Source organism: Podarcis filfolensis (assembly GCF_964270895.1).
Source record: "Podarcis filfolensis genome assembly, chromosome: 5".
NCBI classification, from domain to species: Eukaryota; Metazoa; Chordata; class Lepidosauria; order Squamata; family Lacertidae; genus Podarcis; species Podarcis filfolensis.
Window position 1 is genome coordinate 26923604 of NC_139608.1, and position 1153433 is coordinate 28077036.

The following is a 1153433-nucleotide window of genomic DNA, read 5'->3' on the forward strand; positions in this document are numbered from 1 at the left end:
TGTGAAAACAGTACCATGATAAATATATTTTATGGTGGTGGAGGGGGGGAGAGAGAATTCAGAGCCCAGTCGATAGAGGATTGCACAGTGCTACCTCTGGTAATGAACAGACTCCGTTCCGGAGGTCCATTCATAACCGGAAACTGTTTGTAACCTGAGGCGCGCTTTCACTAATGGCATCGCCCGCTGCGCATGCACCTCTGGCACACGATTTCCGCTCACATCCTGGGGCAAAGTTCACAACCAGGAGCACCTACTTCCAGGTTAGTGGAGCTCATAACCCGCAGCGTGCATAACCAGGAGTGTTCGCAACCAGAGGTACCACTGTATTCAGCTGCAAATTTGCAAGCTTTTGTGACTTCAATACAATTTAAGTAGACAGAATGGGATCTGTGCTTCCTGTTGCCCAGGATTCTCCATCTCATCTGAAATCAATCTTGCATATCTCCCCACGGGGGAGATAAGCGAGATCAATTCTGGACAAGAACATGAAGTGCAAGGAACAAGAAGCACAAATCAATTTTCCATCCTGTCTCCCCCACCCCACACTTTTTATTTCTTTCTTTTTTGGCTATGGCCTGAGTGGCTCTGAGTCTAAGATAACATTCAGGGCCAATATCTGATAACTGTGTTCTATATATAGAAGTGGGTAAGATTAAATTCTCACATGGCCCTGTGAAAACTTGGTATTTGGGCTTTAGTCCAGTGTAATGTACAACTACCAGCTTAACTATAGGCACAAATGTATTGACAGTAATTGGGCTGCAAAAACTGCAATTAGTTGTGCATACATCGAACTTCCCTTGGACTAAATTGAAGTCTTTGCTCAGGCATTCATTATATTTGCTTGATTAAATTGACCTATTGCCTGATGATGATGATAATAATAATAATAATAATAATAATAAAATAATTTTATTTATATCCCACCCTCCCCAGCCGAAGCTGGGCTCAGGGCGGCTAACAACAATCAAAGTAATCCTACATTCTAAAAACATTCATTATAAAATTAATTAAAATCAAATTGATGGCAACCATTAAGCAAAATTCTGTGCAGATTGCCAGAGGAGGGAGTCAGGCTGCGCCCTGACCAAAGGCCTGGTGGAACAGCTCTGTCTTGCAGGCCCTGCGGAAAGATGTCAGGTCCCGCAGGGCCCTAGTCTCTTGTGACAGAGCGTTCCACCAGATTGGAGCCGCGGCCGAGAAAGCCCTGGCTCTAGTTGAGGCCAGCCTAACCTCTCTGTGGCCTGGGATCTTCAGGATGTTTTTATTTGCAGACCGTAAATTTCTCTGTGGGACATACCAGGAGAGGCGGTCCCGTAGGTACGAGGGTCCTAGGCCGTATAGGGCTTTAAAGGTTAAAACCAGCACCTTAAACCTGATCCTGTACTCCACCGGGAGCCAGTGCAGCTGGTATAGTACCGGATGAATATGATCTCGCAGCGAAGACCCCATAAGGAGTCTCACCGCAGCATTCTGCACCCGCTGGAGTTTCTGGGTCAGTCTCAAGGGCAGCCCCACGTAGAGCGAGTTACAATAATCCAGTCTGGAGGTGACCGTCGCGTGGATCACAGTGGCTAGGTCAGGGCGAGAGAGATAAGGAGCCAACTGCTTAGCTTGGCGGAGATGAAAAAATGCCGCCTTTGTTATAGCTGTAATCTGCGCCTCCATAGAGAGGGAGGTATCGAAGATTACACCCAAACTCTTAACGGACGATGCTGACACTAATTGCACCCCCACAAGAGATGGGAGTTGCCCCCTCAATCCCATATCGCTCCGTCCCAGCCAGAGCACCTCTGTCTTCGAAGGATTTAACTTCAACCGGCTCCCACGTAACCATCCAGCCACAGCTTCCAGACATCTGGTCAGTGTGTCTGGGGCCGAGTCAGGATGGCCGTCCATCAACAGATAGAGTTGGGTGTCATCGGCATACTGATGGCAACCCAGCCCAAAACTCCAGACAAGCTGGGTGAGGGGGCGCATAAAGATGTTAAAAAGCATCGGGGAGAGGATCGCACCCTGAGGCACTCCACACACCAAGGAGTGGCGCGATGACAATTCCCCCCCAAGTGCCACCCTCTGTCCCCGACCAGAGAGAAACGAGCGCAGCCATTGAAGGACTGTGCCCTGGATCCCCACGTCGGCATGGCGGTGGTCCAGGAGTTCGTGATCGACCATGTCGAAGGCTGCTGACAGGTCTAGAAGAATCAGCAGCCCCGACCCGCCTCGATCCAGCTGCCTGCGGAGATCATCTGTTAGGGCGACCAGAGCCGTCTCGGTCCCATGACCAGCGCAGAAGCTGGACTGGAATGGATCGAGAGCCGATGTTTCATCCAGAAACCTACCAAGCTGTTCAGCAACCGCTCTCTCAATCACCTTACCCAGGAATGGAAGATTCGAAACCGGGCGGTAATTGGATAGATCTAAGGGATCTAATGATGTTTTCTTTAAGAGCGGACGCACCACTGCCTCCTTCAGTTCCCCTGGGAATATCCCGGTGCCAAGGGACAAATTGATGATATCACCCAGGGGGGCCCGCACCTCGTCTGGACACGCTCTAATCAGCCAAGACGGGCACGGGTCAAGAGGACAGGTGGTGGGCTTTCCAGCTCGGAGGAGTCTGTCCACATCGGCTGGGGATATCCGGTCAAAGTGGTCCAATACTGGACCCGAGGACAGTCGAGGGGCCTCCAGTTCCTTTATTGTATCCAAATTGGCAGGGAGGTCATGGCGGAGCAGCAGGACCTTCTCCGCAAAAAAGCTCGCAAATGCCTCACAGCTGTGTGTCAAATTGTTATTTAAATTTGGCTGTCCTTCAAGGGACGTTAAAGACCTAATTATACTAAATAATTGCGCCGGGCGAGAGCTAGCGGAGGCAATGGAGGCCAAGAAGTAGGACTTCTTAGCGGCCTTCACTGCCATCTCGTAGGTTTTCATAAAAACCCTATAAGATGTTCTTGAGGTTCCGTCACGGGCACCCCGCCATACTCGCTCTAGCAGTCTGAGGTCCCGCTTCATTTCCCGAAGCTCCTCAGTAAACCAGGGAGCCCGGTTTCTGCGGGGTCGCAGAGGGCGCCTAGGTGCGATCTCATCGATGGCTGCTAGGAGCTGGATATTCCAGCCCTCAACAAGCTCAGTCAATGAGTCGCCAGGGGGAGCAAGGTCCCGCAAGGCCTGACGGAATCTATCAGCGTCCATCAGCCTCTGCGGGCGAGCCCAAATTGGCTCGCCACCTAAGCAGGGTGGGGGTGGAAAATCAATCCTGGCTTTCAGAGCGTAGTGATCAGACCATGGCACCTTCATCGAAGGAGACATGATCACATCTATACCGGCGCCAAAGATCAAATCCAGCGTGTGGCCTGCTTGATGTGAAATATTTCATTTGTTCGCTTTAACCTAATTTGTCTGAGCAAAACTGCAGATGCCCCACCATTTCATACATGCTTGCTCACTTCCCTGTGGCTCTATCACACAAACCTGTGATGCGCATGTGTGTAAATTCTTGCAGTGACATGAGCAGGGACAGTCTCATCAGTCTTTTGCACCTGAGAAGCACTCTTTTGGAGAGAGCAGGATGAGAAAGCATGTGAGAAAGACTCACACTATCAGATCTGTCCACGAAGTTGCAATTTATCACACATGTACTGCAGCTCTGTGGAATGACATCACACTGACATTGTATGGGACATTGTCATGGCACTTGTGGGTACCAAAGACAGACAAAATAGTTGACTCCTGTCATAAGAATTAAATGGAGTGCATGAACATAAGTGTACTAGAGATAAATGCATAGACATAAGTGCACAAACACAGAAATATAAATCCATACACAAATTCACAAAACACGCACTGTTACTTCCAAAGCGGCCCTTTAAATTGACTCACCACCATCCCTATTGCTAGCCATCAAAACCTAGCTGACAAAGAGACTGGCCAATAGAGGGAGCGCTAGCAGCAGGTGCTATAAATTGAAGGTGTGTATCTCCTGAAAAGGGATGCGGGTGGCGCTGTGGGTTAAACCACAGAGCCTAGGACTTGCTGATCAGAAGGTCGGCGGTTCAAATCCCTGCGATGGGGTGAGCTCCCGTTGCTCAGTCCCTGCTCCTGCCAACCTAGCAGTTCGAAAGCATGTCAAGTGCAAGTAGATAAATAGGTACCGCTCAGGCGGGAAGGTAAACGGCGTTTCCATGTGCTGCTCTGGTTTGCCAGAAGCGGCTTAGTCATGCTGGCCACATGACCCAGAAGCTGTATGCTGGCTCCCACGGCCAATAAAGCGAGATGAGCGCCGCAACCCCAGAGTCGGCCATGACTGGACCTAATGGTCAGGGGTCCCTTTACCTTTACCTATCTCCTGAAAACAATCAATATATGGCTCTCGGTCCATATTTTATGAATTGAAAGCCCTCTTTTATGAATTAAATTTATGTCAACCACTACAGAAAACCGAGAGATGGACAGGACAGCAGTGTGTGACCCCGCAGCCACCCCCACATCACGTAGGCAGAAAACACAGAAGCTCTTCTGCGGGCTGTGTGTAAACTGGCAGGTCCAGACGAGCAATTCACCCAAAGCATCATGATTGCAGTCATGTACACCAGTTTTGCTGGGCAACCTCCTTTGCTGACATTTTGGTGATGCTTATGGTATGTTTTGGACTGGGCTTTGGGCAGATACTTTCTGAGGTTTTAAAAGTTGTTACATTCTTGTGTCCAGGCAGGCTCACTCTTTTCCTTTTGGGTTAGAGGGACACCCTGTTGCAACAGAACGTAATAAAGACCAAGCATATCAGCTTGCCTTGTTTTTCTTTTCACCTGATTTGATGTCGCCTTTGTTTCCTCTGAGGGACACAGGTGGCGCGGTGGGTTAAACCACAAAGCCTAGGGCTTGCCGATCAGAAGGTCAGAGGTTCGAATCCCCACGATGGGGTGAGCTCCCGTTGTTCGGTCCCTGCTCCTGCCAACCTAGCAGTTCAAAAGCACGTCAATGTGCAAGTAGATAAATAGGTACCGCTCTGGCCGAAAGGTAAACGGCGTTTCCGTGCGCTGCTCTGGTTCGCCAGAAGTGGCTTAGTCATGCTGGCCACATGACCCGGAAGCTGTACACTGGCTCCCTTGGCCAATAAAGCGAGATGAGCACCACAACCCCAGAGTCATTCATGACTGGACCTAACGGTCAGGGGTCCCTTTACATTTACCTTTTTTTCCTCTGACTGACATCGAACCTCAAGGGATCCCGCATCCCTTGCGAGGGGGTTATTCTGTAAAAGCAAACTCTGGATTTTTATAATGCTCTCGGTGCAGGGCTCAGGAACAATCTGAGTAAAGAGAAACAAGGGGAGATGCCCTAAAAACAGATCAGGCAGTTTGTCCTTTTGAGCCTTGTGCTGTCAGCTCTGATTGTCAAGGGCTTGTCAACTGAATGAATGAATTTATTAATACGGTCACAGACCAGCGTCAACACACACAGTATCACAGATCATAAAAATATATATCAGAAATACAAAAGACAATATGAATATAACAAGGATTTAAATATAAAAATTAAAATTAATTATTAGCGTGCCCCCTGTAAATAACATTTAGGGGTTTAGTCACTATGGAATACCACTTGCTTCCTGCGATTGATTGCAGACGCACAGAATTTAGCTACATTTAATGTAGTCTTGGGATTCTTGTCCTCTAGCAGTAGTTTTAAACTATGGTGTTCCGATTCTTTCCTGGACTTTTGCAAAACAGGTGTAATAAAAGTCAAACGTAAATCCTCATAGAAACGACAACGTAATAGTACATGTGAAGCAGTTTCAACTTCCAACGAGCCACAAGGGCAGACCCGTGCTGTGTATGGTTTACCCTCAAATCTGCCCTGAAGTAAGGCAGAAGGGAGAATGTTGAATCTGGCGAGGGTAAAAGACCATCTGTATTTGGGTACCTGAAGACCTGACAGATAGTTAGCTGGAGAGAAACCTCTCCCATGGTCCCTTATTGCTGGATGTTTAATCATTTCACTCATGTGGCATTGTAATTCTACGTCCCAGATACGCTGGCGAATTATAGTCCTAGCTTTCTCGAAGCCTGTCGCTATCAGGGTCTGTTGTGGGATCCCCAAGCCTTTAAGCTTTTCCAGCAGTGTAGCTTTCCATTTGGATTGGTAGGTATCTAGTAAGGTTAAAGGTGCCAGCCCAACCGGGAAGAAAATAAGCTTTAGCCAATAGTGGATCTTCAATATCCATATCCGAGTACTGATAGGAATTTGCCAGGCTTGTCAACTGGAGTTAACAAGGAGTGAGCCTTTTGAGACCTCAGCGGAAGGCATAAGAACATAAGACGAGCCCTGCTGGATCAGGCCAAAGGCCCATCTACTCCAGCAAACTGTTCTCACAGATGCCTGTGATAAGCCTGCACAAGGGCACTCTCCCTTCCTGGTTTTCCAGCAACTGGTATTCAAAAGAATACTGTCTCCAACAATGGAGGCAGAGCATAACCAGCATGGCTGGTGGCCATGTTGGACTTCTGGGATAGCTCAGTTGGTAGAGCATGAGACTCTTAATTTCAGGGTCATGGGTTCAAGTCCCAGATTGGGTAAAATATTTCTGCATTGCAGCGGGTTGGACTAGATGACTTTCGTTGGTCCGTCCAACTTTACAATTCTATTATTCTTTGTGTTCTTCCACTCATCTGTGTTCCCTCACAAAAAGTAAAGACTTTCTGTGGTCAAGGAGGAGACAGCTTAACTTGCAACCCTAAGAGAAATGTTTTGGCTTTTCTTTAAACGATTGCTTGCTTTTTCAGATGTACATGGATACAAAAGCATTTGACCATATGAAGAAGAAATCAAAATACAGAACTTCAAGAAAACAGGGCTGGGGGGCTGGGCACTACTACAATATTGCATCCTAAACAGGGAAGGATTGCAGGGAGGGAGACGTATACGTTGATGGCAGCTGGCCTTGCCCATCAGAAACAGACAGTTTGAAGAAGACAAACTGTAGAGCAGCTTTCAAACTTATTTCTAGAGGAAAGCTGACAAATAGAATCACAGAACTGGAGAGTTGGAAGGGTCCTATATCTAGTCCAACCTCCTGCAATGCAGGAATCTTGTCCACGACACAGGTGGCCATCTCAATCAGAACAATTCATCCTTATAGATTAAGTTCTGAATCGAGAGAAGGCCCTCCAGATGTTGTTCAGCTCCCATTATCCCCAGCCAACATGGCCAATGGTGAGAGATGATGGGAGAAGGATCCCAAGAACATCTACAGAGAAACAAATTTCCCCACCCATTTTAAATGTTCTATATCCACAAAGCGTGGTTAGCACAGAGAGAGGCAACAGGCATACCGAAAGTACAGAGCCAATCAAAACTCTTTGATTGTTTGAAAGGTTAAAAAAAATACATATGAATGAGTCATTTGAAGAGCAATAGAATAGAAATGATGGGCAAATTAGACTTGCCTGGGACTTAACAGTATATAAATATAATGGAAATTTCAGAAACCAGGTGCAACAGAGAAAATTGTTGGATACGGTTCACGCTGAATAAATGAATCAGTAGAAGAGAAGGCCAGATTGATGGCTGCTTTGTCCTGTGTGTCAAAGAAGGCAAAGATGATTATTAGAAATCCTACAAAAATAAATTTATCCACAGGATCACTCTGGAGAGAACAAAAGCAGTACAGTTAAAGACTTGCAATCAGCCAACTGGCCAAAACGTTGGCAGTAGTCTGGGAAGCAGCATAGCTAAGCAGCAGAGACAAGGAAAAGGCAAGTAATAAGCAATATTTAATTATTTAGGACAGTGTTCTTGAAGCTACGAACATGAGTTTGACCAAGCTGCAGGAGGCAGTGGAAGGCAGGAGTGCCTGGCCTGCTCTGGTCCATGGGGTCACGAAAAGTCGGACAGGACTAAATGACTAAACAACCACAAATTATTCAGGATGCTTTATTTAGGCTTGAAGAACTAAAATCCATCCGCACCATCATAATTCTGTAACAGGACACATGCTTTGTATACAAAAGGTGCTAGGTTCAATCCTCTGCACTTTCAGGTAGAGCTGAGCTACGAATGCTCCCTAGTCTGAAACCTTGGAAAGTCACTGCCCATCAGCGTGCAGATAATACTGTGTTACAAGGATCAATGGACACCCTTGTAAAACACGTTGCAAACATGCATCGTGAAGTTGGGAGATTCCCATATGAGATATATATGCTCTGCAACGTGGTATTTCTGTTCTGTTTTTATTTTTTATGTTTATTTCTCGATTGCGTTGTTTGTGCATGGCTTTTATTTTATATTTTAATAGTCTATTATAAGGCAGCTTTCTGCATGAGAGTCTCTCCACCCCGCTGCTCACCGCCCCCTCCTCATTTCCTGTGAGTGGATGGAAAACAGCTCTCTTGAACTTCTTGCAATGAACCACTTCAGAGTGTTTTAATAAATAAATAACGTAACATAACCCAGGCAATCCTATCATCAGCAATGTAATCCTGGCAGACGTGAATCCCGGCTAGTCAACTGTGAACTGCCTGTCAACAAATTTACCAGGAAAAAAAAAACATTATAGCAGAATCTGGAAGTTTGCTTTGCTTCATTCCACTCTCGAATGGTTCAGTTACCAAGTTTTGTTTTCTTTTCCTGAAGGAAACTCAATGTTAGATGAGTCCATGTGAATTTGGCTTACAGGTTTTGCCATCTTCTTTAGAAAGAGATCCCCACTGTGGCGTTTGCCCCTAGGATGTGTCAAGGAAAGGGTTAAAATGGGTGTGAGGTGATTGGCCAGTGAGAATGCGAGGGGGGGAGTAAAAGATAGAGTGGGAGGTTTTGAAAAGACAGTTGAGGTCTGGGGGTTGAAGATTGAGATTTGGGAGTTGGGAGTTGAGGTTTGTCAGTTGGGAGTTGAGGCTTGGGTGTTGGAGAAGGAAGAGGGTGGAATACGCAGTGGGTTGGTTGAGTTGTGTTGTGAGAGAGTGAGAGGAATTGTTAGGCAGTTAGATAGATAGTTGGGAATAATTCAGTTTGAAGTTGTAGGAACTAAGATTTAAGAAACTGACAAGAGAAAAATAAACCGAAGCCATACGCTTATTCCTGCACTTAAAAATAAACTTGATTATTTGTTTATGTTAACAACTGTCTGGACTCCGTGTGTCCCCGTGAGAAGTGGGGTGGTGGCAGCGAAGAAAGCAACCGCAGTGGTGGCACAGGGTCAATAGACCATGAAACGTCCGGGGCCCTGTGTGATCACCACACCCACCCATGTTTTCTTGTGGAAATAGCATGAAGAAGGGGTAAAAAAAACTTACTCTACTCTTCTGCTATCATTCAAATCAGTAGGGGGCTGTTAGTGTCTAGGAGATCAGTGAATAGATCTCTGGTTTTGCCCTGGGTATATTGGTCTGGCTTGGCAATTGTTCTAAAATGCTTTTACTTTTAACAGCTTAGCTCTACGTACCCAACAGGGAAAGCTGATGGGTATAAATAAAACACTACTGTTACTTCCTTCAATTAGAGCTTTAAAAAAGAGAGACAGTGTCATCTCTAAAAATGAATTAAAATAATGTATTCTGTCCACATGAGGAGGTATTATTGCTAGGCATTACACATGCCTTAGACAAGCAATACACCAGTGAGTTAAAGATGATAATAATGCTCTCCTATATAAGAAATAATGAGATTTCTTATATTTGACTGGAGCACATACTAAACTAGCCCCATGTCCCAGAATACAGAGCAGACTAGAACTCAACACACAAGGCAAGGAGGGGGGAGAAGCAAGCAGGAGAATAAAGAAAGATGATGGAGGGGAGAGAATTAATTTGGATGCCAAAGGAGAGAATGATCCTAAAGGAAGTCAGAAAGCAGTTCCAACTAAGACGTGTCTGGAGATTCCCATGTAAGTCTGCAATATGTGCTTTTGTTGTAATGAGCCTGTCAGTGACAAGCTGGCTCCCTCCAGATATTTTTATTTGTTCTTCTTTCATCGTCTTTTGTCTGAAAGCATCCCTGCTCCCTTATATAGAGAGGCTCCATTGTTGATTCCCATTAGGGTGCTTTATCACTTCCACTCCTCTTTCCCCTCCTAAGACGGATTGAACATGGGTTTTAATATACTTTCATTATGCTTATGTGAAAATGCCCTGGGTGTGCTATATAAATATTGTCATCCCTGTTTTATTTGGTAAGATTTCAGGCTGAAAACACTAGTTAAATCATCCTGGGTGACTCAAATGGGCCCAAACCACATGAGTGCCTGCCACTTGTCACAACCAATGAACCTTACAAAGAGGTGCTCATTTAATTCAGGGTCCCAGCACCAGCAACATTGTCAGGGTAAGGGAGACAGTGGATTACCTTTGAAGCCTGACTCCATGTGTCTGTACTTGGTTGTAAACACCACTGAGTTAAAAGTGATGTGGGTGGCGCTGTGGTCTAAACCACTGAGTCTCTTAGGCTTGCCGATCAGAAGGTCGGCGGTTCGAATCCCCATGACGGGGTGAGCTCCCGTTGCTCTGTCCCAGCTCCTGCAAACCTAGCAGTTCGAAAGCATACCAGTGCAAGTAGATAAATAGGGACCACTGCGGTGGGAAGGTAAACGGCATTTCCGTGTGCTCTAGCTTCGGTCACAGTGTTCTTTTGTGGTTTAGTCATACTGGCCACATGATCCAGAAAGCTGTCTGTGGACAAACGCCAGATCCCTTGGCCTGAAAGCAAGATGAGCACCGCAACCCCATAGTCGCCTCTGACTGGACTTAACCATCCAGGGGCTCTTTACCTTTACCTTACTCCCCAAAATAAGTATTCAGAAGAATGCCGCCTAAATTCTCATTCCCTTCCATTCTTCTTACAATTCCCCAAAAGAAGCAGCATTCATTCCATGCCAATGGCCAGCAGGACAGTGCAAAGCACTTAGATGTTGTGGCTCCATCTCTCTTTTCTCTTGTCACTGCTTCCATGCTTGGACAAGGCAGGTGAGCAGGTAGTGACAGCAAAGAGGAGGAGCAGGACCAGGAGACTCTGGAAGTCAGCAATGGGATCCATGCAGGTCTGTGGGCATCAGAAGACGCCCAAAAATGTCAAATTCTTAATGCCAGTCTGAGTAGAAATCTTCTTTTTCTTTGGCGATCACTTTTAGCTGAGTAAGATTGTCTTCCATAAACAGGGTATTAACAATGAGTCCGTAAGTGAGACCAGTTCTGGACCCACACATCCTTCCACAGTGGAGACATTGGTTTCCAGGCGGGAGTTGATCATGGTGTGGATTTGCCAAGCGTGCCTTCCTCTTAGCACATTTCTCCCTTGCATTTTGAGTTCGAGTGTTTTCAAAGCCCATGACACCTTTGGTAAAGGCTGTTCTCCAGTTGGAGCGCTCGCAGGCAAGTGTTTCCCGATTGTTGGTGTTTGTACTACATTTTTTAAGATTTGCCTTGAGACAGTCTTTAAACCTCTTTTGTTGACCATCAGCATTAAGCTTTCCATTTTTAAGTTTGGAATAGAGTAGTTGCTTTGGAAGACGATTATCAGGCATCCACACAACATGACCAGTAGAAATAGGAACCTGCTAATGTCCTATATAGTTTTTCCAATACTTTTTTTCCTTTCAAAAGTTAGAAAGTTTCTAGTGAAGGTTCCTAGCATAAAGTGAATTTGGGTAAGTGGATGTAAGGCTTTCCTGACTGATGGTTGAGAAGAGAACAAAGACACATCCTGCACTCCTAGTTCCTGCTCTTTCCACCCACATGGACCCTGGTATAAGAAACATATTTCTGAGAGTCTATTGTTAGCGCATTCTCTGCAAACTGGTGATTTAACCCAGAGCTCTTATCTTGTAAAAGATTTTAATTAGCTTTATTGTGAGTCTATCATGAGGTGTCTCAAAGGTTCCTGTCAAATAGGTACTGGTGGGGGGGGGGAGCTATTATAAAACCACCTTTAATAAGAGTAAGCAAAGCTGCTGCTGCAGAAGATGTTGACCTCTGTGTTTAGCAGATAACCTCTATTTCTCTTTCTGACTCTTGAGGTCTCTCAAAATGTCAGCTTGAGCATGGAAAAAGGTTTGAAATTTTGGACACTAAAGAAACATTTCATGTTCCATACGCTAGCAGGTTTTTGAGTGCTTGTGTAGTTTTGCAAGAAATTGCACAAAGCGAAGGGACGTGTTAATTTATAGCCTTGCTTTTCTCCTGGTTTTCCTTTCATGTCTTCTTTTTCTCATCTTTTGTATTTGCAGTGCAGGCGGATCCATTAGGGCAACTGAGGCATCTCCTCAACAACCCCAGCCAGCTCTCAGCCAGCCATGCCTGCCTCCCTTCCTACTTTGCAACTAGTCCAGAGGACAGCCATGGCTTTCTGCTTCCTCCTCCTTAGTCTCAGTCTTGCCCTTGTGGGACTCAGTAGGGAGGAGAAGGAGGACAAAACTGGAATTAGTCAACTCTGCCTGTTGTTGGCTCTGACCCCCTTCTGTCCTGCTAGTCCCAGCACCAAGCACCATTGTGTGCTTGATTGCCTTTGATGCAGACACTGGGTGTGAAAGGTGGGTGTGCAGCTGGGACCTATAGTTGGCTGTGGAGCGTGAAGATTGGCTAAGGCAGGCACCAGCCATTCCACAGCCTACAACAGGAAAGCTGTGCAGGAACAGACTTTGGTCTTTCCAATTTCAGCAGTGCCCTGTACAAGGCCAAAATTTGGCATACATACACACAGACACACACGCCTCTCAGCTTCCATTCTGCTCAATTCACTATGTTATAGTTGCTCTTTCCCTACTGCAGCAGCGACATTTGGTCTGCAAGCTGGGTAACTAACCAGGACGTCCCTTCTGCAGACAACAAGCATGTCCTGCCATGTTTATTCTCTTGAGGGTTTGCACTTCTCCCCTTCCCACTCCAAATGCCACTCATAGCCATCCCTTCACTCATTGGCTAAGAGCTCCAAGAGGGCAGTTTCGCAGGGTCGTTTCTCCAGAAGGGTTTGGAGATAACGGCAGCTCTTCCTTCTCACACGCTGACCATCCTCATCCCCATTCCCAGCAGTGCCATGTCAGTTGGAGACTTTTCCAGCTGAGAGCTTCTGGGTGTGGAGCCAAGCATTCTTCTGACTCCTGCTCTTCCTTCTGGTTCTCCAAAAGAGGGAAGGTGCAAGAGGTCTCTCTCTCTCTCTCCCCTCAGGCCTGTGTGTGTCAGACCAGGAAGCCAAGAGCAAGTTCCTGATGGTTGACTTCTGCTCCAGTGCCAGTGAGACTGTGGCATGCCAGCCAGTCAATGGTTTTGTGTAGAGCATGCACCATTCCCAGGATCCTTGGGGTCGAAGTCATATGCATTGAATGTGCTTTAAATGTAAGGCATGTGAGCAGAGGTCAAGGGCTACGGTTGCCCAGCCCTGCTGTACTGGATAGACCTTTGTCCTATCCAGCAGCAAGATTGTGTTTATGTACACAGTGACCTTAGGCTCTCAACTGAAGCTACCAACAGGGTTCTTGAGGATAAACACACAGGATCACGTACCCTGCCTTGAACTAAAAGAATGTGCTGGTCCCATGGGTTACTCGAGAGGTGAGGTCCAAGTCCAGTCCATGGTCAAAGGTGCAACATGGAAGCAGTCCGTAGTAGATGAAGCTGGGTGCAGGGTAGGAAGTCGGGTGAAGTCAGGGACAGGCATGCGAACGGCGAGCCAGGGCAGGGCAGGAGCTCAGGCAGGTAAGCAGAACAGGGTTCAGGCAGGAACTAGCAACCAACATTGTTGCTCCCGCAGCTTGGGACTGGGGCTGGCCAGCTTTTATCTGCCCCGAGGCATAGGGCGGCCCCAATCCTCTGGTGACTTGCCTCTCCTGGCCTGGAGGCGAGCACTCCTCCTGCGGGAACTTAGTTCCCTCCGCCTCTCTGCCCTAAGCCTCTGCAGCTCAGGAGAGGCTGGAGGGTTACTGGACCCAGAGGCAACCTCAGCTTCCTCTGACGGGGCTGAGAGTGGAGCACCTGCAGGCAAGGGGACCTCCACACCCTCAGGAGCCAAGCCTCTGCAGCTCAGGAGAGGCTGGAGGGTTACTGGACCCAGAGGCAACCTCAGCTTCCTCTGACGGGGCTGAGAGTGGAGCACCTGCAGGCAAGGGGACCTCCACACCCTCAGGAGCCAGAGCAGACTCAGCTGGTGCTGCACCTGAGGATCCAGCACAGGTGAGGACCCTTCAGGCTCATGCCTCAGCCCCGGCTCAGCTGGTTCTGGAGGCGAGGTCTCCTGTACAGGTTGGGATCCCTCAGGTTCAGCATCCGAGTCCGAATCCCAGGCCAAAAAAGAAAAAAAAACTCAAACAAAATGAAAGGACAACTATCACAGGAAAAGCACAAACTATACCTGGGGGCAGCAGGGGCAAGAAGCTGTGTGCCAATCCTTGCTTCCTTTTCTTTGTTCATTTAAGGGGCTCCATTTTCAATGTCAGTTCCGGAACACAAGAAATAACAGCAGAGAAGCGAGTAACTCGGCACGTGTTGGTGGAGCCCCTTCTCTCACCAGTAGTTACTACCAGCAGCAGCCTGATCATGGATTAGCAGGACATCCTCTGTGACCAGAGGCAAGACTTCTCTCTAAGAGGCTTCGGCAGCAATTCCTCTCGATTTAGAAATGAGGCTTTGAGATCCGTGCTTTCAGACTCTTGTCTAAACAGGAAGGGAATCTATTGCACAAACAGTTACAAAAACTAGAAAACCGCATTATTCATGCTGGAGAGCCGGTGTGGGGATGAAAGTGAAGGGTGTCTGTTAGGCTTTGCTTTCCATCGCAAATTGGGAATTGGAAATGTAATGCTTGCTAGACCGAATCTTGTACCCTGGTGGAAAGGTTTGGCAGATTACATGGTTTTGCTATTAGTTAGTTTCACTTCTTCAAAGGAAGAACGGGAGGTGGAAAGAGAATGTAACTAAAGAGACTCTGAAGAAGGCTGCATGCTTTCAGGAGCATGCATATGCTCCCTGTACACAGTGCAGTGGGCAGCAATATGTATTTTATGTAGTAGGAAATCAAGAGAGTTTAAGAGGTCTTCTTTCAGAAAACTTGGTCATTGGGTTTCATGCACAGCCCTATTCCCTTTCTCTTAGAGCTCCATGCTGGTGATTTTTTGCATGCCGCAATATGTCCTTGATGCAAAAAGGTGAAAATGCAACAAATTGGTAAGGATGTTGGTTGGACATTCTGTCTTCTGATTTAATAACCCTGAATCCAGTTGCACTTTGTTGACCCATACCCAGCCTGCTTGTAGTAGCTGGTACCTCAGGCATGGTTGTACAGTGAAAATGGGATCTCTTTCAGAGTGATTGAACAAATCAGCAAAATCTGGGCAGTCTGAGACCAAGGAGCTAATAAGTATGGGTATCCATGACAAGCAGGAGTGTGTCCAGAAACCATGAGAGCTTGAGGCTATAAAAAAAACAAAAAGCAGCATAAATTGTGGAGGTGGCGCCATATCATCATCCGATTATGTTCCAAACCATCTTTATTGAAACCTACACAACTTAGGAGACCAATTCTAAAGATAACCTCTATCTAGGTCAAGGTGGTGTTGGAGTACAAATTGCATCAGTTCTGCCCATTGGCCATGCTGACTCAGGCTGACGGGAGTGGAATCCAACAACATCTGGAAGCCATAGGCTCCACACCCCTAATGTAGGCCATAAATATAGGCACATGTCCATCTGGTGCTTTGAGAGTCACAAACACCCCCAAGCTGAACCCCCTTCTTCACTGCAGGGGACAAAATAAGCTTTGTCCTGGGTGTTCCTTTGTTATATACACTAACCTAAATACATGAAAACATTTCTCTATAACTAGGCCTTTGGCTGATTGGACAATCTATGGATTTTTAAATATGTAAGGGGGATTATTGGTTTGTTTTTGTTTTCATTATATTATGTATTTTGTGTTCTGATTTAGTATTTTTATGTTGTGAACTGCCCTGAAGAGCAGAATAATAATAATAATAATAATAATAATAATAATAATAATAATAATAATATTGTCAATGGTTCACCCTCCCTGGAATGGCTGCCTTATTCTGAATTAGCAGCTTAAATCTATGCTGTTACCATGGGTTTTTACAGCAACCTGGAGAGTTCACTGGGATATACCTATGGGCCAATACCTAAATGTATTGCTACAATTATTCTTTCTGGAGGGATGTATACAAATTTCACTAAGTAGACATTATGAATAAAAATTTCCAGAGGAGATGAATAACTCTCTGATGATAGTCAGCATGTGTTTTATTTTCATTTAAAAGGAGTAAGGTTCTGAGGAGAGCCTTGCTAGTTCGTATGGAGGGAGTGATATCAATGAGCTGACCACCCTCTGAAGTTGTGGTGGGAGGAAAAGAGTGTATAGGAACCTGGCGGAGTTTGGATTACAGGTTTGCTTCAACCCTGCAGAGAGTTCCAGCTCACCCAGCTCAGCCTACTGTGCAGAGGAATCCAAATGCAGGCTAAACATGTCTGTCCTCAGCTGAACCCAATTACAAATGCCATATAAGAAATGTTGCTTTTAGCCTTCCTTGTTTGGAAGAAAAACAAATGGCATAGTAAATGTTGGGCTCTGGGAGTTTCACAATAACAAGCTGAAGCACATTTCCCTGAGAGAACTCTCTAGCTGGGGATGACTAGTTTTTTTCTGAGAGCAGATTGACAATGCCATCATGACGTATGACATATATCAATTACAATGACTATGCTGTGAATGTTGGCTTCAACATTTGAATACTGGCAGTCCGTGATAAAATTCTGTGGTTATCCAAAATCTCGAGGACATACCAGTAAATGTTGACGGTCACCTATATCCAACTGCTGGCTTTCACTGGCGTACATCCAAAAAATTGGCCATTTCATTATATTTTCTGGCATTCACAAAATTCACCTAGGTTGGAATCTGAGGATGATATGTGAATGACCACATGAAAAAAATTTAGACAGTCACTATAATGTATACACTCTTTTTTCTTTTGTTCTACCATCATCTCTGGTCAAACAACCTGCTTGCGAGATGTTTCCGGTATCTCCAGGTACGACTGAGAAGGACTCCTGCATGAAATCTTGCTTCATTCTGAGCTACATGAACACAACAGTCTGAATTGGTATATAAGGCATTTTTCTATGTTCTTACGATGATTCTTACTTGATTGAGATTAATCTTTCAGTACCATATTAAAGCGATGCCTCTTCTTTTGCTTATTTGGCACTGCCCCCTATTCCCCTTTGCCTCCAGTGCATGCATGGCACATCCTTCATGTTTGTATGCTCTCTGCAAGACACTAGAAGCAATTGTATGTTGACCATTGACATTACTGAAAGTCTATGCAAATTGAAGACTTCAGCAGCATTTTCCAGCCATTTGCATCTTAAAAAGCAGAGACATCACCTTGCCAACAAAGGTCTGTATAGTAAAAGCTATGGTTTTCCCAGTAGTGATGTATGGAAGTGAGAGCTGGACCATAAAGAAGGCTGATCACCGAAGAATTGATGCTTTTGAATTATGGTGCTGGAGGAGACTCTTGAGAGTCCCATGGACTGCAAGAAGATCAAACCTATCCATTCTGAAGGAAATCAGCCCTGAGTGCTCACTGGAAGGACAGATCCTGAAGCTGAGGCTCCAATACTTCGGCCACCTCATGAGAAGAGAAGACTCCCTGGAAAAGACCCTGATGTTGGGAAAGATGGAGGGCACAAGGAGAAGGGGATGACAGAGGACGAGATGGGTGGATAGTGTTCTTGAAGCTACCAGCATGAGTTTGACCAAGCTGTGGGAGGCAATGGAAGACAGGAGTGCCTGGCGTGCTCTGGTCCATGGGGTCACGAAGAGTCGGACACGACTAAACGACTAAACAACAACAACCAACCAACCAAAGGTTGCACATTACATGTCATGAACACTGTTTCCTCCATATGCAGTTCCAATAATTTACAGTCAGTGCAAGTACCACAGTGGAACTGATAATGGGCTCTCATTCTATTATAACGCTTTTAAGCTGGCCATTCAGGACAGAGGAGGTTTTGTTCAGTATGGATCCTAATGACCATATTATGTGATAAAGCCACCATTGGCATCTGGTGGTTTCTAGCATGGTGGCTAAGAGTATAAATGTGCCAAAGCAGCTGAGACACCTCACAATTTTACAGCAAACCTCTCCCTGCATTGGCCCCGTTTTTGCCAATTTTCCAGGAGTTGGCTTCCTGTGGTCTTATTGTATCTGATCATTCCAGCACTTACCCATTATTCTGGCTCCCTAATGGGGAATGCATATGTGGGAAACAGCTTTAGAAAAGTCAATGAGGCAACATGGAAGAAGACACTGAGATGGCAGTGGAAGAAGGAAGCCAAGAGATGCAAGCCAATGAGCTTAAAAGTTCCGCCATTTTTTTAAAAAAAAATTAAGGCCCATAAACACTGCTGGTACCATCATACTCACAAATGTTATTAATTCAATTGGTAGGGGGAATGTACTTTCACACACATCCACGGGGACACGAAAGCCAGTTCCTTGCGTTGTGACCCCATGTGTGAAGGAGCTAGTTGTGAATGGAGCAACTGTCTGGCGAGACAGATCACTTCCTGCAGCCTGATATTACTTTATTCTGTAATGCAAAGGACAGAAATACAAGCTGGTTGACTAGTTTGACTTGTGCAGGTGGGCAGTTTGGAGCAGTGAGTTTTAAAAATGCCAAGCAATTCACTTATTCCCGTTTTAATCATGGTTCCTATACCTGACTAAGATACCGTTTATCATTCCCACCACCACCGTTTGCACACACTAGAACAGACATCTTTTCACCTTTCAGGACTATAAACACCAGAGCTGTTCCAAAAGTGAGAGTATCATAGCCTTAGAGGGAGCCAGCAGCAGCTTTTACTGCTCTAGACTGTCCCCTGAGATCCTCTACATTGTCAATTGAGCTCCCTGGCTACAATAAAGTCCCTTTGTGAAACTCGGAGTAGGGCTCCATTTCTTCCTGATGTAAATCCCCAGCACATATTGTAGATTACACAACAAAGGCGAACTCAGCCCAGAATTTTTTATCGTGCATTGCTGTGCTGGCTACCTTATCCCTTCTTATGCAAGGTGATTTAGACTCAACTTCCTCTTCTGCTGATAACAGCCCATGTTTCTGGATCCAACATCTTTCCTTAATACAGCTCTCTTGACTGTGGAATGTGTTTCAGTAACAGATCAGTCGAGGATGTTTTTCGCATTGCCCGGCAGGAGACAAAAGATGCGTTCTTCACTTTTCTCTTAGATATTTGCTTAGAAAATGAAGACAGTGTAGTGGGGGACTGGTGGCTAATCCTTTCGTATGTTTGGGGTCATTGTTCATGATGAATAACAAGTTTGGCACCCACCCATTAAAAGCTTGGGATTTATCTAGCTGGAATTTTAGCCTTTCCTACATCAGGAGGCTCAGGGCCAGTAGTGTTTACACCCAATGAAGTTGTAATGTTTTAAATCATGTTTAGAAGATTAGAGATACAATGTGTGTTCCTCCTGTTGCTGCTCCTCTCTCACAAAGGCATCCCCTTCCTTCCCTTTTCAGAGCTAATGACTGTGGAGCTTTAAGTCTGCACCAACCCTGGTTAGCTTTAACCAGACTTTGCAAACCTGCTTCAGACTCTAATTGCAAAGATTTACATGGTTAGGAAATCAGGAATGTTATATACACTGGACCTGTGAAACATTTTAACCAATGCAGTCATTTGGATGGGTTCTTTTTAAAAAAAAAAAAACAGTAATTAAAAGAATAAAACATAAAATGCATGGTTTGAATCAAAAGATCTTATATTAGTTTATTCACACAACTCCCTTTCCTGCAGCAAAATAATAATAATAATAATAATAATAATAATAATAATAATAATAATAATAATAATATATTATTTATACCCCGCCCATCTGGCTGGGTCCCCCCAGCCACTCTGGGTGGCTTCTAACAAAACACTAAAATACAATAGCCTATTAAATATTAAAAGCTTCCCTAAACAGGGCTGCCTTTAGATGTCTTCTAAAAGTTTGGTAATTATTTTTCTCTTTGACATCTGGTGGGAGGGCATTCCACAGGGTGGGTGCCACTACCGGGAAGGCCCTCTGCCTGGTTCCCTGTAACTTGGCTTCTCGCAGCGAGGGAACTGCCAGAAGGCCCTCGGCGCTGGACCTCAGTGTCCGGGCAGAACGATGGGGGTGGAGACGCTCCTTCAGGTATACTGGACCGATGCTGTTTAGGGCTTTAAAGGTCAGCACCAACACTTTGAATTGTGTTCGGAAACGTACTGGGAGCCAGTGTATGTCTTTCAAGACCGGTGTTACATGGTCTCGGCGGCCGCTCCCAGTCACCAGTCTAGCTGCCACATTCTGCATGATAGTGGGCTTGCAGTTTGTCCAGAATAATATGGGAGTTGTACACACAGGTGCTGCTGCCACCTGAGAAAATGTAGATGCTTGGAAAAGACCAGGAGAATTTCACTTTTTGTCCAGGTCTGATTGGAAAAAGCATTTCTCTGCTTCAGTCCCACACATGTTGTTTCCTTCTTGCTGAACACACCCTGGTTATTGCCTCAAATGCCTTGCCTTGCTTTCTACAGGTTCTATAATCCTCCTAGCTCCTTCTCTGAATCTTTCTTTCTGTCAGTGGCTGCACGCGAGGTGAAAATGATCCGGCTTCCACACAGTGTGATGAAGTCTTCAGGCTATAATATTGTTGCAAGGTAGGGTCTTTTGTTGGTGGGGAGCAGTTAATTCCTGGATCCAGCAAGAATTCAATTGTTGGACAAGGCAGACCAATTTCTAAGTTAATGGCCCCCTAAGTATGGGTCATTAAGGTAACAAAGGAAGCGGCTCTGTGCCAGAGAACAAAAGCCCTTTCCCTCACCTGGCTGGTAGTTAAAAGGACAAAAGCCAGAGTAGAGCTGTGGGGGGGAACTAAGAAGCTAGAAAGAGGCAGCAGGCTGAAACCAGTGAGGGAGAGATGTGCTTGATTTCTGCTGGCATGCTAGGCTGCGGCTATGGGAGAAGAAAGACCTTCTGGGAGTGTTAATGCTGCAAGGTTGTAAATAAATATGTATCCTAAAGTCACCACAGACCCTCATTCTAAGGAAACCGAATAAGGTAAGGGTTTGGAACCTCACCTTGCTCAGAGATTGGGGTGGCATGCAACAATACGATAACTGCCACCAGCGCATGAATTAATCATAGGATCAGCCCCAAGACATGATCCATTCTTTGGCCTCCCAAGCAACAATGATGAATCTTCCTACTGTAATTTGTTCTATAGGGACTCTGGATGCCTTTGGGCAATATTGGCTCTTTATAAGAGCATCCCCAGGCTGACTTCCAATTTGATTTTAGGATTTCCCAGTCTGCAACTCTCCTTCAGTGCTGTAGCAACTCTGTTTCCCCTCCCCAGGCAATTGTGCGGCACACGGATGTCATGTCCCGAAGCAGTTTGTCTGGTCTGTCAGCTGCAGCCATCCAGAATGTCTTAAAAAATCATTTACACTCTCAGTGTACGCTTGCCAAGCGGACTGTACACTTTGGGCTCCAGTGCTCGTCGTCAGCCCTGGAAGCAGCTCTTATTAATTCAGATCCATGGATCTACTTCGCATGAAGTGTGTAGCTTTATCAGCAGGGGAGGGTGAAGGAATACTAGAGCATCTTCTCCTCATTCTCCCAAGCTAATCCAGAATGGACTCTAACCCCTGGACTCTTAGCCAGCACAGAAAAACCATAGGTGAATTTGTCAATTTAAGATCTCTCGATTTCTTGCTTTTTCCAGTCTTTAAGTTCAGCTCTCCACACCAGTTTGCAATTGTAAACAAAAGTCCTCATAAAAGTTCATCAATATTTTCATGCAAATTTCTCCTAATACACACATGTTAGCATGCATTTCCCCCCAACATTTTAATTTATTTATTGACTACCCTTCACCCTCCGGACCCAAGGTGGGTTAATGCATTAAAACGCCATATTTTAAAAAGTGTAAAACAACTTCCAATCATAAACATAAAAATAATGCATTTCTGTGTTTTACTTTCACTAGTACAGGCTTATATGTGCACATTTCATTCCAGCAGGTGCCCATTGATGTACATTTCTTGGCCAGAGAAATGCACTGTGAAATTCAGAAAGGTGTGACTTTTAAAAGGCACCTGTGTTTCGGTTTTGTGTCGTTTCAAAAAAATGCAAAATGAATCAAAATTCTCCCCCATTCCTAGGGGCAAGAGACCGACAGGGTGCTTGTTGAGACTTTGGCACACAGTTTTGTTTCCCAGCCTTTAATTCCTAGCCCTACTCAGACATTCTGCTATGGAGGTGTTGCAGGGTCACATGCTGCTGCCGCCTCCACTGGCCTTCTCACGTTGAACAGGAAAGTTTGAAGCGGGGTCGTAGGTGTGTAAAGCTAAATGTTAATACATCCCTCCTTCCCTTGCACAGGGTTCTCAGCCACAGGGAAAACTGTAAGCCAAATGCAATTACAAGCTCCCTTCAAACCTTCCCAATCAACACATCGTTCTCCATGGATACAATTTCAGAATGCCTGAATTCAGTTGTTCTGACCTTTCACAACTCAATGCCTTTCAGGTGTTATTGCACTCTACCTTCCATCAGTCCCAGAAGGTATGGCCCAAGGTAGTCCCAAACATCTAAATGTCCCCTGCTTTGCAAAAAACGCAGGGCTGGAGGAATGACAGACAGACAACCACCATTCATAGCCTCTCCTGAGAAGACCGTCCAAGTCAGGCCAACTAAAAGATTTTATTATGGTTGTGTGGGGAATCATAGTTGTTCTTTCCATGCTGAAGAAAGCAAGGCTTCTAACAGTGCAATCTTATACTTGTCTTCCCAGAAGGAAATCCCATTGAGTTCAGTGGGGCCTTACTCCCAGCTAATTGGGTAAAGGAAGGCCATCTAAGGCAACAAAACACAGGAGACTGCATCCCCTAACAGTCTGTTGTGCACAGTGGTGGCAACTTGAGAGTGATGGGGGGGGGGGACAACAACATCACACACGTGATGTCAGGACATCAGGAAGAGCTGGGGGTGGAGCTGAATGTGGTGGCCGTGCGACTTCGATGGCTGGCGCCTCTGCCTCCACCTCTTCCTGGTGCCGCCACTGGCGGGAGGTTGCTTCAACCCTCCATCCCCTCCATGGCAGGAAGAGAAGAAAAAGGACCAGGCCACTAGAGCCATGCTAAGCTCGGCACCATGCTTTGCTTCCATGCTTTTTGGTCATTGGGGGGCTAGCCCCCACCCCCAAAATGTTCAGGGGAGCAAAAGCACTCAACCCCCAGAATTTTGCACCCCTTGTTGTGTAGTATTGCATACTTCATAATTCTTACACTAATATTTATAGAGGTGCAAGTTGCCGTGCTCCAGGAAGTGATGTGTGTGGTAGCCAGTTGTACAGCTGGCAGACAGAGCTACTGAAGCTTTCAAAATGCACATGTTTCCTTAAGAATGTAGTGTGTGCTTCAGTTCAAACAATGCCTCACCAAAGACAGGCAAAGCACAAAGCAGGTGTGCATGTATTTGAAGAGGGAAGAGTCTCCTTTCTGCACAACTGGATGCCCGCGGCACCTCAGTCATAACACAGCCAGCTATACAGCGGCTGTTGCAAAAATGACACGGTTAGATCTAGATGAGTTTCTTATTTATCTTTTCTTCCCTCCAACAGCAGTGGTGGCAATGGCAGCTTCGAAGCAGGATCCAAGGGTTTAAAGGGCCTTTTGGCAGGTCAGCCAATTTGAAATCAGATCCGAGATTAGGAAAGCACAATCCTCAAAGGCACGCTTTTCACCTGGAGATGCACAAATGCACCTTGTCTTCGCTGGCTCTCATTAGAAGGGGGTCTCACTTTGACTTCTAGCATGCTTGTGTGTTCACAGAGCAACTTCAAATAAAGGTGTGGAAGGAAAGGACAAAGTCAAGCCATTGCATGCTGTGGAATAAAGGCAGACTTGCTGACCTCTTCCCCCTTAACTCCTCTTAGGTCACAGAGAAATTTGGGTGAATGTTAATGTATCATCCAGCTTTTGCTAGGCCTTTTCCACCTAAGGAAAATCTACAATCTACGGAGCTAAACAGTATAAACTGAGAGCATTTGCAGATGACTTGGTTTTAACTTTACAAGAGCCAGACACTAGTACGAAAAGAGTGTTAGAACTAATACAAGTATTTGGTCAAGTAGCAGGTTTTAAATTGAACAAACAGAAAACGAAAGTATTGGATAAAAACCTAACAGCTGCTGAAAGGGAGAAGTTTCAGAGTGAAACTGGTTTGACGGTAGCAAAGAAGGTGAAATACCTAGGGATTAATTTGACATCTAAGAACGTGAACCTATTTAAAGATAATTATGAGAAATGCTGGTCAGAAATTAAGAAAGATCTAGAAGTATGGTCAAATTTGAGACTTTCCTTGTTAGGCCGAATTGCTGTTATTAAGATGAATGTCCTGCCTAGAATGTTGTTTTTGTTTCAAACATTGCAGATTTTAGACAAAATGGATTGTTTCAAGAGGTGGCAAAAAGATATATCTAGATTTGTCTGGCAGGGCAAAAAGCCCAGAATAAAATTTAAGATATTAACTGATGCAAAAGAAAGAGGGGGGTTTGCCCTGCCGGACTTAAAGCTGTATTATGAATCAGCGGCGTTTTGCTGGCTGAAAAGTTGGCTGCTTCTTGAAAACACAGACATTTTGGACTTGGAAGGGTTTAACAACAGATTCGGCTGGCATGCATATATATGGTATGACAAGGTAAAAATTCATCAAGGCTTTAAGAATCACATGGTTAGGAAAGCATTGTACAATGTTTGGATTCGATATAAAGATTTGTTGGAAAACAAAACCCCTAGGTGGCTGTCACCAATGGAAGCTAAGGAAGTGAAAAAACTTAATATGGAATCCAAATGGCCAAAGTACTGGGAAATTGTAGAACAGGAGGAGGGAAAAGTAAAACTGCAGAGCTATGAGAAATTGAAGTCAAAGGTAAGAGATTGGCTTCATTATTATCAGATAAATGAAGTTTTCAAACAGGACAGGAAAATTGGCTTCCAGGTGGAGAAGTCAAAACTAGAAACAGAGCTATTGGAACCCAATACTAAGAATTTGTCAAGAATGTATAGCTTGCTGTTGAAATGGAATACACAAGACGAGACGGTTAAATCAGCTATGATTAAATGGGCACAAGACATTGGTCACAACATTATGTTTGCTGACTGGGAACAGTTATGGACCACCGGCATAAAGTTCACGGCATGTAATGCCTTGAGAGAGAACATCATGAAAATGATTTATAGGTGGTACATGACCCCAGTCAAGCTTGCAAAAATTTATCATATGCCCAGTAATAAATGCTGGAAATGTAAGGAAACTGAAGGTACTTTCTACCACCTTTGGTGGACGTGCCCAAGGATTAAGGTATTCTGGGAAATGATTTATAATGAAATGAAAAAGGTGCTTAAATGCACGTTCGTGAAGAAACCAGAAGCCTTTCTCCTGGGCATAGTAGGCCAATTGGTGTCAAGGAAAGATAGGACGTTTTTTATGTACGCTACAACAGCAGCAAGAGTACTGTTAGCAAAGTATTGGAAGACACAAGAACTACCCACACTGGAAGAATGGCAGACCAAGGTAATAGACTACATGGGACTGGCGGAGATGACCGGCAGAATCCGAGACCAAGGGAAAGAGACGGTGGAAGAAGATTGGAAGAAATTTAAAATCTATCTTAAGAACTGTTGTAAAATTAATGAATGCTAAAATGTTTTGGGTAATGTAAAATAGAATTGCAGCGATTAACAATTGGATATGAGAAATAAGATCTAAAGAAAGTGTTATATTGAAATTAGGGGATGCTGAAAAGATTGATAACAGGGATGCAGAAAGGGGAGGTATGGGGAAGTCGCTGAAAGAAGGTTCAAGAAAAGAAAGGTTAAGAAAGTATACGTGTTTATATGTTTGTATGTCTATGCATTGTGTTGTATTGTTTTGTATTATGTGTGGAAAAACCAATAAAAAATTTATTAAAAAAAAAAAAGAAAATCTACAATCTACAGCAGTCTTGATGAAGTTTATTTTATAAAATCACAAGGCTGATACCTATGGTGGCCAGAAGCAAAAAAGGATTGGGCTCATATACCTCTAATAGCTTATCATGCAAACTATACCTGCTGAAATCTCTTCCAAACAAAGGTGCAGAGTCCTGTCCTACTTTTGCATCTGGACGCTCTACTGGCAACTATTTAAATAAATATTTACAGTGGTAAGAAGACAAAAAAAACACACACAAAAAGACAGCTACACCGATTGGTATTTCCCAATGTAGAATTACCAACACAGGCACCATACAGCTTGCTTAGGCTGAAGAAGTCAAGATGCAGGAAATATGCAAGTTGCCATTCCATTATAGTCAATGATACAGATTCACAAGCAATAAAGATTTTGCATCTGTATCCATGAAAAACTAGCAATCAAAACCTGCCCCTCATATTTCACATGAGCCCTTTTTTCATAGGCTCGTTCCAGCTTTGTACCAAAGGAACCCCTAATTCTGCAACAATGAAAGTTCAATTGAAGGTTGAGTCAATTTTAAAATTACAAACAATAGTGCTTTGCAAAGCAAATTATTACATATTCCAAACAGGAGGGGGCCTTGGAAATGTGCTGCTTGTGTGTAGGTTTGACCTGTTTGTGTGCTCTGGTTTGGACCTGAATTTGTGTTTCAGAAGAATTTGATAATGCATGGGTAGGCAAATGGTAATAAGAGGTTACAACGCTGAAACTGGGATTCTTTAATATACACCTGCAGATGAGAGTCTCTTTGCTAAGTCCTCAACATGTAACATCACATAAGACAAACAGTTCTGCCTGGGCAGCAAATGCTTGTCAGAATGAAATTAATTTCACTTGCAAGTGGAATGACTAGGTGCCCTACATGGCAAAACATGTTAGATGACAAAAAAGAATTGCTCCAGAAGAAGAAGAAAAACTGAAATATTTTACTGATTTTGCAGAAAATGTCACAGAGCAGAATACAGGAATTTGCTTGCATTACTACCAATGCACAGTCTACAAGGGGTGGAATTCAACATCACCCTGTTACAAATGTTCCATCTGCTCAACAATATCAACTTGCCAGATGCAACAGTCTCACCTTTGGTCCCCCCATGTACTGTTCTGGGGTTTCTTCTACTACCACCCTGAGCCAATTTTGAAAGGGCTCCATGCTTTGTCTCCATGCATGGAGAGTGGGGAAAGCCCCATTGCTCAGAAGTCTTTGCACGTGCTTCCGATAACAGGCTTTGTTAGCTGACTCTAGGGAATCTACAATAGGGTGTGCATGATCCAAGCAAAGCTAAGCACATGTCAGTCACCTTCCACCTACCTTCCTCCATCAATGAGAACTTGTCCTAAAATATATGTCCCGTGTGTAAGATTCCTAGAGGCATTTACCCAGACGCTCTAAGATATGGTTACCAGACATCCCTGTTTCCCAGGGACAGTCCCCAGATTTACAAATCTGTCACCGGACAAAATCCATCCCCGGAATGTCCCCAGATTTCGTTTAATGTCCCCGGATTTATATTTTAAGTGTTGTAGATTTATTAGTAGGGAATGGATGTTGCGTGATTGGTTCAATGGCACAAGACACATCATATGGGGACTTCTGGCGAGGCAAAATGGTGGGTGCCACAGTGGAGGCAGCTCCTGAAGCCAGCCAGAGCCAACTGCGCTACCAGGCTGGCTCTGGGCTGCTGAGACTGCTGCTGCCACTGCCACTGCCGAGGGGGAACTGGGGATGCCAGGCACATCAACTGGGGGAACTACTGACACACACACCGCAACCCAAATTGAGCCGGGAGCGAGAGCGCCCAGCCACCCAGCTGACTGCCCAGTGGCACTCCAGGGCCAGGAAAACCTCGGAGTTGATGCAGGGAGAAGGAGGAGAGGAGAAGGAGAAGGAAGAGAAAGAAAAAGGAAGGAGAAAAAAGAGGAGAGCCCTGACCTTGCCGCGCCGCTGCCGCTGCTAAGGATGAGAGATAGGAGAGCACCGGAAGGGCAAGGACACATGGCTGAGCCCAGACCCTACCCGACCCTACTCCACTGTGGCTAGCGCTCCAAGAGAGCAGGCCAGGGCCCAGAGGAAGGCTGCGTGACAGAGGAGACCACAGAAAAGAAGATATTACTTCTTAATTTTTTTAAAAAAATAACTTCTTAAAAATAACTTTTTTCTCTCTTTTTTTAAAAAAAAACTTTCCCCGGATTCTTTGAAAAAAATCTGGTAACCTTACTTTAAGACACAATCAGAGCAACTAGGTAGGTTCATGATCGAGCAGGAATATGAATCTCTTCTCTAAAATTGATGCCAACAGCTTGGTTCAGAATAAATGGAGGAATCTAGGAATGAGGCAACATTTGCTCCTGCACCACAAAAGTAAAGGCATCATTCCAAACAAGTTTTTTGCATAAGTCCCATCCAAAAAATATGGAAGGCATAGCCTTAGTTCTAAGAGCCTCGGTATTCAATTAGTCAACTTGCTAAGGGGCCAGTTTTATATTCAACAGAATCAAATGATAAAGCTTTTCTTGGACTGTACAGGCTTCAAATTGGATGTCATATATTGGAATGTTAAACCCCCTGTATATACAGAACTGTTTGTTGTATATACAGAACTGTTTGTTGGTCATAGAGGAAAGTGCAGTCTAAAATTTGCCTTGACAGGCTGGTTTTCTACATGCAGGGAAGTGGGGGAGTGCTTTGTATTCTGGGAGATCAAACATGGAACCCCTGCTGCCCCTTTCCACCATTGCCAGCAGCCTAAAGAGATGGCGCTGAGAAAAAGCGTTACCATTTCATCCGAGCCTGACACTTAGTATTATTAATATTGGTTACTGCGATTTTATTAATGCCTATTTTTGTGGGACCAGGTAGAAAACTAATTAAAAGCTGCTAACAGTCACATCCTCTTTGAAATGTCTACCAAGCTTAACTTAAAGGTTTCTCCCCCCAAAGTGTCTTCTTTTTTCTTTTCGTTTTTAGCAACTTGCCCCGAGAGAGGGCACAGGTTATACTTAGAAGACTAGTCCATAACACCCAGGAGCTCTTAAGAAAATTGTGCTTTCCTTGTTGCTCCTGCAAATAGAGGCACAGCAGTCTACCAGCATTTTTAAAAATGGGCTTTATGCCAGGAAAAAGTGACCTATTTGTGTGCCGCTCCCCCTACTAAAAGAGCTATTGTGTCCTGGGGGGGTTAGCCATAGGGGATCCCAGAATGATTCATTTGAAATAATTTTGAGTCCATATGGGACCTTACCACCTCACAATTCACCTCCAACATTTGGGCAAAATAATAGTAAGAATGGGGCCCTGTAAACTTGCAAGGAAGCAATCAGCATATATCTTCCTCCTCATCTAGTGACATTCAGGATTGCTTACAAGACTCACTTAGCTTTCCATTTAACCCCCTGGAAATCCCATACCCAGGAATAGGTAGAATGTCACCTGCTGCCCATCTAGATCCCATTACTAGGTAGGTGGTCTGTCAAAGCTCAGCAGTCTCTGGGGTCCTAACAACGTTACAATACTTTCTCTGGTAATCTATCTTTCAATGTGTCCTTTGTCATGCTATGTCTGTGAAATTGGCAGGAGAACCACAGTTCAAATCAGTACTTCTATCCAGTTTATATGTTGATGTGCAAATGCTGGTAACGGCAGTCTTGCTTTGCTTCTGTAGGATGATGGATATGTATTAATATCCCCAACTGTCAACAGAATTCCAACAACCCTTGGCTGAATCAGTCAGCCAGTGTAATATCTCGCATTCCTCTTATCACTGCTTTTCTGATGCACATGCCTGAATGATAAGTTACATCCAGATAAGACTAAATTGTCAGCTCTGACCCTGAAGAGTTCTCTTTTTTTCCAGTGCTCGTCATCATCTTAGACTTCAGATTACACCCTGAAGGCCTGCAATTTATTTTTGTGAAACCTATTAACCCAAATAACAGCTACTTGTCCTGTGTTCTAGTTACCTTGGCAAGAAGAAGGCTGAGCCATCTCTGTGTTATTCAATATTGCAAAACAATATTAATCTAGGTTACCAGCTGCCACTCTTGGAAGTCCGAGTCCTTAGATTTTTATTAATTGGCTTTATTAATCTCTCACCACCATCCCATGCTACTCTTCGTTGATTTCATTAGGCTGGCCAGTTGTAAAAGACTTTCCTCTTCTGCACAACTCTTAAAGGTGCAGGAGCCCTGACTTGCTTTGCATCTTCCCATTTTGTCCTCACAACAACCCCGTGAAGTAGGTTAGGCTGAGAGACAGCTACTGGCCCAAGGTCACCCAGTGAGCTTTATGGCTGAGTGGAAATTTGAGCCCACATCTCCCAGATCATAGTCCAACATTCTAACCACTACACCACATTGGCTTCTCTTAGCTTAGACAGTTAGCTCCATTCCTCCGCCCTTAAAGCACCTTTGACTTTCAGCTTGGAGTCTGAGAATGGAAGTGCGACATTTTCAGGGGACTGATGTCATTGCCTTTTCTGATGGGAGGATAGTTTTCTGAGAGGTTAAGGACCATCAAGAATAGTTTCCAAAGACAAACCATCTTTCCATTCTGAGAGATTGTCTATATCCGAAAACCTTTGGGCTCCTAGAATTAGTTTAATCGTCTTGGGATCCTGGCAACAGCATTAAAAGCAAGCACATGCACAATGGAGTAATCCATTCTAAGACTGCCATTATTTCATTATGCATGTGTAATATAGCTTACAGATCTCTAATCAATATTAAATCACTGTCAATTAAATTGCAAAACTGACATTTTTTAAAATAATAATAATAATTAATGTTTGGATTTTTAAAAAAATCCTGCCATGCACTTTGTACTGTAAAAGAGAGCTTTGAGGACTGCAGAATGGAGATTTTTATGTCATATTCATAGGGTATGTATGCTTTACAGCATTTTTGTAATATCACAACAAACCTGTTAATGCTTGTATCTGCTCAAAAAGACTGACAGGCACATGGATACATCTGGAGGACAGGCTTTAGCACTGGATACAGCAGGAACCTGCAAGCAATGCCAAAAACAGGTCGGTATGTTGCAAATAGAGCAGGCACAACTGGTAGGTGCAAGAAGTTTGGAGTGGAAGCCCCACTCAAGTTGGTAGCACCTATCCACAAGTGAAGAATCTTGGAAGTACCAATAAAGTGTTCTTGGACTAAACAACGAATGGTTAACTCGCTCACTCAGCAAGCTAATAAGAAGGATCTTGTCGCTTATTTCTTCTGTGTGAGTGTTCTGCACTCCTCAGCTCCTAGCAACAGCCTCTTCCACAAGTCTGGACAACACCCATTAGGAACAGATCTTTCATTTTCATTTGTTTCACATTATTAGAGAACAGCCTTCCCTTTCTTATTCTTTTCTGTAAACCGCCCTGATCTTTTCTGTGAACAGCCCTGAGACCTCCAGGTATAGGATGGTATATAAATTTGAAGAAGAAGAAGAAGAAGAAGAAGAAGAAGAAGAAGAAGAAGAAGAAGAAGAAGAAGAAGAAGAAGAAGAAGAAGACACTCACTGTCCGATTCAGATATAAGCCTTGATAACATTTTGTTTCCTTTGTTCTCGTTGCATCATTTGTTTCGCTGTCATTTGGCTTCTTGTGGAGTCTCCCTGCGATTCTCTTGAAGACAGTCGTATGAAAGTGGAAGAAAATGGAGAGATGAAAAGCCAGTCTAGTATGTGTGATTGTGGGGACTAATAAATATAATGTACGTTGCTTACTGAGCAATCCTAACTGTAGAAAGTTGGCTTAAATTATTGAAGTTACTTCTGTTCCAAACTCTGTTCAGGAGTGCAGCTATTGCCAGCTGAGCTGGCCCAAGCCTGACAGAGGGGGAACAAGCCTTTTAAACAGTGGTTGATTACACCACTCTTTTTGCCAGTGTGATTTCTCCCACTGTACCATGTAACGCAGGTGTGGGGAACCCTTTTCCGCCAAACGGCTGCAGTTTCTCAGCTAGCCTTCAGGGGGCTGTGTGTCTGGGGTAGTTGGGGCCTGGGGTAAAAGTAAGAAGATCAATGTGGCTCTTACTATGGTACAGTGAGCTACCTCCCAATAATGCAAATGTCCACAAACGCAATATACCCTTCTCGCCATCCCCTATACAGACAAACAAGAGGCATTATCATGAATCAAGAACTCATTTCATCCAGCATTCTAGGAGAGCATGGAGCAGGCCCACTGAGGTGGGCTATGGAGGGTTCTGAGGGCCAGACAGAGAGATCTGGAGGGCCACTTTCAATTCTCAGGCCTCAAGTTCCCTACCCATGACGTTATCTTGTGTACTGCAAGGGGTCAGAGTAGAAGACCCTTTGGTTCCCTTCCAGCTCTACAATTCTGTGATTTTATTATACTTGTCAGAAACCACAAGGAAGATGAAAATATCTGTGCTGCCCATCTTCCAATGCCAGTAAGGAAACACCGAGGGTTATGAGCGGCCTTATTTACAACTTTAGAAAACTTCAGCGAGATGGAAAGTCAAAGAACTGCGGGAGTTTTTTATTTCTTGAAAAAAGTTTTTAACAAGACAGCTTGTAAACAGCCTTGCCCAGAACAAGCTATGAGAATTAATATTTTTACACGCCTGTCGCTGTTTATAAAATAGAGTCAGCCAATTACATTGGTGCCAAGGGTGTGTGTGTTCTAGCGCATAATGAATCAGACCTTTAAAGACGTCGCTCGCTGTGTACAGGTTAAATAGCCAAGAATCTAATTCATTTTGACAAACAGGGAGATGGCAGAATGTGGATGTGTTTAATTTGAACCTAATCAGGGTCGTTTTTTCCCCCTGCCTTTTCTTTTTCTCCTTTTGGTGTTGCTGTTAAGCTCACTTCCAAAGTGTGTCATAACCCATCTGCCCCAGGCATTCTTCACAGTATAGCTTTCTTCTGACAGCTTCAGAAGAACTACATTAACTGCAGCACACATCATTATCATTTCTGCTGTAAAAGCATGAAAGAGTTTGAAAGCAAAATAAGAAGCTATTTGGTAAAGGAGCGGGAGGGGGGGAGAACACAAAATGCCTTAGATACCGTCTTACACCCAAAGGTCTTTTATTTTGAACTGATTAAATTAAAAATCAAAAACTTAATAGTATGATCTTACTGAATGATCATGTCTGAATGGTTTTTTCCCCCATCTTAGATCATAGACTTATTTCAAGACGTTTTTGAATTTAACTTTTGAAATCCGAATCAGTACACAATCCAACATATTGGCGGGTACTTCTGAAATCAGCAGGACTTGGCATGTGTTTAACTGGGCTCTGGATTGTACCCAGTATTCTCAAACACTGCCCTTACTTGCAGTGCTATACTGAGTCACTGGAATCCCTGGCTATCATTCGGAACATTATAGGAAACTGTTGCTCAGTTTTGTTTTTGATCATTTAGGTACCCAATGTAAACCTTATGCTATGACTCTTTCCCATTTTCTCTTCTTTTCTGCCTGTTTACCTCTTTAGTTTCCTCCTGTCTCTCATATCTGTCTTTCCCCCCACTCCTCCATTATTTCTTCATTTTGCTTTCTCCCTTCTTTTCTTCTCCTTCTTGTCTCTTCCCACTCACCCAAAAGCTTCTGGTATTTCTCCACTTTTCCTTACATTTTTCTTGGTGATCACAATTCATAGGGGGTTCTTCCCTCCCCAAGCAGGTAGAGCCGTGTGTGAGTGAGTGAGTGAGTGAGTGAGTGACAGAGAGAGAGAGAAGAAGAAGAAGAAGAGTTTGGATTTGATACCCCGCCTTTCACTCCCTTTAAGGAGTCTCAAAGCGGCTAACATTCTCCTTTCCCTTCCTCCCCCACAACAAACACTCTGTGAGGTGAGTGGGGCTGAGAGACTTCAGAGAAGTGTGACTGGCCCAAGGTCACCCAGGAGCATGTGGAGAAGCGGAGACGCGAACCCAGTTCCCCAGATTACGAGACTACCGCTCTTAACCACTACACCACACTGGCTCTCAGAGAGAACACAAGTGAAGGAGGAAAGGTGCTAAGTGGAAGAAAGTGTTCAAGAGCGATTATTTCCATTCGCCAAGTCCATCTTTGCATTCTGCACATCAACCAGATCTTTAATAGAAGAGCCAATCATATCTGCTGGAAACCAGCACAATGCAAATCCACCTGGAAGCCACTTAGATTATTTTAGCCTTCAGGAGTCGCCATCTTAACAGGGGGTGGGGCTGTTAATCAAAAGCTCACCAGGTGGTGAATATGACAGAAGAAACAGTGAAACCCACCACCTTCAGATCACCTTCTCTCTGCCCAGCCACAAAAACCAAATCCAGCCCTGCTACAGGTGTTCACGTGTTGGGCTGATAGCACATTAAAGCACCCCATGGTTGTCATGGTGGCCATGAAGTCCTGAGGCACCTTGTCTGCAGCAGTAGTCTGTGGGTCTTCAACACCACATCTGAGACCATCTCTGTCACCTCGCATAGGGGGACTGCTGGGCACTGGGACACCAACCACATTCCAGTCTGTCCCACTGGCACAATGCAAGATTAGCACTCAAATAAACAAGGAGCCTAGAGAAGGAGATGGACCTCAGCTACTGCTGAATGGAGTATGCAGGTGGACACAGTTGGCATAGATTCTTGCCCGCTCAGTTCTTAGTTATACATGCCAAGTCATCCACCTCATTCTTGATTAAATTGTGGATGAGAAATTTTTATTAGAAGCCAACCAGGCATTCAAAAGCAGCATCTGGAAACCCAAGGGCTGACTGATAGGGCAACCACCATAAATACCCCAGGTGGGAAGAGATTCCAAACATGGCACAGATTTGGCTTATCCTATGCACCTCACTTGGCATAATCTGCAAAAATATGCACTTTGGCTCATGCTTAATGGAGGAACAGCATGCACAAATGGACAAGATGACTCAAATATAAAAGCAGAACTTTATCGGTAATGTTAAAATAGACATCCAAGTCTGTTTCATAAAGTCATTTTCATGAGTGTTTTTTATAGAAGGTTTTTACATTACGAGCAGTGATTCAGCTGCAGGATTCCTTTCTTGCTGTAGGTTCAACACATATAATACTACATTTTACTAAAGTCAAATTGCTATTGCTGTTACTATCCTGAACCTATTTGCAAGGGAGTAAGCCCCGCTGAAATCAGTGGGGCTTACCTCTGAGTAGATATGCATAGGATTGTGCTGCATATGACCATTCCCTCTGCACAGATCTAGGAAGGGATAAAAGTTCCTTTTTCGCATTACCTCTGCAGATCTCCAACATTTCACAGGTGCTAACAAAGGCATGCTTATAACACCCCAATTCTCATACCAAGGAGCACTGCTCAAGCTCTGCAAATCCCCAATTCACACTGCTGAAAGTCCACTCCATTTGCTCTTCTGCTGTAGTCAATTCCCTTTTTTACATTAGTTTTAGGATCATGAAGGCATTTGTTCTTTTGGTTAAAGATATTCTAGGACTGGGGTGGGGAAATTGTGAACTTCTAGAAGTTCTTGGACTCCAACTCCAATCAGTCCCAGTCTGTGTATTTAATGGTCAGGAATGGTAGAATTTGCACCATTGACATGGTGACCACCACCAGGTTCCTGTGCTAGAAGAACAAAAATGGTCCTACCATCTGTTCTATCAACAAAATAAGTCTCCAAAATAAGCCTCATCAAACTGTAGACTACTTGGCACCTTAGTGCCCATGGGTGGGTTTTTATATGCACTTGTATAAGTGTTGAAATGTATCAAGATCTCCAAGTCTTGAGATTAAACTTTTGTAGGCCTTGGGGAGGGGGCTGAGCCCTGAAGAACAACAACTCTAGCAGTTCACAGTTACAACATTTGATAGCAAAACATCCTCAAAAGTTAATAAAAGTGGTTTATTAGGGACAGGGAAGGGCCTTAGCTCAGTGGCAGCACACATGGTTTCATTGCAAAAGGTCCAAAGTTCAATCTGAGGCATTGAAGGGAAAGTGGTTTTCCCTTCTCAAGTGTCCGTGGCTGGAAAGTCAGTCACCACAGAGAGAGAAGGACAAGTCAAGAAAGACTTTATTTTGTGATCACAAGAGGTGGGAGCCCTGTTGTAAATAACAGTACACCACACAGGAACTACCACAAGTGAGACTGCAGCTATAGTTTTCTCAAAAGGAAAGAAGAATTCAAAAAAGCCAGCCATGACATTGCATAGCATAATAACATTTTATGGCAGATTACATACATTAGCCTCCTTTTGGACATATATATTAGAACTGGCCAGTCCTCAGCATGCTCCCTGCATGATCAACGCATGGACAGTTTCCCATTTATCATACCTTACCTAGCATTCCTTTACTTAGGAAAGCATCTCCCAGCAATAACTCAATCCCACTTTGCTTATACTTTCCCTTGCAAAGCTAGACATTTTACACTGGTAGTTCATGTTGTAACAAAACCCACATTCTTTTCCCATCATTTATTGGCAATTCAAGCAAAGAGGGCAGTTCTCAACAGAAAGGGTTTAATTGTGTTTCCTTAATTATTTTTACTTTATTAATGTGAATTTTCCCTTCAGCATCTCCAGGTAGGGTTGGTAAAGACTTCTCCCTGAAACCTTGGAGAGCTACTTACAGTTAGTGTAGGGTCAATAAGCTAGATGTATCAACTGGTATAAAGCAGATGTGGGGAACCTTTGGGCCTCCAGATGTTGCTCAGCTGCAAGTCCCATCATCCCTGGCCACTGGCCATTCTTGCTGGAGCTGGTGTGGTCCAGCAACAGCTGGAGGGACACAGGTTCCCCACAACCTTGTGTAAGGCAACTTCCTATGTTCTGTAAATCGAAACTATTCCTGGTAAATAGGGAAACTTGGAAGATACACCTTTGCAGCCTGAGAACCACTGCAACATGGATCGTTCTCTTGCTGCTCAAGTAGTTTTGCAAGCTCTGGGTCTTGTGGGTGGAACCAACACTGGTCTGCATACTAGTTTCTGGGGAGAAATTGTGGGAATAAGGCTGTTGCGCTCATGTCCAGTCTGTGGGTCACTGCTGGTTGGCCACTGTGAAAACAGGCTGCTGGACTAAATGGGGCTTTGATCTGATCCACCAGGGCTCATCTTCCATTCTGATAACACTATGGTTCATTCTCATGCCAATATTGTCCCACTTTCTGGGGAAACATTGTAGCAGCAGCAGCATCACCCATTATCATCACCATTCTATTATTTATACTCTGACCATCTGACTGGGTTGTCCCAGCCGCTTTGGACAGCAGCCAACATACATCAAACATAATCAAACATTACATATTAAAAAGCTTCCCTTTACAGGGCTGCCTTCACAGATGTCTTCTGAAGGTTATATAGATACTTATCTCCTTGGCATCTGATAGGAGGGCATTCCACAGGGTGGGTGCCGCTACCGAGAAGGCTCTCTGCCTGGTTCCCTGTTGCTTGGATCTCAGTGTCCAAGCTGAATGATGGGGGTGGAGATGCTCCTTCAGGTATACTGGGCTGAGGCCGTTTAGGGCTTTAAAGGTCAGCACCAACACTTTGAATTGTGCTCGGAAATGTACTAGGGAAAGTATCCCATGCCACAAAGTTAATGTGACCTTCATCAATGAGAAGCCCTTCAAGAAGAAATGTCTTTTGAGTTTCATCCCATTCCTGTCAGAGTGAATGAGAAGTCTGTCCCTTTGGTTGTCACATTGATGGTGGTAGCCAAGAGTGTTTTTCACCCATTTAGTTGCACTGTTTCCTGGGTGTAAACTACCTAATCATGGCCACTCATCCTTTAGTTGCATCCAGTCAAGATTGCTCTACATAAGACTGGTTCAAATCCAGTCATCTGATTACTGACCTGGCCAGGCTGAAGAAAAGTTGCCTGGTGGATCACAAGTTGTCAGTCTTAAAATAACCTCACTGTGGCCTTCACTGGTCTTCAAGTCCCAATTAGGAATGGACAGATCCATACACTTTTGGCCTGTTTCAATTTCATATACAGTGGTACTTCAGGTTAAGAACTTAATTCGTTCTGGAGGTCCGTTCTTAACCTGAAACTGTTCTTAACCTGAGGTACCACTTTAGCTAATGGGGCCTCCCACTGCCACTGCACCGCCGCCGCGTGATTTCTGTTCTCATCCTGAAGCAAAGTTCTTAACCCGAGGTACTATTTCTGGGTTAGCAGAGTCTGTTACCTGAAGCGTCTGTAACCTGAATCGTCTGTAACCCAAGGTACCACTGTATATTGATTTATAAGTCCATTTGGTCCTGTTTCTGTGCAAGGTAAAGCTTGGTAATTTTAACTTTCAATTTTTTTTATATTACATAAATAATTTTAAAACCTCAGGATAAATCCTTCTGGAACAGATGTTAGTCAGGGATCAAAGGTTGCTAATACAAGGTGGAATTTACTCCGGTCGTTGCATTCCTTCAGGTTGTGCAGGAAATAGGCCAGGGAACAGCTAGTGGGATATCTCTGAAGGGAAAACAGAGCTCCTGTATTTGATCTCTGTTCTTTTTTGCATGCAACAGCTGGAGAGAAACAGGAGAGCTGGGTACAGAGGGAATAGAGATATCACAGCAGGAAAGAGAACAAAAGAGAGTCTGAGGGACAAATTATTATTAGAGAGCAACAGATGATGGTCTCAACATCAGACCTCTTCACAACAGAGTAGCAGCTTTACCACAATTAGCCAAACCACTGAGTTTTAATCAATTGCGATGCAAATAATTCTGTGGTACTGTACATAAATAGCAAATCCCTTAATAAAATAAAAAATCTATTCTGCCGAGTCCTTGGATCTCCAATTTAAATGTGTTTGCATATTTTGTAGTCTGAAATAGAGATACAGACTGTGTGGTTCAATATGGTGGTTGAATACCTGGATGTGCAACACATTCAGGTCATGATTGTTGTCGTTTAGTCATTTAGTCGTGTCCGACTCTTCGTGACCCCATGGACCAGAGCACGCCAGGCACTTCTGTCCTCCACTGCCTCCCGCAGTTTGATCAAACTCATGCTGGTAGCTTCAAGAACACCATCCAACCATCTCATCCTCTGTCGTCCCCTTCTCCTTGTGCCCTCCATCTTTCCCAACATCAGGGTCTTTTCCAGGGAGTCTTCTCTTCTCCTGAGGTGGCCAAAGTATTGGAGCCTCAGCTTCACAATCTGTCAGGTCATGATAGATTTCAATATAATGTCTGGGTTCAATCATCATTTAACATTCAAACCTGCAAGCTAACAACCCTAGCATCTTACAACTAATGGGCATTTTGCATATACATCCTAATGCAATTAGGATTTTTTTCCTTTGCAATATTACATTAATTTACATCTTTAATCATTCTTGTAATATATACTATACATATTTATCTAGATATATCTATTTTCCATATTTATACCATTGTGATTTCCCTCCACCCGTACTCAGCTTCCATTGATTTTCATTCCTTTTATATTGTGTTAAAGAAAGTTTTTTTACATATTCCCCATTAATCCCTTTTCATCTTTCCCTTTATTTTACGATAAGTCAATGAATAGGATTTTACCTCATGTTGTGGAGATAAACACAGGAGAAGTCTTCCCTAGTTCTTGTCAGATATGAGCAAGGCCTTAATCCACTATCTCTACCTTCCCAGCCCACAATCTTGATTTTGTCCACACTCCTTTTTAGGGTCTTCCCCTCAAGAAAACCTCTGGGTGTGCAACAAAACAAATAAAACCCTGCAGGATCTTTACTTGTAATTAGGAAGGACCTGATGCATAGTTTGGTTTGAACCTGTTAAAATTCAGATTGGCAAATGACTGTTTCACAGAAGCCCACAATGCAAGTTCAAGACACAGAACTACAAAAAAAAGTCAAAAATGAAGTTTTGAAAACACCTATTTATATTGCCACTACTCTTTTTTATTTGGGGGCGGGGATAGTAAGGCATGTAAGACAGAAAAAAACCAATGGTTTAAAAGTGGAGAGTGCTTAGAGATGTAAACCGTAAAAGTTTTGCACTTTCTTTGTGCAATAAATATAGCAGAAGGAACTAGTCATGTTTTTGGACATTGGCTTGGAATCATTTACATATAGAATGTTTATTACCGCACCCAAAAAGTAGAAGTAATACAATTGGGTTCTACCGCAAGGCTTCCTTCCTACCCCCTGCTGGCTGCACATATTGCTGCAGCATACATCCAGATTAGCTTTATTGCCGTTCCACGGCAGAACCTATGATTCACTGGAGCAAACTGTATTATCAGGCCTACCATGTGTGAGTTTATTATTTAAAGTTCTTTGTTGTCGTCGTTGCTACTCATTTAGTCGCTACAATTGCTGCTGTCTGAACCCTTTAGATTGTAGTTTGAGAAATGTGTCGTGAAGAATTCAGAGCCTTCCTTCAGGCTGTGTATCTTCCAAAGATGGTATAACATAAATTAACTGTGTTTGTAGAAATTGAGATTTATTCCTGCTTTTATAACAGAATGGCTCCATCCAAATCCTAATTTACCGTGTGTTTTAGAGGAAGCACTTAATTACACACCAAGGAGGAAGAATGGAAAAAGAACAAAAAAAAACCCCAAAACCATGAAAGTGTTACAAAAGGAAAAGGAAAAGAGTGCTCCAAAGACTGAAAACACGACAGCACAACAATTTGTAATTATATTGCTCACACTGAGGTTTTGTTTTTGTTTTTTTACCCACCTAATGTGCAAACTGCCATTCAAGTATATTCATGTCTGGTCTAGCATATATCCCCTACATTGCATTTGCATTTCTAACGTGTTGTTTGTTGCCAGAACAAAAAGACAACAAAACAGGCAGGGGAGGGGTGTATATTGTTCAAGGATTTGTTGGCAAGCTCTGACTTGCATTGATCTTGAATTCTGCATAGGGCTGGTCGTATGGGAATTGCAACAGATGTACTGCCACCTGGGCAGTGGAAAGAGTCCAGAAAACCCCAGGTATACAACCTATTGAGAAGTTCTGAACAAGCCAATCAAGGCAGGTCAATTAGGGTGAATGAGGCAGCTCCCCACCAACCTCAGCCTGTCCTCAACCAGACCATACCTAGCAAGTGTTCCAGAAAAACCAGGACATCCTGTTTCCCCCTGCAAGAACACAGTGGCCATTTTGCATGCTGTGAACTTGCATGATTTTAAGCACGATCTTGCTCCGGGGGGGGAGGCACATTTTTTGGGTCATGGTGTCACACAACACCCCAAAACATGTTATTCTAGGCACCATAAGAGCATGGCCCCCCAAAAAAGCACATCTTTTGGGCTCTGTGATCTCATGCAGGTCCCTTGACCCAGAGGGTGCCACTTCCATTGACAACTGTAGTTCATGGTGTGGGGGCACAAAGAGCGACCTGAATGGATACGCAAACAAAAGAAAATAGAAAACAAAATAGAAGAAAACAAAATAGAACAAAGCAAAATAGCAACCAACCAATCAGGATACAATTGCAGATTAAGCACTTTGTGGGAATGTAAGTACACCAGGGCTTCATTTGCAAGAACCACTTTGAGACAGTTTTCTTTGGTAACAATTTGCTTAGTCACGGATTGGAGCCCAGTAATTCAATTAACTGGCTCAATACAAACAAACCAACTCTTGCCAGTTTATTTGTCTATTTGTGTATGACTGGCGTTTCAATGAGACACACCATTAAACAAAAGATTGCAACTCGCAGGCCCTTGCTAGCAGGTACACTGGGAAGGAGAGGAGGGGCAGAGCCAGGAACGAGTTTCCATTTCCACAGAAGCTTGAGATCTTGAGATTGGGGGGGGGGGGAGAGTCTATGGAGGGTGATGTGCCCAAGGGAGCTGACTCTGCTTATTTGCCACTTCCCCAAAGTTTGGTGCTTCTTGATATGCCTCTGGTTTCATCTGTTCCCCACACCCATATTCAAGAGATGGAATTCAGTTTCAAAGTGGAAACCTGCCTTTAGTCCATTAATAACATGGAATGAATTTGGCAGAGAAAGAACACATTGGCTACGGGTAGGAAAAACTGATGATGGGAATATGTAGCAGAGCAATATAGCTAAAGAGAAAGCAGGGAAGGGTGACATCAAAACAGGGACCACAATTTAGCGTCAGGACAGTAAACACTGGTGCTTTTGAAAACAAAACGGAAATCCTCCCCTCCTGCTCCCCGAAGGAAGCAGAGCTTTGCAAACTAACTTCAATATTCCATTTCAGATCTGATGAAGCCAAAGCCCAAAACAACTAATTCTCAATAAGGTCAGTGCTCAGAGAATTTGGCAAGCTCAGCAGGTTTCTCATATATGCAATTTAAGATTCTCTTGTACAGCAGCGTCTGCATATTGGTTTCTTCCAGACTCACTTTATGCCACTTTCCAGTTTTAAGTTAGTCTGTCATACATGGCAGACTTGTGCCTACAGCATTAGGTACATATATAAAAGGTAAAGGACCTTGACAGTTAAGTCCAGTCGCAAACGACTCTGGGGTTGCGGCGCTCATCTTGCTTTACAGGCCGAGGGAGCCAGCATTTGTTCACACACAGTTTTTCTGGGTCATGCGGCCAACATGACTAAGCCGCTTCTGGTGAAACCAGAGCCGCCCAGGGAAATGCTGTTTACCTTCCCGCCAGAGTGGTACCTATTTATTTACTTACATTTTGATGTGCTTTCAAACTGCTAGGTTGGCAGGAGCAGGGACCGAGCAACGGAAGCTTACACCGTCGCCGGCATTTGAACTGCTTACCTTCCAATCGGCAAGCCCAAGGCTCAGTGGTTTAGACCACAGCACCACCCTCATCAGGTGCATATATGTTGTTGTCGTTTAGTCGTGTCCAACTCTTCATGACCCCATGGACCAGAGCATGCCAGGCACTCCTGTCTTCCACTGCCTCCCGCAGTTTGGTCAAACTCATGCTGGTAGCTTCGAAAACACTGTCCAACCATCTCGTCCCCTGCTGTCCCCTTCTCCTTGTGCCCTGAATCGTTCCCAACATCAGGGTCTTTTCCAGGGAGTCTTCTCTTCTCATGAGGTGGCCAAAGTATTGGAGCCTCAGCTTCAGGATCTGTTCTTCCAGTGAGTACTCAGGGCTGATTTCCTTAAGAATGAATGCGTTTGATCTTCTTACAGTCCATGGGACTCTCAAGAGTCTCCTCCAGCACCATAATTCAAAAGCATCAATTCTTCAGCAATCAGCCTTCTTTATGGTCCAGCTCTCACTTTCATACATCACTACTGGAGTACTTCCCTATTACGAGCCAACCCATTTCTTTAAGATCTCCAACCCTGCTCATAGTTCCATTGACAACTGTAGTTCATGGTGTGGTAGCACACCACCATGGCACCCTGGATATGAAACTAGATATAAGATTTGGTTGTCCCCCCGTTCTATCTGCTTTTAGGCATCAGATTAAGATACATTTATTTCTTTTCTCAGGTATATGGAATTGACTAATGTAAGACCTAGGGGCATGTTTTGGAGGAGAGGGGTGAAAGCCCTCTTCAACAGCGCCATTCAACAGTTTGATCTGATGGTAGACTTTGCTCTGAATGGAGGCAATACATTGTGCTATCAGGTGGGAAATAGCAGGCAATGATAGGTGACTTTTGTGATTCCAATTTGCTTCTTGTAAATTTTTGGCCCTAGACAGTATTCATGAAGTAGGTGGATGGTGTGCAAACCCAAGCACAAGAGTACAAGAGTACTTCCTCTCCCTTGCCTCCCCTCCCTGGCATTTCTGTGCCTCTTCATTTAATTACCCAATTTGTGTTTTTGTCAAGAGCATTTTACTCTTCGTGAATATTAACAGAAGCGGAAAGGTTCCCATGCAGCCAATTGCTTTAATTCCTCCATACTAGTTTCTATTGCCTTGTCCTAATATATATCAATCTTTAACAGGGCACTGAGCAGGGCGCAAATTGACTGTGGCATCCTATTGTTTTGATGTGGTCCTAAAGCCAAGGATAGGATCTGGGGATTACCCACAACCCTATGAATCCTTTCCCTGATGCTGTTAACTCTTGCCATGGGTCTCTCGTGTATTCCAGAGCTTTGAGAGCCAATGAAAGTTTTGTGGGTAAGTTGCTCACATTTCCTTTGGGTGGGGGGTAGGAATGGCAAAATCTGGAGCCAGGACTGACTTTGCTTGTGCATATATCAGCTGATCTAACTCTGTGACTGCAAATGCTGAACCCAGGGGAACAATGGTGCCCTTGAGGATTTCCTCTGGTGCCCATGAGGTTTCTGAGCCCCCAACCAATTTATTTCGCCCTTTGCCATGAGATGTCGCAGTAGATAATTTGGCCCTTTTTGAAAACATATGCAGGTAGAGTTGAAGGAGGAAGTTGGGAAAGGGACATCATTTCCCACTTCCTTTTTCATCTTTATGTGCTTTTCAGGGCTTACTGGCTCTGGCAGGCACCTGAACAGAAAGTGGAGCAACTATGAGGGTAGATGAAAAAAGAGTAGGAGAGCAGGAGTGAAACTAGGGTGGAATTTACACACATATAAAAAAAGTTCTGAAAATGCTTTTTTTAAGCGTTTTAAAAAATACATTGAATTTTCCATAAGGCTCACCATCGTCATCTAGTGTCACATTGTATATTGCACCTAAAACACACTTAAAACATTTTATTTGCAGCTGTATAGCTGAGTCCTAGCTCTCCAAGACAAAGAGAGCTGGGAAAAGAAATGCTTTAAACAGGTGTTCCTACACATGGACCCAGAATTTCCTTTGTGATTTGGTGCAGTCATCCAGGTTGGTTTGAGGCAGATTGAGGTGGCCACCTCAGGGTGTGTATAATGAAGCAAAATGTCTCGAGCAGTTTCTGGGTTGGTGCAATACTTTTGGCACTTATAACAGGACAAAGAGTGACACCCAAATTGAGAGTGGCACTTCTTAGCATTTAGGGATGTTCACACATTGCATTCAACAAGTGCATGGGATATTCAATGAGTCTACAGCCTGTGTACCCTATATCTGAGCTGTACAAATCAGCAAGCTCTCTTTCACTCAAACACTTGTACATATGCTAAATGGTCTCTTTACAGCAAGCCATAGCTGGATGGCATTATTTAGCTTTCAATGACAGCTATTTTGACAGCAACAACAGTTCGGTGTTATCTGTGAACAAGGCTATTTTTGAAGTGTCCACACAAGCCTAGCTTCACAATCTTAAGGTCTAGTTCTCTAGATGCTTAATTTTTCACTGAACACCTAATTCTGCATCCACATGAGACAAATAGACACAGCCTTTTCTACTAATGGGAGTATTTTACTCATTCTACAGCAGGCTTCAACCTCATCATTTGCAGCAACGGGTACAAGTACAAGTTCTGTCTCTTTAGTGCGATATATTCTTTTAAAAAAACCTCGTTAGGCTTCTGTGCCCCAAATTTATCCCTGTAAGAAATATTGATTCACTGCCTCTCTTGTATTCATCATTCAGTGATTACCCAGAAAGACAGATTGTGACTCTATGCTGTTCCTCTACAATCAAGCCTAGGCAGGCTTTTCTCCATCAGAATCCTCTGCCAGAACTTGTCCACATAAACTCGATATCGAAATTTTGCAGGCCTGGGCTGTGACGCAACATGATCCCTCACCATTTCCAAGCTAACACTGGTCCTGGCTTGTTTTTCTGCTGTATTGCGGCCCATTTGCGTCCTTGGAGGGATGAAGTTTCAGTAAAACAAACTAACCTTCCAGGCAGCTCTAGACTCGAGAGAACATTGTTGCAACTGGAGTGGTTATAAGACAGAAACGTTATTAATGGGGGCAAGTGGATAGAAGCAGACGTGAGCCAAGATCTTTGCACTGCAGGTTTTAATAGCCAAAATGACTAATCTACAGTTAATGATTTGGAAAAGCACAGATGTCCATGGTTGTGTACCAGCCTGTGGACACCGTTTGCACAAGCAGAAGCTTAATCTCAGAAAATAAATATGGGCAAAGGGAGCTAGTCCTGCTTGCCCATTAAGGGATTATTTGCATAACCACCATCTGGAATTTAAGTACTTTTCTTTCTGTCTCTCCAGCAAATAATGTGCACAAAGACCCTTTTACCCCATTGTGCTCAATGGAGATTCCTCAAAGTAGGCACCTGCTTTTTTCTGATTGAAGAGTCATGGGCATCATGATCTTTATTTATTTATTAGTCTAAATTCCGTTCCTGAACACATCCCTTTATGCTCTGTTTCTCTCCCCCCCCCCCCCATTGCTTTCATTATTAGAAGGTCTGTGATCCTGATTTTACTGACGTCAGAGGTAGCACAGATTTGGCACAGATTTGGGTGGGAACTGAACTGGCCGAATCACTAGCAGGGGAGGGGGGAATAACAGGCTTTTAGAAAGCCCCATTCCTAATGCACAATAAACTATCCCCTGTAGTCAACAGTTTTGTTTCAAACGCAAGAATGACTCTTGAAACATTTGCTTGTGGAAACAGTCCCATGGAAATCAGAGCAATTGATGACACTGTATGGCATTTCGGGGCGAAGAGCTCTCTCTGTAATCAGTTTGCAAGACTGCAGATAGAATCAAGCAACGTTTAATAACATCTAGTTACAATAGCAGAAGATGCTTTGCTCAGTAACAATGAATTGTTAGCTTTATTTTGCTTTTCATTTTAGCTTTGGTGTTGTATATAGCAAAAACTATAACTAGACACAAATGACTTACCCCAAAAAAATTCACCAAAGGATCCAAGATTACTAGGCAAATCACTGGAGGAAAGTAGAATGAAGCGTATGAGTTTATCTTCCAGCCTTCAATTACTGGGACTTAGAAGTTCAATACTTTAAGAACAAAAGAAAACAAGATACACATATATAACAATCATAATTGGAGTCTATTGATTCCCCGTGTTAGGTGCTTTCATAAAATGCTTTGTGCAAGCAATACATGGGAACTAATAACACAAACTCCATTGTAGGAAATTTGACTTAGTCTATTTTGAAGTGTATACAGTGCTTTTGATTTACTGCATCTTAGCTAGGATAATGACATGGTTTAATTTATGTTATCTGCAGTTAGGGGGAAACCAAGAAAGCAAGTGAAACACAAATTACTCGTGTGATCTGTTACATCCGCCCTTTCATTTGTACCATATAGCCATCTTTCAAATGTTTATAATTGAGCATTGTAGTCATGGAAGATTTCAAGAGATGGACAGAGTGTTGCATAGAGATTCCAGCTTAAAAAGGATGCCCCTGCATACTGATTAGGAGAAGCTGCCGGCCACATATTTTTTCATGGATAAAATGATAGAATTTGTTTGTATCGGATTGTTAGGACCCCATGGTGGCAGCTAGCATCTTCCTTCACCAATCCAGTATTTTTAAACCCAAAGCAGTTGCAGTAGAAACTTGAACATGGGCCTGACAAATACACATCCACAGATCGCCATTCTCAGTGCAAGCATGTCACAAGATCATGTTCCACACCTTTCATATACGATCTGTCCACCAAGCCAACACATCTTCTCTTTAGGGACAGTGAAAATATCCTCCTGAAACAGATGAGGAGTAGTTCAAAGAAACAGTTTAATGAATAGAAAGTTTAATATGATGATGATGATGATGATGATGATGATGATGATGATGATGATAATTTATCATTTATACCCCGCCCATCTGGCTGAGTTTCCCCAGCCACTCTGGGCGGCTCCCAATCAAGTATTAAAAACAATACAGCGTTAAATATTAAAAACTTCCCTAAACATGGCTGCCTTCAGATGTCTTTTAAAAATAGGATAGCTGCTTATTTCCTTCACATCTGAAGGGAGGGTGTTCCACAGAGTGGGCACCACTACCAAGAAGGCCCTCTGGTTCCCTGTAACCTCACTTCTCGCAATGAGGGAACCGCCAGAAGGCCCTCGGCGCTGGATCTCAGTGTCCGGGCTGAACGATGGGGGTGGAGATGCTCCTTCAGGTATACAGGACCGAGGCCATTTAGGGCTTTAAAGGTCAGCACCAACACTATAGAAAGTCGCCTATAGGAAGTTGGGCCATTCATCCATCAAGCTCAGTACAGTCTACACTGGCTGGCAGCAGCTCTCCAGGGTTTCAGACAGATACCAAATATTGGACCTTGGACCTTCCCTCTCTGGAGGCTATATATTTTTCAGGTGGCCAGCCTTGTGGGTTACTTCACGTACAAATCAATATGGGTGTGAATCAAGTCAAAGACTGAGAATACAGCAACTGGCGAGGTGCATATTAAGTTGTAAAGAAGAAGGCGATAAGTGATTTAGAGAAACCATCGGCACCAGAGTGTTTCATTCCTAAAGCTAAGGTGAAGACAGGTGTGCTATAAACATGCACTTTATTTCTTCTTTGAAGTAAAGTAATTGGCTGGAATCTTTGACAAGCTTGAAATGAGAATTGCGGCTTTCCAAACTGGTTAAATCAAGCCTCCAACTTTATGATGGGTTTTATAAGGGCTTCATGAAGAAAATTCATTTTATGTATGGAAAATTCTTAGAAAATCACCTTTCTCTTTAAAGGTGAAAAAATAGCAACTCGACAGACGCCTAAAGTAACCCGAATCTTGATTTTGACAGATAACCCACTGAACAGTTCTGCTCCACATCAAAAGAACTAAACTCGCTATTGAAACTGATGCACTCAGTAAAAATCAGTTGTATTGTCTAATGAGTTGGCTCATGACCCATTATAGCTAATGCCCTTCCCATTATCACTTCATATAGCAGCATCTAAGGCAGCTTTGCCTGAATCACATTTAAGACTATAATACACAAATCAGACCCGAATAATGATTCACAGTTATAATAGATATCCACTTTTCAATCATCCTGCCGCAGTGCTAAATCAATCTGCATATTAAGGCTTCTGTTCAAGCTTTTACAAGATGAAGATGAAGAGCGAAAGCTATGGAGTTGTGACTGCTCAGGGCTAAGGCAGCCAAAGGACAGGACAGTGCATACAGAATGGAACCTTTCTTTTAATGCACCAAGTGACAAGGGGAGATGAGTCTCTTGTGCCAGAGCATTGTGGCAGGCAGGAAACCATCTGAATCCCTAATCTGTCCCGATTGCCCAAAGCCAGGATCACATAGCCTAGATTTCCCCCCAACTGGGCAGAAAACCTGGAAATGAGAGAATTTCTATTGTTGTTGTTTAGTCATTTAGTCATGTCCTACTCTTTGTGACCCCATGGACCAGAGCACGCCAGGCACTCCTGTCTTCCACTGCCTCCCGCAGTTTGGTCAAACTCATGCTGGTAGCTTCGAGTACACTGTCCAACCATCTTGTCCTCTGTCGTCCCCTTCTTCTTGGGCCCTCAACCTTTCCCAACATCAGGGTCTTTTCCAGGGAGTCTTCTCTTCTCATGAGGTGGCCAAAGTCTTGGAGCCTCAGCTTCACGATCTGTCCTTCCAGTGAGCACTCAGGGCTGATTTCCCTAAGAATGGATAGGTTTGATCTTCTTGCAGTCCATGGGACTCTCAAGAGTTTCCTCCAGCACCATAATTCAAAAGCATCAATTCTTCGGCGATCAGCCTTCTTTATGGTCTAGCTCTCACTTCCATACATCACTACTGGGGAAACCATAGCTTTAACTATACGGACCTTTGTTGGCAAGGTGATGTCTCTACTTTTCTATAGAATTTCTATAGACTGCAGCAACTCCTACTCCCTGACCCTCAAACCTGCCCTGATGCTGCACCAAGTATCTAGGTGGGCACAGCTGGGTGAGACCAACTCTGCCCTGCTTACTCACCCAGGTCTCAGTGATATAGACCACATTAGCTTCCTCAGATCATGGGTGAGGAAGGTCTTACTCAGAGCTGACCAGGCATTCAGCAACAATAACCGCAGACCCACGGACTTGTTGAGAGGACAACCACAATTCCCCAGGTTGAATGAGGGGCTGGTACACAGCACAGTCACTAATTGTCTGTGCCATGTCCCCCTTACCCAGTCTACCCAACCTCCCACACCAAACCTCCCCTTGCCCAGAGCCATTGCGAATCGAGTTCCCCTGCACTCGCTGGCACCTTTCTTCCCAGGTACAACACACATCCCTTAATTTGAAAAACAACAAAACCCGCAAATTTAAAAATACGCAAGTTAAAATGTAGCTTAAAAGCATTTTAAACAATTAGGACAATAATAACAGCATGAGAACCTCCCAACAAAAAAACCTAGACTATACCCCAACTCATGTATGTAATAGGAATCTTCTTTGTATACACAAAAGTGCTGTGAAAGTGTTCAATGAATGTGTTCAAATATCCATCTTCCAGTAGAGGATGGAACAGGCTTGTTTGCTGTTTTTCCAAAAGGCAAGATGGCTAAACTATGAGAAATTTCCTAGTGGTAAAAGCTGGTTGACAGCAGAACAGGCTCCCTTGGAAAGTGATGGAGCCTCTTTCATTGAAGGTATTTAATCAGAGCTTGGACAATGCCACATTTGCTGTAGGGCACATTGTAGTTGCACATCGCACTGTAGATCCTGCATTGAAGTTGGGCTACAGAACCCCCAAAGTCCATTAAACACTAAAATCCTATGATTCTACGTGTAGGCCAAGGTGCTGTTTTTTGAGTACCTCAAAAGGGATATAGCTTCTATCATGTATGAACAAGACCAAATTAAGAATGGTGCAATTGTAGCAATTGCTCCAGTGCCCTGCCTGCAAAGGGGCCCAGACCCTGAGCTTTCCTTTCTTTTTAAAAATGTAGGTCAGTAAATCCCAATTTGCAGCCCTATTACACCTCCTTTATCTTCCCAACAGCCATGTGTGGTTGGTTAGACTGGTGGTGACTGGCCCAAGTCAGAAAGTGAGAAAAAGAATAATGATAAATTGAAGGTGTTTACAATGTGAAACAAAACATGCTTGGAGTATTTTTATTTTATTTATCAAAGCTGGCAAAATGTATTGTGTGGGTATGTGCTTTGCTGACAGTTGTGAAACCCCACAGGCTCCTTGTATATTTTGTAGACCTTAAACGTTTATGCCATCATCGTTGTTTTAAGTCTTTAAGATACCGCAAGACTTACTTTGTGATATTTTATTTCATATGCTTCTTATGGGGCAGGGACTCTTTTTGGAATTGCACCAGGGGCCCCAACCACCTAATACATGATGCAGCCCTATATTTTTTCTTGGCTCTTATAAATTTAACCAAAATAAGATGTGCCACTGAAGAAACATACAGAAGACAATGCATTGCACTTTGTCACATTTCTTTGAAATCAAACAATAGACAGCGAACTTGATAAATCAGGCCCTGAGCCCAGCACAAACACTTCGAGAACAGCTACTGAATTCCCTCTATTGACTTTCTGACACCTTTTATGCCACTTGGCTGAAATCATGGTGAAGATGCAGCTAAGTAAACAAGACTTTTAAAGCTCCATGTGGCTGATCATCCAACTGCAGGTTCAGGCACAGCCTTTACACATCACCAGGATACTGAAATGTACCCAACTTCATGACACATTAATTTAAATGGATGAACGAGCAACTCTATAGCCAGCCAAGGAAATGGCTGGTAGACAAGCACTGGGTTTCACAATGGAAGAAATATAATTTTAAGCACTTCTTCAGCCAAGTGCAAAACTGCATTATATCTGGCTTTTTTGGAAGAATATTCCAACCACTGGGTTAGACTTTCAATTGTTTTCTATGCAGGTGGGCCATGGCTCAGTCATAGAGCATCTGCTTTGCATACACAAGGTTCCAGATTCAATCCCTGGCATCTCCAGGGAGGACTGGGAATGCCCCCCCTCCCATGTGAAACCCTGGAGAGCTGCTGATAGTCAGTGCAAGCAGTACTCAATTAGGTAGATACCAGTGTTCTGACTTGTTATAAGGCTCCTTCCTATGTTCCTAACCACTATCCTCTGTATTTGAACAGGCAAATGAATTGCTGCATTTGTTGCCAAACCTGCATCTCAGAAGGTATAACAAATATTATCCAAGATGGCTGAATTACAGAGCTGGTCACTTAAATTCTGTTAACTTCAGGAATGAATATCAGTGTATATACAGTACTTGCAGTATGCATAGGCTCTACGTGGGTGATTTGGGGTTACTTTCTCCCTTCCCGAGTTAAAGTGTGATGTCAATAACTCCCTGCTTCCCCCCCCCCCGCAAAGTCATATTAACTGGGGTCCCAACAAAACATTCCATCTCTCTATTGCTTCTGACAATTAAAGCCATATGGTTCTCTACATCTCTGTGTTTCTCTAGGTCTATGAATCTATAAGAATGAGCACCCATCCAGGTGGGTCCTGCCCTCAAACAAGTGAAATACGAGAACAAATACGAGACAGGTAGAAAGGGAAAACTAGAAAATGGCAGTCCCACACAACAGGGCCTAAAACAGAGCCTAAATTCAGATCTTGTGTTGGGAAGCTTGGTTGCTCTTGTATGCATTCAACACCTTTTTGTTAGAAAGGTATGCTAACTTTCCCACCACTGGAGGAAAACTAGTCACTGTCGTGAGCTTTATCACCATGGAGATTGCAGAGTTAAGTGCCTCAGGGACACAGCTCCAGTGACTCAAGAGTCCCCAGGCACCCATATTCAGGAGCCAGATGTCGGCAGATTCTTTGTCACTGACACACAAGTTTACAGAATGAATACTATCAGTCTCTCTCACAATTCACCTAGAGCTGCTTGGAGAATCATGGGCAGGTAATCCTTCAGTTTCAGATTACTGAGGTCCATGCAAAGAGAGGGGGGAACCTTAAACTGTTGTCCCCCACAAGGAGACGAGGTGACTAGCTGCTGGAGGAGGTGAGGGAAGAAGGTGAAGAAGAACTGTGAGTGGAGGGGGACCCTTTACCCATCCTTTGGACCCCCTGGGAAACTCAACAAACCTGCTGCACCTGGAACTGGGTGTGGAGAGTACAGCTGAATGGGGCACAGCTGTGGGAACCTGAGGAAGTGCCATCCACCCTGGGCCTGCCCATAAAAAGCAAGTCTAGGGTGAGAGACTAGGGTGAGGTCTGCTGCTTGCAGAAACTCTTCTCACTGAAAGATGTTTGTAGATGAGCTGAGAGTTTGTTTGGACCCTGAGTGAGAACCTGGAGTCTGAGAGGGAGGACATGTCAGAAGGAAAATGAACTGATATCAATTTATATTTTTATGTACTAATAACTTTGTGTTAATGTAACATTTTTCTATGTAACTGTGCATTTTTGTAATACTTTGCTTCAGTTGCCTATTGTCGCTGCCTTTGTACACTGCTTAGAGATATTTTTAATGGTATAGAGATTAAATAATCAATGGTCTTGAAAGAGGTGGATTCGCCCTGCCAGACCTGAAACTTTATTATGAATCGGCCGCATTTTGTTGGCTGAAAGAATGGCTGCTTCTTGAGAACACAGACATTTTGGACCTAGAAGGTTTTAACAATGTTTTTGGATGGCATGCATATTTGTGGTACGACAAGGTTAAAGCTCATAAAGCATTTAAAAACCATATTGTCAGGAAAGCACTGTTTAATGTTTGGCTAAGATATAAAGACTTACTGGAGAATAAAACCCCAAGGTGGTTGTCACCAATGGAAGCAAAGGCACTGAAAAAGTCCAATATGGAGGCCAAATGGCCGAAATATTGGGAAATATTGGAACAAGAAGGAGATAAATTGAAATTGCAGAGTTTTGAGAAACTAAAAGATAAGGTGCGAGATTGGCTGCACTATTTTCAAATAAGAGAGGCTTATAACTTGGATAGGAAAATAGGTTTCCAGGTGGAAAAGTCAAAACTGGAAACTGAATTGTTAGAACCCAAAACTAAAACACTCTCAAGAATGTATAACTTGCTGCTAAAATGGAACACGCAGGATGAAACAGTTAAATCTGCTATGATTAAATGGGCACAAGATATTGGTCATAACATCATGTTTGCTGACTGGGAACAGTTGTGGACCACAGGTATGAAATTTACGGCATGTAATGCCCTAAGAGAGAATATTATGAAAATGATATACAGGTGGTACATGACACCAGTCAAGCTTGCAAAAATCTATCATTTGCCCGATAATAAATGTTGGAAGTGTAAAGAAAATGAAGGAACATTCTTTCACCTTTGGTGGACGTGCCCAAAGATTAAGGCTTTCTGGGAGATGATTTATAACGAAATGAAAAAAGTATTTAAATATACGTTCCTTAAGAAGCCAGAGGCCTTTCTCTTGGGCATGGTTGGCCAATTGGTGCCAAAGAAGGACAGAACTTTCTTTATGTATGCAACAACAGCAGCAAGAATTTTCATCGCAAAGTATTGGAAGACACAAGAGCTACCCACCCTGGAAGAGTGGCAGATGAAGCTGATGGACTATATGGAATTGGCGGAAATGACTGGCAGAATCCGAGACCTGGGAGAAGAGTTGGTGGAAGAAGACTGGAAGAAATTTAAAGACTATCTTCAGAAATATTGTAAAATTAATGAATGTTAAAATTATGCTTGGATTGCTAATAAGTGGTAATTAGTGATAAAAGTTAATAAGATTATGTAAAAAATGTATTGATAAATGGTTGAAAATATTGAGGTATAATATGTTATGGTATAAAGTTAAAATATTTGAAAAAGGGTAAGAATTTGCTGAATTAAGTATCTAAATGGGAACACAAAAGGGGGTAGGTGTGAGGAGGTCAAGGATATAAGCATATGAATTTGAGGATACTGAGAAAAATGGATTTGTTTTATTTCTTTTTTCAAACTTCTTTTTTCTTAATTAGTTGTTTTTTTGTGTATTTTTTGTGTTTTCTTTTCTGTAATGTTTATTTTTATTTGTGGTTTCCTATTCTGTGAATTTTTATTTTTCTCTTTTGTAAAACTCCAATAAAAATTTATTTAAAAAAATAAATAAATAATCAATGGTCTTTGGAGAGAAGAGGTGATGCTTCTCTTGGCTCAAAAGTCATTTGCTGACACAGCAGCCAGCCTTGGGTGCCATACACTGTATTTGTATTTAAGCACTCTTTAACAGTCATGCTTCTCCCAGTGCACAGATTCCCCACTGGGAATTTTAGTTTGCTTTTCACAGAGCTACAGTTCCCAGCACCCTTAACAAACCTCAGTTCACAGGGTTCTTACAGGGGAAAGTCATGACTGTTAAAGTAGCCAGCTGAGGAGGGGACCTTTATTCTAGCCATCCAGTTAGCCCCACACACAAACACACAAAACAACAACCTAACCTTTCTTCTAATCTCACACATGATTAGCGGTGATTCACATAGAAGATTGACTGTGCATGAAATACAGCATCAAGAATTGGGTTATAGCTTCTTCGTGGATGCCTTTCGGAGACCTTTAGAGCAAACATGAAATCGAAGGAGAAGTGTGAATTGTTCCAGTGTGGAATATTGTCCTTCAGTTTTGTTATGCATGAAGGCTGGTGTGGGGGTGGATGTGTTGCACAAGGGACACACAAATAGGGCAGGCATTAATATTAACATCCAGACTGAGTGAGGATCTCTATTTTCGCATATTAATCACACAGGACAATGGGTTGCCTCTTTGGCAGAAACTAAGCTATTGTCTCAAACAGATCGCAGACCTTTTATCCCACACATTTTCCTCTCTTCATCACAGAGATTATTCATCAACTGATGCACAGAACATTCATCAGTGACGTAAGTGTTGCTGAGAGCTATAACATGAATGAGAATATGCTGATTCAAGAACAACTCAGAGTGTGAAAACTCTTGTGTGAAAATTAATGTTCCACCCGAAACTCCATTGCTGTGAGGATCCTGATACAGTAAGAACTGTGAAATGCTTTCTCCTATAATTTGAATTAGAACGTAATTTCTGATCACTGTTTACTTTCCTCTAAAAGGAAAATCTTAACTGTATGTTTCTTTGCATTTCTGTAACAACTTCTGTCTCTCTTATTGGAGTTCCATCACACCAGATGTGTGCAACATGGGGTAAACTGATCTATGTTGAATGTGAAACTGCCGTTGCTGAGGAATGGTTCATATACAGCTCCCTAAGGGCCTTTCGGTGAGGACACGGGTGGCGCTGTGGGTAAAACCTCAGCGCCTAGGGCTTGCCGATCGCATGGTCGGCGGTTCGAATCCCCGCGGCGGGGTGAGCTCCCATCTTTCAGTCCCAGCTCCTGCCCACCTAGTAGTTCGAAAGCACCCCTAAGTGCAAGTAGATAAATAGGTACCGCTTTATAGCAGGAAGGTAAACGGCGTTTCCGTGTGCTGCGCTGGTGCCGGTTCGCCAGAGCAGCTTCGTCACGCTGGCCACGTGACCCGGAAGTGTCTGCGGACAGTGCTGGCTCCCGGCCTCTAGAGTGAGATGGGCGCACAACCCTAGAGTCGGACACGACTGGTCCGTATGGGCAGGGGTACCTTTACCTTTACCTTTTAAGGGCCTTTCAGGAGACACTTCCTTCTATGGCTGGATTACACCTCAACAGAAATGCGGGCCTCCAGAACTAAAGGGAAGAGATACCAATTAGTGTGCAAAAGTCATTCGATCAGACAACTCTGCCACCTGAGCTGATATTGCTAGGCAACCCCACTCTGTCAATTGGTCAAGCCGGAACCATCGGTTCCCACATGACTTGCAAATACCAAGCTGGAAACCAACACAAGCTTTTAAGAGAGATGAACGTGGTATAAGAGGCATCCTTTTTCTGTAGGGTTCACTCATTTCTTTTGTTTCACTGCCATCTCTGGGATGAGTAAGTTCACCACAATGCTTCTATCACATCACCTTCAACTCTTAGGGCAGAAAGGAACTGTCTGTTGTTCCTGTAAGCACAATGAATCAGTGTGCCTAATGCCCCAAATGTCATAGAATCATGAAATTGTAGAGCTGGGAGGGATCCCAGGGGTCATATAATCCAAGCCAGTGCAATGCAAGAATCTCAACTAGATCATACATGACAGGTAGTCATCCAACCTCTCTTTAACCCCCCACCACCACCACCCAAAGGAGAATCCACTACCTATGGTGGGGGTTTGCTCCACTATCGAGCAGCTCTTACTGTCAGAAAGTTTTTATTGATGCTTAGTCAGAATCTCCTTCTTGGAACTTGAATCCATTGGTTTGGGTCCTAGCCTCCAGAGCAGGAGAAAACAAGCTTGCTCCATCCTCCATGTGACATCTCTTGAGATATTTGAAGATGGCTATCATATCATATTAGATACTTGAAGATGGCTATCTCAGTCTCCTCTTTACCCCAAGGCAGCAGAAGTTTAGGATCAGAGTTTTCCTTCTCCTAAATTGGCTTACATTCCCAGGTTGACAAACCCTATCTGCCGCTCACTTCCCTCTACAGCACATGCAGAAATCTCCTTCTTGACTATTGACCCACTATTGATGTTGTCAACTCAATCCACAAAGGCTGTCTTCACATACAGGCGAAGTCCTTATCTCACCAAGGGTTTGAGACCCATCAGCTACCCTCACCTGGTTTAGTCAACCAGGTGAAACAATTTCCCAGCGAGTGGCCACTGTTGCATGCGGACAGCTTCTAGGAGCCGCAGGTGAGAGCTGAGTGCAAGGTAGGAACTACCCCTCCCCTAACACCCCATGTACTCCTTAATTGATTTAATTTATTAATACTTTTCTACTGTGTACTTGGGGACATCACAGTTTTAGTGCTATACTGCAACAAAACTCACCTGAATTATTGCAATGGCCCTACTTCCCCAGTGTCTATGCTTAAGATTGTAGAATCGGTGTAATTAAACATTCTGTTCCATTTTGTGAAGTGGCCCTTATTCCGCTCACTAGCTCATACCAGCTAGTGAGAGCCTTCTTTTCTTTCTTTCTTTCTTTCTTTCTTTCTTTCTTTCTTTCTTTCTTTCTTTCTTTTTTGCAATGTAACAATCTTTATTAATAGTCCTACAATACATTACATATATGTAGTACATCTCGTAGAGTAAATTGAGATTTCAATCATATACGCGCACACTAAAAAAACATATACTTGTCTTTTCTTACATAGTTATAAACCTTAAGCTTCAGCTGTGTTCATGCTACTTTTTATGTGGTTATTAACAAAGATTATTAACAAAAATATTAACAAAAAAATATCATAAAAACTTTGGACTTCCTGTCAATTCCCATTGTATGCTTTTATTCTAATAGTGAATGTACCTACCATTATTAATCTATTCTTTATATATTGTCTAATACATTCTTACAACAATTTGTACCATTGATCTTATTTCTCCTATATTTCTTTATCCAAGGTCATTCAAATGCTGCCATAGACGAAAAACCATTGGTATATTTTTGTACATATCTCTTCAGTTATCCCATTTTTGTGCAAATTCTTGTCTTAAACTGCCCCTTAGGCTGTCGGTCAATTGCACCTTTTCCACATATTCTCGCAACTTATTCTGCCAATCCATTATAGTCAGAACATTTTCCCCTTTCCAGTTCTTTGCTACTAGTATTCCGGCCACCACCGTAGCATATAGAAATATTTCTCTTAAGTTTTTTCAGGATATCTTTACCAACGATGCTTAACAAAAATGCTTCTGGCTTTTTAAAAAATGTTGTTCCAAATATTTTTTTCAGCTCATCATAGAGGAGGCCCCAGAATTCTCTTATTTTCCTACATGTCCATCACATGTGGTACATGTCTCCATTACTTTCCTCACACCTCCAACAGTTACTCGCGATATAAAAATCATCCTGGAAAGCCTTGACAACGTAAGATACCATCTATACTCCATCTTTAGCATGTTCTCTTTAATATTGTAACACGCCGTAAAATTCATAGTTGTTTTCCAAAGGTTTTCCCATTCTGTCAGCATTATGGGATGCCAGTATAATGGAAGAGAGCCTTCTTTGCTTTCAAAGTGTAATTTCATCATGTGATCTTGGACTATTCCCTCAAAATTAGCCACTGCTGGATTCCTCCTGCCTGCTACTGCAGAGGAAAAACCCCTTCACTGCCAATGCATAATTAAGAATAGAAACAGGCAGTAGAACCGACAACCATGATGATAATGTTCCAGTGAGACTTAGTCCCTGGTAAATGGGAATAGGATTGCAAGTGGGCATCTCTGCCAGGCAATTTTTATTCACCTGCACCAATGCAGTCCCATTCAGTGGACTACATCACTATGAATGGTTAATGACAAAGCCTCTCCTCTTCCTGGAGGGGAGTTGTTATAAGCAAATTTTTGCAAAGATGCAACATGCAACAGGTAAAAATAATGAAATATCATATGATTGGTAATTCTATATCTGATCTTTATTTCAATCCTTTGATTTACCTAGTCATCCTATCTATGGGGGATCTTGGTTGATCTTGGGCTGCATACACACTAACCTGTTTGTAAGACAAAAATGTAGTTTTTCCTCAATCATACTCATTCATACTCATACTCCACAAGCTGTTTTCAATCTTGTTTGATTCTAGTTCCTGCCCTCCTGCTATGGTATGTATATGACAATGTGTTTGATACGCCCTTGATCCACGCCTTTACCTCCCTGCACATGTCCCAAGCAAATGAAGAAGGATGTGGTGATTGCAGTGTTGGCGCATGCTCACCCACAATGTCATTAGACAGGTGTGGATACTCTTTCTGGGACCACCCACAACTGATTTCATCTGTTTTCAAACGGCGACACTGCAGGATAATGCAGAGTCAATCTGCAATGACCTTGAAAAGAACCACCTTTTGGGGGCAAAAAAAATTGCAATAAATCTGGATTATGTGAAAACATAGAAAAAACAAGTAATCTCCTTTGACTCTAGAATAAAATGCCATGTGTACACAGGCTTTGTTTCACATTCCTGCTCTATATGCTAAAGCAGCCTTGTTTGGTTCATTTTGCAGGCAATCCTCTGCATGCTCCTGTATATATGTTTTTAATATTCTGTTTGGAGCCACCCAGAGTGGCTGGGGAAACCCAGCCAGATGGGTGGGGTATAAATAATACACTATTATTATTATTATTATTATTATTATTATTATTATTATTAGCCTCTTGCTAATGGTGCTGGAGGAGACTCTTGAGAGTCCCATGGACTGCAAGAAGATCAAACCTATCCATTCTGAAGGAAATCAGCCCTGAGTGCTCACTGGAAGGACAGATCCTGAAGCTGAGACTCCAATACTTTGGCCACCTCATGAGAAGAGAAGATTCCCAGGAAAAGATCCTGATGTTGGGAAAGATAGAGGGCACAAGGAGAAGGGGACGACAGAGGACGAGATGGTTGGACAGTGTTCTCGAAGCTACCAGAATGAGTTTGACCAGTGCGGGAGGCAGTGGAAGACAGAAGTGCCTGGCGTGCTATGGTCCATAGGGTCACGAAGAATCGGACATGACTAAACGACTAAACAACAACAACAAATGGTCTTCAGTTTGGAATTAGCAAACTTTGCTCCCAGGATTCTATGCCACATTTTCTGCCAGGAAGGTAGAGAGAGAGACTCGTTTCTGTTTCCGTATACAGTGGTACCTCGGGTTAAGAACTTAATTCGTTCTGGAGGTCTGTTCTTAACCTGAAAGTGTTCTTAACCTGAAGCACCACTTTAGCTAATGGGGTCTCCCGCTGCTGCCGCGCCGCCAGAGCACGATTTCTGTTCTCATCCTGAAGCAAAGTTATTAACCCGAGGTAATATTCCTGGGTTAGCAGAGTCTGTAACCTGTAGCGTATGTAACCCGAGGTACCACTGTATTGTCCTCTGCTATGGTGCTTATGGTACCATGTAAGCGGTAACTTACCCCCCATAGTAGATCAGGCACGGCCAGTATTAGAAATTATAACTGAGATGTATGTTTGGTGTATTTTGTTCATAACCCTAACCGTCTGGTTAATTAAGGGTGCTCTGATTTTTGCTGGGGGGTGGGCAGAATTCTGCCTAAGCTTATCTCATCCCATATTAATGCTTTCATTCTCAGCTAAGTTACTTAGAAAGTGTGCTAACTTTCTAACTTTTGGAGTTGGAGGGACAGAGATTGGAAGCTGGCAGAATTGTCAGTCAGTCCACCAACTAGATCTTGCCCCATGATACTTCAGAGTCCTGTCGTTCTTAAACTCAGTGATGGCAGCATCTGATTCACTGGGATATCTGAGAGTGAATCTAGTGCCATTGTTAAAGCTGAAACAATTAGATATCCATCTAATTTGATGGGCATAGTGTGCCTTTGTTCCAAGAACTTTCCTAAGGTTCTCAGGGATGGCACAGCAAACATTTGTTGTCTTCCCATGTTTGGGCTGCAGAAGTGGGCGTGGGAATCTAGAATTTAAGCCTGGGCATATGCAATTTGTAAATAAAAGGAAATATGACTAAGAATTTAATCCACAGAATCTACTCTTCGGGTGAGAAACTGTTACGTTGCCAGGACACATATTTATTACAGCAAAAATACTAGCAACCTCATTTGACATCAGGTTTTAAAAAACAAGATTCATCCCATGGGGGCTGGAAAGAACTTTAATTTGCTGCGGGGAGGGGGCTCTGATTGCTTTATTTTTATTTTTACACCTATCTCTCTACTGCTCAAACAAGGAAACAAGTCGTCTCAAAGTGGTGTATGTGAAAACAAAAGTAAAAAAACCTAAAAAGACAAAGGGCAGAAGAACACGGAACTGGGAGAGAGGGCTCAGTAAGCATCTGAAATATAAACATTTTAAGCTGGCATCTAAAACTAAACACAGAGAGTGCCTGCTTAATATACAGAGGCAATGAATTCCACAATACAGATCTAGTTAGTGAAGCTTCACATGCAACACACTTTTGCACCATATAGATTACTCCTTTACAGCACCTGGAGAAGAGGAGGTTCGTGTTGAGGCTTGAATGTCTTAATAGCTGTGTGACTAGGAAATCAGCAGGTGAAGCTTTCCCTAACATGGTTGTTCAAAGTATACCTGAAGGAGCATCTCCACCCCCATCATTCTGCCCGGACACTGAGGTCCCGCTCCAAGGGCCTTCTGGCAGTTCCCTCACTGCAATAATTGAAGTTACAGAGAACCAGGCAGAGGGCCTTCTCAGTAGTGGCGCCCGCCCTGTGGAACGCCCTCCCATCAGATGTCAAGGAAATAAACAACTATCTAACTTTTAGAAGACATCTGAAGGCAGCCCTGTTTAGGGAAGCTTTTAATATTTGATGAATTATTGTATTTTAATATTTTGCTGGAAGCCGCCCAGAGTGGCTGGGGAAACCCAGCCAAATGGGCTGGGTATAAATTCATCATCATCATCATCATCATCATCATCATCATAATCAAAGGACAGGAATCCAGGCACAAAATACATTGAGAATATAAGAAGAGCTTTTGCTGGATCAAGCCAAGAGCCCATCTAGTCCAGAATCTTGTTCTCACAGAGGCCGACTTTGGAAAACCTGCAAGCTGGACCTTAATGCAACAGCACTCACCCCAAATGTGATTCCCAGCAACCAGTAGTCAGAGGCATTCTGCTTCCAACAAGGTGATAAGAACATAGCCATCATGTCTACAATAGTCTTATCGTCTCTTCAAGCCACCCAGGGTGGTGGGTGGGCATCACTACATGCGTGGGAGAAAATTCCACAGTATACCATGTGAAGTACTTTTCTTTTGTCTCTGCTGAATCTTCCAACGTTCCGCTTCAATGGATGACCCGGCATTCTAGTATTATGAGAGAGGGAGAAAAAATATTTGTCCTACTTAAACAATTAGCTGGAGACAATGCATAGTGTTGTTTTCCACTTGGTAGATTTCTGGGTTAGTGACAAGGCTCATTGTGCTAGGGAAAACAATAATTAATTTTATTTCTTTAGTAAATTTATATTTTGCCATTCATCCAAGGATTGATCTACAGAATCTGCTAAGAAAGAAAGAAAGAAAGAAAGAAAGAAAGAAAGAAAGAAAGACATCTAAATCACCTTGTTTTCTAGGCAGAATCTATATTTTTATTTTACAGCAGATGTTCTATGGGTAGTCAGTGAATTCTGTCTCTGTAGTATCCCTGTCTCTTTTATTTTCCCCAGCCTTAAAAAAGTACATCTAGGCGTTCTTGCTTCTTAATTATGATAAACTGTCTTGTTACATTGCTGAGCTTGCTAGGACTACTTAGAAATATTCTGTCAACAGAACCTTTTCCTCCCTTTCTGAGCACTGCACTCATCAAACATCCAATCCTTTTACAAGTTCTGCTATAATTTTCATTATATACATATAATATAATTTTGTGGACAGAAACTATAACAAAATACCGCCCACTATAAACACATGCTTATAGGGTTGGTTCAGATATTTGTAATGTTTTCCACAAGGAGCCACCCAAATGGCTCAAGGGGTGCAGCTGTGTGGGGGAAAATGATGACTTCCTCAGCCATTTCACACATGGGAATTGTGGTCAGGGAGTGGTGTTCGCATCACCCAGATGAGGGCACCAGATCAGATGTGGCATCTTCTTTGTGGCCGATTCCCCAGGGTCCATTTTTCTTCCTTTTAAAAAAATAAGTACAGTATAAACTTTATTTAAACAAGTTTAAAAACAGTGATGACAGGAACAGACTCTAAAACTAAGTTTCACATCACACTTAGGCACCTGAACTCTTTCTGTGTGGAGTACCATATTTCTCGCTCTATAAGATGCACCGGACCATAAGACACACCTAATTTTTGGAAGAGAAAAACAAGAAAAAAATATTCTGAATCCCAGAAGCCAGGACAGCAAGCAGAATCACTGCGCAACAATCCCACTGGCTGTCCTGGCTTATGGGATAGCCACGTGCAGCCTCTCCTGGGCAAGGGCAGCCCTTCTCCCTCCTCGGGAAAAGCCCCCAAGAGCTTTAAAGGGAGCGCTGAGAAGAGCCTCCCGCCTGCATTCGCTCCATAAGACGCACACACATTTCCCCTTACTTTTTAGGAGGGAAAAGTGTGTCTTGTAGAGCGAAAAATACGGTAATTAGTGAACTTATCAAGCAAAAAGTAACCAGACCTCATATACAAGCCAAGTATAGAAAGCCACTGTGTGCACATCTGGTGTTTAACTCCTGTTGGGTGGGTGTCTCTTGACAGCATAGTCATTATTGAAGTTTTTTTTATTTCATTTGAGGTTTTTAAGCAGAGGTTGGATGGCCATCTGGCATGGATGGTTTCACTGAGATTCCAGCGTTGCAGGGGGTTAAGCTAGGTGGCCCTTGAAGTCCCTTCGAACTCTACAGTTCTATGATTCTATGATTTCAAGACTCACCCAATTGATTGTAATAATGTGTTGTTGTTTTCAATTGTTGTAACCCACCACTGAGGGGTGTATGGGGTAGTACCTCTGTGGGGGACACATCATGCTCCTTCTTGGGTACTTTGTTCACCTTTGGTCCCCACTCTGCGCTCAGCTCTCACCTGTGGCCCCTAGAAGCTGTCAACATGCAACAGCATCCACACCCTGGGGGACTGCTTTGACAGGCTGGCTAAACCAGGTGAGGGTAGTCAGTGGGTGTCAAAACCTTGGTGACTTCCCTTGCATACAGAGATAGGCTCTAGCAGATTCAGTCAAGACCGATTATGGGTCCAGTGGTCAAGAAGGCGGTTTCTGCACGTGCTGTAGAAGGAAGTGAATGGCAGATGGGGCTCGCCAACCTGGAAGGTAGCCCATCTAGGAAAAAGAAAACTCTGGTCCTAAACCTCCACCGCCTTGCAGGATATCTGTGGGAGAAGAAAAGGCTAACCCTACACAAATCTGGAGTGGAGTCCCTAAGACAGTTGGATGGCACATTGTACACCTTCTGGCAACTCCTGCAGCCAAGCTGGTGCCAAATGTATTGCTCTGCTTTCCTTTGGACCACATCAGCAAGACCGAGAGTCGGGCATTGTCATCTGGGCAGCCCAGGGCCTCCATACACCCTGCCCAAGCTTACGCCCCAGGGAGGTCACTTTGGTGCTGCTAATGCTTTGACTTCACCCCCAGATGTGCACTGCGTTGTCTATTGAGACAGACGGATGCCAACAACACCCATGAACCATTTCCCCCAAGTGCAATCTTTCTTAGGTAATGGGTCACAATGCACAAATGGAACCAGATTCGTTCACCACAAGAAGGGTAGGGCTATTGTTCTCCTTTAACAAAAATCAGTATCCCAGATTCAAATAAAAGTGTGCCTTTAATTCATTTATCATTTATTTATCTAACAAAGTTCTTTATTCTTCAAAGCTGCCTTTCTGCTACTGTTCCAATACTTGGAAAGAAATTCAGTAACTTCAGTGTGGGAATTTTCACACACTGCTCAGAAAAGGTGGGGGGGTGCATAGCTTTAGGCTAGCTATACACCCCTTTCCTTACAAGGAAGTGGAAATAAGAGCCCTTCAGTATGGAACTGTTGAGTTCGGAGATTGCTGCAGGCAAACCAGAGCCTTCCTTTTCCTTGATGATCAAAGCAGAGATTAAAGAAGCCCATTGTTCGCTTGGAGGGATCTTTCTCCTAAGCTCCAGGGATAGAAAGATTTCTGGCCTGTACTTTTCCTATGATCCAAGCAGCCATTTCCTTTGCACTCATTATCAGGACACCCACACATTCCCACATTTTGCAACCAAATAGCAACAGCCTGAACGAATCATTAAAAACAATAAAGTGCCTAATGACATCTAACAGATTTAGCACAAGCTTTCATGGACTATTACAATGTGAAAACGCTGAACTGCAAGATGTTTAATTCTATCACTTGTGGATTGTATTGGCACGATGGTGGTTTGTTGTTTGGTTTTGTCATGCTACATGTATTAATTGGCTTCCCAATGCCATGATGTCTGTGTTATCAACACAATTGTGTTTTTTGTGCGTGAAAGGCTATTTTTTCTAATGTTATTATTTCCATTTGTAGTTTTCCACATTTCATTGTTTTCTTGATCTCAGTTTACAATGCCCCACTCCAGCTATGGATATATATATACACCTATATCACAGGATAGGGACGCGGGTGGCGCTGTGGGTAAAAGCCTCAGTGCCTAGGACTTGCGGATCAAAAGGTCGGCGGTTCGAACCCCCGCGGCGGGGTGCACTCCCGTTGCTCAGTCCCAGCGCCTTCCAACCTAGCAGTTCGAAAGCACCCCCGGGTGCAAGTAGATAAATAAGGACCACTTACTGGCGGGAAGGTAAACGGTGTTTCCGTGTGCTGCGCTGGCTTGCCAGATGCAGCTTTGTCACGCTGGCCATGTGACCTGGAAGTGTCTCCGGACAGCGCTGGCCCCCAGCCTCTAAAGTGAGATGGGCGCACAACCCTAGAGTCGGACACGACTGGCCCTTACAGGCAGGGGTACCTTTACCTTTACCTTTATATCACAGGATAATACTTCATACATCCGATGAACTGGACTGTAGTCCACGAAACTTTATTCCATCCTAAGTTTGTTTGTCTTTAACATCACACAAGGCTCTGTTGTTTTTCGCTGCAAAAAATTAACACAGCTACTCCTCAATTTGCATATGTGCATTTTGCAACAACAAAGGTTTGAGCACATGGTAAAGATTTCTCAACTTGTACCTTCCAGGTGTTATTGGATTCCAGCTCCCATCAGCCCCAGCCAAGATGGCCAATGTTCAGAGACAATGGGATTGAGGTCCAGCAATATCTGGAGGGCCACAGGTTCCCCACCTGATTTAAATTTATACCTCCTTTCTCAGTCATTAGGACAGCTGTTTAAATCATGCTTGCTGCAGAAGAAAGAGACAGTCACCAGCTCTGGTTTGCTGATAAGCTCTAATGAGAGTTTCACTGACTATCCCTTGTAAAAGAAAGCATCTCTTTTATGAGTTTGTATCATGTTAAAAAAAAAGACAATAAAAGCAAATGCTGCTATGCTTTTCACTTATGGAGATGCTCACACTGCAGTAACGGAGGGATTATTACTGTTTACTATCTGTGCATAGTTGTGCACGCATGCCACAATGTCATATAGAGAGTTATAGGATAATTTGATCTAAATCCTACATCATCTGGCTTATGCCAATAGCATTTATCTCTCACTTTCAGGAGCATCTGAAATAATTGCACCATTATCACAGGTGCACACAGTAAATGATGTACACTATTCTCTAGTCTAGTTAGTTGGAGGAAAGCAGACAGATAGCAGGGCATGCATATGCATATATATATATATATATATATATATATATATATATATAAAATATATATATATATATATATATATATATATATATATATATATATATATATAATATATATATATATATATATGTATGCGCGCACACAGCACCCAGGGGATAAAAGTGTGGAAATGGACCTATAACCATTGTGCAACCACAGATTACTGGGAAGCTTTCCTTACTGGATGGGAAAGGCCCATTAGTTGACAAGGGAGGAGCGTTTATAGATCTATCACAGAGCCCATCCTTTGCATGCAGAAGAGATTGTGGTCTCTAGTTACAGATTTCCCCAGCAGTAAGCATGGGAAAAGTCTATTTCTTGAGACATTAAGGAGCTGCTGGAAGTCACACTAGACATGACTGAGCAAGAACCAATGGGTAGGCTGAGTATAAGACACCCTCATTTTGTTACACCCCAATCCCTTAGTGGTGCGGGATTCCAGGGGTTCCAGGCAAGCGTTCTGAACCAGACCCAGGGTTCATGTTTCCTCAGTATGAGGGACAGCGGAATCTGTGGTATGTTTAGGATATATGGTTTCTTTACACACATAGACACCTGAGCCTACAATGGAGGGCTTCACACCAATAAGGTCTTGATTCTCCCATGGCCAAAGCCTTGAATTCCAGCAGATATCAGGCATGGCTCTGACTCTTGGTCTTCCCAGCCTGCTGCCTTTGCTTCCAGCTTTTAGCTCACGTAACTCAACTCTCCACTCTGGCCTTTGTGTTGACCAGTGAGTTGAGGGACTGAGCCCAGTCATTTTCTGTCGGGCAAAGAGCCACTTCCTTTGTTACCATAATAGTCCATACTCAGAAGGCCATCACTTCACCAGGAAGCTAGCCTGGCTATTCCAGGAATTGAATCCATGCTGGACCCAGGAATTAGAAGGGCCTCAGACATACAGCCTACCCCACCACCAACTCATAACAGTTATGTTCCAATAAGCCTTGGGCAAGTTACTAACTCTCCACACCAGATTCCCATCAGCCAAACAGGAATTACGCCAGGCTGCATGCAATAAGGAAGCAAAGTTACTACCTGCCTTGACAAGAGCCTGAAAGATAGGTATGTTATAAATAAATACACAAAATGCTTTCACTTATCCATGTTATCTATATCCTTTTCTAATACACTTCAATGTTAAAACTCAAAATCCAATGCCACCTAGTTAAACTTGTCCTACCTGGTGCTGTTGTTTCCTGCCCCCCCCCCTTTCCCCCCCAGAGATGATCTTAGCTTTCTACAGCAAATGTATCACATCTAAAATCTCTCTGGTAGAGAGCATTTGAACAGGATGCGGGGAGGAAACTATTTGAGGATCAGAAGTACATTTCCAAATGGTAGGTTGAAATGGCATTTCAGACATAATATGCTGTGTGAATGCTTTTTATCGTGCTCTCGAGAATAAACTCATTTCTCCCCACAATGCAGCACCTGTTCCTGGCCAAGAAAGGTGAATGAGATTTGGTCTTAGGGAGGCAGAACCGCTGGCAGAAGGAAGCCAGAAACCAATATTCCAAGTCCCTTAGCACTTGACTCAGCAGGACTTCTTTCTTCAAGGCAATGCCCTCAGAAGAGTAGCCTGCATCCTCTCCTTATGGCAGTGAGCGCAGAAAGGTACCACAATCCCAGTAGAGGGAGCTCACCTCCTTAATCTCAGTGTTTATGGATACAGAGTGCATCAGCCGTGAATCAGCACAGCGTTCACCAACCTGGTGCCCTCCAGATGTTTTAAACTCCCACAGCTGATGGGAGCAGTGGTCCAAAGCATCAGGAAGGCACCAGGTTGGCAAAGGTAGAACTAGATGTATACAATGGAAGAAGAGAGGCACTTAATGGAACAGTAGGTGACCAGGGTGGGGAAAAACTATTTAGCAGCACAATCTTAGGCATGTCTACTCTCAGAAGCTAAGTTGTACATTCCATTAAATTCGGTGAGACCTGCTCCCAAGTAAGTGCAGATGGGACTGCAGGCTTAATTGCCTGAAATCAAATGGTACCTCTGGAGGTGGAATTGAAATGAAAGGCAAACAGCCTCATACAAAATGCCAGGGATCCTGTTAATACCTGGAATACTGATGCGGTAACAGGCACTTAGTTCTGCTGTTAGGATAATTCAATTAAGATACATGTTGTTGATAATTAACTCTTGAAGTCACCACTCAGTTTCCCCAGAGATGTGTTCAAACTCTAGAAGCTTTCCATTAGGACTATTTTTAAAACTCCGTTTTACAAGCAGAGCTGCCACAATAGCATTTCTTCTCATGCTGTTGGTGAGCCAATAGTAATTATTTCAGTTCTTATGGAGGACTATCATTAGAAAATAATCAGCAGCATTTGCTGCTTTCTTCACTGTATGAAACTGGCTAATTTGCAGCCCAATCCCAAACTTGAATATTAAGAAAATCAAGTCCCACTGGGCTGAGCAGAGCTTACTCTCAAGTAAGAATAGGGCTGCAGACTTAAGATAGCATTTGCTTCATTTCCCAAGCTGCAATTGTACTATTATGAAAATATTAGCTCTGCAGTCTGTCTATCATCTGTTTCTTTAACCTAAAATTCATTGTTAGGATAAGAAACTTTATCACAGCTTTCACAGACAATCGCTCTTCAGTACCTTACTCCTAGAAATAGCTTTCCTAGATCTCATCATTATATTTCCTGGAGAAATTATCTCTGTTGTCTCACGGCACAATATCTAAGTAGGCAATGTCCCTGGGAAGCTCCATTTTCATTAATTGACACAGTATAGAAGGGAGACAATTTGATTTCATTTAAGCCTCAGACCTTCTAAGAAATTATTTTCATTTAAGAAAGCATTTAGAGAACAATGAACAAGACTGAAACAAAGTACGATAGCTACAGCCTGCACATCAAAGGACATTGTTTAGGATTTTTGCAAAAATCCAGGCTCCTCCGGCAAATTAGTAAGGCTGAAAGTCTCTTACTTTTATCAGATATGATTATAAGAGGCTGCAAATATCACAGTGGATGGGTGTCTCTCCAAAACCTTGCTATGGTAATGACTCTGGGATTTACCCATCACTTCATAGTAAGAACAATATGTTTCGCTTCACAGAATACACCTTATCAGTGTATGCAAGAGAAGAACATTGCAACGTGATTTGAGCTTTCTACAGAGAAATGGCCTCTTGTGTCACTGCTTCCTTTTGACACTTGTCTAATGATGCCATGACAGAAATATCTATAAAAAGCTGTTTTCATTTCACAACTGAAATAGGTATCATTGTAAACTATGTACATACAGCAACCTCCAAACTTCAAGGCAAACACAAATACTGCCAGATTGGCAAAAGGCTGTAATGTTATCGCTATGGAAGTTTAAAACTATTTCAGTTCTACTTTTTTTTCGCAACCTGGGAGTATTTACTAAAAAGTTCCTGTAAATACGTCTATCTGCCACTAAAACCTCCACCTGCACAGAGTCTGTTAAGTGTACTTTTTAACATCCCTAACTTTCGTAGGGATGGTTGCATTGTAAAACACGCAGCCACACGAAATCCACGCTTTCCCAACTGCTATCTCGACAAAACGCAAACAACATTTCTGTAGCAATGCCCTGTAGATTCAAAATGAGCAGAAATCAATATGTGCAACCTCCCAAACAGTTAAGTCATTGTAAAATCAGCATCTTTTATTGATTTCTTTATTAATATCACATTTAAACATTTATACAAAAGTCCAGTCCTCTGAATTCTGTTTTACGGAGTATTCCCCCACCTTACCTTCCTCCTTGCCGCCCCAACCCTCCCCCCACAAAAAAAGAAAACAATGCTTCAGCAATTGTGCAAGTCCTTCATGATCACCATCACAACAAGAAGTATGTATGTAAAGGTTCTGGTACATACTGAATCACGTGCCTTGCACACTTTGGGAGAGGAAAGAGGCCTCACAAATACTCACTGGTGTGTGTGCGTGTGTGTGTTTTAAATTATTGACAGCCCAGCAATGGCGAAACATGGATGTATGTTATCCTCAACAGTCCCTGGAGGATTGTAGTGGTCTTCTTCAATGATATGTCCTCATGAAAGAGCCACATTTTGCTTGCTCTCTGTCTCTCAGGTAAACATAATTCTCAGCAAAGTTGTAACCCGCTCTCCAATCCAACCCCTTTTCTGCAGAAGGCGTGCAGCCCATTCACAACCTTGGCTTCCTGAGCAAGGTTTTGCTGAGGTCCTTGACTTCTTCTGGGCCGTTGACTCTCTCATAGCCTAGAATGGCCATGGGCTGGTGGCAATACTCCTCAACTTGCTTGATCTGCAGAAAGCTTAGCGCTGTCCTCCAGGCATTCACTGCCTGGCTAGCATTCCTGGCAGAAACCACAAAGGGCTTGGAAGAGTATCCAGGCCCACTGGTCATGTTGAGAGCAAACTTCTCCATCTCTGGGCTCACCGCTAGGTTGACAAACCCGTACACCTGCCGCAAAGTCTTGATGGGGTCCACTACCAGGTCCTCATAGCGGACGGCCATGTAGTTACCCTTCAGCCAGTCGGGCGGGCGCAACGCAGTTTGCAAGGTCTTGGCCATGCTCCCGCAGATCACCTCCATGGCCCCTAAGGCGTGGTAGTCGGAGCCACCTCCCCCTTCCTTCTTGCTGTTCAGCTTGTGGCCAGCATCCAGGAAGGGCATGCGATGGATCCGCGGGTCCCTGCTCCTCACCACCTGCAGGCTCTCACGGATCAGCCCATGGCGGGACTTGATCCTGGAGCTGGCCACTGCGCGGGGGTCCCGGACCAAGTGGATGACTTTGAGAGCCAAGGAAGGGTCTTGCATGAGCGGCGCCAGCACTCCGATATCGAAGACCCTCACGCCCTTGATGACCAGAGTGTGATACTTGAGGCACTCTTCCTGGAGGAGGTGCAGCTGCTGCGGAGGGCACTTCTTGCACAGCTTGTCGTCCACCATGCCCACCACTTCCTTGCGGTAGGCTGGGCAGAGCGGCGAAGAGCAGATCACTTTGTTGGTGGCCGCCCCGAAAATGCCCAGTGTGGTGAGGTTCTTCCCTGCCCCAGCCGTGCTGTAGAGCTGGAAGACGGAGAGGTCGCAGCGGTACAGGGAACTCAGCATGTCCCGCGCCGCGCCTTGCAGGGAGACGGCGTCGCCCGGGTACAGCTTCTGCCACACATGCCACACCGGCTCGTAGAGAAAGAAAACCTCCGGGTTCTGGTTGAAGAGCTCCCCGAAGAACGAGGAGCCCGACCGCCACGTGGTGAAGATGTAGACCAGCTGCCGCTTGCGGGCGAGGGGCACGGGGGGCCCGTAGAGGGCCCGAGTGTCCGACCGGGACTGGTAGGTGTAATAAGGCAGCTGCTGAGGGTAGGGGGTGCGGCGGGCGGGCGAGGGCTCGCTGCACTGCTGAGGCCCCTTGTGCCACTTATAGTCCAGCAAGTTGAGCATCGTCAGGAGCAGGAGGAGCACATAGCCCAGGCACAGCACCAGCGCCTTCCTGCGGAACACCTTCATGCCGGCGGAGGTTTGGAGCCAGGGCAGGGGAACCAGCCCTGCCAACTGTTGCACATCACAGGCAGGCGCTTGGGCCAAGGTGGGTCCGGGCGCCCAGGGGCTTTCTCCCGGGCAGAGAGGGCATGTCCCCGTATCTCAGGGAAGCTGACTGTCCTTGGAGGCAGCCCCTCGTCGCCGCTGTTCTCCTGGGTGCCCACTGCACCCTGCTGGGCATGGGCCAGCTCCCCCCTCCCAGGGCTCTGTGGAAGCAGAAGCCGCTGTTCCCTAGCTACCTTCCCAAGCTCTTTTCTTCGCAGGACTTGGGAGCAGCCCCCCAGCGCCAGCAGATGCCCAGCCAAGCGGGCAGAGAGGAGGCAGAAGAGGAGGAGGAGGGGACTGCTCTGCACCAAGTTAACGCATCATCCCAGCAAAGGGATGGCGCTCAGTCAGTTCCTCCGCCAGCCCGAGGAGTTTCCGCTCTGCAGCCCAAGCGCCAGGCGGGGAGCGGAGGCAGAGCCAGGGGAGCGGGGAAAGTTGCAGAGGCCCCCGTCGAGCCGCCGATCTCCGGAAAAGTGCATTGCGCCTGATTTTTTGTGGGTCGTTTTCCTAGGGGTGGGTGGCGGGCGCAAGCGAAGCAGCCGAGGCTCCCTCCTCCTGCGCGCCCGGCTCAGCCTGGGTCCCCCACCCGCCTGCCTGCCTTGCGCCGATGCGGGCTGGTCCAGGAGGCTCTGGCCGGAGGAAGAGGAAAGAGACGAGGCCGGATGCGGGGATCCGCTAGGGCGATGCGAACGGCTCGCTGGAGAAGATCCCTCCGACTTGCGTGCTCCCGCCGCGGCTGCCCATCGCTCCCAAGCGCCCGCCAGGCACTCGATCCAGTCGGAGGGGAGGAAGAAGAGGAGGAGGAGAAAGAACCGGCCTCCCAGCAGCAGCAGCAGCAGCAGCCGGCGGCGGCGAGGTCTCTGCAATGCTCAGGCGGCGCCGCTCCATCGCCAGCCCATGGAGACTTTGGGAGCGAAGCACTTCTTTGCCCGCCAGGCAGAGAGCGCGACGCAATCGGAGCCCAGAGGCACCAGCAGCGGCGGAGGCGGCAATAGCAGCGGCGCTTCAGCAGCGACGCCCGTCCGGCTCGCTTCCCCCTCTGCTGAATGGCCGAGGAGCTGCAGCCTCCAACGCAGCCGCCCGCGCCCGGCCCCCGCGGCCCTCTCCGGGCCTCCTCATTGGATGCTGCGCCTGCCACTCCTGCCGCTGACTCCCCTGCCCCTCCCCTCCCTTCCCCGGGTCAGGGATGCTGCTGGGTGTTTAAGGCTCTGCCGCGGAGCCTGGCTGGCTGGCTGGCCGGCTGGCAAGGATGGGCAGCTCTGCTCAGCTGGCTGCCCGCATCGCCACAGGGCTCCCCCTCCCGCCCGTGTGCCGCCTGCTCCCACTCCAGTCCGCCCCGCCACACAATCCCCTCCGTTGGGAGATGGGCGCTGGGGAAAGTTTTCCCAAAGTGCAGCCAGCTGAGCTTCTCTGCAAGTCCCGAAAGGAATCTTTCATTGCTGCTTCTTTCCAAGGAAACGCAGGCCAGCATGCTCGCGTCAGACAGTCCCGTTCTGTAAGGAATCCATTCAGCACATTCCGCTTTTCTTTTTAGAAAAGTTTCGTCCTATTGCTGCTGCTGCACCTTCAAGACACCAGCATGAACAGCAGTAGACGTGTGGAATGTTGACACGCGTTTAAATCAGGTTTTTAATTTACCGTTGGTTTTAATTGTTTTCGAATGCTTTAAATAGTTGCTTTTAATCTTTTTATTTGGGGGAGGGGCGGTAATTTCATTGTTGTATTCTTTTTATATAAACAGCTTTGGGGTTTCCTTACAACCGAGCGGGATATACATTTCGTGAAAAACAGCCCCAGCAACAAAATCGTTGCTGTTTCTAAACAACCGTGTTAAACTCATGCAGGATACGGTAGAGTCAGGCAGACAGGCAAGCTGAAAACGCAGAACAATTTCGTGCACACCTGCAAAAGATTGCTATCGGCACATTCCTGGGCGTGCTTGCACAGAAGTAAGTCCCACTATGTTGAGTGGGATTTCATCTCTGGAAAGAGTGCATAGAATTGCAGCCTGAAAGATGTGGTATGTTCATGTACAAACATAAGAAACTGCTGAGAGTGAGATGATCCATGAGATGCTTTTGCTACTTAGGAGTATAGGAAACTGCCATCTGCCAAGCCAGATCATCAGTCCATCTAGCTCCATAATGTCTACACTGACTGGCAGTGGCTCTCCAGGGTTTCAGGCAGGGGATTTATCCAGCTGTACCTGCAGATGTCAGGAATGAACCTGGGACCTTCTGCATCCATTGCAGATGTTCTATCCCTGGGCTTCAGCCCTTCTCCTATTTAAAATGGGCCGGACAGCTATCCTAAGATTGCGTTTTTTGCCTGTTGCCCCCAGATAAGAATCTTGAGGCACTTTAAAGGCTGACAGGTTATTTGAAGAAGAGTTTGGATTTGATATCCCACTTTATCACTACCCGAAGGAGTCTCAAAGCAGCTAACATTCTCCTTTACTTCCTCCCCCACAACAAACACTCTGTGAGGTGAGTGAGGCTGAGAGACTTCAGAGAAGTGTGTCTAGCTCAAGGTCACCCAGCAGCTGCATATGGAGGAGCGGAGACGCGAACCCGGTTCACCAGTTTACGAGACTACTGCTCTTAACCACTACACCACACTGGCTCTCTTTTGAGGCATTGTGGATTATAGGACATTCCATAAGATGCACTGAGTTGGCCGCAACGAAACTAAATACTTAGCTCCAGAGATGGTGGTGGTTGTGAACATTTTGAAAGATGAGACTGAAAAGTCAGTGCCGACATTCCAAAAGCAGAGGTATCTTATATTAGTCATTAAGTGAAGTAAACAAGAAACAAAGGGAAGATGTTCCCACACTGTAATATTGCATCTCTTACGTTTTTCATGCAGCAGCTGGGTCCAACCCTGAATGCAATGCAATCAGGTCTGTATAGTATGTATGTGATAAGGGGATGGGGGTGGATAGGGTTGGGCTAACTTAAAGTCCCACTGATTTCAGTGGGTCTGGCTTAAGTCTGGATCCAGCCCTTATTCATGTAGAATGTCATTTTTACATGCATACACCCACTCTAAAATTGCATCTTTGGAGGAGGGGGGAATGCATCTTCAAAATACACACAAGTCCAATGAAAGAGAACTCTTTGTGGTCCAAACTACATTGTTTTGTCTCTTTGAACTTCGGTGCTGCCTGGATACAGATATAAATTTTACCATATTGAAAAAAGAAAACTGCCTGACAGGTATTCAAAATTATACTATTAATTCAGGCTATGCTTGCTGGAAAACAGTATGGATTCATTATACATTAAAAACCTAGATTTTGATGAGCATATCCAGGAATGATATACTTATGGTATTGGATTTTAGAATGTAACTCAGACTCACATATTCTGCCAGTTGCAAAGGCCCTCAACATTTCACCTGCCCTCCAGCTTGCATTTTTCCTCTACATCACTGCAAGGCTATCCTACAACTCCTTATTTAATCTGAGTATAAAGAGGCTTTCACTATTCCTCATTTGCTTACACAGATTTTAAATTGCTTCCTTTGTGTTTCACATGGCATGCATTGTGGTTTTGATGCATTCACCTTCAATGTTTAAGCAAGTAAATATTTATTCTCTGTAAACATAGAGATCCGGGTGCCACATTTACACATATTTCAAACATACCATTTGCATTCCAGTTGTTTCTGGATTATCCTGAACTAAAATGTTATTCTGTAAAGAAGTAGCATTTAAACTAAGGTTACACTTCACTTCAGGCACCAATCTTCTGATTTAATTTCTCTTTTAGTTGCATTTTCCTCAAACCAGTGGTAGTCCCACCTCCTCCTGTTGGGAAAAGTTACCTCTGGTTACATTTGGTCTTGTCAAGCGAGTCTATCTGCTCAGTGCTCCATTTCTTATCCAGGAGTCTTCCTGGAAACAACACGATGCTGGGGGCAAGGGGAGCTCTACATAACGAGCCTGCCATCAAATCACGGAACTGTAGAGTTGGAAGGGACCACAGGGATCATTTAGGCCAACCCCCTGCAATGCAGGAATCTCTTGCCCAAGTAAGTTTTTATCTGTGCTTTTTGCCATCCAATGGAGGCTAGTCCATTAGGCCAAGGGGAACACTGTCCCACCAACTTCAGTGTGCTCTCAGCCAGGCTCCGCCTGCCTCCCTTCTTACTTGCAGCCCGATCAGATGGGAGGAGGATGGAAACAAAGCTAGTTGTTTCTGTGGGTCTCTGTTTTTCTGTGAATTTCTGTTCTCACAGAGTTTGGTCTTCAGTGTTTGTAAATCCAATTTTCAAAAGAAAAGCAATAAAAGAGAAAGAGAAAACCACACAGAGCTGAAAGAGGAAGTAGGAAAAGCGATGCTCATCCCACTTCCTGTTTCAGCCTTATGTGCTTGGATAAGCATTGCAAGGGCCAGTAGTCCAAGCGTCTCTCTCTCTCTCTCTCTCTCTCTCTATCACCTCTATCTGTTTCTGGGATAATGCCACCATCACCACTTCATGATGAAGGGGGTCAGTGAATGGGTGGGAGAGGGGGACTCACAGGCTTTGTGGGCAGCCAAGGAAGTACTCGAGAGCACCATGATACCCGCAGACGCCAACACTGGGGACCCCAGAGATGGACCAACAGCTGTTCCCTGCACAGGGGATATTTTCAGATGCCTCACCCTTTCTATAGCCAGACTAAGGAAGCTTACAGTGTGTTAATCATTGTGTTCAGTTAATCACAGATTGAGATATGTACGCCGAAGTGTAATATCCTAATCCTAAACTTCAGCAATTGCAGTAACAGAGTTGCCTTTATTAAGAGAGTCCCACTTTTTCACTCTTACGGCGAGTCTTCCCTGGTCCCTTTCAAAGTCCTGTGTCAAATCTTTATCCCTTGGCTTTCATCCTGCCTAGTTTTGTATGCAGTTCTGGCTCAGACTCAGCAACCTCATTAGCTTTCTGAAGCAGGCTCATTTTCCTTGCATAAATGCATTTTTGCTCATGTGAAGTTCTGCCTTCTACTGAATTAACAGTAAGCTGCAAAATATGATTGATCTAGCTTTCGTAGATGTATCGGTCTTTGCATTTTAACTGTCTTCTTTTGTTAACACACGACTTCTCTGTTACAATATTGGTATATGTTTTGTCTTCAGTGTTGTATCGTATTATCTATTCTGCAGAAGGATATGTGGATCATAACAGCAAGGTTAAATGGGAAATTCAGATTTGTATTGCAGACTATATTATTCACTTGTTTTCGCCATCTGCCCCCTCTGGTGTCCAAATCGTTCCTGCTTGGTAAGAAAATGAGGATTCGGTGCCTTATTCAGGCAGTTTTAAAGAAACACCAGTCCATTGTCAAGCCACTGCCTTTAACTATAACATTTTTAACTCCATGAAAAAAAGGGAAATAGACAGAACACAATCCCATTCACGTCTACTCAGAAATAAGCTCATCGGGGCTTACTCCGCAGAAGTAAGAGAGTTCAAAAGTGCAGCCTAAGGTTTACCTGGGAGTAACCTTCCCTGAACGCAATAGGATTTACTTCTGAATAAAAATAAAAAATATTATTATTATTATTATTATTATTATTATTATTATTATTAATAGATGTCACTAGGATTTCGCACTAGAGTGCAAACCTAGGCATGTTTGCTCTGGAGTAGCACTGTTTTCAGCAGGGACTTACCTTCTAGTGTGCATTTTAAGATTGCAGCCTTAGGGGATGCCTTGTCACAGAAATCATTATGTAACAAACTCCCCTGAAAGTTGGAGGAGCTAATCAATAACATCCTTTTCATTCCTATTTCAATTAAATAACATGGAGCTTATATTTCCCATTTGTCCATTATAACTTTATTTTCTCTTTTTATGTTTCTTAATATGAATTTATTATATTTATGCCTTGCTTTTGTATCCATCATGTTTCATTTACTGCTGCCAGTAGCTCCTTGGAGGAGAAATTTAGGAATCAGCTCTGAACTATCTCCCTTCATATGAAGACCCTGCCCCTAAGATTGGTAGCTTTTATTTAAACCAAGCCCCTGTGTCCACTTGGAGTGCAGCAAGAGAAATTAGGGTCGGGTTAGCAATTCATTTTTACTGTTAATCTTGAGAGGGGGTTATTATCATTTAATAGTTGTTAATTTATTATTTACAATTATAGACCACTTACTATCCGAAAATTTCAAAGCAGTTTATCATAGATTTAAAAAAGCATATATATATAAAATACAATAAAAACATGTCAAGTGATTGACATAATGGCAGGACAAATGCATAAACAGCATGCCTGTACGTAAACAAACTCAATAGAAATGAAACCAGAGAGCATAATATAAAATTCATCGAACATAACACACATTTGATATGTATCCATTAGGTGTGGCTGTTCCATCTTGTATACTAGGAGTAGCCAATGTGTTGCCCTGCAGATGCTCCCATCAGTCTAGGCCAGCATATTCAATGGCCAGGGACGGGGTGGACCTGGGTCATATAGCACCCTAGGCAAGGCCAAAAGTTTCCCCCTCCCAGCCCTTGTGGTGCCTTCCAAAAGTCTGGTAAGGGAGGCACCAGGCTTTGGGAAGGAGGGTCCAAGAGCCCTCTTGCTTCCTTCCCAAGGCTGAGAAATCTTTGGGAAGGAGGCCGGGGTACCTCAGGCCTCTGTCAGATCCTTCACAAAGTAAGCGCTTACTGGGTGTTTTTATCTTGTATTTTATTCTGTGAACATCCCTGAGATCTTATGATGAAGGGCGGTAAATAAATTTAATTACATGATGATGTTGTTGTTGTTGAGGATGATGATAATAGGCTTTGGGAAGGAGGCAGGAAGGCACCCTCTTGGGTTCCCTTCCAACTCTACAAATCTATGGTAGGGATGTGGGTGGCGCTGCGGTCTAAACCACTGAGCCTCTTGGGCTTGCTGATCAGAAGGTTGGCAGTTTGAATCCCTGCGACAGGGTGAGCTCCCGTTGCTCTGCCCCAGCTCCTGCCAACCTAGCATTTCAAAAGGATGCCAGTGCAAGTAGATAAATAGGTACCACTGTGGCAGGAAGGTAAACAGTATTTCCATGTGCTCTGGCTTCCGTCATGGTGTTCCGTTGCGCCAGAAGTGGTTTAGTCATTCTGGCCACATGAGCTGGAAAACTGTCTGCAGACAAACACCAGCTCCCTCGGCCTAATAGCAAGATGAGCACGCGACCCCATAGTCGCCTTTGACTGGATTTAACCATCCAGGGGTCTTTTACCTTGTATCTTTTACAAATCTATGATTCTATTACAGTGGTACCTCGGGTTACAGACACTTCAGGTTACAGACGCTACAGGTTATAGACTTCGCTAACCCAGAAATGGTACCTCAGGTTAAGAACTTTGCTTCAGGCTGAGAACAGAAATCTGCAGCGGTGGCGCAGTGGCAGCGGGAGGCCCCATTAGCTAAAGTGGTGCTTCAGGTTAAGAACAGTTTCAGGTTAAGAACAGACCTCCAGAACGAATTAAGTTCTTAACCCAAGGTACCACTCAGACACAATGGACTTGGCAGTGTTGCTCGACTATACTAGTAGGCCACCTGCTCAGGAAAAAAAATAGGGTGTATGCTCTGTTTATCACACTTGTCTTCACCTCTTTGTGTGGCAACACTTGCTGCACTGCTCAGGCCAAGACTTTGTAAAACACCCCTCAGAGAAGCCTCTTTTCTTTAGCTACAGATGTGTCCACAGCTGGTTTATACTAGCAGACACAGTTTGCCAGATAACTTTTACACATTTGTTTTTAACAGGCTCAGGCGTTCAAAAGCTCCAGGGAGAATTTTCCATGTGGCTTTCCAGCAAAGCCCAATAAAAGGAGCAGAACCTTCTGTGGCCATTCTGCTTTCACTTACTGAAGGACCACGTTCTGGGTTAAACACTTCTGATCCTCTTCCCAGATCTTAGCATATACTAAGGCCAAAAAAAAAAGGAATAGTTAATAATTTATCTAACAAACGCAACCTATTTTTCTGCTTATTGAATATTTATGGGCAGATAACGTTTCTTCAAAACATTCGCATTAATTGGAAGTAGTCCATGAATTTTGTGGGGGGTTTAAAATCACAGGAACATCCTTCAGTATTTACTGTGGGTCTCATTCTTCCTCCAATACATTTGTGCTACATTGTCCTTCATCTCTCACCACTGCTAGAGGTGAAGGGCCACTCTACACATTAGCTGCACTTTTCTTACACAGAAAGAAGTTATAAAAGGCAGGCCCCAGAGGACATAAGTCCTTTTTGTATGAGTCAGCTTCCCATCTACACTTGCATTTTATGCAAAAGATGATGAAGTAGGAAGGGCAGTAGCACAATGATGAATCTGCTTGGCTCACAGAAGATCCCAGGGTCAATTCCCAGCATTTAAGAGAGTGGTTGGTGCTGTGGTCTAAACCACTGAGCCTCTTGGGCTTGCTGATCAGAAGGTTGGCGGTTCGAATCCCCGCGACGGGGTGAGCTCCAGTTGCTCTGTCCCAGCTCCTGCCAATCTAGCATTTCAAAAGCACACCAGTGCAAGTAGATAAATAGGTACTGCTGTGGCGGGAAGGTAAATGGTGTTTCTGTGTGCTCTGGTTTCCATCACGGTGTCCCGTTGTGCCAGAAGTCATGCTGGCCACATGACCCAGAAAGCTGTCCGTGGACAAACGCCGGCTCCCTCAGCCTGAAAAGCAAGACGAGTGTCACCAGGGCTGTCTTAAGTACGGTATATCTTGCGCCATAGTGCAAAGATCCCTCCAGCCCCCCCCCCCAGTTCCCAGAGTTGCCAACCTTTTTACAGCGCTGCTGGCAGCTTTGCGGGGCTGGAGGAGGCAGGCAGTGGCGGGAGGGCAGCTCCTCCGGCGGGGAAGAGGCGGAGGCTCTGGGTGCGGTGCTGCTTCAGCAAGGCGGGCAAGGGCGGTGAGCTGATGCCAGGAGGCGCCGCACCCAGCCTCCGCCTCTTCCCTGGCGCCCTCCAGAACTTGGCGCCCTGGTGCCTCATGCCACTTACTTCTATGGACAAGAAGCCCCTGAGCGTCACACCCCACAGTCGCCTTTGACTGGACTTTACATTTACCTTTTACCTCAGCATCTCCAGGTTGGGCTGGGAATGTCCTTTGTCTGAAACCCTGGAGTGCTGCTGCCAGTCAGGGTAGACAATATGGAGTTAGATGGGCTGATAGCCTGACATGCTATACATCAGCTTCTTATGCTCGTAAGCAGCTAAAGGACTTCATGAGTCCCATTAGGGGCCAGCGGGGGCAGTAGGCTGCTCAGCCCTATATCCCAGGTGGGATCACCTCACTTTCACTGTTCCACATAAACTGTCTTGAGCATTGTATCGGGAAATTTTTAATGTGTGACGTTTTACAATTTTTTATATGTGCTGTAAGCTGCCCAGAGTGGCGGGGGAAACCCAGCCAGATGGGCGGGGTATAAATGATAAAATTATTATTGTTATTATCATTATCATAAATCACCTAAAATTGCTTTCCCCTTCTCCCTCTCATTACTTTTTCCTCATGTGTCTTTTTAGATTGTTACCTCAGACCAGGGTCTGCCTTGGTCCTTATTTTTGTAAGCCACTCTGAGAGTGATTTTCGGCTAAAGAACGAGGTATAAACGCCTGAAATAAAATAAAATCAATGAACTGATTCGCATGATCACACTTTCACATGTTTTTTTGGACTCTGCTGTACGACTGAATTAAGTCTATATACCCAGAGGTTGCTTAAAACTGTCAGTAAATTGGTGGCCAATTATTGTAGGTGCTTCACACACAGCCCCTAGCCTAAAAATTAGAGCAGCAAATGTGGGAATTTTCAAACTAATAACTGCTGCAAGGTGAGCAGGCAGGTCTACTTTTTAATCTGTAATGGAACTGTGTAGTTCTGTGTATCCTTTGTGGGACATAGGTATTGTGATACAATGAGCTATTTTAGGTAACACTGCAATCTACTGTTCCATATATTTGTTTCCTGACAACGTGTGGAGTTCATGTCTTACTTCTATTGTAATAATATCTTTGCCATTATAGATGGCTGAAGCATGGTGACTCATGGGTCAGGATTTTGAAAAATATTTATTTTTCTATGATGGGCACCCCTCACACACAGCTTATTTAGAGCTTGAACAGCTAAAGAACAGGTTCCTTCAGAATGGGATTTTCATAGCAGCACCAAGTTGCTGGAAAATAACTCTAATTAACTAAGGAATGTTCAGAAATTGGTTATCTTTCCTTCTAATCTATATTTTAAAAAGCCAGCAGTACTTCCCAACTGATCATTTTCATTCCTCTTGAGACACACGGCACTGATTAACACATTCATTAAGCAGTGGAAACAAAGAAACCATTTGCCTTCTCATGTGAAGAATAATACCTAGGTAAGCTTTCCGTAACCTCGGCCATGCTGACGGGGGTACTGGGTCTGATGGGATTTGTAGTTCAAAATAAGGCTGTCCTAGATCATCATAACCTTGATGGTGCTGTTAGGGGAAATAAATGGTTTTCTAATAAGAGAGGAAAGCAATTAGAAACTTCAGGCAGGCAGCTGTTTTTATGAAGCAGATACTGTCTTGAGGATTTTAAAAATTGCTAACCCTATCTCTTTTGAAATTGTTTTGTATTTTTTATACATTGCAAGCTAACTTGAGTGGCATGTTTACACTAGAAAGCAGGGGCATAAACACTCAAGCAAATAATAATAAATAATAGCTTCATGGTTTGCCATATCACTGTACAGTGAGAAAAGAAATCCTTTATAAGAGGCGAGCAATAGTATACGGAATGGGTAGAATCTCTGCCATTTGTGGTGGAACCCTAAATCCATTGGCATAAATGAGAACGCACCTATGACCCTTGATTTCTTTGCTGAAATTAATGGGCCCATAAAATCTGGGCTGCATTCTAATGGTTTCTCTTTATTTGTCATAGGGGATCCATATTCCGCCAAAAAGGCAATTCTAATGAAACAGCATTCCATAAGAATTTTGCCTACAGAATTCTTGCTGAAATTTCAGCAACACAGCCTTTGTTACATATTTTTAGGGGAAAACATCCCTCTTCTTCCAGTCCTTTGGCTCATGAAACTATCTATGACCTTTTAAACAATTGGGGGGTATTGTTTTTGTTTATTATTATAGTTTATATTTTTTCTGTTTTTTATTTTTATATTGTAAACTGCCCTTTCACAAGGGTTTTTCCACACCAATCAAAGAAAATGCACTCCAAACTCAATTTAGGACCTAGAATTGGGGATGAAGGAGAAATTTTATTCAGTTCACATGTGAAGGCAAATGTCCCTCCCTTAAATCACACTTTCCAAAACAATCTGAAAGCCACAACACAGCCATCCTTCAAAATTTACAGTTCTCTGAATTTGCAGTGCAGCCAGTTGTAAATACATATACCAAATTAAAGTGCACACAAAATGCATATGTCAAGGTAAAGTGTGCACAAAAATGCACATTTAGTGACAATAACATATAAAAATGCATCAGGGAAAATATAAATATTTGAGAACATGTGCGGTGCAAAAATGTATATATTAAGTGAAATTGCATACCAAAAAGTCTGTATTAGAGAAAATGCACACTAAATCCTGGTTAATTTTCATGTGGCTCTTTTAAATAATAATAATGATGATGATGATAATGATATCACAAACTAGTGCGGAAGACTGAGCTTAAAATTTCAAAAATTAGAAGCTGAGGAAAACAAAATATGGCAGATCCCGCTCCCCTCTTCTTCAGATGATACTTACTCAAGTCTGTTTGGAAAAGATTGATGAACTTCATGCAGCCTTGCTAAATGGCATGAACTAGCAGGACAACGGGGAGGAGGAAGAGGATCCCGGCGAGGGTTTTAGCTGGGACTGGGACATACCAGGGCAAGCTGAAGAAAGGGAATAAAAGATGGGTGTAGGAAGTACTCACAGGATGATGGGGGATGGCAAGGGGATGGAAATCAGTGCACGGGAACCAGATTAACAGGACCCATCACGAACATGGCAGGCTCTGAGACTTAGGGAGCAGTGGGAGGGGTGCTCCAGGAAACTGAGGCAGGCAAGGGCCCACAGCCCAGCTCCCTAGCTGGCCAGGTGGGGCTGGCTAGCTTTGGGAGGAAGTGTGTGATTCCTAGGCTGGAGTAGGCTTGGAACAGGTGAGAGTCATATGCCTCATCAAGCCCAGATGCTGCAATCAGCATGCAAAGTTCCAAAGGGTAGCAAAGCTGAGGTGCTGTGTCTGCTCAACTGCCCATGTTGAGGGACCTCTGCTTGGATGTTGTGAGACTGTGGTTCACTTTGGACTTGTGGACTGACCCTGGACTGGGAACTCAACATACTGATTTGCAGCCAGGTAGGCCAGGGGTTCAGAACACGGGGGAGGGGCCTTAATTTATGAATGGTATTCATTGATGGTTTTAGTTAAGGAAGAACTTGCACTTTAGCAATAAAGAAGGGACATGAACAGCTTGCAAAGAGCACAAATCCAACAGCTTTGCTTTTAGAAAAAAACATTTGGATGTCTTGGACAGTTATCTTATGCTATGGTTGCCATACTTCCGGAATATCCCTGACATAGCTGGTATTCCGCCATTGGAAAAAGTGTCCGGGCAGAAACTGGTGAATTTCCTTAAAAATAGTTCAGAAACTTCATTTAAAAAAAAAATCTGCAAAAAAATCTCAACAACTTTGCCTTATGCCTTTGCACATGTGCCTATGCAAGATTGTTGCCAGTAGGCCAAGTTCATGATCTCGAATAAACATCCTTCATAGACTAGTCAGTTTTAAAATATCCCATACTGAGATATCAGGAGATGCAGACGAGAGGAGAATAGTTTATCCTTCACTGAACCAGATTCACAGCTGCACTACCAATTTGACACCAGAGGGAACAGCATCTATTTTCAGTCTCTATGAAGATGTGGCAGTTCAGCAGCTGCGGTCACAGTAGGACTGAGTTGTGTTGTTTGAATTTAAAGGCCATGCTCAGTAGAACAAAAAATAAAATAAAATCAAGGCCTTTTGTTGAACCTGCTTCTTCAGAAAAGTCTTCCCTGAGTTACTCTAAACTTGTTTGTTCTGCTGAAGGCCTAGTCACTTCCCTGTGCCATAGCCACTATTCACACATCCTTCAGTGTTTCATAGATGAAGACGGAGACACACTTGTAATAACACTAGGCTTGCACACCGAGAATCACGGAGAATCTCCCCCACCACCATTACACAGTGCTGAAGGCTCTTTCCTATCTGATGCACATTGTGTTCATTTGCTCTCAGCGACTGCCTGCCCCGCAGTGTCTTCTGCAGAAAGTGTTTACCTGCTTGTACTTATTCTAGAATCATTATAGAATCACTGCAATTCAAATATGTTCATCAATATTTGGTGGGAAGGGGATGGAAGGGTGATATTCTACCGAGTGCTTGAGATCAGGGTGCCTGCTGAGTAGGTAGAACACGAGACTCTTAATCTCAGGGTCATGGGTCCGAGTTGGACAAAAGATTTCTGCAGTCCTGCGGGTTGGACTAGATGACCCTCGTGGTCCCCTCCAGCTCTACGTTTATAAGTTTTACCGAGAGGAGACCCATTGAAATTAATGACCCTAACTTAGCCATGTTCTTTACTTTAAATGGATCTACTCTGAGTAAACCTTCGTTGAACACTCTTCCTTGTGTCCATGAGCAAGCATGTTTATATGCAGGGCTTCTGTCAGCACCCAACAAGCTTAGGCTGCTCCTGGAGCCCCATTGCTGATGGTGTCCCCTTTTCCTTGCACTCAAAGTACTGTTGGATAGTTTAGAGAACTACCATTTAATTTTCCCACAATGCCCTGAGAAATAGGAATTGGCATCACTCCAGGGCACTGTGGGAAATCAAAATGGAGGTTCCAAGACACCCTGTGTTCATTGGAGCAGTTTGCCTGCCTGCAGGTGAGCCACCACAGCTCATAAGGGAGGCCACAGACATAGAAGGGGGATGCTCCAAAGGCCACTATGCTGAAGGCCCCCCAAAACCTGGAACTAGCCCTGTTACATGGGCATCAACTAGAGACAAGATATATTAGCTTTCCCATGAAGATTTGAGTCTGGAGAGGGGACTAAAGCTTGAAGAACTGTAGTGCATGCTTGTATACATTTTTTTTTTTTAAGTATTCAAAACATCGCACCAAGAGGAGAAATGAAACATCCTAGAGTTAGGTTGTACATCACTGGGACTGATGGATAGAGATAGTTAGTGTATATGGGTTGTATCCAATGTTGCTCAAAGGCTGCATACATACCGTATAATGAAATCACATGACTTCCACCGAAGAATCCTGGGAACTGTAGTTTTCTCCTCTCAGAGCTGCAATTCCCAACACCCTTAGTAAAATACAGTTTCTAGGTCAGGCTTCCTCAAACTTGGCCCTCCATATGTTTTTGGCCTGCAACTCCCATGCTCCCTAGCTAGCAGGACCAGTGGTCAGGGATGATGGGAATTGTAGTCTCAAAACATCTGGAGGGCCGAGTTTGTGGAAGCCTGTTCTAGGAAATGTGTTTTAATTGTATAGTGTTGTCAGAGGCTCAGGAGCAGAAGAGCAGGGGAGAGAGCAAATAGAGAGCGGAGGAGAGGAATCAGAGGGGAGCGTAGGGGAATATGACAGTGGACCGAGAGATTCCATGAGCTTCTCCAGCGAATCTGAAGATTCCCAGGAGGGGGCGCCTATGGTAAGGGCGAGGCGAATCCCAGAGGGGACGATCCATAAACAAGGAACCAGAGGGGAGTCCCAAGGGAGTAGCGGAGCAGTAGGGCCAGTTCCCCCACCAGAGCACAGTGGGGGGGAAGAGTCACGTGAGTCAGGACCAGCTTCTCCTCCATCGGGGAGTGGGGAGACGGAGGGAAGGCCAGGTCCAGCTAGCCTCCCCGAAAGGGGGAGCAGTGACACAAGTGTAACGGTCAGAAGGAAAGTGGGAGGCTGCGCGCGCGCGCCAAGTTCAAATGTGGAGGAGCGCGGGACAGCAGAAAACCCGGATTGGGAGCCAGGTCCTAAAGCCCGAAAGAGGGGGGGGGAGGAGTCGGGAGAATCAGCGTCAGAAGAATCTCGGAGGGCTGAGACTCCGACTAGCAGAAGGACCCAGAGAAAGAAGGAACAGAGGAAAAGGTGGAGTAAGGCTAGAATCGTAAGCTGGTGTCAGGGGGGAGGAGATTCAGATGGGAGTTCTACGGTCTGACGGACAGATGTAGCGTTGCACGCTGCGCGTCTAGAAATGAGACTGAACTTCAATAAAGACTTTTAAACTTGGGCAAGGAGCAGCGTTGGTCTTGTGTGAGCTGGGACCTTGGGCAGCGCTGACAAGTGTATACACAGACCTACTCAGAGCAGACCTGTTGAAAAACAATGAACATGACTGATCTAAGTCCATTAATTTCAATGGTTCTACTCTTGCTAATCATGGCTTAGTTGGATACCCTTTTGTATTTACTATCAATTCCTGACCTCTCTTTTCAATCCCAATTTTGGCTAATGGAGATGGTAAGCTATCTGCAAGTCCAAACATCTCTAGTCTGTTCCTATATCGCTTTGCAAACTATGGAGGGTTTATTGGCATATTTAGATAGTAAATTAGATATGTAAGCCAATGCAAGCTGTTGAACTTGTGATATAGTGATACTTCCTTGAAAAAGACATTCAATGCTTCCAGATGCTAGGCCAGCACCAACAATAAATAACTCTTCAAAGAGCAAGAACGAAATGGGGAAAGATGTGATGCCCATCCGGAGCAATGCAATGGAAAATATGCCTTGAGAATCTGTGGTTACCACCCACTGAGATTTAGCAACCTTAGCAGTTCCGTCTAATAAAATGGAGAATCTTTTGTCTGTCATCTCGGGCACAAAGAGCTCTCCATCACTGGGGAAATCCATACTGGAAGAAAAGAACACTGAGCAGTTATGAATGGCAACATCTGTTAGTAAAGCTTCTGTAAAGAAACAGCAAAGTACCAGCTTGGCTTGCAAGCCCTCACATCTTCACAGCTAAGGCAGGTTTCAGCTGCTGCCGGTCAGCAAAGAATCTGAATCCACATTCCAGGGAAATAATTTGCAGCATGTTGACAGCATACAGGCAAAGTTTCAACCCCATGCAAATTAAAATAATTGAGCCATAAACCTTTGACAAAATGATTTAAAGGGTTTACTTGTGACTTCTAATTCCATATGCTTAACCTATTCAGGCTTTATTATTAATTTGATAGCTTTTTTTTTTTAACAGCCTAGTCTATGAACTAGTGTACCAGCAAACAACTGTTTAGTGTGGGGGTTTGGTTGCAAACCTATGGATCTATGTTGCCATTCATTTGGAAGGTAGTTGCTACTACCATGCTAGAAATAGATGCCGCTATCAAACTCCACACAGCAGTGCCACTTAAACCTGTTCGTGGAACTATTAAATAGTTATTGACATGGTGGGACAGGAGCAGAACTGGAAACAACTTGTCTACAAAAAATCCTGAAAGCATGCTACTTGAAATGGAACACATATGCACATCCTTATTGGTCAGGTCCGGCCCTACCATTAGGTGAGGCAAAGTGTGGTAGCTGCCTCAGGCCGCAGTTTATCCTGACTGTTTTTCTCCAGAGCCTCTCCAAAGCAGAGATAATCAGCCTGCGCACGTAGCTCTTCGTGGCTAAATGCAGTGCACGCTCTCACACACACAATAAGGGAAAATATACCTAACATATTACACACCAAATTACACCTTACAGAAAATACTAAACTCTGGCTTCATCTGGGTTCTTTGGTTTTGGAGAAACTGTATCTTTGGCTCTATTGGAAGAGGAGGCATGAGGCAGGGCCAGCAAAATGAGAAGATCTCCTTGGGTGGCAGGACACACACACACACACACCCCAAAACATTGTACGTGATGGAGATCTCCACTCACGCCTTTTCCCCGGCAGGAATAGGGAGTCCACCATTTTGTGGATCACCTCAGGAACCAAATGTCTTAGGCCAGCCCTGGCAGGAGGCCTAGTGATGTAAGGATTGCATACTGTATTCTCTGTCTGCTTATTTGAAATACAGTCATACCTCATGTTACGTTTGCTTCAGGTTGAGCGTTTTCAGGTTGTGTCTCATGGCGACCCGGAAGTACCCGAATGGGTTATTTCCAAGTTTTGCCACTCGCATGGCGCAGAAAATGATGTCACGCGCATGCGCAGAAGCGGCGAATCAGGTTGTGAACGGGCCTCCAGAATGGATCCTGTTCGCAACTAGAGGTACCACTGTACAACATTCCTTTAAAGCGAAGTCTGTGTATGTTCGGTGATACTATGCACCTTGATTTGGTGTGTGATGGAGGGATTTGCTGCTCCACCTCAGGCAGCAAAATGTTTTGGGCGGTTGGGTGTGCATGTGGGTGGGTTATTTGGTTGCAGGACACAGTATATGGAGAGGGGAAGTCCCGTGGCCTCTGCAGCATGGCTCTGAATGAAATCGCATATTCTCCCAAGGCTGCTGCCACCAGAAGGGAAAGTTACAGGCTCTTAAATACAACGGTTTCAGCTTTATAGCTAATAGAAACATGACACAGAAACATAGAACTGCAGAGTTGTTAGGGACCTAAAGAGTCTCTAGTCCACCCCTCTGCAATGCAGGAATCATAGCTAATAATGCCTTCTCAAACTTTATCTAAACTGTGCACTGAATTGCAGCCATGAGCCTTGATCCTATGCAGTGCTTTTTTTCTTAAAAAAATAAAAAATGTTTAGGGCTACTCTCATTTTCCTACTCATATTGAAATACTGCCCCCTCAATGAGGCCAAACTTAGATTCACAAAATGTTTAGGGGTGTGCGTACCTCTGTGTCCCCTCATAAAAAAAGCACTGATCCTATGTATATGTTCTTTTGATCTTACTGTATTGGTGTGGCTAACTCCTAAGTAAGTGTACATAGGACAACGGCCTTAGTTTCATTTTTAAGTTAGCAGGTATAAGATTGCACTGTAATTCCCACTGAGTGCAGTGGAACTTACTCCCAGGTAAGTGGGCATGGAATTGCAGCCCTAGTTCCTTGGAGCTGTTTAACAAACCCAGCATTATTGGGGGGGGGGTTATATAACATAACAAGCCTTTTCTCCTCCTCACCCCACTGCATATCCTGTTTGTGCAGGATCTAAGATTCAGGCCTTCCTTCTATTGCTGTAGGCAACTTGATATCCAAAAATGCTTGATAATCTTGCCTTGGCAAAAGAGAGACATCAATTATAAATGTCAGCTAGCACCAAGCAATATAGTTCATTTAAGCAATAAACAAGTCATTGTTTCCCCCCGATTTGATACATGCCATAGATAGCCTCAGACGTCAGGAGGACAGACACTAATAGGTTTTGGCAGTCGTAGATATATGACCATTTTCTTAGTTAACGCAGTTCGAGGGCATCCCAAGGGCGGGGGGAACTCTGCTAACAGAATAAAACTTGCAAATTATGGAGGGGAAAAATAGTACATTATTTTATTACGTCCTTTTGGTTAAGGTCCCTGGTGGTGAGGCGGTCAGAATTAAGCATGTAAATCCTATTGATTTCAATACTTTATTTATTTTATTTTTTCGTGGATGTATTTCTTGGTAAGTACCCTTATACAGTGAAAGAGGAGAGCACAAAATATGGTCTGGAGCTTAACATGAAAAAAAACTAAGATCATGGCCACTGGGCCCATCACCTCCTGGGAAATAGAAGGGGAAGATAATGGAGGCAGTGAGAGATTTTACTTTCTTGGGCTCCTTGATCACTGCAGATGGTGACAGCAGTCACGAAATTAAAAGACGCCTGCTTCTTGGGAGAAAAGCAATGACAAACCTAGACAGCATCTTAAAAAGCAGAGACATCACCTTGCCGACAAAGGTCCGTATAGTTAAAGCCATGGTTTTCCCAGTAGTGATGTATGGAAGTGAAAGCGGGACCATAAAGAAGGCTGATTGCCAAAGAATTGATGATTTTGAATTATGGTGCTGGAGGAGACTCTTGAGAGTCCCATGGACTGCAAAAAGATCAAACCTATCCGTTCTTACTGTGCTCACTGGAAGGACAGATCGTGAAGCTGAGGCTCCAATACTTTGGCCACCTCATGAGAAGAGAAGACTCCCTGGGAAAGACCCTGATGTTGGGAAAGATGGAGGGCACAAGGAGAAGGGGATGGCAGAGGACGAGATGGTTGGACAGTGTTCTCGAAGCTACCAGCATGAGTTTGACCAAACTGCGGGAGGCAGTGGAAGACAGGAGTGCCTGGCGTGCTCTGGTCCATGGGGTCACGAAGAGTCAGACATGACTAAACAACTAAACAACAATCCTTACACAGCAGTTAACAATACATATGTTGAAGACACACTTCCTTATCCTGGCCTTTGACACTTGCTCTATATTTTAGGCTCCACTGTGTCCTCTTGACTGTAATATGCTTTAACTGCTTTTCATATTGCAGTTTCTAGTTGTTGCAACCCATCCTGGGATCGCTGAATGACGAGTCGGTAAGGAATATAATAAAATGACAACAAACATCCTGTTTATTGCTTCACCCAAAGACACCTCATTAATCCACAAAGAGGTCAATCCTAAATACAAAGAGCTGGCATAAACCAAGCCAGCATAAATTAAGCCATTGTGAAGTATGCCAGATCCAAACTCGGTTCAAGAACAGGGATGCTGCTGGCTGAGCAAACCTAAGCCTGGCAGAAGGAAAACAAGCCTTTAAATAAAGTTTGAGTGACACCATCCTTTGGCCGGCTTAATGTGTTCCCAGGTCTTGTGACCATGCTGAACAGGCTTAGGATCCAGCCCAAATCTCCCTCCCTCTGTCCTACGGCCACCATGCCTCTGAAACATCCCTTTTCCCAGGGCTTGCACTGGAGTAAGATCCACCAAGTCTGGCTCAGGCTGCTGGGTCCTGGCTGAGACAAGGTGCAGGAGATACACCAGCATATCTCTGGCTGAGCCAGGATGAGGGAATTAAGCCAGCATAGCCCAGCTGAGGTGGGAACCTTCCGGCTCTGTCAGTTCAGGACCACTGGTTCCTAACCTCACTCAGCACAGTGGATCTTTCTTTAGGTTTCTCTCCCTAACCATTAAGTCCCATTGCTTAAAAGTGAATTCTTTCAGCCAAGGAATTAAGTTCATTTCTCTTATTGTACAAAAGTCTCACTGTGCATGTGGAAAAGTAATATCTATAGGGGAAACATATTTCAAATAAGTAACTGAATAAGTACATTTCAAGTCTATTCTAGTCTTATCGGTGTGGAGAAACAATTGTCAATTTCTTGTCACTTCACATTAGCTACATTTTAGTAACATGTTATTTATTTACTTCCAACCTCTTTGCAACCGTAATCCTTTTCAAAGCACTTAATAATTTTATAGCCACATAGGCAAGTGCTCTGGAGCATTTTCTGCAGATAGTTTAATTCCAAAACACAGTTAAATCACCTGGAAGAAGAAAGAGGGAAATGCCAGATTTATCTAAAAAGCAGCCCAGTGGTAGATGTCCCCCCCCCATATGTTTAGTATGAGAAGCTGGGTGGTGGGAAGAACAGAAAAAAGTTCAAGAGATAAAAACAATGACTCCTGATACTAAGACGTATCAATTGATTTCCCATCAGAGGTGTCCTGGAACGCTCAAAGAGCCTGACACCTTTTTTTCCCCTTAATGAGTTCAGAAGTGGTCTATCTAGAGTGACTAAGACATAATAAAGACATACGAAACGAACTGAGATTCTGAGCACGTCTGGCTGTCTCTAGGAATCCTGACATGTTCCTTCCAGCCCAGTTAGGTTCAAAATTGGAGGATAAACAAGGTTTTAAGCAATGGTTCTTTACTACATGTGGGAGCCTGCTGTCATGTCAAATCAAAATTGGGATATTAAATAGCAGAGGTACCTTTCATTTGGAACATGCTGGATTTCTGGCATTCAGTAAAGAGCTTTTTATTTCGGTGGGCATTTTAAGGATGTTTTATGGTTAATTTGAACAGATTTTATTTTTGGTAACCTTACTGCACACCTGCTTAGGCTAAGGTTTTAAGTGGTGTACAAATTGTTGAAATCGGTAGACGTGCAATCTCTTTGCGTTAGCAAATGTCATCAATAGTATTAGTTTCACTACACTGTTTAAATTTGGGGTTCCATTAAGACATCAGCCAATCCAGACAGCTAGCCTGGCATCTGCATTCCATTCACTCAACCAGTGTTCCCCCCATAGAGGCACTTACACAATACTTGAGTGCTAACTGAATGGATCATGCATACTGAAAGTGGAGAGAATGAATGAGTTATGTACTCTAATGAATACGTGCCGAAGGGTTTTCTTACAATGAAAGAGTTATACATTTCTTAAAGACTAGAAAAAGATTGTTCGGAAAAGGGTGTGTATGTAAGGAGAAATACATAAATATTCTTTTTAGAATATTTGTTATAGCTCACCCGTCACACAGATTTGAACCGCTGACCTTCCGATCAGCAAGCCCAAGAGGCTCAGTGGTTTAGACCACAGCACCACCAACATCCCAATTGTTCACTGTTTCCTTGAGTCATTGATATATTTATAAAGACATTGTGTTAATGTAGCAATCTCTCTGCTGTTCTCCCTTTGGTAGACTTTTGAAATGACTCTCAGATAGCAAGACTATGCTGCCATGATGGTGATGACCTATAATGAACATACAGGGCCTGGGTACCTGAAGAGGAATCTTCTTCTGCCGGAGTTATCTGATCTTTACAATATTCTTAAATAAGAACATAAGAAGAGCTAGCTGGACCAGGCCAGTGGCCCATCTAGTCCAGCATCCTATTCTCACAGTGGCCAACCAGATGCCTGTGGGAAACCCACAAGCAGGATTTGTGGCTTCCAGCAACTAGTATTCAGAAGAATTACTACCTCCAACTGTAGAGGCAGAGCATAGGCATCATAGCTAGTAGCCATCAATAGCCCTCTCCTCCATGAATTTGACCCATCCTCTTTTAAAGCCATCTAGTTTGGTGGTCAGGGACACGGGTGGCTCAGTGGGTTAAACCGCAGAGCCTACGGCTTGCTGATCAGAAGGTCGGCGGTTCGAATCTCTGCAACGGGGTGAGCTCCCGTTGCTCAGTCCCTGCTCCTGCCCACCTTGCAGTTCGAAAGCACGTCAAAGTTCAAGTAGATAAATAGGTACTGCTCCGGCGGGAAGGTAAACGGCATTTCCGTGAACTGCTCTGGTCCGCCAGAAGTGGCTTAGTCATGCTGGCCACATGACCTAGAAGCTGTACACCGGCTCCCTCGGCCAATAAAGCGAGATGAGTGCCACAACCCCAGAGTTGGGCATGACTGGACTTAATGGTCAGGGGTCCCTTTACCTTTACCTAGCTTGGTGGTCATCACTGCCTCCTGTGGGAGCAAGCTCCATGTTCAGAGGCCAATCACATTCTGCTGCAAACCTCACTTCCTGAAGTTAGGCAGGGGGTGATTGGACAAAGGTTCTCTCAATTGTGGTGGCCCTAATAATAATAATAATAATAATAATAATAATAATAATAATAATAATTTATTTGTACCCCGCCCATCTGGCTGGGTTTCCCTAGCCACACTGGGCGGCTTCCAACAAAGATTAAAAATACATTAAAATGTCACACATTAAAAACTTCCCTGAACAAGGCTGCCTTCAGATGTCTTCTAAATGTCAGGTAGTTGTTTATCTCTTTTACATCTGATGGGATGGTATTCCACAGGGTGAGCGCCACTACTGAGAAGGCCCTCTGCCTGGTTCCCTGTAGCTTTGCTTCTCGCAATGTGAAACCTTAAACATGGAGTGGTTCCCTTGGCACTAAATCTGAGTTCTTTCCTATTAGATGTGGAGCTGGCCTTGGGCATAGTCTGGAAACTCCAACTAACGTAGAAGGCAACAGCTACACGGCTGATGGGAGCAGACAGTGTGACACCTTTGCTAAGACATATGTGCTGGCAGATGTCTCCTGGAACAGGTTCAAGGCTCATGTGTTAATATACAAAGCTCTGAACAACATGACTGTATGATACTTTGAAGATCACCTGAGTCCTTATATCCCTTATATCCATGAGAGAACTGTGGTTTGTTGTTTTCTCCTTTGTTACAGAGGTCCAATTGGCTTCAGCTAGAAGTCGACCATTGCGTGTTGCCAAGTCCGTGCTGTGGAATACAGTTCCACCAGAGATTCGGCAGTACTGACTTTCAGGCATCTCTTGAACTTTTTATGACAACAGGGCTATTTTGTATTGCTTTTATGTTGTTCAGTGCTTTGCCATACTTGTCTATATTGTTGTACGCTGCCATGTTTTATGAGTTGGCAGGTGATAAACACACGCGCAGAGACACATACAATCAGCAAGCGAAGAATCCTTTTAGTTGGCCAGGCCTTATTACTGAGCAAATTACTGCAGTAGTTTTGATGGATGTTGGTCAGGGGTGTTAAATCAGGTCTGACAGATTTTTATTGTACATTGCTGGTTTGGCAGTAATGCACTCTATTCTGTTGTATCTTCTTGTTCCACGTCAGCCACACTAGGAGTTTTTAATTGAAGGGTAGGATATGAACAATATAAAGTTATTACTGTTAAGTAAATAAAATGTGAAATGCTACAATGCAAAATGGCAGGTATCGAAGCGAAGGCTGCTCTTCACAATGGTGAACATGGAATAATCAGGAAGCCAAATCAATACCAAGTCATTATCTGTTGTATTTGGGCAAGGCAGCACAATTGGGCAATATTTGCCTTTTGCTTTGACAGTGTTTTGCATCCTGAGAAATGCTTTGAGTTTTATGAATGTCCTCAGGACATGAGGATGAGTAAGCCCATTTTTCAGAGTTGCACTGAAATAGCAATTCTTTCTAGGGTTACATAACCGTGTAATATTCTTCAAGGCAATTCAATATCTTTAACGTTTTTCAAATATTTGCTGTGGCTTAACGGCATGATTTCTCCCTCCCTCTCCCTGGCGTTTGTGTGTGAATGCTTCCAAGCTGTCAGATAACAGTGCTCAATATTACAAACTTCAGTATAGAATGCATATAAAAATATTTTAAACATAAGTGATTGAAAACTTCTTACACCTTCTAGCTTTATTCTGTTTGGTTTATTAATCCAGTAAAACTTTTGTCACATCCCTCCACCCTAATTAATTTTCCCTAATTAATTTTAATGTAAGTGTGCATAACTACACTTACTTGTATTTGTCCTTGGTTTCTGAGGCCTCTTCCTTGCTTCCTTTTAACTTCCTCCCAGAATCTCAATTCAGATTGTATGTTCCTTGTGGCAAGTGCCTATATTGGAGTGTTGTGGGGTTTTGTTTAACTTGTCACTCTGTATATTGCAATGTATATTAATTAACACACACGTTTGCCATCTTCTTCCATCCCTGTGGGTAATTGGATGAAAGAGGCAGTTTTTTAAAAAAAAATAGTCATCTTTCTCATTACATCCAGTTATAGCAAATAAACTAGTCTAAGCCTGTTTTTAAATGGAACATTCATGCCTTAATAGCTCCCACTAGGAAAGTTTTCCTTCAAAGTTTTGGGCCACCTCAACAGAAAAGGCTCAGTTTGGTCCCTGGAGTTATCTTATTTCTTGGTTCCAAGCACAGCAGATCTGCATAGGTAGGGTGTTTTGCATGGTGATCAGTGTCAGATATGCTGAATTATGACTAGATGTACCTGTTAGACATTTAGGGCTTCTCCCATAAATCAACTAGCTTAGGCTACATCTGTTGTTGTTATTGTTGTTTTGTACAAGGTTGCCTTCAGATGACTACGTAAGGCCATATAAAATTTTCTCTGTCATAAATAAAAATACCTTCATGTTTGATGAAAGATAATGTCCTTGTTGAACCAAAAACATGATGGGATTTTAGTTGCTGTTGTTTTGCTTCTGAACCTTTTTCAACTATTGATGAGCTGCAAAACTAATGGCATTAACATGGTTTAAAGCATCACTTGTGTTTTCCAGTTGTCTGGGACTGAAACTGGGATATTGTGCTCTGGTACCAATGAAAACTATAAAGGGAAGCTGTCAGATGCACCTCCATGGGGACTCAGGTTCTATAAATGAAAGGCTGCCACAAAGAATGGTGTCTCCCAGGCTTCCCAAACTTTTGAAGGTGGTGGAAATACCCCCAGTTGAAATTAAGCAGAAGTTTCTCACCACAAACATCTAATAACAATTATTCTGACTTCATGTTTAAAAGTGAAAATAGATTACAGGTCTAAGAACTTTAAAAAAATTCTGATCAGTCTTCAGTAGACAAGATGGATCATTTAAACGAGCAATATTTTTTAAGGGAAGAAATCTGAACACTCATTCAATTACCCTAACTTTTACAGCTCAAACTTTACAGCAACCGTGGAGAACCGATGGCCCTCCCAATGTTGCAAAACTACAACTCCCATCAGCCCCAGAAAGCATGGCCAACGGCTGCAGCTGTAGCTCACCAACATCTCTGGAGGGCCGTTAGTTCCCCACTCCTGCTTGAAAGCATTGTTAGTGTTATGTACTGAAGTTCTTACTCTGGGCCAGCAGGGGGATACTGTAGATAGTTATGCAAATAAGGGATCGAAAGTGACGTTCAGTGATTGGATAGTTTTAGAAAATTGTTACAGTTACGTTGTACTGGAGCTCTATATAAGCAGGCCGACTGAACCCTTCAGTTCAGTTCTGTTCTGGCCTGTGAATAAACAAGAGCTGTTTGAAGAATCGCTGTGTTGTCTGATATGTTCACCCACAACTTAACAGTTGGTTAGCCAGATTGTATATCAGTATATATTTTGAAAATGACAAAAATAAACATTTTTCAACCTGCTCCTTTCACATCTGAAGGCTGTAACAGTGAAACTGGTTGGAGGGGAAATGTAACCTCAATAGGCTTTATAAAATATAATTTTCAAACAACCCAGATTCTGCGGTACTGATGTTTAGAAGAGAAAGCTACAGGGGAGAAACACTAGCTATTAATTTTAATATATATATATATATAATAACTGGGACAATACCATATCCGTATAACCCTAGAGGGATTGTCTTAAAAAAATAAAATAAAGCTAGGTCAGTTCAATATAGCCTAAATAGAAAGCAGCATATGGAAGTGCAGGGAGCATCAAGGCCTCTGGAATAATGAGTGCATCCTTATGGAAGACCCAATGGAGTTAAAGAAAAATATCTTTTCCCCCAGCAACAAAAGAAATTAAAGTAAAAGTGGCATGCTTGCATAACTAATATTGGCAATGAGCTGTCATCTGAGATGCATGAGTAATTAAAAAAAATAAATGCCTAGCCCTAGGTGCAGACACATGCATGTTTCCCATCCCAAAAAACTCTACCATCCCTTAATCTGCTTATTACATATTTAACACTGTTTCACACTTTACAGTGCAGCCAGATATTTCTCATGGGTGTTTGTCCCCCAAACAACCCAGAGGTATGTGCCAGGAAACTGCTCATTGATTGGTTCTCCATGAAATGTATTGACGGCCCATTAAGAGACACATGCATTTCCCTTCACACGTGAGTGGTTCTATCACACCAAATACCAATGGAATTTCTCCTGAAAGCTGGTCTCCTGCTTCCACTCACAGAGGTAACTAATTACATTTCCTAGCTAAATGGTATATATGTAGTAAGGAGAGCCAATGTGTTTCTCAGATTGTTAGATAACTTAAGGAGTTATGTTCAACAGTTAATGGTTAACGTATCAATTTGTGCAATATTTCACGGTATTGCACGTTTAGCGGAAGGCTGCAAAACAAAATTGTGCCCCATGCTGTCCTCTGAGCTTTGAAAAGAATGAGGTAGGTAGGCCACAGAAAATTGTATAATAGGCCAAAAGGCACATATGCCTTTTGGTAACCAGGGTAAGTATCCAGGAACATCCACCTACTTTTGAAATTGACTTCCACCACCACAAAAAAGTCCCCCCCCCCAAAAAAAGGGATCAAAGGCCACAAAAGTCCAATTCTACCATCCTCTTCTGTCTGTATCTCTGGATCCATCTCATTACATACCCAAAACTGTGATCCATGACCTGCAAATCAAGAGTTGAGCTTGGTGTGCAATCCTGGTGTGTTGGGAAAATATCAAAACATAGTTTTTTTATTTTTAATATATATTTTTATTACAGATTTCTTGGTTTACAAAAGTATGTGCAATGTCTATTTTTTCAAGTTACATTTTCTACAGATCAGTTTCATTTGTTGAGACATTAGTGTTACATTAGGCAAAAAAGGGGGAAAGAGGTGGAGGGGGCCATGGTGATTGGGGGTGTAGTCGGTTGTTGATGTTTATATTTTACTTAATGTATGTGTGGGGTTTTAAACCAGGAAGTTGCATAGAATACCGTGTATAAGACGATGGGTTGCCGCCGTGAGCAGGAGATTGCCATCTTGGATTGGGCGGGTGATTGGTAGGTGCAGCAAGGGCTGCTGTCGATTGGCTGCTGCTGTGGCAATTGGGAGGTGATTGGCGGCTGATGGCGGCGAGCGGGCAGACGAATGTAGGCTTTGTGACGCATGCAATTGCCAGAGTTAGTCAGGTGGTTGAGCAATTTTCGGCAATTCCCGCCCCCCAAAAAATTGGTGTCATCTTATACACGGGGTATAAAGTACGGTACAGTGGTACCTCTAGATGCGAACGGGATCCGTTCCGGAGCCCCATTTGCATCTAGAAGCAAACGTAACCAGCGACAGCACATCTGCGTGCGCACACGTTGCTTTTCGCCGCTTCTGCGCATGCGCGCGACGTCATTTTGAGCATCTGCACATGTGCAAGCAGTGAAACCCGGAAGTAACACGCTCCGTTACTTCTGGGTTGCCACGGAGTGCAACTTGAACGTGCTCATCCCGAAGCACATTCAACCCGAGGTATGACTGTAATTGGATAGAGGACAGTGGAAGCAGCATACCAAACTATGAATCATTTGGCACTTTGTGAGAACCAATCCCTCTGCTACCATGTTTCCAAGTTCCTCTCCCCTCACCTTTCTCTCACCACCCCAAGCTTTTAAATACAAACACCCTCCTTGCAATAGGTTTTCAGAGGTTTTCTCCTAAATTTAGATACCACTCTTCCCCCACAGTAAATGCATATCCTAAGCATGAAAAAGATGTCAAATTCCCCCCGCCCTTTTATCACATTAACAAAAAAGACAAGCTTCGTGTATGTAGAAGATGAGCATTATCAAAGGAGATTCTTTTCATTCTTTACAAGATTCTTTACAAAACCATAATTGTCGTCCAAGCTAAGATGACTGTTTGAAAACCTATCATTCCATTAAGCTTCGCTGAAATCAGAAGTTGGAGAGAAGAGGCAAATGCAAGACAAATAACGCTTGCAGGTAAAGAGCCAGTATAAAAACAAATGGATTTGCCCTGCGCCTGGTTATAAGGCCCATCAGTTTCGCCTTGCAATTTGCTTAGCTATTAACAATAAAGACGCTACTCAATTGCCCACTCGTATTCAGGTGGTGGTCATGTTTGTCACGGCTAAAAATTGGCCGCTGTTTCTTTAATGCTAAAAGAACTAAGTCAGCATGAGTCAGCGACCTACAATGACTCATGCAACCTTTCACCTAATTGTACCTGTATATATAGAGTGGTCAATGTTGGTGTGGTGGTGGGTTGGTTGGTTAGAGAAAGCTGGTAGTGTAGATGTGTATACAGTTGGTTGTTCGTTTTGCAGATGAAGACTTTTAAGAATAAAAGCAGAACATACTCTGCAAGGACGCTCTTCTCTTGGACTCTTTTAGGCTGACAAGGGTTCGAGGACCAGGCTGAAGAGACAAAGGAAGTCAGGACTTTTTCCTTTTCCAACACTGAGTCTTTGTATTTGAAGCTTCTTCAGTACTTTATGCTTTCAGTATTTTACACATTAAAACTGTATCTAAAGATGCATGCAGAACAGCACTCTTGTTGAATTTCCGTTCAGCTGCACACATATTAACCTTTGCTAACCTCTCAGAACGTTGTGGTTGGCTTATTTTTGTAAAAAGTTGAGTCTGAGCTGTACGGAGTCTGAGTCTGAGCTGTATTTGTAATGCAGCGTGCCAAAAATAGATCTTTGAAACAGGAATGAAGTAGCTTCTGCTAAAATACCGCACACCACCCCACTCTCCCCAGCAATGTGAGATTCCAGGGGTTGCAAGATGTGCTTTGCCTACGGTCTGTTTTCTTTTGGACACAGCAGAGATTGTGGTGTCTTCATGATATATGGTTTATTTACACATATCTACAACCTGAGTCTAGATGGAGAGGTTCCGCACCATCACTTTGCACGAGGTTTCTGTTCTTCTTGTGCCTAAAAGCCATGTATCTCCGTGTCCCCAGCTTCCTTCTGTCGGCTCACACCACACTGTTCCTAAGCTTTCATCGTCTCTGCGTTTTCAAACTAAAGTGGCGTGTAGCAAGACTTTAGCTGGCACTACTCGGAGGTCCACACAGACTGAGCGGAAGGCTTAAGAGAATCCCAGGTCAGTGATCTCATACCATCCATCTGCTCCTGAAGAGCAGTGATGTGGTGGAGCATAAGCAAGTCTAATCAGGCATCTAATGAACCCTTTTATTTGGGTAAACTCAGATGGTAACTGACCCAACATAATGTGGTGAACTTCATGGGTAATCAGGGACATGAGCCCAAGTCTTCTGAAAGACTAGCCAGCGCAACATCCTTTGCCAACTCCATTCTTTGACTACCCATGTCCTTGCTGCTCTTTAGAGAACAATGCAGCTGGCATGGGTATGGGGGCTGTCATAATCGGATCCGGCACTTCAAAATTTACCAGTGCCGGGGAGACCTCTATTAGCTTCAGAGGGTTTGGCTGTTTCATACCTTTTTATTTTCATCATTTTGAATTGTAAACCGCTTGGATATACCTTGGAAGAAAGGCAGGATGTAAACACAATTTAAAAAATTATATATTTGAATAAAGAGATGTAGCAAGAATGGAAAAAAATCAGTAGCACCTGTATATGCAAACAATACAGGTAAGCACACAGGACATCTGGGTCCTACTCCCCCATGTGTATTTTAGGTATTTTTGCATCACATTCCTCTAACGAATACAAATTTTGTCTCTCAAACACTTTAAAACCCCATATATAGCATAAAAGAGCACGTAGCTGTCTATAAACATAATTATGGATTTTAAAAAAAAACACTTCACCAGAGTCCAGATCCCTTTAAACTTTGCATTTTTATTACAATCTGCCCACTCCTCCAGGAAACAAACAGTGAACCTTTGTGACTTTTCTTTCATGGAAAAAAAGTTAAGTGACCCAGAGGAGGTGCTATGTTATATCAATGCCAAAAGAGGAAAAAAACAGGTTTAAAACAAAAGGGCATCCAAAACTGGGGAAGGAGAAGGGGGAAGGAATACAAGTATATTAGAAAAAGATACAAGTTAAAAAAATCTAATTTCTGCTACTCTTTCAACAATTTTCACAGCCAAAGGAGGAATTCAATACAAAAATGCATTTACAAGGTCATCTTCTGGAATAAAATCCACTTTATAAAGACACTTCATGATGTGCATTTTAGAGTTCTGATCATTCTGACAGTATTTGTTGTAAGGGGGAAATATAATTTGTTCTCTTTTCACTATTCATGGAAAGTAATTAAAAGACTTAATACTGTGGCTTCAATACCATTTCACCGAAGATACCAGCTGAAAGGATTTCATGTTCAGTGATGTGCCTTGAAACCCTTCCTATATGTGTGTTTCAGACGGAAAGAGCAAATTTCACATCTGAGTAAAAGGGGAGAAAAAGAGCATGCATGAAGAAACTGAATAGTGGAAGTCTGCCAGAGTCACATTTCCAGAAATGTGTACTAAAACTGCCCTAGTGCATTGGTTTAAATCTAGTCTAATCAATTATGTGATCCTGCTACTATGAATGACTCGAGAGATTTATGAGTGTCGAAAGGGAAGAGTTTACAAGCAAACGGAAGAGGCCATAGGCCCAAGTTTGCATTTGAGGTTCCTAACACCCACAAGCCCTGCTTTCCTTCCTTCCTATGTACTTTGCTGCTCAAGCATCTATAGCACCAGACAGATAGAAAGTAGCTGCAACAGTGATAATCTCTCTCCAGTAAACAATCACATTGTTTAGTAGGTATGGAAGAAGCAGACCTGATGTCCCTGGAAAGAACTATCAACAGACGCATTCTGGCTGCTAGGCTGTAAGATGAGAGAGAATAAGTGTTCTAAAAGTGCCTGCAGGCTATGCTTGGAAATTCAAGTGAGAGCTCGTAACATTTAAGAACATCTGTACTGCATAAATGTTCCTGCATTAAGTAAAACGTATTGCCAAGTGACAATATTCATGCTATAGATCCCAACATACCCGGAAGAGTTCTATAACCTGACCATCGTATGAAAGACTCCTGCTAGAAGCTCACATTGGCAGCTCTGTATGGTGGCAAACTATGGCTGGGGTTGGGGGAAAGAACTCTTGTTTCAGAGGGGCAAGAAAACACCATTATTATTTTTTTACATTTTCTTTTCAGATTTTATTTGAAATCTAATTCAAGTTGTCAAAGCTACAAAAAAGGGGGAGAGGGGGAAAACAATTGTGTGTGGGTGGGGTTTTTTTCCTAACTCACAACATTCTAAAACAAAATATCACTACTGCCAGCAGATCAGTTACACACATTTCAGATGAAGTTTCTAAACACAAAATCTCATTCTGGGAAGTAGCCACAATGAAGGTATTTTGTACAATATAAAACAATGACAGGTCTACCGATGCAGTTACTCATGAGTATACACGTGCATTCACACAAAAAAAAAATTAGGAATGCTTTTTTTGTTTTGTGTGTTTTTTTAAACAGACTCTTCAGGCACAAAAACAAAACCGCATTTCCAGTAAGTGACAGCATCATAAAAATTAAGAGTTTGTCAGTGTTTGCTCTTCTTTGACTTCTTGTGGGATCTGTGTGGAGAGCGGGATTGAGATCTGGATTTTTTTCCTGACTTTTTAGGTGACCTGGAGCGCGACCTCCTTGATCTTTTGGGTGTCCTTGAGCCAGACGGCGACCTAAAAATAAATTGTATTAATGTCAATAGATTGTTTATTTGGCTTCTGCCTGCCAAGATCAGCCCCATTCTTAGAGTAGTTCAGAACCATGCTGGATCTGATGCACTCTTCCCCAAACAGATTAATTCTATCCTGTAACATGTATGTATAAAAGTGGACAAGAAAATACTACCTGTACCTTTTTACTGCATATGTGTCACCCAAGAATTTTGTAACTCCACAATATTACACAAAGACAACTGTTTCTATTTATTTATTCAAAGGATGATTCTGGGTTCAGACGACAGGCCAAGCCAAATGATGGCTTAGCTGCTGAGTTACACTGAACAAAAATGGATTTCCAGAAATGAACAGCATTACCTTTTAGCTTTTTTACTGGCATCTCTGGGAGAATCCTTATGAGATGACCTGGAGCGTGAGCTTTCTTTGTGGGATCTTTCAGATCGCTCCGAGCGTTCAGATTTTGGCGACGGTGATTTTGCTCGCCTGCTTCCACAGCTGCGGGACGGGCTGGGTGATGTGCTGTGTCGCCTTTTCCTTTTTCAAAAAAAAAGGAGAAATTATGAGCACCTATACAAAGATGCCCATCACCTCACCAAATATATTAAAGCAGTTTGACATTGCTTTCAGAACATTAAATGCATAAATATTCAAAATCTCCTTATGCACATTTCCAGAGCAATAGGAGTTACAGCGGCAATCAGGCTGCCCATCAAAACTGCATGGTTAAATAAAACTTGGGACTTAATTATACCGCCTTAAAAAAACACAACTGCAACTGATTGTCCGAAAACCTATGGTAAAATTTATTTCAGATGCTTAACAGTAATGACTAATATTTGAATTAATCAGCAGTGACTTCAAGCCCTGCTGGGATTGAATACACTCCAGTTTCCAGTACTGAATGGCATTGTATTCAAGATTTGCTTTTGGCAGGGATAAGCTTTACTCTAGTGTTCCTGATTGGCAACTCAAAGGTGTAGCTGATCCAGCTGAAGTCTGTGCCAAACAGCATTTAAAGCCTTCCTGATTATTCCTTTGCAGCCACGCCTTTAGCTGCCCTACACCTGACATCATACAGGTTTGGTGTGCATGGCTTGTGGGGAAACAACCTTGCAGGTTAAATTAGGCCACCTGCTGGGCCAAAATAGGCCCACAGCCTATTGATTCCCCACCAATGCTTTAAGCTATAGCCTTGTTCTTCAGATATTGTAACTTGTATGCACCCTTGTTTGCCGTTTTATCCTGACATGCTTAACATTTAAAAAAGCAACAATTGCTTTAAATGTTCCATTTAAAATGGCTGTACATATTTATTGTCACTGTTATCAGTTGATTGGATGATAGTTTTCTTCTAAATGCCAAGATCCTTGATTGTGAAATTGTAGGGTAAACAATGGCAAGGTTGCAAAAGCAGTACTATCTTCACACACACACAAAAATGATAATACTTTCAGTGGGATGCGAGTTATTTTCCAATTCAGACACTCAAATTTAGGTGACCAGAAAAACAATTCAAAAACAGAGTGGCCCCCAAAGTTTCTGCTCTGCAGGTGCAAGAGACTTCTGCTTGCGGAATGTAACTTCCCTTCCTTTCCCCTGCAGCCCACCCCCTCAAAATTGGCTCTGAAGGGTTGGAGGAGCCCCTGGAGCTAATTTTGGGGGCATGCAGGTGGAGAAGAAGGGAAAAACACATTGCCCAGACTGCATTCTATCTAGCCGTCTTAAGTTATATACCTGTCTTTTCTTGTTGGTGTACATTCTTCTTTCTCTTTCTTCTCTTTTGATCTGGATTCAGATTTCTCTTTGTCCTTCTTGTCTCTTTCCCTTTCCCTCTCCAGCTCCTTTTCTTTCTCCTAGATTAAAAGTAATTGGGCACTTCAGAATTTATCATACAGCAAGATGTATCTGTTAATTCATTTTATGCCCTACAAAACAGAGCCAAAGCTTGACATTGAGGGAACAAGAAACAGTCTAAAGCAGCTTCCTATGACTCCACATTAGATCACTGATCCATTTAGCTGAATGCTGTCTATCTACCCTGACTGGCAATGCTGTGTTTCAGAAATTCCATTCCCGGCGCTACCTAGATATATAAGAGAACAAACCTGGGATCTTCTGTATATGCTCTACTACTAACCAACAGTCGTTGCCATACAGTCAAACATTTACAAGAACAAAATCAAGTAGCCACTTTTAAAACAAGTTTGGAAACATCTTTGTCTTCTTAATCGCATTCTTTGGGATTCTCAAACATCTTTAGCTCAAAGCTACAAAACCTTTGGCACTTAACTTCTAAAAAAATGTATCAAGCTAAATGTGCCCGTTATATGTGGCAACGTAATCATTAAGCATAGTAACCTTAAAATTGAGGTTTTGATGCTAAATCGCTTTAAAAATAGATACAGTAACAACAAATATCATGAAGTTATTGCAGGGCAGTAAATCCCAAGCTATTTATTATTTTGTCTAGTTTAAAGTCTATCACTTTAATATGGTTAAAAAGGTAATAAAGCCTAGTGTCAGTTTCTGTATGCTCATATTCAATTTTAAATGCAGCCCTACCACAAAGCACCTATCACCCACAGAAATGACTTTAGATATCATGCACTTATATAGATCAAATAATCTATCTGGATAAGTCTAAAACACTAAACAGGCAAACTATTAACTGCTCCAAAACTATTCTTATTTAAGATTGCCAAGTGTAATGTGAGGCCAGTACCATTCAATGGGTTGGATCCAGACTGCAAGTGGATTTGAGCCTGAGACCTGCTGCTGCTTGTTGCATATCACGCTAAGCAATAACTTAGCATTATAGTCTAAACAGGTTCCAGTAACATTAATAGAAATCCATATCTAAACTAAATTTAAAAATCCAGAACAGTAGCACTACTTACCCTTTGGAGCAGTTTGTCACGGTAGTGTTCGACCTGTTCTGAAAAACTCTGGCCTGGCTTCTTGGGTCTTTTCCCAGATTCCAACTCATCTTGAAACTTCATTACCTTCAGCTGTGAAAATACACATGCAAACACAGTACTAAGAGTTACCTGCAAGTTTCGCAAAGTTACAACATACACATTTGGATTAGGTTTTTTATTCACTTCGATTTGGCCCTAGGGTACATGGTTTAGATACATTCACATAAATTTCTCTTCAGTGGCGAGTTCTCAAAACAATTAATTGGTGCAATTACGATATTAAAATACGTATAAAGCTGGCATGTATTTTAATATGTACATTTAGTTTATAATGAAATTTAAACTGACTTTATGGTTTGATCCTTTAAAGCTTTGACTTTTATTTACCATTTTAATGTATATTTTATATTCTTTGTACTGTACATCACTTAGAAGTTTTATTTATCATTAAGCAGTATACAAATTCTGTTTAAAAAATAAATAAAATCCCACCCCATGCCTCAGATTATCAGTGAGGCTGAAGTCTCTTCATCAGGTTCAATAAAAGGAAAATTATGACTTGCCATTACATGAATAAGCCTTGGGTTTGGGAATTCTCCACCACAGTCATGACAAGATCTGAAATTCTTGCTTTTATTTAACCAATTGCAATTTAGCCTTATCCTGGGATAAACTGTTGTTAGCTTTTACCACTGAAACAAGCCAAATTAGGAACACAGGAAGCGACCTTATATCAAGTCAGTCCACTGGTCATCTAACTTAGTACTGCCTACACTGGCAGGTAGTGGGTCTCATTTAAGATTATGCCTGAACCCTAAACCACAGGTAAACCTGAACTGTGATTAATTGAAAGCAACCACACAGGAGGAGAAAAAAAGAAAGGGGCTCATTCACATAACACTTAACAATGGTTAAGCATTACATCTCAACACAACTGCTAAATCTCAAAAAATGAAAGGAAAATTAATGCAGAGTTCCTCGCTCTCAAGTAGGAATGCAGCTTAAAACCTTAATGGAGATCATACAATAAATTTAGAGATTATTATACCCCAATGTAATGACTTTCATTGGGCATTTCTACTCCTAATATTTGAGATCATATTTAGAAAAGGGATCCTTAAAATAAGCATCCATGAATAAGAATCCATTAATCCTAAAGGACCAATCTTATTTTGCAATACAGTTATACTCTTCTCACCAGCAGAGGGCACCCTAGACTTTCCAAGTAGTTATGACTAGAATACACTATTACCCAACAGTTCTTCCTACATTCTAGGAATGCAATAAGTGCTTTAGAAATTCAAAAATAAAAGCGCCACTCTCTTCTAACAATTGAGAAGAGATCAAATATCATCCTTAAATCAAGACTGAATAAAGAGCATAGGCTCCAATAATTATGCAAAATAAGTAGCTTAGAAATGTACTTGCTCAGTACATTATGGGCTTCAAAGTTCAAAATGTTCAAGGCTTCTCGTGTGTATGGCTCAATTGTTGCCTCTTCTGCCCTCCCCTATCTATTTCCCAACACTTGCTATGATTGAATAATGCCCTAATTATGTCCGCCGAACTGTGTAATAATTTTTTGCTTTTAAATTTTTCCTCTTCTCCTCTCACACTCCCCCAAAATTTGCCCAGGAGGGTCCTCCAGCTTGTACCTATGTTTCCCTTATGTTACATCTCTCAATAATAAAACTATTAAGACCCAGTGCCAGCCTCACATATACATAGTACAAATACAAGTAATTCTTAAATATGATCAAATTTGATTAGCACTCCTGAAATCCAAGTGAAAATTTTGAAAATAGGGAAACTGATTATTTTTATGCTTGATCCATTATATCAGAGTATAAAAATAAATTTTATCAATGTTTTTCTCACACACCTCAATTTCTCTGAGTTTGGCACGCTTTTCCTCACTCATTTCTGAGTACTTGCTTGAAGATTTTGAATCTGACATTTCTTCTCTGATTGGATTGGAGTACATGTGATGCTCCTCTGATTTAGAACTCTGGGTGTCCTCTTCATCTTCACTTTCTTCCTCTTGGCTTTTAAAAAAACGGAAGTACAGGAATTAATTCTCTCTGGGGGAAATCTGCTATGTTTATCATTTTCCAATAGAGCATTTTGTCATTGCATAAAGTCAAGCACAGATACATGTGCCAGCATACTTTGCTTCTATTTTTGTTCTGTAACATCCTCTTACTATTATTATACAATATCCTTTTTATTTAAAATACTAGGCGTGGACTGCAAAGAAAAATTACTGAGGAGAGGAACAGCACAGGGAAAACAGGGAGGATGGGTTATATCTGTTTACGCTTCCTCTCAACCCTTCATTCACGCTTTCACAAGCAGAAGCAGCCTTCCATATAAATGTCACTTGCTTGACCAGGAACAGGAAATATAACACAGGTATAATAGAGCACAATGAAGTGTGGCTGCAGTATATCATTGCTGGACTGATTTCAAAGTAACTATGGGAGGGGATACACATCTCAGCGTGAAACCAAAGCAGTGCAAATGTGCATCTGATTTCCCCGTTACTGACCCAGCAATGAATCAACAGTGACTGATCCAACAATGCAAGGAGTGCTTCACTGATTAGGATGCCCAGATCTATGGAAAGCCAGTGCAGCACCTCTCCTTGAGCCAGGATGTGTCTGGATTCAACAAGAAGACCATGTGCCCCAATTTGGCTCCATGCATCCAACTACTGAGAGAGTGCCGCTTCAGCTCCCTCTGAGCCAGTTTGGGGGCATCATTTGGCCCCAATCTGACCCCAAATCCAAATAGGGGCCTCACATAGCCCTATGTATATGTAGGGTTTAAAACCTTAATTAAACATGCAGCCAGCAGCCATGGGAGGGAGGGAGGAGGACAGGCAAGCGTCTTTGCTTGCATCTACTTCTGCCCCACCCCAACCATACATTTAATCAGGGTTTAAAACCCATTACTTTTGTCCTCCCCTTTGCTGAACCCAACCCGGGGCTGCCTCAACCCACTTCAGGCAAATCTCAGATAGACCTGAATCAGTCAGATTCAGTTTGGGATAGAAGCCACATATCTTTTTTTAATGTTTTCCCATAAAACCTGAAAGATCTCCCACATATCTAGGAATCCACTCTTGCCTTTTCCCTAGGCTGTTTTGGCACCCACATCATTTATATCTGAGATACTAATGGAGAAGAGATTTTACCGTTACTTTCTAAAATAACTCTACAGAGCCTAACTCACATGGGACACTGAACAGATTTTCACGGGGCGTGGAAGCAGGAATAGACAGTTCTTTGGTCTAACATGCTACCAGAGTCCAGTAATTAAAGGAAACATGTGCATTAATGGATGAGGTTACAACTTTTGTATTTATCCATGGGAGGCTTATCTCTTCCCTAATATGGGACTCCAGAAGCATAGACATTTCACACCCCCATAGCATGTTTGAAATGATCCTTGTTATTGTGTAATATGTTTAGGATCAGAGTGGCCACGGGAAAAGGGGGAGAGAAGACATACAGAACACCTTAATTCTTACTTCTGATTTTCTTCCTCTTCAGATTCTTCATGCTGGTCAAAAAGCTCCCATTTAGATGTTGTTACCGCTAGTAAAGGGGGGGAAATGCAAAAACATTGGCCGGTGTTACATAAAATTATATAAATCTTATTTTTAAAAAAGTTATTTGTAGCTATGCTGCATAGCAGTTAAATCCTAACTTTTTTATTTAATGGCACTGTTCCAGAATAAGAGCAGCACTTGTGATGTCTGCTAGTGAATTTAAAGTATTGCTTCATTAATATTTAGGAAGAAATGCTGAACTAAAACCCATTTAACTGAAATGTACGTAACGAAAGTGGCAGAAGCTAGATATGACACTAACCTTGAGCTTCAAGTGCAGCTTCATCTACTGCTTCCCACTTTGAAGGGGCAACTTTGAAAATTGGCTCATTTTTTTTAGACTCTTCAGAAGCATCCACTGTTGAATAAAAGATTATAGCAATGACCAACGTTCCAAAGTAGTCCTGCTTAGTATGCTCTCTCTTATATAGGGCACTTGAAAAAGATAAGCCATTTTAAAAGGTGCAGGCTTCAGCATACGTTGCTGCAAGTAAAAGATTACGTGCAGAGCAAGTCTCTGCATGTTTACTCAGAAGCATCCCACCAATGGGATCTATGACCTTGTGCTTTTAGAATGGCAGACCTGAATATTCAGGAAGGGCACATAACGCAATCTTCTAAGGCCAATGCCATTTTAAAGTAAAGGCAGAGGATTCACTTCACATAAAAGCCTACTGCATATGGAAACTTGTATGTCAGGGAGAAGACATAGACAGATATCATAATTCTGGGAGACATGCACTCAAGCCCCTCTAAATTCCAGAATCTGAGCACAAATTATGAGAGGCCTGATCTAAAGCTCTGTGGGATCTAGGAACATTTGAGCTATCCTGTGCAAAGGAGTCGCTGTAGTCTTTCTGCTGTTTTATCATTTTGCACTAGAGATATCAATTTTAGGAGGCATTCAAGATAAACCTGTAATAAAAGGGTTTCTGCCCCAAGTTGATTTATGGCCTAACAAGGTAATGAAAATACAGATCTTGCTTATATTTGATTGAATACGGACAGAATAGTAATAACCAACACACCTCACATCTTCCATTTTTCTACTATTATCCTATGGAAGACAAATTTCTAATAAAAACACCTGTTCTCAAATCTCGGCAACACCGCATTTTAAATGCCAAAGTACCAGAATAAACGGGGCCTCAATTAAATGTGCGTTTTGCAGTGAGAAAGTGCAAGCTTCTAAGTACACACTAAATTTAGATATTCCTTACAGGGAACACCATCAAGGTCATCATCAAGCGTCTTAATAGGGACTCCATCAAGATCATCAATTGGAGCAACATCAATAGGAATTCCATCCACATCTTCTAGAGGAGCACCATCAAGCTCTTCCTCAATGGGAGCTCCATCGAGATCATCGGGTACTTCCTGTAAACCAAATGTAAGTTTTATATGCATAGTGTTTTCCTCAAGTTGTTACAGCTTCATTTCAGATACATTTTATGCATTTAGTTCACAAAAATGTGCAGAGCTATTATGTTCACCTCCTATTATGGGGCAATTCACAATTCCCGCACTTTTCCTTGTGGGCTGAAGTGGCCCAGTCTGTGCGCCCGATATACAATGTGCCATGGGCACCTGCACAATATGTCTGATTCCCCCCGTCTTTCAACCTCCAGCATAACTGTTTTCCACATCTGGATGCTACTAGCACCACTAGTATGCTAGCATCACAGTTCGTTGTACAACTGCACACACAGGAAGTTTCTGGATTTACTCGACACATTAAAAACCTCTGTCAAGTATGCAAAGCGGTTTACCATTCACACAATACATGAAGATGCCAGAAGTAAGACCCTGGTTAGAGATATAATACATTTTCCTCAGGGTCCATAAATGTAGTAGATGCACAATTTCTTGGGGGGAGGGGACACCAATGTTTGTGTTTAATAATATAAAAGAGTTCAGCACATGCAAACACTTTCCAAGTTTCCCTTCAGAAACCAGGTAATAGATAGCGGAGTTCACATATTCCTGTAGTTCATTTATTGTTTATGCTGCAGTAAGTCTATATACAAAAGATGTAACCTCTCCTGCTTACTTTCTTGAATTACTTCACAAAAGACATCTGGCATGAGTAGTACATGTTTATGGTTTGGATAACCCAATAATTTCGGCCTGGCCTGCACTTCACATGAAATTGTACTTATAATAAACTATGCTTCACACATGCTGCTGAAACTATGGGCATTTTGCTCCTTCCTCAGTGCTACTGTGCAGGGGAGGAGACAAACTGTACTGTGACTTCTTGTCAAACTTAGGCTCCTTTGCTTCTCTCCAAACAAACCATGAGCCGTAAGACAAGAACAACCCTCCGTGTGAACCAGGCCCTAAGTTGTTTGTATCTTCTGCTCTAATTACAAAACCAACCAACTCTCAACAACTATACGTTTCTCAAAACTGCTTCTCCTTGCACCTGTGAGGAATTAGCCACAGGTTAGAAATTCTTGGCTCTAACAACTTTTTAGACACATTGCAGCTTCTTGAGACAAATGCCCTAATAGACAACATGTATTTTATTCCGTTAATTCCAACTCTAACCACATAATATGGAAGAGATGGAGGCTGGTCTCAAGCATTCAGGTATTTTAAAATTCTCTCTCACTCACAAACACACACCTGAAAACTGATAAAGAGGCAATGCACGTGCTTCAGGTTCCAAGTAATTTCCAATACGTAACTGGTAAATGAGCTAGTTCAAAGGCAAAGGTACGGACAATGTTAACATTCACATTAGGGGAAAACTGTGTTTATGCAACTTCAAATGAAAGGAAAGATTCATTTGGGAACCAAGAGAAGCCTTCATGCCCTAGAGTCCAGCTACAAACCTCTGCTATGATTTCCTTACCTGTAAGGCTTCAGATTCTCTTGTTTGCTTCCAAACGAATAGTACCAATAATGGTCTTATCTCACACTTACCTCCACTTCCTTTTCTTCAATAATATTTACAAGCCCCAAGAAAATATTCTGCAGTTTGATCAAAAATGGTTCTGGATAAATCGCCCAGTCTTCCCATGCTCTGAAGCATGTCATTACCCGTTGCTAAAAGTAGTAAACAATGCTAGTCATTTGTATTGAGAAGTACTTTAAGAACATTACACAAAGCACAACGCCACCTATCTAATTAGCACTGCACCCGTCACAGAACGTTCATATCGGTTTTGATGTGTTTAGTAAACTTGGGGGGCATCCAGCAAAGTCATACTCAAAGCAGACCCACGGAAATCCTTGTTAAGGACTAGAGTCCACTGATTTCAATGGGTCTACTCCAAGTATGACTTGGGTACAGCCAATAAAAACCAATATATTTGGTGCAGACTGCAATGGAGTGTAGACTGCACTATGTCTATTTAATTGGGATTTTATTTTCACAGCAAACTAGACACAAACTTTGCTTTGGTGAAAAACAAAGTCATATTTTTGTGACATGAAAGGTTGTATATTTATTGAAGGGCAGGTTCCTAATGCAATTTTCTCCCCAGAGAGGCTTGCACTAATTATTTTTTGGCACCAAGCAGAACAGCTTTTATTTAATACTTATATTTTTACAACACTATTTTGTTGGCTGTTTTATATTATTTACATTATATATTTATAATTTCATTTTTTATGTCAATAAAGAAACAAATGAGGTTGGCTACTAGAGAGGGGCTTTCCAGGGTTGGCACCCTCAGAGAGGTCTGTCTTTTAAGGTGCGAGGTAACATTTTCAGTCATAAGTATTATTATTTTTTACTTTCTATTTTTTGTACTGATGTCATTCTCTGTGGCTGGTTTTACTGTGTGTCAAGATGTTAGTTTCCTATCACATTTTATGCTTTTCATTTTTACTTGTAAATCACCCAGAGGACTTTTGTTGTTAGGTGGTATATAAATATTGGAAATAAAAAATAAACTTCTAAGAGAAAGTTCCATGGGATACCACTGAATTGAAACACTTGATAAATTGTATCACCTGTGGCAAGAATTGATATTATTGTTCCACACTACTTGAATTAACTAGCTTACCAATAGCAAGTTGTGTGTGTTATGGCCTTCTTCAATTGGTCACTGCAGCTAATCTACTTTTAGATACGTAAATATCACTGTCTGCTAGTGGTGGTTTCGTTCCTCATTTCCCTCTGAATCAGTTCTCTACATTTCCCATCTCTTCTCTCTGTTGCCCTGCCCCCATCATGCGTATATATGCTTGCCAATTCACAGCTACACTTCATTCATCTGCTGAAGTGGTCTATGATCCACAAAAGCTTGCATGATAATAAATTGGTTAGTCTTTTAAGTTGCAACGGACGGCTGTTTTCACCCTGAAACTGCTCACTGCATGGAAGTAAACAAATTCAATAAATAATCATACACATACCTTAAAGTTTTCAGACTGTAAATGGCCTTGTATTGTTCGGTATGTAGCATTCAGATCAGAGTATATCTGGCAAAGTTTTGTCTCAAAACTGAAACAACATTTTCATATATTACAGTTTGCATTACTGAGTAAGCCACAGCGAAAGTCATTCAACTTGCATCTGAGCTACAAAAATGTGCGCCCAAATTTCTAATTATACAGAAGAGGCCCTAAACACACCCATTTAGGAATAGGTCTAAAATTAGCTTCACGAATAAAACCTTTAGAAAGGTTACTACAATTTGTCAAAATTTATTGCTATAGGCCGACCCAGCTTTTCAGTGGAACCTCGGGTTGCAGACGTAATCTGTGATGGAGGCACGTCTGCAACCCGCAGCGTTCGCATCCTGAAGCGCTGCGTCTGCACAGGCACGATTCAGCACTTCTGTGCATGCACAAAGCACGATTTAGCGTTTCTGCGCATGTGGCGAAACCCAGAAGTAACCCGTTCCGGTACTTCCCGGTTTCCCACGGTCCGTAACCCAAAAACACGTAACCTGAAGAGTCCGTAACATGAAGTATGACTGTATTCACACATACAGAGAGAGAAATTATCCTAGTTTAACAATGAGTGCATGCTACAGAGGAAAGTTACACAATTTTAAGTTGGCTCCAAATTGATCAAGTGTAAATATTTTTTTAAAGATTGGTACTCCTACAGATTTGTCAAGGTGCCAGACAGTACTACAAGGTAGCACATGCAAAATTCAAAATCTACAAAGGTTTTTGACTTTTCTTGAAAGTTTAAAATGTTGATACTTACAATTTTCTGTAATATGAAGCATTGGCAACCTTTGCAGAAGAATTGTACAACACATCCGACACCAAATATAATCTTGCAATCTGCAAAAAAAATTTAGAAGTGTTACCAATATTACTGTTCCACAAATAACTTTGAAAATCCAGTTGAAATTGCCATTTTAAGAGAATAGCATACCAGTTTTTAAAAAATTAATAAATAAAGCCTGTTCAAATTTGCACGATATAAACTCCTGCTACAAAATGCCAAACTATCCAAAGTTCAGCACCAAAATACTCAATGTCCAACTTCTTGGGGGGGGGGGGTTCATGAACAGTTGGCACAATCTGCAAAAGGCAAATACCTGTGCAATTTATTTTTAATCAAAGAGGAAAAACACAAAAGGAACATGTGACTATTACAAAGCTTTACAACTAGGGCAGAAGACAATTTTAATTAAGCAAAAAGCATCTTTCATAGTTGGTTATTACTATATACATAGATACTGATTGCTTTGCAGCCACTCAACAATGCACAAATTTACACATAAAACATAAAAATTGTTGAGAAATCAACCATACCTTTTTAGGAAGTGGAGTCTTCAAGATGGATAGTGACTCAGCAATGCAGTCTACAATTTCTTCAGCAGCTTCAGCATTATTAAGACAGAAAACCATTGCATCTCCAATATCATTCTTACGCGGTGTTAACCCACGCAGGATTTCCTCTAACTTGTCCCTCTGTCTAAAATTCCAGTTTCAAATTTTTAGAAAACTTAGCAACACCTTTTCTGTATACTTATAAATGAGCCTTATTGAACATTCTATTTCAGAGTCAAAGTAACTGAGAACAATCTGCAATACATTTTTTTACTGAGACAAGAGAATTTTAGTAGTAGTTTATCATTTTCACCCATACTCAACAGGAGGGGAAACATGGATGTTTAGAAATTAGTTACTTCTAAGAAACTTTGTGTTAGGATGCTTTCAAAAAAGTTGGCCAGCTCTTCCACATACTGGAATTTCTGTGTAGGCTCCTATCTCTACACATGGAATAGTGCAGATGAGCTATCACTTGTCTATGTGAAAAGATGACATATATTAGGTTCTTTAAAGATGCTTACTCCTCCTTAAGTGCACCCTTCTTGCTAGGTTCCTCTACGAATGCTTCAGGCTCTTGTTCTTCTGACATCCCATGGAGATACGGATTTAAAGGAGGCGGCCTCCAAAATGACCCATTTTTAAACATACGGAAGTCTTCAGTCCTCCATTTGGTTGGTGATTCACCCTAAAAAAACCACACACACACAACCATGGTCAAAGCAACCAGTATGCCGATCACAGGTAATATTAGAAGTTGCAGTTAAAAGTATTTTTACCTGTAGAATTGAATAAAGCTTCCACCGGTAGTATACATGGGCTGGAGTCTGGTTCTCAAACAAAAACCTAAATAAAAAGCAGAGGGTGTGAAATCAAAGCATGTCCCTATTGAGATCACTAACATAAGAAAAGCAGCATTTCAACACCAGAAAAAACCTAGTTTCTACCACTATACCACACCCCTACCATTCTTTGATCTATGCAACATTCAGATCATCAAGTCCTAGATCTTACAAGCAGCAGATCTGGTAGCCTACCAGTATTTGCACTGTACCACTTCAGGCTGCAGATGAATATTCACATGAAACACTATTCAATCATAAGAGAACGGGAGTGAGAGAGATTTTGTGATTCTTATATTGGAATTTTATGTTGTGAACTACCCTGAGATTCTACAGGTATAGGGGCAGTATACAAATTTGATGATGATGATGATGATGATGATGATGATGATGGTGATGATGAGAGGAAGAAGAAGGCACAAGACTGACATGTCAAGAAAAAGGTTAGGTAAGTTTCCTATTTTCTGTCTTTTTAAAAAAAGAAATATAGTCAATTGTGTTTGAAAAGGTGAACTACACACAAATACTTGAAACCTCATTTTCTGCTTGTGAGAGCTATGCCTACAAAGTAGTCGGGTTTGCATAAATGCCTGTGAATAACTGCACACAGCAGTACTGAAGCAACAATGACGGTACATGCGACAAAGACAGCACTGAACAGAAATAGAAAAATAAGCACCTGAACATTGGATTGTTGATTTCTCTGTTCATAATCATGGCTTCAAACATAGGTCCTTCACGCACCACAAACTCTATCATTCGATGTATCAGCGCAAGCAAATTCCTACAACAACAACACAGTTAAAGAAAAATTGATTCAGACCTAACACTAAACAAACTACACTCCACCTAAGGTATTAATAAATGGAGAAGATTATTTTTGCTGCACAGTTAAGAAGATTTATACAAATTAAGAATTTGGAGCAGTGTTCTGAACACCATGATGGGCAAAAATAAAACTAGTATAAAGTAGTAGTAGGTCCTGTGGCTCATTGAATTATATTAGAAAGAGAAATGCAATATTCTTTTCCAGTTTGTTGTTCACTTTTGCCTGAATCGGAACTAATGCAATAAAAACTGTGTTTCTAAATATAATAATGTAATTCTATGCACACTTATCAGGGAGTAGGACCACTGAAACTCAATGGGGCCTCCTTCTGATTAGACATGCATAGAATTGTGCTGCAGAACAATACTCTGCTCAAAATTAAACTTTTTGTTTGATAAAATCTTTTGCTTAAGCTCAATTAAAATTTAAAATGTTGTGCAAACACACACAAATGCTAACAATCAAAATACAACAGAGGCGGAAGGAAACGGTATGGCAGCTTATGCTTCAGTACTGCTGAAAGTTGAGTGCCTAAGAACCTGATCTTAATCAGGTTCCTTGGATGAGAAGCCACCAGGATACAATTTTCATTTTACTTTCAAGGACACTAGGAAGAACACTTTTCTTCAGGCGAGTATTTATTCCATGAAAAGGTAGCTGTCAACTGTGACAACACACCGCTTAGTAATAATAATTATTGAGCCACAAGTTCTAATCGCTTCTCTACCATGAACAATAATTTTCAATCATTAGGCATTTCAAATTGCACTCAAGGATTTAAGTCAACTCATAAAAAAATGTAAAAATCAACTACTACAATATAGTAAGAAAAGTTTTTAATTTTGGAATATATCCGATTTGCTTACATCCTAAGTTAAGACAGGTCAAGGAAAGAAAGTTTATTGTCCCTTCGTCTGCCTGTAACCACCTGAGCTTCCACAAATGCTTGACTGGAGAGCCAGGGGCCCTCCTCCAAAATGAGAGATGGAGTGGGAAGTTAGCCAAAACAGGAGGTGGGGGAAACCAGCCCAAACTGAGTTGGCCAACTTTGGCCACATCCAAAATTGCTTTTCATGGGGTACAGGTGGCTGCAGTAGAAGAAAGTTGAAAACTTTTCTTCCATCAAACTCCATTAAATTAATTTATCTTCAGATACAAGCCTTTGACCGCAATCCAGAGAAGAGCAAAGAGATCCATACACAATGGGGCAGGGTATTGTTTTTTTAAAAAAGAAGTATTTTTCTGAACAGCAGTAGTTTGTGCTGCACTATAAACTGCAGTTTAAGCTTTCCAGAGTTTAAAAAGAAATCAATCAAATCAATGAAAAACCCATGGTGCATGCATGCTCATTTGCACATGAAAAGGGCTTCCCTGGGTTGCTCAGTTGTATACCAAGACAGATATCACAATATGTAATAGGTATTAGAATTAAAGCAGTACATTTCCCCCCCAGCGGCCCCAATTTCATCCTACTACAGATGCTATTTGCATTAAATCAAAGCAGTATTGGCTTCCTGCCACATTCAAAAGGTGTTTGTGACTACTAAACGAGATGCATGTCTCAGTATTTTAAAACTACAATTATTCCTAAGTGTCATACTCTGCTTAATACTTTTCATAGATCTTCAATGTGCATATCATTGCACGTTAGGACTTTGTCCAATCTTAATCACTCACAGGTAATGCACATCTGTTTGACAACTTAAAAGGGAAATCTCTTCCTGCCTTCATGAATATTAGGACTATTCTTACTACAATTAAAACATGCTGTTAACTACTAGAAGCAGTCTAGAAGTCTTATCCTAAAAACTTTCTATGATCATCCAAGAACCGCTGCTCAACACACATTCCAAATAACTTAGTAATCATTTTACTCACTGCAGTTTTCTGGAAGTCTCAAGTGGAAAAAAAATCTGAGTATGCACAAGCTGTATTTGAAAATACCAATACCAGGAAGTCATTTTCGGTTTTGACCTTTAAGAGCCTTTGGGATCACATTACTTACAATAATTGGGCATATTCAGTAGTGGCACACAAGTTATAAAAAGCTATTAATTGAGGTGCCTAGGCTTCACAATAAGCCCTGATGGTAAGCCACTTCTCCTTTAGCACAAACCTGCCCTTCTTTGCATTCCTTTGATACATTTGAAAGTATTACGTCCCGTCCCCGTCCCCCCGCATAATGTTGATTCTGCATATCAGTCTCTTATGCTCCAAATGAAGTTTTTAAAAAATTAAACCAAACCCTTTATCAAGGAATAAGAGGTCTGCAGCATCCAATCTCTGAAAACTTTGCATCACACTCAGGTGCGACAACAGGACAGGATGGCAAAGTTGTTAAAGTTGAGCTTCAATCTTACCACTTCTTACTGTTCAAAGCTGATGCTCTTGCATTTTGGTCGCTGAACAGCATCACAGATAAAACTAATTTACTAAAAATGTTGCGGTCTCAGTAGATCAAAGCATATACGGGAAATATTCATTAACTGTTTCACCAAAATTATGTCAATAGAATTTCTAGTAGGAGACTCAAAATGCTTCATATTAATACTTTCAAATACAGTTATAGATGTACATAGGAACAGTTTCTATGGCACAGATTGAAATGCTGCAGTGAGCAAAATCGGAGCACTGCTTTTTCTAAAAGATATTAATTTAAACGCTAGCCAACAATAATCTTTCTAAATGTTTGCAAGCACGTTCTATTGGCCCATCTCAACTATCCCCCATTGCACTAGTACTCCTCAACACCAGAAGCTGCAACTCCTCTACGTTAATACTGCGTGTTTTATGTATGGAAAAGATGTCTTCACTGCTCTCTCAAAAACTTACAGCCTTGCTACAAAAGTACTGAGAATGTTCATGACAAAAAACAGTGTAGCATGAAAGGATGATAGTTTAAAAATTTCAAACATTAAGTTGGCCAACAAAAAAGTCTTTTCAGTTATAATAAAACCACATTAATTGGAGCCGATCGTACCAGTGTCTGGTCAAAAACTGTATACTTTCCCAATCCATCCCATGATGTTTTCCTGGTCCCCCGCTGCCGCAGACAGTTCAGCTGGTGTTGCTCACCAAGGCCAATGTCAAAGAGAATTTGAATTCTTTGGTGTTCCTTTTTCTTTTCTTTTTTAAGCAAGTGTTTGTGTTACAATGTTTGAGAATAATTTTATGCTTGTCTGAGCAAGGGTATGCCTAGCAACTCACACTGCACTAATCATGAGTTGCACCCTTGGTGTCAAATCTCTGGGCTATGTGGCTATCTTCCATGTTTAGACACTCCTAACTCGGGGAAACAAAACGTAATTGGGGCAAGTGCAACAAAACAGCCTTTAAGGAAACATTACAGAAAAGAACATATAGTTAGCCTAACTTTAGTAACCAAATTCTTCTAATGATCCCAATTTTATATCCTCCATTAAACCTTCTGATAATGTAAGTAGCATTTATATCTTTCTGGTTATCTGTGTAGTTAAACAAGAGTGCCTAACTTGCAGCTCTGCAGATGGTGTTGGACAACTGCCATAATTCCTTACCCTTGCCATGGTGGCTGGGGCTGATGGAGTGTTCGTAATCCAGCAACATCTAAAGGGTCACAGGTTAGCTGAGTAAATGTTTATGGGATACTCTCAGGCTATCTGGATAAGAAAGACTACACTGCTATACCCCATTAAGCTATCAGTCATTCGGCAAATCTATATACCACTCAGAATTTTACTGATATACAGAAGTCTTCACTCACCTGCAAAAATAATCCCATATTTAATCCGTTTAAATTATTATTCTTAACTGAAATACTAGTTAAAATAAATGAAACCTCAATTTTAATATAGATCCCAACATTCACACTGCCAACCTGGGTGGTATAACCATTGCTCAGTCAAGCCTAAAACTTTCCTCAACATGACACTTTTTCTGTAAAATTCCAAAAGGGGATATTTGCTATATTTAGATCAGTAATAATAAAGAAAAAAATGTACCTTTCTGTTGGGATAACCACTTTGACTATGGCTTGCGACAGAGTCTGTATATGAAGTCACATCAGATAATAAACATAGAATATGTGAGTATTGTTAACAAGTAACAAGCAAAAAAATACATATGCATTGAAAATACTACACATCTATCACAAGTTTTGCAGGCAATCACTGCTGCGAAGTTATACACTACGGATTTACATAAAGAGCAAATGGCTGTGTGCAGCGAACCACTGAAGGTTCACGAATTTCAAGGCACTAGAACATTCCTGAGAGAATGCACATCAATGCACTGAATAAGTACTATACTGGCAATGGCAGCAATCTAGAGGAGTGGGCAGGATCCATGCACACAGCAGGGCTTTTCTTTTTCCTAACAGCAATTCCCCTCTACTGCATCAGTAGCCATTTCCAAAGGCCTCTTGCGTTTTGGAAACAGTTTTTTAGTACAGAATAGGGGAAAAGCTTTAAAGTAAGTGGAAAAATCAAAACCTTACTGTGCCCTGGCAAGTCCACTGCATGCATATGAAGGGGCTTGCTAGATGAAAGACCAATGTAAAAAGAAAAAAAGAAATCTTCTTTCCCTTCCATTTGCTACTTGGGTCCTGCACAAACTATAGCTTATGATTTACTTAAGCATGGTTAAGTAATCAGGCTGTGAGACTATGTGCTCCTTTTCATCCCCTCCTTTCTGAAGACCGATTTCTCCAATCTGCACCATTGGCTTTAACCACAGTTAATCATTACATCTGCAGTAATACTGACTACAGTTAAGGCTAATCAGGACTCTCACTTAACCAGGATGAGAATCCAAGCTTGGACCTTTGATTTCAGATCCTGCTTGGGGGAGCGATCCCTGGGTAGCCTTACTCACAGCCAGCAACACTGCCAACACAACTGTTAGCCATGGTTAAGGCCAACAATGGCCAATTTACACTTCAGAAAGTGATGGGGCACACAACCTTGCAGCCAGCTCTCAATTCAAACAAGAGTGTTACATTTGCACTGGCCTCTAGTTCCCAACCCTTCCAACTCTGAAGAACTTTACAACTTATTATATCATTGTGACCTTACACTTGGTTTTAAGATATACTTACCATGTTCTAAAGATTAATATCCTTCTAAATATCCTTCTAAATATCCTGCCCTCTTCAGCTACTGAATCAATGTCTGAAATAATTTTCTTCATTAAAAAAAAACTAATTGTGAGCTAATTTTAGTGTTAATTTATCTGCCTGGATTTAAAATTTAGCCTTTTAAAATGAAATAATTTAGATAATGCAAATCTGGCAGCTAACAAAAAGGGGGACATAAGAGGGGAAAAAACCAGGGAGCGTGGAGGGGGAAAAAACCCCAAGACGGCCAGATTTAAAAGTGCAATGAAAAACAAGGCCCAATTCTGTGGCATAAATATACCAAGGCAATGCCTCTGAAATGAGGCTTCTTAAGCTAAGGCAGGGAACAACTCAGTTTTAGCTAAGACCTGGACAGTGCAATTCTATAAAGACAAGATTAAAGACTACCATAGATTTAGCATTTATAAAGATGAGGTATGGCCCTGGTTAACTTTTTACCTTCTCAAAATCCTCCTTGTTTTTTGGCGGCGGCAACATTGGAGCATTTGGGTTCTTCAACCTCTCTCTGGGCTGAGCATTAAATGGCAGGCCTGAAGGAGGTGGCGGGAGAGTATGCTCCATCATGGAGGGGGGAATATATATAGGATGTGGAGGAATAGGAACAGCTTTGCCCCAGCCTAGTTTCATTTCAAAAGACATGATCATCTTGCCTGCCAAATGAAAGATTGCATTGGTTAAGAAATATGCAAGTTGAAAGAAATAGCAGTATTTCAATGAAAACAAGTGGTGTCCACATAAAAGCTCACTTATTGTGTCACATATCAAAGAATAATGCTGCCTGCTGCTGCCAGAATATGAATTCTCCCCTCTCCGCTAAGTCCTGCACTCTCAGTTTTATTTAGGAGAAATGTATGCTTCTAATCCTTAAGAAGAACAAGAGTAAGAATCTGGCTGGACATACTACGTCTATAGCAACTAAGCATTGCCGACCCTAAAGACCAGCAAGCATAGTAAAACTTTATTACATATAAAGGAGTTCTAGTTCAAGTAGCGGAATACTCACTCGCGCGCCTTCAACTTTTACGAACTGCCTACACAATCTTCTACACTGGAAGACAACTCAGGCAAGCTTTCAGATTGCAAGTCCTTTTTGATAGGAACACAACTTATTTTTGTGAAGTGCCCAATACTTGCATAGGGTGTACAAAAGTGGGGAGGTTTTCTCCCCCTTTCCTGGATTCTTTCACTCTGGAATCTTGAAAGAAATTCCAATGCTACCTCCTAGCCTTCACCTTTTATTAATTTGTGCCCCACGAGGGAATGATTAATGAAAGCAAAGATGTCTCTTTTTTGTCTTAGTTCCGCTTGAGTTGGCTCAGAAGGGTTCTTCTAAAATTTAGAGCACCCCACAATGGGGGGGGGGGAATGGAGCACAACTGAAAAAGGAAATATACCTCTACCCTCAATTAATTTCCACTAAAAAGTACATTGCTTCTCCTAATACTTTTCCTCAAATGTCATATTTCAAAAGTTTTTTTGAAACCCTCTCTTTACCATTTAAGTTCTTTAGCGCACGTTCAGCATCTCTCCTATTCATGAAAGCAACAAATCCACAATTCCTCTCTCTCGCTCTTTCTTCATCAGTTCTTGGCCACATAATTTTGACACTTGCCAGAGGCCCAAAGCGTCCAAATTCTTGACACAGCATCTCTTCATTCATCTATAGCAAATAGGAAGAAACCAGAACGTGATTCAACAAGTTCCTTTCAAATGGACACAAGAAGAAAGCAGCTAAGGGACCAGGCATTGTAAAAGTGTTATGAGAAGGCCATGAATAAGGCAGACAAAGATTGAAGGCTCACTGTCATAGCACCAAATCATGGATTGGAACTAGTTCTAAGACATACTAATCTGGTGTACCTTTAACTTGCAATACAGATTTACTTCCTCGCTCACTGACATAGCATGTGGCCACTTATCCTGCAATTCCAAGGTATGGGAATGGTGAAAAATCTGCCAAATATATGTTGGTCCAAAAGCCTAGGCTGTGTGAGGCGAAACAACTGGCCACTCCTCCCCAGACACAGCAGGAAGGTGGAGGGGAGAATGAATCAATGGGGGAAAGGTTAGCCATAAAGCAGAAAGACTAACAAAAAAGATAATGGGAAGTGCAAGTGGGCAAGCAGATATTTTTTTTCTTTTCTGTGGCTTTTATGCCTGGCATTAGAATGTTGGTATCTCATTCCATCAATCTCTTTTTAAGCAGGAGGGTGAACAACAAAGTTCTTGTGAAGCATCTTCACTCATGTTGTTAGAGCTTGAACCATACTTTCTACTATATTTAAACATGAGAATATAAGCCATTTTTGGAACAGCTTTCTGCAAAAAGTACAGTGGTACCTCAGGTAAAGAACTTAATTCATTCTGGAGGTCCGTTCTTAACCTGAAACTGTTCTTAACCTGAGGTACCACTTTAGCTAATGGGACCTCCAGCTGCTGCCACGCGATTTCTGTTCTGTTCTTAACCCAAGGTACTATTTCTAGGTTAGTGGAGTCTGTAACCTGAAGCGTCTGTAACCCGAGGTAAACGAATAAATGGTGGCCAAGTACAGCAGATAAAGCTGGAACTCAGAGGCCGAAACTCGAATCTCTACTCAGCTACTGATAATTTCATGCAAAGAGATTCTATCAATTCCCTAGCTGTAAAATGAGAATTGGCATTTCATGATTGTTCAGCAAAAATGGTTTTAATACACCTAAGTGCTATCCTAAATAAGTACAATAATATTTGTATACTGCAGACATGGGAATATATATAAAGATAACACAGGATTGGTCCATACATCAATTACTGCAATCATTACCTGGGGATTAATGTTTCCCAGGTACAAATTTGTCGTACTTGGATCTCCTACATCATGTGAACCTGGAGCATAGTCATCCAATACTAAAAAAAAAGAAAACAGGATGTAATCAAAAGTGTAAGTTTTACATTAACAAAATATTTAATTCAATAGTTATGAAACTTTATTACCACCCGAAGATCTGTTTCTTCTTGAAGGCGTATCCACTAAGGGAAGCAAAATATGCCTATTAATTCCACAGCTTTTGCAGACTTAAATAACTACAATAAAATTATAATAACTACTTACTGGAACGGCGTTGGCCATCTGAATCCGATTGAGGCGGCTCAAAACGACTTAATCTACCTTTGGTTTTATGTCTTTCATCACGCTCTTCTTGAATTCTACAGAAGATATTTTATGAAAGTGGTAACTGGTTGGAATCCTAATGGCTATAGTTAAATGGGTTTTTTATTTTAAAAAATTCAACACAGAGAACAGCCTGAAGCATTTTTAAATACTTTAAAATAAATGTCCCACAGGATGACTGTTCAATTATCCTTGTGTCAAGTCATCATGTTTAGCCCAAGGTAATTCCACTTCAAACAGGAGCAACTTTCCCCATTTCTCCAAATCTACAATGGGCTGGATCAAGACTAAGTTTATTTAAATCCCACCACAATCAAGGAAATTAGTTATAACTCTGATTTCAAAAGGGACTAAATTCAAGAGTCTGGATCCAACCCAATAAAAACTGCATGCACAATTCAAAATTACACAGGTGACACTTTTGTCTCATTGATGTAGAGCAGCCTTCTTCAACCAGGTGCCCTCCAGAGCTCTGGACTACAACTCCCATGGGCCCAGCCATTATAGTCTTTACTTTCAAAACGTAACTTTCATTTTCATGTTGTAGTTTACAATACTGTATACTTCAACATTTCAGTTCAAGTGAATGACAGCAGTTCTGACACAGTCTATTGTACTGTAGTTACGCTACTTTTTAACACACAAAAATGTATTTTAAACTCAATGAAAATGTAACTTAACAGTAGGCCCGTTATATTATCTATTCTGCATTCTATGCATGGCATAGCAGGTAAAGAACACCTCCACTGGCATTTTGTTCATATTTTATTAAAGCAAATGAAAATAGCCTACATTTGTAAGAAAAACACATATAAACACCAGAAAACAGAACAAATGTAGATCCATATTTATTACTTGGCTAAAATAAGAGGAGCCAGGATTTTTCAGAACACTCAGTATTTTTTTTATCTTCCCTAATTCATATATTTTCTATTGCTTCTATATTTTGTGAAATTTTCCAAATTCTAAACAAATCTTTACAGAAGGGATTATAGGACTACAAAAATTCCCGGGCATTAATATTTTTGCTAATATTAGAAGACACTATCTAAAATTCAAGCAATATACTAACAGGACTTAGGCTATTTATTCATCACCAATCTGTCCTATATTGCCGTTTTAACAGAAATCAAATTCTGAAAATCTGATTATCTCAACCAACATGGAGGCAAACACTTACTGTTTTAATTCTTCTTTAAAAAGCTCCAAATTGCTCTTTTTCTTTTCTTTCTCCCCCTTCTTCAAAGGCTAATAACACAAGTTGAATAATATTCAGGAACACAGAATGACCATTTTATCAACATCTCAAAACAGTTTACAGAAAGAATAAAACATTACCAGTAAAAAATACCAGTTAAAAGCAATTGTTTAAAACATTCAACAAATAATTATCATCAACAATAAGCTAAAAACCAGATTAAACCAGTGGAGGTCTGGGAGCAGAGGTGTTATATGCTGGCAAGGTCTCACTTCTGTTAGCAACCATACACAGCATTCTGCACTAACTGCAGCTTCCATATGGAAGCACAAGGGCTGCCCTACATATAGCATAGTGCAGTATTCCAGTATTGAAGTAACCAATGCATCAACTACTGTGGCTAAGCTTCTCCAGCCCAGAACAGTTATAGCTGTCTTACCAGTCATAGCTGATAAATGGCTAAAAGCGCTGAGGCTACCTGGGCCCCCAGTGACAAAGCTGTATCCAGAAGTACCTCTGGACCGCAAACCTGCTCCTTCAAGGGGATGCAACCCCATCCAGGCTACAGAAACTGCTCAGTTTCAAGGACACAGGAAAAAACCTATGTAACCTCCATCCTGTCAGCATTCAAAAGCTCAAAACCTATTCACACTTCAGCAATATCACACGTCAACACTAAAATGGCCTGCAATTCAACACGGAGAAGCTGCAATGCCATATAAGAGCATTATGTCTAGGGGTATTTCAGGTGAAGAGGAGAGCCACCAATAACTTGAACCCCATCCCAAGACCTGCAGAAAGCCATGGTATAATCCCTGAGCTTCTAATAATAGCCCTATCCTGTGCTGGCTGGTGATGAACAAGATGCCTTTCCTTATGTTTGGATAAAATGGGGAGAAGACTCACTAGTCTTCAGCTAGGATTTCACAACCTTTCCCCCCTTATTAATTTATTTATTTACTGAAACTAATATAATTAGAAAACAGCACATTCTTCTAGAAACGTTTCTTAAATCAAATACCACCAGAATTGATGTTATTTTAAATTTTGCACTGTTTATGCTTTCACAACTGTAAGTCACTTTGAGATATTTTATGTGGTAAACAACAAATAAATGCAATAAATAATGATAATAATATTGACTTTTTCACTTTTCGTAAATAACACCAAAACATGGTTTGGCACTACAGGATTTCCTGTTTGTCTTTTCTGCTTTATTCCATTATTTTCATCTACATCACTTTATAAGATTCACTTGAAAAGCATAAATAACTAAAATAGTAATTGATGTATTTTCAAAACAAGATATAGAGAAACAAAAAACCTGCAAAATCTAAACTTACTGGCTTTTTGGTTTCTATTATTAGAAGGGATGGAGGCCTCTCATTAGAAGAAGATGACTGGCTCTGGCTCTGGGTTTTTTGATCTGCAAATCTTGATGAAGGTTTGTAGATTTTTCCTCGTTTCTCATCAGTTTCGTGTTCTTCTGAAAGACAGGCTAATAGTTACTGAAAGATTCTATTTGAACACACTAGCAATGTGCCTTTTAACTTTCTCCCCTTTTAAACAGTGTTTCCCAACCCGCAATATCACAAACTGAGAAATGCACACCTTTCCAAAGGTGTTTTTTTTTTTCTTCTGCCAGATTACATGGGAAGCAGGGTGTTGCTGTTCAAAAATCTCAAGTCTAAAGCCCCACTGGGCTCTCAAAATGAGATGCATGCTTTGGGGGGGGGGGGGCATAACTATTGTGCTTCATGGCACTTCATCATTAGAAGGAAACATGTCGGAAATATTTCTTAATCTGAAACCCAAACATTTTAAGTAGGATAAAAAAAATTAAGTAATCAAAATATTCCTGATAAATAATTCTATGTAGTATAGTGGCATATCTTACCTTTAGATGCATTCACAATACCTCCTCTGACAAACGTCTTCACTTTATTACCATCACTTCCTTCAAAGGCAGCAAGGAATTCTTCATAAATTTCTGCCGCTGCCTTCTCATCCTCCTACACCCACAAAAATGTTATGCAAGTTACTAATTCTGAAAGATTTTCATATTGCTTATATTCATTTTTGTACCCATGCTAACCTGAACTACCAACAAAGGTGTAGGATGCAAATTCTCTTGCCACTATACTTTATCCCCACATGAAGAGGAAACTCATAGATTTAAGTTAGCATTACTGGCTTGGATCCTAAACTGCTCTTCCTTTCGTTTAAGGAAGGGGATTTCCATTAAGTCCTTCCTCCATTTGCAGCCTCCAACAACATATCCCATACCATGCCCAAGGTATCTCAGCATTCATGAGCAGACTTTGAGAGAAGGGAAAATCTATAGCAGAATAGAGATAATATAATACTGGCCAGATTGGATAGCTTCAAAGTTGCAATTAACTTTTTTCAGGTGGCAGTCATTAGAAATTGTCATTTAACAATGCTTTCATTTTTTCCATTTAAATGTAAAAAGTCTGCACTGCTTTGTCTTAAAAGTATTCCAATAAAAATAATTGTCATTAAATGAGCTTACTTTTTTTCTCCACTATTTAAATATTTTTGCTTCTACTCCCTTTGGACACTGGAAACACTTTTGATTCATCCAGGACACAATAGTAAACATAACTAAAAAGGGACACCTTGTTACTAAGTCAAACATGTTAAGTCAGATCCAAATTGGTGATGACACTGGAAAACTTTCTCTAAAACCTACATCACCGACTACAAATAAAACTATGAGTATGAAGAATACAATCTTCATTTTCAAAGGGAAGACTCCAATCTCAAGATAGAATCTGGGACTAATTAGAAACATAAAGGCTACCAAGAACTGAGACTACACAACCAGGACATGGGATAGCCTACTGCTGTGCCTGTCCCTGATGGCAGACATACTGGGGTGTTCAGCTCCAATTAGTTAATTTGCTTCTCTTGAACTTTCTTTACAACTCAGTTAGAAAAAAGGGACCCCCCCAGGTTCATTATAACCAGGATTAAAAACAATAAACACCACACACAATAGCTAAACTGGGCTGAGAAGAAATTTGCATGCAAGATGCAAAGAGTGATCCTGTAGCCCAACCAACTTTTGGTTAGAACTTGCATCTTACTGGGCTAAACTTTTCTGTCTGAAATCTGTCCATTGGTTTAGAGAAACAGCTGTGTGCACAATTTAGATTTGGCAGCAAATGTTAACAAGATACAATTTTAAGAGTACAACAGGAAAAACAACACTAAACTAAGACAGTATTATCCAAATAAAAGCTTCTGGTTTTATCAGCAATAATCTGTGAGTAGCAGCAATAAGTAGAATATCCAGCAATATCCATCTGATTAAATAGTAATAAAATAGTTACCTTCTTTTTCAATTCTTCCTGTTCTTTCTTGCTTAAAGTTCTCTTGGCAGCACTCATCTTGCCAATACTAAATGCTTTAAGTTTGCTTTCTAAAAGTGGCTGCAAGAGGGAAAAAATATTAATTTGATCACGAGACTGTGATTTTAGATGCATTCATTTATCCAGTAACACCTGAAGTTCACTGGGAGGAAAGTGAATTTCTAGATCCATTTCAATCAGGGTTTAGGTTCTGTTTTGGCACGGAAACTGTTTTGTTTGCCCTGTACGATGACATCTGTCGGGAGAGACACGGGAAATATAGTCCCCATCTGGATAGGGATAGCCTAACTTCTGCCATCTGTGCTCTGGTAGCCTGTGGGTTAGATTACTGCAACACATTATACGTGGGGCTGCCTCTGAAGACAGTTCAGAAACTTCAGCAGCCAGGTTGCTCAATGGGGCAAGAGAGTTTTGAGCATATAATGTCAATCCTGGCCTGACTGCATTCACTGACAATTCAAAGGGCTGTGGTGGCTCCCCACTTGTGGAATGCTCTCCGCAGGGAGGCTCACTTGGCACCTTTGTTATGTATCTTTAGGCACCAGGCAAAAACATTTCTCTTCTCCAAGGTCTTTGGCAGAGTAAGAAGTCCTCCTCACAGCTGGAAGGATCTTATAGGTGGGGAACCTGGACTTAGGGGACACACACCTCTGGCACCAGGAAGACAGAGAGCTTGTGCATGTGACACTGCCCCAAAACTCCACATTTTCCTGGGATGGGGTGGATATGAAATGACTGAAAAGTAATTTGCACCACTGGAAATCAGCAACCAAGCTAGGCAACTTGGAGATGCTGAAGACTAGGATTCTTACAGGTAGAGAAACCTGTTAGTCAAAGGCACAAGACAGATAGCAGGAAGATATAGAGAATAGACAGACGAATATATTTGGGTAGGGAAGGGCTGGGGGTTTACAGGCCAAGTGAAGTTTGAGAAGAGGGAAGAGACAAGGGAACAAGACATGGTGATCTGGGAGGCAGAACAGTAGAAAAATCATAGGCTATAGACGGGATGGGGAAAGGGTTCAAAGATTAGGTGAATTTAAGTTTATATTAAGAGATCGGATGTAGGGTGGCATACAAATTTAATTAACAACAACAAAGTACTTTGTGCTTTTGAGAAGATCCATATCTCAAAGCAGGATCTGTATCAATAAGCATGGTCTTTAAAATACGTTTTACAGAACACTTCTTGAAATGCTCAACCACATTAAAACTCATTCACACCAACAGTATACAATGATATAAAAGAAACTGCAGGCCATTGTACTATATCCAACATGCAGTACAACTGGCAAAAAGCCCACTTTGGGAAGGGAATGAACCAAAGGAACAATAATCATTTTTAAAGAGACAACAGCTCATACATATCAATTGGTAAGGACAATAGGAACAGTTTTGTTAAGATTTTTGCTCATCCACCTTGAGACTTACATGATTCTCTGGAGATCCAGTTACACGTGTTGTGTCCGGCACCCTGGCCTAAAAATGAAGGATATACAATAATTACATTCTGGAGGCATTTTTAATTGGTTGTCAACACATTTTACACCCATAAATAATCAATTTTCTTTTGAACTACCTTCACCATCAACTCAAAACTCAGGTTTGACCATTCTGAAAAGAATTTTGAAAAATACAGTCATCTCTCTACTCCAGGGATTCTAAAATGAGCTCAAGTTCTCTAAGTAAAGGGCAATATACTTTTCAAAGGAGGAGCAATAGTCTTCAAAAAAATCTGTCTTATTTTTAACTGCAAAAAGTGGTCACCATCTAGGATCTTTGATATCACACTTTCCTTCACTTTGGAAGGCTTTTCAGCAATAATCCTGAAGTTGTCTACTCCAGGTAGTCCAATGTGACTATCTTATTTCCAGCTGCTGATCCAGAAATTCCTTTATCTACCTCATACATAATCCACTTGCTGTAAAGGACACAACTTAGTAAAATTTTATATTCTTCCTATTTTCATTCACCAAAATCCAATTTGCTATTCAAACCCTGGAAAGAAACCACATAATTTCATTGCAGAATTTAATCGGTAACTTTATTGCTTTGTTTCTTTCTGACCTTCGTGAATACTTTTGAATAGCTTTTGAATACTGATTAAATTATGCAATGAAATTATGTCGTTTCTCTCAAATTAGTATTCAAAAGCTAGATTCATTCACAAAGGTCAAAAAGCAATAAAACAAAGCAATAAAGTTATGATCCAAACACCTGCCTAGGTTCAATTTTAGTCTATTCGTTTTGATCAACTGAACTCTATACTGTTTATTAAGGTACCTGCTATTTGAGACAGAACGAGTTTTATGGTTCATTGGATCCTTGCCTCAAATCCTCTAAACAAGTCTATTCTGCCATGTTATGAAGAAAACCATTTGTGAACCTGTCTAACTTCCTTATTCAATAAATATGTGAAAACTGGAAATAAAGTAATAACTGAAACTGAATCACAACCTGGTAATTTATTTTCTAATACAAAAAACTATCCAACTTTATTGAAAGCCAAGCACTGTATTAGTATCTAGAAAAGAAGCAGGTTTCAGAGACCATGCATCATTATTATTATTGTTCCGTTCCCATACTATTAAAATGGCAATCAGTAACAATTTCTCATTGATTTTAACAGGCTAAATTTCACTGATTTTACTACGGCCTAAATTTTGTTGTTTGTGGGACTTAAGAACAGATCTCTCAATGCATCTGCATACAATGCAAGTGGAAGCCTTTCCCTCTTAAAATAAAGGCAAGAATATTGCATTTCCTTTACTGTACAAGTAATATTTGGATAGATAGAATTTTAGGGGGGGTAGCTTGCCAGTGTTTTCTACAGAAATAATCCAGTTGAAGACCGTATTCCAGGCAATGGCTGAGATTCCAAAAGCTGCTCAAACACACACAAAGGGCTTGCATTAGGTAAGTGAAATTCATTATCCTCTCCCCTCTTGAAATAGCTGAGTCCTATCCTGTACCACACAGTACTTTTTAAACTGTTCAGTTTCAAAGGCAGTTTGCCAGATGATGTGGCAGGGTAGGTTACAGGGTGGGGAGAAAAGAGAGGTAACCAAAAAAACTTGGGTTTCAGCTTCACAGTTATTGAATTGGGGTGAATAAGCTTAATTTTACGCAATTCCGCAACGTGCAGTCTGCTTAAATCACCACTGCTCTATAGTTTGTCAAACTGTCCCAATATTTTAGGAAAACTTGCTTTCCCATAGAAAGTACATCAACTAAAATCACTTGAAAGAAGGTGGATGCTGTGCAACATTTGGTCAGTTTAGACATAATAATCCCTGCTTCATAAATGATTGTTTTATGAAGTCACTGGTGATTCTCACTACCACTACCAAATTGTAGCGTGAGGGTAGCCAACTTGGTGCCCTTCAGGTGTTGGAAGTACAGTTTCCCTCTGACCAGTCATTATGACCAACAGTCAAGGTTGATTAGAATTGTAGCCCAGCAGCACCTGAAGGACACAACACTGACTACCCGCATCCTAATGAACCAAGTCCTTTTTTTTTGTATATTAAACTTTTAACCTGCAAATGTAATAAGAGCTTGGAGCAGAGCTGGCAACACTCCTCTCAGAAGGCCATTCCACTTGCTCCTTAAACATTCAAAAACTAGTGCCTGAATTTGCTTTGCTTTCTGTTCCTTTTCTTTTTTTGTATCATGTCTGTTAAACTGTAAGAGCGTAGGTATGGACAATTTGTTTCTTATATATTTGCACAGCATCTAGAAAAAAATATACCAGTAGGTGCTTTATATTAAAAAAAATAAATAGAGCCACAACACCACATTTTCCCGGTGCTGCCGATTATTTTATTACTTGATTTAGAACAAGGATAGCCAATGTGGTCCCCTCACGTTAACACATTGCTGGACTACAATTTCTGTCATCCCAACTACTGGCCAAGCTGGCTGAGGCTGATGGGAGTTCAACGTCTAGAGGAGTCTACTGGCTACCATTATTTAGATGGTTCTTGATCTCCAATAATGCATACATAATCCTCAAAAATACAAGCAAAACAAAAATACCTGCATGAATATATGAATAAGAATATATGTCAAACAATTCATGTATAAAAAGACTAAGGAAACAACTAGCTGAAGACACATTATTCAATGTGGTTGTGTACTTTTGATGTTTAATTTATTGTTTACGACTACTTTCAGTTTTGTTATGTTTGTAATTATGTGATTTTTTAAATATATATGTTTCAGACTGCCTTGAGCATGGTTTTAACTTTGGAAAGGCAGTATACAAATAAAATGATTAATTGGTCCCAAGCTAAAAGATGAATAAGCTATCACCTCTGTATCCTCCTTTATAGTAAACATCATTTAATTCCAGAAACCCAGTTAAGGTGGCAGCACAAAATCGAGGGAAGTATTTTCAATCTATACCTAAAACAAGAAAAATTTTGGGAACAAAATCAGTCAACAAAATTCTTAAAAATAACTCATGTAAGGAGGAAGAAACTGCTCTAGAACAGCTTTAACATGTCAAATAAGGAAGGGCCATTTCACTCAAGTCTATATCCCTACCTATTTTTCCCCCATGTAACAAAAGGCCTTGTACATAACGTACTTTGTGGTGGGTAAATGCAATGAAAAGCCAGTCATGAGAATTGTGCAGCCTTGTTAGCAATGATCTACGGTTTAATCATTTCTGTCATTTTTAAGTATTGCATCTCCTTCGTGACAATGCAGGACAGTACATTCAAAATACTGTAAACTGCCACACTGTTAGCTATCTTAAATGGCCCCGCGTCGCAAATATGTGCCAATATTACCTAAGTAAAATGATCGCCAGGATGCATTAAATTGAACGTTTATGCGGCTCGGAGGTGGAGGGGATGCTCACAAGCCTGGATCACACACACCAGACCTCTCTCTCCAAGCACACGAGGGCTTAAAAATGGGGAGGGGAGGTTAAAAGTCCACACCGAGATAAACTCCCAATAATAATCAATGCAGAATGGAATCGTGACCCATATACACCCCACGTTTTTGCAGCCTTTTCCGAAAAAAAACCCCGAAGAGACGGTGCATCGGAGGAGCGGGAGAACGAAAAAACAGAAGCAGCTCTTTCCCGGAGAGAAGGGAGAATTTTTTTTAAAAAATGTGTAAGGAAACGGAGGCGACGCGGCCGCTCCGCTTCCTCCCCGCTATAAGTCCCCCCTATCCGTCGCCCTCGCACCGCCACCGGCCGAGCTGGGAGGCGGGAGAGAGACTAGGCCGCGAAGCCAACCGAGCTCGCTTCCTCGCCCGCCTGCGCACCACGTCCCGCAGCGGCAGCACGCGCGTCTCCAGGCCGGCTCCCCGCGCCAACCCTCCGCGCCCACCCACCGGCACTTGCCCGCCTGCCCCCCTCGGACCAGGCGGAGCCGCCGACTTGGCCCCAAGAGCGGCCTCACCTTCGCACTGGCCTTCTGCGAACCGCCTGGCGTCTTGTCCGCCATCTTGATTCTGTTCCCCAGCTCGAGCCTCAGCGGCGGGAAATCGAACGCCGACTCCACGGATTGGAAGAGAGAGGGATTCTAGGCGGAAGGAGCGGCGGCGGCGGCGGCGGCGACGGCGAGGAGGAAGGGCAAGGCACGGCGAGCCGATAGCCGAGCGCGAGATTTCGGAAGGTTAAAAAAAAAAAAAAAGGTTGGGCAAAGGAGGAAGCCTAGCTCCGCCTCGCCTGCAGGGCATAAGGCGAGAGGGGGGGGGGCGTTTGCGCGCATGCGCGGTGAAAGGGCTTGCTTAGAATGGGAGGCAGATTTCTTAAATCCTATTGACGTCTTGTCAGCTTGGCATGTGCAGCAAACGCTGATCCGGACACTCAAGCAAGTCGCCCAGAGCCCCGCCGACCCATGAGCCCAATTGAGGCTAATTAAGTAATGCATAATGAATATATATATACATGTTCATTATACATATATATATATATATATATATATATACACATATATTCATATATACACACATATGTGTGTGTGTATTCATTATGCAGGGATATATTCATTTTATCTCTCTCTCGCCCCCATATATGTATATGTATATGTATATGTATATAGAATCCTGGCCATAAGTAAATTATATGCATTTCCTATAGCGCTGAGTAGCTTCAGTCGTAATGTGCATAATAATAAATAGCGTTACGGGACAGAGCTTTCGGACAGATTTTATTTCAGGGATAATGTGAGTCAGAGAAGAGCTGTTGAAATCCTAAACTGGCGCCTTGGAGACAGTTCTGGCACGAGGGCAAACAGATTAAATCTGAGAAAACTGGAGGTACTGTAGGTTCCAAGATGCCCAGCTGTAGAAGGAGGCTTGCAGCTTGTCCTAGATGGGGCGGCACTCGCCTTGAAAGACCACGTGTGCCGTTTGGAGGGCCTCCTGAACTCATCGCTGGCTGGGAAATACCACGTGGCTTTGGTAGCCAGGAGTGCGTTTTTCCAGCTTTCGGCTGGTATACGAATTGCAGCGCTATTTGGAAAGATTCGACTAGACTACTGTAATACACACTGCAAATCTGCTTGAAGGTGGTTTGAAAACTTGAGCTGATCCAGCGTCCTGTTGGGGGGAAGCTTCAGTGCATTTAAAGGCTCAATTTAAAGTGCTGTTTTTAATGTTTAAAGCTCAACATGTTTTGGACCAAAGCTGGCTTCACCTACTCTATCCTGCCTGCATAATGAAGTTGGGTGGACTGTGGCTATTTCCTTTTCGTTTTGTTGTCTTTTTTATCTTTGAGAAGACTAGGTAAAGGGACGCCTGACCATTAGGTCCAGTTGTGACGGACTCTGGGGTTGTGACGCTCATCTCACTTTATTGGCCAAGGGAGCTGGCGTACAGCTTCCGGGTCACGTGGCCAGCATGACTAAGCCGCTTCTGGTGAACCAGAGCAACGCACGGAAACGCCATTTACCTTCCCGCTGGAGCGGTACCTATTTATCTACTTGCACTTTGACGTGCTTTCGAACTGCTAGGTTGGCAGGAGCAGGGACCGAGCAACGGGAGCTCACCCCGTCGTGGGGATTCAAACTGCTAACCTTCTGATCAGCAAGTCCTAGGCTCTGTGGTTTAACCCACACTAGGTGGTTTTATCTCTTACTTGTGTGCTTCATGTACTGCATTGTTGTAAGCCACTTTAAATAGGCACTACCTGGAAAAGCAGATCCTGAAGCTGAGGATCCAATACTTTGGCCACCTCAGGAGAAGAGAAGACTCCCTGGAAAAGACCCTGATGTTGGGAAAGATTGAGCGCACAAGGAGAAGGGGAGGACAGAGGACGAGATGGTTGGACAGTGTTCTCGAAGCTACCAGCATGAGTTTGACCAAACTGCGGGAGGCAGTGGAAGACAGGAGTGCCTGGCGTGCTCTGGTCCATGGGGTCACGAAGAGTTGGACACGACTAAACAACAACAACAACCTGGAAAGGCAACCCAGAAATATTAAGGGGGAAAAAACATGAAGCTAACACCCACCACATCTTGTGGCAGAAAATTCCATACATTAATTATTGCAAGCCACTTGGGATGTCAGCTATGTAATCAAAAGGCCCAGGAAGTTGTACGTTGTCCAGGGTTGTGTATGAAGACTTGGTACAATCATGTACTAGTCATAGAATTGTAGGGTTGGACGGGACCCAAAGAGTCATCCGAGTTCAATCCCCTGCCATGCAGGAGGTTGGACTAGATTCAGAAAGAGAAAACAAACAAGTTACAATCCATAGACTGCAGATCCTCCAAGGGCCCCTATTTTCCAGAGATGATTTAGAGAAGCCGCCCCGTTTTCTGATTTGATCCTGGAATGTCCAGCTTTTCTTTAGGATGTCCCTATTTTCTTTGGGGACGCGGGTGGCACTGTGGGTTAAAACACAGAGCCTAGGACTTGCTGATCAGAAGGTCGGCAGTTCGAATCCCGGCAACAGGGTGAGCTCCCGTAGCTTGGTCCCTGCTCCTGCCAACCTAGCAGTTCGAAAGCACGTCAAAGTGCAAGTAGATAAATAGGTACCGCTCCGGCGGGAAGGTAAACGGTGTTTCCGTGTGCTGCTCTGGTTCACCAGAAGCTGCTTAATCATGCTGGCCACATGACCCGGTAGCTGTACGTCGGTTCCCTCGGCCAATAAAGCGAGATGAGCACTGCAACCCCAGAGTCGGCCACGACTGGACCTAATGGTCAGGGGTCCCTTTACCTTTATTTTCATTGGAGAAATGTTGGAGGGTATGGAATTATCCAACCCTCGAGCCGTCTGAAGGCAATCATGTAGTGTATAGCCAAGGGTTTTTTTTAATGTTTAATGTTTTATTATGTTTCTACATATGTTGGGGAAAGCGGGTGGCACTGTGGTCTAAACCACTGAACCTCTTGGGCTTGCCGATCGGAAGGTCGGTGGTTCGAATCTCCGCGACGGGGTGCGCTCCCGTTGCTCAGTCCCAGCTCCTGCCAACCTAGCAGTTCGAAAGCACACCAATAAGTGCAAGTAGATAAGTAGGTATCACTCAGGCAGGAAGGTAAACAACGTTTCTGTGCTCTGCTCTGGTTTTGGTGTTCCGTTGTGCCAGAAGTGGCTTAATCATGTTGGCCACACAGTGGCGTAGCGTGGGGGGTGCAGGGGGGGCGGGCCGCACCGGGCGCAACATCTGGGGTTAGGGCAAATCCATGGGTTAGGGGGCGCAAATCCACGGGTTAGGGGGCGCAAATCCACGGGTTAGGGGGCGCAAATTACTTGCCTTGCCCCGGGTGCTGACAACCCACGCTACGCCACTGTGGCCACATGACCCGGAAAAACTGTTTGTGGACAAACGCCGGCTCCCTCAATCTGTAAAGCAAGATGAGTACCGCAACCCCAGAGTCCTCTGCAACTGGACTTAACTGTCAGGGGTCCTTTTGACATATATTGGAAGCTACTCAGAGTGGCTGGGACAACCCAGTAAGATGGGTGGAGTATAAATAATAAAATTATCATTATAGAATGGGATGTCCCTATTTTCATCGGAGAAATGTTGGAGGGTATGCTACTGTAATGTGCTCTACATGCCTTTAAAGGCTGTTCAAAAACTTCACCTACCATAAAGCACAGCTGCTCAGCTGCTTGAGGAGTAAAGTGATAAGAGTATATAATAACTAGTCTGTATCAGGACACTTAAATGAACTTGCCCATACGGCTCCTCCATCTGGCATACTCTTAAGAGCAATCACACAGATCGTACTTACATTAAGGCCAATCAGTTCAGTGGGCCCAAATGAAAAAGGTGCAAAGAGCATTTTCACTGGTGGCCCCATCTTTGTAGAACTTTCTTCCTCCACCAAAGTACATTTGACCACCACTTTAGCCATTTCAGATTGGACTTTAAAAAGCTTTTTGTTCTCATTCATTTTTTATTAATGTGGGGCTAGACTTTTAAGTCACCACTGCTTATGATGTTTTCTGTGTATTGCTGAGCTGAGTTTACGTTGTTCTATGCTGCTGTTTTAGTTTTCATAATTTTTATTTGTATTGAGTGTTATGTTATTTCTGTAAGCTGCATTGGGAGGCCCTTCCAGCCTGGAAGGGTGGGATAAAAATACATTCAAGTGCTGAAACCTGCAAAAAAACCAAAACCCAACAACAACAAATAGGCAATATATGGAAGAAGAAAAAAGCCTACATCATATTTGGTTCATAGTGGTGATGCAGCTGTTGTATCAAAGGAATGGAAGAAATCTCCAGAACCCTAAAAGTCTTGAGCTTTTGAAACAACTGTGTATATAGATGTATGTTCATCATATAAAGATAAGTCAGCTGCCAGGCCTCACATTTTCAGTGGCATGGTCTAGTAAAAGATTGTGCTCACCCACGCCACATTTTTGCATGAACACTTTTAAAAAGTCTTTAAAGACTGTTCTGTAGGGTTCCTCACCACTAGGGGGTGCAGTCAACACATTTTTCTAAAGGAAAAGATGAACAATACTGAAATCTGTTCATAGAAGCTAACAATGTGTCATATACACCTCAAGGCAGCATATACAGTGGTACCTCGGGTTACAGACGCTTCAGGTTACAGATGCTTCAGGTTACAGACTCGCTAACCCAGAAATAGTACCTCGGGTTAAGAACTTTGCTTCAGGATGAGAACAGAAATCGTGTGGGAGGCCCCATTAGCTAAAGTGGTACCTCAGGTTAAGAACAGTTTCAGGTTAAGAACGGACCTACAGAACGAATTAAGTTCTTAACCCGAGGTACCACTGTACTCTGAAACACTGGCTTACTCTTACACTGATTTGTTTGTTTATCACATGCATGCTTTTGTCTGCCTAAAATGATTCACAGGCTGACCTTTTTTTGGTGGGAGGAAGGCAGTTCCTCACCCAGAGGCTGATCAGCACTGACAAACAGTATAGTTAGGCTAGGGTGGGGGTGTTGTTCCAACTGCCTTAAAGCAGAAGTTGGTACGTCTGCTCCTGAAAATACCCTTCCTGCACCCAGAGGGGTTTCACAACTACCACCCAGTCTTTAATACCTCCTTTTGGGGTAAGATTCTTTGAATAATATCAGTTTGGCTGCAGACACATTTGGAGGAAGCAGATTACTTGTTTCAGTCTGGTTTCAGGCTCGGGTTGCCAACTAGAATCAAATATTTGGGGGGGGGAGTAGGAGCAGGTTAGCGCCACTCTGAATAATCGATTACACGACATGGTGCACACACACACCTTTTGAATGGCAATGCCCATTAACTTTGTGGGGGTGACCCCCTCAAATATTTTATAGGGGAACTGTAGCATTTGGCTCCTATGATTCAGGCCTGGGTTTGGCATGGAATTGGCCCTGATCGCTTTGACAGATAACCTTTGATAGACAGATAACCGTTGATGGAGCAGCCAGGGGAGTACAAGCCTGCTGCTGCTGCTGCTGCTGGATCCTTCAACAGCATTTAATACCATTGAGCATAATATCCTCTTGGACCATCTCTATGGGTTGGGAGTTGGAGGCATGGTTCTACATGCATGATGGTAGCAGAGAGAAGCACTGGAGAACTACATGTTTACATCTTGGCAGCACAGCTGTGGGGTGCCGCAAAGCACTATTTTGTCCCCAGTCCTATTTAAGATCTATATGAAGCCCTTGGGAACAATTCATGAGGAGGTTCAGGGCACAGTGTCATTAGCATGCTAATGATACTCAGCTCTACTTTTCTATTAAATCGGAGTCAGGAGAGGAGAAACCGAACCAATGCCTGGATGCAGTGGAGTGAATAATGGTCAACAAACTGAAGCTCAATCTTACTAATACAGTTTGAAAGCATACCAGTGCAAGTAGACAAATAGGTACCGCTCCAGTGGGAAGGTAAACGGCATTCCCGTGCACTCTGGCACTCATCACGGTGGTTTAATCATACTAGCCACATGACCCGGAAAGATGTCTGTGAACAAACGCCGGCTCCCTTGGCCTGAAAAGCAAGATGAGCGCTGCACTCCATAGTCATCTTTAACTGGACTTAACTGTCCAGGGGTCCTTTACCTTTTACCTTTCTTAAGACAGGATCACTGTGGGCAAGTGGTTCCCAGGTCCATGAATTGGGGGTCTGCCTGTTCTAGATGAGGTTGCACTCCCTGTGAAAGAACTTGTATGCAGTTTAGGGGTGCTCTGGGAGCAGTCGTTCTCCATGGAGGCCCGGGCACCTTTAAAGAGCATATACAGTATCACCAGGTTCAGCAGGTGCATCAACTGTGCCCTTTCTGGACAAGGATAATTTGACCACTTACATTGGTAAGGAGATTCCTCTTTCTTCCCTTCACAGAGCTCCAATTCCCAGAGTTCCCTGGGAAAGAAGGACTGGTTGTTAATCCACTCCGGGAATTGGAGCTCTGTGAGGGGAATGGAGGGGTGTCTCTTAACAACTCTTAGCACCCTTAAGAAACTTAATAGCATGGAAAAGTCAGCCCTGGACCTTTAAAACCTGTCCTTGGTTCCACTACTTATGCATTTTCATTCAATTTCTTTTCCACCTTTCCTCCAAGCTCAAGATTGTGTACATGGTTCTTCCGCTCCCCATTTGTTCCTCACAACATCCCTGTGAGGTAGGTTAGGCTGGGAGACAGTGACTGGTCCAAGGTTACTCAGTGAGCTTCATGGTTAATTGGGGAACTGAACTCACAAGTCCGACCTAGTCTAACAGTAATGTCACACTGGCTCTTAACTTTATGCTACACTGGCTGTTGGGTCTATGGTTAATCCAGTCCTCTTTTATTGGGACAGAGAGTAATCTGTGTTAATTCATTCTTTTAAAATGTGATTATTGCAGCATTTTTGTCTTCAGCAATAACACAGCTGACCTGACAGGGGAATAGGGCACTTGCTTCCCACTGGATTCCTGCTAACTTCTAGCTGGCCCCTCCATCTTTCACAGCAGAACTGACACACAGTCTCATCCTCTGCCTTGCTTCTTTATTTTTGACCTGGTTCTGAGCCAAAGGGGGCCCAGCCAAAGGCCATACTTTAGAAGCAAAGCACCATGAACTAATCTGGTCCATAGTGGATGCATGCAGAGAAGTAAAAGGCCAAACAACAGGAGCAGGGAGCCTACAGTTCTGCTCGTGAGGTGAATAGGAAGCATTTAAGGTAAGATGTCTGGTTTGGGGAGAAGAATGAGAAAATGACAGTGTCCGTGTGAAAGCAGGAATGGTTGCAGAGTCTGTAGTGCTTTCCACTGTTATCTTCGGTCATAACCCATTCATTTTACTGCACTTCATTAATCCTTTTTAATTATCCACCTCATTAACTAAAACCAACTGGTGTGTGTGTGTGTGTGCGCGCGCGCGCGCGCACGCATGATTTCAGCTTCTGTGCGCTTTCATAATGAATAATCTTTGCCAAATTACAAGCAGGGTGGTATCAGGGAATTCTGTGAAAAGGGAAAGCATGGCAGAGATTTAGCTGGAATCTGAAAGGTCATCCCCCTAACAATTGATTCCATATGGAAGTATATCCCTGAATTTGTGCTATTTATAACACAATGTGGCACAGCTGTTTTCCAGTACACATTAGCAGCCAGTGAATGATATCACTCAGTATGCCAGATCTTTTGCACAGGAGATCTTTCAGAGATGCTTATGACGGAACCTCACTGTTGACAGTGGGTAAAAGAGACTAAATTTTGAAATGCTCTTAATTTTGTAGCTGTTTTAATTGATACATTTTAGGATCCGTTAGAGCTTTCGTTAATCAAGTTGCATATAAATGAAATAAATAAATAGTGAAAATATGGCACACCTTGACACTTGAAAGGATGGCATTTAGCAGTAGGCTTATGCTTATCTTTGTTGTCTTGCACAACCGAAAGAAACCCCACAAACTGTTTTCAATGGTAAACATAATGTATAGGTGTCACTCCAGTGACTGGTGATTTCAATACGTTAAGCTTATTCTGAAAACCAGGGATGAATCTCTCAAGACACTCTGAGAGCCAGCAAGTGGGGAAATTGCTAATGTCTTAATGGTATGGTTATTTTTTTTAACCCAATTTCACTTTCCTCAGCTCCCCAGAATGCACTCTGTCCATTCTCTCCTTTTTTTCGTCTGCTTTATAGTGCTCTGTATTCCTTCTGCACCCCATAGGGCAGGTTATGATGCAGATTTATATTAAAAATAGTTCCACCCCACTTTATAGCCCCACAAAGTTTTCATAGCAGCTTACAAAAGATTCTCACAATAAAATCACACTCAGATCTAGTAGAAATCTGGTAGAAGAATGGAAAATTCACAGTATCAAGGCAGCATTTCTTATTCATTTCCTTCTCATTTCCCTAGCGTCATACCAGGCAACAGTTCTCGCAAAAAATCCTCTGAGGCCAAGTAGCTGGACCCGGCTCATCCCATGATGGAAACAGTCTTCCCTTACTGGCAGTTGCTGGTTGCCAGGCAACAGCATCAAACTCTGTACCTCCATCTGTTCTTTTGCTCATTTCCTGTTGCCCTACCCATCACACTCACCCTACCTCAATAACCCCCACATTTTTTCTACCCTTCACCACTCCACAGATTTCTTTAAATCCAACTTTGTCTTTCCTCCTGTGCTTCATAACTTTCCCTTTGCTATGTCCCTTCACAACTCTCTTTGCAACCCTAATTCCCTTTTCCTTCGGTTGATTTGTATAGTTATTATTTTTGGTGTTTTTCTGCCCCCTGCTCCCAGCCCCCGTCTCTCTCCCAGAGAGGGAATCTCAGCCCCCAGTGGGCTGTGCAGAATAGCCAGCTACAACAGAATGGGAAAAAACAGAGCTGGCCCATGACATTTTGGCACCTGAGGCAAATCACAAAATGGGGCTTTTTCAGGAAAGAAGGGGGAGTGAAGAAAAATTGGGAGAGGGGGAATAATGATCAACAAGGGGGAGTAAAGATTGACATTGGGAACAAGGGAGGGAATCTAGTCAACCTTACCCAGCAGCTGAACTGGTAATCTAAGGCCTTCACAGGGAGAAATGGATCTGCTCTGAATCATGCCCAGTGGGTACAGAGCTCAGGAGACCCCTGAAGGCTGTTGGAAAAATGCCCTGGGAATGGCTGCCAACTTCCCAAATCTTCAGGGCGTCTCTCCGGTGACCCTCTCTGGCTATAAATCTCCCTGAGTCCAGAGACACCGGTAATAGGCGACCCACCTCTCCTGAAAAGAGCACGCCAGTCTTCTGGCATATCATAGGAGAAGAAAGACTCAATCGTAGTTCTAAAACTACTTTATTTACAGTCATATACAGAGACTCCATCAGTATGTCCGTGCTCTCGGGACACCAGTACAGAAATCTGTGACACACACAGAAGTGAAACTAACTTCCAATAGTACTCAAAGGAAGAGATAATACAGACTTCCTTTCTCACGCTGTCCCAGACACACACATGATGTATACAATCATAGTACCACTCACTGGAGCAGCTCGGATAAAAATCCTAACAAAAGCAGCCCCCACCATTTCTTCCCTAAGGGTGGGAGGAGACCAGCAGTGTCCCCTATTCACTGAGAGGCTGCTGTGGAAGTGGCATGGGGGTGCCAAGGTGATGGCAGATCCAGCCTCAGAGGAATAAGCCACAGGTGACACATTCTTTGGAGGTCAGATCTGGTGGCCCATTGCAGGCGGCAACCTTGTGATTCCTTTTGGAACTGTCTGGAGCAGGCTTCTTCAACCTTGGGCCCTCCAGATGTTTTTGGCCTGCAACTCCCATGATCCCTAGCTAGCAGGACCAGTGGTCAGGGATGATGGGAATTGTAGCCTCAAAACATCTGGAGGGCCGAGGTTGAGGAAGCCCGGTCTGGAGGATATTTGGACCCAGGAAACGTGAAAATCCAACAATGCTTTAGAAGGCTAGGAGAAAAGAAGTAGATAGCCAATGCATGTTGAGATGTGGCCTTTCCTCCACTAAATAATATGAAGGTTTCTACACCCTAGATAGAGACCAGAGATAATATTGCAGTTGCAAGACATCGGGAATAAATGTACTTAATCCACATATGGGATTGGCTTTTAATTAGGCTGTTTAATTACATACAAGTTGAGGGCAACTAAGTTTTGAAATTTTGGCTGGGGGTGTGTCACACAAATATGCCTGTTTATCCACATTTATGTATCAGGTATGCATAAATTAATTTATCTTTTTAAAGAGAATTATTTGTGGTATTTCACCAGAAAGAAAACTATCATAGAACTCTTGGAAATGGGCCGCTTTCATTTGGAAAATGAACTTGCCTGTAATTATCCCAAGTCTAATAAAAGGCAGAAGAGATTATTTAGCAAGTAATAAGTGATGTGTATCAGCATCTTTTTTATTATTATTAAAAAAAACTGCATAGTATACCAAAAAAACCCCCAAAACCTCACCATCATGTTATACTTGAATAAACATTTTTGGGGTGGACATTCTTTTTTTCAGCTGGTCCACTACGAGCTCAAGGTTACAAGGTTGAAAGATGTAACTGTTCAGACTTCTAAATATGTGATGCCTTACACTATGAATCATTTATTTTACTACTACTATTCAATATTTAACTAGCTCTAGCAGCATGTAACATGCTGACTATGCACTAGACCAGCATGCATATGTCAAAAATAGTTGATGGAAAATGCCAAAATCCTAAGAGAAGCTACTCATGCAGCACAATCCTAAGTGTGTTTATTCAGAAGGAAATCCCTCAAGGTTCAGAGGGACTGTCTAGTCAACGTGCTTTGAACTGCAGCCTTAATCAATGATGGGAAAACACTTCTGCACGTGTAGTGAAAAATCATAAAACTGCACTCCCCCATTCTGAGCAGTTCCTCGTTTTATAAATCAGGGGTGGTTAACCTTTTTATCTGAAGTCTGCATTCTCACAAGATAATCTGTCAGGGGCCACATGTTGGTAGTGGGTAGGGCTACAGCTGACAGTGGTTGAGCCACCCACTTTCCCCACTCACACTCTGCCATACATGTCTGCTTCTCTGTCTTCCTGCCACCCACTTCTTCTTGCCCATTGGACTGCTGGGTGAGGGGCATATCACCCTTCCAAAGGTCTGAATTGTTTGCTTGCAGAGCATTCCCCTCTCCAGTTTTAATTTAATTTTATTTTTTGCATGAGAATCGTTTTTATTACAGCATCACCATTTAGAAGTGGCCCCAAGTTTGGCAATGTGGCCTCTTCCGGAATGAACTAAGAAAAGCAGGATATTATTGTCCTTTTTGGTAAGAAGTTTTATTGACTTTCTGTGTAAAAAGGGGATTCTGTTCTGCAATCTACTCCTCACAAAGCTGAGCTCTTCCTTAATCCAGAAAACAAGATTTTACTGTTTTGTTAAAATCTTTTATTAAAGATTTTATTGTTTTACAGAAGTTTGTGTAATGTCTCGTATTTTTTCCGTGTAACATTTTTACAAATCAGTTTCATTTGTTGAGACATTGGGGGGAGGGAAAGGGGTGGAGGGGGTTGATTTAATTAGATATCTCTATGTTTTCCACCTACTACCCACCATTTCTCCCTCTGCCCCCCCCATATGAAATTAGGTCAAAGGCTACAGGACACACACCCCTTATTTTAATTGATACATAGTGGCGATTAGAGGTAAGAAAATTACACTCTTTGCAGTTGTTTTTTTAAATGAGTACTTTAATTTAGCTTCTGGAAGGGTAGGGCCCAGTCAGGGATGCAATTCAACCAGGACACCATGTACTTTAGACCAGGCACCCCCAAACTTGGCCTTCCAGTTGTTTTGGGACTACAATTCCCATCATCCCTGACCACTGGTCCTGTTAGCTATGGATATGGGGAGTTGTAGTCCCAGAACATCTGGAGGGCCGAGTTTGGGGGTGCCTGCTTTAGACCATATTTTGGAAATTGTCCATTTCTGTGTCCTGCTCATCATGTGGCTGGTGAATATGACCCTCCCCTATTGAAATGCCATCCCTGTCCACTGTTTAGGATTCCGTTCTTGCTTGGTGTGGTTGTATAAGAATTTTTCCACAGTCGACATGAACTTGCTTACTTGCGTGATCACAGTTCCTTCTACCTTCTTGAATATGGCGGTGACATCACACATCCACAAGCATTTCTGCAATGTGTTTCTTCTAGCTGTTCAGACATTAACAGGCTATTTTTGCCCCAAAATAGGTGAGATCAGAGGTAGGTCAGAAGCTTTTAGAATGCATTTAGGTCTTCACGGTTGCTAGAACCATCACAGTATGGAAAGGAAGCAACATAGCTTTTCTAGACACATGTTACAATGAGTGCCCAGAAATACTGCTGTCCACAAGTGAATGCTGACAACCCCAGAGAGTAGGGTGGCCATGTGTCTTTCCTTACAGAGAGCTGTCCTCTATTTGAAGGGTTGTCCAGTATTCAAATCTGGCTTAAAGATAAAGATGGGAAAACAGAGACCTTGATGTTGCCCATCAATAGCTAATACCTGGACAGCAAATGGGGGAAGACTGTAGCTCAGTAGCAGAGCACCTGCTTTGCATGCAGAAGATCCCTGGCATCTCCAAATATGGCTGGAAAAGACTCCTATCTGGAACCCCGGACAGCTGGTGTAAGTCAATGTAAACAGTACTGAGCTAGGAGGACCAGCGGTTTGATACAGCACAAAGGCAGATTCCTATGTTCCCAACTGAGCAAGCACACAGGCCACCTGCTTACAGGTTTTCCCAGTATCGTGAGATGCATGGTATTTACATTTAAAGTAATTATGGGAGCATCCAAAGCCCAAGTTCTGCCCGGATTAATGGAATTTGGATAGGCAGTTTTCCAGCTGAGCTGGAGTTTGCCCAGCAGGAGTTCCTCATCCCAGCTCAAGCACGGATGTACCTGTGTAAGTCTTCCATTCTGGCTCAGCTGGAGCAAATCCTGAAAAACAGGCAAGGCAAGGTAGGGCAGAAGCAGGGCAAAGGGAGATTTACCCTTATTCCAAATTCCCTTTAGCTTGCTCATGTGATCTAGCCAGGGACAGATTTAGGTTTGATGAGGCCCTAAGCTACTGAAGGTAATGGGGCCCTTTATATGTCCAGCTGTCCTTTGTCAACAACAAATTGTCACAATTTTTTGTGTTGAATATTTTATCTATATAGATAGATAGATAGATAGATAGATAGATAGATAGATGATAGATAGATAGGAGCAGGCTAGCAGGCGGGGCCCATTACGTACATCATAGGAATACACAATACAAAACACTGTTGCTGTATGCAGGTTTTATTTTATTTGTTTTTTGTCTTATGTTTTGGAAATGTACATCCAGGTGTTTTTTTCCTTTAAAATTTTTTTTGGGGGCCCAAGAGAGTGTGGCCCTAAGCTATAGCTTGTTTATCTTATATGTAAATCTGGCACTGGATCTAGCAATCCAGCAGAAGGTATACTGACAAAAACGGGTGGCATAAATCAAACTGTTTAAAAGACTCGTTTTTCCCTCTGCCAGGTCCCAGTCAGTTCAGGCAGCAGTAGCGCTGCTCCTGAACAGAGTATGGAATAAGGGTAAGTTACATTGGCATAGAGCATTCCTACAGTTTGGAGTGTTCTATATTTCCAAGTGTGCATCTCTACCATCAATTAGCACATGCAGCTTTTATGCAAACACATTTTCCAGAGATGTGTTTCCTCTTCTATAGTGATAGATAAGTGGTAACCCCAAACAAGGCTCGACCCACACTTCCGTTTGGCCCTTCTAGGCATGGATTTCCCTGCTGCTTTCCCTGGGGAAACCCGCTGTTTACCGCTGAATTGGAGCAAATGTCCATTGGGTTTCCAGCAAATTGATGTTTGCTCCGATTCAGCGTTAAACAGCAGATTTTCCCAGGGAAAGCGGTGGCACAAAAGAAAAGCATCTTGGACCCATGCCTAGAAGCCATGGACCATACAGAATAAATTGTGGGGCAAAGGGAACTGCAGGTGAGCCCTGGAGAGGATTCACCAGAAGCAGGTGAATGTGTTGCATATACACATGGCTTGACCTGGCTTGCCTAATATGTGTAGGCTGGATTGAGGTATTAGAAGAGATAAAATCTCAAAGAACCTCCTGTGGTTCACTTAATGTACAGGGTTTGGCCTGTTGTGCAAAGGCCTCTTATTTCTTAATTATCATTGTGACCAACATTCTCCTCACGCCAAATTAGCAATGGCGAATAATGATCTGCGCAATGCCTAATCAGAATACCTTTCCCAGTGGTGACTCTTGTCTTGTAGCACAGAAGACAGAAGCAGTTTGTCTACAATGGCAGCTTGGCAAAAGTCGTAAAACTACTCCAGTTTGAATGCTGCCTTAGGCTGCAACCCTAAACACATGTACCTCTGCTTAAGTCCTATACATCCCAGAAGAATTTGTTTCCAGGTAGACATGCAGAGGATCGTGCTATAAGTAATCCCATACACAAAGAGTACTCCCACAAACACAGATTATTCAATGGGTTCTCTCCCACCAAGAGTTGCCAAACAATTGCATACCTGTACATAGGTTTTGTAACCATTTGCCAACGAAGTGAAATTTATTGCTCAAGATACCATGTGAAGCTTTCCTAAATCAACTAGGAAAAACAAATGCCTGCACATTTTCTTTTGCATAATTTATGCTTCCTATCTAAATGAGATTTTCAGTGTAGAGTACCAAAAGAAGCAATATTTTTTTACCTTACCACAAGAAGCACAATCTTTCATAACAAGGGGAGAGGGGGAGGTTTGGTCAGATTCACCCTGCATGTAACTTCCTAATCCAGATGCACAGCTATTTCTTTTCTCCTTTTTTGACCTTTTATGTTTTGCTTGATATCTCAAAGGTTTTACAATGCTAATACAAAAACATTTTGCAATAAAATAAAATAAATCAGAAAAAAATAATAAAAAGGAGAAAGTAAACACCACTCTCATTAACACTGAACAATACAAAAGAAAAATACGGGGCTTTTTAACATTACCAGAACTACTTTGATTCTTTTACACTTAAATAAATTCAACTGAATATACAGCATTAGACCATTCCTAACAAGGAGTGTGGGGTTGTGTTTTCTTGTACCTTGTTACCCAGCATATAATTAAACATATATATATATTTCTTGGCAAAATGATCATACAGTCGTACCTTGGTTGTCGAATGCCCTGGTACTCGTACGTTTTGGCTCCCGAACACCACAAACCCGGAAGTGAGTGTTCTGGTTGGCTAACGTTCTTTGTAACCCAAACATCTGACTCAGCTTCCGCGGCTTCCAAGTGAGTGCAGGAAGCTCCTGCAGCCAATCGGAAGCTGCGCCTTGGTTTTTGAATGTTTTTGGATGTCGAATGGACTTCCGGAATGGATTCTGTTCAAGAACCAAGGTACAACTGTAATCCTGTCTGCCTTCTCTCACACAAATCAGATTAGCTAATTTGACGATACAGGCAACATCCTTTATTTAAAATTTTTATTATTATTATTATTATTATTATTATTATTATTATTATACCCCGCTCATCTGGCTGGGTCTCCCCAGCCACCCTGGGCGGCTTCCAACAAAGTATTAAAATACAGTGGTCTGTTAAACATTAAAAGCTTCCCTAAAAAGGGCTACCTTCAGATGTCTTCAGAAGTCTGGTAGTTGTTCTTCTCTTTGACATCTGGTGGGAGGGTGTTCCACAGGGCGGGTGCCACTATCGAGAAGGCCCTCTGCCTGGTTCCCTGTAGCTTGGCTTCTCACAGTAAGGGAGCTGGATATCATCTGCATATTGATGAACACCCAACCCAAACCCCCTGATGATCTCTCCCAGCAGCGGCATGTAGATGTAAAAAAGCATGGGGAGAGGACAGAATCCTGAGGCACCCCACAAGTGAGAGACCAGGGGTCTGAACACTCATCCGCTACCACCACTTTCTGAACATGGCCCAGGAGGAAGGAGCGGAACCACTGTATAACAGGGCCCCCAGCTCCCAGCCCCTCTAGACGATCCAGAAGGATGTTATGGTCGATGGTATCAAAAGCCGCTGAGAGATCCAGCAGAACTAGGAAACAGCTCTCACCTTTGTCCCTAGCCCGCCGGAGATCATCGACCAGTGTGACCAAGGCAGTTTCAGTCCCATGGTGAGGCCTGAATTCCGACTGGAAGGGATCTAAATGGTCCGCTTCTTCCAGGCGTGCCTGGAGTTGTTCAGCAACCACTCACTCCATCACCTTGCCCAAGAATGGAAGATTTGAGAATGGGCAATAGTTGGCCATATTGGCCGGGTCTAGAGTTGTTTTTTTAAGAAGCAGTTTAATGACTGCCTCTTTCAGCAGGTCTGGGAAGGCTCCCTCACAGAGAGAAGAATTCACCACCCCGCAAAGCCCATCGCCCAGCCCTTCCCGGCTAGCTTTTATAAGCCAGGATGGGCAAGGATCAAGGAGACAGGTGGTTGGTTTCACTCGTCCAAGCAGCCTGTCTACATCCTCGGAGGTAACAGGTTGGAATTGATCCCACGCAACTTGACTAGACAGGACTCTAGCACTCTCCCACCCCAGCCCTGCTCCCACGGTGGAGTCTACCTCTTCCCGAATCTGAGTGACTTTATCTGCAAAAAACTTTGCAAAATCATTGCAGGAGATCATGTGGCCTGTACTGGGTCCTGATGGAGCAGGTGGTTCTGCTAAATTGCGAACCACCTGAAAGTGTCTCCTACTGCTGTTTTCTGCAGATGCAATAGATGCGGCAAAGAAAGTCTTCTTCACCATCACTATTGCCACTTGGTAGGCTCGACACTGAGCTCTAACCCGTGTCTGGTCAGCTTCAGAATGAGTTATTCGCCACCGGCGCTCTAGTCGTCTCAGCGATTGTTTCATTGCCCTCAGATCCATGGAAAACCATGGAGCTGTCCAGACTCCGTGCAATTGGAGAGGGTGCTTTGGAGCCAAACAGTCAATAGCCCTGGTTAACGCCACATTCCAGCGGGCCACCAGGGAATCAGCTGAAAGGCCATCAGCATGGGATAAAGCATCCCCTACCACTCTCTGGAAACCATTTGGATCCATTAAGTGGTGGGGGTGGACCATCCGAATCGGTCCCACCTCCCTGCAGAGGGGAAGGGTCGCAGAGAAGTCCAGTTGCACCAGGAAGTGATCTGACCATGGCACTTCTTTAGTTTCGCTTTTACTTAGTGTCAGATCACCAACATCCATAGATGTTGGTTTCAGAGGGAAGTTTGACCATATGAGAGCCATTGGGGTAGAGTTGTTCAAGTATCAAGACATGAACTTGAGAGGTCCATGTTCAAATTTACACTCAGCCATAGGGCTGAGTGACTTGGGGCCAGTTACTATCTCTTAGTTTACACTGCTTCCCATGGTTGTTAAGAGGGGAGGAAATGGGAGGGTAATTATGGGAGCTGCCTATGCATTTGCAACTTGTTTTTATTGCAGCACCCTAAACAGTATGATTAAATGCTCCCCACTTCCCTGAGCAGTGGTTTCCTGTAATTAAGAAGAGCACTGAAAACTTGTGTTGTCTTTGTTTACAAATACTGTATACAAGTTGGAGCCAAATGAAAGAAAGGTTCCTAAAAGCAGCCAGAATAACCATTGATGCCATTTCAGATTCTCATAGATGGAGAAAGAGGACACAAAATAGACTCCAGTACTAGCTGGCTCTTAAGAAAAGCATTATACCTCAATGTCAAATTATATGAAGTTAAAGAGAAACATCATTCTTCATAGATACTAAGCCTGCAGATAAAGCAATATAACTGGTATGGTCAAAGATCCTAAGCTTCTCTTGCTACGTACTGAAGAGAGTTTTTTTCCTGATATTTTTCCACTTCCCTGCTGGAATACAGAATGACTCTGTATATTTATTAAATACTATTTTCCTTTGCCATATGTATTTTATTATAAAATTGTTGGATGTGCAGTATCTTCTTCTGTGTAGGATCTGTTGTTCTAGTGTGAAAGCTAAACATGGCTTGTTGTTCTCTTTTCTTTCTCCAAATGTTCATTGCCTCTTATTCTGACTTGATCTGAGTGACTGCATTTTTATTCCACCCTTCCTCCAAGGAAATAGATGCCACCTCACTTCCTGAAAACAACTTGCGAGATACATTAGACCAAAAGATCATAAGCAATTGAGTTCACCCAGCAAGTTTTGTGGCTGACTGCAGGTTTGCCTCCCTGTTCATCATCCATTACTCTAAGCATTATGTCACACTGACTGGTTGGCCTGGAGCCAAACAGGAAAAGGAGGAAAAGAGGGAAGAATGTGTCACAACAAAGAACCAAATTGTCATGTTCTAATCTGATGCCTGATCTCATGGAGGCAAGGCTTTTCACAAGTTACAGGACCACGGATAGCTCCAAGTGAATTACCGTACTTGCCCTGGCAAAAGTTGGGAGCAGACTGATATCTTTTAAACTTCTGGGCTCATCCAGACTTCCACTTGCACCACTTTCCCCCAGGGAAACCTGATCTTTACCACTGGGTTTTCCACGGATTGACGTTTGCTCCAAAAGTTGCTCAGACCCATGCTTTCGCTATGGAAGTGTGGAGCTCTCTGTCGACTTCGTCTAGGCTCCACCCGCTTGCAGAGAACTTCAGAACTTTAAAGGGCAAATCCTCTGGCCTCAAGACTTCTACTCCTTCTCCATTCCATAGCACTCCCTGTGCTGCTAGACTGGTGAAGTGTAGTGGGAGGCATCTGATTCTTCAGGGGAAGATGCCCACCAAGGTCCCTAGTGGTCCAGAGGTTCTTCTGGAGGCCCCTGTCCAACAGCCTCAGTTACAATGGTCTCTTGGTATCTGGCAGCCAGCTTAGAACCCTGAACTTCATCCGACTCCTCAGCTGGTGCCTCTGCAGCCTCCAATTATGTGTGTGGATTACTGCTGGATTCAGGAGCCATGACAAAAGTAACTTCTACAAAGAGCAAATAATTAAGCTGTGGAATTCAGTGCCACCAGATGGCTCTAAAAGGGGATTAGACACTTGTGGGGGATAAAGCTTCTAGACAAGGTGGCTACTGCCTCCAGGTATTGGAGGCAGAGAATGCCTTTGGATATAAGGTGCCGAGAATCATGGGGGGGGGGTGGCATTGTTGCACTCATGGGTCTTAAGCACAGTGGCATCTTAATAGGCTTCTGGCCACCCAGGATACACTGATGGGCACATCTAATCACATGGAAAGTCCCATTGTTTACAGTATAACACTCCTTTGTCTTTTCTTTTCAATTATTAATTTGTTGCATATACATTACATCTCCCTGTTTTATTATTTATTGGTCACCTAAAACTGGTGGGAAATTTAAAGTGGCTGCTTCATTTCATCTTTTGAAACGAATCATCAGTTATGGTCAGTCATCATGCCCCAGTACAATAAGAATACCTACATTTCTGGAATATGCAATGACAATCGAAAACCCTGTCCAACTGATTTTTAAATACAGTAATGTGTTTTGAAGGCGGCTTTTAGGCAGGGAGGGAAGAGAAACGCTAGATAAACCAAAGGAATTGCTCCATACTGCCAGTCACAGATAACAGGCCTGTTTCATTCAGCTTTTTGGTGTATCTGTTTATCAAGGGCAAGAGAAGCTTACATGAGTGATTTAATGAGCATTCATCATGATTTGTGAGATTAGACAATGTTGCATCAAGCATTATCCCACAGTTTCCAGTGCATACTCCCTTTTCACAAAAAGTCTTACCTTTTGGGAAAGAGGCTTTGTTGCACAAGGGCTCAAATCAGCTTTAATTGTGCAGCCTGAATTTGCCGGGATGGGTCTGGATCCCACCCCAAAGTAATGGCAGTCTGGAAGTGCTCTAAAAATCATGGCCACACCATCTGGCATGGAAAAAAACAGGCCCTTTATCTCACAAAGGTCAAGCATATACCAGTCAGTTTAATAATCCACAGAATGACATTGTGCTGTACATATTAATTTGCATTAAAATGTACAACACAATGTCATTATATGGGTTAATTATCATAGAACAAGCAGTATTTTGGAGTTTTTTTAAGTAAATTGTTTAGTTGATGTACCTTTAAGGACTCACACTAACCTGTTTGTTAAAAAAAATCTCTATGCTCTAGTACTGAAAAGTCCTACTGTATTCAATGGGCTGCCCACAAATGAGGCTGCAGATCTTTGTGTCTGTTAATGGATGCATCGCGACATGTTGCTTTAAATCAATTTTCACTGCGCCTAAATCTATGGCTTTTGTGCACGCCTCTATAATATCAGCCTCTTGCCTTCTCCCCCGTCAATGTTCAAGCACAGGAGCTGACATCGAGAGACCTCCAAGGTAAGCCTAAGGAGATCGAATTACCAGTGAGAGGAGGACAGCTCCGAGGAGAGAGCAGAAGGGATCCCTTTTCTTGGCCAGGGTTTCGCCTAGTATTCAGAGAAAGTGACAGATGGGAAGGCAGGCAGGCGGGGGGGGGGGGAGGGAAGGAGGGAGGGAGGGCTCACGCGGCGGCGGCGGGGGCGGGGCATCCCCGGCTTTAGCAATTAATCGGTGCTCCCGGAGAGCTGAAAGGCACTGCAGTCTATGCCTTGCGTCGGGGGCATCAATCATTCAACCGGCGCGCGGCACCGAGGGCGCAGTTGGGAAAGGGGAAACTTTCCCCGCAGATGATTTAAGAAACCGAAGCCGCGGCGCAAGCGGGCGGGGAGTCTGGCTGAGCTATAGAAATTGACCCAGGCGTGCCTGGCCGGGCTTGAATTACCGCGGCGATGCGCCTGCCGTTTCTCCCTGCAGGAGCTGCTGCTGCGCGCTGGCTGGGGGCGAGCGAGGCTGCTGCTGCTGCTCCTGCCTGCCTCCTGCCCTTGCTGCAATGAATGATGCGGGAAGAGGAGGAGGAGGAGGAGGCGGTGGCCGCCGGCGCTGCTCGGGCGAAGCACAAATCCACCGCAACTCCTCCAGTAGCAGCAGCAGCAGCAGCAAGGAAAGCGGCTTTGCCTTGGTGAGCTTACATCACAATCCCGGCTCGGGCTGCTGTTTCTCTAAGCGGCACGCAGCAGCCGGCGGCCGGCCTCTCCTCCAGCCCCACGCCGGGGAGCCGTCGAGGGAGGAGGGCGCCAGGATGCCCGCGGGCGGCGGATCCGACGAGGGCCAGGCGCCCCCTGGAGCCGCGCCGTCGCCCAAGCCTGCCCGCTCCTCGGGCCGGCCGCCGTCTCGTCGGGAAGGCGGCCCCGGCCCGCTGCTGCGCTGGGACGAGGTCCCCGACGACTTCGTGGAGTGCTTCATCCTGTCGGGCTACCGGCGCCTGCACTGCACGGCGCAGGAGTGCCTGGCGTCGGTGCTGCAGCCCACCAACGAGACGCTCAACTTCTGGACGCACTTCGTGCCGCTACTGCTCTTCGCCGCCAAGTTCTGCCGCCTGCTGCTGCTGCGCGGCGCCGGCGACGTGCCCTTCCACCACCCGGCGCTGCTGCCGCTCTGGTGCTACGCGTCGGGCGTGCTGCTCACCTTCGCCATGAGCTGCACGGCCCATGTGTTCAGCTGCCTGTCGCTGCGCCTGCGCGCCGCCTTCTTCTACTTGGACTACGCCTCCATCAGCTACTACGGCTTCGCCAGCACCGTGGCCTACTACTACTACCTGCTGCCGGGCCTCAGCCTGCTGGAGCCCCGCGCGCTCAGCCGCTACCTGCAGCAGCGCCTGGGCTGGCACGTGGACTGCAGCGCGCCGCTGGCCGCCTACAGCGCGCTGGTGCTGCCCGTGGCCTTCGCGCTGGCCGTGGCCTGCACCGTGGCCTGCTGCAAGAGCCGCTCCGAGTTTTGCGCCTACCCCTTCGCCATCCGCACCTTCGTCTTCGTCATGCCGCTCAGCATGGCCTGCCCCATCATGCTGGAGAGCCTCCTCTTCGACCTGCAGGGCCACAACCCCACGCTCTTCGTCCACTTCTACCGCCGCTACTTCTGGCTGCTGGTGGCCGCCTTCTTCAACGTCAGCAAGATCCCCGAGCGCATCCAGCCGGGCCTCTTCGACATCATCGGCCACAGCCACCAGCTCTTCCACATCTTCACCTTCCTCAGCATCTACGACCAGCTCTTCTACGTCGAGGAAGGCCTGCAGCAGTTCCTGCAAGGGCACGCGCCCGCCTTGCCCACCTTCGCGGGCACGGTGGGCTACATGCTGCTCTTGATACTGTGCCTGGGCCTGGTCATCAGGAAGTTTCTCAACGTCCCGGAAGCCTGCAAACAGGATTGAGGTAGCCTCCCCTTACGGTTTCTGTTGCAGGTCTCCATTTAAATCGCCCGGAGGGTATTTTTTTAAAAAATATTTTATTTTGCTGGCTTGCTGCAGAAAAACTCAAGGAGGTTGACTCTCTAAGAAGCCCTGGTACCTTTCAGAGAAAGGTGCTAAGAAGAGCACTGAATTCGTCCAAATCAAGCACTGAACTCCTTAGGGGAAAATGAACACTTCTGTTTCTCTGGAAACAAATTTAGATTTTAGAAAATGGCGCTCTAGCCGCATCACTGTATACAACTTACTCTTATTTATTGCTGCTTAGGATACAAAGAAAAGCCATTTAGGACCCTTTCTTGAACTCTACTACAATTTGATCCTCAGTAAATTTTTTGAAAGCAAGCCGCGCTGTCTTACTTTCAACTAATGTGCCTAGGATCAAGGTTTCAGGGGAACAATATGCATGGACCATATGAATGCTATCTACTGATTTCAGACTGTCTAGGAGATGTTATTTCAATTAGCAATATATGCTAGGCCTGCACTGATGAACTGTTGAGATTTAAAATCAGATAATGCACATGATGCACTCAAGGATGTGTGTGTGTGTGTGTGTGCATTTTCTGTTAAAGTATTTTGAAGTCATATGCACTGGAACTTGGTTTTCAACACAAGCAGATTGAGTTCTGTTTCTTTTTGCATTAACTTGCCTTGGCCCCAAGGCAAATGCAGTACTTAAAACTTCTGTATAGAAATACCTTTAAGTAACTGTGAACTATAGTGGAACTGGGTTATAATTTGATCAGAAGCTGTTGGTTAAACTGTGAGAAACAAAAGGTGAGCAGGGAACATAGCCAGCCCAACCTCTACACATAAAGCCCGTCTCTTGCAAAATGCTTTATACAGTCGTACCTTTATACAGAACGCCTTGTGAGTCTAATGTTTTGGCTCCCGAACGATTGAAACTCGGAAGTGACTGTTCTGGTTTTCAAACGTTCTTTTGGAAGCCGAAAATCTGACAGGGCTTCCCTGGCTTCCAATTGGCTGCAAGAGCTTCCTGCAGCCAATCAGAAGCCACACTTTGGTTTTCGAATGTTTTGGAAGTCGAACAGACTTCCGGAACGGATTCCACTTGACTTCCAAGGTACGGCTGTACTCTGGTTCTGGTGCCCATTTACAAAATATGCATCTCTTGTCAGTTGTGAAGGGTGCACATTTATATAAATGGCACATAAGCTGAAAGTATAGCTGAAGGAGTTGTTCACTTTAGAATTAACATAGTTTCAGAACATCTTAGAAAAAGTAGCACTAAATACAGGACCAAATCACCAGTGAGTTTATTAACGTGTCAGAATATGATTGCACTATTAGTTATCCTGGCATAACAGCCACAGAACAAACTTTCTGATTTGCTTACATACATACATACCCAGGGGGGTATGGCAGAGTTGAGCTGAAAGAGAGCTTTACAACAATCCAATGGCAAGTTCTTTTATCACCTCCTGTGCTATGTGATAGTGGCAGGGTTTTTACACCTCTTGGTCAAGTTTACAGTTTCATAGAAAAATATGTGGATGTCCCAGGATAGATGACAAGGAAGTGTTCATGAAAGATGCTGAAAATTTTATGTTCACGTTGATAGCAACTGTTATCTCAGGACTGTAACTCGGGGGGGGGGGGAATACTTCTGAATTTTGATTGTGTAAACAAATCATCGGTAAAACTTATGAAAATAAAAGCTCAGAGGCACAGAGAGAAAATCCGCAACTGTACTGTTTCAGGAGAGTTGTGGAAGTAAACAAAGCACTGGTCCATGATTCCTATTCCAAGAAGAAAAACCAGCATTTAGAAACCTACAATAATAAGCTTTTATGGACTAGAACCCATTTCATCAGGTGCATGAAGTGTTTCCTCAGTTGGAATATCACACACACACACACACACACACACACACACACAAACTGGGGGCAGTGATGGGATCATAAGCAGCATAGCAAAGAACAACCTGAATTGTGGGCAAGACATGCTGTGCCATTTCTGTGCAAACTCAGCACAGTGACCACTCACAATGCCTGTAATTGATTATAATCTTCTTAGCTTTCCTGTGCTAATTTGAATACCCATAGTGTGGGAGAGAACCTTGGGCACAGTCAAGCCCTAAATGAATAAAATCAGACTCCTACAAGCAATTATAGTTTGGCAGTTTTACATCGGGGGCTCCTATTGAAGTTGTTCTGTTCATCAGCTGTCTGTTCATCAACAGTGGTGTCCTGGGTGATTTATTTATTTGTTTGTTTATGCTTTTGATCATTGTGATTCTCAAAGAACGGATACAGTTTTAAAACATTAACAGCACAACTACAATCATAAAAGTGTCACCGGTGAGGATAAAGCCAAGAGCCGGCATTTAAAAACAATTAAACAACTAAGCCGGACAAATAACAAAACACTTGTCTTAGGAGGAAGGTCCTAATTGCCTGCTTAAAGGGGGCAAGCTTCCAGAAGAGAGGATTGGAATGTTCTCTCCCTGGTTTGTGAGCTTCCCCAGTTTTTGTGTCAGATTTGTGTCTAGTTTGTCCCTGGTAGACAGCAAAAAGACAATGTTTGCAGGTCACTGCATATATCCAGTTCAGAGAGGAGCAGGTGAATGAGCCCCTGACAGAGTGGCCTTGTGTAATGTTATTACCTTCTTGTTGGCTAATGTTAGATTGTGTAATGTTGTTACCCTAAATTGATATAGTCTAGGTTTGTTGCAGAATCTGGTTCCTCAGGTGTGTGTCTCACTAGTTGTCCTGTTGCTGGTAAGGGAACTCTTAGACATCAAGCCAGCCACAGGACCTATGAAAAGGAATATCATTGTCTGACATGGTCATCCATAATCTTGCAGACCTTTGGGTAGAGGCCTCTCCTTGCTTACAACAAACACCCTTTTGCTGTCTTGCCTAACACAAACAGGTCAGTCTTTGCCCAAAGTCTGTGTACATCAGGCATTAAAAAGAAAACAGCAGAACATTTCACTCTCCCAGAACACACTGCTGCTTACAGGAAAATCACTGCACTCCAAAACCAAAAAACTTTCCAAGGGAGGTTCCAGCACGGAAATGCCAAATTTGAATATATAAGCAGTTTGAATCAATTATTTTAAGAGTCAAATTGGAAACAAATCTTTCTCTTCCACGCTGGGCTTTGAATTAGCATAGCAAAGCACAGAGCATTACTGCAGTTGGGAGTGGTCACCGTGCTTATTTTGCATACACCTGAGCTTTTCATGGAAACATTACTTACTGTTGAATTTCATGGCCTTTGGGCTCCACTGTTTACTACTTTGCACCCTCTATACCTCCGGGTATGACTAGAAAAATCTACCAACTGAAGATACCTCTTTATGTGTGTGATGATGGGTTCCAGTTCACAAAACCTTATGCTACAATATACCTGTTAGTCTTTTTGAGGCCACAATACTAAATGATTTTTATTTTTACTATAATGAACTAGCACAGCCAACCCTCTGTGATCCATAATCCTACATAAGAACATAAAAAAGCCCTGCTGGATCAGGCCAAAGGCCCATCTAGTCCAGTATCCTGTTCTCTCAGTGGTCAACTAGATCCCTATGGGATGCATCACAACACTCTCTCCCCTCTGTAATTTCCACCAACTCATATTCAGACTCCCATATTGACAACATAGCCATTTTGGTTAGTAGGCACTGATAAGTAGCCTTATCATGTAGCGGTGGCCTTGAATTTTGATAGCAGAAACAACACGTATTGTGGGTTGGCCTAAATTGAATACTTTAAAATGTAAGGAAGACATCAGGATCAACTTGGAAGAGTGAACTATTTGTCAGGAACTTAGGTGAAGTAAAATTGTCATTCTATACTCTTTCTCTGTTCCTCTGCTATTTCCTAATTCAACATTGTGCAGTCATAGATGGGCATTAAGAGTCACCTAATTTCAGGATAATCCGAAGGTGGGTTTTTTTAGGTGACTCTGTTTTTTTCAGTTTCCTGTTAGATGTATGGATAAAGAGCACCCCCACCCCCTTAATGAATAAATTCTAGAGCAGTTCAGGGTATTTCAATTCAAAAGTTGTTCTGTGATGAACAGTTGCTTTTATTCTTGACCAGACATTCTGTCAGTACTCATATCATTTTAAGCCTGTAAGCAAGGCAGTGTTTTTTCCAGAGGGGCAGATAACATAATCCGAGCAAATCGTGACAATAATTGTCACGACATAGTGGTATGGTACTATATAATGCAAGGATATTATACTAGGAAGTTTAGGTGGCAAACCATTGGTTTTCTCCACTGGAAATAAATGGTATCATTTGTTAGTGCATTGTTCCTGGTTTGATTTGAAACATAGGTGCTCTTCTCTTAGATCATCAAATCACAGATAAGACTAGAACACTGAGGCCCTCCCATGCAGATAGAATGGTTGGGTTCTGCTTAATAAGCCAAGATGAACAATTTTTTTGCCTACGCCTGCGGCAGAGCAAGCAAGCAAACCAGGAACTCTTCGGCCAACCATAGTTTCCCATTTAATCCAAACTGGGAAGCTATGGTTGCCAGCTTCCAGGATATTAAACCATAATTTGAAGTTGGTTTAATATCCTGACTTGTTCTGCAGCGATTAATCATTGTTTTCAGGTTTGGGCAAAATGGGAAACTATGAATAATTACAGGGCTCCTGGTTTAGTTGTGTGTCATGAAAAGCTAGGAGCAGAGCGGCTGTGTGAGGGGAGGGGAAAGGATCGTTCATATTGTGGATAACTGAGCTGAGATTTATTTATTTATATTTGTTTATTAAATTGTATACTGCCCTTCATCTGAAGATCACAGGGTGGTTCACAACGTAAAAATACAAAATGAGAACACAAATACATAATAAAACAAGAACACAGAAATCAAAGCAATAACCTTTCTCCCATAAACACATGTAAAAGGCCATAGAATGTTTAATCAGCCAAAGGCCTATTTATAAAGAAACATTTTCGTCTGGTGACTGAATGATTATCAGCACCGGATTAATCCTTAACCATGGTTATGTTTTCCTTAACCATGGCTAACTGTTACATTTTAATACATTAGGTTTTTTTTATATAAAAAAAATAAATGTGCATATATATATTCCACTCTTCAACTCCAATGAAGTTTCTAGAGCAGCTAACAGAGAGCACCACCAACTATTGAAAATTACAGTCATCACATTAAAACAACAAATAGCAGGCCATGAGTTGAATGACAGGTGTTAAAACCAATTTAAAACACCAAGCCCAGTAAGATAACACAGGTATCAGTACAATTATAAATTAAGTATCGGCCACAAACTAGAATGTGAAACCTTAGTTTGGTACACATTTTGTGGTCTTAACCTTCATTAGTCTCAATTATGGCTAGGCACTATGTAAAAAGAAAAAAAGGGCCTGGCTGGGGAAATACATGTTTATTGCACAATATGCAGTATATCAACATTTTGTTTCTCTTTAGCTAAGTCTGCCCAGCCTGTGACTTTGTATAGTTTCATACGCTTCTCTTCTCCAAATGAGGAGCAGCTGCAGGTTTTAACCTTTTATCGTATTCTGCACATATTCTGCGTATACGGCACAGTGAATCTGACATGGGCTGGCTAAAAATAAATGTTGTTGTTTGGGTGAAATTCATCCAGAACAACATAATTGTTTTAATGATTTGCCCCCAAAATGACTCACCCAGCCTTCAAAATAAATAATTTATCCGAAGCATTTCTCCAGGAGAGGCCATTAGAGCATCGAGTTCGGCAATTAAGAAATGCACTGGAAAATGGAAAAGTCAAGGAGTTAACACTCTCACTGCTATGAGAAACCTCAGAGTCCAATTTAAATCTGAAAAGAGGTTTATACAGTATAATGAGTGGCGGGTGGGTTTTTTGTTTTGCTTTTTGTGCTTGCTAGTTACGTCGTAAGGGGCATCTTGCAAAGCAATGTCAGAAAGGCCGTGGCGAACGGTAAAAATACATTTGATATTTAGACCATGTGATGGCTTCTATATATATCTCAATTACAGATAAAAGCTTATGGTGCTGATATGGTGTTAGCTGTTCTTACAGCTACTTACTTTACTACTTTTTCCACCTAGAGACCTAACAGCCTTTTTCCTAGTCGGGAGTTGTTCCGTGATCCATGGATATGAAGCATGCTAACCATCCCAAGTCCACCTAAGGAGTCAGTTCTTACTTGTGGTTGCTTATATGTGTTTTACTGGATCTATCAGAGGGCAAATATTTGTTTAGAAATCTTTATATACTGCCCTTCACCCCATTTGAATTTCAGGGCGGTGTAAACCCAATTTATATCATAGCAAGAAATAATAAGACAGCCGATAAAATAGATCACGTTAGATCACCATTTTTTAATTGAAAATCATTGCTAAGGCTATCTGTGCTTCAGATATCGGTTGCCACATTTCTGTGCAGGATTTCTAAGGAGCAAGTATTTGAATGTTTGGTTTTAGCCCCGTTGAAGGGCACACCTATAGCAAAGGCGGCATAGTTTGCTAATTGATGGTTTATTGTCCGTAAATATGGGGAGAAAGCTATAATATGAAGGTCCATCATTTTCTTTTTGGTTTTAAGTCAGTGGCAAAAGCTATGCTACGTTATTTGTGAGCAAGAGGCAACTCCAGATAGGTAAGAGGGCACAACGGCGTTCATTATATCCGTAGACATATGCTATGTCCAGACAACCAACTCTGCCGCTGAGGGCTGTTTAGGGAAGAGACTTGTACAAAGCTTTGAATATTTCTTCATTTCTGTAATGTGTCTGGATTCAACGCCTTTCTCTAAAACATTGTAGGGGAATGGGATGGCCATTGTTCATTGGTATTTGAGCAATGGACCCCCTTTATGGAAGAGTCCCTAACAGACCAGGGGCTAGGAATTCTCAGATCCAGGGACCAGCCCTACAAGCCTATTTAGCCCTCAGGGCTCCGCCCGCCAGGCTACACACCCTCCCCTGACACACCTCCTCTTCCCAGGCCACACCTTACTAGCCCTGCTTCACAGCAGCCTCAGGTGTTTTTGCTGGAATGTGATCTTGAACTCTGATCACGACCCCTTGTTTGTCTGGATGGAAGATAGAAAGGTGTATGAGTGCGGAAACTAGTGTACTGCATAAAGTTAAATCTTATAGTTGCTTCTCTGACCACTTTTGCCTCTGGGCTGGCATGAGGCCCCTGGAAGGTTTCCCAGAACAGAATGTGGCCCTCAAGCCATACAAGGCTTACAACTGTGTTTCGTAAAATAGTGCACCAGTGGATGTTATCCTGAAAGCATCTTTATACACACTTTTAAAGGGCAGGTGCTGTGCATACCAAGGGAAACCTGCTGACTTTGGCAAATTCTTTTGTTTGAGAGTTTATGTGATATATATGCCACAAAACATAGTGATTTCTACAGAGAACATAATGTTTCCAGTTGCTGCAGAACATGTTCCGGTTCTCAGTTTGTTTATTTTTCATCCCAAGTTGACCATACTAGATATTATAGAATGTCTGAAAGTGGGGCCTGGAGTACATTCATTTGTATGGCAGTTGTACCTACCTAAGAGTGCAGCTAAAAGTGCACTTCAAAGCATTTGTTCACCATCATTATTATTCATTAAATCTGTATACCGCCGTATACCCATAGGTCTTAGGGCGGTTCACAACACATTTATTCAGAATTAGATTCCTTGAAATCAATGGGATTTGCTTCTGAGTGAGAACATCAAGGATTATTGTGGCACCATAAAGACTAACAAATTTATTACGGCATAAATTTTCAAGGACCACAGTCCATTTCATCAGCTGCACTTTTTCAAAGAAAGGTATCCTTAGGACTGGCATAAAAATATTCATCCCTTTCTGAGGCTAACATTTTCAAGTTGAGAGGCCGCAGAAAAGGTTGTGAATCCACAATTTTCCATGTTTAATATGTAGAAATGGAGCAGGCAGACCAAAAATGTTACCATTCTGCCTTACTCATTCTGAGCTTATTTGAACTTATTTTCTCATGTTCAGACTCCCACCTAGTTAGCCATTCCAACAGAACTGTAACTTGACTATTTTCTGTGTTTGAATCAGTAGAAGCCATCTTAGTATAGTATTCCTCCGGGCAAAATTGTACGGGGACGTTGTGCTTTGAAACTAGCTAAAATCATTTGGTTGTTGTCCGCATGCCTTACAGCAGGATGTTGTTGGGTGACTCCAACTCCCATCAGCCCCAGCCAATGTGGCTAGTGGTCAGGGACGATGGGAATTGTAGTCCAACAATATCTGGAGGATCACAGGCTGCACACCCCTGCCTTACAAGCAAAGCATCATGCACACAGTAATTGCCCAATTATGCACGTTACAGTTTCCTGCTTAAGTTGTTGGAGCACAGAGCTGAGAATTAAAGTTAAAGATTCTAATTCCAGTTTGGTTGCCAGCAGTCAGTTTAGTCATTCACAAATTTTTCATAAGAAGAAAATGTAATTAATAACTTCACCATAAACACTTGAGACACAATCTGGTTCAACCATGGGCAGAAAGCAAGACAGAGAGCCTGGAGCCCTCCAGGTGTTGTTAGAATGCAACAACCATCCGCTTCTGCTATCATGGCTAATGGTCAGAGATGATGGGAGTTGTCGTCCAACAAGGTCAGGAAGGCCACAGGTTCCTCATTCTTGGTGTAGAGCCTTGGAAGTCCCCTCTCCTTGCCTATATTTCAGGTAGCAGACAGAGAGTTATTACAGACAACAAGAGGTCTATGACGTTCTCTATATTGCTACTCACCCAGCTCCATTCATTGCAACTTACATCGCTGCATAATGTGTGTATGAATGTGGGGAGGGGGGAAACAGGGCTTATTTGAGTCTTGGGTATCTTCCAGCTGCTGATGCCATGTTGGGGCACTGTGGTTGTGGCTTTGTGGTGCAATCCAGCAAAGCTTCGGCACTTTTTAAAGTGCCACCGATTTCAAGCACATGCTTGATTAACACTCAGAGAAATAAACAGTATGTTGTAGTGCTTAACTTTGTCTAGATTGCTCACGTTTTTGAAATGCAGTTTTGTTGTCCTCACTGGGGAATTAAGACCCCCCCCCAAATTAAGTTCCATTGATTGTGCATAGGAATGAACCATTTAGTCAACAGGATTATGCCAGACATGTATTCAGTCATCCTCCTCTGTTACTCCACCTATAAAATGGGGATTATTTGCTTAACTACCTCATCAGAAATGTTTATGAGTAAGTGTCTTCAAAACACTTTGAAAGCAATGCAGAAAGAACTAATGGAGTGTTTGACACTAAGAGTGTTGTTTACTTCTGGTGGTTCACTTTCTCATCTGTAGAAGAAGCATTTATGCCTGTAAGATTTAAACAAACAAACAAACAAACAAACACTTGCAAACCCTTCCACTTGTGGTTCAGTTTCTGTTTCAAAAATTCAGAAATGATCTTGGGAGTAAACCTTATTGAATTCAATGGGACTTAGTTCTGAGTAGACAGGGTTAGGATTGCACTGCAAATTCTCATTGTCTTGACCAAAATGCCTTACCCAGGTATGGTGTGAACAGCAAAGTGTCTTTACAACAGAATACAGAATTGCAAGAGAGGGGTAAGGCAAACATGTTTCTTTTGAAAATATTTATTGCTTTGCCCGGAATTTACCTTCAGTACATGCTTAGAAACAAGTCACCGTCTGTCCTGTCGTCTGCCAGTGAAAATAAATAGGGGAAATTCTCGTTGATTTTATATTGTTGTATTTGTTTTGGTACAACGCTGGTACAGTGTTGTTTCACCTTTCAGAGTGAAACGCAAGGTACAGTTACACACCGAAATGACTGCAATGTTCCCCAGATGTAATAATGTTACTTCAGAGAAAATTCTTCACAGTCCAGAGGGACTGACTCCCAAGTAAGTGGGGACAAAATTGTAGCTTCAAAGACTTTATCTCTTTCCCAACCCTCGTGGGTCCTCTTTTTGAAACTACTTTTCTGAATGGTACATCTGAGTAGGTGAGACAGACAAAATACATCTAGGGACTTACTCGATGAGTGGTGGTAATCAGATCTGGATAAATTTGAAGGGCAGTCTGTGCTTCAGCCAGTTTAAAGAGAAGAGTTTGGATTAAAGCCAGTTAATTCTCAGTGACTTCCACTGGATATTTATATTATTTTATTCTTGGGTATTATGTAATTTATTTTTGCTGTCTTTGGTTTTTAAAGAGCCGGGGTGTGCCTGTAAGTACTTGATCTTATAAAAATGCAGGTCTCTTTCTCTCCCTTGTGTTGCTTGTTGATAACAGCCTACTGAGAATTTTTCCTTCTCGGTCCTTCTGTTTGGAGCTGCCCAACATAATTTGCACAGAGTAAGAGAGATAACTCCAGCACCTATGTATTCTTTAAGGCCAATTTTATTTTCAGAAGTTGTGGTATGTGTATCTCCCTGGAAAGATTGCTAATAGAGGCATAAACTGCAATCACACTGTCACAGTGCTTGCTGCAGAATGGGATTTTGGTTTTTAGAGTCAATTCAGAAGTGCAGCTGAATGTATTTACTTACTCATTCATTCGTTCACAATATTTATATGCTGCCCAATAACAGAGTTTTCTGGATGGCTTTTAATAACAGTAAAATGCAAGTGCAAACAATAAAATATAAACCAGGAGAACAAAATCAGTATAACAAATCCTCACCAAGAAATAAATTTTAGATTTTAAAATGTAAGAGTCGAAGGGCTAGGAAAATAAAAGGGTCTTGGCCCAAAAGGACCACAAAGTGGGCACTAGGCAGGTCTTTCAGGGGAGACCATTCCACAGCCAGGATGCAAACTGCAAAAATAGCTGTTTTCTGCTGTCATCACCTGATGCACCCAATAATTTCAGGGTTGGGGGCGGTTAAAAGAGGTGAGCCCAGATGAATGTAGCTCACTTGTTTGGAAGCACTCATATGTCAGCATCTCCCTGGAAGTAGAAACTCTCCCTTCGGTGGAAATGTTAGAAACAGCATATTTGAACAGGGTGCCTATTGCCCTGCCCTGGGGTAGGCTTGAGCTATTCATTGTTGAATTTGTGGAGACCTGGTGCAACATAGTTCAAAATACCAGGCACAGCGGGGGACTGTGTATCTCACTTAAAAAGAGGTTGATGTGCTGCTAATACAGGTACACCTCACAGACATGCGCACACCCAGGAAAGATGTGGCAGGCCCTCTGTTCACATAAGCAGGGACAGAGGATGTGAAGCTTGCTGATATGCTGTCTAATACCACTTCCAAGTAGCATGTTCGGGGGGAACAAGAGCAGCCATTGAACAACTGCTTCCTTGGTGGCCTGCCATGGATTCGGGGCTATGCGCCTTTCCCTTGCATGCATTCTTTCCCTCTGCCTCCTTGCAGGGTGGCAAAAAAGAGGGGGGGAGGCGTGTCCCCAGAACTGGGCCAAATAAAGTTGCCCTGTGTTTTTGAGGCTGGGAAGCTGAAATAAGAGACCTTCATTCAGCCACCTTCAGGAGCCTTAAATCAGGTGCCATGGAAACTACTTATAGTCTCCCTGGTTGATGGCTGCAATGGGAAACAAAAATCCTTCTCCAGTCACTTTCCAGCCTCTCTTTATCAGCCTTGCAGCTCTCCTCCCTTCTCCTTCCATCCCTTTTCTATTACAGGAAGAAGAAGAAGAAATGTGTACCGTGTCAATGTCTGATCATTTCTGGGGGGTTCTTGTCTGATCCAATGGGCAACAATTTCCCCTGGGCTACCAGTGAAGGAACTCCATGGTTAAAGGGCCTATATTGTACATCCCACTATGACTTCATATTTCTGAGTTTGCTGCTGTATTTAAGAGTTTATTGAATGGAATTTGTTAGGGATATCCTTGTACCTGCTGGCGTGTTGAGCACTTGTTCTTGCCACAGGGTTTTGTTACGATGATGCCTGTGAAAATGAAGATAGCAAAGTGCAGGTGTTTATTTTAATCTTCTGTGTTTGCTTGTTTGCTTTTTAAAGGATTTGTTCTTAAAAGTCTTGGTTGCTAATTATATTGTCAAATCGAGGTACTGTACATTTTTTGGCAGAAAGGGGGGAGGTAAAGAAATCCAAATAAAACTGTTTCTGAAATCAGCTTTTAGATCAGCTTGTGAAGTTTGCTTATGAACATTAGATCTGCTGGACCACAGTTCGCATTGTCTTCCATGTTACATGTAAATGATGGCCTTCGCAGCTATAACGATTCCATGCAATGTGTACATGAGTGTTCTCACTGCATTTTTACTGTCACTTAGACTCAGACTGTGATGCAATCTGGAAGATGTAATGGGTGTTAGTCATGCTCAGTGCAGACCCTTTGAAATCAGTGGGACAAATCAGTCTTAGCTGATTTAAATCCCTTTGATTTCATTGTGCTCATTTTAAGCATGGCTCTCTCTGGATCTAGCCAGTATGACCAAATAAAAAGGAAAACCATACGTCATTGAATTGAACAATTTTGAAACTTGTTATGTTTCAAGAAGGCTACATTGTGGTACAGATGAGCCTTGAATGCTTTGTCAGTGGTTTCATTTCAGTAGAATCAGCCTAGCTGGTCCTACAGTGATTATATTACAAGACAAAGTTAGGGCCCTATCATTTCTTCAGTGTCAGCACAACACTGACCATATTCTTAATAATAAGTCCTTAGGACATGACTATACAGTGGTACCTTGGGTTAAGTACTTAATTCGTTCCGGAGGTCCGTACTTAACCTGAAACTGTTCTTAACCTGAAGCACCACTTTAGCTAATGGGGCCTCCTGCTGCTGCTGCGCCACCGGAGCACGATTTCTGTTCTCATTCTGAAGCAAAGTTCTTAACCTGAAGCACTATTTTAGGGTTAGTGGAGTCTGTAACCTGAAGCATATGTAACCTGAAACGTATGTAACCCGAGGTACCACTGTATTCAGAAACATTCTCTGGCTACCGTGGCTCAGGAAGATAGCAAAATCCTGATGATCATGTCATCAGGGCTTGGTTGCTTTAGGTAAAAAGGTAAGGTAAAGGACCCCTGGACAGTTAAGTCCAGTCAAAGCCAACTATGGGGTGCAACGCTCATCTCGCTTCAGGCCGAGGGAGCTGGTGTTTGTCCACAGACATCTTTCTGGGTCATGTGGGCAACGTGACTAAACCGCTTCTGGCACAGTGGAACACCACGACAGAAGCCAGAGCACACAGAAACACCGTTTACCTTCCCGCCACAGCGATTCCTATTTATCTACTCACACTGGCATGCTTTCGAACTGCTAGGTTGGCAGAAGCTGGGACAGAGCAACGGGAGCTCACCACCGTCGCACGGATTCGAACCATCAACCTTCCAATCTGCAAACCCAAGAGGCTTAGTTTACACCAGAGGGTCACTGGTGAAGCATAACATTTTGCAAAATTCTGTACAGTATCATTCATCTTGTTGTGCAGAGACATCTCTTTTCATTGTTTTGTTGCCAGTTGTTTCTTAGGAAGGATCCAACCTCCTTTTTAAGGAGTGATAAAGAGCTTGTTTTGATTTGTACCTATTATTGACAGTCATTGTGCTCAATTGACTAAACACTGGAGTCATAAGATGCCCTCCTAGGCTGTATATCAGTGCCACAGGCTTGCCAGAAGTCTGTGTCAGGAGCTTCTCCGCATCTCCTTGCAATCTCCATTGGTGTTCCTACTTGCAAAACGCATGTAATCAGCAGGTGAGTTCTCACCTAGTTGGAAGGCAGCCTGCCATATATTCCATTTTATGTTTGCACCTGTCTTTCCAGCTCCTCCTTTTGGCTTTGGGGTGTGCTATCGTCCCTCTGATCAAAATGTTCAGGCTGGTCTTGAGCTGGAGAATGAAATCAAGGAGGCATCCTATCCTAAAAGGGAAGTGCTGCAGTAACAGGTGACTTCAATTGCCCTCACATATGCTGGGTACGTGCCTGTTCCAGTCACAAAAGATACAGGTAGTATCTTTCTAGATATGCTAATTCTACAAACCTGCAGGCCAAGACAGGCAAGCTGGAGTGCTTAGCATCAGAGAAGAGATAGCTATTGCTAGAATTATAGAATTGCAGAAAACTGACTGTGAACCTGTTGAACAAATTGTCTCTAGATACAAACTCTACAGGAAGGAGAGGCGAGGGTGTGGTGAATGTGGCGTCATTCTTCTGGCTGCTATGTACAAAGCTCTTTCTTTAAAAATTGAGACATGCACCAAAGTTATTATCCTTTACCCACTGCTTTGGGAGTGAGCCCTGTTGAGTACAGATGGCAGTGTAATTATGTCACTTGAGGTGGTAACCTGTTTTGTTAATGCAACACTAATTCACTTCTTCTCTTGACACACGGTAAAGTTGATGTTGCATTAAAACAAAAAACACAGATCGTCATCTTAAGTGACACAATTAATCATTGTGCACTTTTAGTGGCGCTCCACCTCGGATGTGCGCAGGAGATGAAAGCAAGTGTAAGAATTGTAGGTTTTGCCTTGTGTGTCTAAATCTATTCCTTCATTAAAGTGCACATATTCCACCTTTCTTTTAAGAAGATCAAGGAGGCTAACGACAAGCTGAAGAAAATACAGTAAAACAAAATTATTAAAAGGAGCAGAACACAACCAAGTACGAGGCAGCTATTAAGACAATTGGCATCCTCATGGAGTAAAAACCAATATAGAATTGCAAGTTTAAAATAGATCAGGGCAGGAGAGCCAGTATTGGACTCAGGTGTGAGAGAAATCGCCACTCAGCCATGAAGCTCACCAGGTAACCTTGGCCAGTTGCTCTCTCTCAGCCTAACCTACATTGCAGGGTTGTTGTGAATGTAAAGTAGGAAAGACTATGCACATCTTAAGATTCTTGAAGGAAAATTGGGATATACGTGTAGGTGGGATATATAAATCATTTACGGTATAAGAGATCTTAGCTGTCTGCATTAAGGAGAGCAAGATGAGCCTCTCTCAGGAGGCTGTTCCAGAGCCTCAGTATGGCCACTGAAAAAGGTCTGTCCCCAGTCCCAATTAAGCATACTTTTGGGAATGTTGAGACACACGAGGTCTGGTGCATACTTCAGGGATGGGGAACCTGTGACTCTCCATATTTGCTGGACTCTATCTCCCACCAGCCCCAGCCACATTGCTAATGGTCAATGATGATGAAACTACAGTCCAACAATATTGGGGTGGGTGGGGCACAAGGTCTCCACCTTGCCATATATCATGTGGGTGAGATTAATAGCAGTAAATTTGCTGTTAATCTAATTACTATTCTATAGAAAAGCACTAGTATGCCAGAGAAACCACCATCTGTGTAAGTGACAGCCATTTGTTTAAGTCTGGAAAGATTAAACACTTGTTATTTTTGGGGCCCACACTAAGACAGATGAGAGCTAACCAAATACAGTGATACCTCGGGTTACATATGCTTCAGGTTACAGACGCTTCAGGTTACACTGCTAACCCAGAAATAGTACCTCGGGTTAAGAACTTTGCTTCAGGATGAGAACAGAAATCGTGCTGTGGTGGCACGGCGGCCCCATTACCTACAGTGGTGCTTCAAGTTAAGAACAGTTTCAGGTTAAGAATGGACCTCCAGACGAATTAAGTTTTTAACCCGAGGTACCACTGTAGCGCATCATACTTTTTATTCACCGGTATGTATCTACAAGCTCCTGCTGTGGTAAATTAGGTATTTGCCATGTTGTGCTGCATTGCTCCTGAGTTGTCATCACACCAGTGTCAGTTGTGGTCATTTCTTCTTGTGTCATGACATTTGTCACAGTAGTGACTTGCAAAAGGCCAGGAAAGGGGATTGCCTTCCACACTAGAAAGCACAATAAAAAAAGAATGGTATTTCCCTGGAAGAATTGAATTTCTTACTAAGGACATCAGTAATGACTTGCTTGCCTTGGTTTCCATGTGTAGCAGTACCAGAAAGTAAGCGAAATCTTCAGCCTTGTATTACATAGCACTCTGGAGAGGATTGGTTCCCCTCTGTTTTGCAAAGCAAAATGGGAGGTTTATACATCCATGTTGCCACTTGCTTAGTTTCCTCTGCATTGCCCATAAATACTTCCTGGTTTGCAGGTGTTCTTAACTCTGAAACACTATCCAGCTGCTTCTGGATTGCAATGTATTAAGGAAGATTAGTCTGGGTCCTGTTCTGCAAAACATTTTATGCCTTGGGTAGGAAGTACCACATTTTTCAGTGTATAAGACTAGGTTTTTCCCCAAAAAAATAATGTCCAAAATTTGGGGCATCTTATACACGGATAGATCTCCCCCCATTTTCTTAAATCAGAGTCCCCCCAAAAGGGGGTGTCTTATACAAGAGGGGGCGTCATAGACAGAAAAATATGGTAGTTCCTGATTGTGTACCTAGATTGAGGGACGGGCCAGCATAGAGCTCACCACGCAATTACTTCTTGTACACAAGTTATTGTACACCAAGAGCAAAATTGTAGTGTAGTATCTTATCTTATCTAAGGGATGCGGGTGGCGCTGTGGGTTAAACCACAGAGCCTAGGACTTGCTGATCAGAAAGTCGGTGGTTCGAATCCCCACGACGGGGTGAGCTCCCGTTGCTTGGTCCCAGCTCCTGCCCACTTAGCAGTTCAAAAGCACATCAAAGTGCAAGTAGATAAATAGGAACCGCTGTGGCAGGAAGGTAAATGGCGTTTCCGTGTGCTGCTCTGGTTCGCCAGAAGTGGCTTAGTCATGCTGGCCACATGACCCGGAAGCTGTACGCCGGCTCCCTTGGCCAGTAAAGCAAGATGAGTGCCACAAGCCCAGTGTCGGTCACAACTGGACATAATGGTCAGGGGTCCCTTTACCTTTACCTTTTATCTTATCTTGGCATTAGGGACAGGTTGAACATATAATTCAAAAAGTCTGTCATGAGTATGGATGGGCAAATCTGCCAAATTTTGGATGCTCTCAGTTTTTCATTTATTCCAGTCTTCAGTTCAAAACAACCAAAAGTTCAGCTCTTCATGTTTCCATGTCAGTTAAAAAGAAGAAAAGAAAGAGAAAGAAAGAAAAATCTTCATGGAAAGTTATCAGCGTTTTACTGAAAATCTCCTAACAGAGTTGTACTGCAAAATTCGTTTTAAAGGATGACTACACTTCAGAAAGTGAACTGTTTTGGGAAGTTCAAATTAGGTAGGTTTGCCTTTGGATATGAACTGAACTGGGATGACGACGATGATGATGATTTGTTCTCTATCCATACTCTTGAGTTAGTTTTACCATCCATTTTTTCACCAAGAGGAGGTTCCTAATAATATAACCTCCATGCAGGATTGTTGCACATCTTAGAAATTGAGCCTGCATTCCCACGTATGCTGAATTGTGTTAAAGCACTACTGAATGCTGGGGGTCTTAATTTTCAAGTAAACAGGTATGGAATTGGGCTGTAAGTTTGCATTCAGGCAATATTTTTCTTTAGTAATGGTTGCCACTGAAAGGACAGATCGTGAAGCTAAGGCTCCAATACTTTGGTCACCTCATGAGAAGAGAAGACTCCCTGGAAAAGACTCTGATGTTGGGAAAGATGGAGGGCACAAGGAGAAGAGGACGACAGAGGACGAGATGGTTGGACAGTGTTCTCGAAGCTACCAGCATGAGTTTGACCAAACTGTGGGAGGCAGTGGAAGAGAGGAGTGCCTGGTGTGCTCTGGTCCATGGGGTCACAAAGAGTCGGACATGACTAAATGACTAAACAACAACAAATGGTTGCCAAAAAAACAAGAAGTGCATGGGTGTGAGGCATGTGCCTCCTAAACTATGGTATCAGCTGGGACAATGGTACCAAGGTTGTGCTGTTCTTGTGCTATCCTTTCTTTGCTACTCCTGCTGATCCTTTTATCCATTTTTTTTGAACTACAGCTCCCATCATCCCTGGGCATTGGCAATGCTGACTGTGGCTGATGGGTCTTGGAGTCCAGCAGCATCTGGAGAGGACCAGGTTGGGGAAGGCTAGCCATAAACATTGCAAAGGTTGAAGAATAGAAAAGGAACTTCCTCGCAGAATAGCAGAAAGGGTTTCCATTACACTCCTTGTGACTTAATATGCACTGTATATCTTGGAGTCAAATTGAACAGACGAAGCAGGTCTGCAGACCTACGCGGACCTGATACAGTTTCCACTCACAATTTAATCTGATCAGAATTAAACATTCATGCTTTTACTGGGTTTCCTATGGGCACCCTTTAAGATTTAATGCACCGGGAAAGCATTAAAGCTTTGCATTAAAAGAACTTAGGGCTGTGAGTTTTTTTAGTGCAAAGCAATACCAAAAAGAAAAAAGCCCTGTGATTCAGTATGAATTGTAGCTCATTATATATACACCAGCCATATGTCGTATGTTTCTCTCAACTTTTAAAGTGCTTGTTTTAAGAGAACAGACTGGAATACTAAGGCAACTTAAGTCCACAGTGGTTGGTCGAGTGGGGTGGGACAGAACTGCTTACAGTGGTACCTCGGGTTACATACACTTCAGGTTACATACGCTTCAGGTTACAGACTCTGCTAACCCAGAAATAGTGCTTCAGGTTAAGAACTTCGCTTCAGGATGAGAACAGAAATTGTGCTCCGGCGGCGCGGCAGCAGCAGGAGGCCCCATTAGCTAAAGTGGTGCTTCAGGTTAAGAACAGTTTCAGATTAAGAACGGACCTCCGGAACGAATTAAGTACTTAACCTGAGGTACCACTGTACTTGGCTTTCCAATGCGGAGGTTGCTGTTGGTAACCAAGAGCGGAGGTCAGCATGGTGTGGGTGGAGTGGCAGGAGCATCAGATTGTCTTTGCTGCTGCACCCGCACTGCACCAACCGCCCTGCTGCCTTACCCCTCCCGCTCTTGGTTACTGGCAGTGACTTCCATGTTGGGAAGTCAGGTGAACACTCCATCCTGCCGTCCACTATTGACTTAAGGAAGTTCACAGAAGAAGAGTTTCCCACCCGCTCCTCCTTTCTGCAACCACCTGCATCCTTCTACAAAGCCTCTCTGTAGGGTTGGGGGGCCCAGAACAACACAGGAAAGGGAATAAGGCTTCTGGGGGACAGTACTGCTGCTGGGGCTGGACTACAAGGCTAAAGCCCAGGGACCTGCAGGTGATGGGGGCAGCAGCAAAGAGGCACAGAAGCACAAGACCCACCTGGCCAAACACAGATCATAGCAGTATCCTTTCTTCTTATTTTCAGAAACATTTTATAACCCGGGGACTGTTAACTGGACATGCACATGGCTACTGATGCTCATTTTTAACATTTTTACTTTAAAAATTTAAATATAATGTTAGTTATTTCCAAAGAACTGTTCAGCATCATAGTGGGGAAGGAAGGGATTCTTTCCTTCTGGTAATGTTCTTAAGTTATCAGAGTATTCAGGTCAACTTCTGTAATTTAACATTTTTAAAGTATATTTGGTATTATATCACATAAAAATTGACTGATACTTAGAATTTCATAATAAATATGAGCACATGCAGAAAAGTGATCTAGAATTTTTAAAAGAGTAGTACAATATCCATGCTTACAATATACAATGCTGGTAAAGGAAAAATATTTATTGGAGATATTTCATATATTAAACTTAGTTGTAAGAGATTGCTAATATTCCAGACTAAGCCCCCCAAACCTCAATTAATCAGTATTATCAAACCAATTGTTAGTTGCATGTGAAGTTTTTCTCTGCAACCAATCATTTTCCTTGGTTCATTTTATTGATATTGGAATTTACTTATTTTTTTAAAAAAAAAGGTTGTTGCAGTTAATTGTCAAACTTCCATCTGCTTGTACCTGTATAACATAACCCTACCACGCACATAAGCAGTTGACCACTGGAACGTTCCGTCTTCAAAATGGAAAAGGCAAGTAGTATGACTGAGTTTTAAAGAAAAAGACAGAACAGATTCCAGGAAGATCTGAGCACCTGCCAGTTACCAGGTAAGCTGCACAAAGCATTATGCTTTCTTCCCCGCTTCCTGTTGACAAAGAAGTTTGCAAAATTTATGCAAAGTAGATAATGCAAACACCAGTATGCGTTCCACCCAGTAGCGGTTTGTCTGGTAGAAGTGTAAACAACAGTAGCACAGTGATTAAGGCCTTAGGGGCCACCAAGTGCCCCAAGGAAGGAAACCTAAATATATCCGACACATTGTCATGAGCGCTTGGATCAGAAATGCATTCCAAAGGGGGTGATGATTAGTTAGGCACTGCCTAGCAAGAGGCAGAGCAGGGGAACAGAGTGTCCATAAAAGTCTGGCTCCGCTGAAGCTAAAAGAAACCTGAGATTGAGAGTACACAACTTACATAATGCAGAGATATGAGGTACATAAGACGAGCCCTGTTGTGCTTTATGATTTACATTTTTTGTTTTCTTTTTGTTATATTTGCACATTTTTTCCCCACGAATCAATTTTTTAAAAAAGCTTTTTTAAGAGCCCTCCTGGATCAGACCCAAGGTCTAACTCAACTGTTCCCACAGGGACCAGCTGAGTACATCTCTTCTTGTATTCCCCAGCAACTGCAGAGGTGTTGGTGCCTGTGATACCGTAGTATGCCGTTATTTCTTTGCCCAAAATGTGAAGAATAATGGGTTGCTTGTTGCTTTATATTAAAAGGAGGGCCTGGTCCAGAAGAGGAGCCAATGCCCTACTTTTGAGCATCCCACAAGCATCTGCTTGGCCACTGTGAAAACAGGGAGCCAGAATAAAAGGGCCATTGGCTTGATCCTGCAGGGCCCTTGTGTTATTGTGGGAGTGGTAGGAGGTGTTTTAAATTGACCACAAGGGGGAGCAAGAGGGCCACTCAGTGCCGTCAATTGTACGCTGTCCAGGGAGGTCAAGAAATTGGGCTTTGCAAGGCGTTCCTTGGCTGCGTTCCTGCTCCCAGGTTTCTCAAGGTCAATGCTTGCTTTGCTGCTTAGATCCCAGTCAAGCAATGGAGCTACTTGTAGCAAAGGCATCCAGACTCCTGAATGTGTTTTTTCTTAAGGGGATAGCGCTGCTAAACAGTGAAATGTGCAGCTGCACTCAGGGAGAAGTGATCTCTCTGTTGTGAGGTCAAACCCAAGTCTTTTGCTGGGTTGCCGCCCGAGCCATTTGCTTTAAGAGCAACACAGGATTTCCTCGGGGACCTTGAAAGGGTGGGAACCGAAATGGAACAGTACGGTGGAAGTTTGACTGAGGAAGATTATCTGTCAGAACAGCTGTTTTGATTTCATCGCAGTTGATGATAAATGAAAACGAAAAAGCGTTTGGAAAAGGGAGGTACTTCAGCTTGGGTGACTGAAAAGAAAAATTGGGTGTGAAGCACAGGCAGCTGCAGTGTGTAATCAGCCAAAGCAACCCCACATGTCTCATTTAAAACTAATTGATCCGATGCTTTTTCCATGTAAACAAGATGATCTGCACCAGTGCAAAGTGTGTGTGCTTTGCTTCAGGAGCGAAGGCCCATTGCTGTCAATGGGACTTTTATTTCCGAAGAAGTCTGCCTAGCTAGCATTGCAACCACAGTAAAGAAAACCGGGAAAACAAAATTATAACTATGAAGGACCACTATAAGGTGAAACTGTGGGCTGAGAATGAGAGCTCTGCAGTGAAGCGTTCTAAATTTAAAAACCTAAAAATATAGCACTGGAGCTAATACAAAGGGGATCTTAGAGTGACTTTTGAGTTCTCTGAAGCTGAAAATGCTGTTGTGGGTGTTTGTGAGTCATCACGTTATAGGCACGTTAAAAGCAGCTTTTTAATAATAATGTTACACGCCTTCCCAGTCTCCACCAAGCGGCTGCACAGGATTCCAAGGGTTGCAGGCGTGCTATGCAGGGTTTGTGTTTCCTTTGGGAATGGAGAACAACAGGGGCTGTGTGACTTTATGATAGATGGTTTATTTATGTGGGTAAACAACCTGGAGCTTTCAGTGGAGGGGATCACAGCAGCACCACCCCCAAAACATGCCAGCTTATTCCATAGTATCAACACCCTTCCTCTGCAGCCTCTCTGGTTCCTGACTGCATCACTCTAGTCCTAACCCCATTGCTCCTAAGCTTTCCTTTTGTACCTAAGGGAGAGTCCCCACATTTGCATTCTTACAGTATTTCCTTTGACCGTGTTGCGTTAACACTTGCTTAACCATGAAGGTTTCTGAATAACCTTGGGCAAAGCTTTGACTCAGAGGCGTACCTTCCTGGCTAGCCTGTTCTGGAAAGGTAAATGAGATTCAAAATAGTGGGGCATTTAGTAATGAGCAATTTTTAGAATTAATATTTGGGTGGTCTCCATTGATTCTAAAATAAAATGCCTTGTGTCCACAGCCATGGATGCGGGGTGGGGGTGGGGAGTGGAACCAAAGTGATTGACTGGCCTACTTTTATTTACATCCAGGTATTTTTTTAAGTATATCATCTCTAATGATCAGGAAAACGGGAGGGGGGAGGATAAAAAAAAAAATCCCAAGTACAGTGGTACCTCAGGTTACAGACACTTCAGGTTACAGGCACTTCAGGTTACAGACTCCACTAATCCTGAAATAGTACCTCAGGTTAAGAACTTTGCTTAAGGATGAGAACAGAAATCATGCTCCAGCGGCAGCGGGAGGCCCCATTAGCTAAAGTGGTACCTCAGGGCAAGAACAGTTTCAGGTTAAAAACGGACCTCCAGAACGAATTAAGTTCTTAACCTGAGGTACCACTGTAAAACAAGAAAACGCTGCTTTAAATCAAAATGTTATTTAAGGAAGAAAAAAGTATAAGCACAAGAATGGAAGTAGTAGAAAATAAACACACTGGTTAGTCTGTTTGGAGGTCAATGACGTCCGGGGGTCCGGCGCACTTCCCTTGCGCAGCTCTGGTCTTCCCCCTGGGACCTTTGACTCAGCAGAGCGTAAAACACAGCGGAACAGAAGCAGGAACGTTCTTCGTGTGAAGGCAATAATTCAGGCTGAAACGCAGCAGTCTCCTTATCTTAAAGTCTTTATTTCTTAGCAAAACACAATGGCAATAAATCTCCTGCCTGGCGACAGAGCGGACATCTCGCTGCTCTCTCTTCGGAGCAATCACGCACACTGTGTGTGTCTTTCTCTCTCTCTCTCAGAGATACTGGCCACTCCCACTTCCGTGTTCTAAACACACCTCTCGGAATGTGAAGCGTCACTCAGAACTTCTTAACCCTGTAAGTTCTGACTCTCTCAACACCCCCTCTCGCATCACATTCTGAGAGGACTTGTGAGCACACCTTTACAGACCTCTGTGTGTCCCGCACCTTCCCACCTGCCTGCTGAGTCTCCTCACAAATCTCAGGTTCGCACTGTGCGAGACCAACCCACGCATTTGTGACTTGAAACCTCTCAGGTGGGATTCCCTTTGTTGCCCGTGAAGACCGCCTGGGCACAAACTGGGGTTCTTCTCCTGACCCACTGGGGCCAGCAAGAGCGTCTTCTTCATCAGAGTCCCCCTCTGACTTGACCCGTCTGTGAGCTTTCTCCATCACTCTAACAGGAGATGAGGGCTCACTCTTGGACACTCCTTTCACAACCTGTGGAGATGCCTCCCCCTGGTCCTGATCCTGATCATCGACCAGATCACCATTATCTGGCTCTCCCTCCTCCTCAGATTCGGATTCAGACAGACAATCTGAGACAGTGTCATGGCTGACTTTGCGCCTTGAACTATTTCCCTGCTGCTCTTTGAACTCAGCATGCTTACTGACCAGAAGCTTGGTCTGATCACCTTCTGGGTACGCAAATCTCCACCCTTTGGTCGCGGGTTCATACCCACAGAAGATCATTTCCTGGTACCTTTGACCACCCTCTTGCTGCAACCACTTTGGTACAGGCACCATGGCCCTGCAACCAAAAGTGCGAAAGAAATGCACAAGCGGCTTCTGCTGATGAAGCAGGAAATACGGGGTGTCACCTACCACTGCATTGTAGCACCTGTTCATCGTGAAATTGGCCGTTTTTACTGCCTCCCCCCAGAAACTTTGAGGCAACCCAGAGTCACTCAATAGGACTTCTGAAACTTGGATCAGAGCCTTACTCCTCAGCTCTGCCACGCCACTCTCCTGGGGCGAAGTCACCTTGTGACGTATCCCCCTCTGGCGAAAGAAACTCTTTAGAGCAGACCCAGTGACCTCAAAACCACGGTCAAACTGGAAACCTTGCACCTTGTTTGGCAGTGCTGTTCCACCTTCTCCAAGATTGTAAATACATAACCTCTTGCAGTTCATTATGTCTGGAATCCCAAAATCCCATCCAGAAAAGCTGCTGTTCCTGACCTGGAGCCCTAAGCCAGTGTATTATTTCAAACTGTCAGTCTTTCCCCCCACATCAGAAACACAGTACAGGTATGGTCAATGCAGACCAAGTCCCAAGAGCAAACAGCATTCCTCCTGTTTTTACAAGACTTCAAAATGTAGCTCAGAGGGCTGGACGACATCAATTCCAAGGAGTAGGGCTGCTGCTTTTTGTAACATCCTCTCCTTGCAAGTGGAAGGTAGGCTGCAGCCATTATCCAAAGAATCTACTTGCGTCTAAGCGTTTTAAAGGGGGGGGCACTAGTGGCAAGTGGTTTCTGCAGCTCTTTGCACCTTTGGACTGCCCCTTTTCTAACAGCACATGCTGTTACAGGACAATGTGGGAAAAGAAATTTTACCAATGCAGACACACTAAGATAAAATGGTCTGAGGTTCAAAACAGAGGCTTGTAACAGAGAACTTCCTTTGTCCTATCCAAGAAGAGCATCCAGTTCTATTTCTTCCCCTTCAAACACAATTCCTCTTGCAAAGGAATTGTGCATATTATTCACGTGATAGAGGTTGGCTCCAATATAAAGTATTTTCCATTGGGTTTTATATTGGACATCCAATAGATGGGCACACAAGTCAACACTACACCCAGGCAGGTAATATTAGTTTAGATTAGGGATGAATACAGGAAGTGATATTGCTTTAGAAGTGGTGCATAATTTGGAGCATGTTTGTGTGTTACAAAATGCCCCATAGGTTGTCTGGGATGGTAGGCCAGATCAACCACTGCGTTTGAGCTTAACAAGCAGAAGGCTGCTCAACTCTGGATCAAAAGGCTGGGGAACGTCAAGAAAGGCAGTCACTGAGCCAGTCAGCAGGTGTGCAGTTGAACAGAGCAGCTAGAACAAGCATAGGCAAACTCGCCCCTCCAGATGTTTTGAGACTACAATTCCCATCATCCCTGACCGCTGGTCCTGTTAGCTAGGGATGATGGGAGTTGTAGTCCCAAAACATCTGGAGGGCTGAGTTTGCCTGTGCTTGAGCTAGAACAAGCACACACCCTGTCTACACACCCCTTGAAAAATTATTTGCACCAACCTGCATCAGCCAGCCAGCCCTCATGGCCCGCCCTGTCTTCTTGGCAATCCATATGGCAGACCAACTCCACCCCACCCCACCCCACCCCCATTATTGACAGCCCTGCCATGTTGCATTCCAGCCGGACTCAGTGCCCCTTCCCACCACCCTGGCAGCAGAATCCATCCTACTTGTGTGCTTGGAGAAGCTTGACCCCTCGCAATCCAGCTTTGGAACAGAGTACTAGCAGGTCATTTTTTAAAAAAAAAAATATCCAGCACATCTAAGGTGTCCCACCAGCATGTTTTTGTGTGTGTGTGTGTGTGTGGCAGGCATATCTGTTGGCATAGCAATGCTTCTTCTGAAATCTGTAGCCCCACAGCTGGTAGATCTCAGATATAGTATTGTACCCTTCATTACTCCAAATAGACCACTGCTTAAATTTATTTAATCCCAGGCAGCACATTAAAAAAATTCCATTACAATCAACTTTGAATGGTGCTATTCCTTATTTTTATTACTTAGGACATTTACAAGTGCAATTTACTTCATAAAAATATTTATTATCTTGGGATGTTTTCTCAGCATATTCTTAAAACACGAAATGATTGTGCAAGCCAACCTTATTCTTCTGGTTGTTAAGAGAAGTGTCCTTATTTAAAATGAGATTTGAATGAGATGAGTTGGTGCTGTTTAGCAGATTTAGTTTGGTTGATTCCACTGAGTTGTAGTTTTCCTATATCTTGCCCATTTTCTTCAAGTACAAATACTCGGGGGTCTGCATTACTTCAAGGCAGTCTTAAACAGACTGAGGCGCAGAAGAGGGAGAATCCTGGCTAGGGAGAGTGATTTGGGCAGGGGGAGGGAGGAAGAGAAGGCATGGCTGATAAAAAAAGCAAAAGATCACTGGAGATAAGCTGTGGGGAAAAGCTTTCAGTGCACATCTAAAAGAAAATGAGCAGAGAGGGAAGGTCTCTGAGGGAGGACTCCCAGGCTCAATATCTGCTTTCAATATCTACTAAGTACCATATAGGCAATCAACCTGGAAAATGTAGCAAGAGAAAAGGTGGAAACCTCATCAGTCCATCCCTATAGAAAGCCTTTTCTGTTTACTTTTGAGGGAAATCCTTCGTCTCTCTGCCTTCAGTCATACCTTGCTGTTTGAAGATTACTCCCCAGCTGCTTGAATTTTTCCTCCCTGGATCTCTATTCTCTAATATTACATCTTTCACCACCAACCAGAGCCACAAGGAGTTTAGTTTATATATATATAGCTAAGTAAATATAGCTAACTAAAAAGCTATCCTTCTGTCCACACGTAGGAAGGATTCTGTATAGCGCAAAACTTGTTTAACTCATTCATCAAAGGCAATCTGCCTTTGCAGGGGTAGGGATTCGGAACATTCCCAGCGGTAAAAGTGGGCAGCAGTGGATGGGAATACAGTGGTACCTCAGGTTACAGATGCTTCAGGTTACAGACGCTTCAGGTTACAGACTCCGCTAACCCAGAAATAGTACCTTGGTTTAAAAACTTTGCTTCAGGATGAGAACAGAAATCGCGCGGCGGCAGCGGGAGGCCCCATTAGCTAAAGTGGTGCTTCAGGTTAAGAACAGTTCCAGGTTAAGAACGGACCTCCAGAACGAATTAAGTTCTTAACCCAAGGTACCACTGTACAGCATAGTTCCAGCACTCCACAAACAAACAAACAAACAAACAAACGGAGGATCAGCCAATCATGTAAATGAGCAATGTACTTTATGGCGCTGAAAATGGCAACAGCAACCTATACCAAGAGGGCTTCTAACGATCAAAGAGACTTGGCTCTAGCTGGTTGCCAGAGTCTCGGGGCCAAACTACATGCTAGGCAGGTTATTCATGCTTTTTAAAAAGCACTTAATCTGGACAATTTTGATTTGAATAAAAGGCTGTGGGCCCTAATCTGGAAACATGCTCCAGATCCAAGTTGGAGGCCCGTCCAGCTCCTGCTTTTTTCTTTCAAAATGTTTTGGGTTTTTCTTTTGAGCCAAGTTTTTAAAAAGCATAGATCGCCAAAAATAAAAAACACAAAAACAAAACCCAACGCAGGGAGGGTCAAAATAGGAAAAGTACTGGTCAAAGGATATTTGAATTAATATCTTTGTACCATAAGGAGCACATGAAACTGGTGTCAAGCACACTGGTGTAAGTTAAGATGATTTAAAGTTGTACCAGATCCAAACAACATTCAGCAGCTGCTCTGCATAAGCCTGGCAGAGAGAAAACAAGTATTTAAAATAGTGCTCCATGCTAGGTTGCCAGGTAATGTGACTGAGCTGAATGGGTTTCCGATCCAGCGTTGGACGCAAGGGTCATCTATTCCAGCCTCCTCAACTCGATCATTCATGACAGATGGCCATCCATCCTCTGCTTAAAAACCTCCAAGGAAGGAGACTCCACCACCTCTTGAGGGAGCCTGCTCCACTGTTGAACAGCTCTTACTGTCAGAAAGTTCTTCCTGATGTTTAGTTGGAATCTCCTTTCTTGTAACTTGAAGGCTCTGGTTTGGGTCCTGCGCTCCAGAACAGGAAAAAACAAGCTTGCTCCATCCTCCTTGCGATAGCCCTTTAGCTATTTGAAGATGGCTATCATATCTCCTCTCAGTCTCCTCTTTTCCAGGCTAAACATACCCAGCTCCCTCAACCATTCTTCATAAGGCTTGGCTTCCAGATCCCTGATCACCTTGGTTGCCCTCCTCTGCACACCTTCCTTCTTAAATTTGTGGTGCCGAGACCTGGACACAGTACTCCAGGTGTGTTCTAACCAAAGCAGGCTAGAGCTGTACTATTACTCCCCCTGATTAGGACACAATACTTCTGTTGATACAGCCTAGAATAGCATTAGTTCTTTTTGCTGCTGCATCACGCTGTTGACTCATGATAAACTTGTGGTCTACTAAGACCCCTAGGTGATTTTCACATGTACTACTTGCAAGCCAGGTGTCCCCCAGCTTATATTTTTGCAGTTGCAGTGGTACCTCTGGTTATGTACTTAATTCGTTCCGGAGGTCTGTTCTTAACCTGAAACTGTGCATAACCTGAAGCACCACTTTAGCTAATGGGGCCTCCCACTGCTGCTGCGCCGCCGGAGCACGATTTCTTTTCTCATCCTGAAGCAAAGTTCTTAACGCAAGGTACTATTTCTGGGTTAGCGGAGTCTGTAACCTGAAGCGTATGTAACCTGAAACATATGTAACCAGAGGTACCACTGTAGTTGTTCCTGCCTAAGTGCAGAACCTTGCAATTTGTCCCTATTGAAATTCATTTTGTTAGTTTCGGTCAGTTCTTCAATCTGTTAAGGTCATTATGAATCCCGACACCACTGTATCTTCAGTAGAGCTGGGGTTGAGGACTTAACACTGGCTAAGCTAGGAATCAGTCATTTCAGCCACACATCTGCTCAATCTGGTAAATCTTGCCCCCGCTCCCCCACAATTATACCCTTAAATGGTGAGAATCTAACTACAAACACAGCAGAGCTTATAATAGCCATCTTTAGTTTGTGCAACCACAGACAAAGCAGTATATTATGCTTGGCAAGTCAAGTACCTTTTTAGATACAGATCTCAAGGATTGTTTGGCTTCAGCCATGTAACAATTCCAGTTGATTTATGTAGAAGGAAAAACAAATTTGATACATTGGATCCAAAGGTTCCTTTCCTCCGATACTGAAGGAAGAGTAAGTTCCTTAATGCTGCTTCTTAATGGGAGCTTAATATTTGTAAATTGATTTTTTCAGTTACCACAAATGGGTTCTTGGCAACAGCCTTTTAAACTTGATGTTTCTTGGAAAGGGTAAATGCAGATTAAATAGAGGAGAAATATGACCTGTCGTTTTTATGTCAATGACATTCTGTAGAACCTGCAAAAGCAATTGCATCAAAACCCCCACCCCACAATAAACACCCATCTGGAAGCATCGTTTATCAGTCAAAGTAATAATTACAGAACCTCCCCCCACTCCACCCCAGTAACTGCTTCTGGTCTGAATCCCACAGAGTGAACTTTTTCCTTTAAAAACACTTCCTTTCGCAAATACTTTTCTGCTTTAATGTAACCTCCATCATCGTTCATATTAAAGCATTTAAAGCAAAGTCTTGGTTTGACTATTACAGTTCTGTGCAAGTAAATTAATACTACCTTTTCTGCACCTCTGACAGCAAAACGAAACACCGTTCTTTATTTGAAGTTATCTAATGGTGCATCTTTTGATTTTCTTTTCTTGCAAAATGAAAATAAATGTACTGGGGTGTTCTTGAAGGTTTCTGTGTGTGTGTGTGTGTGTGTGTGTGTGTGTGTGTGTGTGTTTAATGCAACATTTCAACGGCTGTCTTACATTAGATGTGCAAGCAAACAATGGCCTCTTGCAGCATACGGATTCCTATTTTTTTTATAAAAAAAAATTACTCTTTTTCAAGAAGACAGTGCAGGAACAGGCCATTCCTCTGCTGATATTACAGAACATATGAAACCTGTTTGCACTTCTCTTGAAATCAACTGGAGCACTTGGCAAGGCCCATCATATTATAATCCAAAACCAAACCTGTCTTTCCCAAAACCACATTGTTTGTGCATTTATTTAATCTTGATTATTCACTTTTCTTCCCTCCCTGCCCCCATGTGAATTTTGTAGGGAGCACCTTTCCTCTCTTCCTCTTTTCTGGTCTTGCTTCATGGAAAATGCCCATCTGGCTATATTTCTTGATTGCCTGGAATAGCTGATTGGCATTAAACATTTGATGCCACTTAGTTAAAATGTTTCTTATGGTTTCCTTGTCATCTGCTAAATTTCCCACCAAGACGGCATTTCATATTAGGAAACTTAAACCATTCCGTGATCTACTGAGCTTGGAGCATAACAGCAGCAGCATCCAACACACAAAAATGCTTAGGAATTTAGCTGGGACTGTATTGCCAGGTTCTATTAACCTGTTTATGCTTTCAGTTGAAGTAAAGCCTACAGAAAGCTGGTAGAGCAAAACCAGGCTTTTACTGCATTTTCCCAAAATCATGAGCTTCACATATTCTAAGAACATTTTTTTAAAGCCTGTTGGATCAGACCATTGGCCCATCTAGTCCAATATCCTGTAATCACAAGGGCCAACCAGATGCCTATGGGAAGCCTGCAAGCAGAATCCTTATAAAATAATGTTCCTGTTATATTTTAACTCTCTCTGCAAGGAGTCTGGGGTGGTGAACATGATCGCCACTTTTATCCTCACAAGAACCTGGCGAGGGAAGTTAGATTGTTCTTGTGGGTCATCCAATGAACCTGATTCTGGACAAGACAACAGTACTTTTTTGCACTGCACATAGTTAAACTATGGAGTTTGCTACCGGCCACCACCAACTTGGATGATGACTTTAAAAGAGAATTAAACAAGCTCATGGAGGATAAGGCTGTTAAGACACCATATTAAGTTATGTTTCTGAATACCAGTTTCTGGCTCCTGCCCCATTTATGTAAAGAATCACTGCCATTCTTATTGTATAAATTGCAGATAACTCTGCAGTTCACAACATTTTACAATGCACGCTGAAAAGGTGTTATGAGAAGACGAGTGTGGCTAGCGTCATTTAGAGAAGAGCTTTATATTTAAAGGAGGGCTAAGTCCTGAATGGGAATTTATGCTCTCCTTGTGGGCACCACAAAGGCTGGCCATTGTGGGAACTTAATTTTATATATATATAGATAGATAGATAGATAGATAGATAGATAGATAGATAGATAGATATAGATATATACACACACACACACTTTCCAATCAATGCTAAAGATGTGAATAGTCTCCAAATTCAGACTGTTTTATTCACCAATGCTTTTAATTAATTAATGCTTTTAATTTTAATTAATTGTTAGGCTTTTTTCCCCCTGTTTCCATTGTTGATACTTGCACTGCTATCTGCCAATATTTGTTTTTGTTTTAACAAGTATTTTATTAATCAGAATTTGTTTTGCTGTTTATTTACCTTGTATAAATTATATATTCAAAATGAATTAAAACTGGACTCTTGATTTTCAACTTGCTTTTACTTGCTTAACTGGGGGAGGATCTGTACGTAGTTCAATAGTAGATCACATGCTTTGCATGCAAAAAGCCTGGAAATCCAATCCCAGACATCTCCAGATTAGGCTGGGAAATATCCTTGTCCGAAAACTCTGCGTAAACTAGAGGTGGGGAAACATCAGTCCACAGCCCAAATGCAGCCTATAAGCAGTATCGGACCTTGGAGTCTCAAATTTCAGTGGTGTCCAGTGTGACACCAAAATTGGGTGCCCCCTCACCTTTCATGCTTCATTCTAAATAATAGTTGTGGTGTTCCCAGCAACACTCCTGAGGCTCCATTCCCAGTGAGATTGAACCGGTCACACTGTCCTAAATCTGCCTCTCCTATGAAGCCTCCCCATTCAGCCTCAAGTCTCACCAGGCAGCTAAGTAAGTCTTGAAACCAACCTCCCATTAGCTCCAGTGGAAGGCTGTTTTCAAACCCAATTGCCCTGTGTGTGGGGAGCACTGGAGGGTGTGCGTATGTCACATGCTGTGAAGGAAGGTTTAAGACTTGCAGTGCATTGCAAGTTCCACCCCACATACACATGCACTGCCATCCATTGGAGCCAATTGTCAGGGCTGGACTTTGGAAGCGATCAGGGGAGCTGAAGAACCATCAGGATCTAAGACAACCAAGAGTTAGAATCAATGAGCCACACACACACACACACACACACACAGCAAGGTACACTATTGCTGAGGTAGATCTTGTTGCTCAAGGAAAGACTTAGTTGGAAAAGGAAGACCTTTATAGACCTTCTCGCCAAGAAGGAGCCAATGGCCAGCTGAGGTAGGTGAAACCAGGTCAGATCTTCTTTAAGAGCCTGCAGTTATGCAACTGACCACATAGGACAGTGGCCAGCAGTTCCGGACACCAGTGGAAAGCTGTTTCCAACCCTAATTTCTCTGTGCAGAGAGCATTTTACAGGGCTCAGCTGGGGAAGGAAAAAATCACCATCCCATACCCATGTGCTGCAATCCCCCCACTCCACAAAATTACCCCTGTGCGACAATTAGGCTTGAATGAAGCCTCCCACTGGAGGCAATGGGAGTCTGCTTTCTGCATGGGTGTAATTTTCATAGAAGATGCAGCTGGGAAGAGAAAAGTGAATCCTCTCTTCAGCTGCAATCTCCATGAAGATCAGCTCCCCCACATCTCCATCAGTTAGGTTTCAAAATAGCTAAAACGCTGAATTCAAGCTTAATTGCAGGATTGTGTGAAAGGGAGGGAGAAGTGAAAGATGGTTGTATTCATGTATACTGTATGCATGAATTGGTGCATTAAAGTGTGAGAATGGAGGCGTGGATGTATATGAATGGGTGGGTGGATAAGCCATCCTCAGGCTTCTTTGTGAAGAAGGGCTGGATATAAATTAATTTTTTTTGGGGGGGGGGTGAATCAGGCTATGTGTGTGAGAGAAGCAGATATCTGTGTATATAGGGCCGGCTCACCCATGAGGTGTCTTCGGGCAGCAGAATGCTGCAGGGTGGTGCCCCTGTGAGTGCCCTGGCTGCCCCCTCTGCTGCTGCCAGAGAGGCAGCATCAACTTCTGGTGAGATCTTGCTAGAGTTCTGCCATGCAACCCTAGTAAGTGGTGCTTCAGCAGAGGGGCAGCAGCAAATGGGGGGCAGTGAGCACGGCACCTTCTAGTTTTGCCTCAGGCGGCAAAATAGGACAGCCCACCCCTGCATGTATATATACATTCACGCACATATATATCGGAGAGAGAGAGAAGGAGAGAGAGAGAGAATGGGGTGGTCCCACTCACAGCCGGCATTCAACCCCAGAACCCAGGTTAGCCATGAAGGACTGGGTCTCCAGGCAAATAAAATTTCCCACCCTGATGTAGACAGTACTGGATCTGAATAGATCAATGGTCTGACTCAGTAGAAGTCAGTTCCCCTCTGTCCCTGTGTAGCTGAGCATAGGGATCAGGCTGTTAGTGATTTTAGAGGTGGAGGAAGAAGAAATATAGATAGATATTTTGTGGTTTCAGTTGGATATTTGCTCCTCTGATGCTTTTATGCAGTTTTATGGTTCACATTACATTTCTGTAGTAACTCTAGCCAAGAGCATCCCTAGTGAAATCAGGCAGCATCAAGTATAAACTTGGCCCACGGTCCAGAATGCGAATGAAGTTTTTGGACAGTGAAAAGCTAAAGCAAGCCAAACTGAGACAAATGAAAACCCTGCTGTGCTGTCGCAGAGCAATTCATTATTCTGTATTTTAGAACTGTGTAAGGAAAATGGACAGAGAAATCCTAAGGGCTAATGCTCAGTCGTAGAGCAGATTTTTTTTTGCATGCAGAAGGTTTCAGGTTAACTTTTCAGCACCTCCAGGTAGGGCTGGCTCCTGCCTGAAACCCCAGAGTGCGGTTGCCGGTCAGTGTAGACAACTGCTGTGCAAGATGGGTCAGCAAGTCTTTATCAGTATGGCAGATTCCTGTGTTGCTATATTCACACCAGGGCCAGAGATATGCCAGTGCTGGGAGGGGGAAACCACACAACTGGAGAATACAATAATGGCATAAAAACTACAGACCCTGTTCCCACCTCAGCAATACCCACATGCTGGCCATATCTGGAGGGAGCCAATGAACTCACAATGGTGGGAACACATGTACCCCACTCCATAAGGCCCAGTCAGCAATGCCCACGCCCCGACTATTCCTGTCCCTACAACCTATCCCTATCAGCTCTCGTTCAAATCCTCTTGTGTTGTCCTCAATCAGAGTTGTGGGACACAACACACAAAGGGAAAGGAGTGGCCTCATAATGCAGCAACTATACAACTCCTGCAGCAGGCAGACGGTCGAGAACACACACACAACTCTCCTGTGATAAGCATCCAAGACCTATTCAGGAAGAAAAAGATCCTTTCCTCAAAGAGAGTGGTCAGGACACACCTTAACCAACAGCAGCAACCTCCAGTGATCACTGCATGGGGCACAGAGCTGGGAAGCAGGAGATGGGTGTTTAAGCCCCAGTGATGGGAAGGAGGCAACATGCCCCCATTCACACTTGGAATGCCTGGCCGGAGGTGGGGCAACAGTCATGTCAGGTGGCCAAAGAGAGAGCTATCCCAGGGCTTGAACCCATAGTGTGAACACTGCAGCGCCCTGTTCACCAAGCCACAGGAGCAGACAGGAATTAGGGGACCACTTGTGTGTGTCATCCTCATAACCAACAGTAGATGCCAGGAGCACACCACCTACAAGAGGAGGGCTAGGCTGGTGGAAGAGCTTACGTTTTACATGTTGGAGGTCCCTGGTCCAAATACCTAGGACAGCTCCACCCTAGGAATGGAGATGCCCAGGCACACCTGAGCCAATCTGCAGGAGCATCTGAGTGGACCAATAGCCTGACATAAGGCAAACAGTCCCCGTCCCCCGCCTGCAATCCACACCCAATGTTCCCTGATAGATCAATCTTACTAGGAAGCACCTCAGCAGGACTCATTGTAATGTCCCTCCATCATCATTCCTTTCCCTTCACCCCTTATTGACTACTTCATGTATCTTGGCGGCAGCACTCATCCCACCTGTGCACCCTCACAGTCCAGAAAGCCTGATGGAACAGAAAGAGGAGACATCACTGCCCCTGAGCCCTTCACACTCCCTCGCTGCCCTCCCATCACCAGGGTCTCACCTTGAAGCTACCTGAAAACAGATCCTAACAGGCAGACTGATTCAACCCTAGCCACAAAGACACAACACATTTGTCACAAACCCCTGACACATGAAAGCCCTTATTGAACATTGTGTCAATCACAGTGATTCAGCACAGGTGATAATCACCCCCACCCAGAAGTGCCCTAACCCTCTGAACTGGGTGAATATTGTGCAACAAGTATTCTTTTAGCCATTTTTTTCTTTTCTTTTTTGCATGTTAAAAGTGCTGCAGTGCTTAGGATGCAAAATTTAACATGCACTCCAAAAATAAAGGACAGGGCTTTAAACAAATGAGGAAACAGATTCTTCTACCAAGCATTTTTCTTCATTCAGGAAGAAAAGCATTTTACTATAACGTTATTAGATGGGGGGGGGGGGGGTGAACCAAATGGAAAACAAATTGACCACATTCCAATACAAGGTTGGAATGCTAATACAAAACCAGTCAAGTTTTTATTAGGTTAAAGTTAAACAGAGTGTTGTGCCTCAAGTACTTGGCTCTGCAGAGACATAGAAAAATATTTCCTATGATGGCAGCAAAATCAACAAAAGATGAAAAATGTAAACTTGACAGAAAGCTTATTGAAGTAAACAGAGATCACATATATACTGTGACATTTAGGATCCAATTGAATACTGAGAAGTTATTGCAGGGGTAGCCAACATGGTACCCTCTGGATGCTGCTGGACTACAGTTCCCATCATCCCTGACCACTGGCCATGCTGGCTGTGGCTGATGGGCATTGTAGTCCAACAACATCTGGAGGGCAACACACTGGCTATCCTTGGGTTATAGGATTTGGCAGAGGAAGCCCTACTATGCTGTTGGAACACCTCAGATGTCAGAACACTCCAGAGTTGCTCTGCTGGTGAAAACAGGGAGGTTGAACAGCTGCTATGAGACACACATTCTTGTTTCAACCTACCTTTTATTAATTCTCATATCTTTGCTCATTTTTAAAGGGGGTGTGAATTGTAATTTGATGGTTTCGTATTGAATGAGATTACTTTGTACACTTATCTTGTGAGATCAATTGCCCTGGAAGTCAGTTTAATAATCTCCAGAAGCTGCCAACTCTCCATGGGCCACTTTGACAGGAGGGCCATCAATCATCTTATGTCCTATTACATCAGGTAATTGAAGGTTCAAGCTTGCTTCCATTCAAGCCACAACTGCAATAAATTGTTTCTTCGTTTTGCAGCCCCGGCTAGGATTCAATCTGAGGCTGCAGAGAATTACGAGAGTATTTATAGCTGGCGTTGTTGTTTTTTTTATTATTATTGTGACAGCTACTTCTGTCACTGTACAGGGTAGCAGAAAAAGTTGCCCCCTTTTTTAAAAAAAAATGAAGACTTTTAGCTTCATGGAAAGAACTGGGCACACACTTGGAGCGCAATCCCAATCCTTCCTTTGCAAGCTGCTTAGAACTTTCCTTTGCCTGCAGTGATATGACACCAAGCACAGTTGTCTGTGGTTTTCTCAAAGAAGTGAACCTCAAGCCCCAGTGGAACAGAAAAAATGTTTTTTGCCTGTACCTACAGTTACTACAAGAAATTTAAGAATACAGGGTTACTAGTAGGAGTCATATATAAGGCTGCAAGATTGCTAGCTGGAGATTCATGCTATATGTTTAAATTAACAGACAAAGTAGAAGTTGAAGCAACTTTTGTCTCCAGCTTCATTGATTAATTTAAAGGAAATGTGTGGCCATCCAGAGTCCAGGCTGGCAATGCTATAGAAACAAAACAATGGCCACATATCTCTAAGGAAAGCTTAGGTGACCCAGAACAACATGAGCATTTGAGGAGATCTTAAATGCATGCATAATTAAAGTAGCAGTGAAAGAATGGGATGGTAAGGCAAGGCAAGGCAAGGTGCATGTAACAAAGGGATTCAACACTGCACCCATTGAAAGTAAGAGAGCTACACTGCAGTCATGCCTTTAATTAGCTGTATGAGCAGGTGCGTCAAGAGTGGAATCTCCTAATGAGTTATAGTAGGTTTCCTGTTGTTGTTCATTTAACAGGCATAGTCATGGGGATTTAATGACTGGATAACAGTTGAAGCTAACAACACATAAATACTTGGGAAGGAAGTAGAAGCACCATTCAACAGAGTATTGGAAAAAATAATAGCAACAGAAATACCCATGAGAGGATGCTCTGATCTGAGAGTTAAATCTTCGTCTGAAGATCACAGGGCAGTTCACAATATAAAAATACAAAATGAGAATACAAAACACATAATAAAATCAAGAACAAATCAATAATACTCCCCCCACTCACTCCCACAAATAAATTTATAAGACCATACAGAATGTTAATCAGCCAAAGGCCTGGTACAACCACCAGGGTACTGGAACTTTTAAAATGTGTGTGTGTAATAATAATTTTGTTATACCAGTATAATATTTTTTTTAAAAAAACTCATAATGCATAGTATATGTACTGAACCACAGGAATATAGTGAAGTGTCTTTCGAAATTTACGTAAAAGTGTGTCAGTCCCCCTAAGACCAAAGGTTTACATGACTGATTCTCAATTACTTCTAGATGCCGCTGTGGAAAAACAGCAGGCATTCTCAGTAAGATTGATTCAATGTAAACATCAAACCAACGGTTCGGTTTTTGCAAGAACTGAACTGAAATCATATTAGTTCTCTTCCCCCACCTTTTATATCATACAATAAATGCTTTCCCGTTTCTTCTGAGGTGTCAATATTTTCATCCTCAGCTGCCCTTGAGGTTATCCCACTTCAAAAAGAATTCCAGTGTTGCCTGGCATTCTGAATGGTTGGCTCCACAGAAGACCTGGATGTGTTACCAGAAATTCCATCTGATTTCCTCACACATGGAACACATTACCACTATTGTCTCAGCAATGCAATTCCTTAGAAAATTGGAGGGCCTGCTGTGTCTCAGGCTAGCTCAGGTAACGCTGCTTTCCAGCTACTCCACAATTATATTTAAGTGCATGTATGTCTGCTTCTTATCTCAAATATAATGGTAGATATCGAGTGCGAGTTGACTGAAGATGAAAGGATGCCATTTTAAAGTAACAGGAAGGATAAGAATGTTTACATTTTAACAACTTTACTTTCAAATATATGCTTGAAACCACATAAAACAGTGGATCTTGTTATTCCCTTCCCCCGAGGCAGAATCGGTATCTAATCAATGCCAGTTAATTATAATATGTAGTCTTTAAACTACATAATTGCTTTGATTCCTATATACTCAAATTTGTTCTCTTAAGTCAGCAATCCCCATACCATTAGGAATTTTATATACCTGGGACACCAGACTGAAGGATAATGCTTTGCTCCTTCAAGCTTTTGCGCATCCTGAATTCAAGCGGAGTCTGTGTGCACCTGTGCTTCATGGCTTACGTATCACATCCATGTGAGTCTGGGGGTATAAGAGGACCGGCTGGGTGATGGTGAAAAAAAGGCAGCCCTGAGTCCAAGGTAGATGCTTACAAGGGCAGTGGACATGAGTCTTTGACTTTTATTTAAAAGGAGCACAAGCTGGTCCAAAGAACACAGTTTTCTACCTGGGCATAAATCTAATTGCAATTGGTAGATGCTGAACAACAGTGGGCCCAGGACAGAACCCCGTGGCACCCCACTCGTCACTTTTCTCCAGGATGATGATGAACCATTAGTGAGCACTTTTTGGGTTTGGTCAGTCAACCAGCTACAAATCCGCCTAACAGTTACCAATTGCTGGAAACCACAGGAAGAGAGTGCTCCCTGTTGTGCTCCCTGGTTTCTCATAGGCATCCGGTTGGCCACTCTGAAACCAGCATGCTGGACTAGATGGGTCACTGGCCTGATCCAGCAGGCTACTCTTATGGTCTTATATCCCCTGGATGTCGTTGGACTTTAAATCCCATTAGCCCCAGCCAACATGGCCAATAGTAATTATAGTTCAACTCCTTTTGAAGAGACACAGGTTCCTCATTCATGCCCCAAATAGTCTTTACAGAGCATGACAGTGGCTAAATAGTGACAAACGCATTGATTATTACAATATCAGTGGCGATGCTGACTTCCTTGTTCCTTTCAGATTCTGCAAAGAGCTACCCTTGTATGAGGGTGGTCCCCTCAAGAGCTCAGCAAAAGTTTGCTTTCTTGGGCTGCAGAAAAGCTCGCCCTGAAGCGCTCTATGCAGATTATGTTCTGTGGATAATCAGAGGATGCCATCCCTCAGCTCTGTAATTTCAGCCCATTTTATGATCATTATAAAAGGAACTGTAAACATTATTAAAATGAACAGCCAGCCTTTCAATTTACTTGGGTGGACACAGCAAATAATTTCTCAGTGTCCCTGGGTTGCTTATTTGAATTGTTTTAATTAAATTAAAAGTGTGACTTGATTCTGCATCAAAACAAAAATTTCAATAAACTAAAACCATCATTACAATAATATGTAACAGTACATGTGAAAAGGATCGAGGGGTCTTGGTGGACCACAAGCTTAACATGAGTTAATAGTGTGATGCAGCAGCAACAGCAGCAGCAGCAGCAGCAGCAGCAGCAGCAGAAGAAGAAGAAGAAGAAGAAGGAGAAGAAAGCTAAGGCTATTCTAGGCTGCATCAACAGAAGTATAGTGTCCAGATCAAGGGAAGTAATAGTACCACTCTATTCTGCCTTGGTCACCCCACACCTGGAATACTATGTCCAATTCTGTGTCCACAATTTAAGAAGGCTGTTAACAAGCTGGAATGTGTGCAGAGGAGGGCAACCAAGATGGTCAAGGGTCTGGAAACCAAGCCCGACGAGGAGCAGTTGAAGCAGCTGGGTATGTTTAGCTTGGAAAAGAGGAGACTGAGGGAAGATATGATAGCCATCTTCATTTATCTTAAGGGCTGTCATATGGAAGAGGGAACAAGCTTGTTTTCTCCTGCTCTGGAGGGTAGGACTCAAACCAATGGTTTCAAGTTACAAGAAAACAGATTCCAACTAAACATATGGAAAAACTTTCTGACGGTAAGAGCTGTTTGACATTGGAACAGTCTCCCTCGGGAGGTTGTGGACTCTCCTTCCTTGGAGGTGTTTAAGCAGAGGTTGGGTGGCTATCTGTCATGGATGCTTTAGCTGAGATTCCTGCATTGCAGGGGGCTGAACTAGATGACCCTCTATGATAAAATAGAGAACAGGCGATACAACTGACACAATAAATACAGTATAATTAGAACAGCTTATAATTTTTTTTTGCTAAATAAAAAATAGTTTTAGCCTTTCTCCAGAAAGACAACAAAGGACAAGTACTAGCTGAGGACCTCAGGGCAGTGTTCCAGGGATGTGGAGACAATATTCAGATATGACATGTGGCATACTGTAGGATGCTGAAAAATCCAGTAAAGACAAAATAGTTGAACTATATCTAAACATTTTGGCTTACCTGATTTACAGATCAAGCTTTAGTAGATTCTGGGATACAATCCCTGCCACAGTCTTTTTTAAAACAGTCTCTATAAGAAGCAGAAGAGGCACACTGAAAAAACACACACCCAGTATTCCACAAATATTTAAAATGCAAATGGTATTGAAGGCCAGCCTGTTTAGAATCTTTGTGTGGATTCCCTACAGCACTGGCTTTAAGACATGATTTTACTACCATGATTTTACTACTTTTGGTACAGAAGATGACTTCAGATGTTCACATATGACATCAGATTCCACATCTGTGTACACCTGTTGCTGAAAAAGACATCTGAAGCATTTCATCCCAGCAGGGAACTTAAGTAACGCTGAAAAGATGTCCATTTTATAAGGGATCAGTTTGAGCAGCCAAGTTTTTGCTATATTATAGTTTGGATTGTGATTTTATTATTTGTTTTTAAATATTGTATTTCGCTGTTCGCCACCTTTGGGTGCAAGAAATTGTCTGTATATTTTTTCCATTCTTTTGTTGACAGCACAGCTTTATGCATAGTGCAGGAAATTCCCCTCCTATTCACTTCAACAGCAAGGGGGAGAATTCAAAAACAGATCAAGTGTTGAAACATGCCCCAACCATGACGCCAGGATGGAGGGTAAGATATTGTGTAATTCCACACCCAATCACAGCACACCAGCATATGAACTTCTTGTGACCCCCGAGTTACAAAACCAAAGGTTGCAGAGATCCCAGCTAAGAAGCTGGACCTTGACTCTGAGCCTGAGGTTGGTAACCAGGGGGCTGCTAAATCCAAAACTGGTGTGCAGGAGCCCCCTGGACCAGATCCCACAGCACTAGGGCCTATAGAACCAGAGCTGGGGCCCACATGGCCGTCTTCCCCTGGGCTTGAGGAACTGGATGCCTTCCAATCTACCTCATCAGTCCAACAGCACACCAGGCAGGAAGTGATGAAGAAGTGGCAGTCTGCAAACCAGAGGCCTAGCCCTTTATAGACTGCAGTTCTTACAAAAGGGGTGCAGCCTAGGAGTCCGGACTAGAGGCAGGGGCTCAAAGGCCTCAGTCCACCTCTAGCTTTTGTTGGAGCAAGTGGCTCACTCAGAGCTCTCCATGGTGCTGCTACACTTCACCCTGCCTTGGGCTCCTTTACCAGATCAAAAATAAATACAAAATATAAAGACCAATTCAGGCAACAGGATGTACAGTATGAGGCTGTCTTGCATTATGCCATATGCATTTAGGGCTTACAAAGGGTACTGGAGATGGAAAACCTTGGAGAAAGGACACTTTTCACAGAAAGGCTGCACTTTGCAGAAAACAGCCCGGCCTCACAACACGCATGGGAACTTGAGCACACTGATGACGTTTATCTGCCTGGAACCCTGCCTTGGGATGCCCGGCAGAAACACCCAACACAAGCTCAGCGCCAACAATGGGGGTTGCCAGGACAATGCATACACAGGCAAGTGAAGGTGGGGGGCACATATAGCTGCTGCCACTTCCTGGATCTCTACCTTGACTTCTGTTCAACAACAGGTGCTTGTTTCTCCTTCTTGCTGCCAATTGATTACCACATCCTATTGCCACCTCCTGCCTGCGCCTAGGAAACAGCAGGAGGAACAAAAGGACTCTGGAGCCGATGCTTTGCGAAAGAGCATATTGTATAGCTTGGGCCAGCAGCTCCCTGTTCAAAATATTGCTTCTATTCTGGCTCTGCTTCTGATTCGCTCTGGCAAATTTCACTATTATCAGGAGACCTGGTAGAGACAACAGTGAAATACAGTGGTACCTCGGGTTAAGTATTTAATTCGTTCCGGAGGTCCATACTTAACCTGAAATTGTACTTAACCTGAAGCACCACGTGGGGACTGACCACGGCAATACCTGTTGAGAGTCTCACCTTCCACCAACTTGCCTAATGAAATCTCCTAAATCGGGGGGGGGGGGAGATCGTGTGGGCCTCCCTTGGAGCACCAGACGCTCAATCTCAGGGTTGTGGGTTCGAGACCCACTTTGGGCGAAATATACCTGCATCACAGGACTAGATAATCCTCGTGATTCCTTCCGACTCTACAATTCCAACCCCAGCCAGCGTGGTAAATGAGTGAAGGGAGTTGTGGTCCAGTGATATCTGAAGTGCCCCCCCCCGCAACTCTGTAACCTTCCACGCTATCGAGTGGCAGCGTTTTGCACACGCTAAATACACGTTTCGCGTGTATCTAAACTTTTGTGAGGAACCACCTCCTGAGAGGAGGAGGAGGAGGAGGAGGAGAAGGGAAGAAATCTAGGCCATTGCCTTTGAAACTGACCTGCCTCCGCTCACCGTAAAATTCCGGTGGGAGAGAGGACTCTTTATTTCTTAACCGTGAAGCACGAGCTTGACTGGCATTCCCCCTCAAGAGCTCTCTCTCTCTCTCTCCACCATAAAGGGGAGGAGGCCGAAGGGGGCGGCTATTCTCTCCTCCCCTCGCCTTAAGGAACAAATGGGATATTCACGGCGAGGGAACTCCTCCAGGGGCAGCGCCGTCTCCTGCCTCAGCGAGCCGCTTTATAAGAGTGCATGCCCCCCGAACCAATCCCCAACCACGCCGCCGTTGCCCAGGAGCTGACGCGGCGGCCCCGACTGCGAGCAGGACACCATGAAAGCAGCCGCCTCGTGCTCCGTGGCCCTGGGACTCCTGCTGCTCGCGGCCTCGCAGCCCGCCACCAACCGGCAGGCGCAAAGACCCAGGTAAAGCCCGTCGATGCAGGCGCGCGCGCGCGGGAGAGCCAGTGAGCAAAGAGCCCCCCGACGGGCAGAGGATCTCCCGCCCCCTGTCCGCTTCCTCCTCTTGCTTGGTTGCTCCTCTTGGCGCCGCGGCGCCGCCTTGCGAGCACGCGACGCGCGCGGTATCCATCCCCACGTACGAGCCCACCCAGTAGCTGCGCGCGTCTGACTGGCCTCGCGAGGCGTGCAGAGTTTTCCGGGCGATTAAATTGCCGCAGGTTTATTAATTTGCCCGCTCTTTCCTGATGTTCGTTCTTGTTGAAATGTGCTGCGCCGACGGGGAGGGTCTCTTGCTGCGTTGCCCTGCCCCGCGCAAGAGCAAAACTCAGGCTTTGCGCTCTCTCTGTGTGTTTTTTTCAAAGTATGGGAGGTCTCGCTGCCTTGGCGTCTTGTGAACGCCCGGGGATTGTTGGTTTGCATCAGAGTTAGGAACGCTAGGAAAATTTGAAGTTACCAAAAAGGAGTGCTTCTGAGCGTGTGCAGATTGCATTTCCAGACCCTCCAAGGGTCCCTGTTTTCCAGGGACGTCCCTAACTTAGAGAAGCAGTCCCTGTTTCTGATTTGATTCTGGAATTTCACGCTTTTCCTTAGGATGTCGCTATTTTCATTGGAGAAATGTTGGAGGGTATGGAGTTATTCAAACCACCACCCCCCAGCCGTCCGAAGGCAATCCTGTATAGGGAAGGGTTTTTTAAAAAAAATGTTTAATGCTTTATTATGTTATATATGCTGGAAGCTGCCCAGAGTGGCTGGGGCAACCCAGTAAGATGTGTGAGGTAGATATAGTAAAATTATCATTATGGAATGGGACGTCCCTATTTTCAACAGAGAAATGTTGGAGGGTATGCATTTCCAAGTAACCCCAACTGCCCCTCCTGTGCATACCTTAGGGAGAGTAAGGCTAATGAGAAAGGCATGGTTTCTATGCAGTCAGTTGAGATTCCTGCCAGGCAGGGTTTGGACTAGATGACCCTGGAAGTCCCTTCCAGCTCTACCGTTCTGTGATTCCAGGTACCACAGCACCTCTTATTTTAAGCACAGCCTTATTGGCTATTGTCCTCTGAGATCATCATGCGTTTATAAATATTCACAAACAGGACTGTTTTGAGAGGAGAAAATTACAGTGGACTAGTAGGGTGCTGTCTCTGGTCTTGGAGATATGTGATATGCTGTGTACCAAAGCCATTTTTTGGGAAGAGGTCAGGGATATATAAGCTTTAGTTCTTCTTTCAAGTTTTCTGACTGAGCTGTGTTTCAAAGTTTTGTGCAAATAAGGAACTGGGAACTAGTAACCAACTTCTGAAGAAGAGCCCCACTGTTCTGTTCCATAGAATTAAAGCTGATTTACACTTAGGTGGCATCCAGGTTTGCTACTTTGTTCACCACAGTGTCACCCAGTAAATATGGTGATGTTTGAATGGGATTTTTTTTTTTAAAAAAAGGAAGTCTGCAAAGACCTGAGACACACAGTGGACAGATACCGCTATGAACAGCCACAGCTCTCCAGAGCATGCCAGCCACATGTTTATGGATGCAATGTTCTGTTTTAAACATATACAGCACACTGATAGCCACTGCAAAATATAGGGAGTAAGGAGTTTTACATATGCCATATGTTGGTCTAAGGAAAAGGAAAATTATTTATTTTATTTATTATATTGATATGACGTCCGCACACACACACACGCACACACACACATGCACACACACGATTTAACAGGGCATAGATTGTTTAATTAGCCAAAGGCCAACTCGTTAATTAAATAATGAGTTTACAGGTCTCTTCATCTGACCTTTTTCCTTCACAGCTGTAAGGAAAACCTGTGCATTTGTGAAGACTGCAGACAAATCTGTTTTGTTGCACAATACATTTGGCAGCCAAAGCTGTCACTCTGTTCCTAACACACACACACACACACACACAGAGAGAGAGAGAGAGAGAGAGAGAGAGAGAGAGAGAGAGAGGGAAATAGACATGTGCAAATGAGGCATGCAACAAAATGTGGCAGCATCTCCCACCCTAATAGGAAGGCTCTTGTTTTTCACAGTTCTAGGCAGCCATGTCCTCCTGTAGGATGCATACTGTGTTCTATCCTATGCCCCAGTTTTCTATTTTTCTTTGTTCAACTGACATTCAGCATTCCTAAGTTTGCATCGAGTGTGCTTGAAGGGCAGTTGCCCTGTTAGCTTTGCTTTTGAAACTATTATTTGAGCATCTGCAAACCCTGGAGCTTCCCCCAATGAAGCTGAGATCTCCCTCTTGTTTCTGGTACCCAGTTTTAGCTACAATTCTGTCAAAGCCACCTGAGTTTGCTGTTAGAGTGAGTGATGCTATCTACAAACGTGATGTCCTTTTCATACACCATTGTAAGGCAAAACACCATGGTTGAAATGGTCTAACTTGTGTCATTGATTATGTGAAGGACTCCCATCTAGAATCTGCAGAACTCCCAAGTGTGGCTCTCTTATTACAATGCAGCAACTTGAAGCCTTTTTTTCAGGAATGGGATGCTTTTGTGGACTGCACGCAATCCCTGCAGAATCCTTCAACATGGCCTGATCCTTTCCTGATCCCCCTTTCCATCTGTATGGCAGATGGAAGTAATAGCAGGAGACAATTCAGGTCCTTCTGTGTGCGGAATCCAAAATGTTATGATAGTACAGGACTTTTTTTTTTTTAACAGGGTGCTGCAGTTTGGGGAATAGATTTATAAAAGTGACAAGTGGAACTTGCCACAAAGTGTTGCAGTATATCACAGGGATGTTCCTGTTTGGGGTCCCAGCCAGCCATGTCCTCTCAAAGGATACTTCATTCAATTCCTCCCACTCTCATTCCTCTCTGCATTTTCCCTTTTCCAACTGCACTCAACGTTACATAGCTACTAAACATACTCATTCCTTAGTTGGCAGAGGAAGCAGGGGTTGTTCCTCTTAAAACATTATCGTATATCTACAGAGCTTAGGGTTTCTACCTCCCAGAGCCTGCATTTTGGCTCCGGTCCTGTTGGCACTCACTACCTGAGTTTGCTATTAGGGTGAGACAGTGATTGTCCAGCCTATTGTTATTCTAAATTGCTTTTCTGCAAGATAATGACAGGCAACAATTGAATTGTGCAGGCAACGATTGAACTGGTGATATAATACTGCTTCTGAAGGTCCATGAGTCTTTATATTCAAGCTGATAATAATAATAATAATTATTATTATTATTATTATTATTATTATTATTATTATTATTATTTATTATTATTATTTATACCCCGCCCATCTGGCTGAGTCTCCTCAGCCACACTGGGTGGCTCCCAATCAAATGTTAAAAACAATACGGCATTAGATATTAAAAACTTCCCTAAACAGGGCTGCCTTCAGATGTCTTTTAAAGATAGGATAACTGCTTATTTCCTTCACATCTGAAGGGAGGGTGTTCCACAGGGTGGGCGCCACTACCGAGAAGGCCCTCTGTCTGGTTCCCTGTAACCTCACTTCTCACAATGAGGGAGCCACCAGAAGGCCCTCGGCGCTGGATCTGATGAGTAAACCCACTGAGAATCAAATCGGTGCACCTTCACATGAGCCTTTTTCAAGGAATGCTTGATTCATCTGCTTATCTCCACAAGTTACATGGAGCCTTAAGCTCTGTCTGCCCAGCTCCTCTTCTGTTTGGATGGTAGATGTTGCCCAAAGCAGAGATGCTAGAGTGGAATTCCCCTGCATCACACCATATTTATTGGTCTTTGTTTCTGCTTTAAACAGCAGGCCGAGAATTCATGAACTATCCAGTGCAAAAACACTTCTAGGGAGCATCAGAGCTAAATTTTATAAAATTTGCCACCTCAGTAACAGTTCAGTGACCCGTCTGAATGTTGCACGAGGATAGGGAAGCCCTAGAAGCAGCCTCAAAACTACTGTCCTCCCTTCTAAAATTACAGTATTTATCAGAGGCTTAGGCATACACCCTTTGACACATGAGACTCCAAATGCTTTTGCTTTAAATCCATATGGTAAATGTAAATCCTGGACTGAGTAGACGATTTAATTTTCAAGTGTTTGTCCTCTGCATCCTATTCCTCATAAGCCCGAAAAACACAAAAAGAGGCTCCAGTAAGTTATATTCTGGTGTCAGCCTAGTGATATAGGAATGAATCTAAACTTCTGTCTTTTTAAAGCCTGTAATATCTGTAGGATGGGACGCGGGTGGCACTGTGGTCTAAACCACAGAGCCTAGGGCTTGCCGATCAGAAGGTCGGCACTTCGAATCCCCGCGACGGGGTGAGCTAGGTAAAAGGGTTACTGTTAAAGCGCTCTGGTTTTTCAAAATGTAATATTCTCATTCAACTTTGTGAGTAAATCAGTCTCATAAGATTTTCAAAAACCTATTTACTACTAAATTGCTGCTTGCCAGTTATGCCTCAATTGTCCAGTCATTCTGAGTATGTAGCCTTGGTTTGTAAATTTCAAATACTTAGGTGAACCACAAGGCTTCTGGTAAAAAAGAAAAGTAGGCCATGCAAGTATGAAGTCAGTCCATTGCTGAATCTAGGTTATTCCTTCATTTGGCATTATTCAATTTTTTCAGTCACTTTTGTGCCATCTCCTATTCCAAGTTAGTCTAGATGGAGATGAGTCAACGGGTAAGTCTTGCCCAGTGACCTTGCCTTTGCTACTCCACCCAGCCATGTGGTCTGTTGGGTTTTTGCCTTTTGTTTACTGCTTGAAGACTTTGGTCTCATTTGCCTGCCTGATAATCTTACTAAGTCATGTCTGTACCATCTCTTCATTCTAATACAGAGGATAATGGTCTTTTCCCCTCAGTACTACTGCAGGGGCAGTTATCCATCGTTCCACGTTACCTAAACACATTGAGTGCTGCAATTATAAGATATTTCCCTTGCTCTCTCCTACCTAAGTCCTGAATTCCCAATATATCAGTTTCTCATTATACAAGAATCAGATCTTATAACCTTCCATAAATATCCAGTTTCATTATTATTCACTCTGGCTACTTTAATTAGTTCTTCACCATCTATCTCCCTTCTATGTTAGACCTTTTCTGGTTGTCCCTAAAGGTAAAGGGACCCCTGACCGATAGGTCCAGTCGTGGACGACTCAGGGGTTGTGGCGCTCATCTCGCTATATATTATCCATACACATTTAATTCGTTGCTCTGGTTCACCAGAAGCGGCTTAGTCATGCTGGCCACATGACCTGGAAGCTGTACACCGGCTCCCTCGGCCAATAAAGCAAGATGAGCGCCGCAACCCCAGAGTCGGCCACAACTGGACCTAATGGTCAGGGGTCCCTTTACCTTTACCTACTCTTCACAAAGCAATTTAACCGTAGCTAATCTAAAACAGAAGTGGGAGCTTCCAGTCTCCTCTTCTTGAGGCCATACCAGAGGAGAAGAGGGGAAAACAGGGAGTATGAGAGCCTTGAGTGAGGCTAGGCTCATTCTTCTCCTACTATAGTCTAGCACTATGTCTGAACACAGCTAATGCATGTAAAGCATTTTTAATACTTGGGGGGGGGGGAAAACTGCTGTATACACACATCAAATTACCACCAGAGGCAACTGCAAAGTGCTACTAGACAACTGATAAACATACTGTAGTTCTGCTAACTACCTTGGCAGTGGTGTGCATGAAAGAGCAAGATAGATATGGGTGTTAGTTAAGTTTTCCTTGGAATTCATCTATTTGGCATCTCCCTATGGAGAACAATCATTCTGTTCCTACACACACACACACACACACACACACACACACACACACACACCATGGCATAGACTTCACCTATCAGTAATAAATTGCACTCTATAGATATAGATGCCAGTTATTTTAGGCAGCTGTATTGTGTTACATTTTAAATAGTTTAATTCCTTTACACGGATGCTCTAGGAATGGTGTCAGCAGTACATATTAGATAACAGCCATTCTACTCCGCCTTTATAATACTGTCTCAGAAGTAAAGCTTTTCTTTGTTTTCCAGGTCTTTTAAATGTGGTGGAATTCTAAGCGGAGCATCGGGGTTTATTGGCAGTGAAGGATTTCCAGGAATCTACCCTCCAAACAGCAAATGTACTTGGAAAATCACAGTAAGAACTTTCACTGTCACAAAGCACATTGAAAAGAATAACATGCAGTCCTTTTCTTGTTATGAAGTATGCAGTATGCATTCAAATCTGCAGTTCTCACATGCAACATTGACACTTAAATTTTAAGACCTTTGAACCTAGACACAATCTGGTTTCATCATTTAATGTACTTAAGGACAACCAAGATCAAGCTATCTAATTTAACAGTTCTAGAAGCAGTCATTTGTCTCCTTCTGTTTAAGTTTTACAAGTGGTAAAGGAAGGCTAGAAAATCAATAAATTCACCAATACAGGGATTGTAAGATAAATTGGAGGGGAATCAGGTTCTAAACCACTTTACTCCACTCCTTGTATCCCATTTTTGTCTCAAAAGAACAGAGACAGGCAAAATCCAATAGTTGCTGCAGAGCAGTAGGCAAGCAGCGATTTAGTAGTGGTTTTTTGAAAATCTTATGAGACTGATTTACTCAGAAAGTTGAATGAGAATATATTACATTACAGTAAAAAAGCTGGTTATTATCTTTTTTCTAATTTTAGAAGTTGGTCATTCAGCACATTGTATTGTAGTCATGACACAGCCTATGAGTTGTAGTGCTACTACAGCTGTTACTCTTACCATCTCTCACAGAGTAATTTATAGAGCACAAAGCATCACATACCAGTGGTTTTAACACAATCCCTCTCCTCAGTGATTTAGGGTGAGTAATCTAAGAACACTCAGTACATATATATAGGAACATGACATAAAAATAGCATTCTAGTCTGTCATAAGTTCTTTATGTAGATAATTTAATATGTTCAGTAGCTGAAGTCCATTAAAAGGTTGGTGACAGGAAGCCTGTTTTGAAAAATGTTCCCTATTAACTGGAGGTACTCGGTTCATTTTTCTTATAATGTTCTTTTATGGGAGGAATAAGGAATGAAGCATTTTCCACGTGGGGAAAATAACCTTTTAAATACAAACAAATGGTAGGATTTTTATTTATGAAATACATATTAATGGATTCGTTGTTGATCTGTGGCCATACCCCACAAAGCAAAGGATAATAGTTGCTCTGCAATTATATGGATACGTGTATTTACTGCCATATTATTATTATTTATTGAATTTATATACCGCCCTATACCCAGGGGTCTCAGGGCGGTTCACAGAATAAAATCAAGATATAGAAGCACAAAATACATAATAAAAATAAAAACAACAACCCAATAGCCCCCCCCCAAAAAAACGCATTTTAAAAGGGCATAGGATGTAAATCAGATCAAACAAATGCCTGGTTAAAAGGAATGTTTTTGCCTAACACCTAAAGGTGTATGATGAAGGCAGTGGCGTAGCGTGGGGGGTGCAGGGGGGGCCGGCCGCACCGGGCGCAACATCTGGGGTTCGGGCAAATCCACGGGTTAGGGGGCGCAAATCCACGGGTTAGGGGGCGCAAATTACTTGCCTTGCCCCGGGTGCTGACAACCCACGCTACGCCACTGGATGAAGGCGCCAGGCGAACTTCCCTGGGGAGAGCATTCCGCACATGGGGAGTCACTGCAGAGAAGGCCTGTTCTCGTGTTGCCACCCTCTGGACCTCTCAAGGAGGAGGCACATGAAGGAGAGCCTCAGAAGATGATCTTAGGGTCTGGGTAGGTTTTGTTAAGGGGGCTGAGAGGTATTAGGAGCCCCCTGTTCCACTCTGAGAGCTACCATTCTGAGAGCAGTTTAACAGTAACCCTTTTACCTAGGTAACTCTGAGAAATGTAGTTCTCTGAGGGGAGAGGGGTCTTTAACTACGCTTGGCAGCTTTAACAAACTATATTTCCCGGGATTCTTAGGGGGAAACCATGACTATTTAAAGTGGCATGGTACTGCCTGCCCTAAAATGTATAATATAGATGAGAATAGAAAAATATTTCCTTCCCCAGTAAAGTTTTTAACCTTAACACCCTATGGCCTAACAGTTATTGTTGGGGCACCATGGTAGAGTTTCATACAGTGGCATCCAGCAGAGATAGCATTGAACTAAATTTATTGTGGTGTCATAATAAGCAGCGTTAAACTTTAGCTCTGTTGCCAGAAAAACTCACAGCCCATTGAACTTTTTAACAAAGTGTGAGGAAAAGCAGCTACCAACAGTAATCTAGAGACAGTGCTGTGATTCTGTCATCTGTTCACTTACAGTTATGAATGCAGTGGGAGCTGTAGATTAGGAACCAGGTGTAGGAATCAGTTACTTCATAAATGGGAATGAGCAGCAAGAGATGTTTTGTTGCCTGTAAAAGAAGAGAGTTGACATATATGCGTAACAAGATATTAAGCTGACTGGCATTTCTCTGCCTGTACTCCAGACATCAGAGCATGGGCAGATTAGAAGCAAATTAGTCATTACTGTCAAGAACACAGACAGAACATGAAAGTCATTACATTAACCCATTGAACTGAGACATTATCCTCATTATGACTCAAATGGGAGCAGAATCAGACCCTGACTAGCTGGATTCAACACCCGAAAAAAAGATTAGTTGATGATCATTGGGTGAGGTTTGCTCACATAGAATTTTTCTTTTCTTTTCCTGCTGAGACAGCACTAGAAATAAATATTTTTGTGTGAAATTTATCACCACAAAAACTGCATTGCTGTACCCCACTCAAAAAACAAATCCTTGTGCGTATTCAGTAATAGTGTTTTTGGAACCAAGCCAATATCTGCACTTGCAAGTTGCCCATTCATAAAAAAGTTACAGCATCTGGCTTTCTGCAAAACATTTCAGACTTGGGAAATGTTTATATACACTCATACATATAAAGGTTTCTTTAAAAGTCAAGGAGTGTGGGGTAGAGAATGGGGCTGCATGTTGGAAATAGGGAGCTTTCACTTTCCCCCAATCTTTTTTATGGTTTTATTAAGTCATATCCATGACCTTTGATTTCCCTTCCATTCCGTGGGATTCACTGGAAGCAAAGTCTGAGATAGCTCAAAAGGTTTTCTCAAGTTGGTTGTGTGTGCTTTGACCTCTACACATCCAATTTGTTCATGCGAACCTCCACTGCCACCCACCCCACCAATCACTGCAACAACTATCACAATTCTTAGGTTAACACAATGCATACATTTGGTTTCAAATTGCCTTCACTCAAAACATGTTTCTGTTTCCCTTATCGTGAGCCTAAGAGATCTAAAAATACAAAGTTCTTTTAAAAAAACCCAGCAGCTTAAGATTTTGAATTCACTCTCACAATTTTGTACTCTCTGAATGTGTGCTCTCTTCCATTCTTTGGTTCTTTATACTCTTCCCTCCACCCAGAAGTCTCATCTACTCGCTGAAGGTAGTTGTCAGCACCTTGGGTGAGCAAAAGCAACAGCCAAAGGATCATACTGCACCACAATTTCCAGCTGTGCAGCAGCTGTATACTGGTGGGTGCACTACCAGGGAGCAAGAATATAAAGCGGGGAGAGGAACTATGTATGCACAACAGTCAGGAAATCTGGGAAGCTTTGGTTGGGAAAATAGCCTTCTTTTCCCTGGAAAGGGAGGAATTGGTTCATTTGTTCCCTAGAGAAAGGGTGGGGGAGAGAGAAAGAGAAACTGCAGCTGTTTTATATTTCTTCTTCTTCTGTGGCTGGCAAGAAAGGTTGGCAAAAAAACTACATTTGTTAAATAATCAAATGGGATCAGTGCGTATGTGGGGTTGTGGAGAGGACATCTATCTAGTCAACATTGCCCAAAAGAATTGGTCTGGCTACCTTGCTACAATTGTCCCATGACTCAAACCTTAGCTGTCTGACTGTGGTGAAGCCAAGGGGTCATGGTTGCAACAGATGCCTCATCCAGTCTGTGTGGTGGTCCTACTCTCACCATCTCACATGGCTGCTGAATACAGGAGCCACTGGGTAGTTCTTTATAAATGCATGTAATCTAAAGGATTGCATCAGTTCTACAGATGTCTTTTGAGACTTTTTGGCAGGGGCCTTCCTACTGCATCCTCTCATCAGCATATCATTTTAGATTTGTGCATGCAAAAAAAAAATAGACTTAATATTTATAGTATTGTGATAGCAGCTTTCAGAGTTCTAAGACAACATTTATGGTTTCCTTAGGAAACGCTTTATTACTATTTCTGTTGCAGCTGTGAAGTTTAATAACTCATTTGGTTCCTTAATTTCAGTCATGCAGTTTCACAAATGAGCCTTTTGCTTTTACTACAGCTCTATTTGAAAACACTTAGGAAACACAAAATCACCCCTAGTTAGCAAATTAACACAGTCGTTAATGCTGTGGACATAGGTAGTCCAGATACGAGGTAATAGTTGGGCATGATTTATTCTCTTGAAGGAAGCACAAAGGTATTAGCAATTGCTTTATCTTGTGGGTCCCTGTGGCTGTTGTGATTTCCCCCCCACTAAGCAGGGATCATTCACAAGCAATTATGCATCTTTACATTCAGTAAATACTGAACCGTAGAGCACCTAACTTGAATGGAATCTCCATGTATTTAACAGTGAAGCATGGGTGCTTGCATAACTCTATCATACTTACAGAGCCGTACAAAGACACAAGCTTTATGCAGAAACATGGTGAAATCTTTCAACCCACACAATCAGTCTTTCAAGGGCAATGGAGGAATGCAAGCACTAATGCTGCTCAAAGTGCACACAAGAGAAGGTGCATTGGCAATGCTCTGTAGACTTGGAAGATAGGGAAGAGGAGAGGAGCAGAATGTCTTATTTGTGTAAACAGAAGAGGAAACATATGGTAGATGTTATATGTTATGTATTGAAGTTCTCACCCTGGGCCAGCAGGGGGATACTGTAGATAGTTCAGGTCCACATATGCAAATGAGGGGTCGAAAGTGACGTTCAGTGATTGGATAGTTACAGAAAATGGTTACTGTTGCGTTCTAGTGGAGCTCTACATAAGCAGGCTGGCTGAACCCTTCAGTTCAGTTCTGTTCTGGCCTGTGAATAAACAAGAGCTGTTTGAAGAATCGCTGTGTCATCTGATATGTTCACCCACAACTTAACATTATATGAGAAGAAAAGGGGTTTGAGAGGGACTTTATATTATTCTTGTAAGATATAAATATAAGTAGAGAGTAAAAGTTACACCATAAGGTCAATGTGTAAACCGCAGACTGTTAATCTTTAGCTTCTTTTCTTTCTACAGGTTCCTGAAGGGAAAGTCGTGGTTCTTTCCTTTAGATTCATGGACTTGGAAAGTGATAACTTATGCCGATATGACTTTGTGGATGTGTACAACGGCCATGCAAACGGGCAGCGTCTTGGCAGGTTCTGTGGCACGTTGAAACCTGGTGCTCTTGTGGCCAACAGCAATAAGATGCTGGTACAAATGATTTCAGATGCCAATACAGCTGGGAATGGCTTTGTTGCAAAGTTTTCTGCAGCAGAACCACATGAAAGAGGTATTCTGGAAGTTATTGAAGCTTAAGGTGATAGATACACTGAGCCCTGTACTTTCATGTAAGAATCTTCGGGGGGGGGGGTTATAAAAAAAGTATTTTATTATTTTCTTACATTAGGAAGAAATCTTTGTAAAGCCAAAGGGATTCATCTATAATTGGAAGCCATTTGCTAGCCATCTAAAAAGGTGAAATACATAAAACAATGCATTTGCTCTATAAAATTTGAAGTTAAAAAACCCCCAGTAATATGGAAAGGAGTGCATTGTGTGATATGATTTCAGTGTTTCACCGAAATTTAACATTTTGCAGGCTGGGATTATAATGTGCTTTATATGAGAGTTGGGCAAACACCACATGAAACTCTGGTTTTTGGCCTAGCATTATGTTGTGTATTTTTAGGAGACCAGTACTGTGGTGGACGACTAGACAAGCCTGGGTCCTTTAAAACTCCTAATTGGCCTGATCGAGATTACCCAGCTGGAGTTTCTTGCTCATGGCACATTGTAGCTCCAAAGAATCAGGTGAGCTGTGTTCACACATATGGCCTCTGCTTTCATCTTTCCTATCTGCAAAAGCCCTCTGATTCCCATCTTTCCTTCTAGCTCTGTTCCACCTGAAGAATTTCTAGCATTCATCCCCTCCGGATGCTTCCTGTCAGCAACTTTCAACCTCATCTTAGCTCACAGTCACAACCAGACCTACAGCATCTATGAAGTAGAGCAGGGGTCAGCAAACTCTTTCAGCAGGAGGCCAGTCCACTGTCCCTCAGACCTTGTGGGAGGCCGGACTATATTTTGAAAAAAAATAATGAACAAATTCCTGTGCCCCACAAATAACCCAGAGATGCATTTTAAATAAAAGCACACATTCTACTCATGTAAAAACACTAGACAGGCCCCACAAATAACCCAGAGATGCATTTTAAATAAAAGGGCACATTCTACTCATGTAAAAACACGCTGATTCCGAACTGTTTGTGTGATCCGGCCCCCGGGCCTTAGCTTGCCTACCCATGAAGAGCAATCAGAAGACAGTGGCTACTTATACTCTGATTTAGGCTCAGAAAATGGCTACTTTGAAGAAAACCCTGCTCACCAATTAGCAGATCTGAACAGCTGGGTATTATATTGATTGCTGAGTTGCCAGGTGGCAGGAGAAATAATGGTATTAGCAGCAGCACAGTGAGTTTCACGGGAGATGTTCTGAGCATTTATCTTCTCCTGTTACGTTGCACTGCAAGTCCCACTGCATAGGAACATGTTCAAATTCTGATAATACATTTAGCCTTTTAATCCTGATGATAATTTTTCATTTGTTGTGCAGCTGTGTGGCCCTTGTAAATAAGACCTGCTTTCATCAAACATGTAACTGAGACACACACAAAATACAGCTAGGGTAAAACTAGGTTTTGTTTTCAGATTTCTACGTCTTATGAAACTGTTCTCTTTTTAGGTAAGTTATAAATTCTGCCTGACATCTGCCCCTGCTTAACCTGTTTCCTTTATTGTTCTAGTGCACCTTTGTCTAGTTTTTTGCGAACATTTATTCTCGTTGACTTGCTCTAGTTCAGATAAGATTTTGTAGGAAAGGAAGGATTGCTGGGTTAAAAGACAGCAAGAAATAAAATCTATTTTCTCATTAAATGCAGTGTATATGAACAATTTCTGAGCACAAAAGTGAATAACAAATGCTTTATTTTCAGTTTAAGAATATTATGGACTTTCTGTTCAAAATGATTGACTCAATATTTTCTCTGCATGCCTACCTAGAACTAAGTTGGGGCACTTGCTACACTCCATGGTGTCTAAATATTGCCACACTCATTCAATTCCCTTTGCTTTTCACATTTTCAGGTTTTAATTCCCTAATCTATTTGCTCATTCTATCGTTTTCTTAATCTTAAGGATGCTACCATTTCATTTCTTAGGACTGAAACCACTTTGCCTTGTTTCATATCCATTTGTCAGTCACCCCATATTAGTTCTACCTACGTGCCTTTTCACACTATGGCAGGCTACTCAATCTTTGCTTTCTCTCTTTTTTGTTGTCGTTGCCTAGGTTTCTGCTCCATAAACTATATTATGGCAGGAGGCACTTAGTGATTGAATACCTTTATCTTCAAGCATATTTGGTAGGTTGGCTGCTTTTCATATCTACTTTCTGAACCCTTGTCTGTGCCACTTTGAGTTGCCTTTTAATCCACTTCTCATGATCATAATCCTCCAAATGAAAGAGCTGGCCAAGATAAATATATTCTTCTGATCCTTAATTTTCTCCCACCCCCTGCATTGATCAGGATAATATTTTCTTGAACTTGGGGCTGTAGATCAGCTTAGTCTTTTCCTGTATTCATCTTTAATCCACATTCCTTGCTTGCTACATATGGCTCATTTAACAATTTATGGATAGCCAGCGATTTAATTGAACGTGATAAATTACAAAGCATTTGTGATTGCTCTCATTTATTGCCAAACGTGCCTGAAAATCTTTTCAAGCTCTTACTGAATTATACCATCCCATTAGTGTACTCTTCACCTCTTGGGTTCTTATTCTTGAGAAACTGTATTTGCAAGTGCTTAAAACATCTAACCATGTACTTATTCTCAGTATATTCCAGTAATGTACTTATTCTCAGTATATTCCAGTAATTCTTCTTGTGAAGGTCAATATCTACCAATGAATCAATGCCTCATTAGCTCACTATCAAACTCTTGCTGCATTTTTATTTCACCTGGATAGCATCAAATATTTAAATGAATCAGGAGAAAATCTCCCAGCCTGCTTTGATTTATAGAACTGTTATTGTTCAGTTAGGGTTCTGCCTTTCCATTACAGCCATTATAGGCACAAGGAAGGAAAACATCTTATTATTAACATGGCATAAGTGTAAGCTTCTAGCTATGCCTCTCAGCACTTGTACCCTGTAGTTGATGGGGCGTTGCCTTAGTACAAGGGGTAGCCACACTCCTGTTCACTTTTACAACAAAAATAGTAATTGGGACATTGTAGATCAGAACTGGAGAAGATGCATACATAGGATGGAAAGACTAATGGAGAAAGTAAGGCTCTCAGAATGCTATGGCATTGTTGTCAGCAGAAAGAGCGGCACCTGGTAGTATTCATCAACTTTTTTTAAAGACAGGACTAGTTTAAACCACAGACCCTAGGACTTGCCAATCAGAAGGTCGGCAGTTCGAATCCCCGCGACGGGGTGAGCACCTGTTGCTCAGTCCGTGCTCCTGCCAACCTAGCAGTTCAAAAGCACGTCAAAGTGCAAGTAGATAAATAGGTACCGCTCCGGCGGGAAGGTAAATAGTGTTTCCATGTGCTGCTCTGGTTCGCCAGAAGCCGTTTAGTCATGCTGGCCACATGACCCGGAAGCTGTATTCCGGCTTCCTCGGCCAGTAAAGCGAGATGAGCACTGCAACCCCAGAGTTGGTCACAACTGGACCTAATGGTCAGGGGTCCCTTTACCTTTACCTTTAGTAACATCCTTTGGGGGGGGGTGTATTTTCTAAAGAATTTGAAAGAAAACTTTACAAGTGCAAAAAAACAGGTTCAGTGGAGAAGTGGATATCGTTTCACTTGCACACTAGTAACTACCAAACTAGCAGTGCAGCTTCATGAAAAACCTCAATTTTTCCGTAACAGCAATACCTCTTACAGCGGTAAGAGAAGTGTTAACTTGATGGTCCCACGCGAGAAATGAGCAACTAATGCACAATAAAAAAATCAACATCTGAAAGAAAAAGTGGGTAGGGGCTTTCATTCCTCAAACACTTCCCTTTCAGCAAGGCTTTAATCTGAAGGGCAAACTATGCTTTTGCTTGGTGCAGTTGGCAAAATATACTTTTTAACATGCACATGCCTGCTTCTATTTTCTTTCTATTTCTTAGTTAAGCATTGTTTCAGAATATCAAGGTGTCTTGGTGCAACATGAGATAGTCATGATAAAGCAAGGAGTTAAAAGAACGGTCTATACTGTATATACATAACATGTTTGGATTGAAATTACATGGAACTAAATAATAAAAAAACACACACAGGAAAAATACCAATAGAGATTCACGCTATTGTTTGGGACAATACTGTAGTAGGCTGTTCTGTCACCCAACATATTATGCTCTCTGAGAAACATGTTATCATCTTTGTTCTTACTGTCAATATAGGCACATCCATTACAGCTATTCATTCACCCATTTATCATCTTTGTTAACCTGCTTTTCTACTAATAGGTCAATAAAGTTTCTTGCAAACCAGTAATTAAAATTTGTTTCTACTAAGCATAGCACAGATTAAGCATGGTTTGTTCAGGTTCAGGCAACCCAGCAAGCAGCAGTTGATTTTAAATGGAAGCAAATTATTCTGAACTCCTTGCAGCTGTGCTTGAGGAAGAGGGAAGACAGGAAGAGCCTGAGGCGCCCTATTGTTTAGCATTATGTCCAGACCAGGCTATTATATTAGCATTTATCTTCCAGGCAATGTGTTCAAGTAAAATCCCATGAGATGTTGTTAAGAGGAGTTAGAATTCCATACACAGTATTCTCCCTAAATAAGCAGTAGGGTTGAGTTATTTTTATATATACAACCTTGGAAAAAATTATAAAACCCATCTAATAACCGTGAAGCATTCCACTGGCCATGCCAATTAGCTTGCCGGACATGACTTTCATTTTGTTTTGCTTTGTACATATAATTCACTTAATATGGATATTGCCTTCAAGGATTTGTGTTTTAATTTTTTGCAACAGTATTTGAGCGGCAATATCATAGCAGCTTTCTGTTAATATTGTTGTTTCCTTCTTCTTCTTTTTAGCAACCAAAATTCGTCTTTATTACAAATACTTATCCAGAATTTGATCTTATGTGGTGTTCAACCCACTAGTCTGAATTCTCTGTAGCACGTCCTTATTCATTCATAAATAGCAACTGTTAAGATGCATGCCAAGCCTTGTTCAGGTCCCAGGCTGTGCTTACAAGAAAACAGCATTCCGATGTTGCTTTGTCCACAGCCTGTTGTGGACTGAGCCTTACATATGAGCAGGAATTCTCTCTCTGTGGTAAGATCTGACTTTATTGAAAGATTCTGCATCAGTTAAAGGCAGAGGTGTACCTAGGGTCCCCTGTGCCCTTGCAGGAAGCTGCATCGGCACATACACAACCCAGAAAAAACCACTTTGCCACAACAGAAATTACTGCATTTTATACAACCCAAGTACTTGGAAGGGTCTGGAATGAGGGCAAGGCAAGGAGGACTGGCAAAAAAAATCCATACCCCTTTTGTGCCATGGTGCGAGAAGCTGGGAAACTTCTGTGTCTGATCTCGCTGCAACAATGGTATCTCATTGCCACACACATATGTATGCCATGCACTCTAGTCTCCAGCGATCTCCCTTCATACAGCCTTGCCATCCACTCAGCTCCCAATTCTTGTCTAAACTCATGACCATATGTAACTGGAGACATATTTCTGGGCTGATTTTTTGCTCCCCACCCGCCTGGAGGGCAGTTTCACCAATCTCTATGTCTGCCTCAGGGGCTCAACCCACTCCAGCAGTCATTTACTCTGACAGGTGGAGTCTGATTGGACTAGGCCTTCTGTGATGGAGCCCCTTGCCTTAAGAGAGCAATGCGACATCCTCAGTTTGGTGGGGCAACAGTTCCATGGGCTCATCTTGCAGACTTGTTTCTGGGGCCAGCCCTGCCCTGCATGCAATTTGCGTTCTGACTCAAAGCCCTTGATCTCCTAACTGGAGATGGGGAATCTGATCCCAGGGTCACGGCAGCTTTAATGTACTGCATGAAATGTTTTAGGATCATCTTTTTAAGAGTCTTTGAGATGCTGATTAAATCCAAGGTGCCAAACTGGATGGCCTCTGAGGATCTTTGTGGTTTTAGGGTTCATTGTGTAAAGAAGTAGGCCATTAAGTAGATTCTTAATTTCCCTCCTTGCAGCTAATTGAGTTGAAGTTTGAAAAATTTGATGTGGAGAGAGATAACTACTGCAGATATGACTATGTGGCTGTGTTTAATGGAGGCGAGATTAATGATGCTAGGAGAATTGGGAAATACTGCGGAGACAGTCCACCAGCGTAAGTAATGGTATTTGTTTCATTTAAACTGCTGTTTCTATGAAAAGATGAAAACTGGATAGGCATGGTAGTTGTTTCAGTACAATCCCATCCGTACTGTCCTTTCATCCATTCATCTATTTATCACTTAGATTTTTATAACTGATTTTCCTTGCCTTAAAATTTACTGTAGCTGCAAATTGGAACAACAAACTGCAGCTTTATTACAACGTTAAATAGCTTTGCTGGCTATTTTAACAACCAGTTTTACCGCCCTATGTTCCTCCGGGTGGAAGGGTGGGATAAAATTTAATAATAAATAAAAATGATAGTGTAGTTCTTTAGGAATCTTGAGTAAGTATGCAAGTTAGATGACATACGAAGATTTTCTTTTATTGTGCGTTTTGTCATATTGATGTATGCAATTGCATTAAAGCACAAGGTTTTCGCTAGCATTTTTCTTGCTGTTTTATACTTGTGTATTTCAGTGAAGTTTAATGAAGAAATTATTTTTTTAAATCAATTAGTAGGAAAAGTAGAAAGTCCTGATGAAGATAATCTCAGTACCATGGGGGAAATAATTGTATATACAGATCCAAGCAGCATATAAAAGTCCAGATGGGAAGGTTGATCCTTAGCTATGTATTGCAGTGCTGATGGACTTTGTATTGGGTGGGTGGCATGCGCACATTTGCATCTTGATGCTCATGTGCCTCCAACCTCCACTGAGTTGCACCATTTTCTGTGTATATCTGTCATCTTACTAGCATGCATTTCATCTATTATGGACAACTTTTGTGAAGGGCTTCCTTTCTTCCTTCCTTGCACTGCAGAGCTCAAATTAAGGTGGCAACCAAGTTTTCCCGTGTTTCCCATTCCTGTGGACTCTGGGGCTAGTTAGGAATGGCCTCAGGGTTCCAAATGCATGAATTTATTTTCCAAACTTGCCATTATGAGTTTTGTCTTAATCACTGATGCAAATTTATAAAGAATCGACCTGATGAAGTTCTACCAAGGGAGTATTTCAGATTTAAATCTTAAATCTACAGGACCTACTCCTGTTCCTTAAATTTAGCATGTGCACAAAACATTTCCAATGTTCTAGAGAGTCAAGACAAATCGTATACAAATCAGCAAGTGGACTAGTGGATGTATTATAACATTTCATTTTAGATCTGCTTGTTTTTTGCTTAACATATTTGAAGGTTACTATTTTCCTGAGAGCTTAAGTAAATATTTACCTGGGAAAAGGTTCCTTAAGGACTTGTGCTGCTTACTTCACTCTGAAAACATATCCAACTGCATATTTGATAACAGGAATCTTTATGCTCCGTGTGGGGGGGAAATCAGATTAACAAAGGAAGACTCGGTTTTCCACTCAATTTTAGTAAGGATATTTACACATATAGTCTGTTTGTGTGGTATGCAGTGCTACAAAATCTGTTGGCTGCATATAGTTCAACAAGCAATAATATGACAACTACAAAAGCCCCTCCTAACATGAATGATGCATTGTTCTCTTTCAGGCCTATTGTATCTGAGAGAAATGAGTTACTTATTCAGTTCTTGTCTGATTTAAGTTTAACTGCTGACGGCTTTATTGGGCACTACAAATTCAGGCCCAAAAAAATACCTACAACCGCATCACCTACTACCGCAACCCTCCCTGCCACCACAAGTAAGTCTGAACTCATTGTTTAATCTTTATCGAAGGTGTTGGTAGGAACAGGCAGGGAAGCTTCAGGATCAGCCTTAATCCTTTTTTAATTTAAAAAAAAAATCATCTTATTGTAAAGAAGAGGCTGGGGAAAAGGGTCGCTTGAATTAAATCAAAGTAGGACCTTCTATCCCGAATGCTTGTGTGTAGTGATGTCACATTAGTCTGGAATATTGTGATTTTAATGAGCCCTGCAGTCTTGCTTGCAGTGTTGTGTATAGATTGTCATAAACAAAATGAGCATAAAGAAGGCTGGTGGTTGGTTGGTTACTTAGAAGATCTGGGAGCATAGCATGACTGATGAAATTGTAATAGATCAGGGACCTCTTTTCCTCCTTGACTGCAGTTTGTTTCAGAGTTAGATATCCAGAATATCATCTGTGCCACCATGAATGTGAGGTTTGATCACTGACACACATTGTACAACTCTGTTAGAGCTGGAACTGCAGCAAACAGCAAAAGTACATGGCGCAAATACAGAATACTGGTTTCTTTGAAGTACGGTGTGTCTGGATTATGTGGGGTTTTTGCTTTGGGAATGTCAGTTCTCTCTGTATTTAATAGAGTAAACACACAGGAAAAATGAAAGTACCTTTTAAATGACTTCTGAAACACTTGAACTGACTTCACTAACTCTGCTTTCTCGACCTCTTTGGAGAAGCGGTGAAGCCTACAGTTGCACTGTGCCAGCAAAAATGCAGAAGGAGCGGAACTCTTGAGAGCAGTTACTGTTCAAGTAACTTCGGTAAGAGCAGCAAGTATTTTTTCCCCTTTCAACCAGTGACTTGGGCATGTATGCTTAGTTTCATGGGAGGGTCAGAGCCACTTATTTGTAAACTACCATTAGTGTACAAGGAAATTCTTTCAGATCATAGTACTTGCATCTCTTATACTGTGTCTATGACTCAGTTATATGCCTTCAGATGTTTTACAGAGAAGACAGTGTGGATGTTTGTCAGGGGAAAAAACTGTTCCAGTCTAAACAAAACTGAACAAACAGAAAGCAAACTGTTGCTCTATGAAAGTGTTGATTCAGTGATGATGCTGGCATGTTGTCTTCTTGGAACAGCCTGTATTCCTTATTCACTGTGACAATTTTGTTGTATGTACTCCTGTAATTCTGGTTTCATAATACTTCTTGGAAATCCTTCTCTGCAATGCAAAAGTTGTTCATTATGGTAAAGACCTGTGCATCTTCTCCTTACCTATTTAGATATAAAACTGTGATGATTGATAATATTTGATTCAAATTGTTAGTTGCTTTAACTTGTGCAGGGCAACCCAAAGCAACTTACAACCAAACATTTATATGTGGTTGTCTCAATGCAACCGGGCAACGCAACGAGCATAATACTTAGGGGCCAACCCAAACGCTGCTAACTCTGTAGCCCAGCAGGGCCTTGCTACACATTGTGGCTGTGGCAGAAGTTGGTAGGAACATGCAGATCACTATGCCACCCTGGACCCACCACCAAACTGCACCTATCCTACTGCAAAGTGGGGGTTGGAAGACAGAAAGATGAGTGTAAGATATTGACTCCACTTCTTGTTAATGTTACAGCATCTCCAAATTACAGTCCTTTTAAGATTCTGTGAACCACCAAGGCAGCCTTGTTAATTGGGTGGTCAGTCAGTGTCCCAAACAAACAACTCACAATGAAAAAGGACACTTGTCTAACTTACATAGCCATAGCCAAAGGACGTACTTGTTTGAGACTTTTATCTTCTGTGTACATAAAGGTGAAGTGGTCATGTAACTGTTTCATTGTGTTCCAATCACATTCCAGTGTATTAATCCTATGTATTTCTTTTATCTAGTAATAACTGGATCCATTATCACAACCAACATTAAAGGTGGAAGCTTGCATGCAACGGTATCAATTATTAACGTCTACAAAGAAGGAAATTTAGCGATCCAACAAGCAGGCAAAAATATGAGTGCCAAGATCATTGTTGTTTGTAAACAGTGTCCTCTTATCAGAAGAGGTAAGTGATTAACAGAATTCTGCTTTTTGCAAATAACACTAATTTCCTAATTACTTCTTTAATTTTCAATAACTTTCTCAGGACACTTTATTCAGAATCAGATTGATCCTTTATAGAACAAAATGTCAAAGCAAACTATCCAAATATTACATACTGATGGGTGTTTTTTTTAACATACTGATGAATGTTTGAGAAAATTCAGAGACCATAACAATTTGATTATAGAATTGCTTTTCTGTAAGTTCTTCAGTTAATCAAAATTAGTTAAATAGTGCAAATGAGTTGAATGAGAAGAGAGGATTGGTTGCTGAATCCGCTGTTATAAAGGTCATACCTCTGTAGACCAAGACAAATCTAGGATAATGGTAGACATACACACATCTTTAAAACTGAAATATATTGAGGGTGAAAATTTGGATTCAATTTACCAGTTCACCATCTACTTGCATTATGCCACTATTTGACTCTCCTGTAGGCAAATAGAGAAGGCTTACTGCTCATTCTGAATCAGACCGGACATGGGCTAGAGCTCAATGTCGAGCCTACCAAGTGGCAATGGCGACGGCGAAGAGGGCCTTCTTCGCCGCCTCCATTGCATCTGCAGAAAACAGCAGCAGGAGACTTTTTCAGGTGGTTCGCAATCTATCGGAACCACCTGCACCACCGGGGCCTGGTAGGGACCCCAAGATCTCCTGCAATGCTTTTGCAAAGTTTTTTGCAGATAAAGTCGTTCAGATTCAGGAGGTAGACTCCACCGTGGGAGCAGGGCCAGGGTGGGAGAGTGCTAGAGTTCTGTCTAGTCCTGTTACATGGGATCAATTCCAATCTGTTACCTCCGAGGATGTGGACAGGCTGCTTGGACAAGTGAAACCGACCACCTGTCTCCTTGATCCTTGCCCATCCTGGCTGATAAAAGCGAGCCGGGAAGGGCTGGGCGATGGGCTCTGCGGGGTGGTGAATGCTTCAATCTGTGAGGGAGCCTTCCCAGACCCACTGAAAGAGGCGGTCATTAAACCGCTTCTTAAAAAAACATCTTTAGACCCAGCCAATTTGGCCAACTATCGCCCAGTCTCAAATTTACCATTCTTGGGCAAGGTGATTGAGCGGGTGGTTGCCAAACAACTCCAAGCACGCCTGGAGGGTGCGGACTATTTGGATCCCTTCCTATCGGGATTCAGGCCTCACCATGGGACTGAAACTGCCTTGGTCGCGCTGGTTGATGATCTCCGGCGGGCTAGGGACAAAGGTGAGAGCTGTTTCCTAGTTCTGCTGGATCTCTCAGTGGCCTTTGACACCATTGACCATAACATCCTTCTGGACCATCTAGAGGGGCTGGGAGCTGGGGGCACTGTTATACGGTGGTTCCGCTCCTTTCTCCTGGGCCGTGTCCAGAAAGTGTGTGGGGGCGATGAGTGTTCAGACCCCTGGGCTCTCACTTGTGGGGTGCCTCAGGGTTCCGTCCTCTCCCCCATGCTTTTTAACATCTATATGAAGCCGCTGGGAGAGATCATCAGGGGGTTTGGGCTGGGTGTTCATCAGTATGCAGATGACACCCAGCTCTACCTCTCTTTCAAATCAGAACCAGTGAAGGCGGTGAAGGTCCTGTGTGAGTGCCTGGAGGCAGTTGGAGGATGGATGGCGGCTAACAGATTGAGGTTGAATCCTGACAAGTACTGTTTTGGGGGGACAGGGGGCGGGCGGGTGTGGGGGATTCCCTGGTCCTGAATGGGGTAACTGTGCCCCTGAAGGACCAGGTGCGCAGCCTGGGAGTCATTTTGGACTCACAGCTGTCCATGGAGGCACAGGTTAATTCTGTGTCCAGGGCAGCTGTCTACCAGCTCCACCTGGTACGCAGGCTAAGACCCTACCTGCCCGCAGACTGTCTTGCCAGAGTGGTGCATGCTCTAGTTATCTCCCGCTTGGACTACTGCAACACGCTCTACGTGGGGCTACCTTTGAAGGTGAGCCGGAAACTGCAATTAATCCAGAATGCGGCAGCTAGACTGGTGACTGGGAGTGGCCGCCGGGACCACATAACACCGGTCCTGAGAGATCTGCATTGGCTCCCAGTACGTTTCCGAGCACAATTCAAAGTGTTGGTGCTGACCTTTAAAGCCCTAAACGGCCTCGGTCCTGTATACCTGAAGGAGCGTCTCCACCCCCATCGTTCAGCCCGGACACTGAGATCCAGCGCCGAGGGCCTTCTGGCGGTTCCCTCATTGCGAGAAGTAAGGTTACAGGGAACCAGACAGAGGGCCTTCTCGGTAGTGGCGTCTGCCCTGTGGAACGCCCTCCCAGCAGATGTCAAGGCAATAAACAACTATTTTACTTTTAAAAGACAACTGAAGGCAGCCCTCTTTAGGGAAGTTTTTAATGTCTGATGCTGTACTGTTTCAGTTGGAAGCTGCCCAGAGTGGCTGGGGAAACCCAGCCAGATGGGCGGGGTATAAATAAATAAATTATTATTATTATTATTATTATTATTATTATTATTATTATTATTATTATTTTCATCCAAATCAATCAAACTCAATGTAGAAAAGCAAACTCAATGTAGAGCAGGCACTAGTGGGGCATAATGAAAATTAAATAAAAGTCAGTTTTTTCCAACATTTTAGTGAGCATCTGTTGATTAAAAAAATTAGACAATGTAACAGTGATTGCACTGCTGTTAACTTTTTAACAGTTAACTTTATGCCTCCTTATCACCTTAAAGTGAAAGGACCTGTTCATAATCTCATCTCAATACATCCTAATATTCCCAAAACATCCAACCCTATGCCATGGATACCTTCCACAACTGAACTTATTCTTCATTAAAGGTAAATATTCAGTTTTAAAATTAATTAATGTTCACTCTAATCCAGGAATACTCAATATCGTGCCTTCCTGATTTCATTGCACTCCAACTTCCATCAGCCCCATCTAGCATGGCAGTGTTCAAGGATGGTGGAAACTATGGTCCGGTAATGTTTGGAGGACATCACATTGGCAATTCCCTGGTCTGGTGTTTACAGTTCTGAATAAAGTCCGATCTGTTTCCCTCTCTGAGAGGAGAAACCAAAAGATGATATACCCTGAAATCTACATATTCAACTAAGAGATTATAAAAGCTATAGAAGGCCATTGGCCATTAACAATACAGATATACAGGTTTACTCAATGATCACACTATAAAAATTGCATGAAATAATAGAACTGTATTTTCCAAATTGTAGAACCAGAAATTCTGTTCCACTATTTTTTAAAACTCTTCCCCTCTCAACAGGTCTAAATTACGTCATTATGGGACAGGTAGAAGAAGATGGCAGAGGTAAAATCCTGCCCAGCAGTTTTACAATGAGTTTCAAGACGAAGAACCAAAAGATCCTGAATATCTTGAAAAACAAGCAGTGTTGAATGTGAATTTTTGCAGCTGAGTCCTGTCATCTATCCTCCAGAATCTCTCTTCATGCAAATAAAATGGGAGATTTTCCAGGAACGTAGTGTACTTTCCGGAATTTTTCTACCTTGTTTTCCCCATAGACTGATGTTGCAAAAATCAAAAGAAAAATACCATGATTGCCAATTTTATCTTTCAAAACCTTCAGCAACATCAGCCAGCCTGTACCATACCAAATTTTCACTACCGTGAATTTCTTAATTTATACTTTTCTCAGAAGGATTTTTTTTAAAAAAAATGACTGATGTGATGAAGTGCAATATTTATAGTAATTCATTTTAACTTAGTTTTCCTGTTTCCTTGCAGTATAAGCTACACTTAATAAACACTTCTAAAAACTCAGTGGCTTCAGTGTTGGGAATGGATATGGAAGTTCCAGGTTCAAATTCACTTGGATATGTTGTCCACAGCGCGACAGTGTTTGTACATCGTGGCAAACCATTATTAAAGGGTTACTGTGACTCAAAACCATTCCTTCACTTTTCCCTTGGTGTGAGCAGGAGCAACAAACCATGATCCCCACATCACAGCAGCTTATTTTGCTTCCAAACAAACTGCATTCTAAAGCCAAGGTTTGCTCTTCACTTATAAGGATTGCTAATCTGAGTAAAACAACTGTTTGTTGCTCAAACGTGTGCTAGGGGAAGAGTAAGGGAGGAGCAAAATATGCATTCAAAGCAATCCATTAACTACCATTTAACATGACATTAAATTGGGCATGTGTAGCTTTGTACAAGACATGATCTCAGCCAATCACACCTTTCAAGGACTTCGAAAAGAAAAAATGATGTCCTGAGCTCCATGAAAAAGACAAGATACAAATGAAACAAATTAATCACCTGAGCTTTTAGGCAACAACTCTTTAATGTCAAAAAGCTTATTAGGAAATGAAACAACTCTCTAAAAAAGCTTAATACAGAAGTATCCAATTCAAGAATGATATGAAATGAAAATTCACTTTGAAACACAATGAAGTGTGGATTACCCCAAAGACATCCGCTGGCTCATCAGCAGAAAGCCATCAACTGCTGTCGTACCTTATTGAATTCTGCATTGTATACAGTATAAACCCTGAATTCTGCAGCAAAACACATTCTCATCAGGTTTTCTTCTGATTTTTTTCCTGCATCACTTATTTTGTGCTATTCATGCTGTGTGCTTGTGGAATAATAATGGCAAGATTTTTTTTAAAAAAACAGAAACATAACGTCTGAGAGAAGACTAGATTTGGAGCAAATCATTTGTAACTACTCCTTAAAAATAGTTACAACCACAGTACCACAAGATAAACATTCTGGAAAGGGCCCCTCAAATTAGTTGTAAGAACCTGGAAAACACAGGTTTTCTCATTTATTTCTATAAAGCCTTTTTAAAAAGCAGAAGCACAGTTTATAATCTGGTTGCATGAAAAAGGCAGGAAAACGTGGGGGGGGGGAATAGTGTAACAAAAAAAGTAGCTTTTGTTCCGCATTTTACAATTAAGATCTCCAAAGCACACAGTTTCATGTGATATACTGTATATGGTATCAATGGCAACAATTTTTCTGAACAGATTCTTAGATTATCCATTAGGTCAGCATTTGCCTCCCCCCCGCAAAAAATAGTTATTTATTCTGTTTCTCTAGTGTTTCAACAGACAAGATATAACATATGGCACAAAGCATTCATATATCTTAAGCCACCAGCTTTTTCATAAAACTGGATTGAGTCATTATTTATATTGAAGTCTACATACAATTTAAAAAAAATCTTTAGGTAATCTGCATTCTTTCTAATGAAGTCACACATATCTTTTTAATATACAAAATATATTATTTTTTTCATAAAAACATCATTACAATAAATAGGAGGAATATTGACTTAAACCTTGTTCCCTCATTCATCCCGATTTACGCTACAAGGAGACCAGCACCTTTTGCCCTTAAATTCTGCAAGCTAATATAAAGTCAGACAACAGCAATTCCTACTATATTTACACCTCATGACATCAATGAGACTTAAGCACACCAGTGCCCTGTGCAGAAATAACATTTTGTCACTATGGGTATGCTAAGTATTAACCATGGCATAGAATTAAGGGTTTTCCTTTCCAAGTAAACAGAGCATCAGTATTCCGTACTAACAATCCCTAGCTTATTCTTCCTCAAGTAGAATGAAACAGCAGATAATGACAATACTTATTATATAAATAAGTGATAAAATGCAAAAGCAAAATGCATTCAAAACAGGAAGTATAAGGACAAAACCATTAATGTCTTCATGAAGTATTTCCCATGAACACACAGGACCCAATCCCATTAAAATCTGGGATGCTTCCGATTAAATCAATGAGTTTTAAGTTCACTGCATCTACCTTGACCCACTGATAACTAGAACTGGTGCCGCCATAATCTCTCAATCCTTATGCATAGGTGTAGATATACACGCAGAAAATTTCCATTCTAAGAAATGCTTCAGCATGACAGCAAGGTGTCATTTCATTAACAGTGTTATTACAAAGAGTGCTTGCCTATTGCAGCTTTCCCCAACCTTTCAGCATAACTGTCGGGAGCTGTGGTTCATAACATTTGGAAGGCAACCGGTTGGGGAAGGCTGCTGTAACAGCTAATTCTGTGATCTCAGAAGACCAGCTTTGAATTCCTTTCGTTGTCATCTGTAGGATATCTATATAGGTCCCGCACAGGTGGCGGCAGCAGGTGCCTGCCTGGCTTCACCGTGGCCTGGTCGAACATTGCTTCCTCCCCCCGCAAGCTATGCTGACTGCTGGGGCTCAGCCATGGTCTCAGCCAATCACAGGCAAGCTTGCGGGTGCAGCTTGGGGGCAGACCAGAAGGAAGACTTAGTCTTCTTGGCTTCCATCTGGTCTGTTCCCATGGCATATAAAGGAGCCGAGCCTGGGCTGTTTTCAGTCACAGCTTGGTCTCTGCCAAAGAAGGACATTGCCAGGAGGCTCCCAAAGAAGATTCTGGGCCTTGGAAATGTCTGAAACTGAAGCTGGGCCTCCCAAGTGTTTTCTTCAGTGAGTGGCAACAGATTGTTGAACAAAAGGCACTTTTAAGTGCCAATCCTTAATAGCAGGGTAGGATTTCGGGGCTACAGGAGGCAGCAGCGGCAAGTGTAGTGGGGTGCCAGGAAGCGCTCAGTGCCAGGGGTTCTCCTCACCCCCTCTCCCTCACACCAAATGCCTATGTCCAAACCTGTTGACATCTGTAATCAATAAAGTTGTGGCTTGTTTAAATCCCAAGTGGTTGCCCTGTGTTTACTGCAATTTCAACACTGAGTCTGGGGCCCACAACTAAAAAATCTGTATTTCATGTACAGTACTGTGCGGTAAGTGTGAATTTAGGAACTCACTTGAAATCAAATTGATTTAAATAGAGCCAAAAGGCATGGACACTGATGACACCTTAGAATTATCTATCAGCAATTTACTCAACTATTTTCTAAAATATTATCATCGTTCAAGTTCCAAAATGATATCTTTGGTATCATTCAGTAGAGTGGAGTACAAGAATGACAAATATTATTGTTATAATGATATGGCTTTTCATAGCTTTTTAAAAATGTATTATGTAATCTTTATTGATAGCCTTTTCACAAATGTGCTCTTTTAAAGTATTCCAATATCTTCCTCACATATATACTTCTACTTGAAAGGATAACAATTCTTTTAATATTGTAAATATAGTTATTTGTACTGCCTAACCTATATTGGTATTGGGGATGGAGATTCAATTACTGTTTCCTTCTCAAAAATGCAAATGTGTGCAAACAAATCATAATCTTAACCATGTCTATCTACTCAGAAGTAAGTCCTATTGAATTGAATGGTGCTTTCTTCAAGGGTTAGGAATGCAGCCTAAATTCTGAGATCCAATTCTTAATGACACATTACAAACTCTACATTTGCATTTGGCAGACTATGTACAAATTTTACATTTTGTACACTTAATAAAAAGCCTCAAAAGAATAAAAAATAGTTACTTTCTTCACAATTGAGTTTGGCTGCGTTACATGCAATGGCATTTAAAAAAATGTAACAAGAAGAAATTTCCATCGTTTATTATTTGGGCTGAAAATAAATATATTCCAATGAATGTGTCTAAATTTAGGCGTTTTATTTAAAACCTTGATTCCTAGTTTCTTTGATAAAATATAGCATACTTTGAAGTCCGGAACCCAAGCAGGTCTCTCATTTCATTTCGGAATTTTGATAAGTCTTGCCGCAGCTCATTGAGATTTTCTACAGTCGCTTGATCAGTGCTTTGCATTCTCTGTCTCATGGAAGTCAAATAACGATGAACTAAACAGCACATTACCTTTTGGTAATTCTCATCTCTCTTTTGCTTCAGATTTCTCCACTCCTGTAAGCAAACAGTGACATATTATATATAATGTACAGATGGCTATGATCCGCCCCCCCCCCCCCGGTTTGCACAGTCATATTTGTGCATGCATGCCTGCTAGACAGGGAGAGAGATCCTGGAAGGTTGGCAGGTGACGTCTTCGTACCTTCCTATACTGCATAGTTCATCTCACCAGTGATCAGTGCGGTGGCAGAGCAATATAGAGTTTTCAGCAGAAGTGGCAGCTATGGGTCTCAAGTGGCCAGCAGTGAGCCAGTGCTGAGTTCCCATTCCCAAACTGCTCTGAGTGTGTGTGTGTTTGCCTTGTGCTCTCTCTCTTATCTGTTCCCTGCTGTCTCTCCATATTTCTGCCCCATATTTCTGTCTATTAGTTTTAGACGTAATAGCTCCACCATGGATTTCAAATTGCTTGGTTGAGTAAATGTTTCCTGGGTGCTCAGTTCTTTAACTATATAATGTGTATTTGTCTACAGCTTGACTAGCTTTTCTAAGCTCTCTGCCATGAATTGAAAGATTATACTTATGGATAATACTCAGTGTATCCCATGAATACAATGGGTAAAAGTTTTGTTTCCTAGAATGTCCTCTAAATGCTTAACTCCTTAATAATATGCTGCACATATGCATCTTATGATGTGTCTTGAAGTGCAATCTGCATTTTGACTGCTTCAGCCTGTATAGCATGCATACACACACACACAAAAAAAAAAACCATCAACAAATTCTAATTTCTTCTCATCTTTAGCAATATACACAGCAGAAACTAAGAATAGGATACACAGTTACTATAGAGCAGGCATAGCCAAACTTGATCCTCCAGCTGTTTTGGGACTACAACTCCCATCATCCCTAGCTAACAGGACCAGCGGTCAGGGATGAGGGAAATTGTAGTCCCAAAACATCTGGAGGGCCAAGTTTGGCCATGCCTGCTATAGAGGAACTGGTGATCTATCTGGATAAGAAATTAATGGGCTATGTCTAATTACGCCCACCAGCATGTGCAATGGAAATCACTTGCAGAATGGGACTTCCACTCTGTGCTTTGCGTTCCCACCCAGAAAAACCTCTCCAGGGGTTCACTAAACCCTCTGCAGCATATTTAGATGTTGTGTGGGAAGCAGCACAATAGGGGAAGGAGAAGCCTCACTGAGCAAGAGAAAGCCCACCCATGCTAGTTTTACATGCACAAAACATGCCTTCCCTTAAAAAAACAAAAAAACAAACCCCAAAATTCCTGTCTCTATACCAAGGTCTGTATTAAGATGTGTGATGATTCTTCAATTATTTTTACCTGCGAGAGGAACTCATCATGATACCTGATGAGAGGGTGCCCTAGATATGTTTATTCAAAGCAGTTGTAAAACAAAGAGGCTGCAGTGTTTCCTTTGGGTATTTTGTTTTGACATGTCACAGGGCATGCTTAAAATTAGCACATGGTAGGGGAAAACTAACAAATCTGCATCATTTTGAGAATTAACATCTTGCTATAGGAAAAAAAACTCATTTGCCTGTACTGAATTTGCACTACTGTACTTTAAACCCTTAAATAATGTTATGAGAGGGAAAAGCAGAAAGGACTTCAGAGGTTGCACTCAAATAGCTTGCAACTGACTTGTGGAAGATACTTCATTAATGTCTGGATGCCAGGCACTGTTTCGAATCAAGGTGGTGGACCAAAATATGCCTTTGGCATAACTTCACCCATTTTGTCACCTTGTTTTTTGTATTATTATTTTTTTGCATGATGGGTGTAAACTCACGAATTACACACTCCATTTAAAAATCACTGTATCTTTTGGCTTCTAAAAATTCCTGGGCACCGCTGGGCACTCCCTGTTAGTATTTTATAACTATTTGCAGGAGATTGGACTACATGACCCTCATGGTTTCTTCCAACTCTACGATTCTATGGTTCTATGTTTCTGTTTCTTACCTTTAAACTATTCTGTCGCTTGACTTTGCCAGATGATGTATGAGAGCCGATCCACTTACTGAGGCTGTTAAATAGGTAGCATATAGTCTTTGGAGATGGAACAATATTGAAGGGGGGTGGTAGCGTACATTTATCATCGAAATAGCTAAGCCAGAGCTTGGCACGAGCAAATTTCCATTCTTTATCTTCATGATTCTAAATTAATGGGGGGGTTGGGAAAACATATTAAAAGGTTCTGCTGAGCGGTGATTATAAATTACAAAACTGACAGGGAATTAACACACACAAAAGTGCAACCCCCATACATGCACAAAGAAAAAGATGCACCCAATATTTAACCATGTGCATGAAGCTTCTTGTCACCTGTCCATCTCCCCTTTGTAAGGGTGCTGCAGGTGAGAAGAAGAGATAGCTGACAGCAAACCCACCAAGAACCAGGCTCAAACTTGGGTAGAGGCTTGGGCTCAGTTCATAATGGGGCCAGAATTCCCGACAATACCTATTTTACCACGATGTATTTACATGTCTATTATTTGTTTCATAAAATTTATACACTGCTTGATTGTAAAAACAACAACTTCAAAGCAGTTTACAAAAAGATAAAACAGTAAAATCGTGTGAAATCCACAACCACAACCATACATTCCTAAGTCTCTGGGTAGGCTTGTTCAAACAAGAATGTTTTGGGCAGGTGTCAAAAAGAGTACAGTGGTACCTCGGGTTGCATACGCTTCAGGTTGCATACACTTCAGGTTACAGACTCCGCTAACCCAGAAATAGTACCTCGGGTTAAGAACTTTGCTTCAGGATGAGAACAGAAATCGTGCGGTGGCGGCGCGCCGGCCCCATTAGCTAAAGTGGTGCTTCAGGTTAAGAACAGTTTCAGGTTAAGAACGGACCTCCGGAACGAATTAAGTACTTAACCCGAGGTACTACTGTACAGTGAAGGCACCTGCTTGATCTGAATGGGCAAGGATTTCCAAAGTACAGGTGCTGCCACACTAAATGATCAAGCTCTTACAAATGTGGAATGGGCATTTTGTGTCACCTGATGGAGGGACAATTGTGCTGATCAAAGTGGCTGAGTGGGCACATGTGGGGTAAAGCAATCTCGTGCATAAAAGGGTCCCAAATTGTTAAGGGGTTTATATATGCTAAAAATAACAGCCTGAGCCCAGCCTGGCAGCAAACTGGCAACCAGTGTAGATACCTGAGCACAGGTGTTATATACAAGACCCCACTCCTGTCAGCAATTGTGTTCTAGCATTCTGCACTAGCTGCAGCTTCCGGATCAAGCCCCACATTATTGTGCTATACAGAATCAAGAGCACTGTTGACACTTAAAATACAATAAATCTTGTTTTCAAAACACTTACCGCTATCAGCTGAAAGCTTTTATGGAGCATCGCCACCAAGAGCTTGGTAAGGACAATTACAACTACTACATTGTATGTGCCAACAATAACAGCACCCACAAAAGACTGTAGTTCTTCGCCATAGCTAAATCTCGTGACAAAAATGGCTACATGTGCAAGAGAGAATATGTACCAAAACAGGGCAAAGCATGTACCAATAAATCTGGGGGAAAAACAAACAAACTATGGTTAGATAGTTACTGTGCATTAAAGGCCAGATCAATGGAATCAATGCATTCATATTCTATAAAAGAAAAACTGTGATCTCAATCAACACTATGAAACTCACGAATGGAAGGTATCATTGCTTTGCTGCTCACAGAAAATCCCAGCACAGTCCTTTTCTTCATCCACAGTGAACCCTTTATCATACAGTTGGGTCAACCCAATGGTGAATGAGAACAACACAAGAAGAAACATTCCAAGAAATTTTCCGAAGTCCTGCAACATCTGCCCCATTGAAATCTGTAGGAACATATTGATTTGTTCTCAGTTTTAAACAGCTATGAAATATCAAATGGTGATTGCATATTAAGAAGGCATGCTAGAAAAACTATTTACAAGACAAGCAGATTTTCCTAACCAAATTCATGACACTACAAAAGAGTCAAGTAGCTGTTCTGAATACTGTTGGGAGAAAGCTGTGATAAAACCACAGACTACAAGAATTAAATTTTATTGTACTGTACAAACACACATGCTATTTTATCCTGAATCATTTTTATTCTCATAGTAAAAGCAAACTACAGACTGTTTCCTTAACTCAAATGATATGTCTGAAGCAAAAATAATAACTATAACACGTAGAATCAATGATAATCTGGGGTATTGTTTAAGGAGTTATGTTGCTGATATTACTTTTTGTATCTTTATTTTAGATCTTATTATGATTTATGTGGAAACTGTTCAATTTGGTTGCATACTTTTTTGATGTTTTACTTATTTATGATAACTTTTGTTATGCTTGTAATTAGGTACTTTTTCATTTTAGAAGCCATCCTGAGCATGGTTTTAAACTACGGAAAGGCAGCATACAGATAAAACTACGTATGTATATACATATAATCTTCAACAATTTCATGACTGAAGATGGTATGAAAAGTTTAACTATGTTCAATGAGGTTTACATCCAAGCATGAGTGCAAAGGATTGTAGACTTATGAGTAAATATGCATAGGATTGGGTTATGAAATTAATAAACAGATTTAAAGCTTCTGATGTATAATTTCTATAGCAGGGTTAGCCTATGTGGTCCCCCTCAGATGTTGTGGCCTACAGTCTTCATATTTCCCAGCCAACATGGTCAATGATAAAGGATGATGGGAATTGTACTCCACAACATCTAGAAGGCACTATGTTGGCTATCCCTGTTTTACACTAACCCTAAAACAAAAATGGGAAGGGCTGTAGCACTTTCTCTGGAGTACTGCACAGATACTAGGGGTACCAGATTCTTTTTTAACTGCCCAGAAAGATTAATAGAATGACAAAACAAATCTGTTAAGGGTAGCTATAATTTAGTCACGGACTTTAGTAGTCAACATTACACTTACAAAGTGTTACACATTTGTAGAAGACACTTTTTTGTGAAAATCTGAAGTGTTTGTTACACAAAACCATCTTATTGTAAAGATTAACTGTTTTTAGTAGCAGCTAAGTTAGGATATATCTGTCCCGCATTTTGACCCAAGTGTATCCACAAAGCAACTTACAATAAATATAAACATCAATTTATTCAACTTTTCAAAGCATTTATTAATAGAGTTCACAGTTTGAGATAAAGATGGCAAACTGCTTTGAAATTATATATGAAAATATGAAGGTGTTGCAGTAATATGTGTTTCATTTCACTGATGGGGTGCAGTTTATGGGCATTTGAAAGTCATGACCTACTTTTGGAAAAGTATGTGGGTCTGTCTATGGTCGCCAACAAGAGCAACTAAAGCTCCAGTGTGCCATTGAATGGGGTGACTGTTGGCGGTTTATGTACAACTGGATTTCTGACTTCACTACATAGAGGGCTAATATAAATGCATGTTATAGTTGCAATACGTAAATAAATATGTATGTTACATAGTGAATGTCTTCAAAAATGAATACGGACTTTTTAATGTTCAATATGTTGCCTCCCTGTACTATTAATGAGGAATTTGCAATAGAAAATGAGATTAAGTTGGTAAGATGGAAAGGAATAAAAACTGGAGAATTCTCCCTGCTGTGACGCAAAGTGTCTTATGGGTAACATTTGATGTTTTTTCTTATACGGTATGTCTCATGTGTTAACTGTAATCGGGGATTAACACAACAATAATATGGCTCTTTGAGCCGTGTCTAACAGACAGATGTGCACTCTTTTATATTACCTTCCTTGGTTGCTGTTGTCACACAACTAGATATCTTTGGAACTAGGCCTCTGAATTATTTCCAGAATATCTGGCACTATAAATAGGATGTGCCGCTAACGCTTTGATCTCAATTTACCTTTGAATGGCACATAAAGCAACTTCCTTTTTAAAGGATGCTGCACTCCTTTGTGTACCATGTATAATCCCATTTTTGTTTCGTTTCTAAAGTTTCTAACCCAGTGAAAGACCCACCACTTTATATGCCCCAATAAGCCCACATAATCAGGTCACTATCCAACTACAGAATGAATAACTATCAGTACACACAATGGTGGAAATTTAAACATAAGTAGAGAGTCTATCTGAAAAACCAGAGGCAATTACACCTAGCCATTTTGCCCCAAGGACGACTTACCTGAAGTGGGCCTAGGACAGAGCTTGTTGTATACATGAAGAAAAGTCGAAGGTAACTCAGAACGTTGGCAAAAGCAAACAGACCTTCTGCCACCAGGGTAGGGTGGAAGGCATCCCAATCCTTCCTCTCAGCAAAATTATGGAACTAGAGTTTTTGAAAGAAGTTGAAGTTACTTTAAATTAACAGATAATCCAGTGGCGGCTTTCATCAACCAATGACACACACTATCTGTAGCCTATCTTCCAACCATGAACAAATCGCAGCAAGCACCACCAGGGGTCACACATTTCCTTTCCCCCCTTTAAGTTGTGAGAGGCAAAGATCAGCAGTAATGGTTTATAATTTGCAGGATAATGATAATTTGCTGTTATATCAAAATGCAGTGAACACTGATTTGCACAAACCAACGCTCAGTGTATTTTGGATGTCTATAATTTGTCACAAATCCAACCGCTCATGTAAAAAGAAGAGATGGCAAGACAAGGAGGGAACACACCACCCTGAGGCTTGCTCAAAACAAAGCATGGCTTGACATTGCTGCTGAATGTAGCCAACAGGAGGCTGCAAAGAAACAGGAGTATTCTCCAGCCGCTAACAATCCAGGACAAGGTCCAGCACTGAATGAGGTAAAATAATGGACCAATGATCAAACAGCTGCCCTACTGACTTTTTTTTTACACTCAATTTATTTCTGTCTAAAATATAAGCTAGCTTTATTTGAATGAGATTTTCTGACTCAAGGCAATATTTTGTCAGGCTAGATATAAGCCTATTTAATCTGGAAGGTTCTTACATGACTAGCAAGCAGAGCTAAGAAGATACAGCTTTATCTTGCACTCCAAATGAACACCAGACAACAAGAAAGGCAGCTCTGAAGATTCAGCCACATGAGGAAAGAATATCTGAGTGGTTCAGATTAATACACTTGCAGCAAGACGGTTTCTGCATCCATTAAGGCTGGTACAGATTTGTTTTCCCTCCATTAGTCATGACTGGGAGTGGGCAGTAGATCACATGCCCCCGTCTACAGACCCTTCCTTCAAGAGCACGTTTCCTTGTGACTCTTGGCCATTGTTCAATATTATGTCTGTATTAACATTAACAATGATTAATCCTAATCAGGGTATATTCCTCACTCAAGATTCATAACCTGGATTCAAATCTTGGGTTGGGAGCAAATTGTGACTAATATCTACCACAGTTAACGTAGATGCAGAAGGAACACTGTACTGCAGAGACTGGTAAGATAGATATCACACCAAAGCAAGGGGTGCAAAATTAAAAAGCTGCACATACATTATTATCACGAAGAAAAGCCCATATTATTATTATATATGATTATATGATTAATGTGCCCAATACTTTAGCGGCCTGCATTTAAAAATAAAAAGGTCCCAAAGAAGCTTGTAATCTAAAGTGAAGAGAAAACGAAAGGGAAGGGAAGCACAAAGGATGGATGTATCAAATGCAGCCACACTCCCTTAGGGCCAAACTGCACAGTACAAGAAATGTGTATCAGCATTTACATCTCTCTGTGTGTTCATCTCTACCCACGCGTGCTTTAAGCATCAGCTGCAAACCCCAATCATTATCAGGATAATGGCACTGATGGAAAGGCCTTAAAGCCTTTCTTCATGCGGTCCTGATGAAAATTCCCCCTCTTCCCCCAGTCTTGCTTCTGCCATTGGCTCTGTGGCCTTCAGCAAGTCACAATTCTAAGTCTTAGTGACTTATGCGTAAAATTGGAGTGTAAGCAGAATTCCACCCAAAGTTATTGTAAGGGAAAGAAGGATAGAGGATTTAAAGCACTTTATTAATTTGCAAAGCGATGTATAAATTAATCAGATTTCATCATCTTTAGGAAAACAGATGATTTGCTGATCATCGCAAATAAGCCAATGTTTCACAAATATTCTCCAAGAAAATAAAGGGAATGTTTATTCCTGCATTGCAGGGGGCTGGACTAGATGACCCTCAGGATACCTTCTATCTCCACAATTCTATGATTCTAGGCTGTAGCTAAAGCTTGTAACACAGCCTTCACTGGGAAAAAATGTGTCTAATTAGAATTAGTAGGTGTCTGATGCATAAGCCTCTGTATTATATACTCATATGGCACATAAATCCCGAGTTTCATTTTATAATATGTGCACAATACATGAGACTTATGAATGCTCTGCTTTCCTTTGGGTCACATCTGTGAGGTCAAGAGGTAGTGGCCTTGTCATCTGGGCAGCCCAGGACTTCCATACACACTAGCCAGGCTCGCACCCCAGGGAGTCACTTTGGTGCTGCTACTGCAGCAAAAACAAGGTGGGAGGCAGCAGTTATGAGTTACCAGTCTCTGCATCCACAGGAGATGCTGTGATTCTCCAGCAGTTTGACTTCACCCCCAGAGTCACACTCCAGATGGATGACAACAATGAATGCAACTAATTTCAGATAAGACTACAAATCTATTTGGATGAATAGCAACGTTGCTGTTGGTTCACATCCTTTTTTTCTATAATAGAATAAAAACACTCGAATACACCATCAAACACACCAAAAACATAAGAAAACAGAAAGACTCAACATGTGGTTCAATCTTCACATGCTTACTTTCTCTACTAGTGCTAAATATATAGAGACTGAAATAAAATACATACTTTGAGGCTTTAAATTAAGAATGAGTGTTCCTAGGACGCCCTCCATTTTAAAAAACAACGTAATTTTATGCTGGTGTCAACCACCAAGAGTTTTGTTGTTTTAAAACATTTTTTTTTACTTCTTTTTTTAAAAGGTTATACAGGATTCTGCACAACACAGTGTTATCAAACACTGAGTTGATGTTTACCTTGTTATGGGCAACTACTTTGAGAGCAAAAGTTGCCAAATAGAGAGAATTCATGACAAAACTAAGTTGATTTCGGGATTCTTCTAAGAAGTCTTCCAAGCCTTCATACCAGAGCCTTTTAACATCTGACCACACCATTCCTTAGAGCAGAGAAACAGAACACAGTGAGTGAGATATACTAGATTCATTTCACAGTGATTTCAGTGTATTCTGTTTCTTTCCATCAACCACAAAAGTACCTCCCCCCCCCCCCAGTAATGGGGAGTTGAGGATCGTAAGAACTGTGTGTACTGCCAAAGAAGCACTGGGTTTAAACATGCAAGAAGGGATCCACACCTTCTAAAAGACAGTGGGAATTATGCTAACAACATAACTGCAACAGCCAAGCAAGGGCACCACTATAGCGGCTTGGGTAGATAGCCACATTTTAACCTGGAGTCAAAACTCAAGCAATGTTGGTGCTATCCTTTAGCAGCCTTTCATATTCTAGTCTCTCTTTTCAAAGTCATAATCAGTGTGGTTAAAAATAGCAAGAAGTGAGTCTCAAAAGCAATGTCTGTATCTACATCTCTTACTAAGGAAAAAAAACCTCTTCTATGTAAATGACATACTCTTATGTCAATAGTAAATGTTAATAGTTTTAAAATTTCTAGTCAATGTCACATTATGCTCCCCCCCCCCCGCAGTACATTCTATACTACTTTACTATCAAACATTTGTAATAATAGCAACATACACAATTCCAAACTGAGCATAAAGAATATATAGGGCCATTATTAGTTAAGCAGTATGCTTCACAAAAGATTAAGTTACGGTTTAGTGCACCAAGTACAACTGTAATTTCATTTGCATTTAGAAAATAATAGCAAAGGTTGCTGAATTCATTTTAACAAACAATGCTGAAAAGTAGTGATCCATGCTCCCTCTGCTGGTTCTGTAGTTACTTCAGATAATCTGCAAATCGTTTCTGGAAAGACAGCTGACACACTTCAAGGAACAGAGTTCTCTATAAACATGGTGCAAGTCTACGAATATTTAAGTTCTATTTTCATAAAACTTGTTATGTGGACTGTAGGAATGATTTACACAATCCTTCCTTCCATATAAAGGGGGAAGGAATAGTACAAAATAACAACATCACAGCTTTGTTGTGTATGGGGCTGGAGACACACATTTTCATGCTCCCACACCATGCATACTCTAGCTATATGTGAATCTGCCCCACAGGGACTACTTCTCATTCCTGAAAACTTCTTACAAAGTATTACTTTCATGTATGAAAATGGAATGTGCAACTATAATAAATGACAAGTCCAACTTCTTTGTTGTTGTTGAGGGGTAAAATAGATATGAATACAGATGTGGGTGCCTGTCACAGGTCTGTGTAATTCCATTTTTTTTTACAACCAAAGATGCAACCTGGTAAGAACTAAACTCATCCCCTTCCCTTGCCTTAACTTGCTATACTTTTATCACTTCAAGTACTTTTCTCCCCACCCCAACTCACTTCCAGTACTGAAGGTGGGGAAAGAGAAGAAAGTCTACACAACACAACAGAAGATGTGAAGGTATTCAGCTTCCATGATCTGACATCCACCTTTTTTAGACCTCCTCACCCTACAGTTAGTTCATATATGAAATAGAAGAGTTGCATGAAACAACAAAGAACATGCCTGTCCACGTGTAAGTCTTTTAATGGTAATTTGTTGTTTGGCTGAATTCTTATGAGACTTTCACCTCTAGGATCTGTTTAGAAACCTTAAGAATCACTAGGACATTATTTTCCCCTTTAAAGGTATGGAGTTCCCCAGCGACCACAGAGCCTTCTCCCCTTAGCATAAGTAAATACACTCAAAGGAAACTAGTAGAGGAACGTAGACCAGGAGAGGGTTTAAAAGATATGGGAGACCAAAAGAGTTCTCTCATTTTCCTACTGCAGTGTTACAATGTCTGCGCACACAAACAAAACTCCCAACTCTTATGCCCTATGTAGATCCAACTAAGGCATAATCAATCACACCCCTAGATAGTAATGGCACCTAAGCCTGGTAAAATAAAAATATATCCTTCAATTATATTAAGACTGGTATGCTCCTCCCTGTCAAAATAAGATGAAATATGTCTTTTTCCATTACTAGACAATATTGCCAGGGCTCCAATGTTAGAGTTGTAACAATTAATTTTATAACCATTTTATACTTACCTATTAGCCAAAATAGTAGAAGATAGTCTATTCTCTCCAATTCTGGCCCCATGGTATTTTTTTTATCTTCATTGTAGACAAGTGAGTACAAGTTAAGCAAGAGCAGAAATGTGAAATATGATGCTCCATGAATGATAAACTTCATAAACGGAGTGTGAATTATTCGGCCTATTTGAGATTTTGGCGCCAACAAGTAACAAAGAGACAGTATTGGCCAAAATATACCAACTGTCAGGACAGTCAAAATCTTCTTAAACGTGTGCTTGCGACGGTAACCAGCCATTTGTCCAAACCAGACAGTATTGAGAAATTGCTGGCAATTAGACTGAGAAACAAACTGCAATAGGAAAAGAATTTTACATCAATAAATACTGTCCAAAGTAGCCAATAACTCATTACTCAAGTTTATTTAAACCAGTGGGGAGAAAACGGGGTAAGATTACAATTGTACTGTACAATTTATACAGTCGTACCTTGATATTCGAACAGAATACATTCCAGAAGTCCGTTCGACTTCCAAAACATTCAGAAGCCAAAGCACGGCTTTTGATTGGCTGCAGGAGCATCCTGCAGAAAATTGTAAGCTGCGGAAGTCGCGCCAGACTTTCAGCTTCCGAGGCAAAGTTCACAAACTGGAACACCTACATCTGGATTTGTGACGTTCGAGTTCCAAGTTGTTTGTGAACTAAGCTGTTCGAAAACCAAGATACGACTGTAGTAAAGGTAAAGGGACCCCTGACCATTATGTCCAGTCACGGACGACTCTGAGGTTGCACACTCATCTTGCTTTACAGGCCAAGGGAGCCGGCGTTTGTCCGCAGACAGTTTTTCCGGGTCATGTGGCCAGCATGACTAAGCCGCTTCTGGCGAACCGGAGCAGCGCACAGAAACGCCGTTTACCTTCCCGCCACAACGGTACCTATTTATCTACTTGCACTTTGACATGCTTTTGAACTGCTAGGTTGGCAGGAGCAGGGACAGAGCAACGGGAGCTCACCCCGTCACGGGGATTCGAACCGCCAACCTTCTGATCAGCAAGCCCTAGGATCTGTGGTTTAGACCACAGTGCCACCTGCCACTGTAGTGGTAAAAGGTAAAAAGGTAAAGGACCATTGGATGGTTCTGTCAAACGCGACCATGGGTACGGTGCTCATCTTGCTTTTCCAGCTGAGGGACCCGGTGTTTGTCCTCAGACAGCTTTCTAGGTCAGCATGACTAAACCACTACTGGTGCAACGTGACACCATGACGTAAGCCAGAGCGCACGGAAACGCCGTTTAACTTCCTGCCACAGCGGTACCTATTTATCTACTTCCCCTGGTATGCTTTCAAGCTGCTAGGTTGGCAGAAGCTGGGACAGAGCAATGGGAGTTCACCCTGTTGTGCGGATCCGAACTCTAATTTCATTGGTTCTGTTTTTAAGAGGTAAAATTTAGAATAATTATTATTCAGGAACAAGATAACAAACAGAACTTCACAACTAGGGATGAACAAGTCTGTCATTTTAGTTTCTTCTCAATTCGTATTTTTCCACTCCTAACTTCAGTTCTTCACATTTCTCCATCAATTCATGAAGTTTAAGAAAACTCATCAACATTATAGAGTGAATTTCTCCAAATACACATGTATGCAATTTTGCCCAGGATACATAGTTCTGCAAGCAATTTTCTCTACCATAATGGATTTTCTCCATTTGATGGGACTAGTATTGGATACAACTCTTTACTCTTTACCTAGTGCTGCGGTTCTTGAAACTATTAGAAGCAGTGTGCCTATGAAGATATGTATCTATCATAGTCTGGTCTATCCCATCAATTAGTCGGACAGCTTTATAATACATTAGCAAAGAAAGAAAGAAAGAAAGAAAGACACACCTCTTTTTGGTTGTATTTAATAGCAAGCTTTAGGCGACTCAAGTTCATTCTCTCTTCTAACAGCCCCCTTTTATCCACATGCTCATCACTTGCTGTATGGTTGAGTATAACTTCAAGCTCCCGAGAATTCCGTGCTTGTGCAAGCAAATCTTTAGCAAAGGTTTTACACTGTTGAGCTAATTCTTCATAATCATTTCTAGGATATAGAGAAGGTAAAAGCATACTAACATACAATGGACATGATGAATATATTTTACTTTTAACTCTTGGGAGGCAGTATGCTGCAGAATACCAGCTGCAGGGAATCACAGAGAGTGCTCTTACACTCAGGTCCTGCTCGTGGGCCAAGTAAGACCAAGATGCTCCACGTTATGAGCCTTTGGTCTCACACAGAGGTCTCACGATCTTATGTCTTTTTAATGTTAATTTCACCAAAGAAAGGTCCTTCAAACTGAATACAGACTGGAATGAGCTAAAAATGAATGTGATTCAAATGGATGATTTAACTCATCGATGAAAGAAGACTGATTTAAAATCAATGGGCTGGATCCAGACTAAATCAGGCAAGCTTTAGTCTAATTGAAATCAATGGGACAAGTTAGTCATGATTCATTTGATTTTAGTAAGTGTGACTAACTTTGTTCTAGATCCAACCAATAGACTGCAATCAATTTTTCCCATTGTGTAATTAACACATTTAGTCAATGAGTCATATGGATCATTTGCTCTAGCAACTGAAACGTATTAGTTTGCAGCCAAATTGGTCCTTTATAAAATTTAGGAGCATTAGCCAAAACCAATCCTAAGCACAAATTCATAGGATTCCACTGTAAATTCTCTGATATCATTTACAACTGATCATTGGGATTTTGTTGACTCACTTGTGAAGTGCCTGCATCCAATTATATTTAGAAGCATAATACTAAAAAGGAAACAGTAGTGGGAATTAGGAATTACTTTGTTACTGGTACCTGAATTCAACTTCTACAAGGCTGAGTTCTCTTAAATCTGCACTAAGTTCAAAGGCTCTCAGAATTGGATCCTCCTCCGTCAACATTATTAGGGCAGGACTGGCCAAACATCGATAAATATCAAGACGAAATCTGTTATAAAAATATCAAAGAATACATCTTAAGTCAACCAGTTTTTATTCAATAGTATTTTCAGCTCATAGTTTGTTTGTAATCTGTTTGATTTCAGGTGTCTGGTATATTTATCTACATTTAAAGCCATTTCCAGTATGACAAAAGAAACACAAAATGCCCTAGGTACTCCCCAAAAGCATGCATGCTAAGGCAAATTACTTAAGTGTATTTTGGCTTCAGCATTGAAGAAAGCTTATTAATTCAACTTTGTAGTTAGCAACTCACCCGGTAGCCACCAGGAGTGAAAAATTTCTTGTGGCAACTTCATGACAAATGAAGGCTGACAAATGAGGGATGGATTGCTCTGTTCCTACTCTGCCAGCCTGCTTGTTTTCATGCTAGCCATTAAGGAAGAAAACTTATTTTCTCCATGACCAGCAGAGAAATGCAAGTTACTAGCTGTTTGGCAGGCTACTAACAGTTTTGCACAATAACAAATATATAGAGAGAGGGGGGGGTACATTAGCTATTTCAAAAGGATAAGCACACTAATATTAAAATGAAAACTGCAGCAAATTCTTGCAGAATTCCCGTTATACTGGAAGTGGAACCCAAACTTTAAGTCTGAGTACATAATTAGAGACATCCTGTACAATTCAGCTGGAACATATTTGGTTGCTATGCTATTTGCAATAATACAATAACTCACTAACAGGGGTGTCTGAATGTAACTGGCTCCCTAATGGCTGAAAAGCCTGGAGGCTGGGGCATAGAAAAGTCTGTCTAGTTTTGCTTCCATCCTGCCCTGCCATATCACCACCCTGCCACCCATTTATGTGCTGCATTACAATCTTGCATAAATAATATCAGAACACAGTACAAAGAGGGGAAAACCTCTCACGTCCCTCATGCTGAAATATGTGGCAGGCTAAAAATCTTGAGAAAAGGGACAATCCTCTTCTCAGTTTAGCAGAAGGTTATGCAATTATCTATTTCACGTCTGTGGTTTATAATGACCTGAAAGGGGGGGAAATAACCAACCCTCTTTTATAAAAACTTCTCTCCTGGGTCTCCTGAAACAAAGGAATCTGCCTTATACAGAGTAAGACCACTGGTCCATCTAGTTCAATATTGCCTACACTCTCCAGAGCCATTTCCCAGATGCCTGGGATTGAACCTGGGATATTTTGCATGCAAAGCATGTGCACTATCATTGAACTTCGGATTTTCTCTCAAAATGATTCTTACTCACTACAAGTGATCAGGTAAGTGGTTGCTTAAAATCTAGTTCTTCTAAAAGACAGGAAGGAAATTACATGCATTAATAAACAGCTAATTACTGTAACCTGGAGTGCCGAAGGCTATCTTTTTTGTTCTTGGCAGTACATAATGTACATTCACAGCCAACAGCATGAGGTTTGGGTAGTGACACATCTTGCTTTAATAGCATAGTGAGAATTTCATAGTTGTTACGGTGAGCAGCTAAAATGACTGGTGCCACATCCATTGTTGTTGAATATTCTGGATTCTGAATACGTTCCATTAATTTCTGAAACAGAGAGAAAGAAGCCTGGCTTTATGAATTGTTAAATCAGAGATTAAATCTAAAAATTGTCAAATCTACAGCCAAAAATAATATATTTATTGCAGTCTCTCACATTTTAAAACTTTAAATCTTTAGAACTGAATGTGCTTATGGCAGAAAATATAATTCACCTTGTTAATTTTGTACCACACTGCCATTTAATAGCTACATCTCTTTTAGCTAGAGCTGCCGGAACTGAGTTCTGGCTGAAAAAAGCCCTAGTTATTGCTACTCTACTTTTGCTTAAATCTAAGATAGCCCTGGCTCAGTCCAAGTCTGAGTATTGATAATGATAGCTACAGGGTACAAATAATTTTAAAACCCCACCCATTCCTCTCCCAAAAAGGATTAAAAAAAAAATACCCTGCTCATTTTCAGATATATAACCAAAAGACACTTAAATGTACTCTCCAAAACTTCCACTATCAAATACAGTGGTATCTTGGTTCTCGAATTTAATCCGTTCTGGGAGTCCGACTCCTGAAACAATTAGAAAACCAAGGTGTGGCTTCTGATTGGCTGCAGGAGCTTCCTGCACTCAAGCGGAAGCCGCGTCTGACGTTTGGCTTCTGAAAAACGTTTGCAAACCAGAACACTTACTTCCGGGTTTGCGGCATTCAGGAGCCAATTTGTTTGACAACTAAGCCATTCAAGAACCAAGGTACCACTATATGTGCTTAACACAACAATCTGAGCAGAGCAACAGTATTAAGATGGGGAATAATACTTTTAATTTATGTAATACTAACAACAATTGTTGGTCTACTGGTTCGTTTGGGTCGATGATTAAGGAGTATATCTACAGCTCCCACAACCTCTGAGTCAATGGCCACCAAGAGTGCATCTGTAGACTGAAAAAATGGAACATTAAAGCAGAAGTAATAGCAACTTGCATACTGGGGAACAAAATAATATTTTTCAAAAATGACAAAGATAGGTTCACTGAAGGAAAATGTTTCTTTTCTGAAACAATAGGTAAAAAGAAGTTAAATCTCACGATTATTCCAATGGCTATCATCATCAGCCAGAAGAAGAAGATTATAGTACCTGACAGCCATAATCCAGGAGCAGCTGTAGTATGTCTAGATTTTCATTTTCAATAGTTATGGTAACAGCATTTCTCCCAAGCACATCCACACAATTTATGTTCATATCACCAGAGCTATTCTCTTCTAAAAGTTTCTTCACCATGTAAAAGTCACCTAAACAAGTAATAGACAAAAGACCTATTTTAGTGCTTTTTATTTGCTGATATTCTATCATATTATATTATACAAGATGATATTTATTTCTCTTGTCCTCCAAGGGGCTCAATATGCCATGCATTGCTCTCACCTTCTCTGTATTATCCTCAAAACAACTCTGTGAGGTAGGTTTGGCTGAGAGTTGGTAACCCAGTGAGCTGCATGGTTGAGTGAGGATTTGAGCCTCATGTTTCAGGTCCTAGTCCAACACTCAACCCCTGCACCACAAATAAATATTACACTTGCTTTTAAATTCAGTCATCCCTACAAGCTTAGTTCTATGTTCTTCTGTGCAGCAGATGCTTTAACACTCTGACTTAGTGACACCACACTGCTTTTTGAAGTAGAGATTTTAAAAACCTACATCCTACACTTGCAATGCACAAGCACTGATCCTGCACCTTACATGTACTGCCTAGCCAATGAGCAACACTTTCAGCTGTCACATTCCAGTGGCAAAATAAAGCTTTAAGGATCCTTCCCTCATCCTGCTCACCTAACATACTATTAGCACTAATCATATCTTGTAAGTAAAATAGATGCATAGGAACCAGTGTGGTGTACAGTAAATATGTGGCGTATATAACATTTTTATCATGTACACTTAAATATTTTATTCTGTTTGCTATGTTCCAGTCCATGAGAAGAAACTCAGGATCTGGAATAATATCCTAGATAGAAGAACTATGGTGGCAACAAGTGGTGAACTGGAAGAACCACTATCCTTTGATCGAAAATTAGTATACAAAAATACTTGATCTATCTACGAAGCAGCAGGTAATATAGCAGGTGTAGGAAACTAGAAATGATTGATGAATTGTGAGCAGTTTTATAGGAAAAAATTAGCTTCCCACCAAGTAAATTTCTAGAAATGAAACTCTTTATCTAACCCCCCCCCCCAAGACAACTATAGAAAAATGCTTGAACTTCATAGTTATTTAACATCTCTTGATGCAGGTGCAACCCCACAAACAGAATACTATAATCCTGCTTCTCTCGCTGAAAGAATAACACCCAACCTCTGCCACCATCTTCTAACATTTACCTTTCTGTACAAGATAGCAGAGGTGACATATTATAAAAGTCACATATTGTTACAGGTCATACCATTTCAAATATTTCCACAGGACCAAAGCCACACAACTCACAAGGAAACCCCCATGTTAGTTTTAAAATATGCCAAAAATATTTGGCTCCATATTTCTAGGTAAGTTACGTCTGTTTCTTCCCATTGCGTACATATTTTTAAAATTTAAACAAAACAAATGATTTGGATCCAAGTGGGAAAGTGAAAAAAGTCAGAATGCCTTCAAACATTTTGTGTACTAGACAGAAATGTTGAATTTATAACATGTGAATGTCTTTCTGACATTATGTATTTTTAATTTTTAGTAAGGCAATGCTTCAGCAAAAGAAAGTGGAAATTAAATTAGCCTTAATAACGTAATGAGTAACAGCAATCAAAATAAGAGCAGTTAATAATTTTTGTACTTACTACATACATTTCTAAATCTCAGTAACCTTTATGTTGGCCGCATATATAAAGAATCACTTCCAGATTATTACTGTTCCCCCCACTTTTTACATGAATGCATGTGAACGAATAAATTAAAACCAACAGGCAGGGCAAGCCTGTCAAAAGGTAAAGTGAGTTAGCCAAGTCACATGCCAGATGACTGGAGAAGGAGGCAGCATTGTTATGGTCCCCTCATTCATTCCCCTGGAGCACCCTGTAGGTGGGGAATCAATCTGCCCTGCATAGGCTGAGTGACAAACTAATGAAGAAAATGACTGTGATGGGCAGGCACACAGTGCTCTGTTGACTGCCCTACTGCACATCCATAAATGGCAGGAGGAAAGGCACAAGGCCAGAACAAGCTGCAAACGGGGGGGGGGGGGAATACTCAGGTGGTCAGGGCCTGCCTCAGTTAAATGTGTTCACTCCCTTCTACCATTTTACCCTCACAGCAACCTTGAGCAAAAGTGAGGCCACAAGTGTGCAACTTGCCCAAGTTCACCTAGTGTGTTTCACAGCTTGAGTAGGGATTTGAATCCAAGTCTCCTGAACCCTCGCAACTCAGAAGGTGACTGCAACCAGGAGTAGGCAGTGCATCCCATGAAAGCAAACTAGCAGAAATGCAGTACTTGGACATAAGAGAGCTCAATTGATTACGCAAAAAGCCACAGAATTTCAGGTGAACTCTCTTCCCAATAATGGAGGAAAGGGAGAAAGGCCCTATTCGCCCTCAGGGACAGAAGCCAGCAACATTTTCAACCCGTTGCGCAAAGGGTAGACCAGTGGTTCCCAACCGTTTTTTGGCCATGCCCCATCTAAGCATCTCTAAAATCCTGACCCCTTCCAGCCCGTCCCCGACATATAATTCTTATTATTCTAAAAGTGATCTCCTATTCACACAGAGGAAGCCTAAAAGGCCATTAACTGTTAATAACTCATTCTCGAATTGCCTTCCTTCAAAACCAAATTGCCCCACGTTGGGACATAGCTGTCAACTTTTCCCTTTTCTTGCGAGGGATCCTATTCGGAATAAGGGAATTTCCCTTTAAAAAAGGAAAACGTTGACAGCTATGCATTGGGAACTGGGGGGGGGTAGACAAAACACCCCAAAAGATGCTTATTCAAGGAGAACATTTTGCTGCCAAGTTAAATCCGACTTCCTAAGAAGCCACTTCATCCACCTTGCCCCTGCTTTTGCGTTTTCCCTGTGGCATATATATATATATATAACCACAAGGCAGTGCGAGGAAGGTTGGGTTTGAGAGGCAGCAAACAACCTGTGCAGGTCATCATCATCCCGTGAGGAAGTGGGTGCGGGTGTGAGAGGCAAAGAGGCTGAGAAAGAGCGAGGCACACATTCAAATACAGGGCATAGCTGTCAACCTTTCCCTTTTCTTGCGAGGAATCCTATTCGAAATAAGGGAATTTCCCTTTTAAAAAGGGAAAAGTTGACAGCTATGATCCAGGGACTGAGAGATCCTGCAATCCTCACGGGCAGCCTCATCGGCTGCTCAGCATCCGTTAACACACTTCAGCCACCAATGTATAGCGGCCACAACCATAGTGGCAATATAATATTCGCGGTATCCATCACTTTTCGCGCAGCGGAGGGGGGCACGGACTCCCTCTCTCCTCAGAGTTCACGAGACCCTTAGGAGCCGAGTCGGAGGTTTGCGCGTCAAGCTGCCTCCGCCGCCGCCGCCCTAAATCCACGCCGGGCCGCTCCTCTCCATCCGAGGCCCGCAACGGCCCGTCCTAAGCGACGCCCTACCTTTGTCGCAAGCGAGCAGGAAGAGCTTCTCGTCCAAGGTGGTCTCCTCCTTCACCTGCCGGACATCCTTCAGCGCCAGCAACTTGTTAGGGGAGGCCGAGGCCGACGGGTCCGCGCTCTGGTAAAGAGCAGCCATAGCCCCGCCAGGCGGAGGCCCATCGGGAGAGGCCGCGCCGCGGGAAGGGCCCTTCCTCTACTCCCTCACGCTCCCCTTCCCTCACGCAGCAGCTGCAGCCGGGGAACCGCTGCCCACCAGGCCGGCCAAGCGCGCCCCTCTGGCACGCAAGAGGCCGGAGAGCAGCCGAGCGGCGATGGAGATGTCAAAGCGGGAGGGAGAGATCTCCGCGCAGGCGCAGGGAGGCTCCGCGGTCTCGAGGCTGTGCTCCGCGGTGGCCTAAGCAGCCGCGCGCTCTCTTCATTCGTGCCTCGTGAGGCAGCTGGGAAACATCAGCAGGCAGGGGAGGGGGCACAGAGCAAATATTCTCATCCCACCTCCGCCGCATTTTAGACCATAGATACAGCTATAATTCAGGTCACTGGGAGGTATTTTGAAAGGAACTGCCGCAGGCCATTAAAATTCGATTGCATCGCATTGCATTGCAATGCAATCCCCTTTTTTCTCCAAAAAGGTCAAGGTGGCAGACAAGAGTTCTCCTCCCCCATTGCATCCTCGCAACAACCCTGCGAGGGAGGTTAGGCTAGGTGAGTGGCTGGTCCGAGGTCACCCAGTGAGCTTCCTGCCCGAGTGGGGATTTGAACCCTAGCCTCCTAGGTCCAACGCTCGTCCCACTGGTTCTGTTTTCTAGAAACTTAACCTTGAACATGCTTAAGTGCAGGCATTTGAAGCTTGTTATCAATTGCAGGAGAAGTAACTTGCCGGGTTGGCCCAAGCCATTTTGCAGCCTATGGGTTTTTTTAGAAAAAGAACCTCAGTGAAATGTGGTTCAGTGTGTGAGCTGTGATGACCTGGGTTTGAATCCCTTCTCCCAAGAAAACACCAAAAGGATGAGGAGATACTTGCCTCCCAGCTTTCCTACTCCACATATTCACAATGTGATCTTTCCAGACCCCAGGATTAAGCCCGGAACCTTGTGCACAGAATGTGGGATGCTCCCTTTTCCCCAGTTTTTAAGTTTGAGGAAGCGGTTCCAGTCTGTCCTTGCTATTTGCCCATGGCTGCTGGTGCCTCCGCCTTCCATGCTGACCACAGGAGAAAATCCCATCCGTTTTCAATGGATGCTGGTATTGGACAACAAAGAGAGGAAGAGGCAGAGGGAAACTGGGGGCTGGGAACTGTAGTTTGTTAAAGGTGCTGAGTTGTTAGAAGACCCCTACTCTCCTCACAGAGCTACAATTCCCATAATTCACTGTGAACAGGGATTGGGTTAAATCACTGTGAATTGTGGCTCTGTGATGGGAGCAGGAGTTTCCTAACAACTGTCAGCACCCTTAACTATGTTTTCTAGGATTCTTTGGGGAAGACATGACTGTTAAAAGTGGTTAAAAAATATACGGTGCTGATGTGGCCTCACTAGACTAAGGGCTTCTACAGGAGACTATAGCGTATACCTTGCTGGCTATATGGCTTTTAAAGATATGGGAGATTTGTCTCATGCAACCCATCATAACATGCTCCTTTACATTAAGCTAACACTGGTTTGTATGGCTAAATGTTCAGATACAGTCCTACACTCCTTGAAGATGAATGACCAATTCTTTATGAGCCAGGAGTGTGGTATGTGCCTACAGTAAACTGCCTCAAAGGTTTTGCCTCTTGGATGACAAAGCCAGCCACACTTTGAAACAACTGTAGTTATCTATAGCATCTCCTTACAACTCTCAGCGCCCTTAAACTACAGCTTGCAGAATTCTTTGAGGGAAGCCATAACTATCTAAAGTGGTATCACAGTGCTTTAAATGTATGGTGTGAATGTGCCCAAATAAGTGTGAATCTTTTTACCAATAGTCTGCAATAAGGAGCCAAGTTAATGCAACTTTCCTATGAGAAATCAGCAATAGGAAGTGCACACATATTAAAAACATTTATAAGAAAGCTCATCACATGTAAAGAGAGGCCTCAAACTGGACCTGTCATCTCTCTTTATTGCTTCTTAATATAACATTTTAGCTTGGATATTTTCTCACTGAAAGCCTTACTACGTACATAATTTTCATTTTGCTTATTGTCCTTGTTATACTTGTGCTTAGTTTTATTCAATGCCACAAACCACAACCAATTGTTAATTTTTCTTTAACAAATTACTTTAAAAAATATGTTGAGGTTGTTTCATATTACAAGCATTTCTACAGAACAATATTGACAAGAGGGGATGTTCAGTTTTGAAACACAGAATCATAGAACTGTAGAATTGGAAGGGACCCCAAGGGTCATCTAATACAATCTCCTGCAATGCAACTCATTTAAATAAACAGCAAGTTCCATCTTCAATACTACGTTTGCAGATCAATTTTATTTTTAAAATTTGCTTTAACCAGCTACATTTTCTACTAATCAAATTGACTAAGGGTGCAATGCTATAATCAAGATGCAATGGTTAAGGAGCTACAGGATATGGCAGAAATGCCACCACTACACCATGATAACTCTATATCAGTTTATCTTCCCCCTATTGTAAAAAGGGTATAGGCAGTGCTATTTTTCTAGAAAAAGAGGTGCCAGAACTCACCATGAACTCATCCCTTGTTCTCTTATAATGGCAACGGCGCCCACCTGAGAGGTGCCGGAACTAAGTTCCAGTAAGTTCCGGCTGAGAAAAAGCCCTGGGTATAGGGTTGTTGACTGTTCCCTAAATTTAACTGAACCTGCATGCTACACTAACATTAATACAGAGGTCTTTTAAATACTGAAGTTTTGATACACAAAAACAACTGCTCAGGGACCACTGTAAATGTATTGGGTCTCATTATTTGATCAAATTTAAGGGATTAGAGAAGGGCTGATTCCACAGCAAATTCCCCTCATCCTTCTCTCACCAGTCAAAACCATGATTAAGGCCTACAATCAGCATTGGTCTCTTTATGAAGCCAGCTTCCAATTCTTGATTTCTAAATTCTAATTAACTGCAAACTCTGGTTAGTATTAATCATGTTTAACAAAGGAGGTTCTCATATAATTGTTAACCATGGCATAGACCTGCAGAGGACGAGTGAAGGGAGACTGTGCAGGAAAGGGGACGGATTTTGATAAGGGACGTCCCAGTCTCACATCTCAACCTTTGTATTTTAATGAAGGCCAAGGAACAGGGTGTTATAGCTACAGCTGCCTTCATTGTTTAGTATTTTTAATTTCCAAGTGTAGTAATACATAAGAACCAGAACAGCCTAACCCTTCCCCCTTTCCCAAGATCTTACCTTGCAACTCCAGCAAATTAAATTCACCCACAACAATTAAAATGTACATCAATTAATCAACTAGAACTTTTGTTGATTGCTCTACTAACAGTGCAAGCCTAACCATGTCTACTCAGAAGTAAGCCCTAAATAATTCAATGGGACTTTAGGATTGTAGCCTAAATCAATTAGTACTCAGAACCTCAGAGTTTTTACTTAGAAGTCAGTCCCATTCAGTGCAATGAAAATTACTCCCTAGAAAGAATCCTTATGATCAGAAGCTTTTAATTTGCAGCCCAAATTCCAACAGGAGTTTGGGTAGTCCCTTATAATAAGGCAAGGACTTTCAAGGTCTTTCATGTGCAGACTACGCGTTAATAACACACTGACATAAAAACTTAATTTCACAGCAGTTCCTAAAATAGCACTTTAAAATCTTGATAATTTGTGCACTATGAAAACAGCATGTATCATATTCATTTAAAAAGGCTATATAACATTGTAATCTTATTGGTGATTACTGCATTACATTAGCTCACAAATTACTGATATATAAAACTTTTCAGATGAAACCTTAAATATAAACAATTCTTATATTAAATAGTCTCTCTATACATCTCCACATTGGTTTATATAAATTATCTCTGTTTTACAGCTATTAAATTCCATTAGTCTGTAAACAATGAGGCATTCATTGTGTATATCATGGCAGAAAACATTTGTAAAAAAATCTTCTTTATTTTATTTTGTTCAGTCCTCTTCCCATCAAGCAAGCAAAGACGGTCATCACCATTTTTGGCTTCACTTCTACCAAGTCATCCGGCAGGGCATATATACAAGCACCAATTTTCCGAGCAACTGATATAGCATATCTTGGAGAGAGAGAGAGAAAAAGTAGCATTATTCATCTGGCATTGACTAATGAGATACAACAACCTTATTATTGTAGCATAGCCATTATTTTGTTCTAAAGATCTATTGCTTATCAAATTCAGGCTACACCAAACAATCAGCATATCCATTTCCCTTGCCTATAAACAATTTGCAGCCATAGATGTGAAACAAAATATTACACAACTGCTATTTACTTACTATAATTATTGTTCCACCTTCCGGTATAAAATTTACTGCAGGGGTGGGTGAACTGTGGTCCTCCAGATGTTGGCTTACAACTCCCATCATCCCTGATCATGGGCACCACTGGTTGGGGCATATGGGAAATGTAGTCCAACATCTGGAGTGTCGTGATGTGTAGTATAAAACTACTATACTCAAATAATAAAAGATAACATGATTGTTCTACCCGGACACTGAGGTCCAGAGCCGAGCGCCTTCTGGCGGTTCCCTCACTGCGAGAAGCCAAGTTACAGGAAACCAGGCAGAGGGCCTTCTCGGTAGTGGCACCCGCCCTGTGGAACACCAGATGTCAAAGAGAACAACCACCACCAGACTTTTAGAAGACATCTGAAGGCCTGTTTAGGGAAGCTTTTAATGTTTGATGCATTACTGTATTTTAATATTTTGTTGGAAGCCGCCCAGAGAGGCTGGGGAAGCCCAGCCAGATGGGTGGGGTATAAATAATAAATTATTATTATATTATTATTATTATAACATGCAGTAAAAGCCTAAACAATAAACAAACTAATAGCGTAGCAGAGTCAAGCATGTTAGCAGCTTATATTTAGAAAGTATAAAGAAAGTCTTAGCTTGCTTCCAGAAAGATAAAGACTCTCAAGGGCCAACTTTCATGAGAAAGAGCAGCATATTATTGAAACCATACCACTGAAAATAGAATTTTATGTGCTTAAAAAAAGTCAAAAGGTAAGATTTTTTTGTGCGTGTCAGCATTTAAAAAAACTTTTAAGACAGTTCCTATGTGCAGCTTCCTATGACTGATTTAGAGCTGTGGCATTAAAGGGAAAGGCATTCAAAGAAAAAGGAAGAAATTAACATTGTATTTGAGCACTGGATTATGCCACCCATGAAAACTCAGGTATCCCCCTCTTTGGATGAGCAAGCAGCTTTATCTGAGCTGACAACAGTTCCAATATCATTTCTACATATAAAGCATGCTGAATCAGTGTTACTAACACTTGATACATAACTCAGCAAAGAGAAATGGGTTGACATGCACACAGTAACACTGTAATGATGATCTGGGCCCCACTGAAGAGGTTTGGATGCATCTTTTTGATGTTTATGAGCCTGAATATATACCCCATCCTCCCAGTCTCCTCATCCCTGATTGCACTGACAACAGTACACTTCATTAGACACATGATGTTAAAATATACAGGCAGGCAGATATGAAATAGAGGGCATTTATCTGCCAGCTGAGAATAACTCTTCATGGATCTGAAAAAGAAGGCTCTTGTCCACAGTAGCTTACAGCACAAACACTGTTAAGTCTAAGGTGCCACAGACCATTTGTTCTTTTTTTCTGTAACAGAGTAGGAATTAGTTGACATTTACAACTAGCCATGTACATCTGGGCTGCATCAGAGTCTCCGTGTATAATAAAGGAAGAAATATTCTGCAAAGACTTACTTAGCATTGTTCAGTTTGTCTGTTTCAGAAAGATCTTCCCTCTTGACCATTTCTGGACGGATTGCTTTTGGCGCAATAGCATCTATTAAATCTAGTACAGGTAAACTAGTGCTTATGGATTTGTCCTGGAAGGAGAAGGTGTTGAAAAGTTTCACTATCATTAATGAATGGATTTTCTTTAATACTCTTACCAGTATTTTCACCATGTATCTCCCTTCTCTTTATCCACTATCTCATTGATAAATAAATCCTAATATAATGGTGTGGCAGCTAAAACACAGTGTATGTAATAACTGCTGAATCATGAACGGTCAAAGTCATGTTTTTCAATACTTTTGAATTTTCTCCTTTTTGACAAATGACCTTTTATAACCACCTGCTGCTTCATTTCCCATGATAAAATATCTCTTATGACTTAATAACATTTTGTTATGAAATCCTATCAAAAGATTTTGGAAAAATCTCTTGCATCTCCCAGAATAATTCTGTATGTTTATGGATATTTTTTCAGGTTGACTTTCTTCTGTGAATAGGATTTCCTTCTACTTATTTGCAAGTGGCATGATCTGCCTATTTCTAGAATCCTAATACTACTTTGAGCTTGCCATTGAGCACTGCATTTTCTTCCTGGTTACTGAAACGCACTTCCTCTCTGCCTTAAAATAGCTGACCCTGCTCACCTCCTTCCAGCAGTTAAAGCAGATGGGCAGTCAAGTGCATGACATCAAGGAATCAGCAGGAGGCACCACAGAATTAGCTTTACTCCTCCACAGTCTCAGCATGCTATTCCTACCAGGTAGATTAAAGCTATGATTTCAGACTTGCTCTTACAGCTTCTAAGCACCACGATGCATACTGTGCCTTTAAACCCAGCAATGTTCTCCTATCTCTACTAATTAAGCTGATGTATCTTAATAAATGAACTGGCCATAAAATCCCATTCTAGTGCTAATAATTGTGGATTACGTCTGTCCATTATTATTCTTCTGTCATTCCAATGCCACGAGACCACTTTCTAAAATAGAGACTGATCTGAACTCTGAAAAATATTGGCTAAATGTTCATGTAACATTTATTCGACACTTTTATTTTCACTGGTGAATGGCCAAATCTTCAGAGAACTACATCGACTCAAGGCCTAATGAAATTGATATTGCAACCAGACCATTCTCAAATATGTCTTAAAACCTTATGCAAATGTTGATATTTTATGAAGCAGAAACGGTTTTATTCTCAACCACACCAAACAGATTTCAGTCTCTTTGTTAGGGCTGCTCCCTCTAGTGGTTTTAATGCAACATCATATTACAAAAATGTCCCAAACAGCACTACTGCCTCAAAAGGGGATGGATGTTTAATACTGTCTTCTAAGAAACCCATCCTGAGGTTTTAGGATTACTGGTTAAGTTGAAATCCTCCTGTCGCATGCTAAAATTATTCATTTCCATTAAGCAAAATTTCTGCTAGTTACATAGTAAAAGTTCATTACAAATACGGATTTACACACATATCATCTTCTATCTATATTAACATGTGTTACTATTATTTTGTAATCTAAATGTGGTACTGTTTTTCATGACATTCATAATCTACTTGCATTCATAATCTATTTGCAGCTATTTATACACAACTTATATACAATAACTAATGCAGAACCTTTGCTATAGATCAATTCCCATCAAAATAATTATGTTTCTGATCAATTCACATTTCCTTTCTCTAGAGTGTCTTCATTACCTTGAAGCTAGTTATTGAAGTACTCTTATTTGCATTTGCAAGAGTCTGATTCACCCATTTAATAATAACCGCATCATTTACTTTTTCCCCCTCACCAAGGTCCGATAGTACGTTCAAAGTGTACCTGTAACAGAAAGAACAAAGTATTTGCAGTTGATAAGGAATTTAACAATTCCTCCGTATTTTCCTGACGTGTTAAAACAGTTACAAAATACAACTTTCATACAGAAAAAAATTATAGAAAATGTGCTTACATTGAGAACAGAAAAAGCAGGAGGGTCAAAAGCAAACTGCAACTTTACTGAAATTGACACAGCACCAGGCAGTATAGTAAAAGGTAAGGTAAGGTAAAGGACCCCTGGATGGTGAAGTCCAATCAAAGGTGAGTATGGGCTGCAGCGCTCATCTCGCTTCAGGCCAAGGAAGCTGGCGTTTGTCTGCAAACAGCTTTCCGGGTAATGGGGCCAGCATGACTAAAACGCTTCTGGCCCAATGGGACACACTGTGATGAGTGCCAGAGCGCATGGAAATGCCATTTACCTTCCTGCCACAGCGGTACCTATTTATCTACTTACACTGGTATGCTTTTGAACTGCTAGGTTGGCAGAAGCTGGGACAGAGCAACGGGAGCTCATCCCATCATACAGATTCAAACCGCTAACCTTCCGATCAGCACACCCAAGAGACTCAGTGGTTTAGACCACAGCGCCACTGCTCCCCAGGCAGTACAGTGCAGGGACTTCAGCATAAGCCAAGTGAAGCACAATACGGCCCAACTGCTTTTTGGCAGATAGAGCCAAACAAAGAGTAAACATGAGAGAGAATCAGACGCAGGGCAGGCACTACTGCCGCTAGTCACATTGGGAAGCATTTTATAGATCACCCTCAGGTGCTTAATGGTATGTCTGTTTGTGCATGGTGGGCGGTAATTTCAAACACAAGGGCTGTGGTATGAGTTGAAGAGCTTCATTCTTCTGCCTGCCTGCTCTCTGCTCCAAGTTTCTCCAGTTGTTTACTGAATTTTGTTGCTCAATAGTTTTATGCTGTGATTCCTAATTCTGTAGCGTATGACTTGTGCATATATTCCAGATTGGATAAAGTCAAGTTCCTAAACTGTACCTAAGAATTTTCTGACAAGACAAACACCTGAAAATAATTTATCTGACTTTACAAATAAAACTGCAGACTGGTTGCAAACAAATGAAGAACATACATTGGTTTTGGAAACATTTTGGTTTTGTGAGCTATAACACATCCTCACCTTCTCATTAACTGCCATACCAGTGCCAATGTCAATGTTGGGTTGCCTTCATTGAGGTCCTGTCCACCAATCCCAACCAATGAGAATCTGGCCTTTGACTTCCCCAGTTCCACTGCATAATTACAATTTTCAATCTAAAAGAAATGACAAATCAAGGTCAGAAACTATTTGGAACCATGGGCGTTGCCAGGATTTATTGGGGGGGGGGCTGGCTTTATGTTGAGGCAGCAGAGCCGAGTTATCTGCGATGCAATTGGCCAGTTAGTTAAGTAATTTTATTTATTTACTTGATTTGGGGGAGGCAGCTGACTACGCCCATGTTTGGAACTATCGTTTATCAAAATATTTTAATTGGAGCAAACCAACCATAACACCAGTGCAGCAAGAGCACCCTATACCAGCAGATGAATGTGTTTAATATACATATGTATGGTGTCATGCTTGCTGCTTAGGCATGCAGTTAGACAAACTTCATCCAAATCTTCTGAAAGTATTAGCTTTTATTAATATGAATCAAGGCACAGAAAACCTAGGCATACACTCCTGGTGAAGGACTACTAGGCAAATACGATTTGACTAATTTAATACTCTCACCTCTGCTGGCAAGCATTTCCAACATTTTTTCTTAACGGAACTGTACAACACACCTCCCTTTCCTAAGAACATTATCTAGCCATCTGTAAACAATAATAAGTAAACCCAGATCTAAGCTCAACAAAAAGAACAACATCCAGATCAGCTAAAGTAGTGGCACCAGAGGTCACCAGTACTTGGTCCACCACTTAGGATGCAATTACCAGAACCCTTCCTCAAAGCACACAGTTCTTATACTGGCAAAGTCAAGGAATTGCATTGAGATGTCACATTTATGGACATCCCTCCTCCAGCAGGCAAAGCACATGCCTCAGAGGTCACAATATCACCTTCAGCAGTGACACCTAAAGGAATGTCAAGTGGGCTATCCAGATGGTCGTCCTGTTCTGCAAGACTAGAACCATCTTGCACTAAGCATGCACCCACGCTGGTTTCAGATACTCCACTTTTGAAGTGTTAAATGGCACCCATTATGCTGGTACCTGCAACCATGGTGAGTCACCACTTGATACTCTCCTCATGGCCCATCAACAAGCAGAGTTCACAGCTGCCCCCTCCTTATGGATATGTGGGTCATGGCTTGAAACACCTCACCACCAATCCCTGGGGATAACTGAGTGAACTTGGAAAGAAGTTCTAGATTTTGGCCTCACTGGCTAACATTTTCTTCCAAGTTCCCATTTGGTTTAGTGATCTTCAGATGAAGTTGCAAGAACGATTAGTAGAGGCAGTTGCCTTCAGGTAAGGAAAGCACGTCCCCACTGGGTGCAGCCTGTCCATTTGCCTTCCATATCAGATTATTATTTATTAAATTTGTATACTACCTTTCATCTGAAGATCACAGGGTGATGACATAACACAGGTGGCCCTAACATGCCTACTTCCAATGACTATAGAGGCCATAGAGTGCTGTTTTCCTGTAGTTGTATCAATAGTTGTACAAGAATGCTTCTATCCTGGCTTTGTTTGTATGTTTAGAGTGTCTGTATCCTGTTCTGTGCAGGTGACTGAGTTTCCCCTCATACATATGTATGCTTCATATGTATGCTCACCTACCATATGTAATGCAGAGGGACTTTTTTTACTAGACTTGTAGACAGTGGTTTGGTTTCACTTTCTTGCATAATCTGTTTTGCATTATATCTGCCTTACATGTGTTTTGAGTTCTCTGCTATAGATGCATTCATTGTTCCTGGCTTTAATAGAAGCCTTGAGGTTTTCAATCTGTTTTCTAAATAAACATGCATGTGTGAAGCTTGAACTGTGTGGTCTGTGATGTGGTTCACTTTTCTTGGGTGAACTGCCCTACATGTGTTCTGAGTTTTCTGCCACAGATTCACTGATTGATATTAATGGCAAGGACAATCTCAATGTTCCCCTGATGAAACATGCAAAATTTCTTAATAATATCCTGCATGTGTGTGCAGCTTGAGACGTGTTCAGCAGCTAAGCTCAGCCGCTTGAGTGACCTGCTCTGCATATACTTTTAGTTCTGGCTCCCTGCTTGTGAAACAGCTCTAAATTCTGTTGCATTCGACTGATCTGTGTTGGCCATTTATCATGGTTATATTGCTCAATGTCTCGAGACTTGTAAGTTCATTCAGTACCGTAGGTGAAAACTGCATTTTCTGTAGGCATGTATGCCTCTGTGACATGCATGCTTCATCCCAAGTGAAGTATTTGCTGAGGTCCAGTCTAAGGGCCACACCAGGAAACGTATTTCAAGGGTTGTAACCATATTAATACGCTACCTTAAGCAAGGGTGAATAATTCAGGGACACCAACACGATTCATGATAATGCGGCTTAAGCAAATGGCTGAGGAGCCACTGTGGTTTCCAAAACAGACACTTTTACAAACCTTTTTCATGTTACCCCCAAGTGCAGGATACGGTGGTTTGTTGACGTGGTTCCACTGTACAGGTACACGAATCATCTCATAGAGCTGGAAGATTACTAAAGCATCAGCAAGGTCACTGGTCAGTGTAGGGAGAGGGAGAGAGAGAAAACATATATATTTACACAAATAAATTGTTTGTTCCATGAATGCAGTCAGTAGGGTATCCAAGTAAATTTCTGAGGCTTTCATTGCTTGGTACTCCTCTCTTTTCCTCCTAAATTATTTACTTACTTATTTACTCACTATCACAGTCACTGAGAAAATATATATCTATATCTATATCTCTCTATATATATAATAATAAATTTTATTTATACCCTGCCCTCCTCGACCAAGACTGGGCTCAGGGCGGCTAACATCAGGTATAAAAACAATTGATTAAAATACAACTTAAAAAGAGGATTAAAATACAACTTAAAATGAAGCCTCATTTCAGTGGAAGCCCAGATCAAAAACTGTGGGGAGAAAACGTCAAATCTTCACCAAGGCCAGCTATCCAGACTGGTCCTACATGGGCCAGAAAAAAAGCCAGGGAAGTCCCCAAATAGGGGTTCCATCACAGAAGGAATAGGAAAGAGGTGGAGGGGATCAGGCTGATTCCAAGCCAAAGGCCAGGCGGAACAACTGTCTTACAGGCCCTACGGAAAGATATCAGATCCCGCAGAGCCAGTGTCGAAAAGGCCCTGACCCTGGTTGAGGCTAATCTGACTTCCTTAGGGCCTGGGACCTCTAGAGTGTTGTTATTTATGGACCTTAAGGTCCTCCGCGGGGCATACCAGATGAGGAAGTCCCGTTCTGAATCTGGCAGTCCCAGTTCTGAATCATAGAAATAATAAAATCATAAAACTGCAGAGTTGGAAGGGACCAGGGGGGTCATCTAGTCTAATCCCCTACAATGCAGGAATCTTTTGTAAGGCTCAAACCCACAACTCTGAGATTAAGAGTCTAAGGCTCCACCAACTGAGCTATACCAGCCTATCATCTCTAATGATCAGAAAAACAGTACTGTGTTATCATTGATCCAAGCAAAACTAAGTCCTATCAATTACAATATTTTCCAGTGAGGGTTACACCATGGATCAGTTAAATGGCCAGAGTCAAGAATAAAAATATTACCTGTACAAATGGTTAATGTAAGGAGTTACACCCAAAGAATTCATCCAGTTTCGGAATGTTCTTTCTTCCTTACTTTCTCCTATAGCAAAAGGTACAAAATTTCTTAGATAACACATTTTATATGTGCCATTACTCTGAAAGAATATAAAAGCAATGTATCTTTTCCTGAGAAATAATCTCTTCTGATCTGGCTTTTAAAAGCTCTGGGTACAAATGGAACAGGCATCACAAAGCAGAAGAGGTATTTCCTCTTTCTATTAAAAAATAGTAGGTCTGGGTGGGCAGTACTACCAAAGAGGGAAAACGTCTACTGTTTGAGAGATGTAGTTGGTGAGGAGTGCAAGAACTTAAAATCATAAAACCAAATTAAAAGTACTTAACATATTTGTATACCAACACTAGTCCACAGAACTTTGGAAAGTATATAGGGGAAAACAGTATTTCCTACTCTGCAAGTGTAAAGATAAAAGGTAAAGGGACCCCTGACTGTTAGATCCAATCGCGGATGCTCATCTCGCTTTATTGGCTGAGGGAGCCAGTGTACAGCTTCCGGGTCATGTGGCCAGCATGACTAAGCCGCTTCTGGTGAACCAGAGCAGCGCACGGAAACGCTGTTTACCTTCCCGCCAGAGCGGTACCTATTTATCTACTTGCACTTTGACATGCTTTTGAACTACTAGGTTGGCAGGAGCAGGGACAGAGCAACAGGAGCTCACCCCGTCACAGGGATTCGAACCGCCGACCTTCTGATCAGCAAGCCGTGGGCTCTGTGGTTTAACCCACAGCGCCACCCCGCGTCTGTAGCAGAGATACAGGCTACCTAATGCAATGCTGCCTAATGAGTACACTGAGGGAGTACACTGAGGGAGCAGACTGAGGGGGCATTTGAACCTTGGTCTTCCAAGTCCAAGACCTCTACTTAATTCACTATGCCACACTGACATTGCTACAATATTATGCATGTAAGTTGATCAATACCATTTTCATGTTAAAGTCAGATTTTGGCTGCGTATGCACCATACATTTAAAACCAATTTAAAGCACATGACTTCCCAGAAAGAATCCTGGGCATTGTTGTTTCACACACACACACCCCGTTCCAAGTTACAATTCTCTGCACCCTCAACAAAGTACAGTTCCCAGAATGCTTTGGGGAAAGTCATGTGCTTTAGATGTATGACATGTATGCAGCTTAGTATTTCTCAATGGGGCTATCTGTGACCTGCATCTATTTAGAATCAGGATGGAATGAGATGGTTGAGACCCAAGGTGGGAAAACACAGAACGTACCACTTCAAACTGCAGGCAAGGGATCCCTATATGAAGAACTCCCTGAAGATATAAAACTAGTATTATAGGGAATGATCTTGTCAACAGTCTGTTTCACTGATGTGCAGTTTTTATTGCAGAGTGATGTTTTTACAAGGGTGAACATTCATAACTAGTGCATCCCCCTGTTGCCTAAAATACTACTACAGCCAATTCTATCTTTTCTGTATTCTTATCACATTTTGCTACGTGTGTAGACATAGCAACTATTTTCCTCTTTATTCTGTATTACTCTGCCCTTCTCTTTCATTCGTGCTCATTAGGAACCAGCCTATATAAATATTATACCATGCCACTGTATATAATCTTAATTATTACTTTTTAAAAAAACACACAGTGACATCCTACACATGGCTACTTATCTAAGTCCCACTGAGTTCAATGGGACTTTTCCAAGGTAAGTAGGTAAAGGATTGCAGCCTAATTCAATATGTGATGTGTAGAAATTAAATATTTAAACAATTCTTCCTAATTTCAACATATTTTAACCAATTTCACGGTGTGAACAGTGAGCCAAAAAATAAAAATTGCCTTATGTGGCAACCTTATACAATTCTTTCCTCAAGGCTGTTTCTGCTCAAATTGAGAAACATTACATTTTCTCCACATGCTTACTTAATTGAGAAAACCTTGTGATTTTAAAATTTGGACTACAATGTATTTTGGGATCAATGATTAAAATGAGCTGTGTCGATATGCTTGATATATTTTTTAAAAAAACAATCTCTAACTCAAATGTATTTTGAACATTTCACAGACAACTAACAAACACTTCCAGGAAAGCTTATTGCTGAAAGCATAAGAAAGGAAATATGTGGAACTTCACTCAAAGTAAGAATTTAAAAACTGCATGCTGAAAAATGCCAGAAAAATCCACTCTAGACCAATAGCAGCAATAGCGTGCAAGTTGAAAGAATGTACTTTTGGTTAAAAGGAACCGAGGAACTAAGAATAGCACACTATATTTAATATGCCACTCTAAACAGGATTATTCGTTAAAAAGGAAGCTAAGAATTCTTAAGCTTTTCACCTTTTGAAAACTGGCCAGCTTTCAATTACCTCCCCCCCCCACTTCCTTTTCATTGTTCAGAATATACCTTCTGGAGACACAGACTGAATTTTATGTAATGGAAGGGACAAATAATAGAAAACAAAAACTGAGCTGGAGCACCATAGCCAACATGCCCTATGGCACTTCTCTTTGTGTGACTAAAATATTATGCAGTAGCATTATGCCAATAGAATAAAGAAGAGAGGGCATGAGTCACTGAACAATATGGCACCTCTCTCTCTCTCTCTCTCTCTCTCTCTCTCTCCCCCCCCCCCCCCCTCTCAGTGGCACAATGCTAGGTACAATTTAATTTATTAAAAGGCTAGTCAGTAACAACACATCCCACAACCTTTCTGTGGCAACAGAAATAAGAATCTTCAGGCATAATTGCCAGCTCTTGTTTCTCTGTGACAGCAAAAATCCTTGTTTATCCATCACCAATACAAAATCTAAAACACTAGAGCAATAGCTTGATGCATGAAAGGCCCCAGTGTCTAAGCAGTGTGGGAGAAACACTACTGGATGCTAAACAGTCTCGCCACCAGTAAGGCAGACTATTTTCCCTTCAGTCAATTGGTCCTATTCACAGTTGTATTTGTTGTCTTTTTATCATGCCCTTCATCACCATGTGATGACAAGGTGGGTTACAAACAAGATAAAGCAATCTCTAAAATAATAAAACAATATAAAATATAGCACTGCTGCAACTGCTCCCTCTCAATGCAAATACCAGTAACGTCACACTTCTATATCATTAAATGCCTGGTGGAAGAAGACTGAGTGTGTGTGTGTGTGTGTGTGTGTGTGTGTGTGTGTGTGTGTTTAACAACAGAGAGAAGTTGCAGTAGAATCCTAATGCCTTGGAAGACGATGGCATTTACACAGGACATAAAGACATACCCAGAGTATAGCTCTGGACCAGAGGAACTCAAATCTGTATCATTTTACTGTATTTCTAAAAGAGTATTCATGAAATTAGAATTCGAGCCAGCTGAGAGAAAGAAGAGACACTGTATTGTTCCAGAGGATGAAACTGTCCCTATTTGTGTGTCTAAAGTCTTGACTCTACTTCAGTCCTTATTTGTGAGACTCCTAAAACAACCCTGTTATGTATGAAAACAGCCTTCAACCTTGCATTTATATATGAATGAATTAATATTTTTCTTTCCATTATAACGGCATATTAAAAAGAAAAATAGGTTATATGACCAGTGCAGGAGGATAATTAGGGGGGGAAAGCAGTCATAGCAGGAAGGGAACGAAATCAATCATCTCAAGATAAATACATTTACAGGCTAAAGAAAAATACTAAATACAGTACCTACATTAGGAGGAGTCAAATCTGCATTTCATGAAGAAAAATGGGAAAATTATAAATGGTCAAATTATGAAAGCTCACCTCAGAAATAACTATAAAGAAATGGATGTGCTCACCATTCATATAGTAATATTTGTCACACACAAAAACCCACTACAAAATGCAGGCAATGAGGATAAAACTGGATGAAATGCTGGAAGAACAGTGATCAGATCTTACACAAACACTTTCTTCTTCTTTTAGTTCAAAGCAGACAGGGAAGCTTGAATCATATTGGGGAAAAGGGTGTTTTAACAATTTTGCTATTCGGGGTCTCTTGAGGGACTCACAACAAAGGACTCATACAGAGACAAGATTATAATATTTGAACATCAAACAATAACAATATTCTCTGTTAAAATATATAATGTACATAAATAAAGCAAAGCTATAAAACCGAGCACCGTCCTCCCAAGTGTCGTTTTTCAGGCCATTACCACAGAACCTTTCCACCTGGTCATTATCAGTACCAGTCGCTTGGTTTTAGTGACAAGAGAGGGGAAATAGTTGCTGTTCACTTGTCTCAACTCCAACAGTCTTCTTTAAATGGCTGCAAGTGCCATAGCCCAATGTGGAAAACAACTCACAGGCCCTTTGTAACAGAAAAAGAATATAAGCAGGCAAGGTACTTATAGTTTTGGAGAACTTCACAACTCATCTTAAATTTTTAAAGAAGACCTCACTACTAATCTGCTCTTAAGATTTAAGGCTTTGTAGAGAGGAGGTAGCCAGGAATCCTAGCTGCACTGAGATAATATAACCTAACTGCCCATAATGCTGGTTGCTCCTGCTAGGGAGGCCAGAGAATTCCAATGAATGGAGTGTCGGAAATTTTGCTTGTTCAGTCTGTGGTTCTTCCTCATCCTCTGTTTGAATCGCTGCTTCATCAGCTGGTTCTACTGCTAACTGGACTTGACTCCGTGTGCATACTGGCTGCAGATTTATAACCAGTAATGAAGCCACAACATTTCTACAGTTTCTGCTTGTAGTCTGTAAACAGGTAGGTCTCCCTCTTATTGTTCCACTATTATATGCACCACTGGTTCCCGCTGATCAGCAAACTTTTATTTTCACCTAAGACTAAGGGTCACCAGCTTCCAGAAATGACATATGGGATGCCAAAGTGGTTATTAGTCAATTAATTTTTTGCAGCTTGTCTGGCAGCAAGATATTAAGTGTATCACAGTCTTCAACTTAAATCTTTTACGTACTGTTGATCCATCACCACACCTTGTCCTTTTTCTTTAACTCCAAAACACAAATCAATAGGCAATAAAGATGGTCTCCGCTTAACATTTTTTCAGGTCCTCTAGTGTTCCCAACATGTTCATTCAGGTATGACTGCACCTTTTCACTGGATGTCCACTTGGGTAATTGGAAGTTGTGACTTTACTCCTGAGATTTGACCCAACTCTGATGCAAAAGGAGCACCTTAATCACTATGGCTTCTTCTAGGAAACCCATAGCGACTGATGAAGATGTTCTACAATGCGTTAGCAGCTGTTTGGGGCATTAACTGATCATTTTGCCACTAATACATTCCTTATTCCTGCAAAATCTGGCTCCAAAGTTAAGTTGTCTATTTGAATGAAGCCTAGCAGAGAAAAAGTCTGGATTTGTACCAGCTACGCTGTTTTTTCTTCGTTGGCCTTTCTTTTACTAGAATGCTCACAGGTCTGACATTTCTCCTCTATACTCTAGTGACCCCAGGCTAGTAAAAATGGTCCCAAGCCAGTTCTACAGTTCTTTCAGATCCGTTGTGGCCTATTTAATCATGAATTCCCTCTGGTGCTCTAGCATGATGAGTGTAAGGAACTACCAGCTGTTAAATTCTCTCTCTCCTCAACTGTACTTTCCTGTGTAAGGCTCCTGGAGAAACAAAAAAAATTGGCTACTCATGTAGATGCAGTCTTGTCTCATACTCTTCTCCTTTTTCTTCTTCTAAAGTAGTTTTACACCCAGTTTCCAGGAAATGAAACACATAGGCAATATATTTGTCACTTCCCTGTAGCTCCTCCAATTTATAGGTCTAGAATTGGAGGGATCAAGTTTTTCAGGCCAAGTATATGGATTCTCAATTGATGGTGCTATACCGTCATCTTGTTTTACTAACCATGTTTTTCTAGATGTTACTGCTTCTCCATTAGAATTATCTGTCTGAGAGCCTATCAGCACTTCATGAGTTTGCATTATTGCTTTACGAATTTCATTATTCCAGACAGTCTTCTCAGTTAAAATACTTTATTGGGCTCTGCCTAGCAACACACTATTGTTTTACATTTTCCTTGTCATTTAGTGGCCCTTAGTGTAGCTTTCTTGGCTCATATATGCCATTTCTGATTTATAGGCAATATAGAAGTTGTACAGTGACAAAGCAGCCACCGACCTGCATCCGGTTTTGAAGTCTTCACATATGTCATGAGGCTATTATTTGTCATCACTCTAAATTCTGCACCACATTTAAAAAACAAAGAAATTGATCACAAATAGCCCACATTAAGGCAAGAAATTCTAATTTATGAACTGGATAGCTGCATTCAGTAGAAGCCAGTCTTCTACTAGCATAAACAATGAGTTGAGGTTTTCTGGTCTGTATCTGTCAGAGGGCAGCTCCTAGTTCAGTGTGTCATGCATCAGAATGAAGAGTATATGGAAGTTTTCCATCAGCAAACCCAAGAACTGGTGCAAAAGTGAGACTCAGTTTTAAAGTTTCTAAAGCATCTTGAAAATTTCCATTCCATCTATCTTCAAGTATTTGTCCTCCATTTCATTTCTTCCCCTTTCCATCTCCAGCAAGAAAGCAATAGAAAGGTCTTGCAAAAATGGAATATTGGTCTACAAACCCCTGGCAGTATCCAGTAAAATAATAATATCAACAACAACAACAACAACAACAACAACAATAATCTGTGCAATTCTTCAATAATTTGTACTGGCCATGCTGTGATATCATGTGTTTTCTTTTTATCTGGGTGGAATCCATTCTTAGAAGTAACATGTCCCAAATATTTTATAAACGTTTGAAACCGTTTACTGATTGAAAGTACTAACTTCAGTCAACATTTCAGAACTTTCACATTTTACTCACAAGTGGCTGAAAAAAAATCATCAAATCATCCAAGAATGCTACGGTTTCAGTGAAATGCATGCCATGCATGACACTTGGCATAACTCTCTGGATGGTAGCAGGAGCGTTTGTCAACTGCCAGTTCCAAATGGTATGGTGAAAGCTATCACTTTGCCCAACTGGGATCTGATAGTATCTGCCTTTGAGGTCCAACATGGAAAAGCACTTTTGCCCACAAAGCAAATGTTTCTTCCATCTGAAGCAGTGGGTAAGTGTCTTCTCAAGCCATACTGTTGAGTTCTCTACAGTCCACCACCATTTTAATGAGTCCATTTATTATGCTGCAGCAGCACTGGTGAGGCATATGAGCTGCAGGCTTCCTTAATCACACCCAGTCGCACAAGCGTTGTCACAAATCTTCAAAATCAGAAGGTGATACCTTTCTAGCCTGTTCTTTAAAAAGCACATCACTTGTGGGCTCAATTTTCCCCAGTGAAGAAACTGAAACTCAGAGGTTAAAGTTCTTAAGTGTTTGGGGCTTTATTAGAGAGGAGACAGCCAGCCATCATCCAAACTGCATGTGGTGCTATAGGCTAACTGTTGACAATGTTGGCTGCTCCTTGCTTCAACTCTCTTACTGAGCATATGCAGGAACATCCTTCCACCAGAATTCATAAAGAAATATGTAGCAGTGGATTATATTTACATACCACACTGTTCTAAATTGTTCTTGAAGCTGCTATTTGCCATGTTGGGGAGAACCTACAGGCACCAAACATGTTTCCCCCCCGTTGTTCAAATAGCTTCAGGGCAGCAATTTAGACCCCAAAAGGGGGGATAAGAATTGGACACACACCCCCTTCACAGTGCTGCTTCTCCCCTGGACCAGTCCCACCCTGACAACTGCTTTGAACATAAACAAGAAGCAAAAAAGTAGGAACAATTATGGTTCTCTGAGTATCAACTTTAATTTGGCCCTAAAGCTAGAAAAAATGATGTTTTGCTTTAGATAAACTACATTTGTGTAGAGGGCATAATCTGTAGAAGGATAACTACTGTATTACTTAGAAGGAGTAGATAATGACCACATTTGGATGATCATAATAAACTGAGATAGGAAGGAGCCTCTTTGCTCCTTTCATTGCACAATCCGGCAAACCACCCAGGAAGTCTACTATTAACTACACTTTCTCATTTTGTCCAAACCAGGATACTCTGATTATCAGCTTCAGAACTGTTAAATCAGTTTCAAAAAGTGGCTTAATAACCTGGTTTTGAAGTAAGGAAATATTTCCTCCCAATGCAGTCGTCACCACCAACTAAAAAGCAATATTTATTAGGACTACAACGGAAGAGGATAGTGCAAAACCTCCTCTCCGTACCTGTTGTGATCTCCCCAGTCCTTAGCATTAGTCCACAATTAAATGCAAAGACACATTTAATACCGTATCTATTTGGGCCCTCACTTTTAGCATCTGAGCTCCGTATTCCTGTCATGCAGGGCAGGAGGGGGAGGGGGAGGGAGAGAGAGAGAGAGAGAAGGAAACCAGTAACAGTTCAATTAGTACGGGGCAGTTGTGCCATGTTTTTCTCAAAAGTTGGCCAGAGCACAATGCCGAATGATCAGCCACAGTCGGTTTATTAAAGGATAAAGGGCAGGCAAGAGCTTCAGGACAAAAGAAGAAAAAAAGAAAGAAATCACTTCACGCAATGCACAATTAACTTATGGAATTTGCTGCCAGAAGAGGTGGTGGTGGTGCCTGGCTCAAGGCCAGACTACGCAAGATGCTATTAACATGATTAGCAATTGTGTGGATGAATGTCTTTTTAAAAGGAAACTCCAGGTGCGGGACTCAATCCAGATGGAAACCTGGCATTGAGGGTATTGGGCTTCAGGTTTTGCCCCCTCACCTGCTACAAGCTGGGAGTGTGAGTCTGAGTGCAAGTGAATGAGAGAGAGAGAGAGAAATCTAGCTGAGAACACAGCAAGGCGCAAAGGGGATTAAAGGCTGCTTCCCACCCACAGCAAGGCTCTCTTGTCTTCAACGGAAAAACAGCCATTCACACAATCGCTAATAGCATGGATGGCTTATCATCTGGGTAGGGCCTTAGGATGGCTTTGAAACAGGACTAGATAAATTTACAGAGGACATATCTATCCCATGCTACTTGCATTATAAACGAATGGGACATTCAGGTTTAGAGGCCTCTGAATAAAAGCTCCTGGTTGAGTAACAGCTGGAGTATGTTGTGGCCCTGCATGCATGCTTTCCAAAGGCATCACACTGGCCACTGTTGAAAAGGCTATTCAATAGTGTCATCTGTTGCACCACAGATCATCTTATACCCATTTTTATGCATTTTACCTATGGACTGCATTTATACAGCTGCCCTATTACTGGAGTAGATAATTCAATAGGAGTTAACAGGTGGGTTGAATTTTCCGTGAAAACATTTTGGAAGAGAAAATATCAAGGAAATTCTGAACATCTCAGTATGAAATAACTGAGCATTATTCATCATTCTCTAATGTCACTATCAGTGTTTGTTACATTAGCTCACCTTCCAGTAAATTGACATCATAAGAAGAGCTTTCGGGCTTCTGCAGGGCAGGGTACGTATTAAAGAGATTTGCAACGAAGGCCATGTTAAGTTTAGGATTGCCTGCAACCACATCAGCAGGAGTCACAAACTGTTTGCAGCCCAGTTTGTCTGCCTGTTGAAGCATATATTCAGCCCTCCTCAGGTCATTTTTTTCCTTGAAAAACAATATAAAAAGTAAACCTCACACTTCAAAAAATACTAATTTTGACATTTTATACAAAATATCTACATATTAATATAAGATTGCACAATTCTAGATCGAGTTGCAGACCAGAAAATTGTTTAGAAACTTATTTTATTTGAGAACCATTTTTTGTTTTCAGGACATTTTACTGCACAGAAAAAGCTTGGCTAACAGCTAATTACAGCCTAAGCCAACCAGGTACACCGCCCAGATGTTTCGGACTACAACTTCCATCAATCCCAGTCATTACTGCCACGCTGGCTGGAGCCAGTCCAAAAAAGCTAGAATGTAAAAAGGGTTGGCAAATGTTGACCTAGTGAATCTGCCAGGCTTAAATGTAGCCCACAAACAATGTATTGAAACCTGCCAGAAGCTTAGCAGCTGCCCATTTTTACAATGCTGGCCACTTAGCAAAACCAGTAGGTTTGTCAATATCTTGGTACACAACAATACATGACTGCTGCACTACATTCAACCTGGTGGGCTGACTACTTGTTGGGCAGGTCTGAATCAAAGCGCAGTGCAAGGTTCAGAAAGAAAAGTGTGAAATTACACCTTACTGGAAACACTGGAAGCATATAAAAACCTAAGCTTTTCTCTTTTGGAAGCTTCTGATTTTTTAATAAAATCACCTGAACAATTACAAAATGCTGTCAACAGAGTTATGGCTCAGGTCAATTTAGTAGATGGCTCATTTTAAAAGCAATATCAACTTAAAGTTCCAAAAGTCCAGACCTTAGCCAGCTATACACAAGATCCATTACAGATGCTCTACGAGTTCTGTGCACTCTGTTGATCTGTGCTTGTAATTCAAAATGGTTTGCACCTGCTTGGTACAATGACATTCTGCAAACACACACACACACACACACACAAAACTTACATTGAGGCCTGAAAGATCAATAACAATAGCCGCTTCTCCATTGTTGCTTCCTTTTGGTGCGATTTGATTCAGCAAATGGTAGTAGGCTCTTGAGTCCTGAAACAAACAATTGAAAAACCTGAACAAAAGTCCTTGATGCACTCTGACGGGCAGATACTGAGAAAAGGAGAGTCATATTGACATCAGCTGCAATAGTATGTTTTAGCTCTCATATAAACTCAACAAGAAAATAAGATTAATTTAGTTCTTCCTGCACCAGAAAGGAACAGGAGAAGCAAAAAACTAGTATTCTTTTCTGTTGGGAGCCGCCCAGAGTGACTGGGGAAACCAAGCCAGATGGGCGGGGTATAAATAATAATAAATAATAATAATAATAAATTCAACAGATAGCTACTTGAAACTCTTGCAGAAAGCAGAGAATAACAAGGGTGAATGGCAATGCTGTGATAGGCCTAAACAGTATCTCTCTAATTTTGATTAAAATGCAGCTATAAAAATATTTCTTTTATAGTCTTGGCTAGTTCCAGTTGAAAGGTTCTGATTCAAAAGTGTTTTGCTTTTATTTGAGAGATCAAGCTATACCTTAATGTCTTGACTAAAGTTGCTTATTCTCTTCCATCCAGCATTATCCAGGTGGTAGTTAACCCAACGTAGCAGGAGTTCTTCTGGAGACAGTTTCATTAATTGTTCTAATTCTTCCCCATCACTTAGCAAACCAATAAGAGCTGCAAAAAGTTTTCAGGAAAGCTGGTTTACTTTTTTACTTTTTAAAATCATTTAAGATTTCACATATATTTCTCAAACTTTAGACACAAATCAGACAAAAATGCATGCTTTATCATGTATTTCAGACTTTATATATTATTACCTTCATTTCTGGAGATTTCTATATCAGCAAAAAGCCCAACTTTAATGATTTGCCATAACAGTCCTAATACCAAATGTGGCTTCCCGTCTTTTAGATCTTGTGATCCAATATTGACTACTGTACAGCCAATAGCTGATGCAGAATTTAGTGCAAGATCTAGGTTTTCCTAAAAGGAAAAATAAAAATGCATTTTGACATTGACAACAACTACAAATGCAAAAACATACAAGTATAATAAAATGGTAATGAGGAAAAACAAAGGATGGGTGGTATCAAAGTAACATGTCCCATCCATGCAAGTAATTCTGCTTGCACACACCTCAAATCTGCTCTGGAGGATTGAGGGAACCCCTAGATCAGATTTAGGGGCTGCCCAGGGAAGTTCCAATTGTCCAAGCAGAAATCCTTGTGCTGATGGGAACGTGACTTAGTGCTACTTTGCACTGACCCTGATGGGGCTTCTAGCAAAGATTTGTATGAGTTTTTCAGAAAGTCATTAAGCTAACTTAAATGATGGAGATCCATGGTCTCTGAATAACTATTCCAGTATTATCTTCTGAAATGCCTATCCTGGTCACTAAACCAGATGGAGCATAGGCACTATCTGTTATTGCTACTTTTACCTTGTTAGTCATTAAAAGAGCCATTGTCAGAAGCATAGCTGTCAACTTACAGATTTGAAAATAAGGGACCAGCAGCCTTGAAAATAAGGGACCAGCAGCCAAAATAAGGGACCTGCAGCCTCACCTGTTCCAGGCACTCCAGTCTTCCTGTCCTCCTGCAGTCTGGTCAAACTCATGCTGGGTAGCTTCGAGAACACTGTCCAACCAACTTTGTAACCAGAGGTTCAACTGAATAGAAGGCCTTTAAAGCCCTATACGGCCTAGGACCCTCGTACCTACGGGACCGCCTCTCCTGGTATGCCCCACAAAGAAACCTACGGTCTGCAAATAAAAACATCCTGAAGGTCCCAGGCCTCAGAGAGGTTAGGCTGGCCTCAACTAGAGCCAGGGCCTTCTCGGCTGCGGCTCCAATCTGGTGGAACGCTCTGTCACAAGAGACTAGGGCCCTGCGGGACCTGACATCTTTCCGCAGGGCCTGCAAGACAGAGTTGTTCCACCAGGCCTTTGGTCAGGGCGCAGCCTGACTCCCTCCTCTGGCAACCTGCACAGAGTTTTGCTTAATGGTTGCCATCAACTTGATTTTAATTAATTTTTATAATGAAATATTTTTAGAATGTTGGTTTATTTGATTGTTTGATTGTTTGATTGTTGTTAGCCGCCCTGAGCCCGGCTTCAGCTGGGGAGGGCGGGATATAAATAAAATTTATTATTATTATTATTATTATTATTATTATTATTATTATTATTATTATTAGAATCTGAATCACATGCACCACAAGGCCTACGCAGCCTCAACTTAAGATGGCTCCCTAGCCTGGCTTTGCACTGCAAAGTTTGCAGCAGCACGTGCAACAAAATGGTGTCCAGCATTCAAAAACCCCCTCAGCTTGCATTAACCAGCCACACACAAGGCATGCCAGCTCCACCCCCCCCCCAGTCGTTCTTAGACTTCTTATTGGGTGAGCAACACAGCCAAGCAATACAGTTGGAGCCTCCCTCCTCCCTGGCCGGCAGGGAGGGAGGGAGAGGAGCTGCTTCCTTTGAAATTTAAGGGACATCATTTAAGGGACATTTAAGGGACATCCATCAATAAGGGACAGCAGTGGGACATGGCGCTGGAATAAGGGACTGTCCCTTCAAATAAGGGACACTTGACAGCTATGATCAGAAGACCCCAGAGAACATGTACTCTAGGGTTTCCAAATTATTTCTATAGCAATATAAAAATTAGACATGCTTTGTTCTGTAAATGTAGTATCCATGTAACAAAACTGCTTATTGGAGCAATACAGGGTCATACCACGGGGCACAAATTCACAATGGCTTTGCAACAACAAAAAATGTAGAAATATTCCCAGAAGCTATCTATAATCAGAGGTTCACATATCTTTATTTTCGGGAAGTGGTAGTTATAGGACTACAACAACAGATGAAAATAAAAGAACTGGAAATTTAAACTACAGTGGAACCTCAGTTCCCAAAAGCCTCAGTTGTTGAACATTTCAGTTCCGTTTTTTAATGTTTTTCGGAACTTGAACGTGTGACGTGGCTTCCGCTGAGTGCAAGAAGCTCTTGCAACCAATGGGAAGCCACGCCTCAGCTGTTAAATATTTCGGAAGTCAAACCGTCTTCCAGAATGGATTATGTTCAATAACCGAGGTTCCACTGTACCACAATAATGCACTGTTCTCATTTTTTATTTTGCAAAGTACTTTCAAGCAGTCCTTCTGAGGTAGATTTGAAATACTTAGGTTAGGGTTGTGCTGTACTCACAGATATAGTGAATGGAGTAAGCTTCTTCTTATTAATAGCTCTTTCATCAATTGTATCTGGTTGGGATAAGTTAATCATTTTGCTGGGGAAGAAAAGGGAAATATTTAATTACAACTTTCTGAAAAATTATTATCAGTCGCATGTAAAGGACAATTTTAGCCTTCAGCTACTTCAACAATTAAAAGGGATTTTGGCATACCAAACTGGCTGATTATTTCTCCATCTATAGCATAACATCAATAGCATAAAATCTACTACTGGAAACTGTAGGACTACAAGGAAGTAGGAAAATGGAATATTAGCAGTGAAGCCATATATGACTCTCTGTAGAGTTTGGGCAACTGCACAATGGATTGTATATAATGAAGATTACGCGACTCAGTGTCTGGCAACATCCTCGGGATTCTTATGGCACTTTCACAGCGTACAGAAAGCAGAAAGTTATTCACTTAGAGTTTACATCGCGCTTTTATGTTTAATGCTCATTGACTGTAGAATCAATTAATGACTAACATACTCTGATAACTACAATACTTTCACCTGACTTCTTTGAAACCTAGGACAGAAAGGCTGCCACATAACAGCAATCACATTTTAGTATAGAACAAGGCAAGCTACAGATGGGGTGAAATATCAGGCTGTGGGTGTTTCTCCTTCACACACTTGAAGCAACCTCAAAGCCACTTAAATTGTGCAGAAATGACATGTAGCCCATGCCAATTCAGACTTCAGGTTGGGGAACTGCATGTTTGATGCTCCTCCAACTTATTTTTAATATATATATATATATATATATATATATATATATATATATATATAATATACTGGGGTGTGTGTGTGTGTGCATAGACACACACACACACACACACACACACACATATATATATATATTATATATAATATACCGGGGTGTGTGTGGGTGTGTGTCGCTTACAAATAAAAAGCAACAATCAAGTCATTAAAAATACATTCACTCCAGCATTGAAAAATGTAGGTTAACAAAACTGAAAGCACCAGCAAAAAGCAAAAAACACAAAACAGTACTAAGAAACCAATGCATGAAACATCAGCTTGCAATTTGAGCTTTTTTGCTGGATAAATGCAATCTACCTGATTGTCTCAATGGAAAATCTGAGACCAGCAGACACTATGGAACACATCACCACGGAGTGTTTGCATATTATGTTTTTGTAAACATTATGTGAACAAAATGCATGGCTGACTCACTGTTCATGATAGGAGAGAAATAAACCATGAATGCAAGCTTATTTATTTGAAAAAGCTATACACTGCTTACCTACAGAAGTCTATAAGTTACAATACAATTAGCCCTAAGTCAACCACTTCATGGTTTCTTTCTTTCTTGGTCATGACTTACTGCTACATACGAACAAGGCCACTGTCATTTATATGTAGATACAAAAGAGACTGATACCAGCTAACAGCAATTATTTATAATTGCCTCTTCTTGTGTTTATGAAACCACCACTCATGCAGTGAGTGCCAACAGCTATATAACAAAAAAACAAGCCTTCTAAGAAACAAGAAGGGTATAATAGCATGTTCAGGGGAACCCCGAGGCTTGTAGAAATACAAAAAGGAATAATAAGAAGGAAGAAAGCACGAGGAAGCAAAACAAAAACAAAACACAGTCCAATAAGGACCACGGAATGCACTGTCTGTTGTCTGGGGGACAGGGAGGGAGTGAGAAATTGGGAGAAAGGGAAGCATTAGGTGCCCTGCCTGGAGGAAACAGGTGATTGCAACCCTAAACAGGGGCATTCTTTTTAGCCTGTAACATTTTGCTGCAGCTCCCACCTTTTATATTCTATTAAGGAGTATGTGGGGCAGTGCAGAAGCTTCAAAATGAAGGCAACACAGGCTTTAATTCCTATTCATTTCATCGAGAGAAATAAGAATGCACTTAGCTGTCTCACTGAAAATCAGCGAGTTCTCATCATGCTTAACTGGATCATGCTTCATGCGTTTCAACATGAAAACTCACCAGTCAGCTTGGTTTTTTGTGATCTTTTTTTTTTTAAACCCAACGTAATGCTAAACATACCAAAGGAGGATGCCATCAGCAAGTGACTTAAAAAGGCTATCATCTGTTGGATCCATAGGGAGAAGGTGCTTACAGTCTGGGTCATCGTGAAGAGCCTTGTTTATCCAGTTAACAAAAGCAACCTTTTCCTCCTCTGGAAAAAGAAAGAGAAAAATCTTAATCTAAAAACCAGGACAATTACAAAACATAATCACAAACTGAAACTGAAAGGGACTCAATGGTCCATCCAGTCCAAGACTTGAGGAAAGAGATTCTATAGCACAATTCTTGGGCAGATTGTCCCACTTCTGAACGAGTGGTTAGGAAGTTGTAATATTTCTCATATACAGCTTCTCCAGTCTATCACAGGGTTGCCATACGTCCAGAATTTCCCAGCCATAGCCAGTATTCGGCCCTCGTAAGGAGCATGCAGGTGGAAAATGCTTAAATGTCCAGGAAAATCAGGGCGTCTTATGGCCCATGCTGGAAGTGTAGATTTTAACAAATTTCATTTAAAAAATAGCTTAAAAACCTCAATTGATGCATTCAGCGTCAAATGACCACAGAATGCTGGCCATTTTGGCTGGTGCTGATGACAGCTTGAACCCAACAACATCTAAAGGACATCTTGTTGCCTATCCCTGATGTAGAATTTATCATGGTCCGAATAGCCTTATGCACCAAGGAATACGTGTATCCAGAGAATACTTTTAAATTATAAAACTATAATGTTACTCTGGAAAGTGAACTTTAGCATATAGTGATTTAATTTTTGTTTTAATATTTGCTCTGGCATACATATCAGATTCTCCAGAGAGCGCAGTAAGAATTATTGAGAAAATCCAGCAGGTCAGCCTTGAAATATCAGCGCTTCAGCCATTTTCTACTATTCAATATAAATGCTACCTTTACTTCTACAGGATTTTTTTATTTGAACAAATGACAGGTTATTTACCTGAATAAGAGTGTTGGGTCCCCTCGCTAGAAATTGGTGATGTTCCTCCAATTGCAGTAATTCCCTTTTTCTTGTTTATGGATTTCCGGAAGGATTTGCTAATATCTTTACTTTTCAGTTCCTGAATAACCTGGAACAAAACAGAGAGGAACAGTTTCTACATGCCAGACTCAACAACAGAAAATATGATGCACAAGAGCTACCCGAGGAAAGCGCTTACCTATGTACAGAGGCTAGGGGACTGCATTGAAAAATTCAGAGAATTATGAATTTTGAAGGATAACTGAGTATAAAGTTGCATATTGCTCTGGAAATTTCTAATTAGGCAAGTTCATATTTAAATGCAAACAGAACTTAATTTCTCTCACACTCCTTCCACCTTCCAATCCTTTTTCAACCAGTCCAAATAACCACTTAACCCAACCACAGTATGTTTCAATAAAGCTGTAATGTCAAATCAGCAATGTAGGAAAAGGGAAGAAATTAAGAGAAAGGAGAGGGAGGAAATAACTAAGCAGGGTGAAATAGAAAGAAGTGGGCAAGTGTACATCTTCCTGGAAGGGACTCTATAGAATAAGGAAATATATCACTAGTGCAAAATATAACACCGATTTCTTCTCTCTCACTCAAAAGTGCATGCAAAGATACTGTGATTTCAGATTATGCTAAAATAGCACTTTGATTATTTTTTTTTAAATGATGCAAATATGTTTAGGATAATTTTACATTATCGTTATCAGCTAAAGCTGCATAATAGAAGCTGAAGCTGCATAATAGCCAATCAACTATGTAACCATTAAGCTCTTTTTCCTTTCAGACATTACTGGAGATTGCTAATTGCAGTCTATATGGTATATTCACCCATCATCCCGTTCAATTATGCAAGCCCTCCCTATCTTCCGATGAGACACTTTGAAAAGTTCCATCTTTTAATAGGCTACATCACTCCTGCATCATTAATCTTTAAAATGCACTACTTTCAAAGTGCTTTTAAATACTATTAAAAAAAAAACAGCACAGGTTAGCTGTCACCTTGTAAAAACAAAAATGCTGTGCACCGCTTTTATGAAGTCTGAAAATATTACCTGGTTGATAAATGTTTCTGTGTTAGTCCTGGGCTCTTATAACACATCTGTTAAATGGCTAGCATCCAGAACCAACCAGGTAGTTTATTAATAAAAAAAGAGCAGCAACACAAGTGATACTCTTATTCATGTCTACTCAGAGTTAAGTTCCACAGGCCTCAATACAGCTTATTTCTATGTAAGTGTGTACAATGGTACCTCAGGTTACATACGCTTCAGGTTACATACGCTTTAGGTTACAGACTCTGCTGTAGTGCCAGAAATAGTGCTTCAGATTAAGAACTTTGCTTCATGATGAGAACAGAAATTGTGCTCCAGCGGCGTGGTGGCAGCAGGAGGCCCCATTAGCTAAAGTGGTGCTTCAGGTTAAGAAGAGTTTCAGGTTAAGTACGGACCTCCGGAACGAATTAAGTACTTAACCCGAGGTACCACTGTACAAACCTGCAGCCTTAAGGAGTAATCCAATACTAGAAATATGCCGCCTGAGGGGCTGTAGATGGTGGAAGCCCCTCTATTCCCTTTGCACGCCATATATGCCACCAACGTAACAGACCAATACACACCCTACCAGTACTTCTGATGTGCTGGTTAAAGTGTGCCAAACAAATGGATGAAATAGAGTTATGGGGAAGATCGGGGCAGCATGGGCAAAAGCACTCTGGTTTCCAGTAACTGCTTTCCAGTTCCTGCTTCTAACTGTGGAGGCAGAGCATAGCAATCATGGCTAATAACCATCAATAGATCTCTTCTTTATCTTCTGAGCTAAGTGCATGTAAGATATGGCAGCTATTGCATCCTCTCTCTCTCTCCTTCACACACACACACACACACACACACACACACACACACACACCCTGCCAGCAGTGCTTCTTGTATAGGATTGCTCAGTTTGCTGTAGCAAAAGCAGTAAAATATTCTTTCACCAGGTTGAGGATCAACACATTTATTGTGGCATGGGCTTTCACTGAAAAAAAGGTCTATTTTAGCCGATACATTTGATAAAGAAGGATCTTCCATTTATTGTCAAAACTATAAACCTTTAAATTGTTATTCTGAGTGCGTCTGGTCACAAGCTCTTTCTTCCAAACCCAACATCATTGATGAATACCAGTGAACGTTATGGAATCAGGAATCCTATAGCCATTCCTCAACTAATGTGGCAGGCAAATCCATTCTTTTACTGCTCACATTCCTGGTGTGCTGATACAGTACATAAAGGTGTGTTGTGTAAAGCAAAGCTGCAGTATGTAACCCAATATGCTTCTAAAAGCACAGTTTAGTAATGGCCTCATGCTTCATTTATAACCAACAGTACTAAACTAGTTTACTATGGGTAAACAACAAAGCCCGAGAAAGTGGTTCACTTACAGATACAAATTCTTCGAAGTTGATTTTGCCATCCTTGTTATTATCAGCCACTGCTATAATTTTTTCTACAATTTCCCGGACTTTATAGCCAGGCAAGGGAAGGCTTGCTTCTTTGAAAAGATCCTGAAGTTCGTAATCACTGACATATCCACTGTTATCGATATCTGTAAAGGTAAAAGATCACACCTGAGGAATCACTTCTCCTCACATGAACCTACCCAGAACTTGCATTCATCATTCAAGGCCCTTTGTTGTGTGACTCCCCCAAGGGGAGCTGCAGAAGGTGGCAACATGAGAACAGGGCTTTTCAGCGATGGCGTCCTGGTTGTGGAATGTTCTCCCCTGGGCACAACATACATGTTATTTTTTTTCCAACCTGCTGTTTTGTACAAGTCAGGTATATTGGAAAACTTGTATCTCAAATCTAAAAAAAAAAAAATGGCCGTGAATAGAATGGATCTCAGGCTTCTTGAACTTGTAGGAGCCACTACCTTATTTTTGGGTGACCCTGTTTTCATTCCAGACTGACAGCAAACTCAGGTGGCTGAGTGCCTACTAAAGAGAATGGCAGCCCCTTTTCAACAGTCAACTAAAAATGGGGAAAAAATCCAAAGTTGCTGTCAGCTTCCTCACTCCTGCCAGAAGATTACCTAGCTGTATCTTGAGATACTCATGCCTTCCTATATTGACAATGGACAGCTGACTGTTTTTGTAAAGCAATGAATGTTATACTCTTTCTGGGTACCTTATGTTGCCTTATTCCAATTCTAAAAGCTCAATTTTCACTGAAGTATAAATTTTCAGAGGCTATTTAAAAAAAGAACACAGCATGCTTGTTGTCTGAAAGCCTTGTGGATAAAGACTAAAGGGAACCTAAAGAAGCCAAAAGATTTCTGAAACCATTTCAGAAAGCTGAGCCCTAAAGGTGTACGAAGGAGAAGAGCAACAATTTATAGCCTCAGTTAAGCATGCTATTGATTTTTCTTTTTTTCAAGTGACAAAATTATCATAACCTTTAGCTGTAGAGTTATTTATTAACAGTATCCTCTACAAAATAAGCAAGTATCACAAAGTACAGTTCTCTTGAACTATAAATGAAGAGCAGTGTGAGGAAGGAAGGGAATCCTAAAAGATTAATCCATAGACCTTCAATTGCTTCAAAATATTAGTTTACATTCTATTATAAATATTGATGGGAACTGTGGTCTTTGAAGTGAAGCTGGATATAATCAAGATTATTATTCGCAAGAAAAAGCAGTGAATTGAGTTGGATCTGAAGGTTCCCTTCCACTGATGGAAGCTGTCCTTCCATTGGAGAAATGAGAACCTAATCCAAATTGACATATTTCAAATAAATGCAATGTTACGCATTCAAAATCAGCCCCCCTCTTTTTTTTAAGAAAGAGAGAGGATATTTCTTCCCCTCCCCTTTGGCATGTGTAGCTAGCGCATTCAAATGTCTTTAAACTAAAGGGACAGAGACAGCCTATGAAACACTCGGGGTGGGGACTATGGCATGCTTCTTTAAATGGCAATCTGTTTGCCCATCCCAGAACAGAACAGCTCAAAGGGCCTGCAAAAGCTCTGCACACATACCTATTTTACTGAATGCTTCTTTTAGTTCCTCCAGTTCCTCACGAGAAATGGTTGTTATGTTATTCTCCATCTCTTGATTTCCAGTTGTTTTCAGTTCTTTATTCCTAAGGATAATCAACAATGCATGTAACAAAGCGTAATCTAGATAGAAAGACACAAGCAACTGAGCAATGGCACTGTGCAGTAAAAGTATTCTGTAATTAATATTATATCAATTAGTATTTCCAACCTATGCTATTTTGAGTACCTAGACACCACTACCAAACCAGGGCCAGTACATGCTTTATTCCCATAGTTCTCACCATGCAGATACAACTTTATCAGTAACAACAGCTGGCCCAATGAATGTCTCCTGAATGAGGACAGACGCAGTGGTGTAGTGGCAATTTAGCAGTGCAGGAGCTCATCATGACAGCCCCTATAGCCATGACCCCACAGACAGTCCAAAAAAACAGGGAAGGGTCATGGCTCAGTGGTACAGCTTCTGCCTTGCATGCAGAAGGCCCCGGATTCAGTCTCCAGCATGTCCATGTAGGACCAGGAATGTTCCCTACCTGAAGCCCTAGAGACCCTCTGCCAGTTAGCATAGACAATAATATGCTAGATAGACCAGTGGTCTGACTCAACATAAGGCAGCTTCCTGAAAAATGCAGCAACTGTGCTGATCCAAGATATATTACACCACTCCTAAGAGCAGCACTAAATTGCAGCTGAGTTACAGAACAGTAAGTTGGCAAAGGGCCACACAGCGATCAGCACGTTGGACTTTGGCTTGGGAGCCTGGGCTCACACCCGTGAATAGCCATAATGTTCACAGTCGCACCTTAGGCTACTCACTGACTCAACCAAGCCTATCCCAGGGTTACTATGAGAAGGGGTGGCGCTGTGGTCTAGACCAGTGTTTCCCAACCTTGGGTCTCCAGCTGTTTTTGGACTACAGTTCCCATCATCCCTGACCACTGGTCTTGCTAGCTAGGGATGATGGGAGTTGTAGTCCAAAAACAGCTGGAGACCCAAGGTTGGGAAACACTGGTCTAGACCACTGAACCTCTTGGATTTGCTGATCAGAAGGTCGGCGGTTTGAATCCTTGCAATGGAGTGAGCTTCCATTGCTCTGCCCCAGCTCCTGCCAACCTAGTAGTTTGAAAGCACACCAGTGCAGGTAGATAAATAGGTACTGCTGTGGCGGGAAGGTAAATGGCATTTCCATGTGCTGTGGCTTCCATCACAGTGCTCCATTGCACCAGAAGCAGTTTAGGCATGCTGGCCACATGACCCGGAAAGCTGTCTGTGGACAAATGCCGGCTCCCTCGGCCTGAAAGTGAGATGAGCACCACACCCCATAATCGCCTTTGACTGGACTTCAACTGTCCAGGGGTCCTTTACCTTATGAGAATAAAGTGGGGTAACCCACACTCAAGTGTGCCAATCTGACCTCAAAAAGAACATAAGAAGAGCCTGCTGAATCAGGCCAGTGCCCTGTCCTCTCAGAGGTCAACAACAAGTGGGACATGGGCACAACAGCTCTCTCATTTGCTGCTTCTGACAGAAGAGGTGGAGCACATCCATCATGCTTAGCAGCCAATGAGAGCCTGATCCTCCTTATTCTCTCTTAAAGCCATCCAGGTTGGTGGCCATTGCTGCCTCTTGCAGGAGTGAATGCCAGTTTAACTATACATGGTGTATAGGGAAGGGACAAAAGTTTTTCTCCATCGACTTTCACCGTACCAGGCATAATTTCCATCATGAACGATGAGCAAGATAAAGATGCGTATGTTAAACTGCAAAGTAGCGCACAATCTGCTATTTCATACGCTGGTGAAGCTCATTACAAACCAACGACAAGAAAGCAATCTATATTTCCCAACATATCTTTTAATATGACACTTTTGTGTCTCTTAAAATAGTGCAAGAAAGGCTTTCACCAGGTAGATGAATAAATACAGCAGATGGTGTAAAACAGGCACGTCTAAAGTCCGTTTTGGGGGCCTAATCCGGCCCACTGGTCGGTTTAATCTGGCCCCTGTAGCAGTTTATTTCCTGGGGTAAAATCTCCAAAAAAGGTCAACAACTTCAATCCTAAGAAAAGCTCAGCAACTTTGGGGTACAATTGTAAAAAAAAAAGCTCAACCGGTATGAAATTTACGGCATGTAATGCCTTAAGAGAGAATATTACGAAAATGATATACAGGTGGTACATGACACCAGTCAAGCTTGCAAAAATATATCATTTGCCCGATAACAAATGTTGGAAATGTAAAGAAAATGAAGGTACATTCTTTCACCTTTGGTGGACGTGCCCAAAGATTAAGGCTTTCTGGGAGATGATCTATAATGAAATGAAAAAGGTATTTAAATATACCTTCCTGAAGAAACCAGAGGCCTTTCTCCTGGGCATAGTCGGCCAATTGGTGCCAAAGAAGGATAGAACTTTCTTCATGTATGCAACAACAGCAGCAAGAATACTCATTGCAAAGTATTGGAAGACACAAGATTTATCCACCCTGGAAGAGTGGCAGATGAAGGTGATGGACTATATGGAATTAGCGGAAATGACTGGCAGAATCCGAGACCTGGGAGAAGAGTTGGTGGAAGAAGATTGGAAGAAATTTAAAGACTATCTTCAGAAACACTGTAAAATTAATGAATGTTAAAAATGATGTTGGATTGAAAACAAGACGCATTAGCAACAAAGTTAATGAGAATATGCAAAAATGAGTTGATAATGGATGAAAATATAGAGTTATAATATGTAATATTATATATATATAATATTATATTATATTATATTATATTATAATACATTATATATAATAATATAATATAATATAATATAATATAATATAATATAATATAATATATTATATAATATAGAGTTAAGATAAACGAAAGAGGGTAAGGATTTGCTGATTTGATTATTTAAATGGGAATACAAAAAGGGGAGGTGTGAGGAAGTCAAGGAAACAGGCTAATGAGTTTAAAGTTACAAAAAATGGATTTCACAGAATCATAGAATCATAGAGTTGGAAGAGACCACAAGGGCCATCGAGTCCAACCCCCTGCCAAGCAGGAAACACCATCAGAGCACTCCTGACATATGGTTGTCAAGCCTCTGCTTAAAGACCTCCAAAGAAGGAGACTCCACCACACTCCTTGGCAGCAAATTCCACTGTCGAACAGCTCTTACTGTCAGGAAGTTCTTCCTAATGTTTAGGTGGAATCTTCTTTCTTGTAGTTTGGATCCATTGCTCCGTGTCCGCTTCTCTGGAGCAGCAGAAAACAACCTTTCTCCCTCCTCTATGTGACATCCTTTTATATATTTGAACATGGCTATCATATCACCCCTTAGCCTCCTCTTCTCCAGGCTAAACATGCCCAGCTCCCTTAGCCGTTCCTCCAGGCCTTTGACCATTTTGGTTGCCCTCCTCTGGACACGTTCCAGTTTGTCAGTGTCCTTCTTGAACTGTGGTGCCCAGAACTGGACACAGTACTCCAGGTGAGGTCTGTTTTTAACCTTTTGTATCTATTTGTTTTTTGTACTTTGTATTTTTATTTATCTTTTTTCTTTTTTATGTATTTTTGTATGCTTTCTTTTTTTATCTTTTTCTTTTCTTATTTCTTTAATGTTTTTGTAAAATTTCAATAAATATTTTATAAAAAAAAAGCTCAACAACAATGTTCACTTCATCAAATCTGGCCCTCTTTTAAAAAAGTTTGGGCACCCCTGGTGTAAAATCAAGGTCAGTGACTACTGCAACATGTCCTTGATAAATAATGGTGCATAAATAGCAGATTTATTCCAGACTCTCCCACATATAACTCCACTTTATTAGTTACTCTGCAATGCTTACTCAATGTTTTTGAATTATTGCGACCAAGAGGGGCACTCTTGCACTATTGTACAACAAAGGCAGGAGTGGGGGGCAGAGATCTGGAACTTTTGTGGCATGAAAAGTTACAGCAGGAAGTTAAAAGACATTTGCTGATGTAAAACAAGGCAGCATGACTGCCCCAAAACTTTCACAGGGACCATTGAAAGCAGGATCACATATAACTGCCCCAATCCTACTGTATCAGCCATTTACATTTTTTAAAGCATGGTAATTTATACAATTAATATAATGTCACATCTAGCCTGGCCCTTAACTGCCAAAAGCTATGGAACAGAAAGATTAGCTCTAGGATGCTTTGGGAGCTTTTATTGCAAGAGAAAACTGGACAGACCACTGGCAGTGATGCTTTATGTACACAATGGGGTGGAGGAGAAAGTACAGGCAAGCTGCATAATATGAACCAATAGTTGCCTCCCAACAATATTATTCTTTCCCTTCCCTTTATGCAAACAAAATAAAACAAAAATAGTAATGTTAATATGCACATGGCTCATTGTCTACTGCAGACACCAAACTGAACACAAATGGTGAATAGCATCGATGATGATCTCAATCAGTTTATCTATAGAAAAACCAAACAAAACAACCACCAGGGTAATTTAATTGTTAAAGTTGTTATTAGAGACCCTTTTCCAGGTGTCCCAACACTGAACTTTAGGCAGGTAGTGAATGGGGAAAGGGCTTTTTTGTGGTGGCACCCCTAATTCTGGACTGTTCTCCCAAAACTGTTCCTTAGGCACCCAGCTTGAGGAACTTTAACTGGCAGACTAAAACTTTTCTGTTTGTCTAGGCCTGGGATGCCCAACATGGGACCCGTGGGCTGCAAGGCACCCTCTGACACACCACTTGGTACCCAAGGCCACCTGCCCCTCCCATTAAAAAAAATAATAATAATTGAGGAGGTATATGGGGTTGTTCGGCTGAGCAGCTTGCCTTCGTTTTTCCCTGAGTATTATTTTTGGGAGTGTGTGCAAATGTTAGTAAGCATTATACAGGTAACAATCCAAACAGCAAATATAATTTTTTGTCTAAATAATATTAGATCTATTTGTAACAATTTTTAAGCAATGATCATATAACACTATGCTCTGACCTTATTGGGATTAAAAATACATTTTCTATAAATCACATCTTGGGGGAGTTGTGAATTTTCTGTCCCATTATCCTGTCATTATTTTGCTACTTACACTAAAATGATTCAAGGTGCGATCTTGGAGTATGATTTTTAAAAAGAAAGAAATGAAAGGGGGGGAGAGAACACAAGTTGCAATCCTATGCATTTCCACTTGGAAGTAAATCTTATTGAATTTATTGGACCTTCTGAACAAACATTCTTGAGTTTGTGGGTGTTTCCTGAATGGGCAATAAACCTAGCTGCAGAAGTAGGGTTTGCTGTAAGTGTTCTGCAGTTTGCTTGTGAAAAGGCAGAAGTACTGCAGTTGGGACAGGCAGGGAGAGAGAAAGTGAATGCAGAGGGACAGAAAAAACTGCAAGTTGGTGGGAAGTGGAGTATTTTGCAGTGCTGGGCATCCTTCTGGGGATCTGATGCAAGTGAGCAAATCTGCAAGTTTGTTTGTGCTAACATGAGGATTAGTATTAGTGCAAGGGGATTTATTTATCTCTGAAAAACCAGGTGGGCTGAAAACAATACCTTTCCAGCATCTAGTGCTTTGGGCAATGCTCACCTGAATTCAGAGAACAGAGAGTGAAAACCAGTGGCGTAGCGTGAGGGGTGCAGGGGGGGGCTGGCCGCACTGGGCGCAACATCTGGGGGTTAGGGTTAGGGGGCGCAAATCCACGGGTTAGGGGGCGCAAATCCATGGGTTAGGGGGCGCAAATTACTTGCCTTGCCCCGGGTGCTGACAACCCACGCTACGCCACTGGTGAAAACTATGGTAGTTCATTTATTGCAGCTGTTCACAGAACAAGGACCAGGAACTGTGCCATCTCATCCGATACTTTAATTCTGCAGAATGTACTTTGATAACACTTTGCATAGTTTACGAAGACAAGACACATTCATCTCTTACGTTTTAAAGATCTATACTACACTGTTATTGTCAAAAGACGATTATTCATATAAATAAAACTCAAGACAAGCAAAAGAATAAATGTGATTTGCATCCTGTTCTTTGCACGACACTTATCATCTGTAGTGGCTACATTTTAAGCATGCTTGTGAGAAAGTTCCATTACAACTGTGCTTCCTGTAAGTAAAACTTGGCTGAATACCACTCACTGGCTTTAAACTCCCAGGTCCATTTCCACAGTCATAAAACACTCAGTCCAGAGCAGGCCCATTCAGCATTTTAATGGGTTATCACAAACTAGCTCTTAACTTTCACCATCAGCCTCTCTTGACTTACACCTGAGAGGTCAGCAACCTTAAATCTGAGTCTTAAAAGAAGCCAGTTGGAAAACACTTATTTATTACCCTCAATCCTTAAAACAATTTTTGAAGAATATTCCCTGTTTAAAAAACAAACTTAAAATCTTGGGTGGCCTACAAAGACTTCTGAGAGAATAAAGCCGCTATTAAAAGGGGCGGGGGGAGAGAAAGCTTACAAACTAGAGACAGTTCAAGCACGCAATTATAATTGGCAAAGCTGGCTCAGCAACCAGATTTTTTAGCTCACATTTTAATGGGCGTGAGCAGCCAAAATTTAGGACAGCTTTCTCATAGGAACATATTTCAAACAGGTAGAAAGCATAGTTTGGGATTCCATATCTGTGGCAATGTGACCACACTTCTCTCACCAGTGCTACATTCTGAGAAAGTTCCATATTTGAAAGCCACATTCTATATAAAATTATGTCCAGTTTGTCGATTTTGAGCTCCTGGAAATACTGACTCCACAAGTCAGTGAAGCTGCAAGTATAATCAGTTCAGTCCTTGCCAAAGCAGGACTAGGCCATACACGCTAATGCTAAAGATTAGCACAGCAGATCAAGATACAGAGCCACTGACTATGCTATTTAGTCTCTCATTAGTGAAATCTAAAATATAATTCTCAAACACAGATTTGCACTATTACTGCCAAATCTCACTGTGTCGGGGGCATGTGTGTGTGTGTGTTTCCTTCACACTATGTTTTAAGAAAGTCAGCAATGCCTATTTCATGAGATGTAGGTTACTTTCACAACTAAAAATAGAAGTCAGTGCCCTTGGATATAAAGGATAACTCGCCTGACTGCCGGAGTTGGGGGAGGCTAGCTAGAAGTATAAAAGTTAAGCACCTGTGTGAGTTTAGCAACAGGACAAGACGGCAAGGGAGGTCAACCTTCCCCCTTCCTTGTCGTTCTTACAAAGCCCTGCTTCCTACATGAACAGACCTAGCAAACAAACAGTAGTTACGAAGGCTCTGGATGGGTGGAATGTGTCAGTTTTGTTTTATCTCATTTTCTCACTCTCCCAGCCTTCAGTTCAGTTCTCCACATTTCCACATCCATCTGTACTATATTAAAAAATAATAATAATAATCCTTGTGAAAATTCATCAGCACTTTAGTCCATTTCCCCAAAAAGACACCTATTTTGCAAAACAATATCCCCCCAAATAACGCATTTCTGTATGTTATTTTCACAAATATATGCATTTATATGCACATGCTACCCTAGTATGTGCATATTTGTACACAGAGAACTACACTGCAAAATTTGGAGAAGTGTGAACTCATCTGCAGTTTGGTTCCTGCTTTGTTTTGCAAAGTGTGAATTCAGCAAGTTCACCTTTAAGTGTGAACTTAGTCAGATTTCTCCTCCATGCCTAACGAAAGCAAGGAATATTGGTGGAAAAACTCTTTTAGGTCAAACCCTTATGAGTAAGCTGGTGGGGACCAGCAATTGGCAGGGCCAGAACAATATCCATATATACACACCAAATCCATATGCATCCAAACACCACCACGCATTCACAAGGGGGAGGGCAATTCAGATATGGAGCATAGTGGTCTGAATCCACTGGGATGGGGGCTGCACTGGATATTTGTGTAAAAACTATGTAGTTAGAGGAACAGCTCAACAGCAAAAGCAATATATAATTAGACAGCTTCAAAAAGGCAAACAAAATCATGGAGGATAAAAAAAAGGGTTGCCATATGTCTGGAATTTCCCAGACATACCCGGAATACTTTATCCGAAAGCAGGGTCCAGGCAGAAATCGGCTAAATGTCTGGGAATATCCAGACTTATGGCAACCAATGTCAGCAGTGTTATTTTTGCCAATTTCCCTTAAAATTACAAACTAAAAAATGCCCAAATCCTTTGTGATTTTGAAAGAAAAGCTCAACTACTTTTCTCTTTTCTGTCTGGATTTTCACTTTTTGAAATACAGCAACCCTAATAATAAAGACCATTAATGCCTACTAGCTGTGGTTGCTTTAGGCTACGTCCAGGATCAGAAGCCTACCAGTTTCTGCATATGAAGAAAACCCTCAAATCCTGTTTGAGATACTCTGTCCAAATGGCCAATATATCCGATTTCATACAAACATTTCAATTTGGATACTTTTGGAAATATTTCAGTTTTATTAGCTTTCATAAAATTGAAACCAAATAAAAACTTACCGGTTTACAGTACAGTTCTGAACTGGGTTTCTTTACTATAAGGAGACACTGTTCTATGGCAAATGGATGCCGGATTACTGTTACAGGAGAACATCTCCAATCCAGATTTGAAGGGACATAAGGACATAATAGCAGCCCCTCTGGATCAGGCCAAAGGCCCATCTACTCCAACATCATGTTCTCACAGTGGCCAACCAAATGCCTATGGGAAGCCCAGAAGCACAACTTGGTCCAACAGCACTCTCACACTTGTGCTCACCAGCAACAGGTATTCAGAAGCATATTGTGAATTCGGGGGAAACATCTTGACACAGCCCACATTTGCACTGCCACTAATATTTTGGTTCCATCTTTTTACTGGTGCAGTGTTTGTTTGTATGGCTCAGTACAAATGTCACTACTCTAAGGAGTCGCAAAGCGGCTAACATTCTCCTTTCCCTTCCTCCCCCACAACAAACACTCTGTGAGGTGAGGCTGAGAGACTTCCGAGAAGTGTGACTGGCCCAAGGTCACCCAGTAGCTGCATGTGGAGGAGTGGGGAAGCGAACCCGGTTCACCAGATTACGAGTCCACCACTCTTAACCACTACACCACACTGGCCGATTGAGAGGAACTCAGTTAATTCACAGATCCATATAAACCCCTAATAAGTCAATACTTGAGCATGTATGTTGCCTCCTCAAAATAGCATTGTGCTTGAGGCAATAATAAACCTCTGTGGTGTTTGTTCTTTGATGGTCTTTTTCTACACACAGGTTATCACAGTTGAGGTGCAAGTCATAGAGCAGGCATGTCCAACAGGTAGATGGTGATCTACAGGTAGATCCCAGGATGTCTGCGGTAGATCACTGGTGCCCCCCAACAAAGCTCAACAAGTTTGGGCCCCCTAAAAAACGTTCAACATTTTTGCCCTGCACCCCAAAAAGGGGTAGATCACTGCCACTACTCTGTGAGTAGATCGCAGTCTCTTGGGAGTTGGCCACCCCTGTCATAGAGAAATGAACATACAAATGTGTACTTACACTATCAATTTTCAGTAAATCCAACTTTGATTAAAATTAAGTTTATAACATTTTAGCCACTACATATGTGTGTGGAAGGAAAAGTGATCACTTGACGATAGCTACCTACCCCTTCACTCCTCCCCCCTTAAGCACTGTGCCTCAAGTATTCATACATAAAACAGTCACCCAAATTCATCAATAGTATCAGTTTCACAGTTTGCTTAGCCTGCATGATTGAAAAGGATCTTAGCACACATGTGCTTTGTATTGTATTCCGCTTCAGTAAGAAAACACTACAATAGAAAAACTGGATGCTATGGAACAGGCAGCATTAAGATAACATTTTCTCTGAAATACTACAGCAAGCACAGCTAGCAGCAGCACCGATATATGCCAGGTTGTCTAAAAAATTGCCATTATAAGGACTTCTTTTTTCATTGCTGGAGTTTGCTTGACAGCCTTCTGAGATATAGTATTGTATGTCTTTCCCTAGGCGGTTATTATATCCTGATGGTGGGATATAAATAGCTGCAATTGCAACATTAGGTTTTTTCAGTCAGAAAAGTTAGAGCCTTCTTTATTTATATGTATATAGGCTGCTTTTTCACCTGAAATTTTTCAAAGGGGCTAGACAACCATGAAAATTTGATCCACTAAAAACACAAAGAAGCAGAACAGAATAGCAGTAAAACCACTACTAAGGAGCCGGGAGGTGGGGGGGGGGATACTTTAAGGAATCATCTGATCATTTTAACAGACTCATAAAACCCTAAAAGGAGTGTCCCACTTCTCTTAAACCAACACCTGCTTCCTCCCCCACAATCCTTCAGCTCCAGCAGTGAAGATCTGCCCCTCCACAGGACTAACTATGACAATTCAGAGAAAACTGAGAAGAATAAGCATTTGGTCTGGCAAACAAGTAGGATGGCCACTTAAACTACGCTCCCGCAGAAAGAAAAAAAAGATGCATCATTAAAAAGGAAGACAAAAAGAGAGCATAGATTGCATGTGCTAATTTATACGTACAGATGTACTGTAATTTAAATAGAAATAAAATACATCTTAGAGTAGAGGGAAGGTCTGTGACCAGTGTGCCTGCTCGGTCTGGGCTCTTTATGAACACAGACTTTGGGCATTTGTTTCAGCTAAGGCTTGGTCTACATGCACAGCAAAATGACCAGGCAGAATCCTGAGGCAGTGAACACTATGACCTGTGAGTTGTAGAAAGCAGTAGACTTTACTACAACAAGTATGGGATATCATTTTGAATATTCCCCCATGTTTTGAAAAAAACTCATTTTAAGTTAAAAAAAAAAATCAAGCAAACTTGGCCATGAGGTGGAAACACTCCTTGCTGTGCCGGCTTTCTAATTGCAAGTTTATTATTTTTAAAAACAGGGAATATTCAGAAATGTCACCCACCCGAACTGTCACCTTCCCAAACCCCTCTCCCGCTGAGCTTTCATCAACTGGTTTGGTTTCTGTGACAGTCAAAGAAAGTTGTACGCTTGTGCTTCAAAGTGCAGTGTGGGAATAATCAATGTGGTTGTCTCCAGATGTTGTTTGACTACAGTTCCCATCATCCCTGACCACTGGCCATGCTGGCTGTGGATGATGGGAATTGTAGTCCAGTAACACTCAGGCCGCAAAGGGGGTGACCCGGGGAACGTACCAAGGTCCAGACAGAGAAGCCTGATGCGCTACTATCAGCCTCCCTGACCTGTGGTTCTAAACCTTGGCTTACAGTGTCAAACTAACACTAGGAGACTCAAATCTCCACCCAGTCACATCAGTGACCTGGGGCCAGTCACTATCTCAGCATAACTGACCTCAGGGTTCCTGCGAAGATACAAATGGCAGTGGAAGCATGCATACCACTTGGAGACTCCTTATTCGAAGAAATAAAAATATAGATGCAATAAATAATAGTAGTAGTAATTCTAGAACTTCTTTGCAGGTTATATTTGCAGCAATATCACCTGCAGAAAGGGAGCAAGTGAGCCAGACACAGGTTTACCACTTCAGTAAGGGCTAAGCCTTCAGAGGCCAGAACTCCTGCAGTGAAACTGGGGGCTAATCGGCTATTTTAAGGCCACTCCAGAAGCTAATAATGTAGTGATCAGCATAAATGTACAAAAGGTCCCAGCTTCAGAAACAAATCTTCTACTCCCAAGTGCAATGAAGTTAATCAGTTATCACAGTGAGCTTCAGGAATTTGTATTATTGAAATATCTGAAAGACATTAACAACGGTATTTATTACAGGGGAATATGGCCTTCTGTTACCCTGCTAATTCCTGGCACAACTCTACATGGTTCAAAAGATTATTAGATTAGATGACTAAGATACTATACTACAACCAAGACAGGATTTTCCGTCATGGAAAGACTTTCCGCCCACAGTATTGATGTTCTACCTAGATGTATTTGTCTGAAAGAGAATGTAATCTACACGGCAAGAATTATTAAATTAGGATACCCTTTCCACTTCTGTCATTTTCTTAACAATAATAAAATACTGTAATAACACCTTCAAAAAGCAGAGAATGGTTTTAGTTAAGTATTTAAAATTTGAAAAGAGCTGGATAAAGCATTTTATTAGAGATCCTCAAAGCCCTTTAATGTGTACAAAATATTTTATCTGTGGGTTCAAGGAAAATTACTATAAAAGGAGAATTCCCTGGATGTCGAGATCCAGGTTGGGGACAAGTACTCTTTGGTGAAAAAACCCCAACAGAGATTTAATATACGCTATTAGATCTTCCAAAATTTCCCATTGCCCCTTGCATAGGAAAAAATACACACACTTTGGTAAATTAAAGATTGGTTTACTTAAAAATTCTTTGAAGATCCGATCCATATGCTTCAGAAAATTGCTCAGCCCTTGAAACCTGGCTTAGTTACAAAGTGGTGAATGTTCCTAAATTATTGGTATAGCAACACGAGAATGGCTTGTGAGAGCCATGCAGCTAAGCTGGAGCAACCAACTTACACCTCTTCACACACTGAGCTGCTCAAGTAGACTGGGGTAGAACAAAGCCTTGATTACCTAGTTCCTCCCAAGATGAGGGGAACTGGACATAGCTAAGCCTGACAGTTTACTTTATGGTATTAACTCCTTCTTGCCCTAATTAGACTTTAGCAACTTGGTGATAGGACGCTTACCCTATAAGCATTTTGTGTACCACTCATTACTCTGAAAAACACTTGTAACATTCACTTGCCCATTCGCTAGACTGGGCTGCAACAAGAGCCATTGTGGATTAATGGTCAGAGTGTTGGACTAGGGCCTGGGAGACTGGGTTTAAAATCCAAACTTGACTGTGAGGCTCATTGGGTGTCCTTGGGCCAGTCTCTGCCTCTCAGCCTAACCAAACCCACACCCAGTTGGAGGGATTAAATGAGGAGGGGGAGAAAGACATACGTCACCTTGAACTCCTTGGATTAAAAGCTGGGATAAACACAATAACTAAATAATAAAAATAATTACCGATCTGGTAACACTACATGTGAATGGGCTGATCACACATGTCAAATGTATTTGCATGTGCTGGGCATCGATAGTGCAGCTGGAAATTTTTAGATTGTGGGCTTAATGGTCTGCTGTTATACTGGCACTTACATGAAAAAGCTACAGAGAGATGACACGTGAACAACTTTTCCCACATTAAGGGGAACTTGTTTTAAAGGTCCACACATTTCTGATCATTCATTCATAAAATACCTTAGGGGAATGCAGCACTCCCTCCTTTGGTTCCCTTATCTCTAAATGTTGCACACTTTGCTGTAACATGCGCAACTGTTCTCTTCACAAAAGGATGAGTCTTCAAATTCTATTCTGTAATCCCCTGCTAGCAGAGACAAGGAGAACCACAGAAATAGTGCACTCAGCTCTCTTGGGGATGCAGGACCTCATGTTACTCTCTTTCTCTCTCTCTCTTGACCTACTTTGGGAAACAACAGTAGCGGCATTGACAGGCTGTGATCAAGAAACTGCCATAGGGAGTGCACGGAGGGATCATAGTGGGGAAGTAGATGTAACAGATACAAAAGAGACGGGTAGGGTGGAAACATCTGTGGTTCATAATAGAGCATGAAGCTTCTAGCAAGAAAACGTGTCTATAAATGTAAAGCTATTAGGAAAATTACAGGCTAACATTTCTAAACAGAGTGATTTTGGTGAAGAACACATTTGGCAGCAAAATTAAAGGATTCCAGAAGCAGTGATAAAAGAAAAAAAGCTTGAGATAAAGGGAAAGGATGCTAATGACAGGGGAAAGAAAGAGTGTGCAAAAGCAATTCAAAACAGTTTGCACGTTCAAGTAGAAATTACACATTGAACACATCTAATAATGTGAGCTGAAGGGCAGCGAGCCAAAATTTGAATTTATTTTTAAAGGACTGAATTACTCAGCAGTTCATATATAATTGTACTGATGTCAGCACATCTGAAAACTTTCCAATGTGTACTGTGGCTTCTTTTCGGTTGAAAAAGTCTTTCACGCTTGTGCTACAGTCTTAAAAGTACCGTATTTTTCGCTCGATAACACGCACCTGACCATAACACACACATCGTTTTTAGAGGAGGAAAACAAGGGAAAAAACATTCTGAATGAAACAGTGGATGTATCATTTTTGTGCTTCATGCTGTGGCCACAGACATGTGATCTGATGGTGAATTTGGGGTGACCCAATGCAAAAATCCTGAGAATCCCTGTGGATCCATGCTTTGTAACCACGTTTTTGCACCATTGCAGCCCCAGGCAACAGTGGGTGTGTGATTTTGGGGGGGGCAGGCTGTAGCCATGGACATGCTATGTGCTCTGATGGTGAATTTGGGGTGACCCAATGCAAAGATCCTGAGGATCCATGTTTTGTAACCACGTTTTTGCACCATTGCAGCCCCAGGCAACAGTGGGTGCGTGATTTGGGGGGGGCAGGCTGTAGCCATGGACATGCTATGTGATCTGATGGTGAATTTGGGGTGACCCAATGCAAAGATCCTGAGGATCCATGTGGATCCATGCTTTTTAACCACATTTTTGCACCATTGCAGCCCCAGGCAACAGTGGGTGTGTGATTTTTGGGGGGCAGGCTGTAGCCATGGACATGCTATGTGATCTGATGGTGAATTTGGGGTGACCCAATGCAAAGATCCTGAGGATCCATGTGGATCCATGCTTTTTAACCACATTTTAAGTGGGGAAGGAAGGAAAAATACAGAATGGACAAGGAGCACGAGAGGGGTGTGCAGAGAAGCAGCTGGCTAAGAATGCAGGAGAGGGGTATAACGGGAGGGAGGAAAGGAAGGCAAAAGTTTTCCCTCACCTACCCACCCAAGCCAGCCAGCTCTCTCTCTCTCTCTCTCCCTCCTGCATGTTTTCAGCAGCACCGGAGCACAGAGACGACACTCTGCTTTCCCCTCTGCTTGCCTGGAGGGGAGGGGCTTTCCCTGCTCTTTGTTCCGTTTGAGCAAACACAGCAAGGAAACAGAGGGGGGTGGGCAGTAAGACCCTGAGGCAGAATGCAGGAAAGCAGCCACTTCCTCTTTTCAGGTTTCCCTTCTCCGAGACGCGCGATTTGATTTTTGCCTGATTTTTTTTGCCATTTGGCTCCAGGGACCACACATTCGCTCAATAACACGCACAGACATTTCCCCTTCCTTTTTAGGAGAAAAAATCTGCGTGTTATAGAGGGAAAAATACGGTAGTTGAATGCCACTCCTCAAAATTACTTGCCTTGTTACAGAAATTGCTTATCAGTCTTGTCTGTAATTGAACTCCCTCAAAGAAAAAGATTGTACTAGTACTGAATATTCTCTATCAATTCTTTATCAAAACCACTTAACAGTGTACCCACACTTTAATCTGAAACGCAACTCTATAGGACTCAGGCCCTGAACCCATTTCCAATACTGGGGCTCACACTGGGACAGTGTAGGCACTCTGAGCACACACAAAGGACATTCTAAGCCAGACTGTTATTTGACACAGCAGTAGGTTATTTTAGCAGCATCACTGAAACAACCTGTGATGTTAGCGGGAGTCCTCAGAATCTGTTATAACCAAGTACACATATAGAATCCAGTGCTTCCACATCAGGTCCACTTGCCTCCAGGCTATGATTTATTGATTTATATCCCACCTTGCCTCCAAGGAGCTCAAGGTAGTGTACATAGTTCTCCTCCTCATTTTATTCTCACACAACCCTGTGAAGTAAGCTAGGCTGAGAGTGAGTGACTGGCCCAAGATCCTACAGCGAGCTTCATGGCTGATTACGGATTTGAACTCTGGTTTCCCAGGTCCTAGCTCAACACTCCCAACTACTGCACCGCAAGTGTGAACTCTGGCACTTCCTATTTTCCAGACTAAGTGGTGCTTGACCCTTATATCATTCTGCTGTACTAAAGCCCTACCTCTTGGATCCTGAAGAGTCACCAATATTCTTTATCCTACCCTTCTCCCAAGGAGCTCAGGACAGTGTACATTCTTCTTTCCCACCACCAATTCTCTCAACAATCCCGCAAGAATGAATCCACCAAGAGATAAGCCCACTTCAGAAGCGACCTACCACAAGTTCTAAGAACAAGTGGAGGGAGAAGCAGGGTCATGCCTGATGGACATCCTGTTGGCTCCATCCAAAGACTGCATTTGGTTGAATGCATATAAACTCCTCCATAGGACTGGGAACCCAACAGAAGCAGGCACTCTCCCTACTACATGTATCCCTGGAATTCATGGGATAACATCAGAAGGGGACTATAGTGACAGGTTCAGTGTCACCAGTGAGTTTAATGAATGGGGCTTCAAAGCTGGGTTACCCTTAGCAGAGTCTGGCACTCTATCCTCACCACCATATTTGTCAGTTCATCTCTCAAGCATCTGTACTATAAACTTATATTTAGTTTAGGGTGTTTCCAAACTGATGTTTATTCTGGGTTTGGTGCACTCCCCCCCCCCCCGCCCCAGTGTCCACATCATTGGCATCAAAATTAAGTATATTAAAAAAGGATATTGACAACTACCTGTTTGCAATATCTGAATGACACATTTGCAATATTAAGCACCCATGGTGCCATCAAATATGACATCCTTAAGAGCCTGCAATTCTAGTCACAGTTACTTGGGAATAAGTTTGATTGAACTCAATGAGAGTTCCAAACAGCCTTGTGCTACAGTTAGGTAAAGTGCTGAAAAAACTCTGTTATATATCTTTACTGCCTCCCCTATTCCCTCCCTTTTCCCACACAAAATTACAAGTATCAGAGTCTTCTGGGAAGAGGGAATGGATGTGGAACTAGTTTAAGTTTATTGTATAAATATGCCCTTGGAATTAATTGGAACAGCTCAAGTTAAAACCTGAAACAGCTTGTGACGCAAAATGTAGCATTCAGGTATATACCACCTTTTTGTTAAACAAGTTTATTGCTTTATTATAGTTACTGCCCAATATACAAAGCTATTAAGTAGGCAAATTAATTCTGAAAAACTGACATTGACAGTGGAACAGATTTATTTGGCCTGCACTTACGGCTAGTAATAGTAACTATATCTGGTTAAAGTTTCCTAGGCTGCCCTTCATCACACAAGTTGTTTAAATATTGCAGAGACTTAATGCATCCACAAATCCTTCTTATGTCTTACTGACAGAATCTTCCTCTTTCTATTTAATTTTAGAAACATGTATAAGGTCAGAATTCCTCACAGTTAAAGAAGAACAAGTAGGAAACAATGTGGCAATTTTCAGCAGTAGTAAACAGGCATATTACTGTAAAAAGGATAGTCACTATTGTCCAACCGGATCAATAAGGATCAAAAGTGAACTAATGCTCAAATAGAGTGATGAGCAATTACGTAACTCAGAGAGACACTCGAAAACAAAACATGCAAAGCTCACACAGAAGGCCAGTTTACTAAATACGCATTGCAAATATACAGTATCATAAGATAAGAGAAGTTTCCTTGCCCCTCCACCCAAAAAGTTTCTCCAGAGAAGCCGGAGAGGCCCTCCTGAACATTGTGGCATAGGCTCTGTGGGCAGAGGTCCTCCCAGTTTGCAAGAGATTCCTTCTTCCCCAGCAGCTCTGCACAGATCTTATCCCACGTTGTTCAGGCTCCCTGACCCCTAGGGTTCACAAGGCAGCAGTGGGAAGGAAGGAATGGAAAAATTTCCTCCCATGAATTTCCTTTAGTTAATTTACCTTAGGATCCAAGCCATTGAATTATATTCTAGAGCTGGAAAGCATCTGGAAAAAAGGAACTAAAACGATCAAGGGGCTGGAGCAACCCCCTATTGGGAAAGGCTATAACTTTTGATGCATTTTAGTTTAAAACAAAAAAGTTATGGACATGATTGTGCTGTGCAAGATTGTGTATGTTGTGCAGAAGGTTGACGGCTTTCTCCCTCTCTCAAAATACTAGGATCATCAAATGAAGCTGAATGTTGCAAGATTTAGGACAGACAAAAGAAGTACCCTTCATTTTTGGAGGGGAAAAAGTGTGTCCTATAGGGCGAAAAATACGGTACTTCTTTACACTGTGTATAGTTAACTATGGAATTCCCTTCCACATGTTGCAGTAATGGCCACCAACTAAGACAGCTTTAAAAGGGTTTAGACAGCTTTATCCTCCACAAATTTGTCAATGAGAGGTGGGTCACTTATTTCAAGCCATTATCAGCATGTGCCTAAGTCTTTGGATGATCATAACCTACATGCATATTCAGGCAGAGATCCCGAGGTAAGTTATTTGCTGCTAAATTATCAACAATATCTTACTGAGGATGGTAAAACAAGGGAAATTTAGGCCAGAAAAACAAGGATGAAATCTTAATCCAATATAAATAATCAATAAGGCTGTTATAGACTTCATGCAGCTACAGATAACACAAATCATTTCCTGTTTCCTATTCCATATTTATTTTCTCTTATCCTTGCCTATTTAGCTAAATGGTTGGCTTACGTTTCACAACAGGATGAGGCATTGGTGTAATATGATAAATGCTGGCCTCCATCTCCCATCAGCCCCAGTCAGCATGACCAATCATCAGACATGGAAGTTACAGTTCAGCAACATCTGGAGGGCCATAGGCACCCCAGCTAAGCTCTAAACACACTCCTTTCAGTTCATCACTCCAAGTTCTAAGTGAAATACTGATTACAGGTTGTTCTGAACAGATTATATATAAACACACAAGCACAGCACAATACATAAAGCAGTGCGATCAAAGGTGAGCTACCTAGCCCATTAGGCTGACACTTTAATTACCATATATGGATGCAATTGCCAGTGATCACACTTGTTATCAAGAACAGCCAAGTACCCAAGGGAATAGATATTTTCTGAACTCTTGCAAACACATGCATCTGCTACTTCTCTTGCATATATATTCATACTTTATTGCTTTAATTGGTCCTTCCTTTAAGCATAGATGAAGTAAACTAACCTTCTACATCAAATACTAATACTATACTGCTGAATGCAGGAAGTGTTAGTTTAACATATATATGAAGCTGTTGGGAACATTTAGAGATTTTTGACATTGAGTGGTATATAAATGCTTTAAAATAATTAAGCAAACAGGCAGTTATTTGGAGATTTGAGCAAGCTGTCATCTGTAAGTTGATGACAATTAATTTTATTTTTCTGTACCGAGTTAGGCAAGACTGAGCAGGTCTTGGACCAGCGCTTAGATGCTGACACTGGAAAATGAATTCTCATAATACAGAAGCCCTGTGGGCAGGTAGTTCCTAGGTTTGAAGCAACAGCTGCATAGGCTTGATGTGCTCTTAGAGCCATTGTTGTCATTAGAGGCTCAAGTAGTCTCCAGGGCAAGGACTGCCTTTTACTGTTGCTGGCTGGTTTTCTAGCCATGGCCATTCTGAAGAGGTAGAACCTTACCACAGTGATCCACAAACTGGTAACCTCAAGACTGGACTACTGTAATTAAGTCTGTGTGGGATTGCCCTTGACTTTGGTTTGGAAGTTGCAGCAAAGCTTCTCTCCGGAGTGACTTACTGCGAATGTATAACACCAGTTCTGAAGAACTGTACTGGGTGCCTATGTGCTACGAAACCTGCTTTCAAATACTTGCATTGACTTACAACCCCCTATATAATTTGGGTCGTGGGTACCTGAGAGAATGCCTTCTTATGCTAGCCTGGAAGGGGCAAAAGAAAATACCTCTGCCACACCAGCTCCCAGGTGCTGCTACATGAGGGCAGTAGACCTAGCTTCAGAATCCAGCTAATAGAGGATGCCAGTCCAACCTCTCCCCTAAAACTCCTTATTTTGACAGGTGGGGATACAGGCGACAGCAGCTTCTGCACACTGTAGTGCTCTTCACCAGTGGGGTTTCCCCACTGGCAACCAAATTCCCCAGCCAGTGGAGCTGGCAGATCTGGATAAAGAGACACCCATGCCTCATCCATACCCCTTCCAGCACAATGGGTCAGAAGTTATTGTTCTGTAACACAAGAAAATGAGCCCCAGAGTGCCAGTTGCAGTAACAGCTCATGAGTGAACTATTTCCTTCCTGGCCATGGGCGTGGCCGGGATTTTTGTTAGTGGGGCAGGCCCTTTGTTAGGGGGGACAGGCCCATAGTTAGCTATGTATTTTTATTGATTTGGGGGGGCAGCTGTCCCCCCCCCCCGGCTACACCCATGTCCCTGGCTCAAACAAAACTTGTTCTATTTTTCTATATTTTCCCCACCATCAACTTCCATGCCTCCCTAAGAACATCTTCCTTCTGGTTTTGAGAACCAATGCTATCAATTCTCACAATGTGTTGTCAGTCAGCATTCAGAAAGTTAGTTTAGCATGTTCCTGAACCATATTAGTTACGTACTTAAAACTGTTCAGAAAACCATAAGGATATTTGAGAATTTCCAGAATGCTTGTGTATTGGTTCTCTCCAGTCTACGGCACTGCATTAATTTTTCATACTCGTCCATTCCTATCGTATACAATAAGCATCAAGATAGATCCTGAGGTTAAGCAGCGCTCATTTCCTCTCCAACGATCGAACACTGCAGGAAAAGAAAAGTAACATTGCTGCACCTGAAAGTCTGGAAATATCCCAATTCTTCCATATGATCTCAGACACACTTTTGATCTTTGAAAGGATCAAGGAAGGGGGGGATTGCTTTAATTCACTGCTGTAGGTAGATTTTATACGGGGGGGGGGGGGGGATCTGGGTGTGGCCAGTCATGGATGAAAAACAAATTGCCAAGAGCTCTCTCAAATGCATCCATCTTATACCCCTGAGGACAACTGGGCCACAAACACGCTGCCTTCATCTTGTTTCCAAAGAAGTAAAAGCAGCTTCAGCAGCACTGAGGAGAAGCAGACTCGAGAAGCAGCAATTACGCAGCAAATTGCATTGCAGCTCTGCCTTCATGTAGTAACGGGGACCAACAGCAAACTATTCAGGAAATAATGAAGGGCCATATACTGACGGTGTTACCTTTTCCCCTCAGGAGGTTAAAGTTTGGTTTTAGACTGGCACTTCACCAACACCCACCCAGCCCAACTGCGCTCTTGTAATATTTCTGCCCGCGAAGAATGAGAGGCAGAGAAAGGAAAGGCATTTTCTCTTATCCTATCCTGCCTGTGTAAAGGCACAACACAATCCCAGCCTTCTCTTGCTCTTCAGTTACAAGCAGAATATAAAGTTCCACTCGGTTTCGTACATGACCACCTCCCTTGGTAGGAGGGGACAGTTGTTAAAGGGAGAGAGGAGAGCTGCTTTGTAAGTCAAAATGTTGCCATCCTTCCTCACACGCTCCCTACTAGGCCTGCTTACTAGACACGGGGGTTGTGCCAATTTGCAAATGGAAAAAACAAAACAAAAACTGAGCTGACAAAGCCCACAAAAGTTTCCACAATCCTAGAGAACATAAACCCGGCATTTCTGAGCAGCCGCCCTGTAGTTCTAAGAAAGGAAGGATGCAAAGCCCTCTGCCCTTGGGAGAGGCCGGGGGGCGGGCGCGGGAGATGTACCTGTGAGACACCCGAGGTTCTGCGCTGCTTCCTTTGCCCGCTGCTGCAACGCGCAGTCGGATTTAGCTGCAGCTCCGATTCCAGGCGAGGTTCCTCTAAGCGCCGCAAAGTAGAGAGAACACCTGCAACCGGCCGGCAGTCGCCGCACTTGCTGATTGGCAGCTGTAGCAGTCCATCGCCTTGCGTCCCCGGAGATGGGAGGCGGGCTTGGATCAGTAGAACGCGCTCTCGGCAAAAGGAACTGGGAGGGGATCTGTTGGCTTTGTCGTTATGGGATCAAATTCCAGAGATTATCAGTGTGCTTTAAAAAAAAAAAAAAGAGTGAGGGCGAGATAAATTGATTATCGCAGAGTTCTGAACTGGCTACTCAGTGTTTGGTTGGCGATTTTGCACAGGTTTCTCCCCCCCCCCCCGTGCAATCCATGCGATTTAAGACGCTAAACAGTGCAATCCCATGCACGTTTACTCAGTGGGATTTACTCTCTAAGAGGCGGGGTTTTTTTATAGTATTGCAGCCCAGGGCTACAATTCCTTGTGTACACTTGCCTGGAAGTGGAATTACTCATGAGCCAACATAGATAAGATCCTGCTGCACCACTGATTGCTTCAGTTTTGTTAAATTTATGATGCCTGAAATAAGATTTTTATATACTGTAATATTTACTATATTTTGTTATGTGTCACACAAAGTAAATAGCACTCATGATCCAGAGCATATTTTCCCGCCCAAATATTTAAACTTGAAACACACATAAAAAGGTTCTAGGTTTTCCTGCACCATGTGCTTTTATCTAGTTGTGAATTATGATACCCAGGTCCAATGAAAAAATAAACTATTGAAATACTAAGCGTAATTATTTCTAAGTGAGTATGGTTAGGATGTGACTCCTGTCCTCAACTGTAATCCCACAGGCCATCATGTCTGAATATAAAAAGAACAGAAATCAAACCAAGGTGTCATCCCCCTATTTATTTACATCTGGAAAGAAACTGTTTTGAGTAGATTTGTACAAGCACATCGGGGATGACAGTACCAGTATGGTTTTGGGATTATACTAGGATGACCAAGGTTCAAATTCCTACTTCCCATTTCTCAGCCTATCCCACCTCACAGGGTTGTTGAGAGGATAAAATGAAGCGGAGCTGATGCATGTTCACGCTTTGAGCTCTTTGGAGGTAAGTGGGATATACCTGTAATAATAAAAGCTAGTTGAAATTCATCCAGAATCAGTGCTATATTAGGAAGATTAAGTGCAGCTGTCACTAAAAATCATGCATCAAGAACTTCCATATGCAAGGTAGCTTAGGGTGAGAGAGAAACTCTGAGGTCTCCAACAGGATTCTTACCTGTACTCAACGTGATAGCATATATTGCTCGTTAGTTAACATGCATATTCCAGGAGGCATGGAAGGTGTATAGTTATATAAGAATATAAGAAGAGCCTGTTGCATTGGCCCAATGGACTATCTAGTCCAGCATGCTGTGTTCTCATGGTGGCCACCCAGATGTTTATGCAAAGCACAGAGTCAGAATTCAAGCACAAGAGCATTCAAGAAGTTGGACCGTGGAGAGATTGATAAAATCTGGCAAAAGGTAGGACCAAAAGAATTAACTGCTGATCTGCAGTATTTGCAGGCTCTTCAGATAAGGCACGGTGTGTGAACCAGTTCTGTTGAGGCCTGGGCATGCTAGAAACAGCTTTACATGCCAGAACTCAAGTATGACACACAAATTAATTGACAGGAACACAGAGGGCTTTTCTGTCTTACGGTTTAATCATTACCAACCTCCACCCCACACCCCAAGGTGCAGGATCAAGGCCTTCGAGGGCAGAGGCGGGTGTGATTTCCCGGAAGGCCTCGGATCTGCACGGCCACAGGCTAATATCTCGTGGACTCCGGTGACCTTGGGCTGGATTCAGCCAAGCCCTGCTCAGAGTAGAGCCGCTGGAATTACTGAACCAAAGCGAGACGTGTCCTTGAACTTCAGTGGGTCGAACCTGAGTAGCCCATTCATTGCATTTAAAAAATATTCTTTTATTTTTATTTTGTATTTTCAGGTCTGAAATCCCTTAAAGATGACCGAAAAAGGTGGAGTGAGGAAACACGTGTTGCTTAGTTTTTTTTACGTGCAGCCCTTTCAGCAAGACCTGAAGTCTTTTCGCATGCAGCAGTTGCACAACCCGTCAGCAGGGATGCAAGCCCAGCGAGGCGCAGGGTTTTGGCCCGACGGGCTGTGGGACTCAATAGTGTGACTCTATGCGTGCCTACTCAAAAGGAAGCCCGCTGAGAATTTCCAGCAGTTGCCTATATATATATATGCGCGCGCAAGAGCGGGCTGTTAAATAGCTAAATGCTACAATGATGCTGCAATATGTTCTCCCTGCTTCCCACTTGCACGGAGAAAAGCAATTAATTTAATGTCAGCCCATCTATCCCTGCGTTGTTTTGGCCGAGGAAGGTCGTTGACTGCAGCGCGGCGTCGAAATCTGCAAGCTGCCCTGCACAGCAGCAAAAAGAGGGCGGTACTAAACGCCTTTCCGGGAAGTTTGCCTCCTACCAGCCGCCGTCCTGCTTCCGCGGGAGCCATGCGAAGTCGAAAGTGAGCTGGCGGGAGTCGCGTCGGAAGAAAACAGAGAGGCAGGCGCAATGGCAGACCAGAGCTTGGAAATGGCCTCTATGATTCCTGCCCTCAAGGAACTGGGCAGGTAGGTCTCAGGCCAATCTGCTGGAGTAGGAAATGCCCCCCCTTTCTTTGCTTGCTTGCTTGCTTGCTTGCCTGCTTGCTTCTCCGGTGCCCCTAATTTTACTTCTCCCCAGGGAGCCAAGCAGAGTCAATACATTTATTGACCCCATTTTATCCTCACAACAACCCTGTGAGGTAGGCTAGGCTGGGAGAGGGTGATGGACCGTGTAATGGTAGAGAGATACTAGAGGCTTCGAACAGACCTAGCACTAAATTGCAATTCCCAGGATGGGGTGGAGCCATGACAGTTAAAACTAGTATAGAACAGATGTAGCCTTCTTCCGTCCCTCATTCCTTTTCCTGCCAAGTAGCAAAACCAGTGCTTTTTTCCTTAAAAAATGTTTAGGGGTGCTCTCATTTTGACTCAAGAAAACCACCATTTTGTAGTTGAAATCGGGAAAAATAAATACAGTAAATGGACAAAAGTACAAAGATTCACAAAACGTTTAGGGGGATGTGTACCCCTGCGGCCCTCCAGGAAAAAAAAAGCACTGAGCAAAACGTTATTATACCTGTGGGTCTCAATGCATTAGTGATTCTTAGGAGTTTGAAGCTGGAACCCTGATCCCCAATTTTAGCTGGCAAGGAATATATGCAGGTGTCCCTTTAGTTTCCATCGTGGAACCACAATTGATCCTCCAGCAACAGAGAAAGTGCCTCCACTTGGGGGTGGGGGAGTAGCTTTTTAGGTAGACTCTGATACTGTAATTTTATTTCCAATTACAATAATTAAGTGCTAATTACCTCCAACCCCTCCCCACTTTCCCTTGGTGTGTTCCCCAGTTTGACCAGTCAAGAACAGCAAGTTTCTGGTTATTTCATACTTAAGCTGCCTTACTTGTAAAAGTAAATAATTTAAACACCTGTCAGAACTCTTTCCACCTGCTACGGTACTTTATTTCTTTGACTTGAGCACCTTTTAAAAAAACCCAACAGCTATATTTCCATACTAATATATAATACTTCCATCATTGGAAAACTTCACTCCCATTAATTTTGCAGTATAAATGATTCTGTTTTTCAATTATGTTTCAGTGAGATTCTCCTTGCAATACATGCCTGGATTAAAAAAACCCAGACCATTTATTCTCCTCTTTCATATTTCAAAGAAGATTTTAATTAGCCAAAGTGTGCCCTGACATGAAATAAATCTGTACCAGGCCTTTCCCTGCATGAAGTAATACTGTTATGCTCTGCTTTTGCTACTGGAAAATTGTTAGCACTTTTTACTGCCCAACTGAATGGCTGTTTTCTCATTTGACCCCCCCCATCCCCCCCACCACTATGAATAAGCTTGGCTAACACAGCACATTTAATGTCTACTCAGAAATAGGTCCTGTTGAATTCAGTAGGGCTTAGTCTGTGTAAAGTGGGGTTACATCTACAGCCTTAGATCTAATCAATGACCCTTATTCTTTTTACCATTATGTAGAGACTAAACACAAAATTTGAAGGTGCTGCACTCCTTTGAAATGCTTCACAGTCTGATTGAGATTTAGGCATCTTGGATAACTTGGTGTCAACTGACAAATAATTTGCTGGTAAAAAAAAAAGAAATGGAAGTTCTTCCCCAGTAAGATGTCAGGGAAAGTTGGTGTTGTGTCTGATATTAAAGACTCTAATAGTTGCCTCTAATAGTAGTGCAAAGACTCTTAAATTGTTAAAATAACATATTTAAGCAGAAACACAGGTGCAACTTTTAAAACAATTCTTATTTCCAGGGCTACTCCAGAGGAATACAATACAGTGGTACAGAAGCCAAGACAAATACTCTGCCAGTTCATTGATCGGATCCTTGTGGATGTAGATGTGGGTAAGTAAAGGTACTAAAAATAAGGCCCCTTTAGTATTTAGAGCCTAAATACTAAAGGGGTCATATTTTGAAAATCTAAAAAAGGACAACCCCTGCATGATATCTGACCCCCACTGACCTATTCCCAAATATTGATGAGTGGGCAATTCTCAAACAAGCCTTCTGATAGAATATGCATGTTGGGGTAACTAATGCGATTCAAGTGGGGTGGGGAAATACCCTTTTGGAGTGGAATGGAAGATTAACTTTCCTCCAGTGTGAAAAAGTAGTTTGAGGTGGCATTTTAAATAAGCTTTTCACTGACACAGCCAATTTTGTTTAATATAATTTGTTACAATTACTGTATCAGGTTTTGGTTGGTGATAAATATGTGTGATCCATAGACTTGCAGCTTAGTATGTGAGTTTTAAAGAGAAACAAAAATAATTCAGGCATTGCAACAAACCATTGTTGTGATGAGATTAAGCAAACCTGAGCTTCAGGCTTCTGTGCTACTGTTTCTCATCCTTTATGCAGAAGTTAAGTCACTGTAGCATTGAAGAAATTATGACAGCATGCTGTTTACCATGTTTAGCAAACCTTGAAAAGTATGAAATTCATTTTTAAGAATACAGTATTGCAGTTCAGGATTGTCTGTTGCAGCACAGCAAATGTTAAATTTGTCTTGGAACAGGTTTACCGTGGCATAACACGAGTCTTGTTTTCTTTTCAGTGGCTTTAGAACTTGTTAAGAAAACCGAGTCTCAGCCAAGCTCGATGATGTTGCTTGATTTTATTCTGCATATCATGAAATCATCCCCGCTTGTGTTTGTAAACATAACTGTACCTCATCAAGAAAGTGTCACTGATTCAAGCTGTATCGGTGAGTTTATTTTAAAATCCTTGGAATTCGGTATGGTAAATTACGTTACAATAGTGTGCACCACAGGTACTGATTTCTTCTTTTCATTGACCCAGTTCAGATGGCACGCTAAACCATAATTTAGTGTGATGAGAGCAAGCTGCAGTAAACCCTGGGCTTGTGCGCTCACAAACAACTTTCTCTTCTCCAGCACAGCCATGAGGAGGAGTTCAGAAGGTTTTCACTTCCATATCTGCTTAACCACAGCTTATTGTTTTGTTCGAACTGACTAACTGGTTAATTATGGTTTGTTTGAAGGTTAGACCTGGATTCAAATACTAATTTAGCAATGGATTTGCTTAAGCAAGTCACGGGATAGTTTTTTGGGTCATTGACACATATTAAAACAAATAATAAAATTAAGTTTAAAAATCAACAGAACCAGAAGTGGTCAGCGGCAATGTAACAACTCCAAACCAAACTTGGAGGGGGAAATGAAACTACAGCTATGCAAAGCCCAGTGAAGCAACACTTGTTTTACTGATCATTGGAACATCTCTAAGATGCATCATGTGCTACAAGATTTGCAGCCTGCTCATGTACCAGTTCACCCAAAAGTAAGTTTCATTGTATTCAAAGTGAGCATAGGACCGGAAATCTTAACATTTTCTCTCTCTTTTTCTTCTAGAATTTAGCTACTGGATCACAGCAAGGCTTTTGAGAATTGCTGCCGCCCCAAACTGCCAGATTTTGCACGAGAACATCAGTACTGTAGTTTGTTCCTTACTATGCCTTTTCAAAGTCAAGAACTGTGCCATATTCGACTTACTGACGAGAGAATTGCTGCATCTTCTTCAAGATCTCATTTTACTCCATGAAAGAAATGCGGTGGTGCACTTCCAGCAGGATTCATTGAGCTGGCCTGTGACTGTGAAAAGGTTTTCATGCAACCCCAATGTACCCCTGGGCTCTTTAAGTTCTGTCCAACTACAGTTAACGGGCATGAGCAATGTAGAATGCTTGGAGATAACTCTGATGCGGATTCTTACTGAGATAGTTTCTTACGTGTTTTTTAAACCACAAGATGTGACCCTTTGGGCAACCGGGTGCACCTTGTTGGAGTACGGTACTCCAAAAGTTAAAGTTTTGAGCATGAAATTCCTAACAGAATTGGTGCAGCTAGGAGGGCCTCCAGAAGAGCTAGCCAGCAGTTTCTTCTCCGTTTTGGGGGGTATGTTGCAGTTCCTCCTTGAAATGGATGCTGAAGAGCAGGAACTATATGAGGAACCCTTCTTAATATTGGTGAGAACCCTGTTGCCTTTTGAAACGCATTCCTATCAGAACATTGAGCCTCTTTATCTAAACACACTCCTGGAGAAGCTCCACGCGTTGTTTGAAGCTGATGTGCTGAGACTTCTTCAGTCTGAGAAGATGAAAGGAGTGCTATGCCACATACTGCAGTATTTCATGAAGTTTGTGCCAGCTGGATATGAATCTGCTGTCCCAGTTAGAAAGACCTGTATTAACAGCATCTGCAGATCTTTTGTCGCGGTAGTTGGAAGCCAGGTGGAGCAGGAGGTGAGTTGTATGGAAAAAACAGCAACAGTGAAAAATTTGCTTGGTGGCTTAGGTTGAAGGGCACAGATTTTAAGACGTGAGGAGAAAAATATACCGTATTTTTTGCTCTATAAGACTCACTTTTTCCCTCCTAAAAAGTAAGGGGAAATGTGTGTGCGTCTTATGGAGCGAATGCAGGCTGTGCAGCTATCCCAGAAGCCAGAACAGCAAGAGGGGTTGCTGCTTTCACTGCACAGCGATCCCTCTTGCTGTTCTGGCTTCTGAGATTCAGAATATTTTTTTTTCTTCTTTTCCTCCTCCAAAAACTAGGTGCGCCTTGTGGTCTGGTGCGTCTTATAGAGCGAAAAATACGGTATTTTCGGAGAATGCTCAAGCATAGGAACATAGGAAGTTGTCTCAGGCCAAGTCAAATCATTGGTCCCTCCCGCTCAGTGTTGTTTGCATTACTGTTATGGGTCTCTAAGTGATAGGAAGATTCTCATCAGTTTTATTCCATATGGTCGTGTTTTATTTCGTGTTTACAGATATCTCTCCCTGTGACATCTAGATTTCAGATTTGGTGTAATTATTTAATACGTTTAGTTGGATATATTATTTTTACTTGTCTCTGTGGTTCCATCAAAAATCGACAAGTAGTAACAATAAATTTAAAAAACCCCAATAATAAAAACAGGCTTTAAAACAGCAGACAACAAAATTATCAAAGATAAAATCAACAGCTTAAAAAGCAAATGTACATAATATCTGGGTATGTGTAGCAAGGCAACGAAAGTATGATTTTTATGGTCACACCCACACCCCATTTCATAAAGTTCTGCAGCACTATTGAGGTGTGTCTGTGTTTATCTTCCTTAGTATCTGCTGAGTCCGCTTTATGCAGCCTTGGTGACAGAAGCAGAAGAGATCATTCAGGAGCTGCAGTGTAGCAAGAATCCAGAGACATCTGATACTGATGGAGGAAGCAGCAGTAGTGATGAAGTTCCAGAAAAAAGACCACGTCTCAGTCTATCCTTAAAGCACCCTAAGAAGTCGGCAGATCCACCAGAGTATGATGGTTCACTTAGTAATTTCTAGAGAAATGTAGCTAATGCAATAAGCAATTGATGGAGTTGATGTGGTCTTGAAAGCCTTGTCTTCACTTCTGCTTTATCTATGCTTTCAATTATGCTATACAGTGGATTGTTCCTGCATTTCGCCCCGTCCACATAGGCTGGGATACCGTGACTAGAATAAAACACAGGGATGGTTTGGGGGAAAACACAAATGCAGCAGCCTTACTTGCCAAAATTGTGTAATGCTTCGCTGCGGCAGCATAATTTAGCAGCTTAATCTGATGTATTATAATGTAATATTTCCCTGCATTTTGAACATTAAGATATACATTGCTTTTTAAGGAAATTAAGTGGATATATATTTTTTAAAAACCCAAACACAGTTATTCTTCAGGCTGTCAAAATGAAAACTATGTGATAATCACACAAGGTCATATGTATTTACACAGAGTGAAGCAATAAACTTAAAAAAGGGAGGAAACCAAGTAGAGTTTTTATAATGGAGCAAAAGAAAAAAATGGTTGAATATTATCCTGATGTTGCAAAATATCACAAATGGAAACCAATTTTCAACCAACTTATTTTTCTATTATTAGACAAACTTCTGTAATGTTAGCTTATATGCCACACTTTTTTTGACCAACCCACAATCGGCTGAAAATTGCTCAATTTCCTATGATGTATGTCAGTATATTTTTTTAATTATCATGTATCATATGGTAAGGAGTAAATATCTGGTTCAATTTAGCTATTCTAATGTTTTTCCACATTCGGGGTTATATTCAATGTTAGCCCTACTCAGAGAAGATCTATTGGGTTGTATACAATGAAATTATATCATTAGTGTAATAAGTTCCGTTTGCACAATGCATCCCTATGTGATTCCAAATCTTTCTGGGCATTCCTCCCAGCACTGCGGAGCAGATTTGGATGGGTGGGGGGAGGCGTATAGGGAGAGGAGAGAAAGGAGGAGTTCTGTTGTGCAAGCAGAATTTCTTGCACTAATGAGCCAATTTTGTTGGATACAACCATTTTAAATTAACAGATGTTACAAACAGGTTCATTAATTTAAGTGGGTCTATTCTGAATAGGACTAACATTGGATACATCTGTCAGTTTGTACTGTATAGCACCAGTGCCTTTTTCCCCCTAAAAATGTTTAGGGGTACTCTCATTTTCCTACTCATATTGAAATATGGCCCCTCAATGAGGCCAAACTTAGATTCACAAAATGTTTAGGGGTATGCGTCCCCCAGAATCCCCCCAGAAAAAAGCACTGTATAGCACCATACAAATTTCTTTTTAAAGGGATAGCTCAGTCAGTAGAGCATGGGACTCCTAATCTCAGGGACATGGGTTCAAGCCCTGCATTGGGCAAAATATTTCTGCATTGCAGGGGATTGGACTAAATGACCTTTGTGGTCCCTTCCCACTCTACAAATTCTATGATTCTAAAACATTCTTATTTTATAACATTATTTACATTGTTCTAAAATTGATTGTTTTGTAGCCCCGGTCCTGTGAATATGAAAATGAAGAGCACACTGTGGAGCACTATAATCAAGAAAGTGGAATCTCTCCTCTTGCTTTTGGAACAAGACCCTCTTCCGGTGGAATTTCTACAAAGCATAGAGGGAATTGCTTTAATAATTCAACTAGGTGTCTTGTGCACAGTGCATTCTACACAAAATTTCAGCAGGTAAAATTACCGGTCTTTGTAAACTACAAAGTTATAATGACAGTGGATTTGTTGACCAGACATTGTGTACAAAAACTCACCCTGCTCATTGGTAGGTCAGCCTTTGCATTGGCTAAAAGGTATTTTTAAAACATGCTCTTCCACGTAGCTTAAATCTAGATCTTTTATGCAGGAGAGGGCTTTGAATGCATTTTGAAGATTTGGACGTGTGGCAGAACTGTAAAATGGATTGTGTTGTGTAAGGATTCTTTGCAGATCTGAGACGTGATTAGACACTGTTCTTGAGCTGTGAGAACAGCAGTTGACTGAAATCAAACATGTCATATGATTAAGCCATTTCAGTAACCAGCTGACTTCTTTTCTTTAACAGCATACACCATCAAGTTGGTTTACGCAACCATAAACATAATAATACTGTTTGGCCTTCAGAATCAGGGGAGCATGTCCAGTTAACCTGGATATCAGCAGAATTTATCATGAGAGCACTTAAAGCTTGTTGGAAGCTTTTAGATCCTGCTTCACGGATAGTTGACCTAGAACCAGTGATTCAAAGAGTCGTGAAAATAATTGATGCTTTACTTTATATGCAAGGTAAGGTGCCATTTAACGTAATAACAGTTGTTAACAAATGACACTCTTCTGAAAAAAATGCTGTTATTTAGCTAGTACCTAATAAAGGATAAATGGTGCCATTAGTTCTCATAGAACATTGTTCAATTTGGTTGTATACTTTTTGATGTTTTGTTTATTGTTTATGACTACCTTTGCTATGTTTGTAGCTGTGTAAATTTTTATGTGTTGTAAGCTGCCTTGAGTATAGTTTTAACTCTAGAAAGGCAGCATACAAATAACATGATTGATGGATTGATTGTGTTGTCATAATTAAATTGATAATATAACCAAAGAAGTAAAGAATGGATCGGAAAATGTTGAGAATTTGCTGCAACTGCCAAATAGAATTGCTATATTAAATTGTAACGGTTCAGGAAACAGAAGCATAATAGTTTTGCAATAAGAGAGAATAATTTTGTTGAATAAATGGTTAAGGCTGATACCAGAAATAAATTAATGGTTTATAATCTTTTGAACAAAAGTGTATACAATCCTTGAATTTACTAAATGGTGATGGCATTTACTACTTAGCAACTAATTTGTATCTCACTGGACAATGTAAAAATAAGCAGCTGTGGAACCCCCCTATTATTATTATTATTATTATTATTATTATTATTATTATTATTACTACTTACTTACTTATTTCACTCATGAAACACTTCCCATGAGGCATCCTGAAACATATAGAAACATATATAGAACAATTGCATAAAAACAAGTGTATGTATATTCACACACACAGTTTAAAACTCCACCACCACACATATAAAATCAATTCAGTTCCAGTACAGTGGTACCTCGGGTTACATACGCTTCAAGTTACAGACTCCGCTAACCCAGAAATAGTGCTTCAGGTTAAGAACTTTGCTTCAGGATAAGAACAGAAATCGAGCTCTGGCGGTGTGGCGGCAGCAGGAGGCCCCATTAGCTAAAGTGGTGCTTCAGGTTAAGAACAGTTTCAGGTTAAGAACGGACCTCCGGAACGAATTAAGTACTTAACCTGAGGTATCACTGTACAGATACTTTTATTCTGATTTGGGCCATTGGTCTATTTAGCCCAGATCTGTCTGCTCTGACAGACAGCTGGCTTCTAAAGTCTTCAGTCAGAGGTCTTCACAGCATAACTAGGATGCTTTCATCTTAATGTGCCAGGGATAAAATTTGAGACTTGAGGCATGGCAAGTATGTGGTCTGGCACTGTGGTCAGTGCCAATCGGAAGGTCAGCAGTTCAAATCCCCACGACAGAGTGAGCTCCTGTTGCTCTGTCCCAGTTCCTGCCAACCTAGCAGTTCGAAAGCATCTTTAAAAAGTGAGTCCAATTGTTGTGTGGTGCCTGTGCTGGCTAAACTTGTGTACACAAATTATCTGTGAGCCTGCAGTTCTTGGCATTTTACTCTTTAAGTGAAAGTGAGTAAAAGACAATGATTTTTTTAAAAAAAGAAGCTGTTTTTATGTGCCATTTTCCATACTATTTGCACACTGCAAAAGTTTTCTGCTAGGTTCATTTTAATATCAAGCAAGCATATTTGCTATACTCCTTTTGGTGCCTGATAAAAACAATCTTGTTTAGACAAGCCTACCCAGATGCTTATAAACCTGAGGAAATGTTAATCCGTTTTAGTATTTTAACCTTTGTTTAAACCACAGAGCCTAGAGCTTGCCGATCAGAAGGTTGGCGGTTTGAATCCCCACGACGGGGTGAGCTCCCATTGCTCAGTCCCTGCTCTTGCCAACCTAGCAGTTCGAAAGCACATCAGTGCAAGTAGATAAATAGGTACCGCTGCGGCGGGAAGATAAATGGTGTTTCCGTGCACTCTGGTTTCCGTTTCGGTGTCCCGTTGTGCCAGAAGTGGTTTAGTCATGCTGGCCATATGACCCGGAAAGCTGTCAGTGGACAAACACCGGCTCCCTCGGCCTGAAAAGCGAAATGAGCGTCACACCCTTTGACTGGACTTAACCGTCCAGGGGTCCTGTACCTTTACCTTAACAATGACATGATACCGTCATTTTATCAGCAGTGTCTGTTTCATAAGCCACCTGAATTTGTGTTTGTTTTTTCCCTCCTCTAAAAGTAAAAATCCAGCTTAGCGAGGAGATTATTGAAAATTTACTTGGAATACTATGTCTGCCATGGATTTCCAGCTACTCCAGTGACCCTTCATTCAAGTTGCCTGCACTTAATTCAGATCTTCTGGTATTGAGTAAACATACTTCAAGCCATTTTTGTAAGTAAAAAAACGTACCTTTTGCTTCGAAATTTATTCATGTTTCCACCCTATCATTCCCTCCAAGGTTTCTAGAAGTGTCTATCAGCAAAGAAAAACAACCGTGGTGATGGAACAACAAAATAAAAAAAAGCAGAACAGTTTACAAAATATGCTAGTGACATTTAAGTTAAAACACAGCCAACACTAAAATGTGTAAAAGGTCTGGGCAAATAGAAAGGGCTTCATCTTAAAAGATATTTAATGTCAGTCCCAGGCAAGTCTCTCAGGAGAGCATTCCAGAGTCAGGGTGCCATAGGCGAAAAGGCCCTGTCTTGGGTCATCACCTGACTTACCTCGAAAGATCAATGTGTTGAGGGATGAGATGAATGCTGAGACTGGTTTATGCATGGAAATAAGGCTGTTCACAGTGTTTAAAGGTTAGAACCAACACTTTGACTCGTGCCTGAAAATGGACTGGGAGTGGGTGCATTTGTGTTAAGACTGGTGAGGTATGTTCCAGTCTACTAGTTCCAGTCAGTTTTCTAACCACACTACTTTCCCCACAACTGAAGCCTCTGTGCCAAGTACATAGAGAGCCCCATGGCCAACATACCGCATTAACACAAATATGTCAGAGTGTGAATAACTGGCCACTTGCACTTGGATAACTCTGCTGTCCTCCACTGAAAAGATACTTTCCAGTTTGAATGCTTAAAACTCCATATACTATTTGTGGAAAATCAAGGATATAATGTGTCCTGGCCTGTGTAACCATTTATTTAGCTTTAGCTTTTAAAATATTGGCCTTAATGACTGCAGTCCTCTCAGTATGAAATAATATACTGTTGTGCTTCTGAACTTGCAGCAGTTTGATAATTAGGGGTGTTTATGAGGTGTAAATTTGTTTTCAATGCTTTATTGATCTATATATTTATTGATGGTGTATGTATATACAGTTGGCTTGTGTATTTTAGTCATCTTTTGTATATGATTAGACTTGTATACTGCTTGGAGATGATTTTTGTTATTTGTTTTTAGCAAGTGGTTTATAATTTTTTTAAATAAAATATGTGGGTGCCATCTAAAAATGGCTAGATGGTTGTCCTTACAGTGCTTTTGTATTTTTTTATTCCTTTTAGCACCTGAGATTCAGTCAAATTGCGTGTTTCTTCTTTCTCTGATTCCACGAAGATTATTACATCTGAAGTGGAGGGATTCTTTATATCAGCGTACCCTGCAGAGTCCGCATGAAATTATCAGAGCTAACTGCGTTAAAGGGTTTCCTTTCCTGTTACACCAGTCAGATGTAAAATCCTCCACCCCTTTGCTTGGATCTTTCCTGTAAGTAGTGGTTTTAATTCCAAATAAAATTGGGGAAAGGAAGAATGATCTGCCAGCTAATAGATGTACAAAGGCCTTGTCAAATATGAGTGGTGCAGCTGAGGCGGGATATGGTAGAGAGGATAGAAATGTATGACTCGCCATGCCACTTCTTCTGTCACCCATATATAGGAAGTGTGTTCCATAACATGAGTGTCTTTGTACAGTGGCACCTTGGGTTAAGTACTTAATTTGTTCCGGATGTCCGTTCTTAACCTGAAGCTGTTCTTAACCTGAAGCACCACTTTAGCTAATGGGGCCTCCTGCTGCTGCTGCGCCGCCGGAGCAAGATTTCTGTTCTTATCCTGAAGCAAAGTTCTTAACCTGAAGCACTATTTCTGGGTTAGCGGAGTCTGTAACCTGAAGTTTATGTAACCTGAAGCGTATGTAACCCGAGGTACCACTGTATTCCTTTTCTGGACCTGCTAGGGTGTCTGGATGCAGCTCCACTAATGCAAGGGCTTTCGGCTGTGCAATAGAACTTCCCTTCCTACTCCTTCCCATATGCTGCCCTAAATATTTCTGGGATTTTCCGCTACCCTCATGAGAGGAGTGAGAGAGAGAGGGCACGTCCTATGGCACAAGCGGAAATCCTTGTCTTAACAGAAGTACTTAATTGGATACCACTCTTAGGTTTCTTTTGAAAGTGGTACATCCAGCAGCATTTACTGTTTTAAAAATAATGTTATATGTAGAAAAGGCACCGGACACTTCTTTTTATTTCAGAGACCACATAGGGGATGAATCTCTATTAGTCCAAAAAGCTTATGCCAGCATCATTGGAAAACTGGCTTGCTGTCTTTCTGGCAACTTCAGTATAAGACCTTCCACAACTAAACCTGGCATCGAGCCCCAAAGTTGTGACATCCTCTGTAGCAAAGTTATCGTGACTTCTTCTGAGCAAATGTGTGCTGTAAGAGCAGATGTCTTTAAGCCATTTTTAAATCTTCTTGAAAGCAATGTAGCCAGTTCAGTCAAGCTTGGTAAGTTCTTTAAGCATACACTATATTATTTTCCAGTCTCTTTTTTGCATGTTGTCTTCGTTGTTATTTTACTTGGTAAACACAACATAATAATGTGAAGTGCTCTTATTCTATGTGCCAGCCAGTTGTGCCTTCTTTCGGGATTCTCCATTCCATCTCTCTTTGTGGTTTTCAGTTGCCCTCTTTCCCACTCCGGCCCACAAAAGACCCTCAAAATTTTTGTGGCACCTGCGTAGACTGAGCACCCTCAATAATTCTGATTTGGCTACTTAGCTGTCATAGCACCTAAGTTTACTATAAGCAGGTGTTAAAGTTGATCCCATGACAAGTATGGAAGCATGGGTGTTTGTGTGGTGTTCCTTGGTTGCAAGAGCTTTCTGTCCATTCTTCTGGATCAAAGAGTTGATAGGGAGGCACACCTGCAAGGTGTGAAGCATGGCTGGTGGGAAGGATACCTCTTTCTTTGGGAAATGAGAGAGCATCCCAGTGGCTTCTGCAACAGGGTCTCATTGCTGACCCTTCCACAATACAAGAGTCAGTGTGCTGCTTTCAGTGTAGCAGATGCTGTTCTTGGGAAATTGAAATTGATTGAAATACTTTATTGTCACTTGTACAACTTGTATACAGTGAGATTACATGAGCACCCCCCACTCAGCTCTCTTAGTCTTAATTCCCCTCATTTACTGACGCACACCCACCAGACCCGAAAGTCAGTTGCCCCGTTGTTATCTTTTCAGTCAGCAGCCTAACAGCCCATGGATAGAAGCTGTTCTTTACCCTGTTGGTGTGACTAATCATGCTTCTATATCTTCTGCCTGAGGACAGGAGATCAAGAAAGTGCCGGCCAGGGTGTGAATAATCCCTGATAATTTTTCTCACTCTCCTGAGGCAATGTTCTTCCGCTATTTCATCCAGTGGATTCACGGGACAGCCCATAATATCTTGTGCTGTATTCACCACCCTCTGTAGGCGCTTCCTATCAGTTGATGTCAAACTAGTGTACCACACCGTGATGCAGTATGAAAGGACACTTTCTGTTGTGGACCGGTAGAAGGAGATCACCAAATGTTGATTGACATTGTTCTTTCGCAATACTCTGAGAGGTTGTTCTTCCCTGGCACCCTTCCATTGGGAAATGGGAGAGCAAATAACATGCAAATTTCTGGGTCTCTACTGTCCTTCCCCATGTCTCACTGTAAGGCGAATCCATGGTACTGCTTACATTTCAAGTTATTCAACCAGGAAATAAGGAAGGCAACTTTTTTGTCCTTCCAGAAGGACAGGGCTTGTTAATCAATATGGGGAAAAGCGGGTGAGGAAAGGAAGCTGATCTACACGCACGTACACCTTTGAGGCGAAGAGGGCCGAACAATATACCGCGCCGCGCGTGCACCTCTTCGCCTCAGCCATTCCCCTCTTCCCCCGCCCCCCATGTTGGTTGAAGCGGGCGGAGCTAGTCGCGCACTCGCGCCTGAGGTGACAGCTGAGGCGGCTGCGCTGTGAAAGGGGACTTGGGCAGGCGTGCACGCCGGAGGGAGGCATAGGGGACGTGCACGCACAAACACACGCACGGCCTGGGCCTGAGTGAAAGGCAGCGAGCGGCAGTGGCCACAGTGCAGATATGCACATTTACAGTCTCCTCTCTCTCTCTCTCTCTCTCTCTCTCTCTCTCTGGCACCGTCCACTCGGTCTCGGGGCCGAGAAGACGCGCTTGCATGCGCGCACTTCCCCCAACACACAGAGACGCGCGACCGAGCGTGGAGAAGGGGGAGGAAGAGGAGGCGGGTGGGGGAGGAGGAGGAGGAGGAAGAAGAGGCGCTCCCGGTGCCGAGGGAGAGCACTGGGCGGCTGGGCTGGTTCCGCCGAGGCGGCCGCGGGCTGTTGGCGGGGCGGGGACGCCCCCTTCCCCCACCTTCTGCTCCCCCCCCCGTTCCCGGTACTGACCCTCACACCGGAGCCAATATTCCCGAAATTAAGAGGAATAATTTCTCAACACGACTTCGCAACAGACTCCCACTGCGTGCGGAGAGCTTCCTGAATGAAGCCTGGAGAGCAAGAGGGGTCGGTGCGCACCAACCCCTCTTGCTCTCCAGGCTTCAGCAAAAGCCTGCATTCGCCCCATAGGACGCACACACATTTCCCCTTCATTTTTGGAGGGGGAAAAGTGCGTCCTATAGGGCGAAAAATACGGTAATAACGTGGTCAAAATATTTGTGAGTGAACTTCATAGTCTTCTTAAATATTTTTTATCTTTTGTGAACATGATTGTAATTTGTGGTAACCCAAATTATACATGTTTGATTTTTTTAAAAAAAAAATTTTAAGATGTATAAAATACGGTATTCCACCATGTGGTGTTAACTTTGGTCTTACGATAAACAAAAATTGTTGAATGTGTTGTTTCTGTTACTTGCTCTTCTAGTATTAATAGAGAACATTCCTCTCCTTTGTAAACACCTGGACTTCAAAAAAGATGAATTAAATGTAAAAGCGATTGTTGGGGCTTTCTTAAAGCTGATGGAAGATCCCGACAAAGATGTAAGAATAGCCTTTAGTGGCTGCATCAAATACATACTGGATTCTTCAGACTCTGAGGAAGATTTCATTAAAGAGGTGAGTTTCTTAAGTATCTTGAAGCCTGAAAGAGAGAGCAACCTTGAATGTAATCACAATAATGAATGCATATTGTTTCAAATTTGCTGTTTCAGCTCTTCGTTTCGAGAATGAAAGAAGCCTACACAAATGCTAAAATATCAAAAAATAGTGAGCTGAAGGAAACATTGATTCTCACAACGGGTGATATTGGAAGGTACATTTTAGTGTCTTCTTTTCTAACTTCTCTTAAGTATTCTGGTTTCAGGAGACTTATTCTGAGTTATGGAATATTCTTATCGGTTACTTTCTTTACGAATCACTTTCCATGAGGCATCCCGTAGCAATTTACAGAACAATTTTGTATATAATGACAGCGAAAAGTTATGCACATATAAAAAAGGATTTGATTTTAAAAATAAATAAAACTAAACCAGCACATATATAGAATCAATTCAAATCTGCGATAAATGTCTCTACTTTAAAGGTTTCAGGCATGAATTATCTAGTGCATTGGTGTTACTTTCAAGCAATGTCTGTCTTTCCCCCCTTTTATTTTGTAAGGGCAACGAAAGGGAGCTTGGTGCCCTTTGCACTCTTGCACTTGTTGCATTGCTTGTTGTCCAAATCGGCCTCTGTGGCTGGAGCAGCATATACAGAAATCAGAGCTTTGGCTGCCACCAAGTCTATAAAGCTGCAAGCCTTTTTCAGTCAATACAAGAAACCAATCTGTCAGGTAAGAAGCCCGAATAATATAGGAAGAATACATTGTATTAACCTTTTAATTGCTTAATGTTCCGTAGAGGGCTACAAGATCATGTGCCCACAACTTCTCCCCTAATGTACGCATATTCCTCTTGCCCACTGTGGGGAAGGATTGTAGTTAAGATTTACACATACTCCAACCCTAACCATAATTCGTGTTAACCATGGCTTGCAAACCTTGGTTAAAGGAGGACCCTTGGTTGGTGTAGATGTAAACTTAATGATGGTATAAAATGAAAGCAGTTAGCATGAGTGGAGACATGGGTTCATTCATATATATATATACATATATATATATATATATATATATATATATATGATGGTAATTTGGTTTTTTGTTTTGTTTTTTAGTTTGTTGTTTTTAATTGGATTATGATAGATATGTTAACTGGCTGATGTTACTGGGAAATCAATAAAAATGATTTAAAAAAATAAAAAAATAAAATAAAGGGTGTGTGTGACCCTGCAGCCCACTCTTGTCTCTTAGTCATGGCTGGAGACCTGGAGAATTTTGTTCAGTCTTGGGCAAAGACAAAGACGATTCTAAAGTCAAAGCTATGCTATGCTAATATTGTCAGCGTTGGCAGGAGAGTTGGATCTTAATTGTTTTGCGTTTGGCAGGAGTTTTCTGGTGGGGACAACATTCATTAGCAGAACTGTAAGCGGCTCCAGGTTGTAAAGAACAAAAACCAATACCTTTGCTCTTTAGTCAGCTGAATGTTTATAGCTGGCATAATTGTCCTGAGGGAAGAATTCTAATTTCTGTATGAGAGAAATAACAGTGAAATGTATCTCTCGATGCTTAGTTTTTAGTGGAATCTCTGCACTCCAGGCAGTCGGCAATGATTTGTAACACTCCCGGCCAAAGCAGCGAAGTACAGAAACAAGAAATTGCTCATCAAAGGGAAGCTGCCCTGGACATGTTATCTGAAATTGCCAATGTTTTTGATTTTCCAGACCTCAATCGTTTTCTCAGTGTAAGTTGATGGTGGTATATTCCAGAGCAGGCATCCCCAAACTTGGCCCTCCAGATGTTTTGGGACTATAACTCCCATCACCCCTAGCTAACAGGACTAGTGGTTAGGGATGATGGGTATTGTAGTCCCAAAATATCTGGAGGGCTGAGTTTGGGGATGCCTCTTCCAGAGTAAGAATAAGTCTTTGCATGTGTTTCCCATCTCAGTTTTCTCAACTCTTCCTTCGTAAATTGTTGGTATTACTGGAGATGATTATGCAGATTGGTAAGATTCCTACTTTTTTTCATTTATTATATTTTTAGCTCACCTTTCTCCGCAAGGAGATGAAGGTGCTATATGTGGTTCTGCTTCCCACACGCCCATTTTATCACCTCAGCAACAACTGTGAGGTAGCTCATTTCCCCAAGCGAAAGGGGAGCTGAGAAAAAGGTTTCCTTTTTCCCACAGGCCTTTCCCTCTGACATATATTTTGCCTTCTTCCGCATTTTTATAGGAAGGGTTATTTTAGCCTGGAGTCTGTTGTGTTTTGTGAAAGATGCCGATTCTTTGCTAAATAAACCCATGAAACTTATTAACTGTAGGGATTTCCCAGTGTTGGTTGTTTGAGGTTTTCCCCATCGTTGAAAAGTTATTTGTCTGGCTTTCTGCATGTCTCCTTTCAGGCCAGTAAGTTTGGAGCTTATCACTTTTAACCACAAGCAAATGTTCATCTTCACTTGCACAAGGGGAAGGAAATGAGGTGTCAAAGCTCATTTTGGCTGTCTCTCTATTTTGCCAGCGGACTCTCCAAGTTCTTCTGCCTGACCTTGCTGCCAAGGCTAGCCCTGCAGCCTCTGTGCTTATTCGAACGATAGCGAAACAGCTAAATGTTAACCGCAGAGAGATCCTCATCAACAACTTCAAGTACATCTTCTCTCATCTCGTCTGCTTCTGTAGTAAAGATGAGCTCGAGCGAGCACTCCACTATCTCAAGGTAGTTATGTTTTGCACTTGGTCTATGAAACTGGGAAAATAAGAATAATTAGGTTGGGGATTATATTGAAGCACACAAATAAGTGACTTATATCCTCAAGATAAGAACTCAGAGCAAGCATGTGATTAGCATAATGAATATTTTTGGTAGGCCTAAAATATTCTGGGTTCAAACAAGCCAAGAAAAATATATGCCTAAAATTAATCTGGTCAAGAAAAATTCTCAGTCAACAGTTTCTGCTGTTTCTAGATCCATAACCAATCTAGATCGGGGCGGAGCAAGTGGGCTAATTGGCATGGGCCTACGATTTTGAGGGTCCCTACTCTGAATCTCCCTGGTAGAAGCAAAGGGGCCCTTTGGTAAAGATTATTGAAATGAGGCCTACATTTTCCATCTGGCCTGGGCCTGTTACCAGCTTTGCATGGCACTGTCCATAACCAAAACCAACTTGTGCACCAAGATCTTTTCTTGATGTGTGTTAATAGCAGTTGTTCACTAAAATCCTTGACTGGGGTTTGCATTTCTGTATTATTATCTCTTATTGTTGTGCAAATGTCTGGTCTATTCTTTATTTCTTTGTTTGTTTTTCATTTGCGTTCCATAGAATGAAACCGAAATCGAACTTGGAAGTTTGCTGAGACAGGACTACCAGGGATTGCATAATGAATTATTGCTACGTATAGGAGAGCACTACCAGCAGGTCTTCAATGGTTTGTCGATTCTGGCTTCATTTGCCTCCAACGATGACCCATATCAGGGACCAAAGGACATCACCTCTCCCGAACGAATGGCAAGTAGCAGTGCCACCACAGTTTTCTTTCTATCATTTTAGAAGGAAAGGAGGGCTTTTGTTCTTGTATTATGGTATGCCATTAAGTATACAGAAGAGAGGGAGAGTTTCTTTGCATTTCAGGAAGAGTTTTCAGAACATTAAAAGGGAGCTTGTGGGATAAGACCAAAGATCTATCTAGTACAGCATTCTGTTCCCATAGTGACCAGCCAGATACCTCTGGGAAGCCCACAAGAAGGATATGAGTGAATCTTTCAGAAGAGCTCAATATCGTGAACAAAATCAGCAGATTGAACAAGCAGCTGGTTGTGGGGTTTTTGCTATGGAAGTTACTAGTGGGAAGTAATTAGTTACGGACCAAACATCCCAAGCAGATTAGCTTTGTTTAAATGCAGAACTGCACTGGACCAACCAGGTTATGTTTGAAAGCATGAACTCATTGATTAAGAAAGATCAGCAGTTCATTGGACCCTGGGAAGTTCTAATTTTCCAGAGTGGGTGTGCAAAGGTAGTATTTTACCATACATTATTTTGCACATCAACTATGTTTTTAAAGAGTGGATGTGCTGTGGGGTTCTCTTAGTAATGTGTTTCAAAGTGGAATATTTACAGAGTATTATTTTTATGACTATCTAGGCTGATTACCTGCAACCAAAATTGCTGGGCATCTTGGCCTTCTTCAACATGCAGTTGTTAAGCTCCAGCATAGGAATTGAAGATAAGAAAATGGTGAGTGAACTCCGTCTGGGTGGTAGAACCCCTATGTGGAGCTTCATTTGACACGGGTACAATTCTGGGATTAAGGAAGAAGCTGGGACAGTGCTAAATTTCTTTGAAGCCTGGCGGAAAAAGATAGAAGTCCAAATTCAAAAGAGAATAAAGGGTGGTGAACAGTTGCATACTTTTATCATGCAGCTTGGTTGTTAAAAATAATTCTTCTTTTTTCTTCTTCTCAATTGCAGGCCTTAAATAGCTTGATGGCTTTAATGAAGCTTATGGGCCCTAAACATATAAGTGCAGTAAGAGTGAAGATGATGACAACACTCAGGACGGGGCTGAGATACAAGGATGATTTCCCCGAGTTGTGCTGCAGGTAAGAACACTGTGCACTGATTATGACTACAGTCTAAGGCAGTTATGGCCAAACTTGGCCCTCCAGCTGTTTTGGGACTACAACTCCCATCATCCCTAGCTAACAGGACCAGTGGTCAGGGATGATGGGAATTGTGGTCCCGAAACAGCTGGAGGGCGAAGTTTGGCATCACTGGTCTAAGTGCTTTATTGTGACTTATGGTGAATCCCTGTGTGAGTAACTGCAAATAATTATGGTAGAGAAATCTCATGATTTTTTTTTTTTGGATGTCTGTGTACTGAGAAATATATAGCGATGCTCTGTATGTTATGATGCTGAGATTTTTTTTTTAAAAAAATTTGTCCTCTCTGTTTAGGGCTTGGGACTGCTTTGTGCGCTGCTTGGATCAAAGTCACCTTGGCTCCCTTCTCAGTCACGTGATAGTAGCTCTGCTGCCCCTCATACATATTCAGCCGAAAGAAACAGCAGCCGTCTTCCATTTTCTTATCGTTGAGAACAGGTATTCTGACATAAAACATTTTAATAATGAGTTTGGTGGTATCGTACCGACAGTCAGTTTAGAGAAGAGCTGCAGCCAAAATTGTGTCTATTCTGGTGTTAAAAAATAAATAAATCTGTAGTAAGGTAATTTTAATTTTGTGACCTGCATAAAGGAGAAACTTTGCATTATTTGTTTTGCATAATTTATTCTACAAATTTGCTCTTCAGTATTAATTATTCTGATAGGTGTGTGGAAGGGCCAGAACTATGCAGAGTCCTGAAGTTTCTCCCCCAGGAAACACGGTTGCAAAATCCCTTTCACAGGTGGTAAATTGGAAAGGGGTCCTTTCACAGATACGGGGGGGAGGGGCAATACAACATTTTCATTCAGGTTCATGGGAAGCCCATGCTGTCTGCCACTTCTTTTTATTTTAACTTTCCTCCCTCCCTCCCCCACCCCTGTCAGCAGCAAACAGCAGAGCATTGGAGAGTAGGGGTACAAGGTGATTCTCTTGTCAAAACCCAGCTTTTATATATCTGAATCCAGTGTTATTTTTCTAGAAAAAGAGGTGCTCACCGTGAACACCTCCCTCGTTCTCTTAGAATAGCAATGGTGCCCACCTGAGAGGTGCCAGAAAGGAGTTCCTGTGAGTTCCCCCTGAAAAAAAATCTGTCTAAATCTATATCTGAATACAAAAATAAAAGATCTCTAGATTTTTCTCAACTGTAATAGAGTACTTCAGTTTTGCTAATTCTAACCAAATCAGTGAACAAATATGTGTTGGAACAATAGTGGGTCTTGAAGTTTATATAAATAGCTCCCTTTTAGTTTGTTTTTAAATTATTATTATTATTATTATTATTATTATTATTATTATTATTATTTCTTCAGTGTACTGCAGGGGTTTTTTAAAAAAAATGTGCATGAGTGTTTTGTAAGAGATTTTGTTTTATTCATTAGGAATGCAGTACAGGATTTTCTACATGAAATATATTTTCTGCCTGACCATCCTGAACTAAAAGACATTCAAGTCGTTCTTCAGGAATATAGGAAGGTATAGATTTTGTGATGTTTTGATATCATTTGAAGTTGGAAGTGGGGTGTTGGATATCTGTGATGTCCAAAGGGTTACATCATTCCAGTGTTTGTGTAAATAAAAGTGGCTCAATTAGCATGCTATGTTAAACCAATGGTTTACAGTGAACATGTAGATAATTCTCGCTTCATTCCTCCTCTAATTCGAAGAGTAACTGTGAGCCCTGCCTTAGCGTTTTGTCGGAACCAGGAAAGATGGTTTGTTTTGTTCCAAACTACAATGTGAAGACAAGGTTTGCTGCTGGATTACTAATTATGATTTGTTAGAAGCAAAACAAGCCATAATCCCATAAATTGGGGATCGGGTTTTGTTGCTTACACTAGGGGAGAAGTAAAGTGGGAGCAACCATGATGCTCATACTAAACAATGAACTATTATTTACCATGATGTGCAAACACTACTAGTGGGAGAATTTTTTTTTGAAAATTTACCTGTAAGATTCCCTTATGCTGTTTGTCCTAATGATAGACAAGCATAAACATGGTACGAACAATATAATATGGCACAGACCACTTCCCTTTTCCCACCAAAACCAACTGGGGGATATACTCAACTAAATTGGAGTAGACTCGTTGAAATCAACGGACTTCAGTTTGATTAATGTTGGATAATCCCCCACTGTGTGTTGGTACATTTAACAATGGGTTTGTTCATCGAAACATGTACTCTGATGTATTTTGCCTTAGGAGACTTCCAGGAGCACAGACTTGCAGACAGCGCTACAGCTCTCCATGAAGGCTATTCAGCACGAAAATGTAGATGTTCGGATTCATGCTCTCACCAGCCTGAAAGAAACATTATATAAAAACCAAGTAAGTAAAACTGTAAAGCTCAAAGGCTCTGAAATGGGTAGCTAGCACTGCAATTCTGTACGCGTTTATTTGGGAGTAAGTACCATTGAAATATGAGACGCGGGTGGCACTGTGGGTTAAACCACAGAGCCTAGGACTTGCCAATCAGAAGGTCGGTGGTTCGAATCCCCACGATGAGGTGAGCTCCCGTTGCTCGGTCCCTGCTCCTGCCAACCTAGCAGTTTGAAAGTGCGTCAAAGTGCAAGTAGATAAATAGGTACCGCTCCAGCAGGAAAATAAATGGCGTTTCCGTGCGCTGCTCTGATTCACCAGAAGCGGCTTAGTCATGCTGGCCACATGACCCGGAAGCTGTACGTCAGCTCTCTCGGCCAATAAAGTGAGATGAGCGCCGCAACCTCAGAGTCGGCCACGACTGGACCTAAATGGTCAGGGGTCCCTTTACCTTTTACCATTGAAATTAGCTGGACTTGCATCTGAATAGACATGTAGGATTGTTCTGCAAATAATCACACCGTGTATCTAGAATCATAAAACTACACCACTGATTCTAAAACCACATTATGAATATGAATGCAATTAAGAATAAGCCAAGTTATTGCCTTTGTGATGAATTTCTCTTAATTTCATATTAACAAAGCTACCCGTTTGATTTTAGAATGAAAGAAATGTAAACTTAGCTTGCATTCTAAGAATCCTACAGTGAAGCCATCCCTGCCCCCCGCCACATTGTTAATTCTGATCTTTATCCGAATAGACTTCTTTTGCTCCCACCAAAGAAAGAGAGTATTTCTATTTTATCCAGGGTTCCAAAGCACTCAATCATTTGTAGTATAATGTCTGTTTCTTCCTTTCTCTTGTCAGCATTGCTGAGAAAGGTGATCTATACTAGATAAATTATGTGATATTCAGTTACCAGTCACACAGTAAAGGAGCTTGTCGTTTTCAGTGTCAGCCTAACAAGAGAAGAGAGATTTGTTGTATGTGGTGCATTCTTTCTCCTTGGCTTTTTAAAGTATCTGTTTCTTAATTCCACCTTAATGTGCACAATTGTACTTGCAGAGTAATTACTGGACAATAGGGAGCATTCCCCCACACATTCTCTAATGTTCGCCTTTTGTTTTTGAGACCATTCATTGGATTGCCCAGCACTGATTTAGCTTGGATAAGAGAAAGAGAGCTCCTTTAGTCACTTGTGGAGGTTTTCAACCACTTTTCTGAAGTCAAACATGCTATGCGGCTTCTGTATTGAGTTTTCCGGAAGTAAATGCTTCCAGAAGTAAATGCTTCAGTTTTCGAACGTTTCGGAACTCAAATGGTCTTTCAGAACAGATGACGTTCGAAAACTGAGGTATCACTGTATAGTGTGTACATAGCCTGAGTTGGATGGGTTAATAACTGACCTGGTATAAGGGCCCCATCTTGTGTCTATTTCATTCGGTGTCTAGGGCCTAGTTTGTAGCTGTACTGAGTTTTTATTTTCCTTATAACTGTGCTACATAAAAAGAAGACATTAATAATTACATCTGCGTCTGTACTAGAATTGTGCTTAGATGTTCTAATTGTTTTATAGCTTGTGTGTTCGCTGCCCGGGATTCCTTTAGAAGGAAGGCTGGTATATGAATTAAATAAATAACAAAATAATTAATATGGTATCACATTGGAATATGAAGTATGCATGTATAACTTGCTCTCCCCACCCCCCTTCTTAGGAGAAGCTGATAAAATATGCAACAGATAGTGAAACTGTGGAGCCAGTCATTTCCCAGCTGGTGACTGCCCTTCTAATTGGCTGTCAGGATGTGAATTCTCATGCCCGGCTGCTTTGTGGAGAATGTTTAGGTGAACTGGGAGCTATAGATCCAGGCAGGCTGGACTTCTCAACAAGCAACAACCAAGGAAAAGGGCTTACATTTGTGGTAAGGAATGCTAATACAGTCATACCTCGGGTTAAATATGCTTCGAGTTGAGCGCGTTCGAGTTGCGCTCCTTGGCAACCCAGAAGTAACGGAGCGTGTTACTTCCGGGTTTCGCCGCTTGCGCATGCGCAGACGCTCAAAATGACGTCACGCACATTCGCAGAAGCGACAAAAAGCAATGTGCGCATGCGCAGATGTGCCATCGCTAGTTACGTTTACCTCTAGATGCGAACGGGGCTCCGGAACGGATCCCGTTCGTATCTAGAGGTACCACTGTACCGGCATCTCATGTAGTGGGTATCCTTGTATCAAGGCAAGGAGAAATCGGTAGTTGTATAGGGTTGTATGCAATGCTGCTGCTCTGCTCACACAACATACTTCTGAATGAACATTTTTTGTATGTGGCGGTTTCTCACTAAAGGATGAAGGGGGTCCTTTCCCAGCTTCATATTACAGGAAAGGGGGAGCTGCTGTAGTCTGTTACCATCTTTCCTTGCCCCTTGGGCTGCTCTGGGCCGGTAGAGTGATCACTTGTTTTGCTGTTGCCTTTGCTGAATGCCTTTGCCCCGAGTGTTATGACTCTCATTGAAAGTCACGGTGTGACTTCAGTGACCCTGGAGGACTCCCAGCCCCCATCATTTCCTAATCCCAATTTAAAACTAGATTTTTGGTAGTGACCAGGCAGAGGATATCAACAAAGCAGCTCATCTAAGAAATCTTACTGCTTTCCCCTAAGACTGGTGTAGAAGATCCAGATTTTGCTTATGGATTATTCATGGAGTTGACAAGAGCGTTCCTTGCTTATGCTGATAACGTCCGGGCTCAAGATTCTGCATCATATGCCATTCAGGTAAGGAAGGTTTGTTTGATAAAACGGTATTGACAACTGCCTTTTTATCAAAAGGGAAAAAAGTGCTTGAGATTGATCTGGCCCTTGGAGCCAGTAAGGTTTCACCACCCTCTCTTTTATTGGCTTAAGTAGCTTCAGCTCGGAGCTTCGATCCAAATACCAACTGCAGAAAACCTTTGCTTTACGATAATTCCTGTTCAAAATCTGGTTTGCAACTCTCATTTGAAAGCAAACTATGTTATATATAAATTGCCCAACATTTGTCTATATCAGATAACCACAACATTTTCTTCATTGCTTCAGATGCCTTGTCAAGATTTATCTTTTTGCCCAGGCTTCTCCTGGACCCTGTTTTATGTGTTTGAATCTGTTTCATTTGCTTTTATATGCTTTTAGGTTGTGTTTTGTTTTCATGATATATTGCTTGTTTTTTGGACTGTTGTATATTTTTTAAAAAATAGTAACATGATACAAATGCTTTTAAATAAATGAATGTATTAAAATAGTATAAAGATTGCAAATATGGTGGTGAGTGTCATCTGGATGAGGAAAAACTTAAACATGTAGCAGAGTTCCCAAAAAATAACCAGACGCAATTGTACTTCATCCAGCAGATCTTTTACTGCTCCTGAAGGCAAATGAGCATAATGGCCACAAATCCAATACATTCAGGACTGGCACAGTCCATAAGACATCCAGTTGCAGCAGACTTAACTTAAACTTAACTTATAATAAAACTAAACCTCTTAACTTACAAAAAGACTAAACCGTAACACTATAAAATAAAGAACACCACACCAGAACAAAGAGAAAGTGAGTGAAACCCAGGCTCTCCTGGCCAGACTGTAACAGTCAGCATGATCTTGACAGAAAGGATAACAGAACCAGCTTAAACCAGCTGCACTCAGCTTCCCAGAAGGAATAACCTAAACATCAGAAACCTTCTGCCTGTTTCTTTCACGTAGAAAGAAACCTTCTAGAACCCTCCTGAACTAATCAGAATAGGAAAAATCTTTACACATCAGATCAATACTTTCTGTACTAAGAAATGCAAACTAACAGTGAGAAAGGTAATTGGGAGTGGTGAAGAGGAGGGGCCACCTGAGGTACAGTCCTGACAGCCAGACCATGGTTTTGCAGTGATGTCTTAAACTGGACTAGTGTGTCTAGCATGAATGAGGCAATGGAAGTTTTCATTTTCTGTTTCATTGCTTAAGAATAATTCATGTTGAATAGTTTATTCTGTACAGTGCAAATGTATTCATGTAAAACTTGCTCTCTCTCTTTTTAGGAGTTGCTTTCTATCTATGATTGTAGGGAGACAACCACTGACAGCTCAGGAGGCAAGCTTTGGAAAATGTTTCCTGATCATATTCAGGAAATATTGGAACCTCATTTAAGTACACGGTATGTGTGATGGCCACGTCCCAGCCAAGTCTCGGGCTGCTGTTTGAGTACTCACTGCCACCAGATAAGAGATTAATTATTATTTACCAGGCTAACCCTTCTCAGACAACCTCCAAAAGGCCCCCAGGGTCTCTCTGAAGCTTCCTTGGGTAGCATGATATTAAAGTTCTAGGCTTGAGATGAGAGTGTTTATAATAGGCTGAGACCACACCAGGTTTACGAAACAAGGAACGAGTTTAATAAGATGAAAAAGACAGTACAGTTATACCTTGGAAGCTGAATGGAATCCGTTCTGGAAGTCCGTTCAACTTCCAAAATGTTTGAAAACCAAATTGCAGCTTCTGATTCCTGCAGCCAGTCAGAAGCCACGGAAGCCCCATCAGACGTTCAGCTTCCAAAAGTAGTTGCAAACTGGAACAGTCACTTCCGAGTTTGCGACGTTCGGGAGCCAAAACATTCGGGAACTAAGCCGTTCAAAAACCAAGGTACGACTGTGTAAGACAAGCAAATGTTACGGCAAAAGAAAATTGAGGCCCCCAAATTACAAAAACCCCAAATATTCCCTTTGGAGGTAAAACAAATCAAAATTGGATAAACATGACATACTTGTCAAATGCTTAAAGGTAAAGGTAAAGGGACCCCTGATCATTAGGTCCAGTCGTGGCCGACTCTGGGGTTGCGGCGCTCATCTCGCTTTATTGGCCGAGGAAGCCGGCGTACAGCTTCCGGGTCATGTGGCCAGCATGACTAAGCCGCTTCTGGCGAACCAGAGCAGCACACAGAAACGCCGTTTACCTTCCCGCCAGAGCGGTACCTATTTATCTACTTGCACTTTGACGTGCTTTCGAACTGCTAGGTTGGCAGGAGCAGGGACCGAGCAACGGGAGCTCACCCCGTCACGGGGATTCGAACCGCTGACCTTCTGATCGGCAAGTCCTAGGCTCTGTGGTTTAACCCACAGCGCCACTTAAGCAGCCCCTAAACTTACCAAGCTTGCAAGGAGGCCTCTTGTTCTTGGAAGCCTTCCTCCGAAGCTCATCAAAACATCTGCAGATCACATCAGTTTCTCTTTATTTACTCCCACTTGGCCACCCACATGCTTATATAGCTTCCCTATCTCCATTATGTGCCACTGCTCTCGGATTATCGGCTCACTGAAGTTTAGAGCTCCTACGTTTACTGCCCTCAGAGAGAGATGTGCACTTAGTCACATCAGTAATGGTGGACACCTATGCCTAGAACATTGTTGTTTCATTGGTCTTCCTTTTCTGTTGAGCTAACACATACCAACAAGCTTTGGGAATTTTGTTTACAGATACAAGAGTTACCAGAAGGCTGTAAACTGGACTAAGGTTAAGAAGCCCATTTACTTAAGCAAATTAGGCAAAAATTTTGCAGACTGGTCAGCAACCTGGGCTGGTTACCTTATAACTAAGGTAAGAATAATGAGCACATACCTCAGTTAGATGAACTTTGCAATGTAACCTTGACCTCAGATTTCCAAGAGCTATGCTAAGCCGTGTAATTCTTATTCCAGGTGCGACATGATCTTGCCAGTAAGGTTTTCAACTGCTGCAGCATTATGATGAAGAACGACTTCAAGGTGACAATCTATCTCCTTCCCCACATACTTGTCTATGTTCTTTTGGGATGTAATCAGGAGGATCAGCAAGAGGTGAGAGCCCCTTTACCTGTATACTCCAAAAGTACTTGTGATGACCCTGCATACGTGGCTTGCCAGTCACTTCCCTTAGTTCCAGGTACAAAGAAAAACAAATTATGACTTTCATTGTAGGGAGAAAGCTAGCTAGCAACATGCCTAAGAGCAATCTAGAAATTATGTATCTCAAAGCCATGGTGGAATCCTTGTTGCTGACTGTTTATGACTGTTCTTGGTGATAATTGCAGCTTCTTACTACATTGGTCTGGTTCTTTTTATTTTTGGCACTCTGCTTTTGAAAAATAAGTTGGTGTCTGAATGGACTGTGGCATCCACTCTACACTCAATTCCCCAAGGATACCTGCCTCCGAGAGAGGTCCCAAACCTGTTGCTGAAAAACAACACTTGCTGATTCTAGGTGTGCTTGCATGTGGATAGAACCCAGAAAATACACACAACTCAAGATTTGAAAAAGGAGATCTTCATTTATGGAATCTGGAGGATAAGAACATATATACCACTAATTTACGTGTGGCAGTACAGAGATATAGATAAAATTGTGGATGCATGTGATTGTAGTTCTGACACATTCATGATTCTAAGCTGATAATTTGAGATGCACTATGCTAAGAGGAGAAAAAGAAAGAGTGTGGCAGCTGTCGTACAAATTTCCAGAAAGTAGAGATTGTTAGCTGTACCTTTTTCTGGCTCAGACTGAGCCACTAGAGTGACGCAGATATGGAAGAGCACTTAAGGAGAAGCAGGAGTGGGGTGTTCCATGCTTGCAAACTTCTTTTTCTCCCCACTTCAAACCTGAAGTGTCAGTGATCCCTTTCCAAAGTTTCAGAGCCTTAAAATACAACAGAATATGTCTTGTGAATGCAGAGTAAAAACACACAGTGGGGCTCAAATGTTGAGCAGATAACATTTCAGATTGCATTATAAAAGGTGATCTGATGGGAAATGTTTTGCTTTATGTCCTGGGAAGACTGTAATATCCTGTAAACCAAGGATAATGTTTTTTTGTGGTTTTTTTTTTTACTAACTACTAATGTTTTGTTTTGCTAACAAGGTGGAGACAGAGAGAAAGGTTATTCACAGTAAACTGTTAACTATGGTTTGCTGTGACATTCAAATAAGGCAAAAACATTAACCAGTCCTGAGTCTCTAAATGTTGTGCCGGTTTTCATAACAGCAGTAAGAATTCCAAGTTTGCTTTTTAATTATACATTGTCTAGGTGTTTGCTGAAATCATGACTGTTCTGAAAAACGATGACCCTTTTGCAAGACAATGTGAAGATAGTGCTTCAGATCTAAGCCACTTAAGCACGCAGACAGTATTCTCCATGCTTGATCACCTAACGCATTGGGCTAGGTATAAATCCCAAAGGCTGAGTGCTGAGAAAGCTGCTAGGAAGTCAAATAAGGACCATGCAGAGCTTCAAGGTTAGTAGTTCCCTTGTGTTTCAGTTCTTCTTGCAAAGGTTTTGTTTGTTCATTTAACAGAATTAATACACTATTTGATTGTAGTAAAACCTCTAAGCAAGTTACAAGAAAAATCAGAACTGTCAATAAAAATGCAGTCAAAAATAATTACAATTGATGGCGAAAGAGATAAAAACGCATCCATGTCTCCACGTCTGGATAAAAGGTAAAGGTACCCCTGCCCTTCCGGGCCAGTTGTGACCGACTCTAGGGTTGCGCGCGCATCTCGCTCAAGAGGCTGGGAGCTGGCGCTGTCCGAAGACACTTCCAGGTCACGTGGCCAGCGTGACGAAGCTGCATCTGGCGAGCCAGCACCAGCGCCGCACACGGAAACGCCGTTTACCTTCCCGCTATAAAGCGGTACCTATTTATCTACTTGCACTTAGGGGTGCTTTTGAACTGCTAGGTGGGCAGGAGCTGGGACCGAACGACGGGAGCTCACCCCGCCGCAGGGATTCGAACCGCCGACCTTACGATCAGCAAGTCCTAGGCACTGAGGTTTTACCCACAGCGCCACCCGCATCCACCCACGTCTGGATAGACTTGCCTAAACAAAAATGTTCAGGTGCTGCTACACTGCAAGATTGATAGGCTCCTTGAGGCCAACCTTCTTGTGCAGGTGGCCTTTTTAAGATTCCCTGATCCTAAGCCATTTACAGTGTTAATTCTAATTATGGCATTTAAAAAAAAAAACTTTTTATTCTCTAGCACCAAATGAGGAATATGGAGAATATCAAAGCGTGGTCCGTTTTCTTGACCTCATCCCTCAGGATACTCTGGCTGCAGCTTCTTTTCGCTCCAAAGCATACACAAGAGCAGTAATGCACTTTGAATCATTCATCATGGAAAAGAAACAAAACATTCAGGAGCACCTCGGATTTCTTCAGGTTTAACTTTCTTGCTATAATGTAAAACAAACTTGAACTTCAGTGCTTCAAACTGTTTCTTTCTCTCCATTTTTAAACTATGTAACTTTATTTGCTTTGCTTTTGTTTGCTGTGAGTGACCAGTTTTTGGTTTTCCCCCCACCTCCTTTACTCTGTGGCATTGTCTGGTAAGGCAAGTGCTGCTTACTTTTCTTGAGCCTCACCATTTCAGGTAGGCTGTGCCATGTTTGTAGGAAAGAAAAGAGCTCCTAATTGGCATGAGATTTGAAGGGAAATCGATTCACATTTGAGTGTGCTGATACAATGAATAGGTTTTATATTAAGAGAAATATAATTCAGTATTTGCAAAAGTAGGTTTTGATAAACTGAGAAAACATGAAAAGTCACTTTGGATCGCTTTTCATAGGAAAAGAAAAGGCGAGTTGCCAGCATTTTGAGAATTATTAAATAGAATCTTGAACGTATCAGGATACCTGTGAAGAAGTAATAATAATAATTTATTATTTATACCCCGCTCATCTGGCTGGGTTTCCACAGCCACTCTGGGTGGCTCCCAACAGAACACCAATAATAATAGTAAAAAAACAACAACGTCAAACATTAAAAACTTCCCTAAACAGGGCTGCCTTCAGATGTCTTCTAAAAGTTATATAGTGTTTATTTCCTTGACATCTGAAGGGAGGGCATTCCACAGGGCGGGGGCCGCTTCCAAGAAGACCCTCTGCCTGGTTCCCTGTAACTTCGCTTCTCACAGTGAGGGAACCAGCAGAAGATCTTCAGAGGAGGACCTCAGTGTCTGGGCTGAACAATGAGGGTGGAGACACTCCTTCAGGTATACTGGGCGAAGGCCATTTAGGACTTTAAAGATCAGCACCAACATTTTGGATTTTGCTTGGAAACGTACCATTGAATACAACCTAGGGAAATTGTTCGCAAAGCTTTTAAGTTGCGGGTTATTTGGCTGGCCAGAATGCTTCCCAATGACGCTTATTTTTTTCCTGTTCACACAAAGAAATTGTATGCAGCTATGCATGAGCCAGATGGTGTAGAAGGAGTGAGTGCAATACGGAAGGCAGAGCCATCCCTCAAAGAACAGATCCTGGAACACGAAAGTATTGGCTTGTTGAGAGATGCCACAGCTTGCTATGACAGGGCAATGCAGATGGAGCCAGACCAGGTAAAGCCTATATGTCTTCCTCATTCCTTTTGGCTTCCTCCACCTGTACATCTACAGGTGAGGAAAAACAATAAGAAGCAATGCAGTTGCATCTGATTTAGTATGTATCCTAGAGAATGACACAATGGGCATACAGTGGTACCTCGGGTTACATACGCTTCAGGTTACATACGCTTCAGGTTACAGACTCCACTAACCCAGAAATAGTGCTTCAGGTTAAGAACTTTGCTTCAGGATAAGAACAGAAATTGTGCTCCGGCAGCGCAGCGGCAGCAGGAGGCCCCATTAGCTAAAGTGGTGCTTCAGGTTAAGAACAGTTTCAGGTTAAGAACAGACCTCCGGAACGAATTAAGTACTTAACCTGAGGTACCACTGTATATTTTGTAGCTTTGTTTGTCACTGGAGAATCATAGTAAAAATCAAGTCAATGCTTAACTCCTCTACCTTTTTCGGCATCCAAGCCTAAATTCGTAGCCATTGTAAACTAACTACAACAATCATGCATTCTTCCCATTTTCTCCTGTCTCCACTTGCTCTAATGTCTCCCTTATGCAGTTCCCTGGACGGAAGCCTCTTGAGCCAGGGAATCTATAACTTCATTCTTTGTAAAGAGAAACGTGTGCGGTTGTGGCTAGGAAGTCCTAGATTTAATTTGAACCATGTAATTCACTGGGTGATGTTGGGCCTGTCACTCTCTCAGCATAACTTGCCTCCTCAGGTTGGCTGAGGATAAAAAAAAGGAATGGGGACCATGTTTGCTTGCTTCAGCTCCAGGAGAGATACAAATGTAAAATGCAAATGTGGTTTTTCTTTCCTCACTTCTAGATAATTCATTATCACGGTGTGGTGAAGTCTATGTTAGGTCTTGGTCAGTTGTCTACTGTAATCACTCAAGTGAATGGAGTACTTGCAAAGAGGTAATATGACTGATATGTTCTTTGTTAAAAAATATAAAGTATGTTCCATTGCTCAAATGATGGAAAGCTTTATATGCTAACCTCTAAGGGTCTGGTGCAGATATAATTCTAGTTAGCTGAAATACTCATTCTCTTCCCACCTCTTTACTGTTGTTTCCCTCAACCGTGGATTTAGTAGTCGCCAACCTACTTTAGTGAATGCAAACCAGACCTTGAAGTAAGTTAAGAAACCTCACATGGCTGAGGTTCTAGGGAACCATCCATATCTCTGCACAGTATTACATGGGGAATAGTCTGTGAGTCATTCAGGGAGCAAGGTCTGGTGTGTGCATCTAGTTTGCCAGGAGGGAGACTTGCTCTTGCTCCCACTGTCTTCCCAGAAATGCCTTTTGAGAAATGTGTTCCTGACCAAGTATCTAGTACCTTGGATCCTGAACACCTTGGTACTCGGACATTTTGGGTCCCCAACACGGCAAACCTGGAAGTGAGTGTTCCGGTTTGCGAACGTTCTTTGGAACTGGAACGTCTGATGGGGCTTCTGCAGCTTCTGATTGGCCGCAGGCTATGCTTTGGTTTCCGAACGTTTTGGAAGTCGAACGGACTTCCGGAACAGATGCTGTTCGACTTCCAAGGTACGACTGTATCCCATTTCCTAGGAGAAAATAGGAGAAGGGTACCATGCCTCTGCCTATAAACAAAAGAAGAATGGGAACTGTGGGGTTGCATGCTCCTCCCCTCCTTTGATGCTACTGTCTCTTCGCAGCCATAATCAGGATTCCCTCTTAACCAAGCTACAAGGCTGTTTCCATAGATAGGAGGGAACTTTCATTAGCCGCAACTCAGGTTAATGCTGGCGAAACCACTGTTAAAGAACTGCAGGGGAAGACTTAAAAGCCATTAGGACACAAGTTAGAGTCCTGTTGGATCAGACCAGAAGCTCATCTTATTGAACAGCCTGTTCTTATGGTGGTAACCAGATATCTGGTGAAACCCGACAACCTTCCCATCAGCAGAAGGACATAATTGGATTCAATTCCTACAGAAAAAATTCACACAAAGGAGCAGCTTGAATAATTCTCTCTCTCTCTTTCTCTCTCTCTCTCTCTCTCTCTCTCTCTCTCTCACTGTGTGTGTGTGTGTGTGTTTCTCTGTATTCCATGTACTGACCTAAGTTTGCTTTTTACCTTCCTAGGCCTGAATGGACTTCTGAATTAAACATGTACAGAGTGGAGGCAGCCTGGAAACTGACACAGTGGGATTCTCTGGAAAATTACATAGCTGCAGGTAGCTATTTAGAACAAATGCCAAGATGGTATTTATTAGGCTGATGCTGGATAAATTTTTAATTTAAGCAAATATCAGATCTACAGTAAAATAATAATAATAATCTGTATTGTGTCGCTGCTGGATTACATTGAAATGAAAAAGTGCTTTTTACTCTTTCTTTTAGATGAAAAGTCAAATACATGGAGTGTTAGGCTTGGACAGCTGTTACTCTCGGCCAAAAAGAAAGATGCTGCCCGGTTCTATGAAACTTTGAAAGTTGTTCGAGCGGAGCAGATAGTTCCTCTTTCGGCAGCGAGTTTTGAAAGGGGGTCATATCAGCGAGGTTACGAATATATTATCAGGTGCAGCTTCCTTTTTGCATGTTCAGTGTCTCAAAGCATCAGATACTAGTTTAGCCTTTTATTTCGTGCACTGGGAGACATTTTTTGCTGAAACCATAATGCACATTTTTGACAGTGCTCATTTGGGATAACTAGGCTTTTTCTTACCCATCTTGTTCCTGCTTCAGGCAATAATTCCAACACAGAAAATTTACCCGTGAACCATATTGGAGCCATGGCTATGATCAAAAGGAGAGGTAGTTGACCTGGTGTCCTCCAGATGTTGCTTGTACTACAACTCACATCGGCTCCAGCTAGCCTGGGCAGTGGCTGGGGAAGATGGAAGTTGCAACTTTTTTCTTTTTTTGAATGCTTTCACTTTTATCATAACTTTCTGGAGAAGAGGACAGAATATGAGATTTCTCGTGAGATTGCACTAGTTTTTAGGCATCTTCTGTACACTACAGTTGTGGCGGGGGAGCAAAATGTTAGCAGGATTGTTCCATTTGGTATCCTGATGATAAATTCACATTGTGTGTTTTGAGCATTCAGTGTGCTTTGAATACATTATCTTGGTAACCCTCTGGGGTGGATTAATAGTATTAGTCCTTCCATCCCCATCTGCTTTACAGGGACACAGAAAAAGAGGCTTTGCATAGAACCATCTAGTGTAGGAGTTGAGAACCTGTGCTCCTCCAGATGTTGTTGGACTACAGATCCCAGCATTCCTGACCGTTGTTCATGCTGGTTTAGACTGATGGGAGTTGTAATCCATGAACATCAGGAAGGCCACAGGTTCCCTGACCCTGATACAGAGATCATCTAGATCTGAGATTTGTATCTGGTAATTCCAGGTTGCTTGTGCTAGGTCTTCCGGGTCATTTCAGGATGTCCAGACACCAAAAGTGTACCAGTAGCATACCACTGCCAGAAGGGGTTCTTGTTAAGATTACTGAGGGGATTGTTCATGCAGACAGTGAAAGAGAATGAAAACACATGGCACCGTGTTGCTTATCAAGCCGATTTTGTTTTGTTTAACTGCAGGCTACACATGTTGTGTGAGTTGGAGCACAGCATTGGATCAATACTTCAGCAACCTGATAGTGATTATGGTAAAGATTCTCTGAACTGGTGTGCTCGCATAGAAATGACGCAGAACTCGTACAGGGCGAAAGAGCCCATTCTGGCACTTAGACGGGCTTTGCTCAGCCTCACTAAAAGGTGAAACCAGGCTTATTTTGTGTGCTTTCTATCCTGAAACTTGGCTAAAATTGATTGAAATGTCATAATTAAACAAAAAGAAGCCCACTACCAATTCCTTCTAAAACACATAAGCATATCTGTGGAAAGAAGCTTGGGTGTGTCCGAGATGTGGCTATTTCATTTAAGCTTTGCAACTACATATGAAGTGAAAATTAAGCTTCATGGTTGAGTGAGGATTAGAACCTTAGGTCTGTTACACCAAATTAGGCCGTAATTTTTCAGTGTGTCCTGAGTCTATTGATCCTAAGTAAGATATATTTATTCACATTACTTGTAATACAGACATTTGTGTTCCTAGCTAGACCTAGAGGCAGCTTTGCAGGGTGAGAATGATCCAGAGTGTCTTAATGTTGGAGCTATCAAAGAGAATGTCATTTTGCAAGTCATCATGTAAATAATACTATGTAGTAGGTAGAACTCTGATGAATAGGATGACTCATATGGAAAGGAACCAAAGCTTTATTTTAAACCAGTAGCTTGAATGAGGCTTGATAGCTAACAGGTAGCATGAACAATCGTCTTTTAAGATTGGCTAAATTTGTGGAACTGCTTTTAGACTCGGCATCTTTTGTACCTATTGAACACCTTTCACAAGCAGTTCCTTTGATACATATTTTTTTAAACTTAGTTTATATTTTTACAGAAAGGGTTACAGTGAGCAGATGGGAGAATGTTGGCTCCAAAGCGCTCGAGTCGCCCGGAAAGCGGGTCATCACCAAACAGCATATAACGCCCTCCTCAATGCTGGTGAATCCAAGTTATCTGAGCTATATGTAGAAAGAGCAAAGTGGCTGTGGTCCAAGGTAAGGAAGTTAAATAGAATAAAGCCTGCTGTCATGACACCAGGGTTGGACTCTTCTTTGTCAGGGGGTGAGGCTGGGGATTCAGAAAAGGTGAGGGAATAGCCCACGAGGCCAGCCCCAGATGGATATAATACACCAGAAGTACATACACAAGTCTGTTGTGCCAGTGGTCCACAGTGGTTGTGATGTCATCGTCTGACTCCAGCTCAGAAGCTCACAGTCTCCTCCACTCCATCAGAGCTGTTGACTGCTAAAGCAGACTGGTTTTCTTTTAAAATGAAGCATCTCCTCTTTCCAGAGATGGAGCCAGCTGCTGAAATGCAACTGCATCCTTATTTAAGGTTCAGCCAAGGATGGTTGCTGCTGAAGCAGCGTTCGAGCTCTGCCACTGAAGCCTCGCCTTCATACCGCTGAAGACAATCCCTCAAAGCAAGAGTGTATTCCTCCTTGCATAAATGCATGGAGCAAACAGAACATTTTATAGAAAGGTGTACAAGTTGGAAATAAATAAGTGAGGCTTCTTCTAGATGTGAATTTATGGGCACATATCTGTAACTCTCTGGGTCATGATTTATTTACAGGGTTCCCGCTTCGTAAAATTCAGAAAATGAATGCTAACTTATTGATAATGGTTTTTCTTTTTTAGGGGGACGCTCATCAAGGTCTTATCATTCTTCAGAAGGGGGTTGACTTATGTTTTCCAGATAACCAAGTACCACCTGACACTAAAAGTAAACTTATTCATGGGCAAGCCCTGTTGCTGGTGGGAAGATTTATGGAAGAAACGGCCAACTTTGAGAGTAATGCCGTAATGAAAAAATATAAGGTAAGCACTAAACCTAGAGCAGTTACGTAATACAGTGGTACCTTGGGTTACAGACACTTTGGGTTACAGATGCTTCAGGTTACAGACGCTTCAGGTTACAGACTCCGCTAATCCAGAAATAGCACGTCAACTTAAGAACTTTGCTTCAGGATGAGAACAGAAAACGTGCGGCAGCAGCAGGAGGCCCCATTAGCTAAAGTAGTACCTCAGATTAAGAACAGTTTCAGGTTAAGAACGGACCTCCAGAACGAATTAAGTTCTTAACCCGAGGTACCACTGTACATTGTAACATGTAAAGATGTAATAAAGGTGTGTTGAATTATATTGTATTGCTTTTTAGTTATTTGTGTATTTTTTCTAACTTGTACAGTTACATTTTGTAGGGCATTGTTCAAACATAACTGACTGAATGAGGAATTATATCCAGCATTATGCAAATTGAATGCAATATGCACAGTCCATCTGCCATTTCTGCTCTTCCCCACTGCCAGTCCTCTGTGCCTCTAAAAAAATGCTGGCAGAGGTGTCCAAACACTGTGGGGTACAGTGGACTGCGGAGAGGGAGTCACCTAATATTTGGGTGGAGGAATTTTCCACCCCTCATGCAAGGTTCCCGGTTTTCAGATGATACTCCCCTCTCCCCGTCGTCCACTGTAGCTCCATAAGACACAACCCTGACCTTCTGGAAATACTTTTTTGGAGTTCTAGGGGGCTAGAAGGAGGAAGGGAAGCTCAGTTGCACTGGTAAAACCGAAGATTCTTAATTCTAACTATTCATTTCCACTCCCCTTCCCATTTTTCCCCCCCAGGATGTTACTACTTACTTGCCAGAATGGGAGAATGGACACTTCTACCTTGCTAAATACTATGATAAAGTGATGCCTACAGTAACAGAAAACAAGATGGAAAAACAGGGAGAACTGATTAAATATATTGTTATTCACTTTGGAAGGTTAGAAGGCACAGTTGCTGTTCAGTTGGTGCACTTAGCTATGTTTGGTTATGTACATTAAATATCTGTCACTATGTAGCAGATGGCTTGGGTTTGTGTTGATTTAGTAGGAGTGTGTACACAGCCTTAGTATGGGTTATGGGATAAAAGAACCATTTATATCATTTACAATTTTCCTGTTAAAGATTACATGTCAGCATTTTACTTTCAGATCCTTACATTTTGGAAATCAGTTCATCTATCAGTCGATGCCAAGAATGTTATCTCTGTGGCTTGACTTCGGAGCTAAAGCATATGAATGTGACAAAGGTAGAATTTTTTTTATATTAAAAAAACCCCACTTTCTACATTATCTAGAGACAATTTTCTTCTCTTTTTACACTAATTGCATTAGTTTCTGTATTCTGGACCTGGATGGTCCAGTTGGAGTGACCAGAAGTGAACTGGTATTGACTTTATGATATTTGCCATGATCCTTGAAAAGTAAATATCAGTGAAGATTTTCCGGATCCTCATAGCAGAATAAGGATTGTTTTACATCTTATCATCTAGGTAGTCGTCATGATCGTGCACAAATGAAAAACGACTTGGCTAAAATCAACAAGGCGATTACAGAGCACACCCAACTTTTGGCTCCTTACCAGTTTTTGACAGCTTTCTCTCAGCTGATTTCCCGAATCTGCCACTCCCATGATGATGTCTTTGTTGTTCTTATGGCAATCATTGCAAAGGTTTTTGTAACCTACCCTCAACAGGCAATGTGGATGATGACTGCTGTATCCAAGGTACCTTGATAAATACAGTTGCATCTCTCTCACTCCCTCTCTCTGTTTTTAGCTTTCTGTCTCCAAACAGAACAGCCAGTTCAGTTTTCAGATACATGAGCAAATTCTGTTTGTGTGGAGTTGCCGCTTTCTTTTAAGGGTCCCTCATGCACAGTGGTCTTAATATATTAGATTTCCAGTCCCTCTTTAATTTTCTAATCAAATATCATTTTCTTAACTACAAGTAGAGGAAGCTGCAGTTAAGTCAGTTATTCTGAGTATTTGAAACTGCATGACAGGTTGACTTCATTTACTTTAAATTTTTTATCCCAGGCAATCACCCTTCTAGACATTGAGCTAGCACAGATCTGCTTAGCTGCTTTATAACCTTCCTCATAGGCCCTTATTTGAAACCATGTTGTCTCACTTATATGTAGTATTTGCGTCTCATGAGGGCTCATCTGGGGCCTACATTAGTGTTTTTAAGATGCCAGGCAAATAATTTTGGTTTTCCCAGTCTTTTAACATCTGTAGCTTACTATTTCTGCTGTGCTGGTTTTTAGTGCTGCCTTTAACTGTTCTAAACTGACGTCCTGTGGTGTTGTTGTAAAACCACCCTGGAACTTTTGAATTGAAGAGTGATAAAGAAATATTTGAAATGAACTCTTTCTTTTTTGTAGTCCTCCTATGCAATGCGTGTGAACAGATGCAAGGAAATCCTCAACAAAGCTATTCACATGAAGGCATCTCTGGGAAAGTTTATAGGGGATGCAGCTCGCCTGACAGATAAACTCCTAGAGCTGTGTAACAAATCGGTAAAGTTTATTCGCACAGAAGTTGTTCTTTCCCCATAGTTTAGCGTTGCTAATCAGATTTAAAGGGTTCTTCTACTTGGTGAAACAATACTGTACAATCTAGTGTTTTTTTTCTGGAGGAGGCCCCAATTTGCTGGAGCAGATATGGGATGCTGCTGCTGGTGTCAGTTCTGCTGGGAGATAGATACTGTTGGGCTTCACTTACAACATTGTTATTATGCTACTTGACACTTGAAGATAATAATTTAGGTTGCAATCCTAAGCCCATTCGCTTGGTAGTAAACCCTATTTAACCCAATGGGGCGTACTTAGGAGTGGCTAGGGTTAGGATTGCCGCCTAAGACGATTTATAAAGATGAAAATGCTAGGTTACATATCCCCGAGGCTTCAAAATCATTATTTCAAAGTGATCAGATTTTCAGTAATTTTATTGGTTTTAATAAAGACATAACTGATAAATAAGCACACTTTGGTATTAAGAGGTCTTTGATGAGCTACGCTCAATTCTTTTTTTCTAAAATAATGGTTGGGGGTACTTTTATTTTGAGTAAATCACCATTTTATAGTTCAAATTGGGGGAAATACAGTAAATGGACAAAAATACAAAGATTCACAAAATGTTTAGGGGTATGTGTACCCCTGTGTCCCCCCCAGAAAAAAAGCACTGGCTATGCTTATTGTTGAGCTGACTAAAACAATAAATAAATTCAGCTGTTTGCTTGGTTTTCCTTGCACAGTTTAATGATTGCATTGAGGTTAGCTCTGACACAAGGAACTCCCCTGAACATAGTTTGTGGAAATGAAGTTCAGTCCCATTTCACAAAACGGAGGGAAGAATTGGAAAAGACTCTCCTCCCTGGAAGAGAGGGGAGTCGTTGTGGGCGGGAGACCGAGCTCCGCCCCTGGTAGGGGGCCTTAGCCCCCTCCCCTCCTTACCTGGCTGGTGCCCACGCCCACCGGAGGCAGCCAACCAGGTGCCTCCGGGGGGCGTGTGTAGCAGCTTAATGCTGTGGCACCAGCTCCGCCTCCTCCTCATTCGTCGTCGTCCCTCAGCGAGTCACTCACCCTCCACTCCCATTTAGCTCAGGGTCTAGGTTTTTGGCCTTGCTATGGACCTTAGGTTGGTCACCCCGGTTGTCTGGGGGGCCTGGTAGGAATTTTTCCATTTGGCATTAGGCTTTTTGGTTTTTCGCCTACCTCGTAGCAATCGTCACAACTTTTGTGGTATTGGTGGGTAGGTTAGGCATTGGATTCATGTGTTGTGCTGTGTCAAGGGCTAGGTGTGGCCATCGCCTATGTTATCTACCGTGGGTTATTCCGTTAAAGGAATCTGGCGGTCGTGTATTCCGTCCGATGCCTGCTTGGCGGGAGGCCATGACACGACCCTCGGTGACATCAGGGGGTGAGCCTATAGTTGGATTAGCATCAACAGGCTCCACCTACTGTTGAATAAACCCACCTCCTATAGTCATCCAATGCCTAAGCCAATACCTTTTCACTGCTGTAATCAATAAAGTTGTGGCCTTTCCTTGCCCATTAACCTTATATCACGTGTCCTTGTGTATTTATTTCACTTAGCGGGGGTCGGGCCCTCGATCCACAATATTCCTAACTTGTGAAATAAAAGTTATATATGAAAATTGTTAAGAGTGTCAGTATCTTCTAAGTATTTACCTTATCCTTTGAGTAATACGAATTAACTTTTTTCCCAGGTTGATGGGAGCACCTCCACATTAAGCATGAACATTCATTTCAAAAGTCTCAAAAAGCTGATAGAGGAGCAGACGTTTAGTGAAATCCTTATTCCTTTGCAATCGGTAATGATACCTACTTTGCCTTCGGCTCCTGGCACACATTCGAATCATGATCCTTTTCCTGGGTGTTGGCCTTACATTGCTGGCTTTGGTGACACAGTGAGTATTAAGGTTCTATGTTTAAATATATATTGATGCAAGTTAGCTCTTTAACATACAGTAAATTACTTGGCTGCAGAAGTGAATAGCAGAAAATAAAGAGAGGGGAAAGGGTCTTTGATAAGGAGAAGGATGAACTGGAGCCCTGAGGAGGTTGTCTGGATAACCAGTATATATATATGGACCGATGTAAAGTTTTGAGATTGTTTGGATTAGGTGTAGATTTCACCAAGAGAATACATTAAGCATTTTTTTCCCATGCTAAATTGTTGCTGTCTTTTTCTTTAGGTTGAAATCCTTTCCTCTCTTCAGAAACCCAAGAAGATTACTTTAAATGGTTCAGATGGGAAGTCCTATATCATGATGTGCAAGCCAAAAGATGACCTAAGAAAGGACTGTCGACTCATGGAGTTCAATTCCCTGATAAATAAGGTTCTTTCACTCTTTAAGTGTGTTTTGCAAAGCTGGATATTGGCAGTCCAACTAACCTTTTCACCCCCTTACTTTCCATTGGGGCTTTGTAGGAGTATTGCCTCATTAATTGCCCCCCCATCATGAAGTAATAAAGAAATAAAATTATATTCCCAAAAAGAAGAGACTTGAAACAAAACAATATACTGTTTGCTATATCAACTATAGCGACCATTTATTATATTTATTCAGGAACCCTCCTCCAGACTCTTTACTTTTGCAGTACAGTTGTACCTTGGATCCCGAACACCTTGGTACTTGGATGTTTTGCCTCCCAAATGTGAGTGTTCTGGTTTGCAAACGTTCTTTGGAACCTGAACGTTCGGTGGGGCTTCCTGCAGCCAATCAGAAGCTGTGCTTTGGTTTCTGAACGTTTTGGAAGTGGAACGGACTTCCGGAACGGATTCCGTTCAACTTCCAAGGTACAACTGTACTGAGAATTCTTCATTGCTAGGCATTGATGTCTGCATGCATGTACGTACGCATAAAAGACCCTTGAAGCATCCAAATCATTAATGAGCAATCTTGACCATTTTAATTCCAGTAGCCACAACCTTTCAGACGATATTTTTTTCTACAGAGCAAGCATTTGATCCAAGGATATGAGAAGAAGGTGAAACCTCTGTATCTGTTTTCATAACTCTTAATGCCCCATGGGCTTAGTCTAGAAGGCTATCTAGCTTTCCTTTTCTGAAAAACAGTGCCCCCCCCCCAAAATCTCTTCCTCTGATGTCACATACCATCCTGACCACTCTGACAACTCTTGGCTCACAGCAATCATCTGATATGCCAACCGTTACTGAGGAAGGCAGATGCTGATACATGTAACTAAACAGTTTGAGATACTGTAAGGTAAAGGTAAAGGGACCCCTGACCATTAGGTCCAGTCGTGACCGCCTCTGGGGTTGCGGCGCTCATCTCGCTTTATTGGCCGAGGGAGCCAGCGTACAGCTTCCAGGTCATGTGGCCAGCATGACTAACCCGCTTCTGGCGAACCAGAGCAGCGCACGGAAACGTTTACCTTCCCACTGGTGCGTTACCTATTTATCTACTTGCACTTTGATGTGCTTTCGAACTGCTAGGTTGGCAGGAGTTGAGATACTGTACATACTATTTTTCTTATTTGTACAACTATAATAAAGAACTATGGGATGGATCCCAGCCATTGCCAGAGTCCAGCAAATATTTCAGCTGAGGTCCTTTTCAAATGTGACATTGGGTATTTGGTGGTGGTTTCTTAAGCTGTACAGGGTTGTATTTAGTTAGCCTCCATGAATTGCTGCTGCCTACTTCACACTACTTTAGAACACCAGCTATGTATGCCCTTTTTGGCAGAAGAGAGAATAGCATTAGATAACTGGAAGAGGATGAAAGATAGGGTGTGTGTGTGTGTGTGTGTGTGTGTGTGTGAGAGAGAGAGAGAGAGAGAGAGAGAGAGAGAGGGAGAGATTTTATTTATATGGTATATATGGCATTGGTCTTATGGTTGGTGATATGTTTCTTCCATAGTGCTTAAGAAAGGATGCAGAGTCACGAAGGAGAGAACTCCATATCCGAACCTACGCAGTTATTCCTCTGAATGAAGAATGTGGAATAATTGAATGGGTGAACAACACTGCTGGTTTAAGAAATATCCTGATCAAATTATACAGAGAGAAAGGTAGGAAACAAAAGCCCTTTTTAAATGGAAGAATAAATAAATGTGTGAGTGACAACAGAAGATGTGGAAGGGAGAGTGTGGAATGTTACACAATCTTTCAAATTATGTCATGCTGGTCTCCCATGCTCTGATTAGTATACAGCGGCTGCGTTTTCACATTATGGTAAGCAATAAACTATAGCTTGCTACACATCAAAGTGTGCCTACTTTTTTCCTCCCTACTAGTGCTGAACAAAAACCAACTACAATACTTGGTTTACGGTTGTGCCCAGATCAGGGATCATATTTGCTTTACTCAAAACCAAACCATGATTATAAGCCTTGGTTTGTTCCTGGCTTAACAGGGATGTGGGTGGCGCTGTGGGTTAAACCACAGAGCCTAGGACTTGCCGATCAGAAGGTTGGCGGTTTGAATCCCCATGACGGGGTGAGCTCCCGTTGCTTGGTCCCTGCTCCTGCCAACCTAGCAGTTCGAAAGCACGTTAAAGTGTAAGTAGATAAATAGGTACCGCTCCGGCGGGAAGGTAAACGGCGTTTCCGTGTGCTGCTCTGGTTCACCAGAAGCGGCTTAGTCCTGCTGGCCACATGACCCGGAAGCTGTACGCCGGCTCCCCCGGCCAATAAAGCAAGATGAGCGCCGCAACCCCAGAGTCGGTCACGACTGGACCTAATGGTCAGGGGTCCCTTTACCTTTACCTTGTTCCTGGCTTACCTATTGTGGTTTGAGCAAAACAAGCCATGACCCCTAGTTTAAACGTTCAAGCTAAGCCAGGGACCTTGGTTTGCTTCCTCCTCATGTGATTGGGGAGGAGCAGGGAAGGAGCAAAGCAGGTGCGATTCACTTGTGCACTGTAAGCTGTGGCTTATGGCTTATCAAAAGGTGCAAATGTAGCCTCAGTGTTTACTCAACCTATCATCGCTGACTAGCTTAACTGTATAGCATTAGCTTACTGTGTCTAACTGATTTTTCTTTCATAGGTGTCTACATGACTGGAAAAGAGCTACGTCAATGTATGCTTCCAAAAACAGCACCTCTGTCGGAAAAACTGAAAGTTTACAAAGAAACTCTGCTTCCTCGGCACCCTCCGATTTTTCATGAATGGTTTCTGAGGAAATTCCCTGATCCTACTTCCTGGTCAGTTTGTTGCCCTGTACTATTGCATTTATGTTGCTGTCATGCCAAGGGTTAAAAAGAGAGCCAGTTGTAATGTAGCAGAAGCTGTGAGGGCAATAAGTTTATTCATCATAGTAAACTACATGGCATCTTGGTTTCTTTGCTGTGATCAGAAACATTTAAGTATAAGGGTATGAAGGCCCAAATAACCATGTGCTCCTATGGTATTTCTTCTTTCTAGGTACAGCAGTAGATCAGCCTATTGTCGTTCCACTGCAGTGATGTCAATGGTTGGGTACATACTAGGGCTTGGTGATCGTCATGGGGAAAATATTCTGTTTGATTCCTTAACAGGTGACTGTGTGCATGTGGATTTCAACTGCCTGTTCAATAAGGTGAGAAACTAAAACACTTCCATTGTCTGTCTCAAGTAATCGAAAACAATTTTGCTTTTCAAGTGACGTTGCACGGTTCAAAGAAGTTGCACAGCTGAACACTTGACAAACTAAAGGATTATGTTGGAAGTTACGTCATAAATATATTTCTGTGGTGTCTGCTTGAGGTACTCCTGTAAATGTTTAAGGCAAACTTCACTTCAGAACTTAGGATTATATGATGCCAAAAATATTTCGTTTTGGCATCCCAACGACCAAATCAGCTGCTATCAAACAGCCGCTTTATATAGCTTTTACGTGTTCATTATGCTCAGAGAAGATCATGACAAAGCGAAAAGCAAAATATAAAGATGTCAACTATATATGTATATGAGATCATTCAAAGTATCTGTTCACCTTTCAGATTTTACATAACAATATTAAATTTACAGTAGTGTACTGGTTGGTTAAGTTTCGTTGGAATTACAATCTTATGCAACAGTTAATGTGCACCACGTGAGAAGGGTAGTCTTACAAAATCCTACAATGAATTATTTTCTTTTGAAGGGAGAAATGTTTGATTTTCCGGAGATTGTTCCATTTCGCCTTACCCATAACATGGTCAATGGCATGGGTCCAATGGGGACGGAAGGTCTCTTCCGAAGAGCTTGTGAAGTTACACTGAGACTCATGCGTGATCAGAGAGAACCACTAATGAGGTACAATAGCAGAGATGTGAAAAACAGAGATGTGGCTATCTAACTTTACAATGTGAACTATTTAACCACTGTAAATTCCTAGCGAAAACGTTGCTTTTAAAAAAAAAGTCTGCCAGAGCATATGCATACAATCACTGGGTGATAGCTAATATTAGCCATACTCAGAGGGGGACATGTTGAAATCAGTGGACTGAAAAACTTAAATTCATAATTTCAGTGGGACTATTATTATTTAAATTTATATACCATCTTTTATCTGAAGACCACAGAGCACTCTACAACATAAAATGCAAAATACATAATATACACTAGTAGCCAAAATTGTGGAAACCTTTTGGAAAAAGTTTATTTCCAAGGTTTGATGGCTCATACCGCCACTTTTTATTTTTTGAGTAATACAATAAAATTATATATCAATGGAAAGATAATTTAATGAAGAATGTAATGCAACAAAGTTTGTTCAGTTATCTGTATTCTATCAAAATATATAGCGAAATAACCAGAAAAAGGAAGCACAACTGGCTTAGGTTGATATGCAATGAGCATGAGTGTTTAGAGAGTTGCATTACATTCTTCATTCCATTGATATATAATTTTATGGTATTACTAAAAAAAAAATTGTTGTTATGAGCCACTCAGCCTCAGAAATACACTTTCCCCAAAAGGTTTCCACAATTTTGGCCACTAGTGTAATATCAGTACAGTGGTACCACGGGTTACAGACGCTTCAGGTTACAGACTCCACTAACCTAGAAATAGTACCTCGGGTTAAGAACTTGCTTCAGGATGAGAACAGAAATTGCACGACGGCGGCGCAGCAGCAGTGGGAGCCCCATTAGCTAAAGTGGTACCTCAGGTTAAAAACAGTTTCAGGTTAAGAACGGATCTCCGGAACGAATTAAGTTCTTAACCTGAGGTACCACTGTAAAAGGAAAAAAGATAATACTCTCCCCCCATATGACTTTCTTGAATATCACCTACTCCGTTACCAAGGGCTTTACTTTAGCATTTTCGATATTGACATTGCTTCAGTCATGCAACCACCACCCCGTGGAATATAGCCTGTCAATACTGAATGAGTGCTATCACATTACACAGTTTCCCTATGCTTCTGTGACTCCTTTGATCTCAGTAGGCTGTATCCTGGGGCGGCTTGCATGGACAGAAAGCCTTTCTGCTTGTGGAGGTGGGAGTTTTCCCTCTCTTTTTTTCCATTTTCCTCTTTCAGCTACAAAACCTCCCTATGCTACATCAAACACTGTTTCTGAGGCTGCTCAGACCCTAGAATCAGCATATCTGGTATGGGCAAGAGGCATGCCATGGTGGGGAAATATGGAAAGCCTCGTTCCATGAGCAACATTTGACTCATGGTTCTTAGGATCCAACTGATATGCTTACCACTTTCTAAGGTATGCAGTATCATACATGTTGACCAGGAAGTAAGGTGCGTTGAAATGGGCAGGGCTTACCCCTGCATTTGATGAACTGGAAAACAATATGCCTATTAGTAAAAGCCAAAAATGAAATTGCACCTCTAAGTCAAAGGTGATCATCTGCGGGAAATGGTCTGAGAGTACATGGTACATTTCTGAGCAGGTCTGGCCCTGCAAGTTGCCCGGTTGGAAAACTACCTGGGAACTACCGTATTGGCCCGAATATAAGACACACCTGCAAATAAGCCGCACCTTTAAAATTCAAGGCTTATTTGTGGGTGCGGCCTGCCTCCTGGCACTACTGCCCTGAAGGCGGGGTGGCTGGCACTGGCGCCCAGTTCTGAGTGCACTGCACTACCACCTCCTGGCACTACCTCCCCAAGCCGGCGCCAAGAGAGGCTTGGGAATGGTGGGCGGGCTGCATGCTGTTGCCCCGTGCTCCTGGGCTGCTTCTTTTTGGGGGGGGGGCTATGCCGCTTTGCCAGCAGTGTAAGGTACGAATATAAGCCGCACTTTAACTTTTCAGGGTTGGAATGAGGGGGGGATGCGGCTTATATTCGGGCCAATACGGTACATGCAAGATGCTGTGAGCATTTTGAAGAAAGAGTGAGGTGTAAGTAACAACAAGTTCTGTTTGTGTAATGATTTAGAATTGCAGAAGTTGAAAGATGTATAAATAATGTTTCTTTCCCACCGAAACTACATGAATTTTCTTGAACCGTTAACTTTCCTTTGTTTTATATGTCATCTAGCGTTTTGAAGACTTTTCTCCACGATCCTCTTGTGGAATGGAGTAAACCAGTTAGAGGCAATACAAAAACTCTCGTGAATGAAACTGGAGAAATTGTCAATGAAAAGGTGACTTGGTGGGGGTGGGGACACCTTAAGCACAGGCAGGACTGTTAATTCATATTGTGTGCCAAAAATTCAAATTCTGTGCCAAGAAGTCCTACACTTGGGCTACGTACACATCATACATTTAAGATACATGACCCCCCCCCCTCACAATAATCCTGGTAGTCTATCCCTTATAGAGCTACAATTCCCAGCACCCTTAACTACATTTCCTAGGATTCTTTAGGGAGTCCATGTGCATTAAATGTATGGTGTGCATGCAGCCTTGGTGTACCAATAAATTATGCAAATTACAGTTGCTTAGTTTACAAGTTCCCTTTTTGAGCCAAATATCTGAAGTGGAATGCAAGTCACTATGAGTAACTGGAAGAGAGGAATGCCTGGCAGTAATTAATAAAAATAGCTATTAATGCAACTTTCAGGTGGGGGGCAGATGTAACTGCTGCTACTAAAAGATTACCTTCTAGTCTATTAATGCCACCCTTTTGTCATCTTGACTATTGTTTGCTTGCTTTCAGGCCAAGACCCATGTTTTGGATATAGATCAGCGACTTCAGGGTGTGATTAAAAACAGGAATAGAGTAAAGGGCCTGCCTTTGTCAATTGAAGGACATGTTCACCATCTCATTCAAGATGCAACAGATGAAAACTTTCTGTGCCAGATGTACCTTGGCTGGGCTCCGCATATGTGAACCTCTAGCATTTACAAATGAGTTGTTTTAAAAAAAATTGGGATGGGGAGGGTAGGTTCAGGGACACCTGTTTTTTGTTTTTTTAAAAACATTTCCTATCATTTCTGCTTTGGTATTTTCTGCTAGCACAACTATGTGTTTCAGTGTGTAATTTTGTTCATATTCCATATTTGTATATAAATGCCACTTGTATTTGAAAAGCCATTTATACAGATTATTAAAGAGCTGAAACCTTTCATTTTAAAAAGTATGAATGCAGCATTTTAGCTATTCAATATTTCTATCTTTTATCTCTATTAAAAGGGTATGCACAATACCTAGATTATCTCCCCATTCTACATCTGAAAGGCCTTTTTTAAGTGCCCCAACTACTAAGTTGGGTTAAGTAGTACTAAAGTGGTAATAAAACTGGTCCCAATGTAAACGCTTCTATATTTCAATTGCAAAACCCTGTTAATGCACAGGATTCTGGATATCTGTGGCAGCTTATTACCATTTTAGCATTTCATACAGCAGAGTTTTCCAAACTGCTCATGTTGGCGACACACTTTTTAAACATGCATCATTTCGTAACACAGTAATTCAGTTTTACTAACTAACTGGAGGTTAAAGTAACCCCTTTCCAGTCCCGGAAGGAGCATGGGGAGCTTTTACGTGACACACCTACACAGGGCAGTCAACACACTAACCCAGGTCAGGTAACTGTGGTGATGGGGTGGCAATGGGTAGGGCTGGGTGAGCCAGAGCTGCTAGTTGCTGCTGCCAGTGCTGGGCCCAGTGGCAGCCTGGGCCTGACTCTGCAAGACTCAGGGTGACATTTACTCCAGCACCTAGTGGATCAGAGCCTTTGGATGTTGCCAAGGGGTGCAGGCCCTTCGACAGCGTTGGCCCGGCTCTGCAAGGTGCAGGGTGAAATCCACCCCAGCGCCTAGTCAAATGGGGTCGTCTGGTGCCGCTGACTTGCATCTAGTCATGGGTATAATTCATGGTTATTATAAATTAGTGTATCTAACCAAAGTGCACTCAAAATTATTGGTGGAGTCTATTCCACCAATGCTGTATGACAGATTTCCCAACTCTGTCGCGACACATTAATGCAGTATTTCCTAACCTGGGGGGTTCTTATTCCAAGGATGGAATAAGACCACACATTAAACAAAAGTGGTGTGAGAGCTTTCTGAGCTGCGATACTTTGAGAGTTCTAAGAGAAGAGGAGAAAGGGGTTGGCCAGAGGTAAAGGAGGGCAGAGGCTCAGTTATGTTGACTTCCACTGTCTGAATACCAGTTGCTGGTAGTTCCGCTTTTTGGCCATCTGGTTTGGCCATTGTGAAGGATTGGATGTTAAGAGTTGCAGCAAGTAGAATCCCTGATTTGGACCTTGTGTAGAGTAGAAATGAATTTGCTCTCCACCATGACGAGTCTTAAAATGGTTACTTCATATTTTGTAAACTTTTGTAACATATTGCTCTTAAACAAGCAAGCAATGCAGTCCAGTCTTTTTAGTCCTTAATATAGTTCACTAAAACTGCCTCTCTTTAGTCTGAGAGAGATCCTGACCTAAACAATCTGTTTGTTCACCATTGCTGAGCTTAGCCACTACTGCTGCTGCTAGCGCTCCATTGCTAACTTAAAAAGCTGAGTCCTCAGGTTTCACCTTCATTCTGTGAGACAGTTTTTCCTGTGATGAGTCATCCTTAAACACTCTCCTTGCTGTATTTACCTAGAGACAAACCTCTCTTGCCTAATGCAAGATTTCTACATAGGTTTTCAAACATTACTTTTACTGCATAGCTTTTAAACCCATATCTTTCTCATGCATTAGAAGAAGTAACCTGTTGTGATAAGAATTTTAAGGTCTTAGATATATAATAAATGTACCAACCAAGCACGTAAATACATCAGCACAGGAAGACCGACCTGAAACCATTTTTTATTCCCAAATTGACCAAATGTTTTCTCTGCAAGGTCAAAGGAAAATGGAAAAGCCTCCCCGTTGTCTTTTTCCTTCACAAATCCTGTCTTAAGGGTATGTCTGTGTTTGAATAGGGTGTGCCTGTGAACTGTCTCAGGAACTAAGTATCATTACAAAGTATTTATCATTACAAAAGACTGGCAAGGCTCCTCAAGTAAGCAGGGTATCCAATCAAGTATGGTAACCTGCCAGACAGGAGATAAACCACTCAGATTTCTGCTGTAGACCGCCCTTTCTGTGATGTATATATGATGTATGGAAGGGTGGTCTTGAGCTCCAGGGCAGGGAATTTAAAATGTCTATATAAGGGCAGACACACCTTGGTTCTGGGTCCTCCTCCCTTCCTGCATGTGAGGGGAGCACCCTGTTGCAACAGATCAATAAAGATCAGGCTTACTAGCTGCTTTGCTTCTCAATATTCTCTGGTTGGCCTCTGTTATTTTCTCCTACCAATAGGGAACCTACGTAAGGAGTCTATATGGGCTCTTGGATACCCCATAAGGGAAAAAGGGCAGATGATAGTGTTGTAAACAAAATCAAGCAAGGCAAAAGCTGCACTTTCTAAAATTCCTCCTTTTGTACCACTATTGAAGACAGGAGAGGGGCTTCCCCTCTTGTGCTACTTCAGGACAGTGACAGCACCACACTGACTTCTCAGTCTGCTTCTTGACCACCATGACCCACTCAGACTTTGCATGAATTTTTAAATGATCTAGCGCAGGGTTTCCGGTTATTTTTATTACATACCTTTTATGCCTTCAGCAGTTGTGTGACAACCTTAAATACTATTTACAAACAACAGCTCAACTTTCGAGGTCGAAAGTCATTTTACTCCATCCCTTCTTAGCCACCTCCCCCCCCCCCCCAGTAAAGCAGCACATAATTTTTAATGAGATAAATATAGGATTTACTCCCAAGTATATATACACAAGATTGAAAGTAAAGTGTAAGATTCCTGACCATGCATTAGATCAAGGGTGACTAAATCCAAGCTTTGGAGTCTTGTCTGACACCCCATCAAACTTTTCTCTCCCCCTAACCACCCCACAACTTTGGTGATGGCAAAAAGAGATAAATTTGAACTAGACAACACTGGGATAGGAGAAAGGCGGGCAGCAAAAAAAACCCCGCCTTTTCTCTCGTCTCGCCCTTGAATGTCCGGAAAACTCCGGACGTATGGCAGCGCGTAGAGATTTCCTTTAAAAATAGCTCAAAAACTTTGAGATTTCGCCAAACAAAACAACACAACCAAAACTTTTGCGTCCGGATTTTCACTTTTTGAAATAGGACAACCCTAGCTCCGTACACACGACACACGCTAGCACCGCAGGTTTCAGAAACACAAAAGCGGCGGCTGCCGGCCTGCAGTTCCCGCGGCTTCCGGCAGGGTTCGCCATTGCGGAGGGCGGGCCTCTCCCCGCCTGCCTTGTTGACCCTCTGACGCAGTGCCGGTCCGCTCTAGGAACAGCTGCTCCGTGAGCAAACTCCGGCCCTCGCCCGGAAGAGAGAGGTGGTTTGTTTTTGGCCTGTGGCGGCGGCGGCGGCGGTCGGTTGCTTGTTGTGTCGGGCAGGGCTGGCGTTAAGAGCGGGCATCTGAGGGCGAAGAGCAGCAGCAGCCGCCATGGGAGTGCCGAAATTTTACCGTTGGATCTCGGAGCGGTACCCTTGCCTCAGCCAGGTGGTGAAGGAGCATCAGGTGAGAAGCGGCTGCCGGTGTTGCTCTTTCCTCTCTCCCGTTCTTGCATGGAGGGAAGGGGCGCTTCTTCTTTCCAGGGCGGCTGTGCTCGGGAAAGATGTCTCGGCACCTCCGAAGGGCTCCCCGGAAAACCCCGCTTCGACCCTTTTTCCTGAGTCGCCGCCTTTGCCCAGGGAAGCCTCGTCTTGGCGACCCGTCCTAGAGAAGTTCTCCTTGCATTTTAGGGTTTCTGCCTCTATCCCGTCAGCTGGGCTTGCCGACTTACCTATGTGTTACTGATTATTATTATTATTGTTATTATTTTAAACTCCTTATATATGTTGAGCTCCTTGGAAAAGGGGGACTATACATGTAGTCGTGCTCATCGTTATCTTCAAATAACGACGACAATGACATTTATATTATCTGTACCATTCCCATCTGACTGGGTTTCCCCAGCCACTCTGGGCAGCTTCCAGCATATCTAGCAAAACAGCAGCAACAGCAATAATACTATCCTCTCCACAGGGAGCCACAGCTTGGAGAGGAATGCCCTGTAGGGAAAGGGTGTGTGTTGTGTTGTTAAGTTCATCCGAAGATCACAGGGGTTCACAACATAAAAAAAACAAAACGAGAACACAAAATACATAACAACCCTCCCACCCCACAAACAAGCCAATAGCCGCCTTCCCACAAACACATTTAAAAGGCCGTAGAGTGTCCTTTTCTCCTTGCAGCCTTCCTTCGTTCCTGGCTGCAGCCATCTGTGACTGCTTTTCATTTAGAGAAGAGGAGCAGGATGGGGGAACTGTTACAAACAACTCAGGGACGCTTTGTACTTTGATCCTTCACTGTGAAACGCTTCAGCTTTGGGAACGATGCCCTGAACACACTTGTATAGAAATACCTGCATTTGCCAGCTAACAACAGGCAGCTTTACTCTGCCTGAATTCTGAGGAGCAGGGAAAAACTGTGTGCTTCCCCATTAGAAATTGGTCCAATAAAATACATGGTTGAATGGGAGTGAGATTTTACCCAGAGGAAAGAGAATGAAGGTGATGGAGAATGAGCCAGACTGCTGAATCGGAAGGATCCTCTGACCTGGAGTGGAGTTGCCAAAATCCTGAATTCATTCTTGCTGCAAAGATTTATGATGAAGTGGTAGATAAGTCTTTCTAAGTAAACAAACTATAAATAAATAAGTTCCATTGAACTCTGGAACTTTAAACACACAGCATTGCATTGCCAACCACTGTTGCCTATTTGATAACCTTTGACTACAATTTATCCTGGTGATCTACCAATTACAGCTTTTTTTGGTTAAGGAACCGCTGCTTTGAATGAATGTAAAATAGTGGCTTCTGATTTGAAGGTGGTGTCACCTGAGAGCGCCATTGGTGTCATTGTTAAAGTGTTGGACATGGTGGTGGTATCTTCAAGTCCCCACGCAGCCCTGAGGATCATTAGATGACGTTACACTCTCAGCCTAACCAACTTTACAAAGTTTGTTGTGAGGATGAAATTGAGGAGTGGAGAAAAGGCAGAATAGGAAAATAGTAAAATTAATTATTATTTTTTTAAAAATGTTTTAGAAAGCTGTAAAACCAGACACTGTAACTATAGTTACTGTTAAATACAGGGGTGGCTAACCTTTTTTTGGCCAAACCATCTGAGGTCCATTTGCCAGCAGGTGGATTTAGCTACCTCACAATCTTATTATACAGAGTCCTCTTCTCAGCTGCTCTCTATAGATCATGTGAGGAGGGGTGGGGCTAGCATCCCCCTTCACCCATCAAATGAAGAGTCTGACAACCAGGGAGGGGGCTGTTTGAATCTCCCATCAAAGCACCAGGCTAAACAGAGAGGTTTATACAATTTCTCCTATCCCAGTGTTGTCTAGTTCAAATTTATCTCTTTTTGCCATCACCAAAGTTGTGGGGTGGTTAGGGGGAGAGAAAAGTTTGATGGGGTGTCAGACAAGACTCCAAAGCTTGGATTTAGTCACCCTTGATCTAATGCATGGTCAGGAATCTTACACTTTACTTTCAATCTTGTGTATATATACTTGGGAGTAAATCCTATATTTAATTTTCCCTAAGTAAATATGCCTTGCGATGCATGATAATATACAGATTGTAGCCTTCCATTCAGGGAGCAATATTTGCTTGTAGTTTATTTTAATTTATAGCACCAGTATTAATATGCTTGAGGACTTGCTAGGAAAAAATGTATTGACACATAGCCTGATCATGTTCCTAGGTAAATTGCAGGTTTCAATTCTCTATGGAAATACTTAGCAGGTTGGTTTCACTTTTGTTTCTGTTAATGTGCTCTGTTGTTTTCCATTCTCACACAGAAGTGCTGCTTGCAGTGGTGAAATGTTTTTAAACTGGAGCCATATTTTCTATTTCTTCCAGCAATAATTAAAAATGTCTTTTTTCCTCCAGAATTTATATGCTGCCTTTCAAGACAAATGGGAAGGTTGCTCACATAAACCAAATGTAGAATACAATTTAAAACATTTCTATTACAATTACAGAAACTGAAAAAGACCATCTAAAAACAATATGCAATAAAGTACAGTAACATCACTGTCATGTGATACTATCATTTTGGTTAGCTGTTTTGAGTAGCACTTTAACCTTGATAAAGGAACTTGACTTTGGAGTGACCTTGACTCGGCAGTTGCAGTTTCAAATGAAGTACCAGATGCTAAAGTCGGTGTTTTGTGGGATTGTTTTTAATTTACACTGGCAAGGTACTGCTGGCTATATGCCTGACAATGTGCCCCTTGACCCCGGTCCTTCCTGGCTTGTTAAATCTAGGGCATTTGACTAGTTGGTTACAGAGCGTGGGTAATACTTCATTGTGTGACAGGGTGGAACAAGACAAACCATGAACTTGGGTTTGGAAATAATTTTAAGTCAAACCATAGCTTGGCTGCAGATATGACAGCAGGACTATGAGACAGGCAAAGCAGCTATGCTTTTTACTGTGAGTACCTGCATAGTCACACATTCATGCTAAGTTTGGCTTAACATTACAATGGGACTGGTAACTGCTGTGTAAGGGAGAATAATATAGCAACTATTGGTGGCTTCTTTGCTGCTAGAAGCAGAACACATTTCTTGAATAAAGGTAAAGGGACCCCTGACCGACTCTGGGGTTGCAGTGCTCATCTCACTTTACTGGCCGAGGGAGCTGGCGTTTGTCCGCAGACAGCTTCCAGGTCATGTTGCCAGCATGATTAAGCTGCTTCTGGTGAACCAAAGCAGCGCATGGAAACGCCGTTTACCTTCCCGCCGGAGTGGTACCTATTTATCTACTTGCACTTTGATGTGCTTTCGAACTGCTAGGTTGGCAGGATATGTAAACAATCAGACTGCATTGTTTCTTATCAAGCCCAAAATTCTATAAACAGCAATTCCAGAATGCACAGTTAAAAATTATGAGCCCTCCTCCAGAGGTGGAAGTAACACATGAAATAAGTATTTCATATACAGGTATGGAATCATATCTACAGAAAGGAGGAAGATGGAGCATAACATTTTTTGCTGGGTGGATGAATAACTGCTACTTGTATTTATTAATGGCTCTAATATGTTTCCTAGATTCCAGAGTTTGACAACTTGTACCTGGACATGAATGGTATCATTCATCAGTGTTCACACCCTAATGATGATGACGTTCACTTCAGAATCTCTGAAGACAAGATCTTTGCTGATATATTTCACTATTTGGAAGTATTGTTTCGCATTATTAAACCAAGAAAGGTTTTCTTCATGGCAGTAGATGGAGTTGCTCCAAGAGCAAAAATGAACCAGCAGCGTGGAAGACGTTTTAGGTGTGTGAGTTCTTCCTTGTTTGTTTGTTTGTTTGTTTGTTTGTTGTTATTGGTTCCCTCGTACCTCTTCTGAATGCATAAGTTATTCTCAAGCCGTGGCAGTTAATACTGTATCTGTTGCTAATTTCCCCCCCCCCCCCCAAGAAATGCTGTGTTCCTTCCAGGGTTTTTGGATGCCTTGCTGGATAAGCAAAAACGAAAGAAAGAAAATGAAAATAAATAGTTGCCAGCATCCCCAACCTGTTAGCCCACCTGCATTAATTTTTTCCCAAGGAAAAGGCCTGCATGCATTGTTGGGTGACATCCTACGTAATTTTTCTATGCACCTTTGGGAAGTGCTATAAAATGCTTTCAGAAGCCAAGAGGCACGTCATCTACCAGATGGAGGAGAAAGGATGCACTTTTGGGTGCCTCTTCTCAGAGATGTATGGAATACCTCTTGGCAGTGTCATCCAATGCACCCGCCTGATCTTTCCCAAGGGAAAGTCTGGGAGGAGTGTGCACTGTTGAGCATTGCTTCCCAAGGATGCAGAGGGGAGTATGTTGTGTTGTCCACTGCTGCGATAAAGCAGGAACCTTCAGGCAGCAGTGTCCTCTACTTTCCACCAGCTTTCCTTCTCTGAAGCAGCAAAGGTTGACAACCTTTGCCTGTTTGGCCCTTTCTAGCTAAGGCTTTTCAGGCTTCTTTGCCATGCAGCTGCCGAACAGTCCCTGGTCTTCCAACCACCTTTGGAGCTGTGAAGTGGCAGGAATTGCAGTGCAAATGCTTGGACAATCCTACCCAGCTCTATAGCTTCAAAATAAGGATTAAGACTGGCTGCTTTTTATGCTTGGCAGTTCATAGCACCGTACTAGTCATAGAGAGCATATTTGTTGAAGTCTGGGTGCTGTGCTGCTTACTTACTTAAAAATACATCTGCCCCACCCCACTTTGGCCTTTATATTTGTATATCTCAATACTGATATGTTTTCTGTGTTACTGTGTTTTGGAAGCTTCTACATGTATGGGAGCTGACATTGTAGCTGATGGAGAAACCAATACTTGCTTTGAGCTCATGGTAATGCACTTGGGCGTCTTAAGAAGAGGGTCTCTAAAATTATTAGAAAGTTTAGCTCAGCTAAGTTTCATTTCAGCAGGATTTAAAAGAAAGCTCAGGTTCCTTTGCATTATGTTCCACTAAACACAATAATACAAATCCAATTAGTGTGGGTTAGCTAAATTAATGATTGTCTTGGTTAAAAAGATCATTTGGGACTGGGATTGGAGTAGAAGGGCTTGGAATTTTAGTGCATGAGTGTGAGCTATAAAGCAGAAAGTCTCTGTTTAAATCTCGCATCCTCTAATTCACTGAGCACCCTTAAGCACATCACTAACTCTCAGCTTATCCCCCTCCTGTCTGATAAAAACCCACCCCTTACACACTTTTTGTGCTATTATTGATATTATGTATATGAAGAGATGTGCATACTTTACAGCACTAAAATGCTAAATATTGTTACAGGTCAGCAAAGGAGGCAGAGGACAAAATAAAGAAGGCATTAGAGAAAGGAGAGACTCTTCCGACAGAAGCTAGATTTGATTCCAATTGCATTACACCAGGTAAAGGAGTCTGCTTAATTTTTAATGTTCGTACATTCGGGTGCTAAGCTGCCATCTGGAATTGCATCCTTCTTTCTGCCCCTTACAGCTCATTTGAAATTAAAGGATGTGGTTTTCAAAAGTGCTGTAAGACAAAGGTTTCTAGCAATTATCTCAGGTGAATGCTTTTTGGAAATTAATGACTTGAAAATGGTGGCAAATTGATAATCAGGCTTATTGTTATGAGACTGCTCTTGTGCGTTGGACTATAGAAAAAACTAGCAGTGGTTTGTTTTGAGCTATGGTTACAGTGGCAAATGTTTGTCTTTATCCCAGGGTAACTTTGGAAACCAGAAAATATGTAATGTATAGAAATTACGTGTGGTTATAGTCAACTAAAATTTCCTATCAGATTCTTTTTATGCCCAAGAGCATTTAGACATCCAAACACAGATTTTTGAGCGGTCTTTGGTTTGATGATCTAAGGCAGTCTCTGTTTTTGAAATTCTGAGATAAGAAGTGTTAAGTGAAGCAAAGAAAGTTAAAAAAAAGGAAGTAGCAATAAACACCGCATGGAAAATGAGTGTAACATTGAACACACTAGCTATACTATATTGCATTTTTCTATTTCATTAGTCAACTAGGACATTTTACCTTATGATACAAAAATAGAAAAAAAATTTCCATGCACAAATGCTAAGAATCCCGCTTCTCCAGCTCATGTTGATTCCAAAGAATGCTGTGTGACTTTTGAGCAATTTTGGCCCATAAAAGCTGTGAGCAAGACTTTCAAAATGGAAGTTAAATTCATTTTTATCTCCATGGGGGTACAGAGTCACTTAAGCTAAATCCTCTTTTCTCTTATCCCTGTTGCTATTCTTTGTCGAACTACTATAAACTGGAAGTCACAAATTTTCTGGTTCAGGCACAACTCTTGAGACTGGAGAACCAGGTAATGTCTTCCCTCAAAAGTCTAGATCAGCAAGTGCTTAATGCATGGGAATCTCTGACGCTGTCTTTACCAGAAACAGGAAAACACAGTTGAAGCAAAATAAAAATGCTGAAATTCCAAAACACATTTTAGAATTCTGAACAGTTTATACTGTCATAATGCCATCTTTAATTGTAGTATACCATCTATTTTTGTGTGAAACATTGATTTCTAAAAACGTGTCTCTCTTTGTAAAAGGTAAAATGATTGTTTGTTTTCCAGTTCTGTTGATTGTTAATCTTTTCCAGTGAAACAGGTTTTAATTCTTTTCTGAGATTTCAGTCTGTGAAGATTTAACTTTCATATTTATGTTACTAGGGACTGAATTCATGGCCAGGTTGCATGAACATCTGAAGTATTTTGTAAATATGAAGATTTCAACAGACAAATCCTGGCAAGGCGTAACTGTCTACTTATCAGGCCATGAGGTTACTTTTTACATTAGTAATTTCTTACAACATTAATATTAAACAAAGCAGTATTTATTAATTTTATTTTGTTCTTTTTTTGTTCAGACACCTGGAGAAGGGGAACATAAAATTATGGAATTTATAAGGTCAGAGAAAGCAAAGCCTGACCACGATCCAAACACAAGGCACTGTCTGTACGGTTTGGATGCTGACTTGGTACGTTCAGATTGAAAGTGTATGCATGGGAATGTGTAGATTTGGGAATTAAATTCTGGATATAAATGTATGTGGCTATTAACTACAGTGTCTCTTCAGACTGCAATAAATGCTTTTACGTGTGCCCAGAGATTTCTCACCACCCTCTCACATCATAACCTGATCTTGAATTCCGGCAAGACTGAGCCACTGTGAGTGACGTGTTCCTGTGACAGAAAAATTGGTCAACTGCCTGCCCTGGACAGGATTGCAGTCTAGCTGAAGGCGCAGTTAACTCTGTCTGTGGGTGCTTCTGGAACCAGCTTTGTCTCTGGAGGCCCAGGTAGCCTCAGTAACTAGAAGCATTTTTTACCAGCTATGCCTGGTATGACAGCTACAGCCAGTCATTCCAGGACCAGGAGAGTTTGACCACAATAGCGACCACTGGTGATTTCACGATTAAATTACTACACTGCAGTCTGTGTGTGACTTCTCTTGGGCTTGATCTGGAAACTACAGCTCGTGCAGAATGAGTGAGACAGGCAGGAGTGAGGTGCTCTGTCCAGAGATCTGCTCTGGTTGCTGATTTGTTATTGGGCCAAGTTCAGGGTGTTAATATTAGTATATAAAGCAGCTTGTTGCAGGTTCTCCTTAGCCCATGTGTGCTCTCTTGACAGCTTTGATCTGCAATACTGTTACACATGCCACACAATATTGATTTTGCACATGAAAGAAAAAGTTTTTTTAGTGTAGCTGAGCCTGCGCTTTGGAATTCCCTGCCCATTGACATAAGGCAGGCATTTTCGCTGTGCAGTAGGCCCTTAACTTGTGCACTTCAAATTTTTTACACACATGGCAAAAAAGGGAGAGGAAATAGAGTTCTGACTTCAGCAATCCCACCTCCCATTGAACCCAATGAATTTTTATTTTAGGCACAATCCCTGGAACATAACCTCTATGTAAGTTGCAGGCCTAGTGTGTTCTTTTGACAATATTTTAGTACTTAAAACATATTTGTTTAGGCAAGTCTTCTGGACACACTGATGCTGATGTGTTTTAATCTTTCTTTAGTTTTGATTGTTTTTTATTTAATTTTGATTTTTTTAAAAAAATGTTAATTCCTTGTTTATAACTGTTTTTAATATTTATCAGAAACTGCTTAGAGCTTTTGTTACAATCAAGTGATACTTAAATTTTGTGAAAAAGTTAAGAAAAATAAAACTCTTGACTACAACCTTTTGAATTTGTGTGGGCTTGAAAAGTAGTTTAAGTAGTGTGGCAACTACTAGAGGAATGCTATTGGAAGAAGGGGGCACTCGCCATGCATGAGTCTCATTGAGATCATTTTAGATCTGGACCCGCTTGCTTTCCCATAAAAGAACTAATAATTCAGAGTTGCAGCAAAATATTTTAAATATGCTTACCTCAAAAACAAAGTGTCTTGTGGAACCTTAAATACTGACAAATGTATTATGGCATAAGCTTTTGTAGACTCAAAGCTACTTTGTTTAAGTGACTGGTTTTAGGGGTAAAAACATTTAAAATGCTTCTTTCAACAGATTATGCTTGGACTGACAAGTCATGAGCCACATTTTTCCCTTTTAAGAGAAGAGGTCCGGTTTGGTGGCAAAAAGTCACAAAGGTAACTCCTCTAAAAATAAGAATTGCATAAAAATGGAAAATTGAACAAAACCACTAGATAGCTACATCATTTTTTAAAATGAATATTTGATATTGAATTATTTATAGAATTTCCATCAGCTTACTTAGTTGTGGTCAATAATTTTACAGAGCGTGTGCCCCAGAAGAAACCACTTTTCATTTACTGCACTTGTCATTAATGAGAGAATATATTGACTATGAATTCTCACCAGTTAAAGTAAGTATGGATGGACCACAGGGCAAAAATTGTTTAAAGGTTTGCATAAGGCATTGGTCATGAATTGTTTCTATCAACCTTTGTTTATCAGGACAAGATATCGTTTACATATGAAGTTGACAGAATAATAGATGACTGGATCTTAATGGGCTTTCTTGTTGGAAATGATTTTATCCCTCATCTACCTCACTTTCATATCAACCATGATGCACTGCCACTGCTGTATAGAACATACATGGATATTTTGCCTAAACTTGGAGGTAAAAGTCTCACAAAGCTAATGCAATATGGTCAGTTTCAAGATTGCTTCTTGTTGCAATTGTGACAGTATTACAGAGGAGATTGCAGAATGGAAAAGACAGCAGGGAATCCAGTCTTAATTTTCTGTGTTATATTGCTCATGTTGCTCCTCTTCAATACAGTGTGCCTGCAGGAAAAGCAGCTCATGATTATAAGCATGAATCATATTTTTCTTCTCTAATAGGTTACATTAATGAAAGTGGGCACCTCAACTTACCTCGCTTTGAGAAATACCTTACAAAGTTGTCAGATGTAAGTATATTTTTTCTTCTGAGCAAAACTAAAGTCTTAACTTAAAGCCCCATCTATACTTCCAATGTGCAGGTTTGCTCTCTAAATCTGAGAACCTGAGCTTTTCATCAAAAAGAAAAAGAAAAGAATTCTAGCTGTCATCAAGGTGGAGAGATGCTTGAAAATTTTGAAAGTAGCATGATTGAAAATATTGGGCAGCTTCATCCATTTTGGAATTAGCGGACACGCTGCATGTATATGATTCTGGCTTCCCAGAATGCATGTCCAGTAAAAAAAAAAGCAACTTTCCTCCACACATGTTATAGAGTATGCAAGGAGTATCGAATCTTCTGATTTTATAACTGTAACATTACCAATTTGCTTTTCTTATGTTGGAATTACCTTTCTTTTTATCTCAGTCAAGCCACTAAATCTGTACCTCTCAAATATATTCTGCTTCTGTAAATCAGCATAGCTTCACTTTTTGTGTAGTAGCAACCCCCCCCCCCCCAGTGTATGATAAACTTCCACTAGTGCTAAACAGGTAAACTGTTCCAACCTGCCAGATCTGCAGTTGAAAATGGTGGTAGGAAAATATGCTGCTTCTTTTTTTGAAAACAGTTTAATTTGGTTTTTACAATACACGTTTATAGAAAAAATTCAATTGCATATCCATATAAAGAGATTCCTCGGAATCTCAGGACTCCCCCACCCCTTCCCTGGAGTCCCATTTTAATCAATTAAAAACTGCATCTTCTTCAAACTCTAATTATTATATCAATCCATATTCTCCATGATAATTGTTACACTACAAGTGATTCAAAATCCTGCCAATGTTTCCATCTGCTTACAGTGGTCTCTTTGATTACTTATACATTTTCCCCATTCTTTTATAAAGTTTTTGTCCTCTTGATTCCTGAGTTTTCCAGTCAGCTTTGCCATTTCAGCATAGTCCATCAGCTTGGTTTGCCATCCTTCTCTGGTTGGGACTGTGTCTTCCTTCCGTCTCTGGGCTAGTAGCATCTCAGCAGCTGTTGTTCCATACATCAAAAGTCTTTTCTGGTCTTTTGGAATATCTGTATCAGTAATTCCTAAGAAATTACTGGTTGTTTAGCAAATGTCATTTTAAACTTCTTTTTCCATTTCATTATATATCATCTCCCAGAAAGCTTTTACCACCTTTCAAGTCCACCACATATGATAAAAGGTGCCTTCTTTTTCTTTACATTTCCCGCAGCTATTTGTACTTGTCCTGTACATTTTTGCCAACTTAGTAGGAGTCAAATACCAACGGTACATCGTTTTCATATAATTCTCTTTCAAGGAACAACAGGCTGTAAATTTCAGGTCTGTTTTCCATAACCTTTCCCAGTCTGCCATCTGAATGTTATGACCCAGAAAATAGGCTTTGGAGTTCAAATATCTCCTTGAGAAATTTGCCTTGAAATAGATTAGATGTATAATGATAATGCTTTTCTTTCTTCCATTTATTTTAACAGTTTGACCGTGAGCATTTCAGTGAAATCTTTTTAGATCTGAAGTGGTTTGAAAGCAAAGTGGGCAATAAATATCTGAATGAGGCAGCTGGTATTGCTGCGGAAGAATCAAGAATGCAAAAGAAGCGCAAGGTTAGTAGTCTGGTGTCATCTGCAAATTTGATGAGCGTCCCTTCAGTTCCTTTATCCAAGTCATTTATAAAGACGATGCATTCTTGTAGCATTGAAATTTCACTCTTTACCATCACAGCTTCTTTGAATTGATTCTATATGCATATCACTCTGTGTTATTTAAAGTATCAATCACAATTTTAACAGGCTCAGGAAAATGCTATGTGCTTGGCTGCTTTGGAGAAAACTGACAATGGAACTGTAGCATCTTTAAAAAGTGAGTCCAATTGTTGTGTGGTGCCTGTGCTGGCTAAACTTGTGTACATAAATTATCTGTGAGCCCGAGATTCTTGGCATTTTACTCTTTAAGTGAAAGTGAGTAAAAGACAATGAATTTTTTTTAAAGGAAGCTGTTTTTATTTCCATTTTCCATACTATTTGCACACTTAAAGTTTTTGGCTAGGTTCATTTTAATTTCAGGCAAGCATATTTGCTGTACTCCTTTCGGTGCCTGATAAAAACAATCTTGTTTAGACAAGCCTACCCAGATGCTTATAAACCTGAGGAAATTTTAATCCGTTTTAGTATTTTAACCTTTGTATGTTTCTAAGCATGGTTGTAATTTTTTCTTGATTTTATTGTTTCACACTTTGAGGATTTTTACAATGAAGTGGTGCATACAGCTTATTAAAAAAATAAAAAAGAGTAAATAGCAGATGTTAATTGTGGTATGCAACAAGTTAATTGCCCAATTTTATTTTTCATTTTAGCTTCGTTAGAAGATGAACCAGAAGATGATGATTTGTTTGAGACAGAGTTTAGGCAATACAAAAGAACATACTATATGACCAAGATGGGTGTAGAAGTAGTTTCAGAGTAAGTATTAACAACAAAATGGCTTCTTGCATGAGCACTGGAACTCCTCCAAGTGGGTTACAGTTTCTAAAATAAAACAGGAGAACCTGTGCTCCAGTTATAGTACCTGTGCTTCCTTTATAGTAACTGAAGAGATTACATAATTTCTGTTAGTGAATTTAAAATGTTTTAAGGTTTTATTTCAACCCATGCCTCTGAAATAGCTGGAGGTAATAGCTAAAACAGCTTCATTCTCAATCTTATTTGTAAGTGAAAGGAGAAAATATATGCCAATTTTTGGTATTTTTGTTTTAGTGCCTTTCTAGCTGACCAGGCAGAATGTTACGTCCAGGCAATACAGTGGATATTGCACTACTACTACCATGGGGTTCAGTCATGGAGCTGGTAAGATGAAATTTACAAGTGGAATGCTTATATCAGCTTTGCAATCAAGTCTGTTTTAGACCAGAGGTTTTCAACATTTTTGAGTCCACGGCTCCCTTGGCCAACTACATTATTTCTGTGGCACCCCTGTGGGGCTCAGGAGCCCAGTTATGACACCCCTTGCCTGCAGAGCTGTCAGCCTCTCACCCTTTTCCAAACACCATCCCTTATGGAGTGTTCCCTCAGCCTCTTCTCCTCTCCCCCCACTCCTTGGGAGTCCTCTGGTCTCTGAGCTGCCCCCATGCCCCTAAGAGAGGTGCCTCCTCACACTGCCCCACAGGGGCCTGAGAAGAAGATGCCCCCAGCCTTTGTGGCCCAACGGAGACTGGACAAAGGTGAACTTGAGGCTAGCATCTTAACCTTGGGAGGCAGCAGCAGGTGCTGCCAGGCTTGCATGGCGGAAAGGCTCCCTTTCAGCACTGGGCACTCAACTCCTAGGCATGTCTTGCACACAGCAAGCACAAGAAAGGCCAGCACAGCGCCTGCCTGCCCAGCCTCCCACTTATCTGCCCATTCCCAACAGCAAGGACTGGCTGGCTGGGCTCCCTTGCCCGCTTGCTTACTTACTTCGAGGCTGCCTGGCAGCTAGCACCCCCTGGCCATCCCCAGAGGCACTATTCACCTGCAAAACTTGTAGCCAGGGCTGTTGCAACAGACAGCTGTTCAGTCATTTGGGAGGCAGAGACACAAGAGGGCATCAGAGCAGAGAGGGAAGGAAAGAGGGACAGATGCCACGCCAGTGTTGCCCTGACCATCATTCAAGGCACCCTGGTTGAAAACCACTGTTTTAGACTATACATATAGCTGCCACTTGACACCCAGTTCCTTAAACCACTCCTCCTCACCCCATACAATTTAGAGCAGTGCTGTCTGAGTTACATACCTTGTCTAATTATTTGTGATTTTGTTCTTCCTCCAGACCATTAAAATAAATAAGATTACAATATATGTGTTTATGCTTTTCGTACAGCTGTAACCTTTGTTGAACTAAAATAGCATCTTTCCTCCTTGTAGGTTCTACCCCTACCATTATGCACCTTACCTCTCAGATATCTGCAACATCAGTGAACTGAAAATCCACTTGGATTTAGGAAAACCATTCATGCCATTTGAACAGCTTCTTGCAGTACTTCCAGCAGCCAGCAAGGATTTGCTGCCAAAATGCTATCAGGTAGTTAAAAATCTTTAGAGGGATTCATCATTCATCATTATGGCTACTATCCTTCTATTTTACAAAGATAATTTCAACCCTACTCTTGTGCATTATATATATACATTCTCCATATAGGGATTTGCTTAATTAAGTACCACTGGAAAAGGAACATTGTCCAAATTCTAAATTCTTTGACCAGAAGGCTATAGAAATAATTTACTTTCCATCATCAAAACAAAAAAATTTTTTTCCTTCCAGTAGCACCTTAAAGACCAACTAAGTTAGTTCTTGGTATGAGCTTTCGTGTGCATGCACACTTCTTCAGATACACTGAAACAGAAGTTGCCAGATCCTTCTATATAGTGAGAAGGTGGGGAGGGGTATTACTCAGAAGGGTGGTGGGAATGGGTGATTGGCAGATAGCTGTGATGAGCCTGTTGACGACTCTTAACGACTGCAATAGGTCTTACAGGAAAAAGCAAGGGGTGAGAAGGTGAAAAATGGCTTTGTCATGTATAATGAGATAAGAATCCAATGTCTTTGTTCAGACCAGGTCTCTCCATGGTTTTAAGTTTGGTAATGAGTTGCAATTCAGCAGCTTCTCTTTCCAGTCTATTTCTGAAATTCCTTTGTAGTAATACAGCTACTTTGAGATCTTGTATAGAATGTCCTGGGAGATTGAAGTGTTCTCCTACTGGTTTCTCTGTCTTGTGATTCTTGATGTCCGATTTATGTCCGTTTATTCTTTGGCGTAAGGTTTGGCCTGTTTGTCCAATATAGAGAGCTGAAGGACACTGTTGGCATTTGATGGCATATACAATGTTAGACGATGAGCAATTAAATAGTCCCGAGATGGTATGTGTGATGTTGTTGGGGCCAGTAATGGTGTTGTCCGGGTGTATGTGGCAGCAAAGTTGGCATCTGGGTTTATTGCAGGCTCTGGTGCCAGTGTCCGTGTTACGTCTGGTTGTAGTGTTATTGTGGGTTAGGAGTTGTTTAAGATTGGGTGGCTGTCTGTAGGCAATGAAAGGTCTTCCTCCCAGAGCTTGAGAAAGAGAACTGTCATTGTCCAGGAGAGGTTGTAGATCTCTGAATCTCCATCAGTAGATCTCTGAATCTCCATCTGAATTTCCATCAGTAAGGGCTAATGTTAGTTAGGTCTTATCATAGTCTTCTTTTAAAATGTAGTTTGAATTCCCATTGCTTAACTTTGATTACTTACTTCCAATTCTTTAGCATTTGATGACAGGTGAAGAGTCTCCCATTATTGAATATTATCCAACTGAATTTAAAACTGATCTAAATGGAAAGCAACAAGAATGGGAAGCAGTGGTTTTAATACCATTTATTGATGAGGTAAGAACTCTACCATTCTTTGATCATAAAGTGACTAGTAAACTGTTTAAACCAAGGCCTGGTTTGCATGGTTTAGTTTTATTTTTCTTCCAAATTTGAGACCAGATAAGTTGAATCAGCAATAGCTATCTGTGTGCTCCAGTGGTTAGTTTACAAAGACCTTGGGAGGTAGTTCTTTACCTTTCTACCTCTGTCCCCAAGACTATGCCCAAGAAGAGTTAGTAAATGGGCTCCAGGCATTCCAGGCTTCAGCCATTCTATTCCTCTAGTTCCTATAAATGTAACCATAGGGAGAAATGAATGACCAAACCAAGAAATTATAAACCCAAAGAGTGCTTAATCTTTGGGGACATCATTAGTTGAAATAATTATGAATCACCCTTTCAGGGGAAAAATGCTACAGTACAGTATTCTCCCCTGGAGAAGAGCAGGGGTGGCTCACTTCTAAGTGTTCCTAGGGACAACCTTAGGCAAAACAGGGGGAATAATGTTCAAACCATCCTTTGGACATGAATAATTAGAGCTACACTCTTAGCCATATTTAGTCCAGATGCAATGCTACTCATTCTGGGACCTCCCAGTTAAAGGGCAGGTAAGAAATTAATAATAATAATCATAATACTAATTATTTAATCATGGATAAGGGAAATAGTTGCTCCCTTCACATACGCCCTCATTTCTTGCTTAATTATTTACCCCTCTTCCTGCTTTTTCCTTAACAACCTTAATTATAGTCAATACTCACTGGGATTGAACTTGTCCTATTGATTTCATTAGGCACTAAGTTTAACTAATTTAGATTGGATCCAACCTCTTCCCAGTCTCTGCATTTCAATATGCCTAATGCTTACTAAGTGTTATATTCTATTTAGAAACGATTGTTAGAAGCAATGGAATCCTGCAACAAGTTCTTGACAATAGAAGAAAAGCAAAGAAATAGGCACAGTGAATGCCTGATGTACTTCTATGATAAAGACACAGAGTTCCAGTACCTGTCTCCATGGCCAGAGAAGTTCCCTTCCATAGAAAGATGCCATGCAAAGTAAGACTGGAGATGTAATTCCTTAATGCAGAGTGTGCAATCTACTGAGTGCCGCTGCTGCAGTGCCCCTTTACATTAGCTTTGTTTGGAAATTAGTTTCAAAATTGCGTTGGTTTCAGAAACACTTTTTTGAGTAAGTAGATTCTTGGCTGTAGCCCATAGATAATAGTGAGAAGTCATTTGACAGAAATACGTAATTAAATGCTGTTAAGATGTCCTTGTCCCCTCATACAATCAGAGAAGATGTCAATTAGTAAAGTTAAATGGCCAAAGATGGATTCTTCTGCATATATTTGTTAGTCTTCCTTTAATTCTGGCTGACTGTGTAACAACATTCTTGTTTTCAGCCTTTGTTTACTGTGAAAGGCAGTGTTTCAAAATATACATTTGTAAAAAAAAAAAAAGCTTATGTTCTGTGTGCAGACAATTTTTCAGAGTAACTGTATATTGAAAGTTGTGCTCTTGTTTCTTAGGCATAAAGCTATGTCTCTGGACGTCTGGCGTGTAGATATAGCCCAAAATAAAATAACGAAATTGGATATGGAGAGGCTGTATTTCTGTGGCTTTCCTACCCTGAAGCACATTAATCATAAGGTAAATGGTGCTTTATTGATTTAAGAATGGCATGTTTTTGTGAAGTACTTATTCTGTGGAAGGCTTTCATTGTACATCTTGACTTTCTTTCCCTATTCTAGTTCTATCTGAAAAAAAGTGGGGTACAAGTTTTTCAACAGAGCAGCCATGGAGAAAATATGCTACTGGAAATAATGGTTTCCGATGATTCAGAGGAACTAGTGAGTGTCTGGCTTTTTCAACTTTGTTTTTGACAGTCTCTTATTTTAGAGAAGTAATGCTAGGTGCTCTCCAAGTTTTGTTGTCGATAACTGTGCTTGGATATCACAATAAACGATAGTTTAGTGAGATATGTGAGCTTAGCCTCCCCCTGGACTTGTGTATCTGTCTGCATCCCAGACCCTGCATTGACCCTGTCCTGTAGAGATTTAGTACAAGGTGAGGCACAAGACTATTTGAGAAAGTGACAGGAGCCTGGTGACCAAAAGTGGATTTTTGACATCAAGGCCGAAGCAAAAATGTGTGTACCTATGGTCCTTGTTGCTATCTAGGATTTAAAAACTTGGAACTGTAGATCCCAGGACACAGCAAGGCTACTGGCTTTGATATGTGTGGTACTTACAGATTTGCTATGAAATTGTTTTCAGTAGGTTAACCAACTGCTTTTCTTCCTCAGAATGCTGAAAATGTAGCCAGTTTGGTGCTTGGGAAATCAATATTTGTTAACTGGCCTCACTTGGAAGAAGCCAGAGCTGTTGCTGTATCAGATGGTGAAACTAAGTAAGGAAGACCAATGTACTTTGCAAAGTTTGTCACTTACTTGCATCTTCAGATGTCCATCTTAATAAACAAGTTTTCATATGACAAGGTCTTGAAGCAATGGCTGTTTTGTTTTTTGAAATAGCTATGTAAACCATACATAGACCAGCCTGGGAAAAAATGTCCCTTTTCTCGCAGGATTTTTGAATTTAGTTTAAGGTATTTTTTATGTGACAGATGCGGAATACTTGTATTAATTTCAGTTTTGTTTCTGTTTGGATGTATTGAGTTGTTTTTATGAATAATGTTTGTTACGATTTCTTATGGTGAAGGGCAGAATATAAACATTCAAAATAAATGGACTATGATAAACTGAACAGTTTTTGTGGAAGAGCAAAATGTTTATCGTCCACATTCTTTGCTCTTTGCTGATGGGAAAAGAGCCAAACTGGATCAGACAGGGCTAGTGGTCATCAATACTGGAAGCAAAGCAAGCATACTTTTCATTTCTTTAATGAAACATATTTATTGGTACCAAGTGGATTTGCTGTCCTAAGTTCATTTGCTGCAAGACCTAGTCCTAAATAAATATGCTTAGGACCGAGATTTCCTTTTATTTATATGAAATGTAAATTTATTTTAAGGTTTCAGTTGGAGGAACCTCCTGGAACACAGAAGCTCTATATGGGGAATGCTGCCCCACCAACCAAAGCAACATTTGTTCGAGATAAAGAACAGAATATCTGGGTGAAGGAAATCCAAGGAATTTCAGAACAGTAAGACACTGCCTCCCGCGTTTGTAGCTTGACAGCGTATTTTGACATACTGGTTCATTTTAAGGGTGGACAGCTTGCTTCTCATGGACTGCCACTTTAGAAATGTACAGTGAGTCCGATGGCCACACCTATTTTTCAGTTTTTAGGTATCTCTTGGTAGACTGGTGGTTGGCACACTCACGTCAATGGATGTAATTATCTCATTCAGAAGTTACTTTCAAAACTGAAAAGCTTAAGATCAGCCCTTGAGGAATCATGATAGGTAGAAAAGTTAATGAACTTTGTTTTCACTTCTGTTTGACTCACTGTTTCCATTCTTTCCAATTTTTTTTGCCGTATCACATTCAAAACTGCTTGACAGTGAAGAAATCTGTGTTTCTCTTTATTCCCATCAACCTTCAAGGTTCACATATTGATGTTTAATACTGAGTCTTGCCGACTGAAATAATTCTTTGCTAGGTTCTGTATTGCACACTTCTACCTAAAGTTGTTTAGCTTTGTAGTGATAGTTAATCTTGCTACTTGTTGTTTAACCAGGGATTGTTGCATTTCCTTGAAAGATGCCATTCCACCCAGAGCTGATTATAGGCTACTTTAGTAGTTTTGTACTATAGGCTCTTTGAACACTAATTTTAAGGAAGATTTCCCCATCAGTAGGGATCCTCTGGCCTTGGGGCTAAGTGTATCCTTCCAGGCCTCCTTCTTGGTCCTCCATACTCTATCCAGGCTACACCTTTCACTGCCTCTGCTTCACATCATTCTGGGGTGCTTTTGCCTTGCTGGGTTGGGTTCCTGAAATGTGATAATGCCTCTGGATGGAGGGGTTTGTGTAGATAGAGTTGTGACTTTTGCTTGGCTTCAGTGTAAACTACTGTACAAATGTAAGAGTCAGATCTCTTGCTCAGCGCACTTTTGACTCTGGTCCTGCCCACCATTAGCATGCAGCCGCTGGAAGATTGCCCAAAAGGAAATGCAACCTTGGGCTGAAAAGTGTTTCTCACTCTTCACAGATTTGTAGAGTTGGAAGGGATCACGGGGGTCATCTAGTCCAGCCCCCTGCAATGCAGAAAATCTTTCACCCAACGTGGAACTCAAACCCACGACCCAGAGACTAAGAGTCTCATGCTGTACCGACTGAGCTGTATGCATCCTAAAACTCATTCTGCCATATCCCCTTTCCTCCAGTTACCAGAGAAGAAAAGGAGTAATCATAAATGAAACATCTGCAGTTGTTTATGCTCAATTGCTAACTGGGCGTAGATACCAGTTAAATCAAAGTGGTGAAGTGTATTTGGAGAAGCAGTGGTCCAAGCAAGTTCTGCCCTTTGCATACCAAACAATTGTCAGGGTAAGTTCCTCAGTTGAGTTTTTCATCAGTGAATTGAGATAAGAGGCCACAATGTTTACAGTAAAATTCAAAATACTAAGCTGATAAGTTTAATTCTGATAGGATACACATGTGCACTTAGATCTACAGGCCTGTTGCCTCATTCTTGCCATAGCCTACAATCCTATCACAGTATAGTTGAGAGACGTGGCTAAAGGCTGCTGTACAAATTTCTCCAACATCATTTCATTTTTCTTGTTATCTGTGTCTTGCGTAATGACATAGTGCACAGTTAGGATACAATAATATCTTAGTAATAATAGGATATCTGGTTAGAACTTGGGATTGGGAAGTGGTTCACATGAGGTATAGACATTTTCAAAATGTTTATGGGATTAGTATCTTTCTTGAGGAGTAAGCAAACTAGAGTAGGCTGTTCTGTATTGCCACACATAGTTAATGTAGGTTGCAGTCTTATGCTCACTTACTTGAAAGTAAGCTCCATTGATCTCAGACTTACTTCTGAGTAGACATGTCTGTGATTTTAATGGTAAGTATTTAATTAGAGCATGATTTCCCCCCTCATTTTTCATGCAGGATATAAAAGCCTTCGATTCCCGCTTCTCCAGTCTCAAAACTTTGGATGACCTGTTCCCTCTGGGATGTACAGTCTTCATGCTGGGATCACCTTATTATGGCTGCACAGGAGAAGTTAGTTTTATCTGAAAATGTTTTTCCAAAAGACTTTTCTTAAAAATCAAGTCGGACTCCTTCTGCATTATTTTATTACATAATTTAAAATACTGAGCTCTACATTGGAATAATGATGTTTTAGGAGCTATTGTACCACTTCCATTTCTTCACCTTCCTGAACCTTTCCGCTCTTTGTAAAGGAACTTTTCTTCTTCTTTGTTTAAATTATTTGGCTCCAGCCCTTCAATGCAACATCTCAGAGCACAGAACAGTAAGACTTGTTTTGAAACAACAAATCCATTAAACAGCATGAGTGTAGATAATTTTATTTTGCTGTTGCTTTCATTTAAGATACTCATCAGATTCTTAGGAGGGAGAAAGACACTGGTTGCTGTTTGTGAAATGAACTTAAATTTAAGAGAGTTTCTTTAATATCTCTTCAAGGTTCAGGATTCATGTGATGTTATCTTGGAAGGCAGAATTCGTGTTGTTTTCAACATTCCATGTGAACCTCAGCTGGATGCCTTAATACAGAATCAGCATGTAAGTGTTATTTCTCTTAACAGTGGATATGTCTCTGTAGATTTCATCTTAACTATTATAAGTACTATTTGAACAATATGCATATGTATGTATTTGCACAAGCCCAGTGAATTTTTTAAAAAGCACAAACTAGTTTTGAAGCTTCCCTTTTTAGGTGACATGGGAAGCTACTGTTTGAGGGGGGACTAACCTTACTGAGCAAATTTAGTCTTTCCTTGTTTCTTGGCCATAGTTTTTCAATGCAGGTTTTGTAACACAGGAACAATTAAATATGTATCTCATTCAAGAGTTACATGAAAAATCTGGTTCAGAACCAGAATTTGAACTCTTGCGAATGTAAGCTTTGACTTTATGTGTGACACATGTAGCATTGGCAAAAGCCGTGTAAACTATGTGAGTGTGCTCAGCCTCTTTATTACTTCAGTTTTGTGTTAGCAGTAGCATTCAGATGTCGCAAGCAGGGTTGAGACCATGTTCTGATAGGTACTTTACAGACACACACAAACTTGCCTTGCCTTGAAGACTCATGAAGGGAAAACAGTGTAGCTCAGCAGAGCAATGCAGATGTGTGTTGGGGAAAATAACACCAGTCCTGAAAGATCTACATTGGCTCCCAGTACGTTTCCAAGCACAATTAAGTGCTGGTGCTGACCTTTAAAGCCCTCAGTGGACTCCACCCCCACCTTCAACCTGGACACTGAGGTCCAGCTCCGAGGGCCTTCTGGCGGTTCCTTCACTATGAAAAGGGAGGTTATAGGGAAGCAGGCAGAGGGCCTTCTCGGTAGTGGCCCCCACCCTGTGGAACGCCCTCCCATCAGATGTCAAGGAAATAAACAACTATCTGACTTTTAGAAGACATTTGAATGCAGCTCTTTTTAGGGAAGTTTTTAATGTTTGATGTTTTATTGTGTTTTTAATATGCTGTTGGGAGCCGCCCAGAGTGACTGAGGAAACCCAGCCAGATGGGCGGGGAATGAATGAATGAATGAATAATTTTATTCCTATTACTATGGATAATACTCTCACAGGTGAAGGAGTGATGTTAACTCATATAAATTTGTGCCAGATTTTTATTTAGCCTCCCTGGCCTTCCAGTTTAGTGCAGATAAATAGAAGTCCAGGAAAGTCCCTGAGGAGGTGAAAACCTTATGAAGATGTCTCCATTCATTTTTCCTACAATGCATGGAGGATTGAGAAGTCATGTTAAAAGAACATATTAGCATGGCAGAAGCTGACTGCCATTTGTATTTCATTCCTTCCCCTGCCTTCCTCTTAAAAGCTTCAGCGAGACCAACAGAAAAGTTTCCGATTCTAAGGCCAGCAAGCAGTCGTACGCACATTGAAAACTAAGATTTATTATGAGTTGAGTTTTCATGGACTAGAATCCATTTCATTGGATGTATGAAGCAGACTCTAGTCCACCAAAGGTTATGCAATGAGACCGCAAGACTGCTTACTTCTGCTGCTCCTCTGGAAGATTGTAAAGAGAATGATCTTTCTTGTCACTATACAACTGATATTGTTGCAGAAATATTCCGTGAAGTACAATCCTGGATATGTATTGGCCAGTCGTCTTGGAGTGAGTGGCTATCTTGTTTCGAGATTTACAGGAAGCATTTTTATCGGAAGAGGATCCCGGAGAAAGTAAGCTCTGAGTATAAACTTCTTTTGATTGTTTGATTGTTAGTTTGTAGCAAAGGCCACAAAAACCTGTCACCTGGTGAAGTTACTTTGTTTGTATTCCATATACAGTGGTACCTCGGGATAAGAACTTAATTCGTTCTGGAGGTCTGTTCTTAACCTGAAACTGTTCTTAACCTGAAGCACCAATTTAGCTAATGGGGCCTCCTGCTACCGCTGCACAATTTCTGTTCTCATCCTGAAGCAAAGTTCTTAACCCGAGGTAATATTTCTGGGTTAGCGGAGTCTGTAACCTGAAGCGCATGTAACCTGAAGCGTATGTAACCCAAGGTACCACTATACAGTGGAACCTCAGGTTACGTACCGTCCTCCTTACGAACGCTTCGGGTAACGAGCTCTGCTAACCCGGAAGAAGGTCTCCTGTTGGGAACTTTGCCCTGGGATGCGAGCAGAAGTCACACACCGGCGGCAGCGGGAGGCACCATTAACGAAAGCGCGCCTCATGTTAAGAACGGTTTCGGGTTAAAAATGGACCTCCGGGACAAATTAAGTTCATAACTAGAGGTACCACTGTATCCTGAAAAAGTATATATGCAAGAAGAGTTTTCATGTGGGGAAGAAGAAAAATGTGAAGACAGGACTTAGTGCAAATCATTGTTCTGCCTGACTGGCCTTCTTGTCTGGCACAGTTGTGCGCATTGCATTTCCCCTTTCTATCCCAGATATTAGTTAGATTCGGACATTCATTAATTTCTTGGGGTTCTTATTATTCCAACAAAGAAATAAGGAACTTGAAAAGAGACTGAATTCCTGTTCAATCACAAAATCTTCTCAGAAGGAAATTCACTTTTGAAACAAGTTTATACTTTTACCAGATCCATGTGTGAACTGTAATCACTTGTTTAAATATATTGTAGACTTCTTCTAAAGCTAGGTCATATGCTTGTTATTTTACATTGTAAAATTTTGCTAGGATTCAGTGAGTTAAAACTCCTGTTCTACATTCAGTGGTTAATTAGTAGTATTTCTGTAAGGAATATATTACCCCAGTAATATATTGGTATTTCTTCACAAAATTTAGCTAGCATTCCAACTTTTGATTTTGCAGTCCACATGGAGAGCATAAAGCAAATGTGGGGTTGAACTTAAAATTCAATAAAAAGAATGAGGAGGTCCCTGGCTATACCAAGAAAGTTGGAAACGAGTGGATGTATTCCTCAGCTGTAGAGCAACTCCTTGCTGAATATCTGGAAAGGTAAGCATTAAACTACACTTTAGACTGCATATGCCTTGCATGTAACAGTTCAAATACAGTCGTACCTCGGAAGTCGAACGGAATCCGATCCAGAAGTCCGTTCGTCTTCCAAAACATTCAGAAACCAAGGCGTGGCTTCTGATTGGCTGCAGGAAACTCCTGTAGCCAATCGGAAACTGCAGGAGCTGCGCTGGACTTTCGGGTTCCAAAGAACATTCGCAAACCGGAACACTCACTTCCGGGTTTGCGGCGTTCGGGAGCCAAAACATACAAGTGCCAAGGCGTTCGGCTTACAAGGTACGACTATACAACTGATGTGGGCAGCAGTAATTCAAATAATGGGAACAGGGTCGTTTTTGCAGCATTTGGCACAAAGTTCTGGCTTTGCATAGGTATGCCACTCATATTTTCCTTCACTTCCTCACGTTTGAGATGTCTTGCACATGGGCGAAATGCATAAGTGTCTGTTGCCTGGTTTGGATGTACCAGGAAGCATGACTTAATTTAACAAAGGCATCTCAGGAATGAGCCATTTGCAACCAAGAGAAGGAAGACAGTTCAAAATTCAGGCTTCCTTTTCTTGGCTGCGAGGGGAGGCATAGGTGAGTGAGGTCGATAAAGTGGATAAATCCCCACCACCAGTGGTGACGACGGGGAGCACAAGAAGGCCTGTCTAGTGCCCCCGCTGCTCACTCCCTCGCTCTGCCAGCCTGCTTGCTTGTTCAGCACTTTTCAGGCTCCCCTCACCATGTGTTAACTTGAGTGTGTGCATGCACTTTTGTCTCCAGTGGCACAACAGACAAGTGCAGATATAGTAGAGAGATAAATTTATCACTGCATGCTCAACCAGCAAGGTACTGTTTTGTGGAATTTATATAGAGATGTATACAAAATCTGCTCAGAATGATATCTTTGCATTTTCTTAGGACCCCAGAACTTTTTAGTTACCTAGCCAAAAATGGTCAAGAGGACATATTCTACGAAGATGACATTTGGCCGGGTGAAGAAGAGAATGGGTAAGCAGCTCATACCTTTAAAGCATTATTAGGGTAGTTATAGGGTTGTAAAAATGAGTCTTGTCAAGTTCAGTTCTGCACCTCGAATCAATTCTTCAAACTTAGTTGTTGAATTTGTGATAGCTGGTATCAAAGCATGATTCCTAGTGCTCTTCCAACAATTAGCTTTAACCATTTGGACAAGCTCATCCTCTAATAATATAACCAACTAATACTACAGCCAACCAACTTTATAATATACACTGAGTGGCTACATCCTGAAATAGACCTGCTTACTTATGTTTTATTTATTTGTAAGGAGTAATAGCAGTAGTTACAAATGAATATCTCTAGCAAATAAGAGTTATTGTTTAGTTTTTCACAGTTTTTTGTGATTCTGCTGGAAATATACACTAGACCTGACGTTTTTTCATTAAAGTACATACCTTTGTAAAGTAAACCCTTAAATCCCTTACAGCAAAATTCTAACCACATCTACTTAGAAATATGTCCTATTGAATTCAGGATCTTCAAGACCTGTCTTTTATTTGTATAGATATGTTTGTTAAGTTGTTTTGTTTGTTGCAATTGGTTTTTAGTCTTTATATGGGGTTTTTACCGTATTTTTCGCCCCCATAGGACGCACCGGCCCATAGGACGCACCTAGTTTGGGGGGGGGGGAATTTAAAAAAAATTATTTCCCCCCCGGGCTGGGGCGGGGGAAGCCCGAGCTTCCCCCGACCCCAGCGCCCAGAACAGGCAGCTCTCCGCAAGCCTTGGGAGACCGGCACGACTTCCTGCTGGGCTCCCACGGCTTGCGGAGATCTGCCTGAAGCCCAAACCAGGTCCGGGAACAGCGGGATGGCAGCGCTCCACCTCCCCGCTGTTCCCCGAGCTTGTGGGGCTGGTGGCGGGGAGAAGCACACTTCTCCCCGCCACCAGCCTTCAAACCAGGTCGGGGGACCGAAGCCCGGGGCGCGCTGTGCAGCACGCCCCAGGCTTACAGATGCAGGCTGCTATGCGCAAGCCTAGGGAGCCCAACGGGAACTCCCGCGGGCTCCCAAGGCTTGCTGAGAGCTTCCTGGAGCCTGGAGAGCGAGAGGAGTCGGTGCGCACCGACGCCTCTTGCTCTCCAGGCTTCAGCGAAAGCCTGCATTTGCCCCATAGGACGCACACACATTTCCCCTTCATTTTTGGAGGGGAAAAAGTGCGTCCTATAGGGCGAAAAATACGGTAAGTTGCATTTGGTCACTATTATGAGGAAAGTGACTAAATAATAATAGAAGAGTTTACTTCAGGTAAGTGGGGTTAGGATTGCAGTTTCAGTAGCTTGCTGAAGCTCATTTGAACTATATGTAAATCGTAATAGTATATGAGTGGGTGGTTTGTTGAACTTTTATAGCTGATTTAACGTTTGAGTGAAATTATTGGCAATGTCCCCTCTGCCATACTTGAGGCAGATTCCAACTGAGAAATGACTCTGCCCCTGTGGAGATTGCAATCTGGAAACAGTGGCTCATGTTCTCCTGTCCTGTCCCCTTTATAAAGATCTGAGGAATGAGATCATTACCCCACTCTTACTTACCATTCCTGGCTGCCCATCTGAGGCCACATTGTTCTTTCTTTTATCAGATCAAAATGATCAGACAACAGCAAAGGTGCTAGGTTTATTGAGGTTGCAATGAGATTAAGGATTATCTGAACAATAATCTTGGTCATTTGATTGCCCTTTTTGCCCATTGCTGTCTTTTTTATTTGTATATATTTTATTTGTATATATTGCTTGTTTTATGTTGCTATGGCCGTTGGCTAATGCGAATAAAGTTTATCTATCTACTGGCAATGTTTTTTGATATGGAATAATTTTTTAATGTAGTGCCGAGAAGGTTCAAGAAATCATTGCATGGCTAAAGGCTCATCCTGTCAGTGCACTCTCTCGTTCCTCTTGTGATTTGCAAATTTTGGATATGGCTATTGTCGAAAAGATTGAAGAAGAAGTAGAAAAATGCAAGGTACTGTTTTTATTTTAAGTCTGAGGAACTTAACATATGTCTTGTAATCACAATATATAGGAATGAGATTATAAATTTGGATTAGAACTGATTGACTTCCTATTAGAAAAATTGTATTTAACTGGCATGATAGTTTGAGCTTAACTTTGGATTGCAACCTGCTTTATGAGGTATGGCAACTAATAAGAAAACATAAGCAATTTATCTGCTTACTCTATCACATATTACTAATCATTTGTATGCCACTTAGTTATCCAGCAAAATTTTGTAGAAAGATTTCAGTCTAGAAAGTTCAGGTGATACCCAGTGCTAGTCATACTCTGGCTAGACCCATTGAAATCAGTTGAGTTAAGCACACTGATTTCAGTGGGACCTCCTCCGAGTACGACTTGCTTGGATATCTATTACTCAGCTAGTGTGGTTTTGAAGACTTCTGAAACATCAGTTCTGATTTGCCCCATTACATTATATTCCTTCAAATTCACTTATGTATAAAATCATTATTTGTCAAGCACTGTAAAAAAAAACCACACAGTCTCCCAAGTTCAGTGCCCCTGATTATGCTGATATAACATAAGTACATATCGGCATAATAGACTGTTTTGGTAGAGAGCATTGTTCACTAGGCACGAGTAGTTGAAAGAAAGATGTTATGTAGAAAGAGAGCGATGATCCAGCTGCTTTGAGCAAAAGAAAAATGTTGAAAAGCAAGCATAATCCAAACTTTGTTCTGTGTATTTAGTTTCTTGTTTTCCCCCTTTAGCAAAGGAAAAGCAATAAGAAAGTGCGTGTGACGGTGAAACCTCACTTGTTATTCAGGGTAAGTTTGGGTTATTTTGTGAATGGAAGGATACTGTTCTTATAAAGTAGTCTTAACAGAAATTCTTTCTTGTTCATAGGGGAATATGGTGCCCTCCCTGAATTATTTAATTAAAATTTCAACAATGACTTCACCACCAACAGTGTTTTGTGTTCTATCTATGCTAATTTGATATTCATTTAGACATACAGTACATAAACTGCTTTGAGGAGGTTTGTTTTTTTACAGTTAAACAGTGTAAATAAATAAATATGAAAGAAAGAAAGAAAACTTTGCACTAGCTTGCATTATCTTGCTCAGATATTCCTTCACACCAAGTAATAGTCAGGATTCAGGTAGTGCTGACTTTTTAATCTTGCACTGTTACCCATTTATAAACACAACAATATTACACACATAATGCTTCTTATTTCTCCATTTGACATGAACTCATTATCAATGGGTTAACTCCTCCTCCCACCAGGAAAGGTAAGGAATCGTGTGAACAGCATTTGATGTCTATCTCAGTCCTGCTGGTTTTTCCTGTTTCATTCCTTATGTTTGCTTAGGCAGAGCTATTCATTGTTGTCACCTGATTTTTCCCCCCTCTTTCAACCTCTGTTTTGTCTCCTGCAATAGCTTAGCCTTCCCCTTTAAACTTCATTGCTTCTCCTTTTTCTTATTCAAAATAAAAGCCTTTTTCTTGTGTCTCTATTTACTCCCTTCTCTGGCTCCTTTCCATTTCTGCCCAGCATATACAGGTGAACTTCCTCAGCAGGCATGTAGTGGACTCGGGAGTGTGGAACCTCCTCCAGATCACCATTCATGAAAGCTTCAGCGCCCTTTTCCTTAGAGCTATTCATATCCCAAACAAACCATAAGTCACCTCTGTTCTTAGCCAGTTCTTTTCTCAGGTTTCGTTCCTACTGGGTAGAGGGCATGAATATACTCAACCTTCTATGATCCAACAGCCTGCTCTGTGCCTCCCCCTTCACTTTCTTGATCTCCAGAGTCCTCAATAAAATCCAAAGAGAGGGGACACTTGTTCTGGGAGTCCCTCATTGGTGCAGCATACCATAGTTATCCGAGATTCTTTATCTCGCAAGGGAAGTCCCATTGTTTCTTTCTCCTAGCCCACAAAACCCAAAACTTGCCTACTTCACCCAACACACTCCACCAAGGCATCAGCCACTTTCAGCAGCTCTTTTGGGTAATGCTAGCATTTCTGATATGTGCCATGCAGGGTCTACATTCACCGGGCAATATAAGGAAGATCTCCATTGAAGTTTTCACTGGCCTTCAATGTTCTCCATAACATCCTACTGCTGACCTAGACAACCTTTTATATTTTTAGGCATTTGTCTGGCTCTCTTTCCAATAAGTTCTATGCCTGTACATCTACTCCTCAGCTGTCAGTCTCTTGTCCACAGTACAGAACTGGAGGTGTTACCAGATCCAAGCTGGAACACAAAAGTTGCTCATATTTTCCCTTCCTTTCTTTTTCTGGGTGCTAAGAGGAGCTAATCCATCAATAATTGAGGCCTTGTTCACCTCAGACCAGGAAGGGCATTCACAATAAGTGCCCAGCATAAATATATAAACAGAACATTTTAAAAAGGGGTTGCCTTGGACATTTCTGATTCTCCACCGCATTTAAAAAATGCTGTTTCCAATTTGTTCCTTGTAGACTAGTCTTCGTGATTGCATGTTCTACAGGCCATGAAGATGGCAACCAAAAATACGTTACAAAATTATTTGACTATTTTATCTCTTAATGAAATGTATACATAATTAATGTTTTTGGGGGGGGGCTAGTGATTTTGTTCTACAGTGTTAACTATTCATATTTGGATTCTTTTATCTTCAATTCATACTAGCCTTTAGAACAGCAGCATGGAATTATACCAGATCGAGATGCAGACTATCGACTGTTTGACCGTGTTGTTAATGTGAGAGAGTGTTTTTCTGTTCCCCTTGGACTTCGTGGCACTGTGATAGGAATTAAAGGAGGTAACACAATGCCTTTTTGTGAACAGTCTCTTTTGCTTTTAAAATAATGTGAAGATCATTCATTGAACGCAAAATGAGTTAGTTTCACAGATAACGCTAAACTACGGCTAACGTTAACCATAGCGAAAGCTGAGGCATCTATCACAGAATAGTTCAAAGCACCAACGAGAACAACCGGAAGCAGTTAGAATTCTAGGCGTGTTCCATTGCCTTAGTGACTTTTCACTCGTGCGCCTAGAAATCTGAACCATTGTAATAATTTTTTTAAATATAAGATGTGGCAAGTATTTATACAGTGTCCTCAGTATGCATAGTATTTTATGGAGTAACTTAAACATGTGAGGCACATCTGTGCCCTAAAGGCGAAGGAGGGGGCGAAAGTAAGAAGCCTTTTGATCTCACTTTCGCATAGGAGTTAATTTAAGAATGTGAGCACGCTTGCATACATCACACCAATCTAGGATGTTTAGCAGAGGCAGTGTGACTGGTTCTGTTGCACTGGGCACTGAGCCAAGGGAGCCAAGGGGCCACTGCAGGGCGTTGCAACTATGACTTGGTGAATTGAGCAGAGTGTAAGGTGAAAAGTGGGTGGGGTGCTGAATGCTGGACATGCACAGGATGTTGCTGAAATCCGAAAGACGAAAGTCCACCCCTTAGGAGGAGAGAAGGAATTTTCTTTATTCTTTCTGCCAGGACAACGAAGAGTCTTGTGGTTTCTGTTATCAGAGTTCATTTATAACAATGCTTGAAGGGCTCACTTAACTGAGTAGGTATTATACCTAATGTGAGGCCCAAAGGTTGAGAGATCTGTACTTAGAATCATAGCACTGTAGAGTTGGGAGGGAGGGGACCACAAGGAGCATCTAGTTCAGTCCCCTGCAATGCAGGAATCCTTTGCCCAATGAGGGGCTCCAACCCACAACCCTAATAATAATAATAATAATAATAATAATAATAATAATAATAATATTTTTTTAATTATACCCCGCCCATCTGGCTGAGTTTCCCCAGCCACTCTGGGCTGCTCTCAATCAAGTGTTAAAAAGAATACAACGTTAAATATTAAAAACTTCCCTGAACAGGGCTGCCTTCAGATGTCTTTTAAAGATAGGATAGCTGCTTATTTCCTTCACATCTGAAGGGAGGGTGTTCCACAGGGTGGGCGCCACTATTGAGAAAGCCCTCTGTCTGGTTCCCTGTAACCTCGCTTCTCGCAATGAGGGAACCGCCAGAAGGCCCTCGGCACTGGATCTCAGTGTCCGTGCTGAACGATGGGGGTGGAGACGCTCCTTCAGGACCGAGGCCATTTAGGGCTTTAAAGGTCAGCACCAATACTTTGAATTGTGCTTGGAAATGTACTGGGAACCAATGCAGATCTCTCAGAACCTGTGTTATGTGGTCCCGGCGGCCACTCCCAGTCACCAGTCTAGCTGCCGCATTCTGGATTAATTGCAGTTTCCGGGTCACCTTCAAAGGTAGCCCCACGTAGAGCGCGTTGCAATAGTCCATTAAGAGTCTTGTGCTCTACCAACTGAGCTAATCTTCCTGTAACTGCACTTGTTTGAGGGCTGTTGAGTACTATAACACATCTATGGCTACCTTATGTGTTGATTTACCTTTTGGCCTTAATTTGTAAATCACCTGGGTTTTTGCTCCCTTCCTATACCTGGGGGATGCAGATCCTGACCTTTAAGTGCCACAGGACCTTGTTGCAATACGTTAACATAAATCGGTTAACATAAATTCTGATCAAGGATTGAAGACCATTGTAATATGAGAAAAAAATGTAGCTTCTTTAACTATTCCGGACTGTTTTAGGAAAGCAAATAAAAAACAAGTTATGTAGTTGGGTGACATTGTCTTTAAAACAGTTCCAGCTTTCTAGTACATGTAAGCTAATGCCATAATTTGTTACGGTTGTCTCCAGCTAAGTCATACTCAGATTAGACTCTAATAGACATAGCATATTTGGGTCCATTAATTTTAGTGGGTCTACTTGTGAGCATGATTTAATTTCATACAACTCATAGTCTTCAAGATGTCATGAGATTATTTGTTGCACCAGACTCAGATGATTACACCTTTGGAAAATGTTAATTTTTGAAGTATCTTCACATTTAGTCAATAATGCTTGCTTATAGTGCATATTTTCTTCAGCCAGCAGAGAATCTGATGTTCTGTATGAAGTACTGTTTGATGAAGAGTTTCATGGAGGCTTAACAATAAGGTTTGTTTCTTTGCATCTTTTTAGGGTGTTGCACAGATCCTAGAGAAACATGTAACAATTGCACAGAAAAGTGCTAATGGATATTTAGTCAAATCACCCTTTGAACAACATTAGGTTGGATCCAAATGTAGCATTTTGCAACTATTAGTTCTCCTGTTTGTGGATGATACTTCAGTCCAGCAGAGGCGCTCCTGATGGAAGGGGAGAACCAACAGTGTAGTGGTTAAGAGTGGTGGACTCGTAATCTGGTGAACCGGGTTCGATTCCCTGCTCCTCCACATGCAGCTGCTGGGTGGGGGACGAAGGGAAAGGAGAATGTTAGCCGCTTTGAGGCTCCTTCGGGTAGTGATAAAGCGGGATATCAAATCCAAACTCTTCTTCTTCATCATCTGCAGCTCCCAGTGCCTCCATTTGTAGAATTGCTAAGCTTTGAGGTTGTGGTCTACGGTCCCCTACCCATATATTTTGGGGGCAGATTTCTATTAATCATGCACCGCTGGCATAACTAAAGCACTCTTTTCATTAGCCTTCCTCTCCTTCCTCTAGGAGCTCGCCTGGCAGAGGGTACCGCATTCCAGCCAGTGCCTTAATCAACCTTTCTTATGGTAATCGGTCTGAAACAGGAAATCAGAAGCTAACTGCCATAGTTAAACCTCAGCCAGCTGTGAGTCCCTACAACTCATATTCACCCGAATCATTTTCTGTATCCACACAAAAAGCACATCAAGGAGGTCTCAACCATTCTCCTCGCTCCCTCTTTGTTCCAACTCGAGTAAGTCCACATTTAGTTCCTACAATTATGTCCCAGAAAATAAAGTCATTGTTAACAGTAGATCTCCATGGATGCTAACTAAACTTTTTTTTAATAGCAGAGTTTAGACAGGCTTTAATTATTACTGTAATCATGGTTAGCTAGCTTAGACTCATCCAGGTTTGTATAAGAAAACACCTGGAAATCTCTTAATCCTCATGATACACTTTGAGGGTAGAGAAAGGAAGTGTGTTTGATAAGGAATGCATTTCTATTTGGAATAGATTCTGTCAGTATAAGGAGGCTAAGTAGGTAAGGAAATTTCCCAAAACAAGTTAATGTTGATGAAAGGGTTTAAGTTGTACAGGTGTTCTTCTTTTACCACATTCACTGGAGATAATCTATTTCCCTTCCCCTCGGGTGGGTGGATGGGAGGAATCATAGCAATAATGAGTATTTTAAAGAGGAAGAAAGAAATTGAATAGCTATTCCATTAAATTTTCTTAATCTTTTATTTAGCAAGTGAATGGAAGACAGCATAACAATCTCAAGGTTGAAACCCAAGACAATTCCAATTCCCTCCAGAAAGGAGCATATTTAAGCAGCAATCAGAAATACAAGGTAAGTAGCATTATTTTCTTAGTACATGCTAGTAGATGTAGACTGAGTTTGGGAAGGAAGTAGTTTGGGCATGTGTGTGTGTTTGTGTGTGCACGTGTGTGTGTGAAAGCAAATATTAAAAGTGGGGAAAATTCATCCCACACAGTAGAAAGAACATAGCTCCTTAAAAGTGGAAACCCTTCTACCTTTTCAACAAAGGAGCCATTTTCCTTCCTGGAAGCTGGGGCTCTCCTAAGAAGTAAGTAGCAGCAGGAAGAAAGGGTTCAGGGAAAACGGGAGAAGGAAATGCTGTGGAATTGTAAGGAGAGTGGGGTGTGGGTGTGTATGGGTAGTAGCGGGGGGGCAGTAACAAAAGAGAATGGATACCACATGGGAGGTTGAGAGGGTTTTGTATGAAGTGGGGAGAGGTTATGGGATATCTTGTGAGACTGGGACATGGGTCAGGCTGCTATCCGAATAAACCTTTTTTAAAAATTATTTTAAACCTCTTTGGAAGCATGAGCTCATTCTGAGCTTTAGACCACCTGACATTTGCCCTGCAACCGTTAGCTACACGTGTATACTCCTCTTTTGTGATTTTCCCCTTCTTCTATTTCTTGTACGTGTCCTTTCCAAATCTCAGCTCATCTGTGAGCCCCTTATAGAGTAACAGCCATTATACAGCCACACCCATTATGCAGCCAGCTTCTTTAGATGCCTCCCACTTTTTATTTCTTGTCTACATTTGGGCCTTCAACATTTCACCTTGAAGAAACTCCCATCCGCCCCTGTTTAAAAAGCAGAGATAAAATTGAGGAAGGCCCCGTAGGGTAGGGTCTAGATATAGGTGCAAGAAAATATGTGGCAGTGTGACACTGTGAGGCAAAATGTCATGATACTATAAGAACTGCATTGGTAAGCAGGCATGCTGATGCAGTAGGTGGCTCCCCCTTTTACCTCTCCACAATGTCGGGAGACCAGAATATGTTTTCCCATTCACTACTGCTTTGACTTTATGAGTCTAGGGTAAGTGACTTCACTTACTACCTCTCTTCCTCATTTTGCTTCTTAAACTGTTAAGCTATTGAATCTACACAGCCATAGCTCTCTTGGGTGTAAGGATTTTATTAGAGCAGATCTTGCATAAATGGGTTGGTTTTATTTTTCCTTCCCACCAGGCTCAAGATAAGCAAGATGATGAATTTTGCAGCATATGGCAATCATTGCAGAGCTCTGGAAAGTCTCAGTCTGCCCAACATGATAGGCATGAGAAGGTTAGTTTCTGTAGTGGAGTGGATGTGATGTGTGTGAGATTTTCTGAACATGATTTTGCAACTGAACAATGTCATTTTCTAGGGTGGAATTTTACCTCAATACATAAAGCTAAATACGGGTGGCCAGTTCTGCAAACCAGGCTTCAATGAGAGTAGCTTCAAAGGCCAGCAAAGAAAACAGGAATCTTTCAGGAAGTGTAAGTACTTTTCTTTGAATTTTGTATATTCCTTCATCAAGTTAGGGATTCAATTTTGGAAAGCATTTAGTTTATTCTAGTCCTGTAGAAAGTGATGCTTATGACAGACGGAGTGTTGCCATTATAATCCCAACCCCTGGTATTTTCTCTGAAGAAATGCATGTCATTACCTCCCCCCTCACCAAAAAAGGGTTAAAGTGGATTTAGGGTTGCTGATACTTGGAGATCCACTGAAATCAATAACCTTGAGCTTGATTATTATGAGTATGACATAGTTTGCTGTCACACTTTGAATTTTTGTTTTGTGAAGTATTATTTTTTAACTTAATCTGATTGATGTTCTTGTGGAAAGAAGTTTGGCACCCATCTCTATTTGAAACAGTTCCTGAGAGGGGCAACATTAGCTAGCCCTAGCGCAATACCATTTTTCAACTTGGAATTTCCTATTTGCAACTGCAGAAACCACCATTTGAACGACTGAAGTCTGTTTTTCTATGACTGATGTCACTTAAAGTGCTTTTTCTGGTGGCCATAGCATCAGCAAGGATTTCAGAGCTGGGAGCTTTGTCCGTTGGAAAACATCATTGTGTGCTTAACAAAGACAGAATTGTACTGCAGACTGTTTTTCACTACCAGCAGGAGCTGGTGTTACTTACTTTCTGTCTTTTGCCATGTCACCCTAAAGAACATGCATAGCACTCTGGATGTACACAGGGCAGATTAGATAGATCGATTGATCAATAGATATGGCAAAGCCATTTGGATAAACACGTTTATTATTGCCTCTCATCCAACATACTTAGGGAGAAAGGTTTCAACATCCACCGTAGCTAGGTGGATTAAAGCTTGTATTTCTTTGGCATATAATTCTCTTCCATTTGATTCACTCAGTGAGAGCATCTGCAGCATTTTCTACAAGTGGTTTGTAGGGCAGGAACTTGGGCTACTTTGAATACATTTACAAGACACTATAAAATATACATTTATGCTTCCGCAGAAGCAGCTTTTCAGAGGCGTCAACAGGTCCTTTAGCTGCAGAACAGGAGTGTGGAACATTTGGTCCTCCAGATATTGCTTGAACTAAAACTTCCATCAGCCCTAGCAAGCGTGGGCAATGGCCAGGGATGATGGCAGTTGTAGTTCAGCAACATCTGGAGGTCCAAAGCTTCTCCACAGCTGCTACAAAAAAATCCCATTTGGGTGAGTCTTAGTGCCATTAGATAAGGGTCCATGGGATTCACCTAAGGGAGTACTGGGAGGCCAAGGCCCACCCAAAGCTGCATGACATAATTAAGCGGTGGGTTAAGAGCAGAGTGTCTAGAGAGTGGTCATGCCTTTCTGTTTGTTGACATTTTGGTTGTTAAATATGTGTTGTTTTTAATTTTTGGATGTTTAACTTACAAGCTTATCTAGATGGTGAACTGTTTTTCTAAGGGAGGGGTCACTCAGAAATTCTATTGGAGTCATGACATTTTCCTGCTTCAAGTAACGTAAGGAACTCATTGACTCATCTGGCGGTGTCCTAGTGGCCCTTGAGAAACACCTTTCAGCTAGTCCAGTATACCCATTTCTTTCATCCTGTTCAGGAGTTACATTGTGTTGTTTGAGTTCTCTGTTGCAGCCGTCCACCCAGATTTTATCCCTTTTGTTACAGCTTCTGAACAGAGATAGTAAAAAGAAAGTGGGGGGAAATATACTAGATTGACGAAGGGGACTCTCCCTGGCAGTGCTTCTGTACCTATTTACCTGGGAGTAAGCTCCATCAAACTAAGTGGGACTTCCTTCTTAGTAGACACATGTAGGATTGCACACACACTCGTTTTATATATAAACAGTTTTTGAAAAAAAACACGTGTTACTTGTTTAGCTAATATTATAAACTTTTGTATTTGTAGCTAAAGACGACTCTAAAGGTCCAAGAACTGACAGTCAAACACATAAAGGATCAAATAAACCGGTAATTTTCTGATGCTGTTTTATGGTGAACTGTTCAAAGGAAACAAAGGGCAGAAATAGCAACGGTTTGTGCGCAGATGCTTGGGTATGCCTAACACATATTTTTGGACATGGATTAAATTGGCAGCTGCCCATCCGCATTCCTGCCACAGAGTGTAACTATGTGTGTGATATATCTGCTTGAGGGAGATGGCCCTTTTATGATCGCATAGGTCTTGACTAGTGAAGTTGAGAGATTTCCAAAATTACTTGTGCAGCTAATCACTGGTTAGGTAGGCGGCCATAGCTTTAGCACGAGTGATGTAAGAAAGTATACCTGCAGGAAAAAGAGTTTGTTAAAAAAAGCATTTCCACCTTATTAATTTGCTTTTACATTTGACCTGGTCTGTCTCAGAATTTCGCAGGTGCTAATAAGTATAGTGTGAAGCTATTGAAGAGGAATGAAGCCCCCAATGAGCCAGTAGAACCAAAGCCTGCAGTTGACAGTTCCAGTATAACTGAGAAGGTAGGAAAATGGCAATCTAAATATTTGCATATACCCGAGTACATTCTGAAGAAGAAGAAAAAGTGACAAGTAGATTTTATTAGATATTAATTTCAATGCACCAGAATTGTCGAATGCTTTATTTTCTTCATGGTCTTTTTCCATATGGGATTGCACCTGTGAAGAGTACTAGCCAGACCTTTTAGCAAGCTCTAAGCCATAAGATGATATTGTCCCCCCTCTCCCTCTCAAGCATAAGCCAGAGGATCACTAGATTATCCATGTCAGATCCCTGCCTCTCTGCTCAGTGGCCTGCTGCAGATAATATGTTTCTCAAAATTGTCGGAAGAAATGGGATAAAATAAAGATTTAAAATCCTCTCTATATAAATTATATCTCATGTATGTGTTGTGAATTATCGTTTGTGGCCATCTAGCTAAATCATAGTGGTATTATATATACAGAACAACCAAAAAGACTGACAGCTGAGCCACTTCTTAGCGAGTTCCTGAAGAATTATGAATCCCTTTTACTTTTTTGCTTTGTTTGAAATACATTTAACATGGCCCACATGTGCTCCTGAGCTTTAGAGCCTTTGTCCTCTGCAGTATTGAAGAGAACTCTAGGCACACAGTGGAGACACGGGCAAAATTCTTCCAGACTTTGTGGTGAATGGGGGGACCTTTTAAGTAATATGTACCTTAAAGGTAAAGGGACCCCTGACCATTAGGTCGACTCTGGGGTTGCGGCGTTCATCTCGCTTTACTGGCCGAGGGAGCTGGCGTACAGCTTCCAGGTCGTGTGGCCAGCATGACTAAGCCGCTTCTGGCGAACCAGAGCAGCGCACGGAAACACCGTTTACCTTCCCGCCCGAGCAGTACCTATTTATCTACTTGCACTTCATGCTTTCGAACTGCTAGGTTGGCAGGAGCAGGGACCGAGCAACAGGAGCTCACCCCATCGCGGGGATTACCGACCTTCTGATCGGCAAGTCCTAGGCTCTGTGGTTTAACCCACAGAGCCACCTGTGTCCCAATATGTACCTTAAGTTCCTTCTAAATGAATAAGTTTTCATATTGATTTCAGTGGAATTTGCACAGAGAAAATACCTTTCTCTGAATTTTGCTCTTCTAATTCTTTCATATATGTACATATCTATATATTCCTTAGAACGGATCTGAACTTGAAGACATTTTGGCGTCTTTGAAAATTTTCAAAGAAAAAGAGGTGCCACGGTCATATCCCAAGGAACCAACTAATGAAGAACACTTGTCTCCACAGTCTTTTGCTATGGTTTGTATGCTGCTGTTGGAATTGACTTCATTGGTTTAACTTTGGATGCATTTAATGTACAGAGTTCTATGATAAAATTCTCAATTTATACAATATATAAATGCTGTTTGCTTTTTTTTTAAAGAAAGGAACACAGATGCTCAAAGAAATTTTGAAGATAGATGGTTCTGACACAGCAGAAGCAAAGTCAGTGGCAAATGAAGTGTCTGCTCCAACTTGCAGGCAGGATTCTTGTGCGCCTGCCTCACAACATACCAATGCCAAAAAGATGGGTATGTATAAAAGCTTTGTTCTATAATTGAATAAATGGTTTGTGCTATGCAGATTTAAGTTTAATGTTTATTGATTATATAATACCTTTTGAACATCTAACATTCAATCAAATTAAACAAAGTACTGTACTCTGGTTCATTTATTCAAACATGGTACAGATTACATGTATTTATTCTCATTGATAGCTGCTTTCATGAACAAATCCCCTGGCACTGCAGGACCTCAGAACACTCAGGGCATGGAGGTTGGAGGCCACCCACTTCTTGGACCACCAAACTCATTATCCACTCCAGTATCTGAGCTTTCTCGTATCTGTTCCCTTCTTGGAATGCTGCAGCCAGATTTCTCATTTCTTAGAACACCACAGGTAACTTAGCTTCAAATATCAGATCTGTGTAGTATGCAAAAAAACCCACACAAAAAAACCCACACCCATAATCTCTTTTATTTCCAGTTCAAGTCTTAAATGTGCTTGCAGAAATATAGCCAAATTGTTCCACCCACATGCAAGGAGGAGGCATCACCAGACTGGGATTTGCAAGGGACAAAATACCTTTATGAACTACCCTAAAAATAAAGGGGAAAACAAAACAGGCTAATGAGCACTTGACAGCTATTGACTGCTGAGCAACATGGGAGTTGGGGCAAACTATAAACCAGGCGGTGGGGTGGAATGGAAAAGGAGATTAAAAGAATGGACACATAGGTATAAAAAGAGTGGAGAGAATCATTTCATTGTCTGAGTAGGTAATTTCTGGGTTCATGCTGAGAAGTTATTTGTCAGTGTCCCCAGGGACAGGGGTGAGAGCTGCTCCCCATTTTTCATCGTTTAGACCAGGGTAGCCAGCATGGGGCCCACCAGATGCTGCTAGACTCCCCAGCCAGCATGGCCAATGGTCAGGGATGATGGACATTGTAGACTGGTGACATTAGACAGAAGGATACTTGGCCAATCTTCAATAGGAAACTCTGTTAGAAGGCAAATAAATTGCCCACCCTTTGTATAAATCTGTCCATTCAGCAGTCTGTTTGCAGTATGTTATGTAGAAAATAAAGTTGCTTTGTCTTCTTTTCTACCATAGACAATGACAGTTTGTCAGGTAAAGCTATCCAATGGCTTATTAGTACACGGACCTCAATGTCATTCTGAAAATGAAGCTAAGGAGAAAGCAGCACTTTTTGCTTTGCAGCAATTGGTGAGACCAGCAGTCAAAATGCTTTATAAAACCTTAAAATGCTCATCTCCATTTATTAGCTAGTCATGCTTCCTGTATCACAAACTTTAAGTACCCTTTTTCATACAGAGCTCTATTGGGATGAACTTTCCTCTGCCACCACCGCCTGTATTTCCAAATTATCAACCCATGGGAGCTCTTGTGCCTCCTGGATCCATTCCTCCAGTCTTCACGCAGCACACTGGTATGTTTAATCAATTTTAACTTCCTGTGTGTGTAAATGCATGTTTTTCATACGGTATAGTTGGAAGCAAATTAACCTTTTGTAGAAGTTGCATAGTAGCAAACTCCTAGTCCTTATCAGCAACAGTGCTTTCTTTAATAATTGTATATAATTTGATTATTCTATATAGATTAATTTTATAAACAACGCCCTAAGTTTTTATAAACAAAGTCCTAAAGTTTTTAGGACTTAAAAAAAAATCTAATGTTCTTTGTGAGACACGTTGCATTATTTTTTCTCACAGTGAGAGGGGAAAGTATTGAATGCACTGATCTCGTGTCTCATAAATTTGTCTTTTGGGTTCCATAAAGAATGCACCTTTTTCTCCAATTCAGTTATTATGAAATATATGAGCTAAATTTAGCAGCTAAATTTCCTTTCTGAATTCCGTTCGGAAGTGGAGGGAGGGAGGCTTTGAAAGAGTAGCTACCCATTTTTCTAAGTTAATACTGGAATCTAAAATGAGCTTATTGTTTTCGCAGCTAATTTGTTTCCTTCACCACCTCATGCGTTTGGCCCAGTGCCATGGGGAGCACCAGTTCCAGTCCATGGGAAACCTTACTTTCCTGGTTCCTATCCTGGGAATATGCCTTTTGCAGGCACTGTACCAGCTGGTGCACACAATCAGTTTATACCCTTGCAGGTAAGATCTGACAGCAGCTACACACACACACAGAGAGAGAGAGAGCACCAGTGTGGTGTAGTGATTAAGAGCGATAGACTCGTTATTTGGGGAACCGGGTTCGCGTCTCTGCTCCTCCACATGCAGCTGCTGGGTGACCTTGGGCCAGTCACACTTCTTTGAAGTCTCTCAGCCCCACTCACCTCACAGAGTGTTTGTTGTGGGGGAGGAAGGGAAAGGAGAATGTTAGCCGCTTTGAGACTCCTTCGGGTAGTGATAAAGCGGGATATCAAATCCAAACTCCTCCTCTTCTTCTTCTTCTACATATGCTTCTCACATGTTAGAAAACTAAACCTCTTTTTTTTTAAGGTAACTAAGAAAAGGGTTGCCAGCAAGACTAATGTTGAGCCAAAGGAGTTCCCAGGTTCTCTTCAAAATGTGCAGTTAAAGAATGAACAGTCAAGCATCGACACTACAAAAATGAACCCACAGGATGCTTCTTCAGAACATTTAAGGTCTCATCAAGCTGCTCCATCTTTCCAAGAGAAAATGGCTCCTTCAGGCTTGGTTGCATCTCGTAAGAAATCAATACCAAATGTGTCTACCAAGCGAAAGCCCAGAAAACTAGCTGTCAATTTTGGTGCACCCAAATCTTCAGAATAAGTATGGGTCATGGATTACTTTACATTTCCTTAGTGTTATAAAACCAATAAATATTATTTTAAAAATGTAAGCATAATAATTTGAAAGGTGTTTTGGACTGTAAATATTTTCTGTCAGTCACAATGAAAACAATTATGTTCACTGAAGAGCTTGATTTAATGTGATGTAAAACACAAGAAACTCTTGAGTTAAAGTAACAACCCTGTCCATCATGCCTCATTCTGAAAAGTGGGGTTTGTGTACTGTCCCAGAAGTGGAGCAATAATACTGACTTGGCCGTCTTAATTGAGAATAGCTTTGTTTAAACCAACATATAAAAGTCCTCAACGAATGCAAAGCATAATTCTTGATGTCTTGTTTTTAACGATATAATAACTTCTAAAAGCAATTTATTTATATGTAACTGGTATACTTTATTTTTAGATTTTTCAGGTTTTTTGATCTGATACAGTGTGCATAGATTTTAACTATTGTGGCATTGCCAGTTGACTTTATGTAAGGTTCATTTCCAGGAGTTATGCCAAAGCAGCTTAATAACTTGGACTATTGTAATAAACTATCTTTAACTAAATGCCACCACAAATGAGCCACTGACAGAGGAAGCCAGAGCAAACAAATGCTTCAGAGATTTGCAGGAGGAGTAGACAAAATGTTGTGCTTTCCAGATGTTGCTGGACTCCAGCTTCTATTAGCCCCAGCCAGCATGGCCAGTGGTGAGAGATGATGGGAGCTGCAGTCTAACAACATCTGAAGAACACCATGTTGGTTTCCCCCTTTTTAAAGAATAAGCGGTACCTCATCACTGTAGCAAGTTGTAGTTTTGGGAATGACTCCTGTACGCTTCTCTACTAATGTGCAGCCTCCACAACAGATCTGGCTCTGCTTTTTTTAAAGTACTTTCATTGTTCTGAAATAGTATATACTCCTTGGATCTGGTATCACCAAAGCATGATTCCTTAAATAGTACAGTTTCAGAAATAATGGTGAATCTTCCCAAATATTCCAAATTAGTATATGTGTAAGCTAGAAAACAACCTAGTCTAATTCGTATTCAGACTCAAATTGTCTTCATTCTGCTGTGCTGTTTTAGTTCTACTGTGCTGCCTTCCTGTGATCCACTTGTTCTTCAGCACAAATTCATGTTTCATAATCAGAGATATGTAAAATACTAGCCTGAAGGATACTGTTTATCACTTATTTTTTAAATCCCACAATTTCTTAAAAGAGAAACTAGCTAAGCTGTTGTGGGTCACACGTTACTCCCCCACCCCCTGCCTCAAATAACATAGATTAACCTCTATATAGGAAAATGATGTTGCAACAGTGCCCTAGGTGCAATCTTAGCTCCACTTCTATGTATCATAGAGCTATTTAAATCTAAAATTTCACTGTATCCAAGGCACACAAAAAACCCAACTTGGTAACACTCTTCAAACTATATAGTATGGAATTGTTATTTTTTTTGTCATGCAGATTAATTTTCATGTTCTAGTAGTACTGTGCAGCAGTGGGGAACCTTTTGGCTCCACAGGCCAAATCCTAGTCCAGGAAGCAAAACTTGACAGGTGTCAGTCATCTGACATCAGGAGATTGGATGTTCAGCGCACCACACAGAGCTTGCAAAGAGCCTTGTATAATGCTTTAAAGTGCCTGTGGCTTCAACTTCACGCCCATCAGTTGTTTTCTGTAAGTATTGGGGAACTTACTCATGCAGCTGATAAGCAGGCTTCAGCTCTTATCATCTATCAGCTAATGGCACCAGCGAGTTCTACAGAACTCGGCTGCAACAGATGATCCACCAGGCTTTGACTTTACTACTGATGGTTTGTAGAAGTGAAACCTGATTTTCCTTGCTTGCTTTAAGGCTTCTGGTTGTACATTGGAGCCACAGGTTCCTCTCCGCTGGGTTGCATTCCTTTGTTTTAGGGCATCATCGCTTTGCTGCATGTGAAGTGGTCCTGTTAAAGTGAAAAGTGCTTTCCTCACTGCTTTCCATTTAAGAGTGAGAATACATGCTTAATGGGACTTAAAGCACTTAAACTCGGGACAGTCCGGCCATATTTCCCTTGACAAGGTCTGTCATACTGTTCTCACTGGTATAGTTTAAATTATTTTCTCAGATCATATTGCCTGGTAACTTGACTTCAGTCTCTAGAGAATGAATAAGGTGGACTCCCATGGAAGAGAGAACTGATTTCTTTTACTATCGAGTCTCTTAAACAACATAAAATTTTCATTTGTTTACATCTTTGGGGTGTATATATATATATGGTTACCTGACCCTTAATCCAGGCACTGGAATTGCTTCTAACATGCTAAATTCTGTAAGACTTTTTATGGACCCTGCTGCCAGCATAATAGAAATAGACACCCTGAAGATTTATGTGTATCTTAGAACCAGCAAAATTCTGTGTTTGTTGTTACCTATTGAACAGGGCTTCTTTGTTTTCCATTCTAATAAAAATGCCCATCAAATTTTCATCAGCCTGGTTCCCATCTATACTTGTCATTGTGCCTGTTTCACTGTTTTCTATTCTCTCTGTTAATCTGCAGGATTAGTATCAGTTTCTTTATATCCACTGCCCAGTTTTTAGATACATAATCTCTAAAACATAAATAATTGGCTTATAGAATTTTTGCTTGTTTTTTTTAAATAAAGTTATATGGCTTATTTCTCTCAAATGTATTTTGTAAATGCTGGAAGTTTTCATTAAGATCTTGTACAGAGCAGTATTTTATTAAAATCTGAAAGGGAAGACTTTGTGCACATTTTTATAGTTTCTTTTTTAAAAAGAACTTTTGTCTATCTGCCAAAGTGAAATGTTTAAAACTGGCATGATTAATATGGAGTGTATTTTTGTGTATAGTGTTGTGCATTTCAGAATTCTAGCATGTAGCTGTGCAAAAGTATTTTTAAATATAAATGTACAATATACCCTGAAGGAATAAATCATATGGATTAAATACTCTGGAGAACTTTAATACAATAATTTTATAAAAGACTTGGCCTTGTCTGCTTGGAATAAAAATGTAAACTAAATTTTTGAGTTTCGGTATGTTTATTTCTCATTGGAAGAATTATGTCAGACATGGCTTAAACTGCATGTTCTATTTGGTTGTGGGGGTTTGTGGTAATTTGTTCTTAAGATAAGTCATGAAACTTAAGTTTGCATAGTCATGATGCAATCTTGGATTAAGGTTAAGATTGGCCATTTGTTTTCTAGAGAGTGGCAGGAGAGGTACAATTCAGTTCATTCACACTAAACCGGTTCCTTGTAGGAGAAATGTAAGAGAGTGGGGATAATATGCCTTGAATTACCACTCAAAATGTGACCAATGTTAGGGCAAACAAATGGACGTGGTCTGAGCATGCAGGGCTTGTATGCATAAGAGCAGTTTATGAACGCAGCCCCAGGAGGGGGAGAGAGAGAGAAGGGCTGGATCCAGGCTATGCTATTTGCAATTTGACTAATCCAGTATTTAATGCCCCAAATCAGATATATCAGGTGGAAGCTGGAATACACGATCACCTTTCTGTCCAAATGCTTAGTAAATGTTTAAAATACTATAAGTGCTCTGTAAAAACACCTCTGAAATATTGTAAACATCTTTGTAGCCTGAATCAAAGAGTAACGTCTCCTGACCAACACCAAAAAGTGCAGATAGCACTCTCAAAAACTGCAGATTTTACACTGTGTGTGTGTGTGTGTGTGTGTGTGTGTGTGTGTGTGCACGCAATGTATATTGTAAGGCAGAAGATAAAGTAACAACACCCTATTGCAGATAATAAAACTTTGAATTGCCAAACACAGAGGGAATCCACAGAGGGAATCCAGAGTACACAATATCTCAGCTTTGAGTTTGCCTAAGAGAAAAAACTGAATGTGTTTGGAAGGCAGTATGTTTGTAACAAAGTTTCTTTTTTCTGCAATAGGCAGATAACCCTGGGATTAACATATCAGAAAAGCTACATCAAAGAAACTGCCCACTGTCTTTGATGACCCAGGATGCCTGCCTGGTGAAGCAACTGGCAGTGTTTGTGACTGGTCAAGAATGAGAAATGGAACAGGGATGCAGAGGTGTGGATTGATCAAGAATCATATCAAAATAGTTTAAACCCAGTCAACGCAATGCTTTCATTGCTGACACAGATGGCTTACTCTATATTTGTTATAATTCCTCATAGCAATCCCACCTGATCACTACAGTCTAGCACATTCTACAATTTTCGGATATCAGTTTTGTTTGCAAAGGGCCCCGCTGTTTTCCGGCTTTACACTGGAAACTGCACTGCAAGTTTAGAGAAAAGGTGAGTAGGGGGGTGGCATGATTAAAATTTTGTATGGCATGGAGGAAGGGGCTAGAGTGAAGTTTTTTTCTCCCCCTCTCATAATGACATCTAATGAAGATTGGAAGATTGAGGACAGAATAAAAACAAGAACAGCTTCACGCAGTGCATGGAGCCCACTTGCATAAGGAGGTCAGTGATGGCCATCAACTTGGACAGCTCTGAGAGAGGATGAGGCAAATTCAGGGAGGGCAAGGCTGCAAATGACTACATACTAGTCATGCAAAGCCGGAGGCAGTAGGAGGGGAGAATGTGCTTCTCCGCAGGTCCTGCTCACGGGTTTCCCAGAGGCAACTGGGTGGCCACTGCCAGACCAAGACGCTGGACATAGGAGCCAACTCCTAGGGGCTGAGGTCTCGGCCAAGCCCCCCTCCAAAGTTGTTAGGCATTGCCCTTCATATAGTGTGCCACATTCTCTGATTATGTGGGGTGGGGCTTCCCTGTTCAGGGAAGTTTTTAATGTGTGACATTTTAACGTATTCTTAATCTTTGTTGGAAGTGTGGCTGGGGAAACCCAGCCAGATGGCGGGGGTACAAATAATAAATTATTATTATTTTTATTATTATTATTATTATTATTATTATTATTATTATTATTATTATACCTGCCCCCCAATATCTTATCCAAGTTGGCACCTGACCCTCTTGAGATTTAACTGCTTGCCCTGGAAACCACGAGAAAGTGGGGCGGGAAACTGCAAACCTTGGCCCTTCAACCCCTTGGTGTGTGGGGGCCTGGCGTTTCAAAACAGGCCGGGCCTCCTCTGCAAAGGCGCCTTCGCGCCCTCCGGCGCACCAGGAAGGCGGCGCTCCGCTTCGCTTTCGCCACACCGCCCCCTCCTACACCTATCCGCCTTCCTCTCCTTCGCAATCACTGCTGGCATTCAAAGCCGGCCGCTTTCTCCTCCCCGGAGTCCCGCCCTGCATGGAGAGGCGTTGCTCTCTCGCCCGCCGTCGGCGCGGCGGCTGCGTCCCTCTCCTTCCTCCTCCCGGGGAGCTTTTAAAAGCGCCTGGGTGCCTTTGCGGAGCTCGGGCGCCCGGTTCTTGAGGGGCGACGGCAGCGAGACTCGGAAGAGCAGGACGCCGCCGCCGCCATGGCCTCGCCTGCAACCGCGGAGAAGTATATCATGGGTGTGGACGTGGGCAGCACGGTGATACGGTGCCATGTTTACGACAAGGCGGCGGTGCTCAAGGGAGCCAAAGCTATGCAGGTGGGAGCTGTGGTGGGGCGGGAGGGGGGATACAAGCCGCGTCAGAAGGTATAGCTCGATTTTAACGCCTGTCTACCTAGAAATAAGCCCTACTTTGCTCCTGTGGACAAACACAGACGTAAGAGTGCAGCCTCTTTAACCACTTACCTGGGAGTAATATGCCTAGGATTGTACCCAGGGTCACAGAATCCTAGAGCTGGAAGGGACCACTGGGGGCCATCTAGTCTAGCCCCCCGCAATGCAGGAATCCTTTTGCATGAAGGATGAGTCTCCTGCTCTATCAGCTGAGCTATCCTTTGTGTGTTTCTCCTTCCTGTTCCTTTCTTTTCTCTCTTCTCCCCTCCATCCCAAAGACAAAAGGAAGCCTGGCTCCTGTTCTGTTAGTTCCCTGATGCTTCCACCAGTCACTCATTAGTCAAACTGGCTCATGTACCACAACATTTTGTTGCAGGCTCTGATTGCTGTGTAGTATGAATGCGCCAGCCTTCCGCTGCGCATAGGCACATGAGAGCATCATGTACAGAGGTGTTAAATGCTGGTAACATAGCAGCCTTCTTGATTCCTAGATCCAACGGGAAGGGAAGAATGGGGGAGACCCTGTGGGCATTGGAGCCTACTGTAGGACTTGCGCAAAAAAAAAATAATTGTTTACTACAAAGAACCTAATGAAGCGTAGCACTGTGTTGCTGAGCCAATGTGTTGAAGAGCAGGAAGCTCTTCCTTGGAAAAAAAATTTGTTACTGTGTTTTAATGAACTGGTTTGCGCAATCCGCAGTATAAGGATTATTGTTCTTTGCTGTTAGTTCCTGCCCCCCCCCCCACATGTCTGTAAAATAAATCACACAAGCTGAATTTGGAAGGCAGAAGCAGACTTGGGTTTGGAAAGTTTGGGATGTTTCAGAGGACTAAGCGACAAAGCTCAGAGATTCCTATTGCAGATTAATTGGTTATAGAACAGGCTGTGCACATTTTGTCTGTACATGCACCTTGGTGCTTGATGATGCAACTGTTTCCAAGTACCAGTAAGCTGACATGTTGCAATGCATGTTTACCTTCTGTCAGCATGGTCCTAGTTTACATTTATCAGTTCAAGGAACTATAGTATAGTGCTAGGATAGTGACACTTTGAGTGATCTGATTGGGTCAAACTGCATGTTGCATTAAATGTGTGCTTCCAGTTACCCCTTCTCTTTTACCAAAAGCAGCTGTGGGTAGTCAAGCTGGGTTAATGGGGAGAGAGTTTCCCTGCTGAAATTTATCACTTGATGCTGATATTTAAGGGCAAACATCAGTTGTGGGAGGGGACTTTTGATAGGAAAGTGGCACAAGGAAGAAAGTTTCTCTGCAGCGTGACCCAACTCAGATACAACTGTCTCTGAGCTGCTTTTTGTTAAATAGAGACAATTGTTAGCATGCCCTTTAAAGTATATACTTCACATAACTTGTGGTGTAGTTTGGGCTTCAGCCTTGTGTTATTTGCAAACTAGTTTAATTGCAACACATGTTATCACGATTACACTTAAGTGTTTAATAACAGAAGGAAGAAACTAATTAACTGAGTGCATTTGTTTACCTCCATGAAGGATTACTTATGTCTCCGTTTATTCAAAATACCTTTAAATAGTGTGGTCCTGTACATGCTTACTCAGAAATAATTACTGCTGAGTTCATTGTTGCTTAGGATTGCAGCCATGTGTGTCTATGACAAGAAGACAAAGTGCTGTGCTAGAAAATTAGGTAGCAATTCTATACATGCCTGCAACAACACACTTGAAGGAGTTTGGCCTAACACAGGTGCCCTCGACCGAGGCTATCTGGGTGGGTCCAGGGGGTTAATGGTTCTTTGTGGGATGGTGTGGTGCCACCTGCATGAAGAAAGCAATTATGGTAAGCTCCACTTGGGCCCAGAGTTTTGTGATAACTACTGTCCAGTTGCAAATATCTTGTTAGCAAACTTCTCAAGAGGGTGGCGACTGTTCAACAGCAGGTGTGCTTAAAAGAAGCAGGCTGTCCAGCTACATTTTAGTTCGGCTTAAAAAGCAGTTATGGCACCCCTTACCTGTTACTTTTAATGGGGGAGCGACAAGGGGAATGTGACTGTTGATAGCATATATTTTAAAATATATGCTATTTTTTTTTTTTTTTGAAAGGAATATGAGAACATAACACCACCACGCCCTTCACACATTTCTCCTACTCACCCCAGAACACAGATTCCTATGGGAAAATTCCAAAGTCCTAATCTTTTGTTTCCATTGTGACATTTGTGAATGTTCCAAAGATTCCCAATTTTGGACAACAAGTTGTCAAGCTGCTGCTAAAAGAAAAGTAACTAATTCTTTGATTGTCATTTTCACTTTTAGAGTTGGTTAACAGTACTAATTTTATTTGTAATCAGAATGTTAATCAACAACATTGTTCCAAAATGGCTGTAATTAGTCACTTGCCTGCTACATATGTATAGTGGTTCTAACCTCTTTACACCCTCTCCAGCAAAGAAGAGAAATAGCTTTGTTAAGGTGACTATACCTCAAAGGTGATAAGGCAGAGACATCACCTTGCCGACAAAGGTCCATATAGTTAAAGCCATGGTTTTCCCAGTAGTGATGTATGGAAGTGAGAGCTGGACCATAAAGAAGGCTGATCGCCGAAGAATTGACGCTTTTGAATTATGGTGCTGGAGGAGACTCTTGAGAGTCCCATGGACTGCTAGAAGATCAAACCTATCCATTCTTAAGGAAATCAGCCCTGAGTGCTCACTGGAAGGACAGATTCTGAAGCTGAGGCTCCAATACTTTGGCCATCTCATGAGAATCTACCCCCCCCCCCATTACTGTCTCTAGATCTGATTCTCGACTATGTTATATCAAATTTGTTTGGCCTAATTGTGTGTCACTAATTATTTCATAATTATTGATAATATAGGCTTCGATTTTGCGTTAGTGCTTGTAATTAGATTTTCAAATGTTGATAGAGGTTTGGAAGCATGTGCAATAGCTGTTGGATTTGTTAGAAAATATGTAATGGCATTTATATTTAGCAAACTCCTAATGTTCTTATTTGCCTGTCAGGGGTATGCCATCTGCGTAAAAGTTTCATAGTCTGAATGAATCTGTCTTCCTCCGTTGCTAACACAAAGTACTTCGTTCTTCTGTGTATCTGCCTCTTTCATTTCAGCAGGGACCAGCCCCTCATACCATGAAGCACTAACCACACTCTGGACCCAACCAGTCAGCCCCCCTCAGCCAGAAGGGACAGGGTCAAGGGGGCATGTGGTCAGATGCATTGCCATCAGCACCTTGTCCACATCAACTGATTCACCTTATGTAAGCTGCTCCCACTAAGCACCCTCGATAGCAGCACTGGGTACTTCGAGCTGCAAGAAGTGCAGAGTCAAGACCTGCTTCAGAGTGAGACTCAGGCCACTTGTGCCAGCGGCAGAGGGAATGCCTGTGCTGCCTGGGGCGGGCACGCATGGCGCACCCACAGAGGGCACCCTCCGCGTGTTACAGTTCAGGGTAGGAGAGGGGTGGGGAAGCTGCTTCCAACTCTCCTCCTGCTCTCTGTGAGATGCTCACCTCCGTGAGATGCTCTCCGCTGCCGGGTCAGACCTGACCCAGTGACAGAGCCACTGTGGCCGGGCACGCCTTGCCATGGCTGAGGAGGGTGGGCAACAGAGCTGCCACCCACTCGCCTGCTCTCCTGCCCCAGGTAAGGCCTGGCTCAGAGGTGAAGCTGCTCCAGGCACAAGCGCCGCAGCCAAGGCACAGCTCCTTCTGGCACGGAGCCAGGCTCCGATGAAGGAACCTGCTGTGGGGGTGTCTGTTTGCGCCCCCTCTCAAAATTGTGCCCGGGCCACACCTCCCTCCCTATGCCTCTGACTTGCGCTCCAGTCTTTTGCATACCATTGGGGGGGGAATAAGTGGCTTACAAATAATATAAATTATGCATAAAATTGTCAGTAAAAGTCACCTCTAAAATCAATAAAAAAAATTGTCCAGTAGCACCTGAGAGACCAACTAAGTTTGTTTTGGGTATTTCTTCTGGGTTTTATTATTGTAGTGTTTTTCTCTCACTGCATATAGATACGCAGAGAGAAAGATATTTGCAACTATTTTATTGTAATAAGCAATTCCGTACTGTATTTTTATACATTTCCCCCTTATCTCAGATTTTTGGTTGGTTGGTTTTTGTTCAGGACCATTTATGCCTTGGTTGTTTGGAGATGCCTATTTCTCTCACAGTTTATTTCAACAGTACAAGTTAGTTGCATTTGGCTTTCAACATCCTACCTGATATTATTAGCTGTTCTCAGCCGGTCTGTAGGGCAAGACACCAGGAGAACTGTGTGGATTAGTGTCGTAACCAGCCATTGTGTACCAGTTGAATTTCTTGTTTGCTCTGTACATTCCTCACTTCTATATAGGTCAGAAACATTTCCCCAGATGCAATCAAAAGCAGAACTCCCTAACTTTGTACTTGGCAGTGGTGTATGACACCTTAATCTCACTTGTGACGCAAACTTAATTTGAGCTATGGCTTTCTGACTAGAAACCTGTTTCCATACATTATTATTGAGGCCCGTTTGCTTACAAACCCAACTAAACTAACCTGTTCAGGTTGATACAGAGAGCAGTTTTACTTGCGCTGTATTGTCTCTGTGGGCCAGCTGTCCTAAAGACATAGTGTGGTATTTACTCAGAGTATACCCTTTGAAATGAACGAACATGACTAAGTTAGGCCCATTAATTTCAGTGGATCTACTCAAAGCAAAACTTAGTCAAACATGACTATTGCTTGCCAGAATTTAACTCTTGAAACAGGGGAATTCAGACTTTTAAAGGTAAAAACCTTAGTATATACAATTTTTTAAAAAAATTCTATATTGGTCTTTAAGGGTTTGCCATTGAGTGGCTTCACATGGGCTCACTTTCTTAACTCCTGGGATTGTGTGGAAATGCCAATAATAATAATAATTATTATTTATTTATACCCCACCATCTGGCTGAGTTTCCCCAGCCACTCTGGGCGGCTCCCAATCAAGTATTAAAAACAATACAGCGTTAAATGTTAAAAACTTCCCTGAACAGGGCTGCCTAGTGTATGAATAATCAAGCTGGCACAGTTGTATAGCTTGCAACAGCTGGATATCGACATCTCCTAAATGGAAGTGTTAGTTCACATTGTTATAAGTTGGTGGGTGCAAGACTCCCTAAATTCCAGATCAAGCTATAGTTAGAATTTAATTAATGCTTCGGGGAAAGGCGGGGGAGAATTTAATTATGGGTTAGAGTGCTAGAGTTGTGCTACTTCCATGTGTGTATTGGAGCTGTGTACTAGAGCTGTGCTCTAATCCTCTGGAATTAACATATGTGAAGAGCTAATTAAGCCACTGGATGTGTCCACTGGATGTGTCCACAGCTACTTAAGTCAGCACTAGCCTCCTGCATCAGCTGATAGCCCTGGGGGGGGGGATAAGGATTGATTAGGACACTGAAAAATCAAGGGCAAATCTCATTTGCAAATGAGTGGGCTCCTTACTTCAACTGAGAGTTAGTTTAAAAGACAATGCCAGTGTTTATATCAGAGTTTAATTAGGTTAAAGTTTAATTGCAGAAGAGTTGCAATTAGGAGTTATGCAACAGATATCGTAAGCAGCAGGCTGGAGAGAGTCAGAGATCAGTGGTTGAGAGCAGTGGTTGTGGTCTGCTTAAGTTCAAGGCTGCTGTGACTGGGAGAAGCCTCCTGCAGTGTTAATGCTGTGAACACCTTTGTTGTAGGCTCAGGTTGTAGATATGTGTAAATAAACCATATATCATAGAGACACTACAGTCTCCACTGTGCCTCATTTTCCAAATGGAAATGCCTGGATAAAGATGCCTGGAACCCCTGAAATCTCACACAGCTCTGAGATTGGAGTGGCATGTAACAATATAGTTTGCATCTCCATGCCATTTGGATTAGGTTACCTATCCACTGGCGGACCCAGATGCTCCTGGAGGGCAATTGCAGATTTGTGGATTGAATTATGTCTATTAATGATGGGACAAATGGACTGAGTTCATTCGTCATCTCATTCATCCTTACAGTAATTGTATGAAACAAGTCCTTTTTATTCCTATAGCCAAGGACACTGGGAAATCTGTAGATTTTCTATTTCTGAGCCTTAGTTTTTTCACCAACTGGACAATGACTGCTCAGCTGGAACACTAACAGTTGTCACATTATTGAATTCCGTAAGGGAAGCTACAGTAGGGCAAAGCTGTATCTTTAAAATGCTTTGTGTGCAAGAGGTTCAGGTTCAGTCTCCAGGCAGGACTGGAAAAGCCCTTTGTCTACAACCCTGGAGACTGTTTTGCTGACAATACTGACCAATGTTCTGACTCTGTATAAGGCAGCTTCTTATGTAGAAAGAAGTGAGCATAATCTTGCATTGCTTATTGAGTTTGGCCATTGTTGACCCTCTGGCAGTGTAACCACCTTTGTACAAGTTGCATCCTACTGTCACCACCCTTCACCTCCCAGGCAATTCCAAAGGTTCCCCCAACATTCTGGAGCAGATTTTGGGCAGGGGCATAAGGACCTACAGAGCAGAGAGGGAATTGGCAAAAATGGCCTCTCTCCCTGTCCTATTGACAGAAAACTCCACAGGATTCAAGAGCCCTCTGTCAGCACAAAGGATACCATTAGATACACTGCTGTAACTTTAATCTTTTCTGGAATTTTTCAAGGCTCTAGCAAAAGCCGGATCTCATAAACTGTTACAGCAGATAAAGCTACACTGGAACTAATTTAATATATAGCAGTGGTCTAATAGGGTATAAAAGCTTTCATAATAATTAATAGGACAGTCTGACTTTTTGTTGTTTGTAATGATTGTTAGTTTGTTGGCACTTTCATATATTCTTTGTATTTAATTTGATATGAAGTTATGGAATTCAGATAGAGAAAATGCCTGTAGATTTAACAGGAGTTTTTATGCTGTATTTTTATGTTGTGAACTGCCCTTCATCTATGGGCAGTTCATCAATGTTCATTAACATTTCCTTGACATTGCTGCAATTATGACTTGATTCTCTCCTGCCTAGTCAAAAGCTTATCCAAACATCTTAATAAAGCTTTCTAACACTTTGGTGCTTTATACTCTGTTCTGAGCCAAGATAATGAAGCATTGTAAATTTGAGGGAATTGAGCCTGATCCAGATTTCTTTGCATCACCCATTGATATGCAAAAAGGATGTACGTTGGATCTTCATTCCCTACAGAAACAAATAATAATAATAATAATTTTTATTTATACCCCGCCCTCCCCAGCCAAGGCCGGGCTCAGAGCGGCTTACAAGCAATAATAAAAACAAGTTAAATGATTACAACTTAAAAACAAATACAATTTAAATACAACGCTAAAATACAGTCATTTGTATTTTACTGACATATACCGTATTTTTCGCTCTATAAGACGCACTTTTCCCCTCCTAAAAAGTAAGGGGAAATGTGTGTGCGTCTTATGGAGCGAATGCAGGCTGAGCAGCTATCCCAGAAGCCAGAACAGCAAGAGGAATTGCTGCATCTCTCTTGCTGTTCTGGCTTCTAGGATTCAGAATTTTTTTCCCCTTGTTTTCCTCCTCCAAAAACTAGGTGCGTTTTATGGTCTGGTGCGTCTTATAGAGCGAAAAATACGGTAAGTTGCATTGAGGGTAGGAAAGTTGGGGTAAGCATAATTAAAATAATCAAGATTCACTCCATGTAGAAGTTAACCAATAATCTGCATGTATAAGAATTGCATAACTTATTTTTTTCATTGTGGAGTGTGAACATAAAGTTTGTGTGAAAACTCTGCCCAGTACATGAACTGCAAAACCCCACATCTTATGTATGTACCTATTCCACATTGATTCCCAATCGCTACAATTATCTTCTTGTAACACTGCTTTGAGTATTTTTAAACGATGCAAATTATGTAAAAGAAGCACACAGGCAGCCTTTATTGTCAGAATTTCTTGGTCTTGCTGGACCTCCCAGTGGCTTTTGTTAGTATTGTGATCACATCATCCTTCTGTCTCAACTGGGCTTTGAATTCTGGTCCTTCTTGGAGAGCCATTCACAAAAAGTAGTGCTAGGAGAGTTCAGTTCCACCCCACAGTCTCTGGCTAGTGGGGTGCCTCGGAGTTCCATCTTATTCTCAATGCTCTTCCAACAGTCTACATGAAACTGCTGAGAGAAGTCTAGCTGAATATTTGGGCTGCACTGCCAATCAGCAAACTGATGAGACACTGCTCCATCTTTCTTTTCCACCTACAAATTCCAGTGATACTATAGAACTCATGAACAGATGCCTGGATACAGTTTTAGGATGGATGAAGGAGAACAAGCTGAAACTTATTGCAGATAAAACAGAGGCCCTGTGCTGTGGGAGATCTATCAATGAGGACAGAAGAGGTAAACTCAGTATACCTGAAGGAGCGTCTCCACCTCCCATCGTTCAGCCCAGACACTGAGGTCCAGCGCCGAGAGCCTTCTGGTGGTTCCCTTGCTGCGAGAAGCCAAGTTACAGGGAACCAGGCAGAGGGCCTTCTTGGTAGTGGCGCCCGCCCTGTGGAACGCCCTCCCATCACATGTCAAGGAAATAAACAACTATCCGACTTTTAGAAGACATCTGTTTAGGAAAGTTTTTAATGTTTGATGTTTTCTTCTGTTTTTAATGTTCTGTTGAAAGCCGCCCCGAGTGGCTGGGGAAACCCAGCCAGATGGGCGGGGTAGAAATAATAAATTATTAAATTATTATTATTATTAAACTGGTCTTAGGTAGGGTTACACTTCAATCGAACGACAAGGTATGGAGCTTGGGAGTGCTCTTGAATCCACTGCTGTCCACCAAGGCACTGATAGCTGCAGTGGCCCAGAATTCATTCTACCACCTCAGGCTGGTAGGGTAGCTGCAGCCCTGTCCAGATTGGCATTGCCTCGGCTTGGTCATTCATGGTCTGGTTACCTCCAAAGCGAACTACAACACTGTGCTTTCTGTGTTGTTGTCTCTGAAGACAACTCGGAAACACCAGCTAGTGCAAAATACAGCCATCAGGGTACTAATGAGCTCCAGAAGGTCTAAACGTGTTGTATCACTTTTGTGCCATTTTCAATGGCAATCAATACATTTTGGAGCCTCATTCAAAGTGCTATTAACTTTTTAGGCCATAAATGGTTTGGGGGCCATATTATCTAAATGAACCCCTGCAGCTATATGGCCTTTCCCATAGTGTAAATTCCTCAAGACCACTAACATTCGTGGCTTTGGGTCTGATTGCTTGGTAATTATGTTTTTTGTTAACAGGTGGAAGTTGTTCAGCCTCGGCCAGGTTGGGTTGAACTGGATCCTGAAAGACTGTGGATACAATTTGTTGGTGTGATTAAAGAGGCAGTTCAAGGTAACCATGAAACTCAACATTAGCTGCTCTTCCAAAACCTGTGACCTTATGTGGATGGAGACAGCTTGGCTACAATTACCCTTGCTCTGGTAACCTCCTGCTTAGACTATTGCAGTGTGTCATATGTGACTCTTGTCAATGGCCTGAAAGTTGCCATGGGTCCAGAATTGGGCCGCAACAGTATTTACTTGGAAGTTTGCTGATGCTTGTGCTTTGTCTGCATTCCAGACCCAAAGTACAGGGTTTAACCTTTTAAAACCCAAAATGGCTCATGATCAGGTTTACCGAAAGAACACTCATCCTATATTAACATTAAGATGGGATATAACATTGAAACTCATTTAATGTGCTTGTATTCCCCACATTGTTACCTTGTGAGGCATGCCAGTTAATTTTGCCCACATATTAGAGTATCTCAACAAAAATTCTGGGATCACCACCTGGAGGAACTACTAGAAATTATTATTATTATTATTATTATTATTATTATTATTATTATTGCATATCCCACTCATCTGGGGAGCTTCCAGTACATGTAAAAACATTATAAAAGTCAAACATTAAAAACTACCTGATACAGATGTATTCTAAAAGTTGCGTAGTTCTTTATCTCCTTGACATCTGATGGGAGGGCATTCCACACAGAGGGCGCCACTGCTGAGAAGGCCCTAATTGACTCCCACCACTTGGTGATTGCACAACTCACCATCTCCATTTTAGGAGCACATGAAGAGGGACTCTGCATGTGTACCAACCTTCCAAGTAAGGGGAGAATCTTGGCCCAATCAGAGTCGCCCCTCTTGGGAAGTATCTCTGCACATCTACATTGGTGCATGTGTAGAGCCTCTTTGCATGTATTCTGAATGTGTGGGTGGTGAGATTGTGGTCACCAGCCACATGGGGAAGTTGTCTGAGCCCTATAAATTGAGTTCAGAGGGAGACGTATTCATCGCTTTTAGTAAAGGAACACGCTCTCCCTTGAGACTTGCCAAAACTAAGCAACTTTTACTGCTCAAGGCTGAAGAACATTTAATGTGATGAAATCTTATTTTGCTTTGCTGGAAGCTATGGTTTTGCACAGCCTTCCTGATCCCTTACTTACAAATATAAATATCTGTGTTCTCTAATGCTCATATAACTTTGTTAGTACATTCTGTTACAGGTTCATGCTTCTAAAATTCAAAGCTGTGTGTGCACAGTATCTCTTCCTACTGCCAAAGAAGCAAGCATTTTTATTTATTTTTTGAAGTTTTGTACATGACTCTCCCCAACACTCTGTATGTTCTTTGAATCACATGTCCAAGACTGTTTCAGTAGCCATATTGTTCAGCTGAATGAACAGCTGGCTTTTGTTTAGTTGCTGAATAAAGTGGAATGAAATTCTTTATGAATGAGTATGGGTGAATAGCTTCTGATACTAAGGCTACGTTACAGCAGTTGTTTCATAAAGTTCACTTCTCAGTGTTCGAATTTTTCTTTTAGCTGCTGGAGTGAAAATGAATCAAATTTCTGCCCTTGGACTCTCGACACAGCGAGGAACTTTCATTACGTGGAACAAGTATGTAGAGTGCATGCTGGTTATAATAGATGTTTGTAACCCTCAAAGACAAGCTTGTAAATGTGTTTGTTTTTAGATGTGGCTGTAGTTATGCTGTGAAGCAGAAGTAGCTGCTCCTAAGTGTGTGTATGTATGTGTCTATCTTGTCTTTGCATCGAATGTTCCTGCAGGGTTGAGAAGCAAGGAGTCCTTACCCGCCCTTTCATTTTCTGATGACATTTATTTAAAAAGGCAGTTTTAAAAGGTTGACCATCACCTACAGTGATGGTCTGACATTATTCTGTCAGTCAATCTCTTAAAGACATGAACTGTTTCTAAATATGCTGTCTAATTTGCCACTTAATACGCACATACAGAAGGTGGCAAATTGTAGGTTCCTCCCCCTCAAAAAAAACAAGAGCAGGTAGCCTTGGAATGTTGGGGTTGAGAGAAAGCACCTCAGCCAACCTAAAGGTGACTATTAGGACATCTTTGCTGTATTCTACACAGTCTCTCATTTGCTGGGCTCTGTGGAACTTCTGCCTGATGGGAGCAAAGTACAGTGCTGCTTCCTGATTGCTCTTAAAATATGACATCAACCGCCTCAAGATGTTTTCACCAGATAGGCTTTTTTGCTTGGAATACAAAAATAAGGAGGGAAAACGGGCAGGGACTTCTGTTCTGTGTGCCCAACTTCTTCTTACTACCCATACAGTTTGAGTATGGTAACACTGCTCAGTCCAACTGTATGTGTGGGTTATAACTGTCAGAAGGGGTATAGCAATAGGTGTATTCAGTCTTTTAAACTGTAAAGTGAGTAAATCTTGCAGAAGTCTGATTATGTTCCAGGAACATAGTGTGCATTGCTTCAGAGACTTTAAAAATTAAGCTGACTTGGATGGTTTTGAAAAGAGGTTAAATTTCTTTAGAGCAAATAAAGCTTCTGATTCTCTGTGATCAAATAAGTAGCTTAAACTTCTTATTCTCTATGCATGTAAGCACAGCACAGCATACAGCATTAAAGCTCATTTAAAAAAAAAGAGAGATTTGGGGGGGAGAGGGGTTTGTGCTTTTTCGTTCTTGTTTTTATTAGGTATTTTATTACGTGTTTTGTGTTTAAACCTGTGTTTTTATGTTGTGAACTGTCCTGAGATCTACGGCTGAAGGGCAGTGTACAAATATAATGAATTTAAAAATATAATAATAAATGAATGTATAGAAAATATTGAATTTAGGATTGTGCTACTAAAACCAGGTGGGGTTAAATAATGATACCTCTTAGGGCCTAGAGCCATTTTGATTTCAGGTGAATTAGCGGTGTTGCACACATACCCCTCTCCCTCCTCTCCCAAAATGTGCACCCTCAAAATGTACACCAGAGGTTCCTTCAGCTCTCTGGAGTGGATTTTGATGGTGCACAATAGGCTGCAGGGGAAAGTTCCATTGCACAAGTGAACTTTGTTGCACTAGTGGAACAGTAGCCCTGGTCATGAACCAAAGAGTTTCTGCATTCAAGCATGCCATCTCCCACTTGCAGTGTGAAGTTATTTATTGCTGGTTGGCAACATGAGTCAGTTGCTTATGTGTCTCCTTCTGGAAATGAGCCGAGAGTGAGCAAAATTTAGTAAGTGTCATTCACCACCATGCCCAGCCATGAACTACCTGTCTGGCCTTCAGGCAAACTGTTATATCTGCATCAGCTCCTTTGCCACCATCACATTGGCCCAATCCGGAATCAGTAGTATGGGGATAATTGGACTAGCCTAGCTTGCACTTTGTGCATTGAGTACTTTTCATAAAGTTGGTGATCTCTTCTGCCTTTTTCAGGAAGACAGGAAAACCTTTTCATAACTTCATAAGCTGGCAAGATTTGAGAGCTGCTGAACTTGTAAAGTCCTGGAACAGATCTCTTACAATGAAGGTGAGGTAGCATTGATATCTTTACTAAAATACAGAGAAGTAGGTATGACTTCAAAGCACCAAAACTCGGCCCTCCAGATGTTTTGGGACTACAACTCCCATGATCCCTAGCTAACAGGACCAGTGGTCAGGGATGATGGGAATTGTAGTCCCAAAACATCTGGAGGGCCGAGTTTGCCTATGCCTGACCAAGAGGAATGTTATGATTTGTTGTGGTGTTCCCAAGAAGCATGTTAGTATATTGCCAAGTCCATATCAGGAGATCAGTGATAAATCTCTTAACATTTCTTTACAGCTAAATGCTTCTTTGAGGTGAGGCGCTACTTTGACCAGGGAAGAAATGGGACGGGGATCTCTCCTAATTGAAACTGAAAGCCCCTCTATTGCCCTAACCCCTACATATGGAGCAAATAACAGCTTGAAGGAGCTAATCATCTCTTCTCTCCCACCCATCAAGGAGTTGCATCCAGCGATTATTCACCAGTTTGCCTTCTGTGCCATGTATTTTGGCTTTGGGGGCCAGGTTTCAAACTATACAGATTCTATAAAGCAAGACTTGGTTACTTTTGCCCGCATGACGATGTTGATAGTCTGGTGTGATGGGATGTTGAGCTGCTTGTGCGTAAAGTTCCTAGTCCCTCAGTGTTTGGCTAAGTCCACAAACCACTGTCTGTAACGGAGCGCCATAAGCATGGCTCCGTCAGTCGCTGGCAGAATCCGACAGTGGGCGTTTACGGAATTTCTTCCAGCATAACAGCTCCTTAACGGAAACACGTCTTCTGGACTCTCTACGTGACAATTTCCGGCGGGGAGTGGGTGTCCCTATAGGAGGTCCTGAAACCTCCTCGCTGTTCTCGCTGGAATTGTCTCTGAGCCATTCTTCTGACTCGCTTTCCCTTGGAGCTCTTTCTCGCCCCCTGCTGGTTCCCTCCTCCGCTGATAAGTCTCTCTCAACCTCTGGGAGCCCCTCCACCACCTGTTCTTCCGATGACAGTTCCCTGACATCCACCTCCCCTCCAGGGCCCCCTCCACCCCCTCCCCTCCCTTCATCTGCTGGAGGCGAGGGAGCAAAACCCCGGAAAGAACTTCCCTCATCTTCAGAAGTCTCGAACATTTTCCTCCACCGTTGCTGTTTCGGGTTTCTAAGTACTCATCCTCCTCGGAATCTATTCCTTCTTCCCACTCTGACCCCGTGAATCCTTCAGATTCCTCCTCCTCTTCGGTGGTGCCAAAGTACTCCCTCCGGAACCTCGCTACTGACTGAGGTTTCCTGGGGAACCTTTGATGGAACGCTTCGATTAAGACCTCGTCATTGACTTCCTCTGCCGTCACCCAGGTGTTTTCTGACTCCGGTTCTCCTTCCCACGCTCCCAAATACTCCACCTGATTACCCTTCCACCTGGAGTCGAGGTTTTCCGCCACATGGTTGCTGCTTTCCCTCTCTTCTAAGACTGGTCCCTGTGGGGAAACCCCTTCTTTTCCCCCCCTATACAGTGACAGTAATGACCTGTGGAATACTGGGTGCAGTTTCATGTGGTTCGGTAACCGGAGTCTGAAAGCTACTGGGTTAACCTGTTGAATGACCTCAAATGGTCCCAATCTTTTGGGTCTCAATTTCTTGCAACCCCCCTTGAACGGCAGTCCTTGGGTGGACAGCCACACCTGATCCCCCACCCTTATAGTTTCACCTTCCCTTCTGTTCTTGTCTGCCTGCTTCTTATATTGTTCTTTGGCCCTTTCTAAGTTGAGTTGGAGTTGACGATGGATCGCTTCCATTTCTTCTACAAACAGTTCTGCGCCTGGGACGCTCCATCTCTCCCCTCCTCCCCCTGGAAATGCCCTGGGGTGGCACCCATAATTAGCCAAAAAGGGGCTCATCCCGGTGGACACATTCTCCGCATTATTGTAGGCAAATTCCGCCAGCGCCAACTTTTCCACCCAATCGTTCTCTCTGTCATTGACATAACACCTCAGGTATTGTTGGAGGATACCGTTTGCTCTTTCCGCCTGCCCGTTGGTTTCTGGGTGCCGGGCAGTCGAAAAATTGACCTCCACGTGCAGTAAGCTCATGAGCTTCCTCCAGAACCTGGACGTGAATTGTTTGCCCCGGTCTGAGACCACCCTCAAGGGGGCGCCATGCAGTCTAAAAATATGTTCTACAAACAATTTAGCTGTCTCTTCCGCCGTGACTGCATGTGAGCAAGCTACAAAGTGGCCCATCTTAGTTAATAGGTCTACTACTACCAGTATGGCGGTTTTCCCCTTGGATTTCGGCAGATCAGTCATAAAATCTATCGATACCGCCTCCCATGGCCTCTCTGGTGTGGGCAACGGTTCTAACAACCCCGCCGGCGCCCGCCTTTCTCCCTTGGCTCGCTGGCATTGGTCACACCCTCTTACATACTCCCTTACATCTTCCCTCACCCTGGGCCACCAAAATTCCCTGGTAACCAACTACATGGTTTTGTGTTGCCCAAAATGCCCTGCGGTAGGGCTGTCGTGCATCTGTTTGAGTACTCTCCCTCTCAATTCCCCTTCGGGTATATATAGTGCCCCTTTGTAATACAAAGCCCCGTTTCTTTCTTCAAAACCTCCGGAGTTTTCTCCCTCCCTCCTTAGACCTTGGAGCTTATTCTGGGCGTATTCATCATTCTGCGTCTCCTCTACCAGTTCCCTTTGCCCCACCAACGCCGCCCCACACACCCAGTGGTCCTCTGGTATGATATGTCTCTCTTCGGGTGCTCCCTCCCCCTCCAAATACTCTGGTTTGCGTGAGAGAGCGTCCGCCCTGACGTTTTCTGGGCCTGGCACATAGCAAATTTCAAAATAAAATTTGGAGAACTCCTGTGCCCATCTCACTTGCCGTTGGTTGAGCACTCGTGCCGTTCTCCAGTACTCTAAATTCTTGTGGTCCGTGCATACTTGCACCTTGTGTTGTGCACCAATTAGTAAGTGTCTCCATTTCCGGAACGCTTCGTGAATGGCGAGTAGTTCTCGGTCATATACCGTGTAGTTCTTCTCGGATTTGTTTAACTTCCACGAGAAGAAGGCACACGGTCTCCACTCCGACTTATCCTTCCCCGGCTGAAGAAGCACCGCCCCCACCGCCCGGTCTGATGCGTCCGTTTCCACTCTCATGGGTTTTTGTAAATCCACGTGCAGGAGCTGTTCTTCCGAAGCGAAAGCCTTTTTCAATTCTTCGAATGCTTGCTCCGCTTCTGCCGTCCAAACAAATTTCTTCTTGCTGCTGAGACAGTCCGTGATGGGAGCCGTTAAATGGGCAAAGTTCTTGATGAACTTCCGATAAAAGTTCCCAAACCCTAAGAATCTTTGCACATCTTTTTTCGTTCTCGGTGTCTTCCATTCCAGTACCGCCTGGACCTTGCCTGGATCCATGGCTAATCCCTTGTCTGACAAGCGGTACCCCAGGAATTCCACCTCCTTGGTGTGAAACTGACACTTCTCCAATTTCACCCACAGCTGGTTAGCTTGCAGTTGGCTCAACACTTCCCTGACGTCCTTTACATGCTGCTCCTCATTCTCTGAATATACTAACACGTCATCTAGGAACGCCACGCAATTCTTGTAGAGCAGAGGTCCCAGGACGTGGTTCATGAACGATTGAAAACATGCTGAGCCTGCTTGTAATCCAAAGGGCATAACGCGATATTCGAAAGCCCCTAGAGGGGTGAACATCGTTGTCTTCCATTCATCCCCCTTCCTTATCCGTATCAGGTTGTATGCTCCCCTCAGGTCCAGTTTAGTAAAAATCTTTCCCTTCCTCACCCTGGTCAAAATGTCATCAATTCTGGGCATAGGGAAAGCCACTGGTTCCGACACGGCATTTAGGGCCCGGTAGTCCACGACCAATCTCGGTTTATCCGTGTTTTTTTTGTCCACAAAAAACACTGGGCTGCCCCCCCCACCGCTCTGGACTCTCTGATGAAACCTCTCTTCAGGTTTTTGTCAATAAACTCCCTCAACTCCTGCATTTCCCTGTCTGACATGGCATACAGCTTGCCCACAGGGAGCTGGGCTCCAGGGACTAGATTGATCTGGCAGTCAAAGGGTCTATGCGGTGGTAGTTTGTCTGCTTCCCTTTCGCTGAAGACATTGCTCAGGTCAGCGTATTGTTTGGGCACCTTTCTTTTGTCCGTTACTTCTGTTCCTGCTAGAAAGGCCCTTGCCCCTTCTGGAGCCTTGCCCTCTTTGCAATGTTCTAGGCAATGCGCTGACCCAAAGGAGACCACTCTCTGATGCCAACTCACTAGCGGATCATGCAACGCTAGCCAGCTCATCCCCAAAATAATGGGAGCCCCTCCCAAGGTGGCCACATTGAACGCTATTCTTTCGGTGTGCCTGGCTACCCTCATTACCATTGGGACGGTCTGTAAGCTGACTTCTCCTCCCAACAGCTCTCTCCCATCGATCGTGGTTACCTGCAAGGGGTTACTTAAAGGGATGGTCTGTATCTGGTGTTCAGCTGCAAACTCCTTACTCATAAAATTACAGGAGCTGCCTGAGTCCAATAGCGCCCTTATCTTTAAGGGATGTCCATTTGGCAGCTCTAGCAACACCTCTATCACTAGGGCTGGTCTCGGAGGTTCCGGCGTGGGCACTTTTACTACTCCTTGGCCTGACTGCTGTGCCCTGATGGAGGCAGTCAGGCGTTGGCTTTTACTTGGTCCTGCCCTTCCTCCTCCTTCCCCCCAACAGCTCCTGCCATCCCTTGCCATTCCTTTCTTTGTGGACAGACTCTGGCAAAATGACCTGGCTGCTGGCAGAGATAACATTTCTTGGGGCTCTTCCCCTCCTTCTTCCGCCCTTCACTGGGATTTGAAACTGCCCCCGCGCGCGCTGTTCCAACTTCCATCGGCTCTGCGGGCGGGAAAGTTGGCTCCGGAATCTCTGGAATGCGGAAATCCCTCCAACGCTCCCCTTTCCCTTCCCGCTTCTCCAAGGCTCTAGCCTCCTGGCGTGCTCCAATGGTCAGCGCTGATTTGGTCAGCTGGTCCATAGACTCCGCCCTGGGCGCCCGGGAAAGTTCGTCTTTCACAGCCGAAGAAAGTCCCTCTTCGAAAAGCATTTGAATGGGTTCTGCTGACAGATCCCACCCCAATTTGTGTATCAACATAGTAAACTCAGTCCAGTACTCACGGACAGATCGGCTCCCCTGTTTACAAGCCATCAACTGCCTGCGCACCACTCCCTGTTCAATGTCGCTGGAAAACATCAGGTCCATGGCGCGAAAAAACTTCCGTGCGTCTTTCAAGACTTCATTATGCCCTGCCATCAGGGGTCTAACCCAGTCTCTCGCCCCTCCTTCGAGATGGCTAACCACAAACGCCACTCGCGATTCCTCGTCGGGAAAGTCATCAAACTGCAGATTAAGGGCATACTGCATCTCTGTCCTAAAGGCTTGATAGTTCCTGGTATCCCCCCCAAACTTCTGCACCAATCCTGGCATCTTTCTTGCTTGTGGGGGGGCCTTTGCCTTTTCTGCATCCTGAGCCCTCCTCTCATCGAGCCTCGCCGTTTGCAGCGCTAGCTGGACCTCCAACACCCGGTACCTTTCTTCCAGGCTTGGACCGGCTCCAGCTCCTCCTGCATCTCCGGTTCCGGCTGGGTTGCTCATGATGCCTTCTCTGCACAAGCTGCTTTCAGGGACTGTCGGATTGCTGTGATGGGATGTTGAGCTGCTTGTGCGTAAAGTTCCTAGTCCCTCAGTGTTTGGCTAAGTCCACAAACCACTGTCTGTAACGGAGCGCCATAAGCATGGCTCCGTCAGTCGCTGGCAGAATCCGACAGTGGGCGTTTACGGAATTTCTTCCAGCATAACAGCTCCTTAACGGAAACACGTCTTCTGGACTCTCTACGTGACAATTTCCGGCGGGGAGTGGGTGTCCCTATAGGAGGTCCTGAAACCTCCTCGCTGTTCTCGCTGGAATTGTCTCTGAGCCATTCTTCTGACTCGCTTTCCCTTGGAGCTCTTTCTCGCCCCCTGCTGGTTCCCTCCTCCGCTGATAAGTCTCTCTCAACCTCTGGGAGCCCCTCCACCACCTGTTCTTCCGATGACAGTTCCCTGACATCCGGTCTTCATGAGGTGCACAGATACGTTCTCAGCTCTGAAAAGAAGGGGATTAAATTGAAGATGACCAAAGTGGTGCCCTCCAGTAGTTCCTGGCTGCATCCTCCGCAATTATTGGCTGTGTTAGCCAGGACTAGTGGAAATTGGGACTCGCATGGTACAGAATATTGGACTAGTTCCAATAACCTCCCAGCAGTTTCTTTGAAAGTTGTCCCCTCACTCTTTCATATATAAAAGTCCAGCAACATCAGGACAGCACCACGTTTTCTACCTCTGGGTTAAATTACTCAGCTGTTCCATTCAGACTTGGGCTTGGTTGCATGTGTAGTGATATGAAATTGTAGAGTGCCAAGGTGGAAGAATGATTTGTGACACTTCAAAATTCAGGTTGCTGCCCTATCTTTTTTAAAAAAGAAAATCTTCATGCAAAGGAAAAACCAGCAAAGCTGGTATTAGATTTTTGTTTACATGAAGATTTTTTAAAAAAACAACCAAGGGTACTTTGAAACATGCAATTCCCCACCTGTAGTGGAGCAGGTAGTTCTACCCCATGATTTCTTCTCATTCTCCAACATGTATAGACCACCTCTCAAAATGGCTGCCAGAGGTCCTACCCCTCACCTGGGAACTGGCCAACCAAGTTGGCTTCTCATTGAGCAGTATGGGATTGCTAGTCCAACCAGTTACTGAACAGGCTAACTTCATTGGGACTTGCATGGTACAGAATATTGGACTAGTTCCAATAACCTCCCCGCAGTTTCTTTGAAAGTTGTCCCCTCACTCTTTCATATATAAAAATCTTATCAGTGCTATTTTTCTAGAAAAAGACATGCTGGAACTCTCCATGAACGCTTCTCTTGTTCTCTTATAATGGCAATGGTGCCTACCTGAGAGGTGCCTGAGTTCCGGTAAGTTCTGGGTGGGAAAAGAAGGCCCTGCTTCTATATATACATTATCTTCACTTGAATTGCTCTGTTCATAGATTGTGTGTATGGGTAATTTCACCCAAACCCTCCCAAATGAAGTTTTGATAGAAGCCCTATAGGAGAGAATACCAAGTATTTATCCAATCTTTCTTTCTTTCTTTCTTTCGAACAGGCAGTGCATGCTGTTTGTTCCTTCTTTCACTTTTTCACTCGGAGTGATCGCTTTCTGTTAGCGAGTCGCCAAATGTTCACAACACAGCATGTCTCTTTAAGACTGGCTTGGATTTTACAACATCTACAGGAGGTAAGCCTTGTCTTACTATTCTCTGTAATGAACTTTGTACGAGCTGGCTCTTTATTCCGGCAGAGGAACCTCTTTCAGGATGGTAATCATAATAGTGTAATGTTTATTATATGCTAAATTTCATTAGAAAATGTCAACTGCTTGTTTTTATTTATTTATTTAACTCCCATTTATATACCACCTTTCCACCAAAGCACCTCAGGCGGTTTATTATTAGTGTAGCAATTAGAGTGTTGGACCTAGGACCTGGGAGGCAATTGCACCTGCTTGTTGTTTTTTAAGAAAGAAAGAAAGAAAGAAAGAAAGAAAGAAAGAAAGAAAGAAAGAAAGAATACCCAGAAAAGACTTTTAAGCAGTAAACTGGTTTGATAGATAATCCACAACCTTCTAAAGGGGATAGTTGGGAAACTTGTTCCTTTGGTTTGCCTAACACTAAATAACATAATGTTACTTAGCTCAGTTTTGATTTTATTATATTTTATTTTAACTTAACGCTGAAGTGTGTTATACTTGCCATCTTGAGTGTTTGCTTTCAGGTAGAACAAGCAAGTAAAGATGACAATTGCTGTTTTGGAACCATTGACACGTGGCTACTATATAAACTGACCAAAGGTGAGAAGGATGATTAAACAGATAGAAAGCACATGACTTCTTGCAGAGAAGTAGTTGGATCCAAAGGTTGTGCGAATGGACTCTGCTCATACACGATTTCTCTGCCAGATACTGAATAAATTCACCCTCCCATTGCAACCCATCTGTGACATAACCCATGCTGTTTAAGAGGATCCTCCATCCCTTTGGAGAAGCTTTTCAGGAGGTGTCTAGGATGAGGGGACAAGAAATATATTTTACACAAGCAGCAGCCTTCCACTCATGCAACATTTGGATCGAAACCAATATATGTACACTCTGGAAAGGAACAATGTAAAGATTCCTCTGCTGAGGCAGCTCTAATTCTGCCCTGTGGAAAGCTTAAATTCTGTAATCTCACATTATCTTTGCTGCCTCATCCCTCAGTTTTCCTGAATTTTCCTTTTCTGAAAGTTTGCCTTACTGAATCTTGTTTCTTCCACTGTCCTGGTCCTCTGTGGAAACATAATTACTTCCTCCAGATCTATATTGTGCTTCTAAATAAGGTCCGAACTGGAAATGATGGCAGCAGATATGTTTGTTTAATCCCATCTGCTGTGCTTACATGTAAAAGGGGGGGTCACATCAAAGGGATATTGGGGTGAGGGGAGCTGAACGCTCTTGTTCTTGACCTCCATAATCCATATCCCTAACATGTTTCTCTCAACCTTGTCACCTTCGTTACTGGAACTAGGCAGTGGAGAAATGTTCAGGTGAGGTACTCCTCTCCTTCTAATTTCTTTCAACATGTCCCTGCCCCAATTCATTGATCTCCCAGTCTCCTTTACTCAAATAACGTGTTTCTTCTCTCTGCGTGGACGTGCATCCCCTAAGCTCTCCCAATTACAGTCCTGCCGTTTGTTATTGTAAGATGGAGGAGGCAGCTGTTCCCTTAGCCAGGAGTGGTTTCCTGGTTTAGCAGGTGGGAAGAAGAGAGGACAGGTTTTTTTGTGTGTAGGGCAGGGGTCTGAAGGTGCAGCATCACCCCTGGATACCCTCAGCCCAACCACCACTTTTGTCTCTCTCTCTCCTTCCCATTCTTTGTTCTCCTTCCCACACATTTCCGTTAGCTGCTTTCTCCATCCATTTCCTCTCCTGTGCCTTTCCTCCCCTCCAACTTCCAAATGCTGCAGCCTCACTTTCTCCTCAGCTGTGTTGTGCATGTGGGGAGCTGCTACTGCTGCTACGGCCGGAGGTGGGGTAAACAAATTGTTATGTACTGAAGTTCTCACCCTGGGCCAGCAGGGGAATACTGTAGATAGTGATGCAAATAAGGGATCGAAAGTGACGTTCAGTGATGGGATAGTTTTAGAAAATTGTTACAGTTACGTTGTACTGGAGCTTTATATAAGCAGGCTGACTGAACCCTTCAGTTCAGTTCTGTCCTGGCCTGTGAATAAACAAGAGCTGTTTGAAGAATCGCTGTGTCGTCTGATATGTTCACCCACAACTTAACACAAATGGTGGTAGTACTAGTAGTACGTTACTTTGAAGGAACTGTCCAGTTTTGTATCGGAGAGAAATTGAAAAGGATATCCTCTTAGAAGAAGACGACCGTAAACAAATGCTTGTCTGCAATAATGTGTTTGTGCTTTTCAAGTGATGTGCTGAGCAGGACTCAGACCTCCAACATTAAGTTCCCACGTCTTTACTGTAATCTTCTTTTTGTGTTTTTGAGCATTCACTAGTATTGGTTCCTTTTAATCCCCAGGTGCGGTGTATGCTACGGACTACTCAAATGCCAGTACAACAGCAATGTTTGATCCCTTCAAGGTATGACTAATTCTCTCTGCAAAGCTGCTTCAATGTTTTCTCTGTATTGCTTTTAACTCCCCCTTTTTCATATGCATGTGATTTCAGCTGCAGTGGAGTGCGTTCATTAGCAAGTTTCTTTCCATTCCAATATCAATTTTCCCCCCAGTGGAGGACACAAGGTTAGTCCTAAGGTCTAATAAATAAGTCTCTCTCTCTCTGATTTAGTATGGAAGTGGCACACTTTTCACACTTCTAGAATATTTATTTTTTGTTCACTATAGTTTTGATATGAGGGCAATAACCTTTAATGTCTTATTTTTATTTTAAGTCATGAATTTGGAACAGTTGATGCTGAGATATTTGGAGTGCCTATTGCAGTAGCAGCTTTGGTAAGTAAAAAAACATTTTCTTTCCTGTCCCCTTAGAAATATGTTTAGATCCAGTTGGGTACTATGTCAAGTATATTAGTCCTAGTAGAAGTCTCCAGAGAGAACTTTCAAAGTGCAGGCCAGTCTGTGCTGTTTCTGCTACGTCTGGCTGAAATTGCCTATTTTAAAGTTCTTAAAATGGGTGCCAGTACCTTGGAGTGTGTCATGCCAGTTCTGTGCAGTACTTTGTTATCTGATAAACAAATTCAGTTCAAGAAATAGTTCAGTATTGTATGTGACGAATCTTAAAATCAGCAACTTCCTTCTATGTCAATTATTGTCTTCTGTGTTTACCTTCTCTTTCTCCTACAAAACAGAGGACATGCTTTTTCAGTAGCCATGCACTTGCCTTTTGAAGCTTTCTCTTTGTTAGAGTGAACTAAATTCTAATATAACACGGTTGAGGGAACCTTCATATCCCTTCAACCTAATGGGTTCTATTCAACACTGTTAGGGGCATTCTGGGAAATTGAAAAGCTGGCTAGATCCTGCCACCTGGCTTAGAGTGCCAGGCAAGAAAACAAATTTAAAGGGATCCAGGGCAAAGATTTGTAGTAAGGTCCAGGCAGTTTTCCTAGTATGCTGGTTGCTGATGCTGACTCTGGTCTTACTGAAGTATTGGACATAAATGTGGCAACATTTCACCTGTTTAAAATTTTAGCTGGCTAATGAACCCAAAATAGTATGCAAATCCAATGCCACATGAGGTTTGAGCCACTGTCAGTCAGTGTAGACAATATTGAACTAGATGAAGCAAGGCTTTGCCTTGCCATTAGGCAGTTTCCTATGTTTCTGTCAAATTTCTATTCCTACTCCTATTCCTGTTACTTTTCTTTTCCTTCCTTCCAAAAAAGGAAAGTGCATACACTAACACAGAAACATAATTACCTTGACAACCTGGTTTGTTTGTTTGGTTTGTTTTTTTGTACTGAAGGTGGCAGACCAGCAGGCAGCCATGTTTGGAGAGTGTTGTTTTGAAAGAGGTGATAGTAAGGTCACCATGGGGACTGGTACGTTTTGGGATGTTAACACTGGAAGCAAAATTCACGTATCTACGAAAGGTAAGGCCTATATGTTTGCGTTCTGAAAATGGCTGACAACAAACACTTTACTTAAATATTTATATACTGCTATATCATTAAAAAAAAATCAAACCGGTTTACAATAACAACTATATATAAAAAGATAATTAAAACAAAAACAGAAAACTAGAGATGACCCACCAACCAAAATGAAAAGATATTGCCTGCATAAGCCTGGAAAAGCAATAATTTTAGACACAGTCATTTTCAGCATGGAATGTTACTTTTATTTTGTAATGAGTTTCTAAGGCAACTAAGGCTTGAATCCTGAGCTAGGTTAACTTGAGGCTGTTCATGGAAGAAAGGATTCCTGTCCCCTCCTATCCATGTCAATCACCTGCCACCCTGCAAAAAACCTCACTGGAGGGTCGGTGAGCCCTTCTGAATAACGAGGGAGGAGGGGGAAGCTACTTTGTGAATGGGAGCCATAGATATTAATAAGAAAATATATAGTTTTTCAAGATACTCCCTTAGTGTGGCCAACATCTGTCACATGTTCAAATTGTTATCCCTTTGTGAGAGAATCTACAAGGAGCAGCTGCTACTAATAATGCTTACCAGCATTTGGAATAGAGCTTCACAGATTTACAGTGGTGCCTCGCAAGACGAAAATAATCCGTTCCGCGAGTCTCTTCGTCTAGTGGTTTTTCGTCTTGCAAAGCAACCCTATTAGCGGCTTAGCGCTATTAGCGGTTTAGTGGCTTAGAAAAAGGGGGGGAGCGAAAAAATTGCAAGACTCGCAAGACGTTTTCGTCTTGCGAAGCAAGCCCATAGGGAAATTCGTCTTGCGAAGTGCATCAAAAAACGGAAAACCCTTTTGTCTAGCGGGTTTTTCGTCTTGTGAGGCATTCGTCTTGCGGGGCACCACTGTATTCATTCATTCCTACCCAGCCTTCTAGGGCAAACCCTCCCCAGGTGGCTTACAATAAAAATGTTAAAACAATTGAAAAATAACAATAAAAACAGCATAAGGTAAAATCATAGAGATTGATCAGTCAGGCAAACTTCTACCATCCATAATATTTTTTGTGCTGGGTGCTAGGCTGTGTTAGTCAGCAGTAGGATGGTGAACGGGCCAAGTGCAGCCCTCTGCTGGCTCCAAAAATAACATACTATGTCCCACTTTCAGTCTTTTTTACAAAGCAGTTCTCAAATCAGTAAATATGCTTCGACTTTAGTAACTAGCTCTAAGACCTGATGGCTTCTAATAGTAGTTCTAGGGATTGTAGACAATGTTCCTTGTTACAGTCATGATGATGCCTTTTGGCATGCCTCTTTTTTAAAATAAAAAAGAGAGAAATATATATATAAGTGGGCAGTTGAGAAAAATGAAAAAAACGGAAGTGGGCAGTTCCACCAGGAACAAATTGTTAGTCATACCTGGAATAGCATTTTGGATGCCAGATACTATTTGTGTATGTTATTGGGTTCTTTCAAGAGTTCCAAAGTCAACAAGGGCCTGTGACTGATTGATATTATGCATTGTATACATGTAATAAAATACTGTTTATGTTAGAAAAGTGAATGTGGTATAGTGGTTAGGATGCCTAATAAACTCATGTCTTTCAACTTTAAGGCTTGTATCCAGTGGTTGGTTGGAAGATTGGGAAAGAGCTGATCTTCTTAACTGAAGGAAATGCTTCCGATACTGGGAATTCTATTAAATGGGCCCAAAGCTTAGGTGAGTAGCATGAATTAACTCTTTGAGCCTGAAATAATGTAGGATGCAAAGCACAATCTTAGGACTATGTTTCTAGTTTTCAAATGTAGGGGTGAGATTTATTGTGTATTTCTTTAAGTGAGCTGAAGAATTTTCAGGTTTTCACTTACTGACCTTTTCTCAGTGCTCTGTACAGGCATCACTATAGTTCAATGGGACACTCCTGCCAGGCAGAAGAAACACTCAAGGAGGCTGCAAAGCAGAGCCAGAAAGGGATGTGGGCTCCAGAGGGGGCATGACTTGGAGAGAATCTTGCAGGCCAGATTGAGAGACCTAGTGGACTGCTTTTGGAACCCAGGCCCGAGGTTCTCCACCCCGTCCTAAATATGTTTACTAGAGAGTGAGCATCATGTGCACAATAAGACTTGCATCTGAATAAGCATACATAGTATTGTGCTGGAAGTGAGCAAAAGATACAGGGTCAGTCTCAGTGTGGCTGAAGATCTGCCATAGCCCAGCCACTCCCCACCTCCCAGTAGGAAGTCCCTCGAGATCCTCATGATGCTGATGCACTGCTACTTCTCCTTGTTGTTGTCATTGCTCTCTCTCTCTCTGCATGCAAGCAGTGATAACTGTGTGAACAGCATCTCCTGCTTGACTTGCATTATCTCTCCAGAGGCTCTATGGCAGGCATAGGCAAACTCGGCCTTCCAGATGTTTTGGGACTGCAACTCCCATCATCCCTGGCTAACAGGACCAGTGGTCAGGGATGGTGGGAGTTGTAGTCCCAAAACATCTGGAGGGCCGAGTTTGCCTATGCATGATCTATGGAATGGGCACAGAGGGAGAAGACAAGCAAGCTAGTAGGGGTGAGAGTGGCAAGAAGGAGGTGGGCTCAAGGATCACACAAAATCTGGAGCCAGCAGTGGCAGGATACCAAGACACAATATTAACTGAGCTGCCAGTTGCAGGGACTACTACCCGTTGTGGTAAAAAGTGCTCAAGAAATATTGTTCTTTTTTAATGCAAAGAGTGTAAACCTTTGATTGTAGTCGAAAGGGGGAAACTTCAAAAGTTTGGGAAATATTAACCTTCCTATTGTGTGTATTTTTACAGGTCTTTTTACCAATCCTGAAGAGACATCAAAAATAGCCCAGAGTCTAGTAAATTCAGGAGGCGTTTGTTTTGTTCCATCTTTTAGTGGATTGCAGGTAAAATGACTTGATTGATTTGCTGAAGTGATCTTGCCTTCCAAAATATATGTGATCATAAAAAAGAAATGCATTTCATTCAGCCTTCATAGTTTCCACTTTTCATTGGTTGTAAAATTATCTTGTAAACAATCGTGCACTGCTTATTGCTCTTAATTTCCTTCTTCTTACTATGCTGCCTCTTTATTGTCATTTGTAAGTTATTTTTTTCCTTATAATTTCAGTCCATTCTTATTCATCTGCCATCAGAACAAATTCCTGCATATCTTATTTTCATATCTTTTTATTTTAGATCCCAATGAATGACCCTTTTGCATGTACTTCTTTTATGGGGATCACATCTTCCACCACCAAAAAACATCTTGTTCGAGCTGTGTTGGAATCTATAGCTTTCAGGTACTAAGCCAGCATATCCAATTAAATCTCCAACACATGCTTTTGCGCTATTATTTGATTATACACATTCCATCACTCTGTGCTGCTCTGAGTTCTGACATGCCTGGTTCCTACAGAGTTCACAGGGTTACAGAAAAATTATACCAGGGTCTGTGGGCCACACTCAAGTTTCCACAAAATGTTGTGGATCTCTACTTATATGCTTTCAGTTCAAAGCAGCCCACTCTCTTGCAAACCAAGAGAAACCCCTCTCAACCATATAAAGCAGACAGTTATTCTTTGTGCAGTATTTCCCCTTCCAGTGTCATATAACTGACAGAACCTGTCTGAAAACAGTGTCCCTTCCCCTTTGCTGCCTCATCTTTAAATCCAAACCGAGCAGGGAGAATGTCAATTCTAGGCTGCCTTCACTATGGAAAAGAAAATTAAAGGCTGGCAAATACCAAAAGTTACCACTGTTATTGCTAACATTTTAACATTGATGTAAAAGTAAATGATTCAATATTTTGGTTGCTCAGAAGTTTAAAATAGGTATTTGCTCTCTGCTCCTACGATAACTGGTGTGCCTTGTCAAATATTATTATTCTCAACTGTGACCTTCTTCTGTTCTGCTGCTGTAGTGGATAGAGGTCATACACCAGTAGTAACTGGGAAATCATACCCTGCTCTGTGTAGACTAGACTGATGCTGGGCAGTGTTAGGGACATTACTGCTGTACGAGGGGTTGTTGGTGTGGCACTCACTGGTGCCATTCCGCCTGCTGCTATCTCCTACGACAGAACATCTCAGCAAATATCCTTTCAGTGGGTGCTAGGAGTGAGTACCCACCCTCCCTTCTGTTCTGAACAGCAGAGAGATGCAGAGCATATCTCCACAAGCGAGTGCAGCATTTGGCTGATGTAGGTGCCTTGTCCCCACTTTTTGGGAGGAGGTGGGGGGGATGCCACATTCCAGGTGTGGCAGACATGAAGCCACACACCCACAGCAACCATATTGTGCTACATCACGCCCTGCAACAGCCCTTATGTGACCACCACGCACATCACTTTCTCAAAATTTCAGATGTGCTTACTGACTCTAAAAGGTTGGTGCCTCCTTGCCCAGAGGCTTTGAAATGCTTTCCTCATTGGGGTTAGGAGCTCCTCATCGCAGTTTAGTTTCCACAAGCGATGCAAAACTTTTAAACTGATTTGGTGGCTTGCCCAGTGATTCTTAGTAAGCCTATAATGTTGTTCTGCTCTTTGTGGGTTTCTTGAATATGCCGTTTTACTGTCTAATTTACACCACTTTAGCCTTTGAGAAAGGTAGCCTAAAATGTTCTCATGTAATAAAGATGGGAAACATGAAGAGCTGTACAGCTCCAGGTTATTTTAAAATAGCTCACTTGAAGCCCATTATGAAAACTTATGAATTACAGTTATCTCACTAGTTTTGAACTGTGGTTTCTTGTAACTGAATACTGAGCTTCTGAAGTTCATGTTACTTTTGTGTAAATGCTTTAATTTCTTTTGAATCTCTTTTGCAAGAAACAAACAGCTTTATGATACCATCACAAGAGAGATGGACATCCCACTTACGTCCATTCGGTATGTTCATGTTATCTCTAAAAATGTCTATGTGAATTTTTCTTTTATGTGGAACCATCCATTGATTTAAGATGCCAGATAGATAGCAAAACTTCCCAGCTGCCTTTATGTTGTTGAAAACACTACAGTGAGCAGCCTTGTGACCTTTTGCATAACATTTTGGCAAATCGTAGATTTCCGATTTACATTACAGAAGTGTAGGATGTTGTTAGTCTGACGGTCCTTTTCATGGGCAAAAGATCTAAAATTGTATGGGGAATCTTTTTCAGTCTGAGGGCCACATTTCTTCATGAGAAACCTCCCAGAGGTGATGTTCCTTCCATAACAGGCCGGGCCTCTTCCAAATATGTGCAGGGACAGAGCCATCCCATGTTCTTCCTCACAATACACACTCGCCATTTGTTCATTCATTTCCCTCTCCCATTTTTCTCTCCCCAGCTGCCTCCATTCCTCATCCAGCACAGCACTTAGGCTTACAAAAATCTCCCATTGTTGTCCATGAAAACTTTTTTTTAAAAAAAAAACCAATTACAACCTTTAAAATATTTGTTTGGTTGAGGCTCCTGTTTCCTTCTGTAGAGCAAAGACATTTGGCATGACTGAGGATGGACTGGCTACATAAACAGCATATAATCTAAATCAGACAGAATTTCCAGAATCCAAGCATTAAAAGAATATGCCTTTTTCCTTCTCCCCGCCCCCTCTCTCTCACAGAGCTGATGGAGGTGTCAGTAAAAATAATTTTATAATGCAGATGACGTCTGATCTGATTAACAAAACAATAAACAAGTCTGTTTGTGCAGATATATCTTGCCTTGGAGCAGCTTTTCTAGCTGGCCTTGCTGTAGGTATGTAGTATTCTGAAATGTTGTTTTTCTCTTGCTCTTTCTCCATGTTTTCCATATCATAACTGATTTCTGGGTTGCAAACATCAGCAACATTTTGCCTCTAAATATTCCCAGAAGTTCATGTTCCTTATTTTTTCACCTGAATACAAACTATCTCATTGTGCTGCTACCTGCATAAATATACTCTAATTTGGATAGCAACTAAACACTGCAGATTCCACTGTGCAGAACACCTTTTCTTACCAGATACTCCGGAATGGGAGGTTATCAAAGAAATTACATGCAGGCATGTGAGATTTAAGTATGGGGATACACACATGTACCTGATGTATTGTTTTGTAAAGAAATTAAGTTAGTTTAAAGCAATATCATTCATAGCATAAGGCAATAATAATAATAATAATAATAATAATTTATTTATATCCCGCCCTCCCCAGCCGAAGCCGGGCTCAGGGCAGCTAACAACAGTAAAGTAATGCAGCATTCTAAAATCAATTCATTCTAAAATCAGTTCAAAATCAAATTAATGGCAACCATTGGGCCAGAGTTCTGTGAGGATTACCAAAGGAGGAGGTCAGACTGTGCCATGGCCAAAGGCCTGGTGGAACAGCTCTGTCTTGAAGACCCTGTGGAAAGATGTCAAGTGGTGCAGGGTCCTAGTCTCTTGTGACAGAGCGTTCCACCAGATCGGAGCCATAGCCGAAAAAGCCCTGGCTCTGGTTGAGGCCAGCCTAACCTCCCTGTGGCCCGGGACCTCCAAGATGTTTTTGTTTGAAGACCATAAGGTCCTCCGTGGGACATACCAGGAGAGGCGGTCCTGTAGGTACAAGGGTCCTAGGCCTTATGGGGCTTTAAAGGTTAAAACCAGCACCTTAAACCTGATCCTGTACTCCACCGGGAGCCAGTGCAGCTGGTATAGCACTGGGTGAATGTGATCCCACAGCGAGAACCCCGTAAAGAGTCTCGCTGCAGCATTCTGCACCTGCTGGAGGTTCTGGGTCACTTCAGGTCCAAGCGGCCTTGGTGGCTAGGCATGCCTAGATTCATATTTGGCTGGCGTGTCGACCAAGGCCTTCCATAAATAGGTATAGCCTGGCAAAGCCACCGATGCCCTGGTAACCTGCATGCTAGACAACTGTAACATGCTCCACCTGGAGCTGTCCTTGAAGATCATTTGAAAATTGCAACAAGTATAAAATGTGATGGGCAGAGTGCTTATAGCAGGCTCCGTACATGGAACTCCCATTGAAAAAAGTAACTGATTACCAGCTATTTTTCTGGGCCGAATTCAAGGTGCTTATACTTAACAGTTAAAGCCCTGAATGGACTGGGGACCTGATAAGGAAAAATGCTTCTTCCATGCTAACTTGTCCATACCTTAAATCAATAATAAGGCCCACCTGGTGGTCCTTGTGCAGGATGAAATACCTGAGTACAACAGCAGGGCACTGAGTGCAACAGCACTCTCCCCACTTGTGATTCCAAGCACTTAATATCCAGAGGCATACTGCTCATAGCCATTGTGGCTAGTAGCCAAAGATCTCCTTATCCTCTATAAATTTGTCTAATCCTCTTTTAAAGCCATCCAAGTTGGTGGCCATCACTACATCCCATGGGAGTTAATTCCAGCTATGCACCGTGTAAAAGAAGCATGTGATTTTGTCCGTCTGAAATCTTCCAGCATTCAGCTTCCTTGGGTGGCCCCCATGATATGGTATGACGAATTCCAGATGCAACATTTATGTTTTTCAGCTTGGGAATGATTTTTTGTTTTGTTTTGTTACGTTTGTTTCTAGGATTCTGGAGGGACAAAGAGCAACTGAAACAGCTGAGGCAAACTGACATAGTTTTTAAGCCTCAAAAGGAGCCGGAGGAATACGAGCCAGCCATGAGCAACTGGGTGAAAGCTGTTCAACGTTCTCTCAGTTGGTACAGCCAGACATCATAGAAACAGGGTTATTGCAAAATGTTAAATTAATATTTTAGATTATATTTATAGGACAATGCAAACACAACTGCAGTTCTGTTTTAGAGTTCATTTCTGCTTCTTCCGTGAGGTTAATTAAAACATACCACCTACCCCTCTGGAAGTAACCACCTTCAAGAGACTGAATGCCAAAGTTCCAAGGGGCGACTCCCTGTAATAGGCAACTAAATGTGATGACAAAGATACCTGAATGCAAAAGTCCTAGCTGATTTTTTTGTTCTTACATTACTGTTGATGTTTTACCTTAATGCAAGAATCTTCTGTGATAAGTGGAAAGTAGCAAAAAGCACCTTGTTCTTCCAGACTTGTGATTTCATCCATGTATCCTGATCTGCAACCTAGCACAGAATGTGGCTGCTTGCCCACTGAGGGTTGCCTTGCAGTAAGAGGCACTGAGACAACTAAGCTGATTGACCTCTGCTTTCAGTGATGATCTTCACTTCTTTATCTGTCTGAAATTAAAGCCTGGCCACCTGGGAGAGATCAGCTGAATTGCCAGATGATGTTGGAAATCAGTTAGCAATCCCCATGGTATATAGGTGAGGAAAGGTTTAGGAATCCCTGTGGCCAAAGGTAGTGATGCATTGCTGCTAATGCAGATTCTTGGGAATCCAGAGAGCCCCAGCCTTTAATTTTTTAAAATCCTACTTAGCTGCTACACTTAACCAATTACAGTTGATGCTTCCAAATCCAGAGTAGTTCAGGATTGTCTTCTGCTCTTTTTGGAAGGAATATGTCACCACAACTAGATCTCCCCTCACCCAGTTTAATTTTCCCTTGTGTTCATCTGTTTTACTTGCATTGTTTCAAACTCTACCTCAATGATTGATTTCTATCTGCAAATACAACCTGAATATAAAATAGATAAGGTAGAGCGTATGTGAAATTATGCTTGTGCATCTAATGTTTTTGTCAGCAGCATTTAAGCGCAAACCCACCAAGGGGGTTTTAAATAGAGTACAAGGAGTTATTCAAAGGGGAAATTGCAGTCTACTTCCAGGTACAATAAATTCATGCAATAATTGTATAGTTGTTGTGTGTAATGCAGAAGTCTTTGCACAGGCTACCGCTTCTTGTTACCAGGAAATTGCACCCACACTTCATCATTATGTCACTGGGAAAGCATTTTTCTTCCAGCTAGAATATGTATATATTTTTTGCAGATCAACCCTGTATAAAATTGTGGCCAAAGAGTTATAGATATCTATTGGCTAGTGACAAGTCTCATGCAATTTTATGTACTCTCTAAAAACATAGGAAGTTGTCTTTCATTGAGTCAAACCATTCACCCATCTAGCTCAGCACTGCAATGCCTTTGTGGGGTTTTAGATAGCATCCTTTCCAAGTTCCAACTGGGAATGTTGAGGATTGAACCTGGGACATTTTGCAGTGAAAGCAGATGTCCCTGCCATTGAGTGATGGCCCTTCTAAAGTGCTTCGGTTTGGTTTTTATTTTGGGGTGGTGGTAAAATAGGCTTTATATAGCAAAGTGAAACAGATCTCTGGCAGAATTATCTCTAGGGCCAGGAAAATGAGTTGGAAGGCCACCCCCAAGGGTCATCTAGTCCAATCCCCTACAATGCAGGAATCTCAATGACAGCATCCATGACAGATTTTGGCACCTGAGCCAAACAACAGAATGGCATCCCCTACCTCCCCACCAGGGAAGAAAGGGTGAGTGAAGATCTACATCAGGAACAAAGGCGGGGGGAATAAAGCTACACATCAGGATCTGCTGCCCCTAGGGATCCTGCCGCCTGAGGCAGTCACCTCACCTTGCCCATGGGTGGGCTGGCACTGGCTTTCAGGTGTGCAAAGGGGATCTCCAAGCTCAGTATACTCTCTATAAAGCAGTACTTACACATATTCCATCCAGGTAGGCTGGGCTGCCGGACTGATGCCACTTTGATTCTGAAAGTCAACTATCCTTTTCATCACTCTCAAGAACTTTTCCTTTCTTTCACCTCCTACCCAAGCCTTCCCATCCCTTAGGACATGCACAACATAAGTTTGAATGCGAGGAGAGCACTTTGATCTTCAAAGGCATTCAGACAAATAAACACTCTTATGTCCTTCCACACCTACCATACAAATTAAAAGCACATGATCCATGCTAGTTCTGCACAATAGTGACCAACTTTCCATTCTAGTTAGAATTGTTAGGGAAGAATTCTGGTTTATCCTGCCATTTGTCACCATGCAATGGTCTTAAGTGCCTGAATGAGAATGGGGTTCAAACTGGAAATTTTCTGTGACAATCTGTACTCATTATTTTTATCTGTCCAGAGCCAGGGCATCTTGTGAACTGTGTTGTGTATTTGTAAAAGGTTTTATTTTTATATTGGTCAGTTACAGGTGTGCACTTGTTCCTTATTATGGACTATTGTACATGGGTTAACATGACTTTGTGTATGTGTCTATACACATCTGAGAAACCCAGACTATGCAATATGTGTGCACAAAAACTGAAGGTTTATGGAATATTTCTTCATATTGTAGGCCAGTTCTATGGCAGAATGTTTACTTATAAACTGTTACTCAGCTGACTGTCTCTACCTTGCAGAGATACTAATAAGATTTCTAATTCATTAATAAAATCTTATTGCGCTGCTCTGAAAAAGTGGAGATTGTCTTTTTTTAAAATTATATCTTATTAAGTTTCAACATTTTTAGCCTATATAATCAAATCACTTATTTTTTCTTATTTTTGTCAACTTCCCACCCCATTTTACTTCTTGTTGTTTCTCCCCTTCTGCTTCACCCTATCAAAAAAGGGAGATTGTCAATATTTGTCCCCACTGTCTTTGTTTGAGACCTCTGTAATAGTTTCAAAGTTATGAATAACTTATGAACCATATGAAGAATTAAAATTTGGATATATAACTACATATATAATGTACTAGTTCACCAATCTTTTAGTGTATTTGTTCCGAAAAGTGTTCCCCCCTGTCATGAAAATGACAACCCCCAATGGGAGTTGGTTCAGGCTGAGAAGGGGGAACTTGCTGCTTAAATGCTTAGAGCCATTGTTGGACTCCCCAAGTATCCAGTTCCATAAACAAGATATAATATTTTTTTTTATTCAAGTGTGGTTATTTCGTCTAAAAACACCTTCCTTTCCCCTTCATAATATTTTGTTTCTCTCATACATTAACCCTTTCTGCCTGGAGATATACTACACAGTACAGTATTTCCTTTTCCACTGGTTTTATTTCACACTGAAGATGCCCTAGGCTGCAGCTTAGAAGACTTAAACAAGGAGAGGCCATAATTCGTCAGTGTTGCAGCACTTATGGTAACTACACTCGCAAGCAAATAACTATAGGGGTATCAATCACAACTTGGAATATATTTTCACCTTTGGGAAGCAAAGAGTTCCTCTCCTAGGTCAAGTATCTAAACCTGCAGTGAGGAACAAAGTCCAATATCATCTGGTGGACCATAACTCCCACCAGCCAGAGCCACAAGGAGGGAGTTGTAGCCTAGCAGCAACCTCTGGAAGGTCAGAGGTTCTCCACTCCAAGTCTAGAGGGCTGGAGGGCTATGTTTGGCACCTGGGCTTGTGCTTCCCCACTCTTAGTAGTGCAAAAGCCAATTTTTGACAGGGTAACTATGCAATCCTACACAAAATAGGGTGGTTTGAACCTTAAATGCAGAGACTTAGTATTTTTTCCCTATTATCAGTAGCCTGAATAACAATAGCCCAATACTGGAAACAACCTATAGAAATCCCCACTGAAACCTAGGTAAATAATATTTGGAATGTGGCTCTATCTTTGCCATAGATGGCAATGTGGCTTTATTACTTGCCAAAGAAGGGTAATTAAAGGCACTTCAAAGATAGGCACTTTTGGCGAGACATGGCTTGCATTCTTTTCCTTTATAAACAACCCCACTGAATGATACAGTGGTTACCCAGACCTCTTTGCTGGTTGCGAAGGGGCCGACCATATCTGTTCAAGCTTCAGGTCCCCCAAAATATAGGTCCGCTGCTGCTCGAGAGGCACCTGAATTTAGAGAGAGCAAACGGACGAAGCACTTTCCAAAATATATATTCGATTCCTGCCGATGTGAATTCAAAGGAACTTAACCTCCCTGAAATAGTTCCAGTTACAGATAGGTAGCCGTGTTGGTCTGCCCTGAAATAGGTAAATGAGAATTACTTCTGGGGAAACGCCAGTAGGGATTTTAGCGATAAATACCTGCTCCCAGTTTTCAGATTCAAGAATAATTTGTGGGCAGTACAATTTGAAAGGGTGATTATCGCGTGGTGGGCTGCGATTCAAATGGCCTGCTTCGCAGCTTCCGTAACTTTCTCTTTGGATGCCAATGCCAATGAAGCCACAGCCTTATCAACCTAGACTGATGGGCGAAATTAGCAGCTGCCAAACATTTCCCAGTGGCGGGGGGCGGGGCTTCCGACGACACACCCCTTCTCCCTCCCCCTCCCCACAAGTTTCCTTAAGGCCCGTTCCAGAACTTGAGCCCCGCCCCTTCCCTCTTGCCCGTCCGCTTCCGAGTGGCGGCGCCGATTGTGTACACACAGCCACGGGGACCAATGAGAGCCCGGAGACGCCAGGCTCCGCGCGGACGCGTCGACCAATGGGCGAGCCGGGTCGCCAGACGCCGCCAAGCTTGTGCGGGGGAGAGAGAGCGATAGCGAAGCTGACAGAGGCGACTGTTGGGGCTGCTGAGGGAGAGGCGAGGCGGGCCGGCCGGCTGGGCTGTAGAGCGACCGGAGGCGGCGGCTGAGGAAGGTAAGAGCCATTAGGGTCCGACGACGGCGGCGGGACTTACCGGGTCTTTTCTTTTTTAATGGAGGTGTGGTGCTAAGGTTGCCCTGCCCCCCCAGTCCCCGCACTCCTTTCTCCTCAGAAACCGGCGTCGGTGTTTTGCAGACGGCCGTTAGGCCCCGACGCTTCTCTCGTGGTCTTGAGGCCGGGAGGGTGAGGAGAGGCGTGTCGTGCTCTTTGCCGTCGCCGCCGAGGGCGCTCTCCCTTATTACTGAGAGAAAGCTCCGTTGGTAGAACATGAGGCTCCTTGAGGTTGTGGGTTCGAAGCCTACCCAGTGCAGAAGGTGCCTGCATTGCAGGGGGGTTGGGCTAGATGACCCCCGTGGTCCCTTCCCAACTCTGCAATTCGGTGATTAATTCTGTTGCCGGGGAGCTTTATCTTCCCCCCCCCCCCACTTCCGCGTCTCCTCCTCTTCCTCCAGCCTTGCGAATGTGCTTCCCCTGGCCGGTGGTGGGGAAGGTGGCGCCCTCTCTCCTCGGACCCCTGCAGCCCTTCCACGCACAGCCTGTCCTCGCCTTCCCTCGGATGCCCGTTTGGATCCACGAGGCCTCCAGAGCGGTGCTGCCCAACCCTGGCGGTCGCGGGAGCCTTGGGCACTACTGCTGTGACTTGGGAAGTGCGCACTCGGCGCTCTGGGCACCCCCTCCCCCCATCCACCCCACCGCCGGTAAACAGATGGCCAGAGCCTGATTATTGTTTCGTGCGAGGCTTGTAATCCTGAAGGGCTGGGATCGGAGGTGCAACTGCCCTGGTGTAGGTAACTTGGTGAAATGTAGAACGTTGCATGAATCCATGAATAAAATGGCTGTGGCTATAGGCTGCTGAGCTTTCCTCCGCCACCCCATGGGGTGCAGAGGCTTGTTGCACACACGCACACCCCCCGCCCCCCCAATTTGGGACTTGATTTTATATTTTTTAATTACGCTTCACACCAGCTTCCTTTATTTTGCCTTGTGCCAACTTGTGACGGAAGTTGGTGCAATAAGGGCTACTTAACTGCTTTAACTGTTTAGAGCCCCGATTCTAAATATGCCTGCTTCAGGAATGTGTTTCTGTGTTCACTGTGGCTTAACTTTGTTTAGGGTGGAAGTGTCCTTACACATGTTTTACTCAGAAGTAAATCCCACTGATTTCAATGAAGTTTAACCCCCAGGTAAGCATATGCTAGATTATTTATTTATTTATTTATATTTTTAAAATATTTTTTTGGGGGGGAGGTTATTTGCCACCTTTCATCTCAAGATCTCGGGGCTTGGCCAAAATGTTTATGCAAACCACGTACCATTCAAAAAAAATATGGTAGTGTGCAAATATTAAATAAATGTATATTAAATCTGTGCAAAATACACTAATAGAGGAGTAAAATACTTGCCATTATTTCAAACTGACCTTACCAAGCCAAAACACTCTTATCTATGTTTTGAATAAAAATCCAGAAGCAGCTGAAATGAGATAGTGAAGTAATGTCTGTAGCTAGACATTCTTTTGTGTCTGTGTTGAAGGGAGGGTGGTAAGGGTACTGAGCAACATGATTATGTCCCAGATTTGCCATGAGTTACAACCTCAGGCAGACAGAACTGTTTGTTACTAACCTGGGGTACGGTATGCATGGTGTTGAAATTCCAGGACTGACATTTCTAGTGTTTGTCTTATCAACTGCCACATTTTAACTTCTCACACACAGAAAAACACAATTATGTCCCCACCTAAAGGTAAAGCTGGCCCATAAATGCTGTAATAAGTATTAACTTGTCAGTGTTTATACACCAGTTTATTAGTTGTTACTGAAAACTGTTTAATCTACAACAGATATATTTAGGGTCTATAGAAAATATTAAGCTTAAAATATGCAAACTCACACTACAGGCTAGCTACATGTTTTATTTCAGTTGCAGCAGAAATAGGATAGACAAAAGCCTTGCACTTCCATTTTATGCTCCATTGGAAGCTGTGTGATAGCAGTTAAATGGAGGGGTAAAACTGCACTTTGAAATCAACTTCAAAAGTTATTTTGTACAAAACAAGAAAAGGTCACTTTGGGTGACTTCTTGAACTGTTAAATTCTGTAAGGTTGGAAGGGTGCCGTTATTGATATTGAAACAATTTATTCTCTGGTAAATTTCCAACAGTTCTTCAGCAAATATATTCTAATGACCTGTTTTGCATGTAATGCTAAGTTATGATTTGTTTAACTAACCTTGGGTTAACCACAGGTTGTCCCACAGATGACCAAACAAAGTATGCCTTGCGTCATGAAAGCTTGGGTGGTTTTCATAGTACTGTAGAGTCAATTACTAGAGGCTTGCTGTCACCACTGATTAAGCAAGCCTCCCTTTTCACTGAAAAAATGGTATCACTTTAAGCCTTCCGACAGTTGCTTGTCAGACATACTTCAACCTGCCCCAGACCTGAGCCACATATGGTATGAGGTGCAAGGCTGGTGGCTGAGGTCTTTCAGGCTAAATTGGGACCTGGGCCAATGTAAGCCTAAAGTCTGACGGTTCTCCATCCCTGGCCTTTGATTATCAGCCGAGTTGTTCAATGGAAGGCTGATTTTGCTCTGCAATTCAAGTCTTCTGTCTCTCTCTCACACTCTAAAATTTCACTGTTCCTTTTTTCTTTCTTCTCAGCTGAAGAGAGATTGTTATGACCGCTGCGTTCACTTATGAAGGTAAGCTGTGTGTCTAAGAGATGTGCATCAACCACAAGATTTGGTTTTGGACCCTGATTTGAAAGACTGGCCACTTCAGTTCAAAACCCTTCAGGTTCTGTCTGATTTGACTTGGGATCCAGATATGAATTGAAGTTCGGAAAATGAAGCTTCCTACCTCCAGTTCTGGAAGTTGTCAGAATCTCTGTTTTCATGCTGGAGGACCTTTACAAGTAAAACAGGAGTCCATTTATTATTTATTTAAGAAATTTTCATACCACTTTACATGAATAAAATTCTTCCAATCCTGTTTCATTGAAAATATTACCGCTAACATTTTTTTTAAAAAAAATCTCACCCCAGTATGTGTCTGTCCTTTTGCAGATGATACTAGCCTGTATCTCATATTTCAAATTAGAGAAATACATGGACCATGATTGTAGAATTATGGTCTGATCAGACAGTGTGGAAATCTTATTTCAGATCGTTACCAGAGCTTTCAGACTGCTTTAGTGGGCAGAGGTCAAGTTTCCCTTTCATCAGTCTTATCTTCTCAGTGTGCTTTACAGCAGAGTCTTTTTGCACATTAAAGGCTAACCAATATATTATACTATAAGCTGCAGCTCACATAATCAGATGCATAAATGTTATCATGAGTCACAGTTATATATGCACATGGCTTGTGGGGGAACTGCTTCCCCTTGGAAATTAGATATGCATGGACCTTACTAAGGTTTTGGCATATGTTAGAAACATAACAATATCAACAACCTCAGATATGCAGATGACACAACCTTGATGGCAGAAAGTGAGGAGGAATTAAAGAACCTTTTAATGAGGGTGAAAGAGGAGAGCGCAAAATATGGTCTGAAGCTCAACATCAAAAAAATGAAGATCATGGCCACTGGTCCCATCACCTCCTGGCAAATAGAAGGGGAAGAAATGGAGGCAGTGAGAGATTTTACTTTCTTGGGCTCCATGATCACTGCAGATGGTGACAGCAGTCACGAAATTAAAAGACTCCTGCTTCTTGGGAGAAGGGCAATGACAGCATCTTGAGAAGTAGAGACATCACTTTGCCAACAAAGGTTCGTATAGTTAAAGCTATGGTTTTCCCAGTAGTGATGTATGGAAGTGAGAGCTGGACCATAAAGAAGGCTGATCGCCGAAGAATTGATGCTTTTGAATTAAGGTGCTGGAGGAGACTCTTGAGAGTCCCATGGACTGCAAGAAGATCAAATCTCTCCATTCTCAAGGAAATCAGCCCTGAGTGCTCACTGGAAGGACAGATTGTGAAGCTGAGGCTCCAGTACTTTGGCCACCTCATGAGAAGAGAAGACTCCCTGGAAAAGACCCTGATGTTGGGAAAGATGGAGGGCACAAGGAGAAGGGGGCGACAGAGGACGAGATGGTTGGATAGTGTTTTCGAGGTTACCAGCATGAGTTTGACCAATCTGCGGGAGGCAGTGGAGGACAGAGGTGCCTGGCTTTCTCTGGTCCATGGGGTCACGAAGAGTCGGACACGACTAAACGACTAAACAACAACAACAAGAAACATAACTCTTCATCCAGGTTTTCCCTGACCACTAGTATTGGTCTGGCACATCCCATCATTTATCTACTGTGGATACTGCAGTTTTAAAAGTTTTGAGTTCTATTATTTTATTGATAAATTGCTTTGGATGACTTTTAATATAAAATGGTAGATAAATATTTTTATTAAAAAATCTAAACAGTGAAGTCAGAGGTAGATGGAATGTAAGAAGTACAGAGTCAGTGATTAACAGTGGTCATTTATAAAAGAGTTGCTCATAACATATCCTGGCATTGGAAAGCCAATTAATGCATGCAATGTGGTCAGAATTCATTGTCTCAATTTAGTCCAATTAGTGATAACAGTGAAGCTCTTGATGAGTTGTAATTCAGCAGTTTCCTGTTGTATTCTTCCTTTCAAGTAACTTTGTTCAAGGTGGCTTAAGGTATCTTTCCTGCGTTCTTTTCTTTATAAATTAAATGTTCTTTTATCTGAGTAAATGGAACACAATATTTATACTGCTGGCATACAGTAAGAATTCAAATAGTGTTTTTTTTTTGTTTAATTGAGAATGAGAGAGGAGAGCACCATCTTGATATTTCTGCACCATCATGTGCAACTTAGAAACGGCTTGCCTCTTTGAAAGTGAGAGTTGCTGTAGTAGTCATAACAAAGTAGGCTCTTGCTGCACATGCAGTTCTTTCTCACATGCTAGCGTCACTACTTTGAATTTTAGCCAAAGTATAGTGTTTAAAGGAAAGTTATTAAAAAACTTTGTGCAGTTGGAAAGTTTATTGGGGAAATTAATATATATTATACAGGAGACCATCTTATCAGAGCATCCTTTTGCTATTCTAGATATCCACTTGTAAATGGAGTGCTTCTGCATTTGACTGCTCATGTCTGGCACCATCTCAAGTTTCCTCTGACTAGTAACAAAGACTGGAGACTTGGTACTGCAGTAAAAGGCATGCTTCCTTAGTCCAGGGAATATATTGTTTTGGTTTCTGTCTTCCTGGGTAAGTATTTTTTACCTAATGCATTGGATACTTTTTACCTTCAGTAGCAGTTTTAAGAGTTGAACATAATGTGCTCAATAAATCATTCCTGAAAGTTTACACAGGAAAAAAGCTGTATGCTGGGGGAGGGGTGAAGTTACTATAGTTTGTCACTTAGAGATTCAGAATTGGAATATGTCATCTGCATCTTAATAATGTGGGCAAAATCAGTTATCGTAAATAAAAAGTGCTGGGTATGGCACTATGTAAAAACCTCTCAAAATAGTTATGCCTTAATTTTTTTTATTTTAAATTGAATAAAACATTTGACAACTTTTCATTGAGGGGAAAGTGAGCATAGTAAAAACACTGCCAGCACACAGTGTGTGTTTAAAAGGAGGTTTGGAAGAAGCAATTTAGCGGATGTGTTGAGTATCTTAATTTTAACTGGTTTGGTGGACTTGGCTAATTTGTGCTTTGAAAATATTAGCACTGTGACCTAGGTTGAATATTGTTAGCTCATGAACACACCAGTTGCCTTATACTTTATTCCAAGACTGTGTGGGTGGCACTATTAGACTGGAACTGATATTGTGCTGTTTTACGTTATTGACAAGAAATGAGCATTAATAGGAGATGGGTTTAGTGTGCCAGTCACTGAAAATAATCCTTGATACATGTAAAATTTGAGTAAATCTTCAATGCATTCTGTTTAGAAGAGCATGCCTTTTCTTATACAAAGCTTGCATATGCAACTAGGCCTTCTTAAATTTAAGCATGATTGAATGATTAAAACATTTTGAATTAAAACAACTTTGCAGTTAATTGTAATTTTGTATCAATTTCAGTTTGATAAATTAGTTTGGACATTTGATCAGTTTAAAAAGAATTGAGTCAAACATTGAGAAGTAGTCTTTAAGTATTTTAAAAGTATTAACTTCATTAGAGCAGCAAAAGCCATATCAACAACTTTAGTATTTATGATTATAAAAACAAATAAGACTGCTTACAAAACAATTAGCTTTTTAAAAGTGTGTTTATTTAACAAAAACTATATATCACTTGCTAGAGCAAAGGACCTCTAAGCAGCTTGCATTAGGCAATCTGAAATAATCATTAAAATACCAATTAAAAATAAACATTAAAAGCAAGTTACATATAAAAATTAAAAAATGAAATATAGGACTGAATTCAACTACCCTATTAATGTTAGTGGAAGCCAGTTCAGAGGCTTCAGCTAGCACAGTGAGACTACCTCTCCTGTATTCTTCTCCCAAATACACTCTGGAGGGCTGGAATATCTCCCAGAATAGTGTGTGGTGGGAGGAGAAGGAAGATTGTTGCAGCAGGTAACAGAAATGCGCTATGTTGACTTCACCCCAAATTTAGTCATTTTAAAACTTACTTAAATCAGATGCCTTGGTAGACTTGTTATAACAAAACAATTTGTGGCAGGCACCAAAAGCAGTATAGAGAAGGCCTTTTTAGCGGCATCCCCCCCGGGCCCCACATATGGGCTCACCTGGCATACACACTGCAATCTTTTTACCACCAGTTGAATACTTTAACTCCCCCTCCATTTTTATTGTTCTAACAGTAGTAATGGCTTTTAGTGTTTTCAGCGTTAACATATTCTCCCACCTGGTTATTTTGTTATTTATTATGTGAATTGTGACTTTCCTTTCTTTATTAATAGTTTTTTTTAATTGAAATACAGTACAAATTAAACCATAATATATCAATATGTGGTCTGTGCAAACAAGTAAGAGGGAGGGAGGGATGGCTGGCTGGCTGTGTTCAGATGTTTAATTAGATCTGTGTAAGGAGTCCAAATATCAAGAGAACTTCCCACCTTTCTTGTTACAGAAGGTCACATGCTCATGTTCTGCCAATTGAGTCATGTTCACTGTCCACTATGATTAGCAGTTAAGGCAGACTTCTTCCTCTGTTAAAGTGTTAGACATTTGCCCTGGGGGCTTTTCCTTTATTCCAATTGTTTATAAAGGAAAGGGGGTTTGCAGTGGTTTTTATAACTGAATTCTTTATATTTCAAAATATATCTACCTATTGTTTGCTATAAGTCACTTAGAGGCTGCTGTGTAGTTGGTGCATAAATCTTAATTTATTGACTTAAAATTAATATTGTTAAAATCACTAAAGTTTAGGATTACTGCTTTTGTTCATTAGAAATGCATTGACTTTCAAGATATATTTTTGATCTGCATTTCTAATCAAAATATCAGATAATTTATAAATCACATAATTTATAACAGATTAATACTCCTTTTAAAGTTTTGTATCTGGACTTCAAAACTTAAAACACAGATGAATTGTGTTGTTTCTCAAATAAAATTTTGACTGTCTAATTTTAGGGACTTGAGTAAAATCAGTAATGGTGGACATTCCTATGAAAGGTAGTAACTGAGGTGGTGGTTGTCTTTAAGAAAATAATAGAGGAACAGTTAAATGAGGTACGGTAGAGTGTGTGAATAAGATAATTTATCAGAGGTTTGTGCCAGTAGTCAAGAGCCCTTAAACTTGAATAGTTTCTTATTTTAATTTTGGTATGCTGTAACTTCTGTTGCTAGAAAGTATTCTATCCTTCCAGGGCTGTTCCTAGGAGGTACGGTGCTCAGGGCATATCACATAGTATGTTATCACCATTGCCTTCCTCTCCTTCTGCCTCTGCCACTTCATCTCTCCTTCATGGTGATGGTGGCATGCCCCAGTTTAGCTGTGTCAGCTTTTCTCCTCTTTTGCTTTTGCTGCTACTTGAGCAGCAGCAAGGTCCTCCTCCCTCCCAGCCTTACTCTAGGAAGGGAAGAGGTGGAGAGCCTCATCATTCATTCATTCATTCTATTTAATTGCCACTTTCCACTCACATGAGTCACAAAGCGTCTTACATACAATAAATAACAACATAGTAGAACACAATTACAACATAAATCATATTAAATAAAAATAAAATTAACAAATCATCAGTAAAACAGCCACCTTCTATAAAACACTGTTAACAAAACAACTTATATTATAAAATTCACAAGGTGCATGAGAGGTGAAAGGATCAGCTACGCAGCACAGCTGCTGCCTGTCTCCCCGGGCACAAGTCCTGGGTATGGTCACCCCAATTCTCATACAGACAGATCAGGTAGCCCTGCATTCTCTCCTCCATTCTGATGCTACAACCTCTAGGCATAGATTGTAATTGTGCTATGTGTCTTTATTATTATTTTTACACACAAATTATTTCTGATGAAGTGTTTTTGTTTACCCTGCAGGTCATTATTATTTACTAACATAATAGAATTTAAATATATATATTAAATTATGCTTTTTGTGTTCTTGCTCTGTGAACTAGTTTCTCAGACAGCTGAAAACTGAAAAAAATATTAGGCTCTCATCTTTTTAAAGATATAGTGGGTGATTCCTTTGAGTTACTCTGGTCTGTATGCATGCCTTAAACAGTTGCATTTAATCAGATTCCTCCCCCCTCCCCTTCTGCATCCTTCATCAAACTATTCATCCCATGCTCATTTCTCTCTCTTTTGGTACACTTTCAGGAGTTCTGACGTAGGCTTTAAGACACAAGATTGATTTTTCTCCCTTTAGTTTTTTGACTTTTTGCTTTTATTCATTCTTTCAGTGCTTGTTGTTTTTCATGCCTGCTTCTTGTCTATACTTCATGAGGATTTCTGGAGATAGCTCTGGGAGGTGATAGTGCTTCCATGACTTTCTGTTTCCCTATGGTCTGATGTTACAGGTTAACTGCTGCCTGGCTAGGGAGTAACGCTTCCTTTAAATAGCTCACAAGGAACATCTAGATACTAAGGAATTGTTAGATCTAAATTTTGGGTGAGATTTTATATCAGAATAATGTCTGCATACAATTACTTTCCTCTTACAAATCCTGTTACAGAAGGTTTGTAGTGAGGCCTGTACCAACTGATTAAATAAATCTTAGATTCAAAGGCAAAGTGGCCGGCGAGTGTGTGTCCTTCGTTAGGGTAAAATGGAAAATCTATTCATAATAATACCATGTGTGGTGTTGGTTTAACATTCTATAGAAAACATGGCTTTCAGTATTTATTGAAGACATTTGTGTTCACTAATAAAACTTCTCTTAAACCAGGTGCTTCTGCTTGACATACTGGGATCATGTTACATTGAATTTATGACCTTCTGGTAATTTCATGGCAAAAGACTGGTAACCTAAATAAAGAATTGACCTCATATCAGAATAGCGAACAGAGAATCAACAACTAAAGAACTGTCTCCTACAATGGATTACATACCCTTTCTAAATAGTGAAGTAGCAAGGACAAGCATAGAAAGCCTGTGAAAGGTAAACAGATCCAATTTTTAACTACTGCTGCAACTGTCTTCAAGAGAGATACTGTTTAATATGATATGTACGCTACACACGCTTAGTCAACAGACTGGTTTGCAGAGTTCCAAGTATGATACATTAGTTATGTTTTGCTAAGACTAAAGAACATTGAATATTCTATTGCAATCAGAGCAGAATTGCTGTAAAACTTCAAGTGAGATCTATTATTGTTATTATATTTATATCCTGCCTTTTCCCCATACTGGAACTAAGAAGGGTCTGTTAAAATAAGGTCAGGAGAAATATATTCTGGTCAGCAATCAATAGAATTAAAATTAGAACGTCTCACCAAATTGCTCTTTGCATTTCATTATGACTTCCTGAGATTTTTTTATTTTTATCAGAGGAATAATTTCACAGTATGTTAGCCAAATAGCTCATATTTTTAAATCACTTATCCCCTCCCAATCCAACTAGGAAATATATATACAGTATACATTGACTCCTAATTGGATGACAAATCATAAGTTCAGATGGGCATTGGTGTGCTTCATTTCTTCAGTCTACTTGTTGAAATTGCACATACACAGCCCTGATCAGATAATTGGTGATTGTGCCAAGATAAGTTGGGTTTTGGGGAAGGTATGGTTTGTACTGAAATTGTTTATGTTGCAGGGTAACTCCTTGTATAAGCTTGCCTCTTGCTGAAACAACATTGTTTTGCTCCCATAAGTGTGAAAGTAACTGTGCCCTGATTATAGGTAAAACTTTGGTACTGGGCACCCGTAATGCTCTCCTTTGAAAGGGAAGTCTACCTTTACTTTTCATTAGGGTATTTGCTTTGAATGGGTAAGATATGAAATGCAGTGATTATTGTTCTGTGCGAGATCTTCGAAAATAATAAGAATCTTTAAGTTTTCAAATGCAGAGGTTTCCTAAAGTTGTGCCTGTTCCTCTATGCCTTTATGTCTTGAATGGGAGGAAAAGAAATTGTGTTCAGATAATGTGAATCTCCTTGCCCTTGTCTTCTCAAACAATAGGGACTGAACCAAAGGTCTGCCAGAACAGATGGAGCTGGCATGAGTGGAATCTCCCAATAATTATGAATGCATGAGTATACTCCTGCCTCAGGTGGTCTGCAACAAATGAAGAATATAAGCACCACCTATCACTGCCAGAAAGAGCCCTTTTCTTATGTTTGTTTTCCTCTCCCCTCACGATTCATTTCAATTAGATTGTGAGCCTGCAGACAAGGGTTGTTTAAACTTTTAGTCTTTGTTCATTGCTTAGAAAATGGTAGTCATGTTAGTAACATGCTACTTAACATTTCTAGAGCCACTGAGTTCCATGAGAAGTGCTCATTGTCTTTGGGTTTTTTTGAACCAGTGTTATGAATCAATAGCTAACGTTGAGTTTGAATGTGTGAAAACAATTGCCCCTCTGCTCAGCTGCAAAGCTCACTAGGTGGTCCAGGGCAAGTCCCTATATCTTCCTCACCTGCCTCACAGAGTTGTGAGAGTAAACTTACTTTCTGTACTCCTTGAGGGAAAACTGGGATTTAAATTAAAAATATACAATGCCTTTCTCATTTTTTGCAATGTGTCTGTTTCCTTAACAGCATTGTTACTGGCATGCTTACATGGCAAAATTGTTTCCATAGCCATACTGTTTTCTCTGTAGAAATAATACTGATGGTTTTCCTTTTTTAGAAAATATTTCCATAATTGCACTACCAGTGTATAGCATCAACTCACCATCTAAGAGTTTGCCAAAAACATTTGCACCAATAAATGTGAATGTTGGACCCCAAATGGTAAGTACTGTTTTTCTTTCACAGCATTCCACTGTAGAAACTCATGCCAGATTTCCTTTCCAACTGACAGCGTACCAGTACTCTTTCTTATGAATAATGTTTGGTTTATTTAAGAAAACAACAACAACTAGTTGTAAGCATTAGTTGCTAGTAAAAGTTTAGGATTCTGAATATAGAACATCATAATTGGTGCTTAATGAAACATTGATTTCTAGGCATGCCATGTTGAAACACTATTTTGAAAGCACTGGTATGACTGCTATTAATAAATGCAGTTCTGCTGATGTTCTGGAATGATACTGAGCTTGTTGTGCAGTCACACTTAGTGGTTAAACTGAGAAACAGTTACACAATATTTCCTGCTACTCCCTTGCAATAGTTTCCTTGCTTAGTGTAAACAAATGTCCATTGTATGCTTGATTCTTGGCAAAAATCTGGCTTTTAACAAATAAAGTTAATTGGTTTAGTTCCACTTGTAGAAACAAGAGCAAAGAAATAATACACATGACTTTTTTTATTCTACTGAACACTTCTTTCTGTATAGCACAAAATATTGATCCATGTCTCCCCTGCAATTTCCAGTCTATTACTAGATTATTTTATCTTTTGGTAGTAGAACCAGCATGTCACTAGCAGAATTTTTAGCACCTGTCTCTATAAAACTGCATTGCGTGGTAGAACTTGCTAATATTTGAAGTTTATTATGCAATAATAAGCTAAATGCATCTTATGCTGTCACTTCCACTCTGATATTGTTGGGCAACTTACAGGCTACTTTTCTGCAGTTTGATTGTCATACTCCTAAGTTCATAGTCCTTTGTCATTTAACCTAAATCACGTTAATGGCTAAATATGCTACTATGCTTAAGCATTTATTTTAAAGAAAAAATGTGGTGATCATGCATGCTGTCCATAAGTCTTAAAGATCTGATTGGGCATCAAATCAAGATTTCCTTTTGTTATCCAAGAATGCACATCAACTCCCTCAATCAGTGAATCATCCTAGCAGATGGAATTGGCAATTTTTTAGACCAGACATTTTTAGCAACTAAAGACTATAAAAGTGCAAGTTGCTAGCTTTTACAACGGTTGTGGTGTGACATGGAGAAAAGATATAAGTTAATATGTACTATGGTTGGCTGTTCAGGTGTGTGCTTCTCTGACTGAGGCTCAAAACAGTTTGATGGATTTGGTTAAGAACTTCACTTAACCCAGATCCTGTCTTTGTAGTGAACTGCAAGAGTTGTCCAGCTGCAACTGGCAGCTAATTTGGAGTTTATAGCTCCTGAATGTGCAATATGGTGCAGAAAATAATTATATCCTGCTTTTTTAATACTTGTCACCTTAGCCCTGAGTTTACAGTGATATTTACCATATTTTTTGCCCTATAGGACGCACTTTTTCCCCTCCAAAAATGAAGGGGAAATGTGTGTGCGTCCTATGGGGCAAATGCAGGCTTGCGCTGAAGCCTGGAGAGCGAAAAGGATCGGTGCGCACCGACTCCTCTCGCTCTCCAGGCTTCAGGAAGCTATCCGCAAGCCTTGGGAGCCCGCGGGAGTTCCCGCCGGGCTCCCAAGGCTTGCGGACAGCAGCCTGCAGCCTGAAACCTGGGGAGCGCAGCGGAGCTCACCCCAGGCTTCAGGCAGCTCTCCACAAGCCTTGGGAGCCCGGCGCGACTTCCCGAACAGCAGCCTGTTCTGGGGGCTGGGTTCGGGGGAAGCTCGGGCTTCCCCCGCCCCAGCCCCGCGCCTGGGGGGGGGGAAATAATTTTTTCCCCTTTATTCCCCCCCCAAAAAAACTAGGTGCACCTTATGGGCCGGTGCGCCCTATAGGGCGACAAATACGGTAGGTTGCCAAAACAAATAAAAGCATTCCTGTGTAGTAAATTGCAGGAAAGTTGAAATTATTTTTAATTTATATACAGATCAATGCCAAAATAGGCTTCTAAGTTGTTTACATGTAATCACACAGCATTAAAATAAAAACATCCATAATTAAAATACATAATAAAATAATCCCATTAAAACAGAAGGCCTGGGTCAAAATAGCAAGGAAATGCTGCTGTAAACAGGTGCAATTTCAAAATATACAGGATGCCAATACAGATGGGGTGTCTTGGTGTTTAGCAAGGTGTGTGTTCTGTAACACTAATACCACTATTGTAAAAGACCACCACCTCAAGCCAATAATCATGAGGCCATGTCAGAACTGAATAAGTTTGGTTTGTTAATTGTTGTTCCCTTACTGGGCAGCAGAGGGGAAATAACTCTTTCATGTTACATATTCAAAGTTTCTAGTTCTGCTGAAAGATACATCTTGCTTTCTTCATCATATAATTTTATACTAGTGACCTTGAATGCAAGTTTTAAAACCTAAAATGTTACACGATAACAGGAAACTTTGAAGGTAGCTGCAGCTATTTTGACTTTGAATAATACATATTCAACTGAAAATTTATTGGCATTGAACTATGAACTCTGGTACAGTATCAAAAGACTGCTATTTCTGGAGAGGAGGGAGAGGGTCTCATCCCTCCAGATATGCTGGGCTTCTGAAGCACCTTGCATTAGTCAGCTTCATTGGAAGACCCTGTGTTCTAGTCTTATGTGATAAGGAGAAAAACTTCCCCATCCACTTTCTGCACACCACGCATAATCTTACACATTTCTAATACGTCACCCCCCATATGTCAAAAATGGCACTCCTATATGCCATTTTTTTAACTAAAAAGGCCCAGACATTATTTATAGCAGTTCTTGATAGGGGTCTAGCTTCAGCCCTTGATCATCTTAGTTGCCCATTTCTAGTTCTACAATATTCTTTTTGAGGCATGCCACCCAGAACTGTACACAGTATTTCAAGTAGTTTGACGGCATAGATTAATATGAAATCATATGACATTGATAGACTTATTTTCAGTCATTTTCCTAGTGATCTGTAACATTGAATTTGCCTTTTCACAGATGTCACATGCTGGGCTGCCACATTAACTGATCTATCTACCACTAACACAACATGAGACACTCAGTACCATTTAATGGATAGCCCCAACACCCACTGGCGCTGTGGGTAAAACCTCAGCGCCTAGGGCTTCATGATCGCATGGTCGGTGGTTCGAATCCCCGCGGTGGGGTGAGCTCCCATCTTTCAGTCCCAGCTCCTGCCCACCTAGCAGTTGGAAAGCACCCTTAAGTGCAAGTAGATAAATAGGTACCGCTTTATAGCGGGAAGGTAAACGGCGTTTCCGTGCACTGCGCTGGTGCCAGTTCGCCAGAGCAGCTTTGTCATGCTGACCACGTGACCCGGAAGTGTCTCCGGACAGCGCTGGCCCCCGGCCTCTTAAGTGAGATGGGCACACAACCCTAGAGTCGGACACGACTGGCCCGTACGGGCAGGGGTACCTTTACCTTTACTTTTACCCAACACCACTGCTGGATTTCCATCTTCACAACTCTTTTTTATTTGCCTGGGAAACTGAAAGCCAAGACTACATTTTTTGTTGATGAGATACTCCCCCCCACCCACTATCTAGGTCTGCCCTATCTGGTGCGTCAATGTAGGACTGTAGGTTAGTTTCTATCTACTTTCCTAACTTGGAATTAGTCTAAGACTCGGACTTCCATCCTCTGCTTCTGTTACCCTCTCCCCATTTTGTAAGCATAAAAACTCAAGATGTCCTTGTTGGACTGTTTTGGTATATATTTTGCATCTGGGGAATCCTATTAGTACGAAAAAGCTGCTGCTTTATTGATGACTGTTCTGTTCGAGGAAACTAGTGCAGGGATAGGGGAGAGACCTGCAACATAATGTGTACAGCTTTGTGACTCCTCTGCCTCTCTTTTATCTCAGTCCCTCACCAGTAGTTGTGGAGTCCTCCTCTTCTCCCTAGTGCAGTCATTTTTGAGGCCTGCAGCAAAATGTAAGGGGTGTTTCTACCCTTTTTGGGCACCAATAGTATGTTTCATTGAGTTACAGAGGACTTGTATACTTCTCCTCATGTGCCAGTTTCTCTCTTATTTTCATTTAAAATTATCATAGCCCAGCATGGGAGAAAGAGAGCTTGTAAGTGGCATGCTCCCAATCTTCTGAGCACAGTTAGAAGATTGGGGTGTTACATCTGCACTGGTTTTATAGTAAGCTGGCATTCCCTGGCTCAAAATGTTCAAAATGGCTTTGTCTACTTTTGTTCTGGTTTTTGGGTGAGCCCTTTCAAGCAATGACCCCTATAGTCTGCATTTTAAAATTTTTTACAGTAGATGGCAGTAGAGTAGAATTAAAAGATACCGCAACTAGAAACTAACCACTATTCTTGTATTCAAATAAAATACAAAATGTAGCATTCTTAGTCTGTAGTCTATTGCTTGACACAGACTGTAGTGATGGTATAGTTAGTACTGTGATACCAAATATTTAATATTTCAATCAATAATTTTTGTCTTGAAATGGGAAAGCTTTGTGTGCTGTTTGCAGGCATGAACACTATAATTTTTTGTTAAAATATTATTAGCACTTCTGAGCCATGGTTTAAAGGGGCATGATTTGTGACAACAGCTGTATAGTATACCAGTGTAAGGGTGTGTTAATATGTTCATTTCTGAACTATTCATAGATGTGTGTCTGTAAGACCAGGGTGTGTACATTTGCAACTCTGCATGGTATTGTAGAGCTGCAGAAGTGGCTTCATAGTTGAAGCATGTTGTGTTTCAGCTTGAAAAGTTTAGCCATCTTAAAATCAAATGGACGTACTCCCTATTAGAATGACATTTGGCATGGAGGATCTGCCAAACTAACAATACTTAAGTGTAATCTTTGAAGGCTTGAGTTTTGCTGCTTAAAAAATTTGCTTTGAATTATGATTACAACATTAGACCAGAATATATCTACTACTTTCATGGCATGGAAGTTAAGATGGGCACCATCTAAGTTTCATACTGTTTTGTGCATTAGTGAATTTGTTAAGCCTTGACTGTCTCAAACTGAAGAGCTTTTAGATCCTAGAATTCCAGTTTGTACAGGCCTATGTCAAGGTTAATAACTAAGTGGATGATACTCAGATGAGACCTAATGGCATATCGCTGAATATTGTTTATTTTTCATCTTTCAAGATTGCTGCTGAACTCTGGCCCCACAAAAACTTTTATGCTGCCAGTCCCCTAAATATGCTTCATATGGTTACTTGTAGTTTAGTTTATATGCATACCTAATTCTGTTACGTTTGAGGTTTTATATTCTTTGTTTTTCTCAGTTGAAAATATGTTGCCATACAGAATGATCTAATCTCCTTATCTTAAACCATCAGTATACATATTTCCCCCCCATAAATGCTGTGAATGACACTCATGTGAAAGAACTCTACATTCTCAAATTTGGCTTGTTTAGACAATACTTTGCCTCCAGGAGGCAACCATTGTTTGAACAGGCTCACAAAGAAAAATCAGGTTATTACACAATTTTGTGTTTTCATCGTTAAGAAAAATTGCAAGGAAGTGAATTGTTATCTTTCCTGTCTTACCTAACCCTGCTTAGCTATTTCAGGCCAGGTGTGGAGGACCTGAACTCTGTACAGATTTTGAATTGAACATGTGTTGGGGTTAGGGCCTGATGGTAGGATTCTGCTCCACCACCTCCACATTCGATCTTGCTAAATTATTCCTTCTACTCAAGTAAAGCACTCTTCTACTAACAAATTTTTAAAATATATTTTTAATTCACTGTAAAGTGAATAAGAACTGCATTCTTAATATTTTTATTATAATCTTGGCAACATTTATTGTAACATTTACTCTTGGGAAGTAGAAAGATATTGTTACAACCCATATTATGGCTAAGAAGAATTCAGTTGCCCAAGTCAATAGGACAGAGCATCTTCTACTATCAGGGATTTGTGTGTGTTTTGATTGGCAGTTCAACAAAGAGAAGGTGGCCTCTCAATAGGACAGCATCTGGCTGACATCATGCTGACCTTGTTGCAAAAGTTTCTTAAGGGTGTAGCCAACACTGAAAAGTCATGCTGTGTTTATAGACCATTTGATATGGAATAGAGATGCATGGAAAATGTAGACTTCCTGTTTAAACTATGAAATGTCAGCAGTGCAGTGCAGCAGCTAACAGGACTAATGCAATTCTAGGTTGCATCAACAGACATATAGCATCCAGGTCATTGGAAGTAATGGTACCACTCTATATTCTTGAAATGTCAGTTTAGGAAGGATAATGACAAACTGGAACATGTCCAGACGAGAGTGACAAAAGTGAAAGAGTTGGAGACCGTGTCCTGTGAGGAAACACTGAAAGGCGATACAATGACCATCTTCAAATATTTGAATGACTCACACATGCATGATATTGTAATTTGTTTTACAGAGGGCAGTACCCAAATCAAATGTATCAAAAGGATTTAAGCTAAAAATTAGGAGTAACTTCTTGCTGGTATGTTCTGTTTGACAGTGGAATAGATTGCCTTGGAGAGGCTTTATTCCTGCAGCATGATTTTTCCAACTCTGATTCTAAATATTAGGAGTTTATCCCAACATCATTAATCCCTTAGCACAGTCCCAATTCTGAAAATTGTACACTTCCACACTTTCATTGTGTATTTTTGAGGATAGATACTGATACAGTGGGTACCTCAGGTTAAGAATATAATTCGTTCTGGAGGTCCGTTCTTAACCTGAAACTGTTCTTAACCTGAGGTGCCACTTTAGCTAATGGGCCGCCTGCTGCCGCTGTGGCGCCAGAGCACAATTTCTGTTCTCATCCTGAAGCAAAGTTCTTAACCCGAGGTACTATTTCTGGGTTAGCAGAGTCTGTAACCTGAAGCGCCTGTAACCTGAGGTACCACTGTATTCGGTTTAAACTCCATATAAGATGTATTTTACTGTTTCTGTGTTCAGGTTTACTTTGCAGAGTTTAATTTGTTCTTTCTCTAATTTCCATAGATTATAAGCACACCACAAAGACTGACCAATTCGGGAAGTGTTCTCATTGGGTGTCCCTACACCACAGCATCAGCCATGGTCACACAGATGCATATAACTGAAGCCACTGGCTGGGTTCCAGGGTAAATAATCTGTTCTTGCATGTTCATTCTGAGTTCCATGTTTTCTTCATAAGTTAGGAATTCTACTTAATGCACCTTTTGACTTTTGTATGCAAACATGTAGCCGCTTGACTTTGGTCAAGGTTCATTAAGTTACATAATTTATATATGGGATGATAGAAATAATGGAGACTATTTGCGCAATTAAAACAAGTCCTTACTCCTTCCTTAAATTTCTGTTGGATGTATAGCATCACACTTACATATTAGAGAAGTATGCCAATCTGAAAGTAGGGCTAAGAAAAGGCTATTCTATTAAAATCTAGTTTGCCAGTGTAAGTTCCATTGGTGAGCATCAAAATGGGCTGCTGTTTCATAGAGTTTTGCTCTGCATCAAGAAGTTAAGAGGTACTTTGGGCCTTACTATGCAGCTATTCTGAGCCGTTTTGAAGCTGTGCTATTTAAAACATTTTAAATATTCAGTGTTCATTAGAATGGCAAAGATTTTGGTTTCATGCTGATAATATATATAAAGAAATTGGAAGGGTTGAACACTTTGAATTTAGCAGCTGGGATTGGTTTATGGTGAATTTTGCTGAGTTGCTTTATCTATTTTCACTCTTTCTAGAAGCTTGTAAGATCTATATGGTGCTAGAGATAGTCTTAATTTTTGGTAACTAGAGATATGGTTGCTGTAACACCATCTGCTTTTGTTTGTCTAAGTTATCCAAGATCAAAAGCTTTTTAAAAGTCCAAATACATGTCAGCTGGATCACCTCTATCATATGCCTGTTGACACTCTTAAAAAAAATTACAGGTTAGAGAGACAGGACTTACCCTTATAGAAGCCCTACTGGTTCCACTATGCTTGGTAATTTTGTATTTGACAATTCTTTTCTCTGGCTTTTTGTTAGCAGATCAGTGATTTCACATTTGAGTTCTTTAAGAACTCTTGGGTGGCAGCCATCAAGACCTGGCAACCTGTCATTTTTAAAAATTTTGTCAATAATACCTCAAACTTTGTCTTTTGTCTCCACTATTTGCTGCAGTTCCTCACACTGTGAAAGTTAATTTCGGCACAGGGATCTGCCCTATATCTTCCACTGTGAAGATAGATGCATGTCATTCATTTATTCTCTCCACAACCTCCTTATCCTACTTCCAAACACCTTTAACTCTATTGTCATCCAAAGATCCAACTGCCTTCCTAGCTGGTCTCCTGATACTAATGTATTTAAATATTTCTTGATTGGTGGTCTTCATTTTTTTAGCAATGTGCTCCTTAATTATCTTTCGGCATTCCTTATTGTTTGCTTGTATTTATTTTGCCAAAATTTGTGTTCCTGTTCATTTCCACATTTCAACAAGACCCATTTTCTAAAGTTAAGTTTTCTTGTCTCTAATGGCTTCTTTTATGCTGCTCGTTAATGGCACAGGCACCCTATTAGCCCTGGTCATACCTTTTCTTGATCTGTGATATCAAATTTTGTGGTTTTAAACAACTCACAGGGATTTTGGAGAAATCCGACCCTCTTGACTTTCTTTTTCAACTTGATAATTATGTTAACAACAAATTTTCTATACCACCTTTCATCCGAGGATCACAGAGTGGTATGCAATATATATTTTTCTTTTTCTTTTTACCAATCCCCTCATTATCAAATGTGGCCATGTTGGATTTTCTTAGCAATTGTCCATTTACATATATATATTGAATAGGATCACTGTTCCCAATTGCTTCAACAATATTTGCATCTATACTATCTTCACCCACAATGATTCGGTAGAGAAGCCTTCCTCTTCTGTGATTTCTAGCTTATCAAATTGTATGTCCTCTTCCACAGACAAACACCACCTCCCCCAGTGTGCCCTTTCCTTCCTCCTTATAGTGATTGTATCCAAATGTTTCTGTGAAATAATAATAATATATTTTTACCCTGTCCATCTCTGGGCAGCTCCCAACAGAATATTTAAAACACGATAAAACATCAAACATTAAAAACTTCTCTAAACATAGTAAAATAGTAATCATGAGAAGGCCCATTTCTTTGTTGCCACACAGTTGAGTTCTCTAGCTTATGGCACAGCTAGCAGGGCCTCTTCTAAAGGTCTTAGTAATCGGATAGGTCTATATATAAGAGGAAACGTTCTCTCAGGTAAATGGTTCCCAAGTTGCTTAAAGCTCCATACATTAATGACAGGTGCTTTAACCTGGCTTGGTAGCAAACTAGAGGCAGTGCAACCCCATCCAGAACAGGCTACCTAACTACCTAACGCCCATTTACCCACAGCGCCTTCCAGTCAAAGATGTGGGATGGTTTCTGATAGTTGGAGCCAGTCTCCTGCTACTGCTGCTCTGTATATGAACTTCTTCCTTTGGGCTGGTTGTGGAGGATAAGCAAGCAGAGTGCATGTGTCTGCTTGTTTGAATAACTCCCTTGCTCTAGGGGCAGGACAAGGAAAGCATGTTGGGAGGAGAAGCACTGCCAAGACCCACCTTAGCTATATAGGCACTGCAAAGATGAAAACAGGAAAAGCAGCAGGAGAAACAGCTGCTAATGTGGTGCAGTCTGCCCAGGTCTTGAGCAGGCAACCAGCAGAGGAAAATGGTGCAATCTTCACCGCTCAGGCTTTTCTTGAGTTTTGTTTGAGGATCAACCACTTTCACAGTTCATTGCATGGACTGAGGACCTGGTTGTTTCATCTCATTATTTTTTTTAAATTGAGGAACTACTACATATAATCGGAATGCAACAAACACAATAAGAAACAGAAACGTTTATACAGTGGTACCTCTGGTTACGTACTTAATTTGTTCCGGAGGTCCGTTCTTAACCTCAAACTGTTCTTAACCTGAAGCACCACTTTAGCTAATGGGGCCCCCCTCACTGCTGCCACCGCGCGATTTCTATTCTCATCCTGAAGCAAAGTTCTTAACCCGAAGTACTATTTCTGGGTTAGCGGAGTCTGTAACCTGAAGCGTATGTAACCCGAGGTACCACTGTATGAGCATATAACAATGTGAATGAAATCACATATCCTCTTAAAAATTGGCTTTAAGAGAGAACTAGGGCAGAGAGTGTTATGACCAGTTTGAGAACTGATGTGGCCAGTTTGTTCCTGCCCAGGTCCCTACAAGAGTTCTGCAAAAGTCAGAAAAGGGCAATAGCTGTTCTAGAGCTACTCCAGGCACCAGCACCACAAAAGGGAGCAGAAATAATTCTCCAGCTGTTTTATCATCCAGTTCTTCTACCAGGGTTCCTTTCTTAGGAACTCTTGGGACTATCAAAATTTCTCTTCCATTGGCCTTCTTCCCTAGGGAGAAGTTATTGCCCATTTTTCTAATGAGATGCTCATTTAGTATGTCCAGGAAGGCCTGCTGATCAGCCCCCATTCCCCAGCAAGGTTTCAGGTTCCCCAGCTAGAGCTCAGGAAGGTGATCAGGGAATGAAGTTGAACAGAAACAACATTTCTCGTCCCAGCAAAACTCTTACAACTGAATCTCACCCATTGGTTTTATTTCTATAAATTCATCTATAAAAATAACTGTTTAACCAAGGAATCGCTTAGTGGTGTACACTGAATAATTTGAAACAATCAATGTACAAATAAATTCCAATTTATTTAAGTTTTAATTGGATTTAGGTTTAGTCAAGTTGCATTCCCCTAGGGGCAATTACAATTATTACAAATTATGCTCAATATATTTGACTAGCTTTAAAAATGAATAAAGCAAGTACTTAAAATATTTAGAATAGGTATAACTTGTGCTATGAAACATTAGTACAGCCTAAAATCCATATTTTGATATGTGCTGTTTTTTAATGTTTACAGGGATAGAAAACGAACTCGAGACTTTATGGAATCAGATTTTTCGGAAAGGTTTGTATCACTGCTGCATCCTGAATATGCTGACTTTTGAACTTGTTAGCAAGATTTCATTTTTAATTGTTGGTGTCTTTCCATCTCCCTGAAATAGTTCAGTTTACTGTAATAGAACAAATAATATTGTCCTTTGTTGTACTTGCACACCTATTCTAACAGATTGTCTGGCTCAAACTAATAACTGTCCGGTTGTTTATATAACTTGCAAAATATTTGGAAATGCAGTTTTGTAGAGGTGATAAGATCTATCATTGACTTCTGGTGAGAAAAATCTAGTTAAATCGCCATGTGCTTTTCTGCAGGCACGATTCTGGAAAACTTACTTCAGCGCTTTATCAATCACTACAGGGCTACACTTGTAAGATTTTATAGCAACTGAATTTTACTACTTGTATATAGAAAGTGAAAGTGAAGTTAGTGACGGTAAAAAAAATATGTTAGAGTCATAGTAGAGCATATGCTTTTCATGTCAAAAGGTCCCAGGTTCAGTTCCCACCATCTCTACCAGCAAGTCTACCAAACCTCTGCCTGAGCCTATGTGACTATATGGAAACTTCATATGCAGGGGCAGTATTGCACTGAATACTGGCTGCTGGGGTGGGGATGGGGGCTAGACAGTAGTGGTAGGCTACTGACCTCATGCTCTGCCTGTGGGCTTCACAGTCTAGCTAGTTACTAACGGGAGCAAAGTACTGAACTATATGTACTTTTGATCTGACCCCACAATGTTTTCTTTGCCACCGCAAGTAAAAAATGGCAAATACACCATTTGATTCTATTATATGTGAGTTGTAAGCAAGTATACCATTGTAGAATTTCCCAAAAACATAGAATCATTTCCCCAGAAGAAAAACATTATGAGCTTGAAATGCATTGGAGCAAATTATTTGATTTGCTGCTGGTTTTTTGGTTTGAAAATGATTACATTTCGGAGTAGGTTCTTCTGCACTTCCAAAATTCTAGTAAACTAGCTAGATGGTTTAATGTACTGTTTAATCTTTGCAAAGAACACATTCATAACGTAAGCACAAAGCAGTATCTTGCAAGAAAGAGAATAAAATTAAAATTGCATGGCTGATTCTAGCATTATAAATTATTTATCATATTCTCCCAAATGATACTGAACCTTCCAGCAAACAGATAGTGCTCAGCATGAAAAATCTGTGATTGGTCTTTGTTGTCAAACTTAAGATTTGAATTTTTCTTCATCACAGTAAAAGAAGCAGAAAAGGAGATAAAAATGGAAAGGGTTTGAGACATTTTTCAATGAAAGTATGTGAAAAGGTCCAGCATAAAGGAACAACATCTTATAATGAAGTTGCAGATGAGCTGGTATCGGATTTTACAAACTCTAATGGCCACTTAGCTACAGATTCAGTAAGTAGAAAGTAACATTCATACACATCTAATATTTTTCAACCCACATGTTCCTCTAAAATCAAATTAAAATATTATGTGTAAACTATTAAGGGCTTGAGACCAATGCTCTTTCCACCCCACCCTCAATTTTCTTCCCTACCCCACTTTTGCTGAAACACTTACCAATCTATGCCTCAGCTATTTTCAGTCATAGATTGACATAATAAACTTGTACAGTCTGTCCGGCTTCAGTTTCCTTTAGTGCTGTCTGTCTGTCTCTCTCTGACTCAATTGCTGTCAACATTCTGTAAGCCCTGGGACCTCACATGTGCTTGTTAGCCCATTTTCAGCTTTTAAATCCCTGCTCTCTCTCTCCTACACCTGCCCCATGAATTTACAAACTTGTATACTTTTGCAGATCTTGCTACTCTTCGAAGTAGATGGGAACCATTCCCTTATTTTGGAGCAGTCCTATTTTAGCTTTAAACTTATAGGCACTCAGCTGCCTCAGTTTGCTATAAGAGTGATGTTTTTGCTAAGATGCAGGCATCACCTTCAATGAAGGACTGAAATGGGTAGATCACTTTTCAGCACTATAAAACATTTTTGCAGGCTGCTGTTGTGAAATCTTAACATTAGGAAATTGCGATTGTGAAATCTCATGGTCCAAGGGGCGAGTAGAGGAGCGCTCCCCTCGCCATCCATGATTGTCCTGCCAGGTTCAAGCAGCAGAGTGGCTGCAGCTCTGCAACACCTGTGAGCCGGAGGAGACATGATTGTACGGGGAGTGATGATGCAGGTGGCAGTGAGGTGGCAGGAGATGTAGCCACCCTTTGGAATCTTCTGCTGCCAGCAGTGCTTACTCTGAGCCCAAATTAGGAAAGTATGAGCAGGAGGCAGATATAGAAAGGGGAAGAATGCAGCAGTCACAGAGCTTGGACGTATTTAAACTGCTTTAATATTCAGCATCAGTTGACATGTGTTAGCTTTCTCAATTTTTCATGGTTTAGTCTAGCAATCTATAGATTAAAACATATGTTTTATTGCCCTTTCAATCTGTTCAAATGTTGCCATATGTTTTTAATAAAAAAATACATGCTTATAACATGTGGCATTTTCAAAGATTCAGTACTCTAATGATTCTGTAATCAAACTTGCAAATGTTGTTCTCACGGCTAATTAGGTAATAAATTGGACCTCTCTTGGCCCCTGTTCAAGCTTTGGATATCATCAAGGCAACTTTTTGCATGATATTTTTCCTACCTAGTTGTAGGGAGAAATATACAAATTTTGTATACTTTGTCAATTATGCAGTTACTTCTGAGCATGTAAATACTTAGAGACAATGTTCACATTAATTTATATATGCCTTTTCCACATTCCTGTGGAAGAATATGAGATATGTATGTGATTGGGAAGGAGAACCACCACTGGTTTGATATTGTGTATGTCTTGGTTTTCTACAATCTTGGTCCGTAAATATTAGTTATAGTGTTCACATTAATGTCCTGCCTGCAGTGAAACCTTTATATGCATTTTAAAATGATTTAATACTGTTTTTCATACCTGTAGTGAGCTGATGATATATTTAACAGTAGTGCATTTTAAACAGGTTTATGATCAGAAGAATATTAGACGGAGAGTTTATGATGCCCTCAATGTATTGATGGCGATGAACATTATTTCAAAGGAGAAAAAAGAAATCAAATGGATAGGTCTTCCTACAAACTCTGCTCAAGAATGTCAAAACCTTGAGGTGAGTGAGGGGTGGAAAATTTATATTGGCTAACATTGTATTTTCTGTGTATAAAATGGAGACACATGAATTCTACTTTAAATAGAGTGGTTCTATATAAATTATGAGTGTGAGTGCTATCTGTGTGGGCCCCACACCAACCAAAAAATGTAGAAGTTTATTAATCTTTACATACTGTTTTTATAAATGTATAATAAAATCTTAGTCTTAAGAAATAGACTGTAAACTGTCCTGGAATATTTGTTTTAGGGCAGCTTTAAAAGGGAACTAAACAATAAACGGTAACTTCAAAATATAATAGTTTTTATACCTAAGTCCAAATCAGAATTGCAGTGTTCTGGTTAGCTGCCCCATGTTAAAGTATTGTCTCATTTTTAACTTAAACTTTGCTGACTTCCCTACTTGATGATGCAAGATGAAAGGTTCTGATGGCATCTGAAGTGCATCTGACGATTTTACAATATATGTCCTATATGCTGCGATTCAGGTTCCCTAAAACAGTCATGAAGCAGTTTCACCTTGGCCCAGAGGAAAAGACACTTCTGTGTATTTATCTACTGTTTTGTATCTTTCTTTTCATATTCATATTTAAGATAGAGAAACAACGGCGTATAGAACGTATAAAAGAGAAGAGAGCTCAGCTGCAAGAACTTATACTTCAGGTATATTTTTCAAATGTATGATATCACTTAAATCCATTGGGGGGATGTTCAGCTAACTCACAGTAGGCTTGTTGAAATTAATGGACCTAACTTAGTCATGTTCATTAAATTCAGTCAGTCTACTCTGAGTAAAACTTTGTTGAATGCACTGCATGTTGTTTACTAGTGTTAAGTGGTGTGGTTTTAAAATATACATATACATATAAATAAGCATTCTTAAACTAGCAGAGTGCATACTTCAATGTTTCCTTCAGCTGTAAACTAAAATAAGTTTGCCTTTTGAAAAGCAGCCTGTCTCCTAATACAGCAAATAAATGTTCAAAGGAATCTGTGACAAACCAGTATGAACACAGAAGTCATTCCCTGTCTAGCATCACAGAAAATCAGTGACATTTTCTGATTCAACCTACATTTGTTTATCAAAATCTGCAGTAATACTAAAATTTAAGCTTCTCAATGCTTCATCTAATACTAAAACAATTCTCATTTTCTGACACAATAATCTAGGACAGGTTTTGTTATGTGTTTTGAAATTTGATAATTTTCATCTCCTTCTACAGCAAATTGCTTTCAAAAATTTGGTACAAAGAAATCAACAAAACGAACAACAGACTCAGGGTGCTCCAGCTTTAAATTCTACAATACAACTGCCTTTTCTAGTAATAAACACAAGCAAAAGTACCGTCATAGATTGCAGCATCTCTCCTGACAAGTGAGTGTGATATGAAAGTACATGCTGTAGTGTTGAGTGCTTTGTAGTAAGCCTAAGAAACGTTTTTTCTACATAAAAAAAAAATCAATTTGCCATCAGATTTTACCCATTTCTCTCCCAATTCATGTTGAGTTTTTTACGTTCGGTCCGCCTGATGAGGAAGACCTCTGTGTTGAAACGCTTTTGATATTGAATAGGATTTGATCTGCTAAGATGTTGTTATCAGTATATTGGTATTTGTGATTATTTTTGAAATAAAGATTTTTAATTTTTAAAAAATAGTACATTTTCCCCTTTCACTTTGTTTTTGGCTGTTGGTCATTCTGGCCAGAAGGCACCACCACACTTACTGTGGTAAGCAGAATTGTTGACGCCTGGTTTTATATTCACATTTGTGTTATAAAAACTTTCATAATAAAGCTGGCTAACAACAAAATTTCTTGTTTCTGGAACAGCTTCTCTAATAGCAATTATAAGCTGTCCTATAAGTTATTTTTACCAATTTTATACGGCTAAAGGACCTAAGTAGGGATGAAATAAACTTAAAATGCATTTGGTGGGCAGGAAGGGGGGCACTGAATTTGAGTGAGGAGTCTGTAGATGACCTTTAAAATCCACTTGGTTTAGTACAAGAAAAGATTTTGGCTTAAGCAAGATTTCCCCTCAACTTTGAATCTGTTTAATGAGGGGGAAAAGTTTATGGACTCCTATTGCCTCACATGGAAAAAGTGTTTTTAATTGGGGAAATATAATAATTTGTACCCTGCTGAGATGGCAGTTGACCAGATGCAATCAGAAGCACTTTCTGTACCTAGTTATGTTTTAAATATAGCTTTGACTCATGAAGTAATCCTGCAAGTGTAATTGTATTTGGGCACTTATTAACATATAATTTAGAAAATGCATCTAAGCTGTACTAGGAAATCTCACTCATTTTTCCCCTCTTACAGATTTGAATACCTTTTTAATTTTGATAGCACTTTTGAGATCCATGATGACACTGAAGTATTAAAGCAAATGGGAATGTCACTTGGCCTAGAGACAGGCAAATGCTCATCGGCAGACCTAAGAGCTGCTAAATCACTAGTGCCTAAAGCTTTAGAAAGCTATGTCACAGGTAAGGCTGTGGTTTTTGCATGTTGCTGATTAAATGCAAATCCTCACCATTGTGAAGAATTTCTAATGATGTCAGACTGCATGAGGATGGCAATACTGAGTGATTTATGAAAGTTGGCAGTATTGTACAAACTAAATCACAGGTTTAAAAGTAGTCATCTGCAACTAGAGATTCCAGAACTTGTAAATAAACCAAAGTGCTTGAATGGTGTACTATTCAAAGTAGTGCCATTAATAATTCCTGCTGTCACCCTGCTATTTAAAACTAAGGGAGTGTCTACATATTTTTAAAGTCCGGTGAAAATGTATGCTGCACAGTTTCAGTAAAGGTATCTAGCAAATGTATTGACGATCAAGGGGCTGATTCTGGCTACAGAATCTCTCTTAGTGGAACGATATTTGAAGTGGCTTGCTACACACAGTCACAAAATAGATAAGCTAAAGAACCACTTTAAACCATTTGTGACATAGGTAGAGCAGATTATGTTATACTTTAAACCAGCCTTCTCCAATCTGATGCCCTCAAGATACTGTTGAACTACAATTTTCACTGCCCCAGACTATTTGCTTTGCTAAGGGGCAGCAGGCACACCAAATAAGGAATATTATTGTGGTCACCAAGCCTTCTTTAAACACAAAATAGGTTGCTGCCAAAAAGGTGCCTGGTGCTCATCACTCTGAAAGTGACAGGCTTTCCTTCTTTGAAAGGAGGACTGTACAGCACAGAGGGAGTAATGTGAGTATATGTGAGCTACTCTTGGAAGCTGCTCTCCTCCCCCTGCATGCTGTTCTGGGGTTTTCCTCGAAACCCACCTAAGCCGAATTTTGCAGCTTGTTGGGAGGAGAGTGGGAGAAAACCCCATTGTGCAAATGGCTTCCACTGATGAGATTGGCTAGGTGAATCCCAACCCATTGTGTCCCCAGAGAAATTTTCCTTGTTTATGTGTATATAACCACCTTTTTTAAACTAACACATGCATAATTTTTTAGAGTAACACAAAACATATTTTAAAGCTGCAAATCTTGTGTTTTGTCTTTGTATTTAATGATAGTTTCAATATTTCTTAGGCCTTCTGATTGTCCTTATGAACCAGGAGCAATATGGGGATTTTTTTTATCGTTCCCTATGCAAACTTCTATTTCAAAGGATTCCTATCTGTTCTCTTAATCATAACATAATTACGCAATGTAAAGTTGTGGCTAGATCTGTCTAATCTGCATAGTTACAGAAACCAGAGGCCTGTACAAACAAAGTAGCTGATTTAAATGTGTGTTGTACAAATTTTCAGGGAGAGGATTGCAAAGCAGCCTCTACTTGTTTTGTTAAACATAATCCTTTCTTTTAAGGACTGCAAGGTAGTAAAATGTTTAAAATAAGCATTTACGTTCATATTCTTATGGCTCATTAATAACAAAAAATGGTGTTGTGTGCATTCCTCTTTAAAAGTTATTCGCTAATGATATCCTGTTCTTGATGATGTTCTGAGCCTCTAGGTCTTGCATCTTTGAACATAGATAGAGAAGCAAGCTTCCAACTTTGATCACACCTAAACAGGATTTCCAGTATCCCAAATGGCAACTTTATTCTGACAGTCAATGAGCTATTGTATTGTTTAAACTAAAGCACCAAATTGAACATGGAAAAATTGGATGTTGTAGAGTTTGCTTATACCAAAATCCCTTAAGTAGAGCAGTAATATTGCAATGATTTCATTATCTGGATCTCTATATTCAAGGGTATAAATACTTCAATTGAGCACTTTTATTTCCTCATGGATGCTGAATAAACTTGAGAAGTTGAATGTTGGATAGTTGAACTTGCCTCTATTGTATTTCTCCTATCTTCACTGTACTATCTAGAAAGGGTTAATGAGTGAACAAGCTAAGATAATCTCTTAGTTCCATCTGTCTGAGTGTATAGAGGGCCTTGTCTTGCTTTAAAATTTCCTGAGCTAAAAATAATGCCAGCTTTAATTTACCACTGGTACCATTTTACCAGTGTACCTGAAAGATTAACTTGCCCTCTTGTTGGAACAGCCAAAGTACACCAGACCCATGCAAATAATCCATTGTGCTGGCACTTCAAAGACTCTCCAGATAATTTGCTACACTAGATCTATGATGTCATTTTGCATTTAAAGGGATTTTCCTTAGATAATTAGGGGAGGCATTAACTCAAATAGTCACCCAGCTTATTGTATTTTTAAGTTGATCAGTCAACATTTTGTTCTCTAAAATGCTCTGAATGATTCAGCCTTTTCAGGTTGAAGTTTGTTTTACCATGCAAGAACTATCAATCTAGAAAGCTAACTTGCATATATTTTTGATAGGCTTAAAGATACCCCCCCCCAAAAAAAATTGCCTAGCATGTGGGACACACCACTAATATGATAACATGGGAAACAGAACAGAAAGCCAGGGGAAAATAGGTGTGCAATAAACTCAGATCATCAAACTCCTGTTTGCAAGATTCAAGCATTCCTACTTGGCCATAACAGAGAGAAGCTGGTGCCAATTCTTACTAGAAATAGACCACAAAATATCAACTAGCTTTTTATATAACGTATAGCTAATTACTTACTTTACCCCCTCAAATACTGTTTTTTCTGAGACATTTTAATACATATTGCCCTTGTGTTTATATATGTGTTTCATACTGGTAACATACCAAGTACTTTACAGAAAATAGACATGTATGTCTCTGCTCCCATTGCCAGTCCCTAAACTCTCTCACACAACATGAGAAAGGGATTAGATGGTGTGAGGGAAGAGACTGAGCCACATGTATCCCTTCAACTTCAAAAGGCTTGGTGGAATCAGTTCAATGACTGCAGAATAGACTAAAAGGTGAAATTTTCAGGATTCCAGACATGTAGCTTGGTGCATGGGCATGCCTCAAGAGAATAAAAAAGTATGTTCCTGTACAGGAAAAGTATTGACCATTTGTTGTTGCATGTTTACTCCACATACATGTTATGTGTTGAGTTGTAATTGACTAAATGCTTTCTTTTAGATATGTCTACAGGAATTTACTGCTTGAACCAGGGGCTAGTTTTAAATTCAGCTCAAGCAGGTTCTGCTTTGGCCACAGCTGGGAATACTGCTCTTTTTAAGTCAAGGTAAGTAAGCGGGATGCATGTGGCGCTGTGGTCTGAACCACAGAGCCTAGGGCTTGCCAATCAGAAAGTCGGCGGTTCAAATCCCTGTGACGGGGTGAGCTCCCATTGCTCAGTCCCTGCTCCTGCCAACCTAGCACTTCGAAAGCACGTCAAAGTGCAAGTAGATAAATAGGTACCACTCTGGCAGGAAGGTAAACGGCGTTTCTGTGCACTGCTCTGGTTCGCCAGAAGTGGCTTAGTCATGCTGGCCACATGACCCGGAAGCTGTACACCGGCTCCCTTGGCCAGTAAAGCGAGATGAGCGCCGCAACCCCAGAGTCATCCGCAACTGGACATAACTGTCAGGGGTCCTTTTACCTTTTACCTAAGTAAATGTTGAATGGATGGCTTCTTTTTATGTTATTAAGAAACTACAATTGCCTTCTGGGAAAAGTGAGCCCTGAGCCTTTATTTCTTGTTAAATTCTCCCAAGCAGATACTGGGTTGATGCTCTTCAAGTCAAGACACCCTGATTTTTGTTACATCTCTGTTGATCACCTTTTGCTATATACATTTCTGAAGTAATCGCTGAACTGTGATTGGGGTTTAAGATTAATGTGTTCATGGGTTTAAGATTAAGTAGGGTTCTAGATTAGGATGACTGGAAAAAGTGAAATTACTTATTTAAAGCCACAGATCCTATTTTATGAAGGATTTGCTCACATATGCATGGACATCACTTTCTCCTTGGTTGATTTACTCATGATTTGATAGCCTTTATTAGACCAATCAAAATACCACAAAACAGTGCACAAGCTTTCTAATTCTCTAGAACTCTTTATCAGGCTGTATGGTAAACAGACCTGAAGGAGTGGGAGGGATCTTGGCCAATGCAACACTGAGTATGCATCTGGTGAGGAGAGTATTATGCCAGAATTTGGGAGGAGGTAGCCTGTGTTCAGATGAGGCCCTTTATATGCTGTAGACTTCAGATTGCATCAAGGCTTCTGGCAACAAGAATTAACAATGGCACAACATTAGATTAGGTTAGCATACTAGTATTCTGTTTGAAAGTTCTGTCTGTAGAAACTAAACAAATCCATAATGTCTTAATCACACATGCAACACTGAGATTGATTCTAATGTTGAGATGCATACCTGCATGTGTTAACCAAACCTGCAACAGTACAGCTTAGAGGAATGCAGTTTTAAGTATCAAGTTGTTAAATAGGAGGCAGTTCTCTCAAGCAGATTTTTTTGCTTCTTTAATAGTGGAAATCCAGGGTTGTGTCTAGATTCTGAAGTGGCCTTAGCAACAGGCCAGCTGCTGGCTCCCAGCAGCCAACAGTCCAGCAGTGCAACATCACACTACTCAGAGTCACGTGGTGAAACCCCCTGTTCCTTCAATGACGAAGATGAGGATGAAGATGATTCTTCTTCACCAGAATAAAGGCGCACTAGTCATTTGAAATACCCCTCTTGTGCACTACTCTTGTGCACTTAACTCTCTTTACATAGTTTTCTTCCACGTTTTGCCTCTTTACCCTGTGCAATTTTGTTGAAATTTTGGAAAAGTGTCAGAGACAGGAAGCTGCTTATAACAAGGCACAGTACATTGTACTACTACAGAACAAGAAGACAGGATGACTCAGTGCTCATACCTATGCACATCGGAGAGAATGTGGAGCCCTTCAAACAAGCAAATGACCTCTGGTGTGACAGTGTTCTCTTTCATTTGTACCCAAATCTCATTCAGAGGCAGAATGGATTTCTTCTCCCTGCAACATGTTAATTCCATACTTAAACAGCACTACAGTGACAGACCGTCTGCACTTCCTGTCGGGACATTCATTTACCCTAGGCCACTTCTCATGCATGGGTTGTTCCTCTTCTGTATGCATGGAGGGTCAGCTCCTGTGTTTTATGTATTTGTGTTTGTAGTCCTCACTGCCAGAAAGAAGTTGGAAGTGGTCATAGTAGCTTGGTTGCATAGGGGCCTCCTGGATCCATGGTGGACTCCTCTGTAAACTGCCAGGCAACTTGAGGACCCTCATTAAAGTTTGTGACGGGTAAGAGTGGGATGCCCTTTCCCAATAAAGCTTTGAAAGGCACATGGTTAGTGTGCAACTCCACATCTCCCCTTCTTGGCCCATATACCGAATAATTGAATTTGCCCACATTAATTTCCCCTTCGCTATTAGGGGAAAAAACACCTTTCAGAAAGGTGAGAGTGGACAATGCACAATTTTTCTTTTTATATCATCATCTGTTGCCTGCTTCTTTTCCCTTACATCACATAAGATGCTAATTAACTCCTCTGCCCAATTGTCAAATTTTTTTTTCTACAGAAGAACACAGATATTTAAAACCACCGTGCCTCATAAGACTATGTGATAGGGAAGCTATTGATGTTTTATTCCGGTTGGATAGCTGTGTGAAGAAGTGGTATACGTTCACAAAGAGACATGTGTTTTCAACTTGAAATCCTCTGTTTTAACTATTCCAGATTTAGTATTTCATTAGATTATCATTTTCCCCTTCTACTGTCCATTAAGCAGTGAGACAATGCTCACAGCACACCCTGTGCAGCTGCTGTTTTAATTTAGAAATGAAGAAACTATTGAAGGAATTTTTAAATTTTTAAAAGATGACAGTACAAAATACTAAGATTTTAACTGATATGTGACGTTCCCTCACACTTTTTAATGGATAAAGGAAGGTTAAATTATAGCAAAGCTTTCCCCCATAGAATCTTAAATTACAGTCCTATGAAATCCAAGCAATTTAGCTGACAAATGTGTTCTGGAATCATAATAAACTTGCTTTCTAAATGTCTACTAGACCAATGAAATATTATAAATTATTTAAATAAAATACAGCTCTCTTTAGAGAACTAAAAAATGAATTTTTTTGAAGAAACTATTTTGATCTCAGGTTTTAAAATAATCTATGAAGCCATAATCTTTGCTGCAGATCATACAGTGCTGATAGGGAAATAAGAAACTGGTATCTTCAAGTGTAACAATGGATGTGAATATATGAATACAGTAATCTAAAGAGGCTTTTTACTTTGATTTTGTGTGTGTGTTAAATGAGGCAGCTTCAGCTGAAAGTACTATGATCTAATTTTGGGGAAATTATAAAGAATGTTTTAGAGAAGGTATATACTAGGTTTTTTCGCCCCAGACTGTTGGGTTTTTTTTGCATATGAGTATTAACATCCAAAAGAAAAGCTCCATTTTTAGTCTTTAGGGGTACATTGCCATCTGGGAGGTAGCAGAAGCATGTTCCAATTTTTAAAATTTGGCAAACCATTAGGCAGTCTTTCACATATATCGAATGCAGGATTTCACTATGTTCCAGGCCTAGTGCTCTGAATAGAACTCAAATTGAGCAAGCCTTCCTGTGTCAGAATTGCTGACCAAATGAGGAGGGAGGTGCTCAATCTCTGAACAAAAACATGGAGATGCGGTAGAATGAAAACAAAGTCATTTTCACCTTCACTCTTAACTTTCTCATGGTAGGAGATGCATGTCTTTTTAATGTGGGTCCATCCATTCACTGTAAACACAAGGATTGGGGGATAAACTCTACTTAGTAGCTTATCTTTCCAGGTCTTTTCTCCCAGTTGGCTTTTAGTACCAGAAGTAAACTGGTTGGGAGAAAGGCACTTGAGGGAACAAGCTGAGGACAGGAAGAAGGTCTTGTGAGAAGCTTACCTGCATGCTCCTTTGGCCTTTTAAATCACACCCCCAATTCCCTGCATTACAAAAAATTGCAGACCCATGCTTATAAAGCTGCTATTCTCCCTTGATCATTTCAGCCTTGTAGCAAATCTCTTTCCTCCCACTCCACTAAACAACACACACTCACAAACCTGGCATCACCACATTGCATGCATATATTTATGAATCTATTCCAAAGTAGATTTGTATGGATGCATGGACTTATTGCCATGTCTTAAGTGCATAATATGGCCTATAACCAGCACAATTACTTAGAAGCAGTTTTAGGTCTTAGACATTAAACATATTTAAGGGAAAGGGCGGGAAAAATTTGGCCCACCGGCTGTTGTTGAACTACCCCTGACAGTTAGCTATGCTGGCTAGGACTGATAAGAATTGTATTCCAACACCTGCTATAGTGGAGAATCACAACTTCCCCATCTCCATTTTAGGGCAATACATCTTGAAGTGAATGGTTACCTGAAACTAGAATGGCAGATTATGTGGTTCAAGAGGACGTTTCCCTTACATATGTACAGAGACAGTTCAAATTCTGTGCCAGAGAGAGTTTCATTTCATTATTTCTCTTGTTCGTATTTGAAATGATTTACTGTTCTGCCTCTAATTTATTCTGGTTTTGTTAGAGAGAGGCACAAAGTTAGGAAGGGCACCATGGCCCTGCCTCAGCCACTGGAACTCTCGGTCCGCAAGATTCAAGCAGGCATTTATCCACAACTTTCAAGCATGTCAGCATAAAGGGCTGCAAACTTGCTGTTTTGTGTGTGTTTTGATGAGATTTTTGCAAAGCTGAATTTTGCACCCCAGAACCATCTTCTGAGATTTGCCCCACAGATGCGCACACACTTTTATGAAATTGGAACATAACTCGGCCTACATTTGTTCATCAGAGTCCATGGGAAGCTTTTGTGTCATTAGAGTTCAACCCAGTTCTGCAAATAACAGCACTTTCATGAAGCGTGTTCCTCACACAGCATAACAGAACACAGTTCTCCTGTTCTTCCTCACTTAGTGTGTGTGCATGACCACCATGCTAGGTAGGGTGTTACAGGGAATGAGAGATTAATGTTTCTTGACCAAGAAGATGGGGGCAGGTGGATGGGACAGTGATATGCAAGGACGGACAAGCATCTTATTCCACATTAACAGCAGATGGGAAAAGATGGGGTTCTGCAATGCCTTTTATGATTCCTTCATGCCAGGTGCTGCATTCATAGTAGGACTAGAGTGAACCCTTGAGATTTCATCAGATTAAACTGGCAATCTGAATTGGAAGAAGGGGGAAGAGAGAAAATTCACAGTAACCAAAGAGGCTGACCATATGGCATGAATATTACGGAGCACTTTGATTGTTACCCTTCGGAACCAGTTTTGGAGGGAAATGGTTGAATGGTTGGGAAAAGTTCAGACCTCTTTGAAAACAACAAATACAGGAAACTCAATTAAAGCAATATGGATGTTCGCAAGTTATTCCCTGCCTTTGTTGTAGTTGTCAAATTTTGCTATGTGGGTACGTACAGAAAGTATAAGTAAATATGAAAGATCCTTAATGCTTTTAAACTGGAACCACAATGCAATGTTTATATGCAATGTTTATATGTTTTGTGTTTGTGAGAAATATATGTTTCTTTGACAAAAATGTCTTAATTAAAACAGGAATTTGCATCATGCAAACCCACTGTCACTAGCACAGGTGAAAATAAAATAGCCAAATCATATTTGGAGTAGTGGTATTTCAGTGAGTCTATTCTGAGTATGGTTGGCTTTGATGCCGCCCATATGAATTAAGCCTGGCACAACGTTAAGTTTCTTCCTACCATTTTTTATGAACTGCATAGTGTTGTACACATCAATAAATGTCTGGTGTGCACACCTGAGCAAAACTGGTTAAAGATTATGATCTGAAAAGTACAACCATTTTATTCCACCAGAGAACTTTTGACTTCCTATTTGAATTCTCTTCCTAAAAGAATTTCTGATGGCCTGAAAGCATTCTTGTCTTTACCAAAACCTTGATAGTCTGTTTTCTCCAAATGATCTAAAAGCCTATTTATTTCTCACCACATCGATATGCCAGCAGCAGAGAAACTTGTCAGATGATGGTAATGATTCATGTGGCAATGTTGTACACACAGAACAGCTGTGTCTCAAGTAGCCTTTGTGTAGTGATCCAAATATTTAAACCAACCCCAGCACATTGCAGCAACTTTAGTCTGTAGTTTGTAAATGAACTTGCAGAAGATGTAATGTTCCATGACTTAGCTACCAGATATTTTAAAATCTGTTTTATGCTATTTTGTAGAGAGGCTGGGTTTTTCTGCTTGTGTTTGTTTTTTTACTACCGCATAATATATAGTTTGTGTGACTAAAGTGTGAAAAATGTGGTAGTCTTGTATATGTCTTAAGAGAAAGAAGGCAGACGCAAAGAAACTCTTACACTTTAAGACTGTTGCTACTAGCAATGTAATATGTCTGATCTAATAGAAAAATGTTACCTTGTAGTATATCACATACTTTATAAAAAAAAACACCATTATTTTTTTATGGAAATTTTATATAAGAATCTATTTCTGCATATTTCAAGTGATCTTGTATTTTATTAAAGTGCTACAAGTAAGGATTGTGCAGAAGAGTGCAAGTATTTGCATCTGATTGAAATGAAAAGCATGCATACTTTGAAGAAAAATAATATCCTGCTGTTTGTGACCTGAGAAGTAAAGCTAAACTGTAGAACAGAATAAAATAATTTAAAGACAACTGGGGTTGCTCTTGTTTTTAAGCAAACACTGCAGCAGAGGAAAGCTGTCAAAGGTTAGTGTTCATAGCATGTGTTCTCCATTTCAAAAAATACATCTTACAGAGTAAACTGCAGGGGAAACAGGGTCAAGTTGAACTGATGTTTTCAAAATAAATAGAAAGCATAACTAATTTCAACACTTAGTAGGTTCTTCTGGACTGGAGTCTAGCACAACATCCAGTTGATCTTCTTAGTTCTTAACGATATTGTGTGTATTGCTGGCAATTCAAATACTGGGAAAAGCATTTTCTAGGTTCCTAATGATGTTTACTTGGAAAGTAAGTCTTACAGAGATTGCATGTGACTACACCAGTAGGTACTTTTAGTAAATAGTATAAAACTAATTCATTTAAGAGCCATACAGTGCTGCCTCAAGTGTACTGTGCAGAAATCGCTTGTGTGTCTAAGTTCAGGAACATTTAGAACTCCAAGGTTAAGTACAACACACTGCATGGAACAGTTTGCATCATATGCTAAAATGTATTTAACTGGCAGCATTTCTTAACCTTTGCCTCTATGTTCATCTCTTCTTTTTTCCTTTCTCACTACTTGATTAGGAAGGTGTAGTTCTCTAAAGTTGACTCCTTTGTTGGAAGTGCTAAGAAATCTGATAACGCGAGCTTACCTTCTCATTTTGCCTAAGGAGAAACTTTTCAGCAGTGTTTCCATGTGCTGTTGTAGCAAATTGCCTCATCAGGAAAGTGATATGCAAAGCAGTTAAACCCAGCCAACTTTTGTGTTTTGGAGGCAAGTGCCTATCTTCTGTGTCACAGTCAAGAAAGCAGAGTAGTTCTTGGAGAAAGGCTAGAGCAGGGTTAGCCAAGATGGTACTTTCAAGATGATGCTGAACTTCTGCTCACAACAGACTTAAGCAGCTTGGCCCAGTGATCAGAGGCGATAGGAACTGGGGTCCAGCATGTTGGTTATTCCTAGGGTAGAGTATCTGTTCCTTGTGTGGCTCATATATGAGACTACTTCAGGATTGTACCAGTCTCTGATCCCAGTGTCGTGTTGATGGTAAGCTGTGGCTCAATAACACTTTTTGAAAAACACATAACCCTAAAGCTGCTTATTAGTGGTAACTGTTACTATGGAGTGAATTGGGGCAAGTATTTTCTGCAAAGGCACCCAGTTCTTAAAATTGGCCTTCAGTCACTAATTCTGACAGCTGGATTTCAATAGTGGTTATGGATAGGGTGCTGTTTGTTCTCCTTGACCCAATTGGAGGACAATCAGTAGCTCCGGCGGGATTGTTTTTTCCCCCGAGGTTAACCCTCACCCACCGTGTCCTAGTCCTGATCCCAGCTGCAAATCAATGTACACTCTTGCCATAAAGAACATAATATTTTCATGTTACACTGACATTTTTAATTCTATTGCAGTTATGAGAAATTAAATTGTTTGCTCTATAGGATTCTTTGACCAGGATTCTCCATAGTGGGAATAGTCTGGCCTGCTAGAGTGGCCACAAGTTGACTTTATGTAGCTGAACCTGAAGGAATAGTTGTTGACTTTGGCTGAATGGCAGGTAGGATGTACCAGAGGGTGGGATGGAGGGTTTCTGTTGATGGAATGAAGCTTGAAACTCTGGCCCTTGGAAGACTAATATGAAACCCTGTTTATGTATAGTATTTGTCCAGATACACTGTGTGCTGTTTGTGGCCTTCAAAGTAGTAGAGATAGACTTCCGGGGTGGCGCCATCGGCAATGGCGGACTCCCTCTGAACCGGAGGGACCAGCTCCGCGCGAAACGGGTCTTTTCCGCTACGGCAAAGCGGGGACCCTTTAAAAAATCACAGGCGGATGAAGCCTGTGACCATGGGACTCGGCGGGCACCTTTAGCGCCCCCCACCCGCAAAGGAACCCATAAATGGGCTCCAAAGCGAAGAGGGGGAAGTGGCGCGGTGCTGTGAGTCTACTGCTTTTTCCGTGGAGCGAAGCCGCATAGCCGTTGCCGGAGAGCGCTGCCTTTTTCCTGGGACAATTTGGCATCTAAAGAATCACCCGTGAGTACTTAAAACTCGAACAATTGGACTTTAAAGAAGGATTGGCCAGCAGAGAGGAATTGGACTTAAAATTTACTTCAATTTGGTACTGAAACGGGAAGGTCTAAACAGGAAGTCAGCCTTCCGTTTCTTTGTAGTCGGAATAAAGCAAAGACAACGTAACTAGAGCATAGAAATTCACTTTTAAAGGATTGGCTTTCATCATTTAAAATTGTGGAACCCCCCTTTGGTAGCAGGAGAAGAAGGGGGACCTCTTTTTGGATTGTTTAAACCCGCAGAAGTGAGTTTAAAGTAAAGTAACTTTCCACCATCCTGATCCTGGAGCGGAGTGTCAGGACTGACGTTTTAAGCTCATTGACCAGAGACAAATGTTTTTGACAGATAGTTAAAAGAAAAGTAACATAGTGACTCCATTGTTTCCTTTCGCATTTCAAAGGAACAAATATTGACTGAATATTTTAAAAAAGAAACTTTGTTGCTATTGTTCTTAAAAGAAAGAATAAACAAGTTGTCCCCCTAGAGGGAGACTGTGAAATTGTAACCAACTTCAGGAGCTTGCAGCTGTTACAGATTACAATCGTGGGAAAGGACTTGTGACCTTGCAGGACAATGTTTTCAGAAGCTCTGTTGGGTGCTTTCTGTAAAATAAATGCCCTATTGGATCAGTTAAGCCAGAAGACGGACTTGATGACTAATGCGACCAGAAATTTTGAACAGGCAGTAGGAAACTACATGGAGCCTACCCAGGAACTAAAACAGGAGTGTGCTATGACAGCACAGATGAGAGAAGAGGATACTATTGAATCCTGGGTGTCAGAAATGGAGGGAGCTGCGGCCCTGCAGGATCATGAGCCTCTGGATTTGATAAATGAATTTGGAAAAAAACAGATTTGGAAAGATAAAGTTAGGTTTGGTTTGGAAATGAGGGGTTGGAATGACCCTCCCATGCCGGGATGTTTGGACTTTCTGAGTCTGGTAATGGGCCATCAGATGTTTGGAGCTGTGGGGGTTTTTAATTTTGGAGGGAATCTGAAACAGGTGTTTAAATATCACATGGAGTTTAGTCTGGACTATGGAAATGGGGCTGATATGTTGAAAAGGGTCAAAAATATTACTAAGCTGAAGTTCCTACGAGTGGAAGGGAAATATGAAGAAGAGCCGCGGAAGGGACATGGAAGAGACTTGAGGGCCTCGGATATAAGGACACCAGGTTAATGCGCTAGATAAATGAGACAAAAAGGACTGACAAAATCCGGAACCAGGAGGAAGGGACGCTGGATGAAGATTGGATTGTTTTACTTGTTTTTCTTTTATCATTAGGACTGTTTTAAAATAATTGATGAACGCTAGAAAAATGTTGAAATGGAACTACTTGGTTCTAGTAAAAATGTTTAAAGAATTAGGTTAATGGTATGGTTTTGAGAAGTCGGTAAAAATAAGATTTAAGTTTTAAGGTTTGTTATAAGACAAGATGAAAATAGATTAAGATAATGTAAGGACAAAATATTATGAACTATGGATAGGATTTGCTGTGATAATTATTAACCAGGATACAAGAAAGGGGGGGAGGAGGTCAAAGAAAGAAGGTAATGAAAGTTAAAAACTTGAGAAGGATGGATGTATTTTTTCTTTCTATTTTTCTGTTTTGTTTTTTTCCCCTGTTTTTTCTTTTTTATAATTTTTAAAAAATCTTTAATAAATATTATTTTTTAAAAAACAAAGTAGTAGAGATAAATACATTGCAGCATGTTCATCTTTAGCCACACTTCTGGTTAGGAGGAGCTTAATTTTGCAACTTGACTGGGGATTGGTTTTGTCATTCACAGTAAATCAGCGGAAAAGTACAAAGTCAAAAGCAGCAAAGAAATAATTGTGTATGCTTATTGTTCATTAAACTCTGCTTCAACCCTACATGTAGGATAAAGGGTCGGATTCAAACAATGTCCTCTTTGTAAGCATTGTAAGAATCCAGTGTAGGGGGAGGACATGTTAATTTAAAAATGCAGGGGTGTTTGTTCAACTACCTACATCGTGTAATATGTGTAGGTTATTCCTCAGGGCATGTTCTGTGCAGGGTATTGGACCCTGTGTTATTTTTTGGTGACATGATTTTGTGTGTCAAAGAAATATTTTTGCCTATTACCACTGAGATTTGTATGTAATGGTAATTTGCCTCACCTCTTTCTACCCAGGTTTGTTGGTTTCATGGACTACTCTTCTTTCGCTCTCCATATGAGACTCTCTGAAATGCTTCTTTATTCTTTTGTTCTCTTGTGCTGGACCTATAAAAAACCTGCTGCTGTTTCTATAGTAATATCTGAACAGGCATAACACACTCGGCCATCCAAAGAAAGTGAACAGTTCAATCTCATTCAAGTTCACTCAGAAGTAGAGTCCGTGTGATGAAGTGCATAAGATGTTGGAATGGGACTGGGGAGATCCCTGTTTGAATTGCACAGCCATGCAGTTCAAAAACAAAATGTTTCCAAGTCAGGAAAAAGTCCACTCTTTGCCATTCCACATATTTCTGAATTTTGTATGTAATGTCCTGGATATGCCCCATTACTATCAAATCCTTTCTGCTAGATCATGGCAACTTTATGGATGACCAGGCTCTATATAACAACAGTCAACTTCTAAATGCATTTCTGCTCCCTGGATTGTAGCCCCTGTGAACCCACAGTGGACCTTTCTGGTCCTACAGCAGGGCTGGTAATCCTGTTGCGCTCCAGTCCTCATCAGTCTCGGACAGCAAGGCCAAAGATCACAGATGAAGCCAGCTGATGTTCAGCAGAATCTGGTGAGCCAAGGTTTCCCCAGCCCTGTCCTGGAGAATGGCAAAGATACATTGCCGTGCCATACTATTAACAAGTTTTGGTTTAAGAGCCCTTCTTATTTGTGCATATTGCTAATTCTATTCCCAACCTGAAATGTGAACATTATAAAATGGCTGTCCCATTGCTCCATTTACGTGAAAGTGAGGGGGCAAGGACAGCTATAAACCAGGAATGGGAAGGTACAGGAAATGACTCAGAAGATTTAGCTTTATTTAATTAACCATTTGTGCTTTTGAAATATCTCCTCACTGATTTGAAAACTACACTACTTAGTGCCACAGGCAGAGGCAAGTTAGAACAGTTATCACAGCCTCTGGCATGGGCAAGATAATTACATGGATCAAGAATCAGTTACAGAAAAGGTGTGTTCTTCCTGGAACATTCTGAAATCTGTACCAGTTTAAGACTTGTTTTAAACCTCGATGCCAGGGAGCAGTGTTCCAACCTGCAGGTATAGCTTTGGCTTCTCATACTCTACAATTACTCAAGTATACCCTAATTAAGAAGTCAAAATGACTGTTTTGAGAGAGAGGGATTTATTATTGTGGTCACTGCCAAAATTGCAAGTTAAATTTTCACTACAAGAAAAATCTGTTGCTTTTATGGGTGCATACAACTTTCACTCCTTTTACTTTTTAAAAAAAAAATCACAAACAGGTTCATTGTGCTTTTTGGTGGGCTTTTGAAGCTCTGCATTCCTACTTTTTATTTTGAAGGAGGATCCAGCTGATGGGAGGAAATGTTAGGATTACCCTAGGGTAGGGAACTTTCAGCTGGCCAGATGAGTATAACTTCCATTCCCCTTCTCTTGCAAAAGCATGGCCAATGGTCAAGGAATGATGGGAGTTAAGTCCAGCAGTAGTCTAGGGCCCTGTCTTTAGCCTCTGGTCCGGTTCTGTCAGCAGAAGGAGAGAGAGACTACAGCAGAAAAAGGTTTAAAGATGCCAGCCACCAGCCAGTGATAGCACATGAGAAACAGGCAGGAGGAAGGTTTTTAACAACTATTTAAAAGCTTTTTTCAGTTATACAAAATAAAGGGGGAAAAGAAAGTATGGAGAATGCTTAAGAGAAGCTTGGATACATGGAAACAGTGGTAAGCAAATAATGGTAACTGTTGGTGGCTGTGTAAGAGAATTGAATCATTCAAGACAGGCCTCCATTGTTAACATTACTGATGATACCAGATCAGGTAATAGAGTAGGAATCTCAAAGAACAAGTGTGGAGGCTGCAGCTCCCAAACAGCGCAGGGAAGAGCAATTCAGTAGTGTTGTGTATTTTGGGGAGAAAAGTTATTTTCTTTGTGCTGAGAAAAACTGTTGACCTACTAAAGTCATATCATTGCCAGATAGATGTCTGGAGAGAGGACATTTATTTTTCTGAGTGCTGAGTCATTACAATATTGGACTTGGTGATCCAAGCTGCAAAATATGGCAGTGCCCTAAGAGAAGAAGCAGAGCTTCATTTTTCTTTTTACTGCTGGCCTGGCTTCTCTCATGGATGAAAGATGCCTGAATGTAAGTATTATGTTTGTTCTACTCATCCCTTCATTCAGTGAAGTGCTAATTAGAGGTTTACTTAAAATATGAGGGGCGGCTGGGGGGGGGGGCACAGCGGCAGCAGGGTTAGACGCATACACAATAATGAAGTAATCCCAGATAAAGTAAAGCCGGCATTCACATTAAAAATGAGACATGAAAAAGGGTTCCTGTGATGCTACGTGCATACTAAGTAGTTCTTTGTATATCACAGGATGGATGGCAAAGAGAAATAGATGCCCAAAGTAAGAGTGTGGTGCAGTTGCATTGAATAATCTGACGGGGAAATCCCAGGGTGTTTACAGACCAAGATACAGTTTTTTGGGGGGGAGGGGGTGTGGACGTAAATGCTGCCCTTGAAACTTCCCCAGTCCCACCATGAGAGCTTTTGCCTAGCTAGGAAGTATCCTTAAATTGTGATGGTGCTTTTTTCTTGGATGGAAGACAACATGCAGAAACCTTGATTTTTGCATGACTAGAGTCAGTTCAGCGCTCTGCCCATATTTGCATGTGGTCCTGCCTGCCACTGGTTTGCAACTCCTGGAAGATTGCCCATGAGGAAATGTGACCCTCAGGCTGAAAAAAATCCCCCACCCCTAAGAAAGAGTATGAACCAGAAGCAGAGGACAATTTTGCTTAGCCTGTGATAGTGCTTTGTATAGTCCAAGGTGCATCCCTCAATGATCCCTATGATCCTCTTCAGATGAAACGTGATATGAAGATGCTGGGGGGGGGGGACATTCTGTGATATCTGTAAAACAAACAAATTTATCATAGAAACAGCGAATTGTAGAATTGGGTGGGACACTGAGGACTATCTAGTCCAACACCTTGCAATGCAGGAATCTCAACTAGATCATATATGACAGATGGCCATCCAACCTCTGCTTAAAAACCTCCAAGGAAGGAGAGTCCACCACCTCTCATGGGAGTCCGTTCCAATGTTGAACAGCTCTTAATGTCAGAAAGTTCTTCCTGATGTTTAGTCTGAATCTCCTTTCTTGTAACTTGAAGGCGCTGGTTTGGGTCCCGCCCTCCAGAGAAAACAAGGTTGCTCCATCCTCCATGTGGCAGCCCTTGAGATATTTGGAAACGGCTATCATCTCTCCTCTTTGCCAGGCTAAACATACCTAACTCCTTCAAGCATTCCTCATAAGACTTGACTCATTTGAAGCTTAGTGTTCCCCATCTTATATTGTCTAGCTGGTTCTTCCTAAATTTGTCACTATTGAAATTTTATTAGTTTGGGCCCAGTTCTTCAAACTATTAAGGTCATATTGAATCCAGATTCTATTTTCAGCAGCATTGGTTACCTCTCAGAGTTTGGGGTCATCTGCAGATTTTATGACCATCCCCCTAATGCCTTCATCCAATTTGTTTCTAAAGATGTTGAACAACAACGGGCCCAGGACAGAACCTTGTGACACTCACTTTTCCCCACAAATGATGAGTCAGCCACTTACAAATGCACCTAAACTATTCTGGACTAGAACCAATTCAGTTGTAGCCATGAAAGGTTATGCTCACTTAACGGATAAGGACAGAGAAGAACTGTATACCATGATCTGCAAAAGGTACTGTCAGCTACTTATAAAGCTTAAATGTACACAGTATAAACATGGTGAGCAATGACAAAAACCACTAACAGGTGTTCACTAATAGCCTCTGTGGAGGAGAAACCATTGTCTCATTTCAGGGCAAAACAAATGCAACTTACTGATAAGAGCTAGTGCAGCAGTTTTATGTTGCAGTCTCCCTTTGAAGTTCCTTTGTTAGAGAACAGTTAGCAGCAGAGTGACCTAGAGGCAATTGAAATCTGACCAAAACATGTAATCTCTAGAAACTGCTCGGGAACATTTCAGTGTCCTAGACATAAATAATGACTTAAGGCAGCAACATTAGCAAATAAACTTCAAAGAAGACTAGGGAGGCATTGACTGTCTTCACGTTTCCCCCTGCATCATGATTGTTGCATCATGCGTAATAATAATAATTTATTATTTATACCCTGCCCATCTGGCTGGGTTTCCCCAGCCACTCTAGGTGGCTCCCAATAGAATACAGTGGTACCTCGGGTTAAGAACTTAATTCGTTCTGGAGGTCCGTTCTTAACCTGAAACTGTTCTTAACCTGAAGCACCACTTTAGCTAATGAGGCCTCCCGCTGCCACCACCGCGTGATTTCTGTTCTCATCCTGAAGTAAAGTTCTTAACCCGAGGTACTATTTCTGGGTCTGTAACCCAAGGTACCACTGTATTAAAAACACGAAAAAACATCAAACATTAAAAACTTCCCTAAACACACACATCATGATTTGCAATATATTGCCAGGTCAAAAATTATGAAACTGCTCTCTCTCTTTTTCTCTCTCTCTCTCTCTATATATATATCATCCAGCCCTAAAGAAGACCACTATGAATTGCTGAACTAGAACTGATCATTACATTTGGTTATTTAGTCCTGAGTTGAGGCTATAGTTTCTTCTCCATGTGAGGAGAACACTGAATGCCCTGGTGGAGTAGGCTCTAATCCAGAAAAGCTTTTATCATAAATACTGGGCTCCAAGACTTGTTTTTTTTTGGGGGGGGGGTTGCTGCATCAGACAAACCTTTCAAGCTGCAGGGTTCAGTTACACATTAATTCATGGTGTGAAGATACATGTAGTTTCAGATTATACTGCAGTAAATGCGCAGATACAAGTATGGATTCAGCAACTGCAGCTACAGCGTCAAAGTGTTTGCAGAGAAGCAAGAAATCTAAGAAGTTTGTAGTTATGGATTACACCTAGAAAAAAATTCATTTCACATCCTCGAGCATAGCCATAGTTACACTAGTGTTCTTTCTACACCTCTCTTTCCCATTTATTGAAATTCTTTGCCCTGCTAAATGGCACCTTTCATCCAATCACTGACAGCAGAAAGGTTTACATGGGAGAAAATGTTAATGTTATGATGTTGTCATTAAATTATAGGGCAGGGATAATATAAACACATGCAGTCACCTTTCCAATGTTCAAGAGTAGAAATAGAATGTTATACCTGAAAGCTGAATAATCTGTAGGCAGAGCAAAAAACAGATTACAAGTTACTGTAAATTGTACTGACAAGTACAGGCAGCAATAGGAAAGTAATTATGGGCACAGTCTTAACGGTCTTTACCTCTTTGCAGAGTGAGGTCCATCCCTATCATACATCCCACAGTGCTTCAGTAATTATCAGGTGGAAAGGAGGTAGGGAATATTTTGCATCCACAGGATCCAGAGCTCTCCTGTTCCCCTGGCATACCCCTGGAGCTTCCATACTTCTATTCCCACCTCCATACTTGTATTCCCCTGCTCTCTATTTAGTGCCTTCTAGAATTATTTTTCCCAGCAGGCAGAAGGCACACAAATGGTGCAAGGGGGGGGGATCCCCAATATGGCTGTTCCCCAAATAAGCGTGTCAAGAGAGAGCACATCCTGCTGTGTGCTCTAGAGCAGTGTTCCCCAACCTTGGGCCTCCAGCTGTTTTTGGACTACAACTCCCATCATCCCTCGCTAGCAAGACCAGTGGTCAAGGATGATGGGAGTTGTAGTCCAAAAACAGCTGGAGGCCCAAGGTTGGGGAACACTGCTCTAGAGGACTTCATTTTATAAATGACCAGCCCTTCTAAGTATATCCTCACCTTCACATCTTGAGAGAGCAGGTTTTGTAAGGGCAATGCTGTTATCCAAGATATACCAGCCCTTACTGGTTTGGGGCTTTATAATTACTGTTAATAATTCGATTTGTATCTTGCCTCTCCTCCCAAAGAGTCTAGGTTGGCAGATACAGCAGTGATAAAACAAGAAGGCAGTAACTGGAACTTTTGGTGGTAGCTACATTGAGCTTTTTAAAGATTGGGTAAGTGTTTTTAAATACTAAAGCTAACAGGCCTGTGAGAAGCACAGCATGTACATTGTTCTCAGCAAATGAGCAACACTAGCCTTAGAATAGGTAGCACTCTGTAGAATGCACTCTGGTAGTTGAAACTGGTAGTGTGTCAAGTATAAATGACAGTGGCCAGCTCCTAAGAATCATGGAATAGTTTCAGCTGATTTCTTAGATAAAAAGCATTCCTTGGCATCTGCATCTCCAGCCGCACTCCCCTGCTGCATGAATGTTCTTTCGTCAATGAGTTTATCATTGTGTCTGGAAAAGTAATCCCTGCATCTCCCCTGTACTAAATCTGGAAGTGTCCATACTGGAGTAGTAAAGATCTACCTTCTGGCTAGGAAAACAAGTATGGTTTTTTTAAAAAATTTTAAATTAGTTGCACTAAAAGTCAGGTCTGGTTTTTAGTTCAACTAATCTATCTCAGTTCAATTAATCACTCACGCAAGTGGTATTTCCCATAGCTGAGTGAGAGAAGGGGAGGGCGGAAAGGGCTGTTTAGCCACTCTTCTGTGTGTGACTTCAGCAAGTTGATACTGTGTAAAGCTGCTGCTTCTTAGTCCCCCTTATAAATAGGACAAATGCAAAAGCTGTGATAAATAGGGTGAGGTGGGCTCATGGGCCTCTGAAACCTCCAATAGCTAGAGAGGCTTCAGAGTGGATTTTGTTCTCCTTTAGCTACGATTGCATTTGTGTTTGTCAAAATGCATCTGCTGTATGCACAGAAGAGGCCCACAGCTATTTCAAGCAATGGCACATTACATAACTTTTAACCTGAATTTTATTCTTCTCCTATCCACACTGCTTTATAAGTTCAGTTGCAATGTGCTGCATAAAGATGCATATATGGACCCCTCACCCCTTTAAACTTTGTAATTAATGAAAATTATGGTAAGCCAAGCCTGGGAATAACTAGCAAATTTACTGACTGCAGAGGTTGCCCTAGGAGCAGATTCCTTACATTTGCAATCTATATATCCAGCCAATTGCTGCACAATTATATAGCATTAGTAAAGGACAGATATTCCCTTAACAGAAATCCACAAATGTACTCACCATGTAAACCATTTCTCTCCCTGGAAAAGCAAACCATTCCAACAAGGGCAAGATTTAGGTCCGAATTTAAAGTTAAACTATAGTTTGTAGGAATTAGCTCAAATCCAAAAGGGGTAGTGATACACAAAGCTGAGCAAGTCACTCTGTAGGAGAATGTTTGTGTAGTTATCTGTGCTAATCATTCTGAGCAGGCAAGGATTCCAGACTAAAAATAAGGGTTGAGAATGCAGGAGGGAACTTAATTTCCTTTTTGGTCTCTTCCATGCAAACAACTTCCGGAGCTGTAGTGGAGGTAGTCTTCAAGGTGCTTCAGTAGTTATTTAGTTAGACACAACTGCCTAACAGCTTTGCTCTGGAGGGCATAAGTTTACAAAGGAAAGGTCATGGGAATTTCTATTGTAAAATTGCTGAACTAGGACATAATTAATTTGATTCTATTAGTTTCAGAGCTGAAGACCAATGTTTTCTCCTGCCACACCTATATAACAAAACCCCAGTATGAATGTTGCTTGAAATGGTCCCTTGTGCTCATCTTGTAGACATTTAAGCTCTACACAGAATTGTCGGACTGTATCTTTTTACATTTTCTGGCCATTTAGCACCTCCATTTCCAAATTCTCTATCATATACACACACCTACTGGAATTGGTTGCAAATTTCATAACGGCCATGCTCTGAGCAGCTCCCTTCCTAGGAAGGCCTGGCTTAAAAGATCTTATATCTGAGAATGAAGAGAGGACTTCTCAACCTTTGAAACAAAGTTTGGTGTTTAAAGGTTGTTAGTGTGTGATTGTGCGTACCCAACAGCAAAACGTAGAACATAACTCATCTCAAACTATATAAATTAAACAAAGGAATGTTTAATCAATACAGTCCTTATTTTGAGCTTTAAAATTTTAAACAGACATTTCTCCTTCCAGGGATTTTTTTTATTGGAAAGTGTAAGTCTACTCCCACATAGTGAGGTCTTTTCTTCCAAGCAGCTTTGCAGTACAACCATTACCAATTTTCTAAACCATAAACATAAAGAAATGTTCATACCAATAGTTCTCAACTAAAAATGTTTTAAAAGTGACATTGTATTGGTTTTATCTGTGCTCCACATAACAGCAAGCATTTAATACGATGACAATCAGTTTCTCAACTAAAATATCAAATCTAGACCAAACTTTACACAAACACACAATACCTGCATGATGACAAGCACAACAGACTAGTTCAGTATTTAAATAATGTTAGTATTGATTTTTGACACTTAAAGTCCACTTCCTCCAACCCAATACAGGACTTAAGGCATCCCTGCACAAAACACAACTCACTATGAGAGGTTGGGAAGTTTGAAATTTTCTCCTAAAACTCTGTTGGTATTGATATGATAGTTAAACCAGTGTTAAACCAATACAATATTTACATAGCACAGCACATTTGAGACACTCACTTGGGGATAAAGCCCACATTTTGGAACAGGACAAAGACCACCATGATTACAAGTTATTTACAGGTCCCTAAAATGACAAACTATGTCTGTACACTGGTCCAACAGGGCAGGCAAAAGCATGACATGCAGTTATTTTGTGAAGGATTTAAAACATGATTTGGAAGCACATTATTATGCTACCCTGAATGCCACGTCCCACCCTATGCTTCTCAAAGGTGGTCTCATCTTCTAGAATGGCAGGTCCCGCTGATACAAAAAAAAATCACACAAGGTTTACTTTGTGAAGACACTGTTGACTTCTATTCAGTTATCAGAAATTTGAAGGAAACGCGTCCCAGAAACTTGTCACGATCATCTTCATTTTTTAAATTGCTTGATCCTGTGATCTTGCATTCAACCGTTACATCATCTTTGGTATTGGTTGTGTTAAATTCTAGTTGAACAGCTACTAGTGGCTGTAAGTAGTTTGGCTAGTGAGAGAGAATGAGAGAGAAGATCTTTTTAATTAAAAATAATAAAGGCAGGCTTTTAACTCTCCTGAAGGCACCCTAATTGCCCCAAATCACATCTCAGATGTGTCTTCGTTATAGCTTTTTAGACCAAGCAAATGTTGGGCACACAGCAGCACGCAAATGGGCTTGTGAGACTTTCAGCTTTATCTATTATTGCTTATTCAGAAGCAAGCACCTCCTGTTCCCAAGCATGCATAAAACATTGCAGTCTCAGCCATCAACTCTTTCTTACTGGAAAATGACAGAAAATAGATTAAATGGTAAAACATATATCGGGGATGCCAATGCCTTTCAGCCCCAGCTAACATAGCCAATGGTCACAAAGGATGATAGTGGGAGTACAGCAACATCTATAGGGTCACAGGGCCCTCCTATGAGCAAGAGCCTCATTTACAATTTCAGTGCCCCATGGAATACTATACTGCAACATGCCCCTTTAGCCCTGGGCACACCTTACGGCCCAATAGCAGAACTCTCGTATAACATCTGAACCAACAGGTGGAGAGGCCTAAAGGGGTGAATTGTGGCTCCTTGGCTGGGCAGTATCAAGTCTGAATGCTAGCTTACTACCAACCCACCTTCACAAATTTAAAGAAGTGCACGGGGAGTGATGTTCAGTTGCAGGCAGTCTAGTTAAATAACAATAGTTAGTTTAAATAACAGTTTCAAAAGATTGTATTCAGTAAATTGTTTTGAGGAAAAGCAGCACGATTAAGATATACTCACATGTAATCTTTTTCCATAGTATGGGAAATACATTAAATCAAGTTTTCCCTCAGGAGGAAAAGTAGTTATCATAGCCTTGCCTTGTTCCTATAGATGAGATTTTTTAAAAAAAAAAACTTTGTTATATATATATATATATAGTTTGTGGGCAAGCAAAAATAAATGCACAATAAATATAGTTAAACCCTTTATTTTGTTCGCTTAAAATGATGTTAGAGTGAATATTCAGAAAGCCAGACACACAAAGTTAAGCTTGCTTAGCCCTTTGTTATCAGGTCAAGCGTACCCAGCAATGCCATACAAATAAAATACCTGATGGTAGTTACTAAGCAGGACAAAGTAAAAAGCAAGCCATGCCCTTCAGTGCTACTCCTTGTCCAGTAAAACAATAGTTGCAGGTAAGTCCAAGCCAAAAATACCTCCTCATGTAAAGTACAAAAACTTCAATAATTGTGTGGTGGGAAGGGGGTAGGCATGTAAGTAATAAATGACAAATAAAAGACGTGTGCCATAACACACAAGTGTAACAGTGAAATACTAGCATCAACAAACTTCACAGACCTTGCAACCACAGCACATGCTACCTGAGCAGCCTTTGCACAACATTTCACAACTGCACAAACAGAACAGAAAATGCTTCCATGGATGTCATAAAAGCTGTGGTTTCCTGTCATTGCAATGACCACAGGGATGACACCACCCATTTTCTTAGTGCCACTGTGTCAGGCATTATCCATTCAGAGCCTGCTTCTCTTGATACCCCAGCAATGTGGTTATGTGTCTAGACTCAATTCAGACTTTGATCACCTCTAGATCTACATGGAAGAGACATCTTTTGGAATGTCCAAATCACTGAACTGTTCAGCTTCCAAAGAACCTACTTATTTTAAGCAGACAGTGTCCATCGTATTTGGAAAAAGAAAAGAAAAACACTGGCCACTGACATATTATGCACTTGGAAGTATATGCCATGTGTTTCCATGCTGCCTGCAATCTTAATTTGAGAAAACAATATAAACCACTCAATCAAAAGAATCTGTAGTATACATAAAATATAATTAAATCCACATATACATGAATCTGCAAAATTTTTAAACATGTATACTTAACTAAATTATATGTCTGGGTAGGCTTGCTGAAATAAAGAAGTTTTTAGCAGGTGTCTAAAACAGTACAGAAAGGGTATATGGCTAATGAGCTGCCATACTAGAAAACAGACTTCACAAATGTAGAAAGAACATTATATATTCCACAGAATGAACAGGACAAAGTGGTCTTTCAAGTACACCAGCCCCAAACTATGAAAGGCCTTGTACACAAACAGTAAAACCTTGAACTAAACTCAGTAGCAAATAAGTATCCAGTGCAGATTTTTGAGCAGAGGTGGTGTAATAGGTTGGCAGGATTCCACTGCTGTCAACAATTGCTCTGAAGCATTCTGCACTAACTGCGGTTTCTGAACCAACCACAAGGCAAGCCCTACATTGAATGCATTGAAGTAACCAATGCATGGACTGCTATGGTCAAGCTATCTTGGTCTAGGAACAGGAACAGCCACAGCTGTTGTATACTAGTGAAGTAAGTAGAAGGTTCTCCTATCCACCAGGGCCTCTAGTGACAAAGCTGGATCCAATAGCAACTCCAGACTATGCATCTGATCCTTCAAAAAGAGTGCAACTACATCCAGAACAGGCAATTAGCAGATTTCTCTTGTTCCTCTGTCTATCAGGATTGAAGCTCAGTTATTTCCCCTCTTCTGGCCCACCAATACCCTGGTTCAGGGTCCCTATGACCACCTCTGATTCAGTTTTGAAGAAATAGAACTGAGTGTCATAAGCATCCTTGCTCTCAACAGCTTCATGTGGGTATTATATGGCATTGGGGATTAGTGCCCTGTAGCACTCCAGGGGGATGAAAATCCTCCACACAGATAGTAGTGGAACCACTGTTAACACAGGGATCCCTAATATCTATCACATGAAGCTGGTCCAGAAACCAGACAGATCTGTGAAAAAAGAGCAAGGTCACACTTCTTTTGTCCCATTCTCAAGAAAGATTATTGTATTTTTCACTCCATAAGACACACTTTTTTCCTCCTAAAAAGAAAGGGGAAATGTCTGTGCATCTTACGCAGAGGAGGGACGGACTAGGTGCGTCTTAAGGAGCGAAAAATACGGTATCTATCAGGGCGACCAGGACTGTTTCAGGACTGAACCACAAATGGAATGGGTGATAATCCGTATCATCCAAGGAAGTCTGACTGCTCCTCCACAATATTGTCTATCACCATCCCTAAAAAGGGGATATTTATGACTGGTTGATACTTAAGTCCAAACTACTGCCTCTTTCCAAGTTATGCAATGAAGTGCTTACAGCACATAGAACTCAACCAGTTAATGAGGCATACAGATTACTGGTGTACACTGTCAGGTGCAGAATACTTGAAATAGTCTCTGCTTGAGGATGCAATGCAGACTGTGAAGAGCACGTTCTTTGCTATTCACACTACCATATGCTAGGCATGATTATGTGCACTAACATAACCAGTGTTCATTCCATTTCATGGTGAGACTTCCACCACTTGCACTCTAGTTTTCATGCAGCCTGATTCATGGACCACAGCTTCCTAGAATACAAGGGAGTCTATCAGGCTCATCAACGCTGGAAAGGACATTCAGCATCAATCATCTGCAATCTGTTTCTCTGGCCCAACACCAGGAGCAAAGCCTCTAAGCCTGCTGCAACATGAATAAAGTTTTCTGATAAAGGAGATGGAACTCTTCTGACCCTCCAAGTCTGGCCTGGTGTATAACAAAATCCTCCACTAAAAAGAAAGAAAATGCTCCCAAATAATGCCTGAATCAGCCTTGCAACTAATGCATCATGATACATGCATCAAAGCCAGTATATTCCATCACCAAAAATAAGAGCTGAGAAAAATTATGGTGAAGCAAGAGCTGGTGTTCTTTTAATTTGCATAAATTAAACCATTGTGGGGAAAGCTGGATGAAAACTATGCACTTTTAAATTTTCTGTTGATTGAATTTAGCAGAGAACTTCAGTTGTGGAAAGCATGTCAAGCAACAAGTTGTATCTCACCACAGGAATAAAACTTCAACTGTTCCAAGTAGTCAGCATGCCGTATATAGTACAAAATGTTTGGGGAAAACATTACACAGTATATTTCACTTTAGTTACAACAGCTGCTTTCTGGTGTGATCCTAATTTTAAGCTATTGGACAGAAAGAAGCAGGAGGAGGTAAAATGAATGTTATTACACTATTGGGTCACATAAGGTGAAACACATATCTTTGATTCAGAAATACAGAACAGCATAGGCTGGCAAAGAGGAAATGGAGTAGCTAAAAGAATTATGCTGCATATGATACACTGCCTTCGTGATATCCATTCTCCAATGTATTTATTTACATTTATATACTACCTTTATCTTCCAAGTAACTAAAATGTGGTGTACATGGTTCTCCACCCCATTTCATCTTCACAAGCTTGTGAGGTGGGTTAGTCTTAAGAGATAGTGACTGGCCCAAGGTCACCCAGTGAGCTTCATGGCTGAGTAGGAATTCATACCCTGGTCTCCCAGGTTATAGTCCAACACTCTAACCCAGAGCTTTCCAAACTTTGCATGTCAATGACACACTTTCTAGACATGCATCATTTCACAACACAGTAGTTCAGTTTTACCAACAAACAGGAGGTTAAACTAGCCCCTTTTCAGTCCCGGGAAGAGCAAAGGGAGCATTAACGTGACACTGCAGCTGACACATTAATCTGTCACAACACAGAGTTTAAGAAAGCTTTGCTCTAACCATTACACCACATCTCAAGGTGTCACCCAGGGGCCATTATTAATGTTCTTTTTAATCTGCCAGTCACATGCATGACAAGTGTTAACCCATGTAAAGACAATTATGGATGTAAACACATCTACACAAAAAAGGACTTTAGATGTCTGAAAACAACCCACACCAGCTACAATCCACACCAGCTTTACACCCAGAACAATTTTTGTGCCAGCACTTCCACACCTAGAACACATTGCTAAATTGGGTTAAAAGGGTGAAAAGGTTTTACAGATACAATCTTAGCAGTGTTCACACATCACAGTAAACTATTGTTAAAGGTTTACTCTGAATGAGCATGTGCTTTGCTCTCTCCCCCCCCCCCCCCGCACAGGTTGTTTTGCACCAAGCAAACCATGATTTGAAGCCAAGGTTTGTTCTTAGCTTACCAATTATGGTCTGAGTGAAATAACCATGTTCGGATGTAATTCTAAACCAGGAAATGTGGTTTGTTGCTCTGGCTTGTATCAGGAGGAGAAAGCATGAGCAATCTGGGCCACTGTCAAAGCAGTAAGAAAAATATGTACAGGTGGCATACACACATGCACATATAATATTCTTATAGTATATATGCAGATAATATTATATTTATTAGTTTCACTTGGATACTATATGTATTTGTAACAATAATTGTATCTGTGTATTTTTTGCTCGTTTCTAAAGTATCTAGTCTTAATTGAGCCTTGCTTTTGAGATCAAGACATTAGTCACACACACCCTGCTCTCTCACTTCCCTCACCTTAGTTGTGTGGCCCTCACAATTCAAATTAAAACTGATTCTTTTGTAATTTTTATAAAAACCAATAATATTTTTTTTAATGAAGCTGATTCAATCTAAAATTACTTTGAGAACCCAGCTTTGATTTAGATTCAGAGCAGGGAAGGATTTGCTACATAGGAATAAGGGATGAGAAGGACACATGCTTCTGAAAAACAAATTCATTCAACTCTGAATTGGGGGGCAAGGAACCTGCATTTACTTTCTCTCACTCACACACACAAAAATCTGCATACAGATAAACATTTAAAGCACATGGAACATTTATAACAAAGAAACAGGTTTTGAAGAAAATGGAGTGTGCTTACAGATGAGCAATTCAAATGCTAAGATGTTATGATCTAAACTACTTCAGTGTTCATTTTCTTACCCACCATAAATATATTGTGTAAGGAGCATTTGCAGCATGCAGAGAAAAACAAAAGGTTGATTATGAAATGGAACAAAAGAAAAAAGTAAATATGAGGAACCCATAATATCTATTCTAAATGAAAACTATAAAAACAACACTTTCAAGCTGAGCAACTAACTGACCCAAAGATAAAAGGGAAATTGCTAGCTTTTATAAATGAACAAAGGACTAAAAATACTCACAACATCTATGACTTTATAGTAAATTTGCTTCCCTAAACTTGCTTTAACAACATGAATATATGCACATTCTTATCTGAAAATACTCACCTTAGCTTCACATGTTATAGCTGGCATTCCTTGAGGTTTTAATCCAATTATCTGAAATGTAGAAGAATCTCTATAAACTCCTTTTTGTAGGTGAAGGGAATACATTATTACTTATGTTGTAAATGTGGAAAAACGAATTATAGCAAGGCTGCAAGGAATTCTCTTTATCAAAAGGTTAATTTTTCTGTGATCCACTTTACAGAAAAGTTACTGTTCCCAAATTAAGAAGTTTGTATATTCAGAGTTTCAGGGGAAAGGGTAATGAAAGGCAGCTTTTCAAGTTCAACTATGCCAAAGCTGCTTATTTTCAGTAGGCCCACTCGCAAACACCAAATGTACAAATCCACAAATATTGTCTCCTAATGTGCCTGCTGAAAATAAGCAGCTTTGGCATGTTGAACACACATGCAATGCCCCTCTCCCTCTTTCCTAGCATCACTGCCAATAAGATTTGACAAGAGGCAGAAGTTGGGCTCTGCTACAATCTCATTAAGGTAATCAACTCAGTCATAACAGTTTTGTAAGATGTGCAACAAATGTGTGCCTTGTCCAACAGCTGTGTTACCTATGCAATGGTTTTTGTACAGAAAAAGAGAGTTCTCAATAAGGAAGCAAAATATTAATAAACAAGAGTCTTCAGGATCAGGTACTGCAGAACTGCCCTGTTTTAAAGTACAGCCACAACAGCACTCAGAGGGTTCCACTTCCACATGACATTTTGAGCAGCAGCAGTTCATTACTTCAAATTAGGCATGTAACATTAATGGCTGAATCCAGATGGCATATGCAAGAGACATGTCACATAACATGCAGTCAACTGCCAAATAATGAAATATTTTAGCTAAAAAGTCTGCAGCAAGAGGTTGCAGGAAGTCAAATCACAGCCCTTATCTTTCTTTCTAGCAAGACACGTTAAAACGGTTTTGTATAGTTTTGTGACGAACAATTTTGGCCAACTGGCAGATAATCTCTTGCATGACGCAGGTAGGGCCCTTGTTATTAGCAGTAGCAGTACTGGCATTCAGCCCAGAAATATACTGCTAATAGTTTAGTGCTCTAAAACACAAAAGTTACATGATTTCGAAGCTCCTGGGGATACGAAGGGAAAACAGGACAAAATGCTGCTCCTTTATGCAGTAAAAATGTAATAAAATTAGCCTGAAAGAAATGACACAGGTATGCAATTGCTTTCTCTCCAAATTCAAAACTGAGGGGAGCTCCACAGGCGTTTCTAACAGCACCTATAAAGCACTCCAACATGGGTATCAGTTAAGAAGCTTGCTCATGCAGGTGTTCCATAGGTGCACTGGAGTGAACACAGACATGCCTTAAGTGATGCTGCCTGATTGCAAGGGCCAGCTGGTCACCACAAACCATCCTTCCACTTGAAACGCAGTTGCCAGCAGAAACATAGGTAAGTTTTAGAAAGCTATAAAGAGTCAATATACTTACTCTATTCATTTTTACAATAACACATGGTGTCCCTTTAGCATAACCAAAAGTTGCATCTTGTAGTCCAGAGCATGGTCCCAAGTTAGAACGATTAAATTTGCACACTTTTTTTTCAGCATCAGAATCCTGTACAAAGAGTTGTCCTGGAGTACACGGGATGTTATCCACCTGCTTTGATTCATTATACGCTGGGGAAAACAATTCAATGCATCATATTACGCACCCATTAATTTGATACATATAAAAACTATTGACTTAACAGCTTCAAAGGCTTTGGAGAATGATTTCCAAGCTTTGAAATAAAGTAACACACATTCAATATTCAGTATTCACCCAGACAACTACAACACACATTCAATAAATACTCTTCCTGAAGTGAAGGACAGAAAGAACTAGTGAAATATAGATTGCTTTAAGTCTACTGGAAAAGTATGATGTGGGGACACTGGGGCCATGCGGTTCAGTTAACACTGCTCTAGCATTGTACAGTGGCCTTCAATTTGTTAATAGCTGAAATCCACCTAGAAGCCTAGCTGCAACATGAGAATCAAAAAGTTTCAAAAGTCCGTGCATCTGGAGCTGGAACCTGTTAGCAATCTCAAGGTCATCTTTGCTGAAAACTAGCTCAAAAGGTAGCTGGCACCAAATGGTAACAGATGCTACTGGTTTTAATTCATTGCAAAACTGATGTCTCCTGCTGGATTTAGAATTTTAAGTTCATTAACGTCCAAGCATGGTGCAACATGTGCTTTATTATCATCGCACTGATTAAATTTCTGATGATTTGTAAAGAGCTTTGATCTACTCAAAAGAGCAAGAGATCCTCACTGGCCACTCTCCAAACTCCCCCTAGAATAAGGGCTACAACTCTAAGGCCTGGTGTGGGCCCATTTGCGGCCCATAAGAAGTGATAGCAGATGTTGGAAATATGCCAAAAACAAGAAGCGCAGTAACTGCTGGAGGAAAATAAGAGCTTCCCATCCAGAAGCTTTAAACTTGCTCATCCTTAAGGGTCTGACAGACCTGGGGACCGGACAGGTGACAGGAAACACAAAAATAAACATAAAAGAGCAAACCCCCAATAGAATAAAGTACAAATGTATCAGCAGTAGCTGGCAGAGTAGAGTGGTGATGCTTCAGCCATTAGGTGGCATTTTCAGTCTCGGCTGTTGCTAGGGTAACTTTAAAGTATGTCTTCTTGAAAACTTAAGTTTCATTTATTATTATTCTTGTTCCTCTACCTACCTACCAAGTATATAAAAAGGTAAAGGACCCATGACAGTTAAGTCCAGTCGCGAACGACTCTGGGGTTGCAGCGCTCATTTTGCTTTACTGGCCAAGGGAGCCAACGTTTGTCCGCAGACAGTTTTTCCAGGTCATGTGGCCAGCATGACTAAGCTGCTTCTGGCAAACCTAGAGCAGCGCATGGATACACCATTTACCTTCCTGCTGGAGCAGTACCTATTTATCTACTTGCACTTTGACATGCTTTTGAAATGCTAGGTTGGCAGGAGCAGGGACCAAGCAACGGGAGCTCACCCCATTGCAGGGATTCAAACCGCCGACCTTTCGATTGGCAAGCTCTAGGCTCAGTGGTTTAGACCACAGCACCACCCGCGTCCCTACCAAGTATATAACTGAATGCAATTGTAGATCTGATATTAATATTTGACTCAGGAGAAATATTACTTTTATTTATGTATTTATTACAATTGTATACTGCCCTTTATCTGTAGATCTCAGGGCAGTTCGCAGCATAAAAATACAGCACCCAAGCAGTGGGCACAGCCAATGTTTATGTGCACATGCTCTTATACACCAACACACAAAATCAGCATTTCCAGTCCTCCCTATTTCAGCGCTAAGGTGGAGGTAGCTGAAAATACTGTCTTTTACTTTTGAAGACCAGGCAAATTTTCTTACTGATCTTAGTGCTGTGGTGCTTAATGTTAAGAACTGAGATAAAAGAATCCTTTGTCTTAACCATCCATATGCTAAAACATACATCACAGCTGCAAGAAGAATATGCTTAAGCATCCACTGATACATCTAGTGGCATTCAAAAATGCCTGCTTTGTTTTATATATACAGTGGTATCTTGGGTTACATACGCTTCAGGTTACAGACTCCACTAACCCAGAAATAGTACCTCGGGTTAAGAACTTTGCTTCAGGATGAGAACAGAAATTGTGCAGCAGCGGCATAGCAGCGGGAGGCCCCATTAGCTAAAGCGGTGCTTCAGGTTAAGAATAAGAACGGACCTCCAGAACAAATTAAGTTCTTAACCCGAGGTACCACTGTAGTGAGCTATCTGTAGTCTTAAAACAGGATTGTCATCAATTATAGTTGTGAATTTTTCATGATTTTACAGTTTTATCTTTTGAGATAAACCTTTAAAAAAATCAATTGTGGTGCCTGACAAAGGTATAGATTTCAGCTTCAAAGCCATTGCTATACCAGGTATTTCAGGGCACACAAAATGGAAGTTGCCAATAAAAGTCTCCAATGCAATACCAGAAATGAGGCTTTTAGTGTATGTTCCAATGAAGTTCTAGAATTTAGCAGTTTTCTTTTTACAGCTTAACTGCAGTGTTTCTAAGTGCCTATACAAATTTGATGGTTTCCAACTTAGTTGCTACTCTTTCAACATGGGTCATTGGCAAGTTACTTTTCTCAATACAAATAAGACCATATTTAATACAACAATGGTTGAACTTGCAGGCAGACTTACTAGTTGTTCTTTTTTACTTTCTGGGATATCTCTCTGCAGTGAAGATTGTGTTTCATACTGAATAAAGGCATGTCAACAGTACATTCAAGTCTGCATTGTTCTTATCAAAAAAGCATCCATGCTTGCTGCAATCTCCTTTTTCATTCATCTTTCCTTCCACTGTAGCTTGCCTTTGCTTTCTCAGTCACCTTCTCTTACTTTCAGCTCCTCTCTCGTTTGCCTTCTATTCATTTCTCCTCTCACTTTCCTCCTGTCATCGCCTCTGCCACCTTCGCTCACCTTTCTCTGTCTCTTATGCTCTGTCTGTCAACTCACTTTTCACCTTCTGCCACCTTTATTTGCCCCCCTTCTTTCTACTCTCACCTGCAACATGTAAAACAATAAATATGAGCATGCCTAAGCATGGGAAGCAGAGCACAGCTACTTAACACCATCTCTTTACTTAAGTTCCCAACCATCAGATTTCTAGTTTTGATGCTGGGCAGTTCCACCACTTTCATCCATTCCTGTGTCCCCAGTGCTGCAAAATTAAGGCTGCAACTCTATGCACACTTACATTAAAGCAACGAACAAGTGGGTTTACTGCAGAATAAATATGCATAGGCTTGCACGAAGAAAATCCAATCTAACAAGAGTTATGGAGGAGGGTGTACCTTGTGTAAACAGGTTCTTGGCTAAACTAAGGAATCAAGTGCACATCCATACCCCAATATAACCTGCTCCAGGAAAGGCCAAACCAATTTTGTTCCCTTTCATCAGCAAGGGCAGTTACAGTCATACCTTGGGTTGAATATGCTTTGGGATGAGCACATTCGAGTTGCGCTCCGCGGCAACCCAGAAGTAATGGAGTGCGTTACTTCTGGGTTTCGCCGCTTGCGCAGACTTCAAAATGATGTCACGCACATGCGCAGAAGGCCAAAACATGACACGCGCAGACACGCGGACACAGGTTACGTTTGCTTCTAGATATGAACGGGGCTCCAGAACAGATCCCGTTTGCATCTAGAGGTACCACTATACTCTTATTCCTTCTTTCCTTTTTTTTTAAATATATATTTTATACACATACTTTATTTTGATTTTGGCTATGATCAAGTTACAAAAAACATAATAAAGCAATCACATTTTTATAAAACCAGGACCTAGAAAACATAAATCATCTCAACAGTTCATTCATTAATTAAATCATTAATATCTTACCAATTTAATCTAATCAAACCCAACCAACTACTTATTACAGTCATGACAAATTGTATTACCCTTCTTTCTACAACTCTAATGTTATGCATTTACCTAGGAGAAGCAATCTTATTGTGAATCCTGCAAAACCTGGTCCTTGCTTCTCTGCCTAGCTCAAGTCTGTACTCTGTTTCCATGCTGGCAACAAACAGGAATCCCTCTACCTTGTCCCTCTACCTCCTCCACAGCCAGTAAGGAAACACAGGATAGTAGCAGACTAGTAAAGAACTGAAGATTCATAATGTTTGTGGGATTATTCACAAGATTGCAACTGTGGATAATTTGCTTCTGTTTGCTGTGAATGGGTGATAGACAAGGTACAGTTGCAATTTGCCAAGGTACAGTTGCAATTTGCCAATCTTCCCTCCTCAGCTACCCAAATGCACTGCTACAAGTATCCCAGATGCCCACTTATAAACTGTAGCTGGCAGTGTGAAGTGTCCTGCAACTTTCTATCCAAGAATACAGCAGAGAAAACCACACCTATTTCAAATGCAATTCCCTGACTCCCTTCCCTGTCTAGAAGGACCAGTAGTCCTAGATCCGGCTTCCAAAGCACTGGCGGCATTGCCAAACATTAACTAGGGTGTGTTACGTCTGCTCAATTTCATTTATAATGAAAGGCAGAAATCAGTCCTGCATGTGTTCTCTCATATAAATACAATTGCACACGGAATGGCATGCATTCTGGAAATGCAACAAGAACACTGTTGGCCTGCCCCTTGCAGAGATTTTTCAAAGTATGTTTGCTCCTTAGCTTTCCACGAGTCAGTAACCTCATAGCACAGGGCATACATTTCATACACAGAAACAATGCCAACATTATAACCATGTATGGCAGGGGGTTGGCCTGTTCTAGCCCACAGATTAATACTTGGAGGGTGGCCATTTAGATCACAAATGACCCCCCCAAGTGCTATCCATGTACCAAATGTGCTACTTTTTTGGCATGCTTTTCACTCAAGGCATACTTCTATGGCAGTTAATGGCAGAAGAAAGCTTGTTGAGCTAGATGGCAGAACTAGGCACTGTACTAATTTAAGACAGAAGGTCCAGCTCGGTGGCTTTCAACCAAAGTAGCATACAAATATCTCCAGCTTCCAAAGTAGACTGCAATGACACAGGTTTATTACATGCTAAAATGGTTGGGATTATACAGCCTTGTATTACTTGAATACATAGTTGTACATTTTTCCTCCAAGGTTCCCAAGTATGGTTTACAGTGCAGCGTTAGCCCTCTGGTTTTAGGAGATTTCTCACTGCTCCTGAACACCTTCACAGCCCAGTCTCTTTCACCAGAAGGACCCTGGACAATCATACAAGAACCTTTTCACATCCACTAGTGACACACTGCCTCATGGCACTTCAGTCTCCTGGTATGGAATATGCTCCCATTTCCCTTCAACATACGGCAGGCAGCATTCTCTACCAGTTGACATTTATGAAATATTTTCAAGACCAGTCTCAGGGCGACTGCAGCACAGTGACCAATCTTGAGCATCTAAAGAGGTGTGACTGATGGCAACTAGGTCTCCACTCTCAAAGAAAGATAGCAGCATATGTAGGCAAGAAATAAGCCACCAACATAATTTTCTAAAAGTTGGGTAAGGCCTAGAACCTTCAGTAAGAAATTAGAAGCTGACTTGGCACAGAATCCATTTTTCTTTTTAAGCACAGAGTATACACAGTTTATAACATGTTTCAATTAAATACAGAGGATGTGCCTACTGACTTTCAAAAGACTTCCTGTTCAGATTGCCAGTAGTTCTCAAAACTTTGAACAAAGCTACCTCCCTCTTTTATACACAATAATTTAAATTTTTTGGAACCTAAAAAGTTCCAAGGGGGGAAATACAATGACCTGATCACGTTCTAGACCTAACAGATGGAAGGGAGCTACTTTTCATTCCTGTTAATATTTTAAATAAGTTGCTTGCAAAATATAATATTTATACATACCTCCTAAAAATTCGTGAAGTTTTGTCACATAAGCAGTGTAACTTGCTGACTTATTTTTGCTCAGGAAAAATTCCAGTGCAGTATCTGGCTTTGGTGAAATCATTAGCCCTACAAAAAAAAAAAAAAAGAGGAAACCAAAGCTAGCTGTTAATTCATAACACTTCTCAGAAAGAATTATTCTGACACATAAATCCCTCCCCAAAATGTATTTATCTGGACTTTATAGAGATCATGAAGGAATGACCTGTTCATCTCTATTGTACATAATGATCTGAAAGTAATTACAGTATTTAGGTCAATTTTAGAAAACGTATCCCTCAATACTCAAATGATTTAAATGGCAGCATTATAGTTTCTGTGTGCTGCGCTGGTGCCGGCTCGCCAGAGCAGCTTCGTCACGCTGGCCACGTGACCCGGAAGTGTCTCCGGACAGCGCTGGCCCCCGGCCTTTTAAGTGAGATGGGCGCACAACCCTAGAGTCGGACACGACTGGCCCGTACGGGCAGGGGTACCTTAACCTTTACCTTTATTATAGTTTTACTGATTCGAGATTACATTTCACTTTCAACATTTAAGGTGTGTCTTTTTTATGCAGGGGTGATAACAGAGCAATCCAAGAAACAGTAACTTCAATCAAATCAACTCCCCGAAGCCAGTGATAGTGAGGCCCACAGAACACCAATGCTGCATTCGTGTACTCAGACACTGAAATTGAAGGCCTAGCCACACTAAGCATTAGCCAGTATCGTACTCTGTTTCAAACTTGTTTGCATGTATTGTTTAATGGAGGGCTAAAGATTTTGAGTCAAGATTTGAGTCAAGATTTCAACATTGGGTTTAGCTGTCCAGTCTACATACCACGCTGTGTAAAAATTACTAGTCCTGCTTACCCTCACTAATCACTTTCTGTGGCCTGATGCCACCTTATATCACCCTAGGAAATTTAGGTACATGAGAAATGTTAAAGAAATAGACAAGTGGGGCCCCATAACAAAATGGTGTGGGGGATGTGTGTCTCTGAGTCTGTAGCTAAAGGGCTTCAAGAAACACTGAAGGCAGCAGCCCCTGCTTAGCTTGGGTCTTACCTCAAGTGCAATTAAAAAAAAAACATTTAGAAAGTACAACCAGTCTGCGTAGAAGTAAACAGAGGGTGAGGCTTCTCCACACAACTAATGCTTTTATTTCCCTGGGCAGAGGTCCAAGGGAGCAACTTAAGTAACCCCACCTTTGGCATGCGATAATAGTGGACTACATTGCAGTGCTGCTGTACACTTCTCTCACCAAAGTCCTCTTACCTGGAATAGAGGCATATTGGTGAGCTATATTGCATGGTTGTTATATACTATTCTCTAGGCCCAGCCTGCAGTGCAAGGATAAAAGCAATGGATAACACTGCAGGGATGTTGTAAGGTACTCTCTCTTCTCCAGGCAAAGCCCCAACCGTCAAACCCCTGCAGGGTCAATATAAACCACTCAGAACCCAAGCTGCAGTATTCAGCCCCCTACCTCTCAAGATTAGGCAAGCTTCAATTCCATGGTTATTTCAGAGCCTGTTTTAAAAGTATTTGTTTACCCAGGCTTCCCCCAATTAACTTAACTACCAGAGTTCCCTGGGAAGAGGGATTGGTGGTTAAACTACCCTGGCAACTGTAGCTCTGTGAGGGGAATAGGTGGGTCTCCTAACAACTTTCAGCACCTTTAAACTACCGTTCCCAGGATTTATTATTATTTTGCTAACGAGGTATAACAATGCTTTAAATACATGGTGCAGACTTCCGGGTTGGCGCCATCGCCGAATGGCGGACTCCCTCCGAGCTCCGGAGGGAGTCTGCTCGGCAGGGGCTGGGTTCTACCGCACCGGCGATGCGGGGACCCTTAGAAACCACGGCCACGGAGGCCGTGGACATGGAGACTCGGCTTGCACCGTTAGCGCCCTCCCGACTCGTGAAGGAGCCTTTTTAAAGGCTACGGATCGGGTGCCGGGGAGAAGCGTGGTGCCTTGAGTTCTCTGCTTCCCCTGCTGAGCGAAGCCGCATGCCATTCGGCGGAGAGCGCTGACTTCTTCCATTGAAAATTCGGACTTTTCAACAACAACCCGTGAGTAAATTTGGAAATCGGGTTCAAAAGGAGGAAAAAAAAAATTTTTTTTTCGAATTGGATACGAGCGGGGGGGATCCAAAAAGGAAGTCAGTCCCCTCCCTATTGTAAACTTTCCAAAACAAGGACGGGGAAACCAAGACCCAAAAAGGCTTGCATTGCTGATAAAAATCCAAAATTTCACGATGGGGAACTACAAGAACTGTGCTGGAGGAGGAACTGGAGAAGGGAAACGCAACCCCCCCCCCTGGGAACCGGGGTGACTGAAGAGAGAGCCTGGTGAAAGGAGTCGGAGATCTTGACAGCTGTCAAAATAGCTGTCAAAGTCGAAAAGCGGAGTGGATTTTATTATGAGAACTTGGCTGGTTAAATTTGATACAATTTGCTACAACTTGTTAAAATTTGGATACAAAATGGCGAATACAAATTGACTTTTGGATTAGAGGAAACAAAGATACAACAATCCCCCTTGAGGAGTTTCGGGACATTACAAGGATTGGGAAAGTGGAAAAACACCAATGGAACTTTACAGGACTGGTTATCTTCTGGGAAAGCTGCAAAACGGAAATAACATCTCGTCTTCAGGGTGTTTTCTTTTTTGTTTTTTTAAAGGAGACAATAGATTTTTCTATTGAAGAAAGGAAGGGACTGAACGTAAGGTTTTGCCCCTGAATAACAACCATCCCTGCAGACTTACCAAACTTTCGAACTACAACGTTTTAGCAGCGGAACAAAGGGAAATCAGACTACAACCTGGAAAGAACAATGGAGGGAGTTCTATTACAGTTTTATTAAAGACTGAAGTTAAAGTTTTGAAAAATAATGATAATAATAATAATTTTGATTTTCAAAAAAATTTATTTTTAATTTTAAAAAAGAAAAAGCCAGCAAGGAGCTGGGGAAAAGTTGTGATTTATGGTCTTAAGAATTCCAGGCAGACACCAGGGGTTGATGGTCAGGGGGAAATTAAACCGGGGACAGGGGGGGGAGAACTAAAACTCCAAAGGCTTGCCAACTTGGTTATTTTTTGCTGAATTGGTCTATTATTCATTATATTTTTTTATTCTCTACCTTTTCTGTTTCTATTATCTGGGGTGCTTCTTTTATTAAAAAATGGAAATTGTGGAATGACATGGGGTGGGTCTTGGGGAAAGAACACTGGGTTTTTTTTTTCTTTTTTTTACTGTAAAACAAATTAAGTTTCAATTTGAATGGGGAACTTGTTTGGCCAACAATATGAAAGGGGAATATGGTAGGGGTGGGGGAAGGGGGGAGTCCCGTAAAGTGATATTTTTTGTATTTTTGAAAAATTTTAATAAATATTATTTAAAAAAAAAAAATAAATACATGGTGCAGATGTGACTAACATAGTGTCACCAAATCCTTATGAGGCTGTTCCCCATACTATTTTTTCTAACTTAAAAAAAAAACTTCTGCAAACCATGGGTGCTACAATTTTGGCCATATAATGGCAGGCATTCTCCACTGACATGCAGAAATTGAAGATGATTAAGATATTGGCAAGTGCTGGTTCACACTACGCCCTGGCATGTAGCCTCAATGATTGGTGAATCTGTACTTGTTCCTAGCATTTCCAACCACGGTTTGGAAGATCATAAATGTTTCTTGTTAACCAACTCATTGCACCAGAGTTGGGAAAATAAAATAAAATCCCTAACACTGTGGATTTGGGTCCAAAAAAGGACTTGGGGTTATCTGTAAATCAGAACCACCACTTCCCCCAAATTAAAGGCAACCAATGAAGTTTGCATTATAATACATAAGGAAATGCATGTCTCTGTTCCTTATGCCATGTAATTACTGACCAGATCTTATTTTGTTTTCATGTTTAACTTGTGTCAACTGTTGTAAGAAAACAGCTGCCTATCAATCTGCTTTATTTCTTTTGCTATTTTAATGCTTATGTGAAGGTCTTCAGATGAGTGGCAGTAACAAGAGCAAAGAAACCTAGAAGTTCAAAGTAATGCTGGCAATGGTAAATGCTTCCAACTTAAGAAAACTGCCTATTATAACAAAAGATCTATTGATGTTTGAGTCTGAATGCAAACTTTATCAAAGAAGAGGAATACACACTCACCTGGACTAGAAATGCGGTCACGATACTTGGGTATATCATCACGCAATGTTTGAAGCATAACCCACATTGTGAATGTAAAGAGTGCAGCTAAGAAGCCATAGAATACAAGATAAAACAGCAGAATTAAGCCTGCAAAAAAGCACACAGGATGTAGAAGTTAGCAATATATTTAATGCATCAATACAATACAACATGCAATCATCAATACTATTAGTATTAGATCAATTTCCTGCAAAGGCCTAAGTAAAGAGGTACATATTTAACTGATGCTAAAAAGTGAATAATGTTGGTGCCAGCCATACCTTCAAGGGAAAGGAGTTCTACAGATATGGTGCTCCCACAGAGAAGACCCTATCTCATATCACCACACTGTAGAGTTCACTCATCGGCAGGACAGCAAGAAGAGCCTACCATATAGATCTAAGCATATGGGCTAGCATCTTCAGGTATCTGAGTTTTCGGTAGTTTAGGATTTTATAGTTTATGATTAACACATTTGCAAACAGGCAACAAGTGAAGACGCTGTGAAACTAAACGCAGCTTCTGAATCAAGGGTAGGTCCACAGAGCACATTACAGTAATGTATATAAAATACTACAGCTAGGCTATCCCCACCCAGGAAGGCCATAGCTGGTGAACTAGCATTTATAGAAGTAGCAGCAGCAGCAGCAGCAGCAGTATTGCTACTGATGCTACCTGGCCTCCTAGTTATGCTGTTTACTTCAGCTGAAACCTGACACTCACCATACTGAAATCAGCAGGTAACAACATTGCTTGAGCTAACTTTTAATATTCTTTCCCCTAATTCCATACTTGACATTTCAGTTTTTGAAGCTGTATTATTTAGAAATAATTTTGTAGTAGAAAAATTTCTGCTACAGCAACATGCCCCGAGTATTCTGCATACCTTACCAACCAACCTGGTGGGCAGAAATAGTTTTGCAATTAAATTAAATGCAATTAAATGCTATTGGGCAAGATGAACACCAAGTTACAACACTGTGTTATCTAGCAGCTCTGCCACTTGGTTGCCCCAACTAATGAAACCCTTATGTCAATGGTCCATTGCAGCACTGGTGGGAAAACATGAGCAGGTTTTGGGGAACAGAAATGTATAAGGCAGCACCATTACAATTGCAGCCTCCTGCCCCCACTGGACATGCAGTTACCAGAACAACTGCAACATATCTATTAGCACACATACAGTGGGGGTAGAGTAAGCTGCTTCCACCATACATGTGTTCTGGAACATATAATAAGGGTTAACATTTAATATGTTGTTTGCTCAATAACTTGTTTAGGGAAACATAAAATTCACAGGGGTAGCCAACATGGTGCCCTCCAGATGTTGCTGGCCTATAACTCCCATGAGCCCCTGCCGTGGACAGTGGTCAGGGATGATGAGAGCTGTAGTCCAACATATGGAAGGCACCACATTGGCTATCTGATCTAGCATATGACTTGAAGAACCAGATATGGCTATTTCCTCTTACAATGCTTTCTTGGCAAAAATTGTTCTTGCCCCTGTCCAGCTCCTAATAGCCCTACTGCGAGGAGGAAGGAGAAGTGAGGTACAATGTGGAACACATGTCTTTTTGTCCACTGGAGGGCTAAAAGCAGCTGGAGGAGGGAACATTTTCATTAGAGAAGATCATATGAGAGAAAGTGCCACAACTCCATCTAATGCAACACAGACCTTTATCAGAGATCGTCAACCCACAAAACATACTTAAATATTCAAATCAAGTGTATTTAGGGTAAAGATTCTTAAAAAGCAATATATTAAAAAGTTTGAAAGAACAAAAAAATGAATTAGGCAGACATAGATTCTACAACACAGTCTGATAAAGACAAAGCAAGATGACCATGCAGCTGTTTCTTGGAGCCTTGAAGGGCTATTATCAGAGACAGCAGAGATAAGATGAGTCGGGTTATTATCTGGCCTTGACTGCTGTTTTCATCACATGATCAATTCCAGGGGGGAGGAAGAACCATAAATGAAAGGAAGTTGATGGTATTGTACTATGGCAACACATATGCTTAATTACTGGCATGTGTGTGTGTGCGTGTGCGTGTGTGTGTGTGGTTGCCAAGTGTGCAGCTGTGTATGACTCTAGTGTGTGTGCACAAGTCTGCAAATGTGCCTAAGCTCCCAAAGAGGTTGGCAGCCCCTGCAGTAAACTATAATTAATGTTACCTATGGCTTGTTTATACAAGCCAGCTTGATCACTTATGGTTAACAAGCTGACTTGTTAAAAAATACATTTTGCTGGTGCAGCTGACACAGCCAGCTGTGGTTAATGGAAAAAAGAAACAAAAACCTCCAAACTCTTCCTCATAGCCATTCCAGGGGAAGGCCATAGCTTAGTGGAAGAGCACATGATTTGCATGTAAAAGGCCCCAGGTTCAATTACTGGTTTCTCCAGGTAATGCTGGGAAAGACTGCTGCCTGAAACCCTAGAAAGTCACTCTCAAGTCAATCTTAACAGTACTGAGATAGTTGGACTAATGATCTGACCTGGTATAAGGAAGTTTCCCATGTTCCTGTGAGAAGCAAGCAGGGTTTAGTATAATGTTCAGCTGCAGCTGTTTGTCAGTCATCCAGGTGGGACAGGAGTACAAGCTCATTCATACACAGCTGCATACATTATCTCTTACAATCTCCCACCTTCAGATGGCTGCATATTGCTTTAAGTATGTTGTAAGAGCTAGCTGGTGTTGCAAGGGAAAAACTCAAAAGTACCCTAGTTTGGTTTGAAGACATTTGATAGGTTGTGGTGTGTTGTTTCAGCTTGTGCTGTTTAGGTGCCTTGAGTTCTCCCACTGCAAAGTTTTGGAATCTTCACTGCTACACCAGTTTTCACCCTATAGTCTAGCTCAGAGGTTTTCAACCTTTTTGACTCCACGGCTTCCTTGACCAACTACTACATTCTTTCTGTGGCTCCCCTGTGGGGAAACATGCTCTGAGCCTCAGAAGCCCAGTTATGTCACCCATTGCCTACAAAGCCAGCAGCCTCCCTTGTGGAGTGTTCCCCCAGTCTCTTCTAATCCTCTCCTTGGGAATACTCCGGGCAGCCACCGCCTCTCTGAGCTGCCCCCCCCAAGAGATATGCCCTCTCACACCGCCCCACAGGGCCCCTGGGAAGAGAATGCCCCCAGCCTAAGCCGCCCCATGGAGACTAGCCAAAGCTAAACATGAAGCAAACAGCCACACAAGCCTGTGGGAGGGGGGAGAGATGTGAGAAGGCATCAGAAGAGGGAGGAACAATGGCCAGTGTTGCCCGTGGCACCCCTGACTATCATTCAAGGCGACCCAGGGTGCCACAGCACACTGGCTGAAAACCACTGGTCTAGCTAACTCTCTCCTTAAACCACTAGCTGCTGTTCAGCATGGCTCTGGGAGCAGTTTACAAAAAAAAAAAAAAAAAAACTTAAACATTTTTTTAAAATCCAAACCACCAAGCTGCAGCAAGCCATTCAAAATCCAGCAGAAATCAGAATTAAAAGACCTGGGCAAATAAAATGTCTTCCACAACCAAAAAAATGAGGGTATCTCCAGGCAAGCCTCTGTAAAGAGTGTTAAAGCCAAAGTGCCATGACTGAAATGTTCTGTCTCCAGCCATCACCCACTCACTACAATGAGGGGGGCATACACAAAGCAGGGCCTCTGAGACCCATCTTAATGGTTAGCATACTGATTGTCCTTTCTTTTAGGAAAGCTGTAAGGGAGATCTGATAGAGATGTATAGAATTATGGAAAGTGTAGAGAATGTCCATTTAGACTTTCCTCCCTCTCACATAATACCACCTCACCTGAGGCCATCTAATGAAGTTGAATGCTGGAAGCTTCAGGACAAAGCAAAAGAATTATGGTACTTATTTACACAGTGCTTAGTTAAAACTATGGAATTCGCTAAAACAAGATGTAGTAATGGTAACCAACTTGGGTGGCTTTAAAAAATTTTAAATGGTTTTTTGTGGTGTTTTTTTAAAGGTTAAGGCTATCAATGGCTATATCTATATTCCATCCAGTATCAGTTGCTGGGGATCACAGATGTGCTATATAACACAGCTATCCTGATTGTGGGCTTCCAACAGATATCTGGTTGGCAGTGTGAGAACAGAATGCTGAACTAGATAGGCCTTTGGTCTAGTCCAGAAGGGCTCTTATTACGTAGCATTTGTCATGACGGAGCAGCAGTACGCACCTGTAATTCATAACCCAACACACACCACTTACAGTCCTTCAAATTTCTCATTAATGCTTATGGTTAAAGGGGCTGCTTCCTGAAGTTTCTGGGAGTTATCAATGACAGCAAAACTAACAGTGGCAGCCTTTGAAGGTTTTCCTAATTACACTTTGAATGATACTTGCCCTCACTTCTCATTCTTCAATGGAATTGATGGGGCTAGTACAGGATTTAATATTTAATCATTCCTATTAGTTCTTCTCTTTGGATACTGAAGCTTTTGTAAGACAGAGATATAAAGAATTGGAGATTTAAGTAACTGAAGAGCCTGAAATAGCAATTACTGGATAGCCAACATGATGGCCTCTAGTTGATGGTTGATCTAATTGATCATCTTTCCTGATTACTGGTCATGCTAGCTGAGGCAGGCAACACATATACTATTGCTGACGGCAAAATGTATGCAACATTAGTTCAGAGAGGGAAGGAAAATTAGGTGGAATTTGTTCTTCGCATTTTTAAATTGACAAGTTAACTAATATGTAACTGTTGAATTTATTATTACTGATTGTTAGTGGGAAAATAACCCAGTCTTCCTGCCCCCCAAACATCCATACACAATTCCCTCCCACAAACTCCTGTCTAACAGCTTTCCATAAACACTTCTCTCTACCATCTCAAATTATTCAACTCCCTTGCCTCAGGCAGATGGTCTGTTCTTCGCACTCACCCCTAATCATGCCTTTAGTAGTAAGGTAAAGGGACCCCTGACCATTAGGTCCAGTCGTGACTGACTCTGGGGTTGCGGCGCTCATCTCGCTTTATTGGCCGAGGGAGCCGGCGTACAGCTTCTGGGTCATGTGGCCAGCATGACTAAGCTGCTTCTGGCGAACCAGAGCAGCGCAAGGAAACGCCATTTACCTTCCCGCCGGAGCGGTACCTATTTATCTACTTGCACTTTGATGTGCTTTTGAACTGCTAGGTTGGCAGGAGCAGGGACTGAGCAACAGGCGCTCACCCTGTCGCGGGGATTCGAACCACTGACCTTCTTATCGGCAAGTCCTAGGCTCTGTGGTTTAACCCACAGCACCACCCGCGTCCCTAGTACTAGTACTAATATTTACTATTATTATTTTATTATTTATACCCCGCCCATCTGGCTGGGTTTCCCCAGCCACATTGGGTGGCTTACAGCATATCTAAAAACATAATAAAAACATCAAGTGTTAAATACATGCCTGGCTACAGCCCAACAGGAACCATTTTTAATACTAAGGCGAAAAGGCCAGTAAGCATAGTGTTTCCTTCCACAAAAGCCCACTCCAGATTCTGCTCTCTGCCTCCAACTCTCTTTTAAAAAAGCATTTTTACCCTGATCTTTAACTGGAAATGTTCCTAGAGAAGCTTAAAAAAATCAGAAGTAAGGTTGTAAGGCAGGTGGCAAGGACTACCTGAAAGACATGACACAAGGAAAAGAGGATAGGAATGAAGGGGACGGGGGGAGAGAAGCAAACTCAAGCACCAGTTCTTTAAGTTCTTTAAAATCAGCCTCAATGCAGAATACAGCATCTTGCAACTTCCTTTTCTTTCCTAGAGAAACAGAAGGGGAGGAGAGAGGCAACAGCATTCTGCTCCAAGCCCAGGGCTTCAGGAAAGGGAGGAGGTTTATGACAGGAAAGAACAGCAGAAAAAAGCAGGCATGAGAAGGATATAAAATGGTACAAGCCGCTCCTCTGTAGGATTGTGGGGATATTTCTGATGCTCTAACATACCAGCAGTTGCTTTTTTTAAAGGCAGGGCTGTGTACCTCAGCAACTTGCTGGAGGTTGATCTTGAACTTCTGAACACCAGAATGAAATGCACCATCTCCATGGTAACTGTGGTTGTGCAATGAGCAGTCTCAGGCTGGTCAAGATATTTTTGTTCATTTCCCTCTTTTTCCTCAAGTTCACCAACTAATATTTTTCTGAATACCTGCTGAATCTGCAAAATTTGCCAGAATCCTCAACTTGTCTGTGGTGGCCCTCTTTCACTGCTGTGTTGAGAAAAGTTCACTATTGGATACAGCAATGAAATAATGATGGCTCTTGCATAGGATGTAAAGCATCTCTCATGAAAGCTCACTTTTCTAGACATATAGTAAACGGTGAAGTAACTGTACTTATAAACGGGACTGGAAGATAAGTGTATGTTTAAACTTTAAAGTAATTTTAACAGTTAAAAGCTGGCTTTATAGGTCAGAAGCATCGTCATGAATTGTGTTTAGAAGCAGACTAATGGTCCCTAAGCTCTTTATGATCTACATGCAACAATCCAAGGAAATTACCAACGTATGAACAACAATGCCAAGATCCTTGGCCTCAGGAAGGCACACTGCAACTCAGACGTTGACCATGCAACTCTTCTGGACACATCTACAATAAAAAAATATTGTAGCTTGCAAACTCCCCACTTCAAGGGAAATGTGACAACCCCCCCCCCAGCCAAAACAAGCAAAACAAGGGGAGAGATTAACAACAGGAAAATAAGAAGGAAAGGCTGCATTTTGAAATGGAGCATACATAGCTCCGCTGCTATCCAGACTGGATGGTCAGCTTTATTAAGAGGATGTTAAGACTTTCCAGAGGATAGCCGTGTTAGTCTGTTGAAACAAAAAGTTTTGTGAAACTTGAAGGCAAATAGATCGTGGACTAAGCTTTTGCGGACTACAGCAACTGATGATGTGGATGTGGATGTAATCCTAGTCTTTAAGGTGCCACGAGACACTCTGCAGTGCACTTTCATTCCCTACCAGCAAATGTTTGGGCTTGCATTCTTCGGCAGGCAGTTTCAACAAGAACGTGAAGAGTTTTGCATTGACTGCAGAACAATGAAAACACCAGTATCCTATGGATATATGTAATTAATGATAAAAAGTCATGAAGATCTATTAATTGGTTTTATCAATTCTTAGGAACACAGGATTTTTTTTGGGGGGGGGGAATCCACTGCCCTAAAAAGACTGAGATTTAATTTAGCATGTTCAACGTTGGCTAAGTAGGGGGGGGGAATGCTTTGAAGTGTGCCAGGTTAATTTTACATGCTGGATAGGTCTGAAAAAATAGCCAATAGTATTGGAACAGAAATATTTGAGATAGATAGACAGACAGATGATAGATATCTCATGCTTAATGTGGATTCAATGTTACATTCAAACAAAATCAGAACTTTAGTTATTTTTACTGAAATCCTTGTAAGCAATAGCATACTTTCCCTATATTAGTTAGCAAAGAAAAAAATGAGACACTGAAAACTGTTAACAGCAATTCTAGTTTGCTTGAGGAGGTCTGCATGTTGGTGTGTGCTTCCTAGGAATCACCTGGATTTTTAAAAATAGATTTGACTGTTATTGCATCCATGAAATACTTTGACATGTTACTTAGTTAAGCTACTAATTTTGTATGACAAATCATTTCTCAAAATGGATGCTTTCATGCAGTGAAGTACAGAAGACAAATCACTGCTTACTATATAACTAGGCTGAATCCATCATCATGTGAATGTGTTCATCTTATGCAAGCTTCCTTTCCTCCCTCTTACAGTTCCTCACAGCCCCACCCCCAAATCTGCTCTATAGGGTCTCTTAAACCTCTGGAGTGGAAGTGAGGGGCTCCGGTGGTGGGGGGGGGGGGAGGGAGAAGAGGAATGGAAGTCCCACGGCAGAAGCAAAACTCTGTTCCACTAATGCACAGACACCAATGGAAACAATCTTTGTGGGATAGCATCATTGACTGACCAGGGACTCCACAATCAGAGAATAATCTGAATTAAATAAACCATCTTAACTAGGATGCAAGTTCTCAAATTGTGGCTAGGAAAGTGTTTTCTACAGAATGTAGAAGCAAACATACTGTACATATTGTTACAGAAAACAAACATATATATAGTTCTAAGATTTTTGGATGATGCTAACAGCAAACAAGTGACAATCATTTTTATTATATATTGTATCATGCCAGTTCCCAACGTTCTGAAATAACTTCCACTATTCCATCATAATATATAAAACCAGTAAGTAAATATATCAACACAGCATACAAGCCAACATAGGCTGAAAATAATAATCTGAAAGGAATGGAAAGGGCCTGTCACCAGCCAGGTTAATTAAGAAATGACTAAGGAATGGTATAAAGCTTCACAGATAGGAGCAAACTTCTTTTAAAACGGCTAGGATCCTCTTCAGTCCCTATCTGTATCAGTTTCAGTTAATTTCTATGGAGAAAAAGTAAAGCACAATGTAGTTGTGGGAGCTTCCCTGATAAAACACCTGACCACAAGCTAGGTTCAAATCAAAGGGTAAAAGAAACCAGCATTTTCCCAATAAAGCACATGTGCATGTGTGCATATGCACAGACAGAACGCTCCTGGAGGCCATGGCTGGTTCAAGGAATTGATCTGGAATGGATAAATGTTCTTTCAAGCCAAGATAATAGACTCAACAATGAACAAGAAGATGGGAGAACTACCCACCTTAAACTTTTTCCCTTCCTATACATCACTGAGCTTCTTGCAGCATAATCTCCAGCAAGCAAAGTAAATGGAGACAGAAAGGCCACACTAGCCTTGTATTTAACAATCTGACTGGGTAGCCATATACAGTGGAACCTCATGTTACGTACCGTCCTCCTTGCAAACGCTGTGGGTTACGAGCTCCACTAATCCGGAAGTAGATGCCCCTTGTTGCGAACTTTGCACCAGGATGCGAGCAGAAGTTGCGCGCCGGCAGCAGCGGGAGGCACCATTAGTGAAAGCGCACCTCATGTTACGAGCAGTTTTGGGTTACAAACGGACCTCCAGAACTGAACGGATAAAGTTTGTAACCGGAGGTACCACTGTATGACTAGGAATTCAATGCAGGTGACAGAATGGGAAGGACAGATCACTCCATACCCTCTGTCAGTCCACCTGGCCCCTGCTGGTAACCCGTTCCTCAGCTTTATTCCCTTGCCCCCTAGGCTGTTTGTTAATAGGCATTTTAAACTACTCTGCTAATAGGCTAGTAGCCTGCGTTTTGATACTAGTCACAGAAACAGCCAGTAAGGACACATGGAAGTCTAGTCCCCTAGCAGGCTAGTAAAAAAATACAGAAAAGACTGCAGGCAAGTAATTTTTGCAGGCTTATTTACAAGGCTGTATCACACATTTCCCAAACTCATACAAGATTCCTGAAAGACTAGTGATCAGTGCTGCTAACCAGTATGCTACAATAGGCAGAAAATTTGGAGCTGGTACATATCAATGCTATTTTCCTCTCAATAATCATAGTAGCTGAGCTGAAATGCTGCCATTGCTCTGACACCCTTTCACCTTAAGCAGCACTTCCCCCAAAAGTCATTAAAACCCAATATAACAGCTTTGGCATCTTTCCAGATGAGTTTATTGGACAGGGAACATGCAGTCTTTACAACTCCATAACTTTACAAATGCCCTAGGTTGGGTACAAATGCCCTTCCCCAGTATATTAACTATAAGGAAGTTACCTTTCCCATGATCTAGCCTCGAGAGTAGAAAAAAAATAAAGGTATTTAAAGCAGCAACTCAAATCACCATGAGAACCACCATTTAAATCAAGTTCCCTCTTTATAACTCAGGTATTTCCTAACCAAAGTGCACTTTAACGGGTTATAATAATTCAGACACTGATATACAGATAGTTTCATACTATCTAGGAATTACTTCTTTAAAAATCACCTTTTTTGTTTATACAGCCCATATGCCTTTTGGCATGCAGTAATTGCTGTTTAGAGATGAGAACAAGGGCACCAAGCAAAAACATTTGCATGGAATTGATATATGCATAGATATTTCCAAAAACAAGTGCTGGGAATTTAATGGACAGATAAATATCTTTCTGCAAGATGTAAGACCGCCATTCAAAAGTAACACTTCATTAATCATTTTTGGACAGCAAACTTCCCATTAATTTGTAGGTAGTTTACTTGCAGACATTTATTTTCACTTTAGGCTTCAGGTTGGCCTTATGTTTTCCTTCAGCCAGTTCACATTTCTATCCCTGGGGAACTGAAGGCTCATGCCTGTGCAGCACTCAGCACCCTTCAATTTTTGGTAGATGAAGGAAGCAGCATTTGTTCCAATGATTGGCTGGTAGACTAATTCATAATTTGAAAAGTAAGCACACTGAATAGGGCAAGCACTGGGCAATATCAACACTGTAGGAACTCAAAAGATAATGCTGATGAGGTACAGGAAGTTATTTCAAAAAGCCAAGTACACTACATGTAACTTGCAAGTTTCCGGCTCCCGATATTAACCACATTATGAACCACAATATTAGTCGCACCTGCTGTGCAAATTCCTGAAACATTTATCTTGGTGTGTTAACTGGCTTGATCATCCCTTCAAGTCCGTATGGTAACTACTAATTTATGCTTAACTGTGGCAACACTCTAATTGTTTCTTTTTAAACCCAACATTTATCATCATTGGCAGGTGAGAGAAATGCCACAGGAATTTCCTGTGTTTGTGGTGTTTATTTTAAATTATATTAGAAATTTCAGTAACACTTTGTGTTCAAGGCTGTCTTCAACCTTTCACAGGATTCCCTGAAGCATCTGCCCCAGGCCTACAGCTGTAATAAAATATGTCTCTCCCATATTGGTCTCTACAGCCACAGCAGGCACTGTAACTCTCCAAGGGTTTGACTTTACCCCCAATGGTGCATTCCTCCTTTGTCTCTCGAGACAGATGGATGCCAACCAACTCTTCCCTAAAGCAAGGCAAGAAACCTTCTGCTAAATTTTTGTATCTCTATATGAGACTCCACCCACCTGCCATATTTTGCCCACAGGGTAACCCTCATAAGGATCTGGCCTGTGGAACCAAAAAACCTCCCCATCCTAGATGAACTTATTCAACCTAGCTAGGGAGACCCAATCAGGCTTGGCCTGCCACCATGATGAATCTGAGGGGAAGCATGGTGGGGTTCTAGTAGAGAAATACAAATTCTACACATACCAAATTTTTTTCTAAACATACCAAATTTTCTAAACATACCAAATTTAAGTCACTGATAATTAACCTAAAAAAGATATCCAATTGCTAAACGTATTAACACATAAAAATACTATCTTTCTTCTAAAAGCAATAACATCTGTCCACCCACCTTTTCTAGCGGGCCAAATGAATATTAAATTATCAGGGAAGAAATTATGACATTCCTAAAAGGTGGTTTAAGTGACACTTGGGACAACACATTTATGTGAGGTAAGTTTCTCACTGTGGTGTTACATTGGTCAAAGCAAATGTTGTATGTGCATTTCAAGTAACATTACATTTTCTTAGTGCTAAGAACTTCAAAGAAGACAACACAGTTAAAAATACAGATATTTCTTTTTATTTGGGAGCGGGGAGTATGTTTTGTGACCAGCATACTGCCCTAAGCTAACCTGATTTTGTTCCTACCATAACATTTCTTGCCAATTCACCAAATGAAAAAACAAAACTACCAACACAACAAAGGGTCATTAAGCTATTGCCTATTTTGTTGAAGAGATCAGTATCTGAACTTTAGAGGGGAAAAATAAAGAAATTCTGAGTCATCTCGCATGTTATACTTCTGGCTGTTTTACGCACGTGAAAAATGCCATTTGCAAAAACTTTTGCCAGATAATGAAACCCTGAAAAATATCTTTAAAATTATATGGTTGGCATCTGTCTGTCTTGGGAGACAATGGAGGAGTGTGCCTTTGGGGGTGAGGTCAAGCTGTTGGAAGGTTGCAGCACCTGCTCTGGCTGTAAGACATGTTAATTATATATGAAATTGAATAATGGAGCTATAGGTTAACATTTTCATGGCATTACACCATCTCTCTTTAAATCCAGTAGTGCATGTAAAGTATTTTTTATGGATTAAATTCATAATTCACCTGAAAGGGACCTCATGGATCATGTAGTCCAACCTCCTGCAGTGCAGGAATCACAGCTTACAGAATTCCTAACAGGTGGCCATCCCTCTACTTTAAAATCTCCAATGAAGGAGAGTCCAACACCTCCCGAGGTAGTCTGTTCCAAACCCTCCTGAACCAAAGAGGATCTAGATGGCTCTTGTAGAAGAAACATTCCCATCAGGAAACAAGTAACAAGGGGAGCCCAGACTCCTGTCCAGTGCTGGATGCAGCTCTACCCACAGAGCTTCATGCCCAAAACAAGGAGCTGCAGAGGCTGGTGGCCAAGCCAGAGACTCTTATCTGCTCCACATGCCCCACCCAAACCCCGGGAGCACTCCCAACCACTGCACAGGCGGGGCTCTGAGCAGATGCAATAGGCTCTCACTTCTGCAACGTGCTGGGTCAATGGCAGGCAGGCTGTTCCCAAAGCCACAGAAGCATGCCTGACTTAGGCTTCTTATATGTGCTCAAAGACTGAAAATTGTGCTATGCAATACACCTCAAGCATTTTGACTTATACCCTTTCACAGAGTAAAGATTGTTTTTAATCCTTCCCTACACCCCCCCCCCCCGTGTCTTGACTGAGTTTCTCCTTCCCCACAGATCCACAACAGCAGCAGGAAGATCAAAAGTGGATGAAAAGATAACAGAGCTGGAAAGTTGAGGTTCATTTTAAATAAATGAATCACATTTTGAGGTTTCAACTTCATAACTCCAGATAAGCCAAAAGCTACTGGAAATTTTCCCTTCTCCATTAGCAGCAACACAAAACTGAGAACAGTTTCAGTTTATACAGGCAAAACTGTTTTCCTCCTATGAGGAATTGTTTCTAATTCCTCTCAATTTCTCTCCCCACCTTCTGTAAAAAGTGTATTTTTGAAAATTCCAGTTAATTAAAAAGTATTTGGATTCTACCCATCAGTTGGATTCTACCCATCAATTCAAAGTTTCTCTCTGTCTGTGTGTGTGTGTGTGTGTGTGTGTGTGTGTGTAAAATGTACTTTAGTCATATTTAGAAATATATAGTATTCTGAGCTACTCAAATAAACTTCATCATTTAACTTTTCCATGCCCACATGTACAATAGACATTAAGCATGGATTGTATTCTAAAGTGTCATGGAATAATTCCTCATCAATGCCAGCAACGTACAGCAATCCTATCGTAAAACTTACCATCACTTTAAAAAAATACTGTAAAAATTAACAATTATCCAAAGTACTGTTTATGAAATTTATTCTTTAAATTATAAAATATCATTTTCCCAAAGTAACAAATTATTCAAACATCACAATATAAACATCCCAGTCAACACAGCCACAGATCAACACTGCTTGCACAAGAAGTATGATCAATTACATGTTAAGTGTTTAAGTACTTTTCATAATTACTGTAGTGGAAACTGTATCAGCATGCATTCCTGTCCTCATTTTTTTACCACTTCCCACTTGCTCAACCCACACACTTGAAAGAAACCTAGTGATTGGTGTGCCTGTCTGAGAGGAGTGGATAGTGGAAATTTCCTCTCCACTCTTCATTTTGCAAAGTAACTAGGAGGATTTTATTTCCATGTGAATGGAAAGGCTCACAACACAGCCAGCCCTCTTCTGCCTGACATGTATACTCTGCTTTGGGTTCTTCTTCCTTATTTCAGAGCATGTGCCCAAAGCTCATACTGTATACTAACAAAATGAGCAAGAGTATAGTCCACACTGCACTGTACCCAACAGTCAAATACTCGTTGACTCTGGTTTGCTACACCTCAACTGCACAGTTTTTATATAATTTATTGTTTTAAGCCACCTTGGATGGGCATTGTCTGGAATGGGGGCTTGGAAGTACTGTACTTTAAATAAGCAATTTCTCTCCCATGATTCTAAAGGCAATTCTCTGCAAGTTCCTCAATTTATACTTCCTTTAAAACAAAACCCAAGGAAACCTCGCCCTTTGGACAAAACTGGGTAAGGAAGGGGTGGGGTGGGGGACACAACTATAACCTGGATGAAAGTATCAACCCATCCCTCCTCTCTCTCTCTCTCTCTCTCTCTCTCTCTCTGTGTGTGTGTGTGTGTGTGTGTGTGTGTGTATGTGTGTGAGAGAGAGAGAGAGAGAGAGAGAGAGAGACTGAATCCATACTAACTAACGTCGACAGAACAAAAGCGTGTTTGAAAAATAATGAGGGAAGAAAAGAGCGCTTGAGAAGTTCTGATGAAGGAAGAAGGCACATGCCTGCTTGGCGGCTTTTCAAACACCCACGGGAGTTAGCCTAAGCTGGATGGGAGTTACCTACTGGTGGAACCAAAAACGCTGCAGAAAATAAAAGAGAAAACAGACATCGCGTTCTGAAGCCTTTCCCCCCAGCCAGCCGAGCGCAGCTGGCGGCAGGAGCGTGGCGAGAGCTCCCGGCGCGAAAAAAGAGATGCAACAGTCCCCGGGAGGAGCGCACCCACGAGGGGAAATCCTTTCCTCCTCCCTATCCCGCCCCACCGCCCTCTTTCTCTCTCTCTCACTGACATGGGGCGAGAGTGGGGGGTGGGGGACTCCCTAAGAGGACCCTGCCCCGTCCACGCTGACGCAGCTTGCCAGGAAGGAGGAGCCTGGCAACGGCAGAAGGTGGTCCCTCCGTAACCCCCGACGGTGGGGAGCAGCGGGGGGGGGGGAGAGAGAGAGAGAGGGAAAAAAAGATAAGGAAGGCGGCGAGAGTCAGCTGGGGACACGAGCTAAGAAAACAGCCCCCCCCTCCTCACAACGGGCCCCTACTAGTCGGCTCCCCTGAGGCGGCGAGGCGAGGGAGGAGGGGGAAGGCGGCAGGCGAAGCCACCTCTTTGGTGGGTCTGAGGAGATGATGCCGCCGCCGCCGCCGCCTCCTCCTCCTCCCGCTGTCACGTTCGGGTGGTCTATTTTTAGACGTGGGCAAGGCGCGCGCAAGAGCCGCTCCCGGCCCGTTGCTGCTGCTGCCGCCCGCCTCGTGGCCCCCTCGCCAGCTGAGGGAGGGAGAGAGACGGAGAAGGAGAGAGATGCGTGGTGGGCAAGGCAAGTGCCCGCCGCGCCTCACCTCCCACCGCCCCTCGTGCCGGCCGCCCCCTCCCCTTCCTTCCCCGCGCGCGCTCGCTCGCCCTCCTCACCCCAGCTCTTGGCCGTTCGCCCCAGGAACTCGCCGCTGTTGGGGTTGTAGATGAACCTCCGCCACTCGGCCATAGACTGGCTGAAGGGCTTCTTCTCCTCCTTGGCCATAGCGAGAGAGAGAGAGACAGAGGCTGGAAAGAGAGAGGGAGCTCGGCGGTTCGCGGGCGGCGGTTTTTCCCCTGCCGAAACAACAGCGGCTCCTCAGAACCGCTAAGTAACTCTCCCTCAGGCGCCCGGCGGGAGAGCAGAAGAGAGGAAAAGGAAAGAGGGGCTGGGCCAGTCGCACGCACCGAGCAAAACTACTCGCGCCGCCTCTTTCCACTTCCTACGTCAGAACCCGCTCGAGCCAATCGCCGCGCGGCCGAAGACGCCCCGAGCGCGCCCGCCCACCGCGCACCCCCGCAGCGCCACCTGCTGGAGGGATATGGCGGCGGAAAGGGCTTGGGCGCGCGGGAGGCCGGCGGGCGCGCGAGCGAGCGGGGCGGGGGGGAGGCCGGTTGGTCAGGAGGCGCCCGCGCGCTCATAGCGGCCCACGAGTGCCCGCCTCCTGCGTGTCAGGGATGCGGAGTCTCAAGCACGCCATCCTCCCGTTTAATATTCTTCCCCCATGCATCACGTAAGGGTCTTCCCGCCGAAAGAGCAGCCTCATGCCGTCAACGGGAGATCCAGGGGGGACAAGAGACAAATGTTCAATTTTTCACACTTTGAGGGACAACTCCCGTCCCGTGACCATATATGGCATGAAATGTTGCAATACGCGTGTTGGAAGAAGTATGGTTAAAGATGCGCGCTTCATCTGTGCCTCCAGGCTCTTGATGTTGCGAAATGTTGTAGCCTAGAAAACGGTAGGTAAAGAAACGCATGGGCTTCATCCCAGCTCCTTCATGCAGAACTGTACAGGATGTTTGCCTGAGGTCAGAATTACATGTTGGCAACTAGAGCGGTAGACGGAGGCCCTGGGCGTTTAACACCCACAGTACATGCAAATATATATTCAAGACTTTTAATCTCTTCCTGGTGTGAAGATCTGAAATTCTGCCTCTTAAGCAAAACCAACAGAAGATGAAAGTTAACAATCCTAAAATGGCAACAGTGGCATACTATCCGACCTGGGGCAGACTTTGGTAATATGGCCCTCAATATTTCTTATTTTCACAATAATTCAGACCCATTGAAGAGGCAATTGTATCAATTGTTAGCAAATAACCAGTTTGCAGTTCTGAAAGAACTGAAAAGTAAATGTTTTATCAATGAACCAATATTCCCATCCAAATATTAAACTGACACTAAACTGAAAAGTCTCTCTATATTTTCCTGTTCTCTTTCACTTTAATTTCTTTCCTCCTAGACTCTTAACTGCCATGCCTCATGACCTCTCACTCATTCTAAGTGTCTCTTCCTTTTTCAGGTTCTAATCACTGCCTTGGAATGTTCCTGTCGATCACAAGCAACTCCTCATCAATGACATAAGAAAAGTATTGCTGGCTCAGGCCAAGGGTCCATGTAGCCTGGCATCCTGTTCTCACTGTGGCTAACTGGATGCCTATGGGAACTCCATAAACAGGACTTAAGCACAATTCAGAACATACAGTACTGCCTCAGACAATGGAGACAGAACATAGCCATCATGGCCAGCAGCCATTAATTTGTCTATACCTTTCTTAAAGCCACCCAAGTTGATGGGCATCACTACATCTTGCGTGAGAGAATTCTATGGCTTATCTATGTGCTATGTGAAGAAGTACATTGTTTTTTTCTGTCCTGAATCTTCCAACATTCAGCTTCACTGCCTAGGCCCCAAAACCTAGTCTTACAAGTGAGGGACTTTCTCCAATCTTATATAAGCTATATTAAGTCCACTGCTTACTCCAAATGTTCTAACCATTCCTCATAGTAAAGTTGCTTCATCCTCTTTTTCACTTTGATTGCCCTTTTTCTGTACACTTCCCAGCTCTGAAAGGGCTTGTGGGTATTGCACACCCCTCCCCACTTCTTGCAGTCAACACCATTGATTTTCCACCAGCTTCCTGAAGGCACTCTTACCAGAACTTTTTGTCCCTCAGGTGTGCACCTTTCTCTCGCAAACAATTTATGGATAACAGTGGAGGTGGAGATTGTGTGTGATCACTTGCTATTTGTCATAGCTGGGTGGGTAGCAGTAGTCCTACATTTAAAAAGTTATTTTAGGTTTACTTCCAATTATAAGGAGGATACAAACTGGGACTTTCACAGCAGAAAAAAATAAATTTCCCAATGTTACCTATGGGGCACTCATTGGTTCTAGGTGTTAACAGAATAAAAGAGGAGGCCCAGGCTTGCAAGCAGAGTGTCTCTGTGGGAAAGGCCATGAGGAAATACAAGAACCTCTGGAGGACCACAGGTTCCTCATCCCTAGGATGCACAGATTATAGTCTTGCACTGGTTTAGAAAGGGTGAGGGGCAAGCATATAAAGCACCAAAAATGATGGGGGAGGGGGAGTATGTCAAGAAAAGCTTCTGCAGACTCAACCATACTGTCAATATGGATAGCAAGTTTCCATTAATTCACCACTGTCCATAGGACAGTCTCCTCCAAATCACATGCCTCACTGTAGCCATGTTTAATGGGGGGAAGGCACCTCAGAGGGGTTTGGCAGACCCCTTTATGTGCCTCTCCCCCTCCGTTAAACTTTGCCTCGGCTGCATTTAAAGGAGCGTGAACACACTTCAGAAAGCACTTTGCCAACCTCCCTCCATTAAGCAGCTCACCTGGGTAACTTGCACTTCTTGCTTATTTGCCCGCCTGCCATTTTATCGTCATGCTGGAGTTGGCATGGCCACACAAACCATTGGCCACATAAACTGAAGCGTGATGGCAGCCTTAGATTTTTATGTATATAGGAAAATTGATAACTCTACCTCCTCCTATGAAGCCTTCCCAGTATGCCCATATTACACACAGAACTGTGTGTGTCACAAGACCCAGAGTGCTGCTGCGATTGAGTTTGGATCGGCAAGAGGAGGTGCTGAATGGCGGGAACCTGAGCTGGAGGAGGGAAGAGCTCCTTCTTCTGCCCCAACCTCTGCCTCTTTGGAAGGAGGGCCTTCCTGCAAAGCAGAGAGCCCCAGTGGAGACAGAGGCAGCAGTGAATAAATAGGAATGTGAACAGCAGGGTGCAATCCTGTCACCTAGAACCAGGTACTGTCTTTGCAGATTAGACTGAACCCACTCACCCTAACAGAGCACACATTTGTAATCCTGATATCCCCGCTAGTTTGAGTAAGTTTGGCAAGTGAGTGTGCCATTCCTCATCTTTAAAAGCTTGGCAGGCAGGGCATGGAGAGTTGACACCATTGTCATTTCCATCTATTGATGAACTTTTTGCCTTATTCCTGAACTCCTGAATCATGTCCCCTGAGCTCTATGTCTGCTGCCAACTCTGTTCCATTACTTGCCTAAATAAATATCTCTTTCTTGCTCCCAAGTAAGAGCCTTTGTCTGTGTTTATTGGGTAGAAGCGAGACAGTGTGGCCAAATTACGGTTAAGGTTTTTGCATGCTAATAGGTAACAGTGTTAATTGTTATATGTCATCTCTGCATGCAGACACTCAGAGCTGTTTTCTTCCGACAACTCGTTTTGCTGTCACTGGTACATGCCACAGAGCAAAATGGTGTCTTCCATTGCAGATGCAGGTCTTGCAGTCATGATGCAACTGTCCAACTTTCATTGGCTATAGGAACATAGCAAATGTTAAAGTTGTAGCCTTTGGAGGACCAATGGAACTTCCTGGACAGCCTCATGCAATACGGCCACCAAGCAAAGGATCATTAAAACTACTATGTGTATGCCCTCTTGCCATGAGATTTATATGTGCATGCAATTATCTAGAATGTTTTGTCAGCACTGTAGAGAAAATTGCAGATTAAGCCTGGTCTAGATGGCAATCTGATACAAGCAAAAGAGCTTCCTATACTAGCAGCCTTCATTTGAAAGTTTCGTGATAAGGAGTCGCTCTGAGAAAATGTTATGTCTGAAAGAGACAGAGAGAGAAAGAGAAATATCAGGGGTGAAATGCACCACAATTAAAATGGTTCTAGTACAACTGTAACAAAAGAAAGCTTACTTGTATGAGTGGCAATTATTAAAAATAATACAGGAGCTGAAATCCTGCTGAGAAAGAAGACCTTTGTTTGTAGAGTTGGAGAGGACACATAAGACATTTTCAAACTAAAGGTGCCTGAAAGCATGTACTTGAATCTATATTTATGTCCCTAAATAGCCTGATGACTTATCTTAAAATAATAGCTGTCTTACTGAAATGTCTATACGTACTGTTCTTGGAATTAAAAATATTAACAGCTTCTTCCCTCTTTCTTTCTTCACAGTCCTCTAAACACACACACACACACACACACACACACACACACACACACACTTTATTTTCCATGGCATTTGGGCTACTTCATACCAGTGTCTCAGGGCTTTGCCTCAGGTCAACGTTAAATTTTTAGCTGAGACCAAGAAACCACATTTTTCTATACTCATATATGAAAACACAAACGTTGAATGCAAGATCAAGAAAAATTATGGCCTAATATAATTATATCAAATCCCCAAAATGGAGTGTTAAATCAAACTTAGCATTTATCTTTGCTCCCACATGAAAAAACTGAAAAAGTAGCAAATAGCATTTTTTAAAGAAGAACATGATGCAAAACAATTATTTTGTTGGTCAGCTGATGGAATTGGGTTTTACTGCAGCTAAAGACTGAGACTGGCTGCAATTCTGCACCCACTCTCCCACAAATAAGCCCATGGAGGACTTTTTTGCAGACATGTATAGGATCACACTGTTAACATACTAGTGGAGAAAAAAGATTCAGAGACACAGAGATCCTATGCTGTGCAAGAGGACACTCACTGCCAGGGGTTAAAGAACAAGTTAAAAATAGAAAGAGAATTTTCCCTCCCTCATCTCTTGGCGAGCAGCTCTTCCTGCAAAATCCCATCCCTCTTTGCTGAGAAAGGATGGGCGTTTTTCACAAGTAGCACGGGTAGCACTTTTTATTCTAGAAGGTATCACTGCTGGATCTTGCTATCACACATTAAAACACGTGTGTGTGTGTGTGTGTGTGTGTGTGTGTGTGTGTGTGTGTGTTTAATGCATTAACTTTTTCACCAATGTAGCTTTATATATTTCAGATGCAGGGAATGCAAAAAATAATTTGAGCATCATCACCCATCAACATGGCTTTAAACATCTTTCCTCATTTAACTGTATCCATTGCACACTTATATGAATAGTTTTTGCAGAGCCTTGCAGCCCTCTGATCAGCTTTCCTGATCCTTCTCTTCTTTCTTCACATTCTCCAAACATGCATACCAAGTAAAGCACAGGAGCTGCACACACCCTATACCTTTAAAGCATATTCCACTCCCCTCAAATAATTCTGGGCCCTGTAGGTTGCTGGGAATTATACTTCTCAGAGGGGTAAACTACAGCTCTCGGAATTCATTGAACAGAAAATGTGCTTCAGATTTTCTTTAAAGGTGTAGGGTGTTTGCAGCTTCAGCAAAACACAGGTGTTGCAACAAGAATGTGTTATCACATTCCAATGGCTTCTTACTGTAAGGCAGAAATTTAAACAGACAGAGGATGTATGTTAATGTTGTGGTTTTTAAAATTCTATCTGAGCCACCCAGAGGTCACATGTTATTAGGGGACCGTAGAAATATAGAAAAATTAAATAAAGTTGAAAAGAGGATAGAGGTGGACTCAAGTATTTTGCTGGTTAGTCATTGTAATTATGCTGCCACAGGCTGATCCTAATCTATTTTAAAATGCTGTTTTGTGCTGTAGTCTAAACCACAGAACTTAGGGCTTGCTTATCAGAAGGTCGGCGGTTCGAATCCCCGCAACAGGGTGAGCTCCTGTTGCTCGGTCCCAGCTCCTGCCAACCTAGCAGTTCGAAAGCACGTCAAAGTGCAAGTAGATAAATAGGTACCGCTCCGGCAGGAAGGTAAATGGCGTTTCTGTACACTGCTCTGGTTTCACCAGAAGCGGCTTAGTCATGTTGGCCACATGACCCAGAAAAATTGCCTGTGGACAAACGTCGGCTCCCTCGGCCAGTAAAGCAAGATGAGCGCCGCAACCCCAGAGTCGTTTGTGACACGACTTAACGGTCAGGGGTCCTTTACCTTTAATCCTATTAAAGGACTGTTCTACTCTTCCTGTGTAGTAATAGCATGCATCACACATCTAGATTGTCATGTGTGGATAATGCACTTTTATGAAATTCACATAGATGGAATTGGAAAGGGAAGCAGAAAAATGTAAAGCAACATGGCACAAACCAGAAAGATTAGCTCCATAACCAGTATGGCGAAAGTGAAATTGTGAAAAATTGCTTTCTGCTTAACTGTAAGAAACAGGAGACACATGCTTCTGCAAACTATCAAAAATGATAAAAGGCTTCCCGCTATAAAGCGAGGATGAAAATGTCTGTGTCACTGTGAAAGCAAAGTGATTGCAAAGGTCTGGCTGGCTGCCACTGAATCAGATGAGTAGTGCACAGCAAAATGGAATCATTGTATAAATTCCCATAAATACTCCCTACGCACTCAGGCAAGATTCTTTTCTGGCATCAGAACAATGGTGAGAGAGCCCTGTAACCAAGAGGGGAAAAATGGCTTTGATAGTAAGTCAAATGTGGCAACTATTCTGCTCTAAACCTCTCGCCCCATCTGTATTTGCAATTATAGGATGTTGCAGGTCAATGGAAGGCCCGGACTTTGCAGCGCTGTTGTTAAGACAATTATATCTGTCAAGTAGTTTGCAAGTTTAAATGGTTATATAAACAACAAAGAGGAGGAGGAGAAGACAGTAGATATATTCCTGAAATTATGTATTTAGCCCTCCCCATCATTTGGGCTGTTTTGAATATAAGTAGTAAATGAGATGCCATATTTGAAAGCCAGTGTGGTACTTGACAAGAAACTGATAAAATTCAGTCTGAAACATGTATAATGCAAACTTTTGCTGTGCTGCTATGTTTTTGCAGCACGATCGAGTGGCACTCTAAAGAATGCTCGTGAGTCAGAGAGGACCTATAAATAGACCCTGCGTGCATGCAAGCACCCCTAACAAGGGTTTAATTGGTGAAAGTTAGATTTTATGTAGTAGAGTCAGAAGGAAGATCGCTGTACTGGATTGAATGAGCCACTGGCATAAATTGTCCTCTCTCAGATTTATTCATTTAACTGTGAGATGTGCGTCGTTCGCTGGTTTGAAAGGCCTTACTCTTCGGATCCTTAACCCTAAACTACAAGCCCGCGCCTGTGAAAACTGTTTAACCATATATATTTAATTTTTTAAAAGTGTAATAATGGAATTAAACACTGCAGTGTGGACATTGAAATGCTCGAGTTTTTCCAAGTCAGCTCACTGCAGCTCAGCTGCCCCAGATGCTGCGCATCGAGAGAATATTTGCTTATGCTGAAAAATTTAGCTGATCTGTGCATGCTGCAAGGGCATCAAAGGTTCCAACAGATGATGCCTTTTCATAAATCTAGACATGGGATGGGAAAAGGCAGAAGATGAGTAGGAGGAGAGGTGTCCTAATAGTGGCATATAGGAACATAGGAAGTTGTCTTTAGGCAGAACATAGGTTCACCCAGCTCAGTATTGCCTACACTGATTGGGCAGCAACTTCCCAGTGTTTCAGGCAGAGGTCTTTCCCAGCCCTACCTATAGATGCTGGAGATTGAATCTGGGACCATCTGCATGCAAGGCAGGCGCTCTACTGCTAGGCTACAGCCCTTCCCCAATAGAACAAGACATTATCTGTTTTGAATGCATTAAAGGATCAAAAGAGCCCCTTGGATAGCCTGAAAACCAACAGGACACCATAAAAGGCTCATCCTGCAAGAATAATGATATCCAAAATGAACAGGGGAATGGGGAAGCTTCCGAGCAAGGAAATTGTAAAGCTGTCTGTGTGTGTGTGTGTGTGTGTGTGTGTGTGTGAAAGAGAGAGAGAGAGAGAGAGAGAGAGTGTTTTAGAAAAAGCATGATTAAGAAGAAATGACAGGAATGTACATAAACACGGTGCTGAGACAGTGGATATAACAATATTGTATCCCTCACAATACTAGAAACACAATGTAATCCAATCAAATCACTGAGCAATGGGGATCTAGGATGGTCAGAATAAAATAATTCTAAACAGATTTGAAGTTAATTTGTGCAATTGGTTGTCACAGGATGTGGAGATGGCCACTATCATTGATTGATTAGGGGATTGGATAAATCAGAGCCAGTGGTTGGTATTGTTTGGCAATTGCTGGGTTCCCTGTCAACTCCTGACCTGTCTCCCCACAGCTTCAACCCCCTACCTGCCTTCTTTCTCTGGGTTTTGGTGGCAATGGAATCAGCCCACCCAGAAAGATCTGGCAAAACACCCCTCTTCGACACAGTGCTGTGCCACTTCTGCCAGGGTCTCGTTCTCTCCTGGACAGAGGGTTGGCACACAATAAGGGGAAAGGGGGGGGGGAGCAAATTAGCTGCAGTTTCTGATCCCAGTTCCCATTACTGCTCACTTGGTTGCCTGGGCAAATTACCTGCAAAAATAGCTCAGAAGAGGTACCGTGTGCTGACTACTGGGGCTTGCTGCCTCCATTCACTCATTAGCTTTTCGAAGCAGGCAAGCCAACACCAACAGGTGGTAGGAATAGCCACTGCTGCCCAGAGGAAAAACGTGGCAAGTAGCTGCTGTGTCTATCATTTATTTATGTATTTAATTAATTTATATGCCACCCTTCATCTAAGGATCACAGGGTGGTATACAATATAAACAACACAAAACTACATAACAAATCAAACCAATTACCTCCCCCCAACACAGTTTAAAAGGCCATGGATTGTTTAACTAGTGAAAGGCCTGGGAGAAGAGGCAAGATTTTGCCAGGCGCCTAAAGATAAGTAATGAAGGAGCCAGGCAAGTCTCCCTGGGGAGAGCATTCCACAAGCAGGGAGCCACAGCAGAAAAGGCCCGTTCTCATGTTGCCACCCTGCAGAGCAGACCTCTTGCAGAAGAGGCAGAAGAAGAAGGAGCAGGTTCTTAGCTTGGGGGTACTCCTGGATCCTTTGTTGTCGCTTGAGGCTCAGGTGGCCTCAGTGGCCCATAGAGCCTTCCATCAGCTTCAGCTGGTGGCCCAGCTACGCCCTTATCTGGGCAGGGATAGCCTAGCTACTGTTGTCTATGCTCTGGTAACCTCAAGGATAAGACAGTTCGGAACCTTCAGCTAGTGCAGAATTCAGCAGCCAGGTTGCTCACCAGGGCAAGATGGTTTGAGCATATTACACTGATCCTGGTCTGACTGCACTGGCTACCAGTTAGTTTCCAGGCCCAATTCAAAGTGCTGGTTTTGACCTATAAAACCTTAAATGGCTCAGGACCGCAATACCTCAAGGACTGCCTCTTCCCATATGAACTTAGCCAGACCCTGAGATCACCTTCTGAGGCCCTTCCTTGTGTGCATCCTTGAGATGTCCAACACGAGGAAGGGTCTTCTCTGCAGTGGCTCCCCATCTGTGGAATGCTCTCCCCAGGGAAGATCGCCTGGTGCCTTCATTATACACCTTTAGGCAAAAACGTTCCTTTTCAACCAGGCCTTTGGTTGATTTGATTGACATCCTATGCCCTTTTAAAATGTGGGGTTTTTTGGGGGGGGGTTATTGGGTTGTTGTTTTTATTTTATTTTTATTCAATAAATGAATAATAATAATAAGGACCTCAGATGATAATCACAGAGTCCGGGTTGATTGATATGGGGAGGGGTGTTCCTCAAGCTATTGAGGGCTTGAGCCTGTTAAGGCTTTATAAGTCAAAACCAGCACTTTGACTTAGGCCCAGAAACGAATTGGCAGCCCATTCAGTTGGGCCAGGCAGAGGAGATTCTGCCACCACCTGTGTGTGAGAGACTGCTATGGGGGCTGGCTGCGTGGCATTTTGCCAGGAGCCTGCGGCAATCTGGAGCCATCGCTGGGTCAAATTACTGGTAATGGGAGATAGGTCTACCAAATTAAGGTTATGTGGAACTTCAATCTTCAGAGGCACTTTGCCTCTGAATACCATTTGTTCGGGATCACAGTTGGGGAGGGCTATAGCATTTATGCTCTGCTTGTGGGTGTCAGGAGCGGGTGCCAAGAGCAGGTCAGCAATAACTCACACGGTGAAGTTAACTCTTTATTCAGAGAAACAAGACAGCTCAGGAGGGCACAGCAACTCTTCCTGGTAAATCTTGCCCCTATGAAGCAGCAGTGGGAACTGAAGGTCCCTGCCTTCCCACAGCTCCCCAATTCCCCTCCCCCCCCAGTTCCTTCCCAAGCAATCTGAGGCTCCATCATCTCATCTGTCTTTGCTCCGCCCTCTTCATACCTCTTCAGGTTCTGGGAGACTGAGGGGAGGAGAGCTGATTGCAGTAGAGTGGGGGACAGCCTGGCTCCCTCACCAGCCTGACTCATCACTGCCTCTTGCATCCTCTCCTTTCCAGCCTCCTCTTCTACCTTTGGTTCTAGACTCTTCCTGCTCACTGAACCCTGTTACCTCTTCAGCTTCCGACACCTCCTGCTCTCAGTCTGCTTCCTCTTCTCCCTCTGACGATTCGTCATCTTCGCACCACCAATCCCCTGGCCCTGAGCCTTCTTCCCTTGGGGGTTTCCTTGGGGGTTCCCCAGCTGGTGCCTCCCCACACATCTCTGCACCCAGCCAGTCCATGCCAGCAGGTTTCTCAGAAGCATCAGGATAGCCACTGAAAAACAAGATGATCTCAAGTGTTATATACATTAAGCTGCTCTTGTTGCTTTTATCCAGCCCTGTACAGTGGTACCTCAGGTTACATATGCTTCAGGTTACATACGCTTCAGGTTACAGACTCCGCTAACCCAGAAATAGTGCTTCAGGTTAAGAACTTTGCTTCAGGATGAGAACAGAAATCGGGCTCCGGCGGTGCGGCAGCAGCAGGAGGCCCTATCATAGCTGTCAGCTTAAAGATTTGAAAATAAGGGACCAGCAGCCAAAATAAGGGACCTGCAGCCTCACCTGTTCCAGGCACTCCAGTCTTCCTGTCCTCCTGCAGTCTGGTCAAACTCATGCTGGTAGCTTTGAGAACACTGTCCAACCAACTTTGTAACCAGAGGTTCAACTGAATAGAATCTGAATCACATGCACCACAAGGCCTATGCAGCCTCAATTTAAGATGGCTCCCCGGCCTGGCTTTGCACTGCAAAGTTTGCAGCAGCACGTGCAACAAAATGGCGTCCAGCATTCAAAAACCTCCTCGGCTTGCATTAACTAGCCACACACAAGGTATGCAAGCTCCACCCCCCCAGTCGTTCTTAGACTTCTTATTGGGTGAGCAACACAGCCAAGCAACACAGTTCGAGCCTCGCTCCTCCCTGGCCGGCAGGGAGGGAGGGAGGGAGAGGAGCTGCTTCCTTTGAAATTTAAGGGATATCATTTAAGGGACATTTAAGGGACATCCATCAATAAGGGACAGCAGTGGGACATGGCGCTGGAATAAGGGACTGTCCCTTCAAATAAGGGACACTTGACAGCCATGGGCCCTATTAGCTAAAGTGGTGCTTCAGGTTAAGAACAGTTTCAGGTTAAGAACAGACCTCCAGAACGAATTAAGTTCTTAACCCGAGGTACCACTGTATTGGCTTCCTTATATTGTAAAAGGAACGTCATTTTGCAGCCTCAGGGTAATGGCTGAAAGGTCCTGTTTTGTACACACATGCACCAGCGGTTCCAATCGGCCTAATAAACATGCTAGGGCAAGTCAGAAAAGGAGATGCACATATGGAATCATAACTTAGCAAGCACCTTCAAACTCCAAGCACTCAAAGAGAATGCATATCTGACCTCTAAACTAAAAAATCTTCATAAACAATATTGGTGTTTTGCAAATTGGTTCCCGGTAACAGTTTGCCCTGTGGTAACTCTAATGGCTGCTTTGCTGCCACAGTCTTACTCAATCTTCATCTTTTATTAATTTGCTAAATGGTTTGTTCAGAATACAGGCTAAGAAGCAAGAACATTTGCAGTATGCAAAAAGCCCTTCATTCTGTAGCCAAACAAGCATAATGGGATTGTGTAATGCCCAGTTTAAGACTGGGAAAGACTGGTCAGATCTTGCTAGCTGTTGCGTTTGTTCATCAGTTAGGAATATTGTCCTTATTCCTTTCAAAAATGGTAAGAGAGTGTTTGCAGCCAAATTGACTGACATCCAGTCTCACCTAACCTTTGCTTGGTACAAGCAGGGGGAAATGGCAGTGGGAAATGTCATAAAATTTGTCAGCAGTTAATCAGGGTGATGTCATTTACTTATAAATCTAAAATGGGTAGAAAAAGAGCTCTGTGGGGATTCCTCTGTTGAAATACAGTGGTACCTCAGGTTAATTCGTTCCGGAGGTCCGTTCTTAACCTGAAACTGTTCTTAACCTGAAGCACCACTTTAGCTAATGGGGCCTCCCGCTGCTGCCACGATTTCTGGTCTCATCCTCAAGCAAAGTTCTTAACCCGAGGTACTATTTCTGGGTTAGCGGAGTCTGTAACCTGAAGCGTACGTAACCTGAAGCATATGTAATCCAAGGTACAACTGTGGGGAAGGGTACAATGGGGAAGGGTACAATCCTAAACTGTGTTACGTTTTATTCCATAGAGGCCAGATTTATTTATTTTTTAACTTGTTTTAGAATTCCACCCCTCTTAATGTTCTTGATGATGTTTTGAGACAATTACGTCATTTTTTGTGAGTTTGCCTAACTGTGCCTGAGTGTGGCACAATCGGAAGTAATGTATGGATGAGTCCCTCGTTAACTTCAGCTTTTCATTTACTTTACAGAAACAGGAAATGCAAAAGGATGATGTGAGCATCATTTGTGAAAGAAAGCGAGGTTCTGATTTGATTGGGGGAAATTGTATGGGGATTGTATGGGGAAAATAATATCCCTCCCATATTATAAACTGCTGTAGTCATAACCACCATCTAAAATTTATTTTCATGGACTGTTCCCCATTAGTCAATGGCTTATCCAGGTAATTATAGTTTTATGATAATGCACATTTTGGCTGTGATCCTGCAAATAGACTCATGCATGAAGCCAATTATGAGAGATTTACAAGGCCCTGTCAGTGATAAAATGATATTCCCACCATATTCTGCAGTAGACCAAGGCATGAAATGCCTCTCCATTATTTAACTGAAAACCAATAGCAATATTCATTATACTCTGTTGCACAACCTAAGTGCGTCTAAACATTTTTTTTCTGGATTAGGTAAAGAAAAATAGGAATTATTTGAACGCTTTTTACAGTCACAATAATATTTCCTTTCTACTATTGTTAAATTTGTCATTGTTCCTTTCAAATAATGGGATACTTCCTTACAGGAAGATCTTGAGACTAACAGATAATTAGAAACCATTTATGCCAAACCATGAATGGATTTTCTGACATCCCAAGGCACAATAAACTTTGAAGGTTTCCAAAGTGTTACTTGATTTATAGCTATACTGGGCCATGATAGTTGCCTTTGTGAGTTACAGGTTTAATATTAGTCATTTCTATGCAGCAGTATTTCCTTCTGAGTCAATATGTATGGGCTTAGACTGCATGTGGAACTGTTTGGTCTGATTCACACATGCAAGTACAAAACTTGATCTCTCAGGATTACTCCGTACTTGACTGAGACTCAGATGAATGTGTGAACACTCTCATTGAAAAATACTGAACTTTGGGTATATTAAAATTATCTTCATGATAGTTAATTTTGGGTTCTCAGTAAGTACTTGTGCTACAGGTAAAAGGTAGAGGTAAAAGACTCCTTGGTGGTTAAGTCCAGTCAAAGGTGAATATGGGTTGCGGCGCTCATCTCGCTTCAGGCTGAGGGAGCCAGCATTTGCCCACAGACAGCTTTCCGAGTCATGTGGTCAGCATGACGAAACCGCTTCTGGCACAACAGGACACCGTGTCGGAAGCCAGAGCGCACGGAAACGCCATTTACCATCCTGCCACAGCGGTACCTATTTATCTACTTGCACTGGTGTGCTTTCGGACTGCTAGGTTGGCAGAAGCTGGGACAGAGCAACAGGGAGCTCACCCCGTTGTGTGGGTTCGAACTGACAATCTTCTGATCAGCAAGCCCAAGAGGCATAGCGCCACCCACGTCACCTCATGCTACAATCAGCTGATCAATCATATGCCTCAGAGCTGGCTGAAAACATTTTTCTGCCTGGGGCAAATAATTACACCCCCTCCAGTTCTACATATTGAAGCTCACCAGACTTGCGGTTAAAACTTATTTCAACATCGGTGATATGACAGCATCCCCCGCTGCATCCGAGGACAGCATGAAAGCTTAGTGGTGGCCAGCCAATTCAATCCAATCCATGCAACACACACAGCTCTGTCCTCAGTATCTCACCCATAGAGTCAACTCCTAGGGGCCGAGGTCCCTTTGCCCCCCACAATAAAATATTGGGGGGGCTGCACCCCCCAAGTTGCTGAGCACTGCCATTCAAATGGTGAGTGTGCACCATGTCATGTGACTGATTATGTCAGGTGGGGCTTACCTGCCCCACCTCCAATATTTTACTCAAGTTGGCACCCCTGATCTCACCTTACACACTGCACCTGAAGCCTGCTTGCTGCCTGTCCAAACAAACAAGTGGTTGTAGGGTAGCCAAATGCAAAATAGGATGCAGCTCTGTTACCTTTTCACCATCGTGCAAAGGAGGGCATTTCAGCAGGAACAGCTTTTCATGTCAATGTCTTCTCACATTTGGAGTTATTCCAAACTGACAACATATCCTCCAACATTTCTCCAGTGAAAATAGGGACATCCTATTCCATACTTTCCAACATTTCTCCAATGAAAACAGGGACAGCCTAAGGAAAAGCAGGGCATTCCGGGATCAAATCAGAAACCAGGACGGCTCCTCTATATCTGGGAATGTCCCTGGAATATAGGGACACTTGGAGGGTCTGTGACAGTCACCTATCACCAGGCTCATGAGAACTACTCTTTCCTTCCTTTAATGAGTCAGGTTCCTTGCTTGCCATGAGTGGGTTGTCTTCTTTTCTCCAAGCAAAAGCTGCCAGTTTTGCCTTCTGTTGTGACCCAACATCTGTTTGGAGTGGTGTGCAAAACGGCCCACCTCTTGATAAACGTACCAATCAATCCTAGGGTCCATGAGCCATTATGAGCTGAAAAGAAACATGGCCACCATTGGTCATGTGAATCAGCCTTGATCAGTCATGGTTGCCTAAGCTGGTTCGATGGAGCAGGAACATTCTTGTTTGTTTTGCCAGCACGTTCTCCTTCTAAAACTCGTGCAAAACCTAATTACCTTTCATTGCCCTATGGAGGGAGAAGAAAGCAAATAATATATAAGTTCAGACCTGCTTCCCTACAACACTTGTTTTGATAGGTGCTGATTTGGATTTCATTTTGGAAGATAGCATATTACAGTGCTTAAGACATCACTGAATCAAAAGTCTCAGTTATTAACATTACTCATCAGGGTGTGTTTCCCCCCCCCCTATCTTCATATTTAGTTGCAACATATAGGTGAAGGGGAACAGGGAAATGAAGCACAACATCTTGCTAATTGGGTGGTTCTTTGTAAACCCCATCTTTTTCTGACCACATGCTTCTTTAGAATCTCAGACATATGCCTCCCTATATTGGTCAAGGTAGCACATTGGATTTGGATTTTATATCCCGCTTTATCACTACCTGAAGGAGTCTCAAAGCAGCTAACATTCTCCTTTCCCTTCCTCCCCCACAACAAACACTCTGTGAGGTGAGTGGGGCTGAGAGACTTCAGAAAAGTGTGACTAGCCCAAGGTCACCCAGCAGCTGCATGTGGAGGAGCGGGGAAGCAAACCTGGTTCACCAGATTACGAGTCCACCACTCTGAACCACTACACCACACTGCACACACCCCCTTCTGTTCTAGGTTGTGTATTATTGTTTGACTATTATGTATTTGAAAATATTTTAAAGCAATTTTACTGCAGAGTGTTTTGTTGCAGACTCAGTTTGGGACATAGCAGGCTTGACAGTGGTCGTGGGGAAAGTGCTTAGCTGCATTGTTGTCCACGCGAACGGTCTTCTCTCTATCGCATGGGAGCACACAGTGTGAGGTGGCACATTCATATGTAGAATGAGTATGCCAGCGGTTTCGGGTTGCCAATTGCCAGTGTGCTGACTTGTGTACCTGCTAGGGTGTGTGTGGAATGTTTATAAGAGCCATAGGTCGGGGGGACGGCTGATGCTCAGTGGTGGAGCACAAAGTTTGCATGCAAAAGGTCTACAGGTTCAGTCCTTAGCATTTCCAGGTAGAACTGGAAATGACTCCTCTCTGAAACCCAGGAGACCCACTGTGACAATGCTCTGATTCAGTATAAACAGCTTTCTAGACTTGCTTGTTGTCCTTAGGCTGCACACTTTCCTGGAAGTCAGCTCCACTGAATGCCAGTGGAACTTACTTCTGAGTATATATGTGCAGAGGTTTCCTCTGCAAGTAATTTGTTTCTTGTTTTTCATTGCCAGCATCTTGATGATCCAATGCTCTCCTCTATCCAACCAACCAGTTCAAAGTGTTGGTGCTGACCTTTAAAGCCCTAAACGGCCTCAGTCCTGTATACCTAAAGGAGTATCTCCACCCCCATCGTTCAGCCCGGACACTGAGGTCCAGTGCCAAGGGCCTTCTGGCGGTTCCCTCATTGCAAGAAGTGAGGTTACAGGGAACCAGGCAGAGGGCCTTCTCAGTAGTGGCGCCCGCCCTGTGGAACACCCTCCCATCAGATGTCAAGGAAATAAGCAGCTATCTTATTTTTAAAAGACATCTGAAGGCAGCCCTGTTTAGGGAAGTTTTTAATATTTAATGCTGTATTGTTTTTAACACTCGATTGGGAGCCGCCCAGAGTGGCTGGGGAAACTCAGCCAGATGGGCGGGGTATAAATGATAAATTATTATTATTATTATTATTATTATTATCCTAGCCACCCGCCTTCTACAATTAGTCACCTCTCAGGTGTTCAAATTCTCCCTTCCCATTTTGTGGTGTTGTTGTTATCATAGAATCACAGAATGTTACAGTTGGAAGGGACCCTGAGGGTCATCTAGTCCAAGGCAGGAATTTCAAGTAAAGAACCACCTCTGCTGTAAAAAAAATATCTAATGAAGGAGAGTCCACCACTTCCTTTGCGAGTCTGTTCCACTGTCAAACAGCTCTGACTGTTCTTTCTGATGCTGAGTTGGAATCTTCTGTAACTTGAATCCATTGGTCTGAGGCCTACCCTCCAGAGCGGGAGAAAAATAGCTTGTTCCATCTTCCATGTGACAGTAGCCATTGATAGCCCTCTCATCCATGAATTTGTCTAATCCTCTTTTTAAACCATCCAAGATGGCGGCCATCACTGCCTCCTGTGGGAGAGGTTTCACTACTCTGCATTGTGTGAAGAAGTACTTTCCATCATCGGTCTTCTTCTTGTTGTTGTTTATTACCCATACCAGGGCAGGTTACAATTTAAAATTCAGTATTTTAAAAAAGTGTTTATTACAGCCACAGGAACAGTCTGCGGTGTAGCCATTATGTGCATTTAGAGGATAATGTGACTGATGTTAAAAATTTAAAAGCCACGAGAGTTCCCACTTTTAAAGGAATCAGCATTTACCAAAGGAATTTAGTGCTGGACTACTGAGCACACAAGCTGTGTAACTAAAACAAAAAACAAAAGAAGAAGAAGAAAACAGAAATAAGAGCAACAAGAGAAAACTCCTGTATTGCTTAACATTATTGCTTAAGCTGGTTTAACTAGGCTTACCACACACATAGTGTGTGTCAGTTCAAGAGCTGGCAAGTAAGAACTCCAACCATCCCGTTGATTTCGCTCATTCCAGGGAATCCAAGTCAGGTGACACATCTAGTACATCCATCTAGTGTGTTTTTACACAGCTCCAGCGGGGGGTGGACAATGGAACCATCCAATTCAGTCGTTGCTGTTTTAAACAACTAGCCTACTATTGTTAACTGGGTTACAAGTTATGACAAGTAACCAGAGTCATTCCTCTGGTATTCTTTGCAAAAACATCAATCCATTGCAGTAGCCTTAATCCAGCCTGCGGTGTGTGAGCAAAATATATACCGGGCAGATCTTGACATTGTCTTCACAGTGTCAAGAAATTAGGTCACAGAGGTTAAAATATAGGAGTTTTATGAGGAAGAGGAAGGACGAGGGTGTGATGAATGTAAAACATTTTGTTCTTGGCATAACATATAAAGCACAAACAATGCAGCATTACGTAAGGTGCTAAAATAATATTCGTTTCTTTTACTGCAGCATTAGAGGTAGTTCACTGAATCAGAAAATATAATCTACAAAAGAAGGATCATTCTAGGCAGGTTGAGTAAACACAGCAGAATAAAGTCCCTAAGTACAATGGTTGATACCCAACTAAGGCATAGTCAGCATAAGTTCAGTGAGTTCAATGGGTTTACTCTGAATATGACTTACATAGGCTTTGGCCTATGTTTCTCAAACCAGTGGGAAAGGAAGGAAAGAGGAAACATGGAACATCAATGATTTTTCACATCCTATTGGTAACAGCATGCCTTATTTGTAATTGACCTATAAACAGCAAAGGAGCAAGGTTTCTCCAAACCAGTTGCAACCTTATTGGGGCTTGCCTTCTGGAAAGTTGGACAGGGATCTCTTGCTATTAAAGGCAGCAGTTTTCAAGCTGGGAACGAAGCATTACATAGAAAAGAAATGTGCAAACCAGAGGGAGAAGAACTAAGCTGGCCAGAGGGCAAACTCCACATGTACTGGCTGGAAAAGGTTTCACTGAGAGACCAGAGGCCATTGGTAACTGGGAGTGGCCGCCGAGACCATATAACACCAGTTCCGAAAGACCTACATTGACTCCCAGTATGTTTCCGAGCACAATTCAAAGTGTTGGTGCTGACCTTTAAAGCCCTAAATGGCCTCAGCCCAGTAGACCTGAAGGAGTGTCTCCACCCCCATTGTTCAGCCTGGACACTGAGGTCCAGCGCTGAGGGCCTTTTGGCAGTTCCCTCACTGCGAGAAGCGAAGTTCCTGGGAGCCTAGCAGAGGGCCCTCTTGATAGCGGCGCCCGCCCTGTGGCACGCCCTCCGATCATATGAGTTTTAGAAGACATCTGAAGGCAGCCCTGTTTAGGGAAGTTTTTAATGTTTGATGTTTTATTGTGTTTTCAGTATTCTGTTGGGAGCCAACCAGAGTGGCTAGGGAAACCCAGCCAGATGGGCGGGGTATAAATAATAAATTGTTGTTGTTGTTGTTGTTGTTGCGATGAGAGAAGCAACAAGGAACACTATTGGGGTGCAATGTTCTGCACCCCCTCCGCTGAAGGCTTTAGGTGCAAATATGTGTAAAAGAAACCATGTTTCTTAAAGACATGACAGTCCTTGACGCATCATGATTCCCAACAGAAATACAATCCCGGAACCCCCTGGAATCTTGCTAGATTCGGGGTGATGCACAACTTTCATCACTTGACAAATCCATAATGTATCATCAGAGTGTTTCCTTTGAAGCTTGTGGCTTCCCCCACCCCAACCCCAGGTCTTGTATAGTTGTTGTTGGCCTTAAAAATAAACATAGTTGAACAAAACACCAAGACATTCCTCCACCCAGGAGTCAGTTATTTAACATTTGGCAAGACTGCTGCCTTAGTTTACCTCATGGTAGCCATGTTATTTTGCTACAGAGCAGCCTTCCCCAATCTGGTGCCTTCCCGCAGTTGAAGTTTTAAATTAACTCCTGTTTTGATACCTGTAGGAATTCTTTACTCTTTAGGTGTAAAGAGATGGCACTAATTTCACAAACATTGGGAGGGGAATATTTCAAGGAATAATTCCCATTCCCATTACTTCTCATAGTCTCTCACCTTTCGTCATTTGTGAAAATTAATTGTGAAAGAAGAAAATTAAGCAATTTAATTTTATTTCGTGAAAGGAATAATGGTGGGCTAATGTGAATTAATTATATCCTCTGTTATTATTCAGAGAGTCACTATGGATATGCAAATCCCTGTAATTTTGTTATCCAACAAACTAAAAATTGAAGTAGTTCAAAAGTATTACAGGGGAAATTGTTTCACTGGAATTTGTACTTTTGTAATGGCATTGTTCTGATACGAGAAAGAAACTTTAAATGAAGACAATCTTCGTTAATTTATGTTGTCCAGTTTAGTTCATCAGAATCTACTAACATGAAGACCGCATTAGAAAAAAAGAACATTGGTTTAATTCTAATTTGAATGTTCATCTTCTTCCAGCGGATATTTGCTTATGCCTGTATGCTGGAAAGAGAGCTGTTTAGAAAATTTAATTTACTTGAGTCCTGCTGGTTTGACATGAATCTGCATACTGTCTAACTCAAACATCTAATTGTCAGTCCATAATAAAAAAATTGTGGATTACCGCAGAAGCTGCTTGCTTTAAAGTGCACTGGTTAGATGAGCTTATTTTCTTAGATGCAGCTACTCATAAACATGCTCAGCTGGGATTTCATCACCACAATAATCCCCAAAGAGTGATTTCATTTGTTCACTAACTTTGATGCAGCAAGGGAGAATCAGGACTTTCAGCTCCATTTTTATATGTAAATAACTCTTTCTGTATGCATTAAATAAGAAGCTTAACCAATAATTTCAGTTCACCAGAATTAGTTTAGAATCCTGATCTTAAACCTGATTTCCTACAACAGCAACTAACGTTTCGGACGTACTGTCTGCTTCTCCAGGAACACAGTCAAATGATGCATTTTTGCTGTTCGGTCCATCCACGAACCTTCTAACCTGCAAGGATTTCCAGTAACTGGGTGGGCTCTCCCACTGTTTTCCACATTTCACCAAACTCCACTTTCAGCTCTGGGCTCCCCTGTATCTTCTATGTTAGTATTTAAAAAAAAAAAAAAAAATCGGATCTGGAATCTGAATCCCTTTTCCAAACCCTGACACTTCTGCAAAAGATAAGCATAGCCGCTCTCACACAGGGACGGCACATCCTGTTTTTCTGCTTGATGTGAAATGGCCAGTGCTACCCTGCCACTGCCTCCGCCAGGGAAGCAGCGCCAGCATTGGTGCCGACTTCCAGCAAGATCTTGCTGAAATCTCATGAGATTTCATGTGCTCCGTGGGATCTCATGAGATTTCAGCGAGATCTTGCGAGATCTTGTTGGAAATTCCGCTTCACCCTGCCTCATGGGAGATGGTTCTGAGATTAATTTAAGATTACCACTGAACCGAAAATAGAACATTGCAGTATACAGGGCAAAACACAGAATTTGTCATATCTTAATAAGCAGGTCTCTTGTGGTTTTAACTTAGGCCTGAATTCTGGTTCTGTACCCTTGTAATTCTAGCAGCCACAAATGGGAGGATGTCTGAAATAAGTCTGGGCTAATTTTTTAATTTTTTGTAATGTTTTCCCTTCAGTTAAAGGAATGCACAGAAACAAAAGATCTTTTTGGCCCAGGCTTCTGTCTGTTTTCCTCGAGTCACTTCATCTGAAGTAGGGCTTTTTCTCACTTTCAAGTATCAGTATTATTGAGGATAGGATGTGCAGATTGCAAAACAAAAAAGTTGAAATAGCAGGGAATAAACAGAGGAGACACAGTTCTTTGTAAATTAACTCAGTTTTATACAAAACTTTGGATCACAACAATATCTAATTAAAGTTTTACTGGATTAAATTCAGAATGTGATCAGAATTCGAGTCACACTGCTGGGTGGATGGCAACCACATAGATAAACTGATTGGGAGACAGGCTTAGGTTCAAGATTGTAAATGGCATAATTTTTAAAATTACATTTATCAGTGAGTAATTTGGTGCCATCTGTTTTGAGATTTTCTCCAATCATGAACCTCCACAAGTGTTCAATTGCATGCTCGCTTTTAAGCTTATACAGTTCTGCAGGGCCACAGAAATAATTTCATCTGAGAATTTAGGGTGGGACATAACTTGCATAAATGAACTTCTGCTGTTGAAGAACCCCCAGTAACTAGACATTTTTATCTAAGATTTGCCTGCCTAAGTTAACCAGCTTCAGAACACCCTCACACACAAAAAAGAAATGTCAAAATGAGAGATTTACAAAGATTTGTAAAAGAACCAGAAGTAGTACACATTTAAGCTAGACACGTTATGTACATTAGTTTCCAACATTAAAAGCACTTGTAAAAACAATTAACCATTTCTCTTAATCCCATTGCTTGCTGAATAAACATTCCTATTGCATTTATATTATTCTCTCTTTAAAGACCAGTTACATACTGGTGTGATTCATTTTGTAGTTTAATTTAAACTACAGCTTTCATCAGAGTGAAAAGATACTATCAGGAAATCTGATAGGAAGTTGCAATCGGTAGCAAAAATATGTTGACTATTGTTTTAATACTTAATAAATGGAGAAGCATAGCCTATATACATTTTTATTGAGTTTCCTACTTAACTGCAATCAGTTTAGACCCACTGTGTCACTCCATTGATAAGTCTTTTTCATAAAGAACTTGGATGTATCACTACTGAAACCTAACAAAGCAGAAGCAGTCTCAAGGGAGGAAAATATATATCCAAATGATTTTGTGTATTTTATCCAGAAATCACCATGAGTTGTTAAGCCATCATGCTATTTTAAAATAATCCTCATTCTTCATTGAAAATTTCCAATAAAATACCAAAATGGAAGAGAACATTTTATTCGGCTTGCCTTTATGACGACAATGAGTTCTTGCTACACACCTTAGAGTCTTTGAAATAATGGAAGGTTCAATGGTGCATTCCCACCCTTACATTTCTGGTGCAATATTTATAACAACAAACAAACTCCAGATTTTGAGTCAGCAACTAATCTGTGGGGATTGTTCAGGTCTTCAAACAGTCCTGTATCAATGACTTCTTCTTGCCAAGGTATTGGGATAGCACCTGTTGCAAATTTCTTGAAGAATTTCTTGTCTTTGTCATCAAACTCTATCCCCCGGACTTCAGAGAAGTCGGCAATGTCTGCAACATCTTTGGCATAGACAACGCTGGGATCTGGCACAAAGGGGGGATCTATAAGGCCTGCCTCCAGCCTGTGGAAGTTTATTGATTTGAAGAAAGCATGCTTCCTGGGATCATCATCATTACTCCTGCAATAAGACAAGAGAATTTCAAGGTTAAACTCAAACATGCACAGATCTTAAGTATGTTCAACTGCAAAATCAGAGAGAAGTGATCAAAAATAAATTAGTTTTCTGTATTCTTAGCTCAAGGTACAAAAGGCTTTTCTACTTCATGGACCAAGTTTTAATCAGGCTGAAAAGCAAATTTGAAGAATATCTATTTGGAAGTAGGTCTCTTCAAACCATCATGTTTTGGAAACGTAAGCATCAACGTCAGTCTTAACACTAGACTTTAGATATGCTGCACTATTTAAACTAGACATAAAATTCATCTAATATTAATAAAGATTCTGGTAAGCAGCCCTAGGAACATGTTCATGTATTATAGAGATTTTTACCTAATTCTTCAGACACTTTCATGTGTGGCTTACAATAATAAAGGAATCAGGAAGCAATTTAAAATGTGTTAAATATGCAGGCGCCCTAAAAGCATCAGAATCGAAAAGCAGCTCTAATGCAAACTCGTTGAATACCAAATGGTGTGTATGTTTGTGCATTTAAATGGAATTCCTTCTGTCCTCTACCTTTTCTCCAAGAAGCATAGAAGGACAGTCTGCCCAGGATGCCCAGGTGGTCCCTTTGAGAAGACCCCAACAGTCTTAAAGACAAAAATGCATTTGACATTGTTCGACCATTTTCTGATCACTGAAAATGTCAGGACTGTCCATCACCTGGAGAACTTAGTCAATGTCAAATGGATATTACACTATAGTGTTTAAAGCCTTCTTGTGATTAAGGAACTGCAAGGCTACAATTATTATTGTATCATAATAATACAAAGCAATAAGAATGTACAAGAACAATATACAATTCTTATTACTCTTTTCCCCCTGATTATTCGTAATAATATAATTTTGTAAACCACTTTCAGTTCCGTTCCGTTCTTACGATCAAGCAGTATATAAATTGCATTAGAATTGTTTTTTGGGGAATAAACTGAGAATCGCGATCTAACACTTCCCTCACCTGTCCTTGATTACCAGAGACAGCTCCAATTTTTGAAATCTGAGCCCAGAAAACTGATGTTTCCATTTTTGCCTTTCAGGGCTGCCTCATTAAAACGTTGTCAACGTGAGTTGCTAGAGTTGTCAGTCTTCAGGATTCAGCTCCTTCCCAGGGTTTCTACACATTACATTTCTAAGCGTGGAGTGGGAACATTGTGTATCTGGTATGCAAGCATATACCTGCATGCATGTTAATGCTAAGGCACCATTAGGTGCACAGCATGCCATTTTGCACACAAGAGATGCCATTCTTTTTGTTTTTAAAGCCAAAGGTAAAGGGACCCCTGGCCATTTATTTATTTATAAATAAGTTCCTCCAATATTTGTAAAGGTGACAGAGATTTTAATAAGATGCAAATGTAAGGTAAAGGTAAAGGGACCCCTGACCATTAGGTCCAGTCACGGATGACTCTGGGGTTGCAGCGCTCATCTCGCTTTATTGGCCAAGGGAGCTGGCGTACATGTGGCCAGCATGACTAAGCCGCTTCTGGCGAACCAGAGCAGCGCATGGAAACGCCGCTTACCTTCCCCCGGAGCGGTACCTATTTATTTACTTGCACTTTGACATGCTTTCGAACTGCTAGATTGGCAGGAGCAGGGACCGAGCAACGGGAGCTCACCCCGTCGTGGGGATTCGAACCACCTACCTTCTGATCAGCAAGTGCTAGGCTCTGTGGTTTAACCCACAGCACCACCGCGTCCCTGTGTTGTTTTTAGTCAATAGCTAATATGTGGCATTGACACTGCAGCATATAACAGAGCAGGGCTTTCAGCAATGCGTAAGTTGCAGCGGGGTCTTGGGTGGTGATTTTCAGTTAGAAAACTGGGATGCTATAAACATGCCTCCCTTTTATTCTGTGAAATGTTGGTGGATATGCATAGAATCTCAGAGATGTGTGACCCACAGGCCAGGAAAAAAAACGTGGTACCTGAAAATGACTACTGCCAGCTTAGGAGGAACACACCAGGCTCCACCCCACTCCAGCTCCTACTTGCTGCTGAGTTGAATGCCTGCAGGCTGTGGTAGGGAATAACATTTAAACAAATTCAAGAGCTATCACCCCCTGCTTACAAAGTGGCATTTTAGCACCACCTCCAGGCTGAAATACATGCATGTACAAAAGTAAACAAGAGGCCATAGGGACCTTATAGGAGTAAAGAGTAGGAGAGCCACAGATTTTCCAGGATTGGGTATCTGATAGATCTCCCTTTCCCCCTTCCAGATAAAGACTACTTGAGAACTTGCAGGCACATTTACCTAAACAGGGCTCATTCTCTATATATCACTTGCTCTTCCATGAGATCCAGCTGTGTATCATTTCGTTTGTTAGTAAATAAACACAGCACAACTCCAATTTGTCCTGAACAGAAGCCATTGAATTTGATGTTATAATTTGATGTTATAATTTACCAGATTCATAAACAGACTTATTTTTATACCTTTACATTTCCGAGCACAATTCAAAGTGTTGGTGCTGACCTTTAAGGCCCTAAACGGCCTCGGTCCAGTATACCTGAAGGAGCGTCTCCACCCCCATCGTCCAGCCCGGACACTGAGGTCCAGTGCCAAGGGCCTTCTGACGGTTCCCTCACTGCAAGAAGTAAAGTTATAGGGAACCAGGCAGAGGGCCTTCTCGGTAGTGGCGCCCACCCTGTGGAACACCCTCCCACCAGATGTCAAAGGAAAAAACAACTACCAGACTTTTAGGATACATCTGAAGACAACCCTGTTTAGGGAAGCTTTTAATATCTGAAGGACTATTGTATTTTGGTGTTTTGTTGGAAGCTGCCCAGAGTGGCTGGGGAGGCCCAGCCAGATGGGCGGGGTATAAATTATTATTATTATTATTATTATTATTATTATTATTATTATTATTATTAATTATTGTTGCTGTTGTTGTTTCAGGAAACCTGCACACTGGCGAACAATTTAAAAGGATTCTCAAAATATTCCTGTCTCTCTCCTCTGCCCCTTCTCAGTAGTTGCTTCCACAATGGCGAATGCTGTCCGCTGGGACGTCCATTAGGCCCTAAGTAACACTTGTTGCTTTACTGGACGGGACAAGTGTCTGGTCCTAGCCTTTGAGGCCATTGCTTGAAAATTTATTGCTAATTTTAATTTTAGTTGCTTATTACGTTCCTTTTATTGTTCTTTAGTTGTTGCATTGTGCTACTTTGTCATAATCCTGTATGGTATATGGCTCTGTAAATTAATTTTGAAGTGCACTATATAAACATTGCAAGGCAAATAAATTATATCTCTTTGTGGATGAGCGATTTCCTGTGCTCATCATTTATCTTTCCCATCTGGGAGACGGACTTGCCTGAAGGGTTTTGTGTTTATTTTTGTTCGCACATGGCAAAGAGTACAAAATATAATTATAAAAATCTCCTAGGAGATGAAATAGTTAATCTCTCCTGACCCTAGCTCTTTTGATGCTGGCTCTTGATCACAAACAACAGAACATTTTTAAATGGTCAGGTGTGCTTATTAAAGCTGCCTATGAGAAGCTTTAACTTACGCAACAGGTACTTAAATAGATCACCCAAGGTCTCAATGACCTTAGAATCTTTAGCTAATCTTTACAATAAGGATGAGCTGTTCTTCAACAATATCTCCAGTATAATGGGCATAGACAGGTTTTCTGCTACCTCCAGTATACAGTGTGTAGCTTCTGTCTCCCATCCCATCTGAATATTTCAAATTACTTCACATAATATGACAACATCTATGGTCGTTTCGAACCCTGTAAGACCATTCATGGATTTCAATATATGTGTTTCCACTACTGGCACTAACAACAATGCATAAAACAAGACTAGAGGTCTATGCCTTGAATTTGTCTTTCCTTTTTGTCTTACTTTGTCTTACTTTTGTTCCAGTGCTTCTTTGTGAATTATCTTATTATATTGCTTTTGAGAGACTCAGAGTAACAAATTTATTGCTGGATGGTGAGAAGGGGACTGGGGGAGGGGGCAGGGAGTGGAATCCTCTTCGTACTCATGCAGAAAATACCACCACTAGCAAGGAATGCTAAAGCAGCATATTTCGGAATATCAACAGCAGCGTGAAAAACATCTGCACAAATAACGGTTACGAGGTGGTTCTCCGATTCCCTCAGAGGTTAATATAACATTTAGCAAGCTGCAGCAGGATCGTACAGGATCAGGAACACGGATGTGGTGTAATATAAAAAAAAAGGTTCCTTTGCCCTTTTGCAGACTTCATGAGTAGCTGGAAGAACATTACCACATGTAAAACATAGGGTGGGGTTGAATGACAGGTTATAAAACACAGGCAGAAATGTGCAGAGTATGGAACTTATTTTCTTAAGGTAGGTTGTTCCTTTTGCTTTGGGACATCCTTCCTTGGAAGGTGTGTTTGGTTTCAGGTGGAAAAATCAAAGTTGGAAACAGAACTGTTAGAACCCAATGCTAAGACACTATCAAGAATGTATAATCTGCTGTTGAAATGGAGTACTGAGGAAGAAACGGTAAAATCTGCTATGATTAAATGGGCACAAGATATAGGACATAATATCATGTTCGCTGACTGGGAGCAGTTGTGGACCACTGGGATTAAATTCACGGCATGTAATGCCCTAAGAGAGAATATTATGAAAATGATGTACAGGTGGTACATGACCCCAGTCAAGCTTGCAAAAATCTATCATTTGCCCGAGAACAAATGTTGGAAATGTAATGAAATTGAAGGTACATTCTTTCACCTTTGGTGGACATGTCCGAGGATTAAGGCTTTCTGGGAAATGATTTATAATGAAATGAAAAAGGTGCTTAAATGCACTTTCGTGAAGAAACCAGAGGCCTTTCTCCTAGGCATAGTTGGCCAATTGGTGCCAAAGAAGGATAGAACTTTTTTTATGTATGCTACAGCAGCAGCAAGAATACTCATTGCGAAGCATTGGAAGACGCAAGATCTACCCACCTTGGAAGAATGGCAGATGCAAGTAATTGACTATATGGAAATGGCTGAGATGACTGGCAGAATCCGAGACCAGGGAGAAGAGTTGGTGGAAGAAGATTGGAGGAAATTTAAAATTTATCTACAGAAGTATTGCAAAATGTATGAATGTGGATGACATGGTAATAAAATGAAGGGGTTCTAGTAACAAAAGATGAAAATTTGAAACTATAATTTTGGGAGGTAAAATATTTAAGGAAAAGTACTAGGATATGAATTTGCTGAACTAATTGCTAAAGAAGGATACAAAAAAGGGAGGCGGGAGGAAGTCAGGAAAATAAGTTAATCAAAGTTGAATAACCAGAAAAGAGTGATTTGTGTTTGTTTTATTGTTATTGGTTGTGTTTGTATTGTATGTATTGTTGTGTTTCTTTTTTGTATGTGTGTTTTTTTTATTGTTTTAAGTTTGGTTGTAAACCTAATAAAATATTATATATATAAAAAAAGGAAGGTGTGTTTGGCCTCCTGATGGCTATGCTGAACCTCCACTGACACTGAGAGCCAGTGTGGTGGAGTGGTTAAGAGCGGTGGACTCGTAATCTGGTGAACCGGGTTCGCTTCCCCGCTCCTCCACATGCAGCTGCTGGGTGACCTTGGGCCAATCACACTTCTCTGAAGTCTCAGCCTCACTCACCTCACAGAGTGTTTGTTGTGGGGGAGGAAGGGAAAGGAGAATGTTAGCCACTTTGAGACTCCTTAAGGGGAGTGATAAAGCGGGATATCAGGTCCAAACTCTTCTACTGAATACTGCTTGCTGGAAACCGCAGGAGGGGAGAGGGTTGTTTTGATCAGGTCCCGCTTGCAGGTTTCCTCACAGGCATAAAGTTGGCCACTGTTCGAACAGGTTGTTGGACTAGATGGGCCACTGGCCTGATTCAGCAGGTTCTTTCTTAGGTTCTTTTGACATCTTTAGGTTGATAAGAAAAAAATCAAATGCTATGACACCTGCTTGTGGTCTTCCCAAGGGATTCTGGCTGGCCACAGTAAGAACAGGATGCTGGACTGGATGGGCCCTTGGCCTGATCCAGCAGGACTCTTCTTATGTTCATAATGGCAAAGACTACCTTTTCCTGCCTGTCTATATATGAGTTTGTTATTCCAGTACCCTGGCTTTGTGCTTAACTCTTATGCTTTTTATGGTCTCATTACTGTTCATGGCTGTCCTTGACATTATCTGCTGCAGTTTGTATTTATTTCATCTGATGGTCTGCGTTTTCTATTCTTAACCCTTTCTCTCCTGCTTATAGGGACCTTTTGTCCAAAAAGTAGCACAAAACCTTATTTTACCTCACCTTGCCTCTGGGTTTCATTCAGATAGTATGGTTCATTGGTAACAGAGAATTAGTCATGAATCATAGAATTGAAAAGCTGGAAGGGCCCCCAATATTAGATTATGATAAGTCTTGCATGTTTCTTCTTTAAGCAGGATTTTTTAAAGATAAAATATATTTATATAACGCTGCAACAACTGGATGGCACCACTTTGGTTGTCCCTGGGCAAGGGACCTATGACTAGGTTGACAATTTGGCTGAAGTGACTTAAGCATTTAGAACGTGCGTTTGTATATATCCTGACATCTGCTGTATGCAGCCTCAAAATAACAAAAACTTGAAAGCTTGCTTTCTCTTTAAGTGACAGAACTGGAGCGAGGGAAGTTGCCTAACACTTTTTACATCTTGAATTGTGTCACACAGAACTAGAAATAGTTGAATTTACTCATACTGTGAAGGGAAGAATCACATCCTCTGGACACATTAGAATTCCCCACTGAAACAGTACCGGGTGATCCAAACGAGACTATACCTCAGCGCACAAGGTTGTACGCTTTGGCCTTCTGACAAAAGGAAATGATGCTATGAGTTCAAGAGTTCCATGAGTTCAAGAAGCCATGCACCCGTTGCTCCAAGACCTTTGGAAAAATCAAATCACTTAAAAAACCCATGCAACGCCCTCCCACTTCTAGCTGTATATTCCTATGTGATATTCTGCAGGGTGTGCTGCAGGATTCTGCCTGCACTCTTAAACTTCTCCTGCAGAAACAACATAGGAATACATATTATTTTTAATATATGTTTGCCCTTGAGCAAATAACCAGATTTAGGCTCCTGACTGCTGACTAGAACAACACATAGATCAGGGGTTGTAAATGTAGCACAAGGAACAAATGAGAACAAGGATTTGTGGAGGGTGAAGCATTTACCACAGCCAGTAGAACAGGATGTGGTGGGTTCATGGCTGTGCCCATGCTCAGGGGCGTCTTACCCATAGAGGCTAGTGGCGCAGGGTGCCAGGGCGCCAAGTTCTGGAAGGCGCCAGGGAAGAGGCGGAGGCTGAACGCAGTGCCTCCCAGCATCAGCTCACTGCCCTCTCCCGCCTCCGCCATGCCGCGCCAAAGCAGCGCCGCACCCAGAGCCTCTGTCTGCCGTGGCCACTGCAGCACAAAGCGGCCAGCTCAGCTGGGAGGCACCACATCCAGCCTCCACCTCTTCCCCGCCGGAGGAGCCGCCCTCCAGCCACTGCCTGCCTGCTCCAGCCGTGTTGGCAGCGCCATCCTCCCTAAAAGACCCTGGGAAATGGGGGATGGCGCCGGAAGGAGCTTTGCACCACGGCACCAGATATGCTTAAGACGGCCCTGCCCATGCTAGTCTTTCCAGGCTGCCAATGTGTCCATAGGCCCCAAACAATATGAAGATCTGATGTAGATCCACATTAATTAAAATTTATCCCATGGATGTTTTCAACCTAAACTCTTTCCCTTCCTTCAAATCTTCCTTGAAACCCACCTTTCTGTGTGGCGTTTGGTTTACCCTCTTAATACTTATTCCCAACTATAACCAAGGTTTAAGTACGTATGAATTTGGCCAAATTCTTCCTTCATTCTCTTAGCTATCCCACTTTCACTCTCTTTCCCCGGCAGATTGGAAGCAGAGAACTGCATGTGCTGCTAATGCAACTCTGAAAAGTGGCACATACACAAATGGCACATTGGAATACTTTAGTTTCTCAAGGCACATTATAGGGGTGAATTAAGGATTGTGCATCATAATTTACAGAGAGGAGCCTATCAGCCCAAGCACAACCCTTGCTGTTGCGCCCTTAGCTGGGGAATCACTTGGAGAGGAAGTGCTATTGTGTTTTTAAACGTGTCACTGTGCTATGGTCTGCTTTGATGTATTGTTCTAAATGTTGTTAGCTACTTTTCTGTTATTTCTTTTGCACATCTATGGAAATAGGAACCTTTCTCCAAAAAGGGGTGGTGTTATAGGTTTTGGGGGGACCTTCCCCCCAACATTAATAAATGGTAAAGGTAAAGGGACCCCTGACCGTTAGGTCCAGTCGTGGTCGACTCTGGGGTTGCAGCACTCATCTCGCTTTATTGGCCATGGGAGCCGGCGTACAGCTTCCAGGTCATGTGGCCAGCATGACTAAGCTGCTTCTGGCGAACCAGAGCAGCGCACGGAAACGCCGTTTACCTTCCCGCCGGAGCGGTACCTATTTATCTACTTGCACTTTGATGTGCTTTCGAACTGCTAGGTTGGCAGGAGCAGGGACCGAGTAACGGGAGCTCACCCCATTGAGGGGATTTGATCTGCCAACCTTCTGATTGGCAAGCCCAAGAGGCTCATTGGGGGACCCTCTCCCAAACCCTAAACATTAATAAATGGCAGGATTTTGATTATTTGGGATATGAAGGGGAAATACAAGCTGCAGAGGGATTTCTGGGCTAACCTATGCAAGAATACCTGGCCCAGCTAAGGTCATTAAGAAATAAATACAGGGCCATGGGGGGGGGCATTTGGAATGCAAGAGAATTCCCCTGCCATGAGGTGTGAACAGAGACAGGAGATTTGGAAGGTTGCCAAGGTAACTGGGTGTGATGTCACAGGAAGAGTTTGGCACCTGAAAAAAAGGGCAGAGCAATCTTGGCTGGTTGGTTGAAGGCAGGCTGGGAGAGATGCCTTGAACTCCAGTGCTGCCCTGCTGTGGAGAACAAGACCCTCTTGAGATGACCGTGCTGTAGGAAGTAGACTTCCTCCATCTAAATCCAGGTGTAGATATGTGGACAAATCATATTTCTTAGAGGCACGACAGCCTCTGCCACATCTTCAGTTCTACAAAGGAGCACAGACACTGGTTGAGGGCCAAGCCCCTGGAATCCTGTGCACAGCTCAGCACGGACTGGGGTGGCCTGTAATAATATTATTGATGGGGGTAGATTAAGGATTGTGTGCTGTAGTTTACATAGGCTGTATTTTACAACCAAAGTACAGCCCTTATTGTTGTGTCATTACTGGTAATCACCTGCGCACAAGGGAACAAAGGAAAAAGACATAATCAAGAAACTGTATTTCAGTGCACTGGCCACGAATTGGAAGTTCATTAAAAGAGCAAAGCAGCTCTAAGAATGCATTCCGTCCTATGCTTTCGGAGAAAAATAATTATGGAAAGTATTTTTTCTCCCTGTTCTTTAAAAGTCACCTGGCCACACACACACCATAGATTTAAAGCGCATTTAGCAGACATGGCTTCCCACAAAGAATTATCGGAACTGTAGTTTACTCCTCACAGAGCCATAATTCCCAGCACCCTTAATAAATTACAGTTGCTGGCATTCTACGTGTGCCTTAAATGTGCTTGAAATGTATGTGACCACAACAATCAGAGAAGAACTTCAGACTTGAGATAATATCCCTGCCCAGTTAAAGTTAAAGTGTTTTCCTTTCAGTCCACTTATGGTTACTAAATTCCAGGTGTTATTGAACTCCAATAGGATAGTTAAACGAAACATTTAAAGCAGTTTGATACATGAAGTCAGTTTTCCCATGTCTGCTCTGCTGTAAGAGAACACAAAACTTACATAGGGTAAAACGTATATACAATTTATGATAGCTCCATTTTGCTTTCTGGCCAACATTAACAATGAGACACATTTGGACAGTCTTAGAAAACTCTGTAGAACCTATGAACCTCATTTCCCTAAAATGAATTGATGACATTACTCCTTAACTTCTTTTTTCAATCAAGGTCAATAGAATCGTACCTGGTTCCCAAACGATCTGCTGGTTTCTTTGCCAAGAACGCTTTACAGATATCTTTTGTTGGCTCATCAAAGTTAGCGTGCTCAAACTTCACCTCATCTTCTATGGTTCTTCTTTTAACTTCACTTTTATCAACTTTCTCTTTGAAATCCTTGAATGGCGTTCGACCAGCAACCATCTCATAAATACTACATCCCATAGCAAACCAGTCCACTGAGTAGGTGTAATTCTCTTCATTGAGGATTTCAGGAGCCATGTATCCATTAGTTCCAGCCTGTGACAATAAAAAAAGACCGCTTTAGTAATCCTAAAAAAGCAATGTCTCTGAGGGGAGGAAAGATTCTTTTGATTAATCATGTACAATTGCATTTTCAGCTGCAATTACTAGTAATGAAAACAATCATCTCTTGATACAGATGTATATCATAAAGGTAAAGGTAAAGGGACCCCTGACCATTAGGTCCAGTCATGACTGACTCTGGGGTTGCGGCGCTCATCTCGCTTTATTGGCCAAGGGAGCCGGCGTACAGCTTCCAGGTCATGTGGCCAGCATGACTAAGCCGCTTCTAGTGAACCAGAGCAGCGCACGGAAACACCGTTTACCTTCCCGCCGGAGCAGTACCTATTCATCTACTTGCACTTTGACATGCTTTCGAACTGCTAGGTTGGCAGGAGCAGGGACCGAGCAACGGGAACTCACCCCGTTGCGGGGATTCGAACCACCAACCTTCGGATCAGCAAGTCCTAGGCTCTGTGGTTTAACCCACAGTGCCACCCGCGTCCCAGATGTATATAATAGTTACAGCCAAATTATTTGCATACCATGTTTTCCACAAATGCATCTGTGCTGAAAGCAATTCACATAAAGAAGTCTAAATACAGGAATACAATAATGATACATAATGAAAAGTATAATAATTGTAATAGAACATAGAAAAAAGGCAACAATTAACAATTCACTTAACACACATCCCAATATAAGGGAGCATAAAGCTCACCAATGGTTCAAGGAAAAATACCCAATATATTCACACTCTAAAGTAGTCTTCAAATATATAAAGGGCTGTCACATCGGATGGAGCAAGCTTGTTTTCTCCTGCTCTGGAGGGTAAGGTAAAAAAAAAGGTAAAGGACCCCTGGATGGTTAAGTCCAGTCGAAGGTGATTATGGGGCATGGCGCTCAACTCGCTTCAGGCCTAGGGAGCCGGCATTTGTTCACAGACCGCTTTCCTGGTCATGTGGCCAGTAGGACTAAACCACTTCTGGCGCAACGGGACACCTTGACGGAAACCAGAGCACATGGAAACGCCTTTTACCTTCCCTCCGCAGTGGTACCTATTTGTCTACTTGCACTGGTGTGCTTTTGAAGTGCTAGGTTGGCAGGAGCTGGGAGAGGGCAACAGGAGCTAACCCAGTTGCGCACATTTGAACCACCGACCTTCTGATCGGCAAGCCCAAGAGGCTCAGTGGTTTAGACCATAGTGCCACCCGCGTCCCTTTTACCAATGGTGAACACACACACACATACACACAAACTGCACTGGCTCCCCGTTTGCGCAATACTCTCCCCAGGGAGGTTTGGCTGGCGCTTTCATTATACAGACAACCCCCGGTTACGTTACATCCCCATTTCAAGGCACCGCACACGTCAGTGAAATCATATACAATTGAAAAAGTTTGCAAACACCCTGTTGTGCCCCTGCCCCACCTATGCCCTGCCCTGTTCCTTGAATTATTATTTTTTTACTTTTTTGGTCACTTCTGGGTTCGGTTTGATGCGCGTATGGAGAATTGAAGGGTTCGTTCCATCAATGTATTGAACTGAGCTCTGGGTTCCTTTTTGTCTTGCTACTACTCTTGCCTGACTGCCTCTTCTTACCATCAGCACACAGCATTTCCTCCTTTGGGCTCTGCACAAGATTCCCCCCCCCCTCCCTGAGTCACCTTTTCTCATTTCTGTTTTCCTCTACTCCATTCGCTGCATCTCCTCTCCTTCCTTCTTCAGGCCTTTATTTTCATCACATAGCCTCTTTCGAGATCCTCGCGTCATAGCCCATTTCCTAATCTCAGTTCTGTAGCCAGGGTGAAGACAGTGACTCACCAGGAGGACTGGTTGCCAGGGTGGTCATTTATGCATCACAGATAGAAAGGAAATGCATGGGGGGGGAGGAAGGGGACAAAAGGTTGCATCCAATGTTAGTCCTACTCAAAGTAGGCCCATAAAAAATAATGGGCATGACTGAACATAGGGTCATTAATTTAATGGGTCTATTCTGAGCAGAATGGGACGCAGGTGGTGCTGTGGGTTAAACCACAGAGCCTAGGACTTGCCGATCAGAAGGTCGGCAGTTCGAATCCCCACAACGGGGTGAGCTCCTGTTGCTCGGTCCCTGCTCCTGCCAACCTAGCAGTTCGAAAGCACGTCAAAGTGCAAGTAGATAAATAGGTACCACTCCGGCGGGAAGTTAAACGGCGTTTCCGTGCGCTGCTCTGGTTCGCCGGAAGCGGCTTAGTCATGCTGGCCACATGACCTGGAAGCTGTACGCCGGCTCCCTTGGCCAATAAAGCGAGATGAGCGCCGCAACCCCAGAGTCGGTCACAACTAGACCTAATGGTCAGGGGTCCCTTTACTTTTACCTATTCTGAGCAGAACTTAGTTGGCTACACCACAAATATTTGCCTATGTTAATTTATATGTTGTTGTTTAGTCATTTAGTCCTGTCCGACTCTTCGTGACCCCATGGACCAGAGCATGCCAGGCACTTCTGTCTTCCACTGCCTCCCACAGTTTGGTCAAACTCATGCTGGTAGCTTCGAGAACACTGTCCAACCATCTCGTCCTCTGTCGTCCCTTTTATATTTATATGTACAGATGCACATTTAGAGATTGTTGCTATCATTTCAGTGGAAATACATGTCTCCATACTGGTGAAAGACTGACCCTTGGGCCTACTCAGTCTGATTGGCAACTTCAAGGCCCCTTCTCTACCTTTTTATTCCTGTATTCTTTAAACTGGACTTAGACTAGGCAATCCTTCATAGAGATGTCCCCTTTAGATAGTCCTCTGTAAAGTGGAACACATAGCCAGCTGACTGGTTGACCCTCCAACTAAGAATAAAACAAACAAACAATTATAAGATGACTTCTATTTAAAGAATGGAAACTTGTTATAAGTGTGGGGAGAAAAATCTGCGCCTATGTGTTTTAAAACAGTAATGGCTGGTTTTTCCTCAAAATATTGTATTCAATCATTAATTCATTTATTTTCATTTTGCTTTCCAGCCAGCTGGCTCCAAGAGTGGATTACACTAATAAAATAATCAGATTAAAATGCAATATAACCGTATTTAAAATTGCATTTAAAATCCATCATCTGAAACCATCAAGAACAATAGAAAGGCACAATTGTAGCTACCAAAAGCAAAGAGGAGCAGCTCCAGTTGAGCATTTGTTGACAGACCCACGTGTGCTGGGATAAGCTGTAAAAGTGTTGTGTAATGGAAGGGAGCCCCCCCCCATCCCTTTCTATGGACATGTCCATATGAGAGCTATGTATTGCTGAGAATCCACTGTTTTCTCATTTGTCTTCCTAATGCGCTCAGGTGCGCATTTGATTCAGCCTTTGTTTCAGCTGCAAATATGATTCTTACAGATCACACTTGTAGGCACTCCCTTCTTTTGACATAATCCACATTGCGTTCATCTTATCCCACCTGCCAATTAGTCAAGTCAAGTCAAATAACCTTTATTGGCGTCACATAAGAACATTCAGAATACATTCAGAATAGATAGGCCACTGCGATGTCGTCGCCACCCAATGGCACAGTCACCCGCCAAAGGGCAGAAGAGGCAAGCAATCCGCCTCATTTCTGCAGGTTTCCAGAGGGCGATCTGGCTGTGACATCTGTCACCCCATTGATCGCCTGGGTTCATTCAGCTGATCTGGCTGGCTAGGTGAGTGTCCCCTTCCTCCCTCATTGCTCCATGTGCGTCTCTCCCGAAGCTGCGCGCTCGGTGGAAGAGGACGACCATCCCAGATAGAAGGAGTGTACTGTTCTTCGGTCAAGGGTATATGATAGCTGCGCTCCCCTGCTAGAACCTCCAAACATGCCAATTAGTTAAACTCACCCCTTCCATTAGACTCATAACTAGGCATGCATAACAGCTAGCCACAGTTGTGTGTCTGTTGCGCTCAGTTTTGTTGTTGGGTTTTTCCATGTGCATAAGGTAAAGGTAAAGGGACCCCTGCCCATTAGGTCCAGTCATGGCCGACTCTAGGGTTGCGGCGCTCATCTCGCTTTATTGGCCGAGGGAGCCGGCGTACAGCTTCCGGGTCATGTGGCCAGCATGACTAAGCCGCTTCTGGTGAACCAGAGCAGTGCATGGAAATGCCGTTTACCTTCCCGCTGGTGCGGTACCTATTTATCTACTTGCACTTTGACGTGCTTTCGAACTGCTAGGTGGGCAGGAGCAGAGACCGAGCAACGGGAGCTCACCCCGTGGCGGGGATCTGAACCTCCGACCTTCTGATTGGCAAGTCCTAGGCTCTGTGGTTTATCCCACAGCGCCACCTGCGTCCCCCCACATGCATACTTTTCTGGAATTCCAGAAAAGAACATATCTGAAAAAACCTTAGCATGCATACAAATCATGAACAAAAGAGCACCAAAGGAAAGAGAGAAAATGTGAGAGAGAGCACTGTTCCTAGATTTGGAAGTGTGAGGTTCAATAAAAGAAAGGGGAAATGATTTTTTAACTCTCAGTGGCGGAGGAAGGGGGGTGCGGAGGGTGCGGGCCAACCCCGGTGTCAACACTGAGGGGGGTGACAAAATGACAAAAATATGAGTTGTGTGTTTTTTTAATTGGGCTCACGAAACTTTTTAGTTCAGTCAACAAAAAATTCGCCAGCATTTTAGTGCAATTTTCTCCCTATCGACACACCTTTGTATACAGTTTTGACGAATGTACTCATAGTTGTAAGCAATAATTCCGCATAGTATTCGTTTTTGTATCATATGCTATTTTCCCGTTTTTCTTTTTTTATATATACATGCTTCTCCCTAAAATGTGCATTTCTTATAAACACTGGTTGGTCGGAGAACTGCGTTCAATTCAGATAAGTACAAATTTTGAACCATGTTTTGGTTCTCATATTGTTTTGATAGATTTGATAGATACAGCTTTGAACTGAATCACATTTCTCCCCCATCCCTAGTCCCAGCTAGGAATGCTTGAGGAATTAGATCTTTGTGAATTCTGGTACAAAATGACCACATCTGTATTTCCAATGGGAGTGTTGGAATCAAGCTATTCTCCAAGACTGGAACTCCATTGATCTGCTAAACGTTATTCAATTGAATGTTCTATAAGGTTCAATGGCAATTTCCCTTTGTCGGTGACTTGCTGCTCTGCGGCGTCCTCTGGTGTCACATTTTAACATTATAAACGAGTGTAGATCTGCCCCAAATCTCAATTTCACGAATGACCCCTGAGCGGTACCTATTTATCTACTTGTACTTTGATGTGCTTTTGAACTGCTAGGTTGGCAGGAGCAGGAACCGAGCAATGGGAGCTCACCCCATCGCGGGGATTCGAACCACCGACCTTCTGATCGGCAAGTCTTAGGCTCTGTGGTTTAACCCACAGCACCACCCGCGTCCCATCACAAATGGTACTGAAGAATTAAAGATGTTTGCAGGCATTAAACTGTCCTAAGGCTTCTGCAGTTTGTTTCAATGGCATTTCAAGCACAACCCAAGCTGCTATGAATAAGTGCCACTTATACTTTGTACCAAAACCCTGTGTGTGCCAAGACAAATCTTAAAAGTATTCTGTGCTTCTGTTCCACATAAAAGTATTCTGTGCTTCTGCTCCACATAATTATTATTTGCTTGTTCCAGTGGTTTCCTATTCCTATATTCCTTTTAGTATCTCAGCTACACTGTGGGCTAGGATAGGCTATTAATGCCTTGAAAGGTCTGCCATTGAGCTTCATAACTGATTGGGAAATGTCTTATAGGTGCATTTTAATTGAACAAATTTCTGCAGTATCTCCAAGTTTTTGCAGATTCACTAAGAATGGTTTTTTTAAAAAAGGTTCTCAAAATAAGATAAAAGCTATCCAAAAACGGGAATTGATTTTTTAAAAAAGTAAAATAATTTAGAACAAACAACAACACAACCCCTATTTTTTCAGATTAATTTGCCAATTAAAAAGGGGGCATTGCTCTGCTACATATATCACCAGCTTTGGGATAATAATAATAATAATAATAATAATTTATTTCTTTATACCCCACCCACTATGGGCGGCTCCCAACAGAATAAAAAAGCAATAAAATATCAAACATTAAAAACTTCCCTAAACAGGGCTGCCTTCAGATGTCTTCTAAAAGTCAGATAGTTCTTTATTTCCTTGACATCTGATGGGAGAGCGTTCCACAGGGCAGGCGCCACTACCGAGAAGGCCCTCTGCCTGGTTCCCTGTAGCTTCACGTCTCGCAGTGAGGGAACCGAATAACAGTTGTTATAGAGTTGGAAGGGACCCCGAGGATCATCTAGTGCAACCCCCTGCAATGCAGGAAAGTCAGCTAGACCATGCCCGACAGATGGCTACCCAACCTCTGGTTACAAACCTCCAAAGAAGGAGTGTCCACGACCTTCCAAGGGAGTCTGTTCTATTGTCAAACAGCTCTTACTGTCAGAAAGTGCTTCTCTGTTTAGTTAGTCAGAATCTCCTTTTTTTGTAACTTGAAGAGATTGGTTTGGGTCCTACCCTCTGGGTGGTGCTCTGGTCTAAACCACTGAGCCTCTTGGGCTTGCTGATCTGAGGGTCGACGGTTCGAATCCGTACAACAGGGTGAGCTCCTGTTGCTCTGTCCCAGCTCCTGCCAACCTAGCAGTTCAAAAGCACGCCAGTGCAAGTAGATAAATGGGTACCACTGCGGCAGGAAGGTAAAAGGCTTTTCCATGCGCTCTGGTTTCCGTCATGGTGTCCCATTGTGCCAGAAGTGGTTTAGTTGGCCTGAAGTGACAGAAGCGACAGAAGCGGTTTAGTCATGCTGGCCACATGACCTGGAAAGCTGTCTGTGGACAAATGCCAGCTCCCTCGGCCTGAAGTGAGATGAGTGCCGCACCCCATAGTTGCTTTTAACTGGACTTAACTGTCCAGCAGTCATTTACCTTTACATTTTTACCTTTGCCATTGGTACATCATTTTTCTACTGTGATTAATTTTCATCCTATAGCCAAGACACAGTAAGGAGGAAAACCTAGAAGGAGGAATGAGAGGAAAATGCATTTGGGGAATATTTTAATTAGAAATATCTTTCACTTCCAGTTTCCAGGATTGCTTGGGGGAAATCATATGCTTTAAATGTATTTTTAAATGTATGGTGTGTTCACTGCTCTAGTTCAGCAGTTTCACACTGGAGTTTCTCTGGCAATCTTTGCTGACCTGAAATTCACCATTCATCAATAAAAGATATTCAAATAGAGGCTCCAACATGTTTCATAGGAAAGAATTTACTGGTGTCTAGGCACAGATTGAAGGGACGCGGGTGGCGCTGTGGGTTAAACCACAGACCCTAGACCTGCCGATCGAAAGGTCGGTGGTTCGAATCCCCGCAGTGGGGTGAGCTCCCGTCATTCGGTCCCAGCTCCTGCCTACCTAGCAGTTCGAAAGCACCCCTAAGTGCAAGTAGATAAATAGGTACCGCTTTATAGCGGGAAGGTAAACGGCGTTTCCGTGTGCGGCGCTGGTGCCGGCTCGCCAGATGCAGCTTAGTCACGCTGGCCATGTGACCCGCAAGTGTCTTCGGACGGCGCCGGCTCCCGGCCTCTTGAGTGAGATGAGCGCGCAACCCTAGAGTCGGTCATGACTGGCCCTGATGGGCAGGGGTACCTTTACCTTTAGGCACAGTGCCATTGTTTTTACCCTCAATGGGCTGTGGCTGTAAGCCCAAAAAACTTCTAAAAGGAAGTCTCACTGAACACAATGGGACTCACTTCTGGAGTGGACACGCAGTGTACCGTATTTTTCGCTCTATAGGACACACTTTCCCCCCTCCAAAAATTAAGGGGAAATGTGTGTGTGTCCTATGGAGCGAATGTAGGCTCCTTGGCTTCAGTGATAGCAACGCGAAGCCTCTAAAGCGCAGAGGGAGAGCTCCCCCCGCGCTCCGGAGGCATCGCGTTGCTTTCGCTGAAGCCGCCTGAAGCCCCCGGAGCTCAGCGTGAACTCCCACTGCGCTCCGGGGGCTTCAGGCAGCTATCCGCAAGACTTCGGAGCGCAGCGGGAGTTCACGCTGCGCTCCAAAGGCTTGCGGATAGCCGTCTGAAGCCTGGAGAGTGAGAGGGGTCGGTGCACACCGATCCCTCTTGCTCTCCAGGCTTCGCTTCGCTGGAGAGGCGCTGCACGGTTTTCCCTCTCTGCGCAGTGCCCCTTCAGGGAAGCGGGAGAAGAAATGGAAGGGGCTCTGTTTCTCCTGCCCCTTCGCTGAAGGGGCGCTGAGCAGAGAGGGGGAGAATTTTTTTTCCCGTTCTCCCCCTCCTATGGTCCGGTGCGTCCTATGGTCCGGTGCATCCTATAGAGTGAAAAATACGGTATATCATAATCTGATTGCCTGGATATTAGCATACCATTCTACAGCAGGAGTTGAATTTCAATGGTCATATCAGAGAAAGAACTGCTGACCCTTTCTCTCAAAATAGCAGGTGCTTATGAAGTCAGAGATAGCACCAAGGGGTCACATTTGCAGGCTGAGGCGGTACATTTTTAACTGCATAAGTCTCATTAGTGTTAATCAGATTCCGATGGCTAAAAGACAGTGTATTAAGAACGTAGCCACTGGTTTCCAAAGCAAGAGTAAGTTAAAGGAAAGCCAGTTAAGTTGCTCCCTTCCAGGTCAAAAGAGAAAAGAAAAGCTGCAGACTGGTTTTGTTTTGTTTTTTAAAAAACGATAGGGCAGTAAAGGAAGCAAAAGTATTGGGGAAACAGACGACACGTGAATGGGATATGAGGAATTGAGAGAGTGCGGCAGGTGGAATGAAAGGATTCCCACAGAGGCCAATGGGTGAGCCTCTTTCCTCCGCAGAGGGGTTCCATTTCAACCTTAGGGCATCTCTAACTAAAAAGTAACAGGTGATGAAACAGGCCCGGGATACCGGAAAGTCACTGCCAGTCAAGGTAGGCGATGATGGGCTGGCTGGTCAAATCAGGCAGTTTAATATGTTCATTGTCATTTGGGTGTCAAGCAGGCCCCTTTGGGAGGAAGAGAGAGGTGTAAATTCAATGAGTAAAGTTAAATAAATAACTGGTCCTATGCTGAAAAGTGATAGGACCAGTTATTTAAGTAACTTTATTTACTGAATTTACACCCCTTTCTTCCTCCCAAAGGAGCCTCCTCAAGCATTTAAACTTCACTCCACTAAATTAAATAGGCGACTATCAATCACAGATATCAGCCCAACATACCTCACAGGGTTGTTTGTGAGGATACAGTGGAGATGGGGATAACTCTGTATGTCACCTTATGCTCCTTGGAAGAAAGGTGGACTATAAATGCAAATGATGATGATGATGTAGATAGATTAAAAATAAATAAATCAGGTTTCTTTCCACATAAACCTGGGGTGGTGAATGTGTAATTCTCCATATTTTTGTCAGACTCCAGCTCTCATCAGCCCTAGATAGCCTGGCTAATGTTTCAGAGATGACAGGATGAAGACCAGCACCTTCTGGAAGACCACAGGATAGCTAGTCCTGCTGGAGAGCCAGTGTGGTGTAGTGGTTAAGAGCGGTAGTCTCGTAATCTGGGGAACCGGGTTCGCGTCTCCGCTCCTCCACCTGCAGCTGCTGGGTGACCTTGGGCTAGTCACACTTCTCTGAAGTCTCTCAGCCCCACTCACCTCACAGAGTGTTTGTTGTGGGGGAGGAAGGGAAAGGAGAATGTTAGCCGCTTTGAGACTCCTTAAAGGGAGTGAAAGGCGGGATATCAAATCCAAACTCTTCTTCTTCTTCTTCTATAAACTGAGGAAGGCAAGTATAGTTCTCCACACCCTGCATTTGTTGAAACACCATACCATTCCAGAGCTCTTAAACAGACAGAAGCCTTGCTGTAGCTTCAACATGCCCCCAACTTGTGTTGTTACCTTGAGGAGGCCATGTGAGAATTGCCCAAGTACTCATACTATTTGTCCAACAGTGACTTCAACTCGCCCTCTCTCTTCCTACTGCGCAGGAAAACTCCACTTTCCCCAATCTGTCCATATAAACCTCTATCACGTTTGTTGCTTTTTTAAAAAGGACCTGACTACAAGTTGTTGTTGTTTAGTCGTTTAGTCGTGTCCGACTCTTTGTGACCCCATGGACCAGAGCACGCCAGGCACTCCTGTCTTCCACTGCCTCCCGCAGTTTGGTCAAACTCATGTTGGTAGCTTCGAGAACACTGTCCAACCATCTCGTCCTCTATCGTCCCCTTCTCCTTGTGCCCTCCATCTTTCCCAACATCAGGATCTTTTCCAAGTTACAAGTTACACAACACAATTGCTAATCGCATTGTTAATGTATTTTAAGAAAACAACAACTCAGTACTAGGCATAGGAGCTGGGTGGGGAATTGCCCACCGGAATGCAGAGCATGGAATGGTATAATAATAGTCTTCTTTTCCCAGCTGTGAGATCAGTTAAACCACACACCCCAACAAGTTAGTATTAGGGGGAAATATTCCATTGGTGCCAATGAGATCCTTTCCCCTTAATGCTAAATTCTGCACCGTGGTGGTGGTGGGGAATAAATTTTCAGGAATGCTGCATTCCTGAAGACAACTGAACCAGCTCTCTTGTACATGTTTTAAAAATATTTATGTGATTGCTAATGACATCATGAATATAATGAGTGCTTAGGCCTAAAAAGATTGTAGCCATTTGCTGAAAATTCAACAGCGTTTTAGTGCACATTTCTCCTATTATGTGTGTGGATGCTATCACTTTAAGTGAATCAGATGAGACTTGAAGGGACACTAAGCAGGAGACTGATTCAGCAATAGAGAAGCTATGGCTTCCTTTAATAGGGACTCCTCATTTTCCAAATAGTTAATCAAGTTTATCTTATGTTTATGGGCATCCTGGATTCTGAAAGTTATTAAGTTAATAACACAATATGCACATTCTTTCCAAAGCAGTTTTCCTTAGCATAATGCATTTTTGTTATTTTCACTAATACATGCATTTCTATATGTATGCATTTGTATGCTAATTGGCTGAATGACAACATTACAAAATTCAAAGAAGTGTGAATTTTGAAGGCTAGGTTTGTTTGGTTCACATATTGCTTTGGAAATTGTGAATTAGGTACGTTCACTTTTAAATGTGAACTGAATGGAATTCCTCCTCCATCCATAGCTCTAGCTGATGATCGTTTGGTAGCCTTTCTCCAAATTCCCCTCTTCACTGCAAGGACTATGACAGATAGGAACATGAGAGACCATCCTATGTATCCCTAGAATGTAGGAATGGAAGCATGACTTGCCTCCCACATTCTTCTTTTATTCACTGCTTCCTTCTTCCATCTTCTGCACCATTACCATTTCACTGGGAAAGGGAGAGAGAGGCACGCGCAACAGAACCTGCTTTTCTTTTTGTGTTAACAAATTGGCTCCTCAAAAACTCCCATTCTAAAAAGAAGGCAGAACTACTTCACTAATCTAATTTGATCATAGAAACACGGATGGGGAAAATTGCCGGCCAATTAGATATTTAACAGTCCTACCCTGCAACAAACTATTGCAGAATGGAAAGCTTCTATTTAGGGTAGGATTCCAACCACTCTGTTCTATTTCATCTTCCCCATCTGTACTGTACATTGAAAGCAGTATTATACCATTTTTAATGGTCACAGCTTCCCCCAAAGAATTCTGGGAGCTGTAGTTTTTAAAGGATGTTCAGAATTCTTAGGAGCTACAATGATCAGAGTAGCTTAACAATCAATCCCTCTTCCCAGGGAACTCTGAAAATTGTAGCTCTGTGGAGGGAATAGGACAGGCTTCCTCAACCTCAACCCTCCAAATGGTTTTGGCCTACAACTCCCATGATCCCTAGCAAGCAGGACCATTGGTCAGGGATGATGGGAATTGTAGTCTCAAAACATCTGGAGGGCCGAGGTTGAGGAAGCCTGGAATAGGAGGTCTCCTAATAATGCTTGAGGAAGGATCATGGATGGTTCAGGCGAGGTGCTTTGCATGCAGAACTCAGGTTCAGTCCTCAGTCCTGAACTCAGGTTCTGTCCTCAACATCTCCAGGTAGGGTTGAGAGAGAGGCCTGTCTGAAACCCTGGTGATCGACTGTCAGTCATTGCAGACAGAACTGAGATAGATGGAGCAGTGCCACGACTTCATATAAAGGAACACTGCTATGTTCTGTCTCTGGCAACGTGAAAAACAGCTTTCAAATGTGAACCAGAAAGTGACCTAGCTGGGTGATCAGATGGTTCATTCTACCCTTTGTATATCTATGCTTCTCCGGCTTCCTGTTCAACTACTCCTGTTCATCCAGGGATCATCCACACTTCCGCTTGAACCCTTGCCACTTTCCTTTTATGGATCTTGTTTTAGAGTTTCTGCCTTATCTAGGGGTGTGTTGTTGTTGTTGTTGTTGTTGTTGTTGTTGTTGTTGTTGTTGTTGTTTTGCACTTGCACATATCTCAGGTTCTTCCGAGTCTGCTGGTACTTCTCTCAAGTGTGTGGAGCATAAGAAAACCCAAGTCACTATTAGTATATAGTTCAATCCTAAGCATTTTTACTTTACGTAGCTGGGATCACACCCACGTTTGTATATTATACTCAGGGTCGTCGCCCCCCTGCCCAGCCAGAAATCATTGGAACTTGGTTCTGGCACCTCTCAGGGAATAAAAAAAATATTGAACAAAGAGTTCCAGCACCTCTTTTTCTAGAAAAATAGCACTGATTACATTACCTCTCTTTTATATAACACTCTTTTATATAATATTTGCTGTTACGGTGTCAGCAGAAAAATGGGAGAGCATAGATATAGCAAGGACTACTAGGGGTACATAAAGCATCTCTGTCCACTTGGCATACAGAGACAGTAGAAGCACAGCTTCTCAGAGACAAGGGTTATCTATGAGGTTTTGCCCCCACCATAGTGTTAGCCCCAAGTGTAGTGATAATTGGAAACAGAAATGAAGGCTGCTAATCATTAAGGGAGAAAAGGCCATAGTTAAGGTGAGAGTTATATCTTCTATCCCAGGTCACCCCTTCATCTGGGTTGGAAGAAGACTGGAAGAAGACATTGGCTATTTCATTACTATCTCCTGACCATTCATATATCATGAAGTCACCAGCGGGAAGGAACACATAAGGGATCCGATAATGTACCAAGCAGAAGCTTTCTTTATCCACATCTCCAGTACCACATGATCTGCAAAATAAAACACACCCAGTAATATCCCCTCCTGCATCAAAATAATGCAGAAATGTAGCATGAATTGAGGGCTATTTTAAGTCTTCTTCCCCTCTTCATTTACATTTCCTCCCCATTATCTGGGGGGGGGGGCATCCACATAGTCATGTAGGAAGTCTTTATGGAGCCAAGTACATGAGCTAGCAAACATGTTAAATAAAACAAAACAAAAAACACATTCTCTTACAGCTTGCTGGGAGAGTTTCATTGCTTTACAGCTCACTTAGCAGTATTTACAGGGAAAATAAACTATTTGCATAGACAAACAAGTTTAATTGTGTGTGTGTGTGTGTGTGTGGGCGCGGGCGCCTTAGAGGGGCATTTTAATTGTTTGAGAAAGGTCAGGTGTGAAACTCCACCCATTCTTTCAGGGTTAAACAGTGGCTCAGATATGGAGGGAAACATATTACACTACGTATATTGTGAACCAGATGGCTTCCAACAATTAGTGGCCTGTTCCTTTGGTGGCCCCAGTGTCTGGGTACTAGGGGGCAGGTCATGCTATAACCCAGATAGCAGCCTATTTGCCCCTAGTAAAGTGGGATCCATTGAGAAGTCAGCTCCTAACCCTGATCTCTGCTTCCATTTCTTGGCCATGCTAGAGTAGGACAAGGAGTTGGAAACTAGGAACTAGCATCTATATAAACAATCTTATATACATAACCAGATGTACACAACACTGACTTGATTATACTTTCACCTGATCTTTCGGATGCTACAAAAGCATGTTGATTCCTCGCTGATGCCCTATAGATTTGCAAAATACATTTGCACAATGTAACCCTGGCAACATCTATCACCTGTTGCAAGAGGCAGTAGAATATTTAGATATGTAGCTTGATTTTGTTTAATAAACATTGCCTCTCTTTTAAAAAGTGGCTCCATTTTTTTTTGTAACACATGCCCCAAAGCCATGCTCTGCTGCTTGCATTTAGTAGCACTAAAGAAGTTCAAGCAAACTGAAGTGATTTTTTTATTTTTTAGAAAGACAAGGCATCCAGAGCTGAAAATTGTTTTATGCACTGAAGAGAGAGAAAATGTCCAGCTGAGTGCATTGTATTGCTCATGTCCTGGCAGAAGCAGTGTGGTATTTAAACTAAGAGAACTGGGGTGGAGTGGGAGAGTCACAATGCAACCCTCCCTACGGGGTCCGTCGGCATAAGGAAAGTGTGATTAAGATATGTCTACCTTTTCCCACAGCTCTTTACAAAACAAACCCGATGAGTCTTGTAAACCAAACAGAGATGCAAATCTGTGTGTCCATCCTTTATTTGCCATGGCACAAGAACTGTTGAACAGGGGGAAAAACAAGCTGAATTTAGCCCTATCAGCTGTTTTGTAGAGCTCACTCCTTCCTCCCTTCATGGGGTGCCGCTGACTGCTTTGTTCTCCATTCCAGCTGTTCCATTCCCCCCCTTCAGTAGTGGCCTTAACAGACCTTGGAGGAATGTAACATTGGACCACAGGAAGCTGTCCAATGTGTTTGGTTTTCTTTCCCTCTGCTTATCACTTACTTTGCCATGGGCTGCCTAAGAGAACAGCAGACTCTTAGCCTGCTTTTTGCCTTTCATTTCAATTGCAATTTGGTAATAATATGTTTGGCTTTTGTCAAACAATATAAGGATTGACAATTTCCTGGTATCTCGTCACTGGAAAAAAAATTCCCATCACGATTAGAATCTGCCACAGTTAAATAAATAATACTTGGGGGGAGCATTCTAAATGTTCTTTGCTTCCTATCTTGTAAAACCAAACAAGTTATAGTTCTATTGTTTGTGCGTTTACACATTCATCGTTTTTGTAGAGACTTCTCATCGTGAGGTGAGAAGCCTCTGTTAAAAAAGAAGGTGCAAAGGTTCAGATCTTGGTCATACTAAATACAGTTTAACGCAAGGAGGGTGTGACTCCTTCCTTCTCACTTACGGAAGCTCTAGATATCAGGAGAGACTCTGAACAGTTATTTGCAAAAAAATCTTTCACACTGTCTGTATCTGTAAGGACTCCAGAAGCACCATCCCATGAAAAGGTTTACTGAGAAATAACACAGGATAACAGGCCAGTTCTGATACTGTGCAGACACCAACACTGCTATCACACTACAGATTAGAGATGGGCAAAGATGCTGAGTGCTCAAAAATGTTTGTGGGGAGTGAACAAAGCGATCAGGGTATTGCAAAACCTCCCAGACTTTTTGTAGCACTCACAAACATCTGATTGTTTCACTTCCCTTTCCAAGCAGGGATGGGTGGGGTGAGGGACCCAGGCTTATTCCCCCACTGCAGAGCACATCCAGTGGGCAGACTTCTGTCCTACCTTTCTGACAAAGTGCAAGCAACCATTCTGAACAGAACTGTCTTTTTAAAATGTCTCCAACACAAGCAAAAGAGTTCAAACTTTTCCCTGCTTCCTTTTTTTAAACTTACTTCTTTTTTTGAGATGGGAGGGCATGCATTTTTTAGCCACCCTTTTTTGGGGAAAAACCCACACCTTCCACACTGAGACTCACTCTCGTTTCTCACACAGATTGTCATCTGAAGTACCTTTCCACTTTTTTTCCACTCGTGTGCTGGGCGTGACACGCCCCACCCACCCATCCCGGACAGAGGTATCTTGGTTAATGCTATCCGGCTTAGACTACTGAAATGTGTTGTACAACAGGATTACGAAGAAATTTCAGTTGGTTCGAAATGCAACAGCTATGCTGCCGACTGACACAAGTCAACCCTAACATCTCTCACCAGCTTTAAAATAGCTTTACTGTTTTTCTGTGATGCAATTCAAGGTACAATTCAAACCTGAGGATAAGGGACATTTTTCAGCCACAGGGCCACATTTTGTTCTGGTGGGTGGGGCCAGAGGTAAGAGTGAGCAAAGCAATAAATGTGATTTTTACAGGCGACTAGTTTCTTGACACTCACACTCACACACCCCTCTATATACTCCACCCAGACAAAAAGCAGCAGCAGCATCCAATGATACATTCCAAGCAAGCAAAAATGCCCAAGGAGAGTGTAAGGCAATGTCGGTGGCCTGATGAAGTTATAGAATGTGTCCAGGGCAGCTGTTTACCAGCTCCATCTGGTACACAGGCTGAGACCCTATCTGCCCACGGACTGCCTTGCCAGAGTGGTGCATGCTCTGGTTATCTCCCGTTTGGACTACTGCAATGCGCTCTACGTGGGGCTACCTTTGAAGGTGACCCAGAAACTACAACTAATCCAGAATTCGGCAGCTAGACTGGTGACTGGGAGCGGCCGCCGAGACCACATAACACCGGTCTTGAAAGACCTACATTGGCTCCCAGTATGTTTCCGAGCACAATTCAAAGTGTTGGTGCTGACCTTTAAAGCCCTAAACGGATTCGGTCTAGTATATCTGAAGGAGCATCTCCACCTCCATCGTTCTACCCGGACACTGAGGTCCAGCGCTTAGGGCCTTCTGGCGGTTCCCTCACTGCGAGAAGCCAAGTTACAGGGAGCCAGGCAGAAGGCCTTCGCGGTAGTGGCGCCCGCCCTGTGGAACACCCTCCCACCAGATGTCAAAGAGAAGAACAACTACCAGACTTTTAGAAGACATCTGAAGGCAGCCCTGTTTAGGGAAGCTTTTAATGTTCGATGCATTATGGTATTTTAATATTTTGTTGGAAGCCGCCCAGAGTGGCTGGGGAAGCCCAGCCAGATGGGCGGGGTATAAATAATAAATTATCATCATCATCATCATCGAACTGTAGAGTTGGAAGGGACCCCAAGGGTCTTCTAGTCCAGTCCCCAAAATGCATGAATCTCAGCTAAAGCATTCAGTCCAGAGGGCCAGACAGAAGGTCCACATTTGGCCCCTGCATCTGAGCATCCCCATACCTGTTTCAAAGACATATGGCTTCATATGTACATTGATATAAGAAAAGTCCTGCTGGATCAGACCAAAGATCTATCTAGTTGAGCAACTGATGCCCACAGTAACCAACTCAATGCCTCTGGGGACACCCTAAGACAGGACATGAAGGTAAGAGTCCTTTCCTACTGTCATTTCCCCAGGAACTTGTGTTCTGGGGCATGGGTGCCTCTGATCCTGGAAGCAGTATATAGTCAATATGTTCAGTAGTTATTAGCAGGCTCCATGAATTTATCTAACCCCTTTTAAAGCTGACTATGTGAGTGGCCATCACCTTATTGTGGTAGTGCAGTGGCATAGCGTGGTTTGCTGGTGTTCAGGGCATGCATTTGCACACCAGGGGCCAGAGGATGAAAGGAGTCTGCAGCGCCAGCCCAGCCATTACCACCAATGCCACTGCAGTGACATCAGCCCCAAGCCGCTTTGCAAGGCTGATATGATCGCAGCCTCGCAAAGCATCTCAAGGGCTGGCAGGGCAGAATGAGCAGCAACCCCCAGAAAAATGTGCCGAGGGCCATTGCCCCAGCAGCGCCCCCCTACTATGCCCCTGTGGTAGTGAATGCTATACTTTAAACAATGCACTGCATTAAGTCCTTCCTTTTGTCTGCCTCGAATCTCCCACTCTTTAGTTTTGTTGGATGACTTCACAAGAAGAACAATCTCTCTGGAGGCATGGTAACTATCAGGTTTCCTCCCTGTTCCCATTTCCTACCTTCTTAACTAAGGTACAATTTAAAATGGGCTATTGTGAGAACAAAAATGTTGCATGAAAAGAGATTGTGCAACTATAGATCATACACTAACTATGTGGTTAGCTTGTGAATAGCTCCCTTAAGCTGATCAGAATTATATAAATATGAATGCACACAGCTGTCATTAAGTCACAATTATTTTCCCTCAGGTGCTAGTCTGTTGACAGGGCTTGCACTGTCTTCCTTTGTTTTTAGCATTTCCAGTAAATATGAGACAGCTTCATTTTGTAGCCAACATACAACAGCCTGTGGCTATGCATCCAGGAACCAGCCAATCAATGTCTGCTAGTACAAAAGCAATCCAATGCTATATTGCTTCTTATCTGAATTCATTTGTTGACTCAGCAGAGATTTCTCATTCATTTGTTTTGCAAATGTCCAATTTTGCAATGGTGCAAAGGGAAAGTTGGGTTGAAACGCAGCCATTGGGGTTTATTTGTTCTTCTGTGGGCAGGTGGTGGCTTAAATCTATCAACTGACTAAAAATGGATAATGCATTTTGGTTTTATGTCCTGGAAGTGCAGAAGGAACAGGATTCCAAAGATTAATGGTCCACTAGGCTCTTCATTTGGGCTTGATCAGGGTAGAGAAAAATCTGAAGCATAGCACAACCCTGTAACTAATTAGGCTAATTTTAAAGATAAATTTATATTAAGGAAATTTAAGGGCCACAACAATGTGAGGAAACACTAGACACTCCCACTTAAGCCAAAATGCTTTAATTTTTGCTTTTCTGGCCTGTGTTTCATTGGTCTGACCAGGGGCATTATTGGGGGGGGGGAGTTGCTCAAGGGACAAGACCTGGATCTCCTGTTCTTTCTTCCCCCTGCTTTTTTAAAAAAAATAAAAAGAGTGACTTAGGGAACTGCAAAGCATAGTCCTGATAAGAACCCAGCTACCTCCCATCTTAATTTCCTAGAGGAATTTATACATATAATTTATACATATAAATATGTACACTTTATGCAAATTTGTGTCCTGGGATGGTATCCTTTAAGTACTCAGCCTCACAACCAGATGGCTCTCTTAGCTACTGTTTTTAGAAATTAGAGGAGACCATGATTTGACTAAATTTGCAAAGAGTCAACAAGTGAGGTTTGTGGATTTCAAGGGGTCCCCTATCTCACCACCACCACCAGTCGTTTGTGGACTGGGAAAAGGGCTTTTGGGACCATTTTCCTTCTCTGTCTGATAGAGCCATAATTTCCTCTAGTGTGAGCAGCTCTTTCTCCCCAATCTCAGTATCGTGCTGCAAAAACCATTTGGCCAGAGATAACTGCAGCAGAAAACACATTGGTGGGCACACCATTGCAAATGATGCTCTCTTTTAACACTTTCCAAAAATTCCAGCTGTCTCCCGAGTTGTATTTCTCTCCCTCTCATTTCTGAATTGTTTGAACACATGCTTTTTTGGCAAAACACAAACTAACTCCGACTAAACACCAAAACCTTGGAGAAAAAAATACATACTCAAGGAACCTAACTTCCAAAGCAACTCATATATAATGGTGAGCTAGTCTGTCAGTTTCTAAATTTTGCAGTCTTTAGTTCAGTTCTCCACATTTCCACATCAGCTTGGTTAAAAAAAAAAGAAGTCCTATTAATCAGCATTTAAGTGCACATTTCTCCTAATATACACATCTGTATATGCAGTTTTACCTAATGTGCATATTTATGCAAATCAATTTTACCTGAATTAATGCATTTTTAATGTTATTTTCAAGTATATGTACACACATGTTAACCTAGTCTATGCATTTTTGTACATATTACTTGGCTGGAAATGTTGTTGTTGTTTAGTCATTTAGTCGTGTCCGACTCTTCGTGACCCCATGGACCAGAGCACGCCAGGCCCTCCTGTCTTCCACTGCCTCCCGCAGTTTGGTCAAACTCATGCTGGTAGCTTCGAGAACACTATCCAACCATCTCGTCCTCTGTCGTCCCCTTCCCCTTGTGCCCTCCATCTTTCCCAACATCAGGGTCTTTTCCAGGGAGTCTTCTCTTCTCATGAGGTTGCCAAAGTATTGGAGCCTCAGCTTCATGATCTGTCCTTCCAGTGAGCACTCAGGGCTGATTTCCTTCAGAATGGATAGGTTTGATCTTCTTGCAGTCCATGGGACTCTCAAGTGTCTCCTCCAGCACCATAATTCAAAAGCATCAATTCTTCGGCGATCAGCCTTCTGGTCCAGCTTTCACTTCCATACATCACTACTATATTGCAAAATTTGGAGAAGTGTGAATTTCAAAAGATTGCTTTATTTCAAGTCTACATATTGTGCTAGAAGTGTAAACTGGATAGGTACGTTCACATTTAAACTCCACCCCCCCCATCCCTGCTCAAATACGTGTGGTTAAGGTGGACAATCAGATATTGGACAACAATCAGAAATCAGTACCAAATCTCTTCTGTTCTGTTGTATAAGTGTGCACACACAACCCAGATTTCCAGATACTCCACATTCCAAAAACTGTCCCTGGAGTCTCGACTCAGATTGAAGTAACATGCTATGTGGGCATCTTCCCTAGAGAGATAGACGCTTCCCCCTGCTGGACAATACAAGAGATACAGATAAGGTGATCTCCGCATGCAAGCACATATCTGGAGGAACATCCTCATTGCAATGCTCTTCTGTGCCCCACTGGATACAGATTGGAATGTGTATTCCCATCTGGGATTATACGTTGCTGCAAGAGGTTGGTTGTGTGGAGCTATAGCTGGTCTGGGGCCATAGATTGCAGAATTCTTCTATACAATCTTTGGCTGTGTTTACACTCTTGTTACACTCCTGTGACGTGGGTGGCGCTGTGGGTTAAACCACAGAGCCTAGGACTTGCCGATCAGAAGGTTGGCGGTTTGAATCCCCACGACAGGGTGAGCTTCCGTTGCTCGGTCCCTGCTCCTGCCAACCTAGCAGTTCAAAAGCACGTCAAAGTGCAAGTAGATAAATAGGTACCGCTCTGGTGGGAAGGTAAACAGCATTTCCGTGCGCTGCTCTAGTTTGCCAGACGCAGCTTAGTCATGCTGGCCGCATGACCCGGAAGCTGTACGCCGGCTTCCTTGGCCAATAAAGCAAGATGAGCACCGCAACCCCAGAGTCGGCCACGACTGGACCTAATAGTCAGGGGTCCCTTTACCTTTACCCTCCTGTTTACTAGCTGTGTTTCCAGTGATGGGTTTTTTAAAAATCTGTGCTTAAGTGACTTTACCCCAAATGCATATGTATCCTGTACTTCCTTATAAAATGCTACTGTCTGATGTGTTGTTTCTCAAACCAGCTTCACACCAGTTGGAGTTCTTAAGCCATTCCTAATTCATCCCTAGGCAAGGTGTGAGCATCTTTACACTGGGTAAAGACATACCTGCCCTGTCAATGCCCCCTGGCGTGTACAAAACAGAAATAAATCTGACACTAATGAAGCTGTGCTAATGTGAACTGCTAGAGGGGAAAGAACTGTGAAATGCACCAGGGGTGGGGACAACATCTTTGTGCTCTAAGGCAGAAATGTGAATATACCCTCAGGCTAGCATAGCACTTTAGCTTGCTTCTTTTATTATTCCAGTATCAAAGTTGACTCTTGATGCTAATTTCGTTTACAGTACGATCCTAATACAAGTCACCCATAGAATCCTTAAAATAAATCCACAGCAGTGGGGGTTTTTTAATATAGAAAAGAAAGGTATACTTCTGGATCTGGTGAAAAGGTCCCTGAAAATGATGCACTCCATTAAAAGAAGCTAGCACTGATGCCTTGGCTGCCAATTGTGTTTTCAAAGTGATTTCTAGGTTTAAAGGGACCAAGGGAAAACTTGTGCAGAATGTTAACTAAAGGGCATGTAATATGCTAATGAAAAAAACCCCTCCTGAGGTAGAACGGATAAACTTGAAATTGCAGATTCACAACCTGTAGCTAGCCCTTTGTTGCCCTCTTGAAATTAGAAAGCAATTCCTAAAACTTTAAAACAGCTTTTCCGATGCTTTCCTAAGAAATGGAATCACACAGGAAAACAAAGGGGTTTTTTTTGGGGGGGGATAGGGGCATTTTGTGCATGAGTTTAACCAAAGCATGCTTTTGTCCCATTCAAATATTATGATGCCCTGTCTTCAAAACGTGTAAGATGATGCTCTGTACAGGTTACACTGACACCTGTGCTTAGATTTGACATTGCACATTCCCAACATGGCACCCATGTCCTATGTCACCCACTGGTGTTTTGCCTATTGCTTGGGAGGGAGTTACATGGAAAAAAATTTTTTTGTCATCTTGCCTGCTTCCTCAAAAACTCTGCACCCGCAAAGATCTAATTTAACCAGCTGTATAGTTTTATTGATTTTTCCAACAGCCTGGTTGTATTTTAATTGTATTTTGGTTTCTTGTATAGTGTTTTGCTTTGTTGTACACCACCTTGAGCTGCCCACTTAGCAGGCGGCATATAAACATTTAAAGAAATAAATAAAAATCATCTGTGAAATGGATACTTTGTGGTGCCCAGAAAAGTTTCCTAGATTTCCAAATGTTGCCCTGAGACCAGAAAAAGTTAACGATCCATGATATAGCCTGATATAGCAAGAACCCAATGTTGTCATACGTTATATATATACACATATAGAATTCACCTTTTACAATTTACAGCTTGATCCTTTGAAAAGAAGGTGAAATGCCTTTCTGCTAAGGCATCCAAGGCAATTATAGCCACCAAATATTCATATAAGGATTGCAGCATTTATATTGGTACAAATCTTTTTAAGATAACGCAGGAGGACAAGAGGGAGGAGCCACAGAGCATGCATCATTTTCTCCAGCTGCATTCCACCTGCCTTAAATATTATAGGAACATAGGTAGCTGCCTTATACTGAGCCAAATCATTAGTCCACCTAGTTCAGTATTGTCAACTGTGACTGGCAGCCACTCTCCAGCGTTTCAGACAAGGGTTTCTCCCAGTCCTACTTGGAGATGCAGGGCACTGAACTTGGGACCTTCTGCATGCAAAACAGATGCTCTACAGTGGTACCTCGGGTTACATACGCTTCAGGTTACAGACTCCGCTAACCCAGAAATAGTACTTCGGGTTAAGAACTTTGCTTCAGGATGACAACAGAAATCATGCTCTGGCGGCACAGCAGCAGCGGGAGGCCCCATTAGCTAAAGTGGTGCTTCAGGTTAAGAACAGTTTCAGGTTATGAACAGACCTCCAGAACGAATTAAGTTCTTAACCCGAGGTACCACTGTACTACTGAGATGGCCCTTCCCCTGTCAGCAGAATGTCTGCCGACATTAATGTCATTACACACTCAGCAATGAGTTTACTGAGAGCGCAACCAATGGCGGTAAGGCAAACCCACTAACATTAGTGAATATATTCCAAGACTTCTAACTATGAGCATAATGCATATCTTAATGTTAGTGAAATTAAAAACCATAGGTAAGGACTAGAATCTGGCTTTATACGTGGAGGAGGATAATCTTCGGATAATGGCACACACCCAAAGCTCTTCTACCATTGAACATTGTAGCAAGCAAGCAAAGCAAGCAAGCAATCTTTTGGGGAAGTTCATTTGGCATTACTGAAGAACTCCCAATAAGCTTTGGAGAAATCTCAGGATCCCCCAAAACCACATTTGAAAACTAGTGATTCCAAACAATAGTTTGATCACCTCCTTGAGCAAAAAGAGATTACAAAATGGAAAAACCTGTATGGTTTTTGAATGAAGAGTACTTACAATAATCAACAAAGTCTTCATCATCAGAGTTCAATTTTTTGGCTATAACTTTCTCACTAGCCACTCTTCCTAAAGTGGAAATGGGCTGGACATCTTTTCACGGAAGCATGAATCACATAATAAGTCCCTACCGTTCCCCGTTTCCCCAAAGGCTGGCAATTTAAGTCTGTGTACACAACATACATTTAAAGCACATGACTTACCCCAAAGAATCCTGGGAACTGTAGTTGGTTAGAGGGCTGGAAAATGAAGCTATGTTAGGGGTAAACTACAGAACCCAAGATTCTTAATAGAATAAAGCAAGGACTGGGATTTATTTAATAGGAAGAGGAAAGAGAGCAGGAAGCAAGAGGAACAACTCAGAGAATTGTTCCATTTAAGACAAATCTAAACAAAACAAAACAAAATGGGGGAGGGTTGAAGTCCAATAAAATAGTTATCTATAGGTGAGCAACTTGCTTTCGGCAACATGATTTTGGACTAGAATGCAGCTGTAGCCTCATTGGCTGTGGAGCTGCTACTGGTTATTGTTGTGTGAGGGAAGAAGACTATAGTTCTTCTTCACTGTCTTCTCTGGGTATTAATTTTTATTCCTTCTGTGGTCTTCTTAGTCTTTCATAAATCTTCAACTCTTTCCTGCTCCCCCCTACCCTGAATATCTTTTTAAAAAAAGCCCTATCAGAATCTTTACAGAAAGATTGTAGGAGCCGAAAAAAGGGTTGCACACCCTCCATGTCCCAGAGGAAAACCAGGATGCATGTCTTTCAGGGCTACCATCTTGCACAAGAGCACAGTGCCCCAAAATGGGATGCCCCAATTCAATCAGGACAGTTGAGGGGTATGGAGTGGCAGAGCAGGCATAATATCTCTCTGTGCTCCAATTTATAGGGTTACACTATTTATATAGCAGCACAGCTAATTCAACACTAACGAATGGCTACTGTCATCTAGAATGTGATGTGTCCTTTATTACAAAGAACAGCCTTCTATTTGAAGCTGTCTTCTATTTGCAGAGCTGGTCCAAGTCCAGTTTTAATGAACTGTAAGAAGGGAGAGCAAGGCCTTGCATGCCCATCAAGTTAGCACCTGGAGATGCACTATATTTCTATAGTAAATTATAGTATTTGCATCCATGCATATAAAGTAGCATGTTTACATTTTATGCACACCTGTGTCCTCCTTTTTATGGGGCGAATGATGTATACATGGCCACCCTACATATTTAATAGAGTTGTCAAATTAGAGTCCTTATGCTGGTCTATGGCATTTCCCCTTATTCCTTGACCTCAGCTTAGCAGTTCCTGCAGCTCATAACATGAAGGATGACCCTTTATCAAAAGGCAATCCAGCAGTGGCCCATTTTGTTAGATACAGGTGAAATACAAATTGTCCACACACTCCAGTTGCATCTGTTTAATAGACACAATACCTGTTTTCCTCACTAAGAGACCACATTGACATTCATACAATTTGTACCATAATACATCAATAGATTTGACTTCAGGTTAACAGTCTTTTTGGCTGGCATTAATACTGCCTACCTTAGGCATAATACTGCCTTCCTTAGGAATCACATCTCTCAACTTTGCTAACATGTTCTGACTTCCAAAAGTGGCCTGATCCAGCATGCTCTTCTTATGGTCTTATGGATGTGAATACTTGAACTCTGACATACATGAAAATGTTTCCGTGGAGGAGGTTCATTCTTGTGAAATGCGACTTCGTGAACTGTTTGCTCTTGTCACACTATAATGGACTCATTTCCCTTCTGTCAAATGCTGACAGGCATGATAGGCTGACCAGAGTAAGAGAGGGGATGTGGCCTCTGGCAGGAAGATGGGATGAAACATTAAATGGGTCTCCAGCCATTTTTTGGACTACAATTCCCATCAACCCTGACCACTGCTCCTGCTAGCTAGGAATGATGGGTGTTGTAGTCCAAAAACAGCTGGAGACCTAAGTTTGGGAAACCCTGCATTAGCACAAACAGAAAACGGGCCCCACCAACCTCAGTCTATCCTTAACAAGCCCCACCTGCTGACCTATGTACAACCAATCCAGGGGGTGGCACTGCCTGTCATCTACCTCCCCCTTAGTCTCAAGTGTTGCAACATTGTAATAGAACTTAGCAGGTAGAAGATGGAGACAAAACTAGAAGGTGCCTGTCTGGCTCCACCTACTGTTGGTTTTCCTGTCTTCTGCTCTACCAGTGTCAACAGGTACCACCTCCCCACTCAGATACCATAAAAAGAACTTAACTACACTTTACAACCCAACTAGAAACAGCCACTGCTTTCCTATTTTTGAGTACACCATAGTCTTATTACACCAGTAAGTCAAACATAATGTATTGCAAGCCTTGAGCATTTATCCTAAAATAGCAATTAAAACCCTCCTTGAGAGTCTGTCTTCTGCACACAAGCCATTATTAAGCTGATCTTCTGACTATTCTGTTTTAATAAGGGGTCCCCCCCAACTTTCATAATAACACAGGGCTAGTATTTTGAGAGTTCTCTTTTGATCTCTCATCAGTTACTTTTCCTGCAGGAAATACAGCTTTTTATCGAATTAAACCACACTCTTGCTTAACTTATGCATCACACCTATCAACCAGTACCAAAAAGAGACATGCTTTAGACCTGGAGTACACTCTTCCACACAAACTATGGACCTGCAAATTCAAAAGGGCCTACTTATTTCTGGGAAGTTATATACAGAAGTATGACTAGGACTTACTCTAGGTTGTTTTCATGACAATTGAGCCAACACTTCTAATGATAGACATTTGACTGTAAAATACAGTCACATCACATGCAGCTCTGTTATAGCATACAAGCTTCCATTTCATAAAACAGTTGATGAAAGATCCAACACCACTAAAATCTATTTAAATAAGGAAAGGAGGGCAGTATTCATGAATCCCAAATCAAAACATTCAAACAATATATAGGTTTATACAACATAAAGCATACTGACATTCCTGTTAACAGATCTTTTATGTGGGAAGTTTAAAAAAAGCGCAAAATGCTCTCAAATTCTGACGACAGATACTTTCAACATAACCCTGTAAACTGGATTAGAGCTTTTTTGTGTTAAATTGAATAGTTATCCTTATTTGCCACAGGAGCCAACTCCTAGGGGCCGTGGGGGCTTTGGCCCCCCAATAAAATATGATTATGCAAAGCAGGGTTTACCTGGGCCCCCACAATATTTTATTTTAAGTTGGCACACCTGTTATTTGCTCATATATAAGATGGTGGTTGCACAATAAAATTCAATAAGAAAGGTGTACAGGGAAATATAAATATGGTAAATATATTTGCCTCACTGTTTAGGTTCACATGCTATATACAAACCAGGAAAAGAATTCCAGCAAGCTATTTTTTGCTGCTGTCGTTCTCATGTGCGTTACATTATCAGGGCTACCTGCAGTGATTATGAACTGATCCTTATTTAACCTGTCTTAACAGCGGTTACACAAGAAACGTAAATTGGATAACAAATACAGCACATTATGTACCATATTTACGTTACCCAAAATTTATTGTATAATTCCCACTTAAACCTTGAGCGCTTTGTATCAGAATCAGTTCATAACCCTCACAGGTAGGGCCATTAAAGCTCTATGCTCTTCTTTTTGTTTGCAAATATACAACTGAATGTGACATGTTACCAAACTCCCTGCCACTGGTAGGAGTTTTCGTACATTTTGACCCAGAATGTGCAAGTGAGTATGTGGTAGGTTGGCTGTGGGTTGTACTGCTGCAATAAGAATAATATGGAAAAACTGAGATGAGATAATCCTTTACAATATGGGTGAACAATAAGAGGGAATCACCACTGAAACAAACAATAGGTGCTCTTGTGCCATTCCCATTCATTTCAATGGGGCTTGCACAGAAAACCTTTCTACTGCTTTGTGTCTCCTTATCAGGTAGAATTGGCACTCATTATATTAAGGCTTTCACTCCCCAACAATTCCTCATTTTTGGAACTCCCTGTAGGCTGCTAACAGAAACATCTGACTTGCATAATGCCTCAAAACCTAACAGCATTTTTTTTTTTGCAAGGTATAATTTCTTTTTAAGCAAGCGTGCCAGTCAAATTGCTTCACCGTGCATCCAAATAGTTAATAAAGTAAATCCTCTTTCCATCTGTCACTTAGAATGAAATGACCACATAAGATATTTAGTGGAGAACAAATCCCAAAGGAATTAAAGGGGGGGCTCAGTGCATTGGAAATAGAACAAGCTCTCCCAACTAGCCAAGCAGCCCTGCACGGTGAACTCTCACTTACCCTCTGGTTTATGGACTTGCCTTCCTTGACTTCCACCGCCAAGCCAAGATCAGACAATCGGCAGTGGCCATTATCATCCAGGAGGACATTTTCAGGCTTCATGTCCCTGTAGACAATTTGGATGGAGTGGAGGTGCAGCATCCCACAGGTGATCTGAGCCGAGTAGAAGATGACCCTATCCATTTCCAAGCCTCTTTCGCCCACATTGTAAATGTGATATTTAAGATCCCCACCATTCATCAGGCTCATGACAAGACACAGGGCGGCTTTGCTCTGATAGGCATAGGACAGCGTGACAATGAAACGGCTGTTGACTTTCTCAAGGATCTCCTTCTCTAACAGAGCCATCTTTTCGCCACCTTTTTTCTTTAGTCGTTTTTTGTCCAGTTTCTTGCAGGCATACATCTTGCCAGTATTTCTCACCTGAATGGCACAAACCTAAAGCAGCAAGTTGAATGAAAAAAGGAAAAGTCTTAAGTAAGCGATGCAGACTTGGAACTGAAGAGACTATATGCCCCTTATTGCTATTTTTATCACAATATCCATTGGTTTCAGTTTTGATTTTTTAAAAAACACACACAAAACCCCTTACTTAGATTATATACTGTATTTGTGGAGACTATTATGCCATTTATGGGTTCTCTGCTATGCTTTGTAGATTATTTGAAAGGAATGAATGGAGCCGCGGTAGCAGCCATAAGTGTTTCCATTGGGAAACCTATTTCATCTCATGTCTTATTTGCATAATTTATGTTCTTAACACTTACTGTACATTGCCCAGAGAACTTTTTATTGGACAGTATAAAAATACTGTAAATTAAACAAGCAAACGAACCACATGTGAGACATTTTGAGGAACAAGGAGGAAGGGATAGTTGTGAAAAATAAATGAATCCCCGCCTCATGATCATGAGTACATGTTAGTGCAGAGGAGATTATCAGAGAAAAGGCTGAATATGGGCTTACGTCACAAGAGATCTTGTGCATGCAGAGGACTGGCAAGTTGCCCAGTGCCTGTTGCCTGCTAAAGGCCATTCATTGCATGGCCTAGGCCTATCTGCTTGCCCAGGAGATGAAAGAATAGCTCCTTACCTCTCCAAAGCCTCCTTTGCCTAGTACTCGGAATTCGTCGAAGAGCTTCTCGTTTATAGGTTGCCGCTCAAAGCCTTTCCATTGCACAAACTTATCAAAGAATGGGCTAGTCTGGAAGTCATCAAAGGGTTTCCCCTTGAGATAGGCATTTGTCTCTTCCCTGGCTGATAATGTGACTTTTTCAAAATCATCCTTGCTAGCTGCCTGGCACTTGCTTGACAAGTCTGCACTGAGAAATTTCAGGTAGCTGTTGCTGCAATTCTTCAAGTACATGTTGACTATGCCTTCTAGGTAGCTGTCCTTGATGTGGTCCTCTGCCAGCTCCCAAGCCACCACTTCGTCCAAAAACTCTCTGGCCTTCAGGTACTCAGGCACCGTTTCCAAGAATTCCCGGAAAAAACTCTTGCCAATGGGCTGCTGCTCGCAAATGGACTCGTAATCCATAGTCATCGACTTTTTGATCTCCGCACATTCCTCAATCTTGGGCAGAGCTAGGTTCCTGCGTCTTTTTTGCATCTCCTTGGCATCCACATCACCGCTTTTCCTGGCCTCAAGGTATGCTGTGTTGGCGATCAGGTTATCCAGTCCCCCCATGTCACACATCTTGGCGATGTACTAGGGTGGCAGAGCCTCACTGGGGGAAGAACACTGGCTTGCCTTGGGGTGGCTGCCTTGGTATGGCTTTCCCTGCGCCACTGCCTGAGTGTAAGTGCAGGCTACAAACACATGTTAGGGAGACCGACTACTTTAGCATTAAATACCTCTCAAGGATTTTCACTAAGTACCTTTAGGTGTATGTACCATTTGTGGAAAGTGGCTGGTAAGAGGTTTCTCTCTAAGGAGCTTTGGGTTTGCTATCTATAGCTAAATGGATGACAGCCCAGGAGAACCTCATCACGGCTGCCACAACTATCTGGCGTACATTTCTCAACTCAGCTCCTACTCTTCCTCACACAGGCCTGAGACCACTCTGACCTCAGTTTCAACCCCAGGTCCATAGAGAACACATGGCATCATGCCCTTTCAGAGAGCTGATATGTTTTCCTGCCCACCATCCCTGGTACCTTGATTCTCCAAAGCACGTCCACCATGTCTGCAGGCTCTGAAGCTGGCTTTTTAAAAGGGAATTTGAGATTTTCTGTGTTTTGCAGTGCTTCAAAAGAAAAACAACAGCAAAAACAACAGCTATCTTCGGAACCACATAATTATTTGAAGTGGCAAGCTGAGAAGGAAGTATCAAGGGGTTTAGTCAGATTTCTTTTAAAATGCACCATTCAGTCCTAGAGTGAAAATCTACCTCAACATACAGATAGATGCCATCCAGGGAAATAACAGTATTGTGAGCTGCACTTTTATACTGCACAAAATCTTCGGTGTTGTCATGGCACAGCTCCCTCTGAAGGAACCCAAATCGGCTTAGACAAAGAGCAAGCGAAAAATAATTGGTGCTCTAAAAATAAGGATGATCCCATGTACAATCAGAACAAGAGAGTCTGTTTCCTTCGCAACATGGCAGAAGTTGATTCTCATTTCCAAAATATAACTCGGGTGTCACAATTCTGGCTCCTGAAACTGAAAAGCCCACTTGAAACTAAGTTTTTACTTCAGTTCTTCCGTGATTCTGACAGAACTAATGGGATTACAATGGGAGCTGATAGTGACCCCTATATTTAGATGTCCTAGCACTTCTTTACAAAGGATTGCTGTGATTTATTTTAATAACTCTCACACCTCCAGTGCTGGGGAGCGGAGAGGGGAGGGGTCACACTTCAATTGTCCCAAGGGGTCAGTATGCACAGTAGGACCAGCCTTTGCTGTGTTCCAGTTAGAAGAAGAAAACATTTTCAAAGGTCATTTTTCCTGTTCTCATTTGCATTTATCAGGCACACTGTGGTGATCTGTCTAAGCAAGTTACAAGTCCCAATGCAGTCTCAGGCATGTAGCCAAAACAACCATACATTCATAAGGCTTGCCAGTGGACATACAGCTCCTGAAACATGATTTCTGCTCAGGCACACTTTGTACTATATTTTTGTAGCAGAAACTGGAACAAAGTTAGTAAATCAATTAATACCACTTCAAAACTAGTCAGTGGCTCAGAGGTTCAGACCAATTCCAAAACAACCCTATAAAGACCAAATGTGTTCATACTTATGAAGCTTGACTTACTTTCGATCGATAGTTAAACTGAATAGTTTCCTGTATATTTGTAGTGAAGTGTTCATCTTGTGGCATCCAGGATCATTTGAGATACATGTAGAAGACGGCAGTAGGGAACGGGGGCTCAGAGGCTTTGTAAGCAGCGTGGAAGCCCTCAAGGGCATCATTGTGCCCATGGGCACCCCAATGGCAAACATTCAGGGGACAGCCAGTAAGTTCCACCACTGCTTAGACTGTATACCAACTTGTGCCTACTTGATCCAGGTTTATGTAAAGAATACAACAATTTTGCACATCTCAATTCTTATGGGGGGCGGGATGTGTTCTTCAGAAGTTTATAGCAAATGGTAGCAGCTTTCATGAGATTGAACTGTTGTAGAGGTGAGACAGAAAGTTGGTTTATGAAACTGCAGTTTTGAACTCAAGTCCATGCAAGGATGGAAACCTCAAAACTTCATTTAAGCTACTCAGCAGGGGCTGGTATTCTAAGCCTGGATTTGTATGAATGGTGAAATGGTTCATTCAAGGTTGAAGTGGGTGCCAGAAAATAAAATGGCTGTTTCAGCACTGTTTTCAGTATTTTAAATGCTGCAGGTTAAACTCACTTAAGTTTCTGAAACCAACGAGATTTAAAGGAGCTCAGTCTAAATAAATAAATACATACTGTAGGTAACATGGAGTCAATATTACTGCCTGATTTTTCCCATTATTCTGCTGCTCCTCTTGGGCTATCTATCTGGAAAGATAAGATATACTCACATTGGTCTCATCTTGATTATAATTAAGAACAGGGTTTGCTTATTTGTTTGCTAAGGTGGTGGGAGGGCAAATATGTAATAAATGACTATCGTGATCCAAAGGGCTACACGTGAAATGCACTGGGGCTCTCCTGCACCTCCCCTTTCCACAACAACCTGTCCTGCTATCCACTAAGTGTTTCTGAGGGTTAAGGGGACCGTCTGGCATAGGAATTGTTGCACTGCAATGGGATACAGCCAGAAGGGAAAATTCATACACATGCAAGTATCTGGATCCTGGCGCATATATATATGCATATATATATATATGGGTGTTACATATACCATAGAGCAGCAATTATTTGCTAACTATCAGTCATTTCTGTTAGTCTTCAACTAACAAGACTTTTTAATGTTTGCATTTTCTGTTATATTGCTTTACGGAAGAAAACAACCCGAGCACTTCACAGGGTAAAAGGTTCAAGAGTGAGTGTTGGAGAAAGGGCCATAGGTCAGCCGCAGTGCCTCTGGTTTACATGAATAAGGTCCCAGGTTCAGTCTCAAGGTAGGGCTGGGAGAGACTCCTGCCTGAAGCCCTGTAAGTGTAGGCAATACTGAACTAGACAGACCAAGGCTCTCACTTCGTATAAAGTAGCTTCCTATGTTCTTACGAGAAATCTGTGAGAAATACATATTTAAGAATATCAATTTTAACCTTATTAGTGCCAAAGTAACAAATATTTATAAATACCAAAAGGAAGTATTTTATCTTAATGAAAGAAAGCAAAAAAGCAAAAACAAATGCATCGCCAACAACTATTTATTTCAGTTGAATTCCTCAGTTCAGACAAAAATAAGTGGCATTTCTAGCTGGAACTGCTTTGAACATAGATAACTGTGGGCCTCATAAGTTCCAAAGCATTCCTAAACAAATGTACAGAGTTCACACTAAATGTTTAGATACATTCTTCAACGCTGTGTATCTAACGTTTTTGATGAAACCACGCTGATCCCACAGACCAACACAAAGATTTCAAATCCAACTCCATCAAACCTAAATAAATAAAATGGACTCTCCCATGTCGTGAATGCTCCCCTTGTTCATGGGGGAATATGCCTTTGGTTGCATATCATTCCAAAGAAGTCCAAAGAAGAACTGCCAGTGCTTTTATTTGCCTATTCTCTGAACCACCCAGTCCTGTTGGCAGAGGGGGCAGCGGTTGTTCTGTTTCACCCACAGTGACATGCAGCAGTTGTGGAAGGAATGATTACACTCTCCCCAGACCACTGGAAGAAAAAGAAGAAGAAAACTAAGCAAGTTAGAAATGGTTAGAACAAATACAAAGTGCTAGCAATATATATTCAGTATTGCTGTAGGACTTTGCTTTTTGTAAACAACTATAAAAAAGAAAGTGACCCCCTTTGAATTCAGTGGTTTTACATATGAAGATGTAGTAACAACCATCTGTTCCTTAGCAGGTCTTAAAAATAGGTAAATACAACCTCAGATATGTCATACACATGACATATCACACCATGTCCTGATTTATTTAACAGAAATAAAGCCAAAATGGAGAAAACATGTGTGAAAAACTAGAGTACACCCTTACTGCTTCCATAGAAATTAAGAGGCCAAGTAGGAGACAGGTGCTGCTAATCAAATGTCCTTGCTTAATTGATCATCAGGAAGCGTGCCCACCTCAATGAATGCCAAAGTTTTAGCAGTTTGCTGGTCTGGAGCATTCAGGTGTGTTATAACACAATGCCAAGGAGGAAAGATGACACAATGCTCTTAGAGAAGCAAGTGCTGCTGCCCATGAAACTGGGAAGGGTTCTAAGGCCATCTCCAACAAATTTTAAGTCTATCATTCTACAGTGAGAAAGATTATTCAAAAGTGGAAAACATTCAAGACAATTGCCAATCTTCCCATGAGTGGATGTCTCAGCAAATTCACCCCAAGGTCAGACCCTGCAATGCTCAGAGAAACTGCAAAAAAACCAAGTTATATCCCAGGCCCTACAGGCCTCAGCATGTTAAATATTAAAGTTCATGGCAATACAATTAGAACAAGTATGGAACAAGTATGGTTGGTTTGAAAGGGTTGCTAGGAGAAAGCCTGTTCTCTCCAAAAAGAACATGGCAGCACGGATTAGGTTTGCAAAGTTGCATCTGAACAAACCACAAGATTTCTGGAACAATGTCCTTTGGCCAGGCCAGACCAAAGTGGAGATGTTTGGCCATAATGCACAGCGCCACATTTGGTGGAAACCAAACACAGCATATCAACACAAGCACCTCATACCAACTGTCACGCACAGTGGTGGAAGGGTGATGCTTTGGGCTTGTTTTGAAGCTACAGGACTTGGAAACATTGCAATCATTGAGTCAACCATGAACTTCTCTGTATACCAAAGTATTCTACAGGCAATTGTGAGGCCATCTGCCCGACAGCTGAAGCTTGGCTGAAATTGGGTCATGCAACAGGACAAGGATCCTAAGCACACCAGCAATCAACAACAGAATGGCTGAAAAATAAAAGAATCAAAGTGTTGCAATGGCCCAGTCAAAGTCCAGACCCCAACGCAAGTGAAGTGCTATGAAGGACCTTAAGAAAGCTGTGCATCAACAAATGCCAGCAAACCTCAATGAACTGAAGCAACGTTGTAAATAAGAATGGAATGATGTGAGTGACTGATAAAGTCCTACAGAAAATGATTACTTCAAGTTATTGCTGCTATAGGTAGTTCTACAAGCAATTGAATCATTAGGTGCACTTAGTTTTACACACATAGCTTTTCCATTTCATCTGAGGTTGTATTTACCTAATTTTAAGACCTGCTAAGGAACAGATGATTGTTATTATGTCTTCATATGTAAAAGCACATAATTCAAAGAGGATGCACTTTCTTTTTCCCATCACTGTAGCTATGCTCCAAAGTAGTGTCTTCCAAATATAATGAAATACCTTTTTTTCCTGAACAGCAGGCGTTCATGCCACCCAGCATGACACAGAATGGTTTGTGATATGGCCTTGGAATGGTGGGATAAATCTACTTGTTGAAGGAAAGGACGCCAAAAGTCTGACTGAGCATGTGAGAATTTGGGTGTGCCAAAGTAGTTCAAAGTAGCCTAAGACTTTATAGCACATGAATAATTGTTGTCTAGGCTTATTAGCATTTCTTACTCAAATACTTCACTTTTACAGATTTCGCTATCAGCACCAAATTATTATTGTGTGGAGACCATCCAAAATATACTTCCAGAATACCAGGCAGTACCTGCACTATTTACTTTTAAAAGCTGAGGTATACATTTTTATGTTAAAAATAAGTATTGCAAATTTCTTCTATGTGAAGATTTCAACCCAGCATCACTTTTCATTTTCTTGGTTAATGCATTTTAGCAGTTGATAGTGCTTTGCTACAAAAATTACCAGTGCTTAAGTGCAAATTATCAGACAGTACTTTCTACATCTACTGTATTTTAAAAGCAAGATCAGTCTGGAATCCATACAAATAAGTGGTGGTAAGAATTCAACTTTTTAATGCTCATTTTAATAAAAAGCACAATACAAAAACAGCACCCTTGAAACCTCAAAATCAGCAAGTAAAAGTAAGTTGTGAAACCAAATGTATTTTGTTTTAAGATCCCAAGAATTCTTTCAACAAACCATTTTTATGAAAAATGCCTGAAGATACAACAGACCTCACCAAATCAAATGTTTTAGTATTTCATGGCTACATACCCATACATAAAAGACAAATTGCAGATTTCCTATGGCCAAGTATTTTATACAAATGTATGTCATTTTACATTAATGAAGCTTTCCTGAATTTTATTGCACAAAAATAAGAGCTATTTAGCTGAAACTTTAAAAAGCACCCCACTAAGAAAAAGCCTTTGGTTGAATAACAAGAGAATGAAATCACAACATACCAACACAATCTTCTTGTTTGTTTTCAGCTTGACATCTAAGGCAGGCATCTAGATGTAAACAAGGACAAGACTAAGTATGATGTTCTGAAAGCAGCTCTGAAAAGTGTGTTTCCAAAGCATCTACAGTCACTGACAAACATTTAATGGTGCGCGCATACTGTGTCATGTAATCTAAGCACCTCAAGATCATTAATCTAAAACTTACCCTAATACATGACCTTCCACTAACTCAGCCACTTTCACACCACAAAAGCTTGGCTCTTCCAACTTACTTTAGAAAATTTAGGGTTCACACTGATAATTAATAGTTTGCTTTCTTTGTGATCTCATCTTTGTCTGAAGGACTATGTGAAGAAATGTAGTGAACAATCCAGTAGTAACTTAATTCACTGTGCAGTAATTCCTCTTCCTAACACATCACTTCTTAGAAGAATGCCCTGGAACAAATACACTGAGTTAGCTCAGTTGGTAGAGCATGAAACGTTTAATCTCAGGGTTGTGGGTTTGAGCCCCATGAGTTCCCTAAAGATTCCTGCATTGGCGGAGGGGATTGAACTAAATGATCCTCTTGATGCCTTCAAACTCTACAAATCTATGATCTATTCCATGCAGACAGTATGCCTCTGTGTAAGGTACACTGGACTGCTTTGGGAAATTGGCCCCCAAACACAGCCATATTGTTACTTCTATGGTTATTACAAAAACACCTCAAATGGAAGAAAATGTAACTGGAGGATATCTATTCGTAAACATTTCGGAAACAACTCCACAGGGTTTCATTGCTGTCATCCAGATGCGTAATTTAAGCATACATGTTATTTAAAAAAAAAAATTAATACTGCTTCTGGTGAAAAGATGAATGGGCATTCTACCAATTTAGGGAGCCAATTGTCCATAGGCACTGGTCACAGAGAAAGCTGAGCCGCCCTCAGGCCATAAAGGGAGTGGGATGTGCCAACATGAAAACGGATACAGCACAAAGAAAGCATCCTACACAGTGATGCTCAAAGTCAGAGACAGCATCCTTTTATTATAGACACATTAAATCACATATATCTTCAGGAACAACAGCAAATAGAAAAAAAGGACTTGTAAAAATGCACTGAAGGATAGGATATAGGATCTGTAATATGTACAGTTCATAAGGGTGATATCTGGTTACCAAATGGGAAAACCAGCCAATTCATTTATTTTGCACAAGCTTACTCATGGGCATGCACATTATAACAAATCTTACTGCATTCCCATGGTGATATCTTCTTAAGTGAATACATAAAAGACTTGTTAACGTCCAGGCATAACCTTTCATAATCTTATCCTGAACAGAATCATCGAGTCTATCCAGAGAGTCTTATGAAAAAGAGGGAAGGCAGTGGTTTGCTTCCTCAGTTAGAACCTCGGAATCCTATGGCTGTGTTAGGATCGAAAAGGAGCAAGCAGCATTTTCTTCTCTTTAAAACAAAGAATAGAAATGCTCCAACCATTTTAATTTTAGCTCTCTCATTGTCTACAGCGGCCTAGATGCTCAGGGGGAAGGCCCCATACGTGAGCATAGGAAAGTAGCCAGGAACCTCTCCTCTGGCCCAAGGGTGGGGAAGGGGCGCAGGGCAGGCCTTATCTCATCAAGGCCCATGTTTAGGCACAGTTTAGTTGCCGGTAGCGTCGGCAGGGCTTCCTGAAGCAGCAGACAAAAAGGCCCGTTCCCCCTCCCTCCTACCCAGGGGGAGGAAACGCCGGCGTCCTGCGGCCTTCGCAAAAAAAAATCACGAGAAAATAAAACACTAATATTGCCCGGGTTGGGGTGTGTGAAAAGAAACACTTCAGGAACCCCTCACGGGAAGGAGACGAGGCCTAGCCCGGCCCAACCCCGCCCAGGGCGCCTGGTTCTGGGAGAGGACGGAGGAGGCCGCCGCCGCCGCCGCCGCCGCCGCCTCCGAAGCGAGGCCTTTGTTCCGGGGCCCGGCTTTCGCCGCTCCCTCGTCTTACCCATGACCTGCACCCGGCAGATGGCGCAGGTGTCGCACTCGACGTCCCAGCTCCACATGGCCACGGCGTTCCACTTCTTCAGCGAGAACATCTTGTCAACGCCGCCCGACTTCGAGCCCGAGAAACCCGCGTGAGGAGCCGAGACACCCGGCTCGTCCCCGTCCTCCACGTCGGCCATGGCTGGGGGCGGCAGGAGGAGGCGGCGGCGGAGGCGACGGCAGCAGATGCTCGCTTAACCGCCCGCCTGGCTCCCCGAGCGGCGGAGCGGAGCTCTACCACCACCCAGCGGTGGCGAGAGGGCTGAGGCCTAACGCGGGACGGGGCCTGAGCTCTGTGCGGGGTCGATTTGCAAGCCTCACCGCAGAAACATAGGGGGGGGGCGGTGTCTTGTGCTACAGGCGCAAAATCCTCCGTTATAGCCCGTGTTAAATAAGCAGGGAAACGTGCCGCCGTCTCCAGCTTTTGTATATGCACAACTGCAGTGCCGGATTTATGTATTAGCTAAACAAGCTATAGCCCAACTCTCTTGATTTAAAGAGAGAAAAAAAACCCTGGATGTACATTTCCAAAATATAAGATAAAAAATGAATAAAATAAAACCTACATACAGCAATAGTGTTTTGTGTTTTGTATGGACGTATGAGGTCCATAAATTACCATACAGCATATATTCAACACAAAAAAACCATCGACAATTTGTTGTTGACAAAAGACAGCTGGACATATAAAGGGCCCCATTACTTTCAGTAGCTTAGGGCCTCATCAAACCTAAATCCGTCCCTGAGCTGCTTACATATATGTATGGAAAAAGAGGGTGCATCCTTTTATCACGAGACCAGAGTGTGTCGCCAAGTTTATTTACTCTGTGTAATGCATTTATAGCCTTTTTCTCCAAGGAGCTCAAGGTGGCGGACAAGGTGGTTATCCCCCCATCTCATTTAATCCAAACAACAACCCTATGAGGTAGGTTAGACTGAGAGGCAGTGACTGGCCCAAGGTCATCCCCAGTCAAGATGTGAACCCTGGTCTCTCAAGGCCCTAGTCCAACACACTAACCACTTAAGTGGCTGCTCATGTGTACAATGCCAATAAAGCAGGAGGTTTTGCTTTGAGACCAAGGACAGGAAACTTTTCCTTTTCAAAATTCTGCCATAATTTGTTATATTTCCGGTGTACCTCTGAAAGTCGTGAGTTTTGCTTGGAAGAATTCACCTTTTTCACAGCTGTTTCACACTAGGTCAAAATTGTCATTGAGCTATCCCATCATGACCCCAGTATCTTTTTATGATTAGGCACTGACAGTTCTAGCTCCATAAGTGTATATCTGAACTTATTCATTTATAGATGATCTGTGAATGACATACATCTCCAAATATCAATGAAAATCAAAGAAGAAGAAATGATGCAAATGTAAGTTATACTACCAGGAAGGTTTTTTTTGGCAGTTGCATACTTTTAATCCAATAAAATGGAAGTGGTTGTAAATAGTTATAAAGTAGTATAAATCGTCTTTGTAGTATTTCAAAGATTAGAACAGCATGTAAATAATTGCTGAAGTATGTTAACCTCTTTGAACCTAATTTCTGCAGGAGGCAAATCCAGACTTCATCACTTGGTTTTCTGTAAAATACAAAACAAAACACATCTCAGAAGATTCCAATAAGAAGCAACGGTATGTGGAATAAACGAAAGTAGCTGGATACTAAGGTCTAACACACCAATCCAACAAGAGGAAGTGTACACACAAGTCATGGTCTCTCCTTCCTTGAAGGTTTTTAAGCAGGTATTAGATGGCCATCAGTCATGTATGATCTCGTTAAGATTCCTGCATTGCAGGGGGTTGAACTAGATGAGCCCTGGGATCCCTTTGAACTCTACAGTTCTGTGATTCGAAGCGGATACTCTGCAGGCATTTCTCTCACCTTAAGAGCCCAGTCCAGGAATGGGGGTTCCATGTGTACAATCCCAGTCTGGACAACTAGGGCAGTGCCCTTCACAATGTCCTATTAAAGTACAAGAGTGGGACCAATAGAAAAAATCGGGTTGGGGAGTGGTGACATCTACCATACACTGCCCTGCCTCTGCCCCACCAAGCTTAATGGAGACCAGCTGCCACTGCCACACTCAGGTTGTCATCACTATCGTCAGTCATTGTTCCGTTGGAAAAGGGAAGACCAACCTGATCTAGCCATCTAAACCCTCTTCCAACCATTTCCACACATCCTTAGCTCCTGGATCCAACTTTTTAGCCTGGAGAAATGGTTACATGATGACCACAGTGCAGAAGACAGATCAGGATGGTTGGCTCTCAGTCCAAGCCACTCCCCTCTAGAGGCCCTTGCTGCCTCAATTCTCAAGAGGCAGCCAGGAGAAATGGCTGCAAATGAGAGTTCTGGGAGAGGGGATGCCAAAAGACAGTTGTTTCCAATTAAGCAGATGGAATCAACATTATTCTTACAACTCTCTTGGATCAGTTACAGATAGGTAGCCGTGTTGGTCTGCCATAGTCAAAACAAAACAAAAAAAAATGTCTTCCCCTAGCACCTTAAAGACCAACTAAGTTAGTTCTTGGTATGAGCTTTCGTGTGCATGCACACTTCTTCAGATACACTGAATTGCAACTCATTACCAAACTTAAAACCATGGAGAGACCTGGTCTGAACAAAGACATTGGATTCTTATCTCATTATACATGACAAAGCCATTTTTCACCTTCTCACCCCTTGCTTTTTCCTGTAAGACCTATTGCAGTCGTTAAGAGTCGTCAACAGGCTCATCACAGCTATCTGCCAACCACCCATTCCCACCACCCTTCTGAGTAATACCCCTCCCCACCTTCTCACTATATAGAAGGATCTGGCAACTTCTGTTTCAGTGTATCTGAAGAAGTGTGCATGCACACGAAAGCTCATACCAAGAACTAACTTAGTTGGTCTTTAAGGTGCTAGTGGAAGAAAAAAATTTTTTTTTGTTTTAACTCTCTTGGATGACACTATATGGAATGGCCACCAATGGATTATTCCACTCAGTGCAACTCATTACTGTGGAAAGAATTTCAGAAAATAAACATGATCTTTTACCAGTTTACCTTTAGTTCTGAGACTTAACACACAGAATTTTGTTCCTTTCCCTTCCTCCCATGGTTTGCAGCTCTCCAACAATTATTTGTTACTTAAGATTGTGGGATCAAGGTATATCTATACTTTGGGGGAAGACTGCAGTATTTCTATTACGCTTATGACAGTACAGTCCATGAAGGTCTTATTTATCTTCATTTATCATTAGCTCAGTAACCTTGTTTCTAAGCAAACAGCAGCATCTCAGTACATCTTTGTATTAACAAAGGAAAGTGCTTTATAAGTGGTGTCCTGGCAATGGGATGCCCTTTCTAAAGAGACCTGGTGCCTGTGCTACAATCCTTTCAGTGCCAGGCAAAAATATGATTCATGCAAGCATTTTAACTTGTTAGAATGTTAGCGTTAAGGATTTTTATCTATTTGATTATTGTATTTGTACTGTGAAACAATGGGTTCTGTACCACCCCAAAATCTTCAATAGGACAAATGTGGCATATACATTAAATGGTGTGTGTGTTAATATGTATAAATAGATAATGAAATAATAAATTATTGCACCTTTTTCTTCCTCTTTTTTGCTGTTTTTGAACAATTCTTGAAAATTTCCCTGAAGGTCATTGATGACATCTGGGGTGTTACCTCAATGTTTATGTGTGGCATTTTGTCTATAGAGACAAATAATAATAATAATAATAATAATAATAATAATAATAATAATAATATTCAGTCAATCAGTCAGTTTACACAAAAGACAGTTGTCAGGGAACTGTCATCTGAGACGAAGGAGGTGAAAGGGCTCATGGAGGGTGAGAGAGACCACTCAGCGGAGGAGGGGACCAGCAGGGGGAGAAGTGGAGTTACAAGGGAAAGTGAGTCGGAGGGAGAGCTCAGAGATACTTCAAGCGGGAACAGTGGAGAGGTTTCAGGACCTCCCGTAGGCACACCCACTCCTCGGCGGAAACTGTCACGCCGAGAGTCCAGAAGACGCGTTTCCGTCAAGGAGCTTTTATGCTGGAAGAAGTTCCGTAAACGCCCACTGTCCGATTCAATGAGCGATTGATGGAGCCATGCTTAAGGAGCTCCATCACAGACAGAGGTTTGGGAACTTAGCCAAACTCTGAGGGATCAGGATTTTACGCACAAGCAGCTCACCATCCCATCACAGCAATCGGACAGTCCCTGAAAGCAGCTTGTGCAGAGAGGCATCATGAGCAACCCAGCTGGAGCCGGAGGAGCAGCAGGAGCTGGAGAAGGTCCAACTCTGGAAGAAAGGTACAGAGTTTTGGAACTCCAGCTAGCAATGCAAACGGCGAGGCTAGAAGAAAGGAGGGCGCAGGATGCAGAAAAGGCAAAAGGCGCTACACTAGCAAGAAAGATGCCAGGAATGGTGCAGAAGTTTGGGGGGGACCCCAGGAACTACCAAGCCTTTAGGACAGAGATGCAGTATGCTCTTGAACTGCAGTTTAACGACTTTCCCGATGAGGCATCGCGAGTGGCGTTTGTGATTGGCCATCTCGAAGGGGGGGCTAGAGACTGGGTCCGGCCCCTGATGGCAGGGAATAGTGACATGCTGAAGGACGCGAGGAAGTTTTTTCGCGCCATGGATTTGATGTTTTCCAGCGAGATTGAACAGGGACTGGTGCGCAGACAATTGATGGCTTGCAAACAGGGGAGCCGATCGGTTCGTGAGTACTGGACTGAGTTTACAATGTTGATACATAAATTGGGGTGGGACCTATCGGCGGAACCCATTCAAATGCTCTTTGAAGAGGGGCTTTCTTCGGCGGTGAAAGACGAACTTTCCCGGGCGCCCAGGGCGGAGTCTATGGACCAGCTGACCAAATCAGCGCTGACCATTGGAGCGCGCCAGGAGGCAAGAGCCTTGGAGAAGCGGGAGGGGAAAGGAGAGCGTTGGAGGGATTTCCGCATTCCAGAGATTCCAGAACCCAGCTTCCCGCCCGGAGAGCCGATGGAAGTTGGAACAGCGCGCGCGCGCGCAGTTTCAAATCCCAGTGAAGGGAGGAAGAAGGAGGGAAAGAGCGTCAAGAAATGTTACCTCTGCCAGCAGCCAGGTCACTTTGCCAGAGTCTGCCCACAAAGAAAGGAATGGCAAGGGATGGCGGGAGCTGTTGGGGGGAAGGAGGAGGAAGTCCAGGAGCCAGTAAAAGCCAACGCCTGTCTGCCGCTGTCAGGGCACTGCAGACAGGCCAAGGAGCAGTAAAAGTGCCCACTCCGGAACCTCCAAGACCAGCTCTAGTAATAGAGGTGCTGCTAGAGCTGGCAAACGGATACCCACTAAAGACCAAGGCGCTGTTGGACTCAGGCAGCTCCTGTAATTTTATGAGCAGGGAGTTTGCAGCTGAACACCAGATACAGACACTCCCTTTAAGCAACCCCCTGCAGGTCACCACGATCGATGGGAGGGAGCTGTTGGGGGGAGAAGTTAGCCTACAGACCGTCCCAATGGTTACGAGGGTGGCAAGGCACACTGAAAGGATAGCGTTCAATGTAGCCACCCTGGGAGGGGCGCCAGTCATTTTGGGAATGAGCTGGCTAGCGTTGCATGACCCGCTAGTGGGCTGGCATCAGAGAGTGGTCTCCTTTGGGTCAGCACATTGCCTGGAGCACTGCAAAGAGGGAAAGGTGCCAGAAGGGGCAAAAGCCTCCCTAGCAGGGATGGAAGTGGCGGACAAAGGGAAGGTGCCCAAACAATACGCTGACCTGAGCAAGGTCTTCAGCGAAAGGGAAGCAGATAAACTACCACCGCATAGAGACTTTGACTGCCAAATTAACCTGGTCCCTGGGGCCCAGCTCCCCGTGGGCAAGCTGTACGCCATGTCAGACAGGGAAATGCAGGAGTTGAGGGAGTTTATTGACAAAAACCTGAAGAGAGGTTTCATCAGAGAGTCCAGAGCGGTGGGGGGCAGCCCAGTGTTTTTTGTGGACAAAAAAAACACGGATAAACCGAGATTGATCGTGGACTACCGGCGGCTGAATGCCGTGTCAGAACCAGTGACTTTCCCCATGCCCAGGATTGATGACATTTTGACCAGGGTGAGGAAGGGAAAGATATTCACGAAGCTGGACCTGAGAGGAGCGTACAACCTGATACGAATAAAGAAGGGGGATGAATGGAAGACAACGATGTTCACCCCCCTAGGGGCTTTCGAATATCTCGTTATGCCCTTTGGATTACAAGCAGGCTCCGCCTGTTTTCAATCGCTCATGAACCATGTACTGGGACCTTTGCTCTACAAGAATTGCGTGGCCTTTCTCGATGACGTGCTGATATATTCAGAGAATGAGAAGCAGCATGTAAAGGATGTCAGGGAAGTGCTGAGCCAGCTGCAAGCAAACCAGTTGTGGGTGAAATTGGAGAAGTGTCAGTTCCACGCCAAGGAGGTGGAATTCCTGGGGTACCGCCTATCAGACAAGGGATTAGCCATGGATCCAGGCAAGGTACAGGCGGTGCTGGAATGGAAGACACCGAAAACGAAAAAAGATGTGCAAAGGTTCTTAGGGTTTGGGAACTTTTACCGTAAATTCATCAAGAACTTTGCCCACTTAACGGCTCCCATCACGGACTGTCTGAGCAGCAAGAAGAAATTTGTTTGGACGGCGGAGGCGGAGCACGCTTTTGAGGAATTGAAAAAGGCATTCGCTTCGGAAGAACAGCTCCTGCATGTGGATTTACAAAAACCCATGAGAGTGGAAACTGATGCCTCAGACCGCGCGGTGGGGGCGGTGCTGCTTCAGCCAGGGAGCAATAAGTCGGAATGGAGACCGTGTGCCTTCTTTTCGCGTAAGCTGAACAAATCCGAGAGGAACTACACGGTATATGACCGAGAACTACTCGCCATTCACGAAGCGTTCCGGAGATGGAGACACTTACTAATTGGTGCACAGCATAAGGTACAATTATGTACGGACCACAAGAATTTGGAGTATTGGAGAACGGCACGAGTGCTCAACCAACGACAAGTGAGATGGGCCCAGGAGTTCTCCAAATTCCATTTTGAAATCTGCTATGTGCCAGGTCCAGAAAACATCAGAGCGGACGCTCTCTCTCGCAAACCTGAATATTTGGAGGGGGAGGGAGCGCCAGAAGAGAGACATATTATCCCAGAGGACCACTGGGTGTGTGGTGCGGCCTGGGTGGGGCAAAGAGAACTGGTAGAGGGAACGGTAAATGATGAGTACGCCCAGGATAAGCTCAGAGGTTTAAGGGGAGAGGGAGAAGACCCCGGAGGTTTTGAAGAAAGAAATGGGGCATTGTATTACAAAGGGGCGCTATATATACCCGAAGGGGAATTGAGGGGGAGAGTACTCAAACAGCTGCACGACAATCCCACAGCGGGGCATTTTGGGCAACACAAGACCATGTGGTTGGTGACCAGGGAGTTTTGGTGGCCCAAGGTGAGGGAGGATGTACGGGAGTATGTGAGAAGGTGTGACCAATGCCAGAGAGCCAAAGGAGAAAGGCGGGCACCAGCGGGATATTTAGAACCGTTACCCACACCAGAACGACCGTGGGAGGCGGTGTCGATAGATTTTATGACTGATCTGCCCAAATCCCAGGGGAAAACTGCCATACTAGTCGTAGTAGACCAGTTAACTAAGATGGGTCACTTTGTAGCTTGCTCACATGCAGTCACGGCGGAAGAGACAGCAAAATTGTTTGTAGAACATATTTTTAGGCTGCATGGCGCCCCCTTGAGGCTGGTTTCCGACAGAGGGAAACAGTTCACGTCCAGGTTCTGGAGGAAGCTTATGAGCTTGTTGCACGTAGAGGTCAACTTTTCGACTGCCAGGCACCCTGAGACCAATGGGCAGGCGGAGAGGGCAAACGGTATCCTTCAACAATACCTGAGGTGTTATGTCAATGACAGAGAAAACGATTGGGTCGAAAAGTTGGCGCTAGCGGAATTTGCTTACAATAATGCAGAGAATGTGTCCACCGGGATGAGCCCCTTTTTGGCTAATTATGGGTGCCACCCCAGGGCGTTTCCAGGGGAAGGAGGAGAGAGATGGAGTGTTCCGGCCGCTGAACTTTTTGTAGAAGAAATGGAAGCGATCCATCGTCAACTCCAACACAACTTAGAAAGGGCCAAAGAAGAATATAAGAGGCAGGCAGACAAGAGCAGAAGGGAAGGTGAAACAATTAGGGTGGGGAGTCGGGTCTGGCTATCAACCCAAGGGTTGCCGTTCAAGGGTAGTTGCAAGAAATTGAGACCCAAAAGATTGGGACCATTTGAGGTCATCCAACAGGTCAACCCAGTGGCTTTCAGACTCCGGTTACCGAACCACATGAAACTGCACCCAGTATTCCACAGGTCATTACTGTCACCATACAGGGGGGAAGGTGAAGGGGTATCCACACGGGGGCCAGCCATAGAAGAAAGGGAAAGCCGCAACTATGTGGCGGAAATCATCGACTCCAGGTGGAAGGGTAATCAGGTGGAGTATTTGGTCGCGTGGGAAGGGGAACCGGAGTCGGAAAACACCTGGGTGAAGGCAGAGGAGGTCCATGACGAGGTCTTGATCGAAACGTTCCACCAAAGGTTCCCCAGGAAACCTCAACCAGTAGCGAGGTTCCGGAGGGAGTACTTTGGCACCACCGACGATGAGGAGGAACTGGAGGGATTCAGGGAATCGGAGTTGGAAGAGGGTACAGACTCCGAGGAGGAGGAGTACTTGGAAACCGGGAACAGCAAAAGGTGGAGGGAAGTGTTCGAAACTTCGGAAGATGAGGGAGGTTCCTTCAGGGGTTTTGCTCCCTCGCCTCCCGCAGAGGAGGGGAGGGAAGGGGGTGAAGGGGGCCCTAGAGGGGAGGTGGATGTCAGGGAACTGTCATCTGAGACGAAGGAGGTGAAAGGGCTCATGGAGGGTGAGAGAGACCACTCAGCGGAGGAGGGGACCAGCAGGGGGAGAAGTGGAGTTACAAGGGAAAGTGAGTCGGAGGGAGAGCTCAGAGATACTTCAAGCGGGAACAGTGGAGAGGTTTCAGGACCTCCCGTAGGCACACCCACTCCTTGGCGGAAACTGTCACGCCGAGAGTCCAGAAGACGCGTTTCCGTCAAGGAGCTTTTATGCTGGAAGAAGTTCCGTAAACGCCCACTGTCCGATTCAACGAGCGATTGATGGAGCCATGCTTAAGGAGCTCCATCACAGACAGAGGTTTGGGAACTTAGCCAAACTCTGAGGGATCAGGATTTTATGCACAAGCAGCTCACCATCCCATCACAACAGTATACCGTAAACAATCATAAATACTCATAACCATGAAGAACATTTAATAGTAAACGACGAAGACTTGTCTGCACATATGTTTTCATCCCTGGGTGATGACAGAGTTTGACCGTATGGATCAGGGAAAGCCTACACATAAAGATAAGCCATTACAAATAACTTTCAATTTTTTCTTGGGTTGTCACTATCACAGGGATCAGTATTTGGTTAAATGAGAGAAAGTTCCAAATGGGACAGGTCTGAGCAAAGAAGGTATTATGGTGCAATCCTATGTATATTTTCTCAGAACAGTTGCACTTCGTTCATTCAGGCTTATTCCAACATAGTTGTGCAGTATCAATACATGTACCTCAGGTTAAGAACTTATGGTAATTCATTCTGGAGGTCCGTTCTTAACCTGAAACTGTTCTTAACCTGAGGTACCACTTTAGCTAATGGGGCCTCCTGCACTGCCGCTGCTTGATTTCTGTTCTCATTCTGAAGCAGGGTTCTTAACCCAAGGTACTATTTCTGGGTTAGCGGAGTTTGTAACCTGAAGTGTCTGTAACCTGAAGCGTCTGTAACCCGAGGTACCACTGTATAAGCTGACAAATCTAAAGGTTTATTGACTGGAATTATCCCACCTTTCCTTCGGTCCTTAAGAGCTTCCAATATGTTGATTGCACTTTGTTCTCCTATAGCATTGCCATCAATATCAACTTCCACTAGATGGTCAGAGTTCCTGATTAGACTATGATAGAAAATATTAACAATGAAAATTGTTTCACAGTTCCACAGTACCATAAATGACAGGAGAGTGTGGTTCCATGTCCTGTTAATCAGTTGCCTTACCTAGTTAACAGCTGCACAAACTCTCTGATGTTTTCTTCTGTTTGGTGAAACCTTCCATCTATGGCATTATCAGCCAAATGCAGCCTAGCTAACCATGGGCCAGGGTCAGGTTTCTTACTTTTTTTCTTTGAGACTGCAAATCGTAAGCACATAATTATTATTTCTGATACAATGAAGATTGGCAACTTCAGGTTACTCAGCATCCAGTACAGCTAGTTTTTGAAGCTGCATTCACATGACGTAAACTACAATCTATCAATTCTGTAGCTCATTGACAAATTTGATGTGTTTTTCCTCAAACCAGCTGCAACTAGAAAACTGGATGAAGAGTAAGCGGTAGTGTTAACATTTATCTGTCTTATTGTACCTTTCCGTTTCTTTTTCTTCCTACTATTTTCCATTGTCGTAGGACTATTTGTCTTCGAAGTAGTGTTCAGATTCACAACTTTTGAGTGAAGATCTGCATGTTTGTTGGCTGCTGAAAATGAAAAGGCAGCAAGTTTAAATTTTGTTGTTACGATTTCCCCAAGGCCCTCCTGAAAGATGCTCAGCATCCAAATGAGCACAGCTACCCTGCCTGAATTGTGCTCTCTGAGCTCCTGGATGTTGAGTTATATGAGTCAGTTTTAAATACACTTGGAATCAAGCATTGCCACAGTTATGCTGTGGGGTGGGGTAGAGGGGAGATACTTCTATAACTGCTTCGACTGCCCAAATCCAATTAAAGAACTGCTTGAGTTAACTCCAAGCCTATAAACCTGATCCTTCAAAACATCTGCATGACCGCATCATTAGGAATCTCTGATTCATGCAGCAGCCTCCTAACCAGCACATTTTGCTATTTGCAGACATCACTATCAAGCACAGGCTGAAGGACTTCGCCCTGTTGCTTCCTGCACTGCTCTTTATATCCGAAATCAAGTCAAACTATACAGAACTGCCCCTTTTCTCCAGAAGCGTTGCAGACAATCGTGGGATTGCAACAAAACGTCTGGTATTTCCACACTTAGGCTCCTCAGCTAGGATGCCTCCTTTGCATGGGCACCCACTGGCTGCTGCTTGTGGGTTTGCTTTGTAGCTCTGCAGCTTTGCCTCCATTTTCAGTAAATCCATGATGTTCCCTTTCTCTTTGTTATATACGAAGCTTGGATCCTAGAGCAATAGGCAAGTAGGATCCTAGAATGCAACAACTGATTGGCCTGCAGGAAAAGACCAATCAGGCTCCAGGAGGGAAGCAGAACCAGCCAATCAGACGGGACTCATTGTGTAAATAATGTATATAAAAGCCTGAGGTTTGGGGGGAACTCATTCACTGTTTTACAAGCTTCAATAAAGAGCATGAAATCACTACAGGACTCTGAGTATATTTCACTCATATTTTTAAAACTAAAACAATGGGAGGTTCTTGTAGAGTTTTCACCATCCATTCATTCCCTGTCAAAGCCAGACCTGAGAGATGTGCAATAGCTTGTGCAGAACATCGGGCTGTGCTTTGATGCTGCACACAGTTCTGGACACGAACCTCAAGAACCACCAAAGATTTGCTTCCATATATACTTTATATGCATTGCTCTCCAAAGCCTGAGTAGATCCTTGAAACAATGGCAACTGATTGAAGATGAAACTTTTTTGACACTCAGTTTCTATTCCTCCTGTTTGTTCTTTTCACTATTTTTCATATAGACCTGTCTTAAAAACAGCCCAAGAAAATGCATGGCCATAATGAACTTTGTCCTGTTTGTATTGTTTTTAGTGGAGTTTTGCCTAGAGCTGAAATATGTAAATGCTTGAGTTGTTTTAAAAATAGCAAATCATACTATTTAATTTTAACATTTAGAAGGTTGAAATCCTATAATGTGTAAGTCCCATAGAAGTCAATGGAACTTACTATGTTACAGGATTGCAATGCAAGTTGCATGAGTGAATTGCCCCAAAGGCAATCCTACCTTCAAGGCTGAGTTGAGCATTTGCTTTTTTTACTTGTCCAATGCTTTCTTCAAACTCTGCTATTGGTCTGAGGAGTTCTATGGCACCCAAACATTGCAAGTGATTACCATTCAGGAACAAGTTGCTGCAATAAACAATTTAAAATGATTTCACAGACAATGGTTAAAAAGAATATTAAGTGGGAAGTCGGAATTTTTCAAGAAGTTGCATGAGACTTTTATGGACTTTATGGACTACAATATAATCCTGATGGGGGACATGAATGGAGTTGTATCTACTAATATGGACAAGGCGCAAAAACAGGTAGTCACCAAAGATGGTAGACTACCAAAAACCTTCTTCGAAATGACTGATAATATGGACTTGATTGATATTTGGAGAACTAAGAACCCTTTGGAGAGAGAGGGAACATTTTTCTCTGAAGCCAAGATGACATGGACCAGAATTGACCAAATTTGGATTACTAGAGGAATGGCACCAAAGATAAAAAAAAGTGGAGATCTGCCCTAAAACTTGCTCTGACCATAATGCTGTAAAGATGGAGATAAAGCAAACAACAACCGGCACCTTCAGATGGAGGATGAATGACACCTTATTTAGAGATGAAGAAGTATACAACAAGGCCCAAAAGACTCTAAAAGACTATTTTGAATTAAATTTGCCAACAAATGTGGAAAAAAGAGTAATCTGGGATGCAAGTAAAGCTGTGATGAGAGGGTTTCTGATACAACAGAATGCATTAAAAAAGAGAAGGCAAAATGAGAAAAAAGATAAAATTTTGGAGAAAATTAAAGAAGGTGAGAAAAAATTGAGAGCCAAGCCGAAGTCACAAGAGATTCTGAGAGAAATAAAGATTTACCAAACACAATATATGGAACTGATGAATCAGGAAATAGAATGGAAAATTAAACAAATGAGACAGAAGACATTTGAATCGGCGGATAAATGTGGGAAATTACTGGCTTGGCAACTGAAAAAAAGACAAAAATTAAATACAATTACAAACCTGGAAGTAGAAGGAAAAGACATAAACAATCCAAATGAGATTAGAAATTGTTTCCAGAAGTATTTTAAGCAACTATATGCACAAGGGCCACAGAATGAAAGGGACATTGATGGATTTTTGAAAATAAATGGATTACAAAAAATTTCACAGGAAAGTAAAGTACTGTTGAACTGTAAAATAACAGATCAGGAGATAGAAGGTGCCATTTTAAATATGCAATTGGGCAAATCTCCGGGACCGGATGGACTGACTTCCAGATACTATAGATCCTTGAAGGACTGGATAATACAACCTCTGAAGGAAGTCTGCAATGAGATTTTGGAAGGGAAAAGGGCACCAGAATTGTGGAAAGAGGCCTACATTACACTTATACCGAAAACAGAGACTGAAAAGACCCAACTTAAAAACTACCGTCCCATATCCTTATTAAATGTGGATTACAAAATTTTTGCTGACATTTTGGCCAAGAGATTGAAAAGAGTATTGATTGAAGAGATACATAAGGACCAAGCGGGCTTTCTGCCGGGAAGACACATATCTGATAACTTGAGGAATGTAATTGACATCTTGGAAAAGTTAGATGTGAACATAAATACTAAAGCTGTTTTGATATTTGTGGACGCGGAGAAAGCCTTTGACAACATTTCTTGGAGTTTTATGAAAAAGAACTTACAGGGTATGGGGGTAGGCCAAGGTTTTGAAAATGGTATAAGTGCAATATATTCTGAACAAAAGGCTAAATTAATTGTAAATAATGTGGTTACGGAACAATTTAAGATTGAAAAAGGGACACGACAAGGGTGCCCAATCTCCCCTTTACTTTTTATATCGGTCCTGGAGGTTTTGCTGAATATGATTAGAAGGGACCGGTTGGTTAAAGGCATACAGGTCGGAGCCAAACAGTATAAATTGAGAGCATTTGCAGATGACCTAGTCTTGACGTTACAGGAGCCAGAATCTAGTGCTAAAAGAGTTTTAGAATTAATTCAAGAATTTGGTCAGGTGGCAGGATTTAAACTGAACAAGTCCAAAACTAAGGTTTTAGAGAAAAAATTGACATTGTTTGAAAAAGAGAAATTTCAGAATGAAACAGGTTTGACTGTGGTGAAGAAAGTGAAATATCTGGGGATTAATATGACATCTAAAAATGGGAATTTATTTAAAAATAACTATGAGAAATGCTGGTTAGAAGTGAAAAAAGATCTTGAAATATGGTCAAATTTGAAGCTTTCCTTGATGGGTAGAATAGCAGCTATAAAGATGAATGTATTGCCTAAAATGTTATTTTTGTTTCAAACATTACAAATTGTGGACAAGATGGATTGTTTTAAGAAGTGGCAGAAAGACATTTCTAAATTTGTCTGGCAGAGCAAGAAGCCCAGGATAAAATATAAGATTTTAACTGATGCAAAAGAAAGGGGTGGTTTTGCCCTGCCAGACTTCAAACTTTACTATGAATCAGCAGCATTCTGCTGGTTGAAAGACTGGCTGCTTCTTGAAAACACAGACATTTTGGACTTAGAAGGTTTTAACAACGTTTTTGGATGGCATGCATATTTGTGGTATGATAAGGTTAAAGCTCATAAAGCATTTAAAAATCATATTGTTAGGAGATCTTTGTTTAATGTTTGGATCAGATACAAGGATTTATTGGAAAATAAGACCCCAAGGTGGTTGTCACCAATGGAAGCGAAAGCCCAGAAAAAGCTTAATATGGAGGCCAAATGGCCGAAATATTGGGAAATTTTGGAACAAGAAGGAGACAGATTGAAATTGCAGAGCTTTGAGAAACTAAAAAATAAAGTGCGAGACTGGCTTCATTATTTTCAGATAATGGAGGCTTACAATTTGGACAAGAAAATTGGCTTCCAGGTGGAAAAATCTAAACTAGAAACAGAAGTGCTAGAACCTAAAACTAAGATCATGTCAAAAATGTATAACTTGTTGCTGAAATGGAATACACAGGATGAAACGGTTAAGTCAGCTATGATTAAATGGGCACAAGATGTTGGACATAACATTATGTTTGCTGACTGGGAACAGTTGTGGACCACCGGTATGAAATTTACGGCATGTAATGCCTTAAGAGAGAATATTATGAAAATGATATATAGGTGGTACATGACACCAGTCAAGCTTGCAAAAATATACCATTTGCCTGATAATAAATGCTGGAAATGTAAGGAGGTTGAAGGCACATTCTTTCACCTTTGGTGGACGTGCCCAAAGATTAAGGCTTTCTGGGAAATGATTTATAATGAAATGATAAAGGTATTTAAGTATACCTTCTTGAAGAAACCAGAGGCCTTTCTCCTGGGCATAGTAGGCCATTTGGTGCCAAAGAAGGACAGAACTTTCTTTATGTATGCTACAACGGCAGCAAGAATACTTATAGCAAAGCACTGGAAGACGCAAGATCTACCCACTCTGGAAGAATGGCAGATGAAGTTGATTGACTGTATGGGACTGGCAGAAATGACCGGCAGAATCCGCAACCAGGGAGAAGAGTCGGCAGAAGAAGATTGGAAGAAATTCAAGGACTATTTACAGAAATACTACAAAATTAATGAACTCTGAAAGATGCTGGATTGAACTTATGTGGTCTCTAGCTGTTATGATAAAAATAACTGGGATTAAAATTGTTTAAGTCATAAAATTTTAAAAGTTGATTGGAAAATAAGGTGTTAGTTAAAAGGAATGTTAAGAGATTAGGATTTGCTGGATTAACAATTTGAACTAGAAAACAAGAAGGGGAGGTATGAGGAAGTCAAAGAAACATGTTATTGAAAAACTGTTATTGAAATTGATTTGTTTTTAATATTTTTTTTTTCTTTTTCTTTTTGTGTTTGTATAAAATTGGAAAATTCAATAAATATTTATAAAAAAAGAATATTAAGTGTTATTTCAACATATTTTCTTGTTTTTAGAAGCAGATTTTCCCCCATTACAGAAATTTTAAACAAAACAGAAAACACTTACTTAGTCTATTTACAAGATATATAGCAATCAAAAATGTTAAAGCAGTAACATCAGTGCAAACAACAAAAACAGCACAAGCAGAATAAAAACACTCTAAAACAGTTAAAACCCAGCTCTAAATCAATCAATCAATCAATCAATCAAAACATACCAAATGGCAGTTTGGACTACAAGAGTTGCTAATGTTAATCCACTTTTGGGCCCTAAATCACAGTAGCAGAGGCTCAGAGTTAAAAGCTTTCTATTCCCATCTAATCCATCAGTAAGTCTATTGACACAGTTATCACCACATCTGTAAAGAAAATAATAAATTAGGTAGACAACAGTTTAAAAGAAGGCTGTTTACTGCTACCTTAAACATATAGTTATTTAACCAGTATTCTAGTATTGCAAATAGGTTTGATTCTAATTGAAGCAAGTCATTTAGACACATTCCTGGAAAGACTTAAACTGAAAAAATAAGGGAACAATACACAAAAAGCTGGCATAAAGTAAGCTTGGTATAAATTAAATTGGTGTGAAGTACAACAGATCCAAAAGAGCAGGGCTACTGCTGGCTGAGCCAATATAAGTCCAGCAGAGGGAAAACAAACCTTTAAAATAGTGTTTGAGTTACACCATCCTTTTTGCAATCTTAACTTATGCTGGGTCACCAGGTCACATGACAGAGCTAAATGGGCTTAGGATCCAGCCTAAATCCACCCTCTCTGGTCCCACCTCTGCCATGTCCCCAGAAAGCCCCTTTTCCCTAGGTTTAAGACAAATTAATTGGACTTGGTTCAACCAGCTGGTCCTTGACATTACATTTTGACTGAATTGACTGAATTCAACAACCTGGTTCTATTAACAGAAGCCAGACTCCCATTAGTGCAATGGGGCTCCTTCCCACCAGCTTACCTCCATGCCTCCCCCAAATCTGCTTTGGAGGTTTGGGAGATACCATAGAGTAAGTTGTCCTGCCAGACTTAGCTATGTCCACTTCCCTTCACCTGGGGAAGAACTAGGTAAGAGCTTGTTCTCTTCCAGTCTACCTGAGAAATTCAGCGTGTGAAGAGGTTTGAGCTGGTTGCTCCAGCTCAACCACATGGATATCACAAGCCACTCTTGAGTTCCTATACCAATAATCTAGGAAGTCCTACATGGCTTCCACAGCTCCTCTTTTCTTTAGGGTGAAGAAGTGAAACTAATAGTTTTTCTTACTTGGAATAATCCAGAACAAGAGAACTCAGACGGCTGTAAGGCAGAGCCATTCCAAGTCTCTCCATGCTCCAAAGGTCTAATACATGATGAGTTATTTCTAATTTGGAAAAGGGGTAGATGGTACGTCCATCCAGTTCTAGCAAGATTGCCTAAAACACAAATAAGAAGAGCAAAAATCCAGATTTATCCAAATGATTAACGCTTCTAATTTGAATTCTTTGCGTGCTTTGAAAGTGTTCGTACTTAGCTTAGTCCTGCCACACTAAAAGCATAACATTCAATATTCCTGGACACCATAGTTCTGTATTTAACTACATGGTATGAATACGATTTGATGTAATATTTTTCACCCTGATGTCCATTCATCCTACCTTTCCCCAGTGCTAAAAATGTTAACATGCACTCTCTCTATAGTTTACAAATAGCTACCATGGAATAACAGTTATTTCTCCACTTGCAGTTCCCAGGATGGTGGCCAACACTCTAGTCAGGGAAGAGGATTAGACTGATGAGTCAGATGGCTATATATCAGGCCTGTCCAACAACTCAAAAACTTTGGCTCCCCCAAAAAAGCTCTGGTCAATCCTCCAATGACAATGGGTAGATCACTGTCAGTTTTTTTATGCTGTGAGTAGATCGCAGTCTCTTTGGAGTTGGACGAGCCTGCTATAGATCATCTGTCATGGATGCTTTAGCTGAGATTCCTGTATTGCAGAGGATTGGACCAGATGACCAATGGGTCCCTTCCAACTCTACAATTCTATGATTCTATGATCTGTGACACATTGATGTCTCATGCTTGGTGGTAAGCAGATGTGCATACTCACAGGTGTCTGGTTGAGTCATCAAATTTCCCAGCAACACTGTCCTCTAGACCCACTCTAACCTACTCACACTTGCATATTGGGCCAGGGCTAGAAAAATGCCATTGGTTTCTCTGGGGTCCAAAAAACACTGTTCAAGTGCCTTTGTTCCTTGCAAAAAAATTTAATTTAGCTGCTTCCAGGTCCAGAGCTAGCAACAAGTGAACTCTTGTCAGCTTGATGGTGAATAAGTTCAGCAACAGCAAATTGTTCCCCACTTTAAAGATCATCCCAAGTGTAAGATGGAATATGGCATCCATAAAAAGGGCTCGGGCATTCTGGAGAACTACATTTCCCAAGGTCCCTGGCACCTGGGTTACAGGTGTTGCAGCCTTCAAGCAAGGCTTTTTGTGGTTGTAGCCAGTGGCAGGTACTGTATGCTTTGTGGGAAGAGGGGAGAAGCTGCGATGGCAGGGACTCTGAGTCTCATTTCTCCCACCCTCAATAATACACTGGCTCTCTCCTACAATGACTGTGAGAAGCTGATGTCCAGACTGTATTTATTTTATTTTTTTAGTTGGTTGTGAAAGTCTCAGGTTCCTTTACCAATGGCTTGTGTTCAAACTTACAAGGTTTGCAATATCTTGAGGATATAGGTTAATTCCACAGATACAGAGCTCCTTCCCTCGCCGATATCGTTCATCTCGGATAGTCCTCAGTAAAGGAGTGAGATAAACTGGATGCACATTTCTTGATAAGCTCTCTACATTTGTAAGCACAAACTAGAGAAGAAAAAGAAAAGCTTGATAACAATCCTGCCACTAAAACTTTACTGATTCCTTTTATTTTTTCCTCTTCCCTCAATTTCCTCAACAGAACTTCCAGCATTAATATAAATAGTAGAGGTAACAGAGGGCATCCCTGCCTTGTGCCCTTCATAATCTCAATGTTTTCTGTAACAATACCGTTAATTATCAACCTTGCCTTTTGTTTAAAGTAAATAGCTTCTATTCTATATCATTATGGAATGGGATGTCCCTATTTTCATTGAGAAATGTTGGAGGGTACATCTTTGGCATAGGCATCATGTAATATATAATTACTCACACTGCACTAGTGTGTCTTTGGTGCTCTTTCATAATAAAGGAGCCATCAGATGTTCAATTTGCATGGTTTAATTTAATGGACTTTTTAGCAAATTGCAGGGACGCGGGTGGCGCTGTGGTCTAAACCACAGAGCCTAGGGCTTGCCGATCAGAAGGTCGGCAGTTTGAATCCCTGCGATGGGGGTGAGCTCCCATTGTTCAGTCCCAGCTCCTGCCCACCTAGCAGTTCAAAAGCATGTCAAGTGCAAGTAGATAAATACTATTTTTCGCTCTATAAGACTCACCAGACCATAAGATGCACCTAGTTTTTGGAGGAGGAAAACAAGAAAAAAATATTTTGAATCCCAGGAGCCAGATCCCTCTCGCTGTTCTGGCTTCTGGGATAGCCGCGCACAGCCTCTTTAGGGCAGCGGGATGAAGGCTCCCCCTTCCCCGAAGAGGCTTCGCACAGCGAAGCTAGAACAGTGAGAGGGAGCACTGCGCAGTGATCCCTCTCGCTGTTCTGGCTTCTGGGATAGCTGCGCAGCCTGCATTCGCTCCATAAGACGCACACACATTTCCCCCTTAGGAGGGAAAAAGTGCATCTTATAGAGCGACAAATACGGTAGGTACTGCTCCAGCAGGAAGGTAAACGGCATTTCTGTGCGCTGCTCTGATTCGCCAGAAGCGGCTTAGTCATGCTGGCCTCATGACCTGGAAGCTGTCTGCAGACAAACGCCAGCTCCCTCGGCCTATAGAGTGAGAGGAGCGCGCAACCCCAGAATTGTCCACGACTGGACCTAATGGTAAGGGGTACCTTTACCTTAGCAAATTGCAAATATACAAAGAGAAAAGATAACTTCTGGTTAACCTACCTCAGGAGAGAGGGCAATAGAGTTGCTAATCAGCTAGAACCATGCTTCCCTCTAAAGGAATAATTTGTTGTTGTTGATTAAAAAATACAGTTGGGGTATAATCCCCAACATCATTTGGTTCTAGTTCACAAAGGCACGTCAATTTTTTATTTATAATCCATTCTTACCTTAGTAATGAACATATCATTTGTTACACATTGCTGTAAATCCTGTTTGATAGTTGGACTGACACAACTTTGGGATGCTGTGCAATGCTTTTCATAAGTTTGCAGGAACTTTTCAAGGATATTCATAGCTAAGCCGGCTTTAGGTTTTGGTTTGCCTTTTAGCTTTGGCATGACTTCTTTCCTTGATGTTGTCAGTTGCCACAGAATGTGGACTCTGAAAAAAGAATAGTAGGTTTGAGGAACAAAGGCAAGAGGTTGTAACTTGCAGGCCTTCCTTAAAGAAATCCATTGTTCTTAAATAGATTAGGCTTCTATACCAAAATCAGGGAAAGGAGCTAGATTCAAGAAAAAAATAACAAGTCATCTGTCCTGGTATGAGGCTGTGTACACATTTGATATAAATTATATATGTGTGTACTGCAAAAGTTTGTTTTAGGGTATCATGTGATTGATCTCCATACTAGTGATCTGATGAAGCAGATTTTTGAGTCCCCCATAGTCTAATTCGAAGGTGTAGGTGCTAATCCTAAATCTTTGGGTTTTATCTATGGGTTTACATCTATGGGGATGTATGGAGAGCTCCTCTGTCAATGTAGTCCCTTTGCCATCCAAGCTAGTGTTCAAAATTCTCCAATGTGTTTAGTCCTTTCAAGGTGTTCCACCCCTTGCCCACCAATAGGAATAAGGGAGGCAGATGATCCACCAGCTTCACCTCATGGTGTGATAGGTGCCTTGACCAATAGGAGCAGGAGCACACCTCTGACATTGAAGAGGGTTCCCACACAGCAAACACCCCAAAACTTTTACACAGATATAATAGTAGGAAGCAATAGCCTTCATAAACAGATCCTGTGTTATTGCTGAATTCACACATATTCTTTTGGAGAAAATAATAATTTAATCAAACTGTGTTTTGATTATTCGGTTTTCTTTTGAGTCTATGGCCTAGCTAAGCTAAAAGGGCCTATACCTGTCTTTTACAGTACAGAACTAGCTGCTTTTAGGTACTGTACATAGTGAATGTCTGTTCCAGAACACTGAAAGAATAAACTGTTAGAATCTATGGTGGGCATTGTATGCATGAAAAGAGAATCAGCTAGGCATGGCAGTTGTGATTAATCTTGAATTGTTTTGTAGACTGATGAAAGAGGACATTGGAAGACATTTAATGTACAGGAAAATTAGTCAAAGTCTTAATAAAGAAAGGCACTTGAAAATGATTATATGTAATCACATGATATTATGATGAGGGCTGATCTGAAGAGCCAAATGATTTTGATTGTTTCAGGATGATGGCATTGGCTTGGAACTATTAAAATTGGTGTGATCCATTGATCAGTGTAATTAAATGACGTGTGTTGTCTGGAAGTGTATAAAAAACATTGCGTCAGATGTGGTTCTTTGCAGCCTTCACCTTATTTTTGAGGCTGTCCCTGTGTACATTTGTATCTCAATAAAGGCCTATCTTTTCACTTGGAGCCTGCATCCTTTTCCTTTGGGTTTATGTGAGGGTAACCTCCAGTCTGGGAACCCCCCTTTAAATTTATCCAACACATTAAATTCCCAAACTCAGTTTACTGCACACAGAAAACTGAAGCAACCCACAAGCGTTTCAGCTGCCATTTGGATTTATTAGCACAATACACCAACCAGGCAGATTTATTCTATACAGCAGCACTGGTTGCCATAGCAATACCAGCCCTGAATCCAAACAGTCTGTGAGTAGGATGTTAGGACTACTGTAACTGCCTCTGTCAACAGACCAGAGCACATAATTCTGCTACACAGAACAAGCTCTGCTTGCCTTTGTGAACAATGGACCAAACAAAGGAGCCCCAATCACAACCCAATACAGAGGTAAGTGTGCTTAAGGCCACTGAAATCAATGATGCAAGGCTGAAATTACATGCTGAATTAAGTTACATGCATCTCCCCGTGGTTTTTCTCTCTCCCTTACTGCATACTCATACACAGCTGAGAAGGCTGCAGTCTTCAACATAAGATTGGGGTGGGGGTGGGGGTAAATGGTTGATTAAAACTTTCAACTCAGGCCACTTAACCATTCAAAATCTCCCCTTAAGCTGATTTTCATTGTATGTAGGGTGATTTCGAGCAGGGGCTTGATTTTGAGCAGGGGGAGGGAAATGTTGGAGGCGAAATGATAGCAAAATCCCTGTTTCATCCTTTCAGTGCTCATATTTTGCCCTGACTCCATCCACTTGGTGGAGAGAGAGATGAACATTGGGAAGAGCTACGTGGCTGTGACTTGTACATACAGTGGTACCTCGGGTTACATACGCTTCAGGTTACATACGCTTCAGGTTACAGACTCCGCTAACCAAGAAATAGTGCTTCAGGTTAAGAACTTTGTTTCAGGATGAGAACAGAAATCGTGCTCCGGTGGCGCAGCAGCAGAAGGAGGCCCCATTAGCTAAAGTGGTGCTTCAGGTTAAGAACATTTTCAGGTTAAGTACGGACCTCCGGAACGAATTAAGTACTTAACCTGAGGTACCACTGTATACTTCTCTGCATGGTGCTGGACACTTGGTTTTTAGTATTTGAGTGTTTGACTGGCAATATCGGTTTGCTAATTCATTTTTTTGCAAAGCTTTTATGCATCTTGGTCATAAATTCAACTTCATTATATAAGAAAACATGGGAAGCCAGTTATTAACATAGTGCTATGAGTTGGGGGGGACGGGGAGAGGAATGGCAGTATGCTGAGACCGTTCTGATTCATGGATCCAGCAAGGATTCAAATGGTTGAAACAGCCAGACAGTGTTGTTGGCACCCACCTGTCTTGAGAGGCAATGGAGTGCACCTTTGGGGACGAAGTCAAACTGCTGCGTTACTGGCACTGAAGTGACCTCCCTGGGGTGCAAGCCTGGGCAGTGTGTATGGAGTCCCTGGGCTGCCCAAATGACAAGACACACACACCACTCAGCCTTGCTGATGTGGTCCAAAAGAAAGCAGAGCAATACGTTTGGCACCAGTTTAGGTGCAGGAGTTGCTGGAAGGAGGCGTACAAGGCACCACCCCACTTTGTGTAGGATTTACGCCTTAACCTTTCCTTCTCTTGAAGATATCCTGCAAAGCAGCAGCAGAGGTTTAGGATCAGGGTTTTCCTTCTCCTAGATGGGCTACCTTCCCAGGTTGACGAGCAAACCTCTTGATAATGGCCCTCTATAATAATAATAATAATAATAATAATAATAATAATAATAATAATAATAATTTTATTTATACCCCGCCCTCCCCAGCCAAGACCGGGCTCAGGGTGGCTGACACCAGGTATAAAAACAATTGATTGAAATACAACTTAAAAACAAGATTAAAATACAACATTAAAATATGAAAATACAGCCTCATTTCAGTAGGAACTCAAATCAAAAACTTTTTGGGGGATGAAAACGTCAAGTCTTCACCAAGGCCAACTATCGAGACTGGGCCTATGTGGGCCAGAAAAAAGCCAGGCAAGTCCCCAAATAGGAGTTCCATCACATAAGGAGAAAGGAAAAAGGAAAGAGGGGGAGGGGATCTAAATATGTAACAAAAGAAGTGCCTCTGTGCCAGACAGCAAATAGGTTGGACAACCTCCTCAACTTGCTGGCAGTTAGAAAAAAGACACAACCCAGAGGTGAGTTGTGTGTGTGTGTAAGTTAGAAGTAGAAGGGAGAGACGTGCCTGATTTCTGCTTGCATCCAAGGCTGTGGCTATGAGTGAAGAAGCAAGACCCTCTTGGGGTGTTAATGCTGTGAACCCATTCATCGTGGGCTCAGGTTGTATATATGTGTAAATAAACCATATATCATAGAGATAATGCAGTCTCTGCTGGCCTTCATTCCAAAGGAAACACAGTGGTGCCTCGCAAGACGAAAAGAATCCGTTCCGCGAGTCTCTTCGTCTTGCGGTTTTTTCGTCTTGCGAAGCAAGCCCATTAGCGGCTTAGCAGTCTTAGCGGATCAGCTGATAAGCGGCTTAGCGGCTTAGCGGATCAGCTGATAAGCGGCTTAGCGGATCAGCTGTTAAGCGGCTTAGCGGATCAGCTGATAAGGGGCTTAGCGATCAGCTGATAAGCGGCTTAGCGGCTTAGCGGATCAGCTGATAAGCGGCTTAGCGATTAGCTGTTAAGCGGCTTAGCGGTTTAGGGCTTGGGAAAAAGGGGGGGGAAAGGAGAAAAACCCCGCAGGAACTCGCAAGACATTTTCGTCTTGCGAAGCAAGCCCATAGGAAATTCGTTTTGCGAAGCACCTCCAAAACGGAAAACCCTTTCGTCTAGCGGGTTTTCGTCTTGCGAGGCATTCATCTTGCGGGGCACCACTGCATGAACCCTCGATAAGAGCCTGCGACTCCTGGATTCTCGCACCACTTGGAGATAGGGATGGTGTGCAACAATATGAAGAGTTCTGCATCTTCACAAGCTCACAAGCAGGATCTGAGGGGGAAAACCCATTTGTGATTCCCAGCAACTGGTGCACAGCCTCTGACAGTAGAGGCAGAACAGAACCTTAGTAGCCACAGAGCCTTAGTAGAACAGAGCCTTAGTCTTATCCCCATAATTTTATAAAGGTAAAGGTACCCCTGCCCATATGGGCCAGTCGTGTCCGACTCTAGGGTTGTGCGCCCATCTCACTTAAGAGGCCGGGGGCCAGCGCTGTCCGAAGACACTTGCGGGTCACGTGGCCAGCGTGACGAAGCTGCTCTGGCGAGCCAGCACCAGCGCCGCACATGGAAACGCTGTTTACCTTCCCGCTATAAAGCGGTACCGATTTATCTACTTGCACTTAGGTGTGCTTTCGAACTGCTAGGTGGGCAGGAGCTGGGACCGAAAGACGGGAGCTCACCCCGCCACGGGGATTCGAACCGCTGACCATACGATCGGCAAGTCCTAGGCACTGAGGTTTTACCCACAGCGCCACCCGCATCCCTCATAATTTTATAGATCTGACCAAATCTCTGTTTTTCAAAGTCACAATAGACTGGAGCTCTATAAAACTCTAGTAAAAGCAGCTGCTGGAAGACTCTAGTGGCTGATTTAATGGAAGATAAAATACACTAAGCAAACCATGGAAATGGGCTCTCTCTCTAAAACGCCTGATAAAATCAGCTATAAGAATTGCATATTCACATGTTCTAAAGCACAGAGACATTTCTAACTCACTATTAATTTGTGTCACTAACTCTGTAATGTGTGTGCCCAAGATTTACTGTTGAAATAATAAATCACTGAAAAGCCCTAAACTGGGACAGGGAGAAGACACACACACATACAGACCATCTTCCTTACATTTGCCCCTCGGGCTTTATTCATCATCACTGCTACATGACATAAGAAGGCATGCAAACCATTTCAGCTCCTCGGACCTGCTGCTTGGGTACCATGGCTGGCCAGGACTTGCACTCGATAACTTTCTAAGATTGCTGGGGCACAACTCTAGTTCTGCCATGAGGGAAGTAGGGTTCCTGCTCTTGGGTCCAGACAGCTATACTGCACACAGGCAGCTCAGGAATGGGCACAAAATTGCTCCAGTCCCTATTTAGCTATTGGAATGGCCATTATCCCAGGAGAATATGGAAGCTATAGCATCTGACAGTAAGTGCACTGGCAGGGTTTTATTTTTGGTTGGATTCTGCCGGTCAGTCCTCAGAAGGAAGATGGGGAAAGCTTGGCTTAGTTTGCCCAGTTGGAGGAAGGAATTGTACTTACCCACTTTGGTAAACACACCAAATATTGCAAAGGAGTTGAAGTCTGGCAATTTGTAGGCTTTGTTAATTCTCGGAAGAGTGGGTACAGTGCCCCTCCCACCCATCCCGTTTACCCTTTGGAATTTCTCTCTCAATTTCTCCTGCGCTTCCTACAACTGGAGTGTTTTCAGGTCACCTAGCAACCTTGTGACATGACTGAGGAACAGAGAAAGCTTGTTTTATTTAAAGAGCCAGGATTATCCTGCATTTCAGCTCATATAACCCTTATTCTTGTCTGTTTAATCAGGGATGTCTTAATAACAGAAAGAAGCGAGACGAGATTGAGAGTGTGCAGAGAAAGGAGAGGATTTATAATTTTACATGAATAATTTTTATTATTATTTTGTACCTTTTTTTTTCTTACCCTGATCTTGCAGAACACTAAAAAAATACAATTAACTGAAATACCATCAGGTTACATTCACAAATTGTCTCCCTTGTGCCTTAGTTTATGTGCCCTAGCTAAACTATCAAATTATACAGAAGTATGTATTTGAAAGATGTGTGTTAACATTGAACATTGAAGACTACATTTGTAAATCTCCATTTCTTTATTTGTATGTGTAAAAATCAATTTTTACAGGAAAACATTCTTCATAACCAATTATAATAATTAGCATGCAGAAGAAAATTAACCTCACTGACAACCCAACATCAGTTACAGCTTGATATTGTATTGATTTGTTGTCTGTCTGTTTGAAGTAAACATCACACAGACCCAGTTAAGCCAGTCTGTTGGAGATGAGGAAACCTCATTTTCTGATGTCCAGCCAAACTCAATCTGGCAATTATATGTAATAAGGAAGGATATCGGAATATTTGATAGTGACAGCATTGTCACATCAGAATATAATAAAGCATTGGGTAATATCCAAGCCACAAATATCTAGACTGTTTCCCAAAACTTTTGAATTTAGCTGCATAATCACAACATAGTGCCTTAATCTCCTAGATAATCTTATGATGTGGTGATTGTATCTCCTTAAGACATCTACTGGTATCAGTTGTATATATCATATGAAATTTCCATGATGATACATGTCATTATATTTCTTAATTCCACCTTCTCATATATGGTAGCCATGTTGGCCCATAATAAATTATTTTATACACACACACCCATTAGGGCAGTATATATCCCAGACCAGCCAACATCTTACAAAAGAGTGTGCATTTTTTGAGTTCTTCAATGCTTTCCCCCCTAAGGGTAATCAAGGGTACATAGTACTGGCACTTTCTCTCCCCCCATGTTAAAAGTGTGGCACTTACTGTAACAACTTCACACTGAATACCAGCACCGGTTTTTCCTTAAAAAAAAAAAAGAGCACTGACCAGATCTCTTCATCAGATGAACTGGCAAAGAAAACAAAGGATGTGGAAGAAAAATGTCTGATGCTTGAGCCAAGGATAGACCTTGCATTTACTGAGTCTTAAGATGCAATGTGGAAGGGGACTGGGCAGGATCCAACATCGGGTGGGTAGACTTCACTTTCCTCCCCCTCCCCCCGCCTCCCATGTACCACCAAAATCTGCTTCAGAGGATCCCTCAACCCTTTGGAATAGATTTTGAGGACATGCATGAGGGTGGAGGTGAGGAAGGTGAAGTCCAATTGCAAAAGCCAGTACTGCTCATGCATGGGCTGTGTCGGATGCAACCCATTCAAAAGGGGCCGTTAGGTGAAGTAACCCACTGTGACTCCTATTTTTTTTTTAATTAAAAGAAACCTACCACACTGCCTGAAATTAACCTTCAGATTTGTTTATTTTAAAACCCTGCCTGTTTTGTCTGTATTCCTGCTTTCTACCAACTAAGAAACTGATATGTTTTGTCCAAGGACGGAGACCCATCTGGGTAACAGCTAGATTCTATATTTTCGAATAATCTTATAAACCGTATGCTTCTTCTTCCCAGAAGATACTCACCTGCCAGAGCCTCATTTGAACATCTTCTACCTCTACCATCAAATTTGTTCACTCTCTATCTAGACTGACAAAATGTTCTGGAGAACATTAAAAATATGCACACGCTTTTGCAATACTTTGCCTAGCATGGATTCAGAAAAATAAGGTACATTTTATGCTGTAAGTTCAACATTTTGTAGTTTTGAGTAGCTTCCCTTATTAAGACAAAGTTCCTCCCCCCCGACCCCGAGATCTTGAAAGTGATACAATGACTAAGAAGGAAACTGCCCATTTTTAAAAACTGATCTAACAGTCTGTGCTATATCCATATTATATTATATTAGAATCTAAACACTCTCAAATGTTCATCGGCATTGAAGAAGTCATTTATGATTGAAGCCACTGATTGTATCAAAGGCTATTTTACACCTGCAGTCCCAAATTTTTATTACATTCACAACAATTTTTAAAAGCTTTGTGTTTTTCTCACCCTATCATCATCTTATTAAAGGCTGTGATTCTATATACACTTAACTGAAAGCAAGTTCCATTGAATTCAATGGGTCTTACTTCTGAATAAACTTGTTTAGGATTCTATTTGAAGTGTTTAAATATGCTAAGATACTAGTAGGGCTAAGAGCCATATATTATATGCGATACCCGATAGCTCCTTTAATCCAAAGGTATTTTGTGTTTACCTCTTAATTTTGTTAAAATTCCATATGAAAGGCACATTTTAAAATTCTCATAACCTTTCTTCTGGTGTACTAACTGGAACATTTAGGAATAAATTTTTTTGGTATCTATTCTTCCAAGGAAATAAATGTTTCATTTATACTATACTAGCACACCTTGCATTTTTATATAAAACCACACAATTATTTTAAAGGGATTCTGTTTATCTTGATTAATATAAATGTCATGATATGGTTGCTTGGTTTCTTTGAGTTGACTTTTAAGGTTATCTGTACTTGACATCTAATTTGTTTATGTTACAGTCATAGTCATACCCTGTTTCATAGGTTTTCTGCAGAAGTTATATTGTATGTTAACCACCGATGTTTCTTTCGGTCAAGGGCACAATGCATTCATAATCCTAATATTTCCTGCCTATTTCATAAGATGGAACAATAAGGAATTGATCAATATCTTTTTAGCATCCACTCTTTGAGAAAACCTTTATGTGTGTATTAAGTATTTAAAATGATCAATCAACATATTAAAAGTGGCTGCAACATGCAAGGTTCAAACTTTAATACTTGTGTTAAGAAAATAATCTTTAAATAAAAATACATTCAACGTATCATCTTGACAAATTAAAAATACACTGCAAAATATACATGTCAATCACAGCTAATTAAGCAAGCAGTCTTTTTTAAAAAATCTCTAGGCTAATCCAAACAGAAACCCTTTTCAATATTTACTACCTAGTTCATACAAAACTTAATTCTGGGTTATCTACTGCATTTGAAATATAACACTGAAAAAAAGAATTGCATGGTCAGGGCTAGGAAGATCTTTGGCACATGGCCACATGCTGAAAACATCGATACCGCTTCACTGGAACATGAAATATTTTTCAGTGCTGCTTTATTATTAACTGCCTTGTACTTTACGCAATGTTGTACCTTAACTTTTGAAAGTGCATTTATTCCCCATAATAGTTTTGAAGAGCTCAGGTTTAATTTGGTATAAATGTAATTTGGAGGATGATGAGCTTTATTTGCTTGAGAGCCCTCTGTCCATCTCCATGTTTTGATGAATACACAGAATGCCAGTCATGACTCACATCATCAGGTCAATGTGTTCCTTCTGCACAGCAATCCAGTATAACTCTAGCAACAGCAACTGAATAGATTAATTACTAATATGGGAGATGTGTACTAGCCATTCCTGGTAAACAGTGGGCGGTTTGCTGCTATCTATGTATAGTAAAAGGTCAATGAGGCAGGGGAATGGGGGCTTTATTAAGCACTATTCTGAACCTCTCCATCCACAGAACTATGCTTGCACAAGGATCAGAAATTAACCATGCTCTTTTAGAATAAGGCAGAAACAAAGTTACTCAAACGTTACTTCGTGAAGATATGATATACAGACAGAACTGATTAATAGGTGACCCCAGTTTTCTTAATATTAACTATCCCAATTTAAGTTTACATCCTTTCAACAGAACTGTTTGCAGAGTAATGACCCCCAGTAATAAATATTATGCATTGACATGGTTCTGGTGCAATCATGGCATACACTTCCAAAAATAAAAAGGAGCGAATTATTTTAGAAATAATGTGAACTGGAACCAAAACGATTAGCAGAAGCATTACAAAAAGTTCGAAGCACCTTACAGACCAACATGTTTACTAGGGTAAATGGCTTCATCAAATGCCAAAGTAGAATGACACAGTTATGATGCAAAGAGTTAACACTGTAATTCAATCATCTTGACTGAGTATCAACATACTGAAAAGCCCCAGATGATTGTTTAAGTCCACCATCCCCTATATTTTCAGATGCTCAGCACAGATGCCACTGCTCATGCAGTCAAAATGGCACCAGCAGAAGAGGGAGGTATCAGTAGATTCATGGGAACTCTGAAGTTTGCAGATTACAAAAATGTTAGCAAAAGTAATGCACAAGATTCACTGAAACAGTCCAATGAAGACTGAATATGCTTAGTGCCCCCAGGAAGAAGGCGGAGATTTGTGTGAAAGCAAGAACAGAGTAAGAATTAGTAAAAGATGGTGGAAGAAGACAGAAATATAAGGTTGAGATTGTCAGGATAAGTAATTTTGAGGTTCACACGGAGAAGCTATGATTAAAATGTCCCAGTGATGAAGTGCGAACTACACATGCAAATCAATGGGAAAATCCAAGATTGCAAGGTAGCTGGAGCTGGGCACCAGTGAGGCCATCTCACCCCCCTAAGAAGAGGGAAAACATCAAAACGGAAGACCCACCCCCCACCAAATAGCCCAATATGCTATGTGAGCAGGAAATGTTGGCTGTCTAACCAAGTGGGAAATGAAAAACCAGGAAGAGGAAATGGAATGCAGTAGCTAGAAAGATGAATTGAAGCACTTCACCCTGCAACATTTTGTTGTAGGTCACATTTGTGTGATATGTAAAGGAATCCAAAAGTGATGCATGATACCAATGTCAAATCTCAGCAAGATTCTTGAATACTAAGCATGTAGCTTAGGAACACCAAACAGCAAAATCACTTAACAGTAGGTCAGGAACACTGGTCTTTTAAGGTGGTTTATTACTTTGCCTGTTTTAAGAGACCTTACTCATCTTTTTTTTTTTTTGATGAATCAAATAATCATGTTGCAATCTCCTAATCAAGTAAAGCATCTAGATTCCATGAAAAGTTACAGACAGTATCACTATTTGTGATGAATACAAGTGCATAATACATTTTAAAGTTACTTTGCCTATCAACAAAAAATGATGGCACAATACCTTTAACATTTTTAACACTCACACCTCAGAAAGAACTCCATGCCAATTTGCTTATGTTCTAGGGATGGCCACTGCGGGTTACTTCAAATCATCTTTCAGGTGCACTCCAGCTCCAGGGATGGAGAACTCCCTGCTTGTGAGCCTAATTAGGCCTGCAAGGCAGTTCCCCACAGATCATCCCCACCTGCCCCACAGCTGACATATGTGACAGGTATGGGGCAAGAGTGGGGCAGGTACGGATGAAACTGCTTAAAGTGGGCTCCCAATTATTTTGCAAGTGGGGTTCCCCATCAGTGCCACTCAGCTGAATGATTCTGACAGGGAGCATCTGGCTACACTATTGGGAACTCCCTAGTGCAGCTAAAGGAACTGGAGGAAGTGGGTTTCTCCAAACAGAGCAATTCCCCCTCTACAAAAGATAAAAACCACCAGTGTAAATTATTACATACAGACTGCTAATGTGGGTTGAATATTTAACACAAGTTTTTGATTTATATACCTACTTTTAAAATTAAAATGTAACTTTTCCTATAACACATCTTTTTGGGATGCGAACTGAGGTATACCATATTCTGCTGTAAACAGAGTGGGGTGAGGGAAACTGTTAAAAATAAGGCGATGTAAGAATAAAGTCGGGTACTAGTCTTAAGACTGTAATTCAGAATATAATATAGATCAGGAGGCCCATGGATTTGGATTGTACGGTCATATTTACCAGCCTCATGATTTGTAAGATAACCCTGTGGCTAGGCTGAATTATTTCAAAAATAAAATAATACTTTGCACTATTCCTGTATTACATTACTGTATTAATGAAAAGGCAAACTTCACTGTGCATGGTATTTACAAATATGAATATTAAAATTGTTGGTTGCACATCCTTCCCATATTGTCTATTACTTCTTTGGTATGGGCTCTCATGGTCATATTCAGATATCACAACATGATTTTATATAATGTATATATCATATCTAAAAGCACGTATGTAAAACAGGGAGTGTTATCGTTAAGTAAAAGCTATTGGCTGTACTGCGCTGCCAATGCTATTCAACTACTTGTGAATAACTTTATTAATTCATTATTGAGATGAAAGATTGTCTCAGGACACCTTCAGTGCTCAGATTTCAAGGGAAAGCATAGTCAATGGCTCACCATGAAAATGCAGAACACCCCCACTTCAGTCCTTCCCTTGGAGGAACAAACCATAATCCCCAATTTAGTGTTATATCCAAACCAGAAATTGTGGCTTATTTTGCTTCAAGCAAACAATGATGTAAACCCAAAGTTCTTGGCTTATCAACTGCAGTTTGTTTCAGCACAACAAACGGCAATTTTGATTTGGACATACTTTTAAATCAGGGATTGTGGCTCGTTTTCCCTCATGCTACAGGAGTGGTAAAGTTGGAATGATAAGCAATGACTTACCTTGATGAGCAAATTAGGCCACTGTTTAAAACTATGTACATGATTAAGAACTAATATAAATATTATTTTGTATTGATTGTACTATTTGCATTTATTTGCATCTTTATTTTTCACCAATTGAATTAAATAAAGATTAAAAGAGTGACATATGACATGATCCCACTACTACAACTGATATAGTATGTAGCTTTCACCCAGGTGATGAACCAATGATTGAATTAATAGCATTTGCATATTTCCCTATCAAAAACAGTAAAACCCACTGAAACAAGTCCCCGAACAAACAAATTGCAATGCACAATCACATCTCCAATATTTTAGTTCAATCTTTTTGTTTAAACCTAGGGTGGACAAATGTGCCATGTACAATTTTTAAAAAATGTTATCAGACAATAGTAGATTGTAGAATGTGCAGGCCTGAACAGGGTATTCTGCTGGAGAGCCTTATCTAGAGGAAATAATTTCCGTCAGTACTTCTGGCTTTGTCCATTGCTGAATGCAGAGCATAGAAAGGAGAACACCTCTGATTCAGGAGTCACTGCACTTGAAATACATATATAAAATAGCTTTATACCTCCCAATTGTTGATTCAGTTGTAATTTTCTTAGATTTGTTTGTACCTCTAGTGTTCTTCTTACATAACTTCTGTGCCATTCATTCTGCTAATCCACTCAGATCCATGATCCAAAGCACTACACAGCTAAGCCCATGGGCCCAGAGGACTTCAACAATAGCCCCCATGTTTATGGCAAACTATTTCTGAAACTCAAAAGACCTATCCAAAGCAGTTAGTGATAAGGCATGGGTATCGGCTGTTCCAAAATGACTCCTACTGGCTGCATGCAACCTTTTTGAGCATGTCTAAAGTAGCTGAGTAGATTATAAGCATTTATTTGCTGGTGCAGAAAGCTTTGTAATCTGGCTGCTGAATCCTACAGCAAGATCTTTGATTTTCTTAGGCAATGCCATACTGTTAGTAATTCATGTAGTATTTTAAGCAGCTTGTATCCATTCTTCCCAATTTCTATCAATTAAAACAAATATTAACCACAACAGTGGCAAATAGCAGCCAAAAAGAAGAAAAACAAGTGTAGAAAAGTAAACTAGAACAATATACAAATATGTGGCAATATATCAATTTTTACAGTGCTCAGAAAATTGCTCCCAATATGAGGTTTCCTAGTACCACATTCAATAATACTGATGAAAGGAAGCTTGGGGTGATATCAAGCATTAGTCATACTTAGAGCAGACCCACTGAAATCAATGGAGTTAAGTGTATTGATGTCAATGGGTCCAGCCTATGTCTTAGTTGGATACCATGTTTCTGTTCATTACATACATTTTTATCAGCCTATGATTAAAAATATATCAAGAAGGCAAGATTAAGAGTTTCTAAATGCAGATCTGAGTCCAAAACTTCACCTGGCAAGTAAAAAACTAGATATAAAAATGTTCACAAAAGCATTGTTTTAAGCCACAATAGTGATCATTCAACTGATCATAATGATTAGATACTAAAAAGTATCTTTAAATATAATCTGGGGGCAATCCAGATATTTAAAGTGCTTGGAGTGGTTTTCGAAATCTACTAGTTGCAATTGGATGTGACATATTTCCAATGTGTAATACCTATCTTTAGGGTGATTTTTTTGATTGGCAGGTCGATGTTGCTTGGTATGCACCCATAATAGTTTCCCAACAGCACGAAGTTCTTACACAGTACTTCCAAAAAAGCCCTGATTGCTAAATAAAGTACTAGTAATTGGCTATTTAAAAAAACAAAACAAAATTCAGACAGTGGTCCCATGTCACTCCATTCACTGCTCACTCCAATTGTAAACAAGATGCATAGACTCCCTGACTTGTCCTGCTTCAGTAATATCACTTAAATAACATAACATTGCTAATTATGAATGCACATTTTAAAAGTACCACTTTGTTTCTTTACAAATGTCTATTGTGGATTAAGAAAGGACCATTTTAAAAGTGGCCGTGCGCTGTATATAAAGCTTCGATTCCTTTTGTTACCTGTTGGGATTTCTTTTGCCAAGACTCATTGTCCACAGAATAGGTACCGATGCGTCATAAATGAAATTGATTATTATCTTGGCACACCCAAAGTCCCTTCTGCAGTGGTAGTTAATTTCCTCCCTTAGAAAGCTTATTCCTTTAGTAGTTCCTTCCAGCGCTAGAAAATTTGTTTACTTTCATCTTCCGGCACTTTTAGTTCTTTAAGCGAAATGGAACTGATGTTCCTCACCCTGCAAAACAATCAGATTCCCAAGCAAGTCTTTTCCCTATTAAATAATAAATATATTCTCTGTACACAGCTAATATCCAGGCAATGTACATTCTTAAATACTCTGAATCAGCATACAATCAGGATTTTTAAAAAGTGAAAACTACTCCAGTTTCTTCGAAATCCATTTGTTGCAGTGTGTCTTTGGTTAAGAAATTTTCCCAACAATTGGATTTTCTCTGGAAAAAAAGAGGAAAAAGAAACCATGTCTATTAGGTGATAAAAGTAGCTTAAAAATATGAATGCATGCTAGCTCAACCGCTCTCTTTGCTACGGTCCGTTTAGGATAACATACTAGTGGGAAATACCTATTTAATACATATAAAATGGACCACTGAAGAGGGAAATATTGAATGGTGCAAAATGATGTGTATTACTGATTAACTGTGCTTGAAGAGCGTCGTATCTTATATTTGTGCAGCTGGTTCTTGCTGCCTAAGATTAAAATCTTACATTTGTTCCTATTTATATTTTGTTAGTTTTGGCTCAGTTCTCCAATCTGTTAAGGTCATAATGAATCCTGATTTTGTCTTCTGTGGCATTAGCTACCCCTTCCAGCTTAGTGTCTTCAGCAATTCTGATGAGCATCCCATCAATTCCTTTATCCAAGTCGTTTATAAAGACGTTGAACAACAACAGGCCCAGGATGGAACCCTTCAGCATTCCATTTGTCACTTTTTTCCAGGATGAGGAACCGTTAGTGAGCACTCTTGGTTTAGTCAGCGAGCCAGCTACAAATCCACCTAACAATTACCTCGACCGGTCCACATTTTACTGTTTCTTCTATAAGAAACAGTAACCAAGAATAGCATAATTGATACAGCTTATTTATGCTAAATATAGAGATGTGTAATAGTAATGTGTCTGGGTTTGAGTCAACTATTTTTCAGAAGCAGAGCTAATCTGCATGGTTTACCTTGAGAAAAAAAGTTGGGTGATATTTCAGAGTACATTTGGTTTGTCAGGAGACAGATCAACCCTAAAGGTAGAAGTACCTACAATACTTACTCACTGCCATATTTAGCACTAGATGATCTTTTCTTCCCATGTCTGTCATGATGCTCATCCAACTTTTCTACAACAGATATTATTTGCTTAAGTGTTTGAAAAGTTGCGACTGAGTCCTCAATTTTGAAATTAGAATAGTCATCCGGTTCCTTCCGCGGACCTTGATAGACTGCTATACTTTCACAAGCCTCTAAAAATAAGTACGTACAAGCAACAGTATTAGGGAGGCCTTAATTTTTATTAAACAAAACCTGTATTCTTCTACGTGTTCAGAAGCAGAAGCATATGTAACAGAAAATGTTTTTTAAAAAAAAATAATTAAGAAAGAAAACTACTTTACTGGACACAAAAGAAATCTATTTGCCACTTGTTCTATAACCAATTCTCATAAACTTAACAATTTACTAAAGAATGTTTTTTCCTCCAAAACTACTATTTCTAAGAAGTCAGCACTACTTGAATTAGTATATCTGTACCTTCCATCTTCTGCAGCTTTGGCATGTTGATAGCAAAAAGGGAGTAGATTCTCTCCGCTTCTCGATCCCCATCAATCTCTATTTGGATGTCATTAGGCACACCCCTGCAATTAAAAGTTTATAAACTATATACATATACATACATCTCCACCCTTCACTGTTACAAACCATTCTCTAAAGCAGTTTAACACATGCAACTGGCTCCCGCCATCAATGGTATCTATTTTCCCGATTACAATGTTGCCTGTTCCTTCCACCTGCTATCTGTGAACTAAAGGACTGGAATATATCGTATAGGAAGCACACATCTCTCTAGCTACAAATCCTAGGTTAACTATTATGACAAGCGGCCTTAAACATACACACACTATTCTGCTAAGAGGCCCCTTTAGGCAACAAACGTGCCAGGGACTGACTGAAATCCCAGCAAAAATAGGCAGAGACCAATCTTATTTCTATTTCCAAACAAGTATACATCTTTCTTTGCAGATGTTACTTACACAGTGCATGGTGTGCAACCTTCTGAGTTCTCTGATGTAGCCTTACAGCAAAGCCAGTTTCCATTCAAAAAAGCAGACGGATGATAAACACTCAGTCTGCTTTCGTTGTATCTGCTCTTCCTACAGAGAGCTTCTATCCACTCACTAGCCTCCACACAATTATTTGCTTGCACGTAGAGTGGCTTTTCAGCATGTATCACTTGAAACATCTGAGAAAGAAAATATCCTTTTTATTCAGCAACCCACAGTTTATTCACAGGACTCCAAATGACAAGCAGCACAAAATTCTCTTCATTTGCTGTTTTATTTAGCAATTTTGTGAAATTTCTGTTCTGTTGCTTAGTAGCAGGACTGCAATGCTACACCCTTCATCAGCTTAGTTCTCTCGGCAGCCATATTGTTACTTATCATGACATCCTTCTCCTTGTCCATCCCATCTTACATCATAAACCAAGAAACAGACTCAACTGTGGCAGCTACTAGCACAACAGTCGTGTGACTAGCAGAAGCCCCGTTCCTCATGTACTGCAACAGCAGGATCTAACAGGCGCCTTGGGTGGGCAGAAGAGCTTGAACAGTGTTAACATAACATATACCCTGCTTTCACAACAAAATGGCTTGCACAACAGCAACTCTCCTGCTTCTTGCGCTAACATTATGCGGGATCCTGCCCCTTATATTTCAAGCAGCAGCTCCTTCTGGAAAATAATCATTAATAGGAAGAATCAAAACAGTATTCTCAACCAAAAACCTTAATATGAAAGAAAGTGCATCCCAAATTGAACCTGCCTTGTGTTTATTAATGCCTGTGGGCTTAAGGATGACATTGGTTGGATGGCGGCTATAAAAGTAGTACAGGACTCAAAAAATGTATAAACTGGTCACTTTTTGCTATACAGACAAAAACCATTTTGGGTGGGGGTTACATTCTTGACCCCCACTCACTTTTCTGGCCTCTTCTGGGTTGTGGATATGTTTGTGTGGTTGCGCACATATTGGACAAGCGTAAAATGGCCATTGCCTGTATTAATTTCCTCCCCATTGTTGTATGATATTTGCATATACATTTTACTGTCACAGTATCAAGTTATCAGCAGCTAAGGTAACTCTTTTGCTATATAAGGACATTGTTAAGTTGTAATGTATTGACTGCATATATGAACGAAGTATTTGTGGGTAATGTTTTTCAACTATTTTGAAATTAAGCATTTACCTTTAAGGGACCTTTGCCCTCCAAATTAGAAGTCTATTTTTAATTGAGGCTTTAATAATTATCTATTTCACGTAAGCCAGTTCTTTAGTTTATTTATAAGCTTGATGTTGTCTAGTATGGATCCAGGACAATTGGCTAGGCCGTGATATGGATATATGTATCCATCCCCACGTGTATGTGTGTGTATAGTTGGTGGATAGGTATTTGAGCAGAAATTTTGTTATCTGCGGGATAACAAATGTTATAGAGTTTCATGAGTTTCATTTTTTTAAAAAAAATAATTTTTATTAACTGGCCAATCACATCAAATTAAATCACATCGCATAAATTCCAAATTACAAAGCCAAATTTTTAAATTTTTTGGGGGGGACCCATACTTCAAGGTCCAAAGGGGGATTCAGATCATCTTCTTATTACTGCGTTAATGTCCAAATCAGTCCCAATCAGTCCAAACAAAATTCATAATTCTATCCAGTCTTATCTTGGTGTTTCCACATCATATCTTGTTCATATAATTTCTATTTTAGAGTTTCATGAGTTTCAATTCATAGTTTAGTAGATGCACATTGCCTGCTTAGACATCTTAACCAGTGTTTCTTATTTAGACCTCCTAAATCAGGCTTCCTCAACCTCGGCCCTCCAGATGTTTTGAGATTACAATTCCCATCATCCCTGACCACTGGTCCTGCTAGCTAGGGATCATGGGAGTTGTAGGCCAAAAACATCTGGAGGGCCGAGGTTGAGGAAGCCTGTCCTAAATCTATTAACTCAGGATACTTTTCACGGTATTTCCCTCAATTATATGTTAAGTTCCATCTACAAGAGTGGAGAACCTCTGGCCTGTCCAGGCTAAATTTGACCTGGTATGGGTCCCAATTTAGCCAGTTTCCTCAAACCATGTTCAGCTGCCCCACAACTGGATTTCTGTGTAGAAAGTTGATCATGCAGCTGATCCCTGCAGAAAGCAGGCCAGATATTATGCCCCCCCCAACATCAGCAGAAAGATGATAATTTTGAGTCTGTTCATCAGTAGGGTGTCAAAGCATTGCACAATCATCATCTGATGTCATTGTTATTTCATTTAATTGACAGGATGGCAGCTCTGTGGAGCTCTCAAATTTGGCCAATGAGAGAGAGGGGAGATAAGAATTTGGCCTGCCAACCAGTTTAGGTTGCTCAGCTCTGATCTACAATATGGTTGATAAATGTTTCAAAAAGATGGGGGCATTGCAAGTAAACATGATAATTATATAATGTTATTTTCCAAGAACAAATGCCCTGTGGAGCAGTTAGCTTAAAAGCTAAGTGTATTCTTAACTAATATTTCAAAACTAAATCCAGCTTACGTTTTTCCTGTTAAAGGCATTCTCATCAAGCTTTTCCACTGCAAGGATGTTTTTGATTGGAATGGTGTAAATAGGATCTTTATCTGTGTAAATAAGAATGAGTAAATTGGTACAAACTATAGAAAAGAAAACTATTGATTAGGATAATGCTGGAGACAAAATCTTAGTAGAATTTGGAATTGAACTCTAGCATTCCATTTTTCATTTCCTATGGAGCAAGAGCAGTAGAAAAAGCATATGCCTGCCAACTCTATTATGGTTAACACATATATGCAAGTGCCTCTGTTAGGTAAGAAAGTAAGCAGGCTTGGATAGGGCTTTTTTTTCATCCAGAACTCACAAGAACACAGTTCTGGCACCTCTCAGGAGGGCACCATTGCCATCATAAGACAACAAGGGAGGCGTTCATGGTGAGTTCTGGCACCTGTTTTTCTAGACTAGCACTGGGTTTGGAAATACGAGCTGGAATTTAAAAATACCTTCAAAATATAGAAGACAACATATTTTTACTACTTTATACCCTTTGAACAAAAACAGGATTCTGTTTTAATGAATTCATTTAATTACCATAACGAAAGAACAAAGTCTGTACTATAAATAGACCACATCCTGTAACTTAAAATGCTGAAGTTGCAAATAAACAGCACTAATACCTTGTTGCTTATGATAAGTGAGCTCTCTATCTGTCAAACAGAACCAACGCTTTTTGAAATTCTTTTTCCCAATACGTGTTCTTCCTTGTGCTCTTTTATACATTTCCCTGTGAATAGAATACAAAGGATTATTAAAAATAATGCTTCAAAATGCTTCCTATAGAGTTCCCTGTTGCACTTACACACAGGTCCTTCAATCTGCCTACTCATTATGCAAAAAAAAATACTTATCCAATTATGCTCAAACAACTACACAGATTCAGATATCCAAACACCCAGAGTTTGCCAACTTCCTTACTTTGTGCTTTGTTGGCCAGCAGTAGCCATTTGGGAGCAGAAACCATGCAGGAAGCAATCTCAGACAAATCAGGGAGCAGGAGAGACTGAACTAATCAGTTTTTCCTTTGTCTGTCTTTTATTGGTAGGCTGCAGCAATTTCAGGAAGAGTTGGGACAAATCCTCCAATTAGAAATGTTCCCATAGGAATCAATGGAAATTGTGGACTCCTTAAACAAACGCTCACCTAACAATTTCCAGGGAATGCATTGTGTTTGGTAAGGGGACTTGCGTGTCCTTACAAGCAATATAATAAATAATAATAATAAAATAATAATAATTTTGTTATTTATACCACACCCAACTGCCTGGGTCTCACCAGCCTCTCTGGGTGGCTTACAGCATATATCAAAACATAATAAAACATGAAACAGTAAAACTTCCGGTTACAGGGCTGCCTTCAGATGTCTTCTAAAAGTTATGTAGTTCTTTTATCTCCTTGACAGGGAGGGTGTTCAACAAGGAGGGCACCACTACCAAGAAGGCCCTCTGCCTGGTTCCCTGTAACTTCACTTCTTGCAGTGAGGGAAACAGCAGAAGACCTTCAGAGGAGGACCTCAGTGTCTGGGCTGAACAATGGGGGGCCGTTTAGGGCTTTAAAGGTCAGCAGCAACACTTTGAATTGTGTTCAGAAACACACTGGGAGCCAATGAAGATCCTTTAGGACCAGTGTTATATGGTCCCTGTGGCCACTCCCAGTCAGCCACCAGTCTTGCTTCCGCATTCTGGATTAGTTGTAGTTTCTGAGTCGCCTTCAAAGGTAGCCCCACGTAGAGCGCATTGTAGTAGTCCAAGCAGGAGATAACCAGAGTATGCATCACTCTGGCAAGACAGTCTGCAGACAGGTATGGTATCAGCCGGTGTACCAGGTGGAGCTGGTAGAGAGTTGCCCTGGACACAGAATTGACCTGAGCCTCCAAGGACAGCTGTGAGTCCAAAATGACTCCCAGGTTGTGCACCTGGTTCATTCAGGACCAGGGAGTCCCGCACACCAGCCCATCCCCTGTCCCCCCAAAAACAGTACTTCTGTCTTGTCAGGATTCAACCTCAGTCTGTTATATAGTTATAACACTAAGTGGACCACCATTTCTTTGTCAGAAATTGAACAATTTATAGTTGAATATGAGACTTTAGTAGGATACAAAGTTAAATTTAAAAAACCCAGAACTATTAGGAATAAATATGATTAAAAATATGGAAATATTTATAATGGTATAAGGGGCACGTTTATGTATAGTTGTTATAGTAGTATTTTAAAAATAATTTTCACTTATCCTCAAAGTAATATGAAGAAAACATTTTTATTATTTCTCTTTCCAAGACTTGCTCACACCATTCCACTTTAAAAAGAAAATGAAAGTTGGTTGTTGCAGCTCTGCAAGTTCTTCCCACCATCAATTTAAGGTAAGAATGCTACAGGGTGATTAACTACAATAACAAACTATCGTCTCCTTGCAAGAATCTTGTACTGATAAAAAGGGGTATTTTGTATACAATGGTAATGGGAGCAAGAAATTGTGCACATATGTAAGTAGGCTACTGCCTTAGAGAGAGTTGGCACATAAGTAGTCAGGGAAGCAAAGGTTCTAGGCTGGAACTAGTTCAAAGAGATGACAAAAATAATGTATTCAAGCAAAACACTCGTCAGTATACAGCACTTTGTACTTCAGTTACCCTTCTTTTAGATGAATCGACTCGCTCATGACACTTGGCTCTTTAGTTTCAGTAGATGATACCTCATCTAAAAACTAAAAGAGAACATGTTAAAATAATGTGAATTGTTTTCCATACATAACTGTAGAAGCTTTAAAAAAAAATCAATATACATGAAATTTGAGGGCGGTTGCTGATGACGGAGGGAGGAGAAAAAAGAACTCTGGGAGGCAGGCACAGTCCCCTCAGGCTTTTCTCTCCGGCCTAACAGATCAGATCGTTTCTCCCCAGCTTTCACTGATCTTTTGTTAAGCTAAGTTCTTCTACTTTCAAATAGAAGAAAGTAGAACATGGAGACCTTGTTAAAATAATGTGAATTGTTCTCCATACTTAACTGTAGAAACTTTTGTAAAAGTTTTTTTAAAAATCAATATACATGAAGTCTAAGCTAACCAAAGTTAATTTACAGTTCTAAGATGTTGTTTCTGCCTTTTACCTTCACATTTGATCTAAAATATTGCATCTTAAAAACATTTCTGCCATTGTACTTTAGCAAAACAAGTGTGCACGTGAGGGGTACAGGGTGGCATTGTGCAGTAAACAGAGGATCTGGGTTCAAACCACTAGCCAGCTGTAAGCAACTGATTTGTCCATCTATTGATCTAACCTACCTCACAGTGCTGTTGTGTGTATCAAAAGGGATAGCCTCCAAGTACAGTTCCTGACATCCTTGGAGGAATGCAAGAAAAAAATGGACGCATACTTTAACTAAAAGAATGTGTATATATATAAAAAATACCTTTTTGACAGCTTCAATATATGCCTCTTCCTGAAACATTTTGAAAAATTCACACATAAATGTTTCCTTGAAGCTTGACTAAAAGAGAGAAAATTGAAGTGAGTAAACCTTAGCAATTAAGATACCAGAAGCAAAACAAAAGAATAAATCATCAGGTACTTACTAGCTTGCTTTTGGACAAACTTCCCCAGCTCCCCAGTGTCTGAATGGCTTTTGATATAAGGGTTAATGTTCTAGATGTCTGTGCATCCTAAAAGAAACATATAAGAAACAGGTAAAGTTGCCATTTTACTGGTGTCATAGTATTGTTTTAGGCCCCTGCTAAAAACTGCTTTTTTTTTTCAGGCAAGCCAACCCAGACATGCACACGTGAAGTGTATTTTAATATGTGATTTTATAATGTAAACATTTTTTTAAATTGATTCGATTTAAATTTTGAATCTTGGGTCACCTTGCTTTTAACATCTGATTCTATTATTTTTAATTTATATTTTATGTAAAGCACTTAGAAACTTGATGATTAAATTGTATATAAATCTTGTTAAATAACTAATAGTATTACAATGAAAGAACATCTACCAAGTACTTTACTGCACAGCTGCCACATGGCAGCTTTCATATAAGAATAATGGAGATGGACACAGCATGAAGCAGTGTTTTGCAGACTCCAACAAATTTTCATGAGCACAAGGGCCTTTGATACAAGCAGAAGCCCCTATTAATAGAAGTGGTACAGCATGGGGGAAGGATATAATTTTTGCCAATGCTCCTGCAGCTCCTTGTGCACCTCCCATACTGTTCTGGAAGGTCTTTTCATTCAGAGCAGATTTGTTTGGGAGGGCATGAGGAGCAGGTGAAAATCTGTTACTGGGCAATGAGAGTATTATTTCAGTGAGCAGAAGTCCCCTCATGAGAGGTACTGTTTCAATCTATTAGTAGATGAAACATCTTACATTATAGATTCTGGTTCTACAGTTTGATACGTCTCCACCAGACAAAAAGAGCTGTACTTTATTGCTTAAAAGGAGCCAAGGTTTCACAGAGAAATTCTACTTCATTTATTTATCAAAATGCATTTAAAAGATGTATATACCAGTTCATTGCAAGAAAAGCTTTAAGTGTTTTATATAAATATCCATACTTAAGATGTTAAACATTTGTGCTAACTTTACAATACACAGACCTGTATAATCTGACACTGAAACATTTCACTTATTTGAATATTTAAAGGCTATGCCCTAACATAATCTTTGAATCAGAGACTGAGCAATATTGTTTTGCTCCAATTCATGTAACTAGCTGAATATTTATTTTGTAGCAGAATAGCGTCTTGAATTAAATCTGACATTTCTATTAATGCCCCTTCTGAAATTGTGATATATGGTCCCCAATCTAACGGCTGGATGCTACATGAAGGAATGTATTTCGACCTCACCAAACCACATAGTTACCTAGTTTTGCCTAAGGACACAGCGGTGCCACTTCTATGAAATTAAGTCTCTCCTCTTTTGCTAACAAGGATCAGAATCCTAAGAGGAGGTATGAGTGAGAGGGAGCAGTGACAGGCGAAAATGAGTACAGTGGATACATGGTGTGCTGGTAAGAACTACATGCAGTGGTGCAGAAAATGTTTTGGAAAAATGTTTTCTGTCATAAGTTCATTAGTAACACTGAATGGATGCCAATTGCAAACATTAGGCAAGCTTGGCAGGTTCAAAGTTGTAAATAATGTTTACAGGTAATTAACTCTAACATTGTCTTTAAATCTTTTTAAGTACTGCAAGAAAAATGTCTACATAACAATACATATTAAGTGTGCATTAATTTCTCCCCTCAAATATTTGTGGTCAAATGCTTTGTGGCATATGGGGGGGGGGGGGGGAGGAATGTTAAATCACTCTTTGGAGCATCAGAATATGTTTCTGATGTAAGTTAGCCTATGCAATGTGAATAGGAAAAACTTCCAATTCAAAGTTTTCCAGAAAACACATGTCACTGATTACATGAACAGTAGCTACAGAAGAAGAAGAGTTTGACATCCCGCTTTATCACTACCCTAAGGAGTCTCAAAGCGGCCAGCAACCTCCTTTCCCTTCCTCCCCCACAACAAACACTCTGTGAGGTGAGTGAGGCTGAGAGACTTCATAGAAGTGTGACTAGCCCAAGATCACCCAACAGCTGCATGTGGAGGAGCGGGGACGCAAACCCGGTTCACCAGATTACGGGTCCACCGCTCTTAACCACTACACCACACTGGCTCTCAGTACAGTAGTACTATTCAGTATCCTCTAATTAAGGAAGTACACTGCCATAAAGCAGGGGTAGGCAACCTAAGGACCATGGGCCACAAGCAGCCCACGGGGGTCGTTTAACTGGCCCCCGAGCTGCCCACTCAGTGAGTCCCCGCGCACTGCGCTAAACTGGCGCAGCGACTCACTTCTGCAATGCCAGAAATCCCATCTGCACAGACGCCGGAAATTGCAGGCACATGCGTTCATGCATGCGTGCAATCTGGCCCACAGAAGGATCTCCGCTGGAGTGAATCGGTCCAGGCGAGGTAAACCTTGCCAACCCCTGGCCATAAAGAGTATATTGATTTTTAATAGCTTTTCCATATGTTTAACAACTTAGATCCAGGTAGTTCACGCCACTACTACTTCATAAGCAATGTTGCAAAACTGATGCCTTTGAATACTGTTGCTGAGACTCACAAATGGGAAAGAGGGTTGTGATGGGCTTCCCATATGCATCTGGTTAGTCGCTGTGAGAACAGGACACTGATCTAGATGGGCCTTTGGCCTGAACCAGCAGGGCTCTTTTTAAGTTCTTATAAGACAAACTACAAATGAGCATCAATAACCCAAGAAAATAAAGCTATTATTGTGGAATATTTTCTTTTTTGAGATGAGCAGTGCACAATGCTTTTGAGGCCACTTTCTATGCTATGTTCTTACGAAAACATCTCTGTGCAGGAAAAGTTACATAGAATGTTTCACATGATACCAAGCTATAACTGTCCCATTTGACATCCTGAACAACATTCTCTACATATTACCAGAATATTAACAATATAGCTTTCTATACACCCCTTCAAGATAACCCAGACTTCTCTTTTACGGCTTTCTGTCACTGTTTGAGATTACTTTGAAGTCAATAGGAAATGCAACCATATACCATACAAGTGATCAGGGTGCCAGCTACCTACTCATATCAATTTTCCAATTATTATTATTATTAATATTCAGGCAGGATAATAGCTCAGAACTGTGGGGACTTAGGGACTATGTAGTTACCTACAGTTTACTTAAATTATATCCTAGGGGCCTAAAAACTCACAGTTCAACTCTCCATTCACATTGCAAACGCTAGGCTTATTTCTATATTTATCTTCCTAACAAACCTTGCCTAGAGAGTTTGGACAGAACATTATTAAAACTTACGGGATGATGAGGTCGTAAATGGAAAGTATGAGGCGATACTACAGCTACAGCAAAGAAACGAAGAAATATAAAGCTGCTCACTGCAGAATATTGTACATGAGGGTCATCTGCAGAGAAAAACCATGAAATGTAAGATGTATTACAAGTTGGTAGGAAATGAAGACAATGAAAAACTTTAGCAGGATAATGTCATTAGAAAAAGAAGTACTGTTCTTTGGCAGAATAAAGAACTAGCAAGTAGGATGAAATGAAAGTGTGGTTGTGATGCAAGATGCTTTTGCCATTTGTTATAGGGCACAAATAAGAACTGTAACACATCTGGTTGTACCTAAACTATGATTTAGTCATGTACACAAACCTTGAGCTTGTGAGCTCCATCTCCCCTCCTCCAGCACTATTGCAGAGAGGAAACTGGAAGGGTTTGCTTCTGTTTTCAGTTAATCATGGCTTATTATTGTGTCTGAACTAAAAACTATACCAATTCTTCTCTATGTTTTATGGAAACAAGCCAGGATTTGAAGTTAACTTGTTTACTTAAACATAGTTAAGACTGGTTTGCTTCACAGCTGTGCTGGAGAAAAGGGAATGGGGAGCTCATAAACGCAAGGCCCATTAATGTAAACCAATCAGCCCCAGCCAGTATGACCAATGGTAAGAGACATTTACAGTTAGGAGTTCAACTTATTCTGGAGGGAACAGGTTCCCCATCCCTTATGTAAACCATCGTTTATCATTATGTACAATTGAAGCAACTATTTATATTTTATATCAGATAAACTATACATTCTAATAATTTTCAGAGAACACATATTTTACTCTATACCAAGAAGGCTATTTCCCCTTTTTCATGTTGGGGGAGATGTTGTATAGTATATGTATGTTCAATATAGAATACGTATAACAACGTACTATTCAACTTGCTATTCAAAGCTTCACATATTTTAACCAATAAGTAACACTAACAGATGCATGGCTGTATTTCAAAATGTTGTCTAATGCAACATTTTAAAACACGATCTGTGTTTGTATTTTTCTCTTATACTGTATGTCTCTTATCTTGTGCTCTTTTCATACTGATGCTTTGGTATAACAAGCATGCAGTTCTGCTGATGCCAAATAGTATAGATTAACAAATACATATACCCGTACACAGCTTACAGAAAGCAGATCATGTTTACAATAAACATTTTTAAAGTCTATTGAAAATGTAAAGTTGCTAATTTAGTCATTTCAGTTTCCTTATGAATGCTACTGGACAACTCTTTGAGAACATTTCCATGGACTTCAAGAGGTCTTGCATAAGTTTCTAATTAAAAAAATACACTTACTAGAAAATCTTTCAGCAGCCAAGCGCCTCAGAGAACAGAACACATCACACATTAATTTAGGGCAACTTATACTTGACTGTACAACTGTACTGAATACTTTGTCAACATAGAAGCGCAGATTTTCCTAGAAGGCAAACAAATTATTTCAGAAATCCATACTGTTTTATTCTATTGTCAAAGAAAAATCTAATACAAAATTTTACATACAAGTTCTCCATTCTAGCATAACAATGGCAATCTTTTGGGAACAGAGGCAAATGTAGATCATATACTTTAAAGGTCAATAAAACACACTGGCATATGTACAGGTTAATCACATCTTATGTGAGGGTTACGTTCTAGAGATATAGAGTGTAAAGCCAAAATAGAGTATAGTCAAAACAACCCTGTGGAAACTTGGAAATGCCCCCCATAAAAAGCACAGCACAAGTTCTCCAAGGCCACTCTTACTCTCTCCCCTCCCATGCTCTCCCAAGGCAACTTGTACTCTACCTCTGCATGATCTCCAAGGTGGGATTGCCACCCCAAGGTGGGGTGGCAATGACAGGTGGGATTGCCTATGCCCCCCCCGCCAGATGCTCACCCCTTTTGATTTATTTTTTTCGGCCAAGCGCATAAAGTTCAAATTATGCATGTAAAACACACATAAGTTGCGAGTTACCTGTGTACATAGTTACACAATAGAAAAGTGCACTGACATCTTCTTTCACTGCTGCCAATGGTACAAGCTAGCCAAAAGACAATCCATATATCACTACCAATGCTTACTGTTAATAATTAGAAACAGCTTTTTTATGGTACAAAGTGGCTTACAAATTCTATCTTTATTGCAGCTCACTAATACTTTTATTTGAACAAAGAGTAACCTGATACTTAATAGCAACAACTCCCAAGGCTACCATAATGGGTTCAGGTTTTGAACCCAACAATGTAAGGTGCATGTTCAGCATTATGAACTGAATTATGAACTAATTTACAGTAGTACTTATTTATACTGAGGTCTACATAATGGAAGTTACCATATACAGAGAACATTGGTAACTGGAAGTCAACACAAGTGGAAGAATTACACTCAGATTCTAAGCAATTTTGCTTGATGTTGAAGTTTAGCATGGCTAACATTTATCACTCCAAAAATTGATGATACACTAGCTCAGGGGTGGGGAACCTTTTGCAGCCCAAGGCTGCATTCTGGCAACCTTCTAGGTCCCATATGCCAGTGGTAGGAGACACTGGAGGCAAAAATGGACAAATCAATTAATGTAAATTTTACCTTTATACAGTAGGCTGGTTTACACACCTCTGTCCTTCATTAAGAAAAGCAAGAGGCATTATCAAAGTTCAATAACATATTCCAGCCAGGCAAAAACACTCAAAGAGAGCACTAAGCAGGGCCAATAGGGGTGTAGCCGAGAAGAGTCCAGAGGTTGAGACAGAGAGGCTTAGAGTGCTGCCTCAGGGCCAGGCCTGAGGTTCCCCACCTCTGCACTAGGTGCTTGAATATAAGCTGAACAAAATCACTTAAACACACCTGGTGTATTTCAACATTATCAGCTTCTTTCAGTTTCAAAGGATCAATTTCGCAAGGTTTGGGATTATCACATATCTGAAAACAAGAGTAAAATTTTAGTCAGTTATATCAGGACAGGGCATTATTCAGGTCTGTTCACCTTTACCGAGCCAGAGGTAAGAAGAGGGGCAAAACCCATCAATGTTCCCCAGAAGCTGCCTGTAGGCATACTGCAAACTTTTGAAAAAAAGATGGCCACTGCATGTTTAAGTTTCTAGGGACCGCACTAACACCTCAAAACCATGCATCTTCAAGGAGGAAGGTACCTTGATTTCCCTCATTTTCTTTTCTTTCAATCTTCCTTAATATGCTGAAAAGGTGCACCCACAGTAGCAATCTAGTAAGTTAATGGCAACATTGTGGATAAGTGTTTTATTACCCCCCCCCCCATAATCCTGGAGACTGGATTTCAGGCTGCCCGGATGAAGAAGTTGTATGTATATAAATTGTTAAGAACAGACACCAGCTGTTTCCTTCCTGTAACTGACTTATATGAATAGGATCAGAACTACATAGGCACAGCTTCACGTACACATAGATGGATGATACTGAAGAGATCACTTCAAGTACATTTAGGTATGAGTTGTCTTTGGCAACTTCATTCCTATACCAGTAGTATTCTTGCTGTTGAGAAACATGTCTGCATACTGTATGTATTTAAGGGGCACAGCAGGCAGATTACAATCATATGGAAAGCCACCACACTTGTCTGGAAGCTGCAGAGATTTTCCATAACATGTGTAGTGGGACCCTTCTACACTTTACAAGAGTCACGATAACTCGCCATGCAGATGTTTTGTAGAAAGTAGGAACTGTATTATGTCGTCCTTAGTAATAAAGTGGAGTTTTGTTGTGGTGCTCACTGGCTGATATCTAAGAAACAACTCTGCACTGAGTCACTGGTTAATAAAGCTGGAAGCAGTGCCAAAAAAATAATATTTAACCAACCAGCTTTGTAAACTTTAATGCATAATGTTACAGTACCTCATCAAGAATTGGTTTTAATGTAACTTTCAGGTAGTGCTTTCCCACTATTTTCATCATTTCATCTAGGCATCGAGTAGCTAAAGAATTCCCTCTGAAGATTGTATTTGCTTCCCTGCAAAGCAATATGAATCATTAAGAATTCAAGATGGAAGGAATATATAAATCATAACCTAAGTTTTCTGTGAAAAGTTTCTAGCAATCTAGCTCATATACAGATGGTATTCAGAAACCAGAGTTTAAAAAACCTGCAATATCTGTGATATATTTAGCTAACTAAGATTAAATAGGTGTCTATGCCTACTGGAAGCCGAACTAGTTATAAACTTTAAGTTATCCTTATAGAGCTGTAAAGAAAAATCTGCCCTAAGCAGACACCTATCCTATTCACAACTGACAGAAATCAAGACTAGGAAAGATATCTTCAATGATTAAAGCTAACAACTTTTTAAATGTAGAAGACACAAACCTATCATCCTAGGTACCTCTTTTTCAACCAGTTTGGTAGTATTGGTAGTGAACTGTCAATTAAACACCCCTAAACCTATCTTCAAAAACACATCTGAAAATGTCAATTCCTTTACACAAGTACATTCCTATTTGACAAATGGACGAACTGTCCTTTCTTCTGGTTCTATCTACAAGTAGAACGTTGTGCTGTATCATTAGATATTTATTCAGAGTCAAAGCAGAGCTAGCAATATAGCCAACTAATAATGAAGGATCAGCAAGTTATCCACAGTAATGGGATCACACAGACACACACCTAAGTTTAGTCTGCCACCTGAGATCCACTATAAGAGGTCCACAAACTATGGCTAACCTTAGTAACCAGTAAAATTCACTGTGTTCACCCTGAGACCAGGAGAGGGGTGACGTATTATTTTTGAGGCCATACTGATCTTCAGAGAAGTCTCCCAAGTGCTCCACACTGATAGGGCAGTGAGGGGGAACAGTGTCTGGCAGACACTCCCTGCCCTTCCTCAGGTTCAGGAGATCAATGGACCTTGCCAGAATTTTAGTTCAGTTTAGTTCTACTATAGTTCTTATTTAAGTTTACTTATTTATTTCATAAAATTTATACTGCTTGCTTATAGAATATAGAAAACCTCAAAGTGGTTTACAAAATTTCTTGGGATGTTGGGGATCGATGTATAGTAGAGGCAGGTTCATTTGTGGATCCCTGTCAAGCATGCATTTTGCATTACCATCAAGCAACTTGTTTGATACCTTTTGCTAAGGTAGTTTGAAGCAGCAAATTTTACAAGTTTTACATGCTTACTGTTATTACAATTTATACCTGCCCTTCACCCAAGGTCCCAGGGGCAGGTTACAACAATTAAAACACATTATTTAAAACCATTTAAAACATCTTAAAATTACAGAAATATGCACTTGTCATGGACACCAATACTGGGAGGAGGGAGAAAAGAGGGGAAATGAAATACTTACTGGGTATCCGTCAATTCTAACTCTGCCACTGCAGTGATAAATTGTACTAGTTTATGATGATGTATCAACAACCTTACAAGAGGCAAAATGGCATCATATTTATCTCGACATACTTCAGCCAAAATGTAAGCAGAAGAAGCAGAAATAGGCTATAAAAGGGGGAAATATAACTGAAATAAGTACCAGTTGTACCAAACGGAAAGACAACAGAACCACCAGAATTTAAATCAATTCCAAAATGTAGACGTATAATGTTCTAAATTCGCCCTGGATTATGCATGCCTAGAACATTTTCTTTGAACTGCAATTCTCAAGCCAGCCACATCAAGTAGCTTTTGAAATGCCACCTTTTCATGACATACGGAGTGGCTTTTTAAAAAATAGTTAAATACTCTCATGTTGTACAGTGTACCTCTACAAGAGCATTTAACTAATTTTAAAAAGTAACAGTGTTACCTATAACTACACATACTAATATAAGTAAAAGAATTATAAATACTTATAAGTAACGGTATTATTTTTCATATATATATATATATATATATATATATCTGTCTATCCATCTGTAATTATTATTATTACTGCAGTGACATAGTTAAACAGTCCCCAAAGCAGGTTACCTCAACTTCTGATGACTTTAGCAGCAAGTTTCTGAGGGAAGCATAGTACTGTGATGGAAGCACATAGTCTTCAGCATAACATATATTCAGTCTAAGTGATCCATGATCATCCGTTTTGGACGACTTATTTCCATTGTCTCTTGGCTGTAGAAGGTACCTTAAAAAAGAAAATCCAAGTGACAGAGATTCATTTTGCATTTTATTTATAGTTCACCAAGTAAAGTTAGGTCTAGAATAAAGAAGCAGCAATAACCTTGGCCTTTCCTCCTTTCTTTTTATTTTAGCTAACTTAAATTTGATTATTAAGATAAATTTTTGACTTTTTAAATTAATATTGAAGTACACCAAGCATTTACTTGCATCAACTATTATTTTAAGCGTTACCACTTTTAGATGTGGAGTTTGTGCTTGATGTAAGCAAGTCAAGAAATAAATGTATTAATATATTTGAAATATATATGCTTAATTGGCATTTATTTACTTGCATGTTTTTTAAACAGCCTGCTATCAAAAGTGTGTGCAGAAAAAGGAAATATATAACAAAAAAACAATATTCAGATTATCACAATACTAGCAATGGATAAGGAAAAAAAGATAAGGGATAAAGGAGGTGGTCTCTCAGGTAAACTGATCCCAAGCTTGTACAGGGGCTTCTATACCAATAGTGAAATTTAAATTTGGCCTAGTAGAATGCTGTGAGGCAGTGCAATGCCTAGAAGAATAAAGTACAATTCTGCAGGAAACAACTGTAGCACAACTGTTTGTTTCCAGTTACAAACACTTTCATACAGTCATACAGATAACAAACCTATCCTTTTGTTTTAACTATGTCACAAGCTGCCTTATGCCTAGTTTTCTTACCATGCTTGGAAGGAATCACTTCCTAACACCTTGACAGGAATCTTGATTTCTCCTAGGAAAAGGTCTTGTACCAAGTTACCATTGTTCCATAAATCAATCCTGAAAGTTAAATAATAGTTAACCATTTTTGTCATAATCATTTTTCATATAACTGTAAGAGTCATTATCATCACATAGAGAACCACACCAATTCAGCATGCACACAAACAAGTTTATAACCTCACACGCAATAGTTTAAGTTAGACAAAAAGTGTCCTATTTCTATAAAAGGCAACCATGTCAGCATATTGGTTAAAAGTGTGGCTTTATCAATAAGATAAAAGCAATATTGGATGAACTGAGGCACTAAAAAAAAGAAAAGAGTGACATTACCATTTTCTTCTCAAGCATTTGCAGTTCTGTTTGCATTTATTAATATTCCTACTTTTTGCTCTTTCTGACTAAACTGTAACACTTCAATGACACATGCACTGGTTTTTATTTTTTAGTTCAAGCTCTTACAACCTAAAAAGCTGTAAGACTCCCAAAGGCATGCACTCTATGTGGGTTGTTGAGTCTTACCTCACTGACATTTCTGTTAAGACAGCACATATATTAAGAAGAAAAGAAATAAAATCCATTGTGTTGTGGCATGATTGATGTTCCCTTGCCTCCCTAAATGAGTTGCCTATTGTGATTTTCACTCAGATGTTCCAAATTACCCTACCTATATAGTTCAAGCAAGTTAAGAAATAAACTATTCCTATCCTCAGCTTTTCAGATGATAATTCTTTCTCCCTGGGTTTCAAGTGGAGTCAAGATGAAGACAGGGACTCGGGTGTTTCCACTCCCTTCCTGCTCCCCTCCCAACCAGGGGAAAGCACTGAGCTAAGAGATAACTTTTTCCCATAGCAAAGAGAGCAGGGGAGCCCAATGCCAGCTACAGCATACAAAGAAATAAGACTTGTTTTAGTTAAGTAATACTGAATATACCACATTTGCTATATAAAACAGGTAGTCAGATGTTCTGCTAAATTAACTGTTCAAGTTATGAAAGTAATTATCATGAGCTCTCTAAGTCTTTAGACTTACACCCACCCTGCCTCCAGCCAAAGTTGGATATTATTTATCTGGACAGCTTTCTGTAGTACTTGAGTACTGTTTTTATCTCCATCATAAAAACCATTGACAGTTTTGTATAAAAATGAATAATCGGTTTTAATATACTAAGGAATATACCTGACTTCCAGCTTCTCAATATCTTCTTCTTCCACCTGAAACTGTGATTTTTTGGTGTAACTACTGGACCTTGTTACCTGCAAGTAAAACTCATGTAAGTAAGTTATTTCTCCTTTTGCATTTTGAAGTCTACCAATACCACACATTTACTACAAAAAGAATCAAAGTTGTTCTAATATATCCCAAAACTGAGTGAGGAAACTCTTAATAATTGCCCTTATCTACAATTTGGATCTGGCGAAATAAGGCACCAAGGATTAAACTAAAGGTCGAGAAGGTAGTAAAGGATCACATCCTTCCATCAGCTACCATATAAATTACCATCGGCAATACTGTTTTGAAGGCTGCCCAGTCTTGATGCCTAAGGGTGTTTACTTTGCACTCAAAGGTCAGAGAACTCTTTCTCCCCTTGCCCAGAATTCTAAATGGCAGAATAACTGCACAGACATCAAACTGAAGAAGCATGAAAGCAGAAAAGCAAAGGGTTACATTGTATGTTGTCATAGTTACCATTTTTCAACAGGATGAGAATAGCTAGTTCTCAAAACTGATCCACTAGAAATGCTAAGGCTGGAGAGTTCCTGAATCTTCAAGTGATTCAGGTCCCCATAATCTGGAATGCATGCCACTTTCACCTTCCTCTGTCACCAGGTAAGAAATAAATCAAAATTTCCTTTGTGGGTCTACATAATTTATGGGCTGTATCCAACTAAGTAGACCCGCTAAAATTAATGGACCTAAGTTAGTCATATTCATTCATTTCAATGAGTCAATGGCTAACACTGGATACAACCTTATGTTTGTGCTGACATGCTGAGGATTTAAAATATGGGTGGGAATGATCACTGCCTCCTCCACCCACCAAAACCCAGCTCTAGCAATATGTGGTGCATACAACAGTAGATAACTTGCAGGCATTAGCTCTGAAGAAAGGGGGGCTTGTTGTGGAGCTAGTGCCTCCACTCAACAGAAGCTTTGAAGGTGAAAGAAAGCTAACCCCTTCCTTTTCCTCCCAAACAACCCATGTCTGTTTGTCACAAACTGATCTTCTAACTGAACTGTTTTGGCTTTGGGGACGGAGGGCCCAAATTGCTGGTTAGCAGCTGGGATTTGAGAACTGATGGGAAGGAAGAGGGGAGAAAACTCTGTTCCATGCTAATCTTCTCTGTATCATTCCAATTTTAGTATATGTGCTGCTGAAGAGAGCATGGAGAAAACCCTGTTCCATCTTCCTTTTCTCCTCCTCTCCCCCAGTAATTTCCAGGGCTCCTCCCATATGAAGAAATGTCAAGTGTGGTAGACGAAAATTACAGACATGCATACCACAGCTGACCATGTGAGCAAGAGGAATGTTATAAGCCATTCCTGGATATTTTACAAGCTGCATATTATTTCATAAACACAATAGTGTCAATATTGTACAGTTATCAGTCAAGTATAATTCACAACCACAGCAACAATGATTTTCTGCTTTCTATTCTGCAGAAGGATTAAGCTGATGACCTTAAAGGCAGAAGACTTACCATGATTTGTGGATACTTTCAGAACTGAATATCAGAATTAAATTTTAACACTATAAACTAGATTTAATCTATAGTTCAACATTCACATAACTAAACTATTTTTAAAAAACAAATCAATTGTTTTGAATATGTAGCTTTGCAACACTTGCTGCTAAATCAGATTTGGCAGGTGATCAGATTTTTTTTTAACCTTGTAAAATGTGCTTCACTAAGTTACAACCATTAACAGAAGCATTCCGGGGAAAGTCAAACCACAGAGTTAGGCTGTGAAGAAGCCTTCCCTTCAAGCCACTGATATGTAAAGCAAAGACGGCATTTCTAGCCACATACAGCAGAAATCATAATGGAGAACATCTATGAACAAATACTGTGCCCAAGATTTTTGAAGCAAAAAACTGATCAGCGATTGGGAAGAAATGAAACTTTATTACAAAAAGATGAATAAAGCAGCTCATATTTTGAGCTGCATGAGCTCATAGCAGGAAAATTCAAACCATCCTTTGAGCTACACATATTTGAAATAGCCTCAAAAATGGCTACCTAAGATTTGTGCACAACTTACAGTCCACATATTTGCCTCCAAACTCCTGAAGCTTACTGTTCATTCCCACTGTTCTTGACTTCCTAGCAATTTTCTTCTGGTCTACATTGAATGCTCTTACTAAACTCAGACCAATCCAAAGATCTCTGCCTGTGTCCTTCATAGCATGCTACCTTTTATACAACTAACTTTTCTTCCTTGAAATCCTCCACTACAGATTTTCTCTGATTGATCTTCATTATCTGTCAAATCACATGTTCAATATTTCCACTGGGAAATGCCTCCTCAGTTCCTCCTTTCTTTTGGGTGAAGTGGGTAAGGCTTCAGCATGATGCTCTTGGTCCCCAGCAGTTCCTCCTTCTTAAAAGACCTCAAACTTCATGGTTTTCAATACCACCTATATGCTGTTGACATCCAGCTTTACTTCTATGTCTCCCACCCTGTCTAATCCATCTTTGCCTACTTATTCAATATATGCATTTGGAGATTTTCTATCACTTTCTCAAACTCAATATGTCTAAGACTAGACTATATATCTTTTCTTCCAAGCTTCCCCCTCCTCTATCATTCTCCTTATCTGCTAACATTATTAAAATTCATTAGCCCAATCTGTACTTCCTGCTAAGCAAAACCATTGTTCAATGCAAATGTGCCAGAGAGGAGATTGCAGCCACTTTTCTACTCCCTAGCTGCTCTGCTCCCGCATGCTGTTAAGCTATAGTTTGATGAAGTCAAACCTGGGCTTATAGTTTCACACACCCTGACAATCTGCACAGCACAGGACAAACCTAGCTTACACAGCTCAGGGTTAGTCTGGAAAGAGCTATTCCCAGAGTCTATGCATTTGCACCAAGCCATAGTATGGCTTAGTGAAGCCTTTCTCAACCTGTGGGTCCCCAGATGTTGTTGAGCTACAATTCCCATCACCCCTAGCTAGCAAGGCCAGAGCTCAGGGATGATGGGAGTTGTAGTCCAACAACATCTGGGGACCCACAGGTTGAGAACCGCTGGCTTAGTGGTATGTGCAAACAAGACTATGTTAGCCAAGAATAGTTCTGATTTATGTTTTCATTCTCTATTACTTTGTTTTGTTTAAAATCTGACCCTTTGACTAAAACTCTGCCTATCTCTCTGGTGACCTCCCGTATTAAGTCAGCTAACAAAGGAGACGATAGCATAAAAGCACAGACAACACACCAAAAGCTTATTTTGATAGATTACTTACCTCAAAATAAAATGTTTCATTAAATTGTGGATTGCTTGTTTTCTTCTTTACTTTTGTCTTCTTTTGGTCATTCCTATTCCAATATGGTACAGTTTTACCATACAGAACTTAAAAACATACAATTATAAAAACACTGTATTGATATGAATGAACCATGCAGTTAAACTATGTTTATGAAAAGCCTATCTTCAAACAGGAAAGCCATTCTTTGTAAACTGGATGCATTACTGATAACTTGAATTTGTGTAGCCCTACTGAAGTCAATATGAGCGTTACACATAGGTGTACATACATGTGGGAGGAGTATATATTCCAAATAAATAAGGAACATATGTAACTAGTATCAGATAATATGCCTGCCATTTCTGAAAGATCTGGTCACAGAGTGGTGGCCATTTCTGGTGGAGAGGGTGGGTCTGTCCTGAGAAATTTGTACTGCAGGTCTACCTTACTGTTGCTTCTCTGTCGGTAGACCAGCTATCTATCTACAGGTGGACCTGGCACCCATACAATGTCTTTCCACACACTGCTGATATCCTCAGTTATTTTCCCAGAACAGACTTGGGGGAGGGGACACCCTGAGAGAGAAGTCCTATTGCACAAATGGAAGTCCTTTGGCAAACACAACTACTTTGTCAAAAGTTGTCAAGAAATTGATTAAATTTTCCACAATTGTGTTAATAACATTAAGCTTCTCTACATTAATCAACTGAAAATTGGAGCAATAATTCATTTCCTTTTCAACATCACTAAATTTGTGTAGGTCTAATTTTCCTATTTTATTTAAGACAGTGTGAATGTATGTTAAAAGTATTACCTTGAAGGACCCACAACAGACACTGTAGCATAAGGATCACAATTTTGTCCATTAATAAGAGGAAGTCCATGACATTCCTTCAAGCTAGAATTTTAAAAATGCAAATTAATTCAGTTGCAGTTTCAAGTCTAATGGATAAAGACACACTGACCATGTATGACCACTACTGCCTGGTCATGAATTTCTCTTTTAATAAGGTGCTCAAGAAGATACTGTTGGTTCAGCTTCAGGCACTCTTGGGAGATACTGATTATCTAGACTCTGGGTTAAGGCTTAGTTTTGGGACTGAATTGGCCTTGATCACTCTTGTGGCTACCTTCATTAAAACAAGGAAAAAGGGAGCGGGATCCTGTTATTTCTTCTGCAGAATTCAACTGCATGTTTAAACTTTAGTCAATTTAGTCCACATTGGAGGTCTAGGTACTCTCCAGGAAACCATCTATTTGTCTAAGATCAGTCGTTTCCTCACCACTTTTATACTAAGTTAACCATGCTAATTAATTCTTGGATTCTACAAGAGGTGTTGCCTCCTTCCTGTGTGTGACCTGTGAATACAGAAGAGAATGTCTGAAATCTTGCGAAACCAGCTGTGACTGCTCAGCACTTCACAAAGCTTAATTACATTGTCTCTTTGAATGGTCATCTCCTAATGTTTGTGGAAGCCTTTCCTCCAGCAAGCTAGCCAACAGCGTTTTGGCTCACATCCAAAGCATGTTTGGTCCCTTCCTCTTCCAGTTAAACTGGTTTTGTCTATTAAAAGGCAGACTGTGGAGATGGTATACTAGAAAAAAGAGAACTTTTGGGGGTTAGAATGTGCCTTGTCTTTTATTCTCCTAAGTGGATTCACTACTGTTCTACATTAGCAGCCTAGTGTTTCTGACTGCTCCTAGAACAAGACTAGTGAAAGTCAGAAACTGGCTCAGAAACCTGGTAATTAACAACTGCCAGAACAAAACTTGGAATATAGCACATGAGTAAAACTGATTAGTTATAACTATCATGGGGAAAACAGTGTGTCAAAGAAAAAGTTATTTATTAGCTACTGTAATTCAGGGGTGTTGTTGAAAGGTAATTATCATATTTTTTTATTTGAGAAAGTTAGTGGTGGAACAGTTGTATTTCCTTTTCCCTTCATTACCATGTCAGCTTTCAATTGTACTATTAAAGATATATCTATATCCGTCACTGTATGAAATGGCCCTTAGAAGTCCCACAACATGCAAGCCAACATCCTTGCAGACCTGCTGTAAACCTTGGAACATCTTCCACTGATGTAAGCAGTAGAGGGAGAAGTCAGACAACATTGGTATCTTCATCTTGAATGCATCTTTGTGCAAGTTCTTGTCCCTATCACAGGCAGAGGTGCACCAGTGCATGTGCAGTGAGGAAAGACAGTGGCAGAAAAGATGCACCATCTTGTTTGTGCCTCAGCTGTGAAGTCCATTCACATCTTATGGGACACATTGCCAACTTCCTTTCCCATTACTCCTTTGTATAACTTGAGAAACACCAATGCTAACCAAAAGTGTATAAAAAACACCACTGAATACATTACTGCAAGCATTCAGCAACACTACAGAACCAAAAAGGTCTACAAGAGTCTCTTCCACATGTCCAGTACTTGGTGGTGGTTTTACCTTCAGCAGGAAGGCAGGCAGTTCATTTTATGCTGAAGTGGAATCTTTGAAAACACATTTGTTCAACTTGAATTGGCTAAGTTTGCTTTACTTAAACCTTTAAGCTTCTATTTTTTAATTGTGTTTTCATGTGTTTTATAATACTGAAAGCTGACTTGAATTACCCTGTTAATATTCATTAGCAAGCAAAACAAGAATAAGAATTGATAAATGTTCTTACTGTACTACTAGCTGCTGGCAGACTGATCCATTATCTGTAATCAATTCATTCAGTTTTAATTCGAGGTGAACTTTTCCCTGTCAATTAAAAAAGAAGAAGTTTCAGTTGCAAGAGCCTGTGTGTTGAATTTATAAAATAACCTAGCACCTGCTTAATGAGAGCAAGACAAGAGCTGACAGGCTCTTTAGCACCACTAGCATGAAATATGTGATTGACTGAATAAGCTGTATGTGAGTAAGTGTCAGACAAGTATTAGACACTGTATTTTATATTTTTTAATACACAAAATTGTTATCAACTTAGAATACTATTTTGGTATTACTTGTAAATAATTTTTCCTACTCAGTGTTTCCATTATAAGATAATTACATTATCTGAATTTTAAGAGTTATGATTCCTTGTATATGACAGCACTTTTTTAAAAAAATGAAAATTATCACTATTTTAAGTGAAGAGCTCTTATAAAATCTTCAAGAAGGACACGATCATCTACATCAGGTGAGGGGAATCTTTCACCCTCCAGATGTTGCTGAACTACAGCACCCATCAGCCCCTGCAAGCATAGTCAATGACCACTGATAATGGGAGTTGCAGTTCAGCAACATCTGAAGGGCCAAAGTTCCCCACACCTGTTCAACATTTTGTAGAGATCCAAATCTTAATCACTTCAGAATAGCTTCAGGTAAAGAAGACTAGGCTATGATGCAATATTCATAATATCACCTTTAAAAATGGCATTGTGTGTGTGTGTGTGCGCGCATACACACAGACACTCCACCTTGAAAATGAACTGCTAGTAGTACTTTGTGCCTATATGAACACACCCTAAACAAGGTAGGCTTGTTATTTTGGAAGCAATAAAAAAGTCACTGACAGAACACTTCCGGACTCAGACACTGAGCACCTCTATAATTAACTGCTATTAGTGTACTAAAGATTCTTTCTAAAGTGCTTAGGTATTCAACCTGTGAAAGCTATCAAGTGACAGTTGTCTGAAGCAGTTCCCCTGAAAGCAAAACACAATGAATGACAAGCATAATACATAGGGGAATCTTCCTGGCAGCAATAAAATGACACACAATCCAGTCAAAATTAATCACATGCTTAACTTTGTCAAGTCAACATGCCTTGTAAAGGCCTAGCTTGGTGGCTCACACTTTTTCTACCAAACTGGGTTGATACTCAAGCTTAAAAAATATATAGCTGCTTCACTGCCCATGTTTACACAGTTGTACTGACACAGGAGTAATACGCGTGTATTCCGTGGGGCCACTGCATAATTAAATGATTTGGTGCAAGCAAATTTCTACTCTTTTTAAAAAGAAAAGTTCAGGGGAAAGAATAAACATGTATGGTGAAGGTCCAGGAAAAAACAAAACAATGAATACATTTTCTGGATTAGTGTCAGTACTATCCCAGATTCATATTGTATACAGTTACTATACCATTTTTCCAAACAAACCTCCATGACTCCTCTATCAATCTAATTATCACCAAAATATTGCTTTAGATGTTGCAATGCACATATATACTGAGGCAAACCCCAGCATGTCTCAGGAATGGTGAGCAATGTCTATTATTAGAGGTTAATCTAGCAGGGACATTTCCTCCAGCATGACACCCATGTCACAATGCCATGTAGCTTGCTTTGCCTGTAACCAAGCCCAAAATATTTACTTGGAAATTCCAACATTCAGCTGCACATTTGCCATTGTTATCATACACATTACTGCATGATTCACATATACCTAAACTATTTTCAGGACAACTAAAACTGCGGTTTAATCAAGAAGCAGCTGTCTTATTTCGTAAGAGCTGTATACGCTATTTCTAAAACAATTAAGTTGGAATTAGAGCACCTCCAATATACCACAGATAAAGAGAAAGAAATATACACAGATACATTACCATGCACAGAAAAACAACCAACACTTGCAAAAGAGAATTATAAACTGTTTCATCATTGATAAGCTAGAGTTTTCTTTTTCAACTATACTATGAAAAGGGATTGAAATGTGTGCCCACCCCCAAGATGTGAAGGTCCATGAAAAGAAAAAAAATAAGAAACAGTGCCCCCCCAAATCATTTTTTCCCCTGAGCCTTCGCATCGTCACCCCTCCTGCTGACTGTAAAGTATCGTAGCTTTCTCTGGGAAGAGTACAGAAAAATAGAAATGATTTGCAGCAAGACAAAGTGTAACTGAGGGATCCACACAGGACATAGCCGAGCCCTATTACCCCCACTCAACTTTGGTGCCTACAGTTAGTGAATCACACCATTCCAGGGAATAGGAGGCACACACAGGCTTCCTATATAACTTCCCTCTCCACTCTGTAATCACAGAAGAGATTCAGAATGTCTTACAATATGGAGCATTTTTAAACTATACATACATTTGCTGTAGTTTGAAAAATGTTATAGGCTATTTTTATAAAATATATTTAATTCACATTCAGAACTTTTGAAGTGCCCTAAGAGAAGGAAAATGAAATCTAAATTGAAATATTTTAAACTGGCACACAAGAAATTAAAGATATACATGTCCCATACTAGTTTTTAAGACTGATTTTTGTGGACACATTGCAGACAGGCCCTTTTTCTGATGGACTAGGAACAATGCAGCACAAAAACTGCATTCATTTCATGCAGCATGGGGAATCTTAAGTAAAATTACAAATAAACATGGGGGTGGGGAAGAAAGACTTTCATTGACACAATACAACATTAACTTTTACAACTATTCAATTTTACCTGAACCTCTGAATTGGAATCAACAGGCTGAAGCATAAACCATGTTTCCTTGCCAGAGTATTTGCTCAAATCTTCTTTTTTGATAGCTACTTTGCCTAAAAGAAAGAAAATAAAATTACCTATTTGACAGTACATGTTATTCAGTGTTGAGTAGAAATGCTATTTTTAATTTTAGCTCTAGAGATAGCTCTAGAGAAGATTTTAAAATAATCATCATACAGTGTGTCCTAAGCAAACCAGTCCAGTAGCAGCAGGTGTTGGGGATGGGAGTATTTATTGGCACTGTTTGAAACTAAATGAAAAACGTTTTAAAATAAAACACCTCTCTATGGGGCCTGTAGGTCAACTGGGAACACATGTTGTGGCAAGGATTGATGGCTACTGGGTGGGCGTTGGTCTGCTCAATCATTTAGAGAGAAAACTACCAGAGACACTATGTAATACAGTGGAACAGTTTTCGAACATCTCGGCTTCCATTTTCAAACATGCCTCAGAAGTCGAATGGTCTTCTGTAATGGATTACGTTCGACAACCGAGGTTCCACTGTAAAGTGTTGAATTACAATTAATGGTGGCATAAGGCAAGTGTAAGAACTTCCACTTGTGCAAAGCTCAACCCCTGATTTTCACTAATTCTCTTATCCAATGTACAACTTCTCCCAAGGGTTGGAGGGGTCCTCCAGAATAAAAGATATGATGCAGCAGATTGCATTAGGTAGGAGGATCAGTGAAAACTGGATGCCCTACTTTATGTGAACATGTTTGCCTAATGCCATCGTTGGATACAATCCATAAAAATAAACACATACATTTGAAAATAATACGATACCTGTCTACAGTTTTACCTTTAATAAAACAAACCCACCACTGAAGATTAAGAGGCATATCAAACTCTAAGTTGACCCACTGAAATGAGTGGACATGACAAACCAATTTCAGTGGGTCTACACAGATTATGACTTAGGTGGCTACCATCCTAACTTCAATTTATAGCTTAGTCAGCAGAATATGAGATGCTTAATCTCAGTATCGTGGGTTTAAGCCCCATGTTGGGCAAAAGATTTCTGCACTGCAGGGGCCTAGATGACCCTTGTGGTCCCTTTCAAACCCAACAATTCTATGATTCTATACTTACCTATACGCAGATCCCTCTGTAAAACACTTTTCTCATAAATATAAAATGATAAACACTGGAATGTCCTTGGTATTTCAAAGTAGAACTCTTCTCCAAAAAATGGGCTGGGGAAAGAAATCAAACAGGTTCTTAGCAAAGTAACCACCATTGTAACTTGCTGTAGAATCCTATTTTATGTAACTTTTATAACTGGATTCTCCTCTTGAATGTAAGCCTCTTGCAAGGAATTAGCGTATTGGCCCGAATATAAGCCGTGCCCGAATATAAGCCGCACCTTTAAAACTTGGGGGGGGGGGGGGAGAGAAAAAAAAAGGAAAAAATTCCTGAATATAAGCCGCTCCATTCCTCACTGCTCCTGGCTGCATACTTGGTGGGGGGAGCCATGATGCACTGCCGGCAACCTTTCTGCTTCCTCTCTCTTTCGCTTCCCGGCCTTGGGGGAAAGGATGGGGGACTATGTGCAGGACGGGCACCGCTCTGCTGCACTCCTGGTACTGTTTGCCCCACACTCCTGGCTGCATACTGTAAGGTCACGAATATAAGCCGCACTTTAACTTTTCACGGTCGGAAAAGTGAGGCTTATATTCAGGCCAATACGGTAGTTATTTCTCCCAAAATGCTAAACAGTACAAAACATTTTCAAGAGTCATGTTTATATACCCACACAAACAACTCACACAATAAAATACAATTAGATATTAAAATATATGACAAGTTTACACAAGGGAAGGGGATTATTGGTTTGCTTTTGTTTTTATTACAAATTTTGTGTGGTTTTTTATCTTGTATTTTTATGTTGTGAACCGCCCTAAGATCTACGAATTAAGGGCGGCATACAAACTTAATACATGCTACTAATAAATAATAATAATAATAATAATAATAATAATAATAATAAGTAGGCTTGCCTAAACACGTATGTTTTCAGGAGCTGATAAAAAAAACCCTGGAAACATTGGGCAGAAGTGGCCAAAATAATATGGTAATAGTGCTTGGATGAGAGTCTACAGCACTGATTTATTTTGGTTTGTTGTCAAGTCTCTCTGAGCAATCAGAATGCAATGGAAGCGGAAGATAAAAATTTTCAAGTAAATAAATGATTGGATAAATAAATGGTGAAATGTCTTTAGGAAGTCAATAGGTACTAGCATTTTATGTAAACCGAAGAAATCAAAAGGCTTTGTTTACTATTATTTATATTCACACCAGCCACATTATCTGATGGAATTTTCTTGTTTACCTTATTCAGTTTGTGGATCATTTTTTAAAAAAATTGTTTCCTTACAAGTTTACGGCCAATGCATTCAAAATGTAAGGGTAAGTTCTGCTTTAACTTTGGCTTCAGGGCCCAGAGTGTACAATAATGCTGAAACTAAACAGAAGTTGTCCTGGCCAGTCCCTTGGAGAACCACCACAAGCCTCATATAAGAACAGGGTCTAAGTTTAATAAAACTCTGATTCTAGGTTTTTGAATAAAGGACCATTTATGTGAGTGCAATTCTCCTTCCACAGAGCAAAAATTTAGGTCCAAGCCTAAATCTTTAACACACATCACCACTTAGATACTTACATCAGAATTCTTAACACCTTTAAAAAGATTAATAAATTTTCTTTTTTCTACACAAATAAATTGCTATTTGATGTCCAAAGAATAATGATCGCATGCTTGCAAAAAAACAAACAAACCTGTTCTAGAAGTAGAAAAAGATAATAAGCTATCTTGTTTTCAGATCAGTAAGTGTTTCATTGTTGTTTTTACTCAAGAAATAAAACCAAAAGATAATGTAATTATTTTGTCACTTAGTTATACTAAATTTCATTGTGATTGGACCCTGACTGGAGGACAAGAAAGTTACCGTATTTTTCGTCCTATAAGGCACACTGGCCCATAGGACGCACCTAGTTTTTTGGGGGGGGGGGGAAATAAAAAAAATATATTTCCCCCCACCAGCCGCAGGGCTGGGGCGGGGGAAGCCCGAGCTTCCCCCGACCCCAGAACAGGCTGCCGCCCGCAAGCCCAGCGGGACCTCCCACCGGGCGCGCAAGTCTTGTGGACATCTGCCCGAAGCACGGGGCGTGCTCTGCAGCGCGCCCCGTGCTTCAGGCTCCCGTCCGCAAGCCTTGCGCGCCCGGCGGGACCTCCCGCCGGGCGCGCAAGGCTTGCAGATAGCTTCCTGAAGCCTGGAGAGTGAGAGGGGTCGGTGCGCATCGACGCCTCTCGCTCTCCAGGCTTCAGCGAAAGCCTGCATTCGCCCCATAGGAGGCACACACATTTCCCCTTCATTTTTGGAGGGGAAAAAGTGCGTCCTATAGGGCGAAAAATACAGTAAATTCAGTAGCTCCTCTTTATACCCTCTGCCTCCTGTGTGCAATGTTTGCTTGTAAGCCCTCTCTCTGGAAGTGGCTTCTGCCAAACAGATGTGTAGAAAAAGTTAGCACTGGAAGGACAATTAAGTAGGTGTGCCAGGTGGACTTCTCTGAGAACATTCCATTAATGGGGCACCACTCCTGGGATTCCCATCCCTCTGGGAGTTGGTTTGGTTCAGGAAGATCAATTGAAGTTCTTAAGACAGGTACACACATATAGCTAGATAACTCTTCTAGTACCCCAGTCATAATCAATGAAGGGCTTTTAGAGAAAACCAGCATGTTGAACTGAGCTCAGAAACTGAACGGTAACCATTTTGCAATGGGTATAGCACAACATATATAGGGATATACACATGTATTTTAGCTCAAATTTTATCTTTTGTATCAGGTTTTATATTTAGAGAGCCTACACAAAATATATTCAATATATCTCCAGTTCACAGAAGGAATTACAAGAAAAGTAGGAGAAGATTGTCAAAATCAATGTCCGTGCTGTTCACATAATTTTCTGAAGATAAACCCTTCCATGCAAGAAGGTGGCAACACTAGAATGAATTAATTCATAAAACCTTCCACAGGGAAAAAATGTGCATGCAGGAGTAACACATACAAGTTGTCTAGTTACAATTATCCATGGGGTCATTTCAAGAAGTTATCATGTAAACACCACAGGTTGTCACAATTAGCCCTGACTATTGTTATTCATATTTTTTCCCATATTGCTAAAGAACTTAAAAGTTTTGCAAGTTTAGTCCAGTTTGGAGCAGTGTTCCAAGTCCTTGTTCAGATGAGAAACTAAACAAAGTAACATTATGAAAACAGGCCTTAGAAGAAAGCTTTGGACTGGCGTGTTCCCCCACTCTCCGGTATGATCAGAGGAGTTCATTGAAATAGACCAACTTCCAACTATACATTATTTGCCTGTTTCAGCTAGCAGTAATTAAGATTAGCCATAGTTTGTGTGGAACATTGCTAGCCACAGTTAATCCAAAACAGAAAAAAACTTTGTCTCCTTGGAGCCATGGCAGAAGAGAGAGCTTGTGAGCTTGAGGGGCACCAGGTCTCATTCTTCTAACACTAAGGCATGGTTCAGCATTACATCTGAACACAGTCTTTCACAGCATTATTAATGTTTAATTTATTAAGCTGTTTCTGCAACTCATACATAAAAAAAAAATCAGAAACTAAGCCAAAATGGACAAGCAATGGGGGGAGGGGAATAAGATTACAGACCAGCTGATTTTTTTTACATGTTAAGGAACTGGTTAATATTCCATTTTAATCAAAGATATATTCTCATCCTAGCTAAGCCTGCCATTGTGATAAAACTCTTACCTTAAACATTTCTCTACTACCTGAGTGCGAAAAACCTCTTCTTGATCCAAATTGATTGTACAAAAGCAGTCTCTCATCTTGTTTTGTCCAGAGTATGGCACTAAGTTTTTGGCTTGACCTAGTGACAAGATTAAATTAGTTTTGAACAAACATGGAGAAAATAATTATAAGGTTTTCTATAGCCAAAGTATGGAGTTGTAATTCAGAATGGAAAGCAACAAAATATTACACACTCTGTAATGCATCCTTGTCTGAATTAAGTGACCAAAAGAAGCACAAAAGAAGAAAAGGAAGTTTGGGTATTAAAAACGGAAATTGAATACAATATTTCATCATAGCCAGGACCTTGGCTTTGTCGTTTAAAAGGCAGAAGCCACTTCCTCTAGAATAGCATCACCTGATAAGAACAGGGTCACTACTGGCTTAAAAGTGAAGGCTTTATTAACATCACTTCCTGCAACACTTGCACTTTCCTTCGAATTCCATCTGGGTAACCGGTTAAGCCTGACATCGCTGGTTAATGATTGCAACTGAAAGCAATATGGCCACAAGTCATAACACAAACAGAGTCTAGTATTTTTTCAACAAACAAATTTTGTATTTAGTAGTCCATTATAAAGTTATTATGTTTACCCTGGAAAAAAATTGTTTGAACTATATCAAGTGAACAACCAGACTTTTGAGTTACTATCACATTGGAAAATCATAGTACTTGCTACCAAAATATTAACACAATGTAACTTCCTCCCTGCTCCAAGCAAAATACACAATACTTAGAATATAGTCTGTCTAGTTAGTTTAAGACAGTTTGCCCGGAGAATGTTCTAATTTCCTTATAAAATAAAACAAAGTATCATTTTGAAAGCAGTCAGGGATATCAATTTTCCTTAAAGATAAATTACATCTATCACTACCCTTAATGGTGCTTCTAAGGATATCATTCTGTTTAAACAACAGAGCTGTCCAAACTCAAACATACATTTTAAAGCAGGGATGGGGAAAATGAGGCCCACCAAATTTGATTCACTGGCCATAATAGGAGCCAACTCCTAGGGGCCTGAGGTCCCATCAACCCCCCCATAAAATATTTGAGGTGGCCGCCCACCAAGTTGATGGGCATCACCATTCAAATGGTGTGTCTTATTATTGATTATGTGGGGCAGCCCCCCCTATTAATTTATTCAAGTTGAGACCTCTGCTGACCATACTCCTCACCCCATTTTGGAGCCTTATTTCTACAGCAGCATTTTGCAAAATAAAGTACATTTAGGTAAGTACACTTATGAAATCTCAACACCAATGTGTTAGTACTTTATGGCACTGACTTTTGTCTGCAAATTTCCTACCAGTTCCAAGCAACCAGCTTTTCCAAGTGACTACTCCTTCATTGTTAAAGCCCTAGAACTAACATAGAATTGGCCTAAACACAAAGGTTTGCTGATTTCCATTTACTAAGTGATTTCAAGGATTAGTATGGCACAGTAAACCATTTTATATTACTGGTTTTTCAAACTGGAAAAGCCTAGTTTATCCAGCATTTTCAATGAAATAACCAGTAATGGTGGACAAACTTCCTTTGCAAAGTGCAGCTGCAACAGAGTACTGAGTGTATTTGAGATCATACTCTCAATTCAAGTTGGGCAACAGGGAAACCTAACAGATTTGATGACTGTCTTACATAAACTGGGTGCAACCTCTAGAGCAGGAATGGGAAACACCTGACTCTCCAGATACTGTGAACTGAGCTTCCATCATCCCTAAATATTGGCTAAGCTGGCTGGGGCTGAATAGAGTCCAGGAACATCTGAAGGGCCACAGGTTTTATTCCTTTTTTATTTACTTATTAAACTTGTACTGTATAACGCCCTTTATCTGAAGATCACAGGGCATTCACAACATAAGAGTACAAAATGAAAACACAAAACACAAAAATCAATAACCTCCCTCCCACAAACACATTTAAAAGGCCATAGAATGATGATCAGCCAAAGTTTTTGTCCGGCACCGCCTCAAGGTAAGTAATAAAGGTGCCAGGCAAATCTCCCTGAGGAAAGCATTCCACAAGCAGGAAGCCATTGCAGAAAAGGCTTCTTGTGTTGCCACCCTCTTTTCCTCTCATGGAGGAGGCACTCAAGTAAAGCCCTCAGATGATGACTGCAGTGTCCAGATTGGTTCATATGGGGAGAGGTAGTCCCCATTCCTACTATAAAACAAGCCCTGAATTCCTCTGCAACGCCCTGGAATCCCTTGGAAAACAAGCTAACATAGAGAGAGCTCCCTGAAGGAACGAGGATGAAAACCATCATTTTACATAAAATTATTAATTGTAACTGTTCAAAGCTATCTCTAGCCCTCAAGACACTATATAGCACATACTATCAATACACGTAAGGGAGAGGAGGCAGACAGAGTCCAAGATTTAAAATGCAATATGCTATGGATACAAAGTGTGAAAATCAGCATGGCCTAGAGATCACATAACCTACATGTGTGCAAGCCTCCCTTGATATGCAATATATTCCACTTGTACACTGATGCAGCTGGGCATGCTTCCTCTGCTGTTCCAAATTGCGGTCAGCCAAGTGTGCTAGTTACTCTTGCCTGTAGTACACACAGCAATTTGGCAGTTGGAAGAAGACATTTTGGCAGTTGGAGGAAACTGCTTCATTAGCACAAGAAAGCCTTTTTGCACCTCCACACTAGTTGCTAGTCTAAGATCAGCATAAACGCTCAAGTGTTGTGTTCTGGGGTGAGGGGGTGAGAAAAGAAGCACACATGCAGGTATGTACCTGCATTTCCTAGTTATGAAGTATATCATGTGGATCAGGCCCTTCTTTTCTTTGTTAAATTTTTGAAACACATCACTATCACTTTTAATTGCTGTAGATACTACCGGTACTTTCCATGGTCAAACAAATTCCCATGGGGAACACTGCTAGTTTTCTCTTAAAAGAAGATGGGTATGTATGTGAAGTGGGCATTTTAGCATATATGTGTTATATAAATTAACAAATAATGATGGTAATAATAGGCTTAATCATTTAAGTCAAAGCTAATTTGTCATAGCAAACAGCTGTTAAAGTACAGAATGTATTGGCAGATAAAATTAGCTACACATTTTAGCCAGGGGCTTCCTATCTTAGCTTAGCCACACAGCCCCATCCTATGGATATGCCACTGCATTCAACTGCCACTGAGATCAGTAGGATTTACTCTCAATTTAAGTGTTCATAAGATTGCACATTACACAAACTAATCTCTCTCAACTTCAGCCATTTCCATTTTCATCCCAAATTTTCGGATAAAACTGATGTATTATACAGAGATGTTGTAAGAATTCAGATAATATGTGTTAAGTGCTTTGATCAATTAGTAAAAGCACTTATAAAATACTAAATATAACCACATCAGGTAACAAAAGATAAAATTAAAAAGTAAGTTTAAGGCACTAGGATGTCAGGTATGCTCGTGGCCAGCTGCCCATTATAGATGCCTTGATAAACCAATGTACTATAGATGCCTGAAATGTCTGTGTCGTATTTCCAAATACCTACTTCACAAGTATGAACTGCAATGCTTCCATCTGTTTATCAAAATAAGCATACAGAATGAAATGCAACAATGGCATTAAAATGTGCTTTGTAGCATTCATGTAATTATTACCACTTGCTTCAATTGCCAAACAATAAATCAGTCAACCAGAGCTTTAACTGATTAATCAAGTGTGTGAAGGTCCATCTATTTTAGATTATTTTGCTTCTGCTGCATTACTGCAATAGGAAATGAGAAAGAAATATTAAAAGATGGCAGTTCCCTTTAATGACAGGTAATGATATTTATTTATTTATTTATAAATAAGTTCCTTCAATATTTGTAAAGATGGCAGAGATTTTAGTAAGATGCAAATGTAAGGTAAAGGTAAAGGGACCCCTAAACATTAGGTCCAGTCACGGATGACTCTGGGGTTGCGGCGCTTATCTCGCTTTATTGGCCAAGTGAGCCGGTGTACAGCTTCCGGGTCATGTGGCCATCATGACAAAGCCGCTTCTGGCGAACCAGAGCAGCGCACGGAAACGCCGCTTACCTTCCCGCTGAAGCGATTCCTATTTATCTACTTGAACTTTGACGTGCTTTCGAACTGCTAGGTTGACAGGAGCAGGGACCGAGCAATGGGAGCTCACTCCATTGTGGGGATTCGAACCACCAACCTTCTGATTGGCAAGCCCTAGGCTCTGTGGTTTAGACCACAGCGCCACCCACGTCTCTTAAGATGCAAATGTACTAAACTTTAATTAGATTCATCAATTTAAAATTTCTAAGGCAACTGTTCCAAAGGGTGATAATATACTAGTTTAATAAATGGGTTTTTTTATTAAAAAAAACATAAAACAAAATCAAGTAGCATATGCTATTTTTAACACATGGAATCTTTCAAAATATAAGTTTTCACAGAAAATATTTTTTCTACAAAAAATTATGGGTCGTTAATCTGAGAGTTGATTTGATGCTGAATATGCACATTTAACCTCATAAGAACGCTTCTCTCGTCAATGCTGTTCTACTGAAACATTATGAAATCTAGTTCCGCATCAAAATGGAAGCTAAGCATGCTTGCAAGTCATTCTCTACAAGACTGAATAAAGGCGTGAGAAAGGAAGTGGGTTACGTTTGACTTACATGAATGTACTTCGATCCCTCCCACCATCGGAAAACCACTACATCCTGTTTGTCCTAGCTGCCCTAAAATCTACGTCAGCCCCATAACATTATCATTTTCTTGCCCCTTATAATTTATCAGAAGGTTTTCTGCCTTCAAGTTTAAAATTTCCTTTGCCACATTTGGTCTGGCTAACATGGATCCTATTACCCCACAATCCCATTAAGGTATCCAAAAGAGTTCTAAGCGACTACTTCAAAACATCCTGTACAAGCTTCCCCCTACATCACATTTCACAAGAATCCCATGTGTTGCATTTTTCTGACAAGATGAAATACCTTTAAAAGATTGAATGCAGAGTGTAACTTCTAAGGATGTCACTTTTTTCAAGTAATGTCTAATGGCTCTCAAAACTAAATATTTTCCATTTCAGCTAAAGCCAGGCCTTCCCATGAAGTTATTACATCTTCCCCTAGCTGCAAGGAATGCACTTCCCCAACTATTTTGCTAGGTACAGCCCAGTCTACTAGCTTACACACTTACAAGCATCTCTCATGCTTGCTATTTCTACCCTATCATAAGATGGATTAGAGAACCAAAGTGTCACTGGTGCCATCACCAAACTTCCATCAGTTTGGGACTTCAGGTGTGCAGTACTACTTCAGCATGACAAGGCCTTGCAAACACACACAGGAAGAACAGATCCCTAGAATATGTGCCAGGAACTGTAGATCGCTTTCACATCACCCACGTAGCACACAATTACCATGGCTAGGTTTCAACTCCCTTTAGGATATTGTTGACCACAGTACATTCCTGATTAAATACCAGGTAACTATCTAGCATGATGCTATTTCTGCTCTCTTCCCTACTTCATCCAGCAAATATGTTTGGACCTGCAACCTGCTTGTTCAGAAACCAACCCTTTAAATGCTCCAATAACTTCATATCCTATTCCCTTATTCTGCAAATATTCTTCTATCTGCCAGGTCCATCTGTCCCAGGGACCGTATCTTACTGAATGAATTTCTATTATTGCTTTCTATGCATCATACGCTCTATAAACTTTATTCTGTCCTTGCTTTCCACATCCTTAATTTTTTTTTAAAAAAAAATAGTTTTTCCTACAACAGAATAAAATGGCTATCAAGTCTTGTGGCACCAAAAAATTTACTATGGCATAAGCTTCTGTGGGCTACCTTTGACAAACTGGCCTTAAGTCCCTGAAAGCTTTATTAGTCTTGGCACCACAAGCCAGTTTGCTACTGCTATTGGTGTGTGTGGGGGGGGGGAATACTACACCATCCTCCTTTACACAAAATTCAGTTTATGTCAGTTTATGTCCTTAATATTGTCATGGCCTGCGTATTATAAAAGCTTTCAAAATATTGAGATGAAATACGTGCCTTATGAAGTACCATCCAAATGGCAGCTATTAACTAGGAAGACTTATTTCCAAGGGCTTCTTCACACATAACTCGCCTTAGGCTGCAAGTCACTTTGGGGTAACGCGACTAACAAATTTAATAAGTAACAATAAATAGGCATGCAGCTTAAAATATGTAGCATGCACACCTAAAAATATAAAATGCAATCCCAACAAGCAGACATTTGCAAACCCTTACACTCATAGAGACCCACGGGAAACCAGGATTGGGTGCGCGGGGCAGGCGGGTGTCTCTCTGTCAAGTGAGGTAACTTAGGAGGCCAGGGGGGCTGAGGTCGTTTCGCCCAACCAACGCAAGGAGTGGAAGACAGTGGCTTGCGCTCGCTGCAGTGCAAGATGCCCAGTTCACACTATCACTATTCCCCTTTGCACGGATGCTCTATCCGTTTGAGTTTTTGGGTTTTTTGCTACTATAACAGCGTCGCCCTGCCCACGCCCCACCGCCTACCCAGCAGAGCCCCCCTTCTGGAAGCAGCCTGAATGCTTTTGTCTCTCGCTTCCGCCACCCCCCCAACCCAACCCACCCTCAGCTTCTCTCTTTCTTTCCCTCATCACGGCCGCCCACAGGTGTGCGCATCCCACAGGAGACTCTGCACCTCCATGCAGGGACCACCTTCCTCCTCCCCACCCCGCCTGGAGGGAGGAAGGCCGGCCCTCCCCTCCCTTGAGGTAAGGGAAGCGGCACAGCAACGTCTCCAAGGAGCCCGGGCAACAGCGGGGGCTGGACGACTGAGGCTGCGGGTGAGTCAGGGAGGCCGCCCCGAGGCAAAGGCCGTCTTCCTTCCGGCTCTGCCTTCCCCTTGCCGCCCCGTCCCAATATCTCGCCTTTTTCCGTGTCCGCCCTTCCACACGGACAGAGAGACAAACGGGGGGTTCCCTTCGACCGCCCCCCTCCCCTCTCTCTTCCCGCGACGACTTACAAATCTTCCCGCGGAGGGTCTGCAGCACTCGCACCTCTTCTTCGCTCCCTTCGCCGGCGGCCATGGCCGGGAGCGGGCTGAGGGGAGGACAGAGCGCCTTCTGCACACAGCGCGCGGCCGAGGACTGGGGTGGAGGTGGGTGGAGGGGGTGGGTGGGATGGGAGAGGCCAAACGTCTCCCGCACGCGCTACTACCGCTCGCCCAACTGCGCGCGCTGACTGATGAAGCTGTTCCTTCTCCCCCCTCCCCTTCCCGGTGACAACAGGCGGGGGGGGGGGGAGAGACCCGATTAGCTCAGCCACGCCCACCCACGCTCTTGCCATTGGTTAGCGCGGCTGAAGAGGGGCGGGGAAGGGGGCGCGCGCAGGCGCCCTGTCGCCGCCTCGTCCTCTCTGAGGTAAAAAAAAAATAAGAGAGAGAGAGCGTTCCTTCTGTGTGGCAGGAGGTTGTGTTGGCTGCTCAGTCGCCGGCCCCGCCCGGCTAGGCGTGACTAAGAGGAAGGCTGGGCCGGTCGGAATCATCATCACCCATAATCGTGGCCAAGAACCCAGTTCAGATCGAGGGAGTGCCCTCCTGGTGCACTTTTCGTGTTTGTTTTTGTGTTTGCCGGCCATACGTAGAAGCGTAAGCCTCCTTATGAGGAACAGCTTGAAGGAGCTGGTTATGTTTAACCTGGAAAAAAGGAGACGGAGAAGAGATATGATAGCCATCCCCAGATATCTTAAGAGCTGTCACATGGAGGAGAGAGCAAGCTTGTTTTCTCCTGCTCTGGAGGGTAGGGCTCGAACCAGCGGCTTCAAGGTGCAAGAAAGGAGTTTCCGCCTAAACATTCGGAAAAACCTTTATGAGCTGTGCAACAGACTCCCATGAGATGTGGTGGACTCTCCTTCCTTGGAAGTTTTGAAACACAGTTTGGGTGGCCATCTGTCATGGATGCTTTAGTTGTGATTCCTGCATTGCAGGGGGTTGGACTAGAATCTAGATGACCCTTGGGGTCCCTTCCAACTCTTAAGATTCTATAAACTCCAGCTTCCTAGGATGTGTTCATGGTCACACAGCAGTAAATGTTGTCGCCAGGCTTCAGCCGCTTACCGTTCAAGGTTTCCTCTCAGCATACAAAAAGTAAACAAATCAAAAGCAGACCCTAAGGTAGCCAGTTGAATTTTACCTGGCTGACAGGTGCTTTTAGACCTAGCCAGGGTTTGTTTTAATTATAAAAAACCCCCAACCCAAACTGATCTATTGATGCAGGTTTAAATGCTTATACAGTGGTACCTCGGGTTAAGTAATTCATTCCGGAGGTCCGTACTTAACCTGAAACTGTTCTTAACCTGAAGCACCACTTTATCTAATGAGGCCTCCTGCTGCTGCTGCACCACCGGAGCACGATTTCTGTTCTCATCGTGAAGCAAAGTTCTTAACCTGAGGTATTATTTATGGGTTAGCGGCGTCTGTAACCTGAAGCGTATGTAACCCGAGGTACCACTGTATTAGAGACAGAGAGTGCATGAGATAGCTCCCTTCCAACGTGTCCCCCCCTCCCCCCATATATTGATCTTTGCTACTGAGGTCTTTTTCCCAGTCAGTTTGAAAAAGGATTGAACGAAATGGCACATACAAAAATTGATCAAGAGATGACGGATGGCCTGCTTCAAATACAAAAATGGGCTTTGCTTTGGGATGTTTAACTACCTTGGGTTACACTGCAATTCAGTTTGGGTTACAAAACTTGATCCTCAAATCCATTTGTGTGATGCTTTCCAGAGCTCCAGTCTGCTGTTAATCTGACTAGTAGAGCCATAACTTTTAGGGTAAACAGCAGAGGGTAAACTGCATAATTTGTGTCCCAAGCAAGTTTTCCAATTCCTGGCAGCTCCTGAAACTCAAAACAGAAAATATATGCCAAAGAGTGGTCATATTAGTTTCTGCAAGGAAAAGAAATGAAAAATTCATAGGTTTCTTGTGCATAAAATAGAGCCCAGTTCATCAGATTTCATGCTGCTAATCTTTAGCTTTGGTAAGACCTGGTTGTTTTTACTGAAAAAAAATTCTGATGCCAGTGCAGACAAATGGTTGAGAGAAGACTTCTCTGCCCTTTTTGTTTGCAAAACCTAGGGATGCAGATGTGTGGATTGGGATGAGTCCTGAGGGCCACTTTCAGCCCTCAATCCTGAGGTTCCTGACCCTGACCCAGGCACAAACAGAGCCATGAATGAAAACCCAGCTCTCCAGAATGAAAGTCCAGTTCTTCAGAGGTCAGTAGATTCTACCATGAAGGCAGTTGCCCAGGCAAGTATGTGCAGGCCTAATCAGCCTCACTATGATTTCCACCAGGTCTAGCCTACACTGCATAAGCCTAGTGTCAAGCTGTAGTTGCGAAAAACCAGCCAAAATATATACGACAATATGATTTTTAATTCGGCTTCCTAGTGGCTTGCAATCGGCTATGATAGGAAGATGATAGGAAGATCGTCCAGGAAGATGCTTTAATAAATCTAATGGCTGTTTTGGGTGAGCTGCAAGTGTAGCATATGAATCCAAGTTAATATGGTGTAAGAAAAAACACCACACCACATGTTTTTGAAAGATATATTTTTAGCAGGATAGGAGTAGGAGGATATAAGCAGAAGCTTTCAGAACACTGAGTGCAGATGGATATATAACTGTTAGATGCTGCTGCCTCACAGTAGAAATACAACATTAGCAAGAATAGATTCCATTTCAATGGGATGGGTATAGCGGAAGAACAGGGGCATATTTGGAGCTGTATCAGCAAATTTTGGTATTATTATATGACTCCTATAATTCATTCCCTCTATTCAGTCTTTAAAGGCAATCTCAAGCTTTCATATTTTACACTACAAAACTAGTGAGGTAAGGGCTTTTCTATACTTCATATTTTGGTGGATTTGGTCCCATTGTGGCAGCCATCTGTCTCTAGGAGTACAAAATAAAGATCACTTAACATAAATCACTTATCATAGCCTTGAACACCTTTGCAGTTCTACTCTACTTAAAACATGAGGGCTGGTAGTGATGCTGGGATCCTACTGCCTGATCCTGTGTATGCTGTACACAAGTAGAAATGCTGATCACAAATCATTTTGGTTAATTTCCTCTGTCACATCACATCTGAAAATCAAAAAGAACATGAGGAAAGAACAGGAGATGGGAATCAGAAAGCGGAGAGCTAATACATGTGTCATTTTTCCTTTCTGTGTGGACTAATATCAGCAGCTCCCACGAGAAAGAGAGATTGGAGAATTAGGTTTGAGAAGGTGGTGGTGTGAGGGCTGTGGGGGTATCAAATATTGCCAAGGGCCACCAGCGAAGGTCTCAGGGGCTGCATGCCACCCTAGCCTAGATATTAAATTTTTGACTTTGCTGTAGCCATTGTCCATGCTTGCTGGAACTGAGAGGATTCATAGTTCATCGGCATCTGGAGAGCCAAAGGTTCTCCACATGTGCTTCACAGGCTGATACTGTATTCCATCTATTCCCATATTATAGCTTTTAAAAAGTGACTTACAGTTTTTAAAAACAAGCACAATATACAGTGTAAAGCAAAAGGGTGGCAGGGAATAAATAAACTGATCATAAAGGTACATTAAAGCCATATGGTTGATTAAAAGATGGGGGGAAAGGATGGTCGTTCCATTGTTTAGGTTTTGTAAACTACTGTGAGGCTTTTCTTTACATTCAAGCAGTATATAAGTCATACGAATTTTATGAATTAAAAATAAAATAAATGACAAATCTGATGGCATCAGGCAAAACTTTTCTTGGGAGAGAATAACAAAGCAGAAAAACTCCCTTTCTTAGTCACCCACCTGACAGTGGGGACAAGTTTACTTTCTGATCTTAATGGGTGGGTTCATAAGCCTTTAGCTTGGTGGTTCAGCCTTAAAGGTAAAAACCAACACCTTGAATTGCCCATAGAAACAAATGGAGCCAAAGACACTCTCAATATTGATGACATGAAATTGCAACATAAAGCTGCAGTCAAAAGTCTTGCCCATTAAGTTTCTGAACACTTTTCAAGAACAGCCCCTGTACCACCCAATGCAATAGTGAAGTCTGAATTAGTTAGCAAAGCAGGAGTGACTATGACTAGACCACCTTCTTCCAGAATGGTGCAAAGTTGGCAAGCATTCCAAAGATGGTAAAGATACTTCATGCTGTAGACAATAGCTCAGTCTCTATACGCAGATCTGCATCTAGAAATATGCTGAAGCCATAAACTTGATCCTTAAAAGGGAGTGCTTCACCATCCAGAATTAGTTGAACACCAACGCCATAGGTGAATCACCCTCCCACAGTACTCTCATCTTGTTTGAACTGAGCTTTGGTTTCTTAGGCCTCTTCCAGATTCCAGCCCATTATTTATTTTAGGCATCCAGTTATCTTATTATTTATTGTTTAGGAGATGAATATCTCTATGACACTAATTTCCTTTGCAAGATGACAGTATCATGAAGGATTGGTTCCTAAAAGAGAAGGAAAAGTCACAGTGATCACAGTTTAATTCTGAATCAGAGGAGCTATCTGCAAGGGGAAAAACCAGATGGTTATCCATATTATGTAAAAAGGATGAAACATGGTTTGGATTAATAGACTGTGTCATCTGTTATTCATGAAAGTGATTAATAATAATAGGTGAAACAACATTTACAGTGCAATTTTATGCACATCTACCCAGAACTGAGTATCACTGAGGTTAGTGAGGTTTTCTTCCAGGTAAGTATAGCAATGACTGCAGCCTTAGCAGGTCATTTTAGTACATCTGCATAACATCACAATTATTATAGAGCAAGGAAAGCTTGATCTAAGCAAGCATTATGTAGTTTATGTAATTTGGACTATATACAATTTTTAATTGGATAATGTTTGATTACAAATCAGGTTACAGGCAGTATATATAATTTTAATGGAAATCAGGTTCATGCAGAATAAGTTTTAACAAAACAGTTTTAAGAAGTTTTAGAAAACAGCATAGAACAAGGGACACAACTGCTTTCCAGGGAAGGTAGTTGGCAGGTCAAAGTCAAAGTGAATATTCAGAAAGGGAGAGCTGGGCAAAGCTGCTCTCATACTAAATTTATAAATTATTGTATTATTCCTTGCTGTATCTTTACAAAACCTCTACATCTCTTTCATATGAATATATATGCTTTGTGTGGGTTGAGGCTGCTTTGGTTAAATAATTATTTTTTAAAATATTAATAATTAAATTTATATTCTACCCTTCCTCCCACAGGAGCCCAGGGTGACAAAAACAGAAATGCTAAAACAAGTAAAACATCTCAGAACAATTCCAATGCTGATGCAGACTGACCTTCCCAAAGAGGTTTGCCAGTTACCAACATTGCTATTGTTTATTTTTGAAACATTTTCTTTAATTTCCCAGGTATTTCAACTGATCCAATAAGAGCAAATCAGTTTTAATCTGCTCATTTGATCTGTGTGGATAGTGTCATTATATCATTTAGTTACTAGGTGGCACTGTAATTAATTGTGTCTGGGTGGAGGCAGACGTTTCCTGTGTCTGTCTCTCTTAAGCAAGAAGAGAACTATCAAGTTCTAGCTTCCAGATTGGTGTGGCCTATGAGCTTCATGGGATGTGGGTGGTGCTGTGGTCTAAACCACTGAACCTAGGGCTTGCCGATCGGAAGGTTGGCGGTTCAAATCCCTGCGACAGGGTGAGCTCCTGTTGCTCGGTCCCAGCTCCTGCCAACCTAGCAGTTCGAAAGCACGTCAAAGTGCAAGTAGATAAATAGGTACTACTCTGGCAGGAAGGTAAACGGTGTTTCTGTGTGCTGCTCTGGTTTCGGTGTTCAGTTGCACCAGAAGCGGCTTAGTCATGCTGGCCACATGTCCCGGAAAAACTGTCTGCAGACAAACGTTGGCTCCCTCAGCCAGTAAAGCGAGATGAGCATTGCAACTCCAGAGTCGTTTGCGAATGGACTTAACTGTCAGGGGTCCTTTACCTTCACCTTTTTATGAGCTTCATAGGATGTTATCATTATTTTATGTTTATTGAATAGATTTTATGTTGTGCCATGCCCTGGAGTCTAATATAATGAAGCGTAGTATATAAACACAATAAATACATAACAAATAGATTTAATATCAAAAATAATGAAACTTAAAATGGTCTTTAACTATGGTTAAATCGCTCACTTATTATTTATCCCTCTTAAACATCAGCTTGCAGCTGGTCCTGAATCTTTCAGGTTCACATCCATCCTTAGTTTCTCTGTGATCTATACCGACCAGCCTGATTCAGTTTCCTTTCTTTAAAGTGGTGCCATGCTGCTGCCCTCTAGGCAGCAGTGTTGCTGCTTAGTGCATAGGGCAACAACAAGGCCAGAACTTCATGGTTGCACCAGTGGGAACTTTGGATTGACTCTGCCATTGTGCCATGCTGCAACCATTCTTGCCACCCCACTATGCATGCATTGCCCTAGTAAGCAGCTGCAGATCTGCCTCCTTCTCCCCCAATCTCTCATGCCCGCTCCCATCTCTGGTAACAGAAGAAAAAAGGCAATAATTTGTGATATGTAGAAAGGTGAAGCATCATTTGAGTGAATAGGCTGAGGACCATCCATTTATGCCATTTAAATTCAGCACAAGATGATCTTACTGCATTAGTACAACTGCCACTAAATGGTCTCTGCAACCATTTTTCTTACTGAGCAATTTTTAGTTGTATTTTATTAATTAGCCAACTGTCAGAAGATCAGAAACAGCTGCTATCCTATGACACCATGTACTGCTCCTCCTCTGCAGTATCTGTCCCGTTCTTCAAAATGTCAGATGTCTTTAAAAATAAGTTTATAGCTTTCACGAGAACAGAGGGAATCCGATTGCCACATTTGTACTCAATGGAACGGTTTCTTTTAAAAATCATTGTTCCTGTGCAGAGATACGCAGGAAGACTTGTCACACATTTACAAATCATGTACATATGTTTAAGGTAGGGATGCTTAATAGTTGTCTTTGGTTATTTTGTACTACCATATAGATCATATGTAGCTTTCCTGCAGTTTTTGCACTAATTTGAATTTTGCATTATAGTTCTCAGCTAAAGAAAAGAACACCAACATCTGTATTCAAAATTGTTTAGGATAAAATATGTACAAAATCCAGTATTTCCATATTCTATGGAAAAAAGATATTGAATTGTTGTGTGGGTTTTTAAAATATGCAGATTGATGCAGATACAGAGTAGAACAAACTTATGAATGAACACATGAAAAACTGACACAGATCAGAAATAAATTTGTTTGTCCATCCCTAGTTTAAGGTAAAAAGGGTAAAGGGACCCCTGACCGTTAGGTCCAGTCGTGGATGACTCTGGGGTTGCGGCTCTCATCTCGCTTTACTGGCCAAGGGAGCCGGCGTACAGTTTCCAGGTCATGTGGCCAGCATGGCTAAGCCACTTCTGGTGAACCAGAGCAGCGCACAGAAACGCCGTTTACCTTCCCGCTGGAGCAGTGCCTATTTATCTACTTGCACTTTTTTTGGTGTGCTTTCGAACTGCTAGGTTGGCAGGAGCAGGGAACCAAGCAATGGGAGCTCACCCCGTCACGGGGATTTAAACCACAGACTTTCTGATCAGCAAGCCCTAGGCTCAGTGGTTTAGACGACAGCACCACCCGCACCCCTAGTTTAAGGTACACTAATATTATTTAAGGCTGTTAGAACACATAGACTGCCTATATTAATCCTCAGGTCTAAATGAAGATTGGTGAAATATTCTTAATGTCAACTGGCAATTATTTTTCCTCCTTTTTTATTTTGCAGGGGAAGGGAGGATAGATGAGTGCTTCCCGATCACGGAAATGTTCACCTCTACAGCTGCAAACTTTAGTCCACTTACCTGGGAGTAAACCCCATAGAACTTATTTGTCTTATTAGATATGGCTTAGATTGCCCTGCAAAGCATTCTTAAAACTGCTACATGCTTAAATAGTGGCCAAAGGTCAAAATAGACTTAAACAACTTTAGCCTCCTCTGGCACGCACTCTCAGATTTTGGTGAGAAATATGCTGTGTCTTTTCAGTGTTTTACTTTGCCCCAGACCTCCTTCCCCAAAGTTCCTGCAGAGGCGTATGATGTCTAACGCACCATTGCGTTGATTTTGTGAAGTCAGTTTCAATTACTGATTCTGAGAATGAGGACAATGTAGTTTCAGGTGTGCAGCCTACAACACATTCTCTCAATCCATGCCTGCCCCAGTTGGCTTTGAAGGAGATGGTGGAGAGCTGGAACCTTTCTGCTCTCACCAGCATCCTTATGGGACTCAATAGCACCACCTGCTGCTAGAAAACAATAACACATCCAACACAGCCACAAAATGGCTTTGTGGGTTTTTGGTGAGGTGAGGTCAAACACAGGCTGCAAGTTACCTTCTCCTGCCTTAGGAAATGAGTACTATAGGGCTGCACTATAGGTACCAACTCCCTGGGGCCCTGGGTGCCCCAGCACCCACAATATTCCCTATGAAGGGTTGGGCACCCACAAATTTTGGTGTCAGGGCCATTCACGTTGCATGGCACCCACGGCCTCAGGCATCCATGGTCACAGGGCCAAGCTGGCACTCCTGTGCTGCACCCTTAAATACTTTTGTGTTCTCTGCTGTTGAAGTCAACATTGTTTTTAACATTTCCACCAATCTTTCCTGAGCCAAACAATGTTTGCCTGTTTTGGTTTGTGAATGTGCATGCAACTGGCAAAAGCCCTTTCCCCTGAAGGTAATAATTGCTAAAACTAATATCTAAGTTCTTTGGAGCACTATTCAAACCATGCTTTCAGACCTCAACTGGGTATACTCTTTGCCAGGAGCCATCTATACTCCCTCCACTGCAGGATTGATTTGGAACTGAAGCCCTTATCGTACACATCTTTTCTGGCCTTGGGCGGGGTCTGACAGGCCTCATAAGGGCTGCGGTTGCAGCTGCTGCCTAGCAAGGACTGGGGTATTTGGGGGGAAGTTTGGTTGGGAGTTTTTGCTGTTGTTACTGATATTACCAATATTAACTCTTTGTATCTTTATTTTTAAGTGGAAATTGTTCAGTTTGGTTATGTAGTTTTTAATGTGTTTTATTTATTTTTATGACTATTTTGCTATATTTGCAATTATGTAAATCTTTTCATATTGTAAGCCGCCTTGAGTATTGTTTTAACTGTGGAAAGGCGGCATACAAATAAAATGATGATGATAAGTTTATTTAAACAGAATTCATCTTCCCTTAACCTATGTCCATCTAATTATCTACCTGTGAGGAACAGATTTTAAATTCTTGAACGGGCCACATATAGAACAGAACAGGCAGCCGCATATAGCTAAGGGGGGCTGCATTAGCTAACCAACTGAAAACATGACTAAATAAGGAAAGGAATGTTCAGAGGGTAAGAGGAAAAAACAAGATAAGGTACCAGGCAGAGTAACAGGTACCAAGCATTTAGCAGCACCACATACGTAATAATCACGTGCACACAGGTACCAATGAATGTATAGCACATGAGCTGATCACGTGTTGCACAGGGCTGGGGAGGGGGACTGGGGAGGGGTACGTAGTTGGGGGGGGGAAGTGAAAGGTATAAATATCACTGTTTTGATACTATGTGGCGCAGCCATCTTTGCAGAACTTATCTGCTGGTTGCCCCTGCATGCAGAGCTACTGAATAAATCTCTTTTCTTCGACTGAGAAGTCTCTGGAGTCATTCCTTCCCCTGAGGTCTTGGGGGGGTTGAGGGACAGCTGAACAGCCGGACTTTTTAACTAAGTCTTCATTTTGGGGGCTCCTGTCCGGGATATGTCCCCGCCCCTCGCATGAGACCAGGGGCCAGGCTCGACCGGTGAACAGCCAGGCGCGGCGTCTGCAACCTCCAGCGCGCACCCTGCCAGTTCGTAGGGGGAGATCGCTGCACCGTCCCTGCGTGGAGACACCTGGTCGAGGAAGAAAAGAGAGAGGCCGGCCGGAGGGGTGACAGTCCGCAGCGGAACAGGTAAGCCCTGGGGAAGGAAAAGGCAGGGCGTGAGGCCTGATCAGCCTCGACTGGCCGTGGCAGTAAAGTGCCGCCAGTAAAAGGTAAAAGGGTGGTACAAGGGGGAAAGGTTTTGGGTGGTGGGGTATTAGGAGTGAAGGATACTCCAGTGAAAGGATGAATGTGTGAGTGGCCGGGGCTTAGCGTCCCCTTGGCTAAGCGTGTGTAGGGCTGTGAGGTTCTTGGCAGCGCGAGCTCGACCAAGCCACAGCCTGTAGCGAAATTGTGAGTGCTTGTAAAAACCCTGTGCAGGAGCGGAGTATCCTATTAGGAGATGGGGTCAGGAGGCAGTAAATGCACCCCCCTGCAATGCTTTCTGGATAACTGGAAAGCGGCCACGAAGGACGATGATTGGGGTTTTAAGCTAAGAAAAGAACGCCTACGAACTTTGTGCGAAGTGGATTGGCCCGCCCAAGGGACTAGGTGGCCCTCGGAGGGAACCTTCGATTTGCAGTTAATAAATCCTTTGTGGCGAAATATAGTGAGCATCCACCCAGACCAAATCCCATATATTTCCACTTGGAAAAGGAACACAGAGAATAATCCACCTTGGCTACAGAATTGCCGAACGTCCTTGGGGCGTGGTGCCCAAGAGGCTCGGGTCTGTGCAGTAAAAGAAAAGCCTGTACCCCCAGTCCTCCCAGAGCCAGAAGAGGAAGAAGGAGGGATCTTGAAGCCCCCTCCCCCGTATGCCCCGCCAACGGCGCCACCACCACCAGGTGCGCCGCTGCCGGATCCGCAACTACCAGAGGAGGCAGGGGCGGGAGGAGGGGCAGGAGGGACCCCTGCAAAGCAAGACACCTCAGATGATGAGAAGGATAGTGAGGAAGACGAGGTTCATTTTAGGGAAAGACTTAAAAAACGGAATAAGGCAGGGAAGAGGTGGTCAGAGCAAGATGAACTGAAGGTAAAGAGAGATGTTGAGCCGTGGAAAAGCGAGGTGGATGTATCCCCACATTTGCTGGACGCGGCAATGTATACGCCAAAACAGACAAAGAAATTGCAAAGGTGTTGGTTAGAAGCATGGGATAGAGCGAAGCTGCATGAGGCAACACAGAAACAAAAGGAAAAAGCAAGCACAATAGCCCCTTTGCGCCGAGTTTATGACCCACCAGGACCCCCGGGGCAAGATGGGGCGATACCACCTCGGACATATACCGTCCAGCATGTCCCTTTTACTAGTTCTGATGTGTGCAACTGGCGCAACCAGAATCCCTCTTTTGAGGAAAACCCAGCAAAAATTATAAAGTTGTTTGAGGGGATTTTTCAAACGTATAACCCCACTTATGATGATGTGCAGTACCTCTTAAACTCTTTGCTGACTACAGAGGAGGTCCGAAGAGTTCATACAGAAGCCAGGGCACATTTGCGGGCCCAAAATGTAAATGAAGATCTTGCCTACCCCCTTCAAACCCCTAATTGGGACTACCAGGAAACAAATGGTCAAAACACCCTGAATACTTACCGTCAGTATGTTCTGATTGGGATGAGGAGGGCCTCCCGAAAACCCATTAACTTAATGAAGGTCAGGGAGGTGGTTCAGAAACCTGAGGAACCCCCGGGAGCCTTTTTGGAACGACTAAAGGAGGCGTACAGGCAATACACCCCCCTAGACCCAGATGAAGGAGCAAATGCTCCCATCATAAAAGCAGCCTTTGTGGGCCAGGCGGCACACGATATTAGAAAAAAAGTTCAAAAACACGAGGGGTTCATGGGGAACACCCTAGAATGGATGTTGGAAATAGCGCAGACTACCTATAACCAGAGAGATGAGGAGGCCCAGAAGAAAAAGGAAAAATACCAAGCTAAGAAATTGATGGCACTTCAGGCAGGGGCCACAGGGGGAGGCGCCCGGGGAGGAGGGCGCGCCCGACTCGGCAGAAACCAGTGCGCTATTTGCATGCAGGATGGGCATTGGAAGAGAGAATGCCCCCAAGCAAATTCCAAAGGGAGGGGCCAAGGAAGAGGAAACCTAATGAATCCAGCAGCTGAATCTTGGGTGCCGGGAAGGGGAAGAGGTCGTGGACAGGGACCGCCCTGGTACCCCCCCACTCCAGGAGGACCTGCTGGAGCCATGAGTCTCCAAGAGGACCAGTATTAGGACAGACCGGGCCCAACTGACTTAGGTTCCCATGAGCCCACGGTCAAAATGAAAACAGGGAACCGGACCTTTTCTTTCTTGGTGGACACAGGAGCTGCCCATTCGGTTTTACCTACAGCTATATCCAAACCAACCCAACAAGCAATCACCATTGTAGGGGCCACGGGCGAACCACAAAAGGCACCATTCCTGCAACCTGTCTGCTGCAAGCTGGGAGGACATACAGTCCTGCACAAGTTCCTTTATATCCCTGAATGCCCCATTCCATTATTGGGCCGGGACATGTTAGCTAAATTACAAGCACAGATCACCTTTACCCCAAGTGGGGAAGTAACTATGAACACGGGTGTAAAGGGTGAATTGTCTTTAGAAGTACCCCTAAGGGAGCATTGGAGGCTGATGGTGGTACAAAAAGAGGAGGGGCAGATCCCTGAGGTGATTTTACGGGAAGCAGACCCCCGTGTATGGGCTGAGGACAACCCACCAGGCATGGCCAAAAACATCCCACCCATTATCGTAAAGACCAAGCCCTTTGCCAACCCTGTGGCAGTAAACCAGTACCCCATCCCACGAGCGGCAGCAGAAGGAGTGTGGGTTCATTTGGAACGATTGTTGAAACATGGAATTTTAAAACCTTGCCAATCCCAGTGGAATACGCCCCTACTGCCAGTAAAAAAGGAAGGGGGAGGGTTTAGACCGGTTCAAGACCTTAGAATGGTAAACCAGGCCGTGGAGACCCTCCACCCGAATGTGCCAAACCCATATACTTTGCTCAGCCTTATACCACCCACTGCACAGTATTTTACTGTACTGGACTTGAAGGATGCGTTCTTTTGCTGCCGCCTAGCGGAAGAGAGCCAACCCTTGTTTGCCTTTCAGTGGACTGACCCGGGAACTGGCACTAAAGTACAATATACCTGGACCAGACTTCCCCAAGGTTTTAAGAACTCACCTACACTTTTTGGGGTAGCTTTGGCATCTGATTTGGCAAGCTTCCCTACTGACCCCACTAGGGCTCTTCTTCAATATGTAGATGACCTTTTATTGATTTCTCCTGATAAGGACACGTGTCTCAGGGCAACTATAGAGCTGTTAAATCACTTGGCAGAAGCTGGATACCGTGTCTCAAAGAAAAAGGCCCAAATTTGTCAGCCTACGGTCAGGTATTTGGGGTTTGACATATCTCACCAGCAGCGTAAGCTAAGGGATGAAAGGAAGCAGGCCATAATCCAAATACCTGAACCTAAGAACCGCCGGGAACTTCGCGGATTCCTGGGATCTGCAGGGTTTTGTAGAATATGGATTCCCAATTATAGTGGTATAGCGCGCCCCCTGCATGAATCCACGAGAGGAACAGAGAAAGATCTATTTGTGTGGGGACCTGAGCAACAACAAGCCTTCCAGGATCTTAAAGCTGCATTACAACAAGCCCCAGCACTTGGCATCCCCAACCCAGAAAAGCCGTTTACCTTGTATACAGATGAGGATCGGGGGGTGGCCAAGGGAGTGTTGTGCCAAAGACTGGGAAGTTGGCAGCAGCCTGTTGCTTATTTATCAGAACAATTGACCCCGACGGAACAGGGCTTGCCCCCTTGCATGAGGGCAGTAGTGGCTGTGGCTACCCTGCTGGAAAAAGCAGACAAGTTTACCTTTGGACAAGAGACTACTTGTGTGACGCCACATGCGGTTCCGGCCCTGCTTGATATGAAAGGCACTTATTTTCTGTCTCAAGCGAAGATGAGGAAGTGCCAGGTGTTGCTACTGCACCCACGCTTGAAGTTTCAGGTTACAGCAGCCCTCAACCCAGCGACCTTATTACCGGTTGGAGAAGATGAGGAGCCGACCCACGATTGTGTAGAAGTTATGGACGAAGTGTATTCCAGCAGACCTGACTTGAAGGATGAGGCTAACCCACATTGGCCCACCTGGTTTGTGGATGGAAGTAGCTTTGTGGAAAATGGCCAGCGGAAAGCAGGGTATGCAGTGGTAGCCTTGGAAGACCAGGTTATTGAGGCGAAGCCCCTTCCGCCCGGTACTTCAGCGCAGCTTGCAGAGATCACGGCACTCACTAGAGCTTTGTGCCTGGCAAAAGGACAGCAGATTAATATATATACGGACTCCAAATACGCCTTCCTGACTCTGCATGCCCATGGAGCACTATGGAAAGAGCGAGGTCTACTCACTTCCAAGGGAAACCAGGTAGCCCATCCCCAGGCACTCTTGGACCTTTTGGATGCCGTTTGGGAGCCAGAAGCAGTGGCAGTAGTACATTGTTATGGGCACAAGACTGGACCGGGTGAAGAAGCTAGAGGAAACCGTTTGGCTGACCGGATAGCAAAGGAAGCAGCCCGGACCCCATTTCCAGCACCTTTTATTGGCGCTCTAGTGCCAGAGAAGATTCTGGACAACTCATCGAAACCAAGGTACTCTGCACGTGAGGAAGCTACTGCATCAGCCGAGGAATTCAGGCTTTCTGAAGGATGGTACCTTACCCCTGATGATCGAATATGGATTCCAGCCTCTCTATCTCGCCAGATCATTCAGCGATATCACGAGTCCACACACACAGGACCAGATGCCATCGCCCAGCAGCTGGGAAAATGCTTTTATATGGCTAACTTATACCAACTAGCGGCACAAGTGTCAAGAGGATGCACTTTGTGTCAGGCAAACAACCCTAGGACTGGGCCCTTGGTGCCCCCGGGCACCCAACACGCAGGGAGTGCCCCTATGGAGGACCTTGTAGTGGACTTCACTGAGCTGCCCCGTTGCGGATTTTACCGCTACTTGCTAGTGGCAGTGTGTACCTACACAGGGTGGGTGGAGGCATGGCCAACTAAGACTGAGCGATCTACCGAAGTGACTCGGTGCCTCCTGAAAGAAATCATACCCCGTTACGGGCTACCTAGAACAATTGGCTCAGATAATGGGCCAGCATTTGTACATTCAGTATTGCAAGAACTGGCAAAAGCCTTACATATTGGTTGGAAATTACACACAGCTTACAGGCCCCAAAGTTCTGGGAAGGTTGAAAGAATGAATAGGACATTGAAAAACCAATTAGCAAAGCTCACTCAGGAGACGGGTTCAAATTGGGTGTCTATGTTGCCATTGGCCCTACTCCGAGTACGGAGTCTACCCCTGAAGCGCACCCATTTGTCCCCTTTTGAGGTAATGTTTGGGAGACCGGTCCCTTACGTTAGGATGATAACACCATACGCGAGCAGAGATGTCCAGTTAGACAATTATGTGCAATCACTCTCCCGAGTTTTCCTCTCTCTCAACAGGTGGACCCAGGCTCGCACGCCCTGTGTTTTAATCGAGTCTCTGCATCAATTTGAGCCAGGTGACGAAGTGTGGATCAAGGACTGGGCCCAGACACCCCTGCAACCGTGTTGGAGAGGCCCACATACTGTATTGATATCCACACCCACTGCTGTTAAAGTCGCTGGCATCACTCCATGGGTCCACCACACTCGTGTTAAGAAGGTCGTGTCAAACTGGACAGCTACCCCGAATCCTGACGATCCCCTGAGGCTGACCATCTCCAGGAAGGCACCTGACAACCGCTCTGCTGATACCACTCCGGAGGCTGGTATCTCTTCGCACGGCTGAAGCAGTGGATAGGAGGAGCGCCCGCTGGCAGCGCTCCCAACGTACCCGAGACAAATACTGCTATAGTTTGGGACTACTCCCCTAATTTTAAATGATGTTCAGTTTCTGGGATAGTTGGCCCTGGTGGGTGGGTGCCTTAGTAGTTACCCTCATTCTTTGGATGCTATTCTATTTTTGCTGGCATGAGCGCCATCGCTTCTGGGGACGGAAGAAGCCCACTTCCCTCCCCTTTCTTCTAGCACTCTTGGCCTTAGTTGGCCTAGGGTGTGGGAAACCTACCCCAGCATCCCCTCCAACTAATGTATGGGAATCCTTTGCACAAACCCTTAACGTGTCATCTTTTTGCCTAACACAGCAGGTTTCCATAGGCGAACTTTTGGGGTCTTGCTTGATCCCTGTATGCCATGATCCTGGTGACATTAATAATGATACATGGTTCTATTCATCCCTGCCCCAAAATGACTCCCTCCAGGGTCTCGGATATCCCGGATACCACAATTGGGGTAGGCAGTATCAACGCCGTCCGCCTTTGGCTATTGACCTGCTGACCCCTTACGTGGCTTCTTTTAATACTACCTGTGCCAGGATGGTGAATTGTACAAAATCTAACTGCATAAGGCTCGGCCGAGACAACTTTAACTGCTCTAAGTATGTGAATATTTCCTACGTGTACAAATACACTGAATTGCCAGGAGGGTGGTTTTGGTCCTGCCCCGGGTACACATTTAATTACATTCCGGCAAACATAAGCCATGGAACACCATGTTGTCTGAGCCGTCTCTCAATGATTTTACCAGAGAAGCACCACTTCTTTAACCATACACCAAGGACTAGGCGCTCTGTGGAATTAACCAATGACTGTGATGATTCTGTTGCTCTTCCCAGCAAAGCTGAATATGTTTCTTTAGCAGTTTCCCTTGTAGGAGTCCCTGGATTGGCAACCCGAAATAGCAGAAATATAAATGGGTTAGCTTGCTCTGCTGCAAAAGCTCTCAATTCTACGTCGCAGGCCCTTCACCTGTTGACTAAGGAGCAAAGTGAATTAAGACATGGGCTCCTACAGAACCGTGCAGCCATCGATTATTTACTTATGCTCCATCATTATGGCTGTGAGCAGATGGAGGGGATGTGCTGTTTCAATTTGACTGATAATTCCAAGGCGATAGAGCAGCAGGTATCCCACTTGCAAAATTTGACTCACCACATGAAAATGGACACTGGAGCAGATCTATGGAGTTGGTTGTATTCCTGGCTGCCGGACGGCAGCTGGCTTCGACACCTTTTGGTCCTGGTGGCTGGCCCTCTTTTAATTTCGTTGCTAATTTTGTTGCTACTTTGCTTCTGTATACCCTGCTTAATGCAATGCTTGCAAAACATGATACGCCGTGTAACATCTCAATTGCTAGGCCCGAAGGTTGTAGCTGTCATGCGTGGCTACCATGAGCTATCGGTGGATGCGCTCAATAGCGATCCACAAAAAGAGGAGGGAGTGTGAGGAACAGATTTTAAATTCTTGAACGGGCCACATATAGAACAGAACAGGCAGCCGCATATAGCTAAGGGGGGCTGCATTAGCTAACCAACTGAAAACATGACTAAATAAGGAAAGGAATGTTCAGAGGGTAAGAGGAAAAAACAAGATAAGGTACCAGGCAGAGTAACAGGTACCAAGCATTTAGCAGCACCACATACGTAATAATCACGTGCACACAGGTACCAATGAATGTATAGCACATGAGCTGATCACGCGTTGCACAGGGCTGGGGAGGGGGACTGGGGAGGGGTACGTAGTTGGGGGGGGGAGTGAAAGGTATAAATATCACTGTTTTGATACTATGTGGCGCAGCCATCTTTGCAGAACTTATCTGCTGGTTGCCCCTGCATGCAGAGCTACTGAATAAATCTCTTTTCTTCGACTGAGAAGTCTCTGGAGTCATTCCTTCCCCTGAGGTCTTGGGGGGGTTGAGGGACAGCTGAACAGCCGGACTTTTTAACTAAGTCTTCATACCCTTTCTTTATTCCAGGAATTGGGAACCCCCAGATGGCTGGAGTAGATGGAAGTTGGAGTTCAACATCTGGAGGACCACAGATTCCTCATCTCTCATTCGTTTATTTGTTCAGTAAGGCAAGCCTTGGCTGTAACCTTATTTCTGGCATTTGTGATGAGAGCATTTGATGGGCAATGCTGCTGGCCCCCAGGTCAGCAATCAGCCATGTTTAGGGGTCCCAGGAGTTCACCGTTGGTCTCTATTTATATGGCAGGAAAGTGATGCCACTCTCAATGTCTCCATTTTGATGCCAACTGCCTAGTACAGAGACTAATAGACATTAGATTTCAAACATTATGCCCACTATGTGTGATAAAGGTAAAGGTAAAGGGACCCCTGACCATTAGGTCCAGTCTTGACCGACTCTGGGGTTGCGGCACTCATTGCACTTTACTGGCCAAGGGAGCCGGCGTACAGCTTCCAGGTCATGTGGCCAGCATGACTAAGCCGCTTCTGGCGAACCAGAGCAGCACATGGAAATGCCGTTTACCTTCCTGCCGGAGCAGTACCTATTTATCTAATTGCACTTTGACATGCTTTCGAACTGCTAGGTTGGCAGGAGCAGGGACCGAGCAACAGGAGCTCACCCCGTCGTGGGGATTCGAACTGCCAACCTTCTGATTAGCAAGTCCTAGGCTCTGTGGTTTAACCCACAGCACCACCCACGTCCCTCTACTATGTGTGATGCTCCCATGCAAAACCTGGTAGTGTCTTCCAAGGTAAGGTTCATACCCATTATTGTAGCAGGGTTGGATGGATGTAGGTGTGACTCTCTTAAACCCAATTAGTAGGGGTTAATCTAAACCCCTAATTTTTAACAGTGACACATTTCAGCTGAGATATACTGGCTCTAGCACAGGGGTAGAGGCACAGGAAATGTGTGTGTTTTTAACTTCCTTTCCCTCAGTATGAGCAGCCACAAAAGCTTTCTCATAACCCTTCTTGATGTACCTCAGCTGCTGACATTGATCTTGTTCTGTGTGTGACTGGCTGATGTAATAATCAGAGGGCTCTGCCAAAGGTGAGCTCCACACCATATATTAAAAACACTTTTATTTCACTTTAAGCCAGGCATAGGCAAACTTGGCCCTCAATATGTTTTGGGACAACTCCCATCATCCCTGGCTAACAGGACCAGTCGTCAGGGATGATGGGAATTGTAGTTTGCCTATGCCTGCTTTAAGCAGTCATTGCTTCCCCCAAAGAATCCTGGGAACAAGAGTTTATTTATCACAGAGCTACAGTTTCCAGCACCCCTTTGCTGTTCACACTACTGGAGAGGAATTTAAAGACCCCTTTGCCAAGATCTGCACTTTGGGGGAAATGACTAATATGTATTTGGAATTCAGTGGGATCAGAAGCTATGCTGGAGGAGACCAGACAGAATGTTCCTGGAGGCTGGATTTGGCTGTCTACCTGGCTATCCGCACTCCAAACCCTAAACCTACTCTAAACATTTCCCATTAAAACCACCTTATGTTCCACCCACCCATATTTATCAAGTTTTCACCAGACATCCTACACTCACTCTGACGCTCTGCCTCAGATACAGTAGCACTGTCCTTACACAGCCATGCAAATGATTAAATGAGTCTTCTTATGCATATTCAGTAGTCACTATTTGGTTAGCATTAATTTTTTCCCCCAAATATTTGGAATTAAAAGATGGTTTTATCACACCAAAAGGTGTGTGAAGTTTTCATATTAAATTAGCATATACAAATTAATAAGGGATAAGGCACTTTCAAATCACTTTCTCCATAATAAATCACTAGCTTGATTCCAGTTCCTTCAGATTGACCAGTTTGAGGATAACTGGCTAAGTATGTTATGCAAATAAGGTTAAAATAATTATGGGGGGGGGGGGGGGAGAAGACACACACACAAGAAATACCGGTTATTTTAATGAAAGAAACCTATTATCATCAGCATCAATCTTGCAAAAAATAAACTGGATTCTTTTCATAGTTCTGAACACCAGATTTTAATAGTTTTTTAAACAAAAATACAGAGACCATTATGTAGCAAACCACTGTCCTTAACAATATGTAACATCATTCCTACCTTGTTTTAATTCTAGTTTGTCAGTAATACTTTACTCATTATTTTTACATAATTCCAGTAATTATAAACACAACGCTGCCATCTTAAAACTGCTTTTCTATAAATTGTAGAGAACATACAGAATTACAAAGTTATTGTGTTTTATCAAAATATACAAAGCCCTCAAACATAACAGAAGCTATTATTTCCCATATTAATTGCACAATTATAGAAAATTAGAAAATTATCACTATGTATAAATATTACACATTATTGGCTTTGGTTTAGAATCATTCGCATACATGTCATTTGAGAAAATGTCATAATTTACTTATTTGAAATACCTCATGAAAATTATATTTCCTAGTTGCAACCGTCTCAAACCAAAGCAGCTGTAGAACAACCCAGGGCACAATTAACTTCCTTCAATACTGGTTTCAGTTGTGTGAAATAGTTACTTCCTGTGTATTGTCCCCTAAAACAAGCAGGTAAGTGTATTAGTAGCTCTCTATGCTAGGTGGAGCTGAGAATCTAAATACTAATATACAAGGTCAGTGTCAGGTGTGGTACAATGGATATTCTTTAGAACATTCCTGTTCTATGAAATGTAGACTATAAGGTTGTATCACTAAGCAGCTTGTGCGATTGCACAAGGAGTTTTCCTTGTGCAATGGAACCACCTCCTATATCCTCCAACACCCCCCCAAATCTGTTCTAGGTTTCCCTCCAACCCTCCAGAGGCAGCATGGGGCACATATAGCTGTGGGGAACCCATTAGCACTAGTGTTAATGCTTAAAGGTAAAGGACCCTGTAGTTGCATACAGCCCTGTGGGCTTCTACTGTCTGAGAATCTGAAATGTATTTATTTCCCTTTTTGTATCCCTGCAGGACAATCCTAAAGCTGGCCAGAAGCCAGTGCAGGGGTTGTTGGAAGCTGAGCAAGTGCCACTCTGCTTTCAGATTTGCCTGTTAGCAGGTGGTACTTCTGCTCCTAAAGGCCACCTATATGCCTAGGCAAAATGCTACGGGTATGGATGACCTGTCAGCAGTGTATGTCGGGGGGGGGGGGAGAGTGTAGGGGAAAACAGAATGTTTCAGGGGTGTGTCAAGGGTACCTCCAGCTGTTTTGGGACTACAATTCCCATCATCCCTGACCACTGGTCCGGTTAGCTAGGGATGATGGGACTTGTAATCCCAAAACAGCTGGAGGGCCCAGTTTGGCCATGCCTTCCCTAGCCTGTGGCACCTGAGACATGTGTTTTCAAGGCCCATCCTATTCCTGCGATTGCAATCTGTTTTAACTTTTTAATTTTAAATTGTTGTAACCTGCTGGTGAAGGATGGGTAATAAATTTGATGATGATAAGGATATGTTTGCAGAGGCTGTGGAGGCCCTAAGCCCCCTCATTTCCCTGGCATGTCCTTGAAAAGGACCCAAAACTACACCAGCTCTGGTGCTGACATAGCAATTTCCCTCCATTAGCATCAATGGGGAGGAATAGCAATTTAAAATGGAATAATAAAAAGAGAGAATAAACATTGCTCGCCCCAGCATGGTCACAGCTAGCTGGCTGGGCTTCAGATGTGGCTCTACCACAGAATCTCTTCACCACCATAGGATTGTTCTCTTAAAGGTCTGTCATGCTTTTTCCTGACATAATATATTTCATAAAATTATTGTCTTCCTGAATATTTCTCTTGAGACCTCGGCTCCTTTTTATTTATTTCCCTATCAACCCTATTATTAATTTGTAGCCCTAGAGGCCTTACCAGTGATTGTGAGGAAAACACAACCCATCTCCCCCAAACAAGATATTTCTACTATTCTTAAGACAGCCTCCCCTCCCCTTCATATTACCTAATATGCAGTGCCATCAAGCCTGATCAAATTAAATAAAAGTGCATAACTAATGGAAAAATATTTTCTTAATAGGATGCATGTTAATTGTCTGCTGAAGAATCTTCCAAGACTTGTTCCCTCTGTTTCTAAAGTTCTGAGGCAAATACTGATCCTTTAGTAGCCTATTTGGCCCCAACCATGCCAAGACGGAGGTATCAGCATGGATAGGGGAGCTCCAATGCTTGCAGAAGTACAAAACAAAGCAGAATCAGAGGGGGAAACCAAAACAGCCAGTTGAGGAATTGAGTGCACTCAGTGGCCATGGAATGTTAAATGACAATTATGACACAAAAAAAACTGGGTGGTAGCAGAAATGGAATATGGTATCTTAGAGGAGGACATCTGATTGAACTCTAAGCAGGGAAACATTTTGTTGCAGGGCTTTTGCCAGGTCATTGGGGAAGAAAGGAATAGCTGTATATAGGAGATGTGCATGGATTTTCACATGAAAGTTATGGACTGACTGCTGTTGTATACACACCTGGTCAAGGATGAGAGTGGGAGGGAGGGAAGAGGGTTCAGCCCTGTGGACTGTCTGCTTTCTCTAGCTGTGTGATCAAGCTATCCACCTGATAGCACTAATATATAACAAGCCTGTGACACACTTGCAGTACACTCTTAATAACATAGTGATTTATTAGAATCCATCCTCACATATATAAGAATGAATGAATGGTTCAGACTCTTAATAAACTAGTCATAATCCACCTCAATGGGAAATCATTTAAAATATACTAACATGTTTAAATTAGGCATATTTTTTCTTCTATGAGACATAAGTGTCTACTTCTATAAAATTCTCCTTTTAGCTTTTTCTGGCACATTTTTTCATGTAATATATTAAATATATTTAAATGCAATACCTCAAGTTTTAGAACTTCCATAAGTCTAGACTATTATTATTGTCTATTAATTAATTAAGTACTTGTACTTCTGGTCTCTCTTCTTTCTGTTTTCTTTGCCTGTTGTGTGTTTTTCTTACTCAAAGTCCAACATCTGATGCATCATTCTGAATGCTAGTTGCCTCATGCCCATCTGCTTCAATTGCATTTTGACTTAGTAAAGGTTTAGCTGTTTCCTGCCCATCTGAGTCAATGAAGTGTTGACTTGCAAATGGCTTAGTGCTTTCATGAAATGGATAATCTTTTCTATCCTCTTGCTTGGAGCTTTTGAACAGATGTTTCTTCTGGTGCATTCCAAGGGCTGCAGCTGTCTTGCAAACTTTTGGGCACTGAAAACAGGCATATCCCTTCCCGCTATGCTCACGTTTATGCTTTTGCTCATGATTCTTTTTGGTAGAAAGGTACAAGAAGCTCTGGAAGCAAAACTGACAGTGGTAGCGCTTTTCACCTGTGTGGATTCGCTCATGTATTTTGAGTGTTTCATTTAGAGTGAATGCCTTGTTGCAGTACTGACAGACAAACTCCTTGACCCTTGAGTGGGTGTGTTCATGCTTCTGCAAGTTTCCTGCTACTGAAAACCTCTTCCCACAGGTTTTGCAAGGGTAGGGCTTCTCTCCTGTATGACATCGCATATGCATCCTTAGAGCAGATGGGCTCTGGAACCCCTTTTGGCATACCTCACAAATATAGGACCCAGAAGTAGTTCTCTCCCAGTGTAAATGCTCCTTTGCTCCTTCAGGAGAAGAGCTCTCTCTTTTACAGAGTTCACAGGGAAGACTCGGCATTCCGCCATCATCTTCCTGATTAGGGACCTTTTCTTCAGGAATGTTCCTAAGTGCATAACTTGTGACGCATGGCTTTTCACTTTCTCTGAAGGAATTTCTGCTTTTGTACTTCTCTCTCCATTTTGCCTTTCTCATTTTCCTTAGTTGTTTAGATTTCTTTTTTGGTTTGTAATTGTAATATGGGCGCCACGGTTTATCATTGGAGTCATGGTCGCTTACATCATCACACATTTCATTGAGTTCAATGTAGTCTGGTCGACAAACTCGAGGCATACTTCTCTCTCTCTTTTCTCGTTCTGCAGCCTGAGTAGCATGATCTTCTCTGGATTCATATTTAGGTCTCCTTCCTTTTTTGTAAAACAATTTTGACCCCAAAATTTGTCTTTTCACAATGGCTTCATTCCCAATTTTAACTGTTATTTGACACAGAGGAGCCACATTGCTATCGGCAGATGTTCCTGGCAATGCAGGTTTTGCAATGTAGGTTTCAGTCTTACTCGAAGGTTCAAAGATACCAGTGGGTCTGTCCGAGATTTCTGTATTTGTCATATATTTTAATTCCTCTGATGTCTCTTCTTTGTCATACACTGCTACTTTTTTCTTTTCCTTATTGCTTCTTGTCCTACCATTGCTTTTGAGATCATCTGACCCATGTATGTGGTCATTGCTTGCCCCTTGGCTGGCCGTAATATCTGGGGTTGCTATAATGCTGCTTCCTATTGCATTGACAGAGTTACTGTGCATTATTACAGATGAAACTCTACCCTGGTGCACTATTACAGGGGATGCTGAATTACTGTAGTTAATAACAGAGGTTGGATTTTCATTGGCATTGCTACTACTAAACGTTTGAAGAGAGGGATCATATTCCTGAGGACCAGAGTTAAGTTCTGTGAAAGGCAATGGCCTTTCTGTAGTATAAGTATTATTTTTAAGGTCTGATTCTGATGTACCACATTCCCAGGAAGAACTATTTGGAGGGTTCATGGGTGCTGCCCTTGCATCACTACATGAAGATGTTTCCAAGGAGACACTTGTGTTTGAAAAATTCAATTCAGAAGTGACAGTATTCTGAACAATGCAGGTACTAGAAGGTATTTCATTAACTTTCACATTTGCTTGCACACTTTCATATGGTGAGTTTCCGTAACTTTTATACGGCGCTCTTTTGCATTTCATAGGCAAAAGCCTATAAAGTTTGTAAGGATAGACGCTTGGCTTCAAGCCGCCATTAGCCGTTTTCTTATTAACTCCAAGCCGATGGTCAATTGCATGGAAAGATTTCTGGTGGTTTTTGAGTATGTAATACGTCATAAAGGTCTCAAGGCAGAAGATACACTGATATCGCCTTTCTCCTGTGTGCCAGATTTCGTGTCTGGTACGGTATTCTGCCAATGCAAATACTTTGTTGCAGTAATGGCAAGGGTAAGTTCTTCTCCACGAATGGACATTTGAATGTCTTCGGAGGCTAGACAAGGTGACGTAGGTCCGTTTGCAGACATTGCAAGTATAAAGTATTTGTCCGTCAACGACGTTAACAAAGTGGTCCGTTTCTGGCATTGCGGAGTTTGTGACAGCATAATCGGGAAGATTATTTTCTGTCATTGCAGGCTCTAGGTTCACATATGAGGTGCCAGTTTTTCCATTAGAAGTTGTAAAATTATCTAAACAACTCTGCTCATTTTCACTTGGAGCACACAAGCTGCCCAATTCCCTGCATACTTGCTCATGTGTCTCTAGTCCGGCAGCACTTTCAAATTGTTTGCTGCAGTACCTGCAGACTAAAGGTTCTGGGGGCTGTGGGTGAAGTTGAAGATGAGTGCAGAACTGAGTCCCATCATTAAGTGGTTTGGTGCAACAGTTATAGACATGTGGAATGACTGTGACTACTGATCCAGAAATGTGATCCGATTTATTTTCATCTTCCTTCGAAGGGAGGACGGTATTTGGGTGGGATTTATCGAAAGAAATTGTGTGATCATTTACTGCTTTGTGGTGACCTTCCGCACTGGCTCCTTTGTGGTTTGATCCCTTTGCTGCAGGTACTTCACTGTCATGGGAGTTATAAGTAGCCTTTGGCATACTATATGTTTGAATTACGGATTCAGCCAGAGGCATTGACTGGACAGCTTCAGGTTCTTCTTCACCCATTTTACAAGCGGCACTATTTTCATTGTTATAAAAGGAATTTCGTTGAAAAGAATCAAAACCTGTAGTAACAGCATAGGAATGTTCCGCCAATGTGCTGGCTGGCTCCACATCTTTGCAAGCCCCATTCCTATCCTGACCAGTGCTGGGTGCTTTATTTGCTTCTGGAATTTTTTTAAAACTTGCTCTCAGATCAAGAGGAGAAAACAAATTATTACTATTTTCTGTCTCAAAAATTGAGTATGCATTTGTGATTCTTGGTCCGTTTGTGAGAGCTGAATCGTCTTGTCTTTTTTCTTCTTTTACTTCGCCCTTTTCACTATTGCAAAATGAGTATGGGCAAGGAGAATTTGAAGGCCCTTTTTCCATAAGATCTTCTAGAAAGGATATTCCCAGTTTTTTCCCTGCAGCTGCAAGGTCTAGGACAGTCTCCTGCTTTTTAACAACTACAGTGGAACTGTAGATATAATTGAGTATTTCTGTGAACACTTCAGCCTTGAGGTCGTTTAGCTCTAGTACATGTCCAGAAATACATGCTGCACGACTCAAAAATATATTTTTGAAATAAAGGCTTGAAGCAGCCAAGACGTTGCTGTGGGCTTTAAATTTGGTGTCTTCCACAATTATAGTAACATCACATAAAACACCCCGATTGCGTTGTTCATTTAGGATGAAAAGGACTGTGTCACTGTGGAAGTTGTCTTTGAGATCCTTTAAGTGGGACATGATGGTCAGCTGTATAAAATAAAGAGAGACAAAAAAGTTAACCGGATCAAAAAGCAGTATCATGTGCTGTTCAGCGACATCTCAATGCTTTATCTGACAACATTGCTCTTTCAAAAGACTATTGCACTATTCAATCTATAAGGATAATAAAATCATTTTCTCTAATAAAGAACTTGGTGGTTCTATATGCTAACCAGCAGGTCAGTGAAAATGTAGACAGAACAAGAGTTTCTGCATACTCGCATGACTCCTCAGTTTTGCAGGGGAAAAATATTTTTATTTTTTATTATTTAAAGACACTTCTATGGGGAGGATTGGAGAGGAAATGCTTCTTCCATTCTTAATTTACTACCCCTCCAATATCTCTCCAAAGGGGTAGGCAGAGTCCCTAATAGCTTAAAGTAGTCTTTGACAACCCGATGGAGCAATCTAAAAATGAAAGTGAAGGCAAATAAATTTAAAAGGGGAATAAATGGATTTTAAGCTCCCCCTAATGGATACTGTACACAGTATTTTCTTAATTTTTTTATATCATTATTACAGGTGTGCCCCCCCCTTTACGTGCACACACAACCATGTATACACACAGCACCAGTAAATAAGTAATTCAAACCTGGAAATGGCGGGGGAGAGCTGGAGAGTCCCTGTGGCTCATGAGGAGTACCTCCCCAGAGCCCGAAGAGGATGTAAGTGAGGGTGAAGGAAGCCCCTAAGAGACCAGAGGTGTAGCGGGGCTTTGTTTATGCTGCTAAGCCTCCCCCCCTAACAGCCACCGCTGCCTTTCAATGCATCCTCCGGTCTCCGGCTAGTCCCAGAGCTTCAGTTCTAGTTGTGGATAATTTTGGATGCAGTATTTTTTGGTACGGATTGAAGAGAGAACAGTAGAAAGGGTATCAAGGGTGCTTAGAAGGTGCTCCTCACTTCACGTGATTTCACTTATGTGCACAGGGGCTTGGAACGTAGCCCCCGCGTAAGTGGGGGGGGACACCTGCAGTAATTTCATTTATGAATCACTTTATGTGAAGCCTCTCAAAGCAATTTCAGCAATGCAATAAAACATATATAAACAGTTGCATATATAAAAACAATTACAGATATGAAAACGGTTAAAACAATTTACATATATAAAAATTTCAGATCCAGTACAGATATTGACTGCGGGGCAAGCAGAACGTCTGCTTCGAAAGCTTTCCCCCGCTTGTGTTGTAGTAGTACTGTACAGTTTTCTCTTCCGACTTGTGAAGGTTGTGCTCAGCACATCATTGCCAACTTGTTCAGTTTAAATAGTTTGATAATCTCAGGATCATGGATTTGAGCCCCATGTTGGACAAAAGATTCCTGCATTGCAGGGGATTGGACTAGATTACCCTCATGGTTGCTTCCAACTGTACAATTCTATGATTCCATGATCACTGTACAATGACAACACCGGGCAGAATGGAAGGAGGCACAGAAGAGGCAAAGTGCATTGGGGAGGCAAGCACATGAAAAAGTACCTTTCCTTCCAGTAATCACAGGGGTCCAGCTGTGGTCAGGAGGTGGGGGTAATATATCTACCAGAGAGGAGGGTTTCCTTCTTACTCTCCCTTTGACATCAACTAGGTCACTAAGGATGACTCTCAGCGCAAACCTAGGCACATTTACTCTGAAATAAGTCTGAATGAATTAAATGAGACACACTCCCAGGTAAATGTGTATGAGTGTACCCTAAACTAATCAGGTTTCTTCCCAGGTAAGTGGGTATAGAATTACAGTTTACCATCCTTTGCAGCAAAGAGCAAATATCTTGTTCCCCCATTGCAAACATTCCCTCTGAATGAACCCCTTCACTCCCGTAACCTCTTCTAGAAAGATATATTTCATATGCAACAAAGGGAGTAAATACAGATAAACTGAGTTTTCTTCCACAGTGATTTGATGGTCCTTCATTTTCATTATGGTTAATAATAATAATTTATTATTTGTATCCTCTCTATCCGGCTGGCTTGAATCTTGTGCACCAAATTCTTTAAAAAACCCCCACCATGGTTCCAAGTTTTTATGGATACAAAGCTTATCTTAACCATCTCTGTCAGAGACTGAGAAGCCAAATTATCACAAGACAGTGTAATAAGCTTTAAACAGGCCTGATCTCTAATTGCCCTGTTCCAATTAAAGGCCTAGAAGTCCTGGTGAGGAAACTGAAACAGCTGAGCAATCAAAATCCATAGGATTGTTAGAGCCTGTGAAAACAAAAACTGCACTAAATGAGACAGTTTCAATTAACCCAGAGACAGAGAGGGAAGCACTTGTGTATTAGAACTTGCAGTAGAGGAGCATTCAGACTGAATGTTTGGAATTGAAAGACAGGTTATTTGCTTTTGCTGCAAAGGATGGCACACTGAGGCTACAATTCTTTACCCACTTACCTGAGAGTAAAACTGTTGAACTCAATTGGGCTTACTTTTGAGTATACATGCATAGGCCTGCACTGTGAAAGACTTAAATTCTATTTTGTGTAGGCAAAAGCAGTCAGGGAGTGGTAATGGAAGATGTACATGAATAACTTTTATGCCCAGTCCTGGAAAACAAGACAAGTATTAAATGGCAATTTCGAAAGCAAAGAAGCTGTGTATATACTTAGATAAAAAAGACCATTGTAGTTTAAATATAAGGGTTAAATTTTTGGCACTACCTATAAAGTATTGTTATGTGTTGTTTATAAAACTATATTAAAATGCTAGCTTTAAAATATAAAACAATTTTGAAATGCATTTGGCAAAGGTCAGCAGTAAAATCAGTGGCAACCCCCCCCCCACACATATAGCTTAAGAGGAATTGTGAAATACAGTCTTATCAGAACTGCAAATGGACAAATTTCATAGCATTTTGCAAGTACAGTTTACAAGGTACATAACTCAAATCAATAATTTATGTCATCTTTATTGGATAATTAATTTAGGACCATATTCTGAAATTTGAATATAAAACCACACATATAAAACCAACTGGACTACTTTTTGTAGAAAACTGTATCTGCGCCATTATGTTGGCCATTAAAAATAATAAATCAAAACTCAGTGGATGTATCCCGATATATGCCGACGCTAAAGTTGTTCCTCCTCTTTCATATCCATAGATCTCAAATATTAACACAGAAAAGGAAATGTTAGCTAACAGTAATCAGAAAGTTACTGACCTGAAATTTGCATTAGTTAACATAGCTCTGGTTGGTCCCATATATGGAAACTTACATAATTATGGAGCTGGATGTACAAGAAAAGATCTAGAACATAAAAAGTACTGACAAGACTCCTGCTTCAGGCAAGCAGCCACAACCCTACAGATAACACTGTATTAGCAACTGTTCTTCCTGTAGACAAGGTCTGAGATTACGTCAGCTTTGCTCATGTGATACGGAATTAGAAGCACAAGCTTCTGACGTCTAAAGTAGATTTCACAACTGAAGCTATTGATAGGGGTTATTTTTCAAGTCCAGAAATACATGTTGTCAACTTTTCCTCCGGATGTTCATATTGACAAAACATTACTGGGCTGATCTCCTGCCCACTCACTCCTGTGGACGATGCAGCACAGCGACCATGCTTTTCAAAGGAAATACGGCATAACTGTTCCTAAGTAGTAAGGTACTGGTGCTTGAGAATGCAGAGGAAGGCTGATTTCTAATAAGTAGAGGAAAATAATAGGTGCCATATAAACATGTTGGGAACCCAATTGAGTTAGGAGGAGGAGTTTGGAGCAATGATGTAGTGGAGCAGGGATGGACAGGGACGAAGTACAGTGGTAACTCGGGTTACATACGCTTCGGGTTACATACGCTTCAGGTTACACACTCCGCTAACCCAGAAATAGTGCTTCAGGTTAAGAACTTTGCTTCAGGATAAGAACAGAAATTGGGCTCCGGCGGCGCGGCAGCAGCGGGAGGCCCCATTAACTAAAGTGGTGCTTCAGGTTAAGAACAGTTTCAGGTTAAGAACGGACCTCCGGAACGAATTAAGTACTTAACCTGAGATACCACTGTAATGCTATTTATTTCACAGCTGAAATTATGGGGTCATCTCCTGGGGTGCTATTTACCAGTCCTCTGCATGACAACTAAATAAGGGTTTTCCCAGAGAGAAACCCAACTAAAAAATATGGAGCCCTCCATTGCTTATGCTACTTTTAAAACCACTCTGATGAGCCATAGACGCTGTAATAATAACTGAAGTGAAAGCAGTAATCATTTTTGTTGTAGCTGTTGTTGACACAAGAACCAGTCAATCAGCTGTATGTTCAACATTTCAGAAAAATAGCTTTCCCCTCCTTCAGATCTGGAGAAGGTTGTAACGTACTTCTGACCAAAATGTGTTGAGCAGACTTCCATTGCAACCTAACCCCTAGAAGGATGTATGTTTTGAATTCCCCTCAATTCCATGAAACTCTATATGAAATCCCACACAACCCACTCGCCAATTATTCAGCATATCTGAAGTGTATCTGAAGTGTATCTGAAGTGTATCTGAAGAAGTGTGCATGCACACGAAAGCTCATACCAAGAACTAACTTAGTTGGTCTTTAAGGTGCTACTGGAAGGAAAAAAATTTTTTTGTTTTGACTATGGCAGACCAACACGGCTACCTATCTGTAGCATATCTTCTGTTTGTCTGTGTCTCATAACATATTCTCTGTCTCTTGCATACATAACCACAAGATGGAGCTAGGTACAAAGAAGTATTGCAGCAAACTAGTGGAAAGAAAAATTCCTGACGTAATTTCAATAATGTGAATGAGCTATTCATAAGTAAGCTGTTAGCTATTAGCGGCTTATGATTAATAAACAACACTTTTTATTTTACCCTTAGCATCAGCATCTTTTATTTACTGAATTTGTTGTGCAACTAGAAATTGTCTTCACATTTCTTTAACATGGTGTTTCCTGCTTATGGATAATGGCTGTCAAGCAATAATTTAGACCCAAGGCTGTGTGTCTGTTTCAATACAGCTATTTCCCAAAATTATCCTCAAATCATTATCAATATCCCATTCTGCGTTTAATATGGCTAAAATAATCTTTTTGTTTTTGTTTTAATTGGAAAAAAATAGTCCTAGACTGAAAGAAGTCATGGTCGCCATGTTTGTTGTGGGCATGTGGGCTGACGGGCTGACATTATAGTAGCAAATCAAAGTGTAGGGATTAGCATATTGCACACGTCATGACAACAATCATGGGGCTGTGTGTCAGTAACCATATAATATCTGTTGTTCTGCAACTGGCTGAGACATCGTTGTTATCTCTTTAAATGTGAAACAGCTTTAGAAATTTTGGGAGGCAATGGTATATCACATCTCACTTCTTCTGCAATAGGGCACAAGGATTGAGCACCAGTCTAGATCCTTAAAAGAGGCTAGCTTTTGATCTGTTTATATTTCTCTAATATTACAGCCCTGACAAGAACCCAAACCACAATTAACACCACTGGGTATTTAATGTACATACAAAAGAACACAGCCAAGCTTAGAATAACCCAAGCAAGGTCTTGGAAAAGTAGGCTTTTGTCTTATAATTTGAAATGTATTTGTTTGCTGCCTGCATGTGTTTGCTGAGAAAGGTATTTGCTGCTATTTGGGGCATGATCCAGTTAAACACTCTGAAGTCCCTTGTTTTCAAGCACATGCTTAATCTCTTCTGCTGAAATCCATGTGATTCAAAAGAGCTTTTGACTGGATCATGTCCTATGTTAGTTTTCTTGCACTTAAAAAAAGGATATTGGCTAAGCATTTACAGGCTTAATTATTATTATAATGCAGACAGAAAATTTACACACACACACACACACACAGAGAGAGAGAGAGAGAGAGAGAGAGAGAGAGAGAGAGATGAACTATGACCTGGGAGACCAGGGTTCAAATCTCCACTCAGCTATGAAGCCGACTGGGTGACCTTGGGCCAGTCACTGCCTCTCAGCCAAACCTACTTCACAGGGTTGTTGTGAGGATAAAATGGGGAGGAGAACCATGTGCAACACCTTGAGCTCCTTGGGAGAAAAGGCGGTATATAATGAAATAAATAAATAAATAAACAAACAAACATCTATACATACCTATACACACACACAAAATGTAATTTGCATGCCTGCAAATGATGCTGCAAAGAAACTGAAGAGCTCCCAAAGACAGAGATAATATCTGTAAAAGAAATACATACATTACGAAATGCAGTATAATTGAAAAGGTGCTACAGTTAAAATGTTTGAGTTTGCAAATGACAGGCACAAAATCAAGGGCACACGTGCCACTATTTCCTGAAACACTCCACAAATGATACTTATTTTGAGCTGCTGTCCTGCCTTTGTGCCTGAATGGTCAGCATTCATCAGCTCAAGCTGCCGAGGCCTGCAGTCGCTGTTGGCACATGCTCAGAACTTGATTACTTTAATCACTTACTAGGATTCAGGCAGGGAAACCCAGGTTCAAATATTTTCTCAGGCATTAAGCTAAACTAGGTGACTGTGGATCAGTCACTACGTCTCAGCCTAACTTCGTTTCCGATACCCTCAGATGTGCAGGGAATGGTGGCCCAGGAGAGTGCTTTTTCGGTGGCAGCCCCTAAATTGTGGTTTCAAAAGAATACAGGTCTACTTCTCTGCTGAGTCATTTCCCCTTCTACTTCTGTCTTCTTGCAGCAGCTCTTCTTGCAAAGGACCAGAGCTGCAATTGCAAGCTTTGCACTACATCAAAGCTCTTTCCCCTCTCAACTGAGCAGGCAATCAGGGCCAGGTCCCTGGGACTTGTTCTGCTGCTGCCTGCGCTACAGTTGTCAAGAGACACTGCAAGCATGCCCATGCACAAAATAAGAACTTTGAAAAAAGAATCCTAAATTGCGTTTCTCTCTGTTAATTATAGAGAAAAAGTCATGTTTAGTGGGCCAAAGACTGTTTGAGTTGATGGAGGCTTGCATATCATGAAGTTGGTTTGTAGTTCGAAATATACATCTCTTAGAAAAACTCAGAACAATTAAAGGAATTAAGGAGCTAAAAAAAAAAAATCTAAATGTTGACTGATTCAGTATACCTTCGGCAGTCTTACAGTTATGCGTTAACTGTAGTACAGTGATACCCCAGGTTAAGTACTTAATTCGTTCCGGAGGTCCGTTCTTAACCTGGAACTGTTCTTAACCTGAAGCACCACTTTAGCTAATGGGACCTCCTGCTGAACAGAAATTTCTGTTCTTATCCTGAAGCAAAGTTCTTAACCTGAAGCACTATTTCTGGGTTAGTGGAGTGTGTAACCTGAAGCGTATGTAACCTGCAGCGTATGTAACCCGAGGTACCACTGTATACGGTATGGCATACTTCATAAAGCAAGAGTGAGAAATGTGGGTCAAATGGTTTTGGGGACTCTCACCAAGCCATACATCCCCCTGAACCACACACACTCCACCCAGGACACACCCCTCACCCGTCCTCCTTTGCACCCTCCTTGCCTCTGGCCCCACCCACCACTGGCATGTGACCTCTAGGAGATTCCCCCAAAGGGAATGTGACCTTTGGGCTGAATCCTCCACCACACCAGAGGACCTCAAGCTAGCGTAGGGGGTGCCGGACAGACCATGTGGCACACATAGCTCTGTCATCTAACAGATGGGATTGCTTGAGAGCTGCCACCCTCCGCAACACTCCATCAGCTGTTGCCTGAGGCAGTCACTGGCTCTAGCTAATAGGAGGGCCGGCTCTGTTAGTGGTAGAGCACATGCAGAAGGTCCTATGTTCAGCATCCACTTAAAGGATCAGGCAGAAGTAGACCTGTGCTGTGCAGCTTCATGTGAGAATAACCAAGAGCAACTGAAGCTTCACACCACAAATGTGCATCAAATGCATAAAAATCAAACTTATTCAAGGCAATGAAGGAGTGGCTGATTGCATGGGTATTCTTTTGAGATGCATGCTGATTTTTCTGATTGCTCATTCAACAGGCCATGAGCACAGTGGGCCAGCACAAGACATTCTTGCTGGACCCGTAGGTGCCTCCCTCCATTGCACATATAGATGTTGACCAGACTACCAGTTACTTCAAAACTGGTGACAGGACAGCATCTTCCACTGCAACTGGGGGCAGTTTAGGGGGCACGGGACAGGCTGCACACACAGATCTGCCTTCCAATACTTCATTGCTGCTTGCTAACTGCTCCATTAGGCAGTTGGCAAAAGCTGCAGTGCAGCAGCAGTGGTGCCAACATGTACAATGTGAGCAGAGCAACACATTCACACGTGCAATGGCTGCTGAGTGTGTGGAGAAGGTGACGCAGCCAGACAGAAGAAGCCAGAACAAGCAAGCAAAATCATCACCAGCTCATGGGAATTAGGGTGGCTGCTGCCATATCACCCAGCCCAGTATCTACCACCTGAGGCAGCCGCCTCCCTTTGCCTAATGTTAGGGTTGACTGTGTGAGCTTCCCAAAGCATCTTGCCGGCCATGGCTGGAGGCAAAAAACTGGTATTGATGGGCTCTTGGTTTGTTACAGCTATGAAATTTTCAATGTTCTTTTCCTTCTGAGTCTGCTGATTATAGTAAGAAAACTGCTTGGAAAATTACATTAAAGTGAGATAGTTCCCCTAATCAATGGTTTTTATGTTTAACACTGAGCAATGGAATTTTTTACTTATTTATTTCTTAAATTTATTAAATTTACACACTGCCCTTCATCTGAAGAGCACAGAGTGGTTTGCAGCAAGTAAAGGTTAAGCAAGCTCAAATATAAACAAGATTTTCTGTGTCCGTCCATCCCGCCCACCCTCCTGCATTCGCATTATGGAGAAGGAAGTTAAAACAGCTGCATGTAGCCATGTGCAAGGCAAACAAATTAATCCACATGGTTTAAGTCTGTGGTTCCACGGTTGAAAACACCATTTGCTGTTTCTGCTGAAGAGGTTTCAATATTATATCCATCTTTGCAGTGTGATTTTTCCAGCTGACAGTAACTACTGTTAGGAGGTTGTGAACCAGAACTGAAGGTGCCCATTCTCTTTTGCTGTACATTTTCTTGTGTTTAGCTGTTGCCTCAGCTGGTAAGCTTCACACAAAAGCACCAAGTAAGAGCCACAACCCAACATATAAGAAGTCACACTAGACCAAGGGTCAGCAAACTTTTTCAGCAGGGGGCCGGTCCACTGTCCCACAGACCTTGTGGGGGCCGGAATATATATTGGGGGGGGGGAGAGAACGAATTCCTATGCCCCACAAATAACCCAGAGATGCATTTTAAATAAAAGCACACATTCTGCTCACCAGGCAGGCCCCACCCCACAAATAACCCAGAGATGCATTTTAAATACAGTGGTACCTCGGGTTACATACGCTTCAGGTTACAGACTCCGCTAACCCAGAAATAGTACCTCGGGTTAAGAACTTTGCTTCAGCATGAGAACAGAAATCATGCTCCAGCAGTGCGGCTGCAGCAGGAAGCCCCATTAGCTAAAATGGTGCTTCAGGTTAAGAACAGTTTCATGTTAAGAACGGACCTCCGGAACGAATTAAGTACTTAACCCGAGGTACCACTGTAAAAGGACACATTCTACTTGTGTAAAAACACTCTGATTCCCGGACTGTACATGGGCCGGATTTAGAAGGCTATTGGGCCAGATCCGGCCCCCAGGCCTTAGTTTGCCTACCCATGCACTAGACCATGTTTTATTGTGACGGAAACAAGCTCACAGTGTGGGCAAAGCTGCTATGCCAGCTTCCAGGAAGGTCGGTCACTGTTGCTTATGGGGAGAAGTTGGCATGGAACAATCCAGCATAGCTGAAAGTGGTTTGGGAAAACAACCTGCAGCTCAAACTGGGATCCATGCCAGGCTTAATTGAGTCTGTGGGCTGCAGGCTCCCCACCCCTGCTGTATTGTATCAAGATATAAACAGGTGTGAGGTAGCAGCACCCTGATGTCCACTGATATCCCTAAGGTATATAGCAAAGCATCCTGACAAAGCTTCGTAAGTGGTAGCAATGTGTTCAGGGATGTGAACGACAAGAGATTTGGGAATTCAACTCTTTCCATGATCGGGGCCTTGAGTGAGCTTCTGCAGATCTGTTTTCTTCAATAACTGCAGTACCAGTCCTTTGAGAATGGAAAATTCTCTCCCAGGTACTCTCTTCCTAAGCTCAGCTCATTTCCCCTCCCCTAACCATGCATTAATTATTATGAGCCCATGCTATAGGAGTGCACATGCACCAGCGCACCTCTGCAGCTTTGTTCGTTTCCCCTTTATTGCTATGTGGTTGTCAGGAAATGGGTGACGGCACACATTAATCCTGGATAAAAGCTTGAGTAGCCGCTTAGGGCCACTGCCTATACAAAATTCATTTATTTCTTCTTATTTTTTTATTAAAATTCTATACCGCTCTTTGTCCAAAGATCACAGGGCAGTTTACAATATAAAAACACAAAAAAATCATGCGACAGTAACAAACAAAACAGTTAGGTAGCCATGTTGGTCTGACACAGTCGAAATAAATAAATTAGTCCAGTAGCACCTTAGAGACCGACTAAGTTTGTTCTGGGTATAAGCTTTCGTGTATCTGAAGAAGTGTGCATGCACACGAAAACTAATACCTAGAACAAACTTAGCTGGTCTCTAAGGTGCTACTGGCCTATTTTTTTTTATTTAAACAAAACAGTAATAATAATAATAATAATTTATTATTTGTACCCCACGCATCTGACTGACACACCATAGATAGTTTAATTAGCCAAAGTTGTGGGAGAAGAGGAATATTTTTGCCAGGTGCCTAAAGATACATAAAGAAGGTGCCAGTCAAGTCTCCCTGGGATTTGTCACCAATCTATAGCTGCTCCACCATACCCTCAATGATATATCTTGCTATAGGGTCATGATAATATAGCAATCATAGATTAATCTAAGAATGGTGCTGTTTTACTACAGCAACATGGTTAGTTGCTCACTTTATTTACACACTGGGCCAAGCTGTCTAGTAAAACAGTGTTTTCTATACAGAAATTATAGACTTAAAGGCTATTTTCTAAAACATACATTTCCCCCACATCTTTTGAATGTTGTTTTTATGTTGCTGCTTTAAATCAACTTCATCAAAAAAATAAATTGCTGTAGTAATCAAGTAGAAAAGTATACTCCAACAAGGATTTGTTTCAGACCAATACATATGCCCATTTCCTATCACTGTCTAGTTGTAGACGGATCATAGCTGAGTTGTCAAAGTCAAGTGGATATAAATTGGTCATGTGGCAACGTTATCTCACTTACCAACAACTGTATCCGAAACAGCCGGCAACCATAGGGCTGGAGCCTGAAGAAGAAATCTAGGCGAAAAAAGGATGGAGTTGCCCAAATCAGAACTTGAATCAGGATGACACATTAACAGCACAATCCTATGCATGTTTTCCCATAAGTAAGCCCAACTATGCTCAGTACTCCTTACTCCCAGGAAAGTGGGTACAGGATTGCAGCCTAACTGCCCAGACTGCCCAAGGTTTATAGGTCAATGTCAGCAACCTAAATTTCATACAAAAATAAAATAATATACTGGAAGTCAATACAGATCCAGACTCGGGCATAATAGAAAAGGAGAGCTTCTTGCTAAGAGAACAAGCTGCAGCAGTCCTCATGATTACATGCTCCATAATACATTTCTATTATGATTTGCGGCACTTACGATAGCGGCAGTTTCATTTTCAATGTCTTTCCTAGTGATTCCTAGTATGGAATTTTCCTGTAGCAAGTAAATTTCCTGTAGCAAGTTAATTGCTGGGGGCGCAAAAACCTTGTGTGTCATTGCCATCTGCTGTGGCACTCAGTCAGGAGGAGAAGGGTTAAGAAGGCACGGGTGGATGCAAAAGAGGCAATAGGGTGCGATCCTATGAGGCATGTGCTTCCATGCATCTTCAACATGTTGCCTGGGCCTCTCTGGAGAAGCACAGGCTTAAAATCTAACTAAAAATAGCAGTTGCCTGCATTTGTTTAGAGGGATTTGGTTTTTCTCGCATAGAAATTTATGCAGATTAATCAATCAATGGAGGATATGATGGGCGGGGAAGGGCTGTGGCTGTGAAGGGTCGTGTCTCGGTAATAAAGCATCTGCTTTGCATACTTTGCATGCTGATGGTTCCCAGGTTTCAGGAAGGGTAGTGAGACCCAGATTAACCACCCACCCCCATTTAAAACCATATGGTCTGCATCTGTGACAAAATAATTTTTGGAAATGGCAAGTAATTCCAGCATGAACGTTTGCTTAACTTGCTAAAGAAAGGAAGAAGAAATGTACCACCAAAAAGGGGGCGTGTAAAAAAAATATGTGTATGGTTATTTAGATACATGGGTGGTCGTGTGCCCTATTTTGCAGAGGACAGTCCTCTATTTGAAGAGCTGCCAGGGGACAGTGGTCTAGCTGAAGGATAGGACCCTTATCTTAAAGGCTGGCAAATCTAAATCCTGTTTATGAAACAATAAGAAGGGATAGCAGAAACCTAGAAGTTATCCACCAGCAGTTAGGACCTGGACAGCAGACACAGGCCATCTAGTTTCCCCCATTGTGGAGATATGCATTTCTGTTTCTTATTTAGAGCTCTCCAAGTGGTGCACAAATATGTTAAAATTCACAAACAAATAAAACACATACACAAATATCCATAAAATGCATCATCATTAAAACAGAGATAGAAACCAAGCAAAAATCAATTTTAAATTATTCTTTCTAAATTTCTATCTATGCAGATAAATGTACACACACCCATTTTAAAATGCCCCCCCCTTAAGGTGATACATTTCTTCTTACTTTTTTAGCAATGCAATAAATAGACAACCTAATTTGATCCTGAATATATGCATCCACTGTGGTCTTGTTTTCATGAGAGCAGAAGAGACAGGAACATGCAAAACATTTTAGAGACAGAATTATACGTGAACAGGATTTTCCAGACCTGCAGAGAACAGCTATAGAACCCAGGCAAACATGCTCTTCAAATTTACATTGTTTATATCCTTTCTTACACACATCCTGCCTCTGTAGTTTTCGACTTGGAGCCAACCGTTAGCAAACGTCCTTTTCCCAACCTTCCAGAAAGTAGACACGTCATTCATTTTCCTGCCCTCTGCCTCTTCCGTTGCCCAAACATGAGTTCCTTCTCCGTCGTTTCATATGCATGGCTCCCTGTGCTTTACTCTTTCCTACAGAGTATCACAGGTTCATGTTTTCCCACTGAGCTCAAAATGATTCTATGATCCACTCCCATCCAGATTTCGCTTCCCCTCAGCAATTTATTCAATCCAAAACAAGGCATGTATGGCAGGAGCTGAACCAGACAAAACCGTGTCCTTTTCCTGAAACCTGACTTAGGGTTGATATTACTATCTTTAAAAGCATTTAACCAAACATTGGAGAGCATATATTAGAGATCTGAATGGCTTTTGAAGTGCATTGAGGGTGGAGATACTGAAAAAGCACCTGCAGGAAACACCTTTACAAATACATGAGAATGCATTGGAACATTTTATTGACATGCCAGGCACCAAAGCCTACAGGGAATTTAGCAGGAGCCAAAGCAATCCTGAATGTACTGCTATGGTGATTCAGAAACTCTGTGGATTTTTAAGGAGGTGAGGGATATGGGATACAAAATACAGATTGCACAATATACTAAACATCATGATCACCACCAGCCCATCCCACTTCATTTCAAAAGCCATTTGGAAGAACACGTATTTGCATTGTTTATGTTCTGAGAACTATGAAGCACTTTGCTGGATTGCAAGTAACCCACTATAGCTATATGGGCGAAATGATCTAACATGTCTCCTTAAGGAGCATGTCTCCTTAATCTCCTCCCCATTGCAGCAGCACCACCCCAACTTGCTCCAGAGGGTCCCCAACCCTCCTGAGCATGTGGGGGGCGGGGGCGGGATATGGGGAGCTGCCGGGAGGAAGACAGAAAAGTAAAGTTCTGCAAGTCCATTCCACTCATAGATGGACCCAGTTGGCTGTCTCCCATAGATAGATATGGGAAGTTCAAGGACTGCAAGCTGAACTAATGACTTCATGCAAGACATCTCTCTCAACCTCAGCCTTCCTGAAATCCCACCTGAAATCTGTACTGCTGGAAAACAATGCTGGGCATGGACTACTAAGATAATACCTGTGACACCCAAGTGCTATATGAATTCTTAGTACCTTACTGATTATAGAAGAAAGGGAGATAGCTGTAAGCACACATACACACACGTTCTTTGTGGAGACTGATGGGGGTCTGTCTGATGTTTCGTACAGATGGTGGCTCAGTCTCCCACAGTCATCTCAATTTATTTCAGCGGCCATTTGGAAGGGCACTGCTTTTCTCTTTAGCCATTTGAGGTTGATCCCTAAAGACCACTGTGTAAACAGCCAGTCCACAATTGCTGTAATACATTCCCATGGCCATTTGGAAATCCAGCGTACTCCCCATGGCCATTTAGAGGGAAATAATGCATTCCTATAGCCCATGCAGCGTTGTTCATTTTTGTGTGCCAAAATGGCTGAAACGGAGGAAAGGATGGCTGGTAAGTCTTTTGGGTACGTGTTGGTATGTTCCAAATCTCATAGCAAAAGACAGCATTTTCCTCACTGTAACAGCCAGTCAGCATTCATGCTAAATATTCAAACGAGGGAGCACTTTTATCATTAAGCAAAACACAAGGCACCACCACTACCATGCAAATAACCCAACTCTTTTGGCATAGGAATTGCTGGCCGAAAACTTCTGATTATTTTCCTCAAAAAGGCAGTGTGAATTTAGTCTTCATAAAATGAGTGAGTGAGTGAGTCAGGGTGAGTGAGAACGAGAGAGAAAATACTCCTTTGATGCAAGAGAGGAATCAAAACCCACCATCCTGAAACATATTAGACTGAAGCAAGAGGGAATTCCAAGAGCAATACTTTGTAAACCATCATTCACATCCTCTCCTGTGCAAAAGCTTAAAATAAATGGACATACAATAATATGCTTGGCAGTAAATTACTTTTTAAAAGTCCATGCATGAAATAAATTATGTTAATGCAAGCATCAAAGAACTGATGTGTAAAAGTTATCCCCAAAAATAAGTATTCAAAATTAATCACTTACAGATAATGAAATCATGAACCCCTGTACTGAAAAATACCGTTCAAATGAATTTGTTTTAGAAGCAACTTAATAAAAACAGAATGGGAAAATCTAGCTTTAGGAAATTTATCAAATATCGTTATTTTGGATTTAATGTTGTTCTATTATGTCGTTCTAAAACAGCTGTTATCAGCCATCCTCTAGAATAGATGTATTATATTTTTCTTTAGTGAATTGGTAATCTTCAGAAAGAAGAGAAAATTAACATTGTACCTTTAAGATTGCTTTGCAATTTGCAGTAATGTAAACGTCCAATAGAATTATACTTTTAGTATTTCTTTTAACCCAGTAAATCTGTTGTTGTTGATCGCGATCAATACATCAGCTTTAGTAGTATCGAAGTCAAGGACATGAAAAGAAAATGGCTACCATGCAGAAAAATAGCTTTGCAGTGAGATGTGCTTCAGTTAGAAGGGAAGAATCCATGTTTTCAAGAAGCTATATTAAATGTGTAGCAACGATTAACAATACCTTTTATCCTAGGTTTGGTTTTTACAGCTCCTATTATACGTGAGCTGCTTTTCATGAAATATTATAAATTTGAACTTGCATTAGTGTTACAGAAAATCACATATTAAATTATCCCCTCTCCCCTCTCCTTCTTTGTCATCTCACAACGTTGGTTAAACTGATTGATTCTTTTAGGTTCTGTCTACTAAAAGTCTCTAATTACTGCTGAATGTAACGATGGAGAAAAGAGATTTAAACATAATTACAATTTTCAGCTGCTTGCAATTTCAGCCATGTTCGTTCAATACTGAGATGAAATTAACTATTTTAAGAACACATACATGTCCTGCGTGTGTCTCACTAAGATGTACTACTTCATACTGTGTGGTTGTTTTTGTGAGAAAGACGGTTGCATTGCTTGAAACAGTCAATTCAAGATGAGAGAAAGGTTACTGTTACATGCAAACCTCCTATCATTTAATGCATTATAGCTACCCAGAAATGCAGTATGAGATCATAATTTGCATTGTGGAATTAAACAATAATAACTGTCTTTGCATCTCTGCTACCGCATCCTTTAACAGGATTTGGTTGCCAAGGAAACTGGTTTTGGCCCAATGTTAACATGAAATACCTATGTCCCAAAATATATCCAGTGTCACACCATGATGATTTAAAAATTAACTCACAGGTTAGCATATCTATACATGGCTGGTTTTAATTTGTTAACCCTTTGAAATAAGCCAGACTCAACAATTAATATTGAGTTCCAGATGAAAAGGACATCTTTAGGTGTTTCTCTCTTTTGACATAGCCAGCATCTTAAAAGAAAATAAAGACTATAATGAAATACGTCCTTACTTTATTTCCGCAATATTTATAAGATAAACGATAAGACAAATGTTTATAGCAAACGTTGACAGACCGCTTCCTAAGGCAAAATTAAAATATTTTTTAAAAAATTTCACAGCTCTGTCCACAACTTACAGTTTTGTATCTTAGCAAACAGCTTAATCATGTTCATAACCGGGATCAAAATCTTTTGGACGATAAGCTTTTAAAAAACGCCTTTGCTGCATAAGCGGTGCCACGCCCTGATTATCTAGTAGACGGGGTATTTCTAATTTCAAAATAGATGTATGCTTTTAAATAGGGAAACCCATGCAAAGTCACAACATTTAGAACTAGATCCTTGGGGGGGGATAAACTGGTTTAATAGATCTCTGTTCTATTTCATTTCCTTGCATCATGGAACGAGAATAGGTAAAAGCATGCAAATCTCCACCTACCTGTGTATATGTCTTAATGAAGTCTTAGCACGCCATTGCACCCAGCCATTTGTATACAAAGTGAGGGAGAGACGCTGAAATCTTAGACGTCTCAAAAAAATAAAATAAATAGCTCTTTTCAAAAAGCAGCTTGCTTGAATGGACTGTGATCAAGATAGCTGAACTTATCAATGGGAAGGACAGAAGTGTGTGCGTCTGTCAGGGAGGGAGGAGATGCCCTCATCCAAGGTGGTGGGTGGTTTTTTTTAATAAGCTGCAGCAAAGGGCTTCCTGCTCACCCCCCCTTTCCCTTTTGAGGGTTCAAAGCTGACCACTGCAAAGGCCACTTGTCACATTTGTTGAAAATCAGCCCAGTGCTATCCCTGTTGAAAAGGAAAAACTCAGCAGCCAAAGCCCACTGCACAACACACGCAGACTGCGTAAGAGTTAAAAATAGATTGGACGTGCCTGCATAATAAATATGTCACTTCCAAGGGCTTTAAATTTGATATTGCCATTAATTAACAATACAACATCTATTATTTAAATAGCAGTAAAGGCAAGAGGAATAAGACTGACCCCACCTGGAAGCAGAGTTCGCTAAAAAAATAAATAAATCCAATTTTTTAAAAAATAAAATAGAGCTAATGCTGGTTTAGAATGCGACGATAAACTAACAGCCCACTGCACTGAAAATGAAATTGAATGCTAAAGGTGGCTGCTTAAATAGTTATGCCCATCAGGAAGCCCAAGTCTTCACTACGACATGATATGGCACACAGACCATTTACATACTCCCATTAGAAACACTAGGCATGGCATAATGAATTCTGTATCCACAGCATGCAGACAGCACAAGCAACATTAATCCTGCCTGCCATTTTAGGCTCGCAGCAGCAGCATGATGCATACACTACAGCAGCACAGATCTGGTTAAACGGGAGGCAAGGAACCGCTCACCTTAAATGCAGTATCTGATTAATGTTGTTTAAGTGATATTGCAAATCGGCTGCTGAATCTTAGAGCAACTGGGTGGGAGGGAACAAAGAAAAAAATGTCATCAACTGATGATGCAAGACGAATCGTTACTCTGCACTGCTCAGTCAAGCTCCATGTTCTTCAATGATACAATCTCAAGTATTTCAGATTCTGTAGCAAAAAAACCACCCAAAACCTGTCTGCAGAGTGGCTGTCTCCATCTACCGAGAAAAACAGAAGATTCCTTTCACTCGCTGGAGGGAGGGATGGAAAGAATATCTGCAGAAATATCTTATTGACGGAAGAAGATTTCATATAGTACGTATTAGGTCCTAGATATGTATCCCTATTGCTGTCTTTTTCTTAACCCGTGTAATTTGCTTTTTGTTGTTGTTAAGCACGTAATTGCCAAGCATGTAACAGACGAAATCATCATTGCTTAAACTCTCATTCTGCACCGGATTATCGAAAAGCTGAGCGTATTGACAAAATCGCAAGCGCGCAGAGGGTCTGGCTGCAGAATCAGCTGTCTGCTTCTGTGTTGCTGCCTGCTTAACCACAAGCAAGGTTAGAGCTAAATATATCTGCAAGGCATAAACGGAAGCTATTTTGCTGTACAGATTACGTTACAAAATGCTCCATCCTTAAGAGCTCATAAGATGAGTGCCTATTAGAAAATGTTTTGCTGCTACCCTGCATCGCTCTACACATCAGGCAGTGAAAGACTATGGAGACTGCTCTTAAATCTAGTGACCTAAATAATGCTAAGATGGCTTAAGTAATATACATACATACTCAGCACCAAAGGCAGGAAATGAAACAAGGAGTGTCTCATCAGAATGCAAGTACAGTACCAATTCTAAATAAAATGCAGTGCCCTGTATATGCACATCTTATGCTAAGATGGAGAGGATGGGATGCTTATTCCTTTCATTTTTTGTTATTGTCAGGATAGGTTTTTTGTTTTTATCCTCAGAGGCTTTCCTTAGCTACGGCATCTGTGACATCTTGATTCCTGGCATCATGGAGGTTAACACAGGCACATCTTAACGGTCCAATTTTTAATTCTGCAAATCCAAATAAGCTTTTAAAGCAACAACATTGAATTAAATTAAAAACACTATACTTCAACACCTCTAAACAGGCACTGATGCTTTTGGTCTTGGTTCTTGAGTTTTGTTGTTAAGATCAATAACACGTTTCACTGCATGAATAAGACTGGTATTATTTTAGACCGAGTCTGTGAGAATTAGTGGGGGTTTTTTTAATGAAATGAAATAGAAAATTTTGAAACAAGGGAAGCTTAAACTACATTAAAAATGTAAGATGGAAGGAGAGAAAGAATAAAAAAGGTGGATTGGTTCACTTTTTTATTTTTCGGTGCCTAGAATGTGAGAGGGTCTTCTGCTTCGTATTCAATGCCAGCATCTCCCCAAGGGGGGAAATTAGGGAGGGATAGAACAGCTGGCTACGGCCAGTGCTGCAGTCCCTTAAGGCTGAAGTGTTAGTTAAAAGGAAAAACAAACATCTGAAACGTACCTGCCTGGCTATATAAGGACAAGATCCTTTCTTTCTACAACATGCCACTTTTCTTTTAAGCAGGTCTTAACTACATCCTCTCCCTCTCTTCTATGTGACACACAAAATTGAGAGCTGCTGAAATCTGGAAAAAACAGCTGAATATATTTCTGACCTTATTGGGAAATTCTCCTTGAATGTTATAGATCTGTTTAATGCCACATTAGCTCCTGATGCACCCACACTATTTATGGGAGATTAATTCAATAGGCAAACATGGTTTGGGTAAATATTTCTGTAACCCCAAAATAAATGCTTAACAATAAATGCAGCCGCATCCTCAACACATTTATTCATGAGCTAGTCACGAGAGGTCATTGCTTGCAATCTATATTGTCAACTACGAACAATTGCCACTTAAATAACTGAAGACTGCCATGCAAATAAATATTTCATAGAATTCCAGCCAAAACGGTCCCACCTTCTCAGAACATCATTCCCGTTGTTTATGGCTCTTTTATAAGAGGAATAAATTTCTCTGCCTTTTTTTTAATCCCTCTTAAGACTTTTTTTCGAGATTTTGTACATTGTGTCGCTGGGTTTATTGCTTGAGATTCAAAAGACCTAAAAGCTGGCATTTGAAAAATGTGCTTCTCAAATGTATGACATCAGTCAAGCAGCGGCAGAAGCAACCCAGAGACAACAGAGGCCGGGCTCACAAACACACGTGACACAAACAGGGTATTACAAACTGTGTTCTTTCCCCCTTGACAGGCTTATTGCAGTATATTCAGCTAACATTTCAAAACTAGGGACTATATGCAAGGGCAGATTTTGCATCTAGAGAAGAAAAATAATGGCTGGCATATGGCTATGCTAATGTACGGTTTTACGCTATTGTCTGCTAGTAGCAGCAGCAGAATTCACATATTCACAGATTATGTATAATTACAATACCGGTTTTCATTTGGAAGGACTCTTTCCCTGCTTTTTTATTTTAATGAAAAGCCCTCTTGTACTATTGTGTGTAACGCCAAGGACAGTTCAGTCAGTCTCCAGGTGATCAAGGCCCGTATGAAACATCTGATGTTGTTCTGTATCAGACCCGTGCAAGAATTCTTAAGTGCGAGAATTCATCATAACAATCCTCATATCCATACCCCCATACTAAGATCATTTTTTTTAAAAAAAATTAAAAACCCAGTTATTAATGGGGATGAATTAGTGAAGAGGGAGGGAGGAAGGGAAAGCACTGTGTAGCGTTTAGAGTTTTGGACTGGGGCTGGAGAGCTCTGGGTTCAAATCTGCACTTAGCCATGAAGCTCACTGGATGACTTTGGGCTGATTGTTATCTCCCAGCCTAATCGACTCACACGGTTTTTTCTGAGGAGCGGGGGGTGGGGGTGGAGAGCACTATGGGAACGAGGCTGGATAGGAGGAAGGAAAAGAGAGACCCTGGAGGGACAGAGAGATTTGCAGGGAGCCAAGCACCCGTACTTACCTAGGGGATAACTAGGCGCAATGGCTGTAGTTCTCAAGGTGCACGCTGTAGCCGTGACTCTTTTCCAACCAACTCAGGCAGGCAGGGGGGATGAAAGAATCCTGGAAAAGACATATGCAAAGGCCAGATTGGTAAGGCATAAGTCTTATAGCAAAGGGCTATTGTTGGTTGATTCTGGAAGCCAAGAAGGGGATCATGCCCCTAGTTTACACTTCTGTTGATTCATTACATACCGAGTACTATTTTCATTAGTGCTGTAAACCAAAGGGAAATAAAACATGTACTGTTTTACGGGTCCATCCTGTATCGTTTGTGGTCATTGCTGGGAATATGGATGCTATGGGATCTGAGGTGCTCCTCCCCCCCATCCCAGAACCCATGACATTATGCATTATCAAATCTGCCTCCTAATCAAATATTTCAGTTCATCTTTTCTTTTTGCTATACAGCACATAAAATTAACATGGTGGTATTATTATTTTTAAAAGTTTATTTACACAAAACAATATTATTTTTATTTCATAAAGATTATATGCCACTTGATTTTAAATAAAGCAGTTTACAGAAAGAATATGTCAAGCATGCTAAAACAGCAAAGAAGATGCCTTTCTTTGTCTGGTCCTGGTTTGAGGTTGACAGGGGAAAGATGACATCAGCAGAACCATTTCTTGGTAATGGTAGATCACATTAGCTAGGAAGGGCCACATCCCACAAGGCAAAGCCTGTCAGGACCCTAGACAGAACACTCTGGTGAGGACCACCTAAACTGAGAGCTCTTGCAGGTGCCTTTCCAAAGCTGGCTGGTTTGGTCCTGCCGTTGGTGGCGACGAGGTGGCTGTGTTTTTAAAGCAGGGTTTCTCAAACTTGGGTCCGTGGATGTTGTTGGACTACAACTCCCACCATCCCTGAACACTGGTCTTGCTAGCTAAGGATGATGGGAGCTGTAGTCCAACAACAGCTGGGGACCAAAGCTGTCAACGTTTCCCTTTTTTTAAGGGAAATTCCCTTATTCCGAACTGGTTCCTCACAAGAAAAGGGAAAAGTTGACAGCTATGCTGGGGACCCAAGTTTGAGGAACTGAACTTCTGATTCTGCAGAAGTTGGCTCCTACTGTGTGGGGGTGATGGGGAATGCAATAGAAACCTGGTGAGTTTGGAAAGCCAACTTATCTTCTGACCAAGAAGGTCCTGCAGTGTGGAATGTCAACTCTCTGAGGGGCACCTTCTCCTGATCATCGTCGTCCTCAAAGTTCAAGGAAGGACTGAGGTCAGAGAACACGGCACTGCCAAAACCAGCCCCTGCCCTAGAAGTGAGCTGTCATTGGCACCAACACACCAGGCTCTACTTCCATGCCCCTACATAGGCCACAAACCAGATCCTTTCCCAATTGTAGGAACCGCCTGTCCTACTTTTGACCCAGTCGTCTCATGAAAGGATATTAAACTTCTAAGTTTTGTTGCACACCTCACACAACCTTACCGGAAGATGAAGGACACTACCAAAGAGATGTTTACCACGTGCAGGCTCACTGATTACCTCAGAAGCAACACCAGATTTGCAATGCTTTACAGAGGAAAACACCAGTAGCCACTTATATCTCAGTACTGGCAACGAAGTGAATGAGACTGTAGATAAAGAGGGCTGATGGAACATCTTCAAAATCTATGGGTGCTTCCAGACGTTCTGTTTATGCTAGATGACGTTGCGTCAAAGCAAATGTTACCCAGCTCTTACCATATTTCCATCACTTTCCATCTCTCGAAAAGCCCAGTCTTTGGGGGAAGTGAGCATGTAGTGCAACGCCTCCCAGTCAACTATAATTGAACAAACTTAAACTTTCTGATTTTTGAGACGCAAAAGGGCTGTAGGGGAGACTGACAAAATCACACACTCTCTTCCACTGGTAGAATTCTGTGGCCAGATCTTCACATTGGTAAAATTCCTGCTGGTAGAAGTTTATTTGGGATTTAAGCCATTAGCCTTATTCAGCCTTTTTCTTGGCTCCACTGTTGAACAGTTAAGGAGGAGATAGGCCATGCAGAATACCCTGTTCCAACACTGCAAACTCTTCCCTCGACATCTGTGCACACAACACAAATATCTGAAGCAAGGGGGCCTTCACACATTTAGTTACACACATGACAGCATCCCCTAGAATCATAGAATAGTAGAGTTGGAAGGGATCAGTAGGATCATCAAGTCCAATCCCTGGCAATGCAGGAATTTTTTTGCCCAACGTGGGTCTCGAACCCACAACCCTGAGATTAAGAGTTCCATGCTCTACCAACTGAGCCATCCCTCAGGAATTAAATATAACCTGATTGTTCAGGGGTGAGATTCCAGGGAAGCCTTCACATGTACATAAGCACAAAGGCCCATCACTACAGATGTTCATGCTATATGAGCGAATGTCAGGTAAGGATTGGGCAACACTAGGGGTGAGAATTCTCAGCGTAGCCCACCTTCTTGTTTCTATATTGTTCAATGCAGGAATGAAGAAGACCCATACATAGCTAACATATTTTAGGAAGATGCATCCTTCGGCAAAATGAGTACAGCACCTTCTTCTCATGCTGCCACTTTCCGCAAGGGTGAAAACAATGTTAAGTTTGGGCCTAACCATCACAAACCCAGCTGCTTGCACCCTAGACAGAAAGGTGAGGTGGTAGCTTTCCAGCTTTTTTCCGTCTTCTCCTTTGCCTTTTCAAAGCAATCTAATAAAATATTATAATCCAGCCTGATTTCTCCTAGGTATTAACATACTCATTAAAATAAACCTCGCACTTCTTGGGAGGTTCTGCCACACAGAATATGCTGCTGCGAGCAGAGCGGATGTACTGAAACTCGTGCGGCAGACCTGGAGGTTGACAGCTACAGAAAAGACATTCGACGCACCTGTCAAGATACGTGGGTTTTCAGAACACAAGTCACAGACGGAAGGCCCCAGCAGCATCTTGTTCAAAACGATACTTGGCAGCTTAAATTACCTTTTAAAAGACAGAACTGAAATTCACACTTGAAGATTTCCAATTCTCTGACACATATATACTTTCGTATACCGTAGGTCTTCCAGCAACATTACCAACATAACACCGCCAAGAACAAATCCATCTCTTGGGCTAGCAGAAGTAGTTTGCACTTTGAAATCTGTTCTATCTGTTGATCAATGCAATAGCCGTTCCTTTTTAATGCTCCTTGCATGCTCAATTAATGTGTGTAAGGTGTGTGCGTATGTGGCTGGGGGTGAGGGTGAGGGGAGAGACCAGGCCTCCTTCCATCCTATACACATTCATAAGAAAATCTACAGAGGAAAGTTCCACGTTAGGGGAGGGGGGCTTCTACAAGGGTTCATTTGAACTTGTGTGGATTGTGGCAGAGTCTGAGCTGTGCTGCACTCACATGTTCAATAAATGCATGAACAATGTCTGCAAGGAGCAAGTGCCGAATGGTCAGGAGACAATTCTATCATGAGAGACAAAAGTCGGAGGACAGATTTCAGCCCAACACTAGTCCAAACAGCAGCAAATTAAAACCCCAAGAAGCACAGCTTATCAGAAACGAAACATTGCCGCCCAGCAACAAATCGTAAGGTCAGCCCAGGCCCACCCTCACAGACCCAGAAGGAATGAGCCAAAAAGACAGATTGGGGGGGGGGGCTTTGAAGCACTCGCAACTGAATCGTCCCCACATAACTTACATCATGTCTCCTGTATCTCATTCATACAATGCCTGCTCGCTATTTCTTCTGAATGTGTATACTGTACAATAGTACACATACACCCTGTACAATCAACCTTTTTTAAAAAGCCTAGTATTTACTATGAGCTTGAGCAAACCGTTTCGGCACAGCTCTTCCCACGCTGACCTGTCCCTGCAGAAGCAAGAGCAGCAGGCAAGGCGACCGTGGGCCGTCATTCTGAGGCCCAAGGCCCAGCTGTTCTGCATCCGGTGCACAAACTCTGCTCGCAGCCTCCTCTCCTCGCTGCTGTGCAGTGTTTCTGAGCCTCCTGGTGTTCAAATAGGGGACTTGCAGTTTCTACAGCAAGCATGTAAAAAGCCCAGATGAGCTGGAGGGCCAGATTCTTAAGAAATAGTTGCTCCGGAATCTCGCCCATGATTTCCCCCCCAATTCCGCCTTCATTTTATGAATGTTGTTCATTTTAGGAACATCAGCTGGCTACATAACACACACCGCTCACTGTTACAGAAAGGTAGCCGTGTTGGTCTGCCATACTCAAAACAAACAAACAAACAAATTTCTTTCCAGTAGCACCTTAAAGACCAACTAAGTTAGTTCTTGGTATGAGCTTTCGTGTGCATGCACACTTCTTCAGATACACTTGAGACAGAAGTTGCCAGATCCCTCTATATAGTGAGAAGGTGGGGAGGGGTATTACTCAGAAGGGTGGTGGGAATGGGTGATTGGCAGATAGCTGTGATGAGCCTGTTGACGACTCTTAACGACTCACTGCAAGTGTTTCACTTCCTCAGATAAATCTCACGCATGGAAAACACACTCTGGGAGCAGAGGGGAAACACTAGGACTTGCTGCAAGATTGCTTTGGCACGTGAAGTAGTGTGAATGACAAGCTGGGGCCATTTCAGCTGTGGATTTACATATGAGTAAGTATGCCAGCTTACCCCTCATGCCTCCTTGGCCCTCAAAATTATAGAACAGTGTGGATTGCTGTGGGCTGTGTCTAGGGGCCATGGAAGCCTGACGGCCTTATTGCTCGAGATCCCAGAACTACAGGAGCTTTGAAACTGCCTAATGGTACCAGCTGATAGGACATCCCACCGCTGTGTTGCCACAGCAGTGGCGGACTTTGGGATCTCAAACCTCAGTGCCACCCTGGTTGATGCTAAAATTCAGCGCTCCCCCCTGCCCCCACCTCTCATGCTCCATTCCACAGTGTTCTAAGGTCTCAAATATAAAATAAATGTTCATAAATGTACAAGGCAAACACATACATAACTACATAAACGTGTCTAAAAGAGTACAGGAGAGCAATCCTGAAGCCATTCTGACTCTCCCAGTGACCCCAGATATTCCTCTGCAGTAAGGGGTGAGGGGTGGGGAAAGCCTTCCCATTGTCTTTTTGCTTACAAATCCTGTCTTAAAGGGTGTGTTTGTTTGTGTGTATGAATAGAGTGAACCTGTGACCTGGATTCAGGAACTGAAGTATTTACCATCACAAAAGAATGGCCAAGCTGCCCAGGCAAAGCAATCAGTGACCATTATGAGGTATCCTGGCAGACAGGATTTCTGCTGTAGACTGCCTCCTGTGATGTATTTCTGCTGTAGACCACCTCCTTTTGTGATGTATGTATGATGCCTTGTGGGGTGGGCAATTTCAAAAGTCTATATAAGGGCTTGCACACCATCATTCTGGGTTCTCTCCTCCCTCCTGCGTGTGGGGAGTGGGGACCCTCCCAAATAAAGATCAGGCTTACTAGCTGCTTTGCTTCTCAGTATACCCTGGTTGGCCTCTGCTATTTTCTCCTCCCAATAGGGAACCCACTTAAGAGCTCTTGGATACCCCATAAGGGAAAAGAAGCAGGTTTTTCTTATAACAACAGCATTGTTTGGGCGGTCCCTGCAGTGTGGCACCCGGTGCAACCATACTGGTCATACTACCCTAAAAACACCTCTGCCAACAGTTCATCAGGACACCATGGTCACTTCTCATTCTGTAATGAACATTATTTCAATAAGCATCTGACCGGGTTGCAGATCTAGGAAAAGGGTGTGGAACTTGTGTGGCCCTCCTAATGTTGTGGGACTCCCATCAGCCCCAGCCAGCAGGGCCAATGGCCAGGGAAGATAGGAACTGTTAACCAACAGCCAGTGGTGGTCAGTGGGGCAGAGCAGCCAAGCATCACCGCCAGTCACCAACAGGTCACTGTGTGGAGCAGATGCCATGATGGAGTCAATCTGTCACTCCCAGTGCTGCACCTTCCCTGCACCGAGGTCCTCTGGTTCTGCCTCTCGGTTACTGGCCACAATGCTCATCATTAGGAAGTGAGATGAGCAACACCTCCCTGCTTTCACAACCCTACCAAATGCTACTGCCAAGAGTAGGGGTCGGCAAACTAAGGTCTGGGGCTGGATGCGGCCCACCAGGCTCGTTAATCCAGCCCACAAACCTTGCAGACCCTTGGTCAGTCCCGTGCTAAACTGGCGCGGTGCGGAGGCCCTGCCACGCGGCGATTGACTTCTGCGATGCTGGTGCGGCTTCGGATTGGCTGCAGGAAGCTCCTGCAGCCAATCCAAAGCTGAGGATGCCTCTGGGCGGGTGGCGACGCTGGCTCAGATTCGGATTCGCCACAGGAAGCTCCTTCATCTAATCCGAAGCCGTGGACTCCTCTGAGCGACTCCCCTTCCTTCCTGCTGAGCGGCCACATATGGCCAAGAGCCGAGCGGGAGGAAGTGGTGGTGATGGGGAGGCTGCCTCCGTCGCCCAGGCCAGCGGCATGGGCTCTGCACCCCCGTGGACCCCTGGCCGAGGCAGAGGACGATGACACCAAAGACGTCTGCAAGCCCCTAATGAGCACATTTATTTCTTTATGGGGGGAAAACCCTATTTACTGCCCATTAATACAATATAACATGGCTGTGTACAGCAGTATATAGAATAAAATGTAAGGCACTGTAAAAAAACAGTTCAAAAATATTGAAATGATTGGCTGATGAAATTGTAAACAGTGGCTTGTCTGCATAAAAAAGTTTTCAAGGGACGCCTGAAAGTAAAAAGCGAGGATGCCTGTTCTGAACCGCAGGCCCAAAGGAGTGCTTGTGGGAGTGGCTGGGTGCAGGAAAACGAAAGGATATCAAGAATGCCAGAGTGATCAGTTCTACTGCTTTATAAAATAAAGGTACAGACTTGCAGCAAAGCAGCCTGCCTGGTCTCCCAGCCTTTGCAGAAGCGGGATGGACACCACAGCACAGAGAAGGCTTGTCTGCGCCCAAGCAAACATTCATATATTCTTTATACGCAAAACAGTATACGTCACTTTGTCCAGGTCTTCCCATCACTTCACTTGACCAGATGAGGGCATAGGTGGCAAATATCCAAATCTTACAGATAGTTCCCCTTTCTGGGCTTAGAGCCCAGCAGCCCAAGCCCACAGATAAGGATGACATCAAAGCAAACCAATTAGCTTATATCAAAGCAAGTGAATATAAACATACATCAACTATCAATTAACAACTATCAATTAATGGTGGGGTTATCTTTTAAATAACTATCAAGTAATTAACTATCAATTAATGGTGGGGTTATCTTGACTACCAAGATGGTGTTTGCAGAGCTTCTGGTTCAATACAATGCCTACCAAATTCCTGCTGGAAGAGTGCTGCGTAGCACAGGACCAGAGCACATCCATTCAAAGCACATTACTTGCCTCAAAGCATCCTGGGAAATACAGTTTGTCAGGGATGCTGAGAATTGTAGTACTAAGAGAGGAAACTTTTGGGGTGCAAGTGTGTGCTTTTATTGTAGGGTGTGCATCTGTCCTTCTAGCAGAGGTCAGTTGGGCCTCTGTAACATGGGGAACTGCTAACAGCACCTGTCCAGAGGATCTCGCTTTGAATATACATGTGGCGAACCTCATGCCCAGAGGCCAAACACAGCCCTCCAGTGTCTTTACCTGTTTGGAATATGCCAATGAACCGTGAATGGCTCTTGCTGAAGATGTAGATGTGAAAGCATATAGAAACCTTATTTCTGCATGGTTGGAATGTAGCTGACTGTAGAAAGATAAGCATTACAGCCATTGCTCCACCCACTTTTGGCTGTGGCCCCTCCCACCACAGGCACGTGGTCACCAGAAGGTTCCCCACAAGGGAATGTGCCCTTCAGGCTGAAAAAAGTTCCTCACCCCTGTTTTAATGCATGAGGGAAAGGTAGATCTAAATGGCCGAAAGACCATCTCACCAGAAAGACTGTCTCACCTCTTCTATAGCCAGTCCATCAATGTGTCCTGCAGGTGAGAGCCTACTGCAGATAACATCTTCTCAGGAGGTCGGTTCTATACCATATAGGAATTGGGCCTTTATTGTCATGGCATCTGTTATGTACTAAGCTTAGATCCTAGAACAATAGGGAAGTAGGATCCTAGAATGCAACAACTGATTGGCCTGCAGGAAAAGACCAATCAGGCTCCAGGAGGGAAGCAGAATCAGCCAATCAGATGGGACTCATTGTGTAAATAATGTACAGAAAAGCCTGGGGGGCAATTCAATCACTGTTTTACAAGCTGCAATAAGGAGCATGAAAGCACCACAGGACTCCCGAGTATATTTCAGCATCTAACCCTTTGGAATCCCCTTCTCTTAAATATTAGACAAACCCCCATCTCTGTTTTCCTTTGGCACCTGCTAAAGACCTTCCTCTTCCAACAAGCCTTTTTCAGTAGAGCTATTTCATAGATTTATTGTTTGTTTTTTGCTAGCCTGGGTTCCTTTGGAAGGAAAGGTGGGGTATAAAATTAAGAAAGAAGAAACCTAGGGAACAGGGGGTCAGCCTTCAGACAAGGTACATCCTAACGTGGAAGAGTTTGCAGGTGTATAATGCATTGTTTTGGTTTGAATTGTATTTCATTAGTTTTTGAAATACAAAGAGAAGTCAGAAAAGGCATCCTATTAAAGTATTAGTGGGTCCACCTAATGCCCATCTCACCCTTTATGTCTAACCCACCATGTTCACAAATGACCATTTAGCTCCTCCTAAGGAAGAATGTAAGGGACGCGGGTGGCGCTGTGGGTAAAACCTCAGTGCCTAGGACTTGCTGATCGTAAGGTCGGCGGTTCGAATCCCCGCGGTGGGGTGAGCTCCCGTCATTCGGTCCCAGCTCCTGCCCACCTAGCAGTTCAAAAGCACCCCTAAGTGCAAGTAGATAAATAGGTACCGCTTTATAGCGGGAAGGTAAACGGCGTTTCCGTGTGCGGCACTGGTGCTGGCTCACCAGTGCAGCTTCGTCACGCTGGCCACGTGACCCGGAAGTGTATTCCGACGGCGACGGCTCCCAGCCTCTTGAGTGAGATGAGCGCACAACCCTAGAGTCAGTCACGACTGGCCCGTACGGGCAGGGGTACCTTTACCTTTTACCTTAAGGGAAGAATGTGGGCAGGGCAGGGAGAGAGAGAGAAAATGATTAGAAGAAAGAAAGAAATAGGAAGATGAGTGAATAGGAGGGAGGCTGGTTGTCGGGGCCATTTGAGGTATTTGAGCTGCTCTATCCCTGTTTGTACACAACAAAGCACTGACGTCACACCAGCTTGCGGGTGTTTGGTTGTACCACACCTATTCAGCTTTCGTACCCTTTAATTAAAATTTCCCTGTACTTGTCCTCCTTTATTTAAAAGCTCCATATTAGGAGGGTTCTCATAATGATATCTACACTAACCTGTTCAGAATTGCTCACAGTCTAGTCAATAGGATAGCAACAAATTGCTTCAGGCAAACCTACCGTGTTTCCCAGATACGACACCCACAAACCTTCTCTCTAGAGGTTCCTCTGGGCGCTATTATCTGTGCATGTGCAACCACCCAATTCTCTTATTCCTTTCCCACCACCCTGGCCAACCACACTTGTACAGGGATACCATACTGTTTTATGCTTAAAGCTAAAGGTAAAGGGACCCCTGACCATTAGGGTCCAGTCGAGGCCGACTCTGGGGTTGTGGCGCTCATCTCGCTTTATTGGCCAAGGGAGCCAGCATACAGCTTCCGGGTCATGTGGCCAGCATGACAGCCGCTTCTGGTGAACCAGAGCAGCGCACAGAAACACTGTTTACCTTCCCACCAGAGCGGTACCTATTTATCTACTTGCACTTTGACGTGCTTTCAAACTGCTAGGTTGGCAGGAGCAGGGACCGAGCAACGGGAGCTCACCCCGTTGCGGGGATTCAAACCGCCGACCTTCTGATCAGCAAGTCCTAGGCTCTGTGGTTTAACCCACAGTGCCACCCGCGTCCCTTGTTTTATGCTTAGGGCTATTATAATTTGAATTTGCACTTTTAAAACTTCTGCTTGGCTTCATTACTATTTGAGTTTGCCAGGTGGGTTTCACTAGTGAAATATGTCAGCTGTTGTTGTGCGTCAGCAGCCTGTATTACAGAAAGAAAACCTGCTCAGCAAATATTCTTCAGCCTCAAGGATTTTGGGCCAGTTTCCAGGAACCCTACACTACTCAAACATGTGCTAGCCCTGAAACCACAAAAATTTGCAACAGGATTTCACTGAGAAGTAAACTCCTTTTGCGCTACGGTATATATGTGATTTTCAGAATGACAGGCATTTATTGATGATCAGAATCTCAAAGCCATACACTCTTTCCTGCCTCATATCTATTTTATACGTCCTTGAACTTACCGAAGCAGTCTGTCAATCTCCTGGTCTCTGGCCAATCAGCTCTCAACACCGCCCAGCCAATCCTAATCCAAAAGCATAGCTGTAGCAAAGGGCTCCCTCCCATGTGCCTCTGAGCAGAAAAAACATGTACTGGAACTGATAGGGCTGCCCAAAAATCAGCCCTAGTAGTAGAGATCTTCCTCCAACACTTGCTAGGAGGCCTACAGCTGCTGTAGCAGATATGGGAGGAGACTGAGATGCTTCGAAAACAGCCCTGTGTGGCAGCTATGGGAATAGTTTGTTGCCTCTTTAAGAAGTCTCAAAGCAAATGTTGTGTTCACCATAAACTGGTTGCAACCCGTTGGTGGATCTTGGTGACTGGGGGAAAAAAGAAGCAGCTCCTAAATTTGTATGTTTGTGTTCTGAAGGGTTCTGCCTTTCTGAAATATAATTTTGTTTGGAATCAGAAGGCCAGTACAGTGGTACCTCGGGTTAAGAACTTAATTCGTTCCAGAGGTCCGTTCTTAACCTGAAACTATTCTTAACCTGAAGCACCACTTTAGCTAATGGGGCCTCCCGCTGCTGCCGCACCGCCGGAGTACAATTTCTGTTCTCATCCTGAAGCAAAGTTCTTAACCCGAGGTACTATTTCTGGGTTAGCAGAGTCTGTAACCTGAAGCGTATGTAACCTAAAGCGTATGTAACCCGAGGTACCACTGTATAAAACAAAACAACACAGTTAGCTTATATCAGAACCATACATTGGTTCCGAGGGTGCTCAGAGCCATTTGTCGTAGCCCGTTCGAGTTCTGTTGCTGAGAATCAGGAGCTAGGAGTCTCTGAGGAACCTTTGCCTGACAGCAGAATCTACATGTGAAGTCCAACAGCCCAGAGGTCAGGGAATCCAGATGATCACAGAGCTAAGTGTCCAGTCCAAATGACGTAGAGCCAAGGGTCCAGCAGGAAGCAGCAAAGTGGGGCCAAGAACAACAGACATTTCCAGCATCTGACTGTTGCTGAGAGCTCTGTTTAAGAAGGCCAGAGTCAGCTGGTTCTCATCAGTGCCTTCTCCTTTTGTGAAGGCTGATCCACTGCAGGTGGGGTCACTCGGCCTTATCACTCTTCAGGCTGCTGTTCAGCAGGCAAAGCTGACTCCTGGCCCATTACACCGTTACCCTGAAGTCCAGAGAAGCAACTCTGGAGTGTTTCCTCCTGTGAGGAGCTTATTGTTTATTTGGCCTGTGACAGAGAGAGGCAGAGAAAGGGAGAGCAAGCAACAGAGAGTCTCTTTCTATAATATATATCTCATTTTTTTACTCAATTGTTTTGTGTTGCTTTTTTCTTTATTTTAAATTGGGCAATTTGGAGGAGTAGAGGATGGTTTTTGTATGTGTTGCAACAAATTCTGTATTAACTGTTTACCTACATTCACTCATTAAAAGCTGCACTGGCCACTAAATGAGGCTGAGCAGGTAAGGTAGATATTACACTTCACGAGTCATGTGTAATTACATAAAAGGTGTGTGGATCTTAGCAGAGGATACATACTTAATGCACAGGTATGGAGGATAATGCTGTCACTATTCTTTCGACCTTATTCTTTTGTGGGTTTGTCAGTGAAATTCTAAAATGAAAAGCTTGTTCGGAGAAGATGACCTGGTCACTGAGATCTTCTGGGATTTATTTATTTTATTCATTATTATTATGCTACAAGGCGCATCTTATTTTCTTATAGCGCATATCACATTTTGGTCCAATGCCATACCCTCCAACATTTACCTGATGAAAATAGAGACGTTATGTTCCATAATGATAATTTTACTATTTATACCCCACACATCTTACTGGGTTGCTCCAGCCACTCTAGGCAGCTTCCAACATATCTAAAAACATTTTAAAAATTAACAAAACTTCCCTATACAGGATTGCCTTCAGACAGCTCAGGGGTCAGATAACTCCATACCCTCCAATGAAAATAGGGACTTCCTAAGGAAAAGCGGGACATTCTGGGATCAAATCAGAAACCGAGAAGACTTCTCTAAATCAGAGACGTCCTGGGAAAATAAGGGCACTTGGAGGGTCTGCAATGTGCATAAAACAAGTTGTGAAATCCAGCCAGATGGGCAGGGTATAAAAATAATAATAATGAAATTTATCAAATGCCTTGTCAGTTGCAAGGAGCTCTTCAGCACACTACCTGATGTAGAAATAATCCCGAGTGCAGGAAAACTGGAAAACGCTGCTGTGTCTGAATATCATGACATCTCTTGGATGTAATGCTAGGATCAAGTTTTCATAGCCTTGTCCTTCCTGACTACAGTCAAGGAGTGGCTTTACTTTGCTTCCTTTTTGCAGAGAGTCATAATAAACTTTTCCAGACAACAGTTCCGTCTCTCCGGTTTATGCATCCTGCTTTTATTTCTAAACCGCTATCAGAACAATGGCTAAACGCTTCATGTTTATTACAGCTGCTGTTGCTCCCTGACAAACGTGTCGGATGTAAAGCATAGTTTCACTCTAATCTGCGCCGGCCTTCATTACTTTCCCTCGTCAATCTAATTTCCACCTGTTCCCATGCTATCTCTTTCTTTCTTCTCTGCTTCAGTTGCAATCACAGCTAACATAATTCTCTGAGGTGGCGCCTCATAGATACCAAAGGCCCTGCAAAGCTCTGCTGAGTCATCCTAGTGTCGGAGGCTGAGGCCTAGGAAATGAACACATAAGCGATTCCCCTCCCCCCCCCAAAGTGACACATTAAACATAATGGCTGGTGTCACTCAGGGCAGACTGTTGCTTTTTCCCTTAGCCATAATTACAGAAAGGCCCTGCACAGGAGAGGCAAAAATGTTGGGGGTCGAGGAGGCTCAGTTGTCAGGGAGTGAGAAATGTCCCTGTTTTCATCTGAGGAACATTGGAGGTTATGCTATTGCTCAGTGGTAGAGAGCAAGCTTTGCATACAGGAAGTCAAAAGTTTCAATTCCTGGTATCTCCAGGTAGGGAGAAAGTCTCCTGTCCGAAACCTAGGAGCAGCCAGTGCAGTGAGGAGTTGCTGTCCTGCCCCTGGTATCACTGCAGCCTACCTGGGTAGTGGTTTGGGGTGGGGTAGTGGCAAGGGCCGATCAGAAGGTTGGCGGTTTGAATCCCCGCGACTTGGTGAGCTCCCGTTGCTCGGTCCCTGCTCCTGCCAACCTAGCAGTTCGAAAGCACCTCAAAGTGCAAGTAGATAAATAGGTACCGCTCTGGCGGGAAAGTAAACGGCGTTTCTGTGCACTGCTCTGGATCACCAGAAGCAGCTTTGTCATGCTGGCCACATGTACTGTGGCTCCCTCGGCAAGGAAAGCGAGATGAGCGCCGCAACCCCAGAGTCGGTCACGATGGGACCTACAGTGGTGCCTCGCAAGACGAAATTAATTCGTTCCGCAAGTTTTTTCTTCTTGCGAGTTTTTCGTCTTGCGAAGCACGGTTTCCCATAGGAATGCATTGAAAATCAATTAATGCGTTCCTATGGAGACCGCTTGCCAGGCTGGCGGTGCGGAGAAGGGCTTTTCTCCCCACCGCAAACCTTCAGGACAGGTACGGGAACAGAGGGGAAGGCGCGCAGCGCTTCTCCTCTGTTCCCGGGGCTTGCGGTGGGAGGAGGGTTTTTCCTCCCCACCGCCAACATTCAGAACAGCATTCTGAATGTTGGCGGTGGGAAGGAAAACCCTCCTCCCACCGCAAGTCTTCAGGACAGCCATCCGAAGGCTGGCGCGGGGAGGAGGTCTCTATGCCCCACCGCCAGCCTTCGGAGGAGGTCCGAGGACAGTGGGGAAGACGCGCTGCGCTTCCCCGCTGTCCTGGAGATTTCCCTATGGGCTTTTGTCTTGCGAAGGAAGCCCATAGGGAAATTCGTCTTGCGAAGCGCATCGAAAAACGGAAAACCCTTTCGTCTAGCGGGTTTTTCGTCTTGCGAGGCGTTCGTCTTGCGGGGCACCACTGTAATGGTCAGGGGTCCCTTTACCTTTAACTTTAGTGGCAAGGGCAAGCAGCAGCGGTGGATTGGCCTCACTAGTGCACCTATGCAGCCCAGTCCTCAATGCTCCCCCGTCCTGCCCCGTCCCAAGCATCGGCCCACCACACTGCAGAAACCCTGGAGAGCAGCTGCCAGTCACTGTAGACAAGAGCAAAGTAGGTGGACAGTCTGACCCCGTATGGGGCTGCTTTATATATTCACATTTACATAAGAAAGGTGACATGCTCCTAGCCAAACTTTGCTTTTACACATACAGTGGTACCTCGGGTTACATACACTTCAGGTTACAGATGCTTCAGCTTACAGACTCCGCTAACCCAGAAATAGTACCTTGGGTTAAGAACTTTGCTTCAGGATGAGAACAGAAATCGTGCAGCGGCGGTGCAGCGGCAGCAGGAGGCCCCATTGGCTAAAGTGGTGCTTCAGGTTAAGAACAGTTTCAGGTTAAGAGCGGACCTCCAGAATGAATTAAGTTCTTAACCCGAGGTACCACTGTATTATTGAAATTGCATGAAATGGTACGGTTCGTGGACCGAGCACCCGCACAAGAGGAATGTGAAGGTTTTTTAAAATTATTGCTCCAAGTTTATTGACTTGGAATGTTTCAACCATGTAAAAAGCGCAGTTTCTTTGATATGAGGTCATGGGTTTCTTTGATATAAGGTCATGAAGATTATCAAGAATGGAGGTCTGCTTGCCCAGGCTTCCTCAACCTTGGCCCTCCAGATGTTTTTGTCCTACAACTCCCATGATCCCTAGCTAGAAGGACCAGTGGTCAGGGATGATGGGAATTGTAGTCTCAAAACATCTGGAGGGCCGAGGTTGAGGAAGTCTGTGCTAGCCTAACAACAGACTTCGTATTGTCACATTTTTATGTGAGGGAAATGGCGTCACACAGAGGCAATGATACCTGGGTACCTGTGACAGAATCAGTTGTCCCAAGCTGGAAAACTAATGGCCCCACTAGATTTATTTTTTTTAAGAACAACATTTATATACGCTCCCTTTTTCAAGGAGGTCAAAATGGCAGTTTAACCTCAGGAGAGCACCATTATGTTGTTTGGCTGTGGGCTAAATAAGAAACAGACTATATTATCATTCTTACCATTATTGTTCTTCTATTTATTTCCTTTCTCATGTGTCTCAAGGCAATTTACAAATATACAATAAAAACAACAAAAAGTAGTTTAAAATCTACTAAATATAGACTTTGAAACAGTACAAAATTATCTAAGACAGAGAGTTTTTCGTGTAGCTGGAAAAGCTTGTTAAATTGTTTCTGGAAAATAAATGAGGGGCAGCCACACTGAAAAACTGCTTTGAGTTATTGTGGAGTGGGCTTCTGATGTATTTGGCCCTTGAAGGAGAAACCCTCTTGCACAATGCAAAATGACCTCGCAAAATGTAAAAACCAGTTACACAAACTTTAATGTATCAAAACCCACGATTAAAATACAGTCTTGAAACAGTCCTATTAAAATATAAACATCTATAATTAAAACACAATAGAATAATCTCATTTAAACAATTAAAACAAGAGACTGAGGTGAACAAATCAGGGACTGCCTGTACAAACAGCTGTGTCTTCAAAGGCGAGCAGAATGCCAGTAAAGAAGGGACCCGTGGCATTTCAGCACTGAGTGCATTTCACAACACCAGTGCTACCAGTGAAAAAACTTATTTCCGCATTGTCACAAGTCAGTGATCATCAGGCTGGGGCAAAACTAGCTGCATTCCATTTTTAACCAGGCCCTAAAACATTTTTAAGAATGTTTCACACATCTGAATCATACTAGCACCAAAGCAAGCCTCTGAATAACTCTCATAGTTTATCATGGTTAATAAATATATATGAAATACCAAATCAATGCACAGAGGATATGTAGAAAATCTGTCAAAAGGTGGCGGGAGCTGTAGTATGTGCTGGCTGCATCCTTTGGAAGCTCCCTAGCTGCAAGAAACCTGACTTGATGTTTTGGAAATTTGTTCCTATGCCATTGGCTGAACTGCTGAAATTTTCATGAACATGCTGATTTTCAAACCTGTTAGTGCTCAGGTGAGGTTACAGGCTGCCAAGGGAAAGAGATACAAAGCAGCATTAATACTACCCTGGTGGGCAACGATTGGGATTATGATGAGGAAGTGTCTTCTACTGCATCCTCTCCTTCCACAAACCTCAGAGTGTGTGTTATGGTTTTTGAACGTTCTTTTGGAAGCCGGACATCCGATGGGGCTTCTGTGGCTTCCAATTGGCTGCAGGAGCTTCCTGCAGCCAATCAAGAAGCCACGCTTTGGCTTCCGAACATTTGGGAAGACAAACGGACTTCCGGAACGGATTCCGTTCAACTTCCAAGGTACGACTGTACTAGAGATTCCAGAGTGTACCATTTCTAGTAGCCTGTCTGGCAGTGCCTTGCCCTCTCTCTTTTCCATGGTTTCCTTTACTTCCTGTGCTGTCTCTTTTCTACGAGTTACCCATTAAACTTTAAAGCAAAAATATAGCACTCAAGGCTTCTAGCTTTGGGGCTGAAAATCTGGTTTTAAAAATAATGGGTTGGTATATGCAGTTGTGTGAGTTGAATTATCCCTTGATGTGTGATATGGTTTAATGAAGGCTAATGCTGACTTGAAAGTGCTTTTGCACTACACTGAGAAACGGTCCACCCATTTGCTGAACCTTCTACCATCTGAAGTTGGGGTGGGTAATTGTTGTACTTTACCAAGTAGTTACTGCATTGATTTCTTCCTCGTCTGATACATATCTTGTCCAGAAGTTCTTTGTTCCGCAGCCCATAAACCACAGGGCTGAAGCTTTGTGCAAATAAGAAGACAACAAAAGCTCCAAATTTTAACAGAACATGTTCTGATCCTTTTCCGATGGCTGTCAAGATTAAGGGTGGAATAATATGGAAGCTCATTTGTACACCATGAATAATGACTGTTTTTCTGGCCTTCTTATTTGAACAGTTAAAATGACCGCCGAGCTTTCCTTCTCTCCACAGGAGAAAATAAGCAGTTACCATGATGGCTGCAAGAAGGAAAATGAGAATACTTCCGGTTATTTTGGCAAAATCACTACCCAGGAAAGTTGGGCAAGAGGGCTCTGCTGCATATATGTCCCTTGGATCTCCTTCTGTACGTTCCACAATGATCAAGCATGCAGATTTGAGGAGTGTTCCGACCCAAACACAAGCTATGGCTTTGCGTTTCACCAAGTGTACAAAGGCCAGGTATCTCAAAGGCCAGCAAACTGCTAAGCAAGTGTTAATTGCCATCAAAGCCAGCGTTACCAGCACTGCGTCTACAACTGCTGTTTGTACTCCAAAGGTGATCCAGATCCAGAATTGTTGCACTTTAAATGTTTGTATCGCGTTGGACACCATGCCAGAGCAACAGAATAAAGAGCAACAGAGAAGATGATGGCACAGGAGGAAGTATCTCACTTCCTTCACCATTTTAGAGTTCTGTCTCACAGTCTTGATTATTAATATATTCAATGCAGTTATGAATATGAAGTGAGCCAAATAAAGGCTTCCTTTTACAACTACTAGTGTTTGTATTAAATCTGACTTGTTTGCTTGAGTTTCAGTCGTGGACACATTCATAATAGCCAAGTGTAGTTCTTGCCCTGGAAATAAACAAGCGATACATTTATAACAGTATTATAACAATATATTTCCAGCTATTTAGTCTGATGGGGGAAACCCAGCCAGATGGGCGGGGTATAAATAATATATTATTATTATTATTATTTACATGAACAGGATTATAATCTAAATGCACTGGAGTTTTGAGCCACTGTGGTGTCATTGGTTACATTGCTGGAGTAGAATCTAGAAGACCAGTGTTCAAAACCTAACTCAGCACTAGGGATGGAGAAATTTTATTCAGGATGCATTTGAAGCTGACTTTTTCCAGTCCATACTTTCTGAAGGAACTAATCCTTTGAAATTTGCACCTATCCGAATTTTGCAGTGCCATTCTCCAACCAAACACTGTTTACAAAATGGCATATATTAGGGGAAGTTTGCCTAAAAATGAAGGTATTGGGGGGGGGACAGCTTGCAAAAATGTGTACATTAGCCAAAACTGTATATTAAAAATGTGTTTATGAGGAGAAATTTGTCCTAAAATGTGATGAACTTTTAAGAGGATTTTAAACGAAAAATATCTCTGAGCCACGAAGCTCATCACTTGACTTCCTTATTTAACTTTTCAGAAAGGGTCAATGTCCATACCTTCTGTTTCCACTGAACAACTGAATCTTTTAAACTGATATTTATTGAGCATTTGTTCCGATTGGTTTGCGGGGAGGTTATACGACAATGAACGTTCATCCTGATTGGCTTGCCCATCTCCATCAAATCACCCAGAGATCCTGCATTCTCTTCTTCCCATCCCTGGTTTATTAACAATAGTCAGTGTGAGAAATGGAGAGGTGTCTGGCAATACTCTCTACTACCCTGATGAATAGCATGTAATCTGAAACTAGGAGGTGGGTATACTAACTTCCCCAAATAGCACATCTTTTTCTCTTCTACTAGAAAGTGTTGAGAATAGCACAATTAAATTAAAACAACAGCAACAACAACCAGTAGTGTATGAGTGTTCATCATGCTAAATTAAACTGAGTGAAAGCGATGTCATGACAAGAGGTTAGAAAACAGTTCTATACCATAGCAAATTTATAAATCCCAAGAGTTGGAATACATTACTTATTCAACTTCATACATCCCATATCTTACCTTTTCATGTTCTCCCTCTCCCAAGAGTAGATTCTAAATTTGAAGATTATGACTTCTCAAGCTACAGTACCACATCCATCTAAGCATGATGACATCTTCAAAATGCAGACTCTTCATGGACCTTGATGTTTAATCCTAGTTTATATGTTTATCCGATCTTTAAAACCGTGCTTTTAGTAGTACGCTGATTGCAATAGTTTACACTGATCTGGAAATGCACCGAAAATTTAGACGTACCTTTCTTTGCTCTGTGCTAGCTCACACTGCTTCTTTTTGTTCCACCGCATCTTACTGAAATGCCCTAGCAGAAAAAGAAGAAGGAAAACACTCTGAGATTATTAACTGTGAAACTAGAGGGAGGAAATAAAACCAAAAACCCCAAAGAAAACCTTCTCATATCTTCCACCAGATATTTTGCATTTGCTGAGCAAGACCAGTCTCTAAATTTCTGTTTATTGCCTGGATCAATGCCTACATCATCTACCTCAACCCAAAATGCACAAAGTTCATGGAATATTAATTGAATGCAAGTTGGTGATGCATTCATAAAATAAAACATGAGACTTACTTTAGTTTCTGAGCTATGTGGACATAAGAGACTTATACTGAGCCAGGCCACTGATTTTTTCCAGCTGCTGGTGCATTGTATCTCTCCAGGGGTTCCTGTGAGGGATTTTCCCCACCCCTCCCTCAAGTAGCTGGAGACTGAACCCATGATTTTATACATATTTTCCACCATTGGCTCATGGTCTTTCCCTACCTGTGAATTTAGGTGGGTTGTATATGTTGATCCTATGTCAGAAAAGAAAGGTAAAGGTAAAGGAACCCCTGACCATTAGGTCCAGTCGTGACCGACTCTCGCTTTATTGGCCGAGGGAGCCGGCGTACAGTTTCCGGGTCATGTGGCCAGCATGACAAAGTCGCTTCTGGCAAACCAGAGCAGCACACAGAAACGCCATTTACCTTCCCGCCAGAGCGGTACCTATTTATCTGCTTGCACTTTTTGGCGTGCTTACGAACTCCTAGGTTAGCAGGAGCTGGGACCAAGCAACGGGAGCTCAACCCATCTCAGGGATTCGAACTGCCAACCTTTTGATCGGCAAGTCCTAGGCTCTGTGGTTTAACCCACAGCGCCACCCGCGTCCCTGTCAGAAAAGAAGGCACTACCAAAAGCATGCATATTTCACAATTAGGGCCGGCTCATCCATTAGGCAAGGTGAGGCGATGACCTCAGGCAGCAGGATCCACAGGGGCAACAGATCCCAATGTAAACCTTCATTGCCCTCTTGTTCATGTTGTAGATCTTCACACACTCCTTATTCCCTAGTGTGGAGGGAGGCTAAAGTCATTCAGAAGTACGCCCAAGCTGTGAACCCCTTTGTACTTCTGGATCCTTTGTTGTTACTTGAGGCTCAGGCAGCCTTGGAGGCATGGAGTGAGTGCCTTCCATCAGCTTCTGTCGTCTCTGCTCTGGTCACCTCTAGGTCATATCATTGCAACATGCTAATCTAACCTCTGAAGACTGAAATCTGCCTCTGAAGACAGTTTGGAAACTTCATGTGGTGCAGAATTCAGTGACCAGGTTGCTAACCGGGGCAAGACAGTTTGAGCATATAACACCGATCTTGGCCCAACTGCACTGGCTGCCAATTGGTTTCCAGGCCCAATTCAATGCGCCGCTTTTGACCTATAAAGCCTTAAATGGCTCAGGGCTGCAATATCTCAAGGACCGCCTCTTCCTATATGAAACCTCACCATCTGAGGTCCTTCTACATGTGCCTCCCCCACAAGAGGTCCACAGGGTGACAACATAAGAATGGGACTTTTCTGTGGTGACTCCCTGCTTATGGAATGCTCTCCCCATATCTTCCATATCTTTAAGCATCAGGCAGAAACATTCCCTTTCTCCTAGGCCTTTGGCTAATAAAACCATCTACAGCCTTTTAAACCAGAGGGGCAGGGAACTATTGTTTTTGTTTGTTATTATGGTACGTATTTTTATATTGTAAACCACCCTGTGATCTTTGGGTGAAGGGCAATTAATAATAATAAGAATAAGAATAATCCACATCTGAAATGTGTTCCATATTCAGTTATCCAGTTTCTTCTCTCCCCCCCCCCCTTTTATAACAGTGCTCCTATGATTTTACCAGCAGAATTAAAGGAAAACAAGGCAGAAGTTCAACAGGCGACACTTTCATCCCGTTTGCATTTTCGTTACTGGGCGTCTGCTAGGAGGTGGCGAGAGAGAATCCTTACCCTATTGAATTTCTGCCCATCACAAAAAGCTTTTAAAGGCTCAGGCTCACCGAAGAAGGCAGCCCTTATTCACATTACAGTTTTGGCCTACAGTATATACTTCCAGTTTCTTTACATTTAACCTACTCTTGGTCTGAAGGAGTTAAAGAAATTACTCCTTCACGGTTCAAAGCGATTTTCATGAATTCTGCAGCAACCTGCTGTTCCCGTTGATAAGGAGTAAGATTTGCAATTAGTAGCTTTCCACCTATCAATGTCAAAGGCTGGAGGGCACTGAAGAGCATTGTCTCAGCACCATGCAATTAGTTTCTCCCAACATCTGTCAAGCTCTTGCCTGGTCAAAAGAGAAGCAAGCATTTGTTGTAGGAACAGCCACTAGTAATACGACAGGTAGTGACGAATAAGAAGTTCCATTACTTTTCTCATTACGGCAGAAAGATGCAACAGCTTATGCTAAGGATTCCCCATCCCCGACAATTCTATGAATGTTAATTCGTAAATGGCATTTGCACCTTAGCTGAGCCCTCCGCTTTCAAAGAAAAACCTACCAACATGTTTTGACAGCACATGTCCTGATTCTCGTCATCCACTAGGGGGCAGCAGAGGGCAACTTGTTGCTAGGCAAATTACAGCATTAACCAGGCTGAAGTGGTTTTAAAAGGTGGTTCATTTGTTATGCACTTTATTTTGGTTGCAAAGAGCATCTGCTTAGATTCAAGACAAAAGATAGCTGTGGTCACCAGACCTGATTCACACACGCCGCAGGCTGCAGGTGGCAATCTCCTTTTTGAATGCTTACTTACAATAATAATAATAATATTTTATTTATATCCCGCCCTGCCCAGCCGAAGCTGGGCTCAGAGCGGCTAACAACAGTAAAATAATACAGCATTATGTTACAAAACTCCCTGAAAGTAGAAAAGCAGCACAACAGGCAAAGAGCTGGGGATCAGAATCTTTCTCCCTGGTGTGCTACTTTTCTGTTTGCAGGGAGGCCTTTAAAAAGCCCCACAACCAACCACAAGAACAACACATTGCGAAGCAGGGGTCAGCAGCCTTTTTCAGCTGTGGGCCAGTCCACCGTCCCTCAAACCATGTGGTGGGCCGGACTATATTTTGAAAAAAAGTATGAACGAATTCCTATGCCCCACAAATAACCCAGAGATGCATTTTTAACAAAAGCACACATTCTGCTCATGTAAAAACACCAGGCAGGCCCCACAAATAACCCAGAGATGCATTTTAAAGAAAAGGACACAATCTACTCATGTAAAAACACGCTGATTCCCGGACCATCCGCAAGCCTGATTGAGGTGATTGGGTCACATCTGGCTCCTGGGCCTTTGGTTGCTACCCCTGCTGTGGAGCATTCAAAATGGCACACCTCAGCTGCAGTCCAAAATAAGCATACCTCATACCTGTTGCATGCATATAGATGAGGCTAAAGCTACAGGGCCCAGGTCTCACGAAGCTGCAAGGGCTGGGGTTGCACTTCTATGAGATGTAAGGGGAAGGCAAGTGAGGGGACTGCATAAATGTCCCTGCCACCCACACCACCCTGGGGATAAAGCATAGCTGTCAACTTTCAGATTTGAAAATAAGGGATCAGCAGCCTCACCTGGCCCGGGGACAGTCTACGGGATATCTAACAATCCGGGATAGCAGCAGGAAGCAGCGGGAAACGGCGCTGGAATAAGGGAATTTCCCACAAAAAAAGGGAAGGTTGACAGCTATGGGATAAAGCAGGTCTGAGGCAGGAAGCCTGGCTATATGGGCATAGCTTCCCGGAACAATCTTGAACCCTGACTTTGCAGGGTTGGGAGTCCTTGGATGCAGACCCAGGATCCCCGCTTAGAGGTCCTGCTCCACCTTTCATATAATCGGATGGAGGGCAAATGACTGGAGGAGGTCAGTGGGATGCAACTACTGATTACTCCGGTTGAAAGCTTAATATAGTGGACGCCAAGACCTCCTCCATTGAATGTACATTTCCTGTTTCCTATCGGGCACTTAATCTTGGCAACAGCAGGCCCCAACTTGCAAGACAGCAGTTCTGCTAGCCAGACTGCCGGGTGTTCCTGGAGACAAAAATATATGCAGAGCCAGCTCTCCCACAAAGGCAGCTAGACAGCAGAAATTAAAGCGCCCCTGCCTGCAGTGCTGGAAGCAGCACGTAAACCTATATTGTTTCTGGAATGGCTGGCCTGCCCTCCGAATTGAGGACATGTCCCAGAACCTTAATAAGCACCAGACCAAGACAAATCAGTGACTGAGGCAAAGGGCAAGATTGTGGGTCGCTGGTAGTGCGCTGCCTGGGACTGCAAGCCCTCAATGCAGTGCAAAGTCCACTTTATGACAATACGGAACATAAGGAATTTCTGGTGTCTTGAGCCTGCCTGTCCTAGCCCTTAACCTTTGCCTTAGAGGGAGAAAGCATCAGCTTAAAGCCTGTGGCCTAACTTGGCTTTTTCTGCCAGCATTACTGTCTGCAAAGAATCAGGCGATGACTACAATCCCCTGCATGCTTAATTTGGATTCAGTCACGATGGGATTTACTTTCAAGTAATAAGTAGGATCATCTGCTTCTGCGTGTTTAGAATTGAGAGCTGTGTTTGTCCTGGAATCTTATCTTAACCTTCTATTTCTAGCTGTGATTTCTTGCTGTGATTTATTTTACAAACTTCTCTGTTGAAAGATTATACACAGGATCAGAGTTTTAGATCTTTTTCGTCTTCTTTTCTATTGATGATATTGAGGTCAACTTCGGTCCAGTTGCTCTTTTTCTGTGGATTTGCAAAAATATCAACTCGCATCAACTTCACTACATTAAAAGAGGTTGCAATGTCTGACTCTGAGCACTTCCTGAAGAACGGTATGCTTTTGGTAAAGATGACATCTCAGTTACAGGTCCTTTTTAAAATTAATTGTGTGCGCAATACAGCAGTAACATGGATGTGGAAAAACACACGCCGCCACCACCAGGGATTTGAAAAATAAAAGCTGAATCTTGCATTAATTTGAATCTTGCATTAAAGTCAAATCTGAATAACACAAATTCAGACAACTATAGAGAAGAAATATGGGTTTAGTTTGTATTAAAGGGGAAAAAACCATACTGTAAATTTGGAGATCTATTGCAAAATGAAGTCCCCTACAAAATGCCACCAAAACTGGAATCTATGGGCATTTTTTCTAAGTACACTGCCTCAAATCAGGATTTGTTGTTATACAAACTGATATGTTTCTCCTGGAGACAGGTGTGAGTAACTGATGGATTTTATAAAAACTGGGGGATCAGTCGTTATTTGCTTCTTTATCCCAGCAGCCTTTAGGTATCGTCCTATTATCTGCAGACCACTTAGTAAAGTCTAACCTAAGTGAGTCTGTAATCACCTTCGCCACTCTAAAATGTACAAATGACACTATTGGAAGGAACAGAAGCAACCGCTGATTGCAAACTCTAAAGAGTTGACAGAGCACTTTAGCTCCTGATCAGATTGGAAAGCAAAGATGCAGGGCTGATGGACCACTTCCTGTAGGTTAGCAAGCTGGGTGTGGTCTGTGGTCACCCCTGCTCTAAAGTGGGTTCAGCATTACACAGTTTTCTGACTTATCACATAGATAGAACTACAGAAAGAAATGGAAGATTAAAAACAGACATATGAACAACAACAACAAAAAAACTTTTTTAAAAGCCCTGAAAGAAGGCCCTAGACTGCTCTTAGGAATGGCTTTGGTTGCTCTAAGGAACAGCTATGGTTTAAGATCAGTTCAGCCAACGAATTCATGGATAAATTATGTGGTTGCCCATGAATAAAGATTAGACACAAAGAAGATTTGAGCTGAATGAAAAATATAATTTCCCACCGCATGATTGCTGAGAAAAGTCCTAAACTGTCACATTTATTAGGCTGCAAAAATTTGAATTATTCTAACAGAAAGGACAATGAAAATAGAAATAATAAACTTTTATATTTGCATGTACCTGGGCAAAGATGCAATTGACAATTAAAAACCTAAATAAACATGTCTATTTGCATACAAAATACCTTTAAATGAAAAATATCTTATGACTTCTTACTTGGCATATTTGAAAACTTTAAACATTACTGAAATAAACAAGCAATTACACACATAAGTTAGCAAATTGGAGAAGCAATACACCATGCACTGGGTGTGTGTTCTGCACGTCATTGAATTTTAAACTCTTTCAATATTTTTCTTGTAATTTTTTTTTTCTATTTAAAGGCCCCTCATAATCTGAGACCTTAAACTATAGCTTACTTAGCTTGTGTGCAAATCCAGCACTGTGAAGATTCTTGTGGCACTATAAAGATGAACAAGCTTATGACATAGCTTTCACGTAGTCTACTTAACCAGATGCATTATTATTTTTTTCTGTTTCTTTTCTGCAAGACAAGACAGCACAATCCTACGCATAACTAGTAGGCTGGGCCCTACTGGGTTTATTTTGCATTGATAATGTTCTTGTTTCCTAGTGAAAATAGACCTTGCACAACCTTTTCCTTTTTTTTTTTAAAGAAACCCACACCGAGATTAAAATGCTTTAAGTTTCTAAGAAAACTACACCTTGCTCAAACATGCAGAATTGGCTGTTTCTGGCACAACCTGTACTGACTCTTCAGTTTCCTCAACAGACCTAGAAATATTTAGGCAGGAGTTCATAACTGCTGGAGCAATAAGTGGCTTTTTCTACTTACCATCTGCACTTCATCCGACTGACTACCTGCACTGGTAAAAGGACACTCTCCGTAGGGAGAAGGCAGCTCTGCCTTCCACCTGCATTAGATCTTCCCTCTCTCCATTTCTTTATCAAAAAGATTAATCCTTGGGCAAACAGAGTCTCTTTACTGCCCCCATTCATAACAGCTCTGGGAGACCAGGGAAATTAAGAAGCCCCCCCCCCTGCCCCCATCGTCAATTTCACCTTTGAAATCCCGGTAATGTCCAGGAAAATCCGAACATATGGCAGGCCTAGAACTGGGCACAAATCTGCTTCAGATCACATATAAGATGTTGTTGTTGTTTGGTCGTTTAGTCGTGTCCAACTCTTCGTGACCCCATGGACTAGAGCACGCCAGGCACTTCTGTCTTCCACTGCCTCCCACAGTTTGGTCAAACTCATGCTGGTAGCTTTGAGAACACTGTCCAACCATCTCGTCCTCTCATCCCCTTCTCCTTGTGCCCTCCATCTTTCCCAACATCAGGGTCTTTTCCAGGGAGTCTTCTCTTCTCATGAGGTGGCCAAAGTACTGCAGCCTCAGCTTCAGGATCTGTCCTTCCAGGGAGCACTCAGGGCTGATTTCCTTAAGAATGTATCGGTTTGATCTTCTTGCAGTCCATGGGACTCTCAAGAGTCTCCTCTAGCACCATAATTCAAAAGCATTAATTCTTCGGTGACCAGCCTTCTTTATGGTCCAGCTCTCACTTCTACACATCACTACTGGGAAAACCATAGCTTTAACTATACGGACCTTTGTTGGCAAGGTGATGTTTCTGCTTTTTAAGATGAGCCTGCCTAATTCACACTTTCCGAAACAATATGTGAAATGAACAACAATCTACCTTACTAAATCCACTTCTCTGAATTTTGCTGTGCATGTCTCCAGCCAAGTAATGTCTGTAAAAATGGACATTAAGGTAAAGTGTGCATAAGAATGCACATATTAGTGATAATCGCTTACAAAATACATTATAATGTTGCACACCACCCTAGTCTCTGAGTGGTGCGAGATTCTAGGTGTTCCAGGCATTCACCCATGGTTTGTGTTTCCTTTGGGGAATGAGGAATAGTAGAGACTGTGATACCTTTGCGATACGTGTTTTAATTAAACATAAATACAACCCGAGCCTACGATGGAGGGGTTCACAGCATTAACATTCCAAGAGAGTCTTGTTTCTCCCATAGACACAGCCTTGGATTCAAATAGACATCAAACATCACACTGTGCCTCTCTGGCTTTCCAGGCTGCAGCTTTACTTCTAGGTCACATTACACATACTTTCAGCTCTAAACTTTGGCTTTTCTTAGTATCTGCAAGTTGGGGGGGGGGCGGTATGGGCCCCACCCATTTGCTGTCTCACACAGAGCCTCCTCTCACTTGCTTTCTTAATGGCTCATCACCTTTCCTTTGTTCTCTTAATGGCCCATCACCTAGGTGATTTCCTGAACACAGGAAGCTAGCCTGGCTTGATTAGCTTTTAACATTTACTGGGACTAGGGTGTCTGGCACCCAGTTTAACACCCCAAACCTTGTTTAAATTCTAACACTTACTAGATCCAGGAATTTATAGTGGCCTGGTACCCACAAGACCATAGCAAGATTAGAAGAATGAGAAACTGAGAGAAGCCACAATCAACAGATTCACATGCCTCTAGTTTGTGGGTGTCATATTGTCTTCCATTTAAACCAAGGGTCACCAATGCAAAGCCTGTGAGCACCATTGTGTCTTGGCTGAAATGGTGTTGTGGGCCGAATGGGGAGACCTGGCAAGCCTAATTATCCCTATGGGCTGTAGGTTTCCCACTGCTGCTACATATTTCTATTTAATTTTAACAGCTCTTGTAAACTGCTTAGAGGTTTTGTTACAATCCAGTGGTATATGCCTTTCGATAGATAGATCGATGAGGGACCCCACATACCAACAAATGCCACATTTATTTGAAAGCAGAATCTTCCGTTTTGGTGGTGGGCAAGAAGAAGCAGTCAAGGGATTTCCTAAGATCAAGGCCTGTCCAATAGTTTTTCCTTTGGGCCAAGTAATAACTGAATGGAGCATTGGCAAGTCACACTCGTTTCAACTACCCACCTAAAATTAGAATAATAGTGAGTTACCTCACAGGGTTGCTGTAATATGCTGCCCAGTATGAGGCCATTTTATGCCCTCCTTCGACAGAGGTGTGAGGCTCTGGCATGGTCTTAAGAGCCCTCTCCAGCCTCCTCGCAAAAGCCGGAAGAGCTTGCCCAACTTTGGGAAGGAGACAGGAGGACTATAGGACCCTGTCAGAGCACCCTCACGCCTCCTTCCTGAAGCTTTGACTGTGCGCACTGCCCAAAATCCGCCTCTGATGAGTAGTAGCTTTTAGAGTAAGCGAAACAAACAGGAAACTCTGGATTTTGTAGCCCCCTATGCAGAAGATCGGTAACAACTACAACACTGCCATGTGTAAAGGTAAAGGGTAAAGGGACCCCTGACCATTAGGTCCAGTCATGACCGACTCTGGGAGTGCAGCACTCATCTCACTTTATTGGCCGAGGAAGCCGGCGTACAGCTTCCGGGTCATGTGGCCAGCATGACTAAGTCGCTTCTGGCGAACCAGAGCAGCGCACGGAAACGCCATTTACCTTCCCGCCGGAGCAGTACCTATTTATCTACTTGCACTTTGATGTGCTTTCGAACTGCTAGGTTGGCAGGAGCAGGGACAGAGCAACGGGAGCTCACCTCGTCCCGGGGATTCGAAGCGCCGACCTTCTGATCAGCAAGTCCTAGGCTCTGTGGTTTATTTATTTTTTTTAATAAAATATTTATTGAAATTTTCAAAAAGTTTAAAGAAAAACAAAAAACAAAAAAGAACAACAAACAGACATATAACTTTCAATCACATATTTCCTTGACTTCCCCACATCTCCCCTTCTTGTATTCCAATTCAGTTTTTAATTCAACAAGTTCCTGTCCCCAAATTTTACCTTATTATATTTAAATCCTTTTACTTAACCAATTTTAACATAAACCTCTATCTTTATACATCAAAACTTATTCTTAATACCTTTTTCTAAAGTCAACCCCAATTCCATTTCACGAATTCCCCATTTTAATCTAAGTAACAAAACAGAATATTTACATAAAAAAACCCAAATATATTTGTACCGCCTTTGGATACCCAAAACCCCACTCCCCGCCTTTCCTGGTTTCAATCTCCAACCGATGTCCATCAATCCATCTGGTGTCAGCCTGGTGACCTCACGTCCGAGGCCCTTAAATCTCTCTCCTTTCCTCTCTGCCGGTTTTTTTTGATAGTCCTTTATGATAAACACCAAATCTCGGAGAAGCTCTGTCCCAATAAGGTCCATGTTTCTTCCTGCCAGGCCTCCATATTTAGAATTGTAATCCAAGTTTTGTTTTTTACTTCTTTTAAGTCCAAAAGTCCCAAAAACTCCTGCTTCCACTTTAATCAGGTTTGTCTTTTCCTTTGAATCCATCTTTACAGGCCTTTGGCCTGCCAGGCCTCCATATTTAGAATTGTAATCCAAATCTTGTTTTTTACTTCTTTTAAGTCCAAGTGTCTCAGAAACTCCTGCTTCCACTTTAATCAAGTTTGTCTTTTCCTTTATATCATCTTTGCAGGCCTTTGACTCTCTTTAATCCTCTGCTGCATTATAGCTCCTCCTTCCTTTCCCTCTAAATTGTCATGTGTTTCTTCTCCCACTTTTTCAAGTTTCTCAAATTTCTTTTCTTGTTCAGCTGCAAGAGTTTTTAGCTCAGATGCAAAGTCTTTTTGTTCTGGTACAAAGGCTTGAGTCAGGTCCCTTCCAATTTCCGCAAGTTTATTTGCTTTTTCATTCAATGTTGTAGCATTTCTAGCCCAAACAATGCTTTCTTCTTGAAATTTTCCCAGACGAAGAAAGATTTTCTCCAGTTCCATCTGTATTTTTCCACTTACAGCCATCCTGTAATGTCCCAGAGCCCCCTCTAGGGGAGTACTGGTTACTTAGTATTCCTTCCAGTTCTAATCCAAAAGTCCTTTATTTTCCTTTGTTTTCGACAATTTGTCGCCTAAATGTAACAAATATAGCCAGCCGAGGCAATAGAAACAAAGTTCTCTCTCTTTTTTTTTTCCCTCTCAGCTTTGACAGCTAGTTTGACAGCTGTCAAAGTCTTCTATATCTCTTCAACAGGCTCCCTCACGGATCGCTCCCGGGTCCTGGGGGGGGGGTAGCAATTCCACTCTCAAAGTTAACTCTTATCCTCCAGCACATTCACTTATACTGCCAAAATGTGAAATTAATTACTTTTAACTTCTCACGAAGAAGACGTTCTTTTCAACCTTAGTTATCTTGTCCTTGCTTTAAAATGTTTACAAAAGGGGGAGACGGACTTCCTCTTTGCGCCTTCCCCGCTCGTGCCGAATCAAAAAAGAAGTTTTTAATATCCAATTTCCGTATTACTCACGGGTTGTTACTTTTAGTCCAAATGATCAAAGGAAGAAGTCAGCGCTCTCCAACCATGGCATGCGGCTTCACTTCGCGGAGACGGGTAGACAGCTCTCAGCTCCGTGCCGCTCACCCCCGGTCTGTTCCGGAGCCTTTAAAAAGGCTCCTTTGCAGCGGGGGGGGGGACGCAAATGGAGCCCGCCAAGCCTTCAGTTCACAGGCTTCCCCGCCTGTGATTTATTTCGGGTCCCCGCTTCGCTGTAGCGGTAGAACCCTAGCTCCATGAAGCAGATTTCCTCCGGAGATCGGAGGAAATCCGCCATTACCGTTGCTGGCGCTGACCGGAAGTCGTCCTAGGCTCTGTGGTTTAACCCACAGTGCCACCCATGTCCCACTGCCATGTGTACAGAACTCCAAAGTTCTCAAAATATTCTGTTTTTGTAGCAACATTTCACTAATGATTAGCTTCGTTAATACCTTGGTATACAGTGTTTTGAGATATCTAACAGCAGAATAAAAACCACATTCTGCACCCAGGAGAGGCAGAACGGGTTTAGGTGAAACAAGCACAGCTCTAACAGGCTTTGTCGGTGGTATTCACCGAAGTGTTTTCGTTTTGTTGAATGGTAATGGTTAAATAACTACAAAACTCATTCTCCCAGTGCCAATCTGCGCATGAGGAAAAGATCGACAATAGAAGTTCCAAGGTTTGCACAAGTACAATTTAAAAACAAGCAAACACTCCAGTGAACACTGAAAATGATTTGTGGCCGCAGAATGCGGAATGTGTGTTGAGAGAAAAACGGAAGTGGGTGAAATGGAGTATGCCATAAAAGGGCACAGCTGGCTTGTCGGGCAATGCTTTGTTACAAGTCCCACTTGTTCTCTCTAACATTAAACTGCCATGTGTGGGGTAGGTAAAATCCTAAACACATCCAATGAAGATGTAGTTGGTTTTTAAAAAAAACAACAACAACCAGTTGGTATCTGAATTAATTATAAATTCTTTTTATACTTGGAATTGCCTTGTAAAACCATGTCAAGATACTTCATGGGAAGTGATTCATATGTCCTGCTGAAAGAGATCCCTATCCTTTTACTGTCTCATGTTCCAGTGAAAAATGAAAGGTACCAAACTGACCACAGAAGGCAGGAAACACTCAGTTTTGTGCTTCCTTTGGTTTTGGTGTTCCATGATATTCATCCTAATGTCCTGCTTTTGACATTCAAATAACCTAACCATATTCCTTCACTTGACATTTACAGGGGATCCTTTTGTCGTTGTTGTCACTGGACCCTTTCTTAGGACAGGAATTTGATTCTCCTTAATGCTATAATTTGGAAAATTCACATATTGCTGGGTGCTTTTGTTCTGTAGCTCTGGGTCCTCTTTGCAGTGACAAGATGAGTGGGGGGAGGGCATGGTCTCCTTTGACCAGATAGAAAAATTTGGATGGTACAGGAAATTATCTCAAGACAATAGTCTGAATCTGTACTGGAACATTTTTAAAAAAAAAACTGTTATTATATTTGGAATTGTGTTTTAATGTTTGTGTTGTTTCTAAATGTGGAATTTTTAATTGTTTATATAATGAACTGTTTTTAAAAATATTTTACAGTTTTCTTGCTTTATGGTTTACACTGTTTTGTTTTATGATTGCATACTTTATTGTATGCAACCTGCTTTGGGACCTTATGGTAAAGGGCAGGAAAGAAATATATTAAACAAATACAATAAATTTAACTTTTCAACTTACTAAGTTCAGTGTGTTCTTAATACACACACACACACACACACACACACACACACACACTAGGAGGAGTTCTCATACACCAGTATTTCCCAAACTTGGGTCTCCAGCTGCTTTTGGACTACAACTCCCACTATCCCTAGCTAGCAAGGCCAGTGGTCAGGGATGATGGGAATTTTAGTCCGAAAAACAGCTGGAGACCACACTTGAAAGAACACCTGCAGCATCTGAACCTTAGCACCATTGAGAATCTATTTTAAATAGGGGAAAGAGCTAATCAGAATCTGGAGAGTGGGAGGTGTTTTTTTTCTTGGTTTTTTTTAAAGCCTTTTACTCAAGCAGCACAATCCTACAAAAAAATTAACAATGCTCTCCTCCCTCAAACAGCTGCTATATAAGTGGAAAAATTAAAACACATTCACACCACATCATTATAAAACCACACACAAAAAATTAACACACAGAGAGAGATACACTGAACATGGACAGAAGCACAGATCTGTGTGTAAACTCAGCTCAGAGGGGAGACTTTCATCATCATCTTGACATATTGGGCGGGGGGGAGGTCTAACTAACCCTTCCATATACATGCCACACTGGATCCTTGTGGATCAGCTGGAGAGCAGGGAAGTGCTGCTTTTCTTCCTGTTTGTGTTATGCTGGGTAAAGGTAAAGGAACCCCTAACCATTAGGTCCAGTCGTGACCGACTCTGGGGTTGCGGAGCTCATCTCGCTTTATTGGCTGAGGGAGCCAGCGTTTGTCCGCAGACAGCTCATGTGGCCAGCATGACTAAGCCACTTCTGACGAACCAGAGCAGTGGACGGAAATGCCATTTACCTTCCCGCCGGAGCGGTACCTATTTATCTACTTGCACACTGACGTGCTTTCGAACGGCTAGGTTGGCAGGAGCAGGGACCGAGCAATGGGAGCTCACCCTGTCGTGGGGATTCGAACCTCCGACCTTCTGATCGGCAAGCCCTAGGCTCTGTGGTTTAGACCACAGCGCCACCCGTGTCCCGTTATGCTGGGTAGGGAGAATTAAATATCCCCACCCATTGCACTAGGATGGGGGTGAAAATTGGTCCATCCCGGCTTCTTGGTGGGGAGATTGTGAGAGTCTGGCTCATGGAACTGGTGGGCCACATTAGGCCCAGAGCTGCCGAGGTTTCCTCATGCCTGATCTAGTCCATGAAAGGGTGTGCCACAACAGATCTGTTAACAGGCTATCCTATACAATACATGGTCATTCAGCAGTTAAGTCCCAATGAGCTCTAAGGGGCTTACTCCCAGGTAAGCATGCACACCTTACTCCTTCAGAAGGTGGTGGACTCTCCATACTTGGAGCTTTTTAACAGAGGTTGGGTGGCCATCTGTGGACACTTTAGATTCCTGCACTGCAGGGGGTTGGACTAGATGACCCATGAGGTCCCACCCACCACTACTATGAATATATGATCAAGACAAAACTCGGCAGCGTTTCACGATTTCAAGGCTGTCCTCATCTGAAAACTAAGAAACTAGTCCCTGGTGTGTTACTTAGAAAAGATGCCAGGGGTCTGAGCTGCTACGTGGGGGTGGGGAAAGGCCAGGGGTAAGTGGTGAGAAGATTTCTGGAACGGGAAGCCAAAAGCCTTTCGTAAACAGGAGTGTAAATCTCTTAATCTTCCCTGGGGCTGTTTTTGGTCCTCAGGATTTCCACACGCGGGAGAGGCCTGTCTACGAACAACAACAATGCACCGCTCGCTTCTTCTGCCGCGCTCTTCTCCCCGATGGCTCGCTGGGCTGGAAGGGGGCTTTTCCTGCCCTAAGCCGGGCTGCGCAGCAGTTGCCCCCAGCCAAACTTCACCCAGCGATGGCCAGAGGCCCCGGCAGCCCGCCAAGCGCTTCCAAACCTCCCTTGCGCAAAACCAGAACCAGCCGGTGCCTCGCACACATGGGCAGAGCGCGCCGACTTGCAAGCGGCCAGAGATGGGCCGGCGGTGCAGGGAGTTGGTGGAGGAAGATCACGCCGAGGCGAAGTGCCCTGGGGACAAAAGGGCAACGCTCGGGGGTCGAGGCCGGCGGGGGAATTAAGCCCCCACCCACTCCCGACCCCGCTTCCCTGCGTCCCTCCCCCGGCACGGGCGAGGAGAGCTCCGGGCGGGCGCCTTGCTGAAGATGCCACTCCAGACTGCAGCAGTCCCGGGGACTCCGCCGCGGGAAGCAGCAGCAGCAGCGGATCCGCCGCGCTCGAGAGGCACCCGGGAGTAAGCGCGGCTCCCTCCGGGGTGAGTGGGTGGGTGTGCCAGCCAGGCCTGTCCTCGAGGCTGGGCACCGGAGCCTGGGCGGCCTCGGGCAAGCGGGGAGGCATGCATGGTGCACCAGGCAGGCGGGCAGGCTCCGCGCGCAGCGGCCGCGAAGCTTTGTCTGCTGCGGGCAGGAAGGTTTCCCGCTGCTCCCGCAGCCGCCGTGAGGTAACTCGCGGTCAGTCGCCTTGTGGCCCGGCCGCCGCCGCGCGCGGTTCCTCCGCCGCTGTCCTTCCCTGCTCCGCGCGGGGCTCCTTCTTTCGCGCTTTTTACGCGGCCCGCTCCCCACAACTCCGGCCAGGTTTCTGCTCGCGGGAAGGCGCCAGAAGCGAGAGCCGCCACCTGAACGAGCCATTGACTACCATGAAGCCACTGACCTCGCCTTACGCTTGGTAAAATGCTGTCCCCCAAAACGTGTTCTTATTGTGTCTTATTGTGCGGAAACCAGGGGAGGGTTTTCTCATCCCTTTTTTTATCATTTAGCACTGCCTTTCTCCGCCTGGGTGCGGAACTTTTTTTCTGTCAAGGGCCACAATCCTTGTGTTCAGGGTCGGGGGCGCATGTTTTTTGAGGGCAGCAAAGCTAGCGTTGTGGGCGTGGTTGGGCGAAAAATGGGAGGGGCCACCGCTTGCCTCTCAATCCCACAATTTTCCCCTGTGTTTTGTGACACCCCGTTTCTCTCTCTTCCTCTCCTTCTCCCTCTCCCTCTCTGCTTGGTTTCGCCAGATAGCCTTAACTTGCAAAGAGCTTTCGAAATTAGGCTGCGGGTGGGGGGGGCTGCATGCCGTGAAAGTCTACAACCTGATCATTAACTCTGCAGTCCTAAACCTGGCTACTCAGATGTAAGATCCATCGAGTTGCGTGGGACTTTCTCCCAGGTAAGCAGACGTAGGTGCCTTAAGGCACCATGCGGGACACAGCCTGCCATTTCACATGCTGCAGCCTGTGGTTTATTTTGAGATATTAAGCATGATAATCTGTTACGAGACTGGCTGTTGCCAAGTAAATGAACACAAGAGTACCTCTTGCAGACAAGAGACTTCAGTGGTGCGTAGCCTTGGAGTGAAGAGGCGCTTGCCAAGTATTTATTTTGAAATTTTATATGCCTCTTTTCAGGGCTAAGTGCTCTGGAGAAGATTTATATAAGTCATAACATCAACAACACTGCAGTATAAAACTACAATTTTAAAAGTAACTTGGCATAAGTAACCCTATTTCTACCTCTGAATGTTGGAGGACATGCGGTACTTTTTCATTTAAGGCAGCTCACAGGTGGCCATACTGATACAGGCCTGCATCCACATTTACACAAAACATCCCTGAGGGTTCAATGTGGTTTTTTACTTAATAAATGTGTTTAGCATATACACATATACCTGGGAGTCAGTCCACTTGAACTCAATTAGTAGACATGCTTAGGATTGCATGACTGGAGAGCAAAACCCCTTGAAATTGGTGGGACATCCTTCTGAGTAGACGTGCTTGGGCAAGGCAAAAATAGATGGGTTGAGAACCAAGCTATCTGTTAAGCAGGACTTTGGGGGGGGGGGGATGGAGAGAGAATCCTGCCTGTTCCTAAACAATTTCCTTTTATAAAGCAAAAACTTACTTCCAAAAAAGCATGCTTAGGATCACAGTCCAGTCTTCATTCATGATGACCGGTCACCAGATTTTATAAAACGAAGTTTGATCATACTAGTTTAAATGAAACAAACCCCATGGCGATCATGTATGTGATACATTGGATTTAGTAGGAAGGTGCTCAGCAGGACCATTTTACACATGTTCTATGACCCACATATTACCGTATTTTTCGCCCTATAGGACGCACTTTTCCCCCTCCAAAAATGAAGGGGAAATGTGTGTGCGTCCTATGGGGCGAATGCAGGCTTTTGCTGAAGCCTGGTGAGCGAGAGGCGTTGGTGTGCACCGACCCCTCTCGCTCTCCAGGCTTCAGGAAGCTATCAGCAACCCTCGCGGGCACGGCGGGAGGTCCCGCCGGGCGTGCAAGGCTTGTGGGCAGCAGCCTGCAGCCTGAAGCACGGGGCGCGCTGCGTAGCACGCCCCGTGCTTCGGACAGATGTCGGCAAGCCTTGCGCGCCCTGCAGGAGGTCCCGCCGGGCGCGCAAGACTTGGGGCGGCAGCCTGCAGCCCGAAGCAGGGGGCCAGCTGTGGAGCCCGCCCCCTGCTTTGGGCAGATGTCCGCAAGCCTCGCGCGCAAGGCTTGGGACGGCAGCCTGTTCTGGGGGCTGGGGTCGGGGGAAGCTCAGGCTTCCCCCGCGACAGCCCCCGCGCCTGGGGGGGAAATAAAATTTTTTTCCTTTATTTCCCCCCCAAAAAAACTAGGTGCGTCCTATGGGGCGAAAAATACGGTAGCTGTGCCAATGTGAGAAGCAGAGCAAAAGAAGTAGAGGGAAGAGACACATTTCAGCATTCTCCTGAGGATAATGGTTTGATATTGGCTTATTCCTATGCGGAAGGGAATTTTGTAGGAATCAGTATAACACTCATGGGGAAGATGGTAGGAGTGGGGCTTCTGCTGCGCCTACCCATGCATAAACATACTATACAGCAAAGCAGCTCTGCAAAATATTAACAGCTTATGAGCGGATTGCTCATTTCTGTCCATACCAGAAATGCCTTTGGCACAGGAAATTAGTTATGTTTTAAGAGATAGGAAAAATCACAGAACACAATGCCCCTGAGTTCTGAGTTACACACGTACCAATATTCAGCGGCCCAGAGTTGATGGAAACACTTCTGTCTTTTGCTACTGATATGGCAGTAACTAGGAACTACCACATAAATTATGTCTTTGTTGTTTAAGTCTCATATACGTATGTGTGTGTGAGAGAGAGAGCGCGAGAAGCCCTAGATATTTTGCTTTGTTGTGCTGTTTAAAAAGTGTATTGGTCACATACTGCAATTATGCTTTAATCGTTGCTCTTTTTTCTTTTTTTAAAAAGTATCTCAGGACGTGTCTTATGTGTTCAAAAACAGAAATGAAAATTCTCGTGTTTTTATGTAAGGGTCGCGATTGCAGACTTTTAGAAAATGGGCAGGTTTGCAAACACTTTAAAAGTGATTTTCTCAGATTTGATATTTGGCCTAAACCATCAAGACAGAATACTGGATGGAGGATCATCTGGGAGGGATGGGTGGGGAGCTGGAATAATTAATATCATTCATGTGACAAACAAGAGGACAGTAGTGGCCTGTAGAGCTCTGCCTCTCTGACACAGCTCTCTTGTGCAGCCTTAGGAAAACCCTTTAAACTGCTTCTTCTTTTTCAAAGCCCCATGTATTGAATATGTGCAACTTAATATAGCTTTCAAAGGGCCCAGATTTACAGACATTCTGAGCATTTTATGCTCCATGGGTATCTAACCAAATCAAGAACTGCTGTTTATTTGCTGGTTAAATACATTTTTATTTCACCCGGGAGCTCAGGATGCCACACATGCCCTCCTCCTTTTATCCTCACAACAATCCTGTGAATCAAATTAGGATGCAACATAGTGATTTGATCAAGGTGACCCAGTGAATGAACCTCATATCTAAGCAGGGACATAACAATTTTTTAAATGGCAGTAGGAGACCTTCCTATGCAGTAAGTCTGAGAGTAGGTCTAACTCTGGGTTGTCCTACACATGGCCCGAGGGCCCCAGGTGGCCCCGATGTTCTTTTTTGGTGGCTTCTGCAACCAAGCATGTGGCCCGCAGATTCCGTGTCAAAATGCTCTTGCCTCCCACTTGATATGAAAAGTTGGCCTGCCCTGGTCTAACTGAACTGTGGGACTTATCAATAAACATGCATTAAATCACACTGTTAGCGAGTTGGGCCCTAAAATGTAAATAATCTAAACAAGAGTTGCAGCTAATAAAATGTTGGGCTTATCTTAACTTTACTTGAATCTCCCCATCTGCGAAACCGGCACATTCCTGTTGTGATTTTAGTAAGGAATGAACTACACGTTATGTGTAGTTGTGTTATTCCTTTATACAACGAAGCTGCAGGTGCTTCAATTTGAAGTGAAACACCAATAAGGAAGGAAGAAGTGTGTGGGGAGGGGGATAGAACCTCCCTTTTACCTCGTGCTGTTTTTCTACTGAAAATTGCAAGCCTCTGAACTGCTCTTAATAATAATAATAATAATAATAATAATAATAATAATAATAATAATAATTTATTATTTATACCCCGCCCATCTGGCTGAGTTTCCCCAGCCACTCTGGGCAGCTCCCAATCTTAACCCCACTAGGAAAAAGGTATTTTGGACAAAATTTGTGGGAGGAAATGATGTCGTTCCCAGAGCAAAGATGATCTAACAGGGTTATTAGGAAGACAGTATCAGTTATGGAAAGAACTTTTTACACTAGAAGAACAAATGCTAATGTATTCAGGAATCCCAGTTATTATGTCAGTGTAGCATTTCGGACTTGCTGGCCTTGTTTGATTAAGAGCAAACAGCAGTCACTGATGTTTGGCGTTGCTGCTCTAAGGATGGTCTGCGGCTTTTCTGGCAGCCAGCTTGCTGCATGACACTTAGTTGTGTGGAGTAATCTGTGAGTGAATGGAAGAGACAAGGCTGGGTCAAGGCTGCTCTGAGTCAGCAGTGAGGTGAGGGCCAGTGTCCTATCCTAGTTCTGGGCAGCTGATGGCGTGTGCATAGTTTTGACAAAGAACCTTTCCTTTTTCTGAGTGTGTTTGCAGTGCAGATATCCAAAGATAAAAATATGTTGTGGGTAACAGTGTGAAAACATTTTGCGGCCAAAATATCTACAAGGGCACGGTTAAGTATTTCAAATCCTACAGCTGTGGCTGGGTGTTGAAAATCTGCTTCCGATTCATGTCACTTTGGCTGCCTACAGGTGATTGGAGAGGAGCTGAAATTTCTCAGAGTACATTTTCCCGAGATTTTTCTTTTTCTCATCCTCCCTCTAGGAAAAATGGAGGCCATTTTTTTCGTGGGTGGCGGCGGCGGCGGCGGCGGCGGCTGCCATTTCCACCCTCATGAAGTCCCAGGGTGTTGTGGAGGATGCAAAATGGCGGCTGAGCTGTCAACAAACCAGTTTTATTCGAGTTGATGAATAAAGCACCAAAGAAACTAAAATAAAAGACAACCCTGAGCCTGTGAAAACATTTTCTGTTTGTTTCAGGATACTTAGTGGAAAATGTACACCAGTCGCGAAGATGTTGGCTATGATTTTGAAGAGGATTCCAAAGACAGGGAGAAGAAGCTTGTGGCGAATCCAGATGTTGATGGTGGATGGGCTTGGATGATTGTCCTTTCTTCTTTCCTGGTGCACATTCTCATCATGGGATCACAAATGGCCCTTGGTGTTCTCAACATGGAATGGCTTGACGAATTCAGCCAAAGTCGAGGCCTGACAGCGTGGGTCAGCTCCCTTAGTATGGGTATAACCTTGATTGTAGGTAGGTTCATAAGCCACTCTAGAAGAAATGAATATGCCCAAGATCAGTTCCTGCAGAGATAGATACATTTATGGATCAAAATATTTAGCAACAGTCCCTTATAAAATATGATACTGTTTGCCTGTTTCCATTTTTTTGTAATCTCTGCTTGTCATGAGTCATATTGTCTCAGTTTCATATATTGATTAGAAATAAGTGCCTAGATCTTTGAGAACCGATGTTTAGCACTTAACAGTTTTGAACAGGTGGCCTAATATTTACTGATCTTATTGCTGGTAATCAGTGGTTTCAGTGTGGTTATCCTTGTGAAGAGAATAAACAAAGCTTTAGGAAAACAATCTATTCTTCGTGTTTTGGCACAGGTCCTTTTATTGGTTTGTTCATTAACACCTGCGGTTGCCGGAAGACAGCAATAGCTGGAGGGATCTTGACTGCTGTAGGATGGATACTGAGTTCCTATGCCTCAAATGTATATTACCTCTTTATAACGTTTGGGGTTACAGCTGGTAAGCATGCTTTAGTTTTGGAATATGCATTCAGATTTTCATTGTAGTAACTGATCTGTAAGAACACAGAATGCTAAAATAAGCACGCCTGAGTTTGCAAAGAGGCAGTCACCCTGACCTACAGTTCCTTCTGAGCACAGTAACTCTACCACAAACATGTTCCTTAGCCTGTAAGAGTTTCTTCATGCATGTCAATGGAGGAGGGTTGGTTTGTGCACACAAAACAGTGCACATGAGAAGATACATCACATGTTGGAGGTCAAAAGTGACACGTATGCAGCATCTACATAAGCACTTTAGATCACCTGCATAGATACCTTAATTCAGGTGATGCATGGTAATTCAGATTAGTTGGAAAGCCACAACCAACCTAAATATTGAATGTCTGTATTTTGTTTCACAGCAAATCATACACCCCTGTCACACTTCTTGGGCAGATTCCCAAGTTGCACTTGTTGCTGCTGATGTGAAATAGCAAGTTTCACATGTTTGTTTGTTTGTGTGCCTCCCACATAAAACATTTCCAGGGCTTGCAAAATATTTAAGAGCAGAAGATGCAATTACAATAACATATAACAATAAAACATGCAGTTTACCCATAGCTCTTGGACATGCTTTAAGATTCCAACGTTCCCCTTTGTCCTTCCAAACTAAAAGTACAATGGTAATTTGAAGGTGTGATGCAAGCATGTTGCCCCCCTCCAATGTCCTTTTTTCAACAATGCAGGCAAGGCAGCACTAAGATTAATAGTTAAATAAGACCAGTATAACCTAATGGCTGCATTTGCATGCCACAATAAGCTATAAACCATCTGTTATTGTGCACCAGCAAATCACTCCCACTTCTATCCTCTCTACTACTTCCAGCTAGTGCGCAGAGGGGAAAAACGACAATCCCTAGCTGAGCATTGTGTCTGAAACAGGGATCATGATTTGTTTCACCCCAACCACAAAGATCAACCAAGATTTCTTCTTGGCTTACCAATTGTGGTTTGCTTGAATGCTGGTTTGGACATAATACTAAGCCGGGGATCGTGGTTTCTTTTCTTTGCACACTAAGAGCATGATTTGCTCATGCACAGTAAGTCATGGATCATGGTTTGCCATGATGTGCAAATGTGTTGAGCATTTGACAAAATCCCTTTGCTGGAAACATACACCAGTTATTTCACGTACAGAATGCCATAGGAAGAATACAGCACTGTGGAACATAAAACGCTTGGTGTTCCTTTCAGAAGCATTGGAGTGAATGTACAAAGCTTAGTGCATCGCTCTAAAGCAGGGGTTCCCAAACTGGTCTGCAGACTACCACTGGTCCGCAAGCTTTACTGGTGGTCCATGGCACGTCTGGGAAGAATGGTGGAAGCAGTGGCTGTGAATGGCAGGCACAATTATTATTATTATTATTATTATTATTATTATTATTATTATTATTACTTATTAAATTTGTATACCACCCTTCAACCAAAGATCCTAGTTGCTGCTCCATCACTCTAAGATCCCAGCAATCTGCCCACAGGGTGAGATGGACCAGGATAGAAGGTGACTAGTGATGTGATAAGATAAGATACAGCACCTAGCACAGCATGTTACAGTTGCTTACAACAGGCAGAAAAATCATTAAGTGTCAAGACCCTTGGCAATTTCCAAGTGGTCCATGGAGGGAAAAGTTTGGGAGTCCCTGGTCTAAAGGAACTAGATAGATATTGGGGTCACCTAAAGTATTGTGTCATTTCAGGACAACTTCTTCCTCTTTCACATTGCTGGTCCTTGTGAACAATATTCACTGGGGTTGATTTGGGACACTGCATCTTAATCATATTTTATTTGCTCTTTCTCAGAGTGGATTTATGGTTTTGATATTGATAATCTTTAAATAACCTTTCCTCTGAAGGTGGCATGACAGCTGGTTAAACAGACTGGCCCGGGCCAATTCAAAAGTTTCATAGAATCATAGAATGTTAGAGTTGGAAGGAACCCCAAGTGATAAACTCACTTGGCATATAAAACTTGGCAGGAACTCATACAAAGTTGCTTAAAGCAATATATTTGAGTGTGTGCCATAGGTAGAAAGCTCATGATCTTGATGAGGCTTATTACCAAGTAAGCTACCAGACATGGAATACTGTGTACTGTTCTGGCTGCCACAACAAAAAAAGAGAGGATATTTTAGAGCTGAAGAACCAAATTGATCAGCAGGTTGGAAGAACTGCCCTACAAGGAAAGGTTTGGATTTGGGGTTTTTTAATTCAGAAGGGAAATGAACAATATGATGCATGGTAGAGGTTTATAATTATCACGTGCGGCATTTGACAAAGCTTTACATTAAATTAATTTAGATAGGCCTTGAACTGGCCTATGCTCATTGTGTTAAGACAGATAAAACTGTATATGTTTGCTATCCCTTTATGGAAGTGGGCAGGCAGCCTTCTGCACTCGGCTGTCTGACTATGAGTGTGAGAGTATAAATAGAAGGGCAAAAAAGGGGACAGTAAACTTTGTTGTTTATAGATGAGAAAATTGATTTTGAGCTTGAAACACCACAAGGCTGTTAATCGTCACAAGAGATTTGGGTATCTGAAGTGGAAAAATCCAAATGACACCCCCTGCAGTATTAAAATACAATGATAAGAGAAAACAAAACATTATGAGCCCATTTAATGGCATACGGAAGCTGAGTTGGACTTCTCTTCTGTCTCCTGGTAGGGTTATCCTGTTCAGTAGAATAAATATTAGTCTTCTCTCTTTCTAAGACCATAGCAGACCCAATTAGAATAAGAGGAGAAATTCCACATTCATTCTCAGCCTGGAATGAGGGGCCGGTGGCAGGTGGAGAAGAAACCTTAGGAATAAACTTCTTGTAAACTGACAACATAAGCACATTAGGTGCTTAGAGACAGCAAAAACATATTCAGGCAGAAAGTATATGGTCCATTAGTCTGCAAATATTTTCTTCTTTTCACAGATGATGCCACAGTGTTGACATAAGAGCAGATTGTCTATTCTGGGACACCCACTTAAACCAATTAACTTACTAGGAATTGTTTGAGCATCAGTGAAAACAGAACTCAGAGCAGTTTCAGCTGTTATCTCAGAAAAGGAACAATTTTAAATATAGTAAATAAACCTTTAAAGTATATGGCTGTGGTGGTTGTGGAATGGAAGCCACAAACTCAATCCCTAGTTATTAGTCCTGCATGTGAGGTAGCTTCTACCTTTAAGGGAAACCATGTGTCTAATAAATCTGTGGCTTTTACCTGAAACACTGATGATAGATCCCATTCCAGCATGCATAATACTATTTCTGGAATCAGGCTTTGGTGTTAGTTGAAGAGTCATTCTGGCTTTGGAGGTTGATACGACTTGAGTTTGAGATTATGTATGGTCTTTCTAGTGATGGAGATAATTCGTTTATTAAGCCCAGGTGACTATATTTAGGTCTGATCTTACAGGTCTCGGGAATTCATGGCTTATACTACTACAGTATCAGCTCTGGGATACACAGCTAAGCCTCAGTAGGCTGATTTAAACTTTGATTTGTGGTGCTCAGAATCAGCTGAGTGTGATCTGTTATTCCCAGTCTTTATCACGACACATTTCTACAACACATAAAAGCTTTACAAAATACTGCCAAAGCATACTCCCATGTCTGATAGCAGCATACAGTCAAGCCTTGTCATCATTTCTCAGCATTTGAAACCATACTGGAAGCTGCTTAGCTTTGCAAATGTGCTAGCAGTTTTAGTGCTGCCCCACTAGTATGCTCATGGAAGCCTATCTTTAATCCTTAGGTGAAGCCATACTGGATAATAACGTTTGGGCCTTGTGTCAATTTGCCTGCATGTGTTGTGACTGCAGTGAAAGTTCTCCAGCTGATTCAGGAATCTCTCTTTTTCAGGTGTTGGGAGTGGGATGGTATACCTTCCTGCTGTGGTCATGGTAGGCGAATACTTTGAGAAGAGAAGAGCACTTGCCCAGGGACTCAGCACAACTGGGACGGGGTTCGGTGCTTTCCTGATGACAGTTCTGCTGAAATACCTTTGCATGGAGTTTGGCTGGAGGAATGCAATGTTCATCCAGGGAGCGGTCTGTCTGAACCTGTGTGTTTGTGGAGCGCTCATGAGACCAGTTTATTACAAAGAGGAAGCCGCTGAAAAAAGTGGAGAGGGAAACGTCAGCAAGAGCCATGCAAAAGCTCTCTCTTGCTCTGCAGAAACACTGGCATCCAATGGCATCTTACAGGAAGAGGCAAAAGAAGGGCAAGGTAAGACGGAAAAGTCTGACATTTTTTCAGACTTGGAAAACAAAGATGTAACCAGACACTGGAAGAATATCTATGCTCTTTGCGTGCTGAAGAGGGTGAGTCAGCTGACTCTTACAATCCAGAAAGGCTTTCGGACCTGGTATTCTAGTTACTTTGGCGCTGCATCCCTCTTCACCAACAGAAAGTTTGCAGCCTTTGTGTTTTGGGCCTTATTTGCATACAGCACTTTTGTTATCCCTTTTATCCATCTTCCGGAAATAGTGAAGCAATATGGCCTATCTGCACAGAACGATGTATTCCCTTTGACCTCAATTATTGCCATTGTCCACATTCTTGGCAAGGTCATCCTTGGCATCATTTCTGATTCACCCTGCGTCAGTGCTTGGAATGTCTTCATGGCAGCCAACTTCACTCTTGTCTTCTGCATTTTCGTTTTACCACTAATGCACACATATGCTGGGCTCGCTGTGGTCTGTGCCCTAATAGGATTTTCCAGTGGGTATTTTTCACTCATGCCTGTTGTTACTGAAGATTTAGTTGGGATTAAGCACCTCGCAAATGCCTATGGAATCATCATTTGTGCTAATGGGATTTCAGCACTCCTGGGACCACCTTTTGCAGGTAAATGCAAAGTTTTGTTTGTCCAACTTTACATTCCATGCGTGCTTTATAGCCCCTAGAGTCCATAGTGAGAGCCAGGGTGGTGTAGTAGTTAAGAGTGTTGGACTAGGACCTGAGAGACATGAGTTAAGATCCTCACACGGCCATGAAGTTTGCTGGGTGGCCTTTGGCCAGTCACTGCCTCTCAGCCTAGCCTACTTCCCAGGGTTGCTGTGAGCATTAAATGAGGGCGGGGGGAGAACCATGTGTACCGCCTTGAGTCCCTTGGAGGAAAAGGTGGGATATAAACACAATAAATAAAATAATTAGTGAATCATTGCATGTACAATTACCATTTATTCTCACCCACTCCATGCCCTTCATGGGCCACATTCCATGTCAACAAATATACCTTGGTACATTCTTGATTTTAAAGAAAGGAGCTCCTAGTGTGGTAGAAGTTGTTTGACAAGATAACACAATGCTCACAGGGCAAGTTTGAAGATGGAAGTTCACCAACATCTGCTTTCTCACAGATGTCTAATCTTATTGGCTACCAGCCACTACCTCTGACCCTTTGTTGGCTGACTCTACCAGACCCTCTGGCTTATAGCATACTTTTTTTCTTGGGGGAGTTTTGTACAGATGCAGACTAGAGTAAATCAGATACCAGTTAGTGTAAGGCAGAGCAACCGCAAAGCCATACAATGCATTGCAGAATGGTTTCTATGGAAGTTAAGATGGATGAAAGACAAATGGAGGTGGGGAAAGAGACTGAGCATAGTATGATACCAACAACTATGCTATGATTAGAATAAATAATGTTTTCTACTCTTTAGTGATTTATTGATCATAGCCTATAGATAACTGCCTTGCTTTTGTTTTCCAGGCTGGATTTATGACCTGACACAAAAATATGACTTTTCTTTCTACATATGTGGTTTGCTTTACATGGTGGGAATCCTCACTTTGCTCATACAGCCTTGTATTGGAAAGATAAAGCCATCACCGGCAAAAAACAGAGGAGGTGGAAAAGTATAGCACAATGTACTGAGAGCTTTTTTAAATAGAACATCATTTCATCATTTGGTTTTCCGGAAATGGTACCAAACGGTACATCTAATGGGACCAACTGGACTGAAAGTCACCATCTTTGGACAGTAAATAAAGTTCACACTGCCACTATCAACGGACTAGTGGAAACAAGACTACAGCTGGTAGTTTTATTGGCACCTTTTCAAAAGCTGAACATCCTACTGACATAATGGTGCAGCTTTGATCAGTAGCTGAAAATAAGTTCTCTCTTTTGTTATTCACAGAGGTTTGACACAAGCACAATTCAGCAGACTGGAATGCAGTTATTCCTTATTTACACTAACAGGAAAAAGAGGGGGGAAATAATTAGCCCCATTAGGAATCACACATATGAGAATCATCTCTATTGGTTATTCCAACTGTTGATAAATTAGTTGTTGAACATCAGCCAGACGCCAACCTGCGACATGTTACTACACAAATTAATGACAGTTTCTGGGGAACCTTTGGCCCTCTGGATGCTATTAGACTCCACTGCCCATGAACCTCAGCCAGCTTGGCCAGTGGTCAGGGATGATGGGAGTTGTAGTTCAGCAACATTTGAAGGGCAGTATGTTCCCAACTCTTGTTTTAAGGACTCAAGATAATGAAAATGGTGTGTTTATTATTATTATTATGGGATAAATGATTTGTGTCTGCAGACCACGGAGCAATTTATTCTATTTGCGCTAGCTTAAATAACCTTGAGATAGCAACATGGGAAAGAAGGAACAATGGCAACAAAAGCCCAAAGCTTTAAGTGGTTACTAGTGGGGAGCTACATCATGGTTCTTAGAATTAAAGGATCAGTAGCGAGGCTACTGCTGCTGATTTCTTGTTTACATATTTAGCCAAAAGGTAGCTGCCAGTCGGATTGACCTGACAGTGTCTGTGGATCCGAGGTCAACTGTAGCAGTTACTAATAGTCCTAGCTGCAGAGGTACAGTGGTGCCTTTTCCTCTGCAGAGTTCAATTCCAGTTTTTCTTGCAGCAGTATTATCAGGATAACAGAATAGGTGGGAAATAATGATTGTTTATTTAATTTCACAAAGAGTTGATAGGGGCAAGTCAGAATTGCCTTCCGTGGCTTTGGTTAAATTAGCCCAGCCAGAGCATGCCATGCCTCATATGTCAGATCTCTTCCCCCCCATGTAATTGCTATGTCACATGCCTCTGTTAAACAAGCAAGGCTGGAACATACAGCCTGCTGATGTTAAGGGGCACCAATCATGGCCTCTGCAAATGCAACACTAAGGATTCTGGCACTCTTCACCATCTCATTCTCCTTCCCTAAGATTAAATAGCTTCTTGTGTAGTGACCCCCTGCCATACAGCAAGCTGCCCCTGTTTGTGCATGGGAAACAGCTTCTGAAGCTCTGCAACCAAAGGACAAAGCTAGTTCCCAAAATTACTGCAAAGGAGTTAAAGTCTACCATTGTCCTAGCTCTTGGAAGTCCAGTGTATGATTTTCCCCCTTGCTGCATTATGCCTCAAAAGCAGGATCGGATTGTAATAACAAAATAATTTAGATGTGGAAGTGTTTCTGTCTAATTGTAAAATACAGTAAGGACTATGTTGCACATCAAAATGCAAACATGCAAAAAAAAATTCTAGACACAGCAGCTTTAGTGCAGGGTATTTTTGGGGGGGCGGGGTGGAGAAGTGGATGATTAATTCTTTTCAGGCTGACTGCTTTTAGAGCTGGAACTTCTTTCCCTAAGATACTTTTCTAGGTTTCCAGATGGTGTTTATCTTGCAGTACATGACTTTAGAATTGCAGGGACCTTCTGAAGAGGCTTAGAAAACATTTAGCCTTTGGTGTACTGCCTTCCACTACTGTGGAGAACCGTCTTATCTCCCTGTGATTTTTGCCAAAGACAATCTCGTTGTATGTCAGCTAGAAAGAATCTTTAGTGTTCACTTTACTACCTCCCAAAACGTTGCAGTTTAACATTCCCTCAGAGGGTTTTAGTCTGGAAAAAAAAATGTTTCCAAGTGCATACAGAAATCCCTGGCTGCCTTATTGTTTGTGTAATTTACTGTACTGTTTTTAATTTTATTGTGTAACCTCAAGGAGCCACTTTCTCAGGGTGAAATTTATCAAGGGTATATATTTTGTCTGAGAAGGAACTCCTTAGAATATAATACAGAATGTTCCATTATATATACAGAGAACAAAATATATACATTGTAAACCTGAATACGGCTTTTCCAAACTCTGTTTGTATGGGTTTTTGGTTTTGGTAGGGAGCACAACAAACCCTTTAAGTGCATTACGTTTTTAAAAATTATGAGAGCATGGTGGGGCAGTATAGAATTGGCTGGTTCACACATTTACCCAGTTAGTGATCCCTTCCATGTAGTAGCAGAGGAAGTGCTTTTATCTAAAGCAGTGTTTCCCCAACTTTTTGAACTCAAGTCACTTCTCCAGAATTTACTCTACCCTCTGCTGTTGACATCCCTGCACCAGTCTCTTGGGCTGTTCCATATGTAAACAATAGAGATCCTTGTACATGTGTATACCTTTCCCTATCTAGGGATCTTGCTATATATACTGAAAACCTGGCATTAGAAGAGGAACAGAACATCTGTTTTCCTCATAAAGTCATGCACAGCAAAACAACATCAGAAGAAAGCAGTGTTCTGAACTCTTCTTTCCAAATTGCACCTAGACGATGATACACCACTCATCTTCTGCCAGGGGGCATTTACCGTATTTTTCGCCCTATAGGTCGCACTTTCCCCCCTCCAAAATGAAGGGGAAATGTGTGTGCGTCCTATGGGGCGAATGCAGGCTTTCGCTGAAGCCTGGAGAGCGAGAGGGGTCGCTTCAGGAAGCTATCCGCAAGCCTGCGGAGCCTGGCGGGAACTCCCGCGGGCTCCAAAGGCTTGCGGATAGCTGCCTGCAGCCTGAAGCCCGGGGAGCGTGGCACTGTGCACCCCGGGCTTAGGGCAGCTATCTGCCAGGCGCTGCAGGCTTACGGATAGGTGCTTGCATTCCAGGGAACGTGGCACTGCGCACCCCGGGCTTAGGGCAGCTATCCGCAAGCCTGCGGTGCCTGGCGTGAGTTCCCGCCGGGCGCCGCAGGCTTGTGGATAGCTGCCCTAAGCCCGGGGTGCGCAGCGGGCTATAGCGCCGCGCTCCCCGGGCTTCGGATAGCAGCAAGCTCCGGGAGCGATGGCGAGGTTGAGCGCAACCTCGCCTTCGCTCCTGGACCCGTTCTGGGGGCTGGGGTCGGGGGAAGCTCGGGCTTCCCCCGCTCCCAGCCTGGCAAGCTCGGGGGGGGGGGGGAATATATATTTTTTTCTTTATTCCCCCCCCCAAAAAAAATAAGTGCGTCCTATAGGGCGAAAGATACGGTAATTCACCCATTTTTTCAGAATTCAGCCCCTCTTTGGAACATTGCCTCCCCGCTTTACCAGGCCTTTCACGAGCCAAAGGAAGTCTGTGCTACACTCTTGAGAACCCTGACGTATAGCATGGGCACTACACATGGAGATGGAATTTGCACTATTCTTCCCTTTCAAAATGAGGAAAGGGAACACAAACCACAGAGCAATCATAATGGGGGGTTGGAGGAACTGAGCAGCTAATTCTCCATTGGCTTTTGGATCCAGCCTTTTGGGGGAGGGGAGTGGATCTGGCACCATAATGCCCTACTTTTGGAGCTTTCTGCTGGCTATTGCTGATGGTAGCTTACTGCCTACTGGGCTGGAGGTAGGTATTCCACTGCAGCAGAGCCACCTCCATTCTCCACAGGTGGAAGGCTGGTGCATCCTAACCCGAGCCATCAATGTTGTGGGATGTAGGACTGCACCATCAGGATACAGGTATATGGGTCTCCTGCAGAACATGTTCCTTTGGATATGGTGAAGAGGGATGATTTCTGGCACAAAAGGTTATTTCTGGCCAGGGAAGTATGTGAAGCAGCCTAATGTTTGGTGCTTTGCAATCATTTATCTTTCAACTATTTTATTAAGGGTGCTTATTTTTTGTGTAAATTAAATTCTTGTTTAAATATGTAAGTGCAACGCTGGAATCTTAAGAAAATGTACTGTAAAAGGAAAATAATGATAACATGTACTTCAATGACAGCTTTTGTTTTGTTGTTGGAATGCTACTGGTAATTTTATGGAGACTTCTCACAAATTTAATTATACGAAATGCGGATGTTTATTGCTTTGAACTGTAATTCATTTTTCTATTTATTCACATTATTGTTAGTAGCATTTTACCATACTTACTAAAATGTATCCTCTGTGTTATATACATTTATATGACACATTTATATGATAATGAAACTTTTTAGTAACTTGCAGCACAATCCTCAACCTCACAGTGCTGCAAAAGAAGAGTTTGGATTTGATATCCCGCTTTATCACTACCCTAAGGAGTCTCAAAGCGGCTAACAATCTCCTTTCCCTTCCTCCCCCACAACAAACACTCTGTGAGGTGAGTGAGACTGAGAGACTTCAGAGAAGTGTGACTAGCCCAAGGTCACCCAGCAGCTGCATATGGAGGAGCAGGGAAGAGAACCCGGTTCACCAGATTACGAGTCCACCGCTCTTAACCACTACACCATGCTGGCTCTCAATCATGCAGTGGCACGATCACCCTACTAGGGACAACTATAGAGATAATCCAGTTTGCATTAGAAACAAGAATGGACAACTGGTTCAACTTTAGACCAGAAGTGTGATTAAGGACTGAAGAAGGATCACGGTGGTCTGTAACTCTAGCCTTTTTAAAAAAAATCTCTGACACCAACAGCTGAATATTAGTAAATCTCAGACATGTCTAAAATGGAAGTCAGTTGCATCATTCATTAGCCACTGATTGGAGCAGTCACAGCAGTTGCTAGCAAGGCTTGTCCCTTGTTTTCAGAGGGAAAAGGTGCTGGAAGTGTCGTGACTGGCCAGACTGGCTGCAGTAGTTTCAGTGGTACCAGCACAACTACTAGGCGATAGGGCGGGGGCCTGGGCTCTTAAGTGAATGGCATATGCCAGAGCTTGGCTTCCTGCGCTGTCACTAGGGGAGAGTTGCACCCTTTAGGCTTCAATCCCAAAAGTTTATGCATACATACTTATGATAATACTTGAATTACATAAGAACCCTTCAGTTTACGTCAAGCAATAATGAAAATCTGTGGTGTAACATTAGCAGAGTCCAAATTAAAATACAGTTCAGAAAAAAATAATCAGTAGTTTCAGAACACTAAGCACAGGAAAACGTTTTCACGTTATTTATACATTTATTTAATAGTATTGTTCATTCAAGACACAATTTGGACTGTAAGTATTCTATAATAATACTTAATATTTTCACAGTATTTTAAAATGTACTGTAAAAAACCCTTACTGATCATTTAAGACAAGATTTAGACACTAATACTTTTCAACTTTCTAAAATCAAGGAAATCAAGTCATTAAGCATACCCTAAGCAAATTATGTTTAAGGACATAAGCAAACCTGAACATTATTGAAAAAAAGTTAATTATTTCTCTGCTAAACTGAAGGTGAAATACTTGTAAGGCCTAAATTTTGAGTGGCACATTTTATAAAATATGGCAAAACAGAAAATGTACTATATATCATTTTGAACTGTATCATAAACACTGGAGCAGAAGGCAGATCTCAGATGAAGAAAGTCACCAAACCATATTAATCTTGTTTTCAGTTGAATATTAGGATAGTCTTAAAAGTATTACAACTCCAAGTAACAACATTGCATGTCCTTTGTAAACATTAGTGTTAGCTTGAAAGCTGTAGCCATGGTTGGAGCAAATAATACTTTTCTGGACTTGCAAGTGGGTATTCCTGTTAGGATGGAAATTGGGGGAGCAGTGTCATTGTTCCAGACCATGCAGTTCTTTATGCTTTTGTTAAAAAGTGGGTTTAACATTTGGCTATTAAAAATATAATAGCCTTCAGAAATATTTACACAGTATTTAACCTTTTTTTAAAAAAAGGTCATTGTAGTTAATCAGGTCCCTCAAACTATGTATAGATGTTTCATATCTTACAAAATGAAAGGGAATTGTTTCTTTGTGAATTAAGTTGCAGCTACAGGAAACATCAGTTGCTTTCAGCAGCTTCTCCTGGTAGCTGTCATTTTATTTCCCCAGAATACCCTGGATGTTGTGTCATTTCAATGCATTTTTAAAGGAAAATTGCACCCAGGCGGGGTGGGGGGGGCGGCGCCTTATCGTTTTTGTGGCAGCTAATACTACCCTTACCACCATCAAATTCCCTATGCCTAGGTCTTTCTGGAAAAATAAATTGCAGGCTACAAAGAAGTGGCTTCCATGACCAGCCCCTAAGAAAAAGCAAAATAAAGACAATGCAAAAACGGGAGTGATGAAAACAAATGTGCTGTAAATGAACGAACCTCACGAAGTTTTTTACCCAATGAAAACAAATGAAATAACGAAACAAAAAAGTTGTTCTTGCACACCTTCATAATGAGTGTTCATCAAGGCAGGACCCACGTTAATTTTATACCTGCAGCTCAATTTCTTTTTTCCAGAAAACGAAGCAAGACATTTATGGAACAAATGCACACATTAGAGTTGTTACCGCCAGCTGGGAAAAGCACTCCTTTAATCTGACAGGCTATCTGATGATTCAGTTTTCATCTGTCTTCTTCTTCTGAGTTGGAGCTGCAGTTGAATCTTGTTAGTGAAGAAGAACTGCTTCCAGCCCACCTCGTGTGCCAGGGATCTCATTTCTGAGGTAATTCTGCCCGATAAATTTTGTACAATCATTTCCCATAGTTTATCAGAGTTGCATAACTATTTGCAAAAGAAACAAAAAGGTATTAGCCTTAAACATTAGCCAAGTGTCATTTTAAAAAATACAGTTATTTGAAGGATAACAAATATTTGAATTACTGCTGGCTGTTTGATTTACAGTAATGATGGGAGCTTTTCCAAAGAAATGAATGCCTGGATATTGCATTACCTTAACTTTCTATAGTGTTGTTAATTACAGTATATAGTATTTCCTACTTTGGATTGAACCATCTACAGATTCTTTCAAGCTAGAAATGCATTTTAAAACACATAATTATTGCATGGGAATATTCTGCTACTTTACTCAATGCATTTTTTCTTTTCTTTTCTTTGCTGTGCTGCCACCACAGATGGATTGAATCACCTTTGTCTATGCTTCAGTGCTAGCATTTGCCACTTCCTGGCTTCAGAGTAGGCATATACAAAGTAAATCTCACTTTTTCATTTAACCAAATTATGGATTTGAATTGCACTTTGTAAATGAAATATGACATATTAAAATAATCTACAGAAAGAACTACTCTGCCATCATGTCCCGCACCACAAATCTGCTGTAATGCTTTCAGATTGCAGAATGGAATGTAGAATCCCAGATACTTGGGGCTGCCCAATATTTTCTTATTTAAACATGCATACATGAGGTAATTAATCTGCTGAAAGATTATATGGCTGCCAAACGATACAAGAAAACTATGCCCTTGCTTGAATTTCTCTTTTGCATTAGGCATTAGCTCCCTCTGGTGGTGTTTTGTTTAAGTCAGTCATGTGCAAGCATTTAAAACCAGAGAGCAGTCGTTTTCATGAAATTGTCACGTGCTGTGAAAAATAACTGAGGGAGGCAATAAATTTCTGATTATGTATTACATCTCATCTAGCAGAATAACAAAATCTTATGACAGCTAGAGATACAATGAAGTTTGTCTTCAAGAGATGGATGTTTAAGGCACAGAGGTCTAATGCAGGAAGGGTGCAGGAATGGGTGTCTAGAAAAGGGTCAAGCATAAATATTAAGATAAAGTCAAAATTAATAAAAATAAAAAATTGTCCAGTAGCACCTTAGAGACCAACTAAGTTTGTTCTGGGTATAAGCTTTTGTGTGCATGTATCTGAAGAAGTGTGCATGCACACAAAAGCTTATACCCAGAACAAACTTAGTTGGTTTCTAAGGTTCTACTGGACATTTTTTTTACTTTTTAATTCATTTTGACTGAGTCAGACCAACATGGCTACCTAACTGTATTAAGATAAAGAATACTGTATAGCAATGCACTTTCCTGGATGAACTCAGTTTAATAAAGCTGACCACATCATGAGTTAGTTTTTTCACCCTAGGAGCCCAGAGAATCTATATCCCCAGTCCCTGAAAATGTTTCTTTGCATGCTCATGCAATAACTAGCACTCCTTGGTACTTTTTGGTAATTCATCATGACTGGACAATCATTAGACAGACACTAACTGAAGGCACTCGTCTTTGTTGAAGCTAAACTGCAATTGAACACATTTCAAATATTGCTTTTTCTTCTTTTTTTACCGTTTCAAATCTGTGAGATACTTGAGAAAGTCTGGCAATATCTTCAAGATCCAAATAGGACATGATGTACAAAAGCAATGGATCAGGAAGTCGCACTAGGAAATCGTAATTCCCCCGGCACATGTTGAAGATATGATCCAGAGTATCTCCTCCAAACACGATGGCTATTTGAACTGTGTTAAAAAACAAAAACCAAGATTTATACTATGTTCCAAAGGATCAGCCATTCTTCTAAATGTAATGCTAAATATAATATGTTTTACCATGCTAGAAACCGTAAAGGTTAGGAAGTATGTATTAAACCACACATCATAAAACCCACCAATTTTCAGTATGGAAAGAATACATTTGAAGTTGTTAGTTCCAACCTTGAAAAACTGAATTAAACTACTATCTGAGATTAATAGTAAACACCAAATGGGAATGTTTCAGTGTGGTGCAACCCTTCAAATCATCGTTGCATGGTAGGCTACTGGAATGATTTGAGCTGCTGAACTTACATGAGAATTAAAATACACATATTAGTGTATTTTATTCACTTAAATCTCACAGTTCAAGTTTGCTAATAAGTGAAGCTGCACAACTCAACCTGGCATCAATTTTATAGTTGAAAAGAATGGATAAGACAGTTTAATATCCATTAACCACACATTCTGGTCTTCCTCCTTAGACTGGAAATATGCTTCCTGTAAATTCCGAGAGTGAAAGACTGTATTTCAGGGCAAGTGCATTGAAATCCTGACTGGCTGTATTACAGAACAGATTATTGCAAGTGGTTACCAGATGAGTATGCAATTGTATTCATATTCAACACCAGTTTTGGGTAACTAGATGACACTGTAAACCTATAATGTATAAAAATTATTACTGTAATATGTAATAAAACAATTAAAATACTACTTGGCATTTTTATTCCACTGCTTAGTCTCCAAGTGCTTCACAAACATTATCTCACATAGACAATCTATGTTCATCTTTGTACGTGAAAGGCAAGTTTTCCATTGTGTCCTGGAATCTAATAATCTGGAACCAAATTATACTTGCTACTGTGTACCGCTACAATTGTGCAAAAATGATAGCTTGCTTGCTTTTTTGATACAGCGATATTTCCCCTCAATAATAGATGGCAACAAGGACAAAGAGATGGAAGGGCTCTGAATTTCATTTGTTGGCACTAACTAATAAATGAAATCTTTAGTTGCTGATCTCTGTTCTCAAGTCATAGTTACCAGTGCAATTACTGGCAACAATTTCAGGACTCTCAAAAGAAAGCTGTCACAGGACAGCTACCTGCATAGACAACTGTAAAAACAGGTAGACAAATACTACAAACAGCTATTAGCCATGAAACATCACGCTCAGTTAATCAGATTTTTCGATAATCATGATAAAAATATATAAACTCTAAGTATTAACATATAGTGGGCTTTGCAGGGGTATCTGGTTGTCTTTGTCAAGAGCTAGTGATCAATTAGATCAAAGGTAAGAGACCCTTTTTTGGCTGAGAGCCACCTATCTTTGGGTAATCTATTGGGAGCAGCATGTCGGCAAGAACTGGGGGCAGAGCCAGTGGTAGGCGGAATCAAAGTCCATATTGGGCAGGACTAAAATAAAAAATGGGTGCGGCGTCCCTCTGTCTCTCTTACCCACCCACCTTTTCCTGTTTTGTACTGTCTTTGCCAGTGCGGGGGGCGGGGGCATTATTATTATACGATATAATACACAGAAACAGGGAATCTTTTGTAGACTGAAGGCCAATTTTCTCATTCCCAACACTGTTACACAGATACCATAAACCACGGTAAAGGTGAAGAAGAAAGCTGCTGCCCCAATGAAGTCTCCTTTGTTGTGTGGCAGCACCTGCAAAGTGGCAGCAGCAGGTTGTGGTGAGATCTCATGAGATCTTGCAGAGAACTCACAGAATGTGTGAGATCTCGCCGGAAGCTGCCCCTGCTGCCGCTGGCACTTCTCTGCTGCTGGCAGAGGCAGCAGGGTGGGCCTTTGAGGCTGCATCCTCTTGGCATTCCACCACCCAAGGTGGCTGCCTCAGCCTCCCTCATGGATGGGCCAACCCATGCACACAAATTCACATGTACACACTTCTTGTTGTTTAGTCCTGTCCAACTCTTCGTGACCCCATGGACCAGAGCACGCCAGGCCCTCCTGTCCTCCACTGCCTCCCGCAGTTTGGTCAAACTCATGCTGGTAGCTTCGAGAACACTGTCCAACCATCTCGTCCTCTGTTGCCCCCTTCTCCTTGTGCCCTCAAGCTTTCCCAACATCAGGGTCTTTTCCAGGGAGTCTTCTCTTCTCATGAGGTGGCCAAAGTATTGCAGCCTCAGCTTCAGGATCTGTCCTTCCAGATCCTGGACTCAGGGCTGATTTCCTTCAGAATGGATAGGTTTGATCTTCTTGCAGTCCATAGGACTCTCAAGAGTCTCCTCCAGCTTCATAATTCAAAAGCATCAATTCTTCGCCGATCGGCCTTCTTTATGGTCCAGCTCTCACTTCCGTACATCACTACTGGGAAAACCATAGCTTTAGCTATACAGGCCTTTGTTGGCAAGGTGATGTCTCTGCTTTTTAAGATGCTGTCTAGTACACACACAGCAATTATTTTTTGAAAAAAGCCTTCTATGGAGCCAAAAGCCTCCTATTGGACGGAAAAGCCCATGGGTTGAATCCAGCTAAGATAATATCCATTCAGATATCCAGCGCAGTTTGGGATTCAAGGATACAGTGCACCTCACAGAGTTTAATCCACCAGTAGCATATCTTTCTTATGCATAGGATTGTACTCTATGGTACAAAATTTGTTCATATGATCAATTTTTCCAAGATTATCTTTATTATAAATAGTTCAATCATCTGGTTGCTATCTTAAAGCTGCCATCATAAGATACCTAGATGAACAGCAATTTGTCAGGCTGAAGGTTCCCTTCTTCTGATGGAAGGACTCCTTCTGCTGAGGAGGAAGGATGCACCCCTTTTAAAATATATTTTGCACTAACTTACTGAAAACACACCAGTATATCAAATTAAAACCACAAACAAAACACACAGCTGCCTAAATGTTACTAGAATGCTGACGTGTAGAGAATCACGAATTTCCCAAGGCTTGTAGGCAGATTATCAAATGCAAAATCAAATTAAATAGCATGACAATGCCCTGAAACCAGGCATAAATTGGCAAGTGCATGACTGCTGCTGAACTTGGTTGCTTCTCTCTGTGTGATGTTTAAATGCTATTATGAGCATTTAAAAACCATTATCAGTTCCTGATTATTTAAAATGGTTTGTATCATAAGCTTTCTACTAACAGCTGGAAGTACCTACGTAGGATAATGACTGGCTTAATGTTTTACTGACAAAATTAATTTATTTTATTTTATCTTTCCTTGAGGAACAAACATTTTACAACAGCGCATTTGGGAATGTCTTCTTGCATTATAAGACACATAAAAACTATATCATGTATACCAACTACTGAGAAGCAAGTCAAATGTTAATTAATAACTTTAAAAACTAGAGATAAAATTAGCTAAATGGTTATGGAATGTTGTATATTCAGTACTTTGTGCCATAGAGTTGGAATAAAATCTTCATCTATCAACAGCTCATGTAAATACTATCGCCAGCTCCATTTATTAACCCTGTCATAACCTTGTTCACAAATCCATAAATTCCCTTCTCGGTTTCCACAGATATTTAGACATAAAGCTTCCTAAGCTGGGAGAGATTCAAAAGAAATAGAAAAAAGCAGGGCTGGTTAATTTTTTATTCAGAACCCTAATTCATGGCCGTGGCCTTCTGTCAACTGTACAACATGGACAAGGAGGTAATTCTATGACAGGATCTGATGGGATGCAGTGAATTTCTGACTGAGCTGGGAGCTTCCCACCACAGTTGGGTTCAGCCAAAAATATGCCAGTATAACTTGCCCATCCTGGATCAGCTGGGGCTCAGCCATCTGAGCCAAGGCCAGTGTAAATCCCCAAGAAGGGGTGGGGGCTTAAGCTGGATCCTAACTGTCAGCTCAGTCATGTGACTTGACAAAAAGGGTAGTTTAAGTCAAACTCTATACTGTAATCTTATTTTCCTTCTGACGGGCTACAGCTGGCTCACCTGGCCGTAGTCTTGCTCCTGAAAGGAGTTTGGTTCCGGTGTAAACTTACACCAGATTGATTTATGCCTGCTTCTTGAGCATACAATTGCTCCCTAAGGCACTGCTTGCAAGGAACGGTATTTTCTGAAGAGGCCTCCTGTCAGACTGGCTGCAGAAAAGCCTTCGGACCTCACTACTCCCTGTTGCCTTGTGCCTTCTGCTCTTTCCAGTCTAGTCTATTTCCTGGACTACTACTCCTGGTAGCTATACAGTGGTACCTCAGATTAAGTACTTAATTATTTCCGGAGGTCCGTTCTTAACCTGAAACTGTTCTTAACCTGAAGCACGACTTTAGCTAATGGGGCCTCCTGCTGCTGCTGCACGATTTCTGTTCTCATCCTGAAGCAAAGTTCTTAACCCAAGGTACTATTTCTGGGTTAGCGGAGTCTGTAACCTGAAGTGTATGTAACCTTAAGTGTATGTAACCCGAGGTACCATTGTATATCCATATCCCAATCCATTTTCTGAACCCATCATACATGTCTCAGTTCTGCTGGAGAAATCTTTTGGCAGTTGACTCCAGATAGATCCCCACAGAAGCCTCTCTGTCAAGCTGTGTGGAATGATCATGCTGACTATGATCATTTCTCCCTAAACTTTGTCTGGACTGAATTTCTGTTAGATTTTCTGCCTGTAGTTCATTACTGCAAGGAGGCAACGCAGAAAAAAACATGTCTAATTATTTGCAGTTTCAAGATATATATTTTCAAGCTAAGGCCTGATTTGTCACAGGATAGTTGTGCTACAGATTCCTGAAACCAAACCAAGTCCCTGCTCTCTTCTGCTGCCTTCCAGAACCCAAATTCCTGCCTTGCTGTACAGGATGAGGCCACCTGCGTCATTGCTGCCTTTGGAACCTGCCCTAGCCTACACTTCCTACTTCTGGCTGGTGACCTGTGCCTGCCTTGGACTGCTCTACTGCCTTTAGCTTCCTCAGTTGGCAACCAATACTTCCACAGAGCCTGAAAGCTGATGGCTTTGGGAATGGGGTCTTACCCCATTAGGCTCTAAAATACTCCTTCCCCACCAGTGAGTTTCTGTTGCCTGCTCATGACTTAATACACATCAAGCAAGACTACCCTAAAGCACAGGACACAGGGGAGTGGATTATGAGGCTGCCTTACACTGAACCAGACTGTCTTCAACACAGCACTGTCTATTCCAATCAGCAGCAGAAAGCCAAGGGCTCACATAAGAAGCCTGTTTTAGCCCTGCTACCTGATCCTTTCAGCTGAAGATGCCAGGATTTAAACCGGGAATCTTTTGCATGCAAAGCACACTCTCTAGTGCTCTAAGTGCTACCCGAAGAATTATTCTGTATGGCACAAATGCCCCAAAGGTTGGTCCATAATGATATATTTATCCCAATTACTTGAATAGCTGTCAGATATTTAGTTATCTAAAACATTTATATGTTCGCCTTAACCAATGACTGCAACACAGTTTACAAAAATGAAAAGCAAATGGCAGGAATAAAGCGCAATTAATAGCGAAACAATTTAAAGTTAATACAAATGTTTTAAAATGACTGAAATAATAATTGTTTTCCTGGTACTGAAAGAATATACAAGTTGATGCCAGGTATATCTCCCCAGGGAGGGCAGTCTGTAACTACCCTCTCCCTTGTAGATATAAGCCTCGCATCTGTTGCAGGTGGTATTTGTAGGTCACTGTCTGATGACCTTAGTGTAAAAACAGGTGAAGTTCTATGTGCAGACTCACCATACATATGGTAGAACTATTCCAAAATTATTCATTACAGTGGAAGGGTAAATCTGATATGATTTTGAATATAATGCTGGGTTGCAACACACAGTTAACTCCCTTAGTAGCGACTACCGGTTTTATCAGTAATTTTAACACTGAGTGTTAAAAATATAAAATTAAAAACAACACTAAACTCACTTTCCTAAACCAAAAGTATAGTGCTAACTTGAACACACATAACGTTCAAATGCAGTATACAAACTGGTCTGGTTCCTAAGTAACACTAAGCCATCATTTGCTGAACAAGTCGGGATTTGGCTCACATATGTTCAAACGACAACTTGTCTTGTGTGGTTTTTAGTTTGCTGCCCCACCCTCCTTTGCATATGAAAGAACAGGCTTGTAGCATGGGTGTGTTACTGGATCTATCTCTCTCACTAGAGGTCTGGGTGACATCAGTTGCTAGGATTGCTTTTTACCAGCTTCAGCTGGTAAGGTAATCAATGGCTGTTTCTGGATGGGGATAGCTTGATCACTGCCATCCACACACTTGTAACAACCGGATTGGATGACTGCAAAGTGCTCTATGTGAGCTTAATCTGGAAGCTACTAGTGCAGAATGTGGCAGCTCATCTGCTCACTGGGGCAGAATATTGCCATCATGGTATGCTACTATTGACAGAATTGTACTGGCTGCCCATTCAAGGTTTTGGTATTGGATTGCAAACTCTATTTGGCTTGGGACCAGGAGACCATTTTGGCTGTGAGTCCTGGAAGACCTGCTCCTTGCCTTGCAAGCCTTTTTTCACCTGGTCAGAGAGGGTGGGGCCCTCACTGACTCCAGCTACAAAAGCTGAGGCTGTTGAAGAGAGCAGATACCATCTTGGCTGTCTCTTAGTGCAGGCCAAGGTTATAGAGCCTGAGCTTCCACAACCACCATCCACCATGAACTGCCATCCACCATTAGTAGCAGCAACAGCAGGTTTGTTCTATGCTTATGATAATATGCTATTTTCTTGTTAATTATGCAGTTTTAAATGTGCATTTTATATTTGACTTCTTTTAGTACCGTCTTCTTTTGAAATGTTGAAGATATTATTTTTGTTTCCTGTTAATTATGTTGCTTTGATTGTATACTTTATATTTGACTTTCTTTAGTAATGTTTTATTCTGGATTGTTTTATTCTGTGTTTTTGATATATTGAATGGGGAGTTGTAGTCGCCGGCGTTTCCGAGGGGCACAAACCAATCACATGCTCTTCCTCTTTCTCCTTGTAATGGCCGATTCCAGGAAGTAGGTGTTGTCGAAGACAACTGCCAGTTTCCCAAGATCCCAGCGCCAACCACTCCAGGAAATACCCTAAATACACAGGCTGTTACCCCGCTAAGCCTTTGGTTCAGGATCATCGGATCAACAATGATGGGGAACATGGGTGCGACAGGGAATGCTTCCCAGCTCTTCTTAGTGTTTTTATCACTCCTGATTGGGCTCCCTGTTGTGGTAGCTATGGATACGGGCGATGCATCCTGATTCTGTTTCTCAGTTGCATTGGATTATGTTCCTGCCTGGGCTTATATGTAAGAAAAGGCAATGGAAAGCTATGTTGGAAGAAAAAGATGTCTCTGTCAAGCGTAGCAACCTTGTTTGATGAGTTTCTGGCTGTTTCCAGTACTGGAGCACAACTCATCAAATCCTTACTGCCATGCCGTGTTCAGGAGTAAGGACTGTGCTGGACTGGAAGATTTTGGAGAATTGCGCCCCACACTCATAGGAAGACAAATATTTAATATTTCTTGGGGTTAAGATGCTGCCTTAAGTGGGGTGGGGGAGTCTTGTTTTGATTGAATAGGGAAAATTAACATGTTACACAAGCTTTGTTGAAGCACAATTATGGCTTTTTTCTGGTATGCTTCCTTTTCTTAATTTCAAGGTGAAGGGTCACTGATAACTCAACCACATGATGGATGTAACTAAATCAATAAACTCTGCAAGTTGTATGGTTTAAATGGCAGCATGCAAGCTTCCTTAGTTTGTGTGCTTAATTCTTCAGGGCTTGAGGAGAAAGTCTGTCTGAATTTGGTCATACCCTGACTGAATCCAGTGTGAAAGAAAGAAAGAAAGAAAGGTGCTGTAAACCACTTTGAGATTTTTTTTTTTAACATAAACTGGTACAGAAATGAAATGAGTAGTACATAATACCTAAAAGAATGTCTCATCACATACATACCCAACTGAACATTTTACTCTGCAGGAATCATAGGGCTGTAGGGTTAGAAGGGATGCCCAAGGGGAAACTGAACTTTTAAAAAACTAGGGATATGCAACTAGTGCAGTTTCCATCATCTGAAATGTTGCCATCACAGATCACCTTTTAAATATGTTATTAATCTAGGTCTCCTGCAAACATGAATATAGATGATGGATTGGAACATCCATCAGACTAAAGCTATACTTTTAGTATCTTACTTTGGAGAGAAGGGTCATCCAAGAAGTCTTCATGAGTTTCTCTAAGTTCTCCAGGTCTTGCTTCACGAAATTCACTCCGAAGAGAAATTTTCCACCACCTGAAAATTACCTATAAATGAGAATTTTGAGAAATCTTAGCTGGTGTTTATTTTGGTTATTAATGTTGTACAGCCGCTTTGATTTTTTGTGTGAAATCACAGTGTATAATGGTATTATAATAAATAAAATAAGTAAGCGGCCTCTGTGGCAAAAAAAGCTTGCACCAACTATGAATCTTGCTGGAGAGATACCATAGCCTCAAGTCATCAATGCTCTGCTAACTTCTAGAGGAGACAAGGTTGCGTTTGAAAATGGTTCAGAAATTGCAGTAAACATGCTCACAGGTGTCTGTATGCACTAATGGGAACAAAGTATTGGGGACACATCATGCCAGTGCTAAAATGCCTGTATTAGCTCCCAGTATGTTTCAGAACCTAATTCAAATTGCTCGTGTTTACCTTGAAGCTCTTCACCATTTAGGACAAGGGTACTTGACAAATCACTTTTCTGCATATGAGCCTACCTGTGTGCTGAAATCATCTTCAGGTGCCTCTTCCTGGTCTGTCAGCTGCCAGTTATAGTGAACAGCAATGAGGTAAATTACCATTTTAGTGAGAGAGAGGCTAATCTAACACTTATTTTGAATCCAGGTGAACCAAATGCATCCAAATATTTTCTCAGGCATTTTAACATTAATCTTCTGTGGTGATTTTTATGCTGCTCTGCCATCTGCTGTTTCAGATCTCATTGCTGTTTTCTTGGATATATTTTATGTTTTCTACTATAATTTTTCTATTTTTAGTGTAACGTCTGCCTGGAAAAGTTTGCTTGAACTGTAACTTCTAGCAAACAACTAAAAAAAAATGAACAAAAAAAGAAGAAAGAAATCAAAATTTACTCCAGTGAAGATAAAAGTAAAAAAAGAGAGCAGCTAACACCAGAACCAGAAAGAAGCAAGAAAAAAGTATTACAAACCGAGGGTACTAAAGATATCTTCACCTATTGCTAACAATGAAGTTTGTGCAGACTGAGTAATCTAGGGGAAAGCATCATCAAAACAGGACACCATCAGTTCCAATGCCAAAAATTGTGGTACTGTCCCCATATTTAGAACATCCCTATTGTGGAAAAAGGTTATCAAGCTTTCTATCTATTCCTCAGCTACATGGAGAGCCAGAAATTCTAGAAATGTAGCCGTAAGCTAATTTATGAAAAGGATCATGATGGAGAAATAGAAGACTGCTTGTCCTTCGCCCACATATGCACCTCTTTGGTAAAAATTAGAACCACAAAAGCCTTTTAAGAGAATGTAAATCAATTTACTAGAGGATGAGCATGTATTTACAGCATTTTTCTTTCTCTTTTTATTGTTATTATCAAAGGAACTTTCACTGCAGAGACAAACATATAATAATAAATTTCATACCTCCCAAAATATGTAAACACTGGCATGTTTACTTTTTCAGTTAAATTGTACTTTTTGGGACAGAATGGCTCACTCATTAATGCAACAAAATTACGGTAGTTCCTGGGATACCAGCACTTATGCATCAATTATTTTTCCTGAAGCATAAGCTAGGAATAAACCACAAAGGGCATTGTTTATTTCCTTCTCAACATCCATAATGAAAAATACAGAGGGGTCTGGTGGTACCTTAAGAGCCAACAACTTTACGGCTCACCGTATGCTTTTACACGCCAGAGTCCACTTGATAAGATTTGTAAATTGTTACTCTCAGATGGTGGAAGGAGATGACTAATTAGATGCTTATTATGGGACTGACTGAAAAAGATCCCCTCCCCTCGGGATTACTAAATTGGCTTGTGCTGTTTTGGCATAGGTCTGTGTAATGCCATGTGGGGACTGTAGTGCAGGGTCTAGTGGTCAAACAGCGGCATGTTGTCATGTGTCCTGGTACCCAGGCCCTTGGTTGGTTGGTGGAATGTGGTGGTAAAGGAAACATCAGCACCTCTAGCTACATCAGTGGTAGCAGTCTTGCTTGCCATATGATAAAGGTAAAGGTACCCCTGTTAGGTCCAGTTGCGAATGACTCTGGGGTTGCGGCGCTCATCTCACTTTACTGGCCGAGGGAGCCGGTGTTGGTCCGCAGACAGCTTCCGGGTCATGTGGCCAGCATGACTAAGCCGCTTCTGGCAAAACCAGAGCAGCGCGCAGAAACGCTGTTTACCTTCCCTCCAGAGCGGTACCTATTTATCTACTTGCACTTTGACGTGCTTTCGAACTGCTAGGTGGGCAGGAGCTGGGACCAAACAACGGGAGCTCACCCCATCACGAGGATTCGAACCGTTGACCTTCTGATTGGCAAGCCCTAGGCTCTGTGGTTTAGACCACAGCACCATATGGTAGGCAGCTGTATTGTGTTTCAATACCACACATTCTCCACTTCTGCTCAGGTTTTCCTTGATATGTGGAAGTAGAGTCTGATGTTGGACAGTGACAGCACAGGTTCCTGATAGAAACAGGAGTTGCAGGGACGCATCTTTATGACTCATAGGCTGGGAAACCTGCCACCTCCCACAGTTGGGATTACTATCAGTGTACACAGCTGTCAGGAAGAATGGACAATTTCTAACTGAGAATGAATAAGGGGTTAAATTGATCAGGTTGTTCTTCCTAATGTCTCAACAAATGAAACTGATGTGTAAAAAAAAAAAAAGTGTTACGTTGGGGGGGAAATACGAGAGAGAGACATTGCACATACCTTTGTAAATCAAGAAAATCTTTAATAAAAATACATTTTTTAAAGAATTGATCAAGTTGTTGGCAGGTGCCAGCAACAGCTACTGGCCTTGCTGGCCTGGTCTGAGGAATGCTGAACATGCAGGCACAAAAGCAGAATATCAGTTTGAAACATGTCATACAAAATATGGCCAGAGCATTCCACTCACATAAAAATTAAATGCATTATTTTTATTTTTGCTGAATTTTATTAACCTTATTATTAATATCAAAACTTACAAATATAATCAAAGGAAAATATTAATCATAACACAACCTTTTTTTGCAGATGCAATATTCAAAATAGCATTCTTTCTAATAGTTCTTCCGTAACTCTTTATATGGTTTTCTTTTCTTTTGGTCCTTCTTAAAAGTTAACTCCCAGTGCTATCAAATCTGTATCTTCTCTTAAACAGGATTTTCCTTACCATATTATTTTTTTAAAATCTCAGAACAATTCATTTTGTACTGTTTTCATCCCTCCCTAGTTTTTTTAAATCCAGTAAATTAGTTTCACAGATTTAATCAATATCCAGCATTTTATTTCCCTATCCATTATTCCAGGTACTTAATTTCTCTTCAAATACTGAACGCCACAAAATCTTTGCTGCTGTCAATAAATAATAAATTAATTCCATTTCTTCTTCTGAACTTTTTCCTTCCATGCAACCCTCTAACAGGGTATAATACGACTTCCGCATTCATTACATCTTTAGTCTTTGTTAATATCCATGCCCAAAATTTCTGTATGCTCAGATAACTCCACCATATATGGAACATATCTGTTTTATAATATCTGAATCCCCAGCATTCAGTTTTTTCTTTGGGGTTAATTTTTTAAAATCTACCTAGTTTTATGTCTTCTCAGTGACTTTCTGTGAGACAATGTGTATTCTTGAGAAACACGATCCAATTACAGTTTAATGTGAGTAATCGAAGAGATGGCTCACATTTCAGGTCTATGAGGAAAAACAATTGTTCAGAAAATGAAATCACCATTACAGTGTGGAAAGGCTTCCATCTTTATTCAAAGCAACAATCTGCCTTCCCTCAAGGAGCCACAATAGGTGTTTGGAGCTTACCCAGGGGCATATCATTTGTAGTGTTCTTTGTTTTGTTTTGTTTTTCGTTACACTGGGGGAAATCTCCAAGGGAATGGGAAAACGAAAATGGAAAATGGAAATGTATTTCTTATCTATAGCTGTTCAATCCTGAACATGGAAAGCCTACACTTTTTAGGACAAATACATTTTTAGTCTGACCCTTATTATTTCTTGTTCTTGTGACTATTACTCTTTTTGGATCTAGAAGTCACGCTGGTAGACAACGTAAGCAGCATGATCCTTCCAAGAGTGGTTGTATGGCCTTCAGATTGTGAGAATTGTGTACATCCTATAGCTAGGACTGATTTTATTAGGGCAATTAAGATTGTACTTGTAAGGATGCTAACGACTTACTTCTCAGTAAGCATGCTTTGGATTGCACTGTGTAACATTCAGGCTTTGACAAGCAATGTGAAAAGTTTCTTAAAAAGTGTTATTTCAGTGCAGATAGAATATGAAAAAGCTTGACTGACATGTTAAAAATAATTTATTTGCATATTTAACTACAGTAGAACGCCATCAGTTAACACCAGAAGTTTGCATGTCATATGGTCAAATGTTTGCATTTAATTAGTTACAAGGAACTGTCTAAGGAGCACATGATAAATGAAGCAATTATACCAAAAACTGAAATCAAGAACATGCAATAATCTTTTTATACAGTTACTAACTCATTAGCAGAAAAATAACAGGCTGTTTGGAAACTGAGATATTGAAATGAGCCACATCATTTTGATTTGCAAGAAAATTAATATTAAGAGCAGATTAACAGAATAATAAGGGAAAGTACCGTATGTATTCCTACAATACTTTTTTGGATACTATGCTCAGATTGTTGTTAGAAATAATGCCATTTAAAATCACATTCCTGTTTAGAGAATTGAAAGAATTTCCATGTATCTTATATGAAGGGGTTTCTCATAACAAATCAAGATACAACTAATTTACATTCTTTTTTTGCATCTTAATGGCCCTCACAATTACTTACAAGGAAAGAAGAAATAATTACAATAAAAGCAAATATCACAGGCTGAATAAAAAAGCAACAACATAGCAGTAAAAGCAAAACTGTTCCAACTTGCCATCTAGATATAAGGGGACTAATCCAAAAGCATCCCTCTTTCAAGTATTCCATAAATAAGACATCACAACAGAAAAGGCCATATTTCCAATTGCCCCTCACCCAGTCTTTGGGAGCAGGGCTATCTGGACTAAAGTCTCCAATAAAGATTCTAATGATCTTGGGATGAAGGCAGACAGCATTTCCATCAAAATGATGGGGTGGTTTTATGCTGCCATTGTTATTTGCAATACAAATGTACATTCTTTTGTCCCACTGTATGCTTTGGTTAAACTGGTTTTTCAGATTTTCACCTTGCCTCAAGGTGAAGCTGGAAAGCCCCTGTTCCTCTTCATAGAAAGGAACATTCAGTATATATGCAAACAGCTGTTTGGGGCTACTATTGGCTAATGCCATTGACATCAACATCACATCACACATTTTTAGAGCAGTTTGCTACAATTTTCCATCACATTTTTGTTCTGATCCCCATTCCAAAGTAAAGGATAAACACACTGCTTGTTAACACATACAACTTTGTAGTGCACAAATGATTTTGTAATACTGTGCTTCACTCTCATGAAAATGTGCACCAGAGAGTATGGAGAATACAGAACAAAAGTGGTCCTCAGAGAACTGTGACAATTTGCAAAATAAAACTGAGTCTTAACACTGCTTTGAGGTTTTTTCTGCAATCAAGCAGTATATACATTTTATGAAATAAATAAAAATAAATACACTACACTTTTGGGGAAAAAAACTAAGTGTGTGTAAATATTGCAATAAACAAACAACTGCTGTATATACACAAGAAGCGGACAGGAATTGTTGCACTGTTTAATATGCTAATTCATATGCAGCAGAGGCAATGATGCCTTCTCTGCCGTTCTCAGTCTCCTTGCCCACCCACAAGATGGTCCAACAACTACTACTGCTGCCTTGTCCTGAGGAACAACTGAAGTCAATTAGATAACCATGCCCTAGAAAACTGAGAAAGAAGGGAAATTGTGAAGTATTATTAGTATCTATTTATATCCCACATTTTCCCCTCCTGGGACTCAAGGTGGCTTACAGATAAAAACAATCGCTTAAAACATAGGAAAAATAATAATTATAAACAATTAAACATTAAGAGAATTAAAATTTTATGTGTTTATAAATCTGTTTAAAACTTACAAATGATTACAATAAAAACAAAAGTACTTTGTATCAACCTAAAACAAGATGCTTAGAATAGTATGCACAGAATTGTAATGTTCCCCCAGTATTATTAGTGTAGGGTAGATTAGATACCTCTACAGAGAAGGAAGCTTTGTCTATACCTGTTTTTCAAAAATGTTTATCTATGGTCCTTTGCAGCTACTGGTACCATCCTACATTACTTTAGCAAAACTTGTTAGCACTGTACATTAAGTTCAAAGAATAAGTAGCAGTGTAGACAGAATCATACTTTGGAATAAGGTGCCAGAGTTTGTCAAATTTGCATTTTTAGTAAAGAAAATATTGGTTTAAAGTGTAGAGATCTTTCCTATTCTAATTTATTCTAATTTATTCAAGAAGGTTCTAGAGGCTTCTCTGTGTGGTACAAGCTGGTGCAAGCTAGAAATTTTTAGCTGACAAGTAAGATTCTATTCTGCCTGGAAACAAGCAAAAGGTTCCTGATGTTTGGGTTATTCCTTCAGAGAAGCTGAACAGCTGGTTTAAACTGATTCTGTTATCTCTTTCTCTCAAGGTCATATAACAGGCCAGAAGAAGCTTAGGTTTCACTTTCTGTCTCCCTTTCCTTCTGGTGTGGTGGTCTGTATGATCCTTAGGGTCCCTTCTAATTCTACAATTCTATGATTCTAAATAATAGGAAATATACCAGTTTAGTTACAATTCACTACTAACGGGGATCAGTTATGTTATAAAACAAACCATTCACTATTATCAGCACACTGAGTGAATTATTAGTTCTATAACCACATATGTAAAGGAAATGATACAAACATTTTGTTAGATCAGACATACAATACCCCATATATGTGAAATCTGCTAATATACAGTCTGTTTAAATTAGTTGTTCATTTGTTAGGTGACTCACTAAGCACAAGAAAAATGAGCACAAAGGAGCTAACTACAGAACAGATTGCAATTCATGAACCTTGACTCATTTGTCTGACAAATTTTAAATTAGCATACACACACAAAATATTAAAATATTGGATATGTTGGAAACTTGGTCAAAACAAACCTTTACATTAATTATGCCAGGGAGCAGATATATTGCTCCCACACTAGTGGAACCAGTGCGTTTTTTCTTGGGGTACACAGGGGTATGCATACCCCAAAACATTTTGTGAAACTGGCCACATTGAGGGGCAGTATTTCAATATAAATAGAAAAATGAGAGTACCCCTAAACATTTTTTAAGAAAAAACACACTGAGTGGAACTATATGAACTACATAAACGCTTATTATTGCCTACTGGCCCTAGGAAGGTGAATTTGCTGTGACATGCTTGCTAAGCATTTTGAGGATAAAGCTACTTCCATCCTCTAGGATTTGGGCTCAGCTGATGATCCTGCTGAAGAAAAGTCCTTTCTTGTCTTGGATGAGTTTTAGTTGCTGCGGCCTGAGGATATGGACAAGGTATTTGGCTAGGTTTGTGCAACCACTTGTGTTTTGTACCCTTGCACCTCATGGCTTATAAAATCTGCTAGAAAGGGGGCAGCTGAATGGGCCAGGAAGGTGATTAATGCTTCAAGAAGGAGTGGTCCGAGTTGCCTTGCCAAATGCAAGGTGGTTCTTTTATTTTTTATTTTTTTAATAATTTTTATTAACTGGCCAATCACATCAAATTAAATCACATCACATAAATTCCAAATTACAAAGCCAAATTTTTAAATTTTGTTGGGGGAACCCATACTTCAAGATCCAAAGGGGGATTCAGATCATCTTCTTATTACTGCGTTAATGTCCAAATCAGTCCCAATCAGTCGAAACAAAATTCATAATTCTATCCAGTCTTATCTTGGTGTTTCGACATCATATCTTGTTCATATAATTTCTATTTTTCCTTTACAATCTCTTCTGTTAGTCTCCTTAAGCCGATAAGCAAAATAATAATCCTGTGTGGATTTCCCGTTCCTCCACTAAGTCCAGATGGTTTCCATATATCTCCTTCGTAGATAACATCGCTCTTTCCATCATAAATTTGGCATTTGTCGCTCTTAAGTCCCACCGAGAAGTTGATCCACGATATGTAAACAACTCTATTTCTCTCTTTCTCCTCCCAGACCCAAGAGCTCCAACAATGCCTCCCAAAATGGCGACGGCATTTTTAACTGCGTCATTCCAAAACTCTTAGCTTTCCAGCTTCATCTTGAAACATTGCTTTGGTTCGAAAGTTTATCTCCACACAGCCTTAAATCCACAACTTAAGTCCTTAGTTTCTGACTCATTAGGGGAGGGGATTCTTGTTAAATCACATAAGAAAAAGGAAGGCAGGTTTTTTTCCCCCTCCCCCCTCAGTCATACCGTATCTTGACGTATCTTCTCATATTTTATTCTTGTCTTGTTATCAGAGATCTCTTCTGTCAGCAGTCTTTACTCCCCTTTTTCCTTGAAGCAAGTGCAATTTATCTCGTCCAAATTGTTTCTTTTGAAGATGCTTGCAACTAGCGGCGCGAATCAGGGACGGCATCCAGGAGTGCCGGAATCCCACAGGAGGGCTTTGTGCCTAGTGCCCCCACCCCCACAAATTCGGGGGTGGTATAGGGCACAGCAGGCAAGGGCCGTCCCCCCCCACAATCCTGGGGGGGTTAAGGAGGCTAATTACCCCCTTAATAGCCTCCAAATTACCTCGTGTGGGTCGGAGAGATGTTATTGTCAGCCATCTTCCGATGTGCCACCTAGTGGCCCCTGCAAGGTGGTTCTTTTAAAAGAGATTCAGAAGCAATACAAAACACAAGCGAGTGAGAAGGTTTTATTTCTAAACAGCAAGCAATATATACATACCAAGCATGCCCTTCCCTCTGCCACTTGGAAGCCCTCAAGAACCCACGAAGTGACTCCTCCAGGTAGTCTCAGTTTGCATAGGCCAGTCTGTGTATAAGCTTCTGAAAGACTCTGCCCAAACCAACCAATTTTATAAATAGCCACCTCCTCCCAATGTCTCACTTTAATAATTTTCAATATAAAAGAAGGTTTCCAGCACTATCCTCCCAGACAGATTAAGGCAGCTGGGGGGAGGGGTTCAACTCCTCCCAACTGATTAGGACACCAAAGACTGTTCTCACACCTTCAAAAACTAAAGGCTGGGAGGGAGGGGGGAGAAACAGAAGCAGGAAGGGTAACCATGTTAGAATCATGTGACCTCCCGGTATAGGGCGGTATATAAATTCAACAAATCATCATCATCATCATCATCATCATCATCATCACTAACTCCTTGATATACATTTTGTCTTCCAGATGGATTTCCCATACACCAGGCTGCCTGAAGGAGGCGTTTGCAAGACCACTGATGAAGAAGCCTTCCCTAGACCTTGAAGTTCTTAATAATTTTAGATTAGAACCTTGCCCAGAAAGGGGACATTTGCTACTTGAGTGGTTTGGTACCAACCAGATCCAGGTTGTTTTGGAGGAGACAGATTTTCTAGATCCATTTCAACTGAGATTCAGGCCTGGTTTCAGTGTGGAAAATGCCTTGCTCATAATGTATGATCCTGTGCCAAGGGAGAGAAATGGGACAGGTGTGACAGTTGATTCTTATTAGATCTCTCAATGGGTTTTGATATCATCAATCATGGTATTGTTCTGAGTCAGGTTGGGGAGCACTGCACTGCAGTGGTGCTGTTCCTATTTGGATGGCTAGTTCCAGGTGGGACCTGACTGCTCCATGGATTCTCTAGTATGAATTCCTGTGGGGTCATTTCTAAATTGAATCACACTTCCTCTGAATGACTGGGTTTGTTGTTTGGGGGTTCTGGATTCACTGCTGTCACTTGAGGCACAGGTGGTCTTGTCGCACAGAGTGCCTTCCATCATCTTAAGCTCATGGCACAACCACAGCTGTAGCTGGGCAGGGTTTCAGTAGTCCAGGCATAGGCAAACTCTGGTCCTCCAGATGTTTTGAGACTACAATTCCCATCATCCCTGACCACTGGTCCTGTTAGCTAGGGATGATGGGAATTGTAGTTCCAAAACATCTGGAGGGCCAGAGTTTGCCTATGCCTGCAAGTCTCAAGTCCAGCAGTCAGGATATAGTCCAGAGTCAAACCTGAAGTGCAGTCCCATAGAGGTCCAGGAACATTAAAGCCAAGGTCCATCAACATGGGCAGTTGAGCAGGCATAGCACTTCAGCTCTGTTGCCCTTTGGAACTTGGCATGCTGATTGCAGCATCTGGGCTTGATGAGGCACATGACCCTCACCTGTTCCAAGCCTACTTCAGCTGAGGAATCACACACCTCCTCCCAGAGCTAGCGAGCCCTACCTGGCTAGCTAGGGAGCTGGGCTGTGGGCCCTTGCCTGCCTTAGCCTTCCTGAGTCCCCCTTCCATTGCTCCCTACGTCTCAGTGCCCACCATGTTCATGGAGACAGGCCCATCCCCCGGCTCTGGTGATGGGTCTTGCTGCTGTGGTTCCTGCGCACTGATCCTCATTCCCTCATCATCCTCTGTAACCCTGTGAGTACTTCCTTACCCATCCCCTGCATGCCCCAGTGTGTCCTGGCTACACTCCTCACAGGGATCCTCTTTCACCTCTCCCTTCTCGCTGTCATCTTGCCAGTTCATGGCATACAGCTTCCCTAGTGAGGGGAAAGGGTTCAGTGGAAGAGAGTCAGCCAGGATCCCAGAAGTTATTTTGGGGGAAAAGGTATGCATGTATGTGCATGAGTGAACAAATCTGAAAGCACTTCTTATCTGTGACTGCTCAGAAAAATAATGTGCCATTCCTGTGTTTCCTAATGGAACTATTGGGTAAATCTGTCTGTCATTAAAGCTGCATATGTAATCCTGAACAGTATGTCCTAGTACATGCATATTAGCAGAGAATTCAGAGCAGCTTTGCTAAAGGAAAACAGTGATAGGTGTGGCAAAACCACAGGCTGGGATAGGCTGATTTGGCACACAATCTGAAGAAAAATAATTTATATTCAGCATCCAGAATCCTTAGGTTGCCCTGAGGTGGAGGTTGGTTAAAGCAGGTACTAAAAGTCTGGAACTCTCAGCAGTCTTCTACTAAAATCTTTACTGAAAGCTGAGAATTGGTAACATGACATAAAGGGTTAAAAATACTTTGATGAGCATTAATCATAACAGTAAAGAACAGTAGCATAGTAACTTTATTATAATTTAATGCAGGCACCCCAAACTTGGCCCTCCAGCTGTTTTGGGACTACAATTCCCATCATCCCTGACCACTGGTCCTGTTAGCTAGGGACGATGGGAGTTGTAGTCCCAAAACAGCTGGAGGGCCAAGTTTGGGGATGCCTGATTTAATGTCTCTCTTCCTGTACAATTAAACATTCTGAAGAACCTGAATAGCAGCAGATGGCCACATAGATTATTAATTTTAAAATGTACTCTGTACTATGAGGCATATCTGTTAACACATCTGAAAGATTGGCAAGTCTTATTTTCTATGAATACCCCAGCATGGGCAATTTTAAAAATTGTTTACCTAGTAGCTTTCTGGATAGCTGAATAAAAAAAGGACCAAATACCATCTTCAATCTAGAGAAACTATAGAAGTATACTTTCTATAAACACCAACTTCACTAAATTAAATAGCTGACATTTGGAAGGCCTATATTGATCTCTACGTGTAAACTAAGATGGATGTATTGAGGATGTATAAATGTATTGTTAATGTGAACTGACAATGTTTTTTCCTTCTTCTTGTATTGCCCGCCCCCATTTTTGTTTTTTTCCTTGATTTTTTATTGCAATTGACCTTAATTAAAATATTTGGGTACACAAAGGTATTAGAATACCGTAAGTCACATGAGGCTAGCTCATAAACTTCTGTAGGAAGGGAAGGGAAACACTTATGAAATTTTGATCTAGTTTTTAAGACTTAGGGAGACAGGGCTGGGCTTATCCAGTATTTAAGATGAAGAGTGTATAAGTTTTGGCACATCACAAGTTCTGTGAATGTTGTTATCTATGAGGTTTCCTGCTGGACCAATCAGTAAAGAACAGCAGCCACATTCAAAATATGAGCTGTCCCTTTATTATTTGTAAACCTGTTATGTATAAGATATAGTAGGATTAATCCTCCAAAGTTAGCACCTCTGTCATGTGGACGTCAGTGCTCAGTTAACCATGCACATGCTTTTATTCTACTGAAATAAACAAAACTTTGAAATGCACAACTTTGGAGGGCTTATGCCCATTCTTTTTTAAGGAGCAGGGTGAATGCGCTACATCACTGTGAATATCCGTAGCAGGGTGGGGAAACTGACCACTGGGAAAGCTGGCTAGGGCTGATGAGAGTTATAGTCCAACAACATCTGGAGTGTAGAAAACCCTAGTCTATAAGACATAGGCCTTGATATAGGCTTACATTTATCTATCCTTCCCACAATAGAATTACCACTTACTAGGACAAGATTACAAGGCATGTGATGAAGCCACCTCGTTGAAGCTAAGCAGGTCAATGCTGGGATAGTAAACCACCTAGGAATCCCATGTAACACATTTTAACTTCTGGTTACAGAAAGGTAGCCGTGTTGGTCTGCCATAGTCAAAACAAAAAATTTTTTTTCTTTCCAGTAGCACCTTAAAGACCAACTAAGTTAGTTCTTGGTATGAGCTTTCGTGTGCATGCACACTTCGTCAGATACACCCTTCGTCGTGTATCTGACGAAGTGTGCATGCACACGAAAGCTCATACCAAGAACTAACTTAGTTGGTCTTTAAGGTGCTACTGGAAAGAAAAAATTTTTTTTATTTTAACTTCTGGGATGCAAGGAAGGCAGGATATAAATATACTAAATAGCAAGTTCTACTGAAGCAAGAAAATTGTTTAAAAAACCTCCAAGAAGGGAAAGCATCACTCCTGAGCAGTGATTTACATATAAGCTAAACAAGCTATAGCTTAGGGCCCCATTCTCTTGGGGACCACCCAAAAAATTAAAGAAAAAACAACTGGATGTACATTTCCAAAATATAAGATAAAAAACAAATAAAATAAAACTTACATACAGAAATAGTGTTTTGTGTTGTATAGGCTCCTATTATGTAAGTAATGGGCCCCGCCTGCTAGCCTGCTCCCTAAAATATAACTTGTTTGCTCATTTTTGTATCAATTACTTCGATAAAATACATATTTTGTTATTTGCAAATTGCTTTAGATACCTATCAGGTCCATAAATTACCATACAGCATATATTCAACACAAAAAAACAGTGACAATTTGTTGTTGACAAAAGACAGCTGGACATATAAAGGGCCCCATTACCTTCAGTAGTTTAGGGGCTCATCAAACCTAAATCCGGCCCTGCTCCTGAGCAAGTAGTGGGCTGGCCTCAATGAAATCTAATGCAGCCTGTGGAAAAGAAGGCCAAGCACAATACATACCGTTGAAATGATTAATTTAATGGAGGAGGTAGATATGAATGCAAACTCTGCGAAAACTAGGTGTTCGGAGGATAGAACTTGTGGATTTCAGTGTTGTTAATATACTTAAAATCAGCTGTAACTCTCATCCTTGCTGTAGAGAAAAAAATCCCGGGGGGGGGGGGGGAGAGACACAGATGCCTACATTCCTGTCATATCATCAATCCTCTCTGAAATGGTTTCATGTCCACACCTCCCACATTAACAGCAGTGCCTTTTCCTGCAATTTTATCTTACCCATTTCTGGTTTAATCTAATCTTTCCAGCTGTCTGCATTCTTATAAAATACTTACTCTTCATACACTTCTCGATATAATACTAAACTACACTGTTATTCTCAAAGTTGTATCTCCATTTAGAGTCTTTCTTAAGAATGTTTTGGGAAGCGTCCATGAATCACTCATATGCCTGCACTTTTCAAGGACATTTGAGTCTGGATAGATTAAAAGAAATAGCTTCAATGGTATAGTTTTCTGTTGGAATAAGTGGGCGGTTGAGAAACACTTTGGTTAACTAGGTCTGAATGCTTGAGCTGTCATAAAAATGACTATTTTGCAAATGGAGAAAAAAAATTAATGTTGTAGTTAACCAGGTTTCTGAGCACTTCAGAATTTTGCTACAAAGTATAAGCTCATCTCTTCTCCATATGAAAAATTTCCCTCAGAAGTAGCCCTGTAGATCTCTCAAAGATCATTTATCTATTATGCCCCTCCCACCATTTTATCTCTAGCTTGTCCATGTACAACCACAGTGAAATCTAGTCTGAAGGGAAGACAAAGGAACAATAAAAGGAAGCAGCAAATTCACTTATTTGCAACCAAACTGTTAAAACTAGATGTTTTTATCAGTGGAACTTATGAAGTGCTTTTTTCTGTAAGAGGACTTAATGAAATCTTATATGCAAGTATTTATGTTAAAATTGGGGCTTTTTTTCACTCAGAGGTCACTGGAGCTCAGTTCTGCCACCTCTCACCACTGACATTCTAAGGGAACAAATGAGAAGTTCATGGTGAGCTCTGACACTTATTTTTCTAGAAAAATAGACTGGTTAAAATATATAGGAAAATACTACTTGGACCTTTATGGAAAGAAATAAGGTGTTCCATAGAAATCAATGCATTTGTCTTGTATAATTATTTCATGTATTACAGTAATTAACCAGCCTGGTCAAATCAAATTGATGACAGATGTAATATTACTTACACATTCAGAATATTCACTAGTTACATTTCTATTATCAACCCTATCTTATGAGTTCACTGCTTAAGAAGCTTAAGTGCCAGATTTCTTTGTCTCTTTCTTGTCATAATGATCCTACTCTTTTAACTTTACCATCTAGAACAACTTCCTTGCATTAGCAGACTTCCATCTTTTACCCACCTAGTCTCTTTGATTCATGACTCACTACTGATTATTAAACTTTTTTTTTTAAAACAACCAAATCTTAGAAGTTCAACTGTTACCTTGCTTTTATTAGTGTTTCTGGATTGCTGGTCATTATGTCCTTCTGTGTACCCTCGTATGATCTGCTGTTAGCCTCCCTTCACCACCCCATCTCCAATACATTTTAAAAAGAAATGCCAACATGCAACCAGGGTTTGGCAATTATTTGACTATAGAGATAAAATCCAGAGAATATCCCCCTCGCATGAAGATTAATTCTCAAATGAAAATCTCTTCTTCCTTTGTTGTCTTGCTTGCATTGCTTTATAGATTGTAAATCTCCTGGGACGAGGATCTGTTCTGTCATACTTTGCGAAGTGCAATACACATAGATAGCGCTATATTTATCAACATCATCAACATGATTATCATCATTCTTTATTTCATGCTGCTGTTATAGGGGGAGAGCAATTCCTAAAAGATTCTTTCCCTCACAACTAACCAAACAACATTTATTTTACAGTTATTTAGGTTGTATATTTACGACTAGAATATTGGGCTTACTAATTTCCACTTCTTTTTATAATCTAAACAAAGAAGTTATACTGTATTCTACATTTAGAATCTTTTTATTACATGACAATAACTTGCAGTTGGAATGTTAACTGGGTACTCTTCCATTTCTGTGCACCCTCAGGAAACGTCTTTCCTAAACAGAAAGGTGGCAAATTGTTTGCAGGCACCAGATTTGGTGTAATTAAAAGAGAATCTCAATCCCTGTATATTACGTATATGCATTAGTTTGGGGATATACTGTGTCTCACATACACAGAGTGGAAATGTATTTCTTCTCCTCTGAAACTGTTGGGAGTTTACAGTAAGAAAAACCAAAATGTTGTTCTTTGCTTCCCCTTCCATACTTCCAGAAACTTTTCATTTTTGAGGAAGTTGTTCCAGGAAATCACATGGCTTCTTAACACTGAAAGTTTCACTCACTTAATGCTTCCACAGAAGCAGTTGCTTTGATGCAGCTGTAACAGTCACTGTGCCAGAGAGATCAACGTGGCAGAAAAGCAACTTAATGGATAAAGGAAAAAAGCGAAATAAAGCTCAATTTCCCCTTCTGAGCTGCCAGAACAGGTCACCAACTAGAGACAGAACCGTCATGATTCTGGATCCCATGGAATCAAAGCAGTTAGGAGATGTGTCAGTTATACTACAGAAAAAACAACAGAACTAGTAGGTAAACCTCTATATTAAAAGCATACTGACAGTATTCTCAATTCTTTGGATTCTAGAGTGATGTCGCAGCAGTATCAGGTCAAAGAAGGGCAATGATATGGGATACTGTCTCCCCCTGAACAGACAGCCACTTTGATTTACATATACACCCACTAAAAATAATTTTGCAGTACCAGGTATAGTATTTCTGCATACTGCTATCTCACAAATGCTGAGAGCCTAAAAACAAAATACTGTAACTTGCCATAACACACTCTCTGGAGGAGCAATATTACTTTTACTAGAGATTAAACCTTATTTCTCAAACAGTGGATCAAACCCACCTGGGAATGAGCAAAAGATGCTTGGAATGTGCATGCAAAGTTCCAAGAAGAGAAAGGATCTGAATTTCAAAGGTAATATTGTTAGCTATAATAGCATCGTGACAACATTTTACTGAATTACTGAGTAAGTAACACTATTAGGATTTGATGCTGGAAAAATATTTGCAAATGTTGCAGAATGCAGAGTACCTTTGGGTATTTGGTGCAGAAATGTAATCTGGGAATTTGCCAAGTATACAGCCCTGCAACATATTGGAGTCCAATTGCCTCATATTTTTCAGGTGAAAGAACGGAGGAATGTTTGGAAAACACACACACACACACACACACACACACACAGTCAAAATCATGGTCAGAGGCAAAAGTAAGCAATAAATGTGAATTTTGTCACTGTATCTTATAGGGTAGGTTTTTTCACAATTGCATCCCTCTCTGTTCTCCATCCAAGCAGAAATGAAAGACTCAAAGATGGTGCAAAGTGGTCCAAGGAGGGGCTGAGAAGGGTGTGTGGCCTGAGGAGAGCACTGAGGGCCAAAAAGAGTCCTGGAGGGCTGCATTTGGCCCTTGGGCCCCAGTCTCCCCATCCCTGTCATTGATGGAGCAGGATGTGTGACATAGAAATAAGAACTTTCATCTATTTAGAATTCACCCAATATAACTCCTGTTGGAAAACCCACCTTCATGGGAGATGTCTAGGACTATAGAATCTCCCTGTAGATGAGAAAGCTCAAAATGGGGACACACATACAGAAAGGTGTACATTTAACCAGGTACAATGTGCCTTAAATAAAGGCAGCATCTAGGATTAGGGGACAGGACTACCAAATCGCAGATTTAGATAATGAATGTTCTAGTAGGGAGGTTTGGCATAGCAATTTAATTATCAGCGAAATGTTTTGCTTAAATTCTAGTAGACCCCATTTCCTTTCCTGAATGAGAAGCAAGTCAAGCGCGCGGAGAATTTCCCTTACACTTTTCTAGGATGCACCTGTTCAGTCCTGGGAAGAAGTAACGAACAGCATTAAATTCAAATGAGGCAACTTCCATTACTTTTTTCGCTATCACGTCAGGCCGTCGCCACTCACCCCGTAACAACAGCGAGGAAGGAGGAGGAGAAGAAATCTGTGGAGGACCCCCTGAGAGGGGAGGAAATTCACTCACCTCCGTCTTGGTGACAAGGAGCTGGTAGAAGTCTTTGCTGGGCGCCGGGGCCTGCCCTCGCGCCTCGAACAAAGTGTCTGTGAGGAGCGACGCCATTTTAGGACGCCAGCGGCCAATCGCTATGGCAACCAGGAAGGGGCGGCCGCACGGAGAGGTCACGGGAAGCCCAGCCTCCCCTCTTAAAGGAGACGGGCAAGCTCCTCCGTGCTGGAAGTCGGCGGGTCTTACACCACCCGCGAACGTACGGGGAAAGAAAGCGGGGGGGAAGTCTCTAAATCGGGGCGAAACCGCCAACAGGGAGGCCGCCGCCGCCTGCGGCTTTGCTGACCCTGTGGGGGATAAACGCCTGCGCGCACCCCGGGGGTGACGACCCCAGCGGAGGGATACCTCTTTTTCAGCCAAGGAACGTCTGAGACGAGCGGAGGGGGACGGCAAGGATAGAACCGCCGCCGATCCTTGACGTGTGGGAGGAGAGGGGGGGGCTGCCGGCTCCGCGGCAGGGAGCGCCAAGGCGGGCAGGAGGAGAACACCCGCTGCTGGCGAGTGGGGGGGGGGGAGAACGGGGCCCCCGGGCCCCTTTGGGGGTAAAGTAGTCCCCGGCCTCCCCCTACGCCGCTGGAGGGGGTACCGTGCGGAGGCAGACGGCGCACTGATCGGTGCTGCGGCTTCAGCTGATAATTGAAGGGAAGAGGCGCCGGGCAGGACAGAAAAGGAGCCGGAGAGCCACAGAGCGCTTTTGCAGAGGCCGCGTCGGGATAAACTAGGTACTGTGGCTCGAGGCGGACCAGGCCTGTTTTTCAACGCCGGGGTTTCTGTGGGAGGGAAAGCGACTCTTCGGCTCCCCCCCTCCCCTCCGCCCGTTCTTCGCCGGGGGGCCGGAGTCGGGGAATGTGGGGCGGCGTTGGGTTAGAACATGACAGGGGGAGGTTGGTGGTGTGGTAGTCCCGGGCCCGGCGGGGGCGGGTGGGAAAGAAAGGGGAAGGTTGTTGGTATGTGTGTGGTGGTGGCGGCGGCTTGAGGCCTTGAATAGGTTTTCAGGAAGTCCTCGCCATAAAGAGGTCTCCTAATATGTACCTCATATACAAGGTGTTGGGGGGGGCGGCGGAGGAGGAGGAAATACTAAACGTAAAAGGTTGGCTTCTTTCTCCCCGACCCCCTCGCTCCGTTCCTAAGAAGAGGAATAGTGAAGAGGAGAAGCAGCCAGGGTGGCAGAAATGGGAGCTGACAAAATGGCCAAACGGCTGCCTGAAGCTTTATCGTCATTCAGCCCTTCCCTTCTTTTCTTCGCCTTCCACGCTCCCGTGTAAGCGGCTCCCTGTTAATGGGATGAATCTGGACCCCACCTTTTATGCCTGGGTTCACAGGAGCGCAGGATGCCCCATATCGCAGCCCTGCTCCTCTTTGCGGGCCTACCTTTAAACCTTCCCTCCCCCCCCCCGCCACGGTTAAGATTGGCGTTCTGGCTTGTGTGTGATTAAATACAAAAGGACAATGTCAGTGTTGACACTGCGCCCGGGTCTGTATTCGGCCCTGCTTCACAAACTCCCCCCAACCTCTTTGCTAGCCCCTGTCCTCCCCAGGGAGGCCCCTTTTTATTTTGTTTTCTTGAAGTGAGCTACTGAGTCCCACTGAATTAGGCGTAGGGGAGGGTGGAAAGCAGCCCCCTTTTAGCCCAACGGCGTCGTCGGCGTCGACAATAAAAAAAAGAGAAATGCTAAATGATCTGCTGACTCCATATTGGCCTGGCTTTGGGGGCTGGGGAAGGGGGAAATCGTACTCCGCTAAGCGGAAAAGGGTGTTTGTTTATCCAGTCCCTTTCGGCACTTGGTCCCATTACCGGAGCAGATTCCTTTCACCCCTATAATTTTAGAGTTGGTTTGTGTTCCTGACGCCTTCGAGAAGAAACTAGCGTGAGGCTTGTTTGCATAACGCGTCGTATTTGGCTATTTACATTCTTTTTTTCTCCTCCTCCACGCCTCGCTTTTGTATCTGCCGACTACTACCGGGCTAGCATTCAAACTGATACCGGGGCTTTTGCCAGCCGTACAGGCCCAGCTGCCTGCTGTACAACTTTTATTGTTCCTCCTAATGGCCAGTCCTGTAGGGGTGGGGTGTTCTTCGCAGTAGGGTTTTTAAAGGCATCAGGAATTCGAAAAAGTTTAGATTAGGAACAAGGAAACATTAGGGCGGGGTGAGTGGAAAGTTTTATCGGAGGCTTTAGGGAAAAACAACGATGTATGGAACAAAGGTCCTGCCTGTATCAGAGGCCTACATACTAGGCCTGACTATGTCGCATTTACACAGAGGAAAGAAATGAGATCTTGGCATTGGTCTATGGATTCAGTGCCTGCCATGCATTTGAGAAACGTTTCTAGAATTCGTGTAGCTGGATTTCAGGATTGTTTTCATACTGCAACCAAGATGTAATAGTTCTGCTGTGGATTTTTTTTTTTTTATGAAAGTAGTTCTCATAACCCTTTTCATCAGGAGAATTGATTTGATACAGATTTAAGGCAAGATCCCATTTTTTTAAAAAACGTGATTTTCCTAACTGTGACTTAATGATACTGTTAGGCCTGTCCAACATTTTTTTTCAAAAAAATATTAAGGGGGGATTCAAGGAAAATGGGGCAAGATTCTTTGCAGTGAAAAGGAGAAACCTTTCATAGCAATCCAAAATGAAGTTTTCTTCAAAACGTGTATACATAAATGTGAACAGAAATGTTGCCCTTTTGGGGGTGGGTGGGATAGTTTTTATTGCTTTTATTGCATTCAACTTATTCTGAAGAAAGGCAACCAATAACTTTGAGACTGTTTAAAAATACTGAGATAAAATAAAGCTCTTTTAAATTTAAAGATTTGTCCACAGTTATACATTCAGTCCACCAGAAACTTCAACTAACTTTACCTTTTAAAAAGGTAAACATTATTACCTTATATTATTTAAGTGCAGCTTTTAAATTACTGCTTGCCTTTCTCTAAAATTTAAGAAACCTGATGCATTGGAAGTGGTCTATAACATAAAAGGTGATGCATGAATAGAAACTAATCTCCAGCACCATCACTTATGTATCAGCAGGTGTTGTGTTGCTGCTGTTTCTGTGTTTTGATAATTTTTTTATGCCTTTCTTTCAGGTACCTCTGACTTTCCTCTATCTTTGTGTTGCACACATGCATACTGTTAAATCAGGGGTAGGCAACCTAAGGCTCGTGGGCCCAATTGCCTTCTCAATCCGGCCCGCGGATGGTTCGGGAATCAGCGTGTTTTTACATGAGTAGAATGTGTGCTTTTATTTAAAATGCACCTCTGGGTTATTTGTGGGGCACAGGAATTCATTCATCCCCCCCCCAAAATAGTCCGGCCCCCCACATGGTCTGAGAGATGGTGGACCGGCCCACAACTGGAAAAGATTGCTGACTCCTGAGTTAAATGCTATACAAAATAAGAGTGGCCACCAGATAGAAGGCTGTGTTTGATGCCACTTTATATTGATTGCTAGGAGTTACACCCTCTCTTCTCTAAGAGATATGAAAGGCTGTGAAGGAAGCTGTAGAAGATCAAGGCCCTGGGGTTGTATTAAAAGATAATACAAGAGAAAGATAATATGAAATAAGAAGTTAGGTAGATATGGGGTGGCTTGAAAAACATGGGAAGTGTACCAAAGTTATGTTGTTCATTTACAGTAAACAATTTTAATATTGTGGAATCTAATCAATGGGGTCAATGTTATCTGCTATAGTTTTGCAGCTCTGATGTTCCTGAGGGTCTTGTTACCTTGGTGTGTAAGTGATGCTGGCACCCAGGAACTAAACAATAGTTCAAGTCAGAATGAATATTTATCTACCATATGCTTTGGACTGGTAGGGAGCTACATCTAACAAGAACCAGATTGTAACACGGAGCAAGGATGAGGTTGTAAAAAGGCCCAAATGACTTGCATGCACCTTTAATTAATATAAAAAGACACCCTGAAATTGATAGCTTCCGATAAGGCTGTTAAATATCAAAGACATTTTTAAAGAGACAATTTTCATAAATAATTTTGTTTCTTTAGCTTAGAAGCAGCTATTTTAAATTAGAATTGGCAAATTTCAAGATATCTAACCTTCAGGAACCGTTGAATATATCTGGACAGCTGTGGTAGAGCAGGAACTCTGAAACTATTTAAAATGTTGTAGGGCAGGCAACAATTGAGTTATGAGAATAAAAGCATCTCTTTTCCACACACCTGAACAAGTTTCATAACTTATTTTCTCTCCCTACAAAACCCTGGTAGAGTGATTCTGTTTGTGGGGGGATTGGGATATCACACAGAATTCTTTATACCCTTTCCATACTAAAGCATTCATTGGAGAAAGGCATGGCACTTAAAATTGCTATAAAAACCAATGTCTCCAGTGAACATAATTTGGACATTTTACATATTGGTCACTATTGAAATTTAAGTGAGTAGCTGAGTTGCCTGCAAGTGTTGTGGAGTTAATAATTCAATAGGCTCAGATAAGCCTGGATGCAAGGACCTCTAACTAAATGTGAATAAAGTGTAAACCTCAAATGCCACATTTCTAGAAGAAGTTAACCTGGCTTAGAATCTGGGCCTTCATTAATGCTCTGTGCGAAAGATAAGCTGGTACCTGTGACTTGGATCTGAATTCCAAAGCAGCATTATCTAGTCCCTGGTTAGCCCTACCAGCTTCTAATCAAGGCTCAGTAAGAATTTTTACTGAGCGTTCGGCTTGAATGAGAATTACTTATATATGTTAAGATTGCCTTTCCATAGTAGGCAAGAAATAGTGAAGAACTGCTGCTGGACAATTAGCTGCTATTTAATACCTCAGTCACTTAATCACTGACTTCCTGGCAATTGAGTATATGCTGCATACCTGTGAAGCTATTAATACAAAATGATGCCGATTAGGATTCAATATCTGTCCAATCAAAAACACTGTCAGTATTGTCGATCCTTTAATATTATAACAACAAAAAAGATAATCAGGTTCAATAGAGTAACAAGAAAGTTGTTTTGTGACCCTATGGCTAGCTTTCAAAAATTGCCATCATTTTTATTCCATGTTTATGCATCTCTTTCCCAAGGACCTCAGCGTGGTGTACAGTATCTCCTCCATTACCCTTGCCACATCCCTGGGAAGTAGGTTAGGCTGAGTAGGAGTGGTCTAATGTTGAAGTGATCATGAATGAATGGGAATTAGAACCAGAGTCTTCCTTATCTAGTGCAACACTCAACATAACAAGGCAAAGACCTTTGCCACTGCCTACTTGTATTCGGAGATGACTGCAGCTATAAATGGGTAACTAGTACTTGATTTAGCCCCCTGGCTACTGCAGAGGAAGGGACAACCTGTTTTTCCTCTTGCTGATAAATGTTTCTGTAATTAAATAAAAATGGTAGGCTGGCATCTTCCCAGTGGCATGCTTGGAATATATGACAATGAGTAAATAGGCAGTCAGTTAACCTGTTTCAGAACTTGCATGCCTGTCTTAATGCCACTTATTCTGATCATCTGTAAGTGGTTGGATTGTTTGAGCCCCTGAGCAAGGACCTGGAGAACAGAATAGCTCCTGAAAATAAATCATCTGGCATATATTTTAATTGGTGCTCAGTGAGTTCTTCACTTGCAGATTTTCTGTTGCTGGAAATTCTACTGAAATCACTTCTTACCAAGTCGACTCCAGTAATTAAGGTTTAATAATTTTTGTTCTTGTTTTAAGGTGCCATAGACTTTTGTTTTTGCTGCAAAAGGCAAACTGCTTGGCAGAGGTATTTGGAGCTAGTCTTCGGTTTGGCTGAAAGTGAGTTTCCTTGAGCTTCCTTAAATCACCTAGTTGGCCTTTTCTACTCCAACAGTACTATTAGGTCTGCCTAGGAATGTTTACTTTAGTAATAATAATAATTTATTCAGTTTACATACTGCCCTTTATCAAAAGATCAAAGGTTGATGGACAACATTAAAAACATATTTTACGGAGCATAATAATAAAAACATAAAACAAAGTATAATCATAGACAGCACAGTAATAAAAATAATCATCATTACATTCCCCCCACCTTGAACAAGCCATAGATTATTTAATGGCTGAAGGCCTGGGTAAAGAGGAATGTTTTTGCCTGGTGCCTAAAGATATGTAATGATAGTGCCAGGTGAGCCTCTCTGGGGAGAGAATCCACAGATGGGGAGCCACCACAGAAAAGGCCTGTCTTCTTGTTGTCACCCTCTGAACCTCTCAGAGAAGGGAACATAGGGAAGAGTCTCAGATGACAAGCACAGTGTCCAGGTCAGTTCATATAAGGAGAGGTGGTTCTTAAGGTATTGAGGTCCTAAGCCATGTTGGGCATTTTGAATTGGGCCCGGAAACTAATCGGTAGCCAGTGCAGTCTGGCCTGGATTGGCATTATATTCTCAAACTGGTGAGCAATTTGGCCATTGAATTTTGCACCTACCTGCTGAAGTTTTAGAACCCGTTTAGACTTCATAATACCAATACATTGAGGCCCTAGGTTGTTTACTGGAGCTGTTGTGTATATAGTTTGGAAAAAAAGAAAGTGTGCATTTCCAATCAATATTATTTCTTCATCTGCTGGGCTCATAGCTAGTTTTCAGTTAACTTAGCATACTGTCTTGGTGAATAAAACAAAGTATAAATCAAGTTTAACTAATATTTGGTCTTCAGCTTTTATGGTGTGTGTAGTTGCTTGCACTCCAAGCACCTCCAGCTACAAAGTAGCAAATATCCTGGGATATGAAGTGGCACTCCAACATTAAACACAGGGGTGTATCTAGGATAAGAAGTTTATTGTTAAGTTTATGCCCTAATGGCTGTAGATTTTGTCCATTTGTTTGCCTGCTCAGTCACCTGGTAGTTAGTTATTGGTTCAAAGGGATGTGCTTGAGCAGGGGTAGTCAACCTTTTTATACCTACCGCCTATTAGCGCGTTGGTCTTTGACCGTAATAAATTATCTATCTACCGCCCACTAATGCATCTTTCTTGATGGTAAAATTTCCTTACCACCCATCAGTGATCAATGGAAGTAGGATTCAGCTTGTGCCGTACAACCCCCGACTGCCCACCTAGAATCCTGAAACACCCCACTAGTGGGCGGTAGGGACCAGGTTGACAACCCCTGTGCTAGGGGCTAGAGTGGGAGTAGAAGGGGTAGGGGAGTAGAAGTGGGTAAGGGGCGGTGGGAAGCTTGCAGTTGTGATGGTCAGGAGAAAATGTAGTGGAAAAGCAAATACAGATATGGACACAAACCAGGGTAGCTAGGCCTCTGAACCCAAGCAACCTGAAATAGGATACAACAATTAGTGGTAATACAACTTTAATTATATATAATTCTGGATGCGATATGAGGAGTACAACTGTATATGTACCTTTTAACTCGGATAGAATCAGCTGAGCTGTTGATAGGATTTCAGTAAATGATTAGGAGACTGATGGTGATGTACAGATATCTTGGTTCTTGAAAGATGTATCTTGCTTAACTTGTCTCATGTGTTAGACCAAGACCAGAGATCAGCTAAAGGCTCTAAAAGTGCACTGTCCACCCAACTGCTGGCTTTCTGGATGATACTATTTTTGGACATTGTGTTGAGATCACCCAGGCTTATTCTTGGCTATTTCTATCAGGACAGCAAGTCTAGCTTCTTGGGGCTGGTGTGAATCCTTGGTCCTCCATTGCATTTACTTTTGTATTAAATAATATTGAGCCTTTTACATGTTCAGTTTGGGAGTCTGGGAGCTGGGGAGATAGCATGCTCTGAACAGAGTTGCTGTCCTTTAGCTTGGGAATGTTCATGGATCCAATGCTATCACTGGAGGTTCAGGTAGCTTCAGTGACTAGGAGTGTCTTTTTCTAGCTCTGGCTGGTTCACTAGCCGTGGCCCCTTTTGGGCAGAGATGACTTGGCCTCAGTTTCCATGCTGTGGTAACATCCAGATTGAACTATTACCATGTGCTCTTTATGAGATTGCCCTTGAAGACTATTTGGAAATTTAAACGGCAACAAATGTGCAGCTCATCTAATACCTGCTTTAATACAGCTGTGCTGGTTGCCAGTTTGTTTCTGGGTCCCATTCAAAGTGCTTATGTTAGTGTTTCTAGCCCTAAATGACTTTGGCTTCAAATATTTGAAATGCTATATATGGTATGGCTACCATATACTCTCTAACATTGGTGTCAGATGAAGTTTGGTGCTCAAACTGCTTACAAAGTCCAAGGTTTCTCTCCTTTCCCCCATCCAATCTTCAGACATGGTGTATCTGCCAAACATACATCTTGTCACTGCTGAATCTAGATTAAGCAGCTTTGCTGAGGAGAAGGGGACTTGATTGGAAGGCAGTAAATTTAGTACATACGTGAGGTAAATACTGGAATAGGTCAGCTTGTTCAACTTTAGCATATTTGCTTCAGTATGTACAAAGTAGAACTATGGCACAATGCCCTTTGAGAGCTGCAGATGTTAAGTATTAAGAAGTTGGGAAATACAGTAAAGTAGAGCAGTGATTCCCAAACTTTTTTCTCATGGCCACTTGAAAATTGCTCAGGGTGTTAATGGACCACCTAATGATTTTTCTGTCCATTGCAGAAGTTGTAATGCACTGTGCTGTATGATTTTTAATTGTATTTTTGTGGTTCTTTCCCCCCTCTTTGATTGTATTTTATTACATTCCAGTTTGAATTCTAATACAATCAAGAACAATAAGCCACAATTAAAATCAATTTGAATATTTAATGTGTACACACACCAGACCAGCTTCATGAAACAAGTGTACAACTAGTGGTCCAGGGACCACAGTTTGGGAACCCTTGAGGTAGAGAAATAAATGTGTGTTTTGGTCTAGGAATATAGGACTGAAAACACTGACTGCGTATTTGAACAAAACTTGGATTACAGCTTGTGGGTTGTCAGGGGTGAGACATAGGTTGAATTTGTGTGACTTGGCTCCCAGTGGGTACAGTAGGACTAGAGGAGGAACAATATACTGGTAATCTCCTCTCTGGGAGCCTGCACACCAGTGTGGACTGCCCAAAGTATATCTTAGCGTTATGTGCAAACCAAGTCATACCAAAGGAATTTCTCTTAAGGTATTTGCTAACAAGATTATTTTAGTTAGAGAGATGTGCTGCTTATCCATTAAACATGTGAGATTTGTTACCTATTATTATTTTTTAATTTATGAATCACCTCTTACATATGTGTTAGGGTGATTCAGAAATATCATAAACACAGCTGAAATAGTTTTTAAAACAGTACAGAAATAACTGAAGAGGGATGATCATTGTGTACTGTTTTTAAACCTAAGGCAGATAACTTTTCATCCAGTTGGAAAAGCCTGTCAAAACAAGAAGGTATTCAGTTGACTCTGGAAAGTACTGATAGTGGGCGTCTGTCTTATCCTGACAGGAATGCTGTGCCACAGAACAGGGGCAACCACACTGAAAGCCCTGCTCTGGCCACTATGAAGTGGTCTTCTGATATATTTGGGACTTGGATGAGAAACAGTCCTACAGAATGTAGTGTAACCCTCTGGGTACATAAAAGTCAGTCTTCTCAAGTAACCTGGTCCTGAACTTTGTGACCTTATATGTTAGTGCCCAAACATGGAATTTGGACCACTAGCAGATTGACAGCCTGTAAAAAAAAAAATCTCCCAAGCATGATGCTAGTGGTTGTTTGCCACCACAAGAATCCTAGTCACTACGTTCTGCAACTAGCAGCAGCTTTCTGGACCAACCTCAAGGGTAGCCCTCATATAGAGCATGTTACAATAATTCAGCCTTGAGGTTAATCGGATTCACAGTATCCCAGTCCAGTAATGGCCATAATAGTCTGACCTGCTGAAACTGATAAAAGGCAGTCCTAGACACTGAGGACACTTGCACCTCCTCCAGGGAGTATTCAACCCCATCCAGATGGGCAACATATTAACTTCCCAGATCTGGGAACCACTCACTAATGGAGCCTCCATCTTGCCAGGATTGAGACTCTGTTTATTAGGTTTCATCCAAGCTAACACTGCATACAGATACCAGTCCAGGGCCTTCTTAACCATTCCAGATTCATTTGCTACAGAGACATAGAGATGTACGTATTGTTGACATCTTGCTCCATTTTTCCTAATTATGGCAACCAAAGGCTTAGCATAGCAGTAGAGACTGCATGGTGCTCTGTGGCACCCCAGAGTTTAAGAGCCAAGAAACAATCATCCAGTTCAAGATGGTTTGAGCATATAATGCCAATCTTCATCTGACTGCATGGACTGCCACTTAGTTTCTGGGCCCAATTTAAAGTGCTGGTTTTGACCTATAAAGCCTTAAATGGCTCAGGGCTGTAATAACTCAAGGACTCTGTCTCCTGTATGATCCGCCCCAGACCCTGTGATCATAATCTTAGGCCCTTCTCTGTGTGCCTCCTCGGTGAGAGGTCTGGAGAGCAGAAACACAAGAACAGGCCTTTCTGCTGTGGCTTCCCACTTGTGGAATGCTCTCCCCAGGGAGTGTCTACTGGTGCCTTCATTACATATCTTTAAGCATCAGGCAAAAACATTCCTCTTCTTCCAGGCCTTTAATTAGCCAATCTATGGCCTTTTAAACTTTTCAGTAATAATCTAGATCAGGAGTTGTCAACCTGGTCCCTACCGCCCACTAGTGGGCATTTCAGGATTCTAGGTGGGCGGTAGGGGGTTCTACAGTACAAGCTGAATCCTCCTTCCATCGAGCACTGGTGGGCGGTAAGAAAATTTTACCATCAAGAAAGATGCATTAGTGGGCAGTAGGTATAAAAAGGTTGACTACCCCTGATCTAGAACCATCCCTTAAGGCAGTGTTTCTCAGACTTGCACCCCAGCTGTTGTCGGACTATAACTCCCATCTCCCTGACCACTGGTCCTGCTAGTTAGGGATGATGGGAGTTGAATTCGAACAGTAGCTGGAGACCCAAGTTTGAGAAACAGTGCCTTAAGGTTAAACCATAATCATTGCAGGATAGATTCCCCATCTCATAGACTGTCTGAGGATACCATGGTCAATTGTATCAAATTACTCCCCTCCCTCTAAAGGCTGATCCAGTCCTGAGCCCAGATCATAACCCAGATAATTTGCTTCCTACAATAATGTCTAAAATTGCACTCAGTACCTTACCCTTAGGTCAGGGGTCCCTTTACCTTACGCTTAAAGTGGGTATTTTCAACTGTTAAATGCCATCAGGTCCAAGGTGCGGTTTAAGAGTGGCCACACAGCTGCCTCCTTCAAGGTGCCAGGCACACCCCTCTCATACAAAGACACATTCACCACACCCTGAACCCACCCAGGCTTTAATTAGCCATGACGGACAAGGGTTGTGAGGGGGAAATAGTTGAATGCATGTTCACAAACACGTTGCTAGCATCATCAGGCTGCAAAAACTGAAGCTGCTTCTAATAGTCAGTGGTCCTGGAATCTCAATTACATAGTTAAAAACAAATGCAATGCTATGACATGTATCCTTAAAGGCATATTGACTTTAGGAATATTATCAATTGTTGAACCTTACTGCTTTATGAAGGTAGCAAAAGCTGATGTTTGATCACATATGCCCAACCTAGGCCTAAAGTTTGTGTGTGTGTGTGTGTGTGTGTGTGTGTGTAGGTAGGTAGATAGATAGATAGATACATAGATAGATATTACTCTTTGAGGCTGGTTACCAAGACAAGTTTTTGTGATTTCAGTCTTCTTAGAATGTTGGCAGCTCAACCTTGGCGTATATATGTAGAACAGCAAATATACCCAACTTAGCTTCATCGTCTCACTTTGACGGCTTTCATGAGCAGAAGGTCAATATTAGCATGGAATCCTTTAGGAATTGGATCTTTGTGAATTCCTGTGCAAAGTGACCTGAATCATTCAGACTATTGTCTGCATCAGAACTGAGCAATCCGCTACTTTCTCCCCTTCTCCAAGTATTGTGATGCAATATCTTTAAAGGGCAGAGCTATATGGACATGCATAGACTTGGTGCTTTCACTTTCTTAGTATAAAGTCTTAATGTGCACGCATGTTCATTCTACCAATGCAGTGACCAACCTAATGTAAACTCTTAATCAGCTAGGCCTGTGTCACTGTGAAAAGTGCAGGTGCATCGTGCTTGCAATTGAGTGCTTGTGAACAGAGATAACAGTTGGATAAGTTGAGACTGTGTGATATAATGGTGGGCAGCTGTTTTCTTAAGAGAGTTATGGGAGCAAGTGCTTATATTAGTTTGGCACTGTGTGTCTAACAGCAGGATAGGCCCGCATTCCTGCTATTGATACTGGAAGATAATATATAATCAAATAGACTACCACTTAGAAAAGGATTTTATTTTTTAAAACCGTCAATTTAATATTTGACCAATAAATTGAGTGGTGTCACAGTCTAAATTTTAATAATGACATAACAGCAGCTTAGAGGAAGAAACAGGTGGTGTGCCATCCAGACTTCCCGTTGAAAATGGTCAAGTATGCATATAAAATTTAAACCATAAATGTCAGTTCAACATTAACATGTAGGAGTGTATTGCTGCCTGCTGCTGAAAAGTTTATGCTGCACTCCTTTCCTGCTCTTGCTGCTGCTGCACTGCAGACAAATCAAACTACAGTAGGACTTGTCATATCCCTCCAAACCCAGGTTCATGGTTTGTTTCCCCCAAGAGCAAGCCTTGGTTACCCATGGCTTGTTTGGAGAGAAACAAACCATGAGCTTTGGTTCAAGCATCCTCACAAGTCAAACTCTGATTTGTTCCCCGGCAGTATGGCAGCAGTAGGAACAGGGCAGGCTTATAAACTAATAAGACAAATAATAAAATAAGATTAACTTTTCACGGCACCAGCTTCTCTCCAAGCAGTGGAGCCCATGAAGGGTAATCCAGATAGGGTGCCATGGTTCTTAGTATCTGCTACAGAATTCTGTAGGACAAATGGATGTGCTCAAATGGGTTAAGTGGCCTGCCCACATACCTGTCATTGGGGTTGGCTGCCATCCATGGAAGGTAGGAAGGCACTGTTGGGAACAGAAGCTTTGCAACTTCCCTTCCTATGACGTTTCTGCAATATACAGGCTGTCCTTCAACACATCCTTCCTGTTATAATGGCACACAGTTTGTTAGTCATGTGTTTTAGAAAATTAATTAGCAACACTCTTCTTAAAAAACAGTACTTACAGAGACAATGGAGACAGCACTGGCTGCTGATGTCAGTAAGTTCAATGTGGCAAAGTCAGTGTTTTTTTCTGGGGGGATGCGGGGGTACACATACCCCCAAACATTTTGTGAATCTAAGTTTGGCCTCATTGAGGGACAGTATTTCAATATGAGTAGGAATATGAGAGTACCCCTAAAACTTTTTTCTAGAAAAAACAACACTGGTTAAAGTAAACGGGTTGTGATCTCAAATACAGTTGATAAGGGGCAAAAGAAGCTTCTTACTCCAGCTCTAGGAGTCAGAAGGGGCAGGTTGCTGCTTTAGTCACTTGACCATGTTTCTTCCCTCTAGGGCTGTGGCAGACTAAACATCTTCCCAGTGTGTCTCTTCTCATAACCCAACTCTGCCAGGAGCAGTGATTGGGAAGTGAAGGGCAGTTCACTACGTAACAAGTGGAAAAATTACCACTGTTGGTTCATTCTTTTGAAACTCTTTTTTCTGAGCATGTTTTGTTTCATAAAACTTCAGTTTTATAAATGAAAATTTTCCTTTGGATTATGTCTTTTTGCTTTACAGTAGTACCCATGCTACTCCAATTTAGTAACAGGAAGGGGATGAATGTATATGAACACATGTATGGACACGACACTTACTAGATGATCATGGACTGTTCAGTCTCTGTCTAGTGAAGCAGCTATTGATTAATGTCTGATGTTTCCATTTAATAAGGGAAAGTTTAACCAAATGTAGTTATGGACTGGGGTATAAATAATGAGATAGGTATGTTGTGCACAGGTTAGTCTCTCTAAGTAGTGAGAGATTTCAAGAGTGCCAGCATACAAATCAGGCTTAGATGAAGGACATTCTGTGTGGTTTTTGTGTGATAGATGTTTTTATTTACACACTAATAATATTGCTACCCTATTGGATCTCTCATTGTCCCCTTGCCCTGAAAGCCGGAACTTTGGATTCAGCACACAGAGCAAGTCAAGCCTGAGTCTGTTTCCATCCCAGTTTTCTTCTTATACTTGCCCCATTGCATTCCCTCCAGACAGACAGGAGAGAAGCCCCCCCTTTATTCTGCTTCTGAAAGCATCAGCTAGTAGTTTCTGTGGCAACCAGTCAGCTGAATTCTTAAGTCATGCAGAGAAATACTTAACACATAGCTAGAACTATTAACTTAACAAAGAAGCTTGTTTGATCACTTTAGCAGTTTGTCTTTCTATCCCAACCTTGGGCTTTGAGGAGACCAGAAGATGCCAACTAGGCTACCTGCCCCCCAAAACCCCACAACCCTCTAAAACAGGAAAAGAAAACTCGGAAGCAGATAACTGCGGATCACAAAAAAATCCTATATATATACTACCATGAACATCCTAATTCCAAAAAGCATATGAGAGTAAATGTTGTGCAATAAAAATGTTAATGTGAATTATCAGACTTGATATTGAAGCCACAATTGATGGTGTGTCCAGACTGAATTGAGATGTAGAAGCAAGTATTTATATATATTTGAATATTGCTTTCAGTGAGCATGACCATGCTTTATCTCCAAATCCTGAATAATCTCATTGTTTATGTGATCTGTAGTGAACAAAGGCAGCTCTTTTTCTTATCCTTCAGTGGTGAGCTGAGTGGTGGCTTATAGAATAGGGAGAAAGGGTTAGCCCTGGTATAAAGTGCACATAGATTGAATCATAGAACTGTATAGTTGGAAAGGGACCACGGAGATTATCTGGTCCAACCCCCTGCAATGCAGGAATCTTTTGCCCAACATGCGGCTTGAACCCACGCCCCTGAGATTAAGTGTCTTATGCCTTAGGATCCATGACAATCCCCAGCACTGGCATGATGTCATTAACGCTGCTGTCGGCAGTTAAGGGCAAAAGTTTGATCTGACTCATTAACTGGGGCATTTTTTGGTTTGTTCGCTTTTTAAAAACAACTGGCCAGCTGATTAAATCTTGGCTGCCTCAAAAATGCATAAATGTTAACATTTTGCATAGTGTAATATATGTAGTCAAAAATAAAAAATGTCTCAGAAGAAGTGACATACTGGATATAGTAACAGAACAACACAATTATATCTAGAAAGAAATATTTTGTTGTTTTGAGCACATACGTTATTTTACTAATAGAAGAAGCATTTTCTTCCTTAATTTTCTAGAGATTAAATCCCTAGAGATTCTACTCTGTTCAATTAACTGAAAGAAAGCTGCAGTAATTTTCATCTAACTAAAACACAGAACCGAACTGTTTTGGCGAGAGGAGGTGCAGAGGAGAGTGGTGGAAAGCCCCATTGTGTTAGCGGGACTTGTTGAGCTGGCCCTGCCAGAGCAACTGTTCAGTTGAATCTGGCCCAAAATCTTTGTTCCTCTGGAGCTACCTGATGTGAAAATGAAACTATAAGATAAAAATGGATTTTAGCAATTTTTTCTTTTTTCCAACTCTTTGTACAATCTTCCCTTGATTCATATTTCTTAACTGAAATAATAATTTGGGTCCTGGTTCTGTCTTGTGCTTTCATGCACAATTGACTCGGAAGGGAGTCAAACTGAGCTCAATGGTACTGACACCTAAAGTATGTAATTGAATTGCTGTTTTAATATGGGTAGCTGATTTACCTTCAGCATAGTAAAGTTAAAGGGACCCCTGACCATTAGGTCCAGTCATGGCCGACTCTGGGGTTGCGGCGCTCATCTCGCTTTATTGGCTAAGGGAGCCGGCGTACAGCTTTCGGGTCATGTGGCCAGCATGACTAAGCCGCTTCTGGCGAACCAGAGCAGCGCACGGAAACGCCATTTACCTTCCCACCGGAGCAGTACCTATTTATCTACTTGCACTTTGACGTGCTTTCGAACTGCTAGGTTGACAGGAGCAGGGACCGAGCAATGGGAGACTACCCCGTCGCGGGGATTACCAACCTTCTGATCGGCAAGTCCTAGGCTCTGTAGTTTAACCCGCAGCGCCACGCGCGTCCCTTCAGCATGGTAGGTAGTACCTTTTAGATAATGGGTACTAATAGTGCTCCTAGGAAGGGGCAATCTGAGGTGGCCTTTCTACTAAAATAGAGAGAGGCCTACATTTAACTTCCCATAGTTCTAACTTACATTACCTCCAAAGTATATAGACATTTCTAAGGGAATTTTAATTTCTACTGTACTGCGGATCTCAGCAGTTGATCATTGGTTTACTACACTGTCCAGTTTCCCCCCTCCCTTTTCTTCTCTTGTCTCATGTTTTGGTAACTCTTGCCTCTGTTGTAATTTCTGTAACTGAGATCAGAATTAAAACAAAAACTACATCTTGCTTAGCATAGTAACAAAGCATAGGACTGATCAACTGTAGCATCCCTGATGCAAATCTCTTCTGCTGCAAACTGTCTTTTTCCGCACATTCAGTGAGTGCCTTAGGCAAGTCATAATTCTTTCAGCCCGCCTATCTGACCTGTTGTCCTGGTTCATATGTAATGCTAAGCCCAAACTATGAACAAGCAATCATGTTTGCTTTGCTTTGTAACTCTAAGCCAAACATGGCTTAGCTCCCAGCAGCACAATAGCATCTGCACTGTGTGGGGGAGCAAAGTGGCTGCCGTTTTCGAAATGTGCCCCCAATATGCTTGCTCATTCATGGTTGGCTGTAGTTTGGTTTAGTGTCCTCTGTGAGCAGAACTTTGTAGTTGTAAATATTCCTAAAAATAGCTGAAATAGAATATAGGAAACAGTTTGAACACTTTAAATGAGATAAATTAAGAATTAAGTAGGCAAATGGTGACACAGAGTGTGGAATTACAGGGTGGCAATGTAGCCTTGCAAATAAGCCCAAAAGGCTAATAGCCCACTTTTTTCTAACTCTATTTTTTAACATGCATTATTTTTTTAAGCCAATTAAAAATGAAATTATTCTCAAACCCTTAAACTTTTTAAATTGCCCTCTAAGGTTGGTGTGGTACATGGATTGTTTAGAAGCAATAGAATAAGGATTACTGTTCTGTGTTTATAAAGGATCCTGAATAGATGGAAGATAATGAAGGGAGGAGGAGTTACAAGTATTTCAGTCTTGTAGTAACTTCGAATAAATAGGTGCCTTTCCTTCCTCCCAAAGACCAGAAAATGTTTCTAGTCAAACTGAGTTGTGTAGCCTGTCCTTAGGTATACTTACCTAGAAATATATATATATTAAAGGGTGTAACATCATGTGATCTTGACAGGTTGGTCATGTGGGAATCCGCCTTAATCTTGACAAGCAGTTCTTGTCCAAAAATAGACCTTGTCATTTCTGCCTTCTGCCTCAAAAAATCTTAGTTGAGATATCAGACATGTGCATATGTTCATAAGTATTGCATGTACTGTTGTGCTTTAAGATATGTACAGTGGTACTTCAGGTTACAGACTCCGCTAACCCAGAAATAGTGCTTCAGGTTAAGAACTTTGCTTCAGGATGAGAACAGAAATCGTGCTACGGCGGCAGCAGGAGGCCCCATTAGCTAAAGTGGTGCTTCAGGTTAAGAACAGTTTCAGGTTAAGTACAGACCTCTGAAACTAATTAAGTACTTAACCTGAGGTACCACTGTACTCATCTGAATTTTTTTTGTTGCAGCATGCATGGAATCTAGTAACAGTTGCAGAATCTAGTAACTAGCATTTCAGATTCTTCTAAAAATCAAGTTTCTGGCTGTCATTCCATAGAGACATTAAATAAATAGTAGTGTTTGCAAAAGGCTTCTGTACTGCAGGGGACTAAAAGATGACTCTGCCCTTGGCACTGACAAAAAACATTCAAACTAGCATTGTATAACTAATGAGTTGCATATGCACAAACCATGCAAACACAATAAATCAAACAGGTAAACAATGTAGTTTAATCCACCTAAGGATATAAGAGCAGAAATCTAGCTTGAGTTTCAGATAGTGATTTTACAGGACTGGCAGTAACTTTTAAAACAAGTCAGTCTACCTAGCTAAGACAATAATAGGTGCTCACATTATAATTACCGTATTTTTCGCCCTATAGGACGCACTTTTTCCCCTCCAAAAATGAAGGGGAAATGTGTGTGCATCCTATGGGGCGAATGCAGGCTTTCGCTGAAGCCTGGAGAACGAGAGGGGTCGGTGTGCACCGACCCCTCTCACTCTCCAGGCTTCAGATAGCTCTCCGCAAGCCATGGGAGAGCTGCGCGACTTCGCGCAGCTCTCCCACCTCTTGCGAAGAGCTGCCTGCACCCAGAAGCCTGGGGTTTCAAGCTTCACGCAGCTCTCCGCAAGCTGTTCTGGGGGATGGGGTTGGGGGAAGCTCAGGCTTCCCCAGCCCCGCGCCTGGGGGGGAAATAATTTTTCCCCCTTTATTCCCCCCCCAAAAAAACTAGGTGCGCCCTATGGGCCGGTGTGCCCTATGGGGCGAAAAACACAGTAAATAGCTTGTGGCCTAAACATGGTTCTCTTTTTAAGAATGGTTCAGACCTTTTTAGAAAATTAAGATTATAATGCAAGTATAAATTAACAAAAAAAACCTCCACTGTGAGTTTAGCATGTTTTGTTAAGGGCTTTCCATGTTCACGGAAACTCCAAAAATGCCAGGAAACTTTATTTAGGCAATATGTGTATGGTGTATTGTGATGTGCTATATTGTGTTTGGTTAAAGCTTCATCGCTAACTTGGAGCAGGATGTATGTCGGTGACGGAGAAGTGGAGCAAAACCCCAAATGCATTTGGTTACTGGAGCTGAAACATGGAGTTCATGCAACTAAAAATATTGTGTTAGGGGGTTGGACTAGATGACTTCTAAGGTTCCACCCAACTCCGTCATTCTGTGTGGGTGGTATTGCTTGCCAGTTGGGTACTTGTAATGTGGAAGAGTAAGGTCAGTTGCATAGATTCCATGTGTCTGTTCAACTAAACAGACAAATCTGGATGTAGGTATACCACATGTAATTAATAATTTTTAAAATTCTTTTTTGGTTGGTTCTCTTGCCATTAGACTGAAAATTTGGGGCAATTGGAAATGGATTTGTATACATTTTAATGCCTTAAGCATTCATGCCAGGTGACTGATGGATCCTTTAGTCCTGTCCTATCCAAAAATATTAAAAGCTCTACAAAAGAAGGCTTAAGCAGAACCTATTTAGTACAATGAAGCTTCTGTGTCAAACCACCCCAAAGCCATACATGTTTTATAACATTTTGGCAAGCTTATGAACAAATGAAACAGAACCTTTTGTGTGCACATTAAATACTTGAACTGCATTACTGCTACACTTAATAAAATGTGACCAAACGGACATGGCTATGGTGTACTCACAATAGGGTAGAACTGAGGAAACTTGAAAGAAACTGGAAGAAAGGAAGAAGAATCTTGTTCAGATGGCATCTTGCTCCTGCAAGAGAGGATAAATAAGCACAAATCATTCAGATAACTGTTGGAGTGTTTTGGACAGAACATTCTTAAGATAAGGCATTAACTTCTGTTCAAACGTGTTACACCCTATAATTTGCTGTTCTATCTCACAATACTTAAATCTGTTACTGAGGGCTAATACTGGTATAACAGCTGTTTCGGCCCAGAATGCTACTATATTTGTAATAATGATGCTAAATATTGATTAGTTGTAACACCTAGCCACGAGGTCTCTTACTTACACACACACACACACACACACACACACACACACACACGGTTACAGCTTCCTATTCTTTAAACTTCAGAGCTGAAATAGTTTTGTCTTTGCACAGAGTCTGTATATAACTGACTGTAAAGAAATGGCACAATCTGATTCATCAGCAAAACTGGCAATTACTAAACATTAGAAAAATACTAAAAGGTGACTTTAGAGGAATATATGATTAAATTAAAGCTAACCTTGTAGTTGTGAACTGAAAGGTGAAATTACATGAAACCACAATGAAGGTTTAAGTAAGAATTGTGGTATTCCATATTACAAACCAATATATTGATATTGCTTGCATAGCATGATAGGCCAAGCTATGGCTCATCAGTTAAGTTTGGCTTAACATGTTGTCTAAAATCACACTTGCAATTAAGGTCTCTTTTCACTAACCACAGTTGGATGCCAAGGCTTGTTTTTGGCTACAGCTTGTGGTTAGTGAGGCGATGCCTTAATCATGAGCCTGAGTTGGGATGATACGCTAAGTCAAGCGTTGGCTTAGCTCAGCTTGCTGCCAGAGCAAAAAGGATGAGTAAGGATCAAAGTGCTTTTAAGAAGAAGAGTTTTTACTTGATATCCCGCCTTTCACTCCCCTTAAGGAGTCTCAAAGCGGCTAACAATCCCCTTTCCCTTCCTCCCCCACAACAAACACTCTGTGAGGTGAGGTAAGTGAGGCTGAGAGACTTCAGAGCAAGGTCACCCAGCAGCTGCATGTGGAGGAGCGGGGAAGCGAACCTGGTTCACCAGATTACAAGTCTTAACCACTACACCATGCTGGTTTAAGCCTTTTTCTGAGAGCCCACACATTTGCATGTTCCCAGTAAGCCATAGTTCACCTTACTGTGTCGTGTGTGAAAGTTTGTGCTTTTATAAGTACAAATATTTTTGAAATCAGTAAATAAAGCATGGTTTTATATAAAACTAAGCATAAGCCCATGCACTACCATAAAATGTGTACTGGAATAAGGAAGACCTTGTCATGCACCTGTTCAGCAAGGATGATGCCTGTAATCTCAGTTGGGAGTGAATTCACAGACTTGGGCTTGCAACACTGAACTGATAATTTTGTCTTTCAAAAACCACCTCACATTTAACACTCACCTCTCATTAGCAGCTGAAACAAAGCCTGTATATGTAGAATAGCATTTGCCCCCATTCATCTTATTCATCTGCCCTCCTGTACTATTGAAACCAAGCTGGCAGGATCCTCTGCTCTGTCTCTGTGCTTCTGTGCTTATTGTAAAGCACTATGATCTTGTACTTCAGGGGTGGGAAATCTGTGGCCCTCCAAATATTGTTGGATTACAAAAAAGGGCATTCCTGGCAATTGGCCATGTCAGCTGAGGTTGATGGAAGGTATATTCTCAACAAGATTGCTTACCTGGAAGTGATTTCCAGTGAATTCAATTGGGGCTACTTCTGAGTGTGTAAATGACTGCAACATAAGCAAAAGGTATTTTCCTACCTGTTTTCTAGATAATTGTTTCCATGCTAAGTCTAAAGAACGGGTGGAGGGTGAAATACTGTGAATGGATTAAGTATAAAATGTCATGGTCAACACACTTCTGGGACTAGCTGCTGTACTTGGAAATGGTGCAAACGTTAGATTTTTTTTATCACCAAGGACATTGGCATCGCAGTGTGGAGCTTTACTTCTGAGGTCATTAGCAAAGTAATATGTTTTCAAGCCTCACAGCCATCGTATGCATTTTTGCTCTTCATAAACCCTTAAAATGCAGTGCTGCAATGTAGTTGCTGTAACATTCCCAAAGTCATTATTTATCTTTAAACATTGGACAAATTTAAATGCTATTTATTGACAGTGTATGCTGAAATCATGCCTTTGGTAAGGTCTTCCTTCCTTGCAGATTAGCCATCTTTGAGCTTCTCCTTGGCTAAGAGTGGCATATTCATCTATGGCCTTTTAAACTTGGGGGGTGGGGGGTGGCTAGTGGTATTGTTTTTGTTTGCTTCTATGTTATATATTTCTCAGTTTTTATAATGTAAACCGCCCTGTGATTTTGGGATGAAGGTTGTATAGAAATTTAATAAACCAATAAACTAGTATTACAGTCTGAGCAATCTGTGCTCGTTTATACAAACATTTGTTGAGGAACCTTGTTGAAGGGACTGTCACAAAATTAAAGTAGTGATGTTTGTGCATTGGAGAGCAGCACATGTAAGAACTGATATATGTGATGCTCTCACAGTTCTCCCATTCCCTTAACTATGAGGGATTACTCAACAACTCTCATTTTTCTGCATGAATTAATCAGTCTATTACTGATTAAGGCTTATATTGGAACTGACTTTAACTATTCTTGGCACTAACTAGGGTTTTGGCCAGGATTTGAAGCTAGTTCCAACTGTCTAGTAATGACTCTAGTTGGCATCAATGGTGGTTGAAGCTGGGGGTTTTTTGAAAAAGAGAATACTATGTTTCTGCAACCTAGTGATGGCCAAGGGGATATTGTGTACATAAGCCCTTTCTGATTTGGTTTAAATCTGTTGATTATTATTTTTTTTTAAAATCACTGATTGTGTTCTCTTTCTCTTTCTATCTGCTAATGTATCCTAGCAAGCAATGCTTTAGAAACTTTAATAAGGGATAGTTGGTCATTGTTTGAAACGTTCATTGGTATATAATTCTGTTTTCTCTAAAATAATTGTGAGTATTAATTAACCTTTATCATAAGATGTAAACATTGCAACAGAGGCCAGATAATCTCATTGGGGCTCTTTTTTTGTCTTTCAGTGAATGGTAGTGTCTAGAAAGGGTATGTCCCTTCAGGAGAGAGGTGCCAATGTCCAACCGGCCTAGTAACAGTCCAGGGGGCTCACTGCGACGTTCACAAAGGAACACTGTCGGGGCCCAACCGCAAGACGACGCAGTAGGAGGAAGGTATGACTCGTTACCTACAAGCTTCTGATCATCAGAGGTTTAACACTTGAGGGGAGATAACCCAATAAATCTTTTTCTTTATTTAGGCCAGATAACTGTACTTCCCTTGCATTTATTAGTATCTCTGAAATGTCTCCTTTTGGTTCAGGTTTTTAGTACAGATTTCTTTGGAAAAGAGACTAAAATGGCCTGTTGTACATTTGGCTTTATCTTGCAGCAAGAATGTTAAAATAATTTTACATCTGAGTGTTGATTTATGCACCAGCCTCTCAGCATGGCTTTACCTTGACGCAGCAGACATAACATATGCACATAGCTATTTGGTGTTGGCATCCATCTGTCTTCAAGGACAGTGGAGTGCGCCTCCAGGGGTAAAGTCAAACCGCTCCATTAGCAGCACTGCAGTGACCTCTCCTTTCCTACTATGTGTATAGGAGCAGGACTTTGGAAGTTTTAATTTCAGTTTAAGCTGGTCATGGCTTCCTCTCATGTCTGAAACTAGGAGTCATGGTTGGACAGTAAATATGGCCAGCCTCAAAACAAGCCAATTTCAGACCATGGGTTCTGAAGTTGACGGTTTTTTAAAGCTTTCCACTGGCTTTTGAAGCACTTGTTTACGCAAATATATTGACCTGGATATTTATCTTTTAATAGCTTGTTTAACTGGTTTTTAATGCTTTGTAAACCATTTAGAAACATATTTTGACATTCAGGGATGCATAATAAATTTTAAATAAATTACTCTAAATCCAGAAATAGAACAGCATCTTTTTAATAATTACTGTATGCCCTGTATTCTCCACACAAAAGTTGGTGAATCTGACTTGACAGGATGTGGTATGACTGACTAGATTTATGTTTAAACAGATGCAGCTTAATTTTCAGATATTTAATTCAAATGCTATTAACTTTAGAAATATTGAGTAACTGAACTCTCAAGTGGCCAAGATATATCAAGCAATTGGTCTGCATAATTAAGAAGGAGATGGACTCTGGTGGCTGATCATATTACTTAACCGTGCCTGGGCACATCTCCCTCAGCATTACGTCAGTAGTGCATGTGGCAGCTTGTGCTTCACCTTCTCTTCACTTATTTCTAATTTCTGTATAACACAGGAACAGTGATTCTTCTCCCCCCCCCCCCCATTTCAAAGGATAATGGTAAACTGTTGCCAACCACTAGCATTTCTTTATTCATAGTCTGAATTGCTTAGTGCTGACTCTTCCTTCTGATTATTCCGTGTCAATTCTAAGATAGCAACCCCCCGCCAAAACACCCATAGCTTCTACTTTGCTTTTTTAAAAGCTTTTTGTAAAAGTTAACTTTCTACCTGGAAGTAAAAGTCCAGTAGTGCCTCTTACTGTTGAATGATAATGAATTATGAGTGTTAACAATTAAGAAATGGAGATGTTTGTAGTCTTCCTTTTCCAATTATAGCACTATATGCTAAATTAATAGTAATAGTAATAAATTACTTATACCCCGCCCATCTGGCTGGGTTTCCCCAGCCACTCTGGGAGGCTTCCAACAGGAGATTAAAAATACATTAAAACATCAGTCATTAAAAAACTTCCCTAAACAGGGCTGCCTTCAGATGTCTTATAAACGTCAGATAGTTGTTTATTTCATTGACATCTAATTTATTTTGGTAAATAAAAATGCTAAATGTATATTTGGTGAATAATTACAAATAATTACAAATAATCAAGTTACAAATAATTTAATGGAGCTGCAGGATTTATCAACTACAGAATCATTGTGCAAATGTTCATCATTTGTGTAGAGGGGAAGTCAGAAGTTTGGAGCATTTCTTAGTTGCCCGTATGCATATTGTTAGTAAGAGGAAATGCAAATGAATATAGGAAACTACAAACTTCCAAATAGGTTCATGATTCCAAATCTCTGCTTAATGTCAATGATTGAAAGACTGAAAAGGCCAGGAAATATAAAGAATACTAATTTGGGATATAATTTCATTTGAGAGAGTTGATGTCTTGATATACCTAACTTTTCTCCCTAGAACATCTTTGTATAGGCTTAGTAGAAAACTATACTGCAAATATACTCCATGTATACATTTGTCTTTGTATGCCAGTTTTCCTGATAGCTTTCTGTTCTTATTTGCTGACAGGTCACATTTAGGGCAGGCAAAACATAAGGCACATAGCCCTTCTGAAAGTAGAAAATCAGTATCAAAGGCACCCAAAGTGCAGTCCAATACTACTTCTGAACAGTCCAAGGGACAAGTTTCTAAAAGGTAACTTGTATTTTTCTGAATTTACAAATATAACTTCAGTATATATTGTAATCTTCATTGTCGTATCTGTTGTAAGCAATAACAATTTTATTTATGGATGCTATATAGTTATATGTGCTATGTAAAGAAGTGCTTCCTTTTGTCTACCCTGAACCACCACCACGTCATTTGATGACCCCAGTTTCTGTTATATCTGCTATTTCTTGAACTGCAGCCTGGAAACTTTTCCCCAGCTATACTGCATTTTTGAATATCCATTAACTTTTTGGTGAAAATTCTAAAATGGAAAAAGGAAAAAAAAGAATGCAATACTGAAGTGGTCACTTTTCATTATTAATTCTTTAGTATGTTAGAGACACACATGTTGACAATACAAATTTCTGTAAAGCTTTCAGCACTACTGCTTCAATCAAAGCTGCTTACTAAAATCAGAATTAAAAGTTTCATGTAGATTTTTGCATTTTAGATAGTAAAAAAAGTAACTATTACAATTTCCTTTCCTTGAAATACCACAAATTAAACAGCTGGATGACTTTATAGATGATGATGATGATGATTATACTGCTTTTTTCTCCCCCTCAACAGAGGCTGTACCTCATCTGCTATTATAATTCCACAACAAGAGGCTCTGGACACAGACAATACTTTGGAGCGGCAAAAACCAGGGCAGGTGCCTAAAAAGGACAGTCCTCGAGGAGTGAAACGCAGTGCTAGCCCAGATTACAACCAGACAAATTCTCCTAGCCCTGCCAAAAAAACCAAAGCACTTCAGCACGCTGATTCTTCCTCAGATTTGGAAACAAACAAGCCACAGACTAAGTCTAAGAAAAGACACTTGCATCAAGAGCAGGAGTCAAAGTCTTCACAATTGCCATCAACAAGCAAGGCTCATACCAGAAAGGGTGGAGCTGCCAGTGGCTCCCGAAGCCAGAAACGGAAAAGGACAGAGACCTCATCCATTGTAAAGAGTCGTCCACCAGCTGAATCGACTGGCAGTGAAGAGAGACCAGCAAAACCCACCAAGCTGGCTTCAAAATCAGCGAGCTCAGCCAAAGCTGGGTGTAGCACCATCACAGATTCTTCTTCTTCAGCCTCCACATCCTCCTCCTCTTCTGTTGTTGCTTCTGCCTCTTCTGCTGTTCCTCAGGGTGCCAGAGTGAAACAGGGGAAAGACCAGAGTAAGGCCAGGCGTTCCAGATCTGCATCCAGCCCCAGCCCACGGAGAAGTAGCCGTGATAAAGAACAGAATAAAATAAGTGGCTCTTCAAAGTTTGATTGGGCTGCTCGTTTCAGCCCCAAGGTTAGCCTGCCTAAAACAAAACTGACTCTGCCAGGCTCTTCTAAGCCAGAGGCATCAAAACCCGGGCCTTCAGGATTGCAGGCTAAACTAGCAAGTAAGTTGAAAATGTTTTTACTTATGTGAGGGCTTGAAATTTGACCACCTTATGTAACATGCTTATTGTGCAGGATTTGCATTAAATAGTATAAGAAGTAATTTGCAGGTGAGAATCATGGGGAGGGGAAGTCTGTACAGCTGTTATAGCCAAGGAGAAGCTACTGTAATACTTCAGCTATAGATGCAGAGTTGTATATTTGAATACTTCCCCATAGGGGGGACAACTCCATGTTGAAGAAGAGAGGGTTTGACCTGATCTATTCAGGTTGCTAGTTTTCTGGATGCAAAGATTTAATCCAAAATATGAACTGGTCCTTAGTCTCTATTCCAAGTTGCTTGTCTTATTGTACAATAACTTAACATTGGGTATGCTTTTTAATATGGACCCTGAAATATTTTCATCCCCTGACATCACCATGTTTATATATAATTTCCCAAGGTTTTATGGTCTTTCTCTGCTATGCCTTAGAACTATGTGTGTTTAGTAATACTACCCAGGAGCACAGTCCATAACCTCCGATTAAGTAGCCCAGAGGTGTTTTGCAGCACCAAATCTCTTTTTTCAGCCTGTGGAAACTGGTGTGTGACCCAGACTGCTGTTGAATCGGTTTGATATTTTGGAGAGAGGGAGGTTGTTCAGATGTGTTGCTTTGATGTCTGTTTCATACATTAGTGACATCATTATCCCTATTATTATTATTATTGTTGTTGTTGTTGTTGTTGTTGTTTACTCCACCCAGCATATATCAAAACATAATAAACATCAAACATTAAAAACTTCCCAATACAGGGCTGCCTTCAGATGTCTTCTAAAAGTTATGTAGTTCTTTATCTCCTTGACATCTGAAGGGTGTTCCACAGGGAGGGCGACACTACTGAGAAGGCCCTCTGCCTGGTTCCCTGTAATTTTGCTTCTCACAGTGAAGGAAACAGCAGAAGACCCTCAGAGGAGGACCTCAGTGTCTGTGCTGAGCAATGGGAGTGGAGACGTTCCTTCAGGTATACTGGGCCGAGGCCATTTAGGGCTTTAAAGGTCAGCAGCAACACTTTGAATTTTGCTCAGAAACGCACTGGGAACCAATAAAGATCCTTCAGGACCAGTGTTTATGGTTTTGGCGGCCACTCCCAGTCACCAGTCTAGCTGCCACATTCTGGATTAGTTGTAGTTTCCGAGTTACCTTCAAAGGTAGCCTCAGGTTGAGCACATTGCAGTAGTCCAAGCAGGAGATAACCAGAGCATGCAACCACTCTAGCAAGACGGTCCACAGGCAGGTAGGGTCTCAGCCGGCGTACCTTTAGGCTGAAGGGTGGAATACAAATTTAATAAATAAAATCTAACCAAGGCATAGCAGATGAAACACAATCTTCCAGTAAAAAAAGGAGATTTAGTCTGCTGGCAGGAAAAAGTCTTCGCAAACTAAGAGAAGACAGTTGGGATGTTATGACCATTGACCCCACCAGTTGTGCTTCCACCATAGTTGAAACACAGAAGAGCCTCACACTTAACTTCATGAGCTGGCTGGCTAGTACAGGATCAAGTTCTGGTTACTGTAAATCAGTACAATCAGAAGACCAAATGCTTAACAGTAGAGAATAGGGGTTTTTTTTGGTTTTTTTTTACATTGTCCATATAGTTTAGATTTCATAGGTTGAAATAACAGGGAAGAAAGAAAGCACTGGTACAACTGACTAATATTCACCAATTAATCCCAAAGGTTAGTTCCAAGCTGTTATCAAGTAAAAATATGGGAAGAGTCAATTGTGTAACTCAGCTGTCCCCTGCATGCAAAAGGGCCTGGGTTTGATCCCTGACACTTCAACAATGGGTATCTTGTAGTAAGGCTAAGAAAAATCCTCTAATTTAGGCCTTACAAAGCTGCTACTAGTCAGAATAGGCCACAATGTGTTATCATAAGTGAAGGGGTGCTAAGAGTGGCAGAAGGGTCATTCTTGGTAGTTCCTCCACCATCAGGGCCTGAGAGAGGGTATTCTCTGTGGCAGCCCCCAAGTTGTGAAACTCCCTCATCACAGAGGTGCTTCTGGCACCTTCATTTTACAACTTCTTGCAGATTCTGAAGACACCTCTTTACCCTGGCTTTTGGCACCTGAGGTGTATATTTTTTAGCACCCACCCTATTTTTGTGATTTTAAGTTGTTCTAAGTCATTTTTATGTTGTATTTTGGTGTTGTAACCTGCCCTGGGACCTTGGGAAAGGAGGACAGGTACATAATAATAGTAATAATTTCCAGTTTGAAAGATCAAGTAGGAGTTGATGAGAAAGTCCTTTGCTAAGACTCTGGAGAGCTTGTGCTTATGTCCTAGATGTATAGGTAGTAGTCTCATCTTAAGGTTATGATACATAAATGATCTTAGGAAGGCTTGTGCTGGTAAAATAAATTTGCAGCTTGCTATCCGATGATGGGAAATGGTTGTTTTTGCAACCTGTGGCCTGAATTCAGGCGCATGCAAGGTTTCAGAATCCTTCTGAGCCTTGAGGTGGATAGGCGTAATATAAGGAAATTTATCTCCCAAGTAGTTAATAACTCAGCTACTTCTGGTAACTGAGCAGCTAAAGCATTTTCAAGTCAGCTTTGCAACAGGTTGCTTGGATGCTCTTAGGCATACACCCTGGTCTGATGGTAGATTAAACCACATAACATGGTGTGGGACAGAAGCTACTAGTCTAAACATTGTTCAGCTAAGTTGCTCCAGCTCCCAGATCAAGAACAGTTCCGAGCTCTTATTTAAAAATTGGTGTTAAGTCTCTAAGATGATCGGAATATATTTCCTTTTCTACATAGAGTGCCTCATTCCTTGGAAAAGGGATAGGGTCCACTTCTGAATGCATATTGTAGACACAGCCTTTCATAACCTCTAACCTCTCTTGGTTTTATCACGTATGCTAGCTATTATTACCAAAATACAGTGGAACCTTGTGTTACGGACAGGATCCGTTCCGGAGGCCCATCCGTAACACGGAACTAATGCAAGCCGAAGTGCCATGTCTGTGCACGTGCGCAGCGCGATTTAGCAGTTCTACGCACGTGCAAGTGGCATAATCCGGAAGTAATCCGTTCCGGTACTACCGGGTTGCCGCAGGAGGCAACACGAAAATATGTATACTGAAGCAGAAGCAACATGAGGTATGACTGTGTGACTTCAGTAGTTTTCCATGCATTCATATCCCATAGCCTTTGTTCTAAACTTCTGAAAAGGAATAACCTTCCTTTGTTTAAACAATGCTATTGTTTTGGATATCTTTTGCATTCTTACTGTTAGAACATAGATTTCAAACTCTTGCATGTTTAAAAATAAAAATTCACTGCTCAGTCACATTTCATAGCTCTTCTGTAGGTTCAGCTTCCCTCTAAAATGGAAATTCACCCCAGAGTACTGCTTGAAATCTGTGTTCAAAGTTCTATCACAAACTGGTACTCCTAAATACAACTTTGAAATATGCAACTGCTAGTTTCCTTCAAAAGAAGCTTAAGGAAAAATGCATTGCACTTGAAATGACCCCAGTGGCAATGCCTGTATTTCTAGCTTTAGTTCAGATTGTGCCTTGTGAGGCCTTGAGGTCCTTTTGAGATGTAGACCAAGGACACCACTCTGTTCACGCATAGTACCTAATCTAGGACTTTGGCCTTCAACAAATGGATATTTCACAATGTTGCTTATACTTCCTTCACAGGACTAGCAAGGATTTTGTCTTACGTTTCCCATTATTTTATATATGATTTTTTAAAAAAGTGACTGCCCTGTTAAGACCCTAGCTTTAAGGAGAAAGGAACTTGTTCAGCTGCAGTTGCTGAGCTTGATTGGATAGAAATCCACATTTGAGATTCTTCCATCCATGCATACTCTTTGAATACCTGTCCTTCAGCTAATAATACAAACAAGTTCTGACTAGCTTAGTTCTGGTAACCTTGGCTTACTGCTTGTGATTTGTTTTGGGGAGACTCAGGAAGCCAAGACTGGTTCCCATGTAACACTAAGCCAAACAGAGTAAAGGTAGAAAATTCTTCAGTATGCTCCAACAAACTGTTTGTGGTAAGTCATGGTTTACTGTGATATGCAAATTAGCCCAGAGACTTCAGATGGATTCTGATGCATGCTTCAATAAGTTTTCTTTCTTTAAAAAGGCTTTGCAATTCAGGGTGGAAGAAAATCTTGAAATTTGTCATCTATTTTATGGTTCAAGTATTGGAATACAAGTCCACCACCATACAGTGTGGACCTTTCCCCCATCTTTTTTTTAAAGAGGGGCATAGCCGGGCAAGGTTATTGCATATAATGTGATGTTGTTGTTAACCACATAAATACATGCAATACAGGAGGTATTGTATCTGATAGAGAATAAACACAATTTGTGTTTTCCCTTGAATCCATCATTTGGTCAAGAGGAGGAAGAATGTGCAGCTTCGTTTCATTTTCTGAAGCACAGTCTTCGTAAAGAAACTAGAATTGTCTTTGTCTCAGCTGTCTTTTTCTCTCTTTAGGCTTAAGAAAATCAACAAAAAAGCGCAGTGAATCACCACCTGCGGAGCTCCCCAGTTTAAGGCGGAGCACACGGCAAAAGACCACGGGCTCCTGTGCTAGTACCAGGTATTTTCAAACTTTAAAAATTACATGTATGTTAAGGTTGTGAAGATGAATTTGTGTTTGAGGGAATCTCCCCGAAGAGTTTAGAAAGCACATTCTTATTGACAACCTATATTTGTGTCGTGGTGGCTACAGGATAATATGCAATAAACCACCCAAGAGACAGTATAATTTAATACAGGGGCCCAATTTCTCAGCGCTGAAATGGACACTACAAAATAACCTAACTTGTTACAAGAGAAGTACGGCCCAATTCAGATAATCTAATTACAGTGCTGTTAACTAGCCTGGTGTGAGGTCTTGAAGATGTGTTATTACTCACCAGCTGTTTTGAACAATACAGAAATTCTGTTTTTCAATAGAAATTAGGAAAATAGAAGGAAATTTCTTTGTAGGCATATCTGAACAAGTAGTTATTGAAGTCAGCGAAGCATGGATGTGATAATGTTGATAATGCATCTCTTTTTCTCAACATGCCTCTCATCTGCTTCATCTGCAGATGTGACTGTTTGAACTTCCCTTTTAAAAACTTTTTGCATATAGTTTAACTGTTCTGTTATGACTCCATGTCTGCATGGTTTAATTTTGAGTGCTGATAGTACCAGCACTGTAGACCACATAGCGTAATCTCGATGGCTTCTGATGATAATTCTGTTTTCAGTCGGCGAGGCTCTGGCCTGGGCAAAAGAGGAGCAGCTGAAGCTCGCCGACAGGAGAAAATGGCTGATCCTGATAACAACCAGGATGGCGTTAATTCTTCAGCTGCACGAGCTGATGAGGCTCCACAAGGAGCAGCAGGTATGGCTAACTAGTGTCACTCAACACTGGCACAGAAAAAGCAGTTATTGTCCATAAATTGTTTGTATTTGCTCTGCCTAGAAATGTCCATACTAGTACACTTAAGTAGCTGAGGTTACATGCTTTATTCAGTGCTCCGTTTTGGCCAGATTTAAAAAAAGAGAAAATGCTCAAAGGGTCTTTGGACTTGAGTTACTTGAAATGTTTCCGCTTTGTGATCTGTTATACTCCATTTGAGACTTTGGAAGACAATTTATAATATAGCATAGAGGCTTGTTCAAAGAGGACCCATTTAGCATTCCCAAACCATGTACCTAAAGTAGTTCTTTAGCTTCAAAGCATATTCTGCCAACAGTTTCCTCTTAAGAACCTCTGGATGGGACTGCTATTTCTATTTTTTCTTGCACCAGCTACACTTAGTGATACCTATGTTTCTATTCAAGTCAGTTGAAGATAAATTTAGATCTCACCTTCTAAAAATATGTAGTCTCTTACTGAGGTTTCAAGTTTGGCTGAGATTCTTGTTAAAACAAGGGATCCTAGCTAGTATTAACTGTGGTTTAATGTTGATGTTTTCCTTTAAATATATTTGTCAAGGGACAGTGAGGGCAGGGTGTGTGTATGTGACTCCTGATACCTCTCCTGTGGTTAAAAAGGAGTGAGCCTTCATTTGCCTTGGCTCCTGTCCAATATACCATGTGCTTAATAGGATCATAGATCTACTGACTTCATTTTGGTAAGAAGTGTTGCTGAAGATAAGTAAAGCCATTTTCTCACTGGCTGTTTTTGCATGTTTTAATTTGCTTAGTTTTGTTTATACTTCTATTAACAGGTAATAGAAGCATCTTAACACCCTTCACTTTTCATTGTTATGGGCAGACATATGCACTCTTTCTAGGGAGTGAATCCCACTGAAATCTATGGAATTTAGTTCTGAGTAAACATGCATAGATTTTTGCTGTTAGCAACTTACCTTGCAAGCAAGCAAACTAATAGTACCCTGAACAAATGTTTGTCTGTTCCACAAGTCTGTGGGAAGTGTTTCCTCTGCCTCTTTCACCTCTGTGGTTTTGTGAAAGCTACAAAGCTGCTACACTAGTCTAATCCTACAAACTGTATTACTGCATATCTGCTTGGCAGCCTTGTTGCAGGGTGCAAAGCACACCAAGTTCTGATTATAGCTCATAATTCTGAATATTCCTGTCAGTTTTCTGTTTAAGCAAATATGTTTGAACTGTTATTGTTTTATATGGTATAATGCCATTGCCCTCTGTTTTAAATTGCTTATTTACTAAAGAAAAAGAAGCCCCAAAGTTTCAACCATATTGCATGGCTGAAAGTTTAAACTGACCTTGTGTGTTCAAGTGCAGTCATTCCATACTATGTGGGTCAAGACTAAAAATAAACCTGCTTTTTTTGTATGCCCATTCCTATTCCTACTGGAGTCATTAAAGGTTTTCTTTGACTACTTTGGAAGGAGGATTTCAGGAAGAGTTAACAAGTATGTATACTGTGTGACTTATTAATATAGTGCCACTAATTTTTTCCCCTCCTGTAGCTTCTAGTTCTGTTGCTGGGGCTGTGGGCATGACTACCTCTGGTGAAAGTGAATCGGATGATTCTGAGATGGGGAGATTGCAAGGTACAAACTAAGAGGCTTATGTTACACTCATGACTACAGTAAATAAATATTAACACAGCTTTTAGATTTGTTCTAAAATGTTAAGGATTTTTAATGCTGCACTTTTATATTCTTTGGGAAGGAAATGTAGATCAGTCAGCATTAATTTCCCGGGACTTGTATGTCTTTTTTCACTCCTTCTACTCCAGTTTCTACTCTGATTATTGATGGCATATCACTTAAGTGAAATCTTCATGGTTAAAATAAAAAAATAAAACTTTTGAGGTGAGAAGGTTGGAAATGGCATTGGGTGATATCCAGCTAAATTGTTCTTTTGAGTAGACAGAACTAAGTTAGAATAGATTGATTGAAATAAATGTACATAGATTACAATGGGTCTGTTATCACTGGATGTTGCCCATTCTGATTTCTGGAACTGCATTTGCCGTCATACACTGTAAAGTCAAAGTTTCATTATTGGAAGGAACAGCTTTTATGGTGATTATAAAATGTTTTATCTTTTTGTTTGGTCTAGCGCTGCATCCTCTAAAGACTGGCTTCGTTATCTTCTAGGTGGTAGTTGGCAGTCCTTGCTCTTAATTTTTTTTTTCTTTTTAGAAGAGCAAAGAGGATTCAGCTGCTTTTTGTCCTTAATAGAAACCTTTAGCTGTCTTAAGTAGTACCATTAATAGGTATTGGAACTTTCATTTTCAATCAGAATAAATAGGTTTTCTAAGTTTTCGTTGTTTTAAGTAGGTGTTCAAGTGGGATGTATGCTAGTAATTATTTTAAACTCGTACTGCTTTCAAGGCTTGGGGCCGTTGACTAGATAAATGCATGTAAAATATTGCTTCTAAGTTAGCAGTTCTAGCTCGGCCCATATTAAAATTCTTCACTGCACTCAGATCTTGATTAGAATTGGCTCACTATTGTTATGGTGTAGGGTTTAATCATACTAATAATCTGTGCTACAACATTGAAAGTCTGTGATATGAATTATAAATTATGGTGCTGTTTCATGAGTTTCAAATAAGTTATATGTATATTTTTGTCTCTAGCTCTGTTGGAAGCTAGAGGTCTTCCTCCACATCTGTTTGGTCCTCTTGGTCCTCGAATGTCGCAACTTTTTCATCGGACAATTGGAAGTGGAGCTAGTAAGTAAGCAAGCTGCTTCATCCAGGAAGTTTCTGGAATTACTGCTCTTGGGAAGTTTGTCCCTCCTCAGCCTCATAGCTTCTTGAAGACTACTTCTAAGACTAAATTCTCAGAATACTTAGATCTTGTACTGTAACTTTTATTAACAAGTAAAAAAACAAAAACATCCTATTAACTGGCTTTTGTCAAACCTCCACATTTGTGGATTTCTTCATAATCAATTGAATTATATTTATTGCAGCCGAAGGGAAACATATTTAAAGCAACCTGTTTAAACAACTACTTCTTTCTAGACTTGAATCACAGGGTTTGGATGATCCTTTCTCTGTCTCTTAAGCCAAGTGAAATCTGGGGTTTTTGTCTACATGCACAGCACTTTCACCATGATTCAACCATTAATCCTTTTCCAGCTTCACAATGTGACTTAGGATTTTGACTTGTTCCATATGTGGTGGGCATCATTTTATGATTTGGACAAAGGGGAAAACTTTAGTGCAGTAAAAACAAGGTTGACCTTTAGCATTCCTGCCAAATAATGTTTTATCATCCCAAGTAGTTGGATTGAAAAGTAATAACCACTGCTTACGAGGGGTCCAAAGGACACACACCCTGCCCCTTCTCCAAATTAGCTTTTGGGTAACATTTTGGCTGCTATTGGCATGGGGGCACCATGCTTGACCGTGTCTTGTGCTCAAACTAAGCACTGAGATGGACACAATGCTGTAATGTCATTGTATGATTTAGAGTGGCTGAAAACCTATTAGGACACACAGACACAACACACACCTGATACTTTGTTCATTCTGCATACATTGGCTATGGTTGGCATGGGATGGTGTATTGCACATGATTATTTCTCTGGATTGGATGCCAGTTCTGTGCCATCTTACATGGAAGCTTGTCTTTGATTGTACAAGGCTTTTTTTAGGTATATGATTTGTAGTGGCTCAGAGCTTGGGGTGTACACCCCCAGTTCTTCATTTCTAAACACTTTGGCTATTATTGGAATTGGAGTGCCACGCTTGACACTTTCTTATGCCAGAAAGAATCATTGGGATGTACCTAATTCAGTACTGTCTTCTAGCAAACACTTTTCCTGGAGTTGTGGGTGGGTGATTGGAGACATGGGTGCACATTCCCAATTTCACTGGCTATTGTTGACTAAGGGGTGCCATGTTTGACAGTGTCCAAGAGTCACTTCCTATTTGGTTGGACCATGGCCCCTTCTAAGGAATCTGAACAACCACATGGACCCACAGGGAGGGCCTGCAATGCTAGGAACAGTTGTCCCCATCTGTCCTGTAGTAAGGTCAGCCTGACAGCTGGGAATGAAAAGTACCCATCTTCAACCTTTAGTATGTTGTTTTTTTTTATGCTTATCTGGTTGTTCTCTCAAATAATTGCTTTTGCAGGAATCCTAAAGTTTAAATGTGTTTTTCACTATTTTTATTGTACTTGATGGTTAATTAGAGGCTTTCTGGTTTAATAGTGGTTCACAGTGCAGTGGTTCACAGTTAAATCCCCATTTAATAAACCAACATTGTCCAAACACAGCCTCTGCATAGGTAATCAAATATTTCTACAGTGATTCAGTCCATTGACCAAGGTGGTTTACATTTTCTAAGCTTTCCTAAATTAGGAAGATGTATCTACTTACCTTGCTGTTAGAAGTTTCATCAGTAGCTCTGTATTTTAAGTAAATGATGCATATGTTAACAGAAGCACTAGCCTATGACATATCCAGACTTAGATGTACGCCCAGTCTATTGACACTGTGAAACTTTGACTGGTGAGATGCAGTTCAGAAACACATTGTTCTCTAATCTCTCATGATTGATTAAAACTGCATATTTTGACTAAAGGTTTTTTGTTGTTGGTACTTCACTGTGGAGGGTGTACCATGAAGAAGAAAAGTTTTTGAATGTTTAAAACAGAATCGGGATCCTCTCAAAGTTTTGCCACTGTAATTATTCCAGTATAATGACACAACAGTACAGCATAACAGCCTAATTCTCTACAGTTAAGCAATTCTCTACAGTTGGCATAGGAAGACAATATACAATTCAGCTTAATGTCCTCCGGGGAGGCATCTGTCATTTGGCATCAGTTCATCACTAGAAAGCCTGAAGTACAGAAAGCTACAAGTGCAGTATTAGCAGGAGTGAGAAGAGGCTTAACTGTGTGTGTCTCAATTGCAGGTGAATTTGGAACTTAATTTTGAATAGTGATTCAGAACTATGTGCCCATAGATCTACCAGGTTTTGATCAGGTTGAGAACTCTGCTAGCTAAAAAAATGATCTTAAATTGTCTTTCTATTTCTGTTCCTATCTTATCAGGATGGATTCAGTTTGCACGATCTCTTGAATATTATAGTGCATTTCGGTAGCTTAAAGCACATACTGTTGGTTTATTTGGTAGCTGTAATCTAATAACATTTAAATATCAACAAAGATGCATATAAATGCAGCATTACTGATTTCCTGCTTTCATATTTATGATAGGCAGCTAATGAAAACATCTTGTCTCTCCTAATCAAGTATGATAATATATTGTGGAAGTGGAAGATTTAAGCTTTCAAAATCCCCAATTTTTCTAGGTTCTAAAGCTCAGCAACTTCTACAGGGGCTCCAGGCTACTGATGAAAGCCAGCAATTACAGTCTGTGATTGAAATGTGTCAGTTGTTGGTCATGGGGAATGAAGAAACTTTGGGAGGATTTCCAGTCAAGAGTGTTGTGCCAGCTCTGGTAAGGACCAGTCTTCACTCATTCATTTGAACATGTAATGTATTATCCACTGTGTTTTCATGAAGAAGTAAATGCTTCAATTCTCTCTAAATGTTTTAGAGCTGTATGTTTCACCAATGGCCTTGGCAAAAAGTGACATTTTTAAAGAAACAGCAAATTACTGATTGTGTTTCAGACAACTAGGGAATAAATGTGCATCTTGTCTAGCCATTCTGAGATCCAGTGTAGGGGGTAGGGGTTTGTATTTGAACTGGATAGACATGGGTTCAGATTTTTGCTCAGGCATGAAGCTGTGTGGGTGGTCTTGAGCAAGTCTCTCTCAGCCTAACCTATCTCATAAGGCAGGCATAGGCAAACTCCAGCCCTCCAGATGTTTGGGACTACATTTCCAAGCATCCCTGCCCACTGGTCCTGTTAGCTAGGAATGATGGGAATTGTAGATTCAGCACACTTATAAATTACTAGAATTTAGAGAAATTGTTCTTGCAAGCTGACTCATCCTTTCGTATTGTTTGCAGATAACATTGCTGCAGATGGAGCACAATTTTGACATTGTAAGTATTTCATGCACACTTTGTTAAATGCAGCTTCAGGTAAATCTCAAAGCAGGCGTTGCTAGTTTGCACATTCTAGATAGCATTGTTAGATCAATAGCTGCTGGTCATGGTGGCTATATGCTAGGTCCGGTACAAGAGGCAGAATGCCTCGTGATAACCACTTCCTAGGGAACAACAGTAGGGAAGACCTATTACTTTTATCCTCTACTTTTGTAGGCTTCTTATATGCATCTGGTAGGTTATGGTGGGAAACAAAATTCCAGACTAGATAGGTTTTGAACTGCTCTAGCAGGGCTCTTATGTTCTTATATCTTTTAATAGATGAATCATGCTTGTCGAGCCTTAACCTATATGATGGAAGCACTTCCCAGATCATCTGCTGTTGTAGTAGATGCAATTCCGGTTTTTTTGGAAAAGGTAATACTGTTAACTAACTTTATGAACTTAACATTTGTTGTAACATAATGTCTTATGAAGCAGTACAAAGAGTAATTTTTCTCAACCTGGTATAAAGTTTTAAGATGGACTCCAACACCTGAAAAAAAAGAGGATTTACTTGTTTCTTTTAGCTGCTTTTAGTTCCCTAACATTTCTAGCCGTCTGATTGTATTTATGAACAAATATGATAGCATAGCAGGTATGTATATATGTTATACATGAGTGATGCATGACCTTCAGATATCGTTACCTGTCCCTGGAATCTAGTGCCAGTTCTAAAACCATTCTAGAGATGAAAGGCCTAGCTTTATATTGTTTAGGCATGTTCTGGGGCCTGTAAATCCTATTGGCAGCACTGGTGTCTCCTGTCCCTGGGGTCTCAAAAGTCCATGATTATGGGACTTGTTCTCTCCCCTGTCCCAGTTGCTGGATGGCTGCCACACCCTGCTGGCAGCTCTTGCCTTTGCATAAAATTTGCCAGCGGAAACTAAAAGAACTGGGACTTGTAGTTCTTGACAGAGCATTTAATGTAGTGTGGTACATTGTCACTTAAAACAAAGTCTGCACACGCACACACTCTTCTAGGGGGCCTTGGGCCAGAAGCACCTCACTGTTTAGGATGTTGTTTCTGTTCATGTTTCTGGTTGGCTCTAGCAATATCTGGACACTGTATAGAGAACATAGGTTTCTTCTTGGTAACAGGCTTGCAAGCCTGGACTAACGGGCCTGGGTAAAGTGTTTGCTTCTGTCCTACCCATAGCCCTGTAAGCTGAATACATCAAAGCCAGAAGTTAGGCTGAGTTTACAGAACATTCATTTGAGTAGTCAAATGTATTTGGCAAAGTGTAAATTTAAAGACACAGCCAGTTCCAGTAATCCTGAATTTTCTGTTCAGTCTGCTCTGGAGGATTCAAGAACACTGTAAATTTCAGTGCTGTGGTTGAGTTAAATCAGATATAATAATAATAATATAAAAAATTAAATAAAGATAGGTAGTAGTAGTAGTATGGGGTAAAATGTTACAATTTGGAAATGGTTCGTATAATACTGTACACAAATACTGGACAATCCCATTTTCCTTCCATGTGATTAAGTAAGGAATCGGAATGAAGCACACCATTGTTGTATAAAATAAATGTATATCTATAGTGTAGGGTACATAACGAGCTATTTAATTACTGTTATATAATACTTAAGCTTTTGAGTGAATATAAAGTTACATTATAAAGTGTGCATGTTTAAAGGTAATGGAAACTATTAAAGTATGGTTCAAAATTTGAGCATTGGGAAATGATTGACAGCATAGATCAATTTCTAATCTTGTTTCATATCACTTTAAAAACTAAATAAATTGCTTTTATTTGTTCTAGCTGCAAGTTATTCAGTGTATTGATGTGGCAGAGCAGGCACTCACTGCCTTGGAGATGTTATCACGCAGACATAGTAAAGCTATTCTGCAGGCAGTAAGTATTTCTTCTGATTAAAAAAAAGGGGCTATTTTTAATCTTGATTGTTACCAGAGTTTTAAAGAGCACTTGCTCCAAGAAACTTCTGTATCTCTCCTGATGATCTAAAGTCCTCTCTTTGCTTGAACTAGTTTTGTGTGTTTTGTATTATAGGGAGGCTTAGCAGACTGTCTGCTGTATCTGGAATTTTTCAGCATAAATGCCCAGAGGAATGCACTAGCTATTGCTGCCAACTGCTGCCAGAGCATCACTCCTGATGAGTTTCACTTTGTTGCAGATTCTCTGCCATTGCTTACACAAAGACTAACCCACCAGGTCAGAAACTGTCTGGGTCAGCTATCTTCTAATTGTTCTGATATGTGAATCTTAGATTGATCTACATGTGCTGTGGAGAAATTTCACCGGACCTTAATGGTAGTACAGCCCCCTAAAGGAGATAATATCAATATATTTCCATAGCCAAAATTAAGTAGTTTGTCCCAGTTCTTGGGTTGTGATTCTTGGTTGTGTATTAGCTTGACTAGGTCCTTTTTTATGCTTTCTCAGTTAACTCTGCCGAACACTGTAATAGGACAATTCCAGGATTGCAATTCTTGATGTACCTGCATGCCAAATCTTGTATATTGAAATGTAATACTTGTTTTCAATTTCTTAGGACAAAAAGTCAGTAGAAAGCACTTGCCTCTGTTTTGCACGCCTAGTGGACAACTTCCAACACGAGGAGGTAGCATCTATTTTCTGTCTTCAGCATAATGTTGAAAAAAGGTTTTGACCAAATGATACTTAAAACCCTTTTTCTTTCCTTTGAAGAATCTCCTCCAGCAAGTTGCCTCTAAGGATTTGCTCACAAATATTCAGCAGCTCCTAGTAGTGACTCCTCCAATTCTGAGCTCAGGGATGTTCATCATGGTGGTGCGCATGTTTTCCCTTATGTGCTCCAACTGTCCTACACTAGCAGTTCAACTTATGAAGCAAAGTAAGTGCATGCATATGCTCTTAGCGTTCTGTTTACTAGATGTCATAGTGTCTGTAGGACTGGCAAATAGTTAAATGCCTGCTGCTGCTGCAGCTTCATTAACATATAGCACACTCTCCATTTCTCTCCAAGAAAATGTCATTCCACAGGGCAACCAAAGCTGTTTCATTGCAAAATCTAGGCATGAAAGCTGAGTGAGATGAATTGAGAACACAAAATTGAGTAAAGCTTTTCCCTTGAATAGCAACTGCCACTGGGTAATTTCTAGTAATTCTACAAAACTCAAAAGATAGCAAGCTACTGGATCTTTAAAAAATAGATAAATAGTGATGGTGGGATCCTGCAATGAGCAGCTTCTGTTCTGCTTGTACAGCAAATATTTCTCAGATTTTCATTTCAGCTCTAACTTTTTAGTAACAAAACATGTTTTCAAGTCTTCAACGTGACAACATACATTTGTAGTTGAAGGCTTAAACAAGATAGCTGAACCAGAATTTCAGAATTTTGGTTCACATGTTGTTTCTAATGAGAAAAATGTCTCTATCTTGTCATTTAGTAAAGTTACACATTGCTTTCCAAACCTGGTGCATGTGACTATCCTTGGTGTACTCTTGACACAGTAAACTGAGATGCATCACTTAGAAGTGTGTGTGTGTGTGTGTGTGTGTGTGTGTGTGTTCACCATATGAAAAGGGCAAAACAAGCACATGGAGACAAAGAAGCATGCTTAGAGAAATGTGGAGCTCTGGCACAGATCAGCAGCAGGTGGCGTGGTCAGGAGGTGGCACTTACGACTGCCTAGTAGCAGAGTTGTGGTTGCTTGCGTGGATGGAGAATGGGAGGGGCAAAGCAGGAGGGAAGTTGCTGCTGTGTGAACACACTGGTAGAGCTGCTTCTGTTGGTGCATTGGCACAATGCCAACCTCCCTCATGGTAAGCAGCAGTAACTCTCCTGCCCAAAGATGGGCAGGTGCGCTCGCCTCCCCTCCCCATCTCATACTGATTTAGATGCAACTCTGTCTTGACAGTAGATCTGACAGATTTCACACTGTACAGAACTATATTTTCTATACTATTTGCAATCCTAGTCAACAGTGGGGTGGGGAGAGGGAATGAGCTGTAGGCTCCAATTACAGCCAATCAATTCCGTTGTGCTAATTAATGCACTGGTTTCTCTTTCCCTCACCCTAACAAATGCCTGTAATGTTCACTAGGGACCCTGGCCTCCTGGTGACCCCCAAAGTCGTTGCTAAGGACCCAATATCAGTTTTATTTTGTGTAAGGTTGCCAGCATCAACCTATAGTATAAAGAGTCAGAAGATTTTTCCATTTTTCCCCCAGGGTGAAATATACCTCCCCAGGCACACACACTTGAAGGCTTATGCTTTAGAGAGGATCATGTGTGCAGTATGGTTTTGGGTTGCTTTCAGTTACTGTTACTGTGTACACTTAATTCTTGCAGTAGAAATACACACTAAGTGCATTCTTCTTGGGATTGCTCCATTCTGAGAGCATTCTTTAATGCTTACTACAGACATGGCAGAGTAACATTGTGATTGATTGTTTATGCTTAAAGATATTGCAGAAACTCTTCACTTTCTTCTTTGTGGAGCCTCCAATGGAAGTTGTCAGGAACAAATTGACCTTGTTCCAAGAAGCCCTCAAGAACTGTACGAGCTTACATCACTTATCTGGTAAGGCTCTTTTTGGGGGGGGTGAGTTTTTCTTTCAGGAATGAGATCCCATTTCGTAATACACTGTCATGAAGTCTAGCATTACACAAAAATCTGCTGTTAATTTTTTTTGTTTGTTTTTGCTCTTTTCAGTGAATTGATGCCTTGCTTACCGAAAGAAGGAATTTTTGCTGTTGACACCATGCTAAAGAAAGGAAACGCACAGAACACAGATGGTGCAATATGGCAATGGCGAGATGACAGAGGTCTTTGGCATCCCTATAACAGAATTGATAGCCGGATAATTGAGGTAGTAACCCACACACCCCTGTATAAGGAAAGACATTGCTTACTGTTCACTCTTGTAAATGTATACATTGGTTAACAATTATTAATCAAATTTTAGCTATGAAATGGAAATCATCTCCTCAGGCTAGGTTAATTTTGAAGCTTATGTATAGTCATTTTCATGAAATGGTGGATATTTTTTTCCGACTTAGCTGAATATATCCATTAAAATAGTTTCCTTGCTGATACTGTATAGTACAGGGTGAAAACTTTGGAATGTTAATTTTAAACTTGTAGTCCACAAAAAATAAATTCAAGCAAGTGTTTAGGGTAGCTTGCAATATGAAATCAGGACAATTAAACCATAAAGCAGGCAAAAAACAATTTTTAAAACCTTATTTGTGGCATGGCCCATATATGAGGCTGTTACCAACGCTTTCATTTTGTGCCCATTTTATCCCTCAGCAGCGGGGAACACGGTATCTTCATTTATGTAAACTCAAAACTCATACAGAGTTTAAACTTACATATTTGTCTTCAGGCAGCTCATCAGGTTGGTGAAGATGAAATAAGTCTGTCTACGCTGGGGCGTGTTTATACAATTGACTTTAATTCTATGCAGCAGATCAATGAGGATACTGGAACAGCACGTGCCATTCAGAGAAAACCTAACCCTCTAGCCAATACCAACACTAGTAAGTACTATTTTAAAAATAGTTCCCACATTTTGCTTTTGTAATTAAGGCATGTCTCCTGTATAAAGTTTAGTGTCATTCAGATACCTATCATAAGGAACAAGATCCTATTTAGGGCCACATGCTTTCTAATATGTAACAATGAGAATTTACCGTATTTTTCGCTCTATAGGACGCACTTTTTCCCCTCCAAAAATGAAGGGGAAATGTGTGTGCGTCCTATGGAGCGAATGCAGGCTCCCTGGCTTCAGCGATAGCAAGGCAAAGCCTCCAAAGCCTGCGCTCCGGAGGCTTTGCGTTGCTTCCGCTGAAGCCAGGAGAGTCTGCTCTTTGAGGCTGGCGGTGGGGAAAGCAGCGCTTCCCCCATCGCCAGCCCCAGAGATCGGGGGGCAGCGGGAAGGCGTGCGACGCCTTCCCGCTACTCTCCAACCCGGGTTTGAGGCTGGCGGTGGGGAAAGCAGCGCTTCCCCCATGGCCAGCCCCAGAGATTGGGGGGCAGTGGGAAGGCAGCGATGCCTTCCCGCTACTCTCCAACCCGGGTTTGAGGCTGGCGGTGGGGAAAGCAGCGCTTCCCCCATCGCCAGCCCCAGAGATTGGGGGGCAGCGGGAAGGCAGCGATGCCTTCCCGCTACTCTCCAACCCGGGTTTGAGGCTGGCGGTGGGGAAAGCAGCGCTTCCCCCATGGCCAGCCCCAGAGATTGGGGGGCAGCGGGAAGGCAGCGATGCCTTCCCGCTACTCTCCAACCCGGGTTTGAGGCTGGCGGTGGGGAAAGCAGCGCTTCCCCCATCGCCAGCCCCAGAGATTGGGGGGCAGCGGGAAGGCAGCGATGCCTTCCCGCTACTCTCCAACCCGGGTTTGAGGCTGGCGGTGGGGAAAGCAGCGCTTCCCCCATGGCCAGCCCCAGAGATTGGGGGGCAGCGGGAAGGCAGCGATGCCTTCCCGCTACTCTCCAACCCGGGTTTGAGGCTGGCGGTGGGGAAAGCAGCGCTTCCCCCATCGCCAGCCCCAGAGATTGGGGGGCAGCGGGAAGGCAGCGATGCCTTCCCGCTACTCTCCAACCCGGGTTTGAGGCTGGCGGTGGGGAAAGCAGCGCTTCCCCCATCGCCAGCCCCAGAGATTGGGGGGCAGCGGGAAGGCAGCGATGCCTTCCCGCTACTCTCCAACCCGGGTTTGAGGCTGGCGGTGGGGAAAGCAGCGCTTCCCCCATCGCCAGCCCCAGAGATTGGGGGGCAGCGGGAAGGCCTTCCCGCTACTCTCCAACCCTCCTGTGGGCTTTTGGGGGAGATGGGGGAATTCCCCCACCTCCCGCAAAAGCAGGCAAAAGCCACGCGCTCTTTAAAGGGGCTCCGTGGCTTCTGCTGGCTTTTCTAGGAGGTGGGGGAATTCCCCCACCTCCTAGAAAAGCCCGCAGGAGCCGCGCAGCCTTTAAAGAGCGCGCAGCTCTTGGGGGCTTTTCCCCAAGGAGGGAGAAGGGACTGACTGGCCGAGTCCGTCCCTTCTCCCTCCTGTGGGCTTTTGCGGGAGATGGGGGAATTCCCCCACCTCCCGCAAAAGCAGGCAAAAGCCGTGCGCTCTTTAAAGGAGCTCCACGGCTTTGCTGGCTTTTCTAGGAATTCCCCCACCTCCTAGAAAAGCCCGCAGGAGCCGCGCAGCCTTTAAAGAGCGAGCGGTTCTTGGGGGCTTTTCCCCAAGGAGGGAGAAGGGACTGACGGGCCGTTTCAGTCCCTTCTCCCTCCTGGTCGAAAAGCCCGCAGGAGTCACGCGGGGCTCCTGTGGGCTTTTGCGGGAGGTGGGGGAATTCTGCCACCTCCCGCAAAAGCAGGGAGAAGGTCTTGGAGTAGCGCACAGGCTGCGTGCAGCCTGTCCACTGCTCCCAGAGCTGCGGGGGGGGGATCATATTTTTTCCTTGATTTCCCCCCCTGAAAACTAGGTGCGTCCTATGGTCCGGTGCGTCCAATCGTGCGAAAAATACGGTAATGTGTGCCCAGTTTCCACTCTGTCCCTTTAAGAGTGTGAAAATTAGGTAAATGAATTTAAATTCAGATTCTCGTTGATTTCTCTGCACCTTTCAATACCATCAATAATGGTATTCCTTTGAAGTGACTTTGTGGGTTGTTGGTGGGAGGTACTGTTTTGCAGTGGTTCCACTTCTCCCTGCAAGCCTGCTACCAGACAGTAGCAATGGGCAATTTTTGTTGCACCCTGTGGGATCTGTACTGTCCCTCCTGCTATATGAAGCTGCAGGGAACTGTCACGAGAGGATTTTGAGGACGACACCTAGCTTTCTCTCCCCATAGCATCTGAATCAGGAGAGGCTATGCCAGTGCTGGACTGGTGCTGGATAAAGGTCAATGAACTGAAATTTGAATGCTAATAAAATGGAGCCCACAGTGGGTTGGTGTTCATGCATTGGTTTCTCCAAGACTGGATTGAGGCAATGCACTCTTTGTGGGGTTTCCCTTGGGCTTGATCCAGAAGCTGCAGTTAGCGCAGAATGCTGCAGCATGACTGCTGACAGGAGTGAGTCCTTGTCAACATATAGCACCTCTGCTCAGAGATCTGCACTGGTTGTCAATTTGCTTGTTGGATCAAGTTCAAGCTGTTACTGTTATCATAATAAAGCCCTTAACAACTTGGGACTGGTTTACCTACGAGAAGGCCTTGCCCTACATGTGCCCACTCAACCATTTCAATCTGTGGAATTGGCACTACTACATTTGTAGTAGTAATACATTTGCATTTGTAAGAACTTGATCATTTGGTGTGGTAGCATGTTCACTTCAGAACTCCTTGCCTATTGAGATCAAAGCAGGCTCCTTCACTGTACTCTTTTCAGTGCCTGCTAAAAACATCCTTGTTTAGACAAGCCTACCCAGCTGTTTTTAAACATGATAGTGATTTTTTTTCTTGGTTGTATTGTTTCATCTTTTTGTAAACCACTTTGAGGTTTCTTCACAACCAAGTGGTGTGTATAAATTTTATGAAATAAATAAATAGTACTTCCTGGTACATTTTTTGTGTGTGTAAATTTTATGCTAGTATGTTACCTTGAGGGGTTTAGGCTGGATAAAATTAAACAACGTACCATTCCTTGATATTTAATGGTCAAGTTATTTTCCTGTAGGTGGACATCCAGAATCAAAGAAGGATGATGCTCGAGCACAGTTAATGAAAGAAGACCCAGAACTGGCTAAATCTTTCATTAAAACCTTATTTGGTGTTCTCTATGAAGTGTACAGTTCTTCAGCTGGACCTGCAGTAAGACACAAGTGCCTTAGAGCAATTCTTAGGATAATTTATTTTGCTGATGCTGAACTTCTGAAGGATGTGCTGAAAAATCATGCAGTATCAAGGTAATTGTTATGCGCACTTTGATGCAAAACCTATTCTGAATGATATTGTGATGAGTCAGATTCTTAACCTAGCAGTTCACTTGACTAAAACAAGAGTCTCAAAATGCAAACTGCCTCTTAAGATACCTGGTTACCACTTGAGGCTTCTGTGTTTAGCTGTGATTGCCATTGTGTTCTCTAAGAAATGAAAGGCACAGCGTTTTTAATTAATGAGTATCCATTGTTCATTAACTATAACTGCTTTCTACATTGCGTATATGCAATGGATGTGTGCACTTTTTTTTTTTTACGGTGACAAAATCCCAACATGCTCATTATATGGCAATTGGTCTTCAAATGAGCTATTGACTGATTTGCTTGTTGACCAAGGAGAAAAAGTAGATACCAGACAAAATAATTTTAAAAACCTATTCGTAAACAGAAAACTTAAACCCCAGGATTGGTTGTACATCGTGGTTGTCTGTGTGAAAGCAACAAGTCAGGCGTGTTGCCATGCAGTGTGTGAAATTGATCTCACGGTACCAGGAATATAACATTCCTTCCCACTTTCAGCAACCTGCCCAGTACTGAAAATGTCCTCATTTGTGTATGCAAAATGTAAATGAAGCTGCTTTCATCTTGCTGAATTTTGTTTGTCTTCATTTTCTCTTGCAGTCATATAGCCTCTATGCTGTCAAGTCAAGACCTTAAGATAGTAGTTGGAGCCCTTCAAATGGCAGAGATCTTAATGCAAAAGTTACCTGATATTTTCAGTGTTTACTTCAGAAGAGAAGGTAATGGCAGAAGTTAGATTCATGTGTAGCTCTTCATGTGCCTTGTTGTATTGTTAAAAATATGTGCATAGGAGCCAACTCCTAGGGGCCGAGGACCCTTTGCCCCTCCCCAATAAAATATTGGAGTGGGCAGCCCCCCCAAAAAAGTTAATGAGTGTTTCTATTCAAATGGTGTGCACGTTCAAGGTCTTGTGATAGATTATGCAAGGCGGGACATATCCCCCCCCCAAATTTCATTCAAGTTGGCACCCCTGGTCATGTGTTTTGAACAAGCAAACCACATTGAAATATGTGTGTCTTTGTCACTGAAGGTTATCTTTCTTTTTTAAAAAGGTGTAATGCACCAGGTGAAAAATCTTGCAGAATCGGAGGCTTTGCTGACAAGTCCCCCCAAAGCATGCACTAATGGCTCAGGAACGCTGGGTGCTACTACAACAATAAGCACTGGAACAGCCACTGCTGCTAGCAATGCAGCCGCAGACTTAGGCTCTCCAAGCTTACAGCACAGCAGGGAAGACTCTCTGGACCTGAGTCCACAGGGGTGAGTGTGTTTGACTTGGTCTGTGAACAAAACGCTACTAATGGCATTGCTGAGAAATAGGTTGAGGTCCCACATTAGAATGCTTTCTTTGACAGACATATTAAAATAATCTGAGGCGTCTGCTAAATTGGAAGAAAAATGCTAACATACCAGTTTATTAGTTGAGATTATTATAATTTAAAATCCAGGTTGGTTCAAATATATTACAGTTTGGTTCAAATGTATTGTATCAGGCCTGATGTATGTATGACATGTGCATTTTTTAACATTTGACAGCCGATTAAGTGATGTTCTGAAGAGAAAAAGATTGCCAAAACGTGGGCCCCGGCGGCCAAAGTATTCACCTCCCAGAGATGATGACAAAGTAGACAATCAAGGTAAGCGTCTGTTGAAATTGCATAACGGGTATAGTAAATCAAATATTGTGGCTACTTAAGAAGCAGTGCTGTACAGTCCTCAGAAAAGAAAGTTTTCTAGTTCTGAATATGCCCTAAATGCCTAGATGTTGGCAGACTTGTAAAATTAATATTTCCAAATCAAAGCAATGACATTGCATTTTGAGCAACTGAATGAACTGATATATTTTTGACCGGAAGCTTCTTGTTTTGGCACAAATGTTTGAAGTGGCTTTGATTAGATTATTAGAATATGCAAATAGAAGTAAATTTTTGTTGTTTCTGGAAATCAAAGTTTTCATTAAATGCAGAAGAAGCTATCTGCTTAAAGTGAAGGCTGCTGCTGATTCCTACCCCCAAGTAACCCCCCCCCTTTATAGGTAGGTGATGATACCTCCTGGCTGTCACTGAAGTTCAGTTTCCTTGATTTTACTTGCTTCCTTTGGCTGTGTCTTTGTGTGTAATGTTCTTTTTCTGCTTCTGCTGTGACCATTCTTTCTGTAAAAAGAAAGGTGGAGAGTATTAAACTTTTTTAAAATTTGAGATGAATCCATTAAAAACAGTGCTGGTGACCTTTTAGTAGTGTGTGGACACATAATAAAATAGATGCACATAGCAGCTTTAGAATTGATGTATGTATGTGTACACATTTGATCTCTAAACATTTAAGTGTCTTTAAATCACTTTGAAGATGCACCTGATAATATTTTATTCCACAATTGGGAGCTGTAATTGCTTATCTCATAGCTTTGCTTAGGAGGAAAACATGACATGCATTAAAAGCGAGCAGAACTCTGAATGTTGGTGACTTTTAATGCCAATTGGTAAAGCTTAAGACTTTTTAAAGCTTAAACTTGAAACTTTCTCTCCCATTCTCTTTTTCCAAAAGCTAAAAGCCCTACAGCTACTCAATCTCCTAAATCTTCCTTCTTGGCAAGTTTGAATCCTAAAACCTGGGGAAGATTAAGCACACAGTCCAATAGCAACAACATTGAACCAGCACGTACAGCAGGTGTGAGTGGTCTGGCAAGAGCTGCCTCAAAGGACACAATATCCAACAACAGGTATAATCATACTTCACTACACAAAACTCCATTCAGTGAAGCCCTATAGTGGCCCAGTTCACATGCCATGGTAAACCAGAGTTAATGGTTTACTATGAACATTGATCTTGGTCACATTCTCCTGCAGAACAGGCCATGATTCCTGGCTTAGCATTGTGTTCAAACCAATGTTTGTTTTTAATCAAACTGCAATCTTGTAACCAAGGTTTGTTCTTGGCAACAGATCAAACACCCACAGTAAGCCCAGGCACCATGACCTGTTTCTCCAGCTTGCTGGTGGGGAGGACCAAAGTGATCCAGATCAGCATGTTCACAGTAAACTGTTAACTATAGTTTACTATTACGTGCAAAAAAAAGTTTAATATAGATTACCCGTGTTGTCTGTGGCAGCTTAGTCTTGGTTTTAATAGAAAATTTTGGTAGGAGAGGATGATGAAGAACTTCAAGCTGGGACAGAATGTGCCAAAATGAAGTTTACAGAATAGGGAGTAAAAGTATATGTATGGAAGGTAGGGGATAAATTCTTAAAATCATAGGACAAGCAGAGTAGAGGGAGATGAGTTTACAGGGACAATGAAGTTATACTCATGAGCGATCTGGATCTGTCTATATTTAACTGTCTATATTTAACAAACCTGGACTAAAGTGCAATGGGAGTTCTTTTTGGTGGGAAGAAAATTCTTGGCCTTGCAGCTTTTCCTACCTCCGAGACTTCTTTGCACTATGAAAATGTACTCAAATTGTGCAGGGCAGTTGTGCTTAGTATGCCAATGTTAAGTGTTCAATATATTAAACTGTACATTTCTTGTAGAGAGAAAATTAAGGGTTGGATTAAAGAGCAAGCCCACAAATTTGTGGAGCGTTATTTTAGCTCTGAGAACATGGATGGAAGCAACCCTGCACTAAATGTGTTACAGAGACTTTGCACTGCAACTGAACAACTCAACCTTCAGGTTAGAATATCTTTTTAATCTATATTGGAATGAGAGGACAAACTTTTCACAGGAAGAACAAATAGTTTAATACTACTTAGAATGTACACATGGATAAGCCCAAGCCTTTTCTGCCTTTATTTATTTATTAAAATAGTGAGGTCATCAGTGCTTATTGCATCCAGCTTTCTAAGCTTCAGAAGTTGTCTGTTTAAAAGCCATTGGTGTCACTAACTTTTCCATTTTGTAGTTCTTCTATGTTGGAGCGTATATTGGTATGTTGTCACTGCCAATTTATGTATGTCCAGTGCCTTATGATACAATAAGAACCACTACATTTTTGTTACAAAAACAATTTCATAACTGAAGTAAGCCCAGTAATCTTCAAATAGTGCTCCCTGAGCATTGTAACTATATGAATATTGGGACACAATCCTTAGAGTGGGTGATGGATGCAGTTTTACACACAGAGGATTCAATAGATGTTTATGTAACTTGGTGGGGAGGGGAGAGGGTATAATAGATTTGGACATCTAATATGGTGGATTGCAACTCCCATTATCCTGTATAGCCACGCTGTCTGGGGCTGATGGCAGTTGGGCAACATCTGAAGGACACCACTTTAGCTACCCCATGGTAAATTCCTGGTGGTGATCTAGCATGCTGCCATGTGCATGTGTAGAAGGTCAGTGAGCAGGGGACTCTTAAAAGTGTGCCCAGCTCTGCTTTTAGGATGGATGATGTCCTAAATCTTAAAGACTGCTGGAATTTTAAAAGACGATGAACGTGCAGCCAGCAAGTTGTACAATACGGTCAAGCAGTGTGCTAGTGCATGCAGCTTGCGCTCTCTTCAGGTATAGCAGGTACAACAAATGAAGAAGGAATAGTTCAGCGTGATGCCCAAATGCGGAATTCTAGTTGGTTGGTTTGACTTCCAAACAAGCCATGATTTGTTGTTCAACAAATTTAGGACCAACAGACCAGAATCCTGCATTTAGACATTATGCTGAGCTATCACAACCAGATTTTTTGTTCTGCCTGCTTATGTGAAGAGAAGCGGAGTGGGCTTCATGCAGTAGCTCACTGCTTGATCATATCATAGTTCAAGTTATTTGGGATTCCTGGCTTACCGTTATGTGCAGAGTCAGTATTTCACTGTTTTAAAAGGCCCTCCTTACATAATTTTCTCACACAGCTACATAGTCAGTGTTCCTGCATGGTGGTATTGGCATACAACTAGCATTTTCAAACATCAGCTAGTTTTAAAAGTTCTTTAGCGCTCATTTAGCGATGATCATATCCTGGTTGGTAAGCAGATATCAAGCCACAGTTTCGTGATTTAGATGTATTGGGGAAATTGTGACATAAACCATGAGAGAAACGCTGAAGCTGGCACACAAAGGGACGGGGGAAACATGTGGGCACATTTATTCTTAGCTCAGTAAACATTGAACCAACTTGTAAAAAATATTTCTGAATAGATTTTCCATTCAAGCCTCTCCAGGAATGCTTTGTGAGGGGAAAACATCCTGGATAACATTACTTAGGCACCCAGTTTCAGTGTAATGTGCTGAATAGTTACGTTCTCATAAGGCCGCTACATATAGGCTGCCTTTTAGTGGTGTATTGGCATGAACTTTTCTGCACATGCTCACTTAAGTTGTGTAAAGTAAGTAAGGCAGTGCAGAGTATGTGTAAAAAAATCTGGGATATGTATTCCTCTGGATTTGAGTTTTTATTTTTAAATATGCTGGTTCTTGTTCCATTTGTGGAATAGTTCCTGGACTACTAAGCCTCATTCTCATACAGAGACTGTTTATTTCAGGTGGATGGTGGAGTTGAGTGCCTTGTAGAAATCCGTAGTATAGTCTCTGAGTCTGATGTATCTTCATTTGAGATCCAGCATAGTGGGTTTATGAAACAGCTGCTGCTTTACTTGACGTCTAAGAGTGAAAAAGATGCTGTAAGCAGGGATGTGAGATTGAAAAGGTTCCTTCATGTGTTTTTCTCTTCTCCAGTAAGTACTTACAGCTCCAGTATTAAAGGGGTCGCTTCATTCTTGTGTTCATTATTTACTCTTTCAAGAATCTAGGGGAGGTGGTATTAAAAGGCATAACTGACTGGTAGCCATATATGGCTTTCCTCTTTCTCCAGAGAGAACTTGATAGGCAAATGACTAAAACATGCTTTGAAGATAACATTTTATCTCACACACAAAAATTGACTGCCATGTGTTTTTATGTACTTTTTTTTCTTAATTGGGTTAAACCATAGTTTTGGATAAACAGGCGCATTTTGTTTTGTGGAAGTCAAATGCTTGCCTATGTTCCTGGTGAAATATAATCATTGGGTTTGGGTTGCCCATAGCATGTGGAATATAAGCTCGCATTTGCCTGTAGCCTGCCTGCTTTGTCAGTATTTGGTCAGAGAGTTACTCAGTGACCACTTGTCAAAAACTATTTTAAAAATTAAATAATTAAGCAAAACTTTAATTTCAGCTTCCTGGAGAAGAACCCCTTGGGAGATTAGAGCCATTAGAAAATGCACCTTTGTTGGCTTTGGTCCACAAAATGAACAACTGTCTTAGTCAGATGGAGCAATTTCCAGTTAAAGTCCATGACTTTCCAAGCGGAAATGGAACAGGGAGCAGGTAAGGATTAATTCTCAGGTAAACGTGTCGCATTTCCAGAATATTCCTGGAATCATGAATTCTGCATGGCTAAGTGGCCCATTGTGTTGTGTTTGCTGTCCATTTTACCATTTATGGTCATAGCAGTTCAAAAACCTGTAGAAAAAACAGTGCTTTGCTTCTAATGATAGTGCTAAATTCAAATAATGAGTAGGTATTTTCAAACTCCTAAAAACCATATTTACAGCTTCAACATCATTAGCATAAGCATCTTTAATGAACTCCCATAAAGGTTGTTCTTACTTAACATTTTAATATAAAATTCCAGCTTCCAAATGTTGTTTGGAACCAGAAGGGGAGAGTATGACGTACATCTTTGTTGAATAGTGGTAGTGGGGACATGGCATACAACTAGTAAGACCAAAACTATATTAATCAATTTTAGCAGAATACTATGGCTGAATTCATTGCTCTCTACACACCATTTAAAAGCTATAATTGAAACAGTATTCCTATTGAATACTTGGTGAATAGGTAGTTCAGATTTAGAAGTAGTTAGAGACTCAGGATTTTTCTGGTTTCAAGATGAGCACTTTCCTTGGTTGGTTTTCCAAATGAGTCTTTTTGCTCAGCTGATTTATGAAATTCCATATTGGATATAAGGAAAACACATTGAAGTACCTCTTTCAGATATTTGACCAAAACTCTAGAATGAGAGAATAGTTGAAGCCGTATTCCAAATCCATGTGTAAGTCAAGCAAGTCTGTGTCTTTTTGTTCCTTATAACTTTTTGCTGTCCGTGTCTTAAACGAATTCAGTATTTTTAGTCTAAGCAATACAGCCAACACTTTGTGTGTGTGCATGTGTGGTTGTAATATTTGCTATTGTATTCATTTCTGTTTTTATCAGTAGTTTAGCAAGTAAGAAATGTACAGCAATAACTACAAGAACTGCTAATTTTAAAATAAGTTTGTGGATCTGTTTCATTAAAATGTTAGATCCTATGGGTGATATCCATTGTTAGTATAATACCCACTGAAATTAGTGGACAAGTAAATTGCTTTCCGTAGGTCTGTTCTGAGTATGACTTAGCTGGATATCACCCTGTTTTTTCTGTTTTTCATTGGATTTGTTGAACTGGGAGATATTTGATGACTGTTTCCACACTATAGTGACAGAAAATATTGTGAATATAATAACTGCAGAACTAGAACTGTTCTATAACCTGAACAAGCAAACAAAAACGAATCTAAATCTCTTACAAATTGATATACATGAACATCTAAAGCAGCAAGTTACACTGAAATAGCAGTCCAATATCTAATTACTGTTTTCTTATCAACACCTGAAGTGCAATCCTCTGCATGTTTACTCGGAAGTAAGTCCCACTGTGTTCAGTTGGGCTTATCCCAGGTAAGTGTGCACAGGATTGTCACCTTGCTCAGCTTAAACTGGCCTGAGCCACATCTTCTGTAATATTTTTGATTAGGTTTCAGTCTATGCCATTAGGTGATGGCAAATTAAAATGCATGCAGTTTTAATAATTTAATTGTAAAGCCAAAAGCAGAAACTATTTTAATTGCTGTAATGTATTAAATGTCCACAAGTGAAAATAGAATAACTGTAGCAACGTTTTTCATAAATTATCTTGAGTTTTTCTCTTAACAGAGGATCGCAAGCTTTAAAATTTTTCAACACCCATCAGTTAAAATGCCAGTTGCAAAGACATCCAGACTGTGCTAATGTGAAACAGTGGAAAGGTGGACCTGTGAAGATAGATCCCCTGGCATTGGTACAAGCCATTGAAAGATATCTTGTAGTTAGAGGTACCTCTTTTCCTTACAATACACTGTAAAAGTATGGTGGTTGCCTTGTGTGTCAGTTATTGCTGTATGTGTCATAAAGGGTCTCATTGTACAGCTTGTAAATTCTTGAAGTTGTAAATTGACAGTAAAATCTGAACCTTTTTATTGCCTGATTATAGTTCAATAATCTTTGTATAGATTTTCAGGTTGATTGAGACTGCCTGTCAATCTCCAATTAAAATGCCCCCCCCCCCCCCGGTGTATTCAAGAAAGCAATCTGCACAGCCCAAATGGTCTCTCTGGTTCACTTTATCACTTGTTGCACCAGAATTGCTGTGTTTGCTTGTATGTAAATAGCAGATAGGTATCATCAAAAACTTGGGGAAAACTTCAAGATCCCACATATTAAAAGTTTCATACTACTAGCTAAGAATTATTGTTGCTTGTGGGAGATCTTTACAAGATCGTATTTTGGAGAGCTAATACCAAAATGCTTCGCTCTCCGTCACCATTGACTGCTCAAACATGTTTCCACAGATGCTAGACATCTATGTTATTTCCCCTGGGGCAAGAATAGGGAGAAACAGATGGCACATAGGTGTGGATTGTTCAAAAGTGGACTTTTACCCTAGTTTATAGAGCTACATAACAATCATAATTATTGTCAATTTTGAAGCAGGGTATCTTTGTTGTTTGAGGTACTAGGTCAAAAGGACAGTAGATTGCTTCTCGTATCTCCAAACTAACCCCAAAGGTCATTAGCAGACCAAGCAGCAATGGAACTTTTTGTATATTTTTTCTCAAAGTTCTTTGAAAGTGTTTTCAAATAACGAATTCTATTTGAATAAAAGAGGGAGGATCTTCACTTCTCTAATCTAGCCCAGTCTAATCTAGTTCACATCTCAAGTCTACTCCACAGCAACCAGCAAGATGTCTTTTGGGAATCCCACAAACCGGAATGAGAGCAATAGTTCTCTTCCTCAATTGTTCACCTACAACTGTTGTCCATAGGAATTCTGCCTCTGATGCTAGAGGTAGTGTGCTGCCATCATGACTAAGCTATTGCCAGTCCATCCATGTATTCTTCTAATCCCCTTATAAAACTATCAGAGTTGGTGACCATTGTGTCTCGTGGTAGCAAATTCCATAGTTTGTCCTCAGTGCAGAGGTCTGGTTACTCTGCAGTTCTGCACATATGATGCTACTAAAGCTGCATATTGGCAAGCTGTACTGTTGTGATCCATTTTTAATATTTCTTAGATAGTGACTTATTTGCGTCTGGGAATAGAATAGTATGAGAGGTGTTTCTTGCAGCCTCTGTAAAACACTTTACAAGTTGCACTGCTGTTGTCCGTTTTTAGGTTATGGCAGAGTGAGAGAAGATGATGAAGATAGTGATGATGATGGATCAGATGAGGAAATAGATGAATCTCTGGTAAGGCTTTGTTCAGTTTTGATCTTCTTTGTTCACAGCTGGAAGGTTGATTTTTAACTTCTATCCTTTCCTTCACATAGGCTGCTCAGTTCTTAAATTCAGGGAATGTGAGGCACAGGCTTCAGTTCTACATTGGAGATCATCTCCTGCCATATAACATGACAGTGTATCAAGCAGTTAGACAGTTCAGTTTGCAAGCTGAAGAGGAAAGGGAATCAACAGATGATGAAAGCAACCCTTTAGGAAGAGCTGGCATATGGACAAAGACTCATACCATTTGGTAAGTCAATCAGAAGAAGGGGAACAGTCACTGTTGTCACTGAGTTACAGATGCAGATTTGTGTTTGTAGCCCTCATGTGTTAAACTTGTTGAATAATTGTGTAAAATATCATTTTCACTCTTCATTATATTAATATGAAGTAAGAATCTGTTAGGACAGTAAGATTATGGACAGCACAAATTAATCTGGATTGCTTTACTGTGAAGTAAAGTAAAACATCCTGTTCAAGCAGCAGATTCCAAAGAGGTTCCATTATTGCTATCTCTATTATTATTTTTACTACATGTGCTGATATCTGGTTGCAGAGGCTTGTATTCAAGTAAATATAGGATCTCCCTGTTTTTCTCCATAGGTTAAGGGGAGCAGGGGAGGTAAAATCCCAAGGCCCAAAGTATTGCTTGAACCAGACTTACTTAGCAGTGGTTTGCATATAAATGCTAACCCATGGTTTAGCACTATGCAGATGAGCCTGAACAGCAACGTTAAGCTCTTCTTCCCCTTCCCCTTCCCCTTCCCCTTCCCCTTCCTCTGTAGTGAGGAGGAGGCCTTCTTCTGAGTTTACTTCAAGTTTAAAAGAATATTTTGGGTACAAACCAGAATGCCTAGTTTCAGACAAAGACTAGCTACTAAGAAGACCAACATAAACCAGATTATAACCCATTTTTAATTAACCACTATTTTAAACCAGGATTCCTGGTTTGTATGTAATGCTAAACCAGGATTATTTTGAATTGGAAAGCACTATTTGCAAAAGTTGCCATCCTTATGTGTAGGAGGAGGAGTGGGGAGTGTGTGAGTCCAGTGTTTTGCTCATGTGCTCTGAGGCTTGTCCACATAGCACTCAATGATTTACTGGTAGGTGTGAAGCAGCCCAATATTTAGGAGATCTGCAGTTGATCTTCAGGTTGTTGTTTTTTATTAATTGTACTTGTACTGGTAGCTGCCCTGCCCATTCCGTGCTTTGGCAGCTTGCTGATGAAAATTGTTATCTCCCGCTGCTGGTCACCCATGGCAGTGGAGAATATAGGAACTTATACTCCACTTCCATAGGGCTTGGAGCAGTTTTCAAGGGGATATGGTTAACCCTTCTGCTGCTGCTCCACATAAATTGACAGTCCTCCATAGTTGCACTTCCATGTGGGGAAATATTGGGAGAACAATTATGAATCTCTTGTGTAATGAGTAGATTGGTTCTCAGTCTGGCACTAAAAGATAGACTTTTAATAATTCTAATTTTACAGGTATATAGTATTGGATTGGCATGCTCTTTTCGCACAGGAAATTACTGTTCCTGTACTAGATTTCATTATCGGGTCAGGTAGTCAATAACATAATGCTTTTTTTTAGGTACAAGCCAGTGCGAGAAGATGATGATAGTAATAAAGACTGTGTTGGTGGTAAAAGAGGAAGGGCACAAACTGCTCCTACGAAAACATCCCCTAGAAATGCAAAGAAGCATGATGAATTGTGGCATGGTAAGCATTTGGATCACCTGCAAGCATAGAGGGAAGGTTGCATAATGTTTTATTTGAAGCACAGTTTAATTAAGATCCTGTTGCTGACTGTTACATAAATAAAGTAAAAATATATGAAAACCTTTCTCCACTGATTAATAGAATCTGTCCCTTTTTCAGATGGGGTATGTCCTTTGGTCTCAAATCCTTTGGAAGTTTATCTTATATCTTCGCCACCTGAAAATATAACTTTTGAAGATCCTTCATTAGATGTTGTTATTCTTCTGAGAGTTTTACATGCTATCAGTCGTTATTGGTATTACCTGTATGATGTGAGTACACTTGTTGCTGTTGTGTTTGAATTTTTTTCTGATCTTTGGTTAGATTTGTCTGCTTAGGAACTTCTGTGACTGTATTGTATCTTTGTAAACAACTTAGAGACTCTTGTAGTAAGCAGTATATGAATTGTTTATATAAATAAAATAAAGAAATAAAGTTACTGCTCTTCATAGGTGAGGCAAGCTGGCCAAGCATTCTGGCTTCTCCAGCAGATTGCAATTCTCCAGGTTCAGCTTCAGCAGAAAAGGGCTCACAAGGTTAAAACTACCACCCACCACAAAGCCGGCAATAGTCCTGTTAATGTCACCTGCCTCCACAATAGTACAAAGCAAGCTATGCCTCTCTTGTAACCCTAGTGTGCAAACACACTTCAAGCCACAGTTTCAGTGCCTAGTTTTAGCAGAAACCATTGTTTGGGTTGACCATGGTATGTGGCAACACCAGATTACATGTGCATCATGGTTAATGCTGAATAGCGGGGAAATGTAATCCAAAGTTGAGGAGAAAGTGAAGGAGCATGTGTTCATTTGGCTAGTTTCTGACTTGCAAGATGTGGTTTGCAGGGAGCCCATGTTAGGCTAAAGGCACAGTCACTGCGTTCCCGTGTTTTGTAAAAATGAACAGTCTTGGTAGTGAATGAGTTTTTCTAAATAGAAGCAACTTTCTTTTTGCTATTGTAGAATGCAAGCTGTAAAGAGATTATTCCAACATCAGAATTTATCAACAGTAAACTCACAGCAAAGGCAAACAGACAGCTTCAAGATCCTTTGGTGATAATGACAGGAAACATACCAACATGGCTGACAGAGCTTGGGAAATCATGGTATGGAATTTAACTATAAACCATTATTGTACTGTGGAGATTTTGAGCAGACTCTTCGCAACACTAGAATTTTTATAAAGGAATGAAGGAGTGAGGGAGATGATGCAGAACTTTGAAATTTCATATTGAGCAGGTCAGGAGGAATTCTGAAGTTTATAGGCCTGCAACAAAATCATTTAAACAGGATAGGTGACTTTTAAGAAGAGGCATCAAGTTTTAAACATGAATATATATTTCATGATATCTAAATTTCTCAAGTGGAGTCAGGTTGCCATATGCTGTTTCCCTGTGCAATGGTTTATTCAAGCTTGAGGAAGGCTTAGTTGAAACCAACTTTAAGGCTTTTTTCTTTGTTCCAAAAATAATATTCACAAACTTCAAGGACTAAGTAAAGAATGTTAACAAGATCCAGGTACTGCCCACATGGCAGGTCTTTTTTTTTTCTCTTAAGAGGCTTCGTCTGCATCCAGCATGGAAACATAATTTGTTATCAAGCTAGTCTTTTTTGTAGGCTTTTTTGCAAGGTTTTTTTTAAAAAAAAAATAATGCATTGTTTTAATTGGTATTGTAAGCTGCCTTGAATTTATATATAGAGATAAATATTTTTAATAAAATATTTTTAAATAAATAAAATGTTTTAAATCAAACATTTTCAACTGTTGTCATATATAGCCTTGCTTAACTTCCAAATAATAAAGTTGCAGTGTAAAACTAATCTCTCTTTTTACAGTCCTTTTTTCTTTCCGTTTGACACACGGCAAATGTTATTTTATGTAACTGCCTTTGACCGAGATCGAGCCATGCAGAGACTGCTGGACACCAATCCAGAAATCAACCAGTCCGATTCTCAGGATAGCAGAGTGGCACCACGACTAGACAGGAAGAAGGTAACTTTATTATTGGGGGTGGGGGCCTGGCAGGAAAGAAATGATCTCATTGAACCCCTCAGAAGTTTAGAATAAGCTTCTTTTCTATAACTGAATTGCATTAGTTATAGGAAGAAGTTGGGGAAGTCTGCAGTTCTTCCAGATGATCACATTGAGGCCTTTTCAAAGCTACTGTGAGGCAGTAAATATGATTGTTGTCACGGTTTATAAATGATGCTCACTTACTATTTTTTATGTATTCTAGAACACCTAAATCCTCTGATCTGTAACATGAAATGAATTCTTGCTTCAATAATGATTATTTTTTTCTTCAAATACAATTGCAAATTCAAGGTGTAGGGAGATCCAATATCAAATACAGCAGAATAGTTATGGAGGGTGCATTTGGCTTGGGCAAGTGGGCACTAGGACAATAACAAGCAATCCTGTTGCTTGAAGGCAGGAAAACGTCAGCTTTCCAAAGGAATCTTTTGACTCAACCCTTCCCTTGGAGTGATAGTTCATTTTGCTGCCTTGCTTGAAGAGAGCTTATGTCTTGCTTGGGCTCTTGCGGGTTTGTTTTACTGTTAGGAAGTTTGGTGGTTTGTGAGTGGGATGAATGTGTCAGGTGAGGACAATGACGATGGGAGTGGGATTTTTTTACTGATTCCCCATTCCCTGTGTAGCGTCCCCTCCCCAAATACGCTCTAGGACCCTTTGGAACAATGTGGGAGGCAGTGGTGGTCAGAGGACTGCATTTGGGTTCTCTCTTAGTGCAGACCCAGGTCATTAGGCCTGAGCTTCTGCAGCCGCCACTCACCACAAACCACCATTGGCAGAATGGGCAGTTTTAAATGTGCATTGTATATTGGGCTTCCTTCCATAATGTTTCCCTTTGAAATGTTTAAGATAACCTTTTTTTGTTAAATGTGCATCCTGTACTTGATCTCCTTTTATAATGTTTCATTTTGAAATCTTTTAGTTTCCTGATGATTATGTTGGTTTGAATTTATACTTTATATTTGATATTCTGGATTGATTTCTTTGATGTTTTAATGTAGGTTGTAAACTACTTTGAGATTCCCCCCCTTAAAAATATAAAGTAGTATAGAAATGAAATTAATATATAACAACAAATAAATACAAAGAAACAAACAAATGAGAGAAGAAAACCCTACACACCTCTCTCCACTGGATCAAAAAGTCTTCCATCAACGGAAGAACACAATTTAATGCAAACCAACCCTAAAAACCAAGGCTTCCTGTAATTAATGCAATGAGAAAGGGATTTTTACTAGTTTTAGGGAAATACTTCAGTATCTAATGCAAGTACTACACTACATAAAATGCCCTCTAAATATATACCGGTAATTTAGAGGGCGTTTTGGCTCGGGCTGTTATCTGTGATCTTTGCTTTCAATACTACAATTGGCTTGTGAAGACTAAAAATAATCCCTGCCTTTCGTTGACACACAGCGCACTGTGAACAGAGAGGAACTGTTGAAACAAGCTGAATCGGTGATGCAGGATCTGGGCAGTTCAAGAGCAATGTTGGAAATCCAGTATGAGAATGAAGTAAGTAATGACTATAGCTGCCTGTCCCCGCATGCATGGGTAATTGTTTATTTTCCAGTTACAAGGAAGTTCAGTAGTCTAGAGTGATCCCGTTGGCACATCAGTCTAAGTCATGGTTTGCCTAGCTTGCCGTGGTTTTTCTGAACATCTGAAGTCAGCTAACAGATCATATTTTGCTTTCTGTTAGTATGGCAAGCTCACAGCAGCATAGCCACCTTGACAACTATGGGGCTGTCTCAGTACACTGTGGGCCTGACACATGCTGCAGATCATTTCCTCAACCTGGTTTTTGCTGCAGTTCGGCCTGAAGATGGTGCCATAGAATTGTAGGGTTGAAAGAGACCCTGAAGGTCATCTGGTCCAATCCCTTGCAGTGCAGGCTTGGTAATCAGGGGTCTTAGAGTCACATTTTTGTCCGGGTTGTTGAAGCATAGCTTGTTTTAATTATGGTTTGGTGTAACATGTGAGCTCAACATTTTATTAGGCCACCTCAGATGTTTGTCAAGCTACATAGCAGCTAAAAAGCAAACCAAGCTTTGGAGGAACAAGTTGTGGTTTATTTGTTTGGTTTAGGCATGTGTGTAAGGGCTCTCCAAACCCTTCTGTTCAGAGTGTTAGAAGTATGAGGTTTTCTGTCTACAAATAGGACTGATGCCCTCTGATAAGATAGAATATGGTGCCAAAATATTTCTGAAAGGATTGCTTGCAGTTTGCCCTTCATTCTTTTGAAGCAAATCAAAATCCCAGCACTGTCTTGGTACTCTCATACTATAGTTGTAGCATGCAACTCCGAAACCAATATCAAGTGTCCAGTTGTGATACAATGATGCTTTTTCCAGTACAGTGCTTACACAACTATTTTCTATCCCTGCTCCATCTTTCAAAGCATCTTTCAGAGTCCCCTGCAGCAGTATCAATATGCAAATGTTTTAAGTTCTGAATTAAACAATTTGTCTAAAAAAAACCTGAGTTTAACATAATTAAGCCGCTTCTGTTGACATTTCTGCCAACAATTTCTCCTCTACCTTCATTCCTGCAATTAGCATTTCTTGTTGCAGAAAACATGTTTGGACTTTTTACAGACATCTCTAAATTACTATTCTTTTCTCAAAAGGTTGGCACTGGTCTTGGACCCACACTGGAGTTTTATGCACTTGTATCTCAGGAACTACAGAGAGCAGACTTGGGTTTGTGGAGGGGTGAAGAAGTTACTCTTGCTAATCCTAAAGGTAACTATAATGATCATCTTGATATTTTCAGAGGGTGGAATTTTCAAAGCTTATACTGCATTGTTGCAGGAGATAAAATTGTATCCTTTATGTGTAGCTTTAAAGTATTGAAAGGAGCTCCATAAACCGTCCTTTAACAGAAACGTAAATATTGTCCATGGATTATACTTGCTTTGACATACTACTAACCTTTTGCTCTATTTTGGAGCAAGATAATGCAGTTGCTGTTGTAACCCTATGTTGTAAGCTAACTGTATGTCTAAATGCAGTTCATCCGATTGAGTTAGTGTTTTAAAACTAGACCATTAGTTTGAGCCAATTTATAACTTTGACTTCTGTATAATTCTACTGTTTGTGTTTCTTTAAACAGGAAGCCAAGAAGGGACCAAATATATTCATAATCTTCAAGGTCTGTTTGCACTTCCCTTTGGCAGAACAGCTAAACCTGCTCATATTGCTAAAGTTAAAATGAAGTTCCGTTTTCTGGGAAAACTGATGGCAAAAGCAATCATGGATTTTAGATTGGTAAGAGTGGAACTGGTTTTAAATTTAAAGTAGCCTCTGCTATACAATATAGCCTTCAAGCTGAAATTGCAATTCTAAAAGCCTGGCTTCAAGGTTCTACAGTAGTTGTGAAAAACATACTGTTGGAAGTAGCAGCTTCTGAATTTAGATGGCTAATACATATTAATGATCCCCAAATGATTAGCTACATACAGCAATGGCTCTCTTGTGCATTAAAGTAGTCTTCAGCTTAAGTATGTTAAGTAGTGCAATAATAGAGTAATTGGAAACTTAATACTTAAACATCATCCATGGCATTTATACAAATAGCATTTACTAGATTTATAGCAGGCAACTGCAATTTAGCCTTTTTCAGTTGTTACTTGGTGGCGTGCGGGTACATAGAGGTTTACCCGTACCTTTAAGTTTTGTTTTCAGATAAAGTGAAACGGTTTATTTCCTTCTAGGTGGACCTTCCCCTTGGCCTTCCTTTTTACAAATGGATGCTGCGACAGGAGACGTCGCTAACATCTCATGACTTGTTTAACATTGATCCTGTAGTAGCCAGATCAGTATACCATCTTGAAGAAATTGTGCGGCAAAAGAAAAGACTTGAACAGGATAAATCGCAGGTAGGTATAATTACAGAACAGAAGATGCCAAATTTATCCATCTGTCTTTCTTACTTGGTAGCTAGAACGGTGGCAAATAGTAGTCCATTTGATGGATGCCTTGGCCATGTCTTAAGTGGTAGACAGATTGTATACTGGCAAGAAGTGATTTTCATACTGTATTTTCAAAGTTTACTTCTATATTCAAAATTGTAACCTGGTTAATCTAAACTACAGTTAACTTATGAAGCTGGTTTGAATCAACTATCATTTGAAGTTGACTTGTTTCAGCTAACCATAGTTAAGATTAACCACAGCGTGCTCAGGGTTTGGATGACATTTCCAAGCTTCTCCTTGTGGCTGCAGTAGAGAGCATGTAAACCTGAGGCTCTCTGCGGCCTGTTTTCATAAGATCAAATTGTGGTTTAGCATTTAACATTTTATCCAACACAATCAGTGTTTTACATAAACATGCCTTCACAAATCTTGGATTCATGCCTCACCCCTCTCCATTGTGTGAATATTTAAAAGCAATGAAGTGCTTTCAAGTAATGAAAATAGTGCTTTCAAATATCCAGCCATAGTTCCCTCTGACATCTGACCACAGGAACTGGTTGAGAACAAGCAGAGTTTAAACTCTATTTGAAAAACATGGTTTTAACAAACCACAGTTCCCAAGCTTTAATGTCTTGGAGAACTGTGATAACTTTAAAATGGCCTTTGCACGAGGGTGCAGCATGTTTTATTGTTGTACTTGGCCATACTTACATTCTGTGAATGCTGTTGGTCAGTTTCCTGGTAATCTTGTGACCTATATGCATAGCTAAGGCTAAGTTGAATGTTAATGGCATCTTATTTTCTTGGATTTTTACTTCACATTGTGTTGAAGCACTTGGGCCTGCTGATACCACGTAAACAACTTTTAATAAAAGTGCAAACAACTCAGTGTTGCGCTTATCCAATCCTTCCATCAGAACACACCTTCTTTCTTACTTGATGAAATTCTCCCCCCTATCCTTCCCCCATGCACTGTTCTAGGGGTTGTTCTCACACCCCTCCCCCAGCAGATTTCAGAGAGATGCAGGGGCATGCAATGGGGAGGAAGGGTCTGTTGTGACAGCAGGAGCCCTTCTGCTGGCTTCCACAGTCGTGGAGTTAAATGAATGTTAGCCACCTTATGAATATTACACTATAGAAGGCTATACCTAAAATTTCTAAGTTGTCACTTACATTTTATCTTTAGACCAAAGAAAGTCTACAGTATGCGCTGGAAACACTGACCATGAATGGCTGCTCAGTAGAAGATCTAGGGCTGGACTTCACCCTCCCAGGCTTTCCAAACATAGAGCTGAAAAAAGGAGGGAAAGATATACCTGTCACCATCCACAATTTAGAAGAATATCTCAGAGTAAGTAACAAGAATGTTGGAAGGGTCTGCTGGGTCCAGAAGTCTCCCCCCCTTTTTTTTTTTACTAGAGTATTAACTCCAAACAACAATGACTGGTCTATATGCATTACCCTAAGGTATTGAGTCACATTGTGTTGAAGTTAGTAACCAAAGGGCTCCCCAAGAGATGTGACTATTTGAACAGTGTAAATGCAGACCACATAATTAGCATTTCCCCCCTAACTAGTAACTGTGTAGACATGTGTGCTAGTACAATGAGTTAATACATTTTTCGAGAGAGCTATCTATAGTTGAAGTGTTGTTTACCTAGCTCTCTAGTACCAGCTTAATTTTAATTTGACACCCAGTAAGACGAATGTACCAACTTAGCCACAATTAGAATTGTTGTTGTTGTTCTTCACTAGACCAGCTTTGCTCTCTTGGTGACTAGCCAATCCTGAAAATATTGCTGGCCTCTTACTTTACTATTTTCAGTAACTGGGAAATAAAGGGTGTTGACTTGAAGGACAGTTCTCAACCTTGCTTTCTTTTTCCGTGCTATGGTTTAGGTACACGGCTGTACTTTAGTTTCCTCTCCCCGGATCATCACCTTTCTTAATACTAATACATTATTTAAAATTGCTGTAATTTTACAGTTATGTGTTTCTCTGTGTGTGTTTTTGCAGCTGGTTATCTTCTGGGCACTAAATGAAGGCGTTTCCAGACAATTTGATTCCTTCAGAGATGGATTTGAATCGGTCTTCCCCCTCAGTCACCTTCAGTACTTCTATCCTGAGGAGGTTAGTACCCTTATGCCAGGTGCAACAACTTGGTTCATCTGACCTGCTTGCTCAGCTTTTGATGGTGTGCATGTTGGCTCCCTCAGCCAATAAAGCAAGATGAGCGCCGCAACCCCAGAGTCAGTCACGACTGGACCTAATGGTCAGGGGTCCCTTTACCTTTACCTTATGTGAGGAGCTGGAGTACTGTAGGAGGGTCCAGGAGTCTCTTAATACAATTTTCTCAGCACCCTCATAAATACAGACGTATCTTTGAATTCGAATGGAATCTGTTCCGGATGTCTGTTCAACTTCCAGAACGTTTGGAAACCAAAGCGCTGCTTCTGATTGGCTGCAGGAAACTCCTGCAGCCAATCAGAAGCCGCTGAAGTCCCGTTGGACGTTCAGCTTCCAAAAATAGTTCACAAGCCGGAACAGTCACTTCTGGTTTTGTGGTGTTCAGGAGCCACAATGTTCAAAAACTAAGCTGTTCGAAAACCAAGGTACGACTGTATACTGTTTTCAGACTTACTGTGGTAGTCATGAAATTCAAATCATTTCTAACTTTTCTAGCATGTTGTACTTAAATATTCAAATGTACATAGAAAAGAAGTACATAAAAGGACTGTAACTCTCACAAAATACTTAATTCTATATATCATAGTTCGGTCCTGAATATTTTATATTAAAAATTCAGTAATTATCCAAAGAGATTTGGCTTACTGTGTTTGAAACAAAGTTGATTTTAAGTTTTGGAAGAAATGAAAGGAGTTGAGAGGAAGGACTCCTTCAAAAATTTGGATTCTGAGTTAGAGAATCAGAGTTAGCATGAAGCTTCATCTCTGAAGTTTGGTTAGGTGGTAATACTTTTAGCCTGTGTGCAGGGAATTGTATTAATCATGTGATAATTCAACAACAAATTGATGATCTCTCTTCTCTCTCTCTCTCTCTCTCTCCCCCCCCCCCCCGGTTCCACTCTGGCATTCTATGTTGTTATAGCTGGATCAGCTTCTGTGTGGTAGCAAAACAGATACTTGGGATGCAAAGACATTGATGGAATGTTGCAGGCCAGATCATGGTTATACACATGACAGGTAATCACAAAGTAATATAATTTGTTGCTAGTTGGCAGTGATCTAATGCGTGGAATGTCTCAAACAGCTTTTTGTGTTGTAGCTTTATTAAGATAGCCACTTGTTGATTCCTCAGTGGATGTTCTGTTTCATAATCTCTATTTCTCCCCCCCCCTTTTTTTTTTTAATTCTAGTCGTGCTGTGAAGTTCCTGTTTGAAATTCTCAGTAGTTTTGATAGTGAGCAGCAAAGATTATTTCTCCAGTTTGTGACTGGTAGCCCTAGACTGCCAGTAGGAGGTGAGTGTTTTTATAATATTGGCTAAAAGCAACTGCAAATGCAATAGCTATATTCATATGTTGAAAACCATATTTACTATGTTGAATCCTCCAAAGTAAAAACTCTGTTGTGCTATAAGCTAGTAGAAGGCTATCCTTTTGAACTGTGTACTAATACAACGGCTTTGATTTAAAAGAGGGATGGGGAACCTGTGACCTTCAAACTCCCACCATTCTGTCTGTGGGCTGTGCTGGCCAGAGCCGATGGTAGTTGGAGTCCAAAAACATTTAGAGGGGCCACTGGTTTCCCTTCCCTGATTTCAAAATAAAGTCATTGACAATCAATTTGCACATGTACACAAAGCCCACTGGGTTCAATAGGACTTAACTCCCCTTTAAGTATGAATTGGGCTGCAGCCTTACTTAGCCCAGTGCATAAGAACCTATAATAAAAGCTGAGCATCCCTGTGTTTTGCTAATAGACAAAAAGGTGAGTGTTATCCTTATGTTCTACTTGTCTAGGATGAGTTGCTAATGTCTCTAGGCAAAGACTCAATTTGTTGCACTGGTAGAACTTCATATGGAATGACTGTACCAGTATGATATATGACTAATTGTGGCATTTGCTTCGTTAGAGCCTAAGTTCTTGGCTACTGGGAGAGGAGCAGAAATGATGCATATGCAAACTTGGTTGGAGCCCCACCATGGTTGCTGCCTGTCCCTTTGTTGTTAAAACATCTGCTTCCTCTTTAATGTTAGAGGCCATCTGTGTGCAGCTTCCAGAATTGCTCTGTGAAAGAAAAGCTATGACAACCACAGTCATGATTCCTCTTCTAGAGTTAGGATTCTTTATATTAGACAAGGGCGTACCACATGCACAACTGACATTGCAGTGCTACAGAGGCAGGCTACATAAGAACCTTTTCACACATTGGAGCCCATAAGCCTTTTAATGCTAGAAGAGTGAGTGAGCAGGTGATTTTGCAGGAGCGAGGGATTCCGTTTTCACACGGCTGAGTTAATCCACCTAAGTAATACAGAAAGCAGCACGAAGAATGCAGTCTTTTTCTGAGACCAATAGCTTAATGCTCTTAAACTTTCTTAATATTAAATCTGTCGTGAACTTCATTGTTTTTTTTCTTCTTAGGCTTTCGGAGTTTGAATCCTCCACTTACAATTGTACGCAAGACATTTGAGTCTACAGAAAATCCAGATGACTTCTTACCCTCAGTAATGACTTGTGTAAACTATCTCAAGTTGCCAGACTATTCAAGTATTGAGATAATGCGTGAAAAACTCTTGATAGCTGCAAGAGAAGGGCAGCAGTCATTCCATCTTTCCTGATCACAATGAAAAATGCAATGTCTGCCTGTTACAGCAAAAAGAGAATCATGATTCTTTTCTAAATGTATCATCTGAGTCGAGGAAACGTAACGCCTCCTTGTAGAAAACGGCTTGCAGATTATAAACAAAGACACTAGGTTGATACTCATTAAAGGCCCTATGGACTTAAAAGTGATCAGGACCTAAAGTTGTTGTGACAAGGTTTCTTTAGCAAGTTCTTGTTTTAAATTATCATTTATCGATGAGTGAAGTTTAACTTGCTTTGCTGTGTGAAATTTAAAAAGGGATGTTTTTTCAGGCTGGAACAATAAATGTTGCTGTGCAGTTTAATACTGGGCTGTGTGTATCCATCTAGCCAAGTCTGCAGTTTTTTCCTCCCAAAGACAACTTTGTACATAAGTACAGAAATTGAAAAACATGTATTGGCACATCTAGTTAAGTAGACTAGTTCTGTGTACCATCACTTGCCCCTGATTTCCCTCCCTCATGTATTGTCTGATGTGCAATCCACATGGCTCTCTGTGTACTCCACTCGCAACAATTGTTACATTTTGGACATGGGCATTTACTGGTCCATGTTTTCTCAAATTAAGAAATAATTTAATTTTATTAAATATATTGTCAATAATTCCGCCTTTGTAAGTAGGTAGAATCTTTCTTATAGCTTAGTTTAATGTAGTAGTAGGATATATTGGCTACAATCTTTACCAGAAAATACTCTCGAACCATTCACACAGTGATTTAGGCAACAGCCTCTTACTGGTGGGCTAGGATGAAATTGATTTTTCTTGTGTAGTTGCAAAACTCAACAACCGATTGGTCTGGCCAATATTTATGGTGTGGCCAGAGCATTTTGAATTGATGTAAAGTTTTTTATAAAGTCGAATTAGTATTTTCCTTCCCTGTTCAATCCTTTCCCCTTGATTTAAGTTTTTTCCCCCCTGTACGTCCTCTTCCATCCCCTAAGCCCTCCCCTAGCACCTTGCCCCCCAGCACTGGTGTGGATCAAAACAGTTCAGCATTTCTTTTGACACAGATAAAACACATGTAAGCAATGCTCTGTCCAATTGTTTTCTGTGCTGATTTCTCAAATCTGCAATAATTTACTTCATCAGGTTAATGTTTTTACCTGAATATAAATAAAGTTTGCTTCACCTTTTTGTTCATAGTTCTGTACTGTATGCATAAGTTCAATTGTGTAAATTATTCCAATGCAAGTAAATCATCTTAATTCTCCTTGGCTAGCTAGCCACCTTGTCATGGATGATTTACCATTAAAACAAGAGTTTGCAAGATCTGGTATTCTTTTATTTTTATATGAGTTCAAAAACAAGACTATTCCAAAACATTCCCGAGATGTACATCCTGTATAGTTCATCTCTTAAATGAAAATCTGACAGAGATTACTTTATTCAACTTTGAGAAATCAAAATAAAACACTTGAGTGCTGTTAATTTGGTTGGATGATCAGGGTAGAATATCTATGAAACATCAGCAAGTTTCCTTTTCAGACGAAGAACCTGTAACCACACAATGTACTTCAGTACATGTAACTGACATTCTCTTTTAAGTTAATGTTCACTGAATTAAATGGGACTGGCCATACTGTGCACCACTGAACTGTGATGGGAAGCTGAATGTGAAATCCTTGTGCAAAGACTCTGAGCAGTCTGTCAGATTAGAACTGAATGGAAGTGCGTCACAGTGGACATAACAATTGGTCATGCAGAACATGGCTAGCATTTCGTAGAAACCGAAAGGCAGTGTTAAAAAGTATGGACTGGTATTTAAAAACTGTTCTGATAACGCTATCAAAACTTGGCACAAAAGACTCGTGTTTATAGTGTGTTGATAGCAACTTGTTCTTTTTTTTAAGGTTCTATATTTTAAAAAGACTGACTTATGTAAAAATATTTTGTATTAAAATATCATCTGTATTGATATTTTTTTACCCATGTTGTCTCCCTACAGAACCTGGCTTTCATTGACTTGTAGTTCTTAAATTTAAATAGTTTATACTAGCAATCCAGTGCCTGAAAGTCCATGTGGCTTGGGGGGCTGCCATTTGAGAAAAGCATGTCTGTACACTTAGATATGGGGCTGGTGGCAGCTAAAGATTGTATTAAATGCAACAAACACATGTATCTAACGGAATGGCTCGTGATGAAGCCTAACTCTGGCATTCTGGATGTTTGTAGAAAATGCTTGCAAACTCTGGTTTCCCAGAGCATAATGTGGGGCACTGATTGGTGTCCTGAATGACATATCTCTGCAGTTAATAAAAGGATTGACAATAACCGCTTTGAAGAGATCAGTAATGCTACAGAAAGTCTTTTATGGGTTGCTATATTACCAATTTTCTGTAGGTTATCACTGTTACCAGGAATAAAATACTCATCTCAAACTAGACTAATTGATGAACTGTAGTGCTTGAAAGCAACTACTGAAGTTCAGTGAAGATGGATTCCTTGACTCCTACTTCAGCGTTCTCTTGTGCAAAGCTGTGTGTAATCTAAAGAAATAACTGAAATTCTGCCTAAGCAAAATGAATTTAGCAATAACTACTAGGCAAATCAAGCAGATTTATTAATTAGTAACTGGTGAAAGCAGAGCTTTCCAAACTCTTCATGTTGGTGACACACTCTTTAGACAGGCATCATTTCGTGACACAGTAATTCAGTTTTACTGGAGAACCAGAGGTTAAACAAGCCCCTTTCCAACCCTGGGAGGAGTGGGTAGCATTCGCACGACACTGCAGTTGATGCACTAACATGTTGCAACACACAGTTTGGGCTAAAGAAGAGGAAGCGGTGAATGGGCAGTTCTCACAATGGAATAATGTAAGAAGTTGTGTCCTCTAATGTTTTGTATTGGGTCTGTGACTTGCTCAACAATGATCTGGTGAGAAGGGAGTAGCAATGTTTGATGATAATACCAAGTTATTTAGAAAAACAAAAATAGCTGATGAAGAGCTCCAAAAGGATATTTCCAAACGAGACAAAGAGGCAGTATAATGGCAAATTCAATTTAATGCAAGCAAGTGTAAAGTGATGTACAACGTGGCAGATTCTTAACTTTTAGACTCAAATGGGGCCTGAGCTGGCAGGAAAGGGAGCTCAATAAAAGTGACAACACAATGTTGGAACATTGGGAGAGGTCAGAAATAAAATGGCCAATAATAGCTGCCCATTATACCTTTATAGAAGTCTGGTGTGACTTCACTTGAAATATTGTGCACAGTTCTGGTTATGGTACCTCCAAAGGGTATCTTGGGCAAAAGGTACAGAACCAGCTGCCTTTTGCAGATAGCCTGCAACATTTGAGATGACTATAGTTTTAGGGGGAAAGGGAAATAAGGGTAGATAGGAGAGAAATTCATAAAATTATACACAGTACTGAAAGAAGACAGAATCTTCTTCCCACATAATACTAGAACCGGAAGCCATCCAGTGAAACTGTCCATGTATGTTGAGAAGTACTTATTTTTGTCTGTCTTGAATCTGCGCCCAGAATGGAGTTTGGTAGTGCCTATCACTACATCTCATGTTATATTTTAAAATGCCCCATGATCTTTGGATGAAGGGTGGTATAGAAATTCAATAATGATGATGATGATAATTATGGAAGGGAAGGGCTTGGTAGTTCTACTGTTCTCAGGATTTTGGGGGCAGCAACTTGGAAGAGGGCTTTATCTGTAGCAGCCTCCAACTTGTGGAATTCCCTCCCTGAAGTTGCCAGATGCAACTTCACTATACAGGTTTCTGGGTCTGATGAAGACAAATCTCTTCACCCTGGCCTCATGACACTTGAGATGTGCACTTTCAGGAGCAGCCCTATTCCTGTGACTTAATCTGACTTTTTATTTCTGAACTTTAAATAATTGTAGCCTACCCTGGGACCTGCTGGTTTAATAGCAATAGCAGATACCAGTTGGCCACTGTGAGAACAGAATTGGGCCTTTTGTCTGATTTAGCAGGGCTACACCTGTGAGAACATTTTTCTTAAGTTTGTACAACTGATTCTGTAAGACGAATCTGCGGAATGCAAAATACTTTATATTGGCATTGCTAAATTTGGTTGCTGCTAATAATGGCCAAAGGATACAACGTCGGAAACTGCTCCTTCCAACTGAAAGCATTTTGACAACCCCACTGGTTTTGAAGTTTCAGACTTTGACAGTACACTTTAAAGCATATCTGTGAAACTGCAGTGGTAGGAACCGAGGTTTGTTACTTTTTTAAAAAGCTGGTTCTATACAAAAGCTGAACTGTGTCCAGTATCTCACTTTCTGTATAATACAGCTGCATGATTCATGCTACTTCCACAGCTGAAAATCATCCCTACTTCATGTGATGCAACTTCATTAATACATCTTGGCTGGGGTGGAAATTAACTTCCACGATGCCATTTTTGTAGGTTTTCCAGACACTGCTCATTTCCAACTTTTGAAAACTAGGATTGGGCTGTACCAACCTTCTAGTCTGATCAGATAGCAGGGTTCTTATGCTGAAATAAACATTCCTGTATGGGTTTACTTCTGTATCTGCAATCATTCATCCATTTTTACTGAACAAATAGCTGTTGCTTCTGCCCTTTGAGTTTGTGGCAGCAATAAATATTTCCTCATTCCCTTTTTGTCAAACACATGTGAACAGTGTGGAATAAGTACTTGAAACTAAGCTGCTATACATAATCCTTGTCTGTGGTCCCTTAGCATTAACCATGAAAATAGTGTCAACACTTCTCTACTTATCTAAGCTACTGTTCTAGTCATTTGTGACCTCTCCTTCCTTGGGTCTTTCCCCAAAAGAATCCCAGATTCTTGAGTTGGTGTTCCTAAATGTGTGATCCTGTTTTGAGAACTGGGTCATTTTAAGATAATGTCTAGTACTTTTCCGAGCACAATTCAAAGTGTTGGTGCTGACCTTTAAAGCCCTAAACGGCCTCGGTCCAGTATATCTGAAGGAGCGTCTCCACCCCCATCGTTCTGCCCGGACACTGAGGTCCAGCGCCGAGGGCCTTCTGGTGGTTCCCTCACTGCGAGAGGCCAAGTTACAGGGAACCAGGCAGAGGGCCTTCTCGGTAGTGGCGCCCGCCCTGTGGAACGCCCTCCCATCAGATGTCAAAGCGATAAACAACTACCTGACATTCAGAAGACATCTGAAGGCAGCCCTGTTCAGGGAAGTTTTTAATATGTGACATTTTAGTGTATTTTTCATCTTTGTTGGAAGCCGCCCAGAGTGGCTGGGGAAACCCAGCCAGATGGGCGGGGTACAAATAATAAATTATTATTATTATTATTATTATTATTATTATTATTATTATTATTAACGTTAAAAGCTAAGGAAAAGCAACCCTTTGTTCATGCAGAGGGAAGAATTCTCATCCTGGTTTTGCATATAGACGTATTTTTTTTGTCTTCTAAAGGTATAATTCAGCAGCCTAAGTAGCTTACACTGTACCACCTTTCAAACATCAAAGTGGGCAAATCCATAAAAATCACCTAGGCTACCCACTTTGATTACTCCAGGGGTGGCAAACCTTTTTCCAGCCAAGGGCTGCATTGATCATGGTCAACCACCTGGGGTCCATATGTCAACATGAGTATGGATGAATTGTTTAAAGTGGGTGTTACCGTCCTTTTTGTTTTTGAGGACACATTTGGAGGGGGTCACAAAAACCTCTTGACATCACAGAATTGCAGCAGTCATCATTTTTAACAATCATAAGAATTGGAAGGGTCAACAAGGGTCATCTAAGTCCAACTTGCAGGAATCTTTTGCCCAACATGGAGCAAAATGTTTTGCTTTATTTATTTTTAATATTTTGGAGTCCTGAAAAAAACTAGGGCATATGCAGCCCATGGCCCACAGGTTAGACCGTGAAGAACCACCTGCAGCTGAAAGTATTAGGGTCAGTCAGTACCCATGTGGTTTGAAGAAGAGGATTTGGAAATCTTGATGTTGCCCATCTTCTAATGGAAGTAACTTCTCGTATAGCAGTGCTCCGTAACGGCCAGGAAAATGGGCCTCATAGGTAAGAGAAACAGTTTTCTGTTGTGCTGCTGTTTTCCCATTGAAGATTTGTTTATTTTACAAGCTGCATAACATTACTTCCTGTGTTCAAACTTTTCTGAGGTTTTAATTACTGTGCAGCCTTTCTCATAATACTTCCTTTCTTCCCTAATGCTTTGGAATCGAGGTGACCTTGAGGACACATTGAGAAATGGTGCTTTATATAATATGTCCACGTTCTTTTATTAATTGCCAGTGGGCTTTCTGAACAGCTGCTGTGTGTTCCTTCAATCAACGATCCATATTTCTAAGGCCTCTTTCTTCTCCGCGAATCCTTTAATTTTAGAGTGTACTGTCTTGTCTAACGTACATGACAGAAACATGAGAGACACTTAGTTTGTAAAATAATTCTGAAATGGAATGGTAGCAGAACAGAAGGGAAAGCACTATTTTCTAAATTTTAAAAGTTCATAGAATCTTAAAGGAACCCAAGAGTCATCTAGTCCAACCCCCTGCAATGCAGGAATCTCAGTTGTATCTAATATAGAGCTAAATTAGAGACACTCAGTGGTAATCTTGTTTCACTGGCAAAACACTTTACAGCAGCAGAACCTTAATTGTGTAAGAGATTGCAGGTTTCTGGTAACTGTTGCACACCAGATTTGTGCAATCTGTTGCACAATGAGCACAAATGTTTCAGTGGAATCCTCTGTTGTGCAACATTAAAATTCATCCGTCTGCTAGTACAGTACATGTCATGGACTGGTTGGACACAGAGGAATGGTGGGAGGAACCAGTTGGGGAAGCCCCAGGGGAAGAAGGCTCAAAGCCAGGGGAACGGTGGTGAGACAACATAGAGAGAGAAGGCTGAAAGGAGGAGGTGTCTGAAACTGAAGAGGTAACAGGGCTGTGGCAGAGAGAAGTCCGGAATCAGAGGCAGAAGCTGAAGCAGGAAAGTGCAATGAGGGAGGTCAAGAGGCAGAGATGAGTCAAGCTGGTGAAGAGGCATGGGAGTCCCGTCCCCCCCCCCCCCCGTTGTGACAAGCTCCCTTCCCTCTGGTCTCCCAGAACAAGAAGAGGCATTAAGAGGGCAGAGGAACCTTCAGTCTCAGCAACTGGTTCATGGGGGCAAGACCTAGTGGAGATGAGTTGCTGTGCTCATTAGGCCTGACACTCCTGTGCCGATCATGTTTTTGCTAATAGTTAACTCCAATTGCAACAGTGTGATTTACTGCTGGCTTGCTCCTGACATTGCAAGAGCCCTTATTCTAGCTGCAAGAGACCACCAGATACAGCCCCAAAGTTGCAAAGCAATTTTTTAACAAACCCACTTTACAAGGTGATCGCTCTTTCATGTTCATGACGGACAGTGCAATCCTCTGCATGTCTACCTATAAGCAAATCCTATTGAGTTCAGTGGAACTTAACTGTTGCGCAGTGGAAGTTGTTCCATTTGCACAAAGGGCTACATTGACTGCAACCCATTGTTTCCTACTTGGCCCAGACTGCTTGTTAAATCTTACTGTCAGATAGTTCCACTTCACTATACTATAGGCCTGAAATTATAACCCCTTGTTTGTCATTCAACACACATACAACGTACCACTCATTTTTTGTGAAGGATGTGTCATTCTGTGTTTTACTGGAAACGGGGCTATAAGGTCTGAGATGATTACTGTAAGTCTATCAGAACAGAATGCTTTGTTGTTTCTGTGAACTGAGAACATTGGGGATCTTCCCTACAGAAAATGGGCGAAAGCAATGAGGAAAAAGAAGGATTTAAGCACTTGATAGAAAATAAATACTGTGATGTGTACGTGTTCATGCATACTAGTGAACTATTATTTGTTTATTAAAAATGACCATGAAACTCTTGATAGCTTCAATTGACTATAGGAACACAGAAGTTATGTTTAAGCTGCTGAACAGCATGAAACAAATCTTACAAAGTCAACAGTTCCACATGTGCACGGGCACCTGTTTGGGGCAGGGATGTCAACATTTATCAGAGACCATTCTAGGCCAGGGAGGGGTGGAGAGCCTGTGGCCATCCATACATTATTGGACTCCAGCTCCCATAAATCCCTGGCATCGTGGTCCAAGGTCAGGGATGATGTGAGTTGTAGTCCAGCATCAAATGGGAGGTTTTAGGTTCCCTGCTATAGGGTAACAAAGTAAAATGTATTAAATGCCAACTTGTCAATAGCTCCTATGTTTCTTTCCTTTTACTTTGTATCCTCAGCAGTATTTAACTGAATTTCCACTTGGAAGATTGAGTCTTAAGTAGAATATCTCTTTAATAGTGGGTATACATAAATGATATTTTAGCCAATTACCCGTGAACATATTATTCATCCTATATGCAACAGGGAGTCAAGTTTTTCCCTTTATTTACCCTTGCTTGGGTTTGAAATGCATCGTTAGCCTAATAGCTTATTAGTGCAGCTTGAATCAACGACAGTCTTACTCAACCTTATATCTGAGGATTATCCATATCCGAGTAGCTGAAAGAATTAGAGGAGATCATTCTGTTTTGGCTAAATAGCAAATAAAGATATTTTAAAATCCCCTGGATTTCCCTGTTCACGAAACATGCACACGCGCATACCTAATCACAGATTGCTTCCCATAATAACTCCACATTGGGATATAAAGAGTAGTGCAAGGCATATATAACTCCTTTGAGAGAACTCTGTGATTTAAATATGGATTCCAAATATGCACAGCAGAGCATAACTCTGGGCTCCTGGGGAATCGCAGAATGTGCTCACTGCAAATATTACAGCTTTACAGTTAGTGCCATTTCTAAATCGAAATTATTAATAATATTGGTCAGGCACGAGATACATTAAAGGGACTGCTCTAGCACAATCAGAACAATTAAGCCATGTTTTCCTCAGTGTTTATTTTCCTTAATAGCTGCCTGTATTGGGCCGTGTATGTTGCTAACAAATTAACTGATTACAGCAAAAGAATGCAAAAGCACTCACTTGCATCTGGTTCCTTATTTCCGCTTTATGTGCTGATTTAAAATGTTTGCGGGTCTATAAAAACAACAGCAGAAAATGCAGCCAAATTGTTCCCTGAGGTGAGGAGCCATATATTAATGTGTGTATGTGCACGCGCATCTTTTGCTCAAGTAATGAGAACTCTGGGAAATAAAAACAAAGCACTCAATGTAAAGATATGTATGTATAATTTTATCTCAGTATCCAGAAAAGGTACGTTGCCTCTTTGTCATGTGACCTTGTCAATCAGAACAGCATTGTCGATAGGATGTGATGCAGCTTGGAAAGCCAATAGCCTTTTTTGCCAGAAGACGGATTGGCCGTGGCTTTGTTACAAGTGATCCCAAGAGTGCTTTATGTGGCTTTGTCCTGTGCATGTTTTTACACTGTGTGTAAGATGTGTTGAAGCCAATGGCACTTCCACCCACATGAATGGGGAGATGGTCCAGTGAGTCCTTTTTTTTGTAAGTCCTAATTTTTTAAAAAAGTTAATATCAGCAGATAATAATTAAACAGAAATTCACTCTCAACCATCACAATAAATCATTCCTAAATTATAATCAATAAAAATAGGAGCAAAGTTACAGTACATAAAATACCACAATACATTTAAAAAAAACAACCATGTGGGAAGATTGAATTGAGCAACAAGATCACATAACTTATGAAATTATTAAAAGATTCTGCCTCCTCAAGCCCTCTTCTCTCTTCCCAGAAGCTTTTGCTGTTCTTAAAGCTATGGTCTGGGAGAGGCTGTTGCTCAGCTGTACTTGACTGAAGGTGGGAAGGTAAGGCTCTTTCGCCCTTCCCAAGCTGGCAAGACAGTGAGGCAGAGTAACAAGGTGTTACAGCTACACACATTTCTGTGCTTCTCTCTCTAGTTACCCCATCCCACTCTGCCCCTTGAACCCTCCTCAATATTATACATTTCTGTTGGTTGTGGGCTGGGGCTGGGGCTGAAAAGGCCTGGTGCTTGTGCAGGAGGCTCATCATGCAAACATTTGAATCCAGACCTTATTCTGAAATGAATTGTTTGTGAATGCTGTTAATGTGGGACAGAAAACAGCAGATAGATGTAAACCGACTGTACATTCTAGCCAATGTAGGTGTTAATTCATGTTACGTGTGTGTGTGTTTTCTTTGTGAAACACCCCTGATTATCAGGTGCAAAACAAATTTCCTCCTGGAATGATGACTTAATGCATTACAGTTATATTCATGTTTACTCAGAAGTAAGGTCCACTAAAATGGGATGCGGGTGGTGCTGTGGTCTTAACCACAGAGCCTAGGGCTGGCTGATCAGAAGGTCGGCGGTTCAAATCCCCGCAATGGGGTGAGCTCCTGTTGCTCGGTCCCAACTCCTGCCAACCTAGCAGTTCGAAAGCACGTCAAAGTGCAAGTAGATAAATAGGTACCGCTTTGGTGGGAAGGTAAACGGTGTTTCCATGCACTGCTCTGGTTCGCCAGAAGCAGCTTAATTATGCTGGCCACATGACCCGGAAGCTGTTTGTGGACAAACGCCAGCTCCCTCGGCCTATAGAGCGAGATGAGCGCTGCAACCCCAGAGTCGTCCACAATAATGGTCAGGGGTACCTTTACCTTTAAGTTCCACTAAGTTCAATGGGGCTTACATGCTAGTAAGTGGGCATAAGGTTGCTGTTCAAGTGATGCAGAACATTTTGTTCAAAGCCCCTTTGCTTAAGAGAATTGAGGCATTCAAGCTACATCCATACTCACTAGATAACTTCTAGTGTCCACCTTTCAAAGAAAGATGAAACAATTATAGGAAGTGAAGGGACACAGCTGAAATTGTTTTCTGGGACTGGAAGTTACAGCTATGTTACATCCCATTTTTTCTACTAACAGAACATGTGTCATACAGGGTTCTTCTCCCCAATTTAACTTCACAATGACCCTGTGATTTTTGTTACGTGGATCAACAGTCCAAAGTCACCCAGAGAGTGTTTTGAACCCAGGTCCTAGGTCCAACACTTTAACCACTACATCACATGGGCTCTCTGTGAAGTACTCCTTCACATCTTGAAATGACACATGTATGCTCACCTGTAATATTACAGATTGGAGGCATGTTCAGATCATATTTACTTCTTGATAAACAATGCAGGCAGAAATTCAATACACACTTTCCTTGCAGTGAGATGCGGTTCCATGTTTCAAGGTTACGGCTGCCATATAGCTTTCAAGGACACTCAATAGTCTCTACATAGAAAAGTTTGAGGAGATGACTGGTGTCCTGTTCTCACTATGCCTTTTTAAACCAGTAACTCTGTAATAGTTGTGAAGGCATAGTTTCATGTGGACTCTTAGTCTGTAATGCATCACACTGGCCTGCTGAGGGCTGTGCAATAGCAATTCATGACAAATAGAGGATTTGTTCCCCTGAGGGTTTTGTTGAGTTCATTTATCTCCCACTAAAAAATAAAGTAGATCAGGCAAGCCTGAAGTCTGCCTGACACTGCTGCAGAGGAAGGCTGGAAGGATCGACTTAATTTTTATTTTTACATTACTAGAACCAGAAAACTAAAAGCAGAGTGAGCTGCAAAATAGTGGCTAGCATGTGAGCAGGGACCTGCTCTAAGAGTTAAAGAATAAGGTGCCTCTGAGCACATGCACAGCCCAGGAATTTGTTTTCAGCATCAGAACTGAATTCATAGTCCTGTCGCACACAAATCCAGTCCTGATTTTCCTCCTAAATTTTATTAATTTCATGCAGCCCTGGGCTCATTTGGGAAGAAGGATGACATATACATTTAATCAATGAATGAATAAACAGACAAATTTAGAAGGGGGAGGAATTCATCCCTTTTTTTTTTGTAGCTACTGTTATCAAAGGGTTGGGAGGCAAGATCTACTGTGAATCATTCAGAGATCTACCAGTATATCCCAGTATATCTTCTATTGCTCATATTTATTCGTACCCACAAATTAATATATTTATTAGAAGTATGTGTGTGAAAGCACATTTGGGTGTTTGTGGTTGCTTGGGGTTCCGCTTGGCATAAACAAATGTGTCTTCGAGAGGCTGGGAAGACAGGAGAGAACAATTCTCCTTCCCATCAAACGTGGTTTAGTGGACAGAGGACCTGGATTGGGGAAGTCTGGACCTGGATTCAGATTTCACTTTTGCCATGGAGTGATAATGTGGTTTTGGCAAGCCTCTCTCTCTCTCCCTCTCCCTCCTCCTCTCTCTGCTTCCCTTCTCTAGATGAAAAAAGAAAGCAACATTGTTCTGATGGTGAATGCTGTTAAGAGAAACGGGAAGCCCTTGTGGAAATCAGAAGTTGTACCTAAATAGTAGTAGTAAAACAAAACAAAACCTCTGTTGTTTTAATTGTTCTATTTTGAGGCTACCTTCATATAGACTTTCACCCTCAGCGTTCTACATTTAAGACTTCATGTCCAGTAGGGAGCCTGTGTCTTTGGGAGCCTGTGTGTCTGTACTTATTGACATCATAACATTGCCAGAAATTGTGATGGTACTCAATAGCACAGAGGAAGAGGCTTGGGGTTCATGGGCATGTGAATACAAAGCTGAAAACTGAGTAACTTGATTTTTCTGCCTCCCTGTAATATTTTGTATGGAATTATTATTTTGGAATTATGGGCAGGATACTTTTTAAGTGTTTAATTGCGTTGCCTTTTATACTCTGTAAGCTGCCCTGGAACCTTCTGGTGAAGGGCAGGTAAAGAACAAAATAAATACTGCTACTACTATTATTACTAATAATAATATGAACTGTAAGGCCAGTAGAGGGAGTCAGTGTGGCACCAAGTGTATACCATGAAAACTCGGCATACAAGGACTGGAAGACTTTGAGAAGTACTGTAATGGGAAAATGCATTGCCCTTCACATCAACTTGATTAGACTAGACTGTGATTAGTCTAGTAACAAATTCAATCTGAGCAATCAGTTTGGCTTAATTCAGGCAACACTTTCAGTTGCCGTCACACACAATACTGGGAAGTTGCTATTTTATATAAGAGCTGGCAATATGAAGCTGCCTTAGATCACTGCACTCAGTATTGTCTAACCAGTAGTGGTTCACCAAAATTTCAGGCGGAGGTCTTGACCAGCACTTGCTACCTAATTATTTAGGCTACAGATTAAATCTGGGGCCTTCTGCATTGCCAGGCAGGTGCTCTACCATTCAGCAACAGCTCCTCCCTATAAATACTTAAATGCCCATTACATTTTGCAGAGGGCTGACCTCTCTTCCATGCCACCTACCATATGTCAACTACTCCAGTTCTCGCCATCTATTTCCATCACCCACTTACTGCCAGTTTCTCCATCCTGCTGAGCAGAGGCCAATATTTGATCTGGAGAAACAGCGCCGGCCCTCCTTTCACAGTGGCAGAATGAATGCTGGCTGGGGAGGTCGCCAACTCTCCTCCTGCCTAAGTTCTCCTCCCCATCACCATCGCAGATGTTGTTTCCACAAGCAAAGCAGCAGCTGTGGGTACATGCTACCTTATGTAGGTTTGTTCTTGTGCCAGGTTTAGTGCAAAATGATACATGTGTGCATTTGTGCTTTTGCTGGCTCATTAGGGCCCCACCAATCGCAGGATGATCCACCACTTCTACCTGTGAGGCAGCAGAAGTGTATGGCCTTCGCTGCCACAGCCTTGGAGACATAGTGTTGGCAACTGGCGATTACACAGATAACAAGTGGGTCAAAACGATGGCGTGCGGAATGCATTCTGGTTGGGGTTCCAGCCGGCCACACTCCTTTTCAAGACACTCCAGTTTTCAACCAGCAATAATTGCGCCTCGAATTAACTTCATTAATCCTTCATCCCCCACAACAGTCAGCATTCTGTTCACTGAGCATAACTAATCTTCTGCAATCTGTTTGGGGGTCCATCTCCACTCCCCCTGAGGGAGATTATTATGTACTTCTGCAAATCGCTGAGGTTCCCCAAACCCCGCAACAACTTTCCATTCGAAGGTGTATGGTGTCGACTTTTCAGCTACAGGACGACCCACGGTCTGAGAACTTAAGTGTGGTACATAGGATTTATTTTTCTTTCTTAAACCCTGACTGATTGAGAATGCGAACCAGTCACACCTTTTCAAATTCACTGGGGACAAGGACACCATATTCTGTGAGGCATAAATCCCGCTGCTGTTAAGGGACAGGGAAACGTCCACGCGTGTGTGTTTGCGTGTTTCACGGCCGCTTTAGGATGGGCTGCAACTCAGAAGCAGGCGCCGGATGTCCTCAGGAAGAAGCCTCCTGGCTCCCCCTTTCCTGCCTCTTCTCTAGGCGCACCAGCTGGTTCCTTCGTGCGCCAACCTGAAGCCCACGAGGCCCACAGAGCTCCTCGCACTGCCGACGAAAGAGGCACAGCAGCCAAGGACAGCCAGAAGGAATGGAGCCTGCCTTGCAAATCACACTCTCGTACTCATGGAGAGGAGTTGTTGTTGTTCATTATTCTGCCCTCCCTCCACTGGGCTCAAAACAGCTTACATGGGTTTTCCCCCTTCCCGCCCTACCCCATCGTCACAACCACCCTGTGAGGTGGACTCTGGCTTCAAGGTCACCCAACAAGCTGGCTGAGGAGTTGAATCCTGCCCAGCTGGCCCTTTCGTCCTATTACCCCTCAGTGGCCTAATGGCGCCCAGGAGGTGAACTCTCCCACCAAGGACCCAGCTTGCCCGTGGGCGCGCGCGCGCGTCCCCGCCCTGCGCCCCTCTTAGCGCCAGTGCGCTCTTCGCGGCGCTGCGCTCGGCGGGAGCGCCCTCTTCCGGCTGCCGCCGCCGCTTCTCCATGCCGGCCACTCCCTCCCCAGTCTCCGCCCGCGCGTTGCCAGAGCCGGGCAGCAGCTGAGGCGTCTCCTGCGCCTCGACTTCTTCTCGCCGGGAGCCGGAGAACCGAGACCCGGGCTCTCTTCTCGCCTTCGCCCCGGGAGCCCGCGGGAGCCGCCACCATGCCCCGCGCCGCCCCGCTCCTCCTGCTGCTCCTCAGCCTGGCCCAGCGCCAAGCCTGTCTCGCCGGGCCGACCGCCGCCGCCGCGCCCCTCGACAGCCCCGCCGACCCCTGCCTCAGCCAGCCCTGCCGGAACAACGGCACCTGCTCCTCGGCGCTGGCTAAGCTGCCTGCCGTGCCTCACCGCCTGCCGCTGCTTTTCCTCTCGCCTCAGCCTGCCTATAGCTGCGCCTGCCCGCCGGGGGTCACCGGCAGCGACTGCCAGGTAAGCCCGGCGCCGAGACGTGCCTCGCCTGCGCCTTGCTGGCCGCCCGTCCGAGCCCTTCGGAGCCTCCGGCTGCCATGTCTCCTTATCCCCCTCGCGATCTTGCCTGCTCTTTCCGCCCGTCTCATCTCTCGCCCTCCCTTCTCCCACCCGTTTCCCTGGGTTTCCATCTGCTTGTGGATTCGCCGGATCCCCTCCTCCTCCCCTCTTATCTCTGTGCAATTTCCCCTCTTGGCACTCGCTTGAAGAGAGATCTCCCTCTCTCCCTCTCCCATCTGATTCGTGCAGTCACGTCTGGTTGCCTTATTAAGCCCCTCCATGCAGATCTCCTCCCTGACCTCCCCTCACTCCCAATTTCCATGTCGATCTGGCGTTTAAACAACTGGTTCGATGCCCCGGGCCGTTTCTCTCCAGCCCTCTCTAGTAGCGAGAGGGGTCCTCGGGCATCTTGTCTGCGCGCACACGGGCAGACCAGACGGCTGGGGCTCCGTGCGCCTGTTCGTCACTGCGGATGCGGGTGGCGGCGCCGGGAACGAGGGCAAAATGCTCGAGGGCTCACGACGAAGGGCATGATGGGCACCTTGAGTAGGTGCGCCCCCCATGGCTTTCGCGTGTAGGTTATTAGGCTCGGTAAAGCTGAACTTGGTTTTCCCCTTCAGCGATGATGGGTTTTTGTGGTTGTCAGAATCGTAGGTTTCGTTGGGTGAACCTTTCAAGCATTCTGCTAACTGTTGGTTGACTTAAACCAGAGCGATGTTTCTGCTGTCCTCAAGGTTAAATCTGAATATTTTAGTGTTGCTTTCTCTCGCCCGCCCCCCCTTCTTTTGGAGAGCAATTTCGGTACTTTTATTTACAGATCCTGCCCCTTGCTTAATATACCAGTGGTTTTTTTTTTTTTTTTGCCACTATTGTCAAGATCAGGGTTTGTTCTTAGACTTCAAGTCGTTTTGTGGTTTGACTACCCGTTTAGCGGAATCGTAATGGGTTGGTAAAATATAACTTGAGCAGCTGCGTTTTTAAAAAAATATATTTCTTATTTATGAAGAATACAATGAAGGCTGAAAACTGCTTTGAAAGGCTTTACTAATAATCCCCATTTGCTCTGGTTTTTATTTTTTTTTATTTTTAATATACAGCTTTTAATCTTTTCCACTTTGGTAAAAAAAAGAAGATTATTACTATGTAGACTTAAAAATGGTGTACTTGCATCCCTTCCATGGGGGGAGAAAAGAAAAGAAAAAGTCAGTTTGGTTTTATTTCATTGGATACAATCGGTGGAAGCTTCAGTCCTGTTCATACTTACTTGGAAAGACTCACTGAGCTCTGCTTAAAATATGCTTGGACTATTATGGAGAGGACAAATTTTTCTGCATTTTCTTCTTCTTCATTTTAGGATGAATGGTAGAAGGGTCTGTGACCTTTATTTTCTTTTCTTTTTCCAGAGGGGTAGCTGTTGCAGTAAAAATATCAAGAGTGTCTTGTGACACCATAAAAACCAACTAATTTATTATGTTACATGCTTCTGTGTGAACTACCTTCCACTTCATCTGATACATGAAGGGTTATCCTGAGTCGGGGGCCATGATACTCTTTCTCATTTATTTATTTAGTTAAAAGAAACACACCAGCACCAAAGCTGTAGGATCCGTGGATGCAGGGAGGATGAAAGCGTTGGAGATTTAAAACAAACAACCCCCTGCAACGCAGATATTGCTTATTGAACTTGTTAGGGAATAATTCTTGAGAGAGACTGAAAGAAAGTTACGCGTTTTGTTTTAGAGAGCATCTCTTGCCTCCTTTCAGCCATGCAAGTCCACCACATTGTGTCAAATCAATTAGATTTAAGTGAATTAACTGGAATATTATTATTTTTACCTAGCTTAGCAGTCTCATTAACAAGAGTTTGACTGTTCACAGGGTGTCTTGTGTGCTAGGAGAGAGAGAGAGACCAGTGTGGTTGGTGCTGCCTGCTGATGGCTATATACTGTAATATGTGTGACACAGATAAATTGTTCTTCTAAATGCCAGAACAGCCTAATGCTGGTTTGCAAAGGCCTGGAGCACGGCTGGCCCAAAACATTTTGGCACTGGAGGTGAACTGTGAAGAAGGGATGAGTGAAGATCTACAATGAGAACGGGGTGGGAATCAAAGCAACCTTACCCGACAGTTGAAGTGGGGATTGAAGTCCATCACTGCAGGGAAAGGGGCCTACTCTGAATCATGCCAGCTGGGTGCAGAGCCCAAGAGACTCCAGAGGGCATCCTCTAGTGTTGGGAAAAGACCAGCAGTGCCTGCTATTCACCAAGAGGTCTCTAGAGGTTTCATTGCACAGCAGCCTCTTGGCGAATAGGAGGTATTGCTGATGGTCTCTCCCTGGAGACAAGCAGCATCTCCTATTAGCCAAGAGGCCACTGTAGAGGCAGCATTGTGGAGCTGCCTAGGGGAAGCAGATCTGACCTCCAAGGATTGTGCCATAGCTGTCCTTGCCCCATTGAGGGGCAGTAGCAGTGGTTTTTTGGAGGCCTGATCTGTTCCCCACTTGCTTCCAAAGATGCTTGCAGCCTATTCAGAAGCGCTTGGATAAACATCACCATGCAGATGGAACATGGTATTCAGATGCTCACCTATTTCAACAGCATAAGTAATGCTTTTGCCTGTCGATATCTCTTAAATGCTTTTAACTTTGGCTGTATAGGGTCCAATAAGTTGTTATGGGGTGTGTGTGTGTGTGTGTAGAAACATATCAGACAGCTTTTGTTTGCTCAGGCTAAGTTTGTCCATAACTAGTAAGCTGTAAATCCATAATTCAGTCATCAGGATAGTTTACTTTTGAAGGTATTGATGGGACAGCAGAAATAATGACAAATTTTTATTTAGAAGAAGATGGAAACCCCAATATAGGAATTACAACCACATTGCAATAGTTAGATGGCATCTCTAGGACAGATAAATGCTTAAATGCACATCTCTCTTGTCCCACCCCAATATCTGTAATAGTATCACAATAATTGTATCTGATTGCAGTTTACTTTTTGGGAACTGGGGTTCAGAGTAAGAGGCAATTTCATCTAAAAATTTGGTAGCTAAAGCAAAACACTCTGCAGTAGGGTTGTTAAAATAGCCACAGTGTATTACAAATTTGGATGCATTTTACAGCACTGTTGGAAGGAGAAACAAGAATGATGACACAGTAGATGCATTCAATATATAAATATTTTAATACAGATTGTTATTGGTTTTCAACAAATTATAATCACAACACAAAGTTCTTCTTTGTACCTCCCCACTCCTTTCTGGGACAGATGATAAATGTATCATGTCCTGCCACAACCGTGTTTGTGAACTCTGTGTATGCCAGTTGCTGGAATGTTTGTTAGAAAATCCTATGAACGGCTACCATATATTTCAACAAAGTCATCCGCATCATGTGTGCTGTTCCAAGGTGTGCACCCTTTTGTCAGTTTTTCTGATATAGCAATTGTCCATACAGTCCGTCTCCATCATGTGATTTGTAGATGTTCAAGTCCTTTCCAAATCTGTGTGCCATGTTGAGAGTCGTGCTGCCACTGAAAGAAAAGTAGTAAGTTCCTTGTATTGTAAATTGAGCTGGTCTTCTTTGAATATTGCTGGTAAACCCAGACTTGGATTACAGTGTACCTGCTAGTTTGTAATATTGCTTATTTCTATAAATGCTCTTTCCCAGAATGGCTGCACGTGTTCACATATGTTCACACTTATGGAATGTCATACCAACTGTGTTACACCCTCTTCAGCACATTGGCGAGGATGCTTTCTTAACAGAGTAAAATGACATCTATATATGAACTTAAAAGTGTGTTCAGAATATTTAAAAAGTACGCAGCTCTTTTCTACCAGTATGGCCAATCTTGCCTGACTTTATAGAAAAGTTGCAAGCAATCAGTTGCTGTGGCAATTGGTGTCTGTCTAGAGCAGAAGAAAATCCATGCAACTTGTTGCTGCGCATCATTTTTTGGGGTACATGTATTAGGTAGTGTATCCTTTTTTTTAGTTGTGTGCCATCAAGACAAATCCAGTAATCCAGTAATCTGTCCTTTGCAGGGGTGTGTGTGTTACAGTTTTTGTTTGTTATTCTGTTATACATTTTTGTATTTTTATGTTGTAAACTGCCTTGTGATCCTTGGATGAAGGGCTGTATAGAAATTTAATGAATAATTAAATAAACATAAACCTATGTGTTACATGGTAACATGTGTGAGGAACAAAGCCACCATTTCCTGCTGTACCAAATTACAGTGGTACCTCGGTTTACAAACTTAATCTGTTCCGGAAGTCTGTTCTGAAACCAAAACCATTCTTAAACTGAGGCGCACTTTCCCTAATGAGGCCTCCTGCCGCTGGTTCCCTTCCACCGTTCGGATTCCGTTCTTAGACTGAGGTAAAGTTCTCAAATCGGGACACTTTTTCCGGTTTTGTGGAGTTTGTAAACCAAATTGTTCTTAAACCAGACTGTTCTTAAACCGAGGACCACTGTATATGTTTAAACTCCAGTGCAATTATTTACACGTATTTCCCTCAGGAGGAATGCTTTTAAAAAACTGCTGCTGTGCAGTTGAGATGAGCAGCCTTAGTGCAAAGGCTGTATCCTGGAGGGAAAAGGCTGTGCTTGAATTGGCCCTAAATGATCCAAAAAAGCAATTATTATATACAGCAGCCAGGCAGCTGTGCATGGAAGCCTTCCTGACACCAGCCTTTCCAACTCATGGTGTATAGGACAGCAGTCTTAATGTGTTAAGTTGGGTGACCATGGCCAAATTAAAATGAGTTGCTTTTTCCTATTTCTGATTTCTTGAAATAACTTGATTAAAAAAATAATCATTCTGTTGCGGTTCGTTTCAAACCCATCACTGAAACTTTCAGATTCATTTTCATGTAGCTGATTTATCAGTTGTGTTTTGATTTTATGCATAGAAATAGGCTGTACAATTAATTGACATCTTCAGCTTTGTTTTGCTGAATGCCTAAACCCTCTCTGCCTTCTGTGGTTTGGCATTGGTACAGACACTGAGGAACTTGCCTCCTGTTCTGTTTCAGAAATAATGAATTCCTGGAATGGCTTTCTGTGTCACCAGCACTTGTCTTTAGTGCTGCTGTTCTCCAACCACTTACTCCATGCCACTGAAGCTTGGCAATAATATTTTAAGTTAATGGATTTGAGTACTACCATGTATTACCATTCTTATGCCCCGCTGCAAAATGTGGCAGCCCCTGTTTCCTGTTTCATTCACTTCTATGTGCCATGTCCTACTGACAGATGGTATGCCATTTCTTTGTAGTGGAATATGTGTTCTGCCTTGCGCTGTTTGTGAATAAGACTCATATACTACAGATGTACTTTTTAAAAAAAAGTTTTACGTTGCCAACCATTTGCCAAGATTTCAACCAAAACACGGTACTCCAGGTTCAAATTCAAATTCTTTCTCCTGTTAGAACTGAAACATTGGTTATCTCTCATGTTGTCAGTAACGTGCTAAGTATCCGGCTGTGGTTGCCTTCCCATGGAATGCATTTCTGTTGGCAGTAGAGATCTTCTTTCCTTCCCTCCCACACAGGCCCCTGTGCACCAGGGAGAAGCATTCGTGAGAAGAATGGGAAGTCCCATTGTGGAAGTCTGCTTGGACGATGCTTGAGGTCTCCCAATGTACTTAATGCACTATATATTTAATTGTTTAATTCTCATTGCCACCCATAATGTGTTCTTCTGCTTTCGGGTTTTGATCCTTTCTGACTCCTGCTTTCAAGTGCTCGCATTTCCTCATAGGAACCTAAGTCCATCTAGCTCAGCATTGTCTATCCTGAATAGCAGTGGCTTCCCAGGGTTTCAGATGGGGACTATCTGGAGATGCTGGAGACTGAACTTTGGACCTTCTGCATATAATGTAGATGGTCTACCACTGAGCTACGGCCCTTCCCCTTCTTGACCATCAATACAGTGGTACCTCGGGTTACATACACTTCAGGTTACATACGCTTCAGGTTACAGACTCCGCTAACCCAGAAATAGTACCTCAGGTTAAGAACTTTGCTTCAGGATGATAACAGAAATCGTCCTCCGGCGGCGCAGCGGCAGCAGGAGGCCCTATTAGCTAAAGTGGTGCTTCAGGTTAAGAACAGTTTCAGGTTAAGTACGGACCTCCAGAAAGAATTAAGTACTTAACCCGAGGTACCATTGTACTTTCTTTTTATTCTATGTTCCACATTTTCTTTTTTTTAAATATACATTTTTATTAGTTTTTACATATATTTTCCAACAAGAACATCTCATCTCATCTTATACAACATTTTGGCTCTTTTAGCCTGAGATTTCCATCAACCGCGTCTAATGATTTTCAAACCTCATCTCTTAATCTTACATTTGTTATCCTAACTATTACTTTTAATAATCCATAACTTAAAATCCATTCTCATGAATCTTTTCTGCAATATTTCATATAGTTCTCCTTACAAAACTTCTTGTAGTCCCACAAGCGTAGTCAGTTGGTTACAATTGTCTTTCAAATAACTCATATATTTACTCCAATCTTTCAAGAATTTCTGGTCCCTCTAGTTTCGAATTCTCCCTGTCATCTTATCCAATTCTGCATAGTCCATCAATTTCATCTGCCATTCCTCTTTCGTTGGTAGTTCTTCCTGCTTCCATTTCTGTGCCAATAATACTCTTGCTGCAGTTGTCGCATATAAAAACAGTTTTTTATCTTGTCTTTTAATGTCAGTGCCTACAATACCAAGTAAAAATGCTTCTGGATTTTTTTAATACATGTATATTTCAACATATTTTTCACTCATTATAAATCATTTCCCAGAAGCCTTTCACTTTCTTACATTCCCACTATAGATGATCAAAAGTGCTTTCCTTTTCCTTACATTTCCAACATTTATTACTTATTTTATACATTTTAGCTAATTTCACTGCTGTAATATACCATCTATACATCATTTTCATTACATTTTCTTTCAAAGCATTGCATGCAGTAAATTTTGTTCCTTCTTTCCATAATTTCTCCCAGTCTTTTAGCGGTATATTATAACTAAATTCTTTGACCCAATGTATCATAACCAACTTAGCCTCTTCATCTTTCAGATGCCATTCCAACAGCAATTTATACATTTTTGACAATGTTTTAAATTTTTTATTTAATATTTCCATTTCAAATTTCAACTTAGTGTAACCAGATCCATTTTTCTTTAAATCTTCTTTAAACATTTCATTAATTTGGCGATAGTCCAACCAATCATTTACATATTCTTTTACCTCTTCATAAGGTTTAATTTTCCAATTATTTCCCTCTTCTATCACTAACCTTTCATATGTCCCCCAATTTTTACTCATATTTATCTTTTTTACACTCATTGCTTCCAAAGGTGACAACCACCATGGTGTTTTTACATTCTAATAGGTTTTTATACCTAGCCCATATTTCATATAGAGATCTTCAGAATATGTGGTTTCCAAATCCTTTATGGACTTTTGCTTTGTCATACCATAAATATGCGTGCCAACCAAACCTATTATCAAATCCTTGTTCCACCTTTTCTGTCAGTATCCTTTAACTCACCAACTCATAGGAACATGTTCTGTTTATAGTCATCATCCCTCCACTCTTGTGTGTTCCATTCATATGCAATACTCTGTCTTCTGACATATGGATGGCTTTATATTTGGGAAACTTCATTCCCAGGGGCTGAACACAGGCCTCTCTATGCTGCCCCTTGGGATGTGCCCCTCCACCGGCCACAACTTCTCACTGGCTATGCTCCATGCCTTGCTTTTGCTTGGCTGGAATGTGTTCCTGAACTGGGATAATTCCTCTTGCTTGCTTGGATGGAAATTCGTGTGTGTGTATATAGAAACTAACAGACTTGGTGGAGATGGCAAAATTAACATGTTTAATCAGAGAAAAGTCATTGTTAACATTTGTTAAAGACTCGAAACCTCTCATAGATTTTTTTGTGTGAAGAAGAAAATGAAATAAAGGTATCTGGATTTGAGGATTAAAGATAATGTTTATTTATAGAAAGTGGCTTTGTTGGGTGTTGGATTGGATGAAGTGAATATTGTTTTTAAATAGCAGACAGATGAAGAAAAGGAAGTTCTTTACTTTCTGAATATTTTTTCTATCTTTCTCTTTTAACTTCTTTTCTACTCTCTCTCTCTCTCTCTCTCTCTCTCTCTCCCTTCCCCCTTTTATTGTATTTAGATAAAAGTCTTGGTTTGGTTAAAAATGGGAAACGATATTAAGTTTTGTATTTTTCTCTATAAACCTTAATAAAATTAATTTGTTCAAAAAGAAACCTCTGACCTCTTTCACATTGCTGCACCCACTTTCGCTTTGGGTTACATCCACTTTTTGTATCTGGTTCCTCCCATCACTGGTATGTGGCCCTTTGAACATCAGCCAAAAGGGAATGCAGCCTTTGGACTGAAAAGGTTTCTCAAGTGTTGGTTTAAGATCAAAGGTGTCCAAACTTTTTTCAAAGAGGGCCAGATTTGATGAAGTGAAGGGCCGACCAAAGTTGTTGAGCTCTTTTTATGTTTGAAATTGTTGAGGTTTTGTAGAATTTTACCCCAGGAAGTAGACTGCCACAGGGGACAGATTAAACCAGGTTAGGCCCCCGAAACGGACTTTAGACATGCTTGGTTTAAATGAACACTGAAGACACAACTCTTTTTTCCTCAATGTTTCCCTCTTATCTCCTCCTCTATTTCTGTACCCTTTGTTACACTTTCCTAATTTCTGTCATCTTCACACTTTGAGCAGAGTATTTTATGTAAAATGTTTAGGTTTTTTAAATTAAAAAAATAGTTCTTGGTGGTTGTTTTTTTTAAAAAAGAAGTAGTAGTACTGTATAAATCATCACATACTCTCCCCCTTCTATGGTTCGGTATTGCATCTAGAGATGATTTCTGATAGTGGAGTACTGTTTTCATTATAAACCCTAATTTAATTTTTGGATGATAATGGGCTTCATTTCTATTTGTACTTCAAGGTCAGATTGTATTCAAATATTTACACTCTTGGGCTATTCATGTAGAAACTTCTGCAGACTAATGTTCAAAACCCCTAATAATTTAATCTTATGAGAGAGAGAGAGAGTATTTCTGGCTTACTCATGCTTTTCTATATATTGTTGGACACATCACACTCCTACCAATTGAGAATAGGAAGGATTTAATTTCCTGTACTGCCAGACGGGCTGTAATCTAGGGGGCTGCTCATTTAACTCCATGGCACCAGCTTTTAAAATAATTTGCAATGCAGTACAAACAGCTGCTGCCAGTGGAAGAGTCAGAATACCCACTTTGCATATCTTAGCCCTTATGTATGACTGAAAAGAATCTCATGGCTTAAGAAATTTGACTACATTCCTGAACTTTGATGGCCCAATTCTCACTTTATCTTCCTCTGCTGAAAGACCATAGATTTATTCGAGCTGAAATGGGACCTCTTCTGTTGTTCAGTATCCAGCAGGTATTTCCTCATTAGGTCTTTTGCATTATTGAGACCTAAACTTAGTGGTGAAAAGCCAAAATTCCTCTTCTTCTTTCTCCTCCTCTTCTTCTTTGGCAATCACTCATAGCTGAGTAAGATTGTCTTCCATGAACACAGTTTTAACAAGGAATCTGTAAGTGACTGGAGGCCAATTCTGGATCCACATGTCCTTCCACAGTGGGGACATAGGTTTCTGGGTGGGAGTTGATCACGGTGAGGGTTTGTCAAGCGTGCCTTCCTCTTAGCACGTTTCCAAAATAACTTAAACTTAACCTCATGGCTTTTATTCAGTGGCTTTCATGTGAATCAAGCAAAACTACCAGCCAGCCAGTAGGGTCCAAACTGAACTGTAGGCAGGCCTGTGTGAAAATGGAGTGGAGACCAGCTTCAAAATGCAGAATAGCATTCAAAACACATCCCAGCACAGAGAAAAATTGTCTAAGGAATTTGCGTGTTCAGACCCAGAGACCTCCCCCCTAAATAAACACACATTTGACTCAAATTTTAGTTTTGATTTTTGCCAGAATTTAGGCCACAACTTTATTGATTACAGAAAAGTGAGTGATTGCATAGGCTCTGGTTCGACTAGCTCCCTGAACCCTTGCAGGTAGCGCTGACCCAGGGCACCAGTATAGGTCAGCCAAGGGTGAACACCTGAGGTAGGTGAAAAGCCCGGGAACAGACTATGTTCACTCCCCAGATGCTCCCCTGGACTCAGGCATGGGCACAACCCTCTCTCAGGGGTTGACCAAATCAAGTTGAGTCCCTGGATTCTTCTAACGGAATACCCTTCACATAGGGATGGCGAGACCGTTCTCCCATCCCTATCACCTGAACCAGTCCCTATCCGCAACCTTACAAGTTGTGACGATTTGCTATGCGGCAGGCGAAACCCGAATGGCAACAGACAATCAGCCGAGTGGGGAAAGTTCCTGCCGTGCCCCTGTCCCAATGTCAGATGGCATACGACGGCATAGCAAGGTCAGTCATAAAATGCCCTAAATATAGGGAGAGGTGGGCGTGTGTTCTGATGCAGGAACCAAAAGAGGAAGCTCTGGGTCATGTTCATAGGTGTATATATAGGTCCCTCAGTCTGTTTAGACTGCACCCCATTGGCCATATTAAACCCAGCAACGAGGGACCTACCAATTGGGTGCTGTGGCTGTCCAATATACCCACCCACAACCTGGAGGTCAGTCTCCAGGTCTCACCGCAACACGTGCCCTCTTTAGGGAGGACACGATTTAGATTAGATTACACAACTTCCAGTGGACTTAAATTGGCATCAACCTAGATTTGAATCTTGTAAAACAATTGAGCTAAAATAATTGATCTTAAAAACTTTAGGCACACAGGTCTAAAACTATGCTCTTTTGCTTGGAAAAGGCACCTTAAAATTGTGGTGCTTTACATAGTCATCCCCCCCCCCAATTTTTTTATTAGTGAATCCAAAGTGTTGTGTAACACATGGATAGGAGACATGCTTCAAATAAAGTGCTCTGAAATGCTAGACCCGTGTGCCATCATAATGATTTGTGATTGTGATCTGCCAGATTGCAATTTTGATGAAAGGCTACTGGGTTTGTCACACTTTACCAGTATGTTGATCTCACGCTTCCAAAGCACTCATTGTCTAGTGGTGCCAAGCTTAACAATTAGGTTTAAAATGTGATTCTGATACAGTACATTTACCAGTTCCAGCCCAACTTAGATTTAAGAAGAAACGCTGTAACTGTTGTGAAAAAATGTAATACAATTTTAAAGTAACATTCACTTAGGTTTTTTTCTCTTGGGAGCTCATTATATCAGGCGTGCCCAGCATAAACTCAGTTCCTTAATTCTATTTATTAGTTTACATATTGCTTATTAAACTTATTAGTTGCTTGTCACCCAAAGGTGTGCATGCAACTTATATCAGAGAAAAAGATATGCAAATACATTATATCATTGGGGGGGGGGAGCCAGGGGGAAGAAATCATTTAATATGTTAATATTCCATACAATGTATCGGGAAAACAAAAAGAGCACACCAGTTCCATAAACAGGTATAAGAAAAACATTAGCAATATATAAAAACAAATACAACAATTCTCCCACTCACTAACTAGCGGAAAAACAAAAATGCAGTGCCTCTCCCTAGCACTCAGGCCATTCACATTGACCTGACAAGTCCCCACCTGACCCAAAGGTATGGTGTCAAGACCAGCTGCTCCAAATCAGTGGTGGATGGTGGTTCTAGGGTCCTTCAGGAATGCTCTAACATCTCTCTTCTCCCTTCAGCGGGGAGCAGCAGCAAAAGCAGAGCAGTAAGATGGTGACAAAAGTTTTACCTGCTCTGCAGTTGTATCTACTCAGTTCCATTAAGTTCACAATGTGGCTTACTCCCAGGTAGGTATGTAGGAACTGTCAGCTCTGTTCTTTAGATATTTTAGTGCAGCTTTCCCCAATCTGGTGCCCTCCAGTTGTTTTGGACCACAGCCATTATGTCTAATAATTAGGGATGATGGGAGTTATCGTCCAAAACATCTGGAAGCATCAGGTTGGTGAAGGCTGCTGTAGAGACTTTCCAGTCCTGTGGAACTATGGTTATATTTTAGTATTGCCTTTCATCTCTGGATAATATTGAATTTCTGTGAATTGTAGCAGTGGCATTTGCTTCAAACTCATTCAATTTTTGTTCAGATTTGTTATCTTACTCATTATTTATAGTTGTCTCAGTTCAGGAAGACCATTTCTGTCATTGAAAGATGGAATTTCCCCCCGTGCCTGATTAAATTTTAAATGCACCATTTAGAGGGGACCAATGTAACAACTTCTTTGTTTAAATAAATCACCATCTGATAGCACTGTCAATATCATTCCCCCCCATGTCCATCCTTTGTCAAGGTGTGTTAATAGCTAAAGGAAAGCTGTGCCCCAGATATGTACTTGCTTAGAGCCCTACCCCACCTAGCTTGCAAGACTTAAAACAAAGAGTTAAAAAATAGGTTCTAAAAACACATTATTTTAAGTGCAAAAACTTAAATTTTCCCAAAAACACTTTGAACCGAACCATGGGTACCAAAAGTCAAAGCAGATTGATTTTATTATGCTCCCAAAGGATTATTGGGCTTGAACGATAGTGAAGAGAAGGAAATTTCAGCAATGAGGTACAACCATCAGGGTCACATCCTCTAGCATCACTTCTTCCTCATGTACTGAGTTTATTTGAGTGCATGTGTGCACGTGGTATGGACGAGGACAAATTTTCAGTTGGCTTTAGAGATCAAAACATGGCTTGGGTGAGAAGCAATGTCCTTTGGATGTAATGCTCCAAACCTATTACAGCCCTGCCAGTCAAAACTGAGTTGTGCTGGGAAGAACACAAGAAGAGCTTGTTGAATCAAAAGCCCAACTTGCCCAGCATCCTGTTCCCACAGTGCCTAAGCAGATGCCTGTGGGAAACCCGCAAAGAGCACCTGAGCACAAGAGCACTCAACCCACCTGTGGTTTCCAGCAGCTGGTATTCAGAAACATTGCTTCATCCATTGGCAGAGTCAAAGCATAGTCATCATAGCTAGTAGCAATTGATAGCTTCGTTCTCCATGAATGTGTCTAATCCTCTTTTAAAGACACCCAGATTGGTGGCCATCACTGCCTCTTGTTCCACAGATTAACTATGAGCTGTGTTAAGAAGGACTTCGAAATATCTGTCCTGAATCTTTGAACATTCAGCTTCATTGGATACCCATGTTGTTCTAGTATGATGAGAGAGAGAAAATGTGTCTTTAGCTCCTTTCTCAATGCCATGCAGAATTATATAAGCTTACATCATGTCCTCTCTTCCTCACCTTTTCTCCAACTGAAGAGTCCCAAACTCCGCAATCTCCTTCCCCTTGATCATGGATTTGTGTAACTATGGTATCGGCAGTTTTATTTTCAATTTCTTTCCAAATGATCCCTTGCAGGGAATTGGCCTTTTTCACAGCAGCTGCACACCGGGTCAATAGATTCACTGAGCTATCTACTAAAGCCCCAAGGTCTTGTTCCTGGTCAGTCACCTCCCATTAAGACTACATGGGCCCTGAGATGCATCACTTTACACTTGGCTCAGATACAGATTAAATGTAGACACCTCTCCATTTTTAAGCAAAGTGTTTGAAGCGATATAAAAGGATTGCCGGTTAACCTGCCACAATCACAGAAGGCAGACCCTCACAATTAGCCTGTGACAAGGATGGAAGAATATAATTAATCAGTATTTTTACATATACCCCTGAGGTTCAAAAACCTGTATTCTTATTACAAAGCTTACCATTAAATTAACTTTGATTGAGAAAAAATATTCAGATAAGAGCAGCACCTCTTTATACGTGCTGCCCCCTAACAATTATACTCATAAATGATACCAAAAGAATGAATTTGTAAGCATTTGTGGCCATTCATTAGCTGGACAAGAGTCACTAAGGGCTCTTGAGGTTTTTTCCTATTTGATTTTGTAATGTTCATCATTGCCTAATAAATTCTACAAGGGTTGCATAGTAGTTACATATCTATGAGCTAGATATGGTAAACGTGAGAAAGCAATAATTAACGGTATAGAAAATACAGTGCTTTTTTGTACTAAGGTAAATAGACTGTATCTTAGTAATTAGCTAGAATTTGCCAGGCATAACAGATTTATCTAGACAAAGAAGGTTAAAGAATGGTTGTTTTTGTGGGCAGGGGGAACAAAGAGAATAGAGCTGAAATAGGGGGCATTATTCCATATATTTATGGATTGATTCATGTTGGATTGAACCCTGTTCTGGAGGGTATCCTATATTCAGGAGTGGAAAACAAGCTTCGGCAATGTGAAACGGGAGAGAAATCAGAAAAGCTGTACAATTGAAAGTTTCATAGGAAGATGTCAGAAAAGGAAGTGAAATGACCAACAAATGGTCCTTCCTACAATGGAAGGACTAATTTCTGCATAATTCAGTTTAAGTGCAACAGAAAGATTTAAGCATTGTTCTGACAGCTCAGTAAACCTGTCTTTGCTCTGAAGCAACAATTGTAAATGTAGTGTATATTTGAAATGATAAATATGTATTTATATGAGTCAATATTATACTGCCTAATGGCTTTAAATGAAGTCCTTTCCATATATAAAAAAATGTAGGGAAAGAGGTGGACCAAAGGTGGGTCGTGAGGAGTACAGAGAAATATGCAAGACCATAAGAGTAACCTATAGAAGGGATGCAAACTATGCAGTTTGCTGTAAGAATGCAGCAAATAATTAATGGTAGATTGACTAGTCCATATTGGTAGATGAGATTAAGTGGACCTGAAATGCAGTGAATTAAAAATAGCTTAACTTCTTTGTCTAGCCTATAAATCCATCTGTCAAGATGTTTAAAGCTGAAAGGTTAGTAAAAATAAACTCGGCTGAAGCTCAGGTTATACTTTTAATTTCATGTATCTGTCCTTTTGTCATGTTACTGCTGTTCTCTGGAACTCACTGCTTCCTGAAACATCAGCACCACTTCCTTGAAAACTAAATGACATTTGAAAATGTACCACCTTCTTATCTCTCTTCTGTCACTTCTCCTTCCACCCATTTCCTTTTATGTCCCCCCTTCTCAAGATTGTAAGGTTGCAGACAGGTTTGTTCTTTAATTAGTATTAAATGCTAAGCTTTTGGAGAAACATTATTATTATTCATGCTTAAAATTATAATTGGTAATTTAAGCATGCATGCATGCATGCATGCATGAGTATCTTATACACATCTGATTCTTATTAATTAATATTTTCATTACAAAAATGAATTAAACACATATTCAAACCATAAGCCAATCACTTCTTCTAGTAGTTTTTATGAGAAAGCATCCTTATTTGTTTTTCTTTAAGAAACACAGAGGCCAAGTTCCCTTAGGCCCAGATTACAGAGGCCACACCGCCCTCCCTCTTTTGGACTGAAGGAATAAGAGTTTTCTAAAGGGTAGGCACCAGTTTGCAAGAGGAACACAGAGCAGATTTTAAAGGAATGTAGGGAGCTGTCTATGGTGCTGAAATAGTGCTGCGGTTCTGTTCTGTGAAGGAGGGAGCCACTTCTAACAGAGAATACTTATGTGTGCTCCAGCGCTGGGTTTGGAGAAGAGTGCACAGCTTAGTACTAAAACTGTAAGCATTTAGAAAGGTTTGAAAGAGGAGGAATCCCACCAGCAGCTGAAACGGTGGCTTGTACTTTTGAGGAGTGTGTATGAGGAGTACAGAAGGAAGAGGGGACTTAAACTGCTTAAAGAAGAGGAAGTTTGATTTGCAAGAAGTGATGTTCTATTTGGGGAGAAGGAAGTGTTTTGAAGTAGTTGGAGCTTGTGTGTTCCAGTATATCAAGATGTTATAGTTCTTGTTTTTGGATTGTAATTTCAAATGTGGTCCTAGCAATATGAAGCCTCTTGGACAACCCTAGTATTGTTGACTTCTTACCCAAAGAGAGTGCTTGTGCTTTCAGCAAGATGTGTATGAGATATTTCTTCAATTTCTGCCGCATTATGATGGGAAATACTTCTTAATTTATTCTGGCTCCTAGGCTGCTATAGGCACATATGCCCCTTTGGCTCAGGAGGAGGCAAATTTTAATCAACCCAGAGGTCTGAAAAACATTTCTGGTGGACGAGAAGGAATTTTTGCACATTCCCCAATGTAGCAGAAGTAGAATCTTCCCCAAAAAGGAAATTGCCACATAAGACATTGAGTTCAAAAATGAACAAAAAAACCCCCATAATATTAAAAAAACTTATTGCAGAAATATTGTATATACCAGTTGGGAACTTCACCTGAATGGTAATCTTATGAAAATATAGTAAATGCATGTGCAGATATTTCCCACCCAACTCCTGCAAAGCAATATCAGGAGAAAGGACAAACAGGCCAACTAGGAAATGTATGCCCTGGATTTCTGAATCCCTCATTATGATAAACATGGCATACATTCATCTACTTGAGTCATCTTGATGTCCTAATCTTCATGTACCGTATCCTCCATCTGTTGCTCCTAGTGCTGACTCCTGCAGAGCGACATCCCATACACTACAGGAAAAGGGGGAAAAATATCAAAAGTCAGTAGCCAGTTGGGGAGCAGGTCTTACTGAAAAATACTTATTGACCCCTAGGATGATGATCAGTGACATTGAAGGTCCCTGAGAAGGATTAGCAGGGATTAGTACTGTAAATGTTTAGAGCTCTGTAAATGAGATTGCAACTGGTTCTCAGGGAGAAATAGAATCCAATTTGTGCTTTGTGATGAGTTCGCTTCTCAGTGCTAATATGGGTACAGGTCAGTGTAAACCTATGCCCATCATTCTGTTCAGCAAATGGGATTCAGTATCAATAGTAAATAGATCTGCAGAGTAAGATGTACATTTTATGTGATTATTTTTCCAAAGAAATGTGCATATAAGGGGGGGGGGAGAAACTATTTTGTAAAGCAGACTCTTCAAAATTCCACTCAGAGTTATGTTGCCTGAAAATTGGATGATGCTAGTTATGTAGTCACTGGAATGGACACATCTTTTAAAGATGGTCATCTACCTGAGGCTAAATTTACAGCCCCCCACATGAGCTATTGATAGAGGAAAATATAAGGCTGGCATTTAAGATATGTGGGTTTTGATGGAGGCAGGCAGAGCAGTAGAACTCTGTGTGATCACGATGTAGACTGTTGGAAAGCCATGGAATTTGATGAGGCTTTCAATGGGGAGACTGCCGACTGCCAATAATACGACTAAGCTCCACCCTTTAGACCAGGCTCCATTCAGCTGGGAAAAGGCTGGAGGGAGGAGTTTTCTGCTAGCAGCAGCAAAAGCAAGCACATGTTTTGGAAGAGCTGTGGTGTCTTGCTTGGTCAGCCAGCGTTGCCCATATAACTATCTATTGGTGGGGTTCAAAGAACCCTTGAATGTGCTCCATATATGCAAATTCTACTCTTTCCATACTGATGTCCTAAGCAGTTCAGCTTGTTGTTTGCACGCTTTTAATAATTTATTGCATCTCAAACTAAGCTTTGTATATGTGGTCTCTAATTTGTAAATAAAATATGCAATGAAGATGGTTGTTGCATTGGAGAGGGAAACCATTATTTGGCTGTTCATGAATTTTAATAAGCAAGTTGCCCCTTAAGAATTGGGCAGCACTGTTAATCCTTCCACAAATACGCTATCATCCTTTCCTGCAGTATATGTAATTTTGAAAACAGGATATTTCTTTCCTTGTCTCAGATGGATCAATGTGGCAATAAAGTGTAATGAAAACAATTGGGTTTCTCTGTACTATTCCCTCTTTACATTTTTTTCTATTGCACTTGACAAATGAATAATAGATACCTTGCATTGTTGTCTTTATATGTTTCTTTGGGGAAATTACTAGTGTTAGCTAGCTTCATGGCTGAAAGCTTCTTTGATTTCTTTTTTTGTTTTTTTAAGTAGGGTAGGGAATGATATTTTTTATAGTGGTTACAGACTAACAATGGCCAAACTTTCCATGTTAAGAGACCTGTGCCTTTAATAAATGCAGAACAGGGAATTTCAGTAGGTACAGCGTCTCATGTCAGTGTTGTCAGGATTTTGAAAAGAGTTTTCCTAACTTCCTCTACAGTTAGAGCCTTCACGGTGCAATGGTGGTGAAGTAGGATTTCTTCATGGCTATTACTGGCACATGGTATTCATGATCATGTGCTCCAACCTGCTTCAGCTAGCTTCACTGAGAGTTTTGCACCATTTGTGCTCCAGTCATCACCCAACTTATTTTATTGCCTGAAGCTCACTGGGAAACCAGTGTGAATTCTAGTCTCTATAGCAATGGAGAGAGAACTTAGGAACAATCCTATTTATGTCCTTTTCACAGAACCATAGTATTGTAGAATTGGAAGGGACCACAGGGGCCATCTAGTCAAACCCCCAGCAATGCTGGAATGTTTTGCCCAACGTGGGGCTCGAACCCACGAGCCTGCTATTAAGAGTCTCGTGCTGTAGGGAGACCAGGGCCGCTACAGCAGCTATACCATCTGTAAAATACCACAGATCATTCAGAAATCTACCAGGGCAGACTATTGCAATAGCCCCCACATTCCTACAAAGAGAAATGCCACCCAATTGAAATCTCACCGGAAAATGATCAACCATTGTTACGGAACTATGGAACCATTGCCACAACACTCCATTCAAAAACCAGATCAATTGTGTGCCCTGCAACAGCTATGTATCAGGTCAATGATGTACTGAGGCAGTCCCAAGGTTGTCACCGAGACCAGATTCAGTGTGTTTAAGTTTCCCATTAAAATTGTTTTAGGGTCCTCCAGCTCCACATTAAGGAACACCTAAACCAGCCCAGGCAAAGAGGCTGTTGGGTAATGGGGTGGGCAGTGTGCAGCACACACAGGATCCCTGTTCTGCCTCTATAACCTAGCCACACCAATGGAACAAGATCATGAACATTTTTACTTACCTGTGTAACTACAAATGTGTTAGTCATCATGTGATGGCATGGAAGACAATGCACACTCTTCCAGTTAACAAAAACTACTTTGCCTGTTCATGTAGCAACATTCCTTGCTCTGAACATTCCTTGTTCAGACAACCTATTCTTGGATGTGGGGTTCCATCTACTGGCCCTGCTTCAGGCCTCCACATGTTCATAACTTTTGGAGTTGTATCCACTGGCTCCATCTTGCACCATCCCATAATCAGGCTTTGTTCAGAAGTTGCAGTGAACATGTTAAGGACTAGGATTTGTCTCCTCTTAGGCGTATTCATTGTTGTCTGAAGACTGCTTCTGTTATAGATTTCCTGAAAGCAGAAGAACACTTAAAAATGAAGTTTTGAAATGTTTCTCGCCATAAAATACTTTGAAGTGCTGGCATTATTTGTTGTGCATTGTTATTTAGTGCTAGACTATGGTTCTTGATCAGGACACTGGCTCTGCAAGCTATATATAGTTAAGATTTTTACTTGAACTAACAAGTTGAATGAGAACAGTATTGCTTTTATTTAAGTAGATTTCCTTTGGCATTTGTAGAGCAGGAAACAATGAGGAAGTCAAGTAAATAGGTTTAAAAACCCCACACAATTGTCTGTGACACAAACAGTATAATTAAAGTAGTTGGGTGCAGTTAACTAGAGGTGACAGTCTGCAGGTTTTGCAAATATGCTGAAGTTAATGTGAATTGAGCGGAGAAAGCATTTGTGCACATCTACATTAAGACACTGAAAGCTTGCAAACTGACAGTGTATATTGATGAATCAGTATACATTGCCTCCAAGTGAAGTTGGCGAATGGGATACATACAATGGTTTGGGTGCGTTGCTTGATCAGTAAGTATTGTCTCCAGTCAGAGATGATGCATATGACCGAGTGACATTTGAAATTCCGGTCTTAGCATGAAGAATGCGTACAAATTTACTGTCTATCTCACACAATCACCACCATTTACGCACTATCTTCATTCAACACACAGCAGCCATACAGCTTGCATTGCAGCTGGATCCCAAAGAAGAATGATTAATTTACCACGGGCCCCTTCATTGCTTGGAATTCCTATTGAATTCCCGTGTTTAATTGATTTTTCTTTTTTACACAGGAGGCTTTCAAGATCTGGCATCTAGCTAAAATGCTGCAAAAGGCATTAGTCAGTTTTGAATGAAGGGCAACAACCTCCCTCCTTTTCTTGATTTTCCTCTTTTTTGGCACGCACAAGAACCTTGATGTCTCTGAACAGAGCCTATTAATTAACTGCTGGTTTTCAAACTGACTTATTAGTATTCAGAGAAAAGGCAAGTGATGGTGATCCTAAGGCTGCAATATAGGACGCATCACCTTACATTTAATAGTTGTATATAGATTGTATGAAATGTATTAAAGTCTTAATTTCCCCTTCACTAGATTTGCATTCATTCCTTTTGATAGTTTGTAGGAGATGAAATTTCAGCAGCTGTAGCCTTTGTTACTGCAGTTCATTCTGACATGACCATCTTCAGTGTAAATTGTACCGAAAACTCTGAACAATGCAAAACACTAGGATTTGAGCTGTGCTTGAATACCAGGCAAGTACTTTCCCCTTTCATTTTATTCTAAGACATCACTGGTTGCTAAGCAACAGAGAGGCTGAGTTCTTAAACCTTCCCCTCCCCTCCCCTCCTTCATGCTACAGCTACTGTCCCATGGGGACAGGAGAATCTTCAGAGAGATAAAAATATTACCAGACACATTTTGATGGTTACCAATTTTAGTGAATGTTAAGGAATAATTCCCAACTACTCAGCACTGACAAAATATAGGAAGTGAAAGACAATTAAAAACATGCTTTTTCTTTTACTCAGCATGTAATTATACATGAATCGAAGATACAACGGTAAGATAAAAAGCAACTTTGTAAATTACAATGAATGTTGAAAGGCAGAAAATGGCAGCAGATAAACAAAACTTTATTCACAATACAGCTCTGGAAGGACCTATGTTCTGACTTTGTGTAAGACAGTTTCCTATCTTCTCTCCCATATCATTTAGAGCTATCCTGCTGCTGGACTGAGAAACTTGACAGACAAGAGTGGTTGACTTCCTCAGAAATGTCTGCCCAGGTGGTAATAACACATGCCAGATCACTAAGTTATCCAAGGCCATAGCTCAGAGGTAGAGCATCTGCTTTGCATGTAAAGAAATCTCCAGGTAGAACCAGGAACAGTTCCCTGTCTGAACCTTGGAAGGCTGTTGTCCATCAGCAAAGGCAATGCTGAGCTTGATGGACTGTTGGTCTGATGTAGGATGAGACAGCGTCCTATGTTTCAGCTGCTGAAGTTCAACCACACAGTCTCCTTCAGTGGCGCATTTTAATAGGTCAATTAACTGCTTCAGAGTTTACAGCATCTTGGTATATATTTTATACTGGCAATGGTGTGCTGTGAAACCAAAGGGACCAAATGTCTACAGGCACATACAGGATGGCATTTTGCCCATAAAATCTGTTTCACACATGGACTGCTCGTCATGTAATTAGATACTGGGAGCTGATCTAGGAGAAGTAGATTGTACAACAGTTTGCAAAAGGTTTATAATGTACAGTCATACCTTGTGTTGCGTTTGCTTCAGGTTGAGCGTTTTCAGGTTGCGTCCCGCGGCGATCCGGAAGTACCGGAAAGGGTTACTTCCAGGTTTTGCCGCTCATGCATGCACAGATGCTCAAAATGACGTTGAGAGCCAGCGTGGTGTAGTGGTTAAGAGCGGTGGACTCGTAATCTGGTGAACTAGGTTCGCGTCCCCGCTCCTCCACATGCACACTTCTGTGAAGTCTCTCAGCCCCATTCAACTCACAGAGTGTTTGTTGTGGGGGAGGAAGGGAAAGGAGAATGTTAGCCGTTTTGAGACTCCTTCGGGTGGTAATAAAGCGGGATATCAAATCCAAACTCTTCTTCACCCGCATGCGCAGAAGTGGCGAATTGCAACCTGCGCACGGGTTGCATTCTGCTCATGTTGCGAATGGGGCTCCGGAATGGATCCCGTTTGCAGCCAGAGCTCCCCTGTATGCGAAGTTTGGCATTTCATAAGGGTTCCATAGGGGATTGTATGACACTGCCAACATGGGCTACCAGATTGTCCTGGACATCTCACCCATTTCCACCCTAGACGCTGCTTGCGGTTGCAGTATTCTGGATATGTCTGGGAAATTCCGGACGTATGGCAACCCTAGATTAGTTTTGTATGGCATCACTTGGCAGGACTAAAAGCTTTTTCAGAACTAGAAAGCTTGGAGTCCTTATGCTGCCTTTTAACTTCTCTGTGTTGCTGTTGTTGCTTCTTTCACAATATAACGATAGCGACTGCGGGTTCAGCAGTAGATCTGAATAGATGTTCCAGAAATTGTGTCATGTTTACTAAAGAATATTTTAGGCTTGATAGACTGTGCACTGGGAAAGCGATGACGAGAGAGTTCTGTAAGTTAATTAGCTGAATAAACAATGTGAATAGCTGCAAGAACCTCAGGTGTTCTGGGTAGAATGAAAAGGGAATGCAACAAAAGACAAAATATTTAAATAGCTGGTAAGAAGTCTGGAGGAGCTTGTATCCTCTGCTGCAAAATGATTTGATTATTTCTGCAGCCAGATGCCTTTCCTGAGGTTATAGAAGTAAAATTTAAAATGGGATGGCTTTAATAAAAGGCAACTGAAACCGGATGGCTACTTCTTGAAAACACAGACATTTTGGATTTGGAAGGTTTTAATAACATTTTTGGGTGGCATGCATATTTGTGGTATGACAAGGTTAAAGCACACAAAAGTTTTAAAAACCATATTGTCAGAAAAGCACTATTAAATGTTTGGATTAGATATAAAGATCTGCTGGAAAATAAAACTCCAAGGTGGCTGTCGCCAATGGAAGCTAAGGCAGTTAAAAAGTTAAACATGGAGTCGAAGTGGCCAAGATACTGGGAAATTTTGGAAAAGGAAGGGGATAAATTGAGATTGCAGAGTTTTGAGAAATTAAAAGGGAAGGTGAGAGATTGGCTGCACTATCATCAAATAAATGAAGCGTTTAAATTGGACAGTAAAATTGGCTTCCAGGTGGAAAAATCAAAATTGGAGACAGAATTGTTAGAACCCAGTACTAAGAATTTGTCAAAAATGTACAACTTGCTGCTGAAATGGAATACACAAGATGAAACGGTTAAATCAGCTATGATTAAATGGGCTCAGGACATTGGTCATAATATTTTGTTTGCTGATTGGGAAAAGTTGTGGACCACCGGGATGAAATTTACGGCATGTAATGCTCTAAGAGAAAACATTATGAAAATGATATATAGGTGGTACATAACCCCAGTCAAGCTTGCAAAGATTTACCATTTGCCTGATAATAAATGTTGGAAATGTAAAGAAAAGGAAGGTACATTCTTTCACCTTTGGTGGACGTGCCCGAAGATTAAGGCATTCTGGGAAATGATCTATAATGAACTTAAAAAGGTATTTAAATATACTTTCCCTAAGAAACCAGAGGCCTTTCTCTTGGGTATTGTCGGACAGGGGGTGTTAAAGACGGACATAACTTTCTTTTTGTACGCTACAACAGCAGCTAGAATACTTATTGCGAAGTACTGGAAGACACAAGAACTACCCACACTGGAAGAATGGCAGATGAAGGTGATAGACTACATGGGCCTGGCAGAAATGACGAGCAGAATCCGAAACCAGGGAAGAGAAGCAGCGCAAGAAGAATGGAAAAAGTTCAAGGACTATTTAAAGAAATACTACAAAATTAATGAAAGTTAGAATGATGTTGGACTGGAAAGTAAACGGTTACTATTAGCAAGGGTTAAGACAAGGAGAATAAGGAAGATTAGATTAAATTTAAATTAAAATAAGGGAAGATTTGCTGAGTAATTGATAAGAATTTGGAATACAGAAAAGGGAGGCATGAGGAAGTCGGGGAAGAAAGGTATAAGAAATTAAGATATGAAATGGTACATGTTTTTTGTTTTGTTTTTGTTTTTGTCTGTTTATGTATTTGTTATATGTTTGTTATAGTTATAAAAACCTTTAATAAAAAATTATTAAAAAAAAAAAAAAGGCAACTGAAACCGGGATGTTTTAGCAGTGACTTTACAGCAGCTTTTGTTAACACTAGCTGGGTCATTTTTTTTTTTTTAAAAAGCAAATGTAAACCTGATTGCAAAGTAGTTCGGTGTGACATGGAATTCTGTTTTAGCAATATATTTAAGACCAAATCACACAAAGCTAATACAATATGCTGGTATAAAGTAGTATAAGGCTGTGTGAGCCAGTGTGATATAGTGGTTAAAGTGTCCGGATGGAACCAGGAAGAACCTGGTTTTAAAGTACTGCTTAGCCGTGAAGCTAAACTTGATTTCTCTGTGTGGTTTTCAGCCATTGCCGAGTGTGTTAAGTGTAGTGGGTTGTTAACCTGATTTTACTTGAAGGGTGATAGGACATTTGGCCAGTGCCTACTGCCTACTCCCATATACAGAAATAGTTTATTAAATACAAGGTTGGCTTCATCCACAAAATATGGCTCCTGACCTGGGATGGAAATTTAAATGACCGAGTTAGGCTTGGATTGGACAGGCATTCTGGACCCTTTCAGATGGAAGTCATCATGTACCATCTACTGTTCAGCTAAGAGCATTTTCCATACCTCAGTACTGATAAACCTAGAATGCATCTCTGATTGCCAGGCATACAACTCATACCTAGTGCAACATCTTCTGCTTTCCTGAAAGTATTTTTCCTTTCTCTGGTCAGTTTCACCAATCCCCTAAGGACTGAGTTCTTTGCTATATTCCAAAGCTTCCATAAAACAGGATTAAGCCTATCACATTAATTGATGTAGATATAACTGAGTGAAAGACATTGGTTTAAATGAATAACCTTCTTGCAAAAGTGATAGCAGAAACTAAGAAGCAAGAGTGTGAAGCTCTCCTAAATTCATTTTACGTTGAACAATACTGTGTTGGAGTGTCTTATGGAGAGTACATTCTCATTTTGAGTTATGAGTGGTGTGATAAGATGTTAAATTAGGTTTCACTCCTTAAAAGCATATTTATAGTAAGGTATTCTCAACAGCAATTGATGGTACTGTTGCTGCTGACAACATTCTACATAGGAGGATGTTGTTGAAACACTACCTGCGCTTGTACAGTTTAAGAGCACTGTAATTAGAATCCATTTTTTCAGCAGATATAATAACTAGGGGAGTCATCTCAAGATACTGAGCTGGATTTTCTGCTTATCTTGTAAGCACAGTGCTGATAATTATTGTCACCACCCAAAGCTTACTTAGCACTGTGTGGGTTTTACAAAGAAGACAACTGCCACCAGTAGGTTTACATTCTAAAAGACATGGCACAAAAGGATTGGGGAGGGAAGAAAAAAACGTGCAAACTCAGGGCACCAATTCCTAAAATTGCAGAGTTTTTATAATGAGTAGCTTGAATATAAGTGGGTCATGGGGGTGGGACAAACCCTGACTACTTTTGCCTATGCTTGACAAACTACAATATTTCTCGTCCATCACCTACAAACCTGTAGATAAATATGTGAAACTTTTTTCTTTTCTCCACTGTAGTCAGCCACAGTGGCGTAGCGTGGGGGTGCAGGGGGGGCTGGCCGCACCGGGCGCAACATCTGGGGGTTAGGGTTAGGGGGCGCAAATCCATGGGTTAGGGGGCGCAAATTACTTGCCTTGCCCCAGGTGCTGACAACCCACGCTACGCCACTGGTCAGCCAGAATTGTTTTCTGATTTTCCTCATAACTGCAGAATGACTCTTCCTGAACAACCACATTTCTCTAAATTTAAAGCAGCATTGTACATTACTGGCATAAATGGAATTGTTTCTCATGGCACTATTTCAGGTTGTGCTAACAGTGTAAATTAAACATTTAGAGGTCATATCAGTACCTACTAGTAATTGGACCTTCGTGCCTTGAAGAGCTTTGCAAAAGACTTCCAAAATATCCAGCTTCAGATGTTCTCTCCCCTCCCTCTCAATACCCCATGTTTGGCTATTTTATTTTATTTTTTAGTTGTATGAGAATCTTAAAAACCAAGGATAAATACCTAAATAATATACTGGAAAATGGACAAAAGAGAGGCAGCAATGCTGTTTTATGCCATAACTCGGTTATGGAATTTCATTTTTATTTAGAATAATTTTAAAGCCCCAATCAAAAATTCCTAAAGCGATGTATATAAAAATATACAACTAAAATCAATAATATACAAATGAAATCAGCAAGATTGAAAGACAAGTATATATAACTAGGTTATATGTCCTGGCAGGCTTGTTGAAACAAATAGGTGTTTAGCAGGTACCTGAGACAGTACAGCAATGGTGTCTGCCTGATAATGTTAATAGGCAGGGAGTTCCAAACCACAGGTGCTGTCTCACTGGAAGTTCAGCTCCTCACAGATGTGGAGCAAATCGGGTCCTCCCTTAAAGAGGGCACGTGTTGTGGTGGGACCTGGCAACCTAACCCTGTGTTGTGGGTGGGTACGTTTGGATATCCACAACACCCAGTTGGTAGGTCCCTTGATGCAGGGTTCAATCAGGCCAATGGGACGCAGGCTAAACGGATCAAGGGACCTATATATACACCCATGCACATGACCCAGAGCTTCCTCTTTCGGTGTGTGCATCGGAACACCCGCCCACCTCTCCCTATTTTTAGGGCTTGCGCACTTGACCTTGCTATGCCGTCGTGTGTCATTGCGATAGGGGCACGGCAGGAATTTTCTCCGCTTGGCTGATTGGCTGGTGCCATTTGGGTTTCGACTGCTGCATAGCAAATCGTCACAACTTGTAAGGTTGCGGATATGCTCTGGTTCAGGTGATAGGGATGGGAGAACGCTCTCGCCATCCCTATGTGAAGGGTATTCCATTAAAGGGATCCAGGGACTCGATGGATTGGTCAACCCCTGAGTCCACAGGGGTATTTGGGTGGGGGAGGTAGCCTGTTCCCGGCTTTCCGCTTATCCAGGTGTTCACCCTTGGCTGACCTATGCTGGTGCCCAGCGTCAGTGCTACCTGCAGGGAGCTAGTCGAACCAGAGCCTATGCAACTATTCACTTGCAGTAATCAATAAAGTTGTGGCCTAAATTCTGCCAAAAACCAAACCAAAAATTTGAGTCTTGTCTGAATTTATTTAAGGGGGAGGTTTAAAGGTCTCAACACGCAAACATCATTTTGTACTTGTAAGTATGCAAGTTCCATAGATCAAAGTGTTTGAGTGGGCATTTAAGGAGCAAGGCAGTCCCTCAAGTAAATATTCTTCACTACACAATAGATGAAATCTTGAGTTAAAGTTGTGCAGAATATGCTTGATAGCATTTACAGGTATAGGCAATATTATGGATGATGAAAACCAAACACATGTAAATGTGGGGGATGCCTGTAGCTAAAAAAAAAGGGAAACTGTGGTTTCTCTTATCATGCATGGGAATGAACACCTAGACAGATTTTTAAATGACAGTGTGTGAGGGTGAGAGCCCATCAATCTAAAACTGTTACGATCCAGCCGCGTGCCTTGTCAGTTTCAGTTTTCTGTGGACATGCTATGCAGTTATAAATACCTTTACATTAATTATTTGTTATACAAATTTATTTATCTACTTGGAATATGCCAGCAAACAGTTCAGTTTAATGACCCAGTCTCCCAGTGTCTTGAGAATAAGAGAAAGAGAAAAGATTTTCTTTCTGTGTGGAACTCTTTTTAAAAATGCTATATTGTTCGACACACAACTCAAAGCGAGAATGAGTGCCTGTGATTTTAAAATGGAATCTTAAGGTCTGTGCTGTCTGGCATGGTGCAGATTTGAGGCAGGAGCCTCCTTAACTGATAGGCCTTAAATAAACAAGAGAAAATAAATACAAGTTTACCTGTACTAATAATTACTGTTCAGAATCTCAAATCTATTCTGTAGAAGCAGACATACAAATAGCTTGAAATTCACTGACAGTTGACCAAAAAAGTAATGAAAAATGTGTCTTGACTACCAAGGAGGAATGCGGGCTTTATAGATGGATATTTGGTTCTTACTGAGCAGTGATTTGAAGTTTGTTAAATAAAGGAGAGCCTTTTTGTGAACTCCTACTGCTTAAGAAATGATTTTAAGTGACAGAAATGTCTGTGGTGGGGAGCACACACACACACATACACACAAACATATTGTTAAATTTTAAAACAATCTGAGGGTATTGTTTGGATGGTAGCTTAATCCAAAACAAATGGGTTTGTTCTTATTAACTATTTGGTTTTACTTTGTCTTGTGACTCCTTGGATTTTAATAATAATAATAATAATAATAATAATAATAATAATAATAATAATTGTACCCCGCCCATCTGGCTGGGTTTCCCCAGCCGCTCTGGGTGGCTTCCAACAAAGATTAAAAATACATTAAAATGTCACACATTAAAAACTTCCCTAACCAGGGCTGCCTTCAGATGTCTTTTACAGCCTTTTAACTGTGTACACACCGTATACTTTAAACACTCACCCCAGGAATCCTGGGAATGGTAGTTTATTCCTCACAGAGCCACTTTAAATGTGCTTTAAATGTATGGTGTGTACACAGCATATATCTGTGAGAGAGACAGATTTATGTAGAACAAGTTGTTCCTTTATGTATCAAAGTCATGCAGACCTTTAAAGTAAGCATTCTCTGAAGTGTATTCAGGAGAAGCAAAGGCAGCTCTTCATGTATAGATGTGAGATGATCCCAAGATCTGACCCCACTTATATCAGCAGCTGCATTTTGCCAGCAAACAACATACACACTGCCTTGGGTTCAATGACAGAAGGAAGGCTGAATAGAAATGTACGGAAATAAGGTTTGTACTAATTTCAGTTTCTGGCAGTCTTCAAAATGAGCTCCACTAAGAGTTCAGTAGGTTTGGGGTAGGAGTTAATGGGGGTTGCAAGCTCCTCAAGGTGGTATAAGGATAGAAAGGTTAGTGTTTGTGGGTAAGTGATATGGGCTTCTGGAAATAATATGTCCAAAGCTTGAACTCTGAATAGTGAATAGGGTTATTGACATACGTAAGCTGTTTTGCTGTGAAATGTTGCTGTGAAACGTTTCTCTTGTTGGGGAGAAATAAATCCTATGATTGTGACTGAACTTAGTCTGATAGCTGTAAATGGAGTCTCATAGCTGTAAAAGGAATCTTAGTTTGGGGCAGGTGACCTTGAAGTATATGAGTCAGTGAACAAATTGCATACAATACACAATTTTGTTTTACTGCGTCTAAAATTATAAGCTATCTGGAAAGAACTTCTGCACTGTTAGAATACATTTGCTGCTACGCATGCACATGTGCTGATTCATAGTGGGATAGCAAATGAGAGGAATACCACAAAACTGTTAATTTCAGGGCCAGGGATATGAAGGCAATCTCTTAGAAGTTGATGTCTTAGCTAGAGGTTGATAGAGCCATTGATTGGGTCATGCCATTTTCGTATCCACGTAATTCCTAGCATGCTATCAAAGCAAAGTAGGATCCCCCCCCCATGTTGAGAGCTGTCTGAGAGATTTAAGTGATTCAGATATTTTGTATGGGTAGTAGCAGAAGGTAGGGAAATAGAAGCCAATTTTAAAGCTTACCAATCTACTTCATGCCGGTATAGTAGGGTTTCACATTCTCAAACACTCTTTTCAAAGCCCTTAGAAAGGACATCCCATTCTTCTTGCCTTTGCACACAGGAACACATTTCGGTCAGCTTTCAAACTTCAGGGTGCCTGATGCAGCTATAGTTTCTGTTTATCAATTAATTACACCCCCTGGGTGCTGTAGATAATGTGTCATTTCTACACCACAACCTAAACAACAAAAATCAGACCTAAGTTAGCCTGGATCACATTTTGCAAAACACACTGAATATTTTTTGTCTGCAGGATGGAAATGGCAACATATGCTTACATTTGATGTCCAGTTGGCAGTACTTGGTACAATACTTTCTCATATGAAATGACATCAGGTCACTTGTTTCTGTTCTGCAGGAGCGCTGCCTTTTCACACACAGGAAAAACATACAGCACCTTTAATACATGAGATTTGGTTCCAGGCATCAGCTGTTCACATTAAGCAAATGAAAAGGAATGCTGCTGGCTATTTCCAGGGAGCTTTTAAAACTGATTCTGCCAAATATGGAAATACTGGCCATTATAGGAATACCCTGTAGGGAACTGATTTGGTGAACACAGAATGGATTTATATCCATATGCAGAAGTTTTAATCCTTGACCCTGACAGACTAGATAATGCTAACGCTTCATCCTTCAATAACTCACTCAAGTGTTATTCAGTCTATCTGTGGCTGTTTTCTCAGGATTCTTTCTACCAAAGTTGTAGCATCTATAACTTCTGATAGGTTTGGGCTGGACTGTAAGCAGCTACACTCTCAATGCTCAGTTGCTTATTAATAAGGTTGATGGCCTTTTTAACAACGCAGTGAATATCTGCCGATGGTCCAGATGTGCCATCAGATTTTCTTATGAAGCTACAGTACAGGGAAAGATAAGCTGTGTGCACCCATATAAAGAGCCTCTGCTAGATTAGGCCATTGACCCAACCAACCCAGCATTCTGTTCTCCCAGTGGCCAACCACTTCTTTGGCCCCGACCCAGTGGGGCTTCATGGGAGAGTCTGAAGAGAGCCTCTGGCAAGGGAGTGATAGCCAAGTCTCTCTTCTCTGGAAGTTGGTTAGCCAAGCCAATGAGATATGTACATGTTTCAGGGGGGTACTGAACCAGTGCAAACAGGAATTGAGCTGAAAGAGGAAACAGTCTATCATGCATTGTGGATTTTTATGGGGACATTTCATAGGCATAATGATGCTGGGCACACTGGTACCTGTGGGTACCACTATGGCGACTTCTGCAGTCGACTATTAGGCCACAAGAGTCAGGGACTGGACTTTCACCAATATACAGAAGATAGTATGCAACCTTCATTTCTCCTTTGCATATGCCTACATACTACATGAAGACTTTTTGTTAGTTTTCCCTGACAGTATTTTTTTTAATTGTATGGATAGCATTCCATTTTGTTTGAATTCTTTTTCTTCCTATGTCTTTTTAAAAAATGCATGTTATTCTTCCAACCTTGCCTTCTCTTCTAATCCTGTTTTCTTTCAGCCGAGGCTTTCGCCCTCCTGAATATGATCACTATAGCTGTGTATGCAATATGATGGCTGGCTTTCCCTCTGGGTTAATATTGACTTTACAGAATGTTCTGTTTAATCCGATATTTCACTAGAGGAAGGAAAAGGGCAGTACTAGAAGCAAAACAGAGGCCAAGCTGATAGCTGTGCCTGAACCCATCACTGTCAAGCCCTTGCTGTTTTTCATAGATTTCCTGATCAGTCCATAAATTCTTTGGAAGAGCTACGCCACACGGCCTCTTGCTTCCTTGGGGAGCATCACTCATCATCTTTTATTGTTTGTTTGTTTGTTTTCTGTTTCATGCTATAGGGGTGTGATCTCTCATATCATTTATGGCTCAGAAGCCTTACTCCATGTGATTCTGAGTGTGTGGTAATGAAATGATGGCCCCAGGAGTGTCACTGAATCTGCAGATGTGACCATACTCTTTCATTGATACAAAATGAAAACAACAGCAGTAAGGAAGTGAAGAAGGAATGTTTGGTGATGTAAGATTTGCCTTTGATCTGCAGCATCTGTTTCCGCCTTTTACACTGTGCTGTTCTGTTTCTCTTCTCTCCCCCAAATAAAAGTGTGATGGAAGTTCTATGAAGTCACTTTTCAAAGTTTGTTAGAGCTGCTGAAGCCAGTTCTAGAGCAGGATTGTGTAATAATGGAACATGTGCCTGAAGACACAGAGTGGTAGTAAATGCTGTTCTTACACAGAGTACACCCATTGAAATCAGTGGGCACAATTAACTTAGGTTTATTAATTTCAGTTGGTTGACTCACTGGGACTTTGTTGAATACATTCCATAGTGTCAATAAAGCTTCACCATAACTAAACGGAGTGTCATATTCTAAAAGAGGATCCATGTTTAATCTGTTTAAGCAAAAGAAAAAAGAAAAAGTAATGAGACTTAAACATCTTAAAGGCTTGTTAATTTAGGCATCATCAAGCTGGTGCCTCTGAATCCACATGTGCCTGCCAGAGCCTTCTGTGGTGCCCATAGCAGCACCCTCCTCCCCTTGTTCCATTGCAATTAGGCTTGGGGGGAAAAACCCTATTGTAGCCAATAGAAGGTTTCATTCAAGTTTCATTGAATGGATGGATCACAGCTGAGGTGGGAAGGGTTAACACTCTATTTCCAGCTGCAAACCCTCTGCCATAAAAAATACTCCCCTCTGCCACAATGAGGTTTGCCCCTCCATCTCATATTTGCTGCAATAAATGGTTTCACCCAAGCATTATTACAAGGGGAGATGGGCAGTGTGGGGGTCGGTTCTGCAAATGGCTGTGTCAGTTTACTCATTCCTAGCTGTGCCCCCCACTGCCGAAAACTCTGCTTTTTACGCTTGAAAAAAAAAAGGTTACAATATAAGGCTTTTTTTTTTTAAGCTTAAAGGTTCATAGCTAGGGGGTGAAAAAGTTACCTGTTGCCTCCCCAGTTGCAAATCCTGGAATTGCTGTTCTCTGGCTACAAATTAGGCTTGGGGAGAAAACACACATTGGCTACAATAGAATGCTTTTTAAAAATCCTAATTGCTGGAGTAGGAAGCACGGGTGGTAGAAATGAAGAGTGGGTAGTGCCCATTATGGTTTATAAGATTTCCAAATGTACTGATGGGCCCCAAAAGGTTGCCTAATCAATTTTGTCATGAGCTATCATTGGCTGGGCCTACTTTTAATAGTCGCAGACACTGAATGAGGTTAGAATATGTGACCTTGAAATTAGCAGTTGTCACAGCTCATCAGTGGGAGTCTGAATTGTTGGTAAAATATTTCCCGGTGACGATAATCACATAAGGTGATTGGTAGATGAGAATTTCAACGTTCCTTGGTAAATGGTGGTTGGGTTTTTAATGGTGGCAATACCAACATGCACACAGTGCACAGAAATATGTTTTACTAAGTGAGAAAAAGAGAATTGTGCTTGCAACAAAAATGCAATAAAGGCATTATCCAATCTGTTGTTGCACATGAAGTCTCTACCCTGATTTTATTTAGATACACTGCCATTTGTTGAATATTTTCACGCATTTTGATTCAGCAGTTCCATCTCCTATCAGTCCCCTGACATATTTTTGCTGGGAATAAATAAAAAAAAAAGAGACTGAATTGTTCACCAGATAAGTTTTGTAGGTTGCCAATGTGTGGCTTATGTCTATGACATTAATGTAGAAATGGACTTGGTTAACCTTATAAACTGGAGTAGATCATTGTGGCAGAAAATTGCATTTATGACCTTGAAGAATGTGCAGCTGAATTGAGAGTCTGGCTTTGAATCTCTTGAGCACAGTAAAAGGGTTGCCAGGATAGAAATATTGTCATAGGGATCCTCTCCAAATAAAGAAAGAAAAACCTGTCCAAGTTTAAGTAAAACAAGAAATAATATGGTTCAGCACATCTTGGCAGAAGTCCCAGGTGTACTCTTTCCAGGGACAAGTTGCATGAAAAGCAACAGAGAGCGGGCGGAGATGTCCAAAGGAGAGAAGAGATTGACACTCCTCCCTAACAGAATCCAGCTCATGGAGCAGGTATATCACATCAGAGATGCCTGAAGAATCTAGCCTTCCACAAGCTATAACAAAGCACACCCAGCCACAGACTTAAGATATGCATATCATATACAATATTATTTCTTAATATTTTATGTCTCTGTTTTGTTTGTAAATTTGCATCTTCTTTATTTGGTGCTGATGAAAGCAAAACAAAAACAGTAGTATGCTGAGTTGGTCGTTTTGTGTTAAGCCTCAAGTTGTTACCTGTAGAAGTATATTTCCTCTGGGAGAATTAGGCCTACAGGTTCTATAAACACTTAAGCTGGAAGTAAGTCCCATTGAGCTCAGTGAGGCTTACCTCGTGCTATAGGATTACACTGTTAAGCACACACAACTCTAAAGAGGGAAGTCGGCATTCTCAGGTGGAGGAGTTTTGTCCATGACTGGGGGTGGGGGAGGTGAATGCAGTGTGGAGGAGGGGATGGGAAACCTTCTTTTTGCAAATTTCCTCACAGTAACTTATCAAAACCACTTGTTCTATTTTGTTCTAGTGTCAAACCAATATGGAACATGCTTTAATCTTTTATTTTAAATTAGGCACCTAGTTTGGATACTGAAAATTCCTGTTTTCAGTCTCCTAATGCCTCACATTGCCTGTCACCCTTAGGTCTTTCTCCCTTTCTTGGTTATTTAATTAATGTTTTCATTGGTGTTATTATAGTTATTTTCTATTTTCATTTACTTATTTTCCTTATTTGCTCTCCATATTGCCAGCAGTTGACATTGTCATGTGAACATCTTCAAATAAAACAAAATAAGCCCACTAGTCTGAGTTCTGACTAATGACATGTTGGGAAACTGTGCTAACTGGGTGTTTGAGATGCATTCCAACTGAGAATGTGGGAAAGCTATCAGAGGCTTGAAGTACATATACAAACCTTGTTTTGCTAAGCCAGTGGGAGTGAACTTTAATTTGCATGGAGAGGCTACAACTTCCGATAAAGAGCTGTATTAATGAGGGAACATGCAACATGTCTGTCTGTGTGTAGGTTACACAAGTTAAAACATTTATTTGTAGTCAAACATAATTTTCTCTGGATGGATAAAAATGTAACAAAATCAGCTGACTTTGGGATTCCATAACACAGTGATAATCTTTATGGATTTACAGTCGCACCTTGGAAGTCAAACGGAATCCGTTCTGGAAGTCCTTTCGACTTCCAAAATGTTCAAAAACCAAAGTGTGGCTTTTGATTGGCTGTAGGAAGCTCCTGCAGCCAATTGGAAGCCCTGGAATCTCCGTCGGACGTTTGGCTTCCAAAAGAACGTTCCAAAACCGGAACAGTCACTTCCGGGTTTCAATCATTCGGGAGCCAAAACGTTTAAGAACTAGGCTGTTTGACTTCCAAGGTACAACTGTACTAGGAATTGGCTCTATATAGTCTTTTTTAAAAATTTGCTTTGTTTGATTTGGGTAACCTTACTTTTAATATTTCAGAAATGTCCAACAAGGTATTAAGGGCTCATTTGGCCTTTGAAATATTCACTACTTAGATAAGATTTATTTACAGAAATGTGTTTCTGTCCTTTTCAACTGAAATACTTACTTGCACTTAATTGTGCAGCTGTAGCTCATCTGCATCTTAGTATCACCAACCATTCTTTCCCAAAAAAAGAAATCAGAGAAGCATAATGCCTCTAGAGCTAGATAAGCTGGGTTTCAATTTGTGTTTCATTCTTGTTTTATACTGGGAAAATGTTATATTTTATCCTTTAGTATTACTAATCATCGAGCTACTATTTTAGGCTCATTAAAAGTTGCTGAAGCAATAAGCTCATTTTTATCTTGATGCGGATATGCAAAAAGTGACTATGAAAGTTTAGGCAGAAGTGTGACTGTCAAGGTTGGCCTGCCCATGAGGCGAGGTGATACAGCTGCCTCAGGCATGCTCTTTTGCTCCCCTCCCCTCTTCCTCTGTGCCAAATGGGAGAAGGCCAGTTTGGCAGCAACATCTCAAATCTGCGAGGTGATGATAATTGACGCAACTAAGCTAGGGTGGCGCTGTGGTCTAAACCACAGAGCCTAGGGCTTGACAATCAGAAGGTCGGCGGTTCGAATCCCCGCGACGGATTGAGCTCCCGTTGTTCGGTCCCAGCTCCTGCCCACCTAGCAGTTCAAAAGCATGTCAAGTGCAAGTAGATAAATAGGTACTGCTCCGGCGGGAAGGTAAACAGCATTTCCATGCGCTGCTCTGGTTTGCCAGAAGTGGCTTAGTCATGCTGGCCACATGACCCAGAAGCTGTCTGCAGACAAACGCCGGCTCCCTCAACCTATAGAATGAGATGAGCGCTGCAACCCCAGAGTCATCTGCGACTGGCCCTAATGGTCAGGGGTACCTTTACCTTTTAAGATAGGGATGGTTATAATTCTCCTTCATGTCTACAAATGCGTTCGTCTGCTCCTAAACTTCCACTCGGCGTTTCTCCCAGTCCTTGCTCTGCCTTCCCCAGCTTTGCTTCCTGGGCTCTGGAAACAGGAACCTACAAGAGTGCACAAGCCTCACCCCCTCACAAGCTTTCTCTCACTCACACAAGCAACTCCCCTCTGGTGCTAGCAGGAGCTTGGGAGCACGGCAGCAGGCAACATTTGGGTGATGTCAGTGGGCCCGTGTGGTTCAGACTCCAATACTTTAAAACGGTGTGTAAACTAAGATGCTGTTATGAAGAGCAGCATGCAAGCAGTGGCTCGGGCTACAGGAGCAGATGCTACTGCCACAACAATCCCTGCAGCCAAAGTGCCAGTTCTGTGAGCAGTGCAGGTGGTGCTGTTGTGGCCCAGGATGGCATTGTGTTAAAATGGGAGGTGCGTTTTGTGAACATTTCCCCTGCTTTTGGTGAACTTGTATACAATAAAAATGTTTGGGGATATCTTTGTAGAGCAAAAATACACCGCACATGCTCCTGCCCCTGAGCATCTTTTGAGCATCTAGGTATCTCCTTGGAACAAGGTATTGCAGCAGTGCTCTAGGCTGAACCCACTTGGCTGCTGCTTCAGCACAATTTTTTGTTTTGTTTTGAAATGGCTGCCTTCATAGCAATAGTATCCTGTAGCCAACCAGATTTGGTTGTATGAAGACATCATTGAGGGCAAGCAGAACTATTTCAGAGGGCATTGCTCTCATGCTGTTGGCCTTCAGCCAGATCTAAAGGACTAATACATGACAGCATAGTTCAGAGGAAGAAGGCTGCTTTGAAACAACAAAATGGTGCAGAAGCAGCAGGGAACAGCAAACCAGCACAAAAATTAGTGAGGTTTTTGAGAATTTTTTGGGCTCCTGTTTCATACCCAAGGTGATCACTGCTGAATCTCTGATGCAACCCTACATAATATTCTAGTGAAAAGATTTAAAATTCTGGGGCTCAGGTATGCACATTAATCACCTGAAGGCTTTGCACATCAACTTGCATGTTTGAATTAGCCATGGCAGTTGTAGTGTTGCAGAAAGAATTTTAATGTCACCCAGTGTCACTTAGTTTGTCAACCTCATGGTCTGCTAAAACAGTAATGAGGAACTCAGCCAACTGAAATAAATTGACAGGGTATGTTTAAACTTGGATCAGATCAGTCACTTATAAAGTGATGGGTGACGTTAAGGATAGTATGCTCAGTAGTTGGAGTCCCCGAGTCTCCTGGGATGCGAAAAATCTTGCCACCTAAGACCAGTGTGTTTCTCTCCTTTTCAATTTAAGACTAACAGTGTAGTCTCAACCATATTTATTCAGAATTCTGCTGAGATTAATGGAAATTGTGTGTTCTGAGTTGTGACCTTAAATGCCCTTTAAAAGTGTGTGTACTATGTATGTATCCCAGCGGAATCTGCATTTGTGGGTTGGCATCCTATGGATTTCTTAATTACCCATTACAAGTCCATTAGAGCTGGCTTAAGAAGGAATCAGATGTGAACAATTTAAATATGCTACTTTCCCAAAGAGCATTACTACTTCAAAGAGCATGCTCAGAGTAATATTGTTCATTTTTGTTTCGTTAAGGGAAGTAACATTAGCATTTAGTACTTGCTGTGCTGTGCTGTCCTGTGCTGGGTGGCGCTGTGGTCTAAACCACAGAGCCTAGGGCTTGCCGATCAGAAGGTTGGCGGTTCGAATCCCCGCGACGGGGTGAGCTCCCATTGCTCGGTCCCTGCTCCTGCCAACCTAGCAGTTCGAAAGCATGTCAAAGTGCAAGTAGATGAATAGGTACCGCTCCGGCGGGAAGGTAAACAGTGTTTCCGTGCACCTCTCTGGTTCACCAGAAGCGGCTTAGTCATGCTGGCCACATGACCCAGAAGCTGTATGCTGGCTCCCTCGGCCAATGAAGCAAGATGAGCACTGCAACCCCAGAGTCGTCTGCAACTGGACTTAATGGTCAGGGGTCCCTTTACCTTTACCGTGCCATTTTCTTAGGGTGGAAATGATACACATCTAAGCCCCATTGTATTTCCGCTGTGACCTTTGTATTCAAATTCTAATTTTCAAGACTCATACTAGTCAGGGCTTGCTAGATAAATTGCATTGGTGGCATTGATAGACGATCTCTATATCTGCAGCTGGACACAGTGGTTCTGGACCTCTGAAGGCAGGATTATGTAACACAAGCAGCCTTGACCTAGAGACTTCATGCTGCTTGTACGTTCAATTCAGTGGCATCTTAAATATGCTATGCAGTCTTATGCAACACGATGTACAGGATATGCCACTACTAGGCTTGAAATCCTTTTGGGAGGAAGGGTGGGGTAAGAATGTAATAAACAAACCAAGATTTCTGTTTTAAGAGCATGATTTCTTTTAAGAGATAAAAGAAGTTGCACTTTATGTGTTGCTTTCTATTCAGCCCTTTTCAGTTTTCGAAAAAGCGTCTTTGATTTTGATCACCCTAAACAACTTTTGACGGTCAGTACCAGGATAAAATATTGATGCTGCACTCATGGATGTACTTTTCCATAGAATCTATAAATAGCTGAGTTCTGAGAGCATGAGCTGCATTATCACGTAGCCCTAAATCGTTCCAAGGTGTCCAGTCTGTATTTATTTTTGAAATCAGATGAGCCCAAGAGAGCCACTTTACTCTACAAAACGTACTGTCTTATGTGAACAAGGAGAAATTGTTATAATGGTTTAGACATCTCCAAATAGGTTGCCATCTTTCTGTCCTTGTGAAGATAGAGTAAAAAGGCTAAGCTTTTGAATGATGAAGGTCACTTTCTGTAGAGCTATACTACTGACTGTGTTTTGGAGTTATTTGGTCTTATTCTTTTTAAACAGCCCTATATGTGGTAGTGGTACAACAGAGAGGGGGAAATAAAAAGAAACAATATTAAAAGTCTTTCTGAAAGCATGCAAGCCCAAGTGGTATTTGCCCACAGTTTCTTCATAAGAACAATGGACTTCTGAGTGTGCAGTCAAGTGGACGCATTGCTACTCCAACATCCCATAAGCTGCTGGTTTCCCCAGTACAAGTATATGATGAACAGAGATTTTGCAGATATTGGGGCACAGATTGATAAAGAACCTTGCCCTACCTCTGATGGAAAAAGCTCAACCTCTTTGTGCTGTAGTTTGGGATTATGTCTTGTACAGAAGAGAGTCTCATACAAAAATGTGCAGGGTGAATTTGTCTACCTTAGGAAAAAAAGTTCTTAATAATTTGTATATTGCTTAATTGTAAAAACAACTAAGTGGTTTACATAAAATGCACATTAAAACTAAATAAAAAGTCAGAAGCTTAAATAAGCAGGCCTAAAAAATTCAAAACGTAAATGAAATCAGGTTTTAATTTTTTTTAAAAAAATGATTGTATTAATGGAGTCCGTAGCAGTTCCTTATAGCATGGCTGACTCTGCCATTGGGTAATGTAAACTGGCTGTCTCAGGCAGCTGGTTTTTGATGATATAAAAGGGCAGCAGATTGTTAGTTTTTTAGTTTATTATCATTGTATTTTTACTGCCAATGAGAGGGCAAGGTTCCTCGGGTGCCAAAATAACTTCATCCAGTCTCAAGTACTATGTGCCTTGACTTGGTGGTGGTGTCATCTGATGAACAAAAAAGTTTTGGGCCAGCCCTGCCTTGCTTGGCAGGATATTACCATGCATATTACCAGGGAGTGGTAGATATTTGTGACCAAGAAATGCATTTGGACAACCCCACCTCAACATATGGGCTCTGACCAAACATCAACCCAGACATAGAGGTCACCAAGGGTAAGGAATGGATTTAACACAGACCACCCCTCACCTATGCAGTGTGTTCCTGTACATATACTTTAATTTATATAAATGAATTGCTGCCATTCATTCAGCATAACGAGAAGACCAAATACCAACATTTTACAAACAAGTTAGGCTGACTTAGGAGGCATGGACTCCTATTGGTCAGTTTTCATGTGAGCTGCACCACAGACATACCCATACGAAGTAGAAGGCATTAAGAGTGAGTGACGTCCAGCAGCAGCCAGTACACAGGCACGAATAATAATAATAATAATAATAATAATAATAATAATAATAATAATAATATATTTCTACCCCACCCATCTGGCTAGGTTTCCCCAGCCACTCTGTGTGGCTCCCAACCAAATATTAAAAACCCAATACAGCATTAAACATTAAAAACATCCCTGAACAGGGCTGCCTTCAGATGTCTTTTAAAAGTAAGATCGTTGCTTATTGCCTTGACATCTGATGGGAGGGCGTTCCACAGGGCAGGCACTACCCCTGAGATGGCCCTCTGCCAGGTTCCCTGTAACCTCACCAGAAGGCCCTTGCTGCTGGACCTCAGTGTTCAGGCTGAATGAAGGGGGTGGAGACGCTCCTTCAGGTATACCTATCATAACTCTCTATTAGTGGTAACTCCTTTAGGCTTTCTTCTGTTTATCAAGCATATATTTTGTCATCTTTGACTGTCTCTTCTGAATTGCTCCAGTTCACATGTCAGCCTTCTTAAAATGTAAGCCAAATTGTGAGGGCCCAGGTGTGCTGAAAGGAGGGGTAAAATGTTTAAAACAAAAGCAAAAACTTGCAAATAGTTATAGTAGCATACTGTGTTTTCTTGGAAGTTTTGAATGGTCCATTAGACTCATTGATTAGGTCATAAGATTGATGGTTGCTGTTTGCTTTTGCTGAATCATACGTGTCTCCAGTAATGTTTGAACCAGCATGGCAGAAGCCCCCCCAGGTGGTTGCAATAGTAAAGGTGGCTAGTATAAGAAGAAAACATATAACCAGTCCCTCTTATATGATCTTCAGGTTCAAATATTACCAGACATGTGTAGGATTGTACAAAAGGGTAGATGATAATCACATCATCCCTAGATGAGCCTTAAACTAATTCAGTGACGCTGTTCTTAGCAAAATAGTGGAGATTAGAATGGCACCGTTGACATCATGGATTCTTTTGCTAATCCCCCTGAAATTTCTATGATAGAAGAGGCTTAGGTCTAAGGTAATGAAGGCAGATGAATTGGTAAAAGCAAGTCGTGGCATTACTTGAAGGGTAAGGAAATGATAATTCGGTCAAGGCGGTGTAGCAACCATTTGAAAGGAAATAAAATATATTTAAGTAAGTGAAATTAAGAAATTCTTCACAGCTAAGGTGTTACTAAGTCAAATGATTTAAGATAATAGAGGGGTAATTTTAAAACATGTCTTCCAATTATGGATGGAAGGTCTCTGATATATTTCTTAACTTAAGCATAAGAATGTACAAATCCTTAAGAAAGAAGTTATATATTTGTATATGAACATTTTCATTACTGTTTATGACCCAATTGGCAAGATTAGCAATTTTCAAAAGTATTATTCTACAGGGTAGCACAAATGCAGTATACATGAACGAGGGAGATATACCAGGAATCCAATTTTAAATGCTGTAAAACAATTGGATAAACTGCACCATATTTTTTAAAAATAGACTCAGGAGTTCCTGTTTAAGGCTCATCTGCCACACTACTGTAGGTCTCTCTTGTGCTATAAATGAGGTTCCAACTGCAGTACAACAAAAAAGGTGATACATATACCTTTTTAAATCCTTTTCTAATTCCATTATCTGCATCTGAGAAATGGTTTTCTGCTTGAAGAATCAGGCATATCATATTTTGTTGGATCATGCAAATGGATTGCATTCAGGTGGGTCCATATACTCATGTGAGACTCTTTACTTCAGTGGAGATGTTTGTGTATGGAAGAGGGAGGGAGATGATATTTTGCAAACTCCTCCTTCTTCCTGCAGTCTCCCATGCTGTTCCAAAGGGTCTCCAGGGAGGGATATAGACACATCAAAGAAGAAATTCAGTTAAACGCATTGAAAACTCATACAGGGAAATCCAGTAGGGAAAGACGGGTGTCCACAGCTCCATCTGGTGTCACAGTGTTATACTGCATATACAACACATATAAAACACCGTTTCTTTGCCAATCTAGCTGAGTCCCAGTTCTCCGAAGCAGATCTGGAGGGGTGCAGGGGGCTAGAAACATAGAAAGTTCCCTTATACTGAGTCAGACCATTGGCCCATCTTGTTCAGCATTAATGGATTGAAGAGCCTTCCTAAAATACAGTGGTACCTTGGTTCTCAAATTTAGTCCGTTCAACTCTCGAAACGGTTCAAAAACCAAGGCGCGGCTTCCGATTGGCTGCAGGAGCTTCCTGCACTCAATTGGAAGCTGTGTCGGATGTTCGGATTCCGAAAAACGCTCGCGAACTGGAACACTCACTTCCGGGTTTGCGGTGTTTGGGAGCCGATTTGTTCGGGAGCCAAGCCGTTTGCCTACCAAGGTACAATTGAACACATAGGGTTTGTCCCTGTGTGTTTACTGTTGCCACATACTGCTATGAAACTTACAGGGCTGTAGGTTCTGGGTATTGTTTTGCATTCATATTTCCACAAAAGTTCTTGAGGATTTTGATGTGTAAGTTGCATAAATATTTTTCTCTTACTTACAAACAAGGGCGGGGGGATCCAGTAAAGTACCGTATTTTTCGCTCTATAACACGTACCCGACCATAACACGCACATGGTTTTTAGAGGAGGAAAAAAAATATTCTAAATGAAACAGTGGATGTATGATTTTTGTGGTTCATGTTGTGGCCACAGACATGTGATCTGAAGGTGAGTTTGGGGTAGCCCAATGCAAAAATCCTGAGGATCCATGTGGATTCATGCTTTGTAAGCATGTTTTTGCACCACTGCAGGGGCTCTTCTCCCGCTTTGCTGTTTCAAAGCGAGCCATGGAGGAGGGAAGGAAGGGGAACCATGGATCCTCTGCTCACGACTGCAGCAGATCCCCCCGCCATCCGTAGGCATTCGCTCCATAACACGCACAGGCATTTCCCCTTACTTTCTAGGAGGAAAAAAGCGAGTGTTATGGTGCAAAAAATACGGTACATCCTGTTAGTGCAACAACATTTGCTTTGCAATGGAACTTATCCCTTCCATGTACCCCATACACTGCCCAAAATCTGTTCTGGCAGCAAGTTCCACCAGTAAGTGGTAGACTCACTTCTGAGTAAAAAGAAGTAAGTTTTAGCTGCAAAGGTTACTTCAAACCTGTGAAGACTTGGTTGCTCTGACTTTCTAGCTTGCTGATGTGAGATTTAAGAACAATCCTATACACGTCTATTCAGAAGTAAGCCCTGTGCGACTTGCTCCCAGGTAATTGGTATAACATTGCAACCTCAATGAAGCAGAGCATTTTGCTTGACATGTGTTGAGAACTGATGTCACGCCAATAAATCCTTGTTCTCCCACCTCTTTGTCAATCATCCATATTGCCCTTGTGTCATGAGATTTAATTACAGTTTCTAAATATTTCATCCGCCCCTTTTTGTCTACAAGTCTAGAGACTTCTACTGATGTGAATATGGCACATGAAGTGAATGCAAACAATAATAGCCAAGCATACAAAACTATTTTTGGAAGGAAAACAAACATCTAGTAAACTTTAATAATTTTTTTCTTATTGGTGGCTGTGCAGTTTTGGAAACAACTATCTGGTGAGGCATACCATGCTCAGCATAAGGATTCAGAGGCGTAAACACCCACCTCCCCATGTACTTTAAATGTACTCACTAGGGATGCCTGGGAAATTTCCTCTTTGTGAATTCCCCTATGAAATGACATGATCTGTGCCTCTTGGACTAAATGTTCAGATAATTTAACTGGGTTTTGCACTTACCTGACTTTCATGACACAGTTATTTGCAATTTAAACACATCACAAATGCATTTAAATAATATTTTGAGAGGAAATACATATTTAAATAGTGCTGAGAAAAAATGCACATTTTAAATGACATATTTACATATTTTGAGAGGATTTTTTAATATAAAAAATTGCAGATTAATGCAGAAATGGGATGGAATGAAATTATGGGTAAAAACTTACGACAGTGGCATGGACTGGATATAAGGATTTGTCTTTCCCTAATACCTGCTGCCGTCTGCTGTATTTTTCTAAGTCACTATCAAAAGGAGAAGAAGAGTTTGGATTTGATATCCCGTTTTATGACTACCCGAAGGAGTCTCAAAGCGGCTAACATTCTCCTTTCTCTTCCTCCCCCACAACAAACACTCTGTGAGGTGAGTGGGGCTGAGAGACTTCAAAGAAGTGTGACTGGCCCAAGGTCACCCAGCAGCTGCATGTGAAGGAGCAGAGGCGCGAACCAGGATCCCCAGATTACGAGTCTACCACTCTTAACCACTACACCACACTGGCTCTCTTGTCCTTATGACGGGAACAATATGAGTGAAGGGAAGAATCACACACATTATGGAAATTACTGGGGATGTAATGTACATTCTGTGAACATAAAAAGACCCTTCTGGATCAGGCCAATGAGCCATCTAGTCGAGTATCCTGTTTTCATAGTGACCAGCCAGATGCCACAATGGGAAACATGTAATCAGGACGCAAGCATAAGAGTACTCTTACCTCCTGCGGTTTCCAGCAACTAGCATTAAGAAGCATTACTGCCTTCACCTGTGGAGAAAGAGCATAGGCATTATGGCTAGTAGCCGCTGGTATCCTTATCCCCCATGAATTTGTCCAGCCCTCTTTTAAAGAACATGAAATTGGTGGCCATCACTGCCATAGTGCAGAGAGAGGAGAGGGAGGGGAAGTTCTATTTCAGAACGCTATCCCCATCGTTCAGCCCGCACTCTGAGGTCCAGCTCCAAGGGACTTCTGGCGGTTCCCTCACTGCGAGAAGTGAGGTTACAGGGAACCAGGCAGAGGGCCTTCTCGGTAGTGGCACCCGCCCTGTGGAACGCCGTCCCATCAGATATCAAAGAAATACAGTGGTACCTCGGGTTACGAATACTCCTGCTTATGAATGCTTCAGGTTACGAACTCCACTAACCCAGAAGTAGGTGTTCTGGGTTGTGAACTTTGCCCCGGGATACGAACGCAATTCGCTTCCGGTGCCGCGGGAGGCCTATGTAGGGAATGCTCACCTCGGGTTAAGAACGCTTTGGGTTAAGAACAGACTTCCGGAACGAATTAAGTTCGTAACCTGAGGTACCACTGTAAATAACTATCTGACTTTTAGAAGACATCTGAAGGCAACCCTGTTTAGGGAAGTTTTTCATGTTTGATGTTTTATCATGTTTTTAATATATCTATTGGGAGCCACCCAGAGTGGCTGGGGAAACCCAGCCAGATGGGCGGGGTATGTATGTATGTATGTATGTATGTATGTATGTATGTATAAACAAACAAACAAATATTATTCACAGCCTGAAGCCTTTGTGCTAGCAGAACTGCCTAGGTGTATTTTTATATCCTGGGACTTTATGGTGAAGACTGGGTAAGGAATCCAGTAGTCGTAGTAGTAATTTGGCTTAGTTGATTTAGGTGCTAAATAAATGCAGATCCAAGGACTGATGTATCACTAAGCAAAGAAACATGGCAGTGAGCTACTGAGTGCTTCCTCTGGAATAAGCACCTTTGTAGATCTGATCTTGGATGTCCCAATTTCTGGACAATTGTGTTTGCAAATCTCTGCGATACAGGATAAATTTAGATGATATCCTTCATAAAAACCAGTGTTGATCAGTGTAAGAATGTTCAAGTGGGTCCAAATTTATTTTTTTTGAAAGCTCATGAGCTATGAAGAAAAAACTGGATGAAAATAGTTCACCGCTTAACTTGAGATTTGTTTTGGTTGTTTTTTTAATGAATGGATTTATGTATGCTAGTGCCTCAGATGTAGGCCATTGTGCTTTGGTTCTCAGTTAAATGGAACATTTCTTGAGGCACTTTTTGCTGCTTCACTAGAGTAAGGGAAATGCTTTATGTGCATCTATTACATTTGCTGGCAGATTTTTTTTTTTTATTTCATGGAATATTCAAAACTCGTAGAAGTGGAAGCACAGCCTGGAAAGAGCCCAGAGTAGTTGTCATATACAGCTAAAATTGATGATTTAAATTATCTCATGGGATGTCGATCTTACACTGGATTAAGTTAGTTATTTTAGTTATTAACAATCTTTAGTTATGTTGTAGGAAGCTGATTTGATGCTTATTGTAAAAGGCACCATGATTAGGTTAGCAGGCTCAGTTGCACGCACATGGTGTTTCAAGGCAGCTGTAATATATATGTTACACTGACATTCATGCAGCAATTGCAGTTGTCAACTATAATGTGTAGCTGCTCCAAATAATGTTTGGTTTAATACAATGCCAGTATTTTCCTTAAAGTATAATCTATTGTACTCAGAAGTCAGCCACACTAAGTTCAAGCTGAAGATCAATATGCATAGGATTGCAGTCTAAGAGGGGTTTTTTTGTGCAGTGAAATATAGGTAGGTTGCAAGATACAACATATGTCTATTGGAAAATGAACCTCTATTTATGGATGGAGATGGACCGAGATAGTTACTCTCTTTGATATACAGGCAACAGCTGATTTACGCATGTCCAATGGACCAGTTAGATAGAAATGACTGGGGAGGGGGAAGGAACAGAGGGTGGGGCAGGGGTATAACAGGGTGGAGTGGGCTGATGTGTGCTTCGCTGTTGTGCACTGTGACACAAAACACAACCCCTGTGCACATTAGGGGGCAGACCCCTGTACAAGAGAGAGGTGATGGGTGATGTTGATCCCAAAGTGGTGGTTTATCATCATCATCATCATCATCATCAAATTTGTATATCACCCTTCATCAGAAGATCCCAGGGCAGTTCAACAGAAAACAGAAAACTACAAAATGATAATTAGCCAAAGGCCTGGTTGAAGAGAAACATTTTTGCTTGGTGCCTAAGGATATATGATGAAGGCATCAGGCTCCCTGGGGAAAACTTGCCACCAACAGGGAGCCACTGCAGAGGAGGCCTCTTCTCATGTTGCCACTCTTGGGACCTCTTGCGAAGGAAGCACATGAGGAAGGGCATCAGATGATTGCAGGGTCAGTCCTGAGCCATTTGAGGCTTTATAAAACAAGTACTTTGAATTGGGGCAAGAAACTACAGTATTTTCCCGTCTATAAGATGCCCCCATGTATGAGACGCGTCCTATTTTTGAGGACTCAGATTTAAGAAAATGCAGGGCAGATGTATCTGTGTATAAGACGCCCCCTAATTTTTGACATTATTTTTTAGGGAAAAAACCTAGTCTTATACAGTGGTACCTCTGGATGCGAACGGGATCTGTTCCGGAGCCCTGTTCGCATCCTGAGCAGAATGCAACCCGTGTTTGCGCGTCTGTGCGTGCGCGGGTCGCGATTCACTGCTTCTGCGCATGTGTGTGATGTCATTTTGAGCATATGCGCAAGCGGCAAAACCCGGAAGTAACACGTTCCGTTACTTCTGGGTCGCCGCAGAACACAACCCAAAAACGCTCAACCTGAAGCAACTTTAATCTGAAGTATGTCTGTACACGGAAAAATACGGTAATTGGCAGGCAGTGCAGTCGGACCAGGATCAGTAGGACTGGAACCACTGCAAAGCGGTGCTACCCACCCCAACTCAGGAAGCTGCTCCAGAAGGACACCATGGTTGATGGTATTGAAAGCCACTGAGAGGTCAAGGAGAATTATTAGGGACACATTTCCTGCCTCTCTTCCAACAGGCGTCATCATACAAGGTGACCGAAGCAGTTTCTGTGCCAAAACCGAGCCTAAACTCTGATTGAAACAGATCTAGAAAATCAGCTTCCTTCAAGAAGCTGAATCTGGTTTGCATCCACCCACTCAAGAACCTTGCCCAAGAAGGGGAGACCCTCAGCAGCCTCAGCTTTTTCTAGCTCCAGTCAGTCTGGGCCCTGCCCTCCTGGACCAGGTGGAAGAGCCTACAAGCCAGGGATCAGAACCCTCAGGATTCACAGCCAAGATGGTTTAGAGCAGTGATGGCCAAACTTGGCCCTCCAGCTGTTTTGGGACTACAACTCTCCTCATCCCTAGCTAACAGGACCAGTGGTCAGGGATGATGGGAATTGTAGTTTAGAGCATTTTGGCCATCACTGGTTTAGAGCATTGTTGATTATTATTTTTTACATATATAGAATTCCTAGTTCTTTGTTAATGTAGACAATTCCTACGTCTTTGTTAGGAGATATGGACTATTTAATAGCACTGCAGCAGCAAGGAAGTTTGTAGCATTGCACCTCTTCTTTTCCATTGCTGCACTGATTACCTGCCTTTATCTCATACCTGCTGAGAGGCAAAATTGAACTAGCCGGCTAAAGCAGGCAGGGGAGCAGAATGGACCAGAGGGATGGCAGAGCTTTTAAGAAGGCTGACTGACCATACATTTTTATAGGAAGGTTTGGCAGAAGGATTTTTTAAAAATTGATTTAGACTGGTCGTCATTATTCACAGGCAGAAATGGCTTTATAGTTGGTGTGTGTGTGGTTTATGTAATAGTAATGCTGGTTACTCTCTCTTGTTCTGTTTTTTTTGGGGGGTGGGGTGGGGGGTGGGGAGGTTAGCCAAACCCCAGACCCCACATAGAAGTGATGGAGGTAGCACTGATGTGACTCACTTTAGGTTGGGAGCTTTGGATTCTGACTCATGAGCTGAAGGCCAGGAGCTCAAAGAAAAATAACTTGAGAGTATTGGTTTACCACATTATAGGTGTGAACCAGCATAACTACCTATTTACATCTTTTTTCATTTTATTAAAAGTAGAAAGGGAGTGAGTTCACTTAAGACTTTTGGACCTGCTTATTGGTGATGGATCAGGAGTTTTCATTCATGGAAACTCCATTGAATTCAGGTTCCTTCCATCCTGGAAAGGGATCATTTTATGACTATAAGAGCATCTCTGGCTCCAACTCAGTGTGACTAGCTAGAGAAAATTGCTATAGGCAATGTAATTGTACTTTACTTCTTTTTTTTGCATTCTGTCCACCTTGGAAAAAGAACTTCTTGTGCAGTGTAAGGTCACATTGGTGTGCATTTGTCTGCAAACCTCATATTAATTGGGGTGAAACTTGTCTTGTGATTCTTCCCCCATCCCAGTTCTTGCTTTGTCAGCTAGATTCTGCAGCTGCTGCCTTGTACCACTGTATCTATTAAGTAGAACATGCAAGATGACAGTCAGATGACCCAGGGATAAATACAGAAACAGACAACAGAGCACATGCTGCATCTATTTGTACTTCTGAAAACTGTTATGTAGCTGGACTATACGAACATGATTTGCTAATACATTTTGCTCAAAATGTCTCACAAACCATGCCTTTTGCATATACTAGTGCGACATTGCCCACTTTGAAATGTTTTGAAATGAAAGTCTAAGCAGAGTTTCTAAATGAGCTGAGCTTTGTAATTGACTTGCTAGTTTGCTGGCATTGTGCACAAAGTCAGCCTTGCAAATAAACTAGTAGCCCAAATATTTGTAAACTATGCAGCCTGCCCCATACTTACCTACACATCAGTGACTTGTACCATATCTGTGTCCTAAAGGAACTGAAAACCCAGAAAAGTCAGTCTCAGAATACATCTCAGTAGCTTCTCTGCTTGCTTGCATGGAGACTGTGCATGACCAGACTAGATAAAGAATAAATAACCTTGGCACAGGTTCATTTTACCAATGCCCTCCCCCCTCAAGTAAGTAAAGAGTTATGAATTAGAAGGATATGCTCTTTGCATCCAGCAGACATTTAACCAAACAGAGGGCACAGTTGTGCTTTATCAGCTAGTAAAAACATTTTCTTTCCAGTAGGCTTTTGCCTGCTAAGGTCATTTTTACCTGAGATCACTGCCACTGGTGCTTTTAAGTGGATTTTCTCTGTTGTGTACTATATACGGTATATATTGGTTTTCCCCCCTTTTTGTATTTTAACATTTTTTATTGTATTGTAATTTTAAATAGTTGTAAGCTGCTCTGAGTGAATAATAATAATAATAATAATAATAATAATAATAATAATAATATTTTTATTATTTATACTCCGCCCATCTGGTTGGGTTTCCTCAGCCACTCTGGGCAGCTTATAGCACATATAAAAACATAGTAAAACATCAAACATTAAAAACTTCCACATCTTGTGATGCATGTCATCCTCTCACCCTTCTGTCTCCTTTCCAATGCTCATCAAATCACCCTGGGATCTCAGACACTAGCCTTAAGGCACAAGCCACCTGGACATACATGATCAAAATGAATGGGAGTGGCTAAGAGCAGTCAAGTAAGCTCAGCAGCCAAAAGCACACCGACTCAGGCTTTAAGGACAGAAAAAGTTGCCTTGTCTGTCATATGGTGGAGAAGTGGGAAAAGGATATCAAGAGTCTGGTGTCATGGCTGGCTGATGGGTGGCGAATGCAAAGGTTGATATATATTCTTGTGTTTGGGGCTTGTGTGGCTGGTAAATGCTGTGCCCAAACGTGTTATACACATCTGGGCATCAGATTTTGAGGTGAAAGCAGAAAGAGGGCTGTGCCTCAGAGCACATGGGTTAGATGAGGACAAGAAGGGCAGGGGTGTGTGTGTGTGTGTGTGTGTGTGTGTGCATGCGTGCGATGCTTGAAATGCATTTATCGAGTATTTGGTCTACTTAAATTTGTGAAACGACAGGAAGTGTTTATATAGGCCATGAATAACTTTCTCATGACAAAAGGTGATGCGTTGGAGGGACAAAAACATAAGAAAAGTCCTGCTAGGTCAGGCCAAAGGCCAACCAGATGCCTTTGAGAAGCTGTAAGCTGGACGCGGGTGGCGCTGTGGGTTAAACCACAGAGCCTAGGACTTGCCGATCAGAAGGTCGGCAGTTCGAATCCCTGCGACGGGGTGAGCTCCCGTTGCTTGGTCCCTGCTCCTGCCAACCTAGCAGTTCGAAAGCACGTCAAAGTGCAAGTAGATAAACAGGTACCGTTCCCGTGGGAAGGTAAACGGCGTTTCCGTGCGCTGTCCTGGTTCGCCAGAAGCGGCTTAGTCATGCTGGCCACATGACCCGGAAGCTGTTTGCTGGCTCCCTCGGCCAATAAAGCGAGATGAGCGCTGCACTCCCAGAGTCGGTCATGACTGGACCTAATGGTCAGGGGTCCCTTTACCTTTACCTTTAAGCAGGACCTGAGTGCAGCAATACTCTCTCTGCTTGTGATAACAGGCATTCAGAGACCTGCTGCCTCTGACTATGGAGATAGAACATAGCCCTCATGGCTAGTAGCTACTGGTGGTCTTATCGTCTGTGAATTTGACTAATCCTCTTTTGAAGCCATCTAGGAAATAGGATAGAGACTTGTGCATGATTCAGCTGTTACTTAATAACTGGTTTGTGTTGAGAATAAACTGCTCAGGGGAATATGTGATTAATGCACAGCCATGCCAAAATAGGACACTGGGTCATGTGACTTTGGAGGAGCATTGGGGTGCTACGTGCAAAGGAAAAAGGATGGCAAAGCAGTATGGAGAAGGTAGGGGATGCATAGCAGCTGGTAGAAATCCTCAGAAATGAAGCTGCCTTATACTAAGCAGCATTGGCAGAAACTGTACTATTTGAGAGAAGTACAGCTTATTATGAGAAGGCTTTAGGTGGACTGCCTAAGCATATTGTACCCTGTAAAGATCTGCAGCTCTTACATGAAGAAATAACATTATTCATTTTTTTCATATTCCAACAGATCATTTTCTTCCTGTAAAATTTAATTATTTTCTCCTTATCCTCTTCCTTAAGCTCCGTAGCCAGGCATAATATTTCCTAATGTTAGCATTTCTGTTGAAATATTATTTATCAAGGTTTGTGAAATGCTCTGGTTCAAAAAGCCTCATCATAAGGATGTTAATGATAGAAGTTTACAAAGTTTCATGCTTACGAGATGCTGCTACTTCCTGAATCTGAATTTATCTGCAAATTACCCAACCTGTTTCTGCTCACTGTGATTTTGTTTTGTTTTTTTAATAAATAAAACTAAAACAACACCATCTTGAAGTACTTACTGGATTATGATAAAAACACAGAAGCAAACCATCTTCATAAATCTGGATTAGATCTCCTTTAACATTTTTTGTTTGTTTGTTTTCTGCATAGCAATTACATGGTCTCCAGAACATTAAAGACAATGGCATCTGCTTGAACATTGCAAATTTGAACTTTTAAATCTCTTAAAATAGATCTCATGTACACAGAAGCAAAGTTGCAATGTTGAACAGTTGAATTAGACTTAGTTTGGTTTCATTCATCAAGAGTTCCATTTATTTATTTATTTCAAAAAATTCCTTGCGATGATAGAACGATTGAAAGAAGGGAAAGCTTTCACCTTTGATGTGAGTATGGAGAATGGATTAAGAGAGAGAGAGAGAGATTAGGATACATGTATGTGGATCCTACACAATGAGAGAAAGTGGGGGAAGGTACCAAAATAAAGAAATAGGTGGGATGATGCGGAATAGTGCACTGAAAACACTTTCTTGTTAATTGGTCCCAATGTGTTTTGAGAGCTCTTCCTTAGGGATACGGTGCCCTATATTCTAAACATTACTAATGAAATTGCTACACTATTTAGAATGGAGTACATAGATAAAGGGTTTTCTTGAAGTGTGTACTGGTGTTGATTCCACAAGAGGGATCAAGTGGCTTCATGACCTGTAAAAACATAGATGAATCAGCTAAATGCACAAGCAGCGTCTATTATCCTTTCAGCTCTAAAAACAGCTTTTATTTTATTTTTTTTAAAAAATAGGTTTTTAAGCCATAGCAGTACTTTCCATAGAAACAAATATGAAATTTAGCAATTGTTTCATCAGCACCAGTTTTGAAAATGAAATGCAACACAAGGCCATTATTTATTTATTGAATTTCACGCCAGGCAAGGCCGTAGAGTATCAGTGACTGCGTAGAGTCATATCAGTAATATCACTGTGACCCTCAGTTAACTCAGCCAAGAGCGAGAGGGAAGGATACCTAGATGATTTTTCCTTTGGTTCATACAACCAGCACACTACATTTTTAGACATTGAAACCTTCCTAATAGTACACGATTCCACAGCATTCCTTTCTTAGGACTTTCCTACCTATCTTAGCCAAATCTTTGTTTGTTACTTTGCCTTATGGCACCCACTAGAATATGGCAACTGATTCACTGAAGTGTGAACAAAGAACCATATGCAATCTCTAATGCAAAGCCTTTGAAGTCCTTTAGGCTACTTAATGAGTATTAGTCAACTACCATTAGTGGTTGAACATGCAAAGCTGATGTTGTGGTATTAATTGATTCATTATATTGTTTCTCTTCAGTTTGTTTCAGATCCATGTGCCAGCAATCCCTGTCACCATGGCAACTGCAGCAGTAACGCTGGTGGATATCTCTGTGTTTGTAATGAAGGCTACGAAGGTACAAACTGTGAGCACTCGTTTTACAGTCCTCCCGTCTCTGGCTGGACAGAGTCAGAGGCACCAATCCAAAACAGGCCAGTATTGGCCACTGTTGAACCTGACATGGTCTTGCCGCGGTCGCAAGCAACAGTGACGCTGCCTACATGGGAACCAAAGGAAGGTCAGAAAGTTGTGGATCTAAAATGGAATGAAGTGGAGGTAAGACCTTTTATTTCAACAAAAAAACATGCCAAGTCGTTTCGGAAGTTGCATATAAATGACTTTGCATATGGAAAGAGTCTGGAAAGTAGCACAGAAAGCATCTTCTAAGTAATTCATTTTAATGACCAGGACACTACCAAATGAATGGTTGTTAAGTTATGTATATATAAATTCCTTGGAATGTTTTGTTGCATTATATGAAGTCCAGAGTCTTGCCAGGCAAGTGATGGGCTAGGAGTCAAGCAACTTAATGCTCACAATGCCATATGGGTGCAAAGAGAGCGACTGGGACCAAGGGAAAGAGAAAATACCATTCTACAGAAAATGCACACAGCTCTGATAGTTATTCATATTGTAATGGCAAAGGCCTGTACCTGATTCAAGTCCAATATATATCCAAGATCATGTACCTGATTTGAGTCCAGTATGTATAAAAGTTTTTCAAAAAGCAAATTAAAGGAAACCCAATTAAATTATCCTACCCCATTCTTAAATCTCTCCCTTGGTATAACCTATCCATACCACATAGAGCAGTGGCTCCCAGTTAGCTAAGTACTGTCCCCCCCACCCCCATTTTTCAAAAGCTAAGCCACCTCCTACTTTTGAAAATGTGTTTTTGGGTGCCACAATCTGTACCATATTGCTTCTACACCTACAATCTGATTGATCAGCTAGTTTTGTAAAATTGTTTTTTGAGTAGTCGGGGACTTTGTTATTCTTTAATAATATGGTGCCCCAAGACAGGAGCGAGCCAGCAGTAAATCACACCAAGCAAGTTGGAGTTAACTCTTTATTAGCAAGAATAGATTCTGCACAGGAGTGTCGGAGCTAATGAGCACAGCATCTCTGGCAGGTCTTGCCCGACATGAAGCAGTTGCTGAGGCTGAAGGTCCTCACCTCCCCACAGGGTCCCCTCCTCTCCAGGGTTTCCCCCAAGCATTCTGAGACAGTGCTTGTGTGAAGCTAACTTCTCCTCTGCCCTCTTTATGCCTCTCCTGGTTCTGGGAGACAGGGGGAGGGGAGCTGATTGCAGCAGGAGAGGGAGACACCCAGGCCTCCCAGGGCTCCCTCTTCTCCTGCTTCAGCTTTTGCCCCGGATTCTGGACTTCTCTCTGCCACAAACATTCCCTCCACCCACTCACTAAGCCCAGTTACCTCTTCAGATTCCCGACACCTCCTTCCAGTCATAGAATCATAGATTGTAGAGTTGGAAGGGACCCTGAGGATGATCAAGTCCAATTCCCTGCAATTCAGGAATATGCAGCTGTCCCATACAGGGATCAAACCTACAACCTTGGTGTTATTCACACCTTGCTCTAACCAGCTGAGCTATCCCTTCTCCCTTCTCTCCCTCTGACCACTCATCGTCATCATCCCACCACCAGTCCCCAGGCTCTGAGCCTTCTTTCCTTAGGGATTCCCCAGGTTCCTCATGCCATCTTCTGTATCCAACCAGTCCATGACACCCTGTGCAAGGTCAAAATTTTGTGTCCCCAAATGGATCTTCTCAATTATGGATCTTCTCAATTTTGCGCCCCACTTGGCTCAGCACCCTGTGCGGGGGAACCATCCGCATGCCCTAAATACAGTGCTGTTCGGAGGAACAGACTTTTGCCTGAAAACCTGCCTTGCAATGAGATGCACTCATAGGTCATGGATTTATTTCGTTGGCAGGTTCTCTTGGCTCCATTTTTTTCCCTGGTAGAAAGCTTTCTGTCGCTGGGAAAATGATAACAGGCTTCTTTGTTGCTGGGATCAGGTGGCAGAGCATTGCTATCTGTGATTTGTTGAAACTCTATGCGATAGTAAGCATAGCTGAGAGATGCTATCAGCTGTTCCTGCTACAGTTCCTGAAATCCCATGAGCTTCTATTACCTGCTGTTAAAAGGGCTGTGCTGCAATCTCTTTGGTATCTAGCGTATTACAATGTGAAAATCCATTTATGCTTTTCTAAAGGACTGACTGATACCTTATAAAGGCAAAGTTAAAGTTTAAAGGCAATCTGTTAAAGCACAGAACTTCAGACATTTTTTTAAGCTAATATTTCAGGTGAAAATAGTAGTTTCCTATAGGTAATTAAAACCCGCAGCCTTGCTTCTCTCCCATATCTATCTAGACACACACAGAGAGAGACAGAGAGAGAGAGAGAGAGAGAGAGAGATGAATTATATTCACTCAGTTTCCATCACGTCTATCTTGGCCCTTAGACCAGAGGTGGAGAGCTACTTTCAGTTAGGGCAGATGTAGAAGTGACCAGTCCTCCGCAGGCCACATTTACAATTGGGCGAGGTCAATCCTGTGACAGCATATGTCAGACATGGACTGACATGATTGGCATTTGGCAAAAAATTTGAACTGCATCAAAGGCAAGTCACATCTGAAAGGGAAAAGTTGGGGTAGACCATGCTCCTGATTGTTCTTTTTCAGCCGTATCTTCTATTCAGTGCTGTTTCCATTTGTTAATGAATATGCATTGCACAAGGGACAACTGGGAATGCACAGAAAGGTTTCTACTTGTTCCTTTGCAGCTGCAGGTTTATCTGTCCCATGTCTGTAGTCACACGGTGTCAGGTGAGTGACTGGTGGGCATTGGCTGGCCTAATGGCCATGCTGGCCAAATTGGGAAGGCTGGCAAACCTAATTAGGCTCATGGGGTGGAGGTTCTCCATCACTCCCTTAAACTGTAAGACTTTGTGCAATTTGTTTATGTTGGTGAATACCAATTTCAGTTTTTCTGTGTATTATTTTTACTGTTTAAATAGCATTGGGCATATGAAAAGTCCTGATAAATACTCTTTTCCCCACTTCCAGATAATCCCTGATGTGGCTTGTGGCAATGCTAGCTCCAATAATTCTGGTGGGGGGCGCCTAATCTCTTTTGAAGTTCCACAGAATACATCTATAAAGTAAGAAATTGCTGCACCTTAGAATTATTATACAGATATGCTTAAAGCAATTTTCATTGTTGAACTCATTATTTTCAGGTGTTTTATCCAGGAGTGGTAACAAGTAGGGGTTTTTTAAACTGTTTGATCAGAACACTAGAACACCCTGCTTTATTTTTGAGGTGGGGGATGAGCAAGTGTTCTACTGCTATCAGTACTGCAAGATAAGGATATGTTGGAGGTAACAGGAAAATTCACAGAAATTTAGGGAGCAAGCTTTGTGGTATCTCTGATGTAACTGGTAATAGAAGACTTCTTGCTCACCCCCAGATTAAATTGCTCCAGTTAAATACTAAAAATAATTGTTGCTACTTGCTTGTCCCTGCTATCTCCCTTCTTGCTGAAGTCAGAAGGTTCTCACTTCCGGGGAAGAGGGGAAGAGGTTGGTGGTAACAGAAAGTAGATAGCTCTCTTCCAGGCAGAAAAGAGCCAGTGTGGTGTAGTGGTTAGAGCGTTGGACTAGAACTTGTGAGACCAGGGTTCAAACTGCCACTTGGCCATGAAGCTTACTGGATGACCTTGAGCTAGTCAGTGCCTCTCAGCCTAACCTACCTCACAGGGTTTATTTTGAGGATTAAACGAGGAGGAGGAGGAGAACCACGAGCTCCTTAGGAAAAAAAAAGTGCGAGTTAAACACAGTGAATGAATGTATGTCTTTGTGGAGCACCTTCTCATCTGCAAATTACATGTTCCACCACTTTAAGAGGAAAGGAGGTGAGTAGGTTACAGAAGACATCATTTCTAGCTAGGGGTTATGGGATTTGTAGTCAACCAAAAAGGGAAAAGAAGAGGGGATCAAGTCCCATGATACCCAGCAGTACTGTGCATGGGGAACTCTGCCATCTGTCCCCCCCTTTCCCAATGTAAGGGGTTTTTGTTTGTTTGTTTTGTTTTGGGAAGGGGGGAAAGGTGATGGAGGTAAGGTGCATTGTTAGAATTTGCTTGAAGTGGCTGGATCCTACTTGAATTAAGTCCTGCCAATTTGAGCAGGTGGGTTTCACCTTTTGTAGATTCTGCTTCTTGAGTACTTGTCCCACCTCTTAATTCTAACTGTGTTTGCAACAGAACCTTCCGAAATACTCACTGATGCACTCATTGTTGTGGAAAAAGTAGAGGAGGAAGGTGAAGTGAAAGAGACAGAGACCCATTGAAAATGAGGGGAATGATTTGATCAAGAATGTCTACAAAGCCCACTTGGCGTAAAAAGGCCGCTGGGTGATGAAAGAACGATCAGTTTGGAGAGGGAAGAATGATGAAAAGCAAAAACATTCTTTTCACAAGTGAGAAATTTGACCTTCAGGAAACCTAACAACAATGCAGATGAAGAGCGATTGCTTTTTATAAAAAAAACATAAACGCTAAATATTTGCATTCAAGCCAAAACAGTATGATTTAATTAAAGCTGTGTTCTTAATCTGCTGTGATTGAGTGACTGTGGATATTACTGTGGCATACTATTGCTACTCCGGAAAAGATGGGCCATTAATTTTTCTGTGCTCCTCAGAAAGTAATTAATTAATTATTAATTGACAACTAGGAACTTAAAAGGAAACATTTGTCAAATTTAGCCCTCCTTCCTTCCTCTCCGGCTCTCTTGCCTACAGTCCTCATACTTCCAAAGCTTCCTTAACTTATTCATTAATTTCCTAAAAATAGCATATGGTCCTTCTGTACTTAGCCTGATGTGACTTCTCCCAGATTCTCCCCTTTTTTCTACTTGGCGCGTGGAATTCATTGTAGCGCTAAGGAGATCTCAGTGCAAGCCTTGCTGCTTCCTCCTCTCCCTGAGTGCTGTTCCAGGGCTTCTTTTGACTCGCCCAATCCAATTTGGGGGCAGGGTGGGATAGGGAGGAAGGTGAAGCCCTGTTGCACTTTCAGGACTCAATATGTTAGCTGCCACATTGGTTGAAACCTGCCTCCCAGCCTTCTCCTTCATCGTCCAGGCCTTTGCTGCCTCTTTCCCCTGAAGATTCTGAAGGCCAGAATACATGTTACATCATCCATGCTGCTTTTAAAGAGTGCACTTCAACTATTTTGAATAAATAAACAGCCGCAAGGCCTTAAACTGGAATGTGGTCCAGCTACAGTTCAGTTGCATGTTGAGTATCCACATTTTACTGTACACAGTACAGTGTGAGACTGTCTACATTGACTGGCAGTGGTTCTCCAGGGTTTCAGACAGGATTCTCTCCCATCGCTTACCTGGAGATTCTGGGAACTGGACCTTGGAGTTTCTGCATGCAGAACTGATGCTGTACCATTGAGCTGCGGTCCTTTCGGTGTAAGCTGCCCCTAGAGGTTTGGTTTACTGCAGTCAGCACCTTTTGGGGAAAGTAGAAGCTGCCAGAGGCCACTTTGCAGCTGGAAACTGATGCAGCTGGACCCTGATCCAGTTGAAATGTGAACGATGGAACATGTAGTTTGGTACTAATTCTCAAATTAACTCCCATTGTCTCCCTCTTCTGTCAGCCTTTGTTTTAGCTCCTTATGCTGTTTGTTCATTCAGCTCCTTTACCTCTATTTACCAGTAGGACCTCACTCACTCATTCGTTTGTTTATTACACTTATTTCCCAGCCTTCTTCAGAGGAGCTCAGGGCAGCTTAAAGCATCCAACCACTTCCAACATCCAAGAACCCTGTGTGGTAGGTTAGGGTGAGAGACAGTGATGGGCCCAAAATCATCCATTGAGCTTCCTGGCTGAGTGGGGCTATGAACCCTGTTTTCCTAGCTAGTCCAGCACTCTAACCACTCACTCACTCTCTCTGTTGAAAGAAACCTTCCCGGGGCGTACTTTTTAAATAGTCCAATGCCCACACAAATGGGCCTATGATTAGAGCTGGCCTAGTTAATTCCCTTCCATTGGTTGGAACAGGAAGAAACATAAACAAAGGAATAAACTGGGTGGTTCACCACCCTATGGGCAAGCAAAGCTTTGGAGGCAGCAGCGACTCCTCTGTAGATCTTTCTCCTGCCTCCAAGTAGGTCGATTGCTCTGTTAATGTTTGCTTTGGTTTTCATCCTGACCTCTTTCAGGACTCAAATGCTTGGGGAAATGCATTACAAATACTTGTTGTATCAAGTTAGCCATCTTTTGATTCTGGATCATTATTGCCTTTTTATATTATTGAGTGATATACTGTAAGCTCAGACCTTTTTTTTTAATTCCATGTGTTTTATTTAGTGTTTTGACTCTTTTTCTCCTCTCTTTAGCATAAGACAAGATGCCACAGCTTCCCTTATCTTGTTATGGAAGGTCACAACAGAAAGATTCAAGCAGTGCTCCCTTATAGATGCCACAAGTGTCACTCTTCTGCAAGCAATGGGCGGACTTGTCCTGACAGAGGAAATGCTTGTGTTAGGAAACAACTATTTCATTGGTGAGTTTTGATAACACTGTAGATTTCATATCCCACCTTCTGATCTGCTCAGGATGGATTTCAATACAAATTAAAATAAGTACAGTGGTACCTCAGGTTACATACACTTCAGGTTACAGACTCCGCTAACCCAGAAATAGTGCTTCAGGTTAAGAACTTTGCTTCAGGATGAGAACAGAAATTGTGCTCCGGCGGCGAGGCAGCAGCAGGAGGCCCCATTAGCTAAAGTGGTGCTTCAGGTTAAGAACAGTTTCTGGTTAAGAACAGCTCTCCGGAACAAATTAAGTACTTAACCCGAGGTACCACTGTATACACTAAAGCAATCAAAAAACAAAACAAAACCAGCATTAGCTGTAGGCTGAATTCCTTGAGCGTCCCTTACAGACAAGGTACATCATCTAAAGTTACAAATCCAAGTTTTTTATGTTTATGCCAGTTTAAGGTGCTTTTTTAAAAACCATATTTTCTTTCTTAAATCCTTTCTCTCCCATATCATTTTTTATTTGTGAAAGTGACATGGGCCAGAAACACATTGGTTTGCCCAGCTCTACTGCAGGTTATGAGGGTGGTCTTCTGTCTGACTCTTGCCCTGGGGGGGGGGGTGCTGCCTTTGGAATTTGAAGTTTGTTCCAAAGCTTGGAACCTGTGTACCTAATTTGCAGTGCCTGTGTACCTTTTACTCCAACAGATAAAGTGAACTCCTAAGAGGAAACTGTAGCTATTTCTGCTGACTATCAAAAGTCAGCATACCTGTAGTATTAGCTATGACGTTCATGGTTGCTCTGGTAGGTTGTGTTGTCGAAAATGAGTTCAGGTTATGGGTTCATACTATACCTTAATCTCAGCCTATTGTGGTTCCCTCTCTGTTCCTTTATCCTCCTTTGCATGCTGCAGTATGCAGGATGGAGTTATGCACACATCAGCAAAGGGGGAAGAAGGCGGCTGCAGAAACTCTCACACACGGCAGAGAACTAGAGCAACCTTTCAGCATAGGAGCTCATGGTATCTTTTAAAGTCCAGGAATAGCATAACCTTATTCAGGAACACAACCATCTGACCATATAAGAATGCAATTGCTCTACAGTTTTGGATTGGATTCCCCACCTCATATCTCTGCCCTCTTCCAAAAAACGCACATAAAGATGGCAATGAATGAAAAAACATATATTTTTCCTTAGCACAAATGAGTTTTGAAAAGCATTTTGCAAGATTCTAACAGTAATTAGTTGATTGTGTAGGAACAGATTTTATTAGCTACTTTTAATCTTTTCGCTCATTGAAATGAGGAAGATGCAAGAGATTAATGCAGTTTTTTCTTTGATCATTGGCCTACATCATCTACTTTCTGATCTATTGCTGCAAAATTTAACCTTTTCAGTCTGATAACTCTTTTGCAAGTTCTTCCAAATAATTCTCGTGTGCCAAACACAAACCATTCAAGGAAGTAAATTATTTGCTTTAGTAGTGCCTCTTGGTATCTAATTAACTAAATTAGCAATTGCTTAAAGATGCTCAAACACCACTGCAAGAAATTCAACAGGCGTCTGCGCCAAGATGGTAATTAGCCAATCAAGTGATTCAGTGCACAAATAGTATCTGTGTAGGAAATAATGTACTGCATCTAGAAATTACCAGCAAGCATCTTCTGATCTGGTCATGCAGCGTGAACATGTGCACATAACCCAGCTAAGCTACGTGTGAACTTAGGAAAAGAAGGAAGGAGACCACAAACGTGAACAAGCTTATTATTAGTTTTAAGATTGAGCCCAACACATTTCAAATACGTTCTTCCTCAGCGGTACTCATGAACAACCTGGTGGCATCTGCACACTGTCACAACTTAATTACAGCTTTTTTTGCTTTCTTTCCTCCCTATGCAAAACTGACATCTGTTGCTTGATCTTGGAACTTTTTGTCAGAATGAAGTACCGTTTGTACAACACCTGAATAGCCCCTTATCAGAAGATTAGGCTGTAAAAAACAATAGTTATGTCTATGCAGTGCTTCAAGTTTTAAAGATATGTATCTGGCTACACACGTCTTCAGATGAGGTAGCTTGTTTCAGTTCAGTAAGTCATAGTAATACGTTGTCACAGTCTGGTGGCGATCGGTGCACATATCCCTAGCTAGATTGAAGATTGCAAACAGTTTTGCACTGGACAAACTATGCGTCTCCAGAGCTATGTGAATAGCTCTATAAGAGAAATAGGAATTGTGCTTAATGAGGGTTTGGGAGCAGCCACAACTCAATGGAGGAGTGCATTCTTGCATGCAGAAGGTCCTATAGGAGATTTTTGGAATTTCAAGGTGTGGGTGGAAAAAAACCCTGTCTGAAATCCTGGCAAGCCACTGAGATGATACTTCAGAAATGGACCAATAGCTTGACTTGCTGAAAGCAAGACAGGCTGGGTCTGGTTATTTACTATTTATAACAAATACTTACATACCTCTGTTCATAAAAAAACATTAAAGCAGTACACAATAACCATACATAAAATCATACAATAAAAAACATATGTTTAAAATCAGAGATTATATTATAAAAGGATATGTTCTTAATTGCCATCATAAGCTTTGCGGCATAGGAAAGTTTTCAACAGGTGCTTAAAGGTTAAAATAGAAGATGCCCTCCTAACTTTGAGGTCCACCTCCGAGGGCCTTCTGGTGGTTCCCTCACTGTGAGAAATGAGGTTACAGAGAACCAGTCAGTGGGCCTTCTCGGTAGTGGCACATGCCCTGTGGAATGCCCTCCCATTAGATGTCAAGGAAACATCTGACTTTCAGAAGACATCTAAAGGCAGCCCTGTTTAGGGAAGTTTTTAATGTTTGAAGTTTTATTCTGTTTTTAGTGTTCTGTTGGAAGCGGCCCAGCCACATCATCATCATCATCATCATCATTATCTCAATTTGCAGACCAGGCTGGTGAAACCAAAGGCTCAGTTTCTGGTTGCTAGTAAATGAGCCATGCCAACTTGGGGGATGAGCAATGGTGCTCCTGCAGATGACCTCAGTGATCAAGCTAGGATATAAAGGCTTAGGAGACCCTGAAGATACCCTGGACCTAAGTTGCTCAGGGCTTTGTGAATCAATACAAGGACCTTGACTTTGACTTAGTAGTAGATGGGCAGACAGTGCAAATGTTTTAACAATAGTGTCACATGTTGTCTGTCAACTGTGTGACTCCATCAGCAGTCTAGCCACTCCATTCTGCATTAGCTGGAATGTCCGAACATAGGTCCCACATAGAGTGCATTGCAGTAATCTAGCCTTGAGGTTACCAATGCATGGACAACAGAGGTCAAGTTATCCCTGTCCAGAAACGACCATAGCTGGCGAACCAGACAAAGTTGGTAAAAATGTACTGATGACACCTTGTTCCAAAACTTCATTATCACTTGCACAGGCAGAAACTGCTGCTAAATTTTATTTTATTTTTGGAGTAGCAGCAAACATGATATATAAAATATTAGATGAGGTATGGGAGTTCCCAATATAGCTTGGGTCTATCAAGTTGTAAAATCTCTTCCACTCTGGTTCTGTCTAAGGGAGGGTGGATATATTTCCTTCCCCATCCCTCCTCCTCAAAATCCGACAGACTCAATCACATATTATTTTATGGGACTTCAAGTGTGCGGCCAGCACATATAGTTGGATCGGGGCCTATGTATAGAGTTTTAGCAATGAGAATTATTTTGTAGGTCACGTTTAAGGTCCTTAGTAATGCAAAGAATCTCATACTAATAACTCATGAACATTCCCCCTGGCAATGGGCTCTAGGCTAGTTTTGTAGTAAACGGTCTTAGGATAAATGATAGAGGCAGATAAAAAAGAGAAAGTGTGCGAATGGCATTTATTTGTTGAATTCAACGGGGCATTAACTGCAAAGTTAATAAAGCAAATAGTTGCTTTATTAAGTGAGTCAGGCGCAGAAGTAAGCATGTCATGGAAAGTAAGATGTATTAGCTTCTTTTTTCAGTTAAATGAATTGCCAGTGTGGTCAGCCATATATTCCCACTATACACACCCCCACCACACCCCCACACACCATGGGACTGAATCTGTATCATGGCTTGTGATGTTCCCTTTGGGCATTGTGTTCTAAATTAAAAATTAAATGCTGCTGGGTTGCTGAGGACAGCCAAGCTACCTCTTGAAGTGGTGGCAAAGCTTCCCCACCCCCATTTAAAAACTGAGAGGGGATGGGGGAGAGGGAGAGGGGAACTTTCAGCCATCTTATCTAGAAGGGCAGGTCCCTCCCTGATTTCTTAGACTTCAACACACATACCCTGACACCAGATCATAAATTTAAGCAGCCATTCTGTACTTGGAAGCCTGCCTGCTCATTTATCCTTCTCCTTGTCCTAGGATATGGCTATATATTGTGCTACATATTCATTACAGGCACCACAGCAAATACAATATTCCAGTTATGGAGCAGAATTTCCCAAGAAGTTGAAACATCTGAGAAAATATGGTCTCACTCATTAAAAATGGAGGTGCACACTTTCCATTGAAAAGTTCAAGAATAATGTGGTTCAGGATTAGTTCTACTTGCCTTACAAATATTATTTCTTTGGGACAAAAGCAACATTAGGATTGAATTTAGAAGGGAAGCTAGGGTTCCCCCCTCCCCTCATTCAAACGCCTCAGGAGGGGGGAAAAGTCCAGCTTATATATTTTTCTGTCTCACACTTTTCCGTAATTGTGGTGATTTGCATAAAAATGGAACATTTGTTTCCTTAGAGCACTGGCTGTTAAGTCTGAGAGAAAACTTAATCTCATATGCATTTCGGCGGTATTCAGCACTGCCAAGAGTTATGTTGCAAATAGGTTATAGCTTCAGGTGAGGAAAAACAGCGTGAGCAACAGAATTGCAAATTCCGCACTTGGTTTTCTTTAAATGTACACAGAAAGGGGAGAGAGCAAAGGAAACATATTCAGTAGAAGCAGCATGATTGTTTTTCTCAGCATGGCTACTGACATCATGCCATCGTGGGCTTTTAAGAGTTGTGCTGGTGCAGCACAACTGATGTGCTAAGTTCTAAACTGTTCCAAGTCGCAGTGTAACACATTGCAAAATGTGTGTATTCTTGCTTCTAACGCATCTTGATTTCTGTTTGAGGAGCCATTCACCTCACACAGGGCAATCCACAGTTTCCCCCCTTCCCACCCCCTCCGAAGACCAAGTGTGCTTAGTCTTCATTGGCCTGTTACTGTGTGTATATGAGAAATATTTATACTTCTGCAAACTTCTAGGGTTCCACCAAACATCCCTCTTGTTTATCAGTGATCCTCTTTCTTGAGGGGGTGTGTTTGTGTCATATTCCCTGGCATTCACCACCTCAGCTTGCTACTAGTGTGACTTCTAAGCACACATTTCATATTTGCTGGTATAAGAGAGCTTGGACCTAATCAACAGGGATCATAGGAAGATAGAAAACTGCTTTATACTGAGTCAGACTATTAGTTCATCTGGTGTTGTCTACACTGTGTGGCTGCAGCTCTCCAGGGCTTAACATGCATGCACTGAGCTCTAGGGGGTGCCATCTCAAAGCCTGGTAAAAGCAGCCATTGGAAGCCCCTGATTGTGTCATGGTGCAGGGAATTAACCCTTCCCCTGTACCTACACGACATCTTAAACACATGCCTCCCCCATGTCTGGTCTCCCTGGTCTAGTCACATGACAATGATTTGGCAAGTTATTATTTTAAAAAATAAAAATAAATCACAATATTTTAATAATAATGTATTTGGTCTCTTTTCCTTAGGTTTTGTGAATGATTCTGTCGCCAAATGCATTGTGGCTTTACGCTTGACTGTGATAGTAAAAGTCAGCACATGCTTGGCAGGAGAAAGCCCGTCAGATGACCTTCCGTGTTCAGGGAAAGGAAAATGTATCACAAGAGTGTCTGAGGTAAGAGACATCATTATGCCTGCTGCATGGAGTGGGACAGAAGCTGGAGAGGACTGAGGAAGGAAGGAAGGAAGGAAGGAAGGAAGATGGATCAGTATCCCACCTTGTCCATGAGAGGCTCATGGGGACTGATGGATGACTCACATTGGGCAGGTACTAGGCAACACAACTAAATGACTAAACAACAACAACAAAGGCCACAGGAAGCGGCAACTAGCTGGTGGATGAACTCCTAAAGGGCAGCTGGAGAGCAGCTATTGGGAGAAAACTAGTAGCAGAATACAGGATACCTGTTGGCAAGTTTATGGATAGTTCTGACCTCAGCCAGGATGAAACTGAGCCATTTATATAATTATCTAGGCTCCAGTGTCTGAAGTGAACTCCCTTTTACCCTTGGTGAGAAGTGACCTGTTAGAGGAGCTGTGCTCTGGGCTTAGGATCCTTCACAGCTTCCATTCACTGTGATTTCTTGGGAACTACTCATCATGTCTGGCAAAAAGGACCAGGTAATTGGGTGGACCTGTGTACTTGGGTTGGTTCCTCAGAGGCTCTGGGTGCCTGCTATGGGGCACTGGGCACTTGGTTTCAGGTATATTAGTACCATTTAATTCCTGACCTTCTGCTCCTGTTTGTGAAGCTGGTTTATTGCAGGATTGGTAGTCCTCTAATATTGCATCTCCCAGTTCTGCATTTGGATCGCCTATGAGTATTTTCTTCTTTATTTATTTTTCGGCAAGAGTTCTGCTAATTTTAAAAAGAAAAGAATGAGAAGAAGCCAGCAATTAAAGCCTTCCCTACCCAGACATGAACAGAAACTGAAGGGAAAGATGTTGCAGCAGCTCTGCAAGTTGTTGGATGCCTTCAAGGCCTTCCACCACGAAGTCTGCCCTTAATATTGCTAATGGTTATGCTAATTGTGGATAGCGTAACCTCAGTAATGTGGAAACAACTATAGTATTTCATTCTAGGAAGCTAATTTTATAAGCTGGTGGTGAATGAATTGTTAGAAAATCAGTATAGGGGCAGTCGTGTTGCTGTACTCATCACAAAATGTTTTATTAATTTTTCTGTTTTTGGAAGACACTTGAATATGCTCCGTGTTTTCCAGATAGTTTTGCGTGTTGTGTATGCTCCCTATTATTATGTTGTATTGTGTCAGGCCTTGTTCTGCTCCCAGACTTTGCACAGTTCAAAGCATTATACTTGGGATCTTAGGCTTAATCAAGTCAGATAAATGTTATGTGCTATCAGCCTTCCTTCGCACACTAGAAGGGGGAAAGGTGCTGTTATTAGTGCTCCTGTCACATAGAATAGTTCAGCTAAGATTCCTGGCACAGCAGGAGATTGCAGACATTTGACGTCTTTGCAGTGACCTTGCCATGAGGATTGAAATTGTTAGATATTCAGAGGTGGTTTAGCCTTCAGTGTCAACATTTATTAGTTACCGAAACTACAAATCTATGAAATCCCCAAGTATTTGGGTAGAGGGGAAAAACCTAGTAACACATTCCTCATATGGGATTTACAAGGACATCTGTCACTTTGGATTTGGAAACTGAAAATGGGTCTTATTCTTAGATGCCAAAGAGATTGAAGCTGCACTTCTGTGTCGGCTTGCCTGAGGACACACTGAATTCAGTAAGACTTGCTTATGAGTAAGCATGCATAGGATTGCACTGTGATTCCGAACGGCAACTAGTTAATTCTGTTGAAAGCTAAGTCAGGCTCCTCCTGCAAGCAGCTGAATCTTCCATCAGGCTATAGGAGAGTAAAAGAGATGGGACCACAAGGTCTCTTCATAGTTGTTCCTATGACTTGCATAGACCCCACTCTTGCAAATATTCATGCTCAAATTCGTGCTACTGAAACCTCACTTTTGCCTGGGTTGTGTTTCTCCTGGGTCTTACACTTGACAACTAGTTACAAAGCCCTAGAGGAACAATAGCTCAACAAAACTGCTATTAGCAAAGAGCTCACAATATTGGTACTTGGAAATGTCATGTCATTCTTTCTGCCATCAAGATGTAACCAGTCTCCAGTCTCCTTTAAAGTACCCTTTGAGCTAGCATATAAAGAGGCTTGTTTAAGATGATCAGTTTTATAAGTGCCATCAAAGTACTGCTAGGTTAGCCACCCAATCGTAAGTTCGCATAGAGCTTAGATTGAATGTTAGTTTTGCCCAGGCTATTGTTTCCTTTTCCTTAGCAATTCCCCCCACAATTTTATTTTATTATTGTATTTTTTGGTCTGCTAGTTGCAGGGCAGAACTTTAAGCCAATAAAACTTGACGCAAACAGTGCAATTTAATCAGTTGGCTCATGGGAAGTGTAGGCTTAATTAGGTGTGAGATCTTTTGCCACTGTTTTTTTTTTCCCCACCTGGGGTGAGAGATGTCCAGAAATGGTAATTTTCCTACGTATTACAGCAGTTGGCTGCCCAAACAGTATGCTTAATGTGAATCATCCATAGTGTTGGGTTCCTTCTTTCTCTGATTTTATTCACAACCCCTTCTCAAATGCTAAGCATGTTCCTAAAAAAGAAAACCCAAAAGGCATTTTGCCATAAACAAGCATTGGTGGCAGTGGCTGGTGCTTCCGCTGCCAGAACAAAGATCATTTCTGGGATCATGATCTTTATAATTTTGGTTCAAAGGTATCAGAGTGCACAGTAACGGACCACCTCTAAGCTCTGTTTACCATTCCATAAACAACTGTGGTATTCTGTAATGCTGGAATGGTCAATAAAAGAATTGCTGGACTGCCTGTGATAAAACATTGCAAAATGTTAAAAAGGCAAAAAAATTAAATCCACGCCTATCCTTATACAGTTTTGTTTATTTCCTAAATTTATTTATCATTTAATACTAAGTCTCTAAGTGGCTTCCAAAATAACGATCAAAACTGAAAAACCACAATGCAATGCAACGCAATATAAAACAATCAAATCCCCCCTAAACACAATATAAAACAATCAAATCCCCCCTAAACAAAAACACAAAACATTGTGAAAACATCTCAAGAGTCAATGATCCCTTCCTTCTTCAGCCATCCTCTTTTCTAGTCATATATTGACTCACAATATACTACACTCACCGCACTAACACCATGCTCACACTCAAATTCTGTTGTGGATCTATACAAATCATGTAGTAGCTCCTCCTCCTCCAATACCACTCATTCCAATCTAGTCCCACATCTAACACACACACAAATACATCACAATACACACAAATACATCATTCACCTAGCCACTCCAGTATCTTCCTCTCAGTCACCAATCTATTATCGTTGATCACTCCTTCCACAGTATGAAAAATGCAATGCAATGTTTTTGTTATCTGCTCCTCAGGTGCATCAGTGTTGTTATATATACATTTAGTAATGTTACCTTGTGGTTTACAGTTTGCAATGTGTTGCCTGGATGGCCTTGCAAGGCTGAAGGAGATAAATATATGCAGCATTCATTCATTCATTCATTCATTTATTTATTTTACAGATTGGTAAACCACTTCACTGCTGGAAGCTATCAAAGCAATGTACATTAAGATAATAAGAGTTAAATTACAAAAGATGCAGACTCTTAAAAACTATTTAAACCATATTTGCAAATGTGCAATTAATATTCTATGAAATGATTGGCTCACACTTCAGAGAAAGCCTTAAACAAAAATTGACTTAAGTAGTTATCTAAATATCAATATACTAGGTGTCCGCCTAATTTTGTCTGGTAACTGATTCCATGAAACTGGAGAGGCAACTCTAAAATTCCAGTTTCTAGTGGAGGTGGGTTGTGGAACCTACATGAGCCCCACTTTGAAGTAGGCCTACTCAAGAGTGGGGAAGACTTCCTTTCCCTTGAATTTGGGCCTGCTAAATTTGAGGGAAGCTCATATTGTTGAGCCTCCCCTTTTTGAATATCCACACCATGCCTGTTAAAGGAAACATGAAAGTAGTAAGTAAATAGCTTTATAAATATTCAGTTATTTGTAAGCAGCTGTTCAGGTTGCCTTTTACAAAGGATTATGACAATCGGTAGTTTTCTTAATTCTTTGCTCTTCAAATAAATGAGTATATGTCACCATAAATGTTAACTCTGTGATGGGAGGAAGATGACAGCTGCTTAGCTAATAACTACTAATGGTACCTAATCATCTCTGCATAATAAGTTGTCTAAGTCCCAGTGCTATTACCTGTCTGAAATATTTCTCTGGAAGTGTTGAGACATGCTTCATTGTCAATATTTTCTTAAGAATAAATTGTTCTTTCCATTTCTTAGTAAATTCTTACAATGCATCATCTTTTGACAGGAGCACCGCCCTTTTTGTACATGTTGAATTGTCAAGCTAGTTTTGTTTCTTGCCTTCTTTGTAGTTCTCTAATTTATATTTTACATCATCCTTAGCTTTAATTGGAACGAGTTCATATGCTATACTGGTACAGTAAAATAGGAAGCCTCTTTGAGAAGTTGCATAAGAAGCAAATAATAATAATAATAATAATAATGATATAGCAGTGCTATATTATCATGTCTACTAAAAAATAAGTCTGACTCAGCTCAGCGGGACTTATTCCACATCATTGGGTTTAGGATTTACAGCCTAAGTGGATAAGGCCATGGGTTTTCTCTATTTAGTTGGTTGCTTGTTAGCAGAAATCTGAAGAAATTATAGGTAGCATAGCCAATATGATGCCCTCCAGGTATTATTGGACTTCAGCTCCCATCAGTCCTACTTTGCCTTGGCATGTTTTTTCTGTGGCACAGCAGGAGAGGGGAGAAGTGTTGCAGGAACTATTGAGCAGTGTGCTCTAGCACATTCCCACCAAACTATGGTTTGTTTCAAACTATGGTTTGATGTGATGAGTGGATTGGGCTGCTGTGTTTCCCCCTTTAAATAAGCACATATTTTAATACATGTTATGTCTTCTCAGAAAACTTTTTCCGTTACCTAGTATTTCCCATCAAGAATAGTTTAAAGACTGAAGGAGAAATGTCTCTTTGATTTGCATAATGACCATTTCAACGTTTTTGTGAGGTAGCACAACAGAAGGACAATCCTTCTAATTCGGCAGTCAGAAAGACAGGTGGAAAGGATGAGAATTAAACATTGGGGCAATGTGATTAGAACAGGAAAATTAAAATAGTTTAATTTGAACTATTTTTTGACAAATGTGTATGATAGTTTCAGACAGGACCAAGAAACTGCTTTGGAAAGGCAGATGCTTCTCATGAGAAATAATCTATATTTGCAAAATATAGGACACTCCTGTGATGTGAGTTTTTGCAAGCAAGGTTGGACATAACAAACACCTTATATTTAGCTTTTGGTTTATATAAATGCTTGATAAAGGCAAATGTACTGTGGAGATTTGTGTAACAGTTGCATAAAAAGCACTGCAGTTTCTAGGACAACAAAATAACTGTTGTGTAAGCTCCCCCCCCCCCCCGCATTTCTAATAGTAGTGGAAATTATCACCAAGGTACCAAAGAATAAATGCTGAACATCTAACACACAGGTTCAAAATACGCCACTTACCAGAAGAGTATTTGTACAAGATTATTTTTGCTCTGCCTCTTTTGTATTTCTTCCACATCTCATAGGGCATCTCGTAGCCAAGAGCTGATGTGTTATTCTTTTTTTGCTTATGCTTTGCACTGCATCTTGTAATGTACAAAGAGAGTTTGCATAGGAAATATTTGTGCAGTTTCTTGGAAATAATCTCCACTGTACTCAGTGATGTTGTATCGAGGAATCATCAGCTGCATGAATGTGAAATTCTGGCCAAATAATTAGATTTGATTTTTAAAAAATGTGTTAATCCTATATTTCACTTTGAATTCTCTTCAGACTTTGTGCAGTCTATGATAAAGCTTGTGTTAGGCTTAGTCGGCAGAAATCTTAAGTTCCGTAGCAGTTTTTCTTGTATAAGTACCTTTAATGTGTTATTTCCCCCCTGTAGATCTTTTAAGTTTTCTTAATTGATCATTCTCTGTAACCTTGATCAAGATCTTGGTTTCAAAAGAAGCTTTGAGGTTTCATTTTTATAAAGTTCATTTTATAATCTGTTTGTTCTAGGAAACTTTTTTCTGTGACTGTGAAAGTCAGTATTTGGGTGGTCTCTGTGAAGAATTTGATGCGTGTCAAAGCAATCCATGTCAGAACAATGGAACCTGTGTGGACATCACAGAAAAGCATGATGGAAGCAATTTCACCTGTACTTGCCCTACTGGTATGTTTAACATTGTGCTTGGAATTGTGTCCTTTTGCATAGTGCAAAGGTTTTTCAACCTTTTTGAGTCCACAGCTCCCTTAACCAACCACATTCTTTCCGTGGCAGCCCTGTGGGACTCAAGAGCCCAGCTATGTCACCCCTTGCCTGCAGAGCTGGCTGCTTCTCACCTTTGTCGAACACGCTCCCTTGTGGAGTGTTCCCTTAGCCCCCTCTCCTTGGGAGTCCTCTGGGCAGCTGCTGCTGCTGTCCCTGATCTCTGAGTTGCTCCTTTGCCCCGAAGAGAGGTGCCTTCCAGAGACACCATTCGTCTATGGAACTAATAATAATAATAATAATAATAATAATAATAATAATAATAATTTATTTATACCCCGCCCATCTGGCTGGGATTCCCCAGCCACTCTGGGGGGATTCCAACAGAATATTACAATAACCTATTAAACATTAAAAGCTTCCCTAAACAGGGCTGCCTTCAGATGTCTTCTAAAGTCTGGTAGTTGTTTTTCTCTTTGACATCTGGTGGGAGGTGCCACTACCGAGAAGGCCCTCTGCCAGGGCTGCTGCAATTAACAGCTGTGCAAGCCTTTGGGAGGCAGAGACATGAGAGGGCATCAAAGGAGGTGGGGGAAGTAAGAGGGACAGAGGCCAGTGTTGCCTGGCGCACCCCTGACCATAGCACAATGGTTGAAAACCCCTGGCATAGTGTCTTTAAGCTTTGCTTTTCAGAACAAAGTCCTGTATTTTTTGAGAATGAGAGTCAACTACATGTTGCCTTAAACATGCACTGTGCAAGTCCGTATGGCTTTTTAACTTAAAAGTAAGATCCCCTAATCAGGGCTCCCCTAATCAGGATTGTGGCATGTGTGTCTGGGGGTGGGGTGAGGTTTAATCCTGTCCACCCACATGGTTGCAAATAATAATATCACCAATCAAAATGCCAAATTTCAAAAGGAAAAGAAATGCCCTTATTGGTTCCAATAAGAGCATTTTCTTCTGCTGCTACTTGGCATTTTTGGGGGGAGGGGTTTTTTTTTGGTTTTACAAAGATTACAGTGAGAAGGTAACCTCTTCCCATGCTCTATGCTCCTAATCTATATCAGGCTCCTGAAACTCTCTCATATACAAGGAAGTAATTTCCTGGGGAAATTACTTACCTGGGCGTAGAACTGTATTACATCTGCAGCAAAGCCACAGTAGAAATCAGCAGGGTAGTGAAGTCATGCAGGATTGGTTAGACAGAAGAAGAGGTGACCTGTTCGATACATAGCTGTGGTAAAGATCTTCCCTTGCCCAAGACCAGCCTGTCTCTAATCCATTGCAACAGCATAAATGAACGGCACTCTAATATTATCTCTTCTTATCGGAAACTTCCCTTAGCCTTGTTGAGTGAAGGGACCACAATTTAAACATCATTAAATGTTGGAAGTGCAGAGCTACCTTTTGCATAAATGGCAGATATTTCATGTCCTGTGGGCTTGATATTTCTGTACTGCATTTCAATCCCCCACCTCCACTTTATAAATACAGACAAATAGTTTATATTAACATTTTGAACCTGAGTTAAACACTGGTGGTAGGAGGAAATTAACTCTCGATGCACGTATGTCTTAATCTGTTACATTTAATATAAATATGCAAATGCACCCAAGCATAGCCTTAACAAGAAAGATATGTAAATATAGTTAAGTAATGCTTTAAATTCTATTAACTGCAAAGTACATTTGAGGAGATAAATTAGTCTGTAATTGAACTTAAAGTAGAGTTCCTTGAATAAACTGTATAGTTAAGGTCATAAGTGAGTGAAATCTGTTCATTCAGTGGACATGAATATAGCTTGACCATAACAATATCTGAGAGAAAAATAAAAATGGAACACCACCTCAGTCATTTCAAGTGGGTTTTTCATTTTTGCTTCAGAAGCTATTGTGAACAAATCCGGACTTTAGTTTGAAAGTATCTGGAAGTGATAGTAGCATAATTCTCCTATTCTAGACTTCATATAGAAATTGGGGAGGCTGAACACGAGAGGCAAGTTTTTCCATGCCCAAACTTCCTCCATAAGGACAAAAGATGACCCTGCAGGATTAGATAAGTGGCCCACCCAGGCTAGCATCCTGTTCTCACTGTGATCAACCAGATGGCTGTGGGAAAAGAGCGAGCATATAAACACTCTTCCCTCCTGAGCACATAAACACTCTTTCCATTAACTGGTATTAATGAGCATAGCCACCATGGCTAATGGGCACTGATAGCCTTACCAAAAGCCAAGCCAAGGTTGTAAACCATGGTTTGAAGTTGGATTGGTTCCCTGATCCATAGTTAAGGCAAGCGATTGCCAGTCCATGTCAGGTTCACTCCATTCACACATAAGTTAATCCCCCCTGTGTGTTTCTCTCTGAATTTTAATACAGTGATACCTCAGGTTAAGTATTTAATTCGTTCCGGAGGTCCGTTCTTAACCTGAAACTGTTCTTAACCAGAAGCACCACTTTAGCTAATGGGGCCTCCTGCTGCCGTCGCGCCGCCGGAGCCCGATTTCTGTTCTCATCCTGAAACAAAATTCTTAACCTGAAGCGCTATTTCTGGGTTAGCGGAGTCTGTAACCTGAAGCGTATGTAACCTGAAGCGTATGTAACCTGAGGTACCACTGTACTTATTTTATCACTATATATAAAGAGTATGGATTTTACCTCAGTGTGCACATTTCGAAACGTTTTCCCTAAATGCATGTCCCCCCCCCCCCGTATTTTGTTATTTTTCCTTTGGTCCAGAACTGTATCACAAAATTAGGAGAGGTTCAAAATCTGAAGGATAATTACAGTCCTGTCCAATTATTAGTGTGTGAGGTATAAATCAGGTTGGCTTGTTTAAAAATGCAGACAGGATGAAATTTTCCGTCCCTAGCTAAGACCATCTGTAGCATTCTGCTTGCGTTCAGACCTAACAATAAACTGCTTCCAATTTCTCCTTGTCTCTGTGATTCAAAACAAACCATTCCATCATGCTGAAGGATATACTGGAGTCCTGTGTCAGTCAGAAATTGACTACTGCAGTCAACAGCCATGTCAAAATGGAGGCACCTGCATTTCTAATGTTGGCGGATTCAGCTGCCAGTGTCCGGAAGGTAAACAATAAATGTTGGCATCTTTAAGAAGGCTTGTGTTCTCTGTTGGGGTATTTATGTCTCTATAGTCCGGTTTACTGACTCCTTAGAGTAATTAGGGAAAACCTGAAGCAGCACTTCAGGTTGCACTTTGTCTCTCCTTGTCTAGAATTTAAAATCTTATGCTTAATGAATTTCACGGCATATCTTATCCAGCAAGTTGCAATTTATTATCATCAGTAAATACAGTATTTTTCAATGATATCCAATTGAATTTGATGCAGTGTGTTAGGAAAAGATGGGGAATGCAAGCAGGCTCATGAAGTATGTGGTTCCTAGGATCAGCAAATAGGCAGGATAATAGGACTGTGAATAACTCTGCAGCCAATGAGTAACTGATCTCCTCTGGGATGGTCTTCCCTGGAAAGGTCTGCCTGGTTGGTGTAATATATGTGTGCCCTGTACACATGCTTGCTTGCTTATTTATTATTCATTCATGCATTTTATTTTATTCTGTTAGATTTATTATCAACCTTTTCTCATAAGATCCCAGGATAGGTTATAATGATGAAATACACAGTTGTTTATTTCTTCGTTAAATTTATATACAACCTTTCCTCCCAAACAAGCCCAGGGCAGCAAACAACAATAAAACAATAAAAACATCTTAGAATACAGATGCAGACTGGGAAAGATCTCAACTTTCTCAGTTATAGAACAGTGGCAGCCATAAAACACACACACACACACACACACATATATCTCCCTCCCCTCTACTGAATCAGACTAGGATAAAGTTCTCCACGTAAAAGTTTAATTGAAAGAAAAAGGTACCACAAACTTGACATGAGCCAACAGTGTGACGCGGCAGCTAAAAAAGCCAATGCAATTCTGGGCTGCATCAATAGGAGTATAGCATCTAGATCAAGGGAAGTAATAGTGCCACTGTATTCTGCTCTGGTCAGACCTCACCTGGTGTACTGTGTCCAGTTCTGGGCACCACAGTTCAAGAAGGACACTGACAAACTGGAACGTGTCCAGAGGAGGGCAACCAAAATGGTCAAAGGCCTGGAAACGATGCCTTATGAGGAACGGCTAAGGGAGCTGGGCATGTTTAGCCTGGAGAAGAGGAGGTTAAGGGGTGATATGATAGCCATGTTCAAATATATAAAAGGATGTCACATAGAGGAGGGAGAAAGGTTGTTTTCTGCTGCTCCAGAGAAGCGGACACGGAGCAATGGATCCAAACTACAAGAAAGAAGATTCCACCTAAACATTAGGAAGAACTTCCTGACAGTAAGAGCTGTTTGACAGTGGAATTTGCTGCCAAGGAGTGTGGTGGAGTCTCCTTCTTTGGAGGTCTTTAAGCAGAGGCTTGACAACCATATGTCAGGAGTGCTCTGATGGTGCTTCCTGCTTGGCAGGGGGTTGGACTCGATGGCCCTTGTGGTCTCTTCCAACTCTATGATTCTATGATTCTAACTCTACAGCCAGCTGCTACACACCATTAGTAGTATCTCCAGACAACACAGATCTTCACTGACATGGTGTGCTATTTTGCCCTGCCTGGTTGGTGTGATGTGCATGCGCACGCTTGCACTGGATACATGGACAGCCTACGGTCTCTGTGTTGAGTAGTGTGGGATTGCTGCCATGAAGTGAGTAACCTCATGGTTCATAGATGGCGGTGGGGTTGCTACATATGTGGGTTCGTCTATCAGTGTTGCTGTATTGGCTTCTGTTTCTATACAACAATTGTGGAGTTGACTGTGCTATTACAAGTGCAGGGGATTGTGATGTAAGCCTTGTCAATGTTAGCCTTTATGTAGCAGCTGTCTAGCAAAGCAGGGCCCTAGGATCACCCAGCAGATTTCATCTTCCTAAATTCATGCCAGAGATGTGTCAAATGGGAACATTGTGTGATGGCAGGAAGCATAATTTTTTTTGTAGCTTGTTTCTGCCTGGAAATGCCTGTTGTGTAAGTTGATTTGCTCTCAGCTTTTATGGAAGCTTTCAATAATAAAGCCTTCGCATTAGTCATCGGTGCTAAAATGTTGATTCAGAATTTCACCCAAGGCTAAAGACATTGCTGTTTCCAGTCTGTTCCTTTTATCAAAGCACAGCATTATTTCTTGTATACCTGGGCTGTATTGTGGATCAAGACTTCTTTTCTCTTTTTATACCATATCCTGGCCTAACAATTAAAGTGTTCTTTAATAGCTTAACACTGGACTCTTATCTCTCGTTGGAGTAAAATGGGTGACCCACTTAATAGCTAGGCAGAGACCTATAAACTGACACAAGGTCAGCAGTTTATATCTGGCATTTTGAATTATTTTTGTGCCTCCTCTGCTTCCCCCAGTGAGTATATAAATAGTAACAGCACTTGGTGAGACAATCGGATATTGGCACTTAGCCAAACCTGAATTGGCTTCCTAAAGCTATTCGCTCCAAATTTATTTTAACAAAATATATGCTTGTGTTATTACAAAAGAAAATTGGATATACAATTTTTGACCTCATTCAAGGTGGGCTGTGTTCCCCACCCCCTCCAGTTCTACTCAAGGAATTAACTAATACGAGCATCCCTTCTTGACTTATTGTGGATTTTTTTTTATAGACCATGTCATCCAGATCCCAGTTAGCTCTGGGGCTTGGTAATGCTGAGAGGGCAGCTGGTGAACAGCACAGCGCTTGCAGGTCAGCAAAACCACTGACAAAAGAATTTCAGAAGGTTCTAGCACCTTGGCTCAAACCATTTCCCTTGTTGTTTGAATGACTGTGAGCTAAAAGATACCTAGCTGCACAGAGCAAATCAAAGTTTAAGTTTCTTGGTGGAAACCCTCTATTAGCACAAGCAAGGTTGTATCTTCACCTCATTATTCAGGTAGTGTAGGATCTCAGGAGACCATTAATATCAAACTTCAGTCAAGCATCACTGTATCACATTACTACTGACTTTGAGAAACCTGAGATCTTAGGTACTTCTTTCTGCAAGTCAAGATGACCCTCTCTTGTTAAGCAATATTTTTGCAGTCACCTTTTGAGGACCTCCCCACTCTTTTCTAAGCTTTTAACACTAAAACCTATAGTTGTCTTAGAATACCAGAGTTCCCTAGAATTTCTTTTCCTTTCCTGAATTCATTCTTGCCTTCCATAGGGCCTCCTTCTCTACAAGCTTCGCTGGCATCCTGTTTCCCCTCCCTTTGTCTCTCCTCCTCTTCCTGTGAGCACTCTGTTGTCTTAACTAAATTATTACCCATGGTGTATTGAGGCCGGTGGTTTTTAATTTGACCTGGAGTGAGCAGTGAGGTGGCCAAGTTATGCCAGATTATTTAGGGTTACACAGATAAGAAAATGGCTTCTACAGTTATGTTCTGCTTGCGGGCTTTCCACAGGGATTTGGCTAGCCGAACCCAAACCAAGACTGTATTCCAGGGTTGCAGTGGGAAACAATTCCCCCCAGGTCAGAAGCAGATAATGTGCTTTCCAGAAGCTGCTGGACTACAACTCCCATCATCCCTGACCAACGCCTTAGTAGCTGGGGCCGATGAGAGTTTTGATACAGCAACACCTGGAGAACACCAGTTTTTCATGTTCCTCATGTGTTTATTCCTTTTACATGGATCTGCAGACATGTTTAAAGACATTTTTCCAAGCAAACATTGTAACAGCTGCCAGTCATTATTGATTTGCAACAAAATTTTCTTGCAGAGGTCTGGGGCATAGCATTTTTTGTGTTATGGCAGTTACCTGTACAATAGAATGGTGCCACAGGTTTTCAGTTAGCTGCTCTAAATATGTTGCCTAATTGACCTTATACTGCAAAATAACCTAAGCATAGTAGTCTAGTGCTGATAACTGCTAGAAGATAATAATTTGGCAAAGAAAACAATGCATTCAATCGTTCACACTGGGGGGGGGGGAAAATCACATCAATTTAGTTTATCCCCTTTTCACCTCTCGTGAGAATTAGCTTTCTCTTGCATGCCATCACCCACTCCATTGCCTTTATTTTGAGGCTTGGGGTGGGAAGTGAGATTAAAATACAGACACATTGCATTTGTCTGAGAGATAGCAGCTTGGAAAAGCAGGTGTGTTAAGTTGCACATATGGCTATTTTTAGACTGCCCTGAAATTTTCAGGGAAAAGGAGCCCTTCTCTGGGGAAAATCTTGCTTTCCTTCATTGCGCTTAATTGTAGCTACATGCTGAGAAGAGATTGTGCACTCTGAAATGCTAATTTTCGGCTCCCTGGGAAAACATAGACCATGGGCTAGAATACACTAAAAAGCCCTGGAGTTTGGGAGAAGCAATGTACAGTAACTATAAAATAAAATGAAGCAATGGTGGAAACACATAACTTTGGGAGAAAGGGAAAAAGAGGAAGGAGGTGCTGTGAGTTTGACTGTCAGGTTACTGTGACTTGATTCCTATAAATGAGTCTCTTACTATAATTTGCATGATCGGCAGTTGAGGACTTGACAAAATAAGATTAGTGGTGCTCAGTTACTGCTGGGCAATTTGTTTGCAGATGTGGGGTCTGGGACATGTGTTTGACAGGGAATTAATGATGAACAACCAGGCTGCGGCGGCTGCTGCTGCTGCTGCGTCGTCGTCTTCTTCTTCTTCTTCTTCTTCTTCTTCTTCTTCTTCTTCTTCTTCTTCTTCCTTGAATTTAGTTAGGAGGAGGGAAGTAGAGAGATGTGGAAGTATAGCTGCAGTTAGGTAGAACTGGATGTATAGCTTTCTCGGAACCTGATACAAGGTAAGTGGATTTGCTTCCAACTGAAGGCACCTCCCGATTCCACCACCCCTACTGTAGCCCAGCCACGGCCTTCCAACGTCTTTAAAAAAATAGTGGCTAAGGGAGCCATTATAGGATGTAGGGAGACTTGTCTGTTTCCCCCACCATCCTTTAATTCAAATTCTGGTTCTCAGTATCTCATCTAAAATAAACCAGAGCTGCCCCCCCTGCTTGGGGAAGTGCAGCACGTAATAGAAGCATGAAATATGTGGTGAGAACAGATGATAAAGGGAGCTAATAAAGAAGTTTTAGTGCATGACCCATTTGCATCATAAAGATCAGATCTGTGGGCAAGGTGCCAAACTCTTGAGCTGCAGGAAATGAGGAAGGCAAGATTCTTAAGCAATTAATGTAGAGAAGGCATTGGAGAGCATTGGAGAATGATAAAAAAGAATTGGTAAAGATAAGTTTCAGATTTAGCAACTCATGCTTAAATACTTCTGTAATTCCTGTTGAGCATCGTGTTTCAGTTGTATAATATATTAAGGAGACTAGCTGCATTCATTTCACTTTGAATTTCACTTCTAATTTCTGCCGTTCCATATTTGACCTCCAAGCCGAGCAAGGCTTAGATTTGAATGTGAACTTCATTTTTTAAAATAGTTTTCCACCTGCCATGTTTGATTAGCTAAAATCTCAGGTTAATGACAGAAACCCTTATGAAAGTGGTTGAGATGATTTATGGGCAAATTAATAGTGCTCTCTCTCTCAGGATGCTAGAATGCAGGAACCTCCTGAGTGGATTCCATTGGTTTTGAGCCTTTACAAAATGGGATTCCCTCTGTTTATGATCAGTTATCTTCAAGGTTATTCTATATCTGTGTGTGCTTGAAATAATGTCTACTTTGTTGCTGCAGCATTTACTACAGCCCTTTAATTTTAGATTACCGTTTGTTATGTGGTTGCCACTTGAATGGCTTTAAAAGATTATTATTATTATTTTATAGCATAAGATTTATCTCCGGCTTCATTGTAATAAAACCTTTTAAAAATAATAACTAATTTAGACAAGCTCATGGAGAAAAAGGCTGTAAGTGATAACTAGCCATGATGGATTAAGATCCATGGTTTTCCATCTTCAATATGAGCTACCTTCTCAGGTTGACGAACATGGCTTGATTTAAACTCTAGGCACATATGGGAAGCTCTGAAGTGTCAGTTGCACACAGACCATTGAATGTTACTAAAGAAAAAGCAACCAGTTCAACAATGGGCACAGTACTCAAGAAGGCCAGCAGTGCCAGATTTAGAGATTTAGGGTGGTGCAGGCAGTTCCTCCGCAGAGGAAGTCAAAACAAGGGAGTGCAAAATCATCATCATCTGTATTTATATGAGTAGCTGCTGAGAAGACCCATAAAAAAGCAACTGGACCAAAAAGAGTTATTGTGAAAATAAGAAGTAATCGGTGGGGCACCAAATTTTGTCCTCACTCTGGGTGCCGTATTACCAAAGTCCGTCCCTGAGCCTAGAGTGAATCAGGATTTAGATTCAGACAAGCAAACTTTCTTAATGTTTTGAGTTTTGCATTCACTATGGGAATCAGGTGAAATTATTTCCATAAAGTCTTTCATGCTCTAGTTTGGGCTAGTTACAAGAGCTTGCAAAAATATGATCCAGTGAATATTATCTATGGAGTCCATATATTAGAAATTGGTCAGAAAAAGACTAGTTCTGTTTGATTGCCAGTCCTCTGTGATTCAGAAATAAAAATTCAACACCATGTTGGGTAAAGCTTTCCACCAGTATGCATCCAGTGTCTTCTCACTGCTTAAAGGGAACAGGCAGCTTGCTCATAGCTCAGCAAATTGTCAGTCTGCCCCTGCAGCCATCAGCCATTAATATCCCCCTTCTAACTCAGTTATCCATTTGTTCCTAATGTACTGCAGGCATAACCTGCTGCATACCAGAATTAGAAAATGCAACATTCTTATAAGCTCCCTGAAACAACTTGTGAATATACAGTATTTGCAGAACACATTTGTATTAGCTAATAATTTACTACTGTTGAAACTCCTCTGTTGTTGTTGTTTTAATCATTATTATTCGTTTATATTCTATCTTGTAATTGATTGGTTTGGGGCCCATGGAACCCGGATTCAAATTCCTGCTTTACCATGAGGTTCACTGCATTAAATAGGATAACCTTATGAAGGAAGAGTGGCATGCAAATAATTTTTTTAAAAAGATAAAATATCGGCTTCATCTGGGGTGTATATTCTTTGTTGCTGAAACACATTATCTAGATTGACCTCTGTTTTTCCTTTTAGAGCTGGTTCTTGCAAATTTTTGTTCCGGTTTTCATTACTTCTTTCCTGTAATGTGAATTTTGTGTTTCCCTTTGACTTTTGTAAAGGAAAAATAAAAACTATTTGTCTTGTTTGCTTGCTTGATGTACCCAACTGTGTGTTTCTTACCTGAATATTTTATAATCACTAATCCTAGATACTAGCATCATTTATCATGTGTGGCTATATGTTTCTAGGATTAAATATCCAGTGTGATCACCAGACACTTAACAAAGCAATGCTGCACTGTCTCTAAAAATGCAGTACGGTGAATGATTCCCTCCCAAGGCTATTAACTGCTATTGACCATTACCAAGCCAAATAATTAAGCCCCTTCTTGATAATGAATCTGTACTCATTATGGTGCTCTCTAATCTGTAAAACATTTCCTGGATTCACTTTAGTAACAGTCTCCTGCTGCACTGCTGCTGGATTAGGGTATCACCTTATTCAGTTAATTTATTGATTTCTCTACATATTGCAACTTTAATTCAAATGTCATATCAGCAAAATTTTTTTTTAAAAAAATCTTAATATTTCTTGAACAATGATATTTATATTTGTTGTTATTTTGCCATTTCCTGTTTGTTCCTTGCCAGTGGTAGATTTGCAGTCTCATTAAACCTTAGTGAGCTTCAAGCTTTCATCACACTTCTTATTACCAATAATATTCTTATCCTGAAGGCTTCTTCCTCTCTCCCTCCTTCAGTTTTGTTGGTGAAGGAACTGTAAATATCAAAAACTGCAAATAAATGCAGTGCTTAAATGTGGTTTTTTCCTGCAGTTTTTCATGTTTGAACTGTGAGGTTATTCCACCTGAGCATTTATTTTTTCATTGGCTTGACTTGTCTTGAAATCTACTGTTAATTAATTAATGGTTTACTTTCCACCAAACATTAACAATAAAAGCATGTAAGTTTCTAATCCAATACAGATACAGACTGGTTTTTAATACAGGTTTTTAATACTGGTTTTAAATCCACCTGTGGGAGCTTTTGTGGCAACATTGCCAACAAATAGGTATTTATGTAAATACCTAATCAGTGCATTTATTTATAGTTCAATAAGGCTTAGAAGGAACATCGGTGGCAAAGATGGCGGCCAGCATCAAGAGCATAAGAAAATAACACAGGTCCTATTACAGTATTGCATCATATTCTCCACTATTAATATTGTTCCTAGTTCAAATGATAGCACAAGAAACACAGTTTTTTTCTTGATGTTCCGCAGCGAACTGAAAGCATATGGGAATCACTGTGTTGATGCATCAGAGGGAAGAGTGAATGGATAATTCAAGAAAGAATAGCTGAATTCTACCATGAAGTTCAGGAGCACTTAGGGGAGGAGGCCATATTTAGTAGCAGATACATCATTGTGGGGAGAATAAAGAAACTTATCTGAAACTAAGATCAGCAGTAGAATAGCCTGAGGGTTTTATCATGGGTGTAATGTAAGCATATTACACTTAGAGTTAGAATCATGGGCATAATGTAAGTATACCGGTATTTTAATAAATATTTCAGATGAAGGGCATACTGTGGAAAATTCCATGAACACGCATCCCTATGAAGCTAATAAATGTATTTGATGTTCTTAGCTGAGAGGAGAGAGTGTTAGCTGTGACCCTCCCTTTACATTTAGGTTGTGTGGATATTATTATTTATTACATTTGTATACCTTTATCTGAAGATCACAGGGTGTAAAAATACAAAACGAGAACACAAAATACAAAATAAAACAAAAACAAACCAATAACTTCCCTTCCACAAACACATTTAAAAGACCATAGAATGTTAATCAGCCCAAGTCATGGTAATAGAGAAACACTTTCGCCTATTCAGTGAAGGCACCAGGCGGGCCTTCCTTTGGGAGAGCATTCCACAAATGGGGAGCCACCACAGAAAAGGCCCGTTCTCATGTTGCTACTCTCTGGACCTCTTGTGGAGGAGGCACATGAAGAAGAACCTCAGATGATGATTTCAGGGTCCAAGTCTGTTTATATGGGGAGAGGCAGTCCTTGTATCTGTATCTAAGCATGTGTTAGGATAACTCTAGCAAAAAAATAATAATCTGTTTTTAAATGGTGTCAAGGCTCCATGCTTTGACAAAGGTTTGGTAAATGAAATGCGTGCATGCAAATAAGTTCCACTTGTTTTGTTTTAGGGTACCTGGGAACATCTTGTGAGGAAAAGGTAGATGCCTGTGCTTCATTTCCTTGCAAGAACAATGGGACCTGTTACACAGACCGGCTTTCCTATTCTTGTAGTTGTAGCCCAGGATTTACAGGACCTACCTGTGCCCAGCTGATCGACTTCTGCGCTCTCAATCCTTGTGCCCATGGCATCTGTCGCAGTGTCGGAACAAGTTACAAATGTCTCTGTATCCCAGGTTTGTATGGCCCTCCTGCATTCCGGCAGATGCTCTTGGCATCGAGAAACATGTAGGTGGAAATTGCTTCCTTTTTCCTCTTTAGTATATGCATGCCGGCAATACATTAGTTTCAGTGTGCTATAATGATAGGTATTGATGCATTCTATATTGAATTTAAAAAACCCCACACAGAACGAACATGCAAATTGTTTTCTGTATAGCTTGTCTGGTATCTGATCTGACATTTTAACAATACTGTTCCAGGATACCAATTTTAAAGTGATAACACTAAATTAAGTAGCAATATGATTTAAAAACACACACCAAAACACCTTACTTTTACAGATGCAGGTTTTACTCATCACAGGAGGAAAAATAGCTGGATGAGGTGATTACAGCTGTATGTTATTTGTATTTGCAGAAAATTGAAAAAAGCACTCTTTATAATATGACTATGTTGCACAGTACCCATGAAATAGTAGGTTTTATAACCATTTTGACATGAGAGGCTGTGCATTGTAAAGAACATACTGTTGCCCCAATCTCTGCGCAGTGCAAGATTCCAGGTACTTAGCCAGGTTTTGGTTTCCTTGGAATGTGAGACAGCAGAGATGGTGATGCCTTTATGATATGTGGTTTATTTACACATATTTACAGCCTGAGCCTAATATGGATGGTCTCACAGCATTAACAACCCCGACAAGGTCTTGCTTTTGTTATAGTCACAGCCTTGGAATACAGTGGTACCTCAGGTTACATATGCTTCAGGTTACAGACTCCGCTAACCCAGAAATAGTGCTTCAGGTTAAGAACTTTGCTTCAGGATGAGAACAGAAATCGTGTGGTGGTGGCGCGGCGGCAGCAGGAGGCCCCATTAGCTAAAAGTGGTTCTTCAGGTTAAGAACAGTTTCAGGTTAAGAACGGACATCCGGAACGAATTAAGTACTTAACCTGAACCTGAGCTACCACTGTATAGCAGAAATCAAGCATAGTTCTGTCTCTCTGTCTGCTGCCTACTTTTAGCCCTGCTTACACACCACCGTCTTGGCTATTGTCCTTCCAAGTATCAGCCAGGAGAGGAGGGGAAAAGGCCCACCCATTTGCTCGGAGGACAAAGAGCAGCCTCTTTTGTTATACAGGCAACTCCCTGTTCATGCGGTTGTTATGTTTAAGTGAAAGTGTGTGTATTTGAAACACCATTGAAAAAGCTTGCAAAAACCCATTCTGCCACTGCCTCCCCCCCCACTTTATTTGTCATTTTTGGGTCACTTCTGGGTTTGGCGCAATGTGTAGTCACGCACATATCTGACGCACGTAAAATAGTCTCTACCCATACTATATTCTTTTTTTAGATGGTCCTTAGTACCCTTAACTCCCAAAGAAACTTGCCTGACTAGTGCAACAACGGTTCCCTTCATTAGATTTTAGCCCTTGCTATATCCAGGAGCCCAGGAATTAGAAGGAATTCATGCATCAATGCAGACTAACTTCCCGCACTCAAAACAATATAGGGTAAAGGTGGTGGAAACATGCTGATTCATTGTCTATACACTATATACAGCTTTTTCTGTTCTGTATTCAGCTAAAAAAAGCTACAGTGACAAAATAGTAAAGGTTGGAGCTCTCACAGCAGTTCTACATAGAGTAAAGGCCTATTTTCTAAACCAGCATCCTACTTTTCCCTTTCAGGCTTTAGCAGGGATGGAAGAACTTGATTCTGTGATCTTTATGGTACTGCTGCCGATCAAATGCTTCCCTTGCTCTCTTTCGCCTTTTAGGACCTGTGGTGCTCTTGCTCTCGGGTCACTGAGGACCGTTGGAGTAAAGTGATGAAAAGCAGAACAAATGATGAGTGGATTGTGTCGATGCCGATCATAGTGCAGACTTAAGGAACAGAGTTGGAACTGGCCAAATTCGGTGTGACTTTTAAACTCAGTATCAAGTCAAGAGTGTAGAGTTTCAGCTTAAAAGGGCAGCCAGTTATCAAATTGCGCCTTTAATTTATTTGAAATGCGCGTTGGTGTATAGGTTTTCCAGGGGCATTCATAGTAGCAATTTGAATAATATCTCTTGCAACATATATATTTCCTCCTAGCTGGGGAATATTTCTGAGTTTATATTTGTGCTCCTTTTGCGTGTTTCTACTCACTTTGCTTCTTATGCCCATGCTAAGTGTCCCTTCCCCATAAAAAAGGTCCAGTGCTAATTATTGGGTGGGGGGAGACCTTTCTGAGTAGGAATGGTGCTATAATAATAATAATAATAATAATAATAATAATAATAATAATAATAATTTATTTATACCCCACCCATCATAAAATACAATAACCTATTAAACATTAAAAGCTACCCTAAACAAGGCTGCCTTCAGATGTCTTCTAAAAGTCTGGTAGTTGTTTTTCTCTTTGACATCTGGTGGGAGGGCATTCCACAGGGTGGGGTGCCACTACCGAGAAGACCCTCAGCCTGGTTCCCTGTAATTTGGCTTTCACAGCGAGGGAACCACCAGAAGGCCCTCAGTGCTGGACCTCAGTGTCCGGGCAGAACAATGTGGGTGGAGATGCTCTTTCAGGTATACTGGACCAAGGCCATTTAGGGCTTTAAAGATCAGCACCAACACTTTGAATTGTGCTCGGAAACATGCTGAGAGCCAGTGTAGGTCTTTCAGTGTGACTCTTAATTGTTCTCTCCCCTTCCACACTCTCAACACATCTTTCAGTTTTGCCCTTCTGTGACTTTCGTTAAGAGAATATTCGATGGATGGAATAAAGAGTGTCAGGCTAAGTGGCTGCAGGTGCCCCCGGAAAGCAGTGGTTTCACACAAGCCTCACCCGTTCTCTCAGAAATTCAGGCCACGCTGGAGTGGCCCTGATCACCACCTGCATGTGGCTCTCAGAAACTTGGCCATGGGGGAAATACAGCCCTCAGGCTGAAAAAGGCTCCTCACATAGGAGCATTGGAAACTCCCTCATATTGAGTCAGACCATTAGTCCATCCTGCTCAGTATTTTCTACTCTGCCTGCCAGCAGCTCTCTTGGGTTCCAGGTGTGCCTCTCCCAGTCCTACCTGGAGATGCTGAGAACTGATGCTGGCACCTCCTGCATGCAAAGCAGATGCTCTACCAATCTTCCACACCCCATAACAGAAAATAGCTATTTGCTAATGGTGTTCCCAAATAGTGTCTTTGAAAAGGCTTTTCATGGGACAGCTGGCTAAGATGTATTGCCTGTGCCGTTTATCATGGATGAATCAGGGAAGAAAGAAACCTATAAATTCTGTTTAGTTCTGGTAATCAAAGAACCCTCCATCCCTCCTGCAAATCTACAGCAAGATATTTTGGCATGTTGGAAATAGTGTTCAGTTGCTTGCTGGCTAGCAGTCAGACTGGTATTTTCTAGGCAGCAAGCAATGGGAAAGAAAGGTGGCAGCATGGCTTTTGTTTCTTTTAGTGTGCAACACACAGCGTCAAGGCTGCCAAGAGAGCAGCTTCTGAGCTTCCTGATGCAACTGTGGTTTTGGAGTTTTTTTGTGCGTGCTTTGAGATAATCTCTGATCTATAAGCAGTTCTTCATGCATAAAGGAAAAAGGTACATGTGCTCTAAAGGTACCTTGGAGCTACTGATAATATGAAATAGTATACAGGGCTCTGAGTTACATATGCAGAGGATTTAAGAGGGAGATGTGTTGAGCATCAAAAAGCTCCATTGTTTGGAGATAGAGGAGAAAAAGCAGAAAAGCAAATTCATGAGGTCATTTCCTCTTTTTTACTGCAAAGATGCCACTGTCAAAGAGGCCTGTGCATTGTTCCCCTCCTCCCTTGTAGGCTTCCCTCTTATGCATATTCAAATACTCAGATAACCACTTGCTAAGAAACACTTAGCACGTGCTCAATTTGCAAAAATGCTCGATTTGCAAAGATGTCTACAGTCCTTTCAAGCTCTATTGAAATTATGTTCAGAGGTTGGCAGGGGCAATGAGACGCAGTCTTTCCGAAACATGTCTTACATGTGATTCTGTTCTGCCAGTGATGACATCAGTGTTTGAGAGCTGGCAATCAGGGACTCCGTATTGCAGCTAAAATCCTGGTTCAGCAGGCTATACTCCCGGACAGTCATTAATTTTAAACCAAAGTCTGGTTTTGAACGTAAAACATGTGACATGGTTTCCGCTGCTTGATGTCACCCTTTTGTGACAAAGACAAAGGACTCCAGCCTCTTGTTCCTGAACATGGAACAGGGTTTTTGGGACCATTTTACATGAAAAGCAGATGCTGTACCACTGAGCTGCAGCTCTTCTACATAAATAGTTAAATGCTCACGGCATTTTGCAGATGGCCTTGTGGAATTATTCACATGGAGAGATGTGCCTCAAGCCACCACACCTACGGTACCAAATAAGCAGGCAAACTTGCAAGATTTGCAGGCTATGCTGACTTCTGCATATTTACCTAATTATTATGGATTCATTACGGGGTGGAATTGGTAATATTTAGCTATGTAGCACTTTCCACAAATGAAATATATTTTGCAAGTCTGAAAATGGGATTCATATTTTGGCAGGGCTTTCAGGGATCGTAAGATGAGATGCAGGAAAAAAAGCTGATGTATGATTTTTTACAGGTGGTTAGCTCAACATTGGTTGGAGGCAGAATGTCGGTCGTTCCGAATAGTGATCAGGTCACTCATGCTTCTGAATTAATGTGTTGCCTGAAAGCACTAAACTGCGATAATTCACAGAAAGGAAGTGAGATGAACGAGATGAAGGTGAAGGGGATCCATATTAGGAGACATTAACCCTGTTTTCATTTCCAGTTGTGTGTGTGCGTTCGTTGAACCAAATGAAATGGGAAATGGGTTCACTGGCTCAGCTCATTCATTCAGTGTAAAAGCTTCTCTGTACGCATACACAGCTGTTTGTGCATAAGTCCTTCCATGTGGTGAGAATCCCCTCTGTGCAGTGGCGTAGCATGGGTTGTCAGCACCCGGGGCAAGGCAAGCAATTTGCGCCCCCTAACCCGTGGATTTGCGCCCCCTAACCCGTGGATTTGCGCCCCTAACCCTAACCCCCAGATGTTGCGCCCGGTGCGGCTGGCCCCCCTGCACCCCCCACGCTACGCCACTGCCTCTGTGATCAGGCTGTTACACTATATACAACTGCGCACAGGACCCATTTCACATATTCCACTGTGAAGACCCAGCCAGTGGGTGCACTTTTGTTCCCTTTCTTAACACGGGATCAAAAGTAAAAACAGTGCTCTTTGGATCCATCCTTTCCTGCTTGCAAATGTTTCTGTACTAGCAACCCCTTCCCCCAAATACAGTTGCATTTTATACCCAGAAGTGCATTTTATACCCGGTTATTTATTAATCTGACATATCACGTGAGAATCATCAACCCCTGTATATAAGTCACCTCTCCTAGTATCACGTCCATAACTTGAGGTTGCATCACTTTCTCACTTTTTCCAAGCCTCTGGTTAATGGGTTAGTTACTCTCGTACCCTTGCTCATAGCATAACTGGTTTTCCTGGCGGCTGCTATGCAGGGAAGGGAACTAATCGTTTCATTTGTGTGTTAAAAACCTATTCCGAACTTGCATTTAAAAAAGAAAGCTACAGAATATAAAAACTTTTTGTTTGTTAATTTAGAGGTGACTTGCACATGGGAGAAGACTCTCCTTTGCCTTTATAGAGCTTCATCTTATTCTTATAAATAGCAATTTTTTCGGCTGACATCAGGAGAGGTGGAATTGACATTTTTCTAACTAGCTGAATGAAAATGTGGTGTCCTCCCTTCTTGAAATTTAAGAAGTGTGGTAGGTGGAAGCCACCCTCTAGTGGAGATAAATGGTATTTTCAGCACAGACTTGCAGTCTTCAACTGGTTGACCTATAGAACAGGTTGATACTCATTTGTAAAACAAGTCATTAATTTAACATGTAAATCAGAGTGTTTCCTCACAGCCAAGGCTGTTTGGGGGAAAGGGGGGGGGACTTTTTCAGTCAGATATAATTCAGAGGTATGCATATATTGAGAGTTACATGAATTTATTTACAAGACCATTTTCTTGGTGTTGTTTTATTTTATATATAAGAATTCAAGTTAAGCCTGCATATGGCAGTTTTCTAGTGCCTGCTCCATTAAAGAATGGCCACAAAGTAATGGCAGTTTATCCCTTAAGAGGACATGAAATCATGTGAAATCCAATTGATTTCAGGACTCTAGTGAAATAATGAGTAAGCCTTTTGTTTCTACGGCACAAAGGGCTGGATCCAGCCTCAGTCATACTTGCAGTAAACCCACTGGGAGTCAATTAGTCATGATTAATGACCAATTTCAATAGGTTTGCTCTTGAGTATGACTAAGTCTTGCTTATTATTTGACCAGATCCCTTAAAAAACTCATTTGGATTTCTCTTGAGTAATATATACAGTGTTCACAGAGCATATTTGCCATTCAAAATTTTACTTGATCTTTCATGCAGTGAAAAAGCCTGTGCTGCTGTTTAATTTTTTTAATTAAATAAATGGGCCGCCCCATTTATATTTTCCTCAGAGGAAACGAGAACAAGGTAGTAAAAAATAAGATTAAAATGAAAACAATTTCTAGAAAAGCCTGTTCTGCTCTTTCAATAGTATCACTTCCAACTTCAAGCAAACGAATTGAAAGGAAATAGGTTTTAGTCTGAACTCTCAACTGGCAGGCAAAGACTGGAATAAAAAACAACGACAAATAAAGCAAATGCATAATGATGATTATAATAGATAACGTAACGGTTAGTGACTAACAGCAGCTTGGACCCAAGGATGTTGCTGTGTCAGTGGGAGACACTTCTGCTCATGGGGAAGTCCCCACCCCCCCTGATTTCCCCCAAAAGCTGCTCTAGAGGGTCCCATGATCTTCATGGACATAAGAAACTCGTGTGTGTGTGTGTGTGTGGGTGGGTGGGTGGGTGTATAAAATCAGTGAGCCTTGCTGTGGTGATACTTGCACAAAGGGACCTTTGGATCCAAGCCACTGTTACTGAAGAATAATAAAAACAGTAATAGCATATGTATATTTGCTGCCGGTTATTTTATATTTTGACTTCCCTGTTATCTAAAAGTCCACACCAAAATTTGCAACCGTTGAATCCAAGCCAAGATTTCTGTTTGCCTGAATTAGTGAATTAGAACCTGATGGACAAGCTTAGGATGTTTTTGGATGATGCAAATATATGGAAGGTGAAAGGTCTCCCTGGTTTAACAAGAGTAGTAGTGGATGCCTAGTGTTCTAATAAGGAAAATAATGGCTACAATTCACCAGTCATAGTTGCTGCACCTTCTGATTTGAACGAATTAGGCTTAGAAGGAGATTGTATGCTACTCTGAGGCAGTTAAATGAAGGTGGGGGCAGCTGCAGTGATTACTCAGTGGCTTCCATGTATAATAAAAGTTTGCTAGAAGCATAGCAGTAGAAGTAAAGAATACATAATTCCTCATTTATTTACATATGCATCGGACTGCAGCTCTGTAGAACACAGTAGAATAAATGATAATGCTTAATCCATGCTGTATTCTATGAAACTGTTGCTTTGTGTAATAATAAAAGGGCACAATGTAAGCTGTGCCAAAATTTTGCTGAGCAGATTGGTAGCACTTACTGTTCATTTACATGTGAAATGGTGTTCCATCCCTGTTTTACCAGCTTGAATCAACCAAGTATGCTTCTCTGTCTTCAGACTGCCCTATCTTTACCCACTTCAGACAAGTGACAGCTACTCTACATCCTGCAGTTTGCTATTTGAGTTACACTTCAGAGTTGTGCTGGAGCGAGATCTAGTTTCATTATATAAAGTGGCATTATACATCACTAAGATTTCTGCTTGTTTTAGCCCAGTAAACCCACCTAATAAATGTGATCTACAGCCGTGCAAAAAATGAATTCTGAAAATACAGTCTATTCGCTTCAGTACTTCTATCGTGCTCCTGGCTTGCTTAGATTTCTAATGAGGTCATTTGGCTGCCTTCTTAGCAGGCAAAAGTGTTTCTGATTGTTCAACGTATGAAATGTATAAGGAGGTCTTGATTCCAGCGTAAACTGAGCTCCAAATCCTTTCATGTACATTACGTGACAAAATAGCTTTAAAGGTGCATCCTCACATTGTTATTTTCAGCTACTAGTCATCTCTGTCCCATCCACGATTGTGAAGCTTTTGCCATATGCTGAGACACATTTTCAGGGTATGTTGTGTTTTCTTTGTTACATGTTTTCAGGTTACCACGGACTCTATTGTGAGGAAGAATATAATGAGTGCCTTTCAGCCCCTTGCCAGAATGGAGCTACCTGCAGAGACCTTGTCAATAGCTACGACTGTGTGTGTCTTGCTGAATATGAAGGTAAGAGATGCTTTGCTTTAACATAGGTGGGGTTGTGATTCAAGGACCCGCCACCCGCTTGGGGATAAAAAAGACACATGGACACAGTATATTAGGTTAATGGGCTAAAAAAGACCACAACTTTATTGATTACAGCATGTGAGAGGTATTGGCTTAGGCACTGGATAAAACAACAGAGTGTGACTCCACCCCTTCAGGGAGGGGTGAGTCTACCAAGGGTTAACCACCAGTGGGAGGAGCCTATTGATGCAACTACAACTGAAAGCTCCCCCTGATGTCACCGGGGTCGTGCCATGGCCCTAGCCACCAGCAAGGGCGTCGGACAGGATCCACGACCGCCGGATTCCTTTACAGAAATACCCATAAAGTGGAGGGGTAGGCGATGGCCACACCCTGCCCTCCAATACACAAACATATTCCAATGCCTAACCACCACCCAACCCAAAAGAATATGAAGGTAGCAGATGCTTTGCTTTAACATAGGTGGGGTTACTGTAAATCTGCCTAATAAACGTGATCTGCATCATTTAAGTTTCATTATCTTTGAGGCAAGCCTTTTGGAACCAACATTGTGAAGCTCATCTGTAGTATGACGTGCTACTTTTCTGACATCTCTAAAAAGTGCAGCTGAATCTTACTTTGGATTTACAGTTTCCCCCTTGCACTATCATGGCAGTAGGACACAGTAGGACACAGAGAACTATCTTGCTTCAGGGAAAAAAAAGCTTTTTCTCCCAATTATAGCCACCCAACCTCATTTAATATAAGTCAGTGAAGTTGTGATATTCGACAAGAATTCTTGTCAGAGCTAGAGAATTTTACTCCAAATGGAAAGAGTTAATTGGTTATGCGAAGGCGCAGAAGAAGCAGGGCATGCTATTAAAATATATATTGAAAAAAGAAATGGTTGGAGTGGTTAACATTGTTATTCCGGGGCAGCATGATAAAAAGAGGATATACATATCTTTTACCCATGAAAAAAGAAGAACAACCTTAAGGAGGGAGGGTGTGTTATCCATGAAGTCACAGTGAGTATCCAATAGATGCCTGCAGTACTTGTCCATGTATTTATTAAAGAACTGTTGGTTGCGCTCATGGGGAATATTAAAGTAAATATCATTCTGCTGTGGGCTGCCAGTACCAGGTTCATGTATCCTATAACACAAGGTTTAGGTGCTGAGTGCTTTAGCTAGATCAAGGTATCTGTAGAGACCACCTCCACTTGTCTTGTCTTTTAGCTAACCCTTTATTAAGCTCTGAGAAGGGTCTACCTGGCTGTGAACAGGCCTTGGTGGTACAAAAAGGTTCAGTGGTCCCATCCAGATTTAGTTCATGGATAGCCAGTGCTTTGTTTACCTTGCATTGAGCATCATCAATCACGAAGAAATGAGAGGCACTACTCACCACACCTTCAAAATGGCTCAAAACTGTCAGTAGGGGATGGGTGATTATTATTATTTATTCAATTTTGATGCCAGCCTTTATCCAAAGATCCCAGGGTGGTGATTCAGGATACAAATTAATTATTTGGCACCAATGAAATTTCCTTTTTTTTTTTTGTATATCCCATCTTCTAATAATCCAGTTAAAATTATAGGACTTGGCTGCCATTTTGTTTCCTTAGAATTCCCAAGCAATGCTGAGTATGAGGCTGCTAGTATTCTTTATATTCTGCTTCCACCTGCTCCAGCCCTTAAACAATGTACGATTCTAACATCATCTATTATCACTTAATATTCCCAGGAAGACACTGTGAATTATACAAAGATCCTTGTGTTAACATCAGCTGCCAGAATGGTGGTACTTGTGACAGTGAAGGGCTAAATGCTACGTGTATCTGTGCACCTGGATTTACAGGCAAGTTACTTTGAAATTACATAATATGCATAATTATTAATCAGACTATACGGAAGAAGACAAATGTCAGCTGAATGCATTTGCACCTGCTTTTCATCTTATTCTGCTGATGCCCAGTTTAGATACCAGATATTTTACTCCACTTTTTTTTTATAAAAAAAATTATCACTAATGATATTCATTGCCTTTCTGACAAAGCAGGAGAAGCAGAGAAGGTATTCTATAAAAATGAACCTGGCTCTCTTTATACATGTCTTTCTTCCTAGGCTTGCAGGCTTAAGTGCCTGTCCCCTTTTCCCCCATCGAGGGCTGCATTCTTCAGGGATGAACTGTCAGGGGCTGCTTTCTGGTGGCAGGCAGAGCCAGAACCAATGTTGGGTGGAGCCACAAACACATGTTCTGGACTAACAACTCCTGAATAAAGACAAATCAAAATAAACTAACCCAGAATGAAAGCGCAAATTTATTTTTTAGCAAATAAAACAGTTGCCCTTCCAGTTTGTTCTGAAATTACATAGAATGGGGGAGGGGAGTAGAATGGTTATTTTTATTTATTGAATTTATATACCCGCAGGTCTCAGGGCAGTTCACAGAATATAAAACCACAAAATACATTTAAAAACTGGGGGTGGGGATGGAGGAAATGAAGAAGGATGGAGGATGTCTGGGTGGTATGGAAGAATGTGGCAGCTTCAGGAGGTGATTGTCGTGGCTGCTGGTTGCTCACCTTTGCTTTAGGTAATGGAAATATACCCTGGAGCAGTGCTATTTTTCTAGAAAAAGAGGTGCCAGAACTCACCATGAAAACCTCCCTCGTTCTCTTATAATGGCAATGGCGCCCGCCCACCTGAAAGGTGCTGTAACTGAGTTCCATCTGGGGAAAAAGCCCTGCCCTGGAAGCTGCTGGGACCAGTAATCATTTCATGGCGGCAGAAATGACAATCCACATCTTGAAACTTGGACAGCAGGAGAGGGTTTCTTATATCTCCCTGGCCATGTTGGTTAGAAGAGATGCTTCTTCAGACTCTCAACAGCTTGATCACGAGGAGCCTGTGAAGCTTGAGGTGCTGGCTATTGCTGTCCCACAGTGTGTGAATCTCTTTCCAGCTAGAAAGACATATTAAGATCAGGTGCCCTAAAGCATGACCTGAGTTCACAGAGCTGCTGTACTATTTCCTCAGCTCAAGCCCGGAAAGTAGTGTCTGAAAACCCACTGCTGAAATGTATATGCTCATCGATGACAACCTAACAGAGACTACATATTTCAAACAATTTACAGGTTGCTGTTGTTTTTTCTCTCCTTCAGGCTTCCATTTAATAAGCACTCTCTTTAAAAACACAAAGATAAGGACCAATGTATGATAAGATAGTAAGTTTCAGCTCTACACTGTAGCAAGCTGAGAACAAGACCTGCAGGATTTAAAACAGATACAGGAATCATATGGAAGAGGATGGGGGGAGATATTGCCATGTATTCATTCTAATTTTAAGACCGCATATATAATGCACCACTTAACACAGTTTGTTTCTCATATATTATATCTCCCTTGCAGGCTGTATCCCCTTCATTCAAGGTGAAAAATGTATACACTACTGCAATCTGGAATAAATGCCATACTGTGATTCTGTTATCACTACAATGAATTAGAAGTGCTCTATGTCTAGAAAACACATCCCATGATTTCTTAGTACAGAATAGGGAGTCTTAATGTATACTGCAAATGTTCTCATTTGTTCACACCATCTAAGTATCTAAAGCATGATAAAATAGAATATTTTCCACAGCGGAATAGCTCTTTTTAGCCATTTATTCTTGCAATCCTGTCTTAATCCATAAATTTTACATTAGATTAATGGCCTTGTGTGTTTTTCACAATCTCAATAACAAAGCAAGAGAAACAGGTTTCTCAGAATCCCTCTGTTACTTTTACAGAATGGCATTCCTGCCATTAGTGGGGGAGAATTTGCTGAAAGAGACTTGGGATAGACTCATCCAAGAGGGAATGAGAAGGTGAACATGAGTTAAAAGAGAGCTTTGAAAATGGTCCATTTAGTAGGCAAGCAGTTTAAGATAATCTTGTGAGCACGAATGTATAGCAAGAGAGTATGCCCTAATTAATTTGGGTGCTGTTGAATTTAGCTTTGACAGAAGAGCTGTTAATATTGGTTAGAAGTGATTTGATATTACGACTTTCAGAAGCAAAATGTGTAGCTAATTAGAACTTGGCAAGGTAAACAGCTGCTAAACCATTACTTAATCAATATCTTTCTGAAACAATATGCTATTTGAAAACAATATTTGAAAAGGCAACATGCTAATTGAATGGTGCTAAGTAAACCAGGTTAGCGTCATGTAATCTGTACCGGTTTCCCTCATTGCGAGAAGTAAGGTTACAGGGAACCAGAAAGAGGGCCTTCTCGGTAGTGGCACCCACCCTGTGGAACAACCTCCCTTCAGATGTGAAGGAAATAAGTAGCTATCCTATCTTTAAAAGACACCTGAAGGCAGCCCTGTTCAGGGAAGTTTTTAATATTTAACACTGTATTGTTTTTAATACTTGATTGGGAGCCGCCCAGAGTGGCTGGGGAAACTCAGCCAGATGGGCGGGGTATAAATAATAAATTATTATTATTATTATACCAGTAAAGTGAAGACATTTCACTCTCCTTGCTTTTTCTGATAGTTGTATGAATGCCTTGAAGGGATAGCCAGCTTTGGGATTCTTGCAAGCCAATTTATTCTCCAGAAGTGGTTTGGGGGCCAGAAATGTATTCTGCTGCACAAAGAGTGGTATATGAAGATAGGCTGTCAAGGACAGCTGGGGCGTTACATTCAAAACCCAAAAATGAATGTTTACATTACATGCAAAACCCAAAGAGAAGTGTGGAATACCTCTCTTCTGCATTGCTTTTTGCAAAACCTTTTCTTTTCCTTACAAGTGACAAACTGGACATCCTTTAAAGGTCAAATATCCCATGCCCCATCGTGAGTTCCCAATTAGTCCAGCCCTTCGGTGCTTAAATTGTTTCTGCAGATAGAAGCCCCACACTTCACCCCTTCTCCCTAAGTCACCCCATGAGTCTGATACTTTCCTTTTTTAACAGCCCTGTTTTTTATCACTAAGAAGTCTATAGTATCAAATTGTGTTTTCATAAAAGCAAGAGTAAACAAAGGGTTTACCCACTACTAGTTCATACTTCACCCAGGGATCACCAGCTTTAAAGTGGCCCTACTTGTTAGATATTATTTCTCTAGGATTTTATTCTATAGACGTGTAAGAGCATTTTTGAAGTCCCAGGTGTTTCTAATCTTAAGAAAACATGAGCATCTTCAACTCCATGTTCAGAGTTCCAGTAGCAAAGCAAGACATTTCTTTGATTCATGTGGTTGCAATGATCTAATTCCATTGTATATTCCAGCCACTTCTTTCTGAAGTTTGATTGCTGCCCTGCATCAGTCTGTGTTTTGATTGCTTTTTAAATACTGTTCATTCCTGTGCAACCCTGAAGAGACCTCATTCCATTGTTTTAATAATAAGTAGCATGCAGTGAGTGTGGTTGCAGTTAAGAATTCCTTGCAGAAAAATGTAATTTTCTCCTTACAAAGAGCCCATTATCTGTTGTATCATAGATAATATGACTGCTTAAGTTAATCTTTTGAGAGTAAGTCACACTAACATGTTGATTATTGAGTGTCTGCAGTCGAAAGGGATGAAGGCATTCCATTTTGCTTTCATATCTGCAACACATAACTATATTTCCTTCCTTGTTTTAAGGTGAAGAGTGTGACATTAATATAAATGACTGTGAGAGTAACCCCTGTCATCATGGTGGAATGTGCATAGACCAACCCAATGGGTATACTTGCCATTGTCCACGTGGATGGGTTGGGGCAAATTGCGAAATACGTAAGTATTTATTACCATTTGGTTATATTAATTAACCAAGTCTAAGATGGTCATTGGTCACCACAGGACATGTTAATTATTTTCTTTTCCAATACAGTCTCTGGTCAAATGGCCTTTGCAGGTTTTTGCAATTTTTGAATTATATTGGCTTGGGTCCTAAGGTAAGTTAAAGCAGTTAACAGAACAAAAGTATTATCCCCATCTGCTCCTCCCTGAAGCAGCCTGTACACCTATCCCACAATACTCTGAAAAGCCCTTTAACCCTCCGGAATCTCTCCAGGGCTCACAGGTGACTGAAAGAAGAATGAAGGAATGGGAAACTTTCATTCTATCCATTTCCTCAACATCCTAATCCTGTGCATGTCTGTTCAAAGTGGGTCCTATTAAATTCAATGGGATTTACTCCCACGTAAGAGCATATAGGATTACAGCTTTAACCATCTTAGAATACAAGCCATTATTTTAATATGTACTGGAAGCAATCAAGAGGATATATTTTTTTTAGTTGAAAAACAGGATGCTAAATATCTAAATAAAATAAAGGCATAGGGTTTGCTGAAAGGAGAAAATAGTAATGACTAAAATAGGCATGCATAGACTTAATTGAGGGAACAATCCATGTGTGAGTGACAGCCTCTTTAGGTGGTAGACAATAGGCTGTCTGGCAGATGGATTTAATATCCTGAGACATGCAGTAATCCTTTAGAAATGCATTCCATGCAGTGCCTACATATTATAATAATATGTAATTTAATGGCTTTCTGTGAAAGGCCTAGATTGTTGGAACCATATGCTTTTATTACTTGCTGTCGATTATGTGGTATGATAACAAATATCTCAGAATGATACTTTGATTTCAGAATTGTAAAGGAGCTTGGCTGCAGATGCAGGTTCTAAACAATGGTGGAATATAGCACTCCTAGCACCAAGCTGTCACCTTAGTTCTGACACACAAAAAGAACAAGTGAAATTTGAGCAAAATATAATTCAGTTTATGCTTGTTTGAAGAAACCCACATCTGTGCCAGGGACGGGGAACTTGTGGCCCTCCAGATGTTGGTGAACTCCAGCTTCCATCAGCCCTAGCCAGAGATGTTGGGAGTTGTAGTCTAGCAACATCTAGAGTGCCACAGGTTCCTCATCCCTGCATAAAGGAAATGTGTTCACCATCCTGAGGGACCCAAAAACAGAGGAAACCATTGACTGGTACCAAAGGATAGCATGGAACCTCTTTATAGATTAATGTAATGTAAGGTTACCAGACATCCCTGTTTCCCGTGGACAGTCCCCGGATTTACAAATCAGTCCCCATACAAAATCCATTGAAGTTGAAAAGTGTCCCCAGATTCATTGAAAAAAATCTGGTAACCTTAATGTAATGGACAGTATGAGCTAATAACAAATCACATAAACTAAACAAATGTTGATAAAATTTAGGATGGGAACTGGTTTAAAAATATAAGATGGCATTCTAGTGTTAAACATTTGGGCTTGCAAGACTTGTGTAAGATTGATCATATTACTTTACAGAAACAGATGCAAAACCAAGAGATGGGAGAGTGCTTCCGGTTCACTGCTTGGGAGAATAAATATTATAAAAATTAACGTGCTCTTCAGGGTTTTATTTGTATTTCAGAATTTGTTAGTGCCAAAGTGGTGGTGGCATAATTGCAAAAGAAAATAGATACTTTTCTTTGGCAAGGAAAGAATCTATGAGTATCCCAGGTGAGGCCTAGGTATTCCAGATATATGTTGTTACATTGAAACATTGGGAATAATTTAGTGCATGGTTTGATATAAAATAAAGCTATAGCAGGCCAATGGAAGAGCATTGTAAAGGCAAATATTAACTTTCAATGGATGCGTAACGGAGTCAGGAAAAAAGTTATATGGGGGGGGTGATTGCTATATAATTAACATCTGTTTGGAAACCTAGAACTGTTGTCAGCATGATTTAGCACCCAAAACACCTTCATTAGCTTTTGGAATAGAAGACAAAAGGTTTAACTTGGAGGGGTGACTGAAATTTCCAACTGTGGAAGGAAAATCAGCTAGAAACCTCTCCGGATTGGCAGCAAATACAAACGTTTGAGCATGTGAAATGCAAAATGAAGAAAGTGCCATCTTTCTTGATTAGTAGAGAATACAGGAAACACTTGGAGGCAGAGGCAGAAGGAACTTTTGAAAATGAAATCTTTTGTGGCCAGCTGGAAGGGAAGCTAACTTTCCTTCAACTTCCAGTTCCGCCTCTGCTACCAGCGAGTTAAAAGAGGCAGGCACTTTGCTTCTGTATCTCAGCACCTTTCTGTGTCTGCTCTGTCAGGAATAACCATTGGCAGTGGGAATCAAGTGTGGGGTTAATGGTAGAAAGGATCTGTTTTGCATTAGTTTCACACCTAACTTCAATCTTCATGCAACTCCATTAAAAGTACAAATATATATGGTTGGAGTGAATGTGCCATTACCCGCTTACTGTACAATTCATCAACAATGTCCATTATATTCCTTGCTTTTAGATTTACAGTGGAAGTCTGGGCACATGGCAGAGAGCCTGACAAACATGCCGCGGCACTCTCTCTACATCATAATCGGAGCCCTATGCGTTGCGTTTGTCCTGATGCTGATCATCCTAATTGTGGGGATTTGTCGCATCAGCCGGATCGAATATCAAGGCTCATCCAGGCCAGCGTACGAGGAATTCTACAACTGCAGGAGCATTGACAGTGAATTCAGCAGTGCTATCGCCTCCATCAGGCATGCCAGGTTGGTTTGGAGTAAAGGGGGAAATACAGGCCTGGTTGTAACCTAGAGATGTAATAAGGCATGGGTAGGCAAACTAAGGCCCGGGGCTTGGATCCGGCCCAATCACCTTCTAAATATGGCCCACGCACGGTCCTGGAATCAGCGTGTTTTTACATGAGTAGAATGTGTTCTTTTATTTAAAATGCATCTCTGGGTTATTTGTGGGGCATAGGAATTTGTTCATTATTTTTTTTTCAAAATATAGTCCGGCCCCCTACAAGGTCTGAAGGACAGTGGACCGGCCCCCTGATGAAAAAAATTGCTGACCCCTGTAATAAGGCATTGATTTCCAATCTGTCCTGTGTTTGTTGCATGCAGCACTGCTGCCGCTGTGCCAGTTTCCTTCCTTCCTTCCTTCCTTCCTTCCTTCCTTCCTTCCTTCCTTCCTTCCTTCCTTTCTGCAATGTAGGAAGATAGGAGCTTAGCTGTATGTTGCCAGTTTATAGGAAGGTTACCAGATTTTTTTCAAATAATCCGGGGACACTTTTCAACTTCAAAGGATTTTGTATGGGGACTGATTTGTAAATCTAGGGACTGTCCCTGATAAACGGGGACGTCTGGTGACCTTAGTTTATATAGTCAACAGTAGCCTAGCAGCAAAACCTGTCCTGGTGGAGAGTTGTGCATTAGAATGGTCTCCCACAAAGAAGGATTTCCCCCTTATCCATAGGAAAATGCCCTACCATTTTCAGCGAAGCTGAAACCTCATCTTTAATGTACTTTTTTTTTTTATGCATAGGGACTAAAGGAAGGGTATTCAGACATTCAGTAATTCCCAGTCCTACCGGTGACCAGAAGTGTTACCATCTAGGAAAAATGTCACCATCTGGTGGTTCTGCTGATTGCATAAGTTTGCATTCTACCAGTTCACTAGATTTAGGTCCTTATTTCATGAATACTTGGCACTTGACTACATATTTCAAATGAAGCTTGAAGTTTCTTTGATATTCTCTTGGGACAGTGGGTTACTGCTACAAGTGTAAATGTTCAACCAATCTGCAATTCCACTAAATCCTTCTTTTCCTTTTTTTGTGGCGGGGTTAGGTTTGGAAAGAAATCTCGACCTGCGATGTATGATGCAACTCCAATTGCTTATGAAGATTACAGTCCTGACGACAAACCCTTGGTCACACTGATTAAAACAAAAGATTTGTAATCTACTTCAGGTCTTTTCTTCTTTTTTGGATTATTTTTCAAAAGGATGGGCTACCGAATTAATTCAAATATTTTTAAGACAAAGAAAGTGTAAGAAATTTAAAATGTTTAGCGGCTCCAGAATTTTCTGTAGATTATTTAAGAACAAGTTTTCTGCAGCTTTTAGTTGGGGAAAAATATTTTAAAACTGAATTTGTGAAGTTCATGGTTTTCCTTTTAATGTACTTTCAGCTTTAGAAAACTCTAATCTTAACAATAGTGTGTGCTTTTACCAAACTCAGATGATGAACCTCTGTGGTTATTACAGACAGAATGCAATATGTTAAGCAATGACATAACAGTGCCAGCATTCTCAGTAGACTTAGGAAAAATGTAAAACTTGATATATCCATTACTGAAAAAAATGAAGTCTAAAATGTTTGTGTTTGTGAAAAGGAATCTAGTAAAAAATATTATTCTTAAACTGAATGAATTAGCTTTCTCCCTGTTTTGTGCATGGATAACTAACCTATTTCTGCATTATGTTCCTGAAACTTTTGCTGAAACATTCTCTTGAGTTGATGTTTGTCATTTTTTGTAATAGTATTCAAGGTAAGCTTTGTAAAAACGATCAATTGAAGTGCCTATTAAGGCAAACAAAGGATTGATCCTGCTGCCTTTGAAGTGAGCAGATGATATAATTTCCATTGATTTCACAGTGTTCAGGATCAGGCCTTTATATTGGATCTATATTTTTCTTTAAAAAGTCAAGTTTTTTATAGTGCGAGTAAGCAAACCCTAATTTGAACTGTTTGTCTCTCAAATGTTGTTACTGTACAGTATTATTTTTGTTTCAATATTGTGCATTTCACATAGTGTATCTTATTTATACGTGTGCGTGTTTTTGTGGCTCTATTTGATTGCTGATGTGCTACAAAATTCTTGCTTATTTTGAAGAATATTGAATAAATGTGATCAATTCAAGGTGGCAGCTGATCTTGTTTTGACTTCAGCTGATGTCAAAGGATGGAGTTCTTTTAACCACTTTTGGAGGAGTGCCCTTGAATCTGAGCCATGACCATAATATAAACCTGCTGTGGCATTTCTAGAATCGGCAGTGCTTTGTTTACACCCTTGGAGTGCTTTCACATGTGACACCAAGAATGCTTTTGTATGGTGTTGATGTGGTTGCTGTGGCTTATTGTATGACAGCAGCCACATGACACAAATCCTATCTTCTCAAAGGCATTCATTACAGATGGACAACTATCATTTTCTGCCATAGTGTCCAGCTTTCCTCCTTGTACATGATGTACTGAACTGTGGGCATAGTCTTTTGTACAGGACCGTCTTGAGGGGCTGGGAGCTGGGGGCACTGTCATACAGTGGTTCCGCTCCTTTCTCCTGGGCCGTGTTCAGAAAGTGGTGGTGGGGGATGAGTGTTCAGACCCCAGGGCTCTCACTTGTGGGGTGCCTCAGGGTTCTGTCCTCTCCCCCATGCTTTTCAACATCTATATGCAGCTGCTGGGAGAGATCATCAGGGGGTTTGGGCTGGGTGTTCATCAGTATGTGGATGATACCCAGCTCTACTCTCTTTCAAATCAGAACCAGTGAAGGCGGTGAAGGTCCTGTGTGAGTGCCTGGAGGCGGTTGGAGGTTGGATGGCAGCTAACAGATTGAGGTTGAATCCTGACAAGACAGAAGTACTGTTCTTGGGGGACAGGAGGCAGGCAGGTGTGGAGGATTCCCTGGTCCTGAATGGGGTAACTGTGCCCCTGAAGGACCAGGTGCGCAGCCTGGGAGTCATTTTGGACTCGCAGCTGTCCATGGAGGCACAGGTTAAATCTGTGTCCAGGGCAGCTGTTTACCAGCTCCATCTGGTACGCAGGCTGAGACCCTATCTGCCTGCAGACTGTCTCGCCAGAGTGGTGCATGCTCTGGTTATCTCCCGCTTGGACTACTGCAATGCGCTCTACGTGGGGCTACCTTTGAAGGTGACCCAGAAACTACAACTAATCCAGAACGCAGCAGCCAGACTGGTGACTGGGAGCGGCCGCCGAGACCATATAACACCGGTCTTAAAAGACCTACATTGGCTCCCAGTACGTTTCCGAGCACAATTCAAAGTGTTGGTGCTGACCTTTAAAGCCCTAAATGGCCTCGGCCCTGTATACCTAAAGGAGCGTCTCCACCCCCATCATTCTGCCCGGACACTGAGATCCAGCGCCGAGGGCTTTCTGGCGGTTCCCTCACTGCGAGAAGCCAAGTTACAGGGAACCAGGCAGAGGGCCTTCTCAGTAGTGGCACCCGCCCTGTGGAACGCCCTCACACCAGATGTCAAAGAGAACAACAACTATCAGACTTTTAGAAGACATCTGAAGGCAGCCCTATTTAGGGAAGCTTTTAATGTTTGATGTATTAGAGGATTTTAATATTTTTTTGGAAGCCGCCCACAGTGGCTGGGGAAGCCCAGCCAGATGGGCGGGGTACAAATGATAAATTATTATTATTATTATTATTATTATTATTATTATTATTATTATGGCACCAATATATGTACCATTCGCCGTATTCATATATTAAAAGTAGTTGGGCTCAGGTTTGTCATGACTGGAGGACCTTGGAGGTAGCTGAAGGCTTGTTCCCACCCTCCTGCTGCCTTTATTGCTTCAGATTCATACTCTCCTGCTCTCTGAAGGGGAAAACAAGCAGCTGAGATGGGGGCATCAACAATGGCCATTTGATTAGATGAAACCTTCTCAGGGCGAACCGTGGGAATGCTAGACAACAGCACTTTCTGCGGTGCACTTTCAGTCTGCTGAGGTTGAAAGAATGTGAAAGTGTTGGATTAGGAGGACCTGAGTTCAGCAATCAAGTTCGTGTGATGGCTTTCACCTAGTCATTGACTCTGTCTTCCAGGGCCTAGCTATATGTGACACTTACAAAATACTATCCCCACAGTTCAGTGCATTATGTACACCAGGGATAGTGATGGGAGTCCAACTCCCATCAGCCCCAGCCAACATGGCCAATGGATAGGGATGATGGGAGTTGTAGGGGGCTGGAGGTTCATTGCTTTTCAGGAAGGATTTTGAAACAAAACTAATCCATATTTCACCTAAAGTGAAAAATAAATCTTACAGGAAATTAATATGGAAAAACAAGCAGCATTGGGCTTGTTCCCTGGTGCAAGAGACTTGGGGCTCATCCAGACTTCCTTTTGTGCCATATTTCTAGGCACAGCTCTGCTCTTTAAAGCTCCATATCTGAACATTTATTATTATTTTATTATTTTTGTCCTGGAGTTTTCCCTGGGCAAACCCATGTTATACCTCTGAATCAGAGCCAAGAACTATTGGGTTGTGTGCGGATAGCCATTTTCTCTGATTCGGCAGTAAAATTCAAGTTTTCCTGGAGAACGGACTCAGACATGGAGCTTTAAAGTGCGGACGGACCTGTGCCTGGAAAGTGTTGCACAAAAAATTCTGCACGAGTGTCCCTCTGGAAAGGGAGATGGGAAATCTGTTGGGTTTAAGCAACTTTGCATGCCTCCAGTCAGCAGAGGGCAGGGTTGAGACTAATAAGGAGAAATACACCTTGTGGTTTCCTGTCAAAGCCCAAAGTTCCATCCCTACACCTTCATTGCCTTCGCCCTCTTCCCTCTCTCCTGCTTGAGGCAGCCATGAGAACTAGTTTAGAATCTAACTAGGTTAGAATCCTTGTAGATATGAAGAAGCTCTTCATAATATCTTCATAAATGACTCTTTTCCTTTACCATGGAGACCAACTATTTTTTTGTTTTACTCTTTTAAATTATGCTATCGATGTGTGAATGAGACAGAAAGAGTGGCGGTGGGACTGGGTAACTCCAGCTGGCCCCAGCTTCCAAGCTGTTAACTCTGCTATGAATACCAAGAATCTTTATGTTAATCCTGCTGTTGCATTTTCATGTTTGAGAAGTTGAGCCGAGCAGCCACCTAGAGCAGAGCAGCCACTCTGCTTCAAAAACAGAGCGGTGATTATTCTGTGGGAAAGCATCTTGTTCCTTTCTGACCTTGGACAGAGATGTTCTGAGACTTCCTTTTGATGAGCCCCAAAGCCATTCACAGCGATGCCATTTCATCCCCTTGGTTTGCTGAGCCTGAAAGCAACGTGTGGCTTCTGCTTTGTGTGTTTTTCTTTTCACAGCATGAACAGGATGCTTGATATCACAGCAGCCAGATAGCCTGTGAATTCTGTAGCAGAACAAACAAGCCCTGAAATCCCACTCTCTGCCTTTCTTCTTCCTTGTTCTTTTCATATATGTTCCTCCAAAATATGTAAGGCATAGCCTTCGGGTTATCAAAGGACACCCACCCACACCCCTCATTGCGGTGATCTAGTGCTGCACTGAATTTTCATAAAGTTCCATTTTCACAGCAAAAGTTGATGTTGCTTGTGTAAAAATACTTGCCGTTCCCCTTCAGCTCTTTTGTACTGTTGTTTCCCAGATTAAGGTATGGGAAGGCTTTGACCCTCCAGGACCCTCCAGATGTTGCTGAACTCCCATTAGGCCCCAGGAAGCATGGTCAGTGGCCAGGGATGATGGGAGTTGTAGTTCAGTCACATCTGGAGGGCCACCAGTTTCCCATGACTACTGTAAGCCTACATCTCCTTCAGTGCCATTTTTAAAAACAATAAATGGATTCTATCTTGCATGATCTTAGCTAGGGCATTTTTGTTCAGTTGCTTTATTTTTCAAGTGGGTATGGCAAATTCCACTGCCATATTTGTCAGGAGATCACTGTGAACAGAACAGTGGTTCTTTCCTTCCTTTTGAAAACATGCTGTCTCGAATGTTTTGTGCCACCCACAATGCTCTGGATGCAGCATTTGGGGGGCAATCTCTGCCAGTTCCAATCTGTTGTCAATACTCCAATGTGTAGTAATAACAAAAAGGGGGCATTCTGAGGGCACATTGGGAGAACCCTTGGATCTGCAGCCTCCCTATTCTGCTATGCCACCAGAATGGAGGGAAATACGCAAGCACTGGAACTGGCATTCTTATTTTCCTTCCGGCTTCCCAACCCCCTTTCACCATGGGAAAAGGTGCCTGACTGGGAACAGGCTGTGTTTGCAGCACCACACAGCTGATCTGTAGATGTGTCGCTTCCGGTTCAGAGTCTCCGTATCACAAGCACTTTGTGGGCAAGAGCTGCACAATGACAATGGTTGCCTTGTTTTGGAATTCTCCGTAGCCATAGTTATGTCCTAAACTGACCTATGCCCTCACATGACGCTCACTGGTAGAACACACGTATTGCATACAGTAATTTTCAGGTTCACTCTCTGGCAACACCAGCAAGGGCTGGGAGAGGCCCCTGTCCAGAACTCAAGAGAGCCACTGCCAGTCAGTAGACAAAACTGCTGGAGAGGCCAGTGGTCTGGGTTGAAATAAATCAGTTTGCTATATTTCTAGATAATTCTGCCCCAAATTTACAAACTGAACTGCCTAAGTTTAACAAAACATGTGAGTAACTTACTATATTTATAAAGGTGGTTGTTGCAGGCCTGTCACTTAAAAACCAGATATTACAGCTGCTCGTTCTGACAGCTGATAGAATTATGACATTTCCCCCAAATGCTTTAAAACCTAGCTGTTCAGCAGGCAATTCAGCATTCAAGATACAGACAAAGCTTAGGTCAAGATCATCGGCAGCCCTGCATCTTCTCTATTCAGTCGTTTCCCCATTCATTAATACTGCTGCCATATGCAATTCACATGGTGTTTATTAATCACTTAAATCAAGAGAGATAGCCAGGCTCAAGCTGTTTGCCCTTGAAATCTTTTCTCCTCTTCCAAAATGACTGGGAGCTTACTGTACTTATTCAAGAGTAAAAAAGTAAGGACCTAGGACCTTCGTAACTGACTGAGGGATTTATTAGTTGGTGTTTTCATTACATTGCCAGGGCTGAAGCCTAGAATTATAAACAGGTTGCAAAGCCAAGTCCTGAACCCATCACAAAGTGTGTGTGGGTATTATAGATGTATGTGTGTATTATACACACAGAGAGAAACACACACGCAGTATTCAATTAAGGAACAAGATACCTTGTAAGGAGGCAGTAGAGACAGAGGGAGGAAACAACCATCTACCCATTAGTTAAGTTCAATAAAAATGCCTGAGTTGTTTTTTTTAAACTTAATAGCCACTCTGAAACTAAGAGGTGCCCATTATGGGAAGAAGTAAGTGTACTACTTCTGTTAGTAAGATTGCCAAGTTCTTGCTCCAGGAGGGTACATTTACTCAGAGGCATCAATGGAGGGTACAGAGGCAAAGCACCCTTCTGAAATGTGCCCTTCTTTTATTCTTTTATTTATTAAATCTGTATATCGCCCTTCGTCTGTAAATCTCAGGGCAGGTCACAACATAAAATTACAAGATAAAAACATAAAATACATAATGGAAACAAGAACAACAACACCCCAATAAATCACCCTCAATAACTGAAACCGTCTTTATATAGTTTGGCTATTCCTGTCTGTACACCAGCTGTGAAGTGAGAAGGTTTGGAAAGATCAAAGTTAGGAAACTGAAATTAAATCAATTGTGTCCTTCTAAAATAGCCTTTCACCTGTGCTGTTAATTTCTGCGTCTGCGGCTGATGAACATGCCGCATACATTGTTAATTTAGTATAAATAATTACTCCTACAGTATTGCTACTATTAAATGTAATATTTCTGCCTACCTGTGATTGAAACCATTAGTTTGCTGGAAAATAAATTATTACTTACTGGGATTGGATCTTCTCTTTCCATGGAATGCCTGAGTCATGATTGTGTCGCCTTGTCTCTGCTGTTGAAGATAATCTCATTTCAGCCTGCCATTCACAGGTGGTGCTTAATGCTTTTAAAAACATATTGACAAACTGTTCTGTTAATTGATGCAACCTACAAGTTGCCTTTCTATTAAAAAAATGCTAAAAATGAAGTGTAATTGAAACATGCATATTAAAACAATACAAATGGGAAGAATGAACAAAACAACTCTGAAGAAAATAGTGGAGAAAAAGAAACAGAGAACATCCATAGCAGCCATGAGGAATGTTCAGTTAAAATGCATTTCTGAAACTCTGCAAAGGAAACCTGCAAGACCTCTTTAGGAAGACGGAGCTGCAGCAACAGTGATTCCACTGAGAAGCTCTGCCCTTTCTTGAAAGTAGCTAGAACAAAGCCTCCTCAGCAAACATAAAAAATCAAGATGGTCCACATCAAGGATGGAGAATCTGTGGCCTTCCAGATGTTGAACACAGCCAGCCTAGCCAATGGTCTTGGATTCTGGAAGTGGTACTCTCAACAACATCTGGAGTATCATAGGTTTCCCCCTTACTGGTCTACATTAAGTGAAATATTTCTGCAGCAATTCTAGGCTCAGTTTTTAAACTTTAAACTTGAGTACATTACTAGAAGCTGGACAATGTAGTTCATACCCACTCTCCTTTGCTTAGCATACTTAATGAACGTGCCTGATCTGAGTAATTCGATATCTGTGAATTCTAAACCAAAATGACATGATCCACATGTCTCAGACCAATGTGTGGGTTGGAGTTTACTTACCCACTGGATTTTGTTATTTTCCAAATGTGATGCAGCTTAAAAACACAATGCAATATGCAATTAAAGGGACAGATGGGGCTCGTCAACCTGAGAAGGTAGCCCATCTAGGAGAAGGAAAACTCTGGCCATAAAACTCCGCTGTCTTGCGGGATATTTTCAGGAGAAGATTAGGCTAAGGAGTAAACCCTACACAAATCCAGAGTGGAGTCCCTAAAGTGATTGGATGTACCTTGTATGCCTCCTTCCAGCAACTCCTGCTGCCAAGTTGGTGCTACATCAGTGAGGCCAAAGGGGAATCTCTTCATCTGGACAACCCAGTTCCTTCATACACAGTGCCCTGGCTTGCACACCATGGAAGGTCGTTTGGTGCTGCTAGTGCCATGGTTTGGCTTCACCCCCAGAGGCACACTCCATTGTCTCAAGACAGACAGATGCCAACAACACAGATTAATGGGCAAATGAATCGGAATTGTGGCAAAAACATTCAAAACAGATGCAGGATGGAAAAAGAGACAGGTCAGAAACTCACGGATTTGCCCATCCTACTATAACCCTTGGTTATGGATAGGTTGAGGCTAATGGTTAGTACCAAGTGGAATAGCTCAAAGTACTCTTTAGGAATCGGAGGCATTACTAATGCAGCCAAGCCTGTGTGCCTGTTGACACAGCCATCTGGATGCCACCAACATTTATAACACATGGCAGCTTTTCAACTTTGTTGCCTTCTGTCATCTGCAGGATTCAGCCAGCAAGCACAAATCATGTTGCAGAATCATAACCTCTTAAGACTTTCCCCCAGATGGTGTAGTATCCCCAGTGCTATTTGTCTTCAGCTGTCTTTATTTACACACACGCACATGCACCAACAGATATATTTTTAGAACTGGAATGATTTAAGCATGTACATGCAAGGTCCTGATTACTCTACCTTGTGGGCTGTATGCCGTGAAATAAATCTGGCACAAACAATTGAAAACATCTTACAAATTAGGAACACAATGAAGGCTACAGTAGGCTGACTTTCTGGTTTCTTCTCATCTGGTATTCTATATTTAAATGGTTAAAGCACTGAAATCGTGGTTAGCAAATATGTCTTAGCCTTTCACATCTTAGCTTCTTACCAAACAAGATAAATGAATTATTAGAGAAAGATAAAGCTTGGATGAGATGTTTTCAAAGGCGACAATAACTGTGCTGTTTATCAGCTTTGCCTTCACCATTCAAAAGCATCTGTTTAATTTTCACACACAGAATAGTTAATGCATGCACTGAGATGACACACCCCTGATGTTTGGAAGGGTTTTGTTTGTTTGTTTTTCTTTTTGGCATGTGCAGGATTTAAATTTTGTGATGAGCTAGTTGTTGATTGAGCTTTCAATCAAAATGTCTTCCAGCAGCTCGCTGCAGCTAAATTACTTGCACTGAGAACTCCACGTCATTTATTTTGGAAAGGTTTCCTTAGAAATAGTCCCCATAAATAGTGCATCATTTTGAAGGCTTTGCAATTTCTTGCCGCAAATTAGAAAAGGTGCAAACTATTAAAGTGTCAAAGATTAAGCGCAAAATTATTTTGCATCAAGCAAACAACTTCTATATACAACTGACTCTGAGGACCCTTCCAGCTGCCCTTTTTATTCTACATTCACAATTATTTGTGTTCATGATGCTAAAGGATGGTGATACGCGATTCCACTTTCAATACTGTTTGTGCCTGCAAAAGTTTGGGAGAAGTCACACCGCTTCATTTCCAATCAGTGCATATCCTGCAACTTCTTGCTGAAATCCCATAACTTGTTTATAGCACAAAACATTTGTTTTTGTCCCACTTTTGTTGCGCTAAAGCCCCTCCAGAATACAGTAGTAGCATTAAAGAAGCATCACATAACAAACTAAAACAGAATCAAATAATATGCACTTGTCTATTTTTCATGCTTTGAAAGGAAATAGTTGGATAATTTCCATTGTTCCATGTTACCAAATTGTGTATCTACTGTTGACTCAGGTACATGCTGGACATTGCCCCTAGAGTCAGTCTCTATCTCACCACTGTGTTAATACTCATTTGCTTTACTTAGACAATCCTGGGTTTCCCCCCTCCCCCACACCAGCAAAGGACAGGGCTCATTTGACATTTTGTAAATACAGATTGGGATCCTTCACAAGCATGAAGATAAACAGAATATCAAACATGCAAAATTTTGGTTTTTTTTAAATCACTGCCACAGCACTCTCTCTCTCTCTCTCTCTCTCTCTCTCTCTCTCTCTCTCTCTCTGGGTGTGTGTGTGTGTGTGTATGCATGCATCAACTTCTATGACATTTGTTCCTTAGTGTGAATAGGACTACAACCTTAACTGGCTTATTTTGCATCTCTGGTCAGCTTTCAAATTCATGCTTCTGAAGGATACTTTACAGGGAAAGATAGAAATTAGTAGGCCCTGTGGCATTCCTGAATAAAACAGGATTCCAGCTGAATGGATACTTGAAACATAAACTCTTTTGGCACAAAGATGGGTCACTGAGGGATACCTGGTTGCCGTAGCAACTCAGCCTATGATCATGGGAAATAAAGAGTGCACAAGGGTTCTGTGAGTTATATTCTGCAGCCCTAATGTAAGTGCTGTAAAAACTACACAGAAGGCTGTGTGTCTCTAGGTGTTTTGAGAGCTGCACCTCTGCCTCCGTTTCACAAGTCCTTAGCAATGTGTTCTTCATGCATGAGAAAGCTACTTTTCCGTTTTAAGGACTCTGACCCAATTTAAACAGTACACTCATCATCACCATCATTTATCTGCATGCTGCCTTTCCATACTAAACTATGCTCAAGATGGCTCACAACACTGAAATGTCTTACATATTTCACCAGTGCCTGCGGGACAAAATGAAATTTCACCCATTCAATTTACTACACTCAATAGACTAGAAATAAAACAAATACATACTGTTCCCCTGAATTTCAGAGTGAAACAGATTCAAAAGTGTGACTTAATGACAGCTACACAGAGGTATGGTCACCTCTAGACAGTCCCGCGGAGATAGCCCTTCCAGATTTACATGACAAGTTTTTCTCCCGTTTTCACTCCTACTGACAAAATGCAGTCATTGTCAGCGGCATCCATAGGATTTTATGTTCCATCAAGTGGAAATAGAGTTGACATTCTTGGTAATTTGGTCAATAAAGGACCAATCAAATGCTGTCAAACTCCAGCATAAAAATTACAAAACAAAAGAATGCCTTCTATAGATTCTACCTACTCTTGAGGAAAGAGGGGTGCCATCATATCTGCTACAAAACATCTGGGATGGGAGAACATTGACTTTGGCCAGAGTTCAAGCTCTGTGAAATAGGTAATAATAACATGCAGATTCCAGAAGGAAGTAGCTAACTGGAAAGGATCAAAACCACAGAGCCTAGGACTTGCCGATCAGAAGGTCGGCGGTTCGAATCCCTGCAACGGGGTGAGCTCCCGTTACTCGGTCCCTGCTCCTGCCAACCTAGCAGTTCGAAAGCACGTCAAAGTAGATAAATAGGTACCGCTCCAGCGGGAAGGTAAAAGGTGTTTCCGTGCGCTGCTCTGGTTCGCCGGAAGTGGCTTAGTCAAGATACTGAAGAAGCCAGATGAACAAGTTGCACGTGAACAACCCAGAATAACTTGAAAAGAGAAGTTTAAAGTTCGTTGCTTTACCAAGGTAGTAGCATTACCATGTCCCATTCAAAGAAAAAGAAAATACGATGTCCAATATGGGCAGCTTTTGGGTAACAAGCTTTGTCCCAACAATGCAATAAATGTGTTCACAGCCCTGCTTCCATTTTGAACATAAAGCTCTTTAGTAATGGCTGCCAACCAAGCTCTTATCTCAAAAGGGCACTGCCCCATTTCCAAGAATAGAGCTGTGTCAGGAGCCCATCCTGGGATCTGCAGAAGGGCGTTGTTTGAACCAATCGAAATAGCAGCTCCATAAAGAAACTGGGAAGTTATCCTAGCATTTAAAAAGTTTAATAGCTCCAGAGATCTACTGACCCCCTTTGGTGTAAAAAAAAAGAGGGAGCACAGCATAAACAAACTGCTTAGCTTGAGATTTCTGGGAAGCAAAAAATCTGTGATGTAGAGTATAGAACACCACCTCCAAGTACTAGAAGCTTTTAGCATGTTCCAAAAGCACAGTTCAAAAGCTCAAAGATACATAACATAACAAACCATAACTCCCCCCACACCCAACCCAGTTTAAAAGTCTGTAGCATGCTTAATTAGCCCAAGGCCTGGGTGAAGAGGAATGTTTTCACCTGGCACTTAAATATATGTAATGACGAGTGGCGCTGTGGTCTAAACCACTGAGCCTCTTGGGCTTGCTGATCAGAAGGTTGGCGGTTCGAATCCCCGCAACAGGGTGAGCTCCTGTTGCTCTGTCCTAGCTCCTGCCTACCTAGCAGTTTGAAAGCACACCAGTGCAAATAGATAAATAGGTACTGCTGTGGCGGGAAGGTAAACAGCATTTCTGTGCACTCTGGTTTCTGTCATGGTGTTCCATTGCACCAGAAAGCTGTCAGTGGACAAACGCCGGCTCCCTTGGCCTGAAAGCGAGATGAGTGCTGCAACCCCATAGTCACTTTTGACTGGACTTCACCATCCAGGGGTCCTTTACCTTTTAATATGTAATGAAGGGGCCAGGTGAGCCTCTCTGGGGAGAGCATTCCGCAAATGGGGAGCCACTGCAGAAAAGGTCCATTCTCGTGTTGCCTTCCTCCAGACCTGGGAAACAGACAGAGTTGCCCACACTCTATCCCTAGTAACACCACATGGGTGTCTCACGCAGTCTCGATGTCGCTTCTAAACTGGACCTGTTTCAAAGTAACTGCAAAGTTGAATTTCCTTCTAGCACTTGTGGAATCTATTTAAATCCATTCAAATACATTTACCACATGCTTGCTCTTTTTATTATTCTTTTCTTTTAAACCCTTCCTCCATAAACTAGAGCTGAGCTATTCCACTACTGTGGCTTCACTGGTGTAGAGTTATATTTCTCTCCTTCACCTTTCAGGTTTTATTCATAACTATTCTGATTGGAGGAACCAATACTGCCAGGTATTGAATAGCTTGTGCTTCACTGCAGTCAAGTGTGATTAATAGACAAGGAACTGAATGACTTGATTATAGCATGTAGTGGAAGTGCTCCTCTTTGGAAATCAGTAAGGCACCTCACTTTTTGGAATTAAACACTGAGAACACCTGCTCTTCTTGAACTGCATGGCATCATTTAGTGCAGGGATGTCCAACTCCCAATAGACTGCGATCTACTCACAGTATTAAAAAAAACTGGCAGTGATCTACCCATTGTCGTAAAAAGTTGTGGAGCTTTTTTTAGGAAGCCAAAGTTGGGTTTTGTTTTGTTTTTGTTTGTTTTTTTGGAAGGAGATTGCTGAGGCACCAGAGATCAACCAGGATCTACCAGGAACACCCTGCAAACTACCAGTAGACCACGATCTACCTGTTGGACATGCCTGATTTAGTGGCCCACCTACTTCTCTGCTTTGATAGATGCACAAAATCCTCAGGGATGCATGGAAGACAAAACTGATCCCAGGGAGAAGAGTAGGCAAGTAACAGAGAGCCAGTGACCAAGGACAAGAAGACTGCTGCAATGGGAGAAGGCAGCTCTCCATCGGCATGCTCTGAAGGCACTCCTATGTAGAATGGTGTAGGAAGGACACACGGACAGACAAGAAGCTCCAAACGCAGGACATCATTAAGGAACCGGGTATACATCCACCCCTTGCAGCCAGGACAGTCACAGCCTTGGAACTACCTCCCCCATCAATTATGAGGTGGACCCTTCTCACCTTGGAGTGTTTTAGCTACTAGAAAAGGAATTCGGTACCCAACCAGTGTAGTGGTTGGGGCAGTTTCTTCTGAAGCAAAGTGGGCTTGGTTGCATTTCACACAAAAAGATAATCAAGTACATTATTTGCTTAACCCGATACCCAGCTAAACAAAAGCCAGTGTTTCTTGGTGGAAAAAAGATAGGTTAAATTTGGTTCAGAATGACTTAATTTTAGTACAGTGTATTTGCCTTTCTGTGAGTCTTTCTTTCCATCATGTTCCCCTCCTGTCTCTTTCCATCCTTTTCACTTGTCCACCTCTGGACTCAAAGCTACCCAGAGAAGAGATTTACTTTCATTCTTGTCATGAATTCTGATGGCGCATTAGAAGTAATCATAGTAATAATTTGGTCTGTTGTCTATAGGACCTTGATTTGCTGATGGAACTGAAGCGGAAATGTGTGGAGTGTGATAGTGGCAGGATGAAGGATCTCACTAGAAAGGCACTCCAAAGAATGAATTATAGACTATGAGCACTTCTTATTACGAGTAATTGTCTGGAAAACTACAGGCAGGAAATGTGAAACGATGCAATTCATTGAAAAAAAAGGGAAGAAATGGACAGTTTCGTATTGGCTGAAAGTATGAAATAGCAATGGGGTTTCCCTCCCCAAGCCAACAGGATTTTTTAAAAAAATTGTTTGTGACTGTACTCAGTGATTAGGGCATGAATGAAATTGAAGCAACAGGAATGAGAGATGCAGGCAAAATTGCCACACTAATAATATTGAAAACTCAGGTTCTAAGTGTTGTCTCCTCCATTGTAGCTGTGGTTCAAAATTCCTACAAATACATAGGAAAATGGGGGTTATGATCCTGGCCATTGTGCGTTGTGTAAAGCCAGGAGCCCCTTGAACTGGACCTCCTGCAAGGTGGAGGGCTGATTGCCCAGCTTTGGAAAGGTGGCATAAAGGCTCTAAGCAGAGTCCTAGAGTCCTCCCTCTTCCAGTAAGCGTTTGCCGAGCTTTGGGAAGAAAGTGAAAGGGCTTTAACATTCTGCCTTACCTGGCTTTGGGAAGTTTTGGAAAGTGTGTTTCCACTCTCCATTTATTTATTCCCCCCTGCCCCGCCTACACAAAACAGTGATTGCATAAGTAAAATAAACGCAAGATGGCAAAATATGTGTGTTGCTTTCAATAAAGTAACAAAAGGAGCTAACGAAAACTTTAACAAAGTTGCCGAGGGTGCTGATAACATGATTATTTACACTGCTCTGAAAAAGTTATTATACATTTATTTATGTATATGTATAATCATGCAAATTTCAAGGCGATTTACCACTGTATGATAAAGCAACTAAAAATAGGTTTTCAAAGACAAACAAAACCCCAAGGCAGCAAGATTGCCCCTACCAAGGTCACTATGTTAGCTTCCCTGCTGCTTTTGTCTCCCTCTTCTGTTGCCCACCCTCCTGTTATGGTGGCAGCAGAGGCCCTTCTCCTGGCTTACTTGGCATTGACTTGCTACTGCTTTAGCCCCGCCCCCGTTAACATTTTTCCTTTTGCCACTGCTTTAGCAATGGCAGCGCTGGTGAGGCTCTCCATCACCTTACTCCCTTGGTCTAGGAAGGGAGGAAGTGGAGAACCTCACCGGAGTCACACCTGCACTGTACTTTTAAAGCACTATTATACCACTTTAACCATCATGGATAATCCTGGGAGCCGTCGTTTGTTAAGGGTCCTGGGAATTGCAGCTCTGCGAGGTCATCCCCTTAACAAACTATGGTTTCCATGATTCTTCATGATGGTTAAAGGGGTATAATGGTGGTTTGGGATGGTGTTTGTTTTTTTGTTTTTTTGTTGGGCTGGAAGTTGTCGCTGTTGCTTGTCAAAATAAGAATGTTTTTGATCTTTCTGGGAACTGCAAATGGCGAGGGTGCATTGTATCTCAACAGGAGTGATGTTCCAAAATCAGAGAGCAGCCACACAGTTCTCTCCAGATCGTGGAAAAACCCCTTTCTCTGCAGATGTTGACTGGTTTATTAGTCAGTGTAACACGGAAAAGCTTTTACGTGGGGAAGGCACTAGTGGAGACGTGCTAAAGAAGTACCTTAACATTTGTGCAAGCACTAATCCCACAAAGCTATGATCCCACAAATGTTATTGTGCTTTGGCTAAAGAAGCAGGAAAGGTGACGTCAAACTGGTACTAAATCGAAAGATCAGAAATGGTTTAATTTTGTTGTTGTTGCAGATGTTGCTGCAGTTATTAACAACAATGATAAAAAACCGAATCTGTCACATGTCTTAAGTTTAACGTATAATAGAAGTTTTACAATTTTGTCAATTCGTTGCAAACTGAACAAAGCAATTTTGGCATTAAGCAAAAGGTCTTGTTCTTTTCACTGTATTAAAACCTAAAAGATGAACTTGGCCTCCCCACTGCCCCCCCTCAAAAAATAAATATGAAGAGAATTAATAATTAAGAGAACAGTTGCCACAATCAACACCAGACGAGGTTTCCTGTGCCAGATTGCTGCTTATTTCCATGTGTGGTCTGAAGTGTGGTCTGGGGGGAAACAATGAATTTTGGGCCCTGAACTAAGTCCTGCCAAATAAGGGAATTTGCTGCATCGCTTACCAGCAGATGTCTCTGTTACTCTCACCTACTAGTGCAGATTGCATAATGAAGGAGAGAGATGGGAGTTTTTGTTGCAGATGGGTATCAGAAACTCCTAGTTCTCTCTCTGCCTTTGTTCTTCTGTCCATAATGTTTCTGAAATAAAGAGGAAGGCCAGATGTAACTGATGCATCTTGCTATTCTTGCACGTAAATCTTGTTGAATCCAGGGGCATGATTTTTAAATGTGTGCTTGTATATATAGATGCTCTTATGCCTGTGTACAGCAGCTTCCCTAAGGAAAATAAGATGTAAGGGGAAAAACCTGCAATCTGCAAAGTGGAATTCAAAATACATTTTTGAGTGGATTTTAACTGCCTGAAGGGGGTCCCTTGTTTTAAAAGAGGAAAGGACACAGCAACTCTCAAAATAAAAACTCACGAGTAAACCAGACATGATCTCTAAACACTGTATTGGCTTGTCAGTCATATGCAGTGGCGTAGCGTGGGGGGTGCAGGGGGGGCCGGCCGCACCGGGCGCAACATCTGGGGTTAGGGTTGGGGGCGCAAATCCACGGGTTAGGGGGCGCAAATTACTTGCCTTGCCCCGGGTGCTGACAACCCACGCTATGCCACTGGTCATATGACTTTTGTCATAATGGTGATCTTTATTTTTTAGATGCTGTTTTGTTAATCGTGTTTTATAGATTGCAATTATTTTATTATTTGTTATTTTATGACTTACACTGTCTTTGTGATTGTTTCATTATGTTATTATTATTTATTCTCTGTAAGCCACTTTTGAGATTCATTTGAATGAAAATTTGCATATAAATACAATAAATCAAATCAGTCAAATGATCTCAACATATATCTGGGTATATGTCATACCCACTTTAACATGTGCCAGCAAATCAGAAATGAAGGGTTGTGTCCAACTAAAGCATACTCTTGAGTAAATATGCTGAAACTAATAGACATTACTTAGATCCATTCACTTTAATAGGCCTCCTATGAATGCAATTCAGTTGAATACAACTCCAAATATTGATGTTAAAGTGAAGAGGATGGTGATATCTCAAAGCAGAGTATTACTTGTCTCCACCCCACACTTTTCTAGACACTTGGTGTCATGAACTGGCTGGACAATGGGAAGAAGGAGCAGGAGCCTGGTGAGGGCTGCAGCTGGGACTGGGACACACTGGGGCAAGCTAAGGATGGGCAAGGAGAGGTTGGTGTAGGAAGTACGGGGTGATGGAAGATGACAAGGGAATGGGGGTCAATGCACAGGAACCAGACCACCACCAGAGCCAGAGTTGTGTCTCCATCAACATGGCAGGCTCTGAGACTTAGGGAGCAGTGGGAGGGATGCTCCAGGAAGCTGAGGCAGGCAAGGGTCCACAGCCCAGCTCCCTAGCTGACCAGGTGGGGCTTGCTGGCTTTGGGAGGAGGTGTGCAACTCCTCAGCTGGAGTAGGCTTGGAACAGGTGAGGGTCACATCCATCATCAAGCCCAGATGTTGCAATCAGAATGCAAAGCACAAAAGAGCAGCAGAGGTGAAGCGCTGTGTCTGCTCAACTGCCCATGTTGAAGGACCTCAGTTTGGATGCTGCAGGATCTCTGCGGGACTGCGCTTCGGTTCGGACTTTGGGCATGGGGATTGACCCTGGACTGGGGACATGAGATACTGGCTTGTTGCCAGGTAGGCCAGGGGTTCAGGACACTTGGGCTGGCAGTAACTGAACCAAGAAGTCAGCGATTTGGAATCCCTCTGCAATATACAGGGTGAGTCCTTTAAAAGAGGCCCCATGGATACAGAGTACACATGTTCCATGGGGCCTCTTTTAAAAGACTCACCCTGTACAACCTGCAATTTATGTGCATTTAACTTGTGCACATTCAACTTTACATGCATAGCATTTTTTTATTAAAAAAATGAGGGGCAGGGTTCTTGAAAAAAACGACTTTAGCAATTCGACCCACCATTGAACCCAATGTGTTTTGATTATACACGATTTTGGCTTTAGGCAGGGTGCCTGGAATTAAACCCCCACATAACTGGCAGGCTTACTATACTGTGGAGAGGAAAAATAAAGGAACTTTATAAAATTCTCAACGCCACAGTGTGAGATAATAATAATAATAAAAAATAGTGGGAATGTTTGGACATGCTCAGAAATATAAAGGATCTGGATTTGAAAAGTTGGGATAAGAGAGGTGTGTTGTTACCGACCAAATATCCTTCGCTCACATACTATTAAAGGTTGAGAAGAATCCTGTCCCCTACATCCCTCAGTCGGTGCCTTTCGCTTATCCTGTAGGGTCAAGTTCCAATACTTAACTGCATTCTCTTCTTTGGCAATCACTCAAAGCCGAGTAAGATTGTCGTCCATAAACACAGTTTTAACAATGAGTCTGTAAGTGACTGTGGAGGCCAATTCTGGATTCACACGTCCTTTCACAGTGGGGACATTGGTTTCCAGGCGGGAGTTGATCATGGTGAGGGTTAGCGAAATGTGCCTTCCTCTTAGCATGTTTCCCCCTTGTGTCCTGAGTTCGAGTGTCTTCAAAGCCCATGACACCTTTGATAAAGGCTGTTCTCCAGCTGGGGTGCTCGCAGGCCAGCATTTCCCAATTGTTGGTGTTTGTACTACATTTTTAAAAATTTGCCTTGAGACAGTCTTTAAACCTCTTTTGTTGACCACCAGCATTACGCTTTCCATTTTTAAGTTCGGAATAGAGTACTGTACAGTGGTACCTCAGGTTACATACGCTTCAGGTTACATATGCTTCAGGTTACAGACTCCGCTAACCCAGAAATAGTGCTTCAGGTTAAGAACTTTGCTTCAGGATGAGAACAGAAATCTTGCTCCGGCGGCGCAGCGGCAGCGGGAGGCCCCATTAGCTAAAGTGGTCTTCAGGTTTCAGGTTAAGAACGGACCTCCGGAACGAACTAAGTACTTAACCCGAGCTACCACTGTAGTTGCTTTGCAGAGAGAGCTTAACTGCAAGTCCCAGGTCTGATGATGGATTAGACCAGACCTTGGCTTAGGTCAAGGTGGTGCAGCTGTAAAAGCCCAGGAAGCAGCAAGGCGGCTCCATGCAACCCTCTAGATATCCTCATGTTTGCATCGTCTTGATAAGCTATCGTTTGGCCTGCTTTTATCATTGGTAGCTGAGGCCCATAATGATATTCCAGGGCAAATGCAGCCTTGAGCACGTTCTGTGAACTATTATCTCGCGACATTTTAACAACCCGGAAAGGAGGTCTATCATGCTCAGGGTAGAAAGTTGGGGTTTGTCTTAAAAGTGGAACCCCCAGTACAGACAGAATCCAGGTTGGAGCCCTCCTTTATGCACCCAGGTGTTGCATCTCCTGTACTCCCCCCCCCCCAACCAGAAAAGCCAGAATTACAAGACGAAAGGAGCGTAACTGTGGCTGCAACCCAGAGGTGAGACCGAGAAGCCACCACTCCGCCTGCGTCGGGCTCTGGACCATCAGTGTGCAAAAAAAGAGACGTGGCCTTTGCCTTTTGAGGACCCTAATATGGATATGGAACAACTGATTGGTTCAAAATTGGGAAAGGAATACGACAAGGCTGTATATTGTCTCCCTGATTGTTTAACTTATATGCAGAATTCATCATGGGACAGGATGGGCTGGATGAATCACAAGCCGGAATTAAGATTGCCGGGAGAAATATCAACAACCTCAGATATGCAGATGACACAACCTTGATGGCAGAAAGTGAGGAGGAATTAAAGAACCTTTTAATGAAGGTGAAAGAGGAGAGTGCAAAATATGGTCTGAAGCTCAACATCAAAAAAATGAAGGTCATGGCCACTGGGCCCATCACCGCCTGGCAAATAGAAGGGGAAGAAATGGAGGCAGTGAGAGATTTTACTTTCTTGGGCTCCATGATCACTGCAGATGGTGACAGCAGTCACGAAATTAAAAGACGCCTGCTTCTTGGGAGAAAAGCAATGAAAAACCTAGACAGCATCTTAAAAAGCAGAGACATCGCCTTGCCAACAAAGGTCCGTATAGTTAAAGCTATGGTTTTTCCAGTACAGTGGTACCTCAGGTTAAGTACTTAATTCGTTCCGGAGGTCTGTACTTAACCTGAAAGTGTTCTTAACCTGAAGCACCACTTTAGCTAATAGGGCCTCCTGCTGCCGCCGCGCAGCCAGAGCACAATTTCTGTTCCCATCCTGAAGCAAAGTTCTTAATCTGAGGTAATAGTTCTGGGTTAGTGGAGTCTGTAACCTGAAGCGTATGTAACCTGAAGCGTATGTAACCCAAGGTACCAATGTAGTGATGTATGGAAGTGAGAGCTGGACCATAAAGAAGGCTGATCCCCGAAGAATTGATGCTTTTGAATTATGGTGCTGGAGGAGACTCTTGAGAGTCCCATGGACTGCAAAAAGATCAAACCTATCCATTCTGAAGGAAATCAGCCCTGAGTGCTCACTGGAAGGACAGATTGTGAAGCTGAGGCTCCAATACTTTGGCCACCTTATGAGAAGAGAAGACTCCCTGGAAAAGACCCTGATGTTGGGAAAGATGGAGGGCACAAGGAGAAGGGGACGACAGAGGACGAGATGGTTGGACAGTGTTCTCGAAGCTACCAGCATGAGTTTGATCAAACTGCGGGAGGCAGTGGAAGACAGGAGGGCCTGGCGTGCTCTGGTCCATGGGGTCACGAAGAGTCGGACACGACTAAACGACTAAACAACAAATGAACGCCTCCCTCCCCTCAGCCCGCTTTCGGTCCCTGCGCGCCTGAGGGCAAAGCAACCGGCCGCCGCGCGCCAAAGCAACTCGCGCGTCACACGCCGCGCGCAGAAGCCGCCGCCGCCGCCTCTTGCAGGCGGCGAGCAAATCCAGTCAGCAGCGCCCGAGCGCGGCCGGGCTCCCGAGCGAAGGGTGGGCGGCGCTGGAGGAGCGAGGAGGCGGGCGGCGGGGCGGGGCCTGGAGAGCCTGGTCGCCCCCCTCCCCACGTCGCTTCTGCTGCGCTGAGGGGCCTCCGGCGGCGACTAGCGCAATAGGACGGCGGAGCTCGCCTTGCTGAGGAAGCCGGCGCCAAAGCTCGACATCTTGATCGCGACCCAAGTTCGTAGCCGGGGCTCCCGGGGCTCCGGAGCGCTCTCCCTACCCGTCTCCCTCGCCTCTCGCCTGGGCGGCGCTTGCCCTTCGCCCCCGTCGCCCGCTGGCGGCTCGCCCCAAGCTGACACACGCCGAGCAGATGTGAGCGAGCCTGGCCAGAGCCCCGCAGCCGCTCCGCAACAGCCAGCTCGTTAGCAACAGTGTCCCGCCAGGTCCCAGCGGGAGAAATATGTGGCAGCCGGCAAGCGAGAGACTGCAGGTAAGCGAGGGGAAGCGGCTGCTGCCGCCGGTGCCGAAGGCGACGGTTATTAGGACGGGGAAAGTGTGGGGGGTGAGGCGGAGAGACTCACTCTTGTCATGTGATTGCAATATTTGTGGCGAAGTGAGTAAGGGGCAGCGAAAACAACAACTTGGCGCCCTCCTCCGCCTGATCCTGCCTGGCAGATCCTTCTCTCGCAACTTTCCTCCTTCGCCAGGCGCATTCCACAACGGACTGGACGGGGCTTCGCTGGGGAATCTTGACTCCAGATGTGCTCCTTTCTGCAAAAAGCGCAGATGACTTGCAGATCGTGGATTCGGGGGGGGGGGGGATCCGTCTCTGGCTCCGAAAGGAGCTTCTCTTGAGTGAGATGTGTAAGAAGAATCCTTCCTGACTCTTTATAAAGAGTCCTCTGCCCCAAATCGTTGAATTCCACTTCTGAAAGGTTTTTAATAAAGAAACATACTGTTAGTTTCTTTCTCTCTCTCTCTCTCTCTCTCTCTCTCTCTCTCTCTCTCTCTGTGTGTGTGTGTGTGTGTGTGTGTGTTTGGCTGGGGAAACGAGGGACTGACGTTTTGTAGGGCGCGCAAGAATTTTCATTGACATCTGCTTGCAAACGACGAGTTGATGGGATCTGGTTTGGCATATAGAAGAGTAGACTGTTATTGCTCAACCCACTCCCCGCCTCCCACCCCCCCGTGTTGGCTGAACGTGGTGCTTGCTTTTTTTTGTAGAGGAGTCATTAACAAAAACGAATCGAGGTCCCTAGTGAGTGTGCGTTCGTGCGCGCGCGGGAGGGGGGGGGAGTGGTAGAGCAGGGGTGTTCTTGCTGCAGGTCTCTCTCTTGCTCTGTCTTTTTTTCTTTTTCTTTTTTCTCTCTAAAATATTCTCCAGATGGTCAGCCAGAAAGACTGCCAGATAAATTTACAGAATCCCACAGACAAACTTTTTGGCAGACCGAAGCTGCATTAAATCTCAGAGTAAACTTTGAAGAAATTCTAAAGTGGCAAAACAAAACAGCATTGGAGGCCGAATGGTTTTGAAGGCATGAGTGGAAGAAAATATACTAATGCAGAATATTTATTTGTAAGGGAAGGGCCAGAGGTTGGCAGGCATGTGTAAGGACCTGTGTACTGGATGGGAGACACATGCTGGTGTTTTCTTGCTGCAAGTATGATCTGTTTTACAGTGGTGGGTTTAGAGTGTGAGTTTGGAGTACATAATATTGCAGTCTTGATGGTGCTGAGTTGATACGGGGACAACTTTTGAAAGTTGCTTCTGTGGTTTTACTATGATTCATCCAGCCGTAATATGAGGAGTTATTGACTTCTCCCTGCAGATATTTGGGAATAAAAGCCTGTTGTATCCCTCTGAAGATCATGCACTGGTAGTTGCAGTAACTCTTTAGTGTGCTCCCTCCTCCCCCCCCCCCCGTTGAGTATTGGTGCTCCTGAATGCACAATAATTAAAATCCTATTGAAGCTGTTCAGATGCTGTTGTATGCTTTACTTAAGGTAGTATGTGTGGGCTCCAAAGCACATGTCTCTTGGAAAGCAAACTGTTCTGGCTTGCTTTCTGCGTTGTGATTTTTCCACACTAGACATATCAGCTTTTTGTTCAGGGAATATTTGGCCATAATAACATTGGCTTAATGTTTTACATTGTCATTTTAGCAGTGTTGTTTTCTAAAATTGGGCTGTTATGTAAAACTGCTGGCAAACTAAAGAAATGAGCAATAGTTCAGCAGACTTTTATGAAAGAAGTCCATCATCTACCATTATGAAACACGCTCTTAAAATAAGGTTCTTCTGCTCTCCAAGCTGAAATCCTCAAAGCATGTAATTATCTGGAGTAGATAATAGGTATAGATCTAGGCCTGGCACCAGGATCTTAAAATGTAGAGATAAAGATGCCATTATATTTTGCTGAGTTGTAGTACAACTGACTGTATTTGTGTTGCTCTTCTAGATAGGTGTTATGGTTCAAACACTCTTTAAAAAATACTGATGTTTCAAAGAATATTGACATTTCAAAGGTTTCTAACAGTTATGATTATTTCCTTTTAAAACGGAAAATTGTCCTTGTGACAATTCATGTTCTGGAAACTTCTTAAGGGATCGTTCCTTAAAACTACCTGTGAATTGCAACTTTGTATTTGCAGAACAAGAGTACAGTAATAGAGTGTGTCTACCACTCTTTCCAGTCTATTGACCTTCCTAGATAGAAGCAAAGTACATTTCTGAATGCTTCAGTAAAACCTGTTCCTTTGAGACACTTTCATGTTAAGAGAAAAAAAAACTTGAGTAAAAGAAAATACTAGTATTTCTTAAGTTGCCCCCCCCCCAAATCAGGCAAACATAGTAGAGTTTTTATGGTGCAAGCGGTATGTGTGTTTAATTGACTGGGGTCTTGGATTATTGGGATGTGTCATCTTAATCTCCTGCTGAGTACTTTGCATAGTTTCTGAAAATAGATTTAGAGAGCTACAACTCCCAGAGTTCCAATGAGCCGTGGAAGATATGAGTATGCTCTAATGTCCTCACTACAGAGAGCTGATGCTCCTCTCTCTCCCATGTCTTTGTAAGAATGCTACAAAAAAAGTTCAGAGATCCCAGCCCATCCACTCCCAGTCAAAGTGAGGGTGTTGTGGCCATCTCTATTCAGCAGAGCAAAGAGCCTCCAAAGAGCGCTTCAGTACATGAAATGGACTGTTGCTTTAATGCTGTGGGAAAGACTGGGCAACATGACCAAGATAATGGGTCACACTGATCCCTTTCGAAAACGCTACCTTGCTCAGGACCACATTAACATAATAAGTTTCTTCTTAAGACCTAAGTCTTAAGGCACATAAATGCATACCATTTCTCTTGGTCAATGAGCTAGGAGTATTTTTTTAAAAAATCTTCCCAAAGTTCATTTTTATATTTTAGGAACACCACAACTTGATAAACTGGAGAGTGAACATAGGAAGCTGCCCTATTTTTCACATTTTCTTCTCATCCATCTTGTTTAGTATTGTTTACACTTCCTAGGATTTTGGTCTGGTGTGTCTCCCAATCGTCCCCTTCTCTTTCTCTCCCCACTGCAGTCCTTTCCCTACATCCAAGCTTTTCTAGAACAGTAGTCTTCAACTTTTCAAACCTGTAACCAAAACTTGCATTTGTAGACCCAGTTTCATTTTTCATTTTACCATATGGAATCACATTTTTTGGGGTGGGGTGGCATGCAGTTGCGTTATATTGAATTAGGCTATTGGTCTATGTCAGGCATAGGCAAACTCAGGCCTCCAGATGTTTGGGACTACAACTCCCTTCATCCCTGACCACTGATCCTGTTAGCTAGGCATGATGGGAGTTGTAGTCCCAAAACATCTGCAGGCCCGAGTTTGCCTATGCCTAGTCTACGTGCTGCAGTGTTCTATAATCTACCCTTTGCCAACATTAGTGCCTCCAGATGGTTTGAACTGCAACTGCCTGATAGGAGTTGTGATCCATAATATTTAGAGGGCACCAGTTTGGCAAAGTCTAGCTTAATCTGACTAGCACTGGCCTCCAAGCTCCAAGGCAAAGTTCTTCCTAGCTGCTCCTTTAACTGGAGTAGGCAGAAGTTAAACCTGGAAACTTTAAATATCCTAAGCATGGTTTGCTGAATATTTTACTCAGAGTAAAATATTGAAATTAATGACTCTAACTTAGCCATGCTTATTACTTTCAGTGGGTCTGCACTGATAAAACATAGCTGAATGCCTTCCAGTTTTTACAAGCCATACACTAACAATAAAAGGAAATAAGAACCGTTGATCTGGATGAACAGTCAGATTAAAATTGGCTAAATTAAATTGCTTCAAATCTATAGATGCTCTCTCATCTGAAGATGATAAAATATAGAAAAGGATGTTTTAAGGATTTTTTGTTAACAGAAAAATGGAAAAAGCTTTTTTTTTTAGAAGGTGAAAATTGTCAAATGCTTCTGCAAACCATACTCATAGTGACTGTATCTAATTTAAAGCCTACTGTTCTGAGTTGGCAGAAGTTTCCCCCCTGCCTTTCACGTACTTCACATTTTAAGATAATAAATATACATGGGAACATGAGACCCACAGAAACTAAGGCAAAACAAAGCTTGCTGTGCCCTTTCACTATATCAACTTCATAAAGTTTCTAAAACAAATACCTAGAAAGAAATATCTGAACATATTAAACACAGGTATTGGTCTCTGGCAGATATTGTGCCTTGGAGGTTATATTATTTCTGCAGCTGGAACTGAGGGATTGATTTCAAAAAAAAGAGCAGAAAATTTGGAGACTTGAACTGATGCAGCTTAGCCAAGTCCGATTTGGTCTCTCTGAATTTCAATATTTTCAGTTTACTGATCACCTGTCCTACTTTCAGACACAATTTCTTCATTCTAATACATGATAGCCTATGGACCCCTGATGGCACTGATGTAAAGGCAAAGTATACCCAACTGGGGCAGATTGACTTACTATCATCATGTCCAAAATGTGGGTTGGAGATCAGATTTTCAGAGCAAAGGAGCACATTGTTGTGGGGTGTTCATTTCTACTGTCTGCTGTTTACACCCAAATGCATACCCCGCCGAGCCAGACTATGATACTGGAAATAAGTTTGACCAAGACAAAAGTGCTGTGTATGGGGGGGGGCATTCTAAAAATTGGACCTCCCACTTCATACGCTCACACTCTAGGCCTTTGAAGACTTTGCTTCCACCACCAAGTAGAGAACTCTGGAGCCTTAAAGGACCAACCCTCTGTCCTGAGGACAGGAACTTCACCTCCATTCCACAGTCTTTTTCCTGGTGCATTACCTGCTTCTCTGGACTGTGCAGTGGGCGCCATCTGATTCTTGAGACTCGGGAGACTGTGCCTGTGAGGGTCGTGAGTTCTGTCCCTATAGGCCCTGGTGGTCTGAGAGGTTCCACAAGCTATTCCTGTCCCTCAGCCCCTAGTGCAATGGTCTCCCTATCTTGTGCCCTTGCAGCCTCTTTCAAGGATCATGACATGGTTGAACAATGAGAAGGATACAGGACAACAAACTGTTAGAATTCCTGCTCCATGACTGCATTCATGGGGTTTTTGTCTTTCACATGACGGTATATGTTTTGACTCCACAGAGTGGGAAGTGACGGAGACAGGATGTTTGTGTTACTGTGTTCCGTGAAGTGGGACTATTGTCCTTTGTTCTTTTTCTCTTTGCTGTCTGATACTAGAGAGGGAGCCATGTTGCAGTGCTCCATGTGTGTTTATATGTAAATAAAGTAGATTAGCCAAAATGCTGAGTTGCTGAGGTCTGTCACGTGCATGCTGTGCAAACTCTGCAGATCCCTAAGTGTGACGGTGTCAGGTGGCATCGGTCGCTGTGATGTTCAGGCTGAAGAAAGCTTTTGAAGCTCCCGAAGGAAAGACCAGGAGGGAGAGAACATGCCAGTCGGGCATGTGTCTCTGCCAGGGTCCTATTCGAGTGTAGGCTGAACTCCTGACACAAACCATCTTTGCAAATTATTTATAGAACTAGTTGAGATATGCATATCCATCACTTTAAACACTCGCATTTGTGAAAAGCTCTTCATGGATGACCTCAGACAGTGACCAGTGCCAACTCAGCTGCAATATTTTTCTCTGGATTCAGTTCTCACATTCAGCTGTCAGTCATTGTAGTGGAAAAAGCAAAGTGCCGCTTCAGTTTCACTACTGCTTGGGATGCCATAATGTCTGGACAACAGTTCTAGAAACATCATAATATTCAGGGTACATCTATACTGAACTTTGTAGTGTTGCCAGGGCACGAACCACATGGTGGCTCTGTCATTGAAAACTGAGGTATTCTGATGAGCCACAGCTTCATTTCTAACTTTGCAGCCAGCTGTGATACTGGCAGCTAGCCAGTTCCTAGTCCCAGAAGGAGTGATTGTGTTTGCAGTGCTTTGCTACAATGTTAGTGTTAAAATGGACATAAGTGCTGTAGCCTTCATTGGAACATAGTAAATATTGTATTAGAACAAATTAGTTGATGGTATATGTGTTTGTATCTTTTTTAAAATCTGGCACTTGGTTTGGAATGAGAAAATATTTTACTAGAGCAAAACAGGTGATGAAAACAATGTACAGAACAGTGTAGTAATTGTAGTATAAAATTATAGTTGCTGGAACAGTTATAGCTCAGAGAATGGGCTTCCCATAACCAGGATGGAAGCAGTGAATTTTGAAAAATAATAACAATTCAGCCCTTGCTGACTGATATAGGTGGCTTCAAATGCTTGTTTGGAATGGCAGGGACTTTTTATTTTTGAGAAAAATAATAAAGATATTATAATTGATACCACCGCTTGAGAGTTTGCCATATTCTTGCATTAAGTTTAGACTTATTTGGATCTTGAGTGCCTAAAATGAAGTTTTTGACACTTTGGATGATTTTGTATTTGTACTTGGATGTTAAAGGTGAGGGTTTCCTTTCTCCAAGCTTGTATTTTCATCTCTCATTTATTAATCTGTTAAAAGAAATACTAAACAATGTGCAGATGCCTGTTAGAGGTTATCATGTTAATATTGGTAGGATGAAGGAATACCCATTGATGGGATACAGAGACACATGCAGAAACATCCTTACTTAGAAAATACCAGTAGCTTTGCATTTAATCTTGAACTTTCGCATGTGTGAATTAGCTAACTATGGCAGTGTATGGATTGAAGTGCATTATATATTTATGGTGTGATGTTAACAGAGTAATCACTGTACTGGCTGAGAAAATACTACCTTTGTTTTTGCTGTTGCTTCCTATTTATTTTCACACTATCTAAGCTGTAAGACAAAAGATGAAATTGAACATGTCTGCCTCTCACCCTTAATTAGATCTTAAGTCCCACACACTTTTTCTCTCTCTTAAGGTTGCATTTGTTCTTAATTGAGATGATGTGAAGAGTGGAGGAATGTTTTGAGGAAAAACCTTTTTCTTTCTTGTGGCTCAAACATACAGCTTGGATTGGGGGTGTGTGTAGTGGATTGAATAATCTTACAAAAAAGATGTTTCAGTATTTTACAGGATTCTTATTGATTTTGTTCTCAAAACATGAGTTTTAAAATGTATAGCCCCGTCTGTGTCAAAGGCTTGAGACAGATAGTATCTCACTGCTCTGGAGGTTGCATGTAATAAGACTAGTAACTGTAAATGTTAGGTTGGTTTTCATGGCTTTTGGAACAGATGGCTCCATGTTCAAAGCTAGCAGATGTTAGAATTGTATCTGTTATTGTGGTGACAGCTTAGTGATGAGTTGTTGACATACTTGCAAAAAATACCATTTTTTTTATTGGAGAATTAACTTCCTTACTAAGCTGTGTTTTCTGTGTCTCTCAGCACTACATTACATTTGATGATAAATAAGCAATATTTACTAATCTTCTCAGGTAAAATGGGATTTGTATGATACAATCCTCTATTTACTGCAGAACACCCTAATTGGCTCCAAGAGGATTATTCCAGAGTTACTTATCGGATCCACCCAGCCATGGCAAAACTGTCATCTGAAATCAATTAACTGCATACTGATCTTCAGATTTTGCTCATCCAATGCAAATTCATCAGTATTATTAATGTGAGAAGTCTGTCACAGGAACATATAAAATTCGTTTCTGCCCTTCTCTGTGCCCAGGCAATCCATGTTCTTAACATTCATTTTACTTGCTTTTATACAGCATCTTAGACAATCCAATACATATAATTTAAAACCATTAAAGCACATTATAATGAATTTGAATGCAGCCATACATTTTAAAGGTGGCAAACCTGTGGTCTCCACATCATTTATTCCTGCATTGCAGGGGGTTGTCAACCTGGTCCCTACTGCCCACTAGTGGGCATTTCAGGATTCTAGGTGGGCGGTAGGGGGTTCTGTGGTACAAACTGAATCCTCCTTCCATCGAGCACTGGTGGGCGGTAAGGAAGTTTTACCATCAAGAAAGATGAATTAGTGGGTGGTAGGTATAAAAAGCTTGACTACCTCTGGACTAGATGATACTCAGGGTCCCAACTCTGTGATTTACCATCTTTCCCATTAGACTTGCTTGTTACCATTCCACTGAGAAAGATATGTTTGTATCTAAATTTCCATTTCCAAAATATCTTCTAAGACCACAAGTAGATCCCTAGTGATTCAGACCAAAATCTATCCAATCCAGCTCCCTGTTTTCTACGATGGCCAATTAGATGCCTAGAGGAAGCTCATACACAGGACATGAACACAGTAGCTCTCTCCTGCTGTTGTTCCACAGCAACTGGCATTCAGAGTCATTATTCCACTGAACCTGGAGTTACTATACAATCATCATGCTAGATAGCCATTGATAAACTTTATCCAACATGACTTTGCCATAATTCAACTTTTAAATTCAACTAAATTCATTGCCATTACCACATTTTGCGGTAGAAAATTCAATAATTTTAACTTTGCTTCCTTCTCGATGTCCTGAATCTCCCACCATTTAGTTTCATTGGAGGACTCTGAATTCTATTACTATGGAAAGGGGGAGAACAGCTTCCCTGTATTCACTTTCTCTACACCATGCATTATTTTATATACCCAGGCTCGGTTCTATCATTAGAAAGAGACAGTCCCCTTGGGGTTAGGGTTGCTATAGTCCCCAAAGTGAAAATCCAGACAGAGTCCTTGAGATTTTTTGGGGAACACCCACCCCCAAAAGATTGGAGGCTCTTCTTGGGTTTTGTAAAGCATTTTTTTTATAAAAACAAAACCAGTAACCAGTGTTGAAATAAGATTCAAGTACCAGTTCTGTAGAATGCCAAGTGTAGGTACCGTTCCGGTGGGAAGGTAAACGGCGTTTCCGTGCACTGCTCTGGTTTGCCAGAAGCGGCTTAGTCATGCTGGCCACATGACCTGGAAGCTGTGCGCTGGCTCCAATAAAGCGAGATGAGCGCCACAACCCCAGAGTCGGTCACAACTGGACCTAATGGTCAGGGGTCCCTTTACCTTTTTTATTAACACTTTTCACAATACAGTAAAAGACAAGCTAATCTACACAAAGAATAATAAAAAGAAAGGAAAGGAAAAAGAGGGAAGAGAGAGAATAATTCAGAATCCTCTCTCACAAGTCTCAAATTTTGTCCCATACATAGAAAGGTGTGTCCTCCCAGTTTTCACCTGAAAGCATCCCAGGCTTCTCCCAGCCTCTCACACGGAGAGATCTCCACTTCCCGGTCTCTCACACAGGGTCCAGACTGAGAACTGTACACAGTTTTCCAAGAGAAGTTGCATCTTGACAATTTCTTCCGGATGCTTTCTTAATGATCCCTAACATGGAATGCACCTTCGTTACTGATACTGCAATGAAAACTTAAGTGTTGTTACAATTTGTAGCTAAAAGGTGAAAGCAAAGAGGTCTTTAACATCGATTTTTGTGTGTGGGACGTGAGGGAAGTTGATTCTTTGTTTGACTACTTTCACAAGTTCAAAGGACTTTATTTCCTAGACTGTTCTTGCTATTTGAGTTAGTATTGAGTTAGGAAACTTGAAAACAAAGCTCTGTGAATTCAGAGCAGCTCATCTGGCACCACTTAGGTTTGGGCAGTTCCCTTTTTCTGTGTTGTTTATACTCTGCAGAAAATGAACAGCTCTGCAAAAGTGCTAAATTTGGGAAATGCTGTGTGACCAAAGAAAATGAAAGTCTGTGGGTCCTTTGTAGAAAGACTTTTGAGAAGCAGGATCTTAAGAGATTCATTTAAAGCATATTGCCTTATGAAGTTAACAGTTCATCTAATGATTGAAATCAGTGGTTTCTTTGAAAGTAGCTAATTAAAGTTCTGAATAATTTATTGTCTAAGGCTGCAAGCTTTCACATGGGAGTAGACCTTTCTCTAAGTTGTAGGCATGGAGAGACTTGGACTGTCAGTTTGTAGCAGTTTAAAGTTTTGGTTTGTTTATTTGAATATCGAATGGCAAATACTTTGAAACCATAGGAACAATTTGGTTGCAATATCTAAGTATTCTTAAGAGCTACTGCAGTACTTAGTGTAAAGAGGAACTGCTAAACAATGCTCTGTGCTTTTGTACAAAGCTGGAATGTTGATTTCTACCTGGGCTCAGTGTTTGAATGAGCCAGCCTGTAAAAGTTCACAATTACCTTACATTCTAAAGTCTCATGCAGCAAATACAACAGAATCATGGTACCCTAAAGACTAGCAATTTTCTCCTTCGAGCTTCTGTGTGCAAGAACTTGCTTCACATGATGCATGGATAAAGTCTTCTGCAGCTTGATCCCAAATGCCTTTTCTTGTGTTGTCACCATTGCCCTTCTTTGAGTTCCCAGTTCCACACAATGTCTGTTCATGGTGAGAAGCTAGGCTTTTGATAAGTTTTTTAAAGGCCCTGAGGACTTTAGTTCTTCTTCTGTATTGTCTCTCAGGAGGTCGTGCAAAACACATCTTTTCTGTTTGGTCTTTAGTTCTGCCTATTTTTTCTCTTTATTGGTGCTATTCCTTCTGGGCTTTCCCCTCTTAGATTTGCTCAGTTTGGTTCATTGTATATTGCCTTAAGTGCTAGAAAGGCAGCTAACAAATGTTGATGACAAAGATATGGACAGTTGAGTGAAGAATATAAATAGAACCAACCGACTTCTGTCTCATTCTTGAGTTATCTTCCACCAGCTCTTTAAACTGAGTTGGTAACTGATCATTCCTCCTGTGGGCAATTTGTGGGCTCTTACTCTAGTTATCTTATGCAGGCTTTTATTTTCTATCCAAAATTTGATAATGCTCAAACTGAATTCCTTTAAGCACTTCTTTAGCCTACTTTAAACATACATTTCAAAATAACTTTGAGTATTTAATCTGGTAATTACTAGTTGGCATTGTATGTCTGCCAGTGGTTATACCTCTTTAATCTTCATAAGTGTGGTCCTTGCAAGCCTAGTCCTATGTGCAAAGAAAAGAACAAGGATTGAGCAACTCTGTTAACACCCTCATTTTCCTTGCAGTAAACAGACTCACTACGTAATTGTGGATTGTAAAGAATTATGATTAAAATGCATCTTTGCCTTCACACATACAGGCACAGGGCTATCTTGCTTTCTTCATTTCTCTATAGTATTTGGTTTATATGAAGAAGGTAGGAGGAAAGCTTGTATTCTTTCCCCCCTTTCTCAGACAATAATTTCTCATTCCTAGAATATTTGTTTGTATGCCAGTTTTCATTAGCTCTTAAAGCCCTAATTGAGCTTCACATAGAATCGTAGAATTGTAGAGTTGAGAGGGACACTGAGGGTCATGTAGTCCACTGCGCTGCAATGCACTGAATTCAGAAAGAGGTCATTTGAAGTCAATGCTACAATTGTGTGTGAAATAATGGTGTTTGTTAATTTAGAAGTCCTTGACTTCTTTTTGTGGAGAGTGTCTTCAGTGATACATTGCCTTTCTTTATTTTCTTTTTTTTAAAGTCATGTGTGGCCTTGAGATTAATTATCTGAATCTGTTAAAGTTTTCTAATAAATGTGGTTTTGATTTTGAAAGAAAAAAATATTTTGTGAGGGTTTTTGGCATGTTTATTGATGGAATACCAGTTTCAGATGACGAGTGGCATTCTCTATAAAACTAACCAATTTTTATGATGATGTATGTTGAACTTGTCTCTATGCATGAGAAGATGTGTGTCCAGAGAATATTATATTCCATTTTATAATAGAAATGCTGGCCCTCAACTATCACGGTTCCAGCCTTGACCTCAAGATATAGCTGAGTTGATGCTGCTGCAGCCGTGGTTGGAGGATGATCTGGCTTCCTGATGCTAAGCCCTAGGACTGGTGTTCAGGAGCCTGTAGAACCTAAGCCCAGACTTTTTTGGATGCCCTTCCCTGAGTCCAAGTCACTTGATGGGTCAAGTACCTCCTTCACATCCTACCCAACAGCATGGGAAGCCTTCTAATGGAAAAGTGCTTTCTTTAAGGCCAAGAGCTTGGTACTCATAAGAGTTTGCATTTTTTATACAAAAGGGTGGAGCTTAAGTGGAGTTGATAGGATAGAAGGATTCACAGGGTACTGGCTACCTCTAGCCTTTCTCAGAGCAAGTTGTTCACTTGGAGCTTTCCATGGTACTGCAACTGTCAGGCTGTCTTTCTTTGCAAGTGTCTGCATCAGATGGTTCAGACCATCTACAGTGTGAATGGCTGAGAGGTTTCACTGTAAATAGTTTCTCTTGTTTAGTCTTTTTGGCTTTTTTATAACTGAGATTCAGCAAGGGCTCTTTAATCTTAGCATTAAACATGACATTTCCAAATATCAGAAGGTCATCTCCGTTCCTTTCCTTCTCCCTTCCAACAGGCAAAGGAATAACATGGAAGCAGTCAATGGACATTTTGAAATGCTTGCTGCTATACAGCTTGATCATGTTGACATATTATCCAGTATTTTATAGGATAAAAACAGGTACACATGCTGGTTGTCTTAAAAGGCTCAAGCAGTTTAAGCAAGCAGCATTTATTAAGTAATTTTGAAAAGTTAAACACAGAAAAATAGTACCTGGAAATTATACCTGTTTTTTTTTTTTTAAAATCAAACCAGTATCCTATTTTTTTTAGTCTATTATTTAGTCTTCAGCTCCAGAAAAGTCACAGTGCTTGTCTCTCTCTCCTTTCCTCCCTTTTTCCTTCCCTCCCTCCCTCTCAAATATCCAAAACTTGGATCTTAAGTTTCTCTGAGTACTTACCTATCTCTACTGTCTTTGTTACATTATAAAAACAACTCATCTACTTTGACGGGCTAATATAAATAACAGTAAATATACACAGATAGCTGCTAGCAGTTCCAGAATTTCAAAACTTGGGATATACTACAAGGTTATTGTTGGATCTAGTACTTAAGCAATAATATAGTGTACCAGCCAAATGTATTTGTCAGATGGTGAGCTCCAGAAGTAGATACATTTCATAGATAGAGGTACATAGTTTAAATATACAAACATTTGTATAGTGTGCAACTCTTGCTCAGCTCCGTCCTCCAAATCAACAATAAATGGGGTGGGGGCAGCCATAGATTATGTCTTTTTTTAAAAAAAAAGTCTTTTCAATTATCAGGTACTAGCCTGATTTTACAGAAGTGAGTATAATTAACCTTTGATTTCCATAGACAGGCACACAGGTGAGTGGTGGCAATCCTCAGGGTTTAAGACAGGGGTCTTTCCCAGCCTTGTCTGGAGATCCAGGGACTGAACCTGGAATGTTTTGCATGCAAATATGTGCTCTACCACTGTTCTGTGGTCTTTTTCTAGATTCATGCCAGTTCCTCCTATGGGTGTGGAAACTTGCTGTATCTTGTAGGGTGTTGCTTCTGTAAAAAGTCTTGTTCTGTACTGACTCTTGAACTGTTTCCTATGTTGTCAGGGTCCGGAGGAATCAACAACAGCTGTACAATTTTCTTTTTCTTACCAAGTTACTGGGATACAGGAGTAATTAAGCGGTTGTTACCTTTGTTGTTGGACACAATCTTGTCATGTGTCAAATATAGGTTGTTCATACCGGAATGCTTGTTTACTTCGTAATTTTCGCTTTTGAAAAACATTTTAACTCATAGGGATAGTGTATTCAGTCATGGGGGAAATTCTTGTTTCTCTAGGAAGACCCACCAAATTGTTGAAAAAAACTACTGGGATCTTGAAGAAGCCTGAGCTGTTCCTAGAGTGGCCTTATAGTACATCTGTTTCTTCATCAATCCTCCAAGAAAGTTGGAGTGTTGCCCATTCCACCAGGAGTTCTTCACCATTGTTTGCTGAAACTGAGTTGGAAACTTATTCCCAAATGAAAATGGGCATTTTTGTTACTCAAGCTGGCAAAATCGTTTGCAGATTTGGGGTGCTGGTCTATAGGGAACTAGTGGAGTCAAACATCTGATGAAAATTGAGGAAATGACCAATGGACATTACATTAAATACACCAAGGACTGCCATCCTGTGCATGGTTAGTTGCAAGTAGGTTTGTTTGAATGGACTGGGCCCTATTTTTAAGTAATTGTACATTTAATGTTGGGATGTCTGTGTATTATATTCTTGGTATAGCATCAGAGGCCTTCCTTGCAGGAGGTTTGGCTGAGAGGATGTGGTTGCATTACTGAATAAACAAAGTTATGTTCTCAGGTAGGGATGTAATAGAGAATTTTATATTTGATAAGACAGCTTGCTTACATCGAGCTTCAGCTTAAGTGGGTGTATTGTCTGTGCATACATGTGTGCATAGTAGACAATAAAAGACAAGGTATCTCCAATGTTTCTTGCTCTAGAGTTTATTCTGTTTGTCTGGAGAGTAATAGACTGACCTTTTGTTTCTCTGTTATGGTTTGAGGCTTTTGGCATATCTGAAGCTTTCCAAGATAAACTAAGCGAGTGTGGCTTGGCATTGGAAAAGCTCATGTTGAATGAAACTAAAGTTTCGGCAGCAATTACTGACTGAATTAAAATGTTATCAACTGAGTTATGGATGTGGTTGTGGTCACTCGGGGATAAACCCTGGCCTCTTGTATATGAATAGTTCAAATGTTAATGTTGGTTTTGCTAGAGCAAAATCAATCCCACTGAAATAAATGGCTGTTATCCAGAATTTGCTCCTTCAGAAGATTACACAAACTTAAGAGTTATTCACTGTGTTAAAAAGAACTGAAATAGGTTAAAATAGGTGACCAATCCTTTCACATCACACAATATGGATACATTTTCCAAGGGAAAATGCATATAAAATATATCAGAAAAGGAGCTTACACTAGTTTCTCCACTCTGCTCTTGTGATGTTCAGATTCCCTGGAGTCCCTGCTGGAATATGCACATGCCTATCTGAAGAATGGAATATATAATAATAGCATGTACTTCATGCTGGTCTTGCATATTGTCATTGCTTGTCAATATATTATACGGTAACTAGATATGTGGCTGAGAGATGTAGCTGGAATTTGCAATATTGCATTACAGTGGTACCTCGGGTTAAGTACTTAGTTCGTTCCGGAGGTCCGTTCTTAACCTGAAACTGTTCTTAACCTGAAGCACCACTTTAGCTAATGGGGCCTCCTGCTGCTGCCGTGCTGCCGGAGCACGATTTCTGTTCTCATCCTGAAGCAAAGTTTTTAACCAGAGGTACTATTTCTGGGTTAGCGGAGCCTGTAACCTGAAGCGTATGTAACCTGAAGCATATGTAACCCGAGGTACCACTGTATTAATTAATGCTCTTTGCTCCTCTCCTAGGTTTTCAGAACTCTAAATCTTAGGGGATCAGTTGCTCCATGTGGAGAAACTCTCATGCAGAATTATAACGCTTGTTCTGGCTCTGCAGGTAGAATTCTAGTAGGTCTTGTATTCTTTCCTAAATATTAGAGGTTTGATCCAGACTTAATAATGCTTAGGGTAGACCCATTGAAGGCAATTGGACTAACTTATGTTGATTTTATTGGTTCTGTTCTAAAGTTGACCAAGCCTGGGTCCAACCCTAGCAGTCTTTGAGGCAATGTGCAAAGTTCTCTTTGATGACACAGAACACTGGCCCTGGCTGCATCAATAACTCAACACAGCATCTCCCAGTTGAACTATACTGAAAATGCCCTAGAAAATAAGGCAAGTTAAAAACAACCACCAGTACAAATTTCTTTAGCAGCACAAGCAACCATTTGGTTTCTGAGATTTCTTTTTGTTTTTTCTCATTTGCTGGAATAGCCCATTAGCTGATACTATAACATCTAGTACAGTGCAGCTACAGCCACTAAAGCTTTCAATTAATACATTTATTTGAAATGAGTACTCCCTGACTTTCAAGGACATAGCAGGAGCTCCTGCCTAGTTTTTAATGTATGAAGTTTTATCCAGAGGGTAGCCTAAGTGCTTATTACCGTGCATCGACAGAGAACCATATAATCAGAAAATGAAAATTACCAAGGAATGTCTGCTGCACCAATGGTTTGGAATGGCTATTCTCTAGCACAAAAGCCTGAGCAGGATTGGCTTTTCCCTCTGCATGCTTTTATTTTCTTATAAAATCTGTAATAGGTACCACATGTCTATGGAGAGGATTGAAGCAGAACACAATAGCTCTGCCGTTCAAGAAATAACCAGCTTCTAAGGAAAGCTAAGATATAGTCTTTGCAGTTACATGGCATGGTGAATTTTGTCCAAGTATAATATAGTAGTGTTCTCTCTTCAAAATTTCTGAAGAGCTCTCTTATAACATCAGTCAGGAAAGTAATAAAATATGACAGGTTTGGGGGGAAAAACATTGTTGTACAGTAGAATGGGGCGGGGGGGAATGTTAGCAGGCACAGAATCCTTATCTATTACTTTACTTTTGACTTCCTTCTTTCTGTCTCTTTCTCATTTTATTACATCCTATTCTATTTTTAATGTTTGGAATGGATTTACAGGCCTTGGTTTAGGAACAGCACTGGTTAGTGCCATCCCCAGAATGCCTGATAAAAGTTGTACCAAATGATAAAACTTCTAAAAACAGTTCAAATATAGATGCAGACTTAGATCAGATGCAGATTCTGATTAAGATGTCACAACAATTTAAGATGCTGGCAAAGCAGAAAATTGGCAAATGAGAGACAAGGAGAAAGCATATAAGTTTGAGGCATGCTCTTGGTTCTCCAAACCAGGTGATGTCCGAAATGAACCTATCTATCTTACTGAAGGCACAGGAGAAGATGGCTGTCTGAAAGCTGAACAAGAAAATAATAACGAGAGCCAGTGCAGCATAGCAGTTGATGTTGGACTAGGAGCAAGCTTAAGATCACCGCTCAGCTGCAGAACTCACTGTGTGACTTTGGCTTAGACATTCTATTTCACCCTAGCCTATTTCACAGAGTGGTTGAGGATATAAAATGGTTGGGAAAGAACCAAGCTCATTCAAGGAAAAGTGGGATATAACTAAACATCTAGAGGTCTCTCTTAAGAAAAGCCTTAGAGATGACTTGATCTTAAACTAAGGAACAGTTTCAATCCTATCAAGCAGAAAAGATTAAAGACAGTTTATTGAAAGATGGAAAATCCAGACATTGAGAGAGCTCCTATGCTTTCAAAAGTTGCACAAAAATTGATTTGAGCTTGCACAGCTAAGCACAGGAGGAGATATGCAAGTTCCCCTGGAGAACTGCCCCCAGCTGGATATGAAGTGATTTAATTTCACTGGCGATGAGTATTCATAGCATCTGAAACAGATCTTAAAGGCATGGGAACATGAATTCTCAGCAGCTTATCATATATTCTGTGGAGTGCAGTACAGTGTTGGGCATGCACAGTATTGCTAGATCTAGAACCATGGTTTGAAATTGGCTTAGTATCCTGGCTTGTTATGAAGCTTTTCCTGGTTTGAACAAAATGGGAGACTACAGTTAATTAGAGACTTCCTGGCTTAATTGTGGCTAATGTGAATGGAAGAACAAAAAGATTGCATGCAGGGGTGTTGCTAGGAAGTTAAAAAAACTTGGGGCATGAGTCAATGGTCCAAACTTGCATGTGTTAATTTATATGTAAAGATGAAAAAATAGGTTAACTTTAGGAGGGGAAAAACATCTGGCTGATGCTGCCATGATGTGCTCTGAATATGGGATGCCTACAGGATTTTCTGGGCTGAGTACCTATGGACCTTCTGCCACACCCATAAAAGGTTTGGAAAAACTGCTGCTCATGTGCATATTGAAACCAAAATGAGTCTTACCCAACATCTGGCAAGACTCCTCTCTTTGCCCAACATGTGTGCATGCCTGCACACACATGCAGTGGGCTACTATGAAATATGGTAAACTTTGGCATTCCATTGTAATTAGTAAATTCATATCAATAAGTACATGTCCCCCCCCGATGTCTGCTATTTATTTGCTTTGAGGGTGGTAGAGGCCTTAGGAATGCAGAAAGGCACCACAGAACTCAATGAATAGAAGATGTGAAAATGGCTTCTGTTGGAGGAAGTCATGGTGCTTCTAAAGTTTAATTTGAGTCTGTTGAAGTCAATCAGTGTCTTTGTACTGGCTTGAGCTGGCACTGGATCACATCCTCTCCTTCTAAAGACTCTGCTTGTATTCAGTACATCTGTGAGAAAAATAAATATTTACAGTGTATTTCCCTTCAGCCTTTATTAGAACATAGGGATAGGATGGAAGGAAGCATTATGGGCATCTTAACTTCATATGTAGACTGCTTCTTAAACAGAAGCTGGGAGAGAAAATGGAGCAGCCAAGCTCTGTTGTGCCTCCTTTTTAATTACATGCTAAAAGAATGAAAGGGAAAAGGCAGACTTCCTTTCGCCACTGTAGATTTGCATTTAGAAATGTGTGCACACTGGTCCCTTTCACTCTTTATTTACGTGAAGGGGTAACAAGTGAAGAAAGGAGCTGAAGGATGGCAGCTGTAGCCCCATCCCTGTCATCCACGCTTGAGGTGTGGAGGTGTTTGTGCAGGGTTGTAGAACAAGAATGGGGAGCCACTGGCCCTCCAAATGTTGTTGGACTCCAACTCCCATCAGCCCTAGTCAGCATGGTAAGTGATCAGGGATGATGGGCACTGTAGTCTAGTGACATCTTTCTGGAGGGAGGCACTACTTGTAGAGGTCTATGTGCGAATGCTCCCCTGCCTCAGACCTCCACACAAATGTGTGGATGGCTAGACTGGGAGGAGCTTTGTGTTGGGGTGGAAGTAGACTTTATAACATTTATAACACTTTTGAAAGGGGTCCTCAAAAAACCATTTTCCCCAACAGTTTGTAAGTGGCCTTGCTACACCAGTGCTGACTATGGAGATTGGAGAATTCCAACGAAAACTGAAATGGAAACAGAAATGGCCATGTTTGTTTGTTTGTTCCATGTCCAGAACAGAAATCAATCCAGTGAATATGATTGGTATTTGCTGCTGCTGTTGTTTGCAGTACGTAAATGATTTGCAGTTGATTCCATTTCTATCCACCTCCCAATTTGCATTGTGTTTCCTTTGCATTGAAATGAATGGGGTGGAATAACGTAATGTAATGACAGCGTAACTTATGTAGTTTACATAATTAGTTACGTAAATTATGTAAGTTAGTAATTCCGCCACAGCAGGCAGTAAGATGAATTATGCAGTTTTGGGTGGAACAAAACAGTGCTGCATGCGATGAATAAATGGTGGAAAGGAAAATGATGCCTTCTTATATCCCTAATGGAGAGGCTATTAAAATCAGAAGATACACAAGAGTGCTTTTTCAGGAAGAAGTCTTAATAGTATAACATTTGTTTAGGCAAGTGCTTTTCTCAAAGACCCTGAATTTATTATTTTACTGAGCTAAATATTTCTTTGCTGGATAGGTTCTATCTCAAACCATCTAATCAGTCTACTAGATATGTATGTTTTTCATTTACAAACAGTATTATTCAACACTCTGTTATTTTTAAGTAGTTGAGAAATGGCTATTTAAACTGAACATTGAAACTTGGAGTTACTATTACTGGGTTCAAACTACCTTTTTGTACAATAGGTAAAGTAACTTTTTATTTTAAAGGGTTTCGTTTGTTTGTTTGTTTTGCATTCTAATCTATGAAAAAGCACATTACACCAGTTCCCACACTTCCTGGAAAATGCCCCACTCATGACCAAAACACAGAAGAAGGACAGGCAGCAAAGGGGAGGTCCCAGAGATGCCTAGAAGTGGAGAAAAGAACAGGATCTTCTCTGTTTAAAGATGTGGGAAGTTTTGATATTGTGGCAGCATGCTACTTGGTTTTTGAGATCTTTGCCATTTTTTCTTGTGAGATATCTTTAGGTAGTAAAATTAAGAAGAAGAAAAAGTACACATGGAAATTGTGTTCATTGATGCTTTAATCCAAAGTATAACTCAATTCAGAAAGTTTGCCATGATAATATCACAGAGTATACTTGGGATTTTAGCAGTTGAACTGTAAGGACTGCCACAGGGGTGTTCTCTTATATGACCCCATTTGGATTGAGTGGGGAAGTGTGAAGTGCACAGAAGAGGTAACTTGAGCAGGAGAACTTCCTGGCATCTTCCACCCTTGATAATGAGGCCGTTGTTTGTGTGCAAGCTGTTCACACCGACCACTTTCTCACAATACATAATTTGTGGTCTTGTTCCTTGAAGATGGTTTATATCAAACAAAACTGCCATTCATAAAGGGCCAAGCAAATGTAGTAAAACATGATCATAGCTGGGAATTGCTGCAAACTATGGATTTATGTCAAGAATGTTAATGATTTGTTTATGAATAAGTGAGCCCATAGTATTGTGAAACATTCTCAGAATTGCTGAATGGACAGTTTAAACTGAACTGAGACAATTCCTGAGCTAAATAAGCTGTATTGGTTGTGTGTGTGAAAGAACTGGTTGCAGCTAAGTTTATGGTTTTAATAAACAGCACTTTCTTTTACTCAGTCTGTCCAAATTATAAGTTGGTGCTGCTCACATAGAAACATGGGTTTTCTATCTTTTTGTTTCTCAGCCCATAAGGAATAATTATGAACATGTACCCTTGCATATTGTAGATGATTAAAGCTGCATTTTAAAATCTAGCTGTTAAGAATCCTAGCATTTTAGAAAGCCGAGTATGGATTTGGCTACTAAAGCAGTATTCCAGAACCACAGTGAAGATATCAACTTTGAAGTTTATTAACTAATAAATTATCATAAACTTTTAAAAAGATTATGAACTGCAAATTTCATTAAAGCAACTTGGAAGTCTTCCAGGGCAGAAATATTTTCTTCTATATCCAGGAGCTATGGCTATGTGAGCCAGTAAGCAATGGGGGCAGCACATTCCAGGAAATTGGTTATTTCGGGAATATATGTAGAAAATCCCTTATGTGGTTGGCATAATCATGAAACCCTGATGCAGTTGTAACTCTATATGTAAAGTCCTTCTCAGTGAGGATTTTTCAGAGTTTTGCAGCACACTTGCCAGTAAATGGTTACATCAGAGACGTGCTTTACCCTTGGACTGACTGGAACAGCTATGTACAGATTGGAAATGAAGCACAACTTGTTTTTCCTATATGGCTGTCCTGTAAATACTGTTTCCGCACTTACTAAGCTGATGGTTCCTGGAGTATGTCGAGATTTGAATGGTTTTCAAATATGTATAACTTTGGCAAACCATCTAGACAACATTTCCGTAGCCTAGATGAGGACAGGGGGTAAGGATATTAGATGCACAGGCAGTGCTCTGAAGTAAATTGGCTAACTATGAAATACTTTCTTCTTTCGGTGCCAAAGACGAGACATTCTGGAGCCAGTTTTAATACATCCACTATATTTAAGCAGGCCAGCATCCAGAGGCATCAGACTGTCCCTTCTAGTCTAGATTCTACTCATAGTATTGAGAGCTTAATTTTAAAACATGCTGAAATGAATGGAAGCCTGTCCATTGATTTGGACCTTTGAACTGGACTCATTAATAGTACTTATGGATAAAATAAAAATAATAATGTTTGAGGTTATTGCTGCAGTAATTTCTAGAGGCTGTTAGTGGGCCACTTACCAGAAACAACTTCTTATAAAAAACTTTCATTTCAAAGTGTATAAGAGCTGTTCTGCTGCATCAGAGCAAAGGTCTATTCAGGCATGCCTGTTTTCTCCCAGCCTGAAAGATGCCCATGGGAAACCTGGAAGCAGATCACATTCTATATTTAGCATTCAGGCCTTTAAAATGCTTTCCATCAATTAAGTGAGGTTCACAGGTATACAGCTTCCCAGGTCCTGCAATCCTTTCTTAAATGTTCATGTTATGTTGGCCATTTCCATTGCTATAGGTATTGGGACTCATTTCCTGTACAGTGGACCCTCTAGTTATGTACCGCTCTGGATATGTAACTTTTGGGTTATGAACGCGGCAAACCTGGAAGTGTATACTTCTGGGTTTCACCGTGCGCACATGCACAGAAGCAGCGCCTCTGCCTACAGACTTTTCAGGTTGTGGATGGACCCTCGGAACAAATTTAATTCGTATCTGGAGGGTCCACTGTATATGATTCATTCAAGTACAGCAGTGAAACTCCTCTCCACTCCCCCAAGACCCATTTTGCTGGTTTTGCCGCGCGCGCATGTGCAGAAGCGGCACCTCTGCCTACAGACTTTTCGGGTTGCGGACAGACCCCCGGAATGAATTTGATTTGTATTCGGAGGGTCCACTGTATACAGTATGATTCATTCAAGTACAGTGGTGAAACTCCTCTCCACTCCCCCGAGACCCATTTTGCTGAAGAATGGTATACAAATTCTCAAAATGAGTGGAACCTGTAACAGAATGTAGCAGCATGGCTTGCTGATGTTCAGTGTTCTAGCCACTCTATTCCATTTCCCTTCACCTGCTCCAATTTTGGCTGTTACTTGTGTATGTTTCTTTTGATACCCCCTTCCCAAAATAAGTGAAATTATTTCCAGAGAGTTCAGGGTTGACTAGCCTTGTTTGCTTTTAGCAGCAAGTTCCTTCCCACAAGTACCTGGTGAAGAGACAAATGTGGACAGGTCATAGTATTCTGGAGAGTTGATGGTTTGTGGTGTTTGGAAAAGTCAACAAAATACAGTTAAGAGAGCATTTTTTAAAAACCCACTTTAAGATACTTTTGTTCTATCTTCCTATTAGCTGTCTCTTAAATATCCAGAAATGGCAGTAGGTGATCAGAGGTATGCAGGTGGAAGGTAGATTGTATTTATCACATAACTCAATAAATGCCACCATGTTTTGTTTGTGCATTCACAGCAATGAATGTTCCATGTTTTCTGGCACTTCTGTTATGGTACTTACCACAAACTTTTCAAGGTTTGTGTTAAAAGACTTTGCTGTGTCTGCTTAAAGTGCTACAACTGCTAGGGGGACAGAAGGGCTGCAAGATGGAATCCGACACCATGGAGCAGCAAGAGTGTCACCTCCCTGGAACAACTGAATTTTGCAGCATTTTAAGAGACTCAACTGAGGAAAAGGGTTGCAGCGTTGGTTCATTTAACTAGAAAGGACATTATTTATTTATTGCACCTATATCCCACCAATTCTCCAGGGAGCTCAAGGACCTGGTGTACATGGGTCTCCCTGCCCTCATTTAATCCCTACAACAACCCTATGGGGTAGGTTAGGCTGAGAGACAGTGACTGGTCCAAGGTGTGACCTTCATGGCTTAGTGGGGATTTGCACCCTGGTCTCCCAGGTCCTAGTTTGACACTGTAATCACTACTGCATACTGGTTCTCCAAGGTGTGCTGTGTTGGCTGAGAAACAGCCTTGTGAGGGCATTCACAATAATTGATTTAACAAAGGTGTTTCTATGGGCTTCCAAACTCCCCTCTCAGAGCTCGAACTTGGAGTGGACCTTTCACTAGTTGCACTTCAGAAATAGATAAACTCAGACTAAGATTTAAATAAGTCTACAGCTCAGTCTGGGTAGTTAGTTCCACTCTCCACGCCAGTGGATGAGGTGCTTCTGGTTAATTAGGCCTTGCTTGTTTCAGCAGTTTGATACTCTTAAGGCATGGGGAAGACATTGGTCCCATCAGCGTTTTGGGACTAGAGTAAGTGAGTGGCAATGTGACCTCAGGTCAGGGAGATGTTGGCAGAATGGTCTTCTGTGCAGGAGCTCATGGTGCAATTTCCTCTAGTCCTTTGATTCTTCAAGTTAATGCATCATTCCTTGAAAAGGAGAAGTTGGGACACTTGGTGACAGGGACAAATACAAGTTACACCACTCCCCCACCCAAACTTTTAGTTTCTTTGAAGTCCAGGATCATAAAACATTTTTAACACATTTTTAATGATTTTGAAACAAGTACAATAACTATTAAACACTTATCTGCAACACGCAGTACCATAAGCTCATGTTCTTACTCATTGAACCATAGCCTTCACCTGAGTTTACCAGGATGTTGTTATTATATTTTTCTCAGCGGCTTGGAGAGCAGATGACTTTGAGAATGCTCAACTTCTTGTGTTGTCAGTTTCTTTCTCTTGTTTTATCTTTCCTCTGACTCTGGATCCTAGCCAGTGAATTTCTTTATAGAAAAAGACCCTCCTAATAGAATACAATACAGCCCCAGCTGTTAGGAACTACTCTCCCCTCAGTAGGTTTTCAGACACCCAAACATATCTTGTAGCATCATGTAGCACAACTTGTCCCCTAGACTTAAGACAGATGTAGCCTTATATCTATGTTAGCTAGAGTTATTTGATCTCTGTGTGATTTCTTAATTTGACTTCTTTGGGAGGCTTCTGAGAAACTGTAATCTTGACTAGCTTGTTAACATTTTCTTTATTCCTCTATGCTTCACAATGCTACCTCCATTTTTAGATGGTTTTTCAAAGTCACCAGTAGAATTCCACAATTTTTTTTCTGGAGCTGAGGTGGTCTGTCTTCCAGAGCTGCTAATAATTCTCCATGCTTAAGGTTTAAGCCATCGCTTTAAATAAGGACCTTTTCATCTTCATGCACTATTCCCACATCCCAGTTCCAAGAAGTACCAATGCCAGTGCTGTACGTATACTGTGCAATTGAAACTTGTATGGTACAAGAAGTAAAACATAGTTGGGCACTTACTATTTTTATTTTATATTATTTACCCAAAGTTTCGCATACTTATTTAAGCTGAAGAGCCTTTGGACCTTTGCTGTTCTGCAAAATGATGAAGTGTTATATTACATCAGGCAAATATTAGACCATTTTAGAAGCATGGGGCTTTAAAACAAATGAAGTCTGTTGTTCCTTGAACCTAGATAGTCAATATAATTTCATTTCCCCATGCTTGAAAAAGTGATGGTTTTACTTTGTGATGACTGGTAAGAGATGCACAAAGAAGCTTTGAAGAAAACAGTTCCTCTGCATTTGTTTCCAATAGCAACTTCATTGATACTAATTTTTCCCGCCCTGACAACCAGATGTGGTTGTTCTCAGCTGATACTATAAATGCTGAAATAAAATAGTTGAAAATTAAATCAATGTTACGTAATGCTTGTAGCTGAGAAAATATGAAATTGATATTCTCCCTGGGCCAGAACTCCACATAACATGAAACTTCTTTTGCATTAGTCTATCTCTTTCCCCCAGCTTTTTGCTCACTAGTTCAGAGAGATTCATGACTCTGTATGGTAAAAGATCTGATCCAGTAATCTTTCTATATGCATGTTTAGAGGATTTACAGAAACACTTTGGAAAAGCATGTATATTTCAAGACAATCAGACTTTGCTGGGCAACTTTACACTCCAACATTTCATTGAATTTGATGGAGTTGTAGTTATTGTTCCTGAGTGATACGAAAGCATATGTATCTTGCAACATGTGCTGCACCAGATCTTGGGCTTGTTTAAGATTAACTCACTACTTTAGATTATTGCCAAAATCTATAGAAAAGTAATACAATAGTAGAAACCTGCTTCTACCCGCCTGACCCAAATTCTGATGGTGATCTGAGGGAATAAAATTAAGGCATCCAAGAAAATATGGATGATGCATCTAAAATCCATAAAGACCATAAAGGAAATCTACCTTCTAATCGGAGTATGGGGGCGGGGAGATGGCTTTAACTTTGATGAGAGGCTGGGTTTCAGTAGTTTTACATCCTGAATAAACAGCTAGTTTTCTTAAGAAGCTGGTCTCTCTTTGTCTGTGGAAGCTGGAAGACACCTCAGACTCCATTTTAGTGTTTATATGGAGTAGCTTGGCAGCTGTGCCTCCCTAATCTCCTCAAAAAGCATCTCCCTCTTCCTTTCCCCTCCCTAACTAAAGTTGTGCCATGGTTGCCTTGGCCATACTCCAGTCTGCCAAGATGAAGCTATATAGTTGAAAAGTACCGGTAAGCATAGCTATATAAATAGCTCTCTTCTCTAATTGGCTACACTTATCTGTACAACGTATTACCTGTCTTCATTTGTGGCTTTATAACATTGCACAAGACTGTATTGGTTGGAACAGTTTGCCTTCCAAATACATTCAGCTGCGATAGTGGGGCTAATAGTTACATATCAAAGTAGTAGCAAAAGACCAAAATATGTGAAATGTGATCTGGCTGAGTAGATAATGTGGGGAAGATGAAACGCTATGTAATTTAAAAATGTACATATTATTATGTAAACATTCTGTTGAACTGGTGATTACTTTATCATTGACTATCAAGGTAAATGGACAACTTTTCAAAGTCAGAATTAAAGTCAACACATTTGCTGTGGGTAGTAACCTACAAAATAAGTTAATATTCATGTTTCAAATCCCAGACATCTGCCTGGTTTATACTAATGCTGAGCAGCTGCCGCTTTACTTCGTGGATTGGAGGAGCAGGTGTATGCCCATTTCTGGAGGCAGAAAACTCACTCTGAATTGGACCGAACACGGGTTAGAGCTGAACGTCAAGCCAGCAATTGGTGATAGTAATGGTGAAGAGGACCTTCTTCACCGCCTCTATTGCATCTGCAGAAAGCAGCAGCAGGAGACTCCTTTAGGTGGCAGTCTAATAATGGAACCACCTCCACCACTGGGGCCTGGTGAGGACCCCAAGATCTCCTGCAATGATTTTGCAGTTTTTTTCAGATAAAGTCACTCAGATTCAGAAAGAGCTAGACTCCATTGTGGTAGCAGGGCCGGGGCAGGAGAGTGCTAGAGTCCTGTCTAGTCAAGTTGCATGGGATCAGTTCCAATCTGTTATCTCCGAGGATGTGGACAGGCTGCTTGGATGAGTGAAACTGACTACCTGTCTCCTTGATCCTTGCCCATCCTAGTGATTGGGAGTGGCCACTGAGGCCATATAACACATATCCTGAAAGACCTACATTGGCTCCCAGTACATTTCCAAGCACAATTCAAAGTTGGTGCTGACCTTTAAAGCCCTAAATGAGCTTGGTCCAGTATACCTGAAGGAGCGTTTCCACCCTCATCTTTCAGCCCGGACACTGAGGTCCAGCTCCAAAGGCCGTCTGGCAGTTTTCTCACTGCGAGAAGTTAAGTTACAGGGAACCAGGCAGAGGGCCTTCTCAGTGGCACCCGCCGTGTGGAACGTCCTCCCATCAGATGTCAAGGAAATAAACCAACTATCTGACGTTTAGAAGACATCTGAAGGCAACCCTGTATCGGGAAATTTTCAATGCCTAATGCTTTACAATTTTTATGTGCTGTAAGCTGCCTTGAGTGACTGGGGAAACACAGCCAGATGGGTGGGGTATAAATATTATTATTATTAGTAGTAGTAATTATTTCCTCAACTATGTATTTCAGGTAGCATATAATGCATGTGCATCATGTGTACTGTGACAGTGTCCCATCTGCACAATTTACTCCCCACAGAAAATGTTTTTGAAAACTGATGTTAGCATTTTGGGTGTGTGGCTTGCCTATGGTGCAAAATAGCCTGGTACTGGCAGTGGTCATAGGTGCATATGCTCTCACCATACAATGTCTAAGGTGCACATCCACTTTCACCACTGCTAGAAGGAATCCTCAACAACTACTTTTATACCGCTTAATCGCTGAAGTTTTTAAGCAGTGTTCATAAGATTACAAAAATCATTCAATGGGCAAAATCAATTAAAATCATAATAAAACAGAAAGCTTACTTAAAAATGCCTGCTGAAATAGAAATGTTTTTGTCAAGCACATGAAGTTCAACAGGGGACTAACTGATAATATAAATGTGCTTGTTTGCTTCTGAATCTTCTTCCATATAATTTTTCTAGTTTAAAATTGGGAAGATGAGAGAAGATTATATTAGTAGTTATGCAGCCTAGCTCTGGCAATGGCTGCTCTCAGTCTTATGAATCACTACCAAAATTAGGTCTGGTCTGGACATATAAGTTAAGATCAGAACAAGCCAAGTGTATGAGAAAAGGATGGCAAGCAAAATGTGTGACAAGGAAAGAATTTAGTATCAACTGCTGACTTGTAAATTTGATGGGAAATATCTTCGAACTAATTTCAGTGTATTGAATTAACAGCAACCTTAATCATTTCCTTACTGTTGTGGAAGTTTTTTGGAAACTGAACTGCTTGTACAAACAGTAAGGAAATATTGGTGCACCTATGTATCACAGGGGTCAGCAAACTTTTTCAGCAGGGGGCCGGTCCATTGTCCCTCAGACCTTGTGGGGGGCCGGACTATATTTTGAAAGAAAAAAACCGAACGAATTCCTATGCCCCACAAATAACCCAGAGATGCATTTTAAATAAAAGGACACATTCTACTCATGTAAAAACACGCTGATTCCCAGATCGTCCGTGGGCCGGATTTAGAAGGCAATTGGGCCAGATCCGGCCCCCGGGCCTTAGTTTGCCTACCCATGATGTAGCATGATACATGAGTAGGATGGCAAAGCAGCTATTACTTATGCACACTTTTCATGTTTATGGTTTTTATTTATTTTCGTTTGTGGTTAACTTTTCATTCAATAACTTTTCATACTGTTTTGCCGGGTTCACCAATATTGTGTTTATGTAAAGTATGCTAATTGTTTGTTGCTGAGAACTTCTTGTGAAATTTGTATAAAGAATTCTTATTACATGGCCTTTGTAAATAAAGCATCCGTGGGACATCTGTGATTACATAAAACAAAAGTAGATGGGGGACACTGAAAAAAAATATATAACCGTGTAGTTTGTAGACTTAAACTTGAAGACATACCAAAGTGTGGATGCTGCCTGCTGGAGCTGCATTGCTTTTGGTGAAATGCACACATTGCACATTGAAGTGCATATTCTGTGGAAAGTTATTCAGTGCAGGTAGATTGCATGGGCACTCAGACACGCAGCATGCCTTTGATGCCCTGTGCCACAAACTAGATATAATGAACACTCATATTGGAGTGCTCTGTAGACTGATAGCTGTGGTCTTATATATACTAGCCTTTGCGCTCTTTCACTCTTGTCTGATGTTCCTAACCCTTCTTTTAGACTTTCTTTGCTTCTTTTGGATTCTTATGGACTTTTATATATATTTTCTTTTTTAACTCATTTTAGTGGTTTCTTAAAAATAGATTTTAAATGACTGTACCCCTCCCTCCTTTTGCTGGTCTGTGACCGTAATAAAGTGTTGATTGGTGATGGATTGGTAGTTTAAAGGCCCTTTTGAATGGTGGGAAGTTCTTGGAGAAAGTGAACCTGAGAATGCATAATGTTATGTGCTTACCACCACCAGTGCCGGATTTACGTATAAGCTAAACAAGCTATAGCTTAGGGCCCACTCTCTTGGGGCCCCAAAATTTTTTTTAAGGAAAGAAATCTGGATACTTCTTCTTAATTGTATTTCAGTTCAACAATTACTTTGATAAAATACATATTTTGTTATGTGCAAATGCCTTTAGATTCCATGGGGTCACGAAGAGTCGGACACGACTAAACGACTAAACAACAACAACAACAACAAGGTCCATAAATGACCATATAGCATATATTCAACACAAAAAAACAGCGGCACTTTGTTGTTGACAAAGGACAGCTAGACATTACCTTCAGTAGCTTAGGGCCTCATCAAACCTAAATCTGGCCTTGACCACTACCATGAGTGGTGAAAATCTTGAGCTTGACTTCCTTTTGAAAGAGTGATTGCAGGAGACATATGGTATTTTGAAATATTTGATTTATCTACAAATATATATATAGACCATAGAGGTGGGAAGCTCCCAGTTTTGGGACCAGATGCAACCTAACAGGGCTTTCTTGTTTGGCTTGCTAACCTCTCCCTAGTCCCCAGTCTTCTCAGGCCCATGTCCCCCTCTAGTGAACTATTTCCCACTGATCAGAGGAGTGGGGAGGGGTAGGGATGGAGGAGGTCATTGGAAGGGCTGCTCAGCTGCTTAGTGGAATCACTCCAGAAGGAAGGAAACAAGGAAATGGCAGAGTCTGTCTGCAGAGCTACGAATGGAGTTAGTCTGGTTTTCCTGTCCCTTCTTCCTCACTAAAGCTTTCTGTGGCCCCAGAAGGCTGCTCCTGATCCATAACAATGTAAGATATGGCATAGAGGACTACAGAGGAAAGGGGGAATTGATGGAAATCAGAGGGCTACCTTCCATGAGCTCAAGAGCATTCTACTTTCACAAGAGTAGGTTTGGATCCAAACCAATCTTTTCAATGTCCTGTGTTATGTATTTTCTCTCTTCCTCTCTCTCTTCATTTGTAATTTGAAAAATGAAAAAGAAAAGCATATATTTCAAACCTCCCTATCTTGGATTTTTACATGAACTTAAAGCAGTTTTCATTCCTTCCAGCATTGTTTCCATGTCACTGCACAGATCATTAGAACAAGTCAGGTAGAAATATTGACCTTCACGTTCGTTGTCTTGAATTTAAACACATAAATTCTGCAAAATAAAATAAAATCTTCTGTCTTTTTTTATTCTGTTTTCATTTAGCACTTTCAGACCATGTTGAAGACTAAGCTAAATGTCTTGACCCTTCGGAAGGAACCTCTCCCCACAGTGATCTTCCATGAGCCAGAAGCCATTGAGCTGTGCACCACAACTCCATTAATGAAAACCCGGTCACATGCTGGATGCAAGGTATCTAATAATTCAAAATCCAGGCAACATGCCTGTTGTGGAAATATTCTGCACCAATAGAGAGACAGTTGAAAAGGGGTGAGAAATTTAAACACCTATAGTATTTAAATAGCAGTATTCAAATATTTGTTCAGGGTGTTAGATCCAGGCTAAAGTTATGCTTCAAATAGGCCCATTGAGTATCCTAAGTCTTGCTGATTTCATTGGGTCTGCTCTAAGCATGTTATGGGTCTTAGTCCAACCCATTAAGTTCCACAAAATTAAAAATAGAATGTCATTAAATCTCAGAAAATTTTACTGTGAAGCGAATTCACTCTGCATGATCTCTGGACTGGTACGAACCATAATCATATCCTCTGTTAGGTTAGCTTTTTATTTTTCTTTATTTTAATTTGGGCAGATTCCTCACTGACAGATGAGGAAGCTGGAACCTACAAATTGTTGACCCCTTGAATCAGAGGTAGGAAAGTAGATCTAGTCAGTGGGCTGGATTCTAACTTCCCCTACTCCCTTCAGGTCAACTTTTACAGTGTGTGGGATCACTTTCTGGCCAGTCACACAACATTGCAATGATGTCAAGCAGGTGACACATGTCAGTGTTCTAATGAGATTGCTGAAACCACCGTTCATACAGCAATTTCCTTTGAAGGTGCGTGATCGGCCACAGGAACGCACCTTCAAAGCGGTTTGTTGTCTCTGCCAAACAGGCATTTGCCAGTTACAACAAACACCTTTGAAACCTCCATTTCCCACTGCAGTGCAGCTGATCCCATTGGGGCTCCCTGGGACAGACACTGAGTCCCACAGGATGTCAGGTGTATGGCAGGAGGGGCTGTTTGTGAGGAACAGCTTCACAAGCCAAATTAGGACCCATTCCAGGCCTAATTGGGTCTGTGGGCCAGAGGTTTCCCATCCAGGCCTTGAATGATTCTTATTTTAAGATGTTAGATTAAAAACCACACAGAATCAATTCTTAGAGGCTGAAACATTTTAAGAAATACACTGTTATGAATAATAAAAAAAAGCTGGCAGAAACTTAGCATGTTTAAGGCTAGAGGTTGCAGTCCCTGAGTAGATGGGCTGCGGAAGACATCTCTACCTCAATACCAGGAAAGTTGCTGCTAATCAAGTAGAAAGTGCTGGGCTATGTGGACACAGGTGAGAGTGAGGTTTCCATCAGTAGAATGGGGAAGGAAGCAATATGCAATGATTCCCCCTCTCTCTGCACCCCCTGTAAATCTGTTCTGGAGGGCCCTTGTACCTTTTGGAACAGATTCAGAGGTTTATATGGGAAATGGTCAAATAATGCTTCTCTCTGAGTTCTGTTGATGCAAGCCTTATTGTCAGCTGAGTGACATGTTTGGCTACAACCCTTAGCTGTATAAGCCAGTTTCTTGCCCCAATTTTTATCCTTTATCCTACCAAATTTCATTTGGTTGGATCCTTACATTTGGGGTCTCACTCATGGAATGGAGGGGAATCTTTAGCTCAGTAGGTGAGACTGTTTGTAGCTCTGTGGTAGAGTACATGCTTTGCATGCAAATAATCCCAAATTCAGTTCACATCATCTCCAGGCAGGGCTGTGAAAAAATCTTCTTTCTGAAACCTTGGTGAACTGTCGGCAGTCTGACCAATGGTCTGGCTATGTACAAGGTATCTTATATCCTATGAGAGGCAATTTTTACCACTTGCCCCTGCAGCCTCTTCCTCCACAAACATCTGCTCTGGAGAATTGGGGACCCTCCAGAACAGAATGGGAGGTGGCACAAAAATTGTAGGGTGAAGGGAAAGCTCTCTTTTCTTTGTGAAGGAGTGTATTGGATATAAGCCACTAACTTGAGTCACCGTTTCATTATTGTGTCTTTACTTTCTCTGTCAAAAATAATTTTAAAATCTCACGTATTAATGGGAAAAACAATTTATGTGTTTATACAGTCAGCTCTGTTTATAATATTTAACTCTCCGGAGACAATGTAGCTGTGGGAATAGGAACATGAATTTGTTGAGACTTGTACTGTCTTAGCAAAAAAGGGTTCTTACGCATTAGCATGTTTGCAGAGTCAAACATACTGTAAAATGTATTGTACCTTCTGCTATTGAACTTGAATTCCACATTAGCATTCTTCATAATCCACACCCACTTCAGCTGACCACACCCACTTCCTGGCATATGGCCCATTGGAAGTTGTCCAAGGCTGAAAGCAGCCCGCAGACCAAAAAAGTTAGCCACTTCTGCCCCTAGGAAATTTTGGATTATTAACCTTTCCTTCTGGGTCCTTGAATTCTGCAGTTTGTGAACTGCTCATTTCTAAGGGGAGTTATATTTATTGTATGGTTGGGTCCTACTGAGCTTTGATGTTCATGAGGTTCTTAGGATTGAGCATTTCCAGAAGAAAATGTCCATGCACAATATTGTGATTGGGAAAATGGCCAAGGAGAGAACAGGTGTCTTGGTGTGCCTGTTTGGCTTTGACCAGCATCCTAATTATTTATTGATTTCCAAAGTGTCAGAATATATTGTGTGAAAATTGCTGGCACAGTTTGTTAATTTTCATTAGAAAACACTTTCCTTCTACTTCAGAGGCACACAATTATATTTAAATTTGACATTTGAATTTCTTGATATTAAAGGTAGCATGCTCCACTTATAATGTTCATGCTAGTTTCTAGCAGTTTCTTTACATTAGACAAGAACTAGCACATATTTACTATAAATAGCAGTGAATAAATTATGGTTTGACTCTGAGCTGCTACCTCAAAAGTGCAGCTTTCAGGTTAGACAGTGGTTTTGCATTGTGTCCCCTTGCACCAGATCTGGCAATTCACAAAGCTGTTGGCATTTTCCATTTGCACTTCTATACTGGTCTCTTTCCACAATTCTCCAAACTGTTTGGAATGTTTCCAAATAGTTAATCCGCTTGGGAGACTTCTAGAATTACCAGCAACAGACATTGTCAGGATATGCTAGCCCTCTGAAAGCTCAGGTGATGTAGTGTAAATAGTGTTGACATTCTGTAGAGGAGGGAAAGTCAATGTGTTACCCTTCATATATTGTTGGACTCCAGCTCCCATTTTCCTTGATCATTCATCATGCTGGCTGGGCCTGATGGGATCTAGAATCTAGAAAACATATTGGCGGCACTACATTTAATTTCCTTTGCTTCAGAGCAGGCTTCTTGAAGTTTGAATTTCCAGGTGTTGTTGTGTTACTACTCCTATCATCCTCAGTCAGCTTAGCCAGTGGTTGAGGATTATGGGAGTTGTTGTCCAACAATATCTGGAAACCCAAGCTTAAATACACTACTATAGCGAATGTTTGTCTTGAAATCGCTGATCTGCCATTAAGAGTACATTGGGCAGGCTTATACAGGTTATAGTCTTTCAAGCTAACCTACTTCCACAGTGGTTGTGAGGGTGAAAACAGCCCCAAATATGCTGCCATAAGCTCCTCAGTGAAGGGTGCATTGCAAATAAGGCAAGTAAGTACTTTGCCATTTCCCCACAGTTTGAACAGACATCAAGATATCTTGCTTTCTCCCCCTCCCCTCTCTGAAGTCAGGAACTTGTAGGAATGATTCTTGTGAACTGTTATTTTCAAACCACTCATTACTCAAATGCAAAATGACAGAGGTTAGAAAGGTTGCCTGTAACTTGTGGGGTTGTGTCGCAAGTTTAATACTTTTCTTAAATTCTTCAACGTGAAACCAGTTCAGTACAGTCAGTGATCAGAGTCAGTTCTTATTTCAGTCAGATGTTTAGTCGTCCTTTTTGAAAAGCAAGTGTTGTTTGTCTTGTTTCTACCACACTGCCTGACATCTTCATTTAACTTGGACTGACCCTTCTGTCTTAAGCTTATGATGAATGGTGCTTGCATGGCTCAGGTGACAATCACTCTAGCATATAGTTTCGCAAAATGGCATTTGCAATTGTATGGTGGTGCGTCTTCTTAAATTGGAAGATTGCAAACTTCAAGTTTTTATTTCCTCTCAGCTCGACATGTCATATTGACTAATTTTGGGAAGCAGCTTATTTTACCATTATTACAATTGAAGTTTTGTATGTGGAATATTATTTCTGTAGCAGGAATTACAATGTTACCCTTGGATGGGAAAAAAGATACCCAACCATTACTTTAATTGCTAGGTCACCAACAGCAGCAAAAAAGCATGAGTTAATAAAAAATTGGACATATTCTGTGCCTACAGAAGAAGTTAACTCTGAACCCGGAGTGTACCTTTAGCTGTACTTACATATCTACATTGCTTAGGATTTACATTAAGTGTGTCATAGCTTTTAAGAAAATCAAACGCACATTATAAATAAAATGAATTAATCACTGCACATGGAACACTCCACTCTATACGGAGCTTGACTTCCTAGAATCAAGTACAGTCTTGTTGTGAACTATATCCACATTCACTTGGACCAGGCAGTTGCATTAATACATTACTGTGTTTGCGTGTTTACTCAACATCTCAGGTTCTTACCATCTCAAGACTTCTCCTTTAATTACACATCCTCACATGGTAAAACTGCCAACGCAATCATTTGACATTCATAGCTGACCTTGTCTGTTTCAGCCACAGTTGGTTAGCTGATGCATGCATTGCTAAAGCCACTTCCTTTTGTGACTATTGTGCGGTAGCAACCCATACTCGCCAGTACAACTGCATTTCACAAAATATGGAAAGCAGTTAGGAAATTCTTTCAAGGTTCTTTGCCAAGTTGGTAAGTGGTATGGCGGTAAGCTGACCACAACCACTTCCCTTTTCAAAAAGGATAAATGCAGATACCTACACAAACAAGGCCCAAATTCTCAAATGGAGTGGTTTAAAGGAAGATGATGCAGCAATTTTGCTAAACGTAAGCAGGTCTAAACTGGTTTAGTGCCTGGATGTGAGAATTATATCCATGCAACCTTGACTTCTTTCAAAGAAAGGCAATGTATGAATGCAATAAATGTTGGTAATGAATCCATAATTTCCTCTTGCCATCTCATTTCTCTTGATTAAATGTTGCTGAATTCATTTCACCAATTGACACAGTTCCTTATTCCCAGATTGCATTGCTTGGCTTCCTCTTTCAATGTTTGTGTGTGCTAAAAGAGAAATTTGCAGACACCTTGAAATCCCCAAACTGTTTTAAGGATAGGCTCATAACAGGGAGATACCCAACAGAATGTGCCTTTGGCCTAGCCGCACAATTTCAGCCTGCATAATAGACTTGTTCCAAACATTGCCTTAGCTTTGCCATGAATAATATTGCTTTAACAAAGATGTGAAGGGAGGTATGGATTTCAGAAGATGAGCTATTGCAAAATTCCAACAGTTTATAATACAGAAAAAGCTTTTATACAGTAGCATCTCCAAGCAGATTAAGAAGAACACGAATGGTATTAAGTGCTTACAAAGAAGGCAAGCGGAATGTGGATACTCACTGTTCACCAGTGATTCCTTCCTTAACCAAAAGACCTTTGCACAGATAGTTAATGCAAAGTCCTTGTAACAAGAGGTACCTGACCACTTCAGATGTAGTCAACATGGTGCACTCCAGATATTTCTGGATTAATACTCCCATCATCCACGTCAGTTAGCCTCACTGGCTGGGACTGATGGGAATTGTAGTCCAATATATGAAGGGCACCAGGTCAGCTACCCTGGGACTACATCAGCAGTCCTCAACACAATGATATTTGGTCACCTGAAGAATAGCAAAAGGAATGAAAAAGGCAAGTGAAAGGTTAGAGGCCGAAACTTCCTGGATCCAGCTAAGTGGAAAAATTAGGTCAAAGAGTTTGGCTGTGGAACACCCAGTGATGTGTACCGTGATGGCATGAGTATAGGGGTGAATACTGTTATGTATCCCACCTACACGTCAAATGATGTGCACTGTAATCATATGCCAAGCTGGCATCAATGGTGTTGAGAGATGGGAAGACATTTTCAGTCATGTCAGGGAGACAGGAGACCGGTATATCTGTGTCTACATAGCTTTTGTTGTTGTTTAGTCATTTAGTCGTGTCTGACTCTTTGTGACCCCATGGACCAGAGCACGCCAGGCACTCCTGTCTTCCACTGCCTCCTGCAGTTTGGTCATGCTGGTAGCTTTGAGAACACTATCCAACCCTTCTCCTTGTGTCCTCCATCTTTCCCAACATCAGGGTCTTTTCCAGGGAGTCTTCTCTTCTCATGATGTGGCCAAAGTATTGGAGTCTCATCTTCAGGATCTGTCCTTCCAGTGAGCACTCAGGGCTGATTTCCTTAAGAATGGATAGGTTTGATCTTCTTGCAGTCCATGGGACTCTCAAGAGTCTCCTCCAGCACCTTAATTCAAAAGCATCAATTCTTTGGCGATCAGCCTTCTGTATGGTCCAGCTCTCACTTCCCTATATCACTACTGGGAAAACCATAGCTTTTACTATACGGACCTTTGTTGGCAAGGTGATGTCTCTGCTTTTTAAGATGCTGTATTTAGAAAAGCTAATAGTCTCCAAAAATTGAAATGAACAATACATATGTGATTGTCCTGAAATGAAAATGAATCATTGAATGCAGAGCAGCTGCCAAGTCAACAAGCATCCATGCCTCACTCAACAGAATAGCTAGTTTATCATCTCCAAATCTTGGAGAGAGCTGTGTCATATGCCGATTTACTTATTTCATGCTTAGGATGATCCGTGAAACCAAAAGAAGCTTGTTATGTGAATGGATGCAAAAATAGATACCTGCAATAAGAATGAAAAGAGGAGAACATTATTGGATTAGGACATCACGATAAGATAATTAGTCTTCAGGGAAGAAGTCTCAGCTTTTTAGTACTGAACTACAATGTTGGAAACGTTTAACTGAGCCAGCTGAATTCATCGTAAGGAGACCAGTGTGCGTATCAGGCTGCATATACACCATACATCAATATGTACCATTATAGATGCATCTTTACAGCAGGTTAGCCCTTTAGTCTGCAGTTGCTGATAATTCAGTGCTGTTGTTCTCCTTGTGCAACAGACTGTCATTCTAACAGCTACAGAAGGAAAACCAAATCTATAACTTTTGAACTAAATATATATTGGTAAAATGTTTTTGATCACTGTAAATGCAAATGGCTAGATGATTTGAATACAAGAGCATTTTACTTCATGGGAGCAGCAGTTTAAGTTAGGAAGAAAGGAACTTCCAAAGTTCCTTTGCAAATGTGAAATAGTGAGTGGCCCAAGGGTATTAAGTAATTTAGTAGCCAGGTGACATTGTTGTGGCTGATATTCAGGTATATTGATGTTCCTGGTATGTTGTCAGCATCATAGTAAAGGGAATTTAGAGCCAGTTTATCCTTACAGTGTCCTCCATAATCCAGAGAGATTCTGTTTCTCTTGTAATCCAACATTACTGTTTCAACAACTGGGTGCTACCTGCTGTAGAGTTCTGAGATATTTGTGTGAAGGGATTTGGTAACCCAGATCTTAAACGTGTTGCAATATCATCACTACAAGAAGAAAAATATATGCTAAGAACTGAGTTTGGAATTGTACATTTAGGTCCAACACTGCACACAACATTGCTACTTGCTCCACTTTCATTTGCAGGGTCTCATTTGCATGTGGGTATCTGAACCCAATCTCATGCTCTGAGAGCCAGGGCCAGCCCATGACATTTAGCTGCCTGAAGTAGAGGACAAGATGGTCCATATAGAGAAGATGAATGGACTGGTTGCTGAAATTTATTTCAGTATAGCCAACAGAATAGTGTTCTTCACTGCACCTGAGGGCAGCAAGCTATTTTATTGGAGTGCATGACACATGCAGTTGTGCCCTCCAGCATAAGGGCATGGCCAGGAGGAACAGCCAGAGGACTGCTGCCACCATCCAGAATTGGCTGCTTTTGGTGGTTGCATCACTTTACATAATGATAGACCCCATATTTGAGTTCTGCATCATTAACCTTACTGAGTGTGGTGTGTTACATCCTGCAAAATTTGATTATACCAAGTGGTATGTGATGCAAGGATATTAGACACCATAGATTAAGGGTAGCCAACATGGTGTCCTCCAGGTGCTATTAGATTCAATCCAGCATAGCTGGATTGATCAAAGATGATAGGAACTGTGGTTCAACAATTATGTTGACCACTTCCGCTGATTGTCTATTCTATACTTAGAAGGAATGTATTTGAGCATTAAAACGTATCTGTACAGACCAACTTCTTCACGACAGAGGTCTTTAATGTCTTGTATTTTAATATGATTTTCAGTGTAAACCCAGGTCAGTTTAATAAAACTGAACCACGTTGAGAGGGCTGAAATTGTAGTATACAAATACTCAAATAAATTACTATCATATTGTGTTTTTTAATATTCTGTTTAAAATGCTGGGATTAAAACAGCAACTTGTGCATACATACACATATAGACACACACAACTTTTCTAATCTGAACAGTTGAAATCACTTTTATGCCAGCTACTTGGTAAATGAAAACAAAGTTTCCCTTGTTTACATGGACTGTTAGGGATTCACAGCTTTAAAGACTTTTGTGCAACTATTCACACAACGCAGGATATAAAATTTCTCAGTTTTTCCATCTCTTTGTGTGCAGCACATACTGGGCAGTTCTATTACTAGAGATAATCAGTTCTATAGATACAATAAACAGGGTTCACTGGATACCTCATGACACTATGATAAAGCAAAATTGAAATTTATTGTGGTGGTTACTGTGAGCAGATTCTGCTGTCATTGCCAATCGGCTTGCTATGAAACGTCCTTGAAAAATGTCCTCACCTTTATGTGACCACTTTGGCTTCAGGATGGATCCACTAGAAACGTCTCTGGTGTAATTTGTATGAGTGATATCTAGGCTGGGTTGCTATGGTTACTTGTCTATCCAACAGCCAGTTGGCTCTTTGTGATAATTAGTACAGACACTGCATCTTTGACTTGAATTGGCTACAGTAGATGGAAGAGCTCTTTATTTCTAACTCTTGAATCACATCTAACATATTAAGAACCCCTTGTGAAATAAAATAAAATAAAATAAAATAAAATAAAAGTGTATATGTATTATTCTTTCTGTTACAACTGAATGAAATGCTTTCCCCCCCAAAATGGTGTTATATATTATATAAGGTGCATTGATACTCTTGATTTTACAGATGAGAATGGGAATGATTTTGGACCAAGGCAAGTCTGAGAATGACTAATCAGCAGCTGATTACAGTTGCTAGTACCTCGTACTAGAATTGAAACTCCTGAAATGGGAGCAGCTGAAATTAGTTCCATAGGGTGGAATTCAACATCACACTATTACAAATGTTCCATCTGCACAAGCATATCAGCTTGCTAGACAGAATGATCACCCTTCCTTCCCCCATGTACTATTCAGCAGGTTCTCCTAATCCCCACTCAAACCAGTTGGGGGGCGGGGGCGGGGGGAGACATGAGGGGAGAAAAGGGAGGGAAATCCCTGCTGTAGATAAGCATTGCAGGTTTATATGCATCTTTGAATTCCAACGTTTATTTTTTAAAAAAAGTTTCCATTAAGGATGGGGGCAAACATTCAGTGCAGGGCCACTCAGTTATGGGATTAACCCTGTTTGAACTGCAGTACACAGACGCAAGGTGGGCATAGTGTCTTAATTCTGTTCACATCCAACCTTCCGTATACCACAGTCTATTGCTTTCCCTAGGAAAAAACAGCCTTATTTGTTGGGCGACTGATAGAGGGCTCCAGCAGAGAGAAGAGAGGCCCAGCAAGCTTATTCTGTGGCAGGAAATGATTCATAAGAGCAGCGGTGATCATGGAACATCATTTCCTCTGGAGAGGCCTGATGGGCCTTCACTGGGAACCTCCACCTAAAGTTGTTTTTATTTCTTCTTTGGAGAAGGGGAGGGGGGCTGTGCAGCCATTACACCTATAGTATTAAGATAGACTACTTGGAGAGTTTGGGGGATTTTCAGTAAGTTGATTTGGGGGGCAAACATCTCACTACTCAGCAGAGTTCTTACCCTGTTGTTTAGCCCTGGGACTCTTATATCAACTAACATTAATTAAAAGGGGTAATAAAGTTAACCCTCCAATAATTCCTTATTTTTATAGCTCTTAATATTGTGAAAGGAAGTATGTAGCTGGCTAGTTCAAATCAATATGTGAAATTCAGCATATTATACCACCCCACTGCCTGCTTAGCTTTTCCAAATCACACTGTAGCTTGCAGATTTCTTCCTTATATGCAACTCATAATGACCAAGAAAGTTCCAGAGTCTTGAATGGCAACCCTGAACCCCTTAGGTTCCTAGGCCTCAATGCCAGGGTCTTTTCCTCTAGTCTCAGTCTCTTTTAATTGCCCATGGATTAAGTTCCTATAGCTCATGGACCCAAGCATCAGGCCAGATGTTGGGCAAACCATGACTGGTGGATGGGGCAATCTCAAAAGGGCTCACTCTTAGTGCTGATGAACTGATTGGTGTTAACAGCAGGTCTTCAAAGGGTTCAATCTAAGCACCGACAGAATGAGTCTCATTGAGTGTACTAGGAAGTTAGTTCAGCTGATCTCAGTGGGGCTTGCTGGCAGCACCAATCAGCTGTAGGGTCCTGGCAGCAAGTCTTGCACTTTAAGCTCCTGATTGTTTCTTTGTAACTACGTCTTTACCCACCAATCACCTGATATCACATATGTCATCAGGGATGGTGCAGGTGGGCATGGATTGGGGAAAATGGTCTTGTGAGCCAAGGGGGCCTGTGGGTGGGACACTGCTGTTTACTGTCAACTCTGTTCTCACCCATTAAGCTACTTTGCTTCTGGGCTCCCTGGCTTTTTAGGTTCCATGTCTTCTGGTGTGTCCACCAAGTCAGCTTTCAAGTTCTTACCTTACATGAGGTGGTAATCCCCAGCAGACTGACAGCCCTTCTTTTTCTCATTTCTCAGCATACCAGCATAACTGTAGAGTGAAGGTGAATGTGTTCACATGCTTTTCACATAACTGGAGCTACCTCTTGATGGGATGGGACCGTGCTATTTTTGATGAGTTACAGCAGTTTTGACAGTTTGGGCCGAGGACGTAGGGCCTGAGAACTGAATCTAACTTGCTAAGCCTTTCCCTCCTAGAAAAGCTTCCCTTTGCTTTTCTGGAATGACATGTCCACAAGTGAGCTGCTGCACAAGAGCAGGGTGAGGCTTTGCTTGGTGGGAATAGCCTTGGTGAGTTTCCAATTTCCCATGGTCCTGCATTGCCTGTTTTTGAATTTTGGCCAAAGTGTGCAGTGATGAGCATATCATATTTGCCCCGTGATTGTGAGACAATTCAAGTGGCATTAATGAAATTCTAATTCTTGAAAAAACGAGAAAGGTGAATCATCTGTTAAATCACATAAATGTCATATGAATTGATGTAGCTCTCTTGCCTTCAGCAGCACTTGCGCCTGTTTATGGGAGCAGTAAATATGTGGACAAAGAGTTGTGTATAAATACAGTCGCCTTGCAACACGCACACATTTAACTTGCATGATTGCAGCTTTATGTGCTTGGCAGCTGACCAGCTGATATCACAGAAGTTAAACGCATGCAAGGCGCAGAGCTTAAAAGCTCTTTCCTGGTGTGGAAAACACTTTTAAGCTCTCAATCTTGCTTACCAGGCTCTAACTCTGGGAGGATCCCATGAGATCTTGTGAGAGCCTTCCAGAGCCCAGTAAGCAAGACAAAAAGCTTAAAAGCTCTCCACCATGCGTGTTGGGGCGGAGGCCAAGGCCTGCTTGACACACTGGCTTTGGAAAGGTAGGGATGGTCACATGGGGGCAATTCCAAAGTTAAAACAATTTTGGCTTTTTACACTATCCTCTGGAACATAACCCTTGCATAAGTTGCAATCCCACTGTACTGGATTTACACAGCAGGGTTTATTGGTTCTCTTCCTGTAACAGCTGTGTTCCTTCTAAGTTTTTCTTACCCACAAGATTCCAAAACTATGGGAAACCTCAAAAGAGAAAGGTTTGGGATTTTGTTGACCTAAGGACTAGTACACACCCCAGGGTTTTTAGTGGCCATAGGTTCAGTTAATAGTATTGTAAGTGTTTGGGGAGAGACATAGCTCATTACTTCAGTAATGAAGCGTTTTGGGTTTTTTTGTTTTTTTAAAGGGCCCAGGTTCCGTCTCTTGCATTAGCAACTTCAAGGATTAGGGTGCAGGTAATGTGGAAGACATCACTGTACTGCAGACCAAGGAGAACTGCCATTCATAGTACAGAATACTGATAGATGTATAGTCTGACCTTGTGACCTGTGTTTCCTGTTTGAGATATATTCCTTCATTGATTGTGGAACTGCTAGTAGGCTAAACTAACTGGGGTAATAAATGTGATAACAAGCTTGCTTAATTATCTAGTTCTCATTTATTCACCCGCAGAGTTTTTTAAATTTATGGTAATGGGTATCCCTCAATGTTGCACTGTTCTTGAGATTAATGGAGCATGCCATCTCAGTAGCATTTGATAATTACTATAGTTCTTAGGTTTGGGGTATGATCAGTAAGCATGCTGTCACGGCCAGGAAAGCATTCCTTCGCCAGGGTCTGTATTTGGAACTGAAAAGGCATAGACTGGCTCTTGTTTGAATGTTAAAGAATTCAATAATGTATAAACTCAGTGTTAGTGACACATCTGTTGTCAGATGTCTGTGTTGTTGAAACATTTTCATTGAATAACTGTATACCTGCCTTCTCAGATAAGAAGCCATCCAGTTTTTATTTAAATCTAGATTTTGCCCAACGTATTGAAGTGATGAATAATGAGTTTCAGTTTTTTTTAAGAAGAACACAAGGATCAAACAAAAGAGAAAGGCATTTTCAGATGTGATTAGCTAGCGACAGAGTACCATTATTATTCTGTGAATATGTTATGGTGTAGTAAACTATATTTCTTGCTTGAGATCACAGAGGAAAATACCCAGCTATTTGCTTGTGTCTGTCTGCTAACATCTTAGATGATGTCATGTCTATTGTTTCTAATGTCTTCTAAAATATCTGTAAAATACTTTGCAGGTACTTATTCAGTGATTAATGGTCAACATAGAAATACCACTTGGCAAGTAGAACAGGGACCCTAAGGGTCATCTAGTTCATCTCCTTGTATATAAGCCTTGTGGGTGTATTGTGGGATTTTCAACAGTGATAATTGCTGGTGAGATTAATGCAGTTTTTCTCAGGATATGCCTAGTGCTAGCATTGTATATCCTGGATCTCTTCTTGTATAAGAAACCACTTGCATAAGAAACCATTGTAACAGTCTGCTCATGGTTGAGCCAACATAGCAGTTATGTTCTAGGTTAAGGTATAATATATCATATAATTATGTAACACATACAATGCTATTGGTATTTTATATATTGCTGACTTTGATATCAGTGGAACTTCATCACCATAAAATTAGTTCAGCAATCAGACCGCAAAGCATAAATCTTATGGAATTTCATTTAATTATGCACTTGCTCTCAATTACTTGGAAGTGCTAGAATGCAGCTGATGAGAGCAAATCTTTTGCTTACCATATATCACTAAAAATATTAAATAAACCATGCAGTAAGTTTTATAGCATAATGCAGCTTGACAGAGAATCGAAGACCACAGAACCTGCCCTTTCTCTCTCTCTCTCTTCATCCCCAAGCTGTGCTTCTAGGACTGTTTGGAGTCCTAAATAGAAAAGATGACTTCAATTCTGTCCCAGGCAGACATCAGTGTATACATAATTTAACACAGTTTGGCACAATTCACAGTCATCACCTAGGAAATGCCCAGAAGTGAGTCAATGCAGCAAAATCAGTTCCTGACAACTTCTAGATAGCTACCCTTTGAAGGCTTCATTTCCCGTGCATTGTTTTGCCATTGCTTGTATATTCTGTGACTGGTGTGCATCAAGGGATGTATATGTCTACCTGAAAATACAATACTACCAGTATTGTCATTGTTTCCTATGTTTGCTGGTGGGATTGGTACAAAATCAGAACTAGGAACTTCTCAAAACTCTTGCCTTGAGGGAAACTCCACGTTCTCTCTCTCTCTGGGAATCATAGTATTTTGACAATATTATCAGTTTCCTTTCTTCCTTTGCTGAGCAGAAATAGAGTGAAACTGTGTGCCATTTTCTTATGTCAGTTTGTCAGTTTTTATGAAGCGTTGAATTTTTAGAGAGTTGTTAAACCCAGACTTAACATTAATAAAAATGAATAGAGAATTATGCTGTGACACTTTGTGCCAACTTCCACAAACCGTAAAGCTTTCAACACATTAATGCTAGCATTTTTAGATAACGATGATTAGAGGAAAATGTGTATTCTGAAATAAAGTATAACAGTAAACTGCTATAATACCTTTCACGACAACAGGAAATACATCTTGCATGATCATAATATTCTGATATCTTATTTTTTTGTATTATTTCCTTTTTGAAATCCATGTTTTTTAATTATACCGCTTCTTTTAATATTCTGGAGGTTTTTGTGCAGGGGGTTCAGAGTTATCTTAGTAGGAATTGGCTTAGCTTGGGGTAGCCAACATAGTGCCCTCAATATATTGTTGGACTACAACTTCCATCATCCCTGACCATTTGCCATGATTGCTGAGGCTGATGGGAATTGTGGTCAACATCTAGAGGGCACAACATCTAGAGGGCTTGGCTACTTTGATGTCACAGAGGGGCCAATCTTAGAATTTGAATGTTAGTGTCTTTGAGCAAATTTTGGCAAAGTAACAATCCTTTTCGTTTCCAGTGCAGACTGGAGACTTACTAGAAATGGACAATGCATTTGCTTCTAGGTATGTGAAGAAAACAGGTATTATTTGCTTGTTTATTTCCTACGCTTCACAAGGTTCCACTGTGGGTCACAACATTAAAACACAATATTAAAAACAGTTTAAAACAATGCTGGCTTGTTATGCCTGGCTGTAGATTGATGTTTAGAGACATGAGTTCAAATATCAACTTCAGCCCTTGTTTCAAAATTCTAAAGAGGCAAGCAATAGAACATGGAAACAAGTCCTTAATTCTGTGCATTAACATGCTGTTTCAACAAAAATGAAACTGAACCATGGGCAAGGGAGGAATTCTGTTGGTACAAAGCAGGGAAGTAGTAGGAGTCAGCTAATAAGGAGAATGTGCTTGCCACTGGCTCAGGGGATTGCTGTAAAACATTAGGAAGTAACATCAATGCTGAGGATTTTCTCTAGGTCCCTCCATCTGTACGTGACAGCAGACTTCCTTCAGAATATGCTTAGGCTAGTCAAACTAGTTCTCTGTCTCTCCTTTTTTCGTCCTACTTAAATGGGGAACAAGTGCTGGCTGATAGTGGCTTGGGATTGCAATCTGCTTTGTAGTGTAATTTGGTGGCATGGGCTGAAGTTTAGCAGTTCCTCTTTCCATTCTTGGCTGAAACAAGTTTGTCAGATTTCACTCAAGAGTTCAGCCCATTGTGATAGCATGCAGACCATGAATGAGAAATAGGAAATATAAAACCACAACACCACTTGTTGTTCCATGCATTTACCGCTTGATTTGGTGTAACTGCCGACTTCCCCATTGTATAGAATTTTGATTAAATCAGCAGCTTTTTGGGGGGTTGGGAGCTGATTACAATGATTCTACTCCCAATCACCCCATGCAGCATAAGAACAGTGTTGTTTGTCTTCTCTAACACTGCTCAAATACCTGATAAATAACCCTACAAACACCATAAATTAGACTACTGGAACATTTTGAGAGTTTCTGACAGTATTTTCCTGTTGTTGTTGTTGTTGTTTAGTCGTTTCGTCGTGTCCTACTCTTTGTGACCCCATGGACGAAGAGTATTTTCCTAGGGACTAGCAATTTTATATTATCTATAGGATGAGAAATGGAATAGCTTGGGGGAGGGGGTTAAACTGAACATTTCCCCCCTGCCAGCATTGTCAGAACTTAGGAATGGTTTCAGAAAAACTGTTTTCCAGAATATTTTCCAAAAATGCAGACTTGGGCAGGGAGACTGTCCTGAGGGGATCAGAATAACTTTGTTATATCTGTGTTTTTATGTAAAAAGAGAACCTATAATTTACTGCGGGAAAAAGAACTCTGGCCAGTTTTGCTATAAGGTAGATGTGAAACCTTTGTTTAGTTTCAGTACTCCCAGCCTTTTCTTCTTGAAATATTTTGGAAAACATTTTTAAGAAATATGTACTTGAGGCACCCTTAACGACTATCTATAGCAGCTGGACGGCAGCTGTCTGTTCCTCTCTGCAAGTTCGGTCTACCTATTGGAACACATATTTCCTATTGCTCTACATATACATTAAAGAGGATAGTTTTCAAAGTTCTGTTTTTTCATTCCCTTCAAAATTCTGTGCTTTTGGGTAGAAATAACTACAGCAAGTTTGTATCCTCCCTGTTGCCATTTGCAAGCAAAGCCTGCAGTTTTGTATTTCAAAATAGACTGGGAATTTGAGTCTTCTCTGCATGCCTCTCATGATGTCATGTGTTGGCAGTGAAAAGTTATCCATGTGGCCACTACATACCACACACATGACCGCTACGTACCACACTCATGCCAGTTTGGTATTTCTGAAAGGTTACAAATCAATGAGAATAATTTTATGCAAGTGCTCTATAAAATGAACATAACATAGTAAGAGCATTCTGTGTTCTGCTCTTGCTCTTTAAATTGCTTGAAAACAATCAGCCGTCAGTCAAGCCAGGAGGGCAAGACGGGCAACCTTCGATATATTGAATTGTGTGATGTACAACAAGCTGGGCTTGAACCTATGAGGCTCAAAGCATTTTGTGATATACTTAAAAGGTGAAAAAACAGGAAAAAATCTTTTCAGCTCTGCAGTGAGATTACTACAAAGTATTCAAGCATAATGTTCATTCTCAGTGAGATGATGGACTGCTGCAGGCATAATGTCATTCCTTAACAGTGATTAAGAGGCTGGGACTGGGAAATGGGATCATTTCAAATCCTGGGCTAAGAAGAAACTCCGATTGCCCTTAACATCAGTTAACTGTGATACCAATGTAGTGCTTAACTGAAATTTGCAGATGGAGGGCTGAATTAATATGAACATGCAATTATGTAGCTCAGCTGTCATCTTTTAAACATTTTCTTTTTTAAAAAAAATTTCAATCATTGTTAAGAGACTGACTGACTGTTATGTCTACACAAGCCATGTTAGAGTTAAGCAGTTTTGTCAGGATGGGAAGAAAGAGTCAATGGTATATCATTATGGAAATATATCTAGGAAACATTCAGGTGCTTCCCTTCACCCATCCCCCGCATGAGTGAGAGGAGAGTTCTGAATGTTTTTGTTTCTGTTTCAGACTAACTACAGCTTAGCATTATGTCTGAACCTAAGCAAACTGTGGTTTGTGTTAAGTAAGGTTGGTTGGAACAAACCAGCTTCATGCTATAGACAACTTGATTTGTTTCAACCAACAAGCCATCTAACCATAGTTTAAAAAAAACCACTGTTTAAGTTTGGGTGCAACACTAAACTGTGGTGAACTGAAATTGGAAATGAAAGATTTTGATCTCCTCCCGGCTACACTGGCTGGGGCTTATTGGAGTAGTAGTCCAAAACATCTGGAAGAAACCAGATTGGCAGAGGCTGGGTTATAGTTACATCAAAATGCAAAGCGCAGAAGTTTAGTTTTCTTTTCTATGTTCAAATAATTAAAACATGTGTAAGAATATGACAGGTCATATGGCTGCATATTCTCTGAGGTTGTAGAATGTATCAGCATAACAGCCTGCAAGCGTTTCAATTGCCCGGATAATGCCTGGATAATGATTGATGTGAAGCAGGAATATTTGAAAGAATGCAGTTGAAAAAGAAACCCCATATGTTATCCAGTTTTCTTCTAGCTTTTCCCCCTGCACAGTCTGATATATTTTTCTTCCAACTTCTAGCCTTCCCAAACTTTTACTGACTTAGATGCCTGCTATTTTGAAAATGTTTTGGTATGAAATGTTGTCTTGCAAGATGCTGATCTGAGCATCTGTTAAGCAGATGGAAATGAGAATGTTTCCAGCTCCTAATGACAAACACAAGCAAAGGGAACTATTCCAAATGTTGAGCAACTCACTGGAGCCTTACGTTCCTTAGTATCCTAAGCAGGGCAGGATTTGAACCTCTGCAGCTAAACGGCTTTAGGATAAGCATTTGCTTGCAGTTGTGGAACTAGTTTTTAACTGTGCATTCTAAACATATTTGCTTATACTGAAGCTGGGTCAAGTCACTGCTGTTCAGATCTCTGCTAAACCTAAAGGTCAAAAGTACTTGCAGTCAATGTATGCCTTTTAGCAATACTTCGTAATTCTTTTGTTCTTATTTTTCAAAGGAACATGTTGATGTTTATGAACATTGACCTGGACCTGATGTTTGGAGGTATATATCTAGTATTTATGGTTACAGCTCTATGAAATAGGCAGCAGAAATTGAAAGAATTCATAAAGGTTCTGGAAGAGTACCCATGTTACCCCCCCAAACCCCCCCCCATTTGATACATTAAAATACTTAATTATTTTATTGCAGTACAAGTGTTCATGTACAAATATATTTTTACATCAGGTGTTTCCCTTCATTTCTGCCTCTTAGGCTACACTGAGGAAAAATCTATGCCTGCATGGTTCAGTCTAATGCTAAAGAATTTACTTGTCTACTGAGGGCTACATGTTCTTGACTGGCCTTAAATCTTTCAACTTTTACCATGACAACTTCTAAAATGAAACACTACAACCTCTCTATATTACTTCTTTGGGGCTTAATTTTAAGATAGGGATTATTTGGAATTAGTTTAAATCTTACGACTAATCTCCAGAATCTGAAAAGTGAAATATGTTGTGATTGCATTACAAGTTTCTGGTAGGATAGTACATAAAAACACAAAAGTCCATCTGGTCCAACTTCCTGTTTTTGCCACAGTGGTGAAAGAGATGCTTATGGAACGCTCACAAGCAGGAAACAAGGGCACTCTCACTGTTGTTCTCTAGATCTAGATTGGGCTGGTTTCTTTTGTAAATTGATTTTTTAATTAAATTTGCTGTTCATACACACGGAAAGACAGCTGAAGGATTTCTCAGTGTGTGCATATGTGATGCAAAACATCAAGTGTGATATCTTTCATAAGTGAATGAAGTCTACACTTGCGTTTTAGTGCTAGAATAATATGGATTTCAAATATTTAGAGAGTGCCAGCCAACTACATATCTTTACCTGAGGTGTCTAATGGGTTCCAAAAATGGAGTGGGAAAGAATACAATAACAAAAAACAAAACAAAACGCCAACTTTCTTGTGTTTCTTTTTTATTATGCTTGGTGAGAATATGCACAAAATGAACATGCTTTTTGTGTTGTCCTTCTCAGGAGTGACACGGCACGTTTCACTGCTTGAGGTGAAACGAAGTGCCGCCATGCCCTGCCGCTTCCCCTGTTCCCACCACCAACATACCTGCCCCTGCAACTTCCACTGCCACTGTCTGCTCTGACACCGCCACATTCTCTGCTGCATCTGCTGCTGCTGGTGAAGCACCACCACCATTAGTGCCAACAAGATTGCGCTGATTTGCGCTGATCTCACCCAAAATGGTCATGATCTTACCCAAAATCAGTACTGCTGGCAGTGGCACTTCTCTGCCACTGGCGAAGGTGGCAGCACAGGCAGGGCACTTGTAGGGGTGCTGCCTGAGGCAGCAGCCTCACCTGCCAGCTCTGGTCCTCCTTTTTTTTGAAAAAAAATTGTTATTGATTTCTCCATGTATACATCTTCTAACAATATATCTCTAACAATTTTTCATATTTCCACCCTCCTCCCCTGGACTTCCCTCATACTCCGTTTTGTTTTATTTCCATATTGTTCACCCTGCATATTGTTTTCCCAAAATTTCCCCAATACATATAGTCTTATTTTTTTGTTGTATACTGTTGTGATTGTTTACTCAAACCCTGCCAATGAGTCCATTTCTTTATGTTGCCTCTTCATATATGTTGTAAATGGTTCCCATTCTCTTTTAAAGTCTTTGTTTTCCTTTTCATGTAATTTTTCTGTTAATTTTGCCAGTTCTGCATATTCCATAAGTTTCCCTTGCCATTGTTCTTTCGTTGGTATTTCTTCTGTCTTCCAAGTTTGTGCTAATATGATTCTTGCCACTGTTGTTGCATACAGCTCTGGTCCCTCTACACCTCTTCCCAAGACCTTGCACACCGATGTGCAAGTTGGACTACAGATCTCTCTGATCTTAAGAATAGAGAACTACATGTGAAGGCAGCAAGGCTGACTATTAGGGTGCAAGTATGAATGTTAGGTGACTTGCAGGAAGTCACCGTTAGTGCCGATTTCAGACAAGATTGTGCTTCCTCTCTCATAGCACTAGCAGTCGTGGGACTCCATTGAAAATGAATGCTGGAAGTTTCAGGATGCATGAAAGCAGTGATGGAACTTCGTGCTCCGGCACTGGGGGTGGAGAGCAGGTGGAGGCGTGGCGTGTGTCCTGGGGGCATGGCACGCCACCCGCAGGGGTGTGGCACGCGTCCTGGGGGCGTGGCGTGCGTCCTGGGGACGTGATGCGCCGCCTGCAGGGGGTGGGGAACTGTGATGGCACCCTATTGGGATCGTGGTGCCAGGGGCGGTGTGCTCTCCCCGCCCCCCTCTTCCTCCACCAGTGCATGAAAGAAATGTGCATGAAAGAAATAGGCAGTGCATGAAAGAAATAGGCAAATGGGAACAATTTGTGGATGTTGTCGTTTCAAGTTATTCCAGTCCTAATTGAGAAACAGAATATGAGGTCAGAATATAGGTGATGGGGGGATTTGAAAATGGTCTACATTGAAGTGCTTAGCCGGGAGCCAGTAACCCTTTTAATATTACTTCAGGCCATTTTTCTGACACTACTTGATAAGCAGAAGTTCAAAGAAAATTGTTGTTAAATAAAAATATGCTATAGATTAAGAGGACCAGTTGATTACGTGTGTGCTGAACTATTTGTCTGTTTTTGTACGATAGCCATAATTTTAGTAAATAATTAAATACAATGAGGTAAAAGAATTGCATTTAGACTAATAAAGAAAATTGACTATTCATCCTGCAGTAATAAAGAAAAATAGCACAAGGCATACACATGCCAGTATCAATGTGCATTCAACTGCATTCACAAATGTTGGAGATCCTTATTGGTAAAAGCTGCTTTTATTCTGGAGAGGATGCTGTAACTCTTTGTCTCAGCCTGTTTTTATCCCTAATCCCCAGTCTCTCTCTGTGTGTCTCTTCCCCTGTCATTATTCTTCTGAGTCCAGACAGGGAACCTGTTTTTAATTTTAATCTGTCATGTCTGTCTCATAAAACATTCACTGTATCATATGACTGTTGTGCAATGTTCAAGTGAATATCTCATCATAGGAAAAGCTTGTAGAGCTGCCTTGAAATAATATACACCAAACCTTAAAACTAAAAGGGCAATAATTTTCTTCAGGTTAGGGTTCCAAATTAATTAGGAAAACTACCAGACAGCCTGGTTTGGGAGATATCAGACCTGACTCATGGCTGAATGTCCAATTTTTGTTATTTTAATTTTGCACTGTATGCACAGTACTGAGCATAAGTGGGTGCTACATTAAGATGGAAATGACTGGGGTGGCACTGGGCAGATTTCATGCTGCCAATGGCCTCTGGATTGGGCCTCCTCATTGTAAGTGGCAGTGAAAAGGAGCCTGGTTGAAATGCCTGGCTTGCTCACAAATGTTGTGAATTAGTAAAGAACTTTGAACCTGGCTCGGTAACACATTGGTAGAGCCAATTCAACAGTCCTGATGATTTGCTAATTTCCATTTGCTAATTTCACAAATAGCATCTCATCTTAATTTGGCCCTTAGCTGCAGTGTTTTGTAAGAGAATTTGAATTGGATGCTGGCTGAGGTTTCTCCTGAGAATTGAGCACAGTGAATTTGGTGGGCATATTTAAAATCTCTGTGTGGCCAATATGACAGTGAGTTGAAACATGAAGAGGTGTACTGTATAGCACACAAAACATGTGTGCATCTTTGATCGATTGTTTTCCTTACAGTTGCTAAAGCACTGTGAAACGTTTTAGGCTGGAGAGTTAAAAGATAGAACATTGAAAAGGGAGCCAAGCCAAATATAAATACCATGTTAACTCTGATTATTCACACACTGATGCTTTTCTTAAAATAAAAGCATCTTGTTTCAAGGCTGTCACATGGGCTTGATCAAACTGAAAGAATGTCAGGGTTTGCTGATCATGTCTATGATGTATTTATATTCCAAAGAGTTCCAGAGCATCAGGTAGCATAAATTGTCATATAATGGACAGGAATATTCCCTATCATTATGCATTGTGCTCCAGTACAGGCAGCACACTGCAAAGTTGTCTCCTCTCCTCTAACCTACCTCCCAATAACCAGAATGCAATAAAGTGCAAAGGCAGCGAGAAGGTAAAATGAGTTGGGTAGGGGGAAGAGAAGGGGTGGGGGGGGGGACACTATTAGAAATGTATGACATTCTAGCAGCACAGCAGGAACACTTGCCAAGAAAAGCAATATTTTGAACCTCCCATGCATGTGGTTTATGTGTAAAAAACCAGAGAAGGAAAAGAAAATAGATTTAAAAAACCTCAGTGTTTACGTGAATGATCAAAAGATGGCAAAAGGTTTTGCAAGTAACAAGGTGATTAATGATGGGAAGCAATGAATGGAGACTTCTAGTATAATTATTGTACTAGCTTTTCATGACCGGCACACTGCCTAACAGAGGACAGTGGGGAACTTTGTCACTGAAAACATAGTTGAAAATGTTAACACTAACCAACGGCTAGCTACTCAGTAGTTTGCATTAGTAGTGTCCCATAGATCATTTTTCACACATGTTTCTTTTCTTGTTATGATTTCCCCCCCAAAGAACAAAACAGTAGAATGTTACTATCCAAGACCTGCTGAACTCTTACACTGCTGGAACTCTGCTCTGTGGGTATTAAAATCTTTATTACACAGCTTCTCAGCATGTACCATATTTTTATGACAGAGTCTGGCGTTATTCAGTTAATCTTTCTTTTAGTTCTTTTATCCAAAATACTGAGGGTTGTTTTTTTATAGTTTAGATAAGCTTTTGCACAGTGCTGCATTTGTGTTTGTTCCTGTTTTGATGCTTTCTAGTCTAAAATATGATAAAAAGAAAATACTTTCCTGTTATTAGGGGGTTGTTGTTTTGTGTGTGTGTGTGTTTGTGGGAGACAGGCATTAATATTCATACTGTTACACACATGGAATATGGAATTAGAACCTGCCCACTTGAGAAGGCTCAGAGGTTCATCTTGCAACATCTTCTGAGAAAGTGAGCTTACAGCGAGTTACGGGAAGTCACCCTTTGGAGCACTGTCTTAGCACTTTGCACATTGTGTAGACGCAAACATGTGTTTGCCACTGAGTATACACTTAACTGGAGGCTGCAACCAATTGGCTGTCTGATCAGTGTACCTGTATGATGCGTGTTTGATTTCATGTATATTTAAAACATCTTAGATGTGTGAAGCGGCCTTTTCCTGATATTTGTAATTCTTGCACAGGGCTCTCTTTCCTTTCCTTTCCTTTCCTTGATTGAGGATGAAAGTCAAAGTGAATTAATGCAGAGTTAAGATCAGTTGAAATCAACAGCTCCCGAGTAGGTGTGGGTATGATAGAGTAAAAAAGGAAATGAACCTTTAAAGATTTCTTATGCTAAGGTGTGTATCTTTCCCAGTAACAGCTCTCTGAATAATGTTGCAATATGACCAAGATTAGCTCTGAATTCTCTACTTTTGTTATTGTCAATAAAATAGATATTACCTATTCTTGTTGGCATCCATCCATCTCAAGGGACAATGCAAGAGTATGCCATCGGGAATAAATTCAAACTGTTGAAGAGTAACAGTATCTGCTGTAGCTGTAGAGACCAAAATGGGAGAGACATGTTTTATTGCAGCTGGGGCAGATGAAGGCGTCCGGTTTCACTGATACAGATGTACCTATTCTAGGTCTTTTTCAGATTCGTGTCGGCCCCTGGCCCCTGGCCCTGAACACTGTTAAAAGAAATTGTGGTTTCTAAATGTTATTGTACTAGCACTGGGTTGCTGCTTTGTTTTGAAAACGTGATCCAATTCCAAGCTGTGTTAAATGTGATTTTGTGCAGCCTTTGAGTATTATGGTGATGAGTAAAAATTAAAACATGCCTATTGCAAATCAGTGTGCTACATGCTGATCACAATACCAAAGAGACACACAACCACTTTGGACTTTATTGTCTGGTTGATTCAGACAGGAGAAAGGTGAAGTGAAAGAACAAAATCTGAATTAGCAGAAAGTGCAAACATTTGTGATTACCCAGTAAAGAGATGAGAAGTCCATTTTGAGGTTCGAGCTAGATAAGAGGAAGCAGTTCCAAATATAAGGGAAGAAATTGAGGGAAAGCACGGATTTGGAACCAAGAGAGATTAGTTACCCATGTGTGATTATGGGTAATCTAATATGGATAATCATGCTTTATGGGTGTTTCATTACAGCCTAGTTGTTTGGGTAAGTTGTAGAAATCCTGCAGAGAGTTCCCATGCGTGGTTACTGTTATTTCTTCCAGAACAGAATTTCTCCCCCACTGTATTTTCTTTTACTGCTTTGGGGCCTGTTTTGAAGACATGTTTGTGGTTCATTCAAGTAGAGCAGAGGTGGGAGTTCTGTAGCTTTATGGAGTGTTTCATATATTCTTTCTTTGTCCATATGATACTTATGTATTTATTTATTCATAACCATTCAGCCAAATGGGTTTTTGATGGAGAGCAACACATCTTGCATTTCAAAATAGAAGCTGTCCTGACAGGGACTTAAAATGCACTTGCAGTCAAGGTTCTGAAACTGTTTCCATTTCAATGAAATGCATGCTTGTTTCTTTCACAAAGTGAAAGTGTGCAGCTATTCTAGTTAGCCTGAAGGGAGGGTGGGGTGTCTCTGATTCACATGGTATAAGTCCGGATGCTCTCGTTTATTTTCACAAAGTGTCCTGTCTTAAAGTAAAATATTGTACATATATAATGTTGATTTATAAAAATACTACAACCTATGTTATTCATGTTCAAAATAAGTGGCATGTTTTGAAAACAAAGGTAAAATATGAAAACCTACTCCCAAGTAATTCCATGCCAATTTAACTACAACAACAGCTAGCCCAAATAAAATGGTCTTGCATTGGTTCTGGGTAATTAAATCAAGCTGAAGAACCCTTGGAATGCTATTAATTATTCTGAAAATAAGAAGGACGACTGCTTTGGGAAACTGTGCTATTCACAAGGGTGATTCTAGTGTAATATCAAACCATGATTTGGAAATTGAAAAAAACAGGAGGCTATGGGGCTCCTGAGAGACCAACCCCCTGTTCCCTTATGTGTGTTGATTCCCTGAATCTGATTGAAGTATTAGGCAAACAGTAGTTGTGTTTACTCTGCAAACCAGCATCAGAAACCAAGGTTTAGAATGTTTGCCTCCAACTTGGTGGCGAGTCCCTCTGTAGAGTAGTCCCGTCAATATACAGGTTAATGTTTGAAATTTCTCCAGTGCATCAACTCCTTTAGAGGTGGCCCACCCCTTTCCTAACCAATAGGAATAAGGGATGTTGATGACCCACGATCTCCATTCCATGGGATGATGGATGCCTTGACAAATAGGAGCAAACACTAGCCTGTACATTGAAGGGAATACATCTATGGAGTCACTATGTATAGGGGCACAAGCCCCAAACATTTTGAATTAACACCTACCCTGTAGATTGGGGGTGTGTGTGTGTCATAAAACCTGCTCCATCAGATCAAGAACAATGCGATGGTGATGTGTGTAGGGCACAAATTATCATTGAAACAAACTCCCCCCAATAATATAAAATTCACATAAAATTCAAATTTTATATCAAGCTATATAAAAATTATATTAAAAGGCAGGACTTCTGGGGGAAAGGATAAGGGCTACCCGTAACTTTATTGATGACATAAACTAGGTATTCTTTTTGTACATCACCCTGGAGGAAGACTGATGTAGAAGTATGAATAAATAAAATTTTTACTCTATAAGAAGTACAGTAGGAAGTGGTGTATGTCCTCTCCACCTCCAAGGTATTCTAATTCAGACAGTTTTCTTTTTAATATGAAATCTTTGTCAATATAGAAATCATGTTCCATGTGAAGGATATTTACTAGATTATAAAGTAATCTGAAAATCACAAGGATACATTGTTAGAAGTATTTAAAACACTTCCCAGAGATCTGCATGAGTCTAACATGTGCCAACCACGTGCCTATGCAAAGCCTGCAAGCAGAATCCTAATGCAAGAGCCCTCTCCCCTTCAGCTGGTATTCAGAAGCTGGCTATAGTTAAAACCAATTATATTAAAAAATCTAATATAGCAGACTTGACCCATTCACATTTAATTTTAGTTTTATTAATATAGAAACATAATTCAAGGCAAGGTTTAAGTTATAGTCTATAACTGGCTGGCAAAAAAAGAGATAAAATTAAAAAATTAGTTTTAATAAAAATAAAAAAAGATGCAGAAGCAGAAAATTACAGCTCTATTTCTGCCACATTTTCTTAAAAACAAAATAAACCAATATATATGAAGCAAATATAGATTCATTAAATGTAATAATCAGTGTCATCTGGGCCCTAGGGTTAGGACAAGCCGCATCTTTGTGGGATTTCCATTGGCATCTGACTGCCCATTGTGGGAAACAGAATGCTGGACTAGGTAGGACTTTCATACAGCAGCATTTGTCTCATGAACTTGTGTTTACGCTAACTTCCAAATCCCTGCACCATGCAGGAAGGAGATCACAGAATTTCCATTTCATCAGTTTTATTGACACACAGGAATTAGGTTTCATATTTGCACTGATGGACAGAATAAGCTTTGGAAATTGCATGTTTTTCGTAGTCCTCCCCCCCCCCCATTCTGAGCCATTAGTGCTGGGAAATCCACAGGAATCTCCATTTGCTGCACTGTGCAATCATGTTGCTCTTACTGATGAGCATACATATGGCTCTTATTCCTTCTTATTTATGCTTCTTAGATGTGAAACATAATTCTGTCCTGCCAAGACCTTAGGTCTGTGCTGAAATGACTAACCAAACAGACACAAAAAGTTTATAAATTCCAAGAAGTGAAAAGCAACCAGCACAAATTTAGGATCGTTTCTTGATTAGGCAAAGTTGAAGTACTTTTAAATCTCAAAAACATTTTTTTTATTGATAAAGGAGGGTTCTGCATCTTCCAAGTACAATTTACTTCAAGTAACAGCAAACATCTTGGTTTGTGCTCAGTTTAATTTGGCTGGATTGAGCCCATTGATTCTAGTTATATCTCCGAAACAGAAGAGATGGCCAACTTTACTTAACCATGCAGTTTCTGACGGCTAATGAACTACTGAAAGCCTTTCTTGGTCATGGTTCCATTGATGTCCCAAAGTTTCCTGTAGTGTTTGATTTAAGATCTAAGTCCTATTAAGTAAACTAAGGCTGCCAGTCTCCTCCAAACCAGTAATCCCTGCAAATGCAGTAATTTCCATTCCTTTTCAAAACCCCAACTAATAATACTTGCAGGTATAGTTAATAATGCAAGAAAAACTCACTCCTTTTTTTAGTGCAGCAGTTATGAATAATCATGGTCACACTGAAGATCTAACTTGCAGTTCCTAGTCACATTTAAAATAGCTGCCATATGGATTGTGGGGGGAAATGCAGATGGAATTAGTTGTACATGAGTGGCAAGACTGCTGTAGGTGGAAGCTTGCCTGCGTCAATCTTTAATCTAATGTTTGACCAGGAGATGACAGAAAAATAAAGCAGCATATTCTGTGTGGGCACTATACTGAGCTTGGTTGGAGCATAAAGCCTTGTTACGTGTCCACCAGCACAATGTAAATATTTAAAGGTCCCTGTTGGACAGAGAGTTGTTCAAGAGCCTTCTGTTTGTAATCATTTGTTAAAGTAAACGTTTCTTATTATACATGGAGCTGTGGTAGGTTTCTGCACTTAAAAGCTTGGCTGAAAAGCTGAAGTCATGTGCTGTTCTTTGAGCACACTGTCATCCTCCCATGTAGATGAGTCTCTCCTGCTTTCTATATTAGCAAATTCTGTCATACTGATTTGGTAAAAATGTATATCACTGGCTTGTAAAGGTAGCTCAAACTACAGTTTGAACTTTGGAACAGGGCCATCCCTATCTAGACTCCAAAAGTCTACCATCTTCTCTGATATGGGCACAAATTATTTGTGACTGTTAGGAACCCAGCCTTCTGCCCTTAAATTCTTGAGCAGTTTCCTGAAGCAGAACCCAAACAGAAGCAAGGGAAATGTGAAATAAATGGGTCAAAAAGCCTAAAGAGAAGTGAAGCTTGGGCTGATTTGGGAAACAGGAAGAAGGAAGAGGCAAAGGAGTGTTTGAGGGTTGAGTGCCCAGGGGAAGGAAAGGGAGCAAATGAAACTGTAGCTAGAGGTAAGGTGAGCAATGGAAGGGATGGGATGAAGATGCAGAGAGTCTGAAGAATGAGAACTGGACTAAGTGGCAAATAAAAAAAGTCAAAGCTAAGCAAGCATGTTGCCTTCATTTTTTACTGCAATCTTATACTCAGTTAGTACCTTTAAAATGCATTCTCTATAAACACAACATTTAAACTACTGGACCATAAAGAAAGCTGATCGCCGAAGAATCGATGCTTTTGAATTATGGTGCTGGAGGAGACTCTTGAGAGTCCCATGGACTGCAAGAAGATCAAACCTATCCATTCTGAAGGAAATCAGCCCTGAGTGCTCACTGGAAGGACAGGTCCTGAAGCTGAGGCTCCAATACTTTGGCACCTCATGAAAAGAGAAGACTCCCTGGAAAAGACCCTGATGTTGGGAAAGATGGAGGGCACAAGGAGAAGGGGACGACAGAGGACGAGATGGTTGGACAGTGTTCTTGAAGCTACCAGCATGAGTTTGACCAAACTGTGGGAGGCAGTGGAAGACAGGAGTGCCTGGCATGCTCTGGTCCATGGGGTCACGAAGAGTCGGACACCACTAAACGACTAAACAACGATACATTTTTCATGGGGCTACCTTTGAAGACTGTTCATAAACTTCAGATCATTCTGTATTTATTTGATTCCATTTATGAATTACTGCTCATGAAATTTCTTGAAGTGATTTCGCAGTAAAAACATGTGAATTCTGCAGCCAGACTGTTGACTAGGGCTACTTGTAGGGAGCAGCCCCTATATTAAAACAACTTCATTGGCTCTCAGTCTGTTTCAGGGTGCATTTCAAAATGCTAGTTTTGACCTACAAAGCCCTACTTGATTTGGAATTGAGTTATCTTTTTTTTTTTAAAAAAAGCTGCTCTTCTATGGTCTTCTGACTTGGGTTTTATTATCTTTGGGGCTCATCTGTCTTTCTTTCCTGCCAGAATTTGAAGTAGCCTGTTTGGGGGAAATCAGGTTTGTCTGGGGCACATCTGTTTGGAGAAGGCAGGTTTAATGTGACATGAGAACCAGGCCATTGTATACATCATGAATACAAATAAAATATCTGCCCAGAAAGCTTTCTTAAATCAAGATTTTGGCGTAACATAAAACTGTATATCAAAGAATGTCAATATTTGAAATAAGTGAGCTAGGGAAAAAATCTTGTTGAACAATAACTGCTTCAATAGGCAAATCATTTCCTAATAACTTGAGGCAAGGGAGCTGCAAAATATGAGTTCCTTTCCCTTCAGTTGCAAAATTCCAAACACAACAACAGTAACAGTGACTTAGGAAGTGAAATCTCTCTCACATTAAAGCACCAACAATCTTAAAGGCACAGAAGCACAAACTTATATAGCACTAGAAGAAGAAGAAGAGTTTGCATTTGATATCCCGCTTTATCACTACCCGAAGGAGTCTCAAAGCGGCTAACCTTCTCCTTTCCCTTCCTCCCCCACAACAAACACTCTGTGAGGTGAGTGGGGCTGAGAGACTTCAGAGAAGTGTGACTGGCCCAAGGTCACCCAGCAGCTGAATGTGGAGGAGCGGAGACGCGAATCTGGTTCTCCAGATTACGAGTCTACCGCTCTCAACCACTACACCACACTGGCATTAAAACCAGACAATATTAATGAAATATCTCAAGTGTTCATTCAGAACTCTAGGACGTAATGTATGTAAGGGAAGGGTTGTAGCTCAGTGGTAAAGTGTCTGCCTTCAATCTCCAGGTAGGGTTAAGAGACACTCCCTGCTTGAAATCCTGGACAGCCACTGCCAGTCAGTGTAGACAGTACTGAGTTAATGGATCAATAGTCTGACTCGGTATAAGGCAGCTTCCTGTATTCCTGTGTGAATCGCAAAAGCCTCACATCGAATTAACAAATTGATTTATATTAAACCAATGGATTCAGTTCATCTATGCTAAAAACTGAGAAGTTGAATAAGCCAATGTTGTTTGTATTCCTGCTTTTATTTGTCGAATCCTAAGTCTTACAGGTTGAATGGTCTTGCTAGCATAGTGTAAACTGTGTTAACACTTCAAAACACAAATATCCTAAGCAGAATTGAAATTAGAAAAATGCCTTCATGTGAACATTCTTGTGTTTGCTTTTGTTTTGTCTAACGTAAGATCAATGTTGTACAGTTTGCAGGTTTGTTCAGTGATGCAAAGAAAATATTTTCATTTAATTTAATATATTACCTGCTTTACCTGGGGAGATGGATACAGAATCTCCTGGAGCTGTAAGCTTCTGGTGATGTAGATGGTATACTTGTAAGGGTCTTAGGACAGCAACTGCATCAACTTACCATTTGCTTCCAGGAGATAATGGTTCAAAAGATACCAGCACTGCCTCATTATTACGTGCGTCCCTTTTTTCCTGCCTCGTTAATGGCAATTTCAAGTTCAGTTCTCCTGGGAAAATCTCCTAGTTAATTGAGGTAGTGACATTTTTCTCTGATTTAATATAATTATTTTATCAAATACTGGAAAAGATTAACTGGCAGCTCAATTAAGTACACTTTAGATAAAATGTTGAAGGTGGATGTAGTTTGTTGAGTTGGTGTTTCTCTGTGCTTATCACCCACATTTTGCAGACATGCTTCTCCTTGGCAAGTAAGGTTTTCCATCTGTTGTGCTTTATCAGAGAGATGCACATCTTTGGTGTGCTTTGATCTGCTCAGCTATGATTAGCTGGGAGTGAGGGCCTAATCCATCATGATTTGCTGGAGGGAAAAATATTATCTCTGACGTTTTTCTGTACCCACTATATAAGAATCCATGCAATCAATCTTTCTGGGGGGGGAAACTAGTCCATAAATATATCTTAATATCCCTGGGCATCCCAAGGTATCATGAGCAGAGATTAACCTTGCCAGTGGCTTTGGACATGAATTACACCAATGTAGTCTCAAATTTCAGCAACACCCTAGCCACATCTCACCTTCCATGAAACATCATAGTTGTGACGTCCCCTGTGGTGCCCTGAGGCTCCGTGCCCCATGCGACCGGTCCCCTAAATCCGGTTCCATGCCCCCTATAGGACCGGTCCTATAATTATAATGAAGTGTAAACCTTGCCGTTCCTCTCCCTGTGCTTATGTATCATGTCTGCAGCCTGGATATATGGGAAGAGTGTGAATCTTTTTGGGTGGGAGAGAGAAATGCACATCTCTTGACACAGAACAGTCTTCACCAGCCTAGTGTCGTCTAGCTGTTCTGGATTACAACTCCTATCAGCCCCAGCTATTTGGATCTATCTGTCAAGTTATAATAAAAATAATAGATCCATCAATCTGATTTTTTTTTTGTTAGAGATATAGGCAAATTGTATGTTAAGAAATGGAACATAAAATAGACGTCCCCAAATTTTATGTCCAGTATTGTTATTTAGATGTGAAGTGCTAAAGAGATAAGTGAATTCCATATTGTTTCATTATTATTTCCACGCCAGTATGATCCCATTAATTAGGATTTTGTAGGGGTACTATAAGTTGTAGTTCATCCTTTTTTAGTTCCGGTGCAATTAGGAAAATGCACAATTCCATCAGTGCATGCATTCCTTCTACATCTGTAGCTGTAGAATCACTCCATGTGGGGAATGTAACACACATAAGTTTGAGCCATATATAAATCTGTTCCCTTTCCCCCAAAGTTTAGTTTGACAGAAGCCAGGATTTAGATGGAAGGCATACACTCTGTTCTGTTGAATAGTTCTAATAAAGATTTACACCACGCTTCATTTTGGCCCACAAATGATTAAACAGTAATGCAATGCTGCCATGTACCATCCATTAGACTCTATGGATCAAATTATTTACAACAGCTTTTTCATTACAAAATTTATTTTAGCTCATAATATAATTGTTGTTGACAGCTAATGCCATCAATCAAATTATATTTTGCCCTTTTTTTGCCCAGTTGATGGATGGCTTTGGTACCGAAATGTTCCACAACAAAATATTTGTGTGCGCAAAACCTGTATTCATAGGGCACAAGTAAGAAATGGCTTCTCTTTGGAGTCTAGAGGTCATAAAGCACTGTTCATATAAAATCAATTTCTGGATAAAGGAGGTTCAACAGCCTTGATATCTTATATTTGTATGCATGCTCGTTTCTCGCCAAATTTCTCATAGCAGTTCCCATTAAATATTAAGCAAGCCCAATATAAACATTGTGGACATCTGCTGTTTTGTTACCAAAAATGTAATGCCCTAGCTCCTAGATTTATGAAGTTTATTATTTCGTAGCTCTGTCAAGCAGGTAGGGTGATAAATCTGTGAGCCTGTGCATTGCACCTGCTTTGGATGGGAACTGACCTTAGCTCCCATTCAGAAGGACCACCATCCATCCACTGATGAAACATGCCCAGAAGCATGGTGGAGGGCAGTGGCTGCCACTACCACAGCAGCAGTGGCAACTGCTGTTTGGACCACCGCAGCTGGGCTCCCCTCCCCCACTCTGGTTGGCAGGGGAGAGAGAGCTCATCACCAGGACCCTGCCAAGCGCCCCCTGCTTCTCCAAAGCCCTGTTCCCTTGTCACCAGGCAGAATTAAGGCAAGGAGGAGAGAGAGAAATAGCAGTGGAGTAAGACAGCGAGAAATTAAAGGAGCTTCAGACCCTGTTTGGCTTATCTGTTGGGTAGGTGACGTACATGGGAAACACCTTCTAGTGAAGTCAGAATTTGAAAATGACCCAGTCTTTCACCAGGAGGACGTGCTTTTTTTGAAAATCAAAATCTACGCGTTCTGCTCTGTAGTGCACAAGGCAATGGACAGATGAAAGTGAACGTGTAATACACAGGAAATGAAAGGAACCATGGGAGCACCCTTCATGTCCTTCTTGTTGGCTTCCCATTGGCCACAGTGGAAAACAGGATGCTGGGCTAGGTGAACATTTAGTTTGATCCAGTAGGGCTCTAATGTAGCCATTATGGACTTGAAAGACAATCTTCAGTGCTATTTCAGAACAAAGCCATACGGTGCATGATCTGACGTTTCCAAAGGGGTAGCAGTTTCTTGTAGCAAAGGCAGCAGTCTTCTGGCACCTTAAAGGCTAACACATTTGTTATGGACAAGCTTTTGTGGACTACAGTTGATGTTTCCAGATGCATGAAGGTTTATCCTGAGCTGCAGTTATGTGTGTGTATCAGCCATTTGTAGCCCATCCTGGGCACTGACACTTCCCTCTCACATCCCTTGAATGGCAGGCCTGTAGTTGCTTAAAGATAGCTCTCTCTCTCTCTCTCTCTCTCTCTCTCTCTCTCTCCCCCCCCACCCCCCCTAAAAGAGTTCCACAACAACAGGTCACACAGCAGAGAAACAAGTAAAGTGATGGGCAATACTACAGAACCGAATAATGACATCAAGTTATTCACCTGCCCATCTTCCAGTGTGACGTATGCCATTATCTGCCAACCATGCTCTTCTGCATTCTATTTGTGACAAATAGGCCTGTCTCTGTGCAAACAAATAACACAAATATGGCAATATTAAAACAAACAAACAAACAAACAAACAAACAAACAAACAAACAAACAGTGATAAACATGCCGTCCTACCAGGACAGCCTGTAACCAATATTAAAGGAAACATATTGTAACAAAGTAATCTCAAAGGGAGACTGTGACATGAAACAGCTGAACCACAATACATCAAGAGGTTCAGTGCTATAATTTGTAGATATAATATCTATCTATCATCTATCTATCTATCTATCTATCTATCTATCTATCTATCTATATCTATCATCTATCCATAACTCAGGATAACATTTTGTGGATATTTTATGTAGTCCACAAAGGTTCCACAAATATCTCTGTTCTTTTTAGGCAGAGAGCATGTTAAATCAGGGTGGGGGGACGTAGCTGGTAATTGTAGAACTGCAAGACCTTCACTTAATAGATTCAAAATAGTTAACATATGTAGCGATGGATAGTATACAAATCTTCATCAGAGGCAGATTTTGAGCATATGTGAGTGAAAAGATTTTAAATATTGGGCAAGCCTTAAACTTGAACCTGGCTCATATCACATGAAGCATCTTCCAAAATGAAATCCTCTTTGCTTTATTCCAGCTGTGGAAATGGTATTTATGCCTGGGCTACAGCAGCTACATATTCCTTACTTATACTAAGCATGTGAGATTCAGTACTATACTATGAAATGCTCTGGCTGTTTTTAAAGCTGTATATATTTTGAGATCTATAGCCTGATAACTCATCTGTTGGATACAAAAGTATTCTCCTTCCACAGTCCTTGAAAGATAACTCACCATAAAGGTCAAAAAAACTGCCTGACTCATCTGAAGAAAGAGAGCCTTTTTATGATCAACAGTGTTCTTAACTAGGCTTTTATCATGCCGGAATGCTTCAGAAGCCAATTGAACAAGATTTTGACACCCCCTTTTAGAGATACGTTATGATGCAGCTGTTACAGCTGAGCTTCAACTTTTGTTAATGACAAGCAAAAGTTATTTATCTTGGCTCAGCTTATTCTTTGCCATATGGCATTACAACCTCTACTCTATATATTATATGAAAGAAAAAGCTATCCATGTTCTTAGGTGTTTCAACCCATAATGTTGGACAGATTGTGGCTTTGCCTTAGCAAAAAGTGTTTCTGATCACAGAGGTTGAGACACCCTTTTTCTTTTTTGCTGCAGCACCTGTGTTGCTGTTGCTGCTGTTTGCTGCACTCCACTGCTCCAAATCCCATTCTGTTCTAGGGGTCTCCCAGCCGTTGGGAACAGTTTTGGGGGGCAGATATGGTGGGGCTGAAGATGGTAGGGAAAAGCAGCAAAAACCAGGTTCTCCAACTTGTGAGACTAGGAGCACTTTCCACTTAGGCAAAGCCGCCATTGGACACACCTCAGAGTAGTTTTCTTTGTATGTAGAATCCTTGAATCATGGTTGTGGGCAATATTTTACGATTTTTGTTTTCTAACTTTAAAATGCATGTAGTGTCCTGAGCTTCCTGTTTTAGTAAGTTTTCCTTTAGCTTTTCTGGAACCACAGTGATTCTGCAGCTGCAGCAAAAGATGGAAGGAACTGGGTTCCAAAAAAGACCCCTCCATTAAAAGTTGTGGGGCTGCTGCAAAAAAACATACATCACAATTGAATCAACTGACTTAGATTGTTACTGCCTGTCTTTTGTGCCAGAGGTTAAAGTGGTAATTGTTTCCCTTGCTTTCTGCCTAGAAGCCACTGGTGGCCCAGTACAGATCTCCTTTTAGAAATGACCCAGTTAAGTGAAGCATAGAATATGATGTATTTCAGATGTAACCTGGGCTGGCAATATCTTGGATGTTTCACAGAATTGCAGCCAGCTTCTTGAGTTTCTTATATTTTTCATATAATTTAGGTCGTCTTACTTATGCCGTTAATATATCCAAGAGAGAGTGTTCAGCTATGTAAGTTTGCACATTTAAAAACTTGTTTAAAGTTTGCTTAGTTAAAAGTTTGATTACTATTTATCAGTCAGACATTTCCCCTTTTAAAAATAAATCATGCATTTAATTCATTCCTGTAGGTTTTGCCTAAACTTGATTTTCAAATTTTGCTAATTTCTGTTAAAGTGAACCAAATACTTTCAGCTCTATAATGTTTGTACATTTTGTACTGCTATTGAAAGGTTTACTGAGATGAATATAAAATATGTAAAATGCTTTGAATTCTTGATTCTATATAAATTCTAAGTACCATTACTGTCTAGGTTTCTTTCTAAATAGATTTTCTTTCATTGAATTGGAACCTGATCAGGACCACGTGGTCAAATCATCTACCAAAAAACAATAAGTATATTTAACTAGCTATGAATGTACTTAATGAGTGGAGTGGACAATTAATTGCTAACATAACTGAAATATTCAAGAGTGACTATTACCTTCTGCTAATAATGGAGAAGAAATCCTGTGTTATCAAAAAGACTTGATTTGATTGCTCTTCTGTGGTTGTGATAAGAGAGAAGGCATATTATTTTAAAGATGAGGAGGAAGCCATTTTAATCATGCATGAAAATATAAATTCCATATGGGCAATGTCAACCTTTTGTTGTTAGTGACCTAAAGAACCAATTGAGTCAATAAGTTACACCTTTAGTAGCCAAACTGGCTGTTCTTTGAAGTAATTGGCTGATTTCATGGTGCCTTGTTGACTCTAATTTTCTAGCCATTGTGATTAAACAGTTGGTTTTGCTATTTCTTTTGTTCCACTGCCCTGTATTGGATAAAAAGTGCAGCTCCTCCAAACCTGGTTTAAGCATTTTGAAGCTTTGATTTAATTAGTTTGACTGTGTAAACTTGGCAGCTATAGCCAGTACATTATGTGAAGTAATTCTCCAGGAATCATGGTGAAGTGAAAAAGACATTGCGTTGTCTTTTGTGGCAAGGATCTGAATCAAAACTATTATGTTCTTCTGCAGAACATGTGGAATATCAAAGAAGCTAAAACTACCATTTCCTAATCATTTGCCAGAGAGTTTATTAACTGTCCACATGACAACAGACTAAAATAAATGCAGAGAGTTATGCTTCAGTAGATTGAATTCCTGTCTTTTCCAAAACCTTTGTTCCAAACATATCTTAGTATTGGAAAGAGCCAAATCCAGTGGCCTGCAATTTGAAACATTTAATATATGCACAACTGAATGTTGTTTTTTTACACGCAGTTGAGTTCAGTTCCTTTTAATGTTCAAAGCAGGACATTTTTACTGTTCATAGAAATTGCTGGTGTTCCTATACCATCCTTTCACTGTGCTGTTAAAAAGCATTATGGCATCACAGCATGACATCACTGATACCATTATGGCATCAGTGGCAGAGGCCACTGATAGGAGCAGCCCATTTTTAGTCTATTTCTTATATAGAAGTTGCTGCAAGTGTTTGTTTCCCCCTTACTGTATGAAGGTTAATACTGAATAGTTTTACAGCTATAAAAATTCTGTTAATGACTAATCATTCTAGAGTGATCTGCCTAAGCTGTTTGCAATAATGAATTTCAAATGAGTGTTGTTTGTCATGTAATTACTGTCCAGTTTCTTGGCCTTTACACTTTGGAACAGCAAAATGAAAACATAAGGCACCATCTAATGGGAACATCTCCTACAGAAGTTCATTTGAAATGCCAAGGCATTATGCCCAGAATATTTATGCAGGAAAACACTGTGCAGATTATTAGGGCTAGCTAAATCCAATCTATTCTTACTGAGGTGGGCCAAAAAAAGTGTTATCTGTTGTTTTGTGGGGTTTTTAATGTAAACTCTGCATTAAAGTACCTAGAATAAGTTTGATTGTTCTATATTAAATAGATTGTCTCTTTTTAAATTATGGCTTTGTGCCCAGTTGCAACAGAAGTAATTATTATATGGAGCAAATAGGTATAATAAGGGAGATGCTTAAATTAATGTGTGCACTCATAATTTGTAGAGCTGCATTTCACTTTAGTTCTAAATCAATGCAGAAGGTTTTGAGCTTTCTTTTATTTTCCCTGCCATCATAGATCTTATATAAAATGGTCATAATTTGCTGGAAGCTATGATCATAGTAATAAACAAAGCAGATCATTATAATGTTCATCTAATGGTCAGGCATGTGAAACCTTAAAAGAAATCATTCTGTGTTTGTAACATGTAATGTGAATCCTCGCACCTTGTCTTTCTCATGTATCAAAGGTACAGATGCCCACAAATTTCTTTGATTGGCCAGCACAATCCAACTCTAAACTTCAGTTGGTTTGTTTTTGACTAAAATCCAAGAAATAAAGATCACCATTCCCCTCCCCCCCCAGTATCAACTTAATGAATTTGGTTGTGTGAAATCTTTAATGTATGCACATGTATGTTACTAATTTTCCTCTATGTCCAAAATCTCTAATATGTTTGCTTCCATAACTCTTGATGCATGTAGTGTTGATCAGATGCAGAATCGACCGGTGAACTTCCCTGCAGTTGAAATTGGGATCAGACAAAACATGAAAATGAGTTTTCAGTCTCTTGTAAAGCTAGTGACCTCCACAATACCAGAGAGATTAGTTTATTTGAGTATGAAAAGAGTGTTCAGAACATGCTGTGGGGTTAGAGAGGATGATGATTAAATCTGAATGGCAGAGTCCTGACTTATGCTGTGGGAATGTTACTATAACAGATGACCCGGTTCCATAGACTTACAGCTGTGCTAGGTATTGTTATCTCTGGAACAGATTAAAGATGAATATATTTTCTTGGTCAGCCCTTCTATTTTAGGGGTGAGCTTGGTGTTCTTTAGTAGTTCGTTCTGTTTCAAACCTTAACACAGGAAATTCTCATAATTTCTCTCTTAATTGGTGTGAACAACTGAATTGGACTAAATGCACTATTAGTAGCAAAACACAGGAACTGGGACAGTTAGCTGTTTTCCCAGATGGTTCAGATTTTGTTAAACCCATAAGATAATGAATTCATTTCTTCTTTCCTGAGTTATGTTACTTAAAAATAATAAGCAGCTCCATTTGCTCCATTTATCCTGTGTTTTAACTATGACATGACCGTCCTTTACTTTGTAAAATATTTGTGGGAGAGGTGTTTGGGGCAATTGAGTCTGGTCCATTAGGGTGAAATCAGAAAGTCTCAGTGTTGCTTTTGTAGAACACAGAATGGAGGAGGATGGGGATACAACTTGAATTAGTTGGCACTGGCTCCATACAGTGTTGGTCCCCCTGCCTTCTGCCCTACAAGTCCCGAGGGGCACCAGCCACCAAAAGTCCTGGGGGTGAAGTTAGAAGGCCAAAGATGAGGCCTCGGCTGAACCATATTCTGAGATCATGTACTGCAGGTCCTTGCTCATAAATGCAATTTTCTGTTCCCTGTAGAAAGATGATTTTGCACAAATATACAGCCTGCTGCCCAGGCTTCTCTACCCTGTCCTGTAATGTTCCTAAAATCTTCTGTAGTGCAGAACATATGCTGCTCTCGCAGGCCAGGTTCCTAGTATTAAATTAAGCTTTCCTATTGCTTCAAATATGGAACCTGCTGTTTCGTGATGAGGCGGCAGCCATCATGATGGAAGCTGTTGGGACTGCGGGTGGGTTCGAAAAGAGATGGGAAGGCAGCAGGAGGGGAACGTTGCTTCACTTCTCTATCATCAAAGGATTCCAGCAGGATTTCCTGGGTCTGGCACACTATATGTAAATTGCCCCCACCCCCTCAATATATTACAAACTGAAGCTGGGTTTCTAATGTACAGCTTGCCTGTGTGGTGCAATATTGCTGGTTCTAATATAAACTCACTGTCAACTCCATGATCAAGTTCTTTTCCAAAATATCTCCATTCTTTTGCACATGAAGTCCAAACAACAATAATGATGAATATAGTATTTTAATTTAACATGTGAAGCAGGATGCTTTGTTACCTTCAGTGAAAGTTTAAAGGAATGAAATCAGGAAGATGCGGAATGAAACTTAAATGATTATTTCCTTTCTTATTATAAAGATCACACACAGTTCTGCATTTTAGAAATCTACCTACTGAAGTTTTAATGTGTGATTATTTCTGGTATCTTTGTTCACATTAATGTAAGGGGAAATGAGCTGATTATACTTCTTGGTTTGTATGTATTCTCTTCCTCAGCGTTATTTTCTTGTCATTAGTGTTGTTTCCCAAAAGTCTATGGACTGAAAATGTTTCACAAATTTGTGGATCCTTCCTGACATCGTTCAGCATGCAAAGTAACCAAGAGGATGTTGTGGGTGTCACGAGTCGAGTCATTTATGTGCTGTGAGAGTAGCAGCCCTTTGTTTTGACTCAAAGCTAGACAAATTTGGCAACAGAGACAAAAGGAGAATACCTTTGTATTACTGAGGTGTCATTTTTATAAAGTGCCTTTGTCTCCTGCGCCACCCTCTTAATGCCTCAGAAATAAATCACTTCAGACTTCATCACTGACAGCCACAATATCTACAGTCTTCACACATCAGGAGCCTGGCTGACATGGCAAATTATGTGCTGGTGCCATTTGACAAGAGCAAAATGAAGAGAGGGGCTGGGCTTCCTTGCTGTATATCACTGCAAAGTAGTAATGTGTATTCTGGATCCAGAGTGGGTGTTTGAACGCTTAATTGTGTTTGGTAGTATAAGTTGAAAAATAAGTGGAATAACAAGCTGGGGAGAGGATGTGATGGGACTAAGAAAAATAATCTAGGCACCTGATTCATTGATGGAGAATCGCTTGCCATTATTTAAAACACATCTGCATTTGTGCAACAAATCTCATTACCAATGTGCACATATAAGTGTTGATCTGCAGTAGTTGTGTCCCGTTTTTAAAAAGATGATGCAGAACTTGCACGATGAGTATGCTACTTATTTCACCAGCAGTCTCCAAAATCCCTTTGCCTAGGCTGCGGAAGTGCATATCCAGATAACTCCTTGAGTAAAGTAATCACTTTGCCTTCCTCTGTTTATAAGATAGGAGTTGTTTCCTCTTTTGAGTTTGTTTTCTTGTATCTTTTCTAGTGGCAGTGCCTCCACCTCTTTCTCATCCAAATCTGAGAATAAAATAAATATTTTGTTTAAAAAATCTCACTGGAATTGTGTTAAGCTCATGATTCAGATAAATGAGGGAGGAAAAGACTTGAGCTGATACAATTAATGTCTTATGCTGGAGATCTCACCAGCTGCCTTAGGAAAATTGCTTAGGTGCTGGGCTTCAATATAGTTTCAAAGAAACCAGAGACCAGTGGTCTTGCCTTACACAGCATAAAACTTTCCAAAGTGCTTGGTTTTACTGTTTTACTGTCTTCAGACCTTGTGACACTACTGCAGATGATTATTAATACACTGGATCTGGAATTTCAGGCAATATGGCTCACTTTCTTTCTTTGCTACAGTACTTTATATGCAAAGTGGATAGACTTTCATCCATATGCAATTACTGCAAGACTATAAAATATGATATGGTTAAAGAAAGCAGTAGATTAAAACTACAGTAATTTCAAGAACTTGCAACAGGAACTAAAATCAAGTTTGAATATGTTGCACAGTTATGAAAAAAAGCTGAATTGACAACAAATAATTACTGCCTGTGGGAAGCAAGGGACTTTGCTACCCAATAAATAAGCAGCTCTTATTCTCACTGTGTAGAGAGATGCACATGTTCAAGCGATGCACATATACCAGCTATTCTTATATTTCATTGAACGTTTCATAAGTGCTTGCTTGATGTGCAGAATAGTGTCCCGCTGAATGTTAATCACTACAAGTCAAGAAAAATGAAGTTACCTCGAAGTCCACTTTCAAAGTCTTCATTTATAAACCACCATGTCCTAAAGGTATGGGAGGGTTATATGGGGTGAGCCAGCTGGGTAACTACAGACGACCAAAACCCAGCAGTAACGGAATTCTGGAATTAGATTTTGTTGCAACCACTTGAAATTCTGTGGTTGCAACTGTTTGATCAAGCCAATCCAGGCAGATCAGAACATATTGATATGAACAGAACCAGTTCAGCCCAGCAATAAAAGTAGGCACAGGCTGGCTAAAAGCTGCAGCTGCATTGCAGTTACAGTGCAGATACACTTCACAATGGAGAAAGAAATGTGTAAGCAATCTGTCTTATAGTCACTCTTTGACTGCACACATTTTAGTAAAAGTTCCCAAGGTCTCCAACTGACTTGCCCAGAGCAAGGTAGATTGAAGCTATGAAAATTTAAAAACAGCAATCAGGAACTAAATATCAGTTTTGAGCATCCCTCTCCCTCCACCTCCCTCCCTCTTTCCTTTAACAAAACAGAGGTGGTGCCACTGATGCGCTCCATCTTAGCTCCAGACATAGCACACCAGTTGAAGACTCCTTCTGCACATAATTTCTAGTTCAAACACTTTGTCAATAGATCCGTGGTTTTTTTAAATTTTAAAGTTTATGATGTAGCTATTTATTATAGGTTTGTGTTCACATAGATTCTGCTAAAAGACATACAAAACCCATTATTGCTGTTCTCCAATTACGATTGTCCAGTCCAGTACAACAGTTGAGTGTAGAACTGAGCAAAGCTGGGAGTGAAGAGGGAACAGGAGCACTGTGGGTTTCTTGTACTATATTGTGTTAAAGCAGCCAAACCCTTTAATACTGGCAATGCAATTAGTGATTCATGGAGTAAGAAAATCAAAAAGTTGGGTCCCTGCCATGAGGAGCTTACAATCTATGCTTCAGCAGTGGAGGAGATAGGAAGGGGAAATAACAAGGGCTGCATGTGAGCAAATAAGCTACGTGTACTTAATTAAGCTTTGTTGCAGCTGGGAACCAAATTTGATTTGTTTCAACAATTTATAGTTTGCCCATTTGGCAAGGCACTCGTAAGCAACTGAAAAGACAAATGTAAGCATTCACATATACAGATTAAAGCAATAAATTAAACCTGGAAGCCTGAGTTTCAACTCCTGGGTGCCAGAATCAAATGTGTGGGAGCTAACCTTGTGACCCCAGTCCAAGCAAAATTAGTAATCATGACCAAGCCACAATGAAAGCAGTAGGAATTAATTTGGCTGCCAGGAAGGGCTCCCTTAACCCCTTTAAGTGTTTTTTGTCAACTTACATCTCTGTGTTGAACCTGAAATTAAAGTTGCATTCATTTAAATTTTCTTCTCCACTTCTAAGAACTGTGATACAGTACCCATGGCAAAGAGCCGGGCCCAAACTATGAATGAATATGTTTATTTCTTGGTTTGCCTGCCTGTTCCATTTGTATCCTGTCCTCCTTCCCGTGAGATAAGGCTGCTGACATGGAGGTGGGCTTTTTCAGTGATGGCACTGAATGTGATACATTCCCTGCTGAAATAAGAGACACCCCATCTCTGTTGGCATTCTGTTAGCTCTTGAAGAGACACCTGTTTGAACAGGTATCCCTCTGACCTCTTTATCCGAGTCTCGTGTTTTAATTGCTGTGTTGTTTTAGTGACACTTATTACCGCACCACAGCATATTGCTTCCATTAATGCCATTGCTCTAGCAGCTTCTAGAGAGAATAATAGAATGTAGAGACCTTGAGGGTAATCTAGTCCAACTCCCTGCAATGCAGGAATCTCAACTAAAGCATCCATGACAGATGGCCATTCAACCTCTGCTGAAAAACCTCCAAGGGAGGAGAAGGGCCTCCCCCAAATATCAGGTTTGTAAATCCTAAGGGACTCTGCAAGCCAGTGACCAAGGCATTGAACAGGAGTCGTCGTCCCCAGCACCATCTTCTGAATTTGCTTCTCCAGGAAAGAATGGAACCACTGTAAAACAGTGCCTCCAAGTCCTGTCCCAGCAAGGTGGCCTGGAAGGATACCATAGGCAATGGTATTGAAAGCCACCAGAACCCAGCAGAACCAGCAGGAACACACTCCCACCTGTCCAGTTCTTGGTGTTAAGTCATCCACCAAGGTGACCAAAGCTATCTCTGTCCCATAACCAGGCCTAGAACCAGATTGAAATGGATCTAGATAATCAGTCTCCTCCAGAAACCTCTGGAGCTGAGCTGCCAGCAGATGCTCCAGTACCATATGTTCTATTTCTTCTTCCAATGTGTAGTAAGTGATCCTGATTCTGCAAGGAGTTTTGATCCAAAATGACACTTGTATTCTTGAAACACTTTGCAAGAATTCCACAACCAGCAGGCACTAAAGGAAGGGCTAAAAGTCAGTGCTTTGCATGCAGCGAGTCTCAGGTCCAGGGTCCAGCATCTTCAAGTAGTGCTGGGAACGTCCTCTGGTGAGCCACTGCTAGTTGGTGTAGAATTGGAGACAATATTGAGCTTCTTTATAGGGCAGCCTCCTATTTTCACTAAGTAACTCAGCAGACAGTGGCTCATAGTCCAGCTGTGGTACATATTCTACCTTCTGCCCGTTCATGTCTTTAAAAAACCCAGTGTGTCTAGCATTGTGTATGTCTGGTTTTGTCCTCTCTACAACAAATAGTAAAATACCCAATTACAACAGAATGGCCTCAAAGCAGCAACATGAAATTAAATAGTACATGAATTGGTAGCATTTTACCATGTTAAAATATCAAGGATCAGCTAAAACCTTTGACTTGAATAAGATTTCAGCTTCTAGACATATAGGAAAATAATTTAAATTAGGCCATTTCCCCAATTCATGTCATTTTCTTTCTTTCTTTCTTTCTTTTTAAAAAAGCACTCCAAACACTGAATGCTGTCAACTCTCATTGAACCATGAAGAAGGTGTTCAGAATTGCTTGCTAGACTGAACCGTATCTCCTTGGTAACCCACTTCCGATGCATTATGTGATGTCATTGGTACTGTTAAAAGCAGGCTGTGTTACTTTGTTGTCATTGTCCCCCCCTCCTAATTTCGAACATATTTTTACACATTTCTTTTTTAAATGTGAAGTTCATTAGATTTTCAGAGAGAAGTTTTAGTGCACTTGTATGTATGCTTTTGGGAACACAGAACGAAAGCATGTATTATGATATACAAATGAGGCAAATTATGCTCCTACCAGAATCTGTACTGGCCACAGGTACCACTACTTTCCTTGCAATTGCATGTTTATTCTGGAAATTGATGAGGCAGGTATGTGCAACATAGGTAAAGGTAAAGGGACCCCTGACCATTAGGTCCAGTCGTGACCGACTCTGGGGTTGCGACGCTCATCTCGCTTTATTGGCCGAGGGAGCTGGCGTACAGCTTCCGGGTCATGTGGCTAGCATGACTAAGCCACTTCTGGTGAACCAGAGCAGCACATGGAAACTCTGTTTACCTTCCCGCCAGAGCAGTACCTATTTATCTACTTGAACTTTGACATGCTTTTGAACTGCTAGGTTGGCAGGAATAGGGACCGAGCAATGGGAGCAATGGGTTGCGGGGATTTGAACCACTGACCTTCTGATCGGCAAGTCCTAGGCTCTGTGGTTTAACCCACAGCACCACCTGCGTCCCTCGTGTGCAACATAGATTGCACCTATTACTTGTCTGGAGGCCTCTAGCATGCAGAGGGAGTGCTAAGGGATCATCTCCCCCATTCCAAGCCAAGTATCCTCTTGCCTTTCTGTGGTCTCGCAGAACTCTAATATTGCTGGAAAGCCTTTTCTGAGGTTCCTCTCTGTCTGAGACCTCTGATGCACTGCCTAGCGACCCCTCAGTTTCCCATTGGCCCACTCTTCACCGAAACCTTGCATTCAGAAGCTCTGTATTAATAATTTGGCCCTTGTGCAATCATACAAAATAATGGCGTAGTACAGATTAAGTTCCAGTGTAAGTGTGACTATGAAAGCACATAGGAAGCTGTCTTATACTGAATCAGACATTAGGTCCATCTAGCTCATTGTTGTGTGTACAGGCTGGTAGCAGCCCTCCAGGGTTTTAGACAGCAGTGTTTTTTCCAGCCCTACCAGGAGATGCTGAGACCTTCTGCAGGTACAGCAGATGCCCTGCCAGGGAGCTATTTGTTCCCGACTCACTGAAGCATACAAATTTACCCTATACCAAGTCAGACTATTGATCTATCTAGCTCAGTATTAACTACTCTCCAGGGTCTTTCCCAGCCTTACCTAGATTTGAAGCTGTGATCATTTTAATGCAAAGCCTGTGCTGCACCACTGAGCTATGTCCTTCCCCAGCTACTCTAGTGTAATGTAATAAGCCCTTCTCTTGGTGATTGCTATTTCTGAATCTCATCTTGGTCCAAAGTGAGCAGTATTTCCTCTAATGACAGCTTAGCTAATTAGTCTGCAAAGGCAACCAATGTTTAGAGGAGTAGAATAAACAAATGTTTGGCTAAATAAATTATATATTTTTGTTCCACATTTTAATTCTGCCCTCAAGTGATTATAGGGCGAGCCACATTGAACTGGGTAATGTAAAAAAAAGTCAACCAGTCATTAATCTTGCAGTAGGCTAAGGAATTCACACTTCTTGCATTGTTAAAAACTAGAAGCTACTGAAAATAACCTAAAATTGTTTTGCCTAAATAACATAGACAAAAATGAAAGTCAAGTAGCAAGCAGGAGTGCTAAAAAGAAGTATAGATTATGAAACTGTTCAGTTGAACTAAAAATGCATTTGCTTCAATCCAGAGTCCCTTGTGCATTGTGATTCTTTTAAGTCTCTCAAGGTGACATGGAAGAGCCATATCAGATATCCTTCTGTTTTTAAGACTTGAACAGCTGCTGGGAGATGAATTTAATCAGGAAGGGGTTAAACCTTCCACTGCCTGCTATTTCCACAATGGAAATTGTTCCCCAATCTGCTATTTTTTTAAAACGAGGCTGCATTTTAAATTGCATTTTAACCTGTATTTTAAATTGGTTTTTTTCCTATTATGTTTTTATTGTAATTTTACTGGTATTAGTTGCCCTGAGCCCGGCTCTGGCCGGGGAGGGCGGGGTATAAATATAATTTGTTGTTGTTGTTGTTGTTGTTGTTGTTGTTGTTGTTGTTGTTGTTGTTGTTATTTTCCCTACAGCAGGAAAACATTAAGGTCCCCTCCCTGGACATCTTCCTCCACTGACAAGTATCAGCTTTGGGAAAGTGCTTTTCATAGGGAAACTGCTCTGGAGAACAAAGGGCTAGCTTTTTACCCCAACACTGTGATCCTGATTAGATTTGCCACCTATTAAAATATTCTATTTGCTATTTTTTTTTTATAAAGCCTGGGAAAATGAAAATACTGGAACTGCTGTTGCATCCAGTTTGACCCTTAGTGTGGGCATTAAGTCTCTGTTACTCACAAGAGACTAGTGGTTCAGCGCCTCTTTCTATGGACTCAGCTAGACTGGTAAAGAAAAAGCGATTTATATGTGTTGTATTGTGATATAACATTGTGCCACCAGATGGCGACATGGAGTCCTGTTTGTCTCTAACTGTTTTCCCTGTTTAAATTCACAACACTTTAAACGCTTCTTTGATGTGTCTAGATCCAGCCTATATGTAGTGATTGCCTTTGGGAGTTTTTTTTTAGGGGTTTTTTTTTTAACTGATGATTTCATGGGGAAAGTTATGCAGGTGTTGCAAATAATAGGTGGGAACCACTGGCACAAACAGGTGGAATCTGTGGCAGCCGCATACAGAACAGGAGGGTCTGTGGGCCAGATTATTTAAAATTTTAATCAGAACTTTAGGAAAGACTCACTGGGGATCATGGGAATTAAAAACTACAGAAAAGCAGAGTTTAAAGCAAGAGTCTAAAAGCAGCAGAGAAAACACTTAAGACAGCTTCCAAGAACTTGAAAGCATTTCACCAAAATCCTGCTCAAAAAGGAAAGTCTTATATTGTGGTTAGAGGCCAATAGAGTGGTCAGCTAGGCAGGCTTCTCTTAGGACTTTTAGAAGACTTTTGGAAGACACCTGAAGGCAGCCCTGTTTAGGGAAGCTTTTAATGTTTAATAGATTATTGTATTTTAATATTCTGTTGGAAGCTGCCCAGAGTGGCTGGGGAAACCAAGCTAGATGGGCGGGGTATAAATAAATTATTATTATTATTATTATTATTATTATTATTATTATTATTATTATTATTATTATTTATTAGAGGGTGTGCTAAAGCCTAGTCACAGCTTCTGAAAAGGTATCTGAGGCATTTTGGAGACACAAGAGACTCTCTGTCAAAGGTCAGAATAAAGAGGCATGATTCACAGTCAGGTCTGTCTTCTAGCCTCTCTTAGTTATGTTCTGCTGAGAGCTCAGCAGTATGGAAGCAAAACCACATGAAGCCACAAACTCTTCACATATTACTTGTGTGGACATGTAAAGCACATAGAATGCATCTTCTGGGCTATACCTCTGCCCCCATCCCCAGTGATGTGTGACTGCCTCCTCTGCTGTCCACATATTAGCATGGGTGACAAAAACAGGAAGGCCTACAGATGTAGGCTTCCCCACATCCTGGAACTCAGTCATGCAGTCTGCTCAAAGGCTTTCCCTCCTTCTCAGATGGTGGGGCGGGGCAGCGAGGGTGGAGAGCCATGCATGAGCAATAATCTTTACCGAAGGACCCCCCTTCGCCTCTACCAGTGGGACTTGGTGTAGGCACCCTCAAAATTGTAGGCCTTAGCCTATGAGCCCCCTCTGCCCCCCAAGTTCTGACCTGTGTATGAGTGGTGGTGGGGCCAAGGGTGCAGCTTCACAGTCCCTTTCCACACCCTTTGCCTTTTCACGTGAGCAATGCAAAAAGGAGGCCACAGAGATGCTACATAGGTATTGCAGTGTGAGTTACGGTCATCCTCTATTTGTCAAACATATTGGAAACAGGTTGATTTTGATGCATAAATCATGTTATTGTTTAAATTAATAGCAAATTCTCATTGATTTCATTTAGGATGAAATTTTACCCTAAGTCTCTGTAAGCCAAATAGCCTTTTCACCAGTCCTGCTGAAAAAGAACAACAACAAAAGCTCTAGATACTGTAGTCTTTTTGCAGATTGCACCTTGAGTCAAATATTCATACTCTGTTACAAGGTTTACATGAGAAATGAAATCTTCCTTGACATGGATTTTGCTTTTCCCCTAAAGGTTAGCATATTCACATGCACCTAATAACTATTAATAGTTGAAAGTGCAGCTGTGTTTGAGATCATTGTAGAAGCTTGCCAGTAGGGAAAAGACTTGGATAGAAAATCCCATTTGACAGGAGAAAGGGCAAAAAGAATATAGACAACTTTAGTATGCCAGGAAAGTTGCGTGGGATGCCTTCTTTTTACACACCCTTTGAAAAACTATATGGAGATCTCAACCTACTACAGCATATAATAAAGCAATATTTTTATATGTGGAGAATAGTGAGATAATAAAAAGCTCTTTATTACTGAAATTTAATAAAATGCTGTTTAGGTGTGCCCCCTCAGTTTCCTATATCATATGACACCTATCATCTACTAAACCTACTAAGAGATGATATACCGTATTTTTCACCCTATAGGACGCACTTTTCCCCCTCCAAAAATGAAGGGGAAATGTGTGTGCGTCCTATGGGGCGAATGCAGGCTTTCGCTCCGGGGACAGCTGGGAGGCGCAGCGTGTCTTCCCGCTGTCCCCAGACCTGGTCTGCAGGCGGGCGGTGGGGAGAAGAGCGCTTCTCCCCGCTGCCTGCCCCGCAAGCGCCTGGGGGGGAAATATATTTTTTTTCTTTATTTCCCCCCCAAAAAAACTTGGTGCGTCCTATGGGGCGAAAAATACGGTAATAGACAAATCATCTCTCAGAGTCTCAAAAAAGTCAGTGAGAGGTTTGACTGTTCGCCCACATGAAATTGGCACTGGTTGTACACCAAGACTGATGACTAGGACTTTATACTGTATCTCTTTTTGAGAAGTGTGATACAAAACAAAGCAGTCCACCGTCACCACTGACTATCCTACTCGGTTGAATTATGACTTGTGGTTCCAACAGTACCATTAGGCAGAGAGATTGCTGGGGAGGGAAACAATGGGATCATCTAGATATTCCCATTCTCTTGAGCTGCTGCCCCAGCATCAACACTAATGGCTTGTTGCTGGCCTGTGCTAGCTGGCTCAGTGAATTTTCTCCCAATGCATCGCAATCAGCACTGTTGCAGAGGAGAAATCTTGGCTGAGTGGGCAGGCAGATGCATCCAGCACAGGCTACCCACTCCAGCTGGCATGCCCTGTCTTGCTTGGCTCATGTGACACACACGGCCATCATGTCTGCATTGCAGCATTTGTTGGAGGGAGCAGAGGTCAGGAGGAGTGGGAAGTCACTGATGGCAAGGTGCTGGAAAGCAGAGCTGTATGTGCCATGCAACCTGCCCTATGCTTTCCAGCTCATATGCTGCATTTGAGTGTGGATGAGGATGCTGTCTGGTTACCCAAAGTGAAAGCAGATTCAACTGCCAGTCTGAGCGGTTATTGTATGTGGGATGGAGAAGGGAAACAACTTATTTTCCTTCTTCTCAGGCAGCAAAGTGTATTGCAAGGGCTCTGATTTTTTATATATATATAGCTTCCCCACAACTGGATTGCCTTGTGCAATTGCTTGTCACACTGAACCAAACACCTGTGAGTGTTGAGGAAATGGATATCATACACTTCGGATGATTCTTCTACCTGGTGACTATTAAATTGTACAGGTTTCTGTCGTTTTTACTGGTTTTGAAGAATTAATCTTGCTAAAACGCAGCTCTCAATGTTATTTTATGGTGTGTTGATAGAATATATGTATAACACATGGATATTTTATGTGTTTTGTGCTTTTAAAAAAGTATTCCCTCGCTATATGAAATTCATGAGTTGTAAGAACAAAGCATTACAGAAATCAGCAATGGTGGCTTATAAAATGCTAGCAGCCTCATACTTGGCACTGCTTGGGAATTCTAAGAAACCAAAATAAAACATAGAAATCAGTGAAATTTTGGAAGGTTCTGTCCACATGGATTCAAAATGGCTTCCAATCGCAGGTAAACATAGACCAAAACCTGCTCTTGGGAACAGGTGCATGCAGTCAGAGAGCAGCATGGATCTGTTTGAATGCCTTCTTGGAAACAGTCCTGGACTTCCCTTTGGCTAAGTACAATCTGAACGGGGATAGATTTCACATATTAAGGCTTGTGTTTGTGTACAAAATAACAATGACAAGTGGGGTAAAAAAGCTTTATTTTTCTGTCTGTATACAAAATAAAAATATTGCTTCTTCAGGACAGTGGAGTTTGCTTGGGTTCTTGAAGCAATGAGGTTGGGTTAGTAAAAAATTGAGGCCTGGCAAACCATAAATAAAAACAAATATTTTATTTTAAATAGTGGTGATGGGGGAGTTCCTTTGAATATACGAGTAACCAGACTGGATCAATCCAAAGGTCATCTAGTCCATTATCCTGCTTTCCACAATGTCACCAGATGCATCAAGAAGCTTATACACAGGGTATGAGGCCAAGAACCCGGTTCTGTTGTTCTTTTCTCTTCCTTCAGCATATTCAAAGGTAGACATCATCCAAACCTGGAGATGGAAAGCTTGTACAGTCGTACCTTGGATCCTGAACGCCTTGTGAATCGGACATTTTGGCTCCCAGACGCTGCAAACCCGGGAGTGTGTGTTCCGGTTTGTGAACGCTCTTTGGAACCTGAACATCCGATGCGGCTTCCAATTGGCTGCAGGAGCCACACCTTGGTTTCTGAATGTTTTGCAAGTCGAATGGATTTCCAGAACGGATTCCGTTCGACTTCCAAGGCATGACTGTATATGGAATATACAAGTATATAGCCAGAACTGTATATAGAACCTCCAAGTTCAGAGACAGTCTCTCTCTAAATAACCTGAAGTTGTGGAGGCTAACAACAGGAAAGGGCTTTGGGTCTCAAACCCTGCTTTGCTTAAACACGTTTAAAAGGGTGTGCAAGCCAGTGGCCAGCACCACATGATGTGCTGTGTGAAGAAATTATTTCATTTTGAACCTACTGCTCCCTTTCAATTTCACTGGAAGATCCATATTTCTGATGTTACAGAAATGATAAAAATCTGTGGTAACATGCAAACATTTGCAACATGTAATTTCTTATGTACTCAATCTGTGTCGTTCGTGCCATACTCAGAATTAAGTCCCACTATGTTCAGTGTAAGAGCCGCAGGCTGCATAAGATAGCCCAAATGTTTCTTGTTTATGTTTTAGAATTTTGAAACTCTTCAGGCTCAAAACTAATTTTTTTTGTAGCCCACAAAACCTTATGCCTTAATAAATATTTTAGTCTGTTAAGATACCTCAAGACTAATTCTGTGGTACTGTATGTCATGTGCTCCTTTTGGGGAGAAGCTGCCTTATTTCGGTGATTGGACCAGCGGGCCCCACCACCTTAATCTGGCCTTGCCTCTGACGGCAGAGTCCTCCATGGTCAACAATTGTCATGGACTTCAGAGAAGGCTTCCAATGCATACTGCTGTTTGTAGTATCAAACTTCTTTTGGGTAACTCGTGTAAGAATGAAATGTATTGGATTGGCTCTGCAGAGAATAAGCTGAAGGTTACAAACATGGCAGTTTATAGATTTATCTTATTTTTTAAACTATAGATTCGAAAACCTACAACAACTTCAGCATCTGTGAGACTGTTCGGAGGGGACAGGAAGGGAACTGCTTGAACTCTTAGTAACACCATAAGGCTATGGAAGCTTAATTGATTAGAGTAGCGATAGGAACTAAAGATCTAGAGCCTTGTTAACAATTTTAGCTGTTGCAATTCCCTGTGTTGCCCCAAATGTAAGATGCTTATAGGTGTGACGTTACAGAAGACTTTTTAAGGCTTTTCCTTTTGTGATTTCCTTGCATTTTGGCAGAGAGGGAATGAACCAGGATGAATTTCCAATAATATTTTGTAAGCTTATTCTTAATTATTTGGGTCTCTGAGTGTGACACGAACAACTCCTGCAGAAACTCTAAGAGCTGTTTTCATGCTGAGTCCTTGTATGTTACATTAGTATTTAATGATTTTGCACAATGTAAACACATTGCTGTTCAAAGCTATTTTTATAATGAGGAACTTTTTAAAGCCAAAAAATAGAAAAGGAAAATTTATAGTGAACTCTTACAGCAGTTAGTTGCTTGGGATGTGGAAAGAGTAGACCCCATAAAAAAGAGTCGCAGTATATCTATGGACCAAACAAAACATTATGCTAATTACATGAATGCAATTAATGAGCACATGTTTAATATAGTAGCCTCTTTCTGCTTCTGGTGTGGTCTGACAAAAATAGCTTCTCCAAAAATGTTGTTTGCATTTCAGGGGATTTTTTTCAGGGACAGAAAAATCCCCCTCCTCTCCCGTAATGGTCCTAAAACTACTCCAGCATCACAAAGGCTGCTGTTTACTTAACCCAAAAAAAACACATTAACTGTACTTGCACAATTATAGTGTCATGTTTGGTTCAAAGCTATATGGCCTGGCAAATCGTATTTGGAGGCACAATGTTAGACTTAAATAGCTTTTTGTCACCCTCACTTTGCACAAAAATGTTATTTGTAACTCATTGTTAAAGAACATGATTTCAAAATTTGGCCAAGACTGGATAGGTAAATGATGCCAACCGTTTCCCACCAGCACAAACCTCTTCCAGAGATGAAGCAGAACTCTTGGCCATGCATGTATCTCTGTGCCCAGATCCTGTTCTATCTATACCATTCTCTTTCACCCTTTTTGACCCTCTCTCCTCCAGCACTAGCTATGGCTCTATTTCCTTTCCACTTTGCTATCAAAACTCCCAGTGAACTCTGTCATATGCAGCATCTGCTGCTACTTCACTGCTTCCCCTAAGATTCTGGTACCCTAAAGCAATTGCTTAGGTCGACTTTGTAACTAACTAGATCCAAACTATATATTTTAGAGTTGTGAACTGGGCTGTTGTAGTAGTAGTAGTAGTAGTAGTAGTAGGGATAATTTATTTCTACCCTGCCCATCTGGTTATTTTTATGGATCATATTTTAATTTGAGATGTTGAAAAAGACAACACAATGTACATAATAATAATTATTAGCACCTGTAGAGCACTTTTAAAATCATTCTGTGGTTTTTATAACAACCCTGTGAAGTGGATGAGTATTATCCCCATATTGTTGAGACTGAAAGAGAGCAGTTTGCCAGAGACCCGCCTAATGGGTTTCTACCTGGTGGTAGAAACAAGAACTGAACCACAAGCATTCAGATTTGCAGCTCTTTGTAGCTTGTTTAGGCATTACCTCTGAACACAGAATACCAGCATGAATAGGAAACCTAGAGCTGTGTATGCCATTCCTGCTTGCTCTTAGCTTCCCACGTTGAGTGAGAAGCTTTGAAGAGGGTCTCTATGTGTGTTTGACTATCTTCAAACCTTCCCACTCAGTGCCTCATACTTTGATTAGGATTCCCTCTTCAAGCATAATGCCTGACTAAGCATGTCTTAGGCTGCAGTCCTAAAACACTTCCCAAGTAAGTGCAAGCCCTCTTGAACTCATTGTGCCTTGCTTCTGATTAAACATGCACAACATTGTATAATTAACTCACTGTGTTACACCAGTTCACTTGGAATGTATTATTTTAGCACTATTACAGGAATAAAATTTGAGAGCTAGTAGGAACAGAGTGCTTATCTTCTGTTGTACTTCTACATTTAGAAGCAATCAATGGAAGATAGGCATACATAAGTTCAGACTTGAAAATGCTGCTTCAGATATTTGTATTGTGTGATACGTACATAAGTCTAATTGGAAAACATAATAGGCACATTTTGATCATTGCAAAACTAATATGGATGTACTCAGTAGCTGAATCTTCAGCTTTTTAATGGAATTGTCAGGTGATGCAATATTTGGATGTACTGTGAATTCAGTAGTTCTAATTCAACGTCAACTAGACTTTGAAAATCCCAAGCTAAAAATTGCTTGAGCTGAGATAGGTCTACAATTTTCAAGTGGTGCTAATGATGTTCTGTGTAAAGATCACAACATGTTGAAATTGAAATTCCAAAGACTTCCGTTGACAAACTTTCTTTTCCTTTCTATCTCTTTTCTTAGGTTACATATTTGGGTAAAGTTTCCACAACAGGGATGCAGTTTTTGTCAGGTTGCACGGAGAAACCAGTCATTGAGTTGTGGAAGAAGCACACGCTTGCCAGAGAGGACATCTTCTCAGCTAATGCCCTTCTGGAAATCCGCCCCTTCCAAGTTTGGCTTCATCATCTGGACCTCAAAGGAGAGGCCACTGTCCACATGGATACCTTTCAAGTTGCACGTATTGCTTACTGCACTGCCGACCACAATGTCAGCCCAAACATTTTTGCTTGGGTTTATCGGGAGATCAACGATGATTTGTCCTACCAAATGGACTGCCATGCCGTAGAGTGCGAGAGCAAGTTAGAGGCCAAGAAGTTGGCTCATGCCATGATGGAGGCCTTTAAGAAGACTTTCCATAGCATGAAGAGCGATGGACGGATCCACAGGAATAGCTCATCTGAAGAAATGTCTCAAGAATTGGAATCTGACGACGGCTGACTTGAACTCATTACTGGTTAAGCAAAAGCAGAAAATGGCCCTGGGAATAGAAGCATATAGATGAATAAGCAACAGTTCAATGTGGGAGTGATGGGGCGCCCAACATGTGACTGATCAGCTTTTCAAAATAAAGAAGCAATTCAGTAAATTCCCTAAAATATATGCATCTTTATAATAACTGCACCACATTGAAATCTGCTGCTGCTGTTTAAAAATGTGACAAAACATTTTTACTTGTGTTTCCATTTTACCTTCAATCACAGCTTCCAGCCCCATTTTGACCCTCACAGTTCAGGCTCGTCTCATAAAGATAATAAATTATTTCAGTTTGCGTGTTGAAACAAGTGAACAGTTCTAATGATAGAATCCTCTAGGATTTGTTGTTAGAGTCTTAATACAGTTGCAAATGGGATCCATTTCTAGAGAAGAAAATACAGTTTGGTGGCCTACTGCTAATCCTGTTGACCGCCTCCAGATAGAAGTAGCTACCTGCAGTCTTTTAGATTAACAGCCTGAAAATCTACATAAACTCACATTTCACAGTTTGAATATTCAAAGATGCTTATATTTACACACTATAATCATATGCTATATTTTATTTTATTTTACCTTTTTAATGTACCTGCAGCCACTCATTTTCCACTTTAGCCCTATAGTTTTTAAATACAAACTTGCAGGGATACCAGAACGCAGGTTGGGGAGCTGGGGGGACCTGATTGTGAACTGTTTTTGAATGCCTGGGATGACCGAACCACTGCTGAAGATTGTGAGAGATTGTAATTTGGTAATTAATGATAAACTTCGGTAATTAAGCAGTATATAAATAGCTTCAAAATAAAGATCCTGGTTAGTTAATAGTTATGCCTCGCATGCTTTCCCTCAGTTCTGGCATGGTATGAGACCCTTAGTTCCACAGCAGTCTTGCCACCAGCTATGTCCATATTGCCCCCACTTCCTTGGGTATCATTTCTTAGGTCCAGTTTGATCACAGGGTGTCTTACAGTGGAAAGGGATCAGGTTTGAAAGCAGATTATTTGTTGTGATTCAAAACCTCATACTAATATTTCCAGAACCCTTTTCTGGTCACAGATGAAAGGGTTCATAACTTGAGAAAGTTGTTTATTTGTTTCTTTTTTAAAAAAATAATGTTTAAAGGCCAAGTGCTGATTAATAGGTTGCAGATAACGCTGCTCCTTTATACATATAGTCTTGTTCATAAATCGTGGTAATGTTAGGGGCACGAGGGCACCTTACAGAAGCCTTAAAAGAAAGCTAATCAAAGCAGATAGCTCTAGCAGTCTGTTCCATTGTGTGTGAATATGTATACTTTGTATGTTTGTGTGAGTGTGTGTATGTATGTCTGCGTGTGCGATCAGTGTCACAGCATGTAGATTGATCATGGGAACATACTGAGGAGGACTTGCACCTCTTGAAAATAATATGCTTATTGCTTTCCAATGTATGTAAACTATTCTGCAATGTAAAGGCATTCATACTTTAATAAAAAAAGGTTTGAATCAAAGATAAATAATTTTAGGCTCTTTGATTTTATGTGTACATTCCTGTTTTATTTCAAATACCATGTCTCACTTTTAATATGCCATTTTACAACAGTAATTTAACTAATTCAAAGTTCTGCTGCAGCATATTAATGGAAGCTTAATATGACTAAAATAACCACCTTACCCTCTAATTAATTGCAATAGTTATTTTATCATTTTCCACTGAACATTAAATATCAAATTATTGCATTTTAAAATGAGCATATACTTTTATTTTGGTATGTGTGGACCCTCCTTCCCAGTCCCTAATTTGGCATTCAGAGCCAGAGCTGTAAAGTTCGTTGGAACTGGAGGTAGTGAGATGCTCTTTCTAATTTGCAGAGCTCTAAGAGAGGCTGTCCCTTGCTCCTTTCTCTCCACCTCATTTCTGTGGAAGAACAGCAGCCTATCTTTCCTACCACCATCCTTTTCAAACGGCCTGCTGCTGACTAGGAGGGCAAGGTATCTGAAGACGCATGCTCAAACACGGAGGTACTTTACATGTCACATTAAACCATAGTTCATTTTAAGCTATGGTTTAATGGCAATGTGGCCAACCAGTTCCCATTGTTTCCAGGAAGCTTTCTGAGAAACCAGCTGGTGCAAATTCACCCTTTGCCATAGTGCCCACATTTGTCTACATAATTGTCAGGGTGCCAATTGCTTTAGCTGCTTGTGAAGGTCTTTTTGCATGAATCACATTGCTAAAATGGATGTGTGTTTTCTTGGCCTAGAAAGAAGTTGGATTCATAATGGTTCTTTTTATTTAAAAAATCCACTTTGTTGAATAGTAACGATATATTTCTTGAAGAAAAATGCCTCTCATTTCTGACCAATACTGCTCCCCCCGCTTTAATTCTCTATGGATTGTGCTTCAGAACTTGAGTATATATTTTTAATGGCTTGCTAAAGCAGAACAAAGGTCTGGCTAGCTCAGCCTCTCAGCCCCCTTGACTCCGGCAGTGGAATCTAGCCACCCAGATTTCTCTGGAAAGGGGATAATGAAGATAACTGTCATTTCTTCTTGGTGTTCAATATTTCTTTTTCTTTCTTTTTTGGGGGGGAGGGAGGATGGAGTTTCTAGTGAATATAACTTTTGAATTATTTGTTTCCAAAATAAATTTCTCTAGCATGAGAGACCATTTGTACTTGTAGCACAGTTATACTTGGAGCCAACTGTGTCATTAGAAATGTGTCATTAGAAGCTAAAATGAGTTTAATGATCATAATTGTAAACGTAGGAGGATGGGTTATTTTTCACTAGGACCACAGGATCTAGGGGGATAACCTTTCCCTCTTAGCTATGATCTAGATCAGGCATGCCCAACTTTCAAGAGACTGAGATCTACTCCCATTATAGAAAAAACTGGCAGTGATCTACCAAAGTTGTAGAGCTTTTTTTGGGAAGTCAACATTCGGTGGGGGGGGGGGAAGGGCCCCACGATCTACCACAGACACCCCACGATCTACCAGTGGATCGCGATCTACCTGTTGGATGGCCCTGATCTAGATGAAAATCACCCCCATGCTCTAAGCCTTAAGGGGAGGGAGGGGGAAACTCTCTCACATTGCTGCCAATGGAAGCTGTCTTTCGAAAGTTTGCAGTACTGCAGGGGGCAGGGAGATTTCATCAGGATAGTGGCTGGGGAGGAAGGGGTTAAACCTTCCTCATATTCTACATTCCGGATGAAAACCAAGGCTTTCCTGTGCCTTTTAATTCTTTTTAAGCCTGACATTGTTTCTAATGATATATTTAGCATCCCATCCCATTTGATCGGTAGTCTGATTGGTAGCAATTTTCCAAATTGGGGCCTTTCCTAGTCCACTACCCAAAATGTCACACATTGAACTTGAGGCCTTTATATGTGCAAAGCCAGTGCCCTTAAGTAGCTGTCATGGTAAAACTCAGAAACACCCCTAAAACTAACTTCAGCAATTAAATGTGGATCAGCTTTTGACGAATTAAGACCTCATTATCTTTGTTCACTAGAAGGCACCATATATAATATGAAATGCAAAAGCAACTGATATTTCCGAAAGTTCACAGCAAACAACAAACTATGTCAGTCCTGTTTCCAGTTGGACTGCTTTTCATGCTTCGTCTCTAGCTCATTAGTATGGAGGGCAGGGGGGAACTCTGAAATTATCAACACAGAGAAAATTGTTTTCTTATTTTAACTCAGAATACATACTTGGTCTCACACCAAGGCCGCTTGAGCTGTAAGTCAACCTACTTCCTCACAAAGCTATATCCATAAACCATACAATTCCTTTTAATGAATTTGATTGTTAGTCTTGAGATCCAGTTTCTCACCCCATTCAAATAAGGTTAAGTGGCCACCTCTTGAATTCCTGTCAACTTAAGACTGCTGTGACAGTCCTCTGAATTCAAACAAGTCCTCATCTCACTATTCAGAGATGGTACCATTTAATATTGAAGGTGAACAAGAACGGAGAAAATAAACACCACTGACAGACTCATTCCTAGTATGAGATACATCTATTGCCATCTAAAGCAATGCATGCTCACAAGAAAAAACAAACAGTGACACAAATTAGATTGAAGTCACTTCATCAACAATCTGTCACTGCTGATAGAATGAAATGTTTCTGAAAAATCCACATGGTGTAAATTTACATGGAGTAAAGCTCTTGCAACAGGAACCAGGAACCAGGAAAGAAGAGGCAAGACACACAGTAGAACATGGGCCACATTTTATTTAAACAGCTAGGTTGATAATAAACAGTGTGGACAACCAAACTATATCAGATGCCAAATTGTGTCCCCAAGCAAGGGACACAAACAGGGCGGTGATCCCTTTACCTGGACCATTAGAGTGCATGGAGAGCTCGTTCTGACCCCAGCCAGGGCCCTACAACTCCAGGCAGGTGAGGCAGATTAGCCTCAAATATGTCCCATATCCAGGCGAAGGGCCGCACAGCTCCTAGCAGTTGGCCTCTGGGGACACCCATCAGAATCTGCCTCAGGGTGCACCTGTTTCCTACACCTTTCTGCCAAATGTGACTAACTCATCTGTTTAAAGATACTGCCCCATTGGGCCCTTAACGCCCTCTGATATTGAGTACAGGGTGAACAAGGGTGGGGTGGGCAGTCCCTGATAATCCAAGGAGACATGAGAGGGGCCTGCCTGGGGTTTAAATAGCTCTATGGCTCATACCAGCACCAGTGTTGCCCATGCTTGTGTATGCTGACCCCTGCCTCTCTCATGGCTACAAAAGATGCCCACTGGCCTTGTTGGGATTTGCCTGAGCCCTACCTGTCAATTAAATGAGTGTGTGTGTGAAAAAGAAAAAAACAATAAAATAATACTTGTTATAGGCATATTCATATGGAATCTGTTTGTTCCTCATTTGTTGGTCTATTGTATTTCTTATTAAAGATCTATACTGCTCTTCAACATCAGCTTCCAGAGCAGTTTGTAAATAAAAAGGTCAATATTACCTGCACTATTTTTTGTAAGAGTGCTGTGAGTGTCAGTGCGCAATAGGGGGAGAACCTAGTGAGTACCTGCAGAAACAAAGATCACGGAATAGAAAAATAACAAAAATATATAAGCAGCATTCCACCAAAAAAATAAAAATAAAAAACTGATTGAGGCCTTTTGAAAGTCTGGGAAGAATATAAAGGGCTGAAAACATTCGAATTGCCTCCAAGTTTTTAGGGTTTGTTTTGTGTTCTCATTCCTCAAATGGAGTACCATAAAGAAACCAGCAATCCAGTTTGCAGTAAATCTGCTTTCCGGGGCCCTGTGTACTTTTAAGGTGAAAATGGAGCTTACTTATTTGCAATTCAGTGGTGGGATAGTTCCAGGTGCAAGATGTCTGTATAGAGTTTCCACCTAAGTAAAAAGGAAGAAGAGGCCCCTCTGAGGCCACTGCAAATAACTGGATTAGGGCAGCAGCATGTAACTGTATAGCAATCTTGCAAGCAAATAAAATGAACTGCACTCAGTTTTATACTAGCTTCCTTTGTAAATATTTATCACTAAAAATCCCCAGAAGTTATCCCATGGAAGCTGCTTCACCATTTCCTTGCTATACTATCAAGTGGTTCCATAAAAGGGCAAGGCAGGGAATGTAAATGGTTCTGAGCTGAGATTTTAAGAGAGGAAGCTCTTTGATCAGCATGAAACAAGGCTGTGTTTTGACCACAGGTACTTCCAGTGCTGCACTTTCTGACATAAAAAGTGAGATTGCAATTAATAATGACTGTGTGCCTTTTCAAGGATCCTACAGATTTAATTCTAGTGGGCAAAATATTATCAAGCCATTGAAATACTGAAAGAATACCATTGTAGTTACTTGAGCACCACTTCTGTTTTTCTGCCTTCTGGATTATACATCTTTTCTGGGTCATTTACTTTCCTGTAAAAAAAACAAAACACCACCATAATGAATCACAAATTATACTTCACAGCAAGTACCTGAACCAAATCCTGTGCCAGTGAATAAATTGATTTCCCATAACATGGGGAACTAATTGTGCATTCCTAATATATTTCAGTCAACATATTTTTTAAAAGCAAACACATCTAGGCCTTTGGGTCATAGCTCTTAGCTTGATATTCAGCTGTTTATGCCAGACATCAGAGAGAGACCAACCTCCATTTATCACATTCTCCTGAGCTTTAGGATGACAATATGCTGGCATGGCCACCACATTTTTTCCTTAAGACGTTGTCCTTAGCATGGAAACAATTGGACTTTGAAGTTAAATATGCTCAGGTACTTTCTGGGTTGCAAAATGTGTGCAGATTTGTGATGGGTTGCCTCTCCTGGCTCACCTCTTAATGAGCTTGGCTTTCCCTAACTTTCTCAGAAAGCTCTTGGAAACCATCAAGTGGTGGCGGCGGCTGTTGATTTTTAACCAATAATTTTCCAAGGAAGTTTGGAATGTTGTCCTCACTGCCAACATTTCCCAATGGTCTGTACCTTTCCCAAGCAAACATGCCCCCCTGGGATCCTTTGAGATGAAGGATGGGACACAAATTCAATCAACCAATTGATCCATCTGAAGGTTTAACCCATAGCAAGGAAAGCAAAATATGGACACAGATGCTTTCTGCATTTCATCCTGAATGCCTGGATACTAGTGCCTGGATACTTGAGCATTCACTGCTGCTTTACAGTATGAGAATTGTAGTTTCCCCTTGTGCTTCACTGAACTGGGCCAGCAGACAATGCATATCAGCCATGAAGATGTCTATCATTACTAGCCAGACTTTTCTGGCTGTTTATTCTTGGAGGAATAAATATGTGTCAGGCACCAACTAGGAGAGCTGTGAGCCCACTATGAGTTGGAACTGAAACCAGTAGAGTTTGGACTTTGATTTGTCTTTGGAAGAGTAGAAGAGCACTAGTTTGCCATTATGAGTCGTCCACCTCACTCCAAACTTCAAATTATGTGAAAGGCAGATTTCAGGATAGATATGCCTAGCTTAATAATGGATTTGCAGGCAACAGTAAATGCCCCATGCGTGAGTCCCTAGCTGACTTCAACAACATCAGGTACCCATGCATAACCTTTAACGGAGCTGAAGTCCCTGTGGCCAACAACTGAGATAAGAGAGGAAGGATATGAGTTCTGTTCCCTTCTTCCTCCCAAACAGTTGGCCGGCCCAATTCCTAACTATTCTTAAGGGGTATGTGCCCACAACAACTCATTTCACACTATGATATGGTGCAAATGACCAAACACGTGAGGTCCCAGAGGGAAGATCTTTGCCCTCCTCCTGTCTTGCTGGTGCTGCACGGATGTAAGCTAAGCCATGGTTTGGGTTTTTTGTCATGTCCGAATCCAGGCTTGTGGTTTTTCTCACTCTAGACAAGCCAAAAGCTGTAGCCATAGTTTGTTCTATGGCTTACTGCCTGCAGTTTGTTTTGGGGAGACAAACCATGAGCTTGTGTTCAGTTGTAACGCTAAGCCAAACCGTGGCTTATCTCAGAAGGAGGACAGGACCAGAGGGGGAGCAAAAAAGTCTTCTCTCCAAGATTCTTCCTGTTACTTTGTTATGGTTTGGTTTTGCATTATGTGTGAACTGGGTCAATTTCTCAGTAGGGCAGAGCATGCATACAGCCATGCAAGCTGGGGGAAAGAGCAAGTTTTTACCTTAAAAGGAGAAGGAAAGTAGTTTGCCTGTTTAAACTACTTCCTTTTTCGATTTACAAAATAGCACATCCACTATATCAGATGCGTCCCAGTTCCTTCCCCCCTCCTTTCGAAGTTCCAACATTTCTTCTTTGATCAATCTAGGATATGGCCTTGTATTTGCATAAAGATCAAGACTGGGTCATAATTGTCTTTCATTTTCTGCATAAATTTAAGAAGCTTCTCAAGTGTCTGCCTGTTGTTTCATGTAGCAGATTTATGACTTCAGGACCCTGGGCATTCAGATAAGAGCATACCCCTAGAGCTGAGAAGCTGTGCAGATATAAAAATAATTTACAAACGAAATTTTCCACACTGCTGTAACTCATCTTGTTTTCATAAAGGTCAGTCTTTTTACTAAGTTAATTAGAAGAGATTTTTTCCCTTTGATGCGCTGGTTACAATTAATCACTTCTAATCAGTTTATTCTTTTCTCCCACCCCACTCTACCCTGCAAGAACCCAGCCCAAAAGGCTTTCTTTCCCACACTTCATTTGAGAAAGTTTGCTTTATAAAGTTGTCTAGGTAAGTAAACTACCAAAACACGCTCTTCAATTTTTGCAGTGAAAATGCTTAGCTAGATTCTTTGCATTTATAGTGGCTTCTGTGTGACTTTCTGAGATTAGAAAACTGCTAGAATATATTTTGAAACCAACAGTTGGGATGATTTATCCGTCACCATCCAGAGGAGGAGCAGCCAACATGGCACCTTGCAGATGCTCATGGAGTTCAAATCTCATAAGCCCCAACCAGCAAAGCCATTGGTCAGGGATGATGGGAGCTGTAGTCCAAACACATCAGGAGGGCACATAGTTGACTATCCTCAATTAGAGTAATTCAGGTTTCCTAGTAATGTAGTATAATGTATTGCTGCTGCCGCTTCGCCGTGAGTTTGTGGGGAGGGCTCTTCGCCCTGCAAGCCCATTCTCCACCTTGGGCCTGGGGGCGGGCCCCATACTCCACCTCAGCATATAAGGCTCCAAGGAGGCCTCGGGACATTGCTGCTGCCGCTTAGCCGTGAGTTTGTGGGGAGGGCTCTTCGCCCTGCAAGCCCATTCTCCACCTTGGGCCTGGGGGCGGGCCCCATACTCCACCTCAGCATATAAGGCTCCAAGGAGGCCTCGGGACATTGCTGCTGCCGCTTAGCCGTGAGTTTGTGGGGAGGGCTCTTCGCCCTGCAAGCCCACTCCACCAGGCCAGGGGGCGGGTCCCACACTCACCACCGCCACAACTTTAAGGACACTGGTGCTGCTGCAGCAAATGTTTAAAATGTTTCTATATATTTTAAAGTGTTTTAAAAGTGTTTTTACCTTTTACTTTGTTGTACCACCATAAACGGTGGTTTTTATCCATGTATTTTTATTTTGTTTTGTTTTATTTTGGGTTGGGGTGGGATGGTTGTTGAGTGGGGTGGGGATTGGTTTTGTTTTGGTGTTTGTTTTTTGTTTGCTTTTATATTTTGAAAATGGAGGCGAGTATGAGGCTTGGGATTCCTACTGTGGAGGGGTGAGGGAGGTATGGCGGTGGGGGCAGATGTCATAGGCGAAGGGGATCGAGATACGGATATGCTCGTATCCCTTCCAATCTGCGCCCCATCCTGAGGGACGAGGGTAGGGTGAGCAAGGATTACTCACCTCCGTCACTGGTGTTGTGCAATGCCAGGTCTATAGGCAACAAAACTGCCACCCTGCGAGATTTCTTCATCTCGCAGGGGGTCGACCTGGCTTGTGTGACGGAGACCTGGGTGCGCGAAGGGGATACTGTTACCTTACGAGAGATGGCGCCCCCGGGTTTCTCCGTCCTCCACCAGTCGCAGACTGTGGGCCGGGGGGGAGGGGTGGCATTATTAATCCGGGAAGATTGTTCTTTCAGGGCTCTACCATCGCCATCGATCCCCGGCATTGAATGTGTTGGCCTAGTGTGGGGCTCCGAGGTGAGCTTGGCTGTCTGGCTGGTGTACCGGCCACCTAGTGCACCAGCAGCCACTCTGTCAGGCCTGCTGGAGGCGGTGGCCAGCTGGGCCTTGGAGTTCCCTAACCTATTGGTATTGGGGGACTTCAACATCCATGCTGATGCCACTCTCTCCTCACAGGCTCTGGACCTGGTGTCTTCCATGGCGACACTAGGGCTCTCCCAGTTTGTTTCGGGCCCCACATATCAAGCAGGCCACACGCTGGATTTGATCTTTGGCGTCGGTATAGATGTGATCATGTTTCCTTCGATGAAGGTGCCATGGTCTGATCACTACGCTCTGAAAGCCAGGATTGACGTTCCACCCCCACCCTGCTTAGGTGGCGAGCCAATTTGGGCTCGCCCGCAGAGGCTGATGGACCCTGATAGATTCCGTCAAGCCTTGTGGGACCTTTCTCCCCCTGGCGACTCATTGACTGAGCTTGTTGGGGCTGGAATACCCAGCTCCTGGCAGCCATCAATGAGATCACACCTAAGCACCCTCTGTGACTCCGCAGAAACCGGGCTCCCTGGTTTACTGAGGAGCTCCGGAAAATGAAGCGGGACCTCAGACGGCTAGAGCGAGTATGGCGAGGTGCCCATGACAGAGCTTCAAGAACATCTTATAGGGTTTTTATGAAAACCTACAAGATGGCAGTGAAGGCCGCTAAGAAGTCCTACTTCTCGGCCTCCATTGCACCCGCTAGCTCTCGCCCGGCGCAATTATTTAGTATAATTCAGTCTTTAACGTCCCTCGAAGGACAGCCAAATTTAAATAACAATTTGACACACAGCTGTGAGGCATTTGCGAGCTTTTTTGCGGAGAAGGTCCTGTTGCTCCGCCATGACCTCCCTGCCAATTTGGATACAGTAAAGGAACTGGAGGCCCCTCGACTGTCCTCGGGTCCAATATTGGACCACTTTGACCGGATATCCCCAGCTGATGTGGACAGACTCCTCTGAGCTGGAAAGCCCACCACTTGTCCTCTCGACCCGTGCCCGTCTTGGCTGATTAGAGCCAGACGAGGTGCAGGCCCCCCTGGGGGATATTATCAATTTGTCCCTTGGCACCGGGACATTCCCAGGGGAACTGAAGGAGGCAGTGGTGCGCCCGCTTTTAAAGAAAACATCATTAGATCCCTTAGATCTATCCAATTACCGCCCGGTTTCGAATCTTCCATTCCTGGGTAAGGTGATTGAGAGAGCGGTTGCTGAACAGCTTGGTAGGTTTCTGGATGAAACATCGGCTCTGGATCCATTCCAGTCCGGCTTCCGCGCTGGTCATGGGACCGAGACGGCTCTGGTCGCCCTAACAGATGATCTCCGCAGGCAGCTGGATCGAGGCGGGTCGGGGCTGCTGATTCTTCTAGACCTGTCAGCAGCCTTCGACATGGTCGATCACGAACTCCTGGACCACCGCCTTGCTGACGTGGGGATCCAGGGCACAGTCCTTCAATGGCTGCTCTCGTTTCTCTCTGGTCGGGGACAGAGGGTGGCGCTTGGGGGGGAATTGTCATCCCGCCACTCCTTGGTGTGTGGAGTGCCCCAGGGTGCGATACTCTCCCCGATGCTTTTTAACATCTTTATGTGCCCCCTCGCCCAGCTTGTCCGGAGTTTTGGGCTGGGCTGCCATCATTATGCTGATGACACCCAACTCTATCTGTTGATGGATGGCCATCCTGACTCGGCCCCAGACACACTGATCAGATGCTTGGAAGCTGTGGCTGGATGGTTACGTGGGAGCCGGTTGAAGTTAAATCCTTCGAAGACAGAGGTCCTCTGGCTGGGACGGGACGATATGGGATTGAGGGGGCAACTCCCATCTCTTGCGGGGGTGCAATTAGTGCCAGCACCGTCCGTTAAGAGTTTGGGTGTAATCTTCGATACCTCCCTCTCCATGGAGGCGCAGATTGCAGCTATAACAAAGGCGGCATTTTTTCATCTCCGCCAAGCTAAGCAGTTGGCTCCTTACCTCTCTTGCCCTGACCTAGCCACTGTGATCCACACGATGGTCACCTCCAGACTGGATTATTGTAACTCGCTCTACGTGGGGCTGCCCTTGAGACTGACCCAGAAACTCCAGCGGGTGCAGAATGCCGCAGCGAGACTCCTTACGGGGTCTTCGCTGCGAGATCACATTCATCCGGTGGAGTACAGGATCAGGTTTAAGGTGTTGGTTTTAACCTTCAAAGCCCTATACGGCCTAGGACCCTCGTACCTACGGGACTGCCTCTCCTGGTATGCCCCACAGAGGAACTTACGGTCTTCAAATAAAAACATCTTGAAGGTCCCAGGCCACAGAGAGGTTAGGCTGGCCTCAACTAGAGCCAGGGCTTTTTCGGCTGCGGCTCCAACCTGGTGGAACGCTCTGTCACAAGAGACAAGGGCCCTGCAGGACTTGACATCTTTCCGCAGGGCCTGCAAGACAGAGCTGTTCCACCAGGCCTTTGGTCAGGGCGCAGCCTGACTCCCTCCTTTGGCAATCTTTACAAAACTTTAGTTTATGGTTGCCATCAATTTTGATTTTAATTAATTTTTATAATGTTTTTATAACGTTGCACTATTTTAGTGTTGTTAGCCGCCCTGAGCCTGGCTTCGGCTGGGGAGGGCGGGATATAAATAAAATTTATTATTATTATTATTATTATTATTATTATTATTATTATTATTAGACCTGGAATAAATTGTTGCATTGCCTCTTTCAACAGCAGTGCTCCTGTTCAGGGACTACCTTTCCCCAAAATACTCCATCCCACCTCCCCATCCAGTTTTCTGATTTTATTGTGTGAGTGAAACTCATTATCCCTTGGCTTGTGAGCATGCTCAGTTCTCTTTGGGCTGTGTTATTTAAGGAGTTGCTCAATTAGGTTTTTTCTTTTGTACTTCTGCAAACATTTTGGATTCTTCTGCCCATGCCGACAACTCACTCCTGTTTCTCAGGGGTTCTGTTTTTAGCTCTCATCATCAACACATGAGTCTGCTCTTAGAGGGAGGAGGGAGTGATAGCCAGAGACAGTCCATGACCGTTAACAAGAATTTATTGTCTTAAATTTCCTCCATCTTTCTTTCATCCGCTTGGCCATGAGTCCTGGAAGACCTTTCAGGCCTTTTTCACCTGGCCTAGGAAGGCAGGGCCCTGACGGACTCCAGCTACAAAAGCTGAGGCTGCTGAACAGAATCTAGGACTGGAGTATGGTTTAGGGGGGTTGGTTTGGGCAGCAGAGAGGGCAGGGTTGTTGCTGTTATTTTTGTATCTTATGATTGACGTGGAAATTGTTCAGTTTGGTTGTGTACTTTTGGATGGCTTGTTTATTGTTTATAACTACCTTTGCTATGTTTGTAGTTATGTATTTTCATTTATATGTTGTAAGCCACTTTGGAAAGGCAGCGTACAAATAAAATGATAGATTGATAGATTGATCATGGAATCCAAGGCATCATACTTGTCAACCATCCAGGTATCGGCCAGACCCAGACCTGCTTAGCTGCAGCAACATGGTGTTGTGCGTCGAGGTCCCCAGGACCACCCCAATAACTCACACATCGCACAGAATTTTTGTTTAAGGGTTTTGACATAATTTTGGCCACAACTTTATTAAAATACAAAAATGTGAGTGGTTGCTTAGGCATTGGTTGCGACTATTTGCCCCCACAATGCGAAAGTCAGAAAAGGGGAATACACTTGGGGGTAGTGACGGAGCAGGGAACCTGCCCTCAGCCCTCCCCAAATGCGACCAGGAGCTCGTTGCTATGGCCTGAGCCCCCTTGACAGAGTGGACAAGCAATAGTTAGCCCCTGATTCCTATAATGGAATCCCTTGCAGCAGCAGCAGCAGCAGCAGCATTAGAGGGGCAGGCACAGCCAATCCATGCCCCTCAACCAACCAAACCATAAACCAATGCCTAACCGCAACCTTACAAGTTGTGACGATTTGCTACGCAGTAGGCAAAAACCAAATGGCACCAGCCAATCAGCCAGAGGGACAAAATTCCTACCAGGCCCCAACCCCATGACAGGCATAGCAAGGTCAAAGCGAACAACCCTAATTCTAGGGATGGGGGGACGGGGAATCCGATGCACGGGCAAAAAGAGGAAGCCCTAGCCTCGTGCAAGGAGTTTTAGCATTTCTGGCTGTCAATCAACAAATGGCAACATTAACTTCTTCCCAACAACAAGGGAAGCCCCAATCGTATCAGTGGCCAACGATCAATTAGCCTGCCCCCAACTTTGGAGTGTCCTGGCGGCCCCCACCGCAACACATGCTCTCCATGAAGGAGAACACGCTGTCTCATATGCCTTCAGACCATTTTCTTGGACAATACCCTAAGAAGAAACCCCAGGCCTAGCACAGGACAAGGTTTGCTGAAGCTTTCTTTGAACAGGCTTTGTCTTATGTTTGCATAATGTCATCATGACTGCATTCATCTAATTTGCTGGGGAGCAAAAACTAAGGCTGGTTTGTCTCAGTGTCAGGTAGAAAACTGGATGTGGGCACAGCAAAGCCAGCCAAGTATCCTCTGCATCTGTCTCACTACTGACAATGGGCTCAACGTGATCCTTTGCTGTGCTAACCCAGAGTGGCCAATGTGAGTGGTCAATGTGAGTGGTGGACCTTCAGACGTAGTGGTGGCTTCCCTTCTCCATTAAGTCCCCTTGCTAGCCCCCAGTGACTTGGATTTCATGTACATGTGAGAGGGCTCTCTCAGCAGGGAAACCCCACTTGCTGAATGCCGTTCTCAAAGAGCTTTGCATGGCGCCCACAAAACTAACCTTTAGGCATGAGGCAAAAACATTTTTGTTGAGCCAGGCATTTAAACAGATTTTAATCTGAGAAAATCTCTGTCTTGTTTTAAGGTTTTATCTGCTGTCTTTCAACAATGTTCTTGTGTTTTATTGTATTGATCCCCCCATCCCTAAATTTTAAACTGCCGTGAATTCTGTTAAGATGAGAGTGACTAACCTCTGTGGCCCTCTAGATGTTGTTGGAATCCAACATCAGCCCCAGCCAGCATGGTCAATAAATAGTCAGGGATGATGGGAGCTGTAATTCAACTACATACGGAGGGCTACAGGTCAGCCATCCCTGAGCTAAACCTTTTCACAGTGAAACAGCCTTCTCGCAGACAACACACTGAGCTCACCACAGAGTTCTGGTCTCAAACTGAACCCTCCCGCCTTCTCTTCCTTGTTTTCTTTCCGCAGAATGATGCATCACATAGATGGTATGGTTTCCTGTTGACCAGCTGCTCTGCATTTGTTGACTTGCCTGCAGGAGACCCGTGGAATAAGGGGCGCAATGGAAACAAAACACAAACACACACAAGCTCCCTTTTATCTTTTCATTTCCTCCTTTTAAACGTTTTCTTTATTTTCATCTTTCTCAGATAGTCTCACCAACATCGCAGCATTATACTGGACAGAAGAAATCAACGGCAGATGAAATCATAGCTACCTAACTAAGTGGTATGTAGAGAGGCATGTGCACAACAATACAGTGAACATTATTTCTGTATCCTTTCTATTGCAGGGGTCCAAGTCACTCTATCTGGCCTGCAGGACTTTCCCCACCACCACACAATTTCCCCATATGCCATGCCCTTAACTGGGCCTGCTTTGCGCCCTCCTTGAGTGCTTTTGCTTGGCAATCCATTAGATTCGATATCTTTGAATCAGCTGGGTTTGTTCCTGCCTGACATTCTTCTTATGAATTCATGGTAGGCCTGTTGTCCTCATTGAGGAGACTACAGTATATTTGATTGTGAGCCACATGCTCCATTCATGGATTTCAGAGAGTGTTCTTTATAATAATAATTGAAATTGATATTGAAATACTTTATTGTCACTTGTACAACTTGTATACAGTGAGATTACAGGAGCACACCCCACTCAGCTCTCTTAGTCTTAATTCCCCTCGTTTACTGATGTACACCCACCAAACCCGAAAGTCAGTTACCCTGTTGTTATCTTTTCATTCAGCAGCCTAACAGCCCATGGATAGAAGCTGTTCTTTACCCTGTTGGTGCAACTAATCATGCTTATATATCTTCTGCCTGAGGACAGGAGATAAAGAAAGTGCCGGCCAGGGTGTGAACCATCCCTGAGAATTCTCCTCACTCTCCTGAGGCAACGTTCTTCCGCTATTTCATCCAGCAGATTCATGGGACAGCCCATAATATATTGTGCTGTGTTCACCACCCTCTGTAGGCACTTCCTATCAGTTGATGTCAAACCAGTGTACCACACCGTTACACCGAAAGTGTATCACACTTTCTATTGTTGACCGATAGAAGGAGATCATCAAATGTTGATTGACATCGTTCTTCCGCAATACTCTGAGAAGATGGAGTCTCTGTTGGGCTTTCTTAACTTATATTTCTGAGTTCCCTGAAGCATCTGAGTTGTATCCCAATCAGAGATAGGCAAATTTGTTGATTTCAGTTTCCCTCAGTTTCTTCTTCTTCCAATCTTGTTTAATTCTCTACATTTCCACATCAGTTTGTGGGCAGTTTTACTAATAATGTTATTTGTTCATCTGCATGTGTCTTTGTTTTCAGAGTTAACCAATTGTGTAGCTCACTTGACAATGCAATATTCCCAAAGCATCTATAATGTCATTTTCTGATACAGTTTTCTGGCATTATAACTATTTATAATCCTTTTTCCTATCTCACCCCTACTCCTAGTTCTCATTTTCCCATTCTGGGATATTCTGATATCTTAATGCTGACTTATCCAAACGAAGATGAGCAGGTTTAAGATGAGCAACTTTGTGTGCTGACTTTGCTTTGACAGAACAGTATGTTACTGAAGTATGCTAGCAAGTTTTGTGTTGCTCAGATATCTTATATTGGATTATTCAGTAATTTTGAATCACATGAACCCCATTGCTTTAACATGTTTACTGAAAGAAATACTATAAATCCACTGACTACACCTATAAATTGGACTGAAGGACACTCTCTGAATATAATTGCATGCCACATTCCCTAATAATCTTCCCATATTCTCCAGATACCAGATCTATCAATATTTGTATGTATTTCAACATTTGTCCTTTTGGGCATTTCCCCCTTAATATTACATCTTTTAAACATTAATTTAGCACTGGATGGAAAAGGGGTGGGGGGTTTGTTTGATGGTTCTACTCTGCTTGCTATTATTAAGTGTCTCCTAAGTCCTATTCTGTTTATGATCACACCCCTAGGATTTTCTTTGAACACATTGCCTCTGGTGACAGACATTATCATACCCCTCTGTGATACAGAAATAACTGAAGAATTGTAAACTCCCCGAGCAATTTGCATAGATGTAAAGAGGCATCTATTGATCAGCTCAGGGGCAGGTCTACGTGACCCTTCCCCATCATTTATTTATTTTTCTTTACATTAGAAAATTGATATACCACTTGATTGACAACAGCTAAGCACTTTACATTCAAATTTAGATTCCTGAAGCCCACTCCAAAGTAACTTGGAGCACAGTACAATCTAGTATGGCCATTCCTGTTCTGTGAAACAGCAGTCTTGTTGAGTTACGGCAGGCATCCACTATCTACATTTCCAGACACAACTGAAGACATTTTTGTTCTGACAAGCTATCACAACAAGATGAATAGGTCTCTGCCTTCTTCTTCTTCTTCTTCTTCTTCTTCTTCTTCTTCTTCTTCTTCTTCTTCTTCTTCTTCAGATTTCCACACACACATCCCATAGGCAATGTACAAAACGCAGTAAAAACAGCTAAACACAACACAAAAAAGAGAAGCCAAAAAATAAAAAAAAATACAAAGTACACCCAACAAGATGAATAGGTCTCTGCCTTGGATGTACTTTGTATTATTGCGTGTCGAGGTCCCCAAGCCACCCCCCAAATAACTCACAACACACACTTAATTTTTGTTTAAGGTTTTTGGCATAATTTTGGCCACAACTTTATTTAAATACAAAACCGTGAGTGGTTGTTTAGGCATTGGTTAAGACTATCTGTCCCCCCGCCTGGGGACAGAACTGACTTCCGGGCACCACCGAAAGACAGTGCGGGGGAAAGCAAGTCGGGGAGAAATGGAGCTGAGTCACAGACCCTCAATTCTCATCCGCATGCTCCCTGAAGGCTTGCCGGCCCTAGTCCCATTCCAGGGATTGGACGAAAAGATGGCAAGCCCCAGGATTCCTTTAACGGAATTCCCTTTCCGCAGCAACCATGGAGGGGCAGGCCCAGCCTATCCTAACCCCTCCTCCACCAATTTATAACCAATGCCTAACCGCCAATCGAGCCCTTTACGCTCGCCGCCAACCACTCACAATCCCAACCCAACCTTCAACCTTGCAGTTACCGCATCCAACCAAACATCATTCCCCAGTACAGAGAGATGTACTCCATCATTGCGGTAAAGGGCCAGAGCCTTGAAGGTAATATCCGGGCAGGAAATAACCAATCCACCCAAATCCGCCACCTTCTTACACACTGTGGAATTAATGCGCTTCCTGGCCCTTTCAGCAGCCTCAGGTCGAGAAATGCCGTGCCAATTGCGCCTTTGCAGCAATGTGACCAAAATATTTTAACTGTGGGTATTAAGGTCACCAATTCCTCCAAGTCTCTCTGAATCGTGGAGCGCAAAGTAAAGCAATCATAAGTTGCCACATCGTTCTCCCCCAGCTGAACCACAATTGCCCTGGGGGGGCCATCCGAAAGCACCCTCTGCTTAATTAGCGGGATGAATTCGCTCCACTGCATTCTGCGCCTGGACATCCACAACACCTGCACATGCTGCGGGAGGCCAAGACCCAGTCCCCTTCCAGACTGCCTAGCTCTGATGCCAGCCCAGTAAACGATGCTGTGCCCCACAATCCAGATGCGGACTGGAGCTAGAAACATGGGCAGGAAGGCCGAGATGGCGCCCCCAGTCCAGACTCGTCAGGGTGCTTGCCAGCTCAGTGCATGATGCTGTGGCCGACAATCCAAATGCGCACAGCTGCTCCTATGAAAAAAGGAATAACAGACAGGCATCAGCACAGGCATCATTGGCGATGCTTCCTGACATAACCTTTGTCAGCGTCAGACTTCCAATGACCCGTATTCACAATCCTGTCTACTAACAGGCCCCAGTGTGCAGCCTTTGCAGCAGCACCTATTTGGAAGGAATGAGGCGTGTTCAGCGGTAGGCAAGCCGCAGGCTGCAATAACTGGCACACGACGTGAGCAATTAGATGCCTGTTGAACCGGAACCCATTTCTATGCACTAGGATCGAGCCAGCCCCCAGGGGAACGAAAAGCCAAATATTTCCGGTATCCAATAACAGGACAAGGGCCCACCTCACCTGTGACTGGAAGCCTGATGGTGGCAACCCTGCTCACTAGGTCTGACTTAGAGCTCCAGACACTTATGACAAGCTCCAAAGCAGATAAGGAAAAGTCCTGAGGCAATAAGCCTCCAAACTCTCAGCCCCGTGCTGGCTCCAACACAATTTCCCCAACCCTCAGTACACCAAAATTACAATGGAATACTGAAATAAGTCTCGTCTTGATCTTGAACCAGCCGACAAGTCTTAACTTGTTGCGGATACTGCATAGGTCAAAGATTGACTGGCTTCCTGCCTGCTGTCCTGTGAAGGTTGGAGCCTATTCCAACCTTCTGAGACCCTGCGCACGACACACTTTTAGAAGGGTCTCTGAAAAATTAAAGCTTTACTCTAGCAGACATTGCAGCGGACTGAATTCTGATAGTTTTAACACTGCATCTGATCTGCAGCAGGTGGGCGAATTACTGCAGGTCCTGCTCAGAGGATGGGGGCAGGTTCCTCTGAATGGCCGAGGACTGCCCGCTAAATTTTAAGAAATCAATCCAGGCCTTCTCATAAGTCCTGAAAGCGAATGGGGAAATGTAAGCTACTACTCCTCATAATTATTCATTGTTGCCAAGTGCCACAGGAGCTCCAGAAAAATCCGGCTATAGCTGGGCGTCCAGAGCCCAGGATCTGAAGCTCTCTAACTGAAAAAACGGGATAGAGCGACAGCAAAAACATTAGATGATCCAGAAATAAAGCGAGCAGAAACGCAATATTAAACCTGAAGCAGTGCGAAGACTCTGCCAGAGCATGAGGACCGTTTTGCCAGGACTCTCACACTGCCTGGTTATCAGACCAAGACAGACCCGACGGTCCCTAAACTCCTCAGTCCAGATGTGCGCTGACACTACAATGGGGAAAACTCGAGAAAAGTTAGGTTACATGTGATTGCCTTGCCCTGCCAGGCTCAAGGCCCACTGTACATGATGATGAAGGGACCCCGGGCCATGAGACCACCTGGCCAAGCAGGAATGGAAGGGGCAGCCTGGAGCAACCACCCTGCATGCAAAATTTAACTGACCTAGGAATGATAGGATCTGACAAAGCAACACTTGCTTCAGAGGAAGTATTACAAGAATAACATCCTTCAAGGCAAACAGCTTTTCCACAGGCAAGCAGATGTTTGGGCAACGGTATCCAGCTAGCCCCCAAATACGTTAAAAGGGGCAGTAGGACCCACTGTCCTCCACTGCCAACAGAACACCCAGCTCCTCAGGGAATAAAGGGGCATCTAGTAAGCTAAGCAGAGGCTGGTGTCACATGAACCAGCCAGTAAAATAATCCACATAACGATACCCCCAGTTAAACGAGTCTTGACTTGCAATGTTCAATCCAGAAAGGCGCTAAAGGACTCAAGTGCTGCACAGCCTATTGAGCAACCCACTGGCATCGCCTTATCAATATATAAGGACCATCCAATTAAAGCCTAACTACTTGGGATGATGGCAGCCCTGCGTCTAACATTCCCATCATAGTGAATTACCACTTATAGAATAGTGGGGTTGGAAGGGACTCTGAGGATCATCTAGTCCACTCTCCCACAATATAATAATAATAATAATAATCATCATCATCATCATCTATTTGTACCCCGCCCATCTGGCTGGGCTTCCCCAGCCACTCTGGGCAGCTTCCAACAAAATATTAAAATACAGTAATGCATCAAACATTAAAAGCTTCCCTAAACAGAGATGCCTTAGATGTCTTCTAAAAGTCTGGTACTCTTATGTCTTGCAAACCACCCAGAGAACAGGGTGCAGCACACAAATGTCATAAAACAAACAAATTGAACTAGTGCCCTTTTTTGTGAAATTCCCAGAAGCATCTCATTGCCGATTGTGGGATGCAAGTTTCTGGAGAAGATGCCTATTTTGTCTTTTCCGCGCAACACTTCTTATGTTCTCATGACTTCTGTATCATGACTTCTGCATGTCAACGTTACTTCATTAAAGTTGTGGCTTATATTTCTGGTCCATTGTTTGTTATTTACCTGTAGCCTTTGTTACCAGGTTTATTTTAAACAGCTGATTCACCTTTAAAATTTGGATGGATGTGCACTGGGTCCTTTAAATGCTTCCATTAGTGTAGTTGCCAGACTGATCATGCATTTAATAGATTCTAGCTTCTATGGCACTTCAAACAAACAAACCCAGGAGAATAATAAGAATCTGGGGAAAACATCAAAGTTTTCCTTTTAAAAAGCTGAACTGATTAACTGCTGTCTATTTTTATAATCATCAAAGATGCAAAACCATCTCAAAAGTATGAACTAGTGAAACCTGAGAACTGTAGCACAGTAAAGCTCAATTAATATACTGAGAATGACAGCTATTGAATATGAATGAGGCACACTTAAAACCTTGGGTACAAAGGAAAGGAGATTCAGTGTGAAGCTTGACGGGTTAGCCTTGATTTTATTAACAGCTGTACAAATGGGAGGAGAATAACTTATTTATGTGTAACATCCTTACTCTGGGGGATCTTGATGTTCCTTCCTCATTAATTTGAAGCAGAAATGTTCAACAACAGATTGTTGTGCGACCATGCTTAGATACTTGTGCAAATGCTTCACCATTGTGAACACTTCTATTTGAAATCTGGGTCTTACCGGAGAGGTTTGTTAACCATCATTTCAAACAAAAATGTTGAATGGAGACAAGAAGGTGCTTCCAAAGTGTTGTCATGCTCGACAATAAAGTGTTTTCTATCTCTTTCTTAGTTTACCTGAGTATATTTAGATAATAGGAATCTGTTCAACTACAGATGGGTAGGGTATAAATAATAACATTGTGATTATGATTCTGCTTCCAGTTCTGGATGCCCCAATTTAAGAAGGATATTGAAAAGCTGGAATGTGTGTAGAGGAGGGCAACCAAGGGTCTGGAAACCAAGCCTTATGAGGAACGGTTGAGGGATTTGGGTATGTTTATCCTGGGAAGAGGAGACTGAGAGGAGATATGATAGCCATCTTCAAATATCTAAAAGGGCTATCACATGGAGGATGGAGCAAGCTTGTTTTCTCCTGCTCCAGAGGGTAAGACCTGTGCCAATGGCTTCAAGCTGCAAGAAAGGAGATTCCAACTAAACATCAGGAAGAACTTTCTGACAGCAAAAGCTGTTTGACAGTGGAAGAGACTCCCTCAGGAGGTTGTGTGCTCTCCTTCCTTGGAAGTTTTGAAGCAGATGTTGGATGGCCATCTGTCATGGATGCTTTAGTTGAGATCCCTGCATCACAGGGACTAGACGACCTCAGGGTCCCTTCCAACTCGATATTTTTATGATTCTTTGATTGCTCACATACCTTGGAATATGGAAGGTATGCTGAACTTGTACCCCTATTAGCCTGAATAAAAATATCTTCTCTGCTCTTGAATAAGAGCTGCTGTTGTGAGTTTGGGGCATGGGAACCTGACAGCCTCTTTCTAGGGCTGTTTTAATTTTCAGTTGCTATATATGCCAAGAGTAACCTTTTAAAATGTAATATCTATTTCCTTCTTGAGCAGCATTGTTGGAATTCTGTTTTTTAAATCTGTACAAGATCATTTGAATTCTCTGAGTAGAGCTGCATGCATCTTAGCAAGAACGAAAAATAAGTTTGGAAAGTGCAATGAAGTTAATTAAGCAAAATAGGCAATTTATGCCAATCTAGTAGACAAAGCGATGTTCAAATATACTGGGTGTTAGAAAATCTTATCCCAGAGGAAATCAAATATGACCAACCTGGCATCTCTGCTTCCAGCCCCTATGTTCCACGAATACCAACATTTTCCCAATCGTAAGTCCAGTTCTTCACATTGCCACACCAGTCTGCATTTTTTTTAAAAGGTCTATGAAAATCTGTAAGCATTTGTGTGTGAATTCCTCCTAAGATACATACATTTATATGCAATAATGCCTAATATACACTTTCTGCAAAGCAGCCTTCGTAATATAATGTACTGTATTTTTGTATGTTATTTTCACTAATGTATGAATTTCTATGCAGCAAAAGCTTGCTGAAATGAGCATCTTGTTGCTTTTCTTTTAAATATGGGAAACCAGCTTCACATAACAAACATGCTTAAGTCTAATTAATGCAGAGTATGCTGTCCTGCCAGGCTTAGCTACAGCATTTCCCCTTATGTCGATGGGGGAATACATAATCAAGCCTATTGTACACCCCAAGTTTACCTGAAAAGCTCTGCGTGTGAAGAAGTTTGAGCTGGTTGCACCAGCTTAGCTACATGGCTTTCATAAGCCATTTTTGTGTTCCTATACCAACAATTTAGGAACTTTTACCACTTTGTAACTAAACCAAGTTTTACTGCATGTGCAACTTTTACGACAGACGTATGGAAAAGCACATGAACCAGGCCTTTGAAGAGCTTGCAAGTAAACCATTATTTAATTTACCAAACCTGTGGTCTTTTTCTATGCTAGGGGAAGTGGGAATCTTTGGAACACATTTGGAAGGGAGGATTTTCAAGGTCTAACACCCTATATTTGCAAGCTTTAAATTGCTACATATTTTGTGACCTAAAATCTCTGCTAGAATTCTCTCACCAAAGAGTGTTGTTGTTGTTTAGTCATTTAGTCGTGTCCAACTCTTTGTGACCCCATGGACCAGAGCACGCCATTCACTCCTGTCTTCCACTGCCCCCCGCAGTCTGGTCAAACTCATGCTGGTAGCTTCGAGAACACTATCCAACCATCTCGTCCTCTGTTGTCCCCTTCTCCTTGTGCCCTCCATCTTTCCCAACATCAGGGTCTTTTCTCACCAAAAAGTACTTGCCCCAAAACTGGATCTTGGCATCCCAGAAATTGTGTGTGTGTTGCACCAACACTAAAAACTTTGCATTACTGGTCTTTGTCAGGATTTGACTAACTATCTGAAGTTGCAGTGTCATTAGAAAAGCCCTTGTTGGTGTCCCCCCTCCCCCACCATCCAGTAAGAAATGCTGGGCCCAGGACTTATGGATAATCAGCACCATGAAATATTTGATGTGGAGCAACACAAGAGACAGCCATTGAACACTAAGGAGCTCTGGGAGAAAGAATGGGACATTAATTGGCAGCTGGTACAGATAATAACATACTAGAGTTGTGCGTTCTGGCTACCCAAGGCAACTTTGCCAGCCGCAATCCAAACTCAGAGTTCTCTCCTTGTAAATGCCATCTTGGAATCTCCAGCACAAATCCAAATTGTGTTGACAATATAAATTGGTTTAGTCCAGGGGTCTGCAACCCACGGCTCCGGAGCCGCATGTGGCTCTTTTACACCTTTGCCGCGGCTCCGGGGCGGATACTAGCGAGGGGAGGAGGCGCATTGTGCGCCCCCACACTCCCCACTGTGGCAGGCGCTGTATTGGCTGTGACGTCACATGGGGGCGGTGCGTGCGTTAGTCACGCACCGTCCCGACATCACCTTCCCGCCTGCTGTCAGATCGTGGCTCCGGAGATATATTTGTTTTAAATGTCGCAATGGTTTTGCAGCTCCCAGTTTTTTTTCCCTTCGGAAATGGGTCCAAGTGGCTCTTTTTGTCTTAAAGGTTGCAGACCCCTGGTTTAGTCCAACTAATCCAGCCCAGTGGTATTGTGGAGAGCTCGTCGTCCTATTTTATCTGCCTGCATTTCTAGTCTGCATAGCTTTCTGATTATGTAACAAAATGGGACAGATGTTGAACATCCACTTCTGGCATCCGCCCCATCATTGAAAAAGCATTGGGCCTTGTACACTGCAGCCTGAGTGAGTTTTCTTTGCACTTGACAAAACTCCAAAGCCATTTGTCTGTGGCCGGCAACTTGCACTGAAACACAGTTTTATTTATGGCTGCACTGAAAGTTCAAGCAGAGAGCTCAGCTCTGTGGCTGTGCATTTAAATCTTTGCAAATGAGAGTTCTTGAGTGTTCTTTCTTTCTTTTATCCCTTTGCATGTTCGCTTTAATTTTTATTTCACTTAGAAAATTTTTAGGAGGCAAAAGGGATACGAGGGTGAAGGGAAAGCTCTTTTATTAACCTTATACTGTCGCACATAGGAGGTTCTGTTCTAAAGAATCAAAATTAAGTTACTGCTTCCTTCATGTAATGACCAAGGAATTGGCCTCTTTATGTGGAACACAATGGACGTGATGCATTATACTGTGCAAATGGAGGTGAAATTTACTGCTGTACAGAGAATTCAAAATAAACTCTTTTGCTATTTAAGCTTCATTCAAAACCTTTACAAAATCTAGACGCATGCCTATGTGTAATAATGGAGTTCACAATGCCTTTTGACATTCCATCACAATTTAGTGTGACCAACAAACCAAATGGATGGATTTAAGGGTCAAACCAGATGTGTGTTTAGAAATGATGACAGGTTTCTGAAAGTTAAATATTAGGCATGGGTGGGGAGTGATTGCCATTGGCACCACAACATGCAGGGCGGGGGGAGGGATAAGTCTTTGCTCTTCTGTCATGGTATCATTAAAAAATTTAAAACCCACAATGTGATTGCTAATTGCATAATAATAATAATAATTTATTTATACCCTGCCCACTTTGGGCGGCTCCCAAGAGAATATTAAAAACAAAATCAAACATTAAAAACTTCCCTTCAGATATTTTCTTAAGGTCAGATAGTTGTTTATCTCCTTGACGTCTTATGGGAGGGCGTTCCACAGGGCAGGCGCCACTACCGAGAAGACCCTCTGCCTGGTTCCCTGTAACCTCACTTCTCACAGTGAGGGAACTGCCAGAAGGCCCTTGGCGCTGGACCTCAGTGTCTGGGCTGAATGATGGGGGTGGAGACGCTCCTTCAGATATACTAGGCTGAAGCTGTTGATTATAACAGGTCATGAGACCCTAAGCAGATCAAAGAGTAGGGCTATCCATAAAGATGCAGGCCTGATTCTGAATTAGTGTGTTTTTTCAGGGCTAGTTCGGTCCTGCACCCACCTCTTGCTGTTGTCCTTGCGTCTCCACAAAAGCTGGCCCTCCAATTAGGCAACTGAGACACTAGTCTCAGACACTGGATAGAGAGGAGCAGTGGGTTGGCACCCCCAGTGTATCACAGGGTCCTTACTCAGAATGAGACTGATTACTCAGAGTGGCAAATACAGTTTAAACATCAGAAAGCATTTGCTGTTGCAGAAGAGTGCTCCTATGGACCACAACAAGGCCATTTCTGCCTGATTGGTCCAATTGCAGGGTCCCAGGAAGGCCTCTGAGGGTCCTTCTTCAGAGTGAGGCATTGCTGGGGCAGGAATTTATAGTTGCCACTGCTACAAAGGCAGTAAACCCAACAGAGTGGGAGAAGGAGGAGATGGTGAATGGCATTTAATGGGATGCCGCAGGCAGTTGTATCTATTCGGCTGGCCTTCACCTCTTTACTCTCGTTTGTATAAACAAATGTTTGCCACTCAGAGCCAAAGCAGAGGTGAAATTAGATGTGTGAAGGAGTTTAACATGGGTGGGTGGGTGTGTTCTAACAGTAGCCATTACAAGAGGGGAGTGAGCGAGACTGGTGTCGTTGCAGTCAAAGAGGCTTTTAAAAATCCTGCCAGCCACCCATGATGTAGTTCACCAAAAATCCACAGGCAGAAGGTGGTAGGAGTCCCCAGGAGAAAGCTTAAATTTGCACCAATTGCCACCACTCCTGGAGGGCTAATAGTACGGGGAGGGGGGGTGTCAGCAGGGCTGTGGTGCAGGGGAAAGAGTCAATTTGCCCATGGCCAGCAGACTAGTTTTGGGACCTCACATAAGAAGGTATTTTCTGGAGGATTGCAGCTACAGAGGGAAGGGTTACATTCCCAATCCTAATCTGCTGTGTTCTTGATAATTACCACCCGACTACAGCTGATGTTGTTTGCATTTAAAACAGTACATTATATGCAAAAATTAATTTAATGACACACCTAGCTTGGCACCTCTTTAACCACATGCTCTGTCGCAACTGAGTACGCCAGTACTGCAATTATTTCTGGGAACACCGAGGATACTTAGCCACTGAACATTCTGTCCACATTTAAATGATCAATTATTCACTTAATATGCTACATTACATGATTAACCGTAGTTTCCTGTTACATGTGAATCAGGAAACCATGGTTAATGGCTTTCAAACAAGCCAGTAAAGGAAGCAACTGTTTAAAGGTGACTTACAAATCCTGGTTTGCTTGGAAGCCATCAACCAGTTTGCATATAACTATGGTCAGCTTTCATGAATAACTTCCCATTGCATGCTATGGAAATCTAACTCGAAGCTGCTATTAGTAATGTGCTGATTAAAACAAAGCCAGATTCCTTCCTGTGGTATAGTAGTGACCCCTCCATGCATTTTTACTTTAGTCTACAGCAGGGACAGGCAACCTATGGCCACCCAGATGTTGTTGGGCTTCAGTTCCCATCAGCCTCAGGCAGCATGACTGAGGCTCAAGGGTGATGGGAACTGTAGCACAATGGCAGCTGGAGGATCACAGGTTCCCCACACCTGGTTTGCAATTCCACAGCACCGCCATCTTTAAAGTAATACAAATGCAGAAACTAATACCAACAAGAAAAAGCACATTAGAGATAGAATTAAAATATAGCTACATACACAATTAGCTGCTTACATGCCAAAACGGCTTCTAAATGGCTTGCAAGTATAAAATCAATTGTGAAATATCCACACATAATTAAAATACACGATAAAACAATCCATCAAGACATTAAATTACAATGAAACAAACCCATTACAAAGCTTAGCAATTAAAGCAGGAAAAAGAACACATTTAGAACAATTAGAATGAAAAGTTCAAATTCAGGGCAAAACTAACTGGGTTCTATTTGTTGATCTTAAGGAGGGTAATATGGTTTTTTCGGTAACCTGGTCCAGAATTTTTTAGGGCCTTTGTGTGTTTCTATATTAATACCTGGTAAAACCTGAGGTCATTAGCATCAATGACAATTCTTAGGCAACTACAGTCTAGATCTTTAATTACAGCAGACACACAACATACACAGAGGTTACATTCTGGGGATTGCGACTAAAACCAAAATCACGCATAGTCAAAATACATTGGGCATATCTGTGGGTAAAGTCTTTTTTCCTGGACATCTGCCAGGATGCCCCCTTTTCGATTTCTTTTTTAATGATCTTTTTGCCAAGCGCATAAAGCTGAATGCACACAAGTTAAATGTTAGTTATTTAATGTTAGTTAGTTGCAGGCTTACTGTATACATATGTTTACAGCCATGTAGGAGGCTGCAATTTCATGAGTTCGAAAAGGGCTCAAATATTTATGAATGAGAGAGATATGCCTTGCACAAAGCAGCAATAGTACATGTTAAAGGGGACCCAGTGAACTATTTATATACCGCGACTTCTCCACATCAGAGGAAACATACATCAGACACATTTTAGAGAGTTCTAAGAATTTTATTGGCTCTGTGTTTTTGTGGTCTCCCAATGCCTGTAAATCCAGGAATTTTATTAGTACCTTGAATACTGTTCAGGACTTCAAGGGCATGGAAAATTATCCCTAATAAAACAACTGAAATCTCCCAAAGAGATTTGTGGATTTAATAGTGTTCTTTCTGTACGGTCTGATATCTTGGAACTGTTAATCGCCACTGAAAAGCTGAGAACAGCCTTTTCCCTATAACACGTCTTTCTTACCCTAGGTGGTCATGAAGTAGCGAAGTTAAACTATTGAACCGACACATCAGGATGGAAGTTAATTGGTGGAGCTGTTTTCTCTCTATTCACCATGAAGACATCAAGGAAACATGAGACCCCATGTATCTGAGGCACTTGGCAACTCCTCAGGAGACCCTTGCAGTTATTTGCCACAGCCAGTAACTGGCGCCTTTGAAATCCTACCTCATCATATCCTATTAATACAACAAGGAATGCACTTTTAACTGAATTGTCTCCATGAAATTAAAATGAGTTCACTGTATAAGTGTCTAATGGTGCCCAAATACAATGGTATCTCAAAACCTAAGTAAAACCAAGTGAATATAACAGTGTTAGTGGAGAGGGAACACAGGGGGAGGCCGTTCCAGAACTTTCTTTCAGAGCTCCAACAATGATGTTGGCATGCTGGGGTCTTCCTTGTTTTGGCAAGTGTAGGAGATGATAATGGGTATTTCAAGTTTGTTTGTGACAGATTAGTGTAGAAGAAGTCAGAGAAAGAATGAGGAAAATCAGTAAGCAGAGGCTAGATACTTTTGTGTGTGTGTTTGGTGTAGCTTCTGTTTCATGCTGGCAGCTTAAATGGTGACGCTTCTTTGCAATATTGTTTGTGTTTTTAATTAAAAGATAAAGGTCACATTTATGCTAGATGAAGATCTTTTGTTAATGGGCTTTACCAGTTCAACCTGTAGAGTAAGAAATAAGCACTTCTCCCTGGCGCTTATTCCCATTGCAAAAATGGCAATCATAATAAAGTTGGCATTTGGGACATCCCATGCCTAGCTCCTTCACTTCAAAATGTACCACTGGATAGATTATTATTTGAATGGCAATTTAAAACGTTCAAAATACTGCCCAAACTTAACTGATATGATCATCATAACTATACCATCTACTTGTGTGGTGTCAATTTTAATTAATTGTCTTGGTACATGTAACTGCCATATTGTAATTACCACTAAAATGTGGATTTATAGGGGTAAATTTTGCATACTCTGTGTGCAGAGATATCGCACAAGAGACCAATGTATTCTTCCTTGGATATTTGCAGCAATCTTTATTGAATATTTGAGTGTCCTGAGTCACTTCAGTCCTGTGGATTTCAAAGAATCATAGAATTGTAGAGTTTGAAGGTACCCAAATGCAGGAATCTCAACTAAAGCAACAAATTTTGCAACAGATTACAGATTTGTCCTTATGTTGCCACAAATAATCCTTACCTTCCTGAGACAGCTTTCCACATTTATGGAATAAAAAGCTATGTATTTAAGAATTAATCCCAAGGCACTGAACTGCTGCCATTATCATAAACAATGTACTAGCAATAAACTCACTAGGTGATTGGCTTGAGAGGCCTGGAGGCAGCAGCCCCTGAAATAGTTTTATCAGTTAGCCACAGATTTGAGGAGCGGTGCTCTTCTCTTTGACTGCCACCTTCTCACAAATCCCTTGACATGGATTTCCCCATTACCACATAAGAAGCTACATTGCTAGTTTTATAATTCCAGCAAAATACCATACCCAAAGCAAATTGTTTTATAATTCTAGAAAAATATCAAACCTAAAGCGAATTGCTCGGTTTTGAATGTTTCAGGGGAATGAGCCGATAATCTTGCCTTCATGTAAAACACAGCAGAACATGGTTCTATGGCATTCCTTGAAGCATGAAAACACAATAATAACAACGCAATGTTATGCTCCCCAAAAGCCTTTCAGGGAATTGGGGAGTGCACCTACTCTACAGATACAGAATTATTTACATCATTTTTACATATGAAATCATTTCAATGGTTTTCTTTATTCAGACAACTAATGGTACAGACTCAGCAGCAGACACAGGAGTAACAATTCAGGAGTTCAAGCGCAGGGCAAGAAATTCAGAACTCAACAGAAGCACCCAAGATGTCCCAACAAGTTTCCCTGCTTCTCCTGCCAAGCGTCTAAAGTTGAGGCATGATGTATTCACTTTCCTTGTGGGAATATCAGGGTTGCAAGTGCCTGCTCTGTCAGTGTGGGTAGCCTTTCTCCTGTCTGCAAAGGTGGCTTCTGGTTCCGGTCAATGAGATTGCACCCTCCTCTTCAGGCTCCTCTACATTCGCTGCCATCTCTGGTTCAGCCTCAGCCCTCCCCAGCCTCCACTGGGGGCTCTGCAGGAAGGTCAGAGGCAAGAGCATCTTTGCTCCCCCTTCCAAAGTGACTGGAGTCCAGGTGGAAAGAGGAGATTCCCCACCTCCTCCAGCTCATTTCAGCCCCCTGCCTGTTTTTTCTTCCTCCACCAGAGCCTGTCAATCCAAGCACTATCACCACAGCACTGTGAGGTCACGACAGTGCTTCCTTTTCTCCTGATTCTCCCACCAGTAAGCTTCATTAGATGACCTCTGCTTCTAAAGTTATGAAAGAGGGAGGAAATCTTATCACTACCCACTGCTGCAGAAGCTGATGGGCTGTCATTCACAGAAGGTGGATGGTGATTGGTCAGGGTTGTGGTAGGCAGGGCTGGATTTAGGTTTGATGAGGCCCTAAGCTACGGAAGGTAATGGGGCCCTTTATATGTCCAGCTGTCCTTCGTCAACAACAAATTGTCACTGTTTTTTGTGTTGAATATATGCTATATGGTAATTTATGGATCTAATGCCATTTGTACATGCAGAATGTAGGCACCCTATATATAGAAATGAGCAAACCAGTGATATTTTAGGGAGCAGGCTAGCAGGCGGGGCCCATTACTTACATCATAGGAGCCTACACCACACAAAACACTGTTGCTGTATGTAGGTTTTATTTTATTTGTTTTTTATCTTATATTTTGGAAATGTACATCCAGGTTTTTTTCCTTTAAATTTTTTTGGGGACCCTAAAGAGTGGGTCCCTAAGCTACAGCTTGTTTAGCTTGTATGTAAATCCGGCACTGGTGGTAGGTGCCATCCACACTATCCATTTAAAACACTTTTATAACACTTGAACACTTCAAAGATCCAAGGAGCCATAGTTTGTTAAAGGTGCTGGGAATTATAGCTCTTTGGGGTGGGTGGTAAGCAGCAGTTCCTAGAATTCCTTGAAGGAAGCCATGACTGTTCAAGTAGTATAAATGGATGGTGCTTTAAATGGATAATGTGAGTGTCCTGCATGGTGGATTCTGCACTAAGCAGGGTCTGGTCAATATGGCATCTTGAGCAGGTCCCTTTCAGCTCTGATTCCACCAAAATCATACATAATTTTTAGAAAACCTGACTCACATTCCCCACCCCCTTGCATGCCTCCCCCCCCCTAATTAAAAGGGTCCAGCCCTCTTACCTTTTCCTTTTACTGATCTTCACTAAACGGGTAGGGTACCTGCCTGAATTGAACACTTTTTAACAGAACTATTACCATTTTAAGGTAACCTTGCCTCGCGCATTGCACAAATCCACACTCTGCTGTTCTACACAAGTGAGTCTGGCTTTGAGATCAAGGGTAGTTTCATGGAGTCTCCTGGCTGGACTCTGGGACTCTCTCCAACTAGACCATTTCTTTGTCCAAGGTGTCAAGGTATTTTAAAAAGTCATCCACTATAATGAATAGCAGTCTTCTGTTCTATCACTGGCAGGCAAACACTTAATCTGGAGTATATTATTTTCTACTCGGTTTGGCACTTATTCTTCCTTTTTAAAAAAAAAACACACAGAAAGAAAATCACATTTGGCCTTTTTAAGAATTCAAATAGCTGTGATGCATAGGGGATAAATGTGTTGCGCTATTGCTTCTTGTAAAAAAATAAAATAAAAATAAATTCTCGGCTTAATACCTCGTTCTTAAGTAGCAATTGCAGATTTAAAATGTATCAAATTGCCAGAAACAATCTGGGGATAAACTTTAATAATAAAAGATTGCTATGGAATACATTATTTGCTCTCTACACTGCTGCTGCATCCAGATTCTGGTATTGGTCTCAATGGAGTAGAACTAAGCCCCGTGATTTCAAAATAGTACAAAGGAGGAGAGGTCTGGCTCGTTGAACTAGGGAAAGGATGAGGAACCTGTGCTCTCTGGATGTTTCTGTACTAAAACTCCCATGACCATTAGCCATGCTGGCAGGGGCTGTTGGGAGTCCAACAATAGCTGGAGTCCACTATGTTCACTATCCCTGGGCTTGGGGTATGTTTCTCACTAAAGATAGGTGCTATCCTGAGTTCATTGGGACAAAACACTGTGTTTTGGAGGTAGGGATGGATGTGTTCTTGCATGTGTTCATTTATAAATCTTTTATGTTCCATTCCTCCATTAATATTCTTTTGTTAATTAAAAAACATGCTTAATCTTACATACATATTCAAACATGTATTTTAGGTCAGTGTAAAAAGGAAAAGGGACCCCTGCCCATTAGGTCCAGTTGTGGCCGACTCTGGGGTTGTGGCGCTCATCTCTCTTTACTGGCCGAGGGAGCCGGCATACAGCTTCTGGGTCATGTGGCCAGAATGACTAAGCAGCTTCTGGTGAACCAGAGCAGCGCATGGAAATGCCGTTTACCTTCCCGCCAGAGCGATACCTATTTATCTACTTGCACTTTGACATGCTTTCGAATTGCTAGGTTGGCAGGAACAGGGACCGAGCAACGGGAGCTCACCCCGTTGCAGGGATCCGAACCGCCGACCTTCTGATCAGCAAGTCCTAGGCTCTGTGGTTTAACCCACAGCGCCACCCGTGTACACATCTCTAAACACATTTCTCCTATCGCATTTTGTTGTGATCTACGGGGATGACCATCACCAAGGAGGTTGATGGCCCAAGCAAGAGGAAGGCAGCAATTCCTGCTTCCGCAGCAGGTAGGACAGCAAAGCGAGTGAGGTGACACAAAGTCAGCACCCTGCAGAGAGAACAAGGACCATGGACAGTGCCCCTGCAGGTGAGGCCAAATGTCCAAGTTGTCTCAGCAAAATGCAAGAGTATTTTTATATCAGGACTTGTCTAGGTAGTCATTGGCCAGAGACCCTAACCTCTGAGTGCCACCTCCCAGCTATTTAATGCCCCAGAGCATTCTTCTGTAGCTAGTGGCTTCTTCAAGATAATGTGGTTTCTGGCTATAGGGATATTTCCTCAGGTGTCTCTTGATCCCTAGGTAGGGCTTTCTTTTCCGACTGAACCTTGCCAAGCTCAGGCTCGTTCCTTTGGTCTTTGCTTTTCTTTGGCTTGTTCATCGACCCTCCCTTCTAATTTGATTTTTGGTCTTGGCTAATGGCTGGTCCCATGGCTCCTGGTTCCCAGCTCCAGGCTTATTCCAGTTGTCTGCTTATAGCCCATCTCTGACACCTTCATGCCCCTCCAGTAAGGAAAGCCCAAGTATTGACTGGTACAAGAATGATCAAGCCTGGTCTTTGCAAATAGCAGTAAGAGAAGGGTTCCCACTGCGGTGTCTGTGGGCAGCCAGAGAGGCCTTCTCTGTCACCTGCAGGGTCTCTCTCCCCACTAGGTTTGAGATGTGTATATGCTGCCCGTGAGAGATTGTCCAGTTCACAAATGTACCCGCAGGCTCCCAAAAAGTTAGCAACCCCTGGCACTAAGAGGGCATGCTAAGTCTCAAGGCAGTTTCCTTGAGTTTCATTTGCAGAATGTGTATAGAAAGTGCGCCAGCTCTTCAAAACCCAGCAGCCAAGGCTCGCTCACAGTCATGCAAAAACTCCCCCCTTCCATATCCTCAAATAAAATATACAATTCCTGACAAACACTTGAGAAACCACTGGTTTCAACCCCCCAGGAATTCCTTTGGCCTATTTCCCTTCCCCATCTGAGGGGAGTGGGGGTAGGGGAGAGAATGTTGGGCTAAGAAAAACAACATACATTCAGATTAATCTTGGTGCCGTGTGTAATTTGTTGCTGCTATAGATATGGACTCGGAATGTCCACCAGTCACAGATTTGTTACTTGGAAATCATTTTATTTACTTCCAAACAATAAATCACTGGTATCCGTAAGAAAAAGCTGCTGCAAGGATGCCGGCTGGAATGTGCAAGCTATTTGGCACCACTCACATCAAAGCAGGAAACGGCATTCAGTTCAGCACATGCATGAGGTAATGTCAGCTCTCTGCAGTCTTGAGGATTCAGGTTTAATGGATATCATATGGTGGAGAAATGTGCTTTAAAGTTGGCCCCCTTTGCTTGCTCGCTTAATAACTAATAACTCTTGGTGGCTGTCCAAGATATGTATACAAAATGCCCTTTAGGCTGCCAGGATTTTTACTGCTTCAAGGTTCCCCGCGCCCTCAAAAGCATGGAATTGATACTAGTAGCAAGTAGAACATACATTTTGCAAAACTAAGTACAGTGGTACCTCTGGTTACGTACTTAATTTCTTCCGGAGGTCCGTTCTTAACCTGAAAATGTTCTTAACCTGAAGCACCATTTTAGCTAATGGGGCTTCCTGCTGCCGCTGCATCGCCGCTGCACGATTTCTGTTCTCATCCTGAAGCAAAGTTCTTAACCTGAGGTAATATTTCTGGCTAGCGGAGTCTGTAACCTGAAACGTATGTAACCTGAGGTATCACTGTACTGATACTTAGAGAAGCTGAAACCAAACACTGGCATGACTTTGATTCATACAAAAGGCTGATGCCATCCCAGGAAAATTTATCATTACTTTTTCAGACAACTGTGCTCATGCTATATGAGAAATTGCATTTGAAACTGGACTGGAGCGGACTAGCAGTTGAACCTGGATTCACTCATGGTACTCTTATCGTCTCAGTATTGTATAAGGAAACTTGATAAAAGGATGGCCACTTTCACTTGGCCCACCTGCTTGATGTGTATGTGCACAAGTGCATGAGGGACACGGGTGGTGCTGTGGTCTAAACCACTGAGCCTCTTGGGCTTGCCAATTGGAAGGTTAGTGGTTCAAATCCCCGCAATGGGGTGAGCTCCCACTGCTCTGTCCCAGCTTCTGCCAACCTAGCAGTTTGAAAGCACACCAGTGCAAGCAGATCAATAGGTACTGCTGTGGTGGGAAGGTAAATGGCGTTTCCATATGTTCTGGCTTCCGTCACGGTGTTCCATTGTGCCAGAAGCAGTTTAGTCCTGCTGGCCACATGACCCAGAAAGCTGTCTGTGGACAAACGCTGGCACCCTCAGCCTGAAAAGCGATATGAGTGCCGCAACCCCATAATCACCTTTGACTGAACTTAACCGTCCAGGGGTCCTTTACCTTTTCAAGTGCATGCGCCCACATGCAGCTGGATCAGAGTGTGAGCTTGAATGTCAACTGCATTTGAAATGACTAATTGGTTCAGTAAAAGCATCCTTCTGCTCGTTCTATATTTTCTTTAAGAACAGAAAATTGTTTGCTAGGAAAGTAATAAATAAGGCAGCCAGCACAGATAGATAGGAGTGTTTTTTCCTGATAAGAATGTTATCTAGGCAGTAGACAATCAGTCTCAAGATGCAGGAACTGTGACTTCTCGGCTTTTTGTCTTAAAACTGTCTGGCTAACTGATCAGTAAGGTCTACATATTTTTGTTTTGTTTTGTATATGAGCATGCAGACCTTTTACTTATTCAAATATATCATTATAGTTCTGGGTGAAACTCTCTGGCAAAGATTAAGAAATGAAAATCAAATAAATATTGTCACTCACTCTCCACTTCCTTGAGCAGTGAGAACTTCCAGGGACAGATCTTGTGGCAGAATGGTGAGGGAAAGTTTCCTTTGGACGAGATATTGATGCTGTCTTTGTAATATTTGCTTTATTCACAAATATGCAGTCAGAAGGGGAATAAACACCAGCAATCATATGATAATTTAAGATGTCTAGATTTGATGGCCCCCGAAAGACTGTGGGTCCTAGTGTGCTACACACCATGTACACCCTATAATTGGGCCACCAATCTGCAACAGGTCTATATTGTAATCAGAGGAAAGTATTTTAGCATCCCAAAATCAATGTTAAGGATGCCTAGCACAAAAGCTCTGAAACCTATTTGTCTGCAGTTTGGCAAGGTTCTTACCCAGGGCATCTCTCACATGTCAGCAATTTTTACACCAATTAACAACAAAATATTAGGAGAAGTTAAGTGATTCCTTTTTTGCACACCCCAAAACTATAATGGCTACATTTGTAGGAAAACCACAACAGTCTTCCTTCTAAAATTTGGTAGGATTCATGCTCTAAGGGGGCGATTCTGCTTGCAAATTTCATTCAATTATGTCCTAAACTGGGCATTTTCAAAAAAATAAAATTAAACATGCCCAGCAAAAAAGAAGAAGAAAGCCCTAGACCAATTTAGCTGTATTTGGGCAGGATATTCTGCTTATAGTCCTTCTATATGGTCAATTGAAACAAGAAAGTCCCTGCTTACAGGCTTGCAATCTTAAAAATGGAAAAATGCCACACAAGGGACATTCTCTGTTCTGACCACCCTCCTTCTCCTTCAACTCCACTGACAACCAAACCCCTACTTAAAATGGAGCAGACTTAAAAAGAGGACAGTTCTCTGTAAACTACAATTCACTACTGCCCAAATAAAACACTGCAGTGTGGAGTGCTTCTGTTCCCTGTTCTAGCCAGCCAGTCTGCCCCTGTTCCAGAATACTCCATTCCGTTCATTGGTTGGCATGTCTGTCTCAGGAGACGGTGGAGGAATGCACCATCAGGGGTGAAGGCAAACTGTCTGAGAGTTATAGCACCTGCCTTTTCTGCAGAGTCTGACATGGGAGAGACGTGTTTTATTACCGCTGGGGCAGATGAAGGTGTCTGGTTGTGCTGACATAGGTGTACCATGGCATTTCTTCTCTTTGCACTCCTCCCAGCAGTCATTTCTCCTCTAGTCACTCCTGTGGATACATAACCTGACTGTCTGCAAGCACTGTGGTCGTCTGCAAGGGATTTCCACACAGAAGGGTTAATATTGCCAGCCTTCGTGTCATGTTTGTGCACATCTGGCCAGCTCCCCATAGAGCATGTCCTTGAGGAACCTGCCATCTTCCATTCTGTGGACATGATCGTTCCATTCATTTCTCAATTATCTTCCATTCTCTGCAGATTTATGCCATCACTCTAGAGCAGGCATGGCCAAACTTGGCCCTCCAGCTGTTTTGGGACTACAATTCCCACCATCCCTGACCACCGGTCCTGTTAGCTAGGGATGATGGGAGTTGTAGTCCCAAAACAGCTGGAGGGCCAAGTTGGGCCATACCCATTCTAGAGCCTCTGAGCATACTTAGTCCTCACTAGGCTATTTTTGTTTTTATTGTGGGGATCCCCCTGTCTTAGGGCGCTTTCCTAAATATTTTTTTTTGAACTCCTAAAACCTTGGGGTACTCCAAGCCTGCTAATACCTGCCACTTGTGCATGAGTGGAGCCTTTTTGGCTACACAAGGCATAGCACTTATGCATGAATGTTGGAAAGAGATGGGTTGACTTTGAATTGAACAGCATTCAGTACTCCAAACAAGAAAAAGAGAGAGTATGGTATTTGATGAGAGGAAGTGAAATAATCCAAGCCAGCATGAGACACTACCACAAATATGACAAGCTCAATAGGAATCTGAATGGAATCATGATTCTATTGCCACCAGTTCCTCAATTAGTGCAAACAGGTTTTTCCCCTTAAATTAAGATAGCTCCAGATAAATATTTCCAATTTTCCCACAAAAGAATAAGAATTGTGGTTAGAATAAGCACGCAAAGAAGCTGTTAAAGAAGTCTATTAATTTTTATGCATAGTAAATGTAAACCACAAGTCATTTTAAGTATCCTATAAAGCATTCCTTCATAAATCCAAAAGATTTAAGATTTAAGCTTCTTCCCAATAAGGGACTCTAAATCACTGCTATGTATATACATGTAACATAGAAATAATTTTCTGGACCCAACATAGGCTTCAGACTAGCTTACAGTTATGTTATAAAGCCTCCAGCCACTCTAGGGAAATTAGGAATGAACTTTAGAAGGGGGAAATGTAAACGTTTTAAGAAAAGTCACTGTAGAGTAGCAAAGAAGACTTTGAATGTTTCCAGGAATGCTTTCTTCCAAACTGCCTATCAGGCAAGATTGTCTCCAATTGCTTGCCCACATGAGGTGAGCATCATGAGCAAACTTCCCCTTCCCATTCACCTGGCAACTTCACTCACCTGTGACATCACTTAAGTGACATGGTGTACCATGCCCAACTCTGTGGGCGTAATGTTCAAGAGGACATCAGAGAGAGTCAGAGGTGGTATGCCTCATAATTCCTGTAGGCTTTCTTTAGGCATCTGGTCAGCCACTATGGGAAAAAGGACATTGGACTACATGGATCTTTGACCTGATCCAATGGAGTTCTTCTTATTATCTGGCCCACTAGAGCTCATAGAGATGATCAAACAATCCCAAATTAAGTTCTCTCACCAAAGGGCAGGAACATATGAACATAGGATCTCATACCCTGTCAGATCCTTGGTCCTTCTCAGTATTGTCTACCATGGCTTGCAGTGGCTCTCCGGGGTTTCAGGCAGACAGCTCCCCTAGCCGTACCTGGAGACGCCATGGATTGAACCTGGAATATTGTGGCCATCACTGTCAGCCTGGACAGCTCAGTTGGTTAGAGCATGGAACTGGTAACACCAAGGTTGCAGGTTTGATCCCTGTATGGGACAGCTGCATGTTCCTGCATTGCAAAGGGTTGGACCATTTGATCCTCTGAGTCCCTTCCAGTTCTATGATTCTATGATCCCATAAAGGATCATGACCATAACACAACTGTCAATGAGTAGCAGAATGGTCCAAAGAGGTCTACTGAAAAGACTTTGTTGTGGCAAGTTACGTTTTTCATTCTAGGGTGTCAAAAAGCAGTGTTTAGAGATCGTCACGTTCTAATTTCTTAGTCTCTGGCTAGAGACAGTAGATATTAAGACAGTTTAATGTGGTACTCTCATTGCCCATGAGGTACACAATCATTCAAATTCGGGTCAAATGGATTTTGCAGGTTTCTGAAGCACTAGAAGAGCTTCAAACTCTTAGTCCAAAGATGAAGGTAAGACAGAAAGGAAAAAACACCCCTGAATGCTTGTACTGGCATGAGCAGCAAAGGTCCTATCACCTTTAACTCTTTAAAAAAAAAAAGCAGCAAAAATTCTGCCTATTGCAGCCTTAAAAATATGGCTGCTACCTTAGACTGCACCTTAACTCTTTAGTAGCCATTCTGAATTGAAGCACTAGTGCAAACCTTCAGGAACAATGTACAGAAGATACAAAAAGAGAGACTTTGCTTTACTCTCCCACTTTCCACAGAGGAGGCTTGGAACAGGTGGCTGGGATTTTCTATTCAACTTACGCTATGAATATTTTATTGAATAATAATTTTCTTCTTATGATTCAGCACCACAGTCTACTTCTGTAGCAGGTTCCTTCACTTTTTTTAACTCCTTTATACCGAATATCTAAGCAGGAAATAAATCAGCTAAATGTGAAATGTTTAGAGTACTTGTAGTACTCAATCCACCCTCCAGATGCTGCTGGACTACAACGCCTATCATCCTTGACCACTTGCCACGCTAGCTAGGCTGATGGGAGTTGCAGTCTGACAGCTGGAGGACCACAGTTTCCCTTTTCCTCTTGGAAAGTATTTCTGCTCAGAAGCAAGTTGCATTGAGTCCTATGAGACTTCATCCCAGGTAAGTTTGTATAGAGAGCCGGCCCACTCATGAGGTGAGGAGAAGCAGCTGCCTCAGGTGGTGGAAGTGCAAGAGGCAACATCCCCATGAGTGACCTGCCACCCCAACACTTCTGCCACTGCTGGAGCACCCCTGCTCTTGCCGAGAGAGACCAGCAGCAAAGGCTTGCAGAATCTCGGTAAGAGGGAGACATTCTGGTGCAAGGTGTTGCTGCTGGTCTCCCCAACACCCAGGAATGGAGATAGACCAGCAACAAAGCTTTGTGGAATGGGATAGGCAGTCAGATAAAGATGGTTTAGACCACTTCCCTACACAGGTGTTGAAGATGCAAAGAGTAGAATAAGAGAGAGGCCTGAATCAGAAAAATATGCATAAGGACAACCAATATATTCACTTCATCACTGGCAGACTAGCCTTCATCATGGGTCATGTCTCATTTGTTAAAGAACATTCAGCCACACAGACTGAAGAACTCTGGGGACAAACTAACAGCTGCAGGAAGTGACACTTCCCACATCGTTAGAGCCCTACGCATGTGAATAAGACAGAAATGAATTTGTTTCTTGCATTGAACCATCCTGGTGGTAATAGGCTGTAATATACATTAAAGTCTTATATTCGTGGGGGTCCTGTCTCTTATAGGAGATGTAAAGCAGAGGTTCTGATTAAAATGGGGCGGGGGGAATAGATATCCACCACGTTTTTCTTAGCATCGTGGCTGGCTTCCAGTAATTACTGCAGCTGAGTAAACACAAGAACTTTTTTGGGGGACATGATAATCCATTTTGAGCACAAATGTTGGTTTATTCACGTTTTCGATGAAAACGTCAGTGGTTGAACGCCTTCCCTCATTCTTTCTTTTGGGTTCTGTCCAGTATGAATCATGACTCTAATATGAAAATAATTGTTTCAATGTTCATTTATAGACTCATTTAAATCATATCTAAAGAAGAAAGGAAGGGCAGATTTACCAAAGATGTTTAAATTCTCATTGTGGGGTACCAAGATGAAGATCATATGGCTAAACATCGTTGAGAATTCAGTTATGTGGTCTACTATTTGCAGTGATATTTTTTGACTCCAGTTAAATGGAAGCTTTAAAACTCAGTTGAAGTTTGGTTGTGGGTGACATCTCCTTACCATGTGGGACCTGAGTTTCTGAAAGGTTTGAACACTTGACATTCTAGCTAGGTTAAATGGAAACACATTAAAATGCTTTGCACTGTATGTGGTTTGTTTTTTAAACTGGAAAGTTTTAATTAGGCTGAAGCTAATATGTGTGAATGTGTGTGTGTAAGAGAGACAGAGATAGAGATAGGGAGAGACACTAATATTCTGGACTATGATTCCCATCATCCCCCATCAGCATGGGTCACAGTCAGGAATGATGGAAGTTCTGTCCAAAAAATACAGAGGACACTAGGTTGGGGAAGTGCTTTGAACTGATTGCAAGACTAGGAAAATGAGAAACTGTGAAAACTAAAAAATTGTTCATGTGTCCATGAATTGGAGGAGGAAAGCTTGGAGGGTGAATGTATTTACAGTGTACTATGAGCCACTCTTTCCTGCACGTGATTCTAATAGAAGATTGAATGCCAGAAAAGGGATAGTCTCTATATTGAAACCACATACGTCTTGCTTTTTTAAACTCTATTTAATCTGTCAGTGTGTTGCCTGAGCAAGACTGGAGCCAGAAACCCTTGTCTGCTTTGAAGAACTGGAGAACTTTTCTTGCACTTTTATGCTGTGAACCACCTTGTGATCTTCAGATGGATGGCGGTATACAAATTTAAGAAAGAATTATAATAATGTCATTTACCTTCATTTAGTTCCTATTGTTTTACCAACTTGTCTTTCCTGCAGCCTTTTTTGTATTTATCGCCAGATATGGCAGAAGGTCTCTGCTTGAAGGGATGTCCACATCAAGTTCATTTTAAAGAATCTGTGTGCATGTGTGTGTGCATGTGTGTGTGTCACCTAGGTTCTAAATTGCACGGATAGCCTACACAAGGAGATGAGGCTCCCTGCTGAAGAAGTTCTACTTCCACTTATCTGCGAGCGCTCCAGTTGGAGAGCCAAACCAAACGTGTCATGGGCTTTACCAAACGTGTCATGGGCTTTGAAGACACTCATACTCAGGACGAAAGGGAGAAACATGCTAAGAGGAAGGCACGCTTGGCAAATCCACACCATGGTCAACTCCCACCCGGAAACCAATGTCCCCACTGTGGAAGGATGTGTGGATCCAGAATTAGCCTCCACGGTCACTTATGGACTCATTGTTAAAACCATGTTTATGGAAGACAATCTTACTTGGCTACTAGTGATGGCCAAAGAAGAAGAAGACTTCCACCATTGGAGGCAATGTTGAATCACAAATTGAGAGAGTGCTGTTGTGCTTAGATTCTGCTAGAAGGCTCCCTTGAGCCCCTGACTGGCCACTGTGAGTGTCTGATTCAGTCAGAGTCTTCTTACATTCTTACATGTGGAAGGGTGTGGGAGCAGTGATGGATGGATGGTGAAGGGGCAAGAATAATAGAATCATATGATTGTAGAGTTGGAAGGAACCCCAAGGGTTATCTTGTCCAACCCCTTGCAATGCAGAAATCACAGCTAAAGAATAGGGTTGCCATATGTTCATATTTTCCCAGATATTACCAGGATTTTGAAGGCGGAACTGATGTCCCGGGGGGATTTCCACAGGGCCTTGCAGAGCCAGGCAGAGGCCCAGGCCAGGTAGATAATGTGCCCCCCCTTTTTACCCTAGATATAACTGAAGTCTTATAAATAAGTATATAAATAATTTTCACAAAAGTTATGCTTTATGCTGACAAATAATTTTATTTCAAGGCTTGAACCGTATCTGCATATAAAGACAAAATGGAAAATATAGATATACAATAGTGCTTTTTAAAAATACATAGGGAAAAGGATTATTTTAAGTATTTACATTTAAAAATGCTTTCCTAGCGAATTCTTGAATTACGCAGGAAAAATCAAGCAACTTCTCCTTATCGTGGTTTATGTTTATCATTGCTAAACCATTTAGGCGTTCTTGAGCCATTGTTGATCGAAAGAAAGAATTAATTCGTTTTAATATATTGAAACTTCTCTCATTGGGGGCCACTGTAGTGCCGCCAGCCATGGCCCCAGGGAATCCGCCCACCACCACCACCGCCTTTGCGCCTCCACGTTCGCCTCAGTGCATCCCCTTCAATTGTGAATATGCTGACTGAGGCCCCCTTTGGAATTGGAGGCCCAGGCCAAGTGGCCCATATGGCGCCCCCTCTGTCTGGGCCTGGATTTCCAGTACAAGGCAGTGCTTTGTTCTGGATCTTAGGCAAGATCCTCAACAACCTTTGAGGGGTCCCAAAATATGGCCATCCAATCTCTGTTTAAAAACATCCACCGAAGGAGCGTCCACCCCCTTCTAAAGTGGTCTGCTGCACTGTCTTAACAGTTCTTACCATCCGAGCACCCCATCCAAGCACCCACACTCTTCCCCCTCATGTAATTTAAATATAAAATATGTACATCAGATCACACTTGATTGAAAATAATTGCAACGCATCCTCCACCCCCATTCTAAACGGAATCAGTTCTCACTCAGTAAATTACCTCTTTATTGCTTTCATTGGTTACTTTATCATGTCCATAACAGACTAACCAGCTAGAGTAATAACATTTATCCATGGTTTGGTCAAATACAAATGGAAACATATTGGAAGATTTGTAACATTTTTGTTTGGGGATTCCATTTTCTAAATGATACCATATGTTAGCACAGCTGTTAGTATCATCACATTCTCTCTCTCTCCCCCCTTCCCCCGCCACCATGCTCCTAATTATATTGTTCATATACTTTATTTTTATGTACTCTGAATAAACAGTGATCCGTATAAGAAAATTTCAGGGAATTTTGTGCTTTAATGCGGCCGACATCAGTGGAATTTTAGCCTCTCTCCTACCCCAAGATGCATCAATTTGCATGACCCAGGCTGGTGCACGGCATGTTCAATTTGCTGAATTGCTTTCATAGGTCAGTAAACAAACAACTATCCACATGTGACTATTTTTTACAAGAAAACTGTGGGAAGGATTGTTCTGAAAAATTCTAATTGCTAGGGAGTTCCACTTGGCAATCCAATAGCCTCTTGTGGCAATGTCTTGACTTAATTAGGAATGATTGGAACCACTAACATGCTTTCTGTTTCCCCTTTCCACCAAAATTCTGGAGCAGATTGTGTCTAGATCTCTCTGCACTTGCCTGGAGGTCTCCAATGTGGTGGGCGTGAGGACTGTCCTAAGCAGGTCTACAATAAGCTCAGACCCTTTTTCATCGGAGGGCCCCTTCTTATCTACTTAAAGGGAAGCCTGGTTGGAGTCCAGTTTAATGATACAGTCATAAGAGGGGAGACCAGGATAGCAGACTGAGCAGGCACACAGGTCACCTGATCAGAGACGCATTGCATTTTTATTAAAATCACAGTAACCATTTCTAAAATGGCACCTCCAATTCCAAATCTGTGTCCTCATTTGTTATCTTTTTTTTGGGGGGGGGGAGGGATATATTCCCATTAACATAAAACCCAAGGAAAAGCTAAGTATGAAAATAGGCTTTTGTATTCCGAGTCAAGACAGTAAAGACACATAGCTGTAAAATTTCGTTTTTCTCTTCATCTTTCTATGGTGATGATTTTTCAGAGGCCTATCCTATCTATTTTTTAAAAAAGTCAAGACAAACACACACATTTTGTAACACCCCCACATAAAACAGCACCAGTTTTTCAATCTAATATAAAACATACACCCTGACCCATAAAAAAGGAAATAATAATAAGCTAGCACAATACAAATTCAATAATCAAAGGTCACCCGAAACTGATAATGAATAATTAGCAGTACATTGCTTACCAGAAAATGCCTCGGAGCAGACATTTTGTACCAAAAAAATACTAATGTCAACCCCAGGCACTGGGAAGAGCATTCCAATATGGAGGGAACCACAACCTCTCCTTTGTTGCCACTTTCTGAACCTCTCTCATATGTGGCAATTGGAGGAGGGCTCCAGGTGTTGATCTTAAGGCCTGAGCAGTTTCAAGCCAGGAGAGACGTTTTGTCAAATATTGTGAGCATTTTTGATGAACTGTGGCATGGGTATTCGTAGATGGAAGAATGTGGCTCCTGGTAGCTGCTAGCAGAAATTTGTTGGAATATCTTGTCTATTATGGATCAGATGTTTTAATGGGATTAATTGGGTAGTTTATAAGATTTAAAACTCGTTTCTACTTGCCCTAAAACTTTAGGATTGAGTTGGCAAGAAAGCAGAACAAACAAGTCCTTAAAAACATTTTTGAATGATTCACAAACTGACTTTACTCACGCACATGTTAATGTTTGGGATTGTTCACTTGCAATCTTTACAGATTTATAGCGGTCAGGATAATATTTAATTCTCTGCTAGAGTGAATGTGCCACTGTGTGGCTTGGAACGCCAGGACCTGATTCATTGGAGACCATGGCCATTAGTCAGTCTGAGATGGGAGTTTTACAGTCTAGCCACAATCTCCTTCTCAAGCCAAACTGCATTACACAACACCCTGACCATCACCAAGAAAATATTTAATAAGGACAAACAAGCTAAGGAAACTGGAGGAAGAAAAACAAGCCATTTCAAAATGAAAAGCAGTGATACGTTCTCTCTCTCTCGTTCCTTCTTACATTTGGAACAAAATCTCATGGTCTGGAATTTGTCTCTGCTCATTCTTGCTGCTGAATAATATTCTTTTGTCTGTCTCAGTTTTTCCATGGGTGTGTTTAAAAGTCCTGCCAGTGAGAGCTAAGCATTTGCAGAGGAGTTTGCAGGTGTCTGTTTCATCTTTATTTTCAAAGCAGGAGATCCCTGGTGACAGGAAGCACCATACTGAGTCGAGAGAATAAAATGGCATATTTTAGATCTGCAGTTTCAGAGGCATGAATATCTCTCTTTGTGGAAAAAAAAGAAGAAGAAACTTGGATTGGGTAACAGTGCAGTCTGAATGTGCTCCTTCCTAATCTACAAAAAAAAAAGTTCAGTTCTTCTGTTCAACACTACAAAAGAAAAGAATAAAGGAATGAAGCTGTGCAACCAAGAATAACCTTTTGTAAACGAATCCTGAAACTGGAGAGTGTCTAAAATGCAGATGCTGAAAATATTAAATATTGAAGGATGTTTCTTTTACGAGCATCCTATTTTCATGAAGTGCTGAGTGCTTGAGAAAACCAGAACAACAGTGGCTGGTTGTTATGATATGCACTGTGGCTGCCATTGAAAATGGCAACCACGTGTTACAACCTGCCTCTGTTCTCATCTCAGGACGTACCATGTATTCTTAGGCATTTGTTGTTGTTGTTGTTCAGTCGTTTAGTCGTGTCCGACTCTTCGTGACCCCATGGACCAGCGCACGCCCGGCACTCCTGTCTTCCACTGCCTCCCACAGTTTGGTCAGACTCATGCTGGTAGCTTCAAGAACACTATCCAACCATCTCGTCCTCTGTCGTCCCCTTCTCCTTGTGCCCTCCATCTTTCCCAACATCAGGGTCTTTTCCAGGGAGTCTTCTCTTCTCATGAGGTGGCCAAAGTATTGGAGTCTCAGCTTCAGGATCTGGCCTTCCAGTGAGTACTCAGGGCTGATTTCCTTCAGAATGGATAGGTTTGATCTTCTTGCAGTCCATGGGACTCTCAAGAGTCTCCTCCAGCACCATAATTCAAAAGCATAAATTCTTTGGCGATCAGCCTTCTTTATGGTCCAGCTCTCACTTCCATACATCACTACTGGGAAAACCATAGCTTTAACAATACAGACCTTTGTTGGCAAGGTGATGTCTCTGCTTTTTAAGATGCTGTCTAGGTTTTCTCAGGCATTGCTCCATATTTATTGCTTGTAGCTAGCAGATAGTGGTGAAACTCACAATGGGCTGATGTCAGTGGACAAGTAGCAGTAGACATTATGACGGGTGTGGTATGGGGAACTAGAGTTGTAGCTGTTGTTTTCCACAGCAGATACACACACAACTCAGCCTAATGGCACAGAGAAGCCCTTAATAATTTGTTCTTCAATGTCTTTTGGAAGATGCAGTGCCTTGGATCCTAACTAGGCTTCTCCTGAATGGAGTTTCACTCACAAATTCACTTCCACAATTAGAAAGAGGAGCAGGTGACTTTCACCAATTTCCCCTTCTCTCTTGCAGCACCTTGCAGCCCCCAGTCCAGAGCAGCATGGGGACTGCAGGGGGAAGGGGAAATTTCCACCCATTTCTGCAGGAGGGATCCTCTGCTGGATCTCAGTCCCATTTGTGAATGGAGTGAGTCCTTTTGTTAGCATATATACCAAGCCTGGAACCAAGCATATGCCAAGTTGGGAAAACAATGACATTGATGTCCGTGAAATGTTGTAGCTTGCTGCCATGAGCTTATCAATTCATTGTGCTGGGGCAGTGCTTTTACTACATTGGATATCTGCTCAAAAACAGCAGCAACACATGGCTAATGAATGTAATAAATGTATTATTATTGGTAGCAGAATTGGTAGCAGAATTGGTAGCAGAATTGGAAATTTATAATTTCCAAATAATGTCCAAATAATATATATGTCAGTCCATAACCAAAGAGTAGTCAACGTAATGAGTTACTGGCGAGGAACACCATGATGCCTTTCAATGTCCAGGAAGTATTGTCGTGGGTGCTCCAATGTAACGAATTCAATAGCAATCAGCAAACAAGCAGAACAGTATATCTGGATTGGATCAACTGTTTCGAAGATGAATCTTCATCAGCAATGATTTTTTAGCATATTCATACAGGTAAATATAATATAATATATATATATATATATATAACACTTGTGGATCAGAGCTCACTAACCAGTGTAGCAACACAGGGGTTTGTTTTTGTCATTGCTACATTGGAAGCAGCTGTTATCACCAGATGTGGCAGAAGCGCATCATGCAAGGCTTTCTTTTTATGGCACATAATACTTGGCTGTGCGGCATCATAAAGCTATTTTTAGCATTTGGCATGATATAGCCCACGGTTTCCACACTGTCCCTAGATGAAGTTTAGGAGGAAACTCTTATAACAGATTTCGTTCTTCACACAAGACACTATTAAGTCATTCCTTTTGTGTGCTTCTCTACAACTATGCACACCTATGGCAGCCATGACCAAACATTTTGGAAATGGTGGTGGGAGTTCAGCACATATCAAGGCACACATGCAACCACCCGGTAGTGCCCTAGCTCAACAGGACTGCCCTCCTCTCTTCCCCCTGCACACACCCCACACCGTCACCAAATCCATTCTTGAAGATTGGGGAAAACCCCAGAACAGATCTGGGGAACAATGTTTCATTCAGCAAGGAAAAATCCTTAGGCTGATGGAACCAGCACCGTAGTGCTACACTGAAGCAAGTTGACTGAATCAGGGATCAGGGCCCATGCTAGAGAGGAAGGCAGGATGGCAGGGAGACCAGGCTCTATGTCATGGGCTACATTTCTCCAGTGTAAGGATGCTTTAAACAATGAGGATGCTTTAAGCAATGAGGGCCACCCATAGTCCATATGATCAAGATATTAGTACACAGAAAACCCTGCATTCTTCCTTTCTTCCCTCATAGTTCTGTGAAGACAAATATTTAGGAGAGGCAGGGGCAGCCCTTCCAATCTTTAGGCTTCTATTTTATTGATTGATTGATTGATTGATTGCTTTTTAAAAACAACAACAACACGCCACTTCCATTGAAAAGTGGGTTTTCTTCCCAGCCCCAAGATATATGCTATCAATTAAAGAAAGTTGAGGGCAGCAGTTTTAAGAAGAGTTATAATTAACTTTTGGCAACAAGATATAAAACACAGGCTCTAGCTACCTTTTCTGTGCCATATAATTACTTGATAAATCCCAGATTCAGCTGGCATTTAGGGCCATAAAGAAGTCGTGTGATGCACTCTGTTTCTGCCTAGGCTGCAAACATGGTTTATACCCCTGGCTTAGAATTAGCACTAATGAAATAGGCGCAGCTTCCGGCTGCATGTGAAGGCATAAGTCAGCAAAGAGGCCGTGCTTGTCTCCCGCACAGTGAGATTGATGTGGAAGCTGCTGATAAATGGCACTGCAAATCCTTCACCAAATTATAGCCCCCGGAGCTCAGGCTGGCTCTACGGTTTGTTACCAATATTATTTAGAAACTGATTACCATATCAAAGTGGCAACGTGATAATCATCGCCAGTTCTGACAGCAAAGGCAGGGAAGGAAAGATTCTGTGCCTTGTGAATGAATGAGATAATAAAACTCTTCGAAGAAGGAGATAAACCATGGAAGACATCTAGGGAAGAACTGCAGGAAGGATGATGGCATAAAGAAAATAAATGCTATTTATGAAACTGGGCTCAACGGATGCTTCTAAACATTGCCCCTCATACCAATGACAAACGGTTGGATCAGATGATACTGTTGTGCTTTTTTGGGGGGGGTAGGCAGGGGGTAGGCTGTATGCCTGAGCACTTTCTAATTCCTGGATACAGGAAGGATTCAGTTGGTAACTGCCCTCTAAGTATGGGTCATTAAGGTGACAAAGGAAGTGGCTCTGTGCCAGAAAGCAAATGGGTGGGGGCCCCTCCCTTACCTGGCTGTTAGTGTGGAGGACAAAGAGTAGAGTTTTGTGTGTGGGAGCTACAAGCAGGCTGGGCAGCTAAGAGGCAAAACCATGCCTGATTTCTGCTGGAATCCAAAGCTGTGTCCATGGGAGGAGCAAGACCTTCTTGGTGTGTTAATGCTGTGAGCCCCTCCATCATAGGCTCAGGTTGTATTTGTTTTTTTAAAAAAACAAAAACAAACCCCCTACATCTTAGACGCAAAGTCACATTTAACATCATGTGCAGTTTGGCTTCAATATGTGGCTTAGAAATGGGTATAGTAGGAGTCAACTCTGTATCTAAGCACGTGACTGAGTGTTATTGATCTAGAAATATATTGTAAAGACATATTTTCACCCATAAGACCCGTAAGATTGAGCCCTGCTTTATGTGCTTGAATTCCATGATTTATTGATTTTTATTATTTGCTTTTACATGTTTATACATGTTTTTATACCGGTGTTATATTCGGTTTAGGTTGCATTTTTTGTTTTAAGAATATTGTTTGCTTTTTATATTCTATATCACTTGGAGATTAAAAAGTGATAAATGAATGAACGAACGAACGAACGAACGAATGAATGAATGCATATATGAATGCATATATATATTCCCCCTCCAATCCAGGAATAATTTTTCAAATAATATTTTAAAGCAACCATGTGGCATTGAGAATATCATATTCCATTTATTTGTAAGATGGCCATGAATAATTTACAGCCCATTAGCTGGTAAATGCAAAGGCCTTTTTGAATCATTAAGCTTCAGTGGCTTGCTTTTAAAATCCTTTGGCTGGCTCTCCTTTTAACAAAGTTAATTAGCTCGTTCAACTGGAACGTACATTTTACAAAAACATTCACACTGGCATCCTTGGCTATTTTTCATAGGGTTGTCTTTGAAACCGTCACATTAAATCTCTTACAGAGGAAATTTCATTAACATGCAGAAATGCTATGTTCAAACATAAATTGTATTTGTTCTTTTTTTCCCCTTTTCCAAAATAAAGAAGTGTCAAGTGAGTGGTAACTGTAGTTTATGCTTAATGATGTGATGATAATGATTGCCATTTTTAAAATAGTACTTTACGAAATAAATACCAACAGCAACAAGAAGGTTGCTTCCTGTAAGAACTTCCTGGTTTGTTTCAATGGAAGAAGCAGATCTGTAATTGCATCCCCTTTTTTGGTATGAGCATGAATCTGGTGTCAGCTTCAGCTTCAGTGATTTTTATGGATGTGATGGTCTAGTACAGCGATGCGGAACCCATTGCCTTCCACATGATGTTGGACTTCAATTCCCATCAGCCCCGGTCAGCATGGCCCATGGGCATGGTTGACGGGAGCTGGAGTCCTGCAGCATCTGGAAGGCCATAGTTTCCCTTCGTCACTATGAACATGAAAAAACGATGAGCTATGGACCAGTTGAGCACAATGGGATCCTGCTCCCACTCCATGTACTGTGCCTGATGCTTCATGAAGAAACACTCTGTTTGCCCAAGAACAGTGGTACCGCGGGTTACATACGCTTCAGGTTACATACGCTTCAGGTTACAGACTCCACTAACCCAGAAATGGTACCTTGGGTTAAGAACTTTGCTTGAAGATGAGAACAGAAATCGCTCGGCGGCAGCAGCGGGAGGCCCCATTAGCTAAAGTGGTGCTTCAGGCTAAGAACAGTTTCAGGTTAAGAACAGACCTCCGGAACGAATTAAGTACGTAACCAGAGGTACCACTGTACAGTATCTTACCTCTGTAAGCAGTGTAGACATTCCACGAGCAGCAGGAAGCATTTAATCAATAATCAGCAGAAGCTATCATAATCCAGCTCTCCTAGCAGAAGAGATATGTTTTTTGCCTAGCATTGAAAGGATGCTAATGAGAGCACCAAGCCGATTTCTGTGGCGTGAGAATACCACAATTAGAGAGTGAGAAAGTCTTCTTGTCCTCTGAAACTCCTTTAGAGGGGGCACCCAGAGGGCTCCTTTGGGAGGAAAGGCAGGATATAAATTCAATAAAGAATAAACAATAAAGATGCAAGTAGGTACATATACTAAGATATGTTCTTGTTTTAATAATGAGTGATATTCAACTAAGCTATATTCAGAATAAACCCACTGAAATCAACTGAGTGTGATTAACATTAGATATCATCCAATATAAGCTGTATTTAGAAAAGGGGTATGAGGATTATTTTGCAGCAGTCTTCTCCATTATTTAGTTTTGCTAAGGAGCTATAAACCATATCTAAAAGTGCATTGGTTTTGTTTAAATGTGGTATGTTTGGACAGGATCCACGGCCTAAACTGGCTGCTTACTTTAGTGCAATTATTGCCTCTTTTCTCTGGGTACATACCTATGTTATCTGCCCATTATTCTGAAATGCTATTGTTCTGATCAGTGATATACCCTGATAGGTTAAGACCATACAAAACACGACATAACATACACATACCAGAACCAACAACAATGGTAGAATCTCTTTACTTATTTCTATTAAAGTTATCCATTCTGATTCATTTATTGGTTCATATTTAAGCACCCAGTCATGGTAATAATTACTGGACATCATCATCATCATCATCAATTTATTTATACCCCGCCCTCCCTGGCCAGAGCAATGCTCAGGGCGGCTAACACCAGTAAAATTACAATAAAAACGTAATAGGGGGATTAAAACCCCAATTTAAAATACAGGTTAAAATGCAATTTAAAATGTAGCCTCATTTTAAAAGTAGCCCAATGTCTAAGCTGAGAATTTAATGCTGCCTTGATGTGAGCTGCAGAAGAGGTAATAGAACAGAAGGATAAATAGTTTTCACTTTCATCTTATAAAAAAATAATCATTACATAATGCATCTAAATGCTATGTTGGTGCTGATCTGCAAGAAGCAATTGCACCATAAATCCAGAGGGGTCACACATTAGATTTGGCAATGGAGAAATGTGCCAATAATACTGTGAAGAAAAACCACTGGTTGCACAGTGCTTCTAAGCTCATGGTATAGAAGGTACTCTAGAAATTCCAGGTGATCATTATGTAAAAAAATAATACTTGTTAAACTGAATATGATTAGACGTCTCCCACATATCTGAATGGATGCCCATTTGGATTGTGCTAAAAGAAGCTTTACACGTTACAAGAGAAGCATGTCATACTTCTTTTGCTGACAAGTTTAACATGTAAAGGGAGAGATCTACACATCTGGTCTGCCATGAAATGTGTACATTCTTCTCACGTTTGGAGAATGTGCAAATCTCACTTGAGGGGAGTCCCATGAGTCCTCTATTCTCCTGGCTTTTAGAAATCCTGTTTGTTTGAACTGTGTTCTAATGAACATTGTGTGGTGTGTTTTCTCATTTGTACTGCAATGTACATTGTAATATGTTTGGTAGGAGAAGTCTTCTGTTTGGTCAAGTAAAAGTCATTTTAAGTGTCACTGAGGGACCTTAACTGACGGTTGAGAAGGAGATGGAAGCGGAACTCTTAGTATGCAAAAGAACAGAATATATGCTTATTCTGATTGGTGGTTGCATGTTTAGAATTCTTAGTTAGACCTTTTGATTGGCTGAGGCTGGACGGGGTGGGGCATAAGAAGGGTATATAAGGCAGAGTGATGGTCAGCAGTTGTTAGTTGTGATTAGTTGGCTGAGAAGTCCATGCTGGTTGGTGCTTGTGGATAGCCAGAAGAAGAAGACGACAGCAGAGGAAGAGAACTGAAGACAAAAGACCCCAAAGGAAGGCAGAGCAGTTTGATGGCTGAAGTCTTGTGGGAGTATCTTAATCACTTGGCTTGAAGAGTCAAGGAGAGAACCTGTCTCACAGGGGCATGGGAGAGGCAGTTTGGAATGCTAGGCTCTGGTGTCTGATAGAGTTGCCAGAGGAAGATGCCAGAGACATTAGAGCAAAAACAGACCTGTGCTTCAGTAGGTCAGTAGGAGTTGAAACAAAAGCGTCAACGAAAGTCCTCATTTATAGTGTTAATGACACTTAACTGGGATGGAGTATATACAAGGGCAATCTGGCAGAAGAGTTTGAATAGGGTAACTGTCTCCTCAAAGTTGTTTTGACTTGGTAATAGTAGTGTAAAATAAGCTGTTGGTATTTAAAGCTATGGTAACAAGCTAACAAAGTGTATTCTCATTTCAAGAGACATTACTATATTCAAGTAGCCACATAATCCTGTGCACTACATACTCTTGTAATAAATAAACATTGATATATTGGTTTATAAAGTAACTATATCTGGCTTTGTACCTTGCCTACATCCCACAATTAGCAATGTTATAGGTAAGTTAAGGATGCAAAGAGTAAAAGTGTTATTAAATCTTGGCCATGGTACAGGTTTAGGAAAATCATTGCAGTGGATACAGTGGTACCTCGGGTTACATACGCTTCAGGTTACATATGCTTCAGGTTACAGACTCCGCTAACCCAGAAATAGTGCTTCAGGTTAAGAATTTTGCTTCAGGATGAGAACAGAAATCACACGATGGCGGCGTGGCAGCAGCGGGAGGCCCCATTAGCTAAAGTGGTGCTTCAGGTTAAGAACAGTTTCAGGTTAAGTACAGACCTTGGGAACAAATTAAGTACTTAACCTGAGGTACCACTGTATTGGGGTTTGCTAATAAAATAAGTAAGGAACTTCCCCCATCCATATGCAAAGAATCTCACTTGATCTTACCCTTCTGCCATTTCCATGTTCTCTGTGAAGCTGCCTTCAGTGATGGGGCTAATCTTGTTATATAGCAGTCCTCAAAAGCAAGGCATGTATCGTGCTAAAGTGAGCAGAATGAGATGATTTAGCAAAATCTGCGCAGTAAAGTTCGGTCATTAACCTTTTGTGTGTGCGTGAGTGCTATAAAACCTTTAGAAGTCTTGATCTGTAATCCTAAATCATCCATTCAGAGAATTCAGGTTCACAACTCGGGTCTTGCCTTTCAAAAGAAAGGTCATGTGAGGTTGAAACTGCTCTGAAAAAGAATCCAGAGCAGCCCTATATATGTGCTGCCGACGGTGCTTGCCAATCCCCTGGACGCTGTGCTCTTTTCTGTCCATTCTTTTCTACCTCCTCCCTGGCAAAGAGTAGCCAACAACAACTGTGGCCACACAGAGGGAACTCTAGTCTGCTGTACAGCTGCCAGGCTTTGAGGTATTTTTCCAGGAATGGCATCTGTGTTTGCGGCTGACATCTTGGCTGGTCTCTTAGAGTCTTTAGTTTGTACTGAGGAACTACTGTTGGAAGGGCTATGGTGTTCTGTGTGCGTACACAGAGAGAGGGGGGAGATGACTGGTGAAAAAAGTACAGCATAGGGGTAGATTTTGGGGAAATATAAGTTACAAATGCACAAGATGATGATGTGAAACATGGAGGAAATATTTAGTTTCCATAGTCAGTTTTGGCTCATGCAGTGGGTGGTTCCCTTTCATGTGTGATTGATAGTTCGTTGTTCTAGAGTTCAGCCCAATGTTTAACAGTAACCTTGTTAACAAGAAGTTGGAATGGTCCTCTGAGGTCAACTAGTTCAGACCTCTGCTCTGGCAGGAGCTCTCCATCCAAACCACTTTTGACGCATGCTCAGTTTATGCTTAATAACTTTCACAGCAAAGAGACTCCACAACGTGCCTAGGCAACTTTTTTAGCACTGTATTGTTCTTTACTATTGAAAGCTGAGAAGCAGGGGATGGAATAATAATGAAACAGAGAATAGATGTTAAAAGAAAATCAAGGTTATGGCAGCAAGCCAGACAGCACTGGTATTATAAAGATATTTTTTTGAACCTACCACTTCATTCATAACAAATTCTAATAATTCGCAGTGAAAGCTTTATTGATAACCTCCAGCCACATTCTCAGTCACTTCTTGCTCTCTCCTTGTTTTTCAACTACTTGGTGCTGCTAAGGACAAACGTTCTCAAAAAGTCAAACTCATAGTTAACAGAATGCAACAGTATTGTCATAGGGTTACTATCTGATTGCTGTGAATGAATGTGGAATCGGGACAAGAAAGGGTTAAAGGGCCCCTAGGACTGCTTACAATTCCTCAGTGCACAGTGGCCAAGTGTGCTGGTCACTTTTCATAGGGAAATTTGCAGGTAAGTAGCTCAGTAGGTGGAGACAACTCTGGAAGACATTTTATGCAGGTGACAATTTTGTGCAAAGGGCAAGCAAGGGTGTGTGTATGCGTGCGAAAAGGAGCAAAAGGGAAACTTTTCATTATGTGGGGAGAGACATAAAATGAGAGCTGAACTGTGTGTTAAAAGTATCTAGCGACTTTCTGAGGACTCTGATGTGGGTCAGTGGATTTGCTGCTTGTAGGAGTGCGGTGTTGTTTGCCTCCACATACACACAAAGTGTACATTTGTAAATAAACCACCTCCTTCCTTCAAGACCCTCTTGGTTGTTCTGTTGCCCTTGGGGTGGTAGCAGCTGTGGGATATAATCCATTGGAACAGTCAAGTGCAATATTCCTTATTTCCCTAGAGTGGGCACAGGCAGGGGGATGTTACTCCAGTCAGTGTAACTTCCTGTTCCACTGGTCTGGAGCATCCTCCCCCTGCATGTGATCTAGGAGATGGGCGTGGCCCTGGCTGACTCCATAAAAGACCCGAGTCATGCAGCCGTTTCTCTCTCTCTTGTCTCTCTCTTGCTTGCTGCTCTCTTGCTGCCATGCTGCTCTCCTGCAGCCATTTTGTTCTCTAATGTAATTTTGCTGTCTGCTGGCTCTCAGTCAGCAGCACATGAGCTCAATCTCCATGTGAGATGAACTCACAGTTATGTACCTACTAAGTAAAGTCTGCCTTTCAGGGATCAAATTGTGAACGGAAATGTGAGTAAACTTCTTGTTACTTTTAAGGAAAGACTCTTGTGTCTTTATTCTTTTACAAGGAATAAAAGGGGACACCA

The 1153433-nt window shown here is 41.7% G+C and overlaps 22 protein-coding genes and 9 long non-coding RNA genes across 79 annotated transcripts; 15 read left to right on the forward strand and 16 right to left on the reverse strand.

Moving 5' to 3' along the window:
* Nucleotides 1-18352: 18352 nt before the first annotated feature.
* Nucleotides 18353-47498, reverse strand: LOC310762492. Its single transcript, XR_014548023.1, has 4 exons — nucleotides 47433-47498; nucleotides 46669-46784; nucleotides 30996-31082; nucleotides 18353-18596 (listed from the first exon to the last, which is right to left on the reverse strand). It is a non-coding gene; the product is annotated as an uncharacterized lncRNA (long non-coding RNA).
* Nucleotides 47499-70679: 23181 nt separating this feature from the next.
* Nucleotides 70680-73650, reverse strand: CHST2 (carbohydrate sulfotransferase 2). The gene has a single exon (XM_083614997.1). The coding sequence runs from the start codon at nucleotides 72527-72529 to the stop codon at nucleotides 71204-71206; it is 1326 nt and encodes a 441-aa protein (XP_083471123.1). The 5' UTR covers nucleotides 72530-73650; the 3' UTR covers nucleotides 70680-71203.
* Nucleotides 73651-98985: 25335 nt separating this feature from the next.
* LOC310762502 lies at nucleotides 98986-103944 on the forward strand. The gene is made up of 2 exons (XR_014548035.1): nucleotides 98986-99188; nucleotides 101929-103944. It is a non-coding gene; the product is annotated as an uncharacterized lncRNA (long non-coding RNA).
* U2SURP (U2 snRNP associated SURP domain containing) lies at nucleotides 102776-137162 on the reverse strand. 8 transcript variants are annotated; one of them, XM_083613173.1, is made up of 27 exons: nucleotides 136866-137162; nucleotides 132877-132924; nucleotides 131407-131505; nucleotides 129948-130062; nucleotides 129394-129536; nucleotides 128033-128100; nucleotides 126793-126887; nucleotides 126678-126710; nucleotides 126505-126587; nucleotides 125195-125360; nucleotides 124139-124350; nucleotides 122568-122611; nucleotides 118438-118542; nucleotides 117696-117762; nucleotides 117441-117604; nucleotides 116899-117061; nucleotides 116342-116421; nucleotides 115540-115627; nucleotides 114100-114222; nucleotides 112392-112548; nucleotides 111434-111529; nucleotides 111091-111157; nucleotides 109441-109603; nucleotides 107538-107648; nucleotides 106375-106493; nucleotides 104998-105174; nucleotides 102776-104637 (listed from the first exon to the last, which is right to left on the reverse strand). In XM_083613173.1, exons 1-27 carry the CDS (start codon nucleotides 136908-136910, stop codon nucleotides 104499-104501), a joined length of 2970 nt encoding a protein of 989 aa, XP_083469299.1. In that variant the 5' UTR covers nucleotides 136911-137162; the 3' UTR covers nucleotides 102776-104498. The 8 variants fall into 8 exon arrangements, with proteins under 8 accessions (XP_083469299.1, XP_083469301.1, XP_083469300.1 ...); XM_083613175.1 differs by having other exon boundaries at nucleotides 129394-129533; nucleotides 136866-136993; XM_083613174.1 differs by having other exon boundaries at nucleotides 126675-126710; nucleotides 129394-129533; nucleotides 136866-136993.
* A 16891-nt stretch (nucleotides 137163-154053) lies between these two features.
* Nucleotides 154054-171158, forward strand: PAQR9 (progestin and adipoQ receptor family member 9). Its single transcript, XM_083614985.1, has 2 exons — nucleotides 154054-168831; nucleotides 168862-171158. Exon 1 carries the CDS (start codon nucleotides 157682-157684, stop codon nucleotides 159056-159058), a length of 1377 nt encoding a protein of 458 aa, XP_083471111.1. The 5' UTR covers nucleotides 154054-157681; the 3' UTR covers nucleotides 159059-168831; nucleotides 168862-171158.
* A 30681-nt stretch (nucleotides 171159-201839) lies between these two features.
* PCOLCE2 (procollagen C-endopeptidase enhancer 2) lies at nucleotides 201840-231096 on the forward strand. 2 transcript variants are annotated; one of them, XM_083613864.1, is made up of 9 exons: nucleotides 201840-202249; nucleotides 208271-208376; nucleotides 213528-213783; nucleotides 214183-214304; nucleotides 219739-219875; nucleotides 221381-221532; nucleotides 222230-222316; nucleotides 223390-223557; nucleotides 226826-231096. In XM_083613864.1, exons 1-9 carry the CDS (start codon nucleotides 202158-202160, stop codon nucleotides 226954-226956), a joined length of 1251 nt encoding a protein of 416 aa, XP_083469990.1. In that variant the 5' UTR covers nucleotides 201840-202157; the 3' UTR covers nucleotides 226957-231096. The 2 variants fall into 2 exon arrangements, with proteins under 2 accessions (XP_083469990.1, XP_083469991.1); XM_083613865.1 differs by having other exon boundaries at nucleotides 222233-222316.
* On the reverse strand, nucleotides 227845-252366 carry TRPC1 (transient receptor potential cation channel subfamily C member 1). 3 transcript variants are annotated; one of them, XM_083613757.1, is made up of 13 exons: nucleotides 251588-252366; nucleotides 248104-248258; nucleotides 247806-247907; nucleotides 246812-247020; nucleotides 245358-245489; nucleotides 244387-244582; nucleotides 242514-242850; nucleotides 240311-240450; nucleotides 237475-237618; nucleotides 235004-235179; nucleotides 234676-234877; nucleotides 233300-233494; nucleotides 227845-231363 (listed from the first exon to the last, which is right to left on the reverse strand). In XM_083613757.1, exons 1-13 carry the CDS (start codon nucleotides 251721-251723, stop codon nucleotides 231136-231138), a joined length of 2352 nt encoding a protein of 783 aa, XP_083469883.1. In that variant the 5' UTR covers nucleotides 251724-252366; the 3' UTR covers nucleotides 227845-231135. The 3 variants fall into 3 exon arrangements, with proteins under 3 accessions (XP_083469883.1, XP_083469884.1, XP_083469885.1); XM_083613758.1 differs by having other exon boundaries at nucleotides 246818-247020; nucleotides 251588-252360; XM_083613759.1 differs by having other exon boundaries at nucleotides 245757-247020; nucleotides 251588-251956.
* Nucleotides 252367-253652: 1286 nt separating this feature from the next.
* Nucleotides 253653-308827, reverse strand: PLS1 (plastin 1). Of its 2 annotated transcripts, XR_014548077.1 has the most exons (17): nucleotides 306343-308827; nucleotides 284880-284983; nucleotides 283284-283447; nucleotides 280831-280960; nucleotides 279897-280029; nucleotides 277832-277913; nucleotides 275436-275601; nucleotides 275150-275292; nucleotides 274568-274663; nucleotides 273459-273654; nucleotides 264093-264171; nucleotides 262938-263052; nucleotides 260484-260617; nucleotides 259223-259346; nucleotides 257486-257610; nucleotides 254913-255810; nucleotides 253653-254861 (listed from the first exon to the last, which is right to left on the reverse strand). XR_014548077.1 is itself a non-coding variant. In XM_083613805.1 (16 exons), exons 2-16 carry the CDS (start codon nucleotides 284947-284949, stop codon nucleotides 255675-255677), a joined length of 1893 nt encoding a protein of 630 aa, XP_083469931.1. In that variant the 5' UTR covers nucleotides 284950-284983; nucleotides 306343-308827; the 3' UTR covers nucleotides 253653-255674. The 2 variants fall into 2 exon arrangements, 1 of the variants encoding a protein (XP_083469931.1); XM_083613805.1 differs by having other exon boundaries at nucleotides 253653-255810.
* A 66-nt stretch (nucleotides 308828-308893) lies between these two features.
* ATR (ATR checkpoint kinase) lies at nucleotides 308894-357643 on the forward strand. Its single transcript, XM_083613625.1, has 47 exons — nucleotides 308894-309050; nucleotides 310810-310901; nucleotides 311614-311763; nucleotides 312431-313320; nucleotides 314176-314366; nucleotides 315883-316071; nucleotides 316442-316662; nucleotides 318760-318912; nucleotides 320034-320235; nucleotides 321001-321257; nucleotides 323680-323870; nucleotides 323966-324066; nucleotides 324414-324585; nucleotides 325421-325591; nucleotides 326370-326564; nucleotides 327169-327354; nucleotides 327991-328083; nucleotides 328317-328447; nucleotides 328803-328946; nucleotides 329889-329982; nucleotides 330711-330836; nucleotides 332546-332752; nucleotides 333489-333602; nucleotides 334894-335009; nucleotides 336325-336445; nucleotides 336547-336684; nucleotides 337908-338115; nucleotides 338863-339041; nucleotides 340054-340218; nucleotides 341044-341135; nucleotides 342328-342419; nucleotides 342586-342763; nucleotides 343787-343963; nucleotides 344649-344808; nucleotides 345455-345634; nucleotides 346444-346586; nucleotides 346798-346895; nucleotides 347139-347371; nucleotides 348031-348165; nucleotides 349878-350078; nucleotides 350367-350510; nucleotides 352059-352209; nucleotides 353188-353344; nucleotides 353565-353718; nucleotides 354265-354416; nucleotides 356602-356707; nucleotides 357223-357643. Exons 1-47 carry the CDS (start codon nucleotides 308992-308994, stop codon nucleotides 357394-357396), a joined length of 7983 nt encoding a protein of 2660 aa, XP_083469751.1. The 5' UTR covers nucleotides 308894-308991; the 3' UTR covers nucleotides 357397-357643.
* A 3169-nt stretch (nucleotides 357644-360812) lies between these two features.
* XRN1 (5'-3' exoribonuclease 1) lies at nucleotides 360813-405150 on the forward strand. The gene is made up of 43 exons (XM_083613666.1): nucleotides 360813-361064; nucleotides 364655-364887; nucleotides 366390-366487; nucleotides 367776-367885; nucleotides 367973-368083; nucleotides 369622-369704; nucleotides 369854-369941; nucleotides 370033-370201; nucleotides 370426-370493; nucleotides 371972-372100; nucleotides 372287-372356; nucleotides 372850-372955; nucleotides 373250-373339; nucleotides 374393-374549; nucleotides 375768-375887; nucleotides 376760-376929; nucleotides 377403-377523; nucleotides 377625-377723; nucleotides 378179-378282; nucleotides 378906-379037; nucleotides 380223-380385; nucleotides 380962-381075; nucleotides 381502-381600; nucleotides 383129-383244; nucleotides 384350-384496; nucleotides 385423-385512; nucleotides 387368-387503; nucleotides 388267-388323; nucleotides 390180-390312; nucleotides 392470-392539; nucleotides 393086-393311; nucleotides 393810-393911; nucleotides 395069-395164; nucleotides 395247-395361; nucleotides 397257-397318; nucleotides 397712-397822; nucleotides 398972-399094; nucleotides 399219-399366; nucleotides 399553-399734; nucleotides 400450-400563; nucleotides 400672-400786; nucleotides 401308-401468; nucleotides 401817-405150. Exons 1-43 carry the CDS (start codon nucleotides 360990-360992, stop codon nucleotides 402108-402110), a joined length of 5307 nt encoding a protein of 1768 aa, XP_083469792.1. The 5' UTR covers nucleotides 360813-360989; the 3' UTR covers nucleotides 402111-405150.
* Nucleotides 405151-407330: 2180 nt separating this feature from the next.
* On the forward strand, nucleotides 407331-442072 carry GK5 (glycerol kinase 5). The gene is made up of 16 exons (XM_083613820.1): nucleotides 407331-407669; nucleotides 417001-417094; nucleotides 418577-418652; nucleotides 420459-420552; nucleotides 427738-427869; nucleotides 428406-428481; nucleotides 430211-430272; nucleotides 430360-430433; nucleotides 430583-430643; nucleotides 431617-431743; nucleotides 433341-433445; nucleotides 434541-434635; nucleotides 434928-435031; nucleotides 436558-436617; nucleotides 437332-437465; nucleotides 439262-442072. The coding sequence occupies exons 1-16, from the start codon at nucleotides 407553-407555 to the stop codon at nucleotides 439411-439413; spliced, it is 1563 nt and encodes a 520-aa protein (XP_083469946.1). The 5' UTR covers nucleotides 407331-407552; the 3' UTR covers nucleotides 439414-442072.
* A 1989-nt stretch (nucleotides 442073-444061) lies between these two features.
* Nucleotides 444062-481695, forward strand: TFDP2 (transcription factor Dp-2). 6 transcript variants are annotated; one of them, XM_083613891.1, is made up of 15 exons: nucleotides 444062-444209; nucleotides 445329-445399; nucleotides 446877-446917; nucleotides 449289-449449; nucleotides 453558-453770; nucleotides 455465-455568; nucleotides 462507-462628; nucleotides 466442-466489; nucleotides 467707-467869; nucleotides 469464-469607; nucleotides 470201-470269; nucleotides 470830-470981; nucleotides 471932-472098; nucleotides 475111-475216; nucleotides 476468-481695. In XM_083613891.1, exons 6-15 carry the CDS (start codon nucleotides 455566-455568, stop codon nucleotides 476643-476645), a joined length of 1152 nt encoding a protein of 383 aa, XP_083470017.1. In that variant the 5' UTR covers nucleotides 444062-444209; nucleotides 445329-445399; nucleotides 446877-446917; nucleotides 449289-449449; nucleotides 453558-453770; nucleotides 455465-455565; the 3' UTR covers nucleotides 476646-481695. The 6 variants fall into 6 exon arrangements, with proteins under 6 accessions (XP_083470017.1, XP_083470021.1, XP_083470022.1 ...); XM_083613892.1 differs by lacking the exon at nucleotides 444062-444209 and adding an exon at nucleotides 444791-444999; XM_083613895.1 differs by lacking the exon at nucleotides 453558-453770.
* A 6268-nt stretch (nucleotides 481696-487963) lies between these two features.
* Nucleotides 487964-494131, forward strand: LOC310762640. Of its 4 annotated transcripts, none has more exons than XR_014548086.1 (3): nucleotides 487964-488093; nucleotides 489501-491343; nucleotides 491906-494131. It is a non-coding gene; the product is annotated as an uncharacterized lncRNA (long non-coding RNA). The 4 variants fall into 4 exon arrangements; XR_014548087.1 differs by having other exon boundaries at nucleotides 491283-491343; XR_014548089.1 differs by lacking the exon at nucleotides 487964-488093 and having other exon boundaries at nucleotides 488195-489688; nucleotides 491283-491343.
* Nucleotides 493922-528311, reverse strand: ATP1B3 (ATPase Na+/K+ transporting subunit beta 3). Its single transcript, XM_083613952.1, has 7 exons — nucleotides 527914-528311; nucleotides 512653-512781; nucleotides 508458-508565; nucleotides 502529-502716; nucleotides 501077-501127; nucleotides 495758-495844; nucleotides 493922-494989 (listed from the first exon to the last, which is right to left on the reverse strand). Exons 1-7 carry the CDS (start codon nucleotides 528020-528022, stop codon nucleotides 494819-494821), a joined length of 843 nt encoding a protein of 280 aa, XP_083470078.1. The 5' UTR covers nucleotides 528023-528311; the 3' UTR covers nucleotides 493922-494818.
* LOC310762664 lies at nucleotides 498072-501070 on the reverse strand. The gene is made up of 2 exons (XR_014548121.1): nucleotides 499200-501070; nucleotides 498072-499167 (listed from the first exon to the last, which is right to left on the reverse strand). It is a non-coding gene; the product is annotated as an uncharacterized lncRNA (long non-coding RNA).
* Nucleotides 528312-528406: 95 nt separating the features above from the next.
* Nucleotides 528407-531378, forward strand: LOC310762651. Its single transcript, XR_014548107.1, has 2 exons — nucleotides 528407-528759; nucleotides 529323-531378. It is a non-coding gene; the product is annotated as an uncharacterized lncRNA (long non-coding RNA).
* Nucleotides 531379-549632: 18254 nt separating this feature from the next.
* GRK7 (G protein-coupled receptor kinase 7) lies at nucleotides 549633-593997 on the reverse strand. Its single transcript, XM_083613814.1, has 5 exons — nucleotides 593789-593997; nucleotides 590440-593633; nucleotides 589348-589785; nucleotides 561209-561480; nucleotides 549633-551147 (listed from the first exon to the last, which is right to left on the reverse strand). Exons 2-5 carry the CDS (start codon nucleotides 591040-591042, stop codon nucleotides 550826-550828), a joined length of 1635 nt encoding a protein of 544 aa, XP_083469940.1. The 5' UTR covers nucleotides 591043-593633; nucleotides 593789-593997; the 3' UTR covers nucleotides 549633-550825.
* Nucleotides 593998-594138: 141 nt separating this feature from the next.
* On the reverse strand, nucleotides 594139-599612 carry RNF7 (ring finger protein 7). 2 transcript variants are annotated; one of them, XM_083613984.1, is made up of 3 exons: nucleotides 599267-599612; nucleotides 597274-597321; nucleotides 594139-594623 (listed from the first exon to the last, which is right to left on the reverse strand). In XM_083613984.1, the coding sequence occupies exons 1-3, from the start codon at nucleotides 599435-599437 to the stop codon at nucleotides 594567-594569; spliced, it is 276 nt and encodes a 91-aa protein (XP_083470110.1). In that variant the 5' UTR covers nucleotides 599438-599612; the 3' UTR covers nucleotides 594139-594566. The 2 variants fall into 2 exon arrangements, with proteins under 2 accessions (XP_083470110.1, XP_083470109.1); XM_083613983.1 differs by having other exon boundaries at nucleotides 599260-599535.
* A 1058-nt stretch (nucleotides 599613-600670) lies between these two features.
* LOC310762590 (uncharacterized protein) lies at nucleotides 600671-625321 on the reverse strand. Of its 2 annotated transcripts, XM_083613874.1 has the most exons (11): nucleotides 625187-625321; nucleotides 619479-619692; nucleotides 617981-618133; nucleotides 616549-616697; nucleotides 615500-615640; nucleotides 611363-611487; nucleotides 609784-609894; nucleotides 609417-609549; nucleotides 609209-609315; nucleotides 602895-603001; nucleotides 600671-600879 (listed from the first exon to the last, which is right to left on the reverse strand). In XM_083613874.1, the coding sequence occupies exons 2-11, from the start codon at nucleotides 619647-619649 to the stop codon at nucleotides 600868-600870; spliced, it is 1209 nt and encodes a 402-aa protein (XP_083470000.1). In that variant the 5' UTR covers nucleotides 619650-619692; nucleotides 625187-625321; the 3' UTR covers nucleotides 600671-600867. The 2 variants fall into 2 exon arrangements, with proteins under 2 accessions (XP_083470000.1, XP_083470001.1); XM_083613875.1 differs by lacking the exon at nucleotides 615500-615640.
* Nucleotides 625322-628365: 3044 nt separating this feature from the next.
* Nucleotides 628366-674613, reverse strand: RASA2 (RAS p21 protein activator 2). The gene is made up of 24 exons (XM_083613750.1): nucleotides 674350-674613; nucleotides 667326-667443; nucleotides 663621-663724; nucleotides 662487-662581; nucleotides 659736-659812; nucleotides 657879-657962; nucleotides 657062-657134; nucleotides 653773-653849; nucleotides 652555-652653; nucleotides 651694-651850; nucleotides 651074-651222; nucleotides 649622-649736; nucleotides 648599-648673; nucleotides 647068-647191; nucleotides 645740-645846; nucleotides 642463-642549; nucleotides 642300-642377; nucleotides 641522-641595; nucleotides 639512-639618; nucleotides 638859-638941; nucleotides 636300-636508; nucleotides 635800-635903; nucleotides 635324-635513; nucleotides 628366-634494 (listed from the first exon to the last, which is right to left on the reverse strand). Exons 1-24 carry the CDS (start codon nucleotides 674411-674413, stop codon nucleotides 634464-634466), a joined length of 2481 nt encoding a protein of 826 aa, XP_083469876.1. The 5' UTR covers nucleotides 674414-674613; the 3' UTR covers nucleotides 628366-634463.
* Nucleotides 673978-692474, forward strand: LOC310762647. 3 transcript variants are annotated; one of them, XR_014548101.1, is made up of 5 exons: nucleotides 673978-674170; nucleotides 676465-676642; nucleotides 679607-679696; nucleotides 682156-682388; nucleotides 692143-692474. It is a non-coding gene; the product is annotated as an uncharacterized lncRNA (long non-coding RNA). The 3 variants fall into 3 exon arrangements; XR_014548102.1 differs by lacking the exon at nucleotides 673978-674170 and having other exon boundaries at nucleotides 675903-676642; XR_014548103.1 differs by lacking the exons at nucleotides 673978-674170; nucleotides 682156-682388 and having other exon boundaries at nucleotides 675903-676642.
* Nucleotides 692475-695854: 3380 nt separating this feature from the next.
* ZBTB38 (zinc finger and BTB domain containing 38) lies at nucleotides 695855-725471 on the reverse strand. Of its 11 annotated transcripts, none has more exons than XM_083613714.1 (7): nucleotides 725351-725471; nucleotides 724427-724518; nucleotides 721532-721632; nucleotides 720052-720141; nucleotides 711930-711985; nucleotides 706754-706838; nucleotides 695855-700679 (listed from the first exon to the last, which is right to left on the reverse strand). In XM_083613714.1, the coding sequence occupies exon 7, from the start codon at nucleotides 700668-700670 to the stop codon at nucleotides 697092-697094; it is 3579 nt and encodes a 1192-aa protein (XP_083469840.1). In that variant the 5' UTR covers nucleotides 700671-700679; nucleotides 706754-706838; nucleotides 711930-711985; nucleotides 720052-720141; nucleotides 721532-721632; nucleotides 724427-724518; nucleotides 725351-725471; the 3' UTR covers nucleotides 695855-697091. The 11 variants fall into 11 exon arrangements, with proteins under 11 accessions (XP_083469840.1, XP_083469838.1, XP_083469836.1 ...); XM_083613712.1 differs by having other exon boundaries at nucleotides 720052-720128; nucleotides 721528-721632; XM_083613710.1 differs by adding an exon at nucleotides 718495-718562 and having other exon boundaries at nucleotides 720052-721632.
* Nucleotides 725472-728827: 3356 nt separating this feature from the next.
* On the forward strand, nucleotides 728828-739445 carry LOC310762670. Its single transcript, XR_014548127.1, has 2 exons — nucleotides 728828-729520; nucleotides 738901-739445. It is a non-coding gene; the product is annotated as an uncharacterized lncRNA (long non-coding RNA).
* Nucleotides 736994-747788, reverse strand: LOC310762602 (putative G-protein coupled receptor 148). 6 transcript variants are annotated; one of them, XR_014548079.1, is made up of 3 exons: nucleotides 747624-747788; nucleotides 740881-740944; nucleotides 736994-739526 (listed from the first exon to the last, which is right to left on the reverse strand). XR_014548079.1 is itself a non-coding variant. In XM_083613904.1 (3 exons), the coding sequence occupies exons 2-3, from the start codon at nucleotides 740928-740930 to the stop codon at nucleotides 738514-738516; spliced, it is 1059 nt and encodes a 352-aa protein (XP_083470030.1). In that variant the 5' UTR covers nucleotides 740931-740944; nucleotides 747624-747788; the 3' UTR covers nucleotides 736994-738513. The 6 variants fall into 6 exon arrangements, 3 of the variants coding, with proteins under 3 accessions (XP_083470030.1, XP_083470029.1, XP_083470031.1); XM_083613904.1 differs by having other exon boundaries at nucleotides 740885-740944; XM_083613903.1 differs by lacking the exon at nucleotides 747624-747788 and adding an exon at nucleotides 744321-744468 and having other exon boundaries at nucleotides 740885-740944.
* Nucleotides 747789-755226: 7438 nt separating this feature from the next.
* On the forward strand, nucleotides 755227-770193 carry SLC16A14 (solute carrier family 16 member 14). 4 transcript variants are annotated; one of them, XM_083613821.1, is made up of 6 exons: nucleotides 755227-756094; nucleotides 756839-756990; nucleotides 761272-761548; nucleotides 761911-762054; nucleotides 765953-766939; nucleotides 767808-770193. In XM_083613821.1, the coding sequence occupies exons 3-6, from the start codon at nucleotides 761287-761289 to the stop codon at nucleotides 767957-767959; spliced, it is 1545 nt and encodes a 514-aa protein (XP_083469947.1). In that variant the 5' UTR covers nucleotides 755227-756094; nucleotides 756839-756990; nucleotides 761272-761286; the 3' UTR covers nucleotides 767960-770193. The 4 variants fall into 4 exon arrangements, with proteins under 4 accessions (XP_083469947.1, XP_083469948.1, XP_083469949.1 ...); XM_083613822.1 differs by having other exon boundaries at nucleotides 756843-756990; XM_083613823.1 differs by lacking the exon at nucleotides 756839-756990.
* Nucleotides 770194-774562: 4369 nt separating this feature from the next.
* FBXO36 (F-box protein 36) lies at nucleotides 774563-802449 on the reverse strand. The gene is made up of 4 exons (XM_083613975.1): nucleotides 802314-802449; nucleotides 784656-784764; nucleotides 776317-776489; nucleotides 774563-774784 (listed from the first exon to the last, which is right to left on the reverse strand). Exons 1-4 carry the CDS (start codon nucleotides 802407-802409, stop codon nucleotides 774593-774595), a joined length of 570 nt encoding a protein of 189 aa, XP_083470101.1. The 5' UTR covers nucleotides 802410-802449; the 3' UTR covers nucleotides 774563-774592.
* On the reverse strand, nucleotides 789007-794007 carry LOC310762672. The gene is made up of 2 exons (XR_014548129.1): nucleotides 793598-794007; nucleotides 789007-790585 (listed from the first exon to the last, which is right to left on the reverse strand). It is a non-coding gene; the product is annotated as an uncharacterized lncRNA (long non-coding RNA).
* A 487-nt stretch (nucleotides 802450-802936) lies between the features above and the next one.
* TRIP12 (thyroid hormone receptor interactor 12) lies at nucleotides 802937-872485 on the forward strand. Of its 8 annotated transcripts, none has more exons than XM_083613646.1 (42): nucleotides 802937-803077; nucleotides 824907-825053; nucleotides 827186-827311; nucleotides 827897-828705; nucleotides 833208-833313; nucleotides 833972-834108; nucleotides 835667-835750; nucleotides 836788-836883; nucleotides 839482-839630; nucleotides 840149-840184; nucleotides 840509-840604; nucleotides 841996-842088; nucleotides 842245-842406; nucleotides 842747-842815; nucleotides 842902-843067; nucleotides 844643-844760; nucleotides 844893-845049; nucleotides 845569-845722; nucleotides 848848-849076; nucleotides 849731-849849; nucleotides 850183-850390; nucleotides 850667-850767; nucleotides 851675-851849; nucleotides 852661-852802; nucleotides 854607-854798; nucleotides 855280-855431; nucleotides 857064-857236; nucleotides 858577-858650; nucleotides 858731-858930; nucleotides 860279-860406; nucleotides 860566-860717; nucleotides 861405-861547; nucleotides 862278-862434; nucleotides 863890-863988; nucleotides 865103-865217; nucleotides 865588-865742; nucleotides 866189-866353; nucleotides 867576-867740; nucleotides 868406-868519; nucleotides 869498-869592; nucleotides 869766-869869; nucleotides 870996-872485. In XM_083613646.1, the coding sequence occupies exons 2-42, from the start codon at nucleotides 824956-824958 to the stop codon at nucleotides 871190-871192; spliced, it is 6210 nt and encodes a 2069-aa protein (XP_083469772.1). In that variant the 5' UTR covers nucleotides 802937-803077; nucleotides 824907-824955; the 3' UTR covers nucleotides 871193-872485. The 8 variants fall into 8 exon arrangements, 7 of the variants coding, with proteins under 7 accessions (XP_083469772.1, XP_083469774.1, XP_083469776.1 ...); XM_083613648.1 differs by having other exon boundaries at nucleotides 857079-857236; XM_083613650.1 differs by having other exon boundaries at nucleotides 845650-845722.
* Nucleotides 872486-886023: 13538 nt separating this feature from the next.
* DNER (delta/notch like EGF repeat containing) lies at nucleotides 886024-990239 on the forward strand. The gene is made up of 13 exons (XM_083613787.1): nucleotides 886024-886431; nucleotides 939849-940145; nucleotides 942960-943054; nucleotides 946305-946471; nucleotides 952240-952385; nucleotides 958459-958612; nucleotides 961626-961739; nucleotides 970973-971197; nucleotides 979433-979555; nucleotides 981299-981412; nucleotides 985189-985320; nucleotides 987836-988082; nucleotides 989166-990239. Exons 1-13 carry the CDS (start codon nucleotides 886168-886170, stop codon nucleotides 989275-989277), a joined length of 2190 nt encoding a protein of 729 aa, XP_083469913.1. The 5' UTR covers nucleotides 886024-886167; the 3' UTR covers nucleotides 989278-990239.
* A 20006-nt stretch (nucleotides 990240-1010245) lies between these two features.
* Nucleotides 1010246-1098118, forward strand: PID1 (phosphotyrosine interaction domain containing 1). The gene is made up of 3 exons (XM_083613973.1): nucleotides 1010246-1010651; nucleotides 1040992-1041138; nucleotides 1096120-1098118. The coding sequence occupies exons 1-3, from the start codon at nucleotides 1010622-1010624 to the stop codon at nucleotides 1096594-1096596; spliced, it is 654 nt and encodes a 217-aa protein (XP_083470099.1). The 5' UTR covers nucleotides 1010246-1010621; the 3' UTR covers nucleotides 1096597-1098118.
* A 16027-nt stretch (nucleotides 1098119-1114145) lies between these two features.
* Nucleotides 1114146-1116991, reverse strand: LOC310763630. The gene is made up of 2 exons (XR_014548734.1): nucleotides 1116319-1116991; nucleotides 1114146-1115230 (listed from the first exon to the last, which is right to left on the reverse strand). It is a non-coding gene; the product is annotated as an uncharacterized lncRNA (long non-coding RNA).
* Between the last annotated feature and the right edge of the window lie 36442 nt (nucleotides 1116992-1153433).

Excerpts from the sequence above, each read along its gene's own strand:
- TRIP12 (XM_083613646.1), top strand. The coding sequence starts at position 824,956 with ATGTCCAACCGGCCTAGTAACAGTCCAGGGGGCTCACTGCGACGTTCA. Across the intron at positions 842,816-842,901 it reads ACAACTTCCAACACGAGGAG|AATCTCCTCCAGCAAGTTGC; the intron begins GTAGCATCTATT and ends TTTCCTTTGAAG. Across the intron at positions 863,989-865,102 it reads AAATCCAGTATGAGAATGAA|GTTGGCACTGGTCTTGGACC; the intron begins GTAAGTAATGAC and ends TTTTCTCAAAAG.
- FBXO36 (XM_083613975.1), bottom strand. The coding sequence starts at position 802,409 with ATGGCGTCGCTCCTCACAGACACTTTGTTCGAGGCGCGAGGGCAGGCC. Across the intron at positions 784,765-802,313 it reads TCCTTGTCACCAAGACGGAG|GTAATTTTCAGGTGGTGGAA; the intron begins GTGAGTGAATTT and ends TCTCATTTATAG. Across the intron at positions 776,490-784,655 it reads GGATGACCCTTCTCTCCAAA|TTCAAATAGCCATCGTGTTT; the intron begins GTAAGATACTAA and ends TTTTTAACACAG.
- SLC16A14 (XM_083613821.1), top strand. The coding sequence starts at position 761,287 with ATGTACACCAGTCGCGAAGATGTTGGCTATGATTTTGAAGAGGATTCC. Across the intron at positions 762,055-765,952 it reads AACGTTTGGGGTTACAGCTG|GTGTTGGGAGTGGGATGGTA; the intron begins GTAAGCATGCTT and ends TCTCTTTTTCAG. Across the intron at positions 766,940-767,807 it reads CCTGGGACCACCTTTTGCAG|GCTGGATTTATGACCTGACA; the intron begins GTAAATGCAAAG and ends TTTGTTTTCCAG.
- RNF7 (XM_083613983.1), bottom strand. The coding sequence starts at position 599,437 with ATGGCCGACGTGGAGGACGGGGACGAGCCGGGTGTCTCGGCTCCTCAC. Across the intron at positions 597,322-599,259 it reads CTGCCGGGTGCAGGTCATGG|ATGCCTGCCTTAGATGTCAA; the intron begins GTAAGACGAGGG and ends GTTTACATCTAG. Across the intron at positions 594,624-597,273 it reads CAAACAAGAAGATTGTGTTG|TGGTCTGGGGAGAGTGTAAT; the intron begins GTATGTTGTGAT and ends TTTTTCTTCCAG.
- GRK7 (XM_083613814.1), bottom strand. The coding sequence starts at position 591,042 with ATGTGTGACATGGGGGGACTGGATAACCTGATCGCCAACACAGCATAC. Across the intron at positions 589,786-590,439 it reads GCAAAGGAGGCTTTGGAGAG|GTTTGTGCCATTCAGGTGAG; the intron begins GTAAGGAGCTAT and ends TTGCTGCTTTAG. Across the intron at positions 551,148-561,208 it reads GCAGATCGTTTGGGAACCAG|GAGTAATGATGATGATCCCA; the intron begins GTACGATTCTAT and ends GTCTTATTGCAG.
- GK5 (XM_083613820.1), top strand. The coding sequence starts at position 407,553 with ATGGCCTCGCCTGCAACCGCGGAGAAGTATATCATGGGTGTGGACGTG. Across the intron at positions 417,095-418,576 it reads GATTAAAGAGGCAGTTCAAG|CTGCTGGAGTGAAAATGAAT; the intron begins GTAACCATGAAA and ends TTTTTCTTTTAG. Across the intron at positions 430,434-430,582 it reads CCCCCAGTGGAGGACACAAG|TCATGAATTTGGAACAGTTG; the intron begins GTTAGTCCTAAG and ends TTTTATTTTAAG.
- U2SURP (XM_083613172.1), bottom strand. The coding sequence starts at position 136,910 with ATGGCGGACAAGACGCCAGGCGGTTCGCAGAAGGCCAGTGCGAAG. Across the intron at positions 131,506-132,876 it reads CTGGATCTCCAGAGAATCAT|CCACTTTTAGAAAGCAAACT; the intron begins GTAAGTCTCAAG and ends TCCCTCTTGCAG. Across the intron at positions 117,605-117,695 it reads AGCTTTATTCAATTCTACAG|GGTGAATCACCAACCAAATG; the intron begins GTAAAAATACTT and ends TGGTTTTTTTAG.
- LOC310762602 (XM_083613903.1), bottom strand. Across the intron at positions 739,527-740,884 it reads TGAGCTAGCACAGAGCAAAG|GGCAAGAACTACACTTGGCT; the intron begins AAAGGTACGTCT and ends GTTTATTTCCAG.
- DNER (XM_083613787.1), top strand. The coding sequence starts at position 886,168 with ATGCCCCGCGCCGCCCCGCTCCTCCTGCTGCTCCTCAGCCTGGCCCAG. Across the intron at positions 961,740-970,972 it reads CAGCTGCCAGTGTCCGGAAG|GGTACCTGGGAACATCTTGT; the intron begins GTAAACAATAAA and ends GTTTTGTTTTAG. Across the intron at positions 979,556-981,298 it reads GTGTCTTGCTGAATATGAAG|GAAGACACTGTGAATTATAC; the intron begins GTAAGAGATGCT and ends TAATATTCCCAG.
- PID1 (XM_083613973.1), top strand. The coding sequence starts at position 1,010,622 with ATGTGGCAGCCGGCAAGCGAGAGACTGCAG. Across the intron at positions 1,010,652-1,040,991 it reads CGGCAAGCGAGAGACTGCAG|CACTTTCAGACCATGTTGAA; the intron begins GTAAGCGAGGGG and ends GTTTTCATTTAG. Across the intron at positions 1,041,139-1,096,119 it reads GGTCACATGCTGGATGCAAG|GTTACATATTTGGGTAAAGT; the intron begins GTATCTAATAAT and ends CTCTTTTCTTAG.
- ATR (XM_083613625.1), top strand. The coding sequence starts at position 308,992 with ATGGCAGACCAGAGCTTGGAAATGGCCTCTATGATTCCTGCCCTCAAG. Across the intron at positions 316,663-318,759 it reads TGCTTTACTTTATATGCAAG|TAAAAATCCAGCTTAGCGAG; the intron begins GTAAGGTGCCAT and ends CTCCTCTAAAAG. Across the intron at positions 356,708-357,222 it reads GAGAAATTGTCAATGAAAAG|GCCAAGACCCATGTTTTGGA; the intron begins GTGACTTGGTGG and ends GCTTGCTTTCAG.
- ZBTB38 (XM_083613713.1), bottom strand. The coding sequence starts at position 700,670 with ATGTCCCACTTAAAGGATCTCAAAGACAACTTCCACAGTGACACAGTC.
- RASA2 (XM_083613750.1), bottom strand. The coding sequence starts at position 674,413 with ATGGCCGCCGGCGAAGGGAGCGAAGAAGAGGTGCGAGTGCTGCAGACC. Across the intron at positions 659,813-662,486 it reads ATTCCAATTCAGAGGTTCAG|GGAAAAGTTCACCTCGAATT; the intron begins GTAAAATTGAAT and ends TTTAATTGACAG. Across the intron at positions 638,942-639,511 it reads CACTTATCATAAGCAACAAG|ATAAAGATCCTATTTACACC; the intron begins GTATTAGTGCTG and ends TTATTTACACAG.
- ATP1B3 (XM_083613952.1), bottom strand. The coding sequence starts at position 528,022 with ATGGCCAAGGAGGAGAAGAAGCCCTTCAGCCAGTCTATGGCCGAGTGG. Across the intron at positions 512,782-527,913 it reads GCGAACGGCCAAGAGCTGGG|GCTTAATTCTGCTGTTTTAT; the intron begins GTGAGGAGGGCG and ends GCTTTTTTGCAG. Across the intron at positions 495,845-501,076 it reads CTATAACATGTGAAGCTAAG|GAACAAGGCAAGGCTATGAT; the intron begins GTGAGTATTTTC and ends TCTCATCTATAG.
- PLS1 (XM_083613805.1), bottom strand. The coding sequence starts at position 284,949 with ATGGAGAATAACATAACAACCATTTCTCGTGAGGAACTGGAGGAACTA. Across the intron at positions 264,172-273,458 it reads TGATGTCAATTTACTGGAAG|GAGAAAGTAAGGAAGAAAGA; the intron begins GTGAGCTAATGT and ends CTTTTGCTATAG. Across the intron at positions 260,618-262,937 it reads TTGGGGGTAACATGAAAAAG|ATTGAAAATTGTAATTATGC; the intron begins GTTTGTAAAAGT and ends CATTTCTTTTAG.
- PAQR9 (XM_083614985.1), top strand. The coding sequence starts at position 157,682 with ATGAATGATGCGGGAAGAGGAGGAGGAGGAGGAGGCGGTGGCCGCCGG.
- PCOLCE2 (XM_083613864.1), top strand. The coding sequence starts at position 202,158 with ATGAAAGCAGCCGCCTCGTGCTCCGTGGCCCTGGGACTCCTGCTGCTC. Across the intron at positions 202,250-208,270 it reads CGGCAGGCGCAAAGACCCAG|GTCTTTTAAATGTGGTGGAA; the intron begins GTAAAGCCCGTC and ends TTTGTTTTCCAG. Across the intron at positions 214,305-219,738 it reads TTGTAGCTCCAAAGAATCAG|CTAATTGAGTTGAAGTTTGA; the intron begins GTGAGCTGTGTT and ends CCCTCCTTGCAG.
- TFDP2 (XM_083613891.1), top strand. Across the intron at positions 469,608-470,200 it reads AAGAATGTCAAAACCTTGAG|ATAGAGAAACAACGGCGTAT; the intron begins GTGAGTGAGGGG and ends TTCATATTTAAG. Across the intron at positions 470,982-471,931 it reads TGCAGCATCTCTCCTGACAA|ATTTGAATACCTTTTTAATT; the intron begins GTGAGTGTGATA and ends CCCCTCTTACAG.
- XRN1 (XM_083613666.1), top strand. The coding sequence starts at position 360,990 with ATGGGAGTGCCGAAATTTTACCGTTGGATCTCGGAGCGGTACCCTTGC. Across the intron at positions 372,357-372,849 it reads AACTGTAGCATCTTTAAAAA|CTTCGTTAGAAGATGAACCA; the intron begins GTGAGTCCAATT and ends TTTTCATTTTAG. Across the intron at positions 401,469-401,816 it reads ATCAGTTTATACCCTTGCAG|GTAACTAAGAAAAGGGTTGC; the intron begins GTAAGATCTGAC and ends TTTTTTTTTAAG.
- TRPC1 (XM_083613757.1), bottom strand. The coding sequence starts at position 251,723 with ATGGCTGCTCTTTACCAGAGCGCGGACCCGTCGGCCTCGGCCTCCCCT. Across the intron at positions 244,583-245,357 it reads CTTGTAGAAGTTGAATTCAG|AAATGATTATGAAGAATTAG; the intron begins GTACCAGTAACA and ends TCTATATCCTAG. Across the intron at positions 233,495-234,675 it reads AAAGCTTTCAGCTGATAGCG|AATCATGAAGATAAAGAATG; the intron begins GTAAGTGTTTTG and ends CCATTAATTTAG.
- CHST2 (XM_083614997.1), bottom strand. The coding sequence starts at position 72,529 with ATGAAGGTGTTCCGCAGGAAGGCGCTGGTGCTGTGCCTGGGCTATGTG.
- LOC310762590 (XM_083613874.1), bottom strand. The coding sequence starts at position 619,649 with ATGCCAAAGCTAAAAGGCAAACCAAAACCTAAAGCCGGCTTAGCTATG. Across the intron at positions 615,641-616,548 it reads CTTGTTCTGGATTATTCCAA|ATGTGGTGATAACTGTGTCA; the intron begins GTAAGAAAAACT and ends TTTTCTTTACAG. Across the intron at positions 609,550-609,783 it reads GAAGAAAAAGAAACGGAAAG|TCTCAAAGAAAAAAAGTAAG; the intron begins GTACAATAAGAC and ends TACGATTTGCAG.